The 830,081-nt window shown below is 44.9% G+C and overlaps 16 protein-coding genes and 1 long non-coding RNA gene across 49 annotated transcripts; 7 read left to right on the top strand and 10 right to left on the bottom strand.

The window, feature by feature from the left end:
* Positions 1 to 54,459: 54,459 nt before the first annotated feature.
* MYL10 (myosin light chain 10) lies at positions 54,460 to 220,516 on the top strand. Of its 9 annotated transcripts, XM_072882115.1 has the most exons (10): positions 54,564 to 54,586; positions 69,301 to 69,402; positions 75,490 to 75,662; positions 99,334 to 99,422; positions 113,695 to 113,781; positions 116,506 to 116,581; positions 118,091 to 118,195; positions 121,737 to 121,815; positions 152,715 to 152,842; positions 218,963 to 220,516. In XM_072882115.1, the coding sequence occupies exons 5-10, from the start codon at positions 113,746 to 113,748 to the stop codon at positions 219,001 to 219,003; spliced, it is 465 nt and encodes a 154-aa protein (XP_072738216.1). In that variant the 5' UTR covers positions 54,564 to 54,586; positions 69,301 to 69,402; positions 75,490 to 75,662; positions 99,334 to 99,422; positions 113,695 to 113,745; the 3' UTR covers positions 219,004 to 220,516. The 9 variants fall into 9 exon arrangements, with proteins under 9 accessions (XP_072738217.1, XP_072738214.1, XP_072738215.1 ...); XM_072882116.1 differs by lacking the exon at positions 69,301 to 69,402 and having other exon boundaries at positions 54,460 to 54,586; XM_072882117.1 differs by lacking the exon at positions 75,490 to 75,662.
* On the bottom strand, positions 187,599 to 201,723 carry LOC140660690 (3 beta-hydroxysteroid dehydrogenase type 7-like). The gene is made up of 6 exons (XM_072881781.1): positions 201,576 to 201,723; positions 197,508 to 197,663; positions 194,469 to 194,577; positions 190,140 to 190,239; positions 189,083 to 189,245; positions 187,599 to 188,038 (listed from the first exon to the last, which is right to left on the bottom strand). Exons 1-6 carry the CDS (start codon positions 201,721 to 201,723, stop codon positions 187,599 to 187,601), a joined length of 1,116 nt encoding a protein of 371 aa, XP_072737882.1.
* On the bottom strand, positions 205,099 to 405,169 carry COL26A1 (collagen type XXVI alpha 1 chain). Of its 14 annotated transcripts, XM_072882107.1 has the most exons (21): positions 404,778 to 405,086; positions 398,944 to 399,015; positions 391,997 to 392,079; positions 391,621 to 391,742; positions 390,185 to 390,248; positions 361,777 to 361,899; positions 350,557 to 350,660; positions 265,648 to 265,689; positions 250,473 to 250,534; positions 238,075 to 238,228; positions 234,762 to 234,806; positions 231,463 to 231,579; positions 230,112 to 230,264; positions 224,565 to 224,606; positions 224,143 to 224,235; positions 222,591 to 222,652; positions 220,082 to 220,144; positions 216,275 to 216,319; positions 214,826 to 214,870; positions 213,699 to 213,783; positions 205,099 to 210,310 (listed from the first exon to the last, which is right to left on the bottom strand). In XM_072882107.1, the coding sequence occupies exons 5-21, from the start codon at positions 390,208 to 390,210 to the stop codon at positions 210,138 to 210,140; spliced, it is 1,434 nt and encodes a 477-aa protein (XP_072738208.1). In that variant the 5' UTR covers positions 390,211 to 390,248; positions 391,621 to 391,742; positions 391,997 to 392,079; positions 398,944 to 399,015; positions 404,778 to 405,086; the 3' UTR covers positions 205,099 to 210,137. The 14 variants fall into 14 exon arrangements, with proteins under 14 accessions (XP_072738208.1, XP_072738210.1, XP_072738209.1 ...); XM_072882109.1 differs by lacking the exon at positions 398,944 to 399,015 and having other exon boundaries at positions 405,056 to 405,169; XM_072882108.1 differs by lacking the exon at positions 398,944 to 399,015.
* Positions 405,170 to 405,337: 168 nt separating this feature from the next.
* On the top strand, positions 405,338 to 408,264 carry IFT22 (intraflagellar transport 22). Its single transcript, XM_072881835.1, has 5 exons — positions 405,338 to 405,468; positions 405,860 to 405,939; positions 406,070 to 406,159; positions 406,821 to 407,023; positions 407,954 to 408,264. Exons 1-5 carry the CDS (start codon positions 405,430 to 405,432, stop codon positions 408,100 to 408,102), a joined length of 561 nt encoding a protein of 186 aa, XP_072737936.1. The 5' UTR covers positions 405,338 to 405,429; the 3' UTR covers positions 408,103 to 408,264.
* Positions 408,265 to 429,748: 21,484 nt separating this feature from the next.
* On the top strand, positions 429,749 to 482,986 carry RABEP1 (rabaptin, RAB GTPase binding effector protein 1). The gene is made up of 18 exons (XM_072881830.1): positions 429,749 to 429,888; positions 449,007 to 449,135; positions 451,373 to 451,576; positions 452,848 to 453,008; positions 459,374 to 459,493; positions 462,553 to 462,688; positions 463,457 to 463,635; positions 464,597 to 464,722; positions 467,348 to 467,815; positions 470,041 to 470,145; positions 470,909 to 471,025; positions 472,323 to 472,421; positions 473,843 to 473,983; positions 474,676 to 474,865; positions 475,161 to 475,216; positions 476,108 to 476,206; positions 477,007 to 477,123; positions 478,806 to 482,986. The coding sequence occupies exons 1-18, from the start codon at positions 429,855 to 429,857 to the stop codon at positions 478,905 to 478,907; spliced, it is 2,583 nt and encodes an 860-aa protein (XP_072737931.1). The 5' UTR covers positions 429,749 to 429,854; the 3' UTR covers positions 478,908 to 482,986.
* Positions 431,439 to 434,415, top strand: LOC140660717 (uncharacterized). Its single transcript, XR_012045466.1, has 3 exons — positions 431,439 to 431,505; positions 432,683 to 432,747; positions 433,180 to 434,415. It is a non-coding gene; the product is annotated as an uncharacterized lncRNA (long non-coding RNA).
* A 256-nt stretch (positions 482,987 to 483,242) lies between the features above and the next one.
* Positions 483,243 to 493,670, bottom strand: NUP88 (nucleoporin 88). The gene is made up of 17 exons (XM_072881831.1): positions 493,398 to 493,670; positions 492,903 to 493,072; positions 492,321 to 492,446; positions 492,016 to 492,102; positions 491,216 to 491,392; positions 489,962 to 490,145; positions 489,375 to 489,525; positions 488,572 to 488,670; positions 488,332 to 488,422; positions 487,269 to 487,370; positions 486,357 to 486,515; positions 485,783 to 485,908; positions 485,166 to 485,231; positions 484,839 to 484,919; positions 484,363 to 484,489; positions 483,846 to 483,964; positions 483,243 to 483,462 (listed from the first exon to the last, which is right to left on the bottom strand). The coding sequence occupies exons 1-17, from the start codon at positions 493,632 to 493,634 to the stop codon at positions 483,399 to 483,401; spliced, it is 2,166 nt and encodes a 721-aa protein (XP_072737932.1). The 5' UTR covers positions 493,635 to 493,670; the 3' UTR covers positions 483,243 to 483,398.
* Positions 493,671 to 493,735: 65 nt separating this feature from the next.
* On the top strand, positions 493,736 to 496,917 carry RPAIN (RPA interacting protein). Of its 2 annotated transcripts, none has more exons than XM_072881957.1 (7): positions 493,736 to 493,847; positions 494,150 to 494,338; positions 494,909 to 494,972; positions 495,491 to 495,605; positions 495,818 to 495,881; positions 496,004 to 496,138; positions 496,701 to 496,917. In XM_072881957.1, exons 1-7 carry the CDS (start codon positions 493,770 to 493,772, stop codon positions 496,728 to 496,730), a joined length of 675 nt encoding a protein of 224 aa, XP_072738058.1. In that variant the 5' UTR covers positions 493,736 to 493,769; the 3' UTR covers positions 496,731 to 496,917. The 2 variants fall into 2 exon arrangements, with proteins under 2 accessions (XP_072738058.1, XP_072738059.1); XM_072881958.1 differs by having other exon boundaries at positions 496,672 to 496,917.
* A 626-nt stretch (positions 496,918 to 497,543) lies between these two features.
* On the bottom strand, positions 497,544 to 502,704 carry C1QBP (complement C1q binding protein). Its single transcript, XM_072881834.1, has 6 exons — positions 502,420 to 502,704; positions 502,078 to 502,228; positions 501,443 to 501,530; positions 500,285 to 500,380; positions 499,299 to 499,421; positions 497,544 to 497,972 (listed from the first exon to the last, which is right to left on the bottom strand). Exons 1-6 carry the CDS (start codon positions 502,658 to 502,660, stop codon positions 497,823 to 497,825), a joined length of 849 nt encoding a protein of 282 aa, XP_072737935.1. The 5' UTR covers positions 502,661 to 502,704; the 3' UTR covers positions 497,544 to 497,822.
* Positions 502,705 to 503,587: 883 nt separating this feature from the next.
* DHX33 (DEAH-box helicase 33) lies at positions 503,588 to 516,615 on the bottom strand. The gene is made up of 12 exons (XM_072881833.1): positions 516,354 to 516,615; positions 514,219 to 514,379; positions 513,274 to 513,501; positions 512,336 to 512,506; positions 511,220 to 511,405; positions 510,373 to 510,484; positions 509,825 to 509,984; positions 509,318 to 509,406; positions 508,610 to 508,737; positions 507,831 to 508,034; positions 506,969 to 507,055; positions 503,588 to 506,227 (listed from the first exon to the last, which is right to left on the bottom strand). Exons 1-12 carry the CDS (start codon positions 516,550 to 516,552, stop codon positions 505,919 to 505,921), a joined length of 2,034 nt encoding a protein of 677 aa, XP_072737934.1. The 5' UTR covers positions 516,553 to 516,615; the 3' UTR covers positions 503,588 to 505,918.
* A 1,552-nt stretch (positions 516,616 to 518,167) lies between these two features.
* On the bottom strand, positions 518,168 to 524,714 carry DERL2 (derlin 2). Its single transcript, XM_072882369.1, has 7 exons — positions 524,566 to 524,714; positions 523,935 to 524,000; positions 523,581 to 523,654; positions 523,038 to 523,131; positions 522,306 to 522,501; positions 521,646 to 521,736; positions 518,168 to 519,097 (listed from the first exon to the last, which is right to left on the bottom strand). Exons 1-7 carry the CDS (start codon positions 524,656 to 524,658, stop codon positions 518,992 to 518,994), a joined length of 720 nt encoding a protein of 239 aa, XP_072738470.1. The 5' UTR covers positions 524,659 to 524,714; the 3' UTR covers positions 518,168 to 518,991.
* Positions 524,715 to 524,932: 218 nt separating this feature from the next.
* On the top strand, positions 524,933 to 526,958 carry MIS12 (MIS12 kinetochore complex component). The gene has a single exon (XM_072881893.1). It carries the CDS (start codon positions 525,222 to 525,224, stop codon positions 525,852 to 525,854), a length of 633 nt encoding a protein of 210 aa, XP_072737994.1. The 5' UTR covers positions 524,933 to 525,221; the 3' UTR covers positions 525,855 to 526,958.
* A 13,461-nt stretch (positions 526,959 to 540,419) lies between these two features.
* Positions 540,420 to 648,808, bottom strand: CAMKK1 (calcium/calmodulin dependent protein kinase kinase 1). Of its 7 annotated transcripts, none has more exons than XM_072882394.1 (17): positions 648,725 to 648,785; positions 648,070 to 648,172; positions 605,270 to 605,826; positions 595,090 to 595,137; positions 593,306 to 593,359; positions 585,486 to 585,537; positions 584,772 to 584,905; positions 584,142 to 584,178; positions 581,722 to 581,743; positions 579,675 to 579,763; positions 562,752 to 562,951; positions 561,970 to 562,023; positions 560,278 to 560,351; positions 555,739 to 555,826; positions 552,918 to 553,046; positions 551,758 to 551,861; positions 540,420 to 542,034 (listed from the first exon to the last, which is right to left on the bottom strand). In XM_072882394.1, the coding sequence occupies exons 3-17, from the start codon at positions 605,723 to 605,725 to the stop codon at positions 541,962 to 541,964; spliced, it is 1,614 nt and encodes a 537-aa protein (XP_072738495.1). In that variant the 5' UTR covers positions 605,726 to 605,826; positions 648,070 to 648,172; positions 648,725 to 648,785; the 3' UTR covers positions 540,420 to 541,961. The 7 variants fall into 7 exon arrangements, 6 of the variants coding, with proteins under 6 accessions (XP_072738495.1, XP_072738497.1, XP_072738498.1 ...); XM_072882396.1 differs by lacking the exons at positions 648,070 to 648,172; positions 648,725 to 648,785 and adding exons at positions 626,412 to 626,471; positions 628,094 to 628,485; XR_012045550.1 differs by lacking the exon at positions 540,420 to 542,034 and adding an exon at positions 552,483 to 552,595.
* An 8,231-nt stretch (positions 648,809 to 657,039) lies between these two features.
* On the bottom strand, positions 657,040 to 672,117 carry P2RX1 (purinergic receptor P2X 1). Its single transcript, XM_072882057.1, has 14 exons — positions 672,038 to 672,117; positions 669,393 to 669,621; positions 665,846 to 665,993; positions 665,235 to 665,306; positions 664,710 to 664,779; positions 664,088 to 664,184; positions 663,279 to 663,359; positions 661,526 to 661,667; positions 660,313 to 660,443; positions 659,548 to 659,638; positions 658,902 to 658,967; positions 658,154 to 658,246; positions 657,564 to 657,611; positions 657,040 to 657,261 (listed from the first exon to the last, which is right to left on the bottom strand). Exons 2-13 carry the CDS (start codon positions 669,527 to 669,529, stop codon positions 657,567 to 657,569), a joined length of 1,173 nt encoding a protein of 390 aa, XP_072738158.1. The 5' UTR covers positions 669,530 to 669,621; positions 672,038 to 672,117; the 3' UTR covers positions 657,040 to 657,261; positions 657,564 to 657,566.
* A 3,238-nt stretch (positions 672,118 to 675,355) lies between these two features.
* On the bottom strand, positions 675,356 to 734,688 carry ATP2A3 (ATPase sarcoplasmic/endoplasmic reticulum Ca2+ transporting 3). 3 transcript variants are annotated; one of them, XM_072882317.1, is made up of 22 exons: positions 734,474 to 734,688; positions 714,628 to 714,645; positions 714,101 to 714,183; positions 710,876 to 710,980; positions 710,006 to 710,144; positions 706,443 to 706,523; positions 705,323 to 705,408; positions 704,317 to 704,781; positions 697,938 to 698,026; positions 695,164 to 695,266; positions 694,792 to 694,923; positions 692,312 to 692,437; positions 690,997 to 691,215; positions 690,180 to 690,515; positions 689,867 to 690,087; positions 688,923 to 689,125; positions 688,726 to 688,811; positions 687,969 to 688,102; positions 687,432 to 687,549; positions 686,674 to 686,791; positions 684,597 to 684,669; positions 675,356 to 680,293 (listed from the first exon to the last, which is right to left on the bottom strand). In XM_072882317.1, exons 1-22 carry the CDS (start codon positions 734,589 to 734,591, stop codon positions 680,218 to 680,220), a joined length of 3,129 nt encoding a protein of 1,042 aa, XP_072738418.1. In that variant the 5' UTR covers positions 734,592 to 734,688; the 3' UTR covers positions 675,356 to 680,217. The 3 variants fall into 3 exon arrangements, with proteins under 3 accessions (XP_072738418.1, XP_072738420.1, XP_072738421.1); XM_072882319.1 differs by lacking the exon at positions 684,597 to 684,669 and having other exon boundaries at positions 686,665 to 686,791; XM_072882320.1 differs by lacking the exon at positions 684,597 to 684,669.
* Positions 734,689 to 761,768: 27,080 nt separating this feature from the next.
* On the bottom strand, positions 761,769 to 824,596 carry ZZEF1 (zinc finger ZZ-type and EF-hand domain containing 1). 3 transcript variants are annotated; one of them, XR_012045464.1, is made up of 56 exons: positions 824,057 to 824,596; positions 819,417 to 819,561; positions 818,091 to 818,285; positions 817,014 to 817,185; positions 816,146 to 816,345; positions 814,855 to 815,065; positions 813,269 to 813,385; positions 812,850 to 813,028; positions 811,715 to 811,813; positions 810,560 to 810,651; positions 809,356 to 809,504; positions 808,688 to 808,799; positions 807,245 to 807,460; positions 806,235 to 806,335; positions 805,727 to 805,896; positions 804,796 to 804,929; positions 804,430 to 804,500; positions 803,852 to 803,966; positions 803,129 to 803,288; positions 802,056 to 802,177; positions 801,859 to 801,969; positions 801,035 to 801,201; positions 800,335 to 800,416; positions 799,516 to 799,717; positions 798,338 to 798,486; positions 797,709 to 797,949; positions 796,066 to 796,145; positions 794,735 to 794,828; positions 793,646 to 794,162; positions 792,831 to 792,995; positions 791,429 to 791,548; positions 790,416 to 790,577; positions 789,621 to 789,750; positions 789,221 to 789,359; positions 788,844 to 789,009; positions 788,008 to 788,270; positions 786,825 to 786,997; positions 786,106 to 786,253; positions 785,383 to 785,522; positions 784,664 to 784,941; positions 783,380 to 783,554; positions 782,709 to 782,841; positions 781,066 to 781,262; positions 780,366 to 780,485; positions 778,905 to 779,093; positions 778,470 to 778,570; positions 777,803 to 777,938; positions 776,344 to 776,703; positions 774,335 to 774,478; positions 773,296 to 773,464; positions 771,308 to 771,406; positions 770,377 to 770,542; positions 768,676 to 768,826; positions 767,813 to 767,884; positions 764,536 to 767,318; positions 761,769 to 761,988 (listed from the first exon to the last, which is right to left on the bottom strand). XR_012045464.1 is itself a non-coding variant. In XM_072881800.1 (55 exons), the coding sequence occupies exons 1-55, from the start codon at positions 824,417 to 824,419 to the stop codon at positions 767,244 to 767,246; spliced, it is 8,937 nt and encodes a 2,978-aa protein (XP_072737901.1). In that variant the 5' UTR covers positions 824,420 to 824,596; the 3' UTR covers positions 764,195 to 767,243. The 3 variants fall into 3 exon arrangements, 2 of the variants coding, with proteins under 2 accessions (XP_072737901.1, XP_072737902.1); XM_072881800.1 differs by lacking the exon at positions 761,769 to 761,988 and having other exon boundaries at positions 764,195 to 767,318; XM_072881801.1 differs by lacking the exon at positions 761,769 to 761,988 and having other exon boundaries at positions 764,195 to 767,318; positions 785,383 to 785,519.
* A 104-nt stretch (positions 824,597 to 824,700) lies between these two features.
* CYB5D2 (cytochrome b5 domain containing 2) lies at positions 824,701 to 829,567 on the top strand. The gene is made up of 4 exons (XM_072882647.1): positions 824,701 to 825,099; positions 825,207 to 825,347; positions 826,063 to 826,249; positions 827,808 to 829,567. Exons 1-4 carry the CDS (start codon positions 824,850 to 824,852, stop codon positions 828,019 to 828,021), a joined length of 792 nt encoding a protein of 263 aa, XP_072738748.1. The 5' UTR covers positions 824,701 to 824,849; the 3' UTR covers positions 828,022 to 829,567.
* The last annotated feature ends 514 nt before the right edge of the window (positions 829,568 to 830,081 follow it).

Genomic DNA, 830,081 nt, shown 5'->3' with positions numbered 1-830,081 from the left:
TAGAGATTGTCAGCATCCTCAGGTAACTGTTCACAGCTCTAGCTTTCCTGCTCGTGGAGACATTCCTATTGCAACCCCTTTCCTCCTTACCCCCATCTGCAGCCTAGAGCAGAGGTACGGCATAAAGCCCCTACGGTAGCTCAGGGGTGTGAAAGGAGCCTTTCATGCCAAGCTCATCCTTCCATGCTAGCATTAGGGCAACAAGCAGAGACTAGCTGAATCCTTAAAGCACAGTTATCCCACAGCGTTTGCCCTATGCAACGACAGCAAAATCGATTGAGCCACTCTTGGTTCACTCAGAAATGAGAGGAGAACCAGGCCTGAAAGCTAAATTTGCATGCAAGATTGAGAAAGTTGTAGATGCAAGCAAGATCTTTTTTCTTTTTTTTCCCCTTCTTTTTGTGTGTGTGTGTGTCTAACTATGCAACAAATTTTGTAGCTGAAATTTACATACTTCTTGATTCATGAAATTATGAGCAGCTGCTATTTTGCTATATTCTTAAATTGAAAAGGCAGCGAAGAAAAGAACAGACACATTAGGCAAACTCCATCTGCCCCTCATGTCTATCACTTTCCTTCACTCTCTCCTTTGCCAAACAGGATACAATGGCATAATCAGATGTCTTGGTTTGCCTGGGAGAGTCCCCAAATTTATATAGCTGTTGTCTAAGACAGGATTTTTGTTTTTAAGACAACTTCTTAACATGGTCTCTTGTTCCCCCCTGAAACATATATACATATTTTCAGAGGAAACCACAGAACACAAAAGGTCTTCAAGAAGAGAATAACCTTCAAAATGGCTTACAGGCTTTTGGAGGCTCCTGGAAGTCTTCAGACATCTATTCTTAGGGATCTTAGGATCACTTAGATTTAAGAAGCTTTCCTATTTTTATTTTTTTGCTTCCGTCTTTTTATTCAAACTACAGAAGTGGAAAGATTTGGGGTGAGAGGGTAAAATATAGGATTCAGAATTAGGACAGATGGGTTTTATTTCTAGCTTTTGCAATGAAACAAATCCAATCTGAACAAATCCAATCTACAGGTAGTTCCATGCTTGGAGAAAAGGGTTATTTAAGCTCTTTGGAGAAGACAACTTCTATCTCTGGCATAGCTGAAAACAGCCTGTATTAAACGCCACTATACAAATAGTAACACTACATTTCATCATGATGTAGGTGTTTGAATTTTCCATTTTTGAATTAAAAGATGGAAGCTCAGAATTTTAGACCTATTTAACACCTGGTTAAACACTTAACAAACTAGTAACAGCTGAGTGCATCCCTGTTAAGTGGAGTTTTTTTCTTTTTGTTGCCCCACTTAAGAAACAGTCATTGTCATTCAGTCTCATTAACATAAATAGGTTCCCTAGGAGATGTCCCATTAAAGTGGCCATCCCTATTAAGCATGTCCCAATTAAGTAGTGTTTATTGTATGGCAGGTTCCAGACCTCAAAGCAGAATAATTTTCAGTTCCTAGAGGGAAAAAAAATAAGTCAAAGAAATTACATATTTAAAAAAGGCTTAAATTGATAGGAACTGATAAGAGCCCAAAAATGAAAAACGAGGGCTGACACTTCATCCTTTTGTTTACCCTGTAATGCTGCTTTTCTGGTTTTGAGTTAAGAATGTAGCCTACACCCTAACTATGAATTTCTTGGCTTTGATTTGATTGTGTCATAACTTAATGTTTTATGACTTACAATCACATTAGTCATAGGAGTCACTCAAGTTTAGAGATGATGGAAAAGACATAGGGGATAGACAAATCCATACTCAGAAAGACTAATAGTCTTGTGATTGAAACGGTGGGCTGGGACCCAGGAGATCCAAGTTCAGTGTCCAGGCCTGTGCCAAATGTTTCTGCCTCACTTAGAGCAAAACACTGAGACTCTATTCACAATTTTATTTAGATACCTGAACACACATTTAAATATATTTTTGTATGCTTCTGTGCATACATAATCTATTTTGCTCTTTTCTCAATCAAGGTGGATTTAAGTCGGGGGCTTATTCAAGGTGCTGAAAGACAAGCTCTGGAAAATCTTCCTGCGTTGGCTGAAGATGATACAGAGCTCAGTTGTCTGCTGCCAAAGGCTAACCCTTATCCCCCAAATAATATTAGTGTCAGCCACTTCAGCATAAAATCTGGGTCTTTAACACAATCCTAACCTTCAAAGAGCTGAAATTACTTGCCTTGATTTTGTCTCCAAGCAGTGGAGATGCAGGCAGGTGTCTCCTGCCTATTATGCTTCTGTGGGAGGTAACCTCCAGTGCAGAGACTGAGCGGAGGAGTAGGAGTAATGCCATCTTCACCAACTGAAGGGAGTTCAGCATGTTTGCACTTTCAGCCAGGGCATTTGCACCTCAGTGTTTACCCCGCAAAACCAAGACATCCCTTGTGTAGTTTGTTTTAGCCCAAATTAGACAACCTGTCCTTCCTGCGAAGGAGAAGCTTGTACCTAGGTGGAGTTCAAGAAATAGATGAAAAATATTCATGTTCCAGGGCCACAAACTGAAATCTATGGCAGGACCCACTCCATTCTGTGGGGCAGCCCACGGCACAGGGACTGGGCTGAGACCTCCGGAAGTTTCCTCAGTACAGCTAGCAATGGAAATACAACAGCTTGAAACCTTCTCAGTAAACAGGGTTTTGATTCGTACACAGTGATGCCTTCTCTGCATCACTCTTTTTGGTGTTTCTGGGAAACAGACAATTTGAGTTGTCCCAACTTCTTTTCTTCATTTCCATGAAAAGCAATGTACAAGTGTTAAATACTTTTCCTTAGTCTCAATAATAACTTTTTTTTTGGAAAAGGAATTACCCCTGGAGTACAGTTGCATATCAAAAGCTGTGATTTGTACAATGGTGCACAAGTGGTTCATGCGTTTAATACGTGGGCTATGCTCTGAAGAAGCTTAAGATTTCTTGCTATTACAAGAAGCATAGTACTTCAAAATGAAGCTTTGTGAGTAGGTGGTAAACTTTCTTCTGGGTCACCAAGTAGCAACTGGGTGCTTTGAAAGCATCTCCCAGCAGCCACGTAATCTGTGGTTGAGCGATGCAGATGTTCTACTGTGGTCAAATCAGAAAGAAAGACTTCTATCCTTAAGGCAGTGAAGTAATTACACCTGGTATCCTCATATCTTACTTCCAGTAAATAGATGTAGAACAATGTGGCTTTGTAGTGCCCATTAATAATATTAGTAGTTGGCAGCAAGAGCCTCTGAGAGTCTTTATACAGTTTACTGAAACACTACCTCACTACGTGCAGGAGAAATGGTTAATATTCAGAGTATTCAGGGGTTCGTCTCAACCAAAGACCTTGTAAGTTTGTATGGCTGGGATGAGAATCTCAGCAGAGAAAGCTTGCTCTTGTTTCTTAGTGTCTCTGGTTTGAAGATAGACATTATGCTTACAACTATACCAGTCTGCATGTCTGGAGAAAGCGCAAAACCAACATCTCGGCTCTAAAGAGCTGCTGTCCTTAAGACCATTTCAAATCCGGATCCAGATTTGGGCTTGATGTTTAAGATCTCAAATTAATCTGTTCTTTGTTAGATAGCAATACTGTAACAGCACTTGCTTAAGCTCCAAGTAGATGTTGTGTCAGCGTTTCTGGTGTGAAACCATTTGTCTCAGGAGTTTAGAATTTGTCCAGGACTTCCAAAGCAGGTGCCCACAGTAGCATATGAAGACTCAAATGGGTCCCACTGCAGAAAGCAAAGCACAGCAATGTACCTGCATAGAGACTTAAGTATATTCTTTCAGCTCTGACACAAATCAACTGCAGGGCACTTTGACACATCCCAACCTTTCAGAGTGTATTTTTTGAGCTCTGCTCATTATCCGAGCCTCCATTCAGATGCTCTCAGCACAGATGCCTTCCTCATCAGCTCTGCACTAAAACATACAGTAAGTGAAATTCTGCCATATGTTAATACATATGTTTCAGTTTCAATAAGCATTTGATGCAGGGCTGTTTTTATTTTTTTTCCCAGGCAATAGAAATTACAGAGTTTGTAATATTACCTTCACTCTCTATTTAAATATACTAGTGAGCTTAAATAAACGAATTAAATTAAGGTTAGCTATGTGCAGCATTGCCTGTCACGATGGTGGGAACATGTATTGATTCTTAATGGTTCAGCGTTTATCTGTTTGGTCCAAACCAGCTGGGAATGGCAGAGTCAAACTGTCTGAGGCTCTCTGTGATGTTGTAAAGTGATGGAGAGGCAGATAGCCTGGAGAAAAGGTGTAACCGGGATTTTCACTTCATCCCCACCTCAAATTTTCCCATCTGGCATATCACAACATAATGATGTGAATGATGTCATCAAACTGGGAAAGAGGATCTGAATGGGGTAGTTTTCTCCTTTACTGAACTTTGTAAGCTAGCCACAAATTGTAATTAGCAAGTGTCTGCAGTTTATTTCTGGCGGAGGCTCAGTCCATTTTGCACAGGCTGGAATCAGTCTGTTCAGCCACGATGATTCTTTTTGCTTGTTTGTTTGCAAATAAACTCTTGGAAAGATACTGGGCACATTACAAGATTTACAGATCAGTTGCTATGTGCAAGTATGCTGCTTTTACAGCAGCGCAATACCTCTGAGTAATGCTTTTGATTTAAATAGAGCTACACTAGATTTACACCATTGTAGGAGCCAAATTAGGCCCCATAACTCTTGTACGCAGGCTTGAAAGCATCCAAGCAGTTATGAATGAGAGCAGCATTTGAAAGATAGAACAAAGAAAAACAAGCCAAAAAAAATATCCAACTTACATCAGCTTTGCCTGCTGGATTCTTTGCTTTACAACTAGAGAAATATCTAGGCAGACCCTCAGCTAGCAGAAGCTGGTACAGCTTTGTTAAAAATCAGTGGAGCTTTGCTGATTTATATCAGCTGAGAATCACTATCTGCCCCAATGACAAAATGAGGCATTGAAACATAGTGGGAAGGCAATAGGGTTTATCTATGGTTACAGCATTAAAGCAGCATCATAAGATAAACTAATTCTTGTCTAAAGCTTTCAAAAAAGAAGGTGTCTATGGGAATACAGTACTGACTCGGCTTTCGCAGTGTTGGCTTCTGATCACTGTGCCAAGACTGGCATCTTCTCTTCCTTAACAAATCAGCATGGCTCCTGCAAACTCTTCATTGACTGCCAATGCTGTGCTACCAATAATTTACTACTATTGAGAAATGCCTCTGCTTTCACTCTGCACAAGAGAGTTTGCTCCTACATGCCTGGATTTGTTCAGTTACATACTTTATGAACATTATTAAAGAGAATCAAAGGATTCTTTTGGGTTCCTTTTTCATAAAATGTCTCAAGCATTTGATAAATAAATAATCTTCTGCTTAAAATGGGCATGAATTCCCTAAAGACCCAGAGGTGCAAGCAGGTATGTGCCAAGCCCAGCTCTCCTCCAGGGGGATGTATATATCTATATACCTGTAATTATAGGCTGATAATTATATAATTCACTGTATGTATATCATCATTTGTGAATAACTGGGTAAGCTGGCAACACAGAAGGGCGGGACTGTATCATAAGCTAATAAAAAAAAGCAATTATATTTCTTTCTGATCCAGTTCTCACCTTCCCAGTGAGATTGGGGCATTGTGCAATAAGTGAGAAATGAGGAACCTCAGAACACTTGGAAGCAAGATAAGCATCCAAATGCCTGACTGTGTCATTCAGAGCTCAGCTGAACTGTTTCAGTCAGGAAATTATGGGCTGCCATGGGAACAAAGGTCCCTTCCCAGATTACCAAAAGGAGTCTGAAGTGGGTCAGAAATGTTACAAGAATAGGCTTTCAAATGGCATTTATATTATTTCCCAGGTTAATACAAGTTTGAGTCTAAGCACTAAGGCTAATATGAGAAATTTCATTTCAGCTCTATACAATATCTCCTCACTGTACATACAATTCACCCCCAAAAAGATTCCTCGAAGAAGGTATCTCCACAGTCCTGCCTGCATCTGTTGCATCTTGTTTTATACTAACTTTGCAAACTGCTTAAATGGGAACCATTTATGATCTGTATTGATGCAGCATCCCGCAAAAGGTGCTTTTGGAGCTGACATATCAGAAATCACAAAATTTTACATAAGCCTTAAAGATGTGATAAATTATGAACAAGTGCTTTTGTTTTCTGATTTACAGTGTTCATGCAAGTCTCTAATTCCTTTCCAAGATGCATAGCAGAGTGTCCCCAGTTGAACCAAAATGTTCACCCACTATCTTAACTTTTAAATCCTTGGGACTACTCATACTCTTAAAAGCCTAGAGACAGTGCTGAGTATCAGGGTAGGATTGAGCCTCTAGTACATAATCCGGTACTGAACAAATCTGGGCATGCAGGAGATAATTTAGTTGTGCAGAATGAAAGCACAAAAGTTTCTCAATTCTGGTAAATTATTGGTAGCACAGCATTGGCAGTCAATGAAGTGCTTGCTGAAATTGTGATGATTTGTTAAGGGAGAAAGAGAAGCCAATCCTGGCAAAAGAATTCCAGGCCACGGAAAAGAGAAAAAGCCAGCATTGTACTTACACACACAGTCTGTCCTTAGAGCTCTAAATGAAACATAATTTTTTTCAGAGGTTCAAATGCTGGAAGCACAGATCAGCCACATTCTCTCCACCATTTATTACAGCTTTCTGTCACTATGTTGCCGGCTGTAAAGCAGGCAAAACTGCTAAGCTGTTTTTTCTGTGTGAAATGAAAATGACTGGAGTGGGACAAATGTAGAGCCAAGCTCTCTGTTTGGAGCTGAGCTGGTTATCTCACTCTTAAGGTCCTACTCAGCAGAAACCAAACCAGTATCATCAGATAGTTTATTTTTACTGGAGTCTCTGTGGCTATTGCAGAGTCTTGAGAGGTCTACAGGATGCTTTTCCTACTATGTCACTATTAGCTCCTTTGCCCTAAAACCAGGAAAATCATAAATTAAAGGTGGCTCAATTCTAAGGATACTGCCTCTGATCCAGAAAAGCATGGAAGCCTATCCTGAATTTAAACATCCAAGTATCAGGAAGGCTCCTCATCAGCTCAAAGCTAAGCATATGCTTGTTACTTTGCTCAATCAGAAAAGCTAGTGATTCAAAGTTTGAATGAAGCTCAAGATAAAGTTTCAGGTTTGGGTGATCTGTCCTCTACTTCAAGAAGGTAGTGGAAGGGAGAAAGCATGCTAGGAAGAAACGAAGGTGTCAGAGTTTTGGAAGTATTGAGACTCCCTCACCTAGACCATAACAAGCTGATAGAACTGACCCCAGCTGTACCTGCAGACAGGTTCCATATATTTCACTCATTCACTTTTGAAAAGCTATCTCTTGCAGGGAAGCCGTCCATGTTCAGGTTTTATCTGTATTTGTGTGTTCATGCTTATGCACTCATGTATGTAGAATGGAACACTAGCCATTTCTGAGTTCTGCAAAAGTGAAATTAATATTTTTTCCCTGTTTTTGACAAAAAATATTGCCATGCTTTTCTACACCACACAGATAATAAATATATCAAAGAACTTTGAAACTTGATACTTGGCACATAAACAATTCTCACTGAGGAATATGTCCACAGCCCCTATAGGAAAAAAAGCTTGTCTGGGTAATATTAAAGTCTGAACGACTGAAAGTTGGCTGTTACATGCAACAGAATATTTCAGTAACTTAGAAAAGTCTGTGTGATAATATCTACAGAGAGTGGTGTACTCTCAATTCAGTACATACACTGGGATAGTTACTAAAGTACTTTGTATTTGAGGGTTTTTTTCCCTGTTTAGGGTCAATAAGCCCAACTTGGCTCAAAGGGCTTAAGATAACTTAAAATCTTTCAAATGAGTATGGTAAGTATATGCTTAGTACCCCCATGGAAATCAGTATGATATTCATTAACAGTAATTATATACTGTGCTGAAACAGGGCTCAGATGTTCATGCTTCTGTAAAACACTGGTTTATGCTCCCTTTCATGTTCAGGGTAGTACAAAATGCCATGGCAGCTGAGAGCACTCTTAGATAATACTTGCACTTTTCTAATGCTCTGTGGTCAAGGATCCTAAATGTCTTCACATGCAGTAATGAATTTAGGCAAAAAGAACTTCATAAAAAGGGTTAGGAATTAATATGACAGCTTAACGCATGGAAAAAAAATCAGCCTCTGTTGATTAAGAAAGCTTTTCAAGAGTGTCCCAAGATTTATTTATTTACTTGTTCAAAGTAGATTAGGTTAGTAGTAGTAGTTAGATTTTAAGAGATACTAAACAACCTAGAGCTCCTGTTGAGTTTATACCATTAATGATTCCTAGAAAAATGTATATAGTGACCAAAAATTTGGAGTTTTAATGTGCAATTCTACTCTTGAAAAAAGGATAATACACATCCTACCACACTGAAGTTTTGGGTTTTGTCAGTATCGTTACCAAACATACTAAAATTTGGATGCAAAAATCGACTATTGCGGAGCCAGTGCAGCTCTGGAAAAGTGAGATGGCACCTGCATATCTCCTGTCTCATGAGCAAAATTATTACTGTGTTCTACTCAGATACATCTGCTGCTTTTTAGGTTTCAGCTGTCCACCAGACAGTTAACCAAGTCTGGCTTCATTCACCCCTTTATTAAATCATGAATTCAATGAAATTGTTCAGAGAGGCCAAATGCGCTTTGTTTGTATAGCACTAACAATTCAGCACTTTTAGCAGCAAAAAGGAATAAGGAGTGAATACTTAGGTGGAATAATTGTGTTTTGTACAAAGCGCTCTCTGCAATTCCCTCCTGTGATGGCAGGAGAGAATGATAGAAATCTATCTGTTCCCAAGGTGAATTGCTTGAGAATCTCATCTTAATAGGGTGGGGGCATTGCTAGATGGGGAAGGTAAGAAGTTTCTTGAATTTCTGAGGGCTAGTCTGGGCTAATTCCTTTGTGCTTGTCGGGAGGTATCAATTCCTGAAAAGGGAGTTTCCTTTCTCTTTCCTATGACTAGTCAGGATGGTGCCTACGCACTTAACATATCTACATATGGGCTGACTTCCCCGCCTGCTTGGTGCCTACTGGCCCCACTCCCTTATCTAATCAAGGTTCAATCAAAGTTAATTAGGGATCTAGTTTTCTGTTCCTACATTAGGGGTAAAGCAAAAGAAGCTCCTGGGCATATCTGATCAAGAAGCTGATCTGTGTTATAACTATGTAATAACTGGCACAACTGTGTAATTACAATACAGCACTATCTAAGGTTACATCATTATCATTATGCTTAACACTAAAATAAAATGTGGTTATCATGATTGGTGTCAACACATTTGTGATATGCCACCCAGGAAGATGAGGCTATATACATGTCACCCAAGCCCTATTTGAGCCTGGAAGAAAGTTTGTTCCCGCAGACAGGGCATAAGAAGAAAAAGAAATGCACAGGACTTTGACTATTTGGGGTTAAATTTACCCTTCCTTTTCACCCTTCCTCTTCTCATTGCTTCCTTAGCCAGGCTTTTACTTGTCAGTGACTACACTGAGTCTGGAGACACTGATAATAAAAATGTAATCTACCTATCTATGTCTAGAGTCTATTTCCACAAGGAAGAGAACTGCAAAGTTCCAAGAACAGTGTTAACTCAAAGGCATTGCACAGACAACATGTATTTTAGTTTTGATTTTCTGCTTAAATAGGTAATTTAATGAACTAATATGTATCTATAAAAAGTAGATGCCATGAAACATATAAGAAGTGCAATTCACTTGAAGGAAGGACAGTTGAAAATTACATTTTTACATCTTCTGATTCTTGCTGGGTTTAGTTATAAAATATTAGAGAACCATATTGCACAGCTTTTAGTGACTAATACTTATGTGCAGTATTAAATATCAACAGCTTCAGCCATTTTTTGTTAATGATAGGTCTGGATGTGATTTCTTAGCTAAAGACAGCTTCCTTAGCTTACCTCATATCACGGCATCTGGTATCTCTAATTGGAATCATTTTCATAATAACCATGAGCAATACACATTACCATCTAAATATGAAGGCTGACTACAATGCAGACTTGTCTACAGCTCTTTAAGTATCCAGGATCAAGTCCAAAGCCCCTTAAACTCAAAGGAAAGACTCCTGCTGATGTTAGTCTTATCTAGCTTAGGCACAATGTATCAAAAAACCCCTCGTGAAACTCCATCTAAGAAAGCAGAGATATATTCAGTATTAATAAGTTCCAGTGCAACTCTGTCAAATCTCTCCAAAGGTGGTGTCCTGTTCTGTTACTAAATAAGGCCTAATTCAGTCAGCATTTAGATACTTGCACAACTTGAAATGCCGGAGTAGTTCTGTGGATTTTTATGGAAGTTCAAGGCACTCAGTAGATTAGTCTACTCAGTAGTTTACTACTTCTGAGTGCTTAATTGTTCAAAATTTTACTGTTTCATTAGTAGTAATAGAAGATTACCTAATTAATACAGAAACACATGCTCAATACTTATTTTTTATGGTGTTATGAGTTTGTCTCGAATTATTTCAGAAAAATCTTGCTCCTACACAACACTCATAAATTCATAAGATATCTATAGCCAAAGTCTTCAACTACACATTTAGCAGTAGACATTTATGTTATGTTCAAAGTGTAACATTTTATATTCATCACAATCAGCAGTTCTCAGTAAGATAAAAATACATGAATTCATCTCAATCTGGAGAGTTCCTCCAAAAGGGACAAGAAATCCTACTGTCAAATTGAAGGGAAAAGAAGGGATTAAATACAGTCCCCTAACAACTGCATGCACAGGGCTTGTTTAAGCTGAAATTTTACATAAAAAGGTGCGAATGCTTTTAAAGAGAACCATCCCAGATTGCATTTTCTCGCTCTCTCCCATATAATTGTAAACAGCTTTGATTTCAAAGGGAAAATCAGACAATTATTTTATAATGAGGGGTGTGGTCTAGTGATTTGAGCATCAGAGTGGCAGCCAAAAACCACTGGAGTTTTAATCCTGGCTCTGACACTGACACCATCTATTGCCTTAGGCTAATCAGTATGGGTTTGACTGAGATCTGCTCCTTGTGGGTGCAAGAGGTAGGGACAGCTGCCGAATTCCTGATTCAAAGCTACAGAGGTGAGGGAGAACCTTCCCTCCGCTGCACCCAACTCATGCCCAGCATGTCCCTGAACTGAAGGACAGTATCCCTGACCAGAGGAAGAAATTAACCTACGCAATGTTCACCTTAGGCAATCTGAGGTTCAGGAAAGCCATAGTTGCTAAGTGCTGTCAATAAAAGCTTTAAAACCTCTTTGCATAAGCATATTTGAGTAGGTCTCTGCTTTGAAGAAAGCCTGCTGCTTAGGTCGAGGGGTGAGTAAAGCCAGTCTTGCCTTTAGAACACTCCCGGCACCTGGGGAGATTTTTATTTCCTTTAAACACCTTGTAGTTAAATTTTTAGTCATTGTTTTCTTTCTTCCTGTGTGGACCCATCCCCCAGTGACCCCCAGCTTTTCCCTGTCCTTTGCTTCTCAGTACAATTCCTCCTGTCTCATTGAGTTGTCTGATTTCTTACCCTTGATTAATACAAACACAGACAAAACTCTCATCCTTGAGGATTTTAATTGGAAGGTTGATTGCCTTTTCTTCTTTGCTTGTACACTTTCCGTCACTTTAGCTTCCTTGGGGTCCACAGACAGACTTTCAATCTCCCCCCTCACATTCCCCATCATGTTCTTGATCTTTGTTTGCTTGGGGCTTGACTCCTTCTAATATAAATATTAGGCATCTTGCCATTTCAGATGACAGATCAGCTCTTTGATGTGTCTAATTATGATGGAGAGGGGGCAGAGAAAGCAGGACCTCCTGAAGCCAGGATAAATTTGCTGTCCATATAAACTCTAAGCAGCAACATGTCCCTCTGCTTCCCTTCTTGTATGTGGCAGCATCCTAGACTCAAATCCTTCCCAATCTGAAACACTTCCATGAATGCCCCGTCCAAGGGAAGTTTTCACATTTGAACCTGTTTAATTTGAAAGAGGGAAGCTGGCAGAAGCCAGGATGCCATTATGATAGGGAGGGGTAGCAGAATGGGGAGTTCTACCTCAGCTTTGCATGGCAAAAGCATAGGTGGCTGACTGAAAGCAATCTAGTGAGAGAACCTCGTTCCTGCACCTCACATAACTCTCCCGTCTCTCTTGCTACTACAGAGTGACACTGAGAATTTATGTTAGTGCTTTGCAAAAGTCATCAAATTCAACCTCACCTTTCTATGCTGAATTTTCAGTTGTTTTATGGGTGCTGTTCAGAGAGAAGAGGCATGCTGCTCTAAGAGCAAGAAGCTTAGGAGCACACCAGGCTTCAGTCGCTTCTCTTGCTCTTAAATCATTTAGACATTTGCAGAGCACCCCATCCCAAGTTCTTTCTCTTTGGTTAAGAACCAAACTTGTGGCAAAGCAGGAACTGGACTCACTCTGGAGTTTGGGACAACCAGACCTGAACTCAACCTACAGCTGTCCTCCAGGGCTTTAATAAACACCCCTCTCTGGCTATGTCTGGGGAGAAGCTGCCTTGCTTGGTAGGAGAAGGGAGAGAAGGATGGGTAGACCATTTAGCACTGAAACCTGTTTAAGGGCTGTACTGTTGAACTTGTATTGTTCCTCTGTTGCACCTGTATGCCCACAGAACTGTTGTACAGTTCTTACCTGTACTGTAGTAACATGTGGCTGCCCTGCTGAGGACCAGGGCTCTATTGAGTTGCATGCTTTATAAACACATGAAAGGCCATGGTCCCTGCCCTGAGGTACTTGAAGTCATTAGCAAATCTCACAGACATTTCTTAATATGAATTTATTGCTGATCTGTCTGCCCCAGAGCTTGAAATTCTTTATTTATCTGCCAAACAGGCACAGCAGGAGTTTCAGCATTGCTTCCCTTTATAATACCCGGATAATATGCTTCAAGCCTGACCTACAATGATCATCTCCTGGGAAGAAAGGTTAGCTTAGTCTTCCTTCCATTCAGCATTCAGCGCCTGATCTTTCTACCAAAATGGGCAATCAGTACTAATGAAATGAACACTGATCAACACTGACAAAACCTTTCACCTCATCTCATGCAATAAACTGGGGTTACATTTGTGCTGTTGTCCTTGAGCAGAAAGTCTTGAGTGGAAAGTTTCCTACCATCTCTCTTACCTTTTCTCTTTTCAGAGCAAATGCAGAAACCTGCTTTAAATTAAACAGCCAGAAGGTGAAGGGAAGTAATGTTCTAGTCTACAGAGTGACAGCGTGAAAGGCAGTGGTGAAGGGGATTGCTGTGCAACAGAGGTAGAGGGAGTACAGGGAACATCTATCAATATTTACTGAGCAGCATTGCTTTTCCATTTTGTGTTTCTCAGCCCTTCATCTTTACAGAGCCCTGCCCGATAATAGCTTTGTGCTTATCCCTGTACATTGCCAAACAAGAAACCTAGTTTCTGGGTCTGATCTTTGTTGACAGGGATGAGGAAGATTGTGGAAGCCTTTCTCTCCATGGGTCCTCTCTACCCACCCCAGAGGAGAGATTAATAGTTTCTGAAAGCATTTCCACCCTGCAGAAAGGTCACCATAGTCCTGGGGAAGATGTATAAACAGGGGTTCATCAGGACTCTGTAGTAACATGGGAGGGACCTCTTCCAGCAAAAATACTGCCAAAAAATTCTTAACACTGGTGCTTTCAGAGTAGCTGGAGGTAGGCAGGTCACATCACAGGTTACCATTTTTCACACAGTGCAACACAATCCAATCACTTCCACAGGTGTATTTTTTTTAACAGTTTTTGTTTGCATCAAGTGTTTGTCATTGTGTGGACTGTGGTCTGTGGGACATACTGATTAAGGCTGTAAGCGAATATATGCCTGTCATCTTATCTTCTGTTTACAGTCAGCTGTCTTTTGGATTCACTTGGAGCTGTGAGTTAGGGCAGGATTTTGCTTTAGTTATTTTATGCCAACTCTATCATCTTAATATTTATTGGTCTGGCTCTGGACAGTAGAGTTACCCTGAATTAACATAGATACTCTTGCATATCCTCTTAGTGCTTCACACAACTTTTGGGGCCTGATATACTGAGTACCTTAACCCAACAGTATTTACTTCACTTTTAAAGCAGAAAAAATCTACCAGAAAAGCTAGCAGAAGCTCAGCTAGAACAGCAGAAAAACCTTCCCTTTAGGTTTTCTATTCACTGATTTAGGATGGGGTAGCTACTTTGCTATGTGTTTACTTCCTAAATAAATTCCAGACATGTGATGTATACACACACATACACACACACACACACACAATGTAGTTTATTATCCTAAATTGCAAAATCAAGCTACCTATGCCTAATGTTCTTTTAAAGACATAATGTTAAGCAGTCATATTACTGAAAAGAGAGGAAAAAAATGTCTGAAAGGGACTGATGCAATTTTGTCAGATTATCATAAACTACCAAACCTAAGCTACGAGAATAGATGATCCTGACAGATGCTTGCAGTTGGACTGCCCACATAGGGAGAAGTCTGCTTATGTATCTGGTGGGAGGCATAAAGACAGAAGAAAGTTGATTTGCTTTATCCTGTCAATCTAAGGATTTACTTTGCAGGTCATACTTTATCTACACACAATGTTTATTTAGACAATGAAACCATCAGTGTCATTGATAGAATCTAATACGCCAGCAGAGATATTTTTCTTTCTCAGTATTTTTTGTTGTTGCTGGAGTATGTATTCCTGCCACAAAAGTCTTTTTATGGAAATAATATTTTGTTATAAGCACTATAATTGTGTATTGTAATTATTATTTTGTTTTACCCTGCCCACACAGAAAACTGTTTGCATTATATTCCATTGAAAGATACATTTTAAGTTAGCTCTGCTAGTCATGAATAATGTAAATTGACAAGAACTATTATGGAGGGAGGTAGACAAAGAAGCAGAAAGTTAAGTGGTTTCCTTTCTTTTTATGGCAAACTGACATTTACCTGTAAGTACATTTGATTTTAATACAATAGGATGAGTCTCTGCTGTGCTGGATTAGGATTGAGGCATGTGGAGGAGTTCAGATAAAGAGTGGGCACTGAGAAATGCCCTCGCCAGACCTCTCTAGGGAGGGTACTTCAGCAGCAATAGCATGTCAGAATGTCTTTTTTTTAGTCCTTGTATCCAGCTGACAGAATCTTTCCTTGTTTCTGTATCTGTAATTCCAAGAGATCTCACAGTGCTTCCCACAGCTGTCTAACAATCTAATACTTAGTGCTTGTCACATCACTTTCCAAAAGAGGGTCAATGTCACTTTCCCACCCTGACAGACACGGAAACCAAGGCAAAGAGAAATGGTAGGTGAATGAGGGTCACTTGGAGACCCAGGACCAGCCTTTGTGGTGTGCGTACTCATGGCCCAGACTGGTACTGCCTCTCACATTCAAGCTACAAATTTCACCAGTTCCCCTTTTCCTCAGACTTGCCAGAATGGTGCTAATTGGGTCTAATTCTCCTGTAGTTACACTGAGTTTAAATCAGAAATAACTTCAGTGGGTTAGATTGTCACTTTTGTAAACAAGAGTGTTCCCCCTGAAACCAGTAGGGCTCATTTTTAGGTCTGATGTGGTATAACTGCTCTCATGTCTAAAAACATCTCACTGGCTCCTTTGTCTCTCTGGTGTGGCACATTTACTAACCTCTCTGATCTGGCTTTTCCCTGCAGTATAGCTTTCCATGTCGGCAAGGTTACCCTGAGGAAGAGGGACAAAATGTAGTCAACCCTTATCTCCAGTAAACAAACAAACAAATCAAATAGGCATCACATCGTGATCAAGAGGTTCCCTTCCCCAGGGGAGTTGCAAGTCTGCAGGAGGAGAGCTAACATCCTTTGTTTCTACAGTGCCCAGGGTACCACAGTTTAAGCTGTCCCATAATCCTTGTAGGAGAGCTTTGGAGAACATTGTCCAGACTGCCTCCCAGAGCTTTTCTACTTTTCTGATCTAAGTTTCTCTGCAGGAGAAGGCCAGTATCTGGCTGATTATAAATGTGACCTGTCCCACCGAGTTATTGTCGCATACTATGGGAGCTAAGCTTTTGCAGTCTTCTGTTTTCTGGTGACGTAGTCCAGGGTGCATACACAGACCAGAATTGTGTCTTGGGGCTTCAAATGCCTTTATCTATGTCATGCATTGGTTTTTACACTTTGCTATGAATCACTGATGCCTGCTGGGAACACATACCCGCTTCTGGTTATTTTTGTTACAATGTTATAATGGGCACAAGGACACTTAAAAGTGGAACAACTGAGCATGTCTTGGTAGCCAGTGCTGTGCAACTCTCCTGGGATGCCTGAGAACACCAAGATCTGCTGCTGAACTGTCTTACTGTAGTGAAAAGAAATTAATTCTGAGATTATGGCACAGTCTGTGTCCTGTGTAGCAGCTCTACTCATGTGAATGATAGAAAAGTAGCTAGAGCCCTGTCTTAAGTCCTGGAATATGCCATCAGAGACCTCAATAGGCTGCAGGTTTCCTAGGCGAGGGTGAATCAGTCATTTAGGAACTCCAATTACATTTCAACTGTGGGGCAGCTGCTTTTATTGCCTGACCCTGTGTCCTGGGATGACGAGGAACTAGGCTGGAAAGTTTCATGGCTCCCTTCTAGCCAGTATCTTCTGGTAGGCATTTTCTGGTCTGCTGGCTTTCTTACCAGCAGAAAATCAGTGGGCAGAGGCATGAGATGCCTGCTAGGGTCTCCTTCTGACGAGGAACTGAGACATAGTTTGGACAAACACCTGGACAGCATGTGAAGAAAAAGGGATTAATGGCATGCTGATGTTATTATACCATGCTGATGCTGTATGGTGATGCAAGGATGAACACATGGATGTCTGTAAGGAATTCAGTACTATGGTAAAAGGGAACATATACAACCCAAGTTAGTTAATAACTACTTGTCAGAGGTGTGAGGGTTTCAGTTTTGAAGGTCATAGTATTTGAAGGACAAATATTTCTGTTTCCAGACAGAGAAACAAGGAACAAAGAAACTAACCTGAGAAATGCTGTGCAGTCAGCTCTTTTGGTATGACTGTTTAGTGTTCAGTGATTTCTGAAATGTTTGTTATGGATGGGGAGAATGTTAGAAAAACATCAAGATACTTAGAGAAAACAGTAAAGGGAATGGTAGAAACAAGCAATACTAGTATAAAATACTAATATTATCTGGAGTTCTATTAGCTCTGGAGGTCTCAGAGTGGCCTTCTTTGTCACCTCCATTTTACGAAGAAGGTCTGACACAAGAGAGGAACTGATTTGCTCAAGGCACACAGCCAGCAAATGGTAGAACTGGGACTAGAATCCAAATCTTTTTACTCTTAACAGGAAGCAAGAAGATAGGTTTACTGTAGTTTCAAAAGAAATGCCTACAAGAGGACTCAAACTAGCTGAGGTTGATATTCTTACTCCATTGTGTGGGCTTTGGCCTGCTCCTTGGATTCTGCTTTGTGCTTTAATTCTCCTGTGCCACTACACAAAAAGTAACAGTCACTTTTACAGAAAAATATTATGCCCAAACTCTGCCTTTGAGTACAGAAAGAAATGGCAGAGAAGAGAAGCCACCGAGTCCAGCTGATTGGGATAGTGGCTGTGTGCCAGACATCATCTTTTGTGGTAATAACCCCTTTCCAATGGCAGCCTGAGCTATTTGCCTGTCATGATTTGTCTTTTTGTGCTTGGGGAATGCTGGCTGACCTTTGTCTTTGATGTTGCTAGGCCCTTTCCTTGCAATAGGGCAGTTCAGGAGGCCATGACCACATCTGCTTTGGCTGGTTCTGTTATCAATTAATTTGTCCTGCCACATCAAAGAACAGAGATAAAGCTGTAGCATTTCCTTACCACAGATTTTTATCTTCACTCCCCAGTTCACCTCACAACACACGCACCTTCCACCTCCACAGCAAGCAGAGAGAGAGAGACAGACAGAGAAAGAAACTGAAATGACATCCTAATAGCCTCCCTTGACTGCTGATGGCACCTGGGTCTCTGTATGCTGAGCCTTACACCCACTTCCAATCTGGCCTGGCCACAGCCAGTCGGTTGCTTACTCCCCCAAAAAGTTATTTGTTTTTCTCTCTAGACAAATCAGTGATGTTAGAATGACAAATAGCAGTTATAGCTTTGCACTTAGCTGAGTATAATTTCAGCCCATCAGTACCATCTGTCTCCCTTCTTGGGCTGCAGCTCCATTAAGCCAGAGCCAGAGATCCTCAAGGACAAAAAGCTGAACTCACATGGACAGATATTTTAGGGGTCAGAATTTGTGACTCTTTGCCCTTTGCAGTTAATTCCAATGGTGAGCTAGAAAAAAATGAAGCTGGGACATGAAACCTAATCCAAATTAACACTTCCCCACTGCTCTGCCATGCCGAGCCCTGACTTTGCTTGTTCAGGAGTTCTGCACTGAGATTGGTATTAACCACCATCCAAACATATCTGAAGACTTGGTGGGGTGATGCTGTTTGTCTTGGTTTTGAGACAGCATTCAGCTTATTTCTAGGAAATTTTGTGTTCATACTACAAATCATAGAAAAGATGAGAAAATTCTTATGTGTAGTAGGGAACTTTAGTATGAATAAAATAACCTAATCTATTTATGATAATCTCACCTTGTTTTGTTGAACTGCCTTGTTTTCCAAAGAGTGATTCCTTTTGTCTCATGGCACTCACTAAGGAAAAAGATGCTTAAGGAAACTTCCAATCTCCACCCAAATTTCAGGACAAGATGGCTTCTATGCTGATTATGTCTTCCACTGTCTCATGTAACCTCCTCCTCTTTTCTATCTATGGCCTTTCAAAGTTCCTTGTTCTCATTCTATGTGAAGTTCAAATTCTTCTTCTTCATTTTGTCTGTCATCTATACTGTCTATCAGTAATTTATTTATCATCTCCTTCGTCTTTGTCTCCTGTTTACCATTTGCCCTGCTGAAACCTGGCCATCTGTGTCACCTCCTAAATGTATGGCTTAAATTCCACCCAGGTCCCTCTGCATAGAAAACATAGTATGAGGCATTTTAAAGAGTTTTTAGAGTTACTGTAAGGTGACTCTTACCACATTAAAGTAAGAAGGCCACATTAAAGTACTGGTCTGGGAGCCACAAGCCAAAAGGGAACACTAGTGACAAGGATTTGTCTGCATGAATATGAAATAATTTGTTCAAAGTCTTTGGGCACTTTCCTTTCAAGAGCTCAATTCCTATTTAGCCACACAGAAAAATGATCAGATTTGCAAAACAGCTTGGCTTGCTGAGCACAGTCAGAGTGCTGTGCATGTTTGAAAATCTGATCCTTCTGTCACCAGGCATGCTGGGGACTGGGCTAGGACCAGCACCTAGGAATCCTCATTCCCAGCTTTAGCTTCATCTCCTCAAACTTTTCTGATTTAGTTGTTTTCTCCACAGGCTTGCTTGCTTTGTTTTTCTTTCTTTCTTTCTTTCTTTCTTTCTTTCTTTCTTTCTTTCTTTCTTTCTTTCTTTCTTTCTTTCTTTCTTTCTTTCTTTCTTTCTTTCTTTCTTTCTTTCTTTCTTTCTTTCTTTCTTTTTTTCTTTCTTTCTTTTTCTTTCTTTCTTTCTTTCTTTCTTTCTTTCTTTCTTTCTTTCTTTCTTTCTTTCTTTCTTTCTTTCTTCTTTCTATTCTAGTTTCGTATGTTTTCTGAGGCCTAATTTGATCACATCGCAAAACATGGGGAGAAAACAATTTTGGAACCATTTTGCATGTGCTATGAAAAAGCCCAGTCTTCTGCAGTGTGGTTGTGAATGTCCTTCTCTCTCATTGACTAAAGACCCTGTATACCTTGCAGGATCAGTTGCATTCAAAAACCTGTCCTTTCAAATTTGTTTAGGTAAAGTGCAGAGTGCAGATGATTCCCAGAATAACTCTTCTGGCTTCATTTGGAATGACAGCAAAAACAAATCTGGACCTAACTTTTAATCTCAATGGAAGGGCATACGAGAAGCAGTGAGAATATGTCATTGTTCGTAAAGGACAACATTACATGAGAGAGAGAGCACAGGAGAGAGGTAGAGAGAAAGAGAGATTTTTTCCTATCTGCTAAATAAGGGCCATTTTGAGGTGTGTGAGGACAGCAGGGGTCAGCGAGTGCTGGAACTGACTCTGAACTTCTGGCAGAACAATCTCCTGGAACTAAAACCAAGAATACCTTTATCTTCAGCAACCTGCTGGGAGATGTTCCACAGCCAGCTTTCTCCACAAGAGCCAGGTTACAGTGTCTGTACATGACAGCAACTGAAGCAAAAGCTTTTGTCTTTTAAAACAGACTAGCTCACATACAGCACAGTAGACTCCATCCTGAAACCATTTAATATCAGACACTGAGCAAGAATCCATTTGTAACAGAGGAGCCATAAACCATGATATTATTTGCCATGTAACAGGGAGATGGTGGGTGCAGATGTTCATACACCATGTCTAATTAGAACAGGGACAGATATGTTACAGAAATTAGAATTCCTTCAGTAAGGATCTAGCTCTACACACTGGTCTGTTTTAACTACCAGATACTTTATGTGTCTGAGCCACTTTTCACGCATGAAACCAATCTGTTTGGCAGACACTCCTTAAACCTCATTGCTTCCCTGTCTTATGAGGGGAGTAGAGACTATTGTCCCCACTTGCCAGATAGGTGGTTTCACTGAACTTTCACATTACTTGCCTACACATGCAGTCAGTGTCAGAACTAGAAATAAAGCCCAGGAGTCCTGATTCTTAGTCCTCTCCCATCAGCCACATTGTTCTTAGCTTACTTTACCTGCGTATTGGGAATTTTGTGGGCAACTACAGAGACAGAGAACAGATTGCCCCCAAATGGTGTCTTCAATCACTCAACTTTTATCACTGAGAGACAGTAGCTTCCCTCCCTACCTCCTTGAAAAGCTTTTAAAATAAACACAGGTACATTAGAACAACAGTCCTTCAAAAGGATCCCTTCCTCCCCCTCACCTTTCTTGCTCTCCTGTCATTAAGCAGAGCAGAGCCATCCTTACATGTGACATTTGGACAGATTGACTTAAGCTATTTACTTTAAGCTTTTCTCCCTCCCATTCAGGATCACTTTCATTCATTTTTCAAGTGTCTCAAATTTTCTTTTGCTAAATCCATAGATCAGGTGATTCAGAACGAAGCAATGGGACAGGTGCCATTCTGATGGAAGCACAACCCTGAAGCCTTCCTACTCCTCCTGTAGCCCCTTTCTGCTTACTCTTTAACTCACTAGTTCTGCTGACAAAGGGAAAAATACACCAGGAGTAGTAAAGGAAATACTTTTAAAAGCCAATTTTATTTTCTTACCATAGAGGCTACCTCACTGGTTAAACTATGCAGTAATTGTCTTCCGGGCTTAGAGTCAGTGGCTCAGATTCTGATTTGAATTGTATCAATAAAAACAACCACTCCAGGGCAACCTTTCATAAACACGCTTGCTTTTAAACCAGTGTGCTCACCTGGTTGAGCATGCTTTCCTAAACCAAATCCTAACCCAGAATTACCACATTAATGTCAGTGGAACTGACAGGTGACAGAGTTCAGACTCTGAACTCCATCACAAGGATTTTCTCTTTCTCCCAGCAGCAGAAAACCACTGAGCAGTTTTAGCACAATCCTCTCGACTTACATCCTCTGCTCAGCAGAAGCCCAGGAGCTTTGCTGGCTAGGTTGAAGGTGCAGTGGCATAGGTGTATGTCTGAAGTGAGGATGTGTCATGCTGCTGTGAACTAAATTTGTCTTAAAGCATTGTTGACCAGAGCATGGTATTAAATTCAGACCAGGACTTATAGAAAATTAAGACCAAAGAGAGACAAAAAATTCCTTGACTCTGCTGAGTTCTTTTTGTTCAAATTTTGCTGGGCTGTGGCCTTTAGAGTATGAGTATTTGTAAAGAGTGAGGATGCTTTGTTGCAGGGGAAGCACAAGCAGGGCGAACTGCTGAGAGGAGACAAGTGGGCTTGTTTCTCTGGATTTGCTCTGCTATAATTTCCCTTCATTTTTGTTATGTTTGACAGTAAATATTCAGGTTCTATCTAGGCTAAAAGACAGTGATGGCTGGTAGAGTTAAACTGGTGTTTCTATTGGGAGACTGGAAGGGATTTTCAGAGAGAGGGCTTCAAACTCCTAAGGCTATGTTAGTTTCCTGGAGAAACCAATCCAGCATATTAAGCCCATTATTGTGTGGTTAATGCTGGTTCCTTGTGATTCTGTCTCTACTTGTAACACAGAAGAAATCAAGTGGACACAAGATGAACTATCCCTGCAGAGTAGATAGATACAGGCAGACCTTCCATATGCCCGTTGAAAGAAAGTAACAGCAGCAAAATTTCTACCTCTATCTTTTAAAAAGAGACAAGGGCGCCCCTCAATCTGTCATGCAACAGAAAACAAAAACACTGTTTTAAAGTTAATTTGTTTTCATGTTGTCTCTCCCTGGTTACTGTGGTCTTTGGTAGCTGTTCCAGCTTCCCCTTTACCTGGGTGAAAATAGTGCTGCTCCCTTCTGCCAACACAGGACACAGAGGAGCCCAAGTGTTTTCATAACCTCAAACCATACTGAGTCTGCAGATGCCTAGCAGGTAATTTCAATACCTGATAAACCAAAGAAATAGCTATAGCTCTTAAACAACATTCTGAGTGTCTAGCACTAGTGCCTGAGACTTCCTAGGATTTACGGAAAGTTGCAGGAATTGGAAAGCCTGCTACAGTGACACATCAATCCTGGGGCCCTTTTATGGGAAACCATCTTTGTCAGAGATGGGCAGGGCCTGAGAATATTTTTCATTTTTTCAGCTGAATACTTTTTTCCCATGTTCATATTGCTTTGATGCTCCCTTTTCACACAAGCTTGCCAGCCTGCCTATTACCATGGCTCACATAAGTTATGGCAGCAGCTAGTGGTCCCAATAGAGACCAGGACCCTGTTGTGGCAAGGGCTGAACAAAGATCTGCATACTACCCTGTTATCATGAGCTTTGGCAAGCCATTCTCTCTTTCAGCCACTTTTTTTTTCTCTCATTCTTGATCTTTCTTGCTTAATGGCAACTGGAAGGTGTTGGGTGCTTCCTCGAGTTTCTGTATTAACTCCTCCTAGGGAAAATGTGGTCTAAGTCACCTCTTTTCATAACATACAAAAGGGGGGATAGAGGGAAAGAATGAGGGATGCAGAAGCAGTTGAGTGATGCTAAGCTCTGTTCATATTACAGAACGGTCACATCGGCACATGGTCATTGGGTAACTGGAACGGCAGTTTGTGCTACTTCTGGGACAACAACTCACAGTAAAGTTAAGGCTTTTTGTGTGCATATAGAGTTTGAATTAGGGGAAATGCTCAAAATATATAAACAGGAACTAGTCTTGCAGAGAAGATAAGCTTTGGAGTAGGGGAGCTGTTTCTTCCAATGTGTATTTAGTGTCTACCGCAGTGAGGACTAATCTCATTTTGGGCCTCTAGATGCTGGGCCTCTCTTAATGTGTATACTGCCGTAATACACATAACTACTTCCTTCCATTGACTGCCTTTTTGTTGCATTGTTTTGTGTAATTGACTCCCTTTTTCATCCAGAGGCCAAAGAGTGATTATTGGAGATTGCCAGCTCCAGACCTGAATTGTTTCATTCAGGAAGTTAATTAAAATCAACCCACCTCTTTAGAAAACCCTTTCGAATATAGTGTGGATGCTCCTTTCATCTCAGCATTACTTCTTCTTTTTTTTTTTTTCTTAATCAGTGTTCCTTAAATCATGGAAATAACTTGGCAAAGGAGCTGAATTACAAGAAAAATCAGTTAGGAAGGTAGGTAAAGGCACATAATAGGTCTTTAGAGGAGGGGAATGAATTTAATTGAGTGAAAGCTCAGAAAACCCAAAAGTAAACTCAGGGTCATCAGCATGCTTCTTTCACTTATCCCTCAGTTGCACTTCATAGATCCAGGCTTCCTTTTGCTCTGCTGTTATCACACTTTCCTTTTGCTGTGATTTATTAACTGTGGAACTGTCAAATTATGAAACTGAGGTTCTAGAAATACTTATTAATGTTTGAGAAATTCATTTCACGCTTGAATACTTTTTCTAACACTTACTAATGTCCCTCATTTTGGTCATGTGGGTCTACAGGGCAAGAAAACAAGGTATCTTATTATATATTTAGCATGTGGAGATGAAGGATGAAAAAAAATGTATTTTAAAAACCCCTCAAACATTGCAGCAACTTTATGCATTTGCTCCTTGTGCTGCTATATGTGGTGACTGTGTGTGTATATGTGCATAAGCAGGGCAATGTCTGTATGTTCAGTGACACCATTCCAGCTTCCTTTCAGTCACTATTAAGAAAGCACTTCTAATCCCCTCTGGGAAGCTTGAACATAAAATTCCTTTCATGCCAGTTTTGTCTTCCTCAATTTGGCAAACACTGACCTTCCCCCTGTGATTCCAATGGAACTTGTAATTCAAAAGGCATTTCTGTTTATTATTACCCTGTTAGTGTACAAGAATCATCAGGGATGCCAGTACTGCTAAGGCAACAAGGTTACTTTCTGAGCTCTCTGTTGCAGTTTTGTACTGCAAAACAAAAATACAATAGGCCATAGATAAATGATGATTACTTTATTCACTATTTAGTCAGAATAATGAACCTAAAAAAATTACTGAATAATTACTTGCCTCAAGAGTAAGTTTGCCACATTTATTTCCCACACAGGGTTTTCTGATGGAAATTAATTTAAAAAATAGAAACAAAGACTGGCAATAAAGTCAAAATTTATGAATTTGCTCTTACAGGACTGGAACTTTTCTACTTCTTATTTCAAAATGATACTCCGTTTTGAAATGTGTTCTGTTACAACAGTATCATATTTAACAGTTCTAAACTGGTATACTCTTACTTAAAAGGAGGTTTCCCTTCAAAACATAATTTTGCACAGAATACTAAGCTCTGTATTTCCATCAGCATTAATAAAGTCAGGTTTAGTATTTAACCTAATTTGCTCAAAAATGTCCTATTACCCTGCATACTTAGAGAGACATCATCTGATAGGAAATGGCTGCAATACCTCTAGCTTTCCTAAAATACTGACAGTTTCAACCGTTTCTTAAGAAATACTTACTCACTCGGGACTGCAACTCTGAACAGATGCTTCTGCTTTAAAATACGATCACCTTCTTTAGCTTAAATGCATGACTCCCTACAAGTAAAGCAGTGGTATTGCTGGCGTAACACTGAAGGTCACCCAAAGAAATGAGTGACCACCAGACATTTTTCCTCAAGGTATCTCTGCATAGTGTTTTTCTCCCTCTACCACCTTACTGTTACCATCTATGATTTCTTAAAGACCGTAACATTTTTTTTCTCTAGGCAAATATTTCATGCCAGCATTGGGAACATTGTTTTTTCAAAGGTTTTTTCTGCTTTGAAACACTAGCAACCATTTACAGTTTTTCACATTTGATAAGCTACTCCTGATGAAAAATGAGTGGAGCAAAAGTACCCTTCTACAATGCACAGGTGTCCACTGCACGCTCAAAATATCAGACTTAATGATAAGGGGAAAAAAGAAACCTCTTTGCATTCTTGCAGGTCTGACAATACCATTTACATGACAATGAAAAGAAGAAAGCAGTGGATTGGCAGAAGTAGCATGGAAGACATAATTTATTTTTCTTACCTACTACGAGAGGTCTGAATTCTGGTCTTGTTTAATCCAGCACAGAAGCCAATGATGGGATGGGCTGGAGTGTTTGCTCTGCCTTCTTTTCTCTTTAAGCTGGGGACAAGACTAAAGGTTAATATAACAGTGAATCCTTGCTGAGACCCGATCCTGATTACAGCTGTGCCCCATGTATCTGCATGCCACTCAGTGCAGATGTTTTCAAATCTGCCGATTTGTGTATATGTAAGTGCTTAATTTTGGTATGTATGAAAATACTAATGCGTGAATGTAAACACCCCCTAAATTCTGTACACACAAATTCAGCACATCATTCAGATCAGCATGTGCCCATTTGAAAGTTTGTCTTTGAACATCTGTCCTGTTGCTTTTTGTTTGCTACTGCTCTTCAATGTTTGTGCCTGTAGACCTGAAAACTTGTGCCATGTGAAAGTGCCATAGTTAGATTAGCTAACTACTGCTTCTTCCTTAAAACCGAACACGCTGGTTAGTATTCACTTTGCAAATTGCTCTGGATTTGAGAAATGCAACTTACTTTTCGTGTGGAACAAATTTTGAAAGATTATCTCCATGCACATTTTTAAACTTCACAGTTGAGTTCTACAAATTATTTATTTGTTTTAATGTTACTTAGCATCCATGAATCTAAAAGTGTTTCATAGATATCATCCACTGATCATTTCATTAATAATGATTTAGCTTGTTATTAAAGCTTCAATTCCACAGAAGCAGAAACTGAGATGCAGGTATCTGAAAGAAGTTATATCATTTTTAGAAGGGTTCAGCATGCATAATTGGCTTCAGATTTCTAGAAGAACTCACCTTGCTGAGGGCTCAGCTCTTCTAAAAAAATCTGTCTACAAGGGTCAGAAAGAAACTATTAAATTGCCCAACACCTATTAATCTACTCCTCTTTCAGGTATGTAGCTGTGAACTGAGCTCATTGAAATAAAATCTCTCATACTTGTGAGATCATGTATTAGAAAATCAGTCCTGGTGTGCCCAAAAAATTGGCCCCACATTACATTTCCTTACACAAATAGTAATAAAATACTTGGGTTTTTTCCCCAAATATTTTATTTTAGGGAAATGCAACAGGAAAGAACAAAAGTAGAATTCCCATTTGAGAAAGCACAGCATGTGCAACTTCACTATAACAGGCAGCAAAAGGTCTAAGAACAAAAAAAGGACTACTGAGACCTGCACACAGAGAGATTCTCATAAATTAGCTCAGAAAACCAAAGGTACAGCACTGCGTGCTATGGAAGGCTAGTATCATAAAATATTTTTTGAAGTCCGTTAACAATATTAAAATTCTGCTCAGAAACAACTATTGTAATACAATTTTTCCCTCTCCTTGCTTGAAAATCAATTGTGCAGCTCTTTTCTTTGTTAAAAATTTTCAAAACTCTCAAAAAATGGCATCAGTTCCCACCCTGGAAAAATGAACGAAAGTGCTTAATCCATTGGCGCTTGTGCACAAAGTGCATTTGTTGTGCTGCTGAATGTAACACGATCTGAACCAAGGAAGGAGAATGAACGCTTTGCGGCCCCTGATGGATTTCAGATTTATTAGACACTGGAATGTTTTTTTTCCCCCCCTTGTCTATAAGAACATGGTGTGTAAGATGATAAAGGGCAGGAATAAAGGGAGCAGACATTGTAGCCCTTAAAATTAAAATAACTGTTTCTAGATTTTGAAAGTGTCAATGTATGAAAAAACAGCCTGAATGTAAGTGTTGCATTATTCAGTATGCTTTCCTCTTGGAAAGAAAAACATTTTGCAACCACTGACAAAGCTATAGACATGTGACTAATACTACTTTTATTTTCCTATATGGAGAAAAACATCATCACAAAGCATAAATGGAATATTTATGCTGTAAGATAATACACACATACCTGTAAATTATGAGTGCAAGATGTAATAATTCATCTTTAGTTTCATTACTCATGCACTGTGGAGCTCTCAAGATTAGGGATAGATTTGTTATGCCACTACATTCCAGTATATGTTTTCCCTTCCTTAACCCTCTCTCTCTTCTCTGGCACACACATTCTATACAGTAGGAGCAATTTTCTTTGCACCAACACATACAGACTGTATAAGCTACACAGAACTGGCATCATTTTCAAAGGACATATTCATGATTCATTTTATGATGTTAACCAGGCTGAAAAAAATTAGCTCAGGGTATAGGGATATAATTTCAAATAATTTTTTGGGGAAAGGTTCCTATTCAGAGAAGAGCTCCAAGGTGTAACATTAATAAAAAGCTGCTTTATTCTAATGTTACAAGATTGTTCTCTTGAGCTGCCAGGATGGGAACCACAGTGGTCTGCTTGTAGTAGTGGTAGTTTTGTTCCAGTATCTGTATGTTCCTTTGTGAAAAGGAATAGCAAAAGTCTGGAATGAATTGCTTCAATAATGAGAATTCCTATGAAAATGTAAACAACAAAACTATTCACTGAAAGCAAACTAATGTTTAATATATAAGCAGAGGAATAAACAAGCTCTGTTCTTCTATTTTTGACTCTGTAAGTATTCTAAGTGTCTGAAAGCGATGTATGTCTGACAGAGATGACACGACCAAGGAGACAATTTGGGCTAGTGTTCCAAGCACTGGGACTCCAGACTCCTGAAACGTCTGCTAGGGTCTGCTACTGAGTTATTGTGTAATCTCTGGTGAGTCATTTAAATTCTTTATGCACTGATTTCACTGGTCTGTAAAATAGGTGTAATCCTCCCCCATTTACCTCAGACAGCAAAAATATCTATAAAACATCTTAGATGACATGTTATATTCAGGCAAATTTTTCTTCAGTAAGAAATTCTCTGTATGAGCTATATTTGTCCACAGATCTTTTTGTCCTGCAAATCTCTGCCCCCAGACACACACATACACAGTCGTGTCAGTTCTGCCTGAAAGATGAGATGAACATGCCTTTAGTATGAAATCAAAGACATCATTCTGCTCCTATAACTGCACAAGAGAAATTACATTAACTATCAAACTTTAAGTCTTTTCAAGGAGACTGCATAGGCCCAAATCTTGCTTGTCTTAATCAAGTGAGAAGTCCCAGTAAAAATCAGTAGGATACTTCAAGCCATTAAGGAAAGCAGGATCTGGCCTCTTGTAGAGCATTGAGGTAAAACAGACACACTACTGCAGTTTGCATTGGGCAGTTCTCAATTAGAATGTCAAGATTTATAGTGTATTTTATCCGGTTTTCATTCTTCGCTGTTCAGTTTAACTTTTGACCTACGGTTATTGGCAGAAGGGGGCTTGTCCCAGAGGGCCATTAGTCCCTTCCAAAGAGGCCTTCTAAGAAGTGCCAAAAAAAGAGGGTGGGAAACAGGTCTCTTTGTAACAGGGCCCCTCCTCCTTCTCTGAAATGCTCACACAATCAATGCGATAGTCAGGATACAAGAAAACAGGAGATCTTCTGGATTTTTCTGCAATGAGTAGTTAAGGTCTTGCATTCCTCCTCTTCTTTCCTGCCCTGCCAAGAGGTCAGATGGAAACAAATCCTGTAGAAAAGATCAATGCTAATTGTGTCCAAAAATCTGCATGGAGTTAGAGCAAAAGAAAATTGAGGTTATAAATGTAGGGAACCTATGCTGAGACCCTAATAAGAGCCATAGTAAGGTGTGGCATCCAAGTGTTCTCCAGAGAGCTGGAGTTCACAAAGCTCTCAGCCAATATGGGACACATCATCCTTAAAATATATGATAGAAGAATGTGAGTTGCATATATATCCTTGAATTTGAAAAACCCTGTATGGGAATGGATAGATTTACCCAGGTTGGAGAGCGCTGCCCAGTGCATTCCCTTCAAAAAGGGAGATGATAGCTGTGCTGAAGGGGAGCCTGCTGGCATGTAACTGGCACAATTTCTCAAGGTGAAACCTTAAGATTGCTAAAAATATCAAACAAGATCAATGATCTTGCTATAGGACTGTGCTGGTGACACAAGTTAAGGGCAGAGCTGTAAATGCGGAGAGCCAGAGTATTCCAGGGGAAGACCTGTATGATCCTGGGCCTTAGAGCATTAGGAAAAAGATGAAATGTAAGAGGATGAGATCTCAGGCTGTGCAGTTTGGGATTAACAAGAGCAATGCTCCGTGGTGAGCAGGATGCTCCTCAGATGGAGATGTCCTTACAGCAGTGAAGTTCTCAAAGGGCCTTCCCACGGACACAGGGGGACAAAAATAACCTAGCTGGCTTTAGGATAGAGCTAGCTTCGTTTGCAAAAGGGATTATATAACGTAGTTGTCTCTAACAACAGAGGACTAGTTTGATGAACCAGAAGGCCCCTTCCAGTCCTATTGTTCGTGCTATTCCCAAAGTTAAATTAACACCAACCTTGCCTAGCAACATCATGTTCCTGTGCGTGTGGAGATGGAGTTTGCCCTGGAGCTCCCGGGATGAGATGTCTTTTTTTAAATGGGAACTGAAAAGCCTCACAACGAAACAAGTAACTAGGAGAGGTGCCAGGTTTATAATTTTTTTAAAAAAATTAATGGATTTAAATCCTCCTGCTTTTGGGGGCAGAAAGACCTGTAACAATACGGTATGCTATAGGACACCAACATTAAATTCCCCTCAGGCATGGCTTGTGGCGGGCTGCGCAGCATTCAGTCCCCTCACAGGGCACCCGCTATCCTCTGCCAACCTGAAGCAATTGGGGCAGAAACACTCAGGCTGGGAAAGCGACTTTTCTCTAGAAAGCAGGGACTGGCCAAGTGTCTCTTACCTCTTTCCTCCAAGCCTCGTTTCTCACAGCCTTCCCTGCCTGTCAGGATGACAGGGCCGCCTCACCCCACAACCCTCATCCCATACAAATCCCAGTGCCTGGGAGCAATATCTCCCACCTATGTCATATATATATATAATAGATATATATTTTAATATGGAGTATGTGACATAAGGTGAAATTCAGCTCCTTTCCCCCCTGTCTATGGCTGCAGGGAGCCTGTGAGGGGGTGGGGCAGGACACCCTGAACTGGGCCTGCCCGCCATGTTGGATCCTGAGGTGAGGAGCTGGGCAGCCCCACGGTGCATGGCCTGCCCCTGGGGCAGGGTGCCGGCTATGGGTGACGTGAGGGGCAGCTCTGCCTTGTTAGGGAAACAAAGCGGGCTTAGCAAGTGTTAGTGAAATGAGGAAGCCCAGGGTCTGTGGTGTTAGTGGCAGCACCTGCCTCTGGGTCTCTTCAGGGCATGATTTTGGGTGTAAAGCTACTGCCAAATCTCAAGCTGAATAACAAAGTGGAGCGAAAGCCGTTTCCTGTGGCAGTGGCCTGCCTGAAAGCTGACAGAGCCATCTTGGAACACACATCCCAGTGCAAAGGAGGGTAAGTGAAGTAACAGCAATTTAAAATGTGTGGGAATAGAAATTCCCCATCCCTGGCTTCCCACCCCGCTGCAGGCAGCCTGTGGAGCTGAGGAGAGAAACAGGCACTTGGTCTGGCAGGACTTCTCTGACCTGCTTTTGCCCTGTCTGGTGTTGGGCAGGTTGGATCCATCCCCACAGAGGTCCTGAAGGGAAAGGGGTGTGCCTCTCCCTCCTTATTCGCACTCAGCATTCCCTTACCCCAGCTCAGCCCTGGGGAAACGGCGCAGACCGCAGGGCACAGGGTGCCATGCTTAAGCCCTGGGATGTGTGTGACATGGCTGCTGTTGCTGTGTAAGACCATACTGTGGGATTGCCCCAAGAGCAGAGTCTGGACAAGGCTGCGCTGTGCCTGGCACTGCACAGACCAATGGTGAATGCCAGCATCTCACATTTGGTGATTGTCCCTCATGCTGCTCTGTCACCATCACTCACTCCTGCTCGAGAAGGTGGGCCTCCAAGGTAGAGACGGTGTTTTAGACTGTGTGGCCTCTTTTCCTGCAAAACCTTGATTAGAGAACCTTTAGAAACGATTAGAGAACCTTTAGAAATTACGGCAGCTGGCATCTCGGTTTTGGAACAGTGCCTTGCTGGCATTCATCGGCTGGGACAGATTCAGGTTGTGGGGCAGGAGGCAGGAGCGGGATGGGAATGGATGTGCTCCTCTATCTTCTCTCGCCTCCAGAACAGCAGCAGTAGCAACCTGGGAGGGGAGCTGTTGCAAGGACGCAAGTGTCTGCCAGGTGACATGTCCTTGGAAGGGAGGTTGAGGGGAGTAAGCTGAGGACAGCTTACTGTCCCTCCCCCAGCCACCAGAAAGTGCCAGGCCCCAGTTTTCTGTTGAGATTCCCAGTGTGGCTTAGTAATGCAACAATTTGCTCACAGGACACAGAACAGAGCCCACCTACTCATTCCTCTGAACAGCCATCAGACGATAATGACTTTCAGTCAATGGCCTAGCTTTGAACAGATGCCTAGAGGTGAAAGGATCTGTATTCCATTACTAGCCCCTTCAACTAGCCAGGGTCCCCTAGGTTAAATATTTTTAGCAACAGCTTGTTTATATGTCAAACTTGTCAATGAGCTTCTGGGGCACTGCTGCCACAAAGCTGTGTTGGTGGCAGCCAGTGAGCTTTCTCTATGCACGAACTAAAGCCTTCTAAAGGGCTTGTCAGATATATTCTTCCTACTTTGTCACAAGAGCAAGACTAATTTCAAAGAAATGCTCTTTATTTCTACTTAAAACTGCTAAGGAAAATATCCAGCGCTGTCTTTTTTCTTGTCATCTCTTTGACAAGTGTCTCATAAAACAAATTGAGAGGTTTAAATCTCCAAGACAAAAATCAATAAGAGGATAAGTAAAGAATAGGAGGAAGTCAGCAGGCTGAGATTTATTTCACTGGAAATGTTTTTTCAATGGATTTACTAATAAATCTAAAGTGGCTGGTGCAGCTGCCTTTGATATGCAGTATCCCCTGTACTTAGATGGAAGCTGCACATGAAAAGGAGCTTTGAATACTGATTTTTACAAGGGTGTAAATCAGTGAAGCCCCACACGTTAAATATACCACCAGCATCTGCTTCAGGTAGAAGTTAAGGAAAGGATTTATTTGTGTGCCAGACTTCTCTGTAGTTTTGCCATTTTTTGTTTAATATATTGCAGTAGTTGTGATCAGGGCCTTGCTGTGCTGGACGCTGAATACTCCGATGTAACAAAATCATCTCTGTCCCAAAGAGTTTATGAAGTTTCAAGGGCAGGCAACTCCACTGAAATATTAAATATGGGCTGACCAGCACTGAAATCACAGGGAATGAAGTGTGTGATGGTGGAACCGAGCTGTAGTATCTCTTGAAAATCTGCTCCAGTGAGTACTTCCCTTGTGGTGATGGGAAACTGGGAAAAAATTAAATTAAATGGGTGATTCAAAACAGACTTACAGATAGAGAAAATGAAATAAACTCTTGAAACAGCCCAGAGAAGGTCAGCATGGACTGGCTACCAGTCATTTTTAGGTTGATCCCACAGCTGGCCTATGTTCTAGGAAGAAGGGATGTTATCCTGAGTGACAATAATAATAGTTGTTACTGAAATGCATAGACTTTGATGTGGACATGTAGCAAAGGACAAGACTGCACCCCAGTCCAGAATGCCTGTCCTCCCTGCTGCACGTTCCCAAAGACTGTCATCTTTTACAGAAGGCCAGTAGATGAAGAGGAAACTATAATGACCTCCTTGTTGAGTAATATTAGTGGTTTGCTCCAATTGGCACACATGACAGATGGCTGTGGGTAGGGAGCTTGTTGCTGGGGTCTCTGTATGTGCGTATGTGCTAGGAGGGGTTCCGGCATGGCATGGTTCACTATTCTATTTCAAATTAAACAAATAGTCTTGGATGTTTTTACAATGTCAGATGGGCAATCAGCCAGAAACTAACTGATATCTTATTGTTCCTTGTTCTTCAATTGATTCTGCATTTTTCAAAAGATTTCTCTGCACCAAACATGTATCAGGACATGGTTAAGCTCCGTCGTTCCAGTTCACGAATTTGATGTTAGGAAGAAACGTCAAAAGTGAGAGTAAATCAACAGAAATGGTCATTTTCAACCCCTTATATGGTTTTTCTCAAGTCAACATGAGAAACATTTCACAGCTAACTGTGAAAACTGGCACCTCATTACCTACTTTATTATTTCTTATGACTTATTAAGGATTATTATCATTGTTCGTTATCCTTCTTAATAGTGCATACCCTAGCTATCACATAGTGTTATTACTGGATAGTAGGAGCAAACTCTTACATTTAGGTCACTTAAACAGTTTGTATTTAAAAATTCCTATGGCTCTTAGTCTGAAGGGTGCAACCAGTACTATGATTTGCACAAGGCTTTGAAAATGGAAAGAGCAAAAATGTGGAATGAAAACTGTGTGTGATTATATGCTAAATGACTGTGTCATAAAGCCATATGCACAATGGGGCTGAACTGAAGTTGCGTGGCCCACCTTAAGCCTGTAATTTCCTTCATTTTCAAGCACTTTGCTTTGGAATCAAAATAACATTGCATTAACACAATGTTTGTTAATGCAGTTATGTATATGTACATTACACGAACTCATGCACATGTATACAAATACATTACTGTGGAAAGTCAGACAACCTTCATAGTAGACAATGCTACCACTGTTTTCCGTAACACACACACACACATTTAAATCTTCATAATTGAAATAGGGATGATACATTCCCTATGTCACAGAGCTTTAAGGATATATTATATGGCTATATATGGGTTTCACCATGAATTGTTAAAAGTCATAAAGTGATGGCCATAATTTATATAACCCCCAACTTCATACCACACATTCAAAGAGGTCAGTACAGTTCTGCAAAACGAGAAAGTATGATCTCCATCTCTTTGAGGAGGGTGCGGAGAATTGACAAAATCCATATTGTGAGTCAGCACTACAACTAAAATTAGAATCCAAGCCTTAAGTACCAGCTTTTGCCAAAAACTGTCCAGCAGTCTTTCATGACCAGGACTGGCCAGACCTTAGTTTGACTTCCAGGTCAAGAGCAGGACCCTTCACCTTTCGGCAAGAATGCAGTGTACATATATACTTATCAGATACTCCGTGATATCTGCAGAGGGAGAACACTGCATGCTGTGCTCCACATCTCACCACATCATCTCCACGTCACAATGTCTGGGTTTTCATTCAAAACCTACCATCCATGTCCTGACCCTGTTTGATCTCTTACAAGATCAAAGTCTGAAGAAGTTGAAAGACACACAATGACATGATTTATCCTCAGGGGAGCATGATGACTTCTGAAATTTCTTTCTCCCCTGGATGCCACACACTGTCCCCCTGCCCATAAGATGGAACTACTGATTTTGTTTCTGATCTGGCTTGTCTAAATATATGTGGGAGAATAGCAAATGTCATTGCACAGGGACACAGAGCAAGATGTTGCAGAGAAGAGGGGGATATTAACTCTTCCGCTCTTTTAGATTTCCAGGCTGCAGTGTAATCCTACAAAATTAAATAATATGATCAGGATTTCCCCCTTTCCTCTTGACCTGACTTTCAAGCTAGGGCTAAGAATTGCAGGACATTTATTTTCCCAAAGCAAAACATGATCCTGGATAAAAGTCAGTTTAGTTGAGAGAAAAAAAAGTAAAACAAAAATAGATCTTTTCCATAAACAAAGCTGCTTTCCATTTTGCTAACGTAAACAGGCAGATGCATTAAGAGATCATGCCACCCAGGCCCTGGAAAAAGAAGCTGGGAAACATATTTCTGAGTATTCTTCTGAAGGTGCAAGGATGGTTGAGCCTAAGGCAGACTCAGCAGAAGGACAAGGCGTTATAGACAGGGCAGCTTTACAGTTTCACCTGAGACTCAGAAGAACTATACTTCCATAGTTCAGGTCAAATACAGCATCCTCTCCTTCCCAAATGAAATCTCTGTTTATAGTAGGCACCTGTGCACTTCATATGCTTTCAATCGCCCTATATTCTCACAAAAACATAGGTTTTTGCAGTAGTCTCTATGGTTGGGCAAACAGAGTTTCAAGTCTCTAGTCATGGACATGGATCTGGATGGGTAAAGGCAAAAAAAGCCTTTCAGAAATGTAAGTGCTCACCTTTGCAGACTGAGAGGCTACCAGGTACTCTCTACAGGATGGTGTTCAGGCTCTTGCTGTACCACCTCTGCAGTGAATGAAAACACCCTTCCCCCAGGGACCAGAAACAAGGAGATGATACAAGAGAAATAAGAAATGAGTGGTGTCCTAATTATGGACTGGATTTTCTGACAACCAAGCTGAAGCTGAGCAGCTGGAATGGAGCCAGTTCTGTTAGAGCCCAAAATTCTTTTACTGTATCACTTGAATCATTCCCTTGGTGGGAAAGTCAGCCCTCTCTACTGCGAGACCCACATACTCCTTAAGCCATCAAAATAGTCTTTCTGTAATTGTCTAGAGGTGTCTACAGTCTAGATATCTACAGTCTGTAGGCATCTGTAGTTAAATGATGCTTTGCAATAAATCACACCCAGGAGATGCTGCAGTCTTTTGATATGGCTCGTTTGTGATACATTTCAGTCATGCATTTAATTCATGTGCTGTAGCACACAGCTCTTCCCAAGGTAACATCCTCGCAGACCCCCTTTTGTGTTTTGGTTTTTTTTTTAACATCTCTGGTTCTGTTACTCAAGGCAATCTGCTAATATTAATCTCCTGACTAGATACTGCAGGGCAAATTCTGCCTTCATGCATGTTGCATTTGATTAAAAACACTGTGTGTATATATATATATATGTGCATATAAAGCTGGTAAGAGCAAAGCTCTTCCAGGACTTGATACAATATCTGATTCAGATCAATTTAAAAGACAATGGATATACCCAGTGCAAAAATGGCTTCTTCCACTTTGGCTAATATCAGAAAGGAAGATTTGGCATTTAGTTTCAATATTTGGATTCAGCCTAAAGATATGTCCAGTGACTCAAATGCTACTTCTTCAAACTGTTTGGAAAACAGTCTTTAGGATCTCAGCGGAACAGCATGATTTCTGCTTTTTCTTGCTTCCTCTTGGGCCATAAATGCAGCAAGAAGGGCCTTTTGCAGAAGACTTTGACCCTCTGTACAGGAAGTTCAAGTCTATGTGCAAATGAAAAATATTTTAGCCAATATTCCATGTCTATGGGTTTTTTGTTCCCCCCCCCCCCATCTGAGAAGAAGATCTGGTTCAGGTTGTGCTGGAGGTATATTTGGGGTAGTATTTTCTCTGATCTGGTTTTGATAATCTTTAGGTATGCCATCCCTCTATCACTTGTCTTAAAAAAATAAGTGTATGGAAAGAACTAGCTTAGATTAATTTATCCTTTCTGATACTTTTTTCTCCTTTACTCCCCTATTCCCTTTTCCTTCCTCTGTCCCTCTGCAGCTCCCATTAAGAACAAATCAGTGACTCATAAAGACACGTTTTCACTCATTCACTACATCACAGCCCTACATGCTCATCCACTACAGGGTTCCGTGACGCTTGCTCTTTGCCACCAGGAGCATCCAATTCTGTGGCCAGCTTTAAGGCCAAAGGGAACTCTACAAACCAGTTATTCTCTGTTTCCCCCGGGAACAAAACTGTGGCTATGTTACTGGCCTCTAAAGATGTGTGGATCAGCATTAAAGTGCTGACCTGTTCAACACTTCTAGGACCCTTTGAACTGTAGATCTTTGAAGCGAAGGCTGTAACAAACTAGTGTATAATAAGCTGCTGCCCCATGCCAGGAAAGGCAGAGGTATCAGGGACTGATGGAAGCTTTTGAAGGCACAAAATGCTATTAAAAACTGAGAGGGACTAGAGAAAAAGAGACAGTGAAAAACAAATCTCTTTTCCAAGCAGTGATACATCTAACTTTAGCAAGTTAGAACGAGGGTCACTAAACCGGATTTGACACTTACAAAATTTTGGGGAGGCTGGCTTATGGTTTTGGCTTAGTTACGCTTTTGCTGAAATTGGGGCTTTACTAGAAGAGACACTTAGTTCAGTTCAGGGCTTTCCTTACCTTTCTGCACCAATAAGTTTTTAGGGAGGGGAGAACCAGTCTGCATAGCAATAATTATTATCAATTGTATTGTGCTTTTTATCTTCAAAGTGCTTTACAGACACAAACTAATTATTTCTCTGCAACACTCCTGTGAAGAAGATGGTAAGTATCATTATCTCTGTTTTACCAATGGGGAGACTGAGCCAGAGCATTTAAGCGATTAGCCTGGGGCCACAGGGGCAGTTAGTGTCAGGGCTGGGAATGCAGGAGTGTCTCTGCTCCCAGTCAGCATCAGGCAACATATCTCTTTACTAGGAACAAAAGGGAACCTTTCTCCAGACTTGGAACCTAAAAGAAGCTCATTTTTTTTGGCAAGGGATTATAAACTCTTTCTTTAAAATGTAATAATAATTGGAAAAAAGACTGTGGAGTAATGACACTAGAGAGGGTTGAAAGTCAGCATGTCTGCTTTATGAGTAATCCTAGAATTTGGAAATTTGGGAAAATTCCTGGAAAATTTGTGCAGGGGATGAAGACTTCTATTTCAGTGCAAAAAAGTGACATATTTGAAATTTCCCATGGAAGGGAAAGTAAATTATAATAATTTTTAAATATCAAAATGTTTCATTACAGACATTTCAAAATGAAACTGAACCTGAAAGTCTGTGCTCTGAAGTTCCCGGTTCAGACATGGCTTCAGGGCTTTTAAATTCCTGCATCCCTATCGGCTCTCACTGAGGTTCTCAGGGCTTCCACAGGTATGTTAGTCGTCACCTCCCAACTGAGCACAATGCGAGCTGTGGAGTGCCTCTACTCTACTCCAGTGAAAAAGTCAAACTCATTTAAAACCACCAATAGCTTGGCATAACTGTTTGACTTTGCACTGGAACAGAAAAGGAGCAGTCATGCAATGAGGTCCAGATGGGAAGCAAAGAACACACAAAAGCAGGAGGTCACTTGCTGGGCCAAATCTGCAATGGGAACTTTCCCACTAGAGCTGATATTACCAGCTTCATAGCTCCCTGACCAGTCTGATGTGGAGAGGTTGTCCCCAGATTGTACGTCCCAGAAACCTGTGCTCCATAGTACCCCATTTGGCAACCTATCCATAAACTTGGCCAGGACTGGTCAGGACTCTTTCTCTTGAATTTCAAGGACTCTGTCATTTTGGGGCCACAAATACTTTTCGGTAGTGAATCCAACAATCCAGCTGTGAGGGACATCTCCTCCAGCTGGATTGTTCTCCCTGTGCATCAGACTCCAATCTGCTGATTTCAGAGACCAACATGGAGTTCTCCTCCTCCTTCTCCTCCATCCCCTTTCCCTTTAGCTCTGTAGTGCCAGCCCAGCTCAGAGGAGGTTGTGCTGTTAGGTATCAGCTCATAATGAAATGCCAACAGTTGTGCCCTGCAAACATGCCAACATAGAGCAGTTGCTGACAGACTGTCATACTTTCAAAGAGCCTTGATGGGTTTTGCCATGAGATAGGAGATCCCCCTAGTCAGCCCTCACAGCCAGATGTTTCTTGGTGCTCTACTGTGAGGTGAAGCAGTGTTGGAAGGCATGGAGCTGGAGCAGATTGTCAGCAACCCAGTTACAGTTACCTGTCCTGTCCCATGCAAAGTGTAATCTGGAGCAGTGGCCCTGAGTGACAATCCATCACAGAGGATACTGCTTGCCTGCCTCACTCGAAAATGAGTTATGGGGTAGGGACACTGGGAAGGAACATATACAGCTAGTGCTCCCTATTCCATGAGATTTCCTTTTGCCTGGCCATGACCCTTAGAGAACTGAAGGGCAATCACCAACCTCAGGCACTGCCTAAGGAGTGGAGCTGGAGAGAAGCTGAGTTTTCAGGGCAGGAGAATAGGAAAAAAAGGCATCTTTTTACTCTGAGCTTTGCATTTTTGTTTGGAATCAAGAGCTGATGGAGAAGACAACACTTTTTTTGCACGGCTCATCTTACAGTACCTAAGAGGGGCTAGGACTTCTGAAAAAATAAGAATATCCAACACTGAGTCAGGGCGACACTTTACACATAGCTCTGGTTCCCTTTCAACCTGAAAAGCTGAGCCAGATCCTCAAATACTCAGAAGCTGCCATGAGACCTGGATTTTCTAAAGAGTTTTGTAGCATGCCAGCTTGGCACTTCTGAAAATCTACATACTGATTCTGATGCCTAAATGGGAGCTGAGCTCTTTTGCAAATTTTTCTACTGCTTCTGATCGTGCATGCTGAGCTGTTCTGCAAATTCTGGCTATCATTGCTCTGCATTCTTGTACTTCCTGGTTGTGAGCTGTGCTGGGAGCAAAACTATCAAAGCACCACAAGGAAACCACTCCTGCTATAATCAGGAAGCACAAAAAATCTCAGGAGCCAAACTGTTCAGCCTCCTATTACTATTTGGGCAATGGTTGTACCTCTGGTACTGCTTTATCCTTATATGGATCAGAGCTGTGCAATGGCAGGTGCTATAAAAACTTCTAAAATGGAGACAATCCCAGCACTGAATAGTTTATAATCAAAATAGAAGATGAGGCAGAAAGTGTGTGCAACAGCTGGACAGATCTGGCGTAAGGAAACCATGGGGTAAGTGTTCTAGTGACTGTCTCCAGCATAGGTTGCACAGCAGAAAAGAGCAGTCAAGGATAAGCTTAGCTGCTTACCTTACCTGACCCCCTAAACCTTTTGAGATTTGCCCACAACAATTAATTATTCCTTTGACTGGCCAAGATGACTCACAGCTGCTCATGCCATCCCAAAGCTCAAGATCTAAGTAAATTTATTGAAATTAGTGGTGGCTCCATTCCAGGAAACTTGCATTTAGTTTTGACTCAAAGAAGCTCCGCACCCTTCCCACCTCTTGTTTCTTGCTTCTTCCAGCCCTCAGAAAATGCGAAGCTATACAGCTTCGATCTAATAGTGATTAAGACTGAGGAATGGGAGTCATGAGATCTGAGTCCTATTCCTGTCTCTAATACAGGGTGTTTTTTGGTGAGTCACTTCCCCTCTCTCTTCCTCAATATCCTCGTTTGTAAAAAGGGGTTAGCAATATTGACCCATCTCACTGAAAAGTTGTGAATTCGTTAATATCTGTGAGCATTCGAGTAGCTGACATTCTGGAGACTTTCCCTGGCTTTAGTAGCTTTGTATCTGGCACCAACCATGCACTTGCATAGCGCAAAGGAAGTTCAGGGTGTTAATTAATGGGACTGTTCTGGATTGTTAGGGTTTTTACTTCTGAATTGACTTACACCTCCTTAATAATTAATATTGCCAGGAGGGCAGACAAGACGGAAAGCAGATAAATGAAGTTAACCCGGTTCTCATTTGGGAGAGACTTTACCAGCTTCTATGGAGTGAATTTACTCACTTTGGTGTTTACCATTACAGTGCTGTCTGCAATTTCCTAGGCACCTTTCTTTTTAATATTACCCTTTGGTTTCAAGTATAGGCACATACTTGTGTCATCCCCAGACCTAGCTGTCGTCTCTATTTTGTAGATGCTGACACAGAGGCGCAAATAGGTGAAGTTGCTCACCTAGCTCACTCACTGAGTGTCAGCTGTCTGGGGAATTCTCCCTGTGATGACATTAATTCATTTCACAAAGACCATTCATTGCTCTCCTTTGATATTTTAGCCTTTTAGGAGAACTAGAAATGATCAATGCCAGACCTTAGTGAGTTGAAAATGGACATTTCAGATATTCAAATAACACTGTCCTTGAAGCCCTGATCTCAGTTCCTTCTTGGTAGGACACAAAACTACAGCTTTAAGAGCCCAGTTCAAACTTTTTGTACCTCCAGCAAGGTCTGTCTCAGTAAAAGCTGACACTGTATCCATCTCTAACTCCTTAATGAGGTTTTCACATAGTGGGTCAGTGGGCTAGACAGCTTTAAAGTTTGCTTTACCTAACTGTATGCAAGTCTTTTGAACGGAGACCCTCTGTTGGTGGGCTGGGGGGGCTTGAGGGTGGTTCAGTCAAGTGTCTGCCCAATCGCTCCACCTGTAGGAAGGTGGAGGAAAATCCTTTGGGGTTCTCAAAAGACTGAAACCCCTTGTTTTTTCCAGGAAGGGCTTGTGTCTATTGCACAGCTGGGCAGGCCTTTCTGTGTACTTCTCCTTTCCTCTGAATGATGCCACCCAGTAGCCATGACTGGCTGGTAGCTACAGCAGCTGCACCAACTGTCAGCTTGAGTGTCTCCTCTTGATGGAGGTTGATAGACGACAAGGGCAGGAAGGAGAAACCTGCAGAGTCATGACCTTCTGCAGCAGCTGAAGCCACAACTGCCTGCAAGACACAGAAGAGTGGCGTGAGGGGTTTGACTTCCTGAAGCAACCCTGCCAAAACTACGGAGAGAAAGAAAAATCACAGGGAGGAAAGGCAAGCAGAGGAACTAGAACTGGTGGTTTGGGTCTCTCCCCAGCCCAAGAGAAAGCATGGTGCTTTTCTTCTGACAGTGCCTCCCTGTGTAGAATTGTGGTCCTGAAACAGTAATAGCTACAAGCTAGGGTTTTGAAGCTGCTTGCAAGAAGAAATAGGAGGCACCCCTGACATAGTACAGTATGTGTGTGGTCCTTGTTGAAAAAGTGTATGAGGCAAAAATAAGGAAGATAAGAAAATGAAACAGAACTTTTTCTTTGACTAGATCTTGCTGGTTTTACCATCTTTCTTCTAGACTTGCTGTATACTAAAAATTCTTATCTGTGTTTCATTTGTAAACTCAGGACTAGAGCTGCAGTACCACTTCATCAAGCAATAGTAGGCTGTTCAAGGGGCTCCACATGCATGGCTGAATATTTTAGCTAGTGCAGTGAGACGCATGGAGCCATGCTGCAGTAATGTGCATTTGGCACCTCCTCTCTCACCTGATTACACCATCCTTCCCCTCTAGTGTGACTGGCACTGCTCAGCTTCTGTGCCTGAATTCACAGCTCCCACAACCTGGGCAAGTTTCCAGCCCATTATTAGTTACCTTATGTCTATGTTCTTGAGATCAACTGCCCCGCTCCTTCCTTATCTTTTCTCCTTTATCAGACGTTATTTGGAAGGCATACTTCACATGAAGGATCACGTCTATCTTATATTTGTTCATTGCATAGCACATAAGAAACATTAATAATAGCAATACTATAATCAATCACAGCATCACAGTAACGCATGAGTTAATGTTCCTTAAGATCTTATGTCAGCTTACTGAATTACAAGCAAACATATTTGGTACATGAACTAAAGAACTCATGTACTTGCCAAGACTCAAAGCCAGATCACAGGTTCACATTTCTCTTTCTAACACTGCTGCTCATTCTAGACCTCCCAACAGAAGTGTAGGGTGGCCATTCTTTCCCTACACCTGGAGCTAGAGGTGTTAGCAATTAGAAGAAACACACACAAACAAAGAGAAGAGCTACAATTTGGTTTAAAGGAGGCACTGATTTTAAACAAGTTTTGAAGTGTGCATATTTAATGATTTAAAGTTTGGCTTTGGGATGTCAGTGTTTTGGGAATGTGGAAGGAGGGCATTTAGTTAATACTTCATCCACTCATAAATAGGAGGCTCTGCATTCTCAAGGAATCTCAGAGAATTTCTACTTGTATAAATTGCTATAGCTCTGCTGATTTGAAAGAGGAAGGAGACAAGAAGGATGTCCTGGCTGGGGGTAGGTTAATCCCTCTGGGCTTGCCAGACTGATGTACTATTCTCTGTTTTGCTACAGATTTCTTGTGTGACCTTGGGCAAATCACTCTCCCTCTGCGTATCACAGTTTCCCATCTGTAAACTGGTGAGAGCAACAACCGCCCTGCCCCAGAGGGGTGTTTGGAGGATAAATATGTTAGAGGCTTGGAGCTGCTGGAGTACAATAGTGACAAGGTTCCGACAAATACTGAAGATAGATAGAAGCTGACAATCAGGCAGACTGCTATTAGCAGCTGATTCATTCTCTCTGGTTAATGCATATTTTTAGCAGGCTGTTATTGACTAGACAGGCACACAAGTCTGTCAATTAACAATGTTATAATGAACTAAATCTTTGCACCAGTAGCCTTTGCAGGGTGAATTCAGAACTCCCCAACCCTGTGGCACAACACCTGCACTACTAATAAAGGGTGAAGATTTTCCTATAAGTCAAGTGGAGATACCATGTGCTGTGCGAAGCAAGTGCCCAAGCGCAACTGGCATTTCCACCGTGGGGTTCTGAGCAGCTTTGGTGTGCAGTACACTGACAATTAAGAAGTCTTAGGTGGCCATGGATTTATTACAATATGTTAGTAAAACCTTGTCAAGGCACCATTTCAATATAACTCATGACCAGACATTCCAGTGATTGGTGCTTAGAGCCCCTCTTGCAAGCTGCCCTGCAATACGATCAGGGAACACTGCTTCATTGTATTTCTTTTACAAAGTGATGAAATGTAAAACTCCATCCCCGGCATGCTGGCTGGCACAGGAGTCTCAGCAAATATGTGATTCTTGCACTGCAGCTGGACTCTAATGACATGAAAGGTGCTAATGCAATGCAACTGGAACCTTTAATTATCCTGGTGACTAATAGGAAATCTCTCAAAGGGTCTAGGAGAAAGAGCCTTATTCTTCACTGAGAGTTCCCTGAACTGTGCTTTGAAAATGGGACAGACAAATGGCAAGTCTAAGAAGAGACCTGAGTCCCAAAGCTACAGTGTCTGGGAGAGGGTTTCTCTTTCCTTTGGCAATTAGCTTGTCAGTAAGTAGAGAGAGGGAGAATAATGCTGGGCCCATTACTGACTTACACTAGTTGGTACCTAAACTTGTTCTGCATCCTGCAGGTAACTGGATAAACCTGCTGATGAAACAAAAAGATTTGGATTGACTTTGAATGTGTTTGTGTTCAAGGAAGAGAAAGAGTGACAGACAGACAGCTGTCTCCCACTTGCTAATTGAATGCAGACTGTCAGATCTTAATGTACCTTGGGATCATTTCTGTTTGATACAGAGTTTCAGACCCTGTTTCTTAATCTTTTTTTATCAAAAATCTTCTTTGCTGAACGATGCAAGCTGAAAACCATGCGGGCCATGTTGCCTGGATTTTATGGAGCAATGCGCAATGCATGTAGGGTTGGGTAGTTCGTCACGTTACTCAGTGCTATTGCTGCCTGGTTTTCAGGCTGATGTAGATTCAGCCTTGTGTCACCAGCAGCTACATCGATTTTTCTTCACTAATTATGGCAACCAAGGGTAGAAAGGGAACAAGGGCTAATATGACTTATATGATATTACCTGGCAGCTCAGAGGTAGGAGTAGTCTGCAGACATAAGAGAAAAACTTTGTCTATGTCTTTATTCACCCTTTCTCTCAAGCCCTCGACAAAACTTGGCAATGCTAGATAATACATCAGTTACAGGGATTTTAAGGACAGAATAAATCACTTTCCTGAAGAAATGAAAAAATCAATGTCATGATTCAAACCATGGAATTTAATCCAGTGATTTCTGCCCCAAATACTACAGAAGTTAGGAAGCTGTTGAGCTGCTGAAGTAGCAGTGGTGGTGCTGAGAGCGTTAGGGGCCCAGGCACCGAGTCAGAAGACCAGACCAAGTCTTGCCTCTCATGTAATGTCCCTGTGGCGTGGCATGGCATGTATGGTGCTCACAGCAATGCAGTGTGTGTGTGTGTGTGTATGAGAGTGCGTGTGAGAGCGTGGGCATGTATGTGTGCATGTGTGTACTACTGCCCTCTACCAAGTAGAATTACACCAGTTTCACAACTGTGCCATGCAAGGCATGGCCTTGGATTTCTCAGGTGAAAATGCTGGTGCACTGGCCTTAAGCTAAACCAAATCAAAATAAGAAATTCCCTGCAAATTACAAATCACCCATTACCAGCTGGTTCTAACCATGAGTCCCCCAAAATGCAGAAGAAGCTCTATCAGTGCCTTTGAAGCATGTAAGCGTATTTGTTGCTGCCACCATGCAAGCCCAGGCAGTCCCAAGTCTGTTACTTCTTTCTGTTCCTGCTTTTCTGGTTAAATGCACCTGGGAATATGTAATTGTTTATGTCATAAAACATTCATCATAAACAAATGGGATGGGCAAGCCAGCTGAGCAAATGCTGGGGAAATGAGTTAAAAAACCCTGGGATTGGTATAATTGGTAGTGTAGTTCTTGTGAGCAGGATGGAAGATGCATGTTTTATAAGAAAGCATAAAGAGGGGACAGGCACTGTGTGTACCTGGAGAGAGAAAGCATTCCATGTGTATCTGTGGCTTGGCAAAAGCATGGGCACTGTTGTTAGAAACACACAGAACAGATCACTGGCGGAGCAGAGGAGTGATGTGATAAGAAATTTAAAGGCCTATTTTAAATCTCTTACAGTGATCTCTGATTTACATCAGTGCAAACAAGGGCTGAGACATGGCCTAAGTCAGAGCTGTAGGCATTGTTCAAATGTCTCGGTTGTTTTGTTTTTGTTTTGTTTCCTATATAGATAAAAGATAAAGAAAGCATATATTCTTTGTTAAATAATGCTCAGTGCTAAGGGACTTTCCAGGTCTTAAAGCTGAGGCTGAAGAAGTTAGCTTACATGTGGAATTGCAGCTGATCCAAGAGCACAGAAAATGAACAGTACATGTACCTCCATCCCTTGAATCCTGTGAGCTAGTTTTGTGGTTATTGTTCCCTTCAGTATGGCCTTATCTCTTGCCGTGTTTACAGGATTCACCTTGTCTGCTACCCTGAGCATCCCTGCCAATCACAAAGCATCTGAAAGTACACAGAGAGGTTGGTTAGAGTGCAACACTTGGAGTGGCGGACATCACATTGATAGCACCAAACAAAGTGGTGGGGAGACAACAAATGTAAAAGTCAGTGTGACTGTGTAGACGTAAGAATTAAACAGACTTGTTAACGGTATGCTGAGCAGGGAGGCCATTAAACAGAGGGAGTATGTATATGGGAGAATCAGTAAGGTATCTGATACTCAATGTTGCTGGTTTTTTTTCAGCTGTAGTCAACTGCAGCATGATTAGATTTAGACCATTTCTTCTTTGTTGTTCCATTAGCAAGCAATAAAGCATGATGAATGTGTATGAAAGAAAATAGATCTCAGATCTAAAGTGCCCAATCATCTCGGCAAAGCTAGACCCTTCCAGAGCAGATAAGAGACTTCAACCACTGCTTTGCTTTTTCTTTTATTTCCTGACTGGATCGGAGACAACTGTTATTATGGATATTTAGTCTTTGCACTGTGGTAGAGTTGCCCACTGGTGGCAGCCTCTTCCAGACTGTTGGCCAATCTTAGTCTGTTATGATTCTGTCACACCTATCTTGGTCCTAAATGGATAGATGCACATACCAAGCTGTAAACACATTTCTCAGCAATTAAGTGTCCTAGCTAGGAAAGAACCCAGTGGCGATATTACATGAACTTGAGTTGCCCAGGAGGTAATCCAATTTTCTTCTTTGGCTGCTTGTCATTTTTTAATTGAATGGCAAGAAGTTTGTGTCATTGCTGCATGTTACAGTTGTGTAAGAATGAAGAGGCCACCAAACGACTGGAATTCAAGAAGCACACTGAGCCTAATCCTAGGAACTACAAAGCCAGTCAATTCAAATGATATTTGGTAACCCTAAGGTAACTCTAAGAAGTTAAAAGTGAGAAATATCTGCTAAGATAGCAGTATTTTCCTCTACATTGTAAACAAAAGTGAAAAAATGCAACTGGCAAATATTTGCCTGCATCTCTCTCTCCATGCTGTTGAGTATGCTTCATTTTGTATTTCTAACAAAGAACATTCTAAAACTAGCCTGAATCACTGCAGTATTGCTCTTGTACACCACAGTGTTTTGATTTCTTTTGGATTGCAACCTCTTGTGTTGTTTGGTAGGTTCCTTAACCGCCTAGCTATTGGACACAAGTGATTAGCTGAAAATCTCCACGTTCCTGGGAAAAAAGTCCTTCAAAGGCTGCTTAAGTGCTTAAAACCATGGCCTTAATGCTCTCCCAAGGTTGCAAAACCCAGAGGCAAATAAGCCAAAAAACTTTAATTTGGAATGAAAATTATGATTTTTCCTCAGTCTCATGATTTTTGGTGAGCCTGACTCATGATTTTGAATGCTTAAGTTTTGCAGTACCCCATGAGGTAGATACAACCACTGCAGGACAGGTCCAAACAGCCCCTTAAAAAATCATTTATTAGCTCTCCCTTCCTTTGTACTCCCTTTTGCTAGGTGCATTTAATTAATTAATTTTACATGTTCATTCTGCCTGTCATTTTTTAAAAAAATACTTGTGGATTCAGGGCGCCAATAAAAAATTCTTTTATTTTAAAATTGAAAGATGAAAACCAGCATAATGAACTTGCCACTTCCTTAGAGTTCTGGTAACTTGGGTGTGATCTGATGGTACGGAATGATTCATGGGATAAAATTATAGACTTATGCAGGTGTGTACAAGAGCCTGGGTGGGGTGTAGGCAAACAGGGAATTTTATATGGCAATAAACATGGGCATGTGGTAAAAAGAAACTGTACTGCCTTAAAAAATCTTATTTTATTTTATTTTCATTTGATAAGGACAAATTGAATGACTTTTCTGGGAAAATATAAAGATATTGCTTTCCTTTTCTTCTGCCAGAGTCCAACAGAGATAGCACTATATACCTGCGAGCAGGTGGAACCCTTGTCTGATTCTTAGCACCATGCAAAAGCAATGTGCAGCTCATGCCTAGATTCTCCTTATGCCTGAAGTCTGCCTTTATTGCAATTGGACAACATGGCAATATTTAAGCTCAGGTAAACCTTCTTCTGAAGAGAGTGTTTTTGGGGCTTTCTCCTTGCACAGCCTTTAACCCTGCATTCAGTCTCACAGAGCTAGTCAGCCTTTTCAAGTTCTGTGATGGAAAGGGTAGGCTACCTCTAGTCTGGCTGGTTGGCTAAGTGAAAAAGCTCTGCCCCTCCGAGCAGTGAGTTACAATCTCACACCTGATCATAGTGCCAGCTACAGTGAGGGTCAGAAGGCCAAAGGTTGAGAAATCTGGCTTGCAAAGCAAACAGAAATGTTTCTGTTTGCAGACAGAAATGCTGACTGTACATAGAGCCACAGGAACTTCCAAACCACAAGAATTGCCTCTCACTGCTTCCCTCTTCATCTTCTGTTCCTCCACCACCAACCTTTTCTCTTTCTTGCCACTGTTGGCCTGAAATTCTTCTTGCCTGAAGCCCCTGCTGTCTGAGACAGCCTACACATGTCTGCCTGAACACCTCTGCTGATTTCAGAGCTTGTCAGAAGAAAGATTGAAAAAAAGGAGAGACTAGCTTCGAAGCTGGTATAAATTTATACAGCTCTGCTGAAATCAGGGGAGTTAGGCAAATAAGAATTTTTGAAGCGTCAGGGACAGATGTTTTGCTTTTTTTCCCTCATGTAGTTTCTCCCTCCCTCTGTGGTTTGTTATCATTCAGCTCTACAAGGCCCTGTTTAACTCTAGGAAAAGCCATAGGAGTTGGAATTAGATCCAATTTTGCTTGCACAGGAGTGTGTGGCTAAGGCTGGGCCTTTGAAAAGGGCTGTATTATACACTCTGGAGGTTTTGGAAGATCATCCTAACTATTGCTTGAGGGTCAGACTGTACCAGGCTCACTCTCCTCTTACAATATCTTAGTCCGCAGACAAATCCTATTTGCTCTTGCTCCTATTTGTAAAGGACAGAGTAAGATACTTCTGAAAAAGGATAACTGTCACTTGTCCTAAGGCAGCTCTAAGAGAAGTGTGCTTTATGGGATGTATGGGGCTCTGGCCCATAGATGGTTCTTGCATAGGGACCATTATCACCCTAAATGCCAACATTCCCCAGATCATGACTAGAGCTGTACGTTGGACCTTGGGAGTTCATGGGCTCCATAGCAAAGACATGACAGAAAATTGCTCCATTTTATACCAGCCAGGTGTACTTTTTGGGCTTTGGACAATGTCAGCATAGGTGGTAGAGTGTGTTCATCTACAGCAGCTGATCAGCAGTTCCTGATACCTGGGCACCTTCTGCCAGGAGGAGAGATGGGGTGCTGAAGGACACAAGTGGTAACATTTAGAAGTACAGATCTCTTGTCATCTCATTGCTACCGGCTCAGCATAAATCCAGACTATTCAAGTGAGCAGTAAAGCCCACCCCAGACTGTCCAGAAAACAAAATCAGAATGCAGTACTTTCTCTGCGTAAATAACTAGCAATTCCTGAGGAAATGGGTCCCAGATTTCCCTATGAATTGGGGCCTTAAGTTCTGACATAGGGAGCTATTCATGGAGGAAATTCTAATTGAGTCAGGTTGTGCTTTTTCCACAAATTGTTTACCCTCTGTCTGGGTCTTTACTGGATTCCTGAAGGGACCTGTGTTGCACCCAGGTGCCGTGGTGGTTAGGCAGATTTAGGTGAGCACTCTTTGCATGCAGAAGTCAAATACTAAGGATAAGAAACATGTCTACGGTCCATAAGAGGGACAGATCATATGGTCACCATCTGGGGCTCAGGGATGGCTCTGTGCACTGAAATAGCAGTTGCTGTGCCTTGCTGTGTTTCCACAACAGCAACCAAAGATGGTGACATGGAGGAAATTAATGCCAACTGCCTACTCATTTCCTGATTCTTTGTTATACATGCTCCAGTGTTTTTAAAAAGAGAGACTGCTACATAAGGAATCTGGAGTCTCATCTCTGACAGGTATGGATTGAAGTGAGTGGAGTTATCCTGGTGTAATCCAGGTTAAAAGGAAGAAACAGGCCCTGTACTCTATGCTGAAATTCTCTCATGAAACGTTTCCCAGAAATATCAAAGAATATTAAAGTTCTTTGGGAGCAGGGACTGTCTAATACTGTGTGTGAACGGTGTCCAACACAATGGGGCTTGCTCTTGGCAGAGACCTCTATGAGCTACAGCAATACATGTAATAACATCTAACTACACCTTCAAGACATGGTGTAGGGAAGTACATTGTGTTAACTCAGTTGAGTGCCTGCCTAACCTGTGATTTAGAGGGGCCCCTCCCTCAGCGTTCAAAGAAGGAAATGAAATCTTCCCCAGGGAAGAAGTATTCTGACCTTTCAGCGGCAGGGTCTGCATGTATCGGCTACAAAGGAGGAGCAGGAACTGGGACACTTAGGATCAGTTCCCCAGTTTGGCTAACTGGCCTTTGGCAAGTCACTTAATTACTCTGTTTTACAATTGCCCAATTGTCATAATAATTCTTTTCTTTCCCATAGCAGGGTGGGGATGGACGGAAGGGAAGCAAATTCTTCCTACATTTATGATTACAGAGTGCTTTAAGGTGCTCTGGTGAAAGGGCAAAGGGACAGTAATAGATCACATTCATCTCTGCTAGCTGGTCCCTAAAAGCATTTTCTTATAAGACTGAGGCTTGCTTGCTGTCTTCAGTGGTAACCCTTTAAGGAAACAGTTGCTTAAGGTAACATTTTCCAAAGCATCCAAGTGAGTCTCCCAAATCCCTTTGAAAGTGAAGGAATCTCAGATATTACATTTCAAAAATACACCTGAGCCACCACCACATTTGAAAACATCTGCATCAGCTTTTTCCCATGTGAAGAGTATGAAATTACAGAGCCATCAACTGACCCAAGGAATCTAACACACATATTGGTAAAATCTAGAAAATGAATGTCCCATAACTAGCATGTCACTAAGCAGAGAAGTTTTCCCTTTATTGTAAAGATCATACCGAAACCCTCGGCAGACTTGCCTGATTCACTAGCCATGAAATCTTGGTCTTATCCTTTGATCTTTCTTCAGATACTACTTCATGTAAGAATAAGGCAGACTCCCTTGGCTTGCCTCCAGCAGGGAGAGACTAAGAGGGTTTCTGTGCTTCTCTGGGCTAATTAGCCACTTGCAGGACCCCAGAGAGATGTAGTCCACATCCTTCATTCACATCCATTCCTGTAAAAGCCTGGATCCTGGTCTTTACTTCAACACTGTGAATTGTGGGGCTGACAGAGATTTCTAATCTCCAAATTAAAATAAACTTCTAGCAAGGCCCAGCTCTAATAAAAGAGCCATACTATTGAGATAAGTAACCAGTGTCTGAGGAGGTTTGTGGATACTGAGGTATTAGATGCTACGGATGTACAAAGGGTTAACTCTTTCTTCCTCTCTTAATTGCACAGTCACTCCACAGGCTACACATGGATGTCTCAGGAATGAAGAGGGAAAGGCAGAGAAACTGTGGGAAAAGCTGCATTCCATACCCTGAACCTCCACAAGGCAAAGTTTTTCCTGCCTCCCTCTAAGTTATTTTGCTTTCTTGCTGTATATCTAACTCCCAAGGAAAAGACCTTGCTGACTCAGCCTGACTCCTTTTCTGTTGAGTCACCCCCTTCAGCTTCCAAATTAAAAGGCCAATAATTGCCTGTATATGAAGATTTAGGCAATTGCTGCCTTATAACCTCAACATGAGCTGTATGTGGAATTTCTCCTGTTATATGTGAAAAGACAAGCTTAAGTGAGATTGTAGTTAGAGATGAAACTATTGGATGAGCTGTTCTGCCCTCCCCATGTGGAACCAGGGTTCCAGACATCCAGGTCCCCCAGTACAAGATAAACCCTGCTGGAATGCTGCATTCTGAACCAAAGACTGCTGAGGAAAGCTAAGATCTGATGCCAGATCCCCGCTGCAGTTAAGAGCAGGAATGTATCTAACATCAGGCAAAGGACAACCTGGCCCTCTCTGCCATGAGCTCTTTGCATCTCACATCTTCCATCCAGTGGGTGCTTAACCCATTTGCCTTTCTCAGCTCCAAGTCCTAGAGCTACCCTAGTGCTATGTTGTAGCCCAACACAAATCTGCTCCCCACTAGCAGCATCTGCATCCTCCGGTTGCCCTACGGGGTAATCCAACAGTGCTTCCCCTTCCCAGGTCTCTGCCTTTCCTTCCCGTGGTCTCAAGCCCTCTTCTGTGGTCACTTCCTCCTGCTAAAGCCTAATTCCCCTTGCTTCTACTCTTGTTAGCCAAGATTTATTATTCTCAAGGGACACTGATGCAGAACATGAACCTTTTTGTATAACCCCTTGAATGCCTTTTGCTGCTACCTTGCATTGGGGCAGGCAATACTGCCATCTCCAATATGAAGTAGGAGGAAGGACATGCTTAAGACAGTGAACAAAGAAGAGTTGCAGTTTGAGTTTGTGCCTTAATTTCTTTCTGCCTCTGTTCCCCGGTCATATCAAAATACACGTGGCATTTCTCTTCCTGCCCTTGGTGCTATGGGAACAAGTAAGGGAGGCAGAGTGGTCTATTAGGATAATGTCAGGGTGCAGGAAGCACCAGCTGCTCCCAAAGAGATGGGGAACTGAAGGGGATAATGTGGCTGCAAGGTCAGGGTCCTCACCAGCCAGGGGCCCAGCCCTCAAGTGAGGCAAGCAGGGCAGGCCTGGGAGTGGTAGCCAGCTTCAACCAAGAGACCAGATCATCAGACAATTTTGTGGTGACGAGGCAGGTCCGACCTCAAGCCAGAAAGTCAATCCACAGGTCAGGATCAGGTCTAGTAAGGCTAACCAGGGTCAGACACAGCTCAGTGATCAGCAGGCAGGTCCATGGTGATGAGGTAGGTCTGAGGTCAAGCTAGGAAATCAGCCAGTGGGTCAAGAGCAATAAGGTTCATGGTCAGGCACAGGCATGGCTGTGTGTGATTGAAGACCCAGGGTTAAGCTTAAGTGGGGCTCCTGCACCCATGGGCAGAGGATGGAGGCTTCAGGTGGGACTGGTTAGGGCCAGGAAGACTTATTAGTGCTCTCAGGGCCCTTATAGACAGATGCTATTTCTGGCTCTGGCACTGACTTCCAGGTGATCTTGAACAAATCCCCTCCCCTGTGTTTCTCCATCTTCCCTGAGTTTCAATTGGAAGGAAGACCAGTACCGTCTTCTTCTCTGAAGCTTCAAATTAGTAGAAAGGAGCAGTGAAGGTAGCATTATTTTTCAGTATGCTTGTAATTGCAAGATGTGCACCTATTATGAGGATGGGAGTCACAGTAGCTCCTCCACACAAGAATATTTTATTGTTCATGTGAGTAGATTCGCATATTTTCCTCTAATAAGCTTCTGAGTATTTCCGGCAGAATTCCTGCAAGATCAAACATCATATAAAATGTATTTGTCTCACACAAGATCTGACTTGCTTTTGAACCATCAGCAATCATCCGGCAATTGCTGGGATACAACTATATTTTTTAATTGTTATTACTATTTTTCCACTTTCTGTCCTGGATCTTGTAAGATACCAGTCCTATCACTAATTATGCTAACAAGGTCCTGAGGTTGATTTAGAGGCTCTGTTATAATGCCAGCCTCTCCGTTTACATCTCAAGTATCGGCATGTTTATTGTAGAAGTCTGTTAAGAGAAGCTACATTTTCCGTGCTTGTATGGAGAGTGAGAGCAGAAGCCACAGTTGGAGTGGAATAGTACAAAATAACACACAGAAATGAGAAAAAGCAAATATCTTTGCTATATCTGCACCTTTCTGACAAAAGGACTGACGTTTCCATGGAGCACAGAGGTTTGCCTGTACCTTCTTATGGACACATAATGTTTGGTTTCATACAGTCTTTCCCCAAATACAAAACAAATAGATTCATGAAAGACTAGTTCATTCCTGGGGCCCGGCACCCTGTTTGGTGTGATAACTTTCCAGAGCTGATGTGTGTATTAGTCACCCTTGCTGGTTCATTGCTGATCTGAAAGACAGAGGTTAAATAATTGCGAAAGCAAGGCTGATGTCATCACGGTGCCTGACTGAAGGTGGTACTTGGGAACTGTTGAGAGAGATGTAATTGCTTTGCTTTTGCCCAGGAAAGGGGTCACACTGAGCAGTGGTTCTCAACCTTCTCTCAGATGTGCAGTCCAATGCACAATGTCTGTGTGGCTGAGTCACTCCCACCTTCCCGAACCACTCACCAACGAGCATCGTGAAGAGGTGAGCTGTAGACAACATGTCCTCCCTCTTCAGTCCTCTTTTTCTCTGCTTCTCCCTGTTCCTCCTAGTCTGAAGGGATCCTGGAGACTTTTAAAAATCAGATGCATGCATGTACATTTACAAGGGCCTCCTTGATACACTGTACCATGTGTGTATGCCCCGGCACACAAGTCAGGATCTGTCTTGTTGTGTATATAAGTAGAGAGATTTCTTGTACAGGCCTGTTTTACTGACCATGTCATGTGTATATCATACATAAGCTAGCCATATATCATATAACCTTGTATATGTGTATGGGCCTTTTCCACTTACTGTTTAACATTGAGAATATGACTTGGCTCTGTATGAGACATAAAAAATAAAGACAGACCCTGCCCTAAAGAGTTTGTACTCTAAATGTCAGACAGAGAAAAGACAGGATGCACTGTGGTGAGGAAGATTTCTGATGTGTTTGTCATTTAAATAGGAAAAAACCTAAACTTGCTTCACAGGAAAAGAGCGTATGCCTGTTTGTTTTTAAGAGGCCTTTAGAGAAGAAAAAGTAACAGTTTTATGACAGTTTGCTGGGGGAGAGGTTTCTCTTAACACCTGCACAGAGGCTCAGGAGAAGGAAATGGGTGTACATGTCTGTGTGGTCTAGAGCGTCTATGCCTATTGTTCCTCTGTTCTCTGAGTGAAATTCAGTTCCGGCTTCTGAGGGCACAAGTCGTAGCTGACACCAGGATCAGCTTTATTGGCACATGTGCCAATCCTTTTATTCCTTGAGCTCTTCCCTGTGGCTCTGTTGCGTTTGCCTGCCTCTGTGTCTAATCCCTATCTTTCGTTGTGTTTTATGCTTTTAATGAGAAGGGATAGACAGCAAAGCAAAACTTTCATGCTGTGATCATAGAAGAGGAGCTATTTATTTCTGTGTTTCATGTGATGCCATGAAAACAGTCAGCAGTCTTACAGTAGAGCTCTGCAGTATCCACAGCACCTTTGCTGATGCCAGCTGACGTTATGTAGCACATGCCCCTTGCAGTGTTGCTCTGCATCATCACGGTGATGGGCAGGCTGTAGAACCAGAAATTGGTGCAGGAGGCACATTTTATCCTTTTTTGGGTGCGCAGGTTTTCAGGTCCAAAACTTCTTAAACTCTGACTAGGACTTGTCAGCTTTTTTATTATACATGTACGTATTTGTATTTTAAGAAAATGAAGTGCTGGGTGTGGGTATGTGCTAATACTAAAAAGGAAACATAACCATATGAAGCTTCCTAAAGCCTTATATTAAAATACCGGAAGCATTTGACTCCAAAGCATTGGGTTGAAGAGGTATGTGGAAAAGCCTTGGTCCACCTTGTTGCTAAAGACAGAAACTTCTCATGGGTTTATTTCAAAGTGGTCAAGCCCACAGATGTAAGCAGGAATGTTCTATGGGTCACACCATCTTAATGAGAGACTGCTACAGCTGGAGAGCCCCTTGCGACATTGTGGGGACATAATGCCACTCAGAGAGCTGCTTCAAGGTACCGGAGCCTGTTAAATGGCTGAATTCCCTTAGTGATGTCTACCTTGTCAGCTCTAAACTGCAGGAGAGAGTTAAGGCCCAGATCCTAGCTTGCCCCAACTGTCTTGACACTGGCATTTTCTCTCATTTTAATGCAGAGAGAGACTCAGTTTCCCTGGCTTAAATTTATACCACATCTCTAGAGGAAGTGTGAACACAACTAGGTCAGTTTCTGTGGCTCTGTGAACTCAGAATTCAGCACAGTGTCCTGAAGGGATGTGTGTATATAAGGACTCCAGACCAATCATACTGCAAATTTCATAGTAATTACAGCAACAACATCCTTAGCACCTGGATGGAAGTAAAAAATAATGCAGCGATAAAGCCAGAACACAAAGCAGGTCTCTTGGCCCTTTGGTACTGGCCATTTCCAGCTGCCTGTAGCAAGCACGCTGATTTGGTCTGGTTATGGCAGAGGACACACAGCACCTGGTGGGAACAGCCTGAATTACCTATGGGAAGCTTATGGTTACAGCTGAGCTGTGATCTGCCCAGGACAGAGCAGTGGTTATGGAGGTGGAACTAAACCATTCTTGCCTGTCTCTAGTTTTAACCTGGCAGTTGTACCTGCTTTTTCACTCTGCTGATTACCGAGAATAACCAAAGTAGGCTTTGCAGCTAACATTAGCTAGAATACAGTGCTGGTCTGACCACTGTCCGTCTTCTGCATCCAAAGCAGAATGATCACCTGTCTTGGAAATAACTATGTGATTAAGCGAAGAATGCCTTTTTTGAAGGGGCAATTTAAAGAAATGTCATTTCCCTTAGCAAATCCTGTATTTTTTCTCCTTATGTTCACATCCACTACCTTTGAATATACAATTCAGTCCTGTAATCTTCAATTTGTTACTGAAAATAGTACTTATGACCAGTTTTGATACTTTTTCAATACATTTTTAAAGCAATTCATAAGACTCTTTACATGAATAACTGACATTAACCTTCATTTGTGCCTTAATTTGAAGTTCAAACTTAACATAATCAATATTTTGTGGTCTTCTGCAATCTGTTCAAGTCTGTTTATCCAAGGAAAGTATTTGTTTCACTTCTGCATTTGAGGTAGAAATGGGCATAATTAATTCCACAAACTATAAGAAATTGAAAGAACTAGGACTCTGAAGATAGAGAAATATACCATGTCCAAATTCAACACTTGTGAAGTACATGCACACTCCACTTAATTTTTTTAGTCTATTATATATACAGTGTTTCTCAGCAAACTATCCCTATTCAGCTTTTTGTAAAATTTTAGCTCTTCAACAATGACTGTAAAGCCTGCTCCCCCCCCCGCCCCAGTAGAAGTGATTGTATAAGGTGAAAACAGTCGTATTTGCTGAAATCAGATATGAAAGCAGACATATACTACTGAATAAAATGCATTGTTTTTGTCATGATGTGTTTTTGGATGAGCTACATTTATAACCAAGTAATTTGCTATCAATGTTTCATTGTAATTTACTCTCTAAAGAATTCATCGTGTCATAAACTTCAGTAGGTACAAGATCAGTTCATTCTAATTTTAAGATTGTATCATAAGAAACATTTAGCACATTGTGAAATAAATTCAAGAAGCATTTAATCACTGCAAGTCTGTCATGCTCATCTTTGTCATCCTTAACAAACTTTAAAACTGCAACTGGGCAATTCTCAGCTAATGTTAAAAGTAGCATCTAATAGCTTTCAACTGCAAGTCAGACAGATAATCATCTTGTGGGGACATGCCTCAACATTTCCGTGCATTGAAGGTTGACAAAATGATATAGCTTCCGTAATTCTGAAACTCTTGGCAGCTAAGGAGAAGTGATTGAAAACTTTGGTTACACAACCCTCAAGATCAAATGATTATTTGATCAAACACTTATTTATAAAATAATTTGCTGTGTTCTACAGAAGATGAGGATGCTTGTTTTGCTTCCAGCTAATTGCCCAGCTCATTTTCCTGTAATTTATAGACAGTGATGCCTCCAAAAGTTAACATTAGTCTTATTAGCTGAATGTGAATAACAAAGCTCAGACCATTTGACTCTTTAAATACTTCTTACATTTTCAGATATTGTCCTACAGTTTCATTGATGCCTTGCAATAACAGTAAAACAGATTTGTTTGTTACTCTACAGCTGAGAGGAAAATTACTATCAAGAACACTTCATTTTTTTCCATGGTTTGAAAGTTTGTATGTGCAGAGTAATGCTAGTGCAAATCATATAGAGTTATTCAAACTTATTTTTGCATGTTTAGTTGCTATTTTCTGTTTAAAATTTGTAATTAAATTTTTGAGAAAACAGAAGTTCTTGTTTATGAGTGAGTGGATGGAATTTGATCTCGTACAAAGTGGGCAGAAAATACAAAACAGTCTGCATCAAATATAGTTCCAGTTAAGTCAGTCAGCAGCATCCCTGTGGGAGTGAATACCCACATTAAGTCTCCAGGTTGTTCTCAGTTCTCTGCCTCACTGTGGCAGAATCTCCAAGCAGTAAGCTCAGTGTAGGAGTTTACTCCATTCTCCCTCAGTTCTCCTGTGAAATCATAATTAGGTTTTTGTGCTAAACTCAGATGCAACCATTTCCCTTTTGCTTTCCACCATATACTTCTGATTCCACCTTCTATAATACTTTCAGAAGCTCAGAGCACACCAGCAATGCAATATAGAAAATATTTTTATTGAGTAACAGAGCAGCTGCTCTGCTCTAGAGCAAACTCTGTTTATATACTGCTAAGCTTGGATAAAAATTTCCAAAAAGCTCTGGAAAGACAGACCTTTATCTAGAAAATTCCCCACATCTGCTCACTTCTGTTTCAAGGTCTCGTGGTATATGTATCATTGTAATTTAGTCTTGCTTTGAGCAGGAGTTTGAACTAGGGATCTCCGAGGTCCCTTCTAACCCAAGTTCTATGACTGTTTTCACTGATGTGCTGCAACAGAAGTCATTAATACCTGTACATGGCTTAACAAAACTTTCTATCTCCACAGTGGCTTAAAAGGGCTCTAGCTAAACAGAAAGTTGAGTCCTCAGTTTGGATTCCTCATGTAGCTTTTTACTTCCCAAGGGATGAAGATAAAATTGAAGCTGGGTATGCAAGACTTCTACCACAGCCAGTGAGTTGGCCCAACAGCATCCCCTCCAGTTATCTGTGGAGAAGCTGGAAATAGGACCCAGAGGGACTTTCATTTGTTTCTACTGCATTCGGGTTGCTGGACTGGCTTGATTTTGCTCAGACTTCTGATCTTTTGGGAAAACTGAATCTGGGTAAACCCAGGTGTAGCGTTATGTGTCATGCACATCTAATCAGATGCATGGGTTTGTGTATTTTTTTTTTCTCTTGCAGCTGGTAAAAATCAAAGGACAGTAAAAAGAAACTGCAAGCAGGCAGTTGTATGAACCCAAAGTGTTTGAAATGGGGCAAACTGGATGTAGGGAGAGACGTAAAATGGGGGCAAATGTGAGAATTTTCTGCAAGAGAGGCAGAGAAACCCCTTGGGGGCAGGGGCAAAGTCATCACCGCATTAAGTGAGTAGTCTGTTGTGATTGTTCTCTGATGTGAAATAGAGTGAAAAATGATGGGATTTTTTTCCTTTAATTTATTGGAAATGCGAATGACTCAGTCTTGACTTACTTTGTATCTGCTTTATTTGGAGTGCACTCTGAATAAACAGGGCTTTCTGTTTTCATACTCCTGTAGATTTTGCTTCTTGCCTCACTTTGTTTTTCTTTTTTTCTTTTTCTGAAAGTAGAGGTTTGGGTGAAAAGTAGCCATAACATTTCTGGTATCAGAAACACACTAAATTAATTCCTTTTAAGCCAGGGATAATGAAACTCCAAAACTTTTCAGAGTCACTCAAGAGGTTCTGCTCATGAGAATTGTATCCAAGCTTTTCTTCCCAGCCCCCTCCTGGATGTTACCAGATGGGCAAGCCTTGAACCCAAGAACTTCCAGCAGCAAACCCACCATTCCCTCTTGCTAGCCTTCTGTCCTATTGCCCATCAAAGGACATCGCTGTTTGCAAACTAACATCTGAAATGGCTTGATTTGTGAATAAGCAGCGCATTGTGGTCAGCTGTGAGCCAGACTACAGCATTCATGAAAGATGAGGAAGGTGGGTGACTCGTGTGGTTCAAACAGATGGAAGGCGACCTCTGGGCCAGCCCTTGCTGTCCAGTTAAATGTAATCTCAGACCTGAACAAGCTGAACAACTCCAGCAAATCTGTGTCCAGTTCTGACTTTTTGGGTAGAAATCAGATGACATGCAGCTTAAGGCTGAGTTTGTGTTTAATTAGGGGATTATCTCAAATCTGAAATGGAGCTGCTTTGAAGCGTGTGAACCAAAGCTAGATAAAGACTCCCACAAAACCCTGCAAACTGGAAATTTATAGGTTTCACCCTGTATTTATTTGCTGTGGCTCAGTTTGAGGTAAAAGGTATAGCTCAGCTGCCACAGCTGGACTTTTTTCTGGTTCACATTTCTTTCTGTAGGCTGCTCTAATTTGTTTGTTGAGCAGATCGTCTGAAATCAGATTGGCTGGAGCTGGAATCGCTCTGCTCCGCTCCCTTAGCAAATACACGAGGTCTGAGAGGTGTCTGGCTGCATGTAATGAAATGAGCTGACTGGCACTTTAGCATTCCCCTGTGTAGGAGCGTCTTAGGAGTAAGACACTTAATTATTATTAACATTCTAATTGGCCTGTGCGAGTGCAGATGTGTGTGCGTGGCTGTGCTGCCTGGCTTGCTGTTGGTAGAGAAGCCACATCACATACTTCCCAAACTGGCTCCCTCCAAATCAAGCAGAGCCTGTATCTTCTGAAATTCATATCTCAACCTTCAGCCGTTTCCAGTAGCAAAACCTTAAACAGACTAAATGGGGGGGGGGGGGAAGTAACTATATTAAGGAAACATTAACAGGAAAAGAACATCTTGGTAAGGTCTGAAGATAAGAATGGTAAGAATCGTTCTCTCCAAGCAATGTCTGCAGTACAACTTGTCCTGTATGCTTTAGCCGCTGCTCTATGCTAGCATATAGGGAGGACATTAGCTCTTAATGGGAAACATTAGGTGTTTAAATGAAGAACACTTTTCCAGAACGCGGAACTCTGTCAGGTGATTGCCGAAAGCCTTGGTTGAGGCTCTGCTCCCCCAAGTTACTTCTTGTTAGAGGCTTGCCACCTAGTGCTTTAATTCGGTACTGCTCTTCTCTGTCTTTTGCCCGGACTTCGTGCTGGAAAAGCCGATTTTAAAAAAATTGTTTATTTAACATAAGTAGCAGTTACTACATGCATTGACTGTTTGGCTCTTAGCTTTAGCAAAGAACAATATTTGTTGTTCCAGTGAAACGTGCTGCTTACACTGACAAACTACATCAGAACGGAGGGTTTATTGTAATAGTGTCCTTTCACCCTGCTTTGGCAGAGTGAAGCAGCCTAAAAATGAATGACTATAGTTTATAGCAGGGTGCTTGCCTTAGTGTGTAACTGCAAATGACAATCAGTTCTGCAGGATACAAAGACTGTTTTGATGCATCCATGACTGTTTGGCAGAGAACAAACACTATTCTTATAAACTCACACTTTGGAAAAACATAAAAGAAACTGGCAATTTAAAATAGCTTCCTTTGTGTACAGACCATCTCTCTGAAAGACATAATTTGACCATTCAACTGAATTTACAGCTCTCCCCTTCTGCTGAGTTATAATAAAAATGGAAGCAAGATCCTCAGCTTCCTGTATCTGCACTTAATTTAGCACTAACACTAAAATCATCTTACCCTTTCATACTATAGGAATGATTTCTACTACCTTTACCCTTGTTAAGAACAGCATCTTGCACTGAGTTGTTTTTACAGTAATCAGTGAGACTTAACTACCCTTATAATCAAGTTTAGGGTGCCAGAATCTGACCTAAGGTTATCTTGCTAATGAAGTTATCTCTGCTTTGGCAGTGCCAGTTTTCTCCCTACATATTGCAAAAAATACTTGAACTCAGACTCTGAAAGGTGCTGAGCAGCTGCAGTTCCCACCAAAGCCAGTGTCTGTTGAACATGCTCCACATCAGTCCAGACTCTGCTCATCATGTTTATTTAACAGGCAATAACCTTTTTATTGAACCCAGCACATTACACTGATGATCCACCCTTCAGCAAATATGATTGTAGTAATCACTTGGTATTTATTTAACAGCCAATTGCTGTCTTTTGCGAAAGAGTCAATTTACATAGTTCCAAATTAAAATTAATACATTTTGTAATGGTAATTTAATAAAGGCCAGTGTAGGGGAGTTGCCTACTGGTGAGAGGTGAGGATGGGAGACCAGGCGTCTGTGTGTAGTACTTGGTTCTGCCACTGACTTGCTTAATGACCTTGGGCAAATCACTTAGCCGCTAGGTTCTTTTATCTATCCCCTTGTAAAACTCGTATAATAGTACCCTGGTGCCACGAAGCTTAATTACTGTTTCTAAACGATTTTGACCTCTCCAGCAAGGAACTGCTAAATATACTATAGCTAGCCTGTTGACCCTAAATGAAGGAAATGTATGCAGCTGTTTATCTAGAGGAATGTCTTGTTAGAAATACATTTTAGACCAGTGAAGTATCTTTCATTTAAGATAAAAGGACACCTTCTTCCTCCTACGCTCTCCACCAAATGTCAGAGCTTCCTATTGCTTTTAAGTGCAAAGTCTAATTTTCTCTGAATATATGTATTCAGGAGCCTGGCCAACTCCCCTTGATATTGATTTCATTGGCCAATTGATGAAGCATGTGGGAATTTTTTTCTAATGCCTAGATTCGGCTTTCCTCATGTTGTAGTATCAGACTCTGACTCCTTGTCCTGTTTCTTTCCTCCCCCTCTCTCACTCCTCCTTAGGAATATAAAGCACTTCAGAAATGGGACTAGGTTTGTAATAAGTTACTTTAATTGGATTTTTTTTTTTTTTGGTATTGGTATGCACAGGTTATCTTTAAATGATTTACTGATGTACTGCCAAGCACTGCTCATTTAACCTCCTTTCTGCTTTCTTTGTATATGGATTCTTCTAACGATACTGGCAAACAATCTTTCAGAGAGCGTGCAACATATTTCTGCAATGAAAATCCCAAATGGAAAGCTAGAAGACACTGACATTTCAGAGATGTCAAGTCCCAGTCTTGTAGGTTTTGGCATTCAGTCTCCAATGGCATTGGTGGGCACCCAGCTGCGTGCAGGGTGGGGTGCTTAGCGACCCCCAATCCCAGGAAGGTAGAGAGGAGCCTTTTTTTCTTTCTGCTTCTTCTTTTTTTTTCATTTTCTTTTTTTATTTTTTTCCCTCCCTGTGATCGTTGAGCCACTCCGACGTGAATTTATGTGTGTAATCATCTGTGTTGTAATTGGCAGCCTGGCATATGAGTCACTAACCAAATTAACTGAAGTTTCCTTTGGGGAAAAATGTAATCAGTTACTACACTCAGATACATTGCAACAAATTAACTCTTACTGTTTGTATGGGTTTAGAGTTAGCTGGCTGATGGTTTCCTTCCCCAAAACCAATGGGGGAGGGGGCCAAGAGAAGGGTTAAAAGCCCTAGGGATGGAGGTATCCTGAAGCATCTTTTTCTTGATAGCTCCTGGAAAGTAATTTGCAATATTCTCTACCCTAAGAGTTCAAAAATCACAAATAATATCCATTCCATATTACAAGATTGACTTTAAAATCGGTAAGATGGAAAAATACATGTTTGGCTTGTTTGGGGCATTTTAAGCCCTTCGTGCCTCACCATGCAAGCTTTTGTTTGCAACCCAAATTATCAGATCTCTACTTTCTGTGGGAAAGCAAGCTGAGATTTTCATATAATCACATGATTCAAGAAGCTGGGGCTTTAAGAAAAAATCCAGTATTGCAGAACCAAGAATTAATTGGTCGAGTTAGCAACATAGCACTTGATTGTTTTTCTTCTGTACTGAAATCTATTCAGAGCCCAAATCTAAGAAGCACTGTGGAAATAATTGATAATAATTTTTTGGTTTGCTGGCTGAATCAAAAAATTTAGTAAAAACTTTGTTTTAAGTAAAATGAAATATTTTAATTGAGCTGAAATGAAATATTCATTTTCAAAATTTTTTCACTTAAAAAAAAATTCAGATGCTTTATTTTAAAATGTCTTCATCTCTATAAGTGTTTCTTCTCCAAGTTTGGTAAATAGTTCCAGTTGAGCTTGATCTGCAATTGTCAGAACATAAAATATTCTACTAAAAAGGTCACAATGGCTGCCCTGAGAGGTCCCAGTCTAGTGGGTGACTGAGACATTGGAAGAGTGAAGCCTTTTAAGTGGTAATTGCTGCTTAACAGTCTCAGGGGCCCAGATATACAAACATGTAGGTGTCAATCTCTTTAATTTTAATCTCTTCAGCTTTGGTATCTGGTATTTTTTGCCTTTTTACTGCCTGAGGAGCATAGGACTTCTCCTTGCTGAAATGTTGGTAGATGGTAGATATGTTAACTAGTATGAAGAGATATGCACTAATGCAACAAGAAAGGAGGTAAATCGTGACTGAGGAACCAAGACAACTTTCAGGAGGATCTTGCATCCTGTGTTCTGGGAAGTCCAACCCAGCCTCCTGGACACCTAAGATTTTGTAGCGTCTTCTATGTAGGACTGAACTTGGTCAGTTAGAGAAAAATGATGTATGGTGCCTAGCGGAAGAGAGAAGAGGAAGGCTGTTTGAAGAAGATAACCATGATGGGCAAAATCTGTAATTCAGGCATAAAAACCCCATACTGATCAGAGAATGCACTGCATCTGCTGGAGGTATAACCAGAAGATTAAAAATTTTTGGCCCATTCTTGCTCCCATTGAAATCAGTCAGCTGGTGCAGGGCAGGTTAGGTTATGACATCTGCCTTTATTTTAACCTTAAACTCCCTTCAAAAAGGCACTCTCTGAAAAGGTGTGAGTTTTTTTCCTGGTTTTTTTTTTTTTTTTTTTCCTTTCTCGGTGCCCCTGCAAAAATATAGCACAAGTATCTTAGTACCACTGTGATTATTTGGCATGACTCTTTGACTTCTGACTACACTAGTATTTCCTTTCTCTTTTATCTTTTCAATTTTTTTCTTCATATATTTATTTTAATAACTAGAACAATCTATTTTTGCAGTTGGAAGAATGCAAAATTCAATTTATCTCACAGAACACCTAAAATTAATTCACGCAGAAAGGGGGTGGTGGAAGATTTAGGTCCTGACTGTAAGCTTTTGACTGGAGTCATTCGTCATTTTGCTTCACGGATTGGAGCAATGAAGGTTTTATAGTGTGAGCCCTTAGAGTGACAGAGCTGTGTGTGATTTCACCCTGCTGTGTCAGGGTTTCCTTTTCCAGGCCTTCATAAGCAGCCTATACAAATTCATATCTGCTTGAAACTGGTGTAGAGGGGAGTTGGATTGGACACAGTCCTACTGTCGTCTTTTACACTCGGTGTGAAATTAGCTTTTCTGTGCTGAGGATGAGCACAAGGTATCTGGATCACTTGTGGTCTGCCAATGCTTGTAAGTGGGTACAGACATCGTGCACATAGAACCTTCATGTGAACTTCTCAGTGGTCTAACTCGGTTCTGTAAGATGGTCACTGAAATATTATTGCTGCAGAAATCAGAGAAAATAGCTACCTGGAGGTGTGTGTGATGCTGGAGTTCGATGAAGCTAAACTGGGGATACATTCTGATCTTTGAAGGTACTGCCTGGGATCACATGGCTGAATAATCCTTTGAAGGAATTAGGTTGCTCACTGCCTCCTGCTGATGAGTTCCATTTTCAACTGGTGGGATCAGTTTGCTGTGGCAAAGTGCTACTGGGGCAAAGAAACAACTGTAATGGAGTCTGTAGAGGCTGGCTTTAGTGATGAGATGGAAACACAGGGCTGGGCATATCTTCACGGTAGGTGCTACCAGAAATCCTCTTTGGCAGAAGCCTTCAAAGGACCAGGTATCAAGGGCTAGTTGCCTATTTCAGCCGAAGCAGAACTTCCCTGAAATGCCTTTTCAGTGGAAGATGAAATGCAGAGATCATTGAAGGATCTGATGGTGGGCATGCTTTGTGGCTGCTGAGGGAGTGGGGGGAGCTGAGTGTGCAGGTTCTTGATCCTTCCAGTCAGTTTCCACAAGTTCCTACTTGTCACCACCCCCTTTTCCAAGGTTATTTATCTTCCTGTCTGTTGCTGAGAGCTCTTGGATCCAAATGAACTGAATTAGTTCACGCCTGCCGTATAAACCAGTAGTACTGTAATAAGTGAGTGGGCTTCACTACCGAGAGCTGTGTGTTTCAGGTGGGATGCGAATCTGTGCTCTTCTCTGTCAGTGAAGGAGGAAGCAGGGTAGCAGGGCTGGGTCAGGCCTCCCTCCTGCCATGCTTTGCAGAATCAGTGGGAGCTCCAGAGTGATTTCAGAGACACCCTTCTTCCCTGTTCCTTCACAAAATGAGCAGCGATGGCAGGGGAGGCAGAACAGCAGTCAGGTTTGCCTCAAAACATCCCATTAATGCATCTCCTTCCTCTGACAGTGACTGATGGCCTGGCCCCCATCACATCACTGTAAAACCAAGTAGCACCCAAACCCTCTCACTTCAACTCAATGCAGTGAAGGGAATGGAGGAAGAGCTAGAAAGCAACAAGGAGGTGCTTGGGAAATGCTCCCTTACTAACACAGCCTCTGTCATTGCAACTTTCAGCCTGCTCTGGGTGTTTGCTTGTCAGGATGTATGCGATCTCTCAGAGTGTCAAGGGAGAGGAATGTGCCATTTGATCTTGCCCAAAGTGGCTGCCAGTAGCCCTGGTTCCTCAGCCTTTCACTGTTGCTACGTTATTAGTATTATGCCAGAGCTGCAGAAAGATCTTTGAAACGTGCATTATAATTGATGCAAGGCAAAATTTGCACTTGGAGTGGTATAAATAGTGCATAAATATCCTTCTTGCTGTCTGCACTGAGGTGAGTCTTGTCTCCAGAGCTTCCACTGCTTTTATTGCTTTTTTTTTTCCCTTCACAATACTGAATTGACTGATTTTATCTTGGCACTTTCTGTGTCTTGCCAAAAAAACAAACTCAAAATAGCTTTCCGGGGTGCATTTTGGATGGTTTTTCTGTGCCACTGAAAGAAGAGATGGTTCTTTTAAAGAATGCAATTTATTTTACTCACTTTCATCCTGAGTTTATACATGGGCCATTAGCTGCCAGCTGAGTGGTAAACACATAAATGGTGGTGGTACTGCCTACATCTCAGATCCACTTTCTCCCCTCCAAAAGCTTTTCCCTTCTCCCTAGCTGTGGTTATGAGCTAGAAAAACTCACTTAACCCTTTTTCACCAGCAGAATTAACTTCCATTAATGCTATGAGTGCTTCAGGCAAAAGAGCATTAGTCTGTTACACCTCCTCTGAGATGCCTCCTCTACGGGTGTTGAACAGGTTGAATGACAAAGCAGTCCTTTAAAAACCTGTTTGAAGATCATTTACCAAGAAAGGGGAGTTTTGTAGCTAAGTTGTTTGGGAAGTGGAAAGACTCAATTCAGCTCCCAGCTCTTTAGGAGTCCCTTGGCATGAACCTGGAATGTGCAATCTCTGGTTTTCCTGACCTTCATCTTTATTGTACCAACTTTTTCCTCCAGAAAAGGCTATCAGTGAGCTATGCTGGGGGCATGGCAGTAGAAAATGTAGTCCTTTATCTCCCTGAGCTCTAACCCTTCGTATGTGAAATGGGAGAGAACACTACTTCCTGGTTGTGCATTTTCTGCCCTTTATTTAGAGTGGGAGACCTGATCTCAAACAAGAGTGTAAAGTATAATACAAATATAAAATGTAAATGAATTTCAGTGTCTTATAATCCCTTGTCCATGTAATTTCAAGTTAACTAGTATTGGTGAAGTGACTACAATCTCATATTCCATCTTTGTAGGTCATGTTTATATGCAGGTCTCATTGAATTTCTGCATAGTTATGAGATCTTGAGGAATAGCCAGACCCCATTTTACTTAGTAACGGAGTAGGTTGTGAATAGGTCTGTTGTTGAAGCATTTATTGTTTTTCAACTTAAGTTATGGTTTCATATAAATAATATATGTAGTTAGTCAATGCCTGGGAAATGCATTCTTTTCCTTGTGAAATATTTATGGACGTCAGTGCCTACTAAGTACCCAGTCAATTTTGAGAATACAGCTCTAGTAAGAAGGTTTGGTTGCCTTTAAAGTCTTGGCCAGAGATTGGCAGGGTGGGACAGACCTGTTAGCTGAAACATACTGGAAATCTGCCATTTTATCTACTGATTTCTCCCCCACCCTTTCCCCTTGTGTGTGTGGTCCATCCGTTCCCCGAGGATTTTGAAAATGTATTTTATGTTGGTGAAAGTTTCTGAACTGACAGCAAAGACAATGAAATCCTCTGCATCACTAGGGGATAGGTACAGTATGAACCGGTAAAAAAGATAATTCATACTGCAGTTGAAATCTGTTGGGATTTTCACTTGTCAATCAAATAATCAAAATTATCTGAATATTTTCTATAACCAGTTATAACCTCCAAAATGCTGTCACTATTCATATGCGGTGCAATTTTGCCCAGTGTAGAATTCCCATATGTGGCTTCTGCATTTCTCAAGTCTTCAGGGTGGAAATGAGAATTAATCTAGATATGGGTTTACTGGTAGGATAATCCAATGTGACATGCATACTCGGGTCATCTGAGACCTTCTTTGACTTTTCTAGCCTGGTAAGAGGTGTTCCTATGTAAGGTTTGCTGTGATTGAAGACAAAGAAATGATATGCTCAGTCTTTACCTCAGATAATATTTCAGTCTTCAGATTCACTGTTGGAAATCACATCCTTTTTGTCACAGGGCTCTGTCCTGCTCTTTGACTGGATGACAAGCCTTTGTAATGAATGAAACTTCAAAGAAGGGGACACCTGATTTTTTTTTTTTTTTCCACGAAATCAGCATGCCAGTTCCTGAACTTGAAACAGGCACTTGGGGCGCAGAGGTGGGTGAACACTTTGAAGTATCAAGGTTTTATATAGGCAGCCAGACAGGAGTAGAGATGGCTGAAAACCTTCCATGATGAAGTTCAGTCCTGAAAAACCCACCCTGAATTCAAGAATTTGCAAATCTGTTTGAACTGACTCAAGTCATCTTAATAATTTAAATAACTTTTTTTTTTTTGGTCCAGTTCTGACTCCTACAGGCTGCAAAGAGACAGCACTTGCACAGACCAATGAAAAGCTGCCTTTGTAATGCTTACTGCAGTTTCCTGCTCTGCTGGCCTCTGAACGTATGATTTTCTTTTTTTTGCTTAATAAACAGCCCTCATGTATCTGTCTGAAACTCACACCATTAAAGCCTTAACTCAGCAATCTAAAATGGTGTATTTTTTTCCCTTACCTACATGTCAAATAATAAACATCAGCTTTAGTAATAAATATTTCTATTTTATATGTATATTTTTATGCCTTTGTCCCAGTTGTATTTTCAAGGCTAAGGGCTTCAGTGTGAGATTCTTGCTGCATGTTTAACAAACAAATAGTGAAAAATAAGATATGCTGATGTGGAGATTATTATACATAAATCATTGAAAAATGCTCTTTTTTAGAGAAGGGAATCACAAAAGGAGTCATTGACCTGAATAAAAGAAGCTCAGCTATACTCCAGAGAATTTGCCATTTTCAATACATGTTAGTGCTTGCTAACAATTGTAATTTATTAATCCTGTTCTCTCTTCTTTTCCTCTCTACTTGCACATTTGCTTTTTATTGTAAGCAAGAATTGTATTTGTTTTCTAGGATTGTAAATTGATCTTGTGGTCACTGATAACCACTAAAAGCTACTTGATAGTCAAAACAATCTCTCAAAAGACCCATAACCAAAGTAGGTAGAAAAGGCCTCCTCACTAGATCATTCAATTTTAGTATTTCTAAGAGAAAAAGCAGTATTTGCATCCTGAAACAGAGCCAAGGATATTCTGGCCTGATTTGCAGGTCATAACTCTCCTCATGGTCTGTTTGGAAACAGAAGCTCCTTGCCTAGTGCAAATTGACGTAGCTGTGCCGCTCCAAATGAAATACAGTCAGCTATGCTGATAGACTCCAGCATATAGAGCAGTGATAGGATTTTTCATAATCTCTGGAAAACTAGGACGTCTATTTGCTCTTTAAATGGGAGCTGAAGTCTTGGAAATTGTGCTTCTCATGCAGAGAAACTAGAAACATAGTTTATACAGCACAGGTAGATTACTATATGTTATCTTATTTTTATTTACATCTCGAGTATATCTGTTGTATAGAGGCTTTACTTGTTAAAGAGCTATCAGGCCCCTGCTTCCATTCTTGGCATCCCAAAGCTTCCATCTACATTCAGGATTGCCAAATATGTATTCATATCCATGTACAGATATATGTACATGCCCACCTGCACTAACAGATGTGATTGTCTTTTTCCTCATGTCTCTGTTTTCCAAATGAAGATGTAATAGTTCAGTACCTTATACCCCCAGCAACCAGAACTAAATTCTGCAAAGGAAGAGGCAAGAAATTAAACATAGTCCAGGGTTAGGTAATCTTATCTCAGCAAATATCCAGTTCTAGTTTGTAATCACCAGATGTCTGTCTGAAGCATGAGTTTTCTCTCCCCCAATACTCCTTCCAGTTACCTGTAAAATTGCCTAGCTTCACTTTGAATTGAGCTGTAGTCTCAGCACCATGTTTTGTTTTATTTAACAAATGTTGACCTTTTTTTATAAGATCTGTTTTCTTCCTTTGTCAATGTAATCAGAATTTGTCTAAGGAGGTTTTTTGTGCGTCTTCCCTGTGGTATGTTGTAAACTTACTGACAGAAGCAATCGAGTACTTAACTGATCATTAGCGCTCGAGTTTCCCCTTCAGCTGCAGCCATTCTATTTCTGAAGGTAGGCTGTGATGTGCCTGCTGTCTGTATCCAAGTTTTAAATCTTACTCAGATTCAGTAGGTGCTGTGCATAGCTTAGCTCTTGTCAAGTCTGGAAATGATTTTTTTTTTTCCCCCAGTTATGTTGGTAAGATGAGGTGCTTGCTTGCCAGAACCCTTCCCCCCACCCCCTCCTCTTCAGTGTCTTTAAAAAATATTATTGGGGGGGCGGGGAAGATATGAAATAAGCCAGCATGCAAAGAGAAATAACCAAGAAATATGTGGTATATTTGTGCCATACATTTTAGTAAATTCTTAATGTGGACACAAGAGTATCTGACTTTGTAGATAAATTTCTGTATTCTTAGCATTTATTGAATCAGCAATGTACCCATCAATTATGTTATACTAGCAGCTGGTCAGCCTTTCATGTGATGTACAGTTTCCTTTTCTTCTTGTTGTAATGATAGAATAATACTATTATTCTTCAGCACCTTTCAGCTAATATTCCTTTAGACTGTCATCCAGCTACCAGTTACTTACATGTAAATGCAGATCCTAATTTAGAAAAAGAATTAACTTTGAGTAAAGCATTAGTTTGTACTGGTAGGGTTAGAAAAGAGCTTCTTTCCAAATGGAAACTGTTGGACAGGTTAAAGACACAATTGTCAGTATCACTCCTCCTTATATGCCTGAGCAGTTTCGGAAAGAAGGTTCTGATTATTGGCCTCAGCCAAAGAGAGGGATATAAAGTCTGCATTTCACAATCCTTCTCTACATCATAGGTACCTCTCTGACCCTCTGAGAAAACCTGTCACTGCCTCCCTCAATACTAGGAGGCCACAGTATTCTTTAGCACATCTGCAGATTATGCCTTCCTCCTTTTTCTCCCTTCTTTCACTTCTTTCTGAATTTATTTACTATCTGTGTTAGGGAAAACTTGACACTATCAAAAATGGAGTGTTGGTGATTTGAAACCTTTCTCCCTGGTACCCGGTGATAGAACTCGTGGGAATGGTTCAAAGCTGCACCAGGGGAGGTTTAGACTGGACATTAGGAAGCATTTCTTTACCAAGAGGGTGGTCAAACACTGGAATGGGCTTCCTAGAGAGGTGGTCGATGGCCCAAGCCTGTCAGTGTTTGAGGCATTTGGACAATGCCCTTAACAACATGCTTTAACTTTTGATCAAAGTTTTGATCAAACTTTTGATCAACTCCCTGAATTGGTCAGGCAGTTGGACTAGATGATCATTGTAGGTCCCCTCCAACTGAAATATCCTATTCTATTCTAAATAGATAAGGTAAATACGTTGATGACAGATCCCTTATTTTTCACTCACCTGATTCATCTCACATTATTTCACAATAATTAAGACCATAGTGAGGAACAGTCAGTAGCTGAAGGGAGTGGAAACCAGTTCTCCAGTAGCTACAGAGCTATAGCAACAGAGCTGTAGCAAAGAGATCATCTGATTCTAGCTATGCAAGGATCTTGCACAATTCCTGCCAGTTTCTCTCTGAGACTAGGAACAGAAAAATAAGATGTTAAGAAACAGCAATGTACAGAAGGCAAAACAGCAGACCACTGACCTTTCCAGTGCGGTCTCCTGCCATGCTTCTCTAAATGATGTTTTATTGTAAAGAACACATCTTTTATTTTCTATTAAACAAACAAACCCAACAACATGCTTTGGGGAACTGTCAAAGAATTTGGGGTGTGATTCACAGCCTATTGAGGTAATAGAAAATGCTTCTCATTATGCATACATTGGTCACTTTTTAAGAAATGGTTGCAAGGGAAAACCATAAGTTGGGCAGATGTTAAACGTCTGGTATCAGACCAAGGGCTCCTTTCTACAAAATGCTGAGTAAAGCTGGCTAGAAGGCAAAACATCTGTTTTAGGAAAAATGTGGATGTTTTAGAATTTTTGTCTCATCAAGATAAAAATAAGACTTCTTGTTAAAGAGAGAGCAAGTGAGCAGAATAGAGGTTCAGCTCACAGTATGCCAAAGCCTGGTTCTGAGTGTATTCCTATAAGATGTAGGAGACCAGGGTGCATGTTTATGGTCTGCAGCACCTCCTTGACAAGGATCAATCTGTTAAGCACAACTGCTCCTGTTGGATTGGTTCTGACTTCATAAAAATCCTATTCCTTGGGGCAGAGGAGAGACGATGACCCAGAGGTTGGGGTTATTTGCAATGACTGTGGGAAGACTATGTCAAATCCTTGCTCTGCTTTATTTGGAGCCAACTCAATCTTTCCTCTATCACATGGTATAAATCCACATCACCAGGGAATGTGCTAACCACTGGGCTGCTGGCTATGCTGGGATCCTTTCCCAATCAGGTTTTGTCCATCAGTCTCAAGTTGGGCTGGAAGATTCTTCCCAGCAAGCATTTTGTTGAAACTGATGTGTTTCCCACAAAAAGTTTCAGTTCTGAGAGATCAGCATTTTCTGTGTGTCACGCCCCCCCCCCCCCCCCCCCCAAAAAAAAAAAAAAAGAAAAAAGTTTTGTTGGAAAATTCCTGACTAGCACCAGTGCTGAGCACTGATGAGGTCAATTGACCGCTTGCACCCTTCCAACGTTTATGTCTTTTTATTTCAAAACAGTTAGAGAGCTGCTGTTCTGGGCAGGAAATTGCTAAAAAGCCAAGGCTGCATTTAAATAGTGCATTCAACTGTAACTTGCACTGAGTGCAATTTTGAAATAATCTTTATATAGAAGATGTTGTCTCAACTACCTATTGAACACATGGAACCTCCCACGTGCCTAATCTTCCTGCTTTGCACAAAACATAAAATGTATCTCTTAAATACCAGAGCCAATACCATAAGAAAGAGGCCTGGAAAAAGAAACTTTAGTAATATAACCCGTAAGTCCATCCCAAAGGGACTTCCACTGTCAGATGAAGACTAACTGGGAATGTGTATGTTGAGAAGGGAAGGGGAGAAGAGATAAGGGGGTCAGAGAGGTCTAAACAGTTCTTGCATGAATTTGTCCCTAGCAGAAAGACAAAGAATGCTAAACAAAGATTTTATTGGCATTAGAAATGTGACAACTATAGGCAGCATGTACGTGGGGCAGCTTTCCTAGTCAGCAGGTTACTGTTTGTATTCCTACCTCTGCTGTTGGTCTATTGAAGGGTTCTCGGACAACTAACTTTCCCCTTTGTGCTCCTGTTTCCCTAGTTGTAAAGTGGTGTCAATGACATTTGTTGCCTTTGTAAAGCACTTTGAGATCTATGGGCAAAAGGAATGTGTTAGGGTTGTTCTTAGTTCAGAAAGGGAAGTCATCCTTATCTTCCTATGTCTCTTTCTTCTTAGGGAATTTTTCTTCTGTTAGGAAGAAACTAGTGATTACAAACTAGTGAACTTAGAAGGGGCGAACAGTCTTGACCGCTGAGCCAAGAATCAAACCTTCCTGTAGCTTAGTTGTAGGATGCAGATTATGTGCACTGAAGGTGTATGCAGGTATTTGGAAAGTACTTTACAGGTGACAGATGGTGACAATTCTCTGGGTGTCCCATTGCAAAATGTGTTGAGCTAAATGGAGAGCTGGGTCAGAGGCAAGCCAGTGATGCTGACCTCAGAGTAAGCATCTTTACCCAGCTGGAATTCAGATCAGTCAGCAGCCCTGCACCAGAATTGTCCAATTGCTAGTCACACAATTTATCCTGGCATGAGGGCTGTCTTGAGCTACATCTCAACTCCATGTACTTCAAAGCCCCAGGCTGGCCAACCATGGGCATGTACTTACACTACTCCCTCCTTCAGGTTATTATTGCTTGTGCTGTTTTACATGGTCATAACACTTAACTATCCTCATATGCAGTGACTGTCCTCAGAAGCTTCTAGTATGCATAGACAGGGCAGGCACAAACGAGTAATGTGTTTTGCTAGTGAGTAAAATGAGACTGAAGCAAAGATAATGCGCATTAAATAGAAATGATATAATATTTAAAAAAACCCAACTTTGCAATGTTGCCATTTTCTATACATGAATTGCCTGCATTTAAGTCACGACAAAAAAAGTTTTAATGCCTTTGAGCCCTTATCGCCTATTGCCATGGGCCTCACAGACAATCAATAATACAGCCAAACCAGCTGTATTTAGAGACTTTGTTCTGCCATTTGATTCCTGAGCAGATTTTTCATGACCAAGATAGAGAATGGAATAACTGACTATTCAAGAAACCTCATTATAGAATGAGATCCCATACTCCAGTCCCACAGCTTATTGTCCACATGGAAACCCAGCTGAGAAATCCAGCATTGCTTTATCAGCAAAGTTACAAATATTTACTGAGGAACAGAAGTCAAATGGGAAGAACTGTCTAATCCAAGCTATGTATGCTTATAACTTCCCTGAGCATGAAAACAACTGGTTTTTCTCAATTTTTCTTGCTATATGGGTGGTCTCCAGTGTTATCCATAAATAATCTTTTTTTTTTTTTTTTTTACTTTGTACGGGATAAAGAGGATAATAACCGTACCAGCTTCACCAGCCCATGGAGAGAACAGCTGAAGAGAGCATGTGAAATTGCTATGATGAATAGCAGAAGAGGGGAAGGCTTCTTGCAGTGAGAGACATCTAAGCAGCACTTCAGACCAGGAGGCAAACTGAGCAAAAACTTTTTTGGATGTAACCAGGTAGGTTGCTAGGATCGTGTTAGGAGTGGTGTATGGTATTATAGAACAGAAAGTCAACAGGTTCTGCATGCAAAAGAAAACCAATTAAAAAAGAATGTAGTAAAATATGTGATTCAAACCTTATAAGGAAGGAAAACTGAAGCACTATTCCAAAGAAAGAGCTTGAACTCAATAAAAGAAAAGAGATTCTAAAAAAAGTAATCTGTAGCTTAACGTGGGCACAGCAATGAGAAGTTTACCTTGAAAAATCAACTGCAATTGCTGGAATAGTTTCTCTCTAGGTATATCATAGTATCTAAGATTCCAACCAGTATTATGGTCTGGTATGCTAGGCACTGTCTGGTATGCCAGCACTGCCTGCTGTCACCATTTCCAGATTCAGTCTACTCAAAGACTCATGAAAAAAACAGCTCAAAAGAGGTCAGTCTTCTGACCATCACTCAGCAGACTAGTGCTCCAGCTCTTCAAGGAGTTAGTCAGTAGGACCCCCTGGGAAACGGTCCTCAGGGACAGGGGAGCAAAACAGAGCTGGCAGATCTTTAAGGATGCTTTCCATAAAGCGCAAGAGCTCTCAGTCCCTAGATGCAGGAAATCAGGCAAGGAAGGGAAGAGACCAGCATGGCTGAGTCAAGACATGCTGGTCAAACTAGAGAGCAAGAGGGAACTGTACAGGCAGTGGAAGCAGGGACAGGTAACCTGGGAAGAGTACAGGGACACTGCCCGCTTGTGTAGGGATGGGGTCAGGAAGGCCAAAGTGCAGCTGGAACTGAACTTGGCAAGGGATGCAAAGAACAACAAGAAGGGCTTCTACAGGTATATCAACCAGAAAAGGAAAGTTAAAGAAAGCGTACCTCCACTGATGAACAAGAATGGTGACCTAGTGTCAACAGACGAGGAGAAGGCTGAGGTACTCAACAACTTTTTTGCTTCAGTCTCCTCTGGCAACTGCTCTCCTCACCCCTCCTGAGTCAATGGACAACATGTTGGGGACCAGGGGGGTAAAGCCCCTCCCACTGTAAGGGAAGATCAGGTTTGTGACCACCTGAGGAACCTGAACATATATAAGTCTATGGGACCTGATGAGATGCATCCCAGAGTCCTGAGGGAATTGGCTTATGTAGCTGCCAAGCCAGTCTCCATGATATTTGAAAAGTCATGGCAGTCAGGTGAAGTCCCTGGTGACTGGAAGAAGGGAAACATTGTGCCCATTTTTAAAGAGTAGAAAGGATGACCCTGGGAACTACCGACCTGTCAGCCTCACCTCTGTGCCTGGGAAGATCATGGAACAGATCCTCCTGGAAGCTATGCTAAAGCACATGGAGGACAGGGAGGTGATTCGAGACAGCCAACATGGCTTTACCAAGGGCAAGTGCTGCCTGATCAACCTAGTGGCTTTCTATGATGGAGTTACCACATCAGTGGACATGGGACAAGCAATGGATGTCATCTATGTGGACTTCTGTAAAGCCTTTGACACGGTCCCGCACAACATCCTTCTCTCTAAATTGGAGAGATATGGATTTGATGGGTGGACTGTTCAGTGAATAAGGAATTGGTTGGATGGTCACATCCAGAGGGTAGCAGTCAACGGCTCAATGTCCAAATGGAGATCAGTGACAAGTGGTGTCCCTCAGGGGTCCGTACTGGGACCAGTGCTGTTCAATATTTTCATCAATGACATTGACAGCAAGATTGAGTGCACCCTCAGCAAGTCTGCAGATGACACCAAGCTGAGTGGTACAGTTGACACACCAGAAGGACGGGATGTCATCCACAGGGACCTGGACAAGCTGGAGAAGTGGGCCCGTGTGAACCTCATGAGGTTCAACAAGGCCAAGTGCAGGGTCCTACACCTGGGTCGGGGCAAGCCCTGGTATCAATACAGGCTGGGGGATTATGTGATCGAGAGCAGCCCTGCGGAAAAGGACTTGGGGGTACTGGTGGATAAAAAGCTGGACATGAGCCGACAACGTGCACTTGCAGCCCAGAAGGCCAACCATATCCTGGGCTGCATCAAAAGCAGCGTGGCCAGCAGGTCGAGGGAGGTGATTCTGCCACTCTGCTCTGCTCTGGTGAGACCTCACCTGGAGTACTGCGTCCAGCTCTGGAGCCCTCAGCACAAGAAGGACATGGAGCTGTTGGAGCGAGTCCAGAGGAGGCCACAAAAACGGTCAGGGGGCTGGAGCACCTCTCCTACAGGGACAGGCTGAGAGAGGTGGAGTTGTTCAGCCTGGAGAAGAGAAGGCTGTGAGGAGACCTTCTAGCAGCCTTCCAGTACTTAAAGGGGGCCTATAGGAAAGTCGGGGACAGACATTTTAGCAAGGCCTGTTGTGACAGGACAAGGAGCAATGGTTTTAAACGATGGGAGGGCAGATTTAGACTGGATTTAAGAAAGAAATTTTTTACAATGAGGGTGGTGAAGCACTGGAACAGGTTGCCCAGAGAGGTAGTAGAGGCCCCATCCCTGGAAACATTCAAGGTCAGGTTGGATGGGGCTCTGAGCAACCTGATCCAGTTAAAGATGTCCCTTCTCTTGCAGGGGGGTTGGACTAGTTGACCTGTAAGGGTCCCTTCCAATCCAAAGCACTCTATGATTCTATGATCTAATACACAGCAGTCTTTCCTAAGTTCCTAGTGGCTCTGAATCTTCTTTCCTTCTAGAGACAGTATGAGGATAGCTTCATTAGGGTCACAGGAGCTAGGCTGTTGTGAAACTGTCTCAAGAGAGAAGAGAACCTTTCTCCTCTTTAGAGATACTGAAAGAGAAAATAGTGTGTACCTTTCTATTAAAAATGTGTCTTGCCAAGAGGAGCAAGGCTTGAAACCAGTATGTTTCAAAGATGTCAGCCCCACTGTGCTCATAGTTAACTGTTTCAGCTCAGTGTGCAGTGATGGGTAGCAATGGTGGTAGCAGAGTACTTCTTGGGAGCTTGAAAAGCAGTGACCTAGAAGCCTCTGTTCCAGAGACAAGATCAAGCTCTTCTGTCTGTCAAAGACACTGACCAAATTCATAATGTATATGTAGAATATATGCAAACCACCTCTACAGCATCCCAGCTTCCTCACTGCCTTTAGTAGCTGCTAAAGAGCCCAGATAGCTCAAACCAAGGAGATGTAAGTTGATTGACCCTTTTAGCTCCAGATGCCTTTGGACTTGCTAAGGTAGGAGGACTTGCTAAGCTTTAGTCTGTCTCTGGCCAGTCAACACACTTGTGAAGGCCTCGGGCTGGTCTGACTATTTGCTACCAGCAGCAGTCCAAATGTTAAAGATCAGCACATTAGATAAATATTAACAGAATTTCAGGCCAATAGTTCAGGAGTAAAACACTGCCATGTGTTGAGATGTTGTTTTCCTGATCTATAGCTGCCACTGGTGTGAGTTTATGCTAGTGGCCCTCTTCTCCATTTCTCTAATGACGGCTGTAAACCTCCTCTATCAACAAGCTGGCTTAAGCTATGACATGACTGGCTTTGCCCATCTCTCTGTACACTTAGCAATCTCTTCCTTCCTCTCAAAGTGTTTTGGAAGCTCACATACATCATGGTGGGACACTGAATCTATTGCTGGCTTAGTGATGAACAGATGTCAGGAAAAAAATGGTAACGGGAGAAAGTCTGAAAAAAGTATTCTTCCCTGGGGGCCTTCCACCTAGCAGAGGCATTAGTAAAATGCAGGAGAGTCTTTCTTCAGGTTGTTCAATGGCAATCAGTTTAGGTCACTCTTGAATGGAGTTTTCTTAAGGCAATAAATGTGGGAAGTTGCTTTTCCACCAGAGCGTTGGTAGAGCTTGTGTAGATGAGTGTGTGACCAATCTTGAACTAGCATTTAGGTACATTGAATCCACAATGTTGCCTCCCTCTCTGAGGCAGGCCTAAGACTTCTGGGTAAGTATGTTATCAGAAAAGGTAACTGTATACTATTCACAAAAAGAATTATGCATTTCAGGAGACACTTGACTTTTTTTTTCTAAAATAGTTCTTGAATTCCCAAGTGCCTAAATCACTTCTGAAAGTAAAATACTGACTCTTCAATCAGAAGCTTTTGAAAGTATGACCCTCTGTGTTTTTGAGTTATTTTCCTCTTCAAGCACTTAAGTGATTTTTAAAGGCACTGATCACCCATAGATTGCTCTGAAGTTACTGATGGTTGTGAGTAGTCAGCACCTCTGGAGAAGTTGAGAAGTTTGGTTCCTCAGTTCATTTGCTTGTATTTTAAAACTGTGGCCGCTGCTTTTATTGACTTTTGAGACAGGTGAAGCTGATAAAAGTGAATGAGTATAAAAAAAACTTAAGTGCAGCAGAGGATTAAAAAGCAGGGAAGATGATGAGAAGAGAGATTGTGGCCGAGATTAAAAGGCAGGATTTCATTGGGATGTTTTCCTTATGTCAAGACCTCCTTTTTATTGCCTTTTTTTTCTTTATATGGAGTTACACTGAAAAATCTTCATCCTGACTCTCCCACATCCCTGTATCTTGTCATGGTCAATGATGTACATCCTTGTAAAACGCAGGTTAAATATTTTTGTGGTTCAATGTTACCTGGCTTGGTGGAAGCAGAAGGCTCACATACAGGGCTGGTAGGAATGAGTCATTTTATAAGTTACAGTCTCTGCTGCTCCCCCTCATCTGGACCTGTTTTCAGCCTAAACCTAGCAATGTCCTGTCACTGAAGTCACTTAAAACCTGGAATAGAGAATTCATGCTGCAGCATACTATGCCTGCATCCTGTAAGCAGCAGTTCTGAGCTGGGACTGTGTTCCCTGCCTGCAGTTCCTTAACCTCAGACTCTTCTGAGGCTTTGTGGTATGTTTCATATTTAATTTTGGAGGTCTGGACAATTCTGCTGCTTGGATCTCCTGAGTTAAACAGGGTCAGACCTGGTTAGTTCTTGGATGGGGTGACCTCCAAGGAAAACACAGGTGTTAGCTGCAGGAAGTGTGATGGTGATTCAGTAAGTGGCTCAGTTCCCTTAGAGTCAGGATTGAACTGGTAAGTCTCTCCAGGGCCAGAGAGTGGAGTACTAGCAGAGATGACATCTTCCAAAGGTCAGGGCAGCATGGAAAACTGATGTCTGTTTATTTTGTTTGCAAGGGCATGAGGAAAAGTTCCTGCCCTAGAAATGAGGCACCTCTGATGTGACTAAAGAAGTCAACAGAACTCTGCTGCTTTAAAACTGGGAAATGACCCTTTGAAAAGATCACACTTATGGTATTCTAGGAGGCCACAAAACACCATTCCTTAGTCTACAAAAGCCCAATTCTTTTATAGCCTTGCTGCTAGTGGAGAGTCAGCCCTGCTGTCTGTGAAGAATGTTCCTTCTTTACATGCCAAAGATTACCAGCTTGATTACCATGATGGGTCAGTATAGGTTGTGCACAGAGTAGGTTTACAGGTGAAACACATGCAAAACAGTTAAAGTGTGCTAGCTACTAACAGCACCTCCATTTGTGCTCCTTCCTCCTTCAATAACAGCATGAGCTAAAACAGTCCTTATAATATTATGGGTCATAGGTAGCCCAAGACTTCCATGAATAGGCCTGTGGTTTCTGTTGGCACAGTGTGAAAGCCTCTTCAGGGCAGAGCAAAGAGATGTTTCTCTGGAGAAAACGTGCATCAGGTCTCCTAATTTCTCTCCTCCACTATGGCCATGTAGTTGCATCCCCTGCCCACATGATCAGTCTGTACAGTGCTAAAACTGGGAAAATGCAAGAGGCTTCAAAATGGGTGGGACAACTTCTACCTACCTTCCTCGCTCTGCTTATCTAGATACTGTTCTCTGCTACATGCAAGGAGGAGAACAACTACTGAAAGGTTTTTCATCCCAACCAGGATTAAAGCAATTACTCCATGTGCGTGGACAATTGTGTCCAAGTGTCTCTTAGAAGAGGTCAAATTAAGAAGGAAAGTCCTTTGTAGACTTGATACAGTCTGTGGTTTGTCTCAGCTTTTCACATAGCAGGTTAGCTTAGAATGAAGTTTTCATTCTTGATTTATTAAGATCAGTTTGTACTTTAATCATTTTGGGTCAAACATCCTTTTTGCTTAGGACTTTTCCTAAGTTTCTGAGTAGTAGTGAACGAGAGTTCTCCTTGTAACAGAAATCTTTCTACCTCTTTGGACCCAGGCATGTATATTACACCTGGCTTAAAACTTCAACTTTCTAAATGAGAAATGATGCTGTGGTTAATCCCACTAAAACTGAACAATGATCTTACTGGCATCCAATTTACTCATGTGAAATACCTTTCTCAAATTAGTGTGAATGACTAGGCCTTGTTACCATAAAATGCCTTAAGATGAAATCTACCTTTACGATAGATTTTTGCCTCATGAAGAGAGAACTTTTTCAGGACAATTATTGTTATTCCTCACTTGTATTGTTAGTCTATCGATCATGAATTTATTGCATCTTTATTTGGGACAGTGCTGAATGCATGCTTAGTTTTAAAGTATTGAGTCACTATTCATTACTGATTTACTGAAATCTGTAGTGGGAACAGTGCTAAGCATTTTTGAAAGTAAAGCAAAGTGAATGTAAAGCATATGCTTAATGTTAAGCACCTGCTTAAATGTTGTCCCAAAAGAAGGATGGGTTTCTCATCCTTAAGCATTTTGCGTTAAATCATAGGGGCTGAAATTCAGGATTTGTTTCATTGAATCAGTCAACTTAGTAAAAACGAGCTATTTTCTGATCAGCCACTGATGGTGCTTTCTATGCAGACATGCTCTTGGATGCTCCATCTCATCTGCTGCTTGTTTTCGTTAGTCCTGGAGTTCTTTATGTACATTTTTGCCAATTGCAGCTGGAATTGCCACTTACTATTTGAGAGGAGAAGGGGGGAGCAAGTACAATTTCCAGATATTTGTGGGTTTAGGCATCTTCATGACAGCTTTAGTGAGCTTGCTCATATTATGCTCTTCCTGGCATTTCCTCCTTTTGAAGTCATTAAAACCAATTTCATATTTATAAATAAAATGTCCTAATGCATCTAATATTTGATGAGGTCTGGCTGCTGCCTGCTTTTCTTTTTAATGTTTACACCAGGTGCCTCTTGCTATCAAGGAACCAAGCAATGAATAAATTTAACAGATATTTCTTTTAATTAGCCCCCAAAGAGCTAGCAATGAAAAACACTATCAGAAACATTTTACTGCTTTAGAAAATATAAGACTTCTTCACAAAGCCACTACACAGAATTACAGAACAGCAATAAAATCATCACTTGCATGCAGAAATAGATTGTTTACACAGGGATCTTGTATGAACTGTGCATTTATTAGTATTAACTTCTAATCATGCAAACACTTCCACACATGCATCTGAGTAGAGCTATTGAATTCAGTGGGACAACTATGCTGCCTAACACTAGGTACATGCATTAAAGTTTGTAGGTTTAGGGCTCCATTTGTGTATATCCCTAAGAGCTTCGCCTTCTCTCAGAAGGGGTGAGGAAAATTTATATTCCAGGTTGGTGTAATTACTGTAGCACATACAGTATTGGCAAACTAGATTCTCTGAATGTCTGCAACGTTTCAAAGCAGTTTAAGATACAGGCTAAAGGCTGACAGTTTCTTATTCTGACTTACATTCTGCCCCCTCTGCTTTTGATTCTGCATTCAGAGCTGCCACAAGAATGTCAGCACTGCAATAAATATGCATTTATGTAGCACCTTTTTTTGAAGTTTTCTAAACACTTTACAGACAGCCCTTTATATTCACAGATCTCAAAGTATTTTAGAAATCTCTGTTAGTATTGTTATTCCTCTTTTATTGAGGGAGAAATGGGTGTGTTTCAAGGGAAGTGACTGATCCAGGAACCATTGCTTTCAAATTAGATAAATCAGAATTCTCCTATGAAAATTTTCTCTGAAAGATCTCAAGTGGCTCTGAGGGAAAACATAAAGTTTTTATTTCCGTGTTGCAGTTAGCTGATATAGGCAGGACTACACAAAGCTAATAACCCTCACATGTGACAATAGTCAGCCTAGAAAGCTCCTATCAACGAGATACACAGGAATTATCTCCACTCTATGGCTAGGGTATCGTGAAGAAAATCCAAGAATCCTGACTCCAGAGTTGTTTGTTGTAGACCCTAGATCATGGGGCTGTGGGGGTGTGGTAATTCTGCACTGAGTCCCTCCCACAGGTCAGTTTTACATGGGGCTTTAAGGGAGACTGAAATTACATCCTGGAGTCTATTTTTTCTGTATGGTTTATCTGGCTTGCAGTTGAATTGTCCCCAAGAGGTACAGATTATGTGCCCATGCAGCCCTGCACTTGAAATATACCCAAAACCTGGAGCAATGGGCAGTGGAGAGCAAACACATCCACAAAGATCTGCAGAAACCAGCCCGATCTGATGCAGCCAGAGTTAGCATATCCTTTTGGTAGCTGATGCACTGCTATCAGGTGTGTCTGTGCCACAGTCTCTGGTACCTCTCATAGGATCCATAATGTTTCGTTGAGTCACAACCCCTAGATAATGGAGTGTACAGGGTCATCCCATTGTATTGATCCAATCCCTGAAACCGCTAGTTGAGGGAAAAAAAATACTCTCTCCCCCAGCTGTATAGAAGTTCCTTAATTAGAGAGCACTATAGAGCTACAGAAACATTCTCTGACAGCAAAATATTTCCCATAATGTTGTTATGGGAAATGTCTTAAAAGTGGTAATCAATTCCCCTTTGAAGTCATTAACAACCAAAAAATGAATGCAGGAATTGGTGTGAGAGGGCTGGAAATATGAGAAGGTTTAAAGTGTATCTCTTTCATGTGCTCCAGCAGAGAGAAGGGAAGAGATCCAATTGCTTTCTTACTCTTGGAATGTCTCTGTTGGTTTTAATAGTGTGATGCCCTAATGACAGACTCCACACACACTCTGGGGTATGTTCTCAACTTAATCCATGGGGATACATGTCTGTAATACTCATTAATGTCAAGGAGCGTTAAGACGAACATAAATCTTTGCTCACCAAGATGTGAATCTAGACTCTGATGTACACCATACAACATCAGCTGCTGACTGAAGAAAAAGAGGAATTCCAGCACCTAGAAAGTCTACTTGAGAGTTCCTAGACTAAACAATCGATCCAGCCAAAAAAATCAGGGATGAAATTTCTACTCTACACTTTGGTTCAAAAACACCAGCTGTGATAGAGAAAGATGCATACCCAATGTGCAGCCGCTGGCTCACACAGGAAGTCCATAAAATCCCTGTGAATCCCCATTTGGCTAGATAAACTCTCTAGTTCCATCAGAAACCTTGAAAAACAGATAAGCAATGCATTACTCAGTAAATCTTCCGTGCCATACAGCTACGGAAAACATCACACTATGCATATACATAAAGAAAAATGTTGACGCCAAGAAATTGGAACTACTCTATAACAGACTTCTGATTTGTGATTTCTTTGGCACTGAGCCTAACAAAAAATCACTGTGATTTCCAACTACAAATATTTTTGGAACCACCAGACTTGCTCCCATGTGTATGTTAAATGAAATGAATGTTCAAAACCCATAATAAAACCCCAGAGGGAAGACTCTGATCAGAATATTAACATTAATCTTAGGAAGTCACTAGGAACCATTCAAGCTATAATAATAAATTGCAATAAAGAACGAATATAAGGGCTTTTTTTCTGTCTGTCCAGTAAGCAGGTGTTAGTATGAACGCTCTAATCTACACAGTACAGAAGTGAAGTGGTTGCCCTTAAATTTTCCAGTTGCGTAACATAAATAAATGACATTACCATAATACGTACAGCAATCCCTCTTATACTAGCTTAAGTGTAGTTTAGGGAATACTGCAGATACTGAGATAACGTAATGCAGCTATCCGAGACAAGGCTAGAAAGTTTTCAAAAGCAATCCTTCTATCAACAGCTTCAGAGTCAAAAGCAGGAGTCTGAGTTCACTCCAGATTTATGGTAGGAGCCGTTGCCAGGCCACTTGCTTGTGACTGGGTCCCTGGTCATTCAGCCTGGGAAGTCAAAGATGTCCGGACACGATGCTATCACGTTGCTCCCGTACTAGAGCAAGTGGCTGAGCTGCACTGTTCTGACCTGCCGCCTATACTGAACTTTGCCTTTGATTTTATTTGGATCCAGACTGAAGTGCCTGAATTTAGCTATCCAAAATGGTAGCAAAGTACCTTACCAACAGTGGCTCGATTTTCAAAACTAATGATCATTTTCAAATGCAACTTCCTTTGACTAGCAGCAGTTAATCAGGACTGCTCAGCGCCATTGTCTAGATAATATGGATATATATTTTTAGTCTTAAACCATTGAGTTTAAATGCTTTAACCACAGTCTCCAACACTGAAATAAAACTGTAGTTCTCCATGTACAATATTTGCTTGTAAAATTTAGCAAGAAGAATGATCAGGAGGTGAATCAAATCAAACCAAACCTGCACCTTTATTTTGATTGGATTTTTTTAAAGTTTGATGTTCTGAAGTTTAAGTAGTGACAGAAAAATTTTCTCGTTATCATTAGAAAGACAGACTCTACCACGACTAGCACACAATTCTACTGGCAATGTCATAGTGTTTTCACAAATAGGTGGGAAACAAAGTGTACAGGAATTTCTTAATTCAGTAAAAGGTTGCTTTCCAGTTCAGGCACTGACTCCCAATGGTGAACATATTTCTGTTGTCATGGAGAAGTCATTTTTCACACCTGGCTATTTTGTGCCGTTCACTGTATTTCTGATGCAACTCAGATTCCAGGAAGTCTGGGAACTCCCACAGCAAAGCCTGCTCTGCAGAGATCTGTAGCTCAGCGGCAACAATAAGGAGTTGGAAGCTAATCCATGTTGAACTGTATCATTGAATCTTTTGGGATTCACTCAAAGCTTGTTAGGAAACAGAGAGGTTATATCTCAAATCCTGAAATGCAAAGCATCAAGACACCTCAAGGAAATTTTTTGACCACATGTACAATGCAATTCACAAAGAACTGGCTAAAAATGTAGTGGCTTTAGCCCGTCCCTATTATGAGTTTTCTGCGTGCAGCCTCACAGAATAGCAAAATTGTCCTTCCAGATATGAACAGTGCTCTATTAATAGTCTATTAAGTACTAGGAGCGAATGAAAGACACTTCAGATGACTCTTGAAAAATGAATCAGTATCTACTCTGAAATTGGACCCCAAGTATGGAAACATAAAATACGATGTGGCTGTGAGAGATTATTTTGGGGCCATATGGTTTCTTACTCTGCTCCACTCTCCTTTTCAGGGAGCAAACATGTCCCAGCACCCTATATTCATTTGAGATTAATACGGGCATGTTTTGTGAGAACACTTTGTTGGGCTACTAGGAATTTTGTTCTCTCATAACAGACAACTGCTCTGGTAATGTCTCCTGACCTGTCTTTGTGGAAAACGCTTAGGCAGGGAGAAGCTCTTATGCACCGATTCTTGCCTTCATCCTACAAATAAGTTGCTGGTTTTTCTCTTCACCACTCTGCTTTTATCTCTCATGTATCCTATTTGACACATCTCTCCTGCTGACTGCTGGTGGGGCAAGCCTGTGATTTGTTCCGAGCAAACACATGTGCACAGTTTCCACCATTGTGTGGTCTCATGTTATGAACTTACCTGTGGGTGTTTACTTTGGTGGCATGACCTGTATTTTGTAGCACTGTATTTTTTTCCTCCTTCCTTGATATTTTTTTCCCCTCAGCCATGATAACTCTTCGTCAGAAGCTGCTGCATTTCTGCTTTGATCATATAGAACGTAGCGCATAGCCTCGGGTAACACAGTGCTGCTTAATACAGATGAAATAGCTACAAACCCTCTTAGAAGTAGGGTTTAAAAAGGGATACCAGTGAAATCAGATCCCTCTAGCTGGACAGCAGTCTGATAGGAGAACAAGGGCTGTTGTGGTATTTGGCAGCCAGACAGTCTTTATTGTTATTAGATGAAACAAAGCTTGTGATCTTTAGTCCTTGACCTTAACTGCAGCAGCACACTCTTAATCAGACCTTAATTTAACACCTAACATGGTCACAGAAAGGATCGGACATGGGCTGCTGGTTTAATTACATATAGCTGATATCATCCAAACCAATTTAACCTCATTGCTGTGTGTTGGGCACTGGGCACTGGATGGGAATCGCCCTTTAGACACAGAACAAAACAGTTTCCAACAGAAAAAAACAGCAACATACTGTTCAAAGTTTGTGCATTCACTGAAAAAAAAAAAGAAATAACTACTCTTTTGGATACTTTGCAGATGATGTTACAACCTTTTCAGGAAGAACTAGAATCAGTATGATTTGCTAAATCTGTTTGCCCTTTATGCTTTCACTCTGGCATTTTAAGTACTTCTAATATTTAAAGATTAAGCATCTTGCTGATGGGATTCTCCCATCCACATTCATTGAATCTGTTGCTGTGTCGTAGCATCTGATGACTGAACTGTGTAACTGGGTAAAAAGTAATATTTATGTGTTTCATGACAAGATTTTCACATTTTGCTACTGCTTACTTTGTGCTCAGTTCTTCACAAACTGACACATTATTTATTTTTGACATTTAAATATGAACAGTCATATTTTTACATGTTTTGACAAAAAATATTATCTCTTTCTGAATTAGTCTGAAAATTCGAAAACATCCAAAGTCTTCCTTCAGAAACAGGATTGTTTTGATTAATCAGATTTCACTCAAACACATTTTTTTCACCAAAACCACCATCAGCAAACCAAATCCACAACAAGCATTGTAAATATTCTGCAGTTTTTTAGTGAAATCACAACTTTTCCATGAAATCCCAGTTAAATACAAAAAGATTGTTGTGAACGTCGTAGGCTTACTTGAAAGAGTTTGCCTCAGGTTTGCTAGAGGTAGATGTCTACCTCTAGCAGAGCACTTAAGCAAAAATACTAATGAATAAAAGTAACATAAAATATTAACAAGCAGTACGAGATTGGTCTCTGGGACTTAGAAGGCAGAGATTCCACTGTCAGTGTTTGTCACTGGCTTGCTGAGACCTTGGGCAGGTCATGTTGCTTCAACAGATGAACTCTGATTGCTCTAACTGAAGTGGTTTGAGACATTACCATTCTGCGTTGCCTGTCCTACCTGTCTGCAAGAGGTTATATGCCTTGCGGCAGGGATGGCAGAACAGGACATGTGCCAGCACATTAGCCATTCATGTTCACAGTATGGCATATTAGCCTGCATTACTGATGAAGGTGGATTTACACTGAGACGCTGGGCAGTAGCATGCAGGCACTGGGGTATACACCTTGTAGAATCATTGTGCACATGTAAGGGTGAATGCGGATTACCTACCACTCTCAGTAGGAAGCTTCTTACTTCCACTCTGCGCAGATGTAAATGACTTCACAAGCTGTAAGAATCAAGCCCAAAAATTTTAGGTTGAAACGAATTTAAAAGCAAAATGAATCAAATCCTCCATGTGAAGTTCTGAATAAAATCTGTATTTTCTTCTGTTGCAGACAAAGGACAGGCCTTGCCCATATAAATGCTTTTGCACTTTAAAGGCCAGATCACTGAAAATCTTCTCTGGTGCTTTCAGTGCACTGGCCGTTTGAATGTGAATTTAAACTGAACTGGCTAGTATGCATTGTTTCCCAAAGTGCAAGCTTTGGAAGTGGAGTAGGCTATTGTATGTTTAGTTCTCATTTTGAGTTTTTACATGATGACCACTGTGTATTTATGTTCTGGTTTACTTTGCACAAACTTTCCATTGTAGACCGCTTACACTGACTGAGCTTTGACTGAGACAAAAGAAAGACTTGTAGTGTTAGAGCTATGGTGGTGCAAGGTTTAATCTCTAGCTGACACTATACTTATACATTATCAATATAAAGAGCAGGTTGTCACTGGCACTGAAAAGAGAATCTCTATGACAGCCTTATCCATTTTTTTAGTATTTCAGTTTATCCTGTGCAGTTCTTTTGTATAGGTAATTCTTTCTGTTGGAGGGTCTGCTGAAATTTTCCCAGGCCTGGCTAGAGGATCAGTGTTGCTTTAAAACCTGAATAAACAGTGATACGCCTTGGTAGCTTCAGATCCAGTAGCCAGAACAAATGACATTTTGCATGAATTCTTCCAAATGAATTGCTCTGTGACCACTGTAGACTTTTGAGTTTTTGAATCATGGTAGTAGAATACTGTTAAGGCTTTTCTTGAAGAGCTCTGAAATGCCCTTCTTTCACTACCCCTGATTGTTTCCAAAGTTAATGCAGTTAGCTCAAAGCCCAGTATGATTTCACATACTTCTGTGAATTATGTTTTGACATGGGGTTTGGACTTTTTTGTGATTGAATGTTTTTACACAGCTCTTTGTGACCTCATGCTAGGGCAATCACTGTGTTGATTTGAAGGAATGTAGATGGGTCTGCAGAAACGTCAGGGTCTCCCATTAAGATGTTTCTTTCACCTCAGCAGGAGTACTCGGCATTACTGTGAGTGTTGTTACTGAGATGCCCTGTAGTAAGTAACACAGCACTAGAGCACAATTGCTCTGATGTATTGCAGTAACACAGTGTTAATGTGCCATTGCTTCTCTGTATTTCAGCACCAAGGCATCACTTCTTTGGATTACAATAACACAAGTGGACTTCTGCTTTAAGAAAACGGAGTGAGTCAGTCTATGCAGTAGTGTTATGCAGTGGGACAGTGGGATACAATCAGCACGTTTCACATTGTGCCTGAATGCAAGACATGCTCTCAAAAGGCTTCTGAGTCCTGCAAAGCCTTTTTCATATGCTTACCTTTACAGCCCATGGACTTGATCCAAGGTTCAGTGGCAGTCAGTGGCACACTGTTTCATGGCTTCTGGATAGCTTTGGATCAAGCTGGGTCAGTGCTCCATTTCAAAGGGGCCCCTCTTTCACAATGTCTAAACATAAGCATTTACAGTACCAGAGTACAGTGTATATGGTAACTCATGTAGTATGTTTTTAAAATGCTAAAATTTTCTATTTGTTATGCTGGCATTGGTCTGTACCACCTAATGAGTATTTGCTCTACAAAGGCACTCAGCATCTAAAAGTGCAATTATATTTTTCAGAAAGTTCTTGTCTTAGTTCTTTTTATGAGTAGGTATTTCTTATGCTGAGGACTGAACTCTTGCAAAGAAAGCAAAGTTTGAGCTTTCTTGATAAAGAAAAACAACACACCTTATTCATAGTTCTCCTGATTCTTTTGTGATTCTTATCGTGCATAGTGTTGTTCTTAAGTTTAGAGTCCCCGAAGCCAGATGATTAGAGAATCTTAGTTTGTGTGAAACTCAAAATAGGAATTTTTGAGCTTTCATTATTGTAGAGAAAAGCTTGGAAATAAATGCACATGGAAAGCAAATACCAGAATGCGAAAAAAAGGAACCCAAAGTCATAAGCTAAATTGGTGCAATATTGTGGCATAGAGAATAATTTAGTCCCAGGTTCTCACTGAAAATTGCTGCTTATTAAACAAAATAAAAATATTTTTAATTTTATTGCCTTAAGGATACTTAATTGAACATCAAAATGTTTTTGTTTATGATTCATTTTGATGTCACAAATATCACATTCTATATGAAAACATAATAGAGTAAATTTACATCAAGAGTGAATTTGATACAAAATTACACATTAGCCTTATTCAGAGGTACCTGTATATCCCTGTGGGTATATGGGTGTGAGTGTGTACCTATGTCTTCTTATTTTAAGTTAATATTGGTATTTTCATGCCTGATTCATGATTTTTGAATGCCTGAGCTTGGCAGCACTGAACATCTGCCTTAGTTGTGGGTACTAAGCTTCTTTGAAATTCTAACCTAAATTTAAAATTTCTGCCATTAAAAAAAATAATCCTAGACCAGACAAGCCACTTGCCAAATGCTGGGCTATAAATTACAGCCATTTCTTTTTATTACACTGTTGTACACTAAAAAAATAAACCCAAAACACCTAAACCCACAAATCTAATTACACCAAATGTGCTCTTCATCCAAAGCCGAGCTGCTGAGCTTAGCCTCAGCTCCAGGTAGACTGTATGGTTTAGCTGCAAACTAAACTTTTGGAAAAACAGAAGCTGAAATAGTAACACAACAGTAACTTTGTATTAGCCCTGTAGGGAAATATCTAAATAAGCAATAAAATTAATGAAATACTATTTATAGCCATTGTGTCATAAATTTATTATTTATAAATAAAAGCAAAGCAGGTTAGCCACGCTAAACTGACACAGCTCTATGGATTGTACAGGTGATTTACACTAACCGTGGATCTGGCCCAGTCTTTCCAGTATGGCTGTCACTGCTGCGTTGGTGATAAATCTGAGGAAAAGACATGCCTGTAAAGTATTGCACTGGTTCTCTCGCTTTCAGCCTGGAACATCCTCTCCCCTGTGAGGCCTCAAGCTTTGTCAGCAATACCTGGGTACGAGCACCATTACAACCAAAGCAGAATCAGACTGCTAAACCACTAGCTAATGTTTATCAAAACCCTCCAAATTCCACACCCTCTCTGGACAATCTTCTTCTGCTTGTCTATCCTTCCAGACAGAAATTGTTCCTGGCACCTAACTTAAAATCTCCCTTGTTGCAATTTGAGCCTATTACTTCTCACCTGTCATCAATAATCCCCAGGGACTAAGAGATGACCACCTGTTCTCTATGTCACAGCATTGTTACTGAGTTTTCTCCTGATTCCTTTTGAATTTTTTCTTGCAGGTTGTGCTTCTAGACCTTGCTCCCTTCAGGGACCTTACCCATTCCCAGTAGAACTGCAGATTGACTAGCTAATAAAGACACTGCTCCCATTTATACCCTCTGAAATAGTCTTACACTGCTTGGGTATCATTAGGTGCAAAGAAGTATTATTGGCCAGTGAGTTGGATGTACATTTATGAGCATAGAGAGGAAACGTTCCTATTCACATCAGGAGCTCCCACAAAGCTCAGAGTAGGGTTGCTCTATCAGATCCATGTCAGATTTTGAATAAAGCTGAACAGGACCTCCTGATAATTTCTACAAAACACCTCCTTATATAAAAACACCATTTGACATTGTTGCTAATACAGACTTCTGAGAAGGCAGCTCATGACATCAAATGGTAGGTAGTCTCCAGGATCTTTAGAGATGATCTCCTATGTAAGCTTAGCCCAGTTAAAGAGGAAAAACATTGTCAGAGCAGTGATCTGGAACAAGTTTTCTAAAATGTTGAGTAGAGAGTCCATGTAAATATTTGAGGCCTTGTAGGCAATGTTAAACATTTCTGCTCAGAACTGCACGTGAAGACATGCTTTCACCAGAACAGCTGACACTGAGTGACACACACATGGGCTCTGCAAAAGCCAAGGGCCAGCCACAAGACCTGCGCATCATTTAAGACGATGAGTGTTTTGCCTTTATCACTGCTTGAGGACAGAGAGAAGGGAATTTTACTTTTGTCAGCAGAGGAAGATAAAGCTGTGCGCATTTGCATGCATTTTTGCATTTCCTTGTTAAATGTCCCTACATTTTGAAAAGTTTAGCCCAGGAAGTTACACAAAAAAATCAATTGTTATTGAATTTATACTAGCGTGTGAATCCTGTTACAGGAGGCTTTTAAGAGATGGGCATTTCAATGCATTTGCTTGTTTTCATTCATAGCATTAGGCAGGAGTTGTGTCTTGTCTACTATTGACCTGGCATAGGGTTAGCTTGCAAGACAGAAAAAAAAGGTGGAGGCATTAATTGTTCATTACAAACAGTGAAAAATTGTAACTAATCACGGCACAGTGTTGCTGCTAATGCATTTGAAACCTCCCTCTACCTCACCAAACCATATGGGGGTTTAAAATGTAAATACAATTTGTAATTGAGAGCAGCATTTTATTACTTGCTTTTAAGAGGCACAGGACGCCTGTAACCCTCAATATGAAATTTCCGTTGGCTAGAAATAAATTCAGCTCCATGTTTTGTTTTTATTCCCGCTGCGACACCCGCACGAGAAAGGTAACGGCTAGTCTGCAAGCTTTCACTCTCTCACTCAACACTGAGGGGAGAAGTGGCTGGGAGCTGTGGTTTTCAGTCACACTACTGGCTTCCTCACATTGCACACTGGAGGCAAAAGCAAACATGCTGCAGAATAAATCCTCAGAGATGCTGAGAGCTGCTGAGCTACCACAGCCTGGGCTGGAGTCAATGAGAACTGCAGGCACTCAGCCATTCCCTGAATTTTGCTCTCATTTTCAGTAGTATGCTGCCTAAAAGCAGCTTTTACTGCTGATTGCAGTTATTTATTTATCAGCCTTGCAATAGCACCTAGAAAGTGTGGTCATACATCTACAGCACAAGTAACAGTTCCTGCCACAGTGAGCTGCAAATGTATGTGTAAGACAAGTGACAAGAAAAATATACAGAAAAGGAGTGTGGGACATTTTTGCTTCTTCTGTGATATGGGAGATGTCACAAGGATATATGATTTATAGTTAGATCCTTTAGCGAACCAAATACTCAGGCTGTATTTGACTTAAATAGTAACTCCTGAATGTAACCATAACAGGATTCAACTTTAAACTTTCAGGATTTCAGCTGGTCTGGGAATGCGAAGTTCCTACGTGGAGATGGAGGCCTTAGAGTGCCACCACCAAAGAAGCTACTCATGGGTACCTCTGTCAGCATGAAAAGAATCCCCTTCACCCTTCCTGTCTTCCTTCTCTTCCTTTTCTGTCAGCTCCAGATCTGGGAAGCAGTGTGAAAAGAGATCCTCATAAACAGCACAATAATCCTGCCCTGCAGTCCTTGCAGGACATCAGTAGGGAAAGAAGAAAAGGAAGTTATTCACATTTTGGCTGGAAGGACTAGTGACCTCCACCTGTGCAGAAGTCAGGAATGTCTAGAAAATTAAAGAACAGTGAAGACGCAGGGATTTAAAGAAAGCTATAGAAAGACCTCCAGATTTTAAGGTAAACCATTACACCAGCTCATGTGCTGGTCGCTCACCAGCAAAATGGACAGTTCAGGGCAAAGTGGGCAGTTCCAGGAGAACTGCAGGGGAAGGTTTAAGAAACTATGAAACCATGGCTGTTCCTGGGCTGAAGAGTTCACAGCTCTGCTAGAATTATTAGAGCTTATTTTTCAAGAAGATAAATCCTGTCCCACAATTCTAGTAAAAATAGAGAAAATAATAAAAATAAAACTGAAAGTGAAATAAGTACTGCTTTGAATGGACTAGACTGGAATATTTGCCTTCAGTGCAAGTTTTGAGACCTTGTTAGGTGCCCAGTGCCTCACAGGGTTTAACTCATCATATACTTCTTCACTGAGGAATCAGGAAAGTATGAACTGTAAGACTTGAAATGAAGGCAACCATGCCAGTGCCTGCCACTTTATTGAATAGAAACTCATTCTGCTACTTCAAGACTTCTCGGCTGAATTAATGTGTAGGACATAATAATAGCCATGCTGAGAGTGAAATATTCCCTCTCTCATTAGAAACCACTTCTGTTCTTGTTGAGCTGTATCCTCCTACCTTCCTCTGCTCTGGGTTCTATCCAACATTATTTACAATAATTGTATCCACCTTCACTGTTGGATTTCTCAAAGGAATTGTGGCTAAGAGGGATAAAAGACGTCTACACACTCAGTGGCTTTTTCCTCAAACAAATCAGGAAGTCAAGCATGGTTCACAATGAGAGCAAGCTACTTGAAGAGCTCTGGGGCGGTTTTTTTTAGCCTCTTAACATTGCAGGACACCTAGCTATCCTATCTTATACATGAGAAACTTAAATTTTACATTCTGTCAAGTAGATAAGTGAGTTGATTAACAAAAACCTGAATATCCAAGAGCTCCTACTGAAATCTCAGGATATATAACACGTTCCTTGACCTAAAGGCTGGAGTAGGGTAACATAGGAGTAATCTACCCATAGTTTGTCTTCAGGGAGTCCTTATCTTCCAAGGGCTGTCAGCTTACTGGTAAGAAGCAGGCAAACTGTCCAAGACTAAGTCACAAGTGTGATGACAGGATTTGCTAAAGTTACTTCTCTCTGCACCTCTATTAGCCTTGAATATTTGTGTGTTTTCTTATACAAAAAAATTATAAATACTAAAAGCGAACACAGAATGACATGCAGCTGATGCCTCCTTGCACATTAACTGTTTTCATGTCACACTGACAAATACCAAAATGCAAATGACCTCTCTTCACTAACCTGCATTTATCTGCATGAGTTTCTGCACAGTGCACAACTACAATGGCTAAATGAGTGAAGAGGGTTTGATCATATATATACACATTAAACAATACATGAAAATAGGGTTTAAACAGACCCTACATTTACCTGCCTCACTGAAGTATGCACTCAGTAGGCAAAAGAGTGTCTGGCTTAATGAAGTTAATGAAAATTGGATTTCCTTCTTCCTGGTATATTTGAGAAAAAACCTTAGGCTAGGAGTTCACAGCAGAATCTTTCCTGAGGGACTTTGTTTCCTTGTGTGCTCTCTATGACTGATACATACATGTGATCTATGAGTTCTGAACGGCATCCTTATGTCTGAAAGTGAACACTGAGAATTTCCTGGGTTATTATGCATTTTTCCTTCTAATACAGCATGAGTTCAATGTCTGTCATTGGTGAGGGAGCACTACTCACTCCCCATAAGAAAATTAAAACTAGAAAAAAGTGGCTATTCCTTATTCCATCTTCTGAGGAGCTTGTTAAGTTTTTGGCTTGCTGTAGAAGGTCATGGTAGCCCTACCTCTGCAGTCGCTACTATTACCTATATGCCATTTGTTCATGGAAGTTAGGCTGAGGGTTGACTGGGAGCCACAGTTATTAATGATAAGAGCCTTCCAGTTTAGATTCCTAACGTTTTTTCCTTCCCAATGGACTTTTTCCTCGCTGCATTGCTCTGTATTTTCAATGAGGTGGTGCATGATGTCCACCCATGATGATGCTGAGCAGCATCACAGAAGTGCCTGACCCAAGTTCATTTTGAGGATAGATTGTATGCTTAGTTTCACGCCTTTGTAGGAACCTGGCTTGAGCTGACGTTACATCTGCCTGAGTTTCAGTGGAAGAGATGAGCCAACAGCAGTTCTCTCCTGCACTTGTTTTCTTCAGCAGGGAGTAGCTTTCATGCCTGCAGAGGGTACAACAGACAGTCTGTAGAGCAGTATCACCACATGCATACTCTGACCTGCAGCTAACTAGCAAAGGAGGTACCATGAGCAGTTTGCTGTTCCTTTCAGGAGAGATTTTGGCTTCTAGAAGCCTTTGTCTTGACTTTTACTGAAAGGTACAATGTGGGTCAAATTTGTTTCTTACACAAGTTCAACTCTCTGTGCATCCAGAGCATTTCAGTTTTGTCTGTTCTCATGGTTTGATATCTGACCTTGTGCTTTAGGGAGTCTCCCTGTATGGCCAAGGTGTTGGGTTCATGGCCCAGATTTCTTTCATATATTTTTAAACGAAAAAGCTCAAGTTAAAGATATTTCCTTCACAGACAAGGATTACCTCAAGGAGTTATTCAGCCCATCTGAGATGCAATTCTTACAATTTTTTATTATTATTTTTCAAACCTTGTGTCCTCTAAAACATGACTTTTGGGGTGTTGACTCATGATTTTGGGGTACTTGTATGGAGTATATTGGAATATGGCAATATCTGAATGTGGCATTTGCATTTCCTCCTGTTTGAGTGACTGTACTGTGTATTTTCAAACTACCATGGGATTTTGTGTTGCATTTCTGAGTACACTGGGGTTGGCTTGCATGCATACATAACTAATACCTGTGTTTTGAAGTGCCAGGAATGTAAAATGGGTTAGGTAGCTAGCTGAGTCGAACAGCAGGTCAAGTCATGTCACAACAGTATAATTCATCCAACAGAATGAGGATAGCTTGCGGGGTCCTAAGTTAAAAGAACTTGATTAGTCTCAGATCAGAGTGAAGATTACCACAGACTGGCAAAGACAGGAGCAAAGAGATTCAGACATGGCTTAGGGTCCCGGTTCTGTAAGGTTCTATCCACAATCACCAAAATATTTAGGAACTGAGTCTCAAGTGAGTCAGTATGAGGATTCAAGTTGCTTAACCATCCTTGTGAATGTGTCTGCTTGATTTCAGAAGGTTGGTACATGAGGTGCTCAGCTTGTCTCACAGGTGTTCGCTGTCTGGCCAGGCAGGGTCCCACCCTGACTTCCTATGCTGGCAGGATGTGCTGTTGCCCACTGAGAAATGAGCCTCCACTGCCAGTACAGTCCACCCTCCTGCACATTTCACATCCAGCTCCTGGACTACAGTGGAATCACAGTTTCCAGCATTATGGACTAGATGATCTTCAAAGTTCCCTTCCAACCCAAACTGTTCTATGATTCTATGAATGCTACAAAGAAAAATTATATTGGGACAGATTCTGTCCTCAGCCACGTGATGGTCAATCCCAGATAATCCTATTCATTCTGAGAGGTGACAGTGGATTATTGTTTGTGAGGTCAGAATACAGCACCTTTCTTATGTGCTGTGCTCCTTTTCATAATTTTAAGCCAAGTTTACGAGTGTGGGTTGTTTCTTTAGTACAAACAGGAGAGTTTGCTACTATGCCGTGTGATGATTCTCCCATCATGATCTTTTAGAAAAGCGCCAAAGGATTGAATTAGGAACTTGTGACATTTACAAAGAGTTGTTAAATGCCTTTGTGGTTCCTAGCTTTTACAGCTACTGTAAAAGCTATATTCCACCACCACAGTGCTGGTGGAATATAGCCCTACCACCATGTCCTACATTCAACATCTGCAAAGCAATGCCAAGCTACTATACTCAAAATTTCCAAAGTGACTATTTCAGCTGGCATTTTTCACTGCACTTAAATTCTTGAATTGTCCCTCATTTGGCAGTCTTTTTTCTAGTGCTCTTACAGATGGTATAGCCTAAAATCTGTGCTGTACTCTGTGGTAGTATTGCTGCCTATCTTCTATTCCCTTGTGTGTGTGTTGTAACCTGCAATGGAATGTAAGTGGCTCCAAACCTCAGTATGATGTGATCCAACATACTCTGGGATTCATCTGCAATTAAACCACAAATACCTGGCATGAATTTAGCCACTGGGTCAATATTCAGATATTATTTTCTATAAACAAAATTGGTTTTTGCTATACTGGATGTTTGACAGAGGAGCTAGAACCTTATATTTTAGCACATCCTGATATAGTCAGATTTTAGATGAAGAGTGACAATTGTTTATCCTGAAATTTTAGGAAGCTCCATGCCATACATATTCCAAACATTTTCAGAAATTGTGCATGTATGTGTGTACAAACATAAACTACAAATGCATGAGATTAATTTAGAAAACTAGATTTTAGCCTAACAGAAAAAGGCATAGTAGACCCCATCAAAAGCTAAATAAAAGACAGAAATAGTCAGGCAAAATTTCTGACAGGGAGAACCATTTGTTAAGTGGTGGGCTGGTTCCTCCATTCTTTGAAAGTTTTAAGTGAATATAGCCTGTCTTTCTGTTAAGATACTTGGCCAAAATATTAGCAGATGTCTAAACCTCACCTGCTTTCCCAGAGCTCTTTAGCTTTTCTCCAGCCTCTCTCAATTCCTGACTTCCACTTTGTTAAACCCTAACTTCTCAGCAGGGTATCTTGCTGCAAGAAAGAACAGGCATTGTCAGCAGAAACTAATTACTTTCTCATCAAATCCTATCTTGCAGCAAAAACGTGGTGATCTGTCCCACTGCTTCCGGTGCCTCCCCAATCATTCATGTACAGATGACACCTCTTGTGTGGCCAGCAGTCTAAGGTGGGTATGGAGGATATGCTAAGCTGCAGATGTGACAAAGTGTGGAACAGTGAGGACAAGTACCCTAACTAGACTGGCTCAAAGTCAATGAGGGCTGAATTCTGTCACTGAGGATGCCGTGGCTTGAGTTGGCTTGGCCAACTACTATCAGCATAAGATAATAATAATAAAAATGTTTGAATGTATGTTCTAGCTCAACCACAAGACTCAGGCTTGATACAGGAACTGATACATAAAATGCTATGGCCTGTGTTCGACAGGAGAAATGGCTAGAGATGGTTTTTTGATTATTTCGTCTGTAAAACTCTAGCGGAAGTTACAGTAGATTTCATTATAATCCATCAGCTCAATTATTTTGGTTATTGTTGGGTCTTTTGTTTTGGTTCTGCTGGATGGAGAACAAGGCAGAGCTGTTGCATAGGCAAGGCAGAGCTGTTGCATTCATAACATCACCAGAACATTCCAACGTCATTTGTTATTATTGTTTGAAGTTTTCACAAATAAGGCTCACATCTGCTTTTTCCACTGGGGAACTGAGCAGTATAAAGTAGCCAGGGAATGAAAAATAAAGAATTAATGCAAAAGGCTGGGATTCTGCTGCCTTGCATTCTAGCCTTGTCTATGATGGACTTCCCATTGGGCCTATAGTAAGATACAGTTTTGTGCTTCTGCGGTCTGTCTTTGGAACAAGGAAGGAATAACTGTGTGTTTCAACCTTGCGGATGTGTTGCATAGACGGATTCAGCCTTGGTTTCAAAATACACATATACTGCGGTAATTAGAACAATACAAAAGCAAATAAAAACAGGAAGAAGGAAAGTACCTAACCCACAAAAGGATTTGGTTGATGTGCAGCAAATGAGATATGGGACCACAGACTACGTGATGAAGTTAAGAGAAATATTGAACAGCTGCTTAGCTACACACTTCTACAAAATGAAATGACATCCTGCAGGAAAAATAGTGCAGGCTCATTTACTACCCAAGAGGGCAGAGCTAAGGTTACAGGGACTTTAACAGTGTTGTCATTTCCTTACTCCCAGGAGCCGCGTTTTCCAACTTGATGGCTTTCCTAATGTAATTGCATTTTATGTGATGATTTTTTAGAGCCTGATTCTTGCTAGAGTAAATCAGGAGGAACCCCAGCAAAGCCAACAAAGTGGTCTCAGTGCAAAAATGATGGGAGCAACAGCAGAATCAGGCATGCTCAGTCCATAACCTTCTTCTCCAAATTCTGCAACAAATGCCCCATGCTGGAATAGCAAGCAGGTATCAGATGAAAACACAAAACAATGACAACAGTGCATTTTTCAGTAGCCACATCATATTATGTCATTGATGTCAGGCTGAGTTATATTAGTCTGCTTTTCATTATGTTGTGTTATGCCTTTTGACATAATGCAACACACTGTAAGTAACATAAAGTGACCTCCAAGTATAAAAGAGAACACAGTTTTTGTCAGATTAGATAGTGGCTATGAATTCTCAGAGAGGGAGGGGTAAGTCAGAGAAGGAGTGAAGGAGGTTTGGATTCAGTGTCCTGAACAACAAATGCACAGAACTTATTTAACAGTTACAGCAGCCCTAGCAGTTTCCAAATAAGTGTACGTGTCTCCGCTCAACAGAGAGAGAAGATTCTCAGTGGGATTTGCACTGTTTAATTTATTTAAAATTCTGCAGAGGTATCTGTAATGCTCTTTCTTTTCTGTACCTGAACTGTAGGAGCTCCATAAACAGTGAACGTAAGACTAACTTTCCTGAGATTCGCCTTGTTCCCAGGCTCCAAAATACGGTAGTGCCGTGGTTTAAGCCCAGCCGGCAGCTCAGCCCCACCCAGCCGCCGCTCGCTCGCTCCCCCTGGTGGGATGGGGGAGAGAATCGGAAGAGTAAAAGTGAGAAAACTCGGGGGTCGGGTCAAAGACAGTTTAATAAGTAAAGCAAAAGCCTCGCACACAAGCAAAGCAAAACAAGGAATTCATTCACTACTTCCACCGGCAGGCAGGTGTTCAGCCATCTCCAGGCTTGATGGAGTAACGGTGACTTGGGAAGACACACACCATCACTCCGAACATCCCCCCCTTCCTTCTTCTTCCCCCAGGTTTATATGCTGAGCATGACGCCATATGGTCTGGAACAGCCCTTTGGGCAGTTGGGGTCAGCTGTCCGGCTGTGTCCCCTCCCAGCTTCTTGTGCCCCCCCAGCCCACTCGCTGTTGGGGTGGGGTGAGAAGCAGAAAAGGCCTTGACACTGTGTCAGCACTGCTCAGCAATAACGCAAACATCCCTGTATTATCAACACTGTTTCCAGCACAAATCCAAAGCATAGCCCCATACTAGCTACTGTGAAGAAAATTAACTCTATCCCAGGCAAAACCAGCACAAGCAGTCAGACCAAGCTTAGCCAATGGGCTTTCTGAGCAGCACCGTGTAACCTGTCCTCTGTATCAAGAATGTAATCAGCTGCTAAGAAAATAACTGTAGGGAGATAGGAAAAGGGAATCATCATGGCTCTGAAAAGAAGGGGAGCTCCTCATTAATTTAAGGTGATTAAGGAAAAGTGGGTGGTTCAAGGGAAGTCGCTAATTTCCTCTGGAGGGCTTGAAATCCACCTCAGCTTGGTAGTTCTTAGTGGTGGCTTTGCTGGTATCAGTGGTGTTCTCACTTTAGTGCCTACTTGAGAGCTGCTTGGTCTATCCTCCTGATCCATGCTTTGCACACCTGCCAGGACTTGCAAGTCAATGCTTCAGTTGGCTGCTTTGCTTTTAATTCCTCTTTACATTTGGATAAACCACTGAGTATATCTGTTCCCCACCTGTAGAATAAATGGACATCTGTGACTTAGAGGATGTTAGGAGCACATAGCAATGAGAAAACAGATGACATGGCCAGAGAACAGTAGTAGCTGGCAATTTCACAAGGTACATTTTGCCAGAGTACAGAGTGCCAGGATGGGGCTCACATGAGTTCTATTTTTAGATAGGAACTGGCCTTGTCTTTACCCTCAGCACCAAATGAGATATCAGACATAGAGATCAAGCCTGGTCAGTGCATAGAAAGTGGAGTCCTTTGGTATGAAGGCTGGAATACATCTCTTCTAAAGGTTTGGGGATTGTCCTGAGCTATTGGCAGGATATGGAAGGTTTCAGTTCCCAAATACAATTAACTGTTACATGTCTTCTTTTGAAAGCATACCACTCAAAGACATGAAGGAAAACTATCTGTGTGCAGAAGTGTAACGTTGTGGTATGAAGTTGGTCTCAAAACTCAGTCTGCAATAGCCAGAATACTTACAAAGGTATTTATTACACATTTCCTGTAATGTTCCGTGTAACATTTTCAGCATTGGTGGCTTTTTTCTGTCCCCACTGAACTAGGAGAAGAGGCCACATTCCATTTGGCATCCCATCTCACTACAAGAATTGTCACTAAGTCCTGTCATCTGCATCTTTTTAGATAGTGAATGTTGTATGGATCAGAAACATTTTCATGATCGATATCAGCGATAGAAGTTGCAAAGGCACCTGAATACATTTGATGTGGTCTTCCTGAGCAGTAATAGATGTGGAGAGATCTGTGCAATCAGACCCTTGTGACACTGACATCCACAGTGCTCTGCATGAGTGCAGAGATCTACCTTTAAGTATCATTTTGCAGCATCAGAGAATTAAACATGAAACATTCTGGTAAGTATTGTTAAGTTCATAAAGAAAGCTGTTACCCTACGCTTGATAAGCTCATAAAGAAAGCTGTTACCCTTGGTAGGACATCAAACCTTGCTTATGGCCAGAGAGACACAGACTCAACACTGGAAAATCTCACTGAGATTTGCAGTCAGGCTGGATCTCAGGAGACTTCCTATTATTATTTTCTTTACTAATAAATCATTATGTTGTCTCCTTCACAGCACAGAGAGTTCAAATAAACCTGTCCCAGTGACAATCTGATTCTCTGAAGGAGTGTCCTGTTCTGTTGAGTCATGTGAGAGAAAATACAAAGAAGTAGAAAGACAGATCAAAAAGGGGTAGCAGAAAGGGCCCTGGAGGCAGACTTAAGTTTGGTATTTAATATTTCAGGTAAAATATTCACTTAGCATCAATTATCTTGTTGGGTTCTTTTTTTTTTTTTTTTTTTTTCCAAATGAAATTGCCTTCTGAATCAGCCAGCTCTCTAATTACCAGATTGAATGATTGAAATTTTTAGGGCAATTAAATTCAAGCCTTTCTTTTTCAGTCCTTATGTTATTCCCCCCTTCTCTCCCTCCCCTCTCCAGTCTGGAGCCTTTCTATAATTTGGAGGCAGTTGCAGAAGCAAGCAGTCCTTTAAAGCCAAGATGTATGTCTCCCTTAATTCCTCTGTGGATTTGTTTTATAGACTAAGCAGAGAGGGTTCTGGTCTCTCAGGATATGTGCATTACAAACACACAGTATTCTGTGGGTTTTATCCTAACATGTCATGTCATTTAAAAACAGCTTGGAAGAATTCATTTAATAGAGAAAAGACAAAGATCAATGTAGAAAATACATGCACTATTGGAAAATGCCTGCAGATCAAGCTAGAAAACTAAGGAGCAAATTGATGGTAATAATGATGATTGATGATATACGAGATAGGAGAAAACAAAACTCCCAAAGAAACAGTACAAAGCATCTGTTAACAGAGCTGTTAGGACAAACTCATGAAATGGCTGGATGAAAAGATAAGCATTCTTCCAAAAAAGGACACAAAATTCACAGGATGGAATCCTGGGCCCAGTGAACTCAATGACAAAGCTGCTGCTCATTTGGCTGTCTTGTTAGGATTAGAGCACTGATCCTGCAAAACAAGTAGCCATATTCTTGAATGTAAGTAGGTGAGCTATTACATTGATTTCAGTGGGACTATTCCTCCCTTAAAATTAAGCAGATGCTTAACAGCTTTGATGAATCAGGACCTAACCCAGTGAACATGATAAGTCTTTATCACAATGAACCCTTGAAATTATGTAAGATTTTCCTCAAAAACCTTACTTTGAGTTTTTCAGATTACCAAACTCAGTCTAGTATACAAACATGGGTCTGCTACCCACCAGGTGGTTGCAGGTGAATGGACTGAGGGATTTATTTTTATGCTGTGTTACATTAGGTTGGTATAATGTCACTGAAGTCAGAACGATGAACACTGGGCTAACTTCCAACTTGTATCCACGACAATTTTGCTAAAGCCAGATTAATTGTATTATGCTTATTTATTACTTAATTATCCCTGTAGGTGTTCGAGGTACTTCACAACAGCTAAAACAGTCCTTGCCCTGAAGAGCATGCAGTCAAATCTAAGATTAGAGATGACAGCACTGCAAGGGGCTGGACCTGGAGAAAGAAAAAGGTCCTTATTCAACTAGATACTTAAATGTACGTCTGCCTCAAAGTTCAGTCGATTAGTTAAGCACTTTTGTGACTCAAGGTTAGTGTGGCTGATGTAGACAAGTATTTCAGATGCTACTGTATGTTCCTGAAAAACCTATTGTTGCTGCTGGTTTTAATGCACCGGTTGTCCTGTATAGAAGCTCTCACAGACACAGATTAGACCTTTAGGAAATATGATTTCATGTCCATGGAATTATGCCATTTTGTACTGGTTAATGTTTTGGCCCATTGTGATAATGCCAAAGATGATTTATGAATCAGATGGAATGTGTATTCATTAATGTCCATGAGCATTCCCCCGGAGACACAGCCCTTGTGGTTCCTATGCTGCCTTCTGTTTTCTCCTGCTCTTAACACCATATTCATCACTAACATCTCTTTTTTTCATGCTTTGAAGTCCATGACTCACCATCAATTTGCAGTAGCTTGAGATCTGGCCCCTGGACTTCAGGCATGTGTGATAGATTCAGGGAAAACAGACCTGATCTGAGTCACTTTATTGCCATTTGCAGAGCAGTGCTTTTCCAGCATACCTCCCAGTTATAGATGCACCTATACAGAACCTCAGTCATTTTTCTGGAGCTCTGAATGCAAGCACCAGGCTCTGGAGCTACCAGTGGCCCAGATTCATTGCTCGTTTCCTCTGCATTTTCTCAAGGAGCATGTTCCTCTTTCTGCTTTTTCAGGATGACATGTCCACTTAAAATCTTTTTATTGTATCCCCTGTGTTCATTATTTAGAAGCACATGGGAAAGCCCCTTCAGCTCTATCTTACTGTGAGTGCTGTACAGTTGTATCCCAACTGCCTACTCTACTTATCTACTGCATTATTTCTGTGAAAGCAAAAGCCGTGCATGGAACAGATGCTTGGAATGGTATTGGGATCCAATTACTGCACTTTTCCAACCTTACATCTATTGTCTAAACTTGGAGCAGGCATATTTTTATTCCTTGGTGACACTATATAAAGAGACAATTGGCATTGTGTTTGCTGGCTGACTAGTTGGCAGAGAAGGGGTGGAAAGAGCAGCAGCAATATGGTAGGTTTTATTCTTTCCCATGTCTGTCTGTTTATCTCTGTCCGCATTTCTTTCTAACCCTAACAGTTCAAACAGAGCAGTAATGATCACACTGGATCCCATGAAATCTCATACTTAGTATAGCATCCAGAATGAAGATATATCCCATAGAGTGAGCTGTGAACTTCCAAGGACTTTTCTGCATGTGTTTAACAAATGAGTAAGGTAGGGAACGTAGATGCACTTGCTGAAGGGAAGAGCTCATGCATCTGTTTCCAAGACTAGTACACTAGGGCAGCAATTGCTGGCACGGCTGGTGTTAATTAGTGCTAAGGTCTGCTATGGTGTGATGGGGAGCGAGGGAAGGGGATATCTCTCTAATTGTAACAGTGTTGCTCTTGAGACTGCAGGGAGAAGGAGGAAGTACCGCAGAGATTTCTGTGTCTTGTCTTTGCCCTGCTCCCTGTTGCCTTTTAGCTCTGGGACTCCAATACCCACCTCTGCACCAAAGGTGCACTTGATGTGATTCCAAGGAGCAAATAAGAACTCCTGCCTAAGGAGCAGCAGGCAGATTGGGCTCTATCTTTTTCTTCTGCAAATTCAGGGGAACGACTACAACAATATTAAAAAAAAAAGCTGGTGATTTTCTCTTTCCTTATTTTTCTCCTTTTTGCAGGTCCTTTTCAGGCTGTCTTAAAGTAATGCTGCCCAGTGGCTCCCTGGGGCTATAGAATATATGATTCTGGAGAACACTGGAGAGGGAGTTGTATATGAAAAGCTTTCTCAAAGCTTAGTTCAAACCTGATCCCATTTAAGCAGGTGATGAATGTGATCCAAGTGCTGTTCTGAGCAGGATAAAACCACATTCAAAGTAATTTCTAGAATCCATGCACAAACCTAGGTTCCAGTTTCAGTCAGTGCAAGCCCAGTGTCAGTGGTTTCACACTGAGCACGCAAGCCACTAATCATGTTCTTCACCACTGTTTTAGAAGTGAGCAGTGCCTTGTGCTGATTATGCCTCTTCAGTTGTGGATTTACAGGTTTCCCTTTAATCAGCTTCACTAAAGTCTAAGCCAGCCCTTTTGTGGGGTGGGGGGCAAGTGCTGGGTCTTAGATTTTGGTTTTCCCCTCTTTTTTATATTTTATTTACCCGTTTTCTTCCTTCCTGTTTAGTTCAATGACACACCACACTGCTTGATGTTTGAAGATATTTCAGGACATTCTGGGGTAAAATTGCTTAAGTTAGGAGATGTGAAAATATAGTGAGAGACTATTCTGTCTCCTCACTCCCAGTTCAACTGACGATTCTCTGTGGTGGTTCTTTTCATTGTGCCTTTTGTTTTGGGAAAATATCTTCTGAGGTACCTTACTATACAGGGACACATGAAACAGATTTAAAATGGAAAGAAAAAAATAGCCTTAATGAAAGAAAGCTGAAGAATATCTTTACATAAGGAAGTGATCATTTTTTATTAATCAGAGGGAAATGTATATGTAATTATGCTAGATGAACTCTGTGGGGAGGTTTTTTTCTCTCTTTATGATGTCTTAAGGGATTTATAAATATTACAGAGGTTTTATAGCATCATAATATTTCAGATGTGCAGTAAAGCTACTTTCAAAGGATTAGTGCAGACAAAGCAGCATAGTAAAAAATAATTACAAGTCAGCCAGTGCTACTAGGCTCTGACATACAGGGCTGATGAGAGTGAGAGAGGCAGGGTTCAGGGAGATAATTTTTCTAACAAGAGCAGACCACACAAGTGCTGTGGAATGGAGTTCTGAGAACTGTCTACAGCTCTCCGTTAATTCCAGGGAATTTCAGTGAAGTTGGGTCTGTGATGTCTCCCCGCATGCTCTGTGCTGATGGAGAGAAGGCAGGGAAGAAGAGAGGCAGCAGAAAGGAGAGGGAAGCCTTTTTCATACTCCCAAAAGATTCCTGTGTTTATTCAGTTCGAGTGACACCTTGTAGCAAATTCTGTATGCTGAAGGGAACTGCGTACCCAAAAATAGATTGCATTCTGATCAAACGTGTTTTGCAGCCTGCTTAACTGTCTGGAATGTACCACCTGTACTGAAACAAGTACTGACCTCAGTGGAGCAAGGCTGATTTCACTAGCTGAAAATGTGGCCAGTTGTTCAACTGTTAAGTGTTTGTGTATGCATCTGGACATGCATGTGTGTTCACATATGTGTGTGTCTGTGAACACAGAGGACTGTGTAGGTAGAGAGGGACTGTTCATCTGTATACATGAAGGAAGAGGACATGTATATGTCAGACAAGAAATTTTGTTGGGTGGGGAAAGCAGCTGGTGAATTTTTGGTCATAGATGTTGAGCAGTCTGCAGTTGGAGAGGTTATCTGCTGTTCCAAGTTAAGTTTTGGGAGATCATACATTCTCTCCATATATCTATGCAAGAAAAAAAAGGAGCCTGTGATTGGGAAGGGATTTTATGTGGGGCAAAGGAGAATGCTTTAGTGTACGGGAGTGTGAAGCAAGGAGGATGCCGTCCAACAGATTTTTGTATCTAGCGGGGATCAAAGGTGTGTGTGTCTGTGTGGGTGTGTGGGAGGCTGGGACTACATATAAAATGGAGTGAGGATGAGAAGGGAGGGATCTGTTTGTGAGTGCAGAGTAGGTAATAAAAAGATCTTCTGTTTCTCAGTTCTGATAACATGGGTTTTTATTTGAATGATCTGAGGCTGTTGCCTGTTTGAAATGCAAATTGTGCCCTTAGAGCAGTTTGTGTTGCTTACTCCTCTAGACTGTTCCCTTAAAGGCATGCACTTGGGTTGGCCTTATGCTGCTCACCTGCCATGAAAAGGACCTAAACCACACTAAAAAAGAGTGGCTTGTCCATAGCTGAGATCTTTGGTGCAGGTGCAGTGTAAATTATCTCAGCAGAGCAAACTTGTGAGACAATAATCAACAAAAACCCTGTCCAGTGCTGCAAAAATCCCTTGGACGGGCCTGAGATGTAACTTTTGATTCAGAAGCTGGATTCAATGATAACAAAAATTCAAAGACAGGGAATGTCAGCACTGAGATCCCAGAGTGGATGAAAACAAGGAGAGAGTGTGATGGATGAAAAAGTAATAGTAACTCAGAGTTAACATCATCCTGTGGATCACAGTAGGGGACAGAATCTGAGAGAGATGATGGATGATTCTGTCTTTTCTGTAGTCACGGACATAGTTGCAGAGGAAGGAAGTATAAAATGTGAAACAATGCAATTTAAAGCCGGTAGTATCTTATGTCTAGTTTGCCCTGGGCTGAATGAACACATAAGGGTACAAGACAACAGAATCAGGCTCTTAATAGTGTACGCCGCTGTTTTTCTCTGAAGGACTCCCTCCCAGGAGGCCTGCTTATCCATTGGTGTCTTCTCTGGTAAAAAAATTAAAAGAAGACACAATAAGTTGCTGAGTGGGGAATGTTTCTGCTTGTGTTTTAACTTTGACTGTCAGGAATATCAAACTGTGTCATCTTTAGTTATTTAGAGTGTTTTCTGAGTGTTTTAAGGCATGGTGGACCAAACAGGGAACTGACCTCCCCAAACCAAACCAAAAATGTGGCTTATGGCAGAGTGCTGCCCATTTTGCCTGACTGCCTGTGGAGACATTCTTGCTCTGCAGAAAATGTGAAGTAGAGGTTGGTTACTTCATACTTACTGAAGGGTAGAAGCGTGCACCTGAGCAGTCAGTGCAGAGTAGCGCCAGTTATGGAGCTGTACCTTTGTTTATCTTGCAGCAACTTGTCTGTTTTACCATACTTTTCTGGGTTGTCTGCAAAATTCATTGAGGGGCTGAGATGATAAAGTTCTGCAATAATCTAGTGTCACTTCCTTTGTATCTCTGGTGTCATGAACCTGCTCTAGCACCAGCTTTTTATTAATTTATCAGGGTAAAAAATGCCTCACGTTCTGAGGTAAGAATCAAGTATTTTCAGCTCCTTCCTCCTTTGCATGTAGAGATATAAACTGATGCCCTGCCCCCTTTTCCTTTAGATCACCCTGAAATCAGAGATTTCTTCACTCTGATTCACTTGAACATACACCGCCCTCCACAACATATAAAAAATAATTCCCTATTCTTATATCCAGAGAGCCAAAGGCAGCGCACACTCATTGTTTCTGCCTGCCTGTGTCACTGCACTATTCTTGTTCTCTCTGGCTCCCTGACACTGCCGGAGAGAAGAAATATAAAGAACCTCAGTGAGGGAAACTCAGCTCAAAGCAAACACCTGGTTCAACAGAGTTTTCTTGGGACCAGGTTTTGGTATGGCTCCATTTTTTCATTTAAAGCTTCTAAAACAAACCAAAACCAACTGGGGAAAAAAAAAAAGACCCTTTAAAATCCAGGCTAATTGAGAGAGTGCTAACACTAGTAAGACAAATGAGTGATACGCAACAAGCCTGTGGATTCTCTTCTGAAGTGAAGTGTTGTTTTCTTCACAATGGGATGATTAATACACTCAGGCAGGAATATTAATAGGCTTGTTCAGTTATTGCAACATTCTTCCCACTGCTGTGCTATTGAGGCCTCGGAATCCGAGCCCAGGGGACCCTCAGCTCTTCAGTTTCTCATCTGGCACGTTTTGTATGTCAGTCTCAAAGCACATGTTGCAAAGATAGAGCAGCTATTTTGCAAAGTGCAGCTCGGCACACTTTGCATTTTACAAATGGGGAAATCAAGGCAGACAGAAGTGATGTGTCAGTCACCCACTTGCTCCTCTGTAGGTCACCTACTAAATCCTTAACAGTTTAGAAACCATATGTTTGCTCAGTCTGTGTTGCTCTTTTTACTATGCCATTCTTTCAGAGAGATACTCCAGAGTCAGAATTCTATTCATTAAAAAATTCTGGAGTGTTTGGAGTTGTCAGACAGCAGCACAGACCTATTTCTATTCTCCTAGAACTGCCTTTTAATTTGGCTTACCCACTAGAAAGACAGTGACAATGTACTGTATTCTGTTCCTGCTCCACCTACTTATCTCTCAGCCTTCCTCTTCATAGCACCTGCCTACCCACCAGTCATGCAAAATCAAGGTGCAGTTTCTTCCTGTGATTATGAATTGCCTAGCCTTTCAGAGTAGATAAATTACGTTCCCAATACTGCGTATGCAAAAAACAAGAGACTGATAATCCAAGATGCTCTATATGTTTGATACCAAAAGACTTAGCTTGAAACTGGTGATGGAAAGCCATTCCCATCCAACAGCTGTTCATTGACCCCTGTGAAATGTATTGGTGGTCTCAGCCCCATTCCACAAGTGAGCAGATCATAAATAGGATCCACACCCAGAGCTTCAGCAGAAAAACTAAAGATAGACTGAGCAACATGGGCACTGATCTCCTTTATCATCCCTGGAGATGACTAACCAGAGAGTAACATTGAATAAATACCATGCTAGGATGAATTTCTCCTAGTACAGTGGATGTTCTCTGGATAACTAGTCTTCAATCTTTTTTGCCTTGAATAGGACTTCACTAACGTAAAGAAACTTTTGAGTGTTTTTTGTGTTGCTGGTCTGTTTCTAATAGACACTGAGCCACAGCTTTTGGGTTTATCTGATCCTTTCTTATAGCTACAATCCTTCCTTAAAGCCTTACAGCACAGAGAACCCATTAAACTGAGGAATAATGGAGGTATTGCCAGTGTTTGGCATTTAAAGTTAATAAAACGTGGAGCTGGAGCCCACTGTCCTTCATTATGGTGCTAGCTTAAAAAGATGAAGATTGTTTGCTAGCATGGGGAATATTTATCATGCTGAATATGGATGCTGTATTTGGTCACAGCAGAGCAGAGCATGAGAATGGTAAAGCATGTTTTGTCTTCATAAAGACCAGCTACACGAGCACAGGAGAACCAGTTCTACTACCCCATCTGAAAATGCTGAGGCCAGCCTTGTGCCCTGTGGTCAGTTCCCCCAGACAGTTTGCAATACATTCCGCTGGGTAACATCTGCTTTCTTTTTACCTTGGGGAACAAATACATGTAAATACGTAGGTTTGTTCTTAATATTTCCATTCGATCTGGAAGTGTTGAAAACCTCCACCAGGCACCTCACGTTACATGGAAGATTGCCCATTACTGCCCAAAATAACACTTATTTCATGTGTAGGAGGAGAAGGGAATCTATTTATTCCAAAATCAATATTTCTACATTCATTAAACATTCCACTTATTCACTTTTTTTCCATGCCTGTGGTGGCATTCTATCCTTATTTTTATCCTCACTACAAATACATTTTTCTTTCAATTTCCATTCCTATTTCCACATTTTAGTACTTTGCATTAGCTGATTGGAGCTTGACAGGTCTGGAGTGTGGGTATGTGCACGAGTGTCTACCATAGCCTTAATTTTCAACCTGGGATCTAAAGCAGCGTGGCTGAGTGTGGAAATCTGCCTGGCAAATTAAATTGATCAGACAATGTATACTTCAAACAGAGTCAAGTGGGAATATTTCCTTGAGCTGCTCTGCTCCTCAGGATATTTGAAATCAGTATTGAATTTGGACTTTCACAGGCTTTTTTATTTTGATGAAAGGAGACAGTAGAAGTTGCCTTCTGCTTCATGCAGAATAGCCCAAACTAAGTAAGACTAATTTTCCATGACATGAGAACCAGGTGGGACTATGGTGATGAAGTTTAAAAGTAAAAATGATAAAGAAAAAAATAATCTGTCTGGAAGGGAACTCAAAAGGCGATGTAGCTCATTATCCTGCCCCAGGTAAGGATAATGCTGTGGTTAAAACATTTCTGTAATCCTTAGGAATCACAGATTTTATTCTTTACTGCAGAACAAGAACTGTATTGTCTTAGGCAAGCTGGTTGGGCCCTTATTCAAAGATATATAATGAAGTCTAGTTCTGACTGATTTTTAGTGAGCGTTAGATTCTTAGATATCATTGTAGCTCTTTCCCCAATCTTTTTCTGTCTCAGTCTTCAGACTACAGAATAGTGATAAAAGCAGACCCGCCCTTTTATTTAAGATGACTATCTTGAATATTAAAATTATATGGGCTAGTAAGGCAATGTAGTGTAGTGTCATACTACATATAGACTGTCCTCCAAGTGGAGAAGGTGTTCCTACATAGGAAGAATCTGTTCATAGGAAGAAGTGTTGGTTCAGACAGAGCAGACTTCTAAACATTTCTACATGAGTGGGAAATGATATAATTTCCCTTTATAGTTCCTGAACCGAGTCTTCATGCAGGGCATCATTTTGAGTCTGGCTGCCTGCCCCTGCATGGGAACTGGGAAGAAGGAGTACCTGTACCCACTTACTTACCTGAATTGCTTGTATTCCTTGAGAACAGCAGGTTGGGAATTTTAGCTTACATGTCCAAGTGAGACTGTAAGCTTACATCACTCCTCCTGTAGTACAGAGCTCTGAAAAGCCAGTGCAGAAGGGGGAGTAGTCTCCTGCGTCAAATGGTCTGGCATAGGTGACTCGACCCAAGGAACAGGCAGTTCCTTGGAGAAACAAGCAGTGGACCAGCTGTGATATTGAGTCACACTTTGGGTCCCTCACCTTTTTTAAGGCAGCACAGTCACAAGCTGTCCTTGTTTATCATCTGAGCTGTCAGGTTCCAGGCAAGAGCAAGGGAATGGCAAAAAGCCTCAGTGAGAGATTAATCTGTTACTAAAGCAGCATTTTTTATCCCATTTTTATATATATATTTATATATATATACAGGATTGAATTAAAAACCTTGTCATAACAAAACACAATCCTCTTGTATTACTTGACTGTATATATTTTACCTTCTGTTAAAGATGGAATTTGTTTTCATGGGTGCTTAACAGACAAAGTAATATATATTTGATCTTCTTATTTGTATTACAGGCTCCAAAAAAGGCAAAGAAGAAGGTAGAAGGTGGTTCCAATGTATTCTCTATGTTTGAACAAACCCAGATCCAGGAGTTCAAAGAGGTTGGCCACTATTTTGCTATTCTCTATAGTCTCCTGTCATTGCTAATGAATAACATAGGTTTTGTTTGTAATCCTTATTCAATTCTCCATCTGCTTTAATAGAACACACAGTTGTTTTCTGAATCATCTCTGTGGTTTTGGCTGGTATATCATTTTCCTTGTGTGTTTGTTTGTTCTTTCCTTCATTCTTTCTTTCATTCTTTCTTTCCTTCTTTCTGTCCTTCCCTCACTCTCCTGTTTCAAGCTCTAGACTTATTTGAAAAGCCCCCAAGCACCCGCCCCAAAATAAAGGAAAATTATCATCTCACCCACTTTAGCCCTGATTCAGGAAAACACCTGAGCTCATGTTTAAAGTTAAGTTTAAGTGATATTTTAAATAGGAATAGTCTTACATGCTCAAGTATTATCCTAAATAGAGAAAATATTCTTCTGTGCCCTTCTAGTACTGCCCGCAAACTAGAAACAAAAATACCAAGAAGCCCTCAGCCGACTTTCTCCATAAATGCCAATAAAACAAAACAACATGTTGAGATTAACTAAGTAAGCATCTTTCAGCTCCCAGAGAATTTGGTATTATCATGCATTATAGATTCTTTGACCAGTTACCTGTGAGGAGGTAAATCTAATGGGCTGGCATAAAAGCTGAAGCATATTAAAGACAGATAATTTTTTGATGAGTTTATGCTCTTTTTCTGAGTGGACATTCTAGAATGTCTGTGAGGCCATGACATTTTGCACTGGTTTGTCATTTTAAATTATTCATTTTTTTTCCCCATTTTTTGCTAACTTGCATCTCCAAATGTGATAAACAGCTACTGTTTCATTTTGTGCATGTGACTTTCAACTTTACTTTTCATGAGGATTCTCACCAGTAAAGCTCAGTGGTGAATGAGACGTAAAACTCATGCAAAGGATTGTGAATGTGGCCCAGGTAAATGAATTGAAACCACTAACCTTTTCCCCACAGTTAAAGGGAACACGTTTAACACTCTTCTCCCAACTCTTCTCTGTATCCTATGAACCTCCAGCTTTATTTTCTCTGAGGACTACTGTTTGAAGACGTACCAACAAAAAGAAGAACTGGTCAGAATGCTATATTTGATCTACTCTAAAAAAGATAATACTAGGACCATTTCTGGGAGGATGGTGGCAGAATAATGGCAAAAGCATGAGGCAGTGGAGTGGTCCAGTGAAAACCAAGACCATGTTGTGTTTAAAGACTGCATACTTGGGACAAGTATTTCTGAAAAGCTGGTTTTGATCAGAACATTTTTATCTAGAGATTTCAACCAGCTCACCAGAAAATGTTTCAGCATTGCTGTTATTATGTTATTTTAAGTTCACACATTACAATACATACCTAACGCTCTTCCTGTCTTCTGTGAACTTGCTGGGCTCTGCTTTGCTCTTTATATTTTCTTCTGTTTTGCTTCCAAATTGTGGGGATCACCATTTAAAGCAAGCCTCTCCAAAAGGAGAGAAAGCAACTCTAAAGAGTTGGGCTTAGTTTTTTACTAGGTGATGGTTTGGCAGGTAAATGAAGGGTTACAAACATGTGTGCTGCAAGTAATCACATGGGCAAACTGGAATGTGAGCAGTGGGGCTTTGTAAGAAACTGGAGGTAAAACTACATGAAGATATGTTGATATAATACGATCATGGAAAGAAGTGCACCCTGTAGAGCAGTAGACTTTAAAACTCTGCAAGTTACTGTAGCTGCAATGGACTAGCTGTATTCTCAGGAGAATGTTGTCTTTCATAATAATACTGAAGTAAGAATTATTCCTATTCATTGTAAAGATACACTCTCATATTGATGTGTATGTCAGACAGATAACCAGCTTCAGAGACGTGCCTCGTTCTACTAATATTTCCCATAGTATGACGAGGGGAAATTCAGGTCATTAAAATCTTTCAGAATCAATGAAACATTAAAAGTGTGATGGCAGCGAATAGACAGACATGCGAATAGGTAAATAAATAGATAGGCAGTTAGCTGGCTTGGTAAATAATGGGTAGAGTACATAAATTCTGTGTTGGCCGAAAATAGAAAAATAACTGTTTTTTTTCTAACAAAAGTTAAATTTTGCCTGACAAGAAGTATTTAAGGTCAACACATCAAGGTCAGTCAGAGCACAGAGTACAGTCTGAAGGATACAGTTTATTGGAAAGGGAAACAAACTTTGAATAAATAATACTTTTGAAACCTACATTTGTCTGTACTTTTGAAAATTCAGCTGTCTCTGTATGAAGGATCATTCTGAGGCCCGGAAGAAATGGACTTTAGCTTGATCTACAGTAATTAAATGTTTTACAGAATATGATAGCCGCACCAAGGAATGAGGTATGGGAAAGGTACAAAACACACAAGAGTAACAACTGACTAAATCCTCCCTAACTAAAGCCTCCCTAATTCAAACTTTTATGGGTTAAGGCCTGAATGGCTGGAGCTGCCAGCATTGGCGTCAGCCCAGCTACACACTGCACTGAGCATTAATTTAGTAAGAAGTTTGGGTGGGTTTAATTAAGCCCCTTGCCAAGATACAGTAATGTGTTGAAAGTGAGGAAAGTGCAATGATGTGGCATGATGTGGATGAATCAAAGGAAGTTAAATATTCTTCTTTACAGCATGAATATAATACCCCTCTGGACTGGCATGTGTGATTGTAGCACTGTCCAGTGCAACATGGTAATGGCGATAAATTTTCCTTATTCTTCCAACAGGCTTTTACCATCATGGATCAGAACAGGGACGGCTTTATTGACAAAGCAGACTTGAGAGACACATTTGCTGCACTAGGTAAAATGGTAGTAATAATTAAATACTTAAAAGAAATGCAGTTTAAATTTCATGCACATAAGAAAAGTTTGTATTAGAATTACCGTGGGGGAAGTAACGCAATACACAGGAGGCAAAAGGAAACCTGTTCAGTTTGGTCTTCCTCCTTTATGGTAGTTGCTATCTTTCTACATAGCTCCAGCTGGAAAGTCTCCTGAGCAGCCTCTTTCAGAAGCGAAATGAAGGTCTCTCTGGGACTCACTGGCGGGTGCAACAGAGCTGTGCAGCTGGCAACTCTCCAAAGGCACTGATCCCTCCTCTGCAACTATTTCATAAAAAGCCCACCCAAGCAGGGGTCCATGCCGGGCATTTCTGATTTGCCTCTGAATCCAGGCTTCACAGGCTGTACCTTTTTCATCTAGGAGCCATGCAATATCTACCAATTAACGTTGTTGTCATGGACTAGCTGCCCCTCCGCCCACACAAAAGTAGGAAGACTTCATGTGAGGTTCTGCGCTGTTGTGCATTTATGTGGAGTGGAATGTGCATGTCATGAGATTAGGTATTGTCCATTCCACGCGCATAACAATCCTGATAATATCAAGCAGATTAAACAAAATCTTCCCAAGGAAAGGAAAAATCAAAATGTTCATGATCCCAAACCTGGAGTTGTATCCTTGTTGCAACATCTGAGGCTTGAACAGTGATATAGGCATTTGGGCTTTTGCCATCTGGATCTTATTAAAAAGAGTTTGATAAGAATCTTTAGTGCTCCCTGGGGTGGAATCAGACGCCAGCAGAGTCAGTGCAAAGAGCAGAAGCTCCTGAACTCTTTATTGTGACAATGAGGTTTGCAAACTTTGGCCTGTAGCTACTGTTACCCTGAAATATTTATTTCTTAAGGCCAAGTTCTGGTATCTTTCCTGTTCAGTGAGGCCCTTCAATATCTATAAAGTACAGTCACAGCAAATTACCACTCAATTTGAGTAGGGTTGCCAGGAGTTAAATTCTCATCAATAGGACTGCACAAGGATGGGGAAGGGAAAGGATTGCACAAGGATGGGGAAGGGATAGGATTGCACAAGGATGGGGAAGAGATATGACTACTCAACTCGTCCGTCTGCCCTCTACTCAGAAAGGCATCTCAATATACAGGAGGGCAAAGACTGAGACCTTGGATTCACTTCAGTCACTTTGAACTCTGCTATATTAGTATCAGTGGGGCCCGTATTTCACCTGGGGTAAAAAAACAAAAAAGAAAAAGAAAAACAATTTATTTGGAAGTGCCCCTTCTTTCGTCCACTGCTGGCCACATCCGTATTATTTATCCTTCTTACTCCTTCAGTCACCCTTTGATCTTAGAGTCAGCTTTGCCAATTTGTTTTACACCAGGGTATTCTGGAGTTGTGTTCTACCATGTTATTAGCAAAGTTGCACAGAGCCCTGAGCTCCCCAGTGGGAGGAGATGAATGGGAATCATTTTTTGAAACACAATTTGTGATTTATTATGAAAAATTATCTCTGCTGCAGGTCGTCTGAATGTCAAGAATGAAGAGCTTGAAGACATGGTGAAGGAGGCGCCAGGTCCTATTAACTTCACTGTCTTCCTTACTATGTTTGGGGAAAAGCTGAAAGGTAAGTACCTTTGGGGGGTTGGAGAGGTATCTGTCAAAGATCCTCAGCACTGAAATATCTCAGCACCTTGCAAATTATAATAATGTATCCACAGAACAATGCTTAAAGGCAAGGAGTGATCTCCATTTTTGCAGACAGAGCTGAAGTATGAAAAGGCTAAGGGACGGTCCAGAGGACAATTCAAAGGTGTGATTTCAGCTTACATAAGCTAACATGAAAGTGGTAAGTTGAGGTCCAGAAAGTAATGAAGTCACGTCAGCCTGGAGCACAGTGCAGCTGAGTTATTCACTGTCAGTAGGTTCCTGTTGCTCATCCTGTAGTGGTATCACTCCCAGTGTTAGCTGGTTTAAAAGTATTTTCAGCATTTCTACAAAAAAACCTTTCTGCACTCCTTTGGATCATTATGCAAACATGACCTCTGCATCATCCTTGCAGTTAGAGGGCATGAAGAGGGCATGAAGGAGCAACATGGCCTTCCCTCATTTTCTGTATTAGTTGTAACCCAGTGGCCCAGCCTTGGTTTCACTTGAGGTCAATAGTGATTTTGCCATTGGATGAAGATTTTGCTGAATAACTCTTAATGGAGTGGATAAATTGAAATAATTTAATCTCAGTGGATTTACAATGACAATGGAGAGGGATTTTGCCCATTGCCACAGGATATACCAGGATCACTGTAAGGAGTTCAGAAAATGTGGGTACGAAATTTGTTGTGGGAGCTAGTAATTTAGTCTTATCTCTTACACTGTTAATGGCTAGAAACTGCAAGAGAGGGAGTGTGAGCCCAAGAGAAACCTCTAGTCATCTTCCTATATGCATTAGAGATAGGTGAAAGCCTTGACCTTCAAAGCAAGGTTGGCCTTAGCCAAGCACATTCCAGAAGTTTGTTAAAATAACTAATGAACAGAAAAATGGAAAAGTCTGATCCCATCTTCTTGAAAACGTTTATTATATTTCTTCTGGACTCTGGCTTTGTCTTGCTGAGCACAATTTCAGTGAAGGGCTTTCTATGCTTGGAATAGAAAATAGAGAGCTTTGAAAGAAAGAATTAATGTAGCTAGTCCTCAAAGAAATACACTATTGCTAAGGAACACAGCATGTCTGGGAAGCATAAGAGGTGATGCAGAAGGCTGTAGACTGACACTGAGGCAGGGATTTTATTACCCAGACATTGATCTGTCTTGATCACAGTGGTACCTCCACCTTTACATTCCAGATGTCATCTTGCAGGGTAGGTAGTGCCCTTCTCCATAATCTTCTTTCTGGGATATGTGACTATTCCTTGTGGGGTGCCCTGCTATCCATTCCTGTCTATTTCTGATGCTTATGATCACACAGAGCATGGAAATGAGCTCTTCTTCCTTTCCCCTCCTCCCTCTTGTCTCACGATTGCTGAAGCTGGCAAAGAGTCTGGCCCTGCCAATTGTGTGGCCTAAAACCAGAGCCAGCACAGGAAGGTGAATGGTAAAGTGTACCCCTCTTGTCTGCAGGTTTCCTGTTGGCTGCTAGCAGAGAAGGAGGGGTTTTTTAATTTCCATTTGGTGAAGGGAAAATCACAGCTGTGCTTGTCATGCCCTTCTGGTTGGGTTTGTCATGCAAAGGAAGCAGAGCCAGAAGACTGCACATTCCCAATCAAAACTAATTGGGATGAAGAGCCTTTGTAGTGCAATTAGAAAGGGAGAAAGGGCTAGAGGAAGTGGATATGGCAATTTTGCAACACTCTTTATTAGCTAAGTACCACTCAGAGAATTTGGTGAAAGGTGCTTTCTAAGTAAAATTTGTTGTGCTATAATTGATTTCTGTCATAAAGGGGAAGCTGGGATTTTCGGGACGAGCTTTAGCTTTGTATATTGAGATTATGATGCCAGATGAACAGCTAACAAAACTCGGTTTATGTTAATGCCAACCACATGGAGCTGTTTCTACAGGGAGTCAGAATAATACAATTTGTACAGAAAACAGAGATGCCGCACATCAAAGAAACCACTTTATTTACCAGCTAATCAATAAAGAATGCCTGCTGCATTGCTTCTCTTCAAAGCCAAAGTCCAAGGATATGACAGAGTAGAAAATGTAAAACACAGTAAGGAAAAAAAAAATCCCCCACACAGTGGTGACTACTTAAAATGCAGACCTTTTCTGGGAGCTGGAAGACGTTTCTCTTCATGGGACAATCAAAACACTCATTAAATACCAATGCTCTTTGTATTGATCATATATTCATTGCAGTTTGAATACATTGCCTACAGCTTGGCAAAAAAAATACACGGCCAGTGTGTGACAAGAAGGTGGCCATATAGCCTTAGGTTTATTCACTATTATATCCACTAAGATACTACTGTTAAGCTTTGTTAACCCTTTTAAACAAAGAAAACTAAGAAGGCATCAGGTGTGTATGTAGTCATTAGAGCAAGGAACCTTGACTGGGTTCTATTCTGGTTCTATCTCTGCCAAACTTTGAAACAAACTTTGAAACTGCAATTCTTCGTGTTATTACTATTTTTTAATCACACTTTCAACATTTCAGCATCCCAAGTAGCTTCATTTGTCCATGGGTCAGTCTACCTGCTTGTAAATTTGGCTTCCTACAGTTATAAATAATGATTTGTATTATATATACTACTGTAATATTTTGAAATATTGGGGAATAGTCAGAAACAGAGTATATAGCATATCCTTTGGTGTGGGTTGAAACTGACTGTAAGTGACTATGCTCAGACTCTGCAGTATTACAGAATAGTCAGAAACACCAGCCAACATTAAGGCACCATGAAAGCTAGTCCCTGACCCAAATTTTTTCCAGTCTAAATAGATGGGACAGATAAAGGATGGAAGAAAAAGACAACTATTACTATCATTTTACTGCTGGGAACAGAGGAGCAGGGAAATTAAAGTCATACCAAAAGTCTGTGGCCCAGCTAAGAGCAGAAGCAAAATCTTGGAGCCATAGTCTAGTGCTTTAAACCATCCTATTTCTATAAGTAACACTTAATGAAGAGATACTTAAGTGGAAGCGCACTGCAGAACATAAGTGCAGATCACCATTTTACATTGATCATCCTGTTTCCATTGCATTCCATTGGCATTCTGATTTTATGATGAGCTCCATTTCCTTTAGTGAGGGAAATAACCTCTTCTCTATATAGTGAAGAACAAGTAACATCAAAAAGTGTTTTTACAAGGAATGTACAGTACAAAATTAAAGGAAGCCAGTGAGGGAAACTGTTTGTTATATTTTCATTTCTGAAAGCCACTAATCCTCTGGGTACTGATATTGGAGACCAGTTCCTGGAAGTTTTCTCTCCTGCAGACATAGAATAGATATGAGTTATTATTTTTAAGCTTCTGAGCATTGAACTATTCACCTCTATTGTTTATCTGACATGACAAATGCTGCCGACTTAAGGAACCTTTGTCTTCAAACCTACAACTGCAGAATTCTCCATTTTGCACTGTTTTCAGATGAATGCAATTACTTAGCAAGTATTCAGCAGCTATAGAAATACATCCAGGCTTCTAAATTATATTTCATTAATTTTAGGCACGGACCCAGAAGAAACCATCCTGAATGCTTTTAAGATTTTCGACCCAGAAGGAAAAGGCCACATAAAGGCAGACTAGTAAGTTTATTTCAAATCCTTTTAAAATAATAATAATAATAATAATAATAATAATAATAATAATAATAATAATAGCACAAGTTTAAAGAACTGCTTAAAAGCTGTATTTTTCACAGTATTTTAAGAGACAGAGGAACTGTCAGGCAGAGAAACATTTAGCTTTGTAAACCAGAGTTAAAAGACTGGACTATTGTATGAATGTATTTGTATACCAAAAAGAGATGTTATTGTCTTCAGACATTGCAAGAGGCAACGGAAATATAATCACATGTAGACCATTAGATAGCCTTTTTTGAAGGTCTGGGTATAAATCAACACATGACTCTTTGTAGATTAACTCCATATGTAAAATTAAAATGAATGTCTGATGCCTAACTCTCAGAGTGCTTGACTAAAATGGGAAAGCTAGTCCTCTTTTAAAAAAAGTGATCAATTTAATTAACTCCGGGACATGGTTTTAGTGAGGACATTTTCCTTGTTATGTGTTTACCGTTAGAGCCTTCTGCTTCTAGACAATAATTTGCTGTAAAATTCCACTAGATATGGTGGGAATCAAACCAAATAATACTATTAATAATATGGCAATTAGTGTCAATATGGCTATTTTTTAAATAAGGAGGCAGGACCTAATTTGTATTCATAACCTGTTATACCAACAAAGCAAGGTAAAAGGACTTTAAGTGCTAATTGCACAAATGTAAATCCTCATTGCACTGCCAGAATGGTGTAAGCAGGCCTTCAGGTAAATGAGATAAATGATATCAAATCAGGGTAGTGGGTGAGGAGGTCTGACCTATGGCTCCAGTGAAATGCTTTATGTGCCTAGATTTATGCATATGCTTAAATTCCTTAGTGAATTTGGGGTCTATACTTTTACTGCAGCAGCCATTTCAGGTAGATTTTATAAAGCATAATATGTACAGGACATTTATTAGGAAACCATGAGTTACAAAACCGTATTTGTATCAATTAATTCTGCTAACGTTGTGATACGGTAAATGAAAACTAAACCTCTTCCCAGAACCTCTCAGGTGGAGTTTTCCATGACATTATCTGCAGTTATCAATGTCTCATGAAAGTTAGTTGAAAATACAAAATTCACGTACAATATTTCTTTCCATTACCAATATGCTTTTCTATGACAGTACCCCAGTGGGTATGAGAGTCCTATTATGGTACGCAATATGCAAAATAAAAGCGAAGAGACAGTCTTTTCACTAAAGAACTTCCAAATTAATTAACACACAGCAAGTAGATGTAGCAAACAATCAGAAGGAACAGAGGGTTAACAATCGTCCTGATTGGTTTGGGGTTAACATTATCCAAACAGCTTGGGAACAATAGTTCGAGAAACACATCAGAAGTGACTCAAACAATCAGAATAAAATGTAGCCTGTTGTAAAATAGTCCAGATCACACGGTAGTGAAATCACAACCATGAAATACAACCTTCTGATAATACAAACCCCATGAAATGTTATATTTCCCACCACTATCTGTAACAATATACTGCATACAAAATCTGCAACTTGCCACCCTGTGTCCAGTTCTACATTCCTTGGATGCTGGAAGCCAGTTGGAGTTTGGGGCAAATTAGGAATGCAGGATCACACTCCAAAATGAAGATGAGAGAGAAATACTTTTATTTTCCCTTGATGGAAAAGGTCAACCTTGTCCCCACCCCCACTGCACTGCTAACATTAGACAATTGTTTTAGTTCATCACCACAACAGAGCATAATGTTTACTTATTAGACCCGAGGGTAATGTTGATCATTACAGAACAAACCATTAAATCAATTCCGTGAATGTCTTTGAGGTTTAACTTCTATTCATATGCTTCCAAAATTTAGACATTTGAAGGTTTTGAAATAATTTTTATGTTGGCTCATACAGCCATTTCAATATGACAGTTAACATTAATAAATAATATTTCTCCATATTAAAAAATCCTGGAATGTTTCTCTCCAAAACCAGCCATGTTGACCTTTTAATCAGAACTTCTTTTTATGTTCATGGAGTTAACATCCTTCTGGGGAATTTTATGTCTCTTCCCTCTGCGTGTTTTCACCTCTAGTCTGGAAATGACTCACTTAGTCCATCTGATGGTAGCTGGGATGGAGTCTTCTAAGCTTTCCAGAAGTTCCAGGAGTTTATAACTTACTTTCAAATTCAATGACAGACTTTGTTTGTCTGCATCATTATACCACACATAAAATCCTTCCTATAGCATGATGTCAAAAAGGGAAAATGCTTTAGGTCAGATTCTCAGCTGGTGTAAACTGGCATCGTTTTTGGAAAGGTTAGATGATTCAGCCCTAAATGCCATTCATTGGACAAAGTGAGTCAGGCCAACATCAACTGTGTCTAGTGCTGATGCCAACAAAACTTTTCAGATTTGTACCACATGAAAATGGACCCAGGGAGTTTATGTGCATTCTGGACCTTTGCAGATTAGTTTGGCTGAGCTAGTGGTTTCTCATCACAGTTGTAGAGCACTGCTCATTTCAACTCACCTGGTTTTCTCCAAGAGAGCACTGTAGAAAGGGCAAACCCAGTGGAAAACCAAAATGTCCCAGAGATTTCACAGATAATTTTAAAAAAGGTTTTGAAAATATAAGAATGCTACAAAGTATTTGTAACCATAGAAGGAACTGATGTCAGCCAGGACAAGAGATAACATTTAGACTCCTACGTCAAGGCAAATGGATATTCTTTCTTGCCCAGAAGACTTTGATTTCTTTTTTTTTTTTTTTTTTTGAGAAGCAAATAGTCTTTAAAAAAGAAAACAAGATACACAAAGAAAAAAGTGCATAATCTCTAGCTTTGGAAATTGTGAGTGTTCATTTCCCTATAAAATAAATAATGGAAAATGTGCATAGATCCTTAACTCAGTCCTTCTTCCTTATGAGTGTGCCAGAGCCTACTGGGCTGTGCATCAGAAGATTATAATTAGATATTTGATGTTTTCTTTTCCCCTAAATACTTTAAGCATGTGAATAGAAGACACATAGTGCCCAGATCTCTTTTTAATTCAGTCCTGTTCGTGATGAAGTTTATTTGTGACTTCTGACAAAATTGCTGTAAGTGCTTCCTTCTATTCACCAAGCTCCTTCCTGTATCACACTTCCTATTTACATTTGCTAATGCTGTTTGCCCCAGTGCACATATATCTAATAATCAATTTATGCTGATGAGAATGATCTCTCTACTCTTGCACCCACTGATCATTTGAGAATTCCACTTCAAAAAATGCAGTCACAAAACAAATGGCCAGGATAACAAAACAGAAACAGCAATATGAGAGAAAGAGATGAAGAAAGACTTTGCTAAGTAAAGAGAATGGTCAAGAAATGCAGGAAAAATATATACAACAGCTTAAGCTCTGTCTGTGTCTTCAGAGTATTTCCCAAAACTTGCATGGATATTTTCACTCTTGTCCTTATTCATTACCCAGAAACTTCTTTTTTCAGTTTTCCCTTTCTGTCCTTCCAAATGAGCACTTCACATCAACAAGAAAGAGATTCAGAAGTGTATATGCCTCTTATGCAAATTGGGATATGGCTTTGTTGTAGCCTTTTACTGGAAAAAAATATGTGTGTCGGAGATATGAGGAAGTACAGTTGTAGCTTTGCCATCAAAACTACACTTTTATCTGTGTGACTTTTTTAAGTCGAGATGCATGGTGTATGGGAGCAGAAAGGGAAGCTTTACTATTTTGCCTGAACATCTGCATCCACAGTAGGTGAATTTTGCTCATATGGAAGTGTTCCTGTGCAGGCATGATTTCTATTACAAATAGTTAGTTTCAAATATTCACTTTAAAAAGCAGAAATAAATATTCACTTTAAAAAGCAGAAAGGGCTGTTTCCAGAAAAGCTATTGCTCTCACTCCCCCACAACAAATTCTTCAAAAAAGCAGCCTTTTTTCAAATCTACAAACTAAAACAGATTTCTATACTTGTTTCAGCTTTTGTTTTTGTACAAGAGACTGCCCATCTGTTATCAGAGGTTTACAGTCTGTTTTACTGATCTAGAAAAAATCCTGATAATGTATAAATACCTTTGGTAGTAACGAAAGGAGACAACTCTGCCTCTTCAAGATGCAAACTCTTTGAGATTAATACAGGAATTCTTCTACAGGAAGGGAAAATTATTAGTGCAAGTGAAAGGGATGTTTATGTGATATAACTGAGTTCATACTGGTGAATGTTCTAGCGCATTGTGCATGTACTGCCCTCAGCACATGAGTAACTGGGTGAAATATAAAGACATTTTATCTAAAGGGGTTAGCCTAGAAACAGTAATTATTCCTCCTGGCTTTCCTGTTCACCTATAAACTTAGGTAAAAAAATTACATGCTCGACTGACTTCCCACAATGGGTTTGAAAACAGAGGGTAAATCAGCTGAGGGTCTGTTTCAAAAATATTCTCTTTGATGTAATTGCATAGGATGCAGATTGTGTGTGGGATAAGCTCCTTGTTACAGTGCTGTAACTCCAGATCAAGACATTGTACCGTGAAATACAACAGGTCTCATGCAGTTTCACAGTCTCCTCTGGGAATGACTGCATGCAAATAAAGGGATTCTCAGATGATGATTCGGAATAGCTGTTGGAGTTCTCTTTCAAGTCCTCTTTCTCATTTCATGCTCTGTTCCTTTCATCCTCAGATTTTACAGAAAATATTCTCTCTTTTGGTTTTGTTAAGTGATCCAAACTTTAAACAGCAAGTGAGAAAACCTACCATTTTAGGTTAAGATAAGCATACAAAATTGCTGTATTTCAATTAGAGTAATAACCTTAAACGATTTTAAACCTCTATAAAATGTCACAAAAGTAAAATAAGTTGGCAGAGCGAGGCATTGACACTGATGGGTGCCCACAGAAAATCTCTTACAATATCATGTAAGGATTAACAGCTCTAATTTATGCGGTCACACAGATTTTCTTTCATGCGACTTCAGGAGGGATCTTGCCATCTGAATTGTCATGTGCCATTATCACCCTTTAATCAGGTTATTTCGTTTTATTTGAACAGCATCAAAGAAATGCTTATGACACAGGCAGACCGGTTCAGTCAAGAAGAGGTAAGGACCTTCTGCTTTATTCAAAAGAGGAATCTATCTCCAGCTACTATTCAGCAATAAGTATTTGCCCCTATTTAAATGCATGAATTCAGCTCAAATCCAGACTGAGAGAAGGCTGATGCCAGCTCTAGCAATTAGGAACAATTCAAAGCATCTCTTCCGAATAGCTCCATGGCTAAATCAAAGTCAAACAGATTCTTTGGACATCCATCCAAGTGTAAGCGTGGCCTATCTCTTGCTGTTCTTCCCTATGGTGAGCCGGGCAATGAATTTACTAGAGTTCAAGTGGGTTTGGGTGGGGACTTGTGATCTGGTTTCCATTTCTGTGAGAGTTATTTTGTCTGAAATCTGAAATGAGTTCTGAAATGAGGTACTGACTTTGTGGTTTGTGTGAGACTGAACACCGATTCTGCTGGCTGGGAGGAATTTAGAGGGACTTTATTTTCAGAAGAGGAGATTGAGTGGGGTTGGTTTGTGGCAAGAACAGACTGGAGTGCAGACTGTAGTATGTTATTTGGCCAGGGCTTACCTGGATTTCAGGGAGAGCTCTTTTCGACAGGGAACTTGTTGGGATTATAGTAGGACTGTATTAACTAGTTGTGTCCTAATTCCTATTTCAATTTTACTGAAACTAAGGAAAAATTTTCCATAGTGGCTAACAGGTCAAGGCAGAAGGGAGCTGAACTGGGTTGAAAATGAGAAGCAGTACATGTTGCTGTCCCAGAGTCCTATGTTTGTAACACTTATCTCCTGTTTGCTTGGCAGATCAAGCAGATGTTTGCTGCTTTCCCTCCAGATGTCTCTGGTAATCTTGACTATAAGAACCTCTGTTACGTTATCACCCATGGTGAGGAGAAAGACTAAGAGGAAAGAGATGAGCTTCTCCTGTGATGATGCACCAAGTTATTTCATAATGCTTTTCTGTGCAAGACAAAGGGCTAAACATTCAGTATGTGAAGCCATGTGGTCATCAGAAGAGAACCAATAAAACAATTGAAATTAGATTAAAGTTATTTAATGCTCCTGTTTTTATAAAAGATGAAAATACCAATTTTGTGAGTTTTTTCCCATCCTTTTTTTTTTCTCTGTCAGTGGTTTGAAATGGAATTTCTTGATGAACTGGTGCTTTCGTGATTTATTGACAAACCTAATGTTCACCAGATGGTCCACTGGGCACTGCAGCGTTGCTTAACCTCTTGCCTTTTAAACATAAGCTCCATGTGTTAATTGAGAAATCCTCTAACTTATTGCACCAGCAAGAGTATTTGGTAAATAGAATTCTGTTCCATTTCACAGCCCCTAGCAATGAAAGTGTAAATAAAACAATCTTAAGCTCTTGTGAATATGCAATATGCCCTCTCTGTCTCAGTGATGTGGCCAGTTTCATAAGCCACTTGACTCATTTGCTTTGGTGCAAAAGAACAGAAGTAGTGGAACAGTGGCTGTTTTTCTCATAGTAAAATTTACCTAGGCGCACTTAGAAACCAGTAATAATGAATTTCCCCCTTCAGAGGTACCTTTATTATGTGTAGGAGATTGTCCATGAAATAACAATAACGCCTAGTCTTTCCCCTGTTGGTCATTAGCCTTGTGTTACAGGTGAGGCACACACTGGAAGGATGTCTTTTGCCAAAGATCGTTCAAAAGTCTAGGGACAAAGACAAGAAAAGAACTCAGGAACTGTAGCCCTGGGTTACACATGAAAGCAGACTACCTCTCACTTTTATAATCCAAGATCAGCGTAGTTTCTAAAATGGGCTACAGTTTCTTGTGTTTGGACTTCTAGGAACTGGACAGATTCTGCCTATGTGGAATATTGCATGAATACTTCCTGCGTGGGAGTCAGAAGGATGTTGCAGCCAAAGTAAAACAAGCTTCTGCTGTTTTAACAACTAATGAAAATGGTTTCCTTTTGCATCAGTGTTGTTGGCACCACAGTCCACAGACATTGAGAGGAAGTAACAAGCCACTTATTTTCTGTTTCCATCTTAGTCTTTGTAGAAAGAGAACTTGAGGTCAAAGTGTCAAATTCTGCCCTCATCAGGAGGGGCAGAAATTACATGAAAAAGCTTTAGCATCTGCATGACTTGGGGATGTGACATTCATCTTCACCTGCATTTTTTGTTGTTCCAGCAAAACCCTGCACTCAGAGCACTTCAGTAATACAGGACAACTGGAATGAGAAGGCCCCTAGCAGACACAAAGTTGATATAATCTCACCCCTTGCCCCTATGTCCAGAAGCACTATGCGTATTCCTGTAACAGCAATGTTTTTCTAGCATAAGTAGGCGATTCCCAATTGTATCTACCAGTAATTATCTCTCTTAAAACTATCGGTGGACACAGCTAGAAGCAAAATTTGGCCCTTTCTTGCATGAATCTTGCTGAAGATGTGGAGAGGGCTTTAGCACTTCTTGCTGTATGTTCCTGTAACATTTGAAACAATTGCATGGTCACCCAGACCCATTTCTCCCAAGAAGGTGAGCTGCTTGACTGGGCTTTAGGGACTAGTAAAACTTCACACAGTGCAAGAGTCTGCATGACCTCTTTTTCCACCTCATGGCTTATTCACCAGAAGCTGAGCTTTCCTGTACAAGCATAGTTCTTACCTCTGTTTCACACGATGGCTCTTTTCTCCCCAGAATGTGTTTTTCTTCATAGGTGTGGGACCACTGCTTATGGGATGGGGTTGTAGATAGGCAATGGGAGGTCATGGAGGTAGAGGATTTTCGGTGGCACAGTAGAAAAGATGATTTATGAGCTTCTGCTTTAGGATCTTATGCAGACCCAAACAAGTGACAGCACTTCTCAGCAAAGAAAGGAGCTGCTTACTGGACAGGGCTGCAAAATGGATGTTTCATTTACAGACTTCATTTAGAAATTGCTTGAGTGGTGGGTCTGGAGAATGCCCTTGTATGGCACAACACATGTGCAAAGTCTAATACTACCTTGTATGAGCTCCACAAAACCATGTACCCAACCAAATGAGTACTGACTGTTCTAATAATATGAGCTGAAGTCACTCAGGTATCAGATGTCAGATGGTGCTTATGGTTTTTGCACTGTTTAAAGATTTCAGAATGAGACTGAAGACTAGATAAAATGGCATACAGCCTTACTTTTGGCCTTCAGTCTAGAGAGGTTTATTTTTCCTCATGCAAGCTGGTACACAAAAACTTTGAAGATAGTGCTCTTGAAAGATGAGGTCACATTTTTCCATCAAGCATGCACACTTTTTGATGGGTCCTTTTTCATCTGTTACTGCCTAGTTACATGACTTCTTCAAGGGCAGCTCTGCGGTACCTTAGGCTGATGGAAGCCTGGTCTGAGCAGTTCTACATTCTCCCCTTCCCCTGGTTGCACCCCCTCCCCCAGGTCAGCACTAGAGCTCATACACACACATCAGGTGCTGACTGAGAAGAAACCCCCTTGCTCTTCAGTCACACCAGCTCCCTAAATTTTCTTGCCTGTCTGCAACTGTCAGGGCCCTGAGTGCACTAATAGGCCTTAATGGCCTTGACAAGTCTCACCTGGAACCTCCATCCACACCTGCTGCCTGTGGGCCCAAGAGCCCCATTAAAGCTCAGCCCAGGGCCTTCAAACCTTTTTTGAGCTATACTCTTGGACTTCCACTACTTCTTGGTCCTTCCATATCACCGTGGACCTGCCTAGCAATCACTGAACTGCATAGACTCTAGTAACTGTCACTGGATGTAACCCTGACCTGCAGCTTGACTTTTCAGCTTGATCTTGGACCTGCCTCATCATCATAGACTTGCCTGATGATCTGGACTCCTGAACCTGACTACCATCTTTGGGCTTGCCTTGCTTGGATATTGGCAAGGCCGCTTTCCTGCTGGCCATGTTACCATGCCCTGCTGCAGGCTCCCTGTTCCTTAGGGAACAGCTGGCCCTTGCTGCTCCCCAACAGCTGCAGATGGGGCAGGAGCATGGAGCTGTGGGGAGGATGGAAAATAGGACCACCTTAGTGCGGACTAGATTGAGCTAGGCTTTGTCTACGTGACCGATTTGTTTTGGGGCAGTGCAGTTTTGAAGCAAATCACTTGATTGCCCCTACTTACCTTGAGCAACCTAGGTAGCTTTTTTGGAGGAAGCTAAACCAGAAGCTCTGAAATTCAGTTCCAGTTCCCCCCAGTTCCTGATGGGGACCAAACCAGGGTGCAGGCTGTGAGGTCATCCAGCAGCTACCAAGCGTTCATGCACCACTACAGCGCTCTCAACCACCCAGAGCTCTCATGACTCTCTGAAGTGGTTTGTGGGCTATATAAAGCCCCAAGTTCCATATGACCCTACCTATTTGCCTTCAGGTACTTGCAGTTCTGCTGCTCCTTCCTCACTGGAGCAATTTTCTCTCTGTTCAAAATCCATTTCTCTTTTTTCCCCCTGTCTGTTGCCCCAGAATTACTGCATGTCAAGGGCAGTACAGCAGACCTGTGGCTATTACAGAGTGCTTGAAGAGATCTTTGGGTTGGGCTGTACCACCAAGCTTGTTGCTCGTTTGGACTTCTGCACCTTGGGCTCTTGGACCATCATGCCAGAGAATTTGGAGCTGTAACTCTCTCCTTCCCTAAGAGGGAAGGACAGATGTTCAGATAAATATCATGAAAATATTACAGGCGTGTTTTAGGAATCTTTATCAATCCCAATTTCATTTCAATCTCCATTTTCCTTTGGGGACATAGAGCTGTGCTTATGGGTTTTGGATGCAGATTCAAATAACTAAAGGGAGCAAAGAGCTGAGGTTAATTCCACAAAAACAGATTCTCACCAAGCATCATTAAAATGATCAGATGGGAATTGAACTTGCATGAACCCTGGCAGTTGCTCTTTAGTGTCAGCCCTTTCACAAACAATTACTATTTGGATGGGAAAAAAACAAAGAAACAGTGTAGAATTGATAATGTCTTTTATTAACTCTTAAATGTTTAATCCTGTAAACCTTTCTGAAACCTTGTGAATGGGTAGAGCAGCCTTTGAAATATACTTTCATAAAAGGCAGAGAAAGGTTCTCATGAGTTTCCCCCAGCTTGTTGTTCTGCTTGGAGGCAGGATCGTTGTTAGAAATGTTTGTCTGACCTGTCTAAACTTTCTAGGTAGCCTCAAGTCCAAAGCTGGCCTTATATTTATGCATTTTTTTCCCCTACCATCTGACCTAAATCTTTCTGTCTGCAAATTAAGCCAATTTCATCCTTTGCATCCTCTTTGTAATGAATGTTAGCACACTGGAAGACTGTTTAGTTTTCTTTTTTCCAACATTCTTTTCCCAACTTTTCCTCTCAGCAATCTTTTCTACACTTCTAATTCTTCTTGCTCTCTTTAGGATTACCTTAAATTTGTGCATGTTTTTCTTAAAACATGGTGTGCCAACTTGGACACAAAATTCCAGCACCAGCCAGAATGGAATAATTATTTCAGGGGTTGGTTATCTGTAAAAAAACAAACAAAGCAAAAAACCCCCTGTGATTCAGCAGCAGTGAAGGTTATATATGTTTCTAGGCAATGTGGGGAAAAGTTTATTCCAGACCTCTCTTTCTTAGTCACTGCTTGCTTCTGATCCCCCTGTAGCCTGTTCTATCTATCCCAGAACCTTCTTTAGATCTGATTCCCCTCTGCCTCTGTTACCTTGGTAATGTGCCAGCATGGGTTATCTAAGGACATGCCTTGAATTTTCACTAATGTTAAAAAGGTGCAGACTGTCTGAAGTATGAGTTTTCTATGTGAAAATGCAATGCCAATACCGTTTAACATTTTCATTAATGACCTGGATGATGGGACTGAGTACAACAAATCCATCCTCTTCCCAGCGGTGTTCATTGACAGGATGAGAGGCAATGGGCACAAACTGAAATGCAGGAAATTCCATTTAAACTTTTTCACTGTGACGGTGGTCAAATATTGGAACAGGTTGCCCAGATAGGTCATGGAGTCTCCATCACTGGAGATATCCCAAACCTAACTGGATATGCTCCTGGGAAACTTGCTCTAGCCTAGGCTGCTCTGAGCAGGAGGTTTGGTCTAGCGTATCTCCAGAGGTGCCTTCCAGCTTCAATAAATCTGTGATGCTGTGATGTTACATATGTCAGCATTATTAATACAGCCCCAATGACACTTGCCTTTTACTGGGTTGACATATGACCAATCTGTGCTGCACGTTGAACCTCAGATCCTTGCATGAGGAACTACAGCCTAACCAATTACTCTCTGAATTTTACTGGTGCCTTTCTTCTAACATGTAACGATCTGCACTGATCTTGTTGATTTTCTACCCCCCCTTCAATTTAAGGCTGTTCTGAATTCTGTTCCTGTCCTCCAGACTCCATGTAAGTTGCCTTAGCTTACTGTCCATCATCCACAAATTTTGTATATGTTCTCTGTTTTGCCCTCCAAATTGTTAATATTGAACAGCATCTGACCTTAGGACAGTCTCCTCCTCCTCCTCTTCCTTTTCCCTTGTCATCCTTGAAATGCCTTCTCATTTTAGCAGTCATAATTCATGTTGGACATGTTTTTTAACTCTACTCTAGGTCACTGGTCTTTAACCTGCCTGTAGGCAACTATACAGAAAGTTTCTCACCTGTGGGCCTTGCTTCATTTCCCCATCAGTCTGTTTAAATTCAGGTGGTCATCAGCAAGACATTATCCATGAACCACAGACAGCCATATCTCTCTAAGTCATCCTATGATAATGCTTATACCCAATGAGAAAGGATTTCCCGCTATGAATGGGGGAAAACCAACTTCAACGAAGCTGGTTTGTATGCAAGAGCAAATCCACTTTGATTCCTAAAGGCAAGCCCATGGCTTGCACCAGAAAAGACTTCAACTCCCACAGCTCTGATTACATGGTTGGGGTTCACAACTTGCAAAGGAACACTTCTGGGCACGTTGATGCTGTGCAGAATTGTCTGTACAGCTGCAGCATCTGATGTCCCTTGTCTTTCAACATGCTATTATGTCCTTTTCTGAACTCAAGACTTTGTAAGGCATAAGAGGGGTTTCACACTGAAGGAGCCAGACTCTGGATCCTTGAAGCACCTGTGGGCACAGTATTTGAAATAATAGTCTTCTGATGTGCAAACCTGGAAATTTTTCTTAGAGTTAGATAACTTGGGGGATTCTCATGAGTCTTGACTTAACTTTGGCCACTTAAATCTAGTGTATACTCAAGGAGGCTTATCTCTGCAGGACTTCTCTTCAGTGATTGAAGGAAGAGAGGTCCTTGAATAGGTATTTCAGGGCACTTAAGTTCATCTCTCCTCTGATACAGCCCCTGCAAGCATCTGTCTGACTCCGCTGATTATAAAGCAGGGGCCTAGGAATGCTAACTCAGGTATTTAAGGTCAAGCATGGCAATACCTCCTTGAGTCCTTATCTGGGGAAATGTTGCCATTTGTTACTGTTCCTTTCAGTTTAAATGATTGCTTAATGTGTCTTTTGACCTGAGGAAGATAATTTTTTTTGCAAAATATACTAGCAAGCTCAGTGTTTGGTCAGCTGCTTCAGCAGGAATACAGAGCTCAGATGTTAGGCCAGGCAGGAATTTTTTGTTACAATGATTAGAAGACAGTAGCTGCCCTTTCATGGGGTAAGAGATCTTATGGATGCAAGTGAAGGGAGATCCAAAGAGCCAGAGGACTGAAAGAAAAAAGGACGGTAAGAACTGTCTTGGCCGAGGTCACATAGCAAGTAGGTAGAGAGTCAGGATCAGCCATGTCTTCTGTTGACCAGTAGCCATGGGCTACATTGCTGTTCCAGATGCTGATCCTGCAAGCTGACTCCCAACAAATCTCCTGATAGGCTTGGTCAGGTACTTGCTATAGGTGTTACAGCTTCTCTTTTTCATTACTGGAGAGCACAAAACAAAAAAGCCATCTCTGGAGAAGAAGCGTGGTTATTTGGATGGCTGTGAAAGCTACTCTCCCAGCTCAAGCAGCAGCCAGTTTGCATATACCCGTACAGCACAGATAAACCACATCCCACTCCACGCTTGGGAAGGGGCAAGGCTGGTTCTCCTTTAGCTGACTTGCACAGTGCTGCTGAAAGCCTTTTGATTTCTGCTTTGTTTGGGTTTTGGCCTCCTGCATGAACCTACCCCCACTGTGCTGAAACCTGGTGTTGCTCAGTGTGTCACAGGCTCACGTGGCTCAAAAATAAGTTGTTTTACAGAAAACTGGAGAGGATGGCAGGTAACTTTACTCCTCCTACCTTGTCCCTTTAAGTTTTGGAAGCTGCACACCAGCTCACCACAGCTGTGATGAGTAGAAAGTTCATTACCAGAGAGAGAGAGGGGTTTGGGGCTTCCTCTAACAGGCCAGAAAGAGATAAATCTCCATGAATTTACTGGTAAGCTACTGCCTTTCAGCTATCATATGTAAAAAGGATGCAGTTTAAATAGCAGCCAGAAAGTTATTTGTAGAACAGGAATTATCTAGTTTCAGCAAGGATCTCTGCCCTCCCAACTGGGCTGAGAGTGTAAAGGCTGTGACAGACTTTAATGCCTGCAAAAATAATATTGGTGTGAATCAAGTGCTGAAGCAGTACAAGTATCCGTACTTTGTCTGGAATTGCGAAAAGCCTTAAGGAAATATCAGTGATTTCTTTTAAAATTGGTGTTACAGCTCACCCAAGTTTGTACAAACAGCAGCACACAGGTAATGCCGAAATACTGCGTGCTGCCCTGGTTTTCCTGGAAAAGACAGAGAAGTTTAGTTTTGTTCCTGGGTTAAACACATGCATGCAAGTGTGCTAGCTAGGGCGGGGCAAAGGCCCGAGCCTCTCGCGACCGGGCCGCTGGCCATGCACACGGCGGGGCTGGACATGGGGAGCCGAGCTTTCCCTCCGCCGTGGCCATGCTGGTGAAATGTGGTGGCTGCGGCGGCCCTGCTCTGCGAATGCCGGCAGGGTTTTGCCTTCCCGTGTACTGCCGCAGCTGCAAGCTGAGGTCTGCTGTTCAGGGCCCTTCCCCAAGCATGGCTGACACCTGGAGCCTTCCCACACCAGTGTGGGGCTGGGAGGGCGGCTCTGAGGGCTCCTCCAGCCCCACAGGTGAGGGTGATTAATGCTAACGGGCTCCACTCTGCCCCCAGGAACCACTGCCAGCGCGGGGCACAAGGAGAGGCTTTGGGCTCGGTCATGGGGGCTGCGCCGCACCCGTGCACGGTCCTGGCTCTCCTGCCCCTGCACAACCAACGTGGAGGCGAGGCCTCGGCGTGCCAAGGTAAGCCAGTGGTTTTTTCCAAGCAGCCTATTAATTAGGGTGTTTGAGGCCTCGGATCAACCCTAGGCTTGTGCCTGGGGAACCGGTTCTTTGGGGGAGGCGGGACAGGAAGGTTGTGGGGGTTTTGTTGTTTTGTTTTGTCTTACCTTGGCTGTGAATGACTTTCAGTGCCCTGTTTAGTCAGCTGTGTCTGATTATATAAAGTAACTCCCTGGCTTTTCATATAACATATAAAGCTTATCACCTTTTCCCAGCCGCTACAACGCAGTGTGCTCATTAAAGTACCCCTCCGTCACTGAAAAAACAACTGCCTGCTTTTAGTATTAAAGATCTCCTGTGTTTTTTGCCTGCATGTGTCAGGCTGGTATCGGTTAAGCCCCGGGGACCGAGGTGCTGGGCAGTGTGCTCTCAGTGGCAGGGTCTGGCCGGTTGCCTGTCCACATACCTGGCTGACAGAGAAAAAAAAAAAAAATTCCTTTTTTTTCCAGATGGCTCCCTCTAGTTATGTTTTAAGGGCAAGGTAAAAACAGTGGAGAAAAATGGAGCAGAGTGCCTCGAAGCCCCTCTATCACTGACTCTCCATGTTAGGACAGAGAGAAAAATAAGAGCCTTGGCCAGTTTAACTGTTGTGGGTATTTGTGGCATCTAATTGAAGTCCTGAAGTAAGGAATAGGGGTTTTGGTGCTTTCTTTATAGTCAGTCTAGTGAGGGATGGCTCAGAGGACACTTCAGACCTCTGAAGTGAGGAACTAGGTCTGAACTGGCTCCTGAAGGAGACACCTCTCCTCTCATGACCATGATGCTTGGTGGCTAAATTCACAAATGGATTTGGGTAACTTGAACGCATCCAGTCATTCAAAACTCTTCTGGTCCAATTCATTGCTCCTTGCAAGTACCAAAGCATATTTCTTTTGCTTTGGGTTAAAAATAAAACCCCAGTGCTGCGAGGCAGCATGGGGCTCTCTGTGAGCAAGTGCCAGTCAGCCCTCCCTGTGCCCCGCCAGCGTGGGGTGGCCCCATGACAGCCCTGTTGCCTCCTCTTGGGCCAGAAAGGTGCAGATAGGGATTTGGGAACAGCTAAGGGAGAAGCGGTTGAGGTTGAAGCGGAGCTTCAGCTGCCTTTTGCAAAGACAAGAGCAGATGTTCCAAATAAAACTTTGCCTCCTTAGATGTGGGTGCTTGGCTGATAACAAACAGCATGAGCAGGCCCTGTGCTATTAGACAAGTAATGAAGGCTGGTGTGGATTCTCTTATGTCTAATAAGCACTTTACTTCGGTGGGGCTCTTAAGCGCATCTTCATCCTTTACCCAGCTGCCTCTCCTGTGAAACCCACAGGAACTTCATATCTTTGAAACCTCTCCCACTCTGTCAGGCTTGGCTGAAGTTTGCATGTGGTTATTAGAGCAGAGGACAGGCAAGCGCATGTTTTATTATTCTATATTCCCCCCAGTGTGCTTTTTAATGTGTGTGCATATATACTGCCACTCCTGAATCAATTTCATGTTGAATCCTCGGTTTAGTTTAATTTAACTGGCAGAGATGGGAACTTGGAGGCTTTCTTTTCTTTTTCTTCTGAGTTGTTTCCGTCTACTGTTTTATGAATATTCCATTGCTCAATAATGGGAGGTGGAAAATGAAATCCCAAGATCATATTTTAAAGGATGTTAATGACCATGAATGTAACCAATATAGTTAATAACAGTCCAGGCAGAGATGGAAGACCGTTCTCTTCTTTTGAATAAGGGCCAACATAGCTTTCTGATTATCCCTTCTAGAGAGGGATCTGGATATTAAGGGATAAGTCATACTAAGTATTTCCTTCTTAGACTCCTTATTCATTTATGCCTACTGTTTTTTGTCATCTTTAAAGGTGTTGTTTAGCCTGGTTTGAATTACTTTAAAACAAATGAGTCTTTTAAAAAACAGCTCTTGAATCCATGGAGATGTTTACTAAATCCTTTTGATTAAAGGGACGAGGTTTTTCTTCTTTAAGAAACAGTCTGTAACAAAAGTAAGAATTATTCTTAATTTGAAGTGTGAAAGGGAGGAATGAGGACTCCAGACTTCAGAAAGCTCTACTTGGTTGAAGGAGTAGCGTGTATACAGTTTTCTTGTACTTTTCTGAGTTAAACTTAGAAATTTGGATGCTCAACAATGAAGTACCATGTCACAGATCCCAGCATGGAATTACTAGGAAAAAAGTATTGTTTCCTTTCCATAAAACCAAAAAGCAGCAGAAAAAAAACCATTTTCACCCTGGAGCAATGAGAAGATAAGGAAGTACTGGGCAGAGAGAGAAACAAAACCCTTCAGGCTAATGAGCCTGTTGCCTCTAGGTTTATCTCAGCTCCACCTCTCTCCTTTGTCACTGTAGTCTTCAGTCTCCTCCTCCAGTCTAGCTGCTCTTAACCTCATTAATACTTTGCTTTGATGGTCTTAAGTTCTTGACAATTTATTCCAGATGTTTGCTACTTTGAGTGAAATAGATTTCCCAAATTTCCTGTTTACTCTCAATGTCTTTTGTCTTCTTCTTTGAAAGTGTGACAATTTTTTTAACCTCTGAGCAATCTAAACATGTTAGTTCGCTGTTCCACCCCCTCTTCCTCCTAGCATCTCCTAAAGTTTGGGGTGTTTTCCTTAGAATGGACACTCCTTTTTGTTGTCTTCTTGCAAGGCAATCTTGACCTTTTTCACCTTCCTTAATTCTGCACACATGAAATTCTAAGCTCTAAAGTTTTTTTAGCTGTGTGTTGTTTTTTTTTTTTTCCTGTGGGTGCACATGCACAGGATAGGAAGAAAATTATGGAAAAAAAAACTTTCCTACTTTTTGACACACTCCAGACCAAATGTTCTTCAAACATGGGTTTGCTCATGTTGCTTGTTCCATCAGGTGTTTTCTGTGGATGAATTACCTGGAGAGCTTTGAGTAGATATAGTGGGCTGGCATCTCCTTGTTGAGCTGCTCAAGGTGCAAAAGTTGGGGCTGCTCTTAATGGCACTGACACAACTCCCCTACAGTGTGAGTGCAGTTGGAGCAGCGTAGCTGACCTGGGAATGGCTGTGCTGTTGGAAGTTCCCGTTATAGTAATAAAAACGTGTCCACTTTAAAGTGGTTGTATGGCTTCAATTAATCTGTTGTTTTCTTTAAAAATAAAACCAAAACCAAAACAAACCTTTAAGTGAACCAGTTCTTCAAGTACAAAAGCTGTGCCTAGACCAGGCCTTAGGCCTCAATCTTGCAAACACTTTCACAGGTGCTTAACTTTACCACTATGAGTAATCCTATTGATTTTAAACAGCACTACTCAGGCAATAAAGAGTGGATTTGTATGATCTGGGGCTTACCATGGGGTATATCAGAAGTCACTCTTCTGAAATTAATGATTACATGGGTGTAAGAGGGGTGTCCAGCTCAGGATTTAGTTAAAATTAGTAGTACTTTTGCTTGTAGGCTTCCTTGAAGCATTTAACTGTCTTGTCTGCTCTTTTGAGTGCTGTATCTTGAAGGCCACCACTCATTTTTTGACTGGGGACTTTTGTTACAATGTCCTTCAAAAAAAATATTCAGATAGCACTTGGTGTACTGCGGCTTTCTATCTCTTGGTTGATTGTAACCTTCCATTGAGGCTATTCCACACGTCAGTGCCTTTACAATGTCGTTTTCTGGTGCCCGACACTGGGTGAACTCAGGCTGCAGCTTTTCAGCCTCTAGATCTCTCTTTTCTATCCAGTTGCCTATTTTCATGAAACTTGTAGCAATGTGACAGCTCTGAAACTCCTGTCTCGCCATCAAATTGAGCTGAAAGCAACCAACTCATTCAAAAGTTATTAGAGATGCATGCTCATGCACACCATGATCATATATGCATTATTTTTGAAGGAAGTCAGGCAGAAAAAATAAAAAGTGATTTGATCAGAGATAGATGCATTATAATGTTTCATGAGCTCGAAAAAATGACTTTGCTGTATGGCTGGTCTTACAAATATGCTTTACCCCAACTCATCTCTCACCCCCCCCTTGACAAAAACAGGCATAAGGCTACTTTTAGTACAAAATATAGATGGACAAACCTTTTTGGAAGTCACAGAAGGAAAATCCCCCTCTCAGTATTTTAACAATATAAGTAGGCTTGGCACCAGGGCTGAGAGATCTGTGCCAGTTGCCGACACGGTGGGTGAGTCATTTCTGCTCAGGTGTTTGCTGGAGAAGGAAACCTTTGAGTTCTGCTTAGTTAGAGAAATACTTAGGGGAAACAGCCCTGTTGGGTTAAAGCACCAGGAATCTGACATCATATCCAAGTTTGTCCCAGCTGGCGGTGCAGCAGATCATTAAAGGGAAAGGGTATTTTACTCATTCCAACCTCTTTTCCCCTTTAAAAGGGCAAACTCTTGCATTTTACTTTTAAGAATTTCAAAATAGAAAAAGAAAAAAACAAAACAAACCCAGGTACTGAGATCAAGAAGAGAACATCCAACTTCGGCTGAAGCAAGCAGAGAAGGAATGTTCAACATGAAAGGGTTTATTCCAGATGGCTGGAGTACCTGCATGTTGCACAACGTTATGTGTTAGAAGTCCAGCTCTCAAACAGTGAGTGCTATTAATACAGCAGTTGTGCTATGACACTTGTGTAGGAAATGTGACAGCTTTGGCTGGCAAGATCCTAAATCACAAGTTTCGCAGAAATTGTGGCAGAATTTCCATTGAGCTCTGCGGAGCTGGTCAGCACTGACTCTCTCAGTTGAATTGTGCTGTCTGGCAGCGTGCTGCAGGATGCACTTGAGGAATCAAGGGTGGGGATGTAGGACACCAGGTGAAGATTAAGAAAGCCAAGGTCTGTCACTGGCTTGATGAACTCTTGAACAAGTTGCTTTGCACTTGCACGTCTCAATCTCTTTGGATTAGTTCTGGTGCTCTGTTAGGATTCTTGGCACTGTACGGGTGGGTGCTTTGCAGAAGGAGTCTTCAAGACCCACAGGAATTACAAGGTAGATGATAACTTGCATATCCATTATTGTTTCTTGGGCTGTGTGGAATCACCTCGTTTAAACTCAGTTTGCATGTTAAGTTCACAAGACAAATGTCAAAAATCCAAGCTTTGGGAATGGGTGTAGGAAAGCAGCATCTATGCTGATGCTGTGTCTTTCCTGCTGTTCAAACAGCATGTACTGCCAGTCTCATTCTCCTGCCTCTGTTTTTAGGAGATCTGTGGTGCTTTGGAAGGGGATCAAAGTAACAGCTGGTTTTCTTCCCTCCTCCAGGTCGCAAGGCCAGAATTCTGGGTGCACCCAGAAGACTTGCACTTTCCCCAATGAAAGAGATGGGTTCCTAGCTGTTGGACAGCCCGAGGGACTCCTGCCACTCACCTTACTCCTCCCAAGTATTGTTCTTGGGGCACTGCCACTGCTACTGCCAGAACTGGAGGCTGCAGCTCAGCTCCTGCTGATGCTATTGCTGGCTCGAATGCCTCTTTTGCAGCTTTCTGGTTAGACAGTTGTTAGCTGCAAACCTGGGGTGTGGAAGATTGGTCACTACTTGTCTTAATTTCTTTTCTCCTCTTTCTCCTCATTTGCTACTCACCATTTTGGAGATGAGTATAAAGGGAGACACACTGGGTAGAAATAATGTTAACTCTGGGAATGATCCAAAAGGCATTTTTTTTCAGTCACAGTCTTTGATTAGATTAGGACTGAGTTGTGTGTCCACATGAGGCCGAACCAATAAATTTGGGTTTGAAGGCACCAACATCCTGTGAAGAGAGCTAGTGAAACTGGAGCTCAGGATAGAAAAATGTCTCTGTCAGGTTGTCAGAGCTATGCAGCTGTTCTAGATTTTCACAATTAGCCTACAAAATAGTCAATATCTTTTCCATCTCCAAGATGCCCCTCAGGTTCTGCCTGCAAGGAATAGCATCAGCCAACATCTTCGACACAGGACCTTCCTCTATCCTGTGTCATTTGGCAAAACAACACAGTAGAATGTTTAATGAAGAAACGTTGGTTACAGAATACCCATAGTGGGCATTTAAACACATTGAATTTGCTAATATTTTTCTTTATAACTCTTGTGTCTAGAAGCCCCAGCTGCGATCAGGGCCTTGTTGTGCGAGATGTTATGCAAATGCATATTTTGTACAAACAGGATGATGCAATCACTTGGAAAACTTTATAATCAAAGCAGAAAAAGGGCAAGCGGGGAAAGAAAAACACATGAAGTGGAGTGGCTTCTTCAGGGTCATGTGGTAGGTCACTGGCAAAGGCAGGAATAGCAGTAGGTCTCCTGGGTCCCCGGCTGGTCCTTACCCACCATGGCATCCTGTCTCTTCTAAAACACCCGTGTGCTTTCCCAGTGCTCCCTAGCCTCTCTTAAACTCCGTCGCAGAGCTGGAACGCTAAGTGGGTTCAGCTAATTCAATTTAACCTTCATTTGTCGAGCTGCTTTTGTATCCAGAGCCGTGTGGCTGCTCTGTGGTGCTGGGAACTGAGCTGGATTTGTTAGGTTTCCAGAAAGGAAATGGAGCGCAGCTAGAACTGCCCTTAGAGCAGAGCCGGGATGCTGTACTGAATGTGGATATGCCATCCCAAGAACAACTTGTGGTCACAAACCAGGCTACCTAGTTTTAAATCGTGTCCAACTTTTTGAGCCAGGCAACTAAATATTTCTGAAGCTTATTAAATTAACCAGTTAGACCAAGGCAATATACAAGGTATACAGGCCAAAGAAAGCATCGTGGGTGTAACTTTCTGAAGGAGAATTATAGTTGCTGCTGATCATGCTGTTACAGTAAATGTTGTGTCAGTGTTTCCATTATCAGACTTTTTTTTTTCTTTTTTTTTCCTTCAATGAGTTGTTCTGGGGCTGTGTGAAAAGGTTTGCACCTCATGAAAAGATTTTCATGTGCTGCGAGATGTAACGTGAAACCACTGAATCTCTGTTACCCAAAGAATCTGCACTGTTTGTACAGGGAAGGAGCAACCTTCAAAACTGGGATCTGAACCTGATGCTGAGCACACAAAATCTGGGGGGAGTTCAGCTCACTCTCGATTCTTCCTCTTGTGAAAAGTATTCACTTTGGTTCTTGTTTAGCACTGAAGAGATGACAAATCTTCAAGTCAGGTACAATTCTGTGGTTCAACTCTGCCAATACAAACAACTTTGCTGTATTTGTGATTTGTCTTGTTTTACAATTTGCGTTACATTGCCGTGTAGGGACGCTGTGATTGAGGGTAAGATGCTATACAAGATGCCAGCCTTACCGCAAAGACCTTCTGTTACTGAGTAAGCTCTGTGTCTCAGCCCACACAAACGTGCAAACATGCTGTACTTGATTAATCATGTTCATTATGGTCGTATTTTCAAGCAACCCAGAACAGGGCTCCCTTATGCTGGGCACTGTGCAGCTCCGGAGAACCAGCCTTTCTTTGTTTCCTGTGCAATGTGCCAACCTGTTTCTCCAGGCCAAACCTGCTTTCTAATTCAAGTGACAAAATTAGTGAAAAACTGGTTTGCGTCTTGCACTTCCATCCGCCTGGGCATGTTTGGGAATCCCTTAGAATGACTGAATTCAGTGGTTTAGGCTTTTTTTTTTGTTAATTGCACGCCTCCCACAATAACTCTGAAGTAGCTTAATAATGGAAATGCTGACATGACACTATTGTCTCAGCCCCAGGAGTGTGTTCCACCTTCTATTGTTTGCTTTGGCCTCTGTATATTGTATACTGCCTCAGTTTAATTGGTTAATTTAATAAACTTCTGAAGTGCTGTATCAGTTGCCTAGCTTAGCTTTTATCCACTAGCCTGATGAAGAAAGTATAAGTTTCAAAAGCTTTCCTGTATGAAGTTAATCAAATAAAAGGTATCTCCTACTGTACTTTGCATGTATGTCTTGGAAAGACTGCTTGAACTAACACATTTTTGCAATTAAAGCATTTTAAAAAGCCCTCTAAAAATCTTTGTGTAGCTAATATTCCAGGCCTGACCTGCCTAACTTCAGTTTCATAAAAAAAGGAAATTTTAAACTTAAGGCTGTGCAGTGCTTCAGTAGCCACATCTAAATTATATGTTAGGCCAAAGTGTACTTTAGATGGACTCTTGGGGTTGGAAAGGGGGGAGAAAAGTGGCGAAAAAAAAATAACAAAAATTATTTGAAGTTATTATGGAAGGGAAGTCTTGCAATTCAGCCATGTGTGAGACTGGGGTGATCTGCAGTGAATTTCTGGTTCTCGCTGAAGCCCCACATAACCATGAGCATATCCATTAATGCCTCTCTGCTCCATTCCCCATTTGGAGGTCTTTTTCACATTTTGTGTGTCTCATTCCAATTTTGAGATTTGGGGATTGTATGCTACAATGGGGCTTTTTATTGCATGAGCTGTAATAATAATGAGTTGGAAAGATCGGTAGGTCTCGCGGTACGCTTTCACTGCGGGTGCAGCAAAGCCTCTTCCAGGCCAGTGCAGAGAGCACTTGAGAGGCCCCGTGTGCCACACGTGAAGGAATATTTATCTGCGTTCAGCAGAGCCAAAGAGTGCAATGCACATGTAACATGAGTCCATCTTTATCTATTTTAATCCGCAGCTTGAGCATCCCAAGATTTAGGGGTATTCATCTATCAAGAGTGATTTAGATATACTTGATCATGCCTCAGGGCAGGGGAACAGCCTAGGTTACTTCTTGATATCCCTTCCAGCCCTGTTTTTTTTATGACTCTATTAGATCTGACAACAACAGAATCGTATACTTTGTTCCAAAGGATTCTTCCATTAATTAGTACTTTGTGGTGCATAGCTCCTCTTCCCTTGAGGAGCTCTAAGAGGTTGACAAGTGCTAATTAAGTCCTACAAGAACTGGTGTGTTGAGTAATTATTATTTTAGAGGTAGAGAAACTGAGGTGCAAATGTAACCCATAGGAAGTTTTGGGACAGAATCTCACTTCGATGCTTAGCATTTTAGCTACTTAAAATTCTCGCTGAGCTGTGCCTCTGGGCTGTTGTCGCCAATGGAGAATAATGCTGGTGTTTCCCTCCTGCCCACATCTGAGCTAGTCAAGGCTGTAACAGGCTCATCAGCCACATTTGGGCTGCATCAGCATCAGAGGGGGACTGCTAGCAAAATGAATCTGGCCTGTGTGCCAAAAATAAGTTTATTTTTTCTCTATTACCATGCTTCCTGGACTTGCAGAATTATACTGACTTTAAAGGGGAGCTGCCCCAGAGTCCTGAATCAGGCCTTTTGTATTGGGAGGGAGGTAACCTCTTGCAGTCTACGTCATTTGAGTGTAATTTTCAAAGATTTGCCGGTGTAATTAGTCTGCTTCAGAGTTCTCTGGTGTGGAGTGACATGGCCGAGTGGCATTTGAGAACACTTTAAAAGGAAATGGGCTAATTAGTTTAGTTCTGGGTCAACAGTGCACCAGGAGCCATTGAGCCAGACTGGCCTGTACCTGGATGGCTGGTGTTTAAACTTCTCTGTTTAGTCAGCAATACCTTGCTAAAGGAGGGTCTCTCTAGTGCGAACCACGAGGTGTGGCTGGAATAGTTTCTTTTGTCCTGTAGTAGGGTTATTATCCACCTGTGTATTTCTGGGTATGGTATTGTATCTGTATGAGAGAGATCACATGCTGCTTTTCCTGTGTCTTCTGTGCCCTGCAACACCTGTTTGTAAGGTTAGACTTTATGCAGAATTCCAGGAAAACTTGCTGCTTCCAGAAATAATAATATTTATCATCCTCAATCAAATTCTGTCCTGAATCTTCAGTGATTCCACTGACTTCCTTGGGTCCATGCAGACTGTGGACAGGGATCTGAATTTGATCACCTGCAGATTCTGATAAAGCGAATTTAATTCCACCACACCAGTCCTCAAACCTCCTATTTGCAAATTATCCAGGTGAATTACCACTTTAGGTCTATGCGTGCAGGCCAAGACCAATTTTACAAGAGCTTTCGCTGGCTCCACCTGAGACACACATTAAATGCTGGCAACCCAGGAACGCAGACCTGAGAGCACAAATTCCAGGGTGGTGGTAGATTTGTGTCCTTGATGTGATGTAGAGGGGCTGGTTAGACAAGTTAAACTCCGATTTGCAGCTTTTATGTGATAGAAGTTATTGTCTTGTTGCTGCTGTCCGGCTCTGTCATGCTGCTGCACATCAGTTCCCTTCGCTCTTCCAGGGTGTGGTCTCGATTAATGTTTGCACGCTGTAATTTGTGATGTTTCTTGGTTTAACAGGACAAAATTTGCCAGTCCAAACCATGTCTTGGTGAGAGGGTGAGGTGCTTATTAAGATCGGGAGGTTTTTTTCACGTTCACACGTGGTCTCTTGTAATCCCACAAGCCAGGGTGTAATGCAGCTTTGCATGGCAGCAGTGGCTGTGGGATAATGGGTTGGTTATAAGGAGGACAGGAGGAAGTGGTAAGAATGAGCCCCAGAGATATTTCTTGTATAAGAATTTCTCTCTGTCTTGCTGTTTCTCCCTGATAAAGAGACTTTCTTGAAAAGCAACGAGTAGGGCTATGCAGATCAGATTTGCAAGTAATCTTGTCCCAAACTGTGCTTGGCATGCAAACATTCCTCCGTGCTCTGTTATGCTCCTGCCAGGGTGATGACACCATGGCTGGTCTGATGACATCTGCCATGCTGCAAAGTCTCTGTAGTAGTCTCTGTTTCTGGGGAATACTCCCATAGGGTCACAAACCTTAAAGAAACCATTCATGTGGTTCTGAACATACAGTCCCTGTATTTAATGTTTCAGGAATGGGGCTTGTTTTCTTTCAAAGGTGGTGGCTGCAGTATGCAGAAAGGGAACATGCATCTCCCAGCTCTTTCCAAGGAAGCAATCCCAACCTGTTCTGCTGGAGAGGCAGTAGCCAGGTGGAGAGGTACGGAGAAGCAGTGGGAGGCAAATAACGCCCTGTGTTTTTCTCATGGGTTACAAGCTGAAAAGGCTTGTGAATGGACATTAGCAGTCTATCCTCCTCGTCCTTGACTCATTGTGGGCCAGACCTCCTCAGACACATGTCCTGCTCTGTTGTGTATCCAAGTCTGGAGTCTGTGCCAACCAGGAGAGGCTGCATTTTATGGTTGTGCAGGAGAATGGGGCTAGTTAGGGAAGGTTCAGTGTTCAAGGGCTGCAGTTGTGAGGGGGCCCTGATTAAGCCAGAGAACCCAGCTGAGCAGACTGGCCAGTCCCTTGCTGCTAAGAGAGCAAATCATTGAGTGGAAATGTCCCCAAGCATTGCTGAAATGGCCAATGGATCCATATCACCACCTAGCTGAGAGCTGGGCATCTTTAGCCTGAGCATTCATGTGAAATCAAAGGTGAAGCACTGGCAGGGGACAGCAACTGATCAGTCCTGGGTATCTGGGGAGGGTGTGTTAAACACCCCCTCTCAGTGCAACAAGCCCCTCTGAGCATGTTAGCATCCATCTGGTGGGTAATTAGCTGGATCTCTAGTTGAAGAATCGGTGAAGGGATCCCTCTTCCCACATCTCCTTTTAAAGTGCTTTCTCTAATTTTTGTGACATCCAGCTGGAGGGTCTCTGTATCCGTCATTACAGACCATTAAACTCCTTCAGATCCATCTATATATTTGAAGTAGTTTCTGACCCTTGGGTGACAGTGGCCAAGGGGGATCTGACCTTTTTTTAATTTTTTTTTTTTAAGTTAAGGAACATTTGCTGGGGTGGAATGAGTCAAAAAGTTCCTGGCTAAGGAGGGTGCATGTTCACAGGCTCCCTGTCCCGGCAGGCTGGGCATGGGCAAAACCCTTCCGCAGCAGCATTGTATTACCCTGCCTTGTAACCTGTTGGACTGTCCCTGATCTTACCAGCAAATGGGAGAGTTTTCTCTCCAGCAAGAATTCTTCTGGTTTCTGAGTAACAGTAATCTTGATAGTGGGAGGCACAAATTGTCCTGGAAGGGGCAGGAAGGAGTTGAAATGCTGCAGGGAGCAAAACAAGCTGAACTGCCTGCTCCAAAAAGCTGAGAGGAAAATGTTTCTTGAAAAACAAAAAAGCCCCCCAGATTCAGGAGAGGATGATGATACTGGTGAAAGGACCAAAAAAGGGAATCGGTTCAGGTTGAATAAAATATTTTGTTTGACTCGATACATAATGCTTCCTTTCATTAAAGTGCCTGTAATCTTTTCTTGTTAATTGAAATTAATTTATTAATTTCAGTTTGAAAATGTGTAAGCACTTTCAGGCTGATGACTTTTATTTTTTCAGCTGAAGTGACAAACCCAACATAAATTTGCAATGTTTTTGTTGACCCAAATATGCCTGTTTTCTTTGGGCAGGGATAAAAGTTTCAGCTGAGAAACTCTGCCTGCTTCTAATCTGGACAACACCTTCTGCCTAAGGATACTTTCATTCATAAATAACAAGACAAATAACTGGATGGAAATGAAACCCAGGAAGCGAGTACGTGCACCGTAAGGGTTGGGGATTTCATACAAACCAGCAAAAAGCGAAATTGAAAGAAACTGAGCAGTATGGTGTTGCTTAAAACCCTTTGGCCAGCCAAACGCACAGGGTTATTTTCCTAGAAAGCATTAGTGATAGCATGTGTTGAACAAAGTTAGCTGTTTGCTTAGCCTGTCGCTATGGAAGGTGCTACCATGACTTCTGTGGTGGTAGTACATCTCTGAAGCGTCCCTAAAAGCAGTGAACTCCTATAAGGTTACCCGAGCTAGAGATTTGCGTAAATAAAGTAGTGTGTATTTGGAAATGCATGGGGCAGCAGAGTACGCAGGAGACCTGCCATCTCAAAGCCACCATTTCCAGGCTGTCTTCATCCTCCATCTCCTAAGCAGTGGTGAGAATGGTGTCTCAGTTGCCCAATAACCAGTCTTCAAACTCAAAACAGGAGAGTCTTGAGCCTCTTTTTTTTTTTTGCTAAAATAAAGGGCCCTTTATTGCCTGTGTATAACCAGGGATGGAAAAGTGAAGTTTTCTTTAGTTGTTGTCAATAACAACAATATTTCCTTCTTGCAAAAGGACAATAGGAAAAGTTTACAACACTAATTGCCAGTGGAAGCAATTTCTAAAAGGGGGATCTGGTCTCAGGTGTTTAAATGTTTACTCACTGGTGCTTGATTAATAGCTAATTAGAGAAGTAGGATTTTATATAGTTTCTAAATCAGTGAAATCTGGTGTCACTCAAGGATTGAGCCTGTAATTATTCACCACCTTGGGAAAAGTCCTATTGACAGTCCGCACTGATGTCCAAAGAAATAGCTGGCATGAGTGTAACCATTCGACTCATTGGACAGGATGACTTACTGGGGGACTGTAGAATTTTTCTCTAATATATATTTAAAATTTTATATAATGTGCATAGTATATTAATATATAATATTTGAATGTAACTATAAATATGTATATTAATATATTACATATGTAATACAGTAATACAGTACTGTACATACAGTAATATATATTAGTTTAATTTCATAAAGGAAAATAATGAACTGAAACTTGCATTTCTGTTTCCTGAACTGGTACTACTTCTGTTAGAAAGCTGGAGGGTTGGGGTCTCTTCTGAGAGAGGTAGAACTTTTTTTTGGAAGGAGTTCAGAACTCAATTTAAATAAAAGTTGGATTATCAAAAGTGTGCATCATGCTAAGTAGCATTTAATAATGTTGAGACTTTTCTGAAAGCTGCAGTTGTGAGGTATCCAACTGCAAACCTGAGCAATCGGCTCTGGTGCCATCATGAGTACGTGAAGGGAAGCGCCTTTCCCAAGGGCTCTCACTGGCAGCCATATTTTTGAGCTTCTCTCCACTGAAATAAATTGTGTTATAAAGCTTCAGTAATGAGTAAATGTGCGTTTCTGTTACCCTTTAAGACACTTCCTTGTGTTTGGAAATCTTCAATTAAGCCCCTAAAGGCACAGAATTAAAAAAAAGGTAAAAATCAGTTCACACGGAAGGGAAAGGGAAGGGCAGAGGAAATATTATTCTGTAGGAAATCAAAATACACCAACCTTCTACAAATTCAGAGTAGATAAACTGTTTACCAGTGACTACTGAGTTTGGGAGAGTGATGGTATAATCACCAAAAACATCTTGAAATACATTTCTAAATAAAAAGGCATTTTGTGCAGTTGCAGTAATTAATGGTTGCTCTCTTGCAATAGCCTGCAGAAAACTAACTCATGCGTTTGACAGCAAACATGAATATGCTTGTAAAACTGAAGGGAATCGTTAGGCTTGTGTGAGCTTGATCACTTAAAAACAAACCAAGAAGCTGAACATGGAAGCATGTTACGACTTAGGGGCTTGGTTGAAGTCAAGGGGAGCATGTCAGTATTAGGTGCTAGGGAAGGGAGGAAGGCCCAGCTCGTCTGCAGCCTTGCCAGCTGTGGCACGTGGGTTAATGTACACGTTAAAGTGGCACACTTGAGGCCCTGAACTGCCCAAGCAACATGGACGTTTTGAAAGAGAAGGGCAATTGTAACACCATTATATATGTGGTTGCTTTGGAAAACTGGACCTTGCTGTAGGCAGAGCTGAGAAGATGGTGATGCCTTGAGATGGTTGTGCATACTTCTAACTGTTTCCTTTTTGGCTCTGACTTGCATGAGGGCAACTTCTGTCACATCCATGGAGGTCCTGTAGGAGGAAATGTGATTTATTTATGAGGGTAAAGAAGGGGAGGGTTATGACAAATTGTGCAAATACTAAAAATTTCAAAAAAGCAAACAAAAGGTGATTCAGTTTGCCTCTCACTTTGCATGTGCTTACCCTGATTATTCCATCCAGTGAATTTGCAGGCATGAATTTTCAGTAGCATTCCCTGGAAAAACTTACAAGGAAATATAGCAAAACTTGCATAGAGAGTGAATTTCAAAAATCTGTGCTGTGGAGCTGCAGCTGATTCTCTTTTATATGTCTGAGCAAGGGACAGAGGTACCTTATGTGACCACTCAAAGTTTCTTCTTAGGCACTTTGAATATTTTAGATTTGGTGTGTATGTTAGGAAGTTGCAAATGGCAAGCATGAGTTTACAAATTATTCTCAACTGTGGAAAAATTAATAAAATGAAAAATGGGGAAAAAAGCCCTACTTATTTGCTGTAAGTCCATTCACCCAAGTGTAAGATGACATAGTGACTTGTTGACGATGAGGGGCATATAGTCTGCTGAGAACTATAATTCATGCTATAGAAATTAAATATCTAATCTCTACCCATTCCTCATTTGCATTGTGGAGTGCAAAATGCAGAATTCTTACAGCTCAAATACATCAAAGTATCAAAAAATTTCAAATTTTCTATTTGAAGGGATGAGAGTTTCACTCCAGTTCTGGAGGAGCAAGCAAGTTTTGCTCTTGCTTATGGAGAGGTTAATCAGGAAGACCTCCGCTGTCTGCCCGATCTACCCGTTCGGATGGAGAAGAGACCGCATGAGCTGTAAATGAATGCTTTTCTCCATAGCAGGGCTTAACAAAAGCCGTTTGGAACAGGAGTCATCTTCCTTGTGTTTATGCTCTCTAAATTTCTAGTTGCCTGTTGGACTGTGTAGGATTGCTTAGTCCCTGGCATTACCTCAGTTATGACTTTGACAATTTCCTGATAGATTGTTTATCAAAGAAAATATTATGTCAATAATGTCTAAAAGCTGTAGCAATATTGCTCCCGGCCCAGAGATGTAAATACTGTGTTATCTCATGGCACAGCCTTAAATGACGCCACACATCTTGAAATAACATGTCCAAATGTGTCAGAGGAAGAGATTGTTAAAGTGTTTGCCTTATATTACCTGCCTGCTAGCAAATGGGTGGTGAGAGACCTAGAGTTTAATTTTTTCTTTTTTTTTTCTTTTTTTTTTTTTTATGTCTATTAGGCGGATCATGCAACTATCTAAACACAGTTCTGGAAAACCTGTTTGCTAGCTTACTCACAGCCCCAAATGGCTTTGAGTTGCAATAGTGTGGTGCCTAACCCTTCGGGGGAAAAGAAAAACATAGCAAACCCAACCCAGTGCACCTTCTAGAACAACATCTTCCGAATTTGTGAAGATTGGGGGGCGGGGGGGGAGGGAGGGGAAAAATGGCCTGTGTGTGAAACCACGAATTATATTATGTCTGCCAAACCCCTTTGAGAATTGGACCAACTGTTGGTTCAAATGATTTGTGCTTATCCAAACTTTACTCATCAAAGGTTTTTATGAGTTCACTTTGGCAATGGCTGTGTTTTTCCATGTGGTGAAATCATACACCTGGAAAACATGCAGCCAAAATGGTGTGGAGCTTGAATAACTCTCCTTGTTCTCCAAATGCTCTTGAGTTTTAAGCATCATGGTAGTTAAAGTGTTTGTGGTGCTATAAAATTTGTACAACTTTACAGTAAACCTGACTCTTGCATAACCCTCTTGGCCAGATGATTGGCAGCTGGGTTGTGATCTTCTAACACAAAAAGGAACAAATATTGGCCTTAAGTTTTTACTGTACAGAAGGAAGAAAGCTAAAAATCTTTACCTTTGTACAAGCTGTGCATGGTGGCATGGAAAACATCCTGTGAAGCAGCAGCCTGTGAATAATCCTGTTTTATGGTTTGCTTCACAAACAGTGTACAGAGCCCTATCCAAAATGAGCCAGTTCTGGGATGGACAACAGCAATCAAGAAGATGACTGTACTTCACAGAAGTGATGGGGAGAGGCTGACAGAAGATACTGGCGGAAAATTCAAAAGAAAGGGTATGTCTACAGCAGTACTTGATGTTGACCTTGAAGTTACCTTAACCAGTCTGTGTTGTTTCTGGCAGCCTGCAGCAAAGCCAGTTATATTGCCCTCCTAATTTGCAAGTTGGGCCCTCCTAGGACTTGTTTTGAGGCGAGCTTGCCTTTCCCCGTGGGCAGTGGAGAGAAGCAGCGCTGGGGAGGAGTGCTGAGAAGTGGGAATGGTGGGATTGTTGTGGGTTGGCTTCTGTGCCCTGAGCCTGTGCTGGCTCCAGACATGGTTCAGGAGAGCACAGGGTTGGAGGACTGGAAGCGGTGGGAAGATCTCTGATCTGTAATTGAGTAAAGGTCCCAGGATCGTGGTGGGACCGCTGGTAAATTGTGGCTTTGGCAACCTCATGGTTAATCCCATTGGCATTCTGGGCATTGGGTGGGTCTTTGAGCATGGCTGAAAAAGGAGCAACTTTTTCTATTTAACTGAAGAGTGTCCATCCCCTGCATACTGTATTGTTTTATTTTCTAACTGCAATTAAGCTAGAGTTGTCTAGGAAAAAGGGCACAGCATAATTCTCAAAATGGTATCATGAAACGAAAGATACATAAAACTGGTGTAAAAGAACTGGTGAAGTTGTAAAGAATTTAGGCCATGGTGAACATCAGTTTCTTGACTGCAATGCCTAGTCACTTGTCTTTCTGTTTACACAACAAAATAGCCTGAAGAGAGTTAATATGTTTAGAAAACGGCACTTGCATGTATTTCTAATGGGAGAGGAAACTCAACAAATTGATGTGACTCAACAAATTGAGTATACAGAACAGATCACAGCTCTGATTAGGCCATTTGCAGATTGGTTTGAAGAGCACTGGCCTCTGGCCAGTGAGCTACTTCTTACTTGCAAGGAACATAGACAAACAATGAGGACACTGAGCTAACGCTCCACTATGCTTTGTCTGAAGCAATGATGATCTCGTACTTCAAGCATACGCTCACGGCTGGCTGCTTAGCATAATGGAGCAGTCCTGCACCACACATGTCTGTGGCCACGCTACAGAGGCTTCACCACAACATAACTGCAGACCTCTTCCACTAAGGCCTCATAAATGGCACGGATTAAAAATAATATGGGTAACATAAAATGGAATTTAAAAGAATACGGATGGCTTAATATGAAAGTCATGAATAATGCTGCATAAAATGCCTGAGCTATTAGTTCACTTATAACCAGTGTACCTGTGCACAAATCTGTATACTGGTTTTGCGTACTGTAATATAAATGGTCTTTGTTCTTGCCTTTATATAATAACACCCCACCTAATATCTAGACACCCTTGTGTATATTTTACGCATACATCTAATTTAGTTGTTAAATATTGCTCCAAAACCCACAGGTACACCAAAAGAGCTGTATATTGTCGAACTGGTTTGAAATCCATAAAGAAGCAGTGCTTGGGAAGAGAAGGGTTGAAAGCTGAAGAATTAAAGAGCATTCCTTTTAATTTAGTGGCCTTGTAATATGCTACTGAGTAGGAGGAGAAAAAGAATGAGTGGTGGCTGGATTGGGTCTGCGTTTCCTGTGTTGACATGGGATGGGTGGAGCAGGATGGTAATGGTGTCCCCAGCCCTGGAAGGAAGAAACAACCATTTGGTCTTGATGTGGAGCAACTCGTGGGGTTTAAGTCTGGGACAAAGTTGTTAGATTCGCTATCCAGGCTGGTTTTCTCCCTCTCAAATAAATGTTAGTGCTCCTTCCCCTTAAGTTTTAATCTCGTACTTCTGAGGAAACCACTTCTTGGAGGGTCTCACTGCTGTGAGGCATGGGACCCCTCCTGGGTCTGTTATGTCCTGAAGCTGTGGTGAGGCTGTGAGTGCCTGGGATCCCGGGGGCAAGCCAGGGAGAGGGAAGAAGCAGATGTGAATTACTGAGGAATCTCAGCAAAGCCAAAACACTTGGGTTGTCAGAAACCCGAGCAATGTTCATGAATTTCAGTGTTGGACTGCTTTTTTTTTTTAATCATTATTATTCTTTTTTCTTGGTTGTCTGCTATTGTACGAGGGCAAGAATCTGCAAAAAAACAAAAGCCCAAGCCCAAGGAGCCTGTAAACAAAGCTAAACAGTTAACACATGAGCCTGCCCCGAAAGAGACAGGAAGAGGAAGATGTTTTTCATTTTGTGATGAGTTGCTAACTGGGAGTCAGTTTGCCATCTGCTTGTGGGAAAGCCCTAGGAGGAGGCTTTGACATACAGCCCATGGAGTTCCCCACTGCTCCCCCTCCAAACCATTCTTCGGCATGGAAAGCTGATCCTGCTGTGAAAGCACTGCATGCTGGAAGTCTGCCGCACTTGTACTGGGGAAGTCTGAGGCGAGATGCTTAGTCTGCGCACCCCATGTCCCTCTCTGCACAGCAGGGACAGCCAGTGCTTCCCTCCCACCCAGGTGTTTTGCAGGGGCAATACTCAGTATTATTTCCTAGGCGTTTGGGATGCTGACTGGTGGGAGAACATGACCAAATCTCAAGTGATGGGTAAAGTGGGTATGGGGGAGTTCTTCCCCAGCGAGAAGAGGTTTTTCTGCATGCTGTAGGGATGTCTAACATTGTAACTGTCTCAGCAGTTGTGTGTAGCTGTGACCACCCGTAGGTAGGTTTATCTACTGGCTGCAGTTGTGCCCTGTTCCTCTCCTCTGCATCCCCTTTCCATCCAGCCCAAAGAGGTTTTCCCAGAGGCTGCAGAAAAGTTACTCTGCGGCTTCAGTTCTCAGTTGCCCATTACAGATATGTTAAATACATAAATTAAAAACATCCTCCCTACTTCTGTTCTCCCCCACATTGTCTGGAGCACCCATCACATGACCTCCTGCCTGGTAGAGCTGATGATGCAAGGACAGAGATTACTTCTGCTTGCAAGAATTGCATGGCAGTTCCAGCCATGTATTATAATTTTGTGCCGGTTGGCACCAACTAAGTAATCTCTGTGATAGCCTTAGGAGCAGCTTTGCCATGAGATCTTAGAAATGATATGTTGCCTCCCTGTGAAAGTGCTGAATTAAACAAGTATTTGCAAATTTTCATGACAGAGAAATTCCATTCCCTGAACAAAACCAGGGAATTTTCTTGAATCTGGGGAAATCAGAGATATAGAGGGATTCTGTGGTTAAACAGTGACTGCCCTTTTAGAATACCTTGCCCTTTGTTATTCTTGTTCCTTTGGGAGTGAGAATTGTTCAAAAATTCTGGCATTATGGTTCTGTATTACAGAGAGGAAAGAATCTGTAAATCTTCTATTATCAACCCAGGAATTTTGCTCTGTAGCTTTCCAAAGGTGAGCCCCTTGTTTTATTGAGTGAAGGAGGTGAAGTTTATTATGCCTGGCTTGTTGTTGACTTCATCACTTTGATGTCCTCCAGATTATCAAATTCTCTTGTATTAACATATGATAATTTCTACCTGTATTGATAGACAATTATATATGCAACTGCACTATATCACATGATCCTGAGTGATTCATCCTTTGTTCCTTGTGAATCTAAAAACTGGGTCTCCTGCCTTCCCAGGCTGTCTCTAATTTAGAGACTGCAAGCTTAAGGCATCAAAATCTTCTTGCTACATCTATGGTTTGTTACAAGGAAATGGATTCTTCACCCAGTTACGCCAGTGAGGGGAAGAGAGCCTCTCTCAAACCCGTAGCTACATGGGGGAGGTGGAAAGGCTGAGTCCTCCTGTACCTTTGGCTCTCCTGAGGATAGTGGGTATGTTCTTCCATTTAATGTATATTTAGAGCAGTGCTGCTTTAAGATCAAAATAATTGCTCTGGATTTATACCAGGGTAGCTAAACATGGAATCATGCATAATTCCCAAGCACGTTTGTCTTGCAAGAACCACACCTGATCTGCCTCCCAGCTCCTATTTACATATGACATCCTCATTGTGTTGAGAACATCTGGGGTGGGGTTGCTTGCTGCCAGGGTGGGCAGCCGTCATTGCCGTGCGAGCCTGAATCCTACCTCCTCTGTAACCATAGATCCTGACCGCTTGCAACCCTTCTTCAGACAGCAGGAACATCTCTCTCTGCTGCGTTTGTGCATTTCTGTGGTCTTAACACTAACCTATTTTATCCCTGAACACAATAGGATGAAATCCTACAGAAGAAAGACATATCTCAAATGTTTCCAGGATGCGTACATCAGTGATGCATGTGTAGTTTCTAGCACAGAGAGGATTAGAATAAATGCATTCTTTGTAGAGGCTGTTTTAATCTTTCAAGCTAAACTTAGATCTCGGACACCTGTCTCTGCAGCAGTCTGTCTCTTGAGCTCATGAATTTTGTGCACAGCTGTCAGTGCTGTATGTGGGGTTCTCTCTTTTCAGCTGGCTCTATTCCCAGTTGGCTGAAAAGTAGGAGCCTGTCTTAGAAAGAGAATTTCCACTCCTGCATACCTTGATGGAAACAAGAAGATATAAAACAAGATTTAATGACCCAGGTTTTTTTTGAACCATTTATTAGCTGTTCTGTACATACTCAGTCTCTGGGGAACTAAGTTACATATTATGATAAGTATAGAGTGCCTGTTCCCTATGGACTTTGTTTCATGATTTATGTGGATAAAATAAAGCATATAAACCAAATAAATTACTTTGGATAGCTTACTTTGAAATAGGACTCCAGGAAGTGCCACGAGGTGACCAGATGAAATGCTGACCTGAATTGGTGGTGCTAAAATGAGGATACCATCTCCTGCCCCTGCCAAGCCCTTTCTGTTACTCTAAGATTGAAGATTACAAAAGGAGGAAAAGGGTTGTTAGGAAAAACATCCACCTATGTCGTCTTCATTCCTTTGGGACTGATTAGATGGGAGGGATATGTCACAAACTGAATGGCTTTGCCATGAGCTTAATGGTGAGTGGTATCTGCAGAGTTTTGCAGTGTGCTCGACTGCCACCCTTTTTTCTCTGAGAAATGGCTATCTGAGATTTTGGACCCCACCATGCGCTACTCACCCTCTTGGGATGGGAACAAAAGCAAAACTGCTCAAAATGAAGGGTTGCCTGCTAGGATCTGCAGTCTGTGTGGGCCTTGCTCTTGTCTAACTTGGGTATCTTCAGTCTTCTCATCTTGGTCAGTTTAGGTGTAGTTGTTCAGCTCCAGACAAACAGCCCATTCAGCCTTCTCAAAAACGGTAGCCATTGGGTGTTCCTGCTCAGAGGGAAATCTTGTCCCCAAGTTGTCTGCAAAGAGTTTAAGAAGCCTGGTGCTATATGGGGGAAGTGTAGAAGTGAGGTCTTGTCCTTTGTGAGCAGTGACAGGGCTATATTTCCAGGGGAAAGCATGTCCTTTTGCCTCGGTCAGGGGAGAGGGTGCATGTGGAGATCAGGTTTGCAGAGGTGCAATAATTGAGATTTTTACCACCAAGTCATCCCATGAGTAGTAACAAGGAGGTGGAAAGGGAGCCCAAAAGCTTCAGTGCCACTTTCTGCACAACGTGAGTTCAGCTTAGAGGATGTGGCAAAACTGGAAGGGTCAGCAGTTTTAGCTGTGCCTGGCTGTCTCTGGAAACACAGATTGCTGTGCTGCGCCACTGAGAAGAGCTAACTGTTTTTCTATCTTGGTTTTGCAAGTTTTCTATGATAAACACTATGGGCAAAGTAACTCTTCTGTATTCGGGAAGCTAAAAGCATAGCCTCCCTTGGGTGAACATGAGCCGCTCTCTGCATTTGGTAAAAGATGCTGCTGAAGCCATCAGTCGTGTACGGCGGGGGGAAGGAGCCTGCTGGAGCCTTGTATCCTCTCTAGAAAAGAGAAGAAGCAGCTGAAGGAATTTGGCTCGTGTTAGACCATACACCTACACTACCAGATAATGATTTGATCAATCGGCAAGCTTGTCAGATCGGACCCCAGATAGGGTGGCGGCTTGCCAAGTGCTGGATCAGAGAGACTTTGTTTGATGTTATCACAGTACAATTAGGTTACATGCATTGCTTCATGGCGCAGGCCAAGTGCGGGCGACTGGGAGGTGCATTCGCCTGCCATCGGCGGCCCTGGGCACGCCTGGCACCTCTGGTCACCCACTGCAGCGGCTGGGGGGGGTCTGGCGGGCGGCAGGAGGGCACCCCACAGTCCCTGCCCCGGTTTTGGTTCCCCTCAGCCTCCTGTCAGCCAGCAGATGAGAGAACAAGTAGATTCAGTTTCGGGAGACCTCGGGGCTTAGTAAAAAAGAAAGCTCAAAGGAATGACTCTGTAGAAGAGTAAAATACCAGGTGTAACATGCAGCTAATTATGCCACTGGTTTACAGGAGGGATTTTAAATGTTTCTTTCTGAAAAGCCTGAAAGGAAAAAAAAAAAATCAAAGGGGAAAGATTGAAAAACAAGTATGAGAAGATATAAAACAAGATTTATATCTAAATAATTTCCTCTAATTGCTGTTAGAAGACATTAATTTTCCTTTTGATGCTCCACTTTACCTTAGGCTTTGCTGTACCTGCCAGGATGGCAGGGAGTCAAAGAGGATTAGCTCAGCAGCTCTCTGCCTTAGTAGCCTCTGTAAAAGATTTAGCAATGGGAAGAATATACAGGTTTAAAAAAAAAATAAAAAAATCCTAATTTAAACAGGCCAACTTCAACCTTCGTTTATCCTGTGCAATCATGATGACATCACCAGCATCCCATGGGTACAAATGAGGTAGAATCTGGGTTCAGAGTGCCAGGCGTGTGTGTGTTGCTTTTTAAAGATACAGAAGTACCTGATGTATCTGTGGCTGCATAGGTGTCGGCGGTGGTTTCAAAACCATTTCAAGTGGAAAACATTTTGTCCATACAGACAGCCAGCCTAAAGCCCATGCACCAATTAAGGTTTGCCTAAATCTTGGTCTGGAAAGGACTTAAATAATGCTCAGGGGTGAGCTATCCCTTTGCCAAGGGAGGACTTTGCCTGGAGAGGATCTAGACAGAAGCAATATGATAATATTTAATTTGCCCGGATTTTTATAAGCTTCCATTCTGGCTGGCACGTGTGTGGGACATCTCTCTGTGTCTGTGGTGGCATTTGGGCTGTGATTCCACAGTGGTCCATTTTTTTGTCTCCTTTTCTCTATCTGAACATTGCGCAAGTTTCTTGTCTGAGACTTGGGAGTGCAGAGACTGCAACTCACCTGAGAGTTTGCTTGCTGAGACTAAGTCTGGTAGCGATGCCAGCTGGATAGGTCAAATGTGTTTTGTTTCACCTTTTTCTTTGTCAGAATTTTTCAGTTTAAGGGTGCTTCTTGATCTCTGATTGCACCTGAAATCCAAAATTGCTTTTGGTGGTTGTGGCAGCCACTTCCCAGCTTGACTCAGAGGTACAGATACCCATTCAGTTCGACACGAGTGGGAAAGTCCACATTCCTCAGGCTGCACTGAATATCTCAGCCTGGAAGTGTTGTTTATCAAAACTTCTCTTAGATGAACCTTGCGGTAATTCTCCATTAATTTATTTCCTCCAGTTATTACAATGAGTTCTGCTCAGGGGTATCCTAGAAAACCACTTGGAAGCATCAGTGGAGAAAAATGAAGTGCGGTTGGCTGGAAGGAGCACCCTATGCCACATCACAAGACTCCATCTCTTATTTTCCCACTGCTTTAATCTATTCTGTTCTCTGTGTAGGGCTTAAACAAAAGTAACCTAAGAAGATACTGTCTCTTTGTTTTTGTCCTGCATATCATTTTGTACTAGGCAGTGATTCTGAAACAGAGCTCATAGCTCAACAATCGTGTAGACAGGCCTTTTGGGCGAACAATAAAACAGATGCAGAAATAATGAGAATCAAAAGCTGCTTTTAAATTGCAGGTTGAAGTAATGAATAAATCCCCTCCTTCAGATGGAAATATAGGAATGTATAGTGTGTATTAACTGTCCAGTTCACTAAGGTCATGGTTTTCATGAGAGTTGTTCTCATTTAAGCACTGTAATAAATACCCAGGCTGTCCAAAGAAGTTAGTGTGTTGAAGACATACACTGGTTGCTGAGCTCTTCTAAAAATCTGGTCCCACTAAATCAAGAGCAGACAGTCTCTCTTATTCATCTCCTTGTCTGGTGGTGGTTAAACAAATGCTTTTGAGTCTGAGGAACATTAAAATTCTGCAGCTTCCATAAATGACTTTGATTTCAAGATGAACAACGAGATGTTACAATCAAAACCAAAACCGCTGCAGAATGTAGCATTGAAGGAAGCTGTGCTAATTTCTTCAGAAACAAATGTAGAAGTTAGTAACATGAAACAGCTGACCACGAGCCAGATGCTTCAAAGCGATAACAAGTAGTTCAGGAAGCCCCCAATAGCTTTGGCTTTCCAGAGAACTTTAAGATCCATATGTATACCTTTAGGGGTAAAACTACTTTGCTAAATGCAAGAGTGCTCCAGATACAAAAATATGAACAGGCAGTGCTTGCAAACACCAGCGAGTACCTCTTCACTGGTGTGACTAGTAGATTTGTCCTTTTGAATATCAAGTTAGGAATTAGGTTATTTTACACAAGAAGCAGGTACGGAGTAGAATCGATAACAGCCAAAAGACTTTCATCTGCTTTAATATATTTGATGCAGTCCCATTGCCATCATATTTCTAAGAAGCTCACAAACCCATACCAACATTAGGAGTAGATTACAAAATAACTACTCAAGAAAACGTGCATTATTTTTGATTCTTCATTCCTGCTCGAGAAAACTACTCAGTGCCCCCAAATGTGACTGTGCCCTCTATCAAATCCATTGCATCTTGCCTGTATTCTGACCCCCTACACCCTCTTTAGTCACAATTTGACCAAATTTAGCACACTTGCTGTGTTTTGTACAACATACTGAGTAACGGTGCAGACTCTGAACTCAGTAACAGTGGTTTGAATCTTAAGTAATACCAGAGTTACTGTGACTTTCTAGTTATCAGACATGTTCTTAAAAGGACGTCCTGTTCTGCTGTCAGGCTTTTCATTTTCAAAACAATAGATGAGTGTTTGGGAGTTGAGGGAAAGAAAACTAGTCTCCTACAGGAGATAAGATCTGATATAGAGGCCTCGGAAAGAAAAATATGGCTAAATTTATGGTTGCTGGAGTGGCTGCTCTGTATCTTATTTATCATTTTTTACATTAATCTGAATGTATATTTATTGCTTCTCAAACAATTTTGTGTCACTAAAAAAGTTCTTTCCAGTGAATTCAAGGAATAATTTAAAGAGTATAAGAAATGGCCAAAAGCTCACAGAGCCTCCTACCTGAAGTTTCCTCTGTTGGGGGCAAATTTTTTAAGGGCAGCCAAATGAGTTAGTGATCTGTCATATTGAGGTTTCTTTGTACTGAAGGGTGATGGGTACAAATCCTTCCCGAGAGGCCTCGCTCAGGATCAGGGCCTTGCAGTGCTGGTTGCTGTACAAAACAAAGAAAATCCTATCTACATACCCTTCAGCATTCGTTTTTGTCGTGTGGTCACCTGTCGTGCCTAGGATCACATGCAAAGTCCTTGGGAGGGCAAAGGGGAGAAATCTGCCATTTTCTAGTGCTGCTTCCGTGTTATATCCAGCAGGATGACACACGAACAATGCTGAAGGGACCTCCAGTCGTTGCCTCTGCTGACATCACGCGTGTGGTCCCTTCGCCGAGGGAGGGAGGGATGCTGGACTGGGAGCACCGGGAGGAAGACCTCATGTTCTAGCAGAAAGGAATTTGCTAATATCATATGTTCCTTTTTATCTTTTTTTTTTTTTTTTTTGGGGGGGGGGGAGTGCTACTCATCTTTCTAAAAGCAAAATTCTCTAGCTGTCAGTCAGGGGACTGCAGGACTTGCTTTCCAGTTTTGAGCATTATAGCTATCATTCACACTTGCAAAATAACACTAAGGCTGAAATTCTCAATCTCTGTTTCAGGATGCGGTGCTTTTCAGCCTTAATTCATCCTGCAGTATGGGTCTTTTTCACGTTTTTATACCACACAAAGCGCTGTGGTATCTAAATGCTTTTGAGTCCTTCTCTTTCATAAATTTACCCTAGCTCCCCTCAACTAGTGACTTTGACCAGAGCTATGAACACTCATGACCTCTGAAAGTCAGTCCCAGGCTCTCCGAGTGACAAAAACAAGTTAGGGAGTGATTTTATTTGTTTTTATTTTTTTATTTTTAAAATTATTATTATTATTATTTTATTTTAAAGTGAGGAGTTTACTTGCTTGCCTTGGGAGCCTTTGTGGCAGCCAGAGAGACCTGAAGGTGTTCACAGCCCCAGTTCACGCCAGCTGTGCTAGACAGTGCTGCTGCCTTATATTAGAAAAACTTGATGATTAAAAAGAAACAGCTAGATATATCTAATTTAATAAGATACAACCCATGTGGATCATAAAAGGGAGATCATAGCTGATTAAAACTGCATGAATTGTTTTAAGTGCATTCCTCAATTTTTAGACTAGAACAAAGGAGATGACCTGATTTATCCTGGAATATGGAGATAGATAAGAGCAACTACCTTGACTAGACTTTTCCTCTGCCAACTCAGGATTGTATATTTAAAAACTAGTCTGGACAAACACTAGCTGTGTGCCAAGCAGCAATGTTTCCATCACTTCCCTTGGAAGATTATTCCATACACTAATAGATCTTGTTGTCAGGAGGCTTTTTCTTACAGCCTAAATCATTCACCTCAAAACATTAAGGAACTGAGGCAAGAGTCTAATGGGCTGGGTTTTTTCCCTTGTGCCTTGCTCCTCTCCAGTGTCTCTAGGCTGTAGCCGCGGTACGTGGAGCTGCTGCTGAGCCAGATTATCAAGCGTTTGGGAAGACTTTGTATGAAACAGACTGCTCTGAAAAGCCAGGGTAGAGACTGGTTAAAAATTGGCTTTTGGACAGAAAATAGAGGATGTCACAGCCAGGAAACAGTTCAGGATGGGGAGGTGTGGCAAGGGTCAATTTTAGCTACACTTTTGTTTCCCTTATACATAAAAATGGTCTTCACCCATTCTGGGCTTGAAATAAATTGCTGTTCAGGCAAAAGGAGACCAAAGAGAGAAGGTTTTTTCACTAATACCAGAGTAGTGCTTGACTGTGGCGGTGCGATGGTGAATTGAGCTGACCTGTCTGTGTGTCCGTCCTTATCCCCAATCAGTCAGCCCGTACTTTGTGGGCTTTGTGGTGCAGGACCATCATCCTTAAATGCTGTGGGTTAGTTATCCGTAAATAAATAAAAACAAAGCAGAAGCAGTTTAAATAAGCTGCCTTAATGTATTGGTCTGATAACTGATTTATGGGACTCTTTCCACTCATGTGAATTGGCACAGCTCCACTGACCGAATTAGGGCTGTGCAGATTTACACCAGCTGAGGATGTGGCTCGTTGCATTTAATATACCAGGAACTCTCGGGCCAAAAATAGCCATAGATACCTTGAAAGGAAATGCCATGTGAAACGCTGACCGAGAACAAGACTGTTGGGAGGAGGAGGAGGGGAGCGTTGCTGGTGACTAATACACTACGGCCATCTGCACAAATTGGCAGCTGTAAAGTAAAAGCAACGCGGTTATTGCACTATATATATATTGAAGCGTTAAGTGTAAAGCGTGTGGATATACTGTATGGAAGCATTCAGCATTAATCAGTGGAGAACGTGAAATAAAACACTTAGGCTATTGTGTGCGGTTTTAGTTACCTTATTATGGGAAGCGTGCCGCACATTTGAGAATGCAGAAGGGGCAGTGTAGGGCAACCAAAGTTATTCAGGGATTTGGGGAATGAATTATAAAGAAAGATTAGCTAGGCTTGGCCTCTATAACTTTGAAACAAGAATCGTTGAGCTGAGCAGCTTGCTTAGGCAGGGTGACACTGAATTGGAAGCTCAGGAAAATAATACCTTAGCCGAGCTCTTTGACAGGCTTGCTGGAAAAAGCACTGCGAAAGATTTGGAGGGTGCAGCGCCGTCTCAGTGTGCTGAGGCTGACCCTGAATCCACGTGTGGGATTTGAGTACAGGGATAGCTGAGAGCATGGGGAGTTTAGACACCTGAATTTAATTCCACTTTTGAAGTTGGAGGATACTTTTGTGGAGAGGGAACGGAGAGAAGGTGAGACTGTGGCCCTGCTGAGGCATTGGTGGTGCTGGCTTTCACCAAGGCATTCCACATTTCTGTTTTGTGTGCTGAAGTCTGTCATTGACTTCTCAGGATTTAAAAAGGATGACCTGCAAGCCTGGCATCAGGTGTGTTTTTATTTTCAGCACGTCTTGGCTTTCGCTGTGATATTTCTAGCCAGGTTTTCTGGAAAGCTTTTTGTAGAATCTGGCCTGTTTTAGCCTTTCTGTATTGAGGACCTATTTTCAGTCTACCCTTAGTATCACTGAGAATTAAACCAGGACACTTAACATGTCCATGGCATTTCGGATCACCCGTCTCTACAACAAGAACAAAGATGAGTTTGCAATACCTTGGCAATCTGGATATTTGTGACCATCTCCACGCGTGTGGAATTTGTGGCTTAATGAATGTCTGAAAAGGGACTCGAGGTCCTTGGGTTAAAGGCCCATATCCTGTAAAACACCACATTATGATTATTATATTCCTCCTCATTGATCAGCTGTCAAGGAGACAGACTCCAGTGCCACTTTGCTGATGAAATGGCAGCAATACAAATACCAGTGCTGCTCCATAGAGCAGCTTGCAGTAATGCTGCCGAGCGCAGCTCCAGTAATTGCCTGGCAGTGATACAGGTGGTAGTGCTGCTCCATTGATCAGCCGCTCATCACCGAGGCTCCAGCGATGCTCTGCCGATTGCTCGGCACCACTGTGGGCTCCAAAGCTGCTTTGCAGACCCAGCAGCATGGGAGACTCCAGGAGATCCTAATCTACCTGGTGGAAGTCCTGCCCCGAGCAGCCTTCAGGCTGTACAGACGGGGCCTTGATGATTTATTTGGCTTCCCAACTGATTTCCTTCTCAGCCAATGATGGAAAATGCTGCGCCAATGCAAAGTTTTTCCACTTGAAAGCCCAAGGCTCACAGCCTGTTACTCTGAGTAATTGCCACAGTCCCCAGCCCTCTGCTCTCCCATCCAGTCCATGTGCCTCCTAGTAAAGATGTCTCTTGCAGAAGTGTGTGGGGTGTGTGTACTTGCATTAATTCCCGCACTGCTCCACGGACAGGCAGGAATAACTGTTTAGTAATAATGGAAATACAGCAGTGCCTGCAAGTGAATCATTCCTTAGTGTTTCAAAGGCTGGGGGAGAGAGGTGGAAAGGAAGTTGATCTGAAATGCAGCCAGAACACGCTGTTGGTATTTTAGCAGGGGACTCCCTAAAAAACGTGCTCCTTTCACCTGGCTGATTGCTCCCGAGGAACAGGAAGCGTGCTGCCGAGGGAGGCAGGCAGGCGAAATAACCGAGCACGTGAGACGAGTTGGCACAAGCTAGTTTTCATGGTGTGCCACTGGAAAAGGAATAGATGAAGGTGTCGCTCTGTCGTACCCTGCGGTGGCTGGTCCTGCTCATCCCGCCTGGCCCCCTTGGCATGTGCGTCTGTTGCTGTGTTGTACGTGGGGGGATAGGGACCGCACCCCTTAAGGTTCTTTTTTTTTTTTTTTTTTTCCCCTTCTCTCTACCCAGGGTTGACTATTCCTGAGTTCAGCAAAGCTTATACGTAATAAAGGGAAGCCCAGACTTTTACTGTGAGGGACATCCACCAAAACCAGCCCTTTATCTTCTCCTGGGCTTAACACTGATGAGTGTACTTCATGGTTAACTTCAGGTGTCTGGTCTTTACTGGGTGTTGAGGGTTTTTTCTGTTTTGTTTTGGTTTTATGCCTTTTTTTTTTTTTTTTAACCCCAGGACAGTTCAAATGTGTTAATTACCCCGAGGTAAAGTAGACATCTTTTAAAGTGAAGGCTATCCCTGCATATGTGAAATATTTAACACTTGGTATGCTGAGACTTGCTCTTCAAAGTATTTTTGTTAGCTTCAGGGGTAAATAATGTTTGGCAAGGATGATTTACTAGGCACCAGAGAGAGGGTGTCTTCGCACGAGGAAATCACTAAAGCATCCCTCCGGTTTGCAAACTAATTTCAATATACCCTGTGTATCTTGTTCTACCGCACTGCTGAAGCACGGAAAGTGCAAAGTGGGGGCAGATACTGTGCTCCGTGGGAAGAATCTCATTTTATCTTGTAAATTTTATTAGCATCCTTTAATATGTAGCAAATATTCTATTGGCATTTACAGAAAGAAAACCAGTTGATTAGATTGTAGATGCATGATTTGGGACGTGCATATGGTTAAATCCCTGATGTTTTCTTTACAAACTAATGCCTGGCCAATTTGGCTACGTGAGGCAAAGCCTTAGATGATGGCTCCCCAGCATTGAAGCTTTGTGGAAAACTTTAGTCTACTTGATGAAAGGTTGTATCCACAACACAGAGGTCTTCTGAATCTTGGTATAACTGCAATGCTGAATAGGTTTTTTTTCTTTAAAAAAAGAAAAAAGCTAGAATTAGTGCCATAATAAAGCAGACAATTTAAATGAAAACTAAAAGGAAATTCATTTCAGGGGGATTTTTTTGATCTACGGTTCCCAAGAAAAGTTCTTTTTTTACGGTTCAGAAATTCAAATACTGAAAAACTCAGGGGTTTGGCCAAAATACTTTTGTTTTTAGGCATTTAGTTTTTCAGGAAAAATAGGGCAAAAATTTTCCACACAAACCAACACTTTTCACAGCCTCTCATATTTCCTTGGAAATTTTCCTTCTAATTTGTTTCTGTTGGAGAACTCGGGCTCCACCCCCCCCGCAGGGGAAGGATCCACAGCCTACCTGACTCAAGTCCTCAAAAGCAGGCTAATACAAAGTTACTCCGCTCAACCGTGGTGCTGTGGGCAGGGAAGGGTTATCATTAGCACAAGCATGTCACAGATATTCCTGTGTGCCCTTAACCCTTCTTTCCTAAACCGTTACTTTAGCACACTCCTACTTAACACTCTGCAGCTACCAAACGATGGTGACTTGTGGACGTCTAATGAGTGCTGTGCGTGGCTTGCTCTGCATCAAACCATGAACAGAAGTATGTTACGGCCTCTGCTAGAAACCTCGGTCTTTGGTTAGCTCAGGCTTGCAGGTGTACCTCGGGGGTTCCCAGCGAGCCACCAAAAAAGGTGCCCTTCTTAGTCCTGTTCCACGAGGCAAGGCTGGCTCAGTCAATGAGGAATGAGAGAGGATTTGTATTCTCAAAATGGTAGCTTTGCATTTCTGGAAGCTGGAGGGTAAAGGAGGAGCCAGGAAGGAGTATAAAGAAAAGAGAGGATTGCTTTTCTGCTGGGATAAGGTATTTTGCAGGCAAAAATGGTGACAGTCCCCAAAAGCTTTAAATATGTGGTTTTCCTGTAGGAGTTCAGGCTCCAAGGAGTTTCTGCTTTTACTTGCAAGGTAAAGAAAGTATTACATATGGAGATTTGCAGAAGACACCGTGTCCCCACGTGATTTCAATTACTGAAGTAGGGCTGTGGGGATTCCCAGGTGTGGGTTTACCTGGGAGCTGGGGAGCAGGAGCGGCAGTGGGCCTCTCTTGTCCTCTGCTGATGCAGAAGTGGCCGTGTGCTTGCCAGTGCCCCTCTCTCCCTGCCACCGACCTTGTTACGGCTACGCCTGGCCCTGAATGCTGAGGTTTCGTTCCCTGGGTTCCCTCTATGCTCCTTTGGCTTTATCCTGTTAGGCTCCAATTTCCAAAGTGTATTCGGATGTTTGTCAAAAGCACCAAGATGCCCTATTTTTACAGAAAATCAATGGGGTTTAGCTATTAAGTGCTTTCACCTGAGTCTTTTGAAAACGTCCCCCATAAATAACAAAACAAAAGCAAAAACTGTGTGAGCGAGCCAAGGGTTTGCAAACTGGCTTCATCCGTAGGACTAGCACCAAGAAGTCAGAAGGTGCGTAAGGACACGTCTCACAGCAATGAGCTGCATTAGCGGGTGTAAGGGATTATCTTTGAGCTGTAATTTCCACAGAGAAAAGTTCACACTGGTCTTAAAACGTTTATTCTCACAAAGTGAGTGTGCTGCAGAAGCAAAACACTCAGCCTTTTAATGTCTTGTATAATTAAGGACCACTTTATTTTCTCTTTTTATTAATGACTTACCTTTAATGTTAGCCCGATGACACAGTTGTGTAATTTAATGTGAAATGTATTATTCAGCTAGCTGCCGCCTTACAGAAAGGTTTTGACAGGCTGTAATGGTTTTGGTTTCAGGACAATAAACCATCTTTTTTATAAATGCTGGGAAGAAACTTGAAGGAAGTGAGGTGGCTCTTTTAGTAGTTTGAAGGGATTAATTTTTTTAAAGGAAAGTGTTAACTGAAGAAAAAGAAAAACAGTAAAGGATCTATCATAGCAAAGGCAAATTAGTTGTTCAGTTCCCAATTCAGAGGAAGCATTTAAGCATATGCTTAAGTCTCACTGGGGACGTGCCTCAATGAAGCCTATGCTCTCTCGACTAAAGACTGAGCTTAAGCAATTATTTACCCTTTGCATAGTGAAATTTGTAGAAAGAGATACAGCATCTTTTATTAAACCAACATTTTGTAAGGCACATCAGCATGTCCTTTGTCTTATAAAATGCCCATTGGAGTCAGTTGAAAATTAGCAGTTGCTTTAAGTTAAACAAATTCCGAAGTGCTCCCATGGTTTTGTTGAACTGGGGGGCAGAAATATTAATAATTAAATGGGTTACATGAAGAGGTTTCCTATGGGAGCAAACGATTTGATTCAGTGACCCAGTCCTAAATTCCACTTGCTGAAGCAAAAACATCATATAGGGAAAAAATGAGAGAAAGTTTGTTGCAGTCCTGTGCTTTTTACTTTCTTCCAACTGAGTGAAAACGTGGAATCTTTTTTTAGTGCCATTTTCTTAGGAAACAGAACCAGTGCAGGCAGTCTGGGGTGCTCAGTGACTTTGGATCTGATGGCTGATTTCTTCCAAACTGGATGGAGGTTTCGGAAGGAAGCTAGTTCCTGCAAGTTCTGTGAGATGAGGTTCTTGGGAAAAGGCAACTGCCCAGAGCCAGGTCAAGGTCTCTCTGGGAACCTCAACAGCAAGGCACCAGAGCATCCAGAGGGGCATAGACCAGAGGGGTACCTGAACCACAGTAAAACCCTGGTGGGAACTAGCGCTCAGGCCAAGGCACGCACCCAGGGGCCAGAGGTCTCCTTCGTGCAGGGGGTCTCCTAGTTTACTTCACCAATGTTCAAGCTGGCTCTCCTATACACCATCTCAGTCACTGGCATTGATCTCCGATTTTTGTACAGGCGAGAGACTTATTTGTACCTATGCAAAATCAGATTATTACATCTACCCCCACCTGCATGACAGGGACACATTTCCAAAAGAGAGTGCTTAGAAGCAATGCTTGCCATCAAGCAGTTTAGGTGCACATATTGCTTTTTCAAAATCCAAGTCTTTGGTATTGCGTGTCGCTTCCCCCCAGCACCCCAGCCCTGATGAAGGTAATTTGTTTTCCCTATAAACCTGGTCCTAGAGTATCCAGCCATCCCTGGAGTACTGCCTGCCTACGTTCCAGCAGCCTTGCCCAAAGAGAGGGATGTGTTATTCCTTTTACGGTCAGACTAAAGGAGTGAACAAAGGTGCGCAGAGATGCCAACTGAACACAGACGGCTCTAGCAGAAGGCTAATGCTTAAACCACGAGGGCTTCCTTCCTGCAAAAAGCAAATAATTTGGAGGCAAGCATGTAAAGGAGGGGAAGAGAGGTCTGCACTGAAGACTGTGGTGTTCGCTCCCTGCCCTGCAGGTGATCTTGGCAGCCTTTCCAGGGCCTTGCAAGTCCTCCCGTAGCTAGATACCAGGTGGAGGGGGAGGCCGTGGAGAGGAGTTCGTCTCATATCCCATCTACATTAGGCAGCACTGATATGCTTAAATTATGATCTTGCAATTAAAAACTGTATTAAAATCTTCTGCTGGTTCTGGAGTGGGAAGCTGTAGTAAATCAGATTGCTACATGGAGACTCTTAGACAAGTTACGAATTATTCATAACCAATTATGTAAATTCCTCTGGAGCTGTAATAGTAAAAAACATCCCAGAGCCCTGTACAAAAAGTGGGTTGGTTTGGTTACCCCCAGAGAAGGAGAAGCACTATTATTGTTTAAGTCTAGTCTGTAAATGTGTTAATGGATCCACTCTGAAGTATCTGAGGGGAGAAAGAACAGACGCAACCTATTAACTGCCCATGTCCTAGTAATCATCGAATAAATTGACTTTTATTGTATCCAAAAGTAAGAAATCTTCTGGGATAAAAAACCTTTTGCTCCTTGGCTGCTGATAATTGGAATCAACAACTCAAGGAATTAAGGAGGCCAGATCAGCTACATGCTTTTAAAATTATTTGTAGCTGACGTATTGCCAGTTATGCACTCTATGGGCTAATCTCTAATTGTATTTTCATGTATGGCTCTGGACTGAGTGGGTGATTTATTTGACACACAGTTTGATCTACTCCTCGCCAGCCCTTAATATACAGGATTTGCCATTCCAGATCAAGCTCTTTGTCCAACGAGTCCAATCCTCTGGCTTTGGTAGTGGCTAAAATCATGCTTTCATGGAAGCACCCTTTGCTGAAGCAGACAAACAGGCAGAGGGGTTGCTCGCTGCTGAAAATGATGATTGCAGGCATGGTTCCTGGAGGCACCAGGGCTGTTTTCACTGTCAAGCTTCAGACACCCCTGCTTGGGACCCGACCTCTCTGTGTAAGCAATAGAGACCAGAGGCAATTCCCAAGGCCGCTTCAGAGCCGTGAAGTTGTTGCCTTTGTCAACTGCTTGGGAGCCTCAAGGCAGAAGCCAACAGACAGTACGAAGACCCTCATGTTTTGAGGGAATCTGTGTGGTTTAGGCACTAGTTCAGAGGCCAGGAAACTGTTAGCTAGCTCTGCTTTGGGAGATATGGAATCAGTTACTCTCTCTCTGAACTTGTTTCCACCCACTCCTCTTGCATAATTAGACTGTAAGCTCTTCAGGGCAGGGACCATCTTTTTATAATCTGTTTTGTGTAACACCTAGCACAATGGGGTGCCAGTCTCACCTGAGGCCTGCAGGCGCTGTTCTCTTATAGATAATTAGTATTTTTTTAGGCACCACTGTAGTACAAATAACCAGGGTGTTGTGTTGTTGTTATTTATTCTTGGCCAAATCCTGCTTGCGAGGCACGCAGCAAGCAAAGGTGCAGCAGATGCACAGCAGGCTTTGTGGCACAGGCAGCGGTGGTACAGGCTGAGTTTAGAGAAGAGCAAATACTCACGTGAGCTTGTGGTGGAGATGGAAGGAGTCTGCAGACCTCTGCTTTATTCCTAGCTCAGCCACTGGTTCCCAAGTTGCTTTTAGCTAGCTGCTTCATTACTTGACACCAAAGTTTCCTTTCTATGAAAAGCGTAATTAACGACCAGACCAGCTCCTTTATAAAGGGCTTTGAGAGCTTTGGCTACAGACAATGAGTTTCAGCAGAAATAGTAAGAAATTAGACATGGCAAATTCTGTTTAATTCTTCCTTACACTTGCATAGACGAGAGGATGTTCTTACAGCACTTTTGTAACATGCCATGCTCTGGATAGGCAAAAGCAGGGAGAAACAACAGAAATTCAACTGCCAAAGTGTGTGTGCGTTCACCTGACCAGCCGTGTGTGCATGTGTTCACGTGCGTGAGAAATGCCTTTTTTTAAAAAAAAAAAATTCACAGAACTGTTCTTTGTTTCCTTAATCTCACCGTAGATGGTTTCCTCTTTGCATGCCCGTTCTGTAATTCCCCCAGTAGACATCTGTCAGGAATACACAAAAACTAGCACAGCTTTGATGCAACAACAGAATCCTGGAAACTAATCAAGAAAAAAAAATTGCCCTTGTAAAACTGGGTCTGTAATTATTATGGGAGCCAAGATATCGAGATAATAAGGAGACAGCCCTAAATAACTTGGGGGAATTACAGAAGGTAATAATGTACTGCACCACTGCCAGACAGAGTTAGACAGACAGAGTGGCTATGGGTTTTGGCCTGGGTTCTGCATTGTGTTAGGGCTGCTCCATCGCTGCCAGACCGAGGAAGGAGTGTGAGGAGAAGGGCCGTGCAGCCCTCCTGCCTTGGGCTGCGCCTTGCTGGGCGGCACTGGAGGATCTGCGATTCCTCGCTCCCCTCGCCCTGCAGCCTGGTGAGGCTTCAGCGCTGCCTCTCACCTAAAGGCTAAAAGGGGCTGTCGCAGAGTGGCCTCAAACCCGCTGTGATTTCAGGGACCAGCTTTTCCTTCCCGTGTCTGCTTGGGCGTGACATCTCGTACCCATGAGACGATCCGCTCTGTGCCAACAAACCTGCCTCGAATGCAGAAATCTCAGCAGTTGCCCCCCTGCAACGTGATACCAGCCTGGTACCCAGCGATGCAAAATAGGCAAAGGGTTACCAAAAAAAAAAGCAAAACTGTTGCTGTCTCTGAGGGAGGGAGTGTCAGCTCGGCTTTGCTGGTTATGGTAAACTGTTGTACACAAGCTCATATCCTCAAACAGGAATCTCTGTGCCAGAAAGTCCATGTAGCCTTGGAAAACAGATGGTGTGGGAGCGAGCTAATCAGGAGTGGTTGCCCTGTTGCATTTGTGTGTTGCCAGAAGAGTCAAGCCAAGATCACGTTGCTTTCTTTCGCAGCCACCTTCAGCAGGGCAGGAGAAGCCGGGTAAATTAGCCTGCAGAGGAAATTTGCTCGGTGCTGCTGGAGCTAGCCTGTTTCCAGTACCAGAGCGAGCTTGTTGAAAGCTGGCATGGGCATCTCAACACTGCGGTGTAGACATATCCTTTGGGTGTAATAACAATAGAAAGATGAGATATGTAGTTTTCAGAGGTTTTGGAGCAATAGGGTGTTAAGATAATACGGGCAATCAAGCTCAAAATATATCTGGTGGTGGTTTCTAACCCTACTGGTATTTCTCCTCGGGGTTCAGTGTGTTAGAAGAGACCAAGGGCATGTTTTAAAGTACGCAGAGCACACAACTAGGAGTAAAGATTTCCAAGGATCTTAGCGCTCATTTAGACAAACAAAAATCAGTCTGTGGCACAAAGCTGCTCTGCAAACTGGGGGCTGAACTCATTTGGAAATTCAGCGTTTAAGTGCCGTCGATTTACTATTCAGCGAGACAAGATCTTTGCATCCTTTTCAGCAAAGCAAATGCTATTTAAAGACACAAATGCACACTCATATTATTAAACTTAATGTTTCTATTTTGCAAGGGTGTTCTAACTCCAGAATGGGGACATAGAGCTGTTATCCCTACAGGCTGACTTCAGTCCTCAAAACTGAATCTTAAACAGCAACCACTTCACTCTTCCACTTAAGCTTGGAGATGCACTAAAATACTCTGTGCCTTCCTTAAATAGAAGAAAAAGCATGATTTTCAGATGTGTGAGCACTGGAAATCCCAGTAAAGCCGAAGAGTCGCCCTGTATAGCAGCACTTTCCAGGGACACTTACTACCTCTCCTCTAATGTCCTTGTACTCACTAATTGTAGGAGCATAGCATGCCTACTGCTAAGTGTTTTTAAATTAGGATTTTAAAACTTCTCCTGTGGCTACCCCTGTTGATTACGAATCTGTTTTTTTCCCTACCAAGACCCAGAGTTTCGGCTCCAGCACCCTCATCAGCTGTAATTACTGTGTCCTTTTACATGGAAAATGTGATCAACTTCAGCTTGTCTGAGCTGCTTCATCCATCTGCACCTGTGGCTATGGAGGGAACGGCTCATGGTGGAAATTCTGACTCTATCAGAATGGCAATCATTAATCCTAGGAACTGCATTAAAAAATATCTCCCTTTTTATTAGTATTATTAAGAGAAGTCTTATTCTTGATGACCTGCTAATCGCTAGTCATGTTAATTCCAATGTAAAGTTTAAAACCTCTTCTTTAGTTTGAATCAAAATCATGTTTTTAAAGGCATAGGAACGTAGTTGATGAATTAATGTGGTTGACTGATGATAAATATGGCCAGGGTAAGTGCTTTCACTCCCTGCTCTCTTTGAATCCTGTTTAATTCACAAAGAAAAATGGCAATACAATATCCTTATGCCTTTTTGGATTTCCATGGGCCTTCTGAATTTGCGAAGTACAAATGGCCTTTGCAGCTCAAGAGTTCAAGTTGAGCTTGATGGGGTGTTATGTGGCACGGAACTGTCAGGAACATGAGCTAACTCAGCCTTTGTCCTGTGTCTCGCTGCAGCTCACACTAGGGTTTGGATTCTTCTGTGGCTTCAGTTTCAACAAAAATTTCTCTCCATCAGGCCAGGAGGAGCAACTCTGAAGGTCTGCTCTTTTAAATGACTGTTTTGGCTGCTTCTTTCGGTACTTCAAATAAATTGAGGGTAAAAAGACAAAAGTTCACGGTCTCTATGCACAAACACAGGGAGAGAGAGAACAGGAACAGTTCCCAAGTCCTGCAGCAGCCCTGGAAGATACTATATGTCGTCTCCTCCTCCTCTGCAGCATGTGTCCCCCTGGCCTAAAGACCCATGCTCAGATTAAACCTGGCCAAGGAGCTAGGATGTCCACGTGCAGTGGTCAGATCAAGCACCTGCTTGCATTGCTGGACCTTGTTTCAGTTCCCACTGCTCTGCCTGCATCTGTGCAGTTGTCCCAAAGCCCTGCGAACATCTCATGTTTGCAAGCCTCAGAAATCCGCTTGCACAGAGGAGAGGTGGGGCACAAATGCTCCTTTTGCAATAACAAGCTTGTCTTTCCACCAATTCTGCCTGGGTGGCACGGTAACCACAGGCTCTCATCATTAGCAACAATTGGTGGGTCCCAGATTTAGCTCTGTCACCACAAACCCTGTCTTTTGCTCAAGCGGTCTCCAGCTTTAGCAAGTGGCAACTCCCTTAATTATACATTTTTATCTCCTCCACCCCAGCTACTGCACTCGGGGCTGGGGGAAGGGAGGAAAGAGCAAAAAGAAGGAATCAAATGGGGGAAGTTAATTTAAGTACCTGGGTGCAAGGAGCACTGCAGTCCATCTTACTGGCTATAGCATCACGCTGTTCTCTGCAGCACGATTTTAGCAAGAGCCCTGGCCAAATGATTTTACCTTTCTATTGGGGTGCAGCTTAGGGCTGTATTTTGGGGCTTCACCCCACCCCCAGGCTTTTCTTCCTGCTCAGGAAGGCTTCTTGTGTGACTCCCCTTCTCTGGCCTGGTTTGGGGTGAACCCAGCTTTGTCCTGAGCCCACCACCGTCTCCTTGGGCATCCTCCTGCCCCGGCCGGGGGCTTTCCAGGTCCCTTGTTTTTCCCTGCTCCTCTTTCTTTTTCCTTTGCTGCCCCCTATCCCCCAGCCTTGCTCTGCTGCCTAGCACATAAAACTGTAATTTGCTGCATAGGCATAAAATACTGTGAACTGCTGCACCTTTCGCACATGGATAGGTCAAAAAGAAGTGTAGCAATTTGCTTGAACATGTGCACGGGCAGTATTAATGCAGATCAGTTGCAAGAAATAACGTAATACAGATTTGCCAACGTATGTATTGCATAAATGCTGACAGGTGCTGACAGAAGTGTGTGCGTAAACATTTAATAGCACTGTTAATTCATAGCACAACAGTTGCTGTTGGCATGGTTTGGAATTTATTATATTTTGCTATTTATTCCTAGTCAGCTTGTTGTCCATCATCCTCCCAGATGGCATGTCTACCGCGATTCCTTCCTCCTAAAATTTGCATGATGCTTTTCCTGGGAGCGAGGCAGGGTGGCTGATAGCGCAAGTTGTGCATGCAGACTCCACAGCCTCCTTTCTTGTTCAATACAAGCCCACTTCGTGTCTGTGAAGAATTCCCCTAACCTCTTTATATCTTAATTGCTCTCTGTGAATAGGGGGGCATAAATATTTCATTCCCTTATAGATGTGTTTCCCTTTTCTGTTTTTCTTTTCTAATCTACTCAGATTGCCGTGGTGAAATCCTGGCCCCACTGAAGGCAAAGCCGAAACCGCCACTGATTTTAGTTCAACAAAGATTCACCTTAACTGACTCTGCCTAAAAATTAGGCGTCTAGTCCAAGATAATCATCTAGGCTCCTTTTATAGTCCCTGTCGAAAGACACTGGCACCTCCAGCATCAATTCACCCTAGCCATCTTGGATAGCTATCTTGGGATGGGATGAATAGCCCTCCATAGGTGCCAATTTCTCTCTCCATTGACTACAGTGGAGGCTGAAAGTTTGAACTTAAACTAACTTTTAGGTGGCTATTTTTCAGTTGTCAGTAACAGGGATGACTTCTTGCAACGTGGTAGCACTCCCTCTCTCCCTGCCAGAGGGGGGGGCTCCAGTGGGATGTCGACATGCTGCAACATTGCAAATGTTTATAGCTGCATCAAAACTTGTGTGCGATTTCTGCCATGGCCTCAGGTATTCCCCTGCGAACGACACTCAGGTGGCCTTGGATTGTGCCTTGCTCTGGCTGCCTGCTGGCATCACTGCGTTAATCCGTGACAGTTTTCAGAAGCACCAGCAAGAGGTGTATATATATGCTGAGCAGTGTTTTGCTGGGTTTTGCCAAGGGAAAAACTGAACCATCGTGTAGGTTTCAGGTTTTGCTTTTCTCAGTGGAAAAACTGGACACTATCAAATGACATGAACAGCTTTCCAAAAACATTTTCTTTCCAGCAGTGAGTGAGAGAGGAGTGCTTTCACTATTAATCTCTAAAGGTACACACTAATCAGTCATGTTTCAGGTATGAGGGACGGTAAATATCTGCTTGGGGGTCTCAGTGCGTGTCTACTCATGCAGGTCATAAGAAGCATGGGAGTTCTGAATGAATGAGCATGTGTGATAGCCTCTAAGACACATTCCTGATTGTTTTCCCCCAAAATTGAGGATGCTGGCTAGGAGGTACTGCTAGCAAGGACAGTCTCTGAGGCCTTTGCCTGACGGGATTCATTCCTTTGATTTCACCAGGAGCCCCCCAGGAATTGCAGTGCGGCCTCCTGGTTGCGGCGGGGCAGGGCGCTGCTGCCAGGCTGGGGTGGCCATAGGTGCTGGATTACAGCCCTAAAAGCTGCTGGGATGTCCTGCTGGCAAATGAGAGGGAGAGAAGTTTCTTGGCTTTAACAGAGTCGCCACATAGGAAAAGTCAACACAGAGAAGAAAATCAAACCTTTGTTCCTCTGAATTGTGCAAATTATTTCCTCTGTGGGTGTAAATTGATGGGGGATATTCTGATTTATCAGGTAAGGATCTGGTCTAACGTGCAGTAAAAGCTTCAAGTTTTGGCTGTAACTCAGGGGTTAGTCCTTTAGGTAGTCACATAGGAGGTTTTGCAAGGGGATCAGAAGGTAGGGCTCTTGGGAACCCCAGGAAAAATAAACATAACCCAAAAAGCTGTGAGAGATTGTGTGACAGCCTCTGGTGAATGAAAAGTGACTGAACACCAGGTTTTTCTCTTTCACAGCCATAAAAACCAGGCTAAGGAGGCTGTCCATTACATCTCTTCTATGGTATCACTCCCCGTGTTTGACATAGCTCGCATGATCTACGAACTGGGGCCTGGTTTTGATTTAGCACTGTTTATTAACCTAACAGTGCTGACATATTTTAGTGCAACATATAAAATCTAAGGCTTTTTCTTAAGCTGAGGAAATGAGGTTATGTGACATTGATCCAAAATGGAGGGGAGTATTTTAGGTTTCACTTTAACAGACAAGGGAAATGCAGTCCTTCTCCTGTCCTCCCTGCCAAGTCCTCTGCAAATGGGGCAGAAATACCAGGTTTCAGTAAAGTCTAGTGCACGTTTAAAACCAGCTGTAAATGGCTTTTGATCATTTTGTCATGTGTGTGAAAGATTGTAAGCATCGGTTTAAAATTTTAATCAAGGCAATAAGAAAATCAAAACAACAGGTCCGCTTGAGTTACTCAACTCATGTCTAGGTCTGAAAACTTTGGACACAAATGTCCTGTGGCTACAGTGAAGGTGCAAGAACTTGTCCGCATTATATGAGAAAGGAAACTGAGGCCAGAGGGTGGGGGAATGGTGAGTCTGATATTATGGTGATTCAATGGGTAGAAAAAAGATTGGTCCTCCTGATTTTAGGACCTTATGGAATCCCACCGGTGCTAGAAATGTCAGTTAAGGATAACTGATTAAGGAAATCTAGAGCTTACTGGCACAAAATAGTGATCTGCAGACAGGCAATGACAGGCCATTAATAGACCTAGTAATATGGATTTGCATTAACTGTTTGGAGGTATTTTGTAAGCCCCTTGGCCGCATGTCAAATCACTAAGCTGGTACGTTGTTCCAGCATTGGAGTTACTGTTGTTGGTGTGAGTCCAGAGTTGTGGTGGTTGTGCAATACTACCAAGTCCTTGCTTTTCTCCTGGTTACCTTTTGAATGGAGGTCCTTTCCTTGATTTTGATAACAGCTATTAAATTTGGCTGCACCCACTCAACGTTGCTGTGCTTCTCGGAAATAGGGCAGCGGTTGTGTAACTTCCATTTATCCATCCATATAGAGCAGTTAATTTCCATTATTGAGGTTTCCCAACATCATAACAGAGTTGCATTAATGTAGCTTATCTGTGATAACCAGTGCAAACTAGTGCAGGAAAATCCATGAACAGAGCCAGTCCTGTTTAATTCAGTCTGGTGACTGAACATTACACCATTATACTCCACCAGCGCCGCTTCGGGGTGTAGCTGCACCATCTCTCAGCTTCCTGCTCCTCCCCACACCGTTCCTCTCCTGACCCGTGCCGTGGTGCTCACTCTCTGCTTGCATGCCCACTGGCTGTATTTTGATCTGTGTATTTGCTGGAGTTGCCTGTAACAAGTTACCCACAATCAGTGATCTGAGCAAGCTGGGTTGTAATTTCACCAAATTCCCTCTATTTCCACCGTGACTGTGTAGTTGGCTGTTTTTCTCCTGCAGTCGGCCCAAAAGCTCACTGGTGCATCGCTCCTTTCCCATCACTCCAGTCAACCCATGAAGAAGAGCTGAAGGAGCTCACATGTTGCCCTGTGTAATCTTGCTGCTAGCTGACGTTTCTCCTCCTTCTCCTCTCATTTATCCCAAATCCCTTCCTTTTCAGATCCCTTCATTTCCTCCTGCTCTCAGTTTTTAAGCCTTCTCTTATGTGACTTACTGTCTAGAACAGCTTCCCTCTGTACTTCTCTCCCCTTTCAAATCCTTCCTTAAACCACAGCCACTTCAGCAAGTCCTCCTTTTCAGAGGCAGTAATCCCCATTTATGCCATAGCCCACAGACATTATCTGGTGTCACGTCAAGCATGCGTACAGCCTCTAAGGTAGTCTGGTGAGGTTTCTGAGGGAGAGCAGAGCTTCTAAATCCCTTTGAAACGTAATAGAAATCAGGCGCCTAATTCTCTTTGGTTTAAAAATCCCAGTTCTTCTCCTGGGGCAAGGTGTACGTATTGATCTGGGTGATGTGCTACAGTACCACTGTACGATGCTATGTGAGTTTTATATTGAACCATTAATCATTTGAATGCACAGCAACGTGCGAGTTAAGAGCATGTGCCCAATATTAAGATGGGCTGATTTAGATGTGTCTCGTGGGGCTGGTTCTTGCTCGATTGCTCATTTCCAGATGTGAATGTTGAGAATGGCAGAGCTTGCAAGTGCTGCGTCTGTCTTCTGTTAAGGATCCCCCATAGTCAGTACCTATCTCTGTAAGTAAGTGGGATTACTCCCAGTGGTAGCAGCAGCAGCAGGACTGTAGACGCTTTGCTTCTCGGTTACTTGCTGTGAAACAGGTTTGCTATCAGCCGTATCTGCCAAGCAGGTGAATTCCCTCTGTTCCCGCTGAGGCTGTTGCTGTGAGAGCCCTGTACAAAAGGTGACTTTGAGCATCGTGGAAATGTCAGGAATAGTTAGCCTGCTGTGTTTCTCAAAGGAAAGGAGATCGGAGGTGGGATTTAAAAGGAAGGTGGTATGGTCATGAAGGGATTTAGGAGTAGGGCTAGACATGGGTGTGACTATAGGATAGTCATGCGGATTGCTGTCCAGTGGGCAGAGCAGAGAGAAGTAATTCAGGCGACGGTGGGTCTGCTCTTACATCCCCGAGAGAGAGACTGTTCACGCAGGGGCCACCAGCAGTCCTACACCTGGCTCACTTCTGCTTTTATTGAAGTCAGTGGTAAAATTTCTGTGGGGAGCCTGTCAGGTCCTTAAGTCCTAAGCACTTTTGAGAACTTGCAGCCCCCCAGTTTTTGATCCATTACATTTGTTCCTCATGTTGTGATTTAATTCCCAGGAGCACCGTTAGGAGCAGTCTGTGGGTAGATGGGACTCTTGTGTCTCTCTTGCTGGTGCAGCTCTCAGGTGACTTTGCCTGATAAAAAGTGCTACCCAAGTAAATGTAAACTGTCAGTCATGGTCAGTCCTTAATGAGAGCTATGCTAGATTCAGCTCAATTAGAAACCCAGTTTGAGGGGGGGAATCTACCGTGTCAATGTTTATCCAGTAGAGTAAAATGCAATGGTCCTGGGAAGGAGCTGTGGTCTGCAGACTCACGCTGGGCTCAGCTCCCCCCCAAGCAATGGCTGACAGCAGATCCGACGCAGCACGTTTGCGGGATATGTTCTCCTCCATTAAAAAGATGAAAGGTAAGAGAAAGAGAGGAGGCTAATTCTGATCAATTGCCAAAATCATAAAATGCAGAGAGAGAGAGAGAGGAAGAAACCTGCTGTAAATTACCCAGTGAGTCCATGCTGGAGCTGGGGATTAAACCCAGGTCTGCAAAATTCCAGTCAATTACTATGAGCATGAGGCCACTTGCATCTGCTGACTCCCCGCTCCAGGTATTCCTCTTCTGAAGCAGCGAAGCTGCTTGCAAAGTGTGAGAGTGGCAAAATTTGGGCTAGTCAGCAATGCTTTTCTAAGCAATGCAATTCACACGAGCCCTTGAGTAACTATGGGATGGCAGGATCACGTACCCTCCTGCTACGTGGCACGCTGGAGCCATTTAAGAAATCCCTCAGCCTCCTGAGCTCCTGGGCAGATACTGCACTCGGTTAGGCTGAGCGGGGTTCACTGGCTGTAGTTTATGCAAGCGGGGTGGCGAATGAGTGAGTGGAGAGGATGAACAGCGAGGGAGGACAGGCTTTCCATTACAGAAGATCGGGATTTATTTCCGTTCATTCATTGCAAGTCAGAATCCATTCTCTTCATTTTTATTCTTCCATGCTGTGACACCTTTAAAATCCATGGTACATTTAACTTTTGATTTTCATTTAATACCTTTTAAAGTGATCTAATGCATACCGATTACAGACAGTAAGGGTTACTGTCCTTTGGTGGAAATACCCTATTTAATAAAATATTGTAAGACAGATTGGCCACTCCATGCATTAAAAAAAGAAAGATATACTAAGTTTAGATGCTATGGCAGTAAAACTTTATAGGCCTATCAATTTTAGACAGACATACTCTCCTGAAGTTTTCAGATCACTTTGCAAAGGTAGCTAGCTATCCTAGTTTTGAAATCAGAAATAGTTGTTGTTGCAGTTTGCAGTATTTAATGTAGATCTATGTAAATTGCTAGGGGAGGGGGAGGAGACCAGTTTGATCTTAAAATATAATTTGGACTGTTCTCATCTTTTCTCGTAAAGGCTGTTTTGATCATTTGTTGCCACCTCCCAGTTTTCAAACATCTCAAGTCTCTCAAAAAGTTCTGATACTTTTAAAGATAAGGATCAAATTTTATGTATTTTTGTCTCTTAGTTCTCATGCCTTTGACATTCAGGTTTGCAAACTTCTTCCCCTATCAAAGGGCTTTAACGTCTTCCTTTTTTTATTTTTAAGTGAAAATTGACATTCTCATTTGATAATGTGACTCTAGGAGCCAAGACTTTAAGAAAAATGCCAAATACCACAATACCTATGGGAATTTGCAACCTTATTATTAATAATGGGCGCCTCTCATTTCTCTTCAAGTCTCCTGAGATTTTGATGTTTCATCTAAATCCACCCAGATTCTTGTGATCTTTAAAGGTGGGGAGACAGTGGAAAAGTACTTCCTCAGGAGAAGAAGTGGTTACAAAGCATGGATCCAGTTTCCATTTTGAACCTCTTTAAACATCAAATATTTTCAGTTCTAAGGTTTGGTGGCTGCAGTCTTGTTTTTTCCCCACTCCTTTTTGCTTTGCTGGTAGAATGAAGAATTTGATTTAAGGTTATATGCCTGGAAAAATAAAGCATTTAATTTACATTTTACAAGGCAGTTATTGCAGGTTAATTAAATATCAATTGAGTGTTATAGGCCATATTAAGATTTATTAATAACTCAACAGATAAATCTCCTTGGAATTCAATTAAATGAAAATCACATAAAAATATATGTGCAATTTTATTCATATAATACATAAAACTTGTGAATTATAGTGCAGCATTGTACAGTAAGTTGATTAATAGGAATTAATTGCTGAAATAGAGAAAAATCAATTTAAACTTCCTGTAGCAGACAGAAGCAGCATGGTATACTTCTCCCATACCCTTGGAAAGCTGAGTTTGTGTCTGCGCTTACTCTGTCGCACTCCATACCATAAGATGCATCTTGGACATAAATGTGCTTCCTCTCCTTCCACCTGCTTTAGCTCAGCGCTTTAGGCTTAGAGAAAGGAACAACTCTTTATTGCCAGTATGCCCCTGTTGAGTTAAATGTATGACCGAAGATTTTGGAGATGAAAGAAGCAGCAGACTGATACGCCGGTGGGTATCCCTGACACTGGAAGTGCACACGGGTTCATGTCTTGGGTCCCGGGCAAGATCTCTGTCTGTAAGGGAAAGGCTCGTGAGTGTATCAAGAGGTTGGGAGCGCTTTTACCAATGGATGTCGGAGACTTTTGCCCTTGATGCTTTTTCACATCTCTCCTTAGACATTTGTAAGATAGTTAGTCATAGAAACGCTGCTAGCCAGGTTGTCTGCAAGCTCAGGAGCACATGGGTGTGTTGGGTTTTTACCAGGATTAGAGAGCGGATCTAGGCCCGTTTGGGGAAGCAAAGCTTCCGACATCGGAGATGAGGTTCAGGAGCTGGACTTGGAAAATATCTTTCCAATATTTGCAGAACGATTGAGGCCTGGCATGCTGCCATCTGTTCCCTGCACATCCTGTGTTAAATACTGTCAATATGAGATTATGTTCCAATTACAGTACCAGACTGACTGGTTTAACTCCTACCATGAATCTATTTTCCTTTATTACTATGTACTAACTATGTGACTGATGTACCAGACACCAAAAAAGATGGTCTCTGCCCAGAGGGCTTTGTCTAAAAGAAACATGCCGGGAGAAGACAGAACGCAACAGAAAATGCAGATGAATGAGTAACTCAGTTGAGATTTTCTTTTTAATTTGGGAATTCTTTGCTTGTTTGTGTGTTTGGCTTGACTTTTAATATTATTAAACTTGCTTCCTTCAGACATTGCACAAGAACAGAGACTTCCATAGAAACTCAAACAGGGTTAGGCATGTAGCTCTTTGAAGAGTGTGTGTGTGTTGGGGGGGTGAATGCTCAGTGCACACATGGGAACACTGGAGGATGGAAAATGAAGGGACAACCACGTTCCAGCTCAGACAACAACTCCAGCAGACGCCATAGCTCGTGCTGGGGAAGTTTAGCCATGTTTAAAATATAGCAGGTGTCTTTCTGTCAATGCACTCCTTGCTCGTCCTCCCTGCTCCTCCGGTACAGAATGCATGCATCTGTCTCCTCTGCTTCTCCCTGCAATAGTTGTCAGGGATATTAGCATTAAATACTTACTGCCTGGCTTAACTAAGGGGTAAGATAGGATTTAATTTGTATGGCTGAAATCCAATTATATAATGGAGCCCCTGGGGGAAGCAGTTATACCTGCTGAATCTCTTGGATGAGTAATTGTGCACAAAGGCTCCTCTCCAGAAGTAGAAACAGATCTGAAATGTTTTTTTTTCTTTTTTCTTTTTTTTTTTTTGCTGCTGCTGTTACATAATAGGGCTGAGACCCTGAAAAGAAAAGCCAATGACAACCCAGCGCAGTAGAAAGAATTAAAGCATTGCCAGGAGAAAACAAGTTATAATCTGATAAAATCAAGGATCTAACAGGAAGTCTGCAGCAGCGTTAGCTTGGAGGAGCCAAAATGCAGGGCAGCCAAAGGAAGCTTACTCATCTTTTTGGAAAACAGCACAGAGGCTTTGCTGTCTAACTTTTTCCCCCACTTCTACCATGAGCAGGGAAAGGGAATCCTCTACTTGCTTTTGTCAAAGCTTGGGAGGTGGGTAGGTGTAAAAAAAGCTAAGCAGCCAACTAATTTGGATCCTTTTGAAAAATCCTGCACTTAACTACCTTTAAAAATCCCTGCTTTTTATCCTGCATGTCATCTGCATCCTGATAAGCATCAAAATCATAGGTGATGATGAGCAGGACAGGAACAAAAGCATGATGAGGTTCCCAGCAAGGTTTCTGAAAGCAGGCAAGCTTGTAAAGCATTTGTCTCTGGGATAGTATTGGGCCTTGACAGCTGTCCCATCTGATACCTTCAGCAGCTCCAAATCCCACAAAGGAATACACCAAGGGCTCTGAACGGGACTGAAAGCATCGGCTCTTATACTTCGGCCAGTTTTCGCAAAGGTCAGAGCGCCATATTTAATGCTATTTTTAAAAATAAAAAGCAAACTTTTATTCTTTTCTAATGAGTTCTGAGTGGAAAAAGCGTTTCCTCAGCCTCTTGGATTACGTGACTACGCGAGGCTAACTGCTGCCTGCAGCCGGCCAGCCGAGCGCAGCCGAAGCTGCGGTGCCCGGCGGGAGCGCAGCCCCGGCCGTCAGCGACCCGCGCCCGCCCCGCGGCCCGGGCAGGCCCCGCCGTTCCGGTAACAACCGGCTAAAGCCAAAGCGGTTGCACCACTGGGCCTCCTGCGGGGAAGGTCCCTGTCTCGCAGCCTTGCAGCTCCACCCAGTGGCTCTTTTTTGGCGAGATAAACCCACGGCTTCAGAAGCATTAAAACCTGCTGAGGTCAACGCTGTTAGTGGCGATGCTCTGGCAATGTGCGTGAGACGTTGGGTGTATATGTCTTTGTCCAGTTCTTAGCACGCTGCCATCTACCATTTGAATAATGACAAAAAAACTGCGAAGAGAATTTTTAGTGAAATAGAAAACCCAGCAATCTTATTACTCCCTTTCTTAAAAGCCTCCCAGCACAAATGGTAGGAGAAAAAAACAGTAGGGAACTGATAACTTACGCACTTCACCTTCCCGCATTCTCTACGGGCAGGTTGCAGTAGTTTCCCCCAAATGTATTTGTTCTATGAAATTATTAATGAATTACCAGAGCAAGTGATTTTTGATTTGTAAGTTCATTTTGCAAAGAATTCTCCTGTGAGGGTGAATTTCAGTGAAGTTAACTCGGCAACTCACACTGTATTGCTTTGCTTTCCTTGCTGGGTAATTACTGTGACTAACAAGAAGCGAATTTTGATCATTTCTATCAAGGATGCCATGCTGAAACTTGCTTTTTCCAGGAGGATTAGGGCAGTTGGAATTAAAATAAGCTTTTATTTGTGCATGTGTACACTTTTACTGTAGGAAAACTCGAGAGATGGGTACATATTCACAGAACACAGAAGTATGGTACCAACAGAATTAATTTTAAATTTGAACCAGTATTGTAAAAATATCCCACTCCTCCGAGCTCAAGTGAAAACTGAAATCTCTATTGTACTTAACGTAGGTTTACCAGTCTCTCTGTATGTCCTAAAAATAGAGGAGCTGAGAAACTGATACAAACCACAGGTTTTGTTGTGAATCTTCTGGAAGTGCCTGCCCCACCTGTGTTAGGAAAATATCATCTGTGAAATACTGCTCCCAGATGGACTGTGTAGCTCCAGTGCCATGGAATGAGTTGAAATGGCCTCTTCCTCCTGAAGTTCAGACATTATTTAGCATAAATGCAGCCCCCAAGACCTTCACTGAAGTTGCTGTCTGCCAGTGCGGCAGCTCAACGTGGGCTTTAATTTGTTTTGCTTTGCTGCTAGAGTGCTGTGAGGTAAGAGAATTTGGGTTACAAACTATATGAATCCCACCTCTAAGCTTGTAGACATCCGTTATCCATCTATACGATTAGAAAGTAAGTCCGCCTAGACATTGTTAGGGCAAGAGATTGGAAGTTTCTTTTCACAGGGGTAATGTTTCAAAACAGATATAATATTCCACTTGTTAAGAATAACAGGAAGCATCTTGAAAAGGGTAGCTCTGGAAAAGGGAATTCTTTTTATTAAACCCAAAAACAGAGCAAGAACTTGCTGGGCTTTCCTTGTCTTCACCAAAATTATCACTGACGACCCCTCGAGCGTATGAGCCAGGTACAGCCATCCCACCAGCTGCCCCAGACCATGGCAAGGGAGAGGTCCATTTGCTGAGTATGGAAGAAGATGGAGACTCGTCAGGCTGTGGAACAAAACTGGTTAACTCATTTTATCACAAAGGTGGCAACGTGGGGGTGAGCAAGGCCAGCAAGCCCTGCATCTGTGTGCACGGACCTGCAAGAGGATGTTTTCAAATGCACCTGGTGTTTCATATGCCACTTAAAATAGCCAAGTTGTTGGCATGGCAAGGGTATATACTTGCAGCCTGAGAGTTTTGCTCTTTCTCTGTCTCTGCACCAGGATTTCTCAGTGTTTGCAAAATTTCTGCCAAAGATCTGTGCATGTTGTGAAGTTCAGATGAAACTTGCTGGTATGATAAGTTGTCTCCTTACCCCAAACATGCTGCTTAGTTCTTCTTTTCATGAAGTTGGGGGGGCTCCAGGTTCCCTGCAGCTGCTCTCAACCACTGTGCAGTTCTGTGCTTGCTCTCTTCCCAGGTGCAGAGGGGTTTGTACCCAAAATGCCTGGAGGCTTTGTCTGTCTCATAGGAGAAGGTGATGACTATCGTGTTCAGTAAAGGCACGTTTAGGAAAGGCTGTGGCTTCCAGAAAGGGTACAAGATGACCTTGATTATCCTGTGTAATTGTATCATTAACCACATCTTCCAGTAAGGGATGTGTGAGCCTAGTCTTACTGAGGGGTCCGTAGAGGACAACAGCTCATGCCTGATCAGAAAAGGTTTTCTTGTTGGAGTGTCATCATAGGAATAATACACTTGTCCGGCGAGTAAGTCTGGTTTCAGCTGCAAGTTCCTTGCTGCAAGAACATGCATCCATGCAACGTTCCCTGGAGAAATAAGAGGGGGAGAGAAACAGGTATTCAGGAGGAACTACATTTTCCTGTTTACTGTAGGAGTGAATCAGTACATTGGATCTGCCGGCTTCAGTGCTGTGAAGTAGGGAAAGCACTCATTGTGTTAGTCAGCTGTACTGTAGAGAGACTGAGTAGTTAATCCAGACCTCCAAGATCCTTTAAACCTTTGGTCTCCCCTTTAATGGTCCTGTCCCCTGGACAATTAATGTGCCTTGTGATACTGGTTCATGTGAAGCGAAAGGGCAGTGTTTTGTAGTGAGAGCAGGATGAATGGCAGGCAGTGCTCGAGGGTTTTATTCCTGGCTCGGCTGTGAGCCTTTGAAGAAGGCACTTGATTTATCTAGGCCTGATTCTTCTCTAACAGCATTTTCAAACTACTGTTATCTGCAGTTTTGGAAAAAGACATATAAGTGTGCTGCACAGAAATAACTAAAACCCTGCATGATTTAATGGTGAGTTATACTCCCCTGAAATGCATTCAACACCACAACGAACTCTTTCTATAGGTTTTGTGAGTAGTTTCTTGTGCTTGCTAAAATCAGTTATGTAGTACAGCCTTTTTTGCAAGGAATTTTACAAGTAGTGTTAGTTTAATTTTTTCTAATGAAGAAGAATTAAGTGTCTTTTCAAACAAAAAATATTTGAAAAATGTTGCCTGAATTTCTCTCTCTCTCCCCCCATATATCCCTTGAAATGTTTACCTAGTAAAAGAAAGATCAGATCCCTATCCTTTTTTCCACTGACTTTTTTTTTTTCCAGTTTTCTAAACAACGTTTTCCCTATGTTGAGGGGAAGAAAAAAAAAGAAAACCCTTCCCAGGAAAAACAGTAGAACGTAAACAACTGTTTTAAAAATTCTTTTAGCCAGTCTAAGTTTTGTGGTTATAAAAATATTTGTGCTCATTCACCATACTCATCTCTGTGTCCTGGAAGATTATGGTTAAGCTGACGTGTAAAATCCCCTGTGACTAAAACAGCCTGGTAGCACCACATGCAAAGAGATCAGTCATTCACTCACCCACGTATGTGTAATTACGCTCTGTGTTTTCAGGCTCTAGGTAGTTCAACACACCGTTCCTGGCTTTGGCAAACAAATACAACTCTTGAAGAAATGTTGCCTTCTCCCCATACACTGCGTTTGCACGGATAATGCAGGTTGTGAGTTTACCACCATTGCTCAGCTGTAAAATCAGGGAGGTATGTTAGTGAGTGATGGATTCAGAGATGAAATCTTCCGCAGTGATGTTGGATTTGCCAGACAAAACCAAAACCTGGCAATATTGGGCTAGAGGAGTCAACCTTTGCAGAGGTGATCTAGACAGCTAGGGCCTGGTTTGGGTCCCTAAAAATGCAAGGAGGTGCCCAGTTTGATTATTATTTTTTTTCATAGCACACCTTGCACCCATGTTGTGCTCACTGAGAGATGTTGGATGGAGGGTGCTAGCGGCATTAACCCCTTCGGCAGTTGTGACGTATAAATGAGTGTTTGCAACAACCAAAATCAGGTTCCAGAGGAAGCCAGCTAAGCTGGCTGGCCTCAAACTGTAACCGGGAAAGAGAGATGCTCCAGGCAGTGATTTAGGACAGAAGTCTTATTTTTACATTCTGCTTCATCCTCTAGAAGAACTCGTCTGTCTGCTGACTCTACTGGGAGTCTAAAAAGACTAGCCAGCTGACTTAGGTAGGTGGCTGGCTCTGGGTACACTAATATTTTTTATTCTTAAATCACTCGGGCACATCTGAAAATTACACCTTTATGCAGTACGAACCAGGTGAACCTAGTTTCTTATGCCCTAATTTAACACAGCTCTTTCCAAAGCCACACTCCTTCTGGTGGAGTTAAAGCACAGGCTCAAAGGGCAGCACCCTTTTTTGGTCTTGCAAGAGTTTGGCAGCTTCCTGATCCTGTGGGAAGATCAGGCTTCAGTAAGCTTAGGGCAGTGTGGCCTATGCGGCAAGTCAAGGCAGCAGTTGGATACGCACTAGGATATGCGTTGTGGGGTCTTTCTAACCAGCTCTCTCTTTCCACCCATCCTGTGCTGTAATACCAGGGGTGCTACCATTGACTTTTGTACCTTTTTTCCATTGGCTTCAAATACAAGTTTTTCTGCCATGGCCTTTGTCTTCCCATAAGGCAGCTCCACTTCCCCGCTGTATTTGGTGTCCTCATTTCCTCTGAAATAGATTGTGAGAGACGGTGAGTGACCATGGAATAGAGCACAGGGCTTGGAGACATTTGTCACAGTGTGGTTTACTCTGCAATCCCTGCTTTCCAGGGACTTAGTACTGGCTGTGAGTTCTATGAATCTGAGATTCTTGCTGCAGTTTGGGAGAAATAAGGCCTCAAGAAATACCAGGTGGTTCTGGGTCTTTATAGGCAGGTTTGCGTGAGGGCAGTGGTTTCATTTCTGAGAGCTGGATTTGTTTTTGTCTAATAGTCTGATTGAAGGAAACAGTATTCTGGCAGGCAAATTAGAAGGCAGTGGAGTTACCTTTTTAAGCAACTCACAAGTGGCTGAACAAGGTGGAAAGAGCACAAGAGGATGGAGGGCAGGAAAATGAGAGCAATCCTACTTCATTTTTTCATTAGAGGTAGAGAAAAGCCTCTCATGAGCCATAAACTAAAAGGAGAAGCGGCTGGTTAATTTTCTTACAGAGTTGATTAGGGTTGGGAGACATTTGCCAGCGATGTGATAGAGCTGCTAGTGATCTCCTGGAAGACATGCAATCAGCAGGTTTGTGCTGGGATTATTCCTTCATCTCCCCTAGCAAATTATGCTCGAGGGGAAGAATAAAGAAGTGGACCCATGATTGAGGGCAAGCAGGGCTCGCAGCCATGCTGGGGACATTTGCTTGCCACTATGGAAGACAACCTGCTCCTCCGCCTCCTAACTCACAGCTGCAACGAGGAAAGCCCATGGGATCTAACATGTAACTGGCCTCACAGGCCCTGAAATAATTCCAAGGAGAACCAAGAAAGCAGCTCTATTCCCCACCAGGGTGCTGGCATTTTGTCCCAGTGGTTCTAGATCAACATTAGTCCATTGCAGAATTTGGTTAAGCAGATTCAGTGGGCTCTGGAGGAGCTGTGGAGTGAAGAAACCTTGTTTGAAGCATTGGGAAGGACCATCCATGAAGACCATGTGTCCGCTTGCTCCCTTGCTGCCATGACTAACAAGGATAGGCTCTCTCTACCTCTGTGTGCTGCAGGAGACTTTCTTCACATTTTAAAATTAATTTACTCTATATTTTGCTCTCCTAGAGAAATTCACGCTAGGCAAACACCAGACTCTGCCAGGCATGGGGTACCCCCACACAGGGCAATGAAGAATTATCATGCTCCTTTTGCAGATGGGGCTCGGATGCACTTCTTGGAAGAGTTAAGTGGCCTGTGATGAGTTCATGCAGCAAATCTGCAGCAGAGGTCTTTTTCTCAAACACTGGGCCTCGGGAGAGCAAGCTCTGACTCAGGCTCCATGTTTGACCTTGGGCAACTTGCTTGCTCTTTTCTATGCTCAGATCTCCATGTGTAAAATGTGGATAATGCTGTTGCCTTTCTCTTGCCTGTTTGGCAGTCTAGTATCTTGTGTGTCAGATATCCCAGCTGAGATCAGGGCCTTCTTGTGCTACAGCAACAGAAATAAATTAGGAGCATCAGAAATACAGCGTCCCCGTGTACCCTGGGCTTTTATCACAAAACCCTCCTCCTCTTCCCCGTGTTTACGGGTGATGAGGAAGAGACAAACCAGAAAACAAGCAAGACAAAAGATTGATTGTGCATGGTTTGTCGCAAGCCCGGGAGAGGCCCCAGACAATTAGGGGGGTTATCTAGAAGTTCTAGTTTTAATTGCTTTCTTTTTTTTAATCCAAATTTATTTTTTGCCTTGCAAAGCTTTTAAAAAGCAGCAGCTTCACAAAGGGGCAAACCTGCCTGCTGTTCCTGGGCTGCAGAGCTCTGCTCATGTTTGCCTTCCCCCACCCCTTTTGAAGCTTGGTAGTAACAAAGAGCTCAGCATAATGCTTTTGCTTTTCAAAACGATCACAGATAACTGAACGCTAATAAGACTGGAGCAGCATTGTCAGAAGGTATCTCAGCGGTGGCTGTCTCAGAGGGATTGAGACTGACAGAGGCATTTTCTATTATTGTCGGATGCTGAGGTGTGAGCATTATCCCTGCACCCATCACCCTGTCCAGAGACTAATCATGCTTTGTCTGGGTCAATTCCCAAGCACGTAGAAGTGAGTTAAATAAAAATATACAAGGAATGATGGAGAAAGGGGACAGAGAAAAAGAAAAAGGCAGGCAGGCAGGATCATGGACTGTGAGGGAGGAGAGCAGAACAGATTGGGTGGGGACGGGGGAGATGAGAAGAGGAGGAAGGGGAAAGCCGCATCACCTGTACTTTCATTCTGGAAAACGGAGCCATAGTATATTGCCTTCCGGTCTTCACTGGGCTCCCTATTGAGACAAGTGGTGTAATTTTTTACTGGGGGTCTGACCCTTCTTTCATTTTGCATTCTGTAATTCCCTTAGTTTAAAATCAAAATCACTGGAGAACGAGGACCACTCTCTCAGGCTTTCTCCCAGCATCATGGGAGAACCTGAGTGTGTTCTGCAAAATGAATTAAAGTCTGTAGGTGGTGGTTTTATTTGCATTTGTGGTGGGGAAGGATTGGGAGTTGGCGGGTGGAGGATGTTCATGTCTGCTCTGTGAGCATCAGCCTGAATGGGTTTTTACTGCATCCATTGGTGCCATCATTACAAGCCAAAGGACTGTCCTCTCTGGCAAGATTTGGGGTAGATTTTTCAAGACATCTATTCATATCTATCTCTTAAGTTGCAGGACTAAAATACTAATAAGGATGTGCCTGTATCTACAGTCATTTTTAGAAATTATTTAGATATGCTAATGACCAAATTCCATAGCTTTTCAGTGACACAGAGCCTCTAGTGCTCATGGTCCCAAGTGGATTGAGGTTTGTTGCTCTCATAGATTTTTTTTCGTAAGCCAGACATTTATTCTACAGATCCGGGTACTTAAACACTTTTCAGAACAACTGGGTTATGCCTTAGCTTACTTGTGAGTATGAAATTTAGGCTTGTAGGTAATTTTAAGTTATGTCTTCAGCAGCCTTTTCTAGCTGGGCTCAAATTTCTAGAGCCACATGACTGAAACCAGCTGTGTCTAGACTGGCTTGAGACAAAACTTGACTTTGAGCCAGTTCCCCTTGCACACAAGTTTCCATGGTTTGAGCAGTCTGTATGGCCACAACCATGCTTGAAATCAGCAAGGAGCCTTACAATGGTACGTATCAGACTGCAGCCATCTCTACTTGGCTTGAAATTTAACCTAAAACTTCATCTCCTGGTCTTCAGAAATATCAGCCCTGTTCTCAAGGTGCAAGTACTGTTTTCCATGAATACAAAAGGTATCCAGGTGCTGAGTCCTGAGCAGGAGTGTCAGCTGATTGTGAAAGTCAGTTCTGGATATCAAAGATCTATAAGCAAAAAACACCTCCAAATCATCATTTTGATCACTGTCTTTGTATTGCTCTAAATCCCACCTTTGCTGCAGGAGGTTTTCTGAAGCACTGCTGCTTCTTCTGGTCTGTGGGTCAGTCTTATAGGAGCCACACACAGAAGAGATGTGTTGAGCATAATGCCCAAAAGTGTAAAGTCCAGGAGTTTGCCCTGGTAAGCATATTGCCAGGAAAAAGGATTTTGCGAGATGAAAGGGTGCAACTTACAGGTCAGATCCAGGTCACAGAAGAGTGTAACTATACACGAATACTGCAGGGCAACTTCACACCAGAAGCATCTGTCCCCTAAGACTATGTGGCCAACTAATTTTCTTCTGAGATAGTGCTAAAATAGTCTGTATACATTTGACCACATTTGATAATAGGAGCTGGGTACAGGCTTGCTAGCAATTCACTATGGAGCTGAAAAGCGGAGGGAAAGTCGGCTGGTAACAGTAGAGCATCACCGACCCTTTGGATTGACTCAGTGTGAGGGGAGAGCAAAACCTCTGACCCAACAGCAGGCTACAACTTGACCGTATCACAAACCTTAAGCATCCGAGACCTTATCTGAAACTGATTTTAGGGCTTATAGGAGCAGGGCTGTACACACGGGGGACAGCCTGGAGGTGCGGTTGGGTCATACGTCTCTCTACCAACTCTTTCAATCAGTGCTATCCGCTACTGTTCAAGTTTAGGTTGGGAAGAGTGTGGTTCCTGAAAGCGAAAAGCAGCAAAGAAGGATTTTCAAGAAAGAGAAGAGGAATTGACAGGGAGGGCAACAGGTCTTCTCCTTTGTAGCCGCAGCAAAAATCTCCATCTGGTTGCAGTTTCATTGCCGTTTAACCAGAAATCCAGAGTGATGGAGATTTGCTTAGCCTTACCTGAACATGGGCTCATGCGATGTATTGGGTCCCACCGCAGCAATGGAGCTTGTGTAGACAACATAGGGGATGTTCAGGACGCAGCATGCCCTTAACACATTTTCAGTACCTGTGGGGCAGGTTGGGAAGGACAAACATTAACCACCTTGCCTTGATTCCTGTTGTGCAAACGAAAAGAGATTTCTAGGCTTGGGATTTCGACTTGGAACAGATCCATCTTTTTTATGGCTGAAAAGATGTAAAGCCACAGATCGAGGCTGCAGTTCCTCAGATATGTTTGCACAGGCATGGATGGTTTATAACATGAGAGTAGCAGTTACATCTATAGCTGTAATGTGGCTTAACCTCTATGGCTATTAACAACTGACTTGAACTTAATAGTTGCTAACAAAAAGGAAGCCAGCAGCTCGGCAGAGCAAAACTCCATGTTTTCCATCTTTTTTGATTCATGGGGAGACTGTCAAATGGTGAATTGCAGCCTTCTGGCAAAAGGATTGGTGTTTTAGTTGCATATATTGCTCTACAGAAGTTCTGCAGGATGACTATAGGGTGAAAATCATTGCAACAGACTCCTGGTAGCTGCAGAATTTCAAATAAAATAGTGGGGGCAGCTTACGAGTCTACACGCAATCCAGATGCATCTGAAGCACCGTTTGGTTTAAGAAGGGTGGTTCTGGCTGCACTTGCGGGTCAGCATGCATGGTTTTTGTTTGGTTGGTTTTTGGGGTCTGGGCGGAGGGAGTGGGTTTAAATGATTTATGACTCTTCCAGGGATGGTTTTTGCATTCGTTGTGATTTTGATTCAAGTTGATTCTACAAGAACCTCAATGACAACAGCATAACCATGGTTGCATACTGAGGGCCTTCAAATCTGATAAGGCAGATCTTAAAGGAAGCCACTTTAAGTGTTGGTTTCTGGAAATCTCCATACTACTTATACCTGGCTAATCAGGCTCTGCCCTTGAGCTTTGCTGCAGATCTTGTGTGGGAGGGCTTGTGATTTCTCTGTTCTCTTTGTTGTTAGGGGCACAATCTGAAATTACCAAGGAAATCCTGAGCTTAGGATAATTGCAGAGGGCATGAATCAATATGAAGGCCTGGTGGAAAAGAATCAATTTACTTCTCCATGAGCCTATCGCAATATGTAAAGTTAACTGAGAACCTCTGTTGAGAAACATCACTGGAAACAGCTGAGTTAAAATCCATTCAGCTTAACAAAAAGTAGACTAAAAAGACTGTAGGTCACTAGATGGAAAAAATAATTCTTGTAGAAGAGGGCTCTTCAATCTAGTCAACAAGACTCTAACAGGATTTGGTAGCCAATGGTTGAAACAGACTAGAGAATCAAAGCAGAAGATGTAAATTTTTGCCAGAAATGGTAATTAACCATAGCCACACTAATACTCTTCAGCATTGTTAATGGCTTGCTGGAAGACATAATAGATAGCCCATTAACTTGCAGTCCTTAATTCTAGGCAAAAAGTCTTTTGAAAAGGCGTAGTCCAATTTAGCCACAAATTGTTGGGCTTAAGGCAGTAATTGGATGAATTTCTGTGGCCTGAGTTATACAGAGAAGCCAGCTAGAGGATTATATAGTTGACCTGTCCTGACCCTGGTTTTTTCCATGAAGTCTACAGCAGGTATCAAATACAGTTCACTTTTATTCTTTTACCTGCTATGATTTTAATAGAAAACTTTAGACTAATCTCTCAATTCAAGATTTTGAGAAGTCCTAGTGAGGGCAGCAGCCTCATTTTAGGGAGGTCTACATGAAGCCGTCCAAGGGGAGGCAGAAATGCAGAACAGTTTGTCTCTGAAAAGGCTCCTGTTAAGACATCTCAAACTGTGCTCCTCAAAGAGGCACTCAATCACCAGTCACGTGGGCAAGAACTTTGCGTGTGTGGTTTTCTGGGAATGTCGCAAACATCTGCAAGAGGTTTGGTTTGCTGAATAAGGGAGTTGCCCAGTGTTCACTGCTATCTGTAAAAACCTCACTATGCTAAAGTACCTTGCTCGTAGCAAGCAGAAAATGAAGAGGAAGATCTCACAAAGCCATTAAAAGGCAGTGGGAACCCTCAGGCTCTGAATATTCTCGGTACACATGCACAATACAGGCTCCTAAAAGCATCTGGTTTTGAAAACAACTGCAGCAATAAAAAGAAGGATGGAATTTAAATGTTGCCCTTGAATGTATCAGCAAATAGTAGAAGCCCTAAGCAGTAATCGAGTTTGAGAGAGATATATCTATAAAAAATATATAAAATGCCTTCCTTGTGGTTAACAACTATTTTAGTAGCTAACAGCCTGAGGTGCCATTGGAATTGCTGCTGTAATAGGGATTTCATTATTTTTATAGCCTGTGCTTATTTCCTAGATTTATGAACAAATTTTCTTTAAGCAGATCTTGCACCTAACAAGAAATTGGCTCTCGGTGATAGGAAGAAAATGTTGTGGAGCTCTCAGTTATGCGTGGCTTGTAGACATGTAATAGTTGTGAACTCTGACTATAGCTAAAATAACATCACTCCCTTAATAGCGTGGATCCAGTTCAACTGGTACAGCCTTGCACTGATATATAGTGTAGATTTTTCTCCCTGGAAATCCCTGGGAAAGCTATAAGCGATCTAAAACAGGAGTTAACTTTTAATTGCTGTCCTTGTCACATACTAAACAGTTTCTTACCACTATGGGCATGTTCTGAATCACCTCAATGCTATTAGTGAAAGTTATACCCTTGACCAGAAAAACTGTATAAATAAGTGGGTCCAGATTTGACTTCCTAAGATGAAGCTTTATCAGTCGAGAGGAGCAGCATGGCCTGCCCTGAGCAAGGACAGAGGGGCAAAGGCAGAAACTTCCCTGCTGGAAAGGAAAGGTCCCGGGCACCTTTCTCATCTCGTAGCAGAGTGGTGCGTGTGAAATTCAGGGGACAAGGGAGCGCTAAATCAGAGAGGATATGTTTGTCATAGCATCCCATATGACTACACCAAGGCGTGTGAATTTAAGGCCGTATTTAATTACTTGTTTTAAAGAGCTTACCCCCAACGTTGACAGCTCTCATTTCCCAAAAGGGCACAGTGTTTCTGTAGTCCACAATAGCAGCTGTGTGAATAACCACGTGAACTCCCCGCATGGCAGCAAGGAGCAGATTGTAGTCTTGAATGTCTCCTTTCATCACTGTCACATGAGTGGTAGCTGGAGAAAAATAATATAACCATAGATGGGGGGGGGAATACAAATCAGCATCCCCACCTTCTTGCAGAACGAGGATCCTGCTTGGAAAGCTTTCTTCTCTGCAGGGCAAGCTGAAGCACACTCTAACTAATGACTATGCTATTTGAATACATCACACCAGGGGAAAATACATCCCTATTTTTGAACCCCAAGAAGCCAGATCTGCATCTGGTTTAATTCAGCACAGCACTTTGCCAGTTTGCACCAACTGTGGGTCAGAATAACTGTGTCTGTCATTGCAAATCTCTAGCACGCATCCAAGGATAGGGCTGAGCAAGAATGGGAGACTGTTGGCCCAGAGCTGCAGCTGGTTACAGGACTTGCTCTAGTACCTGTGAATGAGTGAAGCTGTGCCAGAATTTCCTTAAGACAGAAGATTTTTAGAGCTTACTGGGAATAACACCAGACGAGTTCAAGGGACCTTGCACAGAGCTTTCTTTAAATTGTAAATGCTATAGATGGGAAGGGAAAATAACAAAACAGGTTAAAAAGTTTCATAGGAAATTCCTCCCTTTAAGCCATTCAGAAGGAGTGTTTTTTCCCCTATTTCCTTTTTCCCCCCTCCTTCTCCCTCAAAATGGCTGTTCCATACATGGCTACTGTTGGCACCTACTGCTAATTTTCTTGCTTTGAGACAGTGTTGTAACACTTAAGTGGGATTTTTCCCCTTTTCCTTTTCTGTAGTTGGGAATAGGCCAGCAAGAAGCTGGGTTAGGAAACTGTACTCCTTGGGGCTTTTGTAATAAGCTGGACAGCAGTAGCAGTTGCAGGACTGCTTTGGGAAGGAGATGTTTCCTCTGCCCTGCGCTGAAGGGTTCCTGCAGAGCCCCGTGCAGCCAGGGATCAGGGTAGTGATTTCTGAAGGATCATGCACGTGAGCAGCTCAGGGAGGAGTCTATGACTCCAGCCATGGAAGGTGTTACGATATGGAAACCCTCAGTGAACAACTACCAGGACAAGAGGGTAAAAGAACAGGGTTATTCCTCATGAACTCAAAGGAGAGCCAAAATTCAAGACAGTAGGTCAGCTGGCTGAGCATTTGCTAAGAAGTATGGCATGTAGGAAGAGGCAGAATTTTTACAAAAGGGGCAAGATGATTTCTTAATTAGCATAACCAAGATTTTGTGGACTAGCTCATAAGAGTTTTAATATTAAATTAATTTAATATTAAAGCACAGAGTTGATTCAGCAAGAATAGAGCACAAAAAGAAAGAGGACATTGCCCACGTAGCAGAGGTAATACACTTGCCAGGAGGACCAGAGCGGAGGGGAGGATGCTCCTGCTGAAAGTAAGGTGGAGCAGGGCATCAGCAGCCTCATGGTGGGGGGCTTTGCTGCTACTTAGTGGTGAGAGAAAGCCCGTAACCATCCAGGGTGAAGTGTTAAACAGTCTCTTTTGCATCACCTGGCTTAAGGCAGCTGGTGCAATTAAGACCAGCAAGAGAATGGTGAGAGCTCAGCCAAAACAGGGGAGGATACAAGGCAACCAGGAGAAATTTTCAAATTGATAATGCCTGATCAGCTTTATCCAGGGCTACTAAAGAGGTGATGGATGTCACTGCAGCTCTATTGCATTATCAGCTACTTTGGAGAACTTTTGGAGGAGGCGCTGGAAGACTGCAGTAGAGCAAATGAAACACCTGTGCTTAGAAAGGACGTAAAGAAGAGCCAGGAAATTACAGAACAGCTTGATTTCAACCCCGGGAAATTCAGGAACACACACTTCAACAACGTGTGTGAGCACCTGTGTGATAATAAGGAGAATAGAAGCAGCTGACATGGATTTGTCAAGAACAAATCAAGTCAGATAAATCCCCTTTGTTCTTATGACAAGTTAACAGGCTGTACGGATATTGTGGAACAGGTTGATGTCATCTATCTTGATTTTAGAAGGGCTTTGGAAACTCTGTGTCATTCTCATAAGCGAGTCAGTAAAACATGGTCTAAGTAAGCCACGTTAGGGTGAGCACAAAGCTGGCTGAATTACAGTTCCCAAGGAATTGCCAGCTGTGGTAGGTGGCTGCCCTGGGGCTCTCCAGGGCTTATTGCTATATTTGAGTCTTTTTTATTGTTTTCATCAAGAATCTGGCAGATTTGTTCATTAAATCAGCAGATAACATCAGACTGGGAGGGACTTGAAGGACACTGGAGGATTAGAGTACAAGCTGAATGTAACAGTGTGGGGAAAAAAAAAAAGAGGTGAAATTTGATAGGGACAATGAGAAGATATTGGGCTTAGTAGGGAAGAGGCAGCAGGTCTTCATGAAAGAATCAAGTTGGGCCAGAACTGTTCAGGAGCGATCGCCTGTCAGCAGGGTCTTGCAACTGTGAAAAAGGCGTAATTGTACTGACGGGTACCAATAGGAGAAGAGTTTGCAGGACAGAAGAAATAAATCCATCAGCTTTACTCAGCACTGGGAAGGCCACAGCTGGACTCTCTGTCCTGCCCTTGGTGTCCCTCTTCCAGAAGAGAGCAACGCCAATGCCCAGAGATATAGAAAGCGTGAGCTGCGGAGAAGGAAGGAGTGCACGAGAGCCGCTTTAGCCTAAAGGAGAAAACAGCATGGAGTGGAAGGAGGTGGTTTTCAAATTATGAAGATTGCTGTAAAAAATGACAGCATTAACCTACTCTACCTGTAAGGTTAGATGAGAAATTGCAGATTAGACTGTACCAACAGCCTGGCGGTGTAGAAGTTGGCTGCCCGAGGTGGCTTGGGGACAGGATAGAAAAACATCTGTTGGGAAGGTTGTGGCTGAGCTGATTCTGCCTTGGGGCAGAGGGATGGGGCGTTGGGATGGCCCCTCAAGGCTGCTTCTGCCTCATTTTTCTGTGATTTGCTGTGGTGTTAGGCCACAAACCTCTCCTGGAGCACGGATTATAGCAGCTCTTCAAGGTTTAAACAGTTTTTTCTTCAATTGTGGGTGCTTTTAAGGCAATTGGCTACCTGAAGCCAAGGGAAACCAGTCTGGTGAGTTCGTCTGCCAGGGGAGGATTTCCGATGGTGGTATTTCCCTGGGAGTCTTTTAACTTGCTTTAAGTGTATCTCCTTTTTATTGATACCTCCTAACAGATAGGATCTCCCTTATAATTTTTTTTCCTCTCTCATTTGAAGCAGGCTGAAGGTTTGGGCAGTCAGAGAGAGGGAGTCCCAGCCCACCACTAACAGTGCAGGGCACTGTGAGCTGCCTTGGCTTGTTTGGGGTGGATGTTCTCAAATCCAGTAAAACAGGTTGCTTTTCCCCAACACATCTCACTGTCATCAACCCCGATGGTGAAACATCAGAAGGCAGCTCTCAGAATATGATCAAATGGATTAATTTAATATCTTTGAGTATGTTTACTGAGACTTACCTCTTCCTTTTTTATGCACAGCACAGTAAGGCTACTATAGGTTTCTCTCAATTATTTCAGTAATTTATTTCATGATATCTGCAGCAGATGCTGAGCTTGATTCTATTATTGTCAGGGTTTTTTGGTTATTTTTCTCAGAATTGGTAACCGGTTGGAGCAGTTCAGGAGCATGGGTTTTTTGTCCCTTTGCTGTTAGTCAGACTGGCTGAGCAGGAGCAACCGGGTTAGCCAAGTTCCCGTGTCAGGTACTCGGTGTGCATGTTGCTCCTTACAGCTGATCCCTGAGTGGGGACCGAGATCCTTCCTGTGATATATCTCCTGGGGTTACACACTATGGATCTTTTTGCTTTGATTTAGTCCTATGCTGAAAAACCTCTCTGAACTGCAAGTTATTCTTCATGCAGTCTGTTTAATCCAGGTTCCCACCCCGTGCCTGTAACTGCGGCATCTCCAACATAATACCAGCTGTCTTGAAAGGGGTGGTTATGGCCGCTATTTGTAAGATGATGCCCATTTCTTACCTGTGGTGAATCTTTCTACTTCTTCTCTTACTACCGAATCAAAAACTCTGACTTCTTTGATGTAGTCTTGTTGAGACAGAAGCTCTACAATCTTCTCGCCAATAAATCCACATCCTCCTGTCACCAGGTAGACCGAGGCTCTATCCATTTCTGAAGATGTTTTTGTGATTGAGGGGTAGAGAGAGCAGGTTGCTGCCAAGATCCTATCGTGCAGTTATATCTCAGCCAATATGTTTTCTGAACTAAGTCTAAAGTTTAACTGTCATATAGTGTTACTGGCTGAACATTAACTCCATCCAGTTACATATAAATCAGATTTTCATTGGCAGTCACACAACTGCTGACAGAGACATACCAATGCTACGTACAGGCCAATTCTGGTCTCTCTGACTCAGCCTTTCCCTTCCACCATGGTAGCGTATGATGAGCGGGGCACCTCCAGCTTGCCTTGGTATGTGGCCAGTCTCAGTCTGAAATTTTCATGTCAGACATTTTCCATCCTGGACAGCCCCTTCCCACGGGCCGGCCTGTCAGTCGTCGTAGCCTAGACCTCTCTGGGTGCTGTGCAGAGACGGTGTGTCCTAGACGTGTGGTTAGGGCAGCCATCTTTAAGTGTGAAGCTACAAAAAAAAAGAAAAAAAGATCTTGTTCCCATGCACTAGCGAATTTGTATAAATGGTGTATGGCAGATCCATCCGGTGCCGAGCTGTATTGTGCACAAAACAGGCAGGTGCAGAAATGGTCATCTGTGACTTTATGATCACCAGCTCCACCAGTCTGATTATCTAGTATGGCCTTCCTGAATGAATTCTTCTTTGAGTTGGAATATATACATACATACACACGCGCACACACACACGTTTATTTAGGAGGAGAAAGTCCTCTCTTAATTTGAAAAATGCCTGGTAGTAAAAGCTCTACCACATCCTTTGGCAAATTGTTACAATGGCTAATTATCATCGTCATTAAAAGAGTGCACTGTTGTTTTTTTATCTGCCAGACAGTGGCTAATACACTTTTTCCTTGGTAGGCTGTAAAGGACATGTGCTATCCAGTTTGTCATGTGGATTAAAAAAAAACGGGATTGGCTTTGTCTAAGGGTGCTTGATCCTGTCCTAAGAGTGGGGTGGGGAGAAGACCTGCCCTCTGGCATGGCTGTTTCTCTCTCTGCCTCTCCCACAAAAGAGATAAGATGGGCCTGATCAGCTACCAGTCTCTCTTTGAAGCCAAGCATATTATTTCCTTAAGTCTGGAGCAGTCAAATATTTTCCAATCCACCTTTGAACCAGCTTGTCACCATTTTTTGTGAACTGTAGACACACTGTCCTAAACGAGGAAGCAATGATAAATAGGGTAATGTAATTTCTCTGCTTACTTTTTCTTTATAATATGTACAGAGTTGTAGATGCCTTTCTGGCCATAGTGTTGCTTGGGAAACTTAGGAATAGTTTGTTCTCATATCAGGATCGCTGTTTCCCGTCCCCAGTGTCCTGGTCTGTGAGCATGGGTTACAGATGCTGATCGGGCTGCAGTGGGATGGGCGGACTCGTGGTAGCCCTTCCCTGGTTGTGTACAACAGGCTGAAATGCGGAGAGCAATATTGTCGGAGCCATTCTTGCTATAGTGTTAACATTAATCTGTCTTTAAAAAGTAAGCTGTATAGCAACTTGCTGCTGAGCATGTGGTTAATGAAGAGTTAAGACAGTGTATTCAAAGAGTAACTGTGTTTTGTTTGTGTGGTGGTTTTTTGTTTTTTTTTTTTTTTTTTTTTTTTTTTTTTTTGTAATCAGCTTCTGCTAGAAGTTCAATCTGTTCAACTCTACCACTGATTTTTTTCTTGTGCTGTGTTAAGCGCTAGGAAAAGCGCCGTTTCCCCTTGCTGTGATTACAATCAGTGGCCATAACGGCCCAGAGACCAACATGGGCCTGATGCTAACTTGGTGCTTGGCAGGCCAGCACAGCCACAAATGTCCCAAGAAATTAATTTAGTGTTTTATCCAGCAACTCCCAATCTGTATAGTAGTGATTAACAGAACTGCCTTCCCTCAGAGGACTTTTTGCAAGGATAAATATCAGAGTTGGAGGTGTTAGGACACAAAAACCAAGATACATACACCCTGAGAGACCTAGAGAAGCGCTGCATGGGGAAGTTTGGCGTCAAGTAACCTTGAGTATGTCCTCATCAGTGATGCAAAAAAAAAAAAAAAGCTGTATGAAGCAGAGGCCTTGACACTGCGGACGTTTCCCCGTGTTTACCAGACTTAGCCTTTGCTACAATGTTGGTATCTGCATATCTGCAGTGTAATCTGATCAGCAGGGGAAAAAAAATGGCTGTGATTGATTGATTTACATCTCTCTTGTTTTCATTAGGATATAAAAAACAAGTTCAGAAACCAGAACTGTCACGTCTCTGGCAGGAACAGCCCAGGTCCTCTCCTACAGCCAAGGCTCACGCAGAGTAAAGCCTCCCTTTGCAAACACAGAGGTAGTTGCATCTAAATGGGTAGTTGTTCCTGTCATAGGAGGGTTAAAAAACCAAAAAGTCCCTGACCACATCCTCTTCTAACAGTTTGAAGTGTCACATGAGGTGATGACTCTGGGGGTCTCCCATAAGCCCAGAGGCAAATTCAGAGAAAGTGCAAGTGGGCAAGCATTAGCAGCTGCTGGCGGAGGCAGATGCCCAGGAGGTACCGGGGATTGCAGGGAGGGGGCCTGGGCAGCTGTTGCTCTCTTCGATTAGCCAACGCGACTTCCTGGAACTGTAAGGAAACTTATGAGGAAGTGAGGCAAGTTGCAAATAACAACAGATTTTAATTTATGCTCTCAAGCGTTGCAGAATTCCCTCTCTGGCTTGTTCCCCCGTCACCCAGTCTGCTGCAGCCAACCTGTCCTCAGAGTGCCCGAGCTCAGCCGAGGGAGAGCTGGGATCCCCGTATCTGTACTGACGTAAAACTCCGGCAGGAACAGGAGGGCTGTTGCTGCAGGAAGAGGCTGCCATATCCAGGTAGTGCCTCGCTCTGCAATGCAAAGCAAGATGCTCAAAGTTGACATTGCTTGGAGGCTTGCCTAGACTGCTTTAGGAATTAAACGCCTCACCACGAAGGCAGGATATGCCCCTGTATTTGGTTAGCGTGGCTGGGAATGCAGAGTAGTGACTAAGTGCATCCTGCAGACACATCTATCTCAAACATCTGAGATGGCAGTCGTGCTTGCTGAAGCAGTCTAGCCGATATCTGCAGAAGTCAGTTCTGTTGTGGGCAAGGAAACTGTCAGATTTGGCTTTAGCTAATGAGGGCCCTTTTTGCCCCTCCACCCCATGAAGATGATCAGAAGCAGGGTCTTTATGCACAATCTTGGTTTTTAAGAGACCTGCAAACATATAGTCCGAGAAAGTTGAGATGGCAGGATAGAAAAACAGATGCCCTAATTTCAGGACACAGTTTGCTTGAACTTGCTCTGAACTCTGTAAATACAGGACACCTGACATCGTATTCATTTACAGTATGTTTATTTCTCAGTGCATTACATGAAAGGTCTTTGGTATTTGTGGGTTCTTGAATACTGTTCCCACTCTGCTCTGTAAGAAAATGCTGAATACAAAACATTCCATATACAGTAACAAAACCCATAGCAAATAAAGAGAAATAGATATTTTGAACAATAACATAGCAATATGAAAACAGATAAGTAACCATGCAAGAGGTGGAACAAACAGGTTGTGTTTACAACAAACATTAGAGCCTGCCATAAATGAGTTCATCGTGTCAGATGAGATTTATTCTTGCTCTAAGTTAAGAAATTACACATGATTGCAACATACTGCGTATGGCTGCCCTATAAAAGACCAAATGGTTGTAAAGCGTATTACAATGAGAGAAGCTGGGACTATTTGCACACATAAGAAACACACTGATATAAATAAAAAAATACTGTGTAAAATAACTAGTGAAAAAGTTAACATTTCCTTCTATGGATGGGAATGTGCTTTGTGAACAATTATAGCACCTTTGAATTGCTTGGTTTCAATGCAATCACAGAAACTGCAAGTAGTTTAAACCCCTGTACCACCGAACACCAGAATGGAATGTAATCTCGAATAAAACAGAAGCTGTAAACATGGAGGATAATGGACTTCCAATAACTTGTGTCAAGAAGTAATTCCAGAAGCTGATTGTCTTTTAGAAGCCTTTGTCACAGTGGTCGGGTTCCTACATCAAAACAGTTCATTGCAGAGACTGGGAGTGGACCCCAATCCCAGAGCCGAACTCTCAGAAAGCTGCTTGTGAGCCCTATGCTCTGCTCCACTGAAAGCAGCACCAGCCCGTGCTGGCTGAAGATCTGGATCTGATTCTTATGGCCTGTTCCTTTGAAAGTTGATGGCAAAATTACTGTGGAGTTTGGTGGGAGCAGGTGAGGGCTCTTCTCTCTAGTTTATTCCTATTTCCCTGGGTTGCTATCAATTCTTTACAGTAAGTGCAAATTAGATACTCTGGAGAGAAGCATTCTCCGCCTCCCAGGAGTACCAGATTGCTGGTGAACATCAGGGTGTGCGAATTGCAAAGGTTTTTGGTTGTGCAACGTGCTGCTGCTGCTTCTGGTTAGCTCAAGGCAAGGAAAATGCGTTACTACTACCAGAACTGATCCAAGTCAAAAACACAGTGGAGCTCAAAGAAACATTAAGAATTTCAAAAAAGTCTTAGGGAAAAAAAAAAAGGAAAAGAACACACTATGGTATTGCACAGTATGCATGTAAGATAAAGCACTAAACATTTCAATTAAAATATATGTCTAAATGAGCACGCAGTCAAAATAAATCCACTCTCTAAGTTACATAGACATGGCAAGATGCATTAGATGCCCTGGCTACAATGAACCTTAGTATCCTGCCTGAGATGGAAAACATGGTTGGAGTGGTTGGCTTAGTCATGAATGTCATTAATGTCAGCATGTGAGGCTGTGCTCACCTTTAAAACATAATTAAACGTGGACAGCACAACAGCGTGGTCCAACCCTTTGGTAAGTAGAGAGGAAAGAAACCCCAGCTGAGGGAGAAAGTCCATTTGCTATAATGCTACTGTCACCCAAATTAAAGATACAGTACCGCATAAGAGAGAGATGTAGCTAAATAAAGCAAGAAGTGTGGGGAGAAAAAAATTACATAGCTCATACAGAAATCTGGAAAAGTCAATAATTACAATGGTTGCAATCCAAACCTAACCAGTCTTTTGACAATTGACTTGCCAGGATTCATTGCAAACAACTACCATTAAATTTCCTTTCATCTTGCCAGTAATTTGTTTTAAATAATTTAAAATCCAAAATCCTAGTCAATATGAATTACTTGAAGAGAGCACTCATCAAGCTAATGCAATAGCTTTGAATTCAGGACGACAAACTTGGAGGAAGACAAATTTCTCTTTCAATGCAGCATGAAGGCTCCAAAACATCACGGAAGTGAAAATGGCCTCATTGACTCCCTCTTCCCCAAATTCAACCCTGTAGCTACAGGACCAATGAAACCGAATTTTGCCATTTCCCTTTTTAAAGATTGCTTTGGTTTAGTTTAGTTCCTGAAACTGCCCTGAGGACACTTTCTTAACATGGCAAGCGACTGCAGCTAGCACCAGCCTGCTCCGTGTACATGTTTAGACTGACCTGGGATTTCTCCTCAGCCTTCAGGGCCTGATTTTCCAACACCTGTTGGTAGGCATAAGGGGTTAATGCCTGGAAGCCACCAGCTATGTCTTGTAATGTCCATGTGATCAAGACCAAGATGGTCCTGATTCAACACGTAGGTAAATTAAGTACTTCTCAATTCCTACACAGTAATCAGCCTGTAAATGGGGAAACATCTTTTTTTTTTTTTTTTTTGCGCATTTAATTCTTAAGCGGAAAGATTATTCCAAGAACATATCAGTTCGTATCAGAACGTATCAGTGGCTGCACCATGCTTAGCTGTCCACCAACAGAGCAGTTGCCCTCACAGCAGTGAATGGAGGGACACGGGCTGCTGTACAGCACTTCAGTCACTTACTTGCTAAAGGTTGAAAAGCTGACCTGTTTGTATTTGTGACTGGTTTTAGGCTGAGAGCTGGTTGCCAGCCTTCTTTAAGACACTGATTTAATTCAGCATAATTTATATACGTACTGTCATTAGAGTTAGCACTGGATTTAGAGTTAGTGCTGAATTTGAAACTAAGATGCATTCAAGAGACTTTATTTCATTCTCTCAAAAGGATTATGAATACAGGATGACTTCTTGAGGTCAGTAACCTGCTTGGGCAGTTTTACTTGTTTTCTTGTCTTCTGACTATATGGTGCTCCAGCTGTAATTCAGAGTACAGGCAGGCAGAGGAATGCTGGAGCCCAAAGCATCACCTCTTGGCAAAACTCTGCATTCACTTCAAGCATTGGAGTCTTAGGGAAAGAGGGCACCTGATCGTACCTCACCTTCAACTCCCCAAACTTTTGTAATGCTTTGGGCTTGTTTCTTTGGAACGTCCAAAGCAAAACTTGAGCATACGGAAGTACAACCTGAACTACATGGGTTGACTGCTGAGTGAGCTCCACCACTGGCCAAGCAGCACGAGGATGCAAAAGCAGGGCAAGTAAATGCATTTAGTGCAGCCTCCAAGCCGGCTTAAACCGAGGCTGTTTATTATTTAGCTGTATAGCAGTGAAAAGCTTCTGCACGAGGACAAGTTGCTGGTGCTTGCTCAGCATCAACTTACGCCATTTCACCTGTTTGGGATGGATAGTTGGATTTCTAAAGAACAGGCCAAATGAAGACAGATAGTGAATTCAGCCATCCTGAAGTAGCCTGTAACCTGTTCATTTCTGAAAATATAATGTTCCTCAGAGGAAAGACTCGGATGTTCTGATGTCTCTGTTGGTCTACCATGTTTACAATGTATATGGAAAGTTTATTTAATGGGTGGCTAATGTTGGGCTGGCAGAGCTTCTTCATTTTAAGCCTCATTTCCAGTGTACCACATGCTTCTGGTTTTGCCTTAGGAAGACCACTTTGGGTGACAAGGGTTGCTGAATACATGGACCATACAGTTGTTGGTCTTTGCAACAGCTTTTGACAGAAATATTGTAGCAGCACAGTTTGCCTTTTTCAGATAGCTGTATCTTGCACTAGGAACCAGATAGACTGTGACCGATTTACCTGACTTATGCCATAAAATCACAAACACACACTCAATTTGCTCACTTTCGTCCTGGGCTGAATTTGAAAACTGTCAGAACGGCGTATGTGCGGGGGTGTGTGTGTGTGGGGGGGTGGGGGTGGTTAAAAAAGCATTACAAAATAGTACCATCGGTTCCTCCAGATCGGTTCTTCTTTTCACCCTCTCTCACAAGAATCACTGTCTACATGAATGACATCACCTTGTCCGATTTGGTTTGCACAGCAGGTGTAGTGATTCATTTGTCACTGAAGGGCAGGTTCAACTTCTTAACCCTGGAAGCTGGGACTTCCCCCCAAACAACAAGTTATTGCAAAAAGTAAAACAACTTTGTATTTAACTCCCAGTGCAAGATAAGCTCTTGACAAGACTCTAATCCCTTAGGCTGTGGTTTGCTACTACACTGTCTCCAGATTCAAATGGCAAGGATTTACTCACAAGATAGAAACAAAACAGTGTGAAAACATTTTTCCTTATTGATGTAGGATTAAGAAACAATTGCAAAATATCCTTTTCTGTGACTAGTTATTGCTACTACTTAATTATCTCTGGATGTATGCACAAGCTGAACACAATATGGGAAAATTCTTGCACAATTCCATCATATCTCATACAAACTGCTCTGTATTTTCACAGAAACAGTCTAATCTCACTGAAGACAGACAGAAAGCCGATGTTACCATGAACATTTGCATCAAAAGTACTTGCTTAGCCAACCATGAATAGAAATAATGCCGCTCACATGCAATTAGCAACATGAAAAGCCAAGATTTTGATGCTAAAGTCCAAAGAGTAACCTGAATTTTCAGAGTAACACTTTTAAATGTTCTTTGAATTTTCCAATTTGTTCTTTGCTTAAAAGAAATCCTTGCAGGTCATGCTTTAATGGCCTATGGAAGTGGTATCTTCACCTGGAAGTCAGCATAACACCACCACATGACATAAAAGCGGATGCCACCAACTACACCAAATGGACAAGGCTAAGGCTTGGCTCTGAGTCTAGATGGGATTGATTGTCTCAGCCAGTTAAGCAGTGCTTTAACTGAATAACTTTCAAGGGCAGTGAGGAAACAAGGGGAGGATTAAACTCTTGAGACACAGTCAGGAGGTGTTATTTCTGTAGACAGCTTCTGAGGATACCTGCCATCTGGTATTCCAAAGGCAAAACAACAAAATCAAGAAAAATGTTCATAAGACCCTCTCTGAGCTATGGATAAGACATTCCCTGCAATAAGGGCGTAGTGTTGGCCGGGTAAGGAAACCCAGTTGCCAACACTGCAGCCTCCTACCCACTTCATTTGCACTCTGCAATTAAGCACTGGGATACTGTATCTTTAACTGGTGAACAGGCACGGAGAACACACAGATGCTCCTACTTCATCCGATTGCTTCTCCTTTTGGCTTCACCGTCATCCAGCAGTGAAGAGAGGATCTGGTAGGCCTGTGGCTGCTGGGGTCCTCCACGTTTGATCTTGATGCTGGTTCGCAGAGGGGAGCCCGGGATCACGTCTTGTCCAGAGCCTGGCTCAATGGAAGATAAAGAGTCTGTAAGGAGAGAAAGTCACGGGAGAGCGCTATTTAAAAGGGGAGGCTAAGGAGAGAGTAAACGGGCCCTTCTGAATGATACCTCTTCTGGAAGAAGTGTCGTCCCTCCTGTTGTCTTTCCATCCAGCAAGCAATTGTGGAGCTACATGTTTGCTGCCATCACACTACTCCTGTATCTCGGCTCTGTCTAAACTCTTTGGGGTAAGTACTCTTACTGCACGTGGCCCAGCAGGTCCTGTTCTCATTTGTAATTCCATTTATAAAGCGCTGCTCTTTTATTGATTATAATTTTGCCTGGGCTATAGCTGCTACTCAGCATTGCCCACAGACTCCTGTTACTGAAAGATGAGGCCAAGTGGTCACTGGGAAGTGATGCTCCTGGGGATTTAAGTACCATTTCACTCCTTGTAAAGGAGGACATTTTGAGGCACTGAAAAGCTTGAACAAAAGGATTGATCCACCCTAGGCTACAGCCAAATTAGCAATAAAGCTGGGAATAAATATTAGCTGTCCATTCTCCCAGCATGCCTCACGGTAACACACACCTCCTCTTCCTACGGCATCCTGCCCTACAAAGCTAAATATACATTTGCCTACGGCCACTCTTCTGTTTTCCCAGCAGTCAGCAACAGATGCTGATAACTCGATGCTGCCTCATCATTTTTAATGCCTCAGTTTCTTCTTCCTTTTGCCTTCAGAGATGGATGTTTGCTTGTTTCCCTGCCAAGAGTCCAACCTCACAAGCCAGACACCCAGCCTTGGTTTAATCCCACAAGGCAGCTTTTCTGTTTCAAGTGAGCGTTTGGCTGCCCGAGAATTTGTGCTGTGTTTGCTGGAAGTAAACACTGCCAAACAATTTGGGCTTTCGTGTGTCCTGCTGGGCTGCTCTCTGCAGTTTGCTAGGCCAGATAATCTCGAACTGCCCTCCCATCGCAGAGAATAGGTTTGTTTGCTGGTATGTTTTGCCTTGTTGCTTGGGTGGCTGTGGTTTTGGAAACCACACTGAATGTGAAGTTTCTTGGGAAAATGAGAGCATGCGATTGGCATTTCTGCGTGGGTCTTTAAAGCTGGGCTGACTCGGGCTGCCCAGGAACCTGTGGTAAAATCCTTAACACCTACGGTGGGAACATGACCAGATAGTTGGTGCTGGGTGATTTAAACCTGTGTGGTGCCTTCAGTGCAGGGAGGACTGTGCTCAAGGATATTCTGTTTTGTTATTTTGTGTCTTTTTCTTTTGTTTTTTTTTTTAGCCATATACACATAAAGAGATGAACATAATTGCACAAGGAAAAAATGCCTTACTTTCCAAGTTCTCTTTCTAAACAGTATTTTTGTAGGGCTTAAAATATGTCTTAAGTTAAAGAATGGAACTATCTCAAAAGCACAGAGTAAAAATATAATTATCTATACTGTTATTGGATAAAAAAGGAAGTATTTATATAAAGTCATACAATATAGGTGTTTAAATATGGCCTTAACTACACTGTACAATTAAACCCCATCCATTTTTCTGATGCAGTTACACTGGTATAGAAGTACACATGGGTATAAATAACTCGCCTCCATCCCAAGCAATAACAGAAAATACATTTATGTCAGTAAAAATGGTTTGCCAAAATGACCGTTTCAAAATAACAGCAGCGCATGCCTTCTTGCTGCTCTATTGCCAAACAGACAACGTATAAAATAGATAAACTAAGCAGTTCTGCCGGGGCAAAGTTGTGTGAATCCCCCAGTCCAAGCCCCAGTATCGATACAAGCTTCCTGAAGAGCTGACGTCTTGCTTTATACCAGTATAAATGAAGGTACAAAGTAAAAGATAATAGAGGGCCAGGCCCTGGGTCCTGTAAATACACTGCACTGTGCTTATGGACTGGGTTCCCCCCTTCCCCTCTTGCCCAGAGAACATACCGGCTGCTCATGGACTGCTGCTTAGGTAATCTAATGGGCATCTTCCTGGTACCTCCACCATCTCAAAGCAAAGCAGCATAAAAACATCTCTTCCTGCCCTTGGTGTATAAAATCCAATGAAAATATGAAGCAAAGTAGGATTAATGCAGAGGTAAGGTCAGGGTGACTGTGGTTAAATCATGGGTTCGTGATTCATGATTTCCCGAAAAGCTTAAGCTGTTGCTGCCTATTGCTTCTGGAAATAGTACTTTGGGCCTCTAAAAGACACACGTCCATTGAACAAGAGCAGCTTTGAGACCCAAGCCAGTTCAGCCATATAACGGAGCACCGTGCACTGACGCTGTTTTGGCTTTGAAGTGCCCAGCGGCATTTTCATTTTAGCACTGCACTGGCTCCAGAAGGAGCTTGTGGGCTCTTGAAGCATGCTGCCTTACTGCACGGGAATAGGTGCACTTTCAGTCACTTGCTTAGGAACTGCTGGACATTTTAGCTATTTAGCATTTCATGGGCTAAATCAATATCCAAAGGCCGCTTCATAATAAAAGTGGATGTCAATCTGAAGGAAGGTGTGAGCAGCTTGCTTTACAAGTGAGGCCAGGAATGAGGTGCCATGTGTCAAGAAAGAAAAGTGCTATGAGACTTGGTTAAAAAATGCTCATCTCGGTGCCAAGGAACAGGCCTGCTTCTCACAGGCTGGGATAGTAGAGCTCTACTGTGTTTCTGAAAGGGGAGAAATTGGCACAGCAACTTTTGACAGCTGTGAGAGAATTGATCCTCAGGTACCCCAAAGGGAGAAGTCTGATCTGTGATGATTGCACAAGCCCATACTCTGGTTAAGGGAAGAAAACACCCATTAAGGGATGATGCCACACACCGTACCAGTCATGCTAAAGAGACTCAACAGAAAACTGAAAATCTATCTGAACAAAGAACACGTGAGACCTTCTTTAAATCTGATTGTGAAAATAGGTTATATGTAAGTTATAATCACAAGACGTTCAGGGATCACTGGTTTTCGGAGTAACGTGTAGCACTGTCTGGGCTTTCTCTGTAAAATACAGTGCTGCACAAGGCAAGGGCCTCAGTGGTGTTAAAGTCACTTGGAAGACACTATTAACAGGATTAAATGATCTGGCCTAAAGACTTGAGCAAGCAGCTCCCTGGGAAGCTGGTAGATGATCTGTGCCACGTGGCTTGAGCCGCTGCTCGTGACTTGGCTGAATTGTAATAAAAATTATTGTGGGGGTCACTTCACCTGCTACTGTAAAGCCAGAGTAACTAGTGCAGTTGGTGGAAGCGCTAGGTCCTCAACAGTTCTAAGCATCCTTTAAGTCATGTTGGGTACCTAGTTTTGAAAACCTGGCTTAAATAGATACTAGACAGAGAGTTTAGGAGACTGGGAGGATGTTTAACCATCAAGCAGCTGCCTGAACAGAGCCCCCAGTTGTCTAGAACAGAAAACCTTAGCGACGCTTACCATGAATTCCTATCATGTGCTCAAGAATTAATACCCTCTCAGCTAAAATCTTCAGAGCTTCTCGAAGTTGTTGAACACCTTCCCCCTGCAAGAAGGAAAAGAAAACTAACATTGGTATATGTTGCAGAATAGGCTTCTTGTTCATAACGTTGCCTCCATAACGCCAAACTATACAGTGTGAATGTTTAAAAAAGAAAAGCTGTAAAAGGGGAGATAAGTTGCAAGGGTTAAGTAGGAATGCAGGAGAAATCCCTATGTAAAGAAAAATCTCCTCAGTTATACCCCATGTTTGCAGAGCCTCTGACCCAAAGCCAAGCCTTTCAGTTTGGTTCCTGCTTCTGCAGTAGGCCAAACCCAGGGTGTATATTCCTGTCAAACCTTTATAATGTGAAGCTTATGTTAACAACTATGCTGAACTACCTGGAGAACAGGTTTTGCTTTCATCTGACATTTACTCTGAACATCAGTGAGTTCTGGGCTTTCTCTTTGTTGGTACACCAGGAAACCGGGACGTGTGGCTAGCACCCTCTTGTTGCTCCCTTATAAACTGGAACAGTGGCATGCAAGCCCATCCTGGTGAGCTTCACCCTGCCTCTCGCAGAGCTCCTAGCTGGGCCACATGCTGCCTGAAGCCTGTCCACATGCTTTCACGTACACTCAAGCTGTAGTTTGTTGCCCCCATTGCCTTAGATATGGGCTTGAAGGGACAGATAGATGCTGGGAAGTCTTTTAGGGTGGGAGAGCAGAGATGTGAGAACTCCAACTCTCTCTGCACACACAGTTTGATCTCTTCTGGGATTCTGTCCCTGAGTTGTGGGAGGGACAGCGGGGGAGTAATTCCCTACCTTGTAGCAGCTCTGTGTGGCAGAACAACCACTGGGCTGAGGAGGTGTTCAGAGAGCAGGGCGAGAAGGGCAACTGACAACGTGGCTGAGGAAACCTCAAAGACCAGGTTTTCTAGCATGTATTAAGATCAAACCCAAGGTTCAAATAATCTCTTGCTCTGCACTTTTAACTGTGGACAGGGCCCTTTGCCCTCCACAAAGCAGCCTGCCAAAGGGAATATGGTTGAAGCACAGTAAAGAGACAAAAAGGAAAGTAAAACAACAGTAGAAATACATGCTTACATCAGCACCTTTGTCACCTTCCTCACCCTTCTTGCCTGGTTCACCCTAAACAGACAAGAAACAGAAATTTGTTTTCATGTGACTGAGGACCCTGTCCAGGATGACTTGCGTCCCTTCCCTCCAAAGGAACAAATTAAAGGCAGAAGCGTTTCACCAGCAGAAAACAAACTGACTTTCTGGCACTTCATGCCAAGGGCCAAAGTGCTCTCGTGAGCTCTGTCCTGGCTCCCACCAGCTTCCCAGGAGGTCATCACCATTTCTAACACTGATAGACTTGGCCAGGAGTGGCCGAGCTGCAGGAGGGGGCTGGCTGCTGTGGCCTGGGCCCACAAGACGACTATATACATCTCATGTCAATGAGCAATGCTTTTATCTCACACTGAGATGAAAAATACTGTTTTCTCTTCCCCAAACATGCACATGTTCATGTTTGATTTAGAACATAAAATCCTCCATTCTGCTTTCATTAATTAGTCACATCACTTTCCGCCTCTGAAGATGCTCATTAAGCTTTTCTTGAACATCCCTATGTGCTGTGAACATTGGTCTGATGTTTCCCCCCTATAACCAGGAAGTTCTGCATTTCTCAAAGAACAGATGACATGGAGAGATTAAACCACAGGCTAAACATAAAACAAGGGAAAGGGCTAACAAACTGGTGAATAAAATAGAGCGGAAATGCCTGGGCTCCTCAAACTTGTTGGACATCCCTGAGATACTTGCAAAGCAGGGCTGGGTATGGGAGGAAGGACTGAAGAAAAGATTGTGCGAATAGTACAAAACAACGATGAGGTGGAGTTAAGGAAGAGAGAAGAGAAACCTCCTAGAGGACCTAGGACCTCCGTGAATGCTGCCAGCCAAAAAACCCCAACTTGCTCCACTAGCTCACTTTCAGCCAACCTTCATCTCCACCCGTTTGTTTGCACCCTAGCCATATGTGCCAGTGCGCATCTGTTCAGGTACTGCCACGAAGTCATCTGGAGACATCTCTTAATCTCATTAAAGGGTTTCCAGCTCAGCTTGGCAGACCAAGGTGCAAGAGGGAGTTGAGAGCAGCTGATGTACTTTGGGTTGTTTAACAGTGCCCGCCTTTGGGCTCCGGTAGTGCCAGGAACCTCACAGGGCAGGGAGAGGGCTCCTGTCTGCCAAGGTTTGGCTAGTGGGGATCTGCAAGCAAAGCACGTCTCCTCCGTTCGCATGACGCCTTCCTGATCACGGCATTTCAGCACTATGCTTAACGTGCAGGAAGACTATGTTTCATTTGCAGAGGAATACGTTAAGGTGAGGGTGCCCTATTGAACAAATGTCTAAGCTGGAGACAGTTGACCTAAGCATTGCATCTGAGAGAGCTGGCTGAACCAGCTGCAGTCCAGCTAGGTGGTATTTACGGTGCCAGGCAGGCACCAAACCCACCTGAGTCTTGCACACACCCGCAAGTACATCACTTACAGGAAATCCCTTAATGCCCCTCTCTCCAGTCAGACCTGCTTGCCCCTGTTGGAAATAAAGTAAGTGTCATTAGGAGATATTTTTCCATTTGACAAGAACATAGTGTAATTTTTACTAGTGGAATTAAGATGGTTTAATGAAAAACCTTACACTTGGGATAATATGAAAAAATTCCTTTCCCTTGACATTATCACTTAGAGACAGCAAAAGGGGGTCATGGTTTTCTGTCAAGTATCAGCTCCAAATCCCATCACACTTTGGAGCAGTTTGGTTCGATACAGAGCTACTCAGCTCAGTACCCTCTCAGTAAGACGATTAGCAATTTTTTGAACTTTACAGCAGTCAGTTACATTATACCAGGAAGGAATTTGGCTGGAGATTTGTATCTATCTTACAAAGATACCGCATTCTTCTCTCTAGTAAAACTGATGGGCTGATGCTGCCCCAGACAGCAAACAGAGCCCAGGACTCCCACAGAGCACTGATTTAATCTGCCTCCTGCTCCACACACACATCCCTGCGTTAACCCCAACAGCTACTGATCAAAACACATGTACGATATTTTGGTCGGTTTGTTTCTTTTGCCTCCTGTGGTAATTTTCACATTGTTCTCAGTGGGGATTTTGGGGTTGGGTTTTTTTTGTTGTTGTTTTGAACAGAAACATTTTGAAATGGTACGTGTTGGTTTGGGGCGGAATGAAATGCCATCGAACTGAGCATCTTTTTTCCCCCTGTTTTCCTCTGCAGCGTTGGTTTCTGACCCCGGAGCATGCTGGGACAGGGCAGAATCCCTGACCAGAAGAACAGTTATAGATTATTTCATGAGAAAGCAGGAGCTGGGGAAGAAGCAGCAAAATTTAAAAGCATCTTTAGAAATCCATTGATGAAACAGCCACATGTTTAACCTGGCTCTTCTCCCCTAGACATACACAGAAACAAACCCAACCTTTTTTCCCCAAAAAACTACCTAGCTGGCGGCAGCTTTTTGTAGTATTTGCCAGAAAGGGAGAGCTGCTTTGTTATTGTGTCCATCAAACTGCTGCTTTGTATAAAAAACCAATGGGCCTTGGGCATCTAAAAAACATTACTAAGGAGAGCTGCGCAGTGCTGGGTGAGCAGCTAGCCAGCGCTAAAGGTCCATATCGACACGAAGAGCGCTGGGAGGGAGGCCCAATTTGTCAGGTGCTCTGAGCATCTTCAAAGGCAAATACTTGGATTCTGCAGTGGAGGGAGTAAGGCCTGTGAAAAAGCATAGGCAAGCGGCAAATCACAGAGAGGAGACATAACAACGCACTCAAAATACATAAACAGACTGTTCTCTATGTCCAGGGGGAACAGGAGAGGATGTTATCAGCTTAAAGGGGATGAAAGGATATTTAGGCTGGATGTTAGAAATATCTTTTATCCCAGGCCCTCACTAGCTGTACCTCTGAAGCCTGCCTGGAGATGATGTGGTGTATCCCTCCCTGGCACTGTTTAAGAAGATGAACAGAGGCTGATTGTGAGCGCCACACATGTAGATGTGCCATCCAGGGGATGCGCTCAGACTGCTTCAGGTCTCTTCTACATCTGTTCTCTCTGAGATTAAGCAGGAAGAATGTATAATAACATTTTCTCAAATCTCAATAGATATTGTAAACCCTCCTCTTCTTTTCTTTGCAGCTGCACAGCTCCTCCGCTCTGTGTAAAGCTAGCTCTAATTTGTATCCACCAAACCCAAAATTGCAGCATGTAGTTGTCAAAACCAGCATTCAAATCCACACTCACAAAAGACAAAAAGCACGCAGAACATCCTACAGAAATTCTGCCAGAAAAAGCAATCGGCTTCACTTTCCACGCTAACAGAGCAAGGACAGGAACTAGAATTTTTTTTTTTTCTATTTAACAAGACATTCTGATATTTGAAAATCTCGTTTGTCCCAAACCTAGAAGAGGAGTTACAGTTCTGAATATCTAACAAGGAGGGAACAAAATCAAAGTCTAAAGGATTTGTCTGTACCGAATGGACACAGTGCAACAAAGCTTTTGTTTCAAAATAAGTGTGGTCTTAGCAATATGGTCAACCACAAACTAAAGCAAAATATTAAATGAATCATTGAGGAAGAGCTCTTACCAGTTTCCTGGATGGAAATGTGACGCTTTGCCATATACCATGCCTTTTTTTTTTTTTTTTAACTGAAAATTAACATTTAATGGCGATGAGCTGTAGTCAGTAACCTGTGCTGAAATCTCATCGGTTAAGGTTTTGTCTCTATCAGAATCTTAAATTCTAGTCCCAGAAATACATCAGTCTGTAATCTATTAGTAAAGCCAATACATGCCCAAAGTGTCTGACCTGCACAAGGAAACTGTTATTAAAATTTTACTTACAGTCACTTAAAATGGTCTCTGTCTTTCAGGGAGCCACAAGTGATTTCTTACGTAAGAACAGGGACCAAGCACCCAAAACAATGTGCAAAGATACTAAAATAAAACAGAGCTTTTAAAAAGCATATGTGCTCCATCCTCAGATATCCACTGCTCCTGGACGTGAAGTGCCTCAGGAGGGAATGAAACAAGCCACCTGGACTTGCTCTCCTTGCACACGGTCTGGACAGAGGCACATAGTTTAAGTCTGTTGCTGGTTATTCTCATGAATTTGGGAAGTCATCAAATTGCAGTTAACCAATTTGCATTTGTCTGTCTTAGCTCTTTCAGACATCCCTCTGTCTTTTGGATTGGAAGAGTGAACAGAAATGAAGAAGAAGAGATGCTGTCATATGGGGGAAGCACGTCACTTACAGCCACCCATTTACAGGTGGTGACCTCCACATTCACCTCCATCTGTGTGACAGTGAAAGTGGCACTTGGAAGAAAAGGGAACTTGTTTTCTACAGCTGTGGCACAAGGCTGTGTCAATGCAGCCACCACTGGAGATGTCCATCGTTTTAGAGATATCAACCAATATTTTTCTCCTTTTCTTTCCTCCTTTCTTCAATGCTGCTCCACGCTAGGGTCTTAGTGATGGTCCACAGTCCATCTGTGCCCACTGCTACATTTTGCGGATCTAATTGCTGAATGATCCTCCACCACGTACTACATTCTCAAATGTTTTTGTGCTCCTAGTGTCTCTCAGAGGAGATTTCAAAGACAATGGCCTTTTGGAGAATAAGCTGAACAGAAGGAAATGAAGGCCCAAATGCCACTTTGAAACCCTTCCTGCTGCTTGAATGCTGGACTGGGAATCTGACACATTTATATCCTTGTTAGATTTTTCTCTGGTATTTCCTGAACTTCACCAGTTTGGAAATAACATTCAAACAGCCCTTCTACCTATATTTAGTTATTACCTCTTGACAACCCATCAAGGACTGAGGTATAGCACATAAACATATTAAGAACATCATTTCAATATTCTAAATATATTAAGAACATAATTTGTCCTGGGGAATGGCTTTGGTTCAGGAAAAGTCTGATGAGCTTTTACTGCCTTATTGCCATAGAAGAAAGAGTTCAGTTAGACCACCCCAAATACTCCATGCTAAAGAGCTAGGTTTGCAGAAGAAAGTTGGTCTCCACAAGCCTTTATATACCATGTATTTGCTACCTGAATCTCTTTAGGAAACACCAGACTTTGCAAGCAATTCAACCTTTTATCTGTCCAGTAAACCATCCTCTTGGCTCTTGCAGAAGACCTAGAAACTCTACATTTATAATTGTTCATGGCTGTAGTCCCACAGAATTTGAAATTGTGTATATGTTGTATATAATTTCTGAGGCATCACCCCAGATGTTGCTGGGAATCGCTCTGTGTATGTAAAACCTTACTCTCTCTCCTCGGTCTCCTTTGGAGCCTTTTGGCCCGGGTTGTCCTGGAGAGCCCGGTAAGCCCTAGAAGAGATGCAGAACAAGAAGGAATTAATTTCTACTGTGCATCCTTTGTGTAGGTGTAGTGAATACATTTCTCAGTCATCCTCAGATCCCGAAAACCTCATACACCCATTAAGCAATTGGGCTGGATTCTCTTTTACCCTCAAGCAACAACAATGGAAGCTCTGTTTGCAGATACCCTGAGACCTATAGTTTCTGCATATCCCTCTATTTGGGTCTTTTAATGCACTGCAGGCTACTGAGGTAACATTTTTAAGGGGTCAGTATGACAGGATAGTTCTTGTTCTCAGTTACCAAGAAGAAATTAATACACAGATAGTATGGTTAGCTTAAAAATCCCCACTACTTTCCCCCTCTTCATAATTGCCTCAGTGGGTGGCATGAGTAAGCATACATACCTGAAAATTAATTGGATTGTGCAGTGGAAATTATTTTGAAGCTATCCACTCACCCTAATAAACAATTTTCAAATTAAGCCCAATCTCTACTAATAATTTTGCTCCCTGGGTTGAATAAATCTATAAAGCAGTCACCAACGGATAAGAAGGGCATAGTCTCCAGATTTGTACTAATTGAACTGCTTTGCAGAAATCGATCCAAATTCTTAACTTATCCACCCAGCGAAGCCACAGCTATAAACCAGACAGGGAGAGAATAATATTGTTTGTTTATATTCAGCATGTCAGCTCCCCACAACCGTATGCAAGATGCTTTTTTCCTCCTCAAGTGACTTGCACATCGCCTTGGAGGCTGCAGCAATGGAGACTACTGCTCCACTCCAGACCGTTGGTGATTCAAGCCAACCTGCTTAACAACAGCCCCCAGAAACCCCCACCTCTCAGTGTCCAGAGAAATGGGCTTTCAAGGCATAGCTGCGAGGAGCCTCAACGTCTGGTTAAGTGGCCCAACAAGACTGGGCATTAGTGTTTTAAGGGCCCAAAGGAGGAGCACTCTCCTAGTTTCAGCCGGGAGACAGCAATGCTCACCATTAACGTGTTGCTCCTTGCCTGCAGTCAGCCCTACCGGCTCACCCCCAAGCTGCACAGTGACCTGGCCTCCAGCTTAGCTATGTCTCCCCTAGGCCCACAGAAGGTCCAAAAACTCAGGCCTGACTTAGGAGGTTAACTAGGGCTGCCAAACAAGGTTGGGCACCAACCAGACTTGGCCCCATGTCAAACATGCAGCATGAACAAAGCTTAAGTGTCCATAAGCATCCTTTGCTCTTGACAGCTCTCAACAGTGACTTTCAGTGCATGATTACATGGGGACACTCAAAAACACTGAATTCCACAAATCTGTTGTAAAAAAAAAAAAAAAAAGATTTATAGTGTGCGCTGCATGTGAAAAAGCCAGACTCTACTACAGAACCTATTTATGAATTGTGAATTACCTTATATTTAATCACGTTAAACTGCATCTGTCATTTTGCTGCCAAATTTTCCACTGTGTTTGTATCTATCTGGAGTTTCTCATTGTCCTCCAGAGCATTTGCTAATTGAAATGATTCTGCTATACTGGCAAACTTTCACTAACCTGCTGTCCATTGCTTCTTCAAACTGATTAATAAATACATAGTAAAAATCTGTTTTCTCTAATTTCTAGCAATTCCAAACCTCTTCTTATCAGGGTCTAAGTTACATCCCTCTGCTAAGTTACTTAACATTTCTCTCTCTCTGTGCTCTTCAGTCGCTTTTATCACTTTAGTCATGTTAGATTCCTTTGAAATATTTGATGTTACTGGTTTACCTCCACATTAAGTAATACTCTTCCCAAAACTGGAGTCCCTTTGTATCAGCCAACCACAATTTTGAGTAGTTTGGCAGTTCACTGTTCATCATGACTTCACTTTTTTCCATTTAACCATTTTTTTCCATCCATGTGAGTACTTTGTCCTTCTCCTATCATAAATTTTTTTTGAGCAAATTTATCACTCTCCATTATTACCTTCCCCCTCCACAATCTTTGTATTGATAAATAATCAAACTGATGGGAATTTGTGATATTTTTCTTGAAGAGAAAGCGCTATTTCTCAAAAGCTAGGCTTAACAAATTCACTTTGGTGAATTGGTGAATTCCCATTGATGCATTTTTGTTCTTTTTATGTGTTCCACAGGAAACGCAGTATTTTTCTGTCACTGTGTTAGTAAAGCCCATGTCAAATCCTTTGCATCAACTCAGGCCACAGTGAAATGTTTTGACACAGCAACAGCAAGATGCGTTGTTATGATTAAGGGTAAATCTGGAAAGCGCAACCTGAAATGGCTGCAACCTGAACCTCTCAACACAATTCAGAATGAAAAAAAAGTATTAAAATCACAGAATTTCATGGGGAAGAAAACATCAGATCTAAGACTTATAAACTACTCTCTCTCTTTGTGCAACGAGAAGATGTTTCGCACCTGACCCCCGACTCTGCCCCTCAGCCCCAGAGCACTAAGCGCCTTACCTGTGATCCAGGGACTCCGATAGGTCCTGGTGGCCCTCTGGGTCCTGATGCACCTGGTGGCCCTGGTGGGAAGCACCATTTGAGACAATTTTAAGGAGACTTAGAAGGGAGGACCCTAAATTCCAAATGCATGCACTTCCTTTCATTGTTCTGCTTAGTCTCGCAATGGGTAAGAGCCGTTCATCGATCAGAGGACTACAGCATAAGCGCTTCATCACACAGTGGATTATTGCATACTCACATCCTGATATAATATATCCCTACGCCCGGGGGAAGATGTTAGAGCTCTGGGAGGAAAAAAAGGTGAAAATAGGCAGGAAGGATATCAGTAACATGCTGCATTTCCATTGTTTAAAATGACAACTTTTGAGAAAACTTAAACCAGATCCATGAAACAGCTACATCAGAGCAAGATACCACAGTTGCTGTTTCTGAAACAGAGTCTCGTAGGTGGCAAGGGAGGTCCACAAGCCTGCTATGGTCTGTCTCTCTAGTGTTGTCAGAAAGTTGATGATGAACATGAAGGAGACGGGGTTTGGACATAGCCAGCATGAGAGGCTGACTGCGGCAAAGCAAAGCTCTCTCTTGTTCTTTCCTCACTCCAGTGGCAATAAATTATTTTAAAGTCTGTACCACAGAAGAGCCTGCTTCCAGGGCAAGTTAAACACTGTCTAAACAGGTCAACTTGTTTTACACAGTCACTTAACAGATTCATTCCTTTTGGAAAAATAATTATATCTCAACAGTAGCTGTTAAATTATACCTGCAAATGGGAGACAGGTATTTGCTTAGTCTGAACTTAGCAATACTCCTCTCTGCTTTAGTTGTCACAACCCTTGAGATGAAACAATGTGGACATTATACACAAAGGACAGCTGAATCAGCCTCAATCATTAATGCACCATACAAATGCTTAAGTCAAAGAATAAAGGAATTGAAGGATAAATGAAAGGCCCTCATAATGAAAGGAAAAGCTTTTTCTGCAACTAATGGGAGTTCACTCCTAAATATGCATCATACAGGGAAGTGCTGATGTTTGCAGGAATACTATCAGTTAAGCCACCCATCAGCACAGAGAAAAAGAAGACTTGCCACTGAATTTTCATCCCAGATTCTGATTTCAGTTATACTGGTGAAAATCTGGAATAGCTCAAACCAGCTCCAAAGTCTGCATACACATCACAGAGCAGCTGGCCAGATCCTGCTCAGTGGAGCTCTACAGCGACAGGACAGGATCGCAGCAGCGGTGAGAACAACTCTGCTCTCATAAAGGAATTCACTGGACAACCTATTCTTAAAGACAGCCTTTAATTATTCCCTTCTCAAGATGTGTCCTGCCAAAGGTAAAACAATCTGCCACTACCAACAGGTAAGAAACCTGGTTACTTCTTGCCACTCTTCCCACTCCTGGACCCATTGCTCTACTGCCCTTCCAATAAGGCCCACTTGCTTTCCCTGCAGGCATCCCACAGACCACTCCAGTCTCCATCAGAAATTTCTTTTGCTCATCTTCCCCATCATTACAGGTTTGCAGCTCAACTGAGTTTATTACCTGGTGGCCCAACGGGTCCTGGGGCTCCCCGCGGTCCTGGCAGGCCAGCCATGATGGTGTCTATGACGGTGGAGGCCAGCTGGGGTTCTCCATCTGTGTCGAAGAGCAGAGCAGTTAGTGTCCCTGCAGCAAGGGCTGCCCAGTCCCAGCAGGCAGGACTTCTCTCCAAAATCCTTTGGCGCCTGTTGCTGGCCAAGGGCAGGAAGTGCTTCAGGATGCAAAATCTGGGCTCTTAGAGGAATTGCCCTTTGCTCTCTAGGGGCACAGGCTGCATCCCCCAGAGATGCTCACCCCACCTCCAACAACCCCAGAAAAGTTGTCTTTTCTGTCAACAAATTGGTGTTCCTGCACACTTATATAATCCTACCTTTGAATGCCAAAGCAGATTAAGAGTAGCTGTGCACTGTACAGTAGTAACTCACCCAAAATGTGCCATCTCCAGGACACATCTGGCTTCTGGCTACCTAAGAAATCAAACATGGATCTGGAGCTCCTTCCTGTCTGGCATCAGTGAACTGCTGAGCCAGTCTGGCAGTCTAGCATAACCCGACCAACCCAGCAAGCTCACCCTGCCATCAAGGTGGTGGTGGGAGATATCCTGAGGTCTAAGGATGCAGGAAAGCCCAGGGAGAGGGTGTGCTCTGCCCTGTCCACATACTCAGGAAACTCACTTGCCATTTAGGGTTATTTTAGGTATCCAACTGGCCAGCTCGGGCAGGTCCACTGAATTCTGGGAAATGGATGGAAATGGGAGTGGAGCAGGGAGGGGAAAAGCATCAGCAGGAATTGGGAGAAATTCTGTCCTTTTGCACATCTTTCTCAGTGCTCCCTTGTTAGGAATAAAAATCAGCAGCCTGTAGCTGCCCCCATCTTCCCTCATACTTGAACCAATAGGCTTACCACTTCAGCTGGTGACTGAATAGAAAACACAGAACTACACATAAAAAAGCAACCCTTACTATTTTTTGCAATTCCAAAACCATATTCAACAACCCTATTCCCTATGGACCTGTACTGTAGCATACTAGTAGTCTGGGGGGGTACCTGTATGGCAGAATCTTTCACCTCAGCATCCCACAACACTATTTGACAGCTGTGGAAACCTAGTGGAAAAAAATTCCATGACTGACCAAGACACCAAGGTCACAAAGCAAGGAAGGGAACCCCCATGTCCTGTGCTGCTAAGATTTGCAATCCACTGTCCTGACCAGTGCTACAGGACCAACTGGATGTTTCCTGTTGCATTTAACCTGGATGAAGATGTTGGCTCCTGCTCACTGGGACAGTAAACCCTCTGAAAAGTCCACATTTTCCATAGCTGGAGGCTACCATGCAGGAATACTGTCCGTCTCCTCCTGCCCATGACCTCAAACTTCCTCATGTTTCCTTTCACCCATCCCTTTAACTCATCACAGCAGAATTCAGGGGAACCCTTTGCAGGTGTAAAAGGCTGCAAATGTCTCACTGCTATATTGATGTACGTATCAAGTGACACTGGGAAGATCAGAAGGGTGTTTGTTTACTCTGCAGAATCCAGCCCAAAGGACATAAGGTGAAATCTCCAGAAATGTTAGCAGACACATTATGAAGACTTTTCAACTTCTGGAGCGTTGGCAATGATAGAGAAGACTTCCAAGCTAGTTGTTTGAAAGCAGTTCCTAGGGAAAACTGTGAAATCTCTTTAACTGCCAAGGATGACAGTATATCTCTGCAATGCCTTCCTGGCAGCAGAACAGCACAAGATCTAACCCAGATCCCTCTGAGAACCAAATTTCATGCCTAAACCCTGAATGCAAACAGGTATTTCTTTGACTATTGTTTCTAACCCCATCCATCTTCCCTTCTTCACAGCCCTGAAACAAAGCAACTGAGACCATTTTCACGTTCAGAAATAAAGGTACCCAAGTGAAGTGTGTAATCCAATTAATTTGAGTTTTATTTGACCATGTCAAAATCCATCACGGCTTGGAAGTAAGATGAAATTGGGAAATGAGCATCGAACAGCAGTGAAGGCATTAACAATTGCAGAGCCTTTTGTTTTTAAAGAGAAAGTGGTCAACAAAATCAAATGCACATCCACTGAGAAGGGGAGAGCTGCAAACAACCAGGATTTAATTACTGCTGGAGGTAAGCCAGCGATAAAGATTTGGGATACAAAACATTCCAGCTAAACGGTACATTATTATGACGACAGTTACTCCCACAAATCCACCTATCCTGACATTTGACTCAAAGTTATTTATGAAAGGTGATTCCATAATTGTGACACAGAAGAGAGCTCTGCTCAACAGCCCTTGAGCTCGGTAGCTCCTGCTTTGGCCTCTGCAGCACAGGAGTATGGACATGCAGAAATCTAGAGTGGCTCCTTCCTCCACTGCCTGGCCAGGCAAAACTCACTCACATCAAGGTTTCCTTCCAGGACGAGCTCTGAATGAAACACGCTGTGAATGAAGTGGGACTGAAGTGTGTTAAAACATAACCCTCACATTTTTTTAAGGGAATCTCTCCATATTCCCATAAAGCAGCAGGAAGAACTCATATCTCCTTACAAACTCCCTTCTCCTTATAAACAGGGGGACGTTCTGGGGCTAACTGCAGCTGAAGGCTGTTATAGCAGCCACAAAATAGCTCCAGCAGCAAATGGTAGCTGGAATCTTCCCTTCTCAGCCATCTCCTGCACTGACCCAGGCTCTGCTGGGCTCAAGGGCTGGATTTTGTTTCAGTGCTGCTGGATATACCAAAGCAGAAGGCAGACAACTGTCTGCCTCATTTGAGAAGACCTCGATACACAATTTGCTCCAGGAGCTTTCCAACTCCTAGCCAAGCCAAGAGGAAGAGCGCAACCAGTCTGACCTGGGCAAATACGAGCACCTACGTTCTCTGGAAGAGAGCACAAAGATCCTGCAAAGGGGAAACCAGCACAGAAGTGCCCTGACCGAGGCAGTGAAACTTCCACAGCCAGAGTGGCAAGGCATCTCAGAGGCACAGGCATTAACAGCTTTGAAAGCAATCGGTATGGTTTTGTAAATCAAATGCCATTCCCTTCCCTCCTCTCCTTCCCCTTCGCTTCCTCTGCTCTGTTCTCCTTTCCTCAGGAAGGGCTACGCATGGCAGCAGGCACTGGGGTGTCACTTTGCAAATCTCTGTTCTACGCTCTTTTTCACCAATGACATGCTGGGCACACAGGCAAGCCAGCTGTGCCTCGGTTTCCCCTTGCTCTCCCTGCAAAACAGGTTAATGTTATCTCATGTGTCCTTTGCAAACGGAAATCTTCGAGATGTAAGAAAACACAGCCCTCAACAGAGTGAAAGTTGCGTTCTTTTCTTTTTTCCCTAAAAATTGTCTTAGCTTTAGCATGAGAAAGAAGATTGAGCTGACTCTAGACCACATACCTGATCCACTCACTTTTAAGCGGCAGAGAAAGCAAGTGATCCTTGTAGCAGCAGCCTCAGCAGTGGGGTATGGCAGTTTAGTTTCTGGTCTACGTCTAATGTTTCTAAGGGATAAATTCCCCCATTATAGGCTTGATTTGTTGAGACAGGATGGAAATGAAGTAATCCTGTCTTAATTTCTTTCTGCTACCTGATCTGGAGGGAGACAACTGGGACCAATTTCTTTACCACAGCACAGTGAAACTGTGAGAAAATACTTGTCTCCCCATTTTTGGCTTCTGCCTGCTGATAAACATTGCCAACAGGAACTTGTTGCGATTAATAGAGGCACATGCTTTAACCATGTTCAGGCGGAACCAAACACTTTACTACTAATAATAATCTGATACAGCTTTCTCACATCTCCGTGGGTGCACATGCCCATTACCAGGAATATGCTTCCCTCTGCTGTCAGCAGCTGGAATCTTGTGTTTATAGTTTTCAGATGTGCTCCATTCAAAATAAATAAATAAATTTTAAAAAAGCTACCCAGAATTTACAAGGCTAAGTTTTATTGGTTGTAGAGGATCAGCTTTCCACCAACCTGTGGTAGGCAACATCAGCCTACACATAAGCAAAATGGTAAGTTTTGTAAGAAAATGGTCTTGATATTGCTGTAACTTTATCATGACCACTGCAAGTAAAGATAACTTTACTTGCAGTGAGACTTGTATTAAGAAAAATTTTTAAAATGAGAAAAATTGTCATAAAGTTTTGGGCTACTCCTTCTGCAAACCAAGAAATCCACCACAGTTATGGAGAAGTACAGGGCTGCCCCAGGGACATAACAGTCACCATTTACTGACGGTCCTGAAGTCCGTGTGGGAACCTGTTGCTGAGCAGTCTTGGCAGTGTTAATACAGATATTTATCCACTCATTTATCTGCTTCCTGTTTTGGGGACAATAGAGAGTTCACCCTTCTCACACATTAGCTGGGAAGGCCATGTAATCAATGCCTTTATACACTTTTAAATTTATCCACTATTTTGCAAGAAAGAGTTTAATTTGAAGGGTGGTTGGAGGGAGGGGGCAGCAGCAGTACCCAAACCATCCTTAAGGATCCTTTGGAATAAAAGGCTGAATGCAGACTGGCACCACTTGGTGTGATCCTGTAAGGCAGGGAGGTGACTGTAATGCAAAACTTTATTGTTATAAGGCTCATGAATGCAGCAGCTCAATCTACATTTTCTGAAAATCTTAGTATTGAACCACAATTAATTTAATCCTGCCCATGCACTCTATGTAACTGAATATGAAATTGAGCGGTTAAAATTCTTCCCAAATTAAAAATACATCTGTTCACTTTTGGGAAGAGGAGTTTGGAGAGCGGAGTGGGTGGAAGGGAAAGGAGAGCTCTAGAAAACTGTCAGACACAGGGAGACTTACTAATCCTTGGCTGTAACTAATACAACTGAGCTTTGAAGCTGGATGTGAGCAGAAGAGCCAGGGAAGAGGCACAGCTGAAGTCTGGGGGAATGGAGATGGGAGACCCAACAGAGCTGGGGCTCCAGGAGTTTACAAGCCAAGTGGAGATACAGCTGAGCTCTGCTTTATCATTATTAGATGCCAGCTACACAAGACCAGACTGGAAGAATCAAGCCTAAATCTGACAGCACTCAGATAAAAGCGCATGATAGGCTAGAAAGCCTTTTCTTGCATGATATCTTCAGATATCTTCTTGTCTTCAGCTAAAAGTGCATGAAAGGCTAGAAAGCCTTTTCTTGCGATGCACAGCACAAATCAAATAAATATATTTTTAAATCACCATAGGCTCAAAGAAACCCTGACCCTCCAGTTATAGGGAAGGGATAAATCACAGTCTTGGTCTGGGCTTTCGAGTCCGTAATTCTGTGTTTTGCATGGATGTGGGATAATGTTGATGCACCAGAAACGCAGGTGGAAGACGCATCTGCGGGGGCAGGAAAAGAGACGCATTTAACAGATGTCCTTGTTACGTTATATAATTTCAGAGTTGCAAACCTTTGGTACTTACTCATTTCTGAGCAACCCTGAGCACTGTAACACCGCAACAGCGGCACCAAGAGGTCTCTCAACAGCGCAGTTTCGTTGCACCAGCACCTAATTGGCCAGAATGCTGTATTTCTCTACCCACTTGTCTCTCATGTGATGCTACCTGAGCTCTGTCATTTCACTAGAGGCTCTCTTCATAGCAGCTTCTCTTGATGGAAGCTTAAAGGACACCAACTTGCCTCCTCAAAGCCATGATGAACCCAGAAAACCAGGCACAGGGAACAACCATAAATCCCCCAAACCTGGTTCGCACTGATGGTTTTAGAAGAGCAGTGACTTAGTACCTCATTTTGGAGAGGTGAACCCCTTTTAAGTCTTACATGTTTCCTCTTGAACAGGAACTTCCAAGAGACCCACACAATGAAGGCAGATTGTCTAGCTGCTCCCAGGGAAGGCAGGACCCTAGCAGAGCCTGGCAGGGAGGTGGGGGGAAGAGCTGAGCTGCTCCGTGCCTGCCCACTCCGCTGATGTACCAGAAAAAAATGGGAACCGAGGAGGAAACTTACTTTCTTTTTCAGCTGTGGGCTGGAGTGAGTAGAGAACCCCTTGTTGGAAGGTAAGAGGGAGGCTTGGGGTGGCTGGTGGCCCTGGAGGACCTGGAGGACCTGGGATCCCGGTTTCTCCTGGAAGTCCTCTTGGTCCTTGAGGTCCCAACAGCCCTGTGCAGAGGCAGGAGAGGATGTGTTAGTGCATTTGAAGATGTGCTAATGATGCTACAATGTAAAAAGGCAATAGGAAGACAAAGGATTTCTGTCCTGAACTGTAATTGTGAGAATTAGGGGTGTGGGGGGAAATAGGAACAGCTTCCCAATTTTCCCTTATTTGCCTTTAGCATCTTCCTCTGCAAAGCAGATAGCCTTACTTGGCTCAAAGGTGCTGCGAAGCTTAATTCCTGAAAGAGTAAAATCTGCCCCCTCCCTGAGGCTAAGCAAGAACCTAAAGGCAGCAAGGTGTGAAATCAAGCACCCCTCTTTCTCTTCCCCTCCACGTACACCTGTATGTCACCTTACTGCCAGGAAAGCACAGAAAGAACAACAGAAACCCAGGCAGTCCAGCAGCAGACTGATTCCGCTTCCTGTGGGGCTGGAAGGCTCTTGTTGCAAACTGAGAAACCAAAAGGCAGACACATCCTTGGCCAGACTTTAGCCATTGACAGGTTGCCAGAAAATGCCAAAAAGCGTTCAGGGCCGCTCTCACATTTAAGGCATGCTCCAAGTTTCAAATCTTTCCTGAGCTCAGATTTACAAGGCACAGCCTTTTAGACACATAGAAAGCACAGAGCCTTGAGGTCTGGCACCTATTGTGTAGTATCGCCTTCATCAAAAGATTTAGGAACATTTTGGGGATGAAGAAAGTCTCCTAGCTCAGGAATGGAGTGTAGTCTGAAAGAATAGCCTCATAACCCTTTCCCTTAACACACAAAAGCATCATTAGTTCGACATTCTGATGTCTGGCAGCTTCACACAAATGGTGGAGAAAAAAGGGAGTTAAAACAGGCACACAGCGAGAGGGTTAAATGGGGAATGCTCTTCTCCAAAGGCTGACAGATCAGAGACTGTTTTTTACAGCTCCTGAGCAGGCTGGGGAAACATGATCCTGCTCTGCAGCTTTCTGGGACAAGCTCTCTCCAGCTCCACGGGAAATCCCAGGGACTGTCATCGCTCGTGCAGGTGGTTGCCTGCTCGGAGAGCTGCTGGCTGATTTCGGTGCCCAGGGGACTCGCTGGAATGGATTCAACATCAACTGAAGATGCTCAACATCTTGTGTGTCCAGCCTTTTATGATCTGCTGTCACAGATAATTTGTATAAACTGAAATATCTCCTATCGTGGTAGCACTGCCCTCCTCCAGGACTTACCTGGTGGCCCTGCTGGGCCCCTCTCACCGGGTTGTCCCCTCTCTCCTTTTGGACCTGGTGGTCCTGGAAGACCAGTTGGTCCGACTGGGCCTGGAGGACCAACCTGTCCTGGCAGCCCTGAAAACATTCAGAAAGGAAATTAGTTGGAGGTTAGGACACTGCTGAGGTCAGAAGATCTTTAGCAACCTAGAAACCAGAGGAGAAGGACTCAAAGATGCAAGGGGGAGAAATGCAGCTTTGCACAGACAGGGTGGTACTGGTGGCAAGAGCTGGCTGGTATGTAGGGCAGAAGAGTCAGACTGGATCTTACTTCTCCTCTTCTTCCTCCAGTCTTTAAAGAAACAAGTATGTCCCCACGCACAAGGCCCACCTCAAAAAGTCAGCAGGACATGTACCTCCAGCTGGGATGCGCTGGTCAAAGCTAAACTGAGCCCACACTGTCCCCTTCCCAAGGTCTGAATAGCTCTGGGCAGGGTCTGGCTGGTCCGTCAAGCACTCCTTTGCTAGCTTCATCCAGACATGCGTGTCAGCTCCGTGGTAGTCCCAATGTATCAAAATACACAAAATTATTTGCAAAAACAAATCAAACCCTGTCTCCCACTTGCTCTGGCTGATCTATACATACCACCCAGAGATTCTGCATCAAAGATGTTTCCCTGTTTTCTCCTGGTTTCATTCATCTAACAAGTGTACCATGCTGTGCACAAGCATTTTTCATCCCAAACGGAAATTAAAGCACCCACACTTTTGAAGTAACTAGATGTTACTAATTTATATCAATGAATAGGGTGCTGAGCAAACCCATCTGGAAATACCAGTAACACAATAATTACAGCCCAGCAGGATGCTTCTTGGCAAGTCCACTCGGACCCCCAGTAAGCCTACAAAAGGTGCAGGCAGCGTTTGTAATCTGAAAGTGACTATTTCTGATGACACTAAATAAAACCTTAATGTTGTTTTCTTTAGACTATCAAAATAATAACAACGCTTGGCAATTTTATAGTGTTTTTCAGAAAAACACTGTGTGTCTTTGGCTCACAAGAGCAGTAGCTGCTTTGTAAAGATACACTTAAATACTGGGAAAACATCAGTGAAGCCTTTAATACCTTAGAGAGGTGGGCAAGTTAGTCCGTCTACTCAGATTAAGTGGTTAATGGTTACAATAAAGGCATTAACTGTCAGAGCCAAGAGAGTCAGAGGTTCCTGGTTTCTGGGCTACCAAAGGGCTTTGAGTATTTGAAAGCAGTGGCAGATGCAAGCTACAAAGCCAGAGGAAGATCTGAGTCCAAAGTTCAGTGCACTCAGATTCCAAGTTTTAGTCTGTATATTACATATGACCATAACCCAGCAGAGTGCAAGTTAGGTTTTGATAAACTCTTAAGCAGGGTCCTTCCCCTTCCCTGGTATCAGAAGAGGTACTGGACCCTCCAAGAGCAGTGCCAGGAGAACCTGCTGTGTGTAGGGGGTGGAAGAGAATGGACAGGAATAGAGGGAGAGAAGGAAAAAAGGAAACAAGCTGGCCAACTAACACCTTCACAGCTGGTACCAAAGGGAACAGGGCTACATAATAAAAAACAAGGCTCACAGGATTTGCAGCTCCCACATTTGGATCTGGTTCCCACTCTAGGTGTGGGACAGCCCACCTGGGGACACAAAAACCTTGTCCCCCTCAGACATTCATCCAAGCTCTCTGCATTTCTCAGAACAAAGCAACAATCCCCCAATATTAGACCCCCTTGAAAGGTTCCCCTTCCTCTCTTCTTTTTTTTTGCCATCCTGGAGAGATGTCCAAATTATTTTTTCTTACAAAAATGAAATCTATCCATCTCTAGTCCATGGTGAAACTGGGCAGACTGAAGAAATGAGATTTTTCAAAGGCTTTGTGTGGCAGTGTGTGCCTGTACTTTTGTTTTATTCACTCATCAATAAAGATCTGACTTAATTTGAGTATTGAACAAGGAATTAAGGTAAGGTTTTAATTTAGATCAATTTGCTTACCCACAGGACACAAACTGTAGACTTTTCTGTGAACAGAGGGGTTCCTTTAATGGATCTCACCTAACAGTGGATGCTGTACTTGGCAAGCTCAGGCAGGTGATCAGGAGCACATTTAAGAGAGCATTTGTTCACAGCAATGCAAACAGCTTCCTTCCCCTACCAAAAAGCCCCAACACACCTGAAACTTTATTGCAGCAAATTCTTTCCAGCATAGAGGGAAGAACAGCAGAAACACTGTTTTGCAAGCACAACACAGTGCTGCTGAGTGTGGGTCAAAACGTTGCCTCGCTTGTATAAATCAGCCTCAATCCTTCAGTTCAACCTGTATAACTCAATCCTATGAACTTCTGCAGACCAAGAGCAATCATTTGCTGCTAGCATCCTCAATCACGCTGCTGCAGTGGAGCTTTAAAGAAACTGGCACTTACTTCCCCGAAGGTGGAAAGCGCTAAAGGAAAGACTAGGAGAAGCAGCACTGAGTAATGTGTCAGGCAAATGCTCATACTGGTGACAAATGGTGTTACCAGCATAAATGAGACAAGTGCAAAAGGGAGAAGAAAGAGGGAAGGATTCAGGGAAAAAGGGGGAGGGAAATGAATAGGCCAAATCTTCAGCTGGCATAAATCAGCTTTGCTGCAGTAGCATTGCTTTCAGAGAGCCAAAGCCCATGGTGAGTATTTATCCTCCAAAAATATGAAAGAAAAAGCCATGGGGGGTGGCAGGGATGGAGTGGGGGGCAAGGAGGCAGAGGGTGAGTATTCTACTGCTGGAAACCAAATCAGATGTGCAGAGACCTGGATTTTCTTCCTGGCCCTGTCATTAACCTGCAACACACCATCTGTTCCCTTTCCTTCTCCAAGGTTTCCTCTGAACAGGAGCAGGGTATTCTCTGTAGGGAGCTTAGCAAAATGATGCCCAGAACATCACCAGCAGCTCTCAGTGCCCCCGGCAGGCAATACCAGTAAGACAGTAATGGTGTTTTCTCACATCGCTCAGCACACGTCCTGCTCACTGTAGCCACGTGTCGTCCAGTGAACTGCCTCTCCATCAGGCAGCGCTTTCCGTCCTTTGTGTGCTGGGGATACTGCATGTCTCAAAGATGATAAAGCTGGCATTTGGCCTTTCTAACCAGAGCAGCCCATGATCTGATAAAACCCAGCCTCTCCGTATCTGTGAGGCTCTGAATCACTGAGGACTCCTGGCCACAGGACCCTCTGCTTTTTGGGACATACCATGTACAGGACTGGGCATAGCAACATTTTGTGCATTGAAAGAGGAAACAGCAGAAACCGTTGACTTACCCTGTGGTATTAACTGCTCCTCTGCTCCTCTGTGTCCTTTAGGCTCTAGTTAAGAGGGTCAGGGTGAAGAAAAAAAAAAAAGGGAAAAAGATAGGAAAAATTAGGTCTCTTGCTGCCAACTGGCTCAGCCAGAGCATATATATTTTCTTAATGCTCAGTAAAATGTATCCTGTTGATTAACAAGCTGATCAGAAAGGCCAGTGGTGCAGCTGTCTCAACAGCTCTGATTGCTTTTAAATGATTGTCTATTCTCAGCCCTGTCACTCACAGAAGAAATAACCACCCTAATAAACGGTAGCAAGTTTTCCTGGACTTCAGCCTGGAGAGGTGTCAGCCAACCCAGAGCTGTAAGGTCATCCAGAAACACCCCCACCATTCAAAGCATCTAGTCCATATCAACCATCTCTGTGTTAGGCATCAACATTCTGCCCTTAGTCCATGCAGCTGAGAAACTTGGTGGCATGCAAGCTAGGATTTGGATTTGCTTTGGCTGAAAAACTAGAAGCAGGGCAAAGTAGGCAATATTTCACAAAAAACTCTGGGGAAGGGGATGGGAGGGACAGAGGCTTAGCTTTCCACAACCCCAAACCACACAGGACACTCAGGTTTGACTTCCACCTACTCTAATACCGCACTTGCTCAAAGATCTCCTGAGGTCTGCAATCTCTGTAAGTGAGCCTGGGGCCAGCTTTGAGCAACAAGTCACAGTACAGTGCTGAAATCATGCAAAATGGGCAGCCCCCCACCATCCTAAACCAACTGCATGAAATTCCCTACATTTCACCAAAATCCACATTGCGTTTTTTTGGCTGGCTTTGAATTGTAGATAGAAACTGGTGTGGGCAGGGAAGGAAGCCAAATGTGCACCCAGATCCATGAAACATCCCCACAGCTCCTTAGCAAAGCAAGCATTTGAAGCCCACAGAGCTCGGGTAGGGGCTTGAGCAGGCAGTCACATGTCAATAAGCAACTCAGCTGATTATTTCTAATTGCTGAAAGACACTGTCCTGACCTGAAACGGTCCAGTGCATACCTGATTCCCAGTTATTACGCTAGAGTGGGTATTCCACACTAGGTTAAATAAATCAAGGCTAGAAAAATAAAGGGCAACAGTGAGCAAGGACTACACCTGGTAGCACACAGGCAGGGCTGTAACGCATGCAGGCGGCTGTGCGCACAGCCTGGAAGTCTGGCTGACAAGACAGACTCACGTAAAGCTCAGACAACATCACCTGTTTTTTGAAGGTGATCACTAGCTACCTCCTGGATTTACTGCAGGGGTGGAGGGTGCTGATACTGGACCATGGAGTCAGCCTGATGCAAGTGCTACAGGAGATCCATTCTGTTGTGCATCACTGCCTGGGTGAGTGGCATTTGCTGTTCCTTGCTGAGCAAGACAAGATTATCATGTGTACAGAGGCTCTGAGAGGAAAGGACTTTGAGTGGAAGGTAGAGAGTTGTCAGTACTTTTGCTGGATTGACGTTAGTACAATGAAGTGCAGGTGCAGAGATACTGCAACAGCAAAAATAAATTACATGGAGAAGGCAGAATGAGCATATAATGGACACTGGGGGAAACTGCTTTAATTCAGTTCCTGGCAGCCATCACTGTGGTTCTGAAAATACTTTGCAGAACATATTGTTAGCGAACCTCCCTCCATGTTGTGGCATCCTGTCAAATTATAAACATGGACGACATCTGGTCTATGTTGGTTGCTCCAAGTCTGCTGCAGTCATGAAGGGTTGCCATAATAAACTGCTCTGACAAAAAAAAAAAAAAAGGAAAAAAAAAAAGAAGAAAAAAGCAAAGTAGGCCCTACAGAGGATAAAGAACTGAAGAACTGCTCTGGGAGCAAGCAAAGCAACTGACAGACAGGGCTTTGGAAGCAGAGAGCGAGGATCTTGAAGTGAGAATGCCAAGGTCAAGGAAATTCAATGCGTGGGGATCTGTCTAGCCAAGTGGGCTCAGAGGGAGATTTTCTTATAAGTGTATTTTTTTTTCATGCCACAAGAGGGATCATAAAACAGCGCATTGTGTTTATGGTAAGTTTAAAAAATAGAATGTAGAGTGCAACTGATGTTGCTATTCATGGGAAAGTTTTTTGTCCTAATAAAACCAAGAATTACCCCTACCCCAGTCCTCTACCTCCCCACACTGCTACCAGACGGGGAAATGCTGCATTCGGCGCTGAGTAGGTGAGTATGAATTGTCCCCCTGTGATCCTGATGGCTCTCTGGAGTTTCCTCAGGAATGTTTCAACCTATCCAGGCCTCAAAATCCACAGTCTTTGGACTCAAAATACGTACACTGAAACACACAGGCAGGCATAGTGGCCCTACTGAGGTTAACAGAAATCTAACTTTTCAGAGACCAGAATTCAGCTCATTAGATGCTTGTGCCAACAGAAATCGAGGCTAGCGACAGGCTGTTAAGGCTGGCAAAATGGAGCTTAATATGTTAGTTTCTGAGCTTAGTTGCTTTCTTCTAGGAACATGCCTGCCCTGTGCTGGCTTAACTCGAGGAGGGGCAGAGACACGGAGAGAAAAACTGAAAGTCCCTCTCTTTGCGAAGGGGCGATCCTCACTCCTGCACAGGCAGTGGGAAGGGGCCCTGAGGAAATTGCATCCAGCTCCCTGCAGCTAAAAGGATGGTTCAAGGTGGCATTGGAGAGGATTGAATTCATTCCTTGTCTGTGAGTCCACATGGGTGTTGGTGCGCGACCACCTCTGCATTCACAGCTCGGCAGAGAGGAAGAGACACAAGACAACGTTACACCCTTAGACTGAACAGCCCCTGGTTTGAAGGAATCCTGGCTCTAGAGCTACATAATGCTGATTCTGACCCTGAAACAGAGGCTGAAAGCTCTCAAAATGCCTCTCCGCAGGGTGGTTTTCCCACTGAGCACAATCCCATCTTGCAGCGAGTGTTTGCAAGAACCAATGCTATGGTGTCCCTGCTGAGGGTGCAAAGCAAAGTACAGACACGGAGCCACTCATGCCAGCAAGGCTGCCTGCCCCCCGTGCTCATCAGGCAGCACCATGCAGCCTGAGTGCAGCCACTCCCATTGATGGCTCCCTGCTGGATCAAACACACGGCAGCAAACATGCCCACAAAAGAAGAGAGGAATTGTCCATCTGAAAATCTTATCCCTCTTCTCCCTTACAGAGCAGAGGGAAGGAGCTCATTTCCTTCCAACCCCTCTCCCCTGCAGCTTCCAATTCTACAGCAGACCAACACAGCCTCCGTTTTAGATACCCTATAGGAATTGTGTATGTAGGGTGGGCGATTTGGTGAAGAGCAGGTTATGCTTACCAACAGATCCCACTGTTTTCCTCAGGACAGTCCCGGGATTTAGCAGGGGAAAGGCATCTGGTAGCAAATCGTCATACCACGTGGCCGTCGTCCCAGTGATTGGCAGGTTGTTTTCCAACGGCGGGCTTCGCTCTGCAGCCTCGAGCAGAAGGATCTAGACAGGGGACACAGCAAAGGCAAACAAGGTCAGTGGGATGGATTCATACATGGTCTCAATCCTCACGTGCCCTCCTTGGAGAGGGCTTCACTGCTCACAGAGAGACTCAGCTTCACATGGGTTTGTCTCCCTGGTGAGAAACATGAAACCAGGGATCAGAGCTGACGTTAGGGAACACAGCATTTCACTGTGAGATTATGTGTTGAAAACCAGAGTCATCAGGTCAGAAATTACTGAGAGCTGGTACAAGGTGAAGGGCTGTAGGATGCCCAGGGTAGCAAACTGAGATGCCTCAGTAAAAGTCCTGGTTGCAAGTCAACGTACAAATGCTGACCAAATTAAAGAAGATGGAGAAGATGGAACTTTTAAAGAGCTGAAGTGCTTTAATTTTGGAGTGAATGAAATAAGGTAGGCAATTTCCTCAAAGAGCTCTCCTTAGAAGTAATAGGGTATTATTAAAACTCACAACTGTTTCTATACCTTGGAAACACACTACCTTCAAATAAATCCACATCCCAATGTGCGTCCCAATGAGCTATCTGGGCCATTTACAAGATAAGCTCCTTGGCAAAATGACCTTGTTTTCCCATATGATTTAGACTGCTGTTCATCGAGTTGTACTCCCCTGGCCACTGGTGGCCCGTATGAAACTGGAAGTTAGTCTTTAACATGGCTGCAAAAAACCTAAATGCCCACAAGAAGTAGAGGGATGGAGGACCCAGGTGGACTCTGCACACTGACGAACTCCACTACAGTGAAGCCCAGGGGAACATTTATTGCATTTTATAATAAACATTTTTAATTAAAGTTTTCACAAAATTAGGATTTAAAAAAAAATTAAGTTTTCTCTTTTAATCTAAATGCTTCATCCCCCTGCCTTCCCAGCCACTAAGCAAGGGTGGCATAACGGAGTAGTCTACAGATTTATTTTGAAGAAGCCTAACTCTTCAATTACAAAGCCATTGGGAGCACTGACCCAGAGTGCCAAGCCCACGTGCTCTGCTGCAAATGGATTTTACCCCAATTGCTAGACAGAAGCTAAACAGAGGCCAAGGGCAGCACCCACCTTCCCAGCGGGGCAGCCCAAGGGTCGGCAGCCCAAGGGTCGGCAGCCCCTGCATTAGCCATGTCTGGGATGCAGCAGCAACCCTGCTGCTCACCTGGCAGCTGGATCGATCCCTGGCAAAGCTGCCTGCCTACAGTGGACACAGGATGCCCATCGGGCAGGAGCAGGGCTGAGGTTTCCAGAACAAGAGTTTTGATCCGAGCACCCAGCTTCTCCAGCAAAGTCTGCTTTCTAAGCGCAAAGCTTCACAGGAAAATTGTTCGAGGAGTGCAACACTGTGGTTTGTAACAGCACTGTCTCTTCCTGTTTGGAAACCACCTAAGCAAATACTGATTTAGGGATAAGGGAAATAAAAGAGAATACAGCTCAAACTTTCCACTAAATCCCTAGAAGTTTCAGCTTTTACATGCCGTGTTGTCTTTACATAATGAAGTCACACTGCAATTATAAATGAGAGTGACTTGGCTCCGCTTGTTTGTTTTTAACTTGCAATTATTACAAGGTTTATCACTTATTTATTACAAGGCACGGTGAGAGCCAGTATTGCAGCAGCGCCAGAAATGATGAACTTCCTGCAGAATGCACTGGCCTGACAGGGGTGAATCAGAAACTAATTAAACTGGGAGCTAGGTTAAGTGCAAGGGAGCTGAACCTCAGCTGTTGCAAACAAGCAAAATTCTTCCTTTATTGCAAGGATCTTTATTCATGGATCCTGAGTCTCGCTTTCTGAGTAATAAGAAAGCAAAAAGGAATCAGGTCAGAATGCTTTTGTTCAACAGGCTTCTCTGACGCCAGGCAAGGAAGGAATCGGTTCAGTTTGTCTCTTGCACTTCTGTGCTTCTCCCTAATGATTTGTTAGACTTCCAAGGAAATATGCTACCAGTTCAACAAACACTTAAGTATGTGCCTTACCTTAATCGTGCTTAATTCCCATTGACATGGGACTCAAGCGTGCATTGAAGACCTTTTCTGAATCACTTTATACTATTCTATTATCCTCTTACCTCCCCAGCAAAACACCTGGATGTTACCAAAGTGTACTCAGCAACAGAGGCAAAACTAATCCCGGAGGTGGCAAATTTGAGGGGCTACAGCCAGGGCAGGGTTCAGGTGCTCCTGCTGAGAGGAAGGGACCGACAAGGGCTGTCTTGGACAGGATTTTGCCGCAGCCCAGCAGTGCTGTGGGAAGAGGTGATATTAAATCAATAGCAGCAATGGTCAGAGACCAGCAAACTGCAGGGGTCCGGGGCCCTCCCGGGCAGCACGAGCGGCACTAGTACAGCTCTGCCGAAGGTTGCATCTGGAGTGGAACAGCTCCAAATCATTTTTATGGGTGATAATAAAAATGTGTTACCACATAATCAACACAAAACAGTGGCAACGGTATCCTTTTCATTAAAACAACATGTTTTAAATGAGCGCTCTGATAATAAATGCTGTGAAAGATTTAAAGGCATGCACAGGATAATCCACTATGCTCTTTTATAAATTGACTATATATACTTAGCAGTCATTAAGGCTCAAACCATAGTAACAAGTTTATTTTCCCTGGGCACAAAATGACAGAGGTCAGGAATTCTCCAGACTTGAAACTGCTGAGAAATTCTAGTTTTTATGATTAGGACTGAAGAAGTGCCCAAAAGAAATAAAGTAGAAAGAAGAGAGCTCTCACATCCGTGAGATCCACAGAGCCAAACTAAAGAAGGAAAAGCACGAGGGATTTAGTCACATTCAGAATCTCAAACTATACACAGTGTCCTCTCACAAGCTAGCACAGCACAGCACAAACGGGGTCCTTACGCATTATTGCAATAGCACTGGAGCCATTCATCTATTTTCTGTCACGTTCTGTTTTCTTAAGGCTGCCATTGCCGTAGTCAAGGGACTCGAGGAGAATTCCCACTTTCATTAAACAAAAAAAGAAAGTTTCTAGCCCTCTGAGTAAACTGCTGGAAAATGATACCACAGAGGCTCACAGCCAGAAAGCAAATTAGCAAAATGTGCAATGTATTAAAGTCTCAGTATTAAAGTCTTGGTATTTTCCAGTCAATAAGGTTGAGGTAGAGGCAGAGATAACACCAAGTGAAGAAGAACGTGTGGTTTTGATTGGAAATCCTCATTGCAAGCAGTGCCCACCTCTGTTGCTGTTACCACTTTCAATGCAGAAGTTATGCCTCCATGAAGAATGGAGGCAGAAAACATCCTAATGCCACCATATAAACGAAGTATGTCTTGATGCCATGGGCAACGTTAGTCACCCAAGCAACCAGAGCAGGAACAGAGAACTAGCTGAAGGGCAGCGCTTGTGGTTGCTGCCTGTGGTGTCAGGAGAGCAGATCCCTGCAGAAGACGTGAAGGCCTTTCCTCCCCAGTTTGCGCTGCGTTGCACAAGGTGAAGGATGGCCTCAACTCGGCAAAACACTCGGGCTTTTGTCTTTTTGCACATATGGAAGCAAAAAGTCAAATCTGAGCCTAAATGGACACGCTGAACTGGAGCCTCTGGCAACAGAGGTCCCACCGGCATGAGGGCTTGTCTCTGGTTTCCAGACCCCACCTCTCAGACGCAGCTGAACTGGGTCAGAAAGCTGGAAAGAACTGAAATGGGGCCGCGTCTCCTGCCAACACCGCAGCGGGAGACGGGCCCGACGTAGGAGACGGCGTGTGAACACGAAGGGAATGCAGGAGGGATGATGCAGTGCACTGGCCAAGGAGCTCGCAGGCCAGCGCCAGCGGCAGAGGTTATTGCCTGCAAAACTCACCCCTGGGCCTTTTGAGTCCCGCAGAGCCGCCGGGCTCACCTCTGTACAGGATCTGGCGCTTGCTCTTCTCCCGTGGCTCAAAGCCTGGCTCTTCACTGTGGGGCCCGCTCACACGTAGGGCCCTCAGCAGGGACATTAGTGTTATGTGCCTGAAGCTCAGTCCCAGCTTACTCAACCCACCTCCCCCTTTTCTATTTGCCAGCATAAACTTTCTAAACTTCAGACACATACCACATTTCTTGCATCAGATCAAAAGCTCAGGCCAGGGACAATGGAAACGGGAGGAAGGTTTTCATCTTCTTGAGATGTTCAGTGTCAGAGGACTTTTTTTGGCTTGTAGTGGCTTTCAAGAACCCTATTTTGGTTGTTCCCACACATCAAAAGAAGATTTCACAAACACAGCCTCCTCCCATCATCCGTCCTCTGCTCGCATTCCTGATGTCCTGTAACTAGTAGGTGCTAGAAACAAGGAAAGAACAGCCGGGCTTCCAAAGATTTCAAAATTGATACAACAGGGCCCAGAATGCTTTTTCTTTGGATAAAAATCCATAGAAATGCAGAGGGAATCATTTGACATAATCCAGATGGATATTATTAATTAATAAACAGGGGATATTTGGTCTCTTGAAGCACTGGCAGAATTAACTCCCCTCCATCCCTCTCTAAAGAGGAGGGAAAGAAACTGCATGAATCCAGCTCATCAGCTAAAAATTCCAGTGTAAAATAAGATTCCCTTGATCTTGTAAAGACGCAAGCTGATTAATAATGGTAATTGCATAACTTGTTGGACATATCTTTCTTTATAGCAAATTATTTGGCAAATATAAGAGTTTTTTAATCATTCATCAAGACACAGAGCTAAACAGGGAGTTTCACAAAATCTGATGGAGAATGGTATCTCTCTTGTAGCAATATGAAACCTGTGAACGCAAGGCTCCAACGCAGATGCAATTGCTTGGTTTCAAAAGCCAAAAGACATTCAGTAAGTGTCCACTAAAATCTGATGAACTGGGTGCCCAGAGAGAACCTGGGTGACTTCATCCCTATTACATCTTAGAGGCTTTGGCCAAAGGGGACAAGATAATTAGTGCATGGAGGAGTTTTCATTATATTGATAAATTATGTGGGAAGCAATAGCTGATGTCACTGTAGTGACCCAATGTAGACCAAAAGGTAAGGTCTGTGTCATCAGCTATTGCATGGAAGACAGAAATGTGGACTAAAGGCTTCTGCCAATCCACAAGTAGCACAGTTCATGCTCTTTCTGCAAAGGTATTTAGTTTTTTGTACAGTTTTACAGGATTTCCAAAAAAGAGGATGCAAAAAGTGACTGTTTCATCAGCAGGTATCTTCTGGGGGGGAATCAAAGCAGAGAAGACACAAAAGCACAGGCTAGCCTACTAGTTTAGATGAAATGCAGGCAACGTTCAGCAGATCATCAGACCATCAAGGCTTTGCTTGAGAGAGCAGCAGTGAGGGAAGGACTGGCAGTGGTCTTTACTGGGTCACTGCACTCTGAGGCACCTGGGGAGCTTCTCTGATACTGCTACACGTTGGAGATTTACCTCTGCTGCTGTGAGCACATGCAGCCTGCCATCACTGGCACCCCAAAGTGTCAGAGCCAGGGGAAGAAGCTAGATGTGGAAAGGATCCAGCAATCCTTCAATGCCGTGCTAAGAGCTCATTGCAGAGTGAAGTACACAAAGGAGCTCAGAGTGAAATCAGATTCCCCACCATTACGTTAAAACACCTGATAAAAATACATCAGAGCTATAACCTTCCACCTTCAAAATCACATCGTTCTTCTCTGTCCAATTTATTGCTTGTCACCTGCTGGGGATGTAGCAGTGCTACGGACATGGAGCCAGGCCAGCCCGAGATGAACTCGGTCTTGACAAAGTAACATCTGTTCTCAGCAATGAGATCAGCTCTCTGCTTCTCACCAGGTGAGGAGCCCTCAACTCTGGCTGAGAGATTCACATCAGCCAGCTCAAATAGGCCGAGATGCCTTGCATGCTCTCCTCCTCCGCTGGACCCTAAATGAAAAGCTGCAAGAAGAGCGCGGCACAACTGGAAAAGATAAGGGGCTTGGTCCTTTCCTGGCTGGCCTTGGTGCAAGCTGAAAAAAAGGACCCAATGTCATTTTTCTCTTATGCTCATACTTTCCTTACAAAGATCCACTAGAATTTCTGATTGAGAATCAAGTGGCAGTTTGCATGTTTGGGCACGGGATTACCAAAGGAGCTGAGCACTGACATCCCTTAGGCTCCTCACATACCTCCCTTGCTGAAGCCTACTTTTTGTCCACAGAAGTATTTATCTTAAAAAACAAAGGTTGTAAACAACATTCCCAGGTATTAAACACACCAAAAGCAAATCCTAATGCAGACGTAGGATTTGCTTGGCAAATTAAGTTGCATGTCATAGGAAAACAGAATTTTTCAAAGTTATTTTATGAAAATATTAAATCTATTTGACTAAAACCATCAAACTTGTAACTAAAAGACTTTGCAGGAGGGCATGGTGGAGGAGGACGTCTTTAAAGCCTTTTTGTGGTTCTGGCAAGTGATTTACAGCATTTGCCAAACACATGGAACAGTCTTAGGGGACAGATTGCTCCTTCAATCCACCAGTGATAAGAAATAAGATCCAACAATTACTAGACTTGAGAACGAAAGGATTTTAACTGTCATTCCGAAAGACGGAAGCATGCCCAAATGAGAGAAAGGCCAGTACCCAAACTGCCTCAAGTGTCCTAATCATAAGCATGATTATTGCTAATTAGAAAAAAGGCCAATGAGATAGATGCAAAGTTCAGATATGAACATTGACACAAAATTCAGTTTGCCCACCCAGTTTTGGTTCGTGGTTTGGTTCCCTTGTAAAAATCAGTGAGGAAGTTGCATTTTATTCCTAGGGACATTCATTACATTAACTGACCTACAGAAACTCAGTATTAAATTAAAAATTTTACAGGGATTGATTTAAGTTTGTTATTGCTACTAGAAACCAGCTGGTTATTACACAGCTACCTGTGAAATAGCCCAAATACTCCTTAAATTCAATGCATTACTGGAGCTGGAGAAGCAGATTCTGCACAGGGTCATTAGGAAACCTTAGAGATTAGGTAAGCCACCTTCCAGTTCAGAACAGAAAGAAAATAAGTAACTGTTAGTGGCAATCACATACACAACATGGAAAATCCATGAAAGTCCTTGAAATATCAAGGAACCGCTAATGTCCACTCCATAGGACCAGCAGCCTCACAGCCAAGCAACTGGGGTTTCCCTTCCAATCTCTCAGTCAGGTCACAGTACTATGAAACATCTTCTATTTTCCAAGTATTTCTCCACTACAGCAGGAAATTGTTTTATTGTCTATCAGAGAAAGAAAAGACAAACCACATAAAACATCCCAGACAGCTGCCAGTATTTCATGTAGCTGCTTGGAAGAAGGGGGAGATACAGAAACGTTGCATACCATTAAAACTCCAAGTAATGGTGCTTCATAATCAAAAGACACAGGGTAGCGAAGGTGCTATGGGGTAATCTGTTCTGAATAAATGGGGTGATTTCATATAAATAGCAATGTATTGATCAAACTCTGTGCACAGTACAAAGGTTTTCTTTAAAACCTTTCAGAATCTTCTGCGTGGGGAATCACGTTACAAAGGCCATTTTCATCCAAAAAATATGCATGTCATTTATCAATCACACAGTGAATCAATCAGACACTAGATATGTAACGTTATCTCCCTGCATTAAAGCTGTAAGTGAAACACCATGAACTTCTCAAAAGCCGTGTCAGGAGATGAGACTGGGTTATATCAACTCGGATCAAATGCTGCGCTCAAGCTCCAACCAAAAGCTGGGAGTAATACCGCACTGTCCATAGCTCTGTGGTGGAGGTTATTAGAAGAAACTGGGCGAACAAAATGAGCAGAAATTTTTATGCAGCTGCCTGGTTTCCTGCTAGCACTGCCTGCTGCGGGCAGTGGTGCTGCTCTCTCCTGACACTGCAGCTCTCTTGAGCTTCGGTGGTTTGTGGGGGCTCGGTCCTGTGACACAGGAGGGCAGCATCAGGCTCAGGAAATTCAGAAAGGAAGGGCTGTACACTCTTCCCACTAAGAAACTGTGCTGGCCTAAGGAGAAACCTTTCATATGAAATAAAAGCAGGCTTCATTCTGCCCTCCCATCAATGAGGCTCCCCGCAGGGTCAGGGGGTGCTGTAGTGACGTCAAGTAAGATGTCATGGGAGAGAAGTAAGGTTTGGCATGTTGGGGCTTAGGGAGGGGGTAGTTTTCTTCCAGCCTGCACACTTTCTTGTCCTTGACCCCAGGCTCAACACCATCCTCCCTGACGTAGATTCCCATGGCCTGTGGATTTCAAGCTCAACACCATCAATCAAGCTTTCAAATCTCTGGCACCCAAATGGGTCTCGTACCAAGCAAATGGAACTGGCCAACTCCATCCTGGGGAGATGACAAGGTAACTCAAAACAGGGGAGATGAGGATGGAACCTGATTACATCTCCCTTCACCTCCTTTCCTGCAGAAACATCTCCTACAGCCACAAGGACAACCTAGAGCAGCGTTAAGGAAAGCATAAGACACGTGAAGAGTTTGTCCTGCCACATAGTTCAGTCATGTCTCAGAGTCTCTCTCCTCCCCAAGGGCTATATAAGCACCAGTCCCTAATGAGTCATTCTTCATTCCATTTGCTCTGTGTTTATTCTTGCTTCTCACTTTCTGATCCAGCTCTCATATTACAAAAATCAGAGGGTTACTTTTATTACCTCATTTGGACACTGATCTTACAAGCTGGATGAACCAACTCATCCTTATAATAAGAAAGAGGAGACCATTTCTGGTTACATCCCCATTTTTTAGGGGAACGGCTATAAAGGCCTACAGAAGAGCAATGGGGAAAGAAGAAACCACAGTCTTGTAGCCTCTTCTTCCACAACTGAGTTTAAGTTTCCTTAACTTGCCCTTCACAGCGACTGGAGGACAAACATGCATTTTACATATTCTCACACATAACCAAGAAAGGCTCTTGGCTCCTTGTCCTGTTGCAGAGGTGTGAGGAAGAGATTTGTTTTTCACTTGTCCCTAACCTACTCTATTAAAGCAAAACTTCTCACCCAGCACCGATCTGCCCAGGTCCACAGTGCCTTCAGAGGTAGCTTTCCACACATTTGCTCTCACCCTTGGACCTTGCCGTATTCATAACAACTCTACACAGACTCCACATGCCTCAAAGCCCTTACAGCAGGTGCCAAAGGCCTGACCTGCTTGAAGCTGGCTGGCTACGCTGAAGTGGCTCATCTTACCCGTTGCCATTCTCTGAGCTCACCATGGTCATGCTGGGCTGAAATTCAAAAGAGCAAAAGCAGCAAAGTTCCTCAACTTCAGCTGTGTCCAGAAGGAGCAGGACTGTGGCAGGAAAATCCGTCTCTGCTCATAGGAAGGATGGACTTCCACATCTGCCTTTGCAGAACAAGACAGCAAAAATCAGCAGGGGATCAGTCTCCAGCACTGGTAAGGGATGTGTGTGCCCATCCTGTTACTCCTGTCTTCCTTCGAACAGCTTCAGGCTGTTGTTGTGGTGAAATGAGACATTACAAGAAGACGGTTTGGACAGCTGAGAGACAACTTCGCATCCAGATCATCCAGCAAAATAGGGACCTTTCTCCAAAATCCAGAGCAGGAATACAGACAATACTAAACAAATTAAAGCGCCTTTTTAATGGTGCTAGCTATTATTGAATAGCTGAGGACAACAACTGAGGACATGACATTGCTACATAGATCGAACTGAACTTAAATTAACCTTGAAAAAAGGGTGAATCAGCATATTTCTCTTGCGAACAGCACCAGCATTTGTGTAATGTTGCTTCACTCTCCAGTTAGTAGCTACAGTCAATGTTTGCACAGCACCCACAGCTTTTCAAACAAAGTGGAAGTCAAAAGATTGATAATGACATTGCTGGGCTGTGCTGCAGAAGGCACCCTTGCAGAGACACAGTCTTTAGTACTTTACAATAGAAAGAAATAACTCATTTCCCTCTGTAAAAGTAAACCCTTTGGTAAGCTTTGCTCCCAACTTGGGTCTCTGTGGGAACATAGTAAAGTCAGAAGGAAACCTATCACAGCAACAACACAAATTGCCTCGCTGCAGCACTAAAACAGAGACATGATGCACTATGGCCAGGAATGAGAGCTGACACGAATAAAGTTACCCAAAGCCCCACTCTCAAGAAGGCAGAGAGGAGGTGGTGTGGTCTTGGCTATGTACCAAAATCCTTCAAGTGTCATCTCCAGGGTCTGGCTGGCTACATCTTGGCACTGAACTTTGCAGGCATCTGCCTCGCTATCCCTCATGTTGGAAGGTCTACAAGACTATGATGTCTTCAGCCATCAACTGTGTTTGTTGATGATGACTCAGTGCTCCCTCCTGAATGCAGAGCAGGTTGCAGCCATATGGCTGCCAACATAGGGAGCATTTCCTAAGGACAGCACGTCAGGTTTGCCAGTCAGGAGACAAATGCCAGTTGCTGCACAACAAGTGTCCTAGGTTAGAGTAGAAGACAATGTGCTCCTGCCTTCACTAGAGCTCCCATGCAGAAAGCAAGCAGGCAGCACTTCCCAAATACCATGGGCATCTGACAGTTGGTGCCAACACCAGAGAGCAGACTGCCTTCAGGCGATGGGAATGTCACCCGATTTAAACCAGCTTCATATCTGTAAGACAAACCCACTGACCTGGGTGCAGTTTCATTTTTGGGCTAAGACTTCTCAAGGGGATTTGGGTAGGTAGGACCTGCTTCCTCCTCCATGAAGTCCTGCCAGGGGCCCGGCTGAGGTTGCCATTAGCCTCTTATGATTTGTTACCCAGCACAAGTGCTGAGCAACACAAGCCAGCAGAGCACAGGCGCTCTGATGTCAGGACAGTCTTTGGTTATCATTTTCCAGTGAGCCAAATACAGAAAGCCCTAGAAAGCAAAGTACAGCTGGCTACAGGCTGAGCATGGGAGGGCTGATTTACACCTCTCTGAGGCTGGTCCCCTGCCTTACTTGGATTCGGGACTGCACACGCAGAGGTCAGTCACCAGCCCCTCTCTCCTCTCCAAACGCCTCCAGCTCCTCGCTGCCAAAGAACACCCACCTGCCAGGTCCCGCTGCTCGGAAAAACAATCCAGCTCATCTTTCTCCTTTGCACTACAACAGTTGTTTTCACTCGAACAATTCTGCTCCCCAGAATTTCATTCCCCCCACCTCTTCATTTTCCTGTAGTGAAATACAACTGCAAAGGCTTTAAGGAAGTTCCAGACAACACTGCTCACTCCATTTCAGCACAGACAATTCCCAAATTACCATAATATCATGCACTGGCCTCAAAATCACCACACATCCACCACCTCCCTCCACAAAGGTTTCTCCCCAGATTCTTTTATGTCATTAATAACCATCAGTTAATGAATAATAACAGCAGCACAATGCCTTAAAAGGACCAAAGCACTATATCTAACAGCCAGGACTGGGCTGTCACAGGAGGGACCACAGCTCAAAGGGGACCAACTGATTCAGCTTCTTTGTTGCTAGACTGGAACAATTTATCTGAATCCCACTAGGTAGAATCCCACTAGGTAGGTAGAAATTAAAACAATTTGCAGGAAAAAAACCCCACAACATGAAGGTCTCCCCTTAACGTTTGTCTCCACTAAACCACGCATGAAAGCCTCCATCTTTCAGAAAAGGGATAAAAAAGCAGGAGTGGATACCACTTGAAGAGCAGGCTAATGAACAACTATTCTTAGAAAAGTCTACATACCATTACTCCTCTGTTTTGCACTCTACATTGGTAAGGTTTCTACAAGGTATTTTTAGTGAGAGAGACCAGAATCAGAATCTGGGACCAGAATCCCCGGCTTCCTTCCTGAGCCAGGGGAATCACTGCTTTACACCCCTGTATTATCAACCAGCTGAAGGCAAGAGATTATTCATACAGCTCTGTCTGCCCTCCGTTTCTGGAGCAAAACCTGAACCAACCTGTTCCAGTCAAGAGCAGTGAGCTATTGATTATTTATTAGCAGCTGCACGTTTGTGACAGCAGGGAAGAAGGGAGACAGATGCAGCTGTGTGGCAGAGTGAAGCCGAAGAGGATGCGCGGGAAGCAGGAGGGGCCAGGCCAGAGGTGAGCAATGCCCGTGTGCACAGCAGTGCCAGAGGTGAGCAATGCCCGTGTGCACAGCAGTGCTGCCCTCGTTCCCTGGGGCAGGACCACCACCACGGCATGTTCCTCGCTGTGGAGAGAAGGACAGACACCTGATCTCTCCAAGCTGCCAACTCAACATCTTTTTCAGCAGCAACTCTTGGAAATTTTTGCCAAACAGAAGAATAAAGGCAGGTCCTTACCTTGGCCTCAAGCGTGTTTAGCCTCTCAGTCATATCCGCTAGTCTCGTGCAGTTCATGCATTCTAGAAAGAACAAAACAAAATCATGTAAAATTTCTGCGTACTTTGCATTTTAATCCATGGCTTTCGGTCTGCAGACCCCGATCCTTTTTTGATCCAAGGCACGCAGAAAAGTGATTCAAGATCAGTTATGGGGGGAAAATAAGTATTCAAATCCATTGCACAGGTAAACAGCCACGTTACATGAACCTTGTTTGGGGATGTTTAGTGGGGCAGAGTGTGAAACCAAGTTCCCAATAGGTAGAAGGTAGGTGAAGAAACAATTAGTTGTAAGACTTTCAATGGTGCCAACCAGCATGACCTGTTGTCACCAGCAGAGACACTTGTTCTGCCCCTGCTGCAAGCTGGTGTGGCACATGCTGCCACCTCACAGGACATCAGGCTGCACAGCCGCTACTTCCATATAGCTCTAGTACTGTACCCTCTCCTATACTAGATCCTGGTCAAATACCAAGAAAATCAATGAATACACAAAATGCCCATCTCTGTAGAGTCCTGCTCCATCCCTGGACTCCCAGGCCCTGTTACCACTCCCACAACAAATCATCTGTCTCGGTGACAGCAAGAAAATCCAAGACAGACCCCGGGGCTGCCGCAGACCAGAGCAGGAGCACGAAGTGGTTTTCATCTCACTTGGCTCCACAGAAGCAACAGATAGGCAGCAACCGCCAAAGGGGCCTTGACAGGATGCCTTAGCAAGAACAAACATTAACATAACGGGCTCTGAGTGCAGTTTAAAATGATTGTTTGATACAAAGGACATCACTTATCTAAACAGAAAGCCTGCTGCTTTGCCTCTGTTTTCATTTCAGCAATTTTAAAGTGAGTGAAGGAGGATAAGGCCCTGAACAGAGATTTAATCCACAAGGCACTTTCCCAGTGCTTTGCAGCAGTGTTGAACTGCCCATTCCCAGCTCTCGAAGAAACTTTCCAGACTGGACCACTCACCTATCATGACTTCTGAAGCACAGCAGTTTTTAAAAAGGGACAATTACTTGCAGCATGAAGTATTTCAGAGAATAAACCATCCATATTCAGGTGATGAATCACTGCCATCTCATGTCCCACAGAGGAGAAATACATCTCTGTGTGAGTTTCTGGGCTCCTTAAGGGCCAGAGCCAGTTTTCATTGACTGGCCACAGAAGAATATTTAATCCCTATTTCCATAGGGCTGGGGAGGTTGACCTGTAATTCTTGAGCCCCTTAATAGACCATCCAGGTGCAGCTCAGGCTGAGATTGTACTGGTGCAGGGGATGTTGAGTAAACCCAATGCCTGCCTATGGCAGAAAATAGGTGAACGTGGGTTTTGGCCTAACTAAACATCACCCTGACACCTGAGACTCAGTCGTCCCCCCTAACAACTTTGTCCTCTTTCGCACAAGGAGCCCCAAGGAATCTCTCCAGTCTTCATCCACAAACACTTCCCAGTTTTATGAAGCACATGGTATGTACTGATGGCTCTCAGCCATGCAAAGATTTTAGCGCATGGTTCGGAGGGCCAGGAAGCTTGGCTGTTCCACGTTAGTGATTTACAGCCTAAGAAGATTGCTTGAGTGCTAATGGCAACCAATCACCCATTGCATAAACCTTACAAAGAAATTCTCTCATTGCCCCTCTATGAGGAGCTGCGTAGCTTCCCCAAGGAGCTAGACATAGAGCTTCCACCTCACAAAACCCAACATTTTGCAGACGAAGCATCTGATGGTTCAGGAACACTTAGGTTGAGGGATTTCCTCACAGGTCAATACCGACATGGGCTTTCTTTTACCCAACAGGAAATAATGTGTTTATTTTTATTCTCTGCAGTAGATCTTGGGCAATATTTTTTGGCTTGAATTGGCCCATGAATACACAAGGGCCACAAGTGCATTGTCCCCCAGGGAAGGAAATGGGTGAGTCTTGTTTGGTCTGGATCTGCTTGTGGTGTGTAAAACAGGGAATTACATTCTGCATGTAACCAGCTTCATGCTTTTGATCTTGCTCATCCCCACAGAAAGATAAGACTGAATAAATCCAGTGCTTCCAAGAGCCAAAAGGCGTACCAGATGTGTTACAGAGCAAATAAAATATGGAGTCCTATTCTCCCTTCTGCTGGCTTGCACATATTAACAACTCCCATAGGTTAAGAGAGACTGACTTGAACTGTCTGAAAACCATCTCTATGCATAATTTGAGATGGATTGATCACAAAAAAGGGCCTGTACTACCCCTCTGCACAGGGGTTAATCAACCAGCTCCCAGGGGAAGGATACTCTGATCGTCTCTGCTGGACAGAGTTTACAAACAGCACCAGTCCAGCAGCCCTCTCTGCTCTTGAAGAGTGTCTCAGAGCCCTCTCAGATGCGTTTGCAGCACACAAGGTTAGATTTAAATGAACAAAATGACAGAAGGGGGGAGGAAGCAGCACTGCCACTGCATGGTGAGATTTGTACTAATAGCATCTTCCCATCAGTGATGTCTGCTGAAGCATATGGAAAACACAGCCCAGATCAGAAAGAGAACTACTTAATCTCAAGTTGGATTTGAACTCTGATCCTTTCCTTCATGAAATGCCTAGAAACCCAGATCCACACCCAAGGTACTTAGCCTGGACCCAAAAGACATTTAACTAATCCAGAAAGTCCTGGATGTCCTAATGCAAAAGATCTTCTTAACCAAGGCAAGCCATCCTGCCAACAAATCCTTTTGACATTTATTTAGCTAGCCAACAGACAGATGATGCTTTCAAACACAGAGATGAATGCTCAGTAGTGCAGTTACAGAAACTATGTTCAAAGCTCGCTCACAATGCACCAGGGACCAGGCTGCTTCAAGGTCTGGGGTCGTTATCTGTCCTTGCAGAAAGCCTGAGAATGGTGGTGAGAAATCAAGCTAAAAAATACCTTCCCTGACTACTATGCATTGAAGTATTCAGTGTTTAATCCTGATGGCTGGTGGTTCCAAGGCCCGGGACTGTGAAGTTGACTTTTCTGATCAGGGTGAAAGCAGTCTGCTTTATTAAAGCGAGCTTGAGAATCTCACATCATTATTTCACATGCAACAAATATAACATTGGGGCAAATACGCATACTCTCTGACCTGGAACTCCAGAGCAGACGCTTTCCATATCTGCAGAAATCCATCACTTGTTGCTACACAGAACCACAGTTTATTTCCCTCATATTCCTAGTTGGCAGATTTGTATTTTTCCAGCTAAACTCTGAGAAAGGAGTTGTGATTTCACTCTATGAAGCCCAACCTCAAAACACATGGTAGAATTTGTTTTAGAAGTGTTCCAACAGGGAGAATAAATAATTGAGATAATGAACATGAGACTGTACTGGCACATCACGTGACACCCAGTCTGTCTCCATAATGTCTCGCTGTTACTGTCCTAGCACACCTCTCCCTTCCCGCCCTGCCATTCCCCCTCTCAGGCTGTGTGGGTAAAGCAATGCAACTAGAGGAAAAGAAAAGTCTAACATATCAGAGATGTGGTAGACTCGTCATGCTGGAAAATAACAAGTCATGTACCCCATGCCAGCAGCGACCCACTTCACCCTGCCCCAATGGTTGCTACATTTGGCCGATCTTCGATTAAAGGCTGAGCCAGTGCCTCCAGCTCTGCAGCTTTACAGACGGGCACCGGGCTGTAAGCCTGCAGCTTCCACTCAGGACACGCTCCTACAACAAGTGACTTAGAGCAGTGAACAACTGACTTCGGGTGCCTTGCTAACTTGGCATTCCCGCTTTGCAGGGCTCGAGCAACATTTGCATAATTTCATGATTAAATACTTGTACAATTCAGCTGCTCAAGGCTGAAAGCCCCACAAGTCTTCAAACTCCTCATTCGAAACAAGAAAGGCGTGATAATGGCTTTATACCAGTGCGGCTTTAATGATTTCAGCACAATTATCACAGTGGCACTGAGGGGAGTAAAAAAACCAGGCCAACTTTCACCACGGGGCCACAGGTCAGAAGTTTTGTGCAAAACGGCAAAGAAACCTCTTGGCATCTCTGCCCCATTTCTCAGCTCTGACAGCCCACGCTCATTTGTATACCCAGAGTCTCTGCAGAATATTAAAAGGGCTTTTGGTTTCCCTACAGCCAGATGCTCAGTAGATATAAATTGCACAGCTCAACTAAAGTCAAGGGATCAAGGCTCTGTCTCTCTTTTTCTTGATGGATTACTCCAAAATTCATATTTCAGAGGGGAGGCAGAGGAGGTGGTTTATAGCATATGAAAGGGGAGAGAATTCTGGGATCACAAAGCCTTTGTTTAAACAAATAAAATCTTGCAGCCAGTTTTTTCAAGACCATATTTTGCCATTACAAGAAACTTCAACCTTGCAATGCAATGGGGCGTAGCACACAGTCAAGTTTTGGGACATAAGAATCACATTTGCAGCTCATGCTTCAACCTGCTCGGGGCTCTAAACAATGCACTTTCCTCCTCTGAGCCTTACTTTCCTTTCATCTATTTTTAGCGTAATGTTTCTTCTCTAAAGGACCCGAGGCCAGAGGATGAAAAATGACCAAATGTTACATACTTACAGAGAAATCAATGAGTATATTTGATTTCTGTGATAAAACCTGCCTGGCAGCTCTTCTCTTTCAATCTAATAAAGTCCACCACTTCCATTGCACTTTTCAGAAGTGGACATGCACAAAGAGGACAAACTCGGTTATCCCCAGGGTAGGGGGAGCAAACCAGAGCTGCGTCAAGGCCAGGCCAACAGCCCATGTTTACAGCACTGGAAACGCAACAGCAGCTCCACGAAACACAACGCAAGAGCTTTAACTCTGCACCACCAGCTGCGCGTTCAGGGCTTCTCAGAGCAGGTCTCCACGCACCACGCTGTTACAGTTCGGGGTGCACTGTCTTACAAATCAGTAACACACTTCAGTAGGTCCAGTTTGAAGAAAATTTTGTCTTTCAAAGGAGGCAGGAGACCAGCTTTTCTCAGTTAGTAGACACCTTTCTCCAGGACAAGTTCAGAGTAGTCTCTGGACAAATTTGGAAGAGCATGAATGAAGTCAGCTAAATTAGTCCAGGCAACCATGTTTCTTTGCAAGGAGAAAAAGATGAAGCCTGAAACTCCCAAGGGAAGTAGGAAGCACAGCTAACTTCTACTGTCAACTCAGTGAGCGTCTGAGATGTTATGCACCAGAGATGTTATATCTGGACACTCGTGAGATAAACCACCAGACCACGAACCCCTCCATCCACTTGTTGCCACACACATACACGCAGTTTAGCCAGGAAAAAAAACACCCAACAAACAAATGGTGACACTTTCAGACTCTGGCACAGAAGAAATTTCAAGTCAAATTCCACAGCAGAAATATGAATGCAGATCGCCTGTGCCTACCTAGGTGGCCCTCAGTAGGGGACAGCCAGCCTGGGCTTGCATCTCCACCCCTCTTTAATTTGTCTGATTTGACCCTTCCAGCCTTTTTACATGGATACTGAGTTTCCCTAAGTAGTTTATGTTCTGGCCCTTTGCAAAAGCTTTCGCCAGTGCTTGTGAAGGATAGCAGGCCCAAGCCATAAATCACAGCCAACCTGGGATCTGTTTTTTCAACACGTTTCCTCTAATGAGAGTCAGATGTTGGCTAGATAGACTTTATTAATTGTACTTGTTTAGAATCAGTCATGTCTGTAGCTCTGTAACGGGGTTTGAGCATGTGAAAGGCAAAGGGCTGACAGCAACCGTGGAGAGGAGGAATACTTGTGTCGCCCGGTAGCCCCTGCTCTGAAGAGCAAACAGGAATCAAAGGTCTGGAGAGCTGCAGGAGGGAAGGGCTCCTACCGGCATACCATACGCCCTGGCCACGGCTCAGGACCCAGTAAGCTGGAGCAAGAACTGTTTCTCTGTAAGGGGAAGCTCTCTGAGTTTTGTTTAGTGTAGGATCATTAAGACTCAGATGCAAGAGTCTCTCAGTTTACTACTGTGATGTTTACTTGTTACGTGCATTGCAAATTTTCACCTTTTGGCAAAGACAGTGGCGAGGGAAGAGCCCCAGATGGCTGGGGTCTCTCTCAGCAGCGATGCTGGGATAGACAGTCCAAGGCATCCAACCGAAAAAAGAAGAGCTCATTAGGTCCCTCCTCTCCCCGACATGTCAGTGCGTTCAGCTGCAGGGGAAATCTGTATTCTTGCTGAATTGCAAACACGGCATGCTCTTACCTAAGAGCGCATAGACTGGATGCGCAGAGAACACACCATCACCTTACAGCATCCCTTCTGTTTCGGCAGTACAGAGACGGCCGAGCCAGGCCGGGTCTCACCCACGAGCAAACGTGGAAGGAAGGAAGGAGGGAGGAAGGAGAGAGAGCATCTTTCTTTTTGCCCCCTTTCTGGGTCCAAAAACTACTGAAAACTGTAGGCTACTTGCTTTCAACACACAGTTCCTCCGATCCCAAGTTCAAAACCAGCACTGACAAAGCCCCGCAACATTTCCTCTCAGCGTGACCGTTACCAGAAGTAAAGTATCTCACAGATAAGGAACTGGAGGCCCAGAGAAATTTAAAGATGGTCTCGTTGACCAAAGATGTTTTGTTGTCTCCCACAGTTTTCACATCAGGATTTTACAGGATGGCAAGTTTTATTTTCACCTGTAAATTGTGAGTTATTAGGCTGCCTATCAATATGAAACAGAACACCTATAGAATATTTTTGCCTTTTTACCATCATTACAGATAATTCACCACCTCTGCTAGGAGACCCTGATCACTGCCAAAATTGCTCCATTTGTAATCTCTCTCTCTCTCTCATATTTCTATTATAATAACCCTTACCCTTAAACTTTACTGGCTATCTTTAAAAAGCAGCTCAAATTTCCTTTCTTATGAGAACTGTTATCTGATCTTTTTCTGCTTGTAAAATATTCATACTTCATTTTCATGTCTACTTTCTTCTATCTTCTTAAACAGGAAAAGGTTTTTTTTTTCCCTGAGTAAGCAATAAATATTTTTTCATTACCATGTTATTCTGTGATTTTGAAGCATCTGTAAAAAAAACCTGAGCAAAACTGAGTGAAAAGGAAGTTTACCACAAAATGCACTTTTGGAGTAACAACTACTATTTGAGAACCCACATAAAATTTGGTACATAGTTTGAAGTGAAAACAATGGGTGCAATTTTTTTACATTTTTGCAATATTTTCTCTAGATGTTTTTTTAAATGATTTTCATAGTTTCTTAATGACATGTTTCAGTCTTAAGTTTTGAAATAGCATTTATTTCAAAACTCACCTAAATTAAAAATGAAATGAACTAATTAAATAGTCTTAAGTGAAACTAAATAGTTCACTTCGGGTCAAACGGAATAATTTGGGTTGACCCAAAACCATATTTTAGTCATTACTTTGTGTCAAAAAACTAAAAATTTCCATTTCAGTTTCTCCCAAATCATTTTTCTTTCCAATTTTTTGGTTTGGCAAATGGACCCAAAAAACCTCCATTATTCACTCAGGTCTATTCTTAAAACAGCTCACATCACTCACATTGTTTTATTTAAAATTTCACACATGCACACTCCCACACCACTAACTAATTTTATACATAATTGCTCTCAGCCTGGGGATTTGTGCTCTTTCACAGTGCCAGAGATCTATTTTGCTGGTTAGGCCTGTGCTCTGTTAGCATATGGAATTAGATCATGATCATTTATTCACAGGCAACCACAAGTTGTGAGATCCGTGTTCAATCCGTCTTCATCTGTCAGAGTAAGGTTTAGCAGGGAATGGCTGGATTTTGATGCCACACATTTTGCTAGAAATGTATTATCTATTATTTTTTAGAAACACCAAGGACATTTTACTAATGTAGCCCAGCATAGTTGTCTGAAGACTGACATGACCCTGATAAAAAAGATTTTACCTATCCAGCATGAGTTTGTTAAAGCCTTGCTGCCTATGGCGCTGCCGAATATGGTGCTCCCAAGAGATGCTGGTGGTACTGCGGGTGCTCAGTACTTCTGATATGGTACAAAACAATCCTCTCGTGAGCCCTTTACTCCCCTGCTTCACCACTGTATCACTGCATGGCTGTAAAGCACACCAAAGCAAATAAAAAGCCAGAAAATAAAGACACAGAGGTAGTATGAGCAATATGTATATACAAACTTCTCACAGCAAGACAAGGCTATACACAAGCTAGATTAAGAGCCCCTGGACTAAAAGGAGGGAGCCCACATGCCTTCCTGCCAAGGAAGCAGAGGGCACAGAGCCCACAGGGGGGAAGGGGCTGGGGCTCCTTCCCAGGCAAAAAACATTCTCCTCCTATAGCTGGTCCAGTCCTCATTACACCAAAATCCAGCGTCTGATACCCACCATTGAACCAGACTCATTTCTCTATCGGTCCCTGATCTATGACATGGAGTGATACTTAACGGGACCTGGCTAACTCTTTCGACCCCAGTCCAAGCACGCATGGGAACCCCACTACGCTTGAAAGTTCATGTCAAATTGAGATGGTCTCACATCCCTTACAGAAGAGACTGCTTTTCCCTGCTGGGAGAAGCAATCGGGGCAAAAATGCAGTCAAAATATGGCGTAATGTAACATGAAGTAAGGAAGCAGACAGGACAAAAAGAAACATTTGAATTGAGGCTCACCATGAAGTCTGGAGGGACTCTTATAATATTGGTTCTGCACCTGTACATCACAGGTCAGAGAATCTCTCACAGTCTCGAGCCAAACAACGTGTGCTTAACTGGAGTATGTCTTTCAGAAAGACATTCTAGAGCCAGACAACCTAGGTTTCCTGAGTGAACTGCATCCAAAGTTAACCCATTGTATAAAAAAAAAGTGCATCTTGTTTCCAGTTTGGATTTCTGACGTGAAATTCTACCCCTGCTTTAAGTTTTATTAACACTTCAGCCTGCAAGGACTAAAGACACCTTCTAGGGTTAGGCGCCTTCTCTCTCCACAAAGTCCCTGTAACCCATGAACACATTACGTTTAGGATGTTCAGTCAAGCACTAGTGGTTCCTCATACAGAACATTTAGCACTGGCTTCCTTTAGCCAAGACCAAAAATTAGCTGAAAGACCAATAACGAAAACGGTAGTTTAAGCAACTGAAAAGGATGGTCTGAATTCAGAAAAATTTGCCTCCCTGAACACCAAAACACTTTGTATTATTATCATTATCAGTGCCAGGGGCGCTTTTGCAAACTTTGATTTCCCAGGTCAACGTTTCAGCTTCGGGTTCACCCCACCACAGTTTGTCCGCTCTGCCGCACATCACTCCTCCCCGGGGCTCTGCACGGCACCCCACAGCCCTTGTTCAACAGGCCATTGCTCTGCACAAGACTAGCGACTGTCACCCAGCTCTTGAGAGCTAGAGTGAAATAGTGCAAGGCTACAAGACAGTCAGTCTCTTGAGGATCATTACTCCGCCTAATTCTGCTAATTACCCTTCGTTGGCCTTTATCTAAATCCCTCTGAGCCTTGCAATGGTCCTTATAGATCTGAGCAGCAGAAAGAGGAATCCCTTCCACATTTCTCTGCAGCTGCGATTTTGTTCTCTGAGACACAAGGGACACCAGGTAGTCAGGAGACCCAGCGTATCCCTTATATCATCTATCTGGGCCCCCCAATGTGAAGAACAATGCAATACTTGCATCAGATTAGTGGCTAGCACAAGGCTGTGCAAAGGACTTCTTTTTGTTCGTTCTTTTTTGTTATTTCCTTATTAACTTCTGGATGAAGAAAAATTAGTAGAAGAAATATCCACTTGGGGTTAGCCAGGCACATTTCATTTTCAGTTTCAGATTTTTAATTCATCAAAATAGCTACACCAGGCTACTTCTCTAGCTCGTTTTAGAATGAAAAATCAGAGGATATCCATAATAAAAATGTTTTTCAGAATTCCTGCATCCTGTTATTTTAACCCAAAACTCACCAAATGCTTCCAAATCTGGGGATACATTTACTTTCTGGTGGGACCAAGCCCTTATTTACAATTTGCCTATTTGTGCTTTCTCTGATTTATGATATCTACACAACAATGAGCACTGTAATGTAAGTGTCCCCTAAGAGACATCATGCTGTTGGTAGGCTGAGGAGCTTCATTTTGAGGTTCTAACTGCCTCCACCTTGAAACTCTCCTAAAAAATGCCTTAAATGGCAAGTTAGACCCAGGACTGAAGGCCAAGCATCCGGGGAGATTTCTCCTGGAATATGGCAAGCATTGGGTAAGGCTGGGCGTCAGCCAATCTCCTCTCCCACGCCTGTCACCCCACACACTCAGCCCCAATATTATGTTACTCTTACAGCTGTGGAGGATTTGACAATGAATTTTGACCCTCCCTCTGAGCACTGATGAGGAACGGGGAGAACAGCCAGCGAGTCCAAACCGGACAAATGCAGAATGGAGCAATCCGCCTGCAATACACCAAGAAAGAACTGGGTATCTCCAGAGACACCTTCATTCCCCCCAGCCCTGCACCTTCTTCTCACAATAGCTCAGCGTCAATAATCACTTCTGAGCACCAGGCAACAATACACTGGCAAATACACTCAGACCAGGGCTTTAAAATTAAGCAGCTAGAGGATAGCTTCAGAGGGCTTTAAAATTACACAGCTAGAGGATAGCTTCAGAGGCTCAATGCACAGTCACTGGTACCTGCTGTCACGTGATGCCGCTGGCAATAGGGATGATGGTGGCACTTTCAAACACGCACAGGGCCAGATTGCAACTGGAAGGAACAACCATAATTCTCCTGCAGTCAAAGGAGCTCCTAGGTTTCATGCACACTGAGAGTTTAGCCCCAACAGCACAATCAGGAAACTTGAGGACACTTAAACAAATCAAATCTCCTAACTGTTTAAGCTCATCCTTCTCCATGAAACATGTCTGGAGGACACTCTCAAGCACTTCAAAGTTAATTGCCCGAACCCAAACCATCACAGCCCACAAATTCTTTAAACTTTGAGAATTGACTTAATGCTGAACAGCTGCCAGGCACTCATTCGCTTGCAGCCACAGGAACAGCTTTCTTATCAATAAATGGGGATTCCTGTGTATGCAACACCCAGTAATGGCAATGGAAATGACTCAATCAAGTGCCTCTGCTTTGAAATTAGGATCTGCCCAAAAGGTTGCAGGCAGCAAAAAAGTGCTAAGTGCGGCTACAGGCCAAGCAAGATGCACATTCAAAACAAACAATGGAACAGTCCCCTTCCAGAAGTGTGAGGACAGCCAGTGTGGGGGATGCTATAAAAACATCGACATTTGCTATAAATTGCTGTGCTTCAAGACCCAAGACGCTACAGTTTTCCTCAATAGGAAATAACTGGGCTATCTCCAAAAACTGTTGGTAAATGAGGACTTTAATGGTGACAATTGCATCAGTACAAAAGCAATCTCCTATTTTAGCCCAATTAGTGCTGTGCTAAATCATCAGCCCGGGCCTTGCCTTTTGCAGTTGAAAGAGACACATCTGTGAAGCTCTTCTATTGCATGTGTTTTATATTATACTCTAGCACAATATGTATAAACTAACACTATTCTACACTTACACAGCACCTCATCTGGAAATCTGAAAGCGATTTATGAATGGTGGGCATCTGTGACATTTTACAGATGGAAATTGAGGCACAGAGGGATTCAGTAATTAGCCCCAGACTTGCACAATGAGTCAGCTGCAGAGCAGAGCCCATTATTTGTTGTGTAGTAACATCTAGTGTCCAAACACAGAGGGAGACAAGTCTTTCCCCCAAAAAAGTGTACAAGCATGCCCAAAAATGCCACCCATGTCTGCGTTCAGACCAAGACTGTTGAGGAATAGATGGTGTGAACGCACATCCTAAAGCACAGTCTCCCCAGTAGATAGGTCCCTCCATTCTTGTAATACAAACGCAGGCCAGAAGAAGGGTTAATATGCCTGAAAGTTTGTCTGCTTTTTCCACATCAGTTGATCTAATAAAAAAGATTGATTCTCCCCGCAAATCTGGCCTCGCTTTAACAAATCATTTGATTTGACGCAAAGGACTATATTCAGATAGTTTAAATTCCACGTTAGTCCCTGAAACTAAAGTTTCTGATGGGCTGAATACTTAGAAACAGCCAATAGGAAACACCAGGCAGAGACACCCACCTTGGGTAGGGTCGAAAGTGCCTGAGTGCAGCCAGAAGCATCTGCAGATCTCTGTATACTGTAGTGCTTATGAGCCTACAAGGAACGTCACAGTGTTACAGAAAACAGACAGTCTTTTCTATGCCTTCCAGAAATACAGCAGCAACTCACGCTACTGAAGTGCTTCCAGTATGTAAGCATAACACTATTACCCTCCCACCTTGCCCAAGACAGTGGGCCAGATGCTGGGAGCGACGCTCCCAAGGTATTGGGGTCCAGATCACCAAGGGGTAGAAAAAGCCCATGACAAAATTCAAGCAGTCCAGGCACTTGCATTAGAAAGTTTTCAACTTCTTTAGCTTTAAAAGATAGAAAAGCATCTGCAGGCAGATCTCTACTGCAACTTAAAAGAGACCTAATTTTTAGCTCTCCCTTATTCCCTCTTGGACCTGCCTATACCAAAGTTAATGAATGTTGCAGTTGGAAGGAGCTGATTTTACAGTGCTCCTGCCCTCAGTCTACCTGTTCTCTACTTATCTGGCATGTCTCCTAAAAAGGAGAAGAACAAATCCTCCTATCATGTGGTGCCACATACATCCTGGACTGCACAAATTTTGTTATCTAGTCTCCAGGGAAGTTGTGGAATCCCTTCTAAACGTTTCATTGTTCATTTCAGAATAGTCATCTCCCCTCCCCAGACCTCAGAGAGCAAGTCCCAGCCACACTAGGGGCAATACTTCTCTGCCTTGCTGACTGGCCCCATACTTCCAAAGAGTTTAGCCTACATCCTAAAAATCAGTGTATCATTTGGAAGCTAAATGACTAAGAGCAAACCATAGAAGGAAACATCTTCAAACATAGGACAACTCGAGGAATCCTAGGCCAAATTGCTGATAAGGAGGATTCCTTGCACAGTCAAGAAATAAACACCCTATAAAAATCCAGCCAATATCCTGTAACCCCCACTGTCAGGTTAGCAGAAGATAATAGCATCAGTTGGATGAAAGATGAAACCTTAAAGGTGCATAGAAGTGCGCAATGGAGTAAGCCACATTTTAAAATCACGTAATATCTTGTCTCCTCAGAGGGCCATGATGTGCAGGGGGCAGGACTATTCCTGCCCTCTACAGACACAGAACAGGGCAGATGTTGAAAAGGACACAGCCACCAAGGGAGAAACTGAAGCACAAAGTGGAGAGAGAGACCAAGGAAACAAATCACCACTTTAAAAAGCCAATCCAGAAACAAGACTGGCCTGTGGCGGGACCAATAATAACGACTGCAGAAGATTTAGATGTAATTCCTGCTGACACAATACCTTCCCATGTGTCCTTGGACACGTCATTTAGTTCCTCTGCATGGCAGTTTCAATACAAGGGTCAATGTGATAAGAAGTGCATTCATGTGCCAGGACATACCCAAGTAACAGAGAGAAGTAAGCAATAGCATCCCCAACCATGGAAGAGGATATGAAAGAGAACAAGGATAGAAACAAGAACTGAAGGATCCTTCTCTCTCAGAAGGCCTGGACTGACTTCTCTATTCGGACGTTGATTTTTTCCTGATGCAATAAGAACTAAGAATTCCAAGAAAGGACCTGAAGTCATTATGCACTCCAAATGCCCTCTGGTCTCGGCAGTGAGCGCTGAGAATAACTGTTGGATAGGAATCTTTACTTTCAGGGTCCCACCCAAGGGATGCAGCACTGCAGATCTGAGGCAGATCCGAGGCAGATCCTTCCCAGGCTGCCATCTCTGCCCTGCTTGGCTACTGCCCACTCCAGCTGTGCCTGGGATGAACAGCCAATTCTATGCTGAACAACCGCGGTTAATGAGGAATCAGAGGCATGTTCTGTAACATCCATGGGCAGAGCACACCAAGAGAGATCAACTGCAGCTAGAGCGTGAAGCACGTCTGCAAAAGAGGTAGGGGCAGAAAGACAGATGCTTGTCCTAATTTAAGGCTTCACAGGAGTTTTTGGGCTATGGGATGCTCATTTTTTCTGCTGAGTGTGTGTTCAGCAAGGAGAGCAAAGAGGCAGATCAGCGTGAGCTCTTCATGCCCTTGCATACCACTGCTTTCAAAAAACTGGCCCTTTGGAGTAACTCGTCTGCTCAGCATTTGTGCTGCTTCAAAGGTCCCATGAATTTCATCTTCCACAAAACCTGCACATAGTCATTAGGTACAAAGACTCCCATGTAGACTCCTGCTTCTTACTGATTATCCATCATTGGAGATATACAATAGAATTTCAAGCCTTGGTTGGGCTTTTGCACATGTACCAGAGCACTTTCAAGCCACTTTTACCATAAGTTTGGAGACATACAGTTCATGCGCTGGCAGGCAACAAATAAGCTCTCGTTCACTTTCAACCTTCAAAACCATTTCGGTTTTCTCAGGGGAGGCTGTTCAGAGACACCAACACAAGTGTCACAGAAACACTTGGACATGAGGAGACACCAGGCTGCTGGATGCCAATGGCTGACGAACCTCTCTCCTCACAGCAGAGCCTGCAATTGCAAACAAGGTCACAGCTACCTTCTCTCTGAGCGCTCTGCAGCACTCACCTCATCAAGCTGATCCCCTTTCTGGCTCTTCTCAACATACCACCCCCAAAGACTGATGAGGAGCATGAGCAGATCAGGGAGAACAGGGGGGTGAGTTTGAGTTGCAAGCAGGAAAGCACAGCAGGCACCCTGGGACCGACCCAGGGTCTGTGGAGCCTGGTGTCCCCTCTCAGACAGTGACCCAAGGAAAAATCGAGAAAAGTGCAAGCACGGGCAAACCTTCCCAGGTGCTCATCGGGTGCTGCCTGGGCAATTCCCTGAACCTGAGAGGAGCGGAGCATTTCCAGCTCCCCTTTTCCTTGCCCTCCAGATACTTGAGGGAAACTGAGGGAAAAAGTAGGCAGAGACTCACAGCCCCCCTCCCGTATGCTTCCCCCCACAAGCAAAGGGCATCCCTAGCTGCCATGGCCCCCCACCCAAGACTGGACCCCGCTTCGCCGTTAGGCTCTGCTTTTCCGTGATGTTCGTGTTGCCCACTTACGGTCCTGGTTGGAAAAGTAACCGTGCTGGCGGCCAGATGAACCTGTGGGGGGGAGACAAGGCAATTATCACTGGGAACGTGTCAAACCCTCGCCCTGCACAGCATTGGTTCCGCAGAGAAAAAGTTTACTCAGCTTGCGGAGCAAAACTTGGTAAGGAATGAAAGCGCCTTCGCTCTCCCTGCTCGGCTCGTTTGCACTCTTGCCAGCACTTCCCCCCTTCCCACCCACAGCAAGACATGCATGCAGACGCACACACTCGTGCTCTCAAAGTGCTGAAATAAGCCTGTAAAGAGCCCTGTGCCTCTATTGGAGATGATGCTTCCAACAAATACAACCACAGAAAAACCTACTGAATGGAACAGGCTGCAGCAATCCATTCTGGTTGAATGTAAAAGGGGCTTGGGGTTGGGTTGGTGTTTTGGTTTGGGTTTTTTTTTTTTTATAATGGCAGTCATTGCCTCAATTGCACGCTACGGGGAAAACACGGTCCCAGGTTCAAGGAGGGAGAGCAGCTGCTGTCATTTTGGCTGAGCCATGGGAAGAAGAACCCAGCACCTTCCCAGCAGCTGGTACATATGCTAAAACACAAGTTTGTGACAACAAGAAGAGAAGGGATCAAGTTGGGAGGGTGGGCAAGGCCTTTAGCAGTATGGGCAGAGCAGCACCTCCTAATGTTTAGAAAACCAGAGTACATTTCAGAGCGGGTGTCTGCCCCCAGCTCTGCCAGGGCCAGCCTGTGAGCTGGGCCTGTTACTTTGCCTCTAGAGATTTTTCTACCCCCGAGTGTAAAACCAGAGATGACAACCCCAACTGCCTTTGTAAACCAATCTGAGGTCTGTGAAGACCTAATTATTTAAGTCTGTGAACCACAAAGCACTTTCATCTGGAAAGCACAATATATGAGCACATCAGTATCTGTGTTTTCTTGCACAGAAGGGTAAAAAAAGGAAAAAGAAAAATGCTAAACAAGTTGAGGAAATAATTGTCTTAGTACCAAAAATTTCCTACAGCACTGGAGGATGACGGTCACACTGAAGTGATGTATATTAGTCATGATCAGCACGCATAAAATAATCTTGAAGATACTAACTACAAACAACTGTTACAAGATTTTACAAGAGTGTGTTTGTTGTACCAGTATCTAGAAACATCACATTAAAAACAAACAAACACGATCAGATAATTGCTTTGAATATGGTTTTTGTTAGTTTGGGGTCCTAGATGGTTTTGCACATATGCCTAGAAAGCTGAGCAGCAGGCTTGCTTATTGTCCTCCTACTCATCTTCACTGGGAGGAACAGGAGGTGTTGGTGCAATTACACCAGTGCAAATCTGGACAAGGCCTGGAGTCCCTCAGGACCCTCAGACCCTCACTAAAACCCACACAGATTTCTTTGGCGGACTGATGCTTTAATATTCCTCCAGCTCTTCTGTGTCACCTCAAGCTTTAAAGCACACAAGCAGTGATAACACGCCAAGTCTGGTCCCACAGTCACAGTGTTACATTCCTCCTAATCCTATCCTTTGAGGGAAGTAAATGGAGACTTGGCTGCTGGTGTGACTCCCAGCAGCTGTTTCCATAATGTTGGGCAAGTTGGACATGTGGATGAACAGAAAACTGCCCTGAATGGACACCAACCCTATCTTATTCCTTTTTTCTTAAAGAAATTCTGTCTCAGAGAGACCTGTCCCCAAGGCCCTCACAGGACTGCCAACGTAAGGAATCTTCTTCAGCTGGTTTAATCCAAGATTTGGGGTTCGAGCAATGCTCATTTAGCAGTGACATGGTAAATCAGATCAGGGATCCAAGGGGATGTTCCTATAAAGTCCCACCAAGGCTTTGCTCAGATGAGCAACCACAGCATGTGCTGCACCACTCACACCGCTTCTAGTCCCACCAAATCAAGCAGTGGGAGCCAGGCGACGATGCTTGCTGCTAGGAAGTCCCATAGGGAGAAGGGGATGGCCATGCTGCAGCCTTTCCTGCAGGCGTTACCAGTGCCAGCTGGCTCCAAGCTATGTCAGCATGTACTGCAACCTCATCTCTGGCTGCAGAGAAGAGAGCAGGCAAGTGGGGATCTGGGACACATCCTCAGCCAGGGCAGCAACCTGGCTGGATCAAAGTGATACTGTAAGTGCAAAGATAGAAGACACGGTACTTATTAAGTGAGACTTCCATGTTGCATGGCCAGGACCAGTTTTGCTTCTATGTGAGCAGCAGTTGCAACCTCCCAAACAAACTCAGCAGGAGCCACACAGGGGAGTCCCGGCCTCCCACAGAAACCTCCCTCCAGATACTCCAGCTCCTGACCCTTCCAAATGTGATGGGTTTCTAACTCTCGTACCTCTTACTATAGGTCTGTCTTAAGCCATGGTAGTGCCCTGCTTCACAGAAGACACGTCAAAAACACTCTGCTCCCTGTCTTTGCTACAGCAGACACATGACTGCAAGTGAGGATTGGGGTGCAGCTCTAGACCTTCCCCACCTCCCCAAGACAGCCAGCTAGGGGAACTCCCATCCTTTGCCTTCCGAGAGGATGCAGTTACTCAGGTCAGCTACTATCCCAAAGAAAGCATCACAGGCACGTCTCAAAGAGCCTAGAAATTCGTTATCTTGGACCACAGCAGCTGCCCTCCATGTCAGGGAAGGGCACATCAGATGCAAGAGGAGTGCCGAGAAGCAAGAGCTGAGCTTCACTTTTTAAAAACCTAAGGCCAAGTCTGCCCAACCTGAGGTCCCAAAGCAATACGTGACAGAAAATTAAAGCCAGGTCAAGCCCCCAAACAAGATGTTGGAGACTACAAGGCCACACAGCATGTGTCTTGCGTACTGGCAGCTGAAACACTCAGGTAGGGAGTTCTCCTGAAGCATCCCCTTTTAACTGAGATGATTGTCACTGCAGCCAGAACCCCAGAGAGCTGTATCAATGCAGCACACTGTTTTGTGGTTGTACTCTCTGAAAGAGGAGGACTGATGTGGAAGAGAATTAACCTAGTCTTTCAGTGCCTTACCAGGTTTGAAGACTTAACATAAGAGCAACTAAGTGCATCCTGCATGAGATTTCTAGCAATGGGTGGTCACAGGAAATGGGTATGAGATACAAGTCACAGACAGCGCAACAAGTCACTTTGGTTCCGAATACAGAGCTTTCAAACTAACTGCAAGCCATAACAAAATTCTCAGAACCACATAGTTTTGCACTATTAACCGAATAATATAACAACCACTATGCAATAAACTTTCTTGCATTATTCCACCATTAACAGCAACTACAAACCACCAAGTTCTGCTTCTACTTTGAGAAGCAGATAAAGATTCCAGTTTAGTCCTTTCCAGTTAAAATTAGATAAATGTTTTATGCCTTCTGCAAAAACTGCAGAGTCAACAGAAATACCAAGGGCCAAATCCAGAGGGATCCTGTTACTAACTCAAGATCCATCTAGAGTTAAACAGCATCCACAGTGCGGCATAGGAAGTTTCTCCCTTTGCACAACAGTGCCAGGTCGAGATCAATGACATAAAAAAAATGTTTACAAGTCCGTTCTGTAACAGCAACAAGAAAGAAAAAACTAAATCACAAGAATTGCAAAAGAAAGGCCAGTCAAAGGTAGAAATGTATTCCACAGCCCTGCGCGGGGAATCCATTTCTGGACAGCTGCCTAAAACTCTGCATCCGCCTTGTGCTGGCTCAACCCCCACTGCTCTTGGCAGGTGAGATAGAAAATTGGTTATAAAATGAGCCCTATATTTTATAAGTTTCATAAACATTTTTTTAAAAAACTAGAATATGAGGTATTCTCAGAGATCCTGTGCCAGAGAGTAATGCGGTCTAACTTGGAAACAGAGTTACCACCTGTTCATGACAACTACTCTTTTAATCTTCATTTCTGTTTTATGAGCTGACCAACACTATTTTATTAGCTGACAATTAGTTTAGGTTGATTTAATTAAACAAAATTGATTACAATCCCTCTTTCTTCCAGGGCAAACTTTCTGCAGGACTAGGGGTTTGAACAACTTGGACCCTGTATCAATAAAGCTATATTCCAGATCTTTTTGTCAAAAACGATCACACAACAATTCAGGTAAATACATTTCAGTGGACACAGAGATGTTCTAGGTATGTGTTAAAAAATAAAAGGCAGGCTCTGGCTTCCTGGTTAAAAACAGAGGTGATAGTTTGACACCAGGTAGCACGACTACTTAAGCTTAACTGATTTAAGAAGTTGCCACCTTTGTTTTTAGAATGCGTGTGTCTGCACCTCACAGATGGACAGTATACCAGATATACTGAAAGAGTATCTCTGTATATAAGAGATAGCTGAAAAATATAAGAGATGGAGTATATAAGAGATAGCTGAAAAATAACCAAATCTGAAAAATCTAATTTATTATTTTTCAGGGAGATTAATTCCTTAAACCATGTGGCTGCAGAGATGCTTGAGTCAGTGGAACAGAAAGGGCAGTGCAGGGGTGGGAGGAACAGCAGGCATGGCAAAGGGGGTAAGTTTTGAACCACTTTCAAGTAGCAGTTATTTAACTAAATGCAAAGATGAACACACGGTCATTGTCTGCCAGTATCAGACAGCACTCAGAGTTAGTACTTGATCTAAAGCTTGAAGCTGATGACAAAAATCTGTTGACATCAACAGGCCAACAGAAGGTCATCTGCATCTTGAACAGGTGCCTCTAAAATTGATGTTGCACAGTAGGCAAGAAAAGCTTTTCTGTAAGTGTTTGCTCTTCTGTGAGCACGCACACTGAATCCATCAGCATTCAGGCTACAGTACCACGTGTCTGCAAAATACCGGTCTACAGTGAAAAAGATAGTGTAGGGTAGATATCTCAGTTGGCTTTAACATGTCTTTGGATTTGTTTTTGTTTGTTGTTGTAACTGTTTTCTTCTCCCCCTTCCCTTTTTTTTTTTTTTTTTTTTTTTTACTTTTTTAGAGCTATACCAAGAAGGAAGTCCTGACTGGGCAAACATCTCAAGTTAAGCACATACTCAACACTGCACACACAGGTAGGTGCTTTAACTGTAAGGTATCAGTCAGACTGAGAAGAGATAGCATTCATCCAGACAGGTTGTATGGACATTTATGTTTGGCTCATTTTAAAGATTCAAAGCAATAAGTGACCAAGATCAGCAGCATTAATAGCCTTTTGAGTACTGGCCCTTCCCAAGCTAAGCTGGAGCGAAACATTCAAGGATGAACTTTCTCACGTCACATTTTCACAAGTCCCATTTTGCAACAAGGCAGAACCCAGTAGTTAATTATATCCACAGAGCTTGCAGTAGAGGTTGTGGCAACAACTCAGCCCTGGAGGATGGATAAAAATGACTGTAACAGTAGTAGACATTCGGGTGCAGTTAAGTATAGACAATGTTGTAGTCAAATGGCTATTCTATAAGATATATGTTGCCTTTGACACTTACAGAGCCTTGAAAAGTGAACCACCGCCATTAGTTCTAACTCCCTGGCAACAAAAGCTCTAATAATTCTGACTAATTGTCATGGAAAGTTACCCTGATTGCAAATTTGACAGTTATAAAAATCCACTTTTGGAATTCCAAACAGGCCAGGAACATAATTAGGCTCTACATTTTAACACCCTCTTGATCAATGGTGGGGTAATGGAGACCCTTCCAAGAGCTTTGTTTTGAAATGAATGGCGCCATATTGATGAAACAACTTGGACACAAACCAGAAATTAAATTGAAAGTTTAAACAATGCAGCTGTATTTTATCATCCTGTATTGTCAAGCTTTAACAAAAATAGCTCCTAAACAGAGCCACATGTTTTGCCTGTTGCCCAAAAACTGAAGGTGAATTTTAAAACCCTTTCCTAAACTGCAGGATGCCAAGATTTTTCAGCTAGAAGTTATTATTAGGACAGAACAGTATTTCACATAAGTCTTGACAACGGTTTTGTATGGTTTCTGTAAAAGCAACTTCATTTTTTAAATCAGAGATGGCTTAGATGAGTGACGCTTCAAAAAAATGGAACCTCTGTCGTATATTTCTTCTTGTTCCATACACATATGGTACCAGCAAAAATAAAATATCATAATAATCAGGGGAACAATCAATACAGGGAGTTTATAAGCAGGATTCCCCCCTCATCCTATATATCATTATTGAACATTGTCAGCCGTCTTCTAACCTCAGGACCTGGAGACAGATCTAATGGGGGTATATCATGTGTTTCAGTCACTGAGAAAACTGTAGTCAACTCTTACTTTGAGAGTTATCTCTTGCCTTTGAGGATTAAGATATGATGAAAAAAAAAAAAACTTGTTAGTTACAACACTGAGAAACAGATCTTTGATAATTCTAGCAAATTGGTCAAGATACAGGAGACAGAAAATGTATTACAAGACTTAGTCTTTTTAATATCCAAGGATGGATTTGCACAGCTGGAAAATTAGCAAAAAAGTTCTGGTTTTTGGCTTGTAAGCTGTTCAAATAGCCTAGAGGATTTTAAGGGGTGCAACTCATACAAATTAAATGGGATTCTACCACATTTATTTACTGAAGTATAGTGTTTAAGATCACAAGATTCAATTTCACATTGAGTAAAAATTTGCTGAAAACTGAATAGCATGTTAAGTTCTACCAGCCTTTCCCATAAAGTTTAAGTGTTCAATCTCAGTTTTGAATACCCGTAATCCCAGAACCTTGACAGAAAAAATGCTCCAGGATTGTAACCCTCCAGCTGAATAGGTTCAATGGCTCAACCCTCACATATGCTACAAGAATGAGGTATTTTAATTGGATCTATCAGGAAGCTTGCAGAGGGGTGCATGCAACTTTCATCTCAGTCCACCGGATGAAGGAAGGGCGATGAGACATAAAGAGATAAAAAAGCTGAGAACAAAGAGGTCCGCACGGTGCCTCCCAGCCTCTCTCATCCTGGATAAACATGTCTGTCAGATCCTAAGGTCAGGCTACAACCTCTGACAATGGCAGCCTGTAAGTCTGAGTATCTTTTATCTTCCTGTGCAACACAGGCTTTCCAATAGCACAAGAAACAACTTAACTGGATAGCTTCCATGGAGTTTCACCCATCACTCGTTTCACTCACATGCTCCCACATACAAACCACTCCTGCTATGAGAGTGCTGTGAGTTGGACACCGTATGCCTACCAGTATGCCAGCACTGAAAATACAGCATGATAGGAAGGGCTACAGGCAGGCTGTTATCCTGAGATAACAAGCAGGTAACCCCACCAGCAGTTTGTTGTGCCCACGTCGGCAGACTAGGCTACATGCAGTGCTGTGCTGGCAGGCAGAACTACACCGGTACCCAGATTTAAGGCAATTTCTCTATGCGGGATGGTGCTAACACACAGACATAGCAGCCATCCCAAGCTCACTCAGCATCGCTAACACAGTGCTGCACCATGTGGTGACAGTGGCAACAGACTGCAGCCCAAGCCAGGCATGCAAATCAGGCAGGGATGCTCAACCCTCTGGACATATCCCTGTTTCTCCCTCTTCCTACCCCACCTCCCTCTCCTCCAAAGGAGAGCCTAGATGACCGGTGTAATTAAGTGCTAGATGCAGAGGTAGACAGGCAGACAGGTGAACTTCAGTGAGATGAATACCTGTCTTCATGTTTTAGATCACTGTCTACTAAACGTGGATGTGGTACATCCTTTCCTTGCATATATTAGGGATATCAAGTGTATTGCAGAGGCTGACAGACTCACTACAGTAACAGAGGTCACATATACTCCTTGGGCAGACCATGAGAAATGCTATTTTTACTCAGCTTTTTACCCAATATATTACAGCATTGCAAATTCTCATGTTTGTTAAATGCTACCTAAATGTTGGGACGAGGACATGGATTTTAATGAGGTTGCTGCTCCTGTTCATCTGCCACTGTTCAATATCTCACGAGCAGTTTATCTCTCTTAGCAGACTAACATGACTGTAAAAGAAGCAAGATAAACACCAGCCAAATAAGTTAGATGTTATAGCCTAGTATGTGAATACGGACTTCAAAAGGGCACCATCCTTTACAGCCTAGGGCTTTGCTAAAGTGGCTAGAAGAAGGGCTCAGAAGAGGAAGCACCTACCTGTACCGGTCTGTGCTGTGGCAAGTTTTCTCTACAATTGTTTCATGGCTAAGGAACATCCAACAATGCTTTATAAAAACAGTGTCTGCTACTGATCAAGTACTGGTTGCTTTGCATCACACTTGAATCTAACAGGAAGAAATGTCCAAGAAGATGTATTGTCTAAGTTCAATGTTTTATCAAAACCAGATGAGCACACATAGCCCAAGGTCCTGGTCAAAAGCCAAAACATACAAGCAGGAAACTGCAAGCGGGTAAAATGTGACACTTGAATAAAAAAAGGGGGTATCTACCTTTATGCCAAAAACAAAGGCATTTTTACCATGATGGTACAGTGTATCTGGAACACCTCTGCCTCCTGAAACAGAACACTGTGGTTGCTACAAAGCCTCTTCATGTCAGGCTCTGCTGAATGGAAATCCTAGCTCAGACCACCTCTGGATGATGTACTCCAGTGCCTTTTCTTTTACACATTCATTTACACAGATGCATATACATGTGCACATACCCTTGTGTCTGTGCTGAGAGGAAAACCGCTTCCATCACAGCCATTTTTACTCTCTTCAGACTACTACTGAGAAGCTTTCTGAATTATTTCCTTCATGCTATGGCCTTGGGCTTCAGTGAAGAACCTTGTCCAGTGTTCTCCTCAAAGACATGCCCTTATGCCAGAGAATAAGCAAGACAGACCTGCCAGTGGTTTAGCCTTGACTTTCCAATGACCACCCATACCCCTCCACCTATCCCTTGCTCCACTCTCTCGGCTGCCCTGTTTCAGTCTTTGGTTTTCACTGAAGCCAACTTTAGAGTCATCGAGACGTGGAGAGATGGAGCTGTGTTTAAGCTGGAATGGATGTGTCTTTTCTGATGCAAAGCCCTAGCTTCTTCTACAGTTTCATTAGCTCCCAGCTGCTAAGGAAACGAGAGTTCAGTGGTGCTTACTGAACCCACATTTAACTCCCAGGACAGCCAACTCAAAGTACCAGTTGGCTTGTAGACTTCAGATGCCTGCCACGCGTACTTAAGCAAAGAGAGTCTAAACCATCTGTGACAAGAACATGAGGGGAATATAAGGCACTAAACCATCATCAAGCTATGCTAGCACATTTTTTATGTGCTAAATCATTGTTTTCAATTAACTTCTAGCAAGAAATCATATATTGAGTGAGTTTGTCACATTCCTGGTAAGGCACAATCCACCACTGCCCATTGAAAAAAGCTGCAGGGCAACAGGAAATGTCTCCAAATACCCACAAATTCGTCACTCCCCAACACACACAGCACCATCCCAGCAGTATCTGTCCAGCCCTGTAAAACCTATCTTTATGCTGCACCATGAAAATTAGCAGCAGAAGAGGCATGCTACTCCCTGGTCATTTCAAGTTGTCTGTCCAGTCAAAGTTAAAGAGTCTCATGGAAAAGGCACTGCCCCATCCACTGCCATATATGCAATGGCCACAGTTTCCTTGATAACATGTCCCACTCCCTCCCATTGCTGAAAAGTAACATAGCTGTTGGAAAAAACTGGAAAATAGTTTTTAAGGTTCATTAAAATATTTCAAAAAGTCACTTTGATTTAAAAACCCACCTTAATAAAGCCATATTTATAGTTTCTTTCCACAGTCTTCATCCATTTATACAGCTGCAGTTCCTCTAAAAGACAGTTCAAAGAAATGCAGCTCCAGGCACCCGGTCAGAGCTTAAAAATCCACTGCTGAGTTGCCCAAGATTTTACTAATAAAATTTGTCTTCAGCGATATAAATTGAAAAGTCAAAACAGAAACCTGCTCATAATCTACTGCAGTGGGTTTTTCAATCTGCAGCTCAACTCCATGAAAAAAGGTGTTCCACATGACCTCTGATTGCTGGAGGGAAATAAGGAAAGAAGCACGGTAAGTAGGTGTTGAAACTTCTTAGAAATCTGACCGTACCCTGGAGTATTTTCATCTACGCAGAGAAACAGGCACTCCATTTCTGATTTGGAGATCAGAGTAGCCACTTGATGGCTTCTATGAGAACAGGTCAACTTGCAGCCGTCTCCTTTCATGGCCTCTTACAAAAGACCATTCTCTGAGTTAAAGCTCTCACAGAAGCCCTCTTTTTCCAATGAAAAGAGATCTCACTTCCCCCTCACTGAGGTACAAGATACCCCAAGGAGAGGCAGCCAACTGCAAGAGCACAGCACACCACCAGCAGCTCTCATGATGCTACTCCCAAGACTGGCAGTGAGATTCAAGATAGCTGCGCATGCTGATGAAAAAGCACAAATAAATGTCCTACTAGTGCTTGGGTTACAGCCTTCCTGCTCACCAAGGAAGCTACAGGTCAGAATTCAAGACTAGAAATAGTGGATGAAAGTTGGAATTGCTGAACTTATGTAATAACCAAAAGCAACAATATTTTTATGCTCTGCAAGTATATCATGCAACATTAAAATTAGGATAGCATCAAAAGCTGCACAGAAAACTTAAAATAAGATTTTTTTTTTTTTCCCCCTACATTGCTACCCTTGAGCTATAGCAGACTTGAAGGCTTTACAAGCTGGTTTCGGCATGAAAAAGAAATGCATTGCATGGAACCTGGGGAAGCAATCAGGCAGTGCACAACCTCCTGTTAAGAAAGCTCTCCAAAACCCAGTACTGCGTTCAAACAAGCAAGTCTTCTTCAGTCCCAACCAGAGCAGGGCAATCAAAGTCTGGAACAGCAACACCAGCTCTGATCATATCACAAATCCCTTTTTCCACATTGCAGCCCACTCTTCCAGTCTTTCGGGACAGCAGCTCCCAAAAGTGAAGGTGGCACACAGTGCCAGGGCAAGCACATTTGGCAGGAGGCTTACCAAATGAAGCATGGTAAAAATAAGCAGACCTCAAGGCAGATACTCAGCTGATCTCAGAAAACACCAGTTGGGTAGCCCTGCTAAAGAGAGGAGAAATAAGGCTGGGAGAGAAAAGTTTTCAGCTGTTAGTAACTGTTCCTTACATAAGACGCATTTTGTCAAATCTGTCAACACAGCACTTCTTCAAGGTCTCCGTTATTCCCATGCAAAAAAGGGAATGTTTAGGGCTGCAGAAGCTGCCATCTGGCAGGTCCTGCTGTATCTGTAAGTTTGTTCAATGCTTATATAGGGCCCTGGTCTGAGTGGTCTCTCGGTGCTACTGAAGCATTGCTGTTAAATAACAGAACACTATTTAACTTGCAAAGTCAATTAGTACACAAGCAAAGTTGGGTTTATGTTTGCTTTTTTTCCAATTTAAAACCACAAAAACTTATTGAAGGGCCAACAGATGACAAACAGGACAAGAGTCAAGCCTCTTATCAGTAAATGGGGACAACCAAATCATTCTGAGCTTGCAATGTAACATGTTGACTGAGAAATGCTAGAACTGGACTGATCAGCAAATGCCTGTAAGACTAGCAAGGCTAATGAGAACAGCAGGACAGGGGATATCTTTAATGAGCAGACTCTACATCCTAAAATTCTTCCATTTCAGTTACTATGAAATTCCAGTGCTTCTCTGATAACATCTAGAAGGCAAACGTTACCACAGCACAATCTCCAAGGAAGCAAATTTCAAAATTGAAATGACCTTTGAAATATTTGTCTGCATCACTTTTGCCAAGAAACTTGGGGCAGTTTCATCTTTCATCATTGCTGATTCTCAACTTTTGGCAAATAGCACACATGTTAGGTTGTTATTATTAGTAGCAGTATTTTAAATTAGTGCCCGAGAATCCATTTGTCCTTTGGTATTGAAGGAATTTGAAAGAAAAAAAATTAAAAAAAAAATACCCCCCACTCAGAAATTAGACTTAGCTAGCTCGCGTGCCTGGATTCAATCTATAGCTCCTCAGAAATCACAAGCCACTGGAAGATTAACTCAAAATCATGGGATGGGAATGCATATGGAATTCTCATTCTGCTTACAGGAGGGTAAATTACATTTTTTTAATCTCTGAAGCTCAGTTGTTGTTTCAGTTAGTGGCCGAAATATCTGCCCAGCCACCTCCTGGTTACATTTGGATGGGGCAGATTGCTCCATTTACATCAGCCTTTACGTAAGACAACGTGTCCTCAACTCTCGCTCACTCACAGTGTAAGCAGGAGAATCCTCTACCTCAATACTAACGTTGTCTGTACTTTTCAAAAGTGAAGGCACCCTTCCCTGCTACATTCCCTGAACAAAAAATATTACTGAGAGGGTTACAGTTCCCTGGGGACACAGACAATTGCTTTCTTATTTCACACCCCTTGGATACATGCATCTAACACCAGATGTCCATGGAACATTTCATTCTATAGAGAGCTACCAATTTCCCTCATCATTTTTCAATTAACACACAATTATGTTTAGCATTGGCCAGGACATGGGGTGTTCTGAGCACACTGTGAAAAATTTCAACAGGAAAGTTGTACCACAAAGTCACACATCATACGAGAATATTGACACAAAGTTTAAAAACAATCATTATTCAGAACATTTTTTGTGACGACCTTCCCCCGCATAAACCAAGACGACAGCAGATTTGGACAAACCAAAAAGCGCTGCCCAAACTATGACCGTTTTGCTAGCAAAATATAACATACCCCTCCCCCAGATAACTTGGCCTTGCCTATACTAGTCCAGCTGTTTTATTTTGTGAATTGGAGTTTTAATGCATAGGCAAAAGAACCACATGATTTTAGACTCACCGATGCACAAGGGGATTTTCTCTAATAATCCCATTCATCATTACAGAAGCTAGATGTGTGAACGATGATCCCCTAATATCCTCCGGGGAGAGCTAAGAGTCTCAAATTCAACAGGCCATTCAGGGGGTTGCATCTGTGGATCTTAGAAATATGATTAAGTGCCTTAACTAAAGGAAACTGCTTTTTCCTTCTTCCCTTTTAATGAGCAGCTTAGAGTTCAGAACATAGGAAAGAGACAAAGTGCCTGAAAACAGTCAACAATGCATCAAAAGAATCTGCAAACTTCATCTGGAGTTTCTTCAAGCTATTTGCAACCTATATGGCTAGCAACAAATTTTACATCCTCTCTCTTGTATCTTAACCTGAAAGGCTAAGAGGAAAAGGTCACGCTTACCTCGCAGAACTGAGGATCTCCTGGCCTGGACAAAACCATACAAAAGGGCAGCAAGTATTTTGACACGTCCAAGGTGGAACCATGCCAATTTATACCAAGGCAGGATCCACCCCCTTTTACCATCAGCTCAACAGACAAGTCTCCCATTGTGAGCATATAAACATAAAGTTTTATATTAACTGAGTTAATGATGTCATGGCTAGTAACTCTTCCCTCCTGACTTTCAGTTATTTCCCCGTGTTTTTCACAGGTCATAAATTGCAAGTTCTGCTAACCAGCAGTGGTAACTGTACGGGTTTTTTCCCTTTTCTTTCCCCTTCTCACTTTATTCTCTTCCCAGAATGAGTTTTAGTTATATGAAAAAATTATATTGATTGTGACTATATGCAAAACGTCCATCAATCAAATCCCTGCAAAGTTTAAAAATTGTAAGCTGACAGTAGCCTACAGCACTGTTCGCCTTGGGACACTCCTGCATTTTGCAGTTTCTGTATCACAGCTTTGCCCACAGCCTTTCGAGACATTCAGGACTGACAAATTACAGTGCAAAGTTCACAGCAAGAAGCACTCTGACAAGGGCTCTGATAAAAAGAACATGTAAGATCAAGCAGAAAACCTCCATTCAAATTTTTTTAGCTGGTGTTGAAGGACAAATCTCGGTAAGCACCATCGGGTCTAGAAGAGAGGCAACCAACAACTCAACTTCTCAAAAAAGTCACCAGTTATGCCACTCTGACTTAGTTCTCAGTAAAACACCCAGATCAAAGGAGCAAGTTGCTTGAATTTCTCTCTCTCCTGGCTTACGTTAATTATGTACTACTTAATGCAATATGATGTTTTCACCATTGTATTCTAAAGAAAGTCAGGCAACACTGAAATACTGTTCTCATGGCAAAGTTACTTGGCTATATTACATATCCTACATATGTCATCATACAGATTTAACATATGGGTCACTAACTGCGTAAATTGGGACTAAGTTCATCGAAGCCAGCAGAATTACGCTGCCGCGTGGTCAGTGTGAAATGAGAAATGGGGCTGCTGCCTTCATACCTCAGCTGACTGGAACATTGGACTACGTAATGGAAGAGGGGACGAGGTGAGAAGGAAAAGCAATGTAATAGCACGCAGAAGAGTTTGCATTTCTTGACTTTGAACTCATTGCCTACTTGCTTGAGCCACAGAAGTTACTTCAGAAACATTGTGACATGCTGGAGTTGGACTGTTTTTCTCTTACACTTTGTCCTTACGAAGGTGAAAAGGAGTCAGAGCAACGGTGTGGCCTCTGCCAGTCCCACCAGAAACTGCTATTGATGCTATATTCCTTTCCTATGCTTTACTCCTTTTGCTAGCTAAAGAGTCTACAGCATGTAGCATAATTCCTGTTACAGGAAGGAGAAGTTAATGCTGAATCTGGAGAAGCCAGGGAAGTATCAAGAGATTTCCAACAGCTGATGGCTGCTCTGGAGGAAAATCCAGCTGCTCCTTTCCATGCAGTGACCTGTTAAAGTTGGAACAGCGAATTTCCAAACCAGTCTGTAGCCATGCCTGGAACAATGAAGCGTAAATAAATTAAATTCTTATCTCTCGGAAAAGCTTATGAGTGTCTCACTCCATATGCAAGCTTTTCAGGAAATGGGGGAGGGGGAGAATACCTTCCAAAAATTCTGCACTAAAATCATTTATACTTTTTGCAGTCAGAGAAAGAGAAAGGGAAAAAATGAATAAGAGAATAGCAACTTTTTGTCAGACAGAACAAAGCAACGCTGCCTATAGGGGAGCAGGGAAAGTTCTTTAGGTTCTGGCACTCACCCTTCATTAAAGGTAGCAGGAATTCAACCATATACATGTACAGCTATGACTGGCACAGGCTGTTTGAGCACAACCAGCAATTCCCCTACATAAAAGTCCACTGAAGAGTAACTAGTTCTGCTAATAACAGCGCATAGCCTGCGTATATGGTCTCAAAATGATACATGCACAAAGTAATGCCAGCTCCGACCCCAAAAGCTTATATTCCCACCAGCCAAGGGAACAGGCTGGCAGGGAGACAGGCAGGCCAGGGAGGTGACTTCAGCAGTACACTTGCTCCACAGCAGAGCTAGACTTTCTTAAACTGCCATCGTTTGCCCTGTCCTTTGAAAGGATGCAACTTTCAAACAAGTGTTAATGCCTGGAACATCTTTTAAATGCTTTCACATTTTATGTGGACGGTGACCGGTAGCAGTGGCTCCAATGCTTGCTGCAAGGGTTACGGAAAGGGAACGTTAAAGAAGGCTTGCAGCAACAGTAGGCAGCTACACTCGTTAGGCAAAGATCTGAAAGCAACAACTTGAAGGAAAACTTTAAGGGCTACTGAAAATTGCTTATAATATGACTATTGGAAAGCTATCTTCTTGCAGACTAGAGCAAAACCAAAGTTAAGCCTGCTGCTTTTACCTGGGGATAAACCATACCACATGAAAACGGAATGCAGGATATATAGACAAAGAGCAGTTATGACATGAAACAAATGTCTCCTGAATTCAGTCATTTCCCACAGGGAGTAAAAGTTAATCATGTAACCTAAAGACCAGGCAACTGTATTTAAAAGTAATGATGCAAACCATTCTTGAAAAATAAAAACTAGATCTTTGCCTGTCCTTAGATACTGACATTAAGACCATTATTTCAGTTTGACCTCTATGTCACCTAAGGTAGAAAAAAATAATCCTCATTATCATAAAACAATACTGCTACAGACACTTGTATTACATTTATCTTACAGTTTTGTGAAAATATTTCTCCCAAGAACTCTGTTAAGTATCTAGTGCTTTCTTAACTAACCAGAGGTTCTCAGCAAAAAGACAGACCAAAACTTGCAATCCAAAGTTCTTAATTCCAGACTAAGTTTTCAGGTGAAAACTACTAAGGCTTTGGTTGGGTGGGGGGGTGGGTGAGGAGGCAATTCAGTAACTTTTTAATTTAGACTAAATGTCAGCTCTCTCCCTTAAAAACGTCAAAGGCAAACATTCAACCATCCTCCCTAATGCTAATTTTATTAATACTGTCAGCAATTCTCAGTATCTCAATCTAAGACAGTGAGTCAGGCAGCAAATCAATCCAATTGCCAAATCTCCAGAGGGAAAGAAACAACAGAGGAAGCGGGCCAAAGAGATTGCTGATAATGGATATTTAGTCTTTATGTGGGACAAATACTTTGCTACTTCCTCACACTCCTTTTGCTCTGTTATGCTGGGGGCACTCAGTTAGTTGTGGTTTAAATGCCTAAATATAGCCATTTAGAGTACACTGCCTAGAATTTTTACATGGGAAGAATTCCTGCCTTCCACTCCCTGAGAGGATTCGCAGCTGATCGACAGGATGTCTCGCCACGTTTGGGGTCTGTGACTTTAGTAGGTGGAACAAGCGATCCTGTACGGTGAGTAAACCTGAGAGCCAGGTCAGGTAACACCATGCTTCTTGAGCTTTTTTTTCTCCTGCAGCCCATTGAACCTCAGCACGCCTCTATGGCCACACCTGCAGGTCCCCATTATAGCGAAGAGCCATTCCACACACATCAAAATTCAGCAATTTCTTGACAGAGCAACACTGAGGAAGATTACAGCTGACACCACAGGAGTCACTTGTTGAACAAGCTACTGAAACAATTTGGCCATGAAAACTGGGTTTAGTCCTTTGCTCTTGTTGGGTAGAAAAGATACTAGATGATAGGGTTTATGTCCTGGACAAAGAGAACATGCCCAGCACCCCGGGGCCTTTTTAGAGCCACTCCTGACAGTTTTGATTTTACCAGCTTGGCAGGACACGATGTCACACACTGACATCCTATTCCCCCCCGACAGACATATTTCCCCTGAAGCGCCGCTATCTGCAAGACATCAGTCCCTGCCTACATTGCAAGTATAGCATTTACCTGCCCTAATTTAGGCACCTGAAAGTTAGACATTTAAGTCCAAGCTAGTCACCCTGGCCTCTCTTCATGCTCAAAAGCAAAGAGTGGGTGACTCACATCACTCTGTGACGGACCTCCAAGCTAGTTCATACCGTCTGGAGGAACCTGGTTTTCTGCCATTGACCGTGTGGAGAGCGTAGCGGAACTCTAGCTTTCAGATTTCCACCCAAGGAGCTCACAGCCATACATGATATACATTAACCTTTGCTTTTTATGTTCTTTGCTACCAACTTTTTATTCATGCCTCCAGCATATAAAAGATTTTCAGCTCTTAAAATGAACAGGCAGCTAGGGTTTCGAATTCAGCATTAATGAAAAATGCAATGTGGAAGAGTTTGAGACCTGCTGGGCACCGAATAGCTAATAAACATAGTTGCATTTTCTTGCCAGCATTATTTTTCCTGCTTGGTTATGTTTAGTTAAGGGACTAATGAGAAGCTTCTCCACATGCCTGCACGTGGAGGTTTTATTTCCTTTTCATGTGGGAATGAGGCTGGTGTTTGATTTGCACTGACCCTTCTTCCCACACAATGCCAGATCTCTATCGCCTTGGCTGCAGGCCACACATTGCGGTTTGAAACGTGGTCCCTCAGGTAATTATCTGAGGAACATTTACATGGAAATCGATGGTACAAACTCACAGCTGTCAGCCTGGGCTCTGAGTTTGGCTGAGCCAAAAAGGGATTCAAAGAGAAAAGTCAGCTTCTAAATATAAATTAAGGGTGGGGGTTTTTTTTCTTCTTCCTTTCAGATTTTTAAGAGGCAGAAGTGAGGGAAAGGTGAAAAGGGGTTGTTCTTGGTGGGACAAACCTTAGATCCCTCAAGATGTCCGAAAATTTTGATCGAATTACTTTGTGTCTTCAGCTGTTATCACGCAGGACTGGGCACTCTTTCAAAGGGAAATTGCACAGAGACTAAAGCATATGCTCACTGGCACGAAAGATCGAGTCATCTGTTAAAAGTATTTGGACTTCTTTGAAAAAGTTAAAATGTTTTACACCAGTTATTGTGTTAAAGTGCTACAGTAAAAAGAATCCAGTAAACCCAAACACAAAGTGCAAAATTAATAGGTAGGATATCCGCTGATTCATGACGTTATTTCTTAGCTAGGCCTCCAGTACATATAACCCCGGGGCTTTCTCTTGCCATACTTGGGTTGACTTCAATCAGCGTCCTCAAGATCCTCTTTCCAGTTTCCCAGGTTCTTTTATACTTTCTTCTGGGAGGGAAAAAAGAGAAATCCACTTTGGTGCAGACTCACCCAGCTGGGAGGCTGTTTCTGGGGACAATCAAGGTAGTGCTGTAAGTTAAAAAATGGAAAGGTTTCCCTCTTTTCAGAGAGGTTTTATGATGTGTCAGTCACAAACATACCATCCAAAGGACAAAACCTTGTTAATTAGTCACTTATCAAGGTGATTTCTGAGTTTCTGATTACCTGAGCCACTGTATCTTGAGAGCACTTAGAGAGTCTTCCGGTGAACACGTTCAAGAATTTTTGGAGGACAGTGTAAGACCAGGAGTCTGGGCAGAGGGGAAGTGTTATGCTTATCTTTAAAAAGGGAAAACAGAAGCCAGCCATTTTTATATCAATAACCAGAAAAATGCAGTAAATAATCAGACTATTTATAAGCACCTGGAAGATAACAATCAAATCACTTAACAGCCAACATACATCTGTCAAGAACAAATCATGTCAAACTAATCTAATTTCCTTCTATGATGAAATACCAGGCCCCTTGCGGATAGAGTCAAAATAGTAGCTTGCACATATCTTGATTTTGGTATGGCTTTAGTCCTAGGGTTTTTTTGTGACATTTTGCATGTCCAGAGAAGGGCAACGAAGCTGGGGAAGGGTCTGGAGCACAAGGCTGATGGGGAGCGGCTGAGGGAACTGGGGTTGTTTAGCCTGGAGAAAAGGAGGCTGAGGGGAGACCTTATCGCTCTCTACAACTGCCTGAAAGGAGGCTGTAGAGAGGTGGGGGTCGGTCTCTTCTCCCAGGTCACAAGTGATAGGACGAGAGGAAATGTCCTCAAGTTGCACCAGGGGAGGTTTAGACTGGATATTGGGAAATTTTACTTCACCGAAAGGGTTGTCCAGCATTGGAACAGGCTGCCCAGGGAAGTGGTTGAGTTGCCATCCCTGGAAGTATTTAAAGGACATTTGGATGAGGTGCTTAGGGACATGGTGTAGTGGTGGTCTTGGTAGCGTTAGGTTTACGGTTGGACTCGATGATCTTAAAGGTCTTTTCCAACCTATACGATTCTGTGATTCTCGCAAGGCAACTAAGGATGCAGAGTCTGCACGAGTCTGCTACAGGGCACATTGGCAAACTGATCACAGAATCACACAGCAGCCATCAAAGGTTTCCTGTCAAAGTGGAAGGATGTACTGAATGAGGCTCCATAGGGCTCCACCTCAATTCAGGTTCTGCTCTGTGTTCTAGGAACAATGAAAATAAAGAACAAACTCTAATACAAAATTGAAAACTTATACAAATAGAGTAATTATTAACATGGTAATGAGCAAAAATTAATGTTTGTATTGAACAAAATAATACAGTAAGAAAGAATCCATAGCATAATCTGGGGTAAAAATGCAGATTTTTAAATCTGAGAACTTGCCCAAATAAAGAGAATTACTTTCAAAATGAGCAAGAATCACAAGTTAGACCAATTGCATCTTCACAGAATGAAGAATGCCTGGATAAGCACTGGCTCTGAGGAAAAGGTCCTCACATTATAGAGGATGACAAGTTAAGCTTTAGACACCGATACCACACTGTTGTGACCAAGGTGAGCCCCACAGGTGGCGGGATGATAGGCACACAGACAACAGAAATAAGGGCTCTGCTGTCCTCAGCACAGATAAAGCCTCAGCTATACACAGCTTCAGATATTTCACTCCATGTAAAATCGATCCCATTTAGTTTTGTGTGAACTAGAAAATAATTCAATTTAGCATCTGTCTCAAGAGATACCACTGCCGCAACAGCAAGCATGGTAAAGGCAAGTTGTCCAATCACAGCCGAGGGACCCCGGCAGTGTTGTGTAGCTTACTCTAAAGCCTACTGATATATTTGTCCCTTAGATCTCTAGCAATCCTATTCGTGACTGTTGTCTACATGGACCCTCATCTACTTACTGCCTTTCTGCTAGTGAACTAGGAATGCAAAAGTGGTTCTGGAGCAGAACAGGGAGTGCTAGATGCCGCAGGCTGATGTCTCCCCTTACTCATTGCTGCAGGTTGGAGAAGCACAGGCAGGCGTCTCATCAGCCTGCACATCCCAAAGGAAGCCCCATCAATGCAGAGCTTCCTGACAGCTCCTGGCCTCTCTCTGGAATGTGTTTAATTTAAAAGAGAAAAAGAGGGAAAGAGGTGGGAGCAGGGGGAGAAGAAAGGAAGAAAGATCCCAGGCCTAAGATTTATGGAGAGCCAGGTCAGGGGGAAGAGGGAATTAATAACTAAGGGTTATGGGGTTTTGTGTGTGGATGATGATAACTGGGCTTCACTTGGAAATTCACAAGATATAACTGGTAATGGGGGATGAACATGAAGCAACCAAACCCATCTGTCTGGCTGGTTCCAAAACTGATGCTCGCTGGTACACCAGTGCATATGTATTCCTTTTCCCTGTTTCTTTTTCCAGAAAGAGATGAGTTTGAGGTTGTTTGGGAGTTGGAGGTGTAATTTGCTTCTTCCAATGTTTTCCAACAGCAGATCTGGGAAGAAGCAGAGACTACCCCTAATTCTAAACAAATTGGTAGTAGTTCAAGTGATCAAAACTGAAGCAATAACAAAGGCTTCAAATAACATAATTATATGCACCGATAGCAACAAAGACAAAGATAAACAATTCATATCACCTTTACATCCACATTCCCAAATCTTCACCTCAAACAGGAACAAAAGCAGCCAGGGTGAAACCCCCACCTCCTGTTATTGCAGTAGATTGGGCTAAATAAACGCAGAACTAAAAATGAAGCATTACTGTCACTTGTAGACTGATGCCTCCCATCGATGCAGCCCCCAGCCCTGACCAGAACCGGTCCATCACCTGCAATATCAGAGCTCTCCATTTCAGATTTCACAGTCTGCAGGCTTTCGCTTCTGTTTGGAAACTGCTCTCATCAGCCACCCATTTCCACTAAAGAGCTAACACCTTCCTGCAATCTGAAACATTAGAGGATAGCAAGTCCAGTGGTTTTAACCAATTTTAATCCCACACTGTGGCTACTGAGTCTCTGGGCCAGGCTGAAGTCTACACTGCAGCTCAAGGGGTGAACTCTCAGACCTCTATAAATTGCTCATGAGGAATGCAAGGGATTTACAGTCACTGATTGACTATAGATCAATCAGGTGATCTAATTTCTGCCACAAACACGGAGTGCCATACAATTACAAACTAAAAGGTGCAGGAATGCCTTCTCATTTTTAGAGAAAATGGAAGGCCTGGATAAATTAGCCCTTTCAAAGTTTCTGCTCTGCATGAACAGAGCAGACAGGGCAACAGCTTCACATTTCATAGCATGAATACTTGTAGGTTGTTTTTTTTTTTTTTTAACTAATTAAAAACCCCACTGAAATACAGGAACACACTCAATCATTTTGAAACCATTTCACCAAGCGTCACCCACCCTGAAGAATGTTCCATCTACCAGGACAGACCTGACACCAAGAAGGCATTTATTTCTCTCCTCCTCTTCCTTTTCTTCTTTCTGGAGATAAGCATTACAGCCTGAGCTGGCCACGGGAAGGAGAGACGTTCAGACTCTTTAATCACTGAAACACCAGACTCTGTTTTTTAGACTCTGTTATGGAGGAGTCTCATGTTTGAACGTGACGAGGACTGCGTATTCTTGCTGAACCCGGGAACTCTCAGGTGGCCTGTGCCTTTCATTAAAGAGTCTCAGTGCTCTTTGACTCAGAGCTAAGAGCTCACATTACTTGAAGATGACCTCAACTGAAGTATCGTCTGCTGGGTTAGTTAGCAGCTGTCAGGCACCCTGCTCACAAAGCTGACATTCAGTATTTCACTGCAGTTTTTATTAATGATATCCCATGAAAGGCACAACAGCATCCTGTATCTCAGAGTCAAACACTGCAAAACCCACATTAAGAGACAGTCCAGTACAAGTATTAGGTACGATAAAGACAACAGAGATCTGCTTATGCTTTTCTCTTTATCATAAAGAAAAGAAAAACTCAATTACAAAGAATTAAAAGAAAGGCAGCATGGTTTTATGGCTTTGTCTGTTGGAAGCCAGAAAGGAATCAGATTAAGAACAAATTGCTTAATTTATTATGTATCTTTCTATGAATCTCACAGCCCTAGTATCTGAACAACCCATAAATAATACCCTCCCAATTCCCTGTGAAACAGGAACATGTAATCCCCATTTTATATACAGGGAAACAAAATGCCTTGACCAAGATCACAGAGTCTGTAGCAGAAAACTGCTCTTTCATACAGCGTGTAGTTAAGCTGTGTAACAGCTTGCCATGGATGTTGCACTGTAATGCCATGCCAAGGATGTTGCACTCGACCAAATTTTTCACAGATTCAAAAAGGGTTAGACCAAGTCACAGAAAAATCCATCGAGGGCTACAAAATGGAAAGAAATCACCTCACAGCTAAGGACGTGCCCGAGACATAGCTTGCTGGATGCAGGCTGGCAGAGTAGTCAGAAGTATTACTACGCACTTGCCTTTTTACTCACACTTTTCCGTAGGCATCAGCTCCTGGCCACTGACAGAGACAAGAACTGGGGCTAGATGGATATTTGATCTGATCCAATGTGACCAATATGATCCCTGTGTCTTCACTCTCCATCTGCTATCCTTAGCTTCCAAGATAAGGACAATTGATAAGGAATTTCTGTTCTTTATCGCAAACTTACAAAGAACAGAAATACTTGACATGGTTCTTGTTTAACCCACCTAGGATTCTCTTATAGAAATCAGAGCATGGAAGTTGCCAGCATAAAGAGAAAGGAGAGAGGGATATGATGAGTCCTTATCTCGTCAAAAAGCAACCATTGCACCTCACCACCGACCTCTTGGACCCTCATAGGAGGATTGCTAAAACACACAGCTTTTGAGGAGACAGCTGCTAAGGATTTTGCAGCAAGTAAATCCCATTTTAATTCTATCATGATTTTCCTGCTCTTAGGGATAAAGAAGACAGACAGAGGGATCAAGGAAAGAGTACCTGGAAAGTGTCTGCCCTAGCAGGAGTAAGCCTCTGCTGCTTTCTCTAGCCCATAATGCTGGGGGCTGAGTGCCAAGTGGCATTGTGTCAAATCCTTGTTGTAGGCACCTGGTGGAAGCTCCACAAGCAGCTGCTCCAGGAGGATGGGCTTGAAGAGCATAAGGGATTGGGACTGTGGCCAAGTCTTAACATTGCAATGCTTCCTTTGATCTGTTTAGACAGTGCTTTCTAGACAGCAGATGATGCCTGGAACAGACCTCTCTTTGCCTATGCACAAAGTGACCCAATCTCAAAATTTATACATACGTTCTGCAGCAATTCAGACGGAGGGGGAGACACACAGGATTTAGCATCCAGCAAAAAACTTGCTGTAAGGCTGAGGGATGAACCTGCTCAGAAAGGAAATGTGAAAACACTGCAGACACAAGTTACTGGAGGAAGACCAGTGCCTTGAGAGGCAGAGGCTGCTCTCAGTGAATAAGGACAGTATCTCATGAGCAAAGGGAGAGCAACCGCAGGGCGAAGGGTCAGACCAACACCTATATAACCAGTGTAGGTGAGACACAGCTGGTTGAAATCTTTTAGCTGCTGCAGAAAGTCAGTCTCAGGGACAGTAATGCTGAATAGTGGTGAGAGTAAGAAAACTGCAGTTCAGCTGAATAAAACAGGGTTTGTGGATGGCCAAAAGCACACACAAACACACACTTGCTGCAACAACTCCTAATACAGCAGGGATGCATCACCAACTGCAGAATCAGGATGGACTAACACACATAGGTTCACCTAATAGATAAATATGCTTTTTAATATGAGTTTGAACATGTGTGGCATTTAAAGGAAGACACCACTAACAAACCTCTGGTTCTAGTTTCTGGGCTGCAATACAGCACTATTGTGGAGCCTTGCTGCTTCTCAGATTGTCTCAGAAAAAGAAACTGAGGCAGCAACAGTAGTATCGCAGCATTCCCAGTGAGAGACAGCCAAGGACTTTGCTGATGAAAGTTGCAATCACAATTAATTTGGGTACTGGTGGCACCCTCCACTTAAAACATGCCACAATGGGAAGTGAAGCAGAAGGATCTGAAGCAGATCGCTCACGGCCGTGCACCAGCAGCTGTGCAGCGTTGGAACAACTGGTGCTTCTACCTCCTGTGCCTGTTTTCCCTTTCTAGATCTCCTGTCTCAGCAGGTGGTAGCAGCAGCCAGTTCAGCTCCGTTTCAGTCATTAGTGACATGCTGATTTACGAGCATCACTGCACAGTATCTCAGGAGCCACTGCGGAGCGTGGTGGCAAATCCTCTGTACAAAGCCAACACTGGAAATAAATGCTCAGCTTTTCCCATGCCATTGCTATAACTACACATGTGCCACAGCAGCAACACTTCCCAAACAAGGTGCAGAGAGGCTGGCAAACATATGTATATGACCCAGCTAAAAAGAGTCTCTATGAATTTGAAAATTACCTGGGCGAGTGCAGATGAAGGTCGCTACAGGAAGATTCCTTGTGCAATTACTAAAGTTACTGGTAGTAACAGCGGAGCCAACTACCAGCTGAGCCGGGCACAAACTGTGGCTGCTTCAGACAAGACTTTCAAAGACAGCAGTAGCTTTAACAACTTCTGGATGACCCCATGAGTTATTAGGCTAATCCATACCCTTTCCTAAACTGATAAGTAAAAGAAATGCAGCCCAACAAGGAAGGCTTGAAAGTTTGATTGAGGGAAAACACATTACCCTTTGCCGCAGGTAAGGGATTATCAGTCTTTCAGGGAAGCCTTGTGGGATTTCCAGAAAATTTTACTGTAGCAGCAAGAAATGATCCAGTTTCAGTAGGAAAGGCTACAGCTACAGAGGAGATTGATCCTGCATGTGTTTAGTCTTCAAAGGTTCAGTAATTTCAGGCACTTGGCTAGGCTTTCCTGCTCATGTTGTTTATCTTAAATGATTGTTTGGAGATGCATCCAAAACAAAAAAAATCAGAAACAGAGAGAGAGAGAACGGGTCCAGCATCGACAGTCACACAAAGGCTTCTTGTTCTCCCTGAGCAAGCTGTAAATTTACTCCTCCTTCAGTATTTCATTAGAAAAGAACTCATTTTTGACAGGACTCTGGGTTAGGGGTCGGCTCCTGGGGACTGAAGGGCTCAGCAGATTAGCCTGGGACTCCACACCTCCAAGAAGAAATGCCGATTTTCTTTTTTTTTGGTTGTTTTTTTCTTTATGCTCTCTCACCCTCAGTTAGTGGTTTCCAGAGAAGCAGCAATGAAAACGAGGATAGCATGTAGCACCCTTGATAAATGACAGCGCTGGCGAGCAGCTTCAGCAGACAGGGCTTGGAAGATGAAATTTAATCCAACACTGTCTCAAATTATTGAATAAATGAGGCAGCCTGGGAAACAAGCACTGTGGATGGGCTTAGTTCATAAAGCACATTTTTTCCCTTAGTACCCAGGAGTCAAAACTCTTACAGCTGTTTTGAAAACCCTAGCTGGTCTCGGAAGTGTTCCTGGGTTCACTGACCCACAGTACGTGGCAGGTATCTGTCACTGCCAGCCCCCGGAAGTGGTTGCTGACATCATTTAAAATTCAAAATATGAACTATGCTCCCAGCAGCACTGAAAGGTCTTTAGTTAGACATCAGCTCATTTCTTTCATTGAGATAATAATTGTATTTCTTTGGAAAGGTCCAGATTCATAAACTTGTACAGGAAACAAACTTTTTTATGAAAATGAGCATGAACATTTATCCTGCTTTTTAATTAGCATTGCTAGACAGACTAGTTTGGAGTTTGGCGTTTTTTAATATAATAATTAAAGGAACAAGGATTCCCATGACACATTCACTGTTATGATCTATTTGACAGAAACGCTCCAATATTAGTTAATATCTACCGAAGTCGTACAAGAGATCTCAAGTTCACCAATTACATAAAACAGCTAGTGGTCATTTATTTTAAATGAAACTTTAAAAACAGAACACATTCAAGCATTTATTTTTCTAAATGTGGACCTTGAAAGAAAAAGAAAAGCCATTTAAAGGGGCCCTTCTCCAAAGGCAGCCCTCTGGGAGGAATCCCTCGCCCGAAGACAGGCGAAGGAAAGCAGGCAGCACCACTCTGAAGACTTGACATAGAATCATAGAATAGTTTGGGTTGGAGGGGATCTTTACAGGTCATCTAGTCCAACCTCCCTGCAAGAGCAGGGACATCTTTAACTGGATCAGGTTGCTCAGAGCCCCATCCAACCTGACCTTGAATGTTTCCAGGGATGGGACATGCAGGCTCTTTCATCACCACAGAAATCAAGAGTGGACCAGAAACCTTTTGACAGGGTTTTCTACCAGACCTGGAGCTCAGCAATCATCACAGGAGGCCTCTCTCTGCAGAAGGACCTGTCCCCCGTCCCTCTATCTACATCCCCGTCCTGATTCTCAGTTTGAGAGCTGGGCTGCGGAGCAGGGCTTGCAGCACATGGGGCTCTGAGGGGGCACCCGCTTCCCACACCTGCAAGCTCATTTCAAAAAGCAAAAGCTTTTCATTAGGCCTCCCACTACGATGTTGTCCATCCCTGAGCTGAATGCTTCATTATTCCTCTCATCATATGCGGCTGTTCCCTGGGTTTAGAGAGAACTCTTTGGCATCCCAACAGAGCACAGTAAGATAAAGATGAAGGAAAAGAAGCGTCCCAAACTTTTATCTTCTCCCACTGCCTTTCACCAAGGTAGCTTGGCGGTGGTCTGGAGCTCTAACAGAGTGAGGACACAAAGCAAAAAACCAAAACCAGAAGAAATAAGGAAACAAACCACCGAAAACAATACATAAAGAAAATTACAAAGAGCATCTTGCATTTGTTGATCTTTCCTAAGGTTCACTGACTTCAGAGTTTCCTGTATGCAGGCTAAGAAATAACATAACTTTTTAAATTTATCTTAGTCACTCAGCATAGGGCCTCTGTTCTCAGCTTGTACTTCAAATTTGTTCTGCAATATATACCACATGAGTCAACTGTGTGCGAGTAGCAGGCAATTCCCGGGAGAGCATCTGTGTGTGTTTTGGGCTGAGCGTCACCAGGATATTTAAATAACTTGGTAAGTATGCACAAACATCAGTAATTCTAGTGTAGCCATAAAAATTACACAGTATGGAAATATACTGAAAATGAAAATTGGTACCTCAGACAGCCATAAAACTTTAAACTAGCCACGAGTTTGACTTTAGGAGATCAAAGATATCTTTAAAAAAAAACATTAGCTTGTTGGAATAAACTTTGCTACTAACCACAGGGGAATGTTACAAGTCAGAACTTACCCCATGATTTTTATTTTAATGCTGAGTTAGAACAGGTATAACCTTCCATAAATTACTGAAGAACCGCTCACCAAGCGCTACTATACTGGTTTCCTATAATTTCCTTTTTCACCTTTTTTTTTGCCTCTCTCCTTCCACATAACGTTTCCCATCTATGCAGTCTATACTCCCTATATATCAACAAGTTCCTTTTGCTCAGATCATTTCTTGCTCTTGACACTTAAAAATAACACATTTTAGAGAAGCAACAAAGCTATTAGCCTAAATCTTCAGAGCTGCAACTCAATTCCATATGCTTCTATATTCAACTCCAGCTGCTGGAGCACATCCCTTTCTTCACAAGTTAAATTAAAACCCCAGCAAGAGCCATTTTGCTCCCGGTCAGATGGACTGGAGCCTTGTGAAAAGACCTTCCTCTTGCTGTGTTCACCCAATGCCTTTGAAAACAAGGCTGAAGGAATACATCTTTGCAGGCTTTCGTCTTGAAGCAGCATCTCTTGGTTAAGTCTAATCCAAACCTATCCCTCTACAGCTGTGACCCTCATCCCAAATCTAAATTGGATATGGCCATGGCCCATTTATAGAGAGTTCAAAGGCTGACTCCATCCCTCCCCTGTTTTATTTCTCTAGTCTGGGAAAAGGCGGTCATGTACTAAAAGAAAGCGTGACTGATGGTGACTTAGAGGCTTTATAAATTCAGGGTTACACTCACCACTTGAAAGTGGCAACTCAAAGACCCTACTCAAAAATTCCTTTGCTAAACGGAACCACAGGGGAAGTTTGGGATGGGCAGCGTTTCATCTCATGAGAGCGTCTGGCTAAGACCAACATCAAAGCTAACCATTTTGCCAAAAGCACTGGGAAGACTAAGTCACTGCAAAAATAAAGATTAAATCTCAGATTTAACCTTGAGGTGAGAAATGAAACCTCGGCATGGCACGAATCAGTGATCCAGACTTACACCAAAAAGTTGTCTCCATCCCAGCTCATTTCTCCCTGGTGCAGCTGATAGGAACATTATGCTGTCGCAAGGCTGGGAACGCTGCTTGCGCGAGGCGGAGGCCAGGCATTGCCGTGCCTTTAGACACCCCAGCCTTCACTTGTAAACCCATAACTCAGTAATGGCCAATGCAGAGAGAGTGAAGTAGCAGCTCCAGGTAGTCTCCACGACTGCGGGAATGCCAGGCACAGGGCTTCCACACCTGACTTCAGAGGGGGAGGCAGCGGGGAAGGACCCTGCACCAATTCCCAAGATGAAGAAAGCCCCTGAGCAGATCTCACTGCCTCTATCTGATGGCTTACTTTCTACTACTGGATACTGTAGGGAGAAGCTCCATAAGGAAACCTCCATGCCACGATGCTCCTTGGGAAACTGAGCATCCTCATCCTCGCCCAGGCATGGGAACAGAGCTGCCTCAAAAGCAGGTTTTTCTCCCCAGCTCCCATCTGACCTGCTTTACGCCAGGGCTTTCTGTGCCACAGTTTTTCTAGATGTGAGACAAGAAAAACAATGCCACTTTGCAGCAAAGCACTTCAGTGATCCGTGCAAAATATTATGTACTAATTTGGTATTTTTATTATAACTCAGACCTGCTGACAAACACTGAAGTTTTACCGTGATGGATGCATGATTGGGTGCATGGTGTAGACATTCTTAAGCAAGCCGCTTGCAAAGTCCACAAACCCATCTGCATTCAATTTGATGCTTACACTTATCCAAGGCTATTTATACATCATGGCATTCTTAACCTCAGTGGCTTTGCATCTCCCCACATCTTTCAATCACGTAATTGAGATGATGAAATGGTCCCTGGCGTACTTATTTCATGATACCATTTTCAAGACTGTACAACGCAGATACCCAACGGTGGTAAAGCTTTGAAAAGAGAACTGTGAACACCAGGGAACAACAACGTTCCAACCAAAGTCATCTTTTGTTGCCATTCACACAGTGAATGACAAATGCACAGAACGATGAATTAGGCGCACAGCACACTCAATTCAATTAACCAGGCAAAGAGCTTTGCAATAGCTTTTCAGTGCTGACAGCTTGGTGATAATGAAGCTTAGTTATTCATTGCACTGTAAAACGCAAAGCAGAACATCCAACCTGGAGGAGGGAAAGAATAATGTTTGTCTAATTTATCACATTTCCAACTGACAAATAACTTAGGCTCATAAAAATAAAAAGGAAGTGAAGCTTTAATCCTCTCTCCTTTCCTACTCAGCGGAACATTTTTAAAGCATATATTCGCATTCTAGAGCGCGGATCCCTGATCCTCCTAAATGCTGCTGCGTATTAGCAGTTTCACACACCGCCCCAGTCCTATTCCAACATATTCAAACCATAAGGCAAGAAGAAATGGGGCACGTGGGAGGAAAGATGATGCAGGAAATACCCTTGAAAGCAAGGGAGACTGAGATTTTATACCACTTCATAATGCAGCAGAGAAAGGAATTAAACACACTGACCACATAATCAAGAGAAGTTTAAAAAAAAAACCAGCTCCTTCTAAGCAATAGTGTTTGTATCACATAACCTTGGGACATAGCCTACATGTCTATGTTTGGTCTGGTCTCCCTAGGTTGCCTGTGATCAATGGACAGACGAATGAAATCACCTTCTGGATCTTTATCAGCTCCTGTTCTGAACAGACCCTTGGGGAACCTTTCCTCCTGCTCTGATTAGAAAGGGAGCCTTTCTAGACAAGTCTCGGCTCTCAGGAATCCTGCTGACGCTCCTGAAGAGAGGGGCCACGAGTCCCTCCTGCACAGAGGCTGAAAGGCTGGGGCAGACAGCCTTCGCTCTTCCACAAGGTCAGCACTTGCCCACAAGTGTTTCATTTGCTGGTGTTTCTGTTCAGTCTTCAATTTGAGGACCCCAGAGCGTCAGTGTCAGAAAGGTGAGCACAAAGTTGGCAATTGCTGCCATCAGCATATGCAATGTTAGTGCTCACTCAGAACAAATGTCCATAATTTTTAGGGTTCAGCACACTTGAGACTGCTGACAGTTTTGAGCTCCTTGATCCTTTCATAAGGGCAACACTCCCCTGAGAACAAGGATCCCTGCCGTGAACCTGCAGACAAGGATCCTTCCTGGATCTCCACTCCTACACCGTCCTGTGCACTTCACATAGGGAACTCAAAGCATTTTTTTTTTCTTGTTTGTAGTATGTTTTTAGGGTTTGAATTCCTGTAAGTTAAAAATACTATTACTCTCGTTTTATCAGCTACACGAAAAGAAAAGGGAGGAACCTAAGCCTGTGTGTATGCAATGAGATTGTCTCCAAACACACACATATTGGGGCCAATGGATTAAACTCTTTAAACTTCTATTTCAAAAGTTTGCAGGTAGCCTACCATGATCTAGGTAGGATCTTGAGAATAACTGAATTACAGTGTCTTCAAACTACTGCAGAGAAGCTGTACTCCCATACATCAAATGTATTTTCTTACTTATATATATTTCTGTTAATTTATAATAAGCATCTGCTGCTCACTGAACAGCTGGCTCTAACCATGCCATGTGCAATGGCTAAATAGTCAGACAAAAACGGGAACTGCATGTCTAAACAGAGCAGAGAAATTTCACAACCAAGCGAGATGGGGGATCTCTCCCATCTTCATCATCACAGACCAGAGAATGCTGCAGAGGGTCATTTAGGAGGCACGCAGCAAAGCCTGAGACTAAACACCGGCTCTTCTGAGTCACCACCTAGCAGCTTAACCAAAAAGGTTAAGCTATACAGTGGATTCATTCAAATAACCTCTGCAGAGAGTCAGAAGTGATCTACCTATGAACAAGTAATACAAGTACATAGGCATAAAGTAGCTTAAAATCTCATGCAACCTCCAGCAATACTAGATTCTCTTGGCTGACCTATACAGCGGCCTCACCTACAAGAAAAAAACCACACTGACAAATTGCATGGAAAAAAGGCCACAGCCTCCTGCTGCAGCTTTTTGCTCTGCCAGACAGTGGTCAGAGGAAATTACAAGAGCTTAAATGAGCTACTAACACCCAAGTTGCTAACGCCACTGTGGTCAGAACGGAAATTTTCACTAGCCTGCGGAGGGTGGGGAATGAGGATTTGCAATAGACTGGAATAACACAAGAGGCAAGAGATGAAATTCAAGCCTGATCTCAATCAATGTACATACAGTCCAGAAAACGCCACTAGGACTTTCTCCAGAAATGAACAGCAACGAGGAAGAACTGCTAGCAGTGGAACATTATTAAATCATTTCTGGCAGCATTTTGGAAAGAATTACTTGAATGTTGGCACTTTTATACCTCTGCTCATGATTCTGGTAGAGGTTTTTGGAGCCCATGGGCTCTATCTGGAACTTATTGAGGAAACATCAAAGACCACATAAGCAATCAGCAAGCCAGCTGGAAGGTGGGCACATACACCCACACTCTTAATCTGAAGTGACTATACCTTACTGTTGAATTATTTGCCTAAGTTTCTCTCTCTGCAAGAGCAAGTCTTGTTATAGGGATTTGTATAGTTTCCGCTGCTCTCACTTCCTATCAATGGGACAAAGCACTTACAGTGAACGCTAGTAGCTGAACTAAGATCTAATCAACATCCCTCCTGTGTTAACGTTGATCTGACTTCTGAACTGGGAAAAAAAGGGAAAAAAAAAAGACAAATAATAAAAAAAAAAAGACTCAAACTCTGTGTCTGAGAAGCCACACATAGCTTTACTTTTGCAGTGTGACAGTGATGCAGTCCATCAATAGCCAGAGCTAGAAATCAAAATGGACTGAAAATACCTGCAGTAAAGCCTTGCTGCAAAGAAGGTGTCACTCCCGACACCCCCAGAAATCAGCCTGGGTGTGCTGCTTGTCCTACCTCCTGTGCAGGTGCCACGAGACACATACAAACAAGCCCTCAATATGGAGACAAACGTGTTGGAGAAAAGAGGATTGTCTAGACAACAAAATACTAAGGAAAAACAGCAACAGGACTGGGACCGCTATACCAGAAGACACTGACCTTCCTGAACCCACAAACCTCATCCCAAATCCTTCCCACAGCTGAAAGCAGCAAGTCACCAGCCACAATACCTCCGAGAGCAAAAGGGAGGAGGTGCTCCAGGAGCGGTGCGCAAGTGGGAGATGACAGTCATCTCCCACATGTCCATGGTGGGGCTGGGCATGTGTGTGGGTGGGTCCCAGGTCAACCCAATGACATCAACTTCTTCCCCAGCCCCTGCTGGCTCCGTTCCCCACAGCTGGGAGCTTGGGCTCGCCAACAGCTCCCTCCCCGGCACACCCCGCTGCCCGTCCCACGGCTCCACCAGCCACTTCCATGGCGTTTGTGCCATGTGCGGCTCGAACGCCATGAGTGGGCTGCACCTTGGCACCAGGCATGGTCCTTCTAGGGCAACTCCTCAAAGCAAGTTCTCCATTCCCAACGTGCAGTGAGGCGACTCCAAAATGCAATTGTAAGCAACGCTGAGGACAAGACAGAGAACTAAAGGGAAAGAAACCACACATACCTATCACCTATTTAGCAACTGCTGAATAAGCCTTTTCGTACACATTGCCCAACAGAGAGGAATAGAGGCTCTTCTGAGTGTAACTCAATAAATTTGAAGGGAGGGAATGCCAACACACACTTCCAACTCCAACCGCTAAATAAGGAAACATACATGGAAATTACAGATGAACAAATTCTAAACAGACCTAGGGGAGTTTTCTCCTTTTCATCCAAAGAGCAATAAATGTCACAGAACTGAGCAGCAAATCATTCAAAACAATGTAGCTTACCAAGCATACTGTCAAAGCAAAAAATCTGAGTCACTTAAACAACTGGATGCTATTTCAGGACTTTTTTTTTTTTTTAAGGCTCATGAAGTGCAAGTGGCTCAAATTCCTCTTTTGTACTTGCTAATAATGGGCGTGTTTCTTGGCCAGAGCTGATCTGCAGAGGTCTGATTTTTGTTTTTTTATTTCATTCTCAAATGCCTCCCTGACCTCCGGCCGTGGGGCCAGGACCTCAGGAGGCCATCTGCCCAGCCTCTCGTCCCAAAGCAGGATCAGCTCTGCTCTTATCATTCCTGACATGTTTGCCTAAGTGGTTCTTAAAGATTTCCAACACTGGAGGCTCCACAACCACTTCAGGCAATCTGTGTGTGTTTTATATAAATCAGCAGCTCATCTCAAATTGAATGCTACATTTAATTTTGCTCACTTACGTCCAAAAAAAATGTTTAAAACGTGCATACTAATGTTGAAAGATTGGAGAGCACATGTACGTAAGTGCCCACCGCCTACGCTGCTGTGCTCCTAGCAGCAGCTCTCAGTACACCCCAGGAATGCACATGCGTTTGCACCCACTGTTGCAAACCAGTGACCCTGAGAAGTTTGCAGACCAGGCAGATACACAGGTTTATTGAAAGCACATTTAGGTTAATGATTACAAAACCATTCAGAGGTTTAATCACTCAAAGCTACAATTATACAGCAATTTCTGCTCAGCTGAGGAGCCTACTGCACTGTGGACCACAAAATTTTGGGGGATCCCAACTTTTCCCCAAGGTTTTAGCTCATTCCACATAAACGCTCACATTTTTACCACACTGGGAACATAAATTATAGTCTGCAGTTTAAGCTAGGATCTTGCAAGGAGTTCATCTGCTTGCTTTACTCTGGGATTCATACATCTGTTTAACCAGTTCCTTAAAAACGTGCAATTACTTTATCTGCACGGTTCATCAGTTAGTTTTCCACTATTGCCAGTTATCAAGCACTTAACTGAATCGGGTCACTGACTAGGCAACGACTTCCTCTACTTCTTACAGTTCTTTCTTTTGATGACTTTGGTTTAGTCCGTGTGGCTCAGCACGTCTCTGTGCCGGCTCGCCCAGCAGCAGCACGGGTGCAGCCTCATTGCTCCCATCTCCAGCGAGCCCTGGGGGGACTTCTCTGGACTCTAAGCCCTTTCACCTCTGGTTTGAGCTGCTATAAGCTCTCATTTTTTTTTTTAAAGAGGGTTATACTAGTATCTGATTTTAGCCATTTTTCTCCAAATTATTTAGTAGCTACTGTTTCTACTCAACTCAAACTCTTTCTTTCTGTCAATCTCTTCTCTTAATTAAATTTAATAAATTTCCTTTCAAGCTTATAATTTTCTTTGTTTCACATATTTGGTCAAAACACACAGAGCACATAATTAAAACCAACACAAAAAAATGAAATTATGGGAAGCACTGCCAACTCACCATGTCAGAAGTTGTAAGCACCCCTTAGAAAGTGCTTTTCATCAGCTGTTTTGGGTTTTGTCATCCCCCCCCACGATTCTCAATATATTTGGCAATCTACTTTAATATTATGCCTTACCACCTTGATTATGGTTTTGTTTTGCTTTATTCGGTTTACCTTGTATTTGTTTTATATTCACTTACACACGCAGTATATTTTGAGTAATTCTTTCATTGAATTGATTTACACAGAAAAATTCTTTTTTCGTTTCTCCTTCATTAGTTTATTTAGTTACTTCCACCTTAACCCCAGGTTCAGTTCCAATCTGACAGCATATTTTTTCTATTTAATGTAATATACCATTTGGAGTAAGCATTTCTTTCTAATTGTAAAAACACATTCTTATGGTAGAGTAACAGTTGTGACAAACTAGAACCTCTTGGCTGACAAATTAATTCTGTAGGTTTCTATTTACATCCTTTCGTGGAGATTTCCGATTTACAACTTCCAGCCAGGAATGAAATGTGCTTGTTACTGAAAACATTGATTAAATAATTGTCTGATATTAATCAAAAGGAAATGCAGTGTGAGGTGCAAGTCACTTTAAGGATGACATGGATCTGCCACTTATCAAAGTTTAGTTCCTCCAGTGATCCAGTAATATGAGCTTAAGTTAGACAAGGAAGGTGTGATTTTCAGGAGTCCTCAGTCTCTCTGTATCCCAGTGAATTCAGTAAGAGCTGCATACGCTCAACAATCTCTGAAAAGTCAGGCAACAAACCAGAAACAACGAAATCCACTGATTTTCATGCCAAAGGGGGACTCATCCTTTCCTGGAAAGTTTTGCTGCTCTCAATTGAGAACCAAATTATGGATTGCAAGTGACTTGTCCTCCACACTCCCTTAAAGAAAAAAAAAAACACCAAACTTTGTCTCTATCTCTGAAAAAGAGCTAAATGAACCAAGAAACCACAGAGCGCCAAGTCTCAGATGAAAGAGGTACTGCACATCAAACAGTGACCCAAGCAGACTATACAAAAGGGAGTAAGTGATGGCTGTTCTTCCATGCAATGCAGTTACATGGTATATTGCACTTACAGCTCCTTCCAGCATCTGTGATGGCATGCAACAGGCTGTCACTTACTTACTCACTGCCTATTCATCTGCACAGGAATTGAGGGCAGCCAGCAGGGGAGCTGGCACAGTGGCAGGATGTATCCTGTTCTTCTGTGGACATTATGCACAGCTGTGATGGTAATTTAGATCCTTTGTACAAAGAACTATGATGGGAAGGTAACTGTTTTTCCTTCCATGCCAGATGAAAATCTAGGCTTCCTCTGAAATCTGCTGAGTCAATGTGGAATAAGAGAAAGGAGCTATATACTGTCCAGACTTGCACAAGGGATTTCCTTGTCCTTGGGCAAGCAGAAGGGGGAACTGGCAGAACACAGTCCTCCTGCCCAATTTGCACATAGGCTGTATTTATTTCAGACATCTGGACTGTGGGATGTACATTTGGACACAGGTCAAGGACAGATTGGAAAGAAAGGTGCTCCAAAAAAAAAAATAAAATCACAGATCCAACCCAAAACTGCGATAGTAGGGAAAATTTACTGCATGGAAAAAATCCACCACACACTATATATCTGGTGCACAAGATACACTTTGAGACAGACCTGAACTACATCTTCTGGATTAAGCTTTGAATATCCTATAATTCAAGGTACTTGAGTTGGCTCGGTAAACTTGATCTGGGTCTACCTCAAATCACAACCAGTACACTCAGGAATCGTGATATTTTCATCAGGCAGCTGCCACTCAATGGCTCCTCCAACACACAATTGCTGTCTTTCATCATACAACACCTAAGCCAGCACTATTTTAAACAAAAGTGTATGAACAACACAGGTAAGGCCCAAAATTTAGGGCCTTGAGTTACCTAAGGTTACACAAATTATCCTTCTGCATAAGAATATGACAATCTTGTTATAAAGGGTTAAGTAAAGAAACTGGTTCATAGTGAAGAGAAAGAGTTGAAATGCAGAAATGGAGGCAATCATTGCCAAAGTATTACCCACAAAGAAGTCCTGCAGTCCTGCCTGAAAAGTTGTTAAAATAATGTACTCAGGAAGGGATAACTGAATGCCAGCAACCCCTTAGTTTGGTTTGGTTTACCTCGTGAAGAAAGAAGGAGGAGTTCAAATAAACCCCAGGAATTGTGCTAAGGCTGCTTAGATTGACTGTGAGTGGATCAGAGGAAATAAGCAATAGCTCAAATTGGCACCTGCTAAACGAGACACCAGTCACAATAAATAACAGAATCACCTCTCTCTTCCATGCAGGGAACTTAACATATAACATATCACTGTATGAATATGGTCAGACCGATGTCACAGCTTTCCTAGGATCGCAATTTCAACAGCAGCCAATAGCTGCTGCCTGTAGAAGTGTATAAGAAGAGGACAAGCACATAGCGATACTTGCACTGGAAACCCTCCCAGTCTCCAGTGGTTTATTTGTGGTTCAGCAACTTCCGTGGACTGCGCTCAGCGACACAGTTCAGCCCGTCCTCCCACCCAAGCACCTGCTCACAGTTCCCTGAAGAGGCAAGTAGATTCTTCTTCCTGCACGGGTTACACTTCATTCACTGTTTGACAGTATTTTCAACCAAAGCAACTAAACATCTTCTGGAATTTTTAACAAAAAATGAATGCTTGCAGTGTGAGATAGCAAATGAGAAGCACCAGCGTGCCAGGTGCCTGGCTCCATCCCCTAAAAAGGTGGTAACAATGTGCCATCCCCTCCTGCAGTCCCACCTTACCACTGCAGAGACTCCCTGAAGGCGGGACAGCGAATGGCTATTGCTGGAGACACAGATGGGAGAACAGAACCCCCAGAGGAAAGGAAACAGCTTAAAGACTTTTAATCTGACAAATTTTTGGGCAGAGATTCAGGATACTAAATTTGGGCTATGGATTAGGGATGTTGCTACATATGTTTAAAATAACAAAACAACAAAAAAAACCCCATCAGAGGCAGAAGCCAGGAGTCTGATCATTCCAAAATTCCAATGACTCAAACACTGGTTGAGATGACACTAATGGCACAGCAAGGCAGGGGTGAACATGTGTCAGAAGAAGAGGAACTCCCTAATGTGACTTGCTGAGCAGCCAACATGAGCAAATACTGTGGTGTTCCTAATCTTCAAAATCATGCTAGGCATAATTACATACATCAGATGTTTAGAAGCATTCTGATCTTATCAGTAGATCTGAGGAGCACTTGAGGAGATAGTATGCACTTGAGAAAGGAGTGTACAGATTTTTTTCCCTTTAGAGCAGCTAGATTCAAAGGGCCCTGGAGAATATTGATGAGGACTCCCTAGCATGTCTTGGAAATTAACCACAGAGAAGTGGGAAATACTTAAGGAACAGCTAGAACAACTAAAACTGAAACCCAGGCAGGTTTAGGAGTCAAAACAAGAAGGCAGAACTCCACCAGACCAATGTGGCTGCAGAGGAATAGTATGTGTTTATAAAGATTACGCATATTCACCTTATTAAAAAATTATCTACATCCAGGCTCATCCCAGGAGCAAATGGGAGATCTGAGACAAGGACAGCAATCCCCAAGAACAAAAGCTATAGCCCTGAATATTGAACAGCTTGTACTTCAGGTGTTGCTGGAGCAGACCCCATCAAGGAAAGCCAGTCAACAAAAGGGTCAGAGCTCAGCTGCAGAGCTAGACAGAAGTTTGGTGCCCAGGAAATAAAGCCAAGGAAACTGAAGAATCTATGCTTATATGGTTTTGCTTAGGAGTGCACACACAAGAAAGAATATTGACCAGGAGAAGAATCGCCAAGTAGTTAAGAAAGTGGGAAACACATTCAGTGCTGACAAATACACTACCAGCTCTGGTGAATTCACAGGAAGAGCCCAGTCCCACAGGGTGAGAAATGGCTCAGTTACTACTGACATCTACTGACTGCTCAGTTCGAGGTTCTCACACAGTGTCTGGATCATACCCCACATGAAGCAAATGACTTGACACCTTCAAGGAAGGATCCTTTATACAGAAATCCAGCAGTGCAGCTAGAATCAGGTGCCTGGCCCCCATGAAAACTCAACACAAGAAACAGAAGAGCTAAAACAGCCTCTGCTCTCAACACTGCACACATTCCCATGGCATCAGAGCGCCCTTCGGTAATGCCTTCAGTGGCATGGCTCTTTCTGACTTGCTTTTGTTTTCTTATTCTATTCCCAGGCAAGAAGTAAGTGGCTTCTTGATCAGTGACTGTGTACAACATTATGAATCCCCACTTCATATTCTCACATTTCTGGGTACCCAGGCAATTCTCCATCAGGCATTGAGAAATGCCAAAGGGACCACTGGTTTGTTCCAATATGGCATTTGTGGTATCTTTGTCTTGTATTGACTGTGCAGCCAACTCACCTGGGGCCCTTCCTAGTCCCTTGTGCACTCAAGCAAGTTCTCCCCACTGCAGGTAACCCAGTCAGTGAAGAGAGACCAGTGCATAGCACATGTGATCAGCATTGCACCCTGGCCTCTTAAAGTTTTATAAACCTTCAAAAGGTTTTTATAAAGGCTAAAACCAGAGATGATCACATGGACAAAGGAGATCATATAATTGAGTTTGAGACCAACAGGCATGCTTCTGAATAATCAGAGGATGTAATGCAAAAGCAGTCAGAAGATTCTTAGATAAAATTATGAGGTATGGAGCTTACTCAGCCAAGTACCTTTTTACTAATAATTTTCCCCTATCTTAATTCAGGCTGATAATTTGCAATTACAGTTGTAAAGGGCTCCAAGTGAAAAGCCCTTTTATCAGATGTTTTTGTTGTTAGTCGACTTTCCAAGAGGGAATCAGATCCAGATGAAGGCACAGAAAAGTCCAAATCAATCAGCCTTTGACAAGAATTGTAGCCCTCCAGCAAATCCAAATAAAGCATCTTGATTTAGGAAGACATGAATGCAATTAACTGAGGAATCCACATTCATTTATTTCCCTTTGTAAATATTGTTTATTTCCTTAACAGGTTACAAAAATGGTGACACACTGAAAACTCAACAACCCTAATCACTGGACTAACAAGATCTAAATGATTCCAGGTCCCCCAAAGGGAAGTCAGCTACTCTCAGATACCCACATACTGATTGTCCCTGTCAGAGAAGTATTGGCTAACGTTTGTTAACCCATAAAAACCACTGTCTGAAAGGGGCATTGAAGTAAAAACCTTGGCCCTCCAAAGTTTACATTTTTCCTATATGAAGCATGCCAGCTCTTTGATTAGCAGCCAAGAAAACGGACTCAACTCCATTCCAAGTCTTAAAAAATTGTATGAAACAAAACATTAGCGAAGTGATTTTTCCTTGTTTTAATGTGGTTTTCAACATTAGGTTTATTGTCTTGTGGTTTTCTGCATGGAGAGCATATGCTTGCAATATGTTTATAATATTCTGTTTTTTAAAGCTACAGTATAGTCATTTAAAAAAGAAAACCTGCAAATTGAGGAATACTCTAATTAAACAACAGCTGATGTTTTCACCCTCCTAAGCCCCTTTGCAAAAGGTACACTAAAGGTAAAACAGATTCACTGTTTCTGGCTGGTGAATCAAGTTCTCTCAGACACTGTATTTTTGACATCACATTGTAGAAGTGTTCTGGCTCTCTTATGAGTTAGCAGTGTTTATTTGCCCACCTGCTAGAAGGTATCCATCCTTTTAAGTCTCAGTTAATTCAATAAAATCCACCTTTCAAAACAAGGACAGTAGAAGTACTCTTTGGGGTTGGGATGATCCCATGTGTTTGTCTGTCCAGTAGTAGCTGGGGATACTCAGCACATCACCTAATCCAGCCCCAAAACACCATACCAAAATTTCAGGGTGGTAACAAAGGCACTTTGGGGCACAGAATCAGCCACTGGACCACAAGAGGAGGCAGGAAAGAGGGGGGGAATGAAGAATGAGCACCAACAATTCCTGAAATACTGGCTCCAGAGCTGGAAAAAGAACAGCTCATGGAGGAGCAGTTACCTGATCTTAACACGACAGCGTGATGGCAATCAACAGGGAGTTTTGAAGACACACACACATGAGGAATAGATAACACTTGTTTGTCCATAGGCTGGGTGGTTTGGGCAGGCTGAGTGGTTTGGGCAGGCTGAGGTGCCCACAGCCTGTTTACACTGTCTGCAAAAGGAGGTGGCTGTGCTTAGGGCTATCTGCTAAAGCCTGACACCCAAAACTGACAGTACTGGTGCCTGTTTGGGAAATTTGGCTGCAAGCTGTCTTCAGTTTGACAGGAGAGCACTGTCACCCAACAAGTAGCAATAGATCATGAAGACAAAACAGAGATGGCCACATAAAATGGGTGTAGTACTGTATCCACTACAACCAACTCAAAGCTGTGGAGGGAGGGTCAACCCTCTCTGCAACGTGAGTGTACTAAGCAGAATTAGTAGGTTCCTTGACATCCTAATGTCCCCCAAGCTCTGATCTGAAATAAGCAGACAGAGGAGAAACTGCTGACATGACTCTGTGCACAGTCACACACCCTTCCCTCACACCTCCTCCAGATAGCCTGGCTCCAAGGGCTAGCGTCAGAAGAGGAAAGAAGCATTTAATTTTATAATTCCTGCTTAAATGATTCACGAGGTGCTTTTGCAAATTGCAAGAGAACACCCTATGAATCAGTCAGTGACAAAAATAAATTACATTAATCCATAGTAGTAATATGCTCGGAGTGCTAGAGTTTCAGTAGAAATGAGCTCACTAGTTAAGCTCCCTGCTCAAAGCATATAGGATGGCTTTGTGCCGTAACATTGTCCCATAAGACAAAGGCCCACTTTCCTGTTGGAAAAGACCACAGCTTGCACACCAGATCTCTATCTTCCATTTTAGACATTGCAGAGTGGCATCCTATCATTCAGCTGCCTTCTCTCTCATCTTCTTTGTGCCAACACCAATCTCTCGCCTACTAATTGTGGCCTCCTCACATCACAAACACTGAAATAGTCAGCTAGAAATGGGCCAAGATCCAAACTCCATAGCCAAAAGCAGTGGTCATGGCTACACAGGAAACTCAAGCACTTCAGGATTAAAAGAATCAAGCCACTACCTCTAAAGGTGAGGGTGAACTCCTCTAATTGCAAGGCAAAATTCAAGAGCAAGACAATCATCACAACTGGCTTTGCAAAAGCCAGCAGCAGCCCTAGCCAGAATGACATATGAACATTAGAGAAACCTGGAGTCTGGGGCTCTTTGTGCAAGCAGTGATCTAGAGCAAAGTGCTGAAGTGATTCTCAGGCAGCATTGCTTTGCTTCGTTCCCCTCGTCCCAACAGCTGTGCCCAAAAACCACGGAAAGGTAAGAACTGCAAACACAGCCATGCCCGTAGACATCAGGGAGACCGGTCCCTCATCTTTGTTTCAAACACCTCCTATCAATTCCAAGCGATTTAAAAAGTAATCTATCCAATCCGTCAGGTAACTTGAAATCAGAAAGCAAAGAAACCCACAAACACTTTGACAATGTTAACAAAGTTGCAAGAGATCCTGACACCGAGTTCAGTGCCTTCACCCTTCCTATCCCATTTCCACTTAAATAACATTTTCTGTGGAGCAGCTGGTGCTAGTACCTGTAAGAAATAACACTGGCAACCTGAATACAAGTGCTGCTTCCAAATCCTCTGAAGCATGACTTGACATTGAACAACTTGCACCTTTATTTCCAACAGCAGCTTCATTTTAAAGAACTGCTGGAAAATTCATGATCAGGTCTATGAAAAATTACAATAACTACTATGAACACATTCCCAGATGAAACTATGGTCTAGGGCCAGTTTCACAGTCCTCTCCTGTGCCGTGACTGCACATTAGGAATGGTGCAGCCAGTGTGTGTTTCTGCTACATTTTCTCTAGCTGCTGTCTATCTGCTGCAGCTGGGTAAGCGCAGGATGACCCGAATTTTCCCCCTTCTGGTTTGTTGTGGGGATCATCACAGCCTAATCACACACAAAAAAAAATTTGTCCTTTCAGGTATCTAATTTCTGATGCTCTGGGTATTCTGTAGTTACTGCTGCAGTAAAAAATGATTTTAGAAAAGCAGACAACCAAATGCAGGAAAGAATATATACAGCTAAGTGGTCATACAATGCTCTTTTGTGAAGACTAACTTGAACATTAAAAAAAAAATGCTGTTTTATGGACTGCCTGGGACAACATACCATAAACTAGGATTGGCTCCCCTTTTCCCTAGTGTCTTCATAGCATCATGTCTGTATTAAAGCAGAGAACAGGAGGCCAGGTGCAATCTGCATGGTACGCAGCCTCCACACTCCTCCCCCATCCTGCACACAACCCGGCTGGACTCGCAAACTGCCTCGTAACAGAGATAACATCATTTCGACAATGAAAAAGTAACGCTTCAAGCAATAATTTAGATCCACTCACATTATTAAATGGAGAATTTGAGAAAGTGTTCCTTTTTCCACTTTTTTAATACTATATGGTTTCAGATTTTGCTTCCCTCTAAAAGGTGGCTTGTTCTAGTCGACAGCTCCCAGCCTGTTTCACTGAACTGGTTCTTAATGTACTAGCAAAATGTGGGAGCGCTTGGGATGTAAAGAATACCATGTTTTGTATTACACTCACATGTCCTAGTTGAGGAAAAACATTTCTCTTGGTAGAACATTCTTCAGAGAAAAAAATGTTCTATGAAATCCAAGTCTGAGAGAAATGTTGCGTGATGTTTTTTTGAGAACACAGGCCCTAAATTTGGGGTGAAATCTGACCTTAGATCGTTCCTTTATGTCTGCATTTTATTTTGACTGGGTGGACTATTTTTCCCATTTTGCTGGGTAGCACTTTTTTAGTTGGCTTTTCAAATGTTGCTCAGCTTTTGACATTTAAATGCCAAAGCAGAATCCAGTAATTCTTCAGTAAAGCAGTTCTACATATAGTGACCAGGTTTACAAATTTATAACAACTTCTGAAATTTGTTAAGGCTATATCCTACATAAAACCAGTGGTTAAAGTCTGATCCTTAGGCCACTAGAGGTCCACAGAGCTGTTTCTGCTAAAGCAGCGCAGAATGCACAATTTAAACAATAGTGTTTATTCCTCTGACCTTGGAAGTTGAGAGTGTCTCATTTTAAAGGTTGAGTTTCTCTCCACACATCTGGTTAGTTGGATTATTGCATGTGAAGTTTTAAAAAGCCTCTTCCTTTTTCGGGTGTATCATTGGTATAAACTCAACCATGAACAAGTTTGCAGATGACACCTAGGGCAATAAAAACTGAGAAAGACAAAGCAAACTGCAAAGTAACCTGCAGATATTACAAAAGGCAACTGAGCCAGGTTTCCTTGGTCATTAGCCGAGAAAATTTTTTTTTATGTGAATGTAAGTTTAGCACTATTTGGTACCAAAATATTCAAGTCTCTAAGATGAAAATTGATGCTAATATCCATAAAACATCTAACCCAAGAAAGCAAAAATAAACAGCCCAAAGACAAAACAGAATGGAAGCGATCAAGGAGCCATAGCCAGTTCACTAAAGAGATCTTTTTTGTTCAGGGTCCTTCATAATCTCCCCTGTTATTTTAATGTAACCAGGCCCTACAGTTTTGCATAGAAGAGATAAGGTGCTAAACAGATGGGGAGGGGGAGAAGAGCTATTCCCAAAAGGATAGTTCAAGGGAAAGCCATACTACAAAGAGAAACTCTAGACAACGCTGAGCATTCAAAGGTTGTCAAACTTTTTCTCAAAACACATCCTTCACTATTATTATAGCCACTAGTGATGAAAGTCTTAGGAGCCAAACCCACAGGACGGATGCCCTGGGGCCATCCTCACATTTCTCTGTTTTGCAGGGTATTTGCAGGAGAGGATTCTCCCGTTTTTCAAAGATCCTCCCCGCTCTGTGTCCTTCCCACCCAGAGCTCCACCACACTCTTCAAGTTGTCCCAGTGGGTTGCTGTGAATGGGATTACAGAATGTCACAAATCACCTATCCTGACTCCAGGTGCAGAACAAACAGCAGGAGCAGATAAACTCCTATGAAACAAAGATCTTGTTGTCAAACTGACAGCCTCTTCCTTAGCAATGGAGAAAGCAGAAAGAGAAATGAGAACTAACTTGCAGGAAGAAGGTTCCCATTCTCTATTAAAATGAATGAAGACATGCATGACAATCCATCATCTGTAACGCTACTATACCAAAGACAAACTGGAGGCAATATGCAAACCCACGCACAACTCATAAAATGGTGCAAGGAAGATTAAGTAGGTCTAATTTGTATGGTATTGGGCAAAAGTGAAGGAAGACACAGGCACACACATATACACAGATCTCATCTTACTCTCTGCCTCTGGTGCCCTTCTGCCATAAAACAGGCCCTTCAGAGCCTAATTCCTTTTTTTCTTACTGAAACCTTATCATTCACTTACTCATATTCTGCTTACATAATCATATCTGCATTCAGAGTCAAAAATACTCAGAAAATCCCTATTAGCAAGAACTCTATCTTTCGGACTCACAAAGCACCTCTCAGGTATCAGAAGAGTTAATTCTCTCCCTCTTTGCCTTTAGTAAAAAACCAGGTTATTTTCTACATCTGCATTGGTTATAAAGCAACTACAGGCAATGCATTAGTCTTATGTCTCCAGCAGCTCTTCAGTCATCATTATAATTAGAGGGAAGATAGTAGTTTGTCTTCAAATATAAGTTTTACACAGGTAAGCTTTTACTGCTGTTCTGAACTACTGTAATTCCTGGTGAAATGTTCTGCTGGGTTTTACAAAATCAGCAATATTTGCTTGCCAATGCAAAGATTGTAGGACTGTCCTGGAGCATGAGAATTGAAAAGGAAACAACGTAAATAAAAGAAAATATCTGATCCCTTGAAGCCTTCCCACACAAAACTTTCCTTGATGGAAGTGAAAAGCAGTGCTTACTGTAAGATCTGGCTAAAATAGGAATATTTTTCATTGTCCAACTGAGAAACTCAAGTGGCAGCAAACAAAATAGCATTTTCAATAGTGAAAATGAAATTGTTTAAAAAACAAGTCTCCTCCCTATGTTACAAAATAACCTTAGATTATTAAAAGCAGAGTTTGTTGTGTTTTCTTTTTAAATACATAGCTCCTAACACCATCCCTTTAAAAAAGGCAAAAAGTTCTCATCTGCTACCTATATGCAAACCCACAGCTTCAGTAATGTCTGTCTGATAAAGCTGCTCCTTCCAAGGTAGAGGTTAACGACAATGTCTGAAATGTGGTAATCGGACAATCTAAAAGTTTGGCTTAGTACATGAAGGATAAATGGGAGGAAACTGGAGGAAGAATAGTTTTAGCCAAAACTGGATGACTGAAGACCAAAAATACTACCGTAAATAATTCACAAAGGAACACAGCCAGGTTATAACTATGTAAAAGCTTAGATCTTTTGCAGGATAATAAATTAAATGGAGATGTCTCTGATAGCATGAACAGCACAGCACAGATCGCTAATTGCGAGTGTTTGCAAAGAGGCTGAGCAGTGAAACATAAGCATATGGTTGGAAGGGTGGTCTGATGACTACAGCAAAAGGTCTCAGTTTCTATTCCCAACTCTGTGACCAGTATCTTTGGCAGACCATAAAAAAAAAGTCTCTTAATTTATCTGTCTTCCTCAGTGAAAAGTTAGACAGATTAAAACTCATGTTCTTCACCTAGCTGTCTGGGATGTTAGCAGGCTTAATATTTGGAGAAGCTTTGAGACCGATAAAATACAAGAAATTTTCAATATAATTTAGTTTGATTTATTCAAAATTAAAAATAAGAAGAAAAAAGAAAAAGAAAGCATGCTGATTCAAGGATCTAGGCCTCTTGACAAACCTCAAAACACAAATCATGCAATAAAACTCAGCCACTCAGGCAGCTGAACTCCAGGCAATTAAATCAACTAGCCAGACAACAGAAAAACACCCCTGTTCTCCCCAGAGGCTCTCACTCCTCCCACCCAAAGCCTGAAATGCTGCATCTATCTTGGACTGTGCCAAGAACAATTAAGATAATGCTACTCCATATCAAGGTACAGGATAAATCTTAATGTCAAGGGCCTGAAGAGAAAGCAACTATGCCAGCAAACCATTTTAAAAATGAGGTGGCCTTCAGTATACCTGTAACTAATTCACCTGGAAAGCACATAACTATGTTAACTACAATACACCCATGCAGAGCTTTCCCTTCACGGTGCTGCAACGGCACAACACTCATCTTTTTTTCAAGATGTCATTGCCAAACCCCACAGGCACAAACCCACCTTTCCAGCAGGACAGCATCCAGCTATGTCAGTGTTGGTATTATCTCAAAAAATGCTAGTACTCACCAAAATTTAAAGTAGGTATGGAAACTGCGTGGATGCAGTTTAGGCCAGTAATTGACTGGGTGTCTGGATGGAAAATGGCAAAAGATTAATTTACTACAATTTAATAAATTGCTTACTCTGCACCTGAATTTAGGCTAACCATTTGTCAGCACTCTCTCATGTTTGTTTTATCCAATAGATTGTACTTTGTGTTCACAACAAGCAGAGGGTACAAAATGTCAACTAGCCTGCTAAACTGATGACCTGTAACTCATTAAGCTGCAGTGAGAATAACAGATATCCATCCACACTCTTAATGTAACCCAAAATAAGCATGTCTACATGGGATTTACACTAGTTAAATGAAGAGACTATCAAAGCCATTTCAAGTTAAAAATCTGCATGTGGATAATATCTAAATCTGGCAGGGGACAAGCAGCTCCCTCCCCCTGCTAGAACGATGCTTTTAATCACCATAAGCTGATTTGCCCAAGCAACAAAACTGGCAATGTTACCTGTACCAATTATTAGATTTCTAAGAGTATTTCTTCTAGAATCTCTCTAAGTGGCATTAACAGCCACATCCCCTGAAACAGTGTCAGCAAGGGAAGAACTGTTGTCTCTGATCAACGCAAAAGAGAAAAAAATAGGTCTGCGAACTCTTCGAGTGATCTTAAACTGGGTTAGGTAAACTCTTACAGACCTGGATACAACTTCTTTCACACTAGAAGTCAACACACAATCTCAAGTCAGAGGCCAGAGGACCTAACCCAGATCTCTACTGTTTTAAGATTTCATTTGCTTGACCCCCATTAGTTTTAACAGCTGCCTTGCAAGCTTCACCTGCAGCTTTGCTGTAGCAGGAAGGGAGATGGATGGGGACCTGCTGTAGACAGAACAGGCTGGTCCACTGAAACGGCACAGCGTATCACTAAAAGCAACTTCTCCCATCACGTCCTAAGGGATAAAAGGGAAAACATTGATTCACAGTTCAGTCAGAGTAATTAATCCAACGAAGAAAACTAAGTACAAGACACAAATGCAGTCCAAAAGTATGCAATTAATTTTTAAATTACGGCAATTAAAATGACAAGGCAGGGCATTGACATAATTCAGGTATTAGTGAGCTACGTGCAGTATAAAGGCACAGATTAAGCAGAGCTGCATGGAGGAAGGCCTTGATCTCAGTTTATTGGGGTTGCAAAGGAGAGTACAATTTTGATTTCAAATTGTTTTTTGTACAAGGATAATTTGAGAAGGAGAAGTCAAAGGAAGCTTGCCTCTGTTAACCATATTGGGACTTGCCAGTATAAAAAAATCTATGGCAGGTCCAATTGTGAGGGGGGCTTTTGAAGGGGCTTTTGGGGGTGGGGGGGGGGGAAGGGGGATGGATAGAAGAGAGTTATATCTGATCACCCAGCCTGGAAATTATTGTGTCTGCACGGCCTTGTTTCAAACCTAATTATTATAAAAGCTTTGGGGAACATTATTTTCAAAATGAAATCTTCTCTGTCAAAACTTTCATTAATAAGTTATATTTCTTAGTAGTGTATCATTTTACATAGAGTGCCCAGAGATCTTGCAATGTGGAACAGATTCTTTTTAGATGAAGTACAGCGTATCATTTTAGGATTGTGGTAACTTAACATTTTACTTATGTTTTTGAACCAGAAAGTTTCTCAAACTTTTACATATGCATATGTAAGAAATGCGCTTCTCTTAGGCAAGCTTACTAACAGCTTTCTTTGGTGCTGTGAACCCAGGAGACAGAAGAAACAGAAGTTCGCAGAGTAACAGGAAGAGAAAAGAAAAGCAGAAAAGAGGGGGAAAAATACTTACCATATAGAAGATCACACCGTCACTACCAAAAACTTATGGCAACTCACATTCATGAAAGTATTAACAAATCCCAAAATGTCTCCCTTTTTTTTCTGCCTGCAAACCACACTGTAATGCCATAAAAGGATTCAGGCGCCCAACCAGAGAACGAGAAACATCACAAGAATAGTCCCGTGCAGTAAATAGCAAGTAGTGGCAGTAATTATCTCATTCGTCTTACTCAGACCTACCTTGCTAACAAGGCCTGAGAAGGATTTGGGTTTCAAAGACAATTTCCAAATTGCTGATATTTGGTTTTTTGTGCCACAGGAGAAAGGAAAACACCGATATTGCAGAGTTTCCAGCAACATGGATGCATCCAGAGGGATGCCCTCCAGCCTGCCTGGCCTTCCCTGCCCCACAGCTCTGCAGGCAGCTGATGAATCAGGCATTCAGCTGACCGGCCCCTTTCCAGCTGCCCAGCTCACCCTGCGTTTGATCACTTACCACCCATTAGCCAGGAAGCCACAGAGCCCACCAAGAGATCAGGCAGCCGGGAGGCTGGTCACCAACATCACTCTTGCCTGTCTGGTTCCTGTCAACAGTTTTGACAGGTCTCCCACAACAACAACAAAAAGGAGATCCCATGGAGTCAGTATTTTCTTACAGAAAACAGTTCTGTTGGGAAAGTCCTAACCAGCTCTAGATGCAAGACAAATTATGGAACGCTCAGAAGTATTTCTAACCAAAGGATAAATCTATACTCTCCAGAAAAAAGGCCAGATGCTATCCACAGTGACAGCCATAGATCCAGGGCACATTCATCAGGTGGTACAAATGCAATGGAGCAAAACGTGGCCACGATTAAATTGTATTTTTGAGTTGTGCTGCGGTTCAGGACAGTTTCCTCTGCATCATGCAGATCCAAGAGCATCAGAGCAAAGCGTATGAAAGGCTGAGGCAGAAAACTCTCAACTGCAGAGGTCAAGATGTGGAATAAACATCCAGAAGATAGGAGGGGAATCAAGAGCATTGGTATTTAGCCTTTTATCAAAAAGAGTATTTCTGCAGTTTCTTAAAGCTTTTCAGCCATAATCAGAGTAGGAGAAGTCTCAACACCAAAAGAAACTATTCTCTACAAGGAGATCTTTTTACAGCATGGAAAGGTAAGCCTACTAGAAATTTCCCTGCTGACAACATACTTTAACACTTTAAATATGGAATCAATAGCTGGGCATTCCTCAAACTCAGTACACACAGGTTTTATGCACAAAGAAAGTGATTTCTCTCTATAATACACCTGCATTCCAGAAAGCGACTAGAACCATTCATGCCCTTGAAGACTTGCAGAATTATGAATGCCTATTTATCCCAAAGCAAGGAGCATATTTAGACCAGTGAAGGAAACATCCACACCAAAAGAGAGCCCATTTGTTGCCTGAATTTGGAAACTCTTCCTTATGATTCCACAAGGTTGCCTTAAAGTACAGAGTAGGCAGGTTTGCTTTGGATCAAGAAGCTGATCTCTGTCCCACGGGCACCAAACTGTGCAGTAGTTGCTATGGTACTGCAAGTATTTTTGTTTGTTAAACAGTAGATTAAATAGTCACATAAAATGATTAGACTGCACGTTGGATCATTCCCTGGGAAGGCTTATGTTACAAATTGGCTTTCTGGGGAAATTATTTAAGCTTTTCACTTAAAAAAAGTTTTTTGAATCTTAGGCTGGCGTGTTTAAGATACTCTACTCCTTACTCTGATTTAAACTTATTTGTGCAGGCAGGTAATATAACAAGGCACTTTTACACCTATTAAAAACGTTGTTGCAACTGTTGGCTTCATGCAGTAAGCTCTTTAATAGCTCCGGTATTATCATCACCATTATGAATGGTCAGGGCTTGGATTACAATTCTTTTGCAAGAGGGATGGTTTGCCTTGGGCCATAACAGTGCTGCAGTAGAGATTAAAGATGAAGTGTTAGTCTGCATTACCAGACAGAGCAACAAATTCCCTTAAAAGGCTAAGTGCACATACATTGTCTCCAAAATAAGCTTGTTTGATTACAGAAGTTACTGGGGGGATATAAAAACTTTTACTGTTGCTTATTTCATTTACCTGCCTTGGCATTTATATTGCACTCCCTTCATGAGGTCCAGGCACTATTATGAAAGAGATCCAAAAATAAGCATAAATATTCAATGGTTGATGAATGAGCCTTGGACTAATTGCTCAGATGACTTAATGGGCTCAGAAGCAGATGGTCACCTAGCTTAAGTCAGCACAAATATCACGAAAGGTGTGTCAATTACACTAATGGAGAATCTGTGTCTCTGGCTCATACTATCCAGGAATTACTTTTTCAAGAGCCTACCTAAGCTGCCAGTCTAGATGGCAGAGCAGTGCCAGATTAAAAATTAAAGGTGTTGTATCTTATAAAGCTGACCAGCGAAGAGCATCCAATTAACTTCCGAGACTGTAACAGCTCCTTTCCATCTGATGGCTTTCACCAGAACATGACTTTAGAAAACAGAGACAATGAGTATTAAAGACCGAATCCTGATGCAATAAAAGTGAATCAGACATACAGATATCAACACGGATAATTCTGTTTGCTGAACAAAGATGCCTGATTGCAGAGGACTCCACTTTTTCTTTATTTTTCTCTAAAGAAAGGTCAAGCTCAGCAAAATAATATTAACATTAAGCAAGTACAGCTGTAGATATCAGATAAGAGCAGTTCTGAGGATAATATTTGGCATATATTATACTGCTTCATCTGTTTTTCCTGTACCCCCATAAATGATGACAGAACTCTCTTCTCTGCAAGAGTTCCCACAACCAAAGGCATTGATCACTGGAGCTTCCAAAAGAAAGGCAAGAGGAGCCAATACTGGCTCCAAAGAAAACAAAATGTGTACCAAACTTACAAGAGAGAAGTCATAAAATTCCCATCAAAAATGCCAGTAGGACTGAAGCAGATCAACTGCAGACAGACCTGGAAAGTTAACTGCTGAGTTCCCTTCTCAAGCACGGGTGTAACAAACCAGATGCTGAGCAGCTAAAGTTACAGAACCAAATACTCTATCCTCTAGGCAGGAGGAGACAAGAACAGCCCGTGCGTTTATCACAGCAGCAAATACAAATAAAAATGCCCATTCAACGTAAGCTAAAGCTTTCTGCCTTGCTTCAGAGACTCAGGGTTCACGGTTGCCATTCAAATCCATAGTCCCTGCTGTAGCTTTGCCAATGTCCTCCTGGGGTTATTGCTTTGGAGTAACCTCAAATTACCAGTTCCTTGGGATGAACACCATACTGCTCAAATTCAATACTCCCTATACAGCCTCCCACAGGGAACAGGGCTGTTCCAGATGACTGCACGGATGTGAAAAACAAACTGGAGAATGGGAACACCCACGTTCAGAGAGGACAAGACTCACAGAAGCCTGACAAGAAATGCTCTAAGTAAGTTCAAAACAGATAGTTACATGGCATCTTCGCCTCCCATAGAGAAAGGGCCATCACGAAAGTCTTGGCACCAGATTTATAAAGTCTGATTCTCAACTAAGTTTCCTTTGAGGAAACTAACTTTGCAAACATCATTTATCCTTACAGCAACTATCGGGGATAAGCAATTGGTTGTAAAATTGCTATTTTACATATGAAGAAACAGACAGACAAAGATGAAAGTCAACATTTTCTAGTGTGGAAAATGAACTCGGGAACTGCAGACTTCAGGCATCTTCACTGGGGATGTCCGAGCAGCAGTTGGAGCAGGGGGGTGCTGGTTGTTTGTTTAAGGCTCTCCCCACCAACGGAAGCCAGTGGAAGCTGTTTGGATTTGGCAACTCCCAAACCAGACATCCCAAAAATTATTGGCGGCTTTTGAAGAGCCAGCCCAAGTAAGTTGGTCCACATCACATGCAGGAGTTGGTTACAGAGCCACAAAGCGGAATTTGGGGGCCTCCATTTCATAGCCTGCTAGCAGTGCTGGGCCATGGTACATGCAAAAAATATACAAGCTAGCTCTTTGGATGTCTTCTGAGGAACTCTGAGAGCAGGCAGCAACTTTAAGCTCGATTTCAAGTTTTAATGCCTAGCTGGACCCTTTCCCTCTTCTTCCATTTTTCTTTTTGAAAAGATGAATTCCTCCATTTATTTTTAATCCTATTTCTCTCTCAAAGCTGCCAAAAAATCAAACCCGGTTCACATCAGACAGAAGTTTATTTCCTTGGGGTGAACCAGTAACCCAACCGAAACGCTTCCTACTCTCTGCCTTCTCCTGCCTCTCAAAGCCATTCAGGGAGCCGTTGGGCGAGAGCCGGACGTCTCCCTCCCCCTGACCGATGGAGCTGGAGGCACAATCAGGCCTCCTCATTATCAATCAGACCTGTACGCTCATTCAGAGGCAGCCGCAGTCCCAGAGCCAGCAGAAAGAGCAGCGCAGCAGCTATTTTATTTACAACCTGCTGACAACGGAGTGGAAATTGATAGAAGCTACAGGGAGCAAGTGACTCCCTGTCTGTCAGCACCAAATGGCAGCTCCTGCGCTTACTCCGCTGGACAGGAGCTCTTTAACTCCTTCTGCCTCAGCCCAGGATTCACAGGGGTGCTACAGGTCTCCACCACGTTTCCATTTATGCCAGCTTTATGCTGATGCTCTCCCACTGCCTTCGGCTGAGCTGCTTCTGATTCAGAGCAGTGAGAACAGACATGGGCCTCCTACATTTATGTATTTACTGTACATGCATGTTCGTTGGACAGATACTGTACCTTCCTATTTTATGCAGTGCCATTACAGCGCACATTTGAACAACTTGATCCTACTCAGATAGAAGAAATAAATTAATGCTATATTTAAAAGGAAAGTGTTCATCTTCCCAGAGAAACTCAGAAAAGCCATCTGTGTTATCTATGAAGTCCGACCTTAAAAAGAGAATTAGGTAAACCACAGTGAACCCTATGTAGGCATTTTTTTCATTGTAAGTGGCCATCACTCAGTCTTAGTTATTTCCAAACAATATCACATTAAGGCTGATTCAATTCTGAATAAGAGTGTTCATACAATGATCTAATGCAGTTTAATTAATTCTCTTCAAATTAATATCTTTAATTAATGCATATTATCTAGACAAGGCTTCATACAAGAGTCAATAGTTAGAATTTCAAATACAGCAATATTGTTATTTTTAGTCCTGGGGGGTGGGGTGTGAAATCACATTAACTCAGAAGATTTCAGGCTAAAGAAAAGACTATTAGTGGCCCAAAGACGTGTAAAAATCCTCAACTCCCATCCATGCATAAAGGGATTAAACATGAAATCTGAGTTAAAATTAAAAACTGTCTATATTGAGATTTTAAACCAGATAGTACTTTTTTTTGTGAAAACAGTTTAAAACAAAAGAAGTCAGCTTTCTGATTTCAAACGTTAACAACCCCAAAAGTTGTTTGCATAGTCTGAAATCTCCTTTCAATCCTCTGCCTGTCCTACTCCCAAAGTAACGCTGCTAAATCACTCATTTGTGCTTCCGTCCATCCGCAGGCATTTCTGGAGGATTAGCGGAGGTGCCTGGCAGCTTCATCACACCTCTCATCCTGACCATTTGGTATCACACCATGATCCCCATCTCACTGCTGGCCCTCGTGGATTTGCAGCACTGTGCCCTCACCACGTTGTCTAACCTCAGTGCTTCTGAGACATGGAGCAGAGGCAAGACATGGTGCTGGGGGTCACAGTCCCCACAACCAACCCTGTCCTCCATCACTAGATACAGCAGACGGGGTCTGCTGAGTGGGAAACAAGATACCTGGAAGGTATCACCCTCCACCAAGCCAACTCAGCTTACATTACCTATACTGTTCACGAATTCACTTTCATTTCAGCTTTTATATCCAACCACAAAATGCACACCCAAGGGTGCCATCCAGCCACCTAAACACAAGCATCTCATGCCACTTTATATACTGTTGAGCACCCTACCTGGCCTCCACCTGCTCCAGAAAGATATGAGGCCCCTAGGTTATATCAATCAGACGTAAGATGATATCCATCAGCCCTCAACAGCTGTCTCAGGTATACCAGGGCATCTAAAACTAGCACTGCTTATCTACGTTAAGGAAAACAAATTGCTTTCTAACTTATCCTTCTGCAAGATCTATGCAAGGCTTCACTTCAGCTTTTGGACACATCAAAAAAAAAGTTATCAGTGCTTGGAAAGGTGCTTTTCTTTGCATGACCACAGTCAGTCCCTAGCTCTCATTTTTCATTCAGACTAAGCTCTAAATCTCTCTGAGGCTGAATTCAGAGTGAGCAACCAAGTCCTTAGCAAGGTCATTAAGATTTGCAGGAAGCTCAGGACCTGTTTCCACAAGAGCTCTTTGTAAGTGAGCCACAATTCATCCGTAAGATGCACCAGTTTGGAGCCAGCGTAACTTCTCTGAAATCAAGTCACATACATATAGCCTCCAAAACCAGACACAAAGTGACTTTAAACACAAGATATGACCCCACACATGTTAAACTGGAGTAATTCTGAAGAAAACGGTTTTCTGTAATCCTTTGCCTTTCACGGTTACCTGCTATGAGATAAGCAAGTGCAGCCACAATGTCATCATCATCTCAGTGAGGAGACAGATGACGATCAAAGAAAATAGATAAACTCCTAATTCCTCAGCTGGCATCCACCCCTGCTCGCTGTAAGGGCAACACTGAAGGGCACCAGAAGTGCCTTAAACCTTTCTGTGGAAGGGATCTGTGGCAACTTCTGTCTCAAACAGAAGTGAATCCAACAACATCGACCCAGTTCACTCGGACTTCTATTGGCATGAGCAAAGTCACGTGGCCCCCGATAAAAAAAAAAACAAACCCCAAACTGCTCTATGATTACACTGGGTCCAACACAAAGTGAGAAATGCAAAAAGCCCCTTGTAAAAATAGCTTCTCGTGTTTCATCATTCTTTTCCAAATCACACAGTTTGGTCAGATTTGAGCTGTTAGCAAAGCCAATAGAAGCTCTTTTTTAAAGTCTGATTTGATGGTCCTCGAGATGCTAATCAGAACAAATAGACAAACTTGCACTCGATTTCTGTATCTTGTGTTAAATCTGTTGCAACTGATGACATGCTCGCACCGAAAAGATGAGCTACACCACAGAGGATATACAATCCCACACTGAAAGCAACATATCAAAGCAGCTGAACCAAGAGAGATTAAAGCTCCGTGTACCATTGGAAAAAGAACCCAAAGCAATCAAACAGTTAAAAACATTTATGAAGCAAACACAAACTTTCCATTGGACAGCTGGTTCCTTGCTTGGGGAAAATATATACGTTACTAATAGGAATTATATCCTGTTTCCTTTCTACTGCTTAAAACATACAAACAAATTATATTTCAGCCTAAAGACATATTATTCATGGATCTTTTACTTCACTGGAATTTATAGTTCAATTCCAAACCTGTAATTTTAAATGTTGGCTGGTTTTCTAAGTAATTCACCAGAAGGGGGTCCCAAGTCCACTTGCTTCTCCTGCTAGTAAGGAAAAAAAATTCCCTGCCAGCCTCTGCATAAACTGGTGTATATCACAAGCCACACGACTCAAATAGCCAGACGTGACTTTCCACATCAGAGCTAAAGTTAAAAAAAAAAACAAAACCAAAAAAACCCCAGTCACACACATATTACATACAGCCTTTCTTCAAGGGTCACACAGCTGGTGTTAAACTGGTGGTAGCAGAGCATCAAGGCCAAGAGAACTAAATACAGCATCCAGCAGCTAGGTAAAACATTACTAACAATACAGCATTCAAAGAGAAGGAAATCTGCTACCAAGCTGCACGAGCCCACTGCTGAGCAGGGTATGGGCTGAGGGAGCATCTTTAAGGACAGTCGAGGGAGATCTTGACTAAGGCAGGCGCTCTGCCAGCAGGGATCTGCTCCCTGCCAGCCCAGCTTCCCACCACCACACCCCACGTAACAGGGCAGTTTTGGGGCACAGCAGGGATGGAGCCGAGCACCGATGCATGTAACTGAGGGCTCCCTGCCAACTCACAGAGATTTTGGCTGAGAAAACTGCAGGCTGGCTCCCTCTAACCATGCAACAGGGTCTATAGGAGCAGGCTGGTACCTAATTTCTGGAACACATGTTCCAGTCACCTGTAGGTCACATACCAGAAGGCTAAGTGTTAAACTTCGGCTGGGTAAGTCCACCACATCACACGTAGCTCTGGAGGAGACATGTACCCAAAGCATAAGGATTAGCACGTCCCCACAGAGAAGACAAATTGAGTTTTGCCCAACACCAGGCAGAGAGCTTTCTCTTTTAGGGTTAACAGAGAGGTGCCAGTCGGGCACAGCTGCTTCTCCTCTTAGAGGAAAGGCACAGAGGAAGTCACAAACCATGTTGGCTACAGGTACAAAGACTTTCCAGCTGAAATAAGTGGCAGTGGAGAGGAGAGCACCCTTCTGGGAGCCCAGCAGCTCCTGCAGAGTGGCACTGGACACTGGGACCACACACCTGTAAGAATGGTCCCTGCAGAGCTGGCAGTGCTGTGTGCCTCCTCCTGACCCCCTGGGCTGTTTCACAGACCAATTTCTCTCCCTTGGCAGGTCACAGGAGCAGACACATGAACATGGGACTTGATCTAAAAGGTTTCATTGTCAGAAGCCACATTAAAGTCCAGGGGAGTATTTTGTTCTCACTCTCTTGAGGTCACAGGGGCTGCTTTCTTGCGCTGCATTATGTCAGTTTATTTTATAGCAAGAAAGGGTGGAAATAAATACCATCAAACTAGCCCTGCCTTTCCTCCCCCACGTTCCACACAAGAAAATCCCTCAATCCCTACAAAACAAGCTGAAGCCTATGCCAAACCTAACAGTGCTCATACAGACATTGTTATCTTTTGAAATGACACCTTCAATTTAATTATCTCAGAGATTAAATCATCTCCAAACTATTAAGCAAAATAACTCAGTGGTGCCAAAACACTGCTTCACACCACGACTTCTCCTTTTTTTCTAACCCCCCTTTAAACCTCCTCTCTGACTAGATATGCAGAATGGCAGAAGCACACAGATCTGCAGTCGCACCCGGCCTCTGCAAAGCCAATTCCTGCCTGTGCAGCTTGCCAAGTTTCATATCTACTTTAAGCCTGACCTTGGCTCTGCTGGTGTAAATTCAGAGCAGTTCCACAGGCTTCAGTGGTAGAAAGGAACGAAGTTTAACACACTGGACCATGAGATGTGAGAGTAAAAGAGTACCTGAAAGTGCACCAGCTTCATCTGAAAAAGTACAAAAGGAAAATCAACCTTCAAGGTATTTTAAGAGTCTCCAGTCTTGATCGCTTTGCCTACACTTCCCTACACACACACCCTGCTCCCTCATTGCACACTGCATTTGCCTCTGTACCAACTGGTACTTGCTATGCTTAATTATACACACTCTTCTTAACCCATTGCCCTAAGTCCTACAGTGGTCTTGGCAGTCACATCACCAGCAACATCGGCACTGACCAGCCCAGAGATCACTATGGGAACAGCACATTCCTAGCCCTTGTTGAACTGGGGACACTGGCTGCATAGCCAAAATAAAAGTATTTTCCTCCCTTCCCTTCTCTTCACACATGTATGTATACCTCAGCGGTGACACAGAGGAACAGAGCTGAGTGGCCAGCACCCAGCACTGCCACCCCAAAGCAAAAGACGAAGATGACTCCTTGCTCTCACTGCACAGCTTCAAGTCAGGGGAAGTATTTGCCAAGAAGGAATGATTATTCCAGCCAAGCTTGTTAGACCTACAGCATCCTTTACCATATGAAGGCATGTAGAGCAACATAATGAACTCTGAAAGAGCAAGGAAATAATTGCAACTTTCTGCCTGCAGGGACCAGACAGGAGCACACACAGCCTAGGAAGTGCCTCACTTGGCAGTTATAAGCCACTGAACCAGAGAACATTTCTCTAAAGATGATTTAGAGCAAGAACAGCCAATGATGGACCAAGGACTGGATGTGAACCATAAGCCAGTTTTACCTGGACCCCAGGAAAGCCAATTAGCTCACAGGCCAAGAGTCTGGGGCAACACATGCCCCAAGAAGCAGCACTGAGGGGCACAAAAAGTCTAGGCCAGGCATATTTCACTAGACCATCAGCAGTACTACACAAAGTTGGCTTGGTCTAGGAGAAAAAAAGACAGGGGGATGATTATGTGCGAACAAAGCAGTTTCCATTGCTCAGATATTTACCATTTCTGTTCCAGGAAAGAAAATACAAACTGGATTGAAGCACAGCTGAGAAGCACCAGTATCTTCTACTGATCACCTGTTTGTTAATCACAGGCAAGTCACTTGAGGCATGTTATCATCCCTCAGTGTCCCAGCCTGTTCAGCATGTAAAGCATGCTGGTGCTTCCTTTTCCTACCTCCTCTGTGGACGGGCACACACCATTCCTCCTAAAGCTCTCTTAAATTTTATGGTAGGAGGACAAGGTGTGGCCATCTAGGCCCTCAACAGCAACTACCTGCCTCAGGTACCAGCCAACAAGATAACTGCAATAGGAAGTGCCAGAGAACAAGTTTTTGAAAAGGGCTGGGATCAGATGCTTCAAAAGGAAAGTGTAAACCTCCATACATCAGACAGTTAACAGAAAAAACTTACTCTTAGATAAGGTTCTTCTCAAGCACAGTCTACCTGCTGGGCTGTGCTCTGGTAGGTTTATCTGCTCTGATGCAACCAGAGCTGGTCTCAATAGTGGTAAAATTTCTGAACACCTTTTGAACCACGCAGAACTTTTGGCTGTGTTCATGTCCAATGACACCGAGACCCCAAGACTGTTCATATGCAAAAACACAATCTCACAGCTGCCTTGATTTTGTGATCTTTTAATTAAAGCAGACAGTAAGGTCTTTGGATTGAGGGCTCTGTTCTGTGTTTATAGCACAATACTGGCCCAAGGCTGTTATTCACAACACAAATAACTCTGTATTCTCCCCTCCTTCCTATCCTCCAGTATTCCTATGCCTTGACAAGAAAATTAATTGCTTGACTGGCATCTGTGCTGTTTGCTATTCCATATTCTGCCATATCTCCTCTTACAGAAGAATGGTGCTGAGCTGTTTGGAGAGGGATAAGAGCTTGTCATTTCTACAACAGTTTGCCTTTTTAAAAGTTTTAATATTCAGTTCTCTGGAGACCTGGAAACAAGAGATCCTGGCACAGGAGGCTTGTGTGCTAATAGCATGACACCGTATTGGATTTAACTAAACGATGGACCTATGAATGAGAGTGCCTGCAAGTGAGAGGCAGCTGATGTAGGGCAGAGAGGGAGTAAAGGAGAAAAACATGATGTCAAGCCTAAGAACTCACCCATCTGAGTTATCAGGCTGCTCCAAGTCAGCAATTTATTTTATTAACATTATTCCCTCTGGTCTTGTGTCTTGGTTACCCTTAGCAACCTATTCACAAACTCCTTGTACTATTCATGTGCTTAAAACCTGCACATACTAAAGAAAAAGATCTGATAAAGCAAGAACTTAGGGCTGCAGCTAACACTGTCATTATTCCCCTATAGTCCTCAAGCCTCAAGACTGATGCATCAGAAGCCAGACACATACCACACAGAATGAGGTACAAAGCAGGAAAGCTAGGACAGTGCAAGGTAAACTGTCTCCTGCAAGATCCTGTGATGAAAAAAAAACAAAACAACAACAAAAAAAAGAGGAGGAAAACATTTTATTTTGCCAAGATATTTTCTCTTCAAAACCTTTCCACAGGTTTACAACAACTGTTGGTCTAACCTAGAACTAAAAGGTCCTGTTCACAGTGTTTCTTCCTCCCTGCAGAAGCTAATTTGAAATCCTGTGCTGTCCCCCTGGACCAGCCTATTGCTCCAGTGTCCTACTCCACCACACAGTGAACGTCTGGCACAGGCCAAAGCTGACATTTGGATAATGCAGTAGTGCGGGTATGTAGGACTGGGCTTCTATCATTCTGGGTGGGATTTTAATTTATGACTAAGACAAACAAAAGCAAAAGGAATAGACTCCTGCAGAAGCTATCACGCAAGTGGCCACTGCCAATTCCTCCCCACATGATCATACCACAAGCAAATTACCACCAATCTCCCCAACTTTCAGCAGGCCTTGTGTCCCTGCTTCCTTCATCACCTGTGAATGTCATCTGCTTCTCAAAACCCATTAACATCACTAAACAGGGAAAAAGCCAGTTAGGGGTTTTTCATTCTTTCACCTAGGGCTGGCACAGAGTTTTCATACAATCAGATAAACAGACTCCAGCAGCAGCCCTCAATTTCCACAGAAAAGGAGAGATGTATCCATCACAGCTACTCCTCGACTGGTTCCTTTTTGAAGTGGACTTCCTCTGGGACTATCAGGGTCGTCTTATACAAACAGTCAAGGATAGGCTCTTAAGGTGGACTACCACTTCCCTGTCCGACTTTCTAAACAAACCAATGGTGTAAGAGTTACAACCTGCCATACCAGCATCCAGAGATCCTTTAGCTCACCTTGGACTAAGAATAAATTGCTTTTCTTCCCTTGGACCAAGAATAAATTTATTTTCTTCCTACCAATTTTCCTGCTCTTTCTATGCATCAATTATGCAAAGACTAACCTGTGAGCAGAGCACAACTAACACACTGAAGATTTTCAGAAAATTTCAGGATACATTGTGTGGTGTCCAGTTCCAAAATGGCATAAATTACATCCTGGAACGCATTATGTCCTGCTATGTTAGGCAAGAGGAAATGTGGTATACAATGAAATAAAAGACATCCTGGAACCTATTACATACTCAAAAGACAAAAGAAAGGACATTATAGGATCGACGTGGCTAATAAATGATGTGTTGGCATCTCTTTTCTACCAAGATGTGGATTAACAACAGATGTATTACACTAATGTCTATTTGTACACTAATCTAAAACAACTGCATTGCTGTTGCAGACAGGAATTTGATAAATGCAGCCCCCATTCCAGCTCTATGAGTGCTGCTGAGCTTTAGGAAAGGTGGGGAGGGGGGTGAGCCACTCCCAGAGTTTCCCTTTTCAGTGTTTGGGCCTTTGCTCTCGCCTCCTTTTCTTGCTGGGTTGTTCCCTGCTGATTTCTCATGTGCACAGCTGGGATCCAGGGACAGAAAGAGGCTGCCTTGCACTAGCCCAGAAGCCTGCAGCTCAGTCGTGCGATACTCGGGAAGTACGGACTACTCGGCATTTTGAACTCCAGAAACTAAAGGGTTAAATCCTGAAGCCTAGCTATTTCCAAAGTATCACTTTCCTTCTCACAGGCCAACAGGCCTCCTGCATTTACATAAAGCCCTCCAGGGAAGGCAGCTGCAGAAAGCATGCACAGAAGATGCCTTCCTCAGGTGGTTGAGGGATAGGAGGGAAGATACTGCTGGATTTACCTCCTAGTTCCTTTCCACAAGGAGCAGCTGGAGAATAGAGGCAGAGCCTCCAGACCACTGTGCAGTCCCAGTTTGATAGCTATGATAGTTCACTCACCTTCCCTCAACCTGAAGAGGCAAGCACAGGAGAGCAGCCTTTGCAATTCCAGACACCTGGAGGAAGGTAGCAGATGCGGTGGAAACAATCCTCTGCCAACCATCTTGGCAGCATAGGTGAAATTCAGTTTAGTACCAGCTGCAGAACCTTCTCCAGGTATCGCTGCTCTCCTATAGCACGTACAGAACAAAAGCCTGTCCACAACATCTGAGGTTTTCCTCAACGTGCCAGGGAGATGAGAGGAAACAATAACATCCCGTTCCTTCTCCCAGTTCCTAGGGAAGCCCAGGATGTGATGTGATTATTCCCTATTAACAATGAAGAAGAAAGGGGCAAACACATGTAGAGTACAAGCAGAGCAGCTTGGAACACCTGACCCTGTGGACAAGGACATCTTACTGGCACCCAGAAGCAGTTGTGGATGATGGCACTGGTGGGAGCTTCTGTGAGCCACGAAAGACTGGGGCTCACAGTCACAATCAGCAGCCGAGGCTGGGAATCAGGAGGCCACACCAGCTTGCCACCCCAAAACTGTATGCTTTACCTATTCCTTACCTGGGCTATGCCTTAACCACTGTAAGAGAACAGGAACAACAGGTCTTGGGGGAGGCAGGGGGAGAAAGAGAAAAGAAACAGAAGCATAAGAGAGAAGGAGAGAAAGGAATGTGAAGCTGGCTAGATGAGAAAACCTAGGTGAATATATCTGATCCTTCCTCCCCAGCCAGCAGAGGCTTGCTCTGTGAAAAAGATTTTCTCTGAAATAATTTGCATTTGCTTCCAAACTTAGTCAGATCTGTCACCAGTCACTCAAAGCTCCACTTCAGAAACTAGCAGAGAATATAAAAAAAAAAGTGTGATATGGTCTGTCTTCATAATGTTCATGGCCTAGCTTACTGGTATGGCTAAGAGCACTACTTGAAAAACAGCAGGATAGCCCTATAGAGTCCTGCAATTACGTGACACAAAATGCCAAAGTGGGTTGTCAGCCATGGCACAAACATGGAACATGAAAATCTGTGAGCAAAGATGCAACAAAAAGAAGCGTACCCACAGGTGCCACACACTTTTTTCTACGTATATTTACAACCTTATATCAACAGAAATTGTTACTCTGTGTTAGGCAACACAACCATCTATTCAAGATCAGCATCACGGCAGGTTTTACACTACCCTCCATCCACTGCTTTACTTCCATCATGCACGTTTAGTTCACAACCCAGCATTGGCCCAGCTACAATGTATGAGTGAGAAGCAGCTAGTCCCCTAGCTACCCAGACTTTTTTTTAACTTTCTAGAGAGACTATTTCTACTAAAATTAAACAAAACCCTCACTGCAGAACTCCTAGTGACGATGCTTAAAGAGACATGGTTAAGAACTTAATGTGAAGCAGAACTTATTTTAAGAGATTATCTATAGACACACACTTGCTAAAGGCCATCTCTGAGTAGAAAGCTGCAGAATAGGTATGTTCTCCCCAGAGATCATATCCCTTCTCTTTCCCATAAAAATCCTATAAAATCTGAAGCAAAAGGGAATCTCATATCCAGGCCATGGTCTCTGCCTAAGCACCTCTGGTTCCCATTTTCATTTCTTGCATTTCTCCTACTTTCCTTTCCCTGGATGTATGTCAATGCCCTTAAGGTGCTGAAAAAGCTAAGTTACTCCACATGGAGTAGAAGTGGGAAAACTCTCCAACTTCCACACAGTTCAATATTCCACAACAGTCTGAAGTTTTGCTTCGTGCATCACTTCACTTTGGAGCAAGTTAATTTTCCCTGGGACAATGGGATTTGCAAACTTCCATATGACACTTGTTTGAAGGAGGCTCACATCAACCCTGACAAGTTATGTGATGATAATTCTACACGAGAAACACACACAGTGGTGTGGTCTTATTGGAGAATCCTCCTTGTTGGCACATAGTCAGGACAAGGGCAAGCCTCTGCTGGCAGCCTTACTCCTGAGGCAATCGATTGAACCATGGGCTCAAAAACGCCCCAGTAGGCAGGATTGTCACCAATGGGCCATGTCCTATGCTAATTGGGGTTCAAAAAGGTTTGCTTTTGTCTTGCAGACTTTTGAAGTAGAAACTCCAGGAACAACAGAAGATGGCTTTTACAACACACACCAGCAGCAGGACCAGAATCCATTATCCAAAGAAACTGCTCCTCCACTGCAGAGCATTTCCTAAAAAACATAAAACAGAACAGGGTGCCAAGAAGACTCTTGCCTGAAGCACTAACTGTTTCTCCATAACTCTCTTACAGCTCCCATGCACCACCAGCCTCCACTCCCTGTCCCCATCAGCCCAGGGAGGGGACAAGCGCCAGCTGAGTCTGTAGCTTCCTGCCCTTGGACCAGCCCAGGAGAGGGACATCTCCATATTCCTGGAAAGGAAGCAAACTCCATCAGGGCAAACAAGACCATGAAACCAGGCTGCAGACTTGGAAAGACCGGATGAAAGGGGAGGTGGGGTGAGAAGAAAAAAAGAATAGGGATAGTAAGGGACAACACATGGAGGAATCTACAGCATCCTGCCCCAGGCTACACAATTCCTGGCTGTAGCCCCTGTCCCTGAGCACCAAACACTTCAGATGAGTTAAGACCCTGGCCAGGGTGCTGCTATGGAGCTGGATCCCTGCTGCTTTCCATCTGTTTGTACTTGAACTGGTCAAGAGTCTCACGAAAGAAAAAGTACCTCTAAAGCCATGAACAGGGGAAAAGTGGGACGCTGCAAGTGGATATCCTAGAAGCAGGAGTGAGGACAAACTTTGGCTGACAGAGCATTTTAGAGCTGTAATAATGCTCTCCTCCTATGTTTAATAGCCATTAAAAAACAAAAGGCAGACATCTATGTACAAAAAGAATCACTCAATCAAAAGCTGAAAAAGGGCCCTAAGGCCACCTCAGCCCGTGCAATGGATTGGAAGGGTACAGTGGAAGTTTTAATTGCTCAAGTACTCTTAATACAACAAAGTAATCCAGTGGAAGCATCTACTTCACGGCCGTGCTGCACAGAATCATTTTGTTTATTGATCTCTGAAGACGTTATAACAATTTGTGGTGCAGTTCATTCATAAGTATCACAAGGCTTGTCACCTAACCACACTCTGCACAGTGCATTAACCACTCCAAGGACATTAGGCACCTTGCAAGTTACGTGCTATGTTCACCTTCTACATAATGCTTTGCAAACAACAGCGTAGCACAGTGCAAATGCAGAGAAACAATGCAGCAAAAAGGTCTTTCCCTGCTGAAAGGGACAAAGAGGCCAGGAGAAATGATACAAATGCATCCAAACGAAAACAAGTCTTGCTATGATCCTGAAAAGCAGGACAGCAAAAAGGGCCTGGGAAAATTAGAACTTTCTGATCACAAACATCGGGTCAGGACAGGAAAGTCATGGTTCCAGAACAGATCTGACATCAATATTGCATACAGGAAAGTCGACTTGACTGCTGTATTATCAAAAAGCCAGACATGCGGGAGTAAATCAAAGCTTAGGGCTTGCCCATCTAAGTTTGTGGATACCAAAGAAAATTCTTCCCTTCCTAGCACAACTGCCAGCGTGGACACTACAAGTTAACAAGACTGCAGACACGTGTGCCCCTTTGGAAATAAGAGCATTGCTGCATGCACTGGAAACGGAGTGAAATAGTTCTTCAGTGTATCTCAAAACTGTCTCTATGGCAACAAGACCAGAACAACTTCTATACCATCAACTGCCATCTCTGCTTGCCGAGCATTGAAAATTGTCTCCCGAGACCTGCAGTGTAGACAGCTTCCAGGAAACAAACTAATGTGATTATGGGTTAAAAAAGATCATGAGAGGCCCAGGTACAGTAAGAGTCAGATCCAGACACAGTTACTGGCCTGAAGCAGAAGCCTTGCCCTCAAGGGGACACACAGATGGCAGAGCAGGTATCTGGGGAGAGCAAGGTGCTCTTCAGGTGAGAAGAGGCATCATATCTGGACCTGGAAGCAATGTCTGCAATAGGCATCTACACAGACAGAGAAAAGAAATTCTAGATGGCAGCATGCTATAATGGAGATGACTGAAAAAGCTAAGAGAACTTGAGACCAAATACCAGTTAAACCGGAAGAATATTTTGACAAATTACTTCACTTGAGGACTGTGTCATTAGGCCAGGAAAAGCACAACAGAATATGCTATAGAGAATAGTCCTGCACTGGCTTGTTAACCCAACAGGCCTCTTCTGTCTCCAAAGTCTTTCATAGCAGGTACCTGAAGGGTATAGATTACACCAGGTGGTAAACCAACAATTCCAATATCATTGTGAAATTAAGCCCAGGCCAAGTATGGAGAACTGTGTATTTTAACACAAGTCAATAGACTAGCTAGGCCCTTGTTAGCAGGGGAGCACTCCCTATTAAGCGGTGGAGTTATACCCAATAACTGATGGCAGACAGGACACAAGTGACTTCTGCACGTGCTGTTCTGTGCAGCACCTACAAGAGCCATCCTCTGAGCTTGCAAGGTTTTACTCCCCAGGTATGAGATTGCCTGTAACATCTTAGCTACACTCCACCATTCACACGCAGAGCGGCAGCAGAGACTCTAGACAGAAATTAATCTAGCATAACCACATAGACAAGCCTTCTGTAAATAGGGTCCAACTTACACTTAAATCTAAGGCCTATGCAACCCCACGAGGGAGTCCAGGGATGCTGCTGAGACCATAAGTAGTGAATGCTGCTGAAAGTCAGGCATCTGTGCACCACAGCAGAGTTCTCTTTCCCCTACCACCCCATAAAACAAAGTAACCCAAAATAGCAAGCCAGTTTTTTAAAAGGTTGCCGTATATCACCCCTTGTGTGACCTTGCCTGAGTCAGGACTGGACCCAAGAGTCTTCCTCTCTAGTTCTGGGCTCTTAGTAGATGGCTACACTGCTTCCCTCGAGACCCAGCGAGGCAGAAATAGGAAATGAAATGGAGAGCAGGGAGGAAATTCCATCTCCCAACACAAAAAAATTAAGAGGCAGTCACAGAATTCTCCTGGTAAGAGGTAAAGAAATACGTATGCAAGAGCGAAGGCTAGAGACACAGAAATATCTTGTTAAATTTTTACAGTTTAACCACTGAACAAGCTACTTTCTCTCCATAATTTATACCTGAATTGTGTGTCTAGACATGACATCATTTTAAGGTATGCCTTGTGTTCTGTGGTAAGTTTACAATAACCAGAACTTATAATTGCTGTGGTTCAGGTCAGCAAAAGCGGAAAAAATATCCAAAGCCCCTTCTAAACAGCTGTTCTTGGTAATCGTTTTAGTCTGTTGTTTTCTGTCAAGGAGACAAGGCCTAGCAAATGCTAAAAGCCAAAATTAAACCAACTCCCCTTCCTAAAAGTGACGAATACCATAGATAATCTTCAATTCTCAGGCAGCTTTATTTGGTATGGTTCATATTAAAACAGTGAAGGACAGCCAGATAAGCAAGGGCAATAAAAACATCTACTGTATGCCTACATCAATACAGAGATTGATGGCTACAGACACACTAGACCCATGCTGTATGCCCATACGATAAACCAGTTATCTAAATACAGTAAAATAAGCCTGTGGGTCTCAGGTGGGATAATAGTGAGAATACGCTGGTATTTGTTGTTGAGACATAAATCCTGAGGCTACAAAAGCTGGAACCACAGTGTAGTTAACATGCACCAGCCACTCTTACTAGAGGAATGAACCCTGTGGTGATAAGGGCTGCTGGCCAAGTGACTTTAATCACATGAGGAGTTGCAATCATTGCCCTGGAGAGTGTGGCCTGAAGCATCCTATTGCATCAATTAAGTGGAATTTAGACATCGGGGGGGGGGGATACGGACGACACACGACACGGGACACGACGGGACGACATGGACACAAACTGTGCAACCTGAACACTAAATGATGTTTTTGGGGGGGAGGTTTTTTTGTTTATTTGTTTGGTTTTTTTCTTCTGGCATTGTAAGCACGGGCATGCTGGATGCTAGAGCCAGCCAAGGAGGAGCAGGAGCTAGGATCAGAGCACACAGGAGGATGCCTCAGTGCACATCAAAATTATCTTTATGGCAGCAAGCACAGAGAAACTCCTGTGCTGTCACATCCAAGGCAACCCAAAAATCCTAAAGAGAAGCCTGAGTGTATAGGTGCATTGGGTGGAACACATAGTCCATAACATGCATCTCAAAAGGCACAGGTATGTCACACACACAGAAATTACTTTTTTTTAGAATAGAATAGTCCCAGTTGAAAGGGACCTACAATGATCATCTAGTCCAACTGCCAACTGTTTTTTTGACCGGAACATTAACATTGCTAAGAATCAAATACACATGAAGGTTACACCACATAGCATACATCATGCCTCTTCCTGTTATCCCAATGGGAAGACAAACTATAGCCCTGAAAATATCCAAAAAAGGTAAAAGATGATGGGCAGCAACCTTGGATAAGAGGTATAGAGAATGAAGTAAGCAAAATTCTAAGTCAAAAGGATACATCATAACTATTGTTGACATCCAAAAGGCATAAAAGACTGTCCACAATTCCGCTGTCATCACCAGTCAGGAAAGACCCAAAAGACACAGGACTTGACAACCACTGTCCCTTTTTCTCCATGTCACACAAGTGATCCAATCCAGACCACACAAGTGCTCACAGTTACAAGAATGTGAGTGGGTAGAATCAACATATTTATGTGTTAAAATAAAATCACCTTCCCCTTCCATACAGGTCCCACAGAGTTTTGTTATACTACTTTTCCTACATATATAAACATAAGTGGTCCAACTCTCCTGTCATCTGTATTAGTCAGAAAAACACTTGATTATTTCTTAGCTCTTCCAACACCCACTCAGAAACAGGGAACTATTTCAAGCTAATAGCAAACAGGAGAGGACCCATGCTACTGCACTAAAAGGACTAGATAAGAGGCTGATTATTGCACCCAAACTGAAGCTAGCTTCTATTCAGCTGATTAATGCAGACACAGAGCTACCACATCCCTGCCGGGATCTATCCACATCGATGTGGTGTCAAGTCACACAAGTTTCTGTGCCAGAACAAGGAATTTAACAAACTCCCCAGTTCCACATCATCAGTTCAGGCTCCTTTCAAATTGCATGCACACCAGGGACTCAAACCTAGACTGACAAACCTGGCACACCGTTGTAATGCAGGGTTTGTGCAGAGCTATACTGATTATTCACAGGGAGCAGCCCACAGTGTCACACCATTCAGCGTCATGGTGAGAGCTGGAGAGCAAAGGAAAACCATGACAGATGCTGCCAAAGGCTGCCCTGAGGTAGGTGATGCTCATGAGCGGTGGTGAAAAGGAGGAGAAAGCAGCCACTGCTTTTCAGTGCCAGATAAGTAGAGAGCAGCAGTGAGAACGCCATTCCTAACAGGATCCCAAGGGAGCAAGCACATTCCTGCCCAAATGATGCAGCTGACCCATTATATCCTCTGTCCCAACCTGAGTGTACATTAGGGTCTACAGCTGGCTTATAATGAAAATCTGAAGCCATCAGGGCTGTTCTGGCTTCAGTTCTTGTTAAAGATGTTGAACATCAGCCCAGGTTTGGTCAAAAGGTTACACAGGTTTTCAAATCATTCCAGCCTGCAGTGACCAAAGGTTGATTTAGGGTTTGCTGTCAGAGCCTATTCGCATTTACAGTTCTACAAGCTGCCATAAAAAGCCAGGTGAAGATCAGTTTCTGCTGATTTGAGATATAAACGAGGTACAAAACCATGTGGATTGGAAAAAGGATACTCACTCACTCAGGAATCATCAAGACTCCCAGGACAAAGGACTGATAAATAATCAGCTTTTGATATACCTTCAGAACATGGTCTTCTCTTTCTCCTGCCAGCTTTTAATGAGTTTGAAGAGTGAAACTTACTTTTACTCTGTCTCTCCTGCTTAAAAACAAAGACCAAAGCTTAACACAGCTGAACTTGTAGCAAAAACAGATTCCAGGGCGAAGGTTTATATTCCAGAGTTTATAGTATTCACAATTGTCCAGGTCTAGGAGACCAGTGCTGAGTGTCAAAGGACACTCATTCTAGAGGAGTCTGTCACTATACATTAATAGAGCCATCTAAATGCTCATTCACGTTCCCAGTTAAGTGTATGAAGGATCTTGCTGCTTACACTGTTCTGTAAAGAGCTTACAGTTTCATGGTTATCATCCTAATTACCACTGCTAGTAGTAATTCTGCTTCCTTAAGCCAAGTGCAGGGCAAGAGCGGTACCTTTGTACAGACACATCATACTATAAACAAACTTGAACTACTCGCATAGCAAGGAGTAGGTAATAAAAATTTTCCAGTGTAGGTAATAAAAAGCTGCTGTCTTGCTGTTAGTGCTAATATCAAGACAAAAGCAAGAATCTTCAAGTTTATATTATGTTAAACACAAACTGATACCCATCCTGTGCATCCCACCCAGACAGTCTAGATGCAATAGAAATAACTGCTTATTTATGTTCCCACAAGGACTAGCAAGAACACAGCAGAAGGACAGTGTTCAAGGCAGATCACACTGGGAGATGTGTTTAGCAGATAATACAACTGGAGAATGCTTGAAAAGCCACTGTTTGCTTAATCACTTGAGGGTAAGTTTGAAAAGATCAAATAAGCCAAGTTTAGGAGTAGCTTGTTCCCCTTATTTAATGGGCTATAATATTTTACAGTGCAAAGCCCTGCAGCAATACAACTAACTGCAGCATTTGGAGCCATCACTACGCAAGTACTATGAGCCATATGGATTTAACAACTCTCACCACCAGTAAAGAGAAAACCAGAACCTTTGTTACTTAAGCACAGGCCTCTACCATTGAAGCAAAAAACCACTGTCTGACAACAGCAATAGTTTTGTATCTATCACCCAAATTGGCCACTGGAGAAGAACTAATTAACCAAGATACTCCACAATCTCCATCAGTGTCTCAATGGTACCACAGCAGTTTCTACAGCTTGTGCTGTAGAAAACGTTCTCTTTCCATGAGAACAAGACCTGATACCTTCAACAGATGCCTCTAGTGCGCCACATTTGGCATAGTCACTAGCAGCAGGAAGCAGTCTAATTAAAGTCCATCTACCATGAATGTTCCTCAAGGTTTTTAAAATGAAGGACCACCTAGCAATCAATATAGGCCCCTGCACTTTCCACAGTGGATACACACCAAAGACTTCTTCAGCATTACTGCTACAAAAGTCATCATTTACAAACAAATTAAACATCAAATTCCAAATCCTCACTGGGTCTTTTTTCTTCTCTTTTATGCTTGGGTAACAAGGAGTGTATTTCATTTACAGCAAAAGAAAAAATACAGGAATTTCTTCAACCATCTCTTAATATCTCCACAACCAGGCAAGGACTAGGATGTCTTCTAGTCCCATATATCTATAATCCTTCTGATTTGTTAGAATTGCTGCCCAAATTAATTTAAGCCACTGCCTTGGGCACACCACTCTGTTCATTACTGTAATGATCTTCTATTGGATCTGCCGGCAGTAGAGGCATCAGCCATCCATGGCATTGCAAGGCTTAATGAACAGCAAATAAAAGTCACAAGCATTATTAGTTTTTACGTTACCCATTTGATGGTACTAGCAACCAGAAAACCGCAAGTGTTACAAGAATTTTCCTGTGAAGAAAGAACACGTTTAAGATGTGGTTGCATCTGTAGTATGACCCTGATGTTGCCTTTCTTATATGCTGCACCCATTGCTACGCATCTTGAAACATCTGTGCCTTTCCAGTGACTGATTATCCAGAGACACGCAACAGTGCTCAGTATCTATAAGAGGCCAGGGACTGAACCCTGAGTTTATTACAGAAAAGAGCTGGAGTAAGCTGCTTGCCAGAAATCCAAACTCTAGCCAACAAGTCCCTCCAGGCTCACTTGGAAAGGTCTTGTAACCTCATTGCCGTATGCCTGCTGGGCTCAAAATGAAATGCAAACTTGCATGTTACTTGTGGATTTGGATGCATTATCCAAGGAGGAGACAAATCAGGAGCCCAAGTAAGAAGCATATGTTACGAGCCCAGAATAAAATTTATCAGTCTTTAATGAACTTCATGATAGGGGATTTTCACAGAGCCATTCCTTAATGTCTTTCCTGCTTTGGTGGTTGAGGGACCTAGTAAGACCTGTTTAAATGGTGATGTTTCACTCTTGCACATTTTGAAGTAGTCTTCTATTAAATGTTGATTGAAATCTAGCTCATGGAACATAGAATCATAGGTGATTTCTTCAGAAAGTTCACCAGCAAGCTTTTCCCAGCCTTCATTTATTTAGGAACTGTAATGTTGCTAAAGACCCATCCATCAAGTGTTCTTTACGCTGCAGTGACAATCAGAATATCTTTTAATGCTGTACATGTTTAGGAACCGATTAAATGTTTCCTACTCTTTGTAATCACATGCATGTAGTCATTAGAATGAGTCTATACCTACTTGTCCAGTTTTTGAAAAACATGAGTTAGCCCCTAATGACTACCAATTATGTTATTTTCAGAAAAGCTCATTTGTGCTGATGCTATTTTCAGTTGCATATATAACATGCACCTACTAACTATTCTAGCTGGTAATCAAAGTTAACCAATCTAATTATTTAACAGTACAACACATTCAAATCCCATCAACTACAAAAGGCATATTCCTTTCCCAGCCAAATACTTTCCTTCACAGATGCAACACACCCCTTACAGTATTTAAGATCGTGGGGTTCAGATGTGCAACACCAATTAGGACTAGCTTTCACATGAATTAAGCAGTAACAAGGCTGAAGTTACTGTAAATGCTGAAACTTGACCTCTCTGAGAAACACTGACACATACACATGCAGGCACCCCCACCCATAAACATTTTAAATGCTGTGTCAGGCAGTCTCATGGATGCATTAGTAGTAAACGTTACACCTGGTCAGACTATTTGTAGTACCAAACTCCAGGATGGCATTTCTTCTCCTGAGTTCAGAGCAGAGCTTCATTCTACTGTCTTCCACAAACTCCATTCCCTCCCTTGGGATCCTTCTACCTTCAGAGTCTCCTTCCATTTAAAATTTGTGCATTTGATTATTCCTGCCTCTATGACTATCCTTGATGGAATCTCACTTTATGAATTTCTGCCCAACTCTACAATTTAATGAAGATTTGATTGCATTTTAATTATAGTCTACCATGTATTCCCAGTACTGCTCAGCCTCTAACACACACAGATCTGATTAGAAGGCTCTCTCCATTCCTTACACTAACTTGAAAATGAAATAGCAAGCCATGCTGGACTGAGAACAGTCCCTGGTACAACTCCATTTGACACCTCTGCCCAAACTGACACAGTCTGAACCCTTACTAATTACAGCACAGGGTTTCTTTTGAATGAATGGTATATTTTGAAGTTGCTCTAATGCACGTTCCTGTAGCTTCCCAAATGGACCTGTACTAACTTTGCTGCCTTTATCCTGCTAAGTAGCTCACAGAGCAAAGACGTGATGTTGGAATGACATGCATTGAACATGCTTTCGCCTAGCACTCCTCTGTGTTAAACTGAAATTCAACTCCACTAGAAATTATTATTTGGAGGAATGCTTTTGGTTCCCCTTTTAATAACAAGGAATTGAATAAGAATAAAGTCTAGGATTCAGCAACATGGGAATTTGATGCCTATGCCTCTTGCTTTCACCTTGAAGTCTTCTACAAAACATGAAATCAATCTCAAACTTCTCTGGCAAATCCACCTGTGTTCCTACTCCTGGGCTTGCAGTCCCAATTCCACTTGCATCCCAATTCCTTGCAGTCCCATTTCCACATGGCAAAGCATCCCAGAACAGTTGTAACAGTTGTACTGAGGATTTAGGTCCCCAGTAAATCTCTTCTTCTGCCTGAAGAAAGCTTTTGTGTGAATGAGGCTTAGCCTGCTTAGGTACTGCACTTGCATGAACTCTTCATTATGTTGATGTTTTTGAGCAGCCCACAACTGGAATTAGTTATCACAGAAAACACAAATGTTATTGTACCAATTGCATTAACTCATTTAATGAAAAACCTACATTAAAAAAAAAGGCAAGAGTCTCTAAGGTAGAAACAAAGATCTCCATCTGTCTCACCCCAAAGCTTGGCTCCAGTTCGGCTTGCTACCAACTGCACCACTCCCTGTATACTCTATGGCCTTCTTCAGCCTTTCCCCTTTGTCTTGCAAGACCTTATACCCTTCTTACCACTTGCAGCTTGCACTGTCAACAGCTTTGTTTAAAATTATTAGAAAACTCTTTGCAAAAAGGGTACATTGGCCTGACCATCTGCCATCTGTGGAAAGCTAGCAATGAAGAATCCTGTCTTAAGGAATTTCCTTTACTCTCATGTCTTTAAACCTTAGCAGTACAAGATATTCCTCCACCACTCACGCAAAGTGACAACTCCTTATTAGAACAGCTCTGCACAGGAATCTCAGAACTCATGTGGTGCAAAGTATGTTCTCATCTCTCCTCCAGTATGTGACAAGACAGAAATAAGAGGTGGCTGCAGGACTCTGAACCCAGAGTCACACCTAGAGGTGAAGGTTATATCTAGGGATGAAAACCAGGAACAATCCCCTCATCTCTCCCTTATCCTCACCAACATACATTCATATCTGCACAAGCCTCCACTCTGCTAGGGCCAGATATCCAGGATAATTAAAAGTAAATAAATTACTGCGCTCATAAGAAGAGAGATGGTACTCTGCATACCAGGCATTACTTGGCTGCTCCAGTATTCTCCTGGAAGAAATTCAACAAGTTCTTCCTCAAGGAACCATCCCATTCAACGCTGTTTGACAGTAACATTAAGTCTACACATTTCATAACTAAGCTCTTAAAAAGCAATGGGGAGGGAGCTGTAATTTCCTAAGTGTTATGCTCAAAAATTAAACACAAACCAGCTTGTTAAATGGGCAATAGCCTGGCAAATTCAGTGAAGGAAAGAAGATACTCCTCCTCTTTGCCATCCCTTCCAACTGTGGGCATTTCATAGTAAAGGCCTAAGCCTCATTTCCTATTCCTGATTAAAAAAAAAAAAATCAAGTAAGTTATTGCAGCAGCAAAGAAGCTCAGATACAGCTTCAGCAGGTGGTTTTAATTCTTCTTCCATTGTTATCTATAATTCACTTGAAAGGCATCAAAACAAACAGTGGACACCAATTAGGAACTATTCCTCTCATTTAGCACTTCCATATGCGACTGTTAGTGTGGTGTGCACTCCAAAAATTGCTAAGTTTTGTTATAAACACGACCCCACCCTTCCTCCACCACCTCTGACAGGAATTTCTGTAGAAAAGAGAAATAGGGTGGAGATTTTCAGGAGAATGTTTTTCATGATTTTGGTACTAGCTACATTTGTAGGACTGACAGCACAGAGTGTCACATTCTCCTTTTAACAGAGGAGGACACTACACTGGCAACAGCTGCATGAACTTCCCAGCATGCTCTGCATTCAGTCCAAAGTCCTCATCCTGGACAGAACTGATGGCTTAGCTAAGTCCCCTAACCTTCTGGCTATTTTCACGTGACTCTTAATAGCAGCAACAATCTGGTCTGTTTACACAAAATTGCTTCTTCAACATCATACCTCCTCTATGCTTAATGGACCAGCAACATCAACTCATCCCACAAAGGTTAGGAAGGCAGGTGGCAAAAACTAGCAGCCATCAGAAGATGTCTCCAGATTTGGATACCAGAAATCAAAGCATCCAGCCTTCTCACACAGCCCAACCACCTGTGAAAGTAGCAAATATGCCACATGGTGTATCCCCCCCCATTACGAACACCCACCTTAGCCATCTCATCATTATACACTTTTCAGACTTCTCCAAAAGGGCAGGAGTACCTTTTGCACAACTCATGTTAGGACAGCCTCTGTGGACAGGTTTTCAGGGAGATCATCCTGTGATCTGCGGCTTACCAAAATAAATATTTAAAAGAAAAAAAAAGTGTCATGTCCATCTCATCTATTCATTGCTGTCTGAGCTGACGATTGTCCACCTCAGGATTAGAGTTTAACATGGACTAGCGATAGTTATTCCAGCTCTGTGCAGTCAAAGCAGAATTGCTTCTATGTCAGAAGCATTTCTAAACCTGATGAAAGCAAGGCAATCTCTATATTTCTCAGGCAATCCTTCTGTTGCAAGATTTCCATCACAGTTTGTGAAGTCTGACAAGACCAAATATATTAAAAACACAACAAACCACGCAACAAGACACCAAAACCCCCCAAACAAACCTGAACTCCAAACCCACAGAAGGATATGGCCCTCAAGGATTTGGAAAAAAAAAAAAGGGAGGGGGGGAAGGAGGGAGGAAGAATAAAGAAGTCAGCTATCTTTTGAAATCCCCTCCAATTCCTAAGGAGATTTAGAAGTTCACAACGTAGATTTATTATCCCAGAGGCTGTAATAATGTGAGTCTTACGTATGGGAAAAAACAACTCCCTTCTAATGACCTCAAGCAAATAAAAGGTTCATCGTTGTGAGGATGAATGGGAAATAGGTGATAATTTTGTGGGAAGACAGGACCTCTGAAGGGAACATCTACACGAGAAAGTAGCAAGTTAAAAGCATAGGGTTGAAGGAGGCAGTAAGGATTATGAAAGGAAGAAGACACTGTCAAGAGGTTCTGTGGGCTCTTCAGAACCCATGCCTCTCAAGTTCTGTTCCCAAGTAATTCAAGAGCTCACCTGGGTGCAAAAGTTTCAATATCTAACTAAACAACCACTAGAGATGTGTTTAAGAGTGCTTATACAAGTTTAACAGAAAATACTGCTTAAAGGCTCTCAAGGTCCACCATCACTGAATCTTTGTTTGGGTAAGAGAAATACATATGCAGTGCCCAAGGTTTCCATGCTTCCATTCTCCTGGGTGATCAAACTGATCCCATCAGGAAGTCCTAACCTGCTAAAAACACACTAGCACCACAGATGAATAAGAATCGGCAGCATTTGCCATTCAGTAACCAACTACTGAAGTCAAAGGTCTACCTTTTCCACCCCTCCCTCAATCTCTCTTTACAGGCTCACAGCAGAGTTCAGAGGGAGCACTGTGTCCCCTTGGCTGACCTCCTTATCAGCAGCATCCTGAAAATTTTGTTCATTTATTCCTATGAACACCACATTATAACTCCCTAACAAAAGCAATTTCTTTCTGTGGACCTTTTCCTAGCTGTTTATCTGCTTTGCTTATCTGTTTATCTTGTGTGCTTCAAGATTACTACCCTTTATATTCTTTACAGGATCATAAGTACTCAAAATGGGATTCTATGAAACCAGCATCGCCAAGGGCGGCTCCAGTTACTATTTGACAATACTGTTGACAGCAGTTGCCTCTAATGTAGCCAGCTCATCAGCACTTACCTGCTCTGTCACTGAAGCAGATAAAAAGAACCTCAAGAGACTCCCAGCTTCAAGGCAGAACCAACCCATGCCATCTCTAACATGCAAAAATGAAGACCTTGCCCAATTTCATAGACCATCATAGACCATCTATTCTAGTAATTCACCATTTTTGGTCTTTCCAGCAATTCCAGGATCATGATTGCTAGTCTACTTGTTTTCATACACTGAAGACAGTTGCATGGAATATGAAGGTGAAACTTCTTTAGGAAGCAGCACCGCTGGCAGAGACATGGAAGAGCCATACCTTGCCACTGGCATCCATTCTGTGTAATGGTAGAACCTGCTTTACTACAGCAGTAGGAGCTCAAAAGCTTAAGTCAACTACCCAGGACTTCCTTCTCAACTCTAACCTTCTCCTGCTGCATCCCACCACTTCCCAGAAAACATGCCTGTCAATTAGTTATACGAGCACCTACGGACAGGCAGAAGTTGTTAAAGAAGCCCCACGTGCTTGTCTCTTGACAGCAATTGGCAGAATCCCACCAGCATGGTGAGAACGATCCAGGCAGAGTAGATGCACACAAAGCCTTGCAGCCTGGTCCTGTGTTAGCCCTACCCAAGGTAAGGTTATGTTCACTCCAGATTAGAAATAAAGCAAATTAATAGGAAAGCCTTAACTATAAATAGGTGGGTCTGTCACTTGTGAATTAAGAAATACACAGCTAAGAAACAGAAACCATCCAATATATTTGGGAAAGCAAACAAATAGCTTATCAAAATAAAAAAAAGATTCTCTACATACCACAGTAATTTGATGGGAGCTAAAAAAATTGGGACAATGTAACAGTACAGCATACAGCTTTTCTAATTATGTTAAGATAACATCTGTAGATATTTAGCACTCCAAATATTTTGACATTAGGTGCTGAATAAAATTCTCTCTGTTCCGATTAAAAATGTCCAAAAAAACGAAACTACTCAGATGCTGGAATGCAGTGTCAAAATCTTTGGAAAACTGACAGGGATTTATATTTTTTTTTTTTTTTTTTACTGTGTATCGAAAGAGAAGATGAACATGTAGCAGTTGTTCAAGTAGTCACACAGCACTGATGCCAGAAAGCGCTCTCAGCATGCTGCGTATTCTTCCAACAGTGACCACACACTCCAGGAACTCCTCAGAAAATTTGATCAAGGGTGACACACATGTTATGCCTGCAGCCAGAGGTTGCCGAATGGTCAGCGTGGTGATGGGAGTGGATAGGAATTGGGTGACACATCGTAGAGTAGTTTGGGAAACTGGTGGACCTTCTGCCTTATATTGAAAAGGCCACCAGAAACACAAGCAGAAGGAGGTATAACATATGGAGGAGCAGGATGCATATGCTATGGAAGAAAATATCAGGGTAGATACTACCCAACGCCTGTGTACTATAGGGTATACAAACATCATTACTCAGAAAGCCACTTCCATGCATCAGCAATTCCATCAAGGGTGATCAACATGCTTTGATGTTTTTTTTCATGAAATATTTTTGAAGGTAGGTTTACAGAGTTAGTTACCACATTTTACTACCTACTTACTAATTGCTTTACTAACTAATTATTAGGAAAATCAGGTTGCACTTAACAGTCCATAACATTTACATAATTCAGTTATCATATCTAATAAACATTAAAATTTGGAATGAGAAGGTATTTTTAGAAGCAAGTTTGCTATGTGGAACCAAGTGTTGGACTTCGAAACAAAGGTCTCAAAATGAGAGCAAAGTCACATTTCACTACAGGAATTACTGAGCCAGTCTCTAGTGGATAACTACATACGTGCAAGGATCTGCGCTAGATCCAAAGTTGAAAGGAAGGTACCTCAGCCTGCCACACATTCGCAGCATAGAACTGCCCTGCTAACCAGAGAACACTGAGACAACCACTTCTGGGAGAATTTCACTGTTCAAATAGAAGCTTTTGCTTTGATTATGATGGGAGTTGGACTCTGCTGAACTGGGGAAACATCACTGTACTAGGATTTAGCAGCAACAGAACAGATAGTGCAATGCCTCTCGACTCCCACTGCCTTCTCTTACATTTTCTCAGTTTCTAAGGGCAAGATGAAAAATGCTCAGTGGCAGCAAAGAGCTCTGCTACTCGCTGTATGTGTTACACAGACTTAACTCCCTTGCTTCCAAATGGTGACTACGAGGAAGAAATAAGAAGGAACTGAAGTCCTTGACGAAAGGAAAAAAACTTACACAAGCTCAACTCCTGAAGAGAACTACTGTGATATTACGGGAAGTGTTACTCCATAAGCTTCACATATTTTCACATCGATTGACAGTTCTATGTTTTAATGGTTCACAGGGGAGCAAACCAAGACCTGGAGAAGTGAGGTCCCATCAACACCACTTTGAATACCCTTCCTTCTAGAGCACTTTAATGGGTTTTCAAACTTTCAGGTCTCTAGTTTTGATGTTCATTCTCATGGCCTCCTCAAATTTTGTATCATAATTGCATATGCTAGTTTAAGATTTTCCTGGTAGTGTTGTTCTGCATCTCTCTTCCTGAGACCAAGAAACTTTGTGAACCCGCAGTAAAAAAGGAGAGGGTTTTTGCACTCTATCATACCACGAGGGAAGTCCGCATTTTCTTACGCTGCTTTGAAAATTGTAAACACATGGGAATCTAAGAGGTTTGAAAAATATCAGGATGCCAAGATGCAACAACAGTTATTAAAAGTAGATAAAAATATTCCAGGAACTGAAGTGGGGGGGAGGAAAGTTCTCCAATTAAACCATTACTTGAATAAGGATGCTCAAACTTCCTATTCCTACTTGTATTCTTATGGAAAGAAAAAAAAAAGTAAGCTTGGAATCACAATGGCATCACTTTAGAGGTGCCGAGGTTACTCTTGGAGCTGCTTCTTGCCCAAACAGCTAAGCTGTCTACCATCAATCTGCTTCTGGGATAAATACGATACTGGCTACTGTCCCAAATTCAAGCAATACAAACAAACAAGAAAGAAAGCTATGTTGTAACATGAAATAAGACCTTGCCTAGCTGGAGAGCTCTAGGGCAGTGCTGAGCCCCTGAACTTGCTAGGGACACTTTTCCTCTCCCAAGAGATTGCACTTGCCTTTGAACTTTCAGCCATATAGAAAAAAGGCTGAGTTGAAATGTCAGCATCATCTTGGATTCAAATCAATCAGCTTGATGCATGATTGCAATAGCTAAACCACTTCACCTCTGCACTGCCCTCGTCCATATGTTCTTTATATCAGCAGTCAGCAGACTGGGTGGCTCAGTGGATTCATTTCCTGTCCTAGGCTTGGGCTCCAGTTTAAACAAAACAAAAAACCCTGAAACTGGAAAATAAAAATTAGCATCTACTGACAGTTAAATTCACCAGACTTGTTTGCATCAAGTCTCTTTCTCCATCCAAGAAAGTTGCAAGAAACCCTTCGGGAAGCCCTGGTACAACTGGTGATTTTTAACTATCTACTCAACTAGCTGGTCACAGTTCTACAAAAACAATAAAGGAATTAGAGACCTTTCAAATGTTGACATACTTTTGGGTGAGGGGAAAGCAATGAACGGAAGGGGAGAGCCCCAAGCAGTATCGACTTAAAGGAAACAGATTAGAGCAGCCATCCCCACCTCAGTAAATTAATAGCCCACTGAGTAGCAAGATCTCCACCCACTTCTAGAGCTGGGCTTCCTCCAGACAATGCTGCTCTATCAGCTACAATGCAAGAGTTAAATTCCCAAGATAATTTAAATCTAAACTATGTGCAGCCTTCAGCATTAATGTAGGTGCCTGCCAGCTGGTGACAGTTAAGTGGTTACTTTCTCAAGCTAAACTTATTAGCTAAGGGTCAAGACACTCTGTAGTAACCGAATTGCATTTAACAGCTTGCTGTATCAGAGCGCAGTATGTTACCGTGGAAGGGGAGTTTTCTCACTGAAGGTGTGTTACAGCAAGCAGTCTCATCAGGATTCTGTCATGCTTTGGGGCTAGACGTCCACACTGGACTGTTTCCTTTGCAAAAGAGAAGTTGACCTGCCATTTGGGAGATAACAAGAAAGTATGCATGTCGGAAATAGCTGCAGTGCAGCCTTTGAATGATTTCAAGTTCTTTGACTTGGTTCACCCTCCTACCTTCCTATCTTCCCTTGTAAAATGCAAAAAGAAATAAATTTTAAAAGGCCATGGAAGGCCTCATAAAAGGACAGCTAGTAAAAATAATCCATCCTCCAGATAGGCTACAGCGGCTCCCCCAAAGACGCTGTTCCAGAACAGCATAAAAAAAAGGAGCAAGTATCAACCCTGCTCACTTGGGATGAAAGAAGGAATCAACAGATAGGATCTCCCAAGCCTCAAGATGCAAAAAAACACCATCAGTCTGAAGAAGGGACCCTGCAGCCACGCCCATGCACACACGACTCCCAAAACTGCTTTGTGTGCTCGATCAATCCATTATCTCCTCACTTTGTCCTACTCAAGAAAATGCAACCTTACTATTCCAGGGCCCATTGGGAAAGAAAACTTTTTACTTCAGTCTCTGGAAACAGGAGACATCTTGAAGCAGCAGCTCAGAGCCATTGTAGCTGCCATTCTGCTGACACATGGAGAACAATAGTGACTGTCAGACAATTGGAGCATTTGCAACACAGCAAGAAGGCAAGTTAAAAATAGTGCAGGTCCAATCTGCCTTCAATCATACCTACCTCACATCAACTTCAAAAGCACCAGCTGCACATACAAGTGAAATGAAATATGGAGGAGAAATCTAACTAATACCAAAAAAGATGAAAGCATTTTGAGGTTCTACCCTGCTAATTCACTGTAGCTTCATAACTGCTTTGTTTTTGTTTTTAGTTTTGTTTTCTTTTGTCTGCTGTTTCCAGGAAGGATCTACACAGATGTAAGCATCCTACCCTCTCAGAGGAACTGAATTTATAGTAGGAGAGAGTGCAGAAAGGAAAGAGTACAAAAGGCTTTATATCAGGTTGCCAAAAAGTGCTAAAAAACTCTTAAGTCTCTTTTACTTACAATTCCAAGTGACACTAACATTAAGAATTAACATAAGGAGCAAGTAAATACTTCAATTTTAAAACTGATGCCTCTGGACAGCTTGAGGTGCTGTGCATACCACTAGTGTCAATACTGCTGCTAGAAATTAAGTGGCACAACCCTGCTGTACTAGAAAGGGGGCTTTTTTTTTTTAATTTTCCTCCTTCTTTCAAAAATATGGGACTGTCGGTAACACCAGATGTTTTAGGAAGGAAAAAAAAGGTAAAAAGAATCTCACACATGAAAGTGAGGGCTTGCTACTGGCTTTCTGCTCACACTCCACAGACCATATCCAAGCCCAAAAGAACAGTTCCACCTTGAAAACTGACTGTATAAAATTGTCACCTCGTTCCACAGACCCGCTCCTGTGAGATCGCTGCTGACTTTCTCAAACAAGCTTATGTTGGCTTTTTATTTCCACTGAACTCTGCTGAGACAGATCTGGCACTGCGGGAGGGAGCTGGATTCTCTCCTTTACACCAGCAGCACCACTAAGCTGTAATTACTCACACCTGTCCAAACCTACAGGCACGAATGGGCTGCACACATGGGCTTCTCGGGTCCCCGGTCAGATCCTCGGCCAGGCTGAGCCGCAGCTACTTTGGAAATAACAGTTCTGCCACAATCCTTAGCATCCCCCTCCCCTGCAGTGACAGGTAAAAATCCAAGCTACATACAGCAGCTTCTCTTTCCCAGGCTCACTTCTTTAGCAGCATGCTAAAATGCAAAGCTCTCTCCTGCAGACTGCAACTTAGGGTAGCTTTGTCACTTTTTAAGACTTTAAGACTTTTCTTGAGCTTCTGGGAAGCTATTGTTTCCTCAGCAGCCTGAAGTGAGCCGCTGTCTGCAACCATCATTCTTTGTGACTGTAACAAGACAACTTCCTAGTTAGAGATTTGCCCGAATTGTGTGATTAGCACCAAGGTATCACAGCACAAAGAAAAATGAGGTGTAGCTACAAAAAGCAGAGTCTTCAAGATGTTGGACACCCTCAATGACCCTTCACCAGCCAGCAGAGGCAGGCTGTGTTGACCTGATGCAAACGAACAGAAAACTCAAGGCTTAGTTTCTCTCCCATTCGTAAGCCATGAACACTCATGACACAGATTCAGCAGATGCCTTAGTGCCTAAACTTGAAACTCGATGGAGAAACAGGATTTGTTTCAAAGCCCCAGAAGCAACAGTTAAAGCAGAAAAAAATAAGGAAGGAAAATGCAAAACCTGCCCTTTTTGTCCATCATGATGAGAAAGGGAAAAGACTTTCCTTTCTTCCAGCTCTGGAAAGAGCCTTGTGTTTCCTCTGTGTGAAAGATCAGATGCCAAACCCAGAATTGTGTTTTCACATGTACTGTGCAGCCTGAATGTTGCACCAATTAAGTCAGGGGCAGGTGGGAAGGGGAACCAAAAGGTGACTAATTTAATTCAAAGCTCTCTGGGAACACATATTATTCGTGTCCAGACCTTACAGGCATAACTCTTACAAGCAGCCATCCAGGGACCAGCTTTCATCAGCTACAGCAACTGATGGTGATGACAGCGGGCTGTGGAGAAGATAACACACTGACATGGAGAAAGCGCATTTTCTGAAGGACTGTGCAATGGGGACGCCAAGCCTGAGCCCATCTATAAACAGGTCATCCCTGAGTACCCATTTCTTCATTTCTTTCCCCCTCCCTGTTCAGGCTTCTTTGCAGGCATTCAGTATGATCTGTTTTCCAAGACCAGCTTTTGGAGCTTGTGTGTGAGCATTCAGATAACGATGGGGAGTGAAGAGAATAGGTGATTTGTTCCTGTGTTTGAGAGGCGTAGAACAAATTAAGGAACAAAACCCAACTCAATCCAGCCAGTCCATCCACACATCCCCTTGCTGCTCTGTAAGGACAGATGCATTGCTGGATAACTTACCCTCTTCACAGTTGCTCCCCGTGAAGCCAGGACAGCACCTCCACTCCAGCGTGGTCACAGTTCTGTAGGACATTTTGTACGTGGGCCTGATGAGAGTCCTGTAACTAACACAAACAAGAAGTCAGTAGAATGCACTTACCTCCTCAAGGGCAGTGCTGCTACTAATTCATAGCACATCTTCCTGCCTAGATATATCCCTAGAGCATCCAACCACCCCCAGCTGCAGAAAAAGGAGACACACAAAATAACAGAGCAACGGTTTACCACAGTGTGGATCTGATTAGACAACCCTTATTTTTCTCTGTAAGCCCTCATACTCTTCTAGCTCTTCCCCACACCTCCCCCCTCAAATAACACCAGTACGGTTTGTGGAGGTCTCATCGCTACCAAGTAATTGCAAGTAGCGGAGATTATAACTTGTTTCCCCTCACTCTACCTCCACGTGGATTTCTCAGACGTTGAACAAAGGCTGGCATTAGCCTTTCCTCACTCAGTACTAATAGTTTCCAAAACATTACTCTTACAAAAATTGCATAAATCTCTCGGGTGTCTTCTCTTGTCCCACTCCCACCACTCAGATATGGGGTGTATCAACATATCAGTGTGACAAAGATCATCATCAGTGATCTGCATGGAGCTTTTTTTCCAGATAGGTGGCCTGTGCCTCAGTTTTCCCTATCTGAAATAGGGTTACACTCTTCCTCACCACAGCCAACGTTCTGCAGGACACATTCGTTAGCTCTGTGTACAGCACACAGCACCCCCAGGGTCCCAATTAAAGCACAAGTACTGCCATGCCCCTCTGGAAACTAGAGGGCTACCTGCGGACACAAGCAAACTTGTGCAAGGCACCAGTGATTCTGAAGTCAACGCAAAACAGACAGTTGCATAAATGCCAGCTTTTCTTTTAAAACAGTAGCCCTTCAAAGCTGGCAAATCAGAGTTTTCTCAGTATACAGCCAGACAAGTCACTGCTGCTATTTATGAAGCTAAAAGCAAACACAGAAGTAGCACTCTACAAGCTCCCTTCAAAATTCCTACCCTTATTTAACAGCCAAAGGAATTTGGCACGCGCAGGGAGAGGCTGAAGCTTTGGGATTACAGTGTTGCAGGCTGAAGCTTTCTGCTTCTCTCTCAAGGCCAGGCAGACACAAGCCCCGAGCACCCCGGTCTCCTCGGGGGAAGAGCCTCCTCCCGCAGTGCCGAGAGCCGCCAGGAGACGGAGCGCTGCCCCAGCCTGCTCCGCCGGCAGCACTACCCCGGGCTCGCCTGGGCACAAGGCCAAAATGGAGCTAGAAGTTGCATGAATCTCATCCAAAACCCCTCCAAGGGGTAGCAGGCACAGGTGTACATCCAGGACAGCGCTGCAGTGACATTGGTACAGTTACTCTGAAGAGCAGTAACAAAGGCTTGCCAGGAGAGGCTGCCCACGTATGTCTTGGAAAGAAGGCAGCAGCTCAGTCGTGGTTAACGCAGTCTTTGGGAAACTAATTTCTCAGTAAGCTGTTGCTGATTATTTATGCCAGCTGCCAAACACAGAAACCAACTTCTCCTATAGCCACCGGAGAGGAGGGCCACACAAGCTTCCTCCTGAGCACAGGGCTGCCTGCACTTGGAACGGCATCGCCCAGCGATGGGAGAGCAACGCTGCCTCCCGAGAACATTACGTCCTCACCCTCTGAGTTGCCAAAAAGCACACCAGTTACTGCTAATACCGACAACTGTGATCCAGGCACTTGTCTAATACAGGCTGGACAGAGCCAGCTCGTCCCACCTAATTCTTTGCGCTTCTGCATCCAATGGTATTCAGGAGTTTGCAGTCACGAGTGAGTTTGAGGACTTGGCACCACGTTGATGTAGGTAGACCTTCAGTGCGTTTTCAGAGAGAGACCTAAGACTTTAAGTGTCCTGCTGAGGGTGTCTCAGAACAGCTCTGGCAAAGTTCAGGAACCGAACCCAAGTCTCCCGACTTCCAGTCCTGGCGTTGGACTCGAGATATCTTTCCACACGTAAGCCCTGAACCATCAGTCAGAAGTTCATGACTTCGTCACTAACACCACAGCTGGATTTGACCTCGAGATGAAAGTCTCCAGCCCTGTTACCAGTGTCCGGAGCCAGCTAGTCTCCAACCACACCGTGATTTTAAAACCATGTTTCTGCCAACACCAAGATGTTAAAACTCTCTCAAACTTCATTATGAAGTGTGGAGAGTGGCTTGAGCCAGACTGGAATCTTGGCAGCAGTTCTGCGTCGGGGAAGTAGCTATAGTTAAATCCTCAAACGAGCGAGGACTTCTCAGGGCATGACAAACGTGGAGCTCAGCTGTCACAGCCTACCACCCACCCTGAATTTCCTGGAAGAGTCCTGATGTTTGCAGCTCTGTTCAGCATCGTGCAGTCAGGCATGCGAAGCGGTCCCAGCTTGCTAGCTCCGATTCTCTCTAAAGTTGCTCTGTTCTTCATAGCATCATTTTTCCTCAATCACATGACATGGCACCAAGGTCTGTTGTTACATATATCATCACATCACACAGATTTCTGACTGCTATTCCAGGAGGGGAGCAACAAAAACTCCTTTAGCAAAGCATCACCACTATCTGATACCTGAAGTGTTGCAATTGAAGGAGAGGAAAAAAAAAAAACAAACATGGAAAAAGAAGAGGAAAAGAAGATACCTGTTAAAGATCAGAAACCTCGGAATGAAAGTGTGTGGAAAACACAACAGGCAGAAAAAAGGATTGATAGCAGAATAGGGAAGCCTTTCCCTTGGATGTCACCCAAGCCACAGACACTGGCATAGAAATCTGCAAAACCACAGTACGAGAAGAGGTTAGGATGAGCCACAACCTGCACCTCTCTGCTTCCCAGACAGCAAACACATGTGCTCAGTATACACAGTCCCCTTCAGCAGAAGGCTTCCAAGCACTTCACAGAGAAGCAAACTACCAGGACCTGCCACTCTACTGCAAGAGATAGGCATCATTTACCAACACGTTTGCTGAGGCTCACAGCAAGGTCCCAGGGAGTGCGGCAACACTGAGAAAAGAACCCAGAAAACTCAACTAGCAGCCACTGCTGTTACTAGATCAGCTCAAACACCTGGCTGTCCTTGGAGACTGCCTGATCAGCATCAGACAAGCTACCGGAGCTCATCTGCATGCCATCATCATTTGGGAAAAAGAGAGTCTCTTGCTTGTGGCTCTCTAAGTGACTGCCCAGGAAATGGTATCTGGGGAGGGAGCATGAGATGACTGATTAACTGATTTGGGGGTATGAAGCTAGAAATACCGGAGAGTTCAGGACACAGAGGGATGGCAGCCAACAAGTCTCACGCCTCAGCACACAAGGATACATTATCCTTGCTCTCAAGGAAGTGTCACTGAACACAACAGTCAGACATGACACAGGAAAGGGAAAGTGTGTCACATTCTTGGATCGGAGCCTCAAAAATCAGGTCAAAGAGAAAGGCGTGATCTCTGCCATGACCCAAGCAGGACAGCCTGTCACACACAGGAAATACCTTCCCCCTTCATGGATTTCCCCTGCCCTTTGACACTTACAAACAAAGCTGTTTGTACACGAAGACCACGTGAGAGGGAAGGTGTGAAACTCATTTCCACATCACAAGAGATGGTTTTGTTAGTGTGATTCATTCAGCCATTGCAGTTTGTGCCCGAGGAGACCTTGGTGATCTTCAGAGGCTTCTATTCATTTTTATTCAAGTTCCAGGTTGAAAGTTTCAACATCACTTACTGGTGGGTTTCAGGACAACAAGAGGAATGAACTTGCCTTTTTGACTGGCAAAGAATCTGGAAACCAAGGAATCCAACCTTTCTTTTACCTACTACTCTCATGGAAATGAAGTCACATATCAACCCAGTAGGTCCAACCCTGTACATATAACTGGCATATTGTTTTTCAAACAGGGACAATCCATCTTTGTTATAAGAAGCGCTACCTCTGTGTTAAAAGATCAGAACAAAGCTCGTGGTAGTTCCTCTAATTTTTGGTACCCATGGCCTGATTTACAGACATGCCAAAAATCTAAAATTTCCCATACAAAATCAGGGTGTTTGAAATCAGATTTCAAATACGTCACATTAAGTAACCGAATTTTGAAGTACTTGGCTGCCTTGGAAAGAAGGGAGGTTGGAAAGAGCTGGGCAAGTATTAACATAGAAAAGAATATCCTATGGGTGTACCCAGAGAGTCCATTTCTCAGAGACACTATCAAGAACATACTTGGTTCCCAACACCACCATCCTCACTCCAGACACACCGTCATAACTATCCTCTCAAAGCCTACCAGACACTGATTACACCAGGTAGCTTCTCTATGGATAGAGACAAGATAACTTCACCTCAATCCAGTGCCACAGCTGACGCAGGCAGAGGGAGTACCTTTGCCATCATGTTTGCACTCAGAAGCATGACAGAGACCATCACTCTGTTAATCAGACCTGTGCTCTTTTTTTTCCTGCAGCCCCAGCTCTTCCAGCTTCCCTAGTACAAAGGAAGTAGTTCCCCAGGGAAGAATGTAACCAGAGGAGTTTCAAATATGCTCCTGCAGACACTGGACAAAAAACAAAACCTGCAGCTGCAGGAGTGTTGGAGGCCATTGTACGTGTCTCCTGCCTTTGCCAAAGGGGAGGAAGAGGACTGTTTAACTCTGAGCATGTCTGGTTTGCACAACTTATCGATGAGTCTAATACCCAGAAAACAGAAACTTAAACACCTCCCATCCCAAGCTGGACAGAGCAATACTTTACAGTCTCTCAGTCCCAAGAAAAAAAGACAAAGGACATGGAGACAGATGTTTCTATGCCACCAGAGTAATCATCGGCTCCTGTCTTTATTAACAATTAGATCTCAGTGCTATTGCAGAGCAGCACTGCACTTCCCTACCAGCAAGGAGGAAGAGTGCCCAGACAGCATGTCTGGACAAGATCAAAAGGGCTTCAATTAGCAGCCTGAGGACACCTCTGCCTGTGCACAATTGACAAAGCAGATGGCCCTCCACCTGTGCCCAGCCAGCAGCACACAGCCATCCACATTGTTCCCAAACCTGAGAACGCACACCTTTGTGCTACAGCTCTAATCCCTTACACACCCAGAGCCTTTATCTATCCTGTTCACAGGAGCACTCTTCATCCTACACTTATATCCCGTGTGTTCGTGGGAGAGCAGGCATCTTTTTCCAAGTATATGACTCTACATCTTGGAGAGAAATAAGGGAATTAAAGACATAAAAGAGTTCATGTGTAACAGGACTTCAAATAGCAATCCTAATGCACTGGAATAAGCTCTGGTATTTATTATTCAATTCACTGGAAAGGAAGAAAAAGAGAAGGATTTCCCTGTGGCATTACTGCTTCTGAAACTGAGGAGGAACATCAGCTACCAGCCAATCTCTTGGGTGACAGATCCCCAACTTCTCCTACTGACCCTGTAGCAATAGTGTCTTCAAAAGCAGAGAAGACCAAAATGGATGAGCCTGCAGAATTCCTTCTTTGTTATTCTGCAAGTTAGCTTGTAAAATCCCTCAGGGAGCAGAAATGTGTTCCGTTTAAACGAAAACAACAAAAAAGAAAACCCAACATTCAAAAACACCAAACAGCAAGAATGGTCCGTGCAAGATGTCTAGCCTGCTTACATTAAAAGTGTCATCAAAAGCACATTACATTTGTGATAAGCCAAACCAGCTAGAATACTGAAAGGAAAAAAACATGCAGTGACTGGCAGCTGGAAAGGGCATTACAGCCCAGATTTGCTGTGTTGCAAGAATGCTCTCCCCTTCCATCTCTCCCACCTTTGAGTCATGTTTGAAGCTGACAGATGAGTAACTTCATGTTTGGGGTTTCAATGGCTCTTGCTAAAGTATGGAGACCAGGTAAGCCCATCCCTGTACAAGCCAGCTATGGGTTTCCAGGGGAATCTGAAGATTATCTGAAGCCAGAAAGTGCTGCAGAGACAGGATGCTCAAAGGCTAGAGTGAAATGGCTATGTGACCACTGAGCACAGCAAAAAATAGCAGGATAAAAACCTCACACAGCCTTGCTGGGAACATTGATTTTTCTAGGATGAAACAAGTAGGAGAGGAGTCAGAATATCCTGCCACAATCTGAAGCAGCATGCTTCCAGAGGTGAGAGAGAGATTTTCACAGCAACAACAGTTTGAAGCAGAAAATGCTTATCTTCTGAAGGCTGTAATAGTGCATGATCTGCCAGGCTGTTCATCACATTCATTTACCTCCTGAGATACTGTTTCAATACTGTTTTACTGACCACAACAGTCATACACAAATACTCTAATCAAAATTACGCTAATTTTGGCTAATTAGGGTAGAGCAAAAGTTATCCTATTCTCAAAGTCATAAAACACAGTAAGACAAAACAAGTACTGTTCTCATCTTGTAGGTGAGGTGGCATTGCTTGACTGAAGGCACAGGAAGTCACAAAAGCTCCAGCAACTGAATGCAGGTCTCAAATCCTTGCCTGGCCTATGAGACCACCCTTCTCTGAGCCTTGACAAGCATAGTGTCCTAAGCATGATAGGATTGTGCACTAGCCTGCAGCTGCTGCAGCAAAATGATTGCTCAGGAGAAGGGTTACAATTCAGTTGCCTGGGTTTACTGGGAGCTGGGTGCAAGCATCCAGGCAGCAGAGACCCAGAGATTAGGTTGCCATTGAAACACCAAACTAGAGACTTTATATCCCTTCCTTCAGACAGATAAATGGCATGCAATTTTTATAAGTACACTAGGAACTTCAGCCAGGCTGCTGGAAAGTTGCCCATTCACTTCGTAGCGTGACAAAGCAAAGGCATATCCTATGGCGTGCAGAAGCTGAAGTCTCCACTACACAAATGGAGAGAGTTCAAGAATAGATCTGCTGAGGGAAAGTCTCCCGCCAAGACTGCTCCAAAGCAACTCGGCACCCAAGCTAAATAAAGAGTCTGGGGTGGAGGGCAAGAACAGAGCAGCTCATCCCATCCCAGCCAAGATGACAACACTCCTGCAAAAGAAGTACAGCTGCCAGCTTCCCAAGAGCAAGTGAACAGATAGCAAGGACATCACACAACTGAAGCTGCTAGGCTGGGGATCTCACAGATACTCCTCTGTCAAAGGCCTGACCCTGAGCTGCAGTTTGTGCAATAAGGGAAAGAAACATAACACGAATGAATGGGAGACAGGAAATGCATTAAATCCTTGTCTGGCCACACTGATGTCTGCTTGTAAGCAGAGTCTCTCTAACAGAGAGCCCCTCTCAGCTGTCACCACGAGGTTGAGAGATGCCTTTTTTTTGGCTGGCGTCCCTTTTGCTAGTGAGCAGCACGATAACGGGTGCTGGCAGAATGAAAGCTCTCCCAGATATGGTTGACTCCCTGTAAACAAGGAGATGAAAACAGTTTGTTTCAAGTCACAGCTGGGAGAAATACTATAAAGTCAAAATAACACCAATGGCTTACTGACATTTTGCATTGCTCACAGTCAAGCGTAACACCATATGAATCTGGCTGTGCCCCCTCTTCAAGCTCAGGCACGAGAAATCTCACTAGAGAAGAACAGGACCTGGAATAAGCCTGACATTATCAGAAGCTAGACTTCCAGAAAACCTGAAAAGACTGGTACCTGAAAAGAGGTGCTGGTACAGAGAAGGTAAGGAGGAAACAGAAACAACGTTGTTTGATGGGAATGAAGCATTGGCCTCGCGAAGCATTCTTGCTGGACCTGGTCACGTAGAACAGATACAGTCAAGCAGGCAATGATTAAGGACTGTAAACTTCTCTATTTTGTAAACAAAATAGAGAAGCTCCTTCATATTACAGGAACACGCCCAAGAACTGGTGACCCAGAGAAGGCACAAGAGACACAAGAGATTAGTGACACAAGAGATTCTCTGCTTCTGCTTCCATGAAGAGCGTAAGCTCTCTCCTGTGTTTTGCAAAGTGTTAGGACAGGACACTATCAGATTTGATACTAGTCACACTGCTTTTCCCTGTTGAAGGTATCTACTGAAGATATCCTTACTTAGGATGTCCCCCTGAGAGATGAATCCCTTGATCTCGCAAGGTATCAGGGCTTGCAGGATTTCTGGACTTCAATCCTGCAGTAGCAGAATTAGATGAAACATGAGTAGAGGTGTCCTTTGCTGTTAGAGAGCCATGGTGGCAAAGCGGCAATCCCACAGGCTCAAGTTCTGCCATGCCACATCCATCATTCTCTTTTTGGGAGAAGTTACTTTGAAACACAAAAGAGCTAACACTTACCCTAACCACAGAGCACTTGTCTTTGCCCTGCACCACAGACAGCATGCTCATCACAAGAAAAAACAGATTCCCAAGAAAACCAGGACAGCTCCCAAGCAAACAGAAGTGTCACCCAAAGCTTTCAGACATGCTGAGAGAGCTTTTGGGATTTGGGTTGGGGTTTTTTTTTTGTTTTGAAAAAGTTGGTACAGAATCGCTCTCAAACCACTGGGGGGGAGCAAGGAGGAGGTTAAAAAAAGTAGGGCACCTGAGTTGAGTATTCTGCTCTGTTTGTCTTCTGTAGGAATTATCAGAGCCCTGTCAAAGGAAGTTGTGCAGCATGATAGCTGGTATAAGCTTACAAGCCCCTTCAAAGCCAGTTTCTTAGCAGAAAAAATTAAGGAAAACAAGTATAACTTGCAAGAAACTGCACTAGCAAGTGAGGTGCTGAATAGAAGAGGGACTCAACTGCTCTGTGACTTTGGGAACAGTCTTTCTCATTGCTATCCTCGGGAGTTTTCATCTGAAAACAGCAGATGGATTCACCTGAATTAGGAGAGAGATTGATGTTTCCTAAAGAGACAATATTCTTTTTGGTAAAAGAGGGGGGAAAATGTGATTAAAAAAATTTTAAAACCTCAGCTTGACTCTAAGATAAAGCCAGTTATTCACACATCCCTAGGTGCTGGCAATGTAACATTGATAGGCTGCCACATAGGCGCAGGAAATAAGACCTCAACCATACAACATGACTCAGGGTTACTAAGTGTTGCCCACAGTAGTCACATGTCACAAGATCCATTATTTTCAGTGGCTGTTTTTCATTCTGTTATCAGAAGTCAGATGCACCACCGAAAAAAAGCAACCACTTAAAGATGTCTGGGGTGGGGATAACTTATCCAGCAACCCACTCAACTCTGAGGACCTCAGTGGCTTCAACTTCATCACTACTTGTCCTTGGGGCTCTCCCTTTCATACAGCGGCAGTACAAGAAATTATCAGGAACCACATGTGCTGCTCCTGCTTTACCTTTGTTGACAACTGGGTGGGCTCCAGCATTTGTCAGCACCTTTCTGGAGGTTCTTGGGAAAGAGAGGTCCAGGGTCTTTCTCTACTTCATGCAAGAATGTTATATGATACATGATTAGAGGACAAACAGTAGAGTCATTTCCTTGGAAGGGTGCCATTCACTTTGCTTGCATTTCCTCCCACTTGCAAAGGGAACAGAGCATTAGTGTCCTCCCATCTCTTCTGGTAGGTTTCTTCATGGTGATTGTCTTCCAGAAATGCAGCTCCTGTCAGCTGAGCTTTCACCAACTGAGATCTTAAGCATCAATAACCTCAGCTTCTTCCCATGATATTTTCACATAGAAAGAAAAATTGAGAAGTCTGCTGCCATTCTGCATTGTCTCCAAACAATTGGACTGTCAGGCAAATGAACCAAACTACACTTGAAACTGAAAACATTCCATGAATAACAATCTCACAACAGCACACAGTACTCCTGAAGTCTCTGGGTTAACAATGTAAGAAGCAATGTATATGAGTAACTGCAGGAGCCCACAAAAAAGATCTTTACCAGAAACACGATCAATTGTTTGGTACTTATGAAACTACAGTTATGTTAATGAAAAATAAGCAAGATTTTTGGCAAATTTAGGAGACAAGGTGAAAGCTCACAAGTTTCTAATGACAATTATGTGAGTAAAAAGTCTGGGAAATTAAAAAGCTTCCACAGAATTTTGGCCATGACAGTGTAAAATATTAAGTGTTTCAACCACAGCCTTGCATAAAACAAGACCAAAGAGACACCAAAGCAGATATATTACAAGTGAAAAAACTTAGACTGACCAGTGGCCAAGTAGAAACTGGAGAACCAACTGTGGTAACTGCCACATGGAAAATGTGAATACCAGATGAAGAGTTGCAAGAACAGATTGGGAAGGTGGATCTCTGGGTTTTTAAGTGGATATTTCAACCATATTCTGGCTAGGTTATCAACTACAAGAGGACCTCAATCAGTGCCCCATGGGTGAATTCGTAACAATAGCAATAAAATGACTAAGCTTTGTGTGCTAAATTATGGGCTTGTCTACATGGGAAACTGTTATAGAAGCTAGGTGTAAATTTAGAGCACAATGGCTTTTTTGCACCAATTCCCAGATGGGTGGGTAACACTATTCTGCTCTGAGAATGTCTTTCAGAGAGGGCAAAGCTCAACAATGCGTACTGAAAGGTGGTAGCTGGGGGTAGCTATTTCACATGGGGTTTTTTGGTGGGTTCCCCCCCGCCCCCCTTGAATGTAGGTGGGTCCCAAGACTGTAAATGATTGAAAGGCAAAGTAGGCTAACAGCAGGCTCAGGGCAAGTTTTTGACAAGTCACTGTCTCTAAGTTTTGTTTCTCATCTGGGGAGAGGGGACATTGTGCTTTCATGCATGTTTCTAAAGGATATTGAGATGCAGGAGTAAGAGATGCTGTAAGGAAATTCCACTCTGAAAGGTACAGGGCACATTACCTTTGTCCATCACCAGCGGCAAGGAATTTGATCAAAGCTTTCCAGTGTATGGGATCAATATTACCCTTAAAGACCCAAGTATGAGGACTCGATACCAACAAGCCACACAGTGCCATTGGTCCAGCATCCCTGCTAACCCTGTTCAGTCACACTGCACTCTACTTGTTGGACTTCACATTTATTTAGCTTCATGCCTGACTAGCAGCAGCCTCCTGTGCTGAGAAGTACAAACTGGCATTACAACCTAAGCTAACACAGTTTGTCCCTATACTACACTTACCTTCATGTGTAAGTACTCTGCAGCTAACGCCAGTGGCATTCTTTCGTTACACCACCATGAAGCACGATATCAGCATCTGACCCATTGATCTCAACCCTCTATGCAGTACTTAAAAGCTAACCAATTTAATGAGAAGTGCAGGAAAATTTGGGCAACACGAGACATTAAGATTTTTACCTCACTAAGTTGGCACAAGGTCCTGGCCACCGGCAGCTCTGATAAACTCGCTGGATCACTGTTTCTGACCCATTCTGCACTTGGCAGGAAACTGTTCGTGTAACCGTATAGTGACACCAATGCCTGCAGAGAGAAAGGACACTGTTAGCCCCAGTAAGACAGCAAGCTGAACCAACATATATCAGACTGCAGTAAAAACAGACCAAGTATCTGGGGGTGGGGTTGTTTCTTCTGCCAGCCACAGCTAGCCTAACTTGCACTCTTCATTTCTCACCCCACCCTCTCCTCCCAATAACTGCAGAAAGATTCCCTGCTTCTGCCAACCTGAACCACAAGAGATTCAGTAACGCCTCTTGCTTGGTCCTCAGAGGCCAGAGTTTTATAGTACATAATTTAGTTCTGTTAGTTATCAAAAACAATAGGACTTTAGGAAAAAAAAAAAAAAAAAAAGAAAAAAGTGTTCCAAATCTTCTGATAGTCAGTTCCCATTGTACTGGTCTTAATTTCATCCTGCTCATTATAGTATCATTCCCCAGCCTCCTACCATTCTGAACAACATCTGAGTTGGAAAATCCTGCTTTTTGGTGCGGTGGAGCTCATTGTCAGCAGGGCTCAAACAAGCCATATTGCTGTCCTGGTGAGGTTAGTGTCTGAAAATGGGCAACAGAAAATGCAGGGGGGGAGGGACTAGCGCCTTATGCTGGCTGTCTCATAAGAAAACAAGAGCGAGAGACCTCCTCACCGTAAGGCACACGAGAAGGCAGGAACTGCAGTGTCAGCCCTGGGAATCAGGACCCATAGAGCCTTTCCACCTTCTCTGAAAAATAGGGTTTTAGGTTCCAGTATCATGCTGGGGGGGGGGGGGGGGGGGGGGGAATACTTTCATTTCCCCTTTGCAAGCATCATTCATATTTGCCAAATACTGGTTCGTGGTTTTGCTTTTGTAACTCAGCGTAGTTAACATGTTTGAGAGCCACTTTCCTACTGATTGGGGATCAGAACTGGGGTCACTAATGGGAAGTGGAGACAGCAGCTTGTGCTCCAAAACACACAAAGTGCTTGTGTAAGCATTTCCTGCACATGCAGGAGAGTCCTGCTCCTCATCCATCTTAAAGTAAGAGCCCCCAGTACAGTTGATCCCTTCTCCAAGTACCGCAGTGGCTCCCCAACCTTGCATACCAAAAAATCAAACTGCTTGCACAGTGGAAACAGGCACCTGCACATCCCCTCCTCCTTCCCTAACCCACCTTCCCCATGGCAGTTCAATTTTGCTAGTATTTGCCATTTACAGCATTTGTTGCTTTTTGTTTCCTTTTTGGATTCCCCTCCTATCTCCGCAGGAGGCTCCCTGCTCTCTGGATAGCTCTCGTTTCCATGAATAGGAGGTACGCATGCCAGCGGCTGAGCTGAGCACTGCAGACCACAATGGACAAGCTGGGGCCAGCAGGCTGCTCACCGAACCTTTGGCTACAGTCAGACGGGTGAGCTAGGACACCCAGAGAGAGGGTGGCTTTCTACTCAGTGCCATTGAGCCCGTCAGCTGCGTCAAGGCAGAGCCATGCAGCTTTCCCTGCAGACCTGCTCCCGCTCACTGTAATCTGCTTGCGACTCCTCATCAGGAAGCATGGACTACAGTCACATCTCAGGTGACCCCAGGCTGGTGGGGAGGCCTCAGAGAACCACTTCTCCCAGATTTATTAAGGATCTGTGGTGTATAGATAGGGATCAGACACCCTAGTACCCAAATGTCTCTACCAACATCTACATCATAGAACCAGGGGGGAGAAGAGATAAGATTAATGAAGCTTCAGATCACATGATGACAGCAGATCCTTTAGCAGGCTCAACACAACTTCTGCACAAAGTTTAGGGAGCAAAACCAGAAGAAACAAAGACAGGAGCTAAAGACTGGAAATGTGATAATTCAAAGTAAAGTTTTCTTTTTAATTTCACATGCACACATGGGGCAATCAACCATTGTGTCTCTCCAAGCCTTAGTCATGGCATTTGTTCAGACAGGTATTGCTAGATAAGATCTCCTCGTGCCATGGGAACAGCCAGTTGAGCATGGAAGGAAAAGCAGTCAGGAGAAAGGGCGAGCACAAGATGGGCTGGAGAAACCACCACTCTGTATGATTTACCTTGAGTATGTTTTTAGCACAGTGCTTGCAGCCATTGAAAGGACAGCACTTCTGCACAAAGCCTCAGGGCAAAAGCATTTCATGTCAGGCAAAACAAACTGCACATATACAGAACCTGACAGGATAACAGTAGAAGCATATGTCCTAAAGTTATAAAAAACAAAACTTCTCATTAACATGCAATGAGGAAAGGAATTGGTCCCACCACAGGAGAGGAACAAAGCTGTAGTATGCACACTCACAACACGTAACAGAGCATGAAGGGACGTTAATACTAAAAAATTCAGAATAAAAAGGTACTGAACATTTTAAAACAGAGCATAACTATCAAGGACTTGAGTGCCTCCCCTCACGTTAAGACCATTTTTCTGGCTTGTCAATGAAATCCAAATAAATCAAATATTTATTTACACATGCTATACTTTAACTGTTACATAGCTTGCACGTGTGTCCCTCTGGCCTTCTCCCATCACAGAGTCATCTGGGAAGAAGTACTGTATCCGTGCTGTGGAGCTAGATTATCCTACACCGATTATTTCACTCTAATACTGATTTTGGTGGGCTTCTGAGACAACCTGTCCCACCTTCTTGGGTACGCACAAAGCATTTCTATATCAGACAAAAAAAAAATTCAACTGCACTGAGCAGAACCCTCCATATCTGATGCTGAAACTAGAGAGCTTCATATTCCTGAAGGCAAAGGTGGGAAGGTGAACAAAGAACACCACCACCGCACACCCCAGCACAACACAGAAGAGAAAGGCAGGCGTTGGAGGCAGACTCCGCAATTGCCAGAGGGAATCTGGCAGTCTATCTGCTCTGGTTAATGTATAATGGCAGCTCCAAATTGCAACTCCTAAGGAGAAATGGGAAGCTAACCGTTATTCTCTTTAGCTTTCCCTTGCATAGACCCAGATTTAACGTCATCTTGCTCCTTTAAGGATTATTTTCAACCAGCTTGGGAGTCTAGCACTACATTTGTGGATCTGGAGCTAAACAGGTGGCACTGTGCAGGCTGCCTATGTCAAAAACTGCAAGAAAGGTTGATTATTTTAAGCTACCTACAAAGCTGGTTTTGCCAGGGCTTTCATTCAGTGGGTGCTGCCGGCACGCACGCAGATTTTCTTTCCAAACAAGTCCAAAACTGCTGTTGTCTGCGTAGGTCTCCCACACCTTTGCTCTACCTGGTACCTGAACAGCTTCTAAGGACACATATCCCCTCACAAGTCCAAGGAATTTGGCAGTCAAGTTATCATTTCTGCCTTGGAAAAGCCTTTCTTGGAAGTGAGACATGTTGGACAGACCTTGTTAAAATATAGTGACAGAGCCTTAGGCAGTGGTTGCAGATAAAGGCTGTTCCCACACTACAGCGCACAGGACAGAAACCTGCACGTTGGTAGGGAGAGAAACCCAGCACCTTCCCAGGTTCATTTCTTCAGATGACCTGCTCAGGGACCTGTTATAACAGGAAGCAATCCTTACAGGAAGCGAGAAGCTTCCCCAAGGTTCTCCATTCATTGCTTTCCTTGCCTGAAGCCATCACCTGGGTTTTTCAGGCTGAACAGGATTGATAGCCCATGGCAAAATAACAGATCCTTCACTCAAATCTAGGGACACCTTTCCACCTTCCTCAGCAGGAGCACCAAGAGTGCAGTGACAATGATAAAGTACAACAACACTTGTCACCTCAGCACTCTCAGAGTCTTCTCTAAATCAGAACCACCACAGCATGGATCACGAGGGCAAAAAAAAAAAAAAATGGTCAGACCCCAAAGATACTCGGATAATCCAACATCAACACAGATTTCTCTAGCTTTTCTCTTTACCAACAGAAGGAAGACTTTGGTTAAAGGTACCCACCCAGGAGTGAAAGGTACATTCCGATTTGCAAAACGTCACACTCTTGGCTTCCATAAATAGCATAGTTTTCCTACAAATGCAACTTTTAGGTGTTTGGTTTTTTACTGTAGCATAGAAGCAGGTGAGACAGAAAGACAGGAACATAGCTGATCATAAGATGCATTAGGATATATAGCTTGGGACTCACTGTAGATATAATAGCACAGTGACTACGACAGACAGACAAAACCACCCCAAGATTTCTCTTTGCAAGCCAAAAGTCAGCAAGAACAGTCTCCAGAATGCAAGCAGGCTTCAGACAAAGTGACGAAAGGCACCATCATGGCTTACAGAGATTATAAATGACCCATTATATACAGATGCTAGCAAGAAAGGTTTAGGACTTTACTGGCATGCATCCAGGATGGCAGAGAATATATTGCTGCTTATTCAAAAAGAATATTCTGACCAAGCAAACAAAATGATCCAAATAGCAGCTCCTTTAGGGCTGGGTCTGTCGGATCTCATGCATGCTCATCACCACAAGATGCCCCGCAGCGTCTTGTGGAATTGGTCTTCCCCTGCTTTGCTTAGAGAGGCAAGTCCCACTTGGTCCATTTTCTCCAGCTGTTTCCAAAGATATGCCCTCCTCTCCCACCCTATTTAGTTCTTGGAAGACTTTCACGGACAACTGAGTATCTGCAGACCATGGCCTGCAAGCTACTGATTTAGACAGTTTCAGTCCAGGGCTACAGACCAAAGTCTCACATCTTGATCCCAGCTGACAACATGTTGTTCCAGAGAGAACACGAGTTTTGATGCCAGCAGATATCCAATCTTATTTACTATGTAGGTTCAGGATGTTACTGTAGACATTTCAGGCTAACTACAGCAACAAACTCAATAGTTTGCTTCCATTTGGAGATACTCTGAAAAATACTATTCTGAGCTTAAATAGACCCTTCCCTCAGCAGATGCTGGGAGGGAGTTGCCCACTCTGTGATGCAGAGAGCAGCAATGCACAGCTTCAGGCACCTGGACACCAGAGGAGACAAGAAAACCTAACTTTCCGGGGCATGCACAGAGCAGACAGAGGACCTCAAAGGGCAGCTGGACTTACACAGGGAGTTTGAGCTGCATTTTGCTTCTGTAGGCAGATGCCAGGGAGGAAGCCATATTCTGCACCCCACCAGCTTTCTGAACCTGCTGCACACCTCATCAGAAGCCTTATTTGGATGCATAGTTCATCCCCTGGAGATTCTGCATGTCTGTACAGCCTGTAATCCTACAGCGAGAGAGAAAAGGGACTGCAGAGGGTGGAGAAGTGTAAGGTAACAAATACTTGAGGTAAAATACTGTAAGTTCCAGAATAGCTATATACTTAATTCCTGGCTAGCGTGACTGTATTTGCTTGAGCAATCATTTCACAGATGGGAAGACAATGACAGACAGCAAGATTCCTCTTCCCCCTTCTCACCATTTGGATTTGCACAGTACCGTTTCCTAAGCCCACCACTCAAAGAGTAAGTAAGGGATCCCTCCACCCACGCGCCCACTGTGAATGCTTAGAACGACTCACACCACAACAAACTTACAGAGCCATCCCCAAAAGCAACGTTTGCTTCTTTCCTAGTCCAAACTGCTGGATTTTATCCAAGCTTCTCAGACTCTTGGGGGTCCCTGGAGGACCTTCCAGGGGGTTTGCAAGAGAAAAGCCAACTGGTTGTTAGTAGGCTTCATTTCACTGGACAAGTGATCACAAACAGAACAATGTCAGAAACCACTGGGCTGAACTGATCAGGACTCAGCAAGTAGCCCATTTAATCAGGAGCGTGCAACTTGAAAAATAAAAGGAGCTACATTCTTGCCTAATCACTTCTTTCAGTGGGACGACAGTTCAGCTCCACACACAAAACTGACTTGCTGCCGTGCCATGTTAAGGACAGACCTACAGCAGGCAACACCTACCACACACACGACCTGCTGGCTGATGTGTTCACTGGAGTGAAGGACATGGCTACAACTCCTTATCCGTGGCCTTATAGCACACCACGCTCCTACTAGCGTGAAATGCTGCGCTTTCAGCGGAGACAATCCTCCAAGTCAGACTGTGAGCAAAGCCATTTATGCTGTTGTAGAGCTAAGTAAAATGGAGATTTAGCGTGGTTTTAGTACTTCCGATGAAAGCACATGCCACAGAGTACAACACAAAAGCTCAAATCACCAACACTTAACTGGCCAAGACAGAAGCAAGCTAAGTCTTTCTGGGAGGGGGAAAAAACTCACCAAAACCAACCATCCAAAAGATGGCTTTATATGCAGGATTGTTTCATCAGCACCTGTTGCATGTGTTCGGGCATGAATTGACTCTCCCCACTCCCAATAAATATTACAGAAGTCTCTCAATAAGGTTGGCATTTCTGATGCTTGTGATCTGCCCTAAAGCTTTGTGCTGTGTAAACAACTGCACTGAATTATCTTTTTGTTTCCATAAGGATAACACACTGTTTGTTATACTTAGCAGAGATCAACATTTAGGGCACAGAAAACAGTAGGAGTGTTTTGATAGCTAGATAGATTTCCCCAAGTTTCCTCATAACATTTTTCACTGGAGCTATCAGTTTCCCTGCAATCCTAGAGAGGAATTTCAGTAAAATCAGAAGGTCGCTGACTCACTGGGAAAAAGTTGCCGTTCTGACTCAATGAAAGCGAACTGTGCCCTTTTCTCTATGTAAATAGTACAACATCCCACTTGCTTTGCCAGAACAGCAATCCATACGCTGTGTGCTGGAGCCCATCGTTAGGAGGGGTTAGTTATTTATATACTCCACTGAGGCCAGGAGCAGAAGTTGCCCTCTACATGCCAAGAAATCTAAGTTCAAAGGCTGCCAGGCTCTCTGGGGTATCTCTTCCTGAACCGTCCAGTTCTACATAACTACATTATTCCCTTCTTATTCACAAATACACACCTCCCTGAACGTGCTTTGACTCTCATCAGGATCAAGTTTCCAGCTAATTCAGTTGGCTGTGACCAGATTACTCTTTACTGCTGTGACCTGGCTAAAAAATAAACAATCTCATCACATGTTGCTGTAAAGCTCAGATAAAAACCAAGCTGGGCTTCAGTTTCTCCTGTTCTTGACCATATTCGTACTCTCCCCAGGTAACGAGGTTTTAGGATCCAAGGCTGTCATTCAGCTCAGTGTCCAGCAAAGAGCCAGCTACGAAATTCAATTGTGAGTAGCAGCCTCCACAGTATTAGAATGTTCAGAGTTGATAGATTGATTCAGGTCTGTAGATTGATGGACCATTGCTAATGAATCCACGAAAGACCACCTGGCAGGGGCGACAGTGTGGCTGTACACAAGCTTATGATGGCAAGGTTCAGTTCAAAGCAGAGTCTGCTCTTCCATTACAAAGTTTTAAGAGGTCTGCAAGTCAGAAGACATGACAAGCCACAGTAATCTTGTTGTCAATATTGATGTTTTACGCATGCCTTACTCCCAGCGAGTACTTCATAGTCACTAATAGAGGTTACCCTGACTCCTGTGAAAAAGGGAGAAAAATCTTTGTAACAGCCCATTCATTTTGGGAAACGAATAAAACTGGAAGACTGCTGGTGTTTCTGAAGCCAGACAGCAGCAGCCATTTGAAGCAGCAGAAAGCCAGAGGCATGAACAGGAATAAGGCAAGTTCCAGGTCTCCCACTCCACTATGTTGGTCAGACAAAGATTGGAAGGAACTCCAATCTTTCTGCACACACCACCACCACCCCCCCCATAAGAGTTTGAAAAAAGTGGCCATAAAAATAAGTTCTGGCTAGCAGAGTAAGATGGGACAATTTATCTAGGTACCTCCCAATAGCATAACCCTTCCCCAGGGGCCAATACGTTCTGTGCTCAGTGCACTTCAAATGCTCAGTTGCCAATAACAGTCTTAAGTTTTCCCACACAAAGTGGATTATCAGAGACTGCTAGAGGGAGTTTAGTCTTAGAGGAATCTTTACGTTAGGAGGAAAATGCAATTCAGTCTGCACAATAGCTTTAATCTTCAGCAAGTTCTGCAGCCAAGTGCATTTAACTGTGCTTTCCTCGCTTTGTTGTGTGCATGGTTGACCTTCCAAACAGCATTACCTCGAGGGCTGAACTCACTTCAATTCATAGGAAACTGCACAAAATTTTGTCTTATCCTTCTGCAGCCATTGAAGTTACAGGGCTTGAGGGAAAAACCTCTCCCTACTGGAATTATTAAAAGCCTAGAAGCAGAATAGCCAATAGTATGGAGCCACGGGTGCAACTCTTTTTCAGAGACAAACAGGGAATCCAGCTCCCCAGAGCAACATTCAGCTTCTTCAGCCATGAGACCATTCTTCTTCTCTTCCAATCCCCCACCTCATTCACAAGGCACCTTCCAACTGCAGTAACTAACAAAGGAGGGGCCCTGAAGATGATAGCACTCATCTATTACACACGCTTGATTCATTTGTACAGTAGATCCACCCTGTACATTAGCACTAACATAAATGCAGAATATAACAGAGGCAGATGAGGACTTAAAGGTTGAGCAGGCGGGCAGTATCAGAAATAAATGAATCATGTTCAATACATGCACCTCTGTGCCTATGTATCTGTTTATGCATGCATAAGGGAAAGAGGTGAGAAGGCACAAGGAGTATTTCGCTAGCATAAAGTCCCTCTGATTTATACCCACTACCCAGCTCCTCTCAGTTTGCTAGTGGCATGTTCCAACTGAATCAAACAATAAATATGGTTGACCTGAACCATAATTACCTTCACCATGAAAATGAAAGAAGTTAGTCCATGACTGAGTGCTCAGAAATAAAAGGGGGGTTCACTCCTTTGAAGTGCTTTGCTTTTACAGGCATTCTTCTAGGCACTGAACTGTTTTGCTGCTCCCTCCCCCAAGCTTATCGCAATCAATGAGAATACAGTAGTTTCCAGTGTTCACAGAGGGAGGAAAGAGGAAATGTACAAAAATATCCATGGAATCTGTCTTTGTTAAATTAGACTGACTTGATGGAATTTGGCATTTGATATCCATGCAGCGTGGAAATCATGCACAATTACAACCAAGTATGTCATTTTTGCAACATAAAAGCTCCTTGAATTAGAGCCTTTTAAAATAAGAACCTGAGTCTAAACATTTTTGCACTGCTGGATAACCTGGTTGTAGACAGGGCTCCTACCTTCATATTGCCAATACATCCATCGTCCTGGTTTGTTCATTCCTAGAAAGCCTGACCTTGATAGGACAGGTGGGTCAGGGAAAAAAATATCCTTAAGACCTTGATTGAAAGTATAGAGCTGGGATTTGGAACACTGACTATTTGTCTGAAATACACCCGTGTTCAAAGACAACATTTGGCACTTGTCTGTGTGTCCTCCCCTGAAGAGCTGATCTAGAACTGCTTAAGTTGAGGACAGTGGCCCTGATCTTCATTAAGGTACAAGCCTAACTTTTATCAAAGTCAGTACCTCTAAGTTTACACCAACATAAATTAATTCAGAATTAAACTTTGAATTAGCAGGAGGTAGAGGGGAAATTGTAAGTGGAAAAACAGGACACTAACACATGCCTGCTTGTCCTCAAAACCTTTGGGGAGAGAAAAACATTAAGAAAACTAGCATGAGGAGTCAGCAACCCTGTAACAGCATCCTATGCTTTTTACTAGTGTTCCTGTTGTGGCTACAGAATCTTCTCCACCATCCATAAAGTCAGTACCTATAGCTATCTTTAATTCCTCTTGCTATATTACATCATAACAAAACAACACTTCGCACAATTCAAGTCCTCCAAAACAGACAAATCAGGCTCCTGCTGGTTTTCAGCATCTCCTTCAAATCACGTACTTAGCCCTATAGGGCCTGTATCTTCATGCATCAACAGCTAGTCTGCAAGGATGGAGCAGGGTCTGCTCCTGAGGTTTTTTTTTGGTTTTTTTTGTTGTTTTTTGGGGGTTTTTGTGTTGGGTTTTTTTTTTTTTTTGCTTAGAGAGCTCTGTACAAACAACAGGGCATCTTTGTGCCTCACATTCAGCCCTCTGTTGCCAAACTCACAGCACTTACCAGCAGCAATGAAAGCCACATGCATGACAGGAACACAGGGACTTTGCCTAAATGAAACAGTGTTTCTCATTAGCATTATACTGGCACCAAAAACCACAAATTACAAGAAGAACAAAAGGCAATGTCAAAAGGAGAGCACTGAGCGTATCAAAGAAAAAAAATTAAGATGGCACAATCAAGTCATTGCTTCCTATTAATCGCATGATGTTTATCTGCCCACGTAACATGCACGTTTCAGGTTTTTCCTGGAGCTGAACAGTAGAGATATTACTGTCATTGGAGACAAGTACACCCTTTTGATAGCTAGAAAGAGAAAAATATATTGCAAGGAGATCCCACAGACAAAACATTGTTTTTTCTCTTTAAGGGAATACAGATTTGTTTTCCTGAGCTATTTCAACACTCAGAGCCATGCCCTGTGGGCCCCAAGAGGCATTGAAAAGCAGATCAGAGCATCAGTTTCAGATTCACAAGTGTTAGGATGCAACTGTAAATACCTGTACAGACAGCTATGTCAGATAACAGAACCCAGAACTCTTCTAGCAACACTTCTTCCACCTGCCATCCCTCCTTCTCTTTTCCTGTGGCACGTTACAATCATTTCATTCAGTCTAGGTCTTCAATTTGTTCAGCAACTTGTAAAGGAGTTTGTGGGCTCCGGTATACAAGGGACTACGCAATAGACCTTTCTAGAGTAGTTATCTACATATGGTTGCCCATCATTGTTGGGAACTAGATTTCATGAGCCAAGGAGACCTCTTTCTAGAGTGAAGTCACAGTAAGTGTGCAGGCTCAGTTTTATTCCACATCACTTCTGTCTCAGCTGACTGCCATACAAAGAGCCAGATGTGACAACATCCTCATTGAAACTGCTAAAGAAACAGCCTTTCCTCATACACAGGGAAACCCTACAGCTTTCTAAAGTTTCCAGTGCTAGAGGAGGTGATTAGAAATAATAAGCCAGTCTCGACAAATCCATCTACTTATACTGCTTTGAGATTGACAATTCCTCTTTTCCCTTTTTGATTTGTCAGCTTAGCCACTTGTGTTCAGTCAGGCAACTGAAGTTCAGGTACCAATCAGCCAGCATTTGCATTAGGCCCGAGACAAGACTACTGCTGGTACTGCAGGAAGATTTTTTGGAGACAGCTGTACCCTACCAACATGCCTCTACTCCAAGAGCATAACACTTTTCTCCAGTAACTGCTCTACTGGTATGCCAGGTCATTCTGAATACCAGGTTGTGTTGCATGGAATAGATAAAGCAGGCTGTCTTTCACTTGCCCAGCTCAGAGATCCCAAAGATGAGTCACATGAAGCCCCAGTTCAATAAAAACAAAGCCTTGCAAAACCTCTCTGCCTGGGTATTCAAAGTGTTAATCAGTCTGAAAAACAAAACGCAAAGCCTGTGTGTTAATTTGCTATTTAAATTGAAAGCTTTTTATTCTATGTCTGCCATGTCTGGCACAAGGCTGTCCTGGGCGTTACTACAATAAAAAAATAATTTGGAAAATAATCCTATTGTTCCAGTGACACCCATGGGAGTTTCATGTGTAGGGAAGTAGGAACATCAAAACTGAGATCTGTTGTGTGATCAGAGAGCTGAGTTTGCCCTTTACAACAGTCAGTTTTGATTCAAGTGCATGTTGGGAGAGAGATCAGAGACAGTGAGCTAAGGCAGGAGGATGTCTCAATAGCTTTAAGGTTAATAAATTCCTACTTGCACAGCCAGCCTAAAAGTCTCAAAAATCATCTTTAGTGTAGTAAACTAGCAATACCCTTTAGAAGCACACATCCACACCCATGAGTGGTTAGGTGATCACATCTTTCCCTTCCTTGCCTCCCTATCAAGCCAGCCATTCCCAGTGCCCACCTAAATGCAGTGATGAATTGCCCTAAAACACTTCCCAGTTGCCAGTCATGAGCCCTTTCAAAGTGCTTTCTCTGCAGAGTGGAAGCCTCATTCAAAGCTCCATACGAATATAACACAGCTTGGATGCGGTAGTTACAGGCACACAATAATCTGCTATACCAGCAACCTCCTTTTCACCTTTCTCCAGACTCCCACTCTTACACTCAACCGACTGCATCGGTCCAATGCCATAAAAAGTAACTACATAGCATTTGCTGTACATCAGCTCTTCTACACACAGTAGTTCCAAACCCCTGCTAGTGAACATTCTGTATTGCCTCATCAAGTTTTAAACTCTCTCTTAAGCAGATGGTATACGTTTCAATCACACAGAACCCACAGCACTTTGATATCCATCTATAGATAGACTGAACAAAGACATCTAGAAACAAAGTGCTCTAACAACCTATTTTCAATTTAAAAGGTTCTTCTGCTTTTAACACATCTTCCTAAGCTTTCACTGGTTTTGGAAGCAGCCTCCATACCTCATTTCTAGCCAAGAACAATTGCTTGTATTCTCCTTTTAAACTTTGCTGCAATCCAGTTTGCTCATTAGAAAAAAAAAAAACTTAAAAAAAGAAAGAAAGCCTTTCTCTTGTGAACAGAAACACCAACACCTTTCCCTATTATTAAAAAATTCTTGAGCAATTTAAGAAACCGCTTTAGTGCCTCGGTGCTTTGGAAGCCTCTATTTGGAAGGGAGATGGTCTTGAGGGAGGAGATCTACATTTCGGTATCCAGGTGGAAAATGGGTTTGATTTGGCCAAGTAATAACAGCCGAAAAAAAAACACCGTAGCTTGTGCACGCACAGTAGATTCCTTAGGAATGATAGCACTGCCTTGAAACATTCCCGAGTACACACGTGGGAAACTGGATGGGGAGAAAGCGGAACTGAGCAAGAGAGGGGACAGCAGGAGGTCCAAAGGAGAGATACAGACATTTGGCCAGAAATATTCCTGCCATGTTCTGTGGGGAATTATAGGTATGGCAAACTCCATTAGATGGGGGTTTGTAGGGGTTTTTTGGTTGAACTTTAAAATTACCTGCCAATGCAAAAGGGCAGGGCAACCTAGCTCTCTCCACCAAGGCAAAGTGGAAAACTCCACAACAGCATTTTAACCATGAATTTGGTAAGGGTGCAAACTGATGCACACAAATGATCCATCCTCCTAAAGCAAAGGCTTCACAGGCATCCCTTGCTGCTCTGCTGGGAACAGGAACATCTAGAGTTATTGGCGAGAAGAGTCTCAGTAGATGCATGCAAAGAAGCAGCAACTGACACTAGATACACCCACATCCCATTTTAGACGCATACTACTTGCAAAAGCTTGTGGTAAATTCAAGGCAAAGCCATTAAAGACAGCTGACCTTTTTTTCTCCTCTCCTATTTACACAGATTTCTTCAAAAACAGAACAGAGGGTGAAGAGTGATACAAAGAAGAGCATGAAACATAAAAGTTTGATTTAAACAAGCAGTTATGACCTAAACTTTATTGACAGGTGACAGTTATTCTGTATTTCTGCTGCCTTTTTTGTAGTTTGGGAAGAACAGCATACTGTTGCTTTACTTAACTGCAGGCAAACCAGTAAACCTGTGAATGACACATAGCTGCTCAGCAACAGTCTATGGTTTATTATTATGCTAAACACATATGCAAACAGCCTTCACACACCACAGCTAAAACTTGCTTGTGCTTTTTCTCCCTCATACGCACATCCATAGAATAGTTTAGGTTGGAAGAGACCTTTAACATCAAGTCCAACCCTTAACCTAGCACTGCCAAGTCCACCACTAAACCATATCCCTAAGCATCTACATCTACACGTCTCTTAAATACCTCCAGGGATGGTGACTCAACTACTTCCCTGGGCAACCTGTCCCAATGCTTGACAACCCTTTTGGTCAAGAAATTTTTCCTAATATCCAATCTAAACCTTCCCTAGCGCAACTTGAGGCCATTTCCTCTCATCCGATTGCTTGTTACTTGGGAGAAGAGACCAACACCCACCTCTCTACAGCCTCCTTTCAGGTAGTTGTAGAGAGCGATGAGGTCTCCCCTCAGCCTCCTTTTCTCCAGGCTAAACAACCCCAGTTCCCTCAGCTGCTCCCCATCAGCCTTGTGCTCCAGACCCTTCCCCAGCTTCGTTGCCCTTCTCTGGACACGCTCCAGCCCCTCAATGTCTCTCTTGTAGTGAGGGGCCCAACACTGAACACAGGATTCGAGGTGCGGCCTCACCGGTGCCGAGTACAGGGGGACGATCACTGCCTTAGTCCTGCTGCCCACACTATTTGTGATACAAGCCAGGATGCTGTTGGCCTTCTTGGCCACCTGGGCACACGACTAGCTCATATTCAGCTGGCTGTTGACCAATACCCCCAGGTCCTTTTCCACCGAGCAGCTTTCCAGCCACTCTTCCCCAAGCCCGTAGCATTGCCTGGGGTTGTTGTGACCCAAGTGCAGGACCCAGCGCTGAGCCTTGTTGCACTTCATACAATTGGCCCCAGCCCATCAATCCAGCCTGTCCAGGTCCCTCTGCAGAGCCTTCCTACCCTCAAGCACACCAACAGTCCCACGCAACTTGGTGTCATCTGCAAACTTACTGAGAGTGCACTCGATCCCCTCGTCCAGATTATTGATAAAGATATCAAACAGAACTGGCCCCAATACTGAGCCCTGGGGAACACCGCTTGTGACCAGCCACCAACTGGATTTAACTCCATTCACCACAACTCCTTGGCCCCAGCCATCCAGCCAGTTTTTTTTTTTTTTTTTACATGAGAGTTTTCCTTTACCATTTCCAGTGCAGCTTTTTTACGTGCCCTGTCTCAGCAAAAGATGATGCCAAATACAGCCACCCTGCAAGCAAAGACAGCAGCTGCCATCACAACAGCACTCACTTGACCCATTTATAAGCAAGTATATAGGGATGCCATACACCAGCCAAGTCACTGAACACCAGCATTCACTGTACACATCAGTGCTGAATGTCAAATTAAATGGCTGTGACAGACTCATGTCATGTACTTCCTGCAGCAGAAAAAAACTGGTAGCAGTCTCAGTTGAAGCCACTCTCACATACACAAATCAAAAAGGTTGGTTGAACCTCACAGCATGGAGCACGGAGTGACGGAACAACCACCATTGAACTGTTTTCCCTTGCTGTTGATATGACCATGGGAACAGCCTATTCACTTATTCAATTATTACTGGCTTGTGGCTCAGATATTGCCATGTGGGGAACATGCAGTTCCAGTCAAATGCTTGTATGGGTTTGGTGTTGGTTTTTGTGGGGGGTTTTCTTGGTTGGTTGGTTTTTAAAAAAAAAAACAACACACAACCACACACATCAGAGCTCATGGAGGTGCCCTGCAAAGTGAGCCTTGCCTCCATAGGCCACAGAGATGCTCAGATACAAATCAATAACCCAGACGTGGGTAGCACAAGGCAACACTCAGGCTCAGCCAGGACACCAGCTGAAGTGTCTGATACAAACCAATCTGGTTTCTGGTTGCATTCAGCTCAAGAGATGAATTGTGATGATTCCTATCATTTCCACATTCCCACTTCTCCCCTCTCTTCCCACCCAGTGCAGACAGATACAGCTTCATCCTTACCTTCCCACAGGTTACGCAGCAACCCCTCCAAAAGGTACCTGGGAGCTGAAAGTTTACTTTCAGCAAAATTCTATAGTCATTTGTACAAGCTGCTTTGAAAACCTTCTAGTTCAGAAGCCAATAACCACTTGGCAGGGCCTGACAGACATAATTAGAGAGCCTGATTGCTTCAAAGGACATTACCCAAGAAAATGAATATGTTGCTGTGGTCCTTGCAATAAATTTCCAATGGGTTTGGTTGCAGAGGTCTTGAAAGGGTTTTAGCAGACTTGTAATTACACTGTCAGGACTCAAGTATTTTTCTGGTGCTTGGCAAAATGGGATCCTATTATTTCTGCTTGCAATGCACACTCATTCAAAGCTTATCCACAGGCCTACAGCCTAAGAATTCCTACAGCTTTGTAATCCAAAATTTTTGTATCATTTGTGATATACATTAGTGACTTCCAGTAACAGCGGCCCAAGAGACAGCATTTTACTATGCGATAGTTTAAACCATTTGGCTCAGTGCTGTATCCTGAAACACACTGCAGGGAGACTATATATTTTGCTGCAGGTTACGCTGATTTACAGCAGCATTAAGCCAAGTGCTGTAACATCCTACAGAGCCAATTTGCCTTTTTGCTCTCTGCTATACTTCAGATGCTGCATAGGAACAGAGAAAGTTTGCAGCATCACAGCCCAGACCTGCCTTTGCTCAGAGGCTGGTACTGTTTGGTAGCACCAGTTGTTGCAGGTGTTTTTGCACTAACCCCATCCAGTCAGTGCTGTTTCTATAGGTATGTTACACGTTCAGCCTCCCACAAGCCTTTCACTGCAGTTGGGGAAAGGAAAGCACCTTAGCCTGTGCCATCACCCAATCCTCTACTGCTGTTCAATCCAGCCTGCCCTGCTCAGCAACTCTCTCCCACTTCTCAGCTTGCCCTCCAAACTAAATCCTTCTCTGCAAAGATCAGGCAAAGACTAACTCCCAGAGACTACTTCCAGTCATCCAGGCTCAGAGAGGTGCAGTAAACAGGGAGCACAACGACCTCTATTCTGTAAGAGTGGAAGTTTATACAAGTATTATCATTCATAGATTTATTATAAACTTATGCATATATTCATATACAATTCTTTGGATTTTGCAGCTTTCCCTCTAAGATCTAACCACACCCTCATGAAATACTCCCCAGAGCCTTCACTTACATGAAGGGAAGTATTACTATTCCCATTTTATTTAAGAGAAAGAAAAGAGAGAGAGGGAACTTGCAAGTCTCAGTTCCCAGACTTTGTGCTGCTCTATAGAATATGCACTGCGCATTTAAGGGAATGGTCTTTTTCTTGGGAAAGCGGGTGGAAAACAAAGCCTTATGAATCAGCCAGCTGATAATTAAAAGCAACTAAATCCAGATCACTTTAAGCTGCACATGAGATTCTGAACTCCTCAGATGCTGAATTCCTCTGCCGACGAGAAAGGCCAGGGTCACTTGCCCAGCTGGTCACTATTGTTCTGTCCAATAAAGTTTGGCAGGAATGCATGTTTAACAAAATACAGAGATTAGGCATAGCAAAGAATGCAGCTCCCCCCTCAGTGTTTAGGTTAGTAGGGTTTGCCATGTTGAAATACTGAAGCTTAAGCATATCAGATTTTCTCTGTCCTGTACTGCTAGTGCCAGTGACAGACACAAGCTGACAGCTCAGTTCTCAGGATCGCTGCCATTTTAGCTTTAAGTTCATTAAAAGCAGCATAAAAAGTTCACCTCAAAGCTGCAATGACCATTAATTAAATCAGTGTTTTCTTGGGGATGTAGAGTACCAAAGGAGAACAGCTTTCTGTACCTCCCATGCTCCAGAGACTCTTGAAGGGCAATTTAAGCCAAGCCAGAGACTCAAGGAACCAGATTTCAAGAACCTTGCAACAGGGTAGCTTATCTTCAAATGTCTTAGGATAGCCTAGATTTCCAAAAGGAAAGCTAGCATCCAGCGACTAAACACAGCATCAAAATGGCAATGATCTTCCTAACATCTGACTTAGGTCCTGACAGTTCAGAACCAGGATCTTTAGCTCAATTTACAGCAAGGCACACAAAACTAGAGTCAGATGCAAGAACAAGTCATACAGATGATCTTACAGAGATCTTCAGAGGTCTTGCAGGAACACGGCTTCTACCAAGTCAGATGCCATGCACAAAGCAGCTCTGATACCTCACTGGGCCAAGAATTTCTCAGCTCAAAAAAGAATGATATTAAATGGACAGGTATTTGAGACTCGTAAGTGGATCTGCAAAGGATATAGTCCTTAAAGAACTACATGTAAGAAGGTTGTAAATAGCCTGGTTACACCTCAGAGTTAATGACTTATATTTAGAGATACCAAGGATTCATAAGTTCCCCTGCAGGGGGTATGGTAGCTCGCACTGTGTGAAGTGCGGTTTATAGGTAGGAAGCATTTAAGATCCTGTTACCATGGCAGTCTCTCCTCTCTCTTTCTCCTTTCACAAAAAGCTGAAAAATAACTTTCTGTCAGAGCCACACAGTAAATCTGGAACAGGTACAGCTGAGATACGGAGCTGCCAACAGCCAGATCTAGGTGTTTTCTTCTAGGAGAGCCTTTTTTAGTCATCCTAGCACAGCAACAGAAACCTTATTTTAGCTGGTATCACTTTCACTGCCACCTGAAAATGCAAACAACTCAAAGTTTGCACAAGATACAGTGATGAGACAAGCAGCCAGACAGCCCACGTTGAGTAGGGTGGCAGAAACCAGACCTGTTCTGGGGAAGCAGAAGAGGGAATCGGGCAAGAAGAATGCCAGGAAGCCACACAACCTGAGGCAGGAGGAAGAGAAGTGGCATCAGATGAAGGGGGGGGGGGGGGCAAGTCTTTTTCTTTAGGGAAAACACAAGCAGAGTCTCCCTTGGGTTGGAGCATTAAATTCATGTCAACCCCCCTTCACACACAGGCACACTGGAGAGCTGTTGGTAGAGCTGTCACCCATTGCTGCCTCAAATGATTTGAAAAAGCTCCTTGTGCTCTGCTATGTTTACAGCAATAATGAGAGCCTGGAGGAAGGGGTTAGAAACATCTGAGTTTAATAAGGGCTAAGCAGCACACAGCAAAAAAGAAATGTCTGCCCTTCCGTTCAGGGCTACCACACCCCACCAAGCACCACAGCACCAGGCCAATGGGAGACCCAGCACAGAGACGTTATGTCATCCGAACAGCCGCAGCAGCCCATCTGCCCCAAGCCTTTTCGCGATGAGAAGCAGCATTTCAAACCAAGCTGAGAGCTCCCAGCACCACACTTTTGAACGGCTAAATAAGCAAAGTCCTGTGGGGAAAAAGCAGATGTTGATTGACCCCAGGCACAGAACAAGCCAAGGACAGATGAGAAGTTTTTGTGCAGTGCCTTAACCGAGCAACTCCATCTCACAAGGTCATCACAACAGGGCAAAAGGAATATTTAGCTCATTTAGCACCTATGCTGCTGCCTTTTCTTAGTCCTAAACAGCTCTAACATCCAACACACACAGGGTAAGGAGCATCCTATTCCAGTTTCTCACACAGAAGACCAGTAACCTTAGTACTCAGGTCCTGCAATCACATTTGCTGCACCCACTTCTGCAGGGTCTACCCTCAAAACTGTCCTCACGTGAAAGAGGTATCTTTCATAAAACACCTTTGCCTAGACTGCCTTTATGAGGCACTCTCTTCCCACCACACATACTTGGTCTTCTGATTCCATTGAGGAGTAGAAAGCAGGAATCAAGAGTCTTGTCCATCTACAAAGCCAAAACCAACTCCCCTCCAGAGCGCGCATACACAAAAAAAAAAGGGGGGGGAGGGGGGACACCCAGAAGAAATAGGACCGAACCTGTTCTTTGCAGACTCAGTACAACTTGGTTACACCACCATGTGCAGGAGGATATTCCCCTGCATCATGATTTCATTGCACTGGCATTTCTGAGATGCTCTGAGCAAACACATGCCTATATCTAGTGCAAATACTGCAAAGAATACCACTTCCACCTAGTTCCTAGGGGCAGAAAAAGCTGGAACTGATTAAAAAGACATCTGCCTACATAACCTGATGTCAAGATTGGGCATGAATAGATGCATTTCTATGTAGTGGTACCTCACATTAGCTTTAAAGTTTTGACAGATGGTTTGTTTGCTCAGCACAGAGGAAGGTGGCTGGATAACGACAGCCTTATTCAGCTCTCACAGGACAGACAGGAGACATGCAGCAGACCACAGAGAAGTAAAGGGAAGAGTCCTACATAAGAGAAGCTCACAGATACCTTCTCTTCTCAGCTTCAAAGAGGTTTCAAAATCAACTACTAAGATTTTAAGTGGCAGATTCTCTTTTCCAGCTAAACCACATAGATATGGAAGAGGAGACGGGTCTGTCCCAAATATGAAACGTTATGAAGCTGCCTTCAGCTTTTGTCTCAGTAACATCCATTGTGTGGGCCTCTGAGTGAAAGCCATTTCTAAACAGACAGGAGAGGTTTTTTTTCTTTGCCAGAGTTATGATTTCCCTGCTTTGGAAGCTGAAAAGAAGTCTCAAACCTGAAATATCTTCCTATTTGTTGGTCCTCTCAGAAAGATTCAACTATTTTCAAATAGCCAGGTTTACACATTACAGGCAACACTTTCACCCAAGCACACTCTTTACTTACAAATCTGTTCATTTCCAAGAGGAGGAAAACATTAAACTTGTCAAAAACAGCCAAAACATCTAAACCATGTTATTCCACTCAATAAATTACAAGTCAACAAATAATTGTTTCTTCCTAAAAAGGAGATAAGGAACAAAAACAATAAGGAACAGAATCACAGTTCCCACCCTTGTTCCTTTCTGTAGTAGTATTAAGGACACTGATTCAGATCAGTGCCACATTGTGCATAAATACACTAAGCAGGAGCTTTATTATTATATTATTCAACTATATAAAAAGTTGAAAAACTGCAGGACAGTAACCCAATTAGTAGCATTACACTTTTTTTAACTTCTGCAGCTATGGTCCTTAATAGAGTCTTTGTGATATCTAAGTTGGCACAGGCTACCTTTATGCTCAAAGCCTCAAAATAAACATTATGCCTCAGTGAAAGTAAATTTAAACACTGTCTACATCTCTCTAATTAAAAGTCAGTTGAGAGCTTTGAGCATATTGCAGAAATGAGGTCGGATGAATTTTAGTATTACCCTACAGGAGATGTAGTCTATGCTGAACAAAACAATAATGTTTCCAGACATGCTAGAGGTCTAATGCGGGAAAAAGCATGAGTAGCTGGTCCATTATTCTAATCCAGCAGACCTAAAGCACGCTATGCTTTTAGTCTTTCATCGTTACCTCAAAGTCATTCTTCATTTTTCCCCCCTTTATCAAGACATAGCCCAATAAAACAAAGAAGTGAGTAAATATTCTATGATCCAAGTGTCACAGAACCACTCTCCCCAAGTAAAGCTGTGAAGTTTCTAACCTGACGTGTTTCGACTAGGATTTTAGCGCACTAACAAGCTCAGCTTTGAGAAAATGAACAAATAAGGGTTATTGAAAGAGACACATTTGTTAATTTATCCAAGGGGAGCACAAGTTCACTGCCACCCATTGCTTTGCCTCCCCACTCCCTTTTTCTTCCTAGAGCTGGTAAATGAAACCTACATGAGAGGAAATGATTCACACAAGCAGCTGGAAAGGCAAGACAGTAGGAGATTTCCTAAACGAATACAATTTACTGCAGTAACTACAGTCACGTCTGGTATTTCAAAGCCATTCCAGTGTTGCTAGGTCCTTACACTACCATTGGTTTCACTGTTAATTGCATTGCAAAGTTACAGCACTGAACCCCAAAAGTCAGATGAAGATCATACAGCTGCAGAGTCCAGGAAACAAACACTGGATAGTTCAAGGGTTTGGTGATGAGCTTAAGACCTTCTGACCTCTTGGGTACCTGGGTAGGGCACTTCAAAGGGGAATTAGTGCAGAGGACTCAGCGTGACACAAATCCCAGTTTGTTTGCTTGACATCCTCACACAGTCCATGGCAAACCATAGAAGACCAGAGACCTCAGGCAGTGAACAGACTATTAGGTGATGGAGCAAATGACTCAGAAAGCAAGATCCTGTCAGTAAAAAGAACCACATTACTGCAATATGTATAGTTTTATATTCCACACCCACTTAAGAGCCACAAGAGGTTCAGAATTCGGGGCTGAAATCAGGTTCAAATCATCTTTCTCTGGTAAAGAGAGAATTAACAGACAACCATCAGGAAAACTCCAAATACATGTTCTGAAAGCACTCTGACAGACTGCATAAATCAGGATACTGATTTATAGATCACCTTTTAATATTAAGAACAGGCTTCTATCACATAAAGAGACCCACACTTATTAAAAGTACTAAAACCTCACCTAAAAGGCTGGAGGTTGTTACATTACAGTGCAGTTGTGCACAGTCCTTCAAATGGGGCTGGGAGGAGCAATTCCATCCTAGCAAGCGTGTAGCTGTAGGACCAGGCACAATGCAGGCAGCTATTTTGAAAAGAACAGACTGTACCTATAACAGGTCCACCCAGACATCTTGATCTTGAAAGCCAGCCATTCAAGTGACCTATTAGGAGACAGCTAGCCTCAAGGAATAATTAACAACATATTTCAAGCATCACCTAAACTTCTGAAAGCATCAACTCTTCAGGTTTTTTGGAGGGGGGGAAGCCAGACAAGCTATAGTACAGGAAAGCTGACAGTTTAAACATTCTTCCCACATCAAAGCAGCACACAGAGCATGTTTAATTGTTCCACTGAATCCATGGCAAAGTGATTTTGCCCTCTGACACAGCGTAAACCATTGGTAGAGGCACAACTGGAACCCAGGTCTTGCTCTCCTGGGCTGTGCTCTGAGGCACATACGTGGCAACAAGAAATGGATGAAGCCACCTGGCCTTCCATGTCAAAACCTCTGCCTCTAGCAATCAAGAGTTGCACTTATAGATTTCAGTTGACTGATATTACTTTCCTCTCCTTATCCATCCTCAAGAAACATCACTGCAGTAGCAAGCACTAGGAATTACTACGTGACCAAAATAAGTACTGATTTGTAGTTACTGGTATAGTCCAGACAACAGGACACCAAGTAGGTGTTCTTATTTGTAACATCGTGGTTCTAATGTTCATTCACAGGAAGAAACTTTCAGGCTGAGGTGTAAGTGTTTTGAAGATCTATCTACCACAGTTGGACTTTGCTGACTTTTATGATGCTACTGTAAAGATAGTCACAAGGAAGAGTTACTATCCTACATTACTTTCTGGTTCATGTTCGGCAGTTTTCTTTCAGCTACCTCCACCTCACATCCAAAGAGGTTTCCAGTCTAAGCGCTGCATCTAGTCTCAGAAGTTTCTAACTCCCACACTTGAGTTCACAAGGACTTGATGCATGACTAATTTGAAACTACAGGAAAATAGGATGAGAAGTTAAGCTGGGAGAACACCAATTCCAAAGAGAACTAACACAGATTAAGGCGTTCTTTGAGAACCAAGCTACTTCCAGCACAGGAATAAGCTTCCCTTAACTCTGTTAGCAAAGCTTCTCATGTCCAAGGCTGGAGGACAACAGTTTCAGCTTGGCAGACACCCCCTCCATTCTTATGCTTTGGGTAAGACCCAGTTCCCATTCTCATTGCCTTAACACAGTAGCAAGTTAGAAATGCATGTGCTGAATGTGAATTTCAAACAAAATAGTGAGGCTGCTACAATCTATAGAATGCCAACAAACACTGCTGCTGGATTTCAGTCATTATTACTTGCACATCCCCTTCAGAAGTTCAAAGCAATTCAAGCAGATGCAAAGATAGATTGCAATTGTCTTTGGTCTAATAAACAAGGTCTGTCAACTGAAGCCAACCAGAAGCTAGAATCTTCATTTTAAAAAAAGGAAACAAAGCAAGCAACATTCCACCAGAACAAGTATTCCACAATTTCATTTTGAAGGATGTGAATAATTTTTTTCCCTTCCAAATTTCTCTCCACCATCCCCCCTCAAGCTTTTTACACTGCCCAGGGCCTTAGTTTTCTGGCAGAACAAATGTTCAGCAGTCCTCAGAGCCTCAGAAGCCCATTTCCAAGCCAACCTGCAACCTAGATACCAAGGACTATATCAGCTATTGAGTTTTGAATGGTTTTCTAGGTGGAAGACAAAAGATTCCAGCAACTTTTTTTTTTTTCCCCTTGGAGAAATACAACTTTTATGACAAGCTAATTTAAAAAAAATTGATAGCAGATTCCCAAACAGCTCAATCATGTCTTCGTTTGCTGATCAAGGACAGAAAGAGACAACTGCAGGAACATGGTGTGTCTTGTATCAAGGAAACATGTCAGCTGTAGAACATCGCATCAGTATGTGCTGCAACATACCAAAACCTGGAGCTGCAGCAGTAACTTTCAAGCCTCTGGCCTGCTTATACTTGGCTGATGGTACCCCAGAAAAGTGCCAGAGGTCACTGGGCAAAGCACTCACTGGGAAGGCTGCAGAAGAGAAAGTGAGACTGGCCATGTAGTATCATTAATAGTAATCACCTACCCTCTATCTTGTGTCCTCCGCAGCCTCTTCAGGGCAGAGGCCAGCAAGCTGGATGGAGCTGCTATTGCTTCACATAATTCAGATGCTACTAAGATTCCCTGTTTAGATGGCAAAAGGGACACTGAACAACATAAACAACAGTTTATACCAGTCTGATTCAGTCCGCTGAAAAAAGGCTTCACACCCACATAGATCAATTTCAGACTTTAGAGCAAAAAGCCTCATTCTTATCCAGCACCATATTAAATCCAGAAAAGCACAGCTATCCCAACCTGAAGCTGCACCCTGCAGGAGGCTCCCCCCAAAGGTCCAACATTGTGGCTGGGTAAAGTTTTCCCACACAGATTTTCCCATCAGAAAGTGAAGCTGTTAGACATTTGCCAACAACAAAACTCCACCACTCAAGAGGAAATCAAAACATACAAAGATTGCTTCAACGTGTGATATTTGACTAAGCACTTGAATTTTTATTTCAAAACATCCACCAGTGATTTTTCCCTCCCTTCAATTTTTTATTTCCCCCTCTGCTTTAAACTAGAATGGGAGATTCTCACATGGCAAAATTTCATTGGACAAAAAAAACCTACCAGCTTTCCCAACATCATTGTTTAAATCAGCTTTAGATGGTTTTATACAACACTTTATAGACTTGGAGAGGGATGCAGTCCCCTGACAAAGCATCAGCTATCCAAACAACTGAGGCATGGGAAAATTGTGCAAGAGTGTGAATTCGGGAAGGTCTTTGGTGAGCAGAGATACAGTCCACACTCATGTAAGCGTGGTAGCTCTGAACAAAGATCTGCAGGCTAATAGATATGTAAGACAAATGACATGTGGTTCTCATTGCAGCTCATGCTTTGGGAAGGGGGTACCTTGGAACAGATCCAGCTGGGATAGGTTTATCCCATTACTCTCCTATAATTTTCTGCCATTTCAAACCCTTTGACAGTTACTGTAGTTTAACATCACACCCCCTACAGACTGAGGCCTGTTTGACAGGCCAGCAAACAAAACCACCCCCACTTGGAGATGAAATATGCACCATATGCGAGAACCGTGCAAGGCACAAGGCTAGCGCCCACTCTCGTACTTCTGTGACACACTGATGTAAATCTGCTGTGTAGATGCCTTACCCCAATTCCTAGCCCAAATAAGTGCCGCTAACGTAAGCCCTCCTCCACAGCAGTGTAACTCATGCATACTAGGTATTAGCAAGGAGAGGAAGAAAAGAGGTAAAGACAGGATGGATGAGCCCCGAATATTAAATTCCCAAGTCCCCATTTAAGGGAATCGCAGGAAAAAAAAAAAAAACCCACTGAAATTCAAGAACAACTGGAATCAGGTTAAGCCACTCTCTTGCTTTATACAGTGCGGCTCATTCATCTGAACAGCTGTTTCACCTCTAGAGAAGTACCCAGAGAAAACAGAGGGGAGGGGGAGAAGCCTAAATTGTTTGCTCTACTGAAGCAGGAAGATACAGTAAATCAAAACTGATTTACATTAAGTTTATAAGAAATTGGTTTGGGGTGGAGGGAGACAAGAAGAGTGGGAGGTTTGCTTTTAAACAGCTATTTGAAAGCTGCAGCTCTTGAATACAGATCTGTAATTAAGTTCTTTCCTTTGTTGAGCTGAACAAGTTTTTCCTCGCAGCCGAGGGCTATAACAGTTCCCTCTGCCGGCATCACCAGTGTCCCGGTTCAGGAGGTTTTACGGCGTTGGCTGCCCCGCGGACCCGGCCCAGCCACCTTCCCCTCCCCGACGGGCTGGGGGAGGCAAGAAGGGGGGACTTTGCGGGTTGCATTTGCCAACGCTCAGCTCCTCGATTCCCTAGTCGCTCCCTGCCCCAGGGAGGGACACTGCTGCGGGCAGGTAGGGAGCCTCCCCCACTCCATTTGGGATGAGGGCAGCCCCAGCCCTGCTCACCGAGGAGCAGCAGCGCGGCCAGCCCCTCGCACCCTCCGCGGGGTTTGCTGCCCGTGGTTTTGCCGTGCCCGTTGCTCCCCCCGGGAGCCACCGACGGGGCCCAGTCTCCTCGCCAGGGAGGCACACCCGCTCTTACTCACCGGCGACTGGCGAAGCCGCTGCCCGGCGAGCCCGAGCTCTGCTCTGGGTAGTTGTGCTGCAGGGTTGATGCTGGGAATTGATAGAGGAAGCCAGTCCCTAGCGCGCATCCATGCAGGCAGCAGCACCAGGACAAGAAAAGAGCGAACTGCATTTTTGCAAGAACAGGGTTTTCCTCCCGCCCCCCCTTTTCCCCTTACACGGCACGGCAGGCGCGGGGCCCCACCGCGCCTCCCCCGGCCGGGGTCACGGCGGGATCCCACGGCACGGAGGTGCCGCCGGGACCGGGGACCACGGGGCAGGGGTGCCCGGCACACAGGGACCGCTGCTGCGGCTCCCAAAGGGAAGCCCCGTCCCTCGGCAAGCCGAGCCCCGGCGGCGGCGGCTGCTGCCCGCGCAGGGGGTCCGGGGCCAGCGCGGCTCTTTGCGCCCAGGGCGCACACTCAGCCCCGGATGCCTTTTCAAATTTGGCGAGGTTGGTCCGACTCCGTCAAAGGGGGCGTGGGGTTTCGGCGTTAACCCTTGCCAGGCCTCGCAGCAGACCCCGCTGCGAAGGGGCTCCCCGTCGGTGAAGGGGGCCGGGCACCCCGGGCCGAGCCGAGGGAGGCGAGCCGCATGGGCACAAAACCCAGCGGGACAGCACGCTCACAGCCGGGCAGCGCTGGCAGCATCCCCACGGGAAGCCCAGGCTCAGCAGCAGCTTGGGCTCCAGCTACCCTGTCAGCAGGCAATTCTGGGCACAGGCAGGGAGCACACCAGGGGAGCCCGAGCCCCGATCCCAAACCCAAACCATCGCCGACACAGATCACCAGGCTCTGCTTCTGCCTGATTAACCGAGAGCCAGTTCGAGGGGAACCCACTGCACATCAGCAGTGCACCCCAAACACCCAAAAGCTGGTGCCTGCTGCCATGTTTGCACTGCAGAAGTCACACAGATAAAGTAGGAAAGAAATAATTTTTAAGATGCTTCATTCACAAGGCAACCAGTGAAAAAGTAATCTCTGCTTCAGTACGTGCATCCTGCTCATCTTGGCATCACACGTAAACACCCAGGATGGCCCTGAGCTTGGAGAATTGCACAGTCAACCCCACCCACAGACAGGAGGAATGTTTTTGCAGTTGTGGAACGATGTGGGTGTTTTGCAAAGGCAGTACCCCGAGAAGGAAACCAGCAGCAAGGCTGCCTCTCTCTACAGCAGCTGAATTTGAGGTGAAAGCCCTTGTACATCCCCCATTTGGCAACGCTGTCACAGACCCCATTTTCTGGCCTTCCAGTGTCCCCTTCCCAGCTCTAGGGAAACCTGGGCTGCTGCAGCTCACTGACTGGGCAAGCAACTGAACCAAACACCACAAGGAGGGATTTGTTTTTTAAATATGACACAACTGTGTTTCTAAGTTTTTACCCTCAGATCCTGCAAGCTCACAGTACCCCCTCTGCACCTTTACAGTTTGTACAGCCATCCAAAGACAGCCCTGATTCACCATCAAAAGCAAGTGTTGCTGGGGTATCCTTGGAGCCTAGGGCTTCCTTGTGGGGCTCTGCAAAGGCAGAGACCTCTTCTCCTCAGGGGCAACACAATCCCTGCGAGATTCTGCAGCTGGAAAACGATTCCTACAAGATACTGGGAAAATGGCTAGGTTCACCCCCCACCCACGGATGAGCACCCACCCCTTCCCCCACGGTGCCCACCTCCAGAGCCTGCACACAGAGATAAATAGCCCCTGGCTGGAGCCTGTAACCAGACAAGTTTAGACTGCAAATGAGGCACCAGGTTTTTAAACAGCCGCTGTCATTAATCACTGGAGCAAATCACACAAGGAGGTAGGGGTGCAGTCTGCACCACAGCTCAGCACGGCCTCCCTGGGGTTGCCCTGCAGCTGCCCTCGGGGTGTCCCAGACCCATGGCTAGAGCAGGCAATGGATCAGCACTCCCTGGGCCCCCAGGGAGCTCAAAAGGTCTGGTCCAGCAACATCGAGCTGCCAAGCCCACTCAGAAACAGCCACTATGTATTTACAAAAAGCCCTCAGTGCCTGGAGCAGGAGCATAACAGGGCCCTCTGTCCCCAGCCCGGGCTCAGGTCAGCCTGAGCACCCTTCCCTTCAGTGTCCCCTCACCCTCAGCAAGGGGAATTTCTTCCCTTCCCATCTCCCACCCCCAATAAAATACACAGCTCCCAGCAACTCACCCTAGGATGTTCAGCCACTCAGCCATTTTGCTCAGAGTCAGTCTTCAGGAACCCTCTGCTCAGCCTGACAGGGTAACAAAAAAAGAGGCTTACTCTCTGCTCTCCCTTCTCCGTAAGGCTACAAACTGCCTCAAATTCAGCTTTCTCCTGTGAAAGCAGTCAGAAGCTGCACCATACCAAAAACACTGGGCCATTCTCTGAGGCTCCCCTACCCTTTAATCTGAGTGATCATCCTCAGCTGTGTGTGCACAGCCAAACTGGGTGCAGCTGGACCCCCACCCCAGGCAGTTTATTGCAGCTCCAGGCTGTGTGCTGAGGGCCTGGTTCAGCCTCTTGTCCCAAACACAGTAAGTTCCCTCTCCTGACAAGCTGGGATAGACCATTTATCAGTATTTAACAGCACTAAATGGCACCAGTAGCTATCTGACCCATTCTCCTGGCTTGGGTTAGCCCCTTCAGAAGCTCTTTGCACTCTTCCAGTCTTAACTGTCCAAGAGCATTTTATTTTTGGTTGCATGCAAAATTTGCTGCTTCAGCCTTCACTGACTTTGCAAGACCCTAGGAGATATTAAACACAGGTGATTAGACAAGACATGATTCTGGCAAATTATTAGAGACATCTGTAGGAAGCTAATATTCTTCTTATTTCATGAACTGGGAGACTGGAGACTAGAGGTCAAATGGCTTTGCTGAAGACTGCAAAGAGCTAAAGGCAGAGCCAGAAATAGGGCTCAGATCTCCAGGCTCCCATTACTTCTGCCCTGTCCCTAATGCACACTTGCTTCTACTCTGTATGGCTGGTTTAAAATGAAAATGAAGAATTAACTTCCAAGCTGTTTTTGGAAAGAGAGAAGAAAGGGTGATATTGTCTACTGTAAGGGGAGAATTAAAGATGACATTTCATTTTAGCCCTTTGGATATACATAATACAATCAAACACAATAGCAGTAATAAATGAATATTTTTTTCTCCCCACGGTGCTTACAAGTGCAACATATTCTAACAATTTCTCAAAACTATGTTGATAAATTGGAAACACAGTGATGGAGGTAACAAAGACGGCCAACAAAAACATAATTCATTCAATTTATCAGAGGGACTAGCTTTGAGAAGAGAACCCTTGAAATCTGAACAGTCCTATTCTTATAAACCAGACATACTATATTTCAAAATATAAAGATACACGTTTTATGCCTGTGCATAAGCATGTTAATTAAAGATTAAGGCAATCGGGGCTAAATAAATTATTTGGACGTATTTCACCAACTCAGTTCAAGGTGGAAGAGTCAGGGTGCATACTGGAAAGCCACGATGCATGGAAGCACAGGGGGAAATGGTAAAGAGGCAAAGGCCAGGTTTTCAATTTACCAACCCTATTGACTTTGCTATCATGAAAAAGCAGTCCCTGGAGGGCCTTCCTCCCACACACTGCTCACCTTCCATGCAAGTGACAGCCTTATACTGTCATGTCAGAAGACTAATTCATTGGACGTGTGTGGGCACATGGGGTTTCATATGGTCTGGAGTGTTTTTCAGCTTCCTAGTCCACTGGGCATACCTGGGACGTAAGACATCAGAAACTTCTGTGAAAACTTCTGTAATTTCTTTAAACATATACACTGCATGCAAGCCAGCCAATAAATGAAGTGGGGGGAAATACAGACGATAAAAGGAACATTCAAAGTTTAGTCTGATTTTTGTTCAGTTGCAAAGGGAAAAACAGTGGAATGATAACACCAAAAGAGGAATTTGTTTTCTACAATGTTTTCAGTTTGAAAGGTGACTCAAAAAGGTAGAAAAGCACTGTCACACCTGTAAGCAGAGTCCAGCCCCAGAACTTCAATGCCATCTCAACTGCTCAGCTCCACTTGGAGGATTACAAAGTCATTAGTTAGCTGAAAAAGAGTCACAATGTTGTTAGAATCATGGCAAATAAATTTTGAAAGGCCTATCCCTTGGATATTGTGAGTGCACTTTTCATGTGGGTACTAAGAAGAGACCAAAGGAAAAGCAGCTTTGTTCTAGTTGATAAAACCTTGTGGAGCTTTAGAATTATGAAGTTTCCTTTTGAAGTTAGAAAGAAGTCATTGATAAGACCATCTAAAACCAAAAATAATTTCGATAAATCCCTTCTAGCTTCCTAAGGCACCTAGATTACTTCATTGTGATACAACAAAGCAGTCAAGGAACCTTGGAAAATTCAAAGAGATGGATAAGAGTTTAGTTACAGTAAGAGTTCAAGATCTCTATTATAAATTAAATTATAAGATTACTAAGGTTATTGTAACACATCTATTACTGGGGAGTCAAACCAAACCTGAGCCAAACTGAAAATATTAGGGGACTGTGGTGGTTTTTCTTTTAAGCTAGGAGGTAGCTAGTGTGTGAAAATTTCCTGAATTTGACCTGGAATAAATCAACCACAGCTGAACTCAAAATGGAATAGAACTGAAAAAGCATCACACTTACACAAGCAGTTTAGCACACAGTAAACATGATAGTCAGTGATACTGTATGAAGCACAAGAAATGATCCAGAAGTCATGAGTTTGGCAGCATTCATTGACCTTAGATGAGAACTTTGCCTGAGTGAAGCACTTGTGTGGGTATTATAAAGTAATATACTGGATAAAATAACTCAGATTGAAACATAATTCAGCAGATGGAAAATGTGATGACTCAAGAGATCAGCGAGACAATGACTACATCCGGTGGAATTACACCTACTCTGAGCATTATTGTGTCCTGGGAAGAACAATTTATGTCACCTTTGATGTCGGGCAAAAATTCTCCCAACTGGACATGCACTGAAGCACTGATCTGCACAACCACGGGGAGCTTGTGGACATACCCTTGATCCATCAGACTCACCAAGAATGCAGTAAAGCACGGATTCACACAGGTGTGATAAAACCAAGGCACAAATAGCACCAGGTCTATTGCACTCAAACCTGCCAGAGTAGAAACACATTCAGAAGTAGCCAGGAAGGACTGCAAGCGTTATCTAATCCCTCTTCCTTCTCCCTGCTAGAAGGCAGGATCTATTATACACAGGTTATTGTTGGCACAAAAATTTCTGCCTTCTTCTGAAAGACCTCAAGACAGAAACTCCCCGTGCTCTTCTGAAAACATATTCCAATGCTTCGCACTCCGTACTGGTAGTTTTTGTTAACATCCAACCTCAGTCTGTTTTGTTGCAATTTAAGCTCTTAGTGTCTTACTTTCTCCATTATGGATGTAGCAAACTATTCCTCCTCTCTTTGAACAGACTTTTAATTCCTCAAAGTACTTTTTAAAATGTTTTAACACCTCTCCTTGCCTTCTAGAAGCAAAACAATCCCAGCTTCTTCAGACTTTCCCTGTAGGTCATATGTTACATACTTCTAATCCTTTTTGGTATTCTCCTCTGGACTTTCCAGCTGGTCTACATCTATCTCATAGTATGGTACCCATAACCTATAATTCTGTGCAATACCTCTGCCCTGCTGAGGATTTGCCTTTTTGACATCTGTACATCATTGTTAATCCATGCTTAGTTTGGGATTCTCTACCTTTTCTGCAGAACTGCTAGCCTGACTTTCCCCCATCCTGTATTTGCTAGTTAAAATTATTCCTGCCAAAGCATAGTGCCCTGCAGTTGTTCTTAATGAGTTTCATCTTATTTTATTCAGATCATATCACCAATTTGTCAAGATCACTTGAAATTTTAATCCTGCCTTCCAGTGTTCTTGCATTCGGTTCCAGCTTTGCCTCATCTACAGATTTAATAAGCATGCTCCCTCTTCTATCACTGAGGTCACTAAAGAAAACACTGGGAGGTCTGTCTCCATGTCTGTATCCTCAAACTATGTTCCTGTTCATTAACTGTTCATTAAACATTATTCAGTCACTGAGGGCTGCCTGCTTGCTTGATGCTGTACAGGACATTGTATGGGGTTTGCGTGGCAAGGTTTTCGCAGTGAGGGGGCCACAGGGGTGGCTTCTGTGAGAAGCTGCTAGAAGCTTCCCCTGTGTCCAATAGAGCCAATGCCAGCCAGCTCCAAGAGGGACCCACTGCTGGCCGAGGCCGAGCCCATCAGTGACAGTGGTAGCGCCTCTACCTAGGGGGAAGAAAAAAACCTGCGCAACTGCAGTCAGAAGAGGGAGGAGTGAGAATATGTGAGAGGAACACCTCTGCAGACACCATGGTCAGTGAAGAAGGAAGGGGAGGAGGTGCTCCAGGTGCTGGAGCAGAGCTTCCCCTGCGGCCCGTGGTGAAGACCATGGTGAGGCAGGCTGTCCCCGTGCAGCCCATGGAGGTCGACAGTGGAGCAGATATCCACTGCAGCCCATGGAGGACCCCACGCCAGAGCAGGTGGATGCCTGAAGGAGCCTGTGACCCCGTGGGAAGCCTGCACTGGAGCAGGCTCCTGGCGGGACCTGTGGCCCCGTGGAGAGAGGAGCCCACGCTGGAGTAGATTTGCTGGCAGGACTTGTCCTGCCACGGGGGGGGACCCACGCTGGAGCAGTCTGTTCCTGAAGGACTGCACCCCATGGAAGGGACCCACGCTAGAGCAGTTCATGAAGAACTACAGCCCGTGGGAAGGTCTCACGTTGGAGAAGTTCATGGAGAACTGTCTCCCGTGGGAGGGAAGAGTGTGAGGAGTCCTCCCCCTGAGGAGGAAGGAGCGGCAGAGACAACATGTGATGAACTGACCGCAACCCCCATTCCCTGTCCCCCTGCGCTGCTCGGGGGGAGGAGGTAGAGAAATCCTGAGTGAAGTTGAGCCCAGGAAGAAAGGACAAGTAGGGGGAAGGTGTTTTAAGAATCAGTTTTATTTCTCATTACCCTACTCTGATTTGATTGGTAATAAATTAAGCTAATTTCCCCAAGTCAAGTCTGTTTTGCCCATGATGGTAATTGGCGAGTAATCTCTCCCTGTCCTTATCTCGACCCATGAGCCTTTCATTATATTTTCTCTCCCCTGTCCAGCTGAGGAGGGGAGTGATAGAGCAGCTCTGGTGGGCACCCTGAGACCAAATCACAAATGGTCTTGAACTTCTACAACAAAACTAAATACTTTATAACATGCAGTGGAAGGAGCTACCAGATATCAGGCTGCAATTTTCAATGGAGTCACTGACTATAGGATATCCAGATTCAGTGGTATCCGAATGCTTACCTGATTTGAAAATCCATCCTGAGTCAGGGACCCTCTCTGAATCTCGGAGAAGCAAAGACTTTCCTGACCAAAGAATGTCTCAGTTTTGGACTCTGGTCCTGAAATCCTCCCACTTCTCTCAGTTTCCCCATGGACCCAGGTTGCCTGACTTGAGCAATGCAATATGAATGGTAGTCTGAGTTCCCTTTCTGTATCGTGCAAGTCACATAAAAGGGAGTGGGTTCACCCCCTTCCTGACAAAATACACAAGTAAAGGCACACAAAACAGATAAGAAAGGACTTCTAGAAATAAGCACCCTCTTCCCACCTCCTGCACACCCCAGAGGTTGTGCCACCCACCCTGTGGAGCCAAGGAACAGAAGAACTGGGGGGGATGCAAGTGGGGACACTGGAGTCCCCTTTCCTCGACACGGCAAATCCGTATGTTCCATCCATATTTTTCCAGCTTTTACTGATTTTTTTCAAATCTCCTAGGAACTTTCCCTGTGGGCCATGACAATGATGCCTAACCACAATAGTCTGCTTTTCTTAGCTGGCTTTCACAGGCCCCCTAGAAGTTGGCTGTGGTCCTTCAAAAGTTTGTGGGCTGCAAGCTGAAAATCGCTGCACTGTAGCCATTGTACAGGGACCACCACCTCCACAGCATGATTCTGCCCAGCTAAAATCTGAAATTGCCTCCAGTATTTTCACCTTAGGTGTCTGCAGTTAAGGTGGATTAATAGCAGCCATATGCTTTCTCCCTCTTCTCTCCTCTACCTTGTTCCACAAACTCCTTCCCTGCCAGTCATCTGTCTTCATGCTGCAAACTTCTTGCCAGTCAGTGCCTTCCTGCACTATCTTTCCCTGCGTTGGATCTTACCACACAGGCTGCAGAACCTTCTGTTTCCTCCTTGCTGCAGGTGTTTCCCAGAGCATGCTCCAGCATGGCTTTTACTATCTTTGTGTGTTACTGGTAAACAGTCAGCCACAATCCAACTGTCATACCCATATTTTCCTTACAGTTCTATCTTCACCTTATTCTGCTCTAAAGCACTGTGCATCTAGATTCACGGGACCCCACTGATAACTGATGTTACATATTTCTTGAAGCATTCACACGAGCCTCTCCCTTCTCTGTCTTAATTCTTTTCCCAAGATCCTATTTTTCAAATTAAGTCTTCTTGTTTTCATAGACTTTGTCTGTTTCAATGTGATCAATCCCCTTCATTATTTTAAAATCATTGACAGAATCACAGCAAGATCTCTTTTTAAACAAGATAATACAAAGCAAGAAGAGCTTGTATTGAAGAGCTTTGGTAACTCAGCCCTGAAAGGCACAGTATTATTCTCATTTTCCCTGCTTTATCCCCTTAATCATATCCTTCTTAGGTAGAGGTAGGTGAAAAGAGCACTCTGAACAAGAACTCACCAGTGTTTTATGTAATAACAATAACACCTTTTTGATATATATGCTGTTCTTACTGTAATGCAACCCAACATCCTGTTCAGTTGTTGGGGTCTTTTTTCTACAGCTGTGTGTTAGGCTGAGAGCTCTGGGGATTATTTAAAGACAATATTCTCCAGATTTATCAATTTACCTTTATGAACATTTTTCTCTACTCATTCTAAGGAGAGCAATCACATAAGTAAACCCCAACACTGTTCAGTGGCACTGTCTTGCTCTTTATCTGTCTCTCTACCTAATCTCCTCTCTTGAATCTTACAGATTCCTCCATGGAAGCAATAAAAAGGCAACTAAGGTGCTAAATATGAAAGAATCATTGTAGGCATTAAAGGCTAAAGTCACTGCAAGGCAACTGGATCCAAGTATTTCTTGGCTATGCACATCTACACTAATGCTAGCTTAGGTGTTCACAGTATACTCTATTGTCACCAATGGATACCACACCTAATTTGCTTGGTATCCAAAATCCACCCCTCTTCCAGGGCCTCTGGGTGGTTTTGTCAAACAAGCTTAGTCTGAGCACCTTCTCGAACTGGTTGCATGCAGATTTCCCTCCCCTCCTCGCTTGCATTTCTAAATGACCCAAACTGGAACTACTAAATTGTACTTTGCAAATATCCAGCTCCTCACATAGAACGCAGATCTCTCCTTCACCACAAGAAATGCTCTTCATCTCTTTCTGTTTTCTGTGCTGCCTAAGGGAGATCAATCTCTCTACAGATGCAAAACCAATCCCCAAATAATCCTCTGGGATTACACTGGCTCACAACCACTCATGCCACCAGCTCTCAGGCAGGACGGATACATGGGCTTTCAATCTACACCCAGAAAGAATCTGGTTGAACTCCCGGCCCTACCAGAGCCATCGGGCAATCTCACAGTGCCTCCCTTTATAACACAGGGTTTAGTGCTTTGTTATCTATCATGGCTATTGTAAGGACAATAGAAATGGAATAAAAATGATGTGGTATAAATAGTAAAAATAATGAAAGAAAAGAAGAAAAAAATAAAAGAAGCAAGATGAGACATAATCTAAAGAGAGAGATAAATTGTTCTCTTTTTTTTGGCAGAAAGGAACTGATAAAGTCTGCAAGATACTATGAAATGTTTAAACTGATTGTTGCCCAAAAAAAGAAATAAAAATTTTTGACCAGACTAAGGAGATTTTTGGTATGCGATGGAATGGTAGGACAAGACTATCAGCCTCACTGTGTGCCTGGAAAGAAGTGGCTCACAGCAAAACATTTTTTGGCTCAATTCACATCTTGAGTATTTAACTCTAAGATTGTTGTGAAAAACCCAGCGCAGTGCCCCAACTGTAGGGTGATGCACTATTTTGCATTGAAAACAGGTGTTCAGCTGGCTGGCTTTCTAGCGGAGCACAGTAGATTTGTCCCAGATTTTCTGTACATGATCTCTAGGTAATACTTGCCTTTTTTTTTAGATGTTTCAAGAAAATTAGATAATTATTTCCCATGTTCTGAGCCTTCCCTGAACTGACTGACAATAGATTTACAGAGCTGAGCTGTAGGTCAGGCAGAGGGGGGGGTCTGGCCAGCTTACAGAGGAGGTGAGTGGACTTTGGAAAAAGCAGTGCTGCAATTCTGGAGCATCTCTGAGAACAACCACAGCTTGTAACATATGCCCTGGCACACTGCAGCTATGGCTAGTGACCTACTGAGGTGCAGTCTCTGGCTGGGGAAGAGGAGGGCAAACAGTCTTGATAACCCAATCATTCATTTCCTTAGTTTTGAAGCTGTGTTAGGTAAAGAACCACATTAACTGAAGCTCTCCACTGTGTTTATTCATTTTAAATGGCTTTGAGATACGGTTTCTTTGAAAGATCCTGTATAATCAATCTCCATTGTTCTGTATATTTTTGCAGAAGATAACAGCTTCATTAAAATATGGTGTGCTATTAACAGCAGTAAATATATAGCCTTAAACCTTAAAATGTAATGCAATTAAATAAGAAATATGAACCTAAGGAGGTTAAGTGCAATCAACCACTGACATTTACATTTGATTTGAATTAAAAAATGCACACAGAGGGAAATAAAGGGCCTCCGTGAATTTAAGAATGGAGAATATAAAGGTCTAGTTCAAATTAAAGATTTTATGACTGAGGACTCCATTAAATCTTCGAACACTTACAGTAAAGAGTTTGGAATGCTTCCAGTCCAATTCTTTATGTTCTCACAAGTGACAGATTATACTCCTGAACTTCTATGGCAAAAGAAAGAAAGAGTGATTGTATTAATCCATCTAAATCTGGAGCTTGCTAATTAAGATTAAAACTATAACAATCTGTGTTTAGGTGAAGCATAGTATTTTTATAACCCAGCTCAAGACAACATCACTAGCCAAGCCAAAAGTAGAAGATTTAAGTTTTCAAATTATTGAAGAACAATGATATAACGAACCACTTAATACTACATGATCAACAATCTGTACTAAATATGAACTCTTTTATAGTACTCAGTCTACTTTGCTTTTTATATTTCCAAGTCATTCCTCATGGTGTTTAAAATACATAGTACAACATGCTGCTTCTACCTCTACCCCCACCTGCAGAAATGCAAGGATCTTCAATTGCAGCAAGTCCACAGTGGCAGGCCACATTCAGTCAAAGTGCCAGTCTCACACATACGTGTATTTGTAGCCATAAGATATTAAGGAGGACCTTTCAAAGGAGTTTGCAAGTGAGTCAAGCATTGGAAACTAATGTACTACTTTTCCCAGGTTTCAAAGGGAATCGAGGCAAAATTATCAAGGCTACAGATTTTTAAGTTGAAGGCGTAGAGTTAAGCATCCATCACTGTATCCAGGTACCTAAGCAAAGGAGCAAGGTTTTGAGATCTTGTTTCAGATCCCTCAAAACATAATAATTACTGGTATAAATCTGTTGTCTCTAATGGTGTACTGCCAAGAGGTAACTGAGCCTTAAATGAAAATGAATGTGAGACATCTCAAAAGACAGCTGATTTGGCCCAGGATGTTAGCAGAAACATAATGCCTGGAAGGACCACAGGGTTAAGGAACTCCTGTGTTTGGCCATAAACTCCAAAGTAACACATAAGTCAAATCAGAGGATGAAAATGAGAGAAAACAAAATCTTCCTGTCAGTAGGATCTCCTCTCCTGTAGGACCACATGGCAGTCCCTCTAAAGACAGTACACACTTTTTTCCTTGCTTTCTATGAAGTCCTTGAGGGTCTGGCCTTGAGTGAATAAATAGATCAGAGGATGTTAATAAATGCAGGCTCTTTCCAGACCAACAGGGGTGGCAGACACCACAGCTGTCAGTAAGAAACAAAACTTACTTTGAAATTTTATATTCAAAACAAAAAGCATAAGGGTCTAATAGAAAAGGTTCCATGAACCCTTGTGAATCACAAATAACAATTATCCTTTGATTGTCTTGTTTCAGTACCTTCTAGTCTACCACCTATGAAACCGTTTTTACCAAACATAAAGGAAGTTTTTTCGCCCAGCCCAACAAGGCTGCCATGCTCTCTTCTAAGAGTAAAGGGTGCCCAACACATCCCAGCACAATATTTCTCATTTCTCACCATCAGGCTGTATTTCTCTTTGACTGCTCTCACAAACGGGTATTGAGAACACCAAATTTAAGAGGTCTGACTGATGGTATGACTATATGCACACTTTAATTCAGTGTACATCTGCACAGTAGCTGAAAGAAACGGTTCCATCCTTGTCCCACTTGGCCACGTTCCCACTGGTCCTCATTACCTTCTTTCTGTTAGCACCAGGGTTTTGTGCAGTTATGCCGTGAACAGGTTCAGGGAGCTGATTTTTTTTTTTTTCTGGAGGCATCAAACTAGTTTTCAATTGAATTAGTTCCATCTAAACAGGTAATTGGAAGGAAGCTAGACGGAGAGCTGGGGACGTGGATGGAGGCAATACTACTTTGAGTGGGTGGTGATACAAGTTTATGTCATATGTAAAAGAGCATGCATCCACAGCATAAATTAAGAGTCCAGGCTCTGTCAACAGGCAGTGAAGACTCTCCTAAATAGATGCTTCCAATGGGTAATTCAGAATACCTAAACCAGAAGCCTAAAATTAGACAGCATGAATATGACAAGACCATAATGTCTCAGTACTGTAATTCCCACAGAGAGTTGAGGCTCTGTTTACAAATGCAAATGATCTGGGCTTTAGCAGAAATACTTTTGCTTAATGTTTTTTTCCATGGAAAAATTGAAACTTTCCCCTGTGAGGGGGGAAAGAAGACCCTCTGAAGGGCTCTCCTGCTAACACAATAAACATCTGTGGGTTCTTTCCTCTCAAATGCTATTTTTCTAGGGGGTCCTTCTCTGATGAATTAGCAGTCCCAGTAGATCATGGCAAACAATCCTGCATACCACATCTTAAGAAATGGTACTTCTTGGAACAGATCGGTTTGGTCTGCCTTAACGCAGGCAAGTTAACACCACATTATCAAATGCACTGAGGTCACCAACCTCCATGAGATGATCTGCTTGATCCTTTTCAGACAAAAAAAGAAAAAGAAAAAAGCTTGGATTCCTTACAGAAATCTGAGTGCTCCAAGCTGGAAGCAGTAGGCTCGGCCACTCACAGCCCACCCACCTACAGATCAAGATGGACTGGAACAACCTCCTCCATGAGCCAGAAAAGTGAAGGGGGTTGGGAGGTGGGAGGAAGAGTTTCGTATTTCATCTACCACTTTTAATAGAAAACAGAACATGGTGGGGGGTTGAAAGGAAAATGGCAAATCCCTGGAGATGCTAAGTGTTGGCCTTGCAAGTCAAAACTGTCAATCACACCATGTCCCCTCGAACTCGTACTTCTTGAAGGGAAGGAAAGCAAGGAGACAATGGACTGGCACGTTTAGCCACTAGGTGTTACTGTTGCTCCACAGAATGTGATCAGAGCAACCACTTTAGAATAAGCAAAACAACATCTATGAGAGACAACATCTGCAGCTGTACCTTAAGATTTAAACCATAGAAACTAAATCCTACTTCTGGATTCACATGTTATGACCCAAAAAATCAGAGCACTTTGGTGTGTTTTCTTGGGGGGGTCATGGAGGTAGACTGCTGCTCCTTGTGTGTGTGATGTTTATACATCACTGCATAAATGGAGCAAGTCAAATTCATCCCTTGGGAACTTCCACTGACTTTGATGAAGGTACATAGGGAGAATTGGGCTGCTTAATGTGTCACTGAGTTCATGTCCACTGGTCAGGAAAATACATTGGCCCCCGAGTTGTCTGCCTCCCTGCCTCCTCTGTGACTGGTCACAGCCTGCACTGACACAGAGGCATTTTAATTAATCCTAGATCTGCTGTTAGCCAGGTGGGTTCCTCAGGCAAGTCATTTAACCTTTCTCTGCTTTTGTTTCTCCATCTATGAAATGGAAATAAAGATCCTCATCTCCTCTGGGTAGGACTTTGAGACCACAGACAAATCAGAGCTGTAGTCCTTGACAATCTGTTGGCATGAACCAAGCAACAGGTTTTGCATGAGCTTTTCCTATTGATTCCAGAGTAGGTTTTCTGAGAGAGAAAGACAGAACTGAGTGCTTACCCCTCCTTAGTAGCCACTTTTAAGTGAAACAGACTCATGATAAAGAGCAGCGCTCCACTGCACACCTGTCAAGGCTCCTTAATGTCCTGTTTCCATCTGGTCCTTTTTCATAGCTCTACCAAAACTTTATCCAGAGGACAGCCACACTTCCTCCAAACTTTCATCATTTACTTAATCACCTAGGCTTTGAACCTCAGAGACATATCCCTTCCCTGAGCTTCTTCAGCAACAAGCTTCGAATTTACAACAATATTGATTTTCTCCTTAATTTTTAATAACAGGCCCCAGTGCACAAAAATAGGTGTTTCTTCCTTTCAATTCTTGTATTCTATGCCTTGCCCCCAAATGAACCAGTATAAATAAACAGAGGATGTAATGCAGGTCTCTGCCTGCGCCCACTAGAAAGCTGTTTCTGCACACACACAATAAATGTCATGCAACGCACAACAAACAGGCAGAGCATTCATTCTCATGGTAAGTCTTGCCATGTGGTTGTACTTCTTACCAAGGCATTATTTTCCCATTCAGCTCCATTTGAGTGCTCTAGGGCATGTTTTCTAAAGTTTGGAAACATTGTTACAGTACATTAAACAAAGTACCAATACTGAGCCACAAAATCTTATGAAAGATTTTTTTGAGTTGTTTTCATAAGAAAATTTTTATATGCCACATTAAATGAAATATAATGCAAACTTAAAATACTGTTCTCCAAAAGACTGAATGATTTGCAAGCACTAAAGTATTATCTGAAAGGTGACTGGCGCTACATTTTACTGCTGCTTCCAGTAAAACCCGTGGGCCTCTAACTTGGAGGCAAAGTCCTCTTATCTTCAGTTCAGGCAACAAGCATCACATGCCTTGATACAGCAATCAATGTGTCTCATAGTTTGAGTTCTCATAGACCTTCCTAGAGTGAAGAACAGTTTTATTGAAGTAGTATTGATAGCCTGCAATTGCTTTTGGCTTTTGAAGGAAGAAGGAGGATCTGTCCACGGAGAATCATCTGGAGATGATAATTTTTGCTTGCTACCAAAACATTATGGTGGAAAAACAGCCGTCTAATAAATGCAAGACTTATAGACCATTACCAGTATTGTCTGGAAGTGGTTCACTTACTGCTGGAGTTTCTCTCTGCTGCAGTCTAACAAAGAGTTTTAAATAAGTGAAACAAAATGGCCTTGCTGATTTGTACACGTGTACTCTCAGCAAACAATACATCAGTAACTAACATAACTTTACCCATACGCCTAAGGCAGATGCTGATAACATCAAATGTACTTGACTTAGATGCCTTTGAAAACGTCACACTAAGTGACTTGGAAGCTTAATTCCCACTTTCTAAAGTGACTTCGAACCCTAAATCACATAGATAAATCCAAAAATTGCAGCCTTAGTCAGCTGTGCTCTCCTTACTCTTCAGTGGCTAATATAAACACACAAAGACCCTATCTGACACGTCATCTAAAAATTAATCCTAATTGCTTTCTGGGCAGCTGCACAAACAGCCAGTTTTACCCAGTTTCAGTTACCTCTTACTTTTTTTTTCCCCCGCCTCGTCTGTGCTGCTGTCCACAATAGGACCCTTTATAATACATTTCTCTTCATGTGCTAGTGGCAGCTAATAACATGTGCCAGCTAATAAGAGAGGCTGTCCTAATTTCTTCTCTCTGGGTCACCCTTTCTGTCTTTTCTTTGGAAGTTAGTAGGTCAGAAATGTGGAAAACAACATAGCTGCAGAAAGGATTAACTACGAGCTGTCCCAGTTCATTGTGAATTTGGTCCTGAATGACATGTGGATCTTTACAAATAGAAAATACACATCCGATCTGCTACAGCAGAATCAAACTCAGTGCTAGGTGCAACTACTGTTTTTTCACTGTCTTTGTCCCACTAACCTGAAAACAAAGGGTTTTCCAAAGTTTAAAATACTTTGTGAATGGTGTGATGCCACTGCCACATTGAACCATCCTAAACTATCCCTATGTAGGGAGTGAACCAGCAAATAAGTCTACAGTGTGATAGAAAAGACTGTACCCCCTCAGTGAGAGCAGAGCAATTCTGGTTCACATTTATTAGTAGTACTAGTAATAAACATTTATATTATGGTAGCGCCTAGAGGCCCTGTTTGAAAGCTTGTCTAAAACTGCTATTGTACCTGGCCACTAAACAGCTCTGAAGCAGCACATCTGTCTGCCAGATGTTTTTTTCTTAGAAGCTGCAATTTAAAAAAGCCTCTTGCTTCCCTTAACAAGCCTTAATAAGAAACTTCAAGAGCTTGCTTCATCATCCATTCAAGGAGAATCTGCAGTTAAAATCGCAATGCAACTTCAGGCAAGGACAGCACTTTCTCAAACTAGTGAGGGACACCAGAGCGGTGCATGAGCACTGGGGGATTTTTAAGTGTGTTTAGTACCTGTTAGCCTGACTCTTGCTTTCCGGAGAACAGAAAGGCCAAGGGGGCACCTCTCCCCGCACAGCGCGGGCAGGATCTGCTGCCAGTCCCGCCCGATGGACGCAGAGGCTGGGGGTCCCCTCAGGGCACAATGGTTAGGGTTTAAGGCCGTACAGGCGCTGCAAACCCCACTGCGGGCAGCGTGCGGGAGCCCTGGGTGCGCATAGGGCCCGAACACGCCGCTGCCACACCGCCAGCTCCGTCAGGAGGGGCCCGGGGCAAACCTACCACCAGGATACCTGAGAGGCCGCGTCCATCTCGCGCGCCACGGGCCCTGCTGTGTGTGAGGAGAAGAGGGACAGCAGCTGCCGCGGGCGGCTCGGCCAAGCGGGGCGGGGACGGGGACGGGGACGGGGACGAGGACGGGGACGGGGACGGGGACGGGGACGGGGACGGGGCGGGCCCCCCACGGCACTGCAGGGCTCCCCGCCGGCCGGGCGCGCCGCCACCTCACGACGGCCGGGCGGTGGCCAGACCCGCGCGCGCACCGCCCCCCCCCCACGTGACGGCGGCAAGGCCAATCGCAGCGCGTCTTCCCCTGCTCCCCCAACGCAGCGCGGCCGCGTTGCTGGGCAACGGGCGGGCGGGAGGAGCCGCCCCCCCCTCTCCCGCCATGCTGAAGGCGAAGGTGCTGCTGGTGGGGCCCCGCGAGGTGAGCGCGCCCCGGGCCGGCCCAGGCTCCCCCGGGCCCGCGGCAGGCTCCCCCGGCCGCCCGCCCGCCCGTCTCCGAGGCCGTATTTACCTCCGCCCTGGCCCCTTGACTGCCCTCCCCAAGGCCCGCGCCCGCCCCCTGAGGGCCGCAGTCCCTGCGGCCGGCCTTAGGCGGGGCCCGCTGTGGCGTGCCGGCGGCATCACCGTGCAGAGGATGCGGCTGTGGAGGCTGGGGGGGTCCCTGGAGGCGGGAGGGAGGAGGGGGCAGGCCTGCATGCACAGGGGCCTTAGCTGGAGGGAGAGCAGGGTGCCTGGATAAACACCGTCCTCTTATCTTCGTTGTGGCTTTGGCATGTTAAATTCCTATGGGTGTCTTTCACTCCCGCTGCCAGTCTGGAAAATCAGTGTTGGCAAACTTTGTTTCGGAGAGCATAGAAGGGATTGGCAGCTACAGCCCGACGCAAGGTGTAAGGTGAGCAAAACCTCCTGGCGTGCTGACTGAACCAACTCCCTGACAATTGTCTGCCCCTCAGAAAGTCCTGCTTTCTGGTTGTGGTGGTGTGTAGAACGATATGACATCGTATATCCACTCGTTTTCACAGGATCCTGGAATATGAGAAGCCGAACTTGAACAGTACCAGCAAGGGAGCTGGGTGTCGATTTGAGCTGTGGGATTGCAGTGGTGATCAAAAGTAAGCCAGCATCGTTGTTACTTCCTCCAGGCTACTTAATTAATAATAGTTCTGTTTACTCAAAATATTCATACTTAAGGCCTAAAACCAATGATCTTTTTGAGATGAGGAATATTCCTGCCTCTTTACCCCATTATATTTTTTTATAGTTTCTGCTATAACGCCTCTGATACTGGGTACTCTCTGCCATGATCACAGCTGACACTGAACTTTTTTTTGGATAAGGACTGGGTATAACAGTAAAGTCCATAGCTCCTAGAATGAAGTTACAGGTACAGGAGACAGAGGCCCACTCTGTAATTGCCTTTATTTCCTTGAAGTTATTATCTGAGTGGACTTCAGACAATGTATATATATGATTTAGGCCTTAATTTCCAAAAGATACAATTGAGAACTGGACAGATCCATTTTAGGGAAAAAGTTTAAATAAGCATTTGACCAAATAGTACATGTCAGCAAATCATGGGACCAACTAACATACTAGGTAGGTCAAAATATTTGGAATATGATAGATCACTGTCAAGATTACTGATGTTATAATAAAGAAGAAGTACTGAAATGTGTTCTTGAGGAGGGAAAAAGAAAACTTGAGGAAATTTGAGTGCATGTTTCTGTTTTCCAGCTATCAATCTTACCATTTTCCATGCACCTGTTTTTCAAGGTTTGAAACATGCTGGCCAGCTCTGATGAAGGACTCTCATGGCGTAATAATAATCTTCAATCCTGAGCTGCCTAGTCACCTGAAAGAAATTGAAATGTGGTACTCCTGTTTTGTGCAGCAGCAGCCACTGCTTGATAGTCAGTGTCTCCTAGTTGCACATCACAAGCCAGGCAGTGCGGGGGACACAGAAAATCTGTCCTTGGGTAAGAAGAGGGAAAACTCGATCTCTAACTCAGAGGTTTTTATTGATCTATATATCTTTAAAATTGTTCATCCCTTATGGCTTGCATTTTTCATTAAATCTGCCGATCAAAGAATACTAGAGTGCTTTGCAAAAACAGAAAGAATTAATTTCAAAGGTCACCTAGAAGGTGAGCAATACTCCTATTTCACAAAAGGGAAAGTAAGGCAAGAAAAGTTTGACTTCTCTAAGGTCACACAGTGAGTATGTAGCTGAGCTAGGAATTAGAACTCCTGATGTCTGTAGCCGTATGTCATCATCACTAGTAGTTTGTTTCTTACATTGAATTTTATCTTTTGTTAACTGACACATTTCAGGCCATTTAAGCCTGCATTTTACCGATCAAAAGAATAGGAACCCTTTGAAATAAACATCTAATGATCTTCCTCTTAAAATTAGTAATAGGTACTTTATATACTGCAAAATTGTTTGTGGCTGTTTATACAAATGAGAACACACACTCCCTCTGGGCAACCTGTTCCAGTGTTCAAACAAATACATATTTATTATAAGTATTAATATGTTAATACATAGTTAACATATCATTCCATAATTTTGAAGTAATCAAAGAATGTCATATCACTTCAATAGCAAAATTGCAATTCAGTGCTGAATTGTTTGATTCTGCCTAACTGCATGTGAGACCAAAAGCAGTACTTTAAGCTTTAATAATAATGTTTGAAGAATTTAATCTAGCAACAAGTTGTACTTGTTTGTAATGCTAACAAACTAGATGCATTTCTTCTTCATGTGTTGTATATTATCTGGGGTATCAAACATTCGATACTATTGAATTCCAACTGACTTCAACATGAGCTGTCCCATGAGCTTGATTGTGAATATATCTTTTATAAAAGGAATATACCTAATTATTTTTTATTTACCTTCAAAGCTTACCCACTGAACAAGCTGAAACTAATACATTCCAACTTAGAAGAAGATCCTGAAGATGTTCGGATGGAATTTATGAAATACTTCAGAAGCATTATCACCTTAATAAATGAGAGCAGAGAGAGGGAAGAAATGTCAATTATCTCATAACATTAAAAGAAATACTGAACAGGGAATAAAAAGGATTATTTTCACTCTGTAAGCTATACTAGCCTGTGAACAGGTCCTCACAACGAGAATTTGCCAGCCTATAAACACTTCAGAGAAAATAATGCACAATTTATGACTTAACCAGAAAAAAACAAGTGCTAATATCAGATGAACTGTGGTGCCAAAGAGATGGCTGCACATCCAGGAATTTGGGTAACTTTAGCTGCACTTTGGTTTCACTTGGCATCAGAGGTACAGGAAGGTATTGTTTAATATGTTAGTGTGGACCAAAAGATACAGGTATCAGTCATCCCTTCACTTCAGAATCCCTTTTTGTAGAGGTGCTAGGAGAAGAAAGCCTGACAGAACATAAGATTTGTGGAGTTCTGTTGAAGCATCTGAGTAAAGTGCTCATGCTAGCTGTGTTCCTGGAGAAGTTATGCTTTTGGAAGTCAGTACAAAGTGATTGGAACAGAGATCTGAGAAGTAGTCGTGGTGTGGAATCCACGTTTTTATGTTCCAAGTTCTCCTTATCTTTCTGTCCAGCATCTGAAGACAGCACACTTCATAGCTATTGCCTTGGCAAGACAGAGTAGGTTGCAGTCTTTCTCAGGACTAGGTTTATTCTTCTATTCCAACAAAATAAACGTGTTGTTGGGGACAATGTTTAGGTCTCTCTGGGAGGAAAATAATTGAAATCTCAGTGTAGTGCAATACTTTGACCTATGTCGGGAGCTCCAATAGAGAAAAAAAAAGTTCTTTATTCTCCAGAGGAGGAAAAGCTGTTTCCAAACTTGTATTACTGTTCCCTGTTGCATTGAAGTAAGTGGTTTCATAGATAATTTACTTTCTGATTTGTTTGGTTTGCACTCATCCCTGTTCTTCGTGTGTTTTGCTGTGGCAGACATTTTTTGTAACATGCAGTACTAAAGCAATAAAAACATTTTTTAAATGCATCCCTTCTGTTCTCAAAGTGAAAGTTAATTATGATTTTGTGGAACTCTTATCGACTTGCTTAATTTTTAGTAAGGAAAACAGTGATAAATTTGTAGTACATTTCACACTAATTAGTTCCAACAAGAGATGTTTACAAAAACTTGTCACCGACCCAAACAGCCAAAGAAATGACAAATGAAAAACAGAAGCATGTATCCATACTGACGCACACGTCTTTTTTTCAGAAGAGATAATTTAAAGGAGAGAGGGACTGGGAGCAGGAACTGCAGAAATCCTTGAGAAGTATACCATTTCACCTTGTACTGCAGCTCACCTCGTGAAGTGCGAAATCAATGGCTTGACGGAACTATGTCTGACCCCCAGCACTAAATTTTACAGATTTTGTTTCATTGCATATTCATGCCATGCAGCTATATTTGAGCTGCAGCTGTTTTAGAAGTACATTTGTTAAAACAGCCTTGTCCTCTCACCAACATTGTCTTTTAGTAAACATCCCTTACAGAAAGTATTTTATAAAACAGGAAGTACTTGATCTATTTTAGTTCAAGACAACAGGAATGAGAGCTTCTTGGGTTTTTCAGTGACCTAGGTTAATTAGTCTACTATTTTTCCTATTTTCATAGTTCAGTCTTTCCTGAGGAATGAGTAGCCTGTCCTTGCGCAAATATTCTGTTTTCCAAGATGACAAGAAGAGGTGCCTCAAAAATCTACTCAGTTGTTTACACATCCTTCTCCTGGTCTTCAAATGGTGCGCAGTCGGGGCTTTCTCCAGGGTTTTCTCTGGGAAGCTTCAGTGAGAGCAGAGAGCGGTCAGGGTGTGGTGCACTGTCACAGGCTGCTGTTAGCAGTAGCGCAGCTCTTGTCCTGGCCTCCTCAAAATGCCCACAGGTCTCAAGGCAAAAAATTGGCACTTCCTTTTGTCAGTCCCCTTCAATGGGATTCATTGTAGTGGCGTAACAATGACTGGCTGTAGGAGCTCAAAATAAGTTACTTTTATTGTTGCTTTCAGGTAGGAGATTTTTCAGTTATTGTCATATACTGCTTCAAGCACTTCTACATCATCATGCTCAAAATCAACGAACACATTGCCAGAGTCTGAAAGCCTCTTCATCCCAGTTGCATTCTGTACTTCCCCAGGTATTTTTCTCTTTAAGCCCTTTTTATTTAAAACAAAGGCATGTGAGGTGAAGGAATAAAAGAAGATCTTAGAACAGTTCCAAGTTGTAAAACTAATGGCTACAAATAACACAACAAAACACACTGAGCTAGGCTCATACTTCAGAGAATTACTATTCCAATGATATGTGGTTTGCTCAGGTTGGTACCAGGCGTGGGGCACGTGAAGTTGTGTGCACACACAAATAACCTGCGCTGTTCTGTTCTTCGGTGCTTGGTGTGCTCACAGAATTTGCTGCCCCAGCTTTTTTTCATTGTCTGCTGGCTCCTATTCTGCCATTAAAGCTAAAAGTTCTGCTTGGTTCTGAGAGAAAAAGAGGGGGGGTACTGAAAGAAAACATCAGTGAGAGGAAGGACACCAGGAAAGAAAAAAGCAAAATAAGCAGTAAGAGATGAAAAGGTTGGAGGCGAATAGTGGGAGGTTGGCATTTCAACATCTACATTTTATTTATATGACTTTTGAAACAATCAGGCTTTATATGTTTGCAATCAGTGTCATAGGGTGGTCTATTGGAGGCAGTTATTGGAAAATTCACAGTCTAACTAGAGAACAAGTTTTTTACATGCTGCCTTAGATTATTTTTTCCTTGTTGCCAGCTGTGTGGTGCTGGAGCCAATTTTTAAAATATACTGCCGTAATAAATTCAGTTTTTCCCAACAGCAACATTGTGATACGCACTGGTAAAGACTGGTGTGAAACCCACCAAATATTTTATTTGGAATGTAAACCAGTGTTTGGGTGATTCCAGGGTTGAAAAGTCAATGAACTCTCCTATTCACCACCTTGCTTCATATAAAACATTAATCATGATCTTACTTTAAACTCAAAAAGAGGATGTAAATTACAGGTATCTGTATACTGCAACACATTGTTCATTAGAGAAGAAAAAGACTGTTAGACAGAACCAAAGACAGATCCCCCAACTTGACTTATATCATCCAGAAAGGTCATAATATGTAATAAATGTGCAACATCATTCATAAAATCTGGCCAAGAGATGAATTTCTGTGACTGCTGAAGACCAGACTAAATGCACAGACCCATGCAAAATTAATCCTTAGTATTGGAGATACAGAGAAAGTATTTATTCAGAAGTATCATTTATTAATGATTTATGAAACAGGTCAACAGAGAGACCCAGTTAGAAGAGGGGTACGAGAATGCCAGATGAACATACGTTACGTCCCTGTCTCTGCTCTTTACACCCTGCCTTTCCTGTGCTACCAGTAAGTCTGCAGAGCTTCAAACACCACCACATCATAGTGTTACTCAGATTAGGGGTGCGCAGTCCTATTCGCTTGAAACGATGTGGTTAATAAGTGACTGTTCTATGGCTCTGTCCATACTTTGGCTTGTGAGAGCAAAGAATTGCCCAGACAAGTGCAAAGGAAACTGGGAACCATGAGGTAATCAGCCCCAAGTTACACGGAAGTCAGTTGGTTTAACTAGTTTAACTAGGAGTAGGAACAATTTAGGAGCAGAACAGCAAATTTGCAGCAAAAGCACTGTATTTTACTCTTCCACACTGAGGACCTTACCACCGTGCTTGGAAGTTCAGAAAGGCTTTTTGGATGACCTTTCCAAGAAGTGGAAAGGAAGGCAGAGAACCAGTGAAGTCTGTGAATTCCTCCAAACAAATGTAGCCTTCTCTAGGTGTCCTCAGTCCCTTAGAGTGAATAGTTAATGTCCCCTTCTCATTCTGTCAGCAGCCATGTACCCCCACACCCCTGCTTTGTATGAACTGTGCACAAATTGGAAGTCTCCAAGTTCCTTATCCCTTTCTGTGATTCCTTGTCCATACCAGAATCCAGTGGCTTTTCTGTGATCACCTGCATTGTCATGGCTTGGGGAACTGAGGCTGGAATCAGGGACATAGAACATTTTCAATATTAATTAATTCAAATACATTCAGCCTCACAGTGCAGAATCCAAAGGCTCCAGGATACGCCAACTGTTCAGTGAGAAAACAACCTGTTACTTAAACAGAAGTTATTCAGGTGCAACATTACTTTGTCACTTAGCATTGAGTATTGATAATCCTGACAGCTTGCATCACTATATTTATGATGTACAGAAATTATTTTCAAAGTTTTATTGCTGTATAGCTACAAAAAGGTTTTGTAGCTCTAGGTGAGCTCTACTCAAGTTCACACTCATCTCCTACGAAAGTAGTTGGTACATCATTGCTTTGGACAGTTGACCTGTCTGGATAAAGAGCATGGAAATTTGATAGAGAGCAGTTCAGAATCAGAAGAACACTGCAGGGCTAGAAATGCAGAATTTTAAGACTTCAGGGTCATATATAGAATGTTAATGGCTGTGGCTATCTCGCAGACTGCTGATTTAAGACATTTAAGCTCTTCAATTATAGAGTTTGCTCATGTTACCTCTTACAAGCTGTTTTCTGCACACGCAGAACATTATAAAGCAAATAACTACTTGCAATGATGAAAACAGTTACAGGCACTGCACTCCAGATGTGTGGCTTCCAGGGTAAAAATCATCCTTGTTTACAACCAAACTTTGGGAGTAGCAGCAAAGCCGAATGAAATACATTTGGACCTTACCAAAAAAATGCAGCTTTCCTTTCAAGTCATGTAGTTTGAAGGCCAGGCCTTTGGTCTCAGTTGCTCTCAGCAGTATTGTTCTAATGGACACAATAGACATAAGAAACCCTATGTTCCTCTTTCTATTATTGAACTGCCAAGTGACTACGAGGAAGTCACGTAGGCCACCACATTTAAGAGTGCCCATCCATGCTGTGTTTTTGCTTAGTCAGTTTAAAATATGTAGGGTGCTGATGTGCAGACACTTTATGAAGCAACTTCTAGACGGTATCCAGGACCTCTTAAAATCAGACAAACTACTCAACTTCTCAAAAGGAGTACCTTGCTCTGGAGTCACTTGTGAGTATTTCCTCTTACTGCTTCCCCAAAAGTCTTCACTGGTGGAATACTTCAGTGGTGCAGCAAAGATTCCCCAAAAGATCAGTTTACCTTGTTGAGAAGTTGCCTTTCCTGAGATGCTAGAAACACTCTTAACAGTAACTCACAGAGCTTTAGTCAGCGCTCTTCATGCACACACAGATGCTATTGCACTTGTGAATAAAAGATACCATATGCTACTACTCCAAGCAGTTCAGGGGGTTAATTCATGTGTGTGAAGCAGCCCCATTGTCAGTTCAGGTGTATATTTTTGCATTGATCCATCTTAAGTTATTTACTTAAGGACAAGATTGCCCCGTGAGTGACCGAGGCTTACATAATTAGACACCTCTTAAAGGCGCCTCCTTAGAATTTGCTGAGAATTCATCTTCAATCAGTCCTCTTCACAAACAACAGTATCTGGAAACCTCTCACCTCTTGTAATCACCAGTCTGATGGAACTGGCTTTGTGCAAATGGCGTACAGGTTTGGTCACCCATGCTCCGAAAGCTACACTGAGTCAGAAAAGGGCCACCTGAGTGGCTGAAGAAGAAAGAAACAATTGTATGAGAAGTGTTTGTTTTTTTCTCTCTAGCAACATAGGGAGAGAGGGCACATGCTTGCTTTCTGCAAATATATCACAAAGAAAGAAAACTGACTGTATTTACCTGGACATAAGATAACAGGAGCAATCATCAGAGCAGGGATGCTCTTGCTAAAAGGCTGGACCATTCTGACTAAGTTACACAAGCCTAAATATAAAGTGCTCACTTATCATCTGCTCCTTTTGCTTATTCTCCCCCCTACACCTTGAATTGTAGGAGGAAATAATTTGACGTTGAATACAAGCTGACCTTATGTTTAAGCTCTTTTTTTTTCCTCCTGAAAGAGACAAAAAGCAGGAGAAACCTAATATTCAGGCTCACATTCTATTTGTGTATAATCTAAACTAAAAGGCAGCTTTGGCACAATAATACATGTGAACAAACTAGACATTAATAACTCTAGTCTGGAAATTGAAGAAGGTTTCTAACAAACAGAGTGGGAAAAACCTACCTGGTTTCAGAACGGTGCTTAATTAATAGTTTGTGCTAGTGTCACTGGACTTGATCCTTCTAGTCCCTCTCTTATGAAAAGAAGAGGATTATTTCTTTTTTATTCATGCAGGTATTTTTTATTTATGTAGGTATTTTCTACAGAGGTGACTGTGAACCACAATATCAGCTCCAAACTTCCTTGAACATTGAGAAGCTTGGATTCTGATTCATACTCTCCAGCTGGAGATCAGTTGAAGACATAGGTTGTATTTATACATATGCAGAGGAAGTAAAGCAAGTTTGTCAACTCATTGCAGAAGAAAGGTAACACAAATTTTCTCACGTGAGCCTCACTTCAGAGAGTACTGTCTGAGGATGGGCACTGGGTTTTGCTTGCATAACTCTCAGACAAATAAAAAAAAGCCATATGTTTTGCTGAGTTCCATTGTCTCTTCCTCCCTTTGTAAGGAAATGAAAGCCTATTTCTCTACTAGTTCCATGAAATCTATCTGAATCCTGGTAACATGTCTCTGAGAATTTGCTCAGAGGGAATAATAGACAAGGGTACACCCTCCATTGCTATGTTACTGTTCCATGAGTTCCAGACAAAAGCATTTATTGTGGTTTGGCAGCAACCATCTATTCCTAAAACCCTGGGACTGCATTGTTCTTTACTTGTCAAAAGTTGATTTAGTACCTACAGGCACAGATCGCAGGGTTCATCTTTTTAGGAAGGATCTTCAGGCTTTCTAGACTGTTAGGGTCACCCCTCAGCCCGTAAGACCACTTGGAGGAGTCACACCAAAGCTGACTGTGAAGACCAGGCCTTCAAAGAAGCAAAAGGTCTGCCCTGCAATGAATATTCCAGGATTTTTATTCTGACCTCGGTTAAATGGTAATACTCCAGAAACTGAGCAACCAACTGCCAGGCCCATAATAAAAACTCTGAATCATTAAATAAAGATACATCTTAGGGAAAAATATTGTTAAGGCCCCAAAATTGTTTTGCTGTCTTTGGAATTCTAATAATGGTAGGCAAGTTTGACTGGAACTCCTAATGATACAAAGATCTTGCGATCCTATCTGTAGCTAAGATAACGACCCTGGGACCTAAACAAAGCTATTAGGAGGCCCTTCTTCTGCTCGGAATTGTGTATCTTTACTTTTAAAGCAGATCGTTAAAAGTAATATCTAATGAAAACTCCATCTGTTTTCCATTGAGCATACACTTGGCTTTTTTTCCTTTTTTTTCCCTAAGGTTGGATGAAGCTTTGCAGCACACAGTGCTGACACCTTCACAACATAACAGGACAAGCCAAAGCTTGATGTAGTTCCTTTGTCCAGGGAAGTTAAATATTGGGTATATCTGGATCTATTAACATAAAGCTGAACATTTGGACCTTTAATTTCTTTTATATCCAGGAACCGGAGAGAGATGTACAAATATGGTAGTGGTATAATAAATCTTAGGTCACACAGACCTGCACAGGTCTGAGTCTGCAGACCATAAAGGTTATTTTACAAAGCATTAGCAATAAAAGCTAAAACTTGCCACTCCATGCTCTCTTCTCTACTCAGCTGAATGGGAATTTCTGTGTCCTGTTAAGACACAGGGTCTATGACACAAAGTTGGGCAGTTGTGATCCCTACAGACACTCCTACAGTTTTCTATAACATGAACCCACAGAAGCCAAACAGATACACATGCAGTTTCCATTACTAAATAATTCATTTGCCAGTCCCAGAAAAACCTAGTAGTAGTAGATAAACAAACATTTTATGCTAAGTGCTGTTGAAGCCCAGTTTCCAACAGGCTTGTGTCTTAAGGATTTACCCAAGTGCAGGTCTTCTGTCCTCTTAGAAGGGTCTTCCTCCCTTATTCTCTATACAGACATGGCTACCTGTAGTAATGAATTTTTTAGGAATTTCATAACTTTGAGACTTCTCTCATTCTATCAGATGTTGTTGAAAATGGTCAATGGCTGAAGAAGGGACAGGTGAGATAAACAAGCTGACACACAAGTAGACAGTATATTCTTATAGCCCAGCTAACAATCAAAGTTAAGTATGAAGGTGGAATAACATGGCAAAGAGATCACTAACAGCACTTGTGTGGCGAGCAGGAATGTGTGTGTGCTTCTGTTCTGGTGATATAAGCATATGCTATGTGGCTGTGGATTGCTCTTTGTTACATCGTTTGTTAAAGTTTAATATTAAAAAAAAAAAAGAAAGTCGGGACATTCATCCCCAACCATTTGCAGTTCCTGTTAGACTCTTGAGACTCCATCTGATTTCCTTGTTCTTTTACACCCAGACACCACTAGCCAATATCAACCATCCTGCCAGTTAACAAAGACTTGGAAGACCTTGGCACAAGTTCCAGGCTGTGTCTGGCTTCCTTTTGTCAGTCCTGAAAGGGGACAGAAAATAGGAAAGATCCCTCCCAATCTTAATCTGCCAGGCACAGGGGAGATTCCTGGGTGATGGCTGCCTGCTACACACACCCTTGCAGACCCCTGGGACAGGGTGAGGCTCGGAGGAGGAAGGGGACAAAAGTGGAAGATGATGAGCTTTGCCTGATTCCACTTCAGTTATCTTTGGCTGCGATATGTTTTCTTGGGGACCAGGATGAGCGTTGTTCAGAAATCACTTGCATTCAAAGAATCTGAAGGAGGCCTCTGCACCCAGCATCCAAGCATGGCTGCTTAGCACTGACATGTGGGTCACTTCATAATACAGACACTGGTTCCAGCTGACAAGGTCTCCTAAAGGAAAAGCTCCACTGCAAGAACAACCACAGTCCCAGCATTTGGGTTTAAAATTTCCATTGCCATCTTTCTTGAGACCTTTTAGAGATTCAAAATACTGGCTACTTCACAATAGAAGATGAGTGAGCCCTGATTTTTCTGTTTCCACATGATAGCTCCTCTTTAACCATAAATAGATGCCACTTTTTACTCTGGCACAAGTGAAGCTGAACACATCAAATTTTGGCTGATCTACTTCTTACCTTCTTGTCTCATCTACTTCTACCTGTTGAATTATTGCCCTCCTTCTTCATGCTTTTCATTTTTCATTTTTAAATTAATTGTTCATTTACATTAAGCAAACTAACCTTGCAGAAGATTAAAAATACACTGAGAGAGACTTCCTGAGTTGTCTTACCTACAGGACTGTTCTCAAGATGTAAGGAGAAAATTGGATAGGTGTCATTTTTCTTTACTCTTTATAACTTCAAATGTATCAAGGAGGTTCGAAAGATGCAACTGTGATTTTTTAGAAGTTTTTTTCTTGAATCCTGCTCACCTTTTGTAATAGCCATTTAACCATTTCTTAGTCTAGAGGAAGCAAAAGTTATGTTTCCAATGTAAAAAATAAGCAGAGAGTTTGAATGGCTAGTAGGGTTATTAATCGGAGAGATGATGATAAGGTTAATCAGAGGTGTTATGCAAGTAAAATGAATAAAATCAAGACAGAGTTTTATTGTCACTGAGAAGGACGTGAAAGAAAAGTTAGCTTTGCTGAAGGTACAGAACCCTGACCCTTCACATGAAACTCGAGGAGGCCTACAGTTTCCCAGGTCAGGCCCCAAGAAACCCCTGTCAAACCACATGAAGCCTTGACTGGATATTTGGGATTCAAATATTATCAATATTTGAAAGATCAACAGAGAAAGACTTCAGGCCTCTTATTTAGTACAAACAAGCTAAAATGGCTATGATTTCCTCACTTTTTTCATGGTATCCTTAATCTTCGTATGACCCCCTTAGGCTGTGCAACAGATCATCCTCCTATAGTCAGTGAACTGAGACTGCTGCCAACCTTCCTACCACCCTTCTCACTTGACCAGTTCCTCGAATTATCTATGATCCACAGGAACTTTCTCTTTGCTTAATGTGACATATCATGAAAAATGCATGAAGAATTTGCTCTAAACAGCTAAAGTATAAGGGAAATAAGGGCTGGCTATGAAAACTAACTCCTGCCTTGTTTTACTGGACTTGGCACGGCAGAGCACCTGCACGTGCACAGTCTCAGTTTAGTTAAATGGTGTAGAAAAGAACTAAGCAACCTAGGGGACATTCCCGGAACAAGAACAAACATGCATAAACTGACCGTGGAAATTAGGTGGTTTCTTCCTATCAAAAGAAGGAAATTCTGGAGCAAACACACAAACGAAGTAGGAAACTGGGAGGATAGGAGAGACAACAAGGAGGAAAGAGCATATTTCTGAATAGCACAATCTGTTTATGAAGAAGATTGGGAACTTGACTCACTGCAGAAGCAGAAGACTGGACTCAGCAACCCAAAAGGCCATTTTCAATTCTAGGTTTCCTTTCTTCCTTTCCAAACCAGAACTGGTGAGGTGTAATTCTAAAGGAAAAACAATCTGTTCTTTCTCTGCACTTGCCTGTGCAAACATGTAAGTTAAAATGCATGTCACCTCGTTCCCATGCTCAAGCAAGGACAATAAAAAAAGAATGCAATCTCTTGTGTGCCCCGTAACAAGTATAAATTAATTATGTTTTAATATGCATTCAGTGTGGCCAGAAAATTCCCATATTTCATACACCTTTACAAATAAAGCATATCTTATATGATTTATCACAAATAAACAGAATAGAATCAAGCAGGTAATATACAAGGACAAAATATTAAAAAATTTATTCTTACCTTTTGCTTTTGTAAGCAAATGAGACTTGTGTTCATGTTTGTTTACATGAGTTGGCCCCAAATAACTTTGGAACTGGTTCATAATTCCCACTCAAATTTGACATACTTGAGATATTTAATTCCTGCAAGCTTTAGAGAAGTAGGTGGCCAAGTAAAGAAGACAGATTATTCATCCCTCATTGAAGAAACAGGCTAAAATGAACTCAATCCCCATTAAACATCAGAGAATCATGCCGAAACACAATCCAAGATATAAATCCATAGGAAAAAAGATTTTACTGTTTGCAGAACTACTTGTATGGTATGCGATCACAGAGAGATAACATCAGTATGACAGAATCTAATCACCACTCAACAAACATTTTGGAAACAAGTCAGCAACCACATCTGCTTCAACAGAACCAGAGCTTCATGTGACAGGAAGCTTACTAGAGACCCTGTCTCTCATTATTTTGTTTTTGCTTATAACTTCCCAGCATGAATATTCGACATTGCAAAATAAAGCAGTTTCCTTCACAGACCATCCAGAATGGAGAAAGAAATTGGGCCAGACATTCCAGATCCTGAAGAAATTGGTGCCTGTGGAGCTATGGATTTCTACCAGCAAAACATCTGGGACAAAATAACATTAAGCATGAGTAACTTGCTTCTCTTTCCTCTTACCATTGGTGTAAGGCAAGAATAACTCCACTGAAGTTTGCCTGATGTATCAAGCCTGAAAACAAGACAAAAGAGAAGAAAATCAGCCCTTTAAGCATACCAAGACATCTTAAAGGAATATAACTCAAAATATCTTTTCCTTAATAGCATAAAATGTTACATTGTGAGACATCTTTCTTGGTTACTATATGTGAAACACTTGCTTCACAATATTCTGAATGCAACTTAGGAATTCCCATTTGATGCTCTTTCATAGCTTTGGTCACAGCTCCAGGAGTCAGAGCCTCTGCACAGGTAAATCTGGGCAATTTGCAACACCACTCATCTGAAAATCTGCCCAGGAGTGGAGCCAAGTGTCCTAAGTCCCAGGAAGAGTAATGGGAGCTCTGTGTGCTCAGTCTTTCTTAGCTGAAACACTTCCTAAAGTGAAAGGAATTAATCTCAAACACCTCTAAATTAGGTGGTCCGTATGCATCAGCCCTTGATTCGCCTCTGCTGTCTCAGTTACTGAAGTGAAAAATATGTGAGCCTATCCTTCCTCACTGTGCCCAGCAGTGGCATGTGATGTGGAAGGCTGCGGCTGTGGAGCTCTTAAGTACAGGCACTTCCATCTGTTGTATGGTATCAGTCATACAACATGACAACAGCTCCCATTTCCCCTTCTCACTCTTCAACTCTGCAGGACTTTTTCTTGCACGTAGAGCAGGACTGGCAGTGGGATCTGTCAGTGCTGAGCAGTGGGATACCATTCACTTCCCCTGGCAGGGAGGTCTTGCATGGATGTATCCACACTAGGTCCCTATGGGGGGCAGAGATGTTTTATGCAGACAAAAACTCTCCAACAGGGTTACACTCGGCACACACATGAGGCAATATCTTCCCTAAGTCTCTGGATGACCACTCTTTCTTCTTTCTCCATCACCTTTAGGACAGATAAAAAGCCTTTCAGGGAGATCTTAAGTCAGTGTTGCCATTTCAACCCCACAGATGCCAAAGTGATTTTTATACTCTTTCTGCTCAACTAATTGCCAAGCCCTAACAAAGGGACTTTAATGGGTTGCACCAGGCAATAAACCATCCTCTATTGGCTCTAGAAACAGGGAAGCAAGAGAGGGAATGTAAAGCTGGAACAAAGCACAGACCCAGAGCAGGTCCAAATACTTGCAGAAACTGATTTATCCAAAGATTTGATACCAGATGTTCTATTCAGACAACTTTAACAGAGCTCCATAGAACATTAAATGCTTCTTATGTTTTCAGTATTCAAACCACTCCATCTGGGCACTTCTGCCACAGGGCACAAACAAAACACTGCTTAATATTAATCAATCAAAGAAGTGAGTTCTGCTCTGCAAGTCCAATATAAAAAGAATAAGAGCAAACACATGCTAAGTTGTTCCTGGGAATACTGAACACAACAGAGGACCTGTCTTGGATTACGGCATTTCTAACTTATGCCAGCCCAAAGTCTGATTTTAGGGAGGATATATCAGTGATATATTACTACAAACATTGTGCTAAACTGGAGCACTCTGCATCTTTGATTAATAAGTATCCTGTTCCTAATATACCAAACATTCCTGTTTTGTTGTTTATCTAGAGTTTCAATAGATTGTTGCACAACTATTAGTCCGTGGCAAAGTTGCATGTTTTTTCTTGGACATCTATTTGGGTATCACTTCTTTGCAGATAATATTAATTTTTGCCTATGCCCATTTTTAGCCTCATGGACTCCTTGTTCTCCTATTAGTTCCTTCTCTTTAGCCCACAAAAGCCTGTAGCCATACATAATAAGAAGAATTACTACTTATTGCATGCTTCTGTAAAAAATTTTTTCCAAATCATTTTCCTTCCTGAAATCCAGGACTACCTACATTTGTCAAGCAACACAAGTGTCGTGGTTTAACCCCAGTTGGCAACTATGCACCACGCAGCCGCTCGCTCACCCTCCCCCAGGCCCCAGTGGGATGGGGGAGAGAATCAGGAAAAAAAAGTAAAACCTGTGGGCTGAGATAGTTTAATAGGACAGCAGAGGAAGAGAGGGGGGGGAAAAAAAAAGAATGTACAAAACAAGTGATGCACAATACAATTGCTCACCACCCACTGAACAATGCCCAGCCCGTCCCCGAGCAGCGGTCGCTGCCCCCAGCCAGCTCCCCCAGTTTCTATACTGCGCATGATGCCATATGGTATGGAACAGCCCTTTGGGCAGTGTGGGTCAGCTGTCCTGGCTGTGCCCCCTCCCAGCTTCTTGTGCGCCTGGCAGAGCATGGGGAGCTGAAAAGTCCTTGGTTTAGTGTAAGCACTGCCTAGCAACAACTAAACCATCAGTGTGTTATCAACATTATTCTCATGCTAAATCCAAAACACAGCACTATACCAGCTACTAGGAAGAAAATTAACTCTGTCCCAGCCAAAACCAGGACAACAAGGCTGTTGAGACTGGGCAGTGGCAGCTGAAGTCACTTCTCCCTTATTTTCTCAGCTGCCAGTGCAACTTCCTAGCCTCTTTTTGCTGATTGCACTCTGCAAAGGGGAAGGATTACGGGATAAGGATCTGGCCCAATTTTCTCTCTCTGCCATAGCTCCTTCCCTTCATGGATTTAATTGCATACTTTTCTTGACCAGCCCCATCTATTGCCACCTCCACTTCCTCCTGCTTGTGTCTTTCGCTCCCTCAATCATCAATAATTCAAACTCAGAATACAGATCTTCTTTAAAAGACGTGATCTTCCACGTTGTCTCATGTCTTCCTGAAAGGTTGACAACTTTGCCAGTCTTCTCTTAGAAGTTCCTTCTATAACTGACTGTAGCCTCTTTTTATTTAGATCATTATGTGCCCCACCAGGTGTAGTTTGACTGGGAGATATGCAGAGATGCCTTTGTATCAATGCCATTGAATTTTTCTGTATTTACTCTGATTAGACACTGGATGGTGCTCTTTGCACTTTCATGCCAGCAAAAGCACTTCAAAAGCAAGCAAACTCCCTCTTCTCATGAGAATTGTAAAAATTCCCCAGGGTCAGATACAGTTACATGCCTAAGCCTCTAAATCCTGTGGGAAGAGCATGTTTTGACTACACAGAAGGTAGCTGAAGCTGCAGTGGAAGAAGCTCAGCTAGGTAAGGACAAATGCCAAATAAAATGTCACTGCCTATTACACACAAATCCACCCAGTCGTGGCTTTCATATTCCTCCTCAAATATTTTATTTGCTAATTGGTTCCTTATCAATGTTACCCATAGCAACAAAAGAGATGTAAGTGGCATAAAGTGGGCTGAATGACATTATGTCTGCATGTAAATGTAACTTGGATTGTGCATGGAGGAGATGATCTGAAGGAGGTTAACAACATAGTGTGAAACCTCCTGTGGTCTCAGAGGAGAAGGGAGCTTCCTAATGCTGCATGAATGGTGAAAGAGTAAGGCAGGAAAGCATATCTCAGCAGCAAACATTTTTGAGAGAATCAAATTGAGATTCTATAGAAAATGAGTTCATTTGATCTTTTTACCTGCTAAGAAATATTCATTTTACAACAGATGTTTGTCTTCAGCTATTTTTCAAAGAAGGTCAGAAGCTTTTTGATATTTCTAAAGGTGTGATGAATAAGCAAAGGAAATATACTTTATGGCAAAAAAGCTATAGGGACATAGGAAATACATATTCGGGTTTTTTCCCCCCTATTGCTGACTTTTGTGTATCCCCAGGCAAATCAGGCTCTCTCTCTGGGTCTTCCCAGCTTGTAAATCTGAGATAATTTCTTCCCTTCTGGCTCTACTAAAAGGCTCTTTCTCCATAAAAGGTGCCATAGAAGTACAAAACATATTGTGTGTCTGCATCTAAGGGACATAGCTCTGGAAAAGGCACTCTAGTAAAATAAAGAGGCAAATAGAGAGACCAGTGTAACACCTAGGAGAAATCAGGGAAAATAGGGAATAAAAGGATTCATAAGGATGGGATGGCATTGATGAGAAACAGCTGGACCAGCTGGGTCTACCCACTGACCTAAGATGTGGGATTTAAACTTGTATTAACAAGTATTTGGGTTGGACATACAGGCATAGGCAGAGCCCCAGAAAAGGCTCAGGAATCACGGAAGGGTCCCACCTGGATGAAGGCCTCGAGCTACACTTTTGGAGCTTCCAGCAATCCTACCTGGATTAAACTGTTCAGAAGGGTGGGCTTGTTCAGCTGAAGGATTTGCAAAGATTCGGGGATCTTCTGAAATCCCGTGGCATCTCTTCACCTGCCTGGTCCATTGTTTACACAAAGACTCCTCAGTCTTCTTGAGTATCATGTTGTTCCAAATATCCCCAGAGACAGTTCTGAAAGGGACATACTGAGAGTTAACAGTTGGATTAACAAAACACTCCAAAATGAGCACTGCTGTTGAAGTCTTAACACGGAAATCTTTTGGCTACACCATTTAATATGACACACATGGGACAATGAATTTTACGGTACTTGCAACACTCCCTCCTTCTCTTGGCAAGCGGGCACTGCAATCATTAGAATTTATGGGATATCTGATCTGCTTATGCCTCAGAGGAAGAAAATGAGATAAATGGCCCAATCCTGCAGATCTGATGTGACTCACCTTATTGATGTTAATGAACTGGTCTTCTCAAGATTAGGAAGTTGAATGCATGAGATGCTACTGCTAACACGGTCTGTTGTTTTGAAAAATACTACTACATGTAATACTTACGTGCAAAACAGCCTCCAAAAGCAGAACCCCCTATTGTTATTTTAGGTTTTTTAAAGAAAAGCATAATCTCATGAACAGTGAAAAACAAGTGAGATCTCTCTGGGGTCCCATTACCCTTGTTGTCCCTGCTGCTGGATCACACTGGGCTTTGCTGGGTGAGGTCTGATGAATGTGCGGTGACTGACAAGTGCCTTGCTGGTGCCTGCTCTCCTCTATTATAAAATCTTGCTACAATAACAGAGCTGGCAGGAGGACTGTGTGCATCCACACTTCAACTACTGCAATATGAAGTCCGGCATCTCTACTTAAATCACTGATGAAGGCAGATTTGGGCTAAGGCTAAACACTGGATGGCTAAGCACAATCCTACACTCTCTCCGCTTCACTACAGCAGTTATCTCTAACACAAAGGCAGAGCAGGCTATAGGGCACTAGCAGTTTAAACCACTATGGGAAGGTTTGACAGAATATTTGCTGAACCCCTTTGCATCCTTCTCTGTGTGTCTGTAGACAGGTGCAGATAACTTTGTTAATACAGGTATAGTGAGTCTGAATGGGTTATGGCATATTTTTAGATCTTCCAATGAAGGAGGGTGTAAGTACAAAGCAGTGCTGGTTTTGCGCCTCCCTGCAATGACAATTTTAATGAAGTATTGCTGAGCAACGTTACCCAAAAGACTATGCTCTTAATGTGTCGTTTGTTATGCATACAGAATGAGTTTCTGATTCCTTGGTTATTTTGCAGTAAGAAAAAATGTTTAGTTTCATGGTACATCACAATATTCAATGAGCTTGCCCCTTGGGAACCCAGAGGGCTTTCAAATCTTAATATAGACATCTTTCAAACGAGATCATTAATGTGCATATATCTAGATTTAGGGCCAATGCAAGCACTTCGATTTTTGCCTGCCAAATTTGCATTTTTGGCTTCATTTGCTTCCCATATATTCAAAGAACTGTACCACATGGAATCCTTTAAACAATAGATGGGATAACATAATTTTTCAATTGCTCTTGAAAAGGTTTTTAACCACATAAACTATTCCAGGGTTCGCTAAGAAGTTACCATTGCAAATAATGTAATTGTTCCAGACTGAATTCCTTGCATTCCAGAATAACTTTTGAAGCAAAGAGCATGACTGGTTTGGGATTTTTAACCAACCTCTTTATGGTAATACTTAGATGAATGTAAATTTTCTCCAAAAGCTTTGCATTAAAAAGAAGGGACCAAAGCCTACAAACACTCATATCTGCAGAACTAATACATAATGCTAATGACCCATCAATCTCAACAAAAGGAAAATAAACGTTTAAACATTAGGAAACTCTGAACACTTTTTTATTTTAAACAAATAAAAAAGTGAGAAAAACAGTAGACAAACTCTGGCAAACCTAGAATTATGTAAAGTGCAAGCAATAAATTCTGGTTTTCCTCTTCTCTTTTGCTAGAAGGACAAGTCTGTTACTTGCCTTTTCAATGAACCCAAGGCTTGCGGTCACGAGCAGTTGAGTCCCTCCTTAAAGATGTGTGCAACTTCTGTTTCCCTGGGCTTCACCTGGAGTTAAGAACACACAATTTTTTCTGGTCATATGTTTACTCTCCACATTCAAATCATTCTTGTTGCATTCATCTAAAGACAACTTCATGTCATGGTTTGTCCAATGAAGGAGACTGTTACCAAAATCTTCACTGTGTAATGCTTACAGGTAGAGAGTCATTTGGGATAGATGAGCTGTTGCTCTTGAAATTAGTTCTCCTGCTTGCTCAGGCAGAGGGTCCTCAATTCTGCAATTTTCTTCCTCAACGAGTGCAGTGGAGTCTAGTCTTGGCAACCCACAAAGCTGCTTCCCAAATCTACCTTGTTACTCAGCTTTCTTGGATGAACTGAATTAAACAGTGGGTGGTTTATGAGATGAACTACACTGGGGAGCAGGGCCCGTAATTCACTGCATACTCCTACCATACAGGGCACAATGGAATCAAACTTCTTTGTGGCCAGTAGGCCAGTAAACATAAATGGGAAACAGCACACTTCAGAGGGTCTTTTTGATCTCCATTTTGATTCTGTGCTACAGGCCAGCTTCTCATTTCCCACACATCAGCCTGTTTCCACTGAATTTACACCAGATGTAGACTTGGCCTTGCAAGTCCAGACCTTTAGTTTATCTTTTTAAAGACTCTGGGTTTTGTAGAATCAGCTTAGCTGTCATATAAAACAATAGTATCTTGTACCATTCAAAACTAAAGGAATTATCTCTGTATTTTATTAGCCTCACTTCCTATGAATACAAAGCTTTTGTGATCATACTCTTCATCGGTCTGATCACAACCCTAGCCCTCTGATCATCCACATCAAGGGACTTGCTGGAGTGTGCAGTGACTTCCCCCAAAGCTGTGTACTTTGCTGCAAGTGGTAGTACAATGTATGTAATTGGGTCTTGTCCTGACAGGGAGTTGGGACATAGCCAGGTTATGTCCTGACTTAGGATCTGGAACTAGTTTCACAGATAAAGACAGCGATCATTACATTCTTCAAAGTCTAATGAAAATACATACTTTAGTTGAGGTTAAAGTGCCCCAATTAAAGGGAAAAAAAAGGAAAAGCAAAGCCACACAAAGAGAAAAATCTTTCTACATGCTCAAAAAAAAAGTAGGAAAAGTTTCATTTGGAACTTGGGCATTCATAAGCACTGAAGTCAGTCAACCACAAGACAGATCTATTAGGATAACAGATTTAATTAGCTCTTTGGCTACTTGTTTATTTTATTTTCCTCAGGCAAAAAGAAAATACTTCTCTCCTAGATGTGTTATGTAAATTACTTCACTATGCTCTTTGCAACCAAATAACCACAGTCCCCCTCAGTTTACTCCTGGTCTCCAGACAACCACCGAGTGTACACGCTTACTGCTTGTCACTGGATGTTGCTGTTTAAACAAAAGCTGCAAACTTATCTTTTTTGGTAAGCCTGCAAGACTAAATTTCAGGCAGAGTGCAAGGTGCGAGCTGCTCCTCCAGCTTGTACTGACACAACACACACTCTCCAGGAGTGTGTGTGCATCTTCCATTAACTTGTGTCTGCTGCTTGTGGTACTGATGCTGAAAACACCCATGTTAGACTTCTAGGCCAAATATACTTGATAAAAATGCATGGGATTCTAGGAGCGCTATTATTTCTGGAGAAGCTTATTCCAGAAATAGTCTCTGTTCACCTGCAGCTCCCTAGATCTGACTCCTGTCTCACTGTTTCATTAATACTGCGCTTGCCCAACTTTTACAGCACAGGGACTGGAATTCAGGACTTTTGGTCTCTGCTGGTTCTGCCACCGCAATAGACCTGTTTCTATGACTGCAAACTGCTGTTAAACTTTGCTTACTTCTTTTAAGGTTTAGCTGAGCCATGCTGGAAAATCCTTTGAGATCAAGGCTATAAGAACTACAAGTGATTAGAATTAAATGGGACATTTTGGGAGGCACATAGGAAGTTACCCGTTTGTTCCAGGTTCCAAGACATTGTGAATAGATACTACATAAACCTTTGCCTCTGTCAAGTCCAATTACTGTTCAGAAAAAAAAGGAAAGATTAAGTAAGAACCATACCTATAAAGCTAGTACAGCTTTACATTGGAGAACAAGAATGAAAAAAAAAGTACGAGCCCCTTGAGAGTTTTGCTATTCTTCAAACTACTGCATAAATCCCATTTAATATGTAAGCTCAGGAGTTCTGATGCAGATTTTGAAATGTTGCAATTCCAGTAGTCAATATTTTGACGATGGAAGTGATGGAAGGTATATGATATTCATCCCTTAATAAACCCTTGTAGGTACAACAGATATCGAGCTTGATATTATCTTACTTTCTGTTTGCAGCAGGAGTGATGCATGAGGGTTTGATCCCAGACCGATCAAAACACGTGGGAGTTTTGCCTTGACATGAACAAGATGAAAACAGCTCCTAATATGGGCAGTTTGGGGTACCCATATGAACACACACGAGGACAGAGTTCCAAGAGCTCAGTTCCCACAGTTAGGACTAGATTTTCAAAAGGATTTATGTGTTGAATGCTTGTAATATCCAGCTACTTCTAAAAGAGCCTAAGCAGGAACTAAGAAATTTGGAAATGTACCTCAAGTGATAGATACTTAGTCCTTCGATCATTTTGTCACTAAGCCAGCAATTCTGTGAGCAATCTGCAGCTCTGGGTTCTCCAAATACCTATGAAAAGAAAGCTGTAAATGCCTCAAGTTGGGAACACTGAAAAGTTAACCCTTTAGTTTAAACCCGCTTTTTACAACAAAGACTGAGAAGATTTACCTCAATTGATCAAAATAGGCAAAATGTAAAGGATTAATTTTCAAAGACTCCCTATTTCAAGTTTGTATTTGGTTATTTGGTTTAACTGAGCAAAAATTTAATATGAAATGCAGAATCCCACGTCTTGCCATACCACCTATTTCGATAGCAAGGCCCGATAAACTGTGGCAACAAGTGAGGGGAAGGGTGAAGTCCTGTGAGACCCAGTTTAGAAATGACTAATTTTTAGGGTATGGAAGCCATAAGAAAGGCAAGCCATAACAGATCCTGCCCATGACAGGACTTGGTATCTTACTATCCACTCCAACACTGCTTTCTGTGGTTTTACATGTGCCCAAAGGATGTAAATCTACTTTTTTATTGGTAAAAACCTGGAGTTTAGACATGATCATCCAGTTAGGTGGAAGGATTAACACCCTCCTCCATCAATACAGGCCAACACACCATGGGTGGTGGGAAAGAGATCCCGTGGCTGGACATCCTTCTGCCATCCATCCTGGTCACACCTGCTTCCCTCCCTAGATTGTACAGCAGAATACTGTTTTGTTGGTGTCACTTTAACCAATTCCCTTAATAATAAAAGCTAGCTATACTTTTAGGCTAGCCTAACTGCAAGCAGGCCCAGGGGTGTCTCCCCGGCCCGGGAAGCCCGGAGTCAGGGCCTCGCCGCGGCCCGGGAGACCACTCGGGCCCGCAGGCGAGGCCGAGGCCGCGGGGACAGGCCAGGCGGAGGGGGCAGGCGGCGGCTCAGCACCGCCCGGCCTTGCCCGCGCCACGCCCGGGCCCTCGGGCGAAGCTGGGGCGGCGGGAACCCCGCCGGGGGCCTTCAGCCCCACCAGCTCCTCCGCCAGCCCGCCGCCGCCCCGGCCCAGCCCCGTCACAGGCGGAGGCTTCGGCCCGGCTCCCGCCGGGGCCGGCTCTGCCTCCCCGCTCGGCCGTTGTCTGACAAAGCACCTCAGCATGGGGCCCGGGAGAAGCCACCCTGCCCCTGCCCCTGCCCCTGCTCCTGCTCCTGCCCCTGCCCCTGCCGCGGCGGCAGCCAGCGCGGCCCCAGCCCTCCCAGCCCCGGTGGCAGCAGCCGGTCCCGTGGTCTCACCGTGGGCGCCTGCGCGGCGCTCCTCCTCCTCCTCCTCCTCCTCCTCCCGCCGGCGGCGGCCGCTGTCAGGATGAGGCGGAGGAGGCGGAGGCCCAGGTCGGCAGCTCCCGTCTCTCGCCGGGGCCCCCTGGCGTAGCGGTTCCCGCTCCGACGCCGCGGCTGGAGGCGGAGGAGGCCGCGGCGGCGCCGCCTGCCCACCGGAGCCATGGCCCAGCCCGGCCCGAGCCCCCCGACGGACGGTAAAGGGGGAGGCGGCCGCGCTCCGCGGAGCCGGGCGGCCGCGGCCTGCCCAGCCCCGGGCTTGCCTGCGGAGCCCCGGGGGGCGGGGGGTAGCGGCCTGGGCGAGGCGGCCTTGCCGGGCCGCGGCGGTGGGTGGTGACGGCGGCGGGGAGGTGGGATCCGCCGGGACAGGGCGCGTGGGGCAGCCGCGGGGGCGGCCCGGGGCGGGAGCATACGCGAAGGGGAGACCCGCGGAGAGGCCTGTGGGGCCAGGAGGGAGCCGTGCCCGGACGGCGGCGGGGCGGCGCGGCGGTGGGAGCCGCCGTGTGAGGGGAGGGCGGGCGGTGAGCGCCGAGGGGGGAGCTTGGCTGGGAGAGGTGGGTCGGGAAGGCCTTGCGAGGACGAAGGGGGCATCGCAGGTGGTTATTAGTCTGTAAATGTGCTTAATGTGGAGCAAGGGCGGCTCCCCAGCACGCACAAGGAGGGAGGATAATGCTTCAGAGGACGCGCTGCTCGCTGCTGCCAGGACAGGGGCTCTCAGCCTGGGTGCGCGGTGGGACCGGGAAGGCCTCCCGGCCCTGGGAAAGGGGGGGAAGAGGGCGGTGGTGCTTGTATCCAGGTAGCCATCTCTTGGCAGGGCAGGACTTCGTCATTGATCTGGCCACGGCAGGTGATGTAGGGCTGTATTCACCGTGTGCGCGCGGTGAAAAGGCACTTCAGGAGGTTGAGGTCAGGGTACTTGGCGTGGACGGTTTGTTCCTGTGCTGGAAAAGACAAAGTGACAGCTCTTCTCTCAGGGTGGTATTTACCTGTGCAGGAGGAAGATAAGCTTTTCCTGAAGGTTTTTGTTAGGGAAAGGTTATTTGTTTCTGGTTTGGGAGGAATTATGGACAAGGAAGTATTTTTTTTCCCCCCCTTGTAATAGATTGCAGAACTGTATGAATATCAGAAGAACTGTAGGTAATGCTTAGCTTGGAAGATGGGATTGAAGGGACAATGTTTGGTATATGGGATGTATGGGAAGGGGTGAGAGAGCAAGAAAATTAAGTTGAGGCTGGTCATAATGTAGAAATAGGAGGACTAGAGAGATGTGCAGCATCTTGAAGGATAGGTGCTTACCCAGCCATGGGACTATGCCAGAGCTCTCTTTTTTTAGAGAGCAGATGAGTTTCCCAGGGAAAGCACTCTGTTGGAAAAGGGCAATGATGTATTCTTACTTATGCATATCTAGGGAATTGTGTGGGCACTTTTTTTTTTTGTGGAGTTACACGAGGAAGTGCTCATCCTCAGGGATTTCAGTATTTCAGTCTACTTTTTCGAAGTTTTAATGATGAAAGTGCTTAGATTGTGGGGCTTTTTCCTACATTAAGGTCAATGATTGCATGCTCATCCTTCTAGAGCACTAAGGGGAAGGTGAATTTACTTGCTGTCATGCTTGTAAGATCGGTGCTGGTATGGGTTGCTCTTATGTACTTTCTGGTGAATAACCATTGTTTATTGTTCTTTAGCCTTTTCTTCTGAGAGCTACAGAACAACTTCCAACAAATTTTCTTCTTGGCTCTTGCAGACTATCTGACTGCAGGTGTGCAGTGGAACTGAGCATTGTACAAATGTTTGCTGCGTCTTGACCAGGAAAGGTAGTTGTATGTTAGTAGGGTATTAGAAGTTACAAGTTGGATAGACTTTTTTTTTTGTTGCTGTTGTTATTTAAAAAGAAGGCAAAAAGGTGCAAGTAAAATTTAGTAATTTGATAGGTTGATGAAGTCTTTCTTGTAGGAGGTACGAATTGCTGTCTTTCTCATGCTTTCTAGCTGTGGGAAGATGAGGATGCTGTAAATAAGGCACGTGGCAGGGAGAACTGGCTGCAAGTTGGATGGATTCTGAAAGTGGTTGCTGTGTTCTTGCACTAAAGAATTACAGCTTCTAAAATGGCTCCTCTGCCTCATCCTCCTTTGGCAGTAATAGGACCAGTTTGGGTTTTTTTAATCCACTTTGATTACTATACTATTGTTCTCATGTCTTGGTTTTATTTTTAAGTAGCTTGCCAAAAGTGTGCCTTGAAACTTCTCCATTGTATTTCAATGTGGAGAAAATATTGAAGAAAGGAATTATTTTATATTTTTAGTTGTCTACACTGAATTTATTGCTTAAAGGAGTAGTGTAACCTCTGATTTAAGATTACATGTGACAAAATAGAGCTGGATTAGTATGTTCCCATAAGGAAAAATAATGGCTTTTTATAATTGCTTATGTTGATTACAAATACCTTATGCATTCTTTACTTGTGCAAGATGCATCAGCTATGATTTTTTTTGTTGAAAGCAAGTATAAAAGAACTACTATTTCTGCTGTAGTAGAAATAACATATATGGAATAACATGAGAGAAATATAATATAGAATGTATATTGTATTCTAATGCCCATACTGAAATGAAAATGGGCCCAAGAAGAGGGGAAGGAATAGCATAAAGAAATAGGAAAAGAATAGACATCAGATCCTACCCCATTTTTGTACTTTGGCTTAGTATAGATGTTAATAACCCTCTAATTCTTTTGTGTGGGGTAATAGAGTTTCCATATGATAACAATCACAGAAAGGCTAAGTGCAGAGTCCTTTGGCTGCTGGTGTAGCTTTGTGCACTGTGCTGTGAACTGTTAGCTGGTGATGTCAACCTGTGTTGCAAGTAGGTGTGTGCTTCTTACTGATCCTGGTCAAGGTAGGGTTTTTTGAGATTTTAATTAACATGTGTGTTGTCTAGATTGCGTGACTGGAACAGTAATGCCTTATTTTTCAAAATATTTTTATTTTTGAAGGTGGTGTGCTCTCAGCCTCCCTGGGTTTAATTCAGATCTGGATGCTTGCCATCTCTGGAAATAAGGTTACCGAACAAAATATTTTGGCATAGTTTTCCCTATCAGAATGCTCAAGCTTTAGTATTATTCCCCTTCTCATATCTGGAAAATGCTTCAATGAAGAAACTGCAGTTACATAAAACACTAATTCTTCAAGGCTAAAATTAATTACAATGATATGCAAATTATTAAACTCTTCTTACTGCACTAGTAAACTTAAACCATTAGTACAGTCTGATAAATAGCATATCTGATAAACTGATAAATAGCTGATAAATAGCATATTTATAAATAGCATATTATTATCAGCAATAACTGATAAATAGCATATCTGTTGATATTATTCTATGATAAAGGAAACTGTTAATGGCGCAGTCTATCAAATATTTTAATAAGAATTTGCCAGCAGAAAGAATTCGTACAGTATTGGAGTAACTTGTTCTTATTCCTGTGCTTAGGCCAGTAAAAATTGTGTCTCTTTTGTGGTCGGAGATTATGCCAGTGCTCAGCGGAGAGAACTGCTCAGCTGTATATAGAAGATTGGAGGATGTTGCCATATTGATTTCAGTACCACTAGCAGCACCATGAGCTGCATTGTTTCCCTGTGGCAATAATACGAGATCCTGACAAGAGCCAAGACTTGCTTTCACCGTACTTTTCACGTATCCCAGAGGCTGAGCATTCCTAGTGCAGGGGTCTGGGATGTCACGTGGAAAATTAATGAAGAAAACTTAAGCCTTAGACGCTTTTACATTTCTAGTTATTTTCCTTATAAGTATCACTTTTAAATTAATTTGAAGGATCTGAAAATGCTGTTACTCATCTCAAAAGCTAGGTGTGGTGGGTAGGGCACTGGTTTTGAGCGCTGAAGTTCAGCTCTGTGTTGTTGATGTAACTGTCAAATGTTAAATTCTTTTCTCTTGGGGAGTAACTTCAAAATTGTTGGTACTTTCCAAGAGCCAAAAAATTTATTCGCTCACTTTCATTTTGCTTGGTCTTTGTTTTATTATTATTTAATAGTTACTAATATTATTAAACAAATATATTTTTAAATTAAAAACCACAAACATTCACACATTTATTTTTTTTTAACTGTGTGTTTTTCTATGTCAGTTCAGTGGGCAAATCTGGCATTTGGCTTCAAAAGCAAAATGGACACCTTGAACGTACATATTTCCACCTTTTAGAATTTCTAAGGAAGTTTTGATCTGCTCAGCAGGTCAGTTTGCTCCAGAGTGGAAATATGCACATTCAGAGTGTCTCTTTTCCTGTTGAAGCCAAGTCCCAAACCTCTCTCTCAATTTTGAAAAGTACCGTGACCCTGTTCTTTATAATTAGCTGTTGACTCGCCTGAAGGCACAATGAATATACTTTAACACGTGGACTGTGACCCTCTCTTGCATTTTGAACACTGGAAAATATAAATTCTTTGCCCATTTGTATTGCTTTTTGGCCTCTTCACCATTGTCACAGAGAAGATGGCCTTAGTAAATGTTTTCTTCCCTTTCTGGCCTGATGCCTCAAGATGCTTAGTTGCTTTCCCATAGCCCTTTGTGGGTGGAGAGGATTCCCACTGTGGAACTAGTTTGTGTGCGCTCCCTTGAAAGTGATTGAGGAAGGAATTTTGTTTTAAAACTTTTAAGAAGCTAAACCAAACAATGTCTCTCAGCATGGGAGTGGACCAAATCCCATAGGCTTCATAACGTGTGATGGTTGTTGAATGGCAGACTTCCTGGGTTTTCACTCCAGGCACTTTATTAAAAAATACTTCTAAGATGTGAAGTTTTCTATATTACATTTAGGTATTTTATTATATTTGGTATTTTTTTAAAATAAAAGTATGTCGTTTAAAAAAAAAAAAAGAAAAAGCATGAGGTTATGGCTTTACTCTGACTGAAGTCTTCCGAGATAAGAACTCGTAACATTGATAAGCAGCACTTACTAAGCAGACTTCTAAGCAGTCTCTGACAGCAAGGTTGGGAAAAAAGATGACTAGCTATAAATGCCATTGTGTGTGTGTGTGTATTTAAGAGGAACATCTTTCACTCCAAAGGTCTAGTGCTTCTGTGTGGTTCGTAGTCTTTACTTGCAGAATTGTTTTTAGTATCTGGTTTAGTGGTGTCTGAGTTAATGGTACTAGCCTCTGCAAGTTATTCTATAAATAGGGTAAGCATTGTGTAATTTTAGTCATGGTATAGTCAGTTAAGCATGATGATGAATTCTCTCTGGAAAAATTTAAATCATTCGATATCTTTATATAAATTGACATAGGAGGAACAAGTGAGTAGTGTACCCTTAGTTAATATTTCTGTGTCTTTCAGAAAGAAGAGCATTGCTTTTTAGCTCTTCACTGAAATATAGCTGGTGCTTGAGAGAACTTCTGGGTTGTCCTGTTGCTCTATTAGCAGTGTCTATAGTACCTTAAGAATGCAGAACTGCAGCATGACTGCTAATATAATGAGGAATTGCTGTGTTCATTTTATTTATTTTTTCCATTCATGTCTGTTTCTGTCGGCCATGATTCCTGTTGGCATTCAGCTGACTTGTGGTGCTTCTTCTCTCTTTCCTGTCCCCATCCTATGCTTGTCTTCCCTGGCCTGACTCCTCCAAATACAGCAAAGAGGAAAAATAAAAGCTTTTGAATCACCCTTCGCGTCTGTTTCCATCTTCCCTGGCAATTTCTGCCTCCACACAGTTAAGTGGCAGAATTGTGGCCTTCCTTGACCTTTGGTCACAGATTTTCCTCTCCGGTCAAATGGCCGGTCATTTGACCTTGTCTTAGGCAACTGCTGCTCTTCAGCTAATCCTCCGGTTTCCTCAGTCCTCCTTCCCAGCCATCACCTCATCTTCTTTAAATATTGCTCTCCCTCTCGCAGGCCTTTTGCAACCTCCAGTCTGAGGGTGTCCCACGTACCTTGCCCTTGTTCTGGCTGCCCCGGTCTTTGCTTGCTCTGCTCTGCCGTTAGCACACTCTCGCTCTCCATTTCCTCCATGCCTCCATTATTCTTCTTCTAGAGAAAATTGCACGACTGTATAAACTTCCTCTGTGAAAAACGTCTTCCCTTTTCTTTTCCAAACAGCATTGCTCCCTAGCTATGTTGAATCTTAGCTTGTTTGCTGTTTTTTTAATATCTTTTTAGTTAAGATCTTAAGACCTTAACTAAAGATCGTAAGATCTTTGTAGGGAACTTAAGATTCCCTACAAAGGGAAGATCTCCTGCTTTACTCTTGATGTAGAGCAAGTACTTACCAGCTTTTCAACCCTACCTTATACATCTTCAGGTTCTGAGTTTTCTCAGAACAGGTTATAGTATTTTGCAGGCAATGGACTTCAGTTACCTATTTATCATGAGGTTGGCTGACATTTAATTCTTTAATACCTTGGTATCTTTATTTGTAAACCAAAGCAGTTATGTGCCTCACAGATTGTGAAAATTAATTGCTGGAAGTTAATTTATGCCTCTTGGAAAGGCAGGGAAATATAAGAGTTCCATCTTTTGGCTATCAGAGCAGTTCTGAAAGTTGGTATCAGTAGAGAGCAGGGCAGGAAACCCGCACTGCTGCGATTTGCTCATTTTGTTCTGTGTGCAGTTGAGAGCCCTGTCTTGTCTTGTGTGTCTGGCAGCGTTAAGAACTGAAAAATAACTAAGGTCTTTTTTTAAAAAAAAGAAACAACCCACACCAACCTGATTTAGTTACTTAATAAGCAGAAGAGGCTTGCCTTACTGTGGTGAGTCACACCGAGAGAGGAAATTTAAATTCAGGTGGGAATTTTTTGTTAATATTTATCTTCTTGTTATATTCTGTGGTTTCTGAAAATGGTTTTTAGTAAAACTATGGAGCAAAAATGCAATAACAGATAGAAGTTATACAAGGCAAAATGAATCAGAATCAATAATTGAAAGACAACAGAAGCATTAACTGTGTGGTGCTGCAGAGGGAATGGCCTGTAGGTGAGAGGGAAGGATTAACTGAGGATCAAACCAAACCAGCTTTGATTATAGCAGTGTTGCCCATGCCTTTTAGAAAGTGACCTGAATAGACTGTATGGTTTTTATTGCATGTTTTGTTGATACATGTTTTTAACTTACAGATAATTGCAACAGGACTTGAAATGCTATTTAAATGGCAACAAAAGAGAGAAATACGCAAAACGAAAGAAGAAAGAGTGCTCTCACCTTTTTTGTCTAAGTGTTTCCATGTATAACTGTTTACCCACCACACCCTTGCCTTGGTAGGGTAATGTTTTGTATTTGCATGGGTGGTTACCCTTAAAATACTCCCCAACATAAGTAATTTTTGTGTTTATCTTTTAATCTATGCTACATTAGTGCTATGCAAAATGATTAGACTAGCACCATGGTTGGTTGCTTTAAAGGAAAAAAAAAATACAGTAACTTGCAAACAGTAACTTGGATACAACCACAGAGTATAAAACAATCCTTACATCTGTATTTTCAGTGTCATTGGCTTAATCTACATAGGAAGCAACACAGATGAGTGCTAGAAGTTATTGCTCAAGCAATAATTATGTTAACCATCCACTATAAATTTTCATGTCTGGTACCCTTTAAGAAAATTGTCTTAAGGCCTACTGAAGTTCATATTAGACTCCCATTGACTTCAGACACAGGAATTGGAACATTCATTGTACATTAACAGTAGTCTCTGCCAAAATCACTGTGATATAATTTAGCTGTGGTGTTACTTGGTTTATTTTGGTGAAATAGGAAGCATAAATTTGGCTCTGTTAGTTCAAATCATCTGACAGGCTGGCATCTTTATGTCATATGCTACATCTTTTGAATTTTCTTTTAAAGATTGGTTTCAAGTAAGGTTTTCTTAAGTGGTAGCTCGCAATGTCTGTTTATGTCTTCTTCCTTGTGCTGTATCTAGAGATGTGTGCTAAATTAATGGGAAAGCAATTAGCCAAACTCTGAATTCTGTGCTTGACTGACACTTCTAACTGTGAACATATTATAGGTGTCGGTCTGGTCTTCACAGCTTCTGTTTGAGTTTTAGATGAAACTGGAGATAAAGATGCTAAATCTCTAAATGGTGTAGAAACTCCTGATGTTACAAAGGTTACATTAATTTGAGGCACTGAGGCTTACATTTACCTTATGATACATCAGGAAGGGTTGTAATGTTACATTATAGGGTCTAATCTAGCTGCAGTTTTGTACTAGCGTATTTGCTTTCAAGTAAGAGTAAATGTGAGCCTAACATTCTGGAATACAAGTGTGTTCTGATGTATTTTTATATACAGCTCTAGGTTTTGTGCTGGTCTAAATGCATCTATACTGGAGACTCCCTTTCAGTTGCATTTGTTCAAAACCTGTGGGTATACAAACACTGATGAGAAATTTGAGCTTTGGAATTTGCTTTCTGATACAGATTAAGTTTGTAAGCTTCTCTGAATGGAAATCGGGATTTGAGGAAGGTCATTTATCACTTACAAATGACAGTCATCAAGTCTTAAAAAGTAAGCTCTGCTGCATGACTACACTGATCTCAGTTGCCACAAGGGAGAGTGCAGGACAGAAGGCCAGCCTATTTCTTTCGGCAAGCAGCATGCACTTAGGTTTAAACTGATTATCAAACTGTACCCATAGGCTGTGGTTTCACATTACAGCTAAGCCAGTCTAGAAGGTTGCTGCTGCTGAAAGGAGTGATCTTGCTCTCTTCTTCCTGCTCCCACAGTCATGTTCCCGTCATTTCCTTTGTGCCAGCTCTGCCCGTTGGACCCATCGCTGACCCAGTTGAGGTCAGTCACCCAGCTGAGAACTACTTGCTGCTGGATTAATGAGTTTAATTGATTTAGTGAAAGACCTGATGAACATTAGAGCTGGCATAAAGGAAGGGGTGGAGACCATACAGTAGTAATATGAGTGTCCAAGGGTATAGTTCAGACTCTTTCTCACAGTTTAAAGCAGTCTATATCCTTGCTGTCATGTTTGTGCCAGTTCTGGTACATGCTCAACCAAGTGATGAGTGTGGTCAGGGACCTGGTTTGGCTGAAAATTGGTTTGACTCACTCGCCTCTCACCCCCCAGCTTTTTCCTGTATCACTTCTCTGATCCCCTCACTGTACAACCTCAAAAGCTCTTGTAGCATGGTGGGGATAAGGCATGTGTGGTCAGGGTGAGATGGGAGTGCTGCGTTACCCTTTCAGATGACTGCCAGTACTTAAGTTGATTTGAAATGATCATAACTGCAGGCTTAGTAAAGTCTTCATATTCTATATTGCTTATACCCCAGGCATATTTAAAAATTTTTAAAAATTTCATGCTGGAGGAGGATTTTCTTCCTTTTTACTGTTCAGGAATTCGTTTGGTTGACAAGTGGTAGCAAAAAATATGAATATATAGAGTGATGGCAATGTTTTCTGTCGAGAAATAGATTATAGAGGCTTGGGGGAGTAGTAGTCTTGTTCTCAGGGAAACTATTAAATTGCTGTAGAAACCTTACTCCAAATGATAGGAACTGTATCCTGTTCCTTATCAAATAAAGATGTTAATCATCTTTTATTATTTGTCATACTGTGTTTATCACCACAGTGTCTCCATAAATACATCTGGCAACCATATTTTCCAGGCCATTTATTAAGTTTTATATCTTTTAAGTGGTTACTCTAAGGCACCATGTTTTCATGCCTGCCACCTGCTTTTCTGACAACTAACACTTTTAAATTACTATTCCTTGAAAGTAAGTTTCAAGGTACCTGTTCCCTTTCTCAGTTTATTCTCTGCCTACCAATTTGGGTGGCCAAATTATGTAGGAAGGGATAGGGAACCACAGAGGGAAAGAAATCTGGCGTTAACTCCCTTTTGTGGTGCTTGTTCACATTCATAACTCTTGGGTTATGTATGAATTACTGCTATTTCTGAAGCTTTTCTGGTACCTGTAAAAGTACAGTAGTGCTGTCTGGTATCTGCACATGTGGAAGTGAGTTTGCATGCTATTATTGATTATGTCAGCTTTTGAAAATGTCCACAAAGATGCTGATTTGCTTTAAATGGCAGTCTCCTCATACCTGTAAGCAATGGTAAACTAGAGAAGCCATTTCCTATATAAATTTCACAAACAATGACTTCTTTTTGTTTTTCTCTGCATCGTTTTCTTGGTCTAGCTATGTGCTTATCTCTCCAGTTGAATATTTCACTTTTGTTACCTTCTTTTGAATTTTTAAGTGTGTTAGGTCATCATTAATTTGTTCTTTCTGTCAGAAATTGGGAAGCAGAGTATTTGGTGTGGTCTGTAGCCTGAATACTCTCAATGCTACACCTCAATTATTGTCCTTATGACAAATGGCAAGACAGCATGAGATCTTAGACTAGTGGTATCTGGGGGAATTTTTGAATTAATGAAATGGTTTTGTTTTAAATTACTTCATCAAAGAGAACAATACAGTAAGGTTGTTCTGTTTGGGTTTTTTTTTCCTGAGAGCTGAGTCTTATTTTATTCACTTTTTTCCCCCAAAAGAGGACTGCCTTTAATAAATCTGTAGGCAAAGTGATAAACATATTATAAGGAGTCAAAGGGATTTTTTTTTTCCCCCTCCCACTGAAAATGAGTCAGCAATTACATTATCTTGAAAGAAAATCAGTACTGAGTTTGTTGTCTGGGTTTAGCAAATGTTTACATTTTAAGAAAACATTTATACTGGTGGTGTTCAGAGTGATAAATTGTGTAAGTGGTCTCCTCTACAGTCAAGTGTATGTCAGAATCTCTCCCTAAATCTCTGTCTATCTGAAATACTCTTATTTGATCAGAACAGCAGATTTCTGATGGTTTACTAAAACAGACAATATCCTCTATTTAAGTTTTGGTTTTCTTGCAAAGAAAGATACTCTGAAAACCTCACTGTCAAGTGTAATTGCCACGTGAAGTAGTTTAATCCTGTTCTGGATTTTGTGGTTATATCATACAAATGATGAGATGTGGTAGTGTGGAAAAGCTTGGCAGAAGCATTCCTGTGTAAATACGAAGACTCATTCATATTTTCAGTGTTACTTTGATCAAGAAGAATTAAGCAACTTGACAGTTTTGGGGGACTTGCTTTAAAATACTGTGGAAGGGGAATAGGTGGCTCTGCTGGAGGTCTTGTTACAGGCTGAAGGAGCCTCCTCTGTGCGTCTGCTTAAAATACCTTATGTTGAATGTTTAGCTTACCAGTTAATGAGGTAGGACTGACTGGTGAAATAAAAGGAGAGGTGAAAGTGTGCATGAATGCTGACATGTTTGACAGATGCATTGTTTTAAGCTTAGATGTACTACATGCTCAAAAAGCTTTGCCAAGGATTAAGTCAAGCTGTGACTGCCGGGTATATAGATCTACCTAGCCTAGCTTTGAGCTGATAGTGGTATAATCGTAGCAGCAATGACACTCAGTGCAAGCTGTGAACCCTTTTAGAGAAAATTGACCAATACTTGGATACTTAACCTTCGCTGAGTTTTGTGCTGCCATCACCGTGCTCTTGTTTGCTCAATCAGTGACTAGTTTGAGTAAATGTATGCAGCCTGTAGAGTAAATAGACCCTTCATAAATCCGAGAAGTCATTGAGTTTTTTTCCTGCAGTCTTTTTTTAAAATTGATCCTCTTGTAAAGAGCGGTTATAAAAATGAAAAATTGTTAAAGCTGGGGGAATAAGATACAAGCACTGAGAGAGCAGGGAAAATGCTGATGATTGTGATGAGATTGGTAGCTCAGTTCTCTCCATTTTGTGTTGCTATAGATGAATTCAAAGTGTCTGTGTTCACCAGACTGTAGCTTGCCGTTGACTTTTGAGATACTCTGATATGCATCCAAGCTTACCAACACTGCGTTTCTGAGAAGATTCACTGATGGTAGCAGCAGGATGCAGCCAAAATGCTTTCTACAGGATACCATCTATTGTGATGTTCAGTTGACTTTTCCAACACTGTGATTCATCCACTCCTGCCCTATTTAAGTTATCCCTGAATTGATGAGGCAGAAAGCGTGGTTGATTCTCTTGAAAAAATGCTAACAAATAGTGTTTTCCTGAAATTTTATGAGGGATTGTTCTCCCCACCTGCCAAAAAAATCGATGGCAGAAATGAAATAGAGTAAAAACTAATGATGGCAAAACCCCTCACACATTGAGTTGAAACTTCCATGGAGAAAATTAAGCATGTGCACAAAACTGAGAGGTCTGATGGCAATGCTAGTTAAATGGTGAAGGAAAGAACCAGCTACTATGATAAGGGATGTAGGAGAAACCAGGCTATAATAAGGGAGGTAGGGGACTGTCCTTGGGAAGAAATGGTGCTTTTAGCAAATGGAAGATAAATTGCTGGAAAAAAACCTCAAGCCCACTTCTGTCAGCGTGGTTAACTGCATTCTTGTGATACTTGGTGTGAGTGAACACTGTTCCATTGCAGTCTAATTTAAATAATGTTAACTAAGCATAAATTTAAAGCTAGACTTAAGTTACCTGGGGCCAGAATGACTAAATGTGTGGAAGAGGTGAGGAGCATTACTCATCACATGAAGTGGGCTTATCAAAACTGGGAGGATGTCAGGTGTGATTCCCCTTTACTGAGTGTGAATGGAGTGTCAGAGGATGGAGGTTTGGACCCCAGAACAGCAGGTGCCTGGTTTTGTGTCCAAGAAAGAAGACGAGGGAGGCAACAACAAAGCGAGGAAATAGTTAACATGTTGTGAGTGCCATGAAAAGGGAGTGTGTTGGCCTTTTTCCTTGTAATTCTGCATGAAGATGTTTGCTGTATAAACAACTTTGAGGAAGATTTCAGTAAAAATGGTTGCACATCAAAGATACAGGACAATATGTTGTCTTACTAACAAGTACTAAGTGACATTTCTGGTGATCAGTGTTTGACCTGAACCTGGAAATGCTCTCATGTTCTTTTGCCTGCTGTACACTCTGCATCGATTTAAAACAGCAGCACCAAATGTAGCTTTGGTGCTGATCTTGAACAACTCTTCATAGTGAAGAGCAGCTACCCCAGCTGGTGGAAACAGGAACAAGATCTTTAGAGATGATGCACCTGTGAAATGCAAACGACTCATGTAAAATGCCATGAAGATGGTCATATAAACAGTTATGCAAGTTTTTGCAGTATTATGTCAAACATTATTTAGTTGTTATCGCGTATAGCTATTCAACTGTGCAGGATTAATCAAGCCATTTAAAGGACCCTTGTTTTCTCTTCCCTTTGTTTTCATGCCTTTCTTGATTGTATTGTAGAAGAGAATCTTCCCAGTTTTCAAACACCTCAATTTCTTTAGATTTTAATTATTATAATTCGGTGGTAGCTTTTCTTTTTTTCTGAGATCGCTAGTGTAGCAAGTCATACAGTGTTTAACATAAAGGAGAATAAAGAGTAGGAAAAGATACTACTGAGACTACAAGTTACAGTGGAAAGGTGTGTTTGTCATTCAACTTCAATGAAAAAGTAATATTACTTTCAAACTTTAATAGTATATTGCAAACTTTCACTTGATGTTAATATATTTATAATGTGGTTAGATGTTTGTAACATGCAGTACTCAGCTGAATATTTTTGATCCTGCAATTATTGATTTACTCAAATAAAAAGATACTCTAACAGATATGATGCAGCAGGGCTCCGTTCTGCATTGTAAGTGGTATCTGCATTTGTCAGCAACACCAAGTTTTTATGTGTATAGCATTAAATTTGTACTGGATTGTTTGCTTGTGAATGTTTAGTCAATAGAGAACAAATTGTGGATGTCAAATAATCAACTGTACAATAAACTAGAAATTGTTGGATGAAGGTAACGATGTCTCTGAAAGCCACGCTGCTTAAAATCAGGAACTGCCTAAGAGGTAATTCTGCAGAACTACTTACTGGTGGTAATATGTGCAAGCAACAGCATGTCTTCCATTGCACAGCTGCAGGTTAGTCTCTGTTTCTTTTTTTTCTTTTTTTTTTTTTTTCCTCCCCCTCCCCCTTCCCCTTTCGGTAGCTTAGTAATCATCATAGCATGCAGTGAGGTACTGTGGAAAGGAGAGGTGTGACAATCCAGAGGGAGTTGTTGCCACCCTGAAAACAAAGGTGGCAAGTGAGAAGTCTGGTGCAACTCTGTGTCCTCAGATAAAACTAGAAAAGTGTATGCTGCCAGTAAGCTTTAGCCATTTGTCCAGGGAAATAAAATGCTTGATGCTTCCAAATGCAAATTTGGGAAAAGCAAATAATTATTTTCTTCCTTTTTTTCCCTTCAGTTTGGTCTGCTGCTGATGAATATCTGTGTGTAAGGGCAAATTTTGTTCTTTGAAAATAAAGCAACCTTCATTTCATAAGTCAGGAATTGTTTCTGTTCAACATGCTTATTGGAATGACCGTAATCTATTCCTTTACTTCTGTGTGCCTGTTACAGAACAACTGTATTGGATTGTATTTGAAGAATGTGGGGGGGTTTTTTGGGGGGGGGGAATCTGGTTTGGGTTTTTCTTAATTAAATCCTGATTGAAGAAAATAAAGAAGAGCTTTTTGCAGTCTAAATACACATCCTGGTGGGAGACTCTTAGACTAAAAATTTATATAGTAACATAATTGTGGCTCCAATATGATGTCATGATAGAGGAAAATTAGTACTCTTAGGAAATAAGCAGGAAGAAAAATGGACAGCCATGTATTTTTATTTTTCTATACTTCTGTCTCAAGCAGAAGATACAGGAAAAGAAAGAGGTAGAAAATAACAGAAGAATGACAGAAATATGACAGCGATTTTTTTGGGGGGGGGGGAGGTGTCTCAAATTTTATTATCTGTATAGTTTTTTTTTCTGATCTGTTTTTCAGATTTCAGCTATGTAGGACTGAACTCTTGATGTCATGTTTGACACTTTAAATATCAAGTAGAAAGTCTTGTGGCATTAATTTTATAAATAGACCTAGTACTCAAAAATAGTCTTATTGATAATCAGCTTTGTCTGTCTTAATTCTGGAATGATCACTACACGTTTGTGTAACTGGAAACTTTGTCATACATAAAATTTAATCCTTTTGGGAGCTGAGCTGTGAAACAGTGTTTAAGTAACTAGTCAATAAGAAATGTGTGTTTGTTCATGTGTTTTCCTTGAATTGAAATTTTGCTGTATAGCGGGTTAAGAGAAAGTTGTATCTTTTTCACGAGAGTTTCTCTTTGTGTACTCCAGTAGTTTCAAGGTTCTCCTGTAAATTGATGACTCCACTCTGAAATTAATTTTGCTGCCCTTCTTTTGAGTTCTACCTGGTTAAGCCACAGAATAGCATACACTGTACTTTGCTAGAATGGTAGTGTTAAACAGGGAGACGGTGATCCCTGCATGTGACCTGAAGTGTCTGCAAAATCCGTGTTGTTCGTTAGAAACAAAGCTGGTAATTTAATCGGCATGTCTAACTGTGTCATCAGTAGTCTATTTGCCCCAATACTCTGGAAAAAGAAGTGCTATTTACAGCTAATAAATTGTTGGCCAAAGAGACTTCTTGTTTGTTTTTCAGTTTGGCATATCAATTTTTATTTAAATTCTTCTCAATGCTATTTCAGGAGCTAAGAAATTGGGTCTTTAGGGTTTTTGTTTGTTTCTTGATGAGTTAGGGCCCTAATTAGGGAATTAGGTCTTCCACACTACTGCTCTTGTGAAATACAGCATGTCCTGTGCCTGTTCTGATCTCATGTGTGACACAAGATCCTGTTTCAGTCAGGCGTAGCTCCACGAGAGCTGCCCATCTATCGGACTGCGTTGGCAATATACTTCATCGGTGTGGTTAAACATTGATAGCTGCATTTCTGTGCATGGAAATGGGAGCATAGGGACAGGGACTCTGACAAGTTAATGAATACTGTCATTGCAAAATGGATGCTTGGGGCTTGGGACTATTTTTTTTTGGTCAGTTTTAAGTTGATAGCCTATGATGGTAAATACAGTTTTCTTTTTCAGCTCTGTTACAGACCTGGGGTGAGTTGGACCTAAATTCAGAGCAAGGAGTCGGCTATAAATGACAAAGGCCTAATTGAAAATCTATGCATGAATCCATTTCCTGCCATTGACTTCAGTGCACTTCCAGGCAGACTTTAGCCTGCGGTTACCTTCATCTAGCAATTTGGATTTGGGTCACGCTTTCATTTTGGAAAGTGGAGGGTCTGTATGGCCATTGTACAAATCATACCCCCAGAGAAGCAAGTAATTTTGGTGAAAATTTAATCATTCATACTTAGTAGAAGGAAGGTAGTCATGATGTCTTAGAAAATAAACCTTCCTTTACTTTTACTTTTTATGCACATGCGTTTCAGGGGGTTGATGAATTACATAGCTTACGGTCCTCAAGTTTATGTGCCTTGTCTCACTGCAACATGGATAGTGGTAGTGCGGACAAACTCCTCTCCTGTGTGAGGAACAGCAAGGTCTGTCCTGAGCCACATACGTAGTACAGGTGGTAAAAACAGTTTAAACTTGGTATCTGAATAAAAAGAATGATATTAATACACAGTTGCAGTGATGCGTGACCTGCAGTTGAGATCTTAAACTGTTCAGTTTTTCTGAATGCCTACAGCTGGTCCTGACAGTGGCCAGAGCTCTGTTGTGGTGGGGGTTGATTATTTATTACTTTTTTATACATAACTGCCAGGCTGTAGAGAAGGGAAATACTGTAAATGTAAATATTTGAAGTTAAAATTGCATTTCCTGCTTGGTGACTCTGCCATCCCTCTTTCCATTTGGGTGGGAGCATTTAAAAAGGATGAGTCTGTTCTCCCAGCTTAAAGCACTGGAAGTTTCTGCTCTTGTGGTGTTCTCTCTTCCTTCCATCCTCAGCAGAAGCAACTCTCACCCTCATAAGAAATACAACTCAGCTGCTTTGCACTACAGCTTTCTGATGGGACCAGTAGCACAGCTGCTGCTGTCTCTCTGCAAAAGAAAGATGGAAAGGGAAACAAGTAAACAAGGAGTGCTTGAGTCTTCTTTTTTGGGGGCAGGGGGAGGTTTGCTGATGTCTGCTGTTGATTTGTTAACTTTCAGAATTAGTAATTGTAGAATTAAAGAATTTTTTGTATGGTCTTCAAAACGGTGTTTGTAAGGTGAGCAATGTCCAGATTCCTCCTTGGTTTGTTTTGAATGTATTGTGGCTTTGGGCCTCCTGGCTGGTAACTGCAGACGCAGAGCTGCCTGCTTGGACCTGGTTTACTGACCTGCCCTTAACCACTTGGGCTTTAGTGCTTCTAATAGTTTCCTTTCAAGAGCTGAAACTGAGAGATCCAAACCACCTCCTTAGAGCCAAGCATTGCTTTTCATTCCTCAGAGGTGTGAAGCAGGCGTTGCAGCAGCGGGCTGCGCGGGGGCTCTGGCCTGGGTCGGCAAGCGAGCTGCTCTCCCCCAGGCTGCGGGAAGCAGCTTTGCTGGCAGCATCACCCTCTCTCAGAAGTCAGCGGGGAGTGGAAACGTAGGCAAACCCTTTCGCTTTGGAAGACTTCAGCAAGAGATCAAAGGCAACTCTTTAGCCTTGGGAAGCGTTTTTGCTGCCTGGGCCTGGCTCCATGTGTGCAATTTCTTTCCTGGTTTTGATCCAGCCGCTTTCCTGACTCACTTCGTGCTTTGCTCTCAGTGTGTCATCTTTGCTACAGGTTCCTTTCATTTTCTGGAGAATACTCCTGTGCAGTTGGCTTTGCACTATCCAGGTAGGAGTTGCTGGCCAGAAACTGATGTGTTGATATTTAAGGTGATAAAAAGACAAAATTAGGATTTCAATAAAAAAGCACCGTTAAAGTTTCTTCAGGCCTGTATCTACGTATACCTTTTATCTGATAGAGAGTTGAACAGTTTAAGTTCTGTATTTTGTAACGCCATAAGCCCTCATAACCAGCAATCAATAAAACATAGCCATGCTTTTAAAAGGTCCTTTTGTTTGTGTCTGCTCTTACTCTAAGTCATCTGGTACTAAAAATAAATATAACTCACCCAATCTCAATGGCATTGACCATCCAGTTTTTTACCACTGTAAGCTCTAAATCTGATTCCAGCTGTTTGCAAGTCTGAATGTTTGATGCTGAAGTCGTGTAGCTTTTGTACTATGTTTTCACCACTTGCTTTTAGTGGGAAGCATGTTGGGTGTGATATGTAAACACTTCTGATGGGTCAATATTTTATATATCTAGTCTGTGCTATATACAGGCTATAACTGAAAAGAAATGATTCAGCTTTGCACGACAGAGTTGGAACGTGTCCATAAAATGCTTTTGCAGAACAGATAGAATTGTGTAGAGGAACATTATTTGCTCAGTGCATTGCAGCATGGAGGTGGATTTTGTTCTAGTTAATCTGTCTTTTGTTTCTGTTTCATATTTGAATTCTGAGGTGTGCAATGTGAAAACTGTCTGGCTCCTAAACCAGACCTATACTTCTTGAGGTGCAAAGAAGTTAATAGTGCACATGAAGATCAATATTATAAGGTCGGTGGTTGTGGGGGATCTTTACAGCATCGTACAGTGGTATTGTGGTCATTATTGAAAAAAACCCATACGTCGTAACATCTGTAGGTGTCTTGTGGACTTCCTACTGTTCCCTCTTTTGTTGTGCCACCAGATCAACTGCTAATGTGGTAAATACTGGAAAGTAGTGTGATGTACCTGCACCCTTGAGGATTTTTACCTGCTGGAAATGAGTTTTATCGTACAATCAGTCATTTCTCCATAGATTGTGGTCATCTTCTGGCAAACTTTTATGAGTATAGACGGAGAAACCTTCTTTTGGTGAATGTGCAGAACTGAAGACAAGAAAGATAATGGCATCTAATTTTTAGCTTATGGGTTTTTCTGTGCTTTGTTCTTCTATAGTTGTTAGCTGAGCAGCTGTCACTTTGTTTTCTTTGACCTCAGCCTTTGAGAACTTGGTGCTTTGTTGTTCAGCCTTCACATACTGTTCCTGTGCCTGGTGACTAAATTCCTAGTGTTTTGGAAAGAAGCACCAATAGAAATAATTCTGGCACTGTTTTTTTTTTTTATTTCTTCCTTTATTGTATATATGAAACTATGGTTTTCTTTGGGAGATTGATTGTCTTCTACAGAACTACCTGCCACATGCACCTCCAGTGCTGTGAAGATGTCTATTGCAATTTGGTGCTACAGTCTAAGAAAACGTATCTTCCCTTGTTGCTTAAAGGAGTCTGACTGGTTGTCCTGATGTATCATGGGGCAACAGCTGAGCTAATGAATAAAGATATTTTAAAAAGAATAAGCCCCAAACCTCAGAGTTGCAAAATGAGATGCCTTAGTGATGTACCTTATCTTCTGTTTTATTTTTAGTTGCTCTTTTACAACGGGTAGCAGAATTGGAAAAGGTCAATGCAGAATTTCTGCGGACAAAGCAGCAACTTGAGCAAGAATTTAATCAAAAGAGAGCAAAATTTAAGGAGTTATACTTGGCTAAGGAAGGTAAGTTCTCAATTCTCTGAATTATTCTAAAGTTTAATTGCACTTGAGCTTCAAATAATCCCTGTATGAAGAATAACAATTGTAATGCCAACTACTACTCCCCACCTATGCACACCCCATACTTCTTGTTTTGTTTTGGTTTTTTGTTGTTGGTGGGTGTTTTTTGGTTGGTTGATTGTTTTTTTTAAGTTGGTTAAGGATAATTAAGATTTAAGGGATTTTTCTTCCAGTACTGGGACCGTTGACTGCATATCCAGCATGATTGTTATTTCTGATTTGCCAAAAATGAAAGTGACAGTAGTCTTTTCGACAGACACATAGTAAGAACATAAGAGACAAGCAGAGAGTAAAATTCAATAAGTGGCTATTTAGCTTCCTAGAATGAATTTTTAGAATTAGTGTAAAGATTTGCCTGCATGGATAGGATTCAGCAGAGCAACTTGATGTACACACAGAAACACCACCAGTGAGTTTTAACACTAACTTTCTGAAGTCATGGTGTGCTTGTTCTCTCTGAACAGCAGCTGATGTGGTAAGTGGAAAGACGTAGTCTAGATGGTGTGCTGTTTTTACTTTGTGGCTAGCTTTTTTATGTAGTATTAATTTGTCTTAAATTTCCATCTGAAGTAGAATGTAAGCAGACAAACATTATAGAAGTTTTAATGCCAGCCAAGGGCATCTATTTCAATAATGCTCTTTATAGGAAAATTTGAACCATCTGAGCTCAAATATCTGATGAAGAATTGGAGAGGAGAGATAGCTGCTGTTCTGAGAGCCAAATTGATTTATTTCTAATCTTGATGATTTTCCTGTCCTTAACATATGAAAGCAAAGCCAAAAAATAATGCATTAAGACTGCAGCTGCTTGTATAAGCTTATGAGAGCGAAATACAACAGGCATAATGAAGATCAGATCATACAGAAGGCCTATTTCTTTGTGTTTCTGGCAGCTGAATGAAAAGAAATTTAAGATACAAGACACTGCTGATCAGCAATAATTCTCTCTCTTTCAGAACAGAACAGTCAAAAAATAAAAAGTAAAAATAAATTGTGACAAGCGGAAAAAAAAAATAAAAAATCCAACTTTCACATGTACTGAAGTGAAAGGATACCAGAGGAGAATATACAAGCAATTACTTTTTTTCCTTCTTTCCCCAAAGCTTTTTTCCCCTCCCTGTTCTCCAAGGCCCTTTCCTAAATGTACATTGGGACTATGGCAGCCCATCCTTGATATTGTCATTTGAGAACTAAGTAATATAAATGCTGCAAGATCTTGGGGTGGTTTTGGTTGTTTGTTTGTTTGTTTGTTGTTTTTTTTGGTTTTTTTTTTTTTACACAAGGATTAATGCCCTTTTAAGTACCCAGTTAACTCAGGGTTCCATATTCTCTATCAAGGGGTAAGGTGTTGGGCACCAGGATTGATTAAGCATTTTGGTACTGAGGGAAATAAATGGAGATAGCTTGCTGTTTGTTGTACGCTGGCCAGATGTTTCTGCTAAAAGTGATTGCCATTGAAATAGGCTATGTGGGCATAAACTATATTTTGTGTTAGTGCTTTTGGAATTAATTGTATAATATATATCTTCTAGAGCTTTTTGCTTCAAATTGACCAAAAACTCAGGAGGATAATGTGAAATTAGTTTAATTTCTGTTTATAGTTGCAACAATTAGAGAAGTAGTGGATGTTCCATTGAAAGTATCCCCTTTTTTAGAAGAAGCTTAGTTTTAGCAAAGCCATAGTAAAGAACAAACTAGGCTGCATAGTTTTCTTATGTGGGCTCCAGGTAGTGGTCACAGAGTGTTTCTGTTCAAGAAATGTGAAGTGTTCTATCCAAATTCAGGACCAAATTGATGCCAAAAATGGGGGAAGAACTGCCTTCCTGTTTGTTGTTCTTATCTTTTCCAGATTCATTACCAGAATGAGTTAAATAATAATGAACTAATTAAAAGCACAGTTCACTTTCATCAGGTATACTGATTCATAGGTTATATCTACCGTGTCTGCTTTGTGGCTGCGTCCATGAGAAGGTACTTTTTAAATAAAAGGCAAGGGCAAGCGAAGTCAAGAAAGACTAAAGATACCTGCTAACTTTTGTTCAGTTGTCATGGGTAGATGCTTTAATATCAGTGTTTCCTTCACCCCCTTGTTAGAGCACTGTTCTTTGCCATAGTAACTATGGATACTCTTCAGATTGAATTTATTAATCAAGCTAACTGTGAATAATACTTCTTTTCAGAGGACCTGAAGAGACAAAATGCAGTGCTGCAAGCAGCCCAAGATGATCTGGGACAATTGCGGACCCAGCTGATGGAAGCTCATGCTGAAATGGAGAACATCAAAGCTATAGCTACAGTATCTGAAAATACAAAGCAGGAAGCTATCGATGAGGTGAAGAGACAGTGGCAAGAAGAAGTAGCTTCACTGCAAGCTATTATGAAAGGTAACAACCAGGCAAGCTGCTGCTGCTAAGATCAGACACCTCTTTAGTATGCGTTTAGTGATTTGTGTCTGCTCTTGCACAGAATATGGATAGCTGCTTTTCATGGCTTGGCAAAACTGGGCTGCAGAAGCGACGGATGAAGCGTGGTTCCTAAGTTTGTGCAAAGGAGCTTGGTGGCTCTTTTCTGTTAATACGAGGATAGAAGTTAGAAGGAATCATGGCAATGGGAACTCCCACATATATGCAAAGCATTTTTGAGGGACCATGAATGTGATACTTATCTTCGTGGAAGGATGAAGTATAATGCATGTAATTAGACAAGTCTGAAAACAGCTTTCGGCTGACAGCATGATTCTCTTCTCTCCTGTGTAAACATAGTTCTGCTGTCAGACAGTTAAGTGTCCCTCCAGTACTATCACATGGACTTTTCCCCAGGCTAGTGACTGAGCATGCTGCTCTGTATCAGTCGTGGGTCATTGTTTTTTCTTGATAGGTCTGAGCTATTCTTTGTTATGTTTGCACATTGCACAGCTGTTGACATTTGAGACAAACTATGTGCAAGGAACAAAATGCAGGATGTAAACTGGGGACAGACTGTTGCTGTAACTGGCTGTGTTCTTAAAGGTTTACAAACAGGATCACAGTATCCTGAGCCTACAGCCAACAGGCGGTAGGCAGTTTTTCCATCACCTGATGATGCTTTTCCCCCAGAGAACACAAATCTTCGTGTATATTGAGTATACAAATTTCTGTTTGTTTATGATCTACATAGATACATGAACCTAGATCAAGGCTCAGTTGTGCCAGCTGCTGTACATATGTAAACAAAGACAGCTCCTTACCTGAGGGGGTAATATTAATAATAGGGAAGTGAAAGCTATGTGAGAAGTTCTAGTTCCTTTGCATTTTGGAGTAAATAAGTAGGCTTTTGGTAGTTTGTTTGGATGATGTGCTTGGAGGAACAAAGTGTGCTGCTAAATAGGATGTTAGGTGTGTACGTTGTTTTGAAATTAGGAGTTACACAGTTTTGGAGGCTTGTGTGTTTGTTTTCTAGTTATGATACATATTGAGATGCAGTTCCTTTTGAATCTTTCGCTTGTGTAGTTGGTTTTGGGGGCAAGAGGCAAAGGGAAGAGAGAGGAAGGGAGAGTTTCACTGTTGTCCTAGTTCTGATCAATTATGATAAATCACTGACTGGTTGGAGATGGAGTTCCTAAATCTCTGGTTTTTAACTTACATTGAAAATAAGTTTTGAAAATACTGTTTTATAGAGACTGTTCGTGACTATGAGCTCCAGTATCATCACAGGTTGGAGCAAGAGCGAGCTCAGTGGAATCAATATCGAGAAAATGTGGAACGGGAAATAGCAGAATTAAGAAGGCGACTGTCTGAAGGTCAAGAGGAAGAAAACCTAGAAAATGAAATGAAAAAGGTACGTTGAAATCTAGCTCTTCAATTTCTGTTTCAAGATACACTTGTGTTGTTATGCATGAGTTCATTTCTACGCCCTGCTATAATTCCTCAAAAATACACATAGCCTCGTTCTGCCAACTTTAGCTCTTTGTTCATGGGAGTCATCATGACCTAATCCTGCATTTGAATCCGTAAAGGTGTTATATCTGATTATGTGGATTCAGTAAGAGGATTGCACCTGAAAAGATGGTACGGTTTGGCCTTCAGCTTGTAAAAGCAGGAGGCCTTGTAAAGTCTCTTGTCATAATGTCAAATGAATTCAAGTAAAGCCCCCTTTAGATTTTTCTGGATTGACTGCAGATTTATAAAATTTCCTTTACACTTCTGCACCTTTATTCCTTTTCTCAGATCTTATAAACTTATTTTGAGGTTTTTAATGGGTACTATATGTATCGTCTTTCTTTAAAGTAAGCCATGTTTGTACAATGCAGTACTACTGCCTTCCTAGGAAATACAGAACCTTGCTGTCATAAAACAACAGGCTCTACATGATGAGAGATAGTTGCCCTGGAGTTTAGAAAGATTTTGTTGTTGTTGTTCAAAGATCTGTGACTTAGAAGAGTTCATAGAAGTAGATTGAGGTGCCTTGTGTTGAGTTTGGATTTTTTTGTTGTTGTTGAGTTTGAAGATTTGGTGCATTTCTCTTCCAGGCAGGCAGGGAGTTGAACCTGTCATAATATATCAATGTTTTGGAACCTTTGTTTATCATATTATAAAAACTTGCATTTAAGTGAATTTGTCTTCTCAGCAGGCTTACAGTAGTCTTCGAGGTATTCTAAGACAATTTTAATGTAGTAAATGATCCTATATTCAATAAAGGAGTAGACTAACATCTGATAGTCTGCCACATCACTGCACTTCCTTGTTCATGCTTGCTGTCAGCAGAAGAAATGCAGTATTGAATATCACAAACATTCCGCATAATAAGTATTTTACCTATGTTTACTATGTTGTAACAAGCAATCAGTATTAGTGTTGCAAAATGGAATTCTTTTTCTGAGACTTACGAAGAGATTCTTCAATATTACTAGTTGTAGTTGCATAATTGCTGTTTGGTATTCAGTGAGACAGCTCTTCATATAGTCCTGTTTTATAAAGGTGGAAGTCAGAGGAAAGCCTATTTGCTGATGTTCTGACTACAGAATTACTGCCACTGCAATTTTAAGACATCAGCTGTTCTTAAGAGAAGGTTTTAGCTCTATTAAGAGAAAAAAAGACTTCGGTTGGAGCTAGAAGGAAGGTTCAAAATTGGATAGTGTGGTGAGTATCATAGAAACAATACAGAAGATGCAGAGTTCATAGTGTAAAAGTTCTGGCAGTGCGTTACCAACCAACTGCCAGTGAGAATTTTCAGAAAACAACTCTCTTGACCGAGAGAGTCTTTCCAATAACTAAAATCTCAGCACTTTTTTTTTTTTTAATCTGAATGTACTGATCATGTAACAGTTGGAGTTGCAAGTTGCTCAGATGACAGAGCAGCTCACCTAAACTTAGTGACATTACTATGTGCCAGTTAGCATTTAAGTTTAGTATAGCAGATAAATAACATTTTCAACTATACTTCTCTAAAAAGGAAATAAATATCCCTTGTCATACTAAAGGAAAAGGTGATCGATTTATTAATCTGTGATTAATATAAGCTTGGAAAGCTTTATAGGCCTGTAAAGCAGAGGAACGTGTACTTTATGTAATATGAGGGGGAGGGGTAAAGCTGGCCTTCAGAATGCAGCTTGAAATAATTGTTTAAACTGCTTTGCATGGGTTTTTTAATCTTCTTTGTCATTAAACCTGTGAGGTTTTTCCTCAAGGAGACTAAGAATTAGATCAAAACTAGAAAAAGGACATTCATTTCACCTAAAACCAAACAAGCAAATCCCAAGCCCACAAAAAGCTGTGTTTGGCTAGCAAAATAATGAATATTCATACATCAGCAGTCAGTACGAAAGAGGAATTGTCTTGATCACTTGGGATGTGCTCTTTGAAGACTTGTGATCAATTCCTCATGCAAAATGGTATTTCCAGCCAACAATGTTGTATTCATCCTCATCTTTATATGCTCCATTATAAGGATGGATTTATTTTCTTTTTTAGGCAGAAACTTGGAAAGAGTTTTTAAAAAATATCTTCATCTTCTAGCCAGTTCTAAGGAATCTTCATAAATCTCAAAGGAGTAAAAAAAAAAAAAAAAAAGTACTTTGCTGTCTGTGTTCTCCGGGTTGTAAGCAGGTGCTGTACCAGCATCTAATATATCACATTTCTTAAAACTAACGGAAAACCATACCATTGTCTAGCATTCTCAATGAGAGGTGAGGTGAGAAGGATGGACAGAGCAGAGACAAGACTACAAGCCATATGTTTCAGGCCAGGACACTAACCTTCTTGGCTCTCTCGGCTGGATAATATCTCAGTTCACTTCTGTTCAATTTGGGTATAAAATCCGTTTTAAACAACAAAGAAAACGCATGAAATCTAATACCGCGTCCACATAATTGCTAATGATTATGCTTGTTTGCATACATTTTCCCCTGGAAGAGATGAAGGGTAGATAACAAATGTTGCTAGAAATTCTGTAAATATATCTTTAAATTTAAAGTTTATTTATCTGGTTGACTGTACAGTTTTGGTATGTGTGCTCTCAGACTTCCAGTGTGCATGTGATTTATCCTGGTTTGGGAGCACTTAGAGTAGGTGGGTAATGTTTTGATAAGTTTGTGACTACTTTGCCAGAGGTATCCAACTCTAGCCTGCAAACCTGGCGTTTGGCATTCTTGAGTGTCCTCTTGTCAGAAAGAGTGTGTCTGGTGGAACACATGCACTTGTCTGGAAGCAGCTGTTTTGCTTTTCCATGTAAATATATTTTGAGTTGCAAATTGCCACATCTCTAGAAAATTTGTGTGTTCTGTGATTTTTATCATAAAGCAACGGTTTCTGAGAAATCTGTGCTGAAAACTTTGTGTGTATTCTATAAATCTCCCTTCTCAGCTCAAAAAAGGTAAATACCTTGTTCTAATGATAAGCGTGCTCATCTAGTGATTCATCTTTCAGAAAATGCATTGGTGATTTATAAAAATCTGTCTTCCTGTTGCTTTGTAATACCAGGTAGGTTTTGGTTTTTTGTTATCACAGATGCTAAAAGCAGTCTAGCCATAGCAGCATGTGCTTCCATGCAAGTTCTTTGCTCAGTAATGACTGAGCTCCCTGTGGACAATGACTTGGTGGGGATGAGTCTTCCACACTGGCAAAATTTGGCTAGTCCTTGTTATTCAGACCTCATTTACCATTCAGGAAATTATCTGGTTTTCTGTTGGAGCTGTGATGGATATAAAGACTCTTTTTAGCACAGTTATGTCAAACTCTGAGTAGCAGAAGTCTGCAGAACAGGTATTTTGCATATAGAGAGAGGAAGAAAAAACAAACCTCCTGTTATGAAGTGTGCTTATTAGTCAGAAGAGGGGAAATTGGAAGGGGAGGGTAGTCTCATTTCTGTGACAGAGTTGGCCATAAAGTCTGTCTGCAGTAAGCTGCTTTCGTTGGTAATGATAAAGAACAGTGGAATAGATTTAGATGAACTTTAAATGGTTTACTCCTACTTTAAAGAGAGATTCTCAAATTGTGTCTGTGTTTTCCCCTTGTCTCATTTTTAAAGAACAAATTCAGGTACAGTACATGCCTGAGATTTCTCCAGCCAGGCTTTTGTTCTTCTGAAAATGTTGGTTGGAGTAACAGTAAAGGACATTCAGGATTGCTGTACCTAGCTGTCAGGCTAGCAATGCAGTGTTCTGTGTGTTGACTTGGATTCATTTTTAGCATGTTCTGTCTGTGGAGTCATCTTCATGCTGTGGTCTGCAGATGCCTTGCAGCGTGTTCTTCAGCTGGTGTGCTGGGGGAAGCAGGCTTTGCTGGGGCAAAAGTGGCTTGGGTGCTTTGTTTTTGATTAGGTGATGAGTATATGTACAAGCTGATAATGTGTAAAACCTTGGTCTTTGACAGTAAAGTTAGTTTGGCAAAAAGGTAGAAGGAAATAAACATTTTAATGATCACACCTCTGGAAGAGTCTGAATAACGCCTTTTAAAACAGGAAATGTGATGCTGTGGCACCTCTTGCCACATGTGACGGTATCTTAATGTAGCATTTTTCGACAGGATAGATATTCTCATTTTATTAAAAGTTTGAGTGGGAACTTAACCTCAATTTGGGAGTGTCAGTAATTATACTTTACCTTCAAAAGAAGACCCAGTGACTAGCACTAATTTTGTTAGCAGATACAGGCTATTCTGAGTGTTTAGCTCAGTATCACACTGACCTTTAATATGGATCCTTCCCCCCCAACCTCCCCCTGCTTTTTTTTTTAAACAAAACCTTTGCAGTATATTCCAACCATAGTATCAAAACTTCAGTTCTGTTTACCAAGCAGTAAAAGCTAGAGTAATTTTTCTGTTACGTGGAATTTGATACAGTTTTGTCTTTCCAGTTGGTTGCTGTTAGTCTGATTTTGCTTTCGGGGAACTTTCTGAGTGTTTCTCTGAACTGGCTGGCTCCAACATGGACACATTTGTTGCTCTGTATTGAGAGTTGAACAGTGTGAAATCAGGCTGCTGATGAAATGTTCTTGCAGTTACCATGAATAATTAGGAAAAAGCTTATTCAGCAGTCCTAAAAATGTTGGGCTATCTTTAGTCCATATGAGCCGGCTAGAGGTAGCGTTAAATGAATAGAACTGATATAATAAATGAAATATAAAGCAATCTTTGAAGTTGAACTCCTGTTCCCATCTGTTTGAAAAATGTGACTGATGAATTGCTGGGTGCAAGTGACGGGATATGTATGTATGTGTGACACTGTCACATGTCCCTGGTATCGAATTCACTGTGTCATGTGATGTCCCTCACTTTCCTCACGGATTTTATTTGTATTTTTTGGACACGCAAACTAGCAGTGACAAAATGTAGCAGAAGGGAATGAAACATGAAGAAATTTTAATTTTGTTTTGTCTATAGAGTTTTCTTTAAAGCTTTTTAGAGCCCAAGGGCCTAGTAGCATTTGGATAATTGACAGGTATTGCAATATTATTTTGTCTATTAATTTTAAGTTTAGAAAACTTCAGTGGTTAAAAATATTGTCTACTTTTCTTCTGGAAAGTCTTGCTCAGAATACAGTTGTCAATAAGCTTACCAGCATCTGAAAGTCAGATGAGTACCCTCTAAGACCTGCATTCTAGCCTAGATTTAAAACAAGATGTGAATGTTACCTTTTAGCAGCTGGCTTTGCTGATCAGGTTAGGAAAAGTGTCATCTTTTGAAACTTCAGCTTTGGGACACAGTTCTGTCCCCTGCTGAATTCCTCCAGTAGAAGATAGAGAACAATTGAGCATTCTGAGCCTTCATACATAAAACCAACCCAAATTAGGTTGCTTAAATTCTTTGTGACTTGAAGAATTTTACTGCGGTGAATATTTGAGTGTTCTGCTTGCTGTTGTGAGTCTATGGGAGCTGTTACTTTCACTTGGGAAGTTTTTAGTGCATCCGTGAAGGAAAGCCACAGCATTTAATAAATGTCAAAGTGTGGCCCTGACATCCCCATGTGCAATTCTGAATTTGAACACTGAATGCTATTTCTCATTTTAATTCTCGCTATTTTTACCTAGCTATTTCTCTTTTTTTTTCCCGCGTATCAATCTTTTCATTCTGTTGTCATGCTTTGATCTTTTCAGAGCTACTTTTTGAAAAAATCAGGGTTTTTTTTAATAAATTGTCTGTATATAGTTTTGAAATATTTAGTACAGTTACACCAAAAACTGATGCTACATCAGTTGAAAAACGGTCTTCCAAAACAGAACAAAGGTACATTATGCATTACTGTGCAGATCCTTTTCTTTTAACTGCGTGAATAAGTAAATGAATGGTCCATAACTCACCATGCAGTTCTTGTTACATTTTTTTCATATGTGCTATGTGGCAGCAAGTTGCAAGACAGTTAGGCCTTTAGTAATAGAAAAGTGTATGTATTTTGAAATGCCCGATCTGTAAATTTTCTCCCAAGTATTGAGAGTGATAGATTTACTAACATTCTCTTTAAAATTCATGGCCTAATTCACACATGGATTTAAAATTTAGTTGCCTTCTGTGAATGGAATAATATCGGCCTGTTGTCATAGAGATGACTGCTGAACTAAATAAATAGCAATAAGATGAGCATTGAAAGTGGAAGTTTAGTCAGCTATTTTTAATGACATAGAGATTTTCTCAAAATGTCTATGATAATGGAAACTGTTGTGGTGAAAACTATGATAATGTGTTATTCATAATTTATTGCATTAATTTCAGGCCCAGGAAGATGCTGAGAAGCTGCGTTCGGTTGTGATGCCTATGGAGAAAGAGATTGCAGCACTAAAGGAGAAATTGACAGGAGCTGAAGAAAAAATAAAAGAGTTAGAAGCATCAAAGGTGAGGTGGAGTTGTAACTGTATCCTAATTTATATCTTGCATCATGCTAGTCTGATGCAGATAAGTAAAGTCAAATTTTGTAAGAGAGAAAAAGGTGCATTGTGAAACTCTTCATGCGCAATATATCTTTTCTCTTGTAGCTCAAATAACTTATTTGGCCTGTATATGTTTTCCTGTCTTTCTGTTTTGAGGGTTGGGTTACGCATGTGTGTCATTTGTGCTTAGCTTAAATTGCATGGCTGCAGCTCTATTAGAAATGAAGAAGAAAAACCTGTAGAAAAATAGCTGCTTTGCACTGCTCCAACAGCCTGGCCTTTAGATTAATGTCACGGCTTGCATATACAGAAAGATTTGCATTTGGCAGAAATCTTTTAATCTACTTCCATCCAGTATCTGCTGTATTTAATTTTCTAATCCTGGGCATAAAACTGAGGCAGTATCACCAGAATTAGTAATCTTGAACTTTAAGCAAATCTCAGGTTCATAGAAAGGTATACTGGCCATTGCTGCCAAGAAACCAATGTAAGTGATTTACCCAGACATTCCTGTATTCTTCAGATATGTCAGAACCCCTATTGAACTTTCTCACCAGCTGTGAAAGGTAAATGATATCTACATCACTGTAAGATAGTTGCATTTATTGTACTGTTTTATACAGAAATGAAGATGTCTTCTGTAACAGATATTTTATCTTGAAAGTCAAAGAGGCTGAAATTGCAAAATAACTTACCGTTTGGATGTCTTTAAGACATACAAATAAATATGTTCCTTGTCTTCTGGATCACTTGTATTTTAATTTAAATAGATGTTCATCACTTGCTGGAATTTTCTCTTTTTTCTTTTTTTTTTCCTCCTTTCAGTCCAACTTGGAGGTCTGTCTAAGATTTGGGAGAAGAGTATAATTCATTCAACAGTCTTAACAATTTTACTCGATTGAGAGTCCATGCTTGAGTGGTTTCCTTCTTCATAGATTCTTTGTGAATTGCTTTATAGGTCAAATTTTTGAGATTGCAATGTTCCAATGTTCCTAGGAATAATAGTTTGCCAAGTAGTTCTGCTTTTTCTCTTGATGCAAATAATACTTCCTTTTCATTGCCTGGCTGAATTTGGGGAAGATGAGGAAATGTGAACGGTCTCTTCTTGCTTGCCTGCTCGCTCTCAAAATACCTTTTTTCTTTTTTTTTTTTTTTTGGCCTTTTTTCCCCTTCTTTTCTCAAGCGTAGTCTATAACTTTTCTTAGAACTTTTCTGCTGAATTTGGTTATAAAAATCATAGGTCGTTCTTGTCTCCCTCTTTCCTTACAGGCAAGGCCTGAGCAAAATTGATAGTGTTTCAGGACCAGGAATTGTGTTGGTTTCTCTGTCAGTCCTCTAAAATCTGAGCATGTTGTTCTATGGGATGAGTAAAACACAAGCACGCATCTCTTGAAAAAAAGAGAATAATGAGAATAATAACTTTATCCATGTTTCTAATTTATCGAAGGGTTGCTTTTAAAGCATTCTCACTTTAGGTGGTGATTCTTACCAAAGAAAATAACATAGGCCCTTAATTCTTACCTGTGGTTGATTCCACTTCATTCTTCCTTCAGTCTAAAGTTGCTGATAGTCCTATTTCAAGTCACCTTTTTCGCCTAATGGGACAGAATTGCTATTTTGTATCTAGCAAGGAGATGTTTAAGCACAAACTTAGGAATTTGTTAAAGTACTTTAATCTACAGCACTATAAATATGCAAGGTATTATTTACATGATTTATACTACTAGACTGGTATGAGGACTACACATGCAGAATGAGCAATACATTTGGCTTTTCTGTCAGTCATCATGAAATCCCTCAGATCTGCTTGAGTCATGTAATTTTGGCTTTCAGTGTCAAAGATTTAGGTGGATTAGTGAAACAATGCATTTCTTCTGGTTTGGTGGTTTTTTTGGTGTTGTCCCCACCCCCCACCCCCCTCCCCGTTCCATCCTTCCCAAGGGTTATTCTCTGGGAGCCAGATTTCTCCATTTCAATGGCTAAAAGACTTGCAGACAGAAGACTTGGTATCCTAGGGCTGGAGAAGCTGTCCCCACCATCGATGACAAGTTAAAGACAAAGGGCTATCTTGAACTCTGAGTCAGTGTCTGTGGCTCATGTACTGTCTTGAGGAAGACGAAGAGGAGCTCTGCGGAGCCAGTCAGGAATTGCCTGAAAGCTTTTGTTTCCTTTAAAATAAAAACTCTTCTGATTCCTAACTCAGCAAACCATAAAACTGAATAGGGCCATAAAGAAATTTTTCAGCCCATTCCCTGCTCCAAGATGGGATCCATTTGTACATGCATCATGTTTGACAGATGTTTGTGTAATCCTATCTTAAAAGGTTCTCACCAGAGATTCTGCAATCTCTGCAGGATGTTTGTTCCAGTTCTTTGTTAGCTTTGCTATTTAAAAAAAAAAAAAAAAATCCTAATATACTTATTCAGTCTTTCTTACTGTAATTGCTTTTCATCCCATCCTCCATGGACAGATTTTGCTTTCTTTTTGCAGCAGCCTTGCATGGGTTTGAATGTTTTTCTTCTTGTCTGTCCCCAAGTTTTCTCTCTTCTTAGGGTTACCATCCCTGGTTTAGTTCAAGCTTGCTTCATAGTCATGTTTTCTGACTACTGTTATTACTCTATCTTGAACCATCTCCTCATCCTTTTTGGAGTAGGAAACCCAAAACCAAACACAGAACTTAGTTGTTGGCTTATCAATGCTAATTAAAGCATTGCTTCATTGTTTGCTGTTCTTAGCCTCTTTACCATCTCTGTGCTCAGTGTCGCTGCTGTTGTGATCCGACTGTGGGAACTCTATAAATATACCGGTATGTTTGACTTAGCAGAATTCTATTGAGTAATTAATTCAGAAATAAATACAAATACTACTTGCACACTGGTATTTGAGTATTTGTGATTTCTAGAAATAAACTCGTCTTCAGCACCTGTATGTTACCTGAACAGGTGACACTGTAACTTCTAAGAAAGAGGAAATGCATGAGAGTGTTCCTCCACTAAGATGGTGGATTTCCCTCTTTTTATTCAGGTTAAAGAACTGAACCATTATTTGGAAGCCGAGAAGTCATGTAGGACAGACTTAGAGATGTATGTGGCTGTTCTCAACACGCAAAAATCAGTCCTGCAAGAAGATGCAGAGAAGTTGCGGAAAGAACTGCATGAAGGTACCTATCTAATAATAACTCTTTTACACTAAGGATGCAAAAACCAACATAGCTGTTACTCCTTTTCTGACTTCTTATTTGAATTGGATTTTGAGAAATTGGGGGGGAGGGGAGAGGGGAAGCAGTACTTTTAAATGTGAAAGCCCTTGAAATGTTTACAGGAGAGTTGAATGTGGAGTTCTTTTATGACAGAGAAAAACAACAGAGCCATTTATTCTCTCAAGGGATGCTATTGAAATTCTGCTAAGTTCTTACAGTATTGCAAGCTTCCTTCTTATTAAAGTGATTTTACTGGTGTCTTTATTTGTATACAATTATGAGCATTATTTCCATAATGTATTCATATGTCTCCCTGAGGTATGTCAATTCTGAATGCCTGGTGATGGAATGGATGTATAAATGTACATGCATACCAATACAGCACAGAATCACTTTAGAGGAATGAAAAATGGAACCGTCTGTTGAAATAAGTAGGGACATAGAAGACAGCCTTTTGAGACCAACGCTAAAAAAATAAAGTGTATAGAATTCATGAATGAAGTTAAGGCATTAGTTTTCTGATTGGGAAATCTTAAACTGTCAGTAATACATGCCTAATCACAAGCCAAGTTTGGGAATTACGAAATGTCTTGTTTCATTGTAGTTGTTGAACAAAGCCTGACTGTTTTTGATTAGAACAATAATTACTTTTATTTGTGAAAATGTGTCTCTCTGGAAAAGAGGTTAAAAAAATTCTGATTGAGAACGAGTCTTTCTATTTTTGAATAGTCTGCCATCTCTTAGAGCAAGAGCGGCAACAGCACAACCAGTTGAAACACACGTGGCAAAAAGCCAATGACCAGTTCTTGGAGTCTCAGCGTTTGCTGATGAGGGACATGCAACGTATGGAAATTGTTCTGACCTCTGAGCAGCTCCGACAAGTTGAAGAACTGAAAAAAAAGGATCAGGTTACTTGCTGCTTTCCTTTTTTTTTTTTTTTTTTAATACTGTAGATTTACTGTGGTATAACAGGTATGGAAATCACATGTTGGAGACAAGTTATTTAACTGTGTTAATATTTCAAAAAATGATAGCTGACAGTTTTAATAGAAATTCTCTGTTTGACTGACAGCCAACAGTTATAACAAACTCTCCATTTGTGCGAATATTTTAATATTGATGTATATAATAACTTAAAAAGTAATGTTGCCAATATTGTTAAATGAAAAGGTAATAATATGCAGAAGTTGATCCTGGAGGAAGAAACAGTCATCTGACACACAACATCTGGTTAAGGATGTTAGGATAGCAAGTTTCACTTCTTTCTAGGTTTTTCCAATACAATACCTAGCTCAGGCATCAATTAAGAGCTTCATTTTAAATTAGCTTATGCAAGTGATGGTGTATCTGCTTTAAGACTTAGTATTCTGTGATGTCTTCTTTTGATTATTTTTCCACACGTTACATTCCATTGTTTAGAGTGATCAAGGCACTTCTTGTTTTCACATTTTGTTTTAGTGTTAATGGTTGTATAATGGCTGTTAATGGGCCCATTAGTGATGCAAATATATTATCAGGTTCTATACAATAGCCAGTGTAACAGCTATTTTTGTTACTTATTTGGTAATCCCTATAATAAGAATTTTTAACTAGGTAATATGTTCTTTGAATAAAATTATTTTAGAACATGAATTGGCCGCTAAACTTGAAAAGTAAGTTCTCTATTAAGTCAGTTTGGGTGCCTTGTGAAACGAACACTAGATTTTTAACCAGAAGAATGCTTATGTGATAAATACTGGATTTTTAACCAAAATAATCTTTTGCAGTGCCTTCTTTATAGCTTTGTTTATCATGAAAGCTAATGTCATGACTACTACGGCAAAATTGAATCACGCTTATATGTATTCTCTGTCGACCACTGATTTCTAGGAAGAAGATGATCAGCAAAGGCTTAGCAAGAGAAAAGAGCAGAAGCAAAAAGATTCAGATGATGAAACGAAAGCTTCATGTTCTCTAGCCCATGAGGAAACCCTTACCCAGCTCTCTAATGAAGAGGTAAAACAATTGGATAGTTCAAAGCAACTCTGGGCACTTGTGCATTCCTCAGGATGTTGATTACAAATACAAATGCAGACTTAGTGCCCTTTATTCTCTGTAGCTTATAATTATTAAGCAATGAAAAATCTTTGGAGTTGCTCTTGAATATATAAATTCTAATAAAGACTGGAAGACAATACTTTACAATCCTGAGAGGTGCTGTTAAAAACTGTAATTTACCTTTTGCATTCTGGATGTTAACTGGTGTTAAATTCTCTTGGGATTTATAACCACATTCTAACACACCTAAATGTTCAGAATTAAACCAATTGTATCTGAACATTCAGAAAGTGTATTGTAGCTACTTTGCTAACATACTCGTTGAATTCTGGACTGAACTTAAACTGGTTAGACAAGTCTGAGATCACTGATTATGAAGTTAGCCAGTTGCTTAGCATGTGCAAAATAGCATGATGTGTGTGTCTGTATGTATTAAGCTGTATCCAACTGTGCAAGTAGAGGTTTTTGGCCACATCTGTTCAGCAACCAAAAATAAACTTTTTTTTTTAGCCAAGCCAGTAGCTGGGGCTCAGCACCAGGTGCTGCTGGATGTCATTAGTTAGCAAGCCTTTTGGGTGTTGTAGATAGTCAGACACTGGGACAAGCTGAAATTGTATTTGAAATTTGCCTAAGCTTTTCACCTGTGAAGAAAGGAGTCCAATGAGCACACAGGTTGTAACTTGGAAACAATATCAAAGTGGGCAATTACTTATCCTTTCCCACTGCATTTTGCTTGTTTATCTGATCATCTGACAGGTTCCATTTTGGTTTTGTAGGTCAAAACAGGGACAAATTAATAAAAACAAACCAAGTTTTGTGCTATAGAAGCTTATGTAAGCTTCAAGAGACTTGGGAGTTTGCAGTGTCAACCAGTATTTTGCCTGTTTTATTTATCCTTTTTGAAGGGGAAAAAAAGTATATACTTCTAGAGTCTGCCCTTTATTATTGTCAATGATTTGTAACAGTTCAGAATGCAGAAGGGATGTTCAGAATTGTAACATCTAAATGTAGCTGAGATCTAGTTCTACCCTTTATCCTACAGTAAGGATACAACTTCTTCTATTTCAAATGCTGTGTTGTATAATAACACTTCTGTATCCAGATATGAAATGAGACCTATTGATGGTGAAGAAAAGTTTTGTCTTCTGATGTGTTCTTTAATCTCAGTTCCTGGGATACTCTTTTAGTCCCTTAATCACAACATTTATTTAATTCTAGGAATTATATGTGATGGAGAATTTTACATTTTGAGTAAGGGTATAGTTTCCAGAGTGGTTTTGTTTTTTTGCGTATGGATTTATGTTTTGTTGCTATTTATGACCTTTTTCAGCTGTACAGAATGTGTTTTAGAAGTGGTAATGTATTGTATTCTCAGTCACGTCTCATAACTTGTAATAATTTGACTTCTGAGCTCTTCTCTGTTGAGCAGTTTGCAATACAAACAAGTTATTTGTTAACTGTATCACCAAACGGTAGTTGTCTGAAGATGCAGTTTTATATAAGTCCGTATTCTCTTGACTTTTTGTTATGAACTTAAACTCATATATATACATATTAAAGTAATATAAATATTATGGCTAAAAATGCTTAAAACAAGGCATTTACAACAGTCATAAAACCAGTAATATATGATATATTGTTATAAGTTATAAACACCTATATTGAAGTACCAGCCACCTGCTAGTCTCTGCCGGACCTATTTTGAAAACAAGCCTCTTGAGAAAAATAATAATTTCCAGTGTTATTTTCTTTACATGTCTAATGGCAAAGCAGAAGTGCATAATATATTGGAAGGTATTTTGAAAGCAGTCATATGCTTTTTAAATAAAGCATTACTGCTTTCTTTTCAGTGCTACAAATAAATAAAAATAGATCAAGACACTTAATGTGCTTATACACGTCACAGGACAGTCAGTGTGGCTTTTGGTATTGGTATTCCCCAGGATGCCTTTCTGTTTAAGCCCAGCCTTTTCCCTTTTCATTTTATTTTACGTACAAATAATCTTTTAAAGAAAATATTTCTTTCTCTTACAATAATTTTTCAGACACTCAAAGCAGAAGAAAGAAATAGAAGAATATTCACTTGTCAGTATAGAGTAGATTTTAAGTATATCATTCTCCACTTATTTTTATGTTAATGTAAAGTTTTTTGTTTTATGAAGGACGTCTGAATTTACTTGTGAAAGTGGAATATTTGCCTTCTGTTGTGTAGATTATAGTTCTAGAAGTGATACTGCAAGTATATCTCTTTAGTGGAAGAAGCGCTTTGTTTCAAATATTGGAAGATGTAAGGTGACTGTGTCCTTGCTTGTCTGGCAGGAAGACAGATTCTTACAAAAGCAGGCTCTTAACAGAAGAGGGTTGGTTTTTTTTTTCTTGTTTGTTTGTTTTGTTTTTTAATTCTAGCTGGTACTTTTCAGTTCTCTATCCTTTTCTCTGCCATCTTAAGTTTAGTGATCAGATGTTCTTGCCAAAGCCAATTTAAACTTGCTTTCACCATGTCTGATAGTGTCCAGCATTCCTCTTGTACCATGCTTTTAGAATGGAGTATATAATTTTTTCTTCCTTGTCTTTCAATTCCAGGTGCATGTAAATAGCACCCATGGCTCAGTCCATTCGTTGGATGCAGACTTGCTTCTTTCTTCTGGCGAATCTTTCAATAAATCGGATAATGATATGTTTAAAGATGGACTACGGAGAGCCCAGTCAACAGACAGTCTGGGGACATCTGGATCTTTACAGTCCAAAGCTTTAGGATACAACAACAAAGCAAAATCTGCTGGGAACCTGGATGAGTCAGATTTTGGACCACTTGTTGGAGCAGATTCAGTGTCTGAGAACTTTGATACGGGTTCCCTTGGGTCTCTGCAAATGCCAAGTGGGTTCATGTTAACCAAAGATCAGGAAAAAGCAATCAAAGCAATGACACCAGAGCAAGAAGAGACTGCTTCGCTTCTTTCCAGTGTTACACAAGGGGTAGAAAGCGCTTATGTATCTCCCAGTGGTTACCGCTTGGTTAGCGAAACAGAGTGGAACCTACTGCAGAAGGAGGTGAGTACTCACTGCATGCATCTGCTGTGACCGCTGCCTGTGTGACAGGCTGCCTCTGTGCATTGTGGACTGTCTGCTAGGTGAAAGCTCTTCCTAATTTGCTTTATATGGAGTTAGGTATGGAAGGAAATACGTAGTATCTTATGTAGCTATTCACTTCTCTCTCTTGGAATACTTCTGTAGGTAAAGCACATCTGTAAACCGTATTGGCTGACTCTGTTTGTGGGGAAAGTCAGCTTTACTAAATTCAGGATATTTTTGCACTTAAGGAAGGGTCTGGCAGAGGTAGCTGTTGATCTTGCAAATATGTGAGGGGGTGAAAAAAGATGAGAGAACTCAAAGAAGAGGAGAAAATGGGAAGCTAAGGAAAGGACATTATAGTGCATCCGGGGGTGACTAGGAAAGTGTAAAGATTAACAAAAGGAGCAAGGCTAACAGTGCTGTTTTGTACGCCAAGGAGTTTTACTGAGGATTGTGCATGGAGTGCAGTTTAGAAACGAGCAGCCAAGATATGCATAACAAACAAAGCTACCACAAAGGAAGCTTCAGAAAATTGTTGGGGACTTGCATAATCAGAAACCAATTTCAGAGAGCGACAAGCAGCAGATTAGACTTAACACTGTGCCAGTTTCAGTATGGGTGACCAAGGAAATTGTTGCTTCTGGGTATTCTGCCTGTCAGTTTTTCATCAGTTTTATATTATGCCAGTTCACAGCTTGTATTTGGTTTATTGCTGAAAAGAGAAGTATTGTGGGGCTCTTGTGGTTACTCATTCAGAAGAAGAGAGGCCAAAGAGCAACATGTTAGGGAGAAGAAAAGGGGTGTGTGGGGGGAAATAACAATCCATAATGGGTGAAAAGGAAGACAAGATGGGGGTAAAAAGAAAAAGGCATTTTAAGAATGCAGCGAAAGAGAAGAGGCCAAGCAAAGGCCAGATGAGATGAAGAACTGGTGATATTTTATTTCCTCAACTTGTTAGAATTCAATGTATCTGCAAATCATTACTTAAGAGGTCTCTCCAAACCTATTGTACAGTTGCTATTTTTTGTGTTGCTACTAATTGTAATATCTGGAGAATATCTGGCACCGTGATCTCAGAGCTGAGTTAAATCCTTTACTCTTGAGTAGTTCCTTGTCCTGTTGACATTTGGATGACATTTTACTCCAACCCTTTCTTAGAATTCAGAAAAGAAATGCACTGCTTCCCACATGTTTCTGGAGGCAGGAGTGCAGGCAGAGTATGTGAATGCCACTCTATGTGGGTGAGACATGGAGCAGCAAATACAAATACGATTTCAGCTGAAACCTGACTTGTAGCTGGAGCTTTGATAAAAATTCCATTTGTCCCCTTGGCCAAAACCATTACAATTTCAAAATGGCAGCTGATTTACTCTTTGTCTCCCTGCTTCACACCCCAACACTTCCCCCCCACACACCTTGCTCCTGTTTGGTGTGGTTTCTTTTTTCTTTTTTTTCTTCTCTTCTTTTTTTTTTTTTTTTTAATCTGACTGTCTTCTACTTTATTCTTTCCCAATTCTTCTTTTATCTGATTCTTCAGTCTCTGATACTAAGCAATACTGGAGGAGGGTATTAAAAATAAAGCTTGATGACTGTTGTAGAACAAAATTAGTGTGTGCCATTGAAAAATATTCAGAGTTCAGTTACAGGAGGCAAAAGATTTAAGGAAGACCTGACTTGATGAACTGACTTGCTTTTTAATTGGTTTGTGTTGATTTAAAAAAACTAACCAAACAAAGAAAAAAACCAAAAACCAACAAAACCCCAAACACACACAGACACAAACTCAAAACAAAAAACACAAATACCTTAGTATTGTGTTTATAATTTGATTTGTAATATAAAATAATTGCATGGAAAAATGCTATGGCCTGTTGAAAGCTTTTCTCTGAGATGTCTGTTTCTATACAGGTAAGTAATATATTTCAAAAGGACACACTGAATGACTTGATGAACTTTTGCATGTCATGGCTTATTGCTTTTGTGCTAAAAGTGGGACTCATGCTAGGAAAAGCTGATATCCTGCAGCTGATATACATTATCCTTTACTTTTAGAGCAACTTAATCTTGCCATTATGTGATTCTGCCACTGTCTTTTATTTGTAATATTTTGTGATCACACAACACACCTGAGAGTGTGTAGCACTCCTGCATTCCTTGAAGAATTTTTTGGCCTTTATGGCAGGTGATAACTCTGTGTTCTCCAGGTGCAGAATGCAGGGAACAAGCTGGGTAGACGCTGTGATATGTGCTCGAATTATGAGAAGCAGTTGCAAGGTATCCAGATTCAGGAGGCTGAGACAAGAGACCAGGTGGGATTTCTCTTCAAGCTTGAGCAAGACTTTTGCAGTTGTTCATACTACTAAGGTTGCAACAGTGAACCATCTGCTGTTTCACTCACTGGTTTTAATTCAACAATGTCAGCATACTTAAAATCTGGATAACTTCTGGCATTTTATTGACATAACCTGATTTGTTACTGTTACATGGTCATGATACCATGTGTACCTGTTTCTTAAGGATTCACCTTGGAGAACCACTTTATCCGGTGCTATAAGACCATGCAGTAAAGGCACTGTTCTATAAAAAGTGTTGTGCTCATGCTGAAGTCAGTATCTTTCATAATTTATATTCCAAAATGCTTTTCATGCATTAAATTCTATTATCTTTGATACTGCAAGAATTGTTAACAGCAAAGGGAAAATTGGAGGACCTCATCCTAGCAGCATAAAATGACTGTAAAGTAGTGGAGGATGTTTGTTTCCTGCCATATACCAAAGAACAATTTTCAGATGGGTACAGAAGGCATGAGTCACATTCTGTTTTGAAATAAGTGATTGAAGTCATTACATGGCAACAGTCCAGTGCAGTTTGATGTCCAGTGTTTCCTTATAGGTGTAACCTGTGATGCAGGGTGTTTCAGAAGAACAACAAAGGAACTTACGGGTTGCATAGGGTTTTGAGGGGTTTTGTTTTGTGGTTGGGGGGTGTGATGAGGTGGGTTACATTTGTGTCCAGGAAATAAATACTCCCCTAAAGAACGGAAAATTAAAGTGTTTTCTTGTAACAACACAGGTGAAAAAGCTGCAGGTGATGCTGAGGCAGGCTAATGACCAACTGGAAAAGACAATGAAAGATAAACAGGAATTGGAGGATTACATGAAACAAAGTGCTGAGGACTCCTCTAATCAGGTACGAGCGTTTTGTAATCAAGATGGTATGAATCATGAACTGTTAGTCAAAAGTATGCAATAGGAACTCTTCCGTTAGATATGGGTGGACTACCTGCTGTAGAGGCAACAAAAATGAGAATTTCTAGGATTAGTTATGCTCCACCTGAGCCTGCCACAGTTTCTAGATAAGTCTGACATGTCTCTAGTATCATGTTATCCAATTTTGGCCCTAAAGTTTCATCTCTAATCTTGAAATCCATTACAGAGGTGATAATTGGAATTTGAGTAGTGTTTGAATTTCGAAGTGACCTGTGTATGAGGTCACTTCACGCCCAAACATGCAAAAGTAGCCCTGTGTTCTTGGTCACTGTCCTTGTCAGTAGAAGAGTGGTACTATTCGTACCACTTGCTCTCATCAATACTTGACACCCAGTTAATGGACTTGTGGTGAAGACATACAGTTAATGAGTATCTGAGCAGGCAGTAACAGTAGTTGGTCCAAAATATGCACTAGACTTCTTTAAAACAACAGCCTGCTAAAAAGATTTTTCAGTCTGTGTACATAACTCTCCTGGAACAACAGAGCCAAATAGGATGTGTGGTAGTCATAGCTTTAAAAAAAAAACCAACCCAAGTCATCATCTTTGGCCTGTTAAAGATTACAATATGAGGTAAATGCTGTGTACAAGACATTGAATTTACTTCACTTGAGCTGGAAGACTTTCTCTCTTCCATCCCACACAGTATTTTTTTCTTACTAAAGAAACGGTAGTCATTAGACAAAGTCTGTCTTAGATGACAGGAATATGTTTATACATTCTTTCTTTTGGCTGGACCAGGGTGCTCCTAATTAATGCTTAATCTAACTGTTAAGCATGTGGTGGTGTAGAATAACTTAATTGTAAAGTTTTTGAAGATCTATGCTTTCAGAGAAAGGTAGAAAAAAAACAAAACACTTTACCTTAAAGAAAATGCTGAGAACTTAGGTAGTAGCTCTGCAGTTTCCCTTCAGTTTCTCTGAACTGGCTTACATTCAAGTTTGATTAGAATTAACTGTGTATTTGTTGTTTAGAGTTTGGTAAACAGAATATAACTATGGTATTGGTATAGAAGCACAGCATCTCTTCTTACTGACTTGAGCTGCATTACTGCTTTACTGAGTGAGTAAGGAATTAACAAAATAAACTTTAGTGGATTAGTTTGAAATTTCAAAGTATATGTTAGTAATGATAACAGGCAAGAGAACTTCAGTGGTTATTTCTTCTTCAAAATCTGTTTCATGCTTTATATCTTTGTGTGGGTTTTCTTTTTTTAAGATCTCTTTGCTCATGGCTAAATGTCAAAAGTCGGAGAACTTCCTCAGTGAACTGCAGCAGGCATTTTTGCAAGCAAAGAGGAGTGTCCAGGAGCAAATGGTAAGACAGCTTAAGCCCAGAGATCATTTGAACAGCACTGCTTGTCTAACCTTTGGAGCTCAATGTGTTTGTCAAAGGCTTTGTCTTGCTGCCCAGCCAAGCTTGGCTAGAGAGAGCTGTGCATCTTAACGTGTAAAGCTACTGACCGAATGAGCTCTGATAGCAAGTGCTGGACCCGTAACAGGTCGTATTGATTAATATGGAGATCACTAGTCAACTTTTTTCCCCCCTTATTCATTATGTACATTCCATGCCCATTTAGTATCTTTATTTCACCTCATATCTGAAGACAGAATAGATTTTTCTCAAGGCAATTTTTTAGGATTCATCACAAGTACCATCGCTAGTGAGTATTTTCTTGAGTTTTAGAGATGAACGCTCAATGTTTTTACAGGTCAGACTTAAAATATCAGTCCTAACACCCAGGAAGAGATATGTATGGGAACTTACTTTTTTTTTAAAAAACTATTTTGAGCATCTTTTAGGAATTAAGCCAGAGAACAGGAATAGGACCTCATTTTCTAGGGCAGAACAAAGTCTAACTTCCTTGGAGCAATTCATTCCCTTGTATGTTAGAATCAAGTTGCTTCTTTTTTTCCTTGCACAGCATTGTGGGGACTAAGAGCATTCGTTCTCCTGAATCCCAGTATTGCATTTCTAGGCTCTGGGATTGTCTGTAGGACATTAGGACATTGCTTGCAGAAATGTTCTGTTTGATGTTCTGCATGAGAGCATGTCTAATGGAGATGCAGGAGATTCAGAAAATGTATTGATCTGAATATGCTTTTCATGCTGTCCACCTATAATACAAAGGGCAGCCTCTTTCAGAGTTCAAGTCCCTGTTTCCCTATACCAAAGCAATCATTCCTCTCAGAAAAGTTCACTGGATTTTCTTTCTTTTCTAATGCAAGCAAAGCTATGTTTTCTTAATCCTTTTTCTTCACAAGGGATCAGCTGTTTTGATGTTTTCCTCAAAAGACAGTGGGAGGCAGATGCCTACCATTGAAAGTTTCAGGATGAATGTTCAAGGTTTTTGAATAACCTGATCTTACAGCTGAGTAGTTAGGTGATTTTAACAAACATCACTACCAGTTCTCAAAACTACATGTGATTTCCCTGCCCCCCTCCATCAGCACGGCTAGCTAATGGATAAATACAGAAGAAAACTGGGGGACTTAACAATGCTGTATTTATCACTTGCTTCCTCCTATCTGCCTGTGCTGTTAAGATTGATCTTGCCTTTATTTCTGGTGCTTACGCCAGGCAGGAGAGAACTGTGTTGATCCACACAAACATTTTGTTTCCCTTCTTTACGAAGACTATCAATTCACCAGACCTTTGAAAGCAATGATAGTAAATGGGGCATGAAGAGATCTGAGCATGACCCTGAGTGAGAATTTATGCTTTTCTTTACATTGGAGGCTGTCCTGACACAGTCAAGGGAGCAGGTTTCAGAAGAGTTGGTGAGACTGCAAAAAGATAATGAAAGTCTTCAAGGAAAACATAGCTTGCATGTGTCTTTACAGCAAGCCGAAGATTTCATTCTACCAGAAGCAGCAGAGGTAAAACATTTTTAAATCATTAATACAAATAATGTGTGTGACTAGATCTTGCTGGAAGAATCTTATCAAAAAGCTGACTCAAATAGCACAGTGCACAATAATCTGGATTTTAACCCTGTAAGTCTGTGATGTACAAAATCAGCAGTCTGATCCCCCTGTGCCATGGGCATGCTTCAGGGTATGGATAGATAACAGTAAAATGAGTTAACTATGGCCTGACAACTGCTCTGTTGTCAGTTATCCCAGTTCAGCTAGTTTAAGGTGTATTTTGCAACTGGGCACACAAGTGTTCAGTCACCGTGGCTCCAATGTAGGTATTTATTCAATAAATAAAGCTTAGTCAGTCATTAAGACCAGTAATAATCCTGAGCCTTGAATAATGATAAGCCTTGTCATCCTTTTCATGGCCACTCCCTTACGCTCAAGCATGTCAAGCTTAAAAGATCGTGGGGGGTGAAGGGCAGGGGGGAGAGGGTCATAAGCCTGTGGAGACATGAATCTTTACACGTTATTCATTTACTATGGCCAAGCAGACTGTGCGGTTTGGTTTAATGCCTTGCTGGATGCAAGATCTGGTATGGTGGGACAAACCTTGGGGTAGTATAACTTTGTCTTTGGCTTGTATGCTGATAAACGTAGTACTGTGTGTATCTGAAGATCATAATACAAATCTTTGCTAATCATTGATTCAGGAGCTCCGTGAGCTGATTTTAAAATATCGTGAAGACATAATTAGTGTGCGGACAGCAGCAGATCACCTTGAGGAGAAACTTAAGGCAGAGATTTTATTCTTAAAAGAACAGATTCAAGCTGAACAATATTTGAAAGAAAATATAGAAGAAACTCTACAGCTGGAAATAGAGAATTGCAAAGAGGAAATAGGTGAGCAGGGGTAAAACAGTCTCAAACTAGGAATATTAGAAATTAGTAAGATAAGTGAAGACTTGATTTTGTGATAAGTAGACTTATCTGAATGTTAAATACTGTCCATTTTTGATAGCAGATACAACAAAGCTGTGCAGCTGAAAACAAAAGTACAATTATTTGTTTACCTTTGAGAGGTACCTTTGATGTATCATGTGCTTAATTCTCCTTTAAATATTAACAGAAGTAAACAGGATATGTCCAGTTTCCTGTGTTTTTCTTGCATTTAAGCTTTAATATTCTTGGTTTTCAGCTTCCATTTCCAGTTTAAAAGCTGAACTGGAAAGAATAAAAGTGGAAAAGGAACAGGTAAGGAGCCCTTTCACTGTGGAGTTTTTGTTTTTGTTTTCAAACAAAAAGAATAGGATTTTTTTTCTGCTAGTTCTATCAGTGACACTGTGTTGCTTACTTTGACATCAGCCTCAGAGAAAATTAACTTTTTTTCCATCTGCCTTTGAGGTGTCAGTAACACTTCAGATATATTTTTGTACGATGTTTAGCATGCCCAGTATTGGGAGGGAAATAGAGCTGAACTAAGGAGAGAATTCTGAAACACATAACATTATTGTTCTTTCATCTCAACATGCTCGTGGGATGCTGGAGTGCTGGCTTATTTGCACAGATAACCTTTCGTTTCTATAAGAAGGAACAGCAGTCTATGCATTTGCACAAATTTTCTTACTGAAGGCACTGACACTGTACTGGACGCTCTCAGTCTATTGCAACTCTTGGTATTAACTAAGAATGTACCTGTGTTGTAACTGCACCTGTGTGGCTTCTGTGACTGTTTCAAAGGGAACAGAGAAGGTCATGCCTGGAACTTTGAAGGACAGAATAGCTGTATTGATGCCAGTGTAGGACTGGGACATGTTTATAGTTCTGTTCCTTAAAAGGTGTTTTGTCTGTTTATTAAACTGTAACCTAAATATTGGGTTAACTAATTCCTAACTAACATTAGGCTACCTAATAATAACCTAAATGTCAGGTTTGGCCATTTCTCTCCAGCTCCAAAAAGAAATAAATGGAGAGAAAGAGATGTTATTGAGGTGTTTTCTATGTCCCTAGGAGAGATTATTGAGGTGTATTTCTGAGTCCTGGGAAAGACACTTGGGCTATACTTCCTGTATGGCAGGACTGTGAGAAATGGAAATGTTAGGAATTTTAGTTAATACTTTTTTAATTATTATTATTACAATATAGTTGGAAAGTTCTTCGCAGGAAAACCTGCAGCAGCTGGAGAGTCTGCAGGAAACAAAAAACACTCTAGAAGAACAGTTGAAGAAGGAGACAGCAGCAAAGGTAGCTATGATGTCTGGGTATGAAGTATATATGCATTTTCTCTGATGATCAAACTGTGGTCAGAAGATGTATCACTACATGAGAATGAAAAAGGAAGCTTTTGAATGTTGATAAGATTCTGGCAGTGAAATAGTATCCGTTGGATGCTGTTTAAATCATCATCCCAATCACTTTGCACTTGGATTTGTAAAGCAGTAGATTTGAATTCTTGCTGACTTGAGTATCTCTTTTGGGTTGTCTTCCAAAGTTAGGCTTCAGTAACATTTCTGCATATAGAAGGCTTCCTGACTAACCAAACCTTGGTTTCAATGCTTTGATACTTTTCAATAAATATCATTTTTGTTGTTGCTGTAGGAAGGAGCCTTACTTTGGCAGTCAGATGAATTAATTGTGATCTGTTTTCTCTCTCTTGAGCCCTGCTCCCCCCCGACTTTTTTGACTAAAACTCTAGACAGCAAGGTCTTTTCACCAGCAGATTACTGCCCTTCATCTATGGTCGTGTTCCATTAAAACTCAGAAATCTGCTTTTTTATTTTGAGATCCTTGGACATAGTGCTGTTAAAAGTCATGGGGCTTTTTCATGCTTTAACCAATCTAATGGGGATGTCTGTCTGGGTATTAGCCCCCAGTTTTGCAATTAAGAAAACTGAGGTGTAGAAAGAGTGATTGGTTTAATTTCTTGCCAGGACTCTCAGTATAACCATGCTTCTTTGCTCTAGTATCATGCTTTAATCAGTTTATACAAACTTCTCCTTTTTTATTCAGTTTAGGCATAGCATAAAGAATCTCTTTCTCTTCAGGCAAACCTTGAACAGCTGGTGTTTGAAGAGAAGAATAAAGCTCAGCGGTTGCAGACTGAATTAGATGTCAGTGAGCAAGTGCAGAGAGATTTTGTAAAGCTTTCTCAGACGCTTCAGGTAAGGGAAGTACAGTCAATTTGTAAGGTGCTACTTTTGCTTCTTTACTTCTCCAGAGCAGTTGTAAATTTTCTTATGTTGGTATTCATGAACTATTTTAAAAGTTATTAGTATAATAAACTGATCAAGTGTTCCTAGTATAATATTAGTATTTAAAGCCTATTGGGGATTTTATTCTGATTACTTGATTCCAACCAATTCTCAGCAGCAAAGATACACAACTATTGCACTAAAAGGAACTGTAGAGAGGCATAAATGATGGCGCCTTTAGACCCTAGCATTTTATTGTCCATCTCCTAGTGTTTTTCCAGTATGTTACTTTTCATAGCAAATCATTAGGGTGCAAATATTTGAGGACAAAGTAATAAATTTGTACTGTTTGAAGAACCATTTCATATATTCATATCATGTTATATTTACTGCTTTCTATTTATACTATCTAAAAGCCTTATCCTTGCTATTGTCACTGTTGCTATCCTTGTATTTCCTTCAAAAAGTGGAACCTGTGGTTGGCAATGAGATACCGAGAGGTGGCTGAAGGAAGGAGTTTTAGCAGGGGTGTTCATCAAGGCTAATTCCAGTTTGTCAAGCTGATCTCTCTTTCTTTCTGTTAACTGTAGAGAGGTGAAGGGACCTGCAGCTTTTGTGTTTGCAGGGGGACTAACTGTTCCCTCAGGGAGCCAGGCTAGATTGGTCTCACCTTCGGTGTCCGTGTTTTTAGAATTTGCACCCCCCTCACGTTCCAGCTTACTAGAAATCTTGCTCACAAAGGAGGTACTGAATTTCAGCACTGTCTCCTTTGAGTTCTCGGCCAGTTGGCTCGGTGAAATTCAGCAGAATTAAAAATACAAATTTTTTTGAGTCAAGCATTCAGGTGTATTTGGAAAACTAAAACAGGAATATAGGAGATTGTTTACTAGACAGAGTTTAGCTGGATGGACAATAGGGAACTGTCCTCTTTTGTTCTGGCTGTTTCTGGAGGAGTAGGTAGAACAAAGGAGACTATTGAATTGTCCTGGCTAGTGAAGTTGCTTCTTGTTTGTCATAATCCAGTTTGTGGTTTTGGGGGGTTTTTTTGTTTTTCTTTTTTTTTTTTTAAAGTACTGCATGTGCTGGTTTATGCAGTTCTTAAAGCAAAAACATATACACCACTTGAAAGATGTGTGGCAGACTCTTCCAAAACTTGCAGGCAGTTTAGTAGGCCTTCAGTACTGAGCTCAGTAAGAGTGTTGTAGCTCTCTATTTTGTGTTTTCTTTCTGCCCCTAAGCAGTTCTTACACCTTAGTTTCTCAGCAGTTAGTGCTTTCAGTTTAAACAGGGGTTTGTGCCATCTCCACCGTGCACAGTACAAGATCCGCTGCGTAACATGAGAAATTACCATCGAATGAGGATTTTGGTTTGTCACAGAGTGACAATGAAGGCTTGCTTGAGCCCCGCAGAAAGTGGCTTTTTATTCTGAAAACACAACTGCCTTATGTCTTCCTTCCCCCGTTCTTGTTTCTAAATTAAGCTTGTGCTCCTTCACACGTTGCATTTTTCAGCCAATGATAATTTGATCTCTCTTCTGCTTGCACAGGTACTAGAGGTTGCTAACATTGCCTGTTGGCTCAGTTCTGGTTATGGGTCTATGGTCTTGCACCAGCACGTCTTACTAGCTCATTGCATCTGTTGGTTTTCTGTAGGTGCAGCTGGAGCGGATCCGGCAGGCAGATTCCCTGGAGAGAATCCGTGCAATCCTGAATGACACAAAACTGACGGACATTAATCAGCTTCCTGAAACATGACACCCTGATGAGCGGGCTCCAAGGCTGCATTTGGGGTTTTTAACTCATCTTTATAGCAACATTAATTATTATTTAACTCTAACCGAAAGAGCAGAAGACAACAGAGGGGAGCAATGACTAAGTTTTGTTTCTAGAGGGAAAAAGGTTTCGTACTGGGCAGGAAGAGAGCACGAGGGTGACTTGCAGTGTAGGAAGGAGAACTTTCTAATGGAAACACTAATGAGTGCAGTGTTTCGTGTTCCACTGAGTGGGATCAGTCCTTACATTCTGAAAAACTTCCCCTCTTTCAGCCGACTTCGTAACCTAATATAGAGTTTTGGAACATTTACCCCCTGTCTTTCCCTCTTACCTTTCCCCCCCACTACTGTGATCAAAGTAGCTGCTGGAAACCATATTGTCCCTCCAAAACATTGAAGAGCAAAGTGGTTGAAGTTTTTCTGTTTGAATAGTCAGTAACAGTATTCAGCTAGCAGAGAGAATGAGGTGTAGAGTATGCTGTATGAATATTTTATATTAAAATATGACTTTATTAGCAGGACACTGGATATTGATCTTATTTCATAACTCAGTACTTTGTTTTTTTCTTTTTTTCTTTTTTTCTTTTTACCATTGACTTTGTGTTGAAGAATCTGAATGCTGCTGAAACGTGGTGGACATGAGTGAGCTGTGTGTCTCCTGAACAGATAAATGCTAATCCAAAAAAAAAGAAAAATGTACTGAGAATTTAGCTCCTTGAAATTTTTCCGTTGAATTCTGATACTTAAGGAAAAGCACAAGAAATGCACTGTTTTGTAATCTCTTTTCACAAATGTAATTTTGAATATGGAACTACAGCTGGTTCTTTCTCATTGCTGAAGCCGAGCAGTACCTGTAATCCATTCTCTGTGTGTGTGTGGGGAAAAAAAAAAGCTAGTATAAATCCTGTGCATTGTCTGAGCATTGGCATGGGGTTTATGCAGGTCTGCTTTGCTCTGGCAGGTGACACCAGGTGTAAAGTTGCTAGCTTTCACTGGAAAGTGTCAAGGTAAGGTGCTGAATGAAGCAGTCAGCTTGACCCACCTCTTCTGGGTCAGTGTATAATAAGAGTATGCGAAACAGGGATTGCACTCTCCATCACAGAGCACAAATGCGCTGGAGCTGCATTATTCTGCTGGTTCAAGTTTGAAAGGTACAGTGCATCTCTTACTTTAAAGTATGGTATCATGGTATTGCTTGGAGTTGACTCCTACACTGTCCCATATTTCTATAACCATACATTTAAATTACACTATGTAACATGACAGCAGAGGCAAGAAATTCTTGTGATCAATCAGGTGCTAGGTTTGGGTTTCTTGTTGTATAAATGTGTGGTGGTAACATGACCATTCCTCCTCTTTTTTCTCCTTCCGTTGGAGTTTCATGCACACAGTTGGATAGCAATGGTTTCATGTACGGTTGCAGGTGTTTGGTAATACTGGTGTTGCAAATTGAGTTCTTGAACTGGCCCCTACTTAAACTCAATTAAAAGAAAGAGGGCTGAAGGAGCAGATCATTACTGTCCAAAATTTAGAACTTAGACTTTCCTCCATTGCATATTGTTTTTTCTTGACGTACTTGACCATAGATCTGAAGGTGATGAAGAAAACCGGAAGTGACAGAAAATGCTCCAAACTGTAATGCACATGACTATATTTTAAGTTCTTAAATCCTATTTTTAGCAGTGTATATCCTGCTACTAACCTAAAAGTTAGAACCGGTGGTTTTGAAGAGGAATGCCTTAAAAACAGCCAAAAAGAAGCATACAAGCTCAATTCCTTGTCACTCATTGCAAGAATTAAAGCATTTTATTCACCCTAGCAATTAATTCCTTTCATAAGCCTGATGCCTAAAAGCCATTTTTCCTACCTTAGTAAGGACTAAAATAGATGGCAGAGTTGTCATCTTCCAGATGACACTTAATTTCACTTAAAAGTGAAATTGAAATGTGGCTTAGGTTCTTCATTAATTGGCTATTACCAGATTTTGGGGGTTTTAACCTTTCTTACTATTTGCTGAACTGTGAGGTGACAGCAGCTGCCTCCTGATGCATAAATCCAATACCAGATGTTTGGCATTCAGTTTTCCAATGGTTAGGGTCCTATTCTGTAGAATAAACTTTGGAGAAAAAAATATCGGCCTTTAATAGGAGCTGCAGAATGAAAAGCTTTTTCCTCTGTTCCCTTCCTTCCCAAAAACTAACTCTTAACTGGTTACTGATACCTAACCTGTGCAGCAGTGTTTAAGGAAGCCTGTTGTATGGCAAAACTACACCAAATCCTATACATCTCTTCAGCAAGCTGAACACTTGAGGAAACGCACCTGAAGACCTATGCAGAAAATGAATTTTTGGTTGAGTTTCTGGACTGTCCTCCTAGTGCAAGAGAGCAAGGAACGCAGCTGTTCATGGCCTTTCAGCATCCTTTCTGGTCCATGTGTCGGTGCCCGTTCTCAGCAGCCCTACCTTCCTGTCTGCTCTAAACAACCGCAGCCGTAGCTGACCATTTTAGGTTGTTTCAAATAGTACAGGGCTGATGTGGCTTTTCCTTAGTGTACTTTTACAAATTGTTGACATGGCTTTCTATAGGTGTGGTGTTGTCAGATTGCAGATGATGGCTGCAGGATGTCTTTCTGCAGGCCGTAAGGGAAGACAGGTGAGTGGGCAATCAGTTTGTGATCTTTCATAGACACAGTGACAAATGTAACAGTTGCAGAATGGAGTTTTGCATGTGTGTGTGTGTTCGTATGCATGCTTGTGTATTTTTCTTGGTGGACGGCGATGGCATGTTGGTCTAGTTAGAGGAGGCTGGAGGTGGATGCAGTAGGGCACGAAGGGGACCGAGATGAGAACTCACCTGAAAGGGCTGGTGCTGACTACCGGCTGCCTTGCTTTGAAGCCAGGCACCGTGTGAGTCAGTGAAGGAACCTCCTTTTGGTTTGGAGAGGAAGGGTATTACGATTACTGTATGGTGGTTTTCCTTATTACCACCTTACTCCTTCATGCACCCGAACACCTTTATGCCTGTTTAAGTAGTAGCTGTGACCATTTTAGAGTTGACGCATGAGTGACCTTTTTCACCAACCAGTGCAAATTTCTTATTTTTAAATTAGAAACCTGACTGTCACAGAAGTGGTGGGAGATGTGCTCACTACATACAGCTGTACTCCTAACCCAGAGGGGCTGTCCCTCCCAGGGAAGGACAGCACAGCTTCAGAAGCAGTACCTCAAGCTTCTGCTGAACTTAAACTTCAAGGGGCCTTTAAAAACAAAACAAAACCGTGTGTGCCAAATTCGCAGAGCAAATTTAAAAGACTGTAAAAGCTCTTGTAGAGATACTCACTGGATGGATTAGGGTGGTATTACTCATAAAACATCAGAAAACAAATGCTCTTCCCTCCAGTTCTTGGTGTGCTGGAGCTTGATTTGAGTAGGGTGGTAGGTTCTCCTCGCTTAGTAAGAGATTCTTAACAGGCACTACTTCCAACCTGGCAGGTCAGCTAGGATACGCAGGGTGAGTGGATGGGAAAACCGGATTCTGTTCATGTAGACTGTAAAAGGGACGAGATCAAGTTTTGTATGCATTCCTATACTTGTATAGTCTTAATCTGTACAAAAAGAAGTGTTCTTGCAGCATGTCTGGTAACCTTGTTACCCAACAGGTAATAACAGCCCTCCTTTCCTTACAGCTTTACTTTGGCACCTCTTACTGTGCCACTTTTGTAGCAGTGCAGTACTACTTTTCAAAACTGAGCTTGACCATGTCACCTTTTCTAAGGGGTGGGGGGAGGGGACAGCAATTCTTTATTGTCCACTGAAGTTTGTCTACAGCAGATAAATAATTGGCCTTTTAATGTCAAGACGGACTCCAGAGCCATCTTTGGATACAGGCAAACTGAGTGTTTGGAAGTTAATACTGCATTCCAGTGAACCAAGCCATTGGTGTCCTGTGCAATTGTGGATGTAGAATTCTGCTGTCTACAGGATTCAAGTGTAACCATTTGTTAACTGTATTGAAGGTGTGTCCTTTATGAAGAAAGTGTTCCAAATTAAAAAAAAAAAAAGCTGCTGAAATGTGTGCGCTTCTCTGGTCTTTCTACTCTGCCTTCTGCCACAGGCCTCCCCCGCAGTCACCATGCCATGGAGCAAAGGTAGAAGTCATCTCCCAGAGTAACCCCAGGCAGCTTTCTGAAGGAAGTAGCAAAACCTTCCCACAGCACTGAGCTAGCTGTAAGTATTACACTGTAACACGCTTAAGGTTTAAAATACCTGCTGCAGTCTCCTTCCAGGAGAAAAGCAAAAAAACCACAGCATGTAAGGAGTCTTATCAAAAGTATTTTATTTCACAGACCATCTTTACAAAATAACAAGTAAAAGGCATATTGTTCAACATACAAATGTTAAATATACAAGGGGAAATACCAGGGAAAATTAAAGCTCATCCAGCCTTTCGGTGTAGGTTCCTTGTCATGGACATGTTAGAAGTTCACACGGCTTCTGATGTCATTGATCTGTTTTACCATTTCCCTTATGTGTTCTCCCCTTCAAGAAAAATAAATTCAAGTCAAAAGGCTGCAAGTCATTTTTGCTAGAGGCTAATCAGGAAATAAAATACTTCATATGGTAGAAGCAGAGAATGGGAGCACAGTTGCAAGTCATTTTGTTAACGATAGGCTGGATACAGACTGCCAAAAGATCCTTGGGCAAAAAGGAGACTTAAACTAAATCTGCTTTAATAGTAGTGTAAGATGGCCAGTGGTGCTGTCACACTTTACGCTTCAAGCCATCTCAACAAGCTCCAACTGGTGCAGCAGTCAGCCCCTCATGCAGCACAGAGGTTAAATTATACCCTAGAAACTTGAACAGAATTGCTTATGGAAGTGCCAGGGCTTGAATTCTACAGGAAGATCCAAGCTTTAACTTACTCCTCTTTCAGGACGGTTTGGATGCACTTGCTCTGGTAGGCACTGAGGGTGATGCTGGGTTTTTGGGGGCTGGTACCCTTCTCCATCTTTTTCTGCTGGTACTCCTTTTTCATTTTAACCTAGAAGGCACGTACAAAAAGAAGACCCCACTCAGTGTTGGTACTGCCCGCCAAAGGGAAAGCTTGTTATAGTTACAAACTGGTGTGTTGTACTGCAATAAATGCTGATTCTTTTGGGGTTAAAATCTGCTTGCTTTTGCTCACTTCCTCCCACAAAGAGAAGAGAAAGCTAGCGCTAAAGCCGAGGAAGGTGTGTAGACTTTCTTAGGGTTTATACTGAGTTGCAGAGGTTCTGTCTATGTTACTAACAAGGATCAGAAGTTGTTTTAGTATGTTGTTGCTAATTTAACAAAAGTACAAAGGTGCTTCAGTGGAAGGACAGTATTTCATCAGCACTATCGTTAGGTGCGAGTGGGATGTTGTCAACAACCTACCAGCCAGATAATTCGTTATCTCACCTGTCTGATAGTATTGCTCAAGTGCTGCAGCTGGTCGTGTATTGTCTGCAATTCTTTCTTCATATCTTTTTCACTGTCTGATAGAACAGGAAGCTGAGAGTGGAAACTCCGAAGTACTTTCTTCATCCTTTGTGTATGAAGCAAGAAATGTTGCTGAATTAACTTGCCTATTAGACCAGTTACGCTAAGACACCAACAGTCTTGCACTTCTGTCACTCCTTCCTAAGTCTCAGGGGCTCAAGACTTTACTTTCCTCTTTCAGATAGTGTCACATAGCATTTCTAAATGGCAAGCTGACTCAGTCTGGACCTGAAGTAGTACTGAAAAATCACCACTGAGCTCCAACAAAGAGAATGTCAGAAGCCTGCTCTTCTAACAAACCAGGGTGGCACTTCCTGCCCCTCTGTTCTACCACGCTTGCAAACTTCTGTACAACAGCACGTGAGCTGTGATGGCACAGTGTAGTTTGCGCTCACCTGTTCATAATATCTTCTTGCTTCTCTTTGGCTTCCTCATACTTGTCGGCCAAGCGCTCAGCCATTTCCCGCAAACTTTTCCTTTATGCAAGTGAGAAATGTTTATTTACTTTAGATTGACATGCAAGGTGGTCTGTATGTGGACACAGGACGAGGAGCCTGAAAAAGCAAGCTGGAGCAGGGGCTGAACCTACATGCTTCATTATAGCTTCCGAAATGCATTCGCTTCCCACGTGTTTCACACAGGACCCTGCATAAAGTACTTTTTACACAAAGGTCCATCATTCCTGATGTTGGACTTGATAAAAGCAGACGGATTATACTCACCTTTCCTCTCGACAGCAATTAAGATCTTCCAGTTGTTTCTTTTTCTGTCCCCACAGCAGCTTCACTCTTAAAATAAATACATAAGTAAAATCAAACTGCCCACAAGAGCAATCCAGTTGAATTGGGATTTAGGCCACACAGAAAATATGACAGAAGTGATTAATGCTCCTAGGAGTATGAAGAACTAAAGACACTGAAAAAGGGCCAGTGGTGAGAACAAAATCCTCCATTTTGTCCTAACTTTATACTATAAATAAATAACTATAATTTGAAGAAGCAGAGACTTACTTAAGCAACTTTCCTTTTAGCAGCTTTGTCAGGATTATTGCTGAGGTTAGAGGATTTCCTGCCATGCGCAGGCAGACTGACAACAGAAAAAGAGAAGTATTTTCTGTGTGTGTGTTTACTTTTTTTCCTTTCCCCATGAGTCACTACAGAGATCAAGTATTGCGCTCACCCCTGCTTTCCCTAGTAGCTCAGTTTTCAGTTCTGGTACTCCATTAGTCTTACCTAAGAACATTTTACTCATTTACAAGGGTTAGTCCAGCAGAGGAGTTTAGTGATGATGTTTCACAGAGACATTGTACAGCATGTATTTATGAGGGGTTTTGTCTTACCTTTGCTGAATTTCCTCTTTTGCCAGATCTTGTTTCAGTATATATTCCTCTCTGAACACTTGTGTGGCTCTGCTAAGAAGCTGAAGGCATTCTTCAGGGGGAGGAGCAGCATCTTTATCAGCAGATCTTCAGAATATGAGACAGGTTTTTACAATCTTACTCTAACATGTTCCTTTGAAAGGCTACACCACTTACAGTATTTATGGTAAGGGCTCTAGGGGGCTCAGTTATGGAAGTGAGGGACTATAATTAAATCCCTTTGCTATAAATCATTTTTCTTCTATGAGGAAATCCCAAGGTATCTTAAGATACTCAAAACCCAATGGGACAAGCAATGAGCAACCCAACCAGCTGAGGTCAGCCCTGCTTTGAGCAGGGGCCTGGAGCAAGATGATTCCCCTCCCAGCCTACATCGTTACTTGATTTGATGCTGTCCCTGTACAGAGAGAGAGGTGCAAGTGGGCTGCAGAAGCTGTGCCCCCATTATCGCTATGTCCCATCAGGAGCTGATGAACACACAGTATTCCTGAGAGTCATCCCTCTTCAGGTCCCCTAGGAAAGCACATTTACTTACTTGAGAAGCAAGGGATTGGCAGAACTGCGCTGCAGGATGCTTCGGATATGCTTCTCAAATGAATGCTGTGACTCAGCCAGGATACGGAGAGGGGAAAAAGCAACATCTTTGTCTTCTCTGGTACACAGCAGGGGAGGGGATGCAGGATGGACTGTACTTCTACCAAAGAACATCAAATTGGAGAACACAGTTTAAACCAGAAAAATTTAAACTACGTCAAGAGTTTAAATGGTAGTTAAAACAAAGTGTGGAATTTATGTATTACAGCAGTAAGTCAGAAATGTTCCAAGAGAAAATATTTCAATTATGTGGTAGATCCAGCTCTAGACAAGGTTGGTGGAGCTCGCATCCTCACATCTTTCTGTTTGGCCACAGCTGAAAACTAGCAAGAATTGTAAATAGCCTTTTCCTTAAGGAGAAGGTTCCATAACAAGGCAAGCAAGCACTCAAATGGCAGAATGACCTGCTTTTCAAAGCAGCCTAAAGCAATTTAAGAACCCACATTTTTTTTCCCCCTTTCATGCAAACATAACCTTGGTGCCCATTAAGAACCTCTGTACTACTCTGTAAACAAATTTCTGATTTGCAGATTTCCCTCATAATAAAAATGAAGGAAAAAAACCCCCAACAATACTGTCTCGAGCCTTCTGATGCAAACTCTTGTCCTAATACTCATTAAAAGTGATACAGATTAATTATATTCCCTACAACCACCTTATCAGTAGTAAATAACTACTATAATAACACTTAAGTGCTCAGCCAGGGAGGGTTCAGAAGGCAAACTTCATTGTGTGTCATAAGAGATGCAGAAGTCTGGGGTGAAAGGATCAAAAGAATAATTAAAACAAATAATATCCTGACATCCTTTTCATGCAACAGTCATGGATTTCAAACCGATGAAGAGCCACGTACAAGAGAGGCCTTGTAATACACTCATAGGTGTTTGTGATGCAGATCATTGTGGGCCCCAGGATGTCAGAAACGATCCAAAATCCTCTAATGGGAGCAGGTTGCCTGAAGGGAAGAAAACACAAGAATTACCCGCTCAAAAAAGTTCTTTGTTCCTGAAGTTGTTGTGCAAGTTCACTCTTTTGGAAAAGCCCTCGCTATAGCAGTTGGCCTAAGCCGGACACCTTTCACTAAGCTCAGAACCACTCCCTGGAATGAGTCCTGCAGAATAATAATTCTCATACCGCACAATCTGGCTGGCAGTCAGATGTACCAGGACAAACTCATCCCTCCTGGGAGAGGGAGCACTTCTAAGTTAACTGTGAAACAGAAGCAAAAATCTGCTGTGACCCAGGAAACATTACCCACCCCTAGTGCAAGGCCCAGACTTCCTCAGGAGAGAACACAGGTGCTCTGCATACCACCTTTTTGCTCCAAATGCCCTCTCCCCAGGTAACTACTAACACCACTGGAGAGTCACCATCTGTGCTAGCTTAGATGACTAACACCTACTAATAAACTTTTTTTTTTTTCATTTTCATTATGTTTAATATCTAGCATTCTATAAAAATTATTAGGCCTTACAAAATAAAGCAGACAGATAAATATTACATAGCCCAGAAAATGATGTCTCCTAAGCCTGACTAGGGGACCTCAGGAGCCCCCAAAAAATCAGATGTTCTTTCAAGGCATTGTTTGATCTTTAAGAAGTGGATAAGAGGAACATGTCAGCATTCAAGACTCCTAGCCAAATCAACCCTCAGAGCTGTCCTGGGTCAGGTAAATGGAAGTGAAAATCTCTGCTGGTTTGATGGATGATTTGCAGACAGTAACACAGGCATTTAGCTTACCTCCCTACCCATGCATTAAGAATCCTAATGCACAAACCACTTATTTGTGTTATTTGAATTCTGTTGAGCTGACTTCATTATTTTTAATGCAAGAATGCAGCAAAAGAGGGCAAATCATAAATATTTTCCACAGCGACTCACTGATTTGGAAGCAATAGAAAGGGTTTGGTTTTTACCTGCATGGCAATGGTTTTGTACAAAGAATATGTTCAACAAAGCACTTCTGTTCTGCTCCCAGCTCTTGTAAACTGTCTTTGTCTTCTTCATCTACAAAGAGATTTGTCACAATGCGCGAGATGCACGTTGCAGGGTAAGGGATGCTCGGTATTACCCACATCCACCACTTGTTACCACCAAATGTAGGTGATCGGATAGTAATCTCTTCCCTCTACATGCAACAGAGTCTCGCCACTCACCTGAACCAAGGAATTTGTGCAGTTTATTGATCCACGTCAACCCCACACTATGGACACCAGCTTCATGTGTGCAGTGGTAGCGAGAGGGACATTTCGGATCTGAAATTTAAACAGCAAATGTAAGAGAAGGCACTGAACTGAGAAAAACTCATCCTTCAAATCTGCGTCATTGAACATGGGTATCAACTTACCGTCCAGTCAGCATTAACATCTTGTTGCAAGTACTAACTCGTCCCCATGCAAAAACTGAGCTAGATGCGTTGGCCACGTTATTAGAGTTCCACATAAAATTAAATTACGCTTGAAATATCTGATGAATTGTTTTGAACTATTCCTATCACACCACATCTGTGTCAATCCACCAGATTTTGAAGAGAAGATCAGTTAAAGCCAGCAGACCAGCATTTTGACAAGCTTCTTGTTCAGAAAGACCCAAACGCTTTGTCCTACCCAACCTCCTGCCCCCCAACTACATTGGACAGTCTAATAAGCAGATACCAATTCTTCCTTCAAGATCACCATTCCCACAGCACTTGTTGGTCATCAAGGCTGCCACAACTTCTACTTTATAATCCACAGCTGAAATAATTTAGTATTATGTGACTATATGTAACCTGCCCTTCAGTAAACACTAAAGCACCTCCCAGGCTTGCTCTTTCCACAGCTTTATTGAAGACATCAGGCAAATCCTTACTCTAATACCACTCTTTGACACCAATGATAATTCGTAAATAGCTCAATCCTAAATCCTATTCAGGAAATAAAGCAAGTAAAAGCCACAACAGCCTGAATGACAGCCCTACCTTGATGCAATTTGATTGGGCAAGAGAAATCAGACTCCAAAGGCTCTTCTTCGTCTCCTGATGCCAGTTTCAGTGCAAGTTCCAGCTCAACACATTCAAACACATACAGGGAAGGAATAAGGTCAGATCTTGGGTCCCATGACTTTTCTGACTGTAAAGAGCATTGAATTCTTCTTCAGACATCATTTCAATAGAAATGCCAACACAAACAACATCAAGAAAGAGTTACATAATATCGGCAAGGGTATGAATTGTTAGGGGAAGTGGTTCAAGTCTCTTTATTTTTTTACTTAAAAATAAGTTTCTCTCAGAAACATGGTTTCTTCTTAGAAGATCCTCTGTAAAATAGTTCATAGTAAGTTTGATCAAAACCCAATAGACCTGCAGGATACACAGAACTGACATGTAAAATAAAATCACCAGAGAATCACAGGGACTGGCTGGAATAGGAGGAAGACTCACTACCTCATTATAAAAGAATGCAGCTTTGGCACTCGGCATTCACTTCCAGGCATCCTGCCATCTTGCAGCCAGGAACTTTGACTAAAGAAACAAAAATACATATAGAAAAAAACAAGACAAGGTACCTGCTCATCGTCCTCTTCTCCATCCAGTACCACACAGTGATAAAGCATTCCTGACTCAGTGGCAATCACCAGGATGTTTGGAACACAAGGCAGGCAAAGGACAGCGCAGGCATCATAGCCATAGTTATCTTCTGCAGCAGGGTGCATGGGCAGAGGGCCGAGCAGCTTGCCAAGGTTTCCAGTGCTGGAATAAAGAAGATGTGTTCAGAACACAAGGTGTGGAAGGAGAGTTCCCCATGGCTGCCTGCGGGACTTTGTTGGACAATAACTATAAAATAAAGATGATTTTAAAAAAACACCCAAAAACCAATGGTTTGGAGTTCTGTTTAATTTCCATTAGATAGTAGCAACCCAGGCTTCTGCAGATTAAGAGTCTGCACTACACCTACTTAGTGGAGATCTCACAAAAGAAATTGGACCTCAGTAATAAGGTTTCATGCTTTGAAAGCAACCAAGCTACATTTCAACAAATTCAAGAGGAAACATTTTCATACAAGAACACAAAGCACTCATGGAAAGCTCAAGTTAATTATCTTTACCACTTAATTGTTTTCTTGCTTAATAAAGCACTTTACAAGCAGCATTTTGCGGCCTGGCATTTCTCTAGGTAGAACTTTTGAAGGACTAAGCCTAGTTCATTGCCTACAGATCTGCTCAAAGCTGCATCATTTCTCATGCAGAGGCAAACAGTGCTGTTTCTAACCTAAACACCACACATTTTATTATTCAGTTACACTAGATCTAACTTGCAAGTTTTCTGAAGTGATTTTTTTTGTGTATCGTGTTTATATTCTTGATTCATATTCTTGACCTTTCATTACGGAACATGCCTGCAAACCCTCTATGACCTTAAAATATTTCTTTTCCTAAGATGCCACTGGCTCTTTCAGCCTCATCCGAAGCTAAGAACGCCTGTGCTGTGAACTGAAGGCCCCAAAATACACCAGCCTTAGCCCCACTGATCTTTTAACAGTCGAGTGTCTTCATTTCAAATTTCTGATTGTAAACAACGGACAGCGGATCCTCAACAGTGCAAACTGCACCCTTAACGTCTGGATGAAAAAGGATGACACACTATTCTTGGATTTCAGTCTGTTAGCACTGCCACAGAGAGATAAACCAGGCTGCAATACAACAAAACTCAGCCCAGCCTCCATTACAGAGTCCCAGCCAAACTGAGAGATGGCTCTCTAACCCCAACATTGTGCAAACATACAAGCGCCCCATGAAACCTGCGGATGAATGCAATCCTACCTCTGTAGCAGGCTGATATACGTGAGGAATGTCTCTCCATTTTCATATAAAATGTAAAGTGGGTAGGCCAACACTTCTTCACTCCCTCGCTGTCCAAGAATGTTCCTTGGGACCGGCACTAGGGGGCCGAAGTCAAATGCCACAGCGGTCTCTCCCAGCGATGCTGTATAGGCTCTCCTAGGGACAAGTCAGAACAAGGCCTGAAGTCAGCAGTGACTGTGAGAACACGTGTTTAACTAGGTACGTCGGTATGTGCTGACAAATTACTGCTAAACACCTGTCCATCAGTCCTTTGACATATGCTATTTTCAGCAGCAAAAGCATGCAAGTAACGTCCTTCTTATGGTACCTCATTGCTGCAATACACCCACCAGCCAGCCCCGTTTCACAGGATAAAAGAGGAGGGTGTACTGGTATTTCCGGTGTAGCGCATCAGTCTGTGACTCGACTAGCAGAGACCCTCGAGTTTTTCCTTTCCAACTAGGCCAACTATTTCCAAGAGGGAAATAAAAAGATGATTTATTTTCTGCATTCCCCACTCAAAAAGCCCTTCTTAACCCTATCTTAAAGGCAATGTATATTTTTCAACTGACTACTCTGACGAACACTTGACTGTACAGTTTGTTACCACTTTCTTTTAGAAGGATGGGGAAAAAAAAGTGTAGTTACAGGAAGAAGTCCATGAAAAAAAATCACATCAGATTTTCAGGTAGATTTATCAGTTATTCATTAAAAACACAACAGAGAATACAGAGCTTATTCTGTCAAAAGCGTTTCAAAATACAAGAAGCCACACAAACCCTTTTTTGATTGTAAGAGTCTCCTCCTCAGTGTCAGAAAGAGCAATCACTTTGATGGGCGTCTGAGGCACCTTCAGACTGTAAAACCTAGAGGAAAGAAACAGCAGCAGCATTCATTCAGCTGGCAGTGTCGCACACGTCCCTGCTGATGCAGGAACATCAAATGGTGTCAGTTTAAACTTTCTCCCATCCTATTTTTTATTGGTAATCCTGGTAAGAATGGCAGAACATAAATATCTAGTGAAAAATCAGACTGGCTGTGACCAAAAAAATACTTATATAATCAACTGCAAACAGGTTTTTACCTTATAGTGTTATCTGAAGTCAAGAGCACAATATGGGGCTCTAATGTCTCACAGGGATACCAGGCAGCGTGCTTTAAAGTCAGAGATGTTGAGCTTGTGAAGAACCTTTCCGCAATAGGAATAGTGCTGAAATACAGAGCAGGAATATACAGTTACAAGAAACACAGAAGTTATTTCTGAAGGGAAGTGGGGGCAAGGGGAGCTAGAAACCCACTTAAAAGGTCTCAAAGCCATTAGCTGTATTATTCTTAAAGTTGAAGGGACAGCATTAACTCGAAGCCCTTTGTTATGTCCATCTAGCCATGTGCTTTTAGCTACCATAGCTAAAAGACCCCAGGAAGGCTAGAGAATACCACAGAAGAGCACCTTACTCCTCAGCAATTGCAACAAGTTTAGAAGGTCGTTTATTTGGGTCACTTGATGACCAGCAAGGCCCTGAGCCAAAATAACTTCACTTGTGGTTGTCCCTACAACCCCGATACAACCAATGTCTTCCATATCTGTTTGGCCCCAGGAGAGGAGAGGCTGTCAAGGGACGACGGCAGGACAAGGGTGTCGTTAACCGCCTGAGGTCTCACCCACCTACAGTTCACCGTGGATTTCCCACCTTCAAACTCTGAATTCTTCCCCCAGCGTTTAGGCAGCTCCAGCACCATGAGCCCCTTCGTACCGATGAGCGACACATGATGCTGCGTGGGGCTTAACAGCATCTGATAAACCTCAAAAAGGGGCGGGTTTATGCAGAGAAGGGTCTGAAAATACAAATATTACAGTTAAGCACAAGCCGTCAAAAGCGCTCACAGAAGTATGGCGTATCTTTACTTCGGACGGCGATTCCTACAACGGCTACAAGGTGCAGGACGAGGCAAAAACTTGTCTCCAGCCACAGCACCGCACGAAGCCTCCACTTGTGCGTTTCACTGAGGAACTACCCGCGACAGCGGGCTGGAGGGGAACTACCCGGCCGGGGGCCCTCAGGGACCGGCCCCCCTCAGCCCCGCTCCCGGCACGGCCCCCCCTCACCCCTCATAACCGCCCCCCACCCCGCCTCGGCCCCCCCTCAGCGCCGGGCCCCACCTGGTAGCGGCTGAGCCCGGCGGAGTCGGGCCCGCCGAGGCGGCGGAGGCCGATGGCGTGCAGGGCGCTGAGCTCGCTGTCCCAGAGGAAGAGGTCTCCGTCGAGGCCGAAGAGGAGGTTGCGGATGAGGGGCGGCCGCGCGGCGGGGCTGGGGGCGCGATCGCGGAGGCGGCTCAGCACCGCGTGCTGCGGCAGGGCCGCGCGCCACTGCTCCGCCGGGCCCCACTCGGCCGCCATCGCCGCCGCGCAGCTGTCGCGCGACCGCGGCGTCACCGCCCGCGCCGCCAATCGGCGAGGCCGCGCCCCCGCCGCGCCGGGACTACATCCCCCGGCGTGCCCCGCGGCAGAGGCGCCCGCGGCTCCCGGCGGGCGATGGAGGTGCCGCTCCGGCGACGCCGCGCTCGCTACAAGGGCCCGGCCGCGCCGCCATGGAAGGAGACCTACCGCCGCGTGAGTGGGGAGCCGGGGTGGGGTGGCCTGGGGGCCGTGCCCGCTCCTTCGGCCCCGGTTCGTCCTCCCCGGGCCGGCCAGGCGCGGTGCCGCCCGGGCGGGTGAGCCGGGCCGAGCCTGGCCCCATCCCAAGCCCTCTCTGCGAGGGCCCGGCGCTGCCGTCGCGGGCTGGCTGAGGCCAGCCCCCGGCAGGAGCTGTCACTCCGCTCCCGTGCAACCCCTCCGGGACGTGACTGGCCCTGGGGCCCCGTCTCCCACCCCAGCGCGGCACTAACGGGTCCGTGTGCTCTGCTCCCTCCAAGCGCTGCATGGAGAGGCTGAGGAGCAGCCGGGCGAAGCTGCTGGACCGGTACCGCCAGGCCGGGAAGAGAGTGTGCAGCCCGGCCATGGGCGCACTGCTGGTGCAGGAGGTGATGGAGCAGGAGTGGCAGACGCTGCAGGCCGCGCAGGAGAGCCTGCCGTCCCTCAGGGGAAAGGAGGCCCTGGTGCAGGTCAGTACGTACGGTGCTCTCGGGCTGACGCGGTCTCCGGCGTCCTTGCGTCCACACGCTGGCTGGCTAATGCAGGTGTATCAAATACAGCTCTCTGCAGCCGTAACTTCTGTCTCTCACTGGTTGGAGTTGGCAAAACTCAGAGCGTCTGGGTTTCCTGCTTCTGCAGCTGGTGCGGGGTGTTGTGCTGTGCCTTTGGGCCCACGAGTGGGGAACTGCCTTATTTCCTTCACAAACTGCATGTGAATCACTGCAGAAGATGGGTTCATCATCTGTGGTTTGTAGAGCTGGTCTGTCACTGGCCACTCCTGGGAATGGGAATAAAACTTTTTAATGTTTTAAAAAGCAAGTTCTTGGACAGGCTGTGTTCTGATCCATTGTGGCTGGCTTTGCACAGGTGGTTATAGTACAGATTGCTTTCCACAGCACACGGTTTTGAAAATACAGAGGTTTACCAGACAGCAGAATGAGCAGAGTGAATTTAGGTTGTGGTGACAGCTCAGTCAGGTGCTGGAAGTTAAATGAGAAAGTAGCCAGAATGGGAGAATCACTGACTGATGCACCTTTCAGGTGCAAGAGGACCCCGATGAGCTAGCAGTACTGGAGGAGATCCGACAGGAATTGATCTTGCAAGGTAAACTCTCTCCACATTTTCTGACTCCTATTTGATTTGTAATATTCCTGACTTTCTAGTAATCCAAACTAGCTGAGGCTGTGCTCCTTGGTTCTTGTAGACCATGTGATACAGAGGAGCCTCCTTAGAAATCTCTGTAGCCTCTCCAATGCATTGACACCCTTTCTGACAGTTTTTAGAGTTTAAGTGGCATTCTAACGTCTGTGAGAAGCTAGTGAGAGAGGAGCCAGGAAACAGGACTGAGGTGTTTGGGAGCTGTAGGAAACTGTATAAATCAATTCAGATTGTTTCTAAATTGTTGGTTGGAAAGTGGAAAGGCACTCACCACTTGAGACCAGCTAAAGATTGAGCCATAGGAAAAACTGGATTAACAGAAATGATCTCATCAAGTGTGGAAATCTGATCCAAAGAAAGAAAAGTTCAGAAACTAGTGGCTGCTCCAGCCTCCATCTGCACGTGTGCTGCTTTGTCTTAAGTTCATAACAGATGCCTGAGGGTGTTTTGCTGCGTTATTGCAGAACAGTTGGTTATAGAAGAGTACGAGCGAAGCCTGCAGTTCGATGAAGAATGTCTCAACGCGATGCTTGATGGCTTGGATGCCAGCGACAAGGTCATCTGCCCAGTGTGTAGAAAGTAAGAAAGCGTTGGAATTAGGTTCTCCACTCTCTTACAGCAGTTTGGGCTTAGAAACAGGCAAAAGCAGTGGGCAAACAGGCTGCTGTTAGTGTTAATTTCAACAAAATAAAAAAACCCTGAGCGATAATCTCCTAAATCTACGAGGTTTTTTGCTAAAAACTACCTTTGTTCTGGTTGTTGCGATGATGCTCATTGTATGCTCTTTCTAGGAATAACCTGACTGTGAGGAATCACTTGGTTTTTTGCCAGTGTGGATTATACATCAGCACGCAGGTAAGCTGCGCTGTGAGTAACGTGTTAAATGTGACGTCCTCAGTCTGCTGCTGCAAAGAGGCAGGCTTAAGCTACAGAGAGCAACTTAAGTGTAAGACTTCTTTTAACCCAATTCTTCTCAGGGTATGACAGAAGGGAAGCTTCGGTCACTTCTAGAAAGCACTGTAACAGAGCACAGTCACCGGTGCTTTCACAACCCAGAGTTCACAGTTACCAGTGGAATGGAGGAGGAAGCCAGTCTTCTCATGATCTGTCCGGTGAGTCTCAATGTCACGTTCCTGGAAAGGATCTCTGCTTGGATCCACTCCTCAATTTCATGGGCAGAAACCACAAGTCCATTGATCCCAGGGGTTTGTGTTGCTGTTTTTCCACAAACTTCCTTGGAAATGGTTTTACCTGTGACCACCAGTAACTGTAAAAGGAAGAGCCAAATTATACAATTTACCTTAACTGCTGGATTAGGGAATCTTTCAAGGACCTGTCAAACTCAGTGCCTTACCCTTCTCATACCTCAGCCAACAACTTCCAAGTTTTGTGTGGAGCATCTGCTCAGGTAAGTGGTTCATAAAGAAAAGTGTAAAAAACTACTTCAGTTTAAGCCTCCTCAAAAGGCTCACCCATACCTCTTAGAAAACACATACCATCCCTTTGGCTCAAGCTAGAGCTAGCAAGCGTTTAGCTTTGCTGCTTATGTAAAATCACTGTGTACCTACATGGTGAGGACAGTGTTAGGAGCAGAGCATTATTAATGTTCAAAACTATTTGCAATTAATTTTATACATTGCTGTAGTTTCTCTGTTCAACTTGCCTTTTGTAAAGGTCTGTGACTCCTGGACGATTCTCCTGTAAGTTGATTTGGCTGCTGCTTTTTTTACTGGAAGGACTTCAAGACTACAAATCCACCCAGAGCTGCTAGTGTTTTTATGTATATACTTGTAACTGCTGTCAAAAAGATACTTGAAGAGGCAGTAGTGCTGCCTTGACCTGCACTTTTGATGGTACAGTGTATGTTTTGAAATAAATATACTTACGTTTATTTCAGCCTCTGTGTTGTCTTTAACAATGCATCAGTGATCTCACAGCTCACATTGGACTTCAGCTTTGGCTTCTGTTTAAACTTAATATGACCTTCAGGTAAGAACTGGAGACAGGGGTTTGAGAAGATGGCAGCTGCTGCCCTGCAGCAGTGCCTTTGACATCAGCATCCACAGCCTTTTGGTCATTCTGCTGGAACTGGAGTGCTCCAGCCTCCCTCAGGTCTTTTTCTAAAACTACATTAATACTAATACAATGGCAGCACATCCCTTTTTAAAACAGCTCCTCAAACATGATGCTTAGGACCCTGAATTCTATTCCCTAACACACAACCAGCCAGCCAAGACTTCTAGAATGAGATTCACATTTGTAATTAGCACTGCTTGGCCAGAAAAATTCCTCCTACAGACCTTCCTACAGAAGGGCACAACGCGTGTTTGGGGGTGCTGGAATAGCTCTCCCTGGAGAAAAGCCGGGGCCAGCACACACCATCACTGCAGCAACAGCCCTGCAGGCAGCTGTATTAACACTGGCTCAGGCACAGACAAGCACTAGCATCACTTTTCTGGCAGCTGTGTGGTCAGCAGTAGTACAGCAGGAAGAGGAGAAACCACCAGTTTTCAGTGATATGTTGAACAGATTTTATTCTTCACATTCATTCTCAATTGTACAAAAACCACCAAGTAGGGCAAGGAATTCCAGACCATAATGTTAGAGAACTCGATCTTGGCTGCAACATAAATACAAATCTCCAAATACAAGCGAGAATCCTTGTTCTCCCATGATGTTCACTTCCAAATTCAAAGTTACTTACTCTCCATATCTGTTGTGAAGATATATTTGGGTATTGCTGGCTGAGCAGTGCTGTGGAATACCCACACTTGACGATAAGTTTCCTAGCCTAACCTACTGACATTTGACAAAGCTTTTAAGGTCTTCAAGGAATTTAATGTACTCCTGGTGCTCCAGTGCGGTACTGAGCTCTATTAACTCATCAGCAAACGTGTTGTCCACTCCTCGATCAGCCAGGAAATCCATTAAATGATCGTACAGAGCCTGGAAGGAATGAGCAGGAAACTTCCTTAGCAGAGCACACCTGGGGAGGGGTTGCTTTCAAAATGTCCCATGGCAGCTGGCATTTCTTTCTCCCAGGAAGATCTGGCCTGCATTCCGCAGGAGACTTCTCAGAGGGCCTGGCCTTGGGTGTATCAGTTGGAGGGAAGGGGCCATGGAACAGGTCATCCCAACTTGGTCGTATAAACCCAACCCCAACGTTACGAACGAGCTGCACTCTGGAGATGATCAACTGACTGCAGGAGTCAGCAGGTAAAGTCTGTCAAAGATGACACATCCCAAGCTCTGCCTGTCCCCCCTACACAGTGCTATGGCCCTGGAGGTGAACTGCTTTAACGGTGTCTGGAAAGGCTAGTATCTGGTGTAAATACTTGTGTGAGACACTAAATCTTTTACAATCATCAACTCTTTTTTTTTTTTTTTTTCCCTTTTTAATCCTACTTAACTGTTGCAACTCCAGTGTATGTTAATGGTTGTGGGTTCCCCCCCCGCTCCTCAAGAGAACAGATTCATTATTACTGCTTAATGCAGTAATGCTAACACCTGTCACATGTTTCTTGGGGGGGGTTTTGTGGTTTTTTTTTTTTTAACAGACCAAATGATTTTGTTAATTTTGGACTTCTGTAATCTGAGATGATCACAAATCATACACATATTTTAATTAATTTTCTGTCTCAAGTCAGAGAGGGGAAAAAAAAGCAGCATAAGATGTTCTAGAGCGCAGTAACCAATTTTAACATGAATGCTTCCCAAAGAGAGCTACACTCTAGGAGTAAAGTTTTAACCATATGATACACAGCCTCCAGCTAAGATTTAACTTCTTGAAAGCCTGATATTGAGAACATACAAGCAGATGCCAGATTCTTGGGCATACTAGTTTTTAGTGTCACAACTATAAAAATATACCTGGAAAGCCCAGAAAAGAAAGGCATCTACACACGTGGTATCTGATAAGCTACGCTGTTAAGCACATAGATCAAAAGATGTTTAAGCAAGTGTCAAAGCGTCTCTAAAGTGTAACATAGTTGCTAGGAAATGGGCCTATAAAGCCTGGAACAGAACAAGTTTCAATGTGTCGGTCTCTGGCTGCCAGTAATGCCACCAGCACTGCACAGCTGCTGGGACCACGTAATAATCCTCGGTTTGCAAGCAGAACCACTACGTCATCACAAGCTGGGGCAGAGCAGGAGAATCCCCCGTCTCAGGCATCCAGGACAGGACTCATTCATAATTCAGGAGCAAGCGGACAGCCAGGCGAGACACGCTGAAGTGCCCTCTGCAGCCTACGGCCGTGTTAGCAACACTTACCCAGTCAAGGGAATCCGTATTGAGGGTGTAGTTGGTGTCCTTCCAATCTGATTCTCCAGTGGGCTGAAAACTGACCTCCCGAATTGTGAAAATATCACTTTCTTCCTCTCCCTCATGTCCAACCTGAAACAGGAGATGAGATGTAAGACATACAATTAGCTCTAATTACTGGGCACCTTCGGCCATCTCATCCTGAAGCTAGGACTATTACACTGCAGGCAAAACCCTGAGACCGGTACTAAAGCTGTGCCTCTCCCCTCTCAACACACGCCTGTGAAGAGAAGCACAGGCATGCACAAGAACTCAGGAAATCCCCTAAGCAGTCAGTCTACCAGCAGTGACCTGATGTAAGTCAGCAGCCTGATTTTCACAAAGGTGTAAAAACCTCTTCTGCGTGGTTCTAACTCTGTCGTCACATGTCCGTCTAACTTTTGTCAGCTAGGACTGGCTGTGTAAATGACCTGTTACAGTTTACAAAATAAACCACAAAGATCAGTCTGAAGCACAGCTCTCAATTTTATTTCCACCCTCCCCCTTATTTTATAATCCCTACTTCTCTTTGTGACAACAGTGAGATTTGCAAGTTACTGACACACTGTATTAAATCTATCTTGTTTTGGCCATTCTTGTTTACCCCTCTCAAGTTGCCCTGCTGTTAAAGTTAAGACATGCCTCCCTTCTCCAATGTAATTCAATAAACTGCCCAAAAAGCAGCTGATCAGAAACGGCAGGTCAAGATGTGAGGAAAGCAATGGAACATCTCCTCCCCAAAGAGTGTTCTTGCAAACACAAAGCCTTTTTTTGTGTGCATTAAAAAAAGAGAGGCAAGAGGAGACTGCATTTTCTGCAGATTCAGAAAACCAACAGACTATAAAGAGCAGTTAGATTCAACAGCGGCGCAACTACACTACAGTCAAGCAGGAAATGCACAGCGAGTCACAGCCCAGAGCTGGCTACCGCTGACACACGACCGGTTTGATACCCACCTCGTCTTCGGGATAATGGCAGTCAAGAACAAGAGTCTGTTTTGTATCATCTTTTATTACTTCCACAACAAAGTTTGGAGTTGATGTAAGATCAGGCTAAAGAAGAGAAAAGTTGCATCAGCACTGGAGTCTGAACAGGAGCCAAAGCAATGACAGTACAGCCCAGCAACACAGCCCACCCAGCGCCAGTTGCTCCCTGTCACCCTCTTTCTGGAGTCTCTGACCCAGCCAGGGCAACCCAAGCCTCCCCCAGCCTCGCCAATGGCCCGTCAGTCCCTCCTCTGCTCTGCGGCTGGTCACAGGGGTAAAATGGCAGCTGGGAGCATCTGCCACCCCCTGACAACCCAGAGAGCCTGCAGCTCACCTGGACGGGTCCCTCCGAAGTGACAGGAACTGGGAACAGACTCAGATGGTTTTGACAGCAGGAGCTGCTCATGCCTGCCCTCCTTCACGGAGGAAACTTGGCAGGGCACAGAGACTGCCGAACACACGTACACGTGCACAGATCAAATGCACTGTGCCTTCTCAGCGGATACAGGCATGCCCAGGAGGGGAAGCAATGTACAAGTGTCGCCAGTATTGTCCCACCCAGCTGAGCGCAATGTGCTGGAATAAATACCCCCATGCAGAAAGTGCAAGTTAACTGCTACAAATGGAGCAGCTGCATTCCTGACTCGTTCGGCATCAACGTCACTGCAGATGAAGCCATCTGCCTCAAATTATATTGCTCATTTACAGTTTTTATCAGGATTTTTACTAACAGTTTTTTTAAAGAGGAGTGAGACACCTCTGACCAACAAAACCACGCAAGTGAAGCCATGTGAATAGTCTTGCATTTCGCTGACATTGCCTACCAGCACTGTTGAGTTACGCTAGTGACATACAAAAGGCAGTATTTATTGCAGGGGGTTGCAAAGGCAAGAGATAGCTGAGCTCCCCTCTTTTCTCCCTGTAGAGCCTTTGCACCCTGCTCTGCCTTTCTGCTGCAGAGAGGATGGTCACAGCCAAGTGACAGCCAGCACAGAAAAATCCGCATTTTGTGACTCAATGCTCCCAAATATCGAGTGAGAGAGGAAAAAACCCCTTGACACTTAAGGGCAAGGGCCTAACTTCCCGCTGTGTACCCATCACTGAAGTGCACATCAGGACTAAGTTTACCTCCTGCTCATCAGGCTTCTGCTCTTCTTGTGTTTCGTCATCAACTGAGGGTGGAATGCTGTTATTGATGTTGAACGTGACTGTTATCCTTCAAAAGAAACAGAAGCAGTTACTCTGAACGCACTCAGTACCCATCAAAATGTCTTCGATTTGAAGCTGCTGTTGTGGGGACAACGCTACTGGCATTGAATTCACATGCCGTGAGCAAAACCAGGTATTGCCATTAGAGTTTGAGACCCACACCCGAATGAAGCTGGCTGCCTCCAATTGCTCCCACAAACAAGTGTTTTTGTAGTTTTACTGGACCAAACTGTTATTTTTAATGCAGGAAGATGGCACAAAACTTTGTAACACGTAATACAGTAGCAAACTTGTGGGTTTTTTTTTTAAAAGTGCCTTTTTTTTTTTTACCTTTTTTTACCTATTTTACCACCTTTGATCCAAGGTGGTAAAACAGAGAGCCTCTGCAACATCCAGTTCGTGCAGACCGGCCAGACAGCAATAAAAGTAACGGGAGCAGAAGGAGAAATCTGGTTCCTGTTATCTAGGAGCCCCCTGGGGCACAGGGGCTCGCCCAGACGAATCCTTCCAAAGACCGTGTTATCCCACAGGCCTGAGACTACAGCCACACTTACTTCTCTCCAGCTATCTTCCGCACCAGCTTGGCCTCCGTGCCGTGGACTTCCAGCTCCCACCCGCCGGAGACCTTGGGCAGAGATTTGTGCTTCTGGATCTTCCTCTCCTCTTTGATCTCGTCCGTCAGGAACTGCGCGAAGGCTTTGTCGCCTGAGGGGAGGCGGGGGACGCTAAGGAAAGGGCCCGACCCCGCCCCCGCCACGTGCTGCCGGCATGGGGGGGCAGCGCACGCGTCCGCCTCGCGCCCCCCAAGGGCGGGAACGCTCCGGCCCCCTCACAGCGCCCGCCCCCGGCTCCGCGCTCCCCTCAGGGCGGGACGCCCCGGGCCCCCCCCCGCTCACCCTCGGTGTGGAGGCCGCCGCAGCCGCAGGAGACGCCGCCGGCCGAGCCCCGCCGCGGGCGGAGGAGCGCCGTCCGCCACCCGCCGCCGCCCAGCTGCCAGAGGGAGCGCGCCAGGGGCGGCGCGGCGGCGGGCGGCGGCAGGAGGGCGCGGGGAGAGGAGGAGGAGAGGAGGCGGCGGGGCGGGTAGCGCGGCGGCGGGCGCAGGGCGGCGGCGGCGCGCAGGGCCCGGGCGAGCAGCATGGTGCGGCGGTGAGGGCGGCGGGGCGGGGCGGGCAGAGGACACGGCCGGCCCCGGAACCGCCCGCCCCGCTTCCGGCGACAGCCGGACCCGGCGGCCCCCGCGGCGGGGAGCGGGGAACGCGGGTTCGAGTCCCGGCCCCGGCAGGAGGGAACGTACCGACAGGATCGGGCACTGCCCTTCTAACTTGAGATTAAAAAGCAAGGACAGGAGGACGGGGCAGGGACGCCCCGTACGGAGCACCAGTACCGGCCGCCTCTCCCGCCCCGGCGCACAGGTGGGGCTGGGGCACCCGTGAAGGCGCAGAGGAAGCTTCAGGGATGTGGAAAACATGCCAGCGCTTCCCTCTCGACTGCAGCAAGAAAAAGCAGCGTACATGGTGAAAGCTTTACTCCCGTACATCGCCCCACTCTTTATTATAATAGGTCTGGCAAGACCTCAGCCGTTTGCTCAGAAAAATAAAAGTGGTTTTTTTTTTTTTTTTTCCTTTAGCAATAAATATTTTATAGGGACGACTGACCAAGGCAAACTTGTCTCCTGGCATAAAGCATTCCCTTTGTCCCAGAGTTGGCACTATTGCCCTCTATTGAGGAGAGGAACAAAAGGCCCGTTGGTGCTCACCGCACGGCTGCAGCAGATGATATCCCCCCATCACACCGATATCCTCCATCGCATCGAAGGACCAGGATTTTTACTCCCGGCTCCACGCTGGTGTTTGAGCACTGCACACGTAATGACGGGGTCCGTTCCGCATGCGAAGCACTGATTCACTGACCCACCTTGACATCTTGACACGCAGACACCCCAGACTGCTTAAAATGAAGACACTCCCGCAAGAACTGAAAACGCTGGGACTTGTACTTGTCCTACGATCATCCCCTCCATCCGCACAGCTTTCATGCCTCACAAAACAACACCTAGGACTTGGATTTTTGCCATCACTTCTTTATTTTGGGAAAAATATACAAATTAGTTCTAAATAAACACCATCCCCTCCCTTAAACAGACTGTTAAATTAGACTGCCCAAACAAAATGTGCTTATACTCCATTTTCCCTTACAGATGCAGAGTCGGTAAAAACAAGAAATAGATACAGTGCTTTGATAATTCCCTGCAATTCATGTGAGCGAGAACAACCAAAATAGCTGCACGCTCTTGAAATACCAATCCAAAACTGCACCTGGTCATAGATACAAAAGTGGCAAGTTTTGCCTGTGCCCCAATCACCTTTTTTTTTTTTTCTCTCTTCCTTTTTTCAAACCACCAAAGAACAATACTGCAAAGAGGCACAACAAAGGGGTATGTGTCCGTTTCCACCACACCCCTGCAGACATTCACTATTCACCCTTCCTAGGAACAGGCTGAGAGATGAGACCGTTCCAGGTACGCCAGGTACCTACTGATGCTCTTTGGCAGACAGCAATTTGCAGATCAGCACAAGTGACATTCCAGTTAAAAAAAAAAAAAAAAGGGAAGAAAAAAGAACAAAAGAGGTATTTGCCCCAATTTTCAAAGAGAAAACACAGGTAAGCCAATACTGGAGCCCAAGGAAAAGGCATATTACAACGTGTTGTGTAACCGTGATGCGTGTAACCAGAAGGGACAAATTATTACATGGCAAATGCAGCTTGTCTCCACAGATCACAAGCAAAGCCAGCAGCTTTCCCCGAGCAAATGGAGTGAACAAGGGCTTGCCAATAGCCAATATGACTGCATCCCTGAGCAGCCCTATTAACATTATAAGCTTTTTTTTTTAAAGTTGCTATTTGAAGGATACAAGGACTAAACTCCACAATCCCATCACAGCCCATGTAAACTAACCCCGCTATATCACACAGTGACGCTGCATGTGCCGAACAGCTTCCTCTCCCACCCTGTCAGACACCTAACCTGCTTTAGTTCAACTCATCCAAAAATCTGTATAAATTACTACACTATGTCAACAGACTCTGTTGAAACTGGAAGTTACCTCTCCCAGAGAGGTTATTTTAGAAGTACTTAGGATAGCATTTAAAAACAACTCACATTTTTCCCCCACCAACACACAGTGATAATGGAATAAATCCACTTTCCTTCACATTAAAGAACAAGTTTTCCCTTTGGAGTGGCACTAGTTTCTTAATTCCAGTATTTAAAAAGACAATTAGGTTTGGTATTGCCACTTTTCTCCAACAGCAAAAAAAGGGATAGGTAGATGCCAAGGGAACATGGAAGAAAAACCAAATAATAGATACTAATGGGAGATCTGCAGTTCTTGACAATGTCAAGCCCCAAACTTCTAATGGAAAACCAAAGTATTAACCAGGACAGGGTTGGGGGAGGCAGAACGGGAAGAAGCACTGGTGTCAGAGCAGAAGATGCAAACATTTGATGAATCAAGCACCTTTAAAGGAAGTCCAATCTCTAAACCACATCTTCATTCTCATTTTGACGAGTCTTCCTCAAGTTGGCCTGATTAGCTGTTGTGGACGGTGTGCCAACTCCAAAGCTCAAAGTGCACAGACAAGAGTCAGAAAAGCCAGAAGTATTTGCTGAGGAACAACATGCCCTAAGAGCAAATGGGTGGACAAAGATGATGCCAAACATGCAGGCAGCTGGACAACCTCTCCAAGAAACCACTGCCAGCCTCTGAGGCTTAGGCACAAGCAGCGAAGACCTTGTCCAAGCAGGCATTCTCATTACTGGCCTTCATATGGTCCCAAATAAGACGGGGAACATGGCATGCAGGCAGAAAGATGTTTGATGAGGTAAAAGACAGTAGCACCTCCCTTCTAGAAATAGTAAAAAAAGGCTTTTTTTTTTTCCCTGTATGTAGACATTTAAAACTTTTTTCTCCTTTTTTTCCCAATAAAACCTGCTAAGGATACAAGCACAATCATCAAAAATACCAAGTCTGCTCAGAAGAGCTCTTAGGATTTCATTTCCTCATATACAAGCCCGTTAAACTTAGTAAGTGTTAAAAACTGGAATCTGATACCAGGTCCCCTTTCCCCCCAGTATAGATATATCACACACACATACACACGCGCACAGAGTACACACTACGTTCCCTTTTACAGATTAACTGTTAAAAAGGATGACTGTTCTAAGCCACGGAGAATTGTGAGGTCTGGCTCTCATGGAGAAGCCATGTTCCTCTAAGGTTTTTACCCGATTTGCAAGGCAAAGCTCTACTGCTCCCATACACTCATTATAAAAAAAAAAAAAGTCTTTTAGGGTGAGTCTAAAAACCCAGGACCTGTTGGTCCCAGACCCACGGGTCAGTTCTTGGCCGTTCGGAGCTTCCTGCGGAAATAGTCAGGCGCTGCATCATACAGCCAGTCCGCATCCACCACACACAGGTCCCGCATGTAGCACTTGTTGGTATGAAGCAGCCCGTTGTAAACCACGCAGGCTGGCTTGCAGTGGAAGAGCACAGAGGAGGGGTGGATGGCCACCAACTGGTGAGAGTCCACGGTGCTGTACGTGCCATCCGGCTGCAGCTCCGCGGCGTTCATGAAGAGGCTGTGAGCCAGGCAGCGGCGGATGTTTCCAGTGTCTGAGCGGGAGGACTCGATTGGCATCGATAGCTGTTCAGCAGCGAGAGACACAAGAGTAAGCAAGTGCATATGTGCACCCCCAAAGGGAAACACAGCCCCATTTTAGTTGGCTTCCAAGATCAGGCAATATTGTGTCAGAAATCCTGCTAGCGTGGGAAATATAAAAGGACCGCTAGGAATTCAGCTCAGGTAGATATCAGGCTAATCCAGTCTAATAGCAAACAAAAGACAAGCTGCAAAATGGATTGAGACTCTCCTTCTGGGAGTGAGTTTTAAGCCAACTAGCATGCACAGTGGGACATGGGTGCCAAATGGTGGCTCCCATGTCATGTACAGACCACAAGCAATTCAGCAGCAGCTCCCACGCTGCGCCTTACTGTCACTGGCAGGAACAGTGCTGATGTGAAAGCTGCTGTTAAATTGAATGCCTGACTCCGTGAAGAAGCCAGCCAGCATGGGCTGCTGAGGCTGATATCACTCAGTTGCGCACGTGGCAGAGTCACATCTACAATAAAGCAGCGAAATTCCTTCCAGAGCTTTCCCAGAGCTCCCCTTCTCTCTTCACCTCTCCTTGATGCACTGAGCCCTGCAGCTCTGAGATTTTGGGATGCAGCTGCAGAGTCAGGAATTTTACCTGACTATTCATGGGAGACTGAAAACAAAACCACATTTTCTCACTCCTGGGACTTGGTGCACAGTGAAATCAGTTTGGGGACAAACAGAAAAATACAAACAGGTGAAACAGAGGAAGACAGTATGGCAACAAGTTACCTTTACACAAATGTCCCTGAGCTGAGCTCTGACATCTGACACGAGCATCATGTTCCTGCTGTTGACAAAGTTCTCTTTGCACCATTCCTGCAGCAGAGACACCAGGGGTTAGAAGGGGCTGCTTCTTCACCCAAGAAGCATGACAGTCTTTGGATACCATCAAAAGCAGAATCCTCCAAACACACAATATTTCTCAAAGAAAAGGTGCTAAGTCATTTCCTTGTCACATTTCTACCCCCGATTACTCCCCTCTCTCTACATTCCCTCCCACAGTGCCAAGAAATGGCGTGTTGTTGTTCTCTTGCCACTCAGAATTGCTCTGCAAGGTCACCGAGTGCTGCGAAACAGCACTTGCTATCCCACAGGTAGTGAAAACAAATTACGTAAGAATGACAGATACTGCAAGGAATGGGGTACATGAGTCTACAGATCTACAAATCGAACTGAGGAGTTTATAGGGTAGGATAAATCAAAATCTGCTTGTAAATATGCTCAGTGTTTTTGCAATGAATCCTGCCAAACAGCACGTCTGGGGTATTTATCAGGAAGTCTCAACACTCTCCCACTCCCTCCTATTTCCAGCTGGAACCAGGGAAGGAAGAGACCTGGCTCTGATTACAGAACTGGCTTCATGAAGCTTTTGATAATCAGTTTTGCTACAGCCTTCTGGGGGAACCTTCGGCACTCAAACAGCTTTCTCCAATTACCCAATTGCAAAGGATGAGTAAGTCCTCTCTTCTCACTGCTTTGGAAGGATGCATATTGCATCAGCCGTGAAGGATGCAGATGTCACTGCTGTATGCCAAAAAAGCTCCTCACCACCATGAGCCCTGACAGCACTGGCATCCTCAGAGTATCCTACCTTGTTGCCACTGACATTTTTGAAGGCCCTGTACACGCTGAGCAGGGTAAGATGATCCCCCTCACTGGAGATGAATTTCTTCCTGACGGATTGCACTTCATCCCGCCGGGCGGGGGGGTTATAGAGGACGCTGTCCACTGATAATAGTGACACGATTGTCAGGATCTCTTCTGTACAGTGGAACTTGGGGGACAGGAGGATGGTCTGCAAATCACAGAACAAACCTCATTTTTGGTCGACCAAATCCACTTCAGATGGGCAGACTTTTCTGCTCACGGACAGCCCAGGAACTTTACCAAGCATTGTTTCGGACAATTTCATAAACATTTGGGCCTAGAGACAACTGGAAATCCTCTTATGGGCCCACCAAACACCTTTAACAGCAACTGTCATGCTCTTTCCTGAGACTGGCCAGTTCATATACAGTACAAACATGGCGACTAAAATCAACTACAGCATCAGACACTTCATGAAACTGCTTAACAATGCTGCCAGCAATCGCGGAAATTGCAAGGGAATTAGCCTTGTTTCAGCTTCAGAGGTGCCAGAGGAAAGAAATTATCTTTTAAAAAGCCTCCCTGAATTAAACAACAAATGACAAGCAAACCAACACAGCTGCTGGAAATAAAGCTACACTTCATTAACGTACTGCAAATATACTAGTACAGCTGCAGTTGCCCCAAATTCCAGACCTTGTTTAAGGAGTTTGAAAGAGAAATGCCAATGGTACCGTGAGGGTACGTGAGATAAAAATTAGCTAATTTTTCTGTAGTTTTTACTTTAGAGAACTTTGGTTCCAGTGGAAAGGCTGCCATCTTCCTTCCCAGGGGGGTTAGGACAAGCTGATCTTCCTTTCGTTCCACAGCTCCCAGCAGGTCCAGCTGCTCAATCGCTGCTTGAATAGCGTCTGTCAAAACAAGAAGGTTCAGGCAGTGAGGCCTCCTGGCTGACACTGGCAGGGAAGTGAAGGATCAGCTGGTACCATCACTACCCCTTCCCCTGGCCAGAGGGACAAGTACTTTCTGTTTAGATAAATTAATGCCCCAAACTGTGGTTTATCCCCCTCTATCCAGTAGAACAATCACCTTTTCCAATTTAAGTAGCAAAAACAGAGGCAAAACTAAAGCTGCCATCTCTAGCTTTTGAGCAGAAGCCGCGCGAGATTCTCTATGGCTTTCCTCGGCAGTTAAGGCCCACCTTCATGTTCTTTATGACTCAAAACTGCTTCCTGCTCTGTTTGGAAGCTCGACTCCCCAGCTCTCTGCCATAACCGTGGCTGCTCTGATGAGGCTGAGCAAAAGCAATGAGCAGAATCTGAGACTTCTGGACCACCAGGAGAAGATGCAGCAGAGAGAGACAGCTCCCCTATCACAGCCCTGACCTTCCATACTCTATCTTCTCTGGCTGGCCTGAAGATGTTATTTTTAAGCAATTCCTCAGTGACTCATTTGTCAAATTTCTCCAAGGCTGCCTTTGTAACCACTTACCAGGAGACGGTTTGGACATGAAGTCAAAGGTGAGCACATTGGGAATTCTCAGGGCCAGGAGCTGAAGCATCACACTGGCCAGATTACACCTGCATAGGCAGAAAAAACAACTGAGATTGTTCTCTTCTTTTTTTCTTTGCTTTGCTTTGCCTATGAGCTGAGATGGAGTCCCCAGATCTGTGCCGCAACTTGACAGAGACTAGTCCAATGCTGGCGGGTGAAGCCTTACTTCCTAAACCACGAAGGGTAGGAGGCGAGTCCAAGATTTGGAGGAAAGTCAAGAGAACTATCGCCCATGAGCATTCGAAGACTCAGAGCCCAAATGTCCACCCTGAGCAAATGCTTCCTAGTTTTTCTGTTTAGTCTCCAGAGTTCATTTTTCTTACAAGTCAACCAGTCAGACCCTAGATCCAGTTTTGCTGTTCAGTTCTTTACACAGCTCCATCTGTGACAGTACATAAAAGAGGTGTGGCAAGAAGTGTGACGGTATCAGGGTTCTTTTCTCACCTCTGTATCTCTGGTATTGTCATTTTGTCAAACTTCTCAAACTCATCCTCTGTGTAGAGCCGGTAGCAGATCCCACTGTCCTCTCGCCCTGCTCTCCCTGTTCGTTGCCAAGCCTGGGCCTTCGACACCCGCTGGACTGCCAACACTTCCAGACCAATTTCTGTGTATGGAAAAGCATCACTTCAGTCAGTGCCTGCGTAACACACAGCTTTGAAAAACATAACTTTGTAGGATTAACGACAAAAAATCCCAGGGTCTGCCATCCAAATACTGCTCAGACTTCACTTGGTTTAGCACCCTCAAGCAAAGGTAATTATCATGCACCATGTCCACGAAGAGAAGATTCATTTGATGGATTTATTTGACAGATTTTTACCCCTCCATTGCTGGTACTCAAAAAAAAAACCCCAAACCCACACCTAAAACCTAGGACATCAATTTAGACAGTGCAGAGGATGTTTTAAATCAGCTCTCAGTGGGGCTCATTGCCTCAAATAACTTCTACAAAACTGAAAACAATTCCTGCATCGTTCCTTAGAATTCCTCACCAGGGTTGTACTTCTTTGCTTTCACCATGCCTGTGTCCACAACATATTTTATTCCCGCAATGGTGATGGAGGTTTCTGCGATGTTGGTGGAGAGGATCACTTTGCGACAGCCCTGGAAGGAAAAGCAAACTAAAGCCAGTCAAAAGCCATTTAGATTAGCTGCAATGAAGAAACGCTACTCCTTTGGGCCAGCAGGGGCCAAGCCTACATATCATTGCAGCATGCTATGACCACATACCGTGCTTGCTATGCCAGCTCTTGTAAATTAAGATACTCTCTAGTTCCTAAGCAGTTTCTAAAGCATGCGTTTACACTTCTTGCAACAAAATACACTACCCAGGACAGCTGTTATCAATAGGTCTTTAAACCATTTTGATTTCATTTCTAGCACAAGCACACGACCTGAATTCTTGTTTATCTGCTGAATAGGTACAAAAGGGCCTGAGGCAGCACAATTTCCTTTTCTTATGGCCCTGCCAAACATACCCAGGTTTTCACCTTTCTTAGTATTTGGCTGGCCCATTAACTGCTGTAGCTTTTTTGTGATATGGACATAAAATTCCTGTGAAATGGGGCAAATTTCAATTTGTCTGCCCTTTTCATTCCCCTTAATCTTTCCTTCTTTTTATGATCCCAGATGACTTATTGCATGTCACTGTTAATACCATCCCAGTTGCATCATCTTATATCACACTGGAACCATTCAGCCTAAAGTCAGTAGACAGTGTAAGCTATCACTTACTATCAGTACAGACCGCTTTAACCCCTTAAATTCCACGCGTTTCTCCCAAACACTCACACAAGCAAACAGACAAACTCATCCTGTTTAGCCATCATATTGCCTCACCTTGGGGGCAGCCTGAAAGACGCGGAGTTGTTGAGAGTAGGGCAGAGAGGCATAAAGAGGCATCACTATCATCTGTGGGCAGCCGTCAGGGAGATGCTTGGCAATGTCTCGACAGGTTTTGGTCATTGCTTCAATTTCTTCCTGCCCAGTCAGAAACACCAGGATGTCCTGAGAAGAGGGTGCTTCCTGGAGCCAGAGGAAAAAGCAAGTGAGAAGTTAAGATGGTTTGGATAGGGAGGGAGAACTGAGATTGTAATGAGATGTTGTCCTGACAGCAAGTCAGCAAAGCAGGTAAGGAAGAAGGAAAAGACACACACGCTGTGCAACGTATGCAACAGCCTGAAGTTCCCAACAGATTCACCAGAGGTGAAGCGTAAACCGCATTTTGCAGGATTGAGTCTTAACGGGATGGAGGAATCATCTAAAGTCACATGTCTATTTCATTAAATAACTGTCCACCACATGCAAACGAGAGAGCCAGCAAGCACCCACATACAAGCCAGTTAACACAGAAAACTCAGGTGAGAGGAACATTTGAGTATTAGGTATGAATTGACATCAGAGATCTTTGCTTAGCAGTCTCCTTTCAACTCCAGCCTTGATGTACGAGTCCCAGAATCCTAACAGCAGCAGCATCTTCAAAGCATTAAATGCAGGGTAATAAACAGTTTAATTAAATGATTTAACCATCTGACAGTTTTGCATTCAAATGTTAAGTCACAAAATGCCTATGAGCTGTTATTTTAATAGATCTCTACTTGCTCTGCAGTTACACTTTGCCAATAAATTAGAATCATCTTCACGCTACTGTTAGCTTATGCCTGGATTTCCAGCTGCAAGCCAAGGCTCTTTACGGTTGACCAGTTCCAATCTTCCTTTCCACTTTAGGAATAACACCGGCATTTGTCAACCCCTCCCTTGAGCCAAACCAACTCACTAACCCAGCATGCTCCCCAACTATCCATGTTTCCTGGAGGATGCAGTGGAGCACCTCGGGAACATCTCTGATTTGGCAGCATCAAGCTCAAGCCAAGGTTCTGCCACAGCAACCTGTGAGCCCCCCTGACCAGCAATCCATGGCCCCAGGGAGGCGCAAACCTGACGAGACCGCCATACCTGGTGGATTTGGAAGACTGACACCAGCGCTGCTTGGAGGTAATCACTCTGAGGCTGTTTGGTGTAAAAGACCTGAATGGGATGTTGCCGGCCTTCTAAATAGAGCACAGGAGCTCCATTGAAGTACTGGGAGAACTGGTCAACATCCATCGTAGCTGACATGATGACCACCTTCAATGTGAGCATAAGATGGGTTAGCACTGCAGTTTGGACCCAGCAGGACACTTACCAGTCAGGACTAGCCAAAGGTCAGCATCCTGAAACTGAGATATATGCTCAGAGCAGCAAAAAGCACACAGAGTTTGAGACAGAAGAGAGTGATCTTTCCTTGCTAAAGCCGCCAGCTTTGGTATCAAACAAGCATAACGTGTTGATACAATAAAATGAGTAAAGACGTGTTAAAATTATCTTCCAACATTTAATAAACAGACCCGAGTACCCACAAAGCTAGGCTGCACAATGGTCTGGTGAACAACACAGTGCTAGGATCCTACCAGTCCCCTACATGCCTTCCCCATCAAAACCAACGTGCTCTCACACACTTCATCACGTACTCGCATAAATTCTTGTGCACCTGACACACACGTGCAATCTCCTTCCCCAGTGTGAGCATGTCATACAGCAGTCATATCAGACAGAGAGCTCCTGTGTCCAGGGTGCTCTCAGCAACAGTCCCAAACAATGTGTCTAGCCTGTAGCTCACACCCAAGGGGCTTGTATCAAAAAAGGCAACATGGAGGTGACCAGATACCTTGTTCAGATGTGTCATATCAGGCCCACACATCGTAAGTTCTATTCAGATTTAAAGGGGCTTTTGAGGAACAGGAAAATAGTCAAGGCTGAAATTTCAAACCCTTTGGAAAACCCCAGGAGACAGTCATGGTGCTCAGGGTCCAAGCCTCATCCCTGCCCTTTGCTGCCATCCTAGATGCACATACTTTTAGCGGCAGTTTGCCCAGTTCCTTTCGTTTCTTTTGTGCAGCTTTCACCACTCCAAAGAGTACATCGGTATGGATCGTTCTCTCGTGGGCTTCGTCCAGGATGACAACGCTGTACTTCCGCAGCATAGGGTCCCCGATAGCTTCGCGAAGCAGCATTCCATCTGTTAAAAACTTGATTCTAGTTTCATCAGATGTAAGATCATCGAAGCGTACAGTATAGCCAACCTATGGAAGTGATCGTTACAGAACGTACAAGCACAATGTTACTTGCATTTCTCATTGCCATCATACCACAAAGAAGGACTACAAAGCACTCTAGTCAATGCATCGGACAGAGCCAGCTGGAACTCCAAGGAGACTCTGGAAAGCATACCGGTGTATTTGCAGTCTGTGAGCAGTTAGTCTTGCAAATCTAATAATCCACCTAAAGGAAGCTCCCAACGTTGTATCCCAATTAGCTTTGTCCCAACTACAAGTTCATCACAAATGCTCCAAGTTTCCTTTCCTTCCTCCCCTGCTAGAAACTACTCCGTGCTCTCTGAAGACTTTATGGAGGGGAGGTCTTTCTCCTCTACTTTTCTCCCACAGATTCACAGACCTGCACAGATTCAGCACTCCCCTCTCCTCGACAGTGACTTTTGATAGAGGGAGCAATGGAAGAGAGCGCAATATTTTTTGTTTTATTCATTAACCAGTATTTTTTCAAATGGAGGAACACAGATAATAATCAAGAAGTAAAATACCACAGAGGCAGAGTCAAACATGCCCCCCTGAGCCCCAGAAACAGGTAAAGAGACATTTTTTCCACTCAGGCATATTATTAAAGGAAGACTACCTATCACCCCTGTGTCTGTTTTTTATCTTACCCATTAAGGCCTGATACAGCCCCATCAGCACTGCAGTCCTAAACCAACTCTCTAAAGACTTTGTAAAGCAACCTACCAGTTTCCCCAGCTCTGTCTTCTTCTCATCCGAGACTCTGGTAGCTAAGGATATAGCTGCTACTCTGCGAGGCTGGGTCACAGCAATGATGCCTTGGCGGCCAATTCCTGCTTCGTAGAGGTACTGAGGGATCTGAGTGGTCTTCCCTGAGCCTGTTTCTCCTAAGGAACATCAAGGGAATAGTTTTCCCCTTCTATAGCATCTTCAAATGAAAGGCCCCAACTCATTTTTTTATGTTAACTTTTAACCATATTTCAGGATGGGGAGAATGAAAAGTCCAACCTCTCTCCTGAAGACAGGAAGAGGTTGGACAACTTGCCCAAAGTCACACCGTAAAGCAGCGGCAGGCCAAGGACAGAACCCAATTCCTCGATCTAGTTGCTAGACCACTCCTCCACAAAACTCCTTTCACGCAGGTTCTCCCCAGCCACGCTCTGGTTTAGAAACATATTCCAGTCTGTCTGGATATGAAGTGTTTGTTGTGTAACATGGCCGACATGAGAAGATAATCATGCAGAGCAAGGAATAGACACTGGTTTGGTTTTATGGGTATATTTACACTACGCACTAGGAAGTTTCAAAGTAAAGCTGTAAGCAAATTAAAGCAAAGCTTTTGTCATAACAGCAAGTACCAAGTTACGGTTTGAGACTCTCTTAGAGGAGCCCTCAGGGCACTGACAAGCCAGCAAGTCTCCCTCTGTGCCTTCCTGAAATCAGAGACGGCCCCTTCAGGCTCAGGTGAATGTCTTCTCCATCCATACAGCACTAGCACAGCACAACAAACACCATCCCATTTCCCCCCAGGTGTATCTCCAACACAAGCTCTGCGTAGACCCCTCCACCAAAGACAGCAATCAACAAAAGCGTACAGACAGCTACCATCAGTGCTTACCGCAGCATCAACAACAAAAAGCGTAACTTCCTGCGCACAGTATAAAGCAGCGCAAATCACAGCACTTAGAGGCACTGCGAGCGAAACTGTCTTGAAGTGCAATGTGCAGGGAAGAGCCAAGGATGTTTTCAACATCATTGTCACTTTTCTGCACATTTTATTACAGCTTAAAACACATCTGTAACTCAAATCAGATCCCCTTCAGCTTCCTACTGACCCATTACAAGAATTGCTCTACATGAGAGAGTGCGAGGCTCTGGAAAACAGAGCCCTGTACTCTCAATCCTTGCCAGACAGCAACGGCACAGAGCACGCTGGGGGAGTGAGGTGAGAACTGACAAGAGAAGGAGGAAGAAGCACGAGAAATTCAGAAAGATGACCACCAAGCAGAGAAGAATCGGAAAGTCAAATTGTAAGCACTGCAGCTGCAGACTGGAAACGGTGTTTTAGCTCACTCCACAGCTGCAAAATTTTAAGTGGCGTATAATAATGTATATTTAGCAAGCACTAACGACAATCTCAGGATTATCCAGAGGAAAGGAGATAAATGCAGTCATGTCTATCAGTTACCATGACTGATTATTTTTTTTTTAAGGGTTCTCACACAGGAGTGAAATACAAAGCATTTTTCATTTAATTCTAATAAACGCTGAGTCTTTAGACTTCCAGCTGGGAAGCTGTATGTCTTCAGCTCCTGAAAGTCAGACAAAAAGCTTATTAGTTTGGACTCAAAGAAAGCATATTAAAATTAGGGAATGCCCCTGAAAATGTAGCTGAGGAGACACTTTTTCCAAAGAGCAGGGTTTTCCCATTTGGCTTTAAGCTGACTGAACTCCAGGCAGATGGTGAAACAGAAAGGAGAGGGAAATACTTTTGCCTTCTCCATAAAAATTAAGTCACCGGCTGCCTTCACCAGCCAAAGCTCAAGAATAAAACTATTACTGATCTACCACGCTTCAGATTTACACCAAGCCATTTCAGTGCAACTTCTCCCGACGCCCGGCAGGACCAGCCCGAACCCCGCGCTGGGGACACCCGCTGCCCTTCTGGGGACACCGGCGACCACCTCGCCCCCGCTGAGCCCCGCTTCAGCGGCCGGCAGCAACAACGCTCCCGGCTCGGCGGGAGGCCCGGGGCGGCGCCGAGGGGAGCGCTGCCGGCCGAGGGCCCGGAGGCGCCCGGCCGGGCTGTGGCGCTGAGGAAACCCGCTGCCGCCGGGGCCGCCCCAGCCCGCCGCACTCACCGATGAGGACGGCGCTGTCGAGGCCGCGGAGCTGGCTCAGCAGCGGCCCCCGCGCCTGGAAGATGGGCAGGCCGCGGCGCTGCGTGTCGGCCGGTGGCGGGTGCCGGCGCGGCGCGGGGGAGGCGGCCAGCATGGCGGGGCGGGGGGCGAGCGCCGCCTTGAGCCGCTTGGCCGGGGGCTCCCCGCCGCCCTGCGGCATCGCCCCGCTGCCGCGCCTCAGCCCCGATGCCGCCCGGGCGACGGCCACCGCCCCGCGCGCCGCCACGGCGTCATCGCGCCGCCGTCCCGCGCACGCGACCCGCCGCGGGGCGCTATGGGAGATGTAGTCCGGTTTCACTCGCGGGGCGCGGTTTGGGGCATCGCTAAGCCCCCGTCGTGTGCCCCTGGGGGCGAGGGGACCTCCGCAAAGCCCCCTCTCCCAGCAGGGAAAGCCACAGAATCGAGACATCAGCTACGAAGGGCAGAGAGAGGACAAGCAGACAGCATCTCGGAGAGGCAGGTTCAAGGCCTACGCCATCCCAATTCATGATTTGTCGGCACAAATTATCTCCGCCATCGCACACGGCTGATGATACGCTCTCCCAAGAGGACTTTGGTATTGAAACACAATTCTTTGTGGGACAGGCTGCCCGGGAATGGTTTCAGGGGCAATTAAAGACCAGGTTAGACAGCGATCTGCCACTAACAGTCAATTTTGTGCTGGGGTGCAAGTAAGTGACACTTCAAAGTTCTTCCCAGATACGGACACCGTGGTATTACTCGGTAAAGAGAAGAGGACGATCTTAAATACTGCACCAGAGCGGAAGGAAGCGTGCAAGGAAAGCAACTGTGGAAGAGCAAGGATGGACAAGCTGCCTCATCAATACATGGTAAGAACAGGAGATCATCCTCAGGAAGGGGCACATCACCTTGCCCACTTCACAGCTTCGGATTTACAGAAGGTTTTATCCCAGCCACAGGGCTGTCTTTTAGCTTCATCTCCACTCCCTAACATCCCACACCAGCAAACTACTAAGAGGCTCTTAGAACACTGAACTAAAAAAAGGTTTTGATCAATTGCCTGTCTCAAAAGCTACCCTGAAGCAACATTGCCCAAAACATTTTTAGTACTCCTAGAGTAAGATTTAAAATCTGTTTTGGAAAAAAAAAAATCTCCTTTAAGTTTTTCTAACCTGTAACAGATAAAATGCAGATACAAATGAACTAATCTATTTTGTTTATCAGAATCTAACACGCTGCTTGTGGACAAAGCATTTCCCCACAAGATCCCAACACATTCATCTCCTGGACTACAAACAAGTTAAAAACCTGTAGCCAGTTTTTAAGAACAGCAAAATCTGAGACTAAACAAGATGATTACATATATGTCAAGGGTGAACCCATCCTCCCAAATTTAGGAGGAAGATGCACTTTCAACCATACCTCTTTTTATCTATTACGATATAATCAATAAAGAGCTACCCAGTACAGTCCATAGCGTCTTAGGAGTGACTGAACATGACGAGCTGAACTGTGCTCTGAATTCCTTACGGGGTTCCTCATACAGATATTTGTCATCAACATAACTTTAAGCTAAATCCCACTCAGTGTCACTGACCTGTGTTGGACACTCAGTCCTCCTGCAAACAAACTTCATACACAGACCACAAATTTAACATCTTGAGCGGACAATCCTGTTTCCTAGCAGTTCTGAGACACACTTGTGGGAAAAGCTTGCATTAATGCTATCTCTTCAGGGACTTGCTTTTTCCAACCTCTGCTTTTTCACCAGCTGCCTCAAGACTATAGGATTATACAGAGGATTAACAAAAAAGGATCCACAAGACATTTTATTCAACTCATCGTCCGAGATATTTGAGCAGTTCTGACTCCAGACAAGTTTTCTTCCCTAGTGCTCCAACTCATTTAATAACTGTTAGAAGTGTGCATGTGTGGGGATGGATTTTGTAGAACTACCTATTTAAACAAACCAGGAAGACTCAAACCTGGTCATCTGAACACACGGTCTTTGGCGGAAAAGCCATCAAAACGTAGTCTCAGCCTGCAAGTGCATTCACACAGACGCACATTCGTGAAACCCAAGTGGCAAAATGAAAAGCCTGCATTATGCTACATGTTGTATTTCTTACAATTCAAACAAGACTGGAGACAATAGCATCTCAGATTAAAAAACCTTTTGCCATTGAAATAGGGACTTACACATTCAACCGTTTTGTAGCTGTTTTATCCAAGAATAAAAAAATGAGTTAAAACCAAAAAATTGGTTTTGTCCCCTGGAAAGTTTCCCATATAGTTTCCTGTATCAAATAACTTGAAAAAATGCTTTAGAAATCACTTTAAACAAGTACTCATGGTCTTGTTAACTGAAGTTGACAGGAAATGGTTTCCAGTTTTAGGTTTTTGGCTCCACTGGATTAGTATTTTCGTTACCAGCACAATAAATTCCCTGACTGGGAAAGACACTGGTAGCCTGGAAGTGTCTTGGATTAGACTGCCATTTCATAAAGTGCTTGTATTCAAAACTGTAGAGCTGTCAAAAAGTGTCCTTTCTGCAATGGGGAATGAGAGAGTCCCCAGTATGGAGCTTCCTTCAGGTCAGTCTCTCCCAGTTGTCGCTGGGCTTTGGCACAGACACTTATTAGCCTCCAAGGCGCTGACCTTCTCCCCATGCAAATCCTCCTGGTCGTTCCTCTGGCAAGGGATTGTAATTAGGATCATCTTCTGGTGTATCAAATATTGCTTTCCTGGAAAACAGAAAAGATTTTTTTTTTTCCTTTAGAATAAGTGTTTCACAATAAGACCAAGACTGCTCAAATTCTGCACATGTACAGCGTCCTCCCTCAGAAACAGCCTGCCAAAGCACTGGTGATTTATATCCAAGTCACGCTTGCTCTCCAAATACGAGCCATCTGGAAGAAGGTCTAGAATTATGTGCCTAAATCAACCAAGACTGATGAGATTCAGCTGAAAGTTAAAATTCCACCTCCAGTGTAAGGCAGAATTTCATACAGCTAGCATGTTCTCCCAGGACAGGATAAGGGAGCAAAACATGAATGGGATATTGAAGAGCTCTTCACATCTTGAGAAGGGGACAAAGTAAGAGTCAAATACAGGCAGTATTATCTTAACCTCACAGGCAGGATGCAGGCATTGACAGGCAGACTTGAAATCCACAGAAGAGTCTGCATTTGAGACAACATTAGAGGCTTGGGTTTCCTGTTTATGAAAAAAAATCATGCTTACTCTCGTAGGTTATTTTGCCACTCTCAAAACTAGTTTTAGAGATTCTCTCTCCGTGGATTTGTTTATCCACAAACAAAAATGTAGTAGATGCTTTGAAACAAACAAACAAAGTCACAGGCTGCATACAAGCAATCATTATATCCAAAACATCTTAAAAGTAAAGTGCGTTTAACAAGACAGTTCTTAGAATAGCTAAAGGGATTATTTCTCTTCACCCAGAGTGACAGGCCATTTCAGAGAAGTTTTCAGAACACGAAAAAAGAAAATACCAGGGGTATTACAGGATTACAGCTAGAGACATCAAAGAAAATTAAAGCATCTGGGGAAAAAAAAATCCCCAATTCTAGACCCAGACAAGAATCATAAGCAGCCTTCTGAACAGAGAGGTAAAAGGATTTAAATGGCAGCCTGAAGACAGCTGACACTTTTTCCAGAGGAAGAGAGTTACTGAGACAGCATGCATTGCTCCAACAGCCTTAGGATTCCTCCTGCACAGAGCTGAGTGCACACGCCCTTTCTGAAAATGGGAAATCTCAAATATATCCTTATCGCACATGTGTAACTGGACACTCCATTTGTCTAGAGTTGCATTTATGTGAAGGTAGCCCTCAGCAGAAACAGCCTTCAGCTGCTAAGGCCAAGTTAGATTAGCATAGGCCTGTGTCATGGTTTAACCCCAGTCGGCAACTAAGCACCACACAGCCACTCGCTCACCCTCCCCCTACCCCTGCCCTGGTGGGATGGGGGAGAGAATTGGGGAAAAAAGTAAAACCTGTGGGCTGAGATAAAGACAGTTTAATAAAACAGCAGAGGAAAATGATGATAATCATAATGATAATCACAACATACAAAACAAGTGATGCACAATGCAATTGCTCACCACCCGCTGACCGATGCCCAGCTCATCCCCGAGCAGCGATCGCTGCCCCCGGCCAGCTTCCCCCAGTTTCTATACTGCGCATGACGCCATATGGTATGGAACAGCCCTTTGGGCAGTGTGGGTCAGCTGTCCTGGCTGTGCCCCCTCCCAGCTTCTTGTGCGCCTGGCAGAGCATGGGGAACTGAAAAGTCCTTGACTAGTGTAAGCACCGCCTAGCAACAACTAAACCATCACTGTGTTATCAGCATTATTCCCATGCGAACTCCAAAACACAGCACTATAGCAGCTACTACGAAGAAAATTAACTCTATCCCAGCCAAAACCAGGACAGCCTACAGAAGTGACCAGCACAGCTGTCCTTGGACAGCCATTCCTGCAGCCATCACCTGGTACAATTACTTGAAGACAAAGCCTATACTAAGCAGAAATAAACTATCAATGTAAGTGTACTTGTCCAATCAAACAGGTATGACCCATCAGTTAAACTAAGCACGGGTCTGAATATCACAATTACTCAGGCTTCTGGAAGCTAGTTCAAACAAAAAAAGAGAATCAGTTCAGCTCTAGATAATTCTAAGAGTCTCACAGAGCTCAACTTTCAGTGTCTCAACTGCCCTATCATTTAGGCAAGCTTCTCTCACCCAGGCTGCTGTACAGCATTACAGATGATTGCAGCCCTCTTCGCAAGAGGGAACTGAGTAGGAGTAGCACCACTCAATAGTACAAACACTGAAGTCTTTTGCCAAAGTTGTGAAATAGAAAGTGATCTACAGATGAAAAAAAAATTAGATATATTTAATACCTCAGTCACTGTGTTCATACGCAGCAGGACTCTTCTTATTCCCCACACCTCAATAAGAGACATGCATCTTTGGTACCACCAACAGGCAAAACTCACTTGGCAAAGACTAAAAAGTGTCACCAAAGAACTCAAGGGTTACAAAACCCCTTTAACCGTTCTCTGCAAGAAGTTAGTTCCCACTTACACATCCGTAAGACCTCCCCCGCCTTGTTTGGCAACACGAGTTAAATAAAACAGCAAGTACAGACACACCACAATTCTGTCTCAAGCTGTCTAATTTACCAGAAGTTGATGTGACTGAATTATAAACAGTTTTCCATGGAAGCACTTTTTATACATCTGTTCCAAATCACACACCAATACTTACAGGACAGACGGTGTTCTCAGAAGCCTTCCACCACCGGGCTGATTGGGAAAGACATCCTCTAAGAAAAAATATATATGCCCAACGGCAATGCCTAGCATGTAAAGAAGAGTTAAATGGTGATTTTCAATACTTCTCCTTTACAACTTTCAAATTCTTCACTAGAGTTCTCAGGAAAAGGAAAAAACACACACCATACATTGATTCTTTCACAGAAAATATAATAAGAGATAGAGAAATACAAAAAACAATGAAGCACATTGACACTGGATGAAAAGTTTAACTTATGCTACGAGACATTAACACAACGAAAACTGTTTGTCATCATTAAACATACTGATGTTATGGCTCTATTAGAGTTGATAAAAATAGCGATACAAGCTATTTTACTTCAATAGTCTGATGCCCTCCATCAGATTATGTACCTGGGCTGAATCCAAGCAATAAAGAGCCAAAGCATCAGAAGCTCTTTCCATCCTTGTTACAGTACAAAATATGCTACAGTGTTTAGAAATCAAGAAAAGCCTGGTATAAATATAGTACCATTATGCCAGACTGACTAATACTAAGTAAGAGGCATTTAGCCCCTTGTTTTTTCCACATTTTTTGTTTCATGTAAAACACTAGCAGGAACAAATCCCCGTGATTCTTGCCATTCCTTACCCAGGAGATCCACAATGATGGAGTTCCCCAAAAGCAGTGAAAAGCCCATCAATACCCAGGGTAGAAATGGGGCTTGAAAGATGAGAAGACCAAAAAAGTTCATACGGACATAGGGATTCCTGCGGCTCCATACATACACGAGCATTATTGTGAATGCTTGACCCAAGAAAACCAAGTTCACAAACAGGCCAAAAAGCTGTGATAGTGAGTTAAAGAAAACAGTTCACCAAATAATTGTTGTGAGGTCAAGCATGAGAAGAATTTGACAGCTTGACCTGTAGTCCTACATTTTCCATACAATTCCTATCTCTACTTTCCCAGGTTCAAGTAAATCAAACCTACTGTCAATCAAATTCAACACCTATAGCAGGATTCAGGGTACCTGCAGCATGAATAATCCCATTAAAGTATAATTTAGCATGAAATCACTGAAACAACAGCATTTCTCTTAGACAACCTAAGCACAATTACACACCTGAGCAATCCTCTTTTATCTGATAATCTCATTTCCATAATCCTGTCAAGCAGTAAAAAGCCTGAAGGACCAGCCCAGTATTTAACAGCAACAGTCACAAAGCATTCAAAACTACTTTAACAAATACTGTTATTCCTCGTACTACAAACAAAAATATATTATCACCTCAGAAATAAGATAAATGGAACATCATGGTTTCAGTTCTCATTCACGTACCTTTAGCTTCACTAAAGCAGTTTGGAATTAAAAAAGGATACAGTCATTAAAAGTCCTCCAAAAAGGAACATAAATACAAAATCTGCCGTCCGACCTCGAAAAGAGCCTTCTTCAAGCATTCGGCAGTAACGATATCTGAAGTCGCAGGTCAGGAAAATTCAATTGCGAATGAGTTTAAAGAAAGATCCAAGCGGAAAAGGATTCAATTATACATGAGCTTAGACGTAAGTTTTGTATCAATTTACTTCATCAACTGGCTCTTTCTGGGTGCCGCAGCAGAGAGGGCAGACCCAGGAGAAAAAAGGTGCTTGGAATTTTCTCCTGTGTGTCAGAACCAACCTGAAGGATCAGGCTTGTACAACAAAGTCTTAACACCACAAAAATAAATGGCAAAATTCTTGACAACTTATGAAGGAAATCCCATTGATGTCCATTCGTGACATCAGTGAAGTTAGCATTGCCAAACTCCCAGGAACTTCGCGGTGGAGCAGAACTGAACCTTTGCCTATATGCACGTATAGCAACGTGCCTGTACTTTGGAGCTCTGCTTTCCAAGGAAAGAAAACAAACTTGATGAAGGATACAAAAAGATCATGTTAAATAAAAAATTAAAGCCAACTGGTCCAAAGAATAAGTAGTTTGTGATTAACCTCCATACCTGGAAATAAGACAAATACAAGGACTTTAAACATGACAGCTTATTTTTATTGTCTAAATACAAAAGCAAGTAACAATATAACTGAAATCTCCTTCACAGTCAACGAATCTAAAACCTATGCTAAGATACAGTCATCTGCACTCCAGCTTCATTAGCTTTTTTAAAATATAACTTCAATATGAAAAGTCATAGTCATTTGTAACACTCAATTTTGAGAAGACAAGCACTTGCAAACTCAACAGTTTACTTAAAAACCTCCCATAATTTAGAAAAAACTTACTTGAAAGTGTTTAAATATTAATTCAGGGTTGAAATACAGCTGAAAGGGTGTGATTAGTTCTAATTGCTGAAAAAGAAGAGAACATTTGATGGAATCAGTACACCAAGAAAAAGCTATATGCACCCAAAAGAGTAACCCCCTTTCTCTCTGCCAAAAAGAGGCCAGCAAGTCCTCAGTCAGCACAGTGACCTTTCTAGCAAAAGCCAGCCTCGATAACCTCTGCAGCCCCCTCACGCCGTTATTATTTATTTGTGCTTTGCTCTTTTCCAGGTTCCACGGCGGGCAGGCAGCGGGGGTCCTGGACGCACTGCTTTCGGGGGAGCCCTCCGCTCAGACGGCCCCGAGGGGAAGAGACCCGGCCCTGGCGCGGGGGAGGTGTCCGGGGTAACCCCTTCCACGGTTCCCAAGCGCATTCCTCTCCCCAACCCGCCGGAATGGCTCCAACGAGCCTCACCCCCTCTCCCGGGCACCCTCCGCGCAGCCTCCCTCTCCCCCACGTCCCGCCGGCTCTGTCAGGCCGCGGGCAGCCGCCCGGGGTCCCGCGGAGCCGGACCCACCGTCCCCACCCATGGGCCGGGCCCTCAGGAGGGTCTGCGGAGGCGCAGGCCGGAGGGAGCGCGGCCCCACTCACCACGGCGGCGGTGGTGAGGACGCAGGCCGTGGTGTAGGCCCGCGTAACGGGCGGCACCTGCAGGTACTCCTGCCGGAAGGTCTGGTACGCCATCTTAGCGCTCCCCGCGCCGCTTCCGCTTCCGCCACGCGTCTGCGCCTGCGCGCACCGCCACCGCCACCGCTGCCGACCCCCGGCGGAGCCAATCGGCGCCGGCAGCGCCCGAGCGGTCGCGCTGCGCTCTCATTGGCCGAGCAGCGAGCGCGGCCTATTGCCCCCCTCGCTTTCCCCGCCCCCGAGGGCTGGAGCGCTTGATGATTGGGCGGCGCGTTTATCCTCGCGGCCACTGATTGGCTGCGGGCGGTGCCGCCCGCCTGAGGGAGTTCGAACGGGGCGGGAAGCGGTGGAGGCAGCGGAGCGGCCGGCGGGCGAGCGGCGGCCGGGGGGCTTGGCACCGGTACCGGCCTCGGTTACCAGCCTCGGTCTGCAGCACTAGAGCGGGAGGAGCGGCCTCGGTGCCTCGGGTAACGGCGCGGGAGGCCGCGGCTGCGCTGGGCGTCCTGTAGGAGTCGGCTTCCCCTCTAGCTGCGGGCTCGGCCTTCCCGCCTACAGCAAGGCCCGTCTCCCCCGGGGCCTGCGTTTCTCTCTCCTTTCCTTACCAGCTTTCATCCGCCACCATGTCGGTCAATCCCATGGCCTACGAAGCGCAGTTCTTCGGCTTCACTCCCCAGACGTGCATGCTGCGCGTCTACATCGCGTTCCAGGACTACCTCTTCGAAATGATGCTGGTGGTTGAGAGTGTAATCCTGAAGAAGCTGAACGGGTTTCCTGACTGTAAAATCGGCCCCTTACAAATCCGGAAAAGCACGGAGAAATTTCTTCTCTTCATGAAGGAGCACTTTGATAAACTCTTCAGTAAAATGGAAGAAGTGCTTCTGCAGCTGGTGTTAAACATCCCTAAGAACGTGCTCCTTCCCGAGGACAAGGTCCACGAGCAGTACCCGTACAGCAAAGAACAGTTCCAGGCGCTTCAGGATGAGATCCGTCAGCTGCAGCAGCAGTACAGGGCTGAGGCGTCTGCTGGGCAGGCACTGCGCGCAGAACTGGAAGAACAGAAGGCTGCTCGGGCTGAGCTTGAGAAGATTTTGCAATGGTTTGATGGGCTTGAGAATATCTGTAGGGAGCACGGGACCGGCAACTTCAAAGAAAGCTTTGCATTCTTGACACAGAACTCTAAGAAACTGCAAGACGTGCTGAAAGATGTTGAAGAGAAAAGCAAAAAAGTAAAGAAGCATGATCAGTTATTGTAATGGAAATTCTGAAAAGGCAACAAAAATCATTTAGACAGCTTGCTTATCTTTCCAGAAGCATCTCCCCTAATCCCTTACTCCTCTAATCCTGCCAGGACCTAGACTAACAGCTGTCGAACTGTGTCAGTTTGCACCTATTTAGCAGCTCCCTAGGGAAGGAGGGAGAGAAAAGGGCCTTGTTTTTCTGTGAAATGTAACTGAAAGTGGAGACTGGCAATAAATTTTGGGTTGGATAACCTGGCTGGGAACGTATGTGAATGCTTCCTGACCTTATGAACATTAACTTCGAACACAACATAGCATTTGCTTATTTTGATTATTTAAAAAAAAAAAATCCACCTGTAAGAATGTCTAAGTGAATTTCCAGACTGATACCAGTTCAGAGTTGATGTTTTTGTCAGTGAGGACATCGGGACTTTGCACCAGCTTCCCGAAGGAGCTGTATTGCACAGGCAGCACCTTCTTAAGGCTAAGGTGCTGGTCACTGTGTTTTAAAAGCCAACAACTAGGAAGCCCGTAGAGAAGGGTGAGGCAGTGACACTGTTGTCAAGGTTCTGATGAGAAATAGACCTGTTTGCATCAATACTGAATTTCAACCCAATTTCTGAAATTTCAGGGTTACTTTACCACTCCACGTACGTTTGCAAGGAGGTAGCTGGTGTTTTCTTTAGGCAAGGACAGCGTGCTGCTCCATAGACCAACGATGTAGAAGCCACTGGAAGAAACAAGCAGCTCGATCGCTTTGTCCTACTTTAGCTTATGTTGCTTTATATATATAGTTTGTTTGTCGTCCAGTGTCCTTTTTCTACGAACTAGCAAAGTCATTTCATTCATTTTTAATCAGATTTTCCTGTACAAATGTTGTGAAGACTGCCTGATGTGCTCGAGTTCTTAGAAGTCACTTAATTAAGCTTATTCTATCTGTACTTGCTTCAAAACACCTTAGTCTGCGTGCATCTTTCCGTTGGCCTCCGCAGGTTTTGAATCTCCTGTACAGACATATCGTGAAATACCAATCCTCATTTCTACTTTACTGGCATAGACGTTTGAAAGACATTAAACTTGTGAATAATTTAGAAGTTACTGCAATAAAAAAAATATATTAAAAGCATTAAATACACTTTGCAATTCTTTCTTCCCTGACTTCTGAAGACTTCCTATGGAATCAGCTTGGTAAAACCAGTGTCTTTAAACATACATCGCCTTGATGTGCGGCTGGAGGCCTGTGAGACTCAGTGGCCACTCTTGAAACCCTCACAGAGGAAATTAATTTCTGATGTTGAGCTCTCGACTTCTGTAGTGGATGTTAGTCTATGTGGAGGCTGGAGTTCAGAGGAGGGAAAAATAGGGAATCAGGTAAAAAATAAGTTACTTGTTTAGAAAACGATTTAACAGTTATCTAATATTCTTGAACTTGAAGTAGGAAAATGTCACAATTAATACAGTGTCTGCTGTAGATAGTCTTGCTGAAAAAGTGTGTCTTCGTTCCGTACCATCACCATCAGTTTTGTTGCAGAAATCGAGCAGCCACTAGTCTGTAAATGGAACACAGATATGTAGCTGTTGGTTCATTTCTTGCAAAATTGTAAAGAATAACATTTGGAAAACCTGCTAAGAAGCAAAGGTGATAACGCGAACCCAAAGAGCCCATGAACGGTTCCACAAGGGAAGAACTACAAGCAAGAGTTTGACAGAGGGGGATGAAACAGCCGATTGCTGCCCGGCCTTCGGGGCACGGCGCAGGGCCGTTGCCGTCCAAATCTCACAATGTCACAGTATGTTCACTGGAGGCCTCAAAATTAGTGGTATCCTCTATTAGAAATAAAGAGGAGGAAAAAGTGGTGTGGATGATAGCACTGATGTGTCTGAAACCTTTTCCTTTCTGCCTGCAATCCTGAATACAGGCCTTGCTGCAGGCAGAGGGGAACGTCCCGAACACGAAGGTCTTCGCATGTATTCATGCAGCGCTTCAGCACCTGCACTGTTTGGGGTTGCATCGCTGTGGAATGCCTTGGTATTTAGGCACTGGTGGGACCTGACTTGTTGACTTAGCCCTTTTAAGGTATTTATTTCTGAAAAAGGGGTTGCATTTTTTTTGGTGAATGAATACATCATTATTATGAACACATAAGACAGCCATTTACAGCTAATGGAGGTTCTCAACAGGAGATTTATTACGCTGAGCGCTTTGTTTAGGCTTCTCTTCAGCTGAGATTAAATGCTGGTGGTCTGATGACCAAACCGTTTAGCTAAAATAAATGACACATGGAGAAGAGCAGATCTGTGAATTAAAAAGGAACTTTGCCATGACCCCTCTGGAGATACCAGCTTCTTAAATTCAACTGCCATTAAAATCCTGTAACCTAATTTCTCCTCTTCATTCTTGTTCATAAAATCAATTTAAAGAATAAAAGTCTTTAACTGGGGGGTCAGGATACACAGTGAAGGCTGTTGCCAAATATAATCCTTCCCAAAGAGCAATAAAAAGTCTCTCCAGGAGATCCAGCATATTTCAGTGACATGTGGTAGCCGTATATTGAAGGACAATTGTTTTGTGAGAGGGAATAATGCTATTTTTTTAAAATGCTTACCTATGAAATGCAAACAAGCATTGAAAGTCCTTTGTTAATAACACTTTCAGTAAAACTGAATGAAATGGGTATGCACAGAAGCGTTAGCGGAGAGGGGGTGCCACTCGCGGGAGCTCACCTCGCCTAATGCCAGTGTTACGGTATGAAACTGCAAAGGCTGTCACAGGGCAAAATCGGCACCGAGGCTCAAGTAGCACCAGCGAAGCAAAATCCTTGAGCCTGAAAGCGGGGCAGGAGCCCGCCCTGAGCTCCCTGGCACACTGCAGTGCCCACAGAGCTGGGCCGCGCTGCCGGCCGGCGACGCTCTGGCAGCAGAGGGCACCGGGAGACTGGCCCAAGGCTTTGCTTGCAGAGAAGTTTATTTTTTTCCCCGCCTCTCCATAACTTTCACGTGCACCAAGAATTGTCAAGTGTCTCCTCAGATGAATCAGTTGTTTTACCCTTAATGAGTGGGAGACCCTTTTCTTTGGGCATTATATGCCATGAGAGACCACGCACGTGTTTGCAGGAAGCTGGATCAGGATGGACCGTTTATACACCCTAAGGCCGTATTTTCCTTTAAAGAGGAATTATTCTCATTGTCACTCATTTGTGCTCAGCCCCCTGCACTTTCTCCTCTCCCGACCAGGCAGCTTGCACAGCACCAAGGTCTTCTCCAGTACATTTTTCACGATCGCAGTTGTGGGCGAGCAGGGCGTGGCGGTACTGGGCATGATGGTTGTACTGGGACTCGCCTGGACATTGCAATCAGTACACGACCCTTGTGTTGCGATTTCAGTGTATTGTTGTATCACACTGCTAAAGCAAAATCTCCTGTAATGTCAAATAGGTAAATATCTCAAATAAGGAAATCTGACATTAAACGTTCAACCCTCCTGGCACGGGATATCTAACAGACCCGTTCAGGGAGCACTGGGCTCTGGCAGGGCCGTACCTGCACCGGCCTCCCACCCTCCTGTGAACGCCCCTTCCTACCTGCTCCCAAAAATGACGTCCTGTCACTTGCGCTCCTGGCATTTGAGTCATCATAGTGAAATATTTTGAAATAAATTATTTCCCGATCCTCTGGAGAACGGAGCAGGAGGTGCCTTTGGCCAGCACCCACCACCCTCGGGATATGAGCCTGGGAGCTGGTGCTGCGCTTTGCCACCGCACTTTGCAAAAGCTTGTTAGGCAGCTGCCTGCGAACGCCCCGCTCTGCTCCGGGCTGCCGCTGCCTGAATCCCTAATTGCCAGGGAAGCTCCCAGAGCCTGTGCAATCCCCCCAGTTAACCTCAGACACTCACGCAACATTATGGCGTCCGGCAAAGGCCACAGGGTTTTCCTTCCAGCTTCACCTGCTGCTGCAGCAGCTCATCCTTCGGCTGGGGGTTCCAACGGTACCGGAGGGGCATTCCGAGCCCCGAATCGTGCTCATGCATTTGTGGGTCCCCTCGAGGTCCAGACGCTGGTGAGCAGCTCGACGTACCCTGACTCCATCCTCACTGGCCTCTCCGGCCGTCCTGGCCCTGCTTGCCGGGGGCTGATTCAGCACATCAGAGCAGCGCTGGCCACGGCATGTGTCCCATCAGTGACAGCGGTACAGGTACAAGGCAGGCATAGACAGGATGGCACCAAGCTGCTGCAGGAGCGGGGCCTGGGTCTGGCTTTTAAAGAAAGGGGAGAACTTTCACGTGGTTGATTTTAATGCTCATTTTCTCTAAATGATTGCATGGAGCTGGAAGATTCAAAGAGCCCCAGGCTGGGAGTGAGGTACTTTATAAGAGCCAATGTAAAAAATATAACCAGCTATTGTAAAACATTACCAAGAGACTTTTGCAGGGGGAACCAGCCTTGGTGTAGTGTACTTGGTCTACTAAACACCCCAGCAGCAGAGCTGAGGTCTAAGGGGAATGAAGCCACTGGTTTTCTTACCGGGATAACATGTGCTGCTGGTCCAGAGAGGCTCGTGGGGGCCAGGGACGTCCCAGCAGCTGGATGCACCTTCAGGATGGGGAAAGGCTTCGAGCCCCACTGCGGCTACCAGGACTATCAGGTTTTCAGCAAAACTCACTCCAGGGAATAAAAAGCGCTCGCCAGCTGCGGGTAGGATGTGCAGCCGGATTTGTGGCCCCCACACATGGAGGAGGGGGTCAGGTGCAGCGAGGCAGGAGCCGGCACTGTGTCCCAGGGTGGTGGTGTCCCCAAAATGCCCTACAAACACCTGGGGGTTCAGTTCCCAATGCAAGGAGAAAAAAGAGAAATAAAATTTAGAAATTTTTTGGCAGCATTCACAGCCAATTTGAGCACTTGGGGCCAGGCGATGCAGCCCTCCTCGACGTATATGCTGAATGATGGTGTAATTAGCATCCGTTAATAAACCCACACCTGGCAAAATGCCAGCCTGGGGCCGGGGGCGGGGGGGAGGGTGTGTGTGTGTTACCGTATGCCTCCTCATTAAAAGCTTTAATTACAGGCAGGAAATACTGGTGGCAGCCACAGGCTTTAATTGCTTCACCTCAATCTGGCGGCAGGTCAGCTCCCTCCCTCGCTGGCAATCCCTGTCCCTGGCTGCCGTCCCTGTCCCCATCCAGCAGCAGGGCTGAAGGGACCAACAGGGCAGGGAGGAGATGCTCATGTGGCACCATCCCATTATAATGATTAAAAAAAACCCCTGTTATGCCCAAAAATTTTCTTTCACAGATATTTTGGCTGGCCCAGACTAAGCAAGAGCATCCCCCTTCCCAAAATGCAGCCCTGAGAAACCTCCCCTGCCCAAAAAAATAGGCAGGGAGGCAGGGAGACAGATGGGCGCTGCAAGGCCCCACGGGTGACGCGAGTGATCCCGGCTGGCGTGCGCGGCGGCTCTCCCCTAATGTGTTTGCACATCACACGCCATAAAATTGGATGGGGGTGAAAGCGCTGAGCACCTCGGTGGGATTTACGGAGAGCTGCCCTGGTGCTGCCCCCCCTGCACTCCAGCCCCTGCATTAAAATAAATGGGGCACAGAAAATGGGCATTCAGATCACATTAGTGGCAAAACATTGATTTACTCAAGCGAAGAAACTCGGTCAGGGCTTGATGCTGACGTCTCCTGGCTGTGTTTGCTGGACCTCCCCGGAAATTGCTTTAGAAAAGAAAATGGTAAATGGCTTTTTCCTACTCAAGGAGAAGAAAAGACAAATCCTGGAAATGTTTAGCAACAATGTGTAAGATCAACCTCCTCCCCCCCCCAGTTAGACCATAGGAAAGAGGGAGCGTGATTAAACAACCTCTCTGGAGGGAAGCCTTGGAGGCAGCCACGCAGCTTAGTGCGGAGCAGCACGGATAACAACAAAGGGTGAAGTTTATAACGGGGTTACTCCCGGCTGGGGCTGTGTCTTCTGAGGGCTGATGACTCCCCCTTCGCTGGGGACCACAAGGGCATCAGGAGAAAACACATCCCTCGCACAGCCCTGCATGGCTTTGGGTGCTTCCCCAGCCCTTCATCCTGCCTCCACATCCATCCTACCAACGCTGCAGTTAGTTTTCAGTAGCAGTTGTGGCTCCCAGGGCCAAACTTGGCATGACAAAATGTGATTCAGAGGTTGGTTTAGCTCCACCTTAGCTGTAACTGAGGACTCAGGCTTTTGCTTTAAAACTACCACCCGTTTGCAGCCAGACCATGCCCGAAGCCCGGGCAGCAACTGCTTACCAGCACCCAAACCTGCAGCTCGTAAGGACACACACTGGCATCTAATATCAGACCCAGCAGAAATGTCTTCCCATCTTTTGTTGGAAATCTTCATAGGAAATTTAATTTCAGCCTGAAGAAAAAAAAAAAACCCAAACAAACCTAAGCAAATGAACTAGAGAAATAATGTTGAGGCAAGATTGAGCCTTTGGAGCTCATTTCCCTGTATGGATCCCGCCAAGCAGCAATGCCCCAAAACCGGACACTTTGGACCCAATGGTCCCATGCCTGCGACCCGTCCGCTTGCTGTTCTCACACCCACCACCAGCTCTGAGGACTTTTGTCCCCTTCCCCCAGCCTGGCACCTCACTACATACGCTCTGCCCAGGCAGCTGTGACTCCCGTACAGCTGCTTCTGAGGATTTTATCACCTCTCATTTCCCTGCAGAAAGGAAATTCTCCCACTGCTTTGCCTTGCTTAGCCCTCCCGGGCTGTTATTACTCCTACTTACACAATTCAGAATATTATTCCCTCCTGTCACCTTAATTTCTAATAATTAGTGTTTGGTGTAACGCTACAGCAGAAGTCAGTTCTTAATGAATATTATAATAAGCACTAAATTATAATTTACTGCTCAAGAAATCCATTTTGAAACGCAGCCCATTTAAGAGAAAATGAGGGGGAGCGGCTTTCAAGCCATTTACCTGGCTGGGTCAAACCCCAGATCAAGTCCCCAGCAAGATCCTAAAATGACCATAAACCCTGGGGGCATTTACTGGCCCAGGACACGTCACCGACCATGTCTCAGGGCTGGATGCGTGATGGTGGCCGTGACGTGACCCACCGAGGGGGGACCGCGATGCCGCATCCCCGGGGAACAAGCGATCATAGACTTCAATATTTTATTTACTCCCTGACAAAACGCTGGGGTATTAATCCACCCGGCGTCGGAGTGGGAGATAGCACTAACCCAGCAAAAGTGCTTGGGCATTAACGCGTCCTCGATGTCCCCATTTGCACACCCGAGCCTCTGCCGGTCCCTCTTACAGAGCGGTTTTCCTTCCTCTCGTGGTGCTGGTTGCAGCGGGTTCAGCCCCATTGTTATGGCACTGGGGCACATCTGGGCATGTTTTTCTGAGCTTATCACACAAATTGCTTCTCCAGTAGCACAAAGCAACGTGGTACCTTCCGTACCCGCTAAGGCTCGGCCGGTCGGGATCGCTGCAGCACTGGACGACCCAGCCCCAAAGGGGGTTTCAGCTCTTCGGTCACTAATTTGGTGTTGGTGTGCTAGGAACAAGCTAGGAAACCCAGCTGGGAAAAAAAAAAAAGAGGAGGATAAAAGTTTAAAGTTTAAAGTGATGTTCAGTGGCTGCCTTGAGCCCGCAGGAGCTGGTGATGGAGCTCGTCCCCCCCTTTCCAGCGCTGAGTCAGCCCATGCCCTTGCAGTGACCAAGCCCCAGCCATTTCTGCCATGGTTTTGGGAGAGCCGCAGCCGCCCGTCCTCATCGCCACCCTGGAGAGGGTCATTCCCTTAACAAAAATGCAAAGACCGGACTTGTTAGGAATAAACGTTCCCAGGTGAGAAATAAAGCTGCATGGCTTATAAAATCTAAGCAAACCCTCTCTCTCTTTTAATTGAGGCTGCACCTAAAAGATGGTAATCGCTATATCCTTCGTTACAAGTAACGGGGCCACGAAGTGCTTTTTGCTCAGCATTTGCAAAATAAATAGCAGGTTTTTGTCTTAGTGTGGTTTGCTGGGAAACACCAGTCACCGTCTCAGTGTGCAGCCTGCTGCTGCAAGCAGAATGGGAACATGAAGCTGTAACATCCTAATTTGAAGCATGGACATGCCTCGTGCCATGCCATCCACCAGCTGCCGGGGGAGAGGCGAGGATCGGCTCAGACAGGGACGTTTCTGTGATGGGATGAGTTTCCCGGCAGACAGCAACTGGCTCAGGGCACAAAGTGGGCTCCTGCTTTCTTCAGGGAGGGAGGAAAGGGAGGTTAGGGATTTCCAAAGCTACGCCCACACTTGGAGAGTTTGCCAGAGCAGATAAAATGGCAAACCCCACCTAGAAACAACGTGGGTTGTCCAGCAAAACTGAGTGTTCACCCCCACCACACGTCTCCTCCCAACAACACAACAGCAAACAGCGCAGCTCTACTGGAAAAACACGCTTCAGGATATGATGCATCCAAGTTTCTTCTTTTTCCATTTACTTTTGCTGTTCAGGCACAGCCAAGGACCTGGACCTGCATGGGCGACCATCCTTGGCTGGAAGGGTTTTGGTGTCCCCATTTCTGTCCCCTGACCATGAAGCCAAAAAAAATCAGCTTGTGGGAGTGAGAAGCCAAGTCTGGTCTGCTTAACCAGAGGGACTGAGTACTGTGCCACCCGAGCGATGAGCTGTCTCAGGGGACACACAGCCCAGCTGTTCCCTTGTGCTCTGGGGTCTCGGTTCCTCCTGGGCAGCTCATTGCGGTACTCGGGAACAGGCTGCGAAGGTGTCAGGAGAACAAATAAAGCCCAGAGCATCTTGGTGAACAGAGAAGACCCTAGACCCAGCTCACTACAAGTACTTTGTACCTCGGGTCCTTTTACATCCAGACGCAGAGGGTGCTAGCGATTTATACGCCCATGAATTAACGGGTGTGTTTAGCATTAGCTGTTATTGGGCCCATTGTGTCTCTCTTTGGGCAGAACATTAATGACAGGTGATGAGATAATGCCTTAATCTTTTTTTAAAATTATTTTTCAGTATTATAGGAAAGAGAAGAGCACAGTGCCTCTGCGTGCCTCACCTGGAGGAAGGTCCCCGGAGCACCGCAGGATCAACCAGCTCCAGCACAGTGGCACCAGGTGAGCCTGGGTTTTGCTGTGGTTTCCACAACCGTGCAGAGTTAGCTCTAGGCCAGGCCAACATCTCTTTTTCAAAGCAAATTGCACATTTCTTTGGAAGCAAATGCAACTAAGGCAAGACAACTTCACAGATCACAATACAGCAAGATGCTGTAACAGCCGGTGATGCGGTACCGAAGCATGATGGGTCCCTGAGCCTCTTCATCCAGGGAAAAGCCCAGCAGGGAAAGGGCAGGGACAAAAGGAGTGGTGGAAGCCCTGTAAGCCGCTCTCTGCTGTAGCCAAAAGCACAGAGAAGGCTTGAACAGCAGAGAGCATGCAAGAGCCAGCAGCAAGCGCTGCATCAGGAACCGCACTTACGCCAAGTGTCATTTCTGTGGACTTTATTGTCATTTTCTCTTCAGTTCTAGAGTACAAAAGCATGCAAAAAATAGCATCTCTATTCATGGTACATATTTACAGTGTAATGGCCACATGCCATTACAGCACTGAGTGCATATACATCATGCTTGAATTATAGCAGAGTACATACAGAGTCATATTTAACATCAAGTATAACAAGAGACTTAAATACTAACAGAACAGGCCTATAAATCAGAAACAGCAGCAAAATTACGGCACAGAGGATCCAAATTATATCCTCAAAAGTTGCAATTTATTTTTTCTTGAATTTACACTTTTTTTGGAATGCTTTGACTGATGGCTTGTGGTTACTGACTGAGGGCCTGGGCGTCTGCTAGCAGCGACTCTGAGCATACATGGCTTTTCTTCAGGAAGGGAAGGTGAAAGGCAGCAGCTAGCTCTTGAGCTCCTTTCCTTCCCTTGTCCCGTGGAAGGCTGCGTTCAGAGTAACAGGGTCATGGGATAATCCAGGTTAATGGGAGGGACCTGATCAGATCATGGTCTTCTGTAAGAGGCTCTGGGCCAGAAAAGAAATCCCTTTCACTGCTTTGCTCAGCAAACAACACTGTGAACGTGTCCTGGTAAAGTGGAAAAGTTTGGTACCCAAACTAAGTTATATATACACACAAAACCCCCACTATCTGCTTTCCGGTCTCCAGTATTCCTGCTGGACACCCGCTGTGCTCATGCTCTCAGCAGGACCCCCCAGCACAGCAGCACAGTCCTCCTTCCTTTGGAAAGGTTTTTACATTTACTGAGATGCCCATCCCCTCCGGGCAGGAAGGAGCCTGCCTCTCCTGCTATCACCATCCGACACAAAGGTGAGATCACCCATCCCAAAGAAGGACCATCTTTTATTGTAGCAGAACAATAATACGGAGCAGCCAGCAAAACACTGAAGATGGGGGCTCTGCGCCTGGAGATCACTGATGAAGGTGTCCAAGACCATAAATGATCCTTTTAACTCACACGGCCAAGTCTGCCCAGAGACAACAATCCTTGCTGCGTTTGTTCTGAAGCTCTTGCATTAGCTGCACCATCAAAGGATAACTTGCAATCATGCAACAGCTTCTCACGTACCTGGTTGTGCTGCTTGGTGTAAAAAAGCCCAAGGCACCAGCTACGGGATGTTGCTCGCTGCAGCTGGCAGGGGATGAGGGGCTCTGAGGGTGAGCGAGGGCAGCCAGGGCCCTTAGAGAGAGCCTGGGTCTCTAAGGGGCTGGGACAAAGCCCCTGGGCTGGCAGGATGAAGGTCCTGGTTTTCTTGGGCAAGAGATGAGAGGGAAAGCACTGAGCTGGAGAGAGCACATGAGCTCCCCCCGGCCCCACACCACAGAAATGGAGGAAAACCTCCTTCAGCCCCTGCTGCAGAGCTGCTGATGGCTTGAGGACATGGAGCTGGGCTGAAGGAACATAAAATTCCTCCCACCAGCTCCCCCCTGCAAGTCTGGCAATAAATAAGGAATTAAACCCTGTCCTGGGAGTCGTTTTGTTGAGCTGCAATTCATTATGCAGCTATGCTGTTCCCCCGCTGGGCTCCCTTCGGATGGGGCTGTACACAGAATCACCTTTCCCATAACCAACCCTGATGCTGCCCGACCACCAGCTGCTCCTGCCATCCCCATTTTTATTCCCCAGGAATATTTTCCGGGGCAGCATGTGTCAAACCACTCTCCCTAGGACCCCCAAACAACACAGCTTGGGTTAGCAACGCCACGCTGCAGGGAGCTGGGGGTGCATTTAGCCTCAGTGGGTTTTGCACCATTTTGCTTGCCTTGGGGGCCAAATTCTGGCATGTGGCAGGGGAGATGAAGACCTGCCAAAGGGGACAGGCGGGCACAGAACGGGGCACAGCAGCAGGAGCGTGCTGGGCTCGCCAGAGACCCTGTACTTATCAGGTGTCCCCCCCATGGTGTATCACAGGGGACATGCAAGGAGAAGATACCTAAAGCTGCCACATTTTCCATCTCTGACCCTGCAACCTCTCTCTGCAGCGAGGAAGAGCAGCAGCCCACGCTGGTGCCCGAGGCAGGCTGCAGCCCCCCGGCCGGACCCACTGCCAGCGTTCAGCATGGCCGCACCTGCAAACCCGCAAGCGAAGTGCACCGCTCCCTTGGCACAAATCTCCTGCTGCACTTCCAGCTTTGAAACTCAAAGATTTCTCTGACCTGCAACCTGCAAGATGCAAAAAGTGAAGCACTGTCTGGTCAGATGTTGGCCCCAGATATGACACGAACAAGGTACGTAGCTGATGCCACCATGACCAGCAAAGGACAGGCCTGACTTATCCACCCTTGAAATGATGATAAAGAAAACATGGCACATGGTCTTTCAGAAAGCCCAGTCTTTTGCTGTGCAGCTTGCTTCTTGTGTCTCAAGGCACTAAACAAATAAAATAATCCCAGCCCAGTCCCACTTACTGCTGCAGGTGATTTAGTTTATCTTGTGAGCATGAGTTACTGGCATTACTGGCAGCTACACCACAGCTGCCCACGCTGCGATTTCTCACAGATACATCACTGGGAACCACTGCCCAAAGCAGAGCCCCTGCATGGGCGCAGCTGGAGGAGGCAGCTTTATAAACGCCATGGGTGGTGCTCTATGCATCCATTCGCATGCTGCAATATATCAAAGAGCTGAAAAACTAATTTCTTTGCAAATGTGACATTCATAGCAATGTATTCCTGCCCAAAGGGTTAAAGACATTCACTGCTGTATTCCTTTGTGCCAGTCAGGAGAGACTAAACCAGGGTTTTTACTTAGTACTACCTCCCAGACCGAAGGCTTAGAGGTATTAATTGAGAAAGACAGAGAGAAATCTACCTCCTGGAGATCAAAGAGACATGCGATTTCCCCAAAAGAGACATTTCCTTCAAGGTCTCTCAATCTGGGCTCACCCCCAAGCTGGAAAAGCCAACCAAAGCTGACCAGAGCCGACCGTGCCATCACGCAGTGGGGAAAGAGGAGCCCTCCCGGGATGCAGAGCCCAGCAAGTGCGGTTCAGAGCATCCTGGTATCACTTTTCACAGGATGCTGGTGCTTCAGGAATAGCACAGGCAAGCAAGAATTTGGAGGGGGAAAATACAAAGCATATACAAAAGCATCAAAGCGTGCCTACGCCCTCTCTTCTCACTGCTCAGAGGAACCCTGCATGCTAAACCCCATCCCCTCATTCATAGAGAGAAGTGAAACAAGTATTTAGCCATCCAGCTAAAGAGAAAGACTTTCTTGAATGGATAAAAGGGCTAGCTTGCCAGAGATGTTTATTTTTAAATAAATACTATCTCTTTAGTCTCTTCCTTTCTTCAGAGCAGAAACAGCATTGCTCCGAGCTGCCCTAACATGCACATACACAAGCAAGGATTTCCTTTCAGCTAAGTGAGAACTAGAGCGTATTTTTGCAGGAGTCCTACCAAGCCTTTGAATAAATCTGGGTGTTTCTCTTGCTGCTAGTGCCCCTTGCTCATTTCATTCCATGCAAGTTTTCAGGCTGCTGTCTGCAACGCAATACAGCCGGTTTCTGGAGGTATATGGGAAAGACCCACAAGGCTGGCAGATTTGCTGGAGGAACAAGGTACAGCACGAGCTCAGCTGTACAATTCTGGTTGCTCCCTGGACCTGTGGAAACAGCTCCAGAAGGATTTCCTTCAGCAAAAAGGGCAAATTTTTTTCAAAGCAGATTTTGGGGTAATCATAAAAAATACTCATTCCCCTCCAAAACCAAAGCAACACTTTAGCTGTCACTGAAGGAACATGACATGGAGCTAATTTGTAAATGATGATTTGTTTGGTCACATTCATTGAGGCTGAGAGCAGCTTTCCTGCAGCCTTGCCCCGCTAGCATTACTAGAATAACCCCAACAACTGGCTGGATTAGCGAAGTGTCTCTCCATCCCTAAATTATTCTTACCATATATTAAAAATACAATAAATAACCCCAAGTTTGCAGTCTTAGAGCTCTTTGAGCACCACCCAAGTATTGCTTAGACCTCAGAAGAGCCATGGGGATAAGGATTACCAGTAGTCCCTTTTTTCCCCAGGGGTAAGGTGACTTCCCGAGACACATCCTTGTCCCCAGGTCACCCCTCTGGGCAGGCTAGGGGCTCACCCGGCATTGCAGCCATCCTCCTCGCTGCCGGCAGCCCAGCCCTGCTGCAGCAGAGCTCCACCACGGCCAGCCCCGGGGACACCAGCTGGAGAGCGCCCATTTTTCCGCAAACCGGAGGACAGACAGTTTGCTCCTACTGTTTCCCCGGGGCTGCTCAGCTCAGCCCCTGGTGTGCAGCAGGACATGGTGGCACCCCAGCGCTTTGTCCCCATCACAGACCTGTTTGCATCCAGAGCCCATCCGCTCCGCAGGCAGTGGTTCCTCCTGGCCAGTCCCTCCTCCTGCGATTGCAGAGCCCCCCTGCGCTCTCAGCCTTGCCAAGTCCCCATCTCCATTTTCACCCCCTTTCACTGAGTGCTTAAATCTTCATTACAAGGCAGCAGGGTACAAGCATGTGCTCGAGCACACCAGCCCGCGGGATGTATTGCGGCATGCAGCCGAAGCAGAACCACAGGCCCTCGGAGGATGCTGAGCACACAGTTGGTGCAGGCAGACGCACAAACGCGGGCGGGATTTACCATCTGGCTGCGAGCAATGCAGAGCACAGGCCCAGAGCAGTAACCTTTGCAGGATATAATCCCTTTGCCTGCTTTAAAAAATTAAAGGTCTCCTTAATAAAATACATTAGCTGTAATACTATTTCCCAATTTGCCAATATTTACAGGCGGGACACGGGGCAGAGCCCAGGCAGCAACTGCTTCTGGGCATCCCACCGGGGTGGAGCGAGGGGAAGTGGCAGGCTGCGGACGGGGAGCAGAAGGCACCAGCAGCAAAGCCCAGCTAGGAAAACATTGGGAACCACCAAACTAGACTGCAGTAAACAGAACGGGAACACCAGTACACCAGTTGCTACCAACAATCCTCATACACATATCCCCTCGCACAAAAAATTAGGAGACTGAAAGTCCCAAGCTCTCAGGATTAACCTAAAAAAAGACAGTAAGATGATTATGTAGGAATCAAATTTAATCGTGTCCTTTATTTAAGTACTATAAAATAAGAATCCAATCCCATTGGCTTCCCAGGGGCATGTTCAGACCCCATAAAGCTCAAGGGAAAATATTGACATATATTTTGACAGATTGATGTCACTGGTTTTTACTCTGAGTGCAAGAGTGAAATTCCTGATTACACGCACAGTCCAGATAGTCAACAGCCACTGAAATAGCTGCATTTGCCCTTTTAAGTGCAATCTCTCACCTGTTGTCAAACTGTAGAGATGAAGCTTCTAATCCCAAGTTTAGAAGCAATCTATGGATAAAATAGCAGCATCAGCACGTGCATAAAAATTACAGTCTTAAAATAAAGTTAAAAATTAAAGCCTTAAAAACCCTAAAAGATCAAGTTTTGATCTCATTTGTGTTCTGTAGCTTTCCTTAGTCTAGAAACCCTCCACCAACATCTTCCATCTTAAGGAGCTCTCCCAGTTTGGCTCATTTCTCAGGAAATTAGTTTTAAAGCATCAGGTACATAATTTTAAAGGAGCTAAGAGATGAGTGAGGGAAAGAAAATCACCCTTAAATAAAATAAACCCCAAACCTGCCACTTCTTTTCACCTTTGAGAACAAGGTCCATGTGCACAGGACCAGGTGCAGCTGATTGAGTGCAATCCCAGCTCTTTGGGAAGAGCACACTTGGTTAGCTGATGTCCTCGGTGCACTAAGCCTTTCTGTGTAACAGCATATCCCAATGCTCCAGATCTCTGCGACATTCAAAGGCTCATTGCACATTACAGAGAATATTGTGTAGTTCTTCTATTTTACAACACTGCCCTGACTAAAGCCATCAATGCTGGCAGGATTTACACTGTGCAAAACTGAGGGATAAGAAGAGAAGGAGAAAAAGAGAACGAAAGGCATAGAGAGTGACAGTGCTCACTCCAAAAGGAAGATCTCATCCTCATTTAACCGATATCCATAGAAATTTTGCTGTCAACTCCAACAGGAGCAAGACTGTGTCCGGGTATACAGAAGTGCTTTACCTGTGCATTAAATAAAACAGTTGTCCTCTGATATAAGACCTGGCTCCAATGTAATTTTTTTTTTCCCCTAATGCTTGAAATAGACAATGCAAAAAAGCAAGGAAAAAGTCTCTGGGGCGAACAACCCATGAGACAATGTTTGGTTTGCTGCATTACAAATAAAACCACATTCATCGGCCAAGACACCCAACTACAAAGCCCACACGTGAAGCACAAGTGGAGAGCAAGGCACACACGGAGGAGCGCACAGACACCTCGCACGAGGAACGCAGCTGCCCACGAGGCCGAGCCAGCCCTCTGCCAGCTGCACTGCCTGAGGACTTGCTCTTCTTATTGCTGCTCTGTTCCTCCTTTCTGGTTTTCTGGGTTGGTCCGTTTTGGGGTGGTTTTTTTTCTGCTTTGCGGGCCCTGGACTTGGTGATGAGGGCAGATGTGTGCTAGACAACATCACGATGGGTACAACAGCAGCAGCACGTGAGCAACCAGCCTGCGACAGCCAGGCAGCTTCAGGACGTAGCTTCATCTTCACACACGTCGGGCAGCTCCGGGTCCCTGCCTCCTTCTCTGCTCCCTTGTTTTCTACATGAATGGCAAGGAAATAAAGATATTATAGGCACATAGCAATGCAAGAAATAAAGCAGGGGGTGTTTTTTCCAACAGGCAACCCAGGTCAACATCATCAATATTAAGAGGGAATACCAAAGAACCAGCCTGTTGTGCTGGTACCACATAAACGGCTCAGCAATATCCCAGGTCAATGCCTTGCAGTGCTATGCAACTTGTGCCTACACACTTGCTTGGTGTCTGTGCCCTGAAGATTAAGCTTTGCACTTCCCCTAATGCCCTTCTCCTGGCTGCAGCATCACGAGGAGGTATCTGGTTCTTGGACAAAGTCTTGCAGACCAGCAGCAATATTACTGAATTATCTAGTTTGTATTTGGGGAGTTCTGGTTTGCTTTTCTTTAATCTGATTTTTTTTTTTAAAGAACAGAGTGATGGCTTGATACCATAACTGCTTCTCCAAAGCTCTGTTGTAAAAGGCAATAAAACCTGAATGCTTCTACCAGAACCCAGTTTTCCCTACGCAACAGCTGTTTGAATTCAGTTTCTGTGAGTTTGGTCCCTAAAATCGCTCAGTACATGAGTGCAGCAGTCCCTAAAAACACAGCCAAGGTAACTTACTTGCATTGTATGTACACCATGATAGTTTCAAGCCTGTTCCCCCGCTCTTAAACTTCAGTGTCTTCTTATGTAGAAGGCTTTGAACTTTTCTGTGGTGGGACAGGACACCTTACCTCTGCCAGCAGGGAGGCAGGCTCAGAGCTGCTTAGGGCACCGCTCTGAAGCATGAGCGGAGACATTTAGGCTGATGGAGCATTTTGCTGGCCCAGGCTGGGGGGCTTTTATGGGCTCCAAGCTGAGCCAGCCAGTCTGGCAAAGCCTCAGCCATGCTGGCAGCCACATCAACCGCAGGCCCAGCAGCACTGCTGGATGCCCTGTGGTGGGGTACACACCGCCACTGCTTCCCTGGGATGCAACAACCACAGCACACAGTGGCTGCTGTCTCTGCTCCGCGAGCCCGTGGGCAGCCCAAGCCCTGCTGCCCGCTGATTTCACCCCAGCACAGTCAGTGTGTCTGTGCCACTGGCTCTGCTGGGGCAAAGCCAGCTCTGGCACCCCAGGGCATCCTTGAGGAGTAACACCTCCACCCATCCGTAAGACAGCCCGTGACTAAGATTTGACCAGAGAAAGCTGTCACTGCCCTAGACTGAATGGAGAAAATGAGACACATTCAGGTGCCATCCACATAACCCCACAGCAGAGACCTATGGAGACTTGCACCTAAAATGCCCGTTTCTCCATCATGAAGATGTCCACAGCATAAAGGAGGTGATGCTACCCCCAAGCATCCACATCTCCCAGGGTGTCCAGCCTTGCTCACGCCAGCCCGGCTGCAGCAGAATCAGTCTGCATGGACAAGCCAACTCAGGAGTGGAGAGTCAGTGCTGCTCCAGATGCCTGGAGCAGTGTTTGGGAAGCGTGGGTTTGGGGCTCTGGGGTTATTGTCTGGCTAGGAACGACACTGAAAGTACACAGAGGGCTGTGCCAATTTTCAAAGAAACCAGAAATGATAAAAATCATGTTCCCTTCTCCCTCCACTCCAGCAAAGCCCTGCAATAAACCTGACCATGAACCCAGAGCGTGGACCATTTCCCTCGGGGGGAGGCTGAGGAACAGCCCTGTCTTCAGTGCCTGTCATCACCCTCTAAATGATTTATCACCCCACGCAGGAGCAGAGGCTTCTTTCTCCAGCACAGCACAGGCAGCTCTGCACAGCACAGCTCCCTGCCACAGCTGCCTGGTGCATCCTGCCGAGCCTGTTCTGTGCCTGGGGTGCGTTCAGTGCTCCCCGGCTGCCCCAAGCAGCTTCTGCCTCTCCAAATGCCTTGCACCAGCATGGGAGGGGTGCAACACAAAACAAGTTGACCTGACAGCCATGCATGGCAGTGAGTATCACCTAAACTCAGGTTGCATATGTAGCAGCCAAGATCAAGGCATCAGCGCTCTACAGTCTGCACAGGAGCTGGGGCTCATGCGGCAAGGCCTGAGGCTGAACACGAATCTCCATTAAATAATTCTTTTTAAGAACTAAGATTGTATTTCTGCTACATCTTTTAAACCCTAGGCGAGCAAAGCCTGACCTGTGCAATTATCCAAGAGACCACATTGCTGTTAACCACAACAGCTGCAGGAAGATCACAGCCACCGAGTATTTATACCATGTTTTGTGCCCAGCAAGGAATGAGCCTCACGCCACTTCTCTCTGAAACACAGGCAGCATGGGACAGGGATGGAGTAGGAGAACCTACAAAGAGCTGAATCACAGCACATACGTACACACACACTCCTGGTAAGTGCCTAATTCCTCCACTGAGTCCCCATTTAATACCAGTAATCTGCTCTCGTCTAGGCTGGTGACATCCCCTTACTCTCTGCTGAGGACACGGGCAAACTTTGGGGGCAAACTGACCGTGGCTGGGCTGTGCAGTCACTCCTGAAATACATCTTGAAAGAAAAAGGGCCGTTCCTCACGAGGAAGTTCTCTATGAAAAATGTAGCAGCAGGCAGCAGCACCAGCTGTCACCAACAGCACCATGTCAGTCCCCATCCTCCTTTGCTTGCCTTCTCTTAACTATCTTTGGAGAATCTCTGCAGGTCCTTCCTCATTCGGAGAGGGTGGCATCCTGGCTTGAGCTCATCTGTTCACTTTGGAGCCGTAAACCAGGCCAGCCAGAGTCTCCAGAGCGGTGGAGCTGCTCTCAAAGGTATTTAGAGGTGTGTGGTTATTTCCCAGCTTCTCACCCCAGACCAGATCTCCCCAGGCCTGGGTGGAGGCTGGGTCCTGCCTAAGCACTAGATCCTGAGACTTTACACTGAGATGTTTGTAAGCAGTTTGTCATGGTTTGCATTGAATGTTATTTTGTTATTTAACAGAATTAATTGGACCGACCGCTTCCTAGAAGGGTCTATGCAACTGGTCGGTCAAATGACTGTTTTAATGAAGTCCTGGCTGAGGTGGGGTGGGTGGTCGCACAAAGCAGACAATTTTGGTCAGCCCAGAGCCCTCCCAGTGCAGCATCAGAGGCAGAAGCATGGGGGAGTAGTGGAGCAGCTGGAGCAGAGATGGCTCTGGCTCTATTTCTTTTGCATAACCACTAAATATTAAACCTGAGCCCAAATTACAAAGCTCAGCCTCTCCCAAATTCTGTAGCTATTCCCTCCATGAACATGGGGCGGAGCAGCAGTTCCTGCTAAAACCCAGCTGGCTTTTTTTACCCCTCCCTCCCCAAAGGAGGCTGAAATGCCAAAAGAACCACTAATAATAATAATAATAAAAAGCATACATAAACATTAGTGTCACACATAGAGAATTACTGCAGTAAAATTGCTCCTACAGGAAGGAAGGATGGAGCCGAATGCTCTCACTACCACACAAATCACACAGGCTGAGGAGAGGACACACATTTCTACAACACCCAGGGGAAACACAAACACGGAATTACCTTAAAGATGGATGCAAATATACAGATGTGTTTAAGAGGAGTCTGTCCCTGAGAGCAAAACAATGAGACAAAGGAAGAAAGTGATCATGAAGACGATGGCAGCAGGCAAAGGAGCTTGTATTTCTGTACCTAACAAGCCTAGCAAGCAGAGTGAAATGGCAGATGGAGCATCAGTCACGTATACTTGCAGCTCGAAGGACAGATGAGGACAGGCACTGGTAGCACTGCTACAAACCCACTCCAGCCCCGATTGCTGCTGAAAGCTCCAGGTTGCTTCCAGCACACTGCTGATGTCCAGCTGTGTTTTCCTGGTCCACGTAATTTGGCATTTCTGGGGGTTTTGTGTCCTATCACAGTCATGGCATCACCACCACACGCAATGGGGCGTGCAGCGGCTGAGCTCAGCGCAGGCAGAGCCACACAAGCATGTGGCCACTCACCAGCATGGGGCTGATGGTGGGTCTTTGCCAGAGGAAAATCCTGTGCCACGGTGGGTGCCTTGGTCCTTAGGCAGACTACAAGGATACCCACCTGCACTGTGGGGGCATAGCTCTTACCGCAAGACACACGGTTCTCTCTTTGCAGTAAAAATGAATATGGCTTTTGGTTGGGTTTGACTCTGTTCTGATAGCATCTATGTGTTACTGACCCGAAGTTTTCCAGGGACTGGAGTGACAGACACTAAGCATTAGCAGAGACCAAGGGAGCATCTTTAGTGGAAACATCTGGCAAATTTAAACCCAATCTGCAGCTGTTCCCCTGTCAAAGATGATGCTGTAAACCTGGCTGCCCTAGGGGAATCTCTGCAGCCTATTTTTGAGCAGCCCTATGGCACCGAGCCCTAGGACTTTCTCAACACAAAGCCCCCACGAGGCAGGTACCTCTGGGCTGCTTTGGGAGAAGATGTTTCTGCTTGGGGACCTGGGCCAGCCACTTTTTTACCTCTCCCCCCACCCCCCGGCTTCCTCATGCCTAGCCTACATGGACAGTAAGGCCCTAAGGGCAGTGACAGCTCTTTTGCTCTCTTTTTGGGAAGGCTGGAAGCAGGGTAGGCTTTCTAAATACAGACTGATCCCCCATACAGGAGATGACAACCGCATTTCATCAATAGTAATAGCAGCCATAATGGGAAAGTAAATTGGGTCTGTCAAAACACAGGAATTAATTTGATAGGTAGTAGCTGCAATAAATGACAGTAATAAAATGTGGTGAAGCCAGTGCTGACTCAATTAGGAGAAATCTGGAGCAGGCAGAAGAAATGTAGCAAACACTGCTAACAGAAACCCAGAACTTAGCTGTGAATGCTAAACAGCTGGGTTTAAAAAATACTCTGCAACTGGAAAAATTAGAAACAATCAGTTGCTTCTGCAGCCACCATTAATGACAGGCTTGAACCCGGCCATGGTCTGCAGGATCTGCAAAGCTCAATGAATCAGTGCATCTCCTGGGAGATCCAGTGCTGAAAGGCAGGATCTGGTGCGGCCCAGACACCCAGCCCTGGCTACCGCGCAGCTGACAGGGTAAAGTGACAGCCACCAGCACTCACACATGGCTTCTAGGTGTGCAGAGGTGCTCTCGTGGGAGAGGCAGCCATGGCAAAACAAGAATTGCTAAATGGGCGCATCTTCATTTTAGTTCCCTTCTATCTGGTGAATGTGCCTGCATTTTAACAGCTGCCTTTTTAACTTTTCAGTGCTATTAAACAACGCAATAAATAACGCCCAGGAGAGGATTTGCTTCTTCCAGGTCTAAGGAGTGCTAAAAAAGCCCTCTCTCCTCCCAGTTCTAATTTAAGAACTATTTCAAATCACTGGTTTCTTAATGGTGTCCTCTAAAGGAACAAAGGCTGTGGCAAACATGAAAGACCTCCTGCTATCACAAAGACTTCTGCACATGCAGCTTCTGCACGAAGCATTTCCAAGAACAGAGCCCAGCATACTGTGTATAGGTAATGCAGGCAGAAATTAAAAAAAAAGATTCAACCACATAATTTAGTTTCCTCCTCTCCAAATCCCAAGGAGTGAGCTTAAAGGACAGATCCATTTTAAGAACCATCAATTAGGCATCAAATACCAGAAAGCAGACTCAGCTGTCAGAGGATTTCCTCAAAATATATTATATTCTCAGTATGGGCACAGATGTAAGATGCTTGAAGCAGCAGTGAGTGGGGCTCTGGCAATTTCACATGCAGCCTAATTACATAAATTGAAGGTGAAACTGGCATTTTCTAATTGCTTTTCTTTTTTCTTATATAGAAACACAACAAGTTATTTTCTACCTATAACTAGAAGGAGATGCAATATTACAAAAGCTGATTTCTCTCTCTCTAAAGACACTGCCACAGGGGAGGAGAAGCTCTGTGGTGGAGAGCTTGGGAACATGTGGCTCGTTTTTCTCTCAGCTCCTTGTGGGCAACCACACAGCAGTATGGCCAGAGAGTAGCGATGGCTGCAGGTGCTGCCCTTCTGGCAAGTCCCACTTTCAGGGTCCCCTGTGCAGCTACAGGGGTGGAAACGGTGCCTGACATGCAGGAACTCTGCAGAGCCTTTATGCTACATCAATATTATCTGTTCCTGCTAGGTCCTAGAAATTTATAGTAATCCAGACTCACTCAAAACTTATTTTAACTAACACAGTGCTATTCATAACATGCACTAATGTTATATTTTAAATGAGATTAAGGTTGTTAAGCCCAGTGTTCCCCAGGGCTCAGTATTGGGGCCAGTCCTATTTAATATTTTTATCAATGATCTGGATTAACGGGTTGAATGCGCCCTCAGTAAGTTTGCAGATGACACCAAAGTGGGCAGGAGTGTCGATCTGCTTGAGGGGAGGAAGGCTCTGCAGAGGGACCTGGACAGGCTGGATCGATGGGCTGGGGCCAATTGTATGAGGTTCAACAAGGCTCAGTGCAAGGTCCTGCACTTGGGCCACAGCAACCCCAGGCAATGCTACGGGCTTGGGGAAGAGTGGCTGGAAAGCTGCCTGGCAGAGAAGGACCTGGGGCTGTTGGTTGAAAGCTGCCTGAATATGAGCCAGCAGTGTGGCCAGGTGGCCAAGAAGGCCAACAGCATCCTGGCTTATATCACAAATAGTGTGAACAGCAGGACTAGGGCAGTGATTGTCCCCCTGTACTTGGCACTGGTGAGGCCGCACCTCGAATCCTGTGTTCAGTGTTGGGCCCCCCACTACAAGAGAGACATTGAGGGGCTGGAGCGTGTCCAGAGAAGGGCAACGAAGCTGGGGAAGGGTCTGGAGCACAAGGCTGATGGGGAGCAGCTGAGGGAACTGGGGTTGTTTAGCCTGGAGAAAAGGAGGCTGAGGGGAGATCTTATTGCTCTCTACAACTGCCTGAAAGGAGGCTGTAGAGAGGTGGGGGTTGGTCTCTTCTCCCAAGTAACAAGCCATAGGACGAGAGGAAATGGCCTCAAGTTGTGCCAGGGGAGGTTTAGATTGGATATTAGGAAAAATTTATTGACTGAAAGGGTTGTCAAGCATTGGAACAGGCTGCCCAGAGATGTGGAGGAGTCACCATCTCTGGAGGAGTTCAAAAAACATGTAGATGTGGCACTTTGGGACATGGTTTAGTAGGCATGGAGGTGTTGGGTTGACGGTTGGACTAGATGATCTTAGAGGTCTTTTCCAACCTTGATGATTCTATGGGTGGTTTTACTACAGAACAACCCACTATGAATTAAGAACTGGATGGGCTGAGTGTCTATCTCTGTTTGCCCCTGTGGAAATAACACTGTAATCAAGAGATAACTCACTGAACAGTGAAGATTCCCATTTAGACTCAGTTCACTTAAAATCAATGTCATTAGAGTCAACAAACCTATTTAAATTTAGAGCAATTTTCATGAGATTTAACCAGTACAGCATTTTTCAAAGTTTGAAATAATAATCCACATGCCTTAAAGAAAAGCATCCCTGCTGTAGTGTTTAACATACACTCTTGTTGAAGAGACCTAGCCAATGTCTGTCTTTTAAACAGAAGGGTTTTGATATATGTTCTCAAAGCTCCAGTTGTGCGTGAATTAATTTAGGATAAAGCCAATTGTTACTGCCAAAAATTGGCACTGATGGCATGAGACTGAGTGCCAATTAAGTGCAGAAGTTAGTGCAGCGGAGAACTGGCACATTCAAAGACGATTCGCATTCTTTTTGGACATCTCTAAGCGCTTACACTGCTGGGGAGAGGATAGCCCAACATGGCTGCAGCTCCATCCCTGACCTGACACGTTCTTGTAAACCAAGGGCGCACTGGACACAGCAGCACAACAGTGGAAATTATACACAGTTTTCAAAAACCTTTTAGTATAGTCCCATACAGGGGGCCTGAATGGAAACATAGGGTTGAAATGAGTAGAGACAGGGAAAACCACAAAAATTGCTGGTTTTGTATAAGCTGAGAAGAATTTGACTAGCAACTTTAGGAAGGAGACAAATAAAAGTAAAAATGGAGGCTTACAGCTCGTCTGAAGGCCTAAAAAGATTTTAAAAGGGATTATATATTGATAACATGGCTAATCAGAAACTTCACAGCTACATCAGATCAGATGAACTTTACTTATTCTGAGCAGATAATAAAGCACCCGGCTCCAGGCTGGAACCAGCCACAGCATCAGGGTCAAGAAGTTTTCCCACCAGTTAGTTAGTGGCATGGGCTTTTCATCTCAGATGAAGGTGGAAGGAAACAGGTCCCTTTTGGAAACAAGCTCAAGGTACTAGAACAGCAGACCACCTTGAAATATCAATGCAGGCAGAACTTGAAAAGAAAAAACCCTGCCTTGCTCTGAATTAGCTGTCCTAGACAGTGGGAAGCATACATTTTTCTTCAAATTTAGTAAAAGTTTTCCCATCTCAGAGCAATGCAATGCAGTGACGAGGAATGATAGTGAAGATATGGGCAGCGTTATGTGTCAAATTAGCAATAACTAGTTTGGAAGGCAATGAGCCAAGGGAAACAAATGAGGACAAATCCCTTGTGCTAAGCTGGCAAAGGAGCTGTGACTGCCATGCTCTTCAGGTATGTCCCCACAGCAGCGCTCAGTCTATGGGATGTTTAACTGTTAAACTGCTGTCTAATATTAAGTGGGCCTGGACTCAAAGGCAAAGCCTTTACTGAAGTCTCCAATACATAGTCAGGCCCTAAAGCATCATCATCCTTAATTGAGCTGAGCCCTTAAATCCCCGTACACTTGTGAGAGACACACACTCCTCTATTTGCATTGTCAAAGGTGCAGTGAGACTCTTTGCACACCCTCGCGGGAGTCTGCTAGGCATGGTACGGGATTTTGGGTGGAAAAAGGATCCTTCTGGGACAACACAGCTTTGTTATGAACTGCAGCCTTACAGATTCTGCAAGGTGAGAACATGAAAATAATTGTCCCAGGCCAGGCTAATGGTCCATCTGTTACTGGACTGATGGCCCAGAATCCTGGCTCTGAAAGGGATTGGTAACCAGCATGAGGGAGAAAGAGTAAGAGCTAAGTAGAGGACAGAAATCCTTGCCGCCCCCTGAATATCCAAGACCATTGTGTTTAAAAAAAAATTTGATGAATCTAATAGTAATTTGTCTACTCCCTTTTTAATCCCAGCATAGCCATTTATATCCAGCCTCCAAACTATTCCACTGCAACACGTTCCACCATTTCACAACTGGGTGTGAAAAAATACTGTATGTTTTCTCAAATGAAAGAGCAATGTCAAAGTGTTCTCTGCTGTTTGCTCATGCATCTCCACGGTGTCTCTGCCCAGACTTGGGCCCCAGACAAGCCACATCATCTCATTTCCAGCTTATAAAACATGCTAACTGCTCATTTGGTGCCTTTTCTGTTGCCCATAAAAAGGAGAGAAGAATTAAACCCTCCAATACATATCTAGGCTAGACTCTAATTAAACATTTTAGTTTACTAATCTCTAATGGATCTTTGATCACAGCGTATTATAAACTAACAGGTTAAAAACCAGGCACAAGTTTAGCACCTTACATGTGTTTAGGAGAAACCCACCTTAGAGAGAACTGCATCTATTAAAAAAAGAGTACTTAGGCTGCTTTACTGCATTTATTTTAACCCTAGAGAACCTGAGGTCGATTTTAGCCTCGGTATTTGATTTAGAAGGGAGTTTTGTCCTTAAATGCTACAGAAAATATTTGCAAACTGCTTCCTTCATCCTCCCCACACACCTTTATCCTGCATGTGCAGCAGAGCCAGGTAAAGCTGTATATACATACATCAGTAAGTTCCCTGGAGCAGACATGGACCTCTCCTCCCGCCTGGTCTGAACCTCGAACGGATTTCCAAAGGAGCGTTTTCTTAGCATGGCCTTCACTAGGATCTTTGAGGAAGGAAAACAGACCAGTGAGAACAGCAGGACTGACATATCACCCCCTTGAAGCTAGTTCAGAGGAGTCTAACAGCAGCTTCTTTAATAAGTCAACTGACATTTAACAGAATTACAGCTAGACCACAAACTAGAGAAACCCACAGAACAGCTATATGAGTTCCAGGCAGTCTCAAGGCCACTCCCTCAGGCAGTGAGCTCAGACGCCTGGATGCAGACCATTGCTGGCAAGAGGTGAAGCAGATGCTGCTGACCACTGCCTGCCACTTGTGGTGGTCCAAGGCCGTGAGAAAGAGGCTCTTGAAAGTCAGAGCTCTCCTCGGCCATCCTCCCAGGCAGGCACTGTGCAGAGAGTGCTGCCAGCTCCTGTGGGTTCAAAGGCAAAGGTCCTGCTGTCAAGGGGAAAGGATGGTTTTCATTCCCTCAGCTGGCTTTTGGGGCAAGTGTCTGTATTAACATCACACCACAAGAGTTTTGAAAAATGGGTCCTCACTGTGCTCAGCACCCCTCTCCCCAGTACAAGGAACCCTCAAAGGCACCTGCATCATAGTAATCGCCTAGAGCAGACCTCTAGCTGTCTACATACAAACTGCCGAGAGCGCCCTGAACACCCACTTGTGGTCCCCCAAGGCTCCACTGGCAGATGTCCTCTCCCTGCTTCTCTGGCCAGGTCACCTCCAGGTTTGGAGCCTTCATTTTGAGGATTCAAATGAGCTGTCTTGCAACCTCTGGTTTAATGAAACAAAACACACTTGGGATGCTTCTGGTGTTCTGGGATGTCTGATGCCAGACACTCTGAGGGTGGGACCGTACAGCTCTTATGAGAGCAGCCAGACAGATATAAACAGGACTGCTCACATGGTCAGGCCCTGCAGAGTCAGGCTGCCGCAGTACTCAGACACAGCAAGTTCACACTGGGTTGAAAGACCAAGTTTCTCATGCCAGGAGCAGACGCGTACCCTCTTCCAAACCTCCTTCACCAGTTGAGAGCTTCAGCAAAGTGTCGCGCTCTTGACCCATGCAGAGGATGCGGTTGCGGTTTATACATACCACAGCTGGCAAACTCGGGATTGTCTTCACTGAGTTCTTCACCTCCTCCTCTGTCACCTCCACCACAGTACAGTGCTCTTCCTCCAGTGGCAGGGGCTCCTCACCACCCTTGGTTAGCCACGGATGCACCTGCGTGGGGAGAAACACAGACACAGCTGTAGGTCTCCCTTCTATGGCAGAGCACAATGATGTTGGTGATGAGAGGGAAACAGGGACACAGGACTGATCATGGGGGTAAGCTGCCTGTTGGTACTGCTCTGTTTCCCACTTACACCAAGGCAGCTCAACCAGCTCCCTTGGAAATCACTGCAATCTGGTGCCTGGCCAGATGGCATCCCCTAAAGCCCAGTGCTGTCACACCCACTGCCACCAGCCAGCATCTTGGAGGGAGCCAGCACCCTCTGAATCAAGTTTGAAACACTTTGAAAATCTGAGTTATCCAGAGCCTTTTAATCTTTTTCTCCTATATGCACGCATTTCATCTACGGTTACACATGCTCGCTACCTGGGAGAATCAAGATTATTTATGCATCTGCACAAACAAGGGTTTAGGTGCTTAAAATGGAGTACTTGGGTTTGAGTGCTGAGGACTCACGCTGCTGCAATGGCTCCTGCCTACGTGAACAGTGAAATAACACACTGCCACCTGGACACCATGTAAACCTCTACACACCCACACAAAGGAGGAAGGAGGCAGTTTCCCCCCATCCCTCCTTGTTGCTGCCATGCTGCTGTGGAAGGGAGCTGATGGCAGGACAGGGCAAGGCTCTCTGCTACCCACATCCAGGGCTGGATGTTTTGCCTGTCAGAAATAATATCCTCCACTGTTGGGGCTAGAAATGCCTGCCTCACCTTCCAGGACAAGAAGTTTAATTAGGATGGATGCTTACTGCCTACTGCCATTCCAATAAGTTGGATGCAGGTGTCCAGAGTGTTCTCCAAGGGCTTAGCGATGAGCTCCTTTACAGCACTTAAGTTGTGCTTTCCAAAGATCATTAATTGTGCTTATAATAACTCTTTTCAAAGGCACAGCACCTTTTCATTCAAAGGCAACGCGTATCCAGCCTTAAGTGAAACCAGTGCACTAAACCCTCCAGTCTACCTGGGGCTTGCAAACATTTCAGCTAGGGAGAGGACTGCCTAGCCATATGTTCAATGTTCCTCATACAAAATTATTTGCTTGATTTATTTTCACGGTGAACAGCAATTCCAAACCCAGTTGGCAGAGCAGTTAAGATATTTGTCCAGCCTAACCACTTTATATAATTTTACCGCCTCCTTCCAGCTTTTGCCATGTTTATCTTCAATGTTGACATCAAAGATTTATCAACTATACATGAACACATAGGAGATGCAGCATGGAGCTAACGCTTGCCAGCACAAGAACGTCTGCAGTCACGTCAGGATTTTATCTGACAAGTAAGGAACATGAAAGAGGAAGAGGAGGAGAGTGTGAAAACAGGGGAAAACAAAATGGAAGGAATCCAGGGAGGAGGAGAAGGCAGCTTGGAACAGCCACTTAGAAACATCTGACTATGCAGGAAGCCAAGGCTGGAGCCCCGATGCCATGCGGCCAGCTGTATGCTACTTCAGAGCAAAGCAGCTCCTTGGGATTAGTCTGTGAAGGCAAATACGGAGAGAGAGTGTCATCTCCTCATCTGGATTGCATCAGCTGCACATGTCGGGCTCTTCTGTACTCTCTGGTTTGGATTCCTCTGGCCAGGGTCTTCAGTGATTGTGGCAGTCACTCCACAGCCACCTCTGCCAAGAAGCTGCTTGGCCATCATCTTTCTTGAGGGAACAACAGAAGAAAGCTGCCCTTTTTCTGTTGCCTCTCATGGGATGGTTTCCTTGGTTGAGAACATGAGAAAAGCAGCGCTCAAGGCATTGCCAGCCCGGTGCAAGAGACACATGCTCTTTAAGCTTCAAACACAAGTACTCAAGCACATCAAGCATCTTCAGTGCACGGCCAGCGGTAAGATCCAGCACCCTGCTCTGCTCTTCTCCTCAGGGTTCTTACAGGGCTCAGGTTTTCACATGAAGTGCATGCAAGAGCTGCCAAGTGAAATCACTTAATACAGCTCCAAAGCACTTCCCGCCATCACCAGCTGTGGCCTCCTGGGCATGGAGGGAAGCAATATCACATTTCTTCTTGAAGTTCAACCTTCCTACTGTCAGCTTTGGTGGCAAACATGCTGGTGTTGGCCTGAGACAGCGAAGAAGAGTTGCGTGCCCTGCAGAGGATGCTGATGGATCTCTGTGGAAATCTTGAGAGCCTCCAGCAGGGCCAAAGCCTTGGTGGGGGGGTAACATGAGCACAGAAAGCCCATGCAAAAGCAGAACAAAGCCAAGCCTTGTGAAGCACTGCTTTACCAGTCCTAGTCACTCCCTGTGTTAATAAGCACCCCCCAAATAAAGCTGATAGAAACAAATGTGCTGCCTGGAGGCCATTGACCATGCAAGCACCAGAGGAATGCACTTTCAGCCCCTGTAACACAGGTCCAACACTGACAGCACAGACTCTGCAGCAAGCAGTCCCCATGACAATGTCGATTCTCCGAGGGATTCACTGAGGATCAGCCAGCTTTTGAGTAATTTTAATTTCAATAAGTAAACAGGAAAGCTTTTGTCAATATTCCCCAACAAGCAGTAGCGACAGAGCTGTTACATGCTGCAAAATGAGCACTCTACCTTCCTGATGTGGCATGCCAGAGAAAGCTCCCAAAACAAACACCAGGAACAATTCTGCCTCATTAGAAGATACCAAAGGAACAACAAAATCAGCTGAGACAAGAGACTATAATATCAATGTCCAATTTACCTTAATTTCAGGGACTGTTATCCTCGTTTCTGGATTTTTATCGAGCATGTGTAGGATCAGTTCCTTGAGCTCTTCACTTATCTGTGTTCTGAGTAAAGAAAATAGCAGTATACAGTTAACAAGAGAATTGTCAGTGCTCAAGGCATGCATAGTCCTTACTGTGGTTACTCAGTAGGGAATCTGCTCCGCTCAGAAGGCATTTTCTCTGCAAACCCGGCTTGAGAAAGGAAGGTCTAGTTGGCTTGGTTCCTTCTCAGGCATCATGGTCACTGCTACAGGGTTTAGTTATCCTGTTCTGCCCACTAACACAGCTGCACACTCTCAAAATGCGGCACAAGGGATCAGGTGAATGGATCTAAGGACATTTTTAAAGACAACACATTATAGGGGAATTTCAGAGGACAGATTCTGGGACAACAAAGTGTTATTGAGAGCAGAACTGGAGCTGGGCTCTATGACACAAGAAGGGCACAACATGATTTGTCGAACCTGCATCGTGAGCAACCATGTGCTGGATGAAACATCCCCATTTGACATTCAAGTTCCCAGCTAAGCTTGCAGGTTGGGTTAATTAAATTGCTTCTATGAAGACTAATGGCAGCCAGTTTGGTAACTCAGTATTTCCCACCTGTATAGATCAGCCTTGGGGTAACAAAAGGAGGGAAACGAACAGACATGACAAAGAGAAATGCATCTGCCTGAACCCAGAAGGCATCCTATTCACACAGAGCCCTTGGTCCTGCAGTCTGTCCCTCTAGTCCAAAGGCTTCAATGACTTCTGTTGCTAATGATACAGGCAACGTCTTTAAAGCACACGCGATCTGTACGATCAAAGTGCTACTGAAATAAAATGCCAGCATGACAGAATTGTATTAGGCAGTTTAAAGTCTGTATCACGAATGACTTGAGGAGCTCCGTTTCTGCATGGAGATGGGATTCGTCAGCATAAAATGTCACTCCCCAGCAGGGCTGGATTTCAGATTGAAAACACTGATGAGGACAAGGTACTGTGCACACCTCCTCTGCACCCTCCCCAAGCAGAGAAGGGAATAAATTATCACAAACCTAAATGAAGACCATATCACAGTAAGGAGTATTTTAGTCTGATGAAAACCAAACAGCTGTTTAATAATTTGTGAATGTTTTACATGCACTTTGGTTATGGGATCTTTAACAAACAACCACAAGCAAACACTACTCGTTCAGTGGGAAGGGACAAAACGTGGGCTCAGTTTAAAGTCTGAACACTTTCAGAGTTGCATCAAGGGTCTGCGTTACACAGGCAGTATGGCCCAGGCAAGGGGAATGGCAGGATGAGTCCTCGGAGACTTCCCACTGCCCGGGCTGCACTGCAGGTGACAATTTAGGTGGGAATGGGAAGAACTGTGCTGCTCTGGACATGAACTCCAGGCTATGGGGAGTGACAGTGCATTCAGCAGGTCAGAATAAACAGACTCCTAAGGGACGACCACACTGAGATGCAGGTGAGATGGTGTTTTTAAAATACTTAACATCAGACCTGTGCCAACTGGCAACGGCTTTATTTAAAATACAAGAAATAGAATATATAATCACCTAACATTTGTGGGCACCAGATTGATTTCTACACAATATAGGATTAAGGTCATAAGGAAAAGCCCTGTAAACAGGACCACAAAAAGTTTGAGGTGGGTTATAGCCAGGTAACAGACCGCATCACCCTGTCTCTGTTTTTCCTTCTCTCCATTCTGCCATGGTGCATGCTGTACCCAATGGCATTTTTCATCTGAAAAGCCTACGCTATCTGGAATTTCTCAGTCATAGTCCTGTAACAGCTCAAGAAAATGCCAAGCATCACAGAGCTCAGCATGCATTTGGGAGGGCTGCCAGCACCATAGATCATTTTACAGGGTGCCCGCAGGTCAGAGAACATTGTCCTAAACTTCAGCTCTTCACCAGGAGGGACTCTGCAGAGCTTCTGGCTCTCTTAATACATGTCTGGACAGAAACTCCTCCAGCTTGCTTTTTAGTCATGCCAGGATCATCAGGGTGTGAGCTAACCCCATCTACCTTCTGTCATGCCAAGGACTCACTGACATGAATGAGAACTCCAGAGCAATAAATATTTACCCCAGCGTCTCTAAGGAAAGGGAAGGGACAATGACAATGGTACAGTCAGCTCCATCTCTGTCCTAAAGGTTGTCAGGAAACAGGCAATGAGTTTCCATGGACTGTCTGCAAACAGGAATGTGTCTTTTGTAGCCATGGTGAAATAAATTGAAACCAAAATATTCCTAACTGTAGCGAGGTGCTAATTCTGTGGGAGGTCAGGGTGGATCCAGTCCAGTGAATTCCAGCTTTATGTGCATCTGTTACTGCCTTTATCTAACAAATAGATGTAGTTTAGACAGCTGTCAACACCCTATAACTCTCTGCTCCTCCAACAACCTAACAAGGGGTGCAGCTTTTTTTAGACTGGGAAAGCAGGTCACCAAGAAATCCAAATAAATCATGCAGCCCAATTATCGCTGAAGGAAATGTCTGAATGAAGAAAAGGTTCTTAGCACAACCCAGTTAGCCCATTAAATGTTAATAACTTACTGCAGAGACAGATGGGAACAGTCACTTATAAGCTGACTGCTAACCCAAATATATGATGGCTGAGAGAGGACGGGCATTTTGCCAGGACCCAAGCAAGCAGAGACCATGCCAGGAAAACAAACATTACTTTTTTTTTGCTGCAGTGCTGTGAAGACAAAGTCCTGCCCTGACTGCAGAGCAACCAGTGGGAACACAGCGATGTGGCATGACCGGCCTTTGTGCTCTTAATGCCTGAAGCCTGGTTAGCTGTAAAACCTCACCAACAGCATGGGGCTGGCTTGCCAGAGTTGCTCTATACCAACGACTGGGGCCTGCATTTGCCATCAAACAAGTGGCCTGACCTTGTGGCCACAGGTCCTTGGGAGGTGCGCTCCACACAGTCCTCGGCGTGAGCTCCATCAGCCTGAGTGGAGATGGCTCCGTCTGAGCTATCTGCAGTGGCTGTGCTTCATAGTCAATGGAGAGGTAATTAATACAGCCCGTGAAGCCTGGGGCATAAGTCATCCCATCTAAAGCAGATGTCTAAAACAGGACAACCTGAGTATCCATTGCTTTGTGCAAACTCAGAAGGAAGCCTGGGACTGCCAAGGCAGAGGTCCAGCCCTTTGCTGAAGGTGTCGAAAAATTCAGTGAGCATCTCACAAATAATTCATGCAATAGACAGTGGATACATGCACATATCACAGGCTGCCTGACAATATCCCTCCCTTCCTCTCTAATACCAGATGTGCCTTTCATTAGAGTTTTAATTTCTTCATGCATGTTTCAAATCAAGTCATTTTATCTCTAAGTTGTTATTAGAATGAACGATTGGGTCAAGAAGGTCAAAAATTCTTTGCTTGACTACTGTGCTGATTTGGGAAGGCAGATAAGGAGTCCAGCTTTAGCTACTTCATCTGATAGCAACTAGGAGAAACAAATTAATCACCAACAGAAAGTCACCAGAGGCCTGAAGATGGAGGAAATACCAAGGAGCAGCCAATACATGAAGGGGAAGGCACGGTGACTTGGTGGCAGAGACTGAGCACGCATTGTGTGTGGTCATCTCCTGCCAGCCTCATCTGACAAGACCACAAACGCTCACTACTCAGTGCCACAGCTGAACTTCCCACTGCTCCAATGGCACGCGAGCGGCCTTGGCTTGTCCCTCCTCACCGCTGAGTGCACTGTTGTGGGTTAGAGGACGCACTGTGACTGTGCGGCCGGCCATCCCACCTAACACAGCCCAGTAGTCTCCACCATACAGCTCTGACGGTGGCCAACATAGGTTTCCTTCACTGACCAAAGTGGGGGCAAGGGGGATGCAGCTTCTCAGTTTCAAATGGGTAAATTAATTTCTAGTTTTGAAAAAAGTTTTTTCAAAACTAGCCCCAGTCCTCCAGCACAAAAGACAAACCCATATGTTCCTGGAGTGTGCTGGAGGAGGCAGAGGACTGGGGATGCACCAAGCTGTGGTTGTATACCTCAGGACAAGCCTCCTTCCATCAGATACTTCCGCCAGCTCCAAGGTAAGTCCACAGAAGCAGCATGTGTTTACTTAGACTGAGACCAAGGTCTATAAACCACATTGCTTTTGGAAACTAATACATTGAGTGATTCCAGTGGCTACCACATGGGAGAAACAAAATCCCAACCAAACCATGCTTCCAGCATCTCCAGGGTCAAGTAGCTGGGGCAGAACTTACTAGACCCATACTGAAACCCCTCCGCTTCCAAGGATTTCAAGAGCTATTTCCTTTAGTCCTTATCTGCACAATATGGACACAGGAGCAGAGAGGCAGCTGTAATGCCTCAACAACATCATCAGCACAAAACCCACGTGAAGAACCCAGGAGAACACAAAGCACCTCACCCACCCTTGTCTGTCCCTCTGTGGTGACCTACCAGCATTTATACTGCACAGTGAGTAATGCTGAAGACTGAACTTTATTTTACGGTAGCTGAGTAAAGTTTACTTACTCTTCTGGGAACTCTACAGGCTTGTTCTTGATCCTGTTATGAAGACCCAGAATATATTCATCTATAAAAGGGCACTGTAAAACAAAACAGATTTTCTAGTTGTCAGAAATCTTTGCACTGCTCAGGCGTTTGTCGTTCACATAGCATAAGTATACTCTCTCTGCACACTCTCTCAATTTTTACACAGAGATGGAAATAAGTAAGATCTCCCCACACACAATAAATTGATTTATTCCTTATTAAATGATAAATGCAGAAGAACAGCAGATGGACCTAAGGAATACAGAACTGGACTGGGATACCCCCCTCTATCCAGCCTACCAGGTGACCATGAACTACTCATTTTCCTTTCTCTGCTCCACTTTTTCTACCTGCAAAATGGATGTACTGGTATCGCCTGGCTTGTAATCACTGCTTTGAGGTCTCCCTGTGACAAGCATCATTTGGAGCTAGGTATTACTATTAAAACACCTGGTTTTCCACTGTAAATTCAGATATATAGATTCAAACCATATTTTTCTCCAGCACAAGTTTTTACACTGGATTAATTTAGACCTAGGTTCTGGCTCTTCCTACCTAGCAGGGCAGGCAGGACTGACAGGAGGTTAACTAAGCCACAGTGAATACTGTGTGGGAGATGCAGGAGCAGCATATTCACAGGCCCTATGAATATCTGCATCAAAACTGAAGGAGCAGGCATACTTTAGTGGGTTGTGAGCCGCTGGTGGGCCCTATCCCAGCCTGCCTGGCCAGATTAAATTATGAAATATAAAATAGGTACAAAATGTACAATGTTTACTGTACAGGGTCACGTGGAACAGACAAATGTCTATATTTGTCTTTATATTCCCTCTTTCTTTCCCTCAGTGCTTGCCACACAGGAAAGTAAAATCACCACGAGGTTATACCAGAATATAAAATCAAGGTTATACACCATCGCTTGAGGATTTGGCCACAAATGAGACATCATTATAGACACAGGTCAGAGAATATTTTCCATCCTGACTTAACTCAGTGATATCACACCAGCAATAGAGATAGTTCTGCCTCTGCCACCCCCCCCAGCCACTTCTTACCCCTTAGCTGGATGCCTTATGTCTGTGTGGTGGGATCTGCAGTGGTCCATGCTTGGACAGGAGGTTCAGGTAACATACCTACACACACAGACTGCATGGACCTGCTGTACTGCTTGCCCTGGGAGAGCATGGGTGGGACGAGGGGCTTCTGGCCACAAGAGAGGGAAAAACCATGACAGGATATGGAGCTTGCAGAAGGCAGCTCTGAAGAGCTGGCTCTGCCACAGTGGACTCCATCTGGCCCAGCTCAGCTCTGGCAGACAGAGCTTTCTGTAATCTGGATTGCTAAAGTGCTGCAATAGCTTGGGATCAAATCTATGCCTCTCTCCTTACACTGTCTGGCTTGTTTCTAAATACAGGCAATACGGATAACCCCGACAAACCATTGTTGGTGCTACTGATGCTGCTCTGAGTACAGGGTCCAACTCTAGAAACCATACTTTCCACAGATCACAACATCAGTCCCTTCTCATCTGCAGGGTGATTTGGGAAAACAGGAGCTTGCAGAAGGTAGGTCTTTGTTTCTAATATTTGCCTTTATTTGGAAAGGAATGAGTCAAAAGCCAGGCAGGCAGACACTTCCATGCAGGGCTCCAGCGTCTGAAAGCCAGCTTACCTTCCCATAAACAAAGCAGTACAGGGTAATTCCCATGGCCCATACATCAAGTGCCTGAAAGAAAGCATGTACAGGCAGTAAATGAGATGCAACACAGAGATGATCTGAATGACCTGGATTTTCCCACCGACTCACAGAACATTATTTGTGTGCATTTAATATTTTCTATTTTATTGTGCAGAGTCTCTCTGAAGTTGCGCTCCCAAAGGCATCTGTAGCATGCCTGGGGAACGAGGACTGTGCTGGGCCAGACGCTGCCACCCCTGTCCTTGCTGTGGAGCCCACTGACCAGCAAGCAGCCCCTTCTTACAGGGGATGACACCATTCAAGGCTGAACATCAAAGAGGAGCAGAATCTCCAAAGTCTGCTTCCAGACAAAAAAAAAAAAACCCACCCCACTAGACCCTATCCCCACATCTGCACCACAGTGCTTGGCAGTGCTCCTCGCTTTCAGGGGATCAAGACGTGACCTTGGTGCCCAGCAGCCCCCCGTGTGTCTCTATTTTGGAAGGGAATCAGGAGTTTCCTCCTTTCCCTTTGGGCAGGGAAAGGGCTCTAACATGGTTCCTGTCTGGGCAGGGATCCACAGCAAAGTCTGTCTGCCCACTGCACAGAACTAGCAATGTAAATTTTGCCTGGACTGAACACAGAATGAGCTTCCGTTTTACTCAATAACCACCCCAGTCCCTGGGTGGGCAACACACAAAGGATGCAGGTGTGGTGCTGCCCTTTGTGCCATGCCTGGGGGTCCCAGCAGACATCAGCTATGAGCAAAGACCTACCTTTCCACTGAAACTTTTGCCAGTGTCTGAAATGGCCTCCGGTGCCATGAAGGCTGGTGTCCCTGCCGTGCTGGAAAGCTGGGCATCGTTCCCTTCAAATTGATTGCTGACTCCAAAATCAGCGATTTTGACGTGCCCATCATCTCCTAAGAGTAAGTTGGAAGGCTTGATGTCCCGGTGAATGATCTTCTGGTAGTGCACTAAAAACCCAAAAAAACAGAAAAAAAACCAGGAGCATGGTCTGTCACAGCAGCCAACACACCCAGGGGAAACCTTTCCAGGAGGATGAAAATAAAGGTGCAAACTCAGGCATCCAGCAGCAGCTTTGAGTGGGGTACATAGTATAACATAGAAGTGCCATTTCCTATAGCCATTCCTTTTTGGTGTCTCACTGGGACGTACACCGGAGTACAACACTCAAATACATCTGTCACCAGTAATTATGCAAAGAACGGACACGAACCCAGAAACAGCAGGACTGAGCAGAGCTGTTAGAGAACGAAATCACTCAAGTCTTGCAGATTTGCTTGACCTCATCAGACCAGCTAATGGATTGGGCAACTTGCTGTATTAAAGGTTTATGGGATCCAAATAAAAAGGTTAATTTTTAATTTCACAGAATCACAGAATCATATAGGTTGGAAAAGACCTTTAAGATCATTGAGTCCAACCGTAAACCTAACAGTACCAAGCCCACCACTACACCATGTCCCTAAGCACCTCATCCAAACGTCTTTTAAATACCTCCAGGGCTGCTGACTCAACCACTTCCCTGAGCAGCCTGTTCCAATGCTTGACAACCCTTTCTGTGAACTAAAATTTCCTAATATCCAGTCTAAACCTCTCCTGACACGACTTGAGGCCATTTCCTCTCGTCCTATGGCTTGTTAACTGGGAGAAGAGACCGACCCCCACCTCTCTACAGCCTCCTTTCAGGCAGTTGTAGAGACCAATAAGATCTCCCCTCAGCCTCCTTTTCTCCAGGCTAAACAACCCCAGTTCCCTCAGCCGCTCCCCATCAGCCTTGTGCTCCAGACCCTTCCCCAGCTTCGTTGCCCTTCTCTGGACACGCTCCAGCCCCTCAATGTCTCTCTTGTAGTGGGGGGCCCAAAACTGAACACAGGATTCGAGGTGCGGCCTCACCAGTGCCAAGTACAGGGGGACGATCACTGCCCTAGTCCTGCTGGCCATACTATTTGTGATACAAGCCAGGATGCCATTGGCCTTCTTGGCCACCTGGCCACACTGCTGGCTCATATTCAGGCAGCTGTCAACCAACACCCCAGGTCCTTCTCTGCCAGGCAGCTTTCCAGCCACTCTTCCCCAAGCCCGTAGCATTGCCTGGGGTTGCTGTGGCCCAAGTGCAGGACCCAGCACTGAGCCTTGTTGAACCTCATACAATTGGCCCCAGCCCATCAATCCAGCCTGTCCAGGTCCCTCTGCAGAGCCTTCCTACCCTCAAGCAGATCAACACTCCCACGCAACTTGGTGTCATCTGCAAACTTACTGAGGGTGCACTCGATCCCCTCGTCCAGATCATTGATGAAGATATTAAACAGAACTGGCCCCAGCACAGAGCCCTGGGGAGCACCACTTGTGACCGGCTGCCAACTGGAGTAAACTCCATTCACCACCGCTCTTTGGGCCCAGCCATCCAGCCAGTTCTTTACCCATTTGTTTATTTTGAAACTGCAGTGCCAAAGCTAATCAAAAGGGGCAGAACCACAGGCAGAATGAAACAAGCCCAGAGGAGATATTTAGGCAAAATAAGACAACTATCAGCGGAGCGCCAAGTCCAGCCGACAGCTCAGAAATCAGTGGGTATTTCCAACTCAAAAGATAACTTTGACCAGGGAGCAATCACCAGCTGGTTGGTGCCAGTGCTCACAAAAAAGTGCGCTCTCTCTAGCCATGCTTTGTAATGGGGCCCAGAGAAACAATCTCAATTTGTTCTGCATCACCCCAAATCCTCAAAGCTGCCAGCCACTCTGACCACTTTCGCACTCAGGGCCATGGCCAAACCTCTGCCACGCAGTCCTTCAGAGCAAAGGCTGCTCCTACACGTGGCCCTTCACTCCGCAAGGCTGTGGCAAAGACTCCAGCTCTGTCCCAGCTCCACAGGGCCAACTGTGGGCACCAGCTGAAGTGCTTGTACATCCAAAATGAAAGAAACCCTTGCAAAGAGCTTGGAGGCTGAGACTCACTGAAAACAAACAAAAATCCCTCCCATTACAAGCTACCTGGGACACAATATTGTGGTTGCAAGCAAGCCATTTCTGTGCCACTGAGTGAAGCAGCAGCAGGAGTTATAGGAAAGTGGCTGACTTCTCAGGAACTTGGAGAACAAATTTTAAAAAAAAATCCAAAAAACCAAGTTTCAGAACACAAAATTACCCCAAAAGCAGAACTGTAGAAAACCCGAGACTTTACTGAACAGGAGAGGAAATCCTCTAAGTCTTTACTGCCCTTCCCAGGGGAACAGGACCCCTCATCCTCCCCCAGCCCCAACCACTATTTTCATGTTTCCTTCTTGCAAATGGACCATGTTTGTTTTTATACATCCCTAGAGTACTTTTCATATCTCCTAGGAAATATGCAATTGGGTGGGGAAAATGCTGGTCTAACCCCTTCCTGCTTTACAAACCTGGTCAACACATGGCCGCAAAGGCAGCCTGCCCTATGGAGCATCCCAGCTTGTGTTTTAGGACCAAGAACGAACAAACTTCATGCAACTGTTCCGCTCTTTTCAAGCCAACTTTCCAGCAGGCTGTGTCTGGGGAGGGGAAGTCACACTTGCAGATACTTTTTCTGCAAGGACGTCTCCTTAGTTTAAAGCACTGCCAGGGGATGCTGTCCTTAGCACATTAAAGAGCTGATCTGGAGACCCAGCAGTCAAGCTCGCTGGAGAGCACTGGCGCTTACATCCTCTTCCAGATGTGCAGCAATTGCGTGGCCACGCTGTGATGTGAGCCAGTGAATGATGTAACAGCCCGGCTAGACAGTCAGGATAAACACTGAAAACCCTGCAACAACAGTAATTACAAGGAGACATCTGCTCCACAGCAAAGCTGGTGCCAAGCTGACATTTCATTATGGTAATATAGGGAGAGCAAAAAAAAAGTGAGGGGAGGGAGTGAAGTTTCCCTTCAGGAGATGATGAGGTGCCTTTCATGCAGGTGTCTGGTATCATGCCTGATACCACAGGCCTCAGATTCCCAAGGCCTCAAAAAAAATACAGGCCACAAATACACACAGGCCATACAAGTACATCCCTGGAGCTAACTCTGTGAAAACTGAGGGAGTTACACTAGGCAAACAGGTACTCTAGGCTTTTTATTATTTCTTCTGTACAGGAAAGTAAAAAAACCAAAACAAAACCACAAACCAATTCCCATATCAAATAACTGTTTATCTTGTAAAACACATTCCCTGCCTTTGCACAATCTAATAAAAGTAGAGGAAAAACACGGGCCATTTGCCAGATGCTCTGTGTTTGTTCAGTGCCCATCTCAGTCTGGTACCCAGCAGGTCTGGGCACTGCTGACTGTTAGGCACAGGAAGAATATGAATGTTGAACAAAGAAACAAGAAACACAACCTTTGCAAAAATCAAAGCCATCAAACACTAGGGTCAATGAACATGTATGCCTCCCAGACCAGAACATCCATGTGCTTGACATGAGCGTTAGGGACAGTGACAATCTCTGACCTTGACTGCTCAGAGGAGAAAATGAGCACAAGTGCCTGCGGGGCAAAGGAGCATAGGCTGCGCTTTCAGAACTGTGCCTGACATCCCAGGGCTTTGCAATGCAGTGTCAGCCAGGCGCTTCTGCAAACCTGGCACACAGTTTAAATAACAACAAACTGGGATGGGAAGGAGATGGGCACAGAGGGGAAGTGGCTGGCCAGGTCAGGAGTGGCGGTGCTGGGAGCAGCATCCAACTCACACGCCATGCTGCTTGGGTGACGGTAATGAAAGTCTTGTGCCAGCTGGCTCAAAAGACTTATACTATCTGCAGATCCTCTCCCGTCTAGCTGCCTTGTACAGAGGCAATAGCCATGAAGGGAGAAGGACAGGGAACAGGAATTGTGCACCAAGCACCAGCTGGTGTAAATGAACAAGGCTCCATTACAACCACAAAAATTGTAAGAGCAAGAGCTCACGTCCGCCAAGAAATGATTTGGTATGGAGCTGCTAATCTGATGAAGGCAACCTGAAATCCCTTTTCCGCTCTGAAGCGGCACAATTCTTAAAGTCCTAGTCTGCCAGCTGCTGTGGGTGTCCTCCCCTGCACAGCTATCCAAAACAGGCTTCAGGCTTCAAAATGCACAGTCTTATCCTCCCCTGTGCTGTGCCTTGCCACTGGTACAGTTCAGTACAACACAGGGCTGCAGAACAATGAGTAAAAGATTCCCCCCCCAAAATCATTCCCAAGTCCGCTTGTAGGAAATAGAAAAAAAAACTGGCTCGTTTGAGAGCTGCAGAAAGGAAGCAGGACTGCTCACCTGCACAACACCACCACCACTAAGCACAGAAAAAACTTTCCAACCCACTAACTTCTGCTGCAAGTCCAGATCTCTGGCACATAACGCATTGCAGGGAGAAGGGCAGGGAACAATTAATTCAGCAGGGCTTGCCAAAGGCTGACCAGCCAAGCAGCGGGATGTGCCTGCAGTGACACAAGCATCACTGCCACACACTGCGAAAGGAGCCCAGGGACAGCGGTCTTGCAGGAAAGGCACTCGTTAAACCAGCATGATCTGCATTTCCAGCACAACATGCAGAGGAAAAGATGGTGTTATCCCTGCAGAACTCCAGAGGGAGAGCTAAGCATCTCAGAAATAAAAGCTTACCACTAATGATACCCTCCAGACTGCTAATGACTGTACAGAAGGGACAACCACACAACCCATGGAGCCACCCAAGGGGAGCAGGCGACAGCCGCAGCACCTTACACTTAAATACAATCACCAGCACAAATTAACCCTCTAATTTTACCAGCCTGAAGCATCTGGGAGCAAGTTCCTTCCCTCTGCAGACGTAAGAGCAGCAGGTAGGAAAGGCAGCTTTGTTAGGATTGCTATTGAATGTCACTGGAAGTCAGGATCAGAGGTCTCAAACAAAAGCACTTGTCCTGTCCTTGGGACTAAGGACACATTGTGACACAGCTGCTAACAAAGAGGAGCAGGGCTGAGTCAGGCACAGTAGAGAAGGAAAAGCACTTTTAACATACATAAAACCCCAAATGTGCATTAAAGGTACATAAACAAAATATCTGTATCGCCACACCTAAGCTTGCTCCATGAGGGTTTGGGGATTTTCTTTTAAACCAACCCATGACCTCCCCTTAGTTCTCTCCATGGGGAACTGGGAACCCCTAAGCTGAGTCCGTGCCTTCCAGAGGGAACTTTCAGCTACTATGTGTCCTACTCAAAGAGACTGGCCACAATGAGGCATTGGGTTTTTTGCTTTCAACATTACAGAAACAGTCACAAAGCTATGCAGATGTCAGCCTCAGCGAGACTGCCCTGAGATCCACACCATCCAGCCATGGGGATGTGGGTGCTGGATGCACACAGCCTTGGGAAGGACCATCCCATCAGTGCTCCCCTCCCAGGCCCCATGTGCCACACACAAGGCAGACAGCCGAAAAACAGTCATTCCCATGCAAATGTACCTGTCTGCATCCCTCCCAAGGTTAAAACCGATGTTGAGCTGGCCAAAGCAGAGCACTCTACTGAAGCTGCTTTGACAAACTGACAAAATGGTTCCACTTGATGCTTTTGCCTGGAAAGGATTTTGTTCTAAAAGCAGAGGTCAGCAGCTCACTGGAACAACTTCCCTGGGCTCCAAGATGCTCTGCACTTTCTGTGCCGACAGACCCAATTCAAATAATAGATCAATACCTCTTCATAATGAAAATGAAACAATGTAAGATATTACAGAGCCCTTAGGAGAAAGTCTGATTGTGCAGTGCTCCATTAAATTCTGGTTTAGACCCATCCTTCACTTCAGTGGAAAGGTAACAGCAGTTCAGGCCTATTTGCATCTGAATAACAATCCCATGGATTTCTAGAGCGTTGTCTAGGCAGAGATCCCAAAGCGCGTTAGAAATACTTGATTGCTAAACCTCACAGTCACCCCATGAACAAAGCAGGTACAACAGGTGAGGATGCATGTACTACATTTCCATCACAACTTGTGTTAGGAAGCCTGACCGGGCACATCCAACGTTGGACTTAGTCAAACCCTAGAGCCCTGGTGTGCTCAGAAACAAGGGAAATCATGCCTAAAAGTCTAGACTGTCTCCTGACTTTGGGCATGGAGTGGGCACCTAAGAAAAGCCTGCTGAAGGCTGATGCTATGCGGTGGAGAAGTACAGCCTCAGAGCAGGATTCAGAGCACTCAGGGTGTGAGCAACAGTTGGGAAAGGACCACCTTCCTCTGTCCCTCTCAATTTCAGACAGAGCCTCTAGCAGTACACTGCACCTACTGCCTATAGCAGTGGGATGAACCCATACTTGGGTGTTGAAATTTGAGCCCATATGAAACAACTACCCAAAATAAAAGGTCTCATTGAAAATCTGGCTTTTGGGGGCTTTGTTTTGTTTCTTCATTACAATGTATTTTAACTCAGTTGGTATTAGCAGCATTGACACAATGGTTTGGGTGTTCAGGTATGAAACAGAGGAACCTGGAGTTTCTCAGAGCAGTTTCTCAGAGGATGTGGGGTGTGCTGTGCTGGGGCTGCCTTCTCCTGCTTTCACACCTTCTCAACAGGGGCAGAAAAAAGCACCCGCAGCTTCATGAAAAGCTGCCTGTGACCTTACAGCTGGTCCTTATGGCAGACCTTGCCCCAGGATGTCTCTGAAAACCTTTCCAGTGGCACACCTGGATTACTCACATCCTTTCAGCAGTTTCAGGCAGTCTGCACCCACTTCTCCCCTAACTTCATCAGCACCACAAACATGGTTTCTCACCTTGGCCCTAGACAACAAGACAGCATGTCTTTAATGCCAAGAGGCTGTCACGGCTGTCTGGTGGTACTCTGCCATCCAGATGCCTCCAAGCCTGCAAACACTCTGGGTCCTGACTGTCCCGGGAATGAGCAGCTAGTTTTTACTTCCAGGTCACAAAAACATGGCTAGTTAGTACACTGCTTTGGCACATGCTGAACATCACCTCTGTGAAAAGCCAGAGGGTGATGTGGGAATGGTATTAAAAGAAAGCATAGGCTTACGTACCTCTAAACTGGGGTCAGCGTCCCTGCAGAACTAAACTTGCAATAGTCAGAGCCAAACAACTTTAATAACTACAAAATTACACTCTTGCAGAAAGCCAGTACTCCCAAGTTGATACTTGTTGTGCTGTTAGCAGACACATTGTCCCCGAGAGGAACTCACCGCTCAGCTGTACCCCAGTCACTCAGGAAGGTATGGGGTAGGGCCGAGGTCCTGGAGCATCATGGCTATAAACTGTGCTGTGGCTTAGAGATCCTGCAGCACTCGTACCATAAAGCAGCATTCAGGCAGGGGTGAATCTTCAGTGGCTGTGGTACAGTAGATGGGGCTGGAGAAAGGGCAGATTTTGGGGAGGATCTCTGCTGCTGGGCCAGCTGGCTCCTCTCCGTGTGCGCAGCACACGGCCCTGCCTGGGGTCTCCGCAGATCTCCTGCTGTTCTGCCTCCCTGCTCCATCACTGCTCATTAGCAAAGCCCCACTGAGCACATCATTTCTTTCTGTTCAGTCCCTTGGCTGCCTTCGGTGGGACAAGCCAGCTTTTTTTGCAACATGCAACACATTTCACAAATACTCCTCGTTTCTAGATACCGCAGGCTATTCAGAGACTAAATAGGCTTCCCTTTTCATTCAGAAGCAAACGCCTGGGAACTGTCTGCCTAGATTAACAGCCAGTGAAGACCAAGAGGGAGCAGAGATAGGAGTGCTAGAAAAAGAGAGATTTTTCCTTGGTCCTTTTGAAAAAGGTGCCTTTCACTGCATTCCCTTCTGGAAACCTTAGAGCTCCAGCAGGTTAATACCAACTTAAAAGCCCATTTAAAAATTATACATGTAAAACTTTGCAATGCACTTACACATCCTGCTATTTACTGAGGCTGAATTATACTTGATTAAAAACAGAATCCCATTCCCATTCAAGGGCAAAAGCAATCCATATAGTGCTACTGCAGAGTCTGCTTAGTATTACTCTCACATCACCCCTGTAGCAAAGAAATGATTTAACACCCTCCCAAGGAAACTGCTGCACCACCATTCAGAGCTTAAGAGAAGGCTGCTCTTTGAAGCAAGCCTCTGTATTTGTCTGCAATGCTCTGCTGAGAAAGAGCTGGAGGACATGGATGTAGTGGGCTGTGCAAGGGGAACACCTTCCTTCCCATGCTCAGCTCATTGCAGGGGTTTCATGTAGCAGCTGGGCTGGGGATCCCAGCTCCGATTTTCTCAGCTCTGTTTGCTATTTTGCCACTTTCTTCCTGCATCCATCAAGCCTCTGCCACTTGAATATGTTGCTTAAGCCCAGGTGTTACAAAGGGGGATCCCAACACCCAGCACTTCCCAGTCCTTTGGAAGAGTTCAGCTTCCATTTGTGCTCCATCTTCAGCACCCAGATGCCCACTGCACTCCTGGCGGAAGGGATAAGTATGGGATACTGCTAGTAGGAAGCAATGGGGAAGAGGAAGCAGAGGTAGTCTTGCCAAAGGCTGCCCTTCTACACCTGTCCTCCAACCCACATGAGCACACCATATATCACTAGTCACAGAGGACAGGCAGAGCTTCCTGCCGCAGCTACACACGTGCCAATGTTCGAGGGACCACTGGGAAAGCAGGGAGCAGGGTACGTGCAGCAAGTACTGCCAAAACAACCTGCACAGTCTGTGCCGTGGTCTGCTTCTAACCCCAAGCACAATCGCTTACGTAACTGCATCGAACAAAAATCAAACTGCCTGATCTTTCTTAAGAGGATCTAGCACATCTCTCTGATCTGCTCCACCAGCTAATTACTCTCACCCTTATACAAAGTCTTCATCGATCAATGTATCAGCAACACTTGCAGCTACATAAAAGGCTTTTCGTTTCTGGGTTTGGTTTTTTTTTCTTATCTAAATAGAGCTCATCTGCACATGATAAAACACAAGCCAGCCCCTCCTGGTGGTGTCATTTATATCACCCAGTACCTTGCAGTTGTAGTTGCAGTCAAGAGCCCCTACCTCGACATGTTCACTTTTGAGGGGCTCTGAACTTGCGCAGGCAAGAGGCAGGAGCAGAGAAGGAGCAAGTCCCCATCTCACACACAGGAACCGAGGCACAGATGGATCAAGTAGCTCGCTGGGAATCACAGTAGAGCATGCAGCAGCTCCATCACAGACTCATGTCCCAGCTCTGCTGGCCCACGCCAACATGAGGCCCGAGGAACTCACGTCTGCCAAGAGCCAAACCAGATCAAACCCATCTATGCTACCGATGCTTGAGAGTGCCTACCCTGGGCTTACATTGCAGTAGGTATTCTTCAGAATAGACAAGCCTGTGTTGACTCAGCTGTTGATTTGTTTGCTTAAATTTTCCTTTAAGATAATGGAAATTATACTCACATATTGATGATCAAGTAGATTAAGTCTTATCTCAGAAAAGCCAGCTTTGATCTGCACGTCAGGCACTTCATTATTACTCCAGGCTTAGCGTGCAGGGCTCCAGAGCATTGCGGGCATTCATACAGGCGCCCTGCAGAGAACTGCTGCTGGAAAGGTAACTTCCCAACAGGTTTAGCTGCGTGTCGTGACCCTCCCTTCATCCCAATAGCTCAGACCATACAGAGGGGACCAGAACTGCTACCCTTAGTTTCCCTAGACACAATCACAGTAGGGCGATTGTGCTTTTTCTCCAGAGAATGCACAAAATAATGTTTTTTCTTACTTTCAGCCACACTGACAGCAACTGTTTCAGCTTCTTGTGAGCTAGATAAAATACTGAGCTTGCAGCTAAACAGCAGAAGGGACAGCTGCTGTGCTTCATCTTGACTGTGCAAGTCAGCAGGGTTTTCCCCTGGGTCAAGCTTGCGTGTGTGTTCTGGGTTAAGTGTCTGCTCCTGGCTAGTGTCACAGCCGGGCTACCTGCTTAGACAGACCTTTCGTTTGCTTATTCTTATTCCTTACTTAAGCTCTTACTAAACAAAGCTACTTGTGTCCCAATCCTAAGACCAAACTGGGATACCTGCCTGGCATATTCAGGCAGGTCTTTTGATGAAGTACACTTCTCCCTCAACCTTTCCTGCGGCTCCCATGCATGTCTCCTGCCACTGGAGAAGAGTTTAAGGTCACTCCTTGTGTTGAACCAAATATCTGCTCACAGCAAGGAAAACGTTTCTGGCCAGCAGACAGTCTGAAACTGGAAGAAAATCCTCCTGTTACACACTTCACCTGGTATTGGTTTCCACTGTTCATCTGCCAAAGCAAGCTGGCGTGACACCAAATTCACCTTCACTCAAACCCATTTACTGTGCAGTTATTAAATATAAGTTACTGCTGAGTCAATCTAGAAGGAAATTTTACTGCCTTTAAGAAGTCAAACCTGTATTCAGGTATCACCATATCCAGGTAATCCAAAGTAAAACAGCAGAATATCTGTCTTTGTCCAGCAAACCTGTAGGCTTTGTGGGGGAAGGGATATGTCAAATCCTGCAGTAAGTATTTTCAGCCACATTTACTGTAGCAGACAACTCTGAAATACTGTTGTGCCCTCAATTAGTAAGGCTTGGGGGGGCTCCAGGACTGCTAGCTTTTTCTAACAGATGGTCAAAGGGTTGGAAGGACACTTGGCACAGACAAGGACTGTGCAGCCTTGAAAAGCCACCCCTGAAGTTAGGTGTGATTGAGGTCTATAAACCAGGGGTGGCACGGAGAGGGCATGATTGTTCTTAAGTCACTCCTGGCATCAGCTGAAACCTGCAGGATCAGACTCAACCCTGAATGGGAACTGCTCCCCACAGTAAGTAAGTAGGAGATAGCAGACGATGAGGATTTACACAAGTTTAAAAAGGGACTGGACAAATGAATGGAACAATATCAGAGGCTTAGTAGGCATGGAGGTGTTGGGTTGGCAGTTGGATTAGATGATCCTAGAGGTCTTTTCCAACCTTAGTGATTCTATGATTCTATTCAAGACACAACCTTTGGCCAAGGAAATGCCTGAGCCACCGATCTCAGGGTGCTGGAAAGCATGCTGCAAGGTGCACAGCTGGATGCCCACCTGGCCAGCACTGGTGATGGGTCCCAGCTGCAACACCATGGGCTGACCTGCAGCTGCCTGGCTCTGCAGGGGAACACCTATTCACCTCCTGGCTTTCAGGATTGACTCCTGCCATGACTGCTAACTCCTTCAGCAACTATTCACTATCCAGCACATCCACTTCTGCTGAGTATCATTGGAAAAGCGATATTTGCCTTACTAGAAGGGAGACTAAAGCTTAAATAACCCCAGATAAGCACTAGTAGAGGGAAGTTACAAGTGGAAAGGGAGGTAATTGCACATATCCCCAGTTTGCAGAGACGCTTTAAGCACATGCTTTAGTTAATGACACAAATAATCCAGCAAAACTTTTCCATCCAAAGCACTTAAGTGCATTCTGAAATTACCACTCCAGTGGAACTCACAACAAGCAGACAGCCTACCTCCCCACTTCACGAGGGTGTTAGTGCAATGCCATCAGTGCTGGGGAGGTCTTGCAAGCAGGAGCAAAAGCACTTTCCTTTGTAAGGCCCATTTCACCAGGATGGGAATTAAAGTTTGCATGTGCTTAAATGACTCCTGAAGTAGTCCACACAACAGAGCCCAGGTCTAAGACAGGCATACGAAAACAGAACAGGTAAACCAGTCATATTATCACAGTTAAACTTAAAATATTTTCCCAGCAGTTTGGGGGCGAGAAGAAGGGATATTCTACCATGCACTGATCTCCCCAGCTCTCAGACCTTGAACGTGCCTCTGTTTCTTCATTGATCAGTGAACGAGGCTGAGAGTGCATGTATCAAAGTGCACTTCCTGGTATTAAACGTACTAAACCCAGAAACCCAGCCAAAAGCGGCTGACAAAGCAAGGCAGCACTGTGCCATTGCCTGGATGGGGGAACTCTCAGCTCTCTCCAGGGCATCTGTCCCTGCCTCCCACCATGCCTAAGCCAGGCTTCCCACCTGGCATGGGATGTTTCTGCTCTCATCACACTGACCACTGCCTCCCTCCAAACACTTCTCCCCAGAGCCAGCCCTCTTGCAGGAGGCCTCTACCCCAGGCAAGTGTCACGAGTAACAAGTGGAGTCCAGTCCCCACAGACACACAGCAGCCGTGGACTGCGTGCCACCACCAGTAATTTAAAAGGTCAGCTCACGTTTCCCATCAGCTTGGTTCCTGTGGCCCCTTCCCACTCACCACATACCATTTGCACCAAGGGCAGTGCACTGGCCTCGATTAACACCTTGCAGGCTCCCACAGGAATCCAGTTTGCAACTTCTAATTTAATAAAACCCAACCAGCAATGATGCATTTGCTGCTGTGACGACTGCAAGCTTCAAGCAGCTGCATGGTTATTGAGTCTCCCAAATTACATAACAATTATGTACACTTACAGTAAAATTACCTTGCAATCTCTAGATTGCCTGGCAACACTTTTCCTTCAGCATGCACAAACGGTGCACTTTTCCTCTCTAATTACATAATAATTGCCACGCATCTACCCAGCAGTTCTGGGAGAACACCATTTTTAACTTTAATTCACTAATGAAGTAAATGGTTACTCAAGAGCCCAAAATAAAGCATCCTATTGTTCCTGTTGTTGGGAGTGTTTGGGCATCCTATAATTTATTGCCCTGATTTGCTCCCTCTGCTTAGGACTACCCACACTTTACTTTTTTTTTTCTTTTTGACTATCTTCTAAACTTAAAGTTTCCTCTAAGCAGGAACTGTTACACCAGCAGCATCCAGCGCAGCAGAGCTTGGATCTCCCAGCTGAGGCATACAGGTTCTGCTATAATATGAATGTTAATGAGAATATAAAAAGCTGCAGTCTTCACCCTTCAAACTCTACTGAAAAGGAGTCTTGTGCTTTCCATTCATATATACATTTTCACTGACTTCCTGGGGTGACCTGACTGATTTTGGCAGAACCTGGAAGCTTCTGGACTGTCAGACTTGCAAACATTGATTTCATTCCCACCCACTGGTTTTAGACAAAAAATGAGGTGGTGTTGCATTTCAATACAGAGATGGACCAAGGCACTGCAAACCACCCTCCTCTGCCTCGGCAAGATCCATTATACTCAGAGACTTGTTCTCTGCAGGTTTTTGAAACCAAGTGAGTCTTCAACAAAAGCAAGGGGCTTGCTCTGGCTCCAAGAAGCTGCTGAGCTTGCAGGGGCCACCAGAGATCGGTGAAATGAATGCAGGCATGGCTGAAAGCACTACAGCAGCACGAAACGTTCCTTTTCAGTTTGACACAGCTACATGTTGGCTTTCTGAAAGCACATCTGAAGCTATTGCCTCTGGTTTGTGAAAGAAGCAGGTATTTATTTCCAAAGGTTGAAACAGCTGGAAAAATCTCACTGTGGACTAAAAAGGGAGGGTGACATGGCTCTGTCTCGCACGTATCTGACCTTTCACACATTGCATGCTGCTCACTGACTGGGGATGACAACCACTTGCTCAAGTGTCCTTGTCCCTCCCTCTGCTGGCTGCCCTGCCTTCAGATTTGCTAGCAAAACCGTGCATTTGTACTGCCAAAGTAAGCCAGGTTTATGAAAGGTTGCTATGCCTGAGAGACGCCAAGCTAACCTATATCAGTCTCCCAGAATCTGGCACAGCGCAGCTACCTCTGCCATCAGGTCAGCAGATCAATAACCTCAAGGATGGTGCGGACAAGCTGCTGGATGGAAGAGGAGCCAAGCCGAAGGCCACCTACCCCAGCACCCCGTCTCCTGCCAGGGTCAACGGCATGGGGAAAAGCATCAGGCAGAGAGATGTAACACCTTCTGTACCCATACTCCCTGCTTTAGGCAGCCCGATGGCAAACCCTGCCTGCATCCTCATATTTCATACTCCTTGATGATCTTTTCTTCTACAGACTTGTCTAATCACTTTCAGCCCATTTAGTTCTGGCACCTGCTATCTCCTCTAGCTATGAACATCACAGTTTAATTACACACTACACGAAAGAGTAATTCCTTCTGGTTTAAACTTGCCACCTGATTATTTTGTTTGCTACCCCTCAGTTCTTGTGTTTTTAGAGGCAGAGAACATTCATTGCCTGTTCCCTGACACTTAGGATTTTATAAGCCTCTGTCATATCAACCCTTCCCATGACAATTTTCAAATCTTAAGAGCTTTGGTCTTATCTCTGTACAGAAGATGTTCCATCTCTGTATAGAATATGTTCTAGGACCATCCTGATCACCCTTCTCAGGCTTTTTTCAGTTCTAGAGAGCTGCATCTAAGACAGGCTGAGCCAAGTTGCACAAAATACTCAAGATACTCCTTGCCTGTATCTAAGAGCTCTTAGAGATCCAAATAACTGTATAATGGCATTTTCTGTTTTCTTCTCTATTTCATTCCCAATAATTCCCCAAATCTTGTTAGCTTTGTTAACTGTCACTAAGTAATGGGCTGGCATTTTCAAGAGAACTATCCAGAACGCAGCCTGAGTGAGAACAGCTAATTTAGAGCCTATCACTATGTATGTATTTTTAGTGTTGTTTCTCCCCCTCATGCATTACCCTGCAGTCAGCAACATGAATTTTTATCTGCCATTTTATCATGCCATCACTTGCTATCATGGCATCTTCCTGCCAGTCTTCGCAGTCAGTTCTAACAATGACTATCCTGAATAACTAGATGTGATCACCAGTGTCTCTTATGGTACTCTACCCTTTATCTGGTCATTTAGGAATATATTGAACAACCCAGGCCACATTAGGGATTCCTGTCTAACTGCACTAGTGACTTTTCTCCATTGTGAAAGCTGTATTCCTACTTTCCTGATTGTCTAGTTATTAATCCACAAGAGGCCATCCAACCAAAGAATCTTATGAGCTTCTTTATGAGCTACTGTTAATGGATCTCATCAAAAGCTGTTTGGCAATCGAAACACGATGTAGTAACGGGATGACCTCACCTACATGTTTGCTGACTCCTCTGGAAAACAAATAGATCTGCAAGGCATGAATTGCCTCTGCAAAAGGTGTATCATCTCTCCCTCCTCGTATTCAGCCATTCAACCATGGTCAATTCTTTAGGGCATCAATGTGTGGAGAAAGCAGTCAATGGTGAGATCACTAAACAGTATGGAGAGATGTCTACAAGGAGGACAGCAGAATCAAACAGGCATAGAGACAACCACAGCTCACCAGCAGTTTGTCTGACAATGCGCCCAGCTGGTACACAGGCAGTAACTGCAGACTAGCTGACTCATGGGTACCTCCATGCTACATGGGTCCCTGGTAGCACCCTGTGCATGAACTGCTCCAGTGCAAGGAACAGCGCTGAGGATAAAGGCAGGGACCTTCTGCTGGAAAAGGGAGAGAAGGGGTTCAGGCTAACATGAGTGAGCAAGAGGGGATCCGAGTTGTGCCTTCTGACTTGGTGACAATGCTGGTAGGAGGCTCAGGAGGAGTGGGAATGTGCAGTGTAATATGTTTAGACATGGCATAGGAGTAATGTCACCTACCAGTGCCACACCACATCAAAACACCAGGCTCTCTGACCCACACCTCCCTGCATGGTACTGATGTGTCCTATACCCATAAATGCCCAGCTCTACTGTGCTTGCTCCTTTCAGAGGTCTATCTTACAGAAAAGAAAGCAACCAGCAGTTTCATGGGTGTCCTCCCACTGCTGGCACAGGTCAGAAGAGAAAGCCCAGCCATGAAGCCTGCAGCATAAGGTCTGCAGATCAGCAGTGAGCAAAACACACCATCTGACAGCCTCACATTCCCCACTGTGGAAAGCAAGAGGTTACATGGACATGCCAGCTCTGCTAAGAGTCCATGTGGGGAAACACCAGCCAGCCCTCGCTGCTCCTTGGGGCCCACACTCACAAGATGCCAACACACAGACCGCTCTACCTTGTATCTTCAATTCAGGGACCCCTCTTCTCTCACCCCTGCCAGGTTCATGCCAGCAGGGATGTGTCAACTACAACGGGGCCAGAAAAATCCCTGCTGTCATTTACAGACCTACCGTGGCCTCCTTGTACTCTTCAGGACAGGTGCTCAGCAAAGAATCTGGCCTCAGCCACACTGGGAGAAGACTTACTAAAAAAAGGTTATGATAATCAAATAGACCACAAACAGGAAACCTGCTGCTGGAGTTTCTGGACGGAGCCTGGGAACACACTGGAGTCACCACCTCCCTAGGAGGGCACAGCAGCGCTAGGTTTTCAACACGAGACAGCCCTGAGTGACAACAAGTCAGAAACTGATGCTGTGGAGGGAGCGGACAAGGGCAGACACCCTCCCAGCGCTGCTCACCAGCTCTCCCCACAGCCAGCACTTGCCCTGCTAAGCTGGAGACAGCAATTTGTTCCAGCTGAAGCTGAGTCTGTGTCACTACAAACACCCATTTTCTGGCTCTGCTATTGCCTTCAAAGATACCCTTGGAAAAAAAAAAAGAGAAAAATAGAAGAAAAAAGGAAGCCACTATTTTCACAACATCCTTTCTAAGGAATACCTGCTCCCGGCATCTGTGATACTGCCCAGGTAAATCTGAGCTGAGCCGGGCCACCGCCAACTGCAAACCCTGTCATGTGCAATTAGAGGGGACCTCACTTGCTTGACTGACAGCCCACCAGAGTAGAGAGGTTTCTCCCCAGCTGAGCAGGATGCCAACGCACACGCTCTGCAGAGCTGCTGTCAGTGCTGGTGGTACTCACAGTACTCGATGCCCAAGACAATGTCTCGGAAGTAGAGTCGAGCCTGCTCCTCGCTGAAGGGCTGGTCACTTGGTACCTCCATGACAGGCCTGTTAGGAAGAGGGAGAGTAACTAAGTACTTTGCAGAATGGCAGTAACCCTCCTTACTGGAGGAGTTTCAGGTTCTCCATCACTATGTCCCCAGCATTGAGGGCAGGCTCCCAGGAGGTTCTGGGTGCTGTGACACAGGACGGAGGCACAGCCATCCTTTCTGGATGTGGTGACACCTAGGTTAGTGAACTCAGCTAGCAGTGATGAGTGGCTTTGCACAGTCCCTGAGCCAGCGTGAGCCACAGAGCCCTCACCAACACCAGGATTAACTGCTGCTGTCTGCAAAAAATAGGGCAAACACTTAATTCACTGAGAGTCCTAATGGGAAAATTGTAGTGAAAGAACAAAACCGGATCTGGCCTTTGGCTTCTTGCTAAAGCTGCTCATGGCTGTGAGCGCCAGCATCACCAGCAAGTACCAGGCAGCAGTGGGGATAGAGAGCCCTTTGCTGTGCACTGGATGTCATGCCTGCTGGGGCTCAGTCCTGAAGCAACATCAGCGTGCAGCTAATCTAAACCAAGGCAGAATCTAGACACGAACCACTGGCTCAAAGGTTAAGTGGGAATATTTCCAGTGCATTGCACTAAACTGCTCTGAAAACCTGTTTTGCTGTTCAGGGTTCAGCCATTCAGCCCTAAACAGCCAAGGTTACCTGGTCAGCTTCTCCTCTCCTTTCTCCTTTCCTTTGTATGCTGCCACTGCTGAGAGATGCACAGTATCCTCTAAAAGCCCCTCTTCTGCCTGTGCCTGCTGAAAGCTGAGGGCAAAGAGGCTGTAAGAGCTAGTCAGCATCTTCTGTTCCCCAGAGGATGACTGGCAGGAGCTAAGGACTTCACTGCACTGGGGGTTAATCCTTCTTTTGCTCAGCAGCTTGACCTTGCATTTGGACATACACCCACTGAGTCAGGCTGGATTTAAGTGAGTGCTCCTGAGACACCGTCCTTGCAAGCCAAACCCTGGCCGAGAATAGCCCATCACCAAAACCAGGCTCTGCAGCTCTTCCCCTCAGCACCCAGCAGCAAATCCTTCCTGCAGCAATTCTCTCTTCTCCCTTGCTGCCATTTGATTGATGACCTTCATCTCCCATTTGCATTTTTCTGCCACTGCCTTCCCTCCCTCTTCATGCACATTTTTCCGCTGCTGAAACCAGGGAGAAATAATGTGAGCAGCAGGACTGGCAGAGCCACTAATGGAGTCTAATTGCCTGCTAGAAGCAGACAGGCTGTGCTCGGCCGAGCTGCACATTCCCTGGCCACAGCTGATTACAGGAGCTTTTTTTTCTCCCCTTCTCCTACAGCCTGGTCACCAGGGAGACTGGGGAGCCTCTCACCAGCAACCTGCTGGAGCTGGCAGCCTGCAAGAGGCTTGTTCATGGGGCCAGAGAGAAAAATAAGCCCTTCAGAAATCTCCCCCATCCCAGGCACAGCTCTCCTGACCTCACTGTGACTCTGCAGAGCTGCAGAATCAGCACAGCTGTAGCAAAAAGCAGTGAGGAGACTCCCACCACCTTATCACTTCTGCTACGGAAAAATACAGCAACAAAACACCCTCCCACAATATGTTAGTGCTAGGGGCAAAATAAGGCAGTGGGTGGCAAGTAAATGTTGATGCAACGTCACACCTCTTGTGCCAGAGGAAGCCATGATGCAGCTGTTATCCCAGCAGAGTATTCCTATTATAACCTTTTCTTCCAGGCACTTGATGGGGAATTGGCATCAAATTTGTTTTCCAGATCAAAGTCTGACACCAGGACGTGTCTTCTCAGCCCATTATTATTCATCACATCATTCCAGGCTGTAACAGTGCAAAGGCAACTAACAGCTGGATTTTACCTCCTCTGCGCTTGCATGCAGACAGCAGTTTGCCCCACTGTATGTACCAAACCTCCATTTCACCTAGGAAGCTAATGATGAACACCAAAAATTTCAACACAAGGGATCCCAGGAGGGCTACTTACCCTTTCCTCAGGAGGTCAAACACTGCAAGAAAAGTAAATCAAACCATGAATGAATCAGAAAAGGCAACTGGGGTTATTCATTTTTTAGTGCCTACAAAAACACATCCATTCCCATACCTGCAAAATCAATTTATCTCCACTCACTTCTCTTCCTTCACCCATGACAAGGACACCAGAGGATGCAAAATGAAAATATTCATCTCTTCAGCAAAGACAAATATCCCCACCTCCTGCCAGCTCCATGCAGGGAGACAGCGGGTGCTAATTTATCAACCACATTGCTGCTGCTCCCAGTGTAAGCCCTTGCTGATTTGAGCCCCATCTTATTCAGTACCTTCAGGGAGGGTGTTTGGTGTGACATTTCTGCTAAATTGCTGATACCGAACGAGATGCTGTAAGAACATGTTGCTCCATTTCTGCTGTGTCAATCAGCAGCACAGCTACATGGCTGTCAGAGGTAAACACTCCCTGGCAGGAGCAATTGGAAAGGATTTGTTGATGAGTTGAGGTTTGTAGAGCACATGAGTTTGTGTCTGATTAGGGGGTTAGTGGCAATGTGTTTTTCTGACCTGTTCTGCAAACAGGAGAAGGATCCACCTTTATCTAGTAGGAGAGTTCTTTCCTCATTAATTACTAAGGGATTTCTTGCACCTCCCAAGAAATCCAAGCAGATCACCCTCCCCAAAGCACCAGGCAACCCTGCTTACAGCTGCGATGTTAGACCAGCTGAAGGTACAAACAACAAGCCAGCCTGCATTGGCTCATCTTGCTCTCCAGGCTGAAGAAGCTACAGCTTGTGGCAGCATTTCATTATTCAACCATCTTATACCATTGTAGGTTGCTCACCCTCCATTCCCTGCTTTCTTCCCAATGAGCATGCAGCAGAGTGCTCACAGCAGTACTTAATGCTAGCTGTAATTAGCTAAGAGCAAACTCCACTTTCTCTAGTTTTGCTTTGTAGTGGGGGGCATTTTTGGGAGGAGAAAGGTGCAGTTATCAGCTGGGTCAGCAGCAGGAGGGAGGAAACTCACTTGCAGAAGGCTCAATCCTGAGCAGTGCTGAGCACCCACAGCTTCCCCTTGCTGCCGAGGGAACTGCAGAGGCAGGAGCTTGATTTGCCGGCATCGCTCTGCCTGAACCACTCACAGGATCCCAGGCAGAGCAAAGGGGAGGAAAGAGGTGATGGGGCATGGACAACATGGACACAGCCACTGCTCGCTGCCCAGGGCGCAGTACAACCTCCCCAGGACCCCCAATGGGACCAAGAGATTTCCCACTTGTCCTACTGCTATTGCTGCCATTTCTGGGACTGTTATCTTGCTCCACAGGGAGAGCTTTTTTTTTTCTGCAGCTTTTTCAACTTCCTCATGCATTTATTTTCATTCAACAAAAAAAGCTTGCTACCTCATCTCTCCCCTTCTTGCCATCCCCAGGAGTTCAGGCCTTTAAACAACAGCCTCAGCTGCCCTCCCCACCACACGTGCATCTGCCTTGGCTGCCACTTTGCAATGCTGCCAGAGTGCCACTGGGGCTTCAGCAGAAAGGGAAAAATGGTCTTTCAAAGGCAAATAGCTTCATTTGCTAGGCAGAGCCCCCTTTCACAGGCAGCTTCAAAAGCATCCCATAATTATTTCATGAGAAGCAGCCTTTGAGCCTGTCTCATCAGGAAACATTACAGGGAAGCAGAGATGTAATAGGGTCAGACGTCCCCCTCCTCTGGCCCATGTTAAAGGGCACCTCAGGGCCTCCCAGGCCTGTCCCTCCAGGTTTTGCCCGAATGGGGGTTAGACTGTGGCTAACCTTCCAAGGTTTAGGGGAGAGGAAGACAAAATGGGTGGAAATTCCTCATCCTCTGCATAAACGCACGGTCAGCTACAGCCTCCCATCTGAGCGCCCCACGGCAGGGTCTGGGCTCAGAGGCCAAAGGCAGGAGTGCTGCTGTCTTGGGAGGTCCTGAGGCTCAGCAGGGTGGTCAGTGTCTCTGCAGGGGTCACAGGGAACACCCTGAGACAAGACTGCTTTCCAGAGCCACTACCACTATCCACAGCCTACAGGAGGAGTCTGGAGAGACCAACCTCATACCAGGAGGATGAGAAACCATCCTGCACCCTTCCCTTCTCTCCTGGCTCCTGGACTGGAACAGACACATACATAGGGGAGGGCAGAGCCCCTGTCATGTCTTTTTAGTGTCCCCCTGGCAAGGAGATGTGCACAGCTGTACTAAGACACAAGGTTGCCTTACCCTACTGGGCCCTTCCCTCCCCCTGCCTTTACAGGCATTTTAACTTTTCAGAAAAAAATAAGTCTGCTGAAGTTGGTACAAGTCTCCTCTTGGCATTGACCCCGAGCCCTGGTACATGTTACTTGCATCACTAGGTCTAAGCCCAGACGGTTCTGTTAGCACATAATGACTCACATACCCATGTACAAGTTGTCCTCTGCAGGATCATCAAGGACCTGTAATTGATAACAGAGAGATAAGGGGAAAGGGGAAAAAGAAAAACAGCAGGGGGAAAAAAAGATATTTTTAATCAAATAACATTTTACTGCTCCCTGTACACTATGCTGAGCTGCAGAGCATTGAGAACAACTTAGGCTAATATTTAGAGATTCCTGCAGAGAGAGGGGCTTTGAAGGACACAGATTTTCCTGCCTCCAGAAAAATCTGGGCTTCTGCCTGTATTTGGAGAAACAGCCTACCAATAAAGGCACTGCTTGTCCTAACCTGACCTCAGCCAATATTGAAAATGGCACTGAAGCCTTGCACTTGTGCACCTTCCCAGGCTTGTCTACACACAAGTTTCACTGGTCAAAGCTTGCTATTTCTACCAGCACAGCCAGCTGCCTTCTCTTGGGCACCAGCCCAAAACCCAGGATAAGTATGTCAGTTTGTCATACATAATTGGTATGATCTTGCTTGGAATCACCAGCCTAAATTTCTGCACAACTATTTTAAACCAATTTTGGCTGAAGTAGGAGAAGAAAGATCCTCTTGTTGCAATACAAACCAGACTTGTTTCAGTGTAGCTTAGGGTGGAGAAGCAGCTCACCTCTATCAGCTTAACGATGTTGACATGGTCCAGTTTCTTTAAGATGGCTATTTCCTGATAGACTCTGTCCAGTGGTGCCATGGGTTTTGGCTGCTCTCCGGAGGATGCTTTCGACCCTCTGGGAGGAGGCCGACCTGCAATCGAGATAACATGGTGAAGAACTACTAATTTTTCAGCAGCACCTGGCACGCAGGCATGAGCAGCCACTGGCCCCTCTGCAGGTACCTCCAGCTATTCTGGAAGATCTCGTCACCTTTTTATCATCCCAAAGCATTACAGTCTCCACCTAGAAGAGAGATCTCCAAGCCCCATTCAGGCTAGCTCCTACTGGCTTCCCAGTCTGGTCTGTTTGCCAGGTCCCACGGCCCAGCTACTGGAGCCAGGTGCTATCTGAGGGGGTAGGAGAGCCCCTGGGAGGAGGGGGTCTACCCTGCCTAACTTCCAGCATTTAATTAGGCTTCATGGTGAACACGGAAGAGTCAGCACTTCAAAGAGACTCAGAAAATCAAAGCCAGGAACCCAATTACTGAGTGTATTAAATTTCCCTGTGGTTGTGTCTGCCCTTTCACTACCCACTGCATTTTAACCAGCCCCCCAACTACTTGGGCAGCTTTCAAATGAGGCCAAGTTCTGCAGTTCTTGCAGACAGTGTTTCTACAGACATATTTGCCTGGCTGAGGACAACAGGCAGACCTCCAAATGTGAGATACCCACGTGGAAATCCATACTGCTTCAAGAGCTTCTTTTTGGAGAGGACTTTCATAGCCTGAAGGAAGAAGAAAAAGCAGTGTTAAAACTAAACAAGAACCAAAGTGCTCATTGCTGTGACCTGGAAGTATGCTGGGGATCAGGGACTGGCTCAGGTCTGTCCTCAACCTAGACAAGAAGTCTTCTGGTTAGTGGCGGCCATGACACACACAAACATGCTGACACAAGCTTTCCTAAAGGCACTGCTTAACCATTTGTTTCATTCATCTTTTTGCCATGAAACAATAAATGGATTTGATTTATTTTAAATTGGACAAAGAAAAAGAAGCCAAATTTCTGCATTTGGGGCAGCAGCTTGAAGGAAGAGGTGGGTTCCTCTAGCTGACCTTTAAGAACCTGCTGTTTTGGATGAAGCTATGGCCATGCCGCAAGTCAGGGCCACTTCAAGGCTGCTCCACCTTATGTTCTGCTTTGCCAGAGGATCTAGGAAGTAAAAGAACTGGAGTGTCACGGCCATGCCACTCACACCCTTTCAACCTCCATCACAGAGCTGGAATAGAGTGAGGACACAGTCCTACCACCAGCTCTGCACTGCCTGGGGAGGTCTTTTGTATTCCCAAAGACTATTTTTGCCCCATAAACCTCTTCCACGCTACCAGAACAATACAGAGCACCTGCAGTATGATCTGGCACCATGCCCAAGACGACAAACAAGATACTTTGTGGGTATCCGTCCCTGCACCATCAGAAACGGCAAAGCCAGCTCAGTGCAGGAGCACAGGGAGGGAAGCAGGTTTTTGCCAACAGCTTCCCTGCCTTCTTGTACCCGATCGTATGCTGGCACCTTTGCAAACCCAGGCACCTGAGGCGTGGGAGAGGGTCAGGGTAATTTTTTTCTGCCATCCAATTGGCATTAGCATAGTGGCAAAAGGCAATCTGAATTTAATAAACAGTCTCTGTGCCTCCATCTGCTCTGTGCATTAATAACCTTTTTGAGGGCCACTCAAACAGCCTCAAGTGGCCCAGCAGATAAATATTTCATACGAAACCAGCTCATGGTACAATTTCCTTAGGAAAACAGTGTATGCTCCCAGGAGCTGGGATGGTCACTCACTCCTTCCCCTAGAATAGGTAGTTACTCCTACTAATTAAGCATCCAAATCTGCAATTTGCACTGGAGTGACCCCTGTGAAATATAATTAACCAAGGACTCCTGCAGGACCTAGTGAAATGCCACGGAATTTTACATTAATACCGCAGAGGCAGGCTGTCTGCATGCTACCTGTTTTTAAACACGTACACCAGGAACAGGTCACTAAGACCATTTTGGCGAACTCCTTCCTGAGCTGTTTTTCCTGGCAGCGATGCCACCGTGCACCCCAGGATCCCCACGTCCCATCAGTGCTCCTGCTGCAGCCAGGCTCACAGCTCGCTGAAAGGATTGTTATTTTTGGTACTGATCCAGTGAAATCCTCTGGATTTGCACCCATGTAATTGAGAAGAGACACTCTGTAGTTCTCAATCCTGCCTGACAGCTCCCGAGCCAACTGTTGGAAACAACGGTGTTGAGAGACAGACTCAGACGTGCTTATCTTTTACTTAGCACAGTGCTGTGTCCAATACAGACAGCCAAATGATTCATGGTCTGCTGAGAAGGGATCCAAGGTGTGCGCAACCCACCTTCAAGGATGGCCAGGACCAAGCCTGGAGGACTTCCTACGCTCCCCACTTTTATCTCTCCATAATGAAAATTTATGGGAAAAATCAAAGGAATTGGTACACCTATTTCTCTTTCAACCATCACCAGCCTGGGAGGAGAAGACTCCCCTTGCTCCAGTCCCACCTTGAGTCCTCCCTGCCTTCTGGCAAGGAGCTTTAGAAAAAGGAGAAATAGAAGATGCAATTTTCTGCTGCAAGCTCCCAAGTTGCATCAATGCTGGGGAACCCAGCCTGAGGAACTGAACCATCGCCACCAGCCATGCCCGCACCAGGCTAGTCCTTCCCAGGGCAGGCTCTGGGGAGAGGCTGGAGGAAGCTGGAAGGTACAGAGGGGAGCAATAGCAAAGACAAGAATTGCTCTCGAGGACAGAAAGGGAGGGAACAAGAGCTACTGCTGTCACCCAAACTCCTTGAAGGATGCTACAAGGGGCGATGGGGAGATGAGTGGGGGTTACTGTATCATAGGTGAGCTGACTGTAAACCACTTCTACTGCTGTGGAAGAAGCACCAGGATATGCTTATACCAACTTCAAAGCACCAGTATCTGCTACTGCACAAGCAGGGCTGGATCAGAAGAGAGGACCTGTCCCACTGCACTTTCAAATGCAAACGGGGGATGAAGAGCAAACTTCATCACGCAACAGCCCAGAGCCACTTGATTATCACAAGAGCAGAGACGAGAGCACATGGCAGTGAAGCCTCACTTTAATTACAGCATGAGCTGGCAGGACAAGGCTTCCTCACTTGAATTGTAGCTGCACATAATGGGAACAACACAGAGATGCTTCAGCAAACCTCTCCTTGCGGGCTCACATGCATAAAAGAGCCAAAGACATTTGTACTCACAGGCAGAGCTAATTACTCGGATAATGCCTTTCTGATAAAGAACCAGCTCAGAGCCAAGCTGAGGGATTTTCCCTTTGCACTGGCAAGCATTGCTTCAGCTTCCTCAGGAAAAGAGGGAGCCTAGAGAAGACTTCCTCCACACATGCCCTTACACCCACCTTCCTTCCGACTATGCGCACGTGGACATGGGTCTTGACATTTTCCTTTGAGAGGCACCGGGAACTGTGTGCTTTTCTTTGATATACGTTTATTATTTAAGTTTACTGCTCTCCTCCTAGCAACCTTGCAGCTGGAAACCACAGGGAAGGCACCCGAGGGAAAGGAGATCCCAGGTTTATGGAAAGGAGGGATGCCTGGGACACAGCAGCTTTCACAACAGCAAGACCTCGAGCCCGCATCCTGCTGCTGGTAATGACAACAGCAAAATGGCCATTAGTTGCGGGAGGGAAGGGTGATAAAATGGATCAAGCCAAGGGAACTTATCACCTGCCGTGAGAGCATCACAAAGGACACTTAGGATGTCATTTTATTTGCTAACAGAGACACTTGCATTGCAAGGGCAGAAGACCTGTGCACAGTCCCTACCCGCAGCTCCCAGGGGAGTGGGATGTTACTCAAAGGTCACTACTAACCACCTAAATCCTCTGCTAGTGCGTGACAGCACCATGCAGGAATGCTGAGCAGACCAGAGAGCATTTCCAGCCCTTCTCACCTGTCCTGTCTGACAATGACATCCCTCAGATAAAGTGGCTAAGAGGGGAGCTCTGCCAGGAGAGAGGAGTGCTATGCACTTAAAGAAAATACTAAACCAGAGAGGCTTAGCTGCCATGCCCCTAAAATCCTGCTCCTGCATTTGTCACCTTTTGTCCCAGACACCATTTGTCACATCAGCAGAATTACATTGTCAGGCTGTGCCCCATCCACACTGTGACACCACAGCTGGGATACCTTCCCAGAGCGGCCACGCTCACCTGCCTCCAGCCATTTCCCAGAGGCTCCTGCTCTTACCCCAGGTGACCCAGCTCCTCGCAACCCCACTGCTGAACATCACAGGGTGTTGAAGTAAACCAGAGATCATTTCCCTGGTCCTCACCGCACCAGAGCGCAGCTGGCAGTGATTCAGTAGCTGTTATGTGAGCAAGAGGATGAGAAACACAGGAGCCATGCCTTCCCTTCCCGCCTGGATGGCAACCAAAGTGAATTCTCCAGGGACTAGAAAGTTCAAGGCTTGCTGCTGGCCACCTTCTCAGCAGCAGCACTTTGTTCAGCCGTCTCTTTTCATAAACTTGGAAGGAATTTCTCCCCATCATTGAGAGTTGGTAGAAAACAGCCCTCCATGCAAAGGTTGTTAGGTACAGAGGCAGAGAGCACAATCACACAAATCTTGTTTCTTAGGAAACCAGATTAAAAAAGAAGGAAAAAAAAGAGAAACCCACTGACAACCTACAATACTATTGCTTTTGTCCAGAAGTAGCATAACAAATGTCCATCATAACCACTTTTCTTTGCAAGCTGATTTAGAGATTGAAAATAGGAAGGAGACATGACCCGAGGCATCACAGAATCAAATTCCATCAGCACAATGACTCCAAACTAGATCTCTGCCTGGACACATTTGCCTTTGCTTTTTATTTGCTGCTTTTTCACAGAGGGCTTTTCTTGGCTTTTCTTCTTTTTTTTCCCCTAGTCACTGTCAAAGCATCTCCTGCAAACCGAGACACTGAAACCTTTCCAGCTGTAAAGGGTTCCTTGGCAGAGCCCCATGAATGCTGCTGTACCAGCTTCACGTGCCCCAGCAGCAGGGACCTCTGCTCTGGGAGCCAGCTTCGCATCCCGATGGTGTCTCCTCCTTGGAGGGAGCACTGGTCACATACTTGGTTCTGAAAGTTCCATTTCCTCGGTCTAATACATTCCCTGCATCCACTGATGTACGCCAGCACACTTTTACAGCCCTCCACAGCACTGCGGTTGTCCACAGCAATGAAGGATAAAAGTGCTTTTGGAAGCACTCTCATCTTTAATGGAAGGTAAAAAAACCCACAAAGTAAATACAACCCATCTACTTTTTTCCCAAATGCAGTGATCAGCTTTTTTCTTGAGAGGTTTTCCTAATTCTAGGCCAGGTCCAAAACTCACTAAAGCAATAGAAATCCTTTCTTTTGCTTTGACAGGAGCTAGATTCTGTTCCTGGTACCTATAAAGTCTGCCTTTTCGAAGAGAGCTAGCAAAGAGCTCCATGCCTCAGCAAGAATCAGGAGTCACACTCTGAATTATACCCCAAAATAAAAATTTCCTGCTTTCTTTAAAGTTTTGCTCCTTTTTATTGCAGCACACTAGCTTAAATAAAGCAGGCAGCAACACCCTGGCGTCATGCTAAAACACAGCACATGTGAATCAGTTATTAGGGGCTGCTCACTAAAGGCCAACCAAGGCCTGATTTCCTCCAATTACCTGTTACTGCTTGAGACAAAAGCAACCCTCCAGAGCTAAATCTGGGGCAAAATAAACACACAGAAAAGGCCCTCCCCAACTACCAGAATCACAATTGCTTCTACTAACTGCTGGTAACAGGCAGTTGCATTAGGTATCCCCCCAGGGGTCGGGGTGCAGCCTCGGACAGGAGCGATAAGCAGAGCAGCATGGAAGTTATCTATCTCAGCACTGGGAGAGCACATGGGTCAGGCACACTGGGAGGCCTGGAGAGCTAAGCAACCATTAGCCAGTTACACAATTGGCTACTATTTCTCCGAAGCTTTAAAAAGTCTGCCAGCTCCTGGGCTGTTTTAATGTCTTAGAAAAGTGGAGGTCTCTCCATCATGGCTTGCCCTCCTGGAAAACACAAGTACGGGCACCTGGAAGGATTAGGGGTGACAGCCTGTCTGCATGTGACTGCAGCTGGGGAAGGGGGAAAGCTCCCACTGCCCCAGCCAAAAGGGTAGCAAGCACATGAAACAGACTTTAGCATCACAGCCTTTCGACAGCCATCTGCCCTCTCCTCTCCCATACGCTGACATTCACTGCAATAAAATGCAGGTGGACATTGCAGATGCTCTCGCTCTGGTGCCATCTCTCCATCTGCTGTAGCACGCCACACACCTCCCAGGATCAGCTTCACAGCCCCAGGGTCCTTGCTGAGATCCAATTCAGACCCTGCCTTAACCCCCACAACAGGAGGATCAGGGTGAACCAAAAAGCATGTCCCTGCAACGCCAGCGGTAAGTGCATCTGCACACCCCATCCCTCTTTGGGTAGCGAGGATGAAAAAAGTGCCCAGGCATGCGAGCCACTCTCAGGCTGCAGTAGCTTTGAAGTGTTTGCTTAGATTAGAAAAAGAAATGGAGATTAAGTGGGGATTAACTAAAACACACCAGGCTAACCTGGACACAGGCTTTCACTTTTGGCTTTGATTTGACCAGCTAAATCTACGTCCACAGTGTTAATCTACATCCAAAACATGGACAAGAACACAATAAGCAATGCTAACCTAAACCCACCTCTCCTCTGTCAAGCTATGACAACTGCCCTGCCCGCCCCGGGCAGCCCACAGCACAGCATCAGAATTCCCAGCACAAAAGGGCAGTGCCAAAACAAAGATTACAATTTAAGAACAGTATTTTCAGCTGGAAATAAATGCGATGTGGTGTGTTCCCCGCTCTGCGCCACTGGTCCTGGCACTGCCTATGCTGGTGGGACAGACCGATCAGGGAAGGCACATCGCACTCTGCAGAGCAAAACTGTCCTACTGCAGGGCACGGGAGGGAGGACTCGGAGGGCAGTGGAGAAAGGGAGCCATCGGAAACAGCAACCGTTCCCATACGGCGGGTGAGTCAGCTTGGAAAGCACAGGGAATGGAAAGAATTGTGGTTCCTTTGCTTGGCCAGTTCTAGGGCACCTTGTCCAGATTTTTGTCTCATCTCTTCCATCCTTCATTTCAAGACATTGCTGCTGCAATTTCATGCCCACTGGAAGCATGGAAGGGCTAACAAATACTAATAGGCATGCAACTCCCACCCAGTCCCTCCAACCTGGTATGTCACTTATAAATCCAAGAGTCAGGGAGGAAAAGCTAGCTGGGGAGTAGCAGGGAATGAGCATGCTTTACATCTCCATGGCATATTCTTATTCCCTTTTGTGCCAAGGCCAACAGCTCTGTGCACTGGGACAGGGAGCAGCACACGAGTCTGTCTGGGTGCTCCGATGGACCCATTTTCACCCACGTGAGGCCACATGAGGCTCCATCACAGCAGCGAAAGCAGGACCTCTCTCACCAAACACAGTACGGAGCAGCAGCTCAAGTGCAGGGCCAGACCAGCAGGGCTGCATTCAGGGCAGCTGGGTTCAGGCTCAATGGCACTGCAGCCATCCAGCTCTGCGCAGCACATACCCACCCTGGGATCGGCCAGAAACTCTGGTCAAAACTGTTTCCACAAGCCTTCAGGCACAGCCACACACAGAAGGCAGTCTTCCTTTTGCCAGCTGCCCAGCTCCTGCTCTCAGCCTGAGCAAAACTTGCCACAGGACAAGCCCAGGGACATGAGCACATCTCCACAAGCAGATTTTGCAGGAATGCCAGCTGGGATGGTTAGGATTCGCCTCCCTCTGAAAGGGGAGGGACAGACCAGGAGCCTTCAGCATAAGTAGCCTTTTTGAATCTGAAACCCTCCAACTCTGGCTTCAGCTCAGCAAAGGATTCAAAAGCCCAGACTTGTCTTCTGCCCTGCATCCTACACCTCACAACCTGACAGCAAGGTCCCGTTCGGTGTATGGGGAGACATCCCGCAAGGGGGTAAGATGTAGGGGAGCCAGGCACTGCCCAGCTGGGCCACACTGTTCAGCATCTTTCTGATCAACGCCCCCATTTCCTTACAAAACATGCCTGCTCATTCCAGGCCGATCTTCCAATGCACAGCAGGTGCTGAATACCACCACCCACATGCCTCTAATTTCAGGTGACCTGCTTCATAGCTAGAAAATGTCAAGACAAATCATCGATACACTTCTGCAGCCTGCCTCCGAGATCCCCGCCTGTTATATAAGGCAGCCCACCTGATTTCCCTCCCGCTCAGCACCACATGCAAGCGGGCGCACAGGCAGCAGCACATTGCTCCGTGCCCAGTGGGGAGGTTCAATTCCTTGCATGCCACCTGAATCAGAAATGCATATGCTAAAAGCAGCAACGCAGGGGGTACCTAGCTCTCAGTGGTACAAAAGGGAACGAGGAGCAGCAATAGCAGTGAGGAGCAGAGGCAAGACACACTTACATAATACTTGTCATCGTTCTCATTGTAGGCCAGTTTCACAACACCATAGGAACCCTAAAAATAAACACAAGTTGCACAGTCAGTTCAGCAGCTTCACTTTGTCTCCTTGTTGCTCAAGGCAGGTAGACCATGGCCTTGCATAGGGGAAGAAAAAAAACAACCCTTCAAGGCCCCAGGCCATGCCTAGCCTCAAGCAAAGTCCATAGGTGATGTGACCCCACAGCGAGGTTGTACATTTTGGCAGCTCTGTTGGAGCCACAGGGCATTTGAGGATTAACAATGTCTGGAGGAGTTGAGTGTTAGCACATCGCCTCCTGCCCTGAGTCAAAGCCACTGTGTCTGTCTTAACATGGGTGGGGAGAAGACAGAATAATTTTCAAGCAGATTTTTGTGCAAGTTTGGAAGTTCTGCGTGTACATCTTTCCTATACTTCTGTGCAAGACCACTTTCAGCAGGAAACCTCTCCATGTCTCAACAGCAAATGGACTTCAGTGAGGACCAGCGGCCTGCTTTCCTCCAACTGCCTCTTGCCTGGGCAGATACAGGCCTGGATCACTGCTGTATCCACAGCTCCAGTGACAGCCTGAAGCCAAACTTCATCTTAACTGCTGTTTTTTTGCAGTTCTGTGTCAACACTATACATTTTATGCAAGTGAGACATGATACCATGGCTAGGTATCATCCCTGACAGATGCCTGTTGAATAAATGAATGATATGAACACTACAGCCTTCAAAACATTTCTTTTTACTTCACTGAGAGCTGGAACAAAGGTCCAGGTCTCAGGGGAGACTGACAAGCCATCTGGCTGGTTCAGAAGCACAGCAGGTCCAGCAGACCCTCCACCAACCTCAGGGTGCTGATCTGCTCACTGTGACCCACAGAGAAGAAGGAGGCAGGGGCAAATCCACCAGAGAGAAGGCCTCATACTCTCCTTAAATCATACTTAAGCCAATGACAAAAGCCATAAGTGGGACTGAAGCTGTGTGAGTTTCAGATGACTATCTGCTGTACTGCCAGCAGTGGTATCTCCAGCCTTACACCCTGACTGCAGGCAGCCAAGCACACAGCCCACTGTGCACACAGGAAGGGTACCTCCTCCCACAGCCCGGGGCCTCTCACTTTGGAGAGGAGTTTGGGCTAATGAAACTTTTGGTGAAGGTCTCTGCAGCTCAGGGTACAGTCCCTTCTGACTACAATGTCCCGACTGCAAAGGTAGGTACAGCTTCCCAGACAGCACCATCACTCGTGGACCCATCTGCAATGGTGGCAGATGTCCAAATGTGCAGGTGTCTGAACTGCTCGCCAGCCCAGACCTCTAAATAACTTTGGAGGAATCTCTTCTGAATCATTCTGCAGCTTTTAAATGTGGACTAGAATTAAACTAGCATTTTGTTCATGGACATAAAAACTTAAACTAGTCCTGATGGGGATCAAACACCTGCCCTGATCTTTTTTTGGTTTTCTTTCCTTGTTGGGTTGTATTAATGCATCAAAGGCTCTTAGTGTTACATTTGGCAAGCAAACACCTTGGAAGGGAGCCAGCTTAACCACCTTCAGAGGGAAAGAAAATAAATTTAGATTTCAGAGGAAGTAGCTCCACTTTGACCTTGAACAAGACTTGCTCAGACTAATAAGGCAAAAAAACCACCCCCAAAACAAACCCAAAACCCCACAAGTTGCAAGGAGTCTCAGCCAGAAAGATCCCTTGGGCTGGCACAGTCTCCCATACTCGTGTGTGTGCATGTAGGTTGCTTGTGACAAACATGAGCTCCAGTAACATACCTTGCCTATTTCGCTCTGCAGCTTGTACTGGTTTAATTGCACGCAGTCCTGCAAATCAAAAGGAGAACACAATTAGAGTATTGGTAAAAGGAAATGACTGAGTTTGAATCAGTACCAACTAGAGGCACAGTGCTGAATAATGAAAGACTAAATCTTATTCAAACCAGTATACGTTACATTATAAGCACTGTATTTTTTTTGACAGCCCAGGACAAAGCAATTATGGGCTGAATTCTGACTCTGGTTGTGCTGGCATAACGCCAGAGGTCCCTCCACCCCAATTCTCCAGCATTGCTCCAGGTTCAGCCCAGTGAGCCTGACAGCAGCCCCTGGCCTCTTTACATGGACTGCCTGCATCAGACTGTGTTGAATACCAAGCAGAAAAACACCCGTCCCCAGCTCCACGGGACTCTCATGGCCTGGCAGCTTCTAGCACCCAGGCACCCACACCAATCCCAGGGTCACAGCATGAGCCCGTACCTATCCCAACATCAGCCTGACTAAGACAGGGGCCCTCTGCGGGCCATGTGTGAAGGCTGGGGCTGCACCCAGAGGAACCCTCACCTGGACTGCACGCTGCTCTGAGGAGACCACACGGAGCCAAGCTCCTTTGCAACGCAACACAAACAATATGGATTCCCTTCAGCTGATACAGTATTTGTCGAAATAAATCACCCCTAAGCAGGCCTGATCTCTGTTTGCAAGCTATCCAGCAGTGAAACCCCAAGGGGTGGAAGGACAGTGGATGCAGACCCCCAACAAGCCATGACAAGGGTGTAATGACAGGGTGCTGAGTTACTCAGACTGGTAGCCACACAGGGAGTGATGGTGGCCCCAGGTGTCAACTGATGGAAGCCGAGGTAGAACAGAGGAGCCATGCAGTCATCTGATGCTAAGTCCACCATTTCCTTTAGTATGTTACTACCTAACTGAAAACACTTTCTTTCACAGCAGCAGCAAAACCTCCACAGCTGCATTTCAGTTGGAGCTGACCCCTCCACCCTCATTCATTACAAGAAGAAAATCCCAGACACCACAGAAGCCCGTGGGGCTCAAGACCATGAGTGCAGCACCCAGGGGACCTGCCTGGCTCGGCCACTGCGACAGGGTCCATGGAAGGACAGCACACATCTTGCTGCAATGCAAAGCTCCTGGCAAAGAGTCAGAGTGCTCTTGTGGGGATCTCTGCAGCACCGGCACTGGGGAGTGTGGGCTGCGGTGGCTTTTGCCTTGCTCCTGACTTAACAGACAACATTTAACTAGGTTGCAGGGGAGGGGACAGTCCCAAACTCGGTGAGGTGAGGGAAGGGGGGAACTTCCAACCACAGCACATTGTGTGGGCTGAGCCTTAGACAGGGCACATTTTAATACACAGTATTTCTCAGAGATTCCCAAGCACTAAAGCAGGCTGGAAATTCACTTCCAACCTCTGCACCAGGCACTTCTTTGGGAACAAAGGTGATATAAAACATGCAGGCAGATTAGCCTTTCCATATACCTCAAAATAGCCCTGCAATCTACAGAAGCAGCATCAGGACAGCAAAGCAGAGCCAGATGCCTTCAGTCCATTTGTAAAAACAGGGGGTGTCATGGCCCCATCCCCATGCAGCATCCTCACTGAAAGCAACACTCCTCTGCCTCTCAGGATGCATTAGAGCACGGACGTGGTAAATGATAATTTTGACTTTTCCCCATCACCAACCAGAAAACACTCCTAACACAAGCAATCATTGCAGCGAAGGAGAATAATGGAATGGGGAACTGATGACTTAAGCTTGCAAGCAGTGCCTTGTCAGGAATACAAGGAATGATTTAAATCTTGATCTTGTTTCCAGTGAAGGAAGATTTTTCCACCACCCTGAGAGGGAGGAAAAGACAACTTTGAGTAATGGGGCCATAGACACGTATTAACTCTACTGCTAGCAAAGCACGTCTTTCCAAAGGCAAAAACCAATCCATCAGAACTAGGAGCGACAAGAGAGGAGAAAGCATGACCCAGCAAAAGCCAAGATGCAAAGTGTAAGACCACTGAAACATACAGAAAAGAAAAATCCCATTGAATTTTGTAGAAAGGACTCCCCTCCCCAAAGGAGGGGGCAGCATGCAGGAACCCAGGGTACAGACATGCAGAGGACAAATTCCCCTGAAAACCCCGTGTCAGCAGATTCACTTCCCAGCACGAGGCTGTGCTTCGCATTGCAGTGATTTTCACAAATTAAGCAGGAACAGTTTTCTGTTGATGTCTCCTGCTCTGGGTTTCCCCAAACTCAGCTTCACTCCCCTCACCTTGTCCTGTGCAAAACTGCAATGCTGCAGCGATGGGGGAACACTCAGAGTGGCTGAGAGAGGCAGGAAAAGCAACCATCCCTCTGAGAAAGCCTCCAACCACCTCAGTATCTCCTGCTCTTCAAACCAGCAAGCTTGCAATGCCCAGGTCCTGTTAACAGGCCTCCTCCCCTGAGAGTAGGGATTACTCGTACAAGTAAAGACAGGCTTTTACATGTGGTCATATACTCTTTGGTCTGCACTCGGTATCTTGTTTCAAGCCAAGGTGGCATCTCTAAAGCACAGTGTGCGCTGCTTCTCCTCGCAAACACACTGTCCAGGGAGCCACGGTGGCATTTTTTCCCTCCCATCTGAAGGAGCAGAGTCCTTCATGTAGGACATAAGCCATGCAGCTGGGCAAAGTCCCTTACAGAGCACTAATTTAATGCAGCCAAGGAGGGACTATGCCTGTTCCCTGTGTCCAAGACACCAATTCCTTTGGCTCTATCACCTTCCCACCATCCCTCTTTACCTCTGTCTAGAAATTACCACTTTTATCCTGCACCAGACTGATCACCTGAAGCATCTCTCTGGTCTTCCTCTGCTGTTAAGTGGAGCTTGTGAGCAATGCCAGGACACCTGCCTTTGGGTGATGGTTCTTCAAAAGGGATGGATAAATACTGGGATGGGAACACCCAGAGAGGGTCCAAGGGAAGGGTGATGACAGAGTCTGGGCTCCAGGTCTGCAGCACAGCCTCCAAGAGTTTCTGCTCGCTATCACTGCATCCCTACCTGATCCACACCTCCATCGCTCTCCCCTCAGGTAATTACTGGTGAGAAGCACTATCATCTTAGCTTCTGTGGTGCTTCAAGCACTTGAGCTGACAGAAAAAAAAATCAAACCAGGTTATAGGTGCTTTCTACCTTTTTTTCTTCCTTGCAGAAAGACCATAATTCACAGCTCAAGCAACTCCTGCCATGTGTCGCTGCAGACTGGCAGGGTTGTTATGTTATTATTTGGTTCTCCTGCAGGAAGTGGGATAATAGTATTATTTCTTTATCAGAGAAAAACACCTATCTTTGGGCCAAGTGTTTCTTAAAGATAACATTGTACAATCCTCCTGATTTCATCACACCAATGTATTTGCAACTGCTGATAAATACAAACAGAACAAGAACCTTAATGAGATCCTTTAATGAAGAGCTGTCAGCAAATTAGACTGCTGTGTCCATCCAACTGTGCAGTAATTGTTCCACCTTAAAAATCAAGATACCCCATTTGTTAACATGTCTAAGGTATTACTTGGGGGGGGGGGGCAATGCCACAGAAAGCAAAAATTTATCAAAAATTATAAAGCACAGCTAAGTCTAGAGTCCAGGTCCAATTCCATAAATTCATTGCTGCCACTGCTGTGACAGAAACCCCGAGAAACTGAGAATTGAGACTCTTCTGTACAGGGGGACACTGGGATGGGAAGGAAGAGCCAGAGCTGGTTTCCAAAGACAGACATTTCTGAAAACAGAGTGCCTATACACATTCATATATAATGGAGAATTTTGCCCTCATAAAGAAGCCAAATTCACCAATCTGAAAAGAATTATAAGCTTCAGCAATTCAGAGATATACTTTAAAAGAGAAGCATGGGAAAGAAAATTGGGAACTAAAAGCCAGTAATGAGGACAACACCGGTTTAAACTCATCCTGTCTGGAAGAGGAAGTGAAAGCAGTTCTAAAAACAGATAAAATCAAAATAAAAGCCAGAAAAGGGGTATTAGGGGCAGCAATGAATACAAATTAGAAAGTTGTCCAGGGACAGAGAAGTGTCACATGAAGCCCAGAGCTCATGGAGGTAAGAAAAATAAACAGATTTTTCAACAACATCCAAAAACAAGTGCAAAACTGAAAGCCCAGCATGATGACTGGCTGCTGGCAGCAGCACTGGCCACGGCTGGGCAGAAAGTGCAACACTGAGGCTCAGCACTGCTGTCTGGGCTCACCCACTAGAGACCCCAAAGCTGGATACAGGAGCACGAGCACCCACTGGGTCGCCAGGTAATCATTTGGAAAGTGGATAGAAGAATAAAGGGGGCCGAGTCCAGTGGGACAAAGGCAGCCCCACTCCAGCCCTTCTGCAACTGCAGCTTCTTTCTCCTTCTCTCAAACCTTGCACTTAGACAAGTTGGAAATGTAACTTTAAATAAAGGTTAATTAATCCAAGGAAAAGAAATTAGCAATGCCTGTGGGGGGGGATTCTTTGAAGAAATGTTTTCCAAGTATCTTTGATCTTTTCAAGAGAGCTCTAGTTTGAGCACCACACTAAGACCTCTAGAAGAAATTAGTTTGGGGGACTCATGGGGCTGGAAGGAGAAGCTCTCCAGCCCATGCTGTGTAGGAGCTTGGTCCCTGCCACTGCCCTGGTCCCACCTGGGTTTACCTTTGCTCACGGCTAGGAAATCACGACCTCGTGAAGAAAACCAGACAGCTCCTAGAGACTGGAGGACCACGAGACCTGGATCAGCCCAGCACCGAAGTACTGCCTCTCACCAATCTCGACACCAGTTGCTTCAAACTAGTCAGACAAACAAGCAAGAGGCCTATGATAAAGATGTGGAAAGCCAAGGAGAGAAAGGACAAAGCAGCGATTTATCTTCCGTGCCTCTGGGATAAGCCATGGACATCAAGTGTAGGAAAATTCCCTTTGTCAGCTCATCCTCCTCCCTGCATGCTCAAGCTAGCAGCAGCACCAAGAAGGGAAACACACTGGCACAACTCATACTCTCCATTCCTGCTAAAGCACACATGGCCCCAGCCCACCACCACGACATGCAGGGCCGCCCAGGCAGCGGGGAGCTGGAACAACCTCCTGCTGATCCCAGAGGGTGGAGGGACCACGCGGACACCGGGGCTGGAAGAACCAGGCTGCCAGGGAGTGGGTGGATGCAGGGGAGAGAAAGGGAACGTGTGAAAGAAAAAAGACGATTCAGCCAGAAGAGACTGGAGCAGAGAAAGTATAAAGCAATTAACTGTGCTGGCAGGTCTGGGGAGAAAGCCTGGAAAAAGACATCTTTTATTCTTCTTCTAGCCACTCTTCAAGTGAGATTTTTGTTGGCTACCTAAAAAGGTTGGTTGGGGACAGCAGAATAAAAAAAAAAAACACAAAAACACAGTACTGCATTTTCAAATGCCACTTTCCAACAAGCAGCACCTCTACCCTTTCACAGATACAAGCCCTGCCATTTTAGGTGGGACAAGCTCTGTCAAACACGGTGACAAGACGCCCATGTTTGTACAGGCTGATATTCAGAGAGTCTTGCCCCAGTACATACAAGCATATGAGCATCATTTGTGCAGCAAAGCAGAAGCTGCTTTTAGCAGCCCCAGGAAAACCCTCTCCTCTTGCCATGCTGCCAGCACTGAGCAAGAGCCAAGAATGTCACATCAACAGAGGCAATGTGGACCAGCGACCTAAACTCTGGGGCCTGTACCTCAGCTCTGCAGAATTATGTACCCTTAATAGCTTCAGCTTAATCACTTCTGTGCCACAGCTAAAGGCAAAGCCATTGCCTTTTTAGAGCGAAGCACTGATGGACAGCAAAGGCAGCAGAATTCCCACCAGCCTAGCAGGCACTCCTACAGGAGAAGGCGGTACTGAAAGGACCTTCCAGCCATGGTCCACACATAACCTAACAGAGGAGGAGAACAAGCAGGGAATTGTCCTGTTTTGAAAATTACAGATGAATTTTCAGAGAGATACGACAGATCAGGTTAATTAAGTACACAGTAACACTGTCAGGAGAGCAGAACAGGTTACTTCTCTTGCAGAATTAATACTGCAGATCCAGACTTGACAGCAGTGGCTGCAAGACACCACCAGCTGCCAACTCTTCATCCCAGGGCAATTAGTTAATCGGTGGCTCCAGTCAGTTGATCAGGAACTGCCTCTGTGCAGGACAACAAGCCCTGGCTCTGCTGCAGCCCTGCCAGCCCAGGAACCACCACCTTCCTCAGTAACAAACCCAAGAAACCCCACTCAGAAGGCAGGCATTTGCGGTATCAGACCCAGGGACGGGACAGCATGATCCACTGCCTGCTCACAGCACCACGTGAAGCCTCCTGCAGCACCACAGGCTCAGCTTCAGCTCTTGGCCCTCTGATCCCTGAATACAAGTTTTCCTCCCAGCCTGTGAACAAGTATTAAACCAGCATTAAAAAGCTCAGCAGCGTGTCTCTAGCTGAACACATGGTTCTTCCATAATTCAGCAGAGAACAACAGAAAATTCACCTCTGCTGTATCCCCATATCCAGTCTCCCCACAGCACATCTCTCCATTATTTCTCCAGATCAGTCAAGAACACAGAACCACTGACAGCAAGGCAGTGAGCCACCACTCCTGCTACCACTGGAGAGGGAAAGCAGATTCAATCCTAGATCGCTATCGACATAACACAGGAAATTTTGATATGCAGCCCCATCCATCTCTGCTCCTGATGGATGGCACCGGCACGTGTGCCGCTGATAAAGCCCAAATGCTCGTGAACTTCATCTTCATTTTCACACAGACTGTAACTCACTTGGGCAGCAGCTGCAAGCCAGAGCAATGGATGTCCTGCCACCTGAAAGGCACTGACTTACACTGGATACTCAATGCAAGGAGAAAGGAGCAACTCCGAAATGGCTTTAAGCAGGTGAGAGACAGGGACTCGAGTACGAGTGTGCAGCTTGCCTAGAACAAGATCTGTCGAAGAGTCATTTGCAGGGAGACCAGGGGCAATGCCATGATCAGTGAGCTGGATCTTGTCAGAGTGACCTACCAGCCTCTCTGCTCACTGAAGGTCTGCATATCAAAATGATCAACAGAAAACACAACAGCAGCTGCTGTTAAGTACACCATGATTGTATTTCTCATCACAGGGTTATTTTATCCCCCATAGGACCAAAAGCCTCAACCCAGAGTCCCCTGTAACTCTTACAAGCCCTGCTCCTACCTCCTGGCTCTGCTTAGTCTTCCCTGCCCACATGCAAGGCTCCTCTAATTGCTTACAGCAAACGTACTAAGCCAATGCATGCATATAAGATCTGTTCTCCATTTCTCTTCTGAATTCCCTGCTGCATCTCGGTTCGCTGTATAGCTTGTATTTGGACTGCCAGTGTCTTAGCCATGAACACAGCCACCCTGCAACAACTGCTTAGCAGCAACTGGCAGGTCATACACAGGATGCTGGAGTTGGGCTGCACGCAGGCTGCACGTTCACCTTGCTGTCACACACCTAACACTTATCATTATTTAGTTGCTAGCCTCAAACTTTATCCTATAAACAAGCATGCATCTTCCTAGTCCTTTTGCTATTCCTTACAGGATACACATACTGTCCCTATAAGCTGGGAAGATGAAGCACGGCTCCCAAGAGCACCACTGTGAGGGCAAGCACCCATCTCCGAACGCGCACAGCTCTCGCCTGGGCTCCCTTCCCCCTCCTGCCACAGCGATTCTCCATTAATATGAATGATGCTTTCCAATGAGCATGGCTTTGTTAAGCATCTGGGCTGCACCAGAGCAAGGATCTAGTTATATCAAAGTGACCATTAAAAATGCAGCACTGCGTAACGGACTGCTGCAGGAGCAGCAAAATGAGGGGCTCTCCATCTGCATTTCAAACTAAGCATTTCCTACCCCAAGGCAGTAGCTATTGCTCCCCAAGATGCAGATGCTGTGGAAAAGGACAGAGTATTTCAAATTTCCTTGCAGATGGGAATGTGCTAGTCACACTCGACTGCAGTTACTTTTAAACAGATTTCGGACAAGCCCCACTCCTGGCACAGTTGAAGTACTGCAGGATGGGAGAGCTGGCACACAAGTCACGTCCGCTTCCAAGAATCAGCTCCTCTCCCTCACTGTCTCCCTTATTAAAGAATACAGGTGCCATCAGAGAAGCTGCAATCTCTGCAGTGCACCTTCTGCAGACATCCTCTTATTGGCCAGGGATGCCATGACCCATCTCACAGCTAACGTGACTTGCAAAACTTCCCAGAGGACAATGGCAGATTTGCTCATGTGCAGCACCTGTCCCCTCAGATGTGAAAGGGGAAAACACCCACTTTTCAGGAAGGAAACACCAAGCCACACAAGTGTTAAGCTCTAGGTCACTTGGACCCACACTGGCAAGAGTCTAAACTCCAGTGATTTGGGTCCCTTATGACACAGGGTGGGACCACGGTGGGATTTAGGCATCATGGCTGAGAGTACTACAGTGCCCAAGAGCAACACGGTGGCACAGTGGCACTGGCAGAGCCACGTTCAGCAACATGCTCCCCATCGACTGGGTGAGGAAGAGTCAGATGAGCGCTGCTCCTGAGCCCCCAGCTGCTGTCTCTGTGCTGCTTCAGTGCCCGGGCACAGCAGCAGAGGTGAATTCACTAGGTGAGTAGCACTGTACTGCCAGCCTTAGAGGAGAGAGAGATTGAAAATGCCCACGGAAAGGGCCTGTCCCTCACCAGAACAAGGCTCATGGTCACAAGATGAACCAGAGGCTTCTCCTGGGCTCACCTCTCACAGCACCAGGGCAGGAGATGCAGCCCTCCACACCACCATCGCTCTTCTCTCCAGCACACCACCTCCTCTCTGTTGCAGCACCTCTGCATGAGACCATGGAGTGTGGCACCCACTGACAATCTCCCACCCCTCCCTCTGCCCTGCCCCATTCCCTAGGAGCAGAAACACAAGACAAACATGACTGGGAAACAAATTCAGTCCAGAGAAAAATGGCAGGACATGGAAAACTTGGTTTTTCTCCACAAATAAGCAGCTAAAAGTCTCAGGAAAAAGTACAGCCTGGGCTTGGGGGATAATTCAGATATGAGTGTGTTTTTTCCCAAACCAGCTGCCAGCCCTGCTGAAATGACATTCCCTCTCCAGTACTCCAGACAGCCCATTCCCTACTTAAAATCTGTCCCCAGCCAGTAGCATTTTACAAAACATTTTGGCTTCAAGAAACACCCATTTATACCACCTCCATCATGCCTGGTTTTCAAAGAAAGCCCTGTACACACCCCTTCATGGGCATTGCTGCAGGCTCAACATCTTCAGCACGACACTGGGCAGCAATGGTCTGAACAGCACCTCTCTTGGCTCTCCATCCTCCCCATGACAGCACATCACAGCATAGGGAACTGGAACCAGCAGCCACTTCCATCAATACGCTTGACCACTAACAGCGTGTTACATCTCTGGGACAGGTCTGAGCCCAGGTCTGGTACCAGGAGAGCAGCCACAAGATGGACAGCAGGAACCACTGCAGCCACCCAGAGACACTCCTCTGAAGGAGAGGAGGGTCACAGCCCTCAGTTACCACTGCTGTTACAAACACTTTAAAGACAAAGGAAAATCCTGACAGGAGTAGGAAACACCAGTGCATTTAAGCTCTTTATAAAATTAAATCATGCCTTCAATAATGGCAAAACACAATAGGAGATACATAATCTCCAGAAGCTTAAATCCATAAAATACCATCAGCAAAGCTGCTGTGACTGATAAACTCCCAAAAGGCACATACAGCAGGGATGCGAGAGCAAAGCCATTCGGCTGCAGCCCTTTCTCTGAACAGCCTGACAGGCCTTCTGCATGCTACCGCTACACATCAGGGGTCCCTGCCCCTTAACAGGACTATCCCAGGCAGGTGAGGGCTGAAGGAGCCAAACATCAGGACCAGGGCTACAGCCAGAAGAAGTCTGGGAGATGGATGCAAAGGTGTTCAGCCATTCCAAGCTAATACAATCCCTGGTTTCAGGGACGTTTTTCCCCCTTAGAAAAAACAGTGCTTTCAGATCTATTGCTCCAAAAGACTGAAGACTCCCATTAGCAGTTAAGAAAGACTTACCTTACCTCGTCACCACAATTACAGGGGAGAACATGCCTACCTCAGAATCTGATATGGAGACCCGATTGGACTCTATCGTTGGTCTCCTCATTATACGTGGCGATGGCCCTGTGGCATAAGGACCATAACCTGGAGTGTTGCTAGAAGCCAAATAACCTCCTGACGATCTTTCCTGAAGAGACAACTTCCTACTTGATAGGATGGGTCTAGTGAGAGGTCTCTTGGGAACATGCCTCCAGTGAGCATCTTCTGACCGTTGGGAGGGCAGAAACTCATTTATTCCCATGTCACTGTTGACTCCATTTCTTTGGATGTCTTTTATGTTATCAGAAAAGACTCTGTCATTTTCTTCATTGTTGTCTTCACCATTTTGGTCACTTCTGTCTGGGCCAACAGCCACATCTATGGCTGCTACCCGCTCTGCCAGTTCAGTCTGTGTGTCTTTGCAGCATGTGTCTATGCTTCCATCCACGGCATTTGTTGGAGAGTCCCCCATCGCTGCGTCCAGCTCGTATGGTCTCAGATGGCACTGCAGAGAGCTGCGATGCTAGCACTCATAGACAGCATGTGGCATGAAGGAATCTCTCCACGAAATACCTAAAAGGAAACACAAACAGAGGTAAACTGAATAATGTTCACTCAACACAAACATAACCAAGACACCCATCTCTGGCTTCTTCCAACATAACAGAAAGTGAAGGCAAAACACTGGCAGGCTGTAAACAAGTTGCAAACACTCAGAAGGAAAGGCAAACCCCAGCATCGAGCTAGATATGAAAGTGATAAAGATGAGATTTTTATCTGATGTGCAACAAGTGACACAGCTAAAGAGAACTCCTTCTGTAGCTAGACCAACAATCAACCAGAGTCTACAATAAAAGGAGAAGTACAGCTTCTTAACAAGCCAAGGGTAAAGGGTCAAACTTTTGACCTCTTGAATTTTTATTTATAGGGTACAGGAGCTTCTGGTATGTATCCAAACCCAATGCGCATAACAAATCCACAGACATTTAGGGCTCCACAGTAGTCCCTCTGTTGCCCTATAGGGCCCTAGAGAGTGTCACACAATGGCCTGGAAGCCAAGGCATGGCTGGTGACTTCCATGCTCTCAGTTATTTGCAATGCAGTCAACAGCAAAGGCAGAATTTAAAAGCAAGTCTGGTTCCAGGGTCACCCCTGGTCCCCCACAGTGGCAGCCTGTGTGCAAACACGCATTAACCTTGCTGCCCACCAGGTATAAAAGCTATACTGAGTTGCAAATCAACAACGCTTAATGATTACCAGCACGTAGGAATCAGCTTTTCCTTTGGAAAAGACCTACAGAACACAAAAATGTAATACAAAGCTAAAACTGCTGAATAAAATCGCTGTTTCCTGGATGCTAATTTCAGTCTCAATTTAAAACAGATTTTAGTCTTCCCAGCATGGTCCAGAGCAGGAAATGATCCTCTGCAGCACATGGCTGCCATCCCTTAATCACCTCTGAAGATACAGTGCTGCAGGATGCATCATCTCATTCCTCTGCCCAGTTTCTGGGGACAGTGGGGAAGAACTTAGTTCTAGTCACAGCATCTTGGACTGCGTCCAGTGAATTTCAGTGTTTTCTGAAATACTGCAACCTTTGGTTCTCTAAATGCAAAGCAGGTTGTGCATAAAAATCCCTGTAAGCCAGGTGACACATGCATTGCCCTGTTTTCACGCCGGCCACATTTAATTTACGTGAGGAAGGGTGGGGGTGAGCGAGTTCAAAAAGCCCCATCCAGCACCAGCCTGGGAACACACACAACACTCTCATCAAGGAGCACGGAGCAAAGGTCAAGCCTGGCTTGAAGCTGCCCAACGATGCTCAGTTAAACCCACTACAGCTGAACTCTGCTGCAAAGAGAGACGACCTCTCAAGTGCCCCAGAGAAGTGCAGCAGCCAAGCTCCAGCAATCTTTTATATCAATAAGGAAACTAGAGAAAGATCTGGATGGGAGGCTTCACCCTAGGTCGCATTCTAATCACGGGGGGGACACACTAGGCACTCAGTGTCGCAGAAAGGAAACATCCAAATCCACCACATTCCTCCTCGCAGCCTACTGTTCATCTCCTTCCCCTCCCGGGTATAATCTTCCCCCCTTCTCCTGCCTTTTCTGCAGGCTTGTTTGAAACAAATTGACAGAAGTGTCACTCACTCAAAACAGTAATGAACTGGTGAGATCAGCTTTAAAAGCTTCTATTAGAACTATATTTAAACCCTTCAATCCCAAAGCACAAATCCCTTTCAGAGCCAGGATGCAGGCACCGGGGGGTAGCTCGCAGCAGCAAGGGAAGGGGTGTAGGGTTTGGTCCAGCACATACTGCACGTGGTAAAGTGCACAAACCCACAGGCAAAGCAGCATGAGCCTCCCTGCTCTCCCAAAGCCCCAAAACCAGGCTTCAAGCTAGAAAGCCAGCTGCAGCCCTGCGCTGGCTCAGCAATGATCCTGTCCTTCAAAATGGATTTGGGGGAAGCCTGCAGAGGGCTGCAAAACGCTCGTGCAAGGTTTGCACTTGGAAAGCTTCTGGGCTGACCTAGGAGCATTGGGTCGGGGCAACCCACAAGCCTGCAGCCGCCCTGCTATCTCTGAAGAGGCTCTCCTTCCACTCCAGAGCCTGCAGAGCGGCACATTTCCCGAAAGGACACTCGCAAGGACTCCTCACGGGATGCCTGCACACTCGGTTTTGGGTGGAGGTCAGCGCCTCGGCCCCTGGGAAGCACAGACCGGCCTCCAGCCCTGCCTGCGGTGCAGCGACTTCCCAGGGCTGCCTTGCATGGCCAGGAAAGCACCAGTCCACATCTCCATCAGCAGCAGCTGCCCTCTGTGCCACCGGGGCTGGGCTGCAGCTCTCCTCACAGTCCGGCGCTCCAGGCCTGCATGTTCCCTTCAATCAGGGACACTATTTTAAATGAAGGCAGGGAGGGAGTAAGAATGCCTTCACCATTTAATCCAGCCTGCACAAGGGGATAGGAGGAAACCTCTGATTCCACTCTGTGTTAAAAGCCTGGCTTTGCTCTTCTGCTTACAGAGAAACAAACCCAAGGCCTTTCCTTGCAGCAGCTTTAGCTTCTGGACAGTCACAGCTCACCTCGCTCCTAGGGAGCATCAAGAGGAAAATCAACCTGCGACTGAAGTCTGCAGCTCCCCCACCTTCTTCCCTCCTCCTGCCACAAGGTTTTCCCCACGTGCAGATGCAAGGGGAGGGAAGCATCTGCCTGTGTTGCTGCGTGGCTGGGAGTGAAAGCCCACAAATCACCCACCTGAATTGAACGCTTGGGTGTCTCACACACGTCCTCACTGCTCAGCCAACAGAAAAAAAGCCAGAAGCACGAGGAACAGCAGTCAGGTCCCAGCAAACAGCCATGCTCGTGTTAGCTGCCTGCGCAGCCCTTCACTGCCCAGACCAGGCACCCTGGGGTGTCACCCCCTCAAAAGCAGTAGCACACTTGCACAGCTCTAACCCGCAGCTCAGGCTGCAAAATAAATCTTCTGCAACTTAAATAGATTGGCAACTTAAATAGATAAACTTAAGATAAACCCCATAAATCAGTTCATCCGATCAAAACAAATAGACCCATACAGCATCACAACAAATACAATGCTGCTAAAAGTATGCTAAAAAAATCCAGCAAGACTTACAGAAAATAATTGTTCATCTGTAGAGCTGGGCTTTGTGTTCTGCTGTTTTGAAGGATTCCTTTTCACTGATAAATCCTCCAAAAGTATATTGGAAAGCAATGGTTTCTGAATAAGCCAATCAGTTACGCATAGACCAGTCTTACTGTGCATAAAACTCAGTACAAAAGGCAATTATTTATTTCTGCGAGGCAAAAATCAGTGGTGGATTTGCCATTTGTCAGGCTGTAACACAACAGCACCTTGTTGTGATGGGAAATCCCAGCAAAACAGAGACACTACCACGACCTTCTACAAACTCCTGCACCGCTTTGGGCAGTGCTCCTCACTCCGTCACCAGCCTGATCCCCCACAACACTAAACACCTGCTGTAGGTCAGAGGATTATGCCGCAGACATGAACTAAAGCTGCAAACAAGCTTATATGAGCAAAATGAATTTACTTACACATCTCTTATTTACTATTTTTCCCTGTAGCTATTTCTCTGCTGCAGGCAGACTGCCACTTCAACAGTGTTTTCCACAATATATTTATCAAATGGCTGCACATGTTTCCCAGACAGGCGCTGAGCAGAGCATGGTACAAAATACCATTTTGAAAGGAATATGATTCTGGAGAAGATCTCTCTATTGTACATGGGAGCAGGAGATGAGCAATGCAATTAATTCTGCTGCTCAATAAAGCATTTCAAAGCATTGTTTGAAAAATAAAAAATTGTAAGTGTAGTTTACTGCTTGGTCCTTCCATTTCGCTAACTAGAAACATTCCTATGAGGAAGGACGGGGAGGTTAAAAGGCCCTGGGTCTCAGCAAATGCATCTTCCTTTCCCGATTTTGCTACAGGCTACCCAGAAAAGTGACTTTACAGCTCCATCTGTCACAGTTCCCACGTTAAGAGGAATGACACTGCCCTCAGCCCACCTCATCCCGCTTCCCCCTTCTGTCTCTGAGAACAAATCTGCCCTGCACTGAGGCACCAAGGGCCTTTGCAGTATAATAAGTCACAGTGAATAATAACTATAACAAGCATTTGCATGGAAAGCATTCAGGCAGCAATCTTGCTGCTGCTCAGAGTTGGAGACTTCTTCAAATGCCCATGGATGACATCCTCTGTGCCAGCACGGGGACCGGCAGGGATGTCACGCTGAAACCCTGTTTGAAGGCCACATCCATTAGGTGCCTCTTGACCACGCAAGACCCACAAGCACTCTCACAAAGAGAGGTCCCAAAGATCACAGAAGGCTTTAGTCTGCTGCTTTAATATACACTAGCAAGGTCAGGAATCAGGCCAAGTTTTCTAAATGGTGCAGGCAGCCATGTGCCAGGACAGGCTGCCTGCAGAGTGGATGTCATCTCCATCACCAGCACCCTTCAGCTCAGGTCAGACCCCCCACCGGGAACACAGTCCTGCCTTGAGGCAGAGCTGGGCTGCACATCCAGCCCTATCTTGTATCACCCTGTGCTTGTGTTGTGTTTCCTTCAGATGTTCCCCCACAGCAGCACAGCCAGGATGAAGAATCTGCTCTGACTGCTGTCAACTGGCACCAGAAAACTCCCTTTAAGGAGAGAAGCAGCAAGTCATGAGCTGGGCTGCCAAGTCCTGAACAGCTCCTCGAATTACATTTTTGAAATATTAGGTCAGCAAGTCCCTTCCAGAGCCTGAGCTGCCTCCCCAACACCAAACAATACAGCCTATGACCATTTCCATCCTGGATTCTCTCCCATACTCCCTGTTCTGCAGCTGGGTCTGCAGGACTTCCCCAAGTACTCAGCATTAGTCCACTACCCTGACATGAGGGAGATACTTTTCCACAGCCCCCACCCTGACCCCATCAGCTTTTTGTACATGGGGGAGGCACTTGCCCGAAGTCCAGCCAGCTCATTCCAACACCTTCAGTCTGGAGAAGCTCAAGGGGGACTTATGTCCCACAGCCATGCACCAGAGCAACATCTGAGCTGCCACAAGCCCAGCAAGCATGAAGTGGTTTGACACACGTGGCTCTTCAGATCTAAGGAGACAACCACTTATGGGTCTTATTGCTGTGGTGGGAGAGTAGCCAGAGGGTTCATTTTTTTCTGCAGCAATTCAATACAGAGCACGTTGGCCTTCATTTCAACTCTGCTCGCCCCTGGCACACCAAGCAGGGTACCTGAAGCTGAGGTTGCCTCCTGCCATTTCCACTCACACTGCTGCTGTGAGGAATCAGGCCTCGGAGAAGCACATGAGCTTCTTGGCATCTGTGAAAACCACCTTCAGACATCTATTGGCTAAAAGGCAGCCCAAACCAAGTGGTGAAGAACGATGAGAAGCTGCAGCCCTGTGAAGCCAAAAAGAAAGCAAATCCCTGCAGCCCTTGCAGAGATAATCAAGACAGATGTACACCAGACCAGCCGTTTGGACTGCGTTCTCGCTGGGAAAAGGGTAATCGCTTTTCGTACCGATTCCCGACTAGAAGCAGGAGACATTAACACAACCCAAACACTAAATAAGAATATACTGTTTGTGCTTTTTGCATACACACCATACATTTGCTTCATCCTGCTGCTTACAAGGCTCTTGTTTCAGAGCACAGACAATCGCAGCTTGCTGAGAAATCACTTGATCCTGCTATAGTCATCTTCATCTTTTTCCCTCTTCTCTCCACAGTTCTTGGCAGTGAGTCTGGCTGTTGTGCCACAGCTGAAAATTAGATCATAAAAGCAAGGCGCTTTGATTACTTCTGTGAAGCTCCTAGCACAGCTTTAAAAGTAACCGCTGAATGACAAAGAACAGTATTTTTGCAATTCAAGCACTGTGTGAGAAATTTGGAAAGCAGGTTCAGGCCCCTGCTCCTGCCAGATTTCTTGAATGACAACAAACATCTCCAGACCATGGTCTGGAAAATGGACTATTTCTACCACCTCCTCCTTAGTCCGTATACGCCTTACCAAGGCAGGGTGTTTTCAAAAGGGATTTCAGGGCCAGTTCAGCTCCTGAGCTACAGACAATGAGCACCCCGAGGACCCATCACTCCATGCTTGTCCTGCTCTCCCTCTCTTCCCCATGAGACACCCTGGCTGCAGACAGGATCCAGGGTTTGGGTTTGATACAGGACTAAAGCTTTCATGTCCTTGTGCGTAAGGTGTGGATGTAAGACAGCGGGGCTGAGCTCAACAGCAAGCTCCTGATACTATCACGTAAAAAATAAGATACACACCTTCACACCATGAAGGCCATGTAACCAATTTTAAGAGCAATTAACAGCACGTTTTAAATATGTTTTGAAACTAGCCAGGATGCTGAACTAAAATCTCCAGTCTACCAGCCTACGGCATGAGAGATAACCACCACCTTGTGCACAGAGTACTGAGCTCAGGAAGTTTTACAAAAGATTTCCCAACTGCATTATATTTCATCCCTCCGTGTTCTAATTATATGATTAAATAAATTTGCATAATCAGATGCAATTACACTAATTGCATATATAAGCAATAATCAACCAAAAATTACTCTGAAGAAAAAGTTTCTACTTAAGGAAATTCCTGTAACAAGAAAACATTGAGGAGTGCCAAATCTAGCTAAGCAACAGTGATATTAACATTAAACACTCCAGATAATGCTGGTGAAACAGGAGCCCTGCCAGAACATTATTTGACTGGGGGCAGCTACGCCTGCACATTTTAACCACAGCTTCGGTGGGGACGCCACCAATGAATCAAAAGCGGAGTTGTGCTCCTTTGTAGTCGAGCCCTGGCTACAAACTACTTTTGTACGGCAGGTTTAGTTGCCATGCTTTATAGCAGAGAGAGGACAGACAAGTCTTCAGCAAGACTTGTGGACGTCAGACCCTGATGCTGGACTATATCTGCTTTTGCTTTAGTCTTTTGAAGCTGTTTATCAGTGTATGACCATTAGAGGTGGTTTTATTTTGCAAATTACAGCCGAGAAAGCATGAGAGGCACTCAGCCCACATATCCCACAGGTTTTGCTTGCAATGATGCTAAGTGCTTCCACTCACTGTCTGCAACATCCCAGCAGCGACCACAAACCCAGCACATCCCAACACCCAACTCCACACATCCACACCGCCCCTGCAGATGACCTCAGATAACAAATCCCATTTGCCCTTGTGACAAGGGACAAAAGCCTATTGGGGGAAGGACCCCAGTCGCTGTGCCAGCCTGACATCCAGAGCAATGAGGGACGGGAGGATGGAGGAGGCTGGCATGGGAAGAGAGCACCAAGATCAGTCGTGCTGCATAACCATGCAGCGGATGTCCCAGCATGTCCCCAGCCATACCAGATGGTTTGCCCTACCTCCAAGTGACCCTAGGGAAAGCGATATGAAGGAATCCAGCTTGTTAATATGCATACACAGCCTGGGCAACATCTGAATCACTCAGTTTGATGTCAGAGGAGAGCAAAAAAAGAGACCCCCGTTTCCAAAGCTGCTCCTGTGCATGCTCCCATCTGGCACTCAGCCAACGCTGACCCAGACCTCAGAGCCTGCCTACCCCAAACCTCCTCTTCCAATACCCATCAAGAATGCAGGAAACACCCCAAATGCAACTTGCACCATGCGCAGGGAAAGCTGAACCCCATAGTCCAGTGGAAAAGCAGCCTTCTGACCACTAAGAGTACATGTACTGTTACAGCTTGAGGTTGCACAGGTGGGCATGGGCAACATCAACTCACACAGAGAGGCTCCTTCTAGGGTCAGTGCAGAATTTGTGCAGTGGGGAGGGAGCAGACTCATGGGGCTGAACCTGAGCAGGGAGGAGGAGAAGGAGGAAGAGGTGTCACAGTTGCCATCACTTGCTAAGCTGAGAGGCAGTGTGATTCCCAGGAGAGGGGGCAGCAGTGTCAGAGAGCACGGCTTGCTGGAGGTGGCATTTAAACAGCCAGCAAGGGGGTGCTTCAAAAAATAACTGAGAATGTCAGATTACATGAGGTTTAAAAGGCTTAGATTATTTGTAAAATACTAACAAGCAAGGCAGTAGCCAGACCCCATTGATTCATGAGCAAAATAACTACCTCAGAATTAGAGTGTCTTTAATATTTACAGTCTTCATTGCAATAATGACTTTTCAAATGTCTGTACCATGGGGAGGTTAAGTGGCAGGTTAAAGAAAAAACACTTTTGGACTGTTCTAAGGGAAAGGGATTCATCTCAGATGAGCTATCTTCTGCTGCAATCTGTACTGATACCTCAAAATTGCCACAGAAGAAGATAGTGATGAACAAACCAAAGTGAAGAATTCAAGAGGAGCTGAATGGCATACTAGTCTGCAAGTGCAAGGTCTAACCCTCCACAATGGCCACATCTCCTCTGATCTCATGGCAGTAGAACTGAGCACTTAAATCAAACCTGTCTCTAAACCACTGCAATTGCCACAGCACCTTTGGGTGACTGTGTTGCAAAGCAGGACACATCCGATCAAAGTGGACCCAGGGCACTAGAGGCAGCCTATGGAAAGCATCTCTTGTGGCAGAGAGAGAAAGAAAGGGGAATATAAAAGAAACGGAACCAAAAACACAACGCACAGCAAGACACACAGCACATGGCATCTGCCCTCTGTTTTTAGTGTAAGGTCTGTTTTTTAAGCCTGATAAGCCCAGCCTGCAGCAAAGGCTTCAGGAAAGCAGGGGAGCCTGCCAACCAGGAAAACCAGTACTCACACACCAAGCTGCGATCCTGAAGAACGGAAAAGAAGTGTAAGCAATGGCTGATCTTCTGGGATTGCTCCCTGGTGGGGCTACAGGCTCCTCCTGCACCAGAGTGTGATGAGGAGCCTGCAGTAGGTGCTTGCACATGTTAAACCAGAGACCAGAAACCACAAGGACCACACACCGTATACAGCTACGCCCACATTCCACTGACCACGAGGAACAGCCTGCCTGCTCCCTTTGCAAGGCAATTTTGTTCAAGGATGGCAGCCTCCATTCAGCTGCCTGCTACACAGTAAGAAAAAAAAAGGGGGGGTTTCTTTTTAAATGGAGTTTCCTGTATTTCAGTTTGTGCCCATTGCCTCTTGTCTGTTCCCTGGGCACCACTGAGACAAATCTGGCTCCATCTTCTTTATCGTCTTCCTCCATGAGGCATTTACAAACTTGGAGAAGACCTTCTCCAGCCCCACCCCTACATGCTGCCAAGGTCCACCACACATGTGGGAACCTCACACCTCCAAGGGTTCCTTCTCTGCCCAACCAGACAAAAAAGCTGCAGAGAGGAGGAGCAAAGAGGAAGACAGGCCACCCTCCTCCTACCAGGACGAGTTTGCAAAAGTCTTGTAAAAAATAGGTTAAACATCATTGCTTTCAGCACTCTGCAAACCTACGCAGGTTACAAGTGAACCAAGGGGTTTCCCAACCATGAATGCTGCCAGCTCAACCCAGGGCCTGCAACTGTTTTCTAGTCGAATTCCCAAATTTCTGGGATATATTCTGCAGCAAGGCCCTTTGAGCCTGAGCAGCATCCTGCTTCCCCAGCAGAGCCCACAATATACACTAGTAAATAAATAAATTAAGGAGGAGGTAAGAAGCAACCTGAAATTGTGCAGACAGGCTGCTTCTTCAGCAGCGGTGTCTCAGCCCACAGCTGCACATCAGCACCCAGCAGACAGCCTGCACGCTTCCACGCTATTTCTTTCCTCCTCTCCAATTTATTTATTTCACTAGCCTATTTCTCAGTCCTGCCTGCCCCCTCCTCTGCACCCATCACCACATTCCATACCAACTGCCATGGTTAACTCTGCTTTTGAGGTGCTCACAGATGCTCAGTTTTCCTGTTGCTGCACAATATATAAGAATTCAATGACAGAAAAGCAAGTCACTGCAGAACACCACTGGTATAGTTTAGGAGGAGCAAAGTGGGATCTGGGAAAGCACACGTATAGATCATCAACACAGCAAAGTTATTCAGCATCAAGATACCTTTGCTAGCCTCAGATCTCACAACACAGATCAGCATCGAAGTGATGTTTAAAAAGCATCCACAACAATCTGAACAAGCCACCAGGCAGAACAAGTTCACATTTATACGTGTCAGTCTTAGAGGTTTATCTTCCTCCCAGATACGGAGAAAGGTTTCAGCTGCCTTTGATACATCTGGAGGTATTTCAGGGAATATATCGAGTTGCTTAGTTCTGTAAGCCAGCTTCAGTGAAAAGTCTTTCTGGCATTTTAAAAACATTAATTTCCAGCTGTTCCAGGATTGCCAGTCTACAATAAAAGTGTACAGCACAGAACACAGCAGGTTTTCTTCTTCCCAGCGGCTCAAATACGGGTGGAGATTTCTATTTGAGGTGATCTCTGCAAAGAGTTTTAACCAGGGAAATGATCCCAGCACCTATCTCTAAGTGTCCATGGGCAGAAGGTCATCAACTCTGCTAATCTGCATACCCCAAGGCAAGAGGCAAAGCACAGAAGAACTACACAGGGCAAGACAAAGCAGCGAATACTATAAGAAAAGACAAATGGACTTCAAATTCAGAGCTCAAAGTATTTGCTGTATTTCCACATGGAAAACTCCCACCTTCTGATAATCCTCACATCTTTTAGAAACCCCTGGACTTGAAAAACACAGCCTCAGTTAACCTGCACAAAATCAAAGGCGGCAGCAGAGAGGTTCTCTGTACAGAGGGAACCAGCTCCAGGGGGGATGAGCGACAGATCCCGCAGGAATCAGAACCAGGTAAACCACCCCTACGATTACCCTTGTCCGTGTATACGTAACCCACACTGCCTAGAAATTTAAAGGGTAGCAGGCTTCCCAATTCCTTTGAAGCCTTAAGCTTTAGCTCTTTAAGCCAAAATACACTTTCAAAGCCCCAAGGTCAATGACTAGAGAATATCCAGCAAGTCACTAAGCAAAGACTGCTGGGAAGAAAGCCGTTCTTTTGAGTCACTGCAATGCTATTCCAGAAATTTAGGCTGATGATAATCTCAGCATTTGTCGGAGCATGAAAAAGTCTTTGCAGCACTGAAGGACCAACAAAAGTTTCACAGTGCAGTTTTACTTGGAAAAACAAGTGTGAAAATGCCACCCTGGGCACCCTAGTTGCACCCCAGTGATTCTGGCTGTGCACAGTAAGTCTGGGGCTGAGCAGCAGCTGCAGTCGGAATGCCACGCGGCCCTGGGACACCAAAGCGGTTCTCCCATTCTCCGTGGCTCAGGACAAGTACTGTGTGTTGTACTCAACCAGCCAGACGCTTTCTGAAGCATGAGAAATGATGCAAACCCATCCAATGGCTCTGTCACTTCTGCAAAGCTGCAACAAGAGCAGAAAAATGCACATTTCTGGCCATCAAGTCAGCAGGTACAGGTGGAGGACAGGAGTAAATCCGCTGGCAAGGAGACATCCCCTGCTGAGGGAGGTGCAGTTTGACAGCAACACAGGATTTAGTCTTGCTTTACATGTCCCAGACTTGTCCCCAGCCCCAGAAACACACACTGAGGTACAGGAGGAGCTCCCCAGCTGAAGACATAGGGACAGAAGAGACACAGCCGATATTGACAGCAGCACTCATGGGGCCATCTCTTTGCAGAATCAAAGCCTCCTTCCCAGTCTCTGACTAGGGCTGTAGCACCCTTCTCCTGCACACAGCAGGCAAAGCCAAAGAACAATGTCCTGAAAACCCCATGGCGGTTAGAAGCCAGCAACCCACAGAGGGTTTTTAGGCTCATCTCTACTCTGCCCTGGGCTCTACTGCAGATGATGCCACTTCCAAATACTACTTGAATTTGGCAGTTTGGCACCAAAATTTTCAAGGCAGGGGAAAGGCAAATACAGTCTAAGGGAAAAGCAGGGAAGGAAATACATTCTATGCAGTTTAACAGCAAGCAGAGACATGTGGAAAGATGGGATGTGGTTTACAAATGTAGTTTGAGGATCGCTTATGCAGCCTGGCCTGCCCCATGCCCACAAGGAGAATGCAGAAGAGAATCTGAAGCCAATTGACTTGGGCACCAGTAGCAATACCTGCTCCCATCAGCTGTCCTATGTCCTGCAAGACACCCCTGGAGTCCAGGTCAGGATATCGCTGGCAGATGAATTACACTGCTCTGGCTACTCAGATATCAGTCTCTAGTTGCCAAGGGAAAAGAAATCAAAGAACAAAACTGGTAACAACATGAGAAAAAGCAAAGCATGTGTTTAAAAGCCTGGCTGGCTCCCAGCCAGGGTGCTCAGCACCTTCCAGGATGCATCTCAGAACAATTAGTCTGTATGCAGCCACTGAGTTTCCGAACACACTACTTCTCTCTGCGATGGAGATGTCAGCTCTACTCCAGCAAAACACTGAAGCACATACTTGAACTTTAACTATGGTCTTAGGACATCAGAAAGGACAACATTCACGTGCCGAAGGGTGAACAACACTGAAAATCTCAGCCTCAAAAATGTGGAAATACTCATGTGAGTGTCTGGGTGAATGTGTTTCACATGTGTCTAAACATTAGAACTGCCCAGTTACACTGGAGCAGTCTCAGGGCTCCTTTCCCAAGAGGGGAGGAGAACTGCATTTTCTTCCACATTTGCATTTACAGCTCTTTCTAGGCTAGCAGGGCTCACGTCAAGGAAGCATAGGAAATAATTCCCATTGCATCCATCTTAGATGGGGTCTGCCTCTATCCAGCTTGCTTCCTTCCACAAGCCGCAACACAAACAGCCACCTTGAGCTCTGTGTGGCTAGTGAGGAGAGAGCACCGCAGCACCACCGCCCTGGTACTAGCACTCCCTGCCAGCCCCGGGGACACTACATGCACTACGGAGGCAGCGCTGGGCTTGGTCCGGACAAGTTTGCAGCTGCCTGCACACAAGACATGGGGAGCAAGGACACAAACCAGCTGTGGCGTGGCAGAGGGCTGCGGGAAGGTCTCACCCGGTCACGCAGATCAGCTATGCTTGGATTGAGTCTTCCAAAATCACTGCTCCCATCATAGGCTGAAGATACTCCAGCATAACACTTGGATGCAGCTCCTGCTCAGTTCCTCTCGCTTTGTCCCCCTCTTGGCCCTAAATCACCGTGGCTATTTGCCTTGTGGCCACTCAAGCCCATGAGGGGTACATGGGGGGGCAGGGAGCTACCATGCTCCCTGTACTCCATCCCCTGTGCTTTCCAAATTGCTTGTTGATGTCTGGGAGGCACACACAGAGGCTCATTTGGAAAGGGATGCCAGAAACACCCAATATCATCAAGCAAACACCAAGCAGAAGTACAAATAAACCCACAGAGGTAACACACTTGGAGGCAGCTTTATCTGCATTCCCTGCACGTGAACTAACCTCACCTGGAAGGTTTCCTGTGCAGTAACACCACCAAATTGCTAACATTTGCCTTTATTATTATTATCATGTATTAGTTTAATTCCTTTGCCTGTGAGTTTTAGCAACAATCTTGTAAATTATTTACACTTTAAAACAGAGAACACAAAGAAACTTCTTCTGCAAGTAAAAGAGGCAAAACAAACTGGAAAACTCCTTGAGGAAGTGATGAATTCCTCTTGACTTGAATTCTCTGAAAGGGACTGCTGGTAAAATCCTCCATGCTTGTGACCCAAGAGATCTAGCATAGACAATTAGAGAGACCTTAAAACCTACAAGCCTGTGAATTATTCTCTAGTATCTGACAAAGGACACTTGTAAGAAAACTATTTTTGGCTTTCCTTTCACCAGTTCTGTTTAACAATAAAACCCTATTCTTCAGCTTCCTGCTTTTGAAATTGTAGCCCAATACATTTGAATAGGAAATTCTCATTTACCTGCCATGACCTACCCGTGTTTTACAGATGGTGCCTATTCACCGAGAGAACATTCACAGAGAGAAGTTAGGAAGAGACACTCTTGCTCAGGGTCACCCAGACAGCTCTGCAATGCTCAGTAAGAGAATACCAAATTTCTGATTCCCGACCTCTGGCTACTTCATTTGACTTTGTAGTCTCCCTATAACTGAACACACCATTGTAAGAATAATTCCAGCATCATTTATTATAACAACACTACATCATCATTCCTGGCAGAAATCAAAACGTCTGCACTGGAGTCATGCTTACAGACCTGTTATTGACAGTCAGTGCATCCCCATTTTCAACATCTGAAGCACTGGTAAGAGTTTAACCACAACCAGCTTAGCAAAACCTGTGCCTAAGCCAGCAGCAATGCCCCATGTTGCTCCCTGCACAGCTCTCCCACTTCGGCTGCCACCCAGCCATGCAAGTCAAGTAAGAAGCAGAGATCACACCATGCCACTCTGAGCTCACCTGATTCAACATGAACCTGGTTAGATCAAGAATAGCCTACATTATATTTGTTGCAGGATGACTGAGATTAGAAAGAAGGAGAAAGATTAGGAAGAAAAAGGAAAACAAAAATCCCAGTTTATTTACTAGATAAAGCTGGCAGTGGATTACAAAGTAATTTTTCATTGTTTCCCCAGGTTCTCAGACATGATATTTACACTTGCTTAAACACGTACATGTTTCTGCACAATCAGGTTTCAAGTCAACTTCAATATTTTGGTAAGGAAAAATATAATTATGTATAAATAAAAGTTGAGAACAGCAGGGTTTTATTTGCACAGCAATCTTGAGAGTTTCAGGGACCAGCTTCCAACTAGGGATGCTTTTATGTACTGCTGGTGGCACAGGAATTTGAGAATAGGCTCAGACTTGCACCTACCCACAACATGGACTCACTTGAGTACTCTGAGAACACATCTTGAGAAGTCTGATTTGAAGCATGAGGTCACTCTGCCTGACCAGGAAGCAAAGAACAATATTAAAGTCTCACAGTACTGTAAAAGTCAGGCTAAGTACCTGGGGTGCACCTTAATTGCTAGATAGAGCTGTTTCTTCTTCTGTCCAATAAACCATCCCATCCCGTTCTTTCCAAAGGCCTTGATTTGACTGCATTATCTTCCCTCCCACAATCATTCTTTTTTTAGATTTTTTTTTTTTAATTATCAAAGGGGGAGGTGGAAATTTTAAGCTCATTGCTACCCATGCCATTCTGGAAACACCCAAAAAGAGAAGCACTTATTCTAAAAGTGACTAAGATGTGAGTCATCTGATGAGTAAGCACATTGGCTCTAGAAATCTCATTCAATCCATGACCAAATCCAGATCATTTCGTTACCTAAATCACTTGTCCATTTTATATGCTAATGCAGCAGCACTCCAAGGTCAGAAAGAGGCTCCCATTTCCAACACCAGTGTAATTGCTGCTGATCTTGTCATGCTAAGATATGACAAGCACTGCTAGGAAAGCCTGTGCTGAAACAGCAGAGGAAAACCACATTGAGAGTTTGCATTTTAAAGTGTTCTGAAAGTCAACTTTGGAGACGCCTCCAACCTCAGCTAACACTTGGGTTAAGCACGTACAAGCTGCTGGCACCAGCGGATCATGCAGCTCAGCACCCCTGCAAATGCAAACACAAGCCCTGCTCCTGGCAGCAAGGACAGGCAGAGCCCAGCTCCTGGAGCCAGCGGGGCTCAGCATAGGCAGGTGCCAGGACTGCAGCCAAACTCTTTCAACACCCTTCTGTTACTCTCGCAAAAGCTCTTATAAGAAGCTGCAAAAGCATTAAGTTAAACCACTTATGGTACTTAAATATCTCTCCATTCTGGAGGAATATGAGCACCTCGCAAAACAAATGCACTCATCTTCACAGACATCCTGTGGGATACATTCATGGGCAGGAAAATAGAGCACTGGGGAACAGATGTAATTCCCATAAATACTTCTTAACAGACACCAGCAGACACCTTGATACCTTTGAAATGCTAGCTTAAGATCCAACAGCAGGTCTATGGCAGATGTCCCTCTGCCCTCTTCCTAAAATCCAGGTGAGGACATCAGTCAGCAGGTCTCCTGCGAAGGCCCCTTGCACCACTGTGCTCCATCAGGGCAGCCACAAGCAAAGCAGCACCCAGCAAACAGCCTGGGCACCCCCAGAAATTATTAGTCTGTTCAATCTGTTTTACAGTCCAGTGCACAGCCTTTCTGTGGGGCTGCTAATTTCTCCATGTTCAATTAACACAGCACAAAAAATACACTCCTAAGTGGAATAACTTCACAGAACTAATTTAAATCATTCTGCACTCTCCTGCTGGCATCACACTATGACCAGTGTCTTAGTACTGCATTTCCACAGTTTTTAGGTTTTCTGAATCTTTCAACAGACTCGCAGGAGAACGCAGCCAGGGTTTTCACCTAACTGGCCAGCCCTGTGAGCATCTGCCTTTACATAAACAAATATAAAAGAACCGAGACTTCTCGCCAGGGAGTGAATTTGCAATTTGCCTGTGCTGGACTAAAGGTGTTAACAGTCACCAACACCCACCTGCTTTCCTCCACAGGGCTGAGGCTGCTTTGCTTCACTATTCCCTTTGGCCCAGAGGAAAACCTTGCACCCTTTTGTGCTAAATCCAGTGACCACGACTCAACCTCTCGCAAACCGAGGCCAGATAATGGGGCTTAATCCCATAAAGACAGTCAGCCTTGGCTCCACAGCTGCTGTGCCACAGTGTGGCAGTGATCTTCCTTGGCTGAAACATTAGACCATGTCTGCCCATGCCTCCTGGCCATCTTTCTATGCCCTGCCTTCCCTGCAAAAACTTCAACTTCACCACTGAAATAATCTACTAACATGGAAGATGACCCATCTCAGATAGCAGAAGGGAAGAGAGCCCAGGCAACAGGCTGGCCTGAGGATGGAGAGGCTTACACCCAAAGAAACAGCCCAGAAAAATCTGGATGTTAATTCAGTCAAAATTACCACAATGCAGAAGCAGCAGCTGCTAGCATTGATGAGGAAGGATGAAAAGGCTGAAAATCTCCACAAAGGCTCACAACAGCTGCCTGTGGGTGCAGGTACAAGATTAGCAAAAGATAAGCCTGTTTTCAGCATCATTACAACAAACATCACTAAAGCTGCTGGTGGGTTGACACACACCTCCAAAGGGTTTGGATGGAGGTCGTCGGGACTGACAGCTCAGCTGTGACCACAACCCAGCTGCTGCCAGGATGGCACACACACCCTTAGAGACATGTGTGCACACAAATTTAAGCAAACAGCTCAGATCCCACCAGCACATCATCATCTATTGCTCTGCATGGCCATTGTATCAGATGCACGAACAAAGTCTCCAGGAGGGAGGAAAACCCGACAGCCTTCAAGAAGGGTGCACAGCAGCTCCACTGCGAATCCACTTCACACTGCTGCAAACACGTCCCCTCTTCTACACTAAAGGCATCCTTCAAAATAAAGAGTAATTACCAGCTCTTCTCCTACGGTTATAACATCATGAGATCTGTCTGCTCCCTGCTGAGATAACCGCTCCATGTGTCTGTCTCTGTCCAAGCCACTCTCCCAAGGACTGATAAGGCAGCAAGACTCCACCGGCCACCTCCAGCTCTCCTGGCCATCATACAAGGCACTCGCTGGCTTCTGGAGGATTACAAACCGGCACGCTGCTGCAGCACTTTGAACTTACGCCTCTGGCAATTGGTGAAAAACAAACTCAAAGACAGACAGATCCCCTCAGCAAATAGCTGTACCTTGGGGAAGGAGAGAGGCAGGCAGAAAGAAGCTTACTCTTATCCTTAATCTCTTTCTCTAGGAGTCCGCTGCAGAGACATAAGGACAGTCTCACCCCTGGAAATACTCCCTCAGCTGTTTGCAGCCCACCTGCAGGGAAGGCAGGTCTGCCCCCCGGGTAACCAGCAACACACTGATGCAGCTCTCTTTCCCGGTAGCTGAATTCAAAGGGGACTGTGGGGAGCAAAGAAGCAGTAGGAAAACACCCAGAACATAACACTTTATAAAGACCCACCCATTACAAGCCCCTGGTCACCCATTACGAGCCCCTGGTTTCAGGCTAAGAGTTTCATCCTGCTCCAACTGGAAATCACTGGTGAGATTTCATTCACTCTGCTCTGTGACAGCACAAATCCAAGAGAGGTTAGCACTTCACATGGATTTCTCACCCCCGGGAAGACTCCTTCCCACCCCGCTGTAAGCACGTTAGTAAAGTCAGTAATGATGAAGCTCCCCAAGGATAAAACTGTGCGCAGCCACCACCACACTGTCCCCCCACTGGCACCGGATCTGCTCCGTGCAGGACTGCCGACTGCAGCCAAGGCAACTTCATCGCCGCTCTGTTTTTAAACAGCCAGAGCTCTCTGAAGTCATTAACTCGTATAAACATTTCCCGTCTGTTTAGGGAGCTCCGTTTTTACAAGCATTCATACATGAAAAGCAATCACTGAGTGCATTCAAGAAGAGGTGAAACCAAGAGTGGAAGAAGCTTTTGCTATAAATAGTGGAACATTTCTGAGTGCACATTGCGTAGCCTGGTTCCTCCAGCTCTATGCCACATTTTATTTTGTGCCACGCAGCCTTTAAATCCTGTTACCTTCAACATCTGCATCTTGACTTTAAGTATCTTGCTTCTCCATACTGCTGCTGTATTTTTCAGCTAGTCAAAGCCAGCCAAAGCATTCGTGGCCTGCCCAGGGGCAGGCTGATTCTTAGTCTGACTAAGAATTTGTACTCTCCCCCCTGCTTCCCCACCCTTCTCTCCTCCCCTTGCTGTTATCTTGACCTTTAGACAAGAAGTTTGAGTCAGGGTCTGTCACCGACTGTCTTTGTACAGCACCAGCACAACAGGACCCTGCCCCACCATCCCCACAGTATGAACCATAAACAATAGAAATGCAAAATTCTGCTTGTACAGGGTCCAAAGCTCATCAGAAAGATGTCTCTCTCTTCAACAGCATGTGGACCAGAGCCATAGTACCAGCATGAGCAGAAAAGAGCTATTTGCAGAGCTAACTATTTGGGGGAATACAATCATGCAAAAACATGATCTGCCAGCACAATGTCTTCACACTTTCTAACGGACCAAAAAAAGTGTGTGCACACATATATGCATGTTTTTATCAAGCATTTCTGGCATAGGAAGCATTCTGATGCCATAGTGACAGGTGCTCTTGCAAACCCTTCACAGAGTAGATAGAGATAAACCTGAAGCCAATTAGGAAAGCAATACTGCTGTCCTTACATGATCCACAATAACTATGAAAGGGACAAAAATTTAACTCTCATGAAAAAGATGAAAACAAAAACCCATCTCCGTTGTTAAACAGATTAATCAGACTTTTGGAAAGCTCATCAGGCATTGGGTTCAACCTCTGCTGCTGTTATTAGCATAAGCCCTGTACAGCAGTAACAAAAGACTGACCTAAGTCCCATGCTCTTGGTTTCCTTTGCAATGAGACTCTGCCCAGGCTCACAGAACTTAACATACACACTCTTAATTAAGGGGACAGGTCCAAGAGGAAGAATTTGGCTGAAATTTATACTGCAGCAAAACAAAACTCTTAACAGACCTTTCTGGGTAGGACTACCAGTCCCTCCTCTCCTGAGGAAGGCCAGCATGGGAGAGAAAGGAGTCCTGGTGCCAGCATCGCTTCCCCTGACCCAGCAGGGTCTGGGCACAATGCTGTGCAGGGACCCATGCTGCTGCAGGCCAGGCACTGAACCCACATACAACAAGAGCTAGTCCTTCCCCATGGAGACAACAGCCACATCAGGGAGAAAGGAGAGCTGGAGATGCCGTATGCAAGGTAGGTAAAACCACATCACATGGGCAGGAGCAAGCTTGGAGCTGATGGGACATCGGCCAGCTCAGGGCTGAGCAGCGCTGGGATGTGCCCAGCCCATCAGTGGCAAGCCACAGCTAGACTTACAGCAGGAATGCTCCTGCTCACCAGTGCAAAAGTACAGCCAAGAAAAACAAGCCAAAGCACAACCCCAAAGTGGTTCCCCACAGCTGTGGGGACTGGACGGGGCCCCTCGTGTGCCGCCAGCTCCCAGGAGAGGCTGCAGGGACGTGTTGTGGGAAATGCGTTAATGGCATCCAAAGAGAGAAGTCTCTGCAGGAGTGCTGGCAGGTAAATGGAGTGCAGGAACAACAGCCTGCTGAGAAACAACATCCTGCACCCCACGTTGGGCAATCACGCGCTCCCAAAAAATCCCCAAATTAGAATTAAATACAACGCTGCCGCCTCTGCACCAAAAATTATTCATTCCATAAAAAGCATTTTCCTACATCTCTTATGACTCTTCCATTCCTCTCCAGGCCCCCTCACTCCTCTCCTGCAGGAGTCATTTGATTAAGGAACTTTTCTGATTGCGGCACTCCGCAAACTTTTTTGCAGAAGGATTAAATGACCATATCCCTGTGGGGATGGCTGACACTCGAGGAAAGGACCCACCTCTGGTTACACTAGCAATAGCAAGGGGAAGGGGATTCTTCCCATGGCAACTGAGCAACCCATCTACTTTGCTGAAGGCAAAGGGAGTCCCACCACCCCTTCCACTGTGATTTTATCATATTATTCTTCCAGATGTGCAGATTAGAACTAAATAACTACCTCAACACATGCCTCATTTGCTTAGGTCTTGTTAAAGCTAAGCAAATGCTTAAGAGCACATATTGCTTAGGGAAGAACTGCTAGATGGGATCTGTGCATTGCTTACCCAGTGCTTTGGGTGGGCTTCACATGAATTAAAGAAGTTTTCCAGTCACAGCTCAGGAACCTGGGCAGGAAGAGAGATGATGGTGCATGGTCTTACATATAGCAACATCTAACGATGGGTCCACAGAGGATGTGGAGACAGCAGGTTGCTGCACAGCATGCCCTGCGAGCCCATGGATTCAGAACCAGTTGCACAGCTGGGACAGGTAGAAGTCACCTCTTTTTTCAAGCAATTACTCTGCGCTTCTCTTTTCCAGTCCAGAGGAGGAATCAGCACTGTAGAAGCAGGGAGCCCAAGCCCCTTCTGGTAGCCCAATGCTTCGGAACCAAGTGTTACTCCTGACTGTCATCACACAGAGTCAGACACATTAACCCCACCTTGCTGCTTCTCCCTAAAATGGGGCCAGCAACTCCTCATCCAGGTGCTGGGAGGACTGAGCCACCACCAAGTGTCTCACTGGTCCCATCCGCTTGCAGATCTCACTCACTTCCACCAGTGTTTGCACCAAGTGCCACACTGTCCTCTTCCACTGCTCAAACTCCCAACTTCCATAAATCAACTGCAGCACTTTCATCTCCTGCAATGTTTAACTGGGACAAATGCCAGCGTATACATTGCTGGAGCATTGCTTGTTGAAGAGTATACAGAGCCATAACACCAACCAAAAGGTTTCAAGTGGTAATTAATCAGCTACAATAATAAATAATACATATACTTTCAAGTGTTTGCTCATTTCCTGGATGTCTCCCATAAATATCTAACCAGTAAAGCACACTTTGAACAGTGATACTTGTATCTTTTCCCTTCTGAGCTAACTCTGCACTATTTACTTAAAATAGAAATTTCAGTAGGAGAAAGACAGGTTGAAAGGTAACAGGATTTTGGAAGTATTTTGAGCACTCAAACCTGCTCTGAACAACAAATACTTAATACAAGTGTTCAATCTTTTCTCAATCTTACATTGTTTTATAGACAAATTTTATACACCTGTTTTAATCCCTTCAGCCAGCCAGGCTGCTGGTCAACAGCCTTCACCAGCAAGCATCACATGTGATGCTCACTGGTCAGGCTGCACTCCTGCCAGGGCAGAGCTTGGGCATGCAGCCTCATGGAAACCAACACCAAGATAAAAGCCTGGCCTCAAAAATACAGCCCAAAGCAGCCTTCGCTGAAGTACAAGAACTTTGCTTTTAATGTAGGTGGAATTTCTAGTTCAGGCTTTTGAAACCAAGTCTTGTGTTAAAAAATAATAAAGAAATCAGTGAAAATCTTCCCCAGAAAAGGAAAGTGGAGTTGTCAGAACAGCTGGAATGCTCTCCATAGCCTTCAGCATTTGCTAAAGAAGGGGCTGGAAAAGGTCAGTGTAATTTGGCTCTTAGCAAGGCTTAAGTGAGCTTCAGCCCTTTAGGTGCGAGCTGCCCAGTCTGACAGGGCTTAATTTACAATACTGAGCCCTGGCACCCTGCAAGACACCCCAGCATAGGCAGCCAGTGCCAAAAGCTGCTCACCACTGCCGTCCTCAGGGAAGCTCCTCAGGTGACACCGATCTCACACTGGCCTCTGCACCACATCGAGTCTCTTCTCTACCATGGCATGGGGACACTCAGCTGTAATCACCCATCCCATCAGGGCTGAACGGTCTTTTAAGCTACATATTAGAAGGAAGGTGCAAAAAAACCTACCTTAATATTCCAGCTGGTACCTAATCCCTTAAACTCTCCTGGAGAGGTGCTTTTCATTTCCAAAGAAAAGTGAGTTAATGTTCTTGCCAGTGCTGTTAATCAGAGCAGCAAAGCCTCTTTTCATTGCGCAGGGCCCAGGTGACTGTTTCCAAGGGATTAGCTGTTACTGCATTTAGTTCAGTAAAGGGTTTATCTCAGCCACGTTCACAAAGTCTGACTATGAAGACATTCCTCTGCCGAATTCCCGCGGGCTGACATCTCGAGCAGCCGGAGGGCTCAGAGCGCATCCAGGGAAGGCATGAAATGATAATCGCTAGAAGTAGGGACTTTTTCACTGGTCTCCGGCACAAGAAGCCAGGGCAAGAGACAGCTCTTTTTGAGGGATATGGCCACCACTGGCTGCCAGGGGACCGGGCTCTCCAGATGAGAGAAGGGTGAGAGCTGGGGGCAAGAGAGGGAAGGTTTTCAAAGCCCCCCCTCAGGGCAGGCGCCAAGTCTTTCAGCAATCTGTCTGCTAATGGTCACAGCAGCTGCCGTCAGGGATGTCTGGTTGCCAAACCCATGAAACATATTCCAGAGAGCTTCTGAAAATTGCATGGGGTGAAACATTGGACTTTTGCCACCAACTTTAATCTAGAGCTCAGACAGACTCTGCTAAACACTGTGAGCAAGGAGCAGTGCTAAAGGAAGCACTGGTGTCTGCAGCCACCCTGAAGGTTTCAAAGGAGACCACCAGTTAAACATCCAGGCTCTTCTCAAACCAGTACGAGCTTCCAGCCAATGAAAAGCAATCATGTTTTAAAAATCTCCCTCCAGCATTGATCAAGCATTTTGATTCCTAACTCACTGCCTGCTCCATCCTCTTGAGCAACAACTCAGGTTTTCATTAGTGCCAAGGACACACACTGAAGCTTTGGGACTCCTTTTTAAACTCTTCAGCAGACCAGAGGGAAATTTGTATTTTTGCTCTTGCTCGTCGAGAAAGCAGGCTGGGGTGGGGCTGGAAAGACTTGCAACGGCCTGGGCACCCAAGGACAAGAAATTCCACTCTGATGCTGCCTCCTCTGGTCCCCCCAGCCTTGCAGGGGGCTCTGCAGGCATCCTGCACCAGCTGGCCAAGTGCTTGCTGCCTGCAGCCCTCGAGAGAGCTTTTAACAGCAGTGTCAAGTGGCTGAACAAAGAAGTATCAGAAGAGGGCTGGAAGGAGAATGCCTGAAGATACCAGTGAGCGGGACATCACCAGGCATTTAGAAGAATGACAAAGGCAGTTTTCACAAATGGAGGGGGGAAATAAAGGAGAAATGAGACTGAAGGTTGAAAACAATTTCCTCATGTTTGGCATGCTCTAAAATTAGTGCTGTAATGGATCTCATCAGCCAGCATTTATTTTCCTTTGTAAAGACAAGAATTCAAATAAGCAAGCTGCAGCAAGTGAATCACTTGCTTAGCTGAACAGACAACCTCTAACCCAGGCAGCAATGCAAACCCAGCTATTCCATTCCTGCAGTCTCTTGCTCTGGATCTTCCTAAAGGACAACTCAAGTTGGAGACCCATTTTTGCTTGACCACATTACAACCCCACTATTACACAGGTGACAAGAGCCTCTGGAGCAGGGAGGGCCAGGCTGCCCATGGCAGAGGTGCTCCAGAGGTTTGCTGCATTCATATAACTGTATGAGACAACTGAAGGAGTCCCAAAATTATTCTGCCTAGACAGGACCCGAAGCAGCAAGTTACGCACCACACTTAGGGAACTGCTAATCATCCTGATAGATCTCACTCCTGCTGTCCCCAAGGAACAAGTCCTGCGTACATGGCTGATGCCTGGGCAGGGAGACTCCGACTGCTCCACCATCTTGCCGTGACTGCACAGGGCCAGCTCTCACCCAGCTGGGCTCAAACCAACTCCAGCCCCCAAAGCCCGCACATGGGTTGGTGCAGCCAGACCCCAGGAGGAGAGCAGGGATGCCCACTGGTACACATCAGCACCCTGCTTGCTGCTGCGCTGATCTGCACGCCTTGAGGACCCGGCCCACAAAGTTCTGGCACAAACAAAGGCTACGTGCTTTTTTAACTGAAAAAGCAAGCAGCAAATCACTACAGGCTTTATCCTGCAACTCTCAGTTATGCTCCCTCTCTTTCAAACATGCACACACCAGGTAAAGGTACCTAACATACCACGAGGCTGCAGAGCACCAGGGACACACAGCACTGCCTGGGTGCCTCTGGAAAGGCCACCAAGCTTGGCCAGGAGCAGCAAGGGGAGCACTGATGTGACGCACCCATTGCTCTTTCAAAGTTTCAGAACAACTCCCTGATGGCAGAGGAGAACTGGCAGCATCGCTCGGCTATGAGGTGTCAGAGATATTTTAGGCAGCCAGATATTCCCATGAAGAAACCCAGAAAAAGTCACCTCCTCACTCCCCCAGCTGCCTCCCTTTGCATTATTGCTAACATGGATGTGACTCACTAGAGTTGGGTTTATATTAAACTCCTGAAACAGATTGTTTGGCTGTTATGTAAATCCAGTAAATGTTAAAATACTAGAATAAATCAGTCAAGCAGTTACCATAGCCAGCTCTCCAGAGACATCCAAGAGAATTTTTTTTTTTTAAAAGGGAGAGGTGGCAAGAGATGAGGGGGAAAAAAATATCACAGCAGCCTTTCAGCAGGGGGAGATCTGTGCTGGTGGCTGCAGTACCACCATCAGTGCTGCTACCAGCATCCTGCCCAGCTACGTACAGGCAAATCACCTGACTGCTGCTCTGCACAGGTGAAGCTATGCAGCACCACCTGCACAAAACACAAGCTCTGTGTTGGCAGGACTGCCTCCTTACCATGCCACATGAAACAGCAATGAGACCTCAGGGGAGTCAGTATGATAGCACTGATGCTGATGTTAGGACTTCAGCCATACCACACTTTAAAATAAACCCAAAACCAGGCGTGAAGGTGCTACTTCCCATCCTGCCACTGGGAGGGAGGTTCTGCTTTAGGAGCTGCCCCTCTCCCACAGAGCAGAGGGCATCTGCCACCCAGAGAAGTCTCCTGCTCACAGTGACATCAGCAAGCAGGCACAGGAACAGATTTTAAAATTTGCAGACACAAGTGTTTTTACCAGAAACCTGACTCCAGGATTTTAAACAGTCTACAGGCCAAAGGATTAGTCAGAAAAATTATCTGGCAAATAATCTGCAACAATAAGCAAAACCAGAGCATATCACCATCTGCTCAGATACCTCCTAAGGCAGAAATAAGGAGCCTTCAAATTGAAGTCTTCACTTTGTACCTAACTGCTGATAACCAAGCCATCATACTCCAAATGCTCCTATACCTAACATCAGCCACAAAAAGTGAAACAGGTAGAAATTAGGACCCTAAGTCTTAGTTGTAATGTAAAGCCTGTTAGTTGAGCTGCCACTTGAACGGGCCACATCCAGCTTCAGAGGCTGCCCAAAGTGCCATATTCCCCATCATACTAAAGAGCAGCTGGAGCCTGTGGGTCCCTAAATACATGAGCCCCTCCAGGATTAGCATACCATTGGACACATCTGGACAGGCACATCTGGGCAGGAGACAGTGACCCGCCTGGCCTGTGTGCAGGCAGAGCACAAGCTCCATTTCTAACTGCCCCAGAGATGAGACTGTAGAGCAATATAGTCACAGCATTGAAATGAAGCGGAAGAGATCTGAGCTCTGTTTAATTAAATATAGTCTGGGAAAGTCTCTGCTTTTGTTAAACACTGCCTTAAAAGAACAGAGCTGAGTAATCCACCAATGGGGAAAAACATACTCTTTAGCTACAAGATGTTATTATTATAGGCTTAATATCAAAATGGCTTGTTCAGCTTATAATATTAGACTGGAGCAAATGCTCCCAGCCTCAGCAAGACTCAGAGATACTACAGATCTACATTACACACCTACATAAGCACTTGAGGTTCATATGGAAAGGAGTCTCCTGTCTGGAGAGACAAGGCATTGATTTGTACCAGGTTTCCATGGCAGAGCAAGACTGGTTAGACAGATTAGCAGAAGAGCGTACATGTTGTAAAGGGCACCAACAGGGACAGCAGCCAGCACTGCAGCAAGGCCAGTGAAATCAGTGACAGGAATTGATCTTTTTGACTGGGGCCAGCAGCATTAGATGCGTGGCTGCAGGAACTCCAGGCACAGACAACACAAGCACAGGCCATCAGGGAAATGCTCCACAGGTGTCCTGAATACTGAGGGCACCTTGACCAGCACCATATGTTCAACACTGAACTTACGCCCTGCTTAACATCAAGCTACTGCTTCCTCGCTTTCCCCTTCTGCAAAACAGAGATGATCACATATGAACACTTAGGTAAAAAGCTTTGTAGCAGTGGGTTAAGCAGTATTACTGCTACTGAGTCTGCCCTTGGGGAATCCAACCCACAACAGCAGCCACAGATTGCTCCGTGCCGCTGCAGCACTGCTGGGGCTGGCAAGGCATTGCTGCCACCAGCGCCCACTCATCTCCCCACAGGCATGGCCAGCCCCAGGCTGACTCCCATCTCAAACACCCAAGCCATTACAAATAATAATTGTAACAATCTGAGACTTCTGAGAAACCATGACATTTAAGGCTCTTTTTCAGCATTCAGTGAAGACAAATCTCTCCCTTCTCAAGTTGAAAAACAAACCCTTTCTCTGTCTTTTATTTGCTAATTAAATGCATTCATTGTATTCAGATCTCATTTTTTGTGCATAATGTTTTGCCCATCTGTTTCATTAAAAAAGAACCCAACCACCCAGCTTCATTAAGCTAATTAGAGACATTCAGCCATTGGTTAATATTCTGAAGTACTTTACAATTATTCTCCCCAGTTATTAAGTCTCCTCTGAGGATTTTATTTTCTGTGCTACACTCTTTATTAGCCAGCACCCAAGTCAAACTGCATTTGCCTACTCCTTACCCACATGCAAACATCCCACAGAATCCTTCAATGGTTTGTGATCCAAGACACACAGGTAAACTTGTGGCTGAATCTGACACTGTTCAGTTCACTCCAATGTCAAAACACAGCATCTTCTTCCCTCTGTCCCACAGGGGTTCAATGCTGCCTGCCCAGGGACCACTGGAGGATGATGAAGTGTTAAAAAGAGCACCAGAAATTCTGTTTGCTGGGGAGCTGTGCCCAGCTGAAGACTGTAGGATTATTTATCTTTCAGGGATTTCTTTTCCATATTCACTCCCCATATGAACTTTTAAAGGGAGAAAAATGGTCTCAGAAAGGCTTGGAGTGGTCTCAGAAAGACCACAGTCTGAGATGGACCATCCTAGAGGATGAAAACGAACACCAACTGAACTGGTGTAGCAACAGCATGGCAGTGCAGCATCATGCAAGTTAGCCTTGCTGGCTGTCCTGTGAAGGCTTCTATGATGTCGTCTTAGAGTTAAGGTTTCTGTACAAAGTTGTGGTCAGGCAAGCTACTTGCATCCTGGACCTCCAACGTGCTAGTCCCCCCAAGCTCTCTGCTCCGTCGCAGAAAGCATGCAGCAGCTCTGAGGCTCAGTCTCCAAGTGTCCCAGCATCGCTGCCCCGCTGCTCCCCCAAGATGACCCAAGCTTTGACCAGCACTGCACCCCCCCCAGCAGCCCAGCCCTGAACCAGAGCAGTCCCTGCTCAGCCTCAGAAACAGTCACAGGACAAGGATCCTTCAGGACCAAGCATTGGTGGCAGGCAAAGGGAAAGAATGGCACTAGAAGGATGGTAGGAGAGAGACTGAAGATGAGAGAAGCAGCATTAAGTCACCTTGTCCTGATATGAGCAGAACTAATGACTGGAGCCCCTCACCATAACATCTTCCCCCCCAACCAGCCATCCATTTCCATGAAAACTTGCAACAAATATTTGAAGCCTTAACCACTGTAAGACACTTGGGTCCAGGAGGACAAAGGCTCCAGAAGCTGACAGGTGGCAGGGTGGGAGACAGGACTGACAGACAGATACACAACAGATGTCTGGCTTGTCTTTCACACAGGGTCTGGTTTCAGAAGGAAACCAAGTTAATTTTTTTTTTTTTACAGCAAGCTCTGATTTACACAGTTCTAGTCCCAGCTCCTGGCCCCAGCTGACACCAAGACCTCCCATCTTGAGAAGGAGCTGCAAGAGGTAACGATGAAACTCTGCACTCACGTGCATTATGGACTTGTGACTGCTCTTCCTTCCTGAACCAGCACTAAGTTTGAGATGTAGGTCAAGAGCTTCTAGAAAACAAGCCAGCAGATTGTTTCTAGGAAAAGCCATACTGAGTCAGGCCACATATCCACCTTGCCCTGATTTCTATCTCCAACAGGGGCCAGTAGTAGATGCTTGGAGGAGTGCTGATGCAGAAGTTAAGAGCTTAAAAATAGTAATGATAATCAGGAAAAATTCAGAGTTCATCCTCCTGACAGCACCTCCCAGCTTCAAGCAGTCACTCAGGGAGCCCCAAGAGAGCATCTCTGAATCTGTCTACCACCATTTTGAAGCTATTTATTTTTTCAGCATCCACAACACTGTAGAGAATTGAGCTCTGCAACGTGACAAGCACTGCACAGAAACCACCATTTCTGCCATACCTGCCAGACACATCAGGAAGTTCAGGCTTCCCCAACACCCATCTCATATGGTATTAGAGAGGATAAATCCCACACACATTCACTGCCCCATGGTAGACCTCAACACAGGGTCGGCAGGAAGCCAACACAACTACTCTGCACGGTGTTACAGAGCAAGAAGGAAGGGCAAGGGAAGAAACTGCCCTCTTCTATTTGCTTCTGCAATCCCAGCCCAACATCTATTATCTGGATTTAGAGAAAACAGCCAGTATTCATTCTCTTGGTATAAAAGGTGGTTACACTTGCAAGAAGTCACTTGGTGGTAATTTAACTGAAGGAGGAAGAAATTTAGAGGTTGATGGAGCTGTGATTTGACATGGGCTGACCTGGGGCCTGAGGAGAACCTTAACAACATTTCCTTCAGGCCAGCCTATTCTCCTTGGTTCACACTGTAATTAGCTTTCCCTCTTTGACATCCAGGCAGAGCACATAGACCAGCACTTGAAAATTTGGCCAGGTTATTACAACTTTTCAATAGCCTAGCAACAGCACCAATTAATATAGAGCTCACTGCCCCACTGTGCTTAATGCTGCAAGGCACACTGAAGGCAAGCTTTGGCTCAAAGAGCTTATAATCAAAGCAGGCATTAAAAAGAAAGTGTAAGAAATTATCCCCAAAAGGCCAGTGCATTTAAGTGGGTGCTAAACTCCCTTGAAAGTCTAGCCCCAACTGGCACCTGCACAAAGAAGCCTACTATGTCTGTTTAGGGAGCAGCAGCAAGGCAAACCCTATCAAGTGACACAGGGCTATCCTTTGAGGTCTGATTTTTCAAAGGGTTCATACAATATACAGCATCTGTGACAAACTGACCACTCAGGAGATTAATTATACTCCCAGATTTAAAACAAAAAAAAAGACATTTTGCTCCTTCCTTAATGCCTCCTTTCATTTGTCTTCCAGGTTTGCAGCCTTCCAAGTTCAAGGTTTCAACTGTTTCTCTGTGATCCCAAGGTATTTCCTGCATGCCATTTATAAATGACAAGGTGAAAGTCATCCAGTTACAGGCCTCCAGCAGGTTTTGAAGGCACCCAAATACCATACTCAGGCTGCACACAGAGCTCTTAATTTGGCGCTGTGAAACTTGCCCAGGGAATGTGATACAGAGAGCTCCGAAAAGCTGCAGGCAGGGTGGGATGAGCTCCTCACTGCACCTTTGGAGGTCCACAGCTTTCATAAAATCTTATTCCAGCTAGACTGAACAGCCAACAGCTCTGCAGCCCGCCAGAGAGGGAGGGATGTAGGATCAGGCCTCATTCCTGACAAGCTCTGCCTCCCTGAGCACATGGCCTTCCCCTGGGGAGACGGTCAAAATCAAAGGGAGAGCACTGAAGGCTGGATCTGAGGTCCTGGGAAACACAAACCAAGCTGCTCTTCTGCATCTCCCCTCCCCCCATCACCAGCAGTATTTCTTTATCTTAGCCTTAAGGAGAAATTAAAATTGCCAAGGACTAATTCAGGCTGTTCTTAAAGCACCACCAAGGAGGTGGTGAGCTCTGCTGCACAGTCCACTGGCCATGCAGGAACCAAGGGACAAGCAGGGCTGGAAAACTAATGCCCACATTAGTCAAACTCAAAAGCAGTGCTGGCTTTCAGCCAGGGGTTACTCCAGACATGCTGTGTCCTGCATCTTGGGCTTTGGCTGCTTTACACATTGCTTTCCTCACTCATGTCCACAGCAGGGACAATGATTTGTCCCTCTGCTGAAAGGGTCACAGGTGCCAGCAGGAAAAACACAAGGCTGCAGATTTCCAAAGGGACAAATCCAGTACTTCACTTCCCTGAATTCCCTTTATTCAGGTTGAATCCACCTCCTGCCACCAACTCCAATCACCTTCCCAGCATACCAGTTCAGGGAAACTGGTCAGTACCCACAGAGGTGGGAAGCACCATCCCACCCACCCATTTGGGAAGAAAGCAGCAGCCTCACAGGGAAAGCTGTGAGCCCCATTAACCCAAATAGTGCAGACAAGGTGGTGGTTGGTCCCATCTCCCTATGCCCTAATGAACAGTGTGACCCAGGCAACCCGTGCCAAAGCTAACAGCAATGGCAGCCCCATAGCGTTATGTGAACTATGGATTTACATCCTCCAGTAAAACCACCAACCCCCCTCTAAACCCAAAAATCCCTTCAGTGGTTTCTTCTTGGAATCAGCCAATGCACCAGCCAACTCAGAGGACAGGAGAAGGATGCTACTGCCTGGGAGAGACCTGCAGCAGTACACAAATGCACTGCAGAAGGGATGCCTACCCTTCAATTTGCTCCCCTCACTCTCAAGCTTCCTTTTTGTTTCCCTTAAGATGATGTCTGCAGCTAAATGAACACATTACAGCAGAAATTTTATTCTTAATTTGTCCCTTGGGTGTTTTGCTGACCCTACCGAGAACTATATTTAAATGTGCAATTTCCTGACTAGGCTCATTTGCAGTCCCTTCCCCCCTGGCTGCCTGTGCAAGTCTGGCCCAGAATCCAATTAGCTACTACCACCCTTTAAATCAAAGGAATTAAAAAACTCAAACAAGAAAAATAAAATTAAGGATTTTAATTACATTATTCTTATTATATGTCTAAATACTTACAATTCCCATGCTCTCTGGGAGGTAGGCTTGAAAGGCTAGAAAAGTGACAAGTTTCCAAGCAGACAAAATTGTAGCCAGAACAAACAGTTTGACAGGAGAGAGACTGCCCACCCTAATCATCAGAGCATGTTTGGTCTAATACACTGCAGAGCCACATGCAGGACCTGCCTGGCACCAGGGGAAGGAGCAGCTGCTCCCCAGCATCTGGGAGAGGTGTGGCAAGCCCAACAGCTTCCAGCTTCATACATGAAGGAGCAGCTGCAGTCCATCTGGTTTCAATGCAAGGAACCTCCTTTCATCAGCATCACCACAGATGCCTGGGAGGTGTTATCATTGCAGTTTTCAGAGGTGTCTAAAGGGAAGGGACCCAAAGCCCACAGACACTTTGGGCATCACTTCTACTAGGATCACAGCTTGTGGCAGTTTCGGTATGGGGAATGGACAAAGAACAGCAAGGCTGTGGTTTACACTTGGTCAGAGACAGCCATTTCCCACAGACAAGCCCAGAGAGCACCCAGCTCTTTCTCAATAAGTGACCCAGCAATCAGAAGACTGGTTTGCTTCTGGGATTTTGATAGTGTCACACTTACTCCTTAACCAGTTTCAGCTGGTCACAGTGACAGCCACTGCAGCAGCTGTACCGCATTCCCAACAGCCCCAGCTTTGCACAGGAACAAGGCAGGGAGGATGTGGATTCCCAAGGCCATATAGCCCAGGTCTTCACCCTGACAAAGGGGTGTTGCATTCCTTTCCCTGTCACATCCTTTAAGGCTCCAGCTTTTGCAGGTCAGGTTCCCAACTGAGTGTTGCTGTGGCCTCAGACTTAGCAGTGACCTCAGAGCATCTTCAGAGTCCCTTTTGGGCAGGCTTCACAGAATCGTATAGGTTGGAAAAGACCTTTAAGATCATCGAGTCCAACCATAAGTTCCCCAGTTCTCCACAGCCCCTCCTGCTCGGCAGCCTGTGCTCCAGCTCTTGGCTTCCTGCCTGCCTCCAGGAGCTGCTCAGCTGATCCCCACAAAGCCTTTGGCTCTGGTGAATCCCCACAGGACTAAGCAAGAGGATGGGGCTCTGCAGGGCAGGAAGAGCCAGGTCCTGAGGTTGGAAGCCATCAGGAGAATGGACACGCCATTTGCCTCAGCTGGCTGACACAAGTGCCTCGGCCTGGACACCAGAGTTCCCAACTGCCAGCACTGCTCAGCTTGGAAGATAGCAGGGCTGCAGAAAGGTTCAGAGGAGGTCAAGGACTTTGGAATAGCCAAGTTACTGTTGGAAATGGTGCTTCTCAATGTCAGCAAGTAAGGAGTGGCTGGGATGAGTTTGGTTCAAGATATTAACTGTCCAGGTACAAGCAAGCTGCCTTCAGCTGCTGACAGGAGCTCAGTCCATCCTGAACAGTGCAGTCACCTGTACCTGCTCCTGAAAACCACAGGGCTTCACTCAGGCCTTCTGCCCCTCAGGAGCCACACCTGCCACCAAATCAAGGGACTGCAGAAATCCCACAGATGAACCAAAAAACTCTTGAGAGTGTTAGACAGCTCAGCCTCCTGCAGAATGGAGCAGGAAGGGGCTTAGTATGAGTCACAGGCTTCTTGCTAAGAAAGTAGAACAAGAACTGCAGCAGCACTGAGTGATCCACAGGTCATGACAGTGGAACAGACAGCTTCAAAGAGGCTCAAATCAGTACACTTGCATGATGGGACAGGGATTCTCTACAGGAGGGAGCACTGTCAAAATAAATGTATTAAAGCACAATGATGAAATCTTTCTTCATTGACTCCCCAATCCCACACCCTTCCTTTAGAGGGGAACAGATACACATGGACAGAGCTGTCAGACACTTTTGCAGAAAGCCCTCAGCTAGGAAGAGCAAATTCCCCAGGAGATGTCAACTCTGAGCCACCTTCCTCTTCTCTTGCATGCAGCTACACTGACAACTTGCAAAGACACTCTGCAGAGCTCCCTAACATGCTAGAAACCAGTTTGATGGTGAAGTGTCAGCACATTTCTAGGTTAATAAAAGCTGGGGCATGGAAGGAGAGAAGGAACGAAGGAGACTGATTGTCTTAGACAAAGAGACTGGAACAGATTTCACAGCAGGAGAATGTTTCAGGCCAAGGAAATATTTATTCATACCTAAAGAACATGGAATATTAGAGACTCTGGAAGGTTTCCTTTCCTCCACAAGATATTAGTGGAATGAGACTCTCAGCACTTTGCAGTAACCACAGCACACCCAGAGTGAATCCAGGTGTTTTTATCCAGCCCACAGCAAAAACTCAAAAATACCTTGTCATTGCAGCCATGCCATTAGCAGGAGGCTGGTGCACCCACTGCGAGCAGCAAGCAAGGGCAAGCAGCCTGAGCCCTGACAGCAGCAAGGGTCAGGGACTTCTCTGGGTATGAGGGGAAGAGGCTTCCCCAGGGAAGCTAGGCAGGCGCTGAACCAAAGGCAGCCCAGCAACACACTACTCTGAAGTCAAATCGGAGACATCACTTTAGCTAACAAACAGCCCTTTGGCCTTGCATCCCCAGAGCATCTGCAGTTCTTTGACTCTGATCTGGAGGCTTATTTTCCACCACTGTGGCATTTCAGACACAGTTATCACCTGTGCCTGATGCTGTACTGAGAAAACACTGTTCCCTGCTGTGAAGTTTATGCTCCTAACACAAGAAACCATGAGGCAAGCAGACAGATGTTTGGAAGAGCACGCAGAAAGCTGTACTGGTTTTGCTCATTCATTCATTTGGTGGCTGGGAGGACATGCCACAGAAGAACCAATTCCCACAGGTGGGGCATAGCCTTATATTGCCCTTTTGCATCTGTGATAATCATTCTGGATGGCAGACATGCAGTGGCATTCAGATGGAGCATAGCCACTTTTTGGCTCCTTGGAAACAGCAAACTCTGAAAACTAACAAAAATGCCAGTTCCATTCTGCAGTCTGACTTAAATCAATCTATCTGGCATTAAGGAATGGAATCCCAGCAATTGCTATGAATAAACCATGCCTTTTTACTATTGCTTCAAGGCAAATTACAAGCACTGCTCACATCAATACTGTATGACAAAGGAAAAAGTAGAAGCCTGATTAGAGTTATGGAAACATGCTGGAAGAGGTGCCTGGTATCTCTAACATGTAAGTGCACAGTGGTAATATGGCCTGATTTGCCAGCTGAGAGCACTGAAATTCATGACCACTACTGCAGGACAAAGGCAGGCATAGCCTACATCACACCCTTGAATGGACTGGACTGACCTGACAGCACAGTAGAGGAAGCTACAAGCCCTCTCAAGTTTGCATAAAACCCTTCCTTCTGCCTCTTTTCCTTCCTTTCACACTTCCCTAGCCTTTCCTCAGCCAGCGCTGTGCACACTAGACAAGGGGAGCCATAGGACCTTGTTCTCACCATTCCAACAAATCACACCCTGCACACACAGTAACCCCATACTCCAGCCCTGAGGCAGAGTTTCTGTTCCCTCTGCACTCAGCAAGGGTTGGCCTGAAAAGCTGCACTCAGACATCTTCCACTTCCCCAGGCCTGTGTCTCAGCCTGGGGATGAGGTGCTGACACAGCAAGGTAAAAAACCCCTCATCTCAGGTCTGTTTTACACTCCACCTTGCAGAGCTGGGAGCCTCAGATATCATTAACCTTTGTCAGTCAAGCTACATGACAGCTATAGAAGGGTCAATCTGGACTTCAGCATCAAAGCACCTCATCAGTAAGAGGTCAGTGGATGAATCTTCTGTCCTCACACTGCCACCTGAGGCAGACATGCCATTAGCACAAGCAGACCCAAACCCTTGGTTCCGGCACAAATAATATCACAGGACAGCACTAGCCAGACAGCATTACCAGAAGCAGGTGTTAGGAAGTGCCAAAATTAGGACTTGACTTGTCTAAGTGGCTGGCTTATGCATGTGTACTGTAATAATTTTTGTCACAGGAACACTGCACCAGGTCCTGCTGCCTTTCAGGTACCTTGATTTCTTTGGCACAGGGCTACTGCCTTCTATATCATCAGTATCCAAACCCAGTTCTCTCTCCTTCCCTCCCAGTTTTTCCACACTGATCTGTAACCACTTGTAAAAGACAGGGAGGGAAGCTCTGAAGAAGCAGAATACACTTTTCCAAGGCAGCACTCAACTCCCTTGAGGGGCAAATCCATCCTTTTTCTTTCATGTTACCATCAATCACTTTTCACATGCTGCAGCAAGGAGGCCTCCTTCCCTAATGGAGCTGTGATTCATCCTCAGATCACATCCATCCCAGGCTCCTAATAAGGAGGCAGCTCACATCCTCCAGCTTCTTGTCCACAAACAGGCAAGGCCCCATATGCTGGGATTGTATGAGGGGAAGGGAGGGTCTGGTAGCAGACACCCAGCATGAAGCAACAGCTACAGATCCTCTTCTAGCAGGGGTCCCTTTGAGCATCCCAGTTTCTCTCCAAGAGCCCACATCAGAGCAGCAGATCAGACTAAGACCACCAGCTGCACCTAGCACATGAGGAGGTCCAAAGGCAGGAGAAAAGCTCCAGTGATGCCTGCGTGTTGCCAGCCCCATGGTGAGGAAGCAGGAGCTAGTTGAGAGTAACTTGACAGAGCTGGATACAGCAGCAGAACAGCATGGGAGCTGGTAATTAGAGCCAGCCTCAGGTAGGTATGCATGCACATAGTACTCTGCAAAGCTGTGCTGGCACTTTTTTTCCTGCTGCTACCCGATTCCATCAGCTTTATCTACTGTAGATGTGACAGCCTGCAACTGTGGGCTTCACGAGGCTGTGTCCATACCACTTGTATATAAAAAAATCCTATCCTCACCAGCTCTTTTGTGGTTTTAGGACTCACTTTTATTCTATAGAATAGAAACCTGAACTACTGCCTAGAGTGGGGGGGGGGGGAAGAAGAGAGACACCCCTGATAAAGTCTCTCTCATTACTACAAGGGACCAACAACAAAATAGTCTTTGAGTTAATATGTACACCATGCAAAAGCAGGGCAAAACCAAGACAAACTATGGGGTGGCTGGTCTAAGCTTTGCTGCACTCACAAGACTGCAAGATAAAATTGTGAATAATCTCTGCAACAGAGGAACAGCTGAGAAACACAAGCCACCAAAAGGAGGACAGCAGCATCTGACTGCAGAGCAGTGCTCCAATACAGTACCAAACTGTCAAATGTAGACACTAAAGTCCAGGTCACTAGAGTATGATGATCTCACACCCCTTGGTACAACTGATTCACACCTTCACCAGTCACCAGCAGTCACAGATCCAACACTAACACATCCTCAGAAGGTGTTATTCAGCCTGGACTTCCACAGCACTTTATTCCTCCTTTTCCCACCCCAGCTGAGCCCCTCATGTCTGCTCCTAGTTTAACACCCATGCTAAGCACTTTATGTTTGGGTCTATCTGTGAATTGGAGCTCCAGGTTACCAAGGAAATCTGTAGCCAGAGGAGACAACTGAGTGAGTCTTCTTTGTGTTAATTTAACATCCTACATACCAAATCATCCTTCTCCAGTTGAAAGCCTTGTGAGGCTGTAGGACTTTCTTATACATAGCATACTTAGAGTTCAACAGCCATACCAGAAATCTATGTAAAGTGAGAATACCAGAGACAAGACTTTCTCTGAAGTTGAAGAAAATGTTACCTGCACAGCTGTGCAAACTCAGGAGTCTTGCCCTGCACAGTTTCCCCATGGGAACAGGGACCTAACGTCCATCCAAAAGGTGTCATTAATGCTTTGTCCTCACGAGGTCACACAATTATGGAGCCACTTGGCTGAGAAAAAACAATCAGCACACCCCAGAAAGATTCATGGGATATTGCACAGGAACTGCAGGTTTCAGGGAGCTGCTCTCTTCTTCCCACCTTGGCACACAGCTCTGTGCTCGTGATAGCTTAATACAGACCCCTCTGCCCCATCTCTGCTCTGCAGCAAGGACTCCCATCAAAACCCCAAGCTCTGCTGCCAGCTGGAAAGGATGGGACAGTCGTCCTCACTTATACTGGTGTGAGTGAGTGGAAACTACTGGAGACAGGGAATTGCAGAAGGCAGCAAAAAAGTAAGGTAATGGATTTGGCTCCACTGACCTCAGGGGAGCAGCTGCCACTCAGCACCAGTATCAGCAGAAAGGAAGGCTGGACTTCCATGGATTTTCCTGCTTGTCCAAGACATACACATGGCTCTTCTGCAGAGCATACAGCACGGGAACAGGAAAAAGGGGAAGGATGCTTGTATCTGAGAAAGACACATTCAAGTGCTGCTCCAGCAGACAGTAGCACATCACAGCCTCGCTGTTTACACTCACACCAGAATAATTAGAGCAGTCACTGTTAACTAGCTAACAACTTCACCATAAACTCTCTGAACAATACTGAAGAATTAATCACAACATTTCACAGCCTTCCCTGAACACAGCCACCAATCTGCAGAAACACCAAAACCACCCCAGAGACAAACAGGCTAAATCAATCCCACATGGCTTCTGGCAAAAAGAACTACAACTATTTCAGAGGTACTTGCCCTAAAATAATGCCTGCCCAGGGCAGCAACCCAAAAGAAACAAGTCCTCAACAAACCACAGCTTTATCCACAAGGCATGACTCAGCTCACGTGCTGGGTGCCATCAAGAAATAAAATACAAGGGTTCATATTCAGCCAGGTTCACTCCCTAAACCAGCAGGTTGCTGGACTAAGAAGTTCCCAGCTGCCATGGGACAGCCTTTCCTTTCAGCTGCAAGCCTCAGCCCACTGAGAAGCTGTTTCCCCAAAAGGTTTTGACCTTTCAGGAGAACTTCCCCATCCAGAGACACCAGCACATGAAAGCAATACAAAAAAAAATTCACCAGTGTAATGTACTTGATACTTACGACAAATATTTATGCTTCTCCCTCTCTTTCTGTCCATATCACTTATGCCAGAAATAAAACTGAAGACTGCAATGGAACAGGAAAATGTTTCTAAAGACTTAACCCAGTAGGAAAAGTGACCAACAAATCCAGACTGCAAATGCCTAAGCAAGTTAGAACTGCAAGTTATGCAGTGCTTGACTACACCCCATCATTAATGATGAAGTCTATAAAATGACTGTATTTGTATAGGGTACAGTGAAAAAAGACTGGAAGGCAACACAGTAGCTGGAAACTAGGAAAATAGGAAAGGTTGAGTCAGATTTCCAGATGGATTTTTTGATAGCCCTTATGTTTGATTCCGGAAAAAAAATACTACACTTGCTAATTCATAGCAACCCTTGCAGTAAGGCACAAGCCTTCCCCAAGAACCCACGGGAGACCTCCCTGCTTCACCACATCTCTGGTTTCATCCCCTTCTCCCTGTGCCTGTCACTAGGCACTACTTCTCACCCAGACCAACACCAAGGGACCCCATCTGTAGGACAGGCAGCTCTGGGCCCGAGGCACACTACTTGCTGGTGCAAGGCTGATGCTGCCGCCCAGGGCCTGAGCAGCTCCATTTCTTGACAGTTCTGCAACATCCCTGTCTGGTGCAGATGTCCCTAACTGAGCATGTTTTTCTGTGATTAAGGACTCAATCCTTAAAGCCACCACCTGTCACCAACTACACAAGCCCAAGAAATACCTGAGTTTCTGGAAAGCTGGCAACACACATGTACTTACACCTCACCCACCACCACAAATCAGCAGCCACCCTCCCACACATCCATGAAGTCACAGCAGCTTCTTCCCACCATTATCTTTCAGATTAGTATCCTACCCCAATTTATCAATTATCAGGATTTCTTCTTTTTAGAAGGTATCAGACATTTTTCTCCAACCATGCTAAGCTTAACCACTTCTTAATTAAAACAACATGCTTGATGACATGACATTATTTTATATCATTCATTTATCTACTGTACCCAATGCTTTGATGCTTTATCCATCACAAACATCACTAGCCTTCAGATCTGCCACAATGACTACGTTATGTCAACAATTGCTTCTGTACACTTCAATCATCCCCACCGCCTTTACAGCCAGCTACCCACATTCATTTCTTCAACCACATATTTTCTGATGACTGGGTCACCTCCCTGCATGTCAGATGCTTGGTTCTCAAAGCAAGCGACATCCTGTGCCAAAAAATAAAGGACTGAAGATGAGAGGAGAAGAAATCATGAAGAGAAAGACATAAGAGCAAGAATTTTGGTAAGGGTTACTGTATACCTAGTTTTCCCCGGATGTGTCTGCTTTCCTACCTTTTAAGGCACAAGCCAGTAACGTTTTATTTCATACCAACTTTATACTTGGCTTTTACACAGCTCAGGCCTCACTTTTGGCCAGAAGCCAAAGGGATAACTTGCCTCCTCATTGGCCCTCAGCAAAGGGACAGGCTCAGCTTCCTGCCATCACCAACTGCCAAACGTCAGCAGCAGTGGCAGGGCTGAGTAGCAGCAAGCATCTGCCAGAGGCTGTGCAGGAAGAAGTCATCCCACACACACAAGTTAGAGGGGGGTCAAAACCCACCCAGAAGCCTTGTTTGCCCACCCTCCTTCACACTCAGGTGTCAAGAAAGCTCCTACTACAGCCTGATACTGCCCAAAGCTGGGCTCTGCTGCTGACCCCATACAAACCATTTTCCCTCAGACTCCCCAAGCCAAGCACAACCTCCTACGTAAGCAGAGCCTACACCCTCCTACACGCAGGGTTTGTCAGTGCTTTGAGCTGCTGAACAGACCCATGGACACTCCACCCGCGCTTTAGGGCACTAATGGGTATGCTCTCTCCAGGCATCTTCCCAAGGCAGAGTAATTGCACATATTGATTTCAGATGTTATCAAACAAACTGCCTTCCACAACTCCAGCACTGTCACTATCCTCACACTGAGCTCCCCACCAACACACATCCCTTCCCCTCCACTAGCTTGGCATGCCCTGATTTGCATCAGTCTATCCTCTCTGCCCCTCAGCTAGGCAGATACATACTCTGGAGACCCAAACCACCCTGCTAATAGCCTGCAGAAGCCGTCCAGCACCCCCAGCCTTTTCCTGAAGCCTCCTACAAAAGAAGTTTCTCCTTCTCCCACTCTCAGGTAGCAATGACCCTATAAGGCTCTTCTAAGGTCAGCACTGACACTTCACAGAAGACTTGGCTTCCAGACAGGACTGTTCTTTCCATAGTTTGAGAGAGGCTGGCATGAACAACTGGGTTAATACACCCTTCAGTAACTTCAGGGAACAAACACCAGCAAGAAGAGATCCTGTACTCTGGCAAGCAGACCCTTGGCTGAAGTACAGTGACATGCTCAGCATAGTGCCACCTCTTCAAACCCAGCCAAGGTCTAAACCATAACATAAGCTCTGTTGTGACCGCTGCCTAAGCAGTGCTTCTTCCTCCAGCAAACAGAACACTGCTACACTGTCCTTCCAAGTATCTCCTCTGCCACAGGCTGATGAGCCCATAAGGGAAGAGAAATCCCACAACCCCTTCCCAGTAAAAGAAAGCTGGGCCTTGAAAGTCTGGTTAGTGCAAGGACAATTGATTGTATCAGGCAAAGACATTTAGGGCTTAATGAACACCCTAATTAGGGGGCACAGGGCATCTGTGCCCCCAGCAGCACAGGCTTGGAAAGCCATGGCAGAAGTAAAGCACCAACAGGCTGTGTGAAGCAATGGGAGCACCTCACTGCTCCCTGGGGCAATGCTGGGACAGATGAGGTCCTCTTGCAGCTCAGCTCCAGAAGAGGCTGGATGAGCAGCTCTGCCCACCCTCTCTGGGCCAGGAGCTGTCCTGGGAACACATGCACTCACACATATCCCACTCCAAGCATGCCAGCTCCGACCACAAGACATATCCCAAAAGCAAGGAGAAGAAATAGCTGGAGACAGTTCAGACTGATGACACTTCATGCCAGTGAACACAGCTTACCTCAAAAAGAAAACTATCAGGACCCAGTGGCCCAGCACCTACTGTGACTTAAAGCCCAGCCTTCATACGGTATCAAACAATAACATGCCTGAACTCCTCACTGGAATGATAACAGGCTGGTGCCTACGCTCCTAGCTGCTAAGATCTGGCCTTCTCCAGGCAAAAGACAAGAGAACAAGCCCGGGAAAGCAATTTATTGCTATGCCTGGAGATTAATCCTATTCACACCACGCACCCCAGCCCGAGCACGGGGTGCAGCACAGCAAGCTGCGCCAGGTGCAGGGACATGTTGGAGCACGGCCTTAGCACGTTGGCTTTGGTTTTTCTTTTCAAGCAACTGAGATAACGGCTCTCCGCTTGCCTTATCCAGTTTCAAAAGCAACACTTCAAAGCCATCCCATGTCAAACGCCAGAACAAATTGAAGCTGCCAGAGATGCCTCACAGGGAGGAAATTAACACATTATGGGAAGTGGCGCTGTAAGCTTAACTCAGAATCAGAGACTATTATAAATAGAAAAGCAACAGTTTCCTATTAAACAAAACCTTTTCCATTAAGTTACAACTACAACAGAATGGTAATTTCAGCTTCATCAGAGCAGCTGAAGAAAGTGATATCCCTGCAGGATCAGCAGTTTTCCTTGTTCACAGCATACAGGCCTTTGAGAGCTGCAGTTTATTCTCCCTCAGAGCCAAGGTAAGCAGAGAGAAGATAAGCCCCTCTTCACACCAGCCTGGCTGCAAGGTGTGTGCTCTGGGACACTGCCAGGGCAGGACAGCTCAGACCAAAGCACTGACCCAAGAGAAAATCCAAACTGTGAGGAGCTCAGACTGATCCCCAAGGGCAGCAAGGAGGATTAGGAAACAGTGACAGACCTGCATGGAGCTCTCCACACTTCGTACCTTCTCTTCTGCCCTCTCTCTCCCTCCAGACGTGGGCAAGAGATGATTGGCATGACAGGAAAACTGCTCAAAATCCCTGTTTTTGGAAGGATTTTTTTTTTTTCTCATTTATTTCTGCGTTTAGTAAAAGCAACAGCTCTGGAGCTGCGGCTGCCCAGCGCAGTCCCGACCCCGCTGCGGCGGCGGAAAGCAGCTCCCCGCAGCCCGGGGGAATGAAGCAGCTGCCCGAGCACGCCGGCCTGGGAGAGCCCACCCGCACCGGCGACCTGCCCTCGGCCGGTGCACACCTCCGGCACCCGGACCTCGGATCCCACCCGCGTCCCCACTCCACAGCCGCCGGGACGCTGCCCCCGGGCGGAAACCCGCGTGTGTCCGTCCCTCCGCGCTGCACCTACCCCATGCCGGGGAGGAGCCGCCGCCCCAGGCGGGCGACCTGAAGGCGGGCGACCCGCGGGGCAGGGGCAGCGCGGCCTAGGCGGCCCCTGGGCCGGGGCGCTCGGCCCCTCACGTCGCCCGGCAGCGGAGCCCCCGCTGAGGCGACGGCAACGGCCCGCGCGGGAGCCCCGCGGCCGCGGAGGGGAGGGGAGCCCGCCCCGGGCGCGCGCGCCCGCCGCCGCCCCGCGCTCACCTGCGCTCGGCGCCGCTGGGCTCCAACGTGCCTCTGTTTGCAGCGCCCGGCGAAACTCCCCGGCCCGCGCCCTATCAGCGCGCGCCGCCCCCGCGCCGCCGCGGCCGCCCGCCCCCCATTGGCCGCGCGGGGCCTGAGCCCCCCGCCCGCCGGGTGTAAATAACCGCCCGCGCGCCCGCTCCCATTGGCTGGCGGCGGCCGCGCCTCCCGGGGCCCGCGCGGCGGCCGTTGGTCGCTGCCCGGCGGCCGCCCTGTGGCCGTGAGGGTGAGGGGGGGGCGGGCAGGCACAGCCGTGGTTTTGAGGCAACCCCCCCCCCCCTTTTTCGGGGGCGTGTGGCCGTGTGGTGTCCAACCAGAAGCACACCTGGGCTGGGGGCCGGCTCTTGGGTAAAAACGCGGGGATTTTTGCCAATATAACCCGGCAAAGTGGTGCTGACGGGGAAGGGAGCGGAGGGTCCGCTGGGCCCGGGGGCGCGCTCCAGGGTGAGGGACGGTGTGTGAGGCATGGGCTATGAGGGACAGCATGGGGACAGGGTGTAAGGGACACGGTGTGGGGACGGGCTGTGGGGGGGACCCCGATGGTGTGGGGACGCAGCAAATGGGCTGCTCCCTGGGTCACGGGCAGTTGGGCTGTGGGTGCGGGTGGTTTTCCCGGTGCCGAAGCGCCGTGCCCATGGTCTCCCCTGGCACCAAGGAGGCGGTGGTGAGAGCACAGTCCCTGAGGCAGGGTGGCCTTGTTCTCTGGGGTGCTGGCACAGGGGCGCCTACTCGCCCTCCACATGGCCGGGTGTCCGCTCATCCAGGCTCTGTCTCTAGATTAATAACAGTCAACCCTGACCATATGCATAAGCATTTTCTAAGTCTTAGGGCAATGGGGAGAAATGCTGCACATCAACTAATTCCACTGCCATCACTCAAGGAATTCCCACAAGCAGATGCCCTCTATGTTTCATGACTCATGTTTAGGCTTTTATTTTTTTCCCCACTCTCTTTTACCTACTTGGCTCACGGTTGACCGTGCCCCTGAGTCAAGGGGTTCCCACTGCAGCCCCGCACCCAGCTGTGAAGTGTGTTTCCCATGAGATTCGTGAGGATGTTGATTTTGTGACAAGTGACTCGTGGCCGGGCTCACTGGGCTCTGCTGTGACCCCACTCGCGGTCAGGGTCCCCACCAGGGGATCTTGGCTTTAGCCGGAGAGCAAGAGCTGGATTAAATCCACATCCTGACTCAACCCACTGCTGACTGCTGCTCCTTCCCACTTGACAGCAAGTGGATAGAAATGCCTGCACCTACTTCCAGTGGGTCTCAAATAATCCTCTGCTTTGGAAAGTGATTTCTTACCATGGGTTTCATACCTCAAAACAGCTCAACATACTAATAGTGCAGCTTGTGGTTTACTACCAACTTTGTTTCCCATCCCAAAAAAACCTTCCTGGGGTTGTCACTGTGTTTAGAGAAGTATTGAAATGTAATTAAGAGACACTAATCATTCAAACAGTGAAGTTGTGTTGTAAGCTTTGCGAAGACCGTGAACTTTTTCACTTACTCATTCTGTGGGCATGTGTATTTAGTCAGACATAACCTACTGCAATTTACCATGTGCATCCAAGTCTTAACGTTTCCTGCAGAAATGTGCTTTGTCACCCTGGTTGGTCATAGGCAGCTGAGCAGCTCTCTACAGATGAACAGGTTTATCCAGGGCTAATGCCCTTTCACTTCCACCTAAAATATTTGTCCATTCTACTTGCCAATTTTCAGTCAAAAATACTTTGAACTGAAATGTTTTGAATTTCGCTTGAAACCTTTGAGACCTTATTTGCCTACTGTTGATCTTCAAATTGGCTAATAAAATAATGGATCCAATTACATGACCACAGCATACTCTGTCCCCTTATTTATTTTGCAAGGAAGAAAACAAAAAAAAAGTGGTTTTTTTTCTTTAACCAGCAAGCTAAAAATCCGGTACTTGTGTGGTTCTAAACTTGACTATTAAAGAGTTGTTACATTCAGTGAAACTATCCCTGTCAGAAAGCTAGAAAGGCTTGTTCTTTCAGCTTGTCACAGAGAAAATCCAGCAGAGAAGATCTTCCATGAACAGGAAGCACTGGGGCAGAGAAGGGCTCTTGGACCAGGTGAACAGCAGTGTGACATGAACCAGTGGCAGAGCCTGCCATATTTTAGAGTGACCAAAAAATGTGTTTTCTAGTTTTTACTATCAGCAATTCATCCGTTAGTCTCCTTCAACGTATTTTATTAATAATTCTGACAGTGTTTCCGTGGTTTCATGTAACTATCATTTGGTCCAGTTTTGCACTTCAGGTGTACACAATTCCTTCCTGTGGCAGCCAGAGCAAAGAAACCAAAACAAAAATATAAATGATGCATTGAGGTCTCATGGTTTCTGAAGGAGGATGGTTGGGACAGCATTTCTCCACCCTTGGATAAACCACCAGCAGCTGGAAATACTTTTTCATTTCTCTTTCCATGCAGAAAGCCTTTCTGACAGAAATAAGAAGGCAAGAAAATGCTAAGGTTTATTTTCAACACCAAAGCCTGGCACAAAAGGTTTCCAGCATCTCACACTGCCCAGGTTTTCTGGGACCTCCCCCTTCCAGCCCATGTTTGGTCTCTGCTCAAGGCAGTGGAGCTTCATTTGGCTAAAAACCAGGGCATTTAGGAGCAGGGATTTGGCTGGTCTTTCTCTAGCAGTTCCCTGGTTCCCCTGCGTGTCCAAAGAAGAGCAACAAAGCTGGTGAAGGGTCTAGAGCAGAAGTCTTATGAAGAGTGGCTGAGGGAAGTGGGGTTGTTTAGCCTGGAGAAAAGGAGGCTGAGGGGAGACCTTATCCCTCTCTACAACTGCCTGAAAGGAGGCTGTAGTGAGGTGGGGGTCGGTCTCTTCTCCCAGGTAACAAGTGATAGGACGAGAGGAAATGGCCTCAAGTTACGCCAGAGGAGGTTTAGACTGGATATTCGGAAAAATTTCTTGACCAAAAGGGTTGTCAAGCATTGGGACAGGCTGCCCAGGGAAGTGGTTGAGTCACCATCCCTGGAGGTATTTAAAAGACGTAGATGTAGATGCTTAGGGACATGGTGTAGTGGTGGACTTGGCAGTGCTAGGTTAACGGTTGGACTCGATCTTCAAGGTCTTTTCCAACCTAAACAATTCTATGATTGTAACAGGACAGCAGAGACACTCATCACCTCAAGTTCATGCTTCCAAAGCTGTTGCCTTCTTCCAGCAGCTCTGGATCTTAGCTAATGATCACTGATTAGATACCATCTCAAGACTGCTTATCTGCAATCACCAATTAGATATCATCTCAAGACAGCCACCAGCCTGAGCTCCTGGGCTGTCTGTTGGCTATGGTGGACTCTCAGGAAAAGTGGGACATGCCCATGAGCAAAAGCAACACCTCTTCCCAGCCCTGAGCAGTGAAAGCCCCAGCAACCTCCTTCTCAGATGCCTGGGTGTAAGTGCCCAGGACCCAGGAACGTGGCTGTGCCTGTGGAGAGACTGTGCTCCTGTGGCTCCAAGGCGCGAAAGATGCTCTGAAAGACCATAACGTATATAAGGTAAAACATTGACCTGTTTCACAGGCGCTTTCATTTCAGTCAAGCAGGGTCTTGCTTATACGGACACAACTTAAGCTTCTCCTGAGCAATGAGTAAAACTTTCAGCCTCCTGCTCCTCTTGCCATAACTACTGCTGAGAAGTGTTTTCAAGGGTTTCAGAAGTCATTTGGGCTGATTCACGGTTGGCTTTGAGGTGCCTAGAAGATGCTGACTGTGTGGAAAGTGCTGAGGATTGTCCCCTGAAGACCTGTCTCCTTTAGCATCAAGCAGTTTAAATCACCAGTGACGTCTGAAGCACAGTTTTAGCACCAGCATCAGGGCTTGAAACTATTGTCTCTGGCAAAGACTGCTAGCACTTGACCTAATGAAATAACCTGGTTAGCTAGTCTCAGTCACAAGTTGCTGTATCTTCCGGGGAAAAAAAAAAAACAAAACCCAAATCATGTGCCTCAGTTTCCCTTTTCATAATACACAGGTGATTACATGGCAAAGCAGCAATGACCAGTGTAAAAAAGAGTCCCAAACCCATCACTCTCTCTGATGCTTAGACCATGATGGCTACAATAACGTTAAAATAAGACTTCGGTATTTCTGTTCAATAATGATTGGGTGTAGTTGGTTGGTAACTGTTGTTTCCCATGTGTTTTCTGGGTGCAAGGACTGGGCGGGTGTTTATTTAACCTGTCCTTGAGTTATAGTCATGAGAGGGAGACTTTACATTTCCCCAGGCATTTCACAAGTATGTTTAGATAAAAAAAGAGTTGAAGCCATAATTTCTTTTAAGAGCAGCTTGGGCCAAATCTCTTTGTGGTGCCATAAAGCTGAGCAGGATCCGTGCTTGGTACCGGTAGGCAGAGCTCCGTTCACTGGAACAATCCCGATTCACCCCTGCAAAAGAGCCCATCGGTTGACTGCGCTGTTGCTATATTCAGAATCCATTTGGACACTTTTGACTTTTACGCTTTCTAAAATAAGGCAATAAAGCAATTAGATAACAGAAGGAGAGAGCACTTCACCAAAGAAAGCAAAAGAAAATAGCGTGGCATAATTAATACAGAGCTGGCAGCAGCGAAAATGAGCTGTAACAACCGTACTGTCACCGGGAGTACGACTGCAGGCTGAGCTGCAGATGTCTGAGGCTGTAATGGCAGAGAGGGTCCTTTTGCCACCCGGCACAATCTGGCCCGAGAATGCATGTCTTTGGGACAGAAGGAAATAAAAGCATCATTTAGAGCTGGGAGGACATAAATGTTCCTGTCAGTCCTTCACTGTGTGTCAGCCAGAGGATTCATCTGACTGAAAATATGCTCCCGCATCAAAAGAGAAAGGGAATTAGTGTACCCAGAAAGGCAGGTGCTTTCTTAGGGAAAAATCCAAGAGTGTCCTAAATGGAGGACGGGGTTAAAAATAAAAGGGAGTCTGCTGTGCCAGAGAAAGAATGAGTGGGATTAGAGATAGGAGAGACTGCACAGGGAAGGAGCTATCTTTTTCTTTAGTGTTATTCATTTTTAATTTGCATTGTTATAGTGTCTGGAAGCACCAGGTGGAAATCAGGGCCTCATTGTGCTGGGAATTGTGCACAAACATAATGATTAAATGTTGCCAGCTCTGCAGAGGTTGAAATATAATTCCTCATCTCTGCAGCATCACTAACCAGCATAATTATTGCAGAACAAGTTTTTCTGCAATTGCTTTTCTGGAATATCTGTGCCACTTGATTTCTTTCAGAGTAACCACGCCTGAGGGGATGAAAAGAGATATTTGTTCCAGGTCCAACCTGGTAACCTTCACAGATAATAATAACTGTTCAGATACAGAATCTGCTCACCACATTTCCATACACATTCAGAAATTATTTGCTTGTGTCTCGGTTTCTGTAAAATGGGAGTAGTAACACTGCACTCATGGCTCGCTCTCTTCAGCTGACACTGGTGATCGGACAAGAGTCCTCTGTTAGACCCTTAGAGCATTATACTGACAACATCGCATATGAGGGCTTGTTAGTGCTGTTTGTAATGATTAGCCGGACAATATATATATTTTCTTGTGTGTTTTCTGGCTGAAAGGACTGGAGGCAGTGTTTGATTTGCTGAAGGTTCCTTTTCTATTAGTACTTTTCTATTAGTTAAATAACCATGTAAAAAGCAAAACGCAATTAAACAAGGAGTTTAAAAAAACAAAACCCAACCCTCAATTGTCACAGCATAAACAGGAAGCAACACAGCAAATTGTCATTGAAGGAGTCTTCGCATGATGACCAAATCCCTTTGGGTTTCTGTGACACTTTGGCTCGCTGCTCAGAGGGCAGAGAGCAGCAAGATACACCGGCTGCATTTTTACAGCTTCATATACAGCCGCTTTCTGGCCATAACAGATGCCGAGCACAGGAAATTCTTCCCTGACCCTAAGAGCAAGAGTAGGTCAAACGAAGAGGAGAGGAGGATGGTCCTGCTGGTCACCCACACCTCCCCACCGGGACTTGCGCTGAGGCGTGTGGAGCTGAGCAGACCAGCCCTTCCTCCTCGCTCTCCCACCCCTGAGCACCAGCTCTGGCCCCTCTGGCAAAAGGAGGGACCGAAATGCTTGCCATGGGCTTTCCCTGCCTTTTCATACTGCAGAGGGGACCAGCGTATGTTAAAATGAGACACTTGCTCGGTTTCCTCCAGACAGCTACCGCTCTGCATGGTACCCACCTGAAAGCCACGGGCCCTGGGGGCCCTGTCTGAGGGGAGGAGCTTGTTTTGGTGAAAGAATTAAAATTACAATATCTCATTCTGCTGGTTGCAGAGATGGTCGGTGAATGAAAAGCAAAGAAAAGGATCCCCAAAGACTGTGTATTTTAAAAAGCAAGCAAGGAGATGAAAATAAACCCTCCCACGATTTTTAAAGCAGTCTTGGGACTTCTAGGGATCCCAGCTCAGAGGTTTTGAATAGCAACTACAGGGGATCATTTACAAGTAGCATTTTTCCTAATTTCCTATTCTGCCTTTTAATACTGCCTAGGAAAGAATAGGGGCTTTGCATTACAAGCAGCTTGAAAGATTAAGCAGGCAGAAACAACCCCCTGCTCTACCTGCAGCCTTGCACTGGTTATTTTAAGTTATGACTGGAGACTGACCCGGTTTAAGTGGGTGCAAAAGGTTACCTGAACACTCTCGCTTCGCTGCCTCTAATCGTTGGCAACTGACTTTTCCCCAGGCATGTCTGTGTGAAATGGTCTTCCAGTCCCCTCTGCTGGTTGCAGCTTGCTGGAGAGCTGCACCGTTGCCCTAGACCATAACTGTGCAGTGCTTCGCCTCGATGAGCGCTGGAGGAGAGCGCAGGCTGCGCGGGGAGGCCACCAGCCCCGTGCCCTCAGCACCCGCTAAGAAGGCACTAACTCCTCCAGAGACCGGGGAGCTTTCCCTCACCCTCACCTCTGCATCTTTAATATAAGCACCTCTCTTACACAGGACAGCATCATGAGAAAGGGTGAAAAAGTTAGCCAAAGGGATAATCTTAAAAAATAACCCCTGCCTGTGAAAGCTGAGGCATCCTTCTGAGAGCAAATAATCTCCCCACGGGGAATGTATGGCTTGAAATGTTTGTTGAGCTTATGACCAAATATCATCTGCAACTGTCTGGGGCACGTGCCTCTGTGTCGCTCCGAGCCCAGCATGGTGCGTCCATCCTGCAGGCCGCTAGCTCACGCTCCCCACCACCGTCAGTGGCGTTGCAGTCACAGGCAGAGCAATCCCTATAGCTTCTTTACTGACTTTCCCACGAGAGCTGGGATCCAGTTTTGAAGGGACCGAGGCAAAATTTCCTCCGGGGGGGCGGGGTGCAAAATGACATTCAGAGAGAGACTGTGCAGAAAGTCTGTGCTGATGCATCCTGGAGAACTGAACAGAGCCAGCAGCACAGGGCAGGGGCTGCTCATAGCCATGTGGGGCTTGGGCATAGTTCATGATGTCCAGCTGCACACACTGACTAGTGCAAATCTTCTAGCAGAGATGGGAAGTTTTGTTCCGGGGTGCAAAGAGCTGGTTTGTGAGGCTACCGCCGAGAAGGTCAGTTCTGACTGGCTAATACTGACCGGCGTGGGCAGCAGGAGGCAGAGCTGGCACGGGGCAGCTGTTCTTGATGGCCGGCAGTGCGCCAGCGCTCTCCGCCAGCCAGCCTGTCTGAAGAGGAAACCCAAGTGACAACCCTGATAACAACCTCTGCTTGTGGCCAGAGGCCCAGGGGCCCTGCATGGGAAGGCAGAGCCCGGGGGAGCCTGCACTGAGCCCATTGCAGAGGCCCCATGCTCCAGCCTGATTTATAGGATTGCTTTGCATGCGCAACCTCCCCAGCGCTTAAAAGCTCTGCGTAACCTGTGCCCAGGGGCAAGCATGGGCACCGCAAAGGGATGTAGTAGAAAAACTAAACGTTTATTTTTTTTAATAAAATACATCCTTACAAAATAACCATTTTTCTCCCATGCTGAGGGACTGGGCATGGTTCTTGCTAGCTCTCCTTCCCTCCCCCTCTCCTCGCTTTGGAGCTGTCCAAGGGGGCCACTGGGGAAGGAGAGGCAGCGATGCCCTCCCCAGGGGCTTCAGGGTGCAGGGTGCCCTGGCATGGCCCCGGCACACCAGGCAGGGCACAGCAGGAGCCCTTAGGAAGTGCCTGCAAAGGTGGCAGACCCCGGTGCCCTGCAGCAGGGCTGGTGGAGGGCCCCAAGTGTGCCTTAGTGGCTCCCTGATGCCCAACACGAGTTTAACCCACCCGCAGCATCGCAGCGTGTCCCACCGGAGGCGGAGCGCCCAGCTGGCCGGACCCTGCCCTGGCTGCAGGGTGCCCACGTTCCCATGAGCTGGTGTCGGACGCTGCTTCTGCTGGCCTTGGGGCTGGTGCAGGCTGGTGACAGGGGATGACAACCGTGTTTTAGGAGAGGAGGAGGAGGAGGAAGAGGGTGCAGGTTTGTTGGTCAGTGTGGATTCTGCCAAGAGAGAGAGGTGCACAGTGATTTCTGGTGTCTTGCCCCCCACTGCCCCTCTTTGAGCAATGCTGCCATCAAAGATGCGATGTCAGTCCCACATCCTGCACCAAGTGCAGCCCTGCGCACATGCCTGCCCTGGGAAACGCTGACCCCAGGTTAGATATTACAGCCCACAGCTCAGACCTCCTCCATGCCTCTGTGGAGCCCTGCTGCCTTCCCAGGGGCCTTGGGATAGCCCTGAGACCCATAGCCCTCGCCCCACCATAGCCGTATGCTAGCGGGGCTGGGGTAACACCACTCACCTCTCACTGTGTGTTGTCCAGCTCCTTTTCCTTCTTATGCAACTTCGACTGGGGATTAAATGAGACAAAATGATGATTCTTTTACAGACCTGCCCCTTTCTAATGCCAGGGAAAAATGCGGTTGAACAGCAACTTCTAATCCCCAATGTATAAGCATAATTTCAAATGAATTTGAGGGGAGCTGTTTTCATGTCCCATGAAAGGCCACAAAACATGCCATGGTCATGGAGATGTTCTCAGAAAGCAGAAAAGGGGACATTTTCCAGTTTGTTAAAGCACTGGTCCATCTGTGCTTCCCTTAAAGCAATGCAAGTGTTAACAGATACTGGAATATCTGGGGATAAAGGGAGGGAATAAAGCTCTTAATAGTGAGTCACACAGAAGATCTCTATAATTTTGGAGAGGAGATTCATGGATCCCAATCTCTGACAGTCCCAAGGGCTCAGGTTTCCCACTAGCTCAGGAAGGCGCCTGGTTGCTCCTCAATATATTGTATAAATGTTGTTTCTGTTACAGCTTCGTCACCCATGCACACATCCACACTTGCACCCGCAAGAGCCTCTGCAGGGGAGGGACACGCTATTACTCACAGGTTCCGGTTCCGCATATTTGAATTTCTTCTGCTTGTAATAGTCCCGTCCTTGGAGAAAATGCAGCAGGAGCAGGTCGCAGAGGACAGAGGCCTTAAATCAAAGTGCAGTTAGGGTTGGGGCTGCCCTCCCAGCTCACCTGTGCCACCTTGTACTTCCAGCTTGTTCCAGTTTGCCCCGCAAATTAGGGTCCCTTCTGCTTCAACCCACAATGTGGCAGCTGATAAAGACCGTACAGCCCCTGAATGTCCATTTAGGACAGAAGTGAAGTGTGCTGGGTTCAATACTGGGCAATTTAAGTCAACAGAAGTTGAGTGCTTCCACTTTAGATATATGCAGAGCACAACACCCTTTGGGTCACGCCAAAGTCTTTAATGACCGTAACCAAATAGGATATTGGTTTTCTGTCGTGCATGAAATACTGCCCATCACCTCCAAAATCCCCTCAGTACCGGCTCTAACTTGAAACTATCAAGATACCAAGACATGGCCCTGACACGAAAGCCTGCTTCCCCTCACTCAGCAGGGCAGTGGCTCCTGCTAGAAGAATTCACATCAGCCGGTGGGCAGCAGGAATCTATTTTCCTGAGCCAGTGAGGCAGAAGAGCACCTTCTTTCCTCCTTTTGCCCATCCCCTCTGAGTGGGAACCAGTATGTCACTGCTGCTCAGGGACACTTCCCCAGGGATGTCACAGGCAAGGAGAATAATTTGAGTCTCCATATGGAGGCCGGAAATATCTGAACTTACCACTCCAAAAATACCAATCCCGGAGCCGATTGTGGTCATGGTTGGGATGATGTCAAATTTGCCTGCCTGAATAAAATCAGAGAAAACAAGTGATATGTTACAACCACCCCAGGAAAAACAAAAAAAGGTGCCATAGCTATAGGTGGAGCTCAGCTAAGAGCCTTGCAGCGACCCAAACCACAACCACAGCACAGAGCGAAACAGGAGCTGGGTAAGAGCTGGTTTGAAGCTCATTGGTCAAAAAGAAAAATATGGTAGGTTTGTTTTAGGCTGACACAAATTGAAATTACTTTGCTTCCTGTATTTTTAATTAAAAAAAAAAAAAGAAAGTATACCCTTTAAATATTCCCAGTGGGAACACAACAAGGAAAGTCTTCTCTCCCAGTGGGAAGAAAAAGACAAAATAGAAAAATGCAGATGTTCAGCTTTTGGAAATATTAGTGAAAGGTTTTGACTTTCCACAGTTCCCTCCCAACCCATCGTGACGTTTTTTGGGACAAAACCACTGACCCAAGGAAACCACTTGCATTGGTTTTCCTGGCCCCACGAGACCCTGGTGCTGTGTTACAGAGCTGGTACCTGCCTGAGGACATGGCACTGCCATCCTGGGGAGCTGGGGGCGAACCCAGTGCCTGGCCACCCTTACCTTGCCATTCACCAAAATGTCGAACCGGATCCCAAACACCTTGTACAGCGTCCTCTTGTCTGTCCCGTTTTCTTTGTAGTATTTGGCGTATCTGTCCAATTGGATGGTGAGCATTAATGGCCTGCCAGGGTGTCCAACAGTCCCCTGCAACCCAATGGCATCGGGATCTTGGTGGGAGCAGGACAGGGGTCTGGGGATGCACCGTCACGAACCTGGTCCTGACCCTCTCCTTAATCCCCCAGAAGGAGCTGGGCTGTTGGCACCTCTCCCCTCTGTGTCTCAGTTTCCCTGCCTGCAGGTTGGAGCTAAAGCTCCTGCTTGTGCTGATACTTGGTGACCCCAGGTGCTACGTGACAGCGGATATTAGCGCAGCACTAGTGGCAGCTTCACAGAGCAGCAGTCAGAGCAGCAGCTCATGCCTAAATGTCATCCTGTGGCTGAATGCTTCAAAGTGTGGGAACATGTGAGATGACCTTGCACCATCTCCAGTCTCTCTCAAGGGGCTTCCTAAGAGCTCAGCTGAGCAGGAGAGTCTGCAGGGGTGAGGACATGTACAGGAAAAGGCAACGGGGTAATTTTGAGGCCAAGGGATGGGCTATCACTTTTCTCATGCCATTTTAAAGAGAGCACTGCTGTCTGGAACTGCAAAGGTAGTGAGTATTTTGGAGAATGGTCCCTGATCTTCCACCATCCCTTGAGTGCTGTGGGATCCTGAAAGATGTCACCTCTGAATTCTTCCTGGAGAGTTAACAGGGGTCTCCTTACCTGAAGTTGAAGCCCGGTGAAACATTACTGTCATCATTGTAAAGGCCGTGGAACTGGTAAATGGGTTTGCAGTACCGGACGGGCCAGTCAAGGTCACAGTTCCAGTCTATGGTGATGCCCACCACTCCACCCTGCAGCCGAGAGAGGAGTCATGAGGTTGCCCCACTTGGCCCAACCTCCTTGGACCTAGCTTGCATGGAGAAACTCCTTCTCTCCTCATATGTGGTCTTTCTCGATGCTAAAAGGTGCCCTGGCTCGCCAGGGTACACGGACCCCACTACTGTCTCAGACCTCCTGGGCAGCCTCAGCTTCGTGCCCTAATCACCCTATGTGGAGGCGCTTGCTTCTGCCCTAAATGCTGGATACACAACTAAATTCATGCCCTCTTGTTCCTGGTCAGCATCCCGTGCCCAAGGCATGGTCATGAGAAACAGTGCCCACTGCAGATCCCCCATGGTCCTAGTGGCACAGCCTTTTCTTGCCTGATTTCACCCGTAAGATTTGCCTGCCCTGTGGCTTAACCCTGCCATCAAACCGTTAACGTCACAGGGAAAATGAAAGGCAATTTAACAAGGTCATAGAGGAGAGTGAAATGAACCCATTAAAATCAGAAGAAAACCTCCTCTAAGAGGTTTTCTGCTAGGAAATGAAGCAGTCCCTCCTGAGCTCGGTCCAGGTTGTAACTAGCTGTGCCCCAGAAGCTCATCTTTTTGCACCTTTAATATATGCAAGCCTCTGATTTTATTCAATGCCTGGCAAAGTTAGCTTAAGGCTCTGCAGTGCAGAAATAGCAGATACTCTTGCATACCACCCTGAGAAGCGTTGGGCAAAGCTGCATTTCTGAGCCTGGGGAGAGGCTGCAGTTTGCATTATGCGATGACCAGTATTTGACCACCCAGCCGAGGCTCCCGAGCTCAGTTGGCTGGGATTTGGCCACAAACTCTAGTAGTTTATTGCACAAATTAAAACAAACTGAACCCTGGATTTATTGCCAGTAGGTCAAATCTTGTCAGTCTTACAGGGGACTTTCCAAGAAAGGCTTAAATATTAGGTCATGCCCAAGGAGATTCATAATCTTTAAGAGCTAATTCTGACACTGCCTCGCAAGTCCTTGAGAAAACAGATCCCTCACACCTCAACAGCTCGGGGATGATTGCTCTCTTGGTGTGCCCCTCCCCGTGTCAGCAAGAAACATTATTTGAAATTGAAGTACCTTAACAGCCAGGAAGGTAAAATTCTGACCCGATTCCTTCACTATGTATCCCAGGTCAAACACGGGGCATAAGGAATCGGTGACTTTGTGATAGGTGCATTTCTTCAGGTACTGTTTGGTAATGCTCTCAACCAAGTTGCGCCTGTGAAGGAAAAGAGAGCGAGAAAGAGTCTGAATAACCCAATAATTTGGGTGGCAAAGGACCTCTGGAAGTCCCTGGTCCAACCCATTGCTCAAAGTCAGTTAACTTCAAAGCTCAGGGCTTCGTCCTCCCCCCCCACGTGCTCAGCAGACCCCGCACATGGAGAGTGGGCCCTTTCCTCCAGCCCTGCCTGGTTTCTCCCACCCCATCAGCGACTCTTGTCCCCTGAACCTCCTGTTGCAGAAGCAGCCTCTCTGCTGTTTTCTCTGCTGCAAATGGTCTCCACCTCTGCTTTGGGGTTGCTGCTTTGCCTGCTGCCCAAACCCATTTCTTCAGTGCACGTCTGCCTGTCCTCACCTCTTCTAGCAACCCCCTCTCTCGTTCCTCAGCTTTGCAAACCCTCCCGTGGCCTCCACCATCCCTCCCAGCTGCCTATCCCATTTGCACATCAGCTCATCCATGGGTTCTGCCAGGCAATGCTCCACGCACCAACAGTTTTCATCTGGGACAGCTGATGGATAGCATATCCCACAGCTTTTACATTTAGCTGGATTTTGCCGTCTCCTCCAAAAAGGGTGAAAAGGGAAGGACAATGTCTTGCCTTCCACCCTACCCTGCTCTTTTGCCTAAAAATAGTCTTTCTGTGAGGCCTCCCTGACCCAGAGGGTTTTGTAAGCCTTGTGCCTGGCTCAACGCTGTCCCATCATTTATGCTCAGCAGTTAATTAGCAGCAGTGATCAAAGGCAGGAAGTTTCCCCATGACACCAGCCGGCTCCAGCTCAGCGCCTGCCATGGCAGCCAGCCCGGCCGCCTTCACCTCCCAGGACCTGCTGTCCCTCATCGCGTCCCCCCTCCTGCCTGCCCTCACTCAGCTTGCTGACTCTCCTCACTGCTGGTGGGGATCCCCTCTCCCAGCCACCTCCCGGGGTGCAGCTCGAGGCCAGCTCGAGACTTTGTCAAACGTGCTGGCTGCCAGGGCATTTAACCTTGGCTGCAGCGCAGGGACGTGATCGGCTTAGAGAGAGGAATCCGCCATCTTCAGCACAAATAGCTTCCGTTAATTTGTTCCAAATCAGATATATAATCAGTGTCATCACAGATCCTCTTATGTGTGTGCCTTCAGCTGGCAGCACCGTTTCCAGCGCTGCCTGGAAGGGGCTGACCCTACAGCCCGCTCCAGAAGCAGGTGGGAACCACGACAGTAAGGGGCCTCTGCTCGTTTTTGGGCAGCAAGCTCATCCTGGCTGCTCACACCCCACTGAGGCATTTAGTATTTTACTGTTATCTTCGGGGAGGAAAAGGGAGAAGAAAAATGAAGAATCAGAGAAACTGTATTTTAATGTGCATCATATCAGGGTAACTCAGGGGACATTAATTCCAGAAACCTCCTTTGCTGTAACCACAGCTACCAGCTGAGGTGGGACGGATTTGGGAGGGAAATGTCTCAGTTCCTATCAGCTAATCTGGTGATCGGTGCGGCAGTTAGAGTAGACCTGGGCTTGCTGGTGAGGGACAGCGTCTTCTGTATCAAGCATCCAGCTACACCCATGGATTCCCCTTAGGGACGCAGCTGGGTGAACTGAGCAGAAGCTGTTCCCCCAAACCTCTTACCTGGACACCTTGAACCTGGGGAAGGTGATGCTGTTCTTGATGAACAGGGTGAACTTCTCTGCTTCTGACAACAGGGCAGGGCTGAAAAACACAAGTGTTGGCATGTGCCCACCGCTCAGCTCTCCAGCCTCTAGAGAAAGCCCCATTTGGTGGAGATTCATCCAAACTGGGACAAGCAGGACCCAGCAAAACTGGTGATCTCATCCCTACCCTTTCTAAGTGAAAGATCCCACCATGGTTCAGAAAAGCCCCAAGGAAGGAGGAAAGTGCTTGTTAGGGAACAGAGATGGAGTTAGGTGCTGGGATTTCAGTTAAGAAACCCCAAAAGCACAGTGAAGTGGCTGGAAGCGAGCTCAAGGGCCCTGGGTGCTTCCCTGGGCTCCTTGGCAGACCCACGGCTGTCCCTGCGGACCCCCTGTGAGGAGTGCAGGCAAGGAGGAACAGGACTTTGCATCTACCAGGAGGTGCTTCACAGTGGCCCATGGAGGCTGGAGGTGGAGAACATCTCATGGGCAGAGCACAACTTTGCTCTGAAGGCAAACAGGATAGACGGGAGCTGCTGGTCCATGCACAGAACATCCAGCAGAGATGGGGTGAGCCACCAGCGAGGTGGGGAGCAAACCATGCCAGGAGAGGCACACACCCCCTGGGGACACCAGGCAGCATGTACAGCCATGGAGTCTGCATCGACCCAGGCTGTCCTGGCAGCAACCTGCAGAGCCCCGGCTTGCCCTGCCCTACACCGAGTGCTGCTGGTGCAGCTGGGGTGGGACTGGGATGGAAAAGGGGGCACTGACATCATTGCTTACTTGGGAATATGGTCATCAACTTCAACGGGGCACCAGCCAAAGATCTCGCAGGTCTTCACAGAGCTGTTGAAATGCACACACTTGCCCGTCATGAGCCCTGTGGGGAAGAGAGATGGCTGCTCACACCCCTGTATACTGGGAAATCCCAGCTTCCCACTGGGATGGATAGGATCTGGTTGGAGCTTCAGCCCTGCCGCAGACATCCAAGGCACAAAATAATCAGGGCTTTGGTGCCCCTTTATGAAAAGGGCAATTAATTGTGGCCTCTCAGCTCAGGGCAGTGGTTTGTCTTGCACTATTGTACAGGGAAGCAACTGGGCATTTTTCTTGCTAAAATACACCTCAGAAAATGCCTAGCTGTTAGAAAGATAGCAGTTTGGGGGAAATGTTTTAGTGTTGATTAACCTTTTGTTGGGAGAGCTTTTTACAGCTCAGATCTCTTTCAGAAGAGAAAAGCAGGACTAGCCCAGGTGGGACCCTCACCCGCGCTGCCGGATGCTTTTCCCAAACCCCGTCAACTGGTGCTCCAAAGGAGGTCCCCCAGCCAGACACCCCAGCCCTGCGGCTTCGCCGTGTCTCACCAGAAACGCCGGTGCCAGAGCCTCAGGGCCCCGCGCCGTACCTTGTCCCTGGCGGCTGTATTTCCCTTTGCTGCAGTCGCTGTCCCGCAAGCAGAGCCCGGCGTCCGGCAGCTGTTTGGAGAAAGCAGGCAGCCGCCTCTCAGCATCATACCCCACGGTTTCGGTCCCCTGTCCCTCCTGCCTCACCACACAGCGTTTTCCCCAGGGGAAATGCCACTCGGCTGCAGCCAGAGCCTCATCCGTACCTCTTCCCAGCCAAGGATGTCCAGATTAAGCAGGAAAAAGGGGGGATTTATTTTTTTAACTCCAGGCAGATGCTTTTATTCAAGCCTCGAGCCTGCTCCGCTTGATCATCTCAAAGGGAAGAAAACTTAAATGGATGCTGGCTGTTTTTCAGCAGAATAAAAACCTTCACATAGTACTTGCAAGTCAGGAACAATAACATGGGGCCAGGCTCAGGCTTTCACCAAACCTCTCAAGGTCAGGAAAACCCCTTCCCCAGTGCCACCACACAACCCCCCTAAATTACAGAAGCTGAGACCGCTGAAGGAAGCCAGCGCGTTTACCTCTGGGCAGGTTCCTTGTTTCTGTCCAGGGGTGACAATGAAGTTGGTCATCACCACGAACGAGCTATCCCCCTGAGGAGACACAGCCAACGAGCTCACAGCTGGCACAGCGTTTTCTGATGGAGTCTCTGCAAGGAGCCTCTCCCTGGGGCAAGGGGTAGGGGCACCCAAACCACCGGGGCATGTCCAGGCAGGTGGCACCTTTCTCCCTAACTTTGGGTCCTCTGCCCTCTGTTGCCACAGCTTGGGAAGCTGGTGGTGGCCCTGGGGACCTGCAATGCCACCAGCCCCAGCGACAGTAGAGGACCCCCCTTGCTGCCCGAGATGCTCGTCTGGAGGCACCGGAGCAGCCTTGAGCCTTTTGGAGGCAGCCTCAAACATGCCCCATCAACCACAGCGGGTCCCAAGCACCGAATGCTCCCCAGGGGTGATATGTGGGCAGAGGTTTGTGGCAGGAGCAACCTCCTTTCCACCACAGGGACACCATGTCATAGTTAGCCCCATGGAAAGCCTACGCTGAGGAACCCCTCTGCACCCCAGCGCATGGGTAAAAGCAGCGGTCGAGACAAAAGCAACACCCCCAAACCCACCCACCCACCCTGCCTTCTTACCTGGGGTGGGAAAACGTAATCCACCACGTCCCAGATGTGAGGGCCCATGACGCTCTCGTTGGTCAGCGTAAGGCCTTTCATCTTCACCGAGACTGAGCTGACGATGCTGTCCTGAGACTGGTAGCCCTTCTCATAGAGGAAGACCCACCTGGATGGGGAAAGGTGGTGGGATGAGCATGGCCACTGGCACTCATCCACAGGAGCCCCAAGTCCCAGCACATCGCTATGGACTGGGGCTTCTTCTACCAAGTCTCGCCTGGCTGTTTATTTGCCAAATTTCCTCCAGCTGGATGAAGGACATGTTGCTGAGCTCTCTCACCCGTTGCCCCAGGCATGCAGTAGCTGCGGGACCTGACTTGCACAGTGGGATGATTTATTTTGGGGACTGGGACACATTTTGTGGTTGAGGCTATGTGAAGGCAGGTGGAGCAGGGTGGCCATCGGCCATTTGGGATTAAAGCCTATGGAGAGTTTGCAGCTTGCTGGGCTTGGCGACCCACCTGCACCCTCCTGATCCACTTCATAGGCACTCTCCAAAAATCAGTGCCTCCAGGGCTAAGACAGGAGTCAGTCTGGACATGGCTCACGTCCAGGGCCACCGTTCCCCATACAGCAAAGGGAACCATGGAGCCATGGCCCTGGCTGCAAGAGGGCTGCAGCAGCAGGGTTGGGGACACTGCTGTGGCCAACACGGGGCTCTCCATGCATTTCCCAGCCCATCGTGTAGCCATTAGGTCCGGCTCCTGACACTATTTAACCTATGGCATAAACAAGCTGCCGCTGGATTAACTCTGGCTCAGGGAGACTATAAACATGGGTGAGCAACCATTTCGGGTAGTGCTCCCGGCAGCGCGGAGCACTCCTGGCACTAAAAAAGGAGTGATCTGGTTTTTGTCCCCGCCGCCGCGGGTACCGGTCCCGCTGGCTGCAACAGAGGCAGCGGGTTGCCCATGGGACGGCCCGTGATGCCAGCCCGGCATGTCAGCCCATCCTCAGGCACCTGACTGGTGGGCATGGGGGAAAATGGGGAACCCCAAGTGCTGCCCAGAGGTCTGCCCTACGGGTGCTGGACCTTACGGGGACCTCTTGGGGACGGTGCTTTTTGTCTTGCAGCCCTGTTGGCATCCTGGGACAGGGGGCGAGGGAACCTCAGGCATGGCATCTGTCCCAACACCTGGGGATGGGAGCACAAATTCAGCACTGCTGCCACCTCAGCTGGGACCCCCAGCTCCAACCTCCTCCTCCGAGGCAGATGACCATGCTGGGTTATACTGGTTACAGTGGGCATCTTCCCCACTGCCCTCGGGGCTGCAGGAGGCTGTGAGCTGGGTGGCACCATGGCAGAGCGTTTCCCTAAATCTGCCTCCAGGGCAGCCTCTGCCGCTGCCACCCTGTCCCTCCCTGGAGGAGGTGACTGCAGGCACACAGGGCTGGGCACCCCACTGCAATACAGCCTCCCCATGGCAGGGCAGAATGCGGCCTCACCCTGCCGCTGAGCCACGGTCACGGCAAGCAAGGCGTCATTTCCCCTTCATGCTGTAAATGCCGCATTGAGCCCTGCCCAGGTGGTAAAAGTCCCCTGCTATTACTCCCCGATGTGGCAGTCACCAAGCCCTCTTCCCTCGCCAGCCCCATCCTGCAGCTCAGCCCGCAGCCTCCTTGCATGCGAGATTTTCAGGAAATGAAAGCCAGAAAGCGATGCCGAGCTGGGGAGCGCCTGGCATTGCCTGGCCAGCAGCGATACCGCCTTATCGCAGCACATCAGCAGAAAGAAGAGCTGCTCCCCAAAGGTAACGCTGGGTATCTCGTCAGGGTCAGCCCCACGTCCCTCCTCTGCACTGATGGCACTACCACACATCCCTCCAGAGCACCCACGCATCGCACGCATCCCCACAAGCGTCCCACGCCTGCTGCCAAGGGGGACCAAAGCTGGGGTAATTGTAAATAAATAAATATCTGCCTTCCAAACTTGCTTTCAAAGAAGAGAAAATCTCAAGCATCGTGGCTCAGTGCAGGCAGGGAACCGGAGGCAGTGCTGCAGGCAGTGAAGGGATGCCGATGGCCGGTGGGGCTACGGGCAGCCGCACTCACAGGCAGTGCCTTGCTAATGGAGCCTGACCACACTGAGACAGCAAAAATGCAGGAATTACAGCAACTTCATGCCAGCCTCCTCCCCTCTGCTGTCCCCCCCAAGCTGGTTCTCTTTCTGCTCCCTCCTGGCTGCCTGTCCCGTTTTAGCTGGGTTGCTTAAGCCGCGTTTCCTTAGGAAGCCCCACTCTGAGCAACCGCCTCTGCCAGTTCCCCATCCGCAGGGGCGGCTGCCCCCGGCTGCGTTTGCTGGAGCCCGGGGGTTTCATGGGCTCAGCCCTTAGGACAGCCAGCGCTGCTCCCAGTAACACCAGTCTGGGCCAGTGAAAAACCCTTTGCAACGGAGCATCCTTGAGACCTTGGCTCGGAAGCAGTTTGGGATGAGGATTACCCTTGTGAGCCGAAGTGCTGGTGAGCGGGGTGGGAGCGATGCGGGGTCCCACGATTGACCCCCTGGGAAGCTCTTCCCCCTTTCCAGGGGATCTGTGCTAAAAGCCAGGATGGGCACCGCTGCTCCCCACAGCTACTTGCTTGCACTGAGCCCTGGGAGCTACTGCCTCTCGTTTGGGCTGCGGTAGGCACCCTGCACCCTAAAAAATACCCATTGTTTTCCAATTCATGGCCAGACACCCCCTCACCCTGCAGACCTCCTGCTGTGGAGCCCTTCCAATGGAAGGCATGCCCGTCTCTCTCTCAAAGGCTGAGCCCACAGCAGCCATGGGGGCACAGCAAAGATTTTTATCAACCATTGCATCCCATAGCACAGCACATCGTCCCACACCGAGAGGACAGGGACCGAATCACTGTGGCAGGAGCAGCAGTCCCAGGGCACCCAAGGACACGCATCCTCGCATGGCTCTGAGCCCGCCTGCTCCACTCGCTGCCTTTTTAAAGCAGTTGCTCTTGCACGGCGGCTGCTCTCAGGGCTGTCTCCTACAAGCAAAGCAAACCAGGGATTTGGAGCGAGGCTCCGTCCCGGCCCCAGCCGTGGGGCTGGCCCTGCCTCCCCAGCGGGGCGGTGGACGAGGAGATTTACGGTCCTGTCTCGAGCCGCTTGGGCCTCACAAATCACTGTGCTGGCCCCAGATGCCTCTTCGTTAACATAAATGAAAATAAAAATAACAACAGATTCTCAGGCCACCGTCCAGCATCTCGAGTGGGATTTGGATGTGGCTTAGCGAGGAGACGGGGCCCTGGCGTGCGGAGCAGGGCTGGGCAGGGATGAGCCTCCAGCCCACACATGCCGCCACTTCTGGGGAGGACACGGGGACCAGGCGGCTGTCTGGAAGACCCATGGTGGGACACTGGGCAGCACGGGAGTGGCCACGGCTGGGGGGATTCAATGTCATCGGCAATAAACCCCCCCGCATCGGGATATATGAGCCCCTTCATCTCCAGTGCTTTTTAACCCGGTGGCAAAGCATTAATTTGGGGGAAAGCAGGCACCAGGGAGCCTTACCCGATGATGTATGCCAGGACGATGAGCTGGATCAGCCGGAAGGTCAGTCCTACCTTCTTGTTCCTCACCAGCACCATCCTGGGGGTGTCATACTCGAAGAGGAAGGAGGACACCTTCTCCATGCACTTCTGCCCCATGGCTGCACCAGGGCTGTGCCGCAGCCTCTGCCAGCCCTGCTGCTCGCCGTGCCGTGGGCTGGGCCGTGCCTGCCACTGCTCGTGCAACTCCTCTGTTTGCAGAGAGGAGGGGAAAAAAAAAATAATAAATAATAAAAACGCTATCGGCGTTGCTCTGCGCACATCTGGGCTGTCGGGTTTCCTCCTCTGCATGGGGACGGGGTTTCCTCTTCCTATAAGCTCTGGGCTGGGAGCAACCAGTGCCCTACATGGTCCGGGGGTGGGACGGGGTGCGGGAGGGTGCAGGGCCACCCTGCTGCTGAGCCTACGTGCCACCGGGACAGAGCTGCCCGCCCACGGGGGATGCACCCTCGCCCGGGCAGGGGCCCTCCCTGGGTACGAAGGGGCTGTGGGCAGGGCTCAGGGTGAGCAGGGACCACGAGGCATCCCGGGGGGCAACGTCAGGATGGAGGAGATGGTGGGGGTCCCAGGAGAGGGTTTTAGGAACTGGGGTTGGGGTATCATCTTTCCTGCCTCAGCAGCCATCTCAGCCGGTGGGTGTCCCATCCTTGTCCCTAACCCATGTCCTGCTCTGTCCCCCAAAGGCTGCCCCAGGAAAAGGGTCGGGAAAGGGGAGGGTGGGGGCACAGAAACCCCAGCCCAGCAATTTGGAGCTGACCCGCAGGCAGCTGGGTGCCCGGCTTGGCCCCCTCCCCTGGTGAGGCCACCCAGCTGGGGCTTGGCTGGTTCCCAGCGCTCGCACAGGGCCGGGCCGGGCACATTTCGAAGCATTTTCAGCATTTCCAGCATTTCCTGAAAGGCACGGCTATGAGCGGGGCCGGGCGGGTGAGCCTGGGTCACAGCGAGGGATGCTCGGCAGGGTGGTGCGGGCACCGCTCTAAGTGAATATCACTGAGAAGGGGCTGGATTTGTACACGCCGGACTGAAATCTGGGACCCGACATGGTTGCAGTGGGAAGCTTTGGGGGGGATTGGCTCATTGCTGGGGAAAGCGCAGAGGCTGTGAGCAGGGGACCCCGTACCCACACCGCATCCCACCGGGCAGCCTCAAGGGCACGGCCTCACGGGAGTGAGCTCTTTGCTGGGGAGCACTGGGGCTGTGGCGGGTTGTTTCTGGGGAAAACAGAGGAAGATTCCCCCAAAAAGCCCAGAGCCCAGCAGCTTCAGCGCTCCCTGCGAGGACAGGCGCCATCCCACGAGCCCCGGTTCACCCACTGCCTCCCGTGACCTCGGAGGAGGTGCCGGCTGCCCATGGCCACTGGGGCTGGGACAAGGTCCCTCTCTGCAGGAAGAAATGTTTTTGGAAATATGGACAAGTTTAACCTGATGGGATAAATCTTTCCTTTCCGGAATGTTTCTTTTAACATCATCACCTTTCGTCTTCAATTACCCATCATTTGGCATCATGTTGGCCTGTCGACTCAATATTTTATAGACCTGACAACTGTGAAATGAGTGGAACGAATCGATTATCTTTGCTGGGCAATAGGGAACATGGGGGGAAAAAGCAGATAAGGCATTTATCCAAATCTTTTGGGTGTACCATGAACCTTGGGAATCAAAATCAGATGATCCCACATTACAAGTGATGTGACGCCATCCCAACACCCCAGTCCTGAGCGATGTGGAAAGCTGTCAGACGGGGAGCCAAAAGCAAATATGAAATGCTGATGCTAATCATATAAGATTGAAGGCTGATACTGCTATTGAGTGGAGCAGACAAACCTTATAAGCTTAGATATCTGCCAGGAGAGAAGCAAATAACTTACTGTATGAAACGAGGCCTTTTAGGGAAGGCTGCTCCCCCTTGCCAAAGCCATGGGGATAATGAAAATAGGACAGCTAAATTTAACAGCAAAATGACTTGTAAAAGAGTCACTTCTAACCTTCTCTCTGGTACTTGGAGTCAATAAAATGGTTATAGCATGGATTTAGCTAAAATACTTTCCATTGGGAGAGAATATGCATCTCCCATTTTAGTATCTCTTGGAGCCACGTTGTAGCTGGTGAGTGGGGCTGGACCCCGGGGATGTGGCTGGGGTGATGCGGGAAGGGGGGACCCCCACATGGGGGCACCCATGGGGCCTGGGTCTCCTCCTGCCGTGTCCGGGCTGCCAGCAGCACCCAGCACGGGCACCCTCTTGGCCATGACGTCTAAATGTTTGAAAAAAAGATCATAGCCTAAACCCCCCGTCATAGCTCACACCTCTCCTGTGCCCACACCATCCCTGGGTTTACCATTCTTTAAATTACTTTATAACAGGGAATTTAATAGGTTTGGGCTGGCATTGCTAAGCTACCTGGCCCCACAACAGTGACGTGGGTGTGCGAGCGGTGCCAGCTGGCGGGCGTGCCCGGCTGCCTGCCGGGGCTGCATCCTGCACACCCCTGTTTGCGGTGATGCTTTGCCCGGTGGTAACCCGCGTGAGCTGCTAACACACCTCCCCGCCTCTGCCAGGTGGTTATCGCGGGGGAGTGCTCTGCTTGGGCTGTTAAAATGTTAAATTACCTGCCCAGACAGGGTGGTCGCCTGCCGGGAGATGTTGAGTTCACGGGGCTGTGAGGCTTTCTGCTGCGGCTCAGGTTCTGGGCTGTCCTGATGTGAGGTCAGAGCTTGCTTCCTGTTTGCAATAATCTGCTGTGATAATAAATATGTTACTGTAATGCCTAAATGAAAAATACAAATAAAAAAAGAATTAGTGGAAAGAAGGTTTTAGAAGTGTATTGTGGAAGGTGCAGCCCAGAGGGGTGCCCACGACCCGCTGCACAGATGTTTGCACAGCAGCTGTGACCTTGGGGATATTTTTATTTTGGGTTCCTGCAGACACAAACTTGTATGATGCTGTTGATACGCTCACAGTCATTTCCTCTGAACAGCTTTTGCATCTCTCGTCTGCTTTCAAGCAGAGCAGGCAGGAGGCCCCGGGGGTGCTCTGCCTGGGGGATGACGTGCAAAGACTGCAGTTGCTGCTGGAGGAGCCCTGGCAGCTTGAGCTCGGCTGCAGCAGGTCCTGGGCACCGAAGCCGGGTCTGCCCTGGGCACAGAAGGTGCTGAGCTGGGCTTGACCCCAGCAGCATGCAAACGTGGGACCAGGTGGGGTGGGAGCGGGACAACGTGGGGACACAGAGGGCAAAACTAGTTAGAGATAAGGAAAATGAACCTATCTAGCTCCACTGCCCACGGGAGGTGAAAACGGAAGTAGCAACAGCAGATAAGGCACTAAAGCCCCTGGGTTAGCGCTCAGGGTTGCAAAGCCCCAGGACCAGAGTGCCCAAATGCTCTCCTGGGCCAGCCAGCATTACCCAGTCCCCAGCACTGGGCTTGGCCTCATCCGGCATCTCCTTCAGCTCCAGCTGGGTCGGGTGCCGAGGGCATCGAGGGCTGGTGACCCACCAAGGGCATCCCTGGAAGTGCTGCCGTGGGCTTAGCACAGGACTCCCCGTCCATGGCTGCAAAAGCAGCTCCTTCCCCCTGCCTGTTAAACAGACTCAACCTCTGCTTGGGGCTGTCGAGAGAAAAATGCAAAAAATGGTATTTTTAAGGGAGACATTTGGAAATGTGAGTTCATCCTTGCTGCAAGCTGGGACATGGAGCCAGAGGATGGAGGAGCTGGGGCATAAAGTGTGTGGGGGGGAGGTCTGAAAGTCTCTGCATGGGGCTTGAGCCTACCTGCACCCAGGAAAGCAAAGCTGTGGTAGGCATAAAAGCTACCAGGTCTTTCCAGGCTCTCAGACATTGCTTTTCCAAACACTTCTTGGGGGGGGGCGGGGAGGGGAAATAGATGAAGCTCATTACACAATCCAGACTCACGCTTGGCAGCTTCCAGCATGGAGCTCTGATTTTCAGCACAAAAATGTGCAGCACGCTGCAAATCTGGGGATGGGGAGGAATAACACAATGGCAAGTAGATTTAAAATATGACGGTGGGTGAAAAGGGAACCTGTGGTGGTCGAGAGCCCCTGCAAGTTGGTGGCTCTTCCCAGAAATTTTGGCTGCCACAGACCCCCTTGCCCCCACCGGCCAGAGGAGATGCTCACACCGCCCCGCTGGCCATGGGGGGGGGGGGGGGCAGTGGAAAAAAATTGGCAGATGAGAGCAAGCAAGGTCCTACGAAACAGCATGTTCAGTTTTCTTTCCAATTTTAACTTGTCCTTGACCTCTCTTCGCTCCTTCCCAGCAGGGCTGGCTCCGCTCCGTGCCCATCCCGCGCTGCGACGCCCTGGCACAGACAGATGTTTTTGGTGGTACTCACCCCACAGAAGCGGCGTTTCCATCCCCAGTTGCTGCGGCAACACGTCTCCCTGGAAATACCTCGGTGGTGGTGTAGCCAACGCCAAAGCAAACGCATGAACCTGAGATGCTGGGGGTACCGAAGGGCGTCAGTGGCCCCTATTCCCATCGCAGCCGCTGGGTGTGCGGCATGCACACCCCGTGGGGCAGGGAACACTTGCCGTGGGGTACAGGGACCCTTGGGCAGTTTTTTTTTGGGGGTAACACCTGTTTTCTGAATCATGCCTCTGAAAGACGAGCATAGCCCCAGTGGTGATGGTCCCCAGCGGTCCAGGGACCCATGCAACAGCAGGTGGGGAATTTGGGGGATTTTGCCCTCACCGCTACGTGCTGAGACAGCGCTGCATCCTCAGGAGCGGCTGGTACAGGGGACCAGCTCGAGGGTCACCTCCAGCCACAGCAGTGGTGGCCCTCATGTGCCGACGCTGGAGATCAGGTCTGCATTTGGAAAGAGAAGGCCAAGCAATGGCCCTTTCCAAAAACCAGTGTTACCTGGGTGTCCCACGTCCCTCTTTGTAACCCCCTTTGGGTTACAAAGGTTTTGGGTTACCCTGTGCAGCACCTTTCTCCTGCTCGTAGCATTGGGAAGGGGCACATGGGGCCATATCCCAGCAAAAACACACCACGGGCAGATCTTACCATAAACCAGATTTGCTCCATAACATGACCCACAGCTGCAGCAGGATTTTCCGCTCAAAACATGACCATGGGCAGAGCTCCGGGCGATGTGGAGATGGAAACGCATGGCCCCGAGGCCCTGTGCCACCTCCAGAGGAGGCCAAGTTATTTAATTATTATTTATTTAATAATTATTTCTTGCGGAGGTCATTGCAGGGCTTATTTAAGCCTCCTCTCTCAGCTGGGGGGAGATAAGGTGAGGTCTATTCTGGATACAGTCAAAATTAGCACTGTTATTTGTATTCTTGTGCCCCGAGAGCAAATTAGCTGGTACTTTAAAAAATTCCCAACAGTCATATCATGCCAGTCCTTTCATTTCGCCTTTGTTGTCCCATGCCAGAGACAAGCTCAGCTCCATTTCTAGTTTGGCTGCTCTGAAAACCCACAAGAAATCCTGATCTGGTGAGCACAGCTCCTTTTACGGCTGAAGAATGCCCTCAGGCACTCCCGTACAGCTCCATGGGCTCCCAAATGTCCCCCAAATCGGCCACAAACAGGGTAAGAAACGCAAAAAAAATTAATAAAACAACAACCAAAAAAACACCAACAAAAAACCCCCAGAGTCATCCAGTAAAATTGCTTTTATTTCTGTAATTTCGTAAGTATAAAACAAATCAGCCCAATATTGTGTGAACAGAGTGGATCGTATGGATGTGACCACGAGGAGCCTTCCCACGTCTTCACGACACACCTGGCTATTTACAGTTGGACAAAGGACACGATTTAGGAAGCGGTAATTTAGTGGAAAAATATCTCTCATATAATAAAATAGGAAACCTTGTTTCTTTCAATTCTACCCCTCAAATAACACCCTCCCACCCCCCCCACCCCCCAAGATATAATGATTTACCTTTCGCTACGAAGCACAAACTCAGATTTCTAGATTTGGTTGTTCGGGCATCTCATATATAAAAAAAATCAGCATATTCCCAAATAGATTGAAGCCGCTGAGGGCACCCGCCGGCAGCGCAGCGGTCACCCTCCTCTTGGTCCCAAGCACCTGGATCGACCCAGCAGCATCCCCAGCTCGGACACCAGCCGGCGGCGCCCATGTCCCCATCGCTGCAGGTGCACACAGATTTAAGATCATTTAATGCCCCACTCATACCGAAAGCTGAATGGCACCAAGAGGACAGGTCCAGGGAGCACAATTTACCCTCTGTGTCCCCTTCCTCACTGCAGCCCTGCGATCCCTAACCCAAACTGTGCCATGCAAGCTCTGCACGGGGTGAAGCCCTTCTCCTTCATCCCAAAAACCGGACCCCCCGGGCGGTCTTCCCAGGGGGGGGAATCACAATAAGTCTTAGGAGCTGGTACTGGGGACTCCTGTGTGTTTGAGTTTCAGGAGCAATACGATGCCAAGGTCCTCGTGAACATCTCCCACCAACCGGGACAGCGTTAGCCTGAGCCCCTGCACAACGGTTATTTGATGAGTTTTGGCGGAGCAGGACCCTGACTGGGAAGCAGCGCTATCAACCTCATGTACAAAAGAGAGACCAAAAATTGCTGCTGAGTTTTCCTATTGCTCCTCTGGCTACCTCTGCCATCCATACGTGAGCAGAGACTCCAGTTCAATCCCAGATTTGATGCTCTTACAGGAACAAAGTCCCGCAGCCCCTCCAGTAAAGCCTGTCCCTCCTGCTCCTGACCTCCAGCGCCTGGTGGTACCATCCAGCCTTGTTTGAGCTGAGCATCAGAAACACATGTACAACGTCTTCACAGTGCCAAAGTCTCAAACACACAAATCAAAAACCTCATTCCAGACCCTGAGCCGTACGGTGGCCACATGACCGAAATAAAACACAGGATGCAGTACTGCTTTGCTCTGAAGAGCATCTCTCCTTTTCCTTTTCCAACATGCCTCCCGACGGGATCACACATCGCAGGGGGAAGAGCTCATCCAGCAACTGGCCACGATGACACCATGTCCCAAAACAGCACAACAGACTTGTCACAGCTGCTGCCCAAAGCTGACCCCCCGGGTGCTCGCTCCAGGGACGCGGGACCCTCGCCTCCCGCCTTGGCTGTAACTCGGCCCGGCGCCTGGCCCCTGAGAAAGGAGTATAAAGTGCTCGTGGACAGCCCCGCGCCGCCATCCCAGCGCGTCCTCCACCGGGCATCTGGCATCGCTGCTTCCCTGTGCGGGGGAGCATCTCTAACAGCAGCCCACGGATGCTAAAGGTCTTGCTGGAAAGACCTAAGTTTTACTTAAAAACTTTGAATATGCCAGGCAGCACCATCAATATAAAACTAAAAAGGAAATAATTCCTAAACTCTGCTGTCAAAAAAGCAAGGATCCCAGAGGCTTTGCCCCTAAGCTGCCTTTTTTAACAAGCTCTTGGGCAAAACAGCCACCCAGTGTCCCTCTCCCTTGTATTGCACACCGTTGGATGCCTTGGTAAGACACAAGACCCGATCCCAAAGCAATGGTCTCGGCTCTGGGATCTCCAAGTTTGCACAAGAACATGCTCCAGCCTGTAAAAGCGCCCAGCACGCTGCTGGTGGCATACACGCAATAAATAACTACTCCGTGATTTATCCTGACCCTTCACCAAAGCATAAAGGAAAAATAATTAGATCTACAGGTATTTTTCTACTTCATTAAAATATTTGCACTATAAGCCTCTGTAATCAAAAAGCATGGCGTGAAACCTGTATTCCAAGTAATTAAAGGATGGGGGGAAAGAGAGAGACGTGGTCAAGCGTTCAGAAGGGGAAATGGGGATGTGTCAAAATGGTCCCTCCTAGCAAGGGGGATGCCTGCTCCAGGTAGCCTTAGTGCAGGTTTCCTGCACTATTTTCTAGGTAGATCTAGAGGCTTACAATAAAAAAAGCAAATGCAATTTTCTGCTGCTGGAAAGAACAAGCCTTTGGCTGGAACACAGCTCTGGCTTCTTGCCCACGATGGCTTGGGTTTTGGTAACGCGCAACTGCAACCCACCGACTGCACAAACAGACCGACATTGCCCGGGCTTGCGGCAGCGTGGCATCTCCATCACCGATAAAATAACAGCAACTTGGCATCTCTATCAACAATAAAATAACAAACTCGGCATCTCTTCACAGAGCCTTTCTGTTAGTGGGTTCAGAAGGATGCCTGGTACAACCACCCCCGGCTCTCCGGCCTCAGGTGAGACTAAGCAAAAATTACCAGCAGGAATTTAATAGCGAGTTAAAATTTCATGATTTCATCTCTGCTCTGAAACAGAGCTCTTCTTTATTTTTTTTTCCTTTTATGTCTCCTTACATTAGAGACTCCCATCCATTATTCAGTACTCATTAGTGGGACCTTTCCACAAGAAACTCCTCCACACACATACATATTTGGGTAAAATTAATAACCCTACACCAGACCTTAATGGTAAAATTAATAATCCTACACCAGACCTTAAGCCCAGGGAAACCAGTTTAACTCAGGTGGTGCAATTTGGAGTGGATGGACCAAGCAGGTCTCCACAGGCGTGATGGTCCAAGGCCACCATGCCCCAGGGAGATGCCATCGGGCAGCTGAAAGCCCCGCTGGACCCTCCGAACTGGGCTGGGATGCTCTGAATCGGGTCCAGCCTCTCCCAAACTGGTTTTTGGCCTCAGGGAAACAGAGAAGCAATTTCCTCTGAAGTCACTCAGCTGGTACTGGATTAAATTCCCACTGGTTCTTTCCCTGCACAGAGTGCTGGAGATGATCTGTACTAAAACAAGGTGAAAACCACACTTTTGGGGAAGGGCAAATCACACGTCTACAGTGTGAGTCTTACTGAAGCCTTAGTTTGAAGGCTTAAGCAGTACCTGGGTCATGCCCTGGTCCTCTGCGCCAGGGTGAGTCTCATCCACGGTGAAAATCTTTAAAGAGGAATTGGTTGCCCCATGGGATCACCAATTAAATCAATTAGACGTAACACATTTGAAAAATAAAACTTCTTCAAGACAAAGTATAATAATATTAAAAAAAAATCAGCAACAATCTTCTAACCACAGAGTATCTATAAAGATCTTTTTAAAGAGCTCCATATTAAAATTCCTTGAATACATTATATATTAAATACAGTAACAACATTTCATGCAAGGTTTTCTGTACAATTAAATCAGCTCAGTAGTATAACAATTCTGTACATTCCCATTGGTCTGGGGGCTCTGCTCATCTTCAATGCTGGTGATGGAGAAAAGAAAGGAAGGATGGTATTTGGCACCTACGGCACAGAGGAAGAGTAGCTCTTGCCCAGGTGAGAGAGAAACAGAAAAGCACTGGAGGCTTTTAAGAGGCAAAAAATAAAAGAAAAAACCCAACAGCAAAGGAGCAAAATGCTATCCAAAACCCTGGCTCTAGTGCTGTTGCTGGAATTTAAGAGAAAGGCAAGAGATAGGGTCTGGCTAACTAAATATCATCAGGACGGATCATAGGGGAACATGAGGAAAACAGGAGGGAGGATTTGGAGAGCTGGAGAAGAAATCACCCGCTATCAGCTCCTCAGCTGATGCAGCTCAATGGAGAAAGATCAATTTACTGGATCCCAAAATCCACCCCTGATCCACAAACTCTCGCTGCAGCCTCGTCACTCCTGCTGCAGAAAAATCCCAAGAGGATAAAATAAAGTTGGTGCCTTGTAAAAAGGGATGGCACAACAAACACCGCTCACGGAGAAGGACTACGTTATGTACAAGCATACATTCATTCCCGTCTTGAAGGCAGATCACCGGTGTCAAGGATGCACTGTGCAAGACAGCGATGTCCTCCAAGGCAGAGGACATGAACTTGTGGACGCGGTCCTAAGGACTTAAGCTCTACTCCTGCTAGGGAAATAGTTAAAAATCAACTGAGTACAGAAAGCGTGACCAGGAGTGAGCGGTAGACATGAGGAATGCAAAGTCGGTCATCCCCATGCTTTGCTTTAAATGGTTGCCCCTACGAGGAAGATGGCTCCAGCTTAAATAGTGCAGATGGGATCTAACAAGACATCGGACAGAGGAGAACAGACAAGACTACTTCGCACTTTGGTGTCGGATGAGCCTGAGAAGGTGCAGGGCTTTCCACAACACAGGGATCAAACAGGACAGTGTAATAAATAGGGAGAACTTCACCTTCCACCGCATGCACCCGGCCTCGACGTATTAACACACGTCCGCGAGATCCACACCACCAGTGGTCACACCTTGAAGCTATTTTCAGCTGCTGCAGCCTGCAGGCACAGCGGCTACCGGAGCAGAGCGCAGTAGCCGCAGCGATGTGCCCACCAACATCGCAGACATCATCGAGGGCTGGCAGCCCCAACCCACGGCACCCTCGCCTCCCTCCCCTGCCCTCGCCCACCACCAAGCCTTGCCCGGCCCTGCGAGCTGCCCTTGCGCATCCCGCCCCGCTGGGGGATGCAGCCTCCCGCCCGCACTCAGTGTATTGCCTCAAATCCCGACTCCCCCGCCTTGATCTCCCGTGAAGGACACCTTGCCTGAGCTCAACCCATCAGGGTGAAAATTGGAAAGAGGGTCTCAAATTTTGCAGGAACAAATCACCAAAGAACGACGTTACGACGACCCAGGTCCACACAGCTCCATCCCCAAACCCTGCTCCAGCTGTCCAGTAATTGCACTCTTATGTACAGGAAAAAGAAAGCTACGAAACAAAACAAAATCAGTATTTTTCTTTTCGACGATTCACCCGCATTTGTCTGATAGTCGGACACATGCATGTCCTGCTGGCTTCTAGCGATGGTCACGCATGCAAGACTTCAGTCCGAGTTACAAGTTAGGGATCTTTTAGTTAGGAGCGTTTCCTTCGCATCATTCATTTCTTGTCCTCTTCTCCTGAAACAAAGCAAAAAAAGAGAAGAAAAAGTATTGGTGAAGATTCAAAAGCAAACCAGCTCCCTGTTTTTGTTATCAAGACAGGTTGCTCCTGGGTTGAGCCCAGAAGGGACCTGGGATCCCGTCTGCACAGAGCTGGCCTGACTGCAGCCATGGCAGCTCAGGCTGCACGAGGAGGAGGATGCCGGTCCCCGGGCGAGGAAGGGCTCAGCACGCTCAGCCTGCAGGAGGTAGGAAAAGGGATGAGTCAGAGCCGTGCAGGCAGGAACAGCAGGAAGGCGAGCAGGCAGGGATCCCTCGTTACCGCTCCTAAGGAAAGCATCAGGGAGCACCCAGGGAAAGCAGTGGTGCAGGGAGGAGGAAGCTCGCTGCACCCCACCGCCCATCCCAAAGCCCCGTCCCTGCCACAGACAGATGGATGGATATTGCTCCATGAGCTGACACCGCTTACACACACTATATATACCTTTACATCCACATATACCTCCAGAACAACTAGCAAGGACCAATCCACCCATTGCAGTCGCTGTCCCAGCCCCAGGGCTGCCCTCCTCCCTTCTCCCCACCCTACTGATGGATGGAGTCGGACATGGAAGGTAACAGGCAACACGCGGCCTGAAGGAAAATTACGGTGTTCAGCCTGAACTCGGTGTGAGCAGCCTTGAAATCTCTGCCAGAGCTTGACTCACACCAACTAGATCCCAAATTTTCAAGGAGTTGACAGCAGCGTCCCCGGGCCCCCCGAGGCAGCAGCTACTCTTCAGCCCGGGGGTGGGAGAGACCCTGCTGGCAGCTCCGTCTGCCCAGAACAGGATTTTTTCTAAAAAAAAAAACAAAACCACAAGGCAGCACTTTCTGAGAAGAGTCAGAAAAATCACTTATCATGAATCTTACAACCCTATTTCTCTCTTTCATCGCTGCACACATCACCAAACGCATCTCGCAGAGGACTGCTGTTCCTGTGCTCTTGATAAATAGGGGTCCTGCCTGGGGTTACCAGCGAGGCTCAGCGCCTGCGCTGCCAACCCTGGTGCCGACAAGCTTCCAGGGGAATTAATAAATAACAGAGGAGAGAGAGAGAGAGAGGAAGAAAAAACTTTTTCGCAACTTCTGCCAAAATTTCTTTCCAGCGCTGGCTGGAGAGCCCGGCCCTCGTGTCCCGAGATAAAACCGATTGCTGCAACGGCAGCATCCCTCTGGATGACGTCCACGCCACAGGCTTCAGAGCAAAGCAGGGATGCTGGTGACCACGCTGTATTATATCTCATTGCAACGATCAAAATTCATCTCCTCCGCGTTGCAGGGGTGTCCCTTCAGCAGCTCCGGCCGCTAAGCAGTCCCCGCGAGTAACGACGGTGGTTATTTGCCAGCCACGGCGCTTCCCCTAAAAGCTTTACCCTGTTGGTTGTGCCAACAGGGGGGCAGCTGTGCTGCACGGCGGGCAGGGACAGGAAGGGGACACTGCTGCAGTGCCGACAGCGAGCGTTTAACCACAGCAGATGTTCTCCAAAATGCTACTGTCAGGCCTGTAAGTAAGCCCCCCGGCACAGAGCGAGTCGGGTGTTTCTATGAGAACCGCAGCCAGTCGAGGGTCCGGCGCCCACTGCGCTTTAATAGGATGCAGGTCCCTACGTGCCAGTGTCTGGCTCTCCTCTCCGCACACCGGTGACAGGAGCAGGGGGAATGTGGGGATCTCTCTGCAGGAATGCTGGGGCGGTCACGATCCATCTGGATCCTGCCTCACACCAAGTTTCTCAGGGTTGCCACAGCCCTTCAACTCTTGCAAACCTGCAACCGAACAACGCAACCGCATCTCCTACAAGATCTGCTCCCCACCAGGACAGCCGAGGCTTTTTGGGAGGTTTTTCCTTATTGCTTTTGACTTTCCTCTTAACGGGTTCCTGTAAAAGGTGATGCTGGAGGGATGCAGGCTCCAGCCGCCAGCCCAGATCACTCCCTCCGCCCACGGAAACGCTGCAGCCCTCGTAGTTCTGAAAATTGCACATCTCCGCCATTGCACCAGGGCACCCCGAGCTTCAGCCGAGACCCCGGACCCCAGGAGAAAACCAAAAGGGAAATCCTCCTCCCATCCCTTTGCAATACCAGGGCAGCAGCACCGAGAGCTTCCCTCTGCTCTCCTCTGCTCTTCCATTGCTAAAGCATGGCACATGCACACACATCAAAAAAAAAAACGGGGCGGGGGGGGGAGCAAGGCAGAGCTGTAGAACCCTGTCTGGAGAGATTCCGGCACCAAAAGGTGCGGTGCTGCTCTCCTTCAGAGCATCCCACAGCTCAAGCAAACGACTTGGCCCGTGGGGACGCATTCCTCCCCCGGCGCCAGCGCCCAGCCAAGGTAGCTCGGCGCAGAGATTACCCTACAAGGGCAGCCACGGCCGCGGGCGCTCGCTCCCGGCTCTCTGACACGCCAGGGAGAGGGAGGCCTGCCTCCTCCACGGGGAAAGCGGGCGGCTGAGCAGCCCCTGTGCTCCCGGGGGGGCTTCGGGGGCTGCCTTCGCCCCCAGCTGTGGGCGCGCGGGGGAGATGAGGGCGAGCAGCTTCCTTTTCGCAGAGTGCTGGAGGTTTTTTGTGATGGGACACGGAGATTTTGGTCCCTGCAGATCTGGGGCTGTCTCGGAGGGATGCAGAGCCCCGGCCGGCCCTAGCAGGGAGCGTGATGCAGTTGTCACTGCACAGCCACCTCTGCCAGCTGCTCTCCTGTGGGAGGACGTTAAAGCATAAAGCTGACACCGACTTTGCAGATAAGAGGCCAAATCTGCCTTGGTGGTGGAGATGCTCACCCAAGGGTGCAATCTCACCCGCACATCAGCTGCGGTGGCAGGAGGCTGCAGAGCGTGGTACCCAGGGAGCGGACGGGTACCCGGAGCAGACAGGTACCCAGCGGTGTGGCCACCACATTGCAGCTCCTGCAAAATGGCCCAGGGGCTGCCGTCCTCACCGCATGTAAGGACAAACGGCTGCATAAAGGCTAATCTGCCACAAAACACGCCAAGACAATTCTTGTGCACCAAAACTTTTGATTTTCAGTGACGCTGCTGCTGCGTAGCTGTGTTGCACAAAGCACTCGCTTCTTGACTTGCCCCTGCTTTTACCACGGCACAGGTGAGAAATGGCAAAGCCCGAGCACCCAGGCAGGGCCTGCTGCTTAACGTGCTGAAAACAAACACCACGGTGGCAACACCGACACCTGCGATGGGTTTGCTTTGAGATGGTGAGGATGAGGAGTCCCAGGGATGGTGCAGGAAGGCTGGATAGGAGCAGGGTGGCCGCAGCAGCGGGCTGATGGTGCACAGAGAGGTACGAGCACCGGGGTTATCTCAGTGTCCTGTCTGGATTTTGTACCTTTTGAGAACCACTCAGAAAGAAGACTTCTGCAAGGTCTTGGCACAGATGCCTGGAAACCTTCCTCCTGCATGCCACAGGGCTCAGAACGCAATGCACTTAAATGTACAGGGGATGGCAAATATTAAAAATACTAGGGCAAGAGGTCCTTGAGGGTGGCCAGCCCTTGGGAGCCTGCCAGCGTGTATCTAAGGGTGTGATGAACACCTGAGAGGGTCTTGCAGAATATCTCCACGTTCCTGGCCAGAACATCTGCAGGTCCCACCAAGCCAACCTAGCTCAGCCGTGCGCTTGCATTGCATCCCAAAACTGAGAGAGCAGAAACCTCAGAGGGGCCAGAGATGGATGAAGGCAGCAATACACACAAGGCATACAAGATGAGAGGTTAGGAGTGACTGGGATGATGGGGAGAGGAAGGTAAAGCACTGAGACTACAGTGAAAACGGAAGAGTCTCAGCTTTCTGCCGCTTCAAGGACAAGGAAAATGCAGTATAATGGAAACACGACTTATCTAAATCTGATCAAAGGAGAAACTCTTCCATGCAAAACCTGAATCGGCAGAACTCACAGCTATACATTTGCATCCCCCAACTGAATACCCTTGGCCTCAGATTTTGGCCCCATGCTGGAGACCATCCCCAAGCACTGCCTTGCAGAGACCAAGCAGTAGCCTGGCCTCTGACCAAAACTACCATGCAAATGGCTGCTTCACGGGCTTTTTAGACCTTTTTAGACCTTATTAGACCTTTTTAGACCTCACAGAGGTCAGTGTGGGAAAGGAGACCCTGTCTGGGCACGGCGTCCCTGGGCTCTGTTATCGGCTGGTTTTCCAAGCCACATTCACCCGGAGACAGTCTGAGCAGGTCCCCACCACACAGGAGCAAGACTTTGGAGGAAGCACGGGAATATGATATTCAGGGATGAGACACGTAAGAAAGCCAACCCTTGCTCTGGAGTCCTGCAGGTTTTCAACTGGTGCTCCCCGCTCCACATGTGTCTTACCGTCCTGAGAATGCCTGGTAAAAAAAATCACAATACCACATTTAAAAGTGGCTTTTGGAGGTTTTTTCTTTGCTTTTCAAAGCCCAGAGGAATTAGGAAAATGCAGGATTTCAATTATGTCTTTCAAATGTGATGATTTAAGCATGATTTTGCCCCGTAGCCATGATTGAATAGCTGCGTGGGAAACCCTTGCTGGATGAGACACAGAGCGACCCGTGAGCATCAGCAACATCGTGACCGTGGGGATGAGGGTGGCTCAGAGGACCCGGCATGCTGGGAGCATGGGAGGAGGAAACACTCTGAGCTGGGACTCGAAAGGATCGTACGCCTGCCAGAAACCCCACAGTGCTCGGAGCTGCGCTGGCAGAGCCGAAGAAGTGCCCTTCCTCCAACAGCACCGAGTTTTTATAGAGAAATGCAAAGTGTGGGAGAAAGACAGACTCATCCCCAGATCACAGATGGTGAAGTGAAGACCAAGGGCATGCACGGGATGCAACAGCCAGGAATTAAATCAGCTCTCCTACGCCCCAGCCCAGTGCCGTGCCATAAAATTGCTGCTACAGGCTTGTAATCATACGATAAAACAGACCGGGGTGATGCAAAGCACCTATCCGTCTGTTGAGAGATGCAACAATTAAATAAAAATACCCTAGAAGCAATTTCTATCTGGTCTGTAACAATAGGAGCCCCTGCGCCTCTGTTTCTCAGCAGAGGCTTTGCTGAGCAATCGCTGTGGTTATGCATCAGCTCGCCGCAGAAAGGAAAGCTGATGGGAGCACCCCCACTGCACCGGGATCCAGCGATGGGGAGCACAACCAGTTTGTGATTGTTTCCTGCTTGCAATCATTTCCCATCCCGTATTTCCAGCTTTTTGTATGGTTCTGCTCCCTGAGAAACCAAACAGAGCTGTTACGATGCCCCAGATCCCTCCCTGCCAGGGCTGGACGGACCTGCCTTCAGCCCTGAAAGGCAAGAGTGGCTTTGCACAGTTTTCCTGGGTCATTATTAAAGGGTGAAGGTAAAAGGAGGGGTTTGCTAGGATGCTGGTTGCCTAAGGGGGAAAAAGGCTTGAGCAAGGTGATGCTGCGGAAGGACCTCCAGTCCCCACGCTCAGGTTGCTCATCTGCCCCCCAGTGCCACCACGTTTTCCTCAGGCAAGGACGATGTCTCTCCTGCCCTTCGTCTCTCCTGCCCTTCTTCTCCCTGCTATCACTGTCGGGGCAAACACACCCTAAAAAATGAGTAAAAATCTGTTTTCCTGGAGAGGGACCAGCCCTGCGGCAGGCACAGCACCGCTCAGCAGCCACGGCCCCACAGCCACTGCCAGGAAAACTTGCAGGTTCAACTCAGCACCGAGATATCACCCACAGCAACATCTTTTGCAGGAAACAAAATAAAAGATGGTATCATCTCTTTGGAGGGCTGCCTAAACAAGTCGTGATTTACAGCACACAGCCCAGGAGCACATGGGAACCCCTGCCCGGGGTCACAGGAGCTGCTTCTCCTCCGCGTGTGCCACGGGATGGATCCTGAGAGGTGCTGGCCGGGGCAATCCGATCATAACCAGTTTATAAGACGTTCAGTTCTAGTTTGATCTTAACATAGAGGTAACAAACACAAGATAAGGACGGCCATAGAGGGGTGGAAGATTGAGGGAAAAAGGAAGGATTCCTGCTAGCAACCAGGATTTGATTTGTTTTGCTTTATAAGAGAAGGGATCCAGTGTCCAGAGGTTCGAGAGGAGCTGGATAAACACACGTGGCAGATGTATCTAGTGCTCCAGCTCCTAAGCAAGTATTTCAAGCAGACGTAAGTACCAACTGCTCTGCCTGGCTTGGCACCTGGGAAGGAAGGGGGTAGGAGAAAAAGTCCCTTTTTCATAGCAAAGGTGCATGAACATGCAGGGGCAGACACCACGCGAGCAGAGGAGGCGAGCGAGGTGTCCGCAAAGCCACCACGAACCCCAAGCGAAGTGCCACGGAGCAAACGTAACTCAATGTGGTGCAGACCATGCTCACCATCCAGGTGGTTGCGGGAAAGGTACTTGAGTCCTTCGTCCAGCAGGATAACGGGCAGGGAGATTTTCATTACAACCACCCACTGCGGCCAGCTCAGGGGGGTTACCTGGAAGATGAGCTGCAAGGCGGAAAGGATCGGACACGTCAATAGGGAAGGAGGTGGGATTTTTTTGTTTGTTTTAAAGGTCAGGTTGTTGTATGGCATGGGTTGAGAGAGGGTCATCCCAGGTACAAGTAGGGAGGATCCAGACAGCCCAAAGAACAGGATTTCTTCAAGGTCTGTCATGATCCCAACGTGGCTCTTGGCCAAGGTCAGTTAAAAACAACGTCCTTCACCTCTCCTGCAGATGAGGTAAGTGAGGCACAAGCTAGGAATGTATGTCCTCACAGGCACTTAGCAGGGGACAACGGACATAACCTCCTGGGGACAGCGACCCGCTTCATCTTAAGCACTCTTGGGCATCAACCAAGTCGTCACCAGCCTTGGACTGCAAAGGGAGGCAATGCCTCCAAAAGGAGCTGAGATATCCATACCCCTTTGCGTTGCCTCTAAGGAGAGCTTCTGACTTAAGTAAAGGCTCATTGGGCAGGGTGACTCCTGGTCCCCATGTTGGTTCAACTCACAGGACCTGGTTCTGAGGGCGCACGCTGGGGACAACCATCCCAGAAGCTTCCAGACCCAAAGATTGCTCCAGGGGATGTCCTCACCCACAGGAGGAGCCCCTGGGCTGCGCACGGAGGTGGCAGAAGGCACTCACAGGCATGGGCTTGACGTAGAGGATGAGGAAGTGCAGAGCCATGGACATGACGATGGCCCCCAGCAGCCAGATGTTGAGCCACGGTGGCATCCGCAGCAGCGACTGGTTCTCAGAGAGACTGCAAAAGCGAGAGGACAGCGTTAGCCCCAAAAACCCCTGCTCCCCACGCCTGCCCAAGCTGGGGGTTCCCACTCGTCTCCAAGGTGCAGGGCCGTAGGTGCTATAGCCCTTCTCTTCCAGATGGTTTAGTTTCAGGCTTTGCCGTGATTTGGATCTGGACACCCATCTCAACGCAATCAGCCACGCATGGATTAGGACCGGTCGTTAACAGGGCCAAACTGCTAACGGATGTGGATCCAGTCCTTCCTCCACCACTATCGGCAGCAGCACACTGGCTTGGAGGAGCTTATTTATGGCGTCCCCCTGCAAGGACGCTCCAAATGGCTCTGCTGAGTCAAAGCAAAGCCCTCAGCTCAACGGATGCTTGCAAAATCAGTCACATGGAGAGCATATGGAGCAATCCTGCGGCCACCCTACCTGTTCAGAGCGTTGCACATTTCGATTGTCACCAGCACGGACAGAGCCATCGTGGTTGGGTATCGGGACTCAAAGATCTCACAGTTGATCCCTTCAAAGATGGGGTTGTCCTCAGTGCATCTCATGAAGTTCCTCTGTCGGCACAGCAAACCGCTGGTAAATACACGGCAGAGCAGCAGTGTAGGAAAGGCAGGAAAGAGGAGGAAGAGGTCGACTGGTTGGGGGCACGTGGTGAACCTTGATTATCAGGGGTGCTATTAAATATCCCACAGTTCAGAGAACCGATACAACTGTCTAACGTGACCCAGCTTCTGCTGCGGTTGGGGCTTTGGGCAGTTGCGACTGGATAGTGGCTTAGAGATGTTCACGTGCAGTTAATAAGGTGTTTGAGCACACACGCGTCTCCATCAAGAATACGTCTTCCATTGCACGTGACATTGGGGTGCGATGGCACCCGCTTTCCCATCACCTTGTTCAGACCTACAGTAATGTAAAAATCGATCCCTTTCAATGTGGGATCAGGTACAGGAGCTACTTTCAGCTGCTTTGGATCAAGCTGATTGCAGGCAGAAGCAAGGCTAGAAACATGAGCCCGAGGGAGAGAATTTGCTTTTCTTTTTAAATTAATGTCTTCTCCACCAGTAATTTGGGAATGCTACAGTAACCACAGAAGAAAGGTAGAGGGAAGACCCCAATGCCTGAATCCATGCCCTCAGCCACCTGCTCAACACGTCGGCCCGTTCCCCTCCCAACTCACCAGCTGATGGAAGGAGACCTGCGGTCCCTCGGCGTCATACAAGAACCACCAGGTCGCTGCACCCACTGTGGCCAGGCCCACGTACACTGCGGCCAAGAGAGACACCCTTAACCCCAGCACTAGGCAAGGGGCCCCCCACCCCATGGCACGCCATGCCCATCCTCATCCTCTGCCCGCTGGTGCCTGCGGGGGCTCACCTCCGATGGCCAGATAGCGGAAGAAGAGCCAGCCGCTGATAAGGGGCTCCTTGGGGTTGCGGGGCAGCTTGTCCATGATGTCCAGGTCAGGGGGGTTGAAGCCCAGTGCGGTGGCCGGCAGCCCATCTGTCACCAGGTTCACCCACAGCAGCTGCACGGGGATGAGGGCCTCAGGCAAGCCCAGGATGGCCGTCAGGAAGATGCTGCAGGGAAAAACCCAGAGATGCCGAATTAGATGAGTTTTGGGGCAGCCAGAGAAAGTGTCTGTGTCGTGCAAGGGGAGAGCGAGCAGGCACCTGGGATCCAAATACCCCAAACTGAATTCACCCAAAGTCCTGCAGATGAACCCGCAGCCCCTGAGTCAGGAACCTGAAGTCCAGGACTGAATTTTGCAGCTAAAATTTGTTCCTGTTGCTATTACAATTTGCTTTGCAGTTGAAACCCAACCATTGACATCCCCACGGCCACGTGGGTTCTCATTCCCAGCACAAACACCCCTGCTGAAACGCAAGGGCAAAGGACGCCCAAGTGATCCCCAGGCTGTGCCCGTGTTGCTGAGGACAGCACTGATTTACCGGGAGGGATGGGCAGGGGACAAGGACAGGGACAGGGAGAGCTGCCCAGGACCTGATGCAAAGTGCATTGGTGCGATCTGGTGACAACAGCCTGTGCACAAATATCGGCACCCCTCTTAGACGCTGGCATGGGCTTAAACAGGCAACGCATTAACAGCTCCTGGGGGCTGGTGTGTTTATAAAACCACAAAAGAAAAATCCCCCTATCCCTGGGGGACAACGCAGAGCTGTTCGGTTTGGTACCCGGGGTTACAATTTTGGGCACCACATGCTGCCAGGGGCAGGGGACACGACCAGGTCACCTGCCCCAGGGGACGCATCCCTACCACTGCTCCCCGCTGCGTGGTGCCCGGTGCGGGGGGCTCTCACCAAACGACCTCCCCGACGTTGGAGGAGATGAGATAGCGGATGAACTGCTTCATGTTGTTGTAAATGGCCCTGCCCTCCTCGACGGCCGACACAATGGTGGAGAAGTTGTCATCGGAGAGCACCATCTCGGCGGCCGACTTGGCGACGGCTGTGCCTGACCCCATGGCGATGCCAATCTCGGCTTTCTTCAGGGCTGGGGCATCATTGACGCCGTCGCCTGTCTGCACGAAGCCGTGATTAATGGGGTGCAAGGGACTGGGCTGGGTGGAGAGGAGGGGACCGAGGGGTGGTGGGGCGTCCCCAGGGGACTCACCATGGCTGTGATCTCGTGGAAGGACTGGAGGTACTCGACAATACGGGACTTGTGTGCTGGCTCCACGCGGGCGAAGCATCGGGCATCACGGCACGCCTGCCGCTGCGCCTCGGGGGGCAGCTCGTCGAACTCCCGGCCCGTGTAGGCTTTGCCGGCCACATCCTCGGTCTCCAAGAAGATGCCGATCCTGCGGCAGATGGCCACCGCCGTGCCCTTGTTGTCGCCGGTGATCATGATGACACGGATGCCAGCCTTGCGGCACATCTCGATGGAGGAGGTGACCTCCTTGCGGGGCGGGTCCAGCATCCCCACGCAGCCCACGAAGGTCAGGTTGTTCTGGGGAGGGACAGACCCAGACCCACATTAACCCTGGGGACGCAGTCGCTTCCCTCTGCGCTGTGAAACCACCCTGGGCACAGGGATTTCCCTGGGAGGAAACTTTCAGGAGGTTTCCTACCAAGGGCCCCGTGGATGCACCCTATAGCCCCAAAGCAATGGGATGTTCCCATCCCCTCTGCTGCTCCTCACACCTTTCCACTTTGCTTCCCTCCTCTCTGTCCCTCTTGGTGGTCCCTGGACCCCTCTTGGCGGCCACCCCATAGGGATGGATGCACGGTGGGATGGGGCTGCTGGCCTCAGGACCGGCCCCACTGCATGCAGCTCTGCACCAGGGTTTGCAGAGGAGGAGCTGAACCATTGCACTGCCCAGTGGCCGCAGAGAAACCAGAGAGAAAATACTGCTAAGGCAGCTGGAAGTGGGTGGAAAAACTTTGAGAATAAGGAAAAAAGCTCCTGGAGAAAGCCCCCAGTGCCGTACCTCATAGTGGATGAAGGTGGCAGAGTCGTGCAGCTGCATGGTCTCCCTGCGGACGGGCGCATCGTGGGTGGCCAGGGCCAGGCAGCGCAGCGTGTCGATGCCCATGCCCCAGTCCCGGATCCTGCCCAGGATCTTCTCCCGCACCGGGGCCGTCAGCGGGACCCTGGCGGTGCCCACACGGACGTGGGTGCAGCGCTCGATCACGCTTTCCGGGGCGCCCTGGAGAGGAGTGGAGGGCTTAGGGGCTGGAATGAACCTGGAGGATGCGCATCTCTTGCCAGCACTGAAGGAAGTGCCAGAAGGAGGGAAGGAAGGCACCAAGTTTGGGCAAAGGAGAAGGCAATCTCCCCAAAACTCCCGCACGCACATCCCGGCACGGCGGCTCAGCGCGCTAGATGGCAGCCTCCGACCGAGCGCGCGGGGACCGTGGCCGGGAAGGACGAACCCGCGTCAGGTCACCAGCGAGCAGGATCTGCTCTGCAGCGGATCCGTCTGACTCCTGCAAAACCCCGAGGTCTGGCCGAGATGCTCCCGCACCACAGATCCCCTCTCAGACCTAAAGGGGACCAGGGCTGTAAATCTCTGCTGAAAACGTGCGCTGCCTGCGGGATGCTCAGCGAATGCTTGCGATGCCTTTGCGATTCAGGAAAACACGTCCTTTAGCATCGCAGCATCTCACCCCATCCCTTCTGACCTTACAAAGGACACCTGACATTGCTTTTTAATATAAAACTTGCAATCCTTCTATTGCTCCTCTTAAAAAAGCTCGCCCAGGACCGGCAGGGCCACAGATGCCTTGGCTCTGGAGGGTCCCGACCTGACCCGGAGGACAGAGTTCACCCACCCCGAAGATCTCCCAGGGGGAACAACAATATACAAATCCTCTCAGAGTCAGCAGGGGGAAATTCCTGCCGCATCTCTTCTCTTGGGAAGAAAATGCCCTTTAAAAGACCGTTTTATTTCTGGTTACAGTGGAAAGCTGGACATCACCCTTTGGGCATCACTGGTGTCCAGCGGGTCCAAGCCTTTAATAAAGGCAAGTGCCCAAGTTTTGCACAGGGGTAGCTCTCCCCTGGCCTCAGCACCAGCACACTCAGCGCCTTTTCCTCCTTCTGAATCATTTTACCTCCTCCTTTTCCTATCAATACTGCAAAGACTCGCCTCCTCCCTGACCACACCAGTCTACCTGCTGGCGACAGCTAAGGGAGGAGACAGACTGCAAAGCATCACTCCCGGCTGCCATAAGGGCCAAATCCTGCTGGGGTGTGCACGGGGAAGGAGGATCCAGCAGGGTGCTGAGGACCTTCTCCCCTACCTTGACGAACATCTTGCTGCCGGCGGAGTTGTGGCCAGGGCCGGTGGGTGTGCAGTACACTGACATGGACTTGCGGTCGCGGGAGAACTCCAGGGTGCACTCCTTCCTCATCAGCTGCTTGATCACCTGCGGGGACAGCGCGGGGCTGAGCCGGGACATGACAGGGAGACAGCTGCCGGTGCTCTCCGCCTTGGCTAACAGCCCTGCCGAGCCGGCACAGCACCGTGATGGGAGGAGAAAGGCAACCACAGGAGCCAGGAGGGATGGGACAGGGCAAAAAGCAGAAGGAGCTTCCCCTATGCAATTTTTCGGGAGAATTTTAACCCCTCTAACTACACCATTGCTGCACAGCCCACAGCACGTGCCAGACCTTTATTTTATTGACCCCACATGGGATGCCAAACAGCTGCTGTAGCCTAAGATAAAGCCCCGTTTGCCAGAGAGGTGGGGGAGACTTTCCCCCCGCATTGGCCTCCAGCTGTGCTGCAGAATGGGGAATTGCACCCCCTCGTTCCAGTTGAGGGGTTTGCCCTGACCCTGCACCCACGTGGGTCAGTGGGAGTGGGAGCACCAGCATCACTCCAGGCCAGATTGCTTCCCATCAAATTAACCAGCTCTGCAGCTGAGACTAATTAGGCTCATTTCAGGACAGGCTGATCACCCTGAGGACTGCCAGCTAAGCAGTAACAATCATTCACTCAAACGGTACCTGCAGATTTGCAGGGCGAGGACAGAGCAGGGGCTGTCCCAGCCATGGACCCATGGGCACAGGCAGTGCCCACAGACAGGCTCCTGCACCCCAGCACCCCCCAAAACCCCACCACAACCCAGGCTCTGTTACTGCTACTGGTTAATTACTCAAGGAGCCAAACGCCCAGCGAGGCAGCAGCCAGTCCTCCCCAGAGCAGTCCCCCTCTTGCGCATCCACATCAGCATCGTGGCAGCTGAGCCCGGCTCCTGGGAGGACACATCTTGTCCCAAAAAAGCCGTTTCATGAGCAGGGCATCTGGGGCCGAGCCACAGTATTTTCCAGAGAGAGCAGCGGGGACGTTGGTGCCCACCTTGCTCTGCATGGCTCAACTGCTGACGTGATTATTATTTTTTGTTGCCAGGAGGGTGTTGCTTGCAATGGGGGCACAAGCAGCTTTTTGCACAGGACTTTTCCAGCAACTTAAATCTAAATAAATCTGTGAAGGGGGCAAAAGAAAAGAAAACTTCTTTTGGGGTAAAACCTTGCAAGTTCAAAGTTAAAAGGATTCTCCGACTGCAGCGAACCTGTGAGCAGGAGCTGGGGAGGTGGAGAGATGTGCAAAGGGGATTTGCCCACGCAAAACACGGGCACTGTCTGTGGATACACCAGGCAAACACCAAGTGACTCTCGGAGGCCAAACAGGGTACAAGTGCGGTGGCTACACGTAGGTGGGAAGTTTTGTGCCTGCAAGAGCAGTGCTGTCCCCGCTGGGCATTGCACGCTCAGCGCAGCAGCAAGGACACCTGGGAGCAGCCAGCCGCTGTGGAAACCCCAAAATCCCACCAGAGATTTCAAAGCACAGAGCCACTGAGAGCAAAATCAAGAAGCAGTGAAGAAACCCCAGCAGGAAACTCCAAGGAAGGGTTTTTTGTCCTGCCCAAACACAAGAGTAAGGAGAGAAGCACCAGTGACCGAACCCAGCTTGGCATCGGAGTGGAAGGGCAGCGAGAGGCACGCGTAACGAAGCAGCTGCCGGACTGATGTACAGCTGGGAAATTCCATCTCCCTTATCAGAAAGGAGTCAGGGGATTTATTATGACCTGCTTGGAACCATCTGGGGAAAAAATGCCAGAACGGAGAGGAACAGAGTGCCTTTCCTTCAAGCGAGCAAAGACATTATAAGATCTGACAGCATGATACCAAAGCCGAGGAAATCCAGACATGAAATGAAGTGTATTTTCATCAGGAGGACAGGGAGACACTAGAGAGCTGGAGTAGGGGAATAGCCAGCACGGGATATTTTCACATCAAACATAGAAGTTTCCAAAGGGCAAGCCTTGTTCAGGCAGGCATGGCTGTGGGGAATGGGGTTTAGTTCATGCTATGGAGGACGGCTGCTCGGTGCAAACCGGGCACCTAAAGATTTGCTGCAGAGCCACAAAACTCCAAACCTCCTCCTCTGCAGCCGGAGCTCTGGCCATCACCGAGGCGGGTCTCTCCCAGCTGAGCAGGGACTGGGCTGAGTAGGAGCCTCAGGGATCACCCGCTCCAAAGCTCTATGCAGACCCAGGTTGGTCCCCACGGCCCCGGCATCAGCCCCCCCAGGGCCATTGCGCTATCTGCTCCAAAACCAGCTCAGCCCCCTGCAAGCCAGGAAATTGCATCCTTGTGGCAGATCAGTCCCCTAGATTATTGCAAGTGGTTATTGCTCAAATAACAGTCGTCCCAAAGCCCTCCTCTCCCTCCTGTCCCCCGGCACCGGAGCTCACAGGGGCCTCCCCCCACTCACCGAATTGCAGGCGTTGGCTCGCTCCACCTTGGAGAGTTTGCTGGTGTCAGTGTTGAAGACGTTCATCTTCTCCACCAGGCACGTCAGGGCTGTTTCAGTGGCTTCCCCCACCTTCTCGTAGACTTTTTTGGACTAGAGGAGAGAAAAAAAAAAAGGAGCTTAAGCTTTAGAGCACATCCCCTACCTGCTACTCTGACCAAGGCTGCTGTCACCCACTGCACCGTCCCAGGGCTCCCAGGGCATCGACCTGGGATGGGCTGAAGCCAGGGCAGGGGATCCCAAGGGACAAACCTCTGCTGCAAAGGGGCCCGCCGCAAAGGGAAGAGCATCGCCGGTGCCCCCCCACCGCCCCAGCCCCGGTGGCCCCCGCACCTCATTGTAGTCCAGCGAGGAGTCGTTGCAGAGGGCGCAGATGGTGGCCAGCTCCACCAGCCCGTCGTACTGCCCGCACTGCACCGGCTGCTCGTCCTTCAGGCTGCGGGGAGAAAACAACCCCCAAAGCCTTACACTTCGCCAGGTTACACGTTCAAATAATACTTAGCTTCTCCTATATATTCCTTGTAAAATTTTCTGAAAAGAGGGAGAAGGAGCCCAGTTAAAGCCCCGGGCTTGGCAATGAACACTTGGGTTTGCATTCCGTGCTTTGCCAAATGGGGCAGGACTAGTTGCAAATAAAATGTCACAGGAAGCAAATAAACTCTGGAAGTGCCCCAGAATAAAGGGGGCTGCAGAGGAGCTCTCAAAAGAGCATTGGCCCTGAAAGCAGGGGCTGTCAAAAGGCTGATGATGAAGATGATGGATGAGAAAAGGGGTAAAGAAATTCAAGTTAATGTTCACTCCCCCGGGGGTTTCCAGTTGCTGGGGATCCAGAGGAGCTGTAGGACTGGCAGCAAGTCCCTTCTCCTCCCCATGATGCTGCTTCGTGCTCCGAAGAGCCAAAGGGCACCCAAGGGAGTGTTGAAGAGCGGCAGACAAATTTAACAACTGCACTGCTGTGGCTGTTTCTAAGCAAACGGCGAACTGTGGCCTTTGCTTCCTAAATAGCAGCTCTTTGCTACATAAAGGAGCAGAAACGTTGCTGGAAAGGAGCAGCCCTGAACACCCCAGTCACGCCGGACACTGCTTCTTGCCCAGTGGCAGAAGTGGCAGCGGTGGTTTTCAGGGGAAATAAAAAATTATCCCGGCTCCAGGAGAGGTAACTGCAGGTTAGAGCTGTATAAACCCAGCCGCTCATCCGCTTGCTGGAAAAATAATTTGTCAGGCATTTATTAGGATCAGTTTATTCCACTGCTGGTTCCCAATGGAAAGAACACTTTGGAGCCCTTGTTACAGCTCAGGAGCGGAAAACAGGGAGCAGCCAAGAAAATCTGAAAAATCTGTTTGCTGAGGGACAAAAAGCCACGCCGGGCTGAGAGCGGGCAGGGGAGAGCTGCTGCCTCCTGCCCAGAGGATGCTGCCCAGCCCCGGGCTCACGGGCAGGGGGAAGGCAGCGGGTGGAGGAGGGAGCCTGCAGACACTCTGGGCTGGGTTTTGATGTTTGGGAAGGTGGAAATACCAGGGATGGCTTTTGCAGCGTGTGATCCCCTGCATATTGCTGGGAAGGGATGGGGGGCAAGAGCCCATCGTCGGCTGTCCCTGCACGGAGCCGGGCAAGACTCGTGTGCGGGGAAAAGCATCAGCAAAGGTGCTGCTGGCTGGGTGCTGTGCGGGGATGCGAGCAAGCCCAAGGTCAAGCACGTAAGATCCCCCACGCCGAGGCCAGGCTAAAGCAAAACAAGCGTTTCAGTCCCACCAGCCCTGGGGCAATGGGGGGGTTTCTCTCCGTGACACCTCAGCGAGCCCTTGCACCCCCCTCGATGCGCAATGCAAGCACAGGGCTGAAGCAAAACTCAAAAGCAACACGAATTGTTGCAGACCAACGCGGAGCCTCCCTGCAGGCAGTCCCCAGAGGAGAGGGGACACTGAGCTTCAGAGGTTAGCAGACACAAGTTCAGCCCCTCAGTCCTCCTCATTTAATTGAAACGCACTGATTGATACCAGCTTATGACCTGACTCACTTTTTAATGGAGATTCCTAGCCAAGGATCAAATTGGCTCTATAAATATCCATGAAATTAAGTCTGAGGCTGTGATGAATTATAGTTGCTCCACAGATGAGCAGAAGGGACCATGGTGAAGAACGTGCCCGGGATCACACAGCAAAGCAAAGGGGAGTGGAGAGTGCTCCAACCACCAGCTGAGCTTCTCATCTTCTCCCTTCCCAGACTTTCCCCACACCGGGGAGCATCACCTCCATTCAAAGGAGGGGGGATAAACAAACACAACAGCAGAAAACCCCATGTGTGTAATAACGCACCAGGGAAAAGCCCCTGGCTTCCACTCCCCGCCCTCGGCTGCAGCTCAGCAAAGCCCATGGCTCCCCCAAAACATGTCCCGACATCAGTAGGATCGTGCCCCAGGCACGGCAGCCATCTCGGCCGTCCCTGCCAAGGACACGGGCCTCGCTGAGCGCTTTCCTGACGGGGTTTGTAGCCATTAACAAGTCCCTCCGCAAATCGTCGGTGGCATGGCTCCCGGACAAGCTGCTGGTCCCGGGTCCTGCTTGGGGTGGGGGCAACAGTTGCCGGCCAATACCGAAAACGCGCAGGCTTCAGAAATTTGTAGAGCGAGCACGTACTGCGAAAAGCCTCGTTCATCACTATTCCCACACTTGCCATCTTCCCCGGTTCAAAGCGGGCTCATTTTATTGGGATTGCTAACGAAGGGAGAGGCGAGTGCATGGGAGCCCCTTTGCTGAGCAGCGGGAGGGCGGCAGGCAGAGCCGGGTGCATGCCCCCTGCATCGTGTCAGGCAGGAGCCGACAACAAGGGACGGTGAAACAATTGCCCTGGCTCTCACCGAAAGCGAAGGGCAGCCACCCAACACTTGCAAGCCCAGCGTGGCCAAAAACCAGTGCCTAGAGGGTATCTCCATAGGCAGGGTTCAGCGTGGCTGCAACCCACCACAGAAAACTCTCCGTTCTCCCCGGCTCGCGGGGCGAGCCTGGGGTCCCCCAGCAACGGCCACGAGCTCGACCCTCCCCCCGACGGTGCTGCCAGCCCAGGGCCACCCCGTGTCACCCGCGAAGCGGAGGGGACTCGCACTCACATCTGTCCCTCGGGGGCGTAGGTGGAGCCGGTGATGCTGAACTCGTGCAGGCTGCACTGAGCACCCTCCACCTTCTCCATAATGAACATCTGCAAGGGGGAAAGATGGAGACAGAGCATTAGGCATCGATTTTTTGGTACAACCCACGTGCCCAGCCTGGAGAGCCACCACCGGTACCATCCCAGCGCCGGGCTCAGCCCCCTCCCTGGTCACCCACCGCTCCTGGCCATCCCCGAATCCTTCCAGCTCTCCCCTGCCTTTTTCACATTCGCCTCCTCCAGCTCCTTTTTTCCATCGGAGAGGAGCGATGCCGAGCCAGTTCCTAAGAAGGTGCCTGTGTTTCTCTTGGAGCAGAGAAGGAGCCGGGTCCGGGTTTCCACTCCTGCCCCAGCTGCCCTGGAAAGCCTCCGCAGGGCAGGATCTGACCAGCCAGGAGCTGCGGGAAGGTGCTGCCCCTGCCACCCTTTTCCAGCCAGAGCTCTCGGCCACCAGCTCGCCTTGCACGTTACTGGGATCACAGCTCAGCTCCGGGCACCGGCAGCTCAGTAATAAAGCCCCGAGAAGCCTTAAAAGTCCCACACGCTCTATTTTTAGTGATATTTGCCTTTCAAACTCCTTCCAGTTTCTCTCTTGCTGCTATAGTGAGAGCAACAAAACCAAAAATACAGTAAAAATCCCCCTTCTCCCCAAGCTCTCCCAATCCCCCCTTGCACAGCCCACCCTTCGGGGCACCTCCAGCGGGAGCAAGAGCAGTGCCTGACCCCAGCTGGGGCGACAGTTCAGCGACGCTTGTTTCTGCTTAATTGTTATTTATGACCCACACTGCAGCCAAAAAATAACATAATAAATAAATAAAATTGGTTTGATGAATGCATTTCCCCAGCCGCAATTGCCTGCGGGGAGCAGCCAGGAGGGAGGAGGGCTGCAGGAAAGCGATGCTCCTCAGCAACACCAGCCTGCTCGGCAGCTCCAGAAAGCGGGTGCGGGGCATGTGTCCCCCTCCACCCCGTCGCAAATAATTTATTTTCCTTCTTTATTTTCCTCTGTTCATTTGAGATGTTCGCCAGGAGAAATCGGGAAGCATCGCTCAGCACCAGAGATGCAACGGCTCTGGGTACCATCCGCTTCTCTCCCCTCCGCGCTTCCTCCAGCAACTAACAGAGGTTAATTTGCTATTATTATTAATTATTGTTAATAATACAAGGACACCCCACCAGTGCAGCCATGTTGGCTGGTGAGTGCGAGACCTCCCCATGCAGCCCGGTATCCCCGGGTGCAAGCTTAGGGCCAAGCCGAGGAAAAAAGGTCAAGCTCGGGGAAGCATGTTTATGGCAGGCTTAGCACTGGGACACCTTGGCGGGTTTTCTCACCTCCGTATTTTACAGGTTTGGGCAAATCAAAGCAGGAGGTTGAAAGCGTATCCCTCCTATGGAAATACTTCTGAGCCCAAAGCAACCCTCCCGCAGCCCCACAGCTTCATAGCTATTTGCAGATACCCCGTTTGCTGGGCTGTTGCCCTCAGCTCCTTTCCCAGAGCCCATCCTCGAGGCCCCTGAGCAACCCTGAAGGGTTTCAAAGCAGATCACAAGCCAAAGGGTTGCCGAAGAGACTCAGGACGTCCCAGGCCCTCCGCCGAGGCACTGAGCTCCTCTGGCAGGAGCTGACAACACTAACGCATGAAGGACCTCGATAAAGAGAGCCAAAACACATCGCCTCTCCTTCGGCGACTGAATTGCCCCGAGATGACGGGCTCCAGGAATGGAGGTGAAGTGTGGCTGAAATTTCCCAAAGCGGAGGCTTCTGCAACACCAAAAGGGCCCTTCGAAGGGTGAGCCTCCTTCATCTCTTTTTGAGATGTCCAAGGCCATTGGCCTTCCAGAGAGCCAAAATCTCCTGGTCTCTTCAGAAAATGGACTCCTGCGCTCAGAAATGCCGACTGGACTCCTGTTTATTAAAAAATCTGAAAGCATCCACCCTAGGCACCGGTGGTTTTGCCTGATACGGGCCTGTTTGTTTTCAAACGCTCACGGCCACAAAACAATTACTACTTTCACAATAGCAACTTTCTTATTAGAAACGGAAAAAGAAAAATCATTCCAGGCCCTTTATTTTTCCATGCCTATTTAAATAGGTGCTGCGTAACCCACAGCAACCAGAGGTTATATCAAATTTCCTGCCTGCTCCTGGCTTGCGTGACTGGCAGAGGGAGGGGGTGGCCAGGGGATTGCAAAGGTGTTTGCAGGTTTTTGGCAGGATGCTTCAGCAGATTTCCAGGCTGAAAAGGGGGCAGGTTTGCAGGCAGCAGACACAGTCCAGAGGAAATAGCTGTGTCTTAATCCGTAAAGAGGATAGGTAAGGTTCCCATCGCAAAAATAATATAAATAATAACAGGAGCAATAGAAGGAGGCGGCAAAGCTGCGCGCCGCAGCTCGGCTGGGCGGTTTGGGGAGGCTGCCGAAGAAAGATGCTCGCAGAGTGGCTGCCCGAGCTCTTGCACTGCCATGGTGAACCCCAGCTCCAGCATCCAGCGAGGGGAACGCAGCCAGCACCCCCAGGGCTTCCCCCTGCTCACCCCCCTGCCCTGAACCCTTCTAAACCCACGCCAGCGATTTGGGGGTTTAACGCAACAGAGAGATGGAAAGAAAAACGTTCCTACGTGCTTATGAGGAACGCACCCTGCTCCTCCTGTCCCGCAGACCTTGCCTGGCCCCGGCGCTGTATCGCAGGTATTTTTAGAAAGCGAAGGGCACTTGCAGCTGCACCGTCCCCGCAGCAGCACGGGGCATCTGGTGCAGGCTCACGGGGAGGAGAGACGTGAAGGATACGTCTCCGCATTTCTGTATTTTCTCATCAAAAGAGCTACTCATCAAAAGGCAGACAAGATAGGATTGCTGTCTGGAATAGTAAGAGGCTGTAATCATCAGTCATTTACCCATCAATCAGCCCACGGATCAGCACCATTTTCCTCCTCCGCTGGAAGCCGCCCTGGCCGACAGGCACCCACCGGCAACTGCCACAGCCGGCGGCTCGGCCACAGCCCCTGGGAAACCCCCAGGAAGGTCTCCCATTAATTAGTGACTGGTTTAGACAAACAAAACCGCTGAATCACGGCACAGTGTCCTGGAGATTAAAAAGCAAACAGTGCCCGCACAGCTCCTGGGCAGCTGCACCAGAGACGGGAGTTTCCGCATCCAGGCTCTGCTACAAGGTTTATTGAAAATAAACCCCGTTCTGCTGTTGTTCCCCAAAACACCAGCCTTCTGGGAGGCAGCCAAACACCACCAGCCACCTCCTTCTCCCGGACACGGGGTATCAGCATCTCCCCCCTCCAGCCCCGTCCTGCTCTGCCCCACGCAGCAGCAGCCCCGAGCCCGCACAGCCACACTCCCATCTCCGCTTTGGGTCCTGACTTTCAAATGCCACCCTCATGCTCCTGGAAAATTAAGTTACGGTGCATAAAAGGGTGCTGCAACTTTTAGGCGACTGATTTAAATGTGCAAGAGCAGAGCTGCAAGGCCTCTCTGCCCCCTTCTCCCCCCTGCCAGACCCCCATCACTCCCACCTGCACCATTATTTAATGGTTGGGAGAAGGCTGTCCCTGGTTGCTCCGCACCCTGGGCTGGGTGAGATGGGGGTCTCGGAGACCCCCGGTTGACCATAAGGTGAGCAACACAAATCACAGGTTTAATCTGATTTACCGAGTGGGTTTGTGCCTTTACTGCATTACTGCAGAGCTGTAACCTCTGGCAGACTCGAGGCCAGAGCAAAAGCACCAAAGCTTCAGCCACCCCAGATGGACGAGGCCCCCGGCACAAAGCCCTTCAGGGGACACTTAACCCCCAGAGGCATTTGGGGGGGCACCGCTTCGCCCATACCGACTGCATGGCATCCGTATGCACCCTGCCGAGCTGGCTCAGCCGGCACCCTGGCCACTAGTCCTGGGTGCCAAGCGAGACCCGGAGCTGGTGGCGCAGCCCTTAAAAAACAGCTAAGTGTTTTAAAACAGACTCGAAGCCTTCCAAGAGTCACTTTACAGCTCTACAGACCTGACGCCGGCAGCGAGACGTAAAGGCCAAGCACCGCTCGGCAGCATACCCTGTGGCCGAGCAGCTGCGCTCACTCAAATTAAATGTGTGCGTTAATTAAATCACACTCAATTAATACATTTTTCCAGGTTATCGATAGGCTTCCACGGCTTTTGCACCCCCGTAGCTCAGCCGGCTGCTCGGTGCAGGCACGTCCAGGACACGCCAAAGGCCGCCCAGCGCAAATATTTACCCACCCGCCGCTCGGCAGAGCTGCCGGCAGCCTCTGTACTGCCTGCGTCAATGCGGGAATCCCTGTCCGTTAAACATTAACAGCTGTGTCTGTGTGTCCTGAGGCCAGCCTGGCTCTCGGTATCACGCCCTGGGAGTCAGGATTCAGCCAAGTGAATAACATGGATATCGGAAGGGGGTTGCGGGGAGACGGGGTGGAGGATACATGGAATTTTGGATTGCCTTTTTTTTTTTTCTTCAAATGTGCTGCTTTGCAAATTTTAACTTGGGCCAAGTTAGGGCTGATTGAAGCTAAAAACCTCGTGAGTGCTGCTGCCCCGCTCCGTCCCCTCCTGCCCGCTCCCTGTCCCAGCATCGCTAATCCTGCCTCTCCCCGCCGCACCGCACTGCGGGGGACGGTGGCACTTGGGCCCTAGTTCAAGGAGCAGATCCTCCCGTAGGAAGCGGTTTGGGGAAGGCGTGATCACGTCCTACCTCTCCCGCTGCAGTCTGCAGAGCTAAAGAGACCCCGAACGCTGGGGTCACCCTTTACTCCCTTCCCTGCAACCCGGGGTAGAGAATCGGCCGAGTCCTGTGGCCGGGCTGGGGGCGGCACGCACCGCTCTGAGCTCCACACTGCTGCAGCCCACCGGTGTGGATGTGCTTTGGCCACTTTGTCCCAACAGCCCGAAAATGAAAACCCCAAAATTGAGGAGGTAGGAACAAAGTGGCCATTGTCCCAGCATGAAAATCAGCCCATAAAAATAACCCCTGGTTTTCATATGAAAGAGGCGTGAGCACGTGCCTGGGGATACCCAGCTGATAAGCAGGAGGCACTGCCCCATCCTGGCAGAGCCGCATTTCTGGCACCCTCCCGCACCATCACCATGGGCTCAGCACCAGAAACCGGAGGGATGGCAAACGCCACACGAGCCGGCCATGACCCCACAGCCCCAGGGCAGGACGTGCTGGTGTCCCCTGGGCTGCTTTTTGGGAAGGGCTGGCGAGAACCATCTCTTCACGCAAGATGTGGGCAGCTTGGTCACTGCCTTGTTCCAGCCGCGTCTCATTTTAAATCATTTACAGGGCAGAAATATCAGACGTTTCCAGTCATCTGTATTTTGTGCTGAGCAAACCAGTGGCCAAAGCCTGTGGCCAGCCTGCAGCACGGTCACGGCTTCCCGCCACGCTACCCAAGTGTCAGAGAGGAGGGACGGTGGCCAGGTCCATTTTTCCCCACAGCAACATATTTTCCAAGGTTCTCCTATAAAACCAACATGCCAAGGCCATGAAAAAAAGCTTTCCTGAGACTTGAGGATTAATGGGGAAACTGAGAAGCACTCGGATGGTCCAGGCGTTCCTAACAAGTCACCTCACCGTATGGCCAGGCACGTGGGAGCAAAGCTCTTCGGTAGACCAGGAGCTTTCAACCTCTTTGCCAAACCACCCCAGGGCTCCCTCCGTCAGAAGTGCTTTTTGGTCTGAGCCCAGCTGCACACAACTGCGGACTGCAGACCTTCTGCCAGGCGAGGACGGGTAACTGAAGCACCGTTTCACCAGGTCACGGGCATCTTCTCTTAACCCCTGGATTTCTGCATGAGTGCATCATGGCCAGCGAGACCCACACGCTGCGCTGACCCTCCAAGTTTTGGGCTCACAGGTCCAGGCTTTGTAATTTTGCGTGGGCCAGGGTTTCTCATTGGTTTGGTTAAAAACAGGGGGAAATGGGCAAAAGAGCAGAGGAGGCTTACTGCATTGGCTTCTCCAGGAGCTCTATTTCAACACCACATCCCAGCAGGAAGAAATGCTCTCTGGAGAGGCAGCCCTGAAATAAGTCTGCAACACAGCACCTCCAGACTGGTGTGCTCATAAAAGTGAGTTTTCTCATTACAACCATGCCAAGAGAAGCCATAAACCTTATTGACCCTGGTCAGGCAGAGAGGAAGCTCAGGGCTTCCTACAAACCATCTTCCGTGCTCACCTTCCAATTCCTAATATGAAACGAGTCTGGTGAGGACAGCAAAGCCCATCACCCCAGCATGGGGATGGAGCAATGCAGAGTGCTCGGGGCTTACAGAGCATCCCCCCTGCACCCCAAAACCCAAAAGGCCCCTGGCACTCACCCGGCAGACAGACATCTGGTTGGTGGTGAGGGTGCCGGTCTTGTCGGAGCAGATGACGGAGGTGCAGCCCAGGGTTTCCACCGAGGGCAGGCTCCGGACAATGGCGTTCTTCTTCGCCATGCGGCGTGTGCCCAGCGCCAGGCAGGTGGTGATGACGGCCGGGAGGCCCTCAGGAATGGCGGCCACTGCCAGCGCCACCGAAATCTTGAAATAGTAGATGGCTCCCCGAAACCAGGAGCCACCGTGGACGGGGTCGCTGAAGTGGCTGACGTTGATGACCCAGACGGCGATGCACACCAGGAAGATCACTTTGGAGAGCTGCTGGCTGAACTCGTCCAGCTTCTGCTGCAAGGGGGTCTTCTCGGGCTCGGTCTCCGCCATCTGGTTTCGGATCTTCCCGATCTCAGTGTACACCCCTGTTGCAATGACGATCCCTACGGCCTTCCCAGCTGCGATGTTGGTGCCCTGGGAGGGAAGAAAGGGGCCAGAGTGGATACATGGGAGGAAACCTCTCAGCTTGAGTGGGGAAACGGGTCGCTTGTTGTGAAAGGAGAACATGAGATCTTGGTTAAGGGGAAAATGAGACATTCTGGGATTTTATATAAATACACCCTAAAGCAGCAGGAAACCCCTGCCTGAGAGCTCTCTTGCCCCTCAAGGACTTGGCTTCTTCCTAAGAGGAGCATGAGCAAGGCGGAAACCCAAACTCGCAACAGCTCCACAAACCTTCTCCCTGACCATAATGCATCCTACTTGATGGAAAACTCACTGAGATCACCCAAGGCATTTAAGGGCGTCACGTGCCACAGCCCAAATGAAATCCCGTGGAAGCAGGTTCTCATTTTTACGGATTTGTGGCTGTTTTTATGGATTCGGGTCTTTCTCATGCAGGCATTTACTGCTCCCTGCTCAGAGACCTCCTGTATCCATCAGCCTCTTCACTTGGTGGCTCTTTGCAAAACCACGGGGGGGGGGGGCGGGGACAGGACAGGCTTAAGGGACTTACGGAGAAAAGCATGTTCTTCTTGTCCTGGTTGACAGCCCGGGGGTCAGGGATGGGGTCAGCATGTTTGATCACCGACACAGACTCCCCTGCCGAGACAAGAGGGGGGAGGTGAACCACCCACGTTTCCACCAGCGTTGAGCCTCTGCTCAATGCTGCTATGAGCCTGCATCACAAACCCCACGGCTTTTGAAAGCAGCACTTTGCCACCAAACCATCAAAACAGCCATCGTGGGGATGTCAGAGCCGGGCCAAGGCACTCTGAAGATGAGGGCTGCAGAAAAACGACCTGTGCAGATGGCGAGCGGCCATGAGCTCCGGTACAGCCCATAGGGATGGGGCCAAATCCCCGTGCCAGGGAGCCCACTGGCTGCAGCGCAGGTTTGCACGGTCAGATGGGGTTCATAGGGCAGCACAACAGGAAAGGTGCCCTTCTGCTGAAGGTTTCTATTTTGTCCTTTGCAGATTTGCCCTTTTGCTGCATCTCCTTTTGCCCTTGGAGAACTAAGTTAATGCAAAGCCACTTTTCAAGGAGACTGGGATCCTTCCCCGTGTTCTTAACATTTTTTTCTGATTGCTTTTCCTTCCCTGCCGCCATCTCCTAACCCGATGCCTTTACAAAATCATGCACGAGAGCTGAAATACTGGAAGCCCTTTTTGTTAGCTGATCATTCACTGGCCTTCCCTGACAGCAGAGAGAGAGAATTTTTGAAATATGATAGATTATCAGCTTTAAGGGCTTTTCCAGTGCTTAAAAAAAAGCCCCAAATATTGTCACCTCTCCCTGAAGGCCCGAGCACCAGCCGTCATCGTGCGACGGCTGCATGGGGGGAGCGTGGGCAGGGACTGAGCACCCCTTGTGAAACTCCACGCGTCGCACAGGAAAGCCCCATGCTTTGCACTTTGCAGGAGGGGTACCCAAGCACCGGGCACGTCTCACCTATGCCATGACTTTTAGATGATGCTGGGACCTCCCCACGTCCTCAGTCTCATTCTCCCACCCGTTTCCCACCCCGGCAAAGCACTTAGCCCGGTGTCAGCCCCAAACTTTGGCTTGGGGCAGATGGCAGAGGGAAAGCTCTGCCTTCAGCAGCTGCCTCTGCCCCACCACGCCTGCACGCACCTGTGAGGATGGACTGGTCGACCCGCAGGGTGGTGGACCGGATTTCGATGATCCGGATGTCTGCCGGCACCTTGTCGCCAACTACAAGGGCAAGAGTAAAGCAGCTCCGTCAGGCGGGACCGGCAGCGCCCGCCGCCCCGGGGAAGGGGGACGGCAAACCCTGAACGCGCCAGCACAGCCGGGCTCTGCCCCAAGGCATGGGGCCACCGGTTTGCACCTCCGTTCCTGCTGTCTCCCCTTGTTTTCTATTTCAACTGCCCGGTCTCCAGGGCAGGGACCGGCTTTGGCTGAGAATCACCACGTCCCTGTGCGGTGCAGGCACACGGCAGCACCCAGCCTGCAGCAACGAGGGGTCCAGCCCGTGGAAAACCAGGGTCCTGCCCCGGGAGGCCTCCTTTCTGCATTTAAAGCTTAATTTTGTGTGTCTATAATTTATAAGTCAAAAAAAGAAAGCTGGAAAGAGGCGCCATCAGTTGCAATCAGACATCGGGCAGCACAGTGATGGGACCTTGAGGAATTTCTAATTTTAGGGGATTACCTTGCACAAAAGCAGCCAGCCCGGGGAGCGGGCAGCAGCGCCAAGGCTGAGGGGTTACTCGTGCCGTGCCAGGCACGCTCCACCCTCTCCCATGGACTGACCGCATGTTTCAAGCATCACCTCCCTGTGCAAAATTCGGCGGGACTGAGCACTGCCCCGGCCCGGCTGCACATGGATGCTGCCATGCTGGTTCGAGCCAGGTTCACCAGCGAGCGGGCAGGAGGACAGGTATCTTTTCTCTTCTTTTTGGAGCAGAGCTGCTGCAGTTAGAGGCGCAGGCCCGCGGTCCTCAGGGCAGCAAGCATCACACCCTCTGCCCTCCAGCCAAACCCCGGCACGGCCCTGCCTGCTGCCCTGCATTGCCTGCCCCGCCACGTCCCCATCTCTCCTCTTCCCTGCAAAACCCCCGCAGCACCCCCATCCTGCCTCTTCCCTGCAAAAACCCCAAAACATGGCCGTTTTGGAGCAGCCCAAGCCTCCCAATGCCATTCTTAACCCCATTTCAGGGCTCCGTGGACTGACTGGAAGCTGTTGACACTGGAAGACCTTTTGTGGCCAAGACAAACAGCCGTCCATGGGTCTCCTGGCACAGCGGTTACGGGTGAAAGCAGCCCCACCAACTGACAGCCATTGATCACCACCCACCGAGGCGTGTGTGCTTCCTTAAAAAAAACATTTAAAGCTGCTTTTCCCGCTGGGTTTCTTCCTCCTGCTCTCTTATCAGCTGGATGCAACCGCGCTTCGGAAATACTGAGGCAGAGCGCGCCCTGGTTCCCAGCGCCTTACATCACGTTACACAACACTGCCGGCTTGGCCGCTAACGATCGTCTCAAATCCCAGACTTTAACGAGCGCTTCCTCCCGGGGCTCATAAACCCCTCTCCTGAGCGCAGCGGGAGGGGGCTGGCACCTCTCCACCGCTCAGCCATTTATTCCAGCTGCAGATGTGAGGGCTCTTGGATGCAGCGTGCAACATCTGCTGTCCGGACAGACCTGCCCCGCTCACCATCGCACCCTTTTTTTGGGGGGCTGAGCTGGGGGGGTACTAAGCACAGGGACTCACAGAGCCCCCCCAGATGTTTCCCTCAGACTTTGCAGCTGCTTGAGGGAGCCGGAGCACCTTAAAGGGAGTGAAGAGTTCCTCTTCCCCCCTGGGAAAGGCAGGGAGGGTTTGCGAACATCAGCTCAACCTGCAGATGAAAGATCTGTTGCCAGCATCCAGAGACAGCGTCGCGCCCTGGTGCCGTGGGGGTCGATAGTGCGATAGCAACCCAGGAGACTCGCAGGGCGTGGGACAGACGTCCTGTACGGACCCGACAGCCGATAGCCAGCTATTAAGCATGCGCCGATCGCCCAAGCACTGCAAGTCTCCCCCGTGCTGAAAGGCAAGGGAAAAGAGAGGAAAATGGGAGGCAACGCTGCCCGAGCAAAGCAGGAGCGGGCAGGTGGTGCAGGAGCTGACGGAGCTCCCTGGGCCGTGCCCTGCCCGTGCGTCCTGGGCAAGGCAGAAAGCTGGTGCTGCAGCCAAATCTAATCCCCGTGCAGCTGCCTGCACAAAGACTCACCTTGATTGCCTTGTTACAAAAGGGCAAAAATCCGCTGGGCTTAAACAGCTTGCCAGCTTGCCAAATTTATTGCATTTGCACATGCAAACAGAAGCCGGCATCCCTCCTGCCTGCGCTGTCCCTGCCGTCCCCAGGATGTCACCTGGATGTCCACTGCACGTTCAGAGCTATTGCTCCTGGTGCACTGCCCTATCAGGCAGCCTGACAGCATCCTTGCCACTTGCTATAACCTCCTAAACCCACAATTTGCTAATTAATTTGGTAATAATCTGCAAACTCCTCCAGAGGAGAGCTCAGCTCTTTCCCTCCCAAGTCATAATGCTGATTGTGCCATTAAAAAGTAATATTCGGCCGCTGATGGGCAGGCAGCAAGCACTTGATTTGGGGAGAGATGGCAGAATTTAATTAATTATTAATTAATTAATTTAATTAAAGGCCAGGTCAGCAGCTGGAGTGCATTGCCGGCGCTGGCTTGGGAGCGCCGCCAGCTCGCCCAGCTGAGGATCTGGCCGGCACTCCTCCGCTTGATCCTCCCTGCATTATTTTTATGTTCATCTTCCAGCCGAAGCCCAACTGGAAGACATAAATAACAGCGAGCTGGCTGGGCGCGGGAGGGATTGCAGCATGTTTCCACTAGCAGGGCCACGAGGAGGAAAGGAGAGGATTAGTTTTGCGGCTCTGGGGGTTTACGGCATCGTTTAACGAACAAACAAAATGGGATAATTGAAATGCATCCTCTTTAGCTCTGGTGGGGCAGGCGGGAGGCCCCCACGCATCCTTCCCTGAATGCAAAACCCCCACAGAAGGGCTGGGGGGGACAACCCGGCCGGGGAGGCAAAAGCACCCTACAGCCGGTCCCCTCTGCCTCTCGCCCTCCCCGAGTAACAAACCCCAGTTACCAAGGAAGCCTGCCCACGCAGGCAGGGCCAGCCCCGCCGCCCGCAGCACGGAACCCCCCCGCGCTGGCGGCAGCACTCGCCTGGCACCACCGGTGCGGCACCCAGCACCGGCCCTTCACCCACGCCTTGTCCGGGGGAGGCACATGGGAGAGCCGCTTCCAGAGAGAGGGAATCTTGGCGGAAAGATTCTGGAAGATTTCTAGTTCTTCCAGAAAATGGGGAAACCCTCCTGAGACACAAAACCTGCGCCAGAAATATACACTTTTTTTTTTTTCTTTTCTGCTGTTCTCTACCGCCCTACACTCGGGGCGAAGCCTCGGCAGGCTGACGAGCCCCAGCTTTGGCCCAAATCATTTCACCTCTCTGGATCTGAGAAGAGAAACTAAGATCTCAAGTGTACAACGATGAGGTGACTTGGTGGCCGTGCCTCCGGAGGAGATGTGCCTGGATGCCGCGGCAGAGCCCACCCGCCACGAGGACCATAGGGTGCCCGTCACCAAAGCCCCCCTGGCCAGCACCACCTCCCCATCCCACCCCATGCCCTGGGGTGATGGCACCCTACCTGCCACCTCCACGATGTCCCCGGGGACAATGTCCCGGGCGCGGATCCGCTGCACCCCGCTGCGGTCGGCGCGGATCACCTTCCCCATCTCGGGCTCGTATTCCTTCAAGGCTTCGATGGCGCTCTCAGCGTTTCTCTCCTGCAAGCAGAGGAGGAGCAGAGCTGCTGGCAGGCTCCTTCCCCACCAGCTGCGAAGACAGGAGCACCCGAACCCCAGCCCTGGCTTTGGTGTCCATTTGCACCGTGGATGTGGCAAGCACCGGGTCTTCTTCAGCTGCTCTGAAATGGTCCCCACTGGCTGAAATCACACCAGGTCCTGGACACTGCAGGGACCTTTGGGCTTGATTTTCTCATTCTTGATTTGGGAAGCAGCATATCCTACCCAGATGTATTTTTCCCCATCCAGCAACACCACCTCAGATCAAGCTGCAGATAATAAATGGCCTTAAAGTGAATATATACAAGAAGAGGAGCATCGCTGGCTGAGGTGTTCGCTCATCCCCCAGCGATACAGCGAGATGAGGTGCAGCAGCCACCGTGGCTTTCTGGTGGACAGGGCAAAAAGCTTCCCTTGGAAAAACACATTTGGCCACGGTCAGGAGACAAGCAGCGTTTGCTTGGATGGCAAATAAGTGCAAGATCCTAAACTCCAAACTGCAAAAGTTGCCAAAGAAAGACTGAAGGAATGAGCCACGAGGCAGCCAACGACTGAGCATCTGCGCTGCGGCATGGGGCAGCATGGCCAACACGAAAATTGAACCTTTGAGAAATGAGTTTCCAATGGCCAGAAGCAACCAGACCTTCAAAGGAAGCGTCTCAGCCATGTGGAGCAGAGACCTGCGGGACAGGCAGGGCAGGGCTGCGACTTACCTGCCACACGCCCACCACGGCATTGGCGATCAGGATCATAATAATGACGATGGGCTCCACGAACGCCGTCGTGGTCTCCTCTCCTTCTTCAAACCAGGCCAGGATCTGGTAGGCAAGAGAAGAGAAGGACCATAATGTGGTTGAAACAACAAGTGCCAACATTTTAAGAAGGACGAAACGAGCCAACCAACACGTGGTGTTTGCTGGAGAGAAGACAACCCAGAGTGGTGGCCAGCCTCATGCGGCTTGGTTAGGGTGTGGACTTGCCATATCCCACTGTTGGTGCTTAAATCAGGTGCCTCCACTCTTCCGCTGGAGATGATAACCTAATGCATCAAATGAGCAGGGCTGGAGCAGAGCAGGGACTGACCTCGTGGCTTCTTACCGCCCTGAGCCCCCTCTCCATCCCACGAAGACCCTATACCGTACTACAAATGAAGCACACACACACACAGGTATTTTCACTCCCTTTAACCGCTTGTCGACCTGCGCTGTGTCAATATAGCAACACCTCGCTGCTCTGCGGCGGAGGCACCGGCACAAAGGACCTCTGACACAGGGGTTCACACATGCTTTACCGATTCACACAGCCACCGCAGCAGACTCGGCCATCAAGCAGATTGCAACAGCTCTGCAAATTCACCAGCAAACAGGTTGCTGCATGTTGTTTCAGGAATGTATGGAACCTCGCAAGGCACCAGCCTCCCTCCTTATCTGCCCATGAGTCGTATCCGAAAGGAGGGGACACGAGACTCGGCTTTGCCATCCCGCTGCCAAACACCCTGAGTATACTCAAAAAATAAGTATTTCTCCAGTAGCTAAGTGGGAAATATCTCCTCATGCAGAGTTGCTCCCAAGGTAAATTGTGGGCAAAACTGAGCTGATGGTACTTGGGCACCAAAAATAAGGCTCAAATCAGCAACTGGGGAGCGAGGTGCCGCTGATGATGAGCACTTCCAAGGCACCACGGAGCGCAAGAACAAAGGGGTTCACATTGCAATTACTCAGTGCCACCCGTAAAGGCAGCTTTGCTAATCACATGGACGTTGAGTTTAGCTGATCCCACACCACCTCTCAGCATTATTAAGCGTGGAGGAGGTCAGCGGCGCTCACGGGTGCCAGCTCACCAAGCCTGGTGATGCACCCGCTGCCGGCTGGCTTTGCCTGCATGGCCTGGGGAGGAGAAGCTGCTCTGCGCTCGCAGGAGGTGCTGGGGTGAATCACGGCTCCTCCCGGGGAAAGGCACGTAGGGATGTAGCCTCTCCCCCAGCGAAGGCCGGAGAAGAGCCCTGCAGGAGATACGCCACTGAAAAAGGAAATGTTTGAAGATGAGCGAGAACACCATCCGGGGAAGTAAAGGCTGGATGGCACCAGGGACACCCTGAAGGCACCACGCTGGCAGCGCCGGTGGCAGGAGCAGCCTGGGCTGTGCTTCACGCCCTGCTAAACACAAGGAAAACCCAGCCCTAAGCAGCTCTCTGACATTACCCAAACGTGACATCACGTTTTCCTGCTGCATGACGCACTGGCAGGTGTATTTTGTCAGCGAGCGTTAACCCTGCCCCACACGTCGGCAAAGATGTAAAGGAAAGCTATATGCCCCGCGCTGTGCCCGGCCGTACCCGAAACCTGCCCTGAGCATCACTAGCTTGGGCATCACCAGCCTGGGGTCTCCAAACCCTCCCGGCCACGTGGGCAGGACGGGAAGGCAGCGAAGAGCAGGCAGGAGGCAGCTCCCACGCGGGCAGCCGCAACGCTGCCAGCCTGGCTCAGCCAGAGGGAGGGAAAAAAAATTAATATTTAAACAACAGATTGGATTTTCATTTTTAATTGAAAATGTGAATGCTACTGTGCAGCAGCAGAAGAGCTCCGGGAGGGAGACTTCACTCCAAGGTGGGCAGCCACATGGGGTTTGGAAACGCTCCCGGCCCCATCTTTGCCTGCGTACGTGGATGCGCACGCTTTAGGCAGGTGCCTGCCCCGCTGCCTGCACCCCAATGGAGGAGAAGGTGATAAGTGGAGCTTCCGAGTCGGCTTCAGGCGCCTGAAGCGCTGCTCTCACCTCTCATCACCCATCACCCAGCGCTCTGGCCAAGAACAAGCAAGCCGTGCGATGTCCTGGCAGCCTCTCCGGGCATGCAGGGAGGTGGAACCCCCCAGCTCCCAGCACCTCCCAGTTCCGGGAGGATACGTGGCTTGGCCATTACACCAGGAACATATCTGCACCACGGACATGCACATCTCCATGTGTCAGAGACATTGTCCTCCCTTTCAGCAGATCCTGACATGGATCTGGTCATGCTGACAATACTTTCAAAAATATCCAAGGAAAAAATACAGATGAATAAAGAAAAAACTTTCCCTTTCTGTTTTAACCATCTATGCAAGGCAAGGCAAGGCACAAGACACGTTTTACTGGATGAAAAGCAATCAGTAAGAATTAAAATCAGAATTAATTGCAATCAGAATTAATTGCAAATAGGCTGTTTGGGTCCTAACTCAGTGAAGAGCCTGAGCACAGACCTCAGTCCAGACACTGGCCATGACAGCAAGTACAGGGAAATGCAGGAAAGCTGACAGCATGAAAAAGGATGAAGGGAAAACATAGAATGGATTTAAGAGGGAAGGTAAAAGAGATAGTAACAAAGGTACCTTCTAACCTAAAAACATAGGAAACTTTGTTGATAAAAATCTTGCAATGAGATAGAGACACGTCCAAAGGACTGCGCTCTCTCAGGTAGGGTCTGCAAACAATGCTAAAAGCTATGGATCATAGGAAAAAGCATCCCAGGACTGACAGCTTTGGGCAGCCCTCGCCTGCCTTTGGCAGCCCCTTCACAGCCCCGCTCTCGCGGGGGCTCCATGCTTGCTCCCCCCAAACCCTAAGCCCAACCCTACCGGTGCCCAGGGCCAATACCCATCCCACCCGGCGTCCCACCAACACGTGCCCGGGACTGAACACTTCCATGGCCCTCTTCTGCCTTTGCCTGGTATAGTCTTGGGGAAATAGAAAGAAGTCCAGGTAGGTTTTCGATATCAATTTTGTGTGGATCAGCATTACTGAAAAATCCTACAGTCCCATCTTTTAAGGAGATACAATGATATTGTCACCATGCCCTAGAAAACCCCTGCACTGCTGCTACATCTCCTTCATCCAACATGCACCTTCCACCCGGGTCCGTGCGTGCCCTGGCAGGTGCCCACCCCTGCGTCTGGGGTACTTACGAATGACAGAAAAGCTGCCATCAAAAGGATGCGGACGAGGAGATCTTCAAACTGCTCCAGCACCAACTCCCAGAGGGACTTTCCTGGTGGGAAAACACGAAGCCAAGCACAGTCAGTGCTCAAAAACACCCCAGAAGACAGGTAATTTAGACCACTAAGGCCAACAGGACCCCGTCCCCTCCTTGCAGCAGAGCTGCTCCAGCGCCCGTTGGCTGTGGGCACTAGCAAGGACATCCAGCACTGCAATGGGGGATTTTTCTCTCCAATATTAAACACCTTCATTTCTGGCATTGGTCTGGCTTTACTACATCCGTTTTTAACTACAGAAACCAAAACCTCTGTGTTTCTCTTCACAGCTGGTAGCCTTGCCATCAGAGGAAAGCTCTGCTGTCAGCCCAGCTTTCCCTGGGATCAAAACCAAGATTAAAAGACCCCAGAGACTGCTCCTCCTCCAGCAGTCTCGGCCCCAGCACTCCCTACCCAGCCTCAAAGCACGCACCCACCCTCGCCCCCAGCCCACGACTTACCTTCTTCTGCAGGGAGCTCTGTGGGTTTCCATCGACAGCCCAGCAAGCATAACGAAGTAAAAAATGATAAAAATAAAAAGATGAATTAGTGATTTGGGCCCAGACTAGCAATCCCTTTCCTTATGCCCCAGCAGTCCATCCAGTACCCCAAAATGCAACTCGTCCTGCACGTGTTCCCACATCAAGACAGCCAGTCATTGAACTTCTCAGTCTGACACCAAGGAGGAAGCACTGGACGCTCCCCGCACCAGGGAAACATCATTTCCCTGCTGCAAGCGGCTCCGGCAGTATTTATTCCTGCACTCAGCCTGCCTAAAAAATACTCCTCAGGAGCTGCCCTCTCCAAACCCAGGACACAGCGGTGCCACCATCCCGTAAAACGCCCGGCCAGAAACCCAATACGGACCCGCTGCGGACTGTAACTTTCAGACCACGTTTCCTATTAATCAGTTGTGCTTTACAGCCTGCAATGCTCTAGGAAAGAAATCCAAAGCCGATGCTCAGCTGGTCCAAGCTGTCCTCCTGAATCCACCTGGGTGGGTGCAGAGCCTCCATCCACACTGTTCCCAGTCACCTGCACAACCTGAAAAAACCCCAAGGGCTCCCAAACACCCACCACGGCCTCCCCGAGACTCCCACGTCCCCATGGGATGACCATCACCGTTGCACGCCGCATGCACCGACGGGCCCCACGGCCGCTGGGCAGTGCACAAACGCCGGTACCCACCAAGGGCACCACTCCTGCTTCCTCACCCGGTCAGTAATGGATGTGCTGGCCCTGCTGCAGGCAAGGTTTGGCCAAGGAGTGCAAGGTCCTGCACCCAGGGAGGACTCAGGATTGACTCCCCCGGTTTTGGCTGCTGATGGGTGCTGGCATGGGTGGGTGTCTCTGTTTGCACCCGCTGTTCCTGCATTCGGGGTGAATCCTTTGGTTGCCCGCAGAGCAGCTCCCGGGGGAGCCGGACCAAAACCTCCGCCAGCTGCCCCAAGGCGGGGGAATACGGACGTCACAGCTGTCTAATGGAAAAGGAAATCCAGGATTCGCTGAGTGCGGCAGAGTTTGCTGGAGATGGAGAAACCAACGCCGGAGCCACGCATCAGCAAACCCTCAGGAGGGCTGTGCGGGTGGCTCAAAGGCATCGCACAGCGCTGCAAGGGACCGCGGGTGCCAGCACTGAGGTGACATGGCACCAGGGCAGGGCACCCGCTGCCTCCATCCTTCGGTGCTCCGGGGCAGGAGGGGAGCAGACAGAAACCCCCCAATCCCAAACCTCCCAACGAGGAAAAATTCAGGCAGAAACCCCCCGAAGAGCCGTCCCAAAGCCTCCACTGTCTGCCACCTACTTCTGCGCCCCATGGGGTGATAATAAAACAAGATGTTCCTCCAACTCCTTGTGTTTCTGGGAAGGAATAAGGGAACAGCTGAAGTTCAGGAGGAATCGGCCCCAGGCAGACACGCTCAGTGCCCCGTCGCTGGACCGAACGCGGGGTTGTCTCCGAGCACCCCCAGCGCGGAGCCCTGGGCGAGAGCAGGAAGCGAAACCAGCTCGGCTGTTTTCCATCATCTATTTTCATTCAGAGAAATGAAAAAAAAACAACAAAACCAAACCCACCTTCACTGAACAAACCAGTGAAAACAAGAAGCCTGAACGTGTTTACGCTTCAAACTGCATCAGCTCCTCAGTGTTCACAGAGACACTTAGGACGAGTTGTTTTAAACCCATGTCCCCCCTAGATAAGACTACTCCGATCCCCTGCCATCACAAGGAGCAGACAGACCAGTACATAACGCCTATAATTATTCGTATAGCAAAAAAAAAAAAAAATCTTGGAGTGGCTTCAACGTTTCCAATCAGTCTGCAGAGCGTGTCAGCAGGAAAGTGGCTCTTCTCCCTTTTGCAGCCGGCTCCTCTCCACCCCCGGCTTCCTCTCCTCGGCCCAGAGAGCCACCAAAATTAAAAGTAGAAGAGGTCTGCTGCTGCTATTTCCATCCAGGCTCCATTTTAAGGGTGCGAACGTGCGAGGTGAGAGGGCTGGGGGCAGGCGGGGTGCCCCGAGGGAGGCGGATGGGGCTCCCGCAGGTCTCGGCTCTGCTGGGGTGCCCAGGGGTGACTTTCCCCCCCTGAGCAGCCACCCGAAACGCCGTGGTCCTCTTAGTGCTTCTGCCGTGTGGCGTTTGCATGAAGAGCCGCAGCGATGCCGTTTGCAGAGCGGGGACTTTGCATGAGCTCTTGATTAAAGCATGAAAATGGGTTTCCGTGAACTCAGGAGGAAGCACGTGCAGCGGGGCGGCCAGCCGAAATACCGCTGGTGACAGACTGACACCGCGCCATCGCTGCCACCAAACCCCAAACACTAGCAATGCTGCTGCGGGCACCTTCCAAAAATCCCCCAATTTTGAGTATCCTGAGAACCAAGCACCTCCCCTGCCATCAGTGACTCCTTCCAGCGCCCTGCACGTGGCAGCTCAGCACCCATTTTGCACCAAATACCCAAAGAAAAAGGGCAGAAAGTCACAATAAACTCACATTTTTGGGTCCGAATCAATCAAAGCCACCAGAAAACAGAAAAATTTGGGGGTAGAAGCCTTCCCCTCTCTTCCAAAGTCTCCCCCCTCACTTCCAAAGTCTCACTAGAAATAAGAGGGTTTGCCATTCGCCAAAACTCAAGTTTTACGTGAGTTAGTCCCGCGGCACCGGGCAGGGCAGCAGAGCTGGCACTGCTCCGCCGAGCTGCAGCCTTGCCATGTCCCACCTGGCCGGGAAACCCACCGTGGAGGCAGGGAACCAGCGAAAGCCCAAATCTGCAATTCCCTTGGGACAACACGGTGAGTGCCAACAGGCTGAAATGGAAACTCCCGGCCAGCACCTGAATAGCCCCTTTCTTCGGTCGGTGGCTCAGAGCTCAGCACAGAGATCCTGCTCTGTGCCCAAGCTCCCCAATACAGCCAGAAGACCAATGCAATAACACCACCAAGGGCAGAAAATGATAACGGTTGCTCAAAGTATCCCAAAACGGGGCCACCCACTTGCACCATAAATTTTCAGCTTCCCGAGCTGAGCAGTCCCGCTGCGGGCCCTGCAGCTTGTGGACGCGTATCTGCAATTTCTCTGCTCCTGCTCTTCTGCATCGCGGCTTTGGAGAGCAGAGCCAAGAAAGTAGAGGGTGATGGGTGCCTGGTGGCAACCCCTGGAGGTAACAGGACCATTCCCACCGGCAGAAGAACATGCTCTCCTCTGTGTTATCGAGCGGTGCAGGCAGCCCTGGCTCCACCACAAAATATCGACACGAGATGCTCTAAGGGCATGCAACAAGCCCGGCCACGCTGGGCAGACGTGGGCCTGGCATTGGACTATTTTAGCCGGAGGTTAATCTCCAGCTCCTGCCAACTCAAACAGGGCTGGCAGGCCGCAGGCTGGCGCCTGCACCATGGCAGGGCACGGTAATCAGGTGATGAAAAGGTACATAAACACGGGTGCCACCCACGAGCGAGGTGGTGCGGGTACGGGCTGCCACCCCGGGGCTCTGCAACAGCTTTCACGTCCCCGAGGAGACCCTGACCCGCTTTCCGGGCCAAAGGAAACAAATAAAACGTGACAGGGTGGCGTTGGGGTCGCTTTAAGGAAATGTTTGAGTTTCTCCTGCTGTAACAGGATCAAAAATCCCTGGAGCAGCACAGCCCTACAGCAGCCGGCATTTCTCCATCGTGCATTGAGGTATCGCATCCCATTCTGCTTTTGGGGAAACTGAGGCACAAGGAAACACTCTCCCAGGCCAGCGCACAGCAAAGCAAACCCTGGTGCATGCTCAGACCCAGCTTGCAACCCACAACAGCAAACACTTTGCAAGGTGAACACTGAAATACCATTTTCCCCACTGTTTCAGGAGCTTCCCTAGGACAAAATCAGATTTCCCTTATGGGAAACACTTCTGACCCCACGTGATGCGGGAAGGGTAATGGCACGGTGCCCACCGTGGGGATAACAGCGAGCATCACGCCTGGACCCAGCTTTCTGCTCCAAATAACTTCCTTCAAGCCGTATTTCTATGTTGTAAACTCTTTTTTTTTTTTTCCTGCCTTTAATTTTTCCGTATGCGGGGAAGGGGAAACAGACAGGCAAAACAAGGGACACATCCGATTCCTGGACTTTGCCGACAGGCAGGAAAAAGGGCCGAAGAAAGCAGTGAAAAGAGTATAAAAACCCTAAAATATCCCCAGCTGGGAGAGCAGCCCCTCTCCCGTGACATAAAGCAGGAACCCAGGCAGGGCTGCTCTGGGATCCTTCCACTGTCCCGCAAGACGCTGGGCAGAATAAATTGTTATTTTAACTGGCTGCCTTTCCCAGGGCTGGCTGCGCTGGGAGGATCCTGTCCCGGAGGGACGTCTGCTCTGCTTCATCCCCGGTGACAGCCGGCACTGCCACACGTCCCCGGTGCTCTGCAAAGCTGCCGGACTGCACAACCGGGAAAGGCTTTGCCGCGCCGTTTGAAAGCCAGCTCAGCCCATCACCTGCTGGGTGTAAATCCCACCTGGGGACGGGGGCGTTAAGCCTTGCGCAGTCGCACTTGAGCCGCAGAAGCGTAAAAAACCAGCGTTTGCAGACTAATCCTGGGTGTTTTAGCGTTACCTGGGATGACAAACACTCAAAGCCTAACGGTGCTAATGCTAGGTGATGTTCACAAAGCGTAGTTATCCACGTGCCTCAGCTGTGTATTACTTAAATTAACCCACACGGCTTTGCTTTCGCGGGCAGCTTCACGCCTGCGCTTCCTGAACGCCGCTGCATCCCCGGAGACTGTCCTGCACCTCGCATCTCGCCCAGGCTCCGGCCACACGCCCGGGCAGGATGCGGCTCTGCTCGGGAAGAGCAAGACCTTCAGGGTGCAGCTCAGGGGCTTTCTGATGTTGCTTCAGCTTCTTCAGAAGCAGCCGGGCTTCAGCCAAGGGGCCACCCTCGACCCGCCCTGGCACCGCGTCGCCTGCTGGAGCCCGGCCTGGCTGGAGGGGAAGCCGGACCCACGGACGCCGTGCGCTGTTGCGGCGAGACGGGGGAGCTACGGACACCGCCGAGCTGAACCAGCCGTTTCCCAAAAAAGCCCCACAGTGTAAAACCCCCAGCAGCCATGCGCTGGAATCGCAGCAGGGCTGCCCCGGGGCACCCCCATCGCCGGCGAGAGGGGCCGAGGTGAAGGTGAAGGCGAGGGCAGGGCCGGCAGAGCGGCAGCTCGCACACCCCAACCGCCCACGCGCGGAAGTCGCATCCCTGGGTGGGTGCAGCTGCGGCAGGCACGTGTGCGGCACGTGAGCCCACCGGGCTGTGGCAACCGGCCTCTCCGGCTGCACCGAGCCCCTGTGACCCAAGGAAAACAGCAATTAACCGAGCATTAAGCGGCACCTCACGGGTGCAGGCACGGCACTGGGAACATCCCCATCCTCGTGCCGGGCGCCATCGCTGAGCTCTGCTTTGCACCGCAGCCCACTCCCGGAGGATGCGGCTCTTCCCCGTCTCCTCCATCATCCCCAAAGCCGGCCCCAAAGCCACGGGTGCTTTTCCTCCCGCGTCCTTCCCTCCTGAGCGAAGGCGGTGGTGGCCCTGGGTGTGCCATGGGTGGGGGAAGCACCTCCGGCCCCCAGCACCTTATTTGCTTACCGCCTCGCAGCTGCTTCTTCCTGCGCGCCGGGCGAGTTTTGGTTACGCTGGCTGCCCGCGACAGCCGCTCGCTCGGGGCTGCTTCGAACGGCGGCAGGAAGATAAAAGGAACGAGATACAACCCCCACTCCCACGGCAAACACTGGCGGTTTGCTGTTCCTGTAACTCCCCGGCGCTCGTCCCTGCTCGAGCTCTGCCCCGTGCTTTGCAAAGTGCCCCTCCTGGCTGGGGAATCCACAGCCCCAAAAATAAGCAAATTTGGGGCCCGAGGAAGCGCTGGGGATGGCGGCAGCCCGGGGCAGGCGAGGCGGCACAGGTTAGCAGAGGTTTAAGGGCTAGAAACGTCCTTGCCATTTTCCAGGTGATGCTTTAGGGTAAAATGATGCAACCGTTTTTCTGCCTGGCACCTGGACACCATACGTGGCCAGCAATAAAATCACCCCCCAAAATTTCTGGTTTGGGTTGCAGGGCTTCCCACGGCAGTCGGGGCTCTGGACCAAATCCTCGTCCTACCCTCACGCTGCTCTTCCAAACCCACCGGTATTGAACCCAGGCCAACACCATCGGTCCCTCCAGAATGGGGACAGAGTCCCAGGGGAGAACAGGGGCATTTGGGCACCCACAGCCCCGCTGCTGTGGTTGGAGGGGAGAAGCTGAAAGGCTCATTTGTTCCTTTTCTGGCCAGCTAAGCTTCTCTCTGCAGGTCAGGGAATAGGAAACACAGTTATCCTGGATGTGCTCCTCAATGGCAGCGAAGCACCGTGCAAATCCGGCCCCACGGTATCTCCTTTTCCCTGGAAAATCAGTGTGTCCCCATGCCGAAGGATAAGCCACCACCGCCACGTCCTGCTGTCTGGGTAGAGAGAAACAGGGATGGAGGAGGGAGTGCGGCATTGGGCCGATGGTCCAAGGAGCTGTGTAAAATAAATAAGGAAAAACCTGCCCATCCCACCCCAAACTTCCCTTCCTTTATTCTTGGAAATGGCTCATCCCCAAAACATTGGATAGCACAAGCTTCCCTCCAACACAGTGCAGGGGGTCCCGGCACGGGGCCACGAAGCCCAGCCAGCACCGAGCACCCTCCTCCCGTGCCGCGGCAAAAAGCAAATTGCTTCCCTGTTGATAACCCACCTCCTTTTCTTAATGCTATGAAAATAAGGGGAGAAGATTTCACCCACTGTGCCCCACAAATGAGCTGCCAGCTAGGCTTGCAGCTCCAGTGCCCATGTGGCATTTGCAAGAATAAAGTCTTGGGGAAATTTAGGGGAAAAACCCTGGGGAAATGGGGCTGCAACCGGCGGCCTTGTCCCCCCGTCCCTGTCCCCGTCAGCACCCACAGCGGATCCCCGGGCTCGTTTTGGGAGTGGGAGGGAGCGGGGCGGAGGAAACCTGTGGCTCCAGCCTGGGATGGATTATTTGAGCAAACTAAAAGCAGCGGTTTGTTCCCTCCTGCACCAACGCAGTGGAAAGAATTTCCAGCTCTGGCTCCCGGGTGGAAAAGCTAAAAATCTGCATTTAAATAGTAACAGGTTTTGGAAAAAGAAAAAGAAAAAAACCCACACCACAGGAGCTTGAATAAAATAAAGTTTAAGCTGGGGTTGCTTTTTTTTAGTTTTGGGGTTGTGTTGGGGTGTTTTTAGCTTCTCCTTATCTCTGCTTCAAGCAGATCCTTTCCATAATCCCGAAGAAAGGTGAGGCAGCGACTCTGCCGAGCTTGGGAAACTTCTGCCAGAACTGCCACAACGCCAACCCAAAGGGCACGCTGCAATTTCAGTATATCCTCTTCTTGCACCCTATACACATCATATTTCCTGCTTTATTGCCCTAAAACTATTTTTTCAGCTAATTTCCCATTGACACCCTAGTGGTAAGGGTTAATAAATTGGGGGTTTTTGCCCAGTAATGTTTTTTCACCCTTTAGGGCTCTGCTGCAGCCTCCTGCCCTCAGCCGCTCGGCTCTCAGCTGCCCCGACATCACGAGCACGATGCCCAGATGCCAGCAGATGCCAAAACTCCTCCGACCCAGCATGGCGGCCGAAAAGTAGCATCCAGGCCAGGGAAAAATGCTACGGCGAATTCGTAACCCACGCCGGACTGCCACACACCACCACAAATAGGCCACTCGCAGCGAGTCCAACACCCGGCGACAGAAAATTTAATAACATTTTCCTGGCAGCGCTGGGGACCGGTTTAGGAAACCAAACACGTGGACCTGCGGAGGCGGCGGTGCCAGGAGCCCCGGCGATGCTCCGCGCCGCTGGGTCAGCTCGGCCGCCGGTCCCTGCCCGCAGCAGGAAAACACGCACGGCCCCGGGAGGCTTCGAATGTCCCAGGGGAGGAATTTCAGCACCTTTCAGCTGAATTCTGCAAGACTTAGGGAAGAGCAAGGTGGGACTGTGTTTGGTTTTTTGTTTTTTTGGTTTTGTTTTTTTTTTTTCCTAAAAAGTAGGAAAAAAGGGATATTGGGGCTGAAAAGGCAGGTAAGAAAATGGGACGAGGATGCATTTTCAAAATAGGATGCATTTTCAAAATAAGATGCATTTGCTCCTGGAGGACAGACGCTGCTCAGCACGCAGCAAAGGGCTGCTGTGGCTCGGTGGGGGGAACAGTGTCCCCCAAAACTGCCGCCCCAAGGATCTGGTGGGTGTTCACACTGAGCCGAGCATCTTTGACGAGGCTGTAAGCAACCACTGAGGACATCACACTTCCTTAGCATGCAAAATAAAACAATAAAATAAACAATAATTCATAAGAAGTAATAATTAAAACACTAAGTAATAAAAAATAATAAGTAATAATAGTAATTTATAAATAAACGCAACTAAAGTATTGCACTCGCCAAGTGCTGTGGAAAGCGTGGGTGGCTCCCGGTTGCTCACCCAGCAGCGGCCGAGCAGCTCAGGTGCATCCCGTGCCCCGCTCACAGGACGTTTCTCCCGCTGCCCCACGGGGCTCGGGGACCAGCCGGGCCAGGGGCTCTCAGCAATAAAACACTCGGTAGCCGCCTCTCCGGGAGAAGGCAGGCAGGGAAGGGGTTGCCTTCCTCCCTGGCGTGACCCCAGCTTTTTCCCCGCTGTAGGGTGCCCACATCAGTGTCTGGCACCAAACCCTCCCGGCCCAGAGGGGAAGCGCTTTGACATCCCGCCCCACCTCCCGCATGAACCTGCCGGCACAAAACCACACTAAACATTCTCGCCTTCCCCCAAAACGGGGCTCGCTCTGCAGCCCTCATGGCACAGCACAGCAATTCATTTGCTTTGCCACTTCTTTTGCTCGACATCTTGCACGTGGCAGGTTTTGGATTGAATTGCAACCGGCGTGGACCCAACTCCCGGGACATGTGTAAGAGCCGACCCAGGGGGGTTTGCAAGATGAACCCCCCCAAAAGCATAGCCCCAAACCAGTAACCTCAATTAAGAAAGAAAAAAAAAAAGAACTTCCAGATATTGCTTTTAAATCCAAGCAGCATTTTCTCCCCTTCCCTGCCAAGACGAGGAAGCTGCTCTCTCTCCCTGCTCCAAAAGCTGGTATTTCAATAAATATTTTAATCGATCCTGCTGCCACCTGTAGCCGAGCCACAGCGTACGAGCTGGGCTGTGTACGTATGGATCAGGAAAACCCAAACTTTGCACGCCGGGTTGGAAGGAGACCCTGCCCCAAGCTCGGGGCTGAAGGGAGCCAACTCCATCCTAAAAGCAGAGGTCTGGAGGGGGTTGGGGTTTGGGTTTTTTTTTTCCATTTGTCCGTTTTCTGGAGGAAATGCCTCTGCCACGGCAAACTTTTGTGAAATTTAAAAGTTTGAATAGCGCATCTCAACCCATCTCCCACCTGCCAGTAAATAAAATCAGGCTGATAAAACGCAGGCAGCGTACCCGCAGGGTGGTGCATCCTCTGCCCCCGACTCACACGGGCGCTGAGCAGCTGCTTCTCAACTAAATTAACTCAAACTGAGATTATTAGTATTAATTTTTTTTGCAGAATTCCTTGCCCCAGCTGACCTGGCTCCCCCCACCACACACACACTTGCTTTTTCTGGTATCTGTTCTCAGAGCACGATCTATTTTCAGCAATCCTCTTGGATGGGTTTTCATGGAAAATGAAGTCTACACTGCCCTTAGTTTAGATTATATCAGAAGACAAAAATTTCTGTAGGATAGAAAAGATCTGTTCTTCTGGATGGGAAAAAGGGGCAAGTTGGACAATTAATACTTTTCATGGATGAACTCTCTGGGGATCACACATCTCTGTGTAGTTAAGTAGTTCCTTTCCTGGAGCGAGACGCTCACGAGATCCCTGGAGACATGAGTCCCATCTAGGCTTTTTCCATAATCTCCTTCCAACTATGTATAATATCTGTGTGCGTGCCTATAAGGATGAAATATTCTATACATATGTATATATACATAGATACTTATATATATTTATGTCAAAAAGGGGTGAAAAAGGGAAGAATAATTTGAATTAGGCTTTTATAGACAAAAGAGGAGCCCCAGAGCAGCCCCGAGCCGGCACTGCAGAGCAGCCCCATCTCCCCCCGGGTCACGGCAGGACTGCCCTCGGAGGGGAGCGGATCACAACACTGCTCCTCCTCTGACGGGGTTTCCATTGACCTGCAGGCAGCAGAAGGCCCCTGACCTCCAAAGCGTGCAAAAACCCAGAAAACCTGCAAAAACCCCAAGGACGCAGCGCCCTGAGGGGAACCCTCTGCGGTGGCCGGAGCAGGAGGGCCAGCGACACAGCTCCATCGCTTCCCCTCTCCACCCCGCACCGCTGAGCCGGCCTTTTTTATTTTTATTTTTCCACTCACTCCCCACCTTTTCCTTATCTTAGACCTTCTGTTGACTTGGAGGTTGCAAAATGGAAAAAGAAAAGTGCAAACAGGCAGGCAAAGGGAGGGTTATCCCGACCCTGGCTGCCCGTCTCCTGGGGACAGGCGCTGCCTGCTCGGCAAAATCCAGCTGAGCTGACGTTTTACAGGGCAAATCCCTGGGGATTCGGCCATCGCTGGCCGCCGGAGGGGCCGGAGTCACTGCCCAGCTAATCGAGTTCCTCCTCGAGGATCTCTGGGCTTTCGCTCCCTGTGGCGAAGAAAGCAGAAGAGAGAATCTCCCCTGCCCACGCAGCCCTCCCAAAAAAATAACTAATTTTTATCAGCAACAAATGCAAGAAAAACTGCTTCCAAACCAGAAGAAAACAAAACAAAACCAAAAAAACCCCCCATATAATAAAGCAAATATAGAACATACAAAACACAGCCCTTGCATTTGCTTGGAGGGTGGCAAGGACAGCACGGATCTGCTTCAGTGACATGAGGACAAAAGGCACTTTGGCCATCCAGCCCCCAGGAGGGGCACGGACTGGCCGTGGGGACTGGTCCCAGCACAAGGGACAGCTTTCCCACCCCGCAGCGCGGCCGCGGCCGGTGGCTTTGGGGACCACACGGACGTGCTGGAGGTGGTTTCACCGGGATGGAGCAAAACCTGTCAGCGCCAGGGCTGTCCCCGGCACCGCGTCCCCAACGGCTCCTGCAGCCGCCTGGAGAAGGACGCCCGACACAACCCTGCCCTTCAGTCCGAATTCACTCACGTCCCTTCCCCGCCTCCCCCCAGCGCTGGTTTAAAATACACAGAGAGGCTAAATAGCAGGAAACACCCAAAGCAAAAATACTGTGCACAGGAACCCAGGGGCACAGGGGACGCACAAGAGCAAGAAGCGGATTTCCTCCCCACAACATCGCACCTCCGACGCTGACGGGGACCCTGCCGCGCAGCTGGGCCGGGCCACCAGCGCGGTGTCACTCGTCCTCACGCGCCTTCACCCTTCAGCCCTGCAGAGCCCGGGATGGGCTCGGACCTGTTAGCTCTCGATAGGGAATAAACATCTTTTTACTGTCTGTTTTGCTTCCTCTCCGTAAAGCGATCTTTTATCCAAAAGTCTGCCAGAGTGACTTGCAAATGTGGGGGGGGCGGGGAATTACAATTATAATTTTATATATATATATATAAAATCTCAAATGGGATAGAGAGATATCATCTCAAATGGGATAGAGAGATATCATCTCAAATGGGTTAGACATATAGATAGATATATAAAATCTCAGATGGGGGAGAGAGAGAGAGACAGAGATAATCTCAAATGGGATATTTGGAGAGAGAGAGCACACGATAATCTCAAATGGGTTCATGTGGGAGCACAGCTGACGAAGCCAGGACCTCCGCTGGCACATCCAGCAGGTTGCTGAACATTTAAATTTCAGGAGGATTTTGATGATCAGAGTGGAGACACTTGCATTTAGGGGTACTATAGGTCTAGACTTCAAAAAGAGGTACAAAATTTCCATTTCAGCCACCACAGGTCACAAAGAGATGCCATGGCACGCCCCGAAGAAGCCTGATGCCCGGGGACGCATGGGACCAGGCGGTGCATGGGCACGGACCCCATCCCGGGAGGTAGACGGGACTGCTACCAAACCACAGCCTGACCTTGCTCTCGCCACCTCTGCGGGTAAGAAAGAGAAAAGGCTATTACAGAGTGATAACGAGCAGCCAAACCTCAAAAACTGGGAGGTTCCCACAAAAAAACAGCAAATAGTAGTTATAGACAGGAGGCTAATTGCTAGCAAGGATTAATTCATCTTCTCTTCAAAAGAGCAACCCTTTGGACTCAAATCCAACCCTCCCTTCATGAGACGATTGGCTCAACTCCGGCAAGTCACCCACCTTGGAAAAGAACCATTAGCATTAATTGCATTAATCCTAGCAGGAATAATGAGTCTCCTGTCCCAGCACTGCTCATCACCACCTGCGCCGTCATTGCTCGGATGCTGGCGGAGCAGGCAGCTGCCTGCAGCCCTGCCTGCGAGGGGTTAACCGCCCACGGAGGAGCCTCTGGCGCACGCTCACGTCATGGAAATACTCAAGTAACCACAATTTTCTCTATTGCTTTTTGGCTCCGGTTCTTCAACATTTCTACACTTCTAGCCCAGATCTCTGCTACCTGTTTCCAGCGAGGTAATTGGTACAGACAGCAGCTCAACTGAGCAGTCGGTAAATTTTTTTTAATATGGGTTACTTTTATACTTTCTACCTCCAATGCTACCAACATTGAGATATAAAAAATGATCATGAGTCACAATACTGGCAAAAAAAAAAAAAAAAATCAGATACACAATAATAAGTGGAGGTAGGAGGGGGGTTAGTGCTTTCCAGGTTTTGCTGGGTATTACTATTGCACCGGGTTGGGTGGGTTCCAGACAGCTCTGCCCTGCTGCTGCCTGCCCCCCCAGCCCACTCACAGCGGCCGCGGGCCCCTCTCCTCCATCCCTCCCGCCTTCCCCAGTCCTCCCAGTCTCCCCAGCATCAGCCGTTTCTCCTGCACGAAGTGTACCGACTGGCCAGGAGGGGCTGCCTTCGTTGCCATCTCCCCAACCTGAGATGCAATGGGATGTCATCCATGAGTGCTACGTGAGAACCAGGGGAAGGAGAGGAAGAAAAAGGGGGGGGGGGGGGGGGGGAGAAAGAAAAGATAAAAAAGGCAAGCAGAAAACCCCATCCCTCTCCTGATAATCACAACCTGCCTTAATATTTCCACCGTGTAATTGAGACCGCGAGCGCCAGCAACACTCCCGGAAAACGTCAGCCCAGCAGCTTGGCTCCCGGTCCCCGTCCTGCTCCCAAGCGCCTCCCCCTCCGGACCCCTCTGCCAGCCGGTTACGGAACTAACCCACACCAAACCAGCCAGCCCCGGAGCCAACGTCCTCCTCTCCGCACCACCGCTGGCTGTGATTAGCCGAGCGAGCCAACGGGCCGGGCAGGGAGCGCTGCCCTGTGCCAGAGCTGCCCAAGCACCCTAATGGGCTTTTCCCGAGGGAAAAAATTAAACAGGAGTTTTAGAGCACCCGGACACCCGGCCTTACCTGCCGAAAGAGGTTTGCAATTCTGCTTTTCCTGCCCTAATTCCCCATGGAGTACGGCTTAGGTGTTGCTTACAACTTCTTAACGCTCCCTTTAACAGCCCTGAAAATATTAATGGGGATGGGGCATCCACTGACCCACCAGGCGAGCTCAATGAGCCGGGAGAAGGGTTTTGTGGCTGATCCGGCCACCGCGATGCCTCCCAGGGAGGAGCCCTTTCTCCAGGAGCGGGGCTGGACCAGCTGAGCGAGAGGCACAGGGCACAAACACTCAACATCTGGCTGATGGTTTACAAAGAATAACCCTAAAAAAAAAACATTTTGGAGGGGCATCAGCATCCTGACCGACTCTGCAAATGCTCCGCATAGGAGAAAAATCAAAGCTGGCTCCTCCAGAGGTTTGAATATATGAAAAAACATCAAATAACCTCGTTATTCAGGACCAGGAAAATGAAAGCATCCCACGGTTGTGTGCAGCCCCGCCAGCCCCGCAAGGTTTCTGATGCCTTTCGATAACCAGTTCAGATCCCCGCTGCAGATCGCAGGAGGGCAATGGGAATGCCGCTCTCGAGGGGGGATTCACGCACCCCACCTTGCCGTAGCTCTCGAGTGCTGCACAGGCAGCTATCCCCACCAGAAAATAACAACCATCTGCTTTAAGTTGCCCAAAGTTGCCCTTGCTCAGCCCTGCTTCACACCAGCACCTGCAATTCTCGGCATCCGGCAGGGATGTCCCGCGGGGGCCCGTGCCAGAAGCATCGCCCGGGCTGCAGGCGTGCCAGGGCAGACCCGACCTGCAGGACAGGGGGGATTTAGCAGCAGCCAGAAGCTTCCAGCTTTCACACCATCCCATTTGCAGGAGGAGATCAAACGCAGAGTGAAAAGGCAGCGATTTGGATGCCTCTCAAATTAAAATTCTCCTTGGTAGGAAGAAAGCAAAAGCAACACCAGGCGTCGGGTGATGCTTTTTACTCAAGAAAAATGGTTTTCAGGAGAAGTTTTTAAAAGAAAAAAAACAAACATACTTGCAACATAAATATCAATAGTATTTTTCAGAGATTTACCCTGGAGGGAGATGACCATAGAAATGCTACTCAAGAGCTTAAAAATCAGATCTGGCAATCGGAGAAGGCTTAAACACACAGAAAGACCAACGCCACCAAAAAGGCAAAGAGCGAGCAGCCGCACGGCTGCGTGGGGATGGCGAGGACCGCACCGGGCGGGCCAAAAACGCTCGGCTCCAGGAGGAAGGTCAAAATAGGCACCTGAAACCCTGGGGAAGAGGATTAGCCTGGGGGAGCGGGGGATATTTTGCTGCTAATGGTGTTTTTGGAGGACCCGCGCCAGCCCTTCTGGAAACGGTGCATCCCAAGCCAGCATCCGGGCACCCACAGTGCATCTGACTCCTAACCCAGTGTTTCGTAGCACCAGCTCCACCACCCCCAGCTTTAAAACCAGCAATGAAATAAAAATATTAATGAAATAACACTTGTGCAATAGGGGAGGCCAGCCCCAAGGGTACGCACGAGACCTGCACACAAAATCCCTTCCCCTTCAGCGCAGCCCCTGCCTCTCCTCACCCTGGAAATTTTCCCTGCCTGGATCCTGCAGCATTTTAAGAGCAGACATCAGTTTTTCTGAACATTGCTCTTTATTCACAATTTTTTTAAAGGTAGGTACACAACCAGGTAACCTCAGAGGATGGCGCAGGGATGAAAATCCCAAATTTCCTCTTGTCCAATTAGGAAAATTTTGTGTAGTCTCTCCCCAAATTTGAAGGCGCTCACAAGGTTTCAATGCCTCAGCATTTCTCCTAAGGGAAAGGATTTGGAGGAGGGAAAAAAAAACCCCGTAGCATGTTTATGAATCAGACTGTTAAGCGTGTGTTTCGGGGGTGGAAAAGGTGGGCGATGCACAGAGGAACAGAGAGCAGAGTTAGATGAGTCAGAAAATGCTGCTTTTCCTCTCCTTACCGGCATCTCAAATATTTCAGCATGAAATAGAAATTTTATTTCTTTTTTTTTTTTTTTTATCGTCAAGAGAGAGTTGGAGCGTAACCTTGGCTGGTTAGCAACCGCCAGCAGCTATTCCGACGTTAAGTAATGCACTGCAATTAGAGTACGCACAGGGGTGCGTGCACGCACACGCGTGTGCCGATGGACATATACACACATGCACACACAGCCCTGGGTATAGACTGGGAAAAGGATGGAAACAAATAATATATCAGTGGTTTTTGCTGCTGCTTCTAGCAAAACAGGGGCTCGGATGCGTGTGCTTGCGCTGAATAGCAGAAAGCTCCTCGTGGATGAGCCTTGGTGGGTTTCGGGAGAGCGGCGACACATCACAGGCTGGATTTGGGCTTGGGGATGTCACCTCCTCCTGCCCAGGTAAGCTCAGGCACACACATGCAAAAATACACACAAGGGCTCCGAGATCCTGAAATAAAGCTTACGGAGATGTAGAGAGGTGCGTTATAAAAGAAAAGCCAATTTACTCATGGGCTTTGAGCTTGCCCAGTGCTGAAGCTGGCTTGAATAACATTTAAATAGCCATCAGACAGATACCGTTATCATCGCACCCTGCAGTGAGGCGCAGGAGGTTTCGAAGAGCATTGGGTACCACGCTGGGGGCAGCCCCAGGGGCAGCCAGGGTAAAGGAGGGGACGGGCGAGACCCCGAGGAGGGCTGGCGGGCAGGGCCTGATCCTGCCCAGTAGCGTTTCCAACCACAGACGGCATCAGGGCTTTTGCTTTGGAGTCAGAAGAGATGAAATGCAAGAAGAGATAAACGCCCGTATGCTGCAAACAGCCGAGCACTTGACTCCACTGACATTCACAGTCCATTTAGGTTACTGATGAAGCAAATAAAATTATGCATATGCATTAACGCTGGCAATATCCTGCCTGAAATGTATGCTCATTTACACATGGAAATCCATTTAGAAGAGAGAAATCGGAGCTATATTTAAAACAGAAAATCACTTGACTGTCCACGGGGCAACTCCCGTTTACATCTGTCATTCCTTGGCAAAACTGAAATCATTTCAGGGTAAATTGTGCCCCTGGTTTTATATTTAGAAAGAAAAGGGTTTGCACCCCTGTATCCTCCTGCTCAGTCTATTAGAAAAGAAGAGATGCGCATTTTTTGCTTTTATATTTTTATTTTTTTAAGTGTTGTGCTCTAAAAGCAACCTGTGGAGCTCGGTGCTGGCGGATGGGAGGGGGCGTAGGGGAGCGTCCGCCCGGCACACATGGAGCATCGCAAAGTGTTTATCAGTTAAAATTGACTTTGGAGATTCAGGAGCCTTTTGAGAATCACCATGGTGAGACCTAAATGTTCTGCAGCTTCTCCAGTTTCCTCGGCAAATGAAATGGCCATGCTGACAGCACCGATGACAGATCTGAAACTAGAACAAGAGCTCTTCCTAACGGAGAAATATCTTCTTCCAGTCCAGTAATCTATATCTCACTGCTTGGCTGCCAAGCCACGAACTGGAGATATTAAGTAATCAGTATTGCTCTCTGTTTCCTCCTGCAAATGTAAATGCGAGCACTGGAACTGAAAAAGCAATTTTAGGCTCCAAAAGAATACCTCCTCCAAAAAATATATATTTTTTTAATATGAAACACGCCAATGGCCACTGCTTCTCACTTAATGTTGGAGCTCTTTGCAGCTCATATTTTTGAAATGCATCAACACAATAAAAAAAAGCAGACAGCAGCTCTCCAAAGTACGTCGGGAGGCAGGTTTTAAGAAAGACAATGTATTTTAGATTGTGATTCACGACCACACTGGCAGTTTGATTTCAGGTTTAGAAGGAAATGAATGAATGTGAGACACGAGGGTGCAAAAATGAAACTAGCTGGAGCTGAAGGTCTGCTCTGCGCTTCAAGCCAAGCAAGATTTGAATCTTCTTCCCCCTTCTGCGTGAGCTCAAGCAAGTCACCAAACTGCCCTGCACTTCCGCTGCCAGAGCTTAATTTAAGCCTAAATTAAAATGCAATTCAATACGGGCCATCTTCAAGACCTGCGCTCCGGTGCAAGCCCAGCTCGCCGCCCCACGCTGCTCCCCACAGCAGCTCTCCCAAACGGGGCACCCAAGGGTACCCCAGCGCAGCTGGGGAGGTCGGCTCCTGCTGCCGTGACACAACCTGCAACTTCTCGCCATACTGGAAAAAAGGCTATTTGCTTAATATCGAGGTTTTAAACCAACCAAACAAAAGAAAAAACCCCAAACAGACCACACAGGGTCCCATTCTGCATGATTTTAAGCTGTGCTGACCCATCCATATCTCATCTGTGCCATGAGAAAAATATAAATACTGCACAAAAGTTGCAAAAATTCTGAATTCTTAAAAATCTTTGACCACATTTTCACTGGTGGTTGCACTGCCCACGTTACTGCTCTCAATGTCTGTGCACATCACTGTAAGCTGTGTTGTACAGGAGATGCAGAGCTCCGCTTTGAAGGCAAAAGCCATGGGACGTCCCAAAGTCGTAAGCTCTTGCAAACCAACAGCCTGCAAGAAGCCCAACACTGGACTGTATGGGAAGCAAAACTGTAGCGAGAGGTGAGCACAGAAGCATTGCTTGCAAGAGGGGGAAGGAAGAAGAAAAAAATAAAAAGACAAACTAATTGCCACTGCTAACCCTTTGCTTTGCACCTACATCATATGTTCGAGCTACCTTTTTCAAGGCAGAGAGCCCGGTGCCACCGAGCAGCCAACGTGCCTGAGTCAGCAACGATGATTCACTTGGGCAAACAGGAGGATAAAGCCACCGTGAGCCCCGTGCCGGCCATGTCTGTAGGTGACACGCTGCTGCACAGCACAGATCACCCGTACAACCCGTCATCCCCACGTTCCTGTGGGGCCGAGGGGCAGCGCAGAAACGTTGGGAGCAATTATACCTTGAAATCAGAGCAGCACACCTCTTCGCTAAGGGTGCGTTTTGCATTCAGCCCCCCAAAGCAGAGGGATTGCTCCCCTCCCAGCTAACCAGAGGGGTCCCCAGCTGCCCTCCTTCAAAATCAGGTCAGACACGGGCGGGTGCGATGCTCCATCGCTTACGCCTCGTGCGGAGTGCTCCGTGGTAAGAGCTCCCAGGTCCAGCCCTGACCACGCTGACTCAGGGAACGGAGCAGAAGCCGCCCGGTATGGGGAGCGCTGGTGGAAGGGGGATCCCGAGCACAGCCCAGCACGCAGGACTGCTGCTCGCAGGGCTTGTCTGGAGGAGGCACAGCCCTCGGACCCCAGCTGACCCAGCCCTCCCAATGACTAAAGATGCAGACAGCAATCCTGCCAGCATCTGCTCGGGCTTTCCTTAGCCTCATCCATGAGGATCAAGTGAAAAGCAGATGCAAGAAGCTCCAACCCAGGAGAGAATTTACACACTGCTCTCCTTGCACAACTTCAAGAAAGGACTTGCCACTCCAAAGCACTGGAGCAAACTCCCCCTAAACCCCTCCTGTTTCTGTATTCGGAGTCAACGACCTACCTACACCTACAGCCTGAACGACCAAAATCACTATTTACCCAGGTAGGCTCAGGCACCCCAGAAAGTCCCTCCCGTGCACACCGAGCACTTATAAAACACGAGTTTAAAAAGTCCCCTTATCAAACCCAAGAAGATGCCCAGCTGCTGAAAGAGGGTTCCCCGGGTCAGCGAAGCTGGCACAGGTCCCGTCACCCTATCTCCCCCCGCCACCCCTTCCTCTTCCGCAGCAGCACCCAGGCACCCAGGGCTGCAGCGAGCTGGGAGCGGGGTCCCCCCGCCGCGACACCCCTCGCCTCGATTTTGGGGCTTCCCTCTTTCACCCGCAGGCGACGGGGGAACTTCCTCCTCCCTTTCCTGGCGACATATCCCTGTGTCCCCCCCGCTTTCAGACGCTCCACCAGAGGAATGAATGCCCCGCCAATCGCCACCGCTGCCCGCCCGCACCCCCGTACCCAGCCCTTAATCGGCGCCGGCCGCTGCTCCCCTCAGCAGCAGGTGTCCCGCGGCAAAGCCCCGCGGCTCCTCCGCACCCCGGGGGGGGGCGGACGCTCCGGGGGGGCCCCAGGGCAGCGCCCCGGCCCTTCCCGGTCCCGGTGCCGGTCCCGGCGGGGAGAGCCCCGCTCCCGCTCCCGGTGCCGGTCCCGGCGGGGAGAGCCCCGACGAAGGGTCCCAGCCGCCTCCGGCGGGATGCCGGCGTCCCGTTAGGGCTGCCCCATCACGCCGGGTTCCCCAGCCCCTCCCGTCCCCACCGGCAGCATCCCGCGGTCCCGTCCCGCCGCACTAACCATTGGGGCCGTACTTCTCCCGGCTGCGGCGGACCTGCTCCGGGCTGAGCCCGCAGCTCTCGGTTACACCGAAGCGGCGGAGGACGTCGAGCACCGGCAGGCTGTGCGCCGCCTCCATGCCCCGGCGGCGGCCCGGGCCGGGGCGATGCTCGGCGGGGGCGCGGGGAGGGCACACGGGGCGCCGCTCGCACGGCGCTGCTCCGCGCCTCTCCGCCGCCGCGGGAAGGTCCCCGCCGCCGGGCCCGCCTCCACGGGCGGCACCGCCCCGCCCCGCCCCGCCTCTCCCGGGGCCGCCGCGCCAGCGCCGCCCCCCGCGGGGCAGCCCCGGGGACCGCGGCGGGGGGGCGGGGGGGGGCCGGGCTCCGGCGCCCGCCCCTTTGCAGCCCGGGCTGGCCCCCTCCAAACGTCCCTCCCCCCCCCCCAATGTTTCTGTAATTATTCCCAAACTTCTCGGAAGTGATGCTGGCGGCCAGGGAAATCCTCCCGCCGAAGGGGAAACGTCCCCCGGTCGCTGGTTGCTCGTTCAGGTGCTGGGAGACGCGGGAAGGCGTCGCTCAGCCCCTGCCCGGGCCCAGCGCGGGCTGTGCGGGGAGAGAGGGTCCCCTCCTTGGCCCCCCTCCCGCTGGACGCCGGGCAGGCCCCACGCCCGCTCCTCCGCCCCGCTGGAAGCAGGCCGGGGCCGTGCCCCTGCACCCCTGCGGATCAGGAGCGGTGTCTGATGGCAGCGGGAGCCCTGGATTTACGAATCGCTGCCTGCCACTTGTTAAAATCACCACCGACACTGTCCCCATCGACGCACCGTATCCGGAGAGAGGCAGCCGTGCTGTGCCGCCTTCGCCTTTTGAAACGTGAAACGTAAAATGTCACCGCAGGGAGACGCAGGAAGGAACCACGGCACCTCGCACCTCGCACATGGCAAAACCTGAGCATCAGCCTCACGGCGTGTGTCCCGGGCATCCCAGGGCATCACGCTTCTTCACGCTGTTTAGCGCTCGCCGTCCCCACGGCATAAGGCAGGGCATCCTATTCGAGCGAACGGGCTCATCCTGGGGGCACTTGTGTTTTTGCAAGGGTTCAGCACAGCAGGGCTGGCCTCGGCCCCTCTCGCCGCCCTATTTAACCAGGTCCCCCGTCCCCTTCTTGCTCGGCTCAGGAGGGGCCAGCGCCCCGGTTACACAACACAAGTGCTTTACATCACTCTTGCAACACTTGCTCGCAACGGGCTACTGAAATGACTGTTTCTAGCAGCAAAATGCCTGTTTCTAGCAGATCCCCCATGGAGCAGAGACCAGCAGCAGCAATGTGAGGAGTAACCCTGATCTGGAAAAGGAGGGTTTCCCCCAGAATCCATGGGTGCAACCCAGCTAAAGGTAACCACCACCACCCCCATATGCAGGACTTTTCCACATAGTGCACCTAACCGGGCTCTTCACTCGAGCAGTTTTTCTATGACCCGGTTAAAACCCGCTCCCGGTGACTGTCCCCACGTGAACACCAACTTCTGACTTTTCAGGTACTTCCAGTTTTCCCACTGCACCTGCCGCTGGAAGAAGCTGACGGTAACCGGTGCCGCTCTCCAGCTGTGGGGAGCAGGAACGGGCCGAGAGGCGAGACAGCTGGGGTGACGAACCCAACTTCTGTGGAAACGTACCCAAAGCAGAGCCTGGAGACAGCGGCAAGCGTGAGGAAGTGGCAGCAGACATCTCGGGGAGGAGCTCTAGCTTATTTATTTCTATGTAGCTTCATTTATAGAAAATGTTTTGCAGCTCCCACTGGAGCGGAGGTCCTGAAGGAAACGTAGGTTCATTTTTTTTAGTTTGTTAAACTCATTTTTTCGGTTCACCACAGCCGACGGCGTGGGAGGCGGAGGGGTGCTTTCGCCGAGCTGCAGCCTGGCGGGCCCCCCCGAGCGGTGCCGCAGGCCCTCCTGCAGGAAGCACAGCTCCCAGCCCTGCGGTCTGGCCTCGCTTCAAGCTCTGTCGTTGTATTCATCTGCCTCTCGTGACTGTTTTGCGGGGAAAAGCGGTGTTTCTGCTGCTGAGCCCCCTGGGCGATAGTGCTGCCCTCGGCCGGGGTCTGCCCCGGGGCTCTCTGGCTCACGGGGCTGAGCAGTTCCACCAGGTGCCTGGGGAGAGCTAATGCAATCTGATATCATTAAAATATGATGTGCTCTCGACAAGGTGCAGAGGGGACTTAATGCAGTCCCCAAAACTTGGGAACTGCCCTCAAAGCAGCTGCTTTCGCAGGGGGTCAGACTGGAGTCCTGCGTCACCCAGCCTGCAGCCTGGACAGGAGCCTGCTTACAGGCAGCTGCCCGACCCTGGTTACCCTGCTCCAGAGCAAACGTGCAGCCCCTAGAGCGAGGGTTTTGGAAAGAGGGTTCTTCGTGTCCTCCTGGACGTGATTTAGGCAAGGCCCTACACCACAAATTGCCTTCATCTGCACCCGAGAAGGTGAGGGTCTGATTTAATGCTCATTGTTCAGATGAAGACCAGAGGCAAGACACACTGAGGTCATGCTGCGTGACCATGTATGTACAACCAGGAGACCCCCATTTCTTTCCCCGACATCTCCTGACCCCTTTATCATGTTCTGCAACCGCAGCGGTTCAGGCCACGAACCCAGCAGTGGCTCCCCGGCAGTGACCCACCGCACACATGAGCCCCTACCACCGGGCAAGGCACGGGAAGGCACCTGCGGGGTTTTCCACTAGCACCCTTCCAGCATTTGAGCATTTTATTCTGTAACCTCCAATGATCTCTCCTCCCAGCCCTCGCCTCGGCTGCCCCTGGGGACATGCCACCTCCCCGCTCACACCGTGCCCCCAGGCAGGGCACCCCATGGCTCTGCTCGGCACTGGATGACGACCCACTCCTGTTGCTCCTGCTCCTCCCAGTTTCATCGGATGATGCCAGTCCTTACTGGAAGAGAGCGCGAAGACGATGTCCCAGCTCCAAAAGTTAAAGTTTGACAAAGTTGGGAGCGATTGAGAACAGAGTTACAAAGGGAACATCTGGCAGCCCTAGTAATAGGCAGCACCATCCACCCCACCTATAATTATGCAACCCATGAAAATTATTAGCGACTCGGAGCCGTAAATTAGTCAGTCCAACAATCACCAGTGAGGGAAAATGGTCTGGACTGAAAACACCCTCAATATTGTAAGCGAAGAGCCCGTGGCCACTGGAGCAAGTTGGGCTGGGGGGAGCCGGGCTCCAACCCTGGCAGCCCCCCCGGTCTGGGGGATTCCCTTCTGCAGCATGTCAGCCCTGAAACGAAAGGCAAACCTCCTTATTTATCTTGGCTTCCCCCACGGTAATAATTTTTGGAGGTAGACAAGCTTAAGAGGGTCATAAAAAGAAGAAAGGAATGGGTTTAACACCTCCCAAGCTTCTGAGGAGGCTTTTTCAGCGGCGGCTGCGGTGCGGGAGGGAGAGCAGGGCCCAGCTAGTGCTGACCGAGCACCGTACGAGGCATGGAAGTCTACAGCCGGTTTTGATTTTTATCTTGTTGCTACAAAAGGAAATTGGGAATAATTCTCCCGAAAGCCGTGGCTTTGCACTGCTGTGCTCCTGGGCTGGGGGAGAGGGGAGTGGGATGGCTGGAGCCGCTCCAGAGCCCGTCGGAGCCAGCAGAAAGGCTGCCAGCAACGCTGAACCGACGCCACGCTCCTCGCCCCAAGGATTTTACAATCCATGGAAGATTAATCTTTTGTCTCCACTTTGTTCCTCGGAGATGAGGAAAAAATTATGTTTGCTGGAAAGGCTGAGAGAGCAGCCTGTGTGCTGGTAAGCAGCCCCCAGGCTCCGGCTCCAGCATGTGAAGTAGCGCTGGATAATGCACGCTCACCAAGCCTGAGCGCAGGCTAACCATAGGTTTAGGGACTGTCAGCGGCAATTATGGCTTGAAGGATGGGAGAAAATGTACAGCGCTTTCGGTTGACTGTATTTCATCCTCTTCGTTTCTGCGGCAACATGGTTTAGGGTCCACATCTGCACTCCTCGCTCAGGTCAAGGTCATCTTAATTCAGGAGGGAGTTAGGAGCGGGTGACAGATGCAGAAGCCAGCCCTTGGCGTGTGCATTTAACACCATTTCGGGAATCTCACTGCCATCCCCTGAGCTCACCTGCAGCTGCACCCTCCCATGCCCCCGTGGGTTGCTCCCAGGAGAGGAGCTGTGAGCCTAAAAAGAACAAATCCAGGGTTAACCACCCCAAACAGAGAGGCTAATGCCACACAAGGAGGTGCGAATCTCTTCTGTCAACAGCTCACCTTCATAAAGCAACCTGGGGTTATGTGCAGCTGCCCTCTGCACTGCTCCAGCACCCTCCCCGGCTCTGGGGCTGTCACACAAGGTGGCATTACTTAATTAAAGGTGACAGTGCCACTGCCATTTGCCATCCCGCTCCCAGGCTTTCTCCCATCGCATCCCCCCAGTTCATGTGCAGTGAATTCCCATCCACAGGGGAGAGTCAGGAACGGCTTTTTTTCCAGGGCAGCTTTGATATTTGCTTTTCCTATGGAGAAAAAAAAAAAATTCTCCTTGAAATAACAGTTTGAGGCTCTTCTAAATGTTACACGTCGGCCGACCTTTCAGAGCCAGGTTTAGGGGTTTATTTTTAATCCCCCAGCCAGGACTTCCAGCAGCTGCGGGCCAATTCTGCTCCCCGAGGGCTGGAACCAAAGAGCACCGAAACACACTCAAAGGCAGCATCAACCCTCACCGCCGCAATGCTCAGGGTGGGACCTCCGGTATTTCCACCCTTGCTGGAAATACATACCCTCGGCTGTGTGTCCTGTGCACCTTGAGGTGGTGTAGGAGCGCGGTGACCATCAGGATTTGGCTTCTCGGAGCATAAACGCGGCCATTGAAGGTGGCAGGGAAGCGCCAGCCCTGCCACGCATCCCGCCGGGGCGCAGGGGATGACACGGATTTGCAGCACGGGGCTGCGGCAGTCCCGGCCCTGGGGAGCCCACCCGGGACCGTGGATGCAGAGGGACGGAGATCCTGGAAACACCCGGCCGGCACAGGATTTCGAGGCAGGCAGGGCGGTTACATCTAGGGAAAATGAGGAGGAATGGTCCGTACAGACAAGGCTTTTCTGTTGGGAGGCGATGGATGCACGGGACAGTCGCCCTATTTTCCAGCTCTGCTTCCACCGCAAATGGCTACGAGGAATAGGATTCCCAGTGTCAGGCGATATTTAGAGTGGCAGCTATAAAGCACATGCATTGAGGTTGCCTTTCCTTTCATGGCTACGTCTGTAATTCCGCTGGAAACGGGGCTTTCCTAGGTGCAATGCCCCAGTCAGGGCATTTCTGGAACGATCACCCAAGCTCTGCCAGGCAGGACTTGAGCGAGGATCTTGCGGCGTTTCTGAACTCATTTTCCCAGCAGCAGCACACTTAGAAGTGTCTGTTTATGAATCCAGACCTATATTGGGCATTTATTTTTTTTAAAACTGTATTCCGATCCCTTTCACAGGTAGGAAAATACATTAATATCCATCAAAGGGGGAACACCATGACACTCGCGCTGACGCTCACATGGGTTTTTCCCTGATGCAAAATACCTCCTGGAAAAAAAAAAACCCTGCCTTTGTGGCGTGTCATTCCCGAGGTTTTTGATGGAGTTTAGGAAACAGCGAAAGCAAATAACACAACAGGAGGCTCCAAGGCAGCGCTGAGCAAGCCGAGAGCCCTGCACGTACCTGGAGCTGGGCTGATGGTTGAGGTGGTTAATTCAGCCCTCTCGCTATGGGCAAAATTTCACTCCATATTTCCCTCCAGCAAAAGCACAAGCCAAAAATGGAAAAACGTCTGGTTTTAACTAGGCAGAAGGAACGATTCCGGCTCTCCATGGAGATGCAACATTCACCAAGGGGAGGGTAAGGGCTGGCCGGCACACTCGGCGCTGAACCAGCGTCAAAGGGGTGTTGCCTCTCTTTCTTTCACATCTACGACGCCTTTTCTCTCTCCTACCAAGCAGGCATTGCACAATATCACTGCGCCAGAAACCGGTCCCCTCCGACCACAGATCTCCCTCGATAGCAGACAAATGCATCACGGTGGCTTCGAAGCCAAAGATGCCCGCGGGAGGTGGCCCCTCTGAAGTGCAAACCGGCCGCAGCGCTGCCCGAAGGGATGCCCTCGTCCTTCCTGCACCCCGGCCCCGCGGAGGGGTGGGTGCTGTGGGGCTGGGGAGGAGGGTGCCCACCCCAGCATCAAGCAGCCTTTTTGGAAGCAAAGGGGATGCCGGCACCTGACACGCTATGTGGGATGATTTGCTGGAGCTGGTTTTTTTACCATGCAATTCCTTTTTAAGACTGATTCCCAGGTCTGGAGGGTGGGAAATGGGGAAACTGGGGGGGTTTGGTGACTGCACCGAGTCCTTCCGCAGTTTCCGAGGAGTCTGGAGGTCGGCTGCCCGCACTGGGTGATGCTGAAGGCAGGACTGGAGCTGTCCCCCAGCCCTGCACCATCTCCCCACCTCCTGTCCCCCTGCAAGCCACTGGGGCCACGCTGCTGAGCCCTGGGGCTGCCCTGATCTCAGACAGGAGCTGAGCTGCATGGGGAAAAATAAAAATAAAATTAAAATAATAATAATAATAAAAAAAATAAATAACAATTTAGAAGAAAAGGCACTGGGGGGGCCAGGCCGCATGCACAGCCAGCGGGACACCCTCCTCGCAGCGGACGAAGGGAGCCGGGAGGTGCCAGCTTCAGATCTTCAGCTGTGCAGATCCCGCCATGGCCGTCACGTTCTGACCCCGAGGAGGGGACCCTGGACATGGTTCATTGGGATGGAAAACAAAACCCATGCACAGCCTGGAGCCGAGCTTTGCAGGGCGTGAGCACCCCTCCTTCCTCTGGGCTCTTCGCTGCCTCCAAACCATCAGAAATGTGCCAAAATGGGACATTCGGTGGCATATTTTCAGCGGCGGGGCTTGGGGAAGTGACCTTTAGCGAGGACGGGAACCCCGGCCCAGCCAGCCCTGCTATTTTTAACCAAGTATCAGGCCGAGCGATGGCGGGTTTCCTTCCTCTTTCTCTTTCGTGAGCGCTGAACAAAGGAAAACCAGATAAACCTCCACAAACCCTCCACTTTGAGGCAGGGAAGCCCATGAGAAAAAAAAAAGGTAACCCAGCACATTTCTGTACAGCGTCAGGATGGACTGTTCAGGCTGCAAATTTCTCTGCGAATTGGGAAAATACAGCAGTGACTCTACTGATGCTTTTTTAGCAAAAAAAAATGCAGCTGGGGTAAAAGGGACTGGTTTGAGTGGGGAGTCAAGCTGGAAGGAACAGGGGAAAAATAAAAAGCAGCAGCATTACTTTTTCCAGAAGTCCTAGGATCTTGTTCCAACACTTCCTAAACAAAAAAAACACAGGAATTTTTCCCTTTAAAGTAACACAGATTTAGCTCTATTTAAGAAGTGTAGGAATCAAAAAAAAAAAAAAAAAAAAGGTTGCATTTGTTGTAGCTCCCTTTCCCAAAGTTTTTACTTTATTTTTTGTCTTGAAAGGAGAAGCCAAACCACCACCACCCCAATTTGATGCCTGCACCAAGGAAATTTCTCAAACACCTCCTGAAAATTTGCCATGAATTACCAACACGCATCTACAGCTCCAGCACACCTTATTCTTCTGGGTGCATCGATACCCTGAAACATTTGAGCCACATCCCTGCCTGCAGGATGGGCAAGATGGGACCAAACCCCCTTGTCTTTCCCTGGAAAACACAAAAATGTTTTGCATCAAAGATCTTTAGGGAACTGGCTGTCAGTCGCTGGTGTAATGACTGTATTTACAGCTTCTGATAGTGTCTGTGTTTTGCAGGTAGTCTGCAAAAAAGTGGAAACATTATGTGGAGCTAGTTATATATGTTTTTAGGTATATATAGCTCGCAAATATATCAAGCGCTACCTACGCGCAACATAAAAGAAATTGTTTGCCAAACACTTAACATGCTGCTGTTGGTTTCTCCGATTCTCTTCCCTGAAAAAAAATATATCCTACATTAATCAGAGAGCAAATATATAGCATGACAGGAACAGCTTTTGGCTCTGCAAAGGAAGAACATGTGCGATTGCTCAGTTCATTTTGGTTTGGATGCCGAGCCCAGAAACGCTGACAGCTGCTCACGCCGAAAGCAGTGGCCTTTGCGGGAGATATAAAGCTTTTTTCCCACCATTTTTTGCCTGTTTTTTTTCCAGCTTGAGAAATTGGTGATGGTTTCCTGGCTCAGACGTCACGCCTGAGCATCTCTCCAAATCAAGCTGTTCTAGCTGGTCTTACCTTCTCGCTGGGCTTGGATTGAGCGGGTTCAGGCTGTGCCTGTGTCCTGCAACCAGGGGCTAAGGAAGTAAAAATAAAGAAATCAACCCAAAAACCCCAACCCTTTGAAATTCTCCTCTTTGCACAGCTCCAGGGACCGGGGCTTTGGGACCGTTCCCGAGATGTATGGTAACGTCACGAGCGATGGCCTCCACCTCAGCATCCGGAGCCCGGCTGGGGTGACCCTGGGAGAGCTCAGGGGGACTTTTCAGCTTCCCGCAACGCAAGCCACATCTCGGCTGTGTTTGTGCAGGTCCAGCCTGGGTCTCAGCCGGGACCACCACCGCGGGCACCGCTTCTGCCGGCAGTGGCTCAGGCTGGTGCTTGCCATCCTGCAGCCTCCGTGCAGACCCCGAACCTCATGCAAAGCCCTTGTGGCTTCACCAAGGGGAAACATCACATCTCATCCTCCTCAAACCATGGGCCAATTCTGCCTGCTTTTATTTTTTTTATATGTTTTTTTTTATGAAGGCATGGCTTGCTTTGCACTCCTGCTCTTGCTCACGCCAGTGCAGAGGCTCCGTCCCAGCGGGCTCCCTCCATCCCTGGGCTTTCCCAAAAATACTTTTCATCTGCACACAATTCCCCGCCCTGGCAGGCGGCTGCCGGGGATCTCGGCAGTGCCACAGCCGTTGGGGCCGTGCACGGATGAAAGGGAGGAGCCAGTGACCGAGGGGAAAAGGCACCCATGTTCCCCTGGGCCATCAAGGGGCTGCAAAGCAAATTAGCAGCCGAGAAGTTCCCCCGGCCCCCAGCTCGTTGGGCAGGGTAGAGCAGGGGCTCTGGGGTGGTGGTGGGATGGAGCCAGCCTTCGCTCGCCACCCCCGGCACCAGCGCGGCAGAGGCTGCCCTCGGCATGGCGTCACTGCGGTCGGGACGTCGGGAACAACCTTGCCACAAAAATCGAAGCCGGGAATCTGAAAATAAAAATATCACACATGATTTCAGGCTTGCTGAAAGCATGATTGACTGTTTAATTCCCACACACACACTCTCCTTTCCTCCTAACCCGGGTGACTCAGTCCTGGCACAGCCACGGAGGCTTCTCCTGGCTCCTGCCCTCACTGCGAGAGTGGAAACGTACCCTCTCGTAAACGCCGGCAGCGATAATCAAGCCCAGCGCTCGTGGGGCCGATCGACTACTGCCAGTTAAAACAGAGCCGGCGGTGCTCTCCCACGCTCAGCCCGGGCGGCAAAAGCACCCGCTGCCGAGAAAACGCTCTCCATCAGCCCGGCATGCCGCTGCTCCCCACACCACCGGGTCCGAGAGGGCTGAGGACGCCGAGCGGCTCCGCTGCTTGGCACAGGCACGTGAGGCAAAGGCAGCTGCCTGCGGGAGCCGGTGGGGTGGGAAAGCCAAAACCGATGATGCTTAAAATGCCACCTGGCCAGAGTGCTGCTGCCGCGGGTTGGCCTCTGCTTCCGGCAATTGCCATGGGAAATGCTCCCCATCAGCCCAGGTCTGCGCGGGGCTCGGTGCTCAGCAGGACCAGGCACGTGGAGGAAAATGAACCCCAAAGCTCAAGGGAAAAAGATGAGACCTGTGGGATAACTCATCTCCCAAAGCCGCTTCTTTTATTCCCGTGCAAAGCTGCAAAGAGGAAAAGCAAGCCAACAACGGGAAAAACATCGGTCCCACGGCGAGGAACTAGAAAAATATCGTTAAAGGAAAACGGGGCTGGGGCTGGCTTGATGCAGGGCTGCCTGCTCGTGTGGGCCATCGGGGCTGGGATGTTTTTGGTTTGCTTTGATTATTTTTAGTATCTGTAAGTCTTCATCACTTACTAAGCAAAAGTAACCCACTATGGGTGGGAAATAAACCCTCGACTGGCTCGGCTCCCCTTCCCGGCAGCGAGGAGCAGTCAGCAATTTTAAAGTTCACCTTTTGCCGATGGCATCGCTGCTACCGAGCACAACCCCAGCGAGTAAACAGAGCTGACCCCATCCTCGTCCCTCCGCTGTTTCATTTGCGCCTCCCAGCTGTAATTTTGCTATTCTATTTCTGCTTCCTTGCTCATCCCGGGGCCGGGCAGGAGGAGGGCAGAGGGATGCTCTGCCCACAGCTGCCACCGCATTTCCCCACTGTCACGCTTCGTGCGTCTCCCCCCGTGCCGTGGCCAGCGGTGTGGGATCCCCCGTCGCCTGGCAGCTCGCCTGGCGGGGGTCAGCGCTGCACCCCGGCACGCCGCAGCCCTGATGGCGTTTTGGGGCTGCGCCGGGCCCCCTGCGCCAACCCACGGGGCTTCGTGCGAGTCCTGGCGTGCTGCGTGCCTGCCTGCCTCTTCTCCTGGAAGGCTCTCACACCAATCTTGGCTTTTACATTATTTTTACACTCCAAGTTTCTAGCTGTAGACATGCAGCCAGTGCTCTCCAAATGCAAAACCCAGAATTCATGCACTTAGAATCCAGCATTTATTTTAAAAAAAAACAACAAAATTCATTGCTCTAAGGCCCAAGCTCACGGCTCTGGAGGGAGGACCACACAGGGCATCTCCTGTTAGCGGTGGGATGCGGCTGCAGGACTTGGCTTCCTTCATCCCCTGAACGGCAGTGCCGGGCGGGAGCTCGGCGGTGCTGGAAGTTCCCGTCTCTCTGAAGGATCGCCGGGAACCTGACCTTGACCGCTCTCAGCTTTACGCAGCAGCAGCACAAAGCTGGGCTGGGAGAGACCCTGCAGGCACGGCGGAGGTTTTTCCACAGCGGAGGTTTTTCCACCGCGGGTGGATTTCCCCTGGGGAGGCTTAATGCAGCAGGGAGACGTTCGCTCGGCCCTGGCCAGACCGCACTGCTCTCTGCCTGCATCCAAAGGCCCGTGGCTCTGCGCAATAAACCCCCCAAAAAAACTCGAAAGCAAAGGTCGTGGTGTGTCCTTTATGCTTTCCCAGCCTGTAAAATGACACTTGACTATTTTCAAGCTTCCCTAAGAAAGCAGAAGCTCTCTCCCCCCAGTCAACCTGATCACACAAGTTCATGAGTCCCCAAGTGCACTTTAAGTAAAATACAAAGAGCCAAATCTACTTTTAAAACATAAGCATCCAAAGGTGCATAAAGCCTAAGAGGGTTTGCAAGGCACCCAGCCTGCATCCCTCTGCAGACAGAGCGGAGCTGAGCCCTTGTCTTCCACATCTGAAGCAGCCTGTGATAAAAAGAAAAGAAAAAAAAAAATCACAAGAACATTTGCTGCTGGAAGCTGCTCATGGGAAGGGTGCGATGTCTGGAAGGAGCCTGTGCACACAGCGTGCGCCAAGGAAGGGGACGAGATGCGATATCTCCATATCCATGCTTGGTGCAAGATGCAAAGAGCATCCCCCAGTTTGGGGCCACCCTGGGCTCCCGGCCAGGCACCGCGGTGCCCACCACGAGCACCCTGCACGCCGGCCCCAGAGAAGCACAAACCAAACAGTTAAGTAAATTTAATTTTAACACGGTGAGGAGGCGGCTCTCTGCAGATGGCATCAATACCAGCTTCACTGCCAGCTCCACGGTGTGTCATCGGTTCTGCTCAGCCTTAAGTGATGCAAATATAGAAAACAATGTCATTGTTGCTAGGATTTTTGGGTTCCGGCTGCCTGGCCAGGCTGAGAGTGCGTGGCGATACCGGGGAAGGACGGCTGCAAGGAATGGTGTTATTTCAGATGAAGAGGAAGATGAGTAACTTTTCTAAAGGCTGAGTCCTCTCAGTGCACAAATGCATTTTTTAAATGGCTCAGATATCAGTTATCAATAACACTTTTGGCTCCTGTGGGCCTCAAGGACATCAAAGCATGTGTCTGCTGTGGGTTTTGGGACGGCAGTGAGAGCCACCCCAAGTGACCCGATGTCCCGGGTTTGCTCAGCCCCAGCCCCGAGCTCTGAACTCACGGAACTATCTCAACGTCAATGCCCAAAACGACCAGAAATTGGTATTTGTAAAACACCAGGCATCCCTATTTACCCCTGAAACTCTCCCTCAGTGCCAGACCGACCACAGCCCCAGGGCAGCAACAAGGGGCAAAGCCCCATTAAACCCCCCCATGTCTCCCCGCTGCGTCCCGCCGCGTGGCCAACGCACAAGACATGGCACAAGGCAAACGCTCCAGCAGCGGTGACCCCGTCTCAGGTCTGCTGCTGCTGCTGCCCTGGCAGCGGCGAGGACAGGGGACAGTGGCTTGGCCATCGCCTGCCCACGCGGCTGCCCCAGCCTTGCCTCCAGGGTGGCTTCCTTCGCACCACGGGAGCCGACCCCTGCCCCGAGCTTTCCCGGGGCATCTGTGCCGGCACAGCGGTGGGTTCCCGCCTCCACAGGCTGCCCACAGGCAAATACACCCGCAGCAAAGGATTTTGACTATACCGCTCCCAAAAAGCCACCAATTTCCCCCCATGTCATCCAAATTCGGCTGGCTGGAGAGCTCTACTTTTCTCCTTGCTGTCCCACAGCAGCTACCAGCTGCATTACTGCCCAGGGGTTGCAGTAATACGACAGGCAGCCTTGCATTTCCCATACCCCTCAAGCCAGCCGTGAATACACCCCCCAACCCTGCAAAACCATGCCAGCGAGGCCGTTGCACAGCCCTGGGCTCCAGGCACACCAAAGACCAGAGTTTCATGTCTATTTAGACTGCCACGAGGCTCCCCATGCTCACGGTGCTCCAACGTGAAGCATCTAAAGCACCTGCACAGGATCCACGGATGGTCTGGGACTTCTTGGAGCTTGAACCAGACTCTTTCAAGTCCCTGTTTTGCAGAGGGAGTTGTGTGCAACACCATCACTCCACTCAAAAATGGGATTTTTCTTTTAAAACCTCTGTGCCCGATGACTACCGGCTCTGAAACTGCTCGGGGGGGGACACACATCTCCCAGAGGCGATGCACGCTCCTTGCACACCCCACGTGCCTGGCCCCACTGCCCGTGGCAGAGCCCTGCTCCGGGGAGATGCCAGGAAAATTAATTGCTACCTGATTAACTGATGAACCCCTATGCAGCCTGGGAATAGCAGTCAGAGGCTACTTCGGCTGGGAACCGCAAACCATCTCGCTCCGTCCCCCCGCAGCAGGACGCAGGCGTCCCTGGCGCGGGGCCAAGAGGATGGGGATGGGAAAGGCGAGGGGAATGGGCTCGCACAGGAAAGCCTGCGAGCGCTCCACCGTCCAAACATCTGACATCCAGCCCAACCAGCTTCTTGTCCATGAAAATACACAACCGTGACCCATTTCCAGGGAACGCGAGCGCTCATTTAAACAAACCCCTGATGTATGAATGCAAGAAACCATTTCCTCCCTATTTCCTTCCATTAGAAATGAAACACTGCCATTAATCACCAATAAAGAAATAAAACCCCTAAACGATCTGCTAGTGACTGCATGAGTCAGGTCCTGCTCCTCGAGCTCGCTGCAGACCCGACCCCAGGCACAGCAGGGCTAGTTCTGGCCCCGCTGAGCCAAGCCATTGCTCTCTCCTGCCCTCACTACATTTAAAAAAAAAATGAAGATACGCAGCTGCTGTCCAGGGCACGCCATGTGCTGGGGTTACCTGATGCTCAGTCCTGTGTGCACCCCCTGCTTTATTACTCCAATTAATTTTTTTTTCCCTCCAGGAAAGCTTGTGTGCAAAAGCCCTTCAAAATCGGGCCCCACGTTAAATATTAAGGTCTTTTAATAAGAGCTGTTGTTTCGCGAACCCTCCTGCTGCCTCCAGCCACGGCGACCCTTTCATCCCGCTGCCTGCCTGCTCCCCTCCAAAAGGGAATCCCAGTTCCGAGATGGCAGCGAGCAAACGTCTTGTCTCGGCGGCTGTGACGGCACCAAGGCCCGGGGGAAGCAGCCGGTCCCCAGCACACCATGTCCTGGCCAAGCGCTGCCAGGAGCGGCTTGCTGGTAGACAGAGCAATTATCTCCGGCAAGGAGGAGGGCAGATGCTGTTTTGCAGAGGGTGCAGGAATTTTTCCTGCATTTGCAGACTTGGCTTGCAAAGATAACTTTGGGCTGGTTTGCTTTTTTTTGAGCCAGATTAGGATCTTTCTTGTGCACCACGCTCGGGGCTGTTTACTAAATGCTGTTGGCAAAACACAGCCCACCACAAACCTCAGCGGCAGCCGCACTGGATGCATGCAGCTCCTGACGCCGGCTGCAAGAGAGGGTGCAGCGTCTTGCTCCAGCATCAGCACCAGAGCCGGCCGGGGCAGAGGGGTCTCCTGTGCCCCAGCAAGTGCCGGGCATTAGGAAATCACTCCACACCCGTGCAAAGCATGCAAAAGCCTCCCTTTCCCCAGGCAGACTGGCTATTAGCAGTGATGCTGTGGATGCTGAGCACAAGATGTCCTTGGGTCTGTAGCTGGTCAGAGCGATGCCTGCACTGCCCCGTGAATGCAGCTGGGGTGCTGCGAGGGTGGGCACGGGCAGGCCGCGATGCTCGTGTTTTACTGCAGGGTCACAGCCAGGACGGTTACGCGGCCGTGGGACGGGGACGTTGGCAGGTGCTGCCCTGCCTCCTCCTGCTGCCCGCTGCATCCTCCAGTCCCACCATACCCCTGCTGGGACCGTCCCCAGGAGGGGACCTCGTAGGAAAGCGGGAGACAGACCCCAGGGACATCCCCACCACCGCCGTCCCGCGGGCAAGGAGCTCGGTGCTGCCCTTCGGCTTGCAGCCCCGGCCCCCCCCGTGCCGGGGAGCCACAACTCGCTCTAGCCCGGCACGAAGCGAGACGCTTCCTGCTCCGGCGCTTATCTCCATGGCCAGGCAGCCTCGAGGAAGCCGAACACCCTCGCGCCGTTGCTCGGTGGCTGCTGGCCAAGGGTGCGCTTGTGTTTGGCACAAACACAGCGGGGCCAGTCGCTCCCACTGTGGGCATGGCACGCGGGGTTTGGTCAGCGGCGTCCCGTGGCAGCAGCGTGCCCCCACGAGCAGCACAGACCGAAGATAAATATTTTGGGCCTGATCTCTCTCACGCAAATCCGCATGGACACGTCCTCGCCGTGCACCCGGCGATCCCGGCCCTGCTGGATCCTGATGCTCCCCTGGGGAAAGCCTTTGGGGGATGCGCTTCGGGGCGTTGTGGGTCTCGCGGTTCAGCAGAGGCAGCGTCGGGACCCCACGTCTGTCGCTTCCCCGCGCCCGATCCCTCCCCGGTCACCTCCTCACGAGCGCTCCAGAGGACGCCAGCAATGGCTGCAGGGTGCAGGTCAAGCACAAACTGCCACTGCTGTGTCCCGGGGGGCAGTGGGTCCCGGGGGGGTGAGGGGGTCCCTGGAGAGACCCTCACCCGGGGCACGTGCAAAGCCCCAGACACCCCCCAAGTATTAAACCTCTTCCTGATGCGCCCAAGCGCAGCTCCCGCTTACACGTGGCTTTGCTCCTGCATGAGAGCTCTCAAGGGGGAGGAGATGACCAAGCCCACGTTGTGTCCCTCGTCCCCCACTAATGGGCTCCACAACCCACTTCACGAAGGCGCAGCAGCGTGACCCAAACCTTGGGCAGCTCAGGGGACGCGTGCCTGCAGCGCTCACCCTAGCCCACAGATGGGATTCAACTACAAACCAAGTCCCTGCTCCTGAAAAGCGAGGCTTGCTCTCCTGGCACAGGAGCCACTTAGCTTCCATGAATGTCCAACCTGGGCCCAAAAACCATCCTGGAAAATCAGTTTAGTATTGCACGAGCACACAGCAGCGCTTGGCCATGATACTAGATTCACTCTGAAAGAAAGATGGACTGCTTCTCCAATGGCTGGGGCGAATCCCTGGGTGTTTGGTCCCATCTTGTAGCGTCGGGTGACCCCGGCACGGGATGGCTTCCCATGGGGGCCAGCAGACCCCGACATGTGCTGCTGAGGTCTGTCTTGAGGACGTCCTTGGGGACAGGCCACCAGAGCAGCCACCCCTGCCTGCACACCTGCTGCAAGGCATCTTTGCATCTACTTCGGCACATATTTTTGCAGACGTGCTAAGAGCCAGGGTGGGAATATCAGGAGATGTGCTGAAGGCAATCCCTGTGCTCTGCGGGTGAGATCTGACATTTGAGGTCCCCAGGTGTCCCCAGGCCATGTGAGTGATGCAGAACAAGGGATGCACCCCAAGCTGCTGCTGCAAAGCCTTTGGCAAATTACTATAAGCAAGAAACAAGCACGAGCCGCTCAGCAAACCTCGGCCGACAACTCACAAACAGAAATAGCAGGGCATTTGCTAAATAAATTGTGACGAGAGTCGCTTATCTCCATTAAAATACCCACGCGCAGGGGATGCACCCCTACAAGGGGCTGGTGGCATCGGGGCAAGGGGCCGCGGCGCTTTCAGTGCTGTGGCCCCTCGCCCCGGTGCCGCCGGCGTTTTGCACCATGCAAACGCCCCGAGGCATGAAGAAATGCCAAGAGCATGCAAAACCTCGATAAGGTCAGCGGGTAGGAAATGCAGCCGAAATCCTTGAGTTTCGTAAGGGGGTTGACAATAGCCCGGAGAGCTGCCAACTTTCCTTTCATGCACTGAGTGACAAGCGTGCTCGGAAACTTCAGGCTCTCTGCAAAGAAAAGAGCTGAAAAGAAAAGAAATCTTGCTAAGGAGGAAGTTTTGGCGTGGTTTTCTGAATTTCATCTAGTTCTGCTGTGCGATGGTGAGAAATGACCCCTCCAGCATGACCGAGCCAGGGGCTGCCCTTGCTCATCCCCAGCCCAGGAGGGAGCAAAGGAAATAAATATCATGAAATTCAAGAGCAGGGAGAAAACACAAAGTTTCTGCACAAATATTTAGGCTTTGCTATAAACTCTCTGCTGCAATGTCTCACATCGCAGCAGGGCACTTTTTGCATTTCAAAGCTGGGATTTTCAATGCAAATGCTGCTGAGCAGCCAAACCTGGGCCCTGCTGCCGTCCGGGTAGCAGGTATCAGGGCACCCTCAGCTCTGCTGACCACCAGCCACGGGTTTTGCTCATGGGGAACTCCTCAGTCCTGCTGGAGCATGGGATGGAGGTGAAAATCCTCCGAGGAATTTGCTCAGGGAGGTGCTCGGGTGAAGCCATTTCTTGTCCCTAATGGCGATGGGGAGCTCCGAGGGTTGGAGAGGTGATCACACCACCCTGCTGGGGAAGAGGCAGCTTTAGGGCAAAAGCCTTTATCTAGCAGCAGAAGTGGGTGAAGAAGCAGCATGTTTGGGAGCTGAGCTCTGCGGTGGGTTTGCGCCCTAATAGGGGCTGCAGAGACCCAGCTCCAAAGCCGCAGTGAAGCGTTTGGGCCCCTGGGAGGATGCACGGGTCCCAAAATCCTCCCTGAGCTCCTTTGCTGGAGGCTGGCGACCTGGCGTGTCCTCGATTTGGGGCAGAGCCAGGAATGGCCACAGGGCCACACCGTCCCGTCACGCCAAGGGGGCCAGGGGTCCCATCCTGCCCCTTCCCAGGGCGGCAAACAGCATCCCCAGCCCCGGCAATTAACATCTGCACAGGTCGCTGCGTTTGTAAAGTGTTCGGTATTTGCATTTGATTAAAATTAAGTGCTAGGAAAATAAAGGCACGCCAGTTCCTTATTGCAGCCGGTCCAGGGCGAGGAGGGAGAAGTCCGACGGCGTGACCGGTGCGAGGGAAAGAGCAGGGATGAGGAGGACAAAACCCCCGAATCCGATGTAAAAGGGGGCGAGGGCAGGGGCTGGAGCAGGGGCTGTGACCTGGGGAGGCTGAACGCCAGCCAAAGCAGGCACACCCAGCGCTCAGGACAACTCGCAGAGCTTGTTGGGTTTTGTCCTCTCTGCTTTGGCGCAGAATTTGTATATGGAAAAAACATGCCAGGCGCACGACAACAGACCCGCTCCATCTGGATAAATAGTTAACCGAGTAGTCAAAATAGCTGGTGCTACGAAACAGCTGCTGGGACAGGAGACAGCGGCAGAGGAGAAGCATCGCTGGAAAAACGGGACAGGAGGAAGGAAGTGCTCGAGCGAGGGGATGTGCCGGAGGGGAGGGGGAACAGGCAGCGGCAGATGGCCCCACGCCGGCCGAGACCCCACGGCATGGCCAGGGCACCCCGCTGTCCCCCCGCCAGCCTCCCCTGGGCTTTGCTGAGCCTCTTCCTCAGAGCATCCCAAAAAGGGGTGCTGGAGCGGGTGCCCACGGCCCTGCCCCAAGCACTGGTGCTCATGCCACAGGGTCAGGACATGGGGGTGCCCCACAGCAACATGGGGGGCACAGCAGGAGCCCCTGTTCACGCAGTGTCCCCCCAGGAGCTCAGCGTCGTGGGGCTCCCGGAGGGGTCAGTCCTGGCTGCACTCACGACCCCGGGGTCCCTGTCTGGCGGCCTCGGACCGGGACAGCATCCCAAAAAGCTGCACAAAGGACCAGAGGTTTAGAAAACCTGCTCGCCGGGAGAGCTGGCAGCAGGAGCAGGAGATGCGGGGTGGGAGGCGATGCTGGACCTGCTGGAAGCAGAGGGAGAGCTCACATGAGGCAGCACTGCACATCCCACCCCAGGCAGGACATCACCAGGGACGTGGGCTCCCTGCAAAGGGCGTTTAAAGGAGGGAATGGCCCTTTTCCATCCCTACTGATTAGGCAGGGTTTAGCCCTAATCCAGACACCTGAGCCAGCTGCCTACACCTGCAAACTGGGATTAGCTCCCCCCACCTGATGCACAAAGGGCACATTTTCACCAAAAGGGAAGTTTTCCAGCAGAAAGCTCACGGACAGCGAGCTGCCTGTCCCCAACCCGCACCCTGGACCCCACGCACAACCCACAGCCCTGGGCTGGCTGTGAGCCGGGAGCCGCTGATGCCCGTCGGGGCCGGTTTTCCCACGGTCGAAGCAGGGAACGGCCTCACCGGCCGGAGGGGACGGCCAAGGAGCTTCTGCAGGATCTGGGCAGCCCCGGGGGGTGCGGGGCCCCCCCGGCCATGACACCCAACCGTGCACATTATTCACTGAGGGACAGGCCCAGCACCTCAATGGTGGCTTTTCTCAAGCACGTCCTCAGGGCCAGGGAGGTTCAGGCTGCTGAGAAGGGGCTGGAGCTTTGACATCGGCTCCCCCCTCCCCGGACCTCCCCCCACACCCCCTGCCGCAAAGCTCCCGCTGGGAACGGCTCTGCAGGATGGAAGGGACGGCACCTCTCCTCACCCACGGGTGCCGGGATGCATCGCAACATGCTTTGGTCGCATCAGGAAAGATGTTAGGATCGGAGGAGATGGGGTGTGCAGGAGCCTAGGGAGATTTTGGGAAGGAAAAGCATGACCAGGATTGCAATGCCGGAGCCGCTGCCCTGGGGAGAGGTGTGGCATCACGAGTTTTGGGATGCAAAGCACTCGTGTCCGCCTTGCTGCAACCCGCACCAGGGTTACGGGGACAGTCAATTCAATGGGTCTCAAATCCATCTCCCGAAGGAAAACCCCAAGCTGAGACTGGATTTTGCCGTGATGTGATATCACGTGGATGATTAAGAGCTGTTCCTGAGCCCGCAGCCTTCCCAGGACCTCTCCCATCCTTCACCTTTCATCTCCATGAGAAATGCGGAGCGTGTTCCCACCTCAGGCAGGGATGCGGCCACGCAGCCTTTGCCTGGCCCCGTTAGTTCTGGTCGTATTCCCAGTGCTAATTACCCGAATCACTCCCACCCTCTCCAAAGCAGGGAAAATAACACCTGGAAGGACGTTACAGCATCCACCTAGGGCGAAACCGCACCCGCGCTCCCCCAGCGAGAGAGGTTTTTGCAATAGGAAAAGATTTTCTTTTCAAATGCTGCTTGCAAGATCTATAGGTGCTACCTGCAGCGCTCGTTTAGGGATGATTTCTAACTGCTTTACTAAACGACAGCAATGCCACCGACAGGAGCAGCAGATGCTCCGGGTGGGCTTGAGCACGGCGGTAGGAAGCGTCGCAGATGGCTCCAGTCCCGAGAACCAGGCAGTGCAAGTGCCTGGTGGACGCTGAGGATTGATTAAAAATTTATTAAAAGATTTATTATTAACCCTTCTGGAATTATTATCCTATGCTGTAGCTGGACAAACGGGAAGGAGAGATCATTCTGAAATTTCCGAGTTGGAAAAGGCCCCGAAATGTCAACGTTCCCAGGGAAAATTTGGAAAAAAAAAGTCATTCTGCTTTGGCCAAAACATTGTATTTCTGCAAAATCACTTTGTTTTCTTTGTGATTTTTCAAAGCGTGGTAACAGAGTGCAATATAAAACAAATGATTTCCAAACAAGAGTAACTTGAAAATGAAAAAAATGTAAATATTTGTCCTGATGGAGTGAAAAGGGCTGCTCCAACATTGTCAAGATCTTCCCTCACCCCTGCTCCCCCACCCAGCGTGTTTTGTTTTAGATTTTGTGAGAAATCAACAGTTGGAGAAAGCTTTTGGATTTTCCAATGGAAAAGAGCTGGAGGAACGCTTTTTCTACAAGTTCCGCCAATTAGCGCCTGGCTCCCCAGCCCCGCAGCTGCTGTGAATTTTCCATTGCTGGAAATCTTAAATACCAAAACTGGATGTTTTTCTAAAAGACAAATCCAACCGCGGGGCAGGTCAGCAGCCGCTGCCACGCCGCACGCCACGCTCCCTGCAGCCCTCTTCATTTACAGAAACATCCAACCGAGCGTGACCGATTTCTCCTGAAAAGCCTGTTTTCCACCCAACGGCAGCTTGGTTTTGTCTGACCGCAGGGTGATGAGCAGCAGGAGAGCCGGACCATCGCTGAAACTCTCCGGCTGTTCCCCTGTCCTTCCCGCTTACGCACCCCAACACCGCTCCATCCCTCCCGGAGCAGCTGCCCAGATGTGCCCGTGCTCCAGCTGTGCAGCGCTGCTGCGAACCCGCGGCAGCCCTCGCGCATGCCCCCACAGAGCTGGCATCGGGGACACGGCTTGTTTTATAGCAGATTCCAAATAACTCGAATTTCAGGCAAGCTTTGACAGATGCAATACGGTGCTCGGGGTCAGCACGTGCACGGGGGGACGGCCAGCACGGGGCCGGATGAGGCGCAACGTTGCTAAACCCAGCCTTGTTTTATGAAGATCATTAAGGTCTTTTTTTTTTTTCCAAATGGTAATGCACACATCACGTACCAAATACATCCCATTAATCAAAAATACAATTTCCAACACATTAAATATTTAGAAGCAACGCCAAAGCAGCAGGACAATAAATAGCAATAATGTTCAGGTGAAATAAGAAGGTTTTGTTTAATTATTTCATTGCCAGCTTGTAGCAAAAGTAAGGCCAAATCCTGGAAACCTGCTCCCGGCCTCCAGCCCATCCTTGTCACCAGGACCATCCTGCCTTCATGCCTGACAGGGGCTGCGTGTCCCCCGAGGCTTCTCCCCTCTCCTTTTCAGCATCACTTTGGATCCCAGCGGAAAGAGCTGGAGCTCCGGCGCTGTGGGATTCAACCTCGCAGCCCGGGGGTGGATTTCTCTGCCTGACTCCGGAGGTTTCCCGGCGGTCTCGGCGCGGCGGTGAGTCAGGCGGCAGCGCAGAGCGTGACTCAGCCATGCCGAGGTTCAGTGCACGGAGCAGGGAAAGCAAATACCGGCAGCTCTGCTGTGCCGAAACGGCGGATCCCACGGCCCCGGTGCCAGGGAAAAACCTCAGCTGCATCTGGTGTGGGAAGAAATGAAATGCAGGAAGAGAAAAACAAGGTATTTATGGTCAGGTTGCTCCAATAAAGATCAAGATAAGCTCTCTTCGCTCATGGAAATGCTTTCGATACCCATCACAAATCGCCATCCTGAACCTGGTGCAGGAGAAACACCCTGCAAGGTTTGCAAATGAAGGGAAATTCCCCCAAGATCATTTCCACCTCTGGGTGTTTTTCTCTGGGCACGCAGCAGCCACAGCTCATGAAGCCGGTATATACGTTAGTTTTTTAATGTCCCTAAAGGGTGATGCAAACCCCTGGGAAGGCTCCTGGTGCCGGAGATGCAGGGCAGGGGACTCTGGGGAAAATATCTTGCTCCGCACCGTGCTGCAGCCCAGGAGCCAGGGCAGTTCTTGTTGCCCAAGCAGGTGCACGAGGCCGATATGCCAAAAGCATATTTTGGGGGGTTTTATGCATTGGGGGGGAAGCATTCAGCAAGAAAACCCCATGGTGTATCTGCAAAATTCCTGCTGACGGGCTATGGGGACATCACCGTCCCCTGCCTTTCCCAAGGTGTCTGCTTCGCCCGGGGACCTCTGTGAACCACGCTGTCCCCAGCCCTGCTCCACCACGAGCACAATAATTTTAAGGGTAAAAGGCAGAAAAATGAAGCCGTGCCGAGGGGCCCTAGCTGAGCAGGCTGGTTTGAGGCCGTTGCCTGCAGAAAACTGGTCCCAGGGGAGCGAGGAGTTTCCTTCATCGGGAAAGGCGACGAGGGCGCAGGACTGGGGCAGGGCTTTTCTCAGTATTTTTATTTAGGTGGCAGAGAAATCTGATGGCAACAGAAAGGAGCTGGAAAAACAAACAGGTGTGTCCGGTGGCAAAGGGGCCGTAGCTATAGCAATGGGACAGGCCCTGTTGACAAAAGGCTGCACAAAGGACCTTCTTTAGAGATTAAAAGCGGTTTATTAGCTGGCAGGGCTCCCTGGGAAGGCGCCGGGGCTGCTACCAGGGCTGCAGGAGGCAATAGCTGACAAAGCAGGATGGGGGCAACATGCACCGGGCACAAACCTGCCGCCTCCAGCATCCCCCCGGGGCCTGAGCTGGGCTGGGATTCCGCGGTGGTCCGTGCAAATGGGACAGTCGTGCACGGGGCTGCTCCGTTGCTGCCAGCACCACAGCAGGGTCCCGGCTCTGCAGCAGCTACCCCAAAGGGACCGGTTTATTTGGGGGATCCCCCCAGCTCTGCTCACCAGGACGCTGCTCTTCCAGCGTCACCATCTGCAGTCACAGCCTGGGCCGAATGCTCGCTGCCTTGTAGAGGTCTCCAAAGTTTGGGTGGGGATCGTAGGTGCTCTGCCTGGTGCCCTGGCTGGATGCTGCCCTCAAGTCTCCCTTGCTCCCGCCCCAGGCATCCGCAATGGGAGAGGCGCGATGGTGCTGCCGGGTCGTGCCGCCGCTCGGACAGCCCCGATGGCAGTGCCCAAAGCAAAACCATCAACAACAGCAGATCAACTCAACACCTGAGCCATCACGCCGAGTCTGGGGGTGCAGCATCCCCAAACAGCCACAGGCCCTTGTCCTGCTTTCCTCCTCCTGCGTCCCCTCAGGGAGGGGGTGCTCTGCCTCAGCAAAAACCTCCCGGGACACCTGACGCAGCCAAAGGAGGCTCATCTGAGCAAGGAGCTGGGCCATGCCACCAGAAGAGGAGAGCAGAGGGCCAAGCTGCACCATCGCGAGGGCAGAGCAAGGCTTGGGGAGCCGGCGGCTTGCTGCCAGGGGGTGGGCGGTGGGACACAAAAACCGGCTTTTGCACGGAGAGATTCACGATCAGGTTGAGTTTTGCCACAGATGAGGGCTCCTGAATACTGAACTGAACCGCTCACAAGCTGGGGCTGAGCTGCCATTGTCTGTTTTGACTTATCCGAGACTTACCAGAAGACTAGTTTGTAATTAAAGCCATAGATCAGCGCTGACAACTGCGTGAAGTCACATACAGCCGCACAATGCCGCATGAAGATGCCTGCATCTCGCGGCAGCCCGGGGTAAGAGGAGCCCAGAACTCACCGGCAAGCAAATTTTCTATTTCAGGGCTAGTGTGGGAGCCTGAGGGATATTTGAGAGAACAAGCAAGCGGCGATGCCTCTCCCTTCAGGATGTGCCAGCCGGAGGCACAGGCAGCTTTATGGGTGCAGCAGGGATCTGCCTTCTCCCCCCGGGAGCCTCCCACCAGCCTCATGCAAAGGGTGGTGTAAAAATCAGAAGCCATAAGTCAAGTTAAGACAGTCACCTGCAGCTTACGCCTGTGCAAGCGAAGCGATTGCCACTCTCTGGTCTCTGTTAGCTCAAGCTGGGCTGAAGTCTTGCTGAACCAGGTGAGGCTCTGCAGTTCTCTGAAACCCTCAAAGCAGGAAAAGCCTTAAAAGAAAAAAAAGCCAAAGGCTGCCTTGGGCAGACGATGGATTGCAGGCATCAACGGCCCACAGTGGCATCGTGACTGTGTCTGTCAGGGCAATAAAACTGCTGGTGGGTCACTCGTGTGCCGGGAGCCACGTCCCGAGGCGGGGAACGAACCGGCCACAAGCCCAGGTAAGGCCAGTGCTGCTGCGCAGGGTGCAGCACCCCGGGGTGAGGAGTAGCGGCTGCTTTCTTGGGGGAAATCAAGAGCAGGACTTTGCCCCAGGGAAAGCAAGCTCCTCCTGGTCAGGAGCCCAGGAATAAAACATGTACTGCAAAGGGCAGAGCTGTCCCCGCAGTGACACACAGGGGGTTTGCCACTCGGAGAAGCTGCAGAGCTGCTTTTAGCCGCGGAAGCTGGTGCATCTCCAGCTGCCCCACGCTCCGACCCCCAGGAGCCCCGGCAGGCACCCAGCTTGCCCCGCAGTGGCCCGCGGGCAGAGCTGGCAGCGTGCGCCCAGCGCCATGGGCCGCCGGCAGCCGCTCCGGGGGCGGGCAGCCCCGCCAAGGCCGTATGCCACCGTTGTCACCGTACCAAGAACAGGCGCTTCCTGGTCCCCGCGACGGGACAGGCTGTTCCCAGCCAGCGAGCCTCGGCGCTCAGCTGCCTGGCGAGGGCTCTGGATGTGCTTGAGGCAACAAGCTGGGAAGTAAACGTGTGATTTTTTTTTGCAGAAGACACCGTCTAACAGCAGCAGCCACTCACCTGCGGCAGGCGATAGCACCGACAGCTCTTACACTGTGTGCAGTGGCCCTGCAACCTTTGCTGGCCCAGGGGGCACGAAGGTGCATTGAGCATCGGAAAGAAAGCAGGCAAAAACCCCAGGGAACTGGAGGGATCTTTCTCGTGCCCTTCCAACCCTATTTTGGCTGTGAGGAGACGTCGTGGAGCAGAGCAGCATCTCCAATTCCTATAGTACCTGGCAAGCATGGGGGACAGGCAGTGAGAGCTCCTGGACATCGGTCCATGCTCCTCATGCAAGGATCCCCCCCCTCGCCCCTGTGAAGACTTAATTAAAGAAAAGCTATAACCTCTCAGCAGCCGTCTCTGCTGGTTTTAAGCATTATTAGCGCAAAATTCAGGAGGGATTTGCTTTACTCTTAGAGAGCCTTTGAGTTTCTGGTAAATAAAGCAACTATTTGCAGCTCCCCGGGTCCTGCCTCCACGGGAGGTTTGCCTCCCCCGACCGAATGAAAAGGCAGAAGCCGCAGCAGCGAGCCGGTGTGCTGGGGAAGGCGGCGAGCAAAGAGCACACCCTCTGAGATGCCGTCAGCTTTGAAGAAGCTGAGACGTCTTCCGCAGAAAAATAAGGTGCCAAAGATCAAAGGCATCGCGGTGTATTTTGAGACTGGCGAACGAGTGGAGGAAAACGCAATTTTTCAGAGTAACGCAAGAAGGACAATTATTGAAGGCAAAGTGATGTCGTTTAAAATCCAGCAGCGTATCCAAAACTGACCCCACAGAGAATGAAACGCTCTTTTCTCTTTAAATATGAACACTCACAGTATGAAGGAACAAAAACATTTTAAAAAATAGAAAAATACAATTGGTAGGGAGAAAAAAGCCCAACCTGCAACTCTGAGGAACATAAAACCCAAGGTGTGAGGGGGGGGGGATTTCTGTGAAACCATTGACATTTTTGATTAATGAGTTTTCTGTGGGTGGTTTATGTAAAGGAGAAGGGTAAGAACGCAGACATGACTTATTCTCAAGCAAGCCGATGAGACTAAAGGTCTCCTGACTCAACAGTTCTCCTGACTCAAGAATTCATCTTTTTTTTCTTTTGCCTTTGCAGATCTAGCTGGATACAAGAGAAAGCCGTACAATTTGTGAACTTCATTTCAACAGTGCGGTCTGTTTAGGCTCCAAGGCAACAAAACCAATTTAAAGCCTACCTTTAAACACTTAACTAGATGTGTTTAAGATTACACCTTAATTCCATATTTGATTTATGGAAGATAAGCACGGTGATGAACTGAAGCCCTAATAAATGTCTACCTTTATATGTATATTGAAGTCCTCCTATCATAGGAGTTATACCATAGGAGACTTGTTGAAAAGAGAAAAATCTGTACAGGATGCTTTTACTGATTAGAAAGTATAAAGTCATAAAAGGAAGCATTTCCTGTGATTCCTCAGGCATGGGATCTTTCACCCAGAAATTCAGACCAAGCTTCAACAACCTGCGGCTGACGGCAGTAACTGCGCTACAACCCATACCTGCCCCGCAGCCCGTACCTGCAAAGCCCTCCCAGAGCAACGCTCAGCAGCCATCCCACAGCACAGAAATAACTCTGTCACGTAGTTTGAGGAAACTTACTGGGTCTGGCTGAAAACACATGGGGAATATATTTAAATAAAATAATTACCAAAACACGCTGCGCATCACTTCGCCTCTTTTCACTTCATTTCGCATTTGATGCGGCAGCAACGCCGCTAGAAGAGCAGAGCAGCAGCTCCTTTGGAGTTCAATAAGATGTTGTGTTGGTTCCTAGAAATTTTATGTGGTTGAGGGGATTAAAACCTTTGGGTGCCTGAAAGGCAGCGCGGTGAGAGCTGAGCTCCCAGCCCACCTCCACAGAGGTGCGTTAAAGACAAGGGGAATGACTCATTACAAAGAGCTAGTAAGAAGGTGTGATGTTTAGCACCGACCTTGCCAACGCCTCCTGGAAGAGCGCAAACACCATCTGAGAGCAGCAAAGGGCCGTCTTCAGAAACCACCAGAAAGCCCGAGTGCCAGTCCCCCGCACCCCCGAGGAAACGCCGCGCGTCTCGGCTCTGCCAAGCGACGGAGCCACAAAACGCGGCTTCGTGGGGAACTCGCGGCAAGGCACAGAGATGCACTAAAGCAGGTCACAAAAGTACGAGACAACTGAGAATGTATTACTCCAGTCACCGCCCAGAGCCTTCAGAGGAGAGAATACAATTAAGCTCACCACAATTCGCCAAATCCCAGTCTTTTGCAGGTGGGGATGGGGAACGCTCCCCAGAGTGCCTGTGAAGAGAGGAGGGGGCATTCACTGCCGGAGGCGGCCCACGCCGTGCGTATGCAATGGAGCATCTCGTCTGTCTGCGTATGGAATGGAGCATCGCGTCTGAATGGAGCATCTCAGCACGCACTCATGTGCACATGCCGGTATCAAATGGCTTGGATACAGGTGATACAGGTGATAGGAGACGCTGACGAAGTATTTTGGAAATAAGCCTGCGAGAGAAGGTACCACTGACAAATATTTGCAGGCACTTTAATTTTACATTTCTTTAGTTTTCATAAAATTGACTTTTTTCCATGCAATGCAAGCTTAAATATTTGCTATTTGCACTGCAAATGTTAAAAAAAAAATAATGCAGTAAGATTTATGGAAAGCCAGACAGTAAAGCGGGGAATGGAAGCAAGAAACCAGCTTAAAAGAAAAATCATTAAAGTTGTCAGAAAAGTATTAGTAGGAGAAGCTCCCCAGCAAACTGCCTAACCCTTAGGTGGAAAGACCCTGTCTCCAAGACAGTCCAGTTATCCTTTCGCTACTTCTTTTCCCGTGGTCCCTAAATCCAAGCAGTCTCAGCCCTTGCATATAAAAAGAACGCATCTCTAAATGCTAAGGACTGCTACAAAACTGTCTGAGATTCCCATCTATTTTTCAGGACTGCTTGTTGATGTTTCCAGTTGGAGGAAATAAGGCTTTGAGGGTTTTTTTAGGTGTTTACTACTCCTTAGGCTGCATACCCATTTATGAGCCCCACCACAACGCTGCAGCCTGGGTTTGAGCTGGGCCCCAGCTTTTTATTATTTGTGCTTTCTTAGGTAAAAATCAGGAAAGATTACTGCAGAATAGATCCGATTAAATTAGACCTGACCATCATGGAAAGAATGAGCTTTAATCTTACTTCCTCACCTCTTACTTAATTCCTTCCCTATTCACAGTGGATTTCTCTCTTATTCACTTGAATTGGAATTGACTTCTTTGCCTTAAATTCAGAGGTGGGCCAGATTTCTCTTTCCCCCTACAAAGCCCAGCACAGCTCCTTTTTTTCCAGGCCATTTTACCAATGCACATTCTTTGCTCCAGTTATTATCCAGCCTGACCTCCTACAGAGGACCCAGCTGAGTGTTGAAAAGCATCCTCTTTACATATATTAATCTGTTTTCTAACATTCTCGTAGCTTTACTTAAAGACCAGGTCATGCTTTTTACAGGCTCCCATGGTTGCGGTTGTTATTTGTCCCCTGAAAACAAGGTATGATGCTTGTGCTGGTGGCTTCCCAGCAGATACCCAACACCACTCACTTCTGGTTGCAAGAAACCACATTTGGCATTAGAAAGAGAAAGGAAAGTACTGAATCAGATGATTGGGCCTTGCTCTGCTCCAACGTGCCCAGATTTTATAGCAGGGCACCTTCATGGATTTGTGGACAGTCGCTCCAGATTTAAAATGGTATAAAAGGGCAGGTCTTGCCCTAACGTTTGCAAAGATACAAGACCCACTGGAAACGTTACATCTGAGCTGGGCTCTGAAAACGCGGGGCATTTGGGACAGTTCTGTTTTAAGCATAGTGTAGCCTTCTAAAAGTAGGTTAAAAAAAAAAAGTCACCCACTTTTAAGTTAGCTTTCAGCCTAATTTTGATCTCTTGGAAGAAAAACAGTCTTAATTAACTTGATCTGAAAAACAGTGGTTCCCAAACATTATGGTTGTGACCTGTTACATTCCAATGCCTGGGACAACACTACGTTCAATAGCAGATTAAACTGAATTTGTTAGATTCATCACCTTGCTTACACCGGCTGAAAGCTCACAGCTGGTTGTCTCAGGGAATGGTCCCCACTCTCCCACAACTTCACAATCATACTATTTATTTGTATTTAATAAAATTACCTAATAAGACCATTCTCTGAGCACATGGAACCAGTGAAACAACTTGCAGCTTTCAGTAAATATAGAAAGATACCGACTTCCTCACTTACACTTTCCTCGAGCTAAACCCAAGCTTTTAAACTAAGCCCACTGGACTAGGCAGGTACAAGCACCTTTGCTGATAAACACCACTAATTAGAATCAAGAGCTACTAAGACACATCTCAGCTTTACATGAGACATCCGAGGCCCCAGATGTGTGTTTCAGGTCTGAAAGTAAACCCACACAAGCACTGAAACCAATGGATATCCACAGGAAAACTTCATTTTTAGGATAAGGCCACTGGAATGTAAACAGCAGGAGTGCAATTTAAGAGACAACTCCAGAAGTATGTATCCTGCATAGTTTGATACAATATCAGATATATGCTAACTGCATGAGGAAAAGCAGATTTGCTTACAGGCACTGAAAGTGAAGATTCATAAGAAAAACCCTGGATCTCACTGCAAATTCAAGCATTTAACATTCAGTGAGGAGAGGAGAAAAGCAAACAAACAACAGACACCGTGTTGTACTTCTTTGTTTTTATAGAATTTTTACAATATATTTCTCTTCATTTGCATATTTTACCCACATCTGTAGCTTTCTTTTTACATGTTGAACTGAACTGGAATAAATCTAAAGGTCTGACATATTTTAAACAACTGATAAAAATTGCAAAGTAGTAAACCTGTAAGAAAAGAAATTATAAAACTCTCTTTAAGTGTTTAATGAAAGCAAGTCAAATGTATCATTAGGAACAATGTGGTTTGTTTTAAACACATCATAGGTGATTCAGGCAGGACAACTTTTTTGTTGTTTTTTTTTTTTTTTAATATTAGGCACATTTTTTTCAGCATACCTGTTTTCCAGACAGTTTTATACTATTCAATAGTATCATTCGCATCTGCTGCAGGATTTTCAAAATGTGATTGATCATGAATATTCATTATTGGTATTCTCTTCCTCTTTAAAACCATCAGAAAAAAAAAAAATCAGTGTTTTTTGTCTCTTAAAAAAATCCATAATGAATGATTGAGTTGTAAGGCAGCAACAGATTCAGTGTCAACTCAGGTCACAGTCCTTCAGTTCCATCTAGTGGGTAGAAATTATATTAGTGGACACTGTTCCTAGACAGTTCCTTCAGGGCAAGATGACTGATTCGCAAGGCCAGTTACTGCTGGTAGAGTAAGTTAAGTGGTACACCTAGTAAGGAACACTGGCCACTCCTGTGTCATCCTTGCAGCCTCATGTCTTCATATAGAAAGCAAAAAGACAGTCCAATGGAAAAAAATGTGAGTATGATAGAGCCATGACAGGTTCTATGAATGGTTTATTTACAGTCTTCATCCCTGATGTGAAAAAAGAAAAAAGCCTTCTTTGACTAAAACAGGTAGATCTCAGCAGCATGCTACATGCCTTAGCAAATCAGCCCATTGCATATCCTTGACTGCTTAGCCATGGATTCACACTGAGGCAGTGAATAGAAAGTCCTACTGCTCAAGAAGAGCAATTTCAAAATGCTCACCTGTCCCATCGATACGACTCCCTAAAGTAGACTTAAGAATGTCTCATTTTGGTGGAGCAACTCCCCCTTCCCAGAATCTGTTCATGCTATTAAAAAGTGTGAAACAGTTGGTTCCTCAGGGATCTCTCAGACATCCCTGCAGTGAGACTGCAAACTCAAATACGTTACTCAGATGTGGGAACAAAATGATCCATGCGTTAAAGATATGCCACAACTTTGATAATTCCCTTCCCATCGTGATCTCATTCAGGAAGGAAGGAGGGCTTTAACGTTCAACTACAGTGTGCTCGAGGAGGGGTTTCAGAGCAGTATCTCTCCGCCTCCCTTCAGTCTTTGATAAATAGTACGTTTTTCCTGAACTCTGGCATTCTCATTTGCTAAGAGGGCCACTCCATTCCTGAAGGCAATGGCTTCAGCTTAGTGCTTCTTGGTCTTCAGTTTTAAGTCTTTCAGGCAGAATAATCACATTCTGATTCAACCTCATACCCTGAAGAAGCATTCACTTTGCATTCCCCTGGCTGAACAGAAATCAAAACATCTTTAACTACAGCACTAGAGGCCATCCAAAAAAAGGGGATGGGTTACTGCATGTTTCCCTCTCAGAGGGAGACTGGGCCATGCTTAAAATTTCAGCCCCAGCTGATAAGACCATCAATTCAGAGGTCATCCCCCAAAGCGGTGCTCCTGTGCACGTTGCACATGGCTATTTAGGCACCACTCACCTTCTGGACAAGCAAGGCCAATAAGCATATTCCCTCTGACAGAGCCACTGCCTTTACACAACCTGCATTCAGTTACTACTGAAGCTTTTGGTTGCCTTTTTTTCATATCCTAATGTTGAGGTGAGGAAGGGAAGAAGAAAATAATTAGCATAAAAAGTTCTCTGAATTCATACTTGACAAGACCAGCTCTACATACTGTATAATGGTATAAAAAAAATACACCCCCAAATCCTTCTATGTTCTTTTTAACTCTTTGGAAAGGGAATAACCAGCGTAGTTGAGCAGGAAGAAAGCCAATTTATTTCAGCATAGAAGGTCTGCAATTAATTCCATGTTCACTAAGAGTAATGCAGTTATTGCTCTATAAGATAAGACTGGATTGATCATTAACCCCCAACCTGAGTGCTGAGAGTCCGGGTTCCCAACATTGCCGAGAAGGACCTCCTAAGCCACTAGTATCGAAATAATTAAAAGAAAAAAGCCTCATGAATAATTTCTTGTAAAGATGTGATCTTTGAGAAACATGTACGTTCCTCAGTTCTTCGTATTACCACTGCTTTGTGAATGGAGGCCAGCCTTTGCTCTCTGCACTAGAATCATGTACTATTTAGAATAACACATTGGAGATAAATTAAGGTAAGACTAGATGATCCAGCTGATCGAATCAAAGAACAGGAGAAAGATTAATCTCTTGCACAAGGATGCTCTGAAACCGGAATCCTTTAACTGCTATGCGAATCACCCAGAATTTGTTTTACAACCTGTAGTTTAGCAAGAATTAAAGTTCTTTTCCTTGGGTAGTAGCCTTCAAAGCAAAAGCAAACATGACAGGATTCAAGTGTGGACCATTTCTGCATCAGCCCACCAGATTCTGGTTTCCCTGTTTCACTTCAATGATATAATAGATGCTGCTGATGGCATCACTCTGAGTTCAGCAGTATTTTCAAAGCTGTCATGTTCCATCAATCAAATTTCCTTGGGAGCAGATGATACCAACGCGGGGGCCTTCCATTCTCGTACTTCAGCTACTTTCTTTCGTTTACTTCCTCTGAATAAAAAAAAATATTGTTCTGTTTACTCTAACATGCTACAATATGTGCATACATAACTGTAGGCGACGCGTGAGTTACTTCAAGATGTGCTTTTTCATTGAAGTGCGCTTTTACTTTTACAAATTCTACATCAAGGTGGAAGGAAGGAAGGCTGCAGAGTGCTCATACACTGAAGCTGAAGGAACTTTTCCTGAACGGAGTTAAGATGTTTGTTCCAATGTCCTATGGACAAACTACTCTATCCCATGCACTCCGGCCTGAGCCAGTATTAAACATTCCAGAAACTTGTTGATTTGTTCGGATAGTTAATGGCAAGGCTGATAGCAGCAATGTTTTTCAGGGCCTGGAAAAGAGAAGGGAACACAAAGTCACATCAAAGATTCTCCTCAATCCAAAACTGTAAAGAAATCCTTGTATGAAATTAAACAGAAAGAGATAAATACCCATCCTGTTTCTACCTGGCCATCTCCTGGTAGTGCTGTAATTGTCATGCATCCAGGCAGTTTCAGCAAGGCAACTGCATTTCCAGTTGCTGAAAGACCAGCCCCCTTCCCTATTTCCACGTTTTGGCAGTTGAGAGGTCAATTCGGTAAAACAGATATAGCCGATTACACCCAACCGCCAGTTTGTGGCACATCATCTGACTACTAAAGGAGAACAGCATTTGTGCTTAGTTCATTCACAAATTTCAGAGGCCTGTCACAGTATTGTAAAGCCCAAGTACATTGATACCTATTTTATAAAACTCCACTGGGCAATCAGAAATCATTCATTACCTCTGTCTGCCAGAAAAATATCACAAAAACACACATCTCTGGGGTTGTGTAATCTTATTACCTGTGCTGTGCAGCGATGAAGATGATCTTCAGTATTTAAGGCAAGCAAATACTCCTGTAGAGATCCAAGCTCCTGCAGCCAGAAAGCATTTAATAAACAGCAGTGTTTCTACCAAAGGTATCATCCTACTAATTAACATTAAAATGCTGATCATCATAGCAGTCCAAGAACCAAAGGTTTCAGAACTACACACAAGACTCTCCTGGACTAGAACACAGTTTGTGGCCACATAAATCAGTTCATTACAGACTGTTCATATGTAATGTTCAAAATCAACTCAAGGAAAACTAAGGGAGGGCAGATTTAGACTGGATTTAAGAAAGAAATTTTTTACAATGAGGGTGGTGAGGCACTGGAGCAGGTTGCCCAGAGAGGTGGTGGAGGCCCCATCCCTGGGAACATTCAAGCTCAGGTTGGATGGGGCTCTGAGCAACCTGATCCAGTTAAAAATGTCCCTGCTCTTGCAAGGGGGTTGGACTAGATGACCTGTAAAGGTCCCTTCCAATCCAAAGCATTCTAGGATTCTATGAAAACCACATTCAAATACCTTTAAATTAATTATTAAATCACAATTCCTCTCAGAATAAAGAGTGGCTTTAGGGCCTACTGCCTTAATCGCACAAGGAAGAGTCATGACTATTACTTAAGGTCCCATGATGGATAAGGCAACAGCATGCCCCTCTATTAGAATTTGCTACCAGACTCCACAAGAGAAAGTTGTTAGCGTTTCTGAGGCATTTAAAGTTTCTAAAGCTCTGATGAACTTTGCCAAGATAAAGAAAAACTGCATTTAGTTTAACACTGAACTACGTATCATTCCCAGCACTGGGGAGAAGAGGGTTACAAATATAGGAACTGCTTACAGTAACTCTGTTTTCTGTAACAAAGAAGAGTTCTGCAAGTGCACGATGAAGAGGAAGGAGAATACCAGGCTTGGTCATGTCATGACACAAGTTGTTTTCCATATGGGTGAAAAGCTGCCAAAGTGGCTTCAACAAGGTGAGGTCACAGTCCCTGAAAAAAGGTAATTTAAATGAAATAGTGAGTAACCATGATCTTATGTTTCTAGGAGAGGGAAAAAAAAAAAAAACACAAAAAAACCAACCCCAAACAAATTTAAGAGAACAAAACCATACAGTTTTGACAGTTAGATGTATAAATGAAGGAAGAAGCACAAGAAGTATTTTAAAATCTAAATTCAGTCAGGTGTTTCAGCACAATGAATTTCATTTCTCAATCAGTGAAGTGGAGAAAACCTCATATCCATGAATATGTCTAAATGACTTTTCTAAAACTGAGCGGCCTCCTGAAATGAGGACTTTAAAATAACGATATACATCACTTTGCTAAATGCTCTAGCTCCACTGCTTGAAATTACACAACACTGAACTACAGCACTGAGCAGGTGATGGCCCTTGTATAGAGCAGACAGACAAAAATTGATATATAGCTTTACAAACAATTCCCACCCTGCCTCATTCCTACTCCTGAGTTAGAGCTAGTTAACCCAAATGTCACTGTTCATACAGATAGGATGACAAATATCATTCAGTAGGGGGGAAAAGGGGGGAAACTCAATTTCAGAATCTATCATCAGATTAACACATGAAAAATATTAAATATTATAAGCACAACAGACTTGATCTTTTAGCAACTAAATTTGTTGTCCACATGACAAAGCAGACATTTCCTGATGAAAAAAAACTAAGGGAACTTGAAAAAAATAATAAATCCGTGATTACAAGTAATACCAAAATCAGCTTTTCAGACTTGGATGCAGATCGGTGTATCTAAAATTTACAGAGTCAGGCAATGGTTTTATGTAATTGTCCATTTTTATTACTATATGTGAATATCCTTTTTGACTTCTCCTTATCAAAGTAAGCTAGTAAGATGCTGTTATTTTCATGATTTGGCTTGTTCTGAACTGAAAGGACATAACCGAGATAAGCGTCAGCATTCCAGCATTATAGTCTTTGTTTCCAGCATTTCTACTGAGTTAACGTGACCGTATACATTTGCAAAACACTATAAAAGCTCAACATTGTTTTGAATGTGTATTTTCATAAGAAATACCCATGCCATACATACTTAAGCATTAGCACACCTATCCCTTCTAAAACTCAATTACAGGCTTAGTGGTACAACTAAAGATAATAATTTAAAAGTAATTTACTTTATAGAGAATCAGATCATCATTTCACCAGTTTATTATTCCATCCTCTCCTTAATTCTTAAGTACGACTAATACAAAGAGAATAAATTTCTAGAAAATTAATTGATATCTACTTTTTGTCCTGTTTCGGGGTGATTTTTTTTTCTTTACAACAGCATTTGAATTCATTGGACCTTTTTTAAAAGCCAAGAAAGAAGAGAAAATGTTTTCCAAAAACTCCCTTATAATAAGTTTCTGCTATCAAGGCACTGTGAATTGTATCCGAAAGGCAAATTAAGAATACCAACTCCAAATCATGGTTTTCTGGCTTCAAAATAATATCAGCTTCGTCACTTTTTCTTCTCCTGTCCTTTGCCTTTTAGTGTGCGACACAGAACAGCACACTTACCTCTGGGCACTGCACTGCACTATCTTCAAGAGCAAGTGGATAGCCTTCAAACGCTGGTGACCAGTCTGACGGCACGCTACCCCGACCTGCCATTCCCAGATTTTGGCCAGTGGGAGGTGAGGAACTACCCTTTCCTCAGACAGCATCTGCTTTAGAATTTCAAACCCTGCAAAAAAAAAAAAAATTCAAACAGCTGTTACTTTTGTAGGGACCCATTCTGTTCATATATTGTTTTCTCTTCTCCATATACTAAGTATTTCTCTGGCAAGCAAGAAATATCAAAGAAAAATACCAAACAAAAATCTGAGGTAATTCTAGATTACATCCTGACATTGCAAGTCTTTTCTGGGGCAAATCTTGGCTAAAAATTAGAAAGAATCCTATCTGAAATTAAAGTTTTGCCCAAATAAGGCAAACAAAACAGGTCCTCACTATTATGTGATATGCAGTAGAGTTTTGCTGATTGCAAATCATCAACCAGCCTCAATTTCATTAAAAATATTTAAACTCTAAAATAAACTAACAAAACCTTTCATGCTACATCTAGAAATTAGATCCAGAGCCAGCCTATTCTAATGGATAACTACTTTTTAAAAACACAATTACAATTATTTCTGTTTCCAATTACAGCACCTTGGAGTGTTTACTAAATTCTGTGTGTAATTACTGTCATATAATGAGACTTTGAATGCAAATAACATTATTATAATTATCTCCAAGTCTCTGTGAAGATTTGGTATTTCTAGCATAAAGTCACAGCAAGTAAGAGACATTAGTCAAGTTTCAACTTGAACAAAACTAATCACGTTATTTCCAAAGCATTGGAGAAAGCAAATTCTAAGTCAAAAAAGAAGGGATAACCACAAGTCTGTGAAAGCTCGGCAAAATAACTCCAAAAAGTCCTTTCCAATACATTCTGAGGAGCGCTTACCTGTCTGAAACCTTCCAAGATGACCTGCTGTCACTGTAAACTTATAACCCCACTCAGTGTTAGACATGTCAGAAGTAAATCGGTAGTAGAGTGTGTCTCCTGTGTACAAGCGAAGGAAGAAAATCCACATTACTACCTTCCGAGTTAGTTTTGCTATCACAAATACAATTCAAATGAAAAGTCTGTCATAAATTAAACCTAGATATCGCCATTCAAGAGAAGTGATCTTTTACTTTTGGGTAATTATGAAATGCACAGAACAGTATGATAAATGGAAGGCTGAAGTAAGACCCGGAATGGTTTCCACTATATGAAGATACTTACAAGGATAACGTCTCTTACATTTTTGTCAACTACATAGAAGAAAAGGGAGTTAAAGAAACTCTATACTGTACGCAGTTAAACTTCTCTTTTCCAATTGTGTTATGGATCAGTTATGATTTATGAAAAAAGAACCTCTACATAGGCAGCCAAGTTCACAGTCCATTAAACAAAAGGTTAAAAAAATGTGAAAGTAAAGTTGCACTGCTTTCACATGTCAGAAAATTAAACCGCACACTTTTACTCTAGGGAACAAAATTGTTAACCACTTAAAAGTGGAAGAACTACCAAAATGTTTGACCATTTTACAATCAGGCAGTGGAACATTCAAGAAGTTCTTGTCATTGTAGCATCTACAGCTTCACAGAGACAAACACTGGTAGTTAGCTGTAATGCTAAACAAAACATACCCTTACCTATTGTGCTCTGTAATATTAGATCTGGTTAAAACTTAGAATTTCCTTCTGTTCCATGAAAAATCCTATCACCCTGGGACAAGCATGCTAGTTTTCATTGGGAAGCAGAATTTTCAAAGTTTCATGACAAAGAAAAATTTTGAAAATATTTTTTAGGCTTTAAGAAAAAAACAAAACCACAAAACTAAAAACCTGTTCCCCTTTTCATCGTGAAATGGATCCATTGCTCTCTCCTACTCTTAGGAGTCTTGAGAAAGCCCTGCCATCAAATGAAAAGCCCAGAAGCTTTCAAATGCCTGGTGTCAGCTAAAGCCTGCTGAGTGAGAAATCAAGAGCCTTAATACAGACAGCCTTGGCTGGAAATGAAGTTTCACAAGGTGAAACTCAAGTTTCACAGTCAAGGCTGCTCCAAAACAATGGGCCCCAAAGTTAAGTTTCTTGGCAAACCTCTGCAACTACTTAGGAGAAAAAGGAGGACAGAAAGAAGTTCATAAAAATCCAAAATGTTTCTACAGAGCACACATTTGTTTCTAACTAGCACCTTGTAAGCCAAACTGCTTTGCTAAGAAAGTTCCTAAATCTATTTACAGCTACTGAAAGTACTCGAAGTCAAAAGCTTCCTGCAGTGCCACAGTGCTCAGCGGGTTAAAACAACTTAAGAAGCATGGGACCATGCAGTCCTTCAGCTCGCTGGCATTTGCTACTGTGTTATCAAAAACATGCTTAGAGAATACAAACTGAAGTTGTCAGTCAAATGACTGATTTTTTTTTCAGCTATGCTCTGTGGCAACAACTGGAGACAAGGCATTGGCACACACTCTTTATTTGCTCTGAGCACTAGTATAGCACAGAGACAAGAGATAAGCCTATCTTTTTTTTTTTTTTTTTTTAAATGTGCTTCCTGTGGAAAGTAAGACAAGGCAGAAACAATGTAAGTGAATATTGTGCAGAACAAGGACTGCATTGGAACAGAATCAAGATCAAAATTTGTTTCCAGTAGCTAAGTGCATGCTTTGACTGAAGTGTGGAAAAAAAAGGTCAAGTAGCAGAACAACAGATAAGCCTACTTTTAAGAAACAAATGCAAGAGCAGCACATCAGAGCAAACAGACTGGGACAAGAAAAGGAGTTTTTTTCCCCACACATCTCAGGAACATCTGCATTTAACTGTCATCTTTCAGTAGTTTCTCTCAAGAGTCCTGGATACCAGCAAAACCCTATACATTTGCACTGTAAAGCACTGCATATTTACCTGGAAGCTCAAAATCATTCCATTTCTGCGGAGACCCACTGAAGCTGTGCCGATCCTGCTGGAAATCACTGCTACTGGACATGAGCAACTCATCACAGCCTTCTTCTGTATTACACTGAGAGTCAAATTTGATTGAGAGGTAGATAGCACCGGGAATGTGAACTTTATCCTGAGAAATAAACACATGGTCTTTGTATACTATAATACTATATTACCAAGAAGCCACTTAACTTTCACCATACAAACAAGGGAGATATAACAAATATTACAGCATCTCCGGGGCGAGGGGGAGGTCTGCGTTATTTTTATCAGGAGTTAATTTAACAAATGTAAAGCATGGTCTATTGTTTGCATTAGCTGTTAAGAGTGTAAAAATTAATTGCTAGCTATACTTTAGTTTTTTAAAAGCTGTAATCGTTGCTGACATTGATCTCACTGATAGAACCTAAAGGTTTATATGCATTTTAAAAATAAAAATCAGAAGAGTCAGAGCTGCAGTAAGGTTAAAAATCCTGCCCAGAGGCAATAATTACTTAGCAAACTATAGTAGAAAAATGCTTTCAAACAATACCAAGAAAAGAAAATCAGAAGCTGTTTGTGTCAGAAGAAGATAGTCTAAAATGAGAAATACAAGAAAAAACAGGCTCCACTCCTAGCTTTCGTCTAAGAGCACAAGGAAGTAACAGGCCAAGTGAAACAGACCTTTGGATGAAAGGGTAGAAATATTTGCTCATTTAAGGCCCTGAAACCATTTAAGTATCTGATCTGCTTCAAACACATGCGTAGTAAAACCATTTAAGTTATGCACTTCTCTTGTGACTGAATTAGGACTACATTAAAGTGCCTTATTGAACACATTTCTTACAGGGCAAGGCCTCAGTCATTTGGAATCAGCCTCTTCAAAAGCAAGACTGAAGAGGACATTTCACAGGTGCTTCAAGTGCAGAAGTCCCACAGGTATACACATGGAGCATTAATATTTTTCAACCAGTCTTCAAGTCATGCAAGTCCACTGCACTGTAATACATGTATAACTTACCTCAAAATTAGTATTGTTGTTATAAGGATGTTTAGATTCACGCATCTGGACTGCCATTCCAGGTTCCTCCATGAACTGGCAAGCTGTCAATGCCATTGTTCCTAGCATGCTCTCATTGCACCCATGCAGTACTTTCTGTAGAATCTGGGGAGAAGCAACACATCATGTAAATACAACTTGCTATCAAAACAACATTTGCAAACTTACATGCTGATGACTGACACAAGAGTCATTTCTAGCCACATAACATTTCAGAAGAGAGAATCAAGCTACTAGCAAGAAACAAGACAAAGTCACAAATTATGTCTACAAGTGTCATCTCCATAAGTGCAGGAGATTTTACTCTGTCCTCTGTTCCAGATCCTTCAGTCTTTATCTGATAAAAACGAGAGCAGTTAGCTACATCTCTTTCCACAAATGCTAGAATCAAGGCTAATTCGTACAGTAATTAACAGTAAACTAAAGCTGTAAACAAGGAAGATAATTTTAAAGCAACTTTGTTAGCATAATAAACAGACACCTTTACCTTCTATACCTACGGGTTTTGATTTGAATAGAATATGTCATATGCTTTAGCCTTCAAAATGTACAACTCCACGTATAAGAAGGAATGATTAAGTATCAGTTAAGTGGTTGCAGTGTTTGAAAGCACTAGATGCAAGAGCTCTGCCTTTAAAAATACAAATAAATGCCATTTAGTCTATCAGGACACACTAAATGATAATTCAGAACAACCTGAGTCTCCACTTTCTTATTTTTCAGAAGTGCACAAAAGCTCCGAATCAGGAGTCCTGCTACTCGAGGCCCTTTCCAGGTCATTATAGCAACCTATTACATCTCTTCACCTGCAATTTTCTAACTCCTATAAAATGCAATACTAGCTCAGACCAAAAGGTTCATCTCCAAATCAGCTAAAGATGGATTTATTGGGGAAAGGGAGTTTAAAAAACAAAAGCAGTATGTAGCGTAGTTCCCTGAATGCATTCTTTGCCTCCACACAGGCAGAATAGCCTAAGACAAAGGCTACGCTTTTGTATTTAATACGCCTTAACAGATTTTTATTCTATCAGTTCATCCCGTCATTTGCTGAACCTATATAAACACCCTGTGGCAAAAATTTCAATGACATACTGTGTCAAGAACCAGTTCTTTTGGTTTGTTTAGGACCTGCTACTTATTACCTTAATCTGACACTCCTTTGTTTTCTTACTGGGAAGGCCAGTGAATAATACTTGCTGTTAACTCTTGTATGCTGCTTACTGTTTTAAAAATACAGAGAAAGAGGAGCAGCCTTTTTCATTACTCCTCCTCCCTCAATGCGCCCACAGGGCAAAGATCCAGGATGAAGAAAACTAGTTGGTTCCTCAAACTGAAGTTATTCCATGGCTATAATAATCCCTGCCACTCCAGACCTCTTCCAGTTGTACTGCATCTTTTTTTTTTTTTTTTTTAAATGACATGAGGGAGTCAGGTCACATGCTGCAGTCCAGATGAGAGCATACTATTGGTTCAGTGGCACACCGATGCCTTCTGTTTTATTTTTAATTCCTTCTTTGAAGATTCCCAGCACTTGATTTGCTTCGACTGCTGTGAAGCATTGAGCTGACATTTTCATTACAACATTCTATTGTAATTCCAAGATCACTTCCACCACGGTAACAGTCAGCTCATCAATGGAGTAGCAGGTATTACAATATACACATTGAGATCTAACAAAAGCAGCTTTCAAAACGGACTGCCTACTTTACCAGTTTCTCTATAGGATTTATTTTCCCATATAGCTCTTTCATAACTGAAAGAGTTGTTGCTGCGGAGCTAGTTTTTCCATTTTCTGTTAACAAAATCAGCACATTAAGACACTGACAGATTCCAACTGCTTTTTCAGAACTAATTTAAATTTTGGAGTTTCAATTTAGTTTAAAAAAGGTACTGCAAGTATTTTTGCTAGTCAGAGTCTCGTGGCACATAAGCACAGGGCTTGTTCACATGCATAAGTGAAATCCACTTACTTTTTCCCATAACTGCTTTTCCTCTAGCTGCATAAGCATGTCCAGTATGTATGTCATATGGGCTGGGCCACTAAGATCTAGGATTTCCTCATTTATTGCCACATCATCTGGCCACTCAGCTAACAATGATGCCAGCACATGCCTGGCATAAAGAACAGCAGTTGCCTCATTCACACGATACAGGTAGTCCCTCACAGCCTTTTTACTTCTAGAGTCCAGCTCCTTGTGCAGGAGTATTGAACTCTTAGTGCGACGTTGCTTGGCATAACTAAGCTGTAGATCACTCTCTGTGTTGGTTATCAGTTTCTGGGCGACCGGATTGGTTTCTTCTGTTGCTTTATCACAGAGAGCAGGCTTTGACTGCAAAAAAGAAAAGCAAGTTTGAAAACAGGCTCTCAACAATTTACTTCCTTATGTTTGGATATCTGACCAGTTCATCAGACTGCAAGCTGAATTTACAGATTAATTTGTCTTTTACATACTGAAAATCAGATGCATCAAAGAACACAAAAGTGTGATCTCTCATGCACCTACAGGGACAGATTTCCTCAAAAAGACTGTTTATGTCAACAGACTTCACTTATGCTAATGCATTCATGACTGTACACATGAACAGAAACAGTAGTTAAAATTCTAACCAGAAGCATTAAATTTAAGCTGACCTACAGAGGTAAAGCAACAAAGTGCCATGCTATTGGTGACACAGAATGAGGCAAGTTGGGAGGGATCTTTGGAGATCATTTGGTCCAAATCCAAGCTACAAGCTGAGCCAACTTCAAAATCAAGACTTTGTCCAGTTAAGTTTGGAGAACTTCCAGGGGTGGATATTTCACAGCCTCTGTATAAGCTGTTGTAAGGCCTATTTTTTTTTTTTCTTACAATTATGTGAAACTACTTTAGGAAGCCCTTGATCCAGTTTGCTATGCAACTGATAGACAACTATGCTGGTGGTACCACACAGCCAGGAACCAGCACCCAAAATAAATCAAAGAGCTGTGGGACCATGCTACTGAATGCAAAACCTCAAGCTTGCAAGTGTAGTGTCTACTTTACAAGACAAATTAATTGCTTTCTTGTTCTGTTGAAATTACTGTAAGATAACAATAACATGCTAAACTGGTAACACTTAGGCATAAGCTTACTTAGGCATAAGTTTACAGTAATTGGATACAATATTTCTTGCATAACAAGAGGAAATTACAGCATGCAATCACAATTTATTCTCCTGACCTGAGGATCAAGTTCTCTTACTTCCTTAAGGAAGAAATTACAAGGAAGAAATACTTGCTTCTTGTTGTACCTGCTCATTCATTTTTATGTAAAACATTAACAACAGATTATTTCAGATGTTAAAAGAAAAACCAAAACCTCACGTTTGAAGTTACTAAGCAAAACTGAAGTTATTCAATGCCTAAATTAATTATTTCACAACCACTCCTTTTTGCGGAGACGTACGTACCAAACAGGGTAAAATGATCATATCTGTATCTACTGCTTTTGAACTCTGCTCCTCCAACCTCAAACGCTTGCTAGGTTGCCATTTCTGAGCCAGTGTTCGGATCCTCTCATCTGTTGTAATTACATCACCATCAAACCTTAAAAGAGGCAAAAGAAAAAAAAAATACACAAATGTGTTTTGAAAGTAATGCAAACTAAATTAGTGCAATTAAATGCAAATTAATCTTCCCACCTTCTGTTTTAGAAAGATTCATTAAACTCTGCCTATTTTTATCATACCATGTTAACTAGCTTCGCTGTTCTAACAAGTCAAAGGTTTTACATGTTATAAAATTGCTCATCTCTGTGAGAATGTGGTGGCTCCACGACATGCTTTGATTACTAGAAGCCACATGTAAGCTCTCCATTCTTCCTCAGTTAGGATAATTTAGAAACATAGTAGATCTTCGTATGGGAGTTATCATATTGAAAAGAACATGCAATGTATTTCAGAAGATGGTGACTTGTTTCCATAAATACAACTTAGTAGGAGTTTATTTCCTTACTTTTTCACACATGAAAACCAAAGCGTATCCTTGGAACAATTTCTGTTCGGCACCTATTAGATTTTAGGTTACCACCCACATCTAGTAACTTTGTTTTTCTGCTGGACCCAGTCTTTCACATACCTCTTTTGGACTTCCAGGAAAAAAGAATCAGTTCTTTTCATTTGCAACTCATACATGGCTCGAAGAATATGGAGAGGTGCATTAAGTGCATCATGTGTCATCTGAGCAAGGGAAAAAAAGAAAGAGAAAAAAAGATGACATTACAGGGAAAAAGAAAGATGAGTTTCTTTAAGGATGACCTAGGTATTATTTTCCCACTTATTATACAGGTAGAGAATTAATGAATTTAAAATCTGGATTAGTTTAGCAAAAAGCTTTATAATGATTTTGTAGTGTTTAGTACTGTAGTTCTAGTTTATTTCCTTTAGATAACAATACATTGAAATAATAGACCCATATTCTGTAAATTTAGAAGAAAAACAGCCATATAAACTACCAAATATTTTATGCAACTAGCAAATTCACAGTAGTTTCAAAGGAGGTAAAATTAAGTACCAAGAAGCATATTTTGGTGGCTTCATCCAAACCCTCCAGAGGATCAAGTTTGTTCTGCTCTGAATCAACAGGACCAACAATGGGTTGCTCCACATCTTGATCTTGTTCCCTTTCTTCCAGTTCTGTATCCTCACGTTCAGCCAGGGAACTGATCTCTTTCTTTGAGGAATACAGCATTATTGACAAAATCTACATAGAAAAAAGGTAGCATATTGTGTGAAAGCTGTAGATATTATTAGTGTATCTGCAATCAGCATTTTATAAGAACATTATAAGACTTGGACAGTGGTTAACACATCCTACTCTATAAAGCTGCCGCACCTAAAAAAGAAAAAAAAAAAAACACCAAACCCAAAACACAAAACCAAACCATTTCCTACTTAACAAATGTAGCAGCCTTCCAGGCTGCTACAAAGACAACTTCAGTGATTAGCCGAAAGTGTAAAAAATTGAGAAAATAATTATTTAACCATTTCAGTACATCAAAGGTTTGAGGATTCTTAGACAAGAACAGAGCAGAGGTGACTACCACCAAAAAGCCAGTGATGCCCCTACACCACTCTCCTCCTTTGAAAACATACTGTTGGCTTCAGCACAGCCAACACCACTAGTAGTCATAACAGGAAGAAAATAACGTCACACGCTTCCTTGGTCCTCCGAGTTGTGTCAGCCTCAGTTCTGAGGATTAACGCAGGCAGAGCTATGGCGAGACATTGTAGTGCTCAGAGCAGAACGTTCATTTGGTACGATGCTGCCCAAAGGGGAGGAAGGTGGGACGCCTCTGAGTCAGGGCTGGTTCTCTGGCTGTAGGTCAGGAGGCAGCAAGATCTCCCAGTCCAGATCTGATTCTGCAGTATTTCTAACCAACTCCTTGGGGCAACTTTTCAGAGGAAATCCAAGGCATTACTCTTTCTCTCTCTTACTGTTGCTACAGTCCTAAGTATGAATTAGCACAACTCTTGCGTATGATAAAACATAACTAACAGTTGAACCACACTTATCTTCCAGCAATTAACAAACATTCAGAAAGAACGTGCCCACACGCATATTGGTCTCCCCATATTGCACTGCAGTAATACCTTGTACGTATCAGTGAGTAATGCAAGTAATGTTTTTCTTCAAGATTAATTATTATTTTTTAAATTGAAGAATGGAATTTTCAAGACCAGTCTAAATAAAATTCATAAAAGAAACTGAGTAGGTGATTAATGCCTCATCTTGCAAATTTCTTTCAAATACAATCAGATTAATTCAAATCAGCTCCTGCTTTAAAGAAGTTAGACTATTATCTACACAATAATGATGGACAGAGGAAGGCAGATTCAGGGATACAGTTAACATTTTTATAAAGACTAATTAGAAATACTCTTGAGACTTTCTTCACAAAAGGGAAGTGCAGTGCCATAACCTTTCATGCCACTGCGTGAAGCCTGACTTTTTACAAAACCTAACTTTTCTTACCTCCAAGTCTCTGAGAAGCCAGGTCTTACTGAAGCCAGTTCCTTTGCTACATTTCTTCACTAGAAGCTTGAGTAAACCAGACTGAAGAAAGGCAGCTTGGATCTCCTTAAAGCCATGAGTCTACACACACACAGACACATGCAAATAAATAAGTAAAAAGGGAACAATGCATCACAATGCTTGCAAGGCCTCAGATAAACTTCCTGCTCAGATGAACTACGTTGGGAATCTTTTTCTTTCATTTCCCTAAAAAACCCCAAAATACAAATCCCCACAAATACCTTGAGTATCATCTATGGCACACAAAGAGTAGTAACTGGATATCTGTTTTACTCTGACAGTCCAAAAAAATACAGATCCCCTCTTCAAATACTTGAAGAGTAAGAAAAGGGGCAAGTGAGCTTCACTCCATGACTTTCGTCTAAATTTCGTCTCTCTAAATTTCGTCTTCACCTTTCATGAACGGTCAGCCCCCACAGAGGAAAAGCGATCCAACTTCCAACTCAGACTCACAAATACTATTTAAAGCCTAGCAACATTTTCAGGCCCCTACAGACAGGGGATAAAAGTAGCCAGCTGTGAGAGAAACAAACTTGTGTTAGTTCCCCAATGTGCTTAGTTAATACCCAAGTTCCTGTAGCGCAAGGTAGAATACGAACTTTTATTATCTATTATATCCTACATGTCAGGCAAAAGATACCTTAAGTGTTCTGTAAAGCCCCTTTAGAGCGAGTGATAAGACCCAAGTTGCTTCCACTGCCTCAGCATAGCTACTGTCCATGCTGGTTTGCAGAAGATGAGTGGATATAAGAACAAAGTGCTGGAGGTACTGTCTCAGCTGGGTCTGAGAATCACTGCCTTCTTGTCCACATTTCTGAATCAACTGATAGTCTTTCACTACAAGAGAGAAAAAACACAATTCACTAGGTTAATCTTAAAATATTGTGCAATCATTTCTTACCAGTAGATATGAGTAGGCTGAGACATGAACACGATCCATACGTGAAGTACATTCTAATGTCACATTAAAGAGACTGTAGGAGAACCACCTATCTGCTTTGCTGTGGCAAAATCATACTCTTGTACTGAAATTATCTCAGAATCATCGAATAGTCAAGAAAATGTTTCATTTTTCAGTGCAAGTTAAAAAACCCCTAGGTAACTTCTGGCAACAGCTGATTGTCTGCACATATTTGCACATAAACAGTACGGCATACAAAGCAGCACATGTTGTATTTTACAACTAAAATGGGGAAAATTCTGACCTGCAGTTGATACGATGAAATAAATCTTGCTGATTTTACTGTTTAAAATGTCAACAGTCAAAAAAAAAAAGCAAGCTTTTATATTCAAATCTTTCTTCAATATCAAAAAGCAGTTTAGACTGTTGATTTTTCCAAGTGTCTTTTAAAGAACTTCCATAGTCAAATCTTAGGACAACCTTTGCTTTATTAACTTCACAATATCAGGTCACGTATGCCAAAGCTGAAAGCCTGCACTCCTACAAATCCAACTGATTTGTTATATGTTAAACATTTAGCTTGACTAACTTTTAAACAAGGTGAAATAAAGGAATAAAATTCTCTCTGGTACAACGAATGGGACCCAGGAGGCAAAATCTATCTCTGGGTTTTTGTTGGTGTTTTCTCGTGTATTTTCTGATTCAAGAAGTTAGGCCTGTCCTCATGGCATGCTTTTTTACAGGATCAGGAAAAAACAGCCAACACAGCATCATTTCAGAAGCAATCAATCAATAATGGGTATGTTTGTGTTAGTTCTTAGTCTTCATTTGCTAGTAGGTAGCACATCTCGCCCACAGTGGAAACAGGCACTTCATAAAAATTCAGAGCATTTTTGGAGCAACAAAATGGACTATCCCAAAAACGTTCAGGCTCTGCGTACTTTTCCTTTATATAGCAGCATCTAACTACACAGAGGCAGCATGTGCATTTTTTAGATTTGCAATTAAGACATTAAGCACATGTCTGTAAAGGGTAAGACACAAGCAGTAAGCATATCTCAAAACAGAAACAATTGCTTAATCAAAGGCCTATGTCTGAGATTTTTCAATTAATAAAATGGTCAAGAGTTCCCTAAATCATTTTCTGAATGAAAAGAAATGCCAGAGTTTTAAAAAGAAAATGAGTCTCCATAATCTTTACTGCAGAAGCTTCACAATTTGGTTTAACTTACGAGCGGAAAATCAGGCGACTTACTAATAATGGAAATCAAACTCTGCAGACCTGCATCAAGTGGTCTAGTTAAAATACGCTTTTGGGTATCCATAAAAAACTGTAAGGAAATACTGTGTGATTCTTTGATAAAATAAAAGTGTCACAGAACCTGTTTTTCTCTTTCGAGTTTTGATGTCTACTACAACTGCCCTGTTTTTCTCCGTGAAATGCTTCAGGATGATCACGTTATGAGGCTCATTAGCATTATCCATGTACACAGAACGAGTCCCCATACACAGCACCTGAAATTGCAGCAAAAGTTTCAGTTGTGGTTTGGAATACTTATTTGCAAATACACAGTCATCTTTTATATTGGTTACATTTGCTTATACTTGGTATTGTACTTCTTAGCTGAAAAATCTGCTCGCTACCAGGTATTTGCTGATCTTTAGAAAAAGGCAGTTCCTTTCTATAAAAGAAATGCCTACGACAAACAACCTAATGCTACATAGGCGATATATCAGAGTTATGACTATCAAGAGTGAGATTGGTTTGTTTCACTTGTATAGAAAGCCCTTTTTGATACTCAAACATACTAAGCTGGTTTTCTCATGATAGTTACAAGTAGCACTCAAAGAAATACAAGGCAAAACCAGCTACATTATTCTTCATTAAATAAACATTAATTGTGCGCAAGTGGAAAGATGTGAACTCTGACATACACCGTGTTTTGACAGTTTATAATGGATGTCCCCAATTGATGAAATCTGTAGCGTTTAGAAATAGAAACCTAAAAGCTCTAACCAATTTTGCTTCCTTTAGAATCAATAGGCCACTTACCTCAGGAAACCCAACCAGCACCAATAAAGTGAAGATATTGGTGTGCTTTAGCTGGAAGGGCAGTTGTTTAATGCAATGGTCAGTGAAAGCAGCGATCACATTATGCCACTGCGCAGAAGAGTTCAAAGATCGAAGAATATCTGCCATGGAGCTTGCCCAGTCCAGACCTACACGACTGGAAAGCAAGAGCAGTCTGTATTAGGAGGGCTGACTACAGACTTACCTGAAACTATTTTTCCTCAAGACAGCGTATCACTGTTAATCTGTCATAGCTATAGCTTTCATAGCATTATATAACTGTTTTTCCAAATACTTGAAGCTTTCATGTCAGCTGACACATGAATTCTGTTTTATTTTTCATCACTAGAGCATAAATACTACTCTGTTTTCTTAAAGGGTTTACAGTCCCAAATCAAAGTGTACCTGAACGTTGTCACCTTTAATTCCTAATCTTAGTTTAGAGTTCAGAAGTTCTACTTTGCACAACAGCAAGTGGTTTATTTCCCACGTATGTGACCACCTGCTCTCTCTCTGTGGACTACACAAATAATCTAGAGAGACTGGCCTCCTTGCTCTAAAGTTAGTCTTTGAGAAACTCCTTTCCCTCAGCTGATCCTCTGGATAATTTTAAATTTAATAAATTAAATCTGCCTTTAAATTCCATATGCTTTTTCTATTTGCTTATGAACCTTCCCTGTAAAACATAGCTACAATGAAAAATAGCACTTTCATATTTAACAGGCACGACATTAATCTTAGAATGCTTGAGAGCTTTCTCAAGATCTTCAAAATAGAACATCTGCCCTGCCCCTCCTTGCTGTTTCCAGTGCAATTTTACTATACAAAAATCTCTCTCTCTAATACTCTTACATAAAAGGGCCAGATCCAGAACACAGCACTGTTGATAGTTACCACGTGACACACTCTCCACTTTCCCAAGTTACAGAAGAGATATGTAACTCAACAGGAGAGAATTAATGTTATACAAAAAAAATATAGGACTGTGTTTTGGTTTTCCTTGAAGTTTCCAAACCTTACTACTTCCACCATAACATGCTAAGTAGGTAATCGCAGGAAATCAAGCCACTCTTCAACAGGCAGCCTCCTTTTGGAAGGAAATCAAGAGATTCTCACTGCAACAAGGGTGGCAGATGCTAAGCCCTTCCCACGATCAGGGCGCAGGTTTAATCGACTTTCTGTTAAAAAGGCTCTATGCATGAGGCACACATAAAAGAAAATTAGTATTAGTCAGAGAGTAACTAATAGGTTTAAATTAAAAAGCACCTGTCTAAACACACAGCTCCCAGACTGAACAGAAGATGAGTTGTCTTCCAGCCTTCTGGCACTGTAGACCCATCTCCCGCAGCAAACAAATTATGTTTGGCTGAAAGGACTTTAGCCACTGCAGCATCCACTTCTGCAGGCATAAGTCTCAGGATTAACTGGCCCAGAAGTCCCAATGTTAAATGGTAAGTTTCATTTAGGTGGCCAGCGTTTGAGATTACAACCTGAAACATCAGTGGAAGTATTTGTTCCAGGTTAATCAAAGACATTGTGGAGCCCTATGGAAAAAGAAAAGTCTCAGTAAGACAGGGAAAGACAACAAGACTTTTAGTCAAAGTCATAGCACATACAAAAGCTTCTGTCCTAATGCTCTTTCAAGTGGGACAAAAGGAAATGAGAAACTAGGTTCCTCCTTCTGTTCCTGACTAGTTAAGCTGACCTGACACATAAACCTAAGTTGATGCTTTAAACTTTGCAGCTGTTGAACAGTTAAGATAGACTGCTTTACAGATAAATTAAAATTCCTTTCCCTCTCCCCCCACCCAGGAACAAGCCCTCACATTCCTTAGTAATGTGAAATGTCTTAAGACATTCTGATTCACATTTTATAACATGTAAGCAACAAGAGCCCATCTCCCACATTTAATTAGCTATGAATTTTATTCATGTTATTTGTGACACCTAGAAAACTACACAGATTGAAAGTAAAAAGAACTAACTGATTTGAAAGGTGGTAACATAGCTGCCAGCAATCCTAGAATCCTCTTCTGAGAGCATTCAGCAAAAACTTGTTCCTGGCTAGGTATTAAAACCTTCTCTGCTTGCTTCTGGGCTGAATCCTCCAAGAGGTAGTCATCTGCTTTTTAAATTAAAATAAAAGAAGAAAATCCCCAAAATGACATTAAAAATAAAAGAAGTAAGTGACAGCTTAATTTTAAGAATTACAATCTAAGGATAAAAAACCTTTTTAAAAATTTTATTAAAATTGGGAAAGCACGTCTTTATAAAAGTATATAAAAGATAGCAGGTGAAGAGATTTACACCCTTCTATTCAAAAACATAAAGGACAGTACTATGGACAGATCCATTTTACTATCATAATTCTAACAATACTAGTCTTTAATAGAATAAGACGCTTAACTTCTGGTTCCAAGTACATAAGAATACACAAGTATTGTGTTAGACCAACAGGAACTATAATCTCTATATATGGATATATATCAGTGGAATTCTACTCTGATTTCTAGAATCCTTTAAACCGACTGCAAGGTAGCAGTTGTTCAAAGCAGTATGCTTGGCAGGTTTTTAGAAAGCAGACAGCTCGCTTGCATTAAAGACATTTGCAAATACACAAAAATGGGTTAGGAACAAAAAATACAGCTGTTCGCTTTGCATCTGAATGGATATTTCTGTGGCAGGGAAAATGAGAAATAATCTTTTACCTGTTGGAGAAACATTATCATCCACAGACAAGTCTGACTCCTGTCTCAAAACAGCTTTCTTTGCAAAGACAGCTTTGCTTTCACTTCCTTGTTTTCCTACTTTATCTTCTGCAGGAGACTGGATTTCATTGCGAGCATCTCCTTTCCCCTAAAAATAAAACAAAGACACTAAAAGATTAAAACAAAATTTAATACCTGCAGAAACAGCCACAGAAAGAAGCAGCCAGTCATCTGCATTTGACAAACATTTTTCCTCGAATTAAAACCTTTATTAAGAACTTCTTGATGTATACATGTCTTAAGCTTCCATACAGTGAAAATACATTTTTCTATTTTGCTCACATCTCTATGCATAAAATTATTATACTGTAATAGTTTTATACACTGTATAAAACTGTAGGAAACTCGTTCTCCTACCTAAACAGTGCTAGCAACTAGGGGAAATGACAACTCTTTCAGAAAGAATGTCCTTTGCCCCTTCCCTCCAACGCTTTTGTGAATCAGTTGCCTGTAAGAACATAAGCTGATGCCTTCATCTTTGATCAGCTGGATCTAATAAAAAATGAACCAACAACTGTTCCTTTGCCCCTCAATTTTTACCTACAAATGAAATCATTACTATCCATTATTTCAGTTACATATCCAGAATAGGATGTTTAAGCTTCTGAAGAACACACATCTAATTGATATCAGGGGTTCTGTAAATAACGGGTACTTACATTACAATGCATAGAAGAGCCTATGCTCGGTTTCTCATCTCTTCCCTTCACTGCTTTATCACCAGCATGACTTTTTGGAGCACCATCTGTGGGAGGACTGACTGAAACAGTGTCGTTCTCTGAGAAGGATTCACCTTCTGGTAACATGCAGAGGAGAGCTAAATTTTTCAGACCTGAAAGCAAGCAAGTTATAAAAGCTATTTAGCTGTTGAGTGGCAAGATAGGCAAAAAGCAGAACTGAAACATTTTGAAAGAGAACTGCAAAATTCCCCTCACACACTTCTTTTGAATATCAACTCCATCAAAAAGATGCTCCCCATCATCTTCACTTAATGATGTAGTTCCATTACATAATAGTGATGAACAGGTGGTGACATTTTCCACCTCAAAGATACCATCAGGGTAGAAGTCTTAATCAAGAAAGCATTAGAGATATCTCCCAACAGTGTAAATTATGAAAGGTAAATGAAATTTGTCTTAGCTTTTAATCTTCTGACCACTTAAATACCTACACAATAAAACTGTATGTTAAAAACGAACAGATTAAATAATGAGTATGCGTAAGTATTTGGTGGTGATGGTATTTCAGCTGTATTAGAGCTGCTCAAAAAACTACCAGTAAACTTATGTGAACTTGAATGTATCAAAAATTCTAGCCTCAACATAGGTCTCTACTGTATCACCCTATTTTCTGTAGTAGGTCTTAGTTCACAGAAATCCTAATTTCCAGACAAATGGACATCATCCCCAGAAACTTATCTCATACCACAAATAAGGTTAAAAAATTCTTGCAAAAAGATGCAGAACAAAAAACATTTTCCACCAAGTTATTTGCTTTGCTTCAAGTCCTTCAGTTGTCAGTAACACATTAGTAACAGAACATGAAGCTATACTGATTGATCCCTTTACAACATCTAAGATGGAAAAAAAAACAACCAAAGAGTTGCCAAGTTGTCTTCAGTATTTATGTAAGCATAAAATTAATTTTCTCAAGCACTCTATTTTCCATGTTCCAGTGACCTTGAACAACACTTGTTCTACATTTGCTTTCTGCATAAACAGTTATGCTCAGTGAAGTACACAGTAGCTTCCCCTTTCCTTTGGAAACTTCAAAGTGAGTAATCACAGACTTTTCTGACACTTGCTAGAAACCATTGTTTCAGTGAAGGAGGAGCTGACTCACCTTTTCCGTGCTGTGCTTTCATCAAGCAGTCTCCAATGAGCTGTATGCACTGATGCTGCAGAACTCTGGCATGACTGAGGACCTGTGGATCTAGTTTCTCTCCTTCTACTTCCTCCCCATTTGCCAGATCTGCACTGTAGAGAGTCAAAGCTGCAAACAACAGCCAGGAATAATTGTGGACATATGGCTGGATGAGCCTCTGTCGGTCACTGATTCGAATAGTCACCATTGGATACACTGTGATGCTGTGAGTGGGCAAGTGACTGAAAGAAGAAGGTACATAATTTTGAAATGCAGCCACTTTCTTGCTAACAAATGTAGTTAGTAACACACGACACCTTTACGGAGACTGAAAAACCTAACACATTCCAGAGTTTCAAACCGTAGACCTTCATGTGCTGTAAACTGTCAGATCCTCACCGACTTCAGTAGTGCTCATTTAACAGAGCCTGAACTGTCACGAGAGCTCCTGCTCTAGACATGAAATTTTTTAAGATCTTTGGTGTCAAGCACTGAAACCTATGTTGTCTAACCACACCACTGTGCATTTCTTCAGGGTTGATAACTCTCCTTCTGCAACTTTCACAGCCATGGCTAGAAAACAATTGCTACTAAGTTACTTCAGAGCTTGGGGCAGGTTTCCAAACTGCAGAAGTTTTTGCTGAACTGGCCCTATATTTGTTACGTTTCCCTGAAGGACACTAACTAGACGTTCTGATGTCAGACACAACCTTGTAGCAAGCGACATCAGAATGACTGACTGTAGACTGTACTTAGTTGCTAATTACTGCTTTTCTGCCAAGTGAAGTGGGGGAACAAAAACACGTATTTAATACCTGTCAGAGTATTTCTTTGCAGAATAGCATCCATAGCACAGGTCAAAGTCATCACACACGTTGCAGTTCATTCTCCGACCTATGATAACTCCTTGACAGTGATCACAGGCATACTCCATGTTAACCATTTCATGGTCGTCCTCATGTCCTTCAGGTTTAACTCCACCTGTAGAGAAATGTTTTAAGATTTCCCTGTAAATCCTTTTTGATAAAGGATCTTTCTTAATTTCAAGTTCACATTCAGATTAGGAAAAGAAAAGCTTAACATTTCTAAAATATCCAGAAGAAAAGTCTTTCACTGTATTTTATATATAATTTAGAAGACATACTTTTGCCTTCGAGTATAGGGTTTTGAGGGTTTTTTTAATGATTCTTACCAAGAAAACAAGTTTTACACAGATCCATGTCATTGCATTGCAGACAGCGGTAGCGATGCCATGGTGCAATTTCATCACAGCCATCACAGGATATGTCCACATTTAACAGGTCACAGTAACGAGCAACAAACATGTGCATCTAGAGCAATAAATGGACACAATCCACTTGAGTATTATTTTCTGACGTTGAGAAAGCTCTTTTTAGACAGAAAGCAGAACACCTCCCCTGCCAAAAAAGGATGGGGATCTTTTCATCATTTTAGACTTTTGAAGGCCTACAAGGAGCCAGGGATCCAACTCATGAAAGATCAGTTTAAGTCAGATTCCTTTCTCTCCTTTATGCTTTTAAAAGTCTCCTAATTACCCCTTCTGCAGATAAATAAGCAAATCATGAGGTCACCTTTCTCTGCTTCTCTGGGTCAGCTTGAGCTATCTTTTCATACCAGGTCTCAAACATTACATCCTGACATTCATCCATCCACTCACAGTTTTGCTTGTAGTCTGCAATTTCATCTTCTTCACTCCACTGACTAAAAGAAAAGCAAGCTCAAAATCAAGTTTGAATGCAATCAGGCTTCCCTCTAATATAACTTGGGATACTTTTTTTTTTTAAAGAACAAAGTGCTATAACATGCTAATAAAAACAGAATTGTGAGAACTCCAGTTCACTTGGTTAATAAATGACCATATAGACAACCTGCTTCTTGCCTCTGTGACAAATTCTTAAATACATATAGGGAGCATAATGCAAAATCAGAAAAATCCACACTTACAAAACTGCTTTTGGTAATGCTGGCAGATCAGATGAGAAATTTTAAAAGCTTTTTGGCCTTTACATTTACTCATGTGTCAGAAGTGAAAATGAACTACTATAAAAATGAAACATGCAGGTGTTAAAAAATTTGGTATTTATCAAGACAAGAAACAGCATTATCCACCTCCTGCTACACTACTAAACGAGTGAAATGTTCCAGCAGTAATCGGGTTAAAGATAAAATTTTAATAGTTTTTGCACTAGTAACGCTGCAAAAATTTTCAAATACTTCAGTTAAGCCCTTGGATACTGGCCAAAATTTTGCCATACTTGTTAGTAGTATTTTTACTGCTTGTTCCAGCACAAAGTTCAGGAGCCTTTCTTGGTAAAAATGGTATCAGTAGTTAGTACCATGTGAAAGTTGCCTTCTTCCTGACTCACCAAATGACACTGTCATGAATACTTATGTTTTCTTGTGACGTAGTCATAAGAAGATGTGGTAACTGAATCTCAACAAAGAAGGAAAGATCACTTGGTTCCCAACTCATATCCAAAAGGTGAAGGAGAGTTGTCTGCACACATGATAAGGCAGGAAGCAATGATCTAAATAAAAAAGACGACAACAAAACGTGACTGCTCTAACCTAAAGCTGAAATTGCATATTTGGGGATTAAGAGGGGGACGGTCACTGTACACTGATATCCAGGCTTTACTCTGCATTAAATTAACTATGTGGCAGAAACTCAGGTTTACTAAACTTATACAATTTAGCAAGAAGCATAGCCAATGCAATTTGAAATAAAGATGGTGTCTTTTATGGATTCAGTTGAGATAGAGCTTATGCTATTGCCTGAGCATTAGCAAGAGCGTCCATCTCTTCTCTGCAGTACATTTTCTTGATATTTGCAGGAACTTGTTCTCTTTGAAACCTTTGCCATGTTCAGTTGAAACTAGACAAAGGACTTGGAAGTTACTGGCAGGCAAACAGACATTATAGTCACAAACCTCTCATTTCGTTAGGACACCTGGCTATAAATCCCAACAATTCTAACCAGGATGCTACCAAAACACGAGCTTTAACATTAAAACATAGTTGCAGAATTGTGATATTCATTGTGGCATTACTCTTGCCAAAGTATTCCACAATAAATTTGCTATTGCTAGTATTTTACTACTAAGCTTCAGAAACACACTGCAGAATTATAACTACAAAATGCCATATGTCAAAGTTTTAACACTGATAAATTTATCATGCTTTCCTGCATAGTATTAATAAAAAGGTAACTTGGCATTTTTGATCACAAGATCAAGGTTCCTTATTTACTTCTGTAAAAAATGCAAAGTATAGTCAAACTTAATTAAGACATTAAACAATAAATAACAACTGACAAGGGAAGAGGTGAGGAAGAACAGAAAAAAAATCTCACATAAATAATGCAGGCAATGTACTGTACCTGTCGTTAATAGTACTAAATCCCTTCACAGAATTTACCAGGAACAAAACAAGCTGATAGTAGGACTCTCGAATCTCTTTGTGTAGCTCAGCACCACAGCCTTCCAAGTTTCCAAAGTAGCTAGAAATTAAAGACTCAGTTTAGTAGTCTAGAATTCACTGCTACATTTTAGGTATCGTGACTTGTGCAAATTTTTCAAATGGCCAATCTTTTAAACACTCCCCACAAGCAGGAAGGGTATTAGTTTTGTTTAAAATGCAGCCTGCCACTTTCAAAGAAAAATAAAAGAATCCTGTACCAGGAATCAGAAGTTAAGAAACAAAACAGGCAAAGAGAATATTCTCATGACATTAACGAAAGAACATTTCTTCAAATTAAAAAGGTGCTTTACAAAAATCTAATCAAGATCTTAAAGGAAATCAGTGCACTGCAAGATGACCATAAAAAGCTCTTGACAAGTGAGAAACCAGCTGACAGAGTTCAGTGCTGTCCAGACACACAATAGAAATCAGACCTAAATTCATGAACCAGAATAGCATAGTATTAGCTCCTGCTTTGAGACAGTGCTTTCTAGTTGTAGTGCTTTCTATTTGTATAAAATTTGAAAAAACTTCCGAACTATCTTTCCTTACTTAGAACAACAATTGCACATGCACATAATCGATATGATCTTTTTGCCTTTTTTTTTTTTTTGGTGTGTGTATGTGCATGACCTGTAACTGGTACATAGCACTGCAGACCTTAGCTTGCATGTCCATCACTTTAGCCTCTGGCACACGAGTGGAATATATCACCCCACAATAAAATTTGTCTTGTACAGGTATCACATCCAAAGTTATGAAAATTCACGAACAAGCAAATGCTTGACTAACAAGACATAACATGCACCATTATTGGAAGTTAGTTCTTCTGCCAGATAGGCATTACCTTGATTTACAATGTAAGTTCACAAAAATTATGAAGATGCAATGCTGCATAAGTAAGTACAAGTTAAACGGGTTAGATCACTACAGCTTTACTGGACGAGAAAGAAACCAATCTAGAATTAGACAGGAACTTAAGCAATAACCGAAGACTCTACAATCTTTTCGAGTTTGTTTTGATCTGGTTGGAACTGTAAAGATGTTTCTAGGTATCCACACTGTGGTTCAACCGCATGATACCCACTGCCATGAACAGCTGTACAACTAAGTCCCACTTGAAAATAATTATTAATTTTTTTAAAATGAAGCACGCAATATATGCATAGTAACCTAAAAACTAATCCTCGGGTCACATTTTTATTATCCACATGGATTAAAAACAATAACTTTCTACTGTTTTCAATATACATGACTGGGAGAACACAAGGACTAAGACATATTAAATCACATGGCTGAGACTTGTCTAAATAATTACTTACTTTGTAAAATCTTTCTGACAGGCTAGAAGTTCTAAGAGAAAAAGTACACACGGTGGATGAAAACAGTGTGGCTGCCCAAGTGAGTCTAGGCACTGGCGGATTGTCTTGAGCACTTCCATAATACTCTGCCCTTGGGATTTTCTCAAAGCAAGAACCTTTAAAACACTAAGAAGAGCAAAAAACATCTATGAGGACTTCAAAACTTTGTGCTTAAAATAACTCAAATAAATCGCAATTCAAGAAGTACTTGACTAGTTAAACAAGAGTTTGGTATCTAAATTTCCAATTATATTTCAGCAGCAGTATATTGCAGTTGGAGTGAGTGATAAAGCTTCAACCAGAATCCAGGACTCCTGCACCAGTCCAAGTTTTAGACCCTAAAATAGACAACTGAGAATTGGAAATCTCTATTTTGATTTACATTTTCAGAATATCAGGTAATTTAATGAGAGATGCAACTATTGTATATTTGGTATCAAAGATTTCTAGTACTGCTATACCATGTCTTCGCTGTTTGTAGATCAGCAAAATGCTACTCCAAACAGATCTCAGGAAGTAAAACAAGAAATAGCCAAGTAATTGTTTTTCACATGCTGAAGTTCTACATGATAGAAGTGAATCAAAGGAAATAATACTCTCTACGAGGCCCTACATGGTTGTGAATAACTGAAGTTTGATACATAAATCTGCCAACTATTTATGTACAAAATTGTTTTCAATGCTATCTTGCAGCTAAAAGATGTTTTATTCCATCTGAAGAGGTCTGAAGACAAGTTTCTGTACTTTATAATTGGCAACATTTTCAATTTGCTTACGTTTCATGTGAAAGTGATTGATCCTTAATAAAGTCTAATGTGTTTTTCAATATAGGATATTTCTCCTTCACAGTAGGCACAGCTCTCGGCTCTTCCATTGATCTGAAAGACAGCAGCCTTAGTCTTCCACGGCTGAACTGAGATTTTCGTGTAGGAGTGGAAGGCGGTGATGATATATCTTCTTGCTGTGAAACTGTATTCTCAGCAGGCTTACTATGAAATGCAGATGCTTCTTCTGTTTGGAGGGGGTCTGGAACTTGTTTAATCTTCGTATCGGATTGCGTCATTTGGCCCCCCTCTTTTAAAACAGAATGAGTTACTCCACTGGAAGACAATGAGCGTGCTGCCTGGAAGTCTGTGTCCACAACAGAACCTTTTCTTTGGCATTTATCACTGACGTAGTGTCGGGTATCATCAGTATCTTGGGCTTCCAAACTGTCTGAAGCAGAATCTTTCGTCTTTGCTCTTACAGGCAAAAAATTCAGTAACAAAAGGCTCTTCTGCATACAAAGTTTTGCTGCAGCACAAAAATTGGAAGAGTTAAAATCATGACAATAGAACACCAAACTTGCTATCTTCTGCTTAGGAAGAAAGTGGTTTATCTTGTTTATTCTGAGCCAAGACAGCTAGAAAATACTGTTTTTTCTTATTATATTGATCATGACGCTATCAGTTACCTAATTCTAGATTTCCAAATGCTAGATTTGAATAATCACACTGAACCGTATGAAGCACACAGTAGTCAATGAGAACACATTTTAGTCTAATAACAATCAGCTGCTCTTCTAACATCAGTTACTTGTGGTAACAAGTACCTACAAAAATAGATGAATGTTAAGTTCAGAACCAGGTGACCCAAGTGAGAGGTCACTCCCTGTAGAATTTTCTCACGTACTATTTTCTGCAAAGAACAGCGGAACACAATCCCAGATAGTTCATGTGATGTACACTAGTTTCTCTCTTAAGGTATTAAAAAGTAACCCCAGTTGCTAACTTACATTTTACAGCGAAAATAATACCTAAGATTTACAAGGCAATGCTTTACTAAACTACCTGGAGTGCTTATATATTTGGAAAGGCAACACTTACCAAGAGTTTCTGGGTTCACCTCACTTGCTTCTGTGTTCTGCTTCTCCTCGGTATCATTTCCCCTACCCATCAGGGATTTCTGCTTCATTTCCAACTGTAAACAGGATGTTAAAATCGTTAAAATATGACTCCCCCTGTATATCTATACAGCAAGGCAGTATGAAGACTGCACTGCATTAAAGGAGTTTAATCTCAGGAACAGATGACAGTATTCACTATTCCCTACTGCAGAACAAAACACCCAGTAGTCTAAAAGAGCAATACCTAAATTATCAGAGCAGATAACACAGCCTCACACTGAGATGCTCAAGGTTCGTAGGCCGAGACCCTTCCCTGTCTTGTGACTGGATGTGCATCAGCCCTCCAACAAAAAGAAGGCTTCCCCTCTACCCCCACCACTCAGGAAAAGATACACATCTAGTCATAAGATTCTCCAAAAGCATCATGTCACCTAACTACTGAGTACCGTCAGATGCAAACATCACCTGTCATGCAACAGGTGCAATGCAATTACTCATCTCAACATGCATCTGCACTCATTGCATCTCTAGTGTATTAAGCTGCCAGGAGTTCTTGCAGGCAGGAAAGAGGAGAGAGGAGATCACAAGATACTAGAACAGTTAATTTGGCCAGCCCATATCTGAAGGGCTCACAAGAGTAGCAAAAAAGCGGGCCATAGACTGAATTAGCTGTTCTTGAAGGCCACATGGCTGTTAACCTGCATGACTGTTAACCTTAGAATCTCCTGCAGACTAGTGAAATCTAAATGAATTTTGACTTTCCACAGCTGCAGGGGATGACACGGACCCCTCTCACCAGGTTGTGAGCTGATGACACCAGCTCTTGACATAAGGCTTATGTTTCAAGGAAAATTACGTGCAAAAAACATACTCTGAACTGCAGCCAGTTACCTGCTTGTCAAAGAAGCAATTATTTCCTTTTCTGTTAGCACTGCATTACTGTGAGAATGATGTTTAAGACAGATTTCTTTCTATGCTATACCTCAAAAGAACTCCAACTGCTATGCAAGAATCTTCCTAATAAACAACACACATTCTTGCTGAAAAATAACACAAATGCAACTGATTTTGAGTCAAATTCAGTCCTAAATACTCATGATGAGACATCTGGGGCTGAGGGAAGGAGGGGAGTGTAAGAATGCATTTAAATGTTTAAGTTCAAAGTTTAGAAGCGAATATATGTTCTTCCTAAGTGAAAACAGTTGACCTAGAATCAGTGAAGGAAAACATGGTTCCACCCTACTCCTTAACACAGCATGGTAAAATATTAAGGTAAATGACATTAATAGATATCCTCCTGAGTTATCTTACCATCCATATTCTAATTGAATCAGCCAGGGAATATACTTGTGCAAACTCATCACTCAAAGGCACCTTGCCTCCACTGTTGACTGGAAATGAGAGAAAGAAGAGTCCTGTTTATTTACAGCTCCATTTTCACACAACTTGACTACTTAACTAAAATTATGCTAGAGCCTTCCCTTCATCTCTTAGTCAATACTTGGAATTATGCCTGTAAGAAAAATAGGGGATAAAACCTGCCAACTTTCATATGCCTTAAATACATAAACTGCACCTTGACAGAGTTATTTGTAAAGTTAAATTATGAATATCTTCTTCGTCTCTTCCCAAAACTGATGCCTGCAACCATGGAAAACAAAAAACCTCTCCCTATACATGCAAATATTACTAATGCAAACTGCTATCAGAATAATCAAGACATGCTTAGTATTAACTTGAAGCTCTATAGTTGTATTTAATTATAAATTTTTTTTCCCTTTTGTTTTATGCTATGAATTTCTAGAATGGTCTTTCAAGATCAATTTACAAAAATTAAAGCCCTGACAAAACAGTTTCCATCAAAACTGGCCTGACAATGACTATGGAGAAAAAGACCTTCCTATTCAGAGTCTTCCCTCTCCTATTCCCCCATTTCTTTTTTTCCTTCTTCTTTTCAGCAACACTTGTACATAGTTCACATGGCATAGGTGAACATGGGTCCTGAAATCAGCCTGCCCCAGCAAGACCGACTGACAAAGCCATTAACCTAATAGTAGGATGGATATCTTATCCACTCATTAATATCTTCCTGAGCTACCACAGTTTTCAATCTTACTCAGAAAGTTAGATCAATTGTCAGACATAGGCAAAATGACTGAAGGCAATAACCACTTTAGTCATCAAGTCAGTCTTTGTGTCAATCATTTTTACCCATAACTTTATAGCTCAAAATGTAAGATGTTTAGCTTCAAAATTCTGACAGAAAGTGAACGTCTGAAATGAAACCTTTCAAAACCAAGTAACACCTTATTATCCAATACTTCAAACGTATCAATAAGCTTAACAGAAGGATGGTGTAAGTTAAAAAGTTGTTCATTTTACCTACTGAAAATGTATAAATTGTAATACAATGGACATTATACAAGTTAAAAGGCAAACATTGCCTTTTATTTAAAAAAAAATTAAAAAATACGTATGCTTTGAGGATGCCAAAGTTAGTTTCCACAGTATAACATTTTGGGAGGTAATTCACACCTCCTCCACCCCCAACATTTAAAAACATATATAAGTTGGTGCTGGTCTTTTAGAAAAGATACAATGAGAGTGGAAAACTATATAAGAACCTCCAATCACTGGGAGCCACATTGTTCTGAATTAAAACCCCAGAGGACATCACTAGTCTCTTTGGGTATATCCTTATAAGGATTAGTCAGTAGCTTATGATGGTGATTAATATTTGGACAGAGCTCTGAAGAGAAAAGCATATATTAATAAAAATTAAACACTCTAGAGATAAGGCTTACCTAGTCTACCTAAATAATGACTTCTTTATACAGAACATCTTTTTAAAAGTAACACTAAACTGATTTTTCAAAGTTTATAAATTGAACTATAAGATAGCCTTTTACAAACTTTAAGTCTTCATTATTAAGATAGTCTAATATTAGAGTTACCATATTTTTGAAGCTTCTCATATAAATCTGGAGAGAGATACACCAAAGCAGCAAATGTTGAGTTCACAGCTTGATCAACAGTAGAACCAGCAACTATATCTGTCTTTGGGGCCTGTTTTTTACATGCCTGTATAAGTCCTTTGAAAAGTTCAGATTTTTGCCCACTGAAGTCCTGGGCAGGATCTGATTTTGCAAAGTCGATAAGAAAGTTACGGCAGTCATCTTGGTGAGAGCTCCTAGCCTGGAAAGAACATTAGAAAACATTTACTTTAATATTACCTGAAAATTTGTTGCAGCTCATTTCTACAATTAAGTCAACTTGCAGTATATCTACTGCTGCTGAGCAACCTGATCTAATGAAAGCTGTCCCTGCCCAAGGCAGGGGGGGTGAATTAGCCAATCTTTGAAGGTCCCTCCCAACCATTCTATGATTCTATGAAAATGGAAACTAATAAGGGCACAGAACAGTAGTCTCTTTACTCCTTGATATTTGCATTAAACAGCACAAGTGATGACAACTTTAGCACAACTGTATATGCTTAAGGACCTATCAACTAATTAAGTCTGAATGAAACCGTGTGATATCCAGGGATTTCATGCCAATGAAACAGAAGCAGTGGTGCAAGTACCTCTTTTTTATCTTGGTGCAGTCTACTGCTTTGACTGGCTCCCAGGAGGGCCTCAGGACACATCTGATGCCTGAAGACAGGTTTCCACAGAGGAGAATTAAGAACTGATGTTACTTTCAAAGGAGGCAAGTCTGCTTCACTACCTAGTTCTGCAAGAAATTCAGAACAGACACTTCAGTTACTAACTATTTTTGTTCATTTTTACAGATTAATGAAAAGAGTAAGTGTTAAACATCCAGTGGGGGGGGAGGTAATGCAAATAGACTGAACGAGTAATTTAACAACGCTCTCTAACTTCTGTTTCTCTAATGTGGTGCAGAAAACTGATGTACCCTTTCTTTAATGATAGCATCAATATCTTATAGTGACAGTATGTTACACTATGGAAGGACTTCAATCTAAACATTTTTGCTCTACTTCTATCCATAGAAATTACCGGACAATTTGCAAGAGTTTAAAAGCTTTTTCTCCTACAAAAGACCTAATAATTTGCTATATGTAAGGAAGCTCATAATTAACAAAGGAGAAAAATATTCTATGATAAGAACACTTCAATTAGTTCCCTAAATCCACAGATAAGTACCTGCCTAATTTTCCAAGTTAAGCACTGACCACCTGATTGCAGCAAGAACTCTTTAACTTTGTTTAATTTCTCCAAAGTGGCGAATGAATTCATATTTAGGAATCTAGCTAGAAGTGTTCTGGTTTTGAAATTAAACAACTTTTTTTTTTTTTCCTTATGGCACCCATCTCGCGTTTTGTATTCTACTTATCTTCAGTGGCCCAAATCCTACGTGTGCTTAACTTCTGGAATTAGCCAAACTTAATTTGATTGGGCAAACTCTGATATTACTTCATAAATGTAATTCAGCTTAGTATGATTACTTTCAGGTGTCCACCTCTTCCTAATATTGGCTTCTGACTATTAGAAAAATCACAGTGATCCCTTTCAGAGTAGTCCCGCAGAACAGTGGTCAGGCTTGCTGCACAGAGGCCACAAAAAATGGCTCTAGCTCAATGACCAAACATCGTTCAGCAGCAATACAGCAAGTCTTCCATCTTCAGTCAAGAGGGAAATACAGAAGGAACTTTATTTTCACAGGGGATTCGAAAATTAAAGTCCTTGTATCTTCTATTTATATGGCACCACAACTTCTGGAGCTATTAAGCGCACTCACCTCGTAGAGATTTCAGTGCCATACTTCGGGAAGCCAAGCGCCCCATCAACCGGGATACAAGAAGCTGTAAATCCAAGCCCCAAGAAACGGCAACATCTGGTAGGCCATAAGCAGTGACGGAAAACTTGTAGCCCCACTCATTATTACTGCTGTCAGAGTGAAAGAGAAACTGCAGCCGTGGGCCAGCCTTAAAGGTCACTTTCTACAGAGCAACAAAACAGTCATTTTGCCAAATGTAGATGACAGGAAGACATTTCAGGGTAATGAATTTCCTTCAGCAACTGTGGTTTTTCAGTATTATGTTCTGTCCATAACAGATCTAATTTCCCCCACCATCTGAATGAGAAACCCACAATACTAAGCAGATAAAATTTCTATTCAACAGCTTAATGAGAAATTTCACAGATGATTGAGCTTTAGAAGTCGGAGCCATAAAACAATAGAGAAGCATCCCATTTGAGCAGGTGTCATTGGAAAGAGTAGCTGCAGGAAGCACTACACTCATCTCACAATGTAAAAAATAAGTTTTACCCATGTAGTTACTGGCAGTTAAGCATGATTATTACTTTTCATTTTGACTAACTGCTCCTTTGATAACAGCAACAAAGAGGGATTCTTTACTCATTCACTCCTTTTATTTGCATCAGTGCAGACCTTCTTCCCCACCTCCTGCCCCCCCATCTTTGAGAGGGAGTAAACACACACACACACACACACACGCAAGCACACATGCTCTTAGACAATAGTTTTTCCACAAGAATCCTAAGAATTTCCTAAGACTGGATATATCACTTGGTTCAGAATTTTAAAGGTGCTCACCTTAGGCCACTTCTCAGTGCCAACCTTTGTATCGTAACGAGTTTTTGCACCTCTGGCATCAGTAAACTCCAGGTAATCATACCTGTGAAAATTGCACTTCATTAGTTCGAAATTACTTTTCAAGTCTTGGGGGAAAATGTTTGCTTTTGGATTTTCACAAGTGCTGCATCTCAGAGTACCCTGTCACATCTTTCTGAACCACACCTGCAATGCTTCACGTGACTGCGAAGGAATTTATTTCATGTTTTAATGCAATAGCCCAAGCCAACACAGACCTGCTTTCCTGCAGAACTTTCCCAACCCTTCAGAACTGGTAATAGGTGCTAATTTTAACATCTGGCATATGCCTTAACTAAGCAGTAGCTTGATATGTTACCAAGACAAACCAAGCCAATAGTTTTGCCTAAAGAGGGCAAAATAAATACCACAAGCACAAACTGCGGCGGTCACAGCAATATTACAAAACATATCAAGGCCAAAAGAAGCAAAATTCATACAAACAACATGTCTGTACATTTGCCAGGAGAAGTGGGTTTCAGCACGAGAAGTTATTCAAAATAACACTTTGTATATTACGCAGGACAATGAAGAAATTGAAATGGCATGCTGGGAGTGCAAGAAGTATTCCTTGCACATTGAAACATGAATTGCCCCTCTGCAAATAGTTATTGGAATCTAATGCAGCACAAGATTAAATTACCTCCTTTCAGTTTCACATTTTTCATCAAATTCCACCTCAAAGTAAGTTGCCCCATGACATAGGAAGACTGAGACCTCATGGCAATTATTTTCATAGTTATGAGGTGATTCCATTGTCCACGTTCGCAATACTACAGGCTGTTCTTGCTGCCAGCTTTCCATTTCCATCTGTAGAACAAAAATGCATTCTTGAGATACAAATGTAAGCATTTAAAAAAATAAAATTACCACACTAGATTTTTGTCTATACTTTCAAGTTGCCAGGTGTACATACAAAGCGTCATTTAAGACGCTACAGCACTGATTTACACCTGAACTAGTTATAAAGATACCCTTGACAATCACGGTAAAGAGGCACTTCTAAAGCAAAATTCATCTAGTCTACCAGGGGAGGAGACAGCCTCACCCCAGAAGAGCCTACAAGTCTCCAATGATAACAAAAGAGAGTCTGGATGACTAATGCAGATTTAAACATCTACACTACAGACATCCAGACTTTATTTGCATCACCACAAGAAATGAAGCTAAAATCGTTAAGCATGTACTATTTTTAATTTATTTTCCTCTTTCATCCTCAGAATCCCTCCCTCCTATCTACCTTCTAGGCTTCTCATTCCAGTTGCGCTTTCTGGTCACTTTGCGCACCTTCCGTATCAGTACAGATATTTAATTCTTCACTCAACATTTCATTACACATCCCATGCTTTTAGAAGCTTTCCAGCTCCTTTCAAGCACTCACCAATAGAACCACCTGAGTTTTCTATGTCTTTCTTGCAATTTTGCTTTTGCTTCACTGTATTTCATAGTGCCTGTATCTTTAGTTACCTTATGAGGCTCACTACAAAGGCTTTTCAATGGTTCTATCAAAGTGCTGAATCCCTGTAGCAGAGTACAGTATGGAATGTCTAAAGTGCAAAAATCCAACAAGAAGATGACCTAGGAGAAAACACAAGTCTCATGAAAACACACATAACCATAGCCATGCTACCCGGAAATAGTACAAAATCCCAGTGTTCACTTACCAGCTGACGAGTTGCCATAGCAAAGACAGAGTTACTTATTTTTTCTACTATTGTTTTGCCACTATATTGAGATAAAAGTGACTGCAAAATCGTTCTGATATTTGACAGGAACTGGCCCACATCTAAAGAGAAAAAAAACCCTTAATAGCCACCTTATGGATTTGCTACCACAACCTGCTTTATCAAACACTTAAGTGCATGGTGATGTGCACAAGAAGAAAGACAGCAGGAAAGGCATCTGCTGCCCCAAGGCAGTGACACTCAAGAGCAAAAACAGTTCAGAGAAGTTTTCTGTGATATTTCTATTGTGGAAACAAGTCATGCTTATCAACGATATTAAAAAAAAAAAAAAAAGAGGAGTGATGAGTAATTTAATCATACACTCCAATATTGTTTCAACAACCTCAGCGTATCAAATAGCCTCCTCTCCATGTAAACTTATGTGCAGCTTAAGTAACAAATGAGGCTAGTAATTTTTAGCTATAGCCCTACTCCATTTTAAAATGTAAGACAGGAATACAAACTTATTTATACACAAATAACAAATACATGAAGTAATTTTACATCAAATTACATGTCCATTAAGTACTTGGCCCAATTAACTAACTACTCAATACTGAGCTGCTGCATTAAAAAAAAAAAAAAAAAGCTGTAGCAAAACACCCCTTAGAAGTGTCCCGATTCTTAAGTTCCTTTCTTCTTTCTATTACAAGCTTCTGGGAAAATATATACCACCACATAGAAGCTTATCAAAATAAGGGAAATTTAAAGAAACCAAAATGTTCAAATTAAAGTCTGTAACTCTATTGTTTTTTTCCATTATTAGACACCCAAAACTTACTGAAATGTTTTCTGAAGATTCTCCCAACATAAAATTATCGGTACGGTTAAAATTTGAAGTTGCTCAATATGCCTTACCAATTCCTTCCTAGAGACATTAGAAATGCTATGGCAGTTACAAGTATGCCTCAGGCAACCACTGGTGAACCCTTATCATACTGCAATTTGCAAAATCACATTTTAAAGTCCTGTATTACACCACATCTAATTCTGTATTCAATCCCAGCACTTACAGTTTTTAAGTATTTCTACAGCAAGATCCTTGGCTGAATTATCGTTACCCTTAAGTTGCAGGTAGCACCATGAAAGGAGGCTACCTTGAACAGACCAGAATAAGGAAGACAAGACTGTGCCACTCTCTTGCTGTGCAACATCCAGCATCATCATTTCACACTGAAAAATAAAGAATGTAACAAAAGGATATCCTCTTCTGCTGCAGAATGACACACAATATGTACTAAGTAAACTGTGATGGACATTATCATCCCACTCACCCCACAAAAAAGATTAAATGCAACTGACAAGCAGCATATAACACCATGAAGCAACTAATGTATTTTGTTTTGATAAATCACAATTTTAGGTAGGAAAAGCTACGTACGAGTCACTCAATGTTCTCAGCACATTTTTTCTGCATATGTAAATAACCCTCCTCCATTTACACCTTCCTTAGTGGCATGACCAATTCTAACCTCTCAATATGGGATGATTACTTTATGGAAAAATTCCTCGTCTTATACATTACTTTACTATTATGAAATGTTAATGCTTAAAGGAAAATATTTCAATTGGTTGGAAAACCTAATCCTACAGGCTTGAATAGCCATGAATAGTTTTATCCAAAAGAACAGGAAAGCTAGTTCTTTACCATACATCTCAGGCGTGCAGCTTGTGTTTGAATGCATACAAAAATCACGGCAAAGAAGTAGGAAGAGAAACAGTACAAAGACAGTTACCTCTCTTGCTGCCACTAGCAGAAGGGTATCCATGACTGATAGCACTTCACTTATGTCAAAATTTGCAGAAACTCCTTTCTCTGGTAATAATAAGAGTCCACCTGGATCTTGATCACTACAAAACAAAGATCTTCTTACTAACCAACAAGTAGCATAGTTCCAAAATACAAATTTAGTTATCCTTGTGAAAATCTGTACAGATCCTACTCTACCATTGCTACAAAAATCAAAAGTGTTTGGGTTCTGATGACACCAAACTGATTAAATCAATGTAATTAAATCAATGTTTGTCCATCACCATGGACAAACAATCACTTAAAGTACTGGAAGACAGTCTAGGAGAAGCCTATGAGCAGTATACTGTGATTTCAGCACCAACTGCTATCCTTGGACAATGTTTTATGTAGCTATTCAGTTACACATATTAAGTAGTAGTATTCTCCTTTCTAAAGCAAAGTCCGTTGATTATTTTGGAGAATTATTTTCCAGAGGAATAACATTTCTAAAAACGATTAAATATGAACTTATTAACAGATGTGGGGTATCAGACAGTTATTTTCAACTTCAAGACTCCTTACCTGAAGTGAGTACACAGGGATCTGAAGGCAAGATGTACAGATTGCTTATGTTCTTGCTCTGTGATGTTTTTCTAGAAAAGGAAAAAGATTTATTTTTATGGTATGTTCCATTTCCCTCCTCTGTGAGAAAGAATTCTAATTTCTGCAGTCTACTATTCATTTTTGGTAAGAAAGGCAGGGTTAACTCCTCTTTCTTTGAATAGGCTGCAGAGAAGGGGAGGTAAAAAGAGGCAAAGAAAAAAAAAAGAGATTTTTACTTTAATGGGACAAACTATGCAATATTTGACAACAACAACTCAGATTTGTCCTCTTTTCTGCATAAAGAAAGCAGGTACTAAACAATCAATTTCTCATTTAATGGTTTACCATCATGGTGAAGAGCTGGTGTCGTCTGGTCTGTCTATCTGGGAAAAAGATCGCTGCTCCACTGAGTAAGGTGTTCTTAACTTCCTCTTTTAGCATTTTCATTGGCATGAAGTTACTGTCTCCCATATCCACTACTGCTCATATAAAAAGGAAACAAAATCACAAGTTCAAATTAATCCTCCATCTAATTCACTAGAGGCATAATTCAATTAAATGTGTTATTTTATACAACTTAACTCCTTGCAACCCCATTATACGCATAGAAAGTGAGGGGGAACTTTTTGACTTCTAGCAAGGAAGATTTTTCTAAGGATATATTTGTTCATTGAGTAAATTAATTCTAGGAACATTAAGACTTGACAACTATCGAAGCTAATGAAGTTTTCAAGATGTGACAGATTCTGTATAAACTGGTTTATCTCTAGCTTGCTTTTCAGGAGACTGTTAGGTAATTAACAAAAAAATTACATTTGAATAAAGAGGGTACCATGCTACTTGCAATGAAACCTAATGTGTAATTCCCTTTCCCTTCACTGGCTACAGAATCTTACCTGTGTTTCTGTAAACCTTACAGGCTCCTTGTAAGATCATTTATATTTACGTGAAATATCAGAAATAAATGAACCCCAGTAACATAACAGTTAAAGGATCACATTCCCTGCTGGTTCAAGCAGGTGACATGTTGGAAATAAGTTTTCTATTGCAGCTTTTCCCATACCACATGTTATCAGAAAGTCTATGAAACCATTTCATAGGGTCAAGGAAAGTTTCACTGTGATAGACTATTAGCACACACTGACCTGAAGAAGAAACAAAGGAACAGTAGCTGACTTGACCTCTAGGAATAAGTATCTTCTCCCAGATTGTAACTATTGCAACACACTTGTAAGCCAGAACAGACAAAACAGTTAATATATTCAATATAAATTACCTTCGCACAAATGTCTATAAAGCTCTTCTGCAGCTTCTGTGTGACCAAATGTTTTGCTCTGAGAAGTTTCTTGAGGTTTAGCAGTTTTATTGTCTCCAGTAAGTACAGAGAAGCAGCTCTGGAGAAGCTGCAATAGCAGTGTTTGAGCAAAGATGCATTCTTCCCTTGGGCTGTAAGAAAGCATAAAACAAACAGAAGCAAAAACTAGAAAAGCAGCTCTTTTGCACCAAATAGATAATGCTATGAAAGTCACTATCTCAGATGGATAAAAAACACTGAGTAAAGAGCACATAGCCAAAAAAAGTATAGCTACCAGCTAAATTAATCTACATCTCAAGCTTCTACATAACATTATAGTTAAAAACACATATGGCAGCAGTAGGAAAATGTTATTTATGTAAATGATGTAGTTTAGGAAGAAGAAACTGCTGCAACTAAGCTAAGCATACTTTATTTATACATACACACACAGATTAGCGCTCCACCACACAGTAAAGAAGTTACTTACTTTTGGTGAAGTTTATTGTAAAAATTCCAGAACAGCTGCAAATCAAGGCCTGTGAAATCTAAAAATGACTTGTATTTTAATCCACTCTCCTTCTGTTGAACCTTAAAAAGGCAAAGAAAATGCAGGATTGGATAATTAACACTATACAGAACACATTCATAAAAGTAAATCCCTGAGCACTGGGCTTAAAGCAGCCTAGTTTCCCATAAATTTGCAGCTAACATGAATTCTGGTATAACTTCTTTCATGGATATTGCAGTGTCTAAATGTGACAGTTCATGCTGAAACCTTCCCCTCCACAGAGCTACTAACAAGGACTCTCTCTCCTCTTCCCAGGTGTCTAGTCCACCATCCCTGTCCTCCACCACCAAAAGACTTTACAACCTCTACCTCTTCATCTAACTTGATTGACAGTAAGTAATAGCCAAAAGGAGACTGCCCATGGCTCAGAATCAAAGTTGAAAAGGCACAGATGCATGCACTGTATGAACAAAACATGCTTTTGACATGTATCCTCAGAAGTAGGGTACATCATGCTGACATACATCAGCACACACCAGCCATATCTCTTAACTGTATACATCTCGCCCTAGATATTTACAGAATTATTTCAGACAAAAAGAGGACATGTTTTAATCTATGCAACTTAGAGTTACCTCTCTGAGCACTTTTCCCCATGCTAGCTTCAGAATGGCTACATTATCTAATAGACAGTAGAACATCCTCTCCTGTTGCATGTACTTCACCCAGCATTGTAACCTGATGCTGAAAAATGGTGCTTAACTCTCTCCTAGACCCAAAGCGACCATATTCCTAGTCAACTTCAGTAAACATACACAGAATGCTATTGTTCAGAAACCATTTTTTTTTCTCTCCACAGCATGGTTTTAACAGTTACTAGTACCTAGTAGCAAGACTTGCCTTTATCCGTTCACAATTACTGTAAGCATAGCCTTATTACTTTTAGCATGGTAAATACACGCTTAAAAAGAACCAAGAAGTAAAAATACCAGGTCCTGGGCCAGCTGCTGGATGAAATGAAGCGTCTTCAGGAGAAGAGTTGTGCCACAAACTGTGTCGTCATCGGTTTTCCTGCACTGCAAGCAGTTCATGCTCCTATTGGGCTTGTCTCGCATAGGCCGAAGATAGCCAAGAACACTCAAGCCTTGAACTCCAAGCCGTTCTGCTGTGTCTTGTCTTGTGCACAAGAACTTTATCATCAAGTACTAGAAGGATATAAACACAGCACAAGATTTGGTTTTAAAAGTTAGTACAAATTTGGCTTTTAAAAGACATGAGTGCACATATGTGAGGAGTCGGCAGGTGGAGGGGGGGGCAAGCCTTATCGCCTGTCAATCACCCCCAGAAGTTTAAAATACTGAGCCTGAGGTTCAGGCTAAGCTTGAACTCTCCCCACGTCCAAAAAAAAGTCACAGCGATGGTTCTGTGACCTCTACAAGCATCTGCAAAGGTAGTTAATTCATTATCAGTTCCATTCATTCTGCATACTCTGTTCTTTGGCTCTATAGTTACAGCATTTTTGCAGGTTAAAAAATTATTAGCTGCATTTAAAAGCAAGCAGAGGATCAATATGTAATATTTAAAACATACTTCTATGCAATCTGCCCACAGTGAGGTACCGAACGCAAAGCTGAAGGGAACAGCAAGTTCTGCCATCCAAATATACCTAGTAACTCTGCACACGCTAAGTCTCAGGGACTAAGGGTTACACAGACAACAGCAGAATGTCTTAGCAAGCAGTGACGGTTTTAGAAAAATTCCCAGTTGACTTCTAACTGTGCTACCACTTCTGCTAATTTCCACCGTACAAAAAAGGATTGGGGAACTACACAACAGCTGACTCCAGAAACAAGACAAATGCAGGATCTGAAAAGCCAAGTTTCCTACTTAAGCACTACAAATCTAAACCCATATTCTGCCACTCTTGAAAGAGAAAAGTCCCACATTCGTCAAGGAAATCAACCTAACTGATGGAACTGCTTAGTAATTGTTTGTCCCTTAAAACAAGGGCTGAAGAACCTGGCTCTGAAAGAATAAATCCTATAACTATACAGTAGTTATAGTCTAGTAGTAGTCTCGTAGCCTAGATATTAGAATAAAGCAACAATCATGTCACCCTTTTTAGAAATATTTCCTCATGGTAAAACCAGTAGGTAGTCTGCGCATTATCACATCATTTTGCATTAAATTTGATCCCGAAGTACCATTTAACTACAGCTATATACGTGTACATACAGAGAAAAAGAATAAAACTCAGTGGACAAAAGTTGAATCATTCGTTTAACTAGAAGCCCGTTGATTTTTACCTCTATCCAGAAGAGTTCTCCTTGCACAAAAAAGAGTTACGTTTATTTCAACTGGCATTACAACAAAGCACAGCGATAAGCCTCTGCTCACTGTGACTAGGCCAATGGATTTTCACGGTTTCTTACTTGGGAAATTCTGCATTGCTGCATTTTGACATCAACTTCATCCCATTCTTCTTCCACTTCAAACCAGCCAATAGGATCATCATCTCCCAAATCATCACACGAACAACTGCTTCTATGTATAAAAGAACGTAGCAAACTTTGTAAAGAAGAAGTTCACAGAAATTGCAAAGCTGTTGATATTCCACCAAAATATTTTTAGCATGTTATGGCTATAAAGATGAGAAGTGAGACAACAGAAACTTTCACATACCCAAACTCTATCACATGCAAGGTAAGAAAATTAAGGAATTCTTTTTAGATTTCCTTTAGATTTAGATTTCCTAACCTCCCCTCACTCCTAAGCAACAGTTCTGAGAAAGTTATTTAATAAAAGCTAATTAGCATATTAATTGTTTCTGTTATCAGTGATCTGCACCTCAAGTAGAAAGTTTGTTTTGTTATATCCTTTTCTAAAGAGGTCTTTAAATCAAGAGGTTGAAAACAACAGCTATATACATATTTCCTCAAACACATCAAACTGAGGCTCATTAAAATCAAACAAGTAACAATTAAATGATGCATCATTTTTAAGTCATTTGGAACAATTCTCAGTAGTTCAAGTGGCATTGCAAAAAGATCTAATACAACATTTATTTTCCATGTATTCATTACAAAAAGTCCACCTATACCTGTTTTTTAAAAATTGTTTGAATTCCCGCAGCTTCCATTTGTCATAGCTTTCAAATCTTTTGAAGTGTTCCTCTGCGTGGAACTTTTCTGAAGCACTATTATAAGCAAACACCAGCCCACACTGGGCCCCAATGGCACCTCTTCGGACCTAGAAGAAAAAATCCAGAGCAATGTATTAAAAAGCTGACAATAAAAGAAGGTGTTGCTTTCACAGAAAAAAAGTTATGGAAAGCAACTAAGTACTGACAATACTGATCTCTGGAATTGCACTTTTTACCTAAAGAAAAAATGAAACACATTTAGAGAAATGTTATGAAGTCTTTTGTAACTCACTGAACAAGGATCATGTACACGGTTAATATTTGCTACATTTATCACTCTCCTAACACCCTAAAATTAACTACACTTCCACATATTAATTCTCATTCTAATTTCATATACTTTTTTAATTTTAAAAAACCAAACAAAACTAAAATTATGTATCCTACACCACAAAACAGCTTAGCTGCCTCTCCAGCTCCAACTAGAATTTACTTGCCAGAAGTCCATCCATGTTTAATTCTCTTTGACGTTGAAATATGCATCCTTGTTCCAGGAATAAAACTACTGCTTTGCCTTTAATTAATTAATTAATTAATTCAGCTGCAGAAATCTCACTGAAGTTTTGTCCTGGCCATGAGATTTAATCACAAGACCTTGCTTTTAAACCAGATAAAATTGTGCCAAGTGTTCAAATTACACTGATGTCTCTAAAAAGAATTTGAAAGACCCTACATTTAATCTGAACTCACATGCTATGTATCTTGAAATCTGCTATTCACAGAGTTGAAAAATTATTTTAAGTATAAGGTATATAACCCTACAAATAAATACATACTCTTTAGAGAGAAACCATAAACCTAAGGCTCACTGGCTTGAGCATATTACAAGATACAGACAAAAGCAATAGAAAATAGTCTTTACTACATACTTGTGGTACCCTGAAACAATTTAAGACCTCCATTTCCTTAAGCTCCCTGTGACTTAGTAAAAGTAAGTAAAACTAAAAAGTAAAAGTAAAAGTAAAATAAAAGTAAAACCCCAAAATGACTATTGCATGACTAATTTAATGTTTCACTTCATACAAAAAAATTTTCCAACTTATCTCTACCATTAGGGAAAAAAGCAAGCCTTCTACTTGAAAAGCAGAGAGGAACTACATACCTTTATTCTAATTTGTGTCACTTGAAATGAAGATTCAGTTCCAGCAGAAAGAATGATACTTGCTCTGGTCTTCCCAGTTTCAGTAAGAAAACCTAAGGCAGCAGTGGGAATGGAATGAGGTTGGGAGGACTGCTAGTGCAAGCTGTTTGAAAGAGAATACTAAGATTGTGGACTAAAGAGGGGAAACAAACACATGATGCTTTTCTAGTGAAATACCCATTAGGAAATGTTTCCAAATAAAAGAGTATACAGAGCATACGCTGGTCTCTCCAGCCAGTGTCTCTCTTGGGGCTGCAGTATCTACAGCCATTTCAAGAGTGGTTCCCCATTAAAGGTTATTAGTAACTCCCAAATATTACTTTGGCTTGTGGCTCTGGTCACTGATGTAATTCACTGTTCACCAAACTGTGATCCATAAAACAACAGAAGACAATCCACAAAATAACTAAAGAATAAAATCAAACACTATATACACGCAAACAAAGGGGTAAAACAAGCATTTAGAATGTGCCTGATTTTCTATCACAATAGCTTTCATTTACCAGTAGCACTGCACAAGACAATACACAATTTTTTTTAAAAAAGATTAGGTGGTATTTTCACTTTAAAAAGAGGTCAAGGAACACAAACCTCTTTCTTTAGGTTGCATCCAGTACATAAAAGCACTGCATTAACAAAGAGAGGCTTTAAAGGAGAATTAATAGCTACGTGCAGCCAGTGAAAATTTCAATGATTTCTACCATATCTCTCCATCAATATTTGGGAAGCTAGCAGTGAATGATTTATGACTTCAACCCACAAAATGTGGTCTAGTATAATTTTCTTTGTGACAGCTCATTGCTGACTTCCACATAGAATATCAATAATTCTCCCCCAAATCCAATCTTTTTGTTTGTTTGTTTTGTTTTAACAATAAACTGGCTCTTGAGAAATCCACCTCGTTGTAAAATAGAATTTGCATATTGTTTTGATTTGGGGGTTTTTTTGTTGTTGTTTTGCTTTGGTTTTGTTTTGGCTTTTAATTACAGATCTTCCATATCATAAAACTATTGAGTAGCACCAAATATATATAAATATATATGGAACGGCACCACAGCCTTGTTAACAGCCTTCGTGTCTGGTTGAATATTCTGGATTTTAAGTCCAGGCTCTTACCATCCCCAGTCCATGGCTCTACAAGGAGGTTTTCAGGCCCTGATTTATCTTCTTTTCCCTTTACATCACATGCTTGCAGAGTTAGTCGTAAGGGATTTCCTAAGCAAGAAAATCAACAGGTTTATCAAATTCATTAAAAAAATGGAAAATATGCTTTCTAAAGTTCTTCATACAGAAAACAAATGAAAACAATTACAATACTGTGAGATTTTTGACACTGTCAGACAAAAAAAGGTGAAGAAACTGGAGTATGAGAGGTACGTTAATCTAAAATAGCTCAAGTTTTAGATACAGGCAGGAGAATGCAAATCATGACAACCAATGCTCTTTCAACTGTTTGCACACTTTGGAATTCACAATAGATGAAATATCACTCTTGTCTTACAAAAAGCAGCAGCTACTCCAGGAAAAACGAAGCAATTTTCAAAACATTTGAAAGTAAATACTGATATTATAATTATAAAATAATTAATGTATTCTTTGGCACAAGCCAAGAAGTCCTGACAAAAACAGACTAAGAGGCAAACAAAGGGAAAAATTCTTCATGAGAGACTAATGGTAATCTCAGAAGTTGACACCAGAGAAAATACAGATTTATCAAACAAGTAGAGTCAATACAGCAAAATCTTACCACCTTATGCCAGACCATGCACAGCTCTACATTCATGACATACTCAGATTAATTTATAAAAGTGAAAATAAAAGAACTGTAAATATATGTTAATGACATCACATTTAAAACACATCTTAAATTTGTGCACGTCTGCAAGAGAGACCACTTACTGAGGCTAAACACACGAAAAAACGTGTTACTGGAAGAATAAAATTACTTTATATCATTTGCCTTTTATACGATACAAACACTATCACCATCTTGATATAGAGGCCACTGTCTATAAATTTCACGTTTTCTCCCTCAAGATGACGCACCTGGTTCAATTCTTAGATCCCAGAAAGCTGATCTAATCACCAACCTTTAGGGCAGTTCAGGTTCACAGGTTATCTTCTTGGTAACAGTTGTTAATTTAGAAGTCTTGTATAATTTTAAACCCCAACAAAACAACGAGTAAAACAACTCAAAGCTGCATATTGTCTTAGGTATGTACAGTAAAGGATCCAACAATTATTCATTTACCATATTTATACAGCAGGTTCTGTCTGACTGTTGCCATGGAAGCGATAAGGGATGAAGCCTTGTATGGAGTGTCCAAATGATCGGTGATCGTACAAAGGGAACTTATCACTTTAGCGACACTCCCTCTGGCTAAGGCAAAGGCCAAGAGCGTAAGTTCAACCTCTGGAGTAGTACAACAACTGGGGAGGGAAAAAAACAACAGTATGAAAAGAAAGCCCAGGACAGCGTGTTTTTAAATAAAGACAAATAATGCTCACATGGAAAAATCTAAGGTGCCTGTTTCTTAATGTCTTTGAATTTTTCAAGATACTTAAAAAAAAAGAGCAGGTGAGTAAAAATGAGATAAATTTGCTATACAAATTCTTCTAAACCATTTTCCAGCATCAAACCAGCATCAAAATACATCAACACAAACTCACCTTGTTATTCTTATAAGGAAGCTATCTACTTCTTCCAAAACATTTGGAGATAAGAAGCTTGAAAAATCTGTAGAGCCCGGTGTTAGGGATAGAGGTGGCATGTGTTGCAGTGCTTTCCTAGTAAAACATACATAACATCAGAAAACCAGACAGAATTAGAGAAAACAGCCTTCTAAAATGAATTAGACATTTGAATCTTCACGCTTTTTGCGAGCGGGTCTCTACAAATAGCTTCTGAGTGCAGAAAATCTATTTACACAGAGAATCTCTTTAAAAGGTAAAAACAGTATTGCATTCTAGGCAGGGAAAGTTCAACGACTGGTAGGTAATCTTGAATCTAGTCTTATAATCTCAGATTTAATGAGACAAATAAATCAAGGCATTTTGAATTAAATCACTGACAGCATTAGAAATAGCTTAGTGTCCAAGTACTGCTTCATTTTAAATAGTTCTAGAATTGAGCAGGAGCCTGTTAATAAAGGGGAAATTGCTTTTTAATTCTTTCAGAACAACTACGGAAACTAAGAGAGAAACTTGTTAGCTCAGATCAGAATTTCTGTTAGATTTCTGAAGATAATGTAATAACCCCTGAAAATAGGAATTCTTAAGCGGTTTCATCGAAGTCATTCTATCCAATACTAAAGTTTGGTTTTTTGCTTTATAATTCCAAATACTGAATTTGTAATTTCTGAAAGCATATTTTTAGACAAGATTTCCTGTTATAACTTTTTTAGGTTTTATTAGCTCAGTATTCATGTTATATTTCTAAAAAATATCTACACTGTAGCAAAACTGAAGGCCCTCTGTTTTAGTAAAGCTTGCAACTATGAACCTTCCTCAGACATAAGCATGTATAAAGTTATCTAAACTTTAAAGAGGATTAATAGATGACACAAATTAAAAGATAGGCTTAATGGACTTTAGCCTACAGTACTCATTAACCTATTGACAGCAGTGTTCTTAAGCGTGGTGGCATCATGCTAACTAAGCTCTATAAAAGTTGATGTGGGCGTGTAGCGGTTTTATTAGGATTCCAATCCTTCAAGTCATTGAGCAGAAGCGTTTGGCAGTCAAACAAGGAAATGTTACACAGAAAACGGCCGATCACCACAAGCAAACGTCTGCACAGAGACATTGCATATGCTGACTATATCCCCTTGTAATGCATGACAAGGCATTACACAAGCAAAAATTTGCTGAAAATTAAGCTAAATTAAGCTCCAGTCGTAAGTGGAAGGTGTCCAATATTTATAATCAATAAAATTAACAATGCAAATTAATTAATTTTAGGCTTCTTGGAATTATTACAAGACAAATGTATTTTTCAGTGTCCATTCAGTCATGGCTTAACAACTAGATTAGATACAACAGCTAAGAGAATTACACTTGTTCTAGTATGTGCAAATAGATAAAAGAGAGATATCAAAAGTTAAACAGTGTGACAGCTAAAAAGATGTTTAAACACCTTAACGGAGGGAGTGGAAACCAGTTACACAAGGTAGATTAGTTTACTAAAGCTAGAAGTATTTTTAAAAAAATAATTTAAAAAAAAGAAAATCCACACACCACAGAAGTTTGGTACTTACTGAGTATTTTGTAAAATAGTGTGAACGAATGCTGGATTTGTTTCCATGGAAGCTGTTACCAGAGAGGTCAGCAGAGACCAGTACCAGATAGCCGAAGCATCACACACAGAGACGCCCACCTTCTTAACTCTTTGATAACCGATGGCCCTGAGTCCATGGATTCTAGTGTCACATCCATCACTAAGGCAACGCTTGATGTTTATCTGTACATCTGTCAAAACATAAAACAGAATTTTTTTCCCATTTCTTCTGCTGGATTAGATCTAGAACAATCTGGATATTCAAAACAATAATTACTGCAAAACCTCTTAGAAAAATAGCAGCAGATATGTAACAGTACTCCCACATATAGACAACTATACACATGTGTTTCTTCACCGTGCACCCTACGATTTGGAAAATCTAGCCTTTGAATGGCCTATGTGATCTATTACATATTGTACAGCTAGAAATTAGGAAAAAAGTAGTAAGAGACCCTCAAAGTAGAAAATAGATTATAGATTATTTCACCAGTACCTTTTTACCTACATACATAGGGAAGTATCTTGGGAGTGGTAGTGGAGAAGATAAGGAAAAAGAGTAAAGCCTAAAAGCAAATTTTTAAGTTACATAAAAATTTTCACATAAGTTCTTGACCCTTTTGCATAGCTAACATTGTCCTAGTTACTTTTGAGGAACAACATCTTTGCTGCCCGCTTCCGTGGCAGTGAAAGTTCAGCTTAGTGAAAAGTGCCTATTTGAACTGAAGGGACAAAATCTCTGAAGCTGCAGACACCATCTTAGGAAGGAGCAGCTTTCCTCTGATGGATTCCAATATAGCACCCACAGATCTACCAGACTTAAAAATAACACTACTTAAAAATCCTTAGCATAAAACCTGCTTTACAAAAATCATCTGACCAACTTCAGAGTTTTGCTACAAAAAAAAAAGGTTGCTCAGAAGCAGATTTCTTGCTAGATACTATTATCCAACATATGCTTTCACTCTGCAAGCAAAGATATTTTAAAATTGCCCAGTGCCTTCAAATTGAGAGGCTAAAACTGCATCTTCAGTCATTCCAGCTCTTCAACCCTTAGCCCAAGTTAGACAGATGCCATGAGAAAGACTCCGAAGACTCTCTTATACGCTAGAAATTAAACTACAATTAAAACAATTTCTCTGACCCAAGGATGAGGGCAAAAGCTCCTGCTCTAATGACTGACATTTCAACACACCATTCTATGATTACCCAACCTTTCACCTTCAAAAAAGCAGCAAAGCAATATACCAATGGTATCTTTATTGACTCACACATCTGACTAATGTTAGCGTTTTCCAACAGTGTTACGTAGCCAGTGATATTGCTTGGAATGTGAACATCTCGGACCTCCTGAAGACTGCTGGCATTCCTTCCCACTGCCACTGTAACTTGCTGTGGCATGTAACTCTGGTCATTAGCTGCCACCGCAATGGACAAATGTCTCAAAACAACATCTGGTTTCATCTTTAACCTGCAAAGCAAAGAAGATAAAACAGTTCTTGCAAAGAGAAGTCAAGCACTTCACTTTCAGCTAAGCTTCACTCAGTTTCCACTTCTACAAACACAAATAAATCCACTGGAAGTTATCTAATGCTTCACAGGCATTACCAACCCCACATCATGGTGGATGAGTTAGAAAACTTGTAATTGACTTAAAAGACAGTCACCTCTGACAGTGAGAATTTAGAATTTTCTATTGTTCAGCTTTTCAACTGAGAATTCATTCCTCAGGAATAAAAATGTAGTGCCAATAATGACCAAAATGAGATTATTTTTTTTTTAAAGTATACATTCTATACATACTACTGAAAAACCACTAAACATTTCTGTTTCATGGAGCAGTAACTTGCTAGACAGTGGCAAAGCGCTTCTATTCAAGTACTAACCACTGCATCTATAATACAGTTTGGAAAGCTTAGCTACAAACCAAGGGTATGTGTCATCATGGAAGATGCATGCATTTTACAAGTGAACACTTGGTGATTAGGCCTTTAAACTTTATGCAGAGATTAATGACTTCTGCTTTCAACTATATTCATCTGCCACTCATTAATTCCACAATTTTTTTTCAATTGCACCCCACTGGCTGTAAAACCTAAGGACTAACTACACTAGGCTGTATATTGCTGTGGCGCTCACCGTATCCAATGTGAGCGAGCACTCCCATCCGACTGCCAGAAGGATGTAGTTTCTCCATTTGTCATCTTGTCAATATCAGCGGAATTGGATGAGGTTTCTATGTGAGTATAGCACTTTGTGACAGACTTCAGTTTGTCCGACTCCTGATTACCATTCAGGTCACTGGGGTATTCTGCAAAGAAGAGAAATCACTCATAACATTCTTCTTTTGCTTGTTTTTGAGAATTATTATACTTTTATAATAATTATCTCATATTAATTAACTTGTTGGCACAGAACACAGCTCCTGAAGAAGCGTTTCTGACAGAACCTAAAAGACAGCGAAGTTTCATTTCAGATGAAATCACAATCATCTCAACCTGCCACTTGCAGTACGAAAACACCTACTTTGCCTGGAGTTCAATAGCCTTTATCTCCTCCTTTCATTACTGGCCTCATCAGTGCTTTATTATTATGATGTCAAAATACAAACAGATGAAAGGAAAAAGTAAAATACAATGGAGAAAACCTCAATTCAGCTGTTCTAGGGAAGGGACAAAGCAGACTGTTTCCCCAAGTAACTCAATCTGTTTCAATAGAAGTCCACAGATCTGAAAATATCAAGTCAAGCTGTGAAGAAAAGAGCCCTTCCTCTAGGGAGACAACCAGGACAGTCCCATCTGACATAGAATAAAAGATTCATTACCTCCACCCCTAACCAATAAATTATTTTTTAATACTGAGCAGTCAACTTCAGAAAATATTCACCTTCACACGGAAACTAAGTTTCCAGCAACTAGTAGAGATATCTGACTGAACAGAGAATATCGCAAATTAGTAATCAGCATTCTGAAACAGGTCAGGAGAAAGACGAAAAACATCCCAGTGTGTTACTCCGATTGCTAGGCAGTTAGGAAATCACTTTATGTGCCTCAAAAAAACAACAAAAACACCCCACAGAAGCATGCAGATCAACTTCACAAAAAGTCATGCCTATTAAAGATTAAACAGTAAAGAAAGCTTTTTATTTTATCTGTAATCTCTTCTTCAAGCTATGGTTACACTACCATCCTGAAAAGAAAGAAAGATATTACATACCTCTCTCTTTTAGGAGCAGTCGATCTAAAGAATCCTTCAATACAGAAGACCGCATAGTACAGATATTGTTGAAGTACTCCAACACCGGGTAAGGGATGGCAGTACTAGAAATCCGATTGCGGTGCAAGAATCTCAGTATCATTGAAGCATGAAGACCAAGACGCTCTTTTGACTCAGAAAATATATCAATAAAACCTAGAAAGAGACATTATTTCTATCTTTATTGCAACACCTGACTTGACCAAGTCATAATCTTATTACTTACTCTACATCTTATTACTAGGTAAATCCAAATTAAGCATGGAAGCTAATATTGGAACTACATTCCACCATATGAAGTAGCTCAAGTTTGCAGTCTTTACAGGACTGTGAAAGGTGCAGACAAATATTTTTGCCAGTTACTTGCAATGACTGAAAGTAATTTTTTTTGAACCCCAAAAGTCTTAGTTCTTATACTTATTTTGCTGTCCCAAAAGTTCCAAACCCTTACCTTCAATATCTAGGTGAAACAGATGCTGCTTGGCTAACGAGCTGATGCACTCACATCACTCACATTGAGCTACGCTAAGCATCTCACTTTGGCATTGTGGATTATTCCCAAAGAGGTGCCTAATGCTTTCCAACAACTTCGTAAGACATTTCAGCTCCTGAACAGGAGTACTCTGAATCACAGTGCATTTAGATGCATCGAATACTACCCCGTAAGTACTCTCCTCTGACTTATCTATTAGCCAGTTCTAACACTTCTTGTCTGATCCTCTAAGGCAAATCCCCTTTAGCCACTTATCGTCAAAAGCTTGGAAGGAAACCCAGCAACTGATACTTATCCCAGAAATCAAGTTCTGGAAACTGACACTTTCCAAACTCTATGCTATAAAACATGAATTATGTTTTAGCAGGACTTCAAATGCTAAGTAACAATATAATAATAATAAACTATATGACTCATCACCTGAAACAGACTGAATGGAGGATTTATTCCTCCAGTTACCAAGTACAAGACTGCATTAGTTAGGCACGCACCAAAATTTTGCAAGGAACGGTTTTCTGTCTGTGAGATAAACCAAACAAGGATAAGAAGCTCCCCAGTCACACAGAGAAGAAAATATTGGTTATTTATGAAAGTAAGTTAGCTGGATGTAATTATGGGAAATTTTTAATTTACAGCAACTTCACTTGTTTGATACGAGAGAAGTGAGAATGACTTGTACTATGGCTTTAAGAAGATTAGGACAAACACCACTATTAAAGCAATTTATTGAAGCAGCACTCCTTATATGGGGCAGGAGTTGGGAAACTATTTGTTTTGTCACTCTCTTCTCATACCTGGAACCAGTGAACAAGCTTGCAGTTGCCTGATTACATGGCTAAGCTCCCCTTGAAGATTAGCTCCACTAGAATTCTTGAGAGCCTCCAGCATATTCTCCACATCTACGGTGCCATCTCCTTCAGCGTCAAATTGTGCAAAGGCCTGAAGAGGAACAACAACAACAAAAAACGGCCTCAAGTTACACCAGGGGAGGTTTAGATTGGATATTAGGAAAAATTTCTTCACCAAAAGAGTTGTTGGGCATTGGAACAGGCTGCCCAGGGAAGTGGTTGAGTCACCATCCCTGGAGGTATTTAAAAGACGTAGATGTGGTGCTTAGGGACATGGTTTAGTGGTGGATTTGGCAGTGCTAGGTTAACAGTTGGACTTGATAATCTTAAAGGTCTTTTCCAACCTAAACAATTTTATGATTCTATAAAAAAAGAAAATTCATTTCAGCATATTTACTCCAAGCAGAAATTCAAGGTAATTCATAGAAACCATAGCAGTAAACATTATAACACCATTAAATAAAAATCAAAAGAATCAGCTTTCCGTAGTATTGAATTCATGACAACAGGAAACAGCCTGGCTGGAAATCTGCAGACTTTTAAGCAAGTTTTAAGGCATTTGCACTACCTTCCTATGAAAGTCACCTGTAGTTATGCTTAGGTGGAGACAGCACATCATCTATACCAGTGAATCAGCAGTATACATCCACCCGACATCTGTGACTGTGGAGAAGGTGCTCACAAAAGAACACTAAAAAGCTCTTCCATTAAAGGGTGAGTTAGTTCTAAAAGCCATACCATCCATTACTCATTACTGCTGCATCCATCTCACGCTGTATCCACTCAAATTCTTTCAGGTTTTAAATATTTTCTTTATCTAAGAAAGTGTCCTTCGAACCAGAATATTTTTTAGATGTGTATTTCCTTCCATATACTGTCCTCCTACACAAAATACCAGTTTAACATAGTTTGTCAAAGTATTTGTGAAAACAATGGAGACAGTTCGAAAAGATTTTTTTTTCTTATTGAAGGGAGCCATTGCCAGCTTTATTAACTTTGACCTTAATATAAATTTTTAATACAAAAAGTTGTACTGAGCATGTGTAAAAAGTAACTCGCATAGGTATGCATTTCACATCTTTGTACTAACAAAAGTACAAGATATTTTTATTCAGCTAAGCCCATAAAACAGAACCAAGCTTATAAAAGTGAATTTTTTTAACTGGCCGCTTCAGAGAATTCATGATCCAGTGACACACTACTATTAAAAAAACCTAGCTATATTTTTACAATCGTACTTAATTTTGAAACAAACCTCTGTTTAATTGCTAAAAAAAAATTGAATGTACCCCAAAAAGAAATGCAATATTTCAGGAACATCTGGTGGGGTTTTTTTCATATAAATTAGGAATGCACTTAGAAAAGATATTTCTTTACAAGCAAGACTTCCGTCTCCCAGCCCTGAACTTGGTATTTCAAGTTCAGCTACATAGCTAAGTAAATCTGGCCTCTAAGAACAGATCATCTCACAAGTGTCTGACAGAGTCAAGAAATCACTGCTGTTCGGGAAGAAGCTTATCCTTGAATCTCTTGATTTGCTACCTGATTATCAATCTTGGTGTACCATTAAAAGCACTACCCTAGAGAGAAATAAACCAAAATGATTAGATCAAAATAACCTGCCAATTAACCATGACATAATTATACCACTTAAGTAAGAGCAAAGTCCTCAGAAGATAACAGAATAAAAATGCCATATTTTAGCTGACTAAAGCTCCAACGGCACTTCTGTGGCACAGATCTGAATTTTAGCTTAGCATTTTATAAACTCTTGTTAAACATACAGCTGAACCCATGCTAACAATGAACACCTTTAAAAAACTTATTCTTAGCAGCAAAGAGGTCTGGTGTTGGGCATCCAGTAGCTACCACAGCCAGCACAGACAACTGGTGCTGGGCATCAGGTAGATACCGAAGCAAAAAATTAAGACCTTTGCTTGAGGACAACAATACAGAGGGAATTAATTTTAACAAATATAACTCACTTGCCAAAAAAATTTCATGTACAGTTTTGTACCACGCCATTCTTGCCATTATGACTTTTTCTCCTCATATTTGGAGTCAGACTGTGCAATTACTAAAACACGAAGTGAACAAGCGAGCAAGTTCTGTGATATAACTAGTGAAAACAAACCACGCACAAGATGACAAGGCTGGACCTGCTGATAGCTACTTTAGACCAATTTCTTATACTTTCATGTAAGGAGAGATTACCACATATATGCTTTTCTTTGCATCCTAATACAGGATTTCGTTATTTTATTTTTAAACTCTTCCTATGATCTCAGGAGATTGCACTGACCCTAGAACACTAAAATTATTTTTTGACCGTTCAGTATAACTTAAACTCTGTATCTGACACAAAACATACACAGTTTCCGCTGCTCAGACAAGCTGCCCTGTGCAATGGGGGTATAAGCAAAAAAAAAATAATTAAATTTAAAAATCCGTATGCAAATCTGTCCTCAGAGCTTTTGAGTTGTGTTCACGACTGGGACACGACACAAATGCAGTAGCAGCTTCACCACAACCCAGCTGCACTCTGCTCCTTGATAAAAGCATTAAGCCCACACGCTTCCTACCCAGTTCAACCCTGAACATGAAGCAACATCTTTCCTGGGGAATGATGGCTAAGTTGATCACTAGGAAACATGGCCCATGGAAAAGTCACCCCCTCATCTGACAGGCAGCTCAGGAGTTGGACAGCATGACAGAATATCTAAAGTGTGACTTAGGAAAACTCTGTATTTCATCCTTCGCTCTCCACAGAGCTGAAGCATTAATGTTTCAAGCAAAAGTTGGATATGTTACATGATAGCTGCTGAAGCACTAATGAATAAAAAAGGATTCAGAGGTTCAGTTTATCTAGAAAACAGATTTTGCATTTAAACAAGGTTCATTTTGTTCATAAAGCATTCAAAGTATGTGGTTCACAAGCCCCACACTGAGAACAGAAAAACTTGATGGGCAGATCAAAACTTAGTCTATTCCAGACAGCATTCTATAAACATTGAAAAGTGAAACCTATTGACCTGCCATCCACAAACTAACTTCTCATCAGTTTAAAATACATCCTGGAAATCTGAAATACTACAGCCCATGGGCTAGTGCCAGTTACAGAAACAATGACATCAAGATTTTCCACACAAATCCCGACATCTCAGCTTTGCAGGATAGACTAGATGCGACGACATATCCGTACCATGATAAATCCTTTGGCAAGTTTTTTCCCCACTCCCAAGAGCAGGAAAAAAAAAAACAAACCACCCCAAACCTATATTCTTCATGCAGAGGAGGATGTGCAATACAGACAATCCTCAAAATATTTCTGCAGCCCACAAAGCTCATTTGTTTGTATTAACAGAAAGAACCCCGATGTACTAATTTCACCCTTACTGTCATTACAAATGAAGAAATGTTCTTTATTGGCTCTTGTAAAGGAACTGGAAACGGAGACAGCATTTTAGCAAGCTACTTAAAACAGTCTGGTGTAAACATACCTATCTGTACAACAAAATTAATCTCTTCCCAGTTTCCAGTAGTTTTGTTAATACGTCAGCACTGATTTCAAGGAGCGTATGTGTGATTTAACAGTTTAGCAAGTTATTCTACTACTTGGGAGCAATACAAAGACCGGAGGAAGTCACTGGTGAGACTCAGGAACTGCATGCAGTAAGGAATTCAGACATAACCCCTTTCTCAACTGAGTGTGAAATTCCCAACAGGGTATTCTACTGCATTTTAAATGCTAGCTAGAGAGTAAAGCTAAAGATCAAATGTTCTAGATGTCAAGTTCCTCATATTCCTTCCCACAGCAGAAAGGAAACAGTACTCTCTTCTACCATTGAAACCTTACCTTAAGACCTTCTGTCTGGGAGGGTGGGGGGAACTCTCTTGCACTACTTTCTTACAAGTTTTCCAAAACTCTTACTTCACGATACACATAATGGGATACCGATGAGGTACTTGACAATTTCACTGCTGATTTTGAAAAGCGACAATAAAATTAAGCCTGGTAAACTTAGACTTGCCGACACCGTTAAGAAGTATCTCTCGGAGGAATTACATGTACAGAATTTCCTATCTGTGCTAACACCCGCTGCACTAGCGGCAGCGAGAGCAGAAATATTGTCGTAAGTAACCGTTTTATTCACAAGCGGCTGCTGAGCACGATCACTGCAAACAGGCGTAAATTAAAAAACCACATCTATAAGCTGACAGCCTGCCTATCAGCAGCGGCAGCCACCGTCTGAACCTTGCTGCAGAACCCGCCGGCCCGGCCTCGCCCCAGTGAGCAGGAAGGGCTGACCGGGGTCTCCACGCTCGTCCCGACGGCCGCGCCGGTGGGACCCCGTGCCACGGCCCCGGCGCCAGCGCGCCCGCACCGAGGGCCCGGCAAGACCCCCGGCTGAGGGAGACCCACCTGCAGCGGCGCCCGGGCTGCCCCGCCGACCCCGCTCCCGCCCTCGCCGCCCCCCAGCCGGGCAGGCAGGGCTCTCCGCAGGGCGCGTTGCTGGCCGGCACGCCGCCCCCGCGCAGCCCGCCCGGCCCGGGCCGAGGCCGGACCCCGCCGGCCGCCTCCTCACCTCCTCGCTCTCGCCGCGGGAGCCGGCTGCCAGGCGGGAGACGCTCTCCAGCACCTCGCAGAACTGCTCCAGGCTGACGGCCTCGTCGCCGCGGCTGAGGCGCTCCTCCAGCCAGCGCACCAGCGTGCTGTGGTGCCGCGACACCAGCGACTCGGGCAGCGCCGCCTCCCGCAGCCGCGCCGTGGCTTCCCGCAGCCGGGCCTGGTCCAGCAGCACCTCGGCCGGGGGCAGCGGCGGCGCCGGGCTGGCGGCGGCGCCGGGCGGGAAGGGAGCGCCGGGCTGAGGCGCGGCGGCCGCCCCCTCCATGCCTTCCTCGGCGCCCTCCTCCTCCTCCTCGCTGCTGTGGCTCGCCGCCGTCCCCATGAGCCCCTCGGAGAGCGCCGACGCTGCGACCCGACGCTCGGCAGAGCCGCTTCTCCTTCCCCCCTCCTCCGGCCGCCGCCGCCCCGGCTCCGCCCGGCCCGGCTTAGTCAGCAACTTCCCGGCCCGCCGCACCTGTCAGCTCCCGGCCGGCGGCGGCCGCGCCACACTGCCGCCAAGCGACGCCCGGCGCCGCAAAGTCCCGCCCCGCCCCGCCCCGCCCCGCCCCGGAAAGGCACGGCGCGGCCGCGCCGCGCGACGCTCGCCGTAAAGCGACGCCGCGGGAAGGAGCGAGTTCCCCACAGGCGTGCACCGCGCCGGCCACGCTGCCGTCAGCCGCCGCCACGCTGCCGCGCGGCGAGGAAAGTGTCGTGAAGGGGTCGGGCGCGTTCGTGGCGGACACGTGACCCGCCCGGCGGGGTGGCGCGGCCCCATGCGGCGGGGCGCGGCGGCGGCGGCGGCGCTGCTGTGCCTGGGGGCCGCCTGCCTGCTGGGCCGCGGGTTCGATCCCCGCGCCTGGCTGCTGCCGTCCCGCGGCCGCCTGCTGAGCCCCGCCGAGCTGGCCCGGTACCGTGGGGCGGCGGGCGAGCCCGGCCTCTACCTCGCCGTGCTGGGCCGCGTCTTCGACGTGGAGCGCGGCCGCAGGCACTACGGCCCCGGCGGCGCCTACAGCGGCCTCGCAGGTACCGCTGGCGGGGCGGGGGGGGGACGCCTCCGCGGCCCCGGGTTCGGGCCTCGCTGGGGCCTGACGAGGCCCTGTCAGGGGCCTGACCGCCTGCCCGCCCCGCAGGGAGAGATGCCACCAGGGCGTTTGCCACCGGCGACTTCACCCAGGCGGGGCTGGTGGACGACGTCTCGGCGCTGTCGCCGGGCGAGCTGCTCGCCGTCCAGAGCTGGCTCGCCTTCTACGGCGACAACTACGATCCCGTGGGTAGGCGGCTCTGGCTGGGGTGGCCGCGCACAAGGGAAGGGCCTGCGGAGGAGAGCGGGTGGGCGAGGGCGGGCCTGCGGCGCGGCGATGGGACGTCGGGGGACGCAGCAACGTGTTTCAGCTACGACGCGGCCGCCTTGGTGAGGGTGTTTCACCTCTGCTGCAGGTGGCCGCTGGAGACCAGCGTACCGAAAGCTGTGAGCGATCAGCTGGAGCGGCTGCTAAACCAGACCTAGTTTGAGGTGTGCTTTCCTCTAAGGCGAAGCTTAACAGTTTTCCTGCCCTGGGAGGTCAGCTGCAGCTCTCTGCCCTGCTTTTATTAGTCTCTGCTGAGCAAAAAGGCATGGAGCCAGCGCTGCGAGTACTGAAATTAGCAGGACTCGGGAGACCGTAGGAGCAGCAATGCAGGGAACCTATTTTGGGGAACGAGGTGCATGGGCGGGAAAGAATTCCGGGTTCTGCAGCTGAAAGTGGCATTGACTTTGTGATCTTTAATGAGGCTGTGCCTGAGCGTGTCCTGCATGGATTCATTAATGTGGGTAAGTTGCTGTGTGATCCAAGAATGGAAGTGATGCAAGCTCACTTTGGTTTTAAAATTGGGCCATGGTGAGATCCTCCTTTTTTTGTCTTTAAATAACAATTTAAAAAAAAAAACCCAAACTATTCATTTTCCTTGCCTGGAGCCACTGCGATCTTAATTGATCTTCTCTCCCAGGGAAGCTGGTCGGCAGATTCTATGATGAAAATGGGGCACCGACAGAAGCCTTAAGGCAGGCTGAGGCTGCGATTGAGGAAGCTCTGAAGTTCCAAGCAGAAAGGGAGCAGAGGAAGCAGCAGTTTCCACCCTGCAACTCTGAATGGAGCTCTGCTGGGGGCAGCCGATTCTGGTGCTCCAGACAGAGGTAAACTCTGCCTTCCTGCCATCATGCTTGGACCCTTTGGAGCAGAGCACTTCTGCCCTTTTTTTTGGACTCCCTGAGCTTTGTCATTGCCTCTCCTAGCAGGAGTGGCATAGGAAGATGTCCTGGCTCCTGCAGCTACCGCACTCCGTAGTCTGTAGGTGAGGTCTGCTGACTTCTCCACAGAAGGGCATAGGTTGGTCCTAATGTGCTGAGTGCTGGCATGGCTGGAATACCCCAGGCATGGTCCCTTCCCCTGTCTGCATTCCTCAGGCTGTGCTTTCTGACAGAGGCAGAGCCAACCGGCAAGGAGCAGTGGTGCTGTCCTCTGCTGTGCCAGGTTGAGCCACTGCTGCTGTGTGAATTGGAGCCCTTAGATTTTCTCTGCCCGTCCAGCAACCGCTGATAGCCTCCACCCAGCCTGGAGTTGCACAGAGGTGTAGGCTGGGCTAGTGAAAATGTTCTCCAGTGTGAGGCAGTGGAGGGGAACTCTGCTCACTGACCTGGTGAGCGGGTAAAAGGAAAATAAAGTTTCATCCCAATCATTAATACTTTTAGGAATTTTATTTCTGAGGCAAAAATTCTTCGGTCACACTGGAATCAAAATCAGGCTTCAGAATTTGCCACATGCACATGATCCTCCTGTTCTCAGGAAAACAGGACAGAAATCCCACTAGGACTGTCTGCTGCATTCAAACAGGTTTTCTCACCTATCAGGAATGCAAGGATTAGCTCGTGTTTTTCAGATGGTTTCACAGCCTGTCTCAGGCTACTGCCACAACAGTTTTCACTTAAAACCACATAAAAATGAGGTTGAGCTTTGAACAGTCATTTCCTACTTGGCCTATTTAGTTGTATTCCTCTCAGTTTAGGGACTGTTTTGTCTGAAGATGAAATCATTTCACAGACCACATTGCAAAATGCTTAGGCTTCATTTCGGTACACCTGTAGCACCACATACCTTGGGGGATCTGCTTCTGTGCATGAATGAGCTTGAGTGCAGCCTTGGGACTGGGTGTTGCGTGGCAGTCACTTGTGTAAGAGTTTACAGGTTTAAAAGATGCAGTAGTTAGGGCAACAGGCAGGATTTGGCCCATAAAGAGACACTATGAAGTAGCTGCGGAAGTACTTGAGACTTTTTTTTTTTGTTTTGCCCTAGTTCTCAAAACCACTGTGTTCAGTCACGGCACAGAAGGCGGCGTGTGGTTATCTATGAGCAATTAGCTACCCCCAGAAAAGGCATTTTGCCACTAGACACGCCATGCTACATAAAGCTATGGTTCCTTTTCCAGCAATAGAAATATGGTTGCTTCCAGAAGGCTGAGAGCATGTAGCAGCACTGATGAAACCAGGTTCAGGCCACAGGTTTCTGAAGCACAGCCAATAAAAAGGTATCAGAAAGCTGTGGGATGTTGGCTGTTGGGAGCAAAGGCTACCTCAGTGAGTGTATCGTTAGTTGTAACTCTCCCAGATTGTCTTGGTTTTTATCTAATGATTCTCAATTTGCTGGAAGCATTTTCATGGGTTTGAATAGTAATTTATTCTAATTTTCCATTCTTAGTGGGGGAGTGAACAGAGACTGGACTGGAGTCCCTCGGAAGCTGTACCGACCTGGTTCGAAGGGGAGTCACTGTGTGTGCGTGAGGACTACTGGTCCCCCGTGGGGCCAGCCGGACTCCACCGAGCACAGCGACAGAGGTGATCTGGATAACCCTCACCTGGAGGAATACGACGGCTGCCATCCGCTGGCCGAGCAGTGTGTTCTAAAGGTGTGACTCCGAGTGCCGGATTCAAGGGGGCGTAGAGTCCTGCAGCAAAATGTTGCACTTTAGGTGGGCATTTGCAGCTCCAGCTCCATTCCCTCCCATCTGTCTGTGTGAAGGGAGCAATAACAATTTCATGTTATTTGTGACTCTTTTTTAACGTGTGGAGATGGAGTTGAGAGAAGGAGGAAACACTTTAGCCAAGTTAGTGGCTAAAAAGTCAGTAACAGGATACTTTCTTTCTCGGTGCGTTATTCCTATTGTATTTTTACATCTGGCAACAAACAGTAAGACGCACAGCCTGAATTATATTTAAAAACTGATTTCTTGTGCTGTCTGGAAAGAGATGCTTGTGTGCATGGTGGCGGGTGCAGTGTGTTTTAAGGCAGCAAGGTAGCGAGCACAGGAACTGCAGCATCGCTGACCTCAGTTTATGCACAGTCCTCCAGTGTCTTGAACTCTGCCTACTGCGTTGTAGTGCTAATGCACCTTCCCAGTCACCCGATTTACTCCAAAGAGTTTAAAGGTAGCAGGGAGAAGCCTGAGTTTCTCCTACAATTAAGGTATGTAGTATCTGGGAGTGCAGTTTAGTTATACACAAGCTTTATGAAATTGTTGCGAGTACAGGAGGCAAAGGTCATAGCTGTTATTTCCTCACTTAGTGTTTACATTAGATAGCGTGCAAAGAAGATATTGGAAGCCACCCATGAGGATTGTTGTTTTATATTAACCTTGCCATCCTGGCCCTCTGATTCACTACTTTCAAACTACTCGGATCAGGAATTAGTAGTTTTAAAAAGGCAGTAACAAAAGCTACGCAGTAACACGACCATCCTGCTGTAATCTGCCTCCTATTTCCATTCTGCTATATGACCTCCTCCCATCTGGTACGTGTCCATCAGGCTATAACCTGAGGCTGGATGTATCCTCACAAGGCCCAGCTCTCTTAAAGTCCATACATACTTTATCATAGCTGGCAAAATTCAGTAATGTGAGTGACTCTTAGAAGAGCAGAGCAAGTTACTACCATTTCTGTGTGGGCTGAAAAGGACAAGGGAATACCTGTGTAGGGGCTAGGTGCTATTATAAACCCCAGGCTGCAGGGAAGCAGTTGCTGTTTTTCATGGAGTCTGCTGTTAGAATTGGTTTCTGGTGTAGCTGCAGCCTTGAGAGAGACACCCAGATTACACAGAGACCAGCACAGATCCGTGCTGAGCTGTGTTCAGTTCTTTTCCTTAAGGCAGCTGCCAGCTATTTATAAACAGCCAGGAGGCATTTATAAACTCATGAGCTTTGAGTTACTACCACCTCTAAAGAAAGTCCCACAAATCTAAGTAATTAGTTAATAATTAGTGAGATTACAGGAGGCCTGGCAGCATTGCTTCAAAGCAAGAGTAATCACTTCATGGCAGTGACAGCAGGACATATTACAGCACTTTTCACCTATGAGGTTTAAATGAGGCTACAACTGCCATGGATTACATGGATACAACTGCAATTTAAACATGTACATGCTTACTGTAATAAATGCTTGGAGTTTTGTGTTTGGGTTTTTTTTAACCTGGTTCTGTTGTGTTTCTTTTCTACCATAACCTTGAAGACAAGTCCTCCAAGGCACTTTCAGGCAGATGTGCCAGCTCTTACTGGTCATGAGCGGAAGTTGTATGTGTAGATGAGTGGCAGCAGAGCCAGCACACAGCATTCAAGTCCCCAGTCACACTTTTAGTCCCCATTCAAGTCCCCAAACTCAGCCACGGGCTTATGCCATCTCTGGGACTGGAGTGGGCTACTCACATAACAATCCTAAAGATAAAGCTGTGCAAAATCTGCAGGAAAGCTGCAAAGCAGTGCTTCACTGTCTCAGCAACTTAGTGGGCATTGTAAGTGTCAGCATGTCACTTGCTTTTGGACACATCTTTAACAAGAACTTGCATTTAGTGGTCAAACCATCCCCAAAAATGCTTGGCAAGTGTCTTTAAAAATAGCTTTAAAAGTTGCAGCAAATTCCAGATTATTAAATACTGTAAAAAGTAGTTTGTAAGGGCAAGTCAGTGTCACAAGGTGGAGTCCTA

This window comes from Ciconia boyciana, chromosome 17, assembly GCF_034638445.1.
Source record: "Ciconia boyciana chromosome 17, ASM3463844v1, whole genome shotgun sequence".
Lineage (NCBI taxonomy): Eukaryota > Metazoa > Chordata > Aves > Ciconiiformes > Ciconiidae > Ciconia > Ciconia boyciana.
The sequence above is the reverse complement of the archived record's forward strand: the minus strand, read 5'-3'. Positions and strand labels throughout refer to the sequence as shown.

Excerpts from the sequence above, each read along its gene's own strand:
- MYL10 (XM_072882113.1), top strand. The coding sequence starts at position 69,346 with ATGAAAAGCTGCCTTTGTAATGCTTACTGCAGTTTCCTGCTCTGCTGG. Across the intron at positions 118,196-121,736 it reads GTTTGGGGAAAAGCTGAAAG|GCACGGACCCAGAAGAAACC; the intron begins GTAAGTACCTTT and ends CATTAATTTTAG. Across the intron at positions 121,816-152,714 it reads GGCCACATAAAGGCAGACTA|TGTACAGAGCCCTATCCAAA; the intron begins GTAAGTTTATTT and ends CTTCACAAACAG.
- LOC140660690 (XM_072881781.1), bottom strand. The coding sequence starts at position 201,723 with ATGGATAGAGCCTCGGTCTACCTGGTGACAGGAGGATGTGGATTTATT. Across the intron at positions 197,664-201,575 it reads AGTAGAAAGATTCACCACAG|CTACCACTCATGTGACAGTG; the intron begins GTAAGAAATGGG and ends ATTTTTCTCCAG. Across the intron at positions 189,246-190,139 it reads TTGAAGCCAATGGAAAAAAG|CTGAGCAATGGTGGTAAACT; the intron begins GTACAAAAGTCA and ends CTGATTTTACAG.
- COL26A1 (XM_072882097.1), bottom strand. The coding sequence starts at position 388,151 with ATGCAGTTCGCTCTTTTCTTGTCCTGGTGCTGCTGCCTGCATGGATGC. Across the intron at positions 220,145-222,590 it reads TCGGAGTCCCTGGATCACAG|GGCTTACCGGGCTCTCCAGG; the intron begins GTAAGGCGCTTA and ends CATCTCTTCTAG. Across the intron at positions 214,871-216,274 it reads GGGGCATTAAGGGATTTCCT|GGTGAACCAGGCAAGAAGGG; the intron begins GTAAGTGATGTA and ends TTGTCTGTTTAG.
- IFT22 (XM_072881835.1), top strand. The coding sequence starts at position 405,430 with ATGCTGAAGGCGAAGGTGCTGCTGGTGGGGCCCCGCGAG. Across the intron at positions 405,469-405,859 it reads TGCTGGTGGGGCCCCGCGAG|TCTGGAAAATCAGTGTTGGC; the intron begins GTGAGCGCGCCC and ends TCCCGCTGCCAG. Across the intron at positions 406,160-406,820 it reads GATTGCAGTGGTGATCAAAA|GTTTGAAACATGCTGGCCAG; the intron begins GTAAGCCAGCAT and ends CTGTTTTTCAAG.
- RABEP1 (XM_072881830.1), top strand. The coding sequence starts at position 429,855 with ATGGCCCAGCCCGGCCCGAGCCCCCCGACGGACG. Across the intron at positions 467,816-470,040 it reads GGAACCTACTGCAGAAGGAG|GTGCAGAATGCAGGGAACAA; the intron begins GTGAGTACTCAC and ends TGTGTTCTCCAG. Across the intron at positions 470,146-470,908 it reads AGGCTGAGACAAGAGACCAG|GTGAAAAAGCTGCAGGTGAT; the intron begins GTGGGATTTCTC and ends GTAACAACACAG.
- NUP88 (XM_072881831.1), bottom strand. The coding sequence starts at position 493,634 with ATGGCGGCCGAGTGGGGCCCGGCGGAGCAGTGGCGCGCGGCCCTGCCG. Across the intron at positions 490,146-491,215 it reads TATATCAGCCTGCTACAGAG|CACTGGAAACCTTGGCAAGC; the intron begins GTAGGATTGCAT and ends TCTTTATTCCAG. Across the intron at positions 484,920-485,165 it reads AATTGCTGTCGAGAGGAAAG|GAAAAGTTTGCGGGAAATGG; the intron begins GTGAGTATAATC and ends ACTTGCATAAAG.
- RPAIN (XM_072881957.1), top strand. The coding sequence starts at position 493,770 with ATGGAGGTGCCGCTCCGGCGACGCCGCGCTCGCTACAAGGGCCCGGCC. Across the intron at positions 494,339-494,908 it reads GAAAGGAGGCCCTGGTGCAG|GTGCAAGAGGACCCCGATGA; the intron begins GTCAGTACGTAC and ends TGCACCTTTCAG. Across the intron at positions 495,882-496,003 it reads GATTATACATCAGCACGCAG|GGTATGACAGAAGGGAAGCT; the intron begins GTAAGCTGCGCT and ends AATTCTTCTCAG.
- C1QBP (XM_072881834.1), bottom strand. The coding sequence starts at position 502,660 with ATGCTGCTCGCCCGGGCCCTGCGCGCCGCCGCCGCCCTGCGCCCGCCG. Across the intron at positions 501,531-502,077 it reads CGGAAGATAGCTGGAGAGAA|GATAACAGTCACGTTCAACA; the intron begins GTAAGTGTGGCT and ends TTTCTTTTGAAG. Across the intron at positions 497,973-499,298 it reads ATACGGATTCCCTTGACTGG|GCTCTGTACGATCATTTAAT; the intron begins GTAAGTGTTGCT and ends CATTCCTTCCAG.
- DHX33 (XM_072881833.1), bottom strand. The coding sequence starts at position 516,552 with ATGCCGCAGGGCGGCGGGGAGCCCCCGGCCAAGCGGCTCAAGGCGGCG. Across the intron at positions 510,485-511,219 it reads TCTTTCAGGCTGCCCCCAAG|GGCTGTCGCAAAGTGATCCT; the intron begins GTGAGGCAATAT and ends TTTTCCTTCCAG. Across the intron at positions 509,985-510,372 it reads AGCAAAGAAGTACAACCCTG|AAATTGGTCTGGAAGTGTTG; the intron begins GTGAGGAATTCT and ends TTCCATACACAG.
- DERL2 (XM_072882369.1), bottom strand. The coding sequence starts at position 524,658 with ATGGCGTACCAGACCTTCCGGCAGGAGTACCTGCAGGTGCCGCCCGTT. Across the intron at positions 524,001-524,565 it reads TCCTCACCACCGCCGCCGTG|CAATTAGAACTAATCACACC; the intron begins GTGAGTGGGGCC and ends CTTCTTTTTCAG. Across the intron at positions 519,098-521,645 it reads CTGAGAACACCGTCTGTCCT|GAAAGCAATATTTGATACAC; the intron begins GTAAGTATTGGT and ends TCTGTTTTCCAG.
- MIS12 (XM_072881893.1), top strand. The coding sequence starts at position 525,222 with ATGTCGGTCAATCCCATGGCCTACGAAGCGCAGTTCTTCGGCTTCACT.
- CAMKK1 (XM_072882397.1), bottom strand. The coding sequence starts at position 605,725 with ATGGGGGACTCTCCAACAAATGCCGTGGATGGAAGCATAGACACATGC. Across the intron at positions 595,138-605,269 it reads TCTCCATATCAGATTCTGAG|GACTGCGTGCAATTAAACCA; the intron begins GTAGGCATGTTC and ends TTTGATTTGCAG. Across the intron at positions 584,906-585,485 it reads GAAGCAGTATGGATTTCCAC|GTCGGCCTCCTCCCAGAGGG; the intron begins GTGGGTATCTCA and ends TCTCGATTGCAG.
- P2RX1 (XM_072882057.1), bottom strand. The coding sequence starts at position 669,529 with ATGGGGCAGAAGTGCATGGAGAAGGTGTCCTCCTTCCTCTTCGAGTAT. Across the intron at positions 660,444-661,525 it reads TTACCTTCCTGGCTGTTAAG|GGTGGAGTGGTGGGCATCAC; the intron begins GTACTTCAATTT and ends TCTCGGCTGCAG. Across the intron at positions 658,968-659,547 it reads ACATTTTGGTGAATGGCAAG|GCAGGCAAATTTGACATCAT; the intron begins GTAAGGGTGGCC and ends GATTTTATTCAG.
- ATP2A3 (XM_072882317.1), bottom strand. The coding sequence starts at position 734,591 with ATGGAGGCGGCGCACAGCCTGCCGGTGCTCGACGTCCTCCGCCGCTTC. Across the intron at positions 694,924-695,163 it reads CCTCGCTGGACTACAATGAG|TCCAAAAAAGTCTACGAGAA; the intron begins GTGCGGGGGCCA and ends TCTCTCCTCTAG. Across the intron at positions 692,438-694,791 it reads GAGCCAACGCCTGCAATTCG|GTGATCAAGCAGCTGATGAG; the intron begins GTGAGTGGGGGG and ends CTGTCCCCGCAG.
- ZZEF1 (XM_072881800.1), bottom strand. The coding sequence starts at position 824,419 with ATGGGGACGGCGGCGAGCCACAGCAGCGAGGAGGAGGAGGAGGGCGCC. Across the intron at positions 809,505-810,559 it reads TGACACAAATTAGAATAAAG|GTCCGAAGAGGTGCCATTGG; the intron begins GTATGTAGTTCC and ends TTTTTCTTCTAG. Across the intron at positions 806,336-807,244 it reads AGCAGCTGGCCCAGGACCTG|GTTCAACAGAAGGAGAGTGG; the intron begins GTATTTTTACTT and ends TGCCTTTTTAAG.
- CYB5D2 (XM_072882647.1), top strand. The coding sequence starts at position 824,850 with ATGCGGCGGGGCGCGGCGGCGGCGGCGGCGCTGCTGTGCCTGGGGGCC. Across the intron at positions 825,100-825,206 it reads CGCCTACAGCGGCCTCGCAG|GGAGAGATGCCACCAGGGCG; the intron begins GTACCGCTGGCG and ends CCCGCCCCGCAG. Across the intron at positions 826,250-827,807 it reads TTCTGGTGCTCCAGACAGAG|TGGGGGAGTGAACAGAGACT; the intron begins GTAAACTCTGCC and ends TTCCATTCTTAG.